Genomic DNA, 1,153,433 nt, shown 5'->3' with positions numbered 1-1,153,433 from the left:
GCATCTTACATGGAAACAGGCAAGAGGGTATGTGCAGGGCAACTCTCCCTTACAACACCACCATATCTCATGAGACTTATTCACTATCATAAGAACAGCACTGAAAGACCCACCCCCATGATTCAGTTACCTCCCACCAGGTCCCTCTCACGATATGTAGGTATTATGGGAGCTACAATTCAACATGAGATTTGGGTGAGAACACAGCCAAATCATATCATTCAACCGCAGCCCCTCCCAAATTTTATGTCCTCACATTTCAGAAACACAATAATGCCTTCCCAACAGTCCCCCAAAGTCTTAACTCATTCCAAATTAACTCAGAAGTCCAAGTCCAAAGTTTCATCTGAGACAAGACAAGTTTCTTCCACCTATGAGCCTGTAAAAAACAAAACAAAACAAAACAAACAACAAGTAAGTTACTTCCTAGATACAGTGGGAGTACAGACATTGGGTAAATACAGCCATTCCATATGGGAGAAATTGGCCAAAACAAAGGGGCTACAGGGCCCATGCAACTTCAAAATCCATTAAGGCAGTCATTAAACCGTAAAGTTCCAACGTGATTTCCTTTCACTCCATTTCTCACATCCAGGTCACACTAATGCAAGAGATAGACTCCCATGGCCTTGAGAAGCTCCACCCCTGTGGCTTTGCGGGGTATCACTCCCCTCCTGGCTGCTTTCGTGGGCTAGTGTTGAGTGTCTGTGGCTTTTCCAGGCAGATGGTTCAAGCTATCAATGGATCTACCATTCTGGAGTCTAGAGGTTGGTGACCTCCTCTCACAGCTCCACTAGGCAGTGCCCCAGTTGGGAATCTGTTTGGGGGCTTCCACCCACATTTCGCTTCTATACTTCCCTAGCAGAGGTTCTCCATGAAGGCCCCACCCCTGCAGCAAACGTCTGCCTGGACATCCAAGTGTTTCCATATATACTCTGAAATCTACATGGAGGTTCCCAAACCTCCATTCTTGACTTTTGTGCACCCAAAAGCCCAACACCACACATAACCCACCAATGCTTGGGGCTTGCACCCTCTGAATCAATAGCCTGAGCTGTATGTTGGCCCCTTTTATTCATGGCTGGGAGCTGAAGCAGGCTGGGATGCAGGGCACCACGTTTGGAGGCTGCATAAAGCAGGGAGGCCCTGGACCAAGCCCATGAAACCATTTTTCCCTCTTAGGCCTTCAGGCCTGTGATGGAAGGGGCTGACACAAAGGTCTCTGACATACCCTGGAGATGTTTTCCCTGTTACCTTGGTGATTAGCATTTGACTCCTCGTTACTTATGCAAATTCTGGCAATATGCTTGAACTTCTTCCTAAAAAAATTTTTTTTTCTTTTTTACTGCATTGTCAGGCTGCAAATTTTCCAAACTTTTATGATCTATCACCTCTCAAGTGCTTTGCCACTTAAAAATTTATTCCACCAGGTACCCCAAATCATCTCTCTCAAGTTCAAAGTTCCACAGATCTCTAGGCCAGGAGCAAAATTCTGCCAGCATCTTTACATAGCAAGAGTGACCTTTACTCTAGTTCCCAACAAGTTTCTCAACCCCATCTGAGACCACCTCAGGTTGAATTTTATTGTCCATATCACTATCAGCATTTTGGTCAAAGACATTCAGCAAGTCTCTATGAAACTCCAAACATTTCCACGTCTGTCTTTTGAGCTCTCCAAGTCTCTAGGAAGTTCCAAACTTCTCCACATTATCCTATCTTGTTCTGAGCCCTCCAAACAGTTTTAACCTCTGTCTGTTACCCAGTTCCAAAGTCGTTCACACACTCTCAGGTATCTTTACAGCAGCACCCTACTCCTGTTACCAATTAACTGTATTAGTCGGTTCTCATGCTGCAAATAAAGATATACATGAGACTGGGTAATTTATAAGGAAAGAGGTTTAATCGACTCACGGTTCCACGTGGCTAGGGAGGCCTTATAATCATGGCTGAAGGTGAATGGGGAGCATCTTACCTGGCAGTGGGCAACAGGGCATGTGCAGTGGAAGTCCCCTTTATAATACCATCAGATCTCATGAGACTTATTCACTATCATGAGAACAGCATGGGAAAGACCTGCCCCCATGATTCAATTAGCTCCCACTGGGTCCTTCTCATGATATGTGGGAATTATGGCAGCTACAATTTAAGATGAGATTTGGGTGGAGAGACAGCCAAATTATATTAATATGATTTCTTTATGTGTATTTTATATATGATTTCCTTATCTGTTAATCCATTCATAGGCACTTGGATTGTTTCCATATCTTTACTATTGTGACCAAAGCTGGAATGAACATCGCAGTGCAGATATCTCTTCAAGGTATTAATTTCCTTTCCTTTGGATACATATCCAGAAATGAGAATGCTGGATCATATGGTAATTCTATTTTTAATTTTTTGAGGAACCACCATAACATTATTTCATATAATAGCTTTACGAATTTACATTCGCACCAACAATGTACAGTGAATTGTTTTTCTCTAATCCTCGTCAGTGATTGTTACTTTCTTGATAATCATCTTTTTGATAATAGCCATTCTAACCAGTGTGAGGTGATATCTCATTGTGGTTTCAATTTGCATTTTTCTAATGATTAGTGATGTTGAACACCATTTCATATACTGATTGGCCATTTGTCTGTTTTCATTGTAAAAATGCTTATTCATTTGATCTATTCTTTAATTAGGATTTTGTTTGTATATTTGTTTTCTTGCTATTAAGTTGTGTGAGTTCCTTATACATTTTAAATGTCAGCCCCTTAATAGACATACAGTTTGCAAATATTTTCTCCCAGTCTATAGGTAACCTTTTCATTTTGTTGATTGTTTCCTTATGTATTAATCAGTTTTCATGCAGCTAATAAAGACATACCCAAGACTGGTGATTTACAAAGGAAAGAGGTTTAATTGACTCATAGTTCTGCATGGCTGGGGAGGCCTCAGGAAACGTACAATCATGGAGGAGGGGAAGCAACCACATCCTTCTTTACATGGCAGCAGCAAGGAGAAGTGCCAAGTAAAAGGGGTAAAAACCCCTTATAAAACAATCAGATCTCCTGAGAACCTACTCACTATCATGAGAACAGCATGAGGGTAACCACCCTCATGATTACATTACCTCCCATCAGGTCTCTACCATGACATGTGGGGATTATGGGACCTACAATTCAAGATGAGATTTGGGTGGGGACACAGCCAAACCATATTATTCCACACTTGATCCCTCTCAAATCTCATGTCCTTATGTTGCAAAACATAATCATCCCTTTCCAACAGTTGCCCAAAGTCTCAACTCATTCCAGCACTAACCCAAAAGTCCAAGTCCAAGGTTTCATCTTAGACAATTCCAGTCCCTTCTGCCTATGAGCCTGCAAAATCAAAAGCAAGTTAGTTACTTCCTAGATACAATAGGGGTACAGGAATTGGGCAAATACATCCACTCCAAATGGGAGAAATTGGCCAAAACAAAGGGGCTAGAGGGACCATGCAACTTCAAAATTCACTAAGGCATTCATTAAACCTTAAAGTTCCCACATTATCTTCTTTGTCTTCATGTCTCACATCCAGATCATGCTGATGCAAGAGGTGGATTCCCACAGCCTTGAGCAGCTCCACTCTTTTGGCTTTGCCAGCTACAGCCACTCTCCTGGCTGCTTTCAAGGGCTGGAGTTGAGTATTTGTGGCTTTTCCAGGCACACGGTGCAAGCTGTTGGTAGATCTACCATTCTGGGGTCTGGATAATGGTGGCCCTCTTCTCACAGCTCCATTAGGCAGTGCCCTAGTACGGACTCTATTTGGGGGCTCCAACCCCACATTTTCCTTCTACACTGTCATAGCAGAGATTCTCCATGAAGGCCAGCCCCTGCAGCAAACTTCTGCCTGGACATCCAGGTGTTTCCATACATCTTCTGAAATCTAGGTAGAGGTTCCCAAACCTTCATTCTTGACTTCTGTGCACCCACAGACCCAACACCATGTGTAAGCTGCCAAGGCTGGGGGATTGCACCCTCTGAATCAATACCCTGAGCTGTATGCTGACCCTTTTTAGTCATGGATGGGAGCTGAAGCAGCTGGAATGCAAGGCACCATGTCCCAAGGTTGCAAAGAGCAGAGTGGCCTTGGGCTGGGCCCATGAAACCATTATTCCTTCCTAGACCTCCAGGCCTGTGATGGGAGTGGCTGCCATGAAGGTCTCTGACATACCATGGAGACATTTTCCCCATTGTCTTGGTGATTAGCATTTGACTCCTTGTTACATAGGCCAATTTTCGCAGCAGGCTGAAATTTCTCCCCAGAAAATGGGTCTTTCTTTTCTATTGTATCATCAGGCTGCAAATTTTTCAAACTTTTATGTCCTGTTTCCTCTTGAAAGTTTTGCTGCTTAGAAATTTTTACCACTAGGTACCATAAATCATCTCTCTCAAATTTAAAGTTCCACAGATCTCTAGGGCAGGGACGAAAAGCTAATAGTCTCTCTGCTAAAGACTTATAGCTAGAGTGACATTTACTCTAGTTCCCAACAAATTCCTCGGCCCCATCTGAGACTACCTCAGCCTGGACTTTATTGTCCATATCACTATCATAATTTTGGTCAAAGCCATTCAACAAATTTCTAGGAAGTTCCAATCTTTCTTACATCTTCCTGTCTTCTGAGCCCTCTAACTGTCTAGGAAGTTCCATACTTTCACACATTTTCCTATCTTATTCTGAGCCCTCCAAACTGTTCCAACCTCTGCCTATTACCCAGTTCCAAAGTTGCTTCCACACTTTTGGGTATTTTTATAGCAGCACCCCACTCTCTGCAGTACCAATTTACTGTATTAGTTCATTCTCATGCTGCTAATAAAGATATGCATGAGACTGGATAATTTATAAAGGAAAGATGTTTAATAGACTCACAGTTCCACCTGGTTGGTGGGGCCTCAGGAAACTTCCAATTATGGCAGAAGGGGAATCAAACATATCTTTCTTCGCATGGTGGCATCAAGCAGAAGTGCCAAACAAAAGGGGGAAAGCCCCTTATAAAACCATCAAATCTGCAGAGAACTCACCATTACAAGACCAGCATGAGAGTAACAGCCCCCATGATTAATTTACTTCCCACTGGGTCCCCCCCATGACATGTAGGGATTATGGGAACTATAATTCAAGATGAGATTTGGGTGGGGACATAGCCAAACCAAATCACCTTTGCTATATAAAAGCTTTTTAGTTTGATGTACTTCTCCTTGTTTATTTATTTATTTATTTTTAGTTGCCTGTGCTTTTGTTGTCATACACAAAAATTACTGTGAAGAACAAGTCAAGGAGATTTCCTCTGTGTTTTCCTCTAGAAGTTTTGTAGTTCCAGGTCTCCAATTTAAGTCTTTCATTCTATTTGAGATGACTTTTGTGAATAATATAAAGTAATTGTCCTAAACACTACACACACACAAACACACACATTTTTAAATTAATAAATGGATTCTGTAAAGTTTCAGAATACTAAATCAACATAATAAATTAGTAACATTCCTATACACTAAGAGTGAATTAGCTGAAAAGAAAATCAGGAAAATTATCACATTTAGAACAGCATCCAAATCAATAAAATATTTGAAAATAAATTTAACCATGGAGTTGAAAGATCCACACACTAAAAACTATGAAACACTGATGAAAGAAATTGAGGAAGACACAAGTAAGTGGAAAAATACCTCAAGTTTATGGATTGGAAGAATTAATTTTGCTAAAATGTCCATACAACCCAAAGTGCCATACATAGTTAATGTAATTCCTATCAAAAATTTAAAGTCATTTTTTACAGAAATAGTAAAAAGTATATAAAATTCATATGGTACTACAAAAGAAAGTCCTCTTTTGCCTGTAATGTTCCTTCTTTACCCTCAACTAACAAAATAAAACATCAGGCTCACTGTAGAGAGGAAATGCTTAAGGTCTGTTATCACGGAGCAGATAAGGAAGGGATAATTTAGCTGACAGACAATAGAGGCTTGAAGTTAATATAAAACATACTGTATTAGAAACTCATTTATTATGAAATTGGCTAATCACCAAAGGTTAAACATTTTCAAATAGGTAAAAAATGAAAAAGTTTCCAAAAACTTTAAAAATAACAAAACTATGCATGATTGTTGTGGTTATCATAATGGAAACATACAGAAAAATATTCTACCACTAAAAAGGGTGCCACAAGTTTTTGGATTTATGATCAATGTATACAGAATTATTGTATTTATTTATACCAGCAAAGAAGATCATGTGTAAATTTCACCAAAATAGAATCTTAAAAGCAACCAAAAACTTGACATCTAAACATCACTCTAACAAATTGTGAAAACTTTTTATAATTTTTGTAGAAAAACTTTTTATAATTTTTTTAGGAAAAATTATATAAAATGTTAATGAATGTTAGGAAAATAAATATAATTAAATGGAAAGGCATAATTATAATTCAAAAACTCACTAACACTGATATGTCAGTACTCTATTTCACAATTTAAATTAATTTCTAATCAATATTTCTAAAGATTTTCATAGACCTACATTAAAAATATGTATTAAAAAAACTAATTGCCTAGAATAGTAGAGATAATTATAGAGAACAAAGTAAGAACTTGCTGAATTAAATATCAAGACATATGAAAATGACAGTAATTTAGACAGTGTGGTGAATGCACAGGGAGTTATTTGTACAGGAATAAAAAATAGATCAATGGAACACTGCAAATAACTCAGATACAGAATACATCCATAAATTTGCAACTTGATACATGGCATGTGTAGCATTACTTATCGATGGGAAAAGTAAATGTTATTTCTGCTTTAATGAATGATCTGCATGGGAAAAAAGATGAAATTGAATTAGGTATTTATTTACTCAAAAAAAGGATACCTGTGGATAGATTAAAGAAATAGATGTGAATATTTAGACTACAAAGATATTAGAAGAAAATACTGAAGAATGCTTTTATGATTGGACAGGAATATTTTTCTTTTTAAAATACAAACAGACATTCAAAAAATATTTGATATGCTTTATGGTATTAATACAATAATAATACAGTAAAGCCTATCAAATAAATGCAAACATTTTGATGGACATATGAGTATTTGTCCATGAAAATTTCTAAAACAATTCCTTTGTTTTGTTTTTCTCGGACCTACTGCATAGTCCATGAGTGGTACGTCATGTGTGGTATTGGAACACAGAGTGCACCGTCACTTTATGATCTTGCTTCCCTGGCCTCATTATAATGACTATCTTGCGTGACTGTGCGTTCCACACCTCTCACCGCATAGCTCTGATCCTCTGCTCACTATTCTCTTTGTTCACCTAGATGCTAGAGAGTGATTCCAGCTTGCAAGGTGACTGTGGACCAACTCTGACGCAGCCTCAGGAAATTATCCTTCTTGTGGGCTGCAACTACATCCCCAACAAGATCTGGCCCCGATCCTGGTGAAGGTCTACTTTTCTCTGTTTGTCCTTCTATGGGTGCTCTCCATTACCCCTAGGGTACTTTATACCACATCTGCCTATCTTTTCATTTACTATCCTATTCTATGCTTTATAATAATTATTATTTATTTTTGAGACTTAGTCTCACTGTGTTGCCCAGGCTGGAGTGCAATGGCATGATCTCAGCTCAGTGCAACCTCCGCCTCCTGAATTCAAGTTATTCTCCAGCCTCAGCTTCCCGAGTAGCTAGGATTACAGGTGCCTGCCACCATGCCCGGCTAATTTTTGTATTTTTAGTAGAAACAGGGTTTCACCATGTTGGCCAGGCTAGTCTCAAACTCCTGACCTCAAGTGATTCGCCTGCCTCAGCCTCCCAAAGTCCTGGGATTACAGGCATGAGCCACCTTGCTCAGCTGTATAATTATTTACATTAAACTTCCCCTGTGTAAATATTGTGTGATTCTGTCTCCTGATTGAGTCTAGACTGATAAACTCCCATTTTTTTTTTTTTAGAGAACTTGATTTACAAAATTTTAGTCAATAAGGTGAAACAAAGCAACCTTAAATAATCAATCTGCCAACAAGTATTAAGTAGATGCTGTTTCTGTAATTGTAAGTAGATTCCCCCAAAGAATGAGCCATCTTAAATCCCAAGTTACTCCTATAAATTGATAGAAAGTTACCCTAACATTACCAATAATGATAATCTTGGTAAATGATACATAAATGAAGACAGATGTGATCACCGCTGTCATGGCAAGGCCCAGAGACAGCACACCGGCAACTGCACTGGAGACAATAACACCTCCTGCCTACTTTCTGTGGTCTCTCTCCTTTGTAGAAATAAAGCTTTTCTGCCGGGCGCAGTGGCTCAGGCCTGTAATCCCAGCACTTTGGGAGGCTGAGGTGGGCAGATGACGAGGTCGGGAGTTAGAGACCAGCCTGGCCAATATGGTGAAATCCTGTCTCTACTAAAGATACAAAAATTAGCCCAACGTGGTGGATCATGCCTGTAGTCCCAGGTACTTGGGAAATTGAGGCAGAAGAATCGCTTGAACCCAGGAGGCAGAGGTTGCAGAGAGCTGAAATCGCACCACTGCACTCGAGCCCGGTGACAAGGTGAGACTCCATCTAAAAGAATAAAAATAAAAATAAAATAAAGCTTTTCAATGACTCAATGACGACTCAGACCCATGGCTAATTATTTTATGTGACTAACAGGACTATTCTAAGTGAATGACTTTCCACTACCCTGAGTAGATAATGTCTCATTACGAAGGGTCTGAAAGGTTATCTCCCAGTCTAAACTCTGGGTATCACTGAGTGAAACAAACTTCTAAGGATAATAATTCCGTAAGTGTTGGAGGATTTGAAGTGGTCGTCTATAACTTGCCCATCCATTCCTTTGGCTCACATAGTAAATGATACAGCCCAAGTTCTAGAAACAGCATAAACCAATTTAAGCCTCTTAAGTAGTTATAAACAGTGGATTAGTCTTGGGTTTTTTATTTTTTTGCCTCTGAAAGAGAGTCTGTGCCATTGCTGATAATTCATGTGAACAGGAAATATGAAAATAATCTATATTTAAGCTAACAGAAAAAGAAAACCTGGCTAGATAAGACAGCACATCTTGGGGACTTTCTTTCTCAGGCAAGGAAGTCTTAGGTCATTGTTCGAAAATGTCTTGTCTTCTCTCCTCATAATGCTTGTAGTTAGGCTTGTTTTCCTTAGAATTATTTCATACTTGTTGTCCAAAGTCGTAAATGCTTTCTAGATAGACATTGTCTTAACAAGTGACTCAAAAAGTGATTCAAAGGCAAAACCATGATGCAATCACACTGATTCATACTCAACTTGAAAATTAGATATCAGTAAATGAAATGTCATTTCAAGAATAGTAGCGAAGATATGGACAGTCCCTGATAGTCTCTCCTGCAGCTTTGGCTACATGAAAACCAAAGGGGATACTGAGAATAATAATAATTATTATTAATAATAAAACAGACTCTTAAAAAAGGCTATGGTGCATTTATCAAATAATCGCTTGAATTGTATTTTAACCCATCCAATTGATTGATGACTTTTTTTTTTTTTTGCTGGAAAACCAATCATTAACAGCTTTCATTTCAGAAAGCCAAGCAATTTACATGGACTCATTCCCATAAACACAATTCTGAGTGTCAACCAATTGAGAACAATTTTGTTGGAGTAATCACATTTCGGCAGCGAATGTCAACCTACTTAAACCTCTGAAAGGTCACGAATCCCTGACTTTTAAGCTTCCAAAAATTCCGGTATAAATCCAGCAGCTTGCTCTTTTTAGAGAGACTGTACCTGACCAGCATATCTCTATTCGCTATAGTAAGCAATAAGCACAACATTTTTTTTCTTTCAAATATTGAGTGGTGATTTCTTCATCATTTGACAGTATCATTTATCCCATGGAAGAACGAGTAGTTATATATCCTATTCTGGAATTCCTTTTGAGCATTAGAGCAATCTTCCCCAAAAACTGGGAACTTAAAAAAAAAATAATAATAATCTCTATTCAACAGTAGGTGGAAAATCAAACTCAAAAACATTTTAGCAGAATTTATTTTGCTGGGTTTTTTTCCTCCTAAACTTAGCATTGTTATCTGGATACAATCAAGATACTTTATTTCACAGCCAACATCATGTAACAACTTTTTGTAACATTACTCAGCTCATAGCTTTTCTCTTTCAGAAAAAGTGTTTGGAAAGCAGAATTAAAAATGAACTTGAGGGCCAGGCGCAGTGGCTCACACCTGTAATCCCAACACTTTGGGAGTCTGAGGCGGGTGGATCACGAGGTCAGGAGACCGAGACCATCCTGGCTAATACAGTGAAACCCTGTCTCTACTAAAAATACAAAAAATTAGCTGTGCATGGTGGCACGTGCCAAGTCCTAGCTACCCGGGAGGCTGAGGCAGGAGAATCGCTTGAACCTGGGAGGCAGAGGCTGCAGTGAGCCGAAATTGTGCCACTGCACTCCAGCCTGAGCAACAGAGCGAGACTCCATCTCAAAAAATAAATAAATAAATAAATAAATAAAAATCAACATTTAAAAGACTTAGATTTTTCTGAGTTTTTTTTTTTGTTTTGTTTTGTTTTGTCTTAATATAAGTCTTTCTCTCTCTCTCTGTTTTTCTTTCTTTTTTTTTGAGAGGCAGCCTTGGTCTGTCACCCAGGCTGGAGTGCAGTGGCACCATCTCAGCTCACTGCAACCTCTGCCTCCTGGGTTTCAGAGATTCTAGGGCCTCAACCTCCCAAGTAGCTGGGATTACAAGTGTGTGCCACCATGCCCAACTAATTTTTGTATTTTTAGTAGAGATGGGTTTCACCATGTTGGCCAGCCTGGTCTCAAACTTCCAACTTCAAGCGATCTGCCGGCCTTGGCCTCCCAAAGTGCTAGGATTACAAGTGTAAGCCACCAGGCCCAGCCTACATTTTCTTTTATCTGTGTGTAAATATGTTGATGGTACAGTGTGCATAAGGGAAAATAAGCTTATTAAAAACTCAAGCTTCAGGGAAAACTGGCTAGGCCTTACTTTTAAAGAAATGGTTGAACCTTTAACATTTTCTGCTATGATAGAAAACTATTATTCAATTAAAATGTAAACAACCTAAACATCATTGATTACTCTAAAAGAATTATAGAATAGTAATATCTTGCCAATATCAATATTTGTGGTGCTACTCTGTTCTCATTGCATTAGCTATTAGACAATGTCTTATAGAGTTCATGGCCATTTTCTGCTTATGAATGACAATAAATACTTGTGAAAACATAACATGTAAGACATCAGGTATACACATATTAAAATATGTCAGTTGGCGAAAAGTAATAATTGTCTTACCAAGGAAAATTGCCTTTAGATTTGACTGTGTTCAGCTCTGGTACAAAACATAACAAACATTATGTTTCTACCTTAATTAAAGAGTAAATGTGGTTATTTTAAAAACTGTTTAAAATTAAAGCCTATTTTATAAGATGTTATATGAGACACTGCATTATTCCTTATCAAATTTATGGCTGTATATTCAAAATCTTGTTTTTGTATGAAAAAAATATATCTATATAAACATATTCAGATTTATTCAGTAAAACTATCCTGCTGTGTTTTTGGTGTACATTAGGAGTTTAAGTTATACATAAGTGAGACCTCTTTGAGAGTGAGTGAGTTGTAAGCTGGTTTTAAAGCCATTTTCAGGGATAAGGAAAAGAGACAGGCTGCCAAATATAGCAATGGCAATGCAGGTTGCTCAGTTCAATTTGAATTTCAGGCAAAAAAGTAAATGTAAGAATCAGTTTATCCAAAATATTTTATTGGTTTTTATTATTTATATATATATATATTTATTTATTTATTTATTTATTTTTGAGACGGAATCTCGCTCTGTTGCCTGGAGTGCAGTGGCGCAATCTGGAGTGCAGTGGCCCGATCTGGGCTCACAGCAAGCTCCACCTCCCAGGTTCACGCCATTCTCCTGCCTCAGCCTCCCTAGTAGCTGGGACTACAGGTGCCCGCCACCACGCCTGGCTAATTTTTTTTTTTTATTTTTAGTAGAGATGGGGTTTCACCGTGTTAGCCAGTATGGTCTCAATCTCCTGACCTCATGATCCACCTGCCTTGGCCTACCAAAGTGCTGAGATTACAGGAATGTGCCATTTTATTGGTATTTTTACACTAAAAATATTTATTATTTGTCTGAATTGAACTGGCCATCCTGTATTTTATAGGAGAATCTTAGCAAAGGGGGATATTATGATACTTCAGACAGAGGAAGCAACACATGACAAGACCTGAAGATAAGAGAGATTGGGGTGCATTTGAGAAACAAAAATAAATGTATCGTTCTCAAACACTGGTTGCGTGGACAGAAATTGGATTTGGAATTAGAGTAGAGAATGTCTGCCTTTTTCAAGAAGAGTGCAATAAACTAAGCAATATACAGATGTCTCAGGCATATATATATATATATGCACAATTTTTTGAAGTATACGTACCTATTATATCCATAGAGTTCCAGTGGTAAATATTAACATTTTAATCCAATTTTATTTTATTTTTCAGATGGTAATCCAGTAGCCTTCTTATTGAATTGTACATCTTTTCCACTCTGATGTGTGATACCACTTTTATCTTATATTAGATTCTTATATTTGAAATTATGAAATTTGGAACTTATGAAATTCCCCCTCCCCTTTTTTTTCTAAAATTAGAAAATTTAAATTTTTTTCTAAAATCTTTTTCTAAAATTTATTCATATATTTTTAAGTTGACAAATATTGTGTGTGTGTGTGTATGCATATGTAGAGAGACTGCATATGATGTTTTGAAAATGTACACATTTTGGAATGACTAAATTGAGCTAATTAATGTATAGATTGCCACACATTCTTATTAGCCTTTGTAAGAACACTTAAATTATACTCCTTAGCAATTTCCAATAATACAATTCGTTGTTATTAACCATAGTCACCTTGTTGTACAATAGATCTCTTGAACTGACTCCTTATAAGTACCTGAAATTTTGTACCTTTTGACTATCATCTCCCCATTGCCAACATACTGCAGCTTCTGTGACCACTATTCCAATGTCTGCTTCTATGAGTTTGATTGTTTAGATTCCACATACGAGGGAGACCATAAAGTGTTTATCTTTCTGTGCCTGGCTTATTTCACTTAGCATAATGTCCACCAGGTATGTCATTGCAGATGACAGGATTTTCTTTTTCTTATGGGTGAACAGTGTTTAATTGTGTTGTATGTACTACTTTGTCTTTATGCATTCATCTGTTGATGGACACTTATGTTGACTCAGTATCTTGACTACTGTGAGTAATGCTGAAATGAACATGGGAATGCGGATATATTTTTGAGGTACTGATTTCATTTCCCTTGGATATGAAACTGGTAGTGGAATTGCCAACTCACATGGCAGTTCTATGTTTAGTTTTTTGAGGAACTTTCATACAGTTTTTCAGGATGGTTGTCCTAATTTTCATTCCCATTGACAGTGTACAAGAGTTCCTTCTTCTCCACATTCTCACCAACATTTGTTATCAATTGTCTTTTTGGTAATAGCTATTCTGACAGGAGTAAGGTGATAGCTCCTGATTTTAATTTGCGTTTTCCTGATGACTAATGATGTTGAGCAAATTTTTCTATGCCTGTTGGCCATTTGTATTTCTTCCTTGGGAGAATGTCTTTTCTTCTACTTTGACGAATCATTGTTATTTGTTTTCTTGTTATTGAGTTGTTTGAGTTCCTTACATTATTTGGATATTAACCCCTTATTAGATGTATGGTTTGCAAACAGTTTTTGCCGTTCCATAGTTTATGTCTTCACTCTTTTGATTGTTCCTTTGCTGTGAAGAAGCTTTTTAGTTTGATATAGCCACATATGTTTATTTTCACTTTTGCTGTCTATGGATATTGACTTTTAATTTTGGAAAATTAAGCTACTAACATTGGTCTATTAACACCCTCAGTGTATTTTGTTTTACTCTCAGGGCTTAAAAATGATATAAGAAAACACTGGGAAAAAATGCAATATTTTTAATTTACTCCAGGTTCCCCTTAAAAGCTGACAGAGTAACTAGGGTAGTGAAACTAATACTCCATGACATCTACAAAAAAGATAAGTGATAACATTTCCCCAGAAAATCAAAAAGTGAAGACAAACTTCTGAGAGCTACTAGATTTGCATAGCATGAGAATCCATTTGGAAGAAAGCTGAGGAAAGAGACAGGGAATCTGAAAACAGGAAGACTACAAAATAGACAACAAACATTCACTGGAATTGGTGGCAAGGCAAGTTGTTAATAGCAGCTGAAACTGGGAAGAGTTTGCACACAAAAATTCACAGGGAAATATGAGCTACTGATGACATTCTGAAGAGTCTTGAGATACCTTCATCACATAATCTCTCATAACAGACCAATAACATTCTCTCCCTAGGCAACACTACTACTGAGTAAAAAGAGTGGGCAATAGAAGTCACATTGAGCAGTACAAGAATAATAGGAGTTCAGAGAAAAGAAGTTCATATTGTAGTTGTGAGCAGGGAGACAAAGCCAAAAGTAGCCATATTTCTTAACACTTTATGTAAATAATCAAAGGGGAATCTTTATGATTATGAAGCTCAAAAAGTTATTCTAACAAACCTGCCTCCTAAAATAATATAAACTTGTTTCTGTAAAAGTATGAGATATAAAAGTATTCCTCTTGAATTTCAGAAGAGGGTATTATAAAATTAGATAAACTGAATGAAATAGAAGAATAGTATCCCTAAAGTAAAATCCTCCCAGGACCAGATGGATTCACAGCTGAATTCTACCAGAAGTACAAAGAGGAGCTGGTACCATTCCTTCTGAAACTATTCGAAAGAATAGAAAAAGAGATACTCCTAACTAACTCATTTTATGAGGCCAGCACCATCCTGATACCAAAACCTGGCAGAGACACAACAAAAAAAAGAAAATTTCAGGCCAATATCCCTGATGAACATTGATGCAAAAATCCTCAATAAAATACTGGTAAACCAAATCCAGCAGCACGTTAAAAAGCTAATCCACCACAATCAAGTCAGCTTCATCCCTGGGCTGCAAGGCTGGTTCAAGATATGCAAATCAATAAAGATAATCCATCACATAAACAGAGCTAATGACAAAACCCACATGATTATCTCAATAGATGAAGAAAAGGCCTTCAATAAAATTCAACACCCCTTCATGCTAAAAACACTCAATAACCTAGGTATTGATGGAACATATCTCAAAATAATAAGAGCTATTTATGACAAACTCACAGCCAATATCATACTGAATGGGCAAAAGCTGGAAGCATACCCTTTGAAAACCAGCACAAGACAGGGATGCCCTCTCTCACCACTCCCATTCAACACAGTATTGGAAGTTCTGGCCAGGGCAATCAGGCAAGAGAAAGAAATAAAGGGAATTCAAATAGGAAGAGAGGAAATCAAATTGTCTCTGTTTGCAGATGACATGATTGTATGTTTAGAAAACCCCATCATCTCAGCCCAAAAACTCCTTAAGCTGATAAGGAACTTCAGCAAAATCTCAGGATACAAAATTGATGTTCAAAAATCACAAGCATTCCTATACACCAATAATAGACAAACAGAGAGCCAAATCCTGAGCAAACTCCCGTTCACAATGGCTACAAAGGGAATAAAATACCTAGGAATACAACTTACAAGGGATGTGAAGGGCCTCTTTAAGGAGAACTGCAAACCACTGCTCAAGGAAATGAGAGAGGACACAAACAAATTGAAGAATATTCCATGGTCATGGATAGGAAGAATAAATATTGTGAAAATGGTCATACTGCCCAAAGTATTTTATAGATTCAATGATATTCCCATCAAGCTACCATTGCCTTTTTCAGAGAATCAAAAGAAACTACTTTAAATTTCACATGGAACCAAAAAAAGAGCCCGTGTATCCAAGACAATCCTAAGCAAAAAGAACAAAGCTGGAGGCATCACGCTACCTGACCTCAAACCATACTACAAGGATACAGTAACAAAAACAACATGGTACTGGTACCAAAACAGATATATGGACCAATGCAACAGAACAGAGGCCCCAGAAATAACACCATACATCTGCAACCATCTAATCTTTGACAAACCTGACAAAAACAAGCAACGGAGAAAGGATTCCCTATTTAATAAATGGTGTTGGAAAAACTGGCTAGCCATATGCAGAAAACTGAAACTGGACCCCTTCCTCACACCTTATACAAAAATTAACTCAAGATGGATTGAAGATTTAAAGATAAGACCTAAAACCATAAAAAGCCTAGAAGAAAACCAAGCAACACCATTCAAGACATAGGCATAGGCAAAGACTTCATGACTAAAACACCAAAAGCAATTGTAATAAAAGCTAAAATAGACAGATGAGATCTAATTAAACCAAAGAGTTTCTGCATAGCAAAAGAAACTATCATCAGAGTAAACAGCCAACCTACAGAATGAGGGAAAATTTTTGCAATAGATCCATCTGACAAATTGCTAATATCCAGAATCTACAAAGAACTTAAATTTACAAGAAAAAAAAAACCATGCAAAAGTGGGCAAAGGATATGAACAGACACTTTTCAAAAGAAGACATTTATGCAGCCAACAAGCATATGAAAAAAAGCTCATCACTGTTCATTACAGAAATGCAAATCAAAACCACAATGAGATACCATTTCGTGCTGGTTAAAATGGCAATCATTAAAAATTCAGGAAACAACAGATGCTGGAGAGGATGTGGAGAAATAGGAATGCTTTATACTGTTGGTGGGAGTGTAAATTAATTCAACCATTGTGGAAGACAGTGTGGCGATTCCTCAAGGATCTAGAACCAAAAATACCATTTGACCCAGGAATCCCATTAATGGGTATATACCCAAAGGATTATAAATTATTCTACTGTAAAGACACATGCACATGTATGTTTATTGCAGCACTATTTACAATAGCAAAAACTTGGTCCCAACCAATGTTAGACTGGATAAAGAAAATGTGGCACATATACCCTATGGAATACTATGCAGCCATACAAAAGAATGAGTTTATGTCCTTTGCAGGGACATAGATGAAGCTGGAAACCATCATTCCCAGCAAACTAACACAGGAACAGAAAATCAAACACTGGATGTTCTCACTCATAAGTGGGATCTGAACAGTGAGAACATATGGGCACAGGGAGGGGACCATCACACACCGGAGCTTGTCAGGGGGTGCGGATAAGATGAGGAATAGCATTAGTAGAAATACCTAATGTAGATGACATGTTGATGGGTGCAGTAAACCACCATGGCACACGCATATGTATGTAATAAAACTGCACGTTCTACACATGTATCCCAGAACTTACAGTATAATGATAATAAAAATAAATAAATAATTAATTAATTAAAAAGTGCTCAACATCACTAACCATTACGAAAATTAAATGAAAACCACAATGAGACGTAATTTACACCTGTTAGAATGGCTATAATCAGAAAGAAAAATGATAACCAATTTTGGTGAGAATGTGGAGAAATGGGAACCCTTGCACACTGTTGGTGGGAATATAAATTAGGATAGCCATTATGAAAAGTTGTATGGAGGTTCTATAAAAAAGTAAAAGTAGAATTATCATATGATCCAGCAATCCTAATACTGTGTATATATCCAAAGAAAATGAAATCAGTACCACAAATAGATAACTGCATTTCCATATTCATTCTCGCATTTTTCACAGTAGCCAACAACAAATGAACAAACAAATAAAAACAGAAACATCACCATGACCATCAGCAAATGAATGGATCATGAAAATGTGGTATATATACACAAGGGAATACTATACAGCCTGAAAAAATAAAAAAACCCTGTCATTTGTGACAACATGGATATACCTGGAGGACCATTATGGCAAGTGAAATAAGCCAGGCACAGAAAGATAAATATGTTATGATCTCACAAACATCTGTGGAATTTGAAAAAGTTTGTCTCATAGAAACAGAGAGTAGAAAGATGGTTCCCAAAGGCTGGGGGATAAGGAGGGATGGGGAAAGGAAATATATTGATCAAAGGATGCAAAGTTTTGGTTAGACTGGAGGAATATATTTTAGTGATCTCTTGTGCTGCATAGTGACCACATTAATAATAATGTATTGCAATTACAAAATTGCAAGAATAGGTTTTTAACGTTCCCACTGCAAAAGAAAGTTGGTGAGGTGATGAATATGTTAATTAGCTTGACTGAATCTTTCTACAATGTATACATAGATCACATTATACTTCATATAAAATTATTGTATATCAGTTAAAAATGAAGAAATTAATGTTTAAAATATGAAGAGTAAACTAGAGTGAATAAACACAACAGAAAGTGGTTATAGTAGATGCTCCAAGTATCACACTCAGATCCCCTCCAGCTGCTGGTGGCCCTACCCACTGTCAGCTGCTCATCTGAGCTGATAAGGGAACTGAGCTTCTAGGTGGCAGAAGACCCAGTTCAAGCAACAAGCCAAAAATGGAAATGACAGTAAAACCTTTAATCAGTTACTGCAATGGAATAAGCAAGAGTCTAAACTGGAGAAAGTGTTGACTTCTGTTTCATTTTTCTCCTTGAAAATGTTCATGGTGCAGAGGTCAGGGCAGATGTGCAATTTCATATCTTTATTGAGGGAGCCCTGAATCAAAGGCTCTTGAATTTTTAAGGACCTTAGAGGTGGGGGAGATGTAAACAAAATATCTACTGGTGAAAATGCACTGAGTATTGAGGCAGAGTGGGGAAAAATGTCTGCAAAGTCTCTTTCTACTTTCCCAGATAAAGCAGCCTCAGCAAAAGAGTTTGAAGATCTTGGCAAAGGACCCCACTTAAAGAGACCAAGGATTGAAGGCCTCTGGACTAAGAGTGCATGTATATGTGAGTGCATGACCAGCCAGAGGGGCCTGAGTCCCTGACTCAGAGAGTGTGATGCATTGGCTGTACACCAAGGCTCGTGCTGGGAGGGTGATTTTTCCCCATGAGGCTTGCCACATAAATCCTTTTTAATTACCTATAGTAGGGCCTGAAAAGTTGTACATAGGTTTTTATACAGGAGCCACACTCATCCACAGTTGACCTATTCTCTGGAGAATTTTCAACCAAACAGGGACTCTGTCTTCCTGGAGGCTATTCCCTATCACCCACATCACTCACATTGTCACCTACCCTCCAACCTCAGCCAAGAAGTAATTCACATGGAGCTATTATGCCAGCTTCATTGCTTCAAGGTGACACTAAAACTGTGGGGCATTTTGTGTTCTGGAGTCTTGCAATGGGACCAGACACAAAAAATTCTCCAGTTGAGACTCCATTTTTACTGTTACCCACCCTGCAACACTGCCTTCTGAGAGTGCTCACAAAGTAAATGCACCGCTTCCAGTAAACCTAACCTTATTTTGCTACCAGGAGTAGACCAGGGAAGCAGACGCTAAGCATAGGACTATGAGGTTATCACTCACTGGCTGACTAACGCTGAAGACCTCACTGGTGTTGAGAGTAGCATGCTGAGAGAGTACCAAGAATTTCTCCAGTGTAGATATTTTTGTCTAAAGAAAAAAAAAGTCATGAAATAATTAAGTATAAATAACAGCTTTCTTTTTAGTTTAAACCAAAGCCGAGATAACTCATTAAAAACGGGAATGCATTATGAAAAATGTTAAGAAACACTGGAAAGGTGAGAGGAAATAATACCGAATGGAAATTCACACCTACACATATAAGTGCTGAAAATTATGAATATGTGGGCAAATATGTGGATATGTAGAAAAGAAATTCATGTCTTGCTTTTTCATCTTGTGAAAATTAGCTCTTTAACATAAACATAATAATGATGCCTTGTCTGATTTACAGCATATATAGGGGGAAAATGAATGACAACAGTATTATAAAGTAAAAGCAGTAGATAATGAAATTCTATTGTAAGGTAAAATGCTATCATATTATTTGAATAAAAACTATTATTATTAAAGATGCATATTTTAAACCCCAGTTCAATCACTAAAAATCAAAAAGAGTGAATAACAAAAGATAATAAGGTAATTAATAAAATTGGATCACAGTCAAACTCAATTAACCCAAAATAATGCTAAGGAATAGGGAAAAAAAACAGGAAAGGGCAAATGGACCAAATGAAACACAAACAGGTAGATATTAGACTTAAACACTACTTTCTTCTTTCTCTGTCACCCAATCCGGAGTGCAGGGGTATGATCATAGATCAATGCAGCCTCAAACTCCTGGGCTCAAGCAATCCTCCCGTCTTAGCCTCCTGAGTAGCTAAGACCACAGACACACATCACCAAATTCAGCTAATTTTTAAATTTTTTGTAGAGACAGGGTCTTTCTCCATTGCTCAGGCTGGTCTTGAAAACCTGGCCTCAAGATGTCCTCCTGCCACAGTCTCCAAAAAGTACTGGGATTACAGGTGTGAACCACTGCATTCAGCTTTCTTCTTAATTATAGCAAATGTAAATGGTCTAAATGCCTCAACAAAAACAAGAGATTATAATATTAAATAAAAATTTAAGAGCCTACTATTGCTTTCAACATGAAACCCTCTTTAAATATACCTATATACATAGACCAGTAGTGAAAGAATGGTAAAAGATATACATGCAACTACTAACCAAACTCTAATCAAAAGAGACCTGGAGTGATTATACAAACACTAAATAAAATTGACATCAATACAAGAAATACTGAGATTAAGAAACATGGTTCATAATAATAAAGTGATGAATTAATCAAAGAAACATAACAACATAACAAGCCTATATATACAGGTATTGAAGCTTTCAAATGTGAAAAAAACTAATAAAACTGAAATGATAAATAGATATCTTCATAATTGTAATTGGATATTTCAACTTTTTTAAATCAAAATGAGAAACAGATATCTCCATAACTGTAATTAGGTATTTCAGCACTTTTTACCCAATTACATGTGTAATTATTAACACAAGTGGATAGGAAAAAAAAAGTATATAGGAACCTTCAACAACACTATCAAACAAATACACCTAATCAAAAACTATAGGTCCCTCTGACCAGTAATAGAATACTTTTTTTGTTTTTTTCAGTCCACAAAGACATTCGCCAAAATGGACCACATTTAGGCAATAAAATTAACTCATATGAAATTAGGGGGATTTAAAATTATATAAAGTATGTTCTCTAAAACTCAGTAACGTAAAGAGATCTGGAAAATCTCCAATGTTTTGAAATTAAATAACACCTTTTAAAATAATCCATAAATCAAAAACAAAACACAAGAGAAATTATAATATATTTTGAAGAGCATGAAAATGGAAACATAACAATCCAATCAGAGGTATGTTTACTATCACTTCCAAGTTTATTGATTTTTCTCTTTTATCACTGTTATACTCTCAAGTTATTCCATCATTTTAATTAACATATATTTTTCGTTAATATTAGGGTTTCTATTTTTGGTAGTTTATGTTTCCCCGCTAAGATTTTCTATAGTTTCATATATTGCTAGAAATTTTTTACCTCATTGAAGATCATTATAACAGCTATTTTAATAACACAGTCTGCTATTTACATGATCTCCGATTGGTTTCCCCTTTATTATCTTTTCTTTTTAGAATGCGGCACTTTTTATATTTCTTTATTTATTAAGCAATGTTGGTTTGTATCCTGAACACTGTGAATATTATTTTGTGAGAACTATAGCTTTTTTATATTTCTATAAATAACTCTGGCATTTTGAAGATGGCACCTCAGATCTCAAGTTTTTGTTTTTGTTTTTAAATTTTACCTGGGCTGTTAAGTGTGATTTTGGAGTCAAAAGGAAAAAACGACAGGGTTTATTAGCAAATTTGGGGGCACTCATCCTTGCTCTCTGCTTGATAGAATTCCCCTCCCCACCCAACCTATCACATTTTCCAATGGCTGTGGTTTTCCCTAAATATGCCCTGTATTTCCAGCCGGGTGCGGTGGTTCACGCCTGTAATCCCAGCACTTTTTGGGGTCGAGGCGGGTGGATCACGAGGTCAGGAGATAGAGACCATCCTGGCCAACACGGTGAAACCCCGTTTCTACTAAAAATACAAAAAATTAGCCGGGCGTGGTGGCGAGCGCCTGTAGTCCCAGCTACTCGGGAGGCTAAGGCCAGAGAATGGCGTGAACCGCAGAGGCGGAGCTTGCAGTGAGCCGAGATTGCGCCAGTGCACTCCAGCCTGGGCCACAGAGCAAGACTCCGTCTGAAAAAACAAAAACAAAACAAAACAAAAAAAAGTCCTGTGTTTCTTCAGGTCAAAAATAATCTGGACTTTCTGTAGATACAATGCCAACTCCAGCCCATTCTGAAGTTGAAGGTCAAAACATATAGGAAAGTTAACTCATGCAATTTTTTTCTACCAAGGGTCATTTTCCTTCCACATTTTGCCAGCATGTGTTCATTTTTTTATTTTCTTTTGGTATTTTTTATTTTGTCCATTTTTAGTTTGTATGTGTGGAAAAGCCAATCTGGTATAAACTTACTTGTACTTACTAGGTACAGAACTCTAGTTATACAGTTTATGTTTAATAATTATTAAAATTAATTAATTAAAGCTTTAAATATAGGAATACTGGTCTGATAAATCATAAAATTAAATGTTAAAGAAATCACTTGAAATAACATGGATTAATTTTGATTACTTTTTATGTCATCACTGCCTGCCCTATAGTAGGTGTTCAGCAAAGACCCTTTGAACAAATTAGAAACCATCAATTCTAGCATCTTGTTGCTTAGGAATTCTAATCACCCTAAGTAGATGACGTGAAAGGACATGAATCAATGAGAAGGATGTGGTAGTTGAAGAGATAATAGTTCTGCCCGGGTTTTCAAAGGGATTGACGGACTCTCCCTCCCGCATTACGGAGTGCTCAGCTTCTAATTACTCAACTGCCTATTTCTCATTCTTTTCCCTGAAAAGTGATAGAAAAATTTTGCTAAGTGCATGGATTTTAGGTCCTTCATTTTCTGTACTATATGTAGATAATATACTCTTTTTAAAATTGTTTTTCATCAAATAATCTTATTTAAAAAAATTATTTTGACTTCATTTAATTTTTCATACTTTGTTCAGTCACTCTGATTATTGTTCAGTCACTCTGTATGTACGTTTATTTGCTGTTTTATTAAACTACCCAATAACACACTTATAAGCATTAGGAGGGTAACTTACCAAAATAACTACTTTCCTCTATTATGCGTTGCTACTTGTTTCTTTTTTAAAGATTATATTTATTTCCAAACTCTATAGACATATTTCTTAATACTAGGGAACTTGAACAGAAACATCAGCTAGTCATACTTGAAGAATAGAAAATATGCAACATGTGCAGAATATGACGATTATTTAGCAATTAACACAATCTTATAAGGTCTTATTATGCTTTAAAAGTATGCTAAAATTTGCTCATTAATTTAATTTATAGACCTGTCCAAAACCTGTCATGCAATTTCTATTACGGTGACTTGAAGCTACTAGGAGGAATTCAGTAGGCTTTATGGTTTAGGGACAATACTGAAGCTTTCAATTCTTTTATCCTTTCTTGTAGACCTGTAAAGAATATTACAAAGAGTGGGGGATTTGCAATTTACCAGGAAAGATCTCAACCAAGTAACAAAAACAAGTTATTCTCTTGTGACTTGAAGAAACAAAGTGTATTATATTCACTAGCCCTTTCTCCCTATGTATTGCTTTTACAGGATTATAGTATTTAAGATGGAGTGGTATTATTGTAAAGTATTCTGATAAGCCCTTTCTCTGGAGTCTACTCCCTGAGAAAGAATACATATTTTACTGTAGTTTCCCAGCATGTTCTTTAAGATATAAGACAGATATAAATCTAAACTCAAAAGAAATGTTAACTAAAATCTCAATCAGTACTTGTCCTTCCAAATATCTTGCTAGAATTCTCAGTGCTAAGATTCGTCCTTTAATGGGGATTAGCAGAAACAGGCCTATTGAGTATTACATTATTTATCCTGTTATTGTTCTTAAGACTTTCTTTATTGGTAACACTGTTATTTTGCTGTTTGATTTTCAACCAGCTCTTTAATGATCTCAGTTCCTCATTCATTTTTGTTAATGAAGGGCAAAAGGCAAGGGAAATGAATTTCCCCATAATACTTCACTCTTGCCTCTGGTGAATTGGCTTTTCCCGTATTCATTGAAATGTGTTATCCCATTTATCTAAATATGTCAATGACTTGCAGAAGGGACTGCATCTGAATGTGACTTGGTTAAACATGAGCTAGTAATCCAAAGCAAATGTCTTTACTTTTACTCTCTAGATATAATTTATTAGTATTAAATGACCTCTTATATTTTGAGAACATAAGTACAGGAAAACAGATGCCACATGGAACATTTAAAAGCATAGATAAAGAAGGTAAAGCTAATGACAGGAAACATGTTATTTTGCTTTAGAATGCAAAGTTAGGAAACAAAAAGTCTGTGTGTGTGTGTGTGTGTGTGTGTGTGTGTACAGAACTAACATTTTCTGGGAAAGTATCACGTGCCAGACACTATTCCTATGTAGAATGTGCTTTTATTTTATCTTTTATTTTACCATGTAACCCTCACAGTCACCTCTCTAAGAAGTGTGATTAAAAGAAGCAGATCCTCAAAGAAAATGTGCACATTCAGTCCATGTCATTTGGTATTATTTTGCAGTAAGAGGAGGTCTCAGTCATTTAGCTGTAAAGATGTTTACCTATACGTCTAGTTTCAGGGGATACAGTTTTAATCTCAACTACAAAAATTATAAATTAAAGAATAGGGAATTTGCTGGCCTCTTTCTGGCCTTGTCCTTAGGCAAGGAAAATGGGGACATAGGAGTAGGCTTGGACAACAGGGAAACATATACCGCTAGGTCTTTTCAAAATGTCTGCAATGGATCTCTATTTCCCCAATGTGAAGATTCCTCCACTTTGAGGTTGGAATTCTTATGTACCATGGACAAAGTAACTTTTCAAGATTATATAGGGAAAATTACACTGCCAGTACTGAAAGCCATTACACTTCTGTGCTGAGATTAATGCTTTTACCAGGAGAAAAATAATGGGCAACAGAAACCCAGAAAAATGTATCAGATTTGGTGATTTGGGGAGCAGTCTGATTGAAGATGACTTACACCAAGAGAGACCCCAAACTGAATTGATAAGCAGTTTACCAAAGGAGCTGCATTATCAGAAATTCCAAAATAATAAAACAAAGTATTGCAATTAATGTAACTAACCAATTTGGAAGTGAACCTTCAAGTACCAGTCAGGAGTAGATTGTTGTGATGATAATGTCTCTACTCTTACACCCTTGCGGAAATTCTTCTTCATTACTTTTCTTAGTGTAAACATTTAATCATACCTGGTAAGTGAAACTCTTGCAGCATCTAAGACACCAGGATAAACTGAAAGCTCAGTGAAGGCAGGTGTTTCTCTCATTTTGTTCACTGAAAAATACTCAATGCCTAGAACAGTTTTCAGAATACAGAAGGTGCTAAATACCTGATTACTGAATGAACAAATGGAGAACAGAATGAACAAGCAGGTGCCAAGAAACTTGGTCCATTTCCAAAGAACTCAGTTCCTAAGCTGATTCCAAGGACATTCTTTGGTCCTTTTACTCACCTAACAAATCCTTACCCTCCAGGATTCACAAAATGCTATAAGATATACCAATATATTTTGGGAATATCTTTTTTTCATTGCCTCTTTCTAAATATGAGTGTTTTTTAGTTGTCTTCTTTTTTCTTCCATTTCGTATGTCTTTTTCTTTTTGCTGTCATTTTAAGATCACGGGCAGTATTTCATTCCCTCATGTGTGGATACAGCTTCAAAGACCCTCTCAATCTCCTTCTTTTGACTGAGTCTGTTTCTATAGCACACCAGATTCCATTTTTTGGAAGAATACATGAAGTTCAACAGACTCATCATGTACTGAGCAATTATTGGGCCATGTATTCAAAACATTGATGCATTAGCTTTGAAAACACTTACATGGATTAGATTAAAGTTGTGGCTTCCACAATCAACAGTAATTCCTATAATTTTAAAAAATTCTGAATACACGTTAGTCAATACAACACAATAATAATGAACAATTCAGTAAACTAAAATATTGTTTGTAAATATTTAATGCATATATGCATCACAGGTACCAAGGTAGTTAGTAAATTTGAAAAACTACATAAGGAGTATGACAAAATATACAGGTATAACAACTATTAATTTCTGTTTATATAAATTTACTCTATGCAATTTTCAATGAACTATATACTGTAGTAATTTATCTTTACATCTCAATTTAACATGAAAAACTTTATAAAATATTGTGTCATTCAGCTACTAATGACTTTAGAATAAACCCTTTAAAAATATTTTCTTCATGATTTTCATACACAAATTTGTAAGGTCAGTATGGTCGCAAGGAAACATTTGCTAACAACGTCAAAATTAATTATAAGCAGGAGAATAGAGTTTCCTTTGTAGATGATTTTCTGTATTATCCTACTTGTAAAGGAGCCATAAAAGAAAACTGCTCACTAATTGTACATTAAGAAATTATCCCGAGTCCTCGTTAATTTCTTCTTGACAGGTTCAGTCACAGTTCCTATAAGATGTCAGAAAAGGTAAGTCAAAAATGAGATAATGTCAGTTGTGTTCTCATAAATTTCTTTTCAATCAACTCTTTCATAAATACCTCACTAACTCTATCTCATCTTCAACATTAAAGGGAAACAGTAGGAAAATAAATGTGCTGTGCTGCACTGTACGCTTGGCTTATGAAAATAAATTCTCACTTAAGAGAGCTTTGTTTGTGTCATCTACATAGAAGGGACTAAGTGATCAAAATTTTGAGCAGGAATATATGGATAAAAAGTACTAATGAATACCAGGTGGATAAAAAGCACTAATGAATAACAGGTGTTTGATGAGATTCATTTTTTTCCTTAAATTATGAAGTGTCAATATACTGCCTATGGAAAAAAAAATGCTTTTAGTAACAGAACTATTCTACTCAGCATGGAAGTAACACACTAACCAATTATCTATATTGACTAGCCCACTGGGCCAGAACAGTTTATAGTCAGGAGAAACCAGTATAACAAAAGAATAAATTTGGTTTGTTTGAATTGGACTTACTGTTGCTTTTAGAGTTTTTATTCTAATCTTTGCAAATGAGATCTATATATCAATCAATCTGTTTATCCTTCTATTTGATATATTTCTATGGTGCTAATATATCTTGCTTTCTTCTTTTTGAGGTATTCATTATCATCATTATTTAACACTCTGAAATTACTTTGAATGTTATAAGGTACAGAATAAAAGTAATATAGGAGATAAACTATGGGGAAAAAACAAACACCTACAGTAATTTGAAACTGTGGAATATAAATGTTTATAAGGTGGCACCAGATTAGTTGTTCTAAAAGAAAATAATTTTGCATAAAATGTTGTGTCAGCGTTGCTAATTGCCTCCTATTTCTTTTGCTCAGTTAAGACAGCTGAAGCAGGGAATATCATGGGGAGCCTATGAGGTGAAAAAATACAATGCACTTTGCACTAAAACTAGGCTGAAAGTAAGTTTTGCTCTTATTAAGAATTCAGAAATTTTTTTAAATAAAACTTGAAAAGCATAATATTAAATATTTTATTAAAGGACACTTTAAGCTTAGAAATAATGTAGCAAGAAAAGAAGATTTTTAAAAACTTTTTATATTAAAATAAACATGTTTTCTCTAGGATAAGTGGTTATCTAGTGAGATAATAGGAATGATAAAAAATTATTGTCAATATTAAACAGCTAATATTCAAGAGCTTAGAATATATCTGTGTACATTTCAAATATAGCTCATCTTTAAAAGAACAAAACTACAAAATAATCTGGGAAGTTATTCAAGTCACCAACAGATGGCAGAAGGAGTTTATATTTTGAGTTACTTTAAGGACTTTGCCAAGCTATTCCAATAATGCACTGAAAACAATGTTGACTTTAAATTGTTATATTTAACTTTAGTCAGCAACATTCATCAAAGTTAATTGTAAATTTATACACACACATATACATACACATCAATATATCTGTTTATATATTCATGTATTATCTCTCGATTGCTGTGTAACAAATTACTTCAAAACTTCAGAGCTTACAACAACAAACATTTAAATGTTTATTATTTTACCAGTTTCTGAGGGTTAGGAATGTGTACATGAACTAGCTGGGTGGTTGTGGCTCAGCATCTCTCATGAAGTTGCACCAAGTTGTCAGTCGTGGCTGCAGTTATCTGAAGAGAACTGGGCAATCTCTTTTCAAACCCATTCCTGTGGCTGAAGAAAGAGGCTTCAGTTCCCGGCTAGGTGGCCCTCCTTATAGGCTATACACACCACACGGATGCTGACCTCACCCAGAGTGAGGGATGAAAGAAAGAGAAAGAGAATGACAGCATAAGCAAGCAAGAGCCCAGTGACAATCTCTGCTCAGTGTTTACAACCTAACTTGTAAATTACACAGCATAACTTCTGCTTAATCTACTGGTTGCATAGACTTACTCTGTGTAAAATTTGGAAGAGGAATTTTACAAATACAAGGTGGCAATGGAGAGATGCATCTTCGGTGCTAATAGATATCTATATCTATATCTATATCTATATCTATATCTATATCTATATCTATATCTATATCTATATCTATCTCCTCTTCATGTTCAGTTTTGTTATTCTTATACCACATTCAATATTTCTCTTTCTGTAATTGAAAATACCCTTTTCCATCTTTCTACTCACTAGATTTTTTTCTGTTCTTTTCTTACATTGACCATTCCTTTCTTTCTTCTTTCCTTTTTTCCTTTTGATCAACACCTGCCATGACCAACAAAAGTGAAATGAGCACATAAGCGTAAATATGTAAGAAAAATCCTGATTTCTTGAATAGAACATTTTTTAAACTTTTGAGAATAGAATGTCAGAGGAAACATTGTTTATTATTCATAGATACAAACCGGCTCTTCTCATCACCAAGGACAATATGTAATATGAAAGGCTTCCTGGATTTCTAATTTACTTCCAGTAAATTCATGACTATCTTCACCTGCTAAGTGTCTGGACATGTTGGACAGGGTCACTTTAGAGTGAGGATAAGTTTGTTTGTTAGAGATAAAGTCATTTTTACAGGCAAAGTCAGCATGTGAGAACTAGGAGTGTAAGGACAGAGATGCAAAACTTTTTTAAAGCGTCAACTAATGTAAAAATAGTTTTAACAATGTTTTTAAAGCAGAACTATGAAGTTGAAGGGGTACTAATTAGAAACAGAAGGGGCAGAGAAAATGGAGAAGAAGAAAGACCTTAACACTTAAAATAAATAAATAAACTGAATTTGAAATATCTTTCTGGTTTGCAGGTACTCTTCATGGGGTTCAATAGCGATAACCAAACCACGCTACATATTTCAACCACAAAAAAATTAACTAATGTAATTTGGTGTTTAAGAATTCATTGTAATTTGTCAGAGAAAGAGAGAGAGTTCTTGTAGTATGGTCTTCTTTGGTCTCCCAGAAGAGTTCCCAGAATCTTTTAAAACTGACCCAGCAGAGAGGGGAACACCTGGGGCACCACTAAGAAGGTATCAGAAAGCTACCACAGGAACTTCCAAGTTTAAAAATTCGACACTGAATTTTTTATTCCACAATAGGAAATGATTGCAGCTGTCAATAAAATTGCCTCTAAACATCTATTAAGCAAGAGACTGGACACTTCAGTGATATGGTAGAAACTCCCTGTATCTGCACAATATTGCAGGTAGAAGGTATCTAAAAATAAAGGCAATTTCTGCTTTCTTTCCACATTTTAAATCTCATTTCAGTGTGCACAGAGAGCAGTTCCTAATACATGTAAAGAATCCTACTTTTATAGACTAAATATTTAGTCTTTCCCTCCCCTAAATTCATATGTTGATATCTACTCTAGACTTTAGAGTTAAGGAAAACATACTCCACGTCTTTGTACCACCCTTTTGTAGCATTGGACTCAAATAAAACTCACTCAGAATAAAAATAAGTTTTAATATCCTCCACTGGAAAATAATAGTCTTTGTTTTTGAAGAATTATCAACTCCCTAAAATGAGTAAATTACACAAATATAAAATTAATCCTCTATGCCCAGGATGAAGCTCAATTCTACAGCAAAGATTCTCTCTTTAACAATACCTATACCTCAAGACATATGAGAAAAAAATATTAAACATACATCAGTTACTGAGCATGTATTATGGAATTATCGTCATCATTATAATAACTTTCTGACATAAATACTGTATTAGCAAGAAAAAAGCAAACAACCTCATTAAAAAGTGGGCAAAGGACATGAACAGATACTTTTCAAAAGAAGACATACATGCAGCCAACAATCGTGAAAGAAAGCTCAACGTCACCGATCATTAGAGAAATGCAAATCAAAACCACAATGTGATACCATTTCACACCTGTCAGAATTACTATTAATAAAAAGTAAAAAAATAACGGATGCTGGTGAGGTTGTGGAGTAAAAGGAATGCTTATACACTGTTGCCAGGAGTGTAAGCTTGTTCATCCATTGTGGAAAATAGTGTGGCAATTCCTCAAAGACCTAAAAACGGAAATAGCATTTGACCTAGCAATTCTACTACTAGGTATATACCCAAAGGAATATAAATCATTCTGTCATAAAGACACATGCACATGAATGTTCATTGCAGCACTATTCACAATAGCAAAGACATGGAATCAACCTAAATGCCCCAATAATTGTAGACAGAATAAAGAAAATGTGGTGTATACATATACACCATGGAATACTATGCAGCCATAAACAAGAATCTTAGCATGTCCTTTGCAGGAACATGGATGAAGCTGGAAGCCGTTATCCTTAGCAAACTAATGCAGGGACAGAACATCAAATGCTACGTGTTCTCACTTATAAGTGGGTGCTAAATGATAAGAACATATAGATACGTGAAACCATATAAATACACACATACACACTGGCACCTATCAGAGGGTGGAGGGTAGAAAGAGTGAGAGGATAAGGAAATAGTAACTAATGGATATTACACTTAATACATGGGTGATAAACTAATCTGTACAACAATCCCCCCCCATAACACAAGTTACCTATATAACAAACGTGAACACGTACCCCTGAACTTAAAATAAAAGTTTAAAATAAACAAATATTGTATTAGCATTTGACAGATGAAGAAACAGAAGTTTAGAGACATAAAATAACTTGCCTAATATTATGCATTAATCAAACTGAGAATCAGTATCACAACCCAGTTTTCGTTCAACAGCATAATTATCATCACTATGCATTCTAGCTAGAAACTTTGTATCATATTGATAAATTTAAATTATTTAATATGTATTAAATATTGTTTGTGTTTTTATGGAATCTTGAACTTTGCTCTAAACTGGAACTACTTCCTGTGATTAAACTTTTGTTTGCAAAAGGTGAAAAATGTAAAGGGGAATGGAGTGGTGAAGAGGTGGAAAGCACAGGTTTGTTGTGGTTTTATTAATTTTAGCAATTTATTTTTAAGATATATTATACATTTAATAGATTTAAAGTGTTGATTTTCTCCCAAACTATGCAGAGAATAGTAAGTCAGTCATTGCTTTTGGCTTCATGTAACAGATATTCAACAATTTTGTTAATTGAAATATATGTGATTATTTTTCTCATGTAATAATAACTGCAAGGAAAATCATTCAGGGGTGGTGTCTCCATCCTTCTCTGCCATTTTTGGCATATGATTTTTTTTTTCCTCACAGTGGTTATCTAGCTGCTCCTCTTCTGCTTATCCCATCTGTCCTCCAGGCGGGAAGCCAGAAAAAGGCCAAATGATGAAGAGCAAAGTGGAGGAGGTAAGGAGAAAAGGCAGCTGAACCTGACCTCTTTTAAATAGCTTGTCCAAAAGTCCTACCCAGAAACCTTTTCTTACACAGTCGTGAGCTGCATAATGACGCATCAATCACCGACTTCTTGTATATACGATGGTGGTCCTATAAGATTAAATTGGAGCTGAAAAATCCCTATTGCTCTGTGATGTTGTAGCCATTGTTAGATCATAGCATGACACATTACTCACTGGCTTGTGATGAAGCTGATGTGAACAAACCTACTGTGCTGCCAGTCACATACAAGTAGAGCAAATACAACTAGGTAATCATGATGATAAACAATTATGTTATTGGTTTATGTATTTACCATATGTTTTATCATTATTTTTGAGTGTACTCCTTGTATTTAGTTTTTCAGAAAGTTAACTGTAGAACAGCGTCAAGCAAGTCCTTCAAGAGGTTCCAGAGGAAGATATTGTTATCATAGGCGATGACAGCTCCATACATGTTATTGCCCCTGAAGTGGGCAATTGAACCTTCCAGTGTGACAAGAGGTGGCAGTGGAAGACAGTGTTATTGAGGATCCTGACCCTGCACAGGCCTAGGCTAATGGATGTGTTTGTATTTTACTTCTTAACAAAAATGTTAAAAAAAATTTAAAATAGAAGAAAGCTTATAGAATGAAGGTATAAAGAAAGAAAACATTTTTGCACAGCTGTACAATGTGTTTGTCTTTTAAGCTAAGTGTTAGTACAAAGGAGCAAAAAACACTAAAAATTAAAATGCTTATAAAGTAAAAATATTATAGTCACAAAGATTATTTTATTATTGAAAAAAGAAACTTTTTAAAGAAATTTAGTGGAGCTTAAGTGTACAGTGTTGATAAAGTCTATAGTTAGTCTACAGTCTCATCCTAGGACTTCCCATTCACTCACCACTCACTCAGTGACTCACCCAGAGCAAGTTCTATCCTGCAAGCTCCATTCATGGTAAGTGTCCCATACCATAAAAAAAGATGTACCATTTTTTGTTTTATACTGTATTTTTACTGTGCCTTTTCTATGTTTAAATACGCAAGTACTTACCATTGTGTTCCAGTTGCCTACAGTATTCAGTACAGTAACATGCTGTCCAGGATTGTAGCCTGGGATCAATAGGCTGTACCTTGTAGCCTAGGTGTGTAAAAGATTGTACCATTTAGGTGTGTGTAAGTGTACTCTATAATGTTCACACAAAGACAAAATTAGCTGACACGATTCTCAGAATGTCTTCCTGTTGTTAAGTGTGACCGTGTTTTGTTCTCCAGGATGGCATGTCATGGCTTCATATTACATGTGAAAAAATACAGTGAGGAAACACCTAAGAAACTTTCATAAATGAGTGTTATTCAGTGTAAAATGAATATTATTTACTAAATTATAATAAAAATGATTATCCTAAAATGTTAAGTAGCCAGCTTTCTAGGACCTTGGTTTCCTGAATACTTCAATTGGCTATGCTTCTACTCTATAAATATGAAAGTTTTTATAATAAAGCAAAAGAGAAAATGGATTTCGGTAAGGCTAGTAGCAATATCTATAAAACTCTTGTAGTATCGTGATGACCCCAAAGTGCAACTATTAATACAGAATTAGTATTTAATACTCCAATTAGAGCCAAAAAAACACTATCAAATACCATAAAATGCCATATCCAAGCCCCCATTCTGATAATTGTGTTTTAAAAAGTGCTAATAGTCCATATTCTGTTATATAAATTTTATTCATACTTATTTTTAAATTATGTAAATAATTTCTTTAATATAAAGGAAATAATTTTTTGTTCAGTGAAAAACAGTTAAGCATTAAGGGCTCCATGTCAGTACAAGTTTCCATATTAGCTGTAGGTGGTGGATGGGAACACATTGACTAATACACTGGCTATTAAACCATTCACCCAGAAACGATGCACTTCATTGCTCCACAACACATTTCATTGTCCAAATCAGGTCATATAGTCACTCTAAACATCAAAGATGACATAAAAATAGATATAGAACCACCATAATAACTAAACTATGTGCCTGCTTTTTAAATGCCACATATTACATATACATACATATTACATGAACATACCTATACACGTTTGTAAAGAAAATAGGGCTAACGAGGAAACATTTGAACAATTTAGAAAGTGATTTAACTACTTTGAAAAAGAAAATTATTTTCAATAAATTAATAGCACAAATTATAATCTTAGGCCAGGCTCAGTGGCTCAAGCCTGTAATCCCAGCACTTTGGGAGGCCGAGGAAGGCGAATCACCTGAGTTCAGGAGTTCCAGACCAGCCTGGCCAACATGGCAAAAACCTATCTCTACTAAAAATACAAAAATTAGCCAAGAGTGGTGGCACTCGCCTGTAATCCCAGCTGTTTGTGAGGCTGAGGCAGGAGAATCACTTGAACCCAGGAGGCGGAGGTTGCAGTGAGCTGAGATCACGCCACTTCACTCCAGCCTGGACAACAGAATGAGACTCTGTCTCAAAATAAATACATAAATAAAAACAAATTATAATCTTAAAGTTTTAAGGAACTAGTTTTCCTTCATTTATATTTAAGAATGCAAAAGTGAAATGGCTTTAACATGCAACAACAGAGAGTCAAGTATATTCTAAGAAAAAAATACTGACAAGCATGGCTAAATCATTGAATATAGCACTGAAGAACATATTGTAATTAACATTAATAGGGCTGTGCAAAATCGACATATATAATAAACTAGGTATTGGCATAATATGATATTTCTTGGGTATATATTCATATATAGAAATAAATAATTTTAAGGAAGAATTTAAGTGAAAAATCACTTGGGTTAAGATTGAAATAAAAAAAGAGCATGACAGAAAACACAAACAAAAAGATGTTGCTGTTTAAATACAACAGACACTAACAAGAAATGTAAAGTCATCTAATAATGTTACTAAAGTGATAATATCTAGATAGAGTCTTAAATTATCTAAGAAACAGGTGAGCCAAGTGGATATTACTTTGTATGAAGTTATCAAAAGAAGGATCAAAGCAAAAGGAGAAGTGACAGAATGCTTAGAAATTTAGAATACCATAGTAGGTTGCCGTGTTAAAGGAATATAAAAACCTTAAAAGAATACTAAACCTTGTTCAAACATATACTCATAATTTAGGATTTTAGATGTTTCGTTAATGTGAAGCAAGAATTAGTCACTGGCAGTTTGTTAATTAAGTAATTTGAAGTAAAATTTAAAAGGCAGATTTTATATTATTAAAAGTCAGAAATTTCAGGGAGCTGAAATTCTCCGGATTTAAATAGACTCATTTTAATACAATGGGCCAGATTTTTTTTTTTAAATAACATCAATGAGGACTAGTAGAAAAAATGTATGTAGGGATTATAATTTGGAGTGAAAATTAGACTAGATGACTTCTAAGATTATTTTGATAGCTGTAAATTTTTAAGAAATAATGTGTCATGTGTCATGTTAATTAATAAAATATATTTGTGAGGCCGGGCGTGGTGGCTCATGCCTGTAATCCTAGCACTCTGGGAGGCCGAGGCGTGCGGATCACAAAGTCAGGAGATCAAGACCATCCTGACCAATATGGCGAAACCCCGTCTCTACTAAAAATACAAAAATTAGTTGGGCATTGTGGTGCATGCCTGTAATCCCAGCTACTCAGGAGGCTGAGGCAGGAAAATTGCTTGAACCAGGGAGTCGGAGGTTGCAGTGAGCCAAGATTGTGCCACTGCACTCCAGCCTGGTGACAGAGCAAGACTCCGTCTAAAAAAAAAAAAAAAAAAAATATATATATATATATATGTAAAAATCAGAAAAAAAATGTAGTAAGTGCTTAACAGGATTTTTTTTTGCAAATATATTATGAGCTACTATTGATTTTAAATAATAAAATAACATTTTTAAAATGAAAAACACCTTTTTTTCACTGTTCTTTGGAAAAAATGCATCTCAGTCTGTTAATTTCTTCTCTACCAGTTCTGTGTTTCCCTGTAATCTTTTATCAATTGCACTTGAAATAATCCAATGCTTTGCCACATTTTAAAAAGTATGTGACTCTCAACTTCAGTCAGTACGTCAGTCCCTTAATTAAAACTTTCAATGGGCTTCCATTGTATTTGGTATACAATTATATTTTTACAAGCATTAGTACAAAATCCTAAGTGGTGAGTCCCTGCCTGTTTTTTTTTTTTTTTTTGTCATTTCTTTTTTTGTTTGCTGTAGTCAAGTCAAGTCACACTGGCCTACTTTTTTTTCTCTTTTCTTTTTTTTTAAACAAGGTCTCTCTCTCTCTCACCCAGGCTGGAGTGCAGTGGCATTATCTCAGCTCACTGCAGCCTCCACCTCCCAGACTCAAGGGAGCCTCTTGCCTCAGCCTCCAGAGTAGCTGGGATTACAGGTACAAGCCATTGCGCCCAGCTAATTTATGTATGTTTTGTAGAGAAGGGGTTTTGCCATGTTTTCCAGGCTGCAGTTCCTTATTTGAAATAAGATTTTTCCACTGCATAGGCCTTCTCGTGTACATTTTAAAACTAATCTCCATCCCCTATTATCTGTCAAATCCTTATCCTGCAAATGTCTCATCAGGATACTTCATGAAATCCAATATAAATTATTTGCTTGTATTTTCTCTCACTAAACTTTTTTTTCTTTTGGAAATGTTTTACATTCCAATGTAAAACATTTCCAAAATATATATATATGACTAGTCAAATGCATATGATAGGGGTTTTCTTACAACATGTGTTAGCACAGCACTTCTAAGCAATAAATATTTCAAATCATGAAAGAACATGAGTTTTGGATCTAGAAGAGTAGACTAGTTTTTATAGACATAATTGTCCAAAAGTAAATCATTATAAACTCTGGGCAGTTTTCTAAAAGAACTATTTGGAGGCACTAGGAAGCGAACAACAGCAAGAGAAATCTAAGTGAATTTATCTGCTAAAGGAACAGTGCAAACTGTGTCATTTTTGCAAGGACATAGTTTTCTCCTAAGGGCACATCTCAGTCCACATGTGGGGAAAATAGAACTTAAGCAGAAAGCCATAATCATACCGTGTGAAGGATTCAAAAGTTTGAGACCAAGAGTCCTCAATTTGGAAATTAAGAGTGATCTGAAAAGGAGGAAGAAATAGAATGGGAATCCAAAATCTGTGTATAACCTCACCTGAAATCTTAGCTGAGCAATGAAGTATCCATGTGTGGATGAGAATTCCAGGAATCCAGGCGCGGGAGAAAACAGAATGTTGAAAGAGAAGAGCTGATGTTTTAGCTGCCGCTTAATGAAGAAGACACAGTGTTTTCCCATCTACTCAATTAGAGAGGATTGGTACAGAGCTTGGGTTTTGTCTTCAAACAACCAAAAATGCTACCTTTGAGAATAAAAGACTGAAAAAATTAATGACACAAATGAAATAGACTCAACAAAGCAGAGTCTGCAAGTTCAAGACTATTGATAATTTGTTTGGTGGAACAAAACTTAACACTTTATGAAGATATTAACAGAAATAAACATATTTTAATGTGTCTTTTGCAATGTCCAGGTTTGTATTTATATAAAGTTGTAGAACAGGTAAAAACTAAGCTACAGTGATAAAAATTAGAACGGTAGTTTCCTAGGCAAGGGGAATTATTAATTAGAAAAGAGCAAAAGAGAATTTGAGGTGATAATAGTGACAGTCTTTATATTAATTTGGATATTGGTTACAAACATATATGCATTTGTCAAAATTCATCAAACTTTACAGCCTAAAATCCATGAATTCAATTATGTGTAAATCATATTTTAAATAATTAAACAAATAAAAGTATCATTTCTGGATAACATATAAAAAGAATCTTGCATATTCCTTGCATATAAATGAGAGAAATATCTAGAATTAAAATAATTTATGCAAAGATAGTCAAAATTCATTTGTGTGTATATGTGTGTGTATATGTTTCTTTTTCTAATGTTATATACACATAATTCTCAAAGAATTCCAAATTCCAATTAGGCATTTTTTGCCTTTAATATTATTTTCTTCTAATATAGAGTAAGATCACCATCTTCTCTCCTTGATTTGTGTGCAAGTAGCATGAAGGTCCGCCGATAAATATATTATGGGTCAGTAAGTCACTGATTCTCACACATGCTACACTCTGGATCACTACACTACTAAGCATCAATTTCACAATAAACTGCCTTCTGCTTCATTTCTCACTCTTCAAGTCCTACCTCCTACACAGCAATAATAGAAATTAAACCTATTCCAGCCGAGCACATACATGGAATTACACAGAGTTCATAAAATATATCATTTTCTACAGGGAACCCTGTAGAGTTAAATCCTCCATTTTAAAAAGGAGAAGAAAAAAACACACAGTTCTCTTCTCATTAAAAAAAGCAGCAGGATGGTTTTCAGATCCAAGCAAAAACCCTTCAAAATAAACCATGCACTTTGATTTACATATTTTACTTTGATTCAGGAACTTTAGGGCTTTCTTTCAGTAAACAGAAACACTGAGTTTGATGTTTAAAGGGAAATTCAAGTTGTATGTCACATAACAGAATTTGTCTCTTTAATCATACTTTACAGTTTCATATCAAATGCCGAATCTATATGTAGACCATTTTTTATAATTTTTATTTTAATATAAAAGCTATAAAGAGTAACAAATTGTTTCATCATCCTGTGTCCCTCTCAGAAATGAAACATTACAGCACTTTTGGTAAAAGTACATCGGTGTGCATATATTTATAAATCTTTTCTTTTGACACAAATCTACTGGAGAACAAAACTTCTGGGCAAATGTGAATGATTTTAGTTTCTTGACACCCCTCTTCCTTAGAATTAAAATGTGTTTTGAACCTCAAAAATCTTTCATGATTTTTGTCATCTTTTATAAATTACAGAACTTTGGAGATGATTTATACAAGGCCTTAACTTTATAAGAAACTAGAAACAGTAACCCAAAGTGGTGAAGTAAACTGCCAGCTCACAACTAGTTAAGCATAGTAAAATCAAGAGCTCAAATAGCACATTCCAATAACACATCTTAGACCCTGAATGGTTAAGCATTTTCTTGTGTAATTCTCCACGCTTCGGGTTTTTCTTTCATATGAATTGCTCTGGGTAAATCCAAGCTTCAGCATAAATCTAGAATGAATTTACTTATGCAGGCAACATTTTGATCTGGAACGTATCTTCTTAGATGAAAGAGAGAAACAGTTGGACATGGTTTATGCTGTATGAAATTTAAATAGAGATGCATCTAGAAATATTTCCTTAGCTTTAGTAAACCGATTATTGTATTATTTGATCAAAGACTCTTTTCTAATAGGGAAACATTTTTTGTTTTAATCTCTATCTGCAGACCTAGTTCTACTGCCAGCAACACAGAGCTTTCAAATTGCAAACTTTAGTGTTTTTAGATACACTTAGCACGAGCATTCTAAAATGTTATTCAAATCACCTTCACTTTACTCCCCATAACACTCTTCTTAGAATTTTTATTTTTTAGTAGTGATCAGGTAATCCTTCTAAATTAAGATATGTTTAGATTGAAAAAACATACATCAAATGATTTTGTATTTGAAGCAGAATTTAACGGCTCCTTTCCTGTCTTTACCAGTTAAGCGAGGTGTTTGGGGATAATATTTGTTTCTTTCAAAAATTTAAATTACTAGAGACAGCCTGCATGCATTTATCCATTGAGAGTCAAGACTCAGGCCGTCATCTATAAGCCACTGCACTTCCATAATCCAGGCGCAGTCATTGACGTTTTCCTTAGGCTATTTAATGAGACAAATATTTCTTACCATTAGATGAAGACAATATTTTATTCAACACTCATCAATTGGGACTCAAGTTATTTTGCATGATATTTGTTCAATTACATGTACAATTAAATATTCTTTAATGTTACTTTTTACAAGTTGTGTCCTATTAAATGATACATAATTTGTTCTTTTTCTGTTATAATGAGATATGTGTTTATTTATTTTTTTCTTCTTCAATTCTGCATTCTCTTTCCTTGGTTAAATGAGCCCACTTATGTTTGAAATAAAGACGCTCACTTCAAGATATGAAAAAGCAGAATCTGAACAATCAGTTTTTTTCTTCAGAGAAAATTTAAAGAAAGGAATTGGAGCAGTCACACGACTTTTTTCTTTAATATAAAGGATTTTTTGAGTTGAAAAATTACTGTTGATTTTCTCCATCTAGTTCTCTAAGAAGATAAATTATACAGAAATGGAGCTGCTGCTATATGTATATTGTTATGCATGCTGTGACTTATTTTGAATATATATATGTGTGTATATATATATATATATATATATATGTTCCATTTAAATACTTGTGCCAGCCACAACTCTAAGAAAGTATGATAGTTAATTTTGTGTATCAACTTGGCTGGGCCACAGTGCCCAGATATTTGATCAAATATTACTCTGGATGTTTCTGTTAAGGTATTTTTTTGGATGAGATTAGTATTTAAACTGTCGAACTTTCAGTAAAGCAGTTTAGCCTCCCTAGGGAGGGTGGGCCTCATCCAATCAATTTAAGGCTTTAATAGAAAAAGATTGACCTCCCTTGAGAAAGAAGGACTTTTGCCATCAGACTACTTTTGGACTTGAACTCTGACTCTTCCCTGGGTCTCCAGCCTGCAGCCTACCCTGTTGCCTTCAAGGGATATTTTGGCCTTACAAAGCTTCCACAATCATTACCTGAATCAATCACTTCACACACACATACACACACACACACACAGACATAGATCCTGTCAGTTCTGTTTCTCTGTAGAACCCAAACACATTAAGTCAATTTCACAATTACTCATTAAAAAAAAATGTGTTGACTATATTAACACCTTCCTTAAAGCTGAGTTTTTTTATCTTCATATGTTTAATGAGACATAAAATCTCAGATACAAATAAGTATTCAATTATTTTTATTTGAGCTATAAATGTGACCTGCAACTTCATTTAAACTAAAAGTTTAAATTCAAAGCTGAAAATCAAGGTATTTGTGTAGAATCCTCCTTAGTCCTTAAATGGCTTGGCTCCCGTCTTTTGATTCACGTTTCTAAACCTCTGATGATAAAGGAGCTTTGCATTTCACCAAGGGACTCAATAGAAATTGTTATTAGCAGGAGTTTTCTATGAGAAAATTGCATTGAGCCATATGGGCTTTCCAGATTTCACTGTATTACAAACGGGGATTTTAGAAGAGTGGGGAGAAATAAACTCTTCACACTCACAGTGGAGAATATTTGAGACATCTAAGGAGGAAGATCGAGACAATATTTATGTCAGTGTTTTCTCTTTCAGAGATCTTTAGATTTGTGCTGAAGATATGTGAGAAAAACAAGTGAAAAATATAACTTATTTTACTGAATTTTTAAGAAACCTTATTATACATGAATGAGATTTTTGAAACATTTGATTTAACAGTAGATTAAAAGTTCCAATTTTGATAAGATAAAAAAGCAACAGCTAATACAATTAACTGTTTCAGGTGGGCCATGTACATGGCTAATAGCATACCTCGCCTCCAGCATTTGCACAAGTAATTGCTTGCTTTCCCTATGCCATAATGTGCTGTATTGTTATTACAATTAGAATCATTAATTGCCTATTTGGCTGTTTCAATTTGTACTGATGTCATAGCAGTAACTGGCTATTCTGCCTAGTTTCCTCCACAACAATCTCATTTATGTCTTTAACTCTAATGTAAGAATTTAGGACTATCCTATTTGCCCAAGTCACACTCCTCTATTTAGTTAATATAATTAATTCGATAAGCACAGGTTGATTTAATTATCTTTTCATATTTTTTGCTGCTAATCCCTATAAGATCTCATTTAAAATTATTCAAAGGTTGTTTCTCACTCTAGATTGCCAAATAAACACTGAGTAGCAAAGGAATTCAGCATCAAAAGGATATTTAAGTGTCTACTAGTCATATTAGTGGTCTGATACTCAGCTCTGGGCTGCAGAATTTCTATGCTCCCCTGTAAATGAAAGTGAGGTTTCTTGTCCTAAAAATTCAAGGCAGTGACTGCAAAGCATGAAACTAATCATAAGACCATTCTGAGGGTGGGGGTCTTCTGAGACTGGCCAGTTCACACACATGAAGCCCACCTAATGCTTGACTTCCTCCCATATCATCCTTACCATGTGGTTATTGAGCCTCTGTCTGCACATTTCAGAGAATTAAACCTCCATAGTTCTCAAAGCCATCCATGTCTTAATTGAACTGTTGTGTCTATTAGAGAATTCTTTCTTATTCTTCTAACTTACTGGAGGGAGAGAGAGATGACACATAACTAATTGCTGACACCTATTATTATTATTAATATTTATTACTTGCTTTCTCACATTTTTCTTGTATCCAGAGTTTCTAAAGGCAAAGTGGAAAAGGAACTAAAATGATTTCTCCATTCCTCCTGCCTTGTTACCTTGACTTCGTCTTCTTTACCAAGAAGTCTTCTCCTCTCCCAAAAATAGAGTGAACAACATCTCCAACAATACCTCCAATATTGGTTTTGAAAAGGAAGTCAATACCATAAAAGATGAGTAAATTGTGACACAATGCCATCCAACCTAATTGCTCCAGGGAACAGATTGCTTATCAAATACTTAACAGCAGTTCTCCCCTTATTAATGATTTCACTTACATGGGTCAACTGTGGTCCTAAAATATTAAACAAAAAATTTCAAAAACAAACAATATATACATTTTATGTAACTTTTATTATATTTTTATAATTGTTCAATTTTATTAGTTATAGGTGTTAGTATATCATTGTGTAGAATTTATAAATTAAACTTACGTGTATGTGTGTATAGTTTATACAGGGTTTTATAGTATCCACAGTTTTAGGCATCCCCATCTTGGAATATATTCTTTGTGAATAAGGGGGTACTAATGTAGTGTGAGAAATTCAAGCATCAACAGGAATTCCAAATGTAAGGACTTCATTATCAAACTAAACCAGTACATGAGGATGTCTCTTATTCACTTTCTTACAGGCAATGAAAGAAACTGAAGTCCTGTCCTATGTTCTACGGTCATTTTTGATATATCTTTGATTAGATAACTGAACATACCCTTTGCATGTACCCAGTGTTACTGAAAACACTGATTTTTTAAATTCTTCCCTTTAGTGACTGCGTAGGTATATTCTATCAGTGTAGGCACTTTAAGAAGACATTTGCATTCCATGTTCTCATTAATCCTGCTACTTATATTTAGCATGATCTCTTTCTTCACATTTATTTCAAGAAATCTTTTTATCTCGTAGGTCTTTCTTTTTCCCCTAATTCTGAAACTCTTTCTTTCTCTCCAATTAGATATAATCTCTCATTTGAATTCTTATTAAAACGTGGTTTGATGTCTCTGCATTACATTTATTTTTCATTCACTTTCTGTGCTGAAAGCTACTTGAGGGTCATCCTCACAGCAGGTAGCGTAGCCCTCACCAAAGGCTTATTACATTCAGTGAGCAGAAGATTATTAACTGTAATTTTTCTTTTTCATTTTTATTAACACTTGTTGAACTTGGTAACAATATGTGCAGAACAAAACCATACACACCCCAAATCATTAAAAAAGTGCTGCTACTATTAGACTCATTCAGTTTTCTATGCATGAATAATTTGACTTTAAAGCCAAATGTATAGTAATCTTTAACAAAAATTTAATCTACAAATCATATCAGGATATTTTTTAAAAGGTTAAGATTTGTTGACTTTTTAAGTAATAAAACTCTTTATTATATAAAATACTCTATAAAGTATGATTTCTGACATTTGTATAATTTCATGATCACAAGAAGCAGAAGCTAAAGAACTATTCATATAAACAGGTTAGTGAAATGTCCTTTTTTTCTTTTGGGTAAAACTCATAATTTCAAAAAGACTTTTCTTTCTGAATTAAAGAATAATTTAAGCATAAGTTATAAAGGAACTCATGACCTATTGAGGTACCATAATAAATTTCTTTTAAATGGCCATAGATAGTAAAATTGAGAATCAGTTACTAAAGCTTTTGTTAAAGCACAAGACATCTTCAAAACCATGAACTTGAATAATTTTTTAAATAATTCCATTTTGATAAATTTCATGTTGGATGTGGCTACTTTAATTTTAAATCTTGTCTAGAAAAAATATATCCTACCTGTATTCTATTTAAAATAATGGTCTAATGTCAAAATTTTATAATTTTTAAACTTATTAAGTAAATACACATTTTTATAAATATATTTTAAATTTATTTAGATAATCTTAAATGTTAACGCTGGGAAAACTTTGATGCTATAATTATCAGAATAATCAGTTTTGACCTACTTTAATACAAGTTTCTTACAGACATTTACATGCATTTATTTTTTCTCATATCATGCAGGCACTGATTCTATTTGTCCTTTATAATAGATTAGTCATTATAGAATAAGGTCCTTAAATTAAATATTTTAATTCCATATTTGAAATAACCATTTCTTATATTTTCTCATAAATGGGAAACTACTCTGTGAATTATAATGTGATAAAGTATTTGTTATAGTATTCATATATATTTACTGATTCAACCACATTTATTGAGTTCTTCCTATGCTCTTCGGAGCAAGTGGTGAAAATAAAAAGTAGTAATAAAATATTTTATCTGCCATAGTAATTTCTGATTTGAACATAACCAGATAAATAACAATATATGCTAAACAGTATCATTGAAGACAATATATAAATATTGTGAAAGCACAGAAAATAACCTCCTTTGCTGGGGAAAATTGAGAGAAAACAGTGTAATACATACTCTGTTAAAGGATACATACACCAAGTGAAAACAACAGCATGTTAATGTATTTATTTGTTCAATCAAACAGTAGTTATTGTCTACCATATACAGGCACAAGTAAGGCAGAGGGTTGCCAAAAGGGATAGAACATCAAGAAAATTCAAAGGTTATTTCACTACGAGCAATTAAGTTGGGAGTTGAGAGGGAAAGATGTGAATATAAAATGAGAATGGGCAAATAGGTTAAGGGAAGATTGGGCTAACGTATAGAATTTGAAGTTTATATTGTATATAATAAAGTTCTTCAGCAGCTAGGTGGCATGAGCCATTTTACTTTTAGAACGATAACTGTGACAGTTATATGGGGGATGAGCTAGAGTGAAGGAGGAACGGGGTGTCAGTTAAGAGAGTTATGAGGCTATTATTGTAATAGTCCAAGGGAGAAATGATGAAGACTCAGACCTAGGCAGTGACAGTTGGTTTAGAGGAAAGGCTGAATTTGAGAGACATGTTTGAGGGAGAATTGACAGCATTTGGTGACAGAGCATTTTGCTGTCAATCATAGAAGTAATTTAGTACAAGAAATACATTAGAACATATGCACTATAATGATGTATTGGTATTCTTAATTTAAGAATTATTTTGATGAGTTTTGTAAATTCTATGTAGATAAGTATCAAGGAGAATGTGGATGGATGATATTGATAACAGGAATAGAAAACATTAACTTGTGCAAATGAACTTTATGCTCGAGTCAATTCTGTCATTTTAGAGAGGATACTAAAGTCTGGAAACACAAATCCAGTTAGTGGCAGATCCCAGGTCTCGTCACTCTGTGAACCTAATGCATAAAAATAGACATAAGTCATTTAATTTTGTAAATAAAATGTCCATAAGTTTTGGGGGCAATCTCTACTCCTAATTTGTTCATTTCCAGAGTCCATCACCTTTAACTGCTGCATATAATGAACATGAATTAAATATCTGATGAGTAATAGCTTCAGAAAGAACCAACAGGTAGAATAAAATGAATGTATCATTTCACTTTATTTTAATTTACTCTTAATATTTTTAAGAGACTGTAGAGCTGTGACCAGTACTTCCTTTAGGACATTACAAAAGAAATGGAATTATGTCATTGTTAGATTTTATATCTATGATGAACAAAAACTAAAAACAACTGTAGGAAGACACAGGTAATTGAGTCAGCATCTAATGGAGAAATGCAGAGCAAATGAAAGAAATTCCTTGAATGTTCATAAGAAAATTACAAGAAAGTTAGAACATATCCCTCTCAACCAGAAAGATAGAAATAAAAACAGAGATCAAAGTAGTCTGATGTTTGCAATGATATAAGATTCAAATACAGCTAATATGATTTTGTTTTAATACTTTTCAGTAAAACTAAACATTATTGCAATTCTACAAAGATTAGTAATTTCCTTTTAAAGGGAGAGATCAGAAAAAAAGTGAAGAATAAAAATATTTTAAAAACAAGGAACTTTCAAATACAGGCAATGTCAGATAAAGAAAATATTTTTCCCCAGTTTCCAGATAAAAGTTTTCAAATTTTTGACACAGGCAATACACATCGAAATACATATATTTCATATACAGATATATATATATACACACACACACATACATATGTAGATATATCTATATATGAAGTTTTTTGGGGACATGTACTCATGGAATCTATTAATTCTAGCTATATAAACAGACAAATTCTATGGTAGTTTACATACTCAAATATGTTTTGGTATTTACAATGCATGCAGTACTGCAGAAACATGAGTTTGTTCAGAAGCAGCACATTCTGGCTCTCTGAGTGTACTCCAGTGGATAATGCATATCTGGTCTGTACTCCTTTGCAGTCAGGACAGAATGAGGAATGATTTCAGTGTGACTAGACTTCTGAAATGGCCCTCTCAGAATCTGTGAGGTTTCAGTGTACAGATATTCCTGCTCAGTGGCTGGGCTGCTTTGATAACAGAATTAATTTGACCTCTGGAGAAGGTTTGTTCTCTCAGGAAAAGTATATCTCAGAGACGGCCTTCCTCCAGTCCTTCATTTACCAACAGAAAACCAATAAAGAAGAAAAATAAAACTCATGAAATTACTTGTAATTTCTTGAGTCAGGTAGTGGAGACACCTGAAGGATTCTTAGGGAAAAAGAAAAAAAGATTTCGATTAAAGGCACTCTGTAAGAATTAAGAAAGGTTTGTAAAATTATCTCATATTTGACAGTTTGACAATAATAAAAGAGCAAGTGAAATCAAGAGAGTCTGGACATAGTCATGTTTTTTAAATGTTTATTTTATTACCTTTATACCCAGTTGTTTCTTTGGCTTTTTAAAAGTGCAATTACACCTTCTTGAATATCCTCTTTGGGTTTTCAAAAAAAGGAAAACAGAACAGAGATTGTAAACATATCTCTAGGAGGAATAAGAAACTCTAATGTCACAAAAAATAATCATATTATTTGCTACAAAAATCCCCAGAAGATATGGAGTATCTTAAAGTAAATAAATATATAATGTTTATGTTTAAAGAATGAACAAAATTCACTGAAGGAAAACTGAATTGTGTATGACTTTACACTTTGTACTCACTTATCTCATTAATATAGATCAACTTTAGTAGTCTATTTTTGATAACATAGCTGGTAGAAGTTAGGAGGTTATTTTAGGCCTTGTAGACCTGGCAGATGGAATCATAAATTTATTGATTTAATATTCTCAAATATTAAAATATCTAAAGTACTCTAGATGCAGATGTAACATAATAAGGGCTTATGGCACAGTTAGGATCACTAACGATATATTGAAATACTTTAGTCTTTAGTACTGGATTCATTTTGGGTCTCAAAATATTGTCATGGTCTTTTATAGAAGGACCTAAATTAATTTGATGAAAGCATCATCTGCCTATATGCAAATCTGAGAATGTTTCCAATTGACGTGCCAAATTTCACACAGTGTAACTCAACTGCCACAGGAGATTTAAAGCAATTATCTGAGCAATCTGGTCAAGACAAATTTATAATCATCAACAAATATTATGGAGTGTCCACTGAGTACCTAGCTTTATATTGGTTGCTGTAAAGCTGTTTGCATTTCTAAAAGTAGAGCCGATGGTGAGGATTGAAATGGAGGAAAGGTAAGTACAGAAGGCAATATTGCCATCAAAAAGAAATTAGAACCTTTAGTTTCAGCTGTTTGGAAGCGTTGCTTGAGCCCAAAAGGTTGAAACCATCCTGGGCAACATAGAGAGAACTCATCTCTAAAAAAAGAAAAAAGAAATTAGATTATAAGTCTACAAAAAAAAACCTACAAATTCAAAAAGACAAATTCTTATTTATATTTCTATTTATTATATCTCCTAGTAATTCCAAGAGATTGTGCCTAAATTAGATTTTTTAAAAGATCAATTAACTTTAAATCGTTTATTGTAAGAAAGAATGCAGCATTATATAGGCCCATTTAGTTGCTTTCAAATTGACAAATTAATTTTGAGATGAAATATTCTAAAGAAAAAAGAGAAACAAACAAAACAAAGGTTATATGTGTTCTGATTTAGAAGACCTAATGTCATTTTCACTTACAGTAGGAAGAAAAAAAGAAAAAGAGAAAGGAAAACCTCTGACAGCAAAATTCATTTTCTTTTGTAAGTCTTTACCTTGTACACATAGATATCTAAAATGAAATCTTATATTTCTACTGCTTATGTTATCACTATTGTGGTAATCTACATTTGTAATTATCTCCCTGAAACTAGACTACCTGAAGCTAATGAGTTGGTAGGGCTTTTTATACTGCTGTATATGTTAATATTAGCTATGCTGTGTGAGAGGGTATGCATGTAAACCCATCCATACTGCTCAACAAAAGAGCAATCAATGGTATTTCCAACTACACGGATCAGGTTGTCCTAGGCGATCAGGTTGTGGGGCTGCATAGAACCCATCATTTAATAGGAGCCCAATTCTTAATTTAAGATGGTGGATAAAAAGTTTGAATGCCAAAATATTTCCAAAGAAACATTTGTATGAATTCAGCACTACCATGCCAATACTTTTCTTTTTAAAATATATATATGAGACGTATATATCTCTATACATATACCCATATTAAATTAAAATGACCATAGAAACCAGGTATAAAATAAAATTAAATGTCACTCTTTTGAACATTGAATTGAAAAATAGATTGGGTGGGAACATTAGCAACAAGATGTAGATTACCTCTAATGAACTCCAATTTATTGTGACAAATATTGAAGGGGAAATACCGGTCCAGAATTTTTAGAGTTCTTTATTTTCCTACAGAATTCATAAATCTGGATGTAAAATACACTTGCTTAAAATATCAAAAAGAACTGTGCAGTCCAAATCAGAACTTCTGTGGTATGGATGGAAATAATTAGCAAGCCTCTGGGTTGTACTCTATAAGAATATGAAATATAGTACCACTTGAATTAATTATAACCTTGAGTAAAAGTTGAAACTACATACAAATTTTTTTCTAAATTTTTATTTTTTCTAAAACAAACTTATTTTATTCTAAAATATTTCACTTGTTGTTTATACAATTTTTTTCTGAATGATTGCTTTAATTGATATTAGAGCATGCAGTTCCATGTTAAGTCGTTAAAAACATGTCATAATAGAGATATAAGAATAAAATAAGTATGCTTATTCATAAGTCATCTCAAATGTCAATATATTCTTATTCATAAGTTATCTAAAAGGTCAATGATGGAGGGGAAGAGATGGAAGTTAAAATGGAGATGGCTAAAGAAATGTCTGAAGAGTTATGGCTGTTCAAAAAGCCAGATTGATCAAATGTCTATATTATCTCTTTCTAGAAAATTCACTAAAATGAGCAATGCTGCAATGAACATGGAAATGCAGTTATCTCTTTGAGATAGTGATTTTATTTCCTTTGGATTTATACCCAGAAGTGGAATCTAGATCATGTGGTATTTCCATTTTTAAATTTTTCAGGAACCTCCTTTCTGGTTTGTTTTGTTTTAGTAATGGCTAGATTAATTTCCAATACCACCAGCAGCATTTAAAGGTTCTCTTTTCTCAACGTCCTGGCCACATCCAAGCCTCAACAACACTTCCTTGGCTTTTTAATAATAGCCAGCTTACCATGTATGAGGTGCTATCTCCTTGAGGTTTTGATTTGCATATCCCCAGTGATTAGTGGTGTTGAGCATCTTTTCATATACCCATTGGCTATTTGTATATCTTCTTTGAAAAAAGTGTTTTTTTCCTATTTGAAAATTGGGCTACTTGGGCTTGTTTTCTATTAAATTTTATTAATTTCTTATATATCTTAATTTTTTCTCACACCTAACACCACATCCTACTTCCCTCATGCAAAATTTCTTAGCCCCCTTGTTTATTCTGTTAGTTTCTCCCATATCTCTAACATGTTTGTGCACATTTTTTAAGGATTTGGCAATTTTATACTATTTATTTTCTCCTCTCCTCCATTCCTCTTAATGTATTTATATCGTTAGTAATTACTTCAAAGGACAGAGCTTTTGCTATTAGGTGCAGAGAATGTTCATCACATGTTCTGCAATCTCAGGAGGAGAAGGAGGGCTTTGGAGTTCAAACGATACCCTCAATTAAGCAATCTAATTTCTGTCCCATTCTTCCCTTCTCTCTTCCAATATATCAAAAATGGTTAAGTCCTGTTAGCTTCTTGCAAGTGTATGACACACTTAACAGAAAGAAAAGTGCAGTAGACGTGCCTTTTCTAGGTTTTGCTATCATAAGGGATTGGGCATGTCTAGGATTAAGAACAGTGGTCTAGGAAAAGACAAATTTCCCATAATATTAATATATTTCTTCACGTTAAGGAATAGAGAATCATGGGCAAACAAAGAGGATAAAAAATAAGCTACAGGTCCACAGGCAGACAAGCACTGTTATTTTCACAGCACCACTCCTAAGCGACAGCATGACTCTTGTGACAAATAACTGGTTGCTGTCCCAAGGCATACAAGACCATGTACGAAATTACAAAGGTAAAGATACTGTGTCTGAAGAATAGGATGAAAGCATTAGAAAATAATTTGAGCAGAAAGATAAATGTATAAAAATAAAAATAAAAGACCACTCTTTCTACTTCCACCACCATTGCTGAAGAGTTGAAATTTCAAAAGATACCATAATGACAAATGAACAAGCATGTTTAAATCTAGTAAATGTTGACTATTTTACTTTTTATTCTTAAGAATAGACTCATAGTGAGAAATCAAGTTTAGTTATAGAAAATAAGATTGTGCTATTATAACAGATAAAACAGATTTTAACCCAATAAAAATTAAGAAGACAAAGAGGATCATTACATCATGATGAATGGCACAATCCAACAAGAAGACCTAACTATATTACATATATATGCATCTGATATTGGAGCACTCAGATTTGTAAAACAAGTTCTTCTTGGCTTATGAAAAGACTTAAACAATCAAACAATAATAATGGCTGATTTCAACATGCCACTGACAGCATTAGACAGATCATCAAGGCAGGAAACTAACACAGAAACTCTAGGTTTAAACATAACATTTGGCCAGTTGGACAAAATAGATACCTATAGAACACTCTACCCAAAAATTACAGAATGTACATTCTTCTCATCTACAAATGGAACATTTTCTAAGATCAACCACATGCTCAATCATAAGGCAAGTCTCAATGAATTCAAACAAATGGAAATCATACCCAAAACACACTTGGACCACAGTGCAATAAAAATAGAAATCTATATCAAGAAGATTTCTTGAAACTACAAAAATATATTGAAATTAAACAACTTGTTCCTGAATGACTCCTGTGTGAACACCAAAATGAAGGCAGAAATTCAAAAAATTCTTTGAAATTAATAAAAATAGGGACACAAAATACAAAAATCTCTGGGATACAGTTAAAGCAGTGTTAAGAGTGTATAGCCATAAACATCATCATCAAAAAGTTTGAAAAAAATCTCAATTTCAAAATCTAACTTTGCACCTAAAAGAACTAGGAAATAAAAAAGAACCACCCAACCCCCAAGTCAGCAGAAGAAAAAAAATAACTAAAATGAACGAAGAACTAAATGAAATCGAGATGGAAAAATCCATAAAAAATCAATGAATTGAAGCATTGGTTCTTTGAAAATATAAACAAGATTGATTGACTGCCAGCTAGTTTAACAAAGAAAAAGAGAGAGAATATTCAAATAAGTACAATCAGAAATGACAAAGATGTCATTACAACTGATCCCACAGAAATATAAAAGACCCTCAGATAATACTATGAATAACTCTATGCACACAAATTGGAAAACCTAGAGGAAATTAATAAATTCCTGGAAACATACAGTCTCTCAAGATTGAATCAAGAAGAGATTGAAACCCTGAATAGACCAATATGGAGCTATGAAATTGAATCAGCAACGCAAAACCTACCACATGAAAAATGCTCTGGACCAGATGAATAAAGAGCTAAATTCTACTAGACATCAATCTTACTGAAACTATTCTAAATCTTACTGAAACTATTCTAAAAAAATAAGGTAGAGGGACTCCTGCCTAACTCATTCTGTGAAGCCAACATCAGCCTAATACCAAAATCTGGCAGAGACATAATGAGGAAAGGAAACTTCAGGTGGCCAATGCCCCTGATAAACATAGACGTAAAAATCCTCAACATAATAATGCTAGGAAACTGAATCCAGCAGCCCATCAAAAAGTTAATAACACACCACAGTCAAGTAGGCTTTATTCTAGGGATGCAAGGCTGCTTCAACATACACAAATCATTAAATGTGATCCACCACATAAACAGAATCAAAAGCATAAACCACATGATCATGTCATAGCCACAGAAAAAGCTTTTGATAAAATCCAACATCCATGCATGATAAAAACCCTTGAAAGAGTAGACATCAAGGGAACATGCCTCAAAATAATAAGAGCAGTATATGACAAACCCACAGCCAACATCATACTGAACAGGCAAAAGCTGGAAGCATTCCCTTTGAGAACTGGAACAAGACAAGGATGCCCACTCTCATCACTCTTGTTCAACATAGTACTGTAAGTACTAGCAAGAGCAATCAGGCAAAAGAAAGAAATAAAAGGCATATAGATAGGAAAATAAAATGTCAAACTATCTCTTTTTCCTAACACTATGATTCTATATCCAGAAAACCCTAAAAATTCTGCCAAAAGGCTACTAGAAGTGATAAATTATTTTAGTAAGGTTTCAGAGTACAACAGCAATGTACAAAAATCAGCAGCGTTTTTACACATCAACAATGTCAAGTCTGAGATTCAAATCAAGAACATAATCCCACATTCAGGACCCAAAAATAAAACAAAACACCTAGGAACACAGCTAAACAAGAAGGTAAAAGATCTCTGTAAGTATAACTACAAAACTCTGCTGAATGAAATCAGAGATGACACAAATAAATGGAAAAATATTCAAGGCTCATGGATTGGAAGAATCAATATGTTAAAAAATGGTCTTACTGCCAAAAGCAATTTATAGATTCAATGCTGTTTCTATCAAAGTACCAACATTATTCTTCACTAAACTAGAACAAAATATTTAAAAATTCATATGGCACCAAAGAAGAGCCCAAATAGCTAAAATAATCTTAAGAAAAAAGAACAAAATCAGAGGTATCACACTACCTGACTTCAAACTATACTTTAAGGCTGTAACCAAAACAGCGTGGTACAGACACATGGATCAATGCAACAGAATAGAAAACGCAGAAATAAAGATGCAGACTTACAACCATCTGATCTTCAACAAGGCCAACAAAAACAAGCAGTGGGGAAAAGAGTCCCTATTCAAATAAATGTGCTGGGATAACTGGTTAGACATATGCAGACAAATGAAACAGGACTTTTGCAATATACAAAAATTAACTTAAGATGGATGAAAGATTTAATGTAAGACCTTAACCATTAAAAATCCTAAAAGACAAACTTGTAAATACTCTTCTCAGTATTGGCCTTGGCAAAGAATTTTTGGCTGTCCCCAAAGCAATTTCAATAAAAACAAAAATAGACAAGTGGGATCTAATTAAATTAAAGAGCACAGCAAAAAATAAACAGACTATTATTATTGACAGAATAAACAGGCAACCTACAGAATGGAAGAGGTTGTTCACAAACTGTGCATTCTACAAACACCTAATATTCATTAATATAGTTTGAATTTGTGTCCCTACCCAAATCTTATGTCAAATTGGAGGAGGGACCTGGTAGGAGGTGACAGATAATGGGATGGATTTCCTCCTTGCTGTTCTCATGATATCGAGTGAGCTCTCATGAGATCCGATTATTTAAAAGTATGTGACTCTTCTCCCTTTTTTCTCTCTCTCCTGTTCTGCCATGTCAGGCATACTTGTTTCCTCTTTGCCTTCCACCATGCTTGTAAGTTTCCTAAGGTCTCCTAGCCATGCTTCCTGTATGGCCTGCAGAACTATGAGTCAATTTCTTCATAATTTACCCAGTCTCATGTAGTTCTTTAAAGCAGTGTGAGAACACATTAATACATCCAGAATCTATAGGAATCTTAAACAAATAAACAAGCAAAAAACAAATAACCCCATTAAAAATGAGCAAAAGACTTGAACAGACACTTCTCAAAAGAAGACATACAAGAAGCCAACAAACATATGAAATAATGCTCAGCATCACCATATCAGAGAAATGTAAGTCAAAACCACAACGAGATATCAGCTTACACAAGTCTGAATGGCTACTATCAAAAAGTTAAAAAAAAAAAAAACAGATGATGGCAAGGCATTAGAGAAAGGGGAACGTTTATACAATTTTGGTGAAAATGTAAATTCATCCAACTACTGTGGAAAGCACTGGGATTTTGCAATGAACTTAAAAGAGAGCTATCATTTGACTCAACAGTCCCCTTGCTGATTATATACCCAAAGGAAAATAGATCATTATTCCAAAAATAGACATGCACTGGTATGATTATTGTTGCACTGTTCATAATAGCAAAGACATGGAATCAACCTAGGTGCCCATCAATGGGGAAATAAATGAAGAAAATGTGGTACATATACACCATGGAGTACTATGCAGCCAAAAAAATAATGAAATCACATCCTTTGCAGCAACATGGATGGAGATGGAGGTCATTACTTTAAGTGAGCTAATGCAGAAACAGACAAATACCACATGGTCTCACTTATAAGTGGAAGCTAAATGTTGAACACACCATTGCCTTTTTAATTTGTCTTTTCCAATGTTTATATAATTCCTGAGAAGACTTCTATGTACTTCTTTTTTGTAAAATAAACTTAATCTGATATAAGGGCCCTGGCAATAAATTGTGTGTGAATAAATACCAGACCTTAAAAATGTGACACATTTGAGTTTGTCTTATTTAGATGGTTATATGATTGCTGAATTTTGGGAAGTGTCAGGTCACTATATTATAGCAGGTAGTTAAGCTAAGTACATTATGTTAACTACAATCCATTTGCACTCAAGTAAATGATTTAATTTTATTTTGTTGGGCACACATAGCCTTTAAAGAACTTGTTATCTGTTATAAGGTTAATTTATCCTTCAGGGCAAGTTTCAACATATTTAATAAGCAGACTAGCATGGGAAAGAACAATGAAAACATACTTTAAATAGTACAGCTACTCCCTGACTTACGATGGTTCAACTTACGATTTTTCAACTTTACAATGCTGGAAAAGTGATAAATATTCAGTAGAAATGGTACTTCAAGTAGGCAGACAGTGATTCTGTTTTTCACTTTTAGTACAGTATTCAATACATTACATTACATATTCAACACTTTATTATAAAATAGGCTTTGTTTTAGATTATTCTACCCAATTGTAGGCTGATGTCAGTGTTCTGAGCATGTTCAAGTTAGGCTAGGCTAAGCTGGAATATAGGTTAGGTGCATTAAATACATTTTCAACTTAAGATGGTTTTATCAAGATGTAACTCCATTGTAAGTGGAGGAGGACCTGTATTGTGTTTACTTATTTAGTTAAAAGTTTTCCTTTCCAATTCTGAACGCATCTAAGGCTGCTCAGAGATTAGGTTATGTTTGCTCTTACATGTGTAAATGAAACACAGAATGACTATAGGGAAATATATAGATACTTTCAGTAGAGACCAAAGTGGAGCAGAACAAAACACTGAGCCAATAGACTTGGTCATACATTTTCTTATATTTAAGGTAAAACAACTGCCATATTGGCTTATTTTTGCAGACAATAGCAAACACATAATAAAATTTGCAGAAAATAAAAGAAGCAATGTATTTATAGACTCTTAAAGGAAAGGCAAAAAATTAGAGGTAGAATATAAAAATGGCATTTATTAAATATTTAAAAATTATAAAAATGATATTGTCCTTCTACACAAAATATATATTATTTCTGAGAATTTTAGAAAATATAACAAATACATAGATTAAAGTAAGTTATTTTTAATTGTGGAAAATGAGTGATTACCACTAGAAACAGTATACAAAGACAAAATAAAAGGAGAAAATGATGTGATTTATCTCTTAGCCCTAAAAGTTCTAGGTTAAAGAAGATTTTTAATATGAAAGTGAGGACTGGCCATGAGTGTATTAGAAAAATCATAAAGCTCTCTCCCTACTCCCTACCGCCTAGCAAAAAGAGAGCTGCAATTAAGAGGATGGAAGACATCTTAAGTTTAAGTATTTGATTTAACATAATGGAAATCATTAATAATTGTGAAAGTAGAATGTCACATTTCCAGTGACTGATTGAATAGTTCGATTAAGATAGGCTGCAAAGGATATGGAGATTTTCATTTAGGTAATATGGAGAATTATATCAACACATGGCTACAAAATAGTTTACAAAGCTCAAACAACAGCAATAACATTTCTCTAATAAATACACAAACTTACACAAAAGTAGGGATAGCATTAAGGGTCAAAAATAACGGCAAAGTTGAAACACATAGGAGTTTGCCAATATTACAATTTTCATTGTCCTGGAGGCACTTGTTAGACCCTATATCCAGGAGATTTGGGTTTCACGGACTGCAGTGACAGGGCTCATTACCTTGACCTATCAAAAGAGAGGGGGTGGAACTAAGACCCTTCAGAAAATGGGACTCTAACTGTAAAGGCAAAACAGGAAGAAAAAGTACATTCTTAAAAGAATTTTCCAAAAAGTTAAAAAAAAACCACAGAAATTTCTTAGCCTTGGCTCATTCTCTAGGTGAAACAACAACAACAACAACAACAACAAAACAAAACAGTCTTTTCCAAAGTTTTATAAGTGCTGTGCTGTTCTCATGCAAGATTGTGTTCAAATTTATACTAAATGCATTACCACTGAAAACAGTGGCCAACTAGTTCTGATTTCTCCCAATTTTTTTCCCTGCAAGCAACCCAAGGACATCAAAACAACTATGTATATCTGTATCTGTATCTATATATAGGTATATATAGCTATATATAGGTGTATATAGATATAGATATAGGTGTGTATGTGTATATATATATATATATAGGTGTGTGTATATATATATAGGTGTATATATAGAGATGAAGTTTTTAGAAAAAAATGGGAGTCTGAGGAAACCTCACATTATAACTTATTTATGTGTTGCCAAATAAATTCAGAAAATCAGATTATTCAGCAAGTCCCACAAAAAACTGGAATAAAATATCAAATATCACAGACATTGCAGAGCGTTCTAATGTTGTCAGTTCTCAGAAACTGTCTTCTATAAGAAGAAATCACGCTGAGTGGAAATTTCTATGATTAGAGGGAAGAGAGCAGGTGCAAAAAGTGCTTAGGGGACCTCAGAGGAAAAGAACAGAGGAAACACCAGCTAACAAACAAATGAAAAAACATTTTCTAAAAGACAGTGTGTTACTTTGTAAAGCAGGGCAGTGCCACTTGAGGGGCATTGCCCCTTGAAGAAATGGTGGGAACTCATAATTGGCAGTAGAACTTCTTAAATCTGGTAAGTTCATAGAAGCATAAGAGATATGACCTCTCAGATATGCCAAGTATTAATGAAAGGATATGAAAGAGTAAAACAGCAGGCTTGGCCTAGACCTGGAGAGAACAACCCTTGGCATGAAGACTAATATGGCTCAATTCCACTTCAAACAGAGACTCTTAAGAATAGTTAGTCAATAAAATCCAATTCTTACAAATATGCATAGCAGAAAGAATTGGCATAACATCCATACAAAGACACTAAAAGAGTGAAAAGAATCTGTGTGAGAGAGAGTAAGAAAACTAGAGATAATAGCTAAAAGCATAGTATCTATCCAGGAGAACTGATTCTGAACAGTGAAAATCGAGATATGTTCTAGTAATATTATTGGACATCAGGGAGACTTCTTTTTTTCTATTTGCAAAGAAGTGCAATTATATTGTATTTTTCTGTGCTAAAATATGTTGTCTTCAAGAAGATGAGATTATTGATAAAGGATCAAAAAGGATAATGGAATTGTAAATTCTTGATAAGGAAAATGGGAATTCAGTCTCCATATAGAAAAAATGATCATTAAAAAGGTAAGGAATGCCTCTCACACAGAAATAGTAAAGAACAAAAAATAAAAGCACCGATATGTTTATAGAATTAGTCTCAGGAAGACTGAAACATATCTATCTAACACTGTCTATTTTCTCAATAAATATGAGGTAATTATCAGCTCAGATTGTGTACTTCATCATGATAAGAAATGAGGAATGTTTGAAGAGAGAGGATAAAGGTGAAAATTGTTCAAGAAAGTAGTGGAAATTTAATGACGTGCCATTTAAAACATGATATCCAATGCCATGAGAAAAGCATATAAAATGGTATGAGGAAAAACTCAAAATACATTGTTTTTATAGAAGTTCTAATGCTTATAAAAATTGTAAGTAGCACATAAAGTTTATAGTGACCCACACTCCCAAGCCAACTTCTCATTGTACTCAAATAACTTCCCTTATAGCCACCCAGCAAATGTTAATAGTTTGTATGTTATGGCATTTGCAATTTTTTTCTGTAAACACATTGAGACATATGTGTATACAAATGTACATTTTCTCTTTCTCTTTCTATCTTGAATTTCTTTCTCAAAAAGTGTTATCTATTTTTCTTGTTATCCCTTTATTTTAGCTATTTTTCTCAGTATGTAAGATCCACTTCATTATTGTAATGGTTCTTTAGTATGTGTAACATGAATATACTAGGTTTTATTTATATATGTTCCTGTATTTGAATATCTAAATAATTGCCAGATTTACTACTACAAAAAGTGATATAATAAGCAGTTTGCAGATATTTGTAACACTAGTGAAAACTGGATTGAACTAATGTCAGTTTCTGAAATCTATTACTTTTAAGCTTTTTATGTGGTGCTTATTTATCTAAGCATGTGTGTGTATGTGTGTGTTCCTTCATTATAACTTTTTGGCATTTTCTGTAAAAATGAAAAGCATTATGACTGTTTATGATGCTTTGTGCAGAATATCATATTCTTTTAGTCTTAGCATATTTATTATTTATTGACTAATGTTTATAAATGTTGCATTTATTTCTTAAAACTATTTCAAAAATGTGCATATGAAAGTGTTAATAGACCTTAAGACTACATCTTGACCCAAGAATCACCTTCTAAATGTAAGTTAGCAAGATGAATCTATAGGATTATTTGGAAATATTTGCACCTCCATTCCAAAAAGCAGAGTTATTAAATACATTAACATATATATACCATATATATCTATGTAAAAATATGTTACATAAATATATAACATATAGCATATAATACCATGTGTATAGCCAGTTACATGAGACATTATAAATACATATGCTTGTGTACACATAGAACATCTCTGATGGGAAACAACAGAAACTGATAAGAGTTATTGCCCTCATAAAGGGAAAAACAATGGAAATAAACACCTATTTTTACTTTTCACAGACCACCCTTTTGAACATTTGAATTGTTATATATCACGTATACATATTATTTTAATAATAATTAAATAATTGTAAAATACATTTAAAAACCAAATGTAAAATTATGTTGATAATTTTATACTAATCCTACCTTTTAAAAATGTTAAGTTGTTTAATCTTTGATAGCAAAATTTTAGTGTAAAAATAAGTCATATACAGTGCTAAACACTTCATATATGTTAACATATTTAATCCTCACATCATGTCACCACCTTGTGAAAATGGCATTATCTCACTTTGTTAAAGAGTACAGTTGAAGGATAAATAATATATTAAAGTCAGGGCAATTTTAACTTATAGAAGCAGGATTCTGCTTTCTTTTTTTATTATTATACTTTAAGTTTTAGGGTACATGTGCACAACGTGCAGGTTTGACACATATGTATACATGTGCCATGTTGGTGTGCTGCACCCATTAACTCGTCATTTAGCATTAGGTATATCTCCTAATGCTATCCCTCCCCCCTCCCCCCACCCCATGACAGGCCCCGGTGTGTGATGTTCCCCTTCCTGTGTCCAAGTGTTCTCATTGTTCAATTCCCACCTATGAGTGAGAACATGCGGTGTTTGGTTTTTTGTCCTTGAGATAGTTTGCTGAGAATGATGGTTTCCAGCTTCGTCCATGTCCCTACAAAGGACATGAACTCATCATTTTTTATGGCTGCATAGTATTCCATGGTGTATATGTGCCACCTTTTCTTAATCCAGTCTATCATTTTTGGACATTTGGGTTGGTTCCAAGTTTTTGCTATTGTGAATAGTGCCACAATAAACATACGTGTGCATGTGTCTTTATGGCAGCATGATTTATAATCCTTGAAATAGGAACACTTTTACACTTGGTGGGACTGTAAACTAGTTCAACCATTGTGGAAGTCGGTGTGGTGATTCCTCAGGGATCTAGAACTAGAAATACCATTTGACCCAGCCATCCCATTACTGCGTATATACTCAAAGGATTCTGCTTTCATTGACTTCAAAACAGTGATGCATGTACTATGTATAGATAACACTGAAAATATAGAAATAACATATTACAGGTAGACATGTGAGTGAAAAAGAGAGTATATTCCAGGATTATTGGTATAAACAATAAAAGAAGAGGCTCATTCAGCAGAAGAGATAACAGGGAGAAAGAAAAATAACAAAGGATGCAAAATAAAAATAGAACAAGTTTATTGCTGGAACTAAGTATTAAAAACGAAAAGCATCAGATAATTATCTAGAAGCTGTTTAATTTTATTCTCTAGGTCAGGAAAAGAAGAAAGTAGCAGTAAATAGGAAAAACACAACTTTAGTGGGATTTCAAGGTGGGAAGGATGTGAAATGAGAGACGAAAATACATTAGAGAGAAATGAAAAAGAAAGTAACTGGAGTTACATTTATTAAAGTCATAAACTTTCAGAGAATAATAAAAAATGATATCTGAATCATAAGCAGAAATTGAGTGAACCATATAACGAATATTTCAGAGTTGAATTACTGCCTGAATAATCATACAAAATCAAAAAGGTAGAAGAGAGTTAGCATATATTATTAAGATAGTGACTAGGCTGTGGGTATAGGTTGCAACAACCTGAACATGGGTAGCAATGATAACAAAAAACAAGAGCACAATTCCTAGTAGTGTCTGTGTGTGTGTGCACGCACGTGTGATAACTGATATTTGAGTATACAATGGAGAAGTTCTAGTAAGACATGAAAGTAAATGTCATAAACTTCATCAAGAAGTATATCAATGACAAATAAAACCATAAGCAATTATCCATATTATTAAACCTATTAAAATAACGATGGTTAGGATGATATACTCCATAGTATGAAAATTTAATATTATGGAATTGCCAAGAAGAAAGATATTTGATAGGTGTGGGTCCTAGTAACTCAGGGTGGAAGACTAGGATAATGCCCAGTGGTGAAGTGAAAATGGTCATATTGCCAGCACAGCTTGATGCAATGTGTGTGTGTGTGACAAGAGATTTTCATGCATAATTCAAACTTCTAGGAAAACAGCATCTCTGCTATGTACCAGATCTGGCCAAGTGTAGGGAAATTATAATTGTTAGAAATAAAATTATGCATAATTGAAGATTCATTAGTAGATAAATCAGGACCCAATAAAGAGAAAATGAATTTCAAGAATGACAAGGAAAGATGAGAGAAATAAAGGAATTAAATTAGAAGTGTTAGCACCAGTGCCAAAATAAAAATCATAGATTTAGAAAGAGGTAGAAATTTTGTATATAAAAGAGAAAAAAACAGTACAGTAATATCAAAGGAAGAAAATCTTGAAGATGAGAAAGTGGAAAGCAGAGAGAGGAATAAATTTGAGGTTGAGTTCATTCTATGCATAGAGAAAGAAAATAAACAAACAACTGTATGAAATATAGATGAGTTTTTAAAAAGAAATATAAGGAAGATATGGAAAATAGCAGTAATCTAAAAACTCAAATGATTCCTTCTTTGTAAATAATCTATACACCCTATCATATTCTAAGAACTCCTCATACAGACGATATCAAACCTCATTTCCACAAAGAAAGAAAATCCAATTATCAAAAACAAATGGGAAAAACTTTTCAGGTTTTCAAATATTTTATGTGTTGAAGAAAATGAGGCCTTGCATAAGCACAAAGATAGGTTGGGCTAGGGAGGTGTGGGATTGTAGAGCCAGATCTGATGGGAACAGTGCCCTACTCCAGGAAGATTGCATAAGTGTCCACAATGGACAGTTTTTTTAAATACAACATGGCACATGTATACTTATGTAACAAACCTGCATGTTCTGCACGTGTATCCCAGAACATAAAGTAAAAGAAAATAAATAAAAATATTTCTACTTCTTTAGTATGTTTTATATTATACATAATATTCACTTTAATAGTACATTTATGACATATACATGTAAATTATTTATATTGAGGAATTGCGTGCAGAAAAGTTTGAAGATTATTCTTCTTAAGAATTACTCACAAAGTTGCTAGGGAGAAGATAAGAGGAGAGCTTGAGAATAAAAAAATATAAATACTATTTCTTTTCTTTTTTCCAAAGTGGAGACAGTGATGGATTATCACAAATTTAACCCATTCTTTTAGCCACTCCCCAAACCCAAAAGTAAAATATTATCAACACCTGAAACATCCATGTCTCCTCAAGATTACCATCCTTCCAACAGGTAACATTACCTTGACTTCTAAGATCAAGGATTTTTTTGCCTGTTTTTGAATTTTAAAAATTGTGTTGTATAATATGAACGCTTTATGATTGACCTCTTTCACTTAATATTAGGTTTGAAGGATTTAGCGATGCTCTTAAATGGAGCAGTAGTTCATTATTAAATCATTATATAATTATATAATATTCCATTTAAAGAATATTCTACAAGATAAATGTGCATTTTATGGTTGAAATAATTAGAGTGTTCACCTTTGTAGCTATTACAGATAATGCAACAAAGAAATTTCTAGGACATAACTTTGGGGAGAATATACATTTATGTTACATTCCTAGGAGAGTATCTGTGAGGTCATTAGTTGTGTACATATTTAGCTTATTAGATACCACCACCATTTTGTTTCTCTAACAGTGACTTTAATAATTTACTGCAAGAGAGGACATAAAACTATAAAGTATCTTAATTTTTGTAGTAAGAAACAATATTGCTAAGATGTCGGTCGTCTTCAAATTCATCTATAGATTTAATTCAATCCCAGATGAAATTCCTATGTGTTTTTATTTTAGTAGAATTTGACAAGCTGAATCCAAAACATATAAGGGCATAAGAATTCTTAAGTGGTTCATACCTATATTCCTAGTGCTTTGGGAGGCTGTGGCAGGAGAATTGCTTGAGCACATCCCGGGCAACATAGGGAGACCCTGTCTCTACAAAAGATTAAACAATTAGTCAGTGTGGTGGTGTGCACTTGCAGGCCCAGCTACTTGGGAGGCTGAGATGGGTGGATCGCTTGAGCCTGGGAGGTGATCGCAGAACTGCACTCCAGCCTAGGCAACAGAGCAAGACTATCTCAAAAGAGAGAGAGAGAGAAAGAAAGATGCAAAAAAAGAGAAAATTCAAGTAGTAAGGTAATATTAAAATTAAAGTAACATTAAAGGATATTCACTACCATATTGAAAGAATTATAAAGTTAAAATAATCAAGAGAGAGTTATACTGGCTTATAGTAAAAAATATTTCAGTTAAACAAAATAAGGTGTACAGAAATAATAGACATATATATACACTTTCAATTCATTTTTAACCAGGCTACAAATTTAATGAAATGGGAAAAAAATTAATACACAGCTTGTGATATAATTTGGCTGTGTCCCCAACAAAATCTCATCTTGAATTCCCATGTGTTGTGGGAGGGGATTGGTGGGAGGTAATTGAATCATGGGGGCAGATCTTTCCCATGCTGTTCTTGTGATAGTGAGTAAGTCTCATGAGACCTGATGGTTTTAAAAATGGGAGTTTCCCTGCACAATCTCTCTCTTTGCCTGCTGCCATTGATGTAAGACATGACTTGCTCCTCCTTGCCTTCCACCATAATTGTGAGGCCTCCCTAGCCATATGGAACTGTATGCTCATTAAAATTCTTTCTTTTGTAAATTGCCCAGTCACAGGTATGTCTTTATCAGCAGTGTGAAAATGGACTAATACAGCTTGCAACAACTCATTAACCAAAGGGAGGGGGAAACAAACAAACAAACAAAAAACAACAAAAGAAAATCAATCCCTAACTCCCTAATGCAAACTAAAACAAAAATAAATAAATAAAAAGATTAACACTAAATGGATCATAGATCTAAATGTAAAAGTTAAAATTTTAAAGTTTTTAGGAGAAAGCAAAAAATATGGTGTATCCTCTATGTTAACTGGTGTTAAGCAAGGTTTCTTACAAGACAAAGAGTAGATATTTGAAAATTGTTAAAGTATACATATTCATAATTTAGAAAATACTTTCTAATTCTGTGACAAATGACATTGGTGGTTTGATAGGAATAATGTTGAATCTTTAAATTGCTTTCTATAATATTGATTCTACATATCCATGAGTTTCAAATGTGTTTTCATTTATTTGTGTCATCTCTGATTTCTTTCAGCAGCATTTTGTAGTCCTCCTTTTGGTGGGAATCTTTAGGGTTTTCTAGGTACAGAATTACATTGTCAACAAAGATAGTTTGACTTCTTTTCCTATTTGTATGCCTTTCATTTTTTTATTTTGCCTGCTTGCTTTGGCCAGGGCTTCTGGTACTATGCTGAGTAGGAGTGGGAAGAGTGGGCTTTTGCTCATTCAGTATGATGTTGACTGTGGCATTATCATAGATGGCTCTTATTAGATATGTTCCTTTGATGCCTACACTGTTGAGGGTTGTTTCTTTTCATGAAGGAATGTTAAATTCTATTAAAAGCCTTTTATGTGTCTATTGTTCAACAATACAAGAACAGTTAACTGAAGTTTCAAAATACAAAAAGGTCAAAAGACACATAAAACTAGGCATTGAAGGAACATACCTCAAGATAATAAGAGCCATCTACAACAATCCTACAGCTAATATCACTCTATGGGCAAAAGCTCAAACCATTCCCCCTGAGAACTGGAAGAAGACAAGGATGACCACTATCATCACTCCTATTCAATATTGTACTGGATGTCCTAGCCAAAGAAATCAGGCAAGGGAAAGAAGTAAAAGGCATCCAAATAGGAAATGAGGAAGCCGAAATATCTCTTTTCATTGATGATATGATTGTATACCTAGAAAATCCTAAAGACTCTACCAAAAGACTCCTAGAACTGAAAAACAACTTTAGTACAGTTTCAGGACACAAAATCAAAGTACAATAATCAGTGGCATTTCCATACACCAACAACATCAAGGCTGAGAGTGAAATAAAGAATCTCACATACAATAGCCACAAAGAAAATGAAATACCTAAGAGTACAGCTAACCAAGGAAATGAAAGATCTCTACAAGAAGAACTACAAAACACTGCTAAAAGAAATCAGAGATGACACAAATAAATGGAAAAACAGTTCATGCTCATGAATTGGAAGAATCAGTATCATAAAAATGGCCTGAACTGAATTTGAATTTACAGATTCAATGCTATTCCTATAAAACTACCAATGCCATTCTTCACACTGTAAAATTCTTCACTGTAAAATACTATTCTAAAATTCATATGGAACAAAAAAGGAGCCTCAACAGCCAAAGCAATTCTAAGCAAAAAGAACAAAGCCAGAGACATAATACTACCTGACTTTAAACTATACTTAAGGCTACAGTAACCAAAACAACATACTGTTGGTACAAAAACAGACACATAGTGAAACAGAATAGAAAACTCAGAAATAAAGCTGCATACTTACAACCATCTGATATTTAATATGGCTGGCAAAAGCAAGCAATGAGGAAAGGAATTGAATTTTCTTTATTAAATTTATTGAATACTCCCTATTCAATAAGTGGTGCTGGGATAACTGGCTAGCCATATGCAGATTGAAGCTGGATCCTTACCTTTCAACATAAACAAAAAATAACTCAAGGTGGATTAAATATTTAAATGTAAGATCTCAAATTATAAAAATTGTACAGAGATGCTATGTATATATATATGTGTGTTTATATATACACATATATATGCGTGTGTGTGTATATATATATATATTTTTTTTTTTTTTTTTTGAGAAGGAGTTTCACTCGTGTTGCCCAGGGTGGAGCACGATGGTGCAATCTTGGCTCACTGCCACCTCCACCTCCTGGGTTCAAGTGATTCTCTTGCCTCAGCCTCCCTAGTAGCTGGGATTACAGGCACATGCCACCCCTTCCAGCTAATTTTTGCATTTTTAATAGAGATTGCATTTCTCAGTGTTGGTCAGGATGGTCTCGAACTCCTGACCTCAGGTGATCCATCCATCTCTGTCTCCCAAAGTGCTGGGATTACAGGCGTGAGCCACTGCACCTGGCCAGAAATACTCTTCTTGACATCAGCTTTGGCAAAGAATTTTTGGCTAAGTCCCTAAAAGCAATTGCAAAAAAATGAATAATAGAAAAGTGGGAACTAATTAAACTAAAGACCTTCTGCACAATGAAAGAAACTAGCAACAGAAAAAACAGACAACCTACAGAATAGGAGATGTTTACAAACTATGCATCCAATAAATGTCTAATATCCAGAATCTATAAGGAACTTATACAAGTAAACAAGCAAAAAAAAAAAACCATTAAAAATGGGCAAAGGACATGAACAAACACTTTTCAAAAGAAAATAAACAAGTAACCAACAAACATAAGAAATAATGCTCAGCATCACCAGTCATCAGAGACATGCAAATCAAAACTACAATGAGATACTATCTCACACCAGACAGGATGGCTATTATTAAAAACGTCAAAAACAACAGATGCTGATGAAGCTGCAGAGAAAAGGAAATGCTTACACATTGTTGGTGGGAATATAAATTAGTCCAGCCACTGTGGGAAACAGTCTGGAGATTTCTCAAAGAACTTAAAACAGAGCTACCATTTGATTCAGCAGTTGCATTACTCAGTATACACTCAAAGAAAAATAAATCATTCTCCCAAAAAAACACATGCACTTGTTTGTTCATCACTGTGCTTTTCACAGTAGCAGAGATGGGATCAACCTAAGTGCCCATCAACTGTGGACTGGATAAAGAAAATGTGGTAAATATACACTATGGAATTCTATGTAGCCATAAAAAAAATGAAATCATGTCCTTTGCAGCCACATGGTTGCAACTGGAGGCCATAATCCTAAACATATAACAAAGAAACAGAAAACCAAATACTGCACATTCTCCCTTATAAGTGGGAGCAATATACTGAACACACATGGACATAAATACGGGAATAGACTTTGCAGATTACTAGAGTGGAGAGTGAGAGAGGGAGCTGAGGGTTGAAAAACTACCTATCAGGTACTATACTCACTGCCTGGATGATTGGATCTGTACCCCAAACCTCAGCATCATGAAATATCCCACGTAACAAACCTGCACATGCACCCCTGTATCTAAAATAAAAGTTGAAGTTAAAAGAAGATACAACACTAAAGATGATATGTAATATCACTATGCACACATAACAATGCCTAAACAAAAGGAAGACAATAGCAAGAGATGCTAAGGATATGAAGTGATTGGAGCTTTGACATAATGTTCACTAGCACGTGAAATAGTGAAATTACCTTGGAAAACTTTTTACAAGCTTTGCGTAAATAAAAATAATCTGACCTTTGACCAAGCAATAAAATGAGTAATGCAAACATGCATCCTTAGAAAGGCTTTTAAGAAAACAAATACATAAGACTTATTCTTAATAGCCATAAGATTTGAGGCAATAGAATTTATTTTCTTGGATGAATAAATAAACATGATGTGGGTATTCATATGTTGATATACTACTGAGCGATAAATACTATCTTGAGCAAAGAAGTCAGATACAAAAAAGTACACACTGTATGATTCCATTTATATAAACTCTAGAAGAGGAAAAACCAAATGACGATGATTGAAATCAGAGTTGTAGTTGCACCTGGGAGTGGTATAATCATGGGAAAGGGCACACAGAAATTTCTAGGATGTTGGAATTCTTCTATATTTTGATTAATGTGTACATTCAAGAAAAATTATTGAGCTATATACTTAAGACTAATTCATTTTATTGTATGTAAATTATACATCAACTTTAAAAAGGGAGGGGGGAGCAAGATGTAGTGACATAAGTGGAAATCTGGTGAAGAATATTAATTTTATACTATAGCAAATGTGTTCCAATTTATATTGCTAAAAGTTAGTTTCCTCATCCTTTCCCAAGCCTGTTACTTAATTAGAAATTTATGACTTACATTGTTTCAAATTGAAACGATTATCTTACCTCTTTAAAGGATATTGCTGTAAATTGAATTGGGTTGTTACTATGAGGGACCTCTTAATCCTGTTTTCTACTCCTGAGTTTTTAATGCCTATTTTCAATGTACAGTGTATGTATTCTGGAATGTCTGATGCTGTCATGAATACTAGGTGCTTAGGAGAAGGACAAATTTGATTTTAAAGTATTATAGTGTTCAATCAAGATTAAGTGCTGTGGTATAAACTATAGTGCAAAGAGTGAATTTAGATATATTTCAAAGGTAAAAATCACTAAATGTGAGATAGCTTGGATGATTAAGAAAAAATCTTGCATTTCTAGAATTCACAACTGAACAGATAGTGGTGACAATTAAAGAAGGGCAAGTTTTGCAAGAAGTTCAGAAGATTGATACAGGGTGTTTGATTTTGCACATATTAAAGTTGAGATCACTGTGAGGACATGCCAAGTAGGAATTTAACATAAAGTATGGTACTATTAAATAAAGAACTAGGGAGATTAGAAGTCACCTATGAGAAAAACAAAATAGATTAAGGAGAATGTGTACAATGGGAAGGGAAGAGACCCTGGTATAAACCTGGACAAAATCTAATATTTAGTGGCATGAGTAAAGGAGGATGCCTCTGCTTGGGAATTGAGAACAAGTGTCAGAAAAGATGAAAGGACTAAACGAAGCATTTGCTATCATGAAGCCAAGAGGAAACTGTCTCAAAACATGATTTTAAAGAGGTTCAATAAAGGCATTTGTTATGTATATACAGTAAATGTCATTAATGAGTGTATCAGGAATGTTCTGGTAGAATTTTAGTAACCTGCAAACTCAGGTCTCAGATGAATCAATAATGTTATGATTTTTAGATTGTTCATTTTTTCTTATTGTTGGAATTGATATGATGCTCTTTCTGCTTTCTACATCATAAGAAGCAGCCAGAAGTCCATTAATATGTATTTTCTTTGCAAAGATGACTCACTTTTAGCAGTAGACACTGCCATGAAGCACAATTATAACATGACAACAGCTACAAACTAGACCGAATGATTTGATCATGATCATTTCTCCCCTACATGCTTTTATCCTGGTTCCCAAAAATGTTAAAGCTGGATTCCATGTGTTAGTGTTTCCTACGTTTGCTTTTGACTTTATGTCCTTGAATATCTTCAAAGAGAAATATCTCTAGGTTGACTAATAAGTTTTAATCTTTTCAAGAGATTACAATATATTTTCCCATTTTTTCAATTCATTGACTGAGAGATTTGGTAAAATATTAATCCTCTGATAAATGCCAGGAGTGAATGCCTGCATGAAAAGAGGAATGAAGTATAATTTGTGGAAGAATAAATCCTAAAGATGAACACATCAATGAAATGACAAGCTAAATTATTAGGATGGATTAACCAATGGGATATCTAAGTCATTTAACAAAATAGCAGGATTAAAGGTAGGAGGTAGACAGAGGCATATGCTAAGTGTTCAGTAAATGGGGTAATGACCACAACACCTGTGCCTGAAAGCAAAGCGAGAAGAAACAGTATAATATATCCAAATTATGTGGACCTTAATGGATCAGGTTTTATCTTTCATTTTTACATTGATAATAACAAGGGAGGGGTAGTAATGGTCTGGAATAATAGTATTATTCCACAATGTTTGATTCCTAATCCTATGTTCTAGGAACTGTGCTAAAAACTGTACATAGATTACCTCATTCAGGTTCTCAAGGTGAAGGATTTATTAAGTGTATTTGGTTTAAAACCCCAGTAGACTGAAGGAAAAATCTATGGCCTAGTATATCATACTGTTTGAGTAAGCATAAGTGGGGAGCCTGAAAGTCCTGGAGAAAAGATATTATTTTTAGAATGGAGCCAGTCTTCAGTTAATAAATAGATGTAAAGAAAAAATTCTCTGACATAATGGAGTTGATAGATGTTGGAGAGATACAACTGTGGAGAGTAGAGTTGAGAGAATAAAAATGGTTGAGATAGACTGGGCTCAAGAACATGTCAGGACACTTGGGAACAAGGCACAAAGCATACCAGGGGCTCTGAATTTTGAGGGCTGACTTTTGAAAACAAGGATAAATGGCATCCTGAGTTTAGCATCAGCAGTTTCTTTAGGAAATGGGCATTGGATTTAATGACCAGAGGAAGCGTCTCACTCAATTTCATCCCTGAAGAGCTACAAAGCAAAGGCTGAATTCTCTGTTCACTTTGCCTGTGATAAAGGTGAAGGGGTGGCCTGCCCCTCCACACCTGTGGGTCTATCTCGTCAGGTGGGATGAGAGACTGAGAAAAGAAATAAGACACAGAGACAAAGTATAGAGAAAGAGCAGTGGGCCCAGGAGACCGGTGCTCAGCATACGGAGGACCTGCACTGGCACCGGTCTCTGAGTTCCCTCAGTATTTATTGATCACTATTTTCACTATCTCAGCAAGAGGAATGCAGTGTGAGATCAGGGTGATAGTGGGGAGAAGATCAGCAAGAAAACGTGTGAGCAAAGGAATCTGTGTCACAAATAAGTTCAAGGGAAGGTACTATGCCTGGATGTGCACGTAGGCCAGATTTATGCTTCTCTCCCCCCAAACATCTCAGTGGAGTAAAGAGTAACAGAGCAGCATTGCTGCCAATATGTCTTACCTCCCACCACAGGGCGGTTTTTCTCCTATCTCAGAATAGAGCAAATGTGCAATTGGGTTTTATACCGAGACATTCAGTTCCCAGGGTCAGGCAGGAGAAAGAGGCCTTCCTCTTATCTCAACTGCAAGAGGCCTTCCTCTTTTACTAATTCTCCACAGCACAGACCCCTCACGGGTGTCAGGCTTGGGGACGGTCAGGTCTTTCCCATCCCATGAGGCCATATCTCAGGCTATCACATGGGGAGAAACCTTGGACAATACCTGGCTTTCCAGGGCAGAGGTCCCTGCGGCTTTCTGCAGTGCATTGTGCCCCTGGTTTATCGAGAATGGAGAATGGCGATGACTTTTACCAAGCATACTGCCTGTAAACATTTTGCTAGCAAGGCACATCTTGCACAGCCCTAGATCCCTTAAACCTTGATTCCATACGACACATGTTTCTGTGAGCTCAAGGTTGGGGCTAAAGTTACAGATTAACAGCATCTCAGGGCAAAACAATTGTTTAGGGTACAGATCAAAATGGAATTTCTTATGTCTTCGTTTTCTACATAGACACAGTAACAGTCTGATCTCTCTTTCTTTTCCCTACAAAGGGGAATCTTTGTGACTCAGTCTCTGCATTCAGGAATCCCAGGCTGGTAGTGGCATCTGTTTATGAGAGATGTTGGAAAAATACTTCACACATTTCTTGGAACATAATAGCAATAGAGTAATGAATACAGAGACTTTTATATAAATATAAAGCCACATTTTAAAAACAAACAAAAATATAATTTATGATATTTTGTATTTTGTATCATTTTTTGTTAAAATTTTCTATCATTTTTCAAACAAACATCTACTGAATGTCTGTAATCTGCCCAATATTATGATTCAAGGTGTGCATATAATGGTGAACAAAAATAGACATAGTCACAGGTGTTAGGATCTTAGGAGGCTTTTAATTTGGTGAAGAGATGGGAGACAGGCATTAGTAAAATAATCTTTAAGTGAATGTAAAATTACAAACTGAGATGCATGCTTGGTGGAGAAGAACATGAATCCATAAGAGCATGGTGGAGAAGAACATGAATCTATAGTAGCATGTAACAACAGGAATAACAACAAGAAAGTGGTTATTCTGGGGTGAAATGAAAACTTCCCTAGGAGAATTATATTTCTTGTGAGATCTGAAGGATCAATAATTGTTTTGTGGGGTTTTGGTTTTTTGTTTGTTTGTTTTTTTAGATGGAATCTTGCTCTGTCTCCCAGGCTGGAGTGCAATAGTGCGATCTCCGCTCACTGCAACCTCCACGTCTCGGAGGAGTCAAGCAATTCTCCTGCCTCAGCCTCCTGAATAGTTAGGATTACAAGTGTGCCACCACACTGGCTAAAGTTTGTTTGTCTTTTAGTAGAGATGGAGTTTCACCATGTTGGCCAGGCTAGTCTTGAACTCCTGAGCTCAAGTGATCTGCCTGCCTTGGCTTCCCAAAGCGCTGGGCTTGTAGGAGTGAGCCACCATGCCTGGCCCAATAATTGTTAACTATGTATAGTGGCTGGAGGGAAGTCATGAAACAGTGTGCCAAGCAAAGGGCACAGACTCTTCATCGGTCCTGGAATGGGAAGGCATGTGACATCTTAGGCCCTTGAAAAAGGCAATTCTAGCTAGAGAATGAACAGGGTGTGTCTGAGATGAGAATGGGGAGATAGAAGTAGGCTGCAGAGCCTGACAGGCCATGTTGAGGGTTTTGGTCTTTTTCTTCAAGAGTAATTGGACACCAGTTTAGGGTTTTAGAAAGAACTGATCTGATTGTATTTGCATTTTGAAAAGATAATTGACTGGAGTATAAATTGAAGGATGCTAAAGTTGGAGGCCAGGAGACTAATTAGAAAGATATTGCCTAGCCTGGGCCAAAGATGATAGTAACTTGGACCTCTGAGTTGGCAGAAATGATAGAGCTAATTGGATAATTTGAGATATGTCAACAAGAACTGGCATTCTGAATTCCATTAAAACTCTTGCAAATAATATCTTTAGCACTTCAGTACTTTAAAATATTAATAATTTGAACTTTCCTTATAAGTGTATTTTTTCTTGCTTATTTAGATAATTTGTCTCTCCACAATACCGCAATTAAATAGTAGTGATATTTTCATGGAATCAAAGTAAAACTACACTATTTTACTCATGGTAATATCAATTATATATTTTTTGCAAATATTTCTTGATCGTTAATTTTTCTTGTCCAATTTCTGTACACATTCAAATTTTCCCAATATTCTTCCCTATTACACCTGTTGGGGTGTGATTGACACAATAGCTACTTTACATTAGAAACTAAATATTTTATTTAAATGAAATGTAGTCAACTTAGTTGATGAAATATTTCTGTACCCCTGAAATCATTCTTCTGAAAATAATAAATGTTTTGCTGAAAACTGTTGTCACTCCTTTTCTTGTCATCACTTTCTTTTTCATTTTACTGCAACATTTAACACTTCATAGCCCATGCAATTTTGCTCTTGTAGGATGAAGACAGAGTGTGCATTGCTCTGTCTACATTTGGATGGCTACTGCCCATTTAGCTAGCTGCAGACAATTGGCTCATTTAGAAAACATTTCACCATCCAGGCAGAAATATGTAATGAAAGAACAAAAAAGACCTTTGAAGATATTTCTTTCTAGAAAATCTTGGAAAAAATGATCCTGATAATTTTCTTACAGTAAAAGATAGTTACTAATAAATTAATTTCATGCATGCCAGATAACCTGATGTGCATGAAAGAGCAAAGGATGTGTAATCACAGTACTTGTGTTAAGGTCCTGGCTCAACAAGTTTCTAGTGTGTGAAGGTAAGCCAATCATTTAATATTTTGCCTCAGTTTCCTCATTGGTAGATAAGCATAATAGTATGTTCCTTCCTCACAGCGTTGTTGAAAAGAGTAAAGAAAATCCGACTTGTAAAGCAATCCTTAATACTGTGACCTATCATGCATTTTAGAGCATCAAGAGGTTCATGATATCTTATGCAAAATTGCAGGTTTTTGTGCATTTTCCTGTACAAAGAGTTAACTAAATTCTTAAACTAGTCCCTGATCACTTCCATGGAGTATTAACAACTGCTTTATGCAGTGCTAGAGGTTGCCAACATTCATTGTTACTTTTACTATTGAGAAGTAGCTGGTGCAACAGAAGGAGCATAAAATTTAGAGCCATGCACATTAGGAGATGAAGCTGGGCAGGTCTCATGTTTACTCAGCAGCAATGGCTTAGCCACTCCAGGTCCAATTCCTTAACTCTTAAAATGAAATTTATAATTCTATTAATAATTATGAGGATTATAAATTAGGAACTCAATTAATATTAATTCCTTGGTTTCTCCCCTATATTTTTTCTTATGTCATTATAAATTTAAGAAAAATAATAATCTTGAGAATTCAAGATTCTCAAATGAAAAACCTTACTTTTTTTAATTTGTAACGACATAAGAAAAAATATAGTAAGTTATAGTAATTTATTTAGAATAAAGATTCAAATTGTTAAAAGACTTTTCAACCAATTTTTACTGGTTTTAAGGATTAGCTTAGTAAGTTTTATTTAGGGATATTTCATGTCTTTTTTTTTAATTTTGAGAACTCTCTCTAAACTGATTATTTCTGTGTGAAATACCAATAAATCTTTGTTCTCTTATTGTAAAACAAAGAGGTTTTTTTTTTTTCCTGATGTCTAATAAATGTAGGCCTTGTTTATACATATAATCCTTTGCTGGAATGAAAACATAGTCTGTATGGTTTTCTTTGTGAATTTGTCCTTTTAAGTTAATTTATAAATTTAATGTGGTCCTTTGACTGTCATGTTATTTAGTACATAATTTTCTATCTTGAATAAAGAACTTCTTAAAAAAAACATTCACAGTATTCAAACAGTACATTAGATTTGTGGGATTTACTGTCTATTTGGAGCCATAGGGAAAATTGGCCAATATGTTTCTTCATGAAGTACTTGCTAATGTAGTAGGTTCATGTACTTTTAGAGTTGGAACAAAATTTAAAAACTATGCTCCAGCTTTTCCACTATGTATGGAGGGTAATAATGGACCTATTGCTAAGTACTCAGAGTAATAGCTCCAACCCTTGTCCATCACGTAGCTAGCATCGATGTATTTCTTAGATTATACTAGTGATTGTACTTAGTCCATCATTCCATCCTATTTAATTTTTAAAACCACTCTGTGAGGTAGTTTTATCTTCCTTTTAAAGTTAAAGAAGCAAAAGATTCTAAAAGCTTGTTAAAGGACATTGTATAAGACCACATAACTAGTAAGGGGTGGAATCTGAATTCAAATCTAGATCTTTTAGATTTTAAAGTTGTACTATTACTATGGTCACCATTATCTTATTCTAAGTCCACTCTAAATTCTCTCTATTGGAATTGTATTATAAACAAACTATACTGTATTTTTTATGTATTTTATTCTACTTTGTAGGCATGTATTGTAGCTACAAGCCAAGTAAGTGATTGATGACAGTAACCTTGGGTAATTATAGCGCTTTTTAGTGTATTTTATTTTGCTGTGCCTTGGAATTCAAGAATATGTGGCAAAGCTAATGCCTGTATTTTCTTTCAAGTAGGTCAAAGGACCAAATGGGAACTAGCTTGAGTTCAATAGCTTTTATATGTACCATTTTTTATGCCTAATATACAAAATCTTTTCTGTTATTCATGAAGAGTCTCCCACATGAATAAAATAATGTCAGTTTCCTTTTTTGATTGAACATTTAACAGTCTATTTAGCTTTGTTCAAATCCTGTTGGATTTGTTTTTATTAATTAATCATTTTATGTTTTATTCTTTCAGTATTGTATGAATATATGTCACTCATATTTAATTTTATCCCCTCAAAAATGGCTTCTTACACTTAGGCATTTTACCATTTGTATTGAATAAATTACAATATGAAATGTATTTATATTGAATGTATTAAATTATAAATTAAAAACTCTTTGTGATGGAGGTCATCTTTATATTTTAACATTTAATGTGAACGACTGCATGTTTCTTAAATTAAAAACACACTGATGGATGAATCCCATGAGCTTCTGGCCAAGAGCATGCCCTTTCCTTGCTTTCTACAACACATGCCTCTTGTCATCCAAGTATAGAAGGACATTGTTTTAGCAATATTTAATACTCCCCCCCCTTTCTCTCCCTCTCTCTTTTTCTCTCTATATTAATCCTTTACCATTGTATCAGCAAACAAATAGCCTATTATATGTCATGTAAATACAAACACAATTTTATATTGGCCTCACATCCTCTTTCTTCTTTTTACTGTAAAATCCATGTATGCATTATCAATACTTAATATTTCCAACTTTGCTTATAATTCTCACTTGAAACCCATCCCAGCTAGGTTTTTACCACTACCACTACTCTAATGAAGCACTTTTATCAAAGTCTACAATGATTTCTACATGGCTAAATCCATTGATTCGTCTCAATTCTCATCCTAGTTGAACCATCAGTAGTAATTGAAATGGATGACCTCTCCTTATCGAGACATTATTTTCATTGTATTTATGTTTCAGTCTTCCCCATACACTACCACTCCTCCTCTGCGAATTGCTTTTCATCTCCTGCAGCTGTGCAAGTTTAAGGGTCTCAGGCTCAGGACTCTCATTACCTTTTTTGTTCCTCTTACAGTTATGAGCTTGGTACCATCATTCAAAACAACAGCAACATACACCAATGCCATGTCTATGCCTTCACAATCTCTACCTGATTATTTTGAGTTCCACAAATGTGTTTATCCAACTGACTAATATTTTCGTGCATATATCTAACACTTATGACAAACTTGACATATCCCAAACTGAACATGATCTTTTAGTTGCTCAGGCCACACTTGGAGTTTTCCTTCATACCATTTTTGCTCTCATATTTCATATCCAAATCCAATAGCAAACTCTGTCTATTCTATCACCAATATGTGAAATCCAACTTTTTCTTTATTACCTTCACGGTTACCACCCTTGTCCACACTATCTTCATCTTTCACCTAGATTACTTACACAGGTTTCTACCTAATTTCTTTGCTTCTTATAACATATTCTCATCCCATCTGTAAAAAAAATTATTTTATACATAAATCAGATGACATTTCTCTTCTTGTTGGAAACCCTCCAAAGGTTGACCATGTCACCCAAAAAGTAAAAGCCAAAGTCTTTGCTACAGCCTAGAAAACACCATGAGTTCTGGCCATGCTACCTCTATGGCTTGGTTTGCTACTGTTTTTTCCCTTACCCAATTTTCTCTCAGTGCGACCTTGCTAATTTTTTGGAATGTTCAGCAAGCTCCCACTATAGTGTTTTTGTATCTGATATTCACTCCGTTTTGAGTGTTTTCATCATGTTTTTTGGGCAAATATATTTTTCTTAGTAAAGCCATACCAAACCGTCCCATGTAAAATATAACAAGGCACATTCCTGACAGCCACTTTTCTTTCTCTCTTATTTTGTGTTTTCTTGTGTATGTGCCAAAGGCAGGGAATTTGTTTTACTTGCTGTTTTATCACTAGGGACTAGATCATAATGGGAACTCCATAAATAATTGCTGCCTGAATGAATGAATGAATGAATGAATGAATACAGTGACTCCCATGTATAATGCTCTTCTTCTCTGTGCTGTCAAAGAGTGGGCCTTCAGGCCGGGTGCAGTGACTCATGCTTGTAATCCCAGCACTTTCGGAGGCCGAGGTGGGAGGATCACCAGTTCAGGAGATCGGGACCATCCTGGCTAACACGGTGAAACCCCATCTCTACTAAAAATACAAAAAAATTACTTGGGCGTGGTGGCAGGTGCCTGTAATCCCAGCTACTCAGGAGGCTGAGGCAGGAGAATGGCGTGAACCTGGGAGGCAGAGCTTGCAGTGAGCTGAGATCGCACCACTGCACTCCAGCCTGGGTGACAGTGAGACTCCATCTCAAAAAAATAAAATAAAATAAAATAAATACAAGAGCGGGCCTTCAGTGAAGTTTGAGCAATCACCTAATCACCTTAGATATAGACACTTTGGGCTGGTCCCTAGGTTGCTCCCTGTTAAATCGAATCTGCTGCTATATCTTATTTTTGACCACATATATTGTAATTGTGATTCCATTCTTAGACTCATTTTTTCCATCACTTCTCTGGTATCACACTCTATGCCACCCCACAAATACTGTGACATGGAATCGTCTGTAATGGCCTTAATGGCTATCTACTAATAAGATTTCACTGCTTCCCTATTAACAGCTACTGACTTCATACACAGCTACAGGAGTAAGTCTAAACTTGTCAAAGATAACAATTGTAAGATTATTCAGATGGCCACTTTGATTGCTGCAGTTAATGCAGGGCTAAGTTGTTAAGCTCATGGTATTTACAAAGCAGTGATGATCATTTCAGAATGAAGTTCAGGATACTGTCTAAAAATTTAGGCATATAGACCGTTTCCTTCTACATAATGTGGTTGATGTTGATGAAGTCTGCTACTACCACTGTCTTTCAGTACACGCCTGGGAAATACAACCAAATGATGAAATTAGCAAATGAGAAAAAACTGGAGTGCTGAAGAAATGAGCCAATGCCCTTATTAAACTGAACTTGAATTTTCAGTTCCTTGATGAAATGAGTGTCCCTGAATTCATAAGCAAAAATCAGGTTTTTTTTTTTGTTTTGTTGTTGTTATTATTATATTATTTTCTGCTTAAAAATCATATTAAAATATACTCTCATTAATTTCAGACTACTCAAGGGCATGTAACTATTGTAACTGGCAATTCGGAAGCCAACTGCTATTCCTGGCCAAGCACATCCAGGAAAAACAACAACAACTCATGTTAAGGCTATTTGGAAGGAAGAGAGGGAAATAGAAGGGAGGAGAGGGGAGGGGAGGGTAGAGGACGGGAGGGGAGGGTATGGGAGGGTATGGGAGGGGAGGGGAGAAAATGGAGACTTTCCAAGGGGTCATGAAATACAGAAATGAAAATTTTGGATTTATGCCCTTCAGAATGAAAAGGAATCTACCTATTATATCATAGCCTCTTTAGGAATTTTCCAGGGAAGAAAAAATTAGAAACTTAATTTACAACCAATTGGATTGGCTTTTTCCAAAAATAATTATAGACATTGTATACAGATACAGATGCTCCTCGATTTATGATGAGGTTACCTTTTGATAAACTGATTATAAATTAAAAATAAGTTATAATGCATGTAATACACCTAACCTATCTAACATCATAGTAGGGTTTCTACTGAATGCATGTGGCTTTCACACCATGGTAAAGTCAAACAATTGTAAGTGGAACAATTGTGGGGCCTGTCTGTACTAATAGCCGTATTTAATTGTGCTTCCTCAGTCAAACAAAATGATGTTCAAAATTCTTAACACATTGGAGATAACTGAGATAAACATAACTTAAACTCATTTGGAGCCTGATACAGTCTTTCTTCAAAGCCAGGTATTATAGAGCTGTGTGAGAGAGACCAGGCTTTTAGATAGCCCTGAATTGAAATGTCCAAACTCATTATTTATTGTTTGTCCTTAATTGTGATAAAGTACATATAATATGAAATATACCACGTAATCATTCTAAGTGTACAGTTCAGTAGCATTAAATGTATTTACATCGTTGTACAAAGATCACCGTCATCCATCTCCAGAACTCTTTTCTTCTTGCAAAACTGAAACTCTGAGTCTCTAGATACAGGACCTATTTTTAATCACATTGACCTATGAATAAGGGGTATAAATATATATGTGTGTATTTATGTATATATATGCACACATATATATTTACATCTCTTGTAAATATTAATATGTGTGTATGTGTGTATATATGTATGTGCGTGTGTGTGTGTGTATATATATGTATATATAGAGAGAGAGAAACAGAGAGCGAGAGAGCCAATACTGAAATAATTAAGTAGGTGTGGCCAGGCGTGGTGGCTCATGTCTGTAATCCCAGCACTTTGAGAGGCCTAGGTGGGAGGATCACTTGAGCCCAGGAGTTTGAGAACAACCTGGCCAACATATCAACCCCCCCCCCAAAAATACAAAAAGTAGCCGGGTTTGTTGGCGTGTTCCTATAATCGGAGCTCTTCAGGAAGCCAAGGCAAGAGAATCGCTTGAACCCGGGAAGCAGAGGTTGCAGACCTGAGATAGTGCCACCGCACTCCAGCCTGGGTGACAAAGTGAGACTCTGTCTCAAAAAAAAAAAAAAAAAGAAAAAGAAAAGTTCTAGTTGTGACCAATATCCGATAAGCATTAATTGTATAAAAATCATTGTATCCTGTTTATGTAAAAATATAAACAGATACATGAGGGGCAGAGAGCCCAATTGGATTAAGAAGTTGTTTACTATGATATTAACATTGGTTTGTGTAGTCGAGTTCAAGGTGGTTTTTACTTTATTTTTTGTAAGCTTTTCTATCGGGAGAGGTTTTTTTTCTAAATTCAGAATAAGCAAGTATTATTTTCATAAATGGAATGAAGTTATTTTTAAAAGAAAATAACCTTGTTGATGGTAGCATCATGCTGGCTGCTTCAGGGAGGCACAGGCGATCATGGCAGGAGTGGCTGCCGTAGCGGCAGGGGTGCTGGTGGGACGCCTGTGCCCTGTTTCCCCAAGACAGCCAACTGCGCTACCCCAACCATAGCACGGCTGGGCAAGACCTGCTTCTAGGCTCAGAGCCTCAGCCATGGCCTCAACCTCCCTCCGTACCCTGTCTTCGAACCCACAAGCACCTGGAAGAAGGCGCAGCCAGGACGCCTGGTGTCGACCCCGACAGCTGTGTCACCTGTATCTCACCCACTGTTGCTGCGAGGAAAATGCAGAGAGGAGGCAGGCAGTGCCCAGCGCCTGCTACCCTGCGAGCTGCTACAATGGGGCTGGGGCGAGTTCCCACAGGAGAGAGAGCAGCTCGGTTAGGCACGGAAGAGCAGGTGGAGAGGGGCCCTGAGGTGGAGCTGGGCCCAGGTGGTGCCATGCTCCACGGAGCTGGTGGGAGCCGGGGACAAGCAGACAGGAGCTACCCTTTTTGCTAAGAGCTTAACACTCATCAGGACATCCTGGTCACGGAGAGGAGCTACCCACTGTGGGTCTCTTCTGAGCTGTTCTACAGCTCAATAAAGCTCCTCTTCGTCTTGCCCACCCCCACTTGTCTGCATACCTCATTCTTCCTGGACGCAAGACAAGAACTCGGGACCCACCAAATGGCGGGGCTAAAAGAGCTGTAACACAAACAGGGCTGAAGCAGGCCCCTTGCTTGCCATGTTGCAGGTGACAAGAAGGAGGGAAGAGAGAAGGCGAGAAGAGCTGTAGCCCTTCAAGCAGTCCAGACCTAGGAGATCCCCAAGTTGTGGCTGTGACACCCTCTGTAGGGCTCTGCAGTTCTTGGCATCTCCAAGACTCCGGAAGCCACTGCGTTTCCCAGTGTCAGCCATAGAGGCTGCTTATTACCTGATCCAGCCACAGCCTCGCAGGGAGCTGGCACCCCATGCCATCGCCCCATGCTGTGGCCTGAAGGTGCCACCGCACTGCAGCTGGCATGCCTGGTTGCATGCAGTGGCTGGACACCATGTTTGCTCACACACCCCTTGCCACTCTGCTCCTGGCTTGCCCTTGGCAGGTGTTAATCTGGGCCAATAGTGGGAGCCGAGTGCAGCCTGCCAGGCTGAGTGGGTGGAATGAGCCCAGTGATCCAGAGCAAAATTCAGGCAAAAGTGCTACCAGAGGTTTCTGGCTGGTGAAATGACACCTTAAACATCCAGTAACATTGACATGCATTCTCCATTGTTTTAGATATTAAAGGAGTATTAAACTAAAAAAATGGTTTGAAATGAATACCTGCTTCCAACAGCATGGGAAGTTAAAGGTTGTTGGGGGGGAAAGCTACATCCAAATAAAATAGGAATTAACTTGGTCTCAGTTGTATGATTAATGATTATAATTTTAATCAGAATTCAGAGGAGAGAAAGATCAGTGTAGAACAGAGTATTGAAATAAGGGTTCACTCAGAAAGCAAGGTTATATCTTAGGACCTTTGATCTTGTGATCTAATAGTCCAGTATGAAGTATATGATAAATTCTAACTGATACACTGAATGAAAAGATTTTCCAGTGCATCAATTACATGAGTGAATATCTAGACAGGAACTTGAATAATTGCATGTCTGAAGAGGTTAACAGAAATAGAAAAGTATCATTTTATTCCTGTGCCACATGTTGATATTTGGAGAAAAAAAATGCCAGATATTTAATTATTGTCATCTTATTACACTAAATACAATTTATTTTTCCAGGTGTCAATCTTGTAACATATATATGATGTCTATATTGGGGTATTAAATTCCCTTGAAACAACCATCATTTGTGTTTATTGTCTCAGCTATTTGTTTTTCTTCTTGTCATCTCTGTATTGTAAAGAAGATAAAGTGAAAGAGATTTATGTCTGACTGAATTTTAGCATCTGTTCTCTCCTCCCATTATATTGCTGTTCTATATGTAGTATGTGCCTGAAAAATGGCCCCATCAGCAAGAAAAATTGCATAGCAATATGATCTAATATATTTCTCTTGTTCTTGAGGCACGGATCTTTCTAGTAACAGTAGTACATGAACATGTTTATTGTAATGCAATTAACACTTTAGGAAACTACCATTAATTAGCAGAATTATTTAATATGGTCCCAATAATTGAAAATCTACTTTTCTTTTCTACAGGTTCTAAGAGATATTTTATCTTAACTGACAACAAATGAGTTCCTAAGAAGGAAAGTTTGCATTAAACTCTGGGCAGGGTTGTTAGTGTATTAACTGGTAAAACCAGGTCATAATGCCAAGGTATATGCACCTCACCCTTAACAAATACCCTGTGTACACAAAACAAGAATTTCCAACCTTTGTCCTTTGAGCAGGAATGGTGAGTTTAATATGAAAACCTGAAGTTTTTCTGTATTGGTGGAAAAAAAAAGTGATTTTTTTGTTGTTGTTGTTGTTTGGATGGCAAATGATCTCACTAAATAATTGAAGGTAGGGACGTGCACAGAATGTGAAATCTCCATATTCTCGAGGGCTGTCACTCACAATCTCCCAGAGGGCCAGGGTGGTTGTGGAGTTGAGATCAGTTGGCTTCCTGAGTATGGAGAGTGGGTGGTGTGCACAGAGGCTATGGTGACATTCTGCAGATTGCCATATGGCTTCAGCCAGCCTCTTTGCCTCTTTGTCACTGCATCCACAGCCAGAGGTGGGGGTCATATGAGTACGTTATGACGATCGGTTTAATCTCACTATTGAATGTTTGTTTATCTTTTCATAAACTTGCTAGTGTACTAGGTAAATAAGCACAATTTGAACAGAAAGTGTGCAAATGTTGGATAAAAGTGACACCAACAAAGATAACTTGAGGAGAGAGGTAGGCAAATAATTAGCTTTCCCCTTCTAGGTAAGTGCTGTGTAAGACAGCACAAAATGAGGCCAGAGCATAGTTTCCAGCACATAGTATATTAAAAGAAAGGATAAATGAATGGATACTATTAGCTTTATGCCTTAGAGCATAAACAGCAAATAATTTTCTATCCTTCAAGTCCAAGGCATTTTCTTTCTGCATTTCAAGTATAGGGTAACGATTGTCAGCTAGGGGCTATCCTATTAAAAACACACAGAAAGATTTTGGCAAAGTGCGTATCCCTGGAGTGAGTTAGGATTGAATGGATTAGAAGTTGTGAAGAGGCCAGTTGTTTGTAGAATGAAAAATGTACCAGTTATTCTGATATCCACCTTCTGTTCACACAGCCTCACTGGTGAGAATGCTTGGTTAAACAAGATAGCTTCAGACAACATTCTATCTTTAGGAATAAATTAGAATCTGAAAAACAGACAAACAACAAATAGCAAACCAACTTTTCTTTCAGCTGGTTCTGGTGTGCCTCATTGTGCCTTTAGAGAACTGGGCTTATTACAGCACCTGCAACGCTGGTTTGAAATTTTTTATTATGTCTGCCTCTTAGACTAAACTGCAAATGTCCAGCTCACACACAAAAATAGAATTCATTAATAAACTAAATAGGCCTCACAAAACATCTCATTAAATTTTTTGTTTTAAAGCATTTACTTCTGAGGGGTAAAAAGTTGACATAACCTAATTCAAAAGTGCTTACCTCTTAAGAGGTGGCATTTAGATACAGAGAGGTAAATAATTCATTAATGAATTTACCATTTTTGATATGTGCATAGTTATTAAACAGTTTATAGAATGCAGTTTTTTAAAAAGTGCTGTTTTCAGTGTAAATCAGAATTTCTTATTAATCAAAATACTGTACATAAGTTTATGTTTATATTTGATGATTGCTGGCTTTTTATCTTTTATACTTTTTCTAGTCAATCCACATACAATACATATAGAATTGACTTTAAAAATGCTTCCTCTTTACTAAGGTAAGAATAGTTACATTAATTTTAGGGTTTATTCTAAAAACTGTCTCACAAAGAAATAATCTAGCACTTTTCTAACCTCATCAGAATCAAACTAGACATGAACTCAGGCAAGAGACTCTCCCCAAACCACAAAGGAATAGATAAAGCATCTTATATTTCAGTCAAATGTTTACCCCTCAGGATATTGAGGAGATTATATTATATATTTGTAATCTTATCTATAATTACTTTGTTTAGGAGCATAAGTTAGGATACTTAGGAGAAACAAAGTTGTTCATGTTATAAAAACAAAGTAATTTTATTACATGTGTCTATTAAATCTGCTGAGGTTAGACTACTGCTATAGTCTGAAAGTTTGTGTACCTCCAAAATTTATATGTTGAAATGTAATCATTAATGTGACAGTATTAGGAGGTAGAGTCCTTAGGAGGGTGGAACCCTCATAAGTAAGATTAGTTTCCTTATTAAGCAGACCCCAGAGAGCTGTCTTGCCCCTTCCACCATGTGAGAACAGTTTGAAGGTGCGACCTCTGAAACAGAAAGTGAGCCCTCACCAGACGTTGAATCTGCTAGTGCCTTGGCCTTGGACTTCCCAGTCTCCAGAACTGTGACACAAAAATTTTCTGTCATTTATTAGTTACCGAGTTTATGATTTTTTAAAAGCAGCCTAAGTGGATTAAAGCAACTACAATATACTAAACTGTAATCTTGTGGGCAGAAGGAATTAACTTATAATGCTGCTAGCACTGGTCATTTGAGAAGAAAAATTGACTATGAAGGAATTTGACAGAATAGTTAGGTTGACAGATTGCATGCTATTATAGTGTATGTAGCTGATAAAATAAGTTATATGTTAAATATAATATATATGTGTCATAATCTAATTGCTATTTTTACTCACATACACATTCACATGCAGAATTCCAATGTTATCGCATCCATAACAGTTGTTTTTCTATCAAAGTAGTCATTAACATCAGAACTTCAAAACTCACAAAATCATTGAATTAAAAACTGGGAGCTGTCTTGTAAAACAGTTAATTAAACACTAGCATTTTATAGATGTTGAAAGGTGTATAGAGATGTTAAGGAAGTTGGCCAAATGACCAAATAAACTGTAATTTAATAGACAGTAATCATATGTATTAGAACTTGAACAACATATAATATGATTTGGAACATAAAAAGTAAGGGAGGAGATTGTCATAATTATTTGAAAGTATCTGTTTGCTTTTTCCATTAGTTTGGCATTTTTGTTTGTTGGAATTACAGGGTATATTATACATTTGGCAAATGCTTTAACCTTTTCTCCAGGTTCCCTATGGCTGTGTAATCATGTTTTCCTTCCTTCCACTTGTCCTGTCCTTGAATATGCAGTGGCAGGCCTTTGCTGCCAGTGGTGTAACATTTGATTTGAATGTCTTCATGTTACACAACACATATTCCAATCCACTCCTCCCAGAGGTCATGTCTCAATGTCCCTTTGGGTTGTTGCTAACTCTGTGTCCCCTGACAGTCATTGCTCTGCACACTGATGCCAGTTATTCTTCCAGCAATTGGTGTAGTTCACATATAAGGAGTGTGTCCCCATTAATTTCTGTCTTTTGAGAAACTTAAAATAAGCAAAAGCTTTAGCAAGGATTAGTTATAAATTGTAAAAACATCTGTTTATATGATATACAGTGTTTTGCAAACAGCACTTTTTCTGGACAAAAGTTTTTACCAGCTGAAAAATAGGGCTTAGAGTGTTTACCATGTATATCTTTATGAAGAACACAGACAATGAGCAGCACTCAGCCAGGGCTCAAAGACTAGCAGAGCTCTATCTCTGTACCCTTTTCTTCTCCCATTGCTGCCTTTTCCCTTTCTTTTATATTTTCTTGTGCTTTCTGAGTGCAGTGAGTTGTGCAGTAATTAGCACAAGAACATCAGAGAGCAGCAGAATGAAGGGCGGACTGATGGCAATAGCAAATGGCTTCAGTGGTGTTTAGTGACTACATTATTGATGTGATGTAACGAAGGGCTGGCTACAGCAAGGGCAATGGAAATGGAAGGCTGAAGGGAAAACTGTGAGACAAAATGCAGAGATAAAACTAGCAAGACTTGAAGTTTAACAAGAGAAAGTTTCCATAATTTAGAATACTGTTTGGATAAAGAATATACAATAGAGATTAGAGAGAAAACAAGACTTGTTGTGTCTATGTTTTTCTTTGAACAAACATTTTTTTAGTGTCAACAAGTACAATGTCCCCACTCCATGGTCCTGGGAGACAATAATAAATAAGGCAAAGAAATCCTTGCCTTCATGTACATTGTGTTCAATGTCAGGTGTCCTCAAACACCTATTGTAAAGGGCCAGATAGCAGATATTTAGGTTTCCATGGGCATAGGTCTCTACCTTTGTAACACTAAATCAGCAGACAACTCAGCATGTAGATTTCTCAATTAAACTTTTGTTTATGCACACTAAAATTTAATTGTATATAATTTTCATGAATATACCATGAAATGCTACTCCTCTGTTGATTTTTTTCCTCTCAGCCAGTTAAAAACACACAGAAAAACTGTTAGCCCACAGGCCACCGAAAAGCAGGCAGTGGGATGGATTTAGCAGACAGCCCTAGTGTGATAACCTGGATTCTGCATTCCGCATTAGAAGTTTGATTTAGCTCAGAATGAGTTTGAATGCTGTGGGACACTCTTATCTAGCAAATATTTGGAAGAGTAGAAGCAGAGGAGGAAGGGGCAGGATTTGGGGTCACACATGTAGAGTTAGAAATCAAGCATAGAAGTGTTCAAAACACAGAAGAGGAGGTTAAGTACAGACAAAGAAAGAGAGCAGCTGAGTACTGGGACTTAAATTTTCACTATAACTTAGAAAACCAACTGATTTGCATTCCAGTTAAATTCAAAATAGATTCCAGGGAAGGAAAAATCAGGCTAATGTTTTATAGAGAAGAAAAAATAATTTTTGAAAGTAAGACATGTAATTTGATATCAAGCAATTCACCCAGAGATCAATACTATTTAAAAGAATTTTAAATTCATGTTATTTTTTGCTTTCAACCTCTCATAGTGCCACATGAAAAGACATCAAAAACATCAAAAGAGAGGGAAAAACAGCATCACCATGGGCTGCTAAGCACTCTGATCTATATTTTAGACCTTAGAATAAAATTGAGAAAATCTAGCATATCATAAAGTATTTTTGAAAAAGAATCAGTTAACTCTTTACTATATTTTTGAGAACACCACTTCCATCCTAATATTTCTTATTATTTCAGCATAGATGCCTGTATAATTTTTAAATTATTAGTTTATTAAAATTTTTTATGATATTCTTTACCATATAATTGCTTATTCAATGTTATCTGACAGTAATATTATTTGTTCATGATGTTTATTCAATTTTGTAGTCATTTTAAACATGCTCTTCTCCCTCTTTCTCAATATATAAATTGTCTGTAAATCTGTAGACAGTACTCATTAATGTTGATCTAACGTTGTAGAGATTGTGGCCCCACTGGCTAGTACATACACTCACTCCTCTTGAATAATCAGTAACCTCTGTCACCCTGAGTTTAACTGAAGTCCAGTAGAAAAGTGATATGAAAGTCTGAATTTCTAGGAATCTTTTCTTGGCTGAGAGCTACCAGTGTCAGAGGTAAAAGTAAAATATTTTGTATTCATCCTATCTTTTTAGATGCCGTTTCCCCTTCTGAAATAGTTTTGGAAAATAATGGAGGAGATGAATGAGAAAGAGTATAAAATGAACACTTGAGTAAAACCAATGTTAAAAATTAAAACTCAACAGAATTCTTATAAAGCCCATTACTAACTTACAGTTACTTTTAAGACTGACTTAAATATAACTATGAGAAAATCATCTCCCACTTAAAAAGTTAGAAGCACCAAGTTTTAAAACTCTACATGTTACTTAATTAAGACTTACGTAATGCATTCTGCAGTCATCACTGTACAAATGATGACTGAAGTGATAGTTGTGACTTGAGGCCTAATTATATCTCTCTTGCCAAAGGTCACTGTGAGCTTTGAGTCTATCACGAATGCAACTTCCTGTAAAGACCACATCATCTGTAAAAACTCTGATGCCATATTTCTAATCTTCCCTGACTCTTGCACTATTGGGATATTATATCTTCTAGAAAATTTAGTAGTTCTCTTGAAGACCTCAGTATAAATCCACACTGACACCAATACCTTTGGCTGAGAATCATGACCAAGTCATGATTTCAGGTTTGCAGTCTGTGGAGTTGAGCCAATGAAGTCTGATTTATGCCTAATTAGAAACAGCCTCTCACTTCAGTTGCCAAAGAAAGCACAAATAAAAGGAATAATAATATTATTAGATATATAATTTAAAAAAATTATTTAGCAAACAAATAAATCCTTTTCTGGTATACCATATGTTTCCTTTTGTAAATTTAAGTCATCATTGTTTCATCTCACTTTGATATAAACCTTTATGTTACTGCCTAAAAGCCTCTCTTTCTTTGAAGCACATTTGAAAGGGAAGCTTAGGCCACATTCTAAAGATTTATCAAAGTAAAACAGTTTTTAATAAATTTGGATTAATTAATTGCCAATATGGATAAAGGATTTATTTGTTAAAAAAACACACACAAAACTGTCGGTTTCCAAGAAAAAAACTACAGATATTTATTTATTTATTCATTTATTTATTTATTTATTTATTTTTGAGACAGAGTCTCGCTCTGTTGCCCAGGCTGGAGTGCAGCAGTGTGATCTCGGCTCACTGCAAGCTCTGCTTCCTGGGTTCACGCCATTCTCCTGCCTCAGCCTCCCGAGTAGCTGGAACTACAGGCGCCCACCACCACACCAGGCTAATTTTTTGTATTTTTAGTAGAGACGGGGTTTCACTGTGTTAATCAGGATGGTTTCAATCTCCTGACCTTGTGATCTGCCTGCCTCGGCCTCCCAAAGTGCTGGGATTACAGGCGTGAGCCACCTTGCCCAGCCAAAAATCTACAGATTTTTAAGGAAGGATTTATTATATATTTCCTTATAAAGATAATTAATATGTGTTACCCCAAATTATCTTTTTATTATATTTTAAATTCCTTGAGATGAGAAAATTAGCAATATCCAGCTTTATTATATTAAATACACTTCATCAGTTACCAAAATATCGAACAAAAATAAGTATGGGAAGGTTTCATTTGATGTATTATAAGACCAAACATCTAGGAGGCAAGCAAAATTATAGAATACCCACGCTACCCTTAGAGAGGAACCATTCATGCCTTATAGGAGGTACTGTGCTTTTACATTAAGGCTGGATATTTTTATAAGAGCAGGGCTCTTAAATTCAACCTGTTTAATCTCTTAGGTCTAATTTTAAAAAAACAAATATTACTTTTTGGGACTTTGTTTATAAGAGCAGGCTGTTAATGTTAAATTCAAACCTGTTTAATCTCTTAGGTGTAATTTTAAGAAACACAAATATTATTAATTTTGGGGAAAGACTTAACTTTTGTTTAGCATAATCTCTCTGCTACAATATGCCATCAACATTTTAGGCCATATATTATGTATACAAACAAAAAATTTAAGTGATAGGAATTTTAGAGGAAACAAAAACATATCTATTGTGAGGGATAATTTTATGTGTCAATTTGACTGGGCCACGGGAGGTCCAGACATTTGGTTAAAGATTATTCTGAGTATGTCCCTTAGGGTGTTTCTGGATGAGATTAACACTGTATACTGTTATCAGTATGCTAAGTAAAGCATATTACCTTTCTCAATGTGGGTGGCTCTGGAACACACACCAGCTCTGCTGGTTCTCAGTCCTTTGAACTTGGACTGGAACTATACCTTCTGTTCTCTTACATCTCCAGCTTCATGACTGTGCATCTTGGGACAGCCTGCATTACAGATTATAGTGTATTCTAATACCTTATAACAAATATTTTTCTCTCTCTCATATATAGATATATATGTGTATACACATATGTATTTATATATAAATGTTTTTCTCTGGAGAACACAGACTAATGCACATATTTTGAGACTTCCCAAATATATTTTATTATTTGTTTAATTCACATTATTAATTAAATATTAGTTAACAATTATTAACAAATATTAATAATTATTTAATGAGGAATTGAATGCTTTCCATGAAGTGCATCTCAGAAATATTTTGAGTATTTCTATGAGTATGTAATTTAGAGATTGTCCAAAGAACCATGGGACTAGGAGTGGACCTTGATGGAGGATAATAGTCACATTGTTTCACAGGGATATGTTTATGTTGCCTATTTGCTCCTAAACAGAAAACTCAATGTAAGAAAGAGGACTTAAATCAGATACTTAAAATTATACATCTATTTTAAAGTTCATTCACTATTTTATTTTATTTTATTATTTTATTTTTCCTTTGGTTATCACGGTACAGGTGGTATTTGGTTACATGAGTAAGTTCTTTTGTGGTTATTTGTGCAGTTTTATTTTTAGTTATTTATTTTTTTTTGAGATGGAGTCTCACTCTGTTGCCCAGGCTGGAGTGTAGTGGCGCCATCTCGGCTCACTGCAACGTTGGCTTCCCAGATTCAGCAATTCTCCTGCCTCAGCCTCCTGAGTAGCTGGGATTACAGGTGCCCACCACCACGCCCGGCTAATTTTTGTATTTTTAGTAAAGACGGGGTTTCGCCATGTTGGCCAGGCTGGTCTCGAACTCCTGACCTCAGGTGATCCGCCCACCTTGGCCTCCCAAAGTGCTGGGATTACAGGCGTGAGCCACCATGCCCAGCCAATTTGTGAGATTTTAGTGCACCCATCACCCGAGCAGTATACACTGCACCATATTTGGAGTCTTTTATCCCTTGCCCACCTCCCAATCTTCCCCTGCAAGTCCCCAAAGTCCATTGTGTCATTTTTATGCTTTTGCGTCCTCATAGCTTAGCTCCCACATATCAGTGAGAACATACGATGTTTGGTTTTCCATTCCTGGGTTACTTCAGTTAAAATGATAGTCTCCAGTCTCATCCAGGTCACTGCAAATGCTGTTAATTTATTTGTTTGTATGGCTCTGTAGTATTCCATCGTATATATATACACCAGTTTCTTTATCCACTCATTGATTGATGGGCACTTGGGTTGGTTTCACGATTTTACAGTTGTAAATTGTGCTGCTGTAAACATAGGTGTGCAAGTATCTTTTTTGAATGACTTACTTTCTTCTGGGTAGGTACCTGATAGTGGGATTGCTGGATCAAATGGTATTTCTACTTTTAGTTCTTTAACGAATCTCCACACTGTTTTCCATAGTGACTGTACTAGTTTACATTCCCACCAATAGTGTAGAAGTGTCCCCTGTTTACCACATCCACACCAACATCTACTGTTTTTGGATTTTTTGATTATGGCCATTCTTGCAGGAGTGAAGTGGTGTCGGATTGTGGTTTTGATTTGCATTTCCCTGATCATTACTGATGTTGACCATTTTTTCATATGTTTGTTTTCCATTTATATGTTTTCTTTTGAGAATTGTCTATTCATGTCCTTAGCCCACTTTTTGATGGGATTGTTTGTGTTTTTTTTAACTGATTTGTTTGAGATTGTTGTAGATTCTGGATATTAGTCCTTTGTCAGATGTATAGATTGTGAAGATTTTTTTCCCACTCAGGAGGTTGCCTGTTTACTCTGCTGTTTCTTTTGCCATGCAAAATCTCTTTAGTTTAATTAGTTTGTTCTTATTGCATTTACTTTTGGGTTCTTGGTCATGAAATCCTTGCCTAAGCCAATGTCTAGAAGGGTTATTCCAATGTTATCTTCTAGAACGTTTATAGTTTCAGGTCTTAGGTTTAAGTATTCATTGATGGACACTTTGGCTGATTTCATAACTTTGCTATTGTGAACAGTGCTGCAATTAACATGGGAGTGCAGGTATCTCTTTGACATACTGATTTCAAATCTTTTGGTAAAATACCCAGAAACCAAATTGCTGGATCTTACAGTAATTCTATTTTAATTTTTGGAGAAAATTCCATATTGTTTTCAATAATGGCTGTCCTAATTTTCATTTTGACCATCAGTATACAAAGTTTCCTTTTTTTTTACATCCTCACCAAAACTTGTTATTTTTTTATTTCCTTGATATTAGTCATTCTAATAGGTGTGACGTGATATCTCATTCTGCTTTTAATTTGCCTCTCCCTAAAGAATAGCAACGTTGAGCATTTTGTATGTATATTAGCCATTTCTATGTCTTCTTTTGAGAAATATCTATTCATTTCTTGCCCATTTTAAAAGTATTTATTTATTTGTATAAATTTTAGGGGTACAAGTACAGTTTTGTTACATAGATATATTCTGCAGTGGTGAAGTCTGGGCTTTTAGTGTAACAATCACCCAAACAGCATACATTGTACCCATTAAGTAATTTCTCATCCCTCACCTTCCTCCCACCCATCCACCATTCCAAATCTCTAACAATTATTATTCCACACCTTATGTTCATGTGTACACATTACTTGGCTACCACTTATAAGTGACAATATGCTGTATTTGACTTTCTGATTCTGCATAATTTCACTAAAGATAATGGCCTTCAGTTCCATCCATGTTGCTGCAAAAGACAATATTTCATTATTTTTATTGTTGACTAGTATTCATATTTTATTTATCCAATCATCCATTAATGGACATTTAGGTTAATTCCGTATCTTTGCTATTGTGAACAGTGCTGCGATAAACATACCAGTGTAGGTATCTTTTTGATATAAAGATTTATAAGCCTTTGGGTAGATACCCAGGGGCAGGATTGTTGGGTTGGATGCTAGTTCTATTTTTAGTTTTTTGAGAAATTTTTAAATTGTTTTTTATAGAGTTTTTCTAATTTACTTTCCACCAACAGTGTATAAGCATTCCCTTTTCCCCAGATCCTTACCAATATGTTATTTTGTTGTGTTCTTAATGATAGGCATTCGGACTGGTGTATGATATTATCTCATTGTGGTTTTAATTTGCATTTCTCTGATGATTAGTGATCTGGAGCATTTTTACAAATATTTAGCCATTTGTATGTCTTCTTTTGAAATATGTCTATTTATGTCCTTTGCTTTCTTTTTAATGCAGTTATTGAATTTTTGTTGTTGTTGCTCTTGAATTGTTGGAGTTGCTTGTAAATTCTGGATGTCAGTTTTCTGTTGGATGCATAGTTCGCACGTATTTTCTCTCTTTCTGTAGGTTGCCTGTTCACTCTGTTAATTATGTCTTTCACTGTGCGGAAACCTTTTAGTTTAATTCAGCCTCACTTGTCTATTTTTGTTGTCATTGCTTGTGCTTTTGAGGTTTTAGCTATAAATTCTTTGCCTAGACCAATGTCCAGAAGATTTTCTTCTAGTATTTTTATAGTTTCAGGTCTTACATCTAACTCTTATCCATCTTGATTTAATATTTGTATGTGGTGCGAGATAGGAGTCCAGTGTTATTCTTCTGTATATGGCAATCAAATTTTCCCAGCACCATGTATTCAAAAGCATGCCCTTGTCCCAGTGTATGTTCTTGTTGACTTTTTCAAAGAACAGTTGGTTATAGATAATCAGCTTTTTTTCTCTGGGTTCTTTATTCTGTTCTATTCAACTTTGCTTCTTTTTTTGCCAGTATCATGCTGTTTTGGTTACTACAGCTTTGTAGTATAATTTGAGGTCAGGTAATATGATGCCTCCAGCTTTGTTCTTTTGCTTAGAATAGCTTTGGCTATTTGGGCCCCTTTTTGGTTCCATATGAATTTTAGAATTGTTTTTTCTAATTCTGTGAAAAATGATGTTGGTATTTTAATAAAGATTGCATTGAATCTGTAGATTTCTTTGGGCAGACTGGTTATTTTAATGATATTAATTCTCTTAATCCGTGGGCATGGGATATTTGTTCATTTATTTGTCATGTACAATTTGTTCCATCAGCATATTGCAGTTTTCCTAGTAGAGATTTTTCATCTTCTTAGTTACATATATTCCTAGGTATATAATTTCTTTTTAGCTACTGTAAATGGAATTGCCTTCTTAATTTGGTTCTAAGCTTAGCTTGATTGTTATTGGAGTATAGAAATACCATTGATTTTTGCAGGTTGATTTTATATCCTGAAAGTTTACTAAATTAATTTATCAAACGTAAGTGTTTTTCAGAAGTCTTTAGCATTTTCTAAGCAGGAGAGCATCTCTATTTCTAAATCAGATTATTTGTTTATTTCTATAGAGTAGTTTGAGTTTCTTTTTTTTTTTTAATAAAAGTTTAATATCCAAAATATATAAGGTACTCAAAGAACTCAATAGTAAGAAAAAACAACCTGATCAAAAAATGGGCAAGGGACCTGAATTGTTACTACTGGGTCTTCTTTTTCTGCTTTGTTAATGAATTGGATAGGGGACCTTCTTCCATCATATCCACAGAACCAGATCATAGGACAGCCTAAATAGAGTGGAGGGCAACGGCGCCCTAGCCTATGGAGGAGGCATGGCAGAGGAAATTGATATAACTTTAGTTGTGGATATTGTGATGACTTTCATCCTGTGCACTCAGATCTAGCTGTGTACGTATCAGGAGAAACAGTGGGTTCATTTCTCCTCCATTGTCTACTATGAGAATCTGTATAGCTACTGAAAATTAAAAAGTACTCGTATTTTTGTATTCCAAAAATAAAAGACTAATTGTTCCACAGTAATGGCAACAAGGAACCACCAGACTGGTTTTAAATCTGTTTAATCACTCAGTGACAAATTACCAGAAATAACACACTTCTGCAAGCCAACTGATCAGTCACAGCTTCTTGCTTCTGAAAGTCAGCCACGTGGGAGCAGTCATACTTCAATGAACATTTTGTGAATACCAACCAATCAGTAACAGTTTTACCAGAGAAATCATGTTTCTACAGATGATGTCAACCTACCCATGCCTCCAAGTTTGCCCACCACTCAAATCTATACTTTCCCCAGATTTTATATAAGCATTCTGTTCTGCACAGTTGTGACTGTGTCTGACCAGCTTTGCTTTTTATTTCAGATAATAAAATAAATTAGTTGTGTCGGCCTTTAAAAATCCTGAAGGGTCCACTTATTTTAAGAGTCCTGGTGAGTACCCCAGTTGGTCCAACAAGCCCCATGGAATGCTGCCAGATGGAGTAGTTTGAGTTTCTTATACATTTTGAATATTAATCTCTTATCAGATATATAGCTTGCAAATATTTTCTTCCACTCAGTAGGTTGTCTCTTCAACAATTGATGGAGTTTATTGTTTCCTTTGTTGTGTAGAAATTTCTGATTTTATTGTAATCTCATTTGTCTATTTTTGCTTTTATTGCCTGCATTTTTGGGGTCAAACCTAAAAAATCATTGTTCAGACCAATTTCATGTATTTTTTCCCCTGTTTCCTTCTAGTATTCTAATAGCTTGAAGTCTAATGTTTATTTAAGTCTTTAATATATTTTGAGTTGATTTTTTAAAAATTTTGAGTATATGTATGAGATAAAAGTCTAACTTTATTCCTTTTATATTGATATCCAGTTTTCTCAACACCATTTACTTGATATGAAGTTAATCTTATTAAATTTGTTAAGACTTGTCTTCTGTCCTAACATGATCTTTCCTGGAAACTTTTTTTTTGTCTGCTCTTGAGAAGAATGTGTAGTCTTTTGCTGTTGAAATGAATGTTCTGTTTATGTCTGTGAGGCACATTTGATCTAAAGTGTTCTTCTAGTCTAATGTTTCCCTATTAATTTTTGTCTGGATAATCTGTCCATTACCGAAAGTGGTAAATTGAAGTCCCCTACTATTATTGTATTGCAATCTGTCTCTTCCTTCTCATTCTTTAATATTTGCTTTATATATTTAGTTGCTTCACTGTTAGGTGCAAAATTTTCATTTATTTTCTGTTTATAATTGATTTTAGTAAGTCATTTGCTCATTTTTTTGCATTTAATCTTTTTTATGACTCAAATAAATATATTCAAAACTACAAACCTTTTTACTTTGGGCTGTAGCTTTGCATAAAGAGCTTTAAACAAAGCACAATGTTTGCACAATGCTAGTTAAGTTAAGTAATACATACAAAAATTATCTCTACTTTCTGTGTAATTTTCCCTTACCAGTTGAATAAGTTACGACTTTATTTAGTCTCTATGTCAGCAAAATATCAGGACATATGTAAATTATATATACTTGCTTAGGCAGTTTTAATTAAAGCTATTAGAAAAAAGATAATTAAGATTACATTTGGGAATGCGTAATTATCTTTTAATTCAATAATGAATTCTTAATTTTCTTTTTTTTTTTAGATGGAGTCTCGCACTGTCACCCAGGCTGGAGTGCAATGGCACGATCTCAGCTCACTGCAACTTCCACCTCCCAGATTCAAGCAATTCTCCTGCCTCAGCTCCTGAGTAGCTGGGCCAGGTGGATCACCTGAGGTCAGGAAACTGAGACCAGCCTTGCCAACATGGCAAAATCCCGTCTCTACCAAAAATACAAAAAATTCTTAATGCTTTAATGAGGGAATGAAGGATACCATTCTCAATAACAAAACTATTTGCTGAGTGTATGTGGTGGGCTAGCCACTGTAATAAGTGCTTATGTAATTTAGCTTTTTCAATATTAATCAAACAGCAACCCTATTGTACTATTTTTAACTGTTTTTACAGAGAAATTGAAGGTTAGAGAAGAAAACTTGCCTAAGAAACTCAGTAGACTAATATTAGAACTATGGCCACAGGATTGATAAAGTTTCAAGAACTACAGAGAATCCAATTAGAAGATATTTAAATATATTAAAAAGAATTTTAAAATGCAAGTCCAACTGATGCCACATGAAAATTTATTTACCATCTAATCAGCAGAATTGCAAGCTTCTCATAGTAGAAAAGCATTTAATAGTGATATGACTTATGTGAAATTTGAGAGCAAAGCTGACCAAAAGCTTCAAGGTTATGAAATTCCTCTTATTACATCTGCAAACAGGGCTCAGTGGGTCAAATCAGTATTGAAGGCAATCATATACTTCTGCAACTTAAGCAAATATTGTGGTCAATAGGAAACCTAAGCTAACAGACAGGGTAACCTCATACTGCATGATTCTGTTTATTTTAAGTTCAAAACCAGAAAAAAAAACTATGATAACAGTAGTCAATATAATTGTTTCTTCTGAAGAATATTGTTTATAAAGCATAAAGAATAAAGTTTATAAAGCATCTTCCACTTTGCTGATAATGCTATTTCTTGTTCTGTGTGCTGGTTATATGGGCACATGGACTTTGTGAGAATTCATTCAGCTGTGTACTTAGGATTCACACAATTGTCTTTATGTTTGATATACATTAATAAAGAAGTGGAGGAAAGTTGCTTTCAACAGTAACCACAAACATATCATCTGACTGCTTTTATTCACTCAAAATTATTCTTCTCATAACACAGTAATTTCTTCATTGCATAAATATTTTAGCACAAAAAACTATATTTAAATAGAAAAATGAATAAACAAATCAGTAGTAGTGATAATTGTGTTACAGAATACTATGTTTTTCTAAAAGTATTTGCAATATTTAAAAATAATTCACCTAAAAAGAATAAGAGATTAATGTTATGATTCCAATTTAAAATGCTTAGTTGAGAAATTGATTTAAAATGTAATTTTATATAGTAATTCTAAAAATGATGTAAATGATCATTATAAACATTTAAGAGGCCTAAATCATGAGCATAGACTTAGTTTTATAAGACTTTTTTGATAGGCTTACCTATTAGTCAATTTAAAGTACTTATAAAGCAAATAAAATACAGCAAATTAATTGAGTTGTGAATTGTTGGTGTGAAAGAGTTAAAGGCAGCCAAGGATTAAACTAGTTGTTCAACTAAGTGAGGTTTATTAGTTTTCTGTAACAAGGCAGGTAACTCCGAAGTAACTGGAGGATGCCTCTCAGAAAGATGAGCTAGGGAGTTTTTTGCAAAACATGGACTTGAGTTGAATGACTCCAAGTAGGACGTGGAGGTGGGAATTCACACTGGAATAGTTGGTTTTTCTGAGGCAAGATGAAAAAACAGTTCTGGATTGATTGTTTTCATTAGGTGAGGGCAGTTTAGCAATAGAATATTTCTGATTTGTGCTCAAAAGTCATGATCAATGAATTGTAACTGGATATGTCAGTGTGAGGGCAGTATAAGTGCCTCAAAGATAAGGGTTGCTATGACATTTTAAAACTGTAGCATAACCTTGGAAGGAGAAGTTTCCTGTTAATTTAGCAGCTGACTTTATCTTTCTTCATAATCACAGTCTTATTAATGCCATGCTTGATTTTTGTGTTTGCAGGCCCAAGTTGATGTTTTTTACTCTAAGTCCCAGATTAGTTTTTACTCTCTCACAATACTTAATCATCCTTTAAAATAAAACTAAACATGCATCCAAGACTTTCTCAACATTTACATGTAAAACATGCTACTCTAACATTAAATTTATAAATTAATTTAAAAATTAAGGAAGAATTACAAAAATGTCAATAATTATTATAAAAATTTAAAGTAGCCCAAATGCAAAATATGCCTTTCTGTACGAAATGCTCTTCTCAATTACCCAAAAATTTCATACTAATAAACCATGGCATTTACGCATTGCTAATGATTTTAACTCATTATGAATGATGCCAAGGCCCGTCTCATGTCTTGTGCACTCATCTACCGTACATTTTTTCTAATAAACAGATTGTAATTTTAAAAAATAATTTTCCTGGATATAAGAACTGTTCTTTTTCTTCTTTGACTGTTGAAACTTGTACATACTTTAATTTAGGCAACAATGTTTTCAACATGAACTTTATACTTTTGAAAATACTCTAATACTAACTCTATCTCAGTATAAGTAATTAAATTTTGGGGAATTTTCATTTGCTTTTTTGTGTATTGCTTGCTCTTTTCTTCAGCATTTGAAATAATGGTCCTAAAAGTCACTATCTTCATTACACTGAGTATTTTTCCAAAGGAAAAATTTCTTATTCAAAGGAATTATGAAAACATGCATCCCAAAGCTAACTGATCTCCTGATGACAGTACAATTGTTTCCTCCTTCCTTTTTTCCTTTCCTCTCTTTCCCTCTTCTTCCTTCCTTCATTTTCCCTTTCTTTCTCTCTTTTTTTTCCTTTCTTTTTTATTTTCTCTTTTCTCCCTTCCTTTATTTGCTTCTCTCTTTGTTGAGAGGGAGAATGAAAATTAAATACACAATTCCCCCCGGGTTTACTTCATTCTTTCAAAGCAAAGTAGATGACCCACCAGTATGCTTTTTGTCCTTTCCTCCAAATTCTGATGGCGCTCTGGAGAATCCAGGACAATGGTATTTGATTAGAGTAGAATCAGAAGGTTCATTTTGGTCCTGAAAAGTAGGATTTATTTTTGGCTCTGAAGAACAAGAACAACTGTGGCTGAATGATCAGCCTTCATAGCCAGAGATTTGGCAGGCATCAAAACAAAAGTCTTTCTTGTATTGATTTATAATATTAATTTTATACCAAATGATAATAACACGTCAGTTGACTAAATTCTCAAGCTACTTTTGACCTATACCATTAAGAATTTTAATTTTTTAAATTAAGATATAAGGAAAACCATAGAAAAATAAGGCTGTGAGCACAGAAGAAGGAGAACACACTAAACTATGAACACTTACGGTTTCTTGGAAGAGCAAATAGATGAGTGGAATCAATAACAGTGGAATCAATACCAGGTAGATGTTCAGTGAAGCCCTAAGCTCTATGGGTCAGAGGAAAGTCCATACCTGACATAAGGCACTGATGAAAGCCAGCAGCATACTGCTGACCTTACAAAACTTGCCATTTAGCTACATGGATGACAATAGGTATATTTACCAATAAATTGTTGATTTATTTGTCCACCCATACATTTTTCTAAAGCTTTGTTTGGACAATATGGAAACTCCACATTATTATTCTCTTCTTTTTAAATTACAAGATGTTGATATATCATAAAGATTAGGATGATCCCTATTTCAGTTGGGTGTTATTAGGTATCTATAGCTAAACTATTCTAGTGTGAATAAAATAACTTTTCTATATCTAGAACAGTATCATTAATTCTTCATATATACATATTCACTCAAGCAACATAACATATGTTATGTAATGTGGTGGAAATACATTCTTTACATGAAACTATTTCAGTATAATATTTTAATCATATAATGTGTAAGATCTCTATAGTAATGAATATAAGCACTACAATTTCACATATATTTTATTTTTATTTATTAAATGTTTTTGATGCTGTTACCACCAAAATTGAAAAATCTGGTACACCTATTTTTTGCTAATTTTTATTTGTTTGATTTTTCTGACATAAGGTCTATGTATTCCTTAAGAAATTCAATTAACTGACATATTCAGATGGCATAAAAATCAGACCCAGAAACACAGAACGTTTAATTCCCCCAGCCACAGCTGCTGGTCTGCACATTTAGTGGGTAACCCAAGTTGGCTCAATCAGAAGTAATCCTTAGCCATACTAAAATTTGCCTGATCTCTGTTTTTTAATTTTTCTCCCTCTCTGTCTCTCCATCTCACCAACCCTATGACTCTCCTTTGCTTCCTGCCCCTGATAGTTGTTCGGAAGAAAGGATGTTAGCCCAGATCTGCTGGTGATACATGTCCACGATATATGTAAAAACACACCAAAGACCAGAGGAAATATCAGAACTGATAAGAAAATAGAATTTACATATGAAAACTTGAAGACTAGGCCTAGATGAATTTTTTGAGCTTGTGAATCCAGCTATGTCTAATGACACCTCTAGATTTTTCAGGTGCATGAGATAATACATTTATTTAATAATTTTGAAAGAGCCATTTTAGATTTTTTTTTCTTTATATCAGAAAGAATGCTACTCACTGGAAACAATAACTTAAGAGCATTAGATAATTACCTATATTTATGATGACTGTCTTTTCACACAAACACAAAACAAATACTTTTAAGAGAAGACTAAACTACTTTGGTTTGTGGTATGGTTTGAATGAGGATATCCTGTCCAAAACGCAGGTTGAAACTGAATCCCCAATGCAACAGGATTAAGAAGTGTGGCCTTTTGGCAGTGATTAGGTCATGTGGGTTCCACCTCCTTGAGTGGGATGAGCAGACTTATAAAAGGGCTTGATGTTGAAGGTAGTGCCCCCGTGCCCTTCTGTCCCTCCTGCCATGTGAGTGCACAGTGTTTGTCCTCTCTGGGGGATGCAGCAACAAGGCACCTTCTCAGAAGGAGACACAAGATCCCTCACCAGACTCTGAATTTACTAGTGCCTTGAATTTGGACTTTCCAAAGTCCAAAGTTCTCCAGAACTGTGAGAAATGCATTCTTGTTCATTAAAATTTACCCAAGTCCAGGCATGGTGCCTCACGCCTATAATCCCAGAATCTCGGAAGGCCAAAGTGAAAGGATCACTTGAGCCCAGGAGGCCGAGACCACCCTAGGTAACATAGTAAGACTCTATCTCTGCAAAAAGTTAAAACATTAGCCAGGCATAGTGGTGTGTGCTTATTGTCCCAGCTACTTGGGAACCTGAAGTGGAAGGATCACCTAAGCCCAGGAGGTCAAGGCTACAGTGAGTTGTGATAGCACCACTGCACTGCAGCCTGGATGACAGAGCAAAATCCTATCTCTTACAAAAAATACCCAGTCTCAGGTGTTTTGTTTTTGTAGTACAAATGGTCTATGACATATCTCAAAAATACCTAAATAAATCTAAATTTCAATAATAATTACCCTGTACTCAAGTTTTGTAAGAGACCATGATTGATTTGTCAAGTGCTCCTTAAAGGCAAACTATCATAATTTGTCCTAGGGAACAAAAATTTAAATAAAAAACATTTTTCTCAAGATAACAGTGTACTATTTGGGTCCTCCAAGAAGCAGACGGCGTAACAGAATTAGACCTGAAAAAGATCGTTTGGAGGAAACGCTTAGGCTGAAAAGTGGAGAGAGGTCCAGAGAAGAAAGAAAATGCACATCTGACCTCCCTGTGAAGCTGAGACGGAAGGAAGAAGGATCAAGGAAGAACAGTTACAGACTTTTGCCAGCCCAAAGCAGTTCGTTAAACAAATCCCTCCTCTCAGAGGAATTGGCCTGTGTACTCAGTCACTGGCTGTGAACAATCTGGGGGAAATACGGCTTCAGCAAGAACTTAGAGCTGATACAGGGGGCTCACAGCAGTACTTGTAAGTCAGCTATGCTTCCTGTCCCAGAAGATTTGATGAACACCTTTTCAAGCTGCACGTAAAACTATAAAATGAGCTAGGTGACAAAGTAAAGTTTTCCTAACTTTACTAATATTAAACTTTACTATATAAACTAATAAATCATAGTGTGACTTTATAAGACACACGCACACACGGGAAACAAATTTAAAAGATTAATTATCATTAAGCGTTTAAAGAGAGCTTCAAAGAAAAAATAGCAATATTTCACCTGGCCTTTGAAGGAAGGGTGGGATTTCCATAGCACAAATGGAAGAATGGCTTTCCAAGCAAGGGAACCAGTAAACTACAACATAAAGACACTGAAATCTGGCCGGGTGTGGTGGTTCACGCATGTAATACCAGCACTTCAGGAGGCCGAGGCAGGTGGATCACCTGAGGTCAGGAGTTTGAGACCAGCCTGGCCAATATGGTGAAACCCCGTCTCTACTAAAATACAAAAATTGGCCGGGAGGGGTGCCGGGTGCTACTGTAGTCCCAGCTACTCGGGACGCTGAGGCAGGAGAATCGCTTGAACCTGGGAAGCGGAGGTTGCAGTGAGTCGAGATCGTGCCACTGCACTCCAGCCTTGGTGACAGAGCAAGACTGTCTCAAAAAAAAAAAAAGACACTGAAATTTATGTTGTGTGTGTGTGGCATCCAGCATTTTGATGGTCCTGGTGTAGAGTTATGTGGGAATTAGGTTAGAAGAGATTGAGGAGAAAGTATCCTGCAGATCAAGAAAGTGACCTGATTTGATCATTACACATTATATATACATGTATCAAAATATCACATTATACTCATAAATATGTTCAACTATTATGTGTCAATTAAAAATAATAATAAGGCCGGGCATGGTGGCTCATGCCTGTAATGCCAGCACTTTAGGAGGCCAAGGCTGGTGGATCATTTGAGGTCAGGAGTTTGATACCAGCTTGGCCAACATGATGAGACCCCGTCTCGACTAAAAATACAAAAATTAGCCAGGAGTGGTGGCACGTGCCTGTAATCCCAGATACTTAGGAGGCTGAGGCAGGAGAATCTCTTTGAACTTGTGAGGCAGAGGTTTCAATGAGCCAAGATTGCATCACTGCACTCCAGGTTGGGCGACAGGGAGAGACATCATCTCAAAATAATAATAATAATAATAATAATAATAATAAAAGCAAAGACAAAGTGAGAAATGAAGTCACATGAAGGGGCTAATTCTAGTGTCAGCAAAGAGGCTGGGTCGGAAGTGGAGAGATAAGGAATGAGTATGAGGTGGCTCAGAAGTGAAGGTGGAAGATGATGCAAAGGCAGTGGGAATGAGGACCAGCTGAAGGTTGTCAGTGCCTGGAGGAGCAAGGACTCCTGAAAGAGAGAATGAGTCTGAAATCAGTCAGCACCCTTGTCTTGCAGGACTGTGCAGGTAAAGAACATAGAGGAAAGACTTTTCAGAGAAGAGATGTTCAGATGAATACTGAGTTCAAGGCACAGTGCATAGTATATTGGGTTGTAGTGCATTGGATTGTCACTTCTTCATCTAGACTCCCAAGATTTGAATCTTGGCTCCACTGCTTACTTACTATTTATGAGACCATGGGCAAGTCTCTTAAATTCTGTGCCTTAGTTTCCTCTTCTGTAAAAATGAGAATAATGTTATCTTTATATTTTGGAGTATTTTTGAGTATTAAATAACAAAATTGGCTATAGCTGTTATTATTACTATTATTATTTTATAGAAATGCTTAGCAGTCAATTATATAATTAATAGCTTTTGTTTCTCACAGACCTGTGAAAGTATGATCAAATGAAAAGTAGGCAATATTAGGAAACAATTTGTACAAGTCTTTATATATATATTTATTACATTTTTAGATAATAAAAAATTGCTTAATTACTTTAAACCTAATTTGTACAACCCTTCATATATATATACTTACCTTCAATGGCAAAAACTGCAATTACTTTTACACCAACCTAATATAATTCTATAGTATCTTTATTAATATATAACATATGTATTTATCTATTTAAAGTATACATATTTAATTTGAGCATGTTGCTTTTTGCTAAGTAAATGATTCTGCATTCTCAATTTCTAATCAGAATTATTTGATTTGTTATATCTCTGCTTTGCTCCGTAGCTGACATCTTCAGAAACTCAGTTGGAATGGTTAGATAATACAGTCAAGTTCATCACCTCAAGTATTTGGTTGTTCATCACCTCAAGTATTTGTCATTTCTATGAGTTGGGAACATTTCAAGTTTCTCTTTTAGCTACTTTGACATACACAAGATATTGTTGTTAACTATATTCAATCTACTCTGGTATTGAACATTAGAATTTATTCCTTCCATTTAACTGTTTATTCCCATTAATCAATATCTCTTTATTCCCTCCCCGAACAGCCCCCAACACACATACACCCTTTCTAGCCTCAGATGTCTATTATTCTACTCTCTATCTCCGTATAGGATCCATTTTTTTGCTCACATTTGTGAGTGAGAACATATGATATTTGTCTTTCTGTGCTTGGCTTAGTCCACTTAATAGAATGCCCTTCAGGTACATCCAGGTTGCTGTGAATGACAGAATTTCATTCTTTTATATGCTGAATAGTATTCCATTGTGTAAACAGAATGGAAATTATATAACACATTTTCTTCATACATTCATCCGTTGATGAACACTTAGGTTGATTCCATAGCTTAGCCATTGTGAATAGTGCTGTGATTAACACGGTGGTGCAAATACCACTTTGATATACTGATTTCTTTTTCTTTGGCTAAATACCCAGTAGTAGAATTGCTGGATAGTATAGTAGTTCTATTTTGATTTTTCTGAGAAATTTCCATACCGTTTTTATAGTGTCTGTACTAATATTCTTTCCCACAAAGAGTGACATACTATGAATGATTTATTTTAAACTTGTTAAACTTTCAAAATCTTTCACTTATTTTGTAATCTGTGTGTCTAAACTTATTTTTCTTGATTTATTAATTGTGTATTCCCACTTCCCCAGAAATATCCTTCCCTCGATACTTCATCTTTCTATCTTTCTGCTCCAATCTGGACTGTTTTGTCCCAAGCACTGTTACACAAGGATTCTCAAACTCTCCTACGATGTGTATGTTGCTTCTTAAATATCATATATTTTTTCTGTTTTTCTTAGTTCTTCATTTTTCAAGACTATTTTCCAATGGACTACCAGGAAATTAACAAAATAAAAAGTTTACAGTTTTTCTGAGTACTTGCTAACTGACAATATCTCAAATTTAATTTTCGTCTTGGTTGACATCTTGATTGAGTGTATCATTCTAGGTTAAATTCATTTTATTCCAGAATTTTAAAAGTGGTTCTTCCTTATCCTTCATCATGTATTGCTGGCTTTAAGGAATGCAATATCATTCTGATTTTTTATGTTGTTATTGTTTTAATATGTTTTTCTTTCTCCCTCTTTAGAAGCTTTCTGTATCTTCTTTTTATTTTGAAGTTCCAATATCTTCTTTTGGTATGATTGGTATGGTTTGGTGTGGGCCTTTTTCATTTGTGGTGCTGAAAAAATGCTTGGACACTTTAAAATTGGAGAAGGAAGTGCTTCAGTTCTGGATACTTCTGTGCTGGATTTTCTATAGTCAAAGTAATGTCACCCTTAACCACCTTTTATGGTCTGCTCTGTTTTGCAGAACATACGTAATAGAATATACAATGATTATAATGTAGGATTTTAATACCGTTGGCATTTAAAATGTATGAGCACAATATCACATTTTCATTCATTCTCTTTTTTTCTCATTTTCTGTCTTTGTGTAATTTTGATTAAAGTAAATTACATTCTTTATGAATTTCCCCTTGACTTTCTAGTGGGAAGAATGCCAATACTACAGTTTAAATAAGTGAAAAAGTTCTCTCAAAGTGAGAAAATCAGAGATACATACTGTGTCTGGTAACAGAACTAGAATCTTTTAAGTGTAGAAGCTGAATTGCTTCTTTCCTAATTACAGTGTTAAAGTGTGTGCAATTATTAAGTCACACCTGAGTAGATATGAATATTTTACTTACATCAAATACCACCTGCAGTGTGCTTGAATAGTTATTACTGAAACATTATGCAAAAAAGGCACCTAAATTATTTATTGAACTCTTGAAGTGTTTAGTGTCTCTGACTGTAACAAGGCACTATCATTTATTCACAGCTGTCAATTTTGGATTAATTCAAGGGTTAATTATCCATTTTATGATTTGTCCATTCCTCCTCCCTCCTTCTCTCTTTTTCTGTCTGCCCGTTGGCCATCTTCCTATTTGATGGCACCTGAGCCATGGCATAGAAAGCGGAACTAATGTTAGATGAAATGCAACATGCCTCTATTCAATCCAAAATGCCTCTTTGAAAAAGGTTTACCAGTGCTATAATTATTTTTTTAATTTGGATCTCTATTAGCCTGAAGTCATTAGTTCTATTTCATATCCAAGTACATATCAGCTAAAAGTGCCCTATGAGAAGAGCTGTTATTCTAATAATGACAATAAATAAGTTGAATTTGTTTTCAAGAATAGAGATGCATCTTGATATACTGTAGCACTATAAAGTAAAGCAAGCTATTCAGAACCATTTTAAATTATACATTGCAATTAAATCATAAGACAATGATTATAGTAAACCTTATCTCTTATTCATGTGTTGGGCTTTCAAAAAATTATTTTAGAAAATATTTTTAAAGTCCGAATGTGTAGGAGAAAATATAGTTTTGTAGCATGGGACAAATAAAATGTAGATGTTCTTTCTGTAACAGAAAGAACATGAACACAGAATTGCTACAATGATCATATACATCATTTGGTGGCATCTTAGTATCTGTATGGCAATGGACTGAACCCTGGAGAAAAAAATGACAAACTTGTAGTCCATAAAAATTTCTGTTTCACCAGTTATTTGTCTTACATTTTAAAAAAGCAGTAACTAAATTGTTGTTTTGCTTTTTCATATCACAGGCTGTGGCTGCTGTGTTAATTGGTATTTCAAACATGGATTAAACTAGCATTAGAAGAAATACCTAATGTAGGTGATGGGTTGATGGGTACAACAAACTACCATGGCACATGTATACCCATGTAACAAACCTGCACGTTCTGCACATGTATCCCAGAAATTAAAGTATAATATAAAAACGTAGAAAAAAAAAAAAACTCCTACTCCATCCAGACATTTGAGTTAGGTACCTCAGCTTCAACCACTTCTAAATCATAATGCCACAAGATAATGTGCATTCCTGTTTTTAGCTCTTATATTTTGAAAGAAGAAGGTGATTTTATTCTCAGCAATTATATTTCTCATGATTTAAGTATGTCCCACTACTAGAAAATGGTTTTCTCCTTAATATTTATCTATTCATTAAATTATACACCCAGCAAGGAGTTATTTTGCATCAGCTATGCGTCAGTATAATATTATTGAAAATTAGCTTATATAAGTTCAAGACATGTCTCTGGATTTTATTTTGTTTGTTAATGTGAGGAAATAACCCTCTTCAAAATCATTTCAATTAGAGAAAGGCCAATGGCAGTGAGATGATCTTGCCTCTACCCTCACCCTAAACTGATATTTATTGAGGGTTAAAACAAGCTCTTATACTTACCTTTTCCATATTTCATACTCTTCTACTGTAAGATGAAACAGTCATAATTACTACCTGCCTAACTTAAAGAGTGTTATAAAAGTTCATGAGATGAAAGCCTTAAAACATTTTGATCTCTCTAGATCAAAGGTGCTTCATAAATATGAAGTAGTTTTATTTTTATAAATTAAGTTGAATAAGATGTGCATTATATCTAAGGCAATTGTAACTCATCACTTGCTATTTCTTATAAATACAAAATAATCTCATTAGCACAGTGGCCCCTTCTACTTGAAATTGCTTTGCAAGATATGAAAAGACAAGGACATCCTACAGCAGACATAGAATTAATCTCCTAGAGTTTATGAGGGGAAACAGCACTCAGTTTCCTGCTACTCATACTGTAGTTGTGAGATTAACATTCCTTTGCAGTTAAATACTCTGTCCCTACAGCGAAAGAAAGAAAGAAAGAAAGAAAGAAAGAAAGAAAGAAAGAAAGAAAGAAAGAAAGAAAAGAAAGAAAGAAAGAAAGAAAGAAAAGAAAGAAAGAAAGAAAGAAAGAAAGAAAGAAAGAAAGAAAGAAAGAAAGAAAGGAAGGAAGGAAGGAAGGAAGGAAGGAAGGAAGGGAAAGGAAGAAAGAGAAAGAAAGAAAAAAAGAAAGAAAGAAAGAGAAAGAAAGAAAAAAAGAAAGAAAGAAAGAGAAAGAAAGAAAGAAAAGAGAGAAAAAGAAAGGAAGAAAGAAAATATTCTACTAATTGAAAGAAGAAATATTTTATTTGGTTATAAAGTATATCTTTCTACAAACACATGATAAAAGCAAGGAACTAACAAATTATTTTTAAACCAATTTAGTTATAGTTACCCACAATAAACTAATTAAAGAAAAAAAAGTAGAAGCATTAGGAAGGTCATTGTTATTTACTATGTGGAAACCACGGCTATGGTGGTGATTATTCCTTGTTTTGGTGGCAAAGTACCTGAATCTTTTTTAGCATTTTGGGCTCTCCCCATCATGTAAGTCCTGCTGGATAGCAAGGTATACCCACTACTGGAGAAGTTGAAACAACAAAAGTTACTTTTCCAGTGTCCCTTGTAGCAGACACAAGCACATGACCCACCCTGTGTCACTGAACTACATGGACCCCAGAATTAAAGTGGGAATCTGATCAAGCACACATGCTGTGACTGAAGGTACTCTGTCTGAAGAGTAGTTTCTTGGGCATCAGCTACAGCACTGGTGTCCTGTAGCGTAGAACTGGCCATGCCAGTTACAATATTTAACATCCTGTTACCAGTGGCAAACCATGTCTGCACATGACTAATCATGGTGCAAATTTGGATGTATTGTTCTTCTTTGTGTAGTCCCAAACTTAAATTTCTAGTTGTTCTAGCAGTTATGTGAATGAACTAAATTCGTTTTTTAGAAACGTTTCTTCTATAATCAGTGAGATAAAATTTCTTTTTTTTTTTCCATGTTTGGTGGTTGTGGTTTATTTATTACCTCTTAGGAATTGGTACATAGGATTTCTCCTTTATTTCTGCTGTCCACGGCCAATTTGAAGTAAGGAGAAAATAATGATACCACTGGTTTCACAGATATTGGTTTTAGAATTTATTAAAAATAAAAAGAAAAGAGTAATTTCTACAATTAGTAAATTGCCATCAACCTGAAATGACTTAAACTAACATTTTCTCTCCTTCCCCTGCCAAAAAAGGCAAAAAAAAAAAAAAAAAGTAATTGCTCAACTTCCACAGGAATTTGTTTCTAAAAACCTCTTTTTTTCTTCATCAGAATTGACAAGGAGGTTATAGTAAACTGAGAGAAACATAAAATAATCACAATAATTCTCATCAACAAAAAGACAACATAGAATCTTAACTAAGACCTCCCCTTGAGGAATCCTGCTACAAAGGAAAAGAAATTCACCCACAATTACCCACTTCTCATGCACACTAAGGGTATGTGACATATATTAGCCAGCTCTGCATTCAGTCATACTACCAAATTTCACCACTCATACTTTTCAGTCAGAAGAATGATCTTTCAAAAAGATTGTTGAGTTCTATGTTGTATGTGAGAATCTTCTCTTGTCCATTCTTCCCTCCCTCCCTCCCTCCTTCCTTCCTTCCTTCTTCCCTTCCTTCCTACCTCCCTCCCTCCCTTCCTTCCTTCCTCCCTTCCTCCCTTCCTTCCTTCCTCCCTTCCTCTCTTCCTTCCTTCCTTCCTTCCATAAGCACCTATTGATCGCCTTTTATGTACCAGGCACCATGCTAAGTAAAGGTGAGTAACATACATCTGTTAACTATAAGATGAATATTTAAACCATTCAGGCGGCAGATCTTGATACTTTTGGATGGGCAGAGATGCACCTTGGGAAGAGGAGATTGTCTTCTACATATGGGAAGGAGGGGTAAGGAAGGAGCAGGAAGGGGTTGCTGGTAAGAATGATTGCACTTGGAAGACACGTTTGTCTTCAGACACGTTTGAAAGGCATAGTTACAATCCACTGCTAATATTCTTAGCGTTTTACTTCCAGAGAGAGATAATTTCATGTAGCTCACAAATTAGGTTCCTAGCTGACACAAAGTTAAACTAGTAACTATTTGGTAGTATTAACCACAATAAAATCCATTCAATATAAAATATTAAGAAAAAATATCATTTAAATACCCCAAAAGGGGAAAGGTTAGCAAGTTATAACTTATACTAAAAACAACAACAACAACAACAAAACCCAGGATATCCTTATCAACTCTTAATAAATTAAATGGTTTCATTCAAGTTAACGATATTTGGGATATTATATTTTATAGTGAAATACATGTAGACCTCAGAGACAGTCAAATCTGAATTGATAGCTGTCTTTCTGCTTTCCACCGTGTGGCTTTGGGTAAATTATTTCAACTCTCTGACTCTTGGTTTCCTCCCTTGGGTGTAGCATCAGAAAGATACTATTTATGTGATAGGATTGATTGTTAGGTTAGAGGTGATATATTTCAAATGATTATCACAGTGTCTTGGGCAGAATACATGGCTCACAAAATTATGTATTACTTGATATAAATGAATTAATTTCTCCAGCCTTTTGTCTTCTAAGGTTTTAGCTTTGTGTGACACTGAGCCAGTCAGCCTCTGTGTGGCACTACCTGACAATTACAGTTGGTTTCCTTCCTGATGGTTTTGAGTCTCCGATCTATTGATGGTTAAATATTTTTTATATCCCTCTTGGTCAAACAAGAAGAATATGATATTGAGAAGAAATGTGTTAGCTTCTCTAAATTGCATTATAAAACAAAAATTAAAAATATTTTTCTAAAATGTGTTTCTTTATTAATGTTTGTGTTCTGTATCTTTCCTGACCAACTATAACAGACCTTGTAGGCTGGCTACCCTAACTTAATTTTCCAACATTTTACTCCTTGACTGCTTAAGCTCAAGCTGAAGAGTTATAAGATAGAGACATGTAATTTGTTCCCAAACTTTTAGCAGGCCTCTTCACATTGGCATGAGATGCGTTTTGATACAATTGTCATTTTTGATAGTTTTCTTGCTGTGTGGTCTGACAAGAGGCTCAGACCTTTATCTTCTGCCCCAGATACTTCCACATCTCTTTCTGTACACCAAAGAGTCTCATTTTCAAGGACACATGGATAACAGAATTAAAATTTCACATAATTATTCACTGGCTTGAACCTACTTTTTGTGTACACTATTCTTATTCAACGTTGTATTTACTACTACCATTATGATTACAAAAAAGAAATAAAGCATTTTTTTCATACACACTTCCCATTTCACCCTGTTTTAAGTAGTTGTATCATCTACTTATCAGAGCCTTATCTTTACATGACAGTTCTTCTCTTGTATAGCCCTCATTTAGTTTTGGTACTAAATGGAAATTTATATTGACTACTGACAATAAGGTTTTTTTTTTTTGGTCAGTGTCCAACAGGGTGAATTGTTTCTCTAATCTCTACTAGACATTGCTCCCAAATGGTCTGAAGCTTACATACTTTGAAAGTCAGTTTGGCCTAATTAAAATGCTTGGTTCACATTTTCATTTCTGATAGCTAATTTCTTATAGATTCATTTCTTATAGATAATTTCGTATATCTTACAATTTAGGATCCTAGCAGACACAAAGTTAAATTAGTAGCTATTTGGTAATATTAACCACATTAAAATCTGTTTAATATAAAATATTATATTTATTCCAGCATAATGTATTATTCTTGAAATATTTAATCTCGTATTATTCGTTGCTGTTTGTTTTGTTTTTCCTTTCATAAGTGATTTGATTTTTTACTGAATATTTAAGTAACGTTTCTCTCTTCTTCTCTCTCTCTATCCCACCCCTTTAAAATCTAATAATTATACTTGAATTTATCTTGGTGTTAGTTGTTCTGAGTCAATAATCTCAGAAGATATTTCAAAATGAATTTTCAAATCCTTTTAGAAACTGTTTTTACTGACTTCATTTTGTTTTGTTCTTTTATAAATGTGTTTTATCATTTTTGCTGAACTTCTAAACTTGACATGTATTCTATGGATATAGATTTTTATCCTTATTTATTTTATCCTATTGATTTTAATTTTAATCATACTGATCATATTAATATTTAATCATATTGATATTACTATCTTTCTTTTGTCCAGTCAATCTTTGTCCTCATTTATTTTCCCTTTTTACCTTCTACTTCTCTTAAGACACATGTATGCCTATTAATATTTATTTTTCTTTTAGTTTGGTCTTCATTTCTGAAATAAGGTTTTCTTTTTATTTAAATATCTTCAGAGTTTCTAATTTTTAAACAATTTTGTTCTGTCAAATCTGCTACTATTTAAAAATATACATTGCTTCATGTTGCAATAATGCTAATCTGTTTAGTGACGTTATCATCCTGGAAAGTTTTTCTTATCTATAGCAATGTTGTTCTGTACTTCATTGTATTAAATTCCCTAGTGAAGTTCTTTTCTCTTTTCTCCAAAACCACACATTCAAGTTGACACCATTGATGCAGGTGATCTGTAGTTCATTGCTAGGGTGCTTCTTTAATATCATCTATAAATAGGTTTTATATCTTGGTTCAAATTATTCTAAGCTGTCCTGTGTATACGCCCACCTCTCCCATCCCCCCAAAAGAAGAAAAAATAAATAATCAAATCCATACAGGCAGAATCCATTTAACATTTTATAAGGGGGAGGATTGGAGAGAGCATTTGCCTTATACATCCTTCAGGAAATTGCTTTAAATTATGTATGAGATATATCGGACACTCCAGGTAGTTTTATGTCACATAACAAGTAAAGGGAACAGAAACAGTGGTGAGTATTTTCTCCATGGAGTTCTCTATCTCTCCATATCTTTTATCTATTAAAGATGGTCTGTTCATCATCTGTTTAAAGAAAAAAAATGCTTTCGCTGAAGGCAGTTCCAGCTAATATACTGTTTTTTATTGTTATTATTTCTGATCTCATCACTATTTTAAATTAAACTAAAAACACAGTGCCTACCTGAATTCCATTGCTTTGCTAATATTTCATACATAACACAGAAAATGTAAAATGGCAGGATACTCCTTAATACAAACAAAGAGGAGAAGAATGATTAAATATAAATTAGAATTGTATTCCCTTCAGTAATATTTTACATCTTTCTGTGAAAAGCACATCTATGACTGACTTGTCAGTTTAATTACAATGTGAAAAAAGACTTTTATTTAGTTCAATATTCTTTCATTAAAAATACAATATTTGTTTTCTCTCTTTTTTCAGTCTGAGTTGTATTACATCATGAAAACATCTTACTGCTGTTTGCATATTGAGTTTGTTTACATACAAATACATACAGATGTCCTTGTACACATATATTCCATATTTGCCTATAGAACAACATACACAAGCACAAGTATTCCTCTATCACCACAAGGGAAGGAATGCTTTTTTGGTTTTCTCACTAATTATATCAAGCTCCAAGAACAGCGTCTGGAACATGTATAAATAAATAGCTCCAGAAATAGTTACTGAATAGTTATTTCTGACATATCACTTCTCTCCACCAACCTCTTCTTTAGAAAAAAAATTGGATATAGCATTTGATGTTGCAATATATTGTGATTAATACATGATTGGGATGTATGGAAGAATAATGATATACAGAAGAACATCGTATAGTATTTATGGAAAAGTGAAATGTATGTCACATAAGTTTTGCATAAATATTTTTAAATATATTTAGCTTTGTTGCAAGATAAAATACCCATTTTCTTGAGGATTTATATTGAGTACTGAAATGGGGAGGTGTGATGCTTTTTCATATTGTTAAAGAATGACCTTTGTAAGCAATATTGCCATATTTTTGATAAAGTCCGTGACTGTAATCACATATTTCCTTGGACTGAAAAATTGGCTACAAAAGCAAAAGAGCAGTATACACCAAATAATAACTATTTCCCAATAAATATATTTCCGCTTTATTGTCCAGGGTATGATCTTGCCTATTTTTGTGGCTCAGAATCCAACCATCATTCCATGATAGGACCGGTATTCATGTTGTGCAAGGACATTCTGGGTGCAATAAGATGCCGAAACATTGAGCCTGAAAAGAACCCCAAATTTTTTTATCGTTGCATGATAGTTTAAATTATAACTCTTACAACTTCTGAGTCTCCTTTTGCTTTGACCATATCATTGAAGACTTTACTGGCTTAGGTTTGCAAAAATCTCTTCCTGATATAGGTCTTTCACCCAGAAACCAAATCAGGTCAGATGCTGGAGGGTTTATAAACAAAAACATTCTTATCTAAAACATAACTACTTTTACTTCAGCTCTCGAATGGAACCTCATTTCTCTGTTCATTTCAAAATAATTATCAACTTATCAGTCATATCAAACTGACTCTACTTGTCATTTTGCCAGTTATTTCCACATCTAGCAATTTTATCAGAATCTGCCAATTTTAGCTGTCCAGCAATTTGTAATTTTCTGTTTTCGGTATCAATCGAAGGTTGTTTGGGGTCTTTTCCACAAAGAAATTGTCATATCAGTATCTTAAGCACAGAAGAATGAGAATTCTTGTTCTAAGACACAAGTTATTAGAGGAGTTGGCACCCCAGGGGCTTGCTTTACAATAGCTCAAGCTCCATGGCATTTGTTTTCACAATGCTTTATCCCCTTACCCTATTACTGATGGACATAATGTCAGTTTTCGAGGGCTCTTGGTGAAATGGTCGGCAATTTTTGAATGTATTGGGAACTTAATGCCCTTCTATGGGTAGGTATAAATGAGAAAAACTGTTGAACAATTACTTTTATAAAGAAGAGGACCTCACTCTTCCCACAGTCTGCCTATGATTAAGGAAAGTAGATGTTGAAAAAAATGTATTTTGAATTATTTCCCTAAATTACTAATAAGATGATCCTCCGACTTTCTTTCAGCTCAGAATTCCAAGTTCATGAAGTTAGCTATAGGGGTAATTTGTTTATAAATTACTATTTTCATGATCCTTCTATTGTTTATCTTCAATAATATTTCCTAATTTTTAGATAGATTAGCGGATATGCATTTTTTTGCATTTACTTTTCTAATCCTTCACTATAGATACAAAAACAGATGTCCCTTTTTTCCGAAGTTACAGATGAAAAAATAACATCTTTGTTTATGATGCAATATACTGACAGGACTGTTGTTGCTTCCCCTGTATCTCATATTAGAAGAAATGTTGACTCAAATTTATAAGGTTATCCATTCCTCTCAGGATGCAACAAATCCTGATCTCAAGGAGAAAGGTTCAATACTGTTCATTTACTCACTTCCACATCACTGTACCTCTGATGTGCAAAAAAATTAAAAAATATATATATTTCTAAAAGTGTGATTTGAGCAACTGAATTTTACAGTAATTCGCCACAGCAACTACCACAACTCTTATACTGAGGGGAGCCTGTCATTCTGGGCCTGATGGCAACAAGGAAATGTGTTCCAATGTCCACTGTAGTAGATGGTATGCTGTTGATAAAACCTACTTCCCTTCTCTAAGGAAGGTTTTTATTTCCCTTCCCCTGCTGGAACCAGGCTTGGTCATATTACTGTCTTTAGCCAATGAAATGTAACAATCAATTCCCGGAAGAAATTGGGCATTCTCTCCTTCTCTATGCTCTTACAGACTGCAGCTCTCTAGAAAGAGAGATGATATTGGCGTGGGCCCCCAAGAGAGGGTAACTGTGAGGATTTGGTTCCTCTTATGCTCACAGTACTAAAGATAAGAATGCATATAAGTGAGAAATGAGCTTTTATTGTTATTGGCCGCTAAGATGTTTGCCTGTCTGTTTGATTTTTACAAACATAATTTATAGCTAACTTGTATCAGAGGAAATACTTTCTGCCTCACGGTTCCCAATTTACCAACCAAGGTATTTCCATGTTCTCTAGAACTCTCCCATCACTTTGTTGTTGTTTTTTAATAGGCCATTTTAAGGACTTAATCTACCATCACTTTGTCTACATCTTAGTGTGTAGACAATTATTAGTTTCTATTGTGCAATTCCTTTTGTTTGCTTGTTTTCTCCACTCCCAACATATAACATATATCCTATAATTTATTCTGATTGTTGACAATTGTGACAGCAGATAAGGTATCCTTACTTTCTGCTGATTCTCAGCCACAATTATATCATTATATAACGAGAGGACTATGTTGGAAATCATATAGCTCTCTAGAGTTTGAGACCAATTAACACCACAACCAGTTTTCCAGTGTATGTGATTCAAAAACAGCAATTGGAATCTCTTCACTAGGCAGAAGATTGTCTAATCAGGGTTCTTTCTTCCTTTTGTGGAGATCTTGGAATCGATCATAGATATATTATTTCAATTTAGTAATGAAAGAATTTTGTATGTGCTCCAAGGATGGGATAGAGACCATAAAATGCTCAATTTATAATTGAGTATATTGGGAAAAACTAACTAAATTGAACCTGATGTTCAATTTTTGAACTTGCAAAAGTCCAGTAGAAGTTGCAGTCATTGTTTAAAATTTAAAATATTCAAGGCCATTAAAATTTTGATGGAAGGGGGCTTCTATTTTAATTTCCAAGCAATATATTGAGAAATTTTAGACAATTCCAATGTCACATGTCTTTCAGTATATGCTTTGACTTCATTTTGCTCAGAAACTATGGTTGAGGACACCTCTGCACTGAAATCTGTGGTTGTGCTACAGCAACTGGTTATGAAGGGCAACAAGAAGGCTCTTAGGTAAGTTTATATGTTCTATGGCCAGATGACAAACAACCATATTGGACACTTGTCTTCCTTCTAAAAGTTCATGTATGTTGAGGAAGGGGACAAAGTATAATATAAACAACTTTTTAAATAATTTTAAGTCTATTGTTGGGCCACTTATACAACTATAGAGGCCAGGACTGCTGCAGAAATGGGCCTACTAGAGTTAGTGGGAGGATGCCATTCTGAAAGATAAGCAAAATTGGGTTTACTCACCTGCAAGGATCTAGAAAAATGGTTAATAAACCATGGTGTTCCTAGGATACAGTGGGAACCCACAGTAGGCAACTCATGAAGACGTCACTTGATTTATAAAACCAAGAAGTCGGAATTAGTGAGCAAAATACTGAGGTCAGCTGCTGTAATGCTAACTCATATTGTCTCAGACAGTTTCCAGACCTAATTGATTCTCAGACCGAGAGCTCATTGATTGAAAAGGACTTCAGGTCCCTTGATAAAGAACCCTTCAATGCCACAACAATGTTTAAAATAAATATTGGCCCAGTTTTCCCTCAAAAAGAAACTAAAATGGTTAGGTTAAAGATTGATCCTTGTGACTAGCTAATGTAAAGGGAGAATCTTAGATCTAAATAAAGAACAAATTAGCTACATAGATTGGTTTGAACAAAAAATAGAATTCTGATACATTCCAATCTGAATTACAGGCGGTCCTGAAAAATAGTAGTAAATAGAAATATTTTCATCAGCTAATTTGGAGCCATACCCTCGAGCATTCACTTTGAGTGGAGGAAAAAGTTGTTAATGCAATCGTGAATAAGGACTTCGGGGCAGCCACAAATGGCTTGGAAAGATAATTACAGTCTTGGAAGGTGCAAGGGTAAAAGAAAAAGCTCAAGAAATTCTGAAAGATGTACTTATGGGTGGATCTCTGCTAGTGGGTTCAAAGGAAGCAGGTCTTTGTGTCCCATATTAACTCAGCTATTGAATGTCTGACTTGTCATCAGCAGGAACCAGTGTTGAACCCACATTAGAGATACATTCGCCCTATTATATACCAGTTACTCAGAAGTTACAGACCTTAGAGAATACTAGAGTGGCCTCTTAGACATGTAAATATGACAACAACACTGGGATAACACCCTGTAGGAGGTTGTTGTATACTCCCAGATGACACACATACATTGAACTAATAGCCATTACAAGATGCTATGACCCAAAAATGTGGAATATGATTCCATGAGATTTCTCAAAGAACTAAATATAGAGCTATCATTTGATCCAGCAGTCCCATTATTGAGTATATAACCAAAGGAAAATAACTCATTCTATCAAAAAGACACATGCACTCACATGTCTATCGCAGAACTAGTCACAACAGAAAAGACATGAACTCAACCCAGGTGCCCATCAGCCATGGATTGGATAAAGAAAATGTAATTATACACCATGGAATACCATGCAGCCATAGGAAAGAATGAGATCATGTCCTTTGCAGCAATGTGGAGGCAGCTGGAGACCATTATTCTAAGTGAATTAATGCAGGAAAAGAAAAACAAGTATTGCATGTTCTCACTTGTAAGTAGGAGCTGAAAATTGAGTATGCATGAATATAAAATGGGAAAAATAGACGCAGGGGATTGCAAAAGGAGAAGGAGGGTATTATGCTTACTATTGGGCAACAGGGCTATTAGAAGCCCAAACCTCAGCATCCTGTTATATTCTTGTGTAACAAACCTGCATGTATACCCCCGAATCTAAAATTAGAAAAAAAGAAAGCAATTTTAAAAATAAGAGAATATGAGTCCGTGAACCAAAAGGTGAAAGTAAAATTGGCTTATCTTGTTATTATTCTTAAAGATACTTTGGAGAAATTTGTTGTTTCCAGCCACAACGTTTAGTTCAATTGGACCAATATCTTGGTTCTGAGTGTGAAATTATTCCACCAGTTGACACAGTAGAATTTTCAAAGATCCTAGTAGCAAGTAGCTGTTCATTTGGGGTTTCTCAAGAAACCCCACTTGACGTGGGAAAGCAGTAAAACTGAGTCGGGCAAGTGGTATAGTTTGGATATCTGATGCCACTCAGATCTCATGATGAACTCTAGTCCCCAGTGCTGGGTGTGGGGCCTGGTGGGAGGTGTTTGGATCATGGCAGCAGATGCCTCATGGCTTGGCACTGTCTTTTTGATAGTGAGTTCTTGTGAGATCTGGTCATTGTAAAGTGTGTGGCACCTCTCCCTACCCTCATCTTGCTCCTGCTTTCACCATGAGATGTCTGTATTCTTACTTCATCTTCTGCTATCATTTAAGCTTCCTGAGGCCTCCCCAGGGGCAGATGATGCTATGCTTCCTGTGCAGACTGCAGAACCCTAAGACAATTAAGCATCTTTTCTTTATAAATTACCCAGCCTTGGTTATTTCTTTATAGCAGTGCAAGAACGGCCTAACACAGCAAGGCATTGTCACAACTTAGGCCTGTTACCTGGACTATATTTCCTGTCTGTTCTGGATTCATCTGAAGCTTCAGAGAGTTCCTGTGAATAGTGCTTGCTTTCCACCTCAAAATTCTGTGCCTTCTTGCTTGAGGACTTGTGAGACTGCTGGAGGATGCTTAGAAGCTTAACAATCATAGGCAGAAATATCAGATTCTTGAAAATATGATAAAGAATGAAATAGAGTGAACCCTTCATTCTCTTTTACATGACAGTGCTATTTTAAAACCCAAACATATTTTCTCAAATATTATAGATTTAAATTCCAAGAGTATCAGTTATGAATTTCAAAATAAATGTATTAGACTTAGTTATGAGATTTCCTAATGCTATATTTTTAAAAACACCACACACATTTTAATCCACACAAATTATTTTTAAATTTATTGAGTACTAATTCTATTTATTTGATTCACTTCTCTACCTCTATATTTAATTGCAAACATTTCTCAAGATAATTAAATTCATTTTCTAAAGTAAATAAGCAGCAAACTATCTCAGTTTGAGATATTGAAGTTTCTATTTTAATACTTCAAAGCATAATGGAGTTGAGAAACACGTAAAGATGATCCATCAGGATATAGAATCTGGGTGCTACATGCCTCCAGATTAATTATATCTGAGTCACAGTTGGGGACACTAAGCATACTTGACAATGGCTAGTTTAGCAGTGTCTTTTTACATTCTTGACCTTAGTTTGCCCTGTATTGTAGGGCATTTCCTGGTATTTCAACTGTCTTCCTTCATTGTCCCAGACTTTGGCTGTATATTCTGCACCCTGTGGTTTGTGAATAATTGGCTAACACCAGTCTCTCAGAAAAGTTCTGAAAGACTTTTCAGAAAAGTCTTTGCTTTTCTCTTTGGCAAATGGTGTCATATGGATCAGGTCTATGTCACATGTAAGTCATAAAAAATTCAAGAGGGTTCTCTGCTTTCTCTCACATATATAAATGTGTCTATGCAATTGTCACAGCCTGTTCATGGAGGTTTTAGATTTGATACTGAGTTGGTACAGCTTTCTTTCTCAATACCTTTATTTGATCCATTGCAAGACTTAATCATAAACCTCTTAAAACCTCTAGAATTCACCCACCTCAATCCCTCACACCTTCATCCTAATCCAAGCTACCATCATCTCCTCAATACCTTGCCTTTCTGCCACCATTCTTATCTGCATCCACTCATTAGTAGCCGGATGCCATTTTTGAAATGTAAATGCAATTATGTCAGTCTTCGTCCCCTTCTACAACATTCATTCACACTCAAATCATTCCATGGGCTCTGCACAGTGCTTAGTCTTCCGTGCTTTCAGCACCTGGTGCTCTCTATAATTTTTCACTCTGATAGCTCTTCTATTTACAATGCTTTCCCGCACTCTCCACCTGTAATTACCTTCTATTTATTGTACAGGTCTCAGTCAACTGTCAAACATACAAGCAAGCCTTCTCTGCAGTGCCCACTTATGCTACCGTAGCTCTGTGGCTTTATTTATTTTATTTTATTTTTGTATGATTGTTTACCTCTCAGTTCTGTGTGCTTAAAGGCTAGGTTCAACATTGTATTCCCAGCACTTTCCACATTTATTCAACAAAATAGTCCATATTTATTCAACAAAAGTTTCTTCAATACACTTTTGTTGAATAAATACATTGCCTACTAACTACTAAGTTCCATCTTGGAATGGCAGATATAAATATATACTCTCACTTCTACACTTCACTTAAACTTTGAAAGCAAGATTGAGAATTTTTCTCCCTTTGTTTCCTCCACACTTATCAGGAAGTAGTAAGGTAGGTTTTCAGAGTATTGTAACCACAGGTCTCTGAAACTTGAAACAGGGCTCAAGTGGTTCCGGGTCTTAGAGGATGTGAGAGGCTGGAATAAGGATATTAAATCTAAAGAATAAAGGAATGTGATATCGCATAAGCAATCATCAATATGGTGACCCATGGAGTTAATAAAAGAAAGTAATATGATGGTGTTTGGTCTCATTTTTTTTTTCTCTCCTTAATCTTACCACTCTTCTGCTACCAACAATTAGTTGTTAGCTCCTCTCAGAGATTGTGAAAATCAGGCAGAAGTGATTGGTCTGCACTGAAGACCTGGATACTTCTTATAACATTGATTCTACAAGAGCATGCATTTCAGATTTTAAATTGAATAAATTGACTAACCAAGAACCCCTGGTACACAATTCATTCACAACCTGAAGACTACGTATATCAAAGACAAGTTACTTGACAACAGTTTTCAGTATTATATCTCAAAAACATCTGTTTTTGAATGAGCAAAGAAAATATATTACTTTTGAAGAAGAGGCACTATAAAATAGTGCTTTATATACATTACTGAAAATTGTTGGATTTATTCCATATAAATTATTCATCACTTTTCCTGGGCAATGTGAAGATTTTAAAATAATGGCTACGTTTTTGCTTCATCTCCATAATGTAACTTTTAAAATACTTCCAGTTATGCTTTTTAAAATTTATTTCAGCATTAATGAGTCAGCAATAACAGCTATTCAGATAGCTATTGGACCACCAAAATATATTTTGATAATAAGTCATCCATTCTTTTACAATTATGATTTTATTAACTAGTTACAAAAAATATTATTTTAAAAAAGTTACCCGCACATACCCTGAATTTGCCCAGATCTCAACTGCCTGTAGTTTCATTAGCAATTTTATCACAAAACCATGGGCATTTACTTACACCTTATCATGGAGGTCTTTAGAATCATATATATTTTTGCCCAAATATTCTTTTATTATTCTTGCTCAAAAAATTTTTGGAGGCCCCAGGAGCTGTCCCATTTGTCTTTTATAAGGGTGTTCATTCTGCTTGGTGCTATTCTTCCAGTTTCTTGGTAGTTTCGCCATCTTCAGCAGGAACTACAGTGTTCTATCTGGCCAAAGCGGGCCCCTTTGAAGTATTTCCATCCTTCTCAGCATTCCCCCATATTGTCAGGCACTACTATGCTCCTGTAGGAAGTATGGACTCTAACAGGTGATGCCACTGCTCCCCTGAATAGTCTGGCTTCTTTGCAGCCATTGTTCTTTTTTACGGTCCCAGAAATGCCTGGAATTAGTAGTGGTTCCAAAGCTGCTTCACTAACTGCTGGTAAAGTACAGAACAATGCATGGCTTTTTTTGGTGATACTTCTCTTAGACTTAGAGAGATACACATGCAGAACTCCTTGTGCCCTGTCTTACATAGTTTTAGGCAAACACTGTTTTTCCTATGTTTATTTTTTTCATAGTCATTCCTCGGTATCCATGCGGGATTAGTTCCAGGACCCCCCATGAAGACCAAAATTCACAGAAGTTCTTACATAAAATGGAGGATGCCCTTGTATAAAATAGCAGAGTATTTGCACATTACCTAGAACATCCTCTAGTATACTTTAAATCAACTCTAGATTCTCAAGATGACTTATAATACCTAATACAAGGTAATTGTTATGTAAATAGTTGTTATACTATAATGTTTAGGAAATAATGATGAGAAAAAATGTCTATATTTGTTCAGTACAGATGCAATCATCCTTTTTTTTTCCTCAAATATTTTAATCTGAAGTTGATTGAATCCACAGATGTGGAACCCACAGATTTGGAGGACTGAATGTACTTTATCATCTACCTATTTTCCACAGTTCTCAGCCACAAATCCATTAGAAATTATGCTGTGATATAAATCTTGGCATTTCTGGAAAGTAATGCTTCCTATGATTGTGCTTTTAATGTAAAAAGCTTTTGGTCTTAGCAGATCATAGCAAAGGTTCAAATTCTACTTTGAATCAATCAGTGGATTCCTCTAACCCCAATTACTATTAGTTTGCAGCAAGAACAAGTTTTAGAACATTCTCCTACTTCCAAATTCTGATGATGCGGGTACTGGACTGAAATGTCGTCTTCCAAAAAATACCATATTCATTTTAAAAAAGGATATAACATAATATAAAATATCATGCAAAATAAATAGATAAAAATGAAATCAATAGCTCGTGTGTCTTATAATGCAATTTATTTTACATAAACAAGTCTTGAAAATCAAATGAAGATTGCTGTGTCTATTGTCCATTTGCCACCATTAAAAACCCTGGCTTACTTGAACACAGAAAAATAGCATGTTATATAAATTACAAAATACAATAATTGCAACAATGCAACAAATGCAATTTATTCATTGATTGTTCTATTCACAATCAGCATTTTAAAGTCATATACATTTCCTTAAAAATATAAAAAGCACCACACTATAATGTAAAATAAATTTTAAAAATCTAATTACTAAAAGATCCTTCTAGACTTGCAGATAGTAGTATGGAAAAAAATAATCTCAGGATTTATTTTAATAGCATTGACAAAAATAGCATCAACCAAAGCACTTTTAGAAATGCAATGACTTTGGATGCTGCCTACTTGGAGTTAGGCCAAACTTCACAAGTTAAGGGTACATTCTTCTTCAAGACTGCTGTCACTTCAGACAATAGCTGCATGCTCAGGGATTCTGGGGTACTCACGCTTCTAATCTTCTGGCTACAAATTTCAGGGCTCCCACTACCGGTTTTAGTTTAATTATTTGCTAGAAAGACTCACAGAGGTCACTGAAAATATTATACTTATGAATGCAGTTTCATTATAACAAAAGGTTACAAATTAGAACAAGTCAAAAGAAGAGGCAGAGAGGGAGAGGTCTAGGAGGGTCCCAAAGGTGAAACTTCTGTGTCTTCAAGAACATGTCACCTTTCTTGTGCATCAATGTGCCAGAAAGGTGACATGTGCCAATACCCACAAAATATTGTTTCCAGCAAAGCTCACCCAAGTTTCAGTGTCCGGAGATTTTGTTGGGGTTTCATCATGTAGGCATGACTGATTGAGTTATTGGCCACAAAATTTAACTCAGTCTCCAGCCTTCTTCACTCCCAGGAGGTCAGACTGATAATTTAATGTCTGGAAGCCCCAACTGTCTAATCGTTTGGTTGGTCTTTCTGACATGGTCGACCCCAATCCTGAGTCTCATTAGCGTAAACTACCTCCGGGCCCACCAGGAGTCACTTATTAGCATAAACTATTAGGTCACATTATGACTAACAAAGACAGTACTAATAATTTTGAAACTCCAAAGATTTAGAGGCTTTCTTCCCAAGAACCAGGGAGGATCATTAACCAACTTGTTTATTAAAGGATAGAAAAATCTGTCCATGACATCTATTTCTTTCGTTTAGACTTTCCTTTTCACATTTCTCTTTTAGCCAGTAATTTTGAAGTACCCCTTGCTCTGTGTTGAACTATTTTATTCATATAAAGTTTGTTACATTTTTAATATATTAAATTGCCTCTTGAAGATCCTTTTTGATCTTTCTACTACCATTTTCATTTCTCTTTTCCTATCAAACCAATTGTGCTATCATATTATAAATTAATAGTTCCGTAGACAATAACATCTTCATCACTTATGCAACAAACAGAATAAGCCCCCAAAGTCCATGCCAAAATACATCATAATTACATTTTTGAAAACTAAAGACAAAAAATAAAATCTTGCAAGCAATTGAGGAGAAATGACAAATTACCTGCAGGGAAACACCAATTTAAATGAAATCTGATTTCTCATATAAAACAATGGAGGTCAGAAGAAAGTGGTATGATACATTTTTTAAGTGCCAAAATAAAAGATTTGTCAACCATGAATTTTATACCTGGTGGGTGACATTATCCTTAAGGAATGAAAAGTAAAGAACATTCACACACAAAGGAAAATTAAGATAATTTTTTAATGAATGAAACTACACTTAAAAATTGACCAAAGGAAGTTCTTCAAATAAAAATAAAATGAAAAAAGAATAAATCTTGGAGCATCAGGAAGAAAGAATGAACAATTGAAAGAGCAGAAATATGGATACATACAATACACTATTCTTTTCCTTATGAGTTTTTACATGAGTATTTACATAATATAATCCTGAGTTTATGTACGAGTGTGTAAATATATTGGCCAGGTGCGGTGGCTCACACTTGTAATCCCAACATCTTATAAGGCCAAGGAAGAAGGATCACTTGAGCCCAGGAGTTCGAGACCAGCCTGGGCAACACAGTGAAACCCCTTCTCTACAAAGAAAACAAAAATTAGCCAGGCATGGTGGCATGTGCCTGTGGTCTCTGCTACTTGGTAGGCTGAGGCCAGAGGATCGTTTGAGCCCAGGAGGCAGAGGTTGCTGTGAGTTGAGATTGCACCACTGCACTCCAACCTCAGTGACAGAACAAGACCCTGTCTCAAAGAAAAAATAAATAAAATAAAAATATACTATTTATAAATAATATTTAATGACTGAAATAAAAATTAGATCATGTGATCCTCAAGCCAGTGATATTTAAAATTTGATAAAGTGTAGGCACCTAAATGGAGGTCAGGTTTCCACACTTCACTTGAAGTAGTAAAATATTGGTACTAATAGACTGTTAAAAATCAGATACATACATTATAATATACTGAATGAGATGGAAAATAATTGGAGAGTTTTGTCAGAGAAGGGATATATTATGGCTTACATTAAAAAAATAAAACACTCATGCTACTGGATGGAGAAATATTTCCACGAGGATACGGATGACTAGTTAGGAAGTTATTACATTAATTCAAGTGAAAGGCTTGGCATAGAGTAATAATGTTAAAGATAATGAAAATTTTTGATTCTGAATGTATCTTTTCTTAATAATTTATTTTTAATTGATATATAATAATTATACATATTTATAAGATACATAGTAATGTTTGATACATACAATGTATAGTGATCAAATCAGAGTAATTAACATATCCATTACCTCAAATATTTATCAGTTCTTGTAACAGAAACATTCAAAGTTCTCCCTTCTAGCTACTTGACAATTTATAATAAATTATTGTTAACTATAGTCACCCTACAGTGCTATATAATGCTAGAACTAATACCTCTAATACCTCCTACTTACCTGTAGTTTTGTATTCTTTAACCAGTTTCTCCCTATTTCTCCCCACTACCTTTCCTAGTCTCTAGTAACCACTATTCTATTCTCTACTTCTGTATGGGATCAGCATTTTTAGCTTCTGCATATAAGTGAGAACATATGGTATTTGTCTTTCTGTAACATAATTTCCTTCAGGCTCATCCATGTTGCTGTGAATGACAGCACTGCATTTTTTTATGGCTGAATAGCATTCTATTGTGTATACTGTCACATTTTCTTTAAATTCTGGATATATCTTGAAGGTAAAACTGTCAATGTTTGTTAACTTATTGGATGGTGGTGTGACTTTATAAAAAGGGATAAGGATGAACCAAAATATGCAATTGGCTTCATTCAAATAGAGCAACTCCATGAAAAAAATCAGGACAAAATTATTTTACATTGGAAATAACTACCAGATGTCTCTTTTGAATTAAACTCGTCAAGTCTTTTCAGCTTAGCTGGTAGCTACTTCCTTCAGCAGCCACTAGAAGCTGAAGGAAGAAGCACCAGCGAGGCATCCACCTGCCTGGGTGCCCTCATGGTAGCCTCACCAACTGGAGTCAAACTGAAGACAAGGCTTCAATGACACCACCATAGGGTGAACGTTTAAGAGTTTTTAGTACATACAGACCATGGAGGGTGCATAGCATTCCTAGAAGGCACAAATGAGGAGTTCATAGAGCCTTGCTTCTCAGAGAGAGAGAAGAGGCCACTCTCAGCATATGCTGTGAAGTAAAGTGTGAGTCACTTTAAATTTGTGGACAAATGCCTGAATGGTCCTATTAAAGGCAGTGGTGAGAAAGCTAAACCTGCACTCAAAATGGATGCTGAAGCAAAATAAAGTTAAAAGCATTCAATGCAAAGTTCTTTAAAGCTTTTGTGTAGAAATGTATGTGTGTATATATATATATGCAACATATATATACATATGCAACATATATATATATAATGTAAGAGTTCTGAGTAGAAAATATGTATGTGTGTGTATATATATATATATGCAACATACATATATATATAATGTAAGAGTTTAGGGTAGAAAATACATCTGTGTGTACATATATGAAACATATATATATAAAGAGTTTAGGGTAGAAAATAGGACTAGAGCTATACATAGGGAGTTGTAAGTGTACAAATACTATTAAAGTCATTAGACAGGATAAGGTCACATTAAGATTTAAGGTACAGAGAGAAGAGGAATGGCATGTGGACTAATCCTGGTGAAATCCAAAATTAAGAAGTCATGAATATGAGGCTAAACCAGCAAAACACACTAAGAAGGAACAACAAATAAGGCAGAAAAACTGAAAAACAGATGTCTGGAATCTTAGCTTGAAAAAAAGAAAAAAGCTCTAGGGGTAAGTGGTTAACCCACTGTGACAAATGCTGCTGAAAGCTCAAATCAGATCATGACTGAGACTTGGCAATTATATTGGTCATGTGTCTTTGTCAGGATCTAAGAGTAATTTCAGTGCCCATAAATCTCATGAGATGTCAGTAAAGATTAAATGCTGGTTTCTATCTTGATAAAGACACATGAAACACCACACACCTGAAAGGAGATAGAAGAGGTAAAGATATTTTCTATCCACATCCCCACCTTCACTTCATACATACTCCGTTTCTAGGCTCTCAAATCTTGCGTGTAATCAACCAGAAAAGCAAAAAACATCTCCTTAATTCATAGGTGTTGCATCTGAAGTAAATATAATCATGCCAGTTGTGCTATATTTAAAAACTTTTGAAGATCAAACTTCATAAACCAATAGTGCAGTAAACAAGAGCAAGGGGTAGTCAAGGGCACAGTGCTTTCCATTTGATATTTCACATTCCTTCCACCTAAGTAAAATGTTGGAAGCAAGCTTTAAAGAGAAAAAAATAAATAAATATCCATAAAACTTGGGGTTTTAAAGTCCACATAAAATCTATCACTTCTCTCTGACAGAGATCCAAATATCGTGAAGATGCAAAGATCCCAGGAATGTCAGTAAAATCAGGCAGTGCTTGATAAATGGTGACTGTTTAATGAGGACTGTACTGAGAATTGTATATATCAAACTTTAAATCTAAGAAGTGAATTAAAACATCACTCATGCAGATAGGTAATGAAGCCAAGGAAAGTCCACATTCCCTTTCAGTTGAAACACTGATTCTGGGTAGATTGCTTCCAAGCATGTGGTTTACGGGAAAAAATGCTGCAGAAATGGGATCAGCAAGTCATTCTGAAGGCACAATGGACTCAATGGGAAAAACGTAACTCTGGAAATGATCAACAGTAGGAATCAAAGAGAAAATGACTTAATCTTTGTTTTAAATAAAAGCAGAAAATCATAAGGATAGTGAAAGCTCAAGATTATATGTAAAGACAAAATGATAGCAGGGTTACAAACAGAAGATTTGAATAAACAATACAAGTGTAAATGGGAAACGTATATTGATAGTGCTAAAAAGAAAATGGAGAAAATAGCAAAAGAAGGTCAGCATGTTACAGAAAAAATAAATGGAAGGGTGGATGCAATCAGAACTGTCCTATGAAGAAAACTTTCAAAATTAATAATAAATATCAAATTATATAATCACTAAGCTCTCAAAAGAACAGCTGCTAAGTAGACACATAATAAAATTAGAGAAGTCTTTCTATGTTATCAAAATCATAACAGACTTTTAAGGGTAATAAATTTGAGTCAGAGAATTTTGTGTAACTAAATAGTTTTCATAGAATGTAAATACAGACTCAGATGTTTAATGACTCAGAAATTTTACCATACATGTCTTAATTATTATTTTAAAAAGCAGGTATATAAAGCAATTATATATATATATATGTGTGTGTGTGTGTGTAGACACACACACATACTTCGTAGGTGGCTGAGAGTTGGATTGAAATTTACACTTTAGGATTGGTGGGGTCACTGCAAAAAAATAATAATAATAAATTGATAGTGAGCAATATAGCTCAGTTAATTCTCAATATGTTTTTACAACTAAATACAGATATCAAAATAATCTTTGAAATAAAGCCTAAAACATAAGTTATGAGAGTGTGATAACAATGACCTCTTCCCTAAACTTAGCACAGATATAGTTTTGGTACAATGATAATAATAAAAGATCTCAGGTGAGACAAAACTGTTTGAAATTCCAACTCTACCACCTACTATATATGTATTATAAGATATCATGTAAACTTAGTCATTCAATTCTTTTTTTTTAACTTTTATTTTAAGTTCAGGGGTACATGTGCAAGTTTGTTGCACACATAAACTTGTGTCATGGGTATTTGTTGTACTGATTATTTCATCACCCAGATATTAAGCCTAGTACCCATTCGTTATTTTTCCTGATCCTTTCCCTCCTCCCACCCTCCATCCTCTGATAGGCCCCAGTGTGTGCTGTTCCCCTCTATGTGTCCATGTGTTCTCATCATTTAGCTCCCACTTATAAGTGAGACCATGAGTTGTTTAGTTTCCTGTTCCCACGTTACTTTGCTAAGGATAATGGCTTTCAACTTAATCCATGTCTCTGAGAGGGACATGATCTCATTCTGTTGTAGTAAATTATCACAAAATATCATAATCGCTACCACCAATATCAGAATCAAATATATGATTTTTTTTTTTTGGTCTAGGAGGCATCTCTTACCTGTTGACTCTCATCTGTGTCACTTGGTCATGAAACACATTTATTTAGGACGTACTTGATGCCATTTTCATATATCTACATCCATTTAATAATGGTATGCTGTGATGTATGTCCAGATTTATGGCTTGGTAGGTAAGATATCACTCAATTAATGATGGCCAACTCAGGTTGCATAGTGGTCTGTTGTCACCTGGCCATGTCTTCAGTCTCTACCAATGTATTAAGCCTTTTCAAAAGGAGAAGAGTTAACTGCAGAAGATAGAATCACCTTATTCCAAAACCTTAAGAAGTTGTGCTGAGCTGTGATTCACTACAGTGTACTTCCAAAGCCTCCACGACATTCTTATTTGCTGTGTAAACTTTAGGCAGCATTGAATCTACTGGGTCACATGGTCCACGTGGCCAAGCAGCTTTCATGGCAAAGCATGAAACCAAAGCAAAACTCTCTTACTGTGTGCCTACTCAAAACTAGCTTCTCAGGTTACTCAATAATATGGTTATGGAAATTTGCCCAAATAAGTAGAGGCTTTGCCCCCAAAATTGCAAAGAGGCCATATGTCCTTGTACTTCTTTCTTAGATGTAGGAAGGACAAGATTTAGCGACTTTTCCTTTAATTTAGAAGGGATATGACAATATGCCTTATACCAAGTCTCGGTAAACTATAGCCTGTGGGCCAAACCCACTTCACTGCCTATTTTATAGATAAAGTTTTACTGCAAAACAGCCACATGTATTTGTTTACATGTTGACTGTGCTTATTTCATGTTGCAATGACACAGTTGAGTAGTTGTGATAGAGATGTATGATGCAACTTAAAATGTTTACTATCTGTCTCTTTAAAAATTGTTTGCCACACCCTGCCCTAGACCACTGGACACCTAGAAATTTCACCCAGTGACAAGCCATTGAATTTTGTGGGATTTATTTTATACCTTCTGACATCCACATGTCTTACCAATATATCTATGTAGTTGCTACTTTCTGCTCACCAGATGAATAAGCATATCATTAATTTAATGAAGCAACTTGATATCTTCCAGAATGGAGATGTAATATTTATTCTTATGACTAAATTATGTCAATGGCCTGGGCTGTTGACACAACCCTGAGACAGAATAGTGAAGGTGTATTGCTGGCCACATCAGCTGAAAGAAAATCGTCTCATGACGTTTACTTACAGCTATAGGAAAAAATGTTTTTCTATTTAGCAGTTGTATATATGTGCAAAATAATGTATTTATTTGTTCCAGCAATGAAACTCTATCTGGCACAACAACTGCAATTGAAGTCATCACCTATTTAAGTTTACAATAATTCACTCTCATTTTGCAAGATACATCTTTTTCATTGTTCAAAAAGGTATGTTAAGTGTGAATGTGGTAGGAATCACTATCACCTGCTTCTTTTAAGTTTTCATAGTAGCACAAATATCTACATTGTTTCCCAGAAATGCAAGTGCTAAGATTTACTATTTCGGTAGATTAAGGAAGATCTTATGGTTTCCTTTTGTTTTTTTGCTACAATATTAATCCTCATGCTATACATCGAGGCACAAATATAAGAATCCTGACAGTTAATGTGTATGTCTATTTCTATTAAGCATTTCAGAACTGATAATCACAGGATAGATCAAGGGGTACCAGGGAGAGAAATCTTAACTAAAACTCAATTGATCTCTTAAATGTCATCTGGCCCTTCTCTGACAAGTACACCAAGGTAGTGTTTTGGTCTTCCAAAATTAGTGTAGATATACAGAAAATATACAACAACTCCCAAAAAGTCTAATTATTTTTCATTACTCAATTCTCAGTGCTATGGACCGAATTGTCTCACACCAAAATTCATATATTGAAGACCTAACCCCCAATGTGACGGTATTTGGAGATGGGGAATAATTATCTCTATAGGAGATAATTATGTTTAGCTGAGAATCCTACTCTCATAAAAGACATCAGTAGAGCTTGAGGGTACTCTCTCTCTCTTTCTCTCTCTCTCTCTCTGTCAAATGAGGACACAGTGAGAAGGCCATTGTCTGCAAGCCAGGAAGATGGCTCTTGTGCCAGAACCTTCCAGCCGGTGAGGAAATAAATGTATCTTGTTTAAGTCACACAGTCTATGGTATTTTTTGTGGCAGTTTGAGCTGACTAAACAGAATTTGGTACTGAGAAATGGAGTGCCAGTGTAACAAATACCTGAAAATGCACAAGTGGCTTTGGAGCTTTTCTGAAAGGCAGAACTTGTGAACAATGAAATTGCCTATTTAGCCAAGGAAATTTCTAAGCAAAGTGATAAAGGAGTAGGTGAGTTCTGAGCATATATTTTGAATGATTGAATATACAGAAAATTGGGAAAGAATGAATTAGTGCTATATATAATAAATGGATAAATCTGAAGCAATGCTTTTTAAAAAGGCACAAATTGTAACATAATATCACAGATATGATATATGTAAATTTTGAAAACATACTAACAGTGACATATTCTCTTGGTGAGCCCATGCATATATAATATAATTATAAAATACATAAATAGAAAAAAATGCACTATCGTCTGGGAAGTACTTGTTAATGGAAGTACTTGTTAATGGAAATAAAAATTAGCAAGAATAAGTTTGTTATGAATCATTACACAGGACTTCAACTATGTCAGTAAATTTTTTCCTGAAGGAGTTTTGACCAAATATGAGAAATGTTTAGTGAACTTGGATGTAGGTACCTGGGGCTTTGTTACTCTACCTTGTATTATGTATAGAACAAATATTTCTTTTAAAATTATATGAGGACCAGGTGTGGTGGCCCACATATGTAATTACAGCACTTTGGTTGGCTGAGGCAGGAGGATTACTTAAGCTCAGGAGTTTGAGATTAGCTTGGACAACACAGTGAGACTTCATCTCAGATATATATATCTCTATATCTATATCTATATCTATCTATCTATCTATCTATCTATCTATCTATCTATCTATATATAAGCCAGGCATGATGGCATGTGCCTGTAGTCCCAGCTACTCAGGAGGCTGAGGCTGGAGGATCGCTTGAGCCAGGAAAGTCGAGGCTACAGTGATCTGTGATGATGCCACTGCACTCCAGTTTGGGTGATAATGGGAGACACTGTCTCAAAAAGAAAGCAAAATTATATGAGAAACAAACCACAGCAAAATTTTTTAAATACTACAACCCAACGAACATCCCGTAACATTTTAATCTTCAATCTTGAATTACATTTAGTGAGAAACTTGAGAATCAAATACATGCTTAGACCTTGGGCAAGCATAACAAGGACTGGAAGAACAGAACATAATGACATTTCAGTCAATGGTGAACTACGTGTAAGATGGTGATCCCGGAAGATTATAATGGAACTGAAAAATTCCTATCAGCTAGTGACATATTAGCGCAACACATTACTCACATGTTTGTGGTGATGCTTGTGTAAACAAACCTACTGGGCTGCTAGTTCCATAAAACAGTAACACATACAATTACGTACAGTACATAATACTTGATAATGAATGACTGTGTTACTGGTTTATGTATTTACTGTACTATACTTTCAAATTTTTATTTCAGGGTCTACTCCTACTACTTACAAAAACAGTTAATCATATAACAACCTCAGGCAGTTCCTTCAAGAGGTATTCCAGAAGAAGGCATTGTTATAATAAGAGATGACAGCTGCATGCATGCTTTGCCCATAAAAACTTTCCAATACGACAAGACGTGGAGGTGAAAGACAGTGATATTGATAATGCTGATGCTCTATAGGCCTAGGTTAATGTGTGTGTTTGTGTCTTCATTTATAACAAAAAGTTTAAAAAGCAAAAAAAAAAAAATTTAACAGAAAAAAGCTTATAGAATGAGGATATAAAGAAATAAAATCCTTCTGTAAAGCTGTTCAGTGTGTTTTTGTTTTAGGCTATGTGTTATTAGACAGGAGTCAAAAAGTTTAAAAAAATAAAAATTTGTAAAGTCAAAAAGTTAGAGTAAGCTAAAGTTAATTTATTATTGAAGACAAATATTGCTTTATAAATTTAGTGTAACCTACATGTACAGTGTATATAAATTGTGCAGTAGTGAACAGTAATGCCCAAAGCCTTCACATTCGTTCACCACTCACTCACTGACATCCTGAGCAACTTCCAGTCCCACAAGCTCTATTCATGGTAAGTTTTGTATACAGGTGTACCATGTTTAATCTTTTATACCATATTTTTACTGTAACTTTTCTATGTTTAGATGTGTTTAGATATGCAAATACTTATCTTTGTGTTTCAATTGTCTGAAGTATTCAGTACAGTATAACCTGCTGTACAGGTTTGTAGCCTAGAAGCAATAGGCTATGGCATTTTTCCTGGGTATATAGTAGGCATCATCATCTAGGTTTGTGTAAGTGCACTCCATGATGTTAGAACAATGATGAAATCACCTAAGGATGCATTTCTCAGAACACGTTTCCATAATTAAATGGCTGATCCCAATGGTAAAGAACATGTAGTCAATCTACATGGGCCTCCATACTTTCTTGGAGATTTCATTATAGAGGCTGGGGAAAAGAAAATTTTAACTTAAAAGAATATGCTTTTTTATTATTAGAACAAGATATTGTGTCTTCTTTAAATGTATCACCCTAGAATTAATAAAATTAAAGCATTATACGTTTTAAAATAAAGCTTCTAAAATCATGGCAGAAAACTTTTATAGATTTATATAATAAAACTTTTTTTCTAAATAATATCACATCACGTCTCATTAGATTTTTGAATTTAACTTCATGCTTTAGATTAACTACTTCTTTTACTTTTGACATTTTAAATGAGTGAAATTTAATAAAACAGTAGCCAGTTGACACACACAATATTTTTCCCAGTCCTTACAAATGTGGTGTAATATGAGTATCAATATAAAAGTCAAATGGCATCACACTAAGTTTAAATCACATGCTTTTCTTTTGAAGATAAGACTTTCAATGTACTTAAATTCAAGGCTGAAAATGTTAATAATTCTGAAAGTAAGATTAATAGATTAAGTGATAGGAGACAAGAAGTCTATCAGACCACAAGTTAGGATAAGATAATTACACGCCATTTTCCTTAGCAATTTCACTTTTAACGCTACTATGAAATGAATAAAATAGTGTGCTTTCATATTTAATATTATAGTTGGAAAATAATTTACAATAAATGGAAGCTATACCAGCAGTGTCCACACTTGCCATTATTACTTCATAGAAGAGATTTTTCCCAACAAAATTTAAGCATGCTTTACCAAATATTTATTTTGTAATGAGTATGGAATGATTAATGACAAAAAGATTTTGAAAATGTCTTATTATTTCTCTCATATAATACGATGTTCTATGTAAAAAGGAAAGTTAAAAATTTGAGAAGACAATGTGAAATACCTGATAGAGCTCAATCATCTGTTTAAGAGCATGTTTAGTGCATTTTGTGCAGCTGTAAACTAAGGGGGAGTTAATTGAGATGCGTGAGGAGAAGGAGAATGTGGTGAAACAAAACCAGGTGAACCACACATGGAAGACTCGATATAATTGCCATTCTGCCACTTCTTAGCTGTTGTAATTGTGCATATTGTCTATCTTCTCTCAATTTATTTTATATAATTAATAAATGCAACAAAATATTTTTTGTCTCATCTGACGAGGTTTTGTACATGGTTGCTGTATGGATTCAATAAGAAATTGTATGAAAATGTTAACAAATTTTGAAAGCTACACAGTGTTTTGCACAAATAAAAATTAACATTTTAATTTTAACCTTACATAATATTGGTGACATGACAAATACACAAAAGCAAATAATATGTTTCAGCACAAAGTGGCTGGGGTTAGTAGATTAGCTGTGTAATCTATTCAGAGGGAGAAATTTGTTTTAATAATATCAAGGAGATTTCATTAAGCATCAAATCATCATTAACATGACTGTATATTTTGCTATGAGGGTGCTGAAGATCTGAGATGAATGTTTCTGGATGCTATCATTTTGAAGATGTATGCAGAAAGTGGCAGATTTGGTTTGGTAACACCACTAAATAGAGCAAGAAACAAATTTCTTTTCAAATTCTTCCTCAGCCATTTACCATCTGTATGACCTTAGGGGAACTTAGTTTTTTCAGTACAATGTTCTTAAATCTCTAAAATAGAGACGCTAACTACATAGCTTACTAGTAGTCAGTAAATTAACCTCTGTAAGCCTCAATTTTCCCATTTCCAAAAGATGAATAACAACAGCAACTAAACATGTGGAATGAGTCTTATAATATTGCTTTTTCATATTATCATAAAGACTTAAAATAACTATTTGTATGTTATACAAATTGAGGTATTGTTTGGGCACTACACTTTGAGACAATTTGGAAAAAATCAAAGATTAATTAGTGCTGTGCTGTTGCACTAAATTTTAAGCTTGATCTGGTCATGAAAAGTTATACAATATAATTTTTTGATGTGATAGATTGTTTAAGACAGATGAGCAGTTTCACTTGAAATCAATAATACTTTGTTTTCATTTCATTTTTGCATATTTGACAAATTAAAATGGATTTCTTATTTGCGAGTTTATTCTTTAGTGATGTATTGAATACATTTAAATCTTTAAGATCAGGAAAAAATTACTTGGAGGAAAACATTTAGATAATTTTCATCTTAATATTAATTCATCTGTTTTCCAACCAAAATATTACTCTCAAAAAATAGTATAGGATTATTAAAAATAAACTGCATGATATATATCAAGGTGGTGTTGTGCAACACTCAGTCATTTGAATATCTCAGCAGCCCAGATTCAAATGTAACTGAGAGATAAGCCCAAGCCTACTCTTCTGGTTGCAGGTTCACAATTGGAAAGCCATCTGGAGTGCTCTGAGTCCTGAACAATGATTGTTGGCCCGTGTACACAGGTGCACTGCACAGAGAGAGGCAGATTGACCCAGCTGGCTAATAATAGAAAATCTAGTGAGGAGTGAAATAATGTTTATTTCATTTTCTAATTTTTAAAAAAGATTTAGAACATTTGAATGTATATAAGGTGCAGAATACTGTGCTATATGTTATAAAGAAAGAAGTATTGTGAGGTAAATCAAATACAGACCTGATGTTTACCCTTGAGAATTTTCCTCTGTAAGATAGATAACATTTGTGCAGACACCAAAAATAAAATACTTAAAAGATGAGGACACATAGGCAGTCAGGCAATCTTGGAAATAATTTCAAAGACGTTTCCTCTGGCCCAAAATGTGCGCCAGAGTTTAGTGATATGTCACTATTGATGTAGTAGGTTATTAGTCAAAGTGAATTGACTGAAGCATGGATCAATAAAAAGACAATTTCTAGGGTGGGAAATGCACATTGAAGCATTATCTGTTCCTTCTTTTTTTGTGTTGGATAGTTATACACAATTTCTAAAGCTTTATTTCTATGTTTCTTTCAGTTCCAAAGTATCCTAAACTTATTTCCTGTTTTGTATGCTGGTTGACTTTTTAAATTTATCAGATCAGGGGATTTCCTGCCAACGTGCCATTCATTCACGAAACAAGTACTTGCTATTTCTTTCTGTATGTGATGCTGGGCCAGAAATATAAAGATGGTAAAATACAGTCCTTGTCTTCTGGAAATCAATATAAGTATGTTTACTAAAGAGTATTCAGTAAAGTTCCAGAGAAGAGAGAGAAGTCTTTAGAGAGAACAGCCTTTTTCGTCCTGTTTTGATAATTAAGTAGGTCTCATTAGGAAGAGAAGGAGAAGGTATCTCTAATTAAAAAAAAAAGAGACAGAGAAATTTGAAAAACGTATTCAGTCTTAAAAGTGTGTGATCTCTGAGGCACCTGTAAGACTGCCAGTACATTATATAGCTGGAGCACAGGACTTTTAAGGAAAGGCAGGAAATAAAGGCTGAAAGAAGTTCAAATCGTATATTGGCTATTGCTGCTATAAAATATTATTATAAACTTAAAGAAACAATACAAACTTATTATCTTAGAATTTTGTAGTTCAGAAATCCAACAGAGTTACCACGATGCTAACTTCACGGTGTCGGCTGGGCTACTTTCTTTTGTGGAGGCTCTAGAGGAGCGTTGTTCGTTTGGATTGCTGGCAGATAGCAGTTTCTTGCAGTTGTGGAACTGTGTTCCCTGTTTCCTGGCTGTCTGTTAGTTCTAGAGGCTACTGACAGTTCCTGCCTCATGATCTTTCTCCACCTTCAAAGCCAGCAATGGTGGGTCAAGTCCCCGTCAAATTTAGAACCTCTTCTGCCTTTTCTTTCATTGTTGTTTCTCTCTAATTAAGTCCTATTCTTCCTCTTCCACTTTCATAGGCCCATTTTATTTCACTGGATCCACTGGATGATGGAGGATAATCTCCATACCTGAAGGTCAGCTGATTATTAAACAACGCTCTTTTGCAATATAAAATAACAAATTCACAGGTTCTGGTATTTCAGACTTAGACATCTTTGGGGGCCATTATTCTGTCTACCATGAGTTGCATGTATCAAATTAGTTTGAAGAAAATAAAGAGAAGGGTATTTTATTTCATTTTATATTCCTTAGTGTACACCTGCCGATTCAAGTTTCCTAATTTTCTTCATGCAGTTTTAGCATATTATATTTTTTCTAAAAATTCTTCCATTTTCTTTATATTACAAAACTAATTAGCATGTAGACATTTATACTATTTTGTAATTATTATTTTAAACATTTATTTTTAGTAAATATTTAGTTCTTTCATTCACATATTTTCCCCTTCCTTATTCTCCATCAACATCACTAGAAGTTTACCCTTCTCAATAATCTTTTAGAAAAAGCTGCTGTTGATTCTGTAAGTCTTATTTACATATTATTGGTTTTTATACCATTAATATTTATAATTTTCATTATTTTATTCCTTGTTTTAGCTTTCTCCATTCTTTTTTCATCTTAAATGGTTGCTAGTTTATTATTTTATTTCTCTAATTTGTTTTCTCATGTGTCTAAGCTACAAAATTCTATGTAGTTTTTTTAATGCAGATTTTGACAGCTCATGTTTTCATTGCCATTTAGCTGTATTTTTAATTTCTCTTATAATTTGCTTTTTTAATCAAATAGTAAATTGTATTTTATTTAGTTTGCAGAAATGTTATATTCTTTGCAATATTTTGAAAACTTGTTAACGTCTATATTTATTACATTGTAAATAAAGGGCATATGCTGTACATTGTTGATTCTTTGAGAAAAGTAAGACTTGTTTTCTAGATTATTTTGTGGTAAACATTAAAATTTTCATTGGAACTTAATGCAAATGTGCATTTTCTGCATATATATATATATATATATATATATATATATATTTCTCTCTCTTTTTTTTTTTTTTGAGAGGGAGTCTCTTTCTGTTGCCCAGGCTGGAGTGCAGTGGCGCAATCTGGGCTCACTGCAAGCTCTGCCTCCCGGATTCACGCCATTCTCCTGTCTCAGCCTCCCGAGTAGCTGGGACTACAGGCGCCCGCCACTACGCCCGGCTAATTTTTGTATTTTTAGTAGAGACGGGGTTTCACCGTGTTCACCAGGATGGTCTCGATCTCCTGACCTCGTGATCCGCCCTCCTCTGCCTCCCAAAGTGCTGGGATTACAGGCGTGAGCCACCGCGCCCAGCCCGATATATATATATAAAGTTCCCTATGTATCTATTGCTTAAAGTTTTATACCTGGATTATTCAATTATTTATTTTGGATTATTTATTGTGTTCTTTACTTATCTTTTAAGAAAAGTAGTAACAAGTTCAATTTAATATTTTATTCTTGTTTTAATATTTTGAAGCTATTTTTTTTCTTGTACGTGACATTAGAGGCAAACTTTATCGAATTTATAATGAACAAGTAAACATTATCTCAATAAGAGTTTAAGCAACTATGGGGAAAAAATAAAAAGTGGAAAACTGTTCAACTAATTTTATTAAGTTGTTAAATATAATGAAATAAAAAACTACTATTTAATTTATGAATACTAGGAATATGTGGTATATAATTTTGTGAAATGTATATTACTGATAGATACAGCAAATAATATACATAATGGAAAGACTTTGGGAACATTTTTATTAATATATTTAATTTAGTACATTATCAGTGAAACTTTACTATTCCCTCTAATGTTTAACAGATTATTGAAGGGGAAGGATAAAGCTATAACAAAAATGCATAAGAAGCATGAGGATAACAAGAGAAGAAAGTTTTTAAATGCAATATAATAATCTAAAAAGAGAACTCGAGAGAATAATAAGATGAGAAAGTTCATGAATGTGCCTAGAAACACCAGCTTATGGCCATCAATAGCATTTTGCTGTAGCAGCAACAGTCAACTCATAGATGTTATAAAAAACAAATATTACTCATATTAACATCAAAAATTAAAATACTTGGGAACAAAAATAAAGAGCTAGCATTGTTATAGAGAAAATTAAAATTATAAAAAAGTAACAAAAAATACATTTAAGTAAATGGAAAAGCATACCATGTACTATTGAAAGCTAGAAGCAGTAAGAAGCAAGGGACTAAAGTACATGCCGCACCATGGGCAGATCTAAACTTCTAATGATGAATGACAATAGCAAATAGAAAAATGGAGTAAGAAGTTTTGTATTATAGAAAAAATTCATGAGCTTCTTGCCCCTTGGTTTGATTTCAAACCCCACTAATAGTTCCATAATCTTGATGTTCATCAAATTTTTCTGAGTCTTATTTTTTTCATCTGGAAATTAGGCATAATTATACAGATTGCAGTGACAAGTAAATGCAATAATGTTTGTAAAATTATCCAGCAGTATAGCACTTTTAAAATACACAGATACAATCTTATTGCAAATGATATCTACTAGAAACCTTTCAGAAATATACTTACTGATAAAATACTGCAATTTTTCTAATTAAAGGAACAAACAAGACAACATGCCACTATATACTATATTTTACATATAAAGCCTTTTTTTCTTGGCCAGTAAAATAGGACAAATAGAAAATAAAAAGTCGTTAGATTATACTTCTAAACTAATTATTATATCAAAGGACTAATAAAAGCTACTCTTCTCATAAATTCCAATGGGAGTGTATGGAAGACAGAATTCTAGTCCAGTCACAATTCACAGTGAGCCCTGTTAGTCCTCAAAGCCATCCTCCAATTATTTCCCCACTTGAATAAGTTAGACTCAAGAATAGTTTTCTCTCCACAAGCTGATATCTCTAAATTATCCCTAAAACAACGTATAGCCTACTTTGACCATTGTTCTTAGAAGTCAGCTATTATAGAATGCTAACACCTCCAAAGTGTCCCCAAGTATAGCAGCGTTGACATTGTGAGTGCTGATAGACTTCACACAATGGTAGTTGAGAAGATAAGAATGTATTTAAGGTTATCCACTCTAGAATATTGTTTATCAATGATCATTGGCAAGCATGAGTTCTTTTTTAACCTCCTTCCCTCCCACTGAAATTACGCTGCCATCTTTCTACCCACAAAACTAAATAAACATGTACACTTGGAAAGATATGTATATGAAAAATATCGCCTTTGTATATACAGTCATGCACCACATAATGATGTTTGGTCAAGGATGGGCTGCATGAATAACAGTAGTCCCTTAAGATTATAATACCATATGCTTACTGTACTTTTTTATGCTTAGATAAATAAATGTTTAGCATTGTGTTCCAACTTCCTACAGTGTTAAGTACAGTAATCTACTGTACAGGTTTGTAGCCTAGGAGTAAGAGGCTATACCATATAGGCCCAGGTGTGTAGTAAGCTCTGCCATCTAGGTTTGTGTAAATACACTGTGATGTTTGTATAATGACGAAGTCACCTAATGATGCATTTCTCAAAACATATCCTCAACCTTAAGCAATAAGTGACTGTTTATATATAAATATAAATGTATATATACATATATATGCATATAAAATGAGTATAATCAGACATCTACAAAACCAATAGAATTCTCAATAAAGAGTATAACCAGGTCATTAAAAGCAGGCCTATATGAAATCATTCTCATCTACACAGTAATACTTTGGCAATTATGGCACAATCTTGAGGATGATAAAACCTGCAATAAGTCTGTCATTTAACTTTCCTTGTTTTGGTTTATTGACTCAATGAGGCCAAAGTTTTGTCATTTTATGTGTTAATAAATAACAAAAACTGTACTGATTACTGTAAAACTAGTATGCATTCTTATTTTAACAAAGCATCCACAATTTCAATTATCATGAATAATTCAGCAACATTTTAAACTAAGCATTCTCATAACACCACAAGGACTTAAAATCTTAATTTTTTTGCAGAAAATCTCATAAATAAGACAGTATAATTTTTTATTATAATGTATTTACATCAGGGTCTTCAGATAGCATGCTGAAACACATACTGATTTTTAAAATGATAGCTTGGTTTCTTCTTTTAAATCTCATTCTACAGAATTTAATAGAAAACCAAACAGACTTCTAATATGTATTGATCTCTGTCTCAACTTCCTAATATACATTAACCCACTGAATCCTCACCATAACCTTTTGAGGTAGGGGCTATTATTTTTCCTACTTTACAGAAGAGAAGATTAAGTCTGAGAAGATAAATAACTTGCCTGAGCTAAAGAAGCTGGTTGGCAGTGGGGAGAGAATGAACCTCAGAAATTCTAGCTCCAAGGCCTGCTCACTTAACAACTAGACAATAGTATCATCTCTCAGAGATTTTCTTTATTCTCTGCTTGAATTGTGGTTATGTCTTGACCAAATGTAGCACTTGAATACGAGACTATTAGTATATGTGCCAGTGATTGAAACCCGTGTTTAGTTCCAGAGCTTACTGCACACCGTGAGTGTAAGAGCAGAGTTATATGAAAGGAATAAAACAATTGTTCACTTAGGGCACAAATAGATTGCCTTCCTTCTGGGCCCTATATAAACCTATGGAAGGATTTTTCTTCATGAGTTTAAAGGTATCTGGCTTCTTATTTATATGTGATTTATGAAAATAGGCTGAATGAATTCCAGAAAACAAGTGATTTGAAAGCTTTTTATTTGCTTCTATGGGAACATAACACAGAAGCCAGAAGCAAGCAAAATAAGTTTATTCTGTTGCTTGTATGTTGGAAATGCCCCTGAGGTGCCTTATAATAATGCACTATGAATAATTCTGTCTTAACAACCCAATTTTAATAAGAACAAATAATTCTTTTTTTCATATTGAGAATTGAAAGAATGTTCTTTGGTCTAACATTCTAGAAGTGGTTTTCTGTATTGAACAAGAGAGAATGATATTAAAACTGAGTAATAGATTGATGTACTTCTTTTTCTATGGTGGTCACCTTTTCAAAAAGAATTGTTCCCTGGTAATCTCTTAAAACTACAATATTTCTATCAGGTAAAGTTATACCTTTATTAACCATCATAATCTGTCTCTTGTTTATATTATACTTGTACTCCCTGCTATAATGTCAAATATTTGAAAACATAGCTGAGATATAAGTAATATTTAATCTTTTTCTATTAGAAATTATTTTAATTATGCAGATAAAGGTAAAAGTTTTAAAGTAACAGTATACTCACATACACCTTCAATAAAATTATTAAAAGTAAACATAATGGTTAACTTTTTTCAGTGAATTCCAAGATTAAAATAGCTGCTGGAATCATAAAAAGTAAATAAAGCCATGCATTTAATTGCCTCCAATCCACTGTATAACATCAACTCAATATATAAATTAACTATACTTAGCATTATTTCCATCAACAAATTTTGATGAGATGGTCACATCAATATTTTTATGAAAAACTCCCATGGGAGTGAAGCTTAGTATTTAAAATAATTTGGGTGCTTACAATTTCCAAACAAAGTAGACCAGGAAATGGAACTAAATTTCCCACAGGAATTTACCTTTCTTTACTTTCCTTCAGGCCACCACTGAACTGGAGGCTATCCTTTCTGGTTGCTGACAACCATGTGTAGAGCTGCATGTAAACCGTCATCAATTTTACTCATTTTCAGTCAAAAGATCTAAAGTAATTTCTTCTAGTGAAATGAGAAGTATAGTGGTGAGGTAGGAATAGACACGCTGGGAATATATGCAATTTAAGTGTTCCTTTAGGACCCATGTAAAGATAATCCTTTTCTCTACCACTTCTGTTTAATAATCAAATATGCTACTGTAAAAGCCCAGCTATATTTTTATAGTATCCTCTCTGCAGTGACACATTCTGAAGTCCTATGGAATTATGACAATGAGTGTCTATCTAGACAGAATTACGGTATGCAAGAGAAGTGACACTTGACAAATTTGCTATTTGAAATACCACTTTATTAAGTTTATGATAATCCACTTTTATCTTTTAAGACCTATCAATCTCTTTCAGAATACAAATAGGTAGATTAAATGTTGGTATTATAGGCACAACCACTCTAAAACTTTTAAATCTTGGATGTGACTCTAACACTATGATTGCCCCAGGGTAGGGCAGTATGCCTGCTTACTTGTTTGATACGGAAGATAATTTCTAAGCACATATTCTTGGCTCTTTATACCAAAAGTTTCTTTATGCCAAGGATCATGGAACCAACGAATGAATTTTACATTTTTGTAAATATCTATTCCAACTACATGCTCAGTTGAAAATTAACTGTTGTATGAATTTGGGTTCCCAATGTATTGATCAAGAGGCAGATTCACGCTGCAAATCCACTTACTAGCATACCAATATTTATACATTAAACTCGATAGGATCCTTCTCAGAAGTATGCAGACTCCAATTCCCTCAAAGAACACTCAGTGTTTGTGGTTCACAAATGGCAAAGAGAGGGTGTGAGATATGGCAAGGGTTCTCTTCAAACAGCCTGCTCAACTTCTTATTCTCTAATTCCAAGTACCCGCCCCCCTGCCTGCCATATTTCTTCACCTTTTCTTCTGATTTTACTACATGCCCAGACATGCCACAGCCCCAACTCACATTCCTTTCCTTATTTGAAAATAGACTGGCTCTCTAGTCCTCTGTAGACAACCCCTTCCTCCTCTCCCCTCTCTCCCATTACATGCCCACCTTATCTAAAAAAGTTTAAATGTTTAGCCAATCGAGTCTACTTTAGATTTTGCAGTCCAACCCCAGCCAATGAGAAAAGGACACAGGGTCAAGAGTCGCGGTAAAAATAAAAGCTTCAGGCCGGGCATGGTGGCTCACGCCTTTAGTAATCCCAGCACTTTGGGAGGCCGAGGCGAGCGGACCACCTGAGGTTGGGAGTTCAAGACCAGCCTGACCTACATGAAGAAACCTTGTCTCCACTAAAAATACAAAATTAGTCATGCATGGTGGTGAATTTCTGTAATCCCAGCTACTCAGGAGGCTATGGCAGGAGAATCGCTTGGACGCAGGAGGCAGAGGTTGCAGTGAACTGAGATCACGTCACTGCACTCCAGCCTGTGCAACAAGAGCGAAACTCCCTCAAATAAATAAATAAATATTAAAAGAAAATAAAAGCTTGTACTCTCCTTTGTTCAGGGTGCTTTCGTGCCAGCCAGCCTGATGAGAAACACCCTTCTGTGCAAAAGTAAATTTGCTTTGCTGAGAAATCCTTTATTTAAGTGCTGTTTTTCTTTATGACTCCAAACTTGTTTTCTAACAGAAGGGCTCTAACTATTTATCATCATAGCCTTAGTCAGGTATCCAGGCCTATGATTTAAAAATCTAGTAGTAAATGTCCTATGGATGCCATCAACACTCTCTTAAAAGGTTTTATAATTAGACAATTTTTATTGCCATTTTTCTATTCTACATTGCCTCTGACAGACATCTATCATGTTTCACCTTTGCTACCTAAGAATCTTACCAACTTTGTTGAACTCAGGAAACCCTGTTCAGTAGCCTAAACTTCTACCTACATCCTCAGGCTACACATAACAACCAGTAAAAGTATGTTTTGTCATATTGCTACTTGCCTCACCAATAGGATCCTCAAAGTGGTATTCCACGAAAACACTCAGGGGACATGGTAGGCTATGGTTGAATAAAATATAACGATACAGGATACAGTTCCTCTAACATTTTTAACTTCTTTAATTAATTTACTTATGTAATACAAATTCATTTTTAGCATCCAAGTTCCAATTTTACCAGAGGCCACAATGAAGCTCAAGTTCTAGTCAACCAAACAAATTAATACCAGACCACTTAAGAATTCAAGGTTTATTTTACTGACTACTTTATCCACAAATATGTCCTGATGTATAATAATACTCTCAGAATACATACAAAAATATATTCTTCATATATATTGTCCCTATGGACTATAAAATACTTGGGGTTATTTGATATGTGTTTGAGCATTTCGAGAGGTGTCAAATAAATAGCATGTCTCTTTTCTTGAATTCCGAAACTCTTGTGAATTAAAATAATGAATAAGTTAGATGGAGCAAGATGTTTTCTTTAAAATTGTGGAAGCCAATTAAGATTCTAACTATTAACTCCCATCATTAGTCAGAAATACAATCAGTTTCCCCATATCAGATGCCTTAACTTGAGAAGCAAAGGGAACTTTTACTTTGTGAAAGTAATACTACACCCTTCCAAAAGGAAAATTTATGAGAAGCAGATCTAAACATGTAAAATTCATTGTTTTTAATTTACTAATTAGAAAATGTACACTCTGGGGACAGAGTTTTTAAATTCAGCAAACTGTAGGAATGGATTATTTTAAATTTGGTCCTGTTGGCTATATTGACCCCGAACCTGTAGGAAAGTAAATGAAAAAAGATGAAAAATAAATGAGAGAAGTTAAAGATGCACTCTAGTTCTGGCATATGTGTATTGAGGTTATTTTTTCTATGTATGTTTTCAAATAAAGCAACCATGCCAGCACTCAGGCTATGTATGAGACCCAATAAAGATTTGTTTATTTATTTTATGTTTTTTGTTTGTTTGTTTGTTTTTGAGATGGAGTGTCTGTCGCCTAGGCTGAAGTGCAGTGGTACAATCTTGGCTTACTGCAACTTGTGTTTCCTAGGTCTAAACAATCCTCCTGCCTCAGCCTCCTGAGTAGCTCAGCTAACAAATCCCTGCCACCATGCCTGACTAATTTTTGTATTTTTAGTAGAGATGGGGTTTCACCATGTTGGCCAGCCTGGTCTCGAACTGCTGAACTCAGGTGATCTGCCCTCCTCGGCCTGTCAAACTTCTGGGATTACAGGCTTGAGCCATAGTGCCTGGCCCCAGTAAGGATTTATTAGTGGCTATTAGGTAACTCACAGAAACAACTGGAGGATTAGGCAGTGACCAAACTACGTAGAAAAACTAGCATGATTACATAACTTACTCTGAGTAAAAAACAATAAATCACCATTCTTACCTCTCAATCCAGGGTAAGCCCAGTCTTTTAAAAGCCTTTTTCTAAACTACAGCCTAGACAAGAATGTGGTTTAATAGAGACAGTTGCATATTTCTTAGTAATTTTTGCCATTGCTAAAATAGCTTGTAGCAAAGACCATTCATGCATTTACTTTTTTTGTAACTCATTTTTATCAAAATTTGTGCAGTTGTAAAATTTTAACAGAAGAATTTCCAAATTGAGTGCTCAAAGTGACTATATATGTACACATATACACACTTTCTTTAAAATTAAGATAACATGTCCTATAGTTTCCTTGTTTATTAAAAAGTGTTTTTCTTGGGTAACTGTAAAAAAAAATGAACACATCTGGGCTTTAATGAATGTAGGTGTTGATTTTTGGAGAAAGAATCAGCATTTCATTGAATATTTTTGATACATTAAGACAATATATAGGCTAGGTATGGTAGCTCACTACTGTAATCCCAGCACCTTGGGAAGCCCAGGTGGGTGGATCGCTTGAGGCCAGGAGTTTGAGACCACTCTGGCCAACATGATGAATCCCCGTCTCTACTAAAAATACAAAAAACAATTAGCTGAGCATAGTGGCGTAAACCTGTAATCCCAGCTACTAGCAAGGTTGAGGCAGGAGAATTGCTTGAACCTGGTAAGCAGAGGGTTCAGTGAGCCAAGATCATGCCACTGCACTCCAGGCTGGGGGACAGAGATGCTGAAAAAAAAAAGACAAAATATATACATTTTAATTGAAATTTTTACTAAGAAAATTGTGGATTCACATGCAGTTGTAAGAAGTTCAAACTACAACAGAACTCTGTGTATGCTTTATTCAGTTTCCACCAATGAAATACGTAAAACCATTGTATGTAGATCTCAAAACTGAACTGTGACTATTTTAAGTCAATTTTAAATTGAAGAGTACTTATCATAGCGAATACATAACTTGTTCTAAATAACACAGTGAGCCATACTGTGCATTCAAAGCCAGATCTGTCTATTCACAAAACCCGTATTTTTCCTAATGGCACAATTAGAATTTACAAAGATAGTGTATGATAGCCTTGCAACAAGAACTTGATGCCCCCCGAGAATACATCAAGTATTATGTGTCAATACCAACATGGTCAAAAAGGATTTCACACAGTCCTTATGAAATGAGTTAAACAATGGAGGAACAACTTGCCTTCAGATATCAGTTGCTAAAATGCCTTAGTTTAGACACTAGAATGCACAAAAATTACCTGGGAAATTTGGAAAAAAGCAAAATTGAAGTAATTCTTTGTTCACAACTACTAAATAGTCTATCGTAAGAGATGGTAATTGTTGCTAACCCTTGACCTGTCCTACACCTACAAATCCCTTAAAATCTTTGCGTGTAGGAGTGCTTTTCCATCCACATTGCCAGCCGTCTGTCCAGATTGACTAAACTTGGGAGAAAGCAGTGAGCTCTACAAACCGAAACAGAGCTTCCATCTTCACGGTCAGGGGCAAATTGCAAAACCAGTGTGAAAAAAAGAAAAAATCTTTAATACAGTTTGTAGGGAGGCTGCTTCTGAAAAGCATTTATCTAGGGTATTTTATACAACTCACAAATGTTAATGAAGCTCACACTGGGAGTTAGTGCCAAGTCTTTCGTCCTGAGAATTTCATAACTATCAAGAAAAATACAGTCAATCATATGCTCTTGGGCCTTTTGACATGGCAATGAAATTACAGACTATTCTTGAAAATAATTCACAATCTGGTCAGTCATTGCTCAAGTTTTCAGGGTTTCTTTATTTTCCACAGCTTCAGGATAGGTGGGTAAATAGTTGTAGACTTGTCTTCTTGTTAATTAAAAGGTTTTTTTCTGTTGATAATGGCAAGAAGAAGAAAAGGAAAAAAAACAACTCTGGGAATAAAAGTCCTGAAATGACTAACTGAACAGGATGAATGTATACCCAGATAAACTGACATAGAACAATCAACTCTGTGACATATTCTAGAAATTCTTCAGACCTTAAAGATGTTAAAAAATATCTAAGAGACCCCAACACAAAACCAAACCAAAGCAAAACAAAAACATAAGTTGCTTACCAAGGAAAAAAGGTAACACTTGTTGGAATTAGGCATTTGAAAAGTAATGAAAACAAAACAACAACAACAAAAACAAAAAAGTGGAGCATCATTCAAGAAACACAAGGAAAGGAAGTTCGAATCCATAATATTACAGCTAGGCAATAAGAAGCTGTAGAAAAAATTCTATACATTTGAAAACACTTTCAGTGATGTAAGCGTGGAATTTCCTTTAGCAATGTACTAGAGGATGAATTTCATCTAAGAAGTAATTAGGTAAGTACTAGACAAAGGATTGCCAGTAATTTTATTCTAAGACAACAGCCTGGCAGAGCCTAGCTGCCATTCAAGTGATTTGGGAGGCTGAAGCAGACTGCATTTGAGCCTGGGCAACAGAGTGAGACCCTGTCTTTGAAATAAATAAATAAATAAAGACAAAAGCAAAACTGTGACAAAGATGGAAGAAAGCAAAATAAAAATGCCATATATCATGTCAAAAAGTGAGAACAGAAGGAAAATATTAAGTGGGAAAATGGAAAAACTTATTGAATGTCAAATAAGTGGGTCAATCAGTAAGTAGAAGCTTAGCTACAGAGAACAAAAAGGAAATTAGTGAATAGATGAGCTAAATCATATGTTTGAAAGCTGAAAACAAACTAATTGAAAGGAAAAAATAAGGAAATTATAAAGATGTTAATAAGAAAGTAACTGCTAAAAACAATGAAACTTTTCATTGCTTCTAAAATAAATATCAAAAAATAGCAAAAAAGATATACCACCTAAAGAAAACCCCACTGTATCTCTTTCTCTAACACACACACACACACACACGCATGTGCACACACACACACAAGCAATAAATATAAAATAATATACATAACGTGTAGAAAATAAAAAGGACCTCAGAAGGCTCTCTTGTTTCTTTTCACCATCTGAGGATACCAGAAGTCACTGCCTGCAACTTGGAAGAGACCCCTCATCAGAACCCAACCATGCACCATGCTGGCACCTAGATCTTGCACTTCTAGCCTGCCAGATTGTAAAAAATAAATGATTGTTGTTAAACCACCCAGTCTATGGTAATTTGTTATAGCAGCCAGAACTAAGACACATGAGAAACATCTACCTAAAAAAAAGTGATTCAGAAATGAGAGAGAGGAAGGGAAGGAAAGTAAGAGGAAAGGAGAAAGAGACAGAAAGAGGAGCAACAAGCTGTCAGGCAAATGGAAATACTACTAAGCAGGCAAGTTTGAAGTCTTTCATCAAACAAGGAAGCACTCAGACCTCAATACATTAGACAATAAAGTTTATTTACGATGCAAAATGATACAATTAACAATCAAAATCTATTAGACATAGTTAGCTTCATACTAAGTAACATACAAACCACCCTTATACTGTAGAACCTAAAGGATACAGAGAGATAAATAGAAAAAAAAAACACTAGGAAAGTTTATCACTCTTTGCAAGTTTTTGTGAAAATAGCTGAAGAGGACAAATAAGTAAGCAAGCATATAGAACATATAATCAATATCAATAAAGTAGATAATATAGAGAAATATCAAATATTACATTCCGATAATAAAGAATATCCCTTTTCAAGAGCAAATGAAACATACATGAAATGTACTATATATTAAAATGCAGCAAGAAGACAAATACATTTAACAAGATGGAATTTTTATAAACAATAGTCTCCAATCAGAATGTAATAAAACCAGAAATCAATAACAACATTGAAAAGATTCTTCTCATGGAATTTAATTATTTTTATTAGGTTAGGTTTATTGTGGTATAATTAAATACAGTAGGACTGACTTATTTTATGTATACATTTTCATGAAATTTTTAAATTTTAATTTTGATATAAGTTAAATTTGATAAAGTCCAATTTATTAAGTTTATCTTCTGTGATTCATATGTTTTGCATCCTAACACCTTTTTGCCTAACCAAAAACTGCAAGAGTATTCTTTTTTTTAATACTTGCAGGTCTAACATTTAGGTCTATGAATTCATGTTTTTTTTAAAGTAATATAATGTATGGGTACAGTGCTATTATTTTTCATATTAACACCCTCATATTTCAGAACCATTCTTACAAAAGTCATCCATTATCCATTGAATAACCTGGACACATTTGCCAAAAATTAGTTAAAGTAATTATACGTGTGGGTATATACCTGGTGTGAGTCTGTCTTTGGTTCCTGTCTTTCTTGATTTCTCTTTGTTCATGCTTTATAAGCATTAAGACAAAATAAAGTGACACTTTAACACCTTGCTAAGAAATATTTTTAGCTAGATCACTCAGATAAGTCAGTTTTCTACTTTCCACCTTACCATAGGTGACAATGTTGCCAAACATTCTTAACTATATTTTAAAAATCCCATTTCCAAGTTTCCAGTAAGATTTTTCATACTTTCTTTAAGCCCTCATCTGCGGTATTCTCAAAGCTTATAAAATTTTCAGCTTCTTCAAGGATCTTGATGCTTTCACATATACTTTCTTCAAACTCTTTTTGGTTTCTAAATCCACTCCAACATTGCAGGATTTGGATTTCTTTGTTTAGGTTTGTGTTTTGCTACCCTAACACCCACTCCCAGGATAAAAATAGCTATTATCTAAAGCTGTGTAAACAAGTGCCTTAAAACGTAGTGACTTAAAATAGAAAACATGATTTTTGCATATTGGCAAGTTGAGAGCCAAATCACAAAAGAAATCCCATTCACAACTGCTGTAAAAAGAATAAAGTACCTAGGCAGAAAGCTAAATAGGGAGGTGAAAGATCTCTATAAGGAGACTACAAACCACTGCTGCAAAATATCAGAAATGACAAAAACAAATGGAAAAACATTCAATGCTCATGGATAGAAGAATCAATATCATTAAAATGGCCATACTGCTCAAAGCAATTTATAGATTCAATGCTATTCCTCTTAAACTATCATTGACATTCTTCACAGAACTGGAGAAAACTACTCTAAAATTCATATGGAACAAAAAAAGAGCCCGAATGGCCAAGGCCATTTTATCTACAATTTTACTAAGCCAAAAGAACAAAGCTGGAGGCATCATGCTACCAGACTTCATGTAGTATGGTAGCTACTATAGTACATAGCTACAGTAACCAAAAATCAGGGTACTGGTACAAAAATAGACAAATAAACCAATAGAACAGAATAGAGAACCCAGAAATAAGACCACACACCTACATCTATCTGATCTTCGACAAAGCTGACAAAAACAAGCAGTGAGAAAAGACTCCCTATTCAATAAATGGTGCTGGGATAACTGGCTAGCCATATGCAGAAGACTGAACCCAAACCCTTTCCTTACACCATATACAAAAATTAACTCAAGGTGGATTAAAGACTTAAATGTAAAACCCAAAACTATAAAAACCTTGGAAGACAACCTAGGCAATACCATTCAGAACATAGGCATGGGCAAAGATTTTATGAAAAAGATGCCAAAAACCAATTACAACAAAAGAAAAACTGGCAAATAGAGTCTACTTAAATGAAAGAGCTTCTGCATAGCAAACGAAACTATCATCAGAGTGAACAGACAAACTACAGAATGGGAGAAAATATTTGCAAATTATTCATCTGAGAAAGGCGTAATATCCAACATCTGTAAAACAAATTATTAAACAAATTTACAATAAAAAGCAACCCCAGTAAAAAGTGGGCAAAGGACATGAACAGACTCTTTTCAAAAGTTGACATATATGTGGCCAACAATCATATGAAAAAAAGCTCGATATCACTGATCATTAGAGAAATGCAAATGAAAACTACAATGAGATACTATCTCACGCAAGTCAGAATGGCTACTATGAAAAAATAAAAAAACCACAGATGTTGGTGAGGTTTTGGAGATGAAACAATGCTTATACACTGTTGCTGGGGGGTATAAATTAGTTCAACCATTGCGGAAGACAATGTGGTGACTCCTCAAAGACCTAAAGACAAAAATACCAGTGAACTCAGCAATCCCTTTACTGGGTATATACCCAAAGGAATATAAATCATTCTACTATAAAGACACATGCACGCTTATGTTCACTGCAGTACTATTCATGATAGCAAGGACATAGAATCAACCTAAATGGCCATCAATGATAGACTGGATAAAGAAAATGTGATACATATACACCACAGAATACTATGCAGCCATAAAAAAAGAGTGAGATCATGTCCTTTGCAGGGACGTGGATGGAGAGTGACAACATTATCCTTAGCAAACTAACAGGAATAGAAAACTAAATACCGCATGTTCTCACTTATATGTGGGAGCTAAATGATAAGAACACATGGGCACATGGAATGAAAGAACTCATGTTGGGCCTTACCAGAGACTGCAAGGTGAAAGGACGGAGAGGATCAGGAAAAACAGCTAATGGGTACTAGGTTTAATACCTGGGTCATGAAATAATCTGTACAACAAACCCCCATGACACAAGTTTACCTATGTAACAAACCTATACTTGTACCGCTGAACTTAAAATAAAAGTAAAAAAAAAGAATACATGAATTATGTAAGATTTCTGTAGGTCAACAGTTTAGAAGAAGCTTACCTGAGTAATTTTGGCTCAGAGTCTCACATCGGGCTGCAGCTAAGCTGATCAGGGCTGCAGTCATCTGAAGGGTAGACTAGGACTGGAGGATTATCTTCCAAGTACTCAACGGTACTTGGCAGGAAACTTTAGTTTCTTTCCAGCCATACAGGACTCTCCATGGGTCTGACTGGTTGATCTCATAACCAGACAGCTGGCTTCCCACAAAGTGAGTGATCTGAGAGAAATAAAGGTGGACACCACAGTCCCTTTCATGACTTAGTTTTGGAAGTGATACACTATGACTTCAACCATATTTATTCATTAAAAATAAGTCATTGAGTCCAGTCCACACTGAAGGGGAAGAAGTTAAGCTCACTTATTGATAGGTACAGCATCAAAGAATTTGTGGACACATTTAAGATAACCACAAGGCAGAAGGAATTTTTTATATATACTGGATATATTGAATGCTATGGCAGAGATTTCAGGGGTATAACTGGTTATAGTGTCATGACCACATAAACAAGAGTTAATTAGTTTAGGAGGTGGCAATATTGATGTATAGGGGCTTGGAAATTAGGAGATTTTTGTGATAAGAAATGTAAATGGACATTAAATAATAAACATTATTTATTTTAATTCAAGTTCTTAAAAAGATTCCAAATCCCTAAGATCATTTCAACTTGTTTGTGTCAGGGAATACTCAGCTTGTGGCCAAGAGGAATACACATTTTCTCTGTTTCCATATTAGATTTTTCTTAAGTTTAAATGTATTATTGAATAAAAGAGTAAAACACATAGAAAATGATATTTAAGAAACAAAATCACTTGGGACATATAAGGTGTATTTTGATATAAACTGTCTTACACTTCTTCAATAAGTTTCCTATGAACAGTGAAATAAATAAAATTATTATGGTTTGAGCAAAGACTGTACAAAGGTTATCCATACACAGGGAAAATAATAATGATGATAACACTAAAGATAGCCTAATGTACTGAGCTGAATACTTATTTGTTAAGCACTCTGACAAGCAATTTATATGCATTGCCTCATTTAGTTATCTCCAAAATCACATGAGATTGATGCAACAAGGAAGTAATTATTTTCCTTAGGAGAATTACATTCTATATTAATATACATGGATATGAATCCAACTTCTCTGAAGTTTTTGGAAGCACTGGGTTTTCTTACTTACATTGCATCTCCTTATTGAAGTGTTAATTGATTCAAGGTCTGCTGCTGCTGATGATGATGATGATCATTATTATTACACATTATCATGCTTTTGCATTCACCAAATCACTCATGTTTTAAAAACAAACAAACAACATGTTTTCTACAATTTCAGGCAGTTAAAAGTGAAACAATTTTGCAAAATTTTTATACAATGAGAGAACAAATTTTACTTTTCTAGTGCTTGAACTATGTGGTTTATTCATCTCTCTTAATTTATGTCTAGTTTTCCCAATATCAATTAATTTCATTGTTCTTATTATCTTTAATTCATTGACTAAAGCTTAGCTGATTTATCTCAAACAATTCCAGTGCAATTTTGAAAATAATGATTTTTTTCAATTATAGAATATATAGCATATATGAAAAAGTTCATAAACTTTAAAACAGTATTCAAATATAAAGCATTATCAAGGTATTATTCTAGTCCTGCATATTCCTACATATTCCCCACAAGTGGGGAAATATGTTTTCAATATTATTTTTCTCATTAATGGAAAATATGTATTAATTATAGACTTCAGAAAGTGTTTTAAAAGGGTCTCAACAATAAAATATCTACAAATTAACATGGTTACTTTTCTCCAATAAGTTTCTGGTTATATCCATATCCAAACACATATTTTCAAATATATAAATATACATATTCACATTAATATATAACTATTTTAAAAATAAGATCATACAATGTAAAATTATTTCACTTAAGGTTTTTATCTAAAATATTCCCCTGTACCATTAAATATTTTTTCAAAACACAATTTAAAAACCTGTATGGCATTCTTAAAAACATATACACTGCATTTTACTTTACTATTTTTCTATGGTTGAAATTATAAGTGATGAAACTTGATCACTTTAAACATATTGAAAATATATTTTAAAGGAATTCAAAGTGTTGATATATGAATGTGGTGGGATGTCTTCTTAATATATTCCTCAAGAGAATTCATCAGCCTTCTTTAAGATTGGCCTTCTATGTCCCCAAGTTTCTATTTTTCACTTGGAAATGCTTTAATATCTAGCTACCAATTATAATGGCACTATCACTGTACCTGAGGCATTTAATCATACATGATTCTCCCTTCTTTGCCCAACTATATCTGAATTATCTTGGAGAGAAAAAAGTCGTTATTCTCCGCATGGTTGCAGTAAAACTGTTGGAAAAAAAAAAGTAATATAAAAGATCAAGTAGAAGGGCCCTGCGAAGTGCAATAGAAATTGCACCTAGATGTAGGAGATTGGTTTATACTCCCTGTTGAGCACTCAGATATTTTTGTGCCCTTGGGAAAGTCACTTAAATTTTCTAGACCTTTGACTCCTCAGCTGATAATTTATCTTAAATAGTAATTTTTGACTGTGAAATTTTTAAATTTTTCCTTAGAGGAAATAAATGTCTCAATAGATGCAATCTAATTTCCAGGTGATATATCTGAAGTCAGGTAAAAATTATACAAATTAATTCTATATACTTGGCTAAGTTTAGCACTGAGGCTTTTATAATTAGAGTCTGAGTTACTTGGGATGATTTATTGTCACATGTGGTTAGAGTTCAGAGCATTTTTCTAAATGTTGTTTTTCTACAATTAACTTTTTACCCCTCCATTCACCTCAACACATTTGTTGTGAAGTCTACAATCTTAATATTAGTTTTCATATGAACTTTAGATTTCTATTTTTATCTCTAAAACAGTCCATTTTATTGGTGAAAAGTGTATGTAAATTAGAAATTACGTTGGAAAAAAGTACGTTGTAATATTCAGTCTCATAAGGATGAGATTTTAAAATTGCTTTGGAAAAAAGCATCTCCTAATATCTGATATTTTCCTTTCTCACAAGATATGCTAAGCATGAAGAGGCTCATTCTGCCAGGGTGGCTTGGAAAAATATATAAATGGATAAAACTCGCTCAGTTTATTGTGTATGAGCAGTGAAGTGAAAGGGAGCCTGTCCTAACAGATATTAAAATATATTAAAAGGCTACTAGACTGCTATTGGCCCCGGAAAAAAACTGAAACCAAAGAAACAGAAATCAAAATCTAACAACCAAAAAAGTCCAACATCAATAGAAAAAAATATTCAATATTCAAAAGTGAGATTAGGGCACTCATTAGGCATTGCATCTAAAAGTTACGAGCTTTATTTCACAATTTAACCAAAATGAATTTGATATGAATCAAAGTTAAAACAAGGCTATTTATTTAATTTAAAATAAAACACCATAATTAATACAATAAAGTTTAATGTATTTTATTACTATGACTACCATATAAATTTTTTTAGCAAAACATGAAAAATAAAAACCTGCATAGAAAAAATAGTAAATGTGACAGCAAAAGCCATTGTAACCAAAATGCAAGAAAGAAACAAAAACAACAAAAACTGAAGAAAGCAACTGCATCACAGTCAGTATCACAGGTAAATCATTACTTAATATCTTTAACACATAAGGAGATTTTATAAGTCAATATAAAAATTTTATGTGGGATAAGAGGGAAATGACACAGAAATTGGATTAGAAAAAAAAAAATACAAAAGGCAAATAAACACATGTAATATATTTGACCACACTTGTAAGCTTATATATTTGTCCACATTTGTAAACAAAATTAAGCAAAGAAAAAATAGTTTTGCCTGCAAAGTTTCTGTTATAAATAATGTAACACACTATCATAGATTATGGTGCAGAAGCATAAACTTCTTTAGCCTCATTTATTGTCAAAAGCTTTCAAAGTTCATGTCTTTCACTCTAGTAATTCGCTTCCAGCAATTTATCTCAAGCTAAAAATGGACAAGTGTGTAAAGGTGTTGTTAAAAGGATATATCGGAATAACTTATATCAGTGAAAAACCGGAAGCAATTTAAATGTCTTTCAATAGGAGAATTATTAAATTAATCATGGTATATTCCTAAAAGGAAAGCTGTGTTGGTGAAAATAATGGCAATTAATTTATATATTCATTAACAGGGAAAGATGTATACAATATGTATTTATAGTACTTTTATTTATTGTTTATTTAATGTATTGTCTGCACTTATTTGTGTGTGTGTGTGTATTGTTAAAACATTAAAACCCTCTACTCAGAAAGTCGGAAAAAAATTCAATATTAGTTCCAGCTCTTAAAAGTCTTTTGGGGAAGTCAGTGGGGTACATCACTGAAAAACAGAAGGGTGCTGACAACTCTTTGGTGGAAAAATAAGTTGCAGACTTATACAAGTTGCCCAAATGATTATCAAGCCGAGTTTGTTTTTCAGAAATAGGTTTCAAGAAATTTCAAAGAAGCTTTACAAATACCCCCTAACAATACAAAAATTTAACAATAAAGTTTAAATATATAGCAAAAGCCAAATAGGATAACAAACATGAATAATTTATGAAACAAGCCTTTTAATCCTAGAAAACTGAAATGGAGAGACCACACACTTAAGGGTAACATACCTAAAATGAGGACTAATAGCAAATAAAACAACTCTAAAGGTTTCCCCAATGACTAAGCCACAAAAAGACAGCTTAGGAAAATTATCAACATTTTTTCAACTTGAATGTGTTGTTTAATGCATTTCTCTTTTTCCCTAGGCAATTTGGTTCTACTTGGATAAATCTGCATATATATGAGTAATGTTTTTTCTACTCAGTTACTACCATTTTTTTTCTTTACACCTTTTCCCTAATTTTCTCCAGAAACATTTTTCTTTTGGTTTGAGCAGTTGAACTGACAAGGTTTGGAAACTAGAATGAGTATTAGCTCTTATTGGAACAGCACTTGAGAAATGCAGTCCTAGAAAAGGCCAATTTTTTAACTGAAGTGGCTTGATAAAGTTAAGCATCCATTCTCAGTGTGACAGTGACTCCCATGTTACTAACTAGGTCAATGGCTGCTCTTGACTAGATCGCATAGCCCTTGCATGATACTAGAATGTTCCCTGGTGAGGCATTGCAGAGTTATGTGCTCAAACACCCAAGCACTTAAGGTTTCAATGAATACAAAGCATCATTTTAATCTATTTTAGTATAAAATAAACAAAAAATACTGCTGACGTGCTTTGCTTCTTGAACTGGCTTGGAGTGCTGTTCATGACATAGAAGACACAATAGTTAATGAGTAGCTACTACAAACTCTTTAGACTTCAGCACTTACTGCTCTCCAGGCCTCAGCAATGTTTTGGCAGTAATAATCATATTCTTCATTATCATCATAACTGTCCTGGGACGAACACCCCAAGGAACTGGAATGATGTAAGCAGCTTTTTTGTGATTCCTTCAAAATCCACATCTCCAACCAACTTGGGTTTAGCCATTATGGGATCTTGAACTCTATGTATTCTCATGTCAATGATTACTTCTTCTCCCTTGACATCTGCTGTGATCAGATTTGGAATGCCTGAGGCAGATACTACAATATCTGCAAGAATTATATTTTTCTTCAACTGCTCTGTGGGAGTGTACTGATGAGATATTGTAACTGTGGCATCACCTCCAGGACTTTCATGTACCCCATCTGTGTTTAATAACATTAAAATGAGCATCCCAACATTTTTTTTATTTCCCAGCTGCAATCACATTCTTCTCTAGGGCTGGAATGCCAGTTCACTTCACCATTTCCCACATACCCTATGGGGGAGCTGGTAGCATGGAATACTGGTGAGAACACATTCGACCAACATCCCAACATTAAGTACATGAAAGCAATCAACATCCCTGTCTGGAGAAACAGTATTACGGGTCTTTCTCTCATCGATGTGATCTGGAATAGGCCCCTGAACAAGGAGGCCATCTACATTATCATCATTCTTCAGTTTATTGATTAAATTCAACAATAGCTTCTCTGAAATTGAAGCTGATTTTACAACTGTCTCGATGCCAATTTTTACATCTTCAGCTGTCCTGGTTTTCTTGAGGATATAGGAATGACTTGCAGGATTATTATCGACCAGAACCAGGCTCAGGTGTGGTCCTTTGTTCCCAGAAGCCACCCACTCTTCCACCTGCTGCACTTCCTGCTTGATCGGCTCAGCCATTTTCCTTTAAGAAATGACAACAGCTTTCTTTTATTATTATTATTATACTTTAAGTTCTAGGGTACATGTGCACAACGTGCACGTTTGTTACATATGTATACATGTGCCATGTTGGTGTGCTGCACCCGTTAACTCGTCATTTACATTAGGTATATCTCCTAATGCTATCCTTCCCCACTCCCCCGACCCCACAACAGTCCCTGGTGTGTGATGTTCTCTGCACTTCTCTTGGGTTTATGCAAACATACACACACACACACACATCCTTGATGCATAATAAATATATTTACACATAATCATCCTTGATATATAATAGATATATTTACACATATCCATAAGGAGATATATATATATATCACCTTATATATGTATATATACTGTATATATAAATACTCAGAGAGAAGGACTTAACTTGCACTTAATAAAACGTTTCCTTTGAAAGCAATACACTTAGAGAAAATGGTAGCTGCATATTCAGATAAAAATGATATACTAATGTTAAGCCATGGGGTTGTGGGAGAAGCCAGTGTTGCAAGTCTTACTCTTTGCTTCCAAACACAAGTTCTGTGCGTTAGGCCAAATTGTGAATTCCTGCGAGGTGGAAGGGAAGATGGCGGAGGTGACAGCTCTGCACCGCGTGAGCACTAGGGCGGCAGAGGGGGCAGACATTAGAGCAGTTGCTGGGAAACTATTGTCTATTCTTTTAAAGAGCCCAGTTGTATATCCATCTGTTTTCCCCTAAATGACATTGCTAAAAATGCCACTGTCAGAAACACTCAGTTTATACACACACACACGTATAAAATTATAAACATATCCTGTCATTATTTTTACATTTTAAATAGCTCACAACATTCATTTTTCTGTGAACAAGTTTCTTTTTTTAGACTTTTATTTTAGATTTGGGGATATATGTGAAGGTTTGTTACCGAGGTAAACACGTATGTATGGTGGCGGTTTGTTGTACATAGTATTTCATCACCCAGGTTTTAAGCCAGTGCTAAAATGATCGGCAAAGAAGCTAGAGAAGGTCATGTTAAAAGGAAGTTGTAAATCATAACTTGATATAAAATAACATTATAAAGTATTTTGTTATAAACTAATAAAGTCATTTATATAATTTAATAAAAATATTTACAATTTTGGCTAAAAAGTAATAACGTTGAAATGTTGATCAATATATTCTGTATTCCTTACATATTTAATATGTAGGCTTATAGATGTTAACTTTTACATACTTCAGTCTGTTAACATGTGGTCCTTGAACTTGAATTAACACAAGACTTTTCTGATGTTTTTGGAACTAAGTATCTCTTAATGTTCACAGTAAGCTACCTTTGTAGTGAATTTCACAGTGTAAATTAGTTAAGTGATTGTATATCCATTTTTATGCCTTATGACATTTCATTTGATCCTGTATGGTGATGTAAAGTTTGTATCTTTAAAAATAGTATTTCTGAAATGAATTTGAAATTCATTACTGCTCAGAAAAGGGAAAAAAAAAGGTTTGAGTTGGAGTTACTCATTCTCACATTGCTTCACAGCCTTCCTTCACTAATATTGATATTTAAAAATATATTCACACATATCATTGGTTTGCATGTATGTTCCATTATTAAATAGATTCTGGTTAGGCTTTGTATATCTAGAAGTTTTTGATATATATTTAAAATATGTTTGATTTATTAACAATTAACTTTGATCATCATAGCAGATTACTGAGTAAGCATTATAAGATAATTTGATGACAAGAAAAGTGATAAGTGTATGAGTGCATGATTAGAGACATCCAAGGTTGGTTTCTTTCAAGATGCAAAAAGCAAAGTGAGGAAAAAGCCCTAGGAAAACTACATAAAAGAGGCTCTATTTCATTATTATTACTTGTTTTAAAAGTTACCAAATATTATCTAAATCTGCTCTAATTTAAGGTATTTAAATTTTTCAATGGGACTGCAATTACCATGTCCCTTATCTTTCAATATAGTCCTTGTAGATAAAATGGAGCATTAGTGACACTGTTGTCAAAGCCGCTTTGGTGAATGTTTACAAAACATCATAATTTACATAGCACAAAGGAGGTTTTCTGCACTTAATGTCTGTCTTTATCTTCTGGATAAACACTTGTTCTCAGATTTAGCTAGATCCCCTGGTAAGTTTCTGATGATCTCAGATATTTTCATTTTGTCCACATATCCAGATGAACTTTTTGGTTTTCTTATTTAACAAAATGCTGCCAGGGGCTGCTTTACAGTCATGCAATCTGTGTAGTCAATTTCACACAACTCTACCTTTGGAATGATCCTACACTTGGTTAAGTGCTTGCTGTTGCTATCCTAAAAATCTTAATTGTTTTGTACAAGGGCCTCTGAAGTTTCATTTTTCACTGGGCTCTCAAAATTAAGTAGCCAATCTGGTTTATTCCTATAAGGTATCAAAAATAATGAATGATACAGAAAACTGGAATTCTGTTTGTGACTTTTCTAGACTCTGTTTTTAACTTATTATTTTGAAAACATTATTTCAGTGATTTGAATGAGTTCCCCCAAAGTTCATGTGTTGGAAACTCAATCTCCAGCACAACAATGTTGGGTGGTGGGGACTAATGAGAGGGAACTGGTATATTATGGCCAAGTCCTTATGATTAGATTAATGTTGTTATTGCAAGAGCAGTTTAGCTATAGCAAGAGTGGGCTCCTGGTGTCTCTCTCTTTTGCATGTGCTCACTTGTCTTTCCATCTTTCTGCCATGAGATAACACAGCAAGAAGGCCCTCACTAGATGTGACTGCCCAATCTTGGACTTCCCAGTTTTTAGAACCATGAGCCAAATATACCTCTATCCTTTAGAGGCTATCCAGCCTATGGCAGTCTGTTGTAGCAACAAAAAATGGACTAAGACAAATATAGACTCAGAGAGGTTTACAAAATTAGTACAGAGAGGTAATATATACTATTCACCCAACTTCCCCCAATGATAAAATCACACAACTACAGTGCAATGTCAAAACAAAGAAATGGACATTGATACAATCTGTAGACATTGTCCACATTTTAACAGTTTTTATATACACTCAGTTGTGTGTGTGTGTGTGTGTAGTTTTATACAATTTTATCACTCAAGATTCGTGTGGCCACCACCACAATAAAAATGCAGAACTGTTTAAGCATCAAAAGAGAGCTTCCTTGTACCCTACAAAGGGGTACCTTTATAGGAAGAGGTATTATTTTAAAGACATGACTTCACTTACCAAATCAGAACAACACATTGTGCATTACATCTGACGTTAAGTATGCACTATTTGCTAAAAACCATTTAGTGCTTTCCACACATTAACGTTTTTAATACATGTAAAAACCCTATGAGGTAATTATTCTTACTCACGTTTAACAGTCAGTATACTGATAAGTGAATTGTCAGAATATGTAAGATACTGACTGATTCCTTAACAACTGTACTATGCTGACTCTCTAAATAATAAATATATTTTAAAAACTCACTTTTGCTATATATTTATCTTTAAAGTTGTCCAGGTGTTGTGTTAATTTTAAATCACAAGCATTATTTTTCATTATTTTTGGTAAAACATTTTCTTATTTATGACCCCTGCTTCTAATCCTACATCACTTAGTAAATTTTTTACCCTAAATCCTCCCAATTTTTTAAATAACATATACTTTTAAATGAGCAATTGTTTTGAAAAATATTAATGTATATAATTAATAATTTTATGAATCCTAAAGGTTTTTATAATATTTTAAATTTGTGAAATCAGTTTATGAGACGCTAATTTCAGGTTTTGCAGTAAAAATTTAACCATCCATTTCCAGCAAGCCAAGATTTGTGGAAATAACTATAAATCAGGCAATTAAAATGAAGTTTTAAGTTATTAAATATGTTAATTATAGAAAGTATTTTTGCCTTTATATAAGGACATTAATTTATAATTTAATGTAGAGAAATTAAAACATATAATTTCAAGTGTATTACTGCCATTTATTAGAAATACCATATCTAAGTGAATTTCTATTCTAAAAAAACCATAAAATAAATGATCTCTCAAGGACTAAACTTTAAGTTCCATTATTAGATATTGTTTATGTTATATCTGAGCATGTACAACTGATGTACTGTACTACGTATTTGGGTTTAAATATTTCACAAGAACTTTTCAATTAGATGTGTTGTGTGTGCCCAGGAGTGATCTTTTATTTTTATTGTTTCTTTTAGGAAATGATGTATGACAGAATAATCTTGGAGTGCTGGGTTCTAATATTGTTTGCTGTAAAGTAGGGTTGTTTTGTTTGAAATTCTGATTATTACCTATCAATTTTATTCATAATAAATACACATTTTTTGCTATAAATTTGATCTGCTATGTAAAACACTTTCATTTCGTTTCTGACTAGAAACTGACTAGAAGCAGTTAATGGGCAATTCTCTCCTGGAAATGAATCGAAACAGCAAGTAAATATTAGCACTTCAAGGAGATCATCTTAAGTGAAGTACACTGGAATCAATTGGAGAAGTGACAAGAACATGGAAAGCAGAGGAAAGTGAAGCCCGGTAGCCTGCTGAGCTGGGATCAGCATGGAGCTGGGAGAGGCTTCCTAATGTGGAGAAGGGGTGAGTGAGGGAGAGACCTCTAGGGTTCCACACTTCCACCGTGGATGTTTACAATCCTAGACACAGAGTAGAACCCTTGGACCTCACAGGCCTCCAGACCAACAGATAGCTGCTTGGAGACTATTCAGAGGCACTGCTAGAGCCCTTGTTGAATCCCACAGTAATCTGATTCCTGAGCAGCCTGGTGCCAGCTGCTGCCACCCTGCCAGGGGTGGAGCAAGGAAGCCAGACACTTTTATGTGCCACAAAAACAGATACTGCAGCCATGGTATGGAAGAGTAGGCAGACTACATACCACACAATGATCTGCCTCCCCTGCTTCTCACTAAACAGTGTCTGCCCACTTCAGCGTCAGGTCCCCAGCATAGCCACCTTGCCCCATGTGAGAAGTAGTGCTGTCGGCCAACATTATTCTGAGAGGCCTGCTCCCAGAGGCTGGTGATATGCCCTTAGGCTCCCATGGTACCTGCTGCCACTGCTTCTATTGTCCCTGCCAACCCTGGGCCAAGGAGGGAGTTGGTAGGCCAGGTACCTAAGTGTAGCCCTAACAGCACAGTGCATTGCTACTTATGTGTGGGGGAGTGAGTGTGAGCAATCCATTTACCTTGCAGCTTCCAGACTCCATAGTTCCAGTTGAGGTGACTCTGGCTTTCCCAATGAAAGGCCTATAATGCAGCCACCTTGCTCCTACTGGACCATTTCAGCTGTGGCCCAAAGCACTTCTGAGAGCCCAGCCCACATAGGCCTGTAATCACCTGAGCGTTCTGCCATTCTGCCACCAGCTGAGCATTCTGCCTGCCCCTGCCTGAGAGTTCTGCTGGTGTCTTGAGGAACAGCCCAACCCTACCTATCAAGCCAGTACCTGAATTCTGGGGCCCTGAGAACAAGTCCACTAACCTGATATTTGTCTAGTCCCTTCAGGACTTGCACATGCTGTTCAGTTGGCCATCTAGGGGCCTGAGAATTGGAGTATTACCTAGCTCGGTCCAAGGTTGCTTGCACCTGATCGGTCCCTTGGGGCCTGAGGATGGGCCAACCCAATCAGCTGAAATCACCACACCTGACACCCACCTGCACATGCCAAAAGGTAGAGCTTCTGCCCTTCTTTATACAAAGTAGCAGTGTTACTTCATTGGAGAACAGGAAGTCACAAACATGCCTGTACAGGGCTGAGTGAAGAGGTCCTTGTCCCAAAATCGTTTCTGCGGAGTGCTTCAGGGCAGTCATTTCCTATGGCTCTCATCTATGCTGTAGCCTGGAAGTAGACAACAGTGTGTGTCTGAACCAAGAGCCAAGAGCCCTGGGACAAGGGTGTGTTATGAAAACACATCATGTTCCTGACAATCTAGGATGTGGAGCTGGTGCCACCTTAACCTCCACAGAGACCTTAGCACATTTTTTCAGTAGCTTTCCCAGCTGCCCTGTCAGGGTTGGTGGCTGTGCTCATCATTTGGGTATTCATATGCAAACCAGGTGGCCCAGCTCCACAAAACCATCCCCACAACCCCATAACTGAAAATGAAGCTCAGGGCACCAGTCATTCTACTGTCCAGCCTATTATCTGAAACAACAGAGAGCACCTTATGACTAACAAAGATCCAGTATATATTAATCTGCTTTTTCTATAGCTGGCTGTTACCCACAAGCACCACCTACTAGTTTGTAGGCTGAATAGCACAACCCAACATAAAACTGGCCAACAGACATGCACGGGGCTATAGAAGCAAAGTCAAAAGACTCTATCCAATATACTCTACAGTCACAACTTCATGGAGGGTTGAAATAAAATAAAATAAGAAGGGAGGAACAAAACCAACCATGTGAATGTAAATTCACCAACAAGAAGTGTAAGCCAGATAAAAACGAACCACTGTAAGAATTTTTAGCACCATGAAAAATCTGAAAGCCATGACCCAACTAAAGGACCATAATAGCTCTCTAATAATGAACTTTAATCAAAAAGGAAATTCAGAAATAACAGATAAGGAATTCAAAGTGTGAATTGTAATAAAGATCAATAGGGTTCAGGAGAAGTTTCAAAACCAACACAAAGAAACCACAAAAGCAATTCAGGAAATGAAGAGAGAGATATATCTTAAAAACAAACAAACAAACAGAACTTTTGGAAATGAAGAATTCACTTGAGAAATTTCAAGGTACAGTTGAAAGCTTTAATGATAGACCAGACTGAGCAGGAGAAAGAATTTTAGAGATTTAAGACTGATCTCTTAAATTAACCTAGTCAGGAAAACAATAAAGAAAAAAGAATTTTAAATAGCAAACAATGCCTTCAAGAAATATGGAATTATATAAAGTAACTAAACCTATGATTTACAGGCATTTCTTGGGGATAAGAAAAAGTAAGACATTTTCAAAACATATGTAAGAGTGTAATGGATGAAGTTTCCTGATCTTGCTAGAGATGTAAACATCAGATATAAGAAATTCAGAAAACACCTGAGAGATACTATGTAATATGAACATTACCAAGGATAATAGTCATCAGACTATCTGATATGGTTTGGCTGTATCCCCACCTAAATCTCATCTTGAATTTCCACATGTTGTAGGAGGGTCCTGGTGGGAGGTAACTGAGTCATGGGGGAAGGTCTTTCTCCTGCTGTTTTCGTATGAATAAGTCTCACAAGGTCTGATGGTAATATAAGGGTTTCCCTGCACAAGCTCTCTCTCTTTGCCAGCTACCATCCATGTAAGATGTGACTTGATCCTCCTTGCCATCTGCAATGATTGGAAGGCCTCCCCAGCCATGTGAAACTGTAAGTCCAATAAACCTCTTTCTTTTGTAAATTGCCCAGTCTCAGATATGTCTTTATTAGCAGAATGAAAACAACCTAATACACTATCCAAGGTCTACATGAAAGAAGAAGTCTTAAAAGAAGCTAGAGAGAAGCATCAATTCATCTATAAAGAGAATTCCATCAGACTAACAGTGGACTTTTCAGAAGAATTATCACAAACCAGAAGAGTTTGAGGGCTTATGTTCAGCTTCCTTAAAGAAAAGAAAAATGCCAGACAAGAATTTTATATCATGCCAAACTAAGCTTCATAACTGAAGATAAGTAAAGTTTTCCCCAGAAAAACCAATGCTCATGGAAGTTGTCATGACTAGACCATCCCTACAAGAAATACTCAAAGGAGTTCTAAACATAGAAACAAAAGGATAATGCTTGCTATCCTAAAAGAATACACAAGTACAAAACTAACAGATCCTATGAAGCAATAACATCATTGAGACACCAAGGCAACTAGCTAACGAAACAATCAAAGTAACAAAACCTCAAATATCATTATTAGTCTTGAATTTAATGGTCTAAATGCTCAATGTAGTAAATATAGAGTGCCAAATTGGATTAAAAAACAAGACCTAATGATCTGTTGCCTATAAGAGACCTATCTAGTGGCAAAAGAAACTTACAGATTCAAAGAGATGAATAAATATATATCATTCAGAAGGAAAACAAAAGTGAGCAGAAGTAGCTATTCTTTTATAAGATAAAACAGACTTTAAACCAACAATAATAAAAAAAGGACCACTATGTAATGATAAAGCGTTCAATGCAATATGAAGATTTAACTATTCTAAATGTGTACGAACCCAACACCAGAGCACCCAGATTTATACACCAAATACTACTAGACCTATGAAGACAAATCGATAGGAATGTAACAGTGGGAGATTTAAGCACACCACTGACAACACTAAATCAACAAAGAAAGGCACAAAGATTTTGAGGCACAAAATCAACAAAGAAAGCCTGGAATTAAAATGGGCTATAAAACAAATGGACCTAATAGATATTTAAAGAACATTATACCTCCAAACTGAAGCAAATACATTTTTCTCATCTGTGCATGGAACATTCTCAAAAATTGACCATATGCTTGGCCACAAAGCAAGTTTTAAGAAATTTAAGAAAAAAAACTTAATCATGCAGTATCTTCTTGGACCACAGTGGGATAAATTAGAAATCAACAGCAAGATTAATTGTCAAAACAACACAAATGCATGGAAACTAAACAACTTGCTCCTGAATGACTTTTTGGTTAAAAAAAAAAAAAGAAAAAAACTAAAGCAGAAATTAAAAAAAATTAAATGAATGAAAATAGAGACACAACATACTAAAACTTCTGAGATTCAACGAAAGCAGTGCTAAAAGGAAAGTTTATAGCACTAAATACCTACATCAAAATGAAAGAAAAGAACTCAAATTAACAATGTTGTGTCACACCTCAACAAACTAGAAAAGCAAACAATATCCAAATTTAGAAGCAAAAAATAACAAAGATCAGAGCATAACTAAACAAAGTTAAAACAAAAAATGATATAAAGGATCAACAAATGAAACAGAAAGTCAAATACTGCACATTCTCATACATGGGGAATAAACAATGAGTACACGTGGACATAAAGATGGAAATAATAGATGTTAAGCATTCCAAAAGAGGGAAGGATGGGAAAGGGATGAGTTGAAAAATTACCTGTTGAGTACCATGTTCAGTATTTGGGTGATGGGTAAACTTGAAGCCAAATCCCCACCAGTATGCAATATACTCATGTAACAAACCTTGTACAAGTACCTCCTGAAACTAAAATAGAAGCAAACAAACAAAAAATACTTTCAGAATTAGATAGTTTGTGCTTGTTCAGTTAGTAGGTAAATTTTATTTAATAGTATACCTTATGTGCTTTCTATTTATATGTACGTAAAAATCTGAGGCAATAAAAGTATAGTCTTAAAACATAGCAAGATGAGTAGGACTAGAAAATAGTTAAATGATAAATCGTCATCAAGGAAATATAAAATTGATTCTGAATTTGGTTATGTACCCTAGGAATATGTGAAATTTATCGAATTTTTAGTGCATAATAACGGGCTTGGGGAAAAAAATCCTAACTTCTGAAAATCCAGAACTCAATGATAAATAGGAAAATGACCTTATGACTCTTCAATTCACCTACTAAGAGATGTTCTATTGAGGCCATAATACTCACAATGTATGTACCCTAAAATATACCTTCTATGTTTGTCAGTTTCACTCATTCACAACTCATATTTTAAAATGTGACATTTTAGATGTGTTCTGTAATTCACATGCTCTCTCCTGTCACTACTCTAAACAAGAAAATCAGTAGCCAGAAAAATTATCCTAGATATTGTCCAGATCCAGTAGTCACTTCTGATACCAAATAGTCTATAGTGAACCTAGGATGTTTGAAACTAAACATCTGTACCTAGGTTTCTTACCTTGTAATCTTGTGTCAGTTCCTAAAGGCAAAGACATTAGTTTCCTCCTTTTTCTAATTTTCTGATATGTTTATCATGCTTGCTGCAACTCTGTATTTTCCAATACAAATCTATTCCTTTTCTATTTACCAGTGAAACAGTAAACATGTACTGAAAATTTATTTAATAATTAATTTTATTAAAGAGCAATTTGTGGAGGATTTATACAACTTTTTTATTTTATTAAGAAATTATATAAAGTAAAATGTGTAGATAATAATATAGTGAATACCTGCATATTTACCAACCAAGTTAATGTTAAAATATTACAATTATTAGTTGAAGTTTTCTGAATTGTTCTTTCTCTCTCACAAAGGACATCACACACATTTAGTTTTTATCATAATTATACACATTTTACACTTAGGATTCCCATGCATAAGAACTATGTAATATGGAATATTGTTTTGAATGCTTTTGAGATATAAATAAACTATGTCATACTCCACTTATAAGTTTGAGATTTTTCCCACCTGTATGTTAAGGAGAGTTCAGTCAAATTAATTGTTTTTTATTGTGTAAATATCTCTTTTATTTATTCTTGTTTTGACGAACATATAGGTCATTTTCAAATTTTACCTATTCTGAAATAATTGTTATAATAACAATGTTCTAGCCTTACATGTAAAAAGCTAGAAATCACCATTGCGTCCTAACAGCAAACAAAAAAGTTGAACAAACTGAAAAATCAACAACTCTTCTTCTATTTGACAGGTTGGGTCACAGGGCAAATAATTGCTTCCAAAATTGGAGAAACCAACAGGCAAATGCTGTTTTGTGTTCTATTTCTTCCTTTGTCAGTCTGATAAAGAACTTTTACAGTTTTACGAATTATTTTTAAAGAAAATTATCTACTAGACTGAATGATTTTATGACTGGGCAATAAGTTTATCTTGAACCCTAGTCATATTTCTACTCACCATGGTTTTACAGTAATGGCATCTTTCCTTTCTTAATTTCTATTTATGCTTTTCCTGCTTTTATGTTTTTTCTTGATTAATGACTTACAAAGCTTATTTTTTTCATTTTTTCCATGAAACGTCTTTTACCTTTGTTGATATTCTGTATTCCATCTAGATCTTAGGATTTACTAATTTATATTCTCAAAAATACATTTTTATGTATTTTATTTATTTGAATTTATCACATTAGAGTTTTACAAATTGATTAAGTTGTATGCTTAGCTTAGTTCATTAAACATACATATTTTTAAATCTTAGCCTTGAGCACTATGCATTTTACTTTCTGTACCAAACACTTTACTAATTACAAATGTTTTGACATTTTATATTCTAAATATCATTCACTTCTGATTATTTTATAAGCTACATCTTTATTACTACTTTGACTCACAAAATATTTAGATGTTTTCAAAGGTCTCAGTTATGGAATTTTCTTTTCACTTGTCATATTTTTGTCCTCAAATTCTAATTTAAAGGCATAATTGCAACAAAAATCTCAGTCTAAAAATCTCCAGTTTTAATATATTTTGAGTCCTAGTACATAGTATTTACTGAAGTTGCATGTGCTTGAAAATCTTGTGTATTTTCTAATTTTGTGATTTAAATTTTTATATTTGACTTTTGGGAGATCGTTTATTCAATTTTTGTTTTTAAAAATGTCTAAATTTAATTTATATTTTTGTTTATTTGATCACTTAAAGAGAGCTGTGTACTAATATCTTTCATTATGAAGGGGAATTTGATTTTTAGCAGTATTCTTTCCTTTGTTACTTTACCTGTTTTGAAACACAAATATTAGTTAACAATATAATTGATTATCATGTAAAGCTTGATATACCTAAAAATGTTCACTTTTCTTTAAATCTAATTTTGCCTAATGTATCAATTCATGCTCATTTTTGGATTTTGTTTGTTCCCCAGCTAAATCTTTTTTCTTTCTACCTTTGTTTGTTTGTTTGTTTGTTTGTTTTTTGAGATGGAGTCTCACTCTCTTGCCCAGGCTGGAGTGCAGTGGCATGATCTAGGCTCACTGCAACCTCTGACTCCCGAGTTCAAACAATTCTCCTGCGTCAGCCTCCTGAGTAGCTGGGACTAAAGGCGCCTGCCACCACACTCAGCTAATTTTTGTATTTCTAGTAGAGATGGGTTTTCACCATTGTTGGCCAGGATGGTCTCAATCTCCTCACCTCGTGATCCACCCACCTTGGCCTCCCAAAGTGCTGGGATTACAGGGATGAGCCACCGTGCCTGGCCAATCTTCTTTATATTGACTGAGTGCACCTAGTAAAATGCGTTGCTATTTCTTTCTCTTTTTTAATTTATTCAATTGTAATTATTTTGATCATTAAGACAGACATTTAGACCATTTCTAATATAGTTTGTCTCTTGTTATACTTAGATTTCTTTTGTTTTTGCTCAGAACTTTGAAAAACTTTATCTACTCAACTCTAGCTTCAATATTTTCTCCTTAAAAGTTTTCTACACTGTATAATAGCAATTATTTGTGTGCCTCTAATTTTATTTTAAATATTTTATTTCTTTTGGGTGTTTAGCAGTTTCATTTCAATTTATTTAGATGTGATTTTTTTTCTTTATCATATTTGGAATTTATAAAGTTTCCTAGTATCTGGTGATATATGCCAGTTTTCTCTTGAATATTTCCTTCCCTAGACATTTTAATCTTTTTTTCCCCTAAATTTTCTATTTATTTCATTTCATATAACTTTTGTTTAAAGCTCTCTTAAATTTTTCCAATTCTTAATTCCTTTGTTTTCAATTTTGAAAAAAAAAAGCTTTTATATCTATTTTCTAACTTATCGGAATAATTAAAAATAATTTCCTTAATTATATCATCAGTTATATCTAAACAGGTGCTTAATCCCTGCATTCATTTTTTGAATTTCAATGATTGTATGTTTTATAGCTACAGATTATATGTCTTTTTAATATCTATCACTTTATATAGTATTTTTCTGTATCATGTTTTATATATTACTAATGTTTAAAAATTACTTTATATATTTATCTTTTTCATCTATAGCCAATATTTTTATTTTCTGGACTTTGACATTTACAATTCAGCTATTTCATGTTCATTCTGACTCCCTTTCATGGTGGTATGTGTTATTGTTCATTTTGTAATTCAGAACTGTGATATTATATTTTGTTGCTTTAATCTGTGGAAATCCTGTGAGATCCAATAGAGATGTTTGCTTGCTTCTACCAGGTGATCTAGGGATTAACTGATTTCTTACTACATTTTTATGTTAATTTTCTAGCTTTTTATTTGATTGATGACATAGATGATCTAATTTGTAATCCAAAACCCATTTGATGATAGGCTCTGTGATTTTGAATTCTTAGTAAGACTTTTTTTTTTTTTTCTCACTAAGATCTCAGGTCAAGATAGACTTGCTTTAATTCCACTTCCTTTTTTTTTTTTTTTTTTTTTTGTAAGCAGGTTTAATTTATAGTCCCTCTTTCGCTTACCCAGTAGCTGTTGAGGATCCTAGCTTTGGTTCAAGTGGTTCCAAAGCATTGTCTTCCATACCTGCATGGCCATTACATTTTCCACACAATCCCCAAGAGGCAGTTAAAATATTGTCAAGGATTCACCTGTATAATTTTAGCAGCTTTTTTGTTTTTGATCTCTGGAATTTCACTTCTTTAGATTTTCTACCATCTAAAATAGTGTTTGCTGTATATTTTTAATAGTTTCTGAAGTGTTTGGATACATTCCTAGCTGATACTGGATCTCTCCTAATGAGTTCACTTGCCTGCCAGCTTGCTCTAGCAGAAATTTTTATTCATTTTAACATATCTTGATTTAGAGCCACAAGAAAAATTTTCATTCATTTTTCCTTTTTAACCTGCTTCCTAATCACTACTTTCACAACTTCCTATTAAAGCCCTCTGCTTGGAGCCCATCCAACCTTGACAACGTAGCACTATTATTATTAATAATAATATATTCAGTCCCTAATACGAACCTAGGTGAAATTAAGTACATTGCACATACTGAGTCACTTAATCCTAGGAAATAATTACTATTATGTTCATTATAATAATAAAAATTCTGAGCTATAGAGTAGGTGACAAAATGAGTAAATGAGAAATTTAATATTTGAATGTAGGAGATCTGCCTTCAGAGCCCAACCTCATGATCACTATCCTACGTGATTTACTACTTCACATTCTACATTTTTTGATCTCCAATGTTAATGTGATATTTAGCTTTCCAGTTAATCACTTTCCTTTTAAAACCAACTTCTGTCATAATAACATAAATTTCAAAATATACAGGACAACTCATCAAAAACACTAGGATAGCATCCACTGATATTTTTTCAATAGCAGTAATTTTTACATCTAATTCACTCTATTACATACCTCAAAAATTCTACTCTGGACCTTAGTTGTTTCCTACATTTCGGTTTCTGGAATCATAAACTCTAAACATATTCCACTATTCTTTTAGTGATTTCAATATCTCATCCACCAGAAACCTCACATTTATGATCAGAGAAACTTTCACATGCAGAAGACTCATTACCTGTCCTTGCCTCAGTTTCCTCATCTGTAAAGTAATGCTCCTTCTCCAAATGTTTTATAACCTGAAAAGGTAGTATGTGTAAAGCTGTAACAATAACCATAGAGAATGCATCTGATTCTGACTAAAGTCCTAAAATGTATTCCATTAAAGTCCTAAAATGCACTCACTTGTCTTTCTCATACTTTAGCTATGCTTCATATTTCTTCTTTCATTGACTAATTCTGACTGCCGTAATTATTTAATTTATATAATTATTTGATTTATATAATTGTAATCATTTACTTTATATAGTTTACTTGTTTATATTCTGACACTGCTGGCTCTCAGAGAAGTATCACAGTGTTACTGCCTAAAAAGCAATTGTACCAAATGGTTAATGAACAGAAAATGCTTATTTGTGAAAGTGTTTTTCATACTAGCATGATAGATTTTACATTTATATGTTCTGTGTTTTACTTACTCTAGTAAATTATTTGAGGCTTTGGGTTTAAAATATAACACATTATAATTTCTTCCACTTAAAATAATGATAAATAACATCTGGTTTGTATTTTTTGCAGTACATTTGTTTTCAGGAGCAGAGTATTGATTTTAAAGTATTTACCTATATTTGAGAAAGTACCAGTATGGTAAATCAAGTCTAGATAATAAAACAAATGCCTTTGTATCTGATTCTTTGTATAATATCAAAAAAACACAATCATGTTTTTTATAACAAACATTTGGAAATTTGACAAGTATGAAACATTTGCCTGGCATGATGACTGGTTTTTTCCTTGCAATCAAGTCAAATATTTATAGCAAATATACCTTATAGTTAAAAATAGTTTTAAATTCTTTATGTTCCTAGCATAGAAATACTGTGTAACTTTAGTCCTATAGTTATTTAAATACTTTTAAGTATTTATCAAATTTGTCAAATTATACCTTTTTCTTGATTTTTTGTGGCATATTACTGACCTATTTAAAAATTTTGACCCAGATAATCTGTCAGTTTATATTAATTTTGAAAATAAGGATTAGATTTTATAACTGTCAATTACATACGGTGGGAATTATGAGAGTGTTTTGGATAATAGAAGGAATGATCAGAGAATTTAAGTCTGTAACAGTGATTTATTCATTTATCATGGAATTTTATTCTCATTTTTATAAAACGATATTAGCTGGAGTGCAGTGGCATGATCTCGGCACACTGCGGCCTTGATCTCCCCGGCTCAGGTGATTCTCCAACCTCAGCCTTCCAGTAGCTAAGATTACAGACACATGCCACAACATCCAGCTAATTTTTCTATTTTTAGTGGAGACAGAGTTTTGCTATATTGCCCAGGCTGGTCTCGAACTTCTGGACTTAAGCAATCTGCCCGCTTCAGCCTTGCCAAGTTCTGGGATTACAGGCATGAGCCACTGTTAGCCATTTTTAATCCAAAAGGGAATATTAACATAATGGAAGTTTTGTGCAACATGGAGAAATTGTTTTTATCAATTATAAGGATGCATTTAAATCTACTTGTACTCATACTCCAGTTTCACAGCCTACTGAATATAACAAGTCATAATAGAAATTCAGCACTTCAACTCAAATATCCCTTAGACTACTCTACTGGGGCTAGTAACATCAGCATTCCATCTATCTATCCATTTATTTATTTATCTGTGACTCTGGGAAAACATGATTCTTCACTTTCTAGGGAGTTTTATTTTGTGATATGAGATATACTTAGTTGCATATTTTACTTTTTCCCGAGGAAGAAGCTAGACTGATTAAAATCTTGCCTACAGTATTCTCAAGAATGTCATTTTTGGTTTGCTCTTCTCACAGTGTTGTGCACGTACCTAAGGAAATACTTGGTGATTGATTTTTTTTTAATAAAGTGTGGCTTTTCCCCCCATGATTTAAATGCAATAGTTTAATTCTGGTTTGTTTCTGTCATAACTTAAAATTGGTCCCCAAGTAATATTTCATTAATGCTGACATTGGTAACAACAATGAAGGTAGGTTCCAAACTTTTTGTCTTGTTTTTAATTAATACATTAAACCCAAAGTACAGGGAAGTGTATATCCTGTCGCAATACAGTAAACTGTATACAGACCAGAGTTATATAAAACTGCTAAGACTGAGTTTACATATTTCTATACATTTTATCTATTTCCATCAAAGTTAGAACAATTTCAGGCTTCCACTGGTTTTCTGATAATGTGATAAAGTGATATTTAGCCTAATCAGGTCTGTGGTCAGGCAGAGACCCATATTTATAATTACATGTTGTTGTTTGTGACTTACATCTTGTGAGACATCTAACTTGTTTGAAGTCGAATACAGTTGCATTCACCTAAAGCACTAATTTTGGATTTTTATCATTTGCAAACCTACATAGTGACCTAGGTGTGTAGATATTTCTGACAGCACATAAGCTCACCTGTAATTTCTCTAAGTATGATGGATACAGGTGAAATGGCAAATGCAAAATTTAATGCAAGGTGTTTCTATCAGCCTCAATTCATGTGTAATTACATATGTATGTACTGTAAATTACTGGACTACAATGTTTTGAAGGGAAAAATTGTTATTGACTTTTACGTTCCTAGCATCAACTTCTTCAGGGCCCTATAGATAGTTGTAAGAAAATAATGGTATTTGTTATATATTACAGGACTCACTGCTCTTCACTGGTTCCTTTCTTTAAATTTCGCTCAAGGTTTGGTTTATTTTAGAAATAGAGACAGGGTGTCGTAGAAGATTTTATTTATAGTCACGACTTCATTTACCACCTACACATGAATGACTTTTGTATTTATAACTCCACCCCAGATACCTCTTCTGAATACGATACCTATATTGTCAATGGCTCCATAAACTTATCTCTAGAATATCTCAATGATTCTAGCCAAATTCTATGGCTTCACCATAGCCAAAACTATACCAATGAATCAGGAACACTGAGAGGGTGCTTCTCACCTCAGTGAAGGTTTGCTTTGCCAACTGTTTTTCAAGCTAGAAACCTTATAATCCTGATCATGGTCTGCTTATAAAATGAGCTGCCCTCATCAAGTCCACTCTATCACATTTATTAATACCTCTGAAATTAATCAACTTCGCTCTCCTTACGGCACCACTGTGCTAGTTCAAAGTTTCATCAAGGCTGATCTCCTCTTAATGCTAATAACCTCCTACCTAGTTTAGGAGGTTACGAAACATATCTTTATGTGACCTCCTAACTAGTTAGGTTACTAAACATATCATTATCTGTTTTAACCAACACCATCATTACACTCCAGCCAGAGAGATCAAATGAAAGTGTGAATCTGAGCATGTCAATTTTCTTCTTTTAACTCTCAAAGCTTTCTCACGACTTACAGAATAAAAATGCAAACCTTTATCTTTATTCAGAATTCTATATCAGGTGGCCAGTTTGGGTTTATTTTCCACATGCTCTCCTTTTTATTTTTTAATTTACAAAAACCTCTTAGAAATTTCTCAAGAATGCTGTGACCAGTGCAACTTCAAGTCTTTACAAATATATTCTTTACCTCCATGGCTGTAATCTATAATTTTCCCTTTGGTAATTTTACCCGGCCTTCAGTTCACAGCTCAAGGGTAACATCCTCAAATGGGCCTTCATTAAGCTTAGGACTGAAGCAGGTGCTCTAGTCACATGGCTACACAGTTTCCTATGGTTTTTCTTCATAGCTCTCATCACAGTTTGCAATTTAAACTTGGCATTTTTAAACAACTCTTTTTATTATATGTGGCTTTAAATTTCCTGTGGCCTAGGATTCTATCTGTTGTATCCACCACCGAATTTTTGGCTCCAATTAATTGCCTGAAATCTACAAATATGTGTTCACTGGTAAATATTTTGCCTGAAAAAAATTCTTGAACTGTTATTGGGTTGGAACCTGTTCACAGCTACCTACATGCCATATATCCATAAAATTAATGACTGGGGTCCTGAAGTTGGGCGTGTGGACTCTCAAATGACCTACAAAATGATGATTATTAGATTGTGCCAGGTTAGAATATAATAAAGTGATTTTCTCTTTTCTCTCACATTGTTTCTTCCTAAAATCACTGCTTTGTCTCTTTTTATATCAGCATAGAACCATATGTGCATATATGGTTCTGTAAAAGTTATCATTTTATATCTGATCTATTTCTTCTATTTAATTTTCAAAAGGGAAACATTTTGTTTAAAAAAGAAGAGGGAAAGAAGATGGGGAGTTGAGAAGGAATTTTTTAAATGCACGCCAGAAGTTTTGTATGCTATTACTTGATTAATATTCCTGTGAGATATTCTCCTCGATAATCAGATCCCAAACCAATTTTCTACATGAACTACACAGCAAAGGTCATAAGAAATGTCCTCAAAGCTCTACTTCTATCTCACAGTAGTAAGAGAAGGGCAGTGCATTGTGATGCAGATTTGCTGCAATGTTCACCCTAGTTCTCTAGCAGACAGTTTCCAATGAATATCATTATCCTGCTCATAAAAAGAAGCACACCTGGTAATGGATGAAAAACTACCTACAGTAAGATGAAAAGCCCTCCCAGCTAGGAAACCCAACCACCTGACATCTGAATGTTTGGAAATTACCAACAGGTGCAAGGAAGCAAGACAATAAGGATATTAAATTACAGTAAGGAACCAGGAAGAGAGAGAGTTTCATATTACCACTGCGAGATGTTGAACTGAGCTTGGTATTTAACAAATATTATATATTTCAGAGCAATAATAAAATATGGAAGTCTATGGAAATGAGTATACTTTCTAGAAACATTACCAAGAAAAAATCTTAAGGGTATCTCTCTAAAAAGAATACAGTAAATGAGGCAGTTTCATGTTATTATGGGCTTTCAAAAAAAAGTATTGAAGTGAAAATTATGTATTTTATACCATTTGATGTATATTAGATATTTTGCTAATTATTTTACTTACTAAGACATTATTCTGATATGAAGTCAAGAGTCTCAAAGATAGATTCAAGTTTAATTTATAAGTTGTCCTCAATTAAATATATTTGTATAATCTAATGTGTACTAAATAATAAACCTCAAGGATTTTTAAGGAGTAACTTTTGACATCTCAAGGAAAATACAATTTAGACTGAAAAATCTAGGATAATATAATGTTCTGAAGGATCTTGGTAATCCATTTGACTTTTGAATGAACAATAAACATACAAGAGGCAGACTTATATTGTTTCCATATAATTTCAAGAGGTATATCAAGATGGGCAGTCCGTATGTAATATTTTGTTATTGCCAGCATTCATTAGGTTTCTATCATTACATAAGAATATTAATTTTGAAGTCATTGTCCTTTATTGATTTTTAAGAAATCAGTGATCACTTATTACTTATTTTAAACTGAAACTCTATTCCTGTCTAAAATGATAGTGTATTTTTCTGATATTTAAAATGTTACAATCGTTTTGGATGGCAATACCAATTATAAACTCTGGACAAAATGTAAAATAAAACTACTTGAGGGCTCTGAAGATGGAATAAACACAGATTCTGGAGAAGAGTTAAACCTTAAATAAAATGAATCACGTGAATATGTTTCCCATTTTAGGACACCGGTGACTGAGTGGCCAAAATAACAATAGAATCAAGCTGTATTTCTGGCTGGAAGAACCAGAGAAAGGAGCCTGGAGAACCAAGGTCACTAAAATGATCAAGAAACCTTGGAAAGGAGAAAGCGCAAGGAAGAAACTCCAACAGTTTACCCAGATTGTATGCATGTGTAAGGGTAAACAAAAAGCAGTCCGATTTGAGATCTGAGTTCCTACTTACCAAAGGTATGGCAGGATTTTTGCTCTACTGTAGATTTCGCTAGACAAAAACATCAACTTCCTTCGGAAAGACATAAAACAATTCAGAATACCCACAATGCAACATTCACAAAGTTGAGGATATAATCCCAAATTACCCAACATAAGAAAAGCCAGATAAGTAGAATCATTATCAAGGAAAAAAAAAATCAACAGACTTCAAAATGACCTATGTTAATGTTATCCAGATGAGGAATTTAAAGGAGATCCTAGTATTTGTCATCAAGGAAAATGAATTAAATATTGAAAAATATTATCAAAGAAATAGAAACAATTTAAAATATTTTAAAATTGAAAATGTTAAATGGAAAAATGAAATTTCTGAAATAAAATCTTTAGATCCAGAGTGTAATGGGAGAAAGATATGTCAGACAAAAGTTTCAGTAAGTTTGAACATAGATTATTTGTGATAATATCATCCAATCTAAAAACAATGGAGAAAAATTAATAAAATCATTGCAGCCCCTGGAACCTGTGAATATTTTGTCTCCTGTAGGTTTTGATTATTTATTCATTCATTTATCTATAAATAGGCCATTGAAGGGCCAAAAAAGAAAAATGAGAGAATTGAACAAATTAAATGTTTCTATAAACAATTGATGAATATTCCAATATACGAACAAAAACAGACTTACAGATTCAAGAATCTCAAGTCTAAACTGAAATAATTAGGAACACACACACGCACACCTACACACACATACACACCCCTACACACACACACACACACACACACACCCCAAGCACATAAGGTTAAACTACTAAAAACCAACAACTCTTGAAATCAATTGGAGAAAACAATACATGTTAAATATAAAGAAGCAATGATTCTATTGATCTCCGGGTTATCTGAAGAAACTATGTAGGCCAAAAGAGAGGGAAAAAACATCTGATGTTTTTAAAAAAATAAATAAAATGGAGGCTGGGCACGGTGGCTCATGCCTGTAATCCCAGCACTTTGGGAGGCAGAGGCGGGTGGATCACGAGGTCAGGTGATCGAGACCATCCTGGTGAACACGATGAAACCCTGTCTCTACTAAAAATACAAAAAAATTAGCCGGGCACGGTGGCAGGCGCCTGTAGACCCAGTTACTCGGAGGCTGAGGCAGGAGAACAGCGAGAACCCGGGAGGCGGAGCTTACAGTGAGCCGAGATTGCGCCACTGCACTCCAGCCGGGGCAACAGAGCGAGATTCCATCTCAAAAATATATATATATATATGCGTGTGTGTGTATACATATATATATATAATGAATATAAATAAATAAATAAAATGAAATAGGCAAATTCGAATAAAGAAAGTCTAAGATAACTTCTTGCTACCATACATATGCTATGAGAAAAAAAGTTAAACTTCTTGACACTGAATTAATCATTCCAGAGGAAAATTATCTTCAGGAATCACTAATGAACATGACTGGTTTTATTTTTATATATATATATATATATTCCATATATATATATGGAATATATATAGATATGGAATATATAAATGGAATATATATATGGAATATATATATGGAATATATATGGAATATATATGGAATATATATATATGGAATATATATATATGGAACATATATGGAACATATATATATGGAACATATATATGGAACATATATATATGGAACATATATGGAACATATATATGGAACATATATATGGAACATATATATATGGAACATATATATGGAACATATATATATGGAACATACATATATGGAACATATATATGGAACATATATATATGGAACATACATATATGGAACATATATATGGAACATATATATATGGAACATATATATGGAACATATATATGGAACATATATATATGGAACATATATATATGGAACATATATATATAGACCCTATATGGAACATATATGTGGAACCTATATGTATGGAACATATATGTGGAACCTATATGTATGGAATATATATGTGGAACCTATATGTATGGAATATATATGTGGAACCTATATATGGAATATATATGTGGAACTTATATATATGGAATCTGTATATGTGGAACCTATATATGGAATCTGTATATGTGGAATCTATATATGGAATCTGTTTAGGTGGAATCTATATATGGAATCTACATAGGTGGAATCTATATATGGAATCTATATATATGGAATCTATATATGGAATCTATATATATGGAATCTATATATGGAATCTATATATGGAATCTCTATATGGAATCTATATATATGGAATCTCTATATGGAATCTATATATATGGAATCTCTATATGGAATATATATATGGAATCTATATATATGGAATCTATATATGGAATCTATATGTATGGAATCTATATATGGAATATATATGTATGGAATCTATATATGGAATATATATGTATGGAATATATGTATGGAATGTATGTATGGAATATCTATATGGAATATATATGTATGGAATATCTATATATGGAATATATATATGCAATATATATATGGAATATATATATGCAATATATATGGAATATATATATGCAATATATATATGGAATATATATATGCAATATATATATGGAATATATATATGCAATATATATATGGAATATATATGTATGCTATATATATATGGAATATATATGTATGCTATATACATATGGAATATATACGTACGGAATATATATATACGGAATACATAGGTACGGAATACATATATACGGAATACATAGATACGGAATACATATATACGGAATACATAGGTACGGAATACATATATACGGAATACGTAGGTACGGAATACATATATACGGAATACGTAGGTACGGAATACATATATACGGAATACGTAGGTACGGAATACATATATACGGAATACGTAGGTACGGAATACATATATACGGAATACGTAGGTACGGAATATATATATACGGAATACGTAGGTACGGAATATATATATACGGAATACGTAGGTACGGAATATATATATACGGAATACGTAGGTACGGAATATATATATACGGAATAGGTAGGTACGGAATATATATATACGGAATACGTAGGTACGGAATATATATATACGGAATACGTAGGTACGGAATATATATATACGGAATACGTAGGTACGGAATATATATATACGGAATACGTAGGTACGGAATATATATATACGGAATACGTAGGTACGGAATATATATATACGGAATACGTAGGTACGGAATATATATATACGGAATACGTAGGTACGGAATATATATATACGGAATACGTAGGTACGGAATATATATATACGGAATACGTAGGTACGGAATATATATATACGGAATACGTAGGTACGGAATATATATATACGGAATACGTAGGTACGGAATATATATATACGGAATACGTAGGTACGGAATATATATATACGGAATACGTACGTACGGAATATATATATACGGAATATATACGTACGGAATATATATATACGGAATATATACGTACGGAACATATATATACGGAATATATACGTACGGAACATATATACGGAATATATACGTACGGAACATATATATACGGAATATATACGTACGGAATATATATATACGGAATATATATGTACGGAATATATATATATGGAATATATATGTACGGAATATATATGCAATATATGTATGGAATATATATGCAATATATGTATGGAATATATGTATGGAATATATATATATGGAATATATATATGGAATATATATATATGGAATATATATATGGAATATATATATATGGAATATATATATGGAATATATATATATGGAATATATATATGGAATATATATATGGAGTATGTATATATGGAATATATATATGGAGTATGTATATATGGAATATATATATGGAGTATGTATATATGGAATATATATATATGGAGTATATATATGGAATATATATTTATATGGAGTATATATATGGAATATATTTATATGGAGTATATATATATGGAATATATTTATATGGAGTATATATATATGGAATATATATATATGGAGTATATATATGGAATATATATATATGGAGTATATATATATGGAGTATATATATATGGAGTATATATATATGGAGTATATATATCTGGAATATATATCTGGAATATATATGTATGGAATATATATATCTGGAATATATATGTATGGAATATATATGTATGGAATATATATGTATGGAATATATATATGGAATATATATGGAATATATATATGGAATATATATATGGAATATATATATGGAATATATATATGGAATATATATATGGAATATATATATGGAATATATATGGAATATATATATGGAATATATATGGAATATATATATGGAATATATATATGGAATATATATGGAATATATATATGGAATATATATATGGAATATATATATATATGGAATATATATATATGGAATATATATATGGAATATATATATATATGGAATATATATATGGAATATATATATATGGAATATATATATGTAATATATATATATGGAATATATATATATATGGAATATATATATATGGAATATATATATATATGGAATATATATATATGGAATATATATATATATGGAATATATATATATGGAATATATATATATGGAATATATATATATGGAATATATATATATGGAATATATATATATGGAATATATATATATATGGAATATATATATATGGAATATATATATATATGGAATATATATATATGGAATATATATATGGAATATATGGAATATATATATATGGATTATATATATGGAATATATATATATGGATTATATATATGGAATATATATATATGGATTATATATATGGAATATATATATATGGATTATATATATGGAATATATATATGGATTATATATATGGAATATATATATGGATTATATATATGGAATATACATATATGGAATATATATATGGAATATACATATATGGAATATATATATATGGAATATACATATATGGAATATATATATATGGAATATACATATATGGAATATATATATGGAATATACATATATGGAATATATATATATGGAATATACATATATGGAATATATATATATGGAATATACATATATGGAATATATATATATGGAATATACATATATGGAATATATATATGGAATATACATATATGGAATATATATATGGAATATACATATATGGAATATATATATGGAATATACATATATGGAATATATATATGGAATATACATATATGGAATATATATATGGAATATACATATATGGAATATATATATGGAATATACATATATGGAATATATATATGGAATATATATATGGAATATACATATATGGAATATATATGGAATATACATATATGGAATATATATATGGAATATACATATATGGAATAAATATATGGAATATATAGATGGAATATATATATGGAATATATAGATGGAATATATATGGAATATATAGATGAATATATATGGAATATATAGATGGAATATATATATATGGAATATATAGATGGAATATATATATGGAATATATATAGATGGAATATATATATGGAATATATATAGATGGAATATATAGATGGAATGTATATGTATGGAATGTATATAGATGGAATGTATATGTATGGAATGTATATAGATGGAATGTATATGTATGGAATGTATATAGATGGAATGTATATGTATGGAATGTATATAGATGGAATGTATATGTATGGAATGTATATAGATGGAATGTATATGTATGGAATGTATATAGATGGAATGTATATGTATGGAATGTATATAGATGGAATGTATATGTATGGAATGTATATAGATGGAATGTGTATATGGAATGTATATAGATGGAATGTGTATATGGAATGTATATAGATGGAACGTGTATATGGAATGTATATAGATGGAACGTGTATATGGAATGTATATGTATGGAACATGTATATGGAATGTATATGTATGGAACATGTATATGGAATGTATATGTATGGAACATGTATATGGAATATATGTATGGAACATATATATGGAATATATATATGGAACATATATATATGGAATATATATATGGAACATATATATATGGAATATATATATGGAACATATATATATGGAATATATATATGGAATATATATATGGAATATATATATATGGAATATATGTATGGAATATATATATATGGAATATATGTATGGAATATATATATATGGAATATATGTATGGAATATGTATATATGGAATATATGTATGGAATATGTATATATGGAATATATATGTATGGAGTATATATATGGAATATATATGTATGGAGTATATGTATGGAATATATGTATGGAATATATGTATGGAATATATATGGAATATATATATGGAATATATATATATGGAGTATATATATGGAATGTATATATGGAATATATATATATGGAGTGTATATATGGAATGTATATATGGAATATATATATGTGGAATATATATATGTGGAATATGTATATGGAATATATATATGTGGAATATGTGTATGGAATATATATATGTGGAATATGTGTATGGAATATATATGTGGAATATGTGTATATGGAATATATATGTGGAATATGTGTATATGGAATATATATGTGGAATATGTGTATGTGGAATATATATATGTGGAATATATATATGTGGAATATATATATATGGGATGTATATATGGAATATACATATGGAATGTGTATATGGAATATATATATGTGGAATGTATATATATGGAATATATATGTGGAATGTATATATATGGAATGTATATATATGGAATGTATATATGGAATATATATATGGAATGTATATATGGAATATATATATGGAATGTATATATGGAATATATATACATGGAATGTATATATGGAATATATACATGGAATATATATATGGAATATATACATGGAATATATATGTATGGAATATATACATGGAATATATATGTATGGAATATATACATGGAATATATATATGGAATATATACATGGAATATATATATGGAATATATATATGGAATATATAAGGAATATATATGTATAGAATATATATGGAATATATATGGAATATATATATATAGAATATATACGGAATATATATTTGGAATATATGTGTGTGTGTGTGTGTGTGTGTGTGTGTGTGTGTATATATATATAATCTTATGAAATGAAACTGTAAATAAGACCCAAATCACTCCAGATGAGATGGACTACCTGTCATTGGTGAAGCCACCCAAATTTATGGAACAGAACCAAATGGACATGGGGGTGGCATGTTGAGACAAGAGTAGTTGAGCAGTTGCATGACCTTTGTTCTCAGAAAGGCAGCTCTGGACAAACCTTCTGCTTTATGCTCCTGGGCCAGAACAGTTCTTGTAACCAAAGCTAAGATAAACCAGCAAGAAATCCCCACTCCCCATAGCAAGTTGTTTGGAAGAAATATCTGACAGCGACTTCTGGTTTGGGACTTGGAAACCATCCAATCAGGGCTCAACTACTGTGACTAATTTGAATCCTTTTTTTGCATAAACAGACCCGATTAAGAACAGTGGCGGAAACTTTCTCTATTTAGGCCAGATTCTTTGTTCCTTGGAGAGCACACTTTCACTTGTCCTCGCCCTCTTCAATCTACAGATTTTTTTTTTATAGAAAATATATCTCTTCCTTTTTCCTCCAAAAACCTCAGAATCTTTTCTTAACAATCCCAATCAGAATAAAACACACTTTTTTAAAAGTGATAGGTAAAATCGAAAATTGATATGGAAACACATAAACTTACAACTTAAAATCAAGAAAGTGAATTTAGAATAGAAGAACGAAGTTGGAGAAAGAAACACTCCATATGAGTTTAAGATAGAAAGTTACAGTAATCAAGGGTCTAAGTTCATAGACGTTTTCTGAAAGGAAGCATGTAATAAATACTTTAGATTTTGCATGTCATTTGTACTCTTCACAGTTACTCAACTCTGTCATTGTAGTAGGATAGCAACATAGACAAATACATAAACAAATAAGCTTATTTTCTGATACAACTTTATTTACAAAGATTGGCAGCAGATCCAATTTGCTTATGGGCTATAGTTTGCTGCTCTTGATTAAGACTGTGGAATTGACAAAAGAATAGACCTATAAGTTGGTGAAAAATGTACAGACTCCAGAATAGCCCCACTCATATATAGTCAGCTAATTTTCAACATAGATGCTAAAGCAATTTATTGGTAAACATTTGGTAGTAGTGTCTCTATGTAGTTATATTTGCTTTTCCTAAGTAATGGTGTTGAATATCACTTGTCTTTCAAGGACTTTATTGAAATATCTGGTCAGATCTATTTTTTTGGTGAAAATTTGAAGAGACTGACAAGACAAATATTTGATGTAGATATGGAGCAACTGGAACTCTATGCATTGATGATAGGAATATAAAGTATTCACTGTTTTAAAAAATGTTTTGGCAATTTCTTAAAATATTAAATAAACACCTACTGTATAAGCTACCAATTCTACACCTAGCTACTTACCCAAGGGACATAGAAAAGCTCTGAAACAAGCACAATAGGGATGAATGTCAAAACAATTACACTGACTGAAAGAAGCCAGATGCATATAAGTTTCTAGAAAATGTGATGTGATCTACAGTGACAGAAGGACAAGCAGTTGCTTATGACTCAGGCTGGAAGGCGGATGGTTTGTAATGAGAAATAAGGGATTTTTTAGGGGCACAAGACATGTTCTACATCTTGTGTGGTGGTGGTTTTATAGTAGTAAACAAAAATAAAATTCCTTAGCTTCCATAATAAATATGTTATTTCTATGCAAATATAGTTTAGGAAGATGGGGATAACGTAATTTGATGCAACGTAGATAAACACTTTTGCAGTTATTTCTAAGGTAGTATTTGAAAGAACTCTTGAGTAGCAATCCAACAACTCATAGTGGAATAAAATTTGTTGTTCTAAAATTGTGAGTCTGGACTTTATTGATTTCATTGGTAATAAAGAAGGTCCATTTGTGTAACAGTATGTGTCCAGGAAACAAATTCAGGAAACAAATCACAGTACAGTCTTCCCGTGGTATTCACAGGGGATTGGTTCTAGGACACCTCGTGAATATCGAAATCCATGGATCCTCAGTCTCTTATATAAAATAGTGTAGTATTCGCATATAACCTATGCACATTCTCCTATATATTTTGAATCACTTCTAGATTACGTATACTACCTAATACAATGTATGTGCTATGTAAATAGTTGTTACACTATATTGTTTAAGAAATAATGGCAAGAGAAATAAAGTTTGTCCATGTTTAGTATATATACAACTAACCACATTTTTTCTGAATACTTTTGACACATAGTTGAATTTATAGATGCAGAACCCAGAAAGAGAGGTGGTTGGCTGTAATTTGGAAAGGGAACATTTAATGTAAAGAATATTTAGCTTGTAACAGGAAATTGGACTATTATTAACTAGTAATGTAATTGGTTACGATGACAAAGAAACTCAAAGTAATAACAGCAGTAGCAGTTAACAGAAAGAGCAGTGGGATCTTATAGAGCAAGAACTTATAGAACAACAATCTGATGGCAAGAATTTTCTGACCTGGAATGGCAGATAAAGACAATAGAGTATTATGCCAATTGTGTGATTAAAAAAAAAACACAGTTCAATTTTATCTTACAAGAGAACTTTATCTTAATTGATTAACAGCCAGTCTTAGTTCTTGATATAGTTTGAATATTTATCCCTTTCAAATCTCATGTTAGAGGAAAACAGACTGTTATTACAGTTGTTTATTGATAGTACTGCCGTAAGCAGAACAGATAGACATTTAATAGCACAACATCTGATTTACAAATTTATGCACAAGTGCCTTGCTTTCTAGTTGTCCTTACTTATAGCTGATTCTATTCTTATAAGCAGCCTTATATTTCTAGCTTTTCAATATTAGTTTACTCAGACCAAAAATATTTATCACTCTGTTGCATGTTATTTTGTGTACTAAAGTAGATAAATTGTTTGCTATTCCAGAGTAACAAAATCCTAACTGTCCTCAAGAGATCATCCAACGTAATCTAACATCTTTATATTTTACACCAGATTTTATGACATTTTTCACACACAACTCTAACCTTATTCTATAATAGTCAAGTCTCCTAAAAGGGCTCCCTATTTCCATTACTCTGTTTTATTTTAAACCTATCCTCTAATTTTCTACCTTATGTATGTTTTAGAAATTGTCACTTCATGTGCATCAACATTAATATTTGTCAGAAACTGGTTAGAGCAGTGAATCATTAACAATATTATGCCATATACTGTAAATATTGTTTTTTAATTCAAAAGTTAAAAAATTCATTCATTCAATAATCTTTTATATAGAGCTAATTTTCTCTTAGATCTGGTCTTAATAATAGCTATTATTCTTCATCTTTAATTTATAAAGTACACCTCTGAAATGCCATCTATGATATCAAGGTGAGTTCTTTAAGAATGATTTAAAAAATAATACTAAAGTAATCTGATCAAACAAAATCGAATCATATATTTCATTAGACAGATAGAGCACTTGTTCATGAGTATACTAGAGAATCACCTTGCATGACCTAGAGAATGTCAACAGCAAATATCAGTCAAATAGTAAATAGAGAATTGGTGGTAAATATGGGAATGTCTTTTGACTTGAAATAGTTTTTGAGAGTTTCTAAGACTTTTCCAATTCCACTAGACCATTAACTAAATTGACCACTTATACATTTAATGGATCTCTGAAAATATATGCACTTATTAGATTAATGACCTAGAAAAAAATCACTTTTTTTTACAATCTTCAATGTTTTCTTCTCTAAGATAAAAAGGTATAGATAGATGTGATGAAAACGAAACAGGTTAGTGTAGGGATGAATCACTCACAAATATTAATTTAAATAATTGCTAACAATTACCTGTTTTTAGTAACACACTAAGGTGGTTTTTTGTTTTTTGTTTTGAGATGGAGTCTTGCTCTGTTATCCAGGCTGGAGTGCAGTGGCGTAATCTGGGCTCACTGCAACCTCTGCCTCCCGGGTTCAAGCAATTCTGCCTCGGCCCCCCGAGTAGCTGGGATTACAGGCACATGACACCATGCTCAGCTAATTGTGTGTGTGTGTGTGTGTGTGTGTATGTGTGTATGTGTGTATGTGTATATATATATATATATATTTAGTAGAAATGGGGTTTCACCATGTTGGCCAGGCTGGTCTCGAACTCCTGACCTAGTGAGCCACCCACCTCAGCCTCCCAAAGTGCTGGGATTACAGGTGTGAACCACCGCACAGACAGGATTTTTTTTTTTTAATGATGATTATTGCAGGTAAGGCAGAAAGATAAATGGTAAATGAGAGATAAATAAGGGCAATTGCAAACGTATCCAAGATTGGTAGAGGTGCAAATAAGAGGAAGGGGGAAAACAATTGGTCTTTAAGAATACATTTTTGACAGTTCTGAGGGAACTGTGGGAGTCAGCTTGAATTGCTCTGGTATTTTGTTTGTTTGTTTTGTGTATTTTCTCTGATTTGGAAATAATTATGATTAAAGTCATAGGCATTGAGAAGAGGAGTTACAAAAATTCCCTAGATATATAAAATGAGGGCCTTATTAAGTTGAGCTAAGAAAACTTTACTTAAGTTTAACCAGTGTATGTCAAAACTTTTAAATCATTGTGAGCATCCATTATCTTAAATATATAGAATTAAATATCATAGACCTCTTTTTAGATACTTTTCTCTGGAAAACATCCTTCTCCCCTTTTAAAACACATTATCAATATCATAAGTGATATGGAAAAGATGAATAGTTGAAAATCCATGGGTAAGTCAAAATTGTGTTTTTAGAGAAAAGCATTTCCACATTTATTTCAGTTCCTGTCATATTAAATTGAATTGTTTTTATTTTATTTTATTTATTTTATTTTTTTATTATTATACTTCAGGTTTTATGGTACATGCGCGCAATGTGCAGGTTAGTTACATATGTATACATGTGCCATGCTGGTGCACTGCACCCACTAACTTGTCATCTAACATTAGGTATATCTCCCAATGCTATCCCTCCCCTCTCCCCCAACCCCACAACAGTCCCCGAAGTGTGATGTTCCCCTTCCTGTGTCCATGTGTTCTCATTGTTCAATTCCCACCTATGAGTGAGAATATGCAATGTTTGGTTTTTTGTTCTTGCGATAGTTTACTGAGAATGATGATTTCCAATTTCATCCATGTCCCTACAAAGGACATGAACTCATCATTTTTTATGGCTGCATAGTATTCCATGGTGTATATGTGCCACATTTTCTTAATCCAGTCTATCATTGTTGGACATTTGGCTTGGTTCCAAGTCTTTGCTATTGTGAATAATGCTGCAATAAACATACGTGTGCATGTGTCTTTATAGCAGCATTATTTATAGTCCTTTGGGTATATACCCAGTAATGGGATGGCTGGGTCAAATGGAATTTCTAGTTCTAGATCCCTGAGGAATCACCACACTGACTTCCACAAGGGTTGAACTAGTTTACAGTCCCACCAACAGTGTAAAAGTGTTCCTATTTCTCCACATCCCCTCCAGCACCTGTTGTTTCCTGACTTTTTAATGATTGCCATTCTAACTGGTGTGAGATGGTATCTCATTGTGGTTTTGATTTGCATTTCTCTGATGGCCAGTGATGGTGAGCATTTTTTCATGTGTTTTTTGGCTGCATAAATGTCTTCTTTTGAGAAGTGTCTGTTCATGTCCTTTGCCCACTTTTTGATGGGGTTGTTTTTTTGTGTGTTTTTTTTTTTTAAATTTGTTGGAGTTCATTGTAGATTCTGGATATTAGCCCTTTGTCAGATGAGTAGGTTGCGAAAATTTTCTCCCATTTTGTAGGTTGCCTGTTCACTCTGATGGTAGTTTCTTTTGCTGTGCAGAAGCTCTTTAGTTTAATTAGATCCCATTTGTCAATTTTGGCTTTTGTTGCCATTGCTTTTGGTGTTTTAGACATGAAGTCCTTGCCCATGCCTATGTCCTGAATGGTAATGCCTAGGTTTTCTTCTAGGGTTTTTATGGTTTTAGGTCTAACGTTTAAGTCTTTAATCCATCTTGAATTAATTTTTGTATAAGGTGTAAGGAAGGGATCCAGTTTCAGCTTTCTACATATGGCTAGCCAGTTTTCCCAGCACCATTTATTAAATAGGGAATCCTTTCCCCATTTCTTGTTTTTCTCAGGTTTGTCAAAAATCAGATAGTTGTAGATATGCGGCGTTATTTCTGATGGCTCTGTTCTGTTCCATTGATCTATATCTCTGTTTTGGTACCAGTACCATGCTGTTTTGGTTACTGTAGCCTTGTAGTATAGTTTGAAGTCAGGTAGTGTGATGCCTCCAGCTTTGTTCTTTTGGCTTAGAATTGACTTGGCGATGCGGGCTCTTTTTTGGTTCCATATGAACTTTGAAGTAGTTTTTTCCAATTCTGTGAAGAAAGTCATTGGTAGCTTGATGGGGATGGCATTGAATCTGTAAATTACCTTGGGCAGTATGGCCATTTTCACGATATTGATTCTTCCTACCCATGAGCATGGAATGTTCTTCCATTTGTTTGTATCCTCTTTTATTTCCTTGAGCAGTGGTTTGTAGTTCTCCTTGAAGAGGTCCTTCACATCCCTTGTAAGTTGGATTCCTAGGTATTTTATTCTCTTTGAAACAATTGTGAATGGGAGTTCACTCATGATTTGGCTCTCTGTCTGTTATTGGTGTATAAGAATGCTTGTGATTTTTGTACATTGATTTTGTATCCTGAGACTTTGCTGAAGTTGCTTATCAGCTTAAGGAGATTTTGGGCTGAGACAATGGGGTTTTCTAGATATACAATCATGTTGTCTGCAAGCAGGGACAATTTGACTTCCTCTTTTCCTAATTGAATACACTTTATTTCCTTCTCCTGCCTAATTGCCCTGGCCAGAACTTCCAACACTATGTTGAATAGGAGTGGTGAGAGAGGGCATCCCTGTCTTGTGCCAGTTTTCAAAGGGAATGCTTCCAGTTTTTGCCCATTCAGTATGATATTGGCTGTGGGTTTGTCATAGATAGCTCTTATTATTTTGAGATAAGTCCCATCAATACCTAATTTGTTGAGAGTTTTTAGCATGAAGGGTTGTTGAATTTTGTCAAAGGCCTTTTCTGCATCTATTGAGACAATCATGTGGTTTTTGTCTTTGGTTCTGTTTATATGCTGGATTACATTTATTGATTTCGGTATATTGAACCAGCCTTGCATCCCAGGGATGAAGCCCACTTGATCATGATGGATAAGCTTTTTGATGTGCTGCTGGATTCGGTTTGCCAGTATTTTATTGAGGATTTTTGCATCAATATTCATCAAGGATATTTGTCTAAAATTCTCTTTTTTGGTTGTGTCTCTGCCCAGCTTTGGTATCAGGATGATGCTGGCCTCATAAAATGAGTTAGGGAGGATTCCCTCTTTTTCTATTGATTGGAATAGTTTCAGAAGGAATGGTACCAGTTCCTCCTTGTACCTCTGGTAGAATTTGGCTGTGAATCCATCTGGTCCTGGACTTTTTTTGGTTGGTAAGCTCTTGATTATTGCCTCAATTTCAGCTCCTGTTATTGGTCTATTCAGAGATTCAACTTCTTCCTGGTTTAGTCTTGGGAGGGTGTATGTGTTGAGGAATTTATCCATTTCTTCTAGATTTTCTAGTTTATTTGCATAGAGGTGTTTGTAGTATTCTCTGATGGTAGTTTGTATTTCTGTGGGATCAGTAGTGATATCCCCTTTATCATTTTTTATTGCATCTATTTGATTCTTCTCTCTCTTTTTCTTTATTAATCTTGCTAGCTGTCTATCAATTTTGTTGATACTTTCAAAAAACCAGCTCTTGGATTCATTAATTTTTTGAAGGGTTTTTTGTGTCTCTATTTCCTTCAGTTCTGCTCTGATTTTAGTTATTTCTTGCCTTCTGCTAGCTTTTGAATGTGTTTGCTCTTGCTTTTCTAGTTCTTTTAATTGTGATGTTAGGGTGTCAGTTTTGGATCTTTCCTGCTTTCTCTTGTGGGCATTTAGTGCTATAAATTTCCCTCTACACACTGCTTTGAATGCATCCCAGAGATTCTGGTATGTTGTGTCTCGGTTCTCATTGGTTTCAAAGAAGATCTTTGTTTCTGCCTTCATTTCATTATGTACCCAGTAGTCATTCAGGAGCAGGTTGTTCAGTTTCCATGTAGTTGAGCAGTTTTGAGTGAGATTCTTAATCTTGAGTTCTAGCTTGATTGCACTGTGATCTGAGAGATAGTTTGTTATAATTTCTGTTCTTTTACATTTATTGAGGAGAGCTTTACTTCCAAGTATGTGGTCAATTTTGGAATAGGTGTGGTGTGGTGCTGAAAAAAATGTATATTCTGTTGATTTGGGGTGGAGAGTTCTGTAGATGTCTATTAGGTCTGCTTGGTGCAGAGCTGAGTTCAATTCCTGGGTATCCTTGTTGACTTTCTGTCTCATTGATCTGTCTAATGTTGACAGTGGGGTGTTAAAGTCTCCCATTATTAATGTGTGGGAGTCTAAGTCTCTTTGTGGGTCACTCAGGACTTGCTTTATGAATCTGAGTGCTCCTGTATTGGGTGCATGTATATTTAGGATAGTTAGCTCTTCTTGTTGAATTAATCCCTTTACCATTATGTAGTGGCCTTCTTTGTCTCTTTTGATCTTTGTTGGTTTAAAGAATGTTTTATCAGAGACTAGGATTGCAACCCCTGCCTTTTTTTGTTTTCCATTTGCTTGGTAGATCTTCCTCCATCCTTTTATTTTGAGCCTATATGTGTCTCTGCAAGTGAGATGGGTTTCCTGAATACAGCACACTGATGGGTCTTGAGCCTTTATCCAATTTGCCAGTCTGTGTCTTTTAATTGGAGCATTTAGTCCATTTACATTTAAAGTTAATATTGTTATGTGTGAATTTGTTCCTGTCATTATGATGTTAGCTGGTTATTTTGCTCGTTAGTTGATGCAGTCTCCTCCTAGTCTCGATGGTCTTTACATTTTGGCATGATTTTGCAGTGGCTGGTACCGGTTGTACCTTTCCATGTTTAGCGCTTCCTTCAGGAGCTCTTTTAGGGCAGGCCTGGTGGTGACAAAATCTCTCAGCATTTGCTTGTCTGTAAAGTATTTTATTTCTCCTTCACTTATGAAGCTTAGTTTGGCTGGATATGAAATTCTGGGTTGAAAATTCTTTTCTTTAAGAATGTTGAATATTGGCTCCTACTCTCTTCTGGCTTGTAGGGTTTCTGCCAACAGATTCGCTGTTAGTCTGATGGGCTTCCCTTTGAGGGTAACCCGACCTTTCTCTCTGGCTGCCCTTAACATTTTTTCCTTCATTTCAACTTTGGTGAATCTGACAATTATGTGTCTTGGAGTTGCTCTTCTCGAGGAGTATCTTTGTGGCGTTCTCTGTATTTCCTGAATCTGAATGTTGGCCTGCTTTGCTAGATTGGGGAAGTTCTCCTGGATAATATCTTGCAGAGCGTTTTCCAACTTGGTTCCATTCTCCCCGTCACTTTCAGGTACACCAATCAGACGTAGATTTGGTCTTTTCACATAGTCCCACATTTCTTGGAGGCTTTGCTCATTTCTTTTTATTCTTTTTTCTCTAAACTTCCCTTCTCACTTCATTTCATTCATTTCATCTTCCATGGCTGATACCCTTTCTTCCATTTGATCGCATCGGCTCCTGAGGCTTCTGCATTCTTCACGTAGTTCTCGAGCCTTGGTTTTCAGCTCCATCAGCTCCTTTAAGCACTTCTCTGTATTGGTTATTCTAGTTATACATTCTTCTAAATTTTTTTCAAAGTTTTCAACTTCTTTGCCTTTGGTTTGAATATCCTCTCGTATCTCAGAGTAATTTGATCGTCTGAAGCCTTCTTCTCTCAGCTCATCAAAGTCATTCTCTGTCCAGCTTTGTTCCGTTGCTGGTGAGGAACTGCGTTCCTTTGGAGGAGGAGAGGTACTCTGCTTTTTAGAGTTTCCAGTTTTTCTGCTCTGTTTTTTCCCCATCTTTGTGGTTTTATCTACTTTTGGTCTTTGATGATGGTGATGTACAGATAGGTTTTTGGTGTGGATGTCCTCTCTGTTAGTTTTCCTTCTAACAGACAGGACCCTCAGCTGCAGGTCTGTTGGAGTACCCAGCCGGCCATGTGAGGTGTCAGTCTGCCCCTGCTGGGGGATGCCTCCCAGTTAGGCTGCTCGAGGGTCAGGGGTCAGGGACCCACTTGAGGAGGCAGTCTGCCCATTCTCAGATCTCTAGCTGCGTGCTGGGAAAACCACTGCTCTCCTTAAAGCTGTCAGACAGGGACATTTACGTCTGCAGAGGTTACTGCTGTCTTTTTGTTTGTCTGTGCCCTGCCCCCAGAGGTGGAGCCTACAGAGGCAGGCAGGCCTCCTTGAGCTGTGGTGGGCTCCACCCAGTTCAAACTTCCCAGCTGCTTTGTTTACCTAAGCGAGCCTGGGCAATGGTGGGTGCCCCTCCCCCAGCCTCGCTGCCACCTTGCTGTTTGATCTCAGACTGCTGTGCTAGCAATCAGCGAGATCCGTGGGCGTAGGACCCTCTGAGCCAGGTGCGGGCTATAATCTCCTGGTGCACCGTTTCCTAAGCCCGTCGGAAAAGCAGAGTATTCGGGTGGGAGTGGCCCGATTTTCCAGGTACCCTCTGTCGCCCCTGGAAAGGGAACTCCCTGACCCCTTGCACTTCCCGAGTGAGGCAATGCCTCGCCCCTGCTTCAGCTGGCACACAGTGTGCTCACCCACTGACCTGCACCCACTGTCTGACACTCCCTAGTGAGATGAACACGGTACCTCAGATGGAAATGCAGAAATCACTCATCTTCTGCGTCGCTCACGCTGGGAGCTGTACACCAGAGCTGTTCCTATTCGGCCATCTTGGCTCCTCCCCCCGAATTGTTTTTATTTGCAAATTAATACATTCATTCTCCTTGCTGGAGCTAAATACCTTGAGTCTTAGAAATCGCTCTTGAGTGATTTGTTTTATTTTCTTCACTTACTAGTTTGACAGTCAAAGTTTGGAAATTTTGTTGTCTTTCATACTTCTTAAACTAATAGTCACCCCTTAGAAAATATTTTTCTCCGACTTTCTCCATATCAGATGGCATGGGACTGTTAGGTGGGTCAGACCAAGTGTAATTGAGGCAAGAAAGAAATATTATTGGGTAAATCTTGCACATATCATGCTGGATAGGTATGTATTCATCTGTGGGCAGTAATTAAATCTAGAAAAATGATTAATGCATTTACTAAACAACCGTTTATAGACAGGCATCCATGTATCAGGTATTTTTCTGGATGCTGGGAATAAACAGAAAAAGAAATACACAAAAATTCATGTCCTTATGATGCCACAAAGGTATTTTACTTTTATTGTTTTCTAAATCCAGTTCACAAGGTAACAGGAAATCAAGAGATTGGGAATAGAAAATCTAAGGGAGTTTTGGGAAATTTAAACCAATTTTATGGAACAAGGGTTTACGCAGGATGGGGCAAGATAAATCCAACCTAAACAAATATTACAAGGTAAGAATTACTACTAGGCTAAAAATGTTGGAGTGGGATAAAAGGGAAATAAGTCCTGATCAAACAAGGAATAATGAACTGATGGAGAATATGGAATGCTCCATAACCTGTGCCTTGGTCTTCCTCTCCCTAGGAGGATGATCATTCAGAGTAAAGTGTGGCTTACCATTAAGCTTCCTAGACAATTGAAATGCTTATTTGACCAAAGACAAAATCAACTTGCCATGCTGAAAAGTAGAATAAGATAAGTTATATACATAGTTATTTTATGCCCAATTAAAAAAAATCAATTATTCCGGACAGTGTCCATTTAAGAGAATAAACTTTTGATTTAATTTTAATAATAATTTTAGAAACTAGTAGAATTTGTCAAATTTATTTTCTCTGTTAAGCTATAAGTGACAGAGTGCTAGCATTTATTTCTGCCTTATGTCAGAGAAGCCTAAAAGTACTAAGAAAGCAGATTCATCCCTAAATGACCACAGTTAAAGAAGCTCTGCCTTGGAGGTTTCAAGATAAGGCAAGATTCACTTTGCCCTTCACATTGTTTCTTTTGTACAAAAATGACATTTTGGTTGGAATTTGTGTTTGACAGCTCTATAATGTAATTTTCCAGAATGTGTTGAAGTGGAAACAAGTGTCACTGGCTTCATTCAGTATGTTTTCTGCCTGGTGGAATACACTATTACTATTCTATCTATTTTTACAACCGATCAAAAAATTGATTATTTTGATTTGTGGAGTTCTTTTACACACAATTTTCCAGAAGATAACGACCACGTATTAGCCCCTATACATGCCCTAGATTGCACATTAATTGACTTTGACCTTTAAGAAAGTGCCTATGTTAATTCCATTTTGGCATTACTTACACTAGGAGTCAATAGGCTGTATATTGGATTAGAGTATGAGTGGATGGTGGGAGAATTCTGTGTAACGATTTAAAGGGTGGTCATGTAAAAGACATCCAGAAATGTTGAGAATGAAAAAGGCATTTTATAATAGAAAACCAACTTGTGGTTTGAGAGTAGAAGTGAAGCTGAGTCAACTACAAGCGCTGAGTTAAAAACACTACAGTCTTGGACACATTGCTTCTCAGGAAGAGAAGTGGAGATAAGGGCAAAAGTATTAGAGCTACGTTACAGTATCATACAGACTTGTTTTTTTCTAGACAGGAAACTAGCCTGGAAAACAAATGATATATAGAGTTTAAGGTACTAGAATTAAAAGGCTCAGGCCGGGAGCAGTGGCTCACGCCTGTAATCCCAGAACTTTGAGAGGCCAAGGTGGGTGTATCACCTGAGGTCAGGAGTTGAAGACCAGCCTGGGCAACATGGTAAAACCTCATCTCTACTAAAAATACAAAGATTAGCTGAGTGTGATGATGCATGCCTGTAATCCCAGCTACTCAGGAGGCTGAGGCAGGAGAATCGCTTAAGCCCGGGAGGCGGAGGTTGTAGTGAGCTGAGATTGTGCCACTTGCACTCCAGCCTGAGTGACAGAGTGAGAGTTCATCTCAAAAAAAAAAAAAAAAAGAAAGCCCAGACAGACCGACATGGAGATTTATTTGTGGTTGTTACTGTTGTTTTTTACCACTAGCTAAATTGAAATTAAAATTTTAAAGTAAAATTTTGCTTAACATTTTTATCATATTAATCAAAGTAACATTTGTGACTCTAGGGATTCCGTGGCTGCTTAGAAAGAGGATATTACTAGACATTGCTGTCATTTTTAAATTTTTTTAAGAGGACATTTAGCTGCTTATCAATATCCTATTCATAGAAGGAGGAAAATCCACCTCTTGGCATACAAATTGTAATTTTAATCTATCTACTTATCATACTGATTTTGGGAACTAAATAAAAAAATAAAGAAATTTTCTCAGTATAAAAAAAACTTAAAATCATACTGTTTGTGATTTTAATTTATAAACTTAATTTCTTATTTGCTTTTGTTTTCCACCAATGCTTTTTGGCATGAAGATATTTTATGTCAATAAGAAATCAAGATGCTGAAATGGTAGGTGGGTTATGCAATAAAATGGAAATCAGAACAGCAACATAAAAGGCCATCATATGATATGACTGCTCATTTAACAGAGTGTCAACACAGATATAAAGTGTTAGGAAAAGGGTATTGTGAATCAGGTATGTGGGAAATATCCTGCGGACCCAGACTATACACATTAATTATAACTTTTTTTCCCCTATTTTGCTGCCAGTCTTCAGGACGCTTAGACAAATATAAAAAGCTATTCATAGGAAGCCTGTTACAAATGAAGTAAACATAAACTTCTGGGCTCTGGGTCTTTTTAAAGAGAATAAAAAAAAATTCACTTTTCTTGAGTCAAAGCTGGCTTTGTTCCCTCCTTCAGACTGTTGTGTTATATATGAACCGCTACCCCAGCTTGTCCAAACCTGTGAAACTTATCTGACCTTCCTGCCTTAGCTGTCTCTCCATGGGGCAGCCTCATTTCCAGCAGCTATATCATTTCTGCTTCCTAAAACTGAGTATCTTTGATTGCCACTGGCAGGCCAAATTTTTTCAATTTGATTTTTGACTTGGTTATGCTACATGAAATCTACTCAGGCTGTCTTTTCAGTTACCCTGTTATGATCCTAAGACTACAGTCTTTCTCAATTGATTAGTTCTCCTTCTTGCATTCTACAACCTGGAGTAATCTAACTTGGCGATATCTTTTATTAATTAACAGTCTACCTCATGTCGTTTCTATGAGCATTAAATGAGAATGCAGTTAGGGGCATAGGATATTACCTGGTACCAAGATATCGATTATAGTTATCTTGGTACAAGGAAATATGTTAATTAACACTCTTCTTGTAACATAAAGTTTTATACCAGAACTGTCCATAATAAATCTAATGTGTCATATATGTAACTTTAACTTTTGTTAATAATATTAAAAACATGTACATAAGAAGGTGAAATCCATTTAATGATCTATTTTTCTTAACTAAACAGTATATTCAAAATATAATTATTTCAACATATAATCAATATGAAAAATATTAATGAGCTATTTTACTTATTATTGCTAAGTCTTCAAATCCACTGTGTTTTTAACACAGAATATCTCAATTCAGAGCAGCATCATTTCAAGTATTTAATAGCCACATGTGGTTTGAGACTACCATATTAGATAGCATAGCTGCAAAGGTATATGGATCTGAATTTCGTGCTATGACCAAATACTCATTTTTTGAATCAGATCACTAAAATGCTGTATCTTTTCAAATGACTCCTATCACCCTGAGGTGAAAGTGTAAGAATTATATCATTGCATTCAAAGTTTTACACTGACTAACTCCTGTTAATTTCTTGACTCTGATCATCTGTCACTTTCCCTTTTATCTGTATTTCTCCAGGCACACTGCCTTTCTTCCTTCTTTTCAAATACGTTAAATTTTTACCATCTCATTACCTTAACTTGCTATTTCCTCTGTTTAGAATACTCTTTCTTCAGATTTTTCTTTACATAAGTTGCTATTCACATTATTCACATCTTTGCTAAAATGTCCAATCATTACAGAAGATTTTCACAAATTACTTCATCTGTAATACCAAACATCTCTCAATCCATATCCAATATCCTGTCCTTTCCCACTACTCCCATTAACGTTACACTGCACCATTTTTCTTCTTTGTACTGTAATCATCACTGATTTCACATTTTTAAAAAATTATTTTTGTATTTCAGTAGGTTTTTGGGAACAAGTGGTGTTTGATTACATGAATAAGTTCTTTAGTGATGATTTCTGAGATTTTGGTGCACTCATCACCCAAAAAGTGCACATTGAATCCAATGCAGTCTTTTATCCCTCACCACCCCCACCCTTTCCCCCAGTATCCAAAGTCCAATGTATCATTCTTATACTTTTGCATCCTCATAGCTTAACTCCCACGTGAGTGAGAACATATAATGTTTGGCTTTCCATTCCTGAGTTACTTCACTTAGAATAATAGTCTCCAATTCCATCCAGGTTGCTGTGAATGCCATTTTTTCATTCCTTTTAATGGCTGAGTCATATTCCATGGTGTGTGTGTGTGTGTGTGTGTACACATATATACACACACATAAATATGTGTGTGTACATATATATACACACACATACGTATATGTGTGTATATGTATGTGCACATATATACACACATACATATATGTGTGTATATGTATGTACACATATATACACACATACATATATGTGTGTATATGTATGTACACATATATACACACACACGTATATGTGTGTATATGTATGTACACATATATACACATATACATATATGCATATGCACACATATGTGTATATACGTATATACACACATGTGTATATACATATATACGCATTTACACACATGTGTATATACATATATACACATATACATATATGCATATACACATATATGTATATGTGTATATATGTAATAATATTAAAAACATGTACGTAAGTAGGTGAAATCCATTTAATGGTCTATTTTTCCTAACTAAACACATATAACTATATGTGTTTATATATACATGTATATATGTGACATGTATAAGTATATGTGTTTATATATACTTATATATGTCTATAGACATATACTGTATATATACATGTATATATACATGTATATACATATGTATACATGTATATATACAGTATATGTCTATAGACATATATAAGTATGTCTATAGACATGTATATACACAGTATATGTATACATACATATATACAGTATATGTATACAGTATATGTATACATACATATATACAGCATACGTATACTGTATACTGTATATGTATACATACACATATACAGTATACGTATGCATGTATACATACACATATACAGTATACGTATGCATGTATACATACACATATACAGTATACGTATGCATGTATACATACACATATACAGTATACGTATGCATGTATACATACACATATACAGTATATGTATACATACACATATACAGTATATGTATACATACATATATACAGTATATGTATACAGTATATGTATACATACATATATACAGTATATGTATACAGTATATATGTATACATACATATATACAGTATATGTATACAGTACATGTATACATACATGTATATACAGTATATGTATACAGTATATGTATATATACATGAGTATACAGTATATGTATACAGTATATGTATATATACATGTACATATACTGTATATACAGTATATGTATACAGTATATGTATATGTACATGTACATATACTGTATATGTATACATACATGTATACATACATACATATATACATACATGTATACATACATATATACATATATGTATATGTGTATATATACATATATACACTAATATACACATACTTATATGATGTAATATATACACATTTATGTGTATATATGTGTATATATGATGTGATATTTATGTGTATATATATGTGATGTGATATATACGTGATGTGATATATATATGTGTGTGTATATATGATGTTATATATATGTATATATATCACACATATATATGATGTGATATATATAAAATATATATGATATATATCACATTTTCACCCACACATATATATATCACATTTTCTTTATCAACTCATTGATTGATGGACAGTTCAGCTGATTCCATATTTTTGCAATTCCAAATTTTCCTACTATAAACATGCATTTGCAAGTATCTTTTTCATATAATGACTTCTTTTCCTTTGGGTAGATATCTAGCAGTGGGATTGTTGGATCAAACCGTGGATCTACTTTTAGTTCTTTAAGGAATCTCCACACTGCTTTCCATAGTGGTTGTACTAGTTTACATTCCCACCAGTAGTGTAGAAGTGTTCCTGTTCACGTTATTCCCACCAACATCTATTACTTTTTGATTGTTTGATTAGGGTCATTCTTGCAGGCATGAAATAGTATCACATTGTGGTTTTGATTTGTATTTCCCTGACAGTTAGTGATGTTGGGCATTTTTCCATATGCTTGTTGGCCATTTGCACATCTTCTTTCGAGAATTGTCGATTCCTGTCCTTAGACCACTTTTTGATAGGATTGTTTGTTTTATTTCTTTCTGATTTGTTTGAGTTTTTTGTAGATTCAGGATATCAGTCCTTTTTCAGATGTACAGATTGTGAAGATTTTCTCCCACTCTGTGGATTGTCTGTTAACTCTGCTGATTATTTCTTTTGCTATGCAGAAGCTTTTCAGTTTAATTAAGTCCCATCTATTTATCATTGTTTTTGTTGCATTTGCTTTTGGGTTCTTGGTCGTGATGTCTTTGCATAAACCAATGTCCAGAAGGGTTTTTCCAATGTTATCTTCTGTAATCTTTATGGTTTCAGGCCTTAGATTTAAGTCCTTGATCCATCTTGAGTTGATTGTTTTATAAGGTAAGAGATGAATATCCCATTTCATTCTTCTACATGTGGCTTGCCAATTATCACAGAACCATTTCGTGAATAGGGTATCCTTTCCCCACTTTATGTTTTTGTTTGCTTTGTCAAATATCAGTTGGCTGTAAGTATTTGGCTTTAGTTCTGGGTTCTCTATTCTGTTCCATTGGCCTATGTGCCTATTTCTTATACCAGTACCATCCTATTTTGGTGACTATGGCCTTATAGTGTAGTTTGAAGTTGGGTAATGTGATATCTCCAGATTTGTTCTTTTTGCTTAGTCTTGCTTTGGCTATGTGGGTTCTTTTTTTTGGTTCCATATTAATGTTAGGATTGTTGTTTCTAGTTCTGTGAAGAATGATGGTGATATTTTGATTGCAATTGCATTAAATTTGTATATTGCTTTTGGCAGTAGGGTCATTTTAACAATATTAAATCTACCCATCCATGAGCATAGGATGTGTATCCATTTTTTCGTGTTGTCTATGATTTCTTTCAACAGTGTTTAGTAGTTTTCCTCATAGAGGCCTTTCATATCCATGGCTAGGTATATTCCTAAGTATTTTATTTCATTTTTTGCAGCTATTTAAAAAGGGATTGTGTTCTTTATTTGATTCTCAGTTTGGTAGCTGTTGGTGTAAAACAGAGCTACTGATTTGTGTACATTAATTTTGTGTCCTAAAACTGCAGAATTCATTTACCATTTCTAGCAGCTTTTTGGTTGAGTCTTTAGGGTTTTCTTGGTATACAAAATATCATCAGCAAACAGCAACAGTTTGACTTTCTCTTTACCAATGTAGATGCCCTTTATTTATTTCTCTTGTCTAATTGCTCTGGCTAGGACTTCCAGTACTATTAGTATGTTGAACAGAAGTGATAAAAATCATTCCTTGTCTTGTTCCCCTCTCAGGGGGAATGCTTTCAATTTTTCCCTATTCAGTATAATGTTGGCTGTGGGTTTGTTGTAGATAGCTTTTATTATCTTAAGGTATGTCCCTTCTATGCCGATTTTGCTGAGAGTTTTAATCATAAAGGAATGCTGGATTTAATTACTGCCCACAGATGAATACATACCTATCCAGCATGATATGTGCAAGATTTTGCCAAATGCTTTTTCTGCGTCTTTTGAGATGATCATGTGATTTTTGTTTTTAGTTATGTTTATGTGGTGTATCACATTTATTGACTTGTGTATGTTTAACCATCCCTGCATCCCTGATATGAAACCCACCTGATCATGGTTGATTATCTTTTTGATATGCTATTGAATTTGGTTTACTAGTATTGTGTTGAGGATTTTTGCATCTATGTTCATCAGGGATACTGGTCTGTAGTTTTCTTTTTTTGTTATGTCCTTCCCTGGGTTTCATATTAGAGTGATACTGGCTTCATAGAATGATATAGGAAGAATTCTCTTTTTCTGTCTTCTGGAATGGTGTCAATAGGATTGGTACCAATTCTTCTTTGAATGTCAGATAGAATTCAGCAAATCAGCCTGGTTTTGCACTATTTTTGGTATTTTTTTACTACAATTTCAGTCTCACTGCTTGTTACTGGTCTGTTCAGAGTTTCTATATTTTCCTGGTTTAATCTAAGAGGGGTGTGTGTTTCCAGAAATTTATCCATCTCTTCTATGTTTTCTAGTTTATGTCCATAAAGATGTTCATAGAAGCCTTAAATAATCATTTATATCATTGTGCTATCAGTTATAATATCTCCCATTTGTTTCTAACTAAACTTATTTGGATCTTCTCTCTTTTCTTGGTTAATCTCACTAATGGTCCATCAATTTTATTTGTCTTTTCAAAGTATTAGCTTTTTGTTTTATTTATCTTTTGTATTTTTTTTGTTTCAATTTCATTTGGTTCTGCTCTGATCTTCATTATTTCTTTTCTTCTACTGGGTTTTGGTTTGGATTGTTCTTGTTTTTCCAGTTCCATGAAATGTGGCCTTATATTTCTATTCGTGCTCTTTCAGACTTTTTGATGTAGGCATTTATTGCCATGAAGTTTCCTCTTAGTACTGCCTTTGCTGTATCCCAGCAGTTTCAGTAGGTTGTTTCACTATTATTGTTCAGTTCAAAGAATTTTTAAACTTTCATCTTGATTTCATTGTTTACCCAATGATCATAGGAGCAGTTATTTAGTTTCCGTATATTTGCATGGTTTTGAGCGTTCCTTTTGGAGTTGATTTCCAATTTTTTTCCGCTGTGGCCTGAGAGAGTACTTAATATCATTTCAATTTACTTAAATTTACTGAGACTTATTTTGTGGCCTATCATATGATCTATCTTAGAGAATGTTCCATGTGCTGATAAATAGAAGGTATATTCTGCAGTTGTTGGGCAGAATGTTCTGTAAATATCTGTTAAGTCCATTTGTTGTAGGATGTAGTTTAAGTTCATTGCTTCTTTGTTGACTTTCTGTCTTGATGACCTGTTTAGTGCTGTCAGTGAAGTATTAAAGTTCCCCACTACTATTGTGTTGCCATCTTTCTCATTTCTTAGGTCTAGTAGTAATTGTTTTATAAATTTGGGGCTCCAGTATTAGGTGCATCTATATTCTGAATTGTGACATTTTGCTGTTGAACTAGTCCTTTTACCATTATATAATGTACCTCTTTGTCTTTTTTTTAACTGCTTTTTCTTTAAAGTTTGTTTTGTCTGATATAAGAATAGCTACACATGTCCACTTTTGGTGTCTATTTGCAGGGAATATCTTTTTCCACCCATTTACCTTAAGTTTATGTGAGTCCTTAGGTGTTAAGTGAGTATCTTGAAGACAGCAGAAACTTGGTTGGAGAATTCTTATCCATTCTGCCGTTCTATATTATTTAAGTGGAGCATTTAGGCCATTTGCATTCAATGTTAGCATTAAGATGTGAAGTAGGATTCTATTCATTATGCTGTTGTTTGCCTGAATACTTTGTTTTATATTTAATTGTGTTATTGTTATATAGGTCCTATGAGATTTATGCTTTAAAGAGGTTCTATTTTTGGTGTATTTTGAGAATTTGTTTCAAGATTTAGAGCTCTTTTAGCAGTTCTTGTGGTGCTGATGGGTAGTGACAATTTATCTCAGCATTTGTTTGTCTGGAAAAGACTATCTTTTTTTCACTTATGAAGCTTAGTTTCACTGGATACAAAACTCTTGGCTGATAATTGTTTTGTTTAAGGAAGCTAAAAATAGGACCCTGATCCCTTCTAGCTTGTAGAGTTTCTGCTAAGAAATCTGCACTTAATTTGATAGGTTATCTGACGCTTTTGCCTCACAGTTCGTAAGATTTTTTCCTTCATCTTGACTTTAGATAACCTGATGACTATGTGCCTAAGTGATGATGTTCTTGCAATGAATTTCCCAGGTGTTCTTTGAACTTCTTTTATTTTGTTGTCTAGATGTCTAGCAAGGCCGGGAAAGTCTCCTTTAATTATTTCCTTGAATATGTTTTCCAAACTTTTAGATTTCTCTTCTTCCTTGGGAACACAAATTATTCTTAGGTTTGGACATTTAACATAGTCCCAAACTTCTTGGAGGCTTTGTTCATTTTTTTAAATCTATTTTTTCCTTTGTCTTTGACACATTGGGTTAATTCAAAAGCCTTGTCTTTGAGCTCTGAAGTCCTTTCTTCTGCTTGCTCGATTCTATTGCTGAGACTTTTCAGTGCATTTTGCATTTCTCTAAGTGTGTCCTTTATTTTCAGAGGTTGTGATTTTTTTATTTACACTATCTATTTCACTGAAGAATTTTCCTTTCATATCTTGTATCACGTTTTTGATTCCTTTAAGTTGGAATGGAATGGAACTTAATGGAATTTCTTCACATTTCTCTGGTGCCTCCTTGATTAGCTTAATAATCGACCTTCTGAATTCTTTTTCTGGTAATTCAGAGCTTTTTATCTTGGCTCTGATCCATTGCTGGTGAGCTGGTATGATCTTTTGGGGTTGTTAAAGAACCTTGTTTTCTCACATCACCAGAAATGTTTTTCTGGTTCCTTCTCATTTGGGTAGACTAGGTCAGAGGGAAGATCTGGAATTCAAGGGCTGCTGTTCAGGTTCGTTCATCCCATGGGGTGCTCCCTTGATGTGGTGCTTTCCTGCTTCCCCTAGAAATGGAGCTTCCTGAGAGCCCAACTATAGTGGCTGTTTTTGCTCTTCTGAGTCTAGCCACCCAGCAGAGCTACTGAACTCCTGGCTGGTACTGGGGAGTGTCTGCAAAGAGTCCTGCAATGTGATCTATCTTGAGATCTTGCAGCTATGGATACCAGCATCTTCTCTGGTGGAGGAAGCAGAGGAATGAAGGGCACTCTGTGAGGGTCCTTGGTTGTGTGTTTGTTCAGTGTACTCGTTTTGTGTTGGTTGGCCTCCAGCCAGAAGGTAGTGTTTTCAAGAACATATAACCTGTGGTCCTACAGGCAGGATGCAAACTTGCCCTAGGAATACTTGGTTAAGTATTCAGGTTTCTAAGGCAGTGAACAAGGCCATAGATTTCCTAAGGGATTATGGCCTTTGTCTTCAGCTACCAGGGCAGGTAGAGAAAGACCACCAGATGATGGCAGTGATAGGTGTGTCTGAGCTCACCCTCTCTTTGGGCAGGGCTTTCTGCCACTGCTATGGGGGATGGAGGTGTTGTTCCCAGTCCAATAGAGTTATATTCCCAGGGGGATTATGGCTGCCTCTGCTGAGTTACACAGGTGGCCAGGGAAGTGGGGGAAAGCTGGCAATTACAGGCCTCACACTGCTTCTAGGCAGCCCACGGTCCTAACGGCCGAACTCACTCCCACTATGCCTTCCCAACAGCACTGAGTTTATTTCCAGGAGCCAGTGACCAGGGTTGAGAACTGGCTCCAGACCACGAGCCTCTCTGTTGAGAAAGCAAGCAAACTCACAGTTTTTTGGCATCTCAGGAAGCCTGCAGTGGTGATCCAGTTCCTTCAAAGGGTCTGTGGATTCTCTTGGCTTTCCTGGTATGTTCCTGTGGCAGTTCTTGGAGCAAAGATTCATGATGTGAGTCTCCACACACTGCTCTGTCCATCCAAGTGGGAGCTGTAAGCTAGTCCTGCTTCCTGTCTGCCATCTTCATCCCTGATTCCACGTTTTTCAGATTAGAATTTACATTCCATAAATAAGATTATCTGTTTTGTTTACTGGTGAATCTCCGGTACCAGGCATAGCGTCTGTCTCACAGTAGGTGCTCAATAATGTTTACAGAGTTGGTGAATTACCCAAACACACACATACACACACACACTCTCACACAATACATACATATATGTAGACACACATATACATCTTTAAGTAAAACTGCAACCTTTAATAAGTGAGGTATTTATCTGCAATGCAGGTGAATACACACATACAAACACACACACACAAAAACACACACACAAAACCACACACACAAAAATTACACACAAATCTGTGGGGTCTGGAAAACTGTCCTAAAAGCACAACGTCCAAAGGTTAAAAAAAAAATGAAAATATGCAAAATGTGTAGCTAAATACAAACTAGCTAAGTATTAACTTTCTTTCATCACACAATATTATATAGTAGTTTTTAAAAATATGAGTAAGGTTCTCTATCATTTTTACAAAGTGGTAAACAATATTTTTTCACAGATTATTATAAATATTAGAATTTCTGAATCTGAAATGCTAGAGCATGATCTAGTTTTTAAAGAATACATTTGACTGTATTACATATTAACAGCTTTTGATACCAGTGTGCTGATGCAGAGAATTTATTTACTTCTTAGGATTTTGTGTTTTCATTTTCTGTTTTTCTTTAAGTGCTGAGTTCATTTTTGAAAAGTTTTCGCCGAGTTTGCTGAAGAAATTGTATTTCATCCACATCCATTAAAATAAAACGCCCTCCTGTTGTGGTGTGGAGTGGATGATGAGCACTGGATGCCGTTTATTTGCCGTGAGTTTGGATGGCACCCTAGCTGGCATATAGTGACACTGTGGAGTTTTCCATTTGTTCAGTGGTACGGTGTCCAGAGACCCATGAAAACAGCAGAATTTGACTTTCTTTCATTCATTCTTTCCTTTTTTTTTTTTTTTTTGAAACAAGAGTCTCACTTTGTCACCAGGGCGGGAGTGCAGTGGTATGTTCGCAGCTCACTGCAACCTCTGCCTCCCGGACTCAAGCGATTCTCCTGCCTCAGCATCCTGAGTAGCTGGGATTACAGGCGCCCGCCACCACACCCAGCTAATTTTTTGTATTTTTAGTAGAGACAGGGTTTCACCATGTTAGTCGGGCTGGCCTCGAACTCCTAACGTCGTGATTCGCCCATCTCGGCTTCCCAAAGTGCTGGGATTACAGGCGTGAGCCACCGCGCCTGGCCAGAATTCGACTTTCTAAACAATAAACAACATCAACCTTATTGACTTTATTTTCTCTTAAATTATATTGACTGTTGTGATTCCATCAGATTTATACACTCTTTTCTTTCCCTATTTTGCAGCAACAAATTGCAAAGCGCTTTTGTTTTGTCCGTTTTTGTTTTGTTTGGTTAAAGCTTATTGCCACGCTGGTGTGGCTATGGAGACTGTCTGGATGGCTTGGAACGGTTTATTGCTTATGGTAAAATTTGCCTGATTTCCTATGGACAGCTTTTAGGAACCTTTTATTATATAGTTGTTTACATACCTATAAGTCTATAATTTAAAGACGTGTACTTGAAACAAATGTTGTATTTGTTTCATAAGCATCTTCCAGTAATCCACTATAAAATTGAAATTAAGTATAGACAATGTTTTAACAATTTTTAACTCAAAATTTGTCAAACATTTTTAATAGTTTCTTTTTTTATAAAAAGAAAAAGGAATTTTAGACCAGACGGTAGTCTCTTTTAAAATTTATTCACAAATCCCTTTAACTGCACTGTTGCTATTAGCTGCCTGTTCTAAAATGATAGTATTTTTATTGAAACACAAATAAACTTTTCTGTAATATTTTATGGAATATGAAGAGACTTTAATTGTCTGACTTGTTTAACTTGGCACTGTTAGTTTTTATTAATAAAACACGCATGGGCCTTTAAAAAAAACAAACAACTTTGTGCTTGAAAGAACACCAATAAGGAAATAAAAATACAAGCCATAAACTGGGAGAAATATTTGCAAGTTATATATTTAAGAAAATAATTGTATCTGGATACTAACAGTAAAAAGATTCATAATACAATTAAAAATTAACCAAATATTTGAACAGGCATTTCGCCACAGAAAATATATGTATGTTTGAAAAACACTTAAAAAGATGTTCAACATTATCATTCATTAGGGAAATGCACATTGTAAGGAAAATCATACCACTCAAATGGCAGTAATAAAGAGGACAAACAATAGCATGTGTGGTGAAGAGGGGGAAAAACTGGAACTCATCCAGTTCTTAGGAATGCAACATGGTGCAGCCATTTTGGGAAAGTATTTGACAGGTTTGTAAAAAGTAAAATATGTTTATCATACTACCCTGTGGTCTCACTCCTAGGTATTTGCTCAAGGGAGAAGAAAATATAATTTGCACAGCCACATACATGCAAATATTTACAGCCACATTGTAGATAATAGCCAAAAGCTGGAAATAATCCACTTGTACATCAACTGGTGAATGCATAAACAAAATGTATGTACTGGGTTGAATAATATCTCCTCAAAAAATCCATCTTCGTTTGGAACCTTAGAATGTGATTTCATTTGGAAATTGGGTCTTTGCATATGTAATTACTTAAAATGAACCCATACTCGATTAAAGTAGGCCCTAATCTAATGACTGGTCTCTTTATAAGAAGAGCAAACACAAGAGACACAGAGACAAATGGGAAGAATACCATGTGATGATGGAGAGAGTGATTGGCATGATGCCTTTGCAAGCCAAGAAACCCCCACGGATTACCAGGAACTGTAAGAAACTAGGAAGGAGTAAGGAAGGATTTTCCCCTTGGACCATCAAAGAGAGTGTGGCTCTACCGATGCTTAGATTTCAAACATCTAGCTTTCAGAAACTGTGAGAGAATAAAGTTCCGTTTTCTTAAGCCACCAAGTTTTTGGTACATTTTTATGGCAGCCCTAGAAAACTAATAAAATGGGATACAATGGAACACTATTGTGCATAAGAAGGAATAAACTACTGATATATAATAAACCATGGATGAATTCCAAAGTATAATGCTAATAGAAGCCAGACTCAAGAGATCATATATTCTATGATTCTATTTACATAAAACATCTGCTGCTAGAGGCAGAAAGAGGATTAGTGTTTTCCTGGGGTTGCCAGTGAGAAGATGGATTGTCTACAAATGGTCAGCAAAAAGCTCTTTGATGTAATGGAAATGTTTTCCAACTAGATTGTTCTGATGATTGTACAACTCTGTAAATTTACTAATAATTGTTGAATAGTATACTTAAATGAGTAAATTTTATTGTATGTCTATTATACTTTAATAAAATTCTTTTTAATAAAAAGAAGAAAAAAATGATGTTGCGAAGAATGGTGATGGGAGCAGTTAAAGTGAAATTCTTGTAGCCCTCTAGAATGCAAACATTAGCAATGGATTCAGAAAAAAAAAGAATATGAACATCTACACTTTTTATCGTGGATATAGTTCTGGTTTTATTCTTTATCTTTAAAAATATATTTTGTTGGCCAGGCACGGTGGCTCATGCCTGTAATCCCAACACTTTGGGAGGCCGAGGCGGGCAGATCATGAGGTCAGGAGATAGAGACCATCCTGGCTAAGATGGCGAAACCCCGTCTCTACAAAAAATACAAAAGATTAGCTGGGCGTGGTGGCAGGCACCTGTACTCCCAGCTGCTTGGGAGGCTGAGGCAGGAGAATCGCTTGAACCCAGAAGGTGGAGCTTGCAGTGAGCCAAGATTGTGCCACTGCACTCAAGCCTGGGTGACAGTGCAAGACTCCATCTTATATATATATATATATATATATATATATATATATATATATAGTTTTTAATATGCATCCTATAATAGGTGCAATAGATTGGAGGATTATTTAAAAGCAATTACATCTCTGAATCTGCTTAAGTGAGCACATAACTCTAATTGCAATGATTTCTAGCCCAGAGGCTTCAGGTTCCCGTAGTGCATTGAAAAGAATAATGGATATTCTCAAAGTACTTTCATTTCAATAAGCACAATAGAAATAACAAGTTTGTTATAAAGGCCACATTTTACACTTTACACTTTACTTTTACATGTTTATTTACTTTTGTTTGGATTATATTTACTTCATGCTGAGACACATTTTCTTGGTGATCAGAGTTTCCATATGATATATGCTACGATTCATAGAAAACTATTAAATTATTACTTGACACATGCTATTGTTCAATCAAAGATATGCTTTAGTACCTAATGTCTCATATAAAAATAATGAAACAGCGCTTATGATGGTAAATAATTTGAAATTAGTTTGTTCTTACATTGCTATAAAGAACTACCTGAGACTGGGCAATTTATAAAGAAAAGAAGTTTAATTGACTCGCAGTTCTGCAGGCTATATAGAAAGCACAGCTGGGTAGCCTCAGGAAACTTAGAATCACAGCAGAAAGGAAAAGGGGAAGCAAGCACATTCTCACATGGCGGCAGGAGAGAGAGAGAGAGAGCGAAGGGGAAAGTGCTACACACTTTTAAACAACCAGATCTCCTGAGAACTCTATCACAAAAACAGCAAGGGGGAAGTCTGTCCCCAAGATTCAGTCGCCCTTCTGCCAGGCCCGTCCTGCAACACATGGGACTTACAATTCAACATGAGATTTGGGTGGGGACACAGAGTCAAACTAGATCAGTAACCATTGGCTCAACTTTTATTTACATATTTTATTTTTCAAGATTTTTCTTATGCAGAAAGAATAAATTTATTCATGACAAAGAAAGATCTCCCAGAGATCAAGAGATCTCAGAAGTTATGTGTCATTTCTGGTAAATTTCAATGTAAGGTTTATAATTTTTCTTTAATATAAATATTTGAAGTTGCTTGTTTGTTTGCTTTATTTTGTTTCTTGTATTTGATATCTTCTTAATTTAAACAATCTTCTGTATTCTTCAGAGTGTCAGTTAATAACAACAAAAGGAATGATGGTTATCTGTAGAGGTTTTGCTTACTCATGATAATACTAAATTTTGGAATGTCACTGTATCATTGATACATATTCACACATTATTTAATACATCAAGTGTGTTGAACATATACAGAAAAAGAAAAGAATTGAGCAATAAATACAGTACTGGCAACATACTTGGACCAACAAAATTATAGAAACTGTTTATTAATATATTTTAACTAATAAACATAACTAACAGCATTCATATTTAGTATGTATATTTTCAAATGTATGAATGCAAGTAAGGGCCCTGATTAATCTGTATAAATAAAATGATTTATAAGCAATCTAAGCAAGACTTATATAACACAATTTTTTGGATGAAAACTTGCAGGATAAAAAATAAAAATTATATGTTTTCATGTTCAGTGTTTTATCTTAAAAATGAAAAGACATTATTTTCAGGTACTACCAAATTACTATTACATATGGTTTTGTGTAGGATTTACATAAAAGTTGCCAATATAAGGCAGTAAGTTAAACAATATTTAAATATACTTGTGAAAAAATCGTGAAATGACTTTTATAGCTTTCAATACAAAGAGAAATCAAGAGAGTATTTTAGCTGTTTTCATTATTTTGGACAGAGGCCTTCCATTTTATATGCTTATTTGCTGGAAAATCTGGAGCATAATAAAATCTGCAATGTGTGAGGAAACTGCTCTGAGTGGTAAAAGTAATCACACATCAAGTCAGCTAGACAAACAGAAAGGGTTTCCTTCAGGTTATCAATGTTAAATATGAAGCATGATTTACATAAAATCTCAATATCCTTTGCCTTTCGGTCTTGTCTATATGATATGTGGCTGTTCTTCAAAACAGCTACTTGATTCTTGCTTACTTTTACCAATCATCTTCTTCCAATGCAATCTATAAATTGGACCCAAATACAAACTTCACTCTATCAAGGCATGCCCTTCTTCAACTCTACATTTTAGGTATATTAATACACAGTACATATGACTGTATTAGGCCAGTGCAGTAAAAACTCGATTCAGTTTTATAAAGATACATATTGGCCACATAATATTAATGTGCTGGCACTGTATATAATTATTTTTAGGAAACTCAATTGTACAACAGCATTTTAAGCATTTCAATCAGAATTCATAGTATTAAATAAAATAAACAAGCTTCTATTGTTAAAAAAAAAAGTGGTTCCTTAAAAACATAAACACAGAATTACCATATTATTCAGCAATTCTACTTCTGGGCATATAGACAAAAGAATTGAAAATAGGGACTAAAACAGATATTTGTACACCAATGTACAGAGTAGCATTATGCACAATAACCATAAGGTGGAAACAATCCAAATGTCTACTCCCAAATAAAAAGATATACAAAATATGATATGTACCTACAATTGATTATTACTCAGGCTTAGGAAGCAATAAATTTCTAATACATGTTACAACACAGATAAAACTTGAGGACATTATGATAAGTGAAATAAACAAGACACAAAAAGATATTATGTGATTCCATTTATATGAGGTACATAGAATAGTGAAATTCATAGAGACAGAGAGAACAGTGGTTACCAGTGGCTAGAGGGAGGGAGTGTGAGGAGTTATTGTTTCATGGGTACAGAGTGTTAGTGTGCAATGATGAAAAATTTCTGGACATGTATAGTGGTAATGATTGCACACCAGTGAGAATGTACTGCATATCAATGAACCGTATACTTAAAATGGATAAAACGTTACACTGTAAGTTATGAATATTTTACAATAATAAACCTTAATTTGCCAACCTGGGCTTTACTTCCTTTTCACTTCCTGCTTCTTGGATCTTCCCTAGGCTAAAATAAGGGATTTTTAAAAATGGAACTCAAATAGCATGAAGGAGAGGTTGTTTTATTATAGTTAGATGTAGGAAAGATTTAAGCTGGAGGTTTCAAAGATTTTAGATAATCTGTACTGTAACTATGGCTTTGCCCCTTCATTTCCTCCACATGTCTCACACTATCTAGTCTAAGTAGAACACAGAGTGATCCAAATACCACGTTCCAAGCTGGGCATGATAGAAACTGGGGTCTTAAAATAGAACCCAGTCTTGCCACAAAAATTTCATAAGAAAGGCCAAACATTCATTATAATATATACTAGATTACCAAACAATTTTTATAACATTAACAAAGTGACTTTTTAAATTTGTAACTCACATTCTATTATATTTAAACTCAGAGAATATATGTTGCCAGATATAATGTTTGTAGAATTTTCAATGATTTTTTAAAATTTATGAATTATCTCATAACGCAATTTAATGCTGCAGTAGTGAGAAACGTTCTGCACATAATAGCAACACAATGAGAGAACATTACATACAACAGTTTCTATACACATAGGCAGGCTGTTTTGTAAAAGCATTCTATTAATAAAGTAGAAATTAGCTACTCAGGAGACTAGCAGGAGAATCGATTGAACCCCGGAGGCGGAGGTTGCGATAAGCTGAGATCGCGCCACTGCACACCAACCTGGGTGACAGAGCGAGACTCCATCTCAAAAATAAATAAATTAAATAAATAAATAAAATAAAGTAGAAATTAGAGGTCATGTTTTACTTAGTGTAGAAAAATTTAAGGACACTAATATTCATAGAGAAAGAAAAGTTAATAAAACAACTTGACAATGTGATTATAGTCTATAAATTGCTGATTTGATATGAAGACAGCATCTGTGTCACTTTACTGGGGAGGTCAAGGAGCTGGACTTGTTTTTATTCTACCTGGAGAAGAAGGAGGCAAATGACCAGCTGGCATCAAAGAATTTTAACAAACACTCTGTGTGTGTGTGACGTGTGTGTGTGTGTGTACAGGAATTAGAAAGAAAGAGAGACAGCATATTTCTAATTTTATGAAGTTTGGTGTATTCTATTAAAAAATATCACTTTAAAACACACTATGACTTAGAGAGTACTTCCAGAAAAGAAACCAATCATCATTTCATAATGTCTAAGGTTTCTTCTGGCTCAAAAAGTCTATAACTTCATGTCTTTTAATTGAACAAGCTTTATTATTACATTCTTATTTATATAAATACATATATACATAAATTACAATAAAATTTGGATTTGAGAATAGCTTTATTAATATAATTTTCTAGGTCACTAGGTTAAGTCTCTTTTCAATTAAATTATATCCCCTTCCTCAAATGTGGTCAAAAGTATAGCCACTATTTTGAGGAGTTTCTCTATAATAATGAAACAAACAAACAAAATACCATAATGAAATGGTTTAAATGAGAAATTTCATTAGACACTGTCAAGGAGACAATGAACTGAGAAAATTTAAGTAATTAAAAAATCATAAATTGTAGTTCATACAAAATAATCATTTGTATACACTTAGATTATGAAAAGTAACTTGAATTTGCATACAATGAAACAATTCATTAAAGTTGGTTATATTTAACTAGAAATAACTCATTTTACAATGCTTACACAGTACCATATGAAGGCATTCTCTTTCTCACTTATTTTACTACTATGTGCCTTTGCATTTATTTCAAATTTTGGAAGCTGCAATTTAGAAAATGATTGAGACACAGTAACGCAGGATCTAAGTAAATTAATTCTAAAGATTGAATTAGTTCTGTATAAAGCTCTTACCATTATTCACTGTGTTATGAATCTAAATCCTCTGCATTTCCCTTTCTTAATTTTTTTCTGTTTTTGCTTATTCATGCATTGGAATAAATAAGCAAAGTTTTTTAAAATAGAGGCAACAATTCATCTATTATTGCTTTATCTTGATCATTGTTCTCCTTCTCCCAATCTCTAGCAATTACAATATAGCATGTTATTTATGTTTTGGAACAAAACATAACAGTAATAAGCTTCATATATTTTAGTTTTATTGTTAAGAACCCAAATGTTAAATAGCAAAAGCAAGCACAGCACGTATTCTACAACTGTGTTGTACAACCCCTTTTCATATGCTTTCTCTTTACACTTGCAAATTGTATAAATGCAGCCATAGGTATTTCGACAGCTAACTAAATGTGAAGATGTGTGATTATATCTCAGTTAACTACTACTATTTGATGAATAGTAGTAGTATATTCTATCATCTAAAATAAGATGAGATTGGTATAATTTGCATTGAAGTACTTTAAATTCTGCCACTTACATACCTGATTTTATGATGCTTACAAAAACATTCTAATTGAAATTTCATATATATATATATATATGCACACACACACACATCAGACCCAAATACAAATGTATATATGCATTGTGTGTATGTATGTACCTATGTATTCATTACTGAATTGAAGGCATGCTTTTATATATCTCATAACATGCTGGATCTGCGAAAAGTAAATAATGTTAGTTTGGAAATAAATTTGAAGGCCCTGGATTTTTTTTTATTTTAGCCTTTGTCTTTTGTGAAATTATTGTAGAAAAAACATACTGTCAGACTTTTAGAATGTCTAGATCGATAAGAAAAATCTATCATTATTGCTCATTCAGTTCAATAATTTTGGGTTAGACACAGAGCCCTTGAGTAGTAGTCTAGCCTTTTGAGTTACAATGGAAGGTGAGATGCATGTGACCCAGGGTGATGCAATATCAAAATATCCCCTAAAATTAGTCCAAATTCAATAGAATATCTTATATTTCCAACAGCCTATACTTTAACTTTGTTCTTACATCTTGCATTCCCCTATAAGGTTGATCATAAAATATTTAAAGATACAGCTAACATAAGATAATCATACAAAGAGGAGGTGTTTTAAAAAGTGGGGCATCAATCGGGACAGTAACAGATGCATAACATAAATTCAGTATATAAAATGGACCACAGATTTGCCTGTAGGTTTTAGAAATCACAGCAAAATGAGAAACTGAGCAGATTGATAATGTCCGATGACTGTAAAACATAAACCAACTGCTCATTTTAAAGTGAGAAATTATTTTTTTCTCAAAGTTACCTACTAAAAAAGATGCTTTTAATTAGCAATGCCTTTAACAGCAGGATTACAATAAACACTGTTGCTTTTCTTCTAACTTCTCTCAATAAAATGTTGAGATTCATATTTTATTCAATGAAAACGTTTCCAAAGGGCAATCATACATGACGAAATCTGAAACTCTCTGCTAGCCTGGCTAAGTTCTGATGTAGACTTTTAGTTTATGTCCATGAAGCATTTCTTCATAACCAGGGTTATTTTTCAAAAATTTCACCTCCTTTAGCCCACTTTTCTTAGTTTTCTGACCTAACGTTGGTTTAGTCACTCCCAAAAATGCGTTTGGAAAGCTGTCCATATGACTTGGTGGTGTCTTCCCACTCTGCCATTTCTCTGGAGAGCAGTGACTGGTCTTAACCAGTCAATGTTCACATTCCCTTAGCTAAGAAGGGAGGTGCAGGAACAGGCATGTTTCCACAGCAAAGCCCATGAGACTCTACGGGCTCTGAGGCAGAAAGAGTATAGGTGTTTTTATTGGAATCTCTTAATGTTTCTTAACACTAATCAATCTTAACACTAAGTAGTAATTTAAAAAGTATTTTACACATTTATTTTATGAGTCTGTATTTTTTTTCCAACAGAAGGGTAGACTTTTCTCCTCTGAAAAATATTCTTTCTGTTCTACACAGTAGCATGTTAAAGACTCTTTATACTGCTATTACAAATGTCTTAAAGTTATTCTTAGAAATTTTAACATTTCTTCTTGTAAATAAGCATTGTGTTAAGCAGCATTCTAAGATAATCACAGTTATCTTCTACTTTGTATAATCCCTTCTCACCTCCTGTGTGGAGCATGTGAATACGATGAGTCGTTACCATCATGATTTTATTACATTATATGGCAAAAGAAAGATTTACCCAGGAGGGAAGTTCTGGCTGATCAGATGAGCCCTTGAAAAGCAGAGAGTTTTTTCTAGCTGTCACAGAAGGGGAAGTCAGACATTTGAAGTATCAGGATTTGGCACTGTGTTGCTGGTTTCAAGATGAAATGGCTCATCAGGTAATGATGAGGAACTGAAAGTGGTTTCTGGCCAAAGGCCAGCAGGAACAGAGGGACTTTTATAAGTCAACTCCAAGGAACTGAACTCTGCCAATAACAGGAATAAGCTTGCACAAGGATCCTGAGCTTTAAATGATAATGGAGACAGCTGACCTCTTGATTTTAGTCTGAGCAGGGAAGCCAGCCATGTTATGCTGGACTAACAGAAGTGTGAACTAATAAGTGGGTGTCATCATTAGCCATAAAGTTTGTGTTAATTTGTTATGCAGCAGCAGAAAACTAACACAGGAATGTCCATCCATTTTATCTTTGAAGAGGCTGTTATTTGTTACTTATTTCCAGGGCCCATTTTTGTGCCCAATTATTTCTGTTAATCACCTCATAATGAGCAAAAACAATTAAATTTCTTTTTCTTTAGATTTTCAGGTACACAAACATACCATCTGCAGACAAGAATGTGTTTGCCACATGTTCTCACTCACATATGGGATCTAAAAATATTTGATCCCGTGAAGGTGAAGAGTAGAAGGATGGTTACCAAAGACTCAGGGGAAAGGACTGAAGATAGATCGGTTGGTGTTAAATAAAACATTACGGTTAGATTACACATTAATCTAATGTTGGATTAAAACATACAGTTAGAAGGAATAAGTTCTAGCATTCAATATCACAGTAGGGTGACTATAGTTTAAAACATATTGTGTATTTCAAAATAGCTAGAAAAGAAGATTCAAAATATTCCCAACACAAAGCAATAATAAATGTTCAAGGTGATAGATATGCTAAATAACAAAGATTTGATCATTATACATTTTATGCCTATATAAAAGTATAATATGTACCCCATAGACATGCACAATTATTATGTAACAGTCAAAATAAAAACTAATGAGTTTGCCTTTTTCATTATTTCCTCCTGTTTAAACATTTTGACTGTTATTACAAAATAATGTTACCTCATAAAAAAATTACAGGCATTCATATTATAGCAGATACTGTTGTCACCCTATCTATGATAAGTTTTTTTCTGGAAGAACCTGAAACTCTGCGTGAGAGCTTTCTCTGGCTGCAGAAATCAGTACAGTCATCATGCAGAGAAGAATGTAAGTATTGGGGATTGTATTATTTTCCTATTATTTCTATATCAAAATACTTCAAATGTAGTGGCTTAAACAATACAAATATATTATTTTACACTTACGCAGGTCGGAAGCCTGACACAGTCTAAGTGTGCTAAAATTAATGTGCTGGCAGTGTTATGTCCCTTTCTGGAGGCTATGGGGCTAATCTATTTCCTTGCCTTTCCAGTTTCTGTGGGTGGCCTACATTCCTCAGCTCATGCCCTCTGTGCCTTGTCTTCAAATCTAGCAAGAGTGGATTACGTCCTTCTTACATCTCTTAACTCTGACCTGACTGTCCTCTTCTGCCTGCCTCTACTATGTCTAAGAATCCTGGTAATTGATTACACTGGACACATCTGCATAATCCAAAATGATCTTCCTAATTTAAAGTAATGTGATTTAATTTCATCAGCAATTTTAATTCCTTTTCATGTAACTTAAAATATTCACAGGTTAGAGTGTTACGACTTGAGCTTTTTTTGGATTGATTGTGGGGGGAATTATTCTGCCTAGAAGAGGAATATATCCCAGCCTCCTCACCATTTAGACACACAACTCTAAGGTGTAATTTGCTGTCTTCCATAGAGTACAACTAAGACTGAGCCTCAGTTGCACTTATTCTTGTACTCAGTGTTTTCAGATAAGTGATTAAGGTCTTTCTGTTTTTTTCCCTTTATTGGGATTGAAGGATTTGCCCAAGACACTCAGGAAGAGAAGTGCCTTTAGAAGCTAGACTCTTAAAAGAAACTGTAGAACTAGATTACTTACTGATCAAAAGATAATAAGGAACCCATTGCCTTTTATAACTGGGGCGATGATAATCCCTAATATACATAAGCATCACCATTTATTAAAATTTTTGCTTGAGGAGATTAAATACAGAAAATGATGCACTATTTTATGCAGTAGATTGAGAACTTGACAGTTATGGGGGACTGGTAATTATAAGCATTGAGAAATTGTCTGACAGTTGTTAATGGCCAGGTTTTTAAACTTCAAAGGAAGAAAGTAACAGTCTGCAGTCAGCAAACTATCAATCCAGGATGCACTGTGAAAGCTAAAAGACCATGATTGCACTGTTTAAACTGACACTCATCTCCTGGAGGCAGGTGGGAGACTATGATGGAAATCTGGCCCAGGATTTAATAGTGAAAGTTGTGGAATTATAAAGGAAGCTAAAGTCAAATCTCTGGCAAGATTTTCATGCTAACATCTCGTAGAAAAAAGGAGAACTCAGAGACCTGGAACTGGTATTTTGTGGGAAGTGCTTGAGAATCTCAAACTCACAAATTCTCTGAATCTTCTGAATTAGCAGAAATAGCTCTTTCCCCCTTGCTAGAGGAAGCCTGTCATTGCCTGAAGACTATGCAAAGTTTTCATCTGAGAAAGATGCCTTGCATGATTATGTTTATCCTCTTCAAGATTTTCCACTGCCTTCCTTATTTCTTCATTAATGAAGAATGAAGCTTCAGCATCATCAGGCCCTGAAGTGCTGTCCCAGTTATAAGAAGAGAAAACATTTAACAAAGAGCTAAGGAGTGTGGTTAATAGGTACAGACAAACTGCAAGATAATGCCTGGGTAAGAATCTTAATAGGCCTAGACCAGAGAAGGAAGAATGTAAGACTGGAAGAGAGAAAGTTTATCAAAATGGGCCACTCTCCCATGACACAAAATTTAACTTATTCACAAGGCCTGAAGTATCTGGAATATGTATCTGGAATAGCTATTTGAATTTTGGGAAACATGATGGTTTACAGTAAATGAGTTGGAGCTGCCAGAACAAAATAGGTGGATAATTAGGGGTTCAAATGCCTTTGAGGTGTGGGCACGTGGAGTGAATTTGTTATGTAAGACTAGAGAACCTAGTGGCTGAGAATGATGTTCAAGATGACCCAGAAAGCACTCCTTCACAACAAGACAAGAAATGCACTAGCAAAGGAGGTATTGATATAACTGAGAAACTTAGTGGGGGCAGTCCTCTTGGGCAAAGATTGGTGGTAAGATATACAGCCTGAAATGTGTCTACCTAATGTCTACAAATATATTAGGATTCTGGGAAAGCAGAAGTTAGGGGTCAGTATATAAGCTCACTAGGTGTAAGATGAACTTAATAATATAATCAGCAGCAAGACCAGAATGACAATCATGCAGACTTTAACTATAGGCATTACTGACACAAGCTAAGAGACTATGTTGTTTCTTCTAGTAGCAAAATAGATGGGAATTCAATGAAGTTATTGTTTGACATAAACTACCGTAAAAGATGACAGGTGAATGAATGTGAAGAAAGTGAATGAAGAGTGAAGGCTGATGTTTAAACATCATAATAAAAAATCACAATTTATCAAATGTTTTCCAGACTTAAACCATTTTTCAGCCTAGAGTCCATTGATTGAACTGGAACCCAGGTACTTTTGAGGAAATATTAATACAAAAATGTCACAGCAAGTATATATAATCACTATTCTTCTAAACTATCCCTCAAAGGGAGATAAGCCTATTTTTAAGAGTCGCTATCCATTGGGAAAGGAAAATATTCAGAACTTTCATGGATTATTAGATGCAGAATATGCGTTGACAATATTAACAGAGGGAAAAAACACAATGCCTCTTCCCTATAAAATCCAGGCAATAGAGTCAATACACACATCTATCTCACCATAGAGCCTATGGGTTTACTGAAACACCTGGTAATTATTTCTTCAGACCCTGATTTTATAATAGGAATATTTATACTTAACAACAGATTCCTTACATGAGCTCCCTGACCTGTGAACTAAAACCTATCACAATTTAAAAAAGGCCAAGTACAATGGCAAAAACTGCAATTACTTTCTCACCAACCTAATATTTGGCCATAGTAGAGACTCTGACCTTCACAGGTCATTTGACTAAGTACCAGCATTGGCCATCGTGAGCTGCATATTGTAAGACACACCATTTCATAAAATAGAGTACAAATAGCATAAATTTCTTGCAAAATGGAATTGGTGTATTCAGAGTAGAAATCTAGCAGGTTCAAAGACATAATTAAGTTTCAGAAATAAGAAGCCCAGATCCCATGATGCCTATCCCTGTTGAACAAATGCCTCTATTCCAGTAGTACCTGTTGCCTTTGCAGAATTTCCTACAACCAGAAAAGGAGAAGCCTGAGGTTGGTTCTCAATATACCAAAGTGAACTGAAAATTGATTGCTGTTCCTTTACACCCTTCACTCAGTGTTTGGCCCCAAAAGGCTAAGCATGAGGGAAAACTTCTCCAAATATTTCAGCTACACAGTTGGTCATCATCTTTACAGGGAGAGAGGAGTAGTCTAGAAGAAGTATATATGTTAACTACCGATTAGGGGATGTTGCCTTATTAGATTGTCAGGGAACCAAAAGCAAAGAGGTCTGGGAGGAGTTTTGAGGATGGACCCATGGAAATTAGCACAAATATAGTAAACTCCTTTGTTACTTATCAGAGTCCATGAGGCATTGCTTTTTCAGCTGTGACAGTAGCTAAGTCAGTTTTCATGCTAGAGAGCCACAGCAAATCCATTACCTTCTGTCAGGACCAGAATCTACTGCTGGGTCTTTGATGTGGTACCATTTCTTAGGAGACCAATCAGCTCTTGGGGTGAAGTTAATTTTACTATACTTTGTCTATCATGGAGAAGGCAGGGATTCATCTTTACAGGGATATTCTAGATTTAGCTTTTCCTTTTTATCTGGCTTAAGCATTCTATGAAACTTAAAATGTTATATAAAAACACTTTGAATAAATGGAATAAGACAGAGGAAATGTGACAATTGGCTTATGTCATCTGGATTTCTCTCTATATATGTATATGTGTATGTATATGTATATAATTTCAACTTTTAGATTCATTGGGTACATATGTAGGATGGTTACCTGGATATATTGCATGATGCTGAGGTTTGGGGTGTGATTGATCCCATCACCCAGGTACTGAGTATAGTACCCAGTAGTTTTTCAATGGTATCACTGCTGGCCCCCAACCCCACTAGCAGTCTGCAGTTTCTATTATTTCCATCTTTACGTTCATGAGTACCCAGTGTTTAGCTCCCAATTATAAGTGAGAACATGCCACATTTGGTTTTCTATTCCTGTGTCAGTTCACTTAGGATAATGGCCTTCAGCTGCATCCATGTTGATGGATTATTTCATTATTTTTTTATGGCTGCATAGTGGTCCACGGTGTATATATGTACCTACCACATTTTCTTTATCCAGTCCACCAGTGATGGGTGCCTACGTTTATTCCATATCTTTGCTATTGTAAAGAGTTCTGCAATGAATATGCAAGTGCACATGTCTTTTTGGCAGAAAAATTTATTTTCTTTTGCATGTATAACCAGAAATGGGATTGCTGCATTGAATGATAGTTCTGTTTTAGGTTCTTTGAGAAATCTTCAAACTGCTTTCCACAGTGACTGAAGTAATTTACATTTCCACCAACAGTGTATGGTCATTCCCTTTTCTCCATACACTCGCCAGCACCTGTTGTTTTTTTTCCTTTTTATAACAGCCATTCTGACTGGTGTGAGATGACATCTCATTGTGGTTTTGATTTGCCTCTCTCTGATAATTAGTAATGCTGAGGATTTTTCTTGTATGTTTACTGGCTACTTGTATGACTTTTTAAATTTAATTTAATTCTGGGGTACATGTGCATGATGCGCAGATTTATTACATAGGTAAATGTGTGTCACGGTGGTTTGGTGCACCTATCAGCCAGTCACCTAGGTATTAAGCTTGGCAAGCATTGGCTATTTTTCCTGTTGCTCTCTCCCCTGCCCCCATTCTCCCCCGACAGGCTCAAGTATGTGTTGTTCCCCTCCCTGTGTGTATGTGTTCTCGTTCAACTTCTGCTTATAAGCGAGAACATGCTGTGTTTGGTTTTCTGTTTTCATGTTAGCTTGCTGAGGATAATGGCTTCCAGCTTCATCCACGGACTTTTTAACAAACATTGTTTGTTCATGTTTTTTCCCATTTATGAATGGGGTTATTTGTTTTTTCTTGTTTAATTGTTTAGGTTCCTTATAATTTCTAGATATTAGACCTTTTTTGGATGCATGGTTTGAATATTTTCTCCCATTTTAGAAAAGTTTGTTCTAATTCTGTGAAAAATTACATTGGTATTTTGATAGGGATTGCACTAAATCTGTAGACTGGGGCTTACGGACCTTTTAATGATATTGATTCTTCCAGTCCATGAGCAGGAAATATTTTTTTTTCATTTGTTTGTGTCATCTCTTATTTCTTTCAGCAGTGTTTCATATTTCTCCTTTAAAGATATTTCACATCCTTGGTTAGATATATTTCTAATATTTTATTTTTGTAACTATTGTGAATGGGATTGCATTCTTGATTTTATTCTCAGCTTGAATGTTTTTGGTGTATAGAAAGATAAACAAGATCAATAAATTAACAAAGAAAGCAAAGAGAGAAAATCCAAATAAGCATAATCAGAAATGACAAAGATGACATTACAACCAATTTCACAGACGTACAAAAGGTCCTCAGAAATAACTATGAACTTTCTGTGTACACAAACTAGAAAATCTAGAAGAATTGAATAAATTCCTGGAAACATACAATCTTCCAAGATCGAATAAGGAATAAAGTGAAACTGAACAGACCAATATCAAGTTCAAAAACTGAAACAGTAATAGAAAACCTACCAACCAAAGAGGGCCCTAGACCAGACTAATTCACAGCCAAATTCTATAAGATGTACAAGGAAGAGCTGATACCAATTCTACTGAAACTGTTCCAAAAATCAAGGAGGGACTACTCCCTATCTTGTTCTAAGGAACCTGTGTCACCCTGATACAAAACCTGGCAATGACACGATAAAGAAAGAAAACTATAGGCCAATATTCTTTATGAGCACATACAAAGATCATCAGCAAAATACTAGCAAACAAAATCCCATAATACATCAGAAAGATAATTCACTATGATTAAGTAAGCTTTATTCCTGGGATGCAAGGTTTGTTCAACATACACAGATCAATAAATGTGATTCATCACATAAATAGAATTAATAACAAAACCATATGATCATCTCAATATATAAAGAAAAAGCTTTCAATAAAATCCAACATCTCTTCATGATAAAAAAAACAAAAGTCAACAAACTAGGCATTGAAGGAGCATAACTCAGAATAATAAAAACCTTCTATGACAAACCCATAGCCAACATCATACTCAACAGGCAAAATCTGAAAACATTCTCCTTGAGAACTGGAACAAGACAAGAATGCTCACTCTCACCACTTCTATTCAACGTAGTACTGGAAGTCCTGGCCAGGGAATGAAAAGAAATAAAAAGTAAACAAATAGGAGCAAAAGAAGTCAAACTACCTCTCTTTACATACAATATAATTTTATATATAGGAAACCCTAAGGATTTCACCAAAAGGCAGGTGGAACTGAGAAACAACTTCAGCAAAGGTTAAGAATATAAAATCAATGTACAAAAATGTTTGTTTCATTTAAGCAGACTATAATTTGCTTCATCTGGAAGATGAAAGCCTGAAAAACATTCTAATGGACACTTAAAGGGGCAAGCTTGATGCACAAGCTTGGGGGTGACACTGCATGATTGAGAAGGTATATATATATATATATATATGTGTGTGTGTGTGTGTATATGTGTATATGTGTGTATATATATATATATATAGAGAGAGAGAGAGAGAGAGAGAGTGTCTAGTATATGGTGCTATGACTCCACCAACTGAAATATGCTTGTCCAGAAAAAATATTAAAAGGTAGAATTTGGTGTGGCTCTATTAAACATTAATCTCAATAACCCACTTAGACAATTTGTACTAGAATCAAGTTTATTGAATTATATGTTCTGGATCTTGGAAGGGGGATTAGGAGCTGGGGTACAGAAACTTCAACTCTGCAATAGCAGTTGTTGCAGAAGGATGGGGTAGAAGGTTGGGGGAGAGTGGTAGAAGCTTTCATTCCAAAAGAAAGGAGTATTTTATTATTGATATTGCTTAGAAATGCTGGTACATTTTGATAATAAAAGTAGACTAAATGTAAATAGTTTATTATTGTTTTTTAATTCTATACAATGTACCCTCTTATTGCCCGAATCCAGAAATAAACAAGAGCACTCTACATCCTTCACCTTGGTGCACAATTTCTTAGCAGTAAAGTTTCCACCAAATCTAAAGCTAGGATTACCACCTGACTGTTTTGCAGTTTTTATGCTTGTGGACCAGCAAGGATTGAAACCTGTCACTGTAAAGGCAGGAAAAACCAAATGTGAGTTTCATAAGGAAATAGGTAGTGAGCTCATAATGGGAGCAGAAGAGTTAACTGTAAAATTCAGGGCATTCACTAAGTACATGCCTCCTGGTGTTTTGTGTTCAAGAATAATAATTAACAGGCAAAAGCAGCAGCCACATCCTGACAAGCAAGCAATAGCCACAGGCCAAATTCCTCAGGGATAGAATTCTGGGTTACTTACATGAGAAGATCAGTCTATACTAGAAAAACTAGTGGTGTGACTGGAAATTTAAAATGTGTTGTAGAGAAGGGAGGATGTTTATAAATGCTGGTTTTTGGAAACAACTAGATCAATGGTGTCTATAGCTGTACCTTTTATCTCTAATTCTTCTTTTGTAAGTCTTCTTTTTTCTTTTTCAACTTTTATTTTAGATTCAGAACGTAATGGTGCATGTTTGTTACCTGGGTATATTGCAGGATGCTGAGGTTTGGGGTATGAATGATCCCAGCACCCAGGACCTGAGCATAGTGTCCAACAATTAGTATTCAACCCTTGGCCCCTCCTTTCCTCACCCCGAGTAGTCTCCAGTGCCTATTATTGCCATCTTTATGTTCACAAGTACACAATATTTAGCTTCCATTTATAAGTGAGAATTTGCAGTATTTAGCTTTCTGTTCCTGCATCAATTCACTTTGAATAATGGCCTCCAGTTGCATCCATGTTGCTGCAAAGGGCATGATTTTGTTATTTTTTATGGCTGCATAGTGCTCTATGGTGTATATGTACCACATTTTCTTTATCTAATTCATCTTTAATGGGCAGTTAGGTTGATTCCATGTCTTTGCTACTGTGAATAGTGCTGCAATGAACATGCAGGTGCATATGTCTTTTCAGCAGAATGATTTATTTTCTTTTGGATATATACCCAAGAATAGGATTTCTAGGTCAATTGGTACTTCTGTTTTAGGTTCTTCGAGATATCTCCAACTGCTTTGGACTGAACTAATTTCCATTCTCACCAAAAATGTCTAAGTGTTTTCTTTTCTCTGCAGCCTTGCAAGCATCCATTGTTTTTTGACTTTTAAACAATAGCCATTCCAACTGATATGAGTGATATCTCATTGTGATTTTGATTTGCCTCCCTCTGTAATTAGTGATGTTGAGCCTTTTTTTCATGTTTGCTGGCTGCTTGCATGTCTTTTTTTGAGAAGTGTCTGTTCATGTTTTTTGCCCATTTTTAATTTTTTTTACTTGTTTAATTGTTTATGTTCCTTACACATTCTGCATATTAAACCTTTTTTGGATGTATAGTTTGTAAATATTTTCTCCCATTCTGTAGGTCATCTGTTTACTCTCTTGATAGTTTATTTTCCTTACAGAAGCTCGTTGGTTTAATTATGTCCTACTTGTGAGTTTTTGGTTTTGTTACAATTGCTTTTGAGACCATAGGCATAAATTCTAAGACTGATGTCCAGAATGCTGTTTCCCAGGTTTTCTTCTAGGATTTTTATGGTTTGAGGTCTTAAATTTAAATCTTTAATTCATCTTGAGTTATCTGTACATTGTGAACAGTAAAGTTTCAGTTTTATTCTTCTGCATATGATTAGCCAGATATCCCAGAACAATTTATGGAATAAGAAGTCCCTTCTTCATTGCTTATTTTGTTGAGTTTTTTGAGGTTTAGATGGCTTTAAGTGTGGAGCTTTATTTCTGGGTTCTCTATTCTGTTTCATTGGTCTATATGTCTATTTTTGTACCAGTACCATGCTGTTTTGGTTACTGTAGCTTTGTAGTATAGTTTGACATCAGGTAATGTGATGCCTCGGGCTTTGTTCTTTTTGTGGTAGGATTGCTGATAAATTATTACTGGATACTGACAGATCAGTGACAGAATAGAGTAAACATATTGTGGGGGCACAAGGGGATCTGAGATATGCAAAGAATGGAACGTAAAGGACAGTATCAGAACTAAATAGTCTCTTTCTTACCTTTTCTTTTTAATGCAGGCATCTGAGACGTTACACAAAATATTCATCTTGCTACAGGGTACATTTAGATACAGATGGGCCAATATAAAATTGCCAATGAGTCATTATATTTAAGAGAAGTCCCCAAATAATTAACCACCAACAGCCCAAGGATGTCCATATTCTAATCCTAGGAAACTGTGAATGTGTTAAGTACATGGCAGGGGGAATTTCAGGGCATCAAATTAAGTTTGCTAATTAGCTGACCTTAAAATAAGGAGATTATTCTGGATTATCCAAGTAGGCCAAGGTAATCACAAAAGTACTTTAAGGAGGGTGGCAGAAGGGTGAGTGGCAGAGTGATTAGATATAAACAAACCATTCCTTGTTGCCTTTGAGGGTAGAAGGGGGAGAAAACAAAGAAATAGGGGCAGCCTCAGAAGCTGGAAAAGGTAAGGAATCAATTATCCCCCATAGCATCCCTAATTGGGAATACAATATCTTGATTGTTGTCCATTGAAACCCATTTTGGACATGCAATCTCCAGAACAGTAAGAGAGTACATTTGTGTCTTCTTTAATCACTAAATTCATGGTAACACATTATGGCAGCAATAAAAAACTAATACACTTGCCCCTTTTGTAGGATGTTGACATCCTTGGAGTCCCCGTTCTAGGGCGCCTCTTGTTACCATCCTCGATCCCTGGTGGACTGAACAAAGGGGGGTGAACATGGGAATAAAGAAAAAGACAAAAGAGTATGTTTGGAAGAAGGGGTCGGGGGCACCTTGCCTCTAGTGGACAAGGGCCCAGACTTTCCACAGCCCTTTGTATTTACTGGTAAAAGAGATAGCTAGAAGAGGGAGTGGAAGAAGAAATCAGCTGCTGGGTCCAGAGTAGGCTTGCAAGACTGCATTCCTCTAACAATAGGCTCTAGATGTCTTAGTAGATAACCTCAAGGAGCCTGGCACCAGGGACTGACCGCCCTCAGCAAACCTTCCGGTGGCAGGCACAGCGTGTGTTTGCCCACATCCTGCATTCATGATAAACAGTTTGCTGTTTGATCATATAGCCTCCAGTGGAATGCTGAGTTGGTCATGATCCCTTTGGCCTTTTTGGCTCCCAACAGTAGGACAACTTCTGAGGCTTACAAATATCTCCTATTGGTTCCATTGGGTAAACTTGCTCATTTCCTCACACTCTATTAGCTCCCTTCTCTTAGCAGGTATATTTCCATTCTGCACTATCAATGCTTTCCAGGGTTATCTTCCAAATAAACTACTTGCACCTAAACTCATGTCTCAGGCATTACTTCTGGAGGAATTCATCCTAAAACACAAGTTTTTATTTCTCTGTCCTTAATGGAAATCTTTCTGTTGTTTCACCCTAAGAATGGTGTTGGCTTTGTGGTGTAAGATTTCTTTGACTCTTGGAACCAACTGAAACAAATTGTCATTATTTTGTGAGAGGCGCCAATCTGTGGAATTAAAGTGACAGATGTGCGTGAGAGTGGTCCGGGGAGCTGGTGAAACACAGCTGGTTAAAGTTTGAACTAAATGACTTGAAAATCAAACTGTCTGTCTACCAAGGTGGCATCCATAGCAGACATGAAAGATAAAATCAAGATATATTGTATTGTCTACTTATTGTGCCTTTCAGTAAAATGCTGTGTGTGTCAAATTTTAGTTGAAGAAAAAGAGACCCAGGCCTTGTCAGCAGTTCTCCATAATTTGAAAATCCTAAAAATCATTCAAGCAATCTCTAGCCATACGGATTAAAAAGTACACTGAAAAATGGGTAGGAATTTGAAGAGTCATCTTTCTGTTACTAGCTCATATCTGTTCCTGAAGTAAAGTGAATAACAGAAAAATTCTCAGATGGCAGATTTACAAAATATGAAAGGAAATGAATTGAAAGGCATGACAGTGATCACTGTGTTGCTTCCCACTTGATTTTTTCCTTTCCAAATGGGTCTTTTCACTGCAATCATTATCTTCTCTCTTCAATACAATGAGCAGAGTGTATATTCCAGAGTTAAGAATGAGATGTTGATTACACCTGCCATTGATTCATTGGTTGCTATATCTAGTTATTCATCAGTAAATCTATCTATAAGTTGTGGTAATCATTTTCTATCTGTCAGTCTGTTTCTTTTTTTCTGGAAAATCCCTGAGATAGACTGTTTTTAAATTTTCTTTGCCTGAAGATGTAGGCTAATCTGAATGTCATCCTGTTTATATTTATAATTTTAGTTATTTCTGTGGAAGTTTCTGTAATGAATAATGATTCAATAAGAAAAAAGAAAGGTTTAAAGAAGTGGAGGAAAAAGTATGAAATAAGCAAAATTAACCTTCCCTAACTGTCATTTACTGTACCATATTTAGCAACTGTAGGAACAATACAACATTAAGTCTAGAATAAGATGTCATAGAAGGACAAGAGCTTTTTTGTCAATATTACTTTAATACATATTTTATTTTAGAAAAAAATTGTACTACAGAGAGTAGTTGTTCAGTGTTATTCTTCCATTCCGATAGATTACAGGATTCTTTGCTCTAGGCAATAATTATCGAAATTTGTTTCCTTCATGTCTTGTAAACATGCTTTACTTTACAAGTCTCTTAGTAATAATGAAAACTTTTCTGTTAGAAAATCGAAAAACTATAACATAAACTTTTAAATCCTATTTTTAAAAGCCTGGAAGACATATGCAGCTTTCTATAACAGATACCATTGTTTAGAATATATTTCTGTGAATTACACATTAGATCTATATGAACATAATCAATTAGCGTTATATATTGTCACATTTTTATGCATTGAATTGAATACTACAGGTGGCATAAAAAAGGTTTTGTAAATAACACTTTGTTTATCAAGAATCAAATTGTTGTCATTTACTATTGGTTTTAAAACTTGCTTGTAAAAAGCTGTTTCGTTTTACTATTACTCAGTTAATTAGCTCCTTTAGCTAAAAATATTCCATGTACAAATAGAACATTACATAAAGTCTACACCCCTCTTTTCATTGTTGTTCATAACCCTTTCACTTTCCAAACATTTCCTATTCATGAGCTATTATAGTAATGTCCATTTCTGAAACTGGGAGGCTATAACTTTCACAAAATGATAATATATGTAGTGGTGATATTTAGATATGTATTACAGTATTGTAATAGACATTGGCTATTTTCTAATTTAAATAAGAATCTTAATTACTGTTTCACTCTGAGAATGTGAATTTGTGCAGTGAGATTACTGTCTCACTCTGAAAATTCTGGGTTCTCTAAAAATCGGTTGAGGTGATGTGAAGAGACTGAGACAACCATTATCTTAGCGAGTTTTGTAGGATAGTAGGAGACACAGCAACTAGCTGAGTGAATTTCTTAAATTTTCTGTCTTAGTTGACAGGTAGAAGAGAAATAAGTAAAACCTACCTTGTGGTGATATTATAAGTATTTTTTTAAAACAGTATATTTAAAGCTCTAAGGCATAATGCCTGGCATGAAATAAGCAGACAAAACTTGTTTATTTCTTTAAAAAAAATTTTAATTATTATGGATAGACAATAGTTGTACATATTTATGGAGTACATGTGCTATTTTGATAGACACATGCAATGTGTAATGATCAAATCAGGGTAATTGGGATATCCAACACTTTAAGATACATTACTATTATGATTATACTATTACATATTCTATATTTTATATAGAATATATATTTATATATTTTATGTAAACATAATTTTATACCACTATTTATATTATATATAAATATAGTAATATAAATAAGTGTTACAGAAAATGATATTGATAAAAACCTCATCCTTCTCTGACAATAAATTTCTATCATGTATTTATGGTGTTATATAGATTATATATTTATGTCTAATATTTTATTTTATACTATAATATTAAATCAGATATAAATCTGATTATATTACATATGATTTGAGGAAATAAATGGGTTTGGTTTAATAATATTTAATAATGATATTCCCACTTAATAATGGGCCAAACTGCACATGAAATTAAATTTCTCATATTATTTTTGTAGATACTTATCCTAAGAAGTAATTACCTAACCAGAGGTTGCTATGAAAAGAAAAAAAAATCATCATACTTTTTAAAAGACTTTTCAAACTGAAAGCTAATATTAATTTGAAGGGCAAAGAATGATACATACAAGGAAAAATATGTTTTTGTATTTCCAAAAACAAGAAATCAGAGATCTTCGGATGTCCCTGAGTGGTGAAAAATATGGTGTGTGTTTGTGGTGATGGTGTGCGGTGGGGAGTTATCTTTTTTTCAAGATGCTGTTACTTGAAATGTAAGACAGATTTTGTTACTAAAAAAAGTAGGGGAGGACAGTTGTAAAAATTAGATAGTAATATTTTTTCTTAAGTTTTAAGTTTATGAAACCTTTGTGTGAATTAAGTATTATACAAAAATCATAAAATTAGATAAACTTGAGACTATAATGACTTAAGGCAGGGTTGATGTGGTTAGGGAGGAAGCTCCTCTGTCATCTTCTCATTCTTTCTGTCTCCTCTTTTTCCAACCACACATATCTATCTGCAAACACAAAAACTGGGACTTAACTGAAATTAGCTGTTCAGAAAGTAGATTGATTCTGAATTACAGTGAACATTAGAGTAAAAAATAAATAAATTAGTGTAATTTTTGATCACTTTTTCTTAAAGCTCTCTTCCAAGTATTTTTACTGTAGTCCACAAGAGAGATTCTGGTCTCTATTATTGTAAGTATTGAATGGCTATTTATGTCTTTTCAACTTTTCAAAAACACACACACACACACACACACACACAGGAACACACATTTTCAGACTTATGCACTCTGAATTTCTGTCTTGGATTTCTGAGATTATTCTGGCTTGCGTGAGTTAAGAATGCTTGTTAACCGGCAAGTTTTTCAGGTCATTATTCCGCCTTAAAGGATAAGGCAATAAATCTTGCCTTGTCATCTCGTATTCCTGAAAAACAGATTATTCTCTTCCTGCGTACACTGTAAATCTCTAAGCAGGGACAAATTTTCCTTGTTTCATCTGTATGTCTTTGTAGTTCCTTGTTTAGTTTTTAATTGCTTGGCGAAATTCCCTCTGAGGATTCTGAAATAGGTTTATATTTTGCATTTCTAAGGCCTACACTTAAAATGAATGACAAAATTTGACCAGGTGGTCTTTAAAATCTATTCTAGTACTAACATTGTATAATTCTGATTTTTAATATTATTTTATTGGAATAGAAAACAATATGTATTACTGTAAACTATGCCATATTTTTTAATGGTTAAATAAATGTCTTCTTGTGAAATTATACTGTTCATTAATGTGTGTTTAAGGGGACATCATTCATTTATCTAAGTTCCAAAAGTAGAAAAATATCGCTGCTTAACATCAATGTTGTTGTTCACTATTCATCAACACCTTTTTGCTCAATCTGATACCCCTATCATAGGATTGCCATCCTACACAGGTCAAGGAAGAGAAACTCTTGCCTGCCTATATTTTTCTTCATTGCTTCAGCCACGTTTGTATTCTAATGAGTGAAACATTTTGGAAATCCATATTCCACATTCCCATTTGTACATAAAGGAATTAATTAAAACCCAAGAAGTTAAAACCAGATTTATTTTTTGTGCCTTATAACGTGATACTCCTATTATGTTCACTGTCTAGAGGAATGAAGTAACAGACCGAACAGGAAAGTTGGCACACAAGCTATTCAAATTCAAACCTTAGCTTTGCTGTTTTGCCACTCAATAGCTATCTCTGTGCGGACAAGTCACTTACTTCCTTTTTGCTTCAATTTTGTTATCCACAAACAGTGATAATGACAAGATCGACTTCAAAGCTTGTGGATTTCTTCCCCCTATGAGGAGTAAATTCATTAATATAATGCACTTAGGCAGTTTCCAGGACATAGGAAGCATTCAGTAAATATGCAGCATTAATACCAATCCATTTGCCCTATGGGATTATAAATGTAGATTTTACATGAAAACTGTGCAAAAAATTACAGCTTGTTTATTTTCTAAACCTAATCTTATTTTTCTAATATATCACCCTCACAATCCCCTATTGTAATTGTAACTGTAGGAAATACACAAATAAATATATGAATGTGTTGTTTTTTAATTAACTGTAGATATTAATATTTTCTGAGTCTTTTATGACCTCAGATGGACTTATTTAAGTAGCTAAATATCTTTAAAATATCAGTTTCCTTTTTTCTCCACAGATTATTTTCTTCTTCTTCCCTCCTCTCTCCCCTTCCCTAAATGGAAGGTGAGTATATGAAGTATTTATTCTGGTAGCAAAGGAGAGAGAGAGAGAGAGAGAGAGACATCCTTTCTGATTGTGCAGGATTTTGTACTATTATCTTTTGACAAGTGTCTTATCTGTGATCATCTCTCTGAATTGTTAACTGCTAAGGTGCTAAGGTACAACTGTTTCCATCTGGTTTTAGTGTGCTGTGTTAACGCCCACAAGAAGAGACATTGTCTCTTTCTTAGCCCCAGTGTGCCCAGCCATTTACACATCCACAGGCATTCAGGACATCTGAAAGGCAATCTGGAACTCCAGATCCTCTGCACATCATACACAGACTATTTAAAACTTTAATCAATCTTATGCTTATGCTTACATGACACATAGAGATTATTAGCACAGCCAACACCAACACTCTTGGACAGGCTTTGCAATCATTTCTCTCCATGAGTCAGAAAGCAGAACTGTATTTTCAATATATTTTTCTCTATTTCCAAAATCATCATTTCCAATGTTTGCACCCTAGTGGAGTGATCAAGAAGTAGGTTGTTGGTAGTGAAGAAATTGACACCTTTTATTTCTGTAATACCTTTATTTCTTCTTCATGATGTAACTCATATTTATTTTCCCCTTTTTGGAAAGTACTTCTCTGTCATCTAGTCCTTTGTTCTTGGGTTGTTAAGACATAGTTTATATTTAATGGCAGAATGGCTAATGAACATGTAAGGACATAAGTAAACATAGCTTTAACTTGGTCATAGTTGTCTCTGATACTCAAGATACCTCTGAAATAGTCTTCACGGGGCAATCCTTTTTATACAGCAGGCACAATATCCTATTTATTCTTTATCATATATGTCTTTACACTCCATTTGCTTCATTCTGTTCACATTTTCATTGCTATGTCACAAACCTGAGTTGGATCTTAACTATAATATTGCACTCACTCTATTGCCACCAATCCACCTTACTTCCAATGTCTCTGCCTACTGAACAATGTGTTTATTAACCGACTTAACACCCTATCATGTACAGCAGGGAAAACTGACACAAATGCCAATAAGTGCCAGGCTAGTAACATAAATGAGTGATAAGATCCATGTAATAGAGAGTGAGGAATGCACACTTTACCTTACAGAGTAAACATCATACAGCTCCTGCTGAAATATTATGAGAAAACAGTGTTACTAGACTTTCTGATTTTTCAAGATTAAGATTTCATTCTGATTTTTTTGAAATAATTTCCAATGCTTAAATATTTGCAATAAATTCAAAAATTGTTGGACACGTTTGGTAAGTCAATGAAGTGTCTGTAGCTAAAATTCAGCTCAAGGATAAGCAGTTGTCAAAAATCCAATATACAGAAAAAAAGATTTAATCATTTAACCTGCCATTTGAGGCATTATTCCTCCAACTTTGCTTCAATCTACATTTCCCAAATTTCTTCTATCTATTCCTAATGTATATTCTACACATCATGGTTCAACTCAATCATTTCCTATTCTCATAATTACTTGCAGATATATGATATTTATACATATTGATCTTTTTGTCTATAATGTATTACTCACTGAAGAATTCCCTCTAATATATTAAGATTGATGTCAATGATTTTCTCCTGGTAGCTGTGTTAACTAGCTATTTATCTGTGTTCCTAAGATAATTTTCCAGAAAGTTCTATTATATAACAGCATTTATTTGAAGAACATTTGAATGTTAACTTTGTTGGAGGATTAATACACTGTGAAACAGAAACCTGCTGTATTCATTCATCTTTATTTCCCAACTCTCAAATAACATCATATAGAGAAGAAATGCTCATCCTGATGAAAGGAAGCAGATTCCCTATGATGCTTGAGCATGGAATAAAGGCATAGAAATGCTACCATCCTTAAGTGCCTTAGAGTAAGCCTTAACTTGCCCCACATGCAAATGCTGAGCCCAGGCTTCCCCCGTCCCCTGTGGGATTAGGTTGCAAATTCTGGTAACTTTTCATGACATGTATGCATCCCCTTGTTCGTTTCCAATGCCAGCACCCTAGTTTAGTTCCCAACTTATCTCCCTTATTCCAGTCCGCTTTAGTTTCTAACCTTCTCCACAATACTGTTAGGCTAATTAATACTATTTGTGTCAATCTTGACTCTAAAATCATCTCTAATGAGACTTGAATTCATTGCTTTGTGACCTTGACCTTGGTCCAAGACAGTAGTGTAAAAATCTGACACATTATGCTCTGCACAAAAGCATCTGCCTAAAGTGGAGTGGGTAAAAGTGCAGCTCAGAGCAGTCATCTGAGAATGACTTTTGCTAATTAGTCTGTGCAAAGGGGGTACCTTTATCTAACAACTTGGGAAAGGGTGCTAATTATGATTTATCCATGGGGTAGGACACAATTATTAAATTTGTATAATGGCATAGCTTGTGCCAACCAGGGGAATCTAGTTTGACAGAATTCCTAGCATTTTTTTTTTTACAGACTAGTATCTAACCTCTCCCCTGCCCCCCCACTCTCTTTTTTGAGTTATAATTTATATATAATTTATACATAGTAAGTGAACAATTCAATGAGCTTGGACTCATGGATAAACAACATTTCAAGATGTGCAACATATCTGTCAACTCGGAAAGTTCTCTTTTACTTCCTTCTAGTCAATTTCTATCTTCCACAGATAATCACTGTATAAATCAGGATTCTCTAGAGGGACAGAACTAATGGAATATATGTATTTAGTTTAGCACAGGAGAAAGACGTAGGCTGGGAGGCTAGGCCAGTCTCTCTTTTCAGATTTTTCTGCCTGCTTATATTCTAGCCTCGCTGGTAGCTGATTTGATTGGGTCCACCCAGATTAAGGGTGGGTCTGCCTTTCTCAGCCCACTGACTCAAATGTTATATCTCCTTTGGCAACATCCTCACAGAAACACCCAAGATCAATACTTTGCAACCTTCAATCCAATCAAGTTGACACAGTATTAACCATCACAATCATTATTCTGATTTCTATAGAAAATCTTTACCTGTTCTTATTCTTTACTTAAAAATCATATAATATTTATCTTTAGGCTAGCTTCTTTCATTCAGCATGTTTTTGAGACTGATCCATGTGGTTTCATTTATTAGAACTCCATTTATTTTGATTGTTGTATAGTATTTATTGTATGAATATGCTTAAATTTGTTTATCTCTTCTTCTGTTGAAAAACATTTGGGTTGTTTTCAGATTGGGGCTCTTAAAAATAAAGCTGCTGTAAACATTTGTATGTGAGTCTTTTGTGGACATATATTTTCATTTCTCTTAAGTAAAAACCTAGGAGTATAATTGCTGGAGTACAGAGTAAGTGTGTGTTTTTGTTTTACTATATAAGAATCTGCCCAACAGTTGTTAAGAGTTACGGAACCATTTGATATTCCCACCTACAATGCATCAGAATTGAAGTTCTCCACATGTTTACCAACATTTGTCCTCAGTCTTTTCAATATTAGACACACCAGTGGGAGTGCCCGTGCAATTATGTTTTTAGCAGTCATTTGCCTGATGATTAAAGACATTATACGTCACAATACATTATACATCACAATAGTGTTTTGTAAATTCCAAATTACAAATAATTTATCCCATAAATGGCTTGCCTGTTTTTATGTAGTAACTTTTGATGGTGAGGGGTTTTTAATTAGAATGAGGTAAATTTTTTAAATTTATATTTTATGATTAGTGCTTTTTATGTTCACTCTAAAATGTCTTGCCTACACCAAGGTTGAAAAATATTTTCTTAGGTTTTCTACTATAATTTTTAAAGTTCCAGTTTTGTGTTCAGCTTGATGATCCATCTTGAATAGACTTGGTATACAGCATGAGGCAGAAGTTAAGGTAAATGTTTTACATATTTTTATTCAACTTCTCCAACAGTTTTTTTGTTTCTTTGATTTCCACTTTGTAGTTGTTGTTGAATGACATCTTAACCTTTGACAAAAAACCTTGGCTTTGAATGTGTAAGGCTATTTTAGACATTCTGTTTTGTTCCATTGATCTATGTCTGTTTATGCCAATAATGCACTGTTTTATCTACTGTAGATTCATGGTAAGTTCAAATTTGTTACTCCTTTATGAATATGTTAGGTGTTTTTATCTCTTCATAAATTGAAGTAACTCAGGAATGGAAAATCAAACATTGTTCTCACTTACAAAGAGAGCTAAGCTAAGAGGATGCAAAGGCATAAGAATGATACAATAGACCTTGGGGACTCGGGGGAAGCCTGAAAGGGGGGTGAGGACTAAAATACTACACATTGGGTGCAGTATACACTACTCTGATGATGGGTGCACAAAAATTTCAGAAATCACCACTAAAGAACTTTTCCATGCAACCAAACATCCCCAATAGTATTGAAATAAAAATTAAAATTACAAAAAAATTTAGAGTCAGCTTGTTAACTTTTACAAAAATAAAACAAAACTGTAGAGATATGATTGTTATTACATTGAATCTATGCATCAATCTGAGGAAAGCTGAACTCTTAATGATGGTTCATAGTCTTTTTCAAGAAAACGGAATATTTCTTAATTGATTTAGATTTTCTTTGATGTCTCTGAGTAGTGTTCAACGATTCGTAGTTTTCAATTTTTGAATCTAGCGTATTTTGGTATACTTATTTGTAATTATGTTTCAATTCTATAGTAAATAGTATTATAACTATATAATACTGTATAAATAGTATTAAATAGTAGTATTTTTAATTAAATTTCAATTGTTGCTTTTTTAATAGATATCCAATTATTATTGTTGTTTTCTTATTTTTATTATGTTCGTATATTGATCTTATGTGCTGTTACCCAGATAAATGAACTTATTAAGCCAGGCATGGTGGCTCATGCCTGTAATCATACAATTTTGGGAGGCCAGTGCAGAAGGACTGCTGGAGCCCAAGAGTTTGAGATTACAGAAAGCTGTGATTGCACTACTGCACTCTAGCTTGGATGACAGAGCAAGCCCTTGTCTCTAAACAAACAAACAAACAACTTATTAGTTCAAGTCAATTTTTCTTAATTTTTTTCAGGAGGAGTTTTATATATACTCTTATTATCTGTGAATGAAGACAGTCAAAATCTTTCTTTGTGTTTTTAATATGCTTATTTTTACCATGTTCTATTGGTTGAATTTCAGTTTAATGTGGCATGGAAATGGTGGTAACAGACATCTTTGTCTTTTTCCCCTTATAGGTGAGAAAGCATTCTAAAAGTATTCTATATTTTATAATTAAGTAAGGTGTTGGCATCAGTTTTTGTGTTTTTTCCTTTAAATGATGCTCTTTATCAAACTAAGGATGTACAGTTTCACCTTGAATGGGTAGCAAAGATTGCATTTTCTGCAGCTATTGAAAAGATCACTTGAATTTGCTCTTTTAATTGTTAATGTGATAAATTCCAGTGTTTCTCAATTTTAAAACAAACTTTCACTCCAAAGTAGACTCTACTTGGTCATGATATATATCCATTTTTATATATTGCTGAATTTTGTTTCGCTATGTAATTAAGGATTTTTGCCTCCTTGTTTATAAAAAATCTTGGCCTACAATTTGTTTTCTCTGGTGTCCTGGTCACGTTCACACTGGTGTTATACTAGCTTCTTAAAATAAGCTTGAAATTTTTCCCTCCTCCTCTATTTTTCAGAGATTTTGTGTAGAATTAGTATTAGTTTTTCCATAAATAGTTAAAATACCACCAATGAAGCCACTTGGGCCTGAAATTTTCTTCAAAATGAACGTTTCTTTTTCTTTTGTTTTTATTTGCTTGCTTGCTTCTTTTAATTTATAAACTGAATTTATTTTATAAAGCATATCAATTTCAGTCACTTCTTGTGTTCATTTTTATAATTTTGGTTTTCACAGAAATTGCATATTTCATCTAAGTTGTTAAATATATTGGCATAAGATTGTCCTTAAGGTTCTCTTCTTATTCTTGTGTCATATACAGTGTCTCTGGAAAGATTTCTTCTTTCATTCTTAATATTAGAAAGTGATTTTATTCTATTTTCTTGAGTAGCCTTTTTTAGGACTATATAGGTTTTCTTCATCTTTTAAAGAATCATCTTTTTGCTTTATTAATTTCTTCTTTGTTTTTCAGTTCTATGTTTCATCGATTTCAACCCTTATCTTCATTTACTTCCTTCTAATACCTCTGAGTTTAATTCATTCTTCTTTTTTTCAGAATCTTAAAGTTGAGGCTTAGATAATTAATTTTAGTCTTTTACATTTTTTCTAATATAAGAATTGCATTTAAAACTTTAAGCTCTGCCTTACTACATTCTATAAATTTTGGTGTTTTTGTTTAAATATCTGTCCACTTTCAAATAATTTCTATTTTTCCTTGTGACATTCTCCTTTGACATTTTATTTATAGAGAAGTATGTGGTTAATTTTCAAATACTTGTGGGGATTTTTTTAGATATTTTATTGTGATTGATTTTTAATTAATTCTGTTCTGCTCAGAGAATATGACCTGTAAGATTTCAATCTTGTAAAATTTATGGAGGGTTATTAAATAGCTTATTATATGGTGTATCTTAAGGAATGCTCAGAGTGCACTTGAAAAACATGTATATTCTGTAATTATTGCATATTATGTTCCATAAATATCAATTAGATTACGTTTCAGTAGTTAATGTTGTTCAATGTCTACATCTCTACTGATTTTTTTTCTACTTGGCCTATCAATTAATGAGAGAAGGGTGTTAAAAAATCTGAAATTGTAATTGTGGATTTACTTATTTCAACCTTTAAGTCTTATAGATACAAGTCTCCATTTATTTAGATTTTCTGTTATTATTGACTTTTATATTAAGGATTATCTCTGCCCAATTACTACATTTTAATGTTATAAACTTTTCCTTTTTTTTTTTTTTTTGAGACAAAGTTTTGCTCTGTCGCCCAGCCTGGAGTGCAGTGGCACCATTTTGGTTCACTGCAACCGCCGCTTCCAGGGTTCAAGCGATTCTCTTGCCTCAGCCTCCCAAGTAGCTGGGGCTACAGGCACATGCCACCACACCTGGCTAATTTTTTTGTATTTTTTAGTAGAGACAGGGTTTCACTGTATTAGCCAGGATGGTCTCGATCTCCTGACCTCATGATCCAACCACCTCAGCCTCCCAAAGTGCTTGGATTACAGGCGTGAGCCACCGCCTGGCCCCTCTTTTTAATCTCAATAATATGTCTTGTCTTGAAGTCTATTTTATCTGATATTAACATGATCACACCAGCCTTCTCATGTTTATTGTTAAGGAATAAATTCGTCTATAATTGGAAAGTGCTTACCAAAGTGCCTGGTGTGTGGTCAATGCTACGTTAAGTGGATAAATAAACAAATCCATAATTTCCAATGACAACATTATTCCATATAAAGCAATCTACATATTAGCCTCTTTATATGCTGTTCTCCCTCATAAAAACTATTCCCCTTGCATGAAGTGCCCTTTTACTTCTGTGTTTTATCTATTACCTATTTTTCAATATATTTTTTTTCTGCCTGAGAAGAGCACAAAAAGTAGGCTTGCTTTCCTCTAAGTTCCTATAGCCCCTGCCACCTCTTTCTCATGACACTTGTAAAGTGCTTACTTATAAAGCAAGTTAGGTTTTATGTTTCTTTATACTCACCATTAGGCCATATGTTAGGCTACACTCTTATTTTACTTGTGTCCTTCTTTCCTCATAACAACTTAGGTAAATGCATTTTGTGCTTTGGATCACTTACATTTAGGGCTTCTCCTAAGAATTGCCATTGGCATATGGAGTGGGACAGAACAGCAAGAGGGAACAATATGGCAATGAGTAACTGGACTCAAAGAGGCACCACGGGAGGAAAGGAGCTCTGACAGGACCCGCTGCATGCTGCAGAAATTATCTTAGGCTGACTTGGAATAATTTTGATGGAGTAAGCTGTAAAGAATAAAGTATATGCAGAATCAGGACATGGAAATTCTGGGGCTTTCTACAACGATTTTCCTGCTTACTACCACAGCCAAAATTGATGATAATAATGATAATCTCCTATGCAACATACACCATGTACCAGGCCCTTTCTAAGTGGTTCCTATGCATATTAACACTTTAATCTTCATAATGATTCCATTGTTTAGTTTTTATTATTCACTTTTTAAAGAGGCAGAAACAGAGAGGCTGCAATAACAAAATCAAAGTGAGATTTTGAACCAAAGTATTTACACTGTGGAGTGAATATGCATGAGTAGGAGTTATTTTTCTTTGATTTGTCACACATATAGCAACAGCATCTCTAATCCTCTAAACTTTCATGAGTAAGGTAGAGAGAGGTTAGTATAAGAGTTCTGATTTGTCTTGGGAGGCTGAGGCAGGTGGATCATTTGAGGTCAGGTGTTTGAGACCAGCCTGGCCAACATGGTGAAATCCCATCTCTACTAAAAATACAAAAAATTAGCCGATCATGGTGGTGGGCACCTGTAGTCTCAGCTACTTCGGAGGCTGAGGCAGGAGAATCACTTGACCTGGGAGGCAGATGTTGCAGTGAGCCGAGATTGCACTACTGCACTCCAGCCCAGCCTGGGCAACAGAGTGAGACTCCATCTCAAAAAAAAAAAATTAAAAATAAGAGTTCTGATTTGTCTTATTAACCTGCCAATGCCTTCCTTGTGTCTGTATAGATGAGATACAGCATTAGCCTTTGATAACTACTGCAGGCACACTTTTTAAGATAAAAGATAAATAACCAATGTAAATGCCATTTATGCAATAAAATTCTACACAGCACAGTATCTACTCATTATTGCAATGACTAATATACCCCAATGTCTTCGTGTATATCATAAAACACAATAAAATAGATAATAGATATATCCCCCTTAATAATATTGCTGCAATTTAAATTCCTCTTTAATGACATAAAAAGGGGCACATTTCTGTAAAAGTCAGATTATAGCTCAATAAAGGACCACATTATTATTTAAAGAAAAAATAATGAATCATCCAATATATTATGTAATAATTTTTCTCATATCTGTTTTTATTTGAATTATTTCTTTCTACTTCAAGAACAAAACCAGTATATCCTACAAGCTCTCAGAGTAGATTCCACTAGAATGGTAACAAGACATATTTTAACAAATTGTTACTCATAGATAATTTTTCATGATTCTGACATAGGACTCTCCATTACATTTTAAAATGAGCTATTAATAAGAGAAAATGTAGTATGATAAAAGTGGGAGTTTTGTGTTATCTATTATTTAACAACAGAAGGACTTATAGTTGTATAATATCAAAATCTACCACAAAACAGCTCTCCTAAAATGACAACCTAGTACAATACAACTTAGAGTTACTGCACTTCAAAAGATAAAATCAAAGAAAATGCTCAAAAATCCCAAGTATGATATCCCAGAGCAGACTTCATTCTGTTTATGTCTTAAATGGAACATTAAATGCATATCTGCAAAAGAAATCCATAGCATTCAATCTAAGTAAAGACATTTTCTGGGAAGCCTTATAAAATTGAGTGAAGCCTATTGCTATGAAGTCACCTGGAATGAAACAGCAACTTTAAAAATGTTTATGAAGTTTTTTGTTGTAAACCTTGACTAATGGTATATAAGAATGTTTTACTGGCATCTCTCTTTCCTCCCTATGTTCCTGCTTATTCCAAGAAATGTTTCTAGTGCCTCATGAATTGCAGAATAAAATAGTTCACTAAATCACTGACATTTCATTTCTAAATTTTAAGAATAGCTAAATGTTTATAAATGCATTGGTATCCATAGAAACATAGGTAGTGTAAATGTTTCTGCTTTATTTCCAAGTTCTGGAACTGAATATTATCTTTCTTAGAACTATAAATTAAGCAAAATATACAGGTAGCAGCAAAATAATATACAACCTTGAAATTATTCTTTGGAGTATAATTGCTTGTGATTTGAAAACAAAGTAGGATTAATCTTTCTCAAGGTCTAAGGCAATTTTTAGACCTGATGACTTTGTGCATATTTAGAGTCATTAAAAGGTATTTAAGATCTACTTAACTGTCAGTTATGTTCTGTTTATTTTATATGAATACATATCTGTCAGACTCAGGCCTTCAGGATTAGTTTTTAAAGACTTTGGGTAAGTAACCTTTAACTTTTATTTTAACAGTGTCATAATACATACATTTCACTGAATTTTTTTCTCAAGTGTTTCATTTTATAAATCTGGATTGCATCTGCTATTGCAAAGATCAAATGGATAGAGATACAAATGGGGAGGTATGCCCTTTCTTCCTCACACTAACAAAAACCGAACTTAAAAGAATAGTAATTTCCTAATTTCAAGCTTAGTCAGTGTGTCTGTACAGATAATTAAGAAAGTGGGTTTTATAGTGATCCTGAAAATTTCTTTGTAAAAGAAACCCAAAGATGCATGTAATAAAGACTTAAGCACAAGACCTAAAACCATAAAAACCCTAGAAGAAAACCTAGGCAAATCAGGACACAGGCATGGGTAAAGACATCATGACTAAAACACCAAAAGCAATGGTAACAAAAGCCAAAGTTGACAATTGGGATCTAATTAAACTAAAGAGCTTCTGCACAGCAAAATAAACTATCATTAGAGTGAACAGGCAACTTAATGGGAGAAAATTTTTGCATTCTATTCATCTGACAAAAGGCTAATATCCAGAATCTACAAGGAACTTAAACAAATTTACAAGAAAAAAACAAACAGCCCCATCAAAAAGTAGGCAAAGGATATGAACAGACACTTCTCAAAAGAAGACATTTATGCAGCCAACAAACATATGAAAAAAAGCTCATTATCACTGGTCATTAGAGAAATGAAAATCAAAACTGCAATGAGATATCATTTCATGCCACTTAGAATGGCGAACATTAAAAAGTCAGGAAACAACAGAAGCTGGAAGGGTGTGGAGAAATAGGAATGCTTTTATGCTGCTAGTGGGAGTGTAAATTAGTTCAAATATTGTGGAAGACAGTGTGGAGATTCCTTAAGGATCTAGAACCAGAAATACCATTTGACCCAGCAATCTCATTAATGGGTATATACCCAAAGGATTATAAATTATTCTACTGTAAAGACACACACACACGTTTGTTTACTGCAGCACTATTCACAACAGCAAAGACCTGGAACCAACTCAAATGCCCATCAATGATAGACTGCATAAAGAAAATGTGTCATAAATACACCATGAAATACTATGCAGCCGTGAAAAAGGATGAGTTTGTGTCCTTTGCAGGGACATGAATGAAGCTGGAATCCATCATCCTCAGCAAAGTAACACAGAAACAGAAAACCTAACACCTCATGTTCTCACTCAAAAGTGGGAGTTGAACAATGAGAACACATGGACACAGGGAGGGGAACATCACACACCAGGGCCTGTCAGGGGGTGGGGGGCTAGGGGAGGGATAGCATTAGGAGAAATACCTAATGTAGATGATGGGTTGATGGGTGCAGCAAACCACCATGGCATGTGTATACCTATGTAACAAACCTGCACATTCTACACATGTATCACAGAACTTAAAGTATATTTTTTAAAAAAACTTTAACATTTAATTCAATAGATTGTTTATTTTACTGATTTCTCAACCATACTGTGTATGTTTTGCCTACTTTCCCCAAATGGTAAACATATACTGAAAGCTGTTAGGAAAAAAATCATTTTTTAATCCCACTTTCTGTATTTATTTTCATTATGTTGAAATAAGTATGGTTTGTATTTTATATCAAACTAATTCACTCATATACAAAAAGCATAACCCCTAAAACATCATTAGGAAACTCCAATGTTCTCTTGTAAGGAGATTGCTAGAAAAAAAGCCCATTTAAATTGTACAATTTTTCTAGTTCTGTATTGAGATCTCCACCCTCTGATAGCAATGCAATAATTTGATGATTTGTCATCATCTATTCTCAATATTTAGAGTGGGTACGATATCAGTGATATTATTTCATAACACTAGTTGTATTTTATTAAGACATAGTTGAACAAGTAAATTATAAAAAGTAATAGTAGTAAACAAATTCACACCAATGTCATCTAAAATCACCCTGTTTTCTCTTAAAAGCCATTCAGGAGTTCTATCAACATGAAACCAACATTTATTTCTCTAGATTCCAGATCTGTTTACCAGGCAGTTTATGTACTTGATTCTTTCTGCACCTACGACGTCAACATCATTTTTCTCCCCTTCTGCCCTTCTGACCCTTACATTTACAGTAAATGACCCAATTGCTTTAGTGTCGTTGAATCCATAGAGGTCTGCAGCAACCTCAATACTTGCCTTCTCAATTCTTGCCTTCTTTGACTGAGGGCCATAAGGCAGAGTGGGAGATGGAGGCAAGTTTTATAGCAGGAGTGAAACGTTTATTAAAAAGCTTTAGAGCAGGAACCAAAGGAAGTGAAATACACTTGGAAGAGGGTTAAGTGGGCGACTTGAGAGATCAAGCGTGCTATTTGACCTTTGACTTGGGGTTTTGTATGTTGCATGCTTTTGTGGGGGGTTGCCTCCCTTCTCCCAGATTCTTCCCTAGGGGTGGACTGTCTGCAAGCACAGTGGTCTGCTAGCACTTGGGAAGGGCTGCGTTCACAGCGTGTTTACTGAAATTGTGCGCATGCTCACTGGAGGCCATTCTTCTCTTACCAGTTGAATGTTCCTAGTGGAATGTCATATACAAATTAAACTCTGCCATTTTGCCTCAGAGTATGCATGCTTGAGCCCACTCATCCAGTTCCTGAGATCTTATAGGGAAGTTACTGATCACCATCATGAGGTGTTTCTATCTATTGGGAGACTGCCTTTCCCTGGTGCCAGCTGTGACCAATTATTATTTTGGAGAGGCAGTTTAACAATCACCTGACCATCTCCTAATTCTTGCCTGACATTCTTGGTGGGTGAGGGGCCCTCTCTTGCCCTGCTCATGTCTGCCTGATTACTCACTGTAACATCACAATTTTCTATAGTATATCTTTACTTAATTAGGGGGCACCATTTCCATTTTGTTCTCTGGTCAAGACTCCACAATAAAAATATTAACCAATCAGAATCACTCTAAGCAACAGTGCTGGGGTCCACTCTTGCGTCAGTGAGGCTTTCACAGGGAGATACTACACCAATCTCCCAGTGTGGGGAGACCATCCGGAGGGTTTTGTTTTGTTTTGTTTTTTATTTCAACTGACCTGATCCCGAACATATTCAGGAGACTTGTAGCCTGGTGTTCCCCTGGAACGTGAGATAAATGGAGCAGCACTTACAAAACAAAACATAAATCTCATTTCTGAATCCCAGAAGCTGGAATTATTTCTGTCCGATAAAGTTCAAAATGATTTAAAACAGAACAAAAAAAAAAAAAAAACAGTAACTCTCAGAGGATCTCTTGTCAGTAAATAAATGTTACCAAACCAATTTTACAGGTATGGTATTGGTATTTTTAACTAATTTCCTGAAAAGTCATAGAAAATTATGACTATTACTGGTACATAATGATAATACTCATGACTATATAAATTCTTATCTGAGATGAATAATAAAATATTATGCGTAAGTACAGTCACATTAAACACCAAACTATTAGTTTTCACCCAATATTTAACTGTCTAGGTGTTACGATATTGGTCTTTGAATATTTTTTCTACTGACAACTTAAAATAATTTTGTAAATCTATAAAGCCTGTCACACATTTTTAAATTGACATCTACTATTTTTCATCATAAGTTTAAATAGTTGCAACATTTTTTCTAGCATACTTTGTGTCATATATATGCATTGAATATATTTTCCTTTAAGTTGTGAAGCTGCAAATTTATCTTATTCACCTTACAGATAATGTTACAGTGTGATTTAATTGGCAAAGCCAGTGCTTATTGTCAAACAAATCAGCCAAATCAGACTTACTTTCTGTCACGAAAAAAATAATCTGAACTCATTTTCAATCCAAATAATCTTGCTAATAGGCTTCCTCTTAAACAATCATCTCATTTCTGGATTATTTCTAATGTATGCCTCATCTTAAGTATCTAGATTGAGTGAAGTAGGTCACATACCCAACACAAATGCTTTCTAAAACCTCAAATATTCTTTTGCCCTGAGTTGGCTTTTGGTTTTGTGATTTGTGACTGGAACTTTTTTTTTTTTTTGAGACGGAGTCTCTCTCTGCCGCCCAGGCTGGAGTGCAGCGGCACGATCTGGGCTCACCGCAAGCTCCGCCCCCCAGGCTCGCTCCCTTCTCTCCTGCCTCAGCCTCCCGAGTAGCTGGGACTACGGGCGCCAGCCACCACGCCTGGCTAATTTTTTTTTTTTTTTTTTTTTGTATTTTTAGTAGAGACGGGGTTTCACCGTGTTAGCCAGGATCTTCTCGATCTCCTGACCCCGTGATCCGCCCGCCTCGGCCTTCCAAAGTGCTGGGACCACAGGCCTGAGCCACCGCACCTGGCCTGTGACTGGAACTTTTGACCCGCATGATGCATTTGAGCAAGCTTCTGGATGGCTAAAAGATAAACCTCTTCTACTGAAAAGTGGGGGAATACCTATTGTAAAAAGTGGGAGAGCAAAGAAAACACAAATAGTGGGGTGGGCATATTATCAGCCAGGCAACTTTGAAAGGCAGATTTAAAGTCCAGAATCTGGAAACTGATTATCTTAAGATATGCTGCATACGCTCTGGAAAGTTTGTGTGTACCTTCATGCATTTGCAAGCCCGAAAGCAAGGATCAGTGCATATAACATATCCAACGTATGTTTTAAATTTAAACTACCATGAGCAATTTTAATTCTATTTAAACTGCTTCCTTCTAAAATTGTATTTTGTTTTCCCTGTGGACTATAATTATACCCCAAATTTAGCATACTAAAACGATAACTAAGCTTTTGCTTACTAAATGACAGAGTTACGTATTTACTTGTGTAATTTCTAAGAATTATCACACCAACTCTAAGATGTAAAATATGCTGCTTTTTAGATAAGGGGTTAGTTAGAGAAGTTATGCAACTTGGCAAGTTGCCTAAATTCACAAAGAGAGCAAGGGTTGAAGCTAGGATTAAAATTCATATTTGTCTTACCTTAGCGAATGTGTACAGTCTGTCCTAGTCTCGAATTGATTTTTTTAAAAACAGAGTACACCAACAATTTAATTTGAATATAATTAAAAGTCTTTATATATTTACACTACCTATTTTATCAAAACTAGATTTTAATACGAATGCATGTGATGTTAAATAAATTTCTGTATGAAGGTTTCTAAATCCTCAGGATTTGAAGATGAGTCATATTTTAAAGTAAAACTAAATTTGGGTTGTATCTGGATTAGAAATGTTATCTGTTTATTATTAATAGAATAACTGATGATTTTGTAGTTTTTTAAGATAATTATTACATATCCTTAATTTTCCATCTAAACCTAGGCTACATTCAACCACAGTACTGTACAAAACAGGATCATGCAGCTTTCCAGTTGCTGAATTGATGCAAAATTATAATACCTTTGTAAGATATCTCATACTCCATGCTGAATTAATTAAATTAGTATCTGTATGTTGAGTGAAAACAAGGTATACTAATGAGGAGAGTTCAAGTGATTCTGGCACCTCAATGGCAGATAATTGAAGTGGTGATTTATAAGGGCTGTGAGTCTAAGAGACTATGTAATTCATGTGCTCTTGCCTATGATGTATCAAAGATATGTCAGGAGAAAGTTTATAGAAGGCTGCTCTGAATATATCCTAGGCTGCAGTTAACTAAGAAACCAATACGGCATCAAACCTGACCCTATGTCAGTTGGTTTACACAGATTATAGAATCTGATTTCACCTTGAAATTAAAGATAATTATAAACAAGGTATAGAAGACAAAAAAGGGAAGTGATGTGCTAGTAAATTAAAAATATCGCCCACTCCTACAAAAGATCCTATTTTTAGTGCTTTACATGGTGTAAATACTCCTGTTGTAACCAATTTTAAGCCACTAAATGAGAAGTTGTTAAGAAATGTAAAGCAGTTCTCCATTATATAGCACTTCACTTTACAGATAATAATGGACTTAAATGAACTCAAGAGCTTCCCAATGATATAGTGAAATGTTACATTAAAAAGGAATTGATGTATTTTGAGTATTTAGTTTTTGCATTTAACGTCACTTATTTAGTTATAATTTTAAAATTATTTCTATTAAATTTTTAAAAAATATTTTTAAATTGAGAAATAATAATTGTGCAAATTGTGCATATTCATGGAGTAGGTAATGATGTTTTGATACATATAGTATATAGTAATTAAAATAGGATAATTAGCCTAGCTAGCATCAATTTTAATAACTGCTATACTTAACCAGCTTGCAAAATTTCTGAAAAATTAACTGTCTGTTCTCATGACCTGTATAACTGGCTTCAACACATCACTGCTTGGTTTATATATTGCAGCCTGAGTTGGTTTGCCTCCACTTATCTGCCTAGGAAACAGAAAACTATTTTATGTATTTATTTATTTATTTATTTTTGCTAAGAATAGCTCACACAGTTCAGTGGGCAGCCTAAAATATGGGTGGGTGGATGAGATACATAGCTTTACTTGTGAGTTGAGGCTGACAAACATGGGTGATACTGAGAGCTTCACACTGAATTGATGTCACATCTTTACCGGTAAGCCCCTTTAATCACATAGCCTTTAAATAAGTTGTTGCCAATATAAGAATGATTAACTAGCATACATTGTAAATCAAATAACCTTTCAGCTGAGATAAACAAAATTAAAATCAGTGACAAAATAAAACTATAAGTTCTGTGTCTTTACAGGTACTTAAGTACAAATTATATGATTTTTAAAATTAAGATAATAAAATGCAAATGCAGCAGAAATTTCAGGCTCCAACTGAAGGACCACCACGAAACACTTACTCAGTCAATGCAAAATACAACCAAATATGAAGTGAGAGAGAAAACCCTGAAGAAGTTACAGAACAGACACCTGAAAACATGTTATTTAGCACAAGCACAAAGAGGATGTATACGTATCAAGAGAAAGAGTTGTGAAGAGAGCTTCTCTGAAGAAACTTATTCCTAGAAGAGTTCCCTTCAATAGGGAGAAATGAGAACTGCTTCTTCTGGGCCTTCCAGTTAAAGAGAAGGCTTTACTGGGACTATTTTGGAGAATGTAATGTGAATCTCATGAAGTTCTCATCAAAACTCACCAGATAAACAGAACCAACAGAGAAAGAGAAAGATACTGCAGAGCAGGACTGTAGCCTGAAGACTCGGGGGAGAATTGATGCTTTGGCTTAATTTCCAAGGTAGGTTGGAAGCAGAATGCTTTCTTCAGAGGAACTCTGACCTCAGTCTTTTTCTCTTTATTTTATTTTATTATTTTCATTATTTTTATTTTTATTTTACTTTAAGTTCTGGGATACATGTGCAGAACGTGCAGGTTTGTTACATAGTTATACATGTGCCATGGTGGTTTGCTGCACCTATTAACCCGTCATCTAGGTTTTAAGCCCCTCATGCATTAGGTATTTGTCCTAATGCTCTCCCTCCCCTTTCCCCGCCGCCCCCCAACAGGCCCCGGTGTGTGATGTTCCACTACCTGTGTGCATGTGTTGTCATTGTTCAACTCCCACTTATGAGTGAAAACATGTGGTGTTTGGTTTTCTGTTTCTGTGTTAGCTTGCTAGAATGATGGATTCCAGCTTCATCCGTGTCCCTGCAATGGACATGAACTCATTCTTTTTTATGCTCCACAGTATTTCATGGTGTATATGTGCCACATTTTCTTTATCCAGTCTATCACTGATGGGCATTTGGGTTGGTTCCAAGTCTTTGCTATTGTAAATAGTGCTGCAATAAACATACTTGTGCATGTGTCTTTATAGTAGAATTATTTATAATCCTTTGTGTACATACCCAGTAATGGGATTGCTGGGGCAAATAGTATTTCTGGTTCTAGATCCTTGAGGAATTGCCACACTGCCTTCCACAAAGGTTGAACTAATTTTCACTCTCTTTAGGCCTTCGACTGATTGGATGAGGCACCTCACATTATGAAAGGTAATTTGCTTTCTTCAAAGCCCACTAATTTAAGTGTTCCTCTTATTTAAAAAGCAACGTCTAGACTGATGGTTTATGAAACATCTGGGTCACCTAGCTGAGTTGACACATAACATTAAACATCTCACAAACCTCAATCAAGAAAATCTTAAAACCAAAGTCTACTTCTCTCAGCATGTTCAAAGGAGATTTGCATGTATTGGGCAGCCTGCACTTCCAGAGTTTATCCCTGGCAGGAATTTGGTATTTTTAAAACAGCAACAAGATATAGTCTCCCAGGAGTGAAAGGCTGGCTGACATTACTTAAAATTGTACCCAAGAGTATCACCTGGAGTGACCATAGGACTTTAACATAATTTCTCGGTAAAGTGAATTACCAAATGAAGCAATAATTGAAAAGGAGCCGGAAGCCAGATGAAAACCTGGCTGATGTTATCCAGGAATAAGCGCCTTGAAGGGAAGTGTCAGCTTTACTATTCTGTCAGATCAAAGAATAACCAAATAACCGTTCAGTACGGGAAATAACTGGTTAAGAACTTCCCTATTCCTCTTACCTGTCCTTTCTCCCTTGCTCCATCCCAGAATGGTCAGAGATCATGAGAAACCAAATGAGGGAGGAGGGATGGAAGCGAGACAGTAGGGAAACTAGACTGACCAAAGCAGTCTTGTAGATTTTTCTTACCTGAAGCAAGCTCCAGTTGGGTAAGTAGTAGCTACAGCATTGTATCAGGTTGAAAATTCTTGAATAGTAAGTGCAACTGAACTCTAAGTAATAAATCAGTTCCATTTCTATGTCTTAAGCAATTATAGACTACTATGTATTAAACAAATGTGACCAGAGAAGGTATGAGACTTCATCCAAGGAAAAAGGATGCATTGAAAGTTAGAGGAGGAGACCAAAAAAATGCTTTCTGATTGTATACTATAAATTGTTTGTTCAAAAAAATAGAAATTTAAATAAGGATGTTTTCTAAAGGGTGATCATGCCATATTATGCAATTTACAGCTGCATAAAATAACTGATACCAATAAGGAACATGAGATTGGAAAACAAAGCTCTCACAAGAAAAGTTATAAAAAACATTCATGAGCCTCCCTCACCCACAAATAATGCTGATTCATGAAATAATGTGTAAAACAATTCTAATATTTAACCTTTTAAATGATTATTTCTGCTGACTTAATTATATGTTAATACTAAATGTTTACGTATTTCTCAAAATATTCATTTGCCCTTTGGTATATAAAAACATAATTAAGTATTTTAAATGAAATAGTTATGTGTTCTGTATCTTTAAATAAATGAGACCAAATAATTTGACTGTAAGAATGTTAAAAAAGAAAATTTTTGGAAATAACATGGTAAATTGTACTACCTAAAATTTTACCAATACTATGTTCTTATGACATTGCACATTTTGCAATGAGAATTGTAATAATTTATAGACAAAATAGCAAATGTTTTTAATGAAGAAAGCATGAAATAAAACAAAAATAGTATAAACTTTTAATATAAAATACTAGTGAAAACATGGAAATATGAAGAAAGAGACCCTACACCCCACATATCTTATCTTGGAAAAACATTATTGCTTATAATATTCAATACCTCATATTATAGTTTGTTACCTTTTGTGTAGTACTCTATGCTCTAACATCATTGGACACAAAGGAATGTTTATATATTTCCAAAGATGGAACATCAACTATATAGAGAAAATACATGCAAGTTTGAAAACATCCCTGAGTTTGAAAATTGTAAATCTTCCTGGACTTTGTCCTTAAAATCATCTTCCAGAATCTCATATGCCCTATCAGGATGTGATTATTCTATCATGCTGGTAAGATAAATGATTCCTATCAGCTTCAGTAAGTTCCTGCCTATCATTCATCTTCTTGATTTCCACCTCCAATGCCAATGTGTGATGTACTCAACAAGCTTAAAATTGGTCAAAGTCACTAAATAAATGGTCTTTGGAGTTGAGTGCTGCGATGGACAATCGGATTTTGACAGTTGGCAAATAAAGTACCTCAGACTTCGGACGAGTGACCACTGTCCAAATAAAATTTTCAGGGTGGAAATTGCTGGAAGAGAACCATCAGCTGAAAATCTAATTTTGATCTTAAGGTCATTTTTATTACCTTCAGTAGACACAGTTCCTGAGGTATTACTATGTATCCACATCACAAGTTACACAACAATATTGAACTGGAATAGAAAACCTAGCATTGTTTTTATATTATTTCTACCAACTACCTGCTGTAATGTGCCTTCTTTTATAATTACATGTGTGCCTGTTTTTCTTAATAGAGTTGGAGGACCTATTAATAGTATATTTGTTCCACCTAGCTAACAAATATTGAGGACTCAATAATTGTACCTAGAGAAAAGGGATCTTTTATGTCTCTTGCCATATTGCTCCTGCATACACAAAAAAAGAGGGTTTATCGTGGATTGATTAAAGGACATTCTGTCAGGCTAAACATTAGAGTATTAAAACTTTTAATGGGGTTAGACTTTCAGTGTTAATGAAATTGGTTCCTTTCACTGTCTTGTTTCTGTATGAGCAAAATTATGAGTACCAGCACTACTCACGTGGTAGACCAGGGTGATTTCTCAATATATGCATATTTTATTCTCACTCTCAGCATCAAGACATACACACAGAATTTCTGTTGTGACCTGAGAAGGTCTAAAGTCTACAGTGTGCAGCTTCAGCCTACTCAGTGGTAGGTATCAAGGACTAATTGTGCTATTGTTGTTGCTTGATTTTTTTGCCGACTACTAGAGCATGTGCATTTTCATGCCACTAAAGTGTTAATTTCTATTATATGAATTTATATATCGGTGGTGGCATATAAAAACATAATTTAGTATTTTAAATGGAATAGTTATGTGTTCTGTGCCTTTAAATAAATGGGACCAAATAATTTGACTGTAAGAATGTTAAAAAAGAAATTTGTATTGGAAATAACATGGTAAATTGTACTAAAATTTTAACAATACGCTGTTCTTATCACATTGCATGTTTTGCATTGCAAATTGTAATACTTTATAGACAAAATTGCGTGGTGGTGGTGGTGGGTTATGGATGCACAAAGGAGAGCTGACTAAATGATATACATGGGTTATCTGTTTTGGTATTTTGGTATTGAGGTTTGGTGCTGGATTCTCAACTAACAAACTACCACCTTTTCTGCTTTTCTGTAGTTTATTCATTTGGGAGCAACATTGGGTTGGGAGGTAATTGGATCAACTTAGGTTTAGGGATTCCCGAATTTTCTGACCCTTTAATACTTCATAATATGCTTTTCATTTTATACCTTAATAACACCCTAGTATTACTTGAACAACATCTATTTTTATATTGGGACCTCTTCCTTAGCTAGTAGGAGTTCTTTAACTTCCCTAGCTTCACTATAAAGTGTATCTTTTTATGATTTTTACATAAATTCGAAAATAACTTATCCTGTTATTCTAATTTATAAACCTCAAAGGATTTAGCACCTTTTCGTCACCATAACAACCAGGAGTCTAATCAGAGAGAAGGTTAACCATCTGAAAAACTTTCACCTGTACTTAGAGATATCTGTTGCAGAAGGTTTTCTTTCTTTTCTGTTTTATTTTTTCTCTTTGTGAGCAACTCATAATTCCAGCTCAACATCTTAGCACTTGTCTTCCTCCCCTGGGTCCCAGATCAATAGCTCAGAAAAATTCTCACAAATACAAATCTTTGTAACACCTAAGAAAAAGTGAAAAAATTCGAAGATACTAAGGGTACAGGTTTTCTTGGAATGGATCTATTTATTAATTTAAGAAATCCAGATTGGCAAGTATAATGCAGGAAAACAATGGGAAAAATACTTTTTATCGGGTCTTGTGTAACTTCAGTTCATGATTATTTTATGTCACTTGAGTCAAAATTGGGCCATTTCTATCTAAACTACATTGACATCTATTTTATGCCCATGATCATGCTAAACTTGAGGAGGGAAGTGGGGAAACAGACGAATAGCTCTAATTCCTGGTATTGGTGAGAAAGATATAAACACTGACAGGCCATTTCAGTATAACAGGACACTTGCTAAGAGAAAACAGCCAGAGAACAGGGCAATTGATGCAGCAGGAATTATCATGAAAGGCTTCCTGTAGAAGTCATCACCTTGAGTGAGTCAAGGAAGCAGCATTTATTAAATAAGTATTAAATAAATATTTGTAGTATTAAATATAATAGTAATATAGTAATAATATAGTAATAAATATTTATGGTATTTATTTATAGTATTAATAAGTATTAAATAAATAAATCACAGGAAGCAGTTACCCAGCCCAAGAAAGAGAGGGTTGGGAGTGAAGGTAAAGAAGAAGGCAGAGACTATTCAGGAGATCAGCTGGCTGCCAAGTGCCTTCTTTCCTGTTGCCTGGGTTACCGCAGCCCTCTCATCTCATGATGATAAGAGTCAATTTCCCCAGAAAATTTGGTGATTCCTCTTGTTACACGCTGACCTCTTGGCACAAGAATCCTGGAGTGAAAAGGTGGTAGTCACAGCTTAACATTCAATATGATATTTCTGTATCTCCAAGTATAAGTAAAGTGACTCCCCTCTGGAAACCATGGTTTTTAGACATAGAGAGAGTAAGTGTGTAGGAGTAGAAAGCACATGTCACCAAGATGGGTTACTGGAGTGATGGTAATTGTGACTGCTCCTACTTCCATATCTATGTATTTATTTATTGGAGACAAAACACTAGGTAATTATGATTAAATTAGGATGCATACCACATCTTAAAGGATAAGAATCCCATCACTAAAGGATTATATCATCTGCAGACTGGTTCCTTGGATCCACATTTATTCTCCATCAGGCTGGCAAGTTATGATGCAGTGGTGCAGAATGTGATACAATTGCCAGATTCTATTATCATATAGTCACTCCCCTCCTTTGTTGTAGAGTGAGTATTTTGTTTCAAGTTTAGGCTATCAATTTAACCTTTACAGTGTTTTATACATCCCTTAATGCTCAGATAATATTATTGAAGGACATACAGGCAGGTAAAGCAAACTCATTTCTGCCATATATATTGATTGATTCCAGTCAAGACAAAATGCTGGTCCTATCATGGTGTAAAAGAATCAATGTCAGTACTTGTTACAAAGAGGAAGGTGGAACTTCTCAAGGTATGGTGCTCTAGAGACTACCCAGTGTTGAATCCTCTTGCTGGTAGACTTGATATTCAACAGTGACTGTAGTTAGAGTAATGTTGCTGTGTGGGAACACAGGCTGTGCACTGGCCCACAATGTTTTTAGTACCTACACCCTGTTCCCTGGCCGCTATTATTTCAGGATGCTATCATTCCCATTGTTACGATATAACCAGTTTTATAACATTTCCTATCATCTACATAGAACAGCGATCATTGAGTTTCTTAATGATATATTTGTCCCTCTCACTAACACATTCCCCCATTGCTTTACAAATGCAGTGTAGTTAAGGTTTGGCTGTGGCCCCACCCAAAATCTCATCTTGAATTGTAATCCTCATTTGTCAAGGGTAAGACCAGGTGGAGGTAGTTGGATCATGGGTGCGTTTTTCCCCAAGCTGTTCCTATGATAATGAATGAGTCTCATGAGATCTGATGGTTTTATAAGCGTCTGGCATTTCCCCTGCTTGCTTTCACTCCATCCTGCTGCCTTGTGAGGAAGGTGTCTGCTCCTCCTTTGCCTTCCACTATGATTATAAGTTTCCTGAGGCCTCCCCAGCAATGCATAAATTAAACCTCTTTCCTTTATAAATTACCCAGTCTTGGGCAGTTCTTTATGGCAACATGAGAATGGACTAATACAGTAAATTGGTACCAAGAGTGGGGCACTGCTATAAGGATACTTGAAAATGTGGAAGTGATTTTGGAACCAGGTAACAGGCAGAAGTTGGAAGAGTTTGGAGGGCTCAGAAGAAGACAGGAAAATATGGGAAAGTTTGGAACTTCCTAGAGACTTGGAGGGCTCAAAAGACAGGAAGGTGTGGGAAAGTTTGGAACTTCCTAGACACTTGTTGAATGGCTTTGACCGAATGCTCGTTGTGATATGGACCATTAAGTTCAGGCTGAGGTGGTCTCAGATGAAGATGAGGAACTTGTTGGGAACTGGAGTAAAGGTCACGCTTGCTATGCTTTAGCAAACAGAATGGTGGCATTTTGCCCCTGACCTAGAGATCTTTGAACTTGAGAGAGATGATTTAGGGTATCTGGTGGAAGAAATTTCTAAGCAGCAAAGCATTCAAAATGTGACTTGGATGCTCTTAAAAGCATTCAGTTTTATGCATTCACAAAGATATTGTTTGGAATCAGAACTTATGTTTAAAAGGGAAGCAGAGCATAAAAGTTCAGAAAATTTGCAGCCTGACAATGTGTTAGAAAAGAAAAAAATATTTTCTGAGGAGAAATTCAAGTGGGCTGCAAGAATGTGCATAAGTAATGAGAAGCCAAATGTGAATCTCCAAGACAATGGGAAAAATGTCTCCAGGGCATTGTCAGAGGTCTTCACAGCACTTCCTATCACAGGCCCTGAGGCCTAGGAGGAAAATGCGGTTTTGAGGGCCAGGCCCAGGGCCTTACTGCTTTTTGCAGTCTCAAGTCTTGGTGCCCTGCATTCCAGCCACGGCTAAAAGGGGCCAATGTATAGCTCAGGCCATTGCTTCAGAGAGTGCAAGCCCCAAGCCTTGGTGGCTTACATGTGGTATTGGGCCTGTAGATGCACAGAAGTCAAGAACTGAAGGAGTTCAGAGGATGTATGGAAATGCCTGGATGTCCAGTCAGAAGTTTGCTGCAGGGGCAGAGCCCTCATGAAGAACCTCTGTTAGGGAAGTGCAGAAGGGAAATATAGGGTTGGAGCCCTGACAGAGAGCCCCCACTGGGGCACTACCTAGTGGAGCTGTAAGAAGAGGGCCACTGTCCTCCAGACCCCAGAATGGTAGATCCACCAACAGCTTGCACCATGCACCTGGAAAAGCCACAGACACTCAGCACTAGCCTGTGAAAGCAACTGGGAGGGGGTCTGTATCCTGCAAAGTCACGGGGTAGAGCTACCCAAGGGAGTGGGAACCTACCTCTTGCATTGGTGTGACCTGGATGTGAGACATGGAGTCAAAAGAGATCATTTTGGTGCTTTAAGATTTGACTGTCCAGTGGATTTCAGACTTGCATAGGGCCTGAAGCCCCTTTATTCTGGCCAATGTCTCCCATTTGGAACTGGGGTATTTACCCAGTGCCTGTACCTCCTTTGCATCTAGGAAGTAATTAACTGGCTTTTGATTTTACAGGCTCATAGGTGTAAGGGATTTCCTTTGTCTTAGATGAGACTTTGGACTTGGATTTTTTGGGTTAATGCTGGAATGAGTTCAGACTTTGGGGGACTGTTAAAAAGGCACGATTGTGTTTTGAAATGTGAGGACATGAGATTTGGGAGGGGCCAGGGTTGGAATGATGTGGTTTGGCTGTGTTCCCACCCAAAATCTCATCTTGAATTATAATCCTCATGTATCAAGGGTAGGATGAGGTGGAGGTAATTGGATAATTCAGCAGTATCCCCCATGCTGTTCTTGTGATAATGAGTGAGTCTTATGAAATCTGATTTCTCCTTTGCCTTCCACCATGATTTTAAGTTTCCTGAGGCCTCCCCAGCAGTGCATCAATTAAACCCCTTTCCTTTATAAATTAGTCTGGGACAGTTCTTCATAGCAGCATGAAAACGAACTAATACAGGTGTCTTTCTAGATATATTATGGAACATACTTATTTAGTAATTTTTCTAGTGTTATGTGTTTAAATATTTATATATAAACATATAGTGTAAGTATATATTTTCTGTCCTCTTATATGTCTTTTGATTTCTTCCTCTATCATCTGTCTCAGCAGTTCTGCCATTTTTACTTCCTTAGGCATGACCATTACTTCTTCAAAATTTCAAGAGCCATCCTAGAATGTCTGTCACTTCTGGGCTATTGGCATGATGGCAAATTACATATCAATGAAGAATGCTTCCATAGGGATACACTCTCATTTTACGAATTTTAAATCATAACTTCTTCAATCCAATATCCTAAAAATTCAGTTGTATTTGTGTTTCCCTGGCTCCCATTCCTACATTGGCTAGGTCATACAGGTCCTTTGTATAGAGCCATTTGTCTTTTAACAGAGTCAACACTTCTGTGACCAGGTTAAATTGTAAGCTGCCTTTATTGGTCTGGCAGCCAGGAATGGGAGGTAAGGGCGGATACTGAGGGGGAGATCACATGTTTTCTTACAATTCATTTTCTCACATAAGGGGATCCACTAACCTGTAATGGGAATGGGTAGTCTACTTATGTAGATCCGGAATGTTTAGGATAGTCTAAGTATTCAAGAGTTGAAGTGCATATGTCCCCATGCAAGTTTAGAGCCCCATGCCTTATCAAACAGGAGCTCAGCCTTGATGTAACAGACTGTTTGGCTGGAGAATTAAAATTTCTCTGGTAAAATGCTACCCTAATAATTAAATCTTGGGCTTAATGCACAGTTGTTGTTTTTAACTCTGCAAGGCAATATGTAAGAATCTCCTTATACGTCACTTAAGCACTTAAGACATCTTCTGCTTTCATTCATATTAAAATAATATTTAATTACCCTAAGCATTTAATCGTCCTTCTCCAGTGCATCACCAACACCCACTAAAAGCCATTTAATTTCATAGTCATTATAATTACTATTTCCCTCAATCCCCTGAAAGACATGAGATATTGTACTTCTTAGGAAACTTCCTCCTTATGACATCCTGTATACCACTACAAGTATATGGTTTATTGTGTCAAGAGTACAGCATGCCATCAGCACCCACCTCCCACCAGTAAAGGGATCTTGCTTGCTGCACGCGCAGTGGATGACACAGCTACAGATCCTATTTTAGAAGCCTTCTTAGGACCTGTTTTGATACCAAGTGTTTAAAATTGTTTCCAAGAAAATTATGTTTCCAAATTTATGAAACAGTAATTTGTGTGGAAGAGAGTTCTATAATGAATAAGACTCACATAAAAATGAGAGGAAAAGGGCTGGTCAGAGTAAAAAGTGTGTCTGGAAGCCTTTCACAACACAAACCAGCCAATTCCACAGGGAGCTCTGGAGCTGGGCTGACTCTCCAGAGATTTTCTGAATCAGGGCAAGTCTTTTAACCTTTGTAATAGTGATGCATTTTGACTTCCCACAGAGAGAAGTGTGATCTTTGATGAGGCAGGTCTCTTTCACAAAGATAAATTTCTAGAGAATGACTAGAATGTGAGTCATCAAAAGCCAACAGTCTCAAGAATTGGAAGAAGGAAGACCTAGGTACTGAGAAGTTGGAAGGGTGGCACAACATGCCATCCCTACATTGAGGGGTATAGGACGAATAGTTTTGAGGAAAAATACACTTCTATTTCAGAGGAACATATTGCTTTTCATACTTCCTTATACTTGGCAAGTCATTTTTGGAGTTAGGATGCAAAACATTATTATAATAAATTGCAGTTCATTTGTTTGAGAGGTAAAGAGAAAATGATGTCTGGTCCTGAGATTGTGTGAAAATAGGTAGAAAGCAAATTGATTTGCTTAAGAAAAAAATACGGCATGCTAAACTAGAAAACCATCCCTCTTTTATTAGCTTATATTTTTATATTTTCTACTTTATACTTATGGCATATTTGAATTAAATTTATAATAGTTTTGAAATATACTTAAGGAATGCAGTCAAATATTAAAAATTACCTAACCCATGGGAAGATTTTTTTTTTATAAGTGGTTGGTTATCTATACAACTTGAAAAAATATTTTATCCACGTTTTGGATCATATACATGAAACTTATTTAAACCATACTATTTATAGCTGTAAGTTATTTCCTGAACTGTAAACTCCTTCAGGACAGGATACATGTTAAAATCATCTCTATAGCCCTTCTAGCACATTCTTCAAAGGCATGTACTAAGCCATTCTTCACTCTTATATTTTGAGTGCATGAATGAATAAAATATATCATTTTTTCTAAATATCAAAGATCGACATCTGTCAAACATAAAAATAGAAAAATATGAAGAATACAATAACACAACATACATGCAGCCATTGAAAAATTATCTAGCAGTACATATTTTAAAATAAATTCAGAAAATGAGGTGAAAAACTAAACATGTCATTTCAAACAAATTTAATTTGTAAAAATCATGAATATTTCTTAAACAAAATATTTAAGTTGAAATTATATATCCAGGAAACTCTCAGTTATCTGAATGAATAGAATTATTTGCAGATCAATCAGCTAGTTTATTTTAAACTTGAAGATTGGACAGTGTGCAGTAATATTTTGAAGTTTGTTTTTAGGCACTACTGTTCAGTGAATCTCTTTTATGACAAAAATTATAAGAAGCTAAGTGTGATACAATATATATTTCTTTTAACAAGGCAAGAACATAGCATTAAATGTTACCATCCTCATTACCGTCCTAAGTCAGTCACTTCACGTTACTTTTTGCTCAGGTTGATGTGCGCATTCACAGTCATTGCCACACTCCCATTACCACCTTCCCTGTCATTTATCATTAGTGTAAAATAGAAAGCCAAGAAAAAACGTAACATGATAAGGAATATATAAAAGAAATACAGAAAATAAAAGGAAGTGGTCCAAATAATATTCTTTGCATAATCTTGTACAGTGCAAGTTAAAGAAGTAACAGTATTTCTGTATTTGTTCCCTTTCTAATATTGTTATATAACATATATAGGAAATATGTTAATGATATATGATTAAACAACAAGTATGCAGAAATTTATAAATTAGTGAAGTAAATTAACAGTTGTCTTCTCATCCCAGTTTCCTTCTCATAATTGATGAAGAAGGTGAAAAGCACAGATTTGTGATTCAAGATTTTGGTAGATTACAATACGGGGAATTTGAGGTAGACCTATGCCATTGTCCATTGATGAGACCCACGATCCCAAGAGTGAATCCTTTCTGTGTATGAACTTCCTACCTGGGTCAAAACTAATTATTGAAAAATTGAAATGTAGAAATATTTTCTGAATATATAGATATATCAAGAGTCTAGTTAACACTGTAAGCTCTTAGGAGTGGTCTATCATCATCAGGCATATTGAACCAATCTGTCCTCCCGATGAAGTGCTCTGTCTTTCCATACCTTTGGCTATCAATTCACCGAACCATGCAAACAATTGCTGCAAAACCAGCAAACTGGATTTGATAGAAAAACAGTAAAGTAAGACAATGAATCACATAGATCCTCTCCTTAGAGTTGACAAAAAAAGTCCATTAGATTATCAGAAAAAATCAATTCTACATAAATAAGGGGGGCATATAATGAAAGTAAAAAAGATTGAATTGTCTAAATTATATTTAGACTCTCAGTAATTGGTTGCTTGCATGGAGATTGTAACAGTGCTACAGTGCTGTGTATACATCAAAACATAAGATTAACTACAAGCTCCTGACCTGAAAGGAGTACATAGTCAATGATATTGCAACTGGAATATAGCTAGAATGTACCTGACAATTAGACCAAAGTCCAGTGTGAACCCAAGGCAAGAGTGTTGCCAATGTCTTTATTAGTGATTAACAAAATAAAGAAATCATTCTAAGTATGTTTTTTCCCTGTAAAATGGAGAAAAATACTGACATTTTGCTGTTAGACTTCCTCCAACAGGATTTGTGAAAGGGAAAGCATTTTCCGTTAAATTAAAAATGAGACATTTGATCATGTTAGATAGGGTTGCTTAGTTCTTAACATCCATTTATGCCTCTTGTGTGCCTTGCTATTTTGCAGTAATGGCAAAGCTGAAAACTATATTTCCAAGAATCTCTTGGTAGATGTTCTAGATGCAAATTAAGTTTTATCAATTATAGGAACTTAAAAGGTTTACAAGATAAAAGAGAAGCCAACGTCAACTTACTAGTGTTTTTTTTTCTTTATTTAGCAAGAAAAGCCAAGCCTGTGAGGACCTAGGTGTCTCTCTGTTTCAGTCAACAACCTCATGGATGTGTAAGGCAATATCATGGATTCAGTTGCAGCTTCCTGATCCTGGTTTTCTTATCCTTAGATCAATAGCTTCAGCAGTGGCCATTTGATTCTCACTCATCAGGCCTTTCCAATACTTTATAAAATTGTTGCAGCAACTGCCTTTCTGTTTAAAATAGCTAGAGGGGTTTCAGTTGTTAGGACAAAGTGTAACTGTTGTCAGCAACAGAAAGTAGAGATGGGGAATAGAGATTAGTTTGTTTCTTACGTCCAAAGCAATAATAAGGCAGAAGTATCAGACATGTAAACACAAACACGAGGTCAGGAGATCGAGACCATCTTGGCTAACACGGTGAAAACCCATCTCTACTAAAAATACAAAAAATTAGCCAGGCGTGGTGGCGGGCGCCTCAGGAGGCTACTCAGGAGGCTGAGGCAGGAGAATGGTGTGAACCCCTGGAGGTGGAGCTTGCAGTGAGCCGAGATCACGCCACTGCATTCCAGCCTGGGCGACAGAGCGAGACTCCGTCTCAGAGAAAAAAAAAAAAAAAGGAAAAAGCCTTTCTTCAATGTCCTGGTCTCATCATCTTCCAAAGTGACAACCTATGATTGATGAATTCCCTGTGTAAACATTAAATCTGAAATGTCTTAATCATTGAGTAAACATTTGGAAGATGCCTTCAACGTCACATCCCACGAGATCCATTCTCTAAGGATCAGCCAAAGAAAAGAAGTGGTTCTTTAAACATTTCAGAGAAAAAATGTATGATGTATGCACCACTGAAAAATTATTTTTAAATTTTTTATTTCTAGTGATTACAGATACATAATAGCTGCACATATTGATGGGATATATGTGACATTTTGATAGAAGCATACAATGTATAATGATAAAATCAGAGTAATTGGGGCATCCATCACCTCAAGCATTTATCATTTCTTTGTGTTAGGAACATTCTATTTCCACTCTTTTTGTTATTTAAAAATATAGGATATATTATTTATGTCATATTTATATGTAAATATATAACAATATTAATTATATTAACTATAGTTACCATATTCTGCTATTAAATACTAGATCTTATTTAGTCTATCTAATTGTATTTCTGTATCCATTAATCATCCCGTTTATCATCTCCTCCCCAGTACCCTTTCCAGCCTCTGGTAAGCACCATTCTACTCTCTATATTCATGACTTCATTTTGTTTAGCTACCACATATGAATGAGAAGATACAGTATTTGTCCTTCTGTACCCAGCTTATCTCAGTTAAAATAACTTGTATCCAAAAAACAGGAAATGACAAATGCTGGCACGGGTAAGGAGAAAGGCGAACCCTGAAACACTTTAAGGGGGAATGTAAATTAGTACAGACATTATGGAGGTTCCTCAAAAAACTAAAAATAGAACTGCTATATAATTCAAACATCCTAATTCTGGGTGTGTATCCAAAAGAAAGAAAGCATTATATTGAAGAGATATGTGCATTTTCTTGTTTATTACTGCACTCCTCACAGTAGTCAAGATATGAAATCAACCTAAGTGTCCATCAACAGATGAATGAATCAAGAAAATATGATATATATATGCACAATGGAATGTTATTCAACCATAAAGAGTGAAATTCTTTTATTTGCAGCAACATGGATGGGACTGAGGAATATAATATTAAGTGAAAAATTTGTCTTTTAATTAAAGAAACAAAACATAACATCACTGATTTTATTCCTTACTTTATTAACTTAAGAACAAATCAGCACTTTTCAGGGAAATACTCAGAACTGTCAAAGGTACTATCCTGATCTGATTATTACACAATTATATATGTATCAAAACATCACATTGTACCTTATAAACATATACAATTATGTGTCAATTAAAAACAAAATAAAACCTATTTTTAAGAAAACATCATCATAGAAAGTTCTCCTTACACAAGTCATTCAAGTACATGCTGATTGATCCTCCACCATTTCATTTATTTTAGTTGTTTCTAAAAAATATTATAAAATGCCTTATAGGGTGTTATTAGATATCAAATAAATGCTCTGTTCAGAAAGTGACATACATCATTTTTGTTCACAATCCTTGGACAAAACTAGAAAAGGGTGTTACCTAAAATATTAAGAAGCCCCAAGTCCTATCCTCCCATAGGATAGACACGGGCACAACAAGAAATATTTGGAAAACATGCAACATACAATGCATCAGGCAGTCTGTGATGCATAGGATTTTCTGCTACTTCAAGTACTCCCTCTAGAATTTACTTTAGTGTGAGTCTATTGCTGATGAATTTTCTGCTTTTGTTTGTCTAAATGGTATTTTCATTGGAAGTAGAGTTCTGAGATGATCCTTCTTTCAGTATTTTGAAAATGTTATACTTTGTTTTCTTTGGTTGAGAAATCAGTTTCAAGCTAATTGTTTCCAAGGAATTTTATTCTTCCAAGTTTCTTTACTTCACAAATTTCAAAGGATATAAAGCATATGGATACATCTTTGACTGCAATAGAATTAAACTGGAAGGCAGTGAGAAAAAGATAGCTAGAAAATATTCAATGCTTAGAAACTAAGTAATACACCCCGATGGGTCAATGAGCACATCACAATGGGTATTAAATAAAACTTTGAAGTGAATGTTAATAAAAGTGTTTCATTTCAAAACTTGGCTGTTGCAGCTGAATAATACTTAATGGAAAGATAATCTCTTTAAATGCATGTAATAGAAAGCAAGGCTGAAAATTAAGGTACTAAGCTTTCTTCTTTAGATTTTAGAACAAAAATAGCAAATTAAAGTAAAAGTGTGAAACATGAAATAATAAAGAAAATAGCAGAAATTAATAAACATACCACAGAGTTATTAAACCAAAAAATGGTTTTGAGACTAATAAAATTGATATATCTATAGAAACAAATCAAGAAATGTACAAAGTAGTTATACATAAACTAATACATAAACAATATTGGTATTTAAAATGTTAGCACTAATATAGAACCTACGTTTATTGCAATGTTAATAAAATAGTTCTAAAACCAACATTATGAAATAAATTTGAGCAATATAAATACAATGAACATGTTCTAAGAAAAACAATTATAAAACTGACACAAAAATAAAGGCTGAACACACACACACAATATATATATAATTTCTTGCAAAGAAAACTCAAGACTTAAATGGCATCATGGTGAATGCAACTTGGCGTCATTTTATGACTTGAGATAAAGGAAGCTCACAAAAACACTTCCCAATCCCTCCCACTCCCCAGACTTTAAGAAGAAAATTCAAATTCACATAAGGATGCTCTAGGTCTAAATTAAGAAGCACAGCATGCTAGGCCAGGCTCTAATACAAGCTGGGTGTTATATTTAAATATATGTTATTTGGGAGGTATAAACGTATTTTATTACTGGGTTCACATGGAATGAATATCATTAATAAATATACATACCCTCTCTGAATTAAAATCAATATTACTAGATAGCAATAACAGCATAATTATAATTATAGAACATTTACAACTTGACAGGAAATATACTAAGACAAGTATGAGGTAGATATTATTATCATTTTCACTATTTAAGTTAAGCTTTTCCACATGTAATTATTTCATTGATTCTGAGATTGGTACTTGTAATATCCACATTTGATGAGAAAGCTGTGTCACTAGAAGAATAGTTAACACACCCAAGATTGCAAAGTTCTTTCTTTTTTTTTTTTTTTTTTTTTTTGAGACGGAGTCTCGCTCTGTTGCCCAGGCTGGAGTGCAGTGGCACGATCTCGGCTCACTGCAACCTCCACCTCCCGGGTTCACGCCATTCTCCTGCCTCAGCCTCCCGAGTAGCTGGGACTACAGGCACCCACCACCACTCCCGGCTAATTTTTTGTATTTTTAGTAGAGATGGGGTTTCACCGTGTTAGCCAGGATGGTCTCCATCTCCTGACCTCGTGATCCACCCGCCTCGGCCTCCCAAAGTGCTGGAATTACAGGCATGAGCCACTGCGCCCAGCCAATTGCAAACTTCTTAAGTGCCAAAGATATTAATCCCAGATTTCTCGGCCTCCAAAATCAGTGGTGTTATTCACCACCACATCATGCTAGCTTACCCTCTTAGGTTATTGCTTTCCTCAGTTCACGGTAAGTAGGTACTAGCCTCAGGGATTTTGGTCTGGTCTCTTGGTAGCCTTCTTTCTAGAGATATACACATAGCCAGGTGCGGTGGCCCACTCCTGTAATCCTAGCAATTTGGGAGGCTGAGGCGGGTGGATCACCTGAGGTCCGGAGTTCGAGACCAGCCTGCCCAACATGGTGAACCCCGTCTCTACTAAAAATACAAAATTTAGCCAGGCATGGTGGCACACGCTTGTAATCCCAGCTACTCAGGAAGCTGAGGCAGGAGAATGGCTTAAACCCAGGAGGCCGAGGTTGCAGTGAGCTGAGATTGCACCACTGCACTCCAGCCTGGGTGAAAGAGCAAGACTCCATCTAAAAAATATATCTATAAATAAAAAAATAAAGATATATACATAAACACACACACTTTTTTCTTTCATATATATTTATATATACATATTTTTCCTTTATATATACATATTTTTTCTTTTCCACCTACTGTGTTATGTAGTGATCTTTGAATATAATAAAGCATACGAAATTTATTTTCAATACTGAGTGATCTATTGCCCACAGATGACCGTGTGCATCCCCGTGGTTTAGGTGTAGCCACAAAGGAATCTGATATTTTCTGAGGGCAAGTAAAAAACCAGGCGTGATACAGTCATTTACAAATACTCTTCATTTAAGCTAATGCAGGTATGAGGCAGGGTCGTATCACCCTTGATTTATAAATAAACACATTGTGTTTGACAAAATTAGAAGAATTGACTAGGGCCATAGCCAGTTATTAATAGAATTAGTATTCAAATCCCGGTTTAATCCAAGTATTTTTTCTGTTACTATTTTATGTCATATATAGAAGGAATATGTATACAAGAGTCAAAACAATTTGCAGATTTTTAAAAAAGAATTTCCCTTGGTTTGTCTCATATTATGAATGCCTTTGAGAGAAATAAAACTTGCCCCAAGTGTGTGCAGAAAGCCATTAGTGACTTTCACAAACCCCGGCTCCTTCACTAGATCATCGGAGTCCAACAGTCCAAATTGCTTTTCATTACAAGTTTTGTCACAGCATTGTCTTTATTGCACCAATGGAATCACCTTGTGGCATACTTTCCCTGACTTTTTTTTTTTTTTTCTATTTGTAGTTTACTCGAATGAAAAGAACAGCCACACAGGAGAGTGCCAATTATTTTTTATTGGTCTTTTACTCATATATCTTACTTTTAGACTAGAGGGAAAACAACTGGATCTGTAAACATCAAACTCACATTAGAGTTCTGCGTTTTCTTCCAATTAGGGTTTACTTTCCTAAAATTCTGGTGATTCATATCCCTATTATGCACTGTTTACCAGCATCCCTCTCCTCATTCTAATTTATTATCTAACCATCACCCACTGATACCATTTAATACACTACTCCAGGTGTTGGAGATTGTTCCCTTATTTGCTTTATTGGGCATCAAATAAACCTAAAGATATTTCCAAATTCTCAGCTTGCTCCTTCATGTGAGAGAGGGACTCGCACATGTCTGAACTACGGGGAGAGCTAATTTGTATTCCTTTCGTGCTGAGCAATTCCCTGCAGAGTCCTGAACAATCAATTGTATATCACAGCAGTGAGACTAGCAATACTCCTCCCATATCTGACATTCATTTGATTATCTCAAGAATGTCCTTGTATCACTTTCTATTCTTGTTGATAAAACATTAGACAAATTGTTTCCCTGTTCCATTTGTTTCATCCTTTTTCTTCTTATTATTTTGATTAGAAACAGGAGATAACTTAAATTTGTTATGTAATTTACTCCTCTCTTGATTTTCCTCTTTAATATCAATAGCAAATGATATTTTTTCCTTTTGTTTGTGAGGTTTTTTATAGATATATTTAGACTCTGTCTAAACTTGCAATAATTGTTTAATGTGATATGGAAAAAAGCATACTTGTAACTAATTTCAGTTAGGCATTTGCACTATTAATACTTCGGGTAATTCTTTCATGGGATCATTTATTCTTCCTTTAATTAGGAAAGAAAATATTTTGAAATTGGTAACAACTGCAATTATCTTTCCGTGGCCTCTTAACATCTGTTTACAGTTGTATGTTAATGTATCCTATTTAGATTGGAAAGCTTTTTACTTCTCTTGACAATTTGAATAAGAAGTTTAATATTATTTATGCAAACATATGTCAATTCATGTTTACAATGAGAAAAATATTCAAGATTTCACTATTCAAGAACCATTAATTTTAATGAGATAGGTATAGCTAATGCTGTAAATATTAAAATCAAGATGTTTTCCTACTTAAGTATTAAATTACAGAATATTATACTATTTCATATAATTAGCATGCAAACCTTTGAACGTATGTTAAAATGAATGTTTTAAAAATTATACCACGACTATTAATTTCAAAATACTACAAGTCTGTTTATGTGATAAGTTCAAATAATGAAAACACATGAGAATTGGGAAATGACATTCATTCTGTCATTTACTAGAACTTATTGCACAGTGGTCATAAGTATTTTCTTGATAAGATAATTTAGCAGAGAAAAGTGTAAACAACTTAATACTTTTTAATTGTTTTCATAAATGATTGCATATGTTTTCAAAGAAACGCATATATGAGCAAATAATACCACCTAAGAGAGTCATGGAAATTCGGCCAGGGTTAATAGTTGAGCTATGACATAGAGAATGTGAACAATGACATTTCAAGCAGGGGCCAGAATCAAAGACATGTAAAGCACACGGCTGGCTTAGGAGTAGGAAAAAAATCTATACTAACTTTCTAGGGTTGCCATAACAAAGTACAACAAACTGAGTGGTTTAAAACCACAGAAATTTATTTTATTTTACAGTTCTGAAATCTAGAATTCTGAAATCCAGGCACGGCCATGCCTCTACAGAAGATTCTAGGGAAGAATCCTTCCTTGCCTCTTCTAGCTTCTGAAGGTTGCTGGCAATCCTTGGCTTTCCTTGACTTCCACCTGCATCATTTTAATTGTTACATTACGTGTGTAATTGTACATATGATGCATATATATGATTAAAGGCCATATGTGAATGTTAATTAAATATTATTAATTTAATTAAATATGTAACTCGATATACATGTATATAGTTATATATATTAAATATGGGCTTTAATAAATGTATTATGACATCTTAATTAATATATCACGTAACTATATACATGTATATATAGTTACTATATATAGCTCCCACTATCCACCATCCACTTACTTGGTAGTTTGATTTCAGCATACATGTATAATGTTTTCAGAATTGATAACCAATATCCCAAATATATATATATAATTGTTACATGATATATTAATTAAAGCCAAAATATTAAATATCATTTAAAGCCCATATATTAAATATTAAATATGTGTTTTATTAAATATTAAAGCCCATATATTAAATATTAAATATGGGCTTTAATTAACCATCATGTAATTATACGTAGTTACATATATAATCATATGTATATATGATTCCTCAGCCTTCCTGTAATATATTTTTATTGTTCCAGGGTCCCATCCATAATATTAAATAATATTTGATGGTTATGTTTCCTTGAGCTGCTCTAACTCTAACACGTTCTCAGACTTTCATTATGTTTTATTATTTTGGCCATCTTGAAGAATGCTGGTAAGACAGTTTATAGAATACCATCAATTAGGATTTCTCTGATGTATTTCTCATGATTAGACTGCAGTTACAGGTTTTGGGGAAGAAGCCCTCAGAGATAAATTGCCATTTTCATTGCATCATATCAAAGGTCCATGCTATCAAAACGATGTTCACCATTGTCATTGACTTTGATCGCCTTTCTGTGTAGTGTTTGCAAAGTTTCAACACTGTAAAGTTACTTTTTTCCGTGTAAATCTTTGGAAGAAAGTCATATACTCAAGCTACATTTAAAGAGTATAGAGTTCTGCTCTCCCTCCTTGAGAGCAGAATATCTATGTGAAATTTATATGTACTTCTTCCATATGGGACATTTATCTCTTCTCCCTTACTTATTTAATCATTATTTGTATCAATACAGACTCAATTGTGGGTATTTTTGAGAACACTCATACGTTCTAGCAGTACAAGGTGGTGAAGGTTCATCATGTATTTCCTTCCTTAGTCCTAAAATCAACGATTTCCTAAGGAACCTTCATTCCTATTACTTAAGAATAGTATTAGAAACCAATTCTTGTAGCTAAGTATGCTTATCACTATGAAGTGTCATTGCTTTTGGGCCCTCTCAGATGACATAGCAACAAAATATATGTGTGTGTACTGACCTGCATATACACATACCTATAAATGTTATTTGTGTAAATATTGGAATCTATATTAAGCTAAACATGAATTTATATCCATAACCAAATATATTATTTTAGCCACCTCCCCTTGTTTTTCTGTAATCTCCCAACCTAACAGTGAGAGACCTAGCTCCCACTCTTCACCATCCACTTACTTGGTAGTTCAATTTCAGTATACATGTATCATTGTTTCAGAATTGTTAATCAATATCTAAATAAAAAGCCATTGTATCAACTACAGTACAGACTTCAACCATATTTGAAGTTACTTAGGTTAGTACCTTTTCCCCATGCCCCCTCAGTGAAGTCATTTAATACCCTTGTACAGACTTTAATATTTTAACAAAAATTATCTTAAAACAATTATTAAATTCATATACAAAGGTTTTGTATTTTTACAGAAAAAAGAATTTTTTACAGAAAAAAGAAACTCTGGCCACATTTATTAATTATGACTGCCATAATGAAATGAAAGTAAGTTAGAATGACTGCCAAAATTTGAAAGGCAAAAGATACATTTTAACTGTTCCTATAAGATGCTTATTTAGTATTATTTTGAAGTTATCTTTGGCAGGGTAAGAAATAATGTTGCAAATACTTTACTAAGTAGGATTTATCCACATTATTTTTCAAAAATTTTAGGACTCCAATAGGGATTTAATATTCATGTTACCATTTTTATACAATTATATTTCTGAAGTTTTTTACAACTGAAAATGAAGTGCCATCTATCTTGAGAAAAGCAAACCAATTTGTGATGTCTCCAGGCAAATTTTACATATCCCATTTGTTTAGATTACCATTCAACATTTTATATAAACTAAACCAACTCAGAATCTTCTGAGATTACGCTAGCAAATTTAATTAAAGAATAGCTCTATGTGTACAAAGATCTCTCCTCCTAAACTGTTTGCATAGTCCTAAAGTTGAGAGGAGCAACAATTAAATATCATACCATTTTATATCTTTAACCTATCTTTCAAGACTACTTTGAAACCAAGTGTAATAACAATCTAGGCACCTGAACACACTATGAAACTTGTTGCCTTCAGTAGCATAACATTCTTCCTCATCAGTGGCCATCTTTGACAAATTACGCTTTTGAAATCCTACTCATTTCCTGAAGAACAACATCTAGGGTATGATACTGAGGAATGAAACCAAAGTGTAGGAAGAAACATAAAACCATTTCTCTTTAGCTGAGAAGATATGTGTCCCAGACCTAGAGTTTTCATAAAATTCCTTGTGATCTTGAGCGCTCCCCTTTATCTCTTTTCTCTCTATTTCTTTATTTAAAAGTTTATTTGCTTAGATGTACTTCAATGAATCCTCTAACTTTAATATAATATGATTTTCTATTAAAAAATCACATATGACATTCCCTATCCCTCTAGCCACATCTATAAATGTATATAACCTATAGCATGGCTTCCCAGAAACAAATAATGTAGAAAGCAACTGAAAAAAAACCTAATAATCTGTTTCATTTTAAAATTATTTTTCCTGAAATTTTATCAAAACCTACAAAGGGACTAGTAGTAATTCTGAATATGGGTCTAATCATTAATCAAAATCTTATCCATAGTTGGGGCAACGCCAACAACCCAAATATATCTTACTGGGATGATCTTCTTTCACCAGTAGACATACTACTTCATAAAGGTGTTTGGAATCAACAGGCAAGAGTTTCAGAACAATTTAGTGAGAAGCATCTCAATAAATCATTGAGGATTCTGCTCCCGACACATAGGATTTGCTTTCGAGTCAGCTTTTTACAAACTGTAGTTTGAAAATATAGAGTATTCTCACTCTTCAACACTTAATTACATAGAAAATATTTATACCCCCTTGCTTAGCATCCAGTCCATGTCTATATCTTGAGGCTTGTGGCCCACTCTTCCTTATAGTCATCCACGCTACAGCCCTTGCAAACTACTTGTAGATGCCCAAATGGGATCTTCCACCTAATGCATCTAATATGTCTTCATGCATGCTATTCTTCTGAATGTAATTTCCATTTCATTCTGTTTTCTATTTTCCATTTATTTCTGAACATTTAATAGACTCATGCATTTTCTGAATCTCCTTACTTCTTTGGAGTTTAACATAGTTGTTCATTTCCTGATTCCAAAGTCGAATTTTATGCATAGTTGTATGCACTGCATTTTGTATTGCTGAGTTACTAGGTTTCTCCCTTTTGAATTGTACTTTTTTTAAGACCAAGGAAAATGTCTTATGTTATTTGATATTAGCAACATCTAACTAAATGTGGTAGTCACTCAGCAGATGCCTCCTGACTGAATCAGTGAAAAGTCACTCTTAATTTTCTTAAAATACATTTTAAAAAATTCATAATAGGCCTACTGGGTTTATGAATATAGCCATTTGCAATTTACCTAATCTTTTAAAGTTAAAACAGACCCCAACAAGGAAAGTAAAGGAAATTAACTTCTGATTGAGCTGAATTTGATTAATCTTGGTTATGGACATTTATGAGTAGAATGACCTTAAACAAATTGCTTATATTTCATGATACTTAGTTTTTTTTTAATTTTAAATAATTGAATAAAAATAGCTATATATCCTGCATTATTAAGAGGTTTGAGTAAAATAAAAAATGACAATAGTCACTACTATATGCAAGAAATATCGTGAATAATAATTATATTCTTCATATGATTAATTTGAAGTTTAATTACTTTCTAAAAGATTTAAATAATGATTAGATCTGTATATAAGTCCCATAACCATAGAAAACTTCAGCCAAACAAATCCTTAGATATCAATTTGGTTTTTTATCTTCAAATTTGACACATCAATATTTTTGCAAGTTATAGAAACATCATTTTTAAAAAACTTCATTTAACCTTAAATTAGTATAAAACTATTTAAGTAAATGACCAGACAAAATCATCAGGCACGTTGGGCATATTTGACTATCAAGAACATAATAAAGATAGTCAGTACTTGTATCAAGGGTAAATTACTGGCATTCAAATTTCTACTAGGTTCCAATTCACATTTATCAAAATTATGTGCAAGGTATGAGTCCAAATGGGACCTAATTGTATTAAAAAGTGAAAAACTAACAAAAAAGAGACTATTTTCACCACAGTCAATATCAGTGTAGTGTGACAGATATCTGCAGTTAGGAGTGATAAAATTATATCATATTATTATGCCATAAAATAACCAATTAAAAGTGGTTGATTACTTTCTTAACAAAAACATTAGATTAAAATATCAGATTTTAAAACTAAATTTATTTTTCTTCTATCCTAGACTTTTTCAATTTTAGTCCTAGTAATAGATGGTTAAACAGTTAATGCCACAATAATTCATGCAGTTAAATACTAAGAGAAAAATAAGTGGCAATTATTCTGAAATTGAACTTTGTGTTGTTGACTTTTTAAAAATTCTAAACTAATACTTTGGACATGTAAAAGTAATTTCATGACATTAGTATAATTCTAGATATTCTCAGTAAGATATCTCTTACAGAGACCATAACATCTATAGTATACAGATACACTCTAACTAGAGCTATAAAATCACAGCAAGCCAAGTTGGAAAATATTGATACAAGAAAAATACAGTCACTCCCTCATTGACATCCAACAGTCTCATGGCTTTAAATACCGTCTATACTAGGAGAACTCATAAATGTACCTCTCCAGCTCAAACTTTCTTTTGAATTCTATACTCACATATTAACTGCTTACTTAATATCTTCACCCAGACGCTTTGTCAGATTAAAGCAGAACTCACCTTTAAATCTTCTTATCCTACATTCTTCTCAAGTAAGTGGCAATATTGTCCTTCTAGCAGTTTAGGCCCACTCTTTGGACTCATCTTTGACTCTTCTTTCCGTATGTTCATAAGCAATCCATTAGGAAAGGCTGCCAGCCCTGCCTTTAGATCTATCAGCTATCCAACCACTTCCCAAATGTTTGGCACTAGCGCTATAGTCAAAGCCATATTATCTTTCCTCTGAATTATTGCATTAGTTTTCTAATTGGTTTGCCTTCTTCTGCCTGTATTACTCCAGTCAACTCTTAGCACAGCAGCCTGGATTATCCTGTTAAATGTAAATTATAATATAACTTCTCTGTTCAATACTGCCTAATCCCGCCAGTAACACATTTTTAGTCAGTATTAAGTTTATCTAGTTTGTTGCAGCAAGAGAAAGTTCACATCAGAGGAAACCTAGGGAATCTCAATAAGACAGGACTTAAAGGGAGGACCTTATTATAAGATTCTAAAGAAGAATTAGGAAAGCAAAACTCTGTTTTGGAGATATATTTTTAGTAAGTAGGGCAGTTAGCAATTACGCAGCTTGGTATAATTGTTCAGAAGGCAAGAATAATGTGAGGCTTTAAAGGAGCAGCAGTCACAAATAAGGAAAGCTATTAGGTATGTTGTAGCTGTGATGTAGCCTTGGCTGTGTCCTTTGAGAAACTTTGTTGATGTTATGATAAGTAAACGCAGACTGATTACCAGTAGGACTCATTTTCACCTTCTCAGAGCTCATGGATGTACCATCTACTCATTTTAGGGAAAAAAGAAAGAAAGAAAGAAGGAAAGAAAGAAAGAGGAAGGAAGGAAGGAAGGAAAGAAAGAAAGAGATAACAGTATCATCCCAGTGAACAAGGCCCCATTAAATTTTATCTCACCTCTCCGACCTTATTTATTCATACTTTACTCACTCTTTTCTGTACACACTTGTTTCTCGGTGTTTTGTTTCACTTTTTGTTTTTCAACAACCAGGTACATTTCATCCAGGTACTTTACACTTGATCCTCTTCTGCCTAGAATGATTTTCTTTAAGATACATGAATAGGTTCACTTCTTCTCCAGCTTCAGATCGTCTCAAAGGTCACATTCTTTGGGCTGCTTTCATTTTCACATTGTTTTAACATTGCAAATCCCACCCTAAATATATTCTCTATCTCACTTTTTTGCCATATTTTTTTTCTTGAGAACACTACACAATCTGGATTACTATATATTTTGTATATTTCCTCTCTTTATTGCCTGCTCAATTGTACTATATGCTAATTTTTGTGAAGACAGTGATTTTTGTCTGTCTTGCTTGTTGATGAACTTAATGCTTAGAACAGTGTTGAGCACAAAGTAGGTGTTTAATAAAGATGTGTTAAAAGAAAAGAGTGAGTAGGACATTTTTTTCTCTGAAACTTAATCACAATTGTAAATTTCAGGAGGCTAAGATTGTTAATTTCCTACATCACTGCCCATGTTTGTGATCATTTGAACAATGATAGGCCTTTATCAGGATTATATTAATTTTGAAATTGGAGTGTCAAAAAGCCCAAAGTAAATACAAGTTTTAATAGGTTGTTATAAATCATGCTATAATTTAGTTTTTTATAGTTTTATAGAATTATTTTGGAGACATCTTTGAAAATTTAGAATGCAAAATAGTGCAGCATCTGTGGAGGTATGACAAAGCAAATTTACCCCATAAAAATCCTGACTTAAGACATTAGAAATAAATCAAGGCTGCCATCCTTTAGGTTTGGAAGTGTTAACATACAAAATTATCAATTTAATAATCATAATAATATTTACTGTGACAATAAATCTAGCATTTTAAATATCCATATTTTTATATTGCAAAATAAAACATTTGTCTTACCTTTTTCAGCATCCCTAGAATGGAGCTTCTAAACTTTTTGCACTTCTCCAGTAATAAGAGTGACTTTGTTATTGATAGTGGATGCCTAGAAATATGCTTCAGTTTACGCTACTACAATGAGTCAGGGTCCCTCAGTAGTTTCAGGATGGGGGCTAGCTATGCTGGAAAGACAAAGTGTGTGATTAGTGGGTTGGAGCTTTGAGCAAGATGATATGAGCTTGACATTGGGAGAGGAAATGAGGGCTTGGTCAATTATTTCATCAATCAAGCCTACACCAAAAAAAAAAAAAAAAAAAAGGCCAAGAAACACAATGGAAACTGAAGCTCCCTTGACTTGTCTGGGTGGTGAAGGCATTGATGTGCCAGCAGAGCAATGCATCCTGATTCCATGAGGAAAGGACACAAAAGCTCCATGTTTGGGGCTCTCTTAGATCTCATGCCATAGGTCTCTTCTTTCAAGTGGTTCTAATTTGCATCCTTTACAGTAAAAGTGTAATAAAAAATATAGCACTTTTCTGAATTTTGTGACTTGCTCTTGTTAATTACTGAATCCGTGGGGGTAGTGAGAACCCTGGATTGGTAGCCAATTGGTCAGGAGTGCAGGTATTTTAAAATTTCTGGAGCTTGCAGTTTGTCTTAAGTGAGGAGAATCTTATTAAGGACTCTGCCCTTATGAAGTCTGCACTGACTCCAAGTAGTGTCAGAAGAGAATTGTGCATATTTACTCTTCATTCAATTCAGTATTTTATAACTGCCCTATACAGGAACTATGATAGGCATAGAGGATGATACAAAGATAAAAATAGACATGATCATTGTTCTTAAAGAATTTATTGTTCAGTGATGAAAAAAGACTGTAAATAAATCATTGAATTGGCAGATGCAAATGCTTCCATTTCTTTGTAAACACACAAGGGCAAGTGACTTGTCTTTTTTGGGAGGAGAAGACAGTGAGGGCGAAAAAGCGAGCTGTGGAAAAGGAGGCAGAGATGTTTAAGAGAAGTGATGTTTGAACTTGTTTTTGAAAGGTGTTAAAAATTATAATCTGAAACTGGGGAAAGATCTTTTAGGTAGAGGACATCATATATGCAAAATGACTTAAGGACCTCAATATGAACTTTGTAGAGGAGAAATTCTGGAGATTAATATGCATCTGGAGACTAAAAAAATCTTGAAATGTTTTTGGTCTTTATTTAGTAGACATAACAATGACCAGCCATTGGAGGCCGTAAGTGCAGTGAGATTGTCTGGTATGCACATTTAAACTTTAAATTGGTAGCAAAATGTAAAATGACTGGAAGAGAAGAGAATGAGATAGGGGGCAAGAAAATCAGGAGGTTATTATAATAAGTCAGGATAATAAAGAAGTTATGAGATAATATAGACATTTCAACAGCAGTGAAATGGGAGGACTTAAGAGAATTTGGAGGCAGCATTTACTTTATCGGTTTATTAAATATTAGATATGAGCAACAAGAAAGGGGGAGAAGTTTGCCAGGTTATTAGATCAGAGCTCTAAACCTAGGTCTATGGAAGGGACAAACAGAGGCACCTGGGTACCTCTATATGGGCTTAGACGTGTACATGAATGCAAAAACTTTATATTTTTGGAGAAATATCTGTAAGTTCCATTAGTTTTTTCAAGAGCAATGATGATCCAGAAAAGATTAGAAACCATTGCAGCAACATATGTGAAGTATTATTACATGAGGGAATGAATAAACAAATGATATCTTGTTTGAAATAGGAGAGATGGGGAACAGATAGGCAGAGATGATCCCTGCTTGTGGAGAGAAGTGTTTAAGCTTCCTACAGAACAAATATTTTGAGGGTCATGTATATTCACCAAAGGTAAATAGAAGCATTATCATATTAAGTGCATAAAAAGGATTAAAACTTGGCAATCATTGATGTACATGAATTTATTTATTCCCTGATATGAATTTTGATATGAATTTTATACCATCAAGTAGATTCCAAATGTTAACTTTCCTGCTTTTAACTGAAGAAAATATCTCCATTCAAGCACTGCATCACCCATTACAGTATATTAAATTTCTTTTTTTTTTTTTGAGACAGAATCTTGCTCTGTCACCCAGGCTGGAGTGCAGCAGCACAATCATGGCTCACTGCAACCTCCACCTCCCAGGTTCAAGCGATTCTTCTGCCTCAGCCTCCAGAGTAGCTGGGATTACAGGCATGCGCCACCGTACCTGGCTAATATTTGTATTTTTAGTAGAGACAGGGTTTCACTATATTAGTCAGGCTGGTCTCGAACTCCTGACCTCATGATCCGCCCACCTTGACCTCCCAAAGTGCTAGGATTACAGGCGTGAGCCACCTCGCCCAGCCATTAAATTGTGAATACTTAAACATTTTTAAAATGTAATCACAAGACTTAAATGACTGCTCATGCACTTTTACACACTGATTTAATTCCTTCAGACTTACTGTGTCTGTGTTTTTAAAACTGAATGTGTCATTTTTAAAATTCAACAACCTCATTTTTAAATCTTCGATACATTTGAAGAAGCCAAAATTTGTAGCCTAAGAATGTATACAGGTAATTCGCTAAGAAGCCTAATTCACATTATATCAAAGAAAGGGGGCAGAAATGAGACAGATAAAAGATGCCCTGGCTTCCAAGCTTTCATTACAACAACCCTGGGAGCATGAGGAGCTGAAATAAGGCCTTTAATATGTCAAATAAAATACCATCTCAGAAAGATCAATATGAGCAAAATACTCATTAGCAGGAACAAAATCCTAGTGTAAACAGCTTTAAATAAAACAGAAAGGGGCATCAAAAAGCAAAGAAAGAAAAGTTCAATCACTGTCTTATATGGATCACTATGATTCAAATTTCTTCCTGATCAAAAAGAGTAAATTCATCTTTTTATTTTTTCTTCTCTTTGAAAAATGTATTCACATAAGCAGTTAAGATATGCTTCATTTTCCAAATCCTCTTCATTTCCCAGGGTCAGCAGTTCTTTGATTATAACTTATTTTTTTCTAACAATTTTATTGAGATACCATTTACATATTAGAAAACACACTCTTTAAAGTGTACAATTCACAGAGCTGTGTAACCATCATTACCATCTAATTTTAGACATTTTCTTTACTCCAAAAAGAAACCTTGTACATAAAAGCAGTCTCTCTCCATTTTTCCCCTCTCCTAACCGCTGGCAACCACTAATCTATTTGGTCTCTATAAATTTGCCTATTCTAGATTTACCATATAATTGCACAATGTGTGTCGTACATGGCTGGTTTCTTTCACTTATAACATTTTCCAGGTTCTTCCTCATTGTAGAATGTATTAGTCCTTAATTTATTTTTATTGTCAAATATTATTCTATCATATGGATATATAATATTTTGTTTAACCATTCATAAGTTAGAAACATTTGGCTTATTCCACTTTTCAGTTACTATAAATAACAAATATGCTGATTTTAACAATTGTGTCAAATTTTTTCCCGGGCATACGTTTTCAATTCTCTTGGTTACGTTCTTAGAGGCAGAATTGCTGGGTCATATGGCAATGCTATATTTAGCTTTTTGAGTACCTGACAATGTATTTTCCAAAGCGGCTGTGCACTTGACATTCCCATCAGCCATGCATGATGATTCAAATTTTTCCCCAGCAGCAACAGCACTTGTTGCCTAGTAAATTCGTCCTGGTGTGTGTGAAGTGGTACCTCGTTGAAGTTTTGATTTACATTTCGCTAATGACTAAATATATTGAGCATCTTTTCATATGCTTAAAGATTACTTGTATATCTACTTTGGAGGAAAGTCTATTTAAACCTTTTGCCTATGTTTGAATTGGTTTGTCTTTTCATTGTTGTGTCGCCAGTGTTCTTTAAATAATCCAGGGCTAGGTGTGGTGGCTCATGTCTCCAGGACAATATTGTCACCACCAGGACAACATTGAATAGAAATGATGAAAGCAGATATCATTGTATGATTCCTTACTTTAATAGTAATGCATTCAATCTTTCATATTAAGTAAGATGTTATCATTTTATAGATTACAATTATCAGGTTGAAGAAGCTCCCTTATATTCCTAGTTTACTGAGTGTTTCTATCATAAAAAGGGTGTTGAATTTTACCAAATGATTGTTTCTGACTCTATTGAGATGACCATGTTGTGTTTGCCTTTTGTTCTATTCGTATGATGTATTACCTTGACTGAACTTTCATACATTAAACCTGTTGCATTACTGGGATAAATCCTTTTTGGTCATGTTATATAATCCTTTTTTATAATTCTTTTATATTACGCAATCCAGTTCGTTAGTATTTGGTTGTGGATGCTTGTGTCTATATTTATATTGTCTACTTGTTTTTAGTTGTTGTTTGTATTTCTTGTGAAGTCTTTGTCCAGTGTAAGGATTCAGGTGAAATTGGCATCATGGAACGAGTTGGAAAGTACTCCCTTCTGTTGTATTTCTCCGTTTTTGTGCGTGAGTTTTTTAAGGATTTATATCAGTCTTTAAACATTTGGTAGAGGTCACCAGTGAAGTCATCTGTGCCTGAACTTTTATTTGTGAGAAGTTTTATTTTTTTTAATTAATGCACTCTCTTTGCTTGTAGTTGCATTCAGATTCTTTATCTCTTCTTGAGTCAGTTTTGGAGTGTGTCTTTCTAGGAATTTGTTTCATTTGTCTAGGTTATTTACTATACTGGCATACAATTGTTTGTAGCCTTGTTTATAATCCCTTTAATTTCAGTAAAGTCAACAGTGATGTCCTCTCTTTCATTCTTGGTTTTAATAATTTAAGTCTTCTTTCTTTTCTTGGTTAGTCCACCTAAAAGTTGGCTATTTTTTTCTGTTCAAAAAACAAACTTTGAATTTTGTCAACTGTCTTTATTATTTTTCTTTGCTCTGTTTCATTTTTTAACTTACTCCCTTCATTCTTCTTGTTTTGAGTTTAGTGTACTCCTCCTTTTCGAGTTTCTTAAAGTTGTTTGTTACACCTGTAAATTCCTTTATAACCCCTGCCTTAACTGCAGCCTATAGGTATATCACATTGTACTTTTCACTCATAAAAAAGTATTTCATAATATCCTTTGTAATTTTTTAAAAATCTGTTGATTAAATAGGAGTGTCATATCATTTTCATAGATTTTGAGTTTCCAAAATTTACTTCTATTACTTATTTTAATTTAATTCGATTATGGTCAGAAAATAACCTTTCTGTGATTTAACACTTTCCATTTAATATGGCTTTTTAAATGCCTAACAATCTAGTCTTTCGCTGAGAATGTTTGATGTGTATTTGGGAACAATTTGTATTTCATGTGTATTTGGGAACAATTTGTATTCTGCTGCTTCTAGGTTAATTATTCCATAGATTTCTGTTAAATCTAGTTTTTTAATAAAGTTCCTTGTTTTCTGTTTCCTTGTTACATTTCTGTCCAGTTGTTCTATCCATTATTGAAAGTGAGGTGCTATGGTTTGAATTTGTCCCCATCAAAACTGACTTTGAAACTTGATTTCCAATATGGTGGTGTTGGGGTTATAGGCCAAGTGGGAGGTGTTTCGGTCATAAGAGCAGATCTCACAAAAATGGTTTGATGCTGTTCTCACAACAGTGAGTGAGTTCTTGCTCTGGTGAGACTGGATTAGTTCTTACAGGAAAGGTTTAGTTCCCATGAGAGTGGATTGTTATAAAGTGAGGATGCTCCTCAGGGTTTGCCCTTCGCATGTGTGTGCTTCCTCTTTGACACTCTCCACCATGTTATGAAGCAGCATGAAAGCCCTTGCTAAAGCTAGGGCCATGACCTTGAACTTCCCAGCCTGTAGAACGCTAAGCTAAATATTCAAAGTATTTAGAATACTCTGTAGGTTTCTAAACCTCTTTTCTTTGTAAATTACCCAGCCACAGGTATTCTATTATAGCAACACAAAATGGACTAAGACATGAGGTATCTAAGTATCTATTATTACTAAATCATGTATTTCTCTCTTCAAAAAAGATTAAAGCTGAAATGACATGATACTTCATAATGAATCAGAAAAATAAGCAATCATTGATATTGAGATATTACTATACTTCTTTTGTAGGACCAAACAACTCTTTTCAGAAGATTTTCTGTATGCATTTTAAAAAGTAATTCTCTAAATAACATTTGATACTCTTTGTCATTTTAACCCTATATTTATCAGTTTAACAATACACTGATCATATAAATCTATAGCTGTTGTGGCATAAACCTCATTTATAAAAATTACATATCTATTTTTAATAGGACTATTATAAAATCATACTATCTAAGAAAACAAACAAAACCCCCAAAACATGTAACCATGCTTTTTTATTCATTAAAAATATATTTGTAATATTTTCTAGAACTTAATAATCACTCAACAGTCATTTTTCTTTCCCAAAACAGCAACATGTTTTTGATTCTCACAGAAGTAATTCTAAACTTTCAACTTGATTTTGAAATCTTTACATTTATAACAATGTCAATTGTTCTCATGTCCTTTTTAAGAAGTTGTATTATGTTTACCTGTCATAATTTTTCTTCTACCACTCCATATTGCCTCAAAATAACGAACATGCATTAAATGATAAATATCACTTGCAATTTCTTTTTAAGAATACTACGGTATGATTTTGCAAGTCTAGAGGCTTGATCTAATTTAGGAGAATTGATTCTCTTTTACAACCCCTTTAAAATTGTCAACTTCAGGTCCTACTAATGTATATTAATTCTACATTTTTTGAATCTTCATATCATTCATTATAACTGAGAATATGGTCACAGAATTGGGGTTGAGAAGTAGAAATACTAGAGTAAATACATAGTGAGAATATTGAAAATCCTGTTCCTTAGACTTTTTCATCTGGACAATTTAGTGGAAATATTTTCAATGACAAATTTCAGAAAAAAAGATGAATAGCTTCACTATTCTACAAAGAAATAGAGTCAAATAAAAAAAATCTTGCCAAACATTGAGGTCATCACCTTTTTAACTCTTCATGGTTTTAACAAGGCATAAAACTATGAGAATCACACTTAGATTTAAAATAACTAAAAACATTTGTTTCCACATTATTTTTTAGAGTAGAATTTGCTTAGTTCACAATCAAAAGAACAAATCTATTTTATGATATCTGTTGCATCTATAAAAATAGCTGCGTCACTGTTTGGTTGATGCTTTTGATAGATAGGATTTTGTGTTGGAAAATTATTATTATCATACTTGAGAAGCTTGTCCTGAAAGCTGTTTAGCAGAATTCTCCAAATAGAAATGGTATTATTTTTTAAAGAATTACATTAAATGTTTATTTGTCTCGAGTGGCTTACTTATTATCCAGAAAGAAACACCTTACACAGAATACTTTAATAATGTTCAGTGATATTTTATTTATTTACCTTTGACCTATTAATCCCACTTCTGGCAATATATATTGAAGATATGCCTCTAAAATTACAAAAATGAAGATGAACATGATTATTCTTTGGCATACTGTTTGGAATTGCAAAATATGGGAAACATTCTAAATGTCCATTCATAGGAAAATGGTTGTGTAAACTATGCAACTTTTACACAATGGAGTATTATGCAGCTGTAAAATGGAAAGAGGAAGATTTCTGTGAACTGATATCCAGTGATTTCTAGGATACACGATACACTGTTAAGTGAAAAAGAGCAGATCACAAGAAAAATCTATAATCTATTACTCCCCATGTAAGAAAAAAAAAGGATGTGCTGCAATAACCCAAATGTCCAACAATGATAGACTGGATTAAGAAAATGTGGCACATATACACCATGGAATACTGTGCAGCCATAAAAAATGATGAGTTCATGTCCTTTGTAGGGACATGGATGAAATTGGAAATCATCATTCTCAGTAAACTATCTCAAGGACAAAAAAACAAACATGACATGTTCTCATTCATAGGTAGGAATTGAACAATGAGAACACATGGAAACAGGAAGGGGAACATCACACTCTGGGGACTGTTGTGGGGTGAGGGGAGGGGGGAGGGATAGCATTAGGAAATACACCTAATGCTAAATGACGAGTTAACGGGTGCAGCACACCAGCATGGCACATGTATACATATGTAACTAACCTGCACATTGTGCACATGTACCCTAAAACTTAAAGTAGAATAATAATAAAATTTAAAAAAAGAAAAAAAAAGGATGTGAAGAAAACATGTCCATGAACAGTTAGGTGGTTTCCACAGCTTGGATATTGTGAATAATTCTGCATTAAACATGGGACTACATATATCTCATCAAGATCCTGATTTCTATTTTTTTATATAAAACCAAGTGTAAAATTGTTTGATCATATGGTAATTCTATTTTTATTTTTTTAAATACTGTTTTCCATAGCAAATGCACCATTTTACATTCTCACCAGCAATGTATAAAGGTTCCAATTTCTCCACAGCCTTGCTAAAACTTATCTTTTTAGATTATGCAAATTAAAAGATGTGAGGCAATATCTCACTTGTAGATTTAATTTGCTTTTCCCTCATAATTAGTGATGCTGAGCATTTTTTCATGTACCTATTGGCCATTGGTATGCCTTTTACAGAAATGTCTATTCAAGTCCTTTGCCCATTAATCAGTTATTTGGATTTTTATGCTATTGACTTACAGGACTTCCTTGTGTATTTTGGATATTAACCCTTTATCAAACATATTGTTTGTAAATATTTTCTACCATTCCATAGTTTGCCTTTTCACCTGTTGATTATTTCTGTTGCTGTGCAGAAGCTATTTAGTTTGATGTAGTCCCACCTTCTAATTTTGCATTTATTACCTGTGCTTTTGGTGTCATGTCCAAGAAATGATTTCACAGTTGACAGGATATAAGAGCAACCTAAATGTCTGACAGATGAATGAATAAAGAAAATGTAGTATAAACAATTCTGCCATATGTGATAACATGGATGAACTTGGAGGATATTAGGCTAAGTGAGATAAGGCAGTGTAGAAACAGTGAGCGGAGTAGTGATTTCCAGGAACCCTTGGGCGGGGGCCGGGGTAGGAGACTCAGGCATGGCGGGCTGCAGGTCCCGAGCCCTGCCCCGGATAGGGGCAGCTGAGGCCCTGCGAGAAGTCGACTGCAGCGCCGGTGGGCCAGCACTGCTGGGGGACCCGGCACACCCTGAGCAGCTGCTGGCCCTGGTGCTAAGCCCCTCACTGCCCCGGGCCGGTAACGCCAGCCGGCTGCTCCCAGTGCCGGGCCCGCCAAGCCACGCCTACCCGGAACTCTAGCTGGTCCGCAAGCGCCGTGCGCAGCCCCGGTTCCCGCCCGTGCCTCTTCCTCCACACCTCCCCGCAAGCTGAGGGAGCCGGCTCCGGCCTTGGCCAGCCCAGAAAGGGGCTCCCACAGTGCAGCGGCGGGCTGAAGGGCTTCTCAAGCGCGGCCAAAGTGGGCGCGGAGGCCGAGGAGGCACCGAGAGCGAGCGAGGGCTGCGAGGGCGGCCAGTACGCTGTCACCTCTCAACATCACTAGTAACAACAGGTACTGACACCTTAACCCTCCACATATGATATACAGAGGTGGTACAACATACTTTTCATGGCATTCCTATAAAAATGCATAACCTTCAATGAATCATGAAAAAGTGTTAGATAAACCCAAATCAAGGAATGTCCATTACCTGAACGAAAGCTTTGAAGTATGAAAGACAAGAGAAGACTGGGGGATGCAAGAGGTAGTCTATAAGAAATGTGGGATCCTGAGAGAATCCTACAACAGAAAAAGAAAAAAAAAACAGTGAAGAAAATGGTGAAATTTAAATCATGCTTTTTTTGGGAAATTAGCATCATTTTAATTCCCGGGTTCTGATCATTGTACTACAGTTACTTTAGATGTGAATGCTAGGGTTAGGTCAGTAAAGGGTATATGAGAATTCTGCATGATTTTCCCAGTCTTCTGTAAGTCTAAAGTTAATTCATTCAAAATGTAAACCTAAAAAAAAAAATCATTAAGCTAAATGACACGGCTAAGCCATTGGTAAAATAATGGAAATCTGTGGTGGCTGGAAAGGAGTCAAAACAAATCTAGGGAGGAAACTGCCATTTGCCATGGGTATGTGTTGCTGTCTCCAGGTAGCCTAAAGCCACGCTTTAATGAGGTTTTACTTAAAAGGCACAAAATAGCCAGGTAAACCTTCAAAACGGAGGACAGATCAGATATTATATAATTAATAAAGGTCTACACCTGAAATGAGAACAGTAGATAATTTTCCACAGTGCATAGGAAGATGGTGATACTTGCCTGTCTCTCTTTTGTTTTGGGGTGGATGGAAAAACGAAACAAAACAAAACAAAACAAAAAAAAAACAAAGAAAAAACATAGAAAAAAGGAAAAAAAAAGATTTCTTATTTCATGGCCACTCTCCTACTAACAGAGAAATAACAAGGCAGAAATTTAAAATGGTCTCAGGTTGACATTATCCAAAGTTTATGGTACAACCAAATATTTAAGAAAAATAAGTCTGTAAGATTTATTACAGATAAATGTATAGAGATCACACCAAACAAAACAAAATGAAGCAAAACTCACAGGTGGACTTGGAAATGAACATTCTTTAATGAAAACCAGCCGATACACAAGTAGAATATATCTTAAAATGTATATGTATATTTAATATGTTTAAAGACTGGAAAGATAGTATGAAAAGTATTATGAAGGAGGAAATAGATATCAAAAATGACAAGAGAATTTTAAAAATAACCAAATCTAACTATATTAAATTGTAGTAGGAATGAAAATAATTACTTGAAATTGGAAACCCAACAGACTAGATAAACAGGAAGAGAAAATTAGTGAGCTGGTAGAAATTGCACAGGAGGAAAGTGATGTAATTTATGCATGTTAAAAAATAAACATTTAAGTCAAAGCCACCAAAAATTTTTCACAGTATATGAAAAATAATGCTTAAGAAACTCCAGTGTAGCTGTCATATGCGGTTGTATTGGAGGGCAAAAATAGCAGATGGAGTCCTACTTCTTGTGGTCTACCACAATAATGCAAACGGGAGGTAATGAAGGCATGCATTAGTGTAGTGACCAGGGAGATGGGTTGAATAAAAAGAATGTAAAGACATTTTGAAAAAGACACATTAGTACATGATGGTTTTTTGATAAGGGTTTCAGCATTTCCTTCAGATTAATCATCTGTATTAATGAAAGTAGAAAAACTTGGTGGACATTTTTTGAAACTAAAAATATTATAAATCATATTAGATTGTATTTTAACAACCAGACTTTTAAGAATATAATTTGCCTAATTTGATATGATTGTCTTGTTAAAATGCAGATGCTATGCCATTTAATTCGGTCTCTGCAGCATTTCCAGGATGCATATATAATTTTGTTGACATTTAGAGAAATAGGAAAATCACACATTCCAACAAGGGAAGTTTAAACAATTCAACATTAAAATACAAATACTCAAATAAACAGCGCTAAGACATTTTAGCTGAACAATGTACTCTGCGTGGTGTTTGGAATATGGTTTGGAAACAAGTTTATTTCTCCATTTGGGAGATAAAGCAAAGCCCTATTTATAATCAAAAGTAAAAACAAAAATCAGTTTTCTGAAATCTGTCAAGTCTGTATTCAGTGTAGGTTAAACATTGGTTGACTTCTTTACTGTGGAATGGAATATAATAGTTGGAAGGCACCTTTGACACAGTCTGGGTTACAGACTGTGGTGTTATGATATGTGTTCATTTTCATCCAGGGTTCCTAGTTCATAACTCCCATATCTCTTTACAGTATTTTGTTATAATGTTGGGTGTGTTAGGCCTCAGCAGCAGGCTTCAGGAAACAGAATGTATCTCCTGCCATCCTTTCACCTGACCCAAGGCAGGACTTTAATCTTTCTCCACCTTTATAATTGTGAGTCTTAAGACCCTTCCCAGACAGAGTCCCACCTTATACTCCAGGGGGTCGGGGTAAGGAATGCTAACGTCGTGAAGCTTCCATAAAAACCCAAACGAGGCCGGGCGCAGTGGATCATGCTTGTAATCCTAGCACTCTGGAAGGGTGAGATGGGCAGCTCACCTGAGGTCAGGAGTTTGAGATCAGCGTGGCCAACATGGTGAAATCCCATCTCCACTAAAATTACAAAAATTAGCTAGGGGTGGTGGCACATGTCTGTAACCCCAGCTATTCGGGATCCTGAGGCAGGAGAACCCCTGGAACCCAAGAGGCAGAAATTGCAGTGAATAAAAGAAAAACCCAAACAAACTGGGTTTGAAGAGCTTCCAGATTGCTCCTGGAGTGGGGAGAACCCAGGGAGGGCAAGGAAGCTCCCTACTCTTTCCACCATATTTTGCCCTACACATCTCTTCATCTGTATCCTTCGCAGTATCCTTTACAATAAGCCGGTAAATGTAAGTAAGTGTTTCCCTGGGCTTTGTGAGCCGCTCCAGCAAATTAATCGAACCCAAAGAGGGGGTTGTAGGAAACTCAACCTGAAGCCAGTTGGTCTGAAGTTCCAGAAGCCTTGATTTGAGACTCGTGTCGTAGGTGTGGTGGGAGTCAGTCTTAGGGACTGAGCCCCCAACCTGTGAGATCTGATGCTATCTCCAGGTCGATAGTGCCAGCGTTGAATTGGAGGACAACCAGCTGGCATGCACTGCTTGATGGTGGGGAGAAACCCCCATGGATTTAGTCATAGAAGTCTTCTGTGTAGGTGATTGTTGTGGTGTTGGTGTGAGAATAGAGGAAAACCCGGGTTAGATGGTTATTCTCCAACCACAGACCTTATATAACTTTCTTAAGATCACACAAATAGGAAGTGGTAAAACAAGGATTAAAAAAAAGTCTTAAAATGGCATAAAACTGTACTCCTGTCACTGGATAATATTGCCTCTCTGGCAATTTGACCAAATCACAGCTAAATTTACACTTAGAGGATAAATCTACATTTCATGTTTGTTCTCATTGTGTTCTGATAGGCTTGAAATGTCAAGCACAATTTCATTTAACTTGAATTTAATTTCAAATTTAGAACATAAAAAATTATATAAGCTTCAGAATAACAAAGCCTCTTTTAACAGTCTTCTATTCAAAGGGGAAGCAAACTAAATGGTTACACTTTATCAGTGAATTAATATATAGCATCCAATGTATGGCCATTGAAAATCAGTTCCCAGGCCTGGCACGGTTACAGGCTCATGCCTATAATCCCATCAGTTTGGGAGGCCAAGCCAGGCAGATCACCTGAGGTCAGGAGTTCAAGACCAGCCTGGCCAACATGGTGAGACCCCGTCTCTATGAAATATACAAAAACTAGCCAGGCATTTTGGCGCATGCCTGTAGTCCCAGCTACTCTGGAGACTGAGGCAGGAGAATCACTTGAACCTGGGAGGCAGTAATACTGCCCAGATCACGCCATTGCACTCCAAACTGGGTGACAGAGCAAGACTCTGTCTCAAAAGAAACAAAAACAAAAACAAATCATTTCCAAAACTACCTTTTTCATTTTATCCAGGGCCAGTAACGCTCATATATTTCACAGTGAATTCATTTGGAATACTTGAACACATCATACACTTCAAGGTTGGAAAATACTTTCACCTATTTCTGTCCTTTTTATATTTCAACTATTTTTTCCTATATCTGTTAGGTCAATTTTCTAAATTTATTCTTTTTCATGTATTTCCATGATGTTTATTAAGAACCTATCAAAAAACTATATCCCAAATTATACATTTATGCCAAGATACAAACAAGGAACTCATGAAAAGTAAAAACTATAAGTAGCCATAAGCATAAATAATGTTCAGTCTTATTAGTAAACAAAGGAATGAAAATTGTAGCACAAAAACACCAGTTTTTACCTACACAAGTGGAAGAAAATTTTAAGTCGTTATGTTGATAAGAATGCAGAGAAACCAGCAATGATACTCTTAAATAATACTGGTCAGAGTGTACACTGTCATCTGTTTTTTGGAAAGCAAATAAATAATATGTGTCAAAAGCTTTAAAATATTTTGCCATCATTCATAATTATTTTTGGAAAAATAAATAATGAGAAACCAATCATGATACATTGAAAGGTTCCAAAAAGGTTTAAAAATATCCAAAAACAAAAACAAAAACAAAAACAAAACAAAACCCAGAGAAACATTTTTATCCATCATGTTTTTATATGGTTAAGTAGTTAGAAGACAAGCACTGGCCTAGGTGCTAGGGATAAAATATGAATGAGATAAAGTTCCCATGCTCAGAGAACTAAGAGAATTAAATAGCAAAATATTGCAAATGGAAAAAGTAAATCACAAAAAATAAGATGTAGCTTTAAAAAATACTCACCCTGGCTGGGCACAGTGGATCACACCTGTAATCCCAGCATTTTGGGAGGCCAAGGTGGGTGGATCACCTGAGGTTGGGAGTTCGAGACCAGCCTGACCAACATAGAGAAACTCAGTCTCTACTAAAAATACAAAATTAGCCAGGCGTGGTAGTGCATGCCTGTAATCCCACATACTCGGGAGGCTGACGCAGGAGAATCCCTTGAACCTGGGAGGGGGAGGTTGCGGTCAGCCAAGATCATGCCATTGTACTCCAGCCTGGGCAACAAGAGGAAAACTCCATCTCAAAAAAAAAAAAAAAAAAAAAAGTACTCACCCTCACCCTACAATGGGTTTTGCTCATGTATCCCTTACCCATGTTCCTAACATTCAGCTCTAATCAGGCCACTGGTCTCAACATTTTATGTGTTTGGTATAGGTGTTTCAAACACATTCACTCAAGAAGTGAACAACCTTTAATGTTTCCTTGAAATATAGAAACTTTGTTTTGAAACTTAGTATGAAATATTTAGACATGAAAAGGCCATTCTTATGCATTTCTTTGAAAATTTACATGCACATGAGGATTCTTTTTTTTTTTTTTTTTTTTTTTGAGTTGGAGTCTTCCTCTGTCGCCCAGGCTAGAGTGCTGCAATGCCATCTTAGCTCACTGCAGCCTCCATCTGCTGGGTTCAAGAGATTCTCCTGCCTCGGCCTCTCGAGTAGCTGGCATTACAGGCTCCCACCACCATACCCAGCTTATTTTTGTATTTTTAGTAGAGTCAGTGTTTCACCATGTTGTCCAGAGTGGTCTCCAACTCCTGACCTCGTGATCCACCCGCCTCAGCCTCCCAAAGTGCTGGGATTACAGTCTTGAGCCACCGCGCCTGGCCGAGGATCCTTATATAAACTACTAAAACTTGTGTTTTATTTTATGTTACTAAATAATACTAAAAATAAACATTTTTATTTCAAGCATTCCTGAAACTCACTTCATTGTTAGTTTTTACTAAGGTGAAATAGCATAGATTTTATATTGTACATATATCATAGAGTTGCTATATGGGCAAAAACAGACTTTTAGAGTCTAGCCCACTTTTTATAGATTTCTTTCAAAGATCAGATTTGTTTTTCAAATAAATGCAATTTTCAAAAAATACATTAATATGTAAGATATGTTCATTACAGGCAATCCCCATTTTGCACAGTAGTAATGGACTGTGAAAGTGACCATCAAATTAAACCCATACAAAGGAATCTTAATAAACAGTGGGACAAAATATGACTCTTTAATGACCTTTATATATTTTTCATCAAAATCTTCAAAATTCTAATTTTCACTAATGATAAATTAAATGAAAATAAAAATAAATTATTTAATATTCTTTAAAATATTACAAACATTGAGAATTAAAGCTTTTTTGTAAAATACTTGTGAAGTATAGCATCAACAGTATTTGCCTTCTTTTCATTGCAAAATGCACCATGAAGCAAGTATCTTTCATATGCCTAACTTTTTATCAGTTTTCAACACTTTATCTTTTGTGCTTTCAAAGTGGTGAAATATCTTCTGGAGTTCCCTTAATGTGAAGCTTTTGCCAGTGTCACTTCCTGTGGGACATACTCATCATTTTCATCACCATCACTTTCCTCATAATGTCAACATGATCACCTTGACTAAGTTCCTCTGGCTGCATATCTAGATTTTCTTGAAAAGTGGCACTGCCAACATCACCACACCCAGGTCCTTATCTTTTGTAACTCCAGTTAGGTTTGATTCAAATATCACTACCACTATTATCACTCTTCCAATTTTTTTAACTGTTATTTTAAGTTCAAAGGTACATGTGTAGGTTTGTTACATAGGTACACCTGTGTCATGGGGGTTTGTTGTACAGACTATTTCATCACCCAGGTATTAAGCCTAGTACTCATTAGTTATTTTTCCTGATTTTTTTCTCCTCTCACCCTTTATCCTACTATAGGCCCCACTGTGTATTGTTCTCCTCTATATATCCATGTATTTCCAACATTTAGCTCCCACTTATAAGTAAAAACATGCAGTATTTGGGTTCCTGTTCCTACAGCAGTTTAATGACAATGGCCTCCAGCTCCTTTTATAGGATGTGATCTCATTCTTTTTTATGGCTGCATAGTATTCCATGGTGTGTGGGTACCACATTTTCTTTATCCAGTCTATCATTGATGGGCATTTAGGTTGATTTTATGTTCTTGCTATTGTGAATAATGCTGCAATGAACATTTGTGTGCATTTGTCTTCATACTAGAATGATTTATATGCCTTTTGGTTTATACTCAGTATGGGATTGCTGGGTTGAATGGTGTTTCTGTCCTTAGGTCTTTGAGGAATCACCACACTGTCTTACACAAGGGCTGAACTCATTTACACTCCCAACAGCTGTATATTAGTGTTCCTGTTTTTCCATAATCTTGCCAGCATCTGTTATTTTTTGACTTTTTAATAATAGCCACCCTGACTAATGTGAGATGGTATCTCATCGTGGTTTTGATTTGCATTTCTGTCGTAATCAATGATGTTGAGCTTTTTTTCATATGATTGTTGGCTGCATGTATGTCTTCTTTTGAAAAGTGTCTGTTCAATAATCCACAGAGTCAGAGGAAATCTTCACAAGCTATAGATCTGAGAAAGGACTAATATTCAGAATCTATATAGAGCTCAAATAAATTAGTAAGAAAAAAACAAACAATCCCATTAAAAAATGGGCTAAGGAAATGAATAGACAATTCTCCAAACAGGATATATAAATGGCCAATGAACAAATGAAAAATTGCTCAACATCACTAATGATCAGGGAAATACAAATCAAATGAGTTGCTATTGCAATTCATATGGAACCCAAAAAGAGCCAGTAGCAAAGGCAATCCTAAGCAAAAAGAATAAAGATGAAGACATCACACTACCCAACTTTAAACTATACTACAGGGCTACAGTAACCAAAATGGCATGATAATGATATAACAACAGATACATAGACCAATGGAACAGAATAGAGAACCCAGAAATAAGACCACCCACCTACAACTATCTGACCTTTGACAAACCTGACAAAAACAAGCAATGGGTAAAGGATTCCCTGTTCAATTAATGGTGCTGGGATAACTGGATAGCCATATGCAGAAGAGTGAAACTGGACCCCTTCCTTACACCATATGCGAAAATTAACTTAAGATGAATTAAAGACTCAAATTAAAACTGAAAGATATAAAAACCCTAGAAGACAACCTAGATAATACCATTCAGGACATAGGCATGGGCAAAGATTTCATGACAAAGATGCCAGTATTATCACTTTTTGTTTTGCTGCACTTTCATCTCTATTGGCCAATTTCCTTTTTTATTATTCATTTTAGGAAAATGTTACATGGGCTTTTCATTGGGTGGGTAGGAGACAACCCAACTAAATGCTTTGCTGTCTGTGTGAGAACTGAATAACAGATGCACAGAGAACAGTCTCAGACTTTGAAAAAAAGTGACTCAGCTGGTCACAGATCGTTATATACCTCTATTATTTGCTTGGAGGTTATGTACTGAGGAGCTAGCAGAAAATTTTGCACTTTACTTTCTTACTCACAGTAAATAGACCATAATAACAGAAAGTTGAATTATCTTGTTAGGAACTAGTATTATTTAAACAAACCATGGTAACTAAAATTCATGCAGATCAGAGTCATTTAAAGTAAGTTGTGCCTGTAATTTTTACAACGGAAAAGTATATGAGATACAATAAAAATGTTATTTTTGATGAACATTTTCTAATAGGGATTAATAAACAATATATCTATAAGCCTTGGTGAGATAGCTTTAAACATGTGATGTTCTGTGCCTGTAGAGCTCAGAATAGTGATTTCAAAGGCTCAATATAATCAATATTATGTCTTTTGTTTACTTGACTTTTGATGTAAAAAGATTACTATGATTCCTATCAGTGAAATATTGTTAAAAATAATATGGTTTTGACTCCTAAAAATTAAAATTCTTGTTTTTAAATGACTTGACAAAAATGTGTAATCTGTTGCTGTTGCATGGAATGTTCTGCACATGGGTGTTGGGTCCATTTGGTCTAAAGTATAGCTCAAGTCCAGTTGTAGTGGACTTATTGATTTTCTGTCTGGATGATCTATCTCTTGCTGAAAGTAGGGTATTAAAATTCCCTAAAATTATTGTGTTACAGTCTATATCTCACTTTGGATTTCTTAATGTTTGCATTATATATTTTTGTGTCCTAATGTTGCATTCATATATATTTACAATTGTTAAATCCTTTGGATGAATTGACCACTTTTTCATTATTATGACTTTAAGGGTTTTTGTTTGTTTGTTTGTTTTTTCAGACGGAGTCTTGCTCTGTCACTCAGGCTGCAGTGCAGTGGCACGATCTCAGCTCACTGCAACCTCTGCCTCCTGGGTTCAAGCTATTCTCATGTCTCAGCCTCCTGAGTAGCTGAGATTACAGGTGCCCACCACCACGCCCGGCTAATTTTTGTGTTTTTAGTAGACATGGGGTTTCACCACATTGGTCAGGTTGGCCTTGAACTCCTGACCTCGTGTGATCCACCCCCCTTGGACATCCAAAGTGCTGGGATTACAGGCGTGAGCCAGCACGCCCGGCTCACCTTAAGTTTTTAACCTAAACTCCATTTTGTCTGAAATACATACAGCTACCCCTATTTTATTTTGGTTTTTATTTGCATGGAATATTATTTTCCATCCATTTACTCTCATTTTATGAGTGCCCTTTGGTAAAGTGAATCTCTTATAGAAAGCATATAGTTGGGTCTTTAGAAAAAATAATTCATTCAGCCACTGTATGCATTTTTATTGGAGAACTTACTTATATTCAAATAAATTATTGATAGATAAATACTTACTAGTGCCATTTTATTAATTGTTTTCTGATTGTTTCGTAGATCCATTGTTACTCTCTGGCCTTCATTCTTCGTAGTATAATGATTTTCTGTAGTGGTAAGCTTTGTATCTTTTTATCTTTTTTGTGTTTTTTATGGGCTTTTATTTGTTGATTAGCTTGAGAATTACATAAAACATCTTAGACTTATAACAGGATAGTATAAATTGATAACAAATTAATTTTGATAACATCCACAAAATCTACATTTTTACTCATTCTCTTCCCACATTTTATGACTTGATATCACAATTTACAACATTTTATTATTTGTATTTTTTTAATTTTCTATCCAACAGCAACAAAATACACATTCTCCTCAAGTGCATGTGGAATATTCCATAAGATGGATCCTATGTTAGGCCAGAAAACAAGTCTTAATAAGTTAAAGAAGACGGTAATAACATCAAGTATCTTTTCTGACTATAATAATATGAAACTAGAAATCAATAACAAGAAAAATTATGGAATGTTAACAAATATGTGGAAATGAAACAATATGCACCTGAACAACTATTAGGTCAAAGAAGAAATTAAAAGGAAAATTGAAAAAATATTTATCTTGAGTGAATTAATATGGAAACATAGCATACGCAAATTTATGTGAATCAAATAAGCAGTTCTAAGAGGGAAATTCATAACATTAAATGCCTGTGATAAAAATGAAGATACCTCAAGTAAACAACTAAATACTAGAGGTCATGGAATTAAAAAGGGAAGAACAAACTAAGCCCAAAGTTAGCAGAAGGAAGAAAATACAAATCAGAGCACAAATAAATAAAATAACGATTAGAAAACAATAGAAAAGATCAATAAAACTAAGAGTTGGCTTTTTGAAAATCTAAAAAAATAATTGTCACGCCTGTAATCCCAGCAATTTGGGAGGTCAAGGCAGGCAGATCACTTGATGTCAGGAGTTCGAGACCAGCCTGACCAACATGGTGAAACCCTGTCTCTACTAAAAATACAAAAATTCGCTGGGTGTGGTGGCGTGTGCCTGTAGTCCCAGCTACTTGGGAGGCTGAGGCAGGAGAATCGCCTGAACCAGAGAGGCGGAGGCTTCAGTGAGCTGAGATCACACCATTGCACTCCAACCTGGGTGACAAAGTGAGACTGTCTCTCAAAAAAAAAAAAAAATTGTTAAACCCTTACTAGATTAATTAAGGAAAAAATGAGAGTAGACTTCAAAAACACAATCAGAAGTAAAGGAGGAAAAATTACAGCGGTTAACACAGAAATTAAAAAATAATAGAATACTGTGAACAATTATTTGACAACAAATTGAACAGTCTTAAAGAAATGGATAAAATTATTGAAAGCATATAATGCACCAAGACTGAATCATGAAGATATTGGAAATGTGAATAGATCAATAATAAAGAGATTAAATCAGTAATTTAGATCTCTCATCAAAGAAAAGCCCAGGGCCACATGGCTTCAAGACAGAATTCGATAAAATATTTTAAAAAGAATGAATATTCATTCTTCTCAAACTCTTCCAAAAGATTAAAGATGAGAAAATAATTTCAAACAGACTTTATGAGTCCAGCATTAGCCTGATCCCAAAGCCAGACAAAAGCAGTATAAGAAAATAAAACTACAGGTTAATATTACTGATAACTATATATGTGAAAATTCACACAAAATAATATCAAACCATATTCAACAGAACATTCAAAGGGTTATTCAACATAATTGAGGTTTATCTCTGTAATACAAGTCTGACAGTCACAAATCAATAAACGTGATTCACCATATTAAAATAAGGAAAGTCAAAACCATATGATCATCTCAGTAGGCATAGGAAAAGCATTTAACAAAATCCAACATCCTTTTATGATAAAAACTCTCAACAAATTATGTATAAAATAATGTTCCTAACCACAATAAATAGCAACTATGACAGGCCCCTAGCTAACTTTATACTCAACAATGAAAAGTTAAAAGGCTTTTCCTCTAAGATCAGGAAAAAGACAAGGATGCCCAGTCTTACCATATCTGTTCAACATAAGAAGTTGTAGACAGAGCAATTAGGAAAAAAAAAAAGAAATTCAAGGCATCCAATTAGGAAAGAAAGAGAAGTGACAACACGAGCTGATATGTATAAAATGCTGAAAACGCCATCAAAAACTGTTTGAATTAATAAATTCAGTAAAGTTGCCAGATACAAAATCAACTTAACAGAAATAAGTACCATTACTACACATCAACAACAAACTATCAGAAAAAGCAATAGGAAAACAATCCCATTTAAAATATCATTAAAATAAATAAAACACTTGGGAGAAAATTTAACCAAAGAGGTAAAAAATCTATATACGGAAATCTATAAAACCTTGCTGATAGACATTAAAGAAGACACAAGTCAATACAAAGGTATCCTATTTTCATGAATTGAAAGGATTAATATTGTTAAAATGTTCATACTACCCAAGATGATCTATAGGTTCAATGCAATCCCTATCAAATTTCCAATGTCATTTTTTAAAGAAATATAAAAAATATCCTAAAATTTTTATGGAACCACAAAAGGTCTTGAATAGCCAAAACGATTATGACCAAATAGAACAAAGCTGGAGGATTCACACTATCAGATTTCAAAATATATTACAAAGCTATAGTAATCAAAACATCATGGTACTGGCATAAAAACAGATGCATCAAGCAATAGAATAAAATAGTAAGAACACAGAAGTAAACTCACATGCTATGGTCAAGTGATGTTTGACAAAAGTGCAAAGAACATGCAATGAGAAAAGGAAAGTCTCTTCAAAAAATAGTGTTGGGAAAACTGGATATCCACATACAGAACAATGATAATAAGCCCTTATCTCACCCCCTTTACAAGAATCAACTGAGAATGGATTCAATATTTAAACATAAAATGTAAACCTATAAAATGACAGGAAGAAAACATAGGAGGAAAGTTCCATGGCATTGGTCTGGGCAGTGATCCCTTGATTATGATCCCAAAGGCACAGGCAACCTAAGCAAAAATAGACAAATGGAATTGCATCCAACTAAAAGCTTTTTTCACAGCAAAGAAAACAATTAATAGTGTAAAGAGATAGCCCATAGATTGAGAGAAAATATTCATAAATCATTGGATAAGGGGTCAAAATCCAAAATATGCAGAGAACTCAAACTACTCAATAATAGGAAAACAAATAACTCCATTAAAAATAGGCAAAGGACCTGAATAGACATTTTGAAGTGAAGACATGAAAATGGCCAATATATGACAAAATGTTCAACATCTCTAATCATCAGAGAAATGCAAATTAAAACCATAGTGATATATAATGTAGTACCTGTTAGCATGGCTAACAAAAAAAAGATGAATGATAACAAGTAGAAAATAATATATTAAAATATTGTTCAATAAAGACAGTGTTTCATTTTAAATGTAGTAGAATCAAGCATGTGAAAACCATGTGTTATGGATTGGGGTTTGGGTTAAAAACATAATACGAGATCGCAAATAATATTTATAGAGAAAATAAGCAAGCTGAAAGTCAATACAAGAATGCAAAGTTTTTTTACTTTGTAATTATAACACAAAAGATGTGCAGTTGTCAAGAATTGCTATTGTACACTCAATGAATTTGCAGAAATTAACCTTTTTTGTTCTACCTTCTTAGAGAAGAGGAACTTTGTCAGCAGGTTATACATACACTACTTGGGCTAGGCAGTCAGGGTTTAGAAGCCACCTGTTTAGAGTATTTTCCTGGGAATCACAGCTTTCCAGCACCTTTCATGTCTGAGAGAAATTACAGCCTCCAGGGCCTGTGAGAGTGAACCAGTGGCCCTATGGGATAAGTTGACTGCATCTTATTCTGGTGGAAAATGGGTGGGGCAGGGTAGTCCCAGCTGTTTTTGTAAATGGAGGCACAAAGGAGACTGCAAGGCAGGAGCAATGGAGAAGTACCTTCCTTTCTTTTATTTTTTATTTTGTATCCCTGTTAGCATCACTCCAGCACCATCATTTTACCCAGCATCCGGCTTCATTTAGAATGCCAAGAACTAGGGTTCCAGTAGCTTTCAGAAGGACCATGGTTGGTGCTCCCTTTTCAGATGTATAAACCCCTTCTCCAAGGGGTTATGTCTTTGAAATCCTACCTTACCTCAAGAGCATTTAATCACTGAATTTTAATCTAATCAATACTATAATTAAAATATATTGAAAACATAGAAACTCGTGTGTGTGTATCTGTTTAGGTTATAGGGTGAGTAATAGTAAGCTAAATCTTCAACATCCAAAGGAAAAGGTAAAATTTTCAAAAACTAAAACAGAAAGAAATTCAATAAATAACAATATAAACCTATATAGAGATGTAGAAATTAATAGCAAAACATCAGATCTTTAAAAAGGAAATAAAATGTCTCTGATAAATTATAAGTAGAAGGGACGCAGTGGACATACCTTACTGAATTATTTAACAGTTTATAGCAAATACATGTTACAATTTAATAAAAATAAAAACAAAACTATCAATTCAGAAAACCAGTTCTATATAATAAAGCCCATTACTCCAAATAACAAGAAATGTTATATTAAGTATTATAACTCTGAATTCATTTCCATTACATTCAAGAAAAAGATACTAATAACAGTTTTCATTAATCTTTTCAGCAGTATTTTGGAGGACTTAGCTAGAACTTTATTAAAATATTTTTGAATGTGTATGCTGTGAAACAGTAGATAAAAATCTGATTGCATATTATAATAATAGACTTTTCTAATCAGTCAGCCAAACAGCAGTCATAATGCAATTGCAAATGCTTGTGTATACATCATATCCAGAGCTGTTGATATTATCTTTATCTGAGTGATGCTTTTGGAACCATGCATATTGAGTTTAATTGTCATTTAATATACCTTATAAAAAAGAATATACTAGGATTTGACATTGACACAGAAGTTATCTTGTACACAAAATGGTTTGGAAAAAGTAGTGATAGACATTTAATATAGAAAAACAAATATTTGTTATTTGAGAAATGTTTACAATTTCATGTTTCTGTAAAGGAAAAACACAATGGCCTAAGGGATCTGAGAAAAAAGACACAGAAGGCTGGGTGTGGTGGCTTATGCCTATAATCCCAGCACTCTGGGAGGCTGAGGCGGGCGGATCACGAGGTCAGGAGATTGAGACCATCCTGGCTAACACAGTGAAACCCCGTCTCTACTAAAAAAATACAAAAAATTAGCCCGGCGTGGTGGCGGGCGCCTGTAGTCCCAGCTACTCAGGAGGCTGAGGCAGGAGAATGGCGTGAACCCGGGAGGCGGAGGTTGCAGTGAGCCGAGATCGTGCCACTGCACTCCAGCCTGGGCAACACAGTGAGACTCAGTCTCAAAAAGAAAGACACAAAAATACTCAAAGCTATGTTATATTTTGTCATTTACGTGTGGACAAAACATTTTCTATTACAAACCATGTAATGCCACTATGGCTGGAGAAATTGCTAACTCCTTGGAATAAATGAAAATAAGTTTGAAGCAATGAAAGGCTGATTTGACCAATTTATGATTTGTGCATGACTCTCATCAAGGAAACAAATATCATGTTGTTAGAAACATCCTGCTCATTTTGAACAGAGACTACTTAACTTCCAGCAATACATGATCCAAATGAAGAAAAAACAAAATTATAATTTAGTCAAAGAGGAAATGCAGATAAAACTGTAGTGCACTTCAACATGCCTAAAGAGTATGCCTAAAGATGTCAAAGAGGTCAAGATCATCAGCACAGGTTGCAAAAACCATTACTTCATTGTGATTATATTGTCACATTGAATTTTAAACTGCAGAAGAAAAAGGACATATCCAAAGATTTTATCATAAGGAGAAGAAAGTTTTTATAAAGACTGAAAAATAAGGGTAGAGAAGATAAATGTAATTAGGAGTAAGCAATGATAACACAATTAGAACTATATCTATTTAATAATTGCATTTGTATTCAGAATATTTCTTACAATGAAGACTTCAGAATAAGAAGATTTCATTGTTGACTTCTGGTCAATATTTCAGGATTTCAAAACATTGTCCTTGGCCAAACTCTTAAAGTAGAAAGAAAAGAACACTAAAGCCATATTGTAAAGCCCAGAATCATCCTCTTTTCAATGCTGGGAAGAACATTACAAAAAAAAAAAAAAAAAAGAAGAAGGAAGATAGGTATCTTTTATGAACACTGATACAGAATATTTCACCATTTTATAACAAATTCAACAATACACAAAAATATTACACAACATGGTAAAATGGGGTTTATTCAGTGATTGAGTGGTATCTTGTGACAAAATCTCACTTTCACGTACCGCTTAAAAAAGCTTTCAACAAAGTAATAATAGAAACATACATTCTTAATTTTCCAGAGGACATTTACAAATGTCTTACAACCAACAACATGCTTAATGGTACAAGTTGAATTCTTTCCTCATAAGCTAAAAAAAATGCAGTGATGTTTATCCTCACATCTTATATTCAATGATTAACCAGAAAAATAAGTAGAATCTCTGAATATAGAGAAATTGCTGATGACATGGTTGTTTACATAGATAATCCTAAATATGTATACAAATGTGCTAAAACTAATAAGTGAGTTTATCAAGTTCTTAGGATAATAAGTCAATATGCAAAAATCTATTACATATGTATATATTAACAACAAACATTTGAAAAATAAAATCAAATAAAAATTATAAGTATAGTAGCAATGCTAAAATGTATCCCCCACTTAGCTAAAATCTCATACAATTTAAGCATAATTTTATACTGAAAACTACAAAATATTGTTTCAAGAAATTAAATAATACATCAGTAAATAGACAGAACCAAATTTAGATGTCACCTCAAACTTGCTATACCAGCTTTGTGAAATTGGAATTCTCATTCATTTTTCATGGGACTGGGATTGTAAAGTAACACACACTTTTCTACCATATGAGCCAGCATTTCCACTCCTGGATATTTGTTAAAGTCGAATTGTGTTACTCCAAAAAAAAAATATATGTTAAGGTCCTAATCCCCAATACTTCAGAATTTGACTTGATTTGGAAATGTGGTTCTTGCAGATATAATTAGTTAAGCCAAGATGAGGTCCTACTGGAGGAGGCTGGGCCCCCTGATCCAATATGACTGGTGTCCTTATAAGACAACTGCTTGCAACGATAAAGACACACAAGGGAAACATCATGTGATAACATAGGCAGAGGTTGGAGTTATGCAGCCACACATCAAGGACTGCCAACAATTGCGAGCCGACTACCAGAAACTAGGAAGGGGCAAGCAACGATTCTGCTACAGCGTTCAGAGAGACCATGGTCCAGCTGACAGAACCTTGATTTCAGGCTCCTAGTCTCTAAAACTGCGATACAATATTTCTATTGTTTTGAGCCACTTAGTTTGTGGTACTTTGCTACAATTATCCTAGAAAACTAATACAAATATAAGTCAAGAAAAAATAAAAATATATGTCAACAAACCAACTTGAAGAATATTTATATCAGCTTTATTCATGATAACTTTCAGAGGGGAAACAATATGCAAAGGTAATGAACAGAAGAATGGAAAACAAATTAAGATAATAATCCTGCAATGGAATACTTACCCATCAACAACAAAGAATGAATTATAAAAACGGTAATCAACATGGGCTAATCTCACAAAGATGGTGATAAAAAGAAGGCAGGCAAAAAGGATTAAATGTTCTATGATCTCATTGATATGCACTTCAATACCAGGCCTAAGGGAATTTTCTCACATGGTAAAAAAGGGAGAGCATTAGCACAAATACCTAATGCATGTGGGGCTTAAAACCTAGACAACAGGTTGGTAGGTGCAGCAAACCACCATGGCACATAGATACCTATGTAACAAACCTGTACGTTCTGCACTTGTATCCCAGAACTTAAAGTAAAATTTAAAAAACATGGTTTTTGTTTTTTGTTTTTTTGTTGTTTTTTTAAACAAAGAACTTATATTTATTTTTTTATTTTTTTTCCTGTATTTTTTTTCTTTTATTATTATTATTATTATACTTTAGGTTTTATGGTACATGTGCGCAATGTGCAGGTAAGTTACATATGTATACATGTGCCATGCTGGTGCGCTGCACCCACTAACTCGTGTCTTGAGTGTTTCTGCTTCATCTCCCATCCTCCCACTTCCCAGTGCGTCTCAGTTTTTGTCTCTTTCACGATACTCATTTCCTATACTTCCATCATACCAGCCTCTTCTGTTTCTGAAACTTACTAAGCAGACTGTTCCTCAGACCCTCTGCACTCACCATTCTTTCTGCATGGAACCCTTGCCCTCAAGAAATCATGTGGCTTTCTCATATACAACTTTCAGGTGTCTTCTGAAATGTTTAATATTCAAGACATCTTCCCTCATTACTCTGTCAAAAACAATAATTCTTATAACTCTTTCTGTTTTTCTCTGCCTGTCACACAAAAGTTGTCAATATTTATTTGAATGACTAAACAAATGAATAAGCTCAGTTGAGTGATTAACTTCTAGAGAAACAGAGAAAATATGTTTAGCTTTAGATTCATTCACTTGCTATAATCAGCCTTTATAACCTTATAGGTTATGGTGTTTATTTAGAAACCACAAGGAATCATGTGAAAATGGAACAAATTATTTTGTTTTATTCTTTTTTTTAAAACCAAAAGTAGCACCTTCTTGAATGTACATACATAACTTAGCTCATCAAAATTAAAAGAGCACACCTCACATGAAAATTAAATTGAATTAAAATTAATTAAATAGAGGCCTGGAAAAAAAGTTTATTTGATTCCTCATACCAAAAGGAAATATATATATATATATATATATATATATATATATATATATATATAATATATAAATCACAATAAAAAGTAAGCAGGAGCAGACATACTAATTATGAATAATCTGATAGTTTTGATTGCTTTAAGATACTTGATAACCTTTTGAAGAAAACTATTAATGGATTTTAAAACAGTAAAATTATACCAAGCTAAAACTTTTCATGTAATATATGATTTTATACCTTTAAAAATCATTGCTTTGAACTTGCCTGTGTCATGCAAGTTTAATAACATTGTTTTCAAGAGGATAGCAATATTACTTCTATTTACCTCATATTCTTAGAGTGTTCCAACATTGCTAATAGAAAAATTAAAGAACATGTGATTTGACATATATATATGCATATATGTATATAACTACAACATGAAAGGTGTAGAAGAAATAAGAAATAACTTATTCCTTAAAAAACATGAGTTGTTTGATAAAGTGTAACCAGTACATTCAACCTAACTAGAAATAAAGAAAAAAAAAAAGACCATTAAGCACAGAGTAATGAGTGATTAAATTTAAAATACACACACATCTCAGGATAATGTTTTCATTTTTGGCAATTCAGATTTTAATGGCAATAATATTTGGAAGAATGTAGTTCACATGCTTCTCATTTCCAGATTATGTAGAGGAAACGTGTGTGTGTGTATGTGTGTGTGTGTGTGTGTGTGTGTGTAAATAGGCAGAAGGCTCTTAGTCTCAGGCTGCTGAAACCTTACTTAGGAGTATATATATTTTTTATAATGAATATATGGGCTTCACACAGTCACAAACAGCCAAGATTCATCCAATCATAGGCAGCCAGTTAATCAAACCATACCCAAATAAAACAAATGCTCAGCTATAGCCAATCTGATGATTTCTCTACTTTGCTTATGTGTTCACCCTATACAGGTTAACTTCTCACCTTGCTAGGTAGAGCTCTCTGAACATTTTCTGGTTCTGAGTGCTGTCTGACTCATGAGTAGTTCTTTGATCAAATTAATTCTGCTAAATTTAATTTGCCTCAAGTTTTCATGTGTGTGTGTATTCGCACACATACATACATATGTATGTATGTATACACAAACACCCATAGACTCAGATTTGAAGAAGTACAGTTTCTTATTAACTTTATAGGTCAAAAAATCATTTAAAGTTTGCATTTATTTGAGTTTAAATTAATTTAGGTGAAATTTACTACCATATACAAATGAGAGTTTTTTCATTACCCATGAACATGAAGTTCCTTATCTGTCATAACATTGTCTTTGCCGTCTGGTTAACTGCAAGTAGCATAGTACATGGAGCCATAGTCCATGGGCTCAAATCTCAGCTCCACACTGACTGACCTTGGACAAATTAAAGGTTATCTGACCTCAATTTCTTCATCTGTGTAATTAGAATATACCAATGACCACCAAAAAAGCATTAGTTCTTTTTAGGTTTAATTGTACACCTTTATTATTTTATTAAAATATTGCATTATTGTTATTCTTTGTTCTTTTCTTTCACTGGGGGAAAATTATACCTTCTTAGCTTAGCACAATGCTTAGAAAATGAAATGACTTTGTTTAATGTGTGTCTAATAAATGATTTATCAATTTTTCTGGGTATATTTGTTCTTAACACAAAGAAAAATGTCATAATTTGGGCTCTGAATATTAGATACTAAGGACAGTCATAACAGCTCTCAGAAAATTTTGAATTAACATAAAGCTAATGTTTAAATGCAAGGTATGACCTTCCTACTCAGTACTACTCTCAAGTGTGGCAGGCTTGAAAGTGTGATTCCATGCACATACCAGTGTATACCTACCATGACACATTTCTGCTCTAAGTAAGCATTAACTCGAAATAAGAATATGTTAACATCAGCAAAGTGCAGACAAAGGTCATTCCCTTCACAAGTCAAAACTTTTAATAATCACCTTGCTAGATAAATCACAAGGATTTCTATACATTTCAACAAAACACCATGAGATCATCAAAATTAATTAAATCTCACACAATAGACATAAAAATGAGTTGAAATATCAATAATTCTTCACACTTGAGTGAAAAATCAACCTATACTAATCAAATCAATAATAGAACGGACATACTGAAAGCAAAAAGAACACTAATTTTTCTTCAATGTTTTTGGCCCATTTAAAGATCTTATTTTCTTTTCAGGTAAACAACATGTGTCTTGTATAATCCTTAACATCCTGAGTTATGATTCAATGATCTATGTATGTTTTGTGTGATGAATGCTGTCTAATGTATAAAAATTGAGAATAAAAGTTAAATACGTCTGTTTATTATTTTATAAGTGAAATCAGTATATGCCCATATTCTTTGACATTCTAAATAGTCAAGCCAGGTGTTACTTTTGAGCTCCAAGTCATTTCAGTTACTTTTTCTTGTTAATTACATTGAGAATTTTCCAACATTAAACTATCTTGTGTGACCTTGCTCCTTGGCTCTTTAAGTAGAAGTTTGGATGGCCATACCTCAAGGATGTGGTAGGAAAACTTCTTCAACAAAGCATCTTTAAGGCACCTACTAAATCTGGAATTCTATAGTTTAATTAAGATAAATTTTTAGAACAAAACTTCACATTTATGTTTTGGCCAGCAACTACATTATTATGTACATATTTATTGTAATGATGATAAATTCTGGTTCAGAAAGTGTAAGTGTCAATAATTCTTAGTCTGAAAAGATGTGGCCGGGCGTGGTGGCTCACGCCTGTAATCCCAGCACTTTGGGAAGCCGAGGCGGGTGGATCATGAGGTCAGGAGATCGAGACCATCCTGGCTAACACGGTGAAATCCCGTCTCTACTAAAAACACAAAAAATTAGCCGGGCATGGTGGCAGGCGCCTGTAGTCCCAGCTACTCGGGAGGCTGAGGCAGGAGAATGGCGTGAACCCGGGAGGCGGAGCTTGCAGTGAGCAGTGGTCGCGCCACTGCACTCCAGCCTGGGAGACAGGGCGAGACTCTGTCTCAAAAAAAAACAAAAAAAAAAAGAAAAGATATAAGTACAGAATTCTCATATGTAATTCTAACTAATAAATTTCCAAGAAGTAAATATTTGTATTACACCAATATAGTTTTTTGTACTAAATTAGACTATAACTTAGTGAAGGTGAGGTTTCAAATATACAGTTTGAACCAAGGGATTTTAGACTTTTTAAAAATAAGATTACAAGGATCTAATCAATATTTAAAGCATCACTAATAAAAACTTGTGATACTGCAGACAGAAGTGGGTTAAAGTTACTTACCCAGTAAAAGAAAATTCTAAATAAATTAATAGTATTCCAAAATTACTGTATGCGGTATTCAAATCATTCAACTATACATGGTTAAGAACATTTTAGATTTTTAAAATATCAATATAACATTTGACAATTTATAACTGATTACACTTTTCTTTGGGAAGCAAAGTACATTGTGAGTGAATTATAAAAATTAGCATTATTTTAAACAATATATGCAAAATATATCTTATTTATAATTCTGAATGTATATTTGAGGGAGAATATCCATCATGGAATTAATAATAATAACTCCTACTAAATTAAAAATATTGAATAATTGCAGTTGAACCACAAAAATAAAAGAATTTAAATAATTAAACATAACAAAATCCATAAAAATCTCTTTGTTGAAAATATATAGAATGTAATATCACTGGGGATTAATGCTCTGGTAATATGTACATCATATGGCAAAAATTAAAAGACTGAAAATAAGATGCTAGAAGTAAAGTTTATTCTGCTAGATTACATATTTAAAGGAAGAAACAAACATGAAAAAACTCGCCATTAGTATCACGAAATTTAATTTGATAAATTGTAATACAGGAAACAGATTCTTGTTAATTTTATTTTAATCTATGGAGAGTGATATCCTAATATAGGCCACCTTCATAATACGCTGACTCAAAGTGATCAAATTTATCTCATTAGAGACCATTTTACATATATTTATTCATGAAATTATGAATTGCTTATAGTTTATATAGAAGAATATCCTTCTGACATATGCCTGAGACATTCTTGAAAGCAGAGTTTACTTTCTACATCCTAATCAAAATATAATTTAACATTCCTGAATTGTTCAATGAAGGGGACATCAAATGTCATTTCAGATTATACAGTAATTGTTCAAAAAACTAAAATTCTAAATTATTACAGAAAATATAACAATTTAAATGAAAAATTAGTTTTACCTTATGCATATGTGTGTTTGTGTGTGTGTGTGTGTGTGTGTGTGTGTTCTTTCCAAAATATAACAAAAAAATCAGAATGGTTTATAATGGGATTATGTGTGCATTAACCCAAATGTTACTGTTTTATCAATCCAAATTTATATTTCTCATTGCTAGAGGGGAAAAGTAAATAATAAATTTTTTGGCAGAGACTTATCCAAAAAACTATAAGAAACATTTTGATTAATTAGTGTTTAACAATGTCAACAGATGTAAAACTACCAACCTGATATTTATTGCCAGTGTTCTATGTTGAGAGTGGATATTCTGCATATATTTGAATGACGTTGATTAAATAAGATGGTCAGAAACATTCTTTGAGTGCCCAATGTGTTCCATGTATTTATATTATCTAATTTTATCCTCAAAAAATCTGAAAGCTATGAATCCACAATTAAATAATGGAAAAACTGAAGTGAGTAGTCAAGATATATAGTAATTCAGTATTTCTGAATAGGATTAATGAACATTTTGGAAGAAATCAAAGAAGGGTTGCAGGAATGGATAGAAGCCAGGAGAATCCTGGTTTACACCTGTTGACTGAGAGTGATTATTAATCATGCCTCTTTCACTCTCAAATGTCTTCCAGTTTGGATGACAAATTATATGGTCACTGGAGCAATGGAAAACCATGACAGGCTGTTTAGTGGATAATGACATGATGTGGGCAATCCTTTAGAAAGATTAATCTGGAAGAAATGTGTAGAAAGGAATGAAGATAAGAAAGACCTGAAGCAGAGAAACCAATTAAGTGTCTACTTCAATCATCCCAGGAAATGCACTGAAAATCTGCACTAGGACAGGGACAATGGAAAGGAAAGAAATATATATTTGACAAGCTGATCAGAGCAATGTTACAGATATGTAATAAAAAGAGCTTGGATGTTAAAAACTTTTTATTAGGAAGATTGAAGAATTTGCGCTGATTGCACAGTTTGAATCCTGAATGACCGAGAATGTCACAATGCCACTAACGTGTGGAAAGTGTTGTGATTGTGTTTTTGGCCTGGAATTTTTTTTTTTTTTGAGAAAGCTGCTTCAATTATTATGGGTTCTGTGACTTAATGCATTTCGGGAAATTATTCCACTTCAAACACTAAGATGCCAATATACATTTGTCTGCAGAATTTCTAGCTATGTAGGTCACTTATGTGTATAGTTGATTTTAAAAACTGTTAACATAAAAACCCATAGTTTCCAAATTTTTCACAATTGATCATGCTTTCCTGTTTGTGTATATTATCCTGTATAACAACACCTCACCCTAGCACAAGCAATATTATAGTTTTTAAAACATTAATTATTATGGTGTCTATCATATTTTCCCATACAATCAACATTCTATATAATGAAAGTTATAAGCAATGAATGTCACTTTCCAGCACTTTTCGCCCACCTTCTATGCTTACTATCCTTTTAGATAAAAATATTCTGTGGAAATCCTTCTTAGAGAAATCCAATTTGATTAGACTCCAAAGATTTTTTTAAAAAAATCTTTTAATTCAGATTACTGTAACTCTAAATAAACCTCTGTGATAGAAATTTAGTAATCAGTTAATAAATAAATAAATACTTTAAAGGCTACTGAGAGTGTGGTGAATATTTTTTTCTGCCCTTCCAGATGCATCTCTAGCCATCTCCACTCCACTCGGTGCCTCCCGAGGCTGAAACATGAGAGGATAATATCACTGGCTTTTCAGTTGAATTCAACAAGTAGGTGACTCAGAAAAGACATCTGTAAATGGGAACTGGCAAAGTCACCTTAAGGTATTTTCCCTCATTTGGCTTAAGCAATTTCCTGGACTGGCTGCATCCCCTCTAAGTAAAGTATCACCTCCCTACAGTCTTTCTTCTCTGTAGGGACCAGTAACTTTTCCTCATCCCTCTGAACCTTCAGATCCGTGTGTTAACAGGTGCGGGGAATCCAGGCAGCAGTGTCTCTTGTGCTTTTCCTACATGGTTTGTCTTAGTTTGCTAGGGCTGTCATAACAAAAGAAGGCAGATTGGGTGTCTTAAACAATGAACATGTATTGTGTTCGAGTTCTAGAGGCTGGAAGTCTGAGATCAAGGTGTTGGCAGGGTAGGTTTCTTTTGAGGCTGTGAGGGAGAAATCTGGGCCATGCTTCTGATTTGCCAGCTATCTCTAGTATTTCGTACCTTCCAGACAAGGCATCCTACGTTTCAGTTCATGTTCACATAACATTCTTCCTCTTCAAACATTTTTGAATATAAGAAATATCTATTTTTAAATCTAGGACTTTAAATGCTAAATTATTTATTTCTTATGTGCGATATGAATTTAGAACACAGATCATGATATTTTACAGAAGTCCAGATATAAAAGAATTTCCCTTGGTTTAAATTCCAAATTGCTTAACCAAATTCTATGAATTCCCAAAACAAAATTTATGCAATTTTGGAGTAGACAAAGAAGTGTGGTTTTAGCCACGCTACTAAAAATTCTTATGTCTTAAAGATATTTATATTAAATAAATTCCATTCCTCAGTTGTTTTTGCATAACCATATACTCATGGACTAATGGGAGGCATCCATGTAATATCAGTTTGACAATTCTTATCACCTTTCTCATTATTGAGACATTCCTTGCAAAATACATTAAACAGAGAATCAGTCATTTAGCAAACATAAAACATATGCTAGCAATTGTATAATTCAGCATTAACACTGCAGTAGTCTGACAAATATGAGACGGAGGGCAATGCCAAGAGTTTTGATGGAATATGATACTTCTCAAAGGGTAAGAAATTGTTCCAGTTAGGTTAAAAACAGGATAACTTTATCGGAGAGTAGAAGAGGTGACTTATATTGACAGAACTGTGTGTGGAGTAGAAGTTGAGGTAAAAATCATCCTAATGCAAAAAAAAAAAAAAGAAGAAAAGAAAGAAATTGAACAAGCTAGCACCCCAATGCATACTCTTTTCCATTTTTTGTTAATAAGGTTTCTTGGGGATTAAATATATAATAATACATTTTATATGATATAGTTCTTCCAAGACATTCAATATCGTAAAAATAAATACTAAACTGCATTATAGGTGTACACTTAGGAGTAATAAAAAGAAGAAAGAGGGCTTTAGCTTCAGACTCTGTTTTGCCAAAAATGTTGATGCTACACATCGGCTTTTGGCATTATGAAAAAGGAAGGGTGTCTGCAACCTAAATTTTGCAATAATAATAAGAATGTCATAATTCTTAGAGGATGCCCATCATTATTTTGCCATTTCCTCTGCTTGCTTGTTTCAATGTCATGCTCAGGGAAACAGGAGAATGAGCATGTGTGAATGCAGAGGGGGAAATCTCCAGATCACAAGGTTGTGTGAGCAATAGAGGGATGCTAAAATGAAGGTCAGGAGTCCATCAAAGTTGTGGTTGAATCAAGAGAGAGAGAGAAAGCTACAATCTTGGAGAAAAATGAAAATATAACTTTATAACTTTATGGAGCAAAAGGAAGAGAGAAGAAATGAAAATAGGTAAGTTGGAGAATCAGAGAAATCGTATGTTAGATTGAGAAAAATTTAATGGAAAGAATAAATGTTAAATTGACAAAACAGAGTCTGATATGAGGAAGATGATGCTAAACTTCGGATACATAACTTTTTATTGCCCAATAATTTAAAATAGGAGTTGCTTTGATCTTATAGTTGCTTCTATTGTTCTTAAGTCCTCATACACAGATCCATCAAAATCTTACATCTATTTGCCTGTATTTAGGAATCAGTCTTTGCCAGAGCAGAGAACATACCAATGTTATCAGCTTCTTCCACTTATGAGGTTGAAAATTACTTGTGATCCTCAAATCTATGTGCAGGTGATTCATCACTAATAAGCATATATTTGCCATCTGGAAAAGTTTCTGCTACAATACAGGTACCTATAAACCTGGTCTTTTTTCTTGGAGAAAAAAGATTGAAGCTACCAGTATGGAAGGTGGAAAAATCAAGGTTGTTAGATTGTGGTAGGTGGATGTGAATCCCAGTTTTGCCCCTTCCTAGTTACTATACTTTAAAATATCAGTTTGCATCTCTAAGATGGGGATAAACTTGAGAATGAACCTCTTTAAAATTATAGGTTAAAGAAAACTACACAAAAATTACTATTTGAATCATTTTAATTTGCGATACAGTAGTGTTAACTCTATGTACATTGTTGTGCAACAGATCTTTAAAACTTTTCCATCTTGAAAATCTGAAACTGTAGTCACTGAATAGAAACTCTCCATTTTCCCTTCCCCCAGCCATTGACAACCATCATTACACCTTTTGTTTCTCTGAGTTTAGTTTAGATACCTCATATAAATGGAATCATACAGTCTATGTCTCTCTGTGAGTGACTTATTTAACTTAGTATAATGAATTTCACTTAGTATAATGAATGCCCTCACAGTTCATCCATACTGTAAAGTTTGACAGGATTTCCTTTATTTTAAAGGCTGAATAATATTCCATTGTATGTACATGCTACATTTTAAAAATTGATTCATCCATTGATGGAGATTGGGTTTACTTTCACCTCTTGGCTATTGTGAATAGTGCTGTAATAAACATGAGTATGCAATTATTTTTTTGAGATCTGCTTTCAATTCTTTTTAGTATATACTTTAAAATAGAATTGCTAGATCATACAGTAATTCTATTTTTAATTTTTTGAGAAATCTCCATAGTGTTTTCCATAGCAGCTGCACCATTTTACATTTCCGCCAACAGTGCACAAGGGTTCCAGTTTCTCCACGTTCTAGCCATCATTTGCTTTCTTTCACCTTTGTCTACTGTATTCCCAGTAACTATTAAAACATCCAACCCAAAGGAGATTCTCAATACATATTTCTTTAATGATTAAAGTGATAAATACATGATGAAATTTCTTCTATATATTTCATATCAACCTCTTCCACTAAAATCTACAACTTGCTTGTTTAGCTTCACTTATATGACTATATTGGTTAATATAATTTATGTGTATATATCAGGAAGATATACACATTTAATTTAGAGGCAAATCCATTGACAATGTCTTCTTTTTATATTTAGAAAAATGGACTTGAAACACAGTTAAAGTTGAGTTACTATCCAGTAATCAATCTTTGTCAAAGAATTTTATGAAAGTGTTAAGTTGGAGCAAATGCAATGAACATTTGTAGGAAAAAATATGAACTTCTGTAATCGATGAGGTGGAGTATGTTGAGAATCTTCAGCTCTGGTTTAATTAGGATTGATTAAATGTTAAAATGATAATGAAACAAGGGAACCGCAACCATTAATTGAACATGAAGATAGGTAATAAGGCAGGTTATCTGTGAAGTGAAACTGAGGAAACAGCTTTGTGAAGTTGCCTGCGATTATTCTGGGACATCTATTGTGTAGCTAAGTGAACCTTGTCACTTGATCAGAGTCAGCATAAAACAGTGTGCCAGTAGCAGGGCTTGATTTGAAGTAAAAATACATAAATAACCAAACAAAACATTGCATTATGTGTGCACTGAATTGTTGCATAAGTCTAAGGCATCTGATTATTTTAATGTTTTTCATAAATTTTCTTTACTAGTTAGTCTTGATATTTTATGCTCAAATAGTAAACATAGCCAATAGAACACATTAATCTTCAAGATGCATTTTAAAATGTGTTATTTCTCTTTGTTTATAACTTTTAATTTCTTTCTTATATTTCACTGGCTAACAAAACACTTTTATTTATTCAGTATAAAATGTCCTCATAGAACTATTTTCAGTAATTTAAGCAGCATTCTGTAAAATAAGTGATGCTATAAAACTCTTTGGGCTAAGGTTTTATGAAACAATTTAGTAACACTGTGTTGTTACTCATAATTGCTATGCACCATTGAGGATAATTTAGATATGATTTATTTTAATGTATCCCACCTGTATTATATTGTCTTAAAATCTTTTTCTACAATAATTATATTACTTTAATCTCTATTTTTAGGTGAAATAAGTGGAATTTGTGCATAGTATTTAAATCCTATAGTACAAAATATTTATCCTATTTGCCGCTGTTTACTTAGGTAAAATACTAGGTAGAAATATTAGGCAAAAACCACAATTACTTTTGCACCAACCTATCCCTAAGTTACCCTTGTTTACATCCCTCTTCTACATTTAGGAACAATAAGTATAGACTAAGAATCTACAAAGTGCTTTACAGAGTAAGCTGAGACACCTAAGTCACTGTTAGAAAGTTGAAACATATAAATCAGAGTGTACATTGCTTACTCTCAGATAACAAATTTTCTATCCACACTATACCTAGAACTTCACATATATATTTTTGTAAATATTTATAAAATATTAACTATTTTCAGATAAATTAGGCATAATTAAAATTCTAGTAATGTTAAGACATTGCTTGATAAAATAGACATTTAAATGACTAGTGAAGTTATAGCAAGCTTAAAATAAATTTAACAGATGATATTACTAAGATTCTCACTGACAAGGTTTAAGAATATTTTACGGAATGTTTTATTTAGTGAAACAATATTTAGATATTCTTTCTTTCAGCAGTTATTTATTAGGTTTCTCCTACTTGCCAGTTCCTGAGTATGAGATGAGGATATAGGGCTGAATAAAAAATAAGTCCAAACTCTCATTCTGAGATAGACAACAAACATAAATAAGTAGATAGAGAGCAAAGACATAAATAAGTAAACATACCTGCTTCTGGATTATGTATTTACTGTGAGCCAGAAATTCACATTACATTATGGATATCAAGCTCATAAATTTTAGCTGTTTTCTCTGAAGTTATCGCTATCTAGTTATTAGACAGAGGAATTGAAAAAATATTTAAAATCAGAATTAACATAATGATATAATTCTACAGTGGTTAAAAGAAAGTGTCACAATCAGTTTGCAGATAGATAAAGTTCTGTGAAAGAAATAGCATTCAATGTACTCTTTAAAAAAATGAATAGAATCTTAAAAGGCTAAAAAGAATAGTAAATTAATGCATTGCCAAGTTCATTAATGTATTTATTCAGTAAATATATATTGATCACTTATATTATGGACAGTTCTCTAAGCATTCAGAATACAGGTATGAAGAAGTTGGGCCTTACACTCCATGACGTAAGATTTGGGTGAGAGAAGACATGATATTGACAAATGAATGAATAAATAATATTAAGTTGGTGCAAAAGTAATTGCAGTTTTTGCCTTTGAAAGTAATGGCAAAAACAGCAATTACTTTTGCATCAACCGCATATAATTTCAGACATTCATGTATCATTAGCTGAAGAAGCAGTACGAACATAATGGTTAAGAATTTGTGGTATGGTGTATTGTTAGTCAGGAAAAACCACTTCAGAGAACTAAATGTTATGGTGTCATCCATGGGAAAGTCTGAGGAAGATAAGTCATTATAATAAAAGGATACTTGCACATGTATGTTTATAGCAGCACAATTCACAATTGCAAAAACGTGCAACCAACATAAATGCCTATCAATCAACTAGTGGATAAAGACACTGCTGTATATATATATATACACACACACACATATATATATAAATATATGATGGAATACTACTCAGCCATAAAAAGGAATGAATTAATGGCATTTGCAGCAACCTGGATGAGATTGGAGACTATTATTCTAAGTGAAGTAACTCAGGAATGGAAAACCAAACATCGTATGTTCTCACTCATAAGTAGGAGCTAAGCTAAGAGGATGCAAAGGCATAAGAATGACACAATGGACTTTGGGGATTCAGGGGGAAATGGTGGGAAGGGAGTGAGGAATAAAAGACTACAAATAGGGGGCAGTGTATACTGCTTGAATGATGGGTGCACCAAAATTTCGCAGATCACCACAAAGAACTTACTACTCATGTAACCAAACACTACCTGTTCTCCAATAATCTATGGAAATAAAAATTTTTAAAGAAAAAGTAATGGAGGCTAATTGCTGAAATTCAGTTATCTGGATAATCACAATATTCAAAAGAGTAGGTAATTCAGTTGTTTTTAGGTAGAGAGAATAGCATAATATGCATTTAACTAGCTGTTGCTCAATCTAGTGGATGGAGGATGGCATCTGAAAATAGGCCCAGGCAATACCCTAAAATCTGTAATCAGGTATTTGATATCTAGGAGCAATATCCATAAATAGTTTTCATCAGTGCTTCAGAATGACTTTTAAAGGCAAAACTTTTGTCCCTGGTAGAAACAACCTTAAGGCTTATCAGACTTGGATGATTTTAGGTATATCACACTAATTGAATACTTATTACATTGTATTGTAATGGCTTGGTTGGCTCTTATTTATGGTGTTATCTATTGTTTACTCTTGAATCTCTAATTCTCAGTATATCTCTGTCACAGTAGGCATCTGATTTCTATTTGTTGAATAGATCATTGAAGGCATACTTGAAAAGAACTAAGTCGGTTCCTATTCTCGGCAAATATGGGTAGGTGGAAATGAAATTCAGATAACTGAAGGATAGAGAGCCATCACTAAAAGTGTAGAGTGAAACTCAGATAATTAGTTTTAGAGTAATGCATTTGGGCCAGAATGACAGAAAAGCTAAGCTGGTACAGCACAGTACAGAGGGATCTAGTACCAACAACTAGATTTTCAGCCCCAAAGTGACCTGTGTCACTTCCACTCCTAATTCTTTGTACAGAAGTGGGCACATGGCTCCACTCAACCATTGGAGACCACAGAATGTGATTCAAACATGCACAGGAGGAAAGAGGGTAGTTAAAAGATGAGATTCATTTTATCTGATTCCAGGTAAATATGAAATGTATAGAATAAATAAGACTTTATCTTAGGATATCAGTGAGATCTATCATGTAAGAAGCTAGAGAACTCAGAAAATGTAAAACTAAGGTGTTGGTGAAGGATTAGTGCATACACAACTATTTCAAAATTAGTTCAGTTGCTGAAACATATCAATGTCTTTAGTCTATTTATGCTGCGGCAACAGACAAACCAACTTCACATCTCAGTGGCCTAAAACAAATTTCAAATCTCAGTGACCTAACACAATCAAGGTTTATTTCTTGCTCATGCTTTGTGTTCATAATGGGTCAGCAAAAGCCTCTTGGTTCATAGTTGTCCTTCAGGAGTCCATTCTGGCTAAGCAGTCACTATTTCAATTGCTGCCAGTTACTTTGACAGAGAGAAAGGAGTTGCAGGATCTTGCATCAACAGCTAAATTCTCAACCCAAAAGTGACTTGTGTCACTTCCATTCACAATTCTTTGTACGGAAGTGGACACATGACTTACTCAACCACTGGAGACGACAGAGCATGATTCAAATACGTGCACGGGAGTAGAGTGGCCATGACGTGGTAAGCAGCCGTGATAAATACAAAAGAAGTATATCGTGAAATGCTAATCTACTACATAGAATTGTTTTCATGTTTCTTTTTCTACAATGTTTGCCTATTTAAGTTCAAATAATTTCTACATAATATCAACAAACAATAGCAATCAACATTTTAAAAGTGAGACTTTAAGAAAAGTAACATAAACATTTCTGTTGGGTCCCTTACCACATTTCCTCCCAAACAGTTTTAGTGCTATTCTTGGGTTCAAAAACTGGAACAGTTACTTTGGGTCATACGGTTTAGAAGGATCTTCTGTATAGGAAAGGTTAAAAAGCATAAAGGAAAATCGGTAGTAATTTCTCACTTTGCCAAACTCTTTTCTTTACTTCACTTTGAGGATGTATCACTTCGTACCTGAGATTTTACTAATTTTGACCTGCTATACTTTCTCTATATTTCTAACACTTTTCATTTATAACTTATAATAGAATTTTACTTATAGTTATTAATTTATGTATTATTATATGCCTACAATATTTGTATATTTTTCACATACAGATACAAGAACTTAAATTTCAGATTTTTCTCCATCCTTTCTCATAGCTGTGCTTTTTTTTTTTTTTTTTCCTAGCAAGTACCTGTGATACTTGGGGAAAAATTACTTATCTGTGTGGACAAATATGCAGATTATTTTCATTAGTAACATTATGTTTCCTTACACATTATGATATTTCTGAACTCGACTTAAAGCTATATTATCTATGTCTTTTGACATTCTGCTGTAAAGGTTATAATGTAAAACACGTTACTGTGTGTACTTCTTTTGAAAGCTGAAAGAACAATTATTTTGTCTCTCCTATAAACAGAAGTGTGGCCGGGCCCTGTGGCTCACGCCTGTAACCCCAGCACTTTGGGAGGCCGAGACGGGCAGATCACGAGGTCAGGAGATTGAGACCATCCTGGCTAACACGGTGAAACCCTGTCTCTGTTAAAAATACAAAAAAATATAGCCAGGTGTGGTGGCGGGCGCCTGTAGTCCCAGCTACTCAGGAGGCTGAGGCAGGAGAATGGCGTGAACCCGGGAGGCGGAGCTTGCAGTGAGCCAAGATCGCACCACTGCCCTCCAGCCTGGGCGACAGAGCGAGACTCCGTTTCAAAAAAACAAAACGAAACAAAACAAAAATTCAGAAGTGTAAGTAAAATGGTGACGGCAACTAATATGAACAGTGACATATTAGATTCTAAAAAATAATTAACATACATTTTTAAAATGTTGAAATAGCCGATATCGAAACACTTGTAAGACCAACTCCCATACCATATGCGTTTTATGCATTTGCTTAATACTTTAAATTCAGCAATAGATATTACAGATTTCCAACATAAATCTATTCATCAGCAGCACGTATTTTAATCATTGTGGGCAAATATATAACTCAAGTCGTGAGAACTGAAATTCTCATATGCAATACCAACATAGGCCAATAGATGCCCTAAGAGCTCTCTTAAACACAAGAACTCTAAGAATGTAAGTTGTCTGTTTGAGCATCAGCAAGTCTCCTGCTTTTTTTTTACAGTTCAATTAAGAAATAGCACCATAGTTTTAGATTCCAAAGACTCTTAATATTACCGAACTTTAAACTGCCTCACGAAGTACTAATTTCTATTCTATTAAAGTAATAGAAAAAAGAAAGGAAAACTCAGTGAATTGATTTGAGAATCTATTAATACAATGAAGGTAAGAATATATCTGATTCACATAATTGATTATTTCTAATTTTATAAATGCAGCCAACAATATTATTTATTACTGTGGTACATAAATGTAATTCTAGGGTTAATTTAATCACAGAAGCAGATCAGATTGTGTTGTAAAGTATTTCTTGAATTAGCTGACACTTTTAGGGTGTCCTGCTTTTACTATAATTTCAATCTTTTTTCTACAATATTGCTATTAGTAGAGGGTACTTAAAGGCTTATTAATGGATGATATTTTAATTATGGTTACTACTTCTAGATTTTTTTTAACACTGAAGTTAATTCATAGAAAATAAAGGATACTTAAATATATTTGTTATATAAATCTAGCAAAATAAAACTATGTTCTTATCTCGCCAAGTTTAGTTTATAAAAAATTACATTCAGATGCTTTTTCCTAAGCCAAGGAACAAATGATTTACTTATAGGTTTATGTCCACATTTAACATCCCTAAGGAGGATATCTCAAATTGTGAAGATACATAGCTCTATAATAACAATTTTTAATTCTTATTTAATTATACTTACTAAATTTTTAAATCAATTAATCATTTCAATCTATACATTTATAGAGCAATATTTTTTGTATCCATTCATATGAGCTCGAAAACTCTGTGCATTGACACGTTGATAGATGCTCGCTGTTATTGAAAGTTAATTCCCATTGTTTACTAGTGTGGGAAAAGCAAACATTTTTACCAAGCCAAAACAAAAAGGCAAAATACAGCTTTAGGGAGAAACTCATAGTAGTATTACTTGGAAAGCAGGATGTGTGTGTCTGTGAAGTTGACAACTAAATAAAAAAAAATATGAAAATGCATAAAAACTAGAATAGTTAACACAAACCTGAGTCTGCTAAATCTGTATGTTAAGGTTCATTCCCCATGATATGGCTATATAAAGAGCGGGTTTTAATTCCCTTCAATTGAGAAGACGAAACTTATAACATTAAGAATCCATATTTATCATGGAGAATAAAATAGGTTTATTTGTCTTTGCGCCCTGAGCATTCATGGTACATCCTTTGATTATGCAGTGGTTCTTTAAGTGGCCAGTTACTATAATTCTGAATTCATTTTGACCCCAAATTATTGATGACAATGAGCAAATCTTTTATTTAAGGCCAAACCTAGGTTTCTGTATTAAATGTGGTAGGTTTCAACTTTCCAGTTAAGCAGCATTTATTAAACCATGTTCTATCTTTCTCCAATTAATATTACCTCAATAAATATTGATATCAAACAATTTCTTAAACCTATAACTTTTATTCATACCATACATTTATCCAGGTTCTTGTAGAATTTGAGAAGCCTGTTTACACAGTGAGAATTAAAGTTTATATGTGCATTAATCTGATAATTTGAGGGGTAGAATAGCAAAAAGTTATAGTCAACTTTTAGTCAGTATTTCTGAAAAAGTCCACCACTCCTTTATGAAATGTGCCATTTTGATGGTGGATTTATAATTACAAATGACAAAAATTGTCTCTCTTAGTGTATCTTTCTGTGTGTTAATGTAAATACTAGCAAGAAGATACTTTTCACAGTAGTCTTGATTAAATTTAACAATCTTATCCAAAGCCACCAAAATGCCTATGCTATGATATATAATAGAGAAAATGAAAAACAACACAATCTCAATTTTAACATATATTGAGATTACAAATAATCCCAATGAAACTAATTGAGATTTAAAATTAAACTGATATAATCTCATGAAAATTGTAATTGCTGCTTAGATCAAATACATGTGTGCATAATGAAATAGTGTTATTTAATTTGCAGCTTTATTTATTAGTAGTGAGTTTTTAATTCATATATCTTAATTTCCATAATTTTAAGAAAACATATTTGAAAATTCTCATTAGTATATCCTACCTACATAAACACACACACACACATGCACACATATAAATTTGTTTAAGGTCACAGTTTGGAATTAGCTAAGAAATTTAATATAAATGTATTGTATCAATATTTCTTTCAATAACAAAATACTATATTTAAATGTCCTTTACCACAGTAGACATATACCTAATAGATATTTTAAATAGAACATTAAAATGAAATAAAACATATGTGGAGAGCACAAAAGGGCCCAAGGGAGCAAGAGATAGAAAGTAAGAAAGTAATGGAAGTAAAGAAGAAGCCATATATATATATGCTTTTTTATATATATATAAATATGCTCTTTATATTTATATATGCTCTATTATAGATTTATATATATGCTCTTTCTTTTTAACCTTTTTATAGTGATTCCAAATTTTATATATAATCACTATAAAAAGGTTAAAAAGAAAGAGCATAAATTAGTTTTTAGCCGCAAGATTGGTTCATAAGATCTAATGGTTAAATGCAGCATCTACTCTTTAAAAAACTTTATGTACATATGCATCATCAGGAGAAAGCACAATCATGTATAAGCTCACATTTCAGGGATGTTGGGATCTCTATCTTAATCACGTTAGTGCTTATGTCGAATCATTTCACTCTCTTTTATTTAAAAAAAAAAGGTTATTTATAGCTATCAGTTTTTTTCTGGCCCTGCTTTATTTTGATCCCCAAAAAGTAAGCATGAAAATTACCTAGAAAAAAGTGCGTCTTTGCTTTTCAAAATAAGCATGTTCTCAGTTACTAGCAAACCTTCTTATAATTGATTCAAAAAGAAATATTAACGAAACATACACTGTTATTATCGTTAGAGTATTCATAATTCTAATGTACTACAAATACATTAAATAATTATAATTTGAAAAGGAGCTTGTAAAATTTGATGATACTACAGAAGCCCCAAATTAACCACATTCGCAAGACAACATTACAATGTGCTTTATAATTTCTGTGTATTACATTCCAATATGTTCATGTAAATTACCTAAATTAAAATCCTTCAGTAGATGTTGGTCATCCAGCTTTAAATAAATTTTCCTTAAGCACATTTGCTTAATTTTTAATCATCTTTCCAGTGCCAATTTGCAACTAAAAATCCATCTAACCTCTTCCACATGCCTTAAATTTTATTGTTGCTTTACAATTACTTTAAATATCCTGAACAGTAATTACATCTGTGACTATATGCGAGATTATTGCAATATGCTTATATAATAAATGAATGCTTTAACAGGCCTATTTTGCCTTTTTTTAGTTTCAGCCAGAGTGGATAAAATTTATTTTTTTGACCTCTCTTAGCCTCATAGTTGATCTTAGCCTCTCCACACCTCCCAACCTAATTACATGAAGATATTCTTTTCACAGGCTTAGTAACCAGTTGCCAATTTATTTCACTTAGGGAAAAGTTCTTAAGGTTTTAAACTCTAATATGAAATTTTGAATTCTAATATAAAAATTTCTGAAGTTTTGAAGTCTAATATAAAATTACAGAATGACAAGCATGTAATGAATTTTGGAGATAACAGGATAACCTATATATTTTACAAATGATGTGTGTGATGAAAAGGTTTAAATAACTTGCCCTCAGTCACATTGCCATTTAGGACAGTACAAAACCAAGAATCTGCTAGGAGAATATTCTCAATGCTTTTCTGCATGTATTCCTCTTTGTTCATGCTTGCCAAAATAGCTCTTTTCCTTTTTCTTTTCTTTTCTTTCTTTCTTTCTTCTCTCCCTCTTTTTAAAGACAGTGAAAAAATGAGAAAATGATTTGGCTTTCCTTTCCATCTTTGAAAGGAAGGTTTGTTTTCCAGTTTTATTCCCTCAGGTTTTTCAATAATATTATGACTGCTTTAACTGAATTCGTAGTCCAAAATGTTATGATCACTGGAGTAAACTGAAAAATTGTGTCCATTATACAAACAACATAGGTCTTGGTGGAATTTTATAAGCATACATCATGTACTCTCTATATTACTAAAGTGAACTATCAAGATTTCTCTGATATTGCAGCACATTGGCATGAAGCAGACCAAAGTGTGCTATGCGATGTTCCCAAAAGAAGCATATCATGTGCGCCATAGTCAACTTAAGTTCAAGTTATACAGTTGGCTCCCTTGTAATTGTAATTGTGCAACACCCATCTGCCCCAACAGATCATCTTTCCTGACATATCATGGTGTCTGCCACCTTTATTAAAATGACTTTGGGAATTGAAGAACTCATAATACATGCATGTATGGGTATATCTGTGCAAAAAGTCATGGCACTTGACACTTATAAACGTAAAATCAGTAGTTGTCTGAGAAAACAAAAACATTGCAGATTACCCAAAATGCAAAACTTGTAGTCAAGGTGTGTTAGAGAAATAGTACTGGAGATTGTACGTTCAGAAAAGAAACGGGCAATTTCTGGAATAAAGCCATAGAGAAAGGTTTATGTGGGTGTGAATCAGAATAAAAAAATGTTCCTTCCCTCAAGCAAAAACACCATAGTTTTTTCCTCTGTTATTTCTTCTTTTTTAAGTAACTAGAAAGAAGGAGTTTGGGGGTATGGGTCCACAAAGTAAATAGACTTCCTCAAATAACTTCTTAATATTAGAGAAAATAAAATGCATTATTTTTCCTGATGGGGAAATAAGCAAGGGTATTCATTTGATTAGAGTCCCTGAAAAATGCTTGTGAGTGGATCCAGTGCTAGATTATATCAGACTCCTGGAATATGATGACACATATCTGTATGTATGCATTTTGATGGAAAGCAATGTGTGAAACGCTACAACATTATTTGCATAAACAACCTTTTTTATTAAACATGCTTTACCCAAGTTAAGAAAATTTAAGCTTAGTTTTAGATATCCACTTCTCTGTCCAAGTAAGTCATGCTAGCTGTAGGTGGGACATGTGCATGGAATGTGAATAATCACCCTTCTGGATGATTGATTGCTTCAGTTCACTGAAAGTGTTTGTTTACAAGTTTAAGCAGTCTGTGGAATTTGGCATGACAGGCCCCCTTTCTCTTGCCTTCAAGGCCGCTAGAGCTTCACTGGGACAAGATATATCACAAATACTGAGAGACTTGCTAAAGGCTATGTAATGCTTCCAGCATAGCCATCTTTCATAGTGAACAATTGATATAGTAGACATAATAAATATTGCATAACCTTCAGAATTTTGGCAGTGGAAGTTGAAGCTGAGAACTTTCACTTTTTATGATTTAATTTTTTTTTCCCTCTGGAATCTCCAAGTCTATACAGTTTGAGGATATATTTAAATCATGAGAATGAATAAGGAAGGTTCTGTAGGTTTAATATATACTATGGAGCACTCGTATTTTTTTTGTTTTAAGATTCTGTTTAGAAATGATGGTTAGCGCTGCAAGCTTTCACGTTTTCTCTCAGTGCTCAAGAATTTTTTTTTTTTTTTCTTCCAGGCAAGTTTCTGCAGCAGCGACTCCCTCCAGAGGCTCCGTGAACCGAGGGAAGGGAGTAGGAACACCAAATACGGATCCGTTCAAATAACCAAATGGCAGGGAGAGGCAGCAAAGTTTGGCCAGGAAGATCAAAAGGATCGGAGATGTTTTCAAGAATGGTTGAATAGATTCATTCTATTTCTCCGTCTCTTCCCCACCCGCCTCCCACTCGGTCCTCTCCGTGTTCCACTGCCCCCTCTCTCCGCCCCGTCTTCCTTCCAGAGCTGTGCCCGCAGCGATCTTAGAGTGCGCAGAAACGGCAGTCCCAGCGAAGGCAAAGGCTCCAGCACCGCCAAAGCGTTTAGTTTCTTCTGGACTCGTTGAGAATACATCTTGAAGTCCAAAGATGCCCACGCTGACGTTAAGCCTGAATTTTGTTGCCTCGATTGCCGCAGCTGACTCTAGCAGAAGCCCAGTCAAGGGGGCGGCCCCTTACCTCTCGGCGAGTTGATATGCAAAATAGTTACGTCAGATGGTGGGGGCGGGGCACCCCCGGGTTGAGTGGCGGCAGCTCCTGCCTAGGGAGGAGGAGCGAGAATCAGCCTGGTTCAGTGACTGAGACAAACTGGAGGTGAGAGGAGCTGGTACTGTCCACTGTGTTGTCGGTGCTGAACCTGAGACGCGAGCGGACCAGTTGCTCCAGCACCTGAAGGCAACGCCCTCTTGCACCCTCTGTGCCCTGTGGGACCCGCTTCACCAACAGGACCCATATCAACTTGACAAAGGAGTGTGGTATCGGACGTGGGAGAGAGTCCTCTGTTTGCCACCTGGGCGCTCATTCAGGCGTGACTTTGGAGATTTCTATAGTTTTAGACCAAACTATTTTTTTTTCCTCAGCTAAGACGATCTTTTTAGAGTTTTTTTTTTTTTTTAATTGTGATTTATATTTCCACAGCGTTTAGGAATCTTTCTGGGGGACTTTTGTGACTGTTAAAATAAGGTAAGAAAAATAATATTGTTATAAATGTTACAAGTGGGGGAGAAATACGGACTGCTATACAAAAATTTAAAAACAAGTTATGCTTATTTTTATAATTTGAAACTGGACTTTTGGCAATGATTTCAAAAATATTTTAATAATTACTATTATTATTATTACAAGACAATCTGTTAGTGATTATGCACTGAATTCTAGAGGGGAAGTTGAGAGCTTTGCTTTTTGTGAAGTTGATGTCATTATGTTATATCTTGCTTTATAAATATAAATATTTTAGAGCAATACTTTCAGCAGGGTTCAAAGGATAGGAACCATTCCAGGAAACCCCCCAAATATATTAGCAAATGATATTAAATAAATCAACCAACAAGTTGTTTAGAACAAATATAATCAAATAATTATTTGAATGGACTAGTCTCTGGTTAATCATCAATATTATTTCCTATATCTAAAGCATAGACTTCAAAGTGCAGAGCTCTCTTAACATTTTTTGGAAGGGAGGAGGTAGGTATAGAAACATTTACATCATGCTGGGTCCATTTAGATGTGTTATGCAGTAGATCCAAATAAAACTTGTGAAACTCAGTCTCTGAGCATTCCACACCCCAAGGTCATGTGTATTTCCAAGTTGGGGGCTGTTTGTTCTGCTGTTGACTAGCAAATGTCATCCCCTTGCCACCCCCTCAGGTTAGAGGTGGATGTAAATGGGAAGCTCTGATTTAATAATACAGTATTCGCTTGTATTATAGTCGCTTGTGCTGTTGGTAATTGAATGGAACTGGGAAGCGTGGGCTGAGAAAATGTCTCACTATTTCAGCAATGTTTAACCTCTTGCATGCTTAACAGAGAGCTTTTCTTTACTTAGAAGATTTTCTTTTGAAGCTATGTTCCTTTTGTCAATTGGCAGTGTATTCTGAGTGTGTACAGAGAAAGAATTCGGTGTGGAAAACGACTGAACAGTACTTCTCATAGTGAGCAATTATTAAATGATAGAAGTTATCCTGTGCTCTTTGTATTTCTTATTACTATTCATGACTTTGACAGATGTGATGGTTTGCCTGATAAATGGAATTGTGGTCTCTCATTTATGTCATTTAGTAACATTAGATTAAGTATAAATGATGCCTGGAAAAGCACAGGGGTGGGGGATATTTCCTTTACATTCCAGAGAGAGAGAGTTTAGGTTGCAAGTAGACGTCCAATATTAATAGGAATGAGTTAAATATAAAGCTGTTTCATACTTAATAAGTATTATTCAACTGAATAGATCTATGCTTTTCAGCAGGCGTACACTAAGTTAGGTTTAAATATTTGTATATTTTAAAATATCATAAAATTTCTACTCTAGTTGCATTAGAGTTACTAGGATGAAGTTTAGCTTTAGAATTTTGTGATTTAAACTAAATCCTCTAGGTAGAGATTTTTCATTGTATTTACTACACAACCCTACAAGAGAGCGATTGCCACAAGAAATGCATATTGTTGCAAATACTAAAGGTCAAATGTAAATCTTTTGAAGTTGTTCACATGTTTTACCCTAAACAGATATTCTTTGTAGGATTCATGTCAGTCATGTGATCTTAAATTAAATATTCGTACAAATTTTGAAAGCCTGGATTGGGTAGAGGGGCAAAAAAGAATATATAAAACACTGAGCTAGGAAGTTTATACAACATAATCTCCTTTAAATACACAGAGAATCATTCCTTCCACTACAAATTTTGAAATGTTCTTGTTAAAACTAATTATGTTGGTATAAATATTTAGGCTGTGAAATTTCTAACAGAATTATGGCTTATTTTATTTTCAATTTTATTTATTATCTTGAAACATTAATACATATCTTAATTTTATAACTTATTTGAAAGGCATACTATATATAAACACATTTACTCAAAATGTACCTGAGTGTGTCATTGACTTCCATTTGCACAGTTTTCCAAGATGTATGTCTTTATTGAAGTATAAATATTTACCTTGAACTACCAATATCTGGAATTCTTTAAGATGAAATTTAATGTTTCATCTAACAATAACATATTTAAACACTGAAGTCAAACTATGCTACTGGCAATAATAACCAAAGGTTGACTCAATGAGATTGCAAATGTAAAACATTAGCTGCATTTTTTTTCTGATTTTTCTATACTTTTAGCTTTTGCAGCTTAGTCCTGAAATAAGGGAAAATTAGATTCCCATCATAAGCCCAAATTTAGCATATAGGGGACACTACTTAAATGCAGAATAACATTTCCACTGAAACTAATAAAATTGCCAACTTTGAAGACACTTATGAAAGATATTCAAATGTGGTGGCCCCTTATTAAGTCTTTGATCCACAAAGAAATGACCGTATTTTGGAGTTATAATAAATTCATGTAAAATGTAAAGGATTATTCAGTAACACAACACTGGATGTCTTGTTAAGACATTAACTCATTTCATTACAGACACACTGCAAATATATACAGCACTGTTTGCAGAAGAGTGATGAACTTCATAAAGTCTACAGAAAATTATCAAAATAATTTAATTATATATTACATGATGTGCTCAATTTGTCTTTTTAAATTGTTTCTCAACCTCTTAAGGGTTATCGATCAAACTAAAAATTGAGTCAAAATGAAATTTATAGATAGTTTCTTCTTACAAATAAAATGCATTCCTGTTTATGTTTTGTGAGATTTAAGATAAGGGTGAATCAATTTGGAATTTTTATTATCAAGGCTGTATATTGCTTGCTTTCTTTTTTGTTTGTTTGTTTTGTTTTCTAGTTACTAACATGGGCGATAGAAAAATACAAGTCATAATAAATCTGAAATACTCTAAAAAGTCTGAAAAAAATTAAAATACCTTTTAAAATGATATTTAAGAAGTTATTTGCCTAATAATTTACTGATAGTTTTCTTTGAATAATGACCATTTAAAAATAATATTTAAAGCTCATTTATCAATAAGACCCAAAGGCCTTCAATGACAACTTTCTATTAGTTCTTCATATTTGCCCAAAATTGACATAGTATCTCTCGTATTTTTTACTACTTAATATATTATGAAGCTCAAAAGACTCTTGTGAACTAATAAACTAGAAAAAATACTTCCTGTTGTTAGAGTCATTCTAAGAGTCAAGTGACCAATTATCCTTTACCAAACAGAGTTAATCACCTTCTGCTTCAACACCTCCAAAGTCTTTTGGGTATATCCTACTTAAGGTTAGCTGTAGAATCGCTTGTGGAAATATCCTAATTTTCCAATTAAATTGGTAACCATACAGTAAAGCAATTGGTCCCTCTGTGTTTTAAATCACCTTAGTATTAACGAATTGATATTATTATAATGGATGGGACCATGTTTTGATAAACTCAGAGTTCCAATGGGTTTTCTGAAACAGGATGAATTAATAGTATAAGTAATTGAGACAATTAGAATGTATATACGTGTGTGTGAATTTATGTGTGTACATATATATTTACACATATATGTATATACACATATATATGTAAATTCTACTGCACAATAAACATGCAAGGGCATGACCTAGAACATGCAAGTTAAAGACATGCTAGCTAGTACAAAATAATTTAGATAATAAGCTGTAATACAATATATAACTTTTAGTGGCAATTTTGTCTTTTAATTATTGTTATTTTTTATTTCGGCTAGAATGCTTGTGCACATACCAGTTTTTTTGGCATTAAAATGACATTTAGAACCTCTCATGCTGATTGGCAAGGCAAGGAACAATTGAAAATGAATATTTGCCAGGAATAAAAAACAAAATGGATGTGTGCATAATGAAGAGTTTATAGCACCTTATTAATTGTTAAAAAATATGAGTTCTGATAAAGGATTTGGAAATTACAATCTATAAAAGTAAAACATCAAGTTTACTTCCTACAAATCTTCAGATAATAAGCCATGCACCTCTGTAGAACAGAGCCTGAATATCCCTGCGCATAACGTATTTTTATTCCTTGTGTATTAATGTTTTCACACATAAATGTGGTGAAATAAGAGAACAGCTTCACTCTGAACTTTCTTGGTTTAAAATCAAGTAATTAATATTAATTTAATATTTTTATTCCTTGTGTATTAATGTTTTCACACATAAATGTGGTGAAATAAGAGAACAGCTTCACTCTGAACTTTCTTGGTTTAAAATCGAGCAATTGATATTAATTTAATGTGGCTTTTGGTATTAAATTATATAAATCTCTAAATAAAGCAAAGTGGTTGCTTAGTGAGTTCATTTGTATGTCAATACATAGAATATTATTTCAACTCATAACTAGTTCATTGCACAAGTAACAATTCCAAAGCAAAAATTTAAAAATACTTCTTCATTGAGTTGTATTTAAATATACATTGTAATAGAGAAACTTACTTTACTGATGTATTTTCTCTGTGAATATAGCACCAAGGTAGCAATTAAGACATACATACAGTAGCAATTAAAACATACACACCTGAGCTATATTCCCCAAAGATGATGATGAAATGGAAATAATTTACCTTTTATAGTTGGACCATTAGATATTGTTTTATTGTCTCTTGAGTTATTATTATTTTTAAAATTCCAAAACCCTAAAAGTAAATGTCCTTACATGAAAACACAAATGCCTACCTGCTCTCTGTAGTTACATGTCTCTTTTCTCAAAGCCCCAGCAATTGCTGTGACTCCACTGTCAATCAGACTCTGAGCTGCCTCACTTAGGATTATGGAATCTGGCTCTTCATATTTCTAAAGAAAAAGAACCAGTGAGTTGGTACTAGTAAAGACATTTGTTGCTTCATAATGAAGTGTCTATTGATATCATTTGGTCTTTGATCCTGAATTTGCTTTTTCATCTGGGAAAAGGAATAAGATAGACATAGATACCATTCAAAGTATTAATAGGTATTCATATATATTTCATTGATATCAGGCCATAAACCCATATTAAGTAATGTAACATTTGCATGGCTTTGTAAAGATTGATACTATTCAATCCTTAATTACTCATATGAATATAAGAAAGCAGAAACTCACATCAAATCTCCATACCACTGTATCCTATGGTCACACAACTAGGAATAGGTGAATTAGGGAATCAAACCAAGTTTACATGTCTAGTACCTCTATTTAGGTCAAAAGTCCAGTAACTAGCTATGTCATTTTCAAAACTAAGCATTTTTACTATGATAATCTCTTTACTATATGTAAATGCCTCTTATTATTTCCCCGAGACTATTGCTTAATTATTAAGTCATTGAAATTATTTTATAGCATATATTCTTTAGTATACACACTTTAGAATGCATAATACCAAAGACGTTAAGGGGTTTTCCCTCTGTATTTAATGTTATAAAGATGCTACATTAATTGACCTCATAGAATATTCAAAATATTAGAAGCAGCCAATATTTCCCTTGGTGCCTCAAACAGCATAAGAAACAATAGAATAGAGTAGATAATGTTTCCTAGGAGTCAAGTTGTTTTTCTTTTTCCCTTAAAAGTCCTACTGGAGATGAAATTCAAACACTTGGTGAAATTTAGACCATTTCAAACAATCAACATTTGTGGTATCAACTGCTACTCACACGTAATCCTTCAGATTAGTTAGCTACTAAAGTTTTGAACAGTTTGTGAGATTAAATCAAGATTAAATAAAATAATCAAAACAAATGACTAGCTTTGAGGCACAATACCAAAGAGGTAATCTAAGGCGGGCTCTTGAAGGCTTTGGAAACATTACTTTATTCTATTGTTTCTATCTAATTGTATTTGATGTAAAGGGAAATATTGGCCACTAGCTGTTGCTCTTTGTTTTCATATAGCATTTAGGGTGACTGAGAAAGAGAAGAGGTGACTGCTGTTAGCAGTATTTATAACACAGCTCCCTGGTGTGCCAGATAGTTGCATCAGACTCCCTACTGAATCCCCATTATACAAGTTTTTGGTTGTCTTTATTAAGTGGATCCCAAAGGAGATAGAAAAGTTTGATTTTCTTAAGAGTGTTTAACTTTAAAGTGGAAAGCGTATAGGGCCTTTTATTTTATATTTTACATATTGGTTAACAATAATCAATGTTTCACTTTTGACATGAAGGCTGGCATAAATGTTTTTAATCTTGAAATTTTTACGAGATTGTGTATACCATTTGTGTAACTCATTGTTCCTCATTCTCTGTGGAGCCCTAGGAAGTCCATTCACTCCAGCAGCTACAATTATCATCTTTTCACAGATATCCTCCAAATCTGTAGCTCTGACCCAGATTTGAAGTCCATTAATGTATTTACAAAGGTCTGCTGGACATTTTAACTCTGATTTCATGGTGACAGCACAAACCCCATGAACTCATGATCTCATCCCTAACATGATCCCCATTCTATTTTTTTTCTGGCAGTCAGTTGATGACAAATTCTCCTTCAATTTACTTTGGTCTAAAAATTTATAAATATTTAAAAATTACATTGTTCTTCCTATACAATATGCAGCAGGTACACAAGTTTTAAATCCCTCACTTTATCATGTAGCTTTGTCTGATTCCCAATTCTCTGTTTTTCTCTTATCATTTTTACCTTGACCCAGACTGTCCAAACTGAGACACAATTATTTTGACATTCTTTACACTAGTCTTATTCTTGTTTCTTCCTGCTGTAATAATAATGAGACAAAATTTCTGATGATTCATAATATCCCATGCATAGTCTTAAGCATTTATAAACACAGTTTCATTTTATGTGCATAACAGTTTATAATGTAGATATAGGGAAACCATCTTTTTTTAAAAAAAGTTAAATTATTTTTCAACTGTTATTTTAGATTCAGGGGATATATGTGCATGCTTGTTACCTGGATATATTCCCCGATGCTGAGATCTGGGGTATGAGTGATCCCACCACCCAGGTACTGAGCATAATACCCAAAAATTAGTTTTTCAGCCTTTGCCTCCCTCCCACCTTTCCACTCTTGTAGACTCCAGTGTTTGTTATTGTCATCCTTATGTCCATGTATATACAATATTTAGCTCCCACTTATAACTGGGAACATGGGATACTTGGTTTTCTGTTCCTGTGTTAATTTGCTTAGGATAATGGTCTCCAGCTGCACCCACATTGCTGCACAGGACATGATCTTATCCTTTTTTATGGCTGTGTGGTATTACATGGTGTATGTGTACCACATTTTCTTCATCCAATCTACCATTGATAAACACCTAGGTTGGATCCATGTCTTTGCTATAGTGAATGGTGCTGCAATGAGCGTGCAAGTGCATGTATGTTTTTTGTAGAATGATTAATTTTCTTGTGGCTATCTACCCAGTAATCGTATATATTGGGTCAAATGGTATTTCAGTTTTAAGTTCTTTGAGAAATCTCCAAACTGCTTTCTTCAGTGGCTGAAGTAATCTATATTCCCACCAATAGCATATAAGACTTGCCTTTTCTCTGCAGCCTCCCCAGTATCTGTTGTTTTTTGAATTTTTAATCATAACTATTTTGACTGGTGTGAGATGGTGTCTTATTGTGGTTTGATTTGCATGTTTCTGATGATTTGTGATGTGGAGCATTTTTTCATGTTTGTATGTCTTCTGAAACCAAGTCTTAAGGTATTGACCACAGAGCTGAGACTCAGATCAAGTTTTGTCTGAAGTCAACTGCATGATCAGATCCTAATCTTTATGTCCTGCTGTTACAGATTTCATATCTTTGGATTTCTCTTGATTAAAATATGCTTTAAAATGCCACTGTGTTCAGAAATCATCATTAGATCTCTAATTTTTACATTAAGTTGACACTCTCTGCTGCTTTAAAGATTCTTCTAATTGGTTCTACACCCTGCAAGTAGTCAACCTGCTTTTCCATTTTCTGATATGTGAAATGCACGCATGCAGAACAAAGATAAGTTAAAATCTAAACCATCACATAGTTCCTTACCTCTGTATAAACACCATGTCCTGTCTGGACTGTTGTACTTTAAAGAATCCCTGTTTAGGTCCCACTCTTCTGCATTCGGTCAAATGTTCTTATAGTTTAAGAGCATATTGTGCTCCCATGTGATTTTCAGAGTTGTTGTAGTTTTTGTTGCAGTAAATGTCATGTCAGTGTCCCTTTGGATCTCATCAAAATGTTCATGTTTTTAAAACATATGTGTGGTTTCTGTTGTGACATACAAATTATCACAGACTTAGCCACATAAACATTTATTATCTCCCGATTTCCATGAACTATGAGTCTGGGTACAGGTGAGTTGGCTCCTCTGCTCAGGATCTCACCATCAAGGTTTCTGCCAGCCCTGGGTTTTTATTTGAGGCTTGAGATTTTCCAAGATCACCTAACAGTTGGCTGGATTTGTTTCTTTGCGGCTCAGAACTCATGGAGACTTGCCTCTTCAAGGCCAGCAGAATAATTAATCTGACTGCTTCTGTTTCTGACCTCTAACCCAGCTTTTAAAGGCTCACTTATCCAGTCAGGCCCAGCTAGGGTAATCTCCCTTTTGATATACATTTAATCACATCTTTAAATCCCTTCCTTTTTGCCATATAATGTGACCACAAGAGCAATAGCACATTACCTTTGCCATGGTCTATTGGTCAAAAGCAAGTTATAGGTCCTGCCTACACACAAGGTGAGGTGATTATACAAGAGTGTGTGTCACTGGGATTCAGGTAGTGTTCTGCCTACTGTACCTTGTTGAAGTTTTACTTAAACCTTAATCTTTATTGCTTGAATGCCACTGGGCTCGTCTTTCTAACCCTAAATTTATCACCTAAACTGTGTAGTAGACAGTCTGGAGTGGCTTTTGGATTCGTTAATGTGTCATAGGCTGTTCTTCCTAAGTAAATCTTTTATAGGAAGAAGGCTAGAAACTTCTTTTGTGTGTAAAAAAAAAACCTGTATAGTTTACAATTACTTCATATATATATAAATTAATTGGTCCACATTGGATTTTATTCTCTTTTTATGCTTGCTTTTGTTACATAATGCTTTGTACATTTAGGACTATAATAGATTTATGATGATGGATTTGCTTAATGTTTTTTGATATTAGAGTTTGGTCATTTGCTGTGTTTTCCCATTTTTAACTTTGGTCTCTGACTGAGAACCACACAAAGGATATTTTATTATGAACTTATTACATTCAACATGGACTATTTTCATGCAAATCAGAAACTTGTATTTAACATTATATTTATGCTCTTTTACAGATAACATAGTAATTACATAGAAAGTGAACATGACATTCTACACTTGTTATTTAGGAAAAGTGCAAGAAATATACTTTAGATTTACTTTAAAAGAAAAACTTCAACATTTGAAAAAACATCATGTTCAAAAGATCTTCAACAAAAGATTTATGTGCTGTGGATATTTTTTTCTTGTTTGTGTAGTCTAAAGATTAGTAAATTATTGGGCAATGATTTTTACTAACATCAATTACACAGAAAAAAGCCATTGCACTTATATCTTCTATATACAATTAAAACAATTTTATTTTGACAAAAGCTAAATAAAGATAACTAATAGGTAAATTCGATTTTTCATTCTTTTATAAACAATACTTTAAAAAATATTATTAAGATTATAGCTATTTTGGCTGGGTGCAGTGGCTCAAGCCTGTAATCCCAGCACTTTGGGAGGCCAAAGCGGGTGGATCACCCAAGATCAGGAGTTCAAGACCAGCCTGGCCAACCTAGTGAAACCCCATCTCTACTAAAAATACAAAAAATTAGCTGGGCATGGTGGTGGGCACCTGTAATCCCAGCTACTCAGGATGATCAGACAGGAGAATCACTTGAACCCAGGGGGTGGAGGTTGTGGTGAGCAGAGCTCATGCTATTGCACTCCAGCCTGGGCAACAAGAGTGAAAGTCCGTCTAATATATATATATACACACACACATATAGTTATTTTAAGATAAATAAATTAATTCAATGAATATATTAAATACCTGCTGTTTCAGGTATCCTTTCAGGTGCTGGGGATGAGTAGCAATGAGAGAGACAGAGTACCTGCCCTACCCTCTCTGTGGCAAGATAGACAATAAGCAAACTAATAAGGCCAAAGTATAATATAATATCTGGCATTGATAAGTGTTCAGGTAAAAAGTAAAACAGGTGAAGTATTACTAAGGGATAAGAGTGCTACCTAAGATTGGAGTTATGATAGGTTCCATCTTCATGCCATCCTGAGGAACACATTAAGTAATTTCTGATTGAAGTTAAGATTCCTTATCATTCTAAAATGGGGGAGTGAATGTTTTTATCCATAATTATAACTGAGAAAACATGATATTAGTAAGCCCTAGGGACTTTAAGAAAGAGCTTATCATCCAGTAAGAAGTCAATACGTTTAGGGTGGAAGAATATTGAATACTGAACATCTACTCACAAAATAGAAGTTTATGATTATCAAGTATTGATTTTAAGGTATAATACCTTAAAATCCTCTTGAATGAACTTCAATTTGTAAAATTCTATTCAGTTTTAAATGACAAATTGTTGGCAAAAACCAGAAGGCACATATCATGAAAAAAGTAATTACTTTTTGTGGTTTTCCTGTTAATGAAAATTAGCTTTCATTTTTGTTTGGCACTACAATGTATTTGAAATATGTTAAGTCTTTTTTTTTTCTTTCCACTTTTAAACATACTATACAGAGCATGTTGCAACTAAATTCTGGGACTTAAAGCTAATTTCTGAGTATAAATTTAGACCCTTTTAGCATTGTGCAGTTTGTTTGTTCAGAACTTGACATTTTTTCATAGAAAATTTAAGTTCTCTAAAATGTATGTTCCTTTAAGGCAATGATTGAGTGAGCTGGTATTTATGTTAACGATTCATTATCCCAGACACTATGGCATTATTAGGGAAAGAGAAATGTTTACAACACTTTTCGGGTTTGTGCACATGCTTGAGAAACTACAGTGATTGTTTGTTATTATGAAATTGCATTGTTTATTCAAATAGTGTGACATCATGGGACTATGTAGGAAAAAAAGCAAAAGAAAATAATAGTAATAAAAATACATCTATACCTTTAGAAAATAAATGCAAAAATTAAATGCACAATATTGGCAGAATATCAAGAGTTAGTGCGCTTACAAGGAAAATAAGACTTGAAAGAAGTGCATGAATTGTGCCAAAGATTTTCCTGAATTATTTCCTTGGTGACATTTCTCATAAAGCTATAATTAATTGGAGTAAAAATCATTAAAAACCGAAGAGAAAGTTTCTAGAAAATGCTTTGCATTTAAAGTCTACTTATTTACAATTCATGACAACAACGATTTCAAATTAATACCCTCTGGAACTGTTTACTTTCTTTTAGCCAGTGCCTTGTTTCTCTACATGTCCTGAGGCCTGAGAAAGTCGAAGGGCTTTCATTCTGTTTGTTTCCCTGTCTGTACACAAATAGTACAACTTAATTGACAATGTCTGTAGTCGGACTGTGTGCCCAGCTGTGAAAACTGCTCCGGATGCTACTCTACTGGACTTCTAGTTAATTATACATGTTTTGCTGAACACCTCGCTTAAGTTAAAAACTGTCTAAAAATCAGTACAGGGAGCTCAAGAAGGCATTAAGAACATTCTGATTCTGGCCTTCTAGTGCCACTTTGTTTTGCCTCAAAAATAGTCTTCAGGTAGAGCAAATAAAGGTATTTTTAAATGCAAAATAACTTTTTGAAGTTGCAAAATTCGGAATTGTTTAAATATTTGAAGAAGCCACACTGTTTCTCTTGAAATTGCTGTGTCCTATTTATTATTGTCCTTAAATGGATTTGATTTATAAATGGTTAGGACACTATGGAAACCCTGCTGTGTGATACTCAGGCTTTTACTGCCCCAGTTTTTAGATCTTAACACTGGGCTCTTGATCCAGAAAGTAGAATGTGACAAGATGCCAAGTATACAAGAGACTTCTGTAAAGCACCAGCAGGCTTAAATTAATCCGTGATAGTCATTAGAATATGGCAGGTCACATACTAAAATTTTGCTGTTTAGCTCAACTACAATGGACTTAAACATCATTTTTTGTTCTATTTCAGAATCTTTCAAACTTTTAAAACTGGCACAAAGTTAGAACATATCAGTCTTCAGAAACTGTTAAACAGACAGTATGTTTTGAATTAGCAACTTCATACCAAGGACCATGTCCCATATTTATATAACTGACACATTTGAAAATAAAAACTATCTCAAGTTATTTTTGATTGGGATGTTGCTACATGATTTTTAAACATCCTGCTCAAAATATAAAACCTGCTAATTTAAAAACTTTTTCCAATTAAATTTTTTTCTTTTTTTTTTTTTTAATCAGAGAGAAAGAGTATCATATATTCCCTAATGATTCAGTTGAATACCTCCACTGGAGCATTCTGGAAAAAGAAACAAAACTGGTTTCTAATGATTTAACATAGCTTCATGTGATAGTGTTATTCATTCCTGATTTCAAACTAAATTAATTGATTTCTCTATAATAGCATTTTTGCAATTAGTTGATCTTTCCTATATGAAATTTAAATTTAACCACAGCACATGTGATTTATTGAGATTACATTAAGGCCAAATTTTAGTAAAATTTGCTATTATTTGGCATGCAGTTTTTATGTAAATGTCTAGTGATCTACAAACTTTTGAAACATGTATTTGAAATTCAATTATGCTTTTATTATTATAACATTTCCCCAGAAGTTGAATTACTTGGTAAAATCACATGATCACTTTTAAGTAATAGGAATAGGTATTGTCATATTATTTTCTATGATGATTACATCAATACATTCAGACTAGCAATTGTTGAGATATTATTTAACCACGGTGTTGGGTGCCATGATTTTGTTAAGAGTAAAAATGCACTCTGGATTTTTATTTACATTTGCTTATTAGTGAATGTGATGTTTTAATGTTTTTTTCTGGTAGTAATTCTTCTGTTGTAACATTTCTTTATGTCTTTGAACATTAACTTAAAAGAATCTTAACTTGATTGTACAGAATCAGTGAAAATAGATGCCATAGAATAATAATAATTGTTTATTGAAAATTATTGTACCTCAGACACATTTCTAGACACTATTAATTTATTTTGATAAAACTTTAGAAGAACATTTAAGGTAGAACCAAGCTGACGTCAAGGTTTCTGGGAGGTTACAGCCCATACTGCCTCAGACAGGAAGCACACATGTTTATCTCTGGCTTAAAAGGCCCCAATGATCTCTGTCTTATATTAAGAACTCTGTGGCTTTACTGTTATATTTTCCACATAAACTGATTTTTCTTCCATGTCTAAAGTCTTCCTTTAAAAACATTAGGCCCAGTATGTCTTTCTAGGAAGCACTTGGCCTTCTCAAGTATGTAAATATTTATTCAAAATAACTTATCTCTTGAATATCTAGGATTCCAAACAAAATTTTTATTCTGATATAATCCTGATTAGCCAATATTCTTTAGGAAGTTCTAAACTGTTAGTGAAAACCAAAAGCACCACTAATTAAAAATTTCCTTAATTTAGAGGAAAAATAAAACAAACTTTATTAATGTGATTATATATCTGTTTTTCATTCAAGTCTTACCACTAAATGGGGGAATAGTGAAACTTCTATTTCAGGCATACTCCACATGTTTTATCTTAGTAACAGATGTCAAACTGAACATAGTATTGAAACTGAGTTACAAATTAAGTAAAATCATAAGGTAGCATTTCTACCAGGAACAAAAATATTTTTCAGAAGCACGTTATATGTGTGTGCTTATATATATACATATATACATATACACACACAGATACAAATATATAGACAAGTTGAAACTACATTGACTTTTTTTATTTTTTATTTTTTGAGAGACAGGGTCTTGCTCTGTCACCCAGGCAGGAGTACAGTGGCATGATCACGGCTCACTGCAGCCTCCACCTACTGGGCTCTAGCGATCTTTGGGGGGGATGATGCACATTAGCCCTTCAAGTAGCTGGAACCACAGAGATGCAACAACACACAGAGCTAATTTTTTTAAATTTTATTTTAGATTTCTTTGTAGAGATAGGGGTCTCTCTGTGTTGCCCATGCTGTTCTTGAACTCTAGGCTTGTGAGCCACCACACCTGGCTAATTTTTTTAAAAAACATTTTTATATTTTGGAGATGGTTGGTCGGGGGGTGGGTACAGTCTCTCTATGTTGCCCAGGCTGGTCTCGAACTCTTGACTCAGCCTGGATTACAGGCTTGAGCCATCAAAGTGCTGGGATTACAGGCATGAGCCACCGCTCCTGGCCCAAACATTAATTTTATAGATACAAATGAATAAGAAGTAGAAAAACTAAGGAAACAATGCAAACAACAAAAACTTTCTGGAAAGACTCTTCAAAGAAAAGACAGTAAACTGATCTCAAGGAGAACTGTAACTTACAGAGTACACAAAAATGTGACTTTTATGAGGATTTATCACTTTATTTTGTATTTTCTTATAGCAATAGAGTGATTGTATAATTCTGTACTACAAATAAATCTTACTGCTTTTGTTATTGGCCATACTTTAAAAAATCAAGCATGAAAGAACAATTGTAGATTTAAAATCTACCTTTTGCCTGTTGTGAAGACAGCTCCTTGTGAAACGCTTCTTGATGTTGGACTTGTTCGACATTTTTTGAAAAGCAGTATTTTTATGTTAAGTTAGGGAATGTTAACTAAAGAGAAATAGGAGCTAAACTTCGAAACTAATTCCCATATAAGAATATTTATAAAATTTTGAAGGAAATAAAAATAAGAAAACAAGTGAAATCATAGTTAAGAAGAGCCTACAGAAACAGGATAACTAAATTTCATGTTATGTTCTGAATGAGATCTTCAGAAAGAAAAGGATGTTAGGGCCAGGCGTGGTGGCTCACACTTGTAATCTCAGTGCTTTGGGAGGCCAAGGGGGGGCAGATCACTTGAGGTCAGGAGTTCGAGACCAGCCTGGCCAACATGGTGAAACATCATCTCTATTAAAATACAAAAATTAGCCCGGGCATGGTGGCGTGTGCCTGTAGTCCTAGCTACTTGGGAGGCTGAGGCAGGAGAATCACTCGAACCTGGGAGGTGGAGGTTGCAGTGAGCCAAGATCCCACACTGCACTCCCGGGCAACAGAGCAAGACTCCATCTCACACACACACAAAAAGAAAACAAAGAAAGAAAGAGAGAGAGAGAAAGGAGAAAGAAAGGAAGGAAGGGGAAGGGGAACGGCAAGGGGAAGGGGAAGGGAAGGGAAGGGAAGGGACATTAGGTAAAAAACACAGAAACTCAGAATAAGGTGTGCCTCAGTTAATAATAAGGTATTGGCATTGGTTTATTAGTTGTGACAAATGTTTCATACTAACGTGAGATGTTAACAATAGGGAATACTAGGTGTTGGGTATATGATAACTGATATATAGTATATGTACCATCTTTGCAACTTTTCTGTAAATCTAAAGCTATTATAAAATTTAAAAAATGAGTGAAACATAAAAATATGTTATAAAAAGTTTCTTTTAGCTATAGATATAGTGATGTCAGTATGGTATTAAGGAATTTACTCTAGAAAGGAAATTCTATTTTCAATCCTTCTGCTGGAATAAATTCACAACAAAGTGACATGGATGTTTCAGTTACAAGGGAGATATTCTTCAGATGGATAGACAGATAGATGCATAGATTCATAGATAGATATATAAATACATAGATATGGACGTTATATTTACATAGATATCTCCATTCAAGTGTTAGAAAGAAAACAACATTGGGTGCTTAATTGATTAAGCTTTAGGTTCCACAAAAATCACTGTTATTTCCTTTATTATCATGCATATAAATAAGAAATTATCAAAACAGGAATCTTTTAGTTATAAAAAAATCAAAATCTTAACTATTATTATGAAACTGTGAACTAGTTTTAGTCTGTTTATCTCCTCCTAAGTAAAAGTATTGCATAAACTACTATTTCATGATCTGGTCACAGAGATTAAGTGAAAAACATTCCCACTTAAACAAATCACTTTTTAAAAAAAGTTTAGGAAATTCAAAATAGTCTCTCCACTGGCCTTGGAGAATCATCATACACATCAGGACACTCTAAGCTTTACCACATTCAACTTCCTGAAGTTTGGTAGAAATTATTAATACTCACCAATGTTTTTGATTCTCTAAACTATCTGAGCATATGGAAATATTATCCTTTCTAATTCTTCCTAAGTTAGGTATGGCCATGTGACTTGTTTGTTCAGTAAAATAATAGAAAAGACAGCATTATCTCCATCTGGGAGTATTTAAGAACTGATGCATGATTCTCCGTTTTCTTCCCTTATTATGGCATATCCTCATGTCCATGTTGAGGCAGGGCTGTCATGAGATAGGCTACTCTTCATCAGTTTGTTTTTAATAACTTCATGAAAAGACTTTTCCTTGCCAACCTTCAGTGCATATGTAGGGAAAGCAAGAAATACATTTTTAGGTCCCTGAGATTTGGGAATTGCTTGTTGTAGAAAATAGACAATTATGACTATAAATATTGTATGGAAACCTCTTTAAACTTGCATTTTACAGATATTTTGAAAATAGAATTGTATTTCTATCATACCTATCAGTAACATCCCACTTATGCTTTGTGTGTTTTTAGATATACATTTTGATTCTTATTTCTTAAAGCTCATCATGTTGAGATAATTTAGATATTTCCTTTTCACTACTTAAAAAGTAAATTCTCATATTTTATATGTTTATGGTTATCTTTATAGGTAAATATGCATGCCTATAGAGATTTACATTTGTGTATGTGTGTGTGCACTGGTAATGAATATGTGTGTATTCATTACATATTCATTGTATGTATATGAATATACATTGTATATTGTATTCATTGTATATGAATATACATACAATCAATATATATTGTATTCATTGTATAATGAATTGTATAATATGGAAACTTATTTTTTAAAATTTAGGGGGGAGTCTCACTTCTTAATTTACCACCTACAGGAATAACTTTGTGTGAATGTTTACCATTTAAAAGTAGTTTTACATTAGACAGCATATGTTTTTATAAAAATTTACATAAGAAAATTCCAAACAAAAAACAAATTAAAAAAATTTAATGAACCACATTATTATTATATGTATACACCATATTTCACCTAATTCTCTTTGCTTTTCTTTATTGGTATCTTACTGCAATATGTATTCACTTTTTTGTGGGTCATTATATTTGTCTAATCAATTTTTCAAAAGAACCATGATGTTCTTGATGTTTACAACCTCATCACCAAGAAGCACTGCTTTGTATTTGGTGTCATCATGCAGAGCTGACAAGGTTGTTTAAAATATTAAGTTGAGTTTGATTCCATACTAATCACACACTCTGTATTTGAGTGATTGCATGCACCATAGCATACTCTGACATGTTTGATTGTAGTGAATGGAATGAAGCTCAAATAGTAACTTAGAAATAAATTTCCATTTGGAATAGCCTTGTAGGAGAAGAGTTCAAATTAAATCCTCTTAGTGCATTAAAATGCAAATATAAGAAGGCAATCCAATTGAGTTACATTGATAATAGAACATATAACACAAATGGAAATTCCTCCCAAATAATTAAGTTATAGCTGTATAAATCACTGATGAGTGCATTTGAATTTTGTTCCTTGTGTGCATGCTTGAAAGTTCACTAACTTTGGATCACATTAGAATACGTTTTGTTTATCTCCCGCAGACCAGTCTCTAGGCAAGTTCTTTTCTCCACTGAGGCCAATGAAGGCTCGTCCCTGTTCTTCACTGCATTTGCTGTGCTATAACTAAAGCTTTAAGCTCTGCCAGCAGGTTTTGTTTTAGACATAATTATGAAAGCTCTTTAATTGGGCCATCACCCTGGGAGGTTCAATGTCTTGAGCTTTTTCAGTAAATAATTTTGACTCTAAAATATGCATTATCATGATAACAATAATGTTTGTACTTCTGTTATATAATCTTGAAGGGAAAAAAACAAAAAACTTGAGATAGTTCTGCTTGGAAACTCTGCAAAGGTATTTTTTTTCCTGGTGTGTGTGTGTGTGTGTGTGTGTGTGTGTGTGTGTTTAAAGTCAGATACAATGTAACCTTTTTTCCTGGTGTGTGTGTGTGTGTGTGTGTGTGTGTGTGTGTAAAGTCAGATACAACGTACCCTTAGCTTTTAGGATTTAGGATTCTAAGCCTTAGTGTTTTAAACAGTTTGTAATGATTTAAAGATCCAGATGCCCTAAAATATTCAACTTATAACAATTATGGAGGGCAATTAATATTTCAGTAAAAAGAGAAAAACAGAAAATAATATGCTTTGGACATTTACATTGATAATGATGCTAATTTTATATGCAATTAGCATGGAGCATTAACAATGGTGTTCACCTGTAAACATATGAAGGATTGCTTTTGGTCTTGCAAAACAATCATTTGCTCTCGGCTTTAAATTATGTAAGAAACACTTTTAAGTGATAGCATACATCCATAATTAAATATTAAAATAAAATAAAATTGAATTAAATCAAATGGAATTTATTTAAATTTAGAACACATATCCCAATGCCTAAATATAAATCAAGGTAAAGTCAATAATCTTTACAAGTTAGTTTTTATCATTGTAATTTAATATCTGTACAAGAAACAAAATGACCTAAGTAAATAAAAATTACAGATGGCTAATTATGAAAAAAAGTAGAGATATTGTTTGAGTTAATTTTTCTAACGTTACCTATAATCAGATATCAGCATGTTTTAGGAGGTATCTCTCTTAAGATATTGCTACACAATTAGAGACATAACATTTAAACTTTAAATGATGATGACAATCAGAAATATCCCAAGAACGAAGTAGTTGATTTTCTCATTAAATAATAATGATAGTAACAGTCGTCATTACTTGACAGCCTAGTGTGTGTCAAAGCAAGGTATTAGGTATTATGCATACATAATCTCATTTAATTGTTAAAACAGCTTCCTATGAAGGAAAGATTACACAGATGAAAGCTGAAGTAGAAAGACTACATAATTTGACTAAAGTCACATAGCTAATAATTGACAGTCAAAATAAAATTCATGCAGGTATGCATGTTTATGACTGAGAATGCTTGTCCTTTCATCTTTTACCTTTCATAAAAATTGGAGTATATCAATAACTATATTACATCTTCTTTTAGCTACTCAAAGGCATTGCTCCAAGGGTCCCCCATTCTCTTTCTGCCTTATCAATTTGTATCACTGTCCTGGATCATTTTTATTAGCATGAAAGAATGGTGCTATTGTCGCTGTCTTAAACTCAACAAACTAGCAAAACTCTCTTGATCACGATTATTCTTCATCTGTCATTCTGTTTCTCTTCTTTGTTTTATGCCAAAATTCATTGATGAGCTGTCTGTATCCACTGCCTCAAATTTCTCTCTGTATATTCTTTCTCAAATCTACTAGACCATTTCTTTAATTATATTTCCATCAAGGTCAGCAATCATTTACAGATTATTAAATATCTTGGGGTCAATTGTTAGCTCTCAATAATGCTTGAACTATTAGATAATTTGCCATAGCTGAGATAATTTTATCATCCTTCAAATACTTCCTTTACTTGCCTTTCAGGACACCACACTCTCATTTCCTCCTGACCCTCAGGCCACATCAACTCAATTTTCTTTGCAAGATCTTTGCCCCAACTCCAAAGCCAGGTTTCTTAACAAGGTGTCCTAAATTTGGCACCACTGAGATTCTTGGTGGGTAATTATTTATTGTGGGGGTTGCCCTACACATTGTAGGATGTCAGGCAGAATTTCTGACCTCTACCCATTAGATACAATAGCACCTTCATTTCCCATTGGAACAACCAAATATTCAGGACAAAATTACCTTTGGTGGAGAACCACTGCTCTCAATGGTGGAATACTCTCAAGCTCTTCTTTCTACCTATGTACACTTCCTCAGTACTCCCATTCATGACTTTCAATACCTATTTGGGGCTTGACCTCTCTGTACTTCCACACTTGTATATGGAACTGCTTTCTCTACATATACATTTGAATATCTGTGAAGCCCCTCAAACTTAAGTATCACAATCTGAACTTGTTATCTTCTCCTCTTCCCGCCACCGCCACCAAAAACATGCTTGTCCTGCAGAATTCTCTGCTTTTCTAAATACTTGTCTTAGTTCATTTGCATTGCTCTAAAGGAATACCCAAGCTTGGATAATACGAAGAAATAAGGTTTATTTGGCTTACGGTTCTACAGGCTGTACAAGAAGCATGGTGCTAGCATCTGCTTCTGGGAATTATCTAAGGAAGCTTACAATCATGGCAGAAGACGAAGACAGAGCAGATGTATTACATAGCAAAAGAGGGACCAAAAGAGAGAAGGGAGGGAGGTGCCACACTCTTAAGCAACCAACTCTTGAGTGAACTAATTAGCTAGAATTCACTCATTACTCCCATTGACTTCCAATTTGAATGGCCATTCTTAAGAGATCTACCCCCATGACCCAAACACCTCCCACCAGGCCCTACCTCCAACATTAGGGATCAAATTTCAATCTCAGATTTGAAGAGGACAAATATCAAAACTATATAAATACTTATGTTAACATCTTGGGGTCATATTAACTTCCTTTGTTTCTTCTACTCCTCATATCAGATTCTTCAGCAATTCTTTAAGGTTAACATCAGAATACATGTCAAACCTGGACATTGTTTTATCACCTCCACTGCTGTTACCTTTGAACAAGTCGGTGCTATTTCTACATCAATTATGTTACTCTTAAGACTAATCTCCTTGCTTTTTATCTCTATCCTTAATGTATTATCAATACATCAGTCTGAATGATCTTATGAAACCTAAGTCAGGCAATTTCACTCATGTGTCAGATCCTCCAATGTCTTCCTATTTTATTTAGAGTAAAAGCCAATGTTATTAAAATGAGCCGCAATGACTTGCTCAAACTGGTCCTCACCCCTGTTAACTCTCTGACCTCACTGGATTCTTTCCTTATGATGACTCTTGTAACTTTCATACATTAGTTTTTACTGTTGTAAAGATTCCATAGTTAAAAAAAAATCACAATTTCCTTATCCACTAAATTAGTGATGGGCTCTTGGGTTGTTACTGGCAATTTACTATTAAAAACAATGTTACTATAAATATTTGTGTATATATTTCCTTGAACGCATGTGAGAATTTTCTAGGATATTCCCACAGGAGTAGAATTGCAAAGTAGGCGAATGTTCAACCTTACTAGACATGGTAAATAGCATTTTAAAGTGATTGTGCCTATTTACATTCTCATCAGCAGTATGTAGTATTTTGGTTGCTTCCTATTCTCACTGGTACTTGATATTATCATGCTTTTTGAAAAAAAATGCCAACTGGTTAGAGTATAACAATATATTCCTAATATTTATTGGCATTTACCTAAAAATAGTGAAAGTGAACATATTTTTAGATATCAATGAGTTTCTTTTACCATTTTCTTTTTTACAAAATTCCTACTTAGGTCTGTTGTCCATTTCTTCATGGAGCTTTTTGATCTCATGCTGTTGATACAAATTCTTTGCTGATGACAAATATAAAACAAAGATCTTCCAGTTGTACCATGTCTTTTTACCCTCTTCATGGTATCCTTTGATGTAGTGACATTCTTATTTTTGTCACAATATAATTTGTAATCAATCTTTTATGATGTGTGACTTTTGTTCCTTGTTTGAGAATTCCCTCCTTATATACATTATCAAGAAATTGTGCTGCATTATGTTTTAAAAGTTTCATAGTATGGCTTTCATAGTTAATAGATGAAGACTAGATTTTATACCTTGTGTCAGAAAGAAATTAATTTTTTTCATATAGCTATTCAACATTCCTTGCACAATTTGTCAATCACATAATTCATCTTCTGACATTTATGTGCAAAGTCTGCTCAGGAAAAAAGATAAAATTTTATGTATGCTGCCTCTAACTTTTGCCTAATGTGGTATATATGTGTGTGTGTGTTTATGTGTGTGTGTGTGTGTGTGGGTGTGTGTGTGTATACTCTCATGATATGTCTTGAAATATGGTTTGAAAAATCCTCTCCCTGTTCCTTCTTCAGGAATTTCTCAGATGTTCTTGGCCCTTCCAATTGTCCTTGCAATTAAAATCTGCTTATCAAATCCTACAAAGAACTCCATTAAGGTATATGTGGCCATAAAGATAGAGATAATAGATACTGGGGACTCCAAAATGGTTTCCAGGAGTTGGAAGGGAGGGGAGCATTAAAAATTATCACCTGGGTACAACGTTCATTCTTTTTCTGATGGGTACACTAGAAACCCAGACCTCACCATTACACATTATATTCATGTAATAAACCTGCACATGTACCCTGGAATGTAAAATTTAAGAAACAAGTAACTGAAAAGATATGGGGAAAAAAGAAACCTATTAAGATTTTAATTGGAATTGCACTGATTCTATAACTCAGTTTGAGGAATATTGATACATTTATTATAGAGAGTTATTTCCAAATGTTTCCATCTATTTAAGTATTATTTAATGTTTTCAATAAAATATATAATTTCTTCCTTAAAGGGCTTCTATGTATTTTTTATTGGCATTCTTCTGTCAATTGAAAATACATCAAATACATTTTCTGATGGAATGTGGTAGTCTAAAGATTTTCGATTTTGTGTTGCATGTCAGATTTCTCTTTCTTCTTTTGTTTCATCAAATCTTACTTATTCTAATAACAAAAAAATATTTAGGATTTTCTTTGTAAACAAGCACTTTATTAAAAATAAACAAAGTTTGTCTAAACTTTCCAATTATTACAGGTTTTATTTTATTATTTTTTTTAACTGCACTGATTAGGACTCCAGTACAATCCTAAACAGTATGGGTAATAGCAAGCATTTTCCTTTGCTGCTGGTCTTATTAAAATTTATCTCAGTAAGTATGAGAGTCTTGATATTTTTTCTTTTTACATTAAGAAAAATAGATGTCTTTTTAAAGATTAAGCATTTTCCTTCTATTCTTAGCTTGCTAAGAGTGTTTATCATACATTGACTTTAATTTTATTAAATGAATAGTATCTGCATGCACTGAGATGTGCTCTAGTATCAGATTCGCTGTCCTTTAATCTGTAAATGTGGTAAATTATAATAACTACCAATCAAATTAATTAATTCAGCTAATTACCTAATAGAAGTTCTGTAACTCTGAAGAGTTTTCTCCATCACACTGTAATTTATCCAAAACTGCTTCAAATTCAGAATAGAGCTGGATTATTGAACTTCACATATTACTTAGTACATTGAAGAGCGAGAATGCTTCTGTAGATATAAATATAAGTAATATTACATGTATATATATTTTACTTTCTTATTTCTGCTTTCATAATGTTGCTTTTTGGCTATCAATGACTTAAGCAAAATTTTTAAAGCTTGCTGCAGCTCTTATCTTTTGCTTCTCTTTCTCATACCCCACCTTCCTATCAGCTCTCTGAGTACCCCTTTGAACACAGGGGTCCCCCAGCTTGCCAGGAGACTATAGTCACTGACATATGTTTCACACTTCATTACCCCAAATGTACTTTTTATCCTCCCTTAAAGCTTAGGTTAATTGACCTTACTTTGTTAACGAATGAATTAGTTTATGATATGCTAGCTATTATATTGCTTTTCGATAGAAATATAATAGTATCATATAGTTATAATTAGCAACACCCCTGGAAAACAAAAGCATTTTTTTTTTGTAAGTTGTGAACATGTTGGTAGACAGGATAAACCTTTTCCAAATGCTATTTGTTCCAACTTTTTCTTTTTTGCAAATTTGTAAATAATGCAGATATCTACTGCCAAAGAAGGACAACTTATTCAATCCGTCAGTTAATGAGCATTTGTTGTGACAAACTGAACTAGTCATTCGGGCAAAAAAGGCAAAGAACACAGTCTCTTATAAAGAAATCCTGTAGTGAGGGGACAAATTTCAGATGTGGTTCCAAATGTTAAGACAGATTTTGGTATATATGTGTGTGTGTGTGGTATGTGGCCACTAGCCACTTTGTTCACGTGTAGCTGAAATTCCTTGTTCCTAAAGCAAATATTACCTTCTAACTATAATCTCTGTAAATAATCCCCCAGGTCCTGGCATATTGGATGACTAGGCAGTCTTTAGACGTTTAATTTGTGGACTTTGCTAAGATGTGACCTAGGAAATGGCTGATAGAGATTTGACATTAATAAACTATTAAATGTGCATGTTGAGATATTTTGGTACATATTAAATGTATTTATTTTGTGGAAAATATTTATCAATTTTTGTTTATTTCTTGCTCAGAGAATTATGGTGATGGCTATTGATTTATAGCCAAGGAGGAAAATAGCTGAGAAAAACTTAAAGTATATTTTAAGCATGTATTCTCTCTTGTTTAGTATGGTTCATATTTTTTCAGTTTTGTTTTGCTTAATACCCACTATATGTAACTGGGTTGCCTGCATATATTTATAACAGTCTATTTCAAAGTTTCATCACAGGTCTATTTATCCCTTAAAATGTTCTGCTTTTAAAAAATAGAAATTTTTGTTAAAAATGTTTAAGAAATTCTGCATACTACAGCTTCCTTTTGGTGTTTCCAAAACATATTATCATACTAAAGTCTCTGAGAAATGTTTCAGGATTTTTTTTTTAATCTCAGCATTTCCAAACCTTATTTAACCATCTAAGTCTGTTTTCTTTCTATATAAATATCCAACTAATACATCACTAGTGTTCTGCAGAATACACTTTGGATAATATAGTTTAGGTAAGAAATGTATAATTTTGCAATAATACTTTAAATTGAATTACTTCCTTTTGGTATATGAATGGCTATATCTACAAGCTGGATTTTTGGCATGGATTTACAGCCTTTTTCTAACGTTTTAGGCTCATTGATCCACTGTTGTAGAGTTCTGTCTAGGTTTCTTGGTTAATACTCCAACCAAGTCCCCATCTCTATTCCAATTAATTTTACAGGAACCCTTATATCTACAACTCCCCCTACTCTAAAGATGTAAAATCGAAATTTGACACACTCTCAGTAAGTAGTTTGGTTTTCTTGTGCATTTACCTCCAAAGTATTTATCATGACACTGTGAATCCTTCAGACTGATCTTCAGTTCCTCTCCTTTTCCTCTGATAACCAGGTTCTCATCATCCCTTACAGTCTTGCCCACTTTGGTATGACTATTCCTAAAGATCTCACAGCAAGATGTTAAATATGCATGTTGAGATGTTTTGGCACATATTAAAAATATTCATTATGTAGAAAATGTTTATCAATTTTTATTTATTTCTTGCTAGGGGAATTTTGGGGTGTGGGAGAGAGTGTATTTTTTGACTTAAGACATGTTTCTGAGATATGGGTGTATCACAGTGGAAAACTACAGTACTCAGTCACATTTCTGAATCTGGGGAGAGAAGATCTGTAAAGGATTTTGATTTAGGAAAGACAATATATATGGCAACCAGAGTCACAAGAGTGCATGAAAAGCCAGATAGAATGTGAAAGATGAAGATCTAAAACAGAAACTCATTAGCATAAAATGTGTATAGAGAACAAAAGAAAAATGAAAGAGATTTTTGAACATCCTTCTGAGAAGTAGTAAAAAATCCAAAAATTTTAGTGCCATGAAATAAAATTCAGACATTGTTTTAAGATTAAAGGCTTGATCATTTATTCAACAAAATATCTAGAAAGCCATTTTATCTGCCAGGTACTACACTGGTGCTAGACTACAAAGATAAACAATACAGTTACAATCTCTGACCTCATGGAGCTTAAAATACGTTATACCCAAATATTTGGGAAAAGCCAAGGCAGATGAGAAAGTAGTAAGAGGGGGCATTCATTAACCTTAACAACAATGAGGCTAAAAAGGGACCCAGGGAGATAACTTTTTATGGAGCAGAGGTGGAATAAGCCATATTGAAATTGATTGAATGGTAAGGCATTTTTATTTTAGGTTATATGTATGAAGAAAAGATGTAAATATGCCAAACTATGAGCTTTCATTGCCTCTAGGCTGTCAGATTGAAAGTTATTATAGTTTTTCTTATCTGTATTTCTCTCACATGTATTCTATAAATGCCTACAATGAAGGTATACCCTTTGTATAAAATATATATATATAATTTATTATATTAAAAGAAACAAGAAAAACTACTTTATTGAAATAAATTATTGTGTTTTAAATATAAATAAAATTGAGGTATAACATCATAGACTAATAGTTTGATAAACATAATGAGTTTAACAAGAATATTCAAACAAATAATAACAATGAGAAAACTTGAGTAAACCCACTTTGAGGACCTCATTGTTCTGATTGGCTCCATAATGAGCTAATTAAGTGGATAACTGCAGAAACTCCACTTGTACTATGCTGACAATTCACATCTACCAAACTAAGAGCTGGTAGTTTTTAAAAAGTAGTAATCAAAGCAGTGATTTATATAGTTTCCAAGTTAGCACATGCAAATGCTTTCAAAATGTAGAATAGCTTCAATTCCCACCAGTTTAGCAGCTGACATGATTATGTTCATGAATCCTCTAGGAAATTGAGGAAACAGTAATAACAACCCTAGTTAACAAGAGAAGAAAAGGACTGCCTGGCTGACTGTATAAGTTTCCTGTGTTAACACTGATTATAAACATCGGTGGTGGTAAACACAGCCATTGCATGAGATTGAGTTGTGAGCATTTATGGGAAAACGAGATCAGCAGCCATGATTCCATTCTATTAAAACAACTCCTCTGAGAACTACATAAGATAATACCTTTGTTATTCTCTCTTCCCTCTAGCAAGTGAATGGGACTGTGAAATTACAATCTCCATGAGCTAAATGAGAAAGGGTTAAATTGTTAATTTTTCTTCCAATGGTATTGTAGTGTTTAAAAAATATACCTTGGAAACCAATGAGTTATTAAGTTGTTTTGTTTTGTTTTGTTTTCCAGATATATTTCATGAACAAATGAAAATATTTTTGAAATATTCTCAGGTGGTCTCCCATGTCATTTAACAGAAAATAGTGTGTAATTGCTAGCCTGAAGCTCATCAACCAATTACACATTAATATGCAGCTTCTAATATATAAGACCGCAGGGGCAGTGAAATCACATATTTTAAAACTGATTACTTTGAGTTACTCAGTACACCTCTAGGTCCCTCTGACAAAAATTATTCTCCCCCAGGTCACTTCCACTAAGCCTCCATGGCCTGAGATACTACCATGCTTAAAATATCCAGGATGATTCTTATTCCTCAACATTTTACAATGCAATAGCCCAGAGATGGAGGTGAAATAAAATAAACTGGATATAGTAAAAAGGAAGAATCATGGGAAGTATCAACTAGAAATCAGGGCTCTAAGAAACCATGGTGATCATCCATTCCATTTTTTAAAGTTGACAGACAAACACCAAAACAATTTCAGTGATTTACCCAGTGAGGCACAAAGTTGGGGCCAGATCACAAGTCCTTCAGTGCTAAGATTAATTGCCCTTCCAATGGGAGCATCATGACTCTAGTTGTCAAGAGAGGCAAGGTTGTCAGAGAATCTCAGAGAACAACTGGTTGGCAATGGCTATCCAGGTAAGAGAGAATCCTTACTGAGAAGAAAGGAAGTTGAATTTCTCTAAATGTATGCTAAGATCTCTATCCTTTATCATTATAAAGCTGCTTTCTTAATGTTCTTTAAAAACAGAAATAGAAGAAATGAAGCATAATTTTATGGCTCCAACAATAACACATTTAGGAAGTTTTGTCATTTTATGGTAGACTTTCATTCATTCACTTATTAAATATATATCAAGAGTCTATCATATGACTGGCAACAGCTAAAATACTCACTTCATGTACAATAAGGGCTATATTTTAAGGTGTCTGAATGTTACCAGTATTTATATTAAACAAAAATCTTACATAGAATGCCAAAACTAAACAAAAACAAAACAAAATGAAAAACACGACTTAGATGAGAAGAGAAAGAAAGCATTGAAAGTTAAAGAAAAAGCCATCAATTAACAATGACTGCCTCTCCTACTTGGTGTGCTGTAAAAACATGAGTAGGAACCAAAAGAGCTGAGTTTTAGGGTGACCTTGTAACATACTGTCTGTGTGACCGTGGAGAAGGTACTCACCGACTTCAGCCTCACTCATGCAATCATTTACTACAGACTAGACTTTTTGTTCTTCCCTCACTTTCAATGCCATTTAGACTCAGAATAGTTAGAAGTTTAAATGCATATGAAAATAATTGATTGCATTCAACACTACAACCTTCTGAACAATATTAGAACCATCCTGGCTAACACGGTGAAACCCCGCCTCTACTAAAAAAATACAAAAATATTAGCCGGGCATGGCGGTGGGCGCCTATAGTCCCGGCTACTCAGGAGGCTGAGTGAGGTAGGAGAACGGGGCGTGAACCCAGGAGGCGGAGCTTGCAGTGAGCCGAGATTGCGCCACTGCACTCCAGCCTGGCTGACAGAGCGAGACTCTGTCTCAAAAAAAAAAAAAAAAAATTACATTACTACCACTTTTTCTGCTAGACTTTGAAATTTCTAATAATTAACAAAGGTCCGACTTCTAAAAATTAGTTATAATCACCTAATACCATGTGAGAGTTTATAGTTTCCAGGCTGACAATCTGGGAGCCAACCTCCTCCTCTAGAAGATAAAATGGAGGTAGCTTCACCTGGAGAGCAGATGGTAAAAATTCAAGGAGAAATTCAAATTATCTGCAATTTTTTTTTTGAGTGCAGCTTCTTCTTCATGCTCTGAAGATTATTTCAAGAAGCATAGATAGTTTGCACATCTATGCAACAGGCATAGATGTCCTATTGACAAACTCTGAGGAACAATGTGAAATGTAGGTATTTTTGTGTCCGGAATTGGTGGGTTCTTGGTCTCACTGACTTCAAGAATGAAGCCGCAGACCCTCGCGGTGAGTGTTACAGTTCTTAAAGGTGGCGAGTCTGGAGTTTGTTCCTTCTGATGTTCAGATGTGTTGGAGTTTCTTCCTTCTGGTGGGTTCGTGGTCTCGGTGGCTCAGGAGTGAAGCTGCAGACCTTCACGGTGAGTGTTAAGGCAGCGCGTCTGGAGTTGTTCGTTCCTCCCGGTGGGTTCGTGGTCTCGCTGGCTTCAGGAGTGAAGCTGCAGACCTTCGCGGTGAGTGTTATAGCTCACATTTTTAATGCCACTGACAATTGCATCTCAGTTTAGAAAGAATGGATTTTTAAAATTCTCAAGTGTGCAATATTTTGCCTCTGATGGAGCACTGTAGTGCCTCCAATTGTTTTCTGGCCCAAACCGTATAAATGAGGGTACTTATGTAGATAACAACTCTACCTGCTCCTGTTTAAGTAGAGAAGAAAACCTAAACACTGAAATCACACTGTTTATTTCTTAATGTTTTAAGAATGCTGCATAGTCACCCACAGATAATCTGCTAGACTTTGGTATAGAAGTTTTAATTCAAACGCTCTGAGGTTAATCTATTATTCACCTGAGTATAGCAGATATGATAGAACAGTGTTTCACAAGTATGAGGCTTGCTCCACCTATATTGCAATCACCTGTGATCCCTGTTTAAACTGCAGATTCTTGGATCTCATCTAAGACCCCTAGAATCACAATATCTTTGGTCTGGCCTAGGAATTTTATCAAACACTCTCTACCCATAATTTTCTTGCCCACCAAAATCTGATAACTGTAAATATGGTATAAGGTCTGCTGGTCTATGACTGCAGAGAAAGAGAAGGCAGGCTAGGAAAGTCAGTGAGGTGGAAACTAGCATCGAGCAGTGTCATTGCAGATACCAGTGGGCTCTCACTTTGTGGCTGAAGCTTCTGACTCATTCTTGTGCTACTTATGTCTTTCCAGCTCAGGGAATCTTCTCTCAGTGAGAAGCCCCTGCTGCAGTAGGTACTCTCCAATTGCATGGGGTAATTTTATATCATTGTGCCATTTGATTACTATAATCTCTGTAAATAGAGTTGAATCGTTTAGCCACATCCTCCAGAGATCCAAAGTATATCTTTTGGAACGTGAATGCAATTTGAAATGAAGCCACCAGATGGCCAATTTTAGAAATGATCAATGAACTTGTTCCTAAGCGGACAACAGGTCCACACATTTTAAAATTTGTTTTTTATATAAGCAACTTTGATATTTTTATACCCACAATCCATAGTTTGTCACCACGTGAGTATAAACAAATACATTCATTCATTTAATATAAAATATGTATAGGGCTTTATTAGTGGCTCACAAGTGAAAAGATATCCTCCAATGAGAAATCAATCATGTCCTATGGGCACTCAAATTACTCAGATAATATCTGAGATTCTAATTCTATTCAATTTAAGGGTGACTGTTTTAGTAACGTATTTTTGCTTTAAATATATTCTTAAGTCTTCTAAAGGGACATTACAGCTTACAGATCAGACAATGATCTATAAACCCATTGGACCACCACATTTGCAATGAGCATAATTTAAGTTGTGTTCTAATTCAAATGACATGTTTACATAGGCTATAAGTATTTAGACCAGAAAATGTGACTCTCTTAAATAATATGTGATTAAAAGTAATTTTTATTTTCATTTAATATTATTCACATATATAATATGTTCAATGCATTATTATTGGCCATATTTAATATCTATATTATAAAAATATTGATCAAGTTAACATTTAAAAACTATATAGCCATGTGAATTGTAATTAATTAGAATCTCTTGATTTTTGGTCATCATGAATAACAGTGATCCAAATCTTTTGTCAGTGTGTTCATCTTGGGCAAATCACTGCACATTCCTAAGCCTCAGCTTTTTTTGTTGCTGCTATAAGTTTAATTATTCATATAAGCTATGTAATATAGAGCCTCAAATAAGGTAATCACTCAGAAAATGTTTGCTATTGTCATTATTATATTGTTTTTACTCTGCGGGGCTTGACATATCTGGAAAAGATTTTTCTACAGTTTTCTTTGCCCTAATGCAGCTTGTATAAACACAAAAAACTAGGAATGAAAAAATCACTTGTACTTGAAGTTTTTTCCTATTTAATATAGACTAATAGTCATTTGAAAAAATATGGTTGTAAGGATAATAAGCTTTTGTTCACATAGGGCATGGATATTTAGTTCTTACGCCTTTCTAATCACTTGCATAGGAAACACAACATTCTTGTTTGATTGAGCTTGTTTTAAAAGGCTATATGCAATTTTCAAACTCATGAACCTCTTTATTATGCAGTGATAAGGGTTAAATGCATAGTTATAATGAAACATTTAATATTGTATTACTAAACCTACAGGTTTAGGAATATTCCTCCCTCCTAAGAATGAATCCACATAGACAGTGAAAACAAAAAGAAAGTTTTTCCACTTTCAGACACATGATTTTTTTCCTAAACTCTTCATCAAGTGCACAGGGATGGCAGACTACAATCATTTTACAAGACCTTCAGTTCGTTGCTTAAAATGGCAGGGTGATTTCAGAAAATGAAAAATGCTCAATATCTGTGTGGACTTTATCCCTCTAGGCTCTTTAGAATTCTATTGCTTTATATTTGTAATCTCACTGTGTTGTCTTCCTAGGATATATTTATAGTGCTAGCATGTTGCTTCTTTAAAAAGGGCACATTTAAAATCTTGTGATGAGTAAATCTAAAAGAAATGATGCCTCTCTTTGATTAAATCTTTCCAATCCTTCCTTCATATTATAGATATTTCTGACTACTATCTCTAAAGCTATACAATTTGGAAAACTGTTCTGATTACTTATTTAAATTTAGCATCTGCATAAAATAGAACAAAATTGTTTAATTTACATTGAATTATTGTGTAAGATAAATTTGAGAGGATTATTTTTTCATTTTGTTTTGTTTTCAGCATTGGAGCTGTGAGATGCCTTCTCTTATTAATACTGCCGTGATATATTTTGGTGACTATTTTGGAAAGTTTCACCATTACACAGCAAGGCTTAAGTCCCTTTTCTGGGGCAGATTGTAAACAATGTTCTGTTGATATTTTTGATTAGTATGTGTTTGTTGATTACTGTGCTTTAATTAAGAACTTGCTATGTAACATCAAGTATATTATCAAAGTTTTTTCTCACTTTATCTTTTTGTAAAGAATATGACAATTTGCAGAGATTTGTTTGGAGATATTAAATTCCAGATGAGTTTTCTGGGAGATATTGTTTTAAAGCTTAAAATACAAATGATATGCAGTAGGTTATCATTATAATATTTGAAGGATTATACTTTAGGTAAGGTGTGGATTTGAACAAAACTAATGAGTTAATTAACCATAAAAATAGAAAGTCTCGGCTGGGCGCGGTCGTTCATGCCTGTAATCCCAGCACTTTGGAAGGCCGAGGTGGGTGGATCACCTGAGGTCAGGAGTTCAAGACCAGCCTGGTCAACATGGTGAAACCCCGTCTCTACTAAATATATAAAAATTTGCTGGGCGTGGTGGTGGGCGCCTGTAATCCCAGCCACTTGGGAGGCTGAGGCAGGAGAACAGGAGCATCGCTTGAACCCGGGAGCTGGAGGTTGCAGCGAGCCCAGATCACGCCACTGCGCTCCAGCCTGGGCAACAACAGCGAAACTTCGTCTCAAAAAAAAAAGAAGTCTCAAACAGTAAGGTATTATAGCTGAAATTAACTTGGGATAACATACTGCCAATATGTGACCAATATTTTTTATATAAAGTCTTTTACAATGAGAGTCATTTTAAGAAAAATATTTAATTTGCAAACATCATTGTAGATATATGCATACTAAATAATGAAATACATAGGAAGATCGGGAAAAAGAAAATACCAACAGCTTTTTTCTATTTTCTTAATCTTTCTTCTACATCTTCTATGATATTGGAATAATCAGGTGGAATTATTCTATTAGAATCTGTCTCAGTCCATTTAGGCTGGTATAACAAAATGTCATAAGCTGGGAAGGTTATAAATGTCAAGAATTTATTTCTGGAGGTTGGGAAGCCTAATATTAATGCAGATCTGTTGTCTGGTGAGGGCCTACTTTGTGGTTCAAAGAAGGTGCCTTCTCCCTATGTACTCACATGGTGGAAGGGGCAAGGGATCACTCTTAACCCTTTTTCATAAGGGTACTGTTCCCCTTCTGAGAGCTCTGCTCTCAGGACCTAATCACCTCATCCCAAACCCACCTCCTAATATTATCACCTTGGTTGTTAGGATTTCAAAGTATGAATTTGCATGAGACAGAAACATTCAGACCACAGCAAAACTTCTGGTGAAAACTTGAAAAGACTCTGGGTTTTAGAAAACTTTATATCTAGACATATTGCTCTACGAATATGTAAAAATACTACAGACATATTACTAGAAGTAATTAGTTATATACAATCAGAGTTTAGTTCATCATGCTGATTCTTTTTATTTATCTGTGAGAAAGGTCTTTGGACTCTATAAATTCTAAGGTGTCTTTCAAATATATATAAAATTCTAGTTTTACATGTTTCATGAATTGGATTTATGTTGCCACCAAATTAAGTTTAGCATATTAATTATTTGCACCATTCTTAAAAAAATTCTTGAATGACTTTTAAGTTTATTTTTGGGCTCTACCCAATAAATAGTTAATACTTGATTCATCCTTGCAGGTCTAATAGATACAGATGAATTATAGTGTGAGCATGCCTCAGGTACACCAGCAATTTTAAAACAGAACCAAACATACTGGTTACCTTACTTAGACTTTGAGGCTAATACAAAGCATAAAATATAAAACAGTAATAAATAAAATATAAAAGGGGAAATGAAAAAGGCATAGCTTTGTGGGGGTGTACGAGGCATAACTGGCAAAAGTCAAGGGTTTCTGAGGAAGTAGGAAAGGCAGCCTGGAGATTTAGCTCTTTGGGGAAAATGGGAAAGAAAACTTTCTACTACAAGTTGTTGGAAGCTGCCACAATCAAACAGTCCCTCAATCCAGGGACTGGGAAAGTATTGATTTGAGGTGGGGTAAAAGGCTGGTCAATGGTGCGGCTTAGATAAAGCTGTGTGTTGAGAGAGGTGGATGCTTAAAAAAACCACAACAATCAGGCAAGCTGACCACTAGGCTGGTGACTGAATCTGCAATGCTCTCAGCATAGTCAGATGGTGGAAGACAAAAGTCGCCAGTATCAGCATGAGAGGTAGACTTAAAAACACAGACAAACACGTACCCTCTGTCAGGCACACATGCACGCCCACAACCACCAAGTAAATACATAAGTGCATAAGATTATATTCCAGAGGAAATAAAATTTTGTAAAAGCCTGAATTTTTAAAAATGCATAATGCCCAAAAATCACAAGAAATTACAAAATGAAATCAGAATAAGTTAAATATAAAATAAGCTGTTACTTTTAAAAGACAAAATGATGTAAAATTGTGACAAAAAAACATCTATAGACATTTAAGTAAAAAATGGAGAGGCTACACATTAGATTATACACATTAGATTATAAAAGGAAAAAATGATGAATTGTAAATACTACTGGAAATTTCATCAAAATAATATGCTAGACTCCGAAGAGAAAAAGTAAGTTTAATAAAAATGGTGTTAAAAACTACCAAATAAAAGACACGTTGCCTACAAAAGAATGATAATTAGATTAACAGGAGACATCTCATCATGTTGTAAATGCCACAAGACATTTGAAAGTGTTGAGAGAAAGTTCTAGAATTATTCGCATATCTAAGATTTTAATAAAGTTATTATTTCAATTAATTTTAATATTAAGGGCTAGTCAAAAATTTTAAGATACAAAGAATGGGACATGTTGCCTTTTATTGGCCCACATTGAAAAACTATAGAAAGGTTTATTTCAGCATAAAAGTAACCTATTAGAAATGTATGGAATACAAGGAAAAATGGTAAGCACAGCAGTTAAGTAACTATTGACTTTAATTGTAATAAATTAAATTACAATTTAATTTATAATTAATATTGTAAATATTTATATATTATATTATATGTTATATATATTTTATATATGTATTTTAAAGGTGTAATTATTTTAAAGGTAGAATTATCTTATATTTTAAAGGTAGAATTATTATTCTTATTAATTTCATATGTTTGTAAAACCTTTTTAAAGCTTGACATTTTGTCTTCTTCAAAAGATACATTGAATATTTTAGACTTTGTAGGCCTCTACAAAGAGAAGAAAGGAGATAATACTGAAAATGTTAACAATCCAATATAAAGTATGAAAGAAAACAAAAGAATCAAAGATATACAACAGTAAACACACTCACACAGGCACAAAAGTACTTGTAGAAATATGTTCAAATATATTAGCAATCTTAATAAATGTAAATATATTAAATTTATCTCTTAAAGATAAATTTTTGTTATAGTAAAAAAACAACTTTATACAATGTTTAAATAATAAACACCTAAAGTAAATTACACAAAGGATTAAAAATAAATGCAAGTCAAATATGAATTACAATGTCTGATGAAGAACTGTATGCATTCATTCTAAAGTGAATATGGAAGAGAAAAGAACCAAGGATTTCCTTATTGAATATCAAGAATTATTATCAAACTCTAGTAGTTAAAAGCTGTGGTATCTACATAGGAATAGATAATTTAATGGAAACAAATAGAGAACTTAAAAACATAACCACAGATACAGGTAAATCCCACATCTAACCAAAAGAGAATTATAAATCAAATAAACTTTTCAAAAACCATAGTTTACTTTCTACAAGAATGAAATAAAATCTTGTCATTATACTGTGCCTCAAAATTAATATCAGATCAATTAAAAATTCAAATGAAAAAATTTAGTTACAAATATACAATAACATTTTTTAAACTGCAAAGGTAGTTTTTCTCAAACATGACAGCTTTATCATAAACCATTAGTCAGTGAATTGATGCATTATAATTAAAAGTTGTATAAAGTAAAAATTAAAAATATAATTAAAGTTTCATTTTTATAAGATAAAATGTTCAGAAACCAAAGTTGATAGAAAGCTGTGTCCCCTGGGCTAGCGGCCCTACTTACTTTATATGTAATTTTACTTCTTAAGGGTTGGCCTTAGCTATTTTTGTGTTTGCTGTAGGACAATCAGTGGGCTGAATCAAACTTACAGCTTGCTTTTTAAAGAAAAGTAGTGAAGGCCAGGCGCGGTGGCTCACGCCTGTAATCCCAGCACTTTGGGAGGCCAAGGCGGGCGGATCACGAGGTCAGGAGATTGAGACCATCCTGGCTAACACGGTGAAAACCCGTCTCTACTAAAAATACAAAAACAAAATTAGCTGGACGTGGTGGCAGGCGCCTGTAGTCCCAGCTACTCTGGAGGCTGAGGCAGGAGAATGGCGTGAACCCGGAGGGCCGAGGTTGCACTGAGCTGAGATCGCACCACTGCACTCCAGCCTGGGCGACAGAGCGAGACTCTGTCTCAAAAAAAAAAAAAAAAAGGAGTGACATAAAAGAAGCTTTTGACTATGTTTTGATAGAGTCTCCAGCCAGCGTTCAGTATTATTTTGGCTGCTCTCTGGCTGTTCAAGGGCTCATTTTGCAATAGATTATCTCATTAAAGAGACATTTATCTCATCCTCTGCCCAGAAGAAGCCATTATGCTTTCTGGATCTAGTCCTTTAAGAACAGAGGAAGGGAGGTACACTTCACTATCAATCTGGGCCCAACCAGTTATACTGGGAATTTTATATTCATTACCTAGAGAAGAGGAGAGAATGGAGAAAGAAAGTTGCTAAAAATTACTGGTGGTCAGGCTTACTGTGGATTTTACAGAATTACAAGGGTTCTGAAGCAGGCCGTAAATGGGTTGGATGATGCTACTAAATTTTTTATACTTACCATCAGTCTAGAAACAGCATCTTGATGGAGTGGCATATAAATTCTAATTCTGTGTTTCTTAAATTCAATGTAATAGCTATCTCTAAGTTTAATTAGAGGCATCATTTCAAAAGTTCACTTGTGTAAGCTTCTCAGATATCATACTAGTACCAATGTATTGTCTTTATTATCTGTTAAAAGCATTTATTCCAAAAGACATAAGACATATAATTTTAGGTATTGTTATGGATATATTTTCTGAACTCATCTGAGTATTCTACCTAGATTAGTGTATTTTGTGTTGACAGATTATCAAGAATTTGAAAGCTCATGGTGTAACTGTGCCTGGAACACATTATATATCCAATAAGCACTTTTTACTGTTATATTATAAAACACTACGTTACTGCTTTCTTTTCACCTTTCTTCAGTTCTTTTTTTTCTTTCAAAATCTGATACAATTTAGTTAAAAAAAAATCTTTTACCTGTTGCCTCTTTTTCAAACTTGAGACACTGGTCCAAAATAAAATGTAAGTTATATGTCTCTTGCCGAAAACAAACTCAATTTCTGCAGTGTTATTTGCTCATGACTTAGGTTCTGACCACTGGCTATGATGGGCCACATAACCAGATGAAATAGTTCCAGTAGCTTTAGAGTTTTCTTGTAGGGTTTCAGCTCTTCTTGTCTATTTTGGTTTAAATCACTAGGAATGTCCTCAAGTCTTCAGATGAGTGAGCAAACGTTCATCTACGAGGATAGTTTACTCTCCACTTTCCATATTTTCTAAGAAAACATGAAGACTTTGATTCTGAGAAACTTTGTGAGAATCTTTATAGTGCAACTAAGCATTAACCTATCTTCCCTTTCCCCTGCACACCAGGATGGCCACATCTCTCTTTCTGGGATCTCTCCGGAAAATACCTTGGGTCTCAATTACTTCTACTAACTGTGGACTGTTCTCAGACTCTCCACAGTATTCTGAGAATGAACTAGAATTCCTCTGAAACTTAGTTGACCCCAATGAATGGGCAAGTTTTCCCCATGGCATTTCAGTTTTAAATACAGAGGAAATTAAGTTGTTCCCTGTGCAGCACTTCATTGTTAAACTGTGACAGATTTTTTTTTTCTTGTACAATAAATGTAGTTCCAGATTTAAAGAACACGGGCTGCTGGAGACCTTGGTATGGAATCGGTTGGATTTCAAATCTGTCTGACATTGACAAAATTGCGATTATTTTTTTTAATAGCAAATAAAATCTGTAACATAGTACCTCTGGGATTTTAAGCAAAGTCAGTCCTAAGAGCTATATTCTTCCTTAATTTACATTTTAAGTGCTCATCAAGGTAGAAGGCAATGAATTCAGAAGACAGAGCCTATAATAATTTTCCCTTCTCTTGAACCAGGGAAAGATCTTCAAGGTCACATAATGTATTATTATTTTCAAACTTTTAAAACATCACTTTTCCACATCACACTACGCAAACTTAGGTGTAGCTTATGTACAAAGTAGGGCAATAGGCCTTTCATGCTGCACACATATGAAATGTGCAATAAAGTACATAAAGAGTGTTTAGGAGAAAAAGTTTTTAATTTGCATGATAACATCCAGTTGCTACCTACTTTGAGAAGATAATAAAATATGTTTTCTTAACTTTCAGCTTATATTACTATGACATACACATGTTGTTACTTAAATTTTTATTGAAGATAGTACTGAAAATAAATTTAAAAAAACAAAAATTCAACATTATCAGTCTGATTATTTCTGTTTTCAGAAATTTAACATAACAAACATGTAGTTTTAAGAGAGCAGGTGAGAAAAGGAAGGTGGAAAAAGAAACTACAAAATCATGACTAGGAAATGAAATGAAATCATGAGAATATTGTTTGTGTTTGAAGCTAAAGGGAGGAAAGATCAAGCACAGTAGTGACCTCCAAGCAAACAATTTAAGTGGATTAGTTAGTGGTAGAAGCAGGGAACAGTGGGTTGAGAATGTTAATGCAAGTGTTAAGAAAATCAGTTTATGAGCCCAGCCACAAGTAGAATGATGTCTTTTGACTTTTAACCTATTGTTCTTTCTACTATAGTATGTTGCTGCTGAGTATTAAAAGTACTTTTTCTGAATTGGTACAGTTTTGAGAAATAAAGTTAGCCCTTGAATGACACAGGGTGTAGGGTGCCAACCCCATGCACAGTGTAAAATTCAAGTATAACTTTTGACTCCCCCCAAACTTAACTATTAATAGCCTACTACTGACCAGAAGCCTTACCTATAACATGAGCAGTCAATTAGCACGTACTTTGTATGTTATATTGATATATGTTATATTCTTACAATAAAGTAAACTGGAGAAAATAAATGTTATTAAGAAAACCATAAGGAAGAAAAATATGTTTACTATTCATTAAGTGGAAGTCAGTCATTATAAAGGTCTTCATCTGCATCATCTTTATGTTGAGTAGGCGGAGGAGGAAGGAGAAGAAGAGAGGTTGGTTTTGCTTTCTCAAGGATAGCAGAGGTGGAAGAAAATTTGTGTATAAATGGAACAGTGCAGTTCACTCCAGTCTTGTTCAAGGGTCAATATTGAAGTCACTTTTTTTTTAGATACTGTCATATATAAGCAAAGCTGATACACAGTAGAGAAGAGCTAAGTACAGCATACTGAGAATATCACATTATTTTGGCCATATTAGGACATCATTTTAACCAGTCATTTTACACCATGATACAGACCTCCACTTTCAGCAAGGTGGGAGACTGATGGTCCATTCTGTGTGTATACCAACATACATAATCCCCAGTTCTGAAGGCAGACAATTTTTTTTTAGTTTAAAAATGGACATGTAGCATTAGTTTCAGTTCAGTCAATATGTAATGCACCTTTTCACTACTGAATCATGAATATATTACAATGAAGTCCAGGGACTTGTTTTGAGAGGTAAAAAAATGAGTCACTATATGTTGTATTGCTTTTTTGGACCTAAATTTGAGATATTAGTATATAAGATTTGAAGTCCCAGCCTACTGTAATATTATGCAACTTAAAGAAATTTCCTTGGCTAAGTTTTATTAAAGGTTTATTCTGTTTCAAAGTTGTCAAAAATGCTTTAAAGCATATATGCTATACTATATATAACCATCTCTGTATAGCTATAATTATAAACATCTATATGTTTATATATCTATATATCAATAACTAAATGTATATTTATATACAAATTCAAAATTGTATATATTTATATACAACCATAACTGTAACCATCTCTCTATATAACTAGAACCATAACTATATATAACCATACTCTCAGTGAACATCATTGTGAGAAACCAAATGTATGAACCAAAATCTCCAAAATTTCTACTCAAATAAATGATTCTATAAAGATAGTTACTATGATGTCCTTTCAGTTGACTTTAGAAATTCTAGTGAGTAGTAAAAACAATTTTACTGTGCTTCACAGAGACATAGCTGTTAAAAAATTTCTTAGACACTAAGCACTTGTACATGTGTGTTTTTTCTTTCCATAGTGAAGAGGTTATAGTCAGGTATACTGCAGTATTTTTTAAAATACTATTTAAAATACTATGCTAGGAATAAGGACAGCTGTATTCTAGACCCACTTTTTATCATGAGCATACTGTTAACTTCACATTTTGTGATAACTGCAACTTAATTTTTGGACTCACTTCACAGTCAATTCAAATATTTTCAATTACATAAAGAATAATAAAAATCAATGTATACCTACTCTTTCAAATTAATTTCACTCGTTCTCATTTACTTCAAATATTAAAAGAAGGGGTTGGACTAGGTCTCTAGTATGGTTTTCAGTTCTGTTCTCTTGTGTTCTATGTTGTATTATGTTGTTCTTAAACATTTTGCTTTAAAATGTGTTTTTGTGTACCAAAGGAGTTAATATAACTACAGTATAGTTTTTCAAGGAGTGGATGGTTTTGGACAACAAATATTTACCACCTAACATGCTTCTAATAATGTGGGGCTTTCGTAAGCACCATTTGTTTAAAGCAGAGTATAAACATTTCTATTTGAAACAAAATAATGGAACCAAGAGTGAATACTTTCTCCTAATGCAAGCTCAAATTCCTATACATTTTACATCTCAGTATCTCTAAAATAACAATGCAATTATTTTATCTACATTTAGCCTCAAATTAAGCTGGTGATTGAAAGGTATAATTGATTACAATTTGGAAAGTTTGTTCCTCCAAATTAATGACTGAGATGTCACTGAAGAAAAAGTTTCTCCTTTTTTGAAAGGGTAAAATTAAATTAATCGTCTTAATTCTTTTTATTTATTACTTAAAATTCTATTCTTATCCTACATACTAAGAAAAAAAGTGTACTGTGTATGTTGTAATCTTTCAACATGGAGCACTGCATTTAAAAATGTTGGATATTTTCACAGTATGGACCAATAAGACAAATAATTTAAAACTAGAGACAGGATACTAGAGCCTGGGAAGGGTAGGGATAAGGGGGCACAGGGAGAGATTTGGTAAATGACATAAAATTAGAGCTAGATGGGAGGAATAAGTTCTAGTGTACTATAGCACTGTAAGATGATTACAGTTAACAGTAATATATTACGTAGTTTCAAACAGCTAGAAGGAAGCTATTGAATGTTCTCAACACAAGGAAATGAATGTTTAAGGTGATGGATATGCAACTTACCCTGATCTAATCATTGTACATTGATATTAATATTATGCCTATACATTAAAAATGTACCCCATAAATGGGTACAATTATTGTCCCAATTTAAAGCATAAAATCCTCTGTAAAAAAGAACTGAAAAAATTACCATGTTTGCTAATGTTTTCATATAAATTTGGAAGGCCTTTTACATACAATCTGGACATAGCAGTCACATGGCTATTTGCATTCATTATTACAGTATTTGTTTAACCTGTATCTTCACTTACCTTGATCTAAAGCAAATGTAAGTGAAATGTTCCCTCTTCCAGAAGTATTCAGTATGAATAATTAGTTGTTTTTTTCTGAGCAGATAGTTCTTGTACAGGAAGTATCTTTTTATCTGAGTCATTGTGTGCACCTTTTTTTTTTTTTTTTAAGAGAGATAGGATCTCACTCTGTTGCCTAGGCTGGAGTGCAATGGTATGATCATGGCTCACTGCAGCCTCAAATTTCTGGGCTCACGCAATCCACCCACCTAAGTCTCCCAAGTAGAGTAGCTAGGACTATAGGTGCACACCTACATTTCTGGCTAATTTTAATATATTTTTTAGAAAGGGGATCTTGCTATATTGCCCAGTCTGGTCTTCAACTTGAATTTCTGGCCTCAGGAGGTTCTCTCAGCTTGTATGTGTGTCTTAAAAGTAGTATTAAATAACAAGAATAGTTCTCCTTGAAGAGGTCTTTCACATCCCTTGTAAGTTGGATTCCTAGGTATTTGATTCTCTTTGAAGCAATTGTGAATGGGAGTTCACTCATGATTTGGCTCTCTGTTTGTCTGTTATTGATGTATAAGAATGCTTGTGATTTTTGCACATTGATTTTGTATCCTGAGACTTTGCTGAAGTTGCTTATCAGCTTAAGGAGATTTTGGGCTGAGACAATGGGGTTTTCTAGATATACTATCATGTCATCTGCAAACAGGGACAATTTGACTTCCTCTTTTCCTAATTGAATACCCTTGATTTCCTTCTCCTGCCTAATTGCCCTGGCTAGAACTTCCAACACTATGTTGAATAGAAGTGGTGAGAGAGGGCATCCCTGTCTTGTGCCAGTTTTCAAAGGGAATGCTTCCAGTTTTTGCCCATTCAGTATGATATTGGCTGTGGGTTTGTCATAAATAGCTCTTATTATTTTGAGATACGTCCCATCAATTCCTAATTTATTGAGAGTTTTTAGCATGAAGGGTTGTTGAATTTTGTCAAAGGCCTTTTCTGCATCTATTGAGATAATCATGTGGTTTTTGTCTTTCGTTCTGTTTATATGCTGGATTACATTTATTGATTTGCGTATATTGAACCAGCCTTGCATCCCAGGGATGAAGCCCACTTGATCATGGTGGATAAGCTTTTTGATGTGCTGCTGGATTCGATCTGCCAGTATTTTATTGAGGATTTTTGCATCAATGTTCATCAAGGATATTGGTCTAAAATTCTCTTTTTTTGTTGTGTCTCTGCCAGGCTTTGGTATCAGGATGATGCTGGCCTCATAAAATGAGTTAGGGAGGATTCCCTCTTTTTCTATTGATTGGAATAGTTTCAGAAGGAATGGTACCAGCTCCTCCTTGTACCTCTGGTAGAATTCGGCTGTGAATCCATCTGGACCTGGACTTTTTTTGGTTGGTAAGCTATTGATTATTGCCACAATTTCAGCTCCTGTTATTGGTCTATTCAGAGATTCAACTTCTTCCTGGTTTAGTCTTGGGAGGGTGTATGTGTTGAGGAATTTATCCATTTCTTCTAGATTTTCTAGTTTATTTGCATAGAGGTGTTTGTAATATTCTCTGATGGTAGTTTGTATTTCTGTGGGATCGGTGATGATATCCCCTTTATCATTTTTTATTGCATCTATTTGATTCTTCTCTCTTTTTTTCTTTATTAATCTTGCTAGCGGTCTATCAATTTTGTTGATCCTTTCAAAAAACCAGCTCCTGGATTCATTTATTTTTTGAAGGGTTTTTTGTGTCTCTATTTCCTTCAGTTCTGCTCTGATTTTAGTTATTTCTTGCCTTCTGCTAGCTTTTGAATGTGTTTGCTCTTGCTTTTCTAGTTCTTTTAATTGTGATGTTAGGGTGTCAATTTTGGATCTTTCCTGCTTTCTCTTGTGGGCATTTAGTGCTATAAATTTCCCTCTACACACTGCTTTGAATGCATCCCAGAGATTCTGGTATGTTGTGTCTTGGTTCTCGTTGGACTTCATGTCTAAAACACCAAAAGCAATGGCAACAAAAGCCAAAATTGACAAGTGGGATCTAATTAAACTCAAGAGCTTCTGCACAGCAAAAGAAACTACCAGCAGAGTGAACAGGCAACCTACAAAATGGGAGAAAATTTTCGCAACCTACTCATCTGACAAAGGGCTAATATCCAGAATCTACAATGAACTCCAACAAATTTACAAGAAAAAAACAAACAACCCCATCAAAAAGTGGGCAAAGGACATGAACAGACACTTCTCAAAAGAAGACATTGATGCAGCCAAAAAACACATGAAAAAATGCTCACCATCACTGGCTATCTGAGAAATGCAAATCAAAACCACAATGAGATACCATCTCACACCAGTTAGAATGGCAATCATTAAAAAGTCAGGAAACAACAGGTGCTGGAGAGGATGTGGAGAAATAGGAACACTTTTACACTGTTGGTGGGACTGTAAACTAGTTCAACCCTTGTGGAAGTCAGTGTGGCGATTCCTCAGGGATCTAGAACTAGAAATTCCATTTGACCCAGCCATCCCATTACTGGGTATATACCCAAAGAACTATAAATCATGCTGCTATAAAGACACATGCACACGTATGTTTATTGCGGCATTATTCACAATAGCAAAGACTTGGAACCAACCCAAATGTCCAACAATGATAGACTGGATTAAGAAAATGTGGCACATATACACCATGGAATACTATGCAGCCATAAAAAATGATGAGTTCACGTCCTTTGTAGGGACATGGATGAAATTGGAAATCATCATTCTCAGTAAACTATCGCAAGAACAAAAAACCAAACACCGCATATTCTCACTCATAGGTGGGAATTGAACAATGAGAACACATGGACACAGGAAGGGGAACATCACACTCTGGGGACTGTTGTGGGGTGGGGGGAGGGGGGAGGGATAGCATTGGGAGATATACCTAATGCTAGATGACGAGTTGGTGGGTGCAGCGCACTAGCATGGCACATGTATACATATGTAACTTACCTGCACATTGCGCACATGTACCCTAAAACCTAAAGTATAATAATAATAATAATAATAATAATAAAAGAAATAAATAAATAAAAAAAAATAAATAAAAAAAAATAACAAGAATAAATCAGAGTTTATTAGAGTCAGCCTTGCTACTAACTTTTTAAACTTGGACATTTCATCTTTATAAGCTTTTATTTTTCTTTGTGGTAGTCATATATAGGCAATAATACTTACTGAAAATATTTTTGGAGAATTAAATACCACCTGGTACTACCCTACTATATCTAGTAGGATGTATAGGATCTGTTTTCCCTTTCTTGCTCTTCTTTATGGATATACAACATGAAAGGCAGTAATTCCTTGCTTTTGTTGTAAACGGTGCTAGTTAGAAAAAGTATTTGCAGCTGGTACAATGACGGGGCGGCAGCCAATTCTCTGATGAGGAGAATGTGCTGCTTAATGGAGAAAATCCACTTCTCTGAACGAGGGAATCCATTGCTCTTATAAAACTGGACTCTTCTCACGCCTGTAATCCCAGCACTTTGGGAGGCCGAGCTGGGCGGATCACGAGGTCAGGAGATGGAGACCGTCCTGGCTAACATGGCGACACCCCGTCTCTACTAAAAAATACAAAAAATTAGCCAGGCGTGGTGGCGGGCGCCTGTAGTCTCAGCTACTCAGGAGGCTGAGGCCCGAGAATGGCGTGAACCTGGGAGGTAGAGCTTGCAGTGAGCCGAGATCGCGCCACTGCACTCCAGCCTGGGCGACAGAGCGAGATTCCGTCAAAAAAAAAAGAAAACAAAACAAAAAAAAAACTAGACTCTTTGGAGAATGCTTTTTCCTAAGAAAAATATTAAATTAGAATTCAACCACAGAGTTCACAGTAGTAGGTGTGAAGTTAAAGTGTCTCAACAGATGAAAATAACTGCTATAACAAAAAAACTTGCCTGATGGATGTTAGAGAAGCCACTCTGGTCCTTCCAATTCCGGTTAAGGTAAGGAATAAAAAGTTTTTCTGTCCTTGACAAGGGAGGTTTTTTCCGAAAGAACTTCCCATTGAAAGCCTAGTTTTGATTCAAGTGTAAAAGAAAGGGCTTTTTGCGATAACTGCAACTTAATTTTTCGACTCACTTGTCAATTCAAACAAATATTTTCAATTCCATAAAGAATAATAAAAATCACTTAATGTATACCTACTATTTCAAATTAATTAATTTTTATCAATTTATTCATTATTTACGCAAAAATATTTATTGAGATTATACTGGGGGCCAAGTACCACTTTAATTTACAGAAATGATTAACATAGTTGTCTTTACTGAGTTAACTTTGTGGTTGGATACAGAGAATAAATAAATAAGCCAATAGCCATGTAGCAATTCAGATGATGAGGAGAGCTGTGGCTCCCAGTCATTCCATTTCAATAAAATTTTTCATCTATTATTTTTCCAAATTTACCATTTCAGTATTCTTATTTTCTAGAAATATATAATGTGTTTCAACTAAACCTGCCTGACAGCATAGTCTTTGGACCTCTTCTCCTCTCTAATTACATCCTTCTCCTATCTCACACCTAGATTGGGTGATTTATAAATGTTAAGAACCCCAAACAGGTATCTCTAGCCCATATCTCTTTGCTAAACTCTGGGTTCCTATATCCCAATGCCTAGTTAATATCTCCATTTGGACTACCAAAAGGCATCTCCAAAAAGAAAATGCCATTTGCTCTCCCAAACCTGTTCTTCGCCCTTTCTCTTCTCCAACTTGATAAACCTACTCAGATGGAATAATCTGGTACAGGTGCTACAATATATTGGATTGTAAATCCCCTCTGACAGATGGGGCCCACCCACGGTAATCAGTTTCGCTTAGGTTACACAGTAAGACCCAAGGCAGTCTAAAAGTCAGTTTTCCTGTCTCACAGAATTCTAAGATACCAGAAAAGAAAAAAGGTACTAGTGAGCATTTACAGCTCTTTTCTGCTGCATAATAAAGCAAGAAGTCTGTGGAATATAAGAAACTTGCTAGACTGTGGGTACTAGTTTAGTACATCTAAACTACTTTCTTCTACATCTTTGTAAGAGTGATAGCCTTTCTAAAAGCAATAGCCACAGTGTGAGGTGAAGTCACATAAGGAAGATATAGAAAAATTGCAGCAGAGAACAGAAAGCCTGGGTAATGTCAGGGAAGGTCTCACAAAGAATCAGGTTGGACTTACCTCTGGAAAGACCCATAGAACTTTTCTAGGACAGGGTGAGGAGTTTTCCATTATGGAGTTGTGGCAGGGTAAGTAAGGCTAGGAGGCCATATCGATGTCTCCCTTGTGTGAAGCCTCGCGGGCTCTTTTCCCTTGCACCTTCCTGCATCAGCCTCTAACTCTTTTAAAGGTAAGCGGTCCTACAGGATACCAGCAGACCACCAAAAGACTACAGGTTCCTGGTATCTAGCACCACCTGGGAAAGAGAACAAAAGCCCCTTATTCCTGATGTACCCTCCCCAACCTCCAGCCAATTAGCACCAAAAGCCCAAGAAGCTATTAGCTACAAATTCCTGCCTGGGGGTGGGAGTTGGGTGGCAGGGGGCAGGGACTTCTCTGGGGTCTTGCATGCACAGCTAAGCTCAAGATTTAACTTATAGTGACCCTTTCCTCATTTTGGTAATAAAAAGCCCACACCTACGTGGAGATTGTATATGCTAATGGTACATGCGAAGTGTGTTAGAGCATGTAGATACTGAGCACATGAGCCAATTAGAGGTCAGCCTTGGCACACGTTGCTTCACCAGTATTTTATGAATATTCACGTACAGCTCCCATAAAAGAAATTCCTCTTAAGGCACTAGCTGCAGCCTCACCCTTTGAGCAGCCTGCTCTGCGTCTCACAGTGCACTGCTGCTTTGCAATAAACTTCTTTGCATACTCTTACTTTGAATTTGCTCTCAAAGTCTTTTGTGCCATTAAGTCAAGAAGCTGAAATGGCCCACTCACAACACAGTGAGAGGCAGGTGAGGATACTTAACCTCTCTGCAACGATTGATAATGTTGGAGATTTTGCTTCATCTCGACACTCTTTTCATTCAAAGGCATGCTACGACAGTTTTCTTCTCCATCTCAAATGCTGCATTTTATTCTTAAGGCAATGCTTCAGTGGTCTTAGTTTTCCCAAGTGATTAGAAGTGACATTCTGGAGAATATGTAAACATATCAAAATCCCTCAAATTTGAATTTACTAAATAACGTAATTACTCTAAATCCTACCCCCGGCAAGCAGCATGGCATGTTTTGCCATGCGGAGAAAATAAAAATGGCTTGATTCAAAGAAACCTATTACCTTTTGAAGACCAGAGATCTCTGCCCACCCACTCACCATTTTAAAGTCTCACTTTGTTAGATCTTGAAGTTAGGCAGATACTTTTTAGATACACATGCATTTTGTTTTCTTCAAGTTAATAATGAGGTTGTTTTCTGATGCTTTCCTGTGAAGATGGGGGTTACAAGGAAAAGTCACAGGATCATTATTGCACCATCTGTTCCAGCTGGTTTGTTTTAGTCACGTGCTTTTCAGTGTTCTCAGTGAGCTGTCAACAAACTGCCAATTAATTCTGAAAACCTAACAGATTGTCAGAGGTTACTATACTGAGAAAGTGAGATTACGACACTGTTTATCATGGGATCGATTACTGCTGATTCACAAACAATTTCCAGAACACTTTCTGTGGATGAGTAAACTTTTAAAGATATAATAATGATATCTTTGGATTCTGTATCTAAAGAGAAATAAGAAGATGATCATGATTCTTTGAGCATACATTGAGAAGAGCCATTTTTTTATTTAGGTTACTGTTTGATAACTATATAATTGGATTCAGTTGTTTTTCTTAGTGATATTTCAATGAAGAAAAAAATTACAAGGTAGTTATTTACAAAAGAGGAACACAGAAACTAGGTTTTGTTCTTTCTCTGGTCTTTTTTGGCTATTACCTCTACACTGCTGAGCTCAAATGCCTATGTGTAACAGAAATCAGAGTTTTCCTAAGGAAAACTGACTTCTGACTATCTGACTTTTAATATTAGTTCTGTTTAGTTTTATTTGTGATACCAGTAAATCAATCCAGTCATATCATAAATTTTGCTGAGGTAAAGCATATATGTATATTTATTTTTGTGTAACTTTGTATTACTGAGAGATTTGGGACTTGGAAATCTTAGGACTATCAGTGAAAACAATTAATTATGGTTAATCATATAAGAGATGTAGATGAAAACAGCACAAATAGGTTGCCTATACGGCCTTGAAGATTTACACACTGACTTATTTTTATTGACTTTTAGTGAAATGTAAGGCAGATATTTCTAGCTTACTGCCTTTGGGTAGATAAAATATTTCAGGATAATGTTGATCTAAGTCTGAATACATGGGATCTAACAGAAGCTTTATAAGATTTTTAGTAACTTATTAAAATTAATTGTTAATTTGCTCTATATTTTATAATGCATGAAATATTTGTAGTCATATAGAATATATGTGTGTGTGTGTGTGTCCACACACAAAGAGAAAGAGGAGAGGGAAGAAGAGAGAGAGGAAAGGAGAGGGAGGACAGAGAAACAGAAATCTTAACTGAGCACTTTAAAGAAATTTCCGACCTCACTTGTACCCAGAATCAGGATGGAAGGAAGTTGTTTTCATGCCTCTTTCTTGACTCTCCTCATGGACAACAGAAGCAGCAGATGGATTCAGAACCATGTGGAAAATATCTCTTAACTTGAGCTGGTCCTTTTTGCTTTATTTTTTGCTCTATCTTGGATTTAATATCTTCCATCCAGATGTCTTATAAACAAATATTTACCTCTGAGAAAAGGATTAGGTTATACATCAAAATGACAAAAAAAAGGGGGGATGGGTTGCAAATGAAAATATTTAGTTTGCTCGGGTTAGTTTTCAGAAGCTTTGCAGCATCAGTGGAAATAGGAATTGCATTCAACATTATCAGAATGTAAGGAAACATGATCTTTATTTTATCCTTGAATGCAGAATGACATTTATGCATTCATTTATTGTTCCGGGCTATTTGCTAGGCCCAGGTGATGTAATGCTGAAGAAAACAAAAATAAAAGCAAACAATTTCCTCCATTAACAAAGTTTGGAGGAGAAAAAATATATATAATCTAATGGAGAAGACCAACATTTTGGTTATGATTTATAATTACATCCCTGAAATGAAGGAAAACTGATCTATAGGAATGAGTAACTAAAACAAGTAACTCAGGGAAGGGATTCTTGAGAGAAATGTCTGATGTGTGAAAGTTTTTGGGTGATAAATGGGGCAGGGGGAAAGGGCCGTATTTCGAGTGGAGAAAATACCTTACAAAAGCCTTATAGCAGAGACAGGCAAAATAAGTTCAAAAAACTGAATGAAGTTTAGTGTCGCAGGAGGTGATATCTAGAGGGAGAGAGAAACACATAGAGCCCAGACACTGGGAACTTGTCAGCTAGGTCAGGGATTTTTGTTTTTAACTTAAAATTACGTGAAAATATGCTAAAGTTATTAATGAGTGCAATAACATGATCACTCAGGCTCTCGTGTAGAGAGTGGACTTAAGATGCATATATAGAAATGTGGAAGACTAGCAAGGAAGTGGTTGGGGCAGTTTAGGTGAGAAGTGTCTTGACAGCTTGCAATAGAGTGGGGACCGTCAATTTGGAGGGGAAGCAAAGTTTGAGAATATATTTACAAGGTAGATATAAAAGAATTTAGTGATGAGTTTAATCTAAAGGGTAAACAAGAGATATCAAAGATGTTTCCTTGTTTTCTGGTTTAAGTACACAGATGAATGAAAATCTGGAAAAGTGTGGTGTTATGTGAGGGTGTGCGTACTATGAAGGGCTGTTTTTGAAACATGAAGGTGGAACTGTTAAGTAAGCAAGCTATACCAATCTAGAGGTTGGATGTGAATCAATATATATAATTAAGACCAGAGATGATGTTGAGATAACCTGGGCTGAATGAAGCAGGAATACAGGTGGCTAGCAATGAGATTTGATAAACCACAATATTTAATGGCAAAATAAAGCAGTAGGCTGAACCTACTAAAGGACTGAAGAGTTTTCACAAAATCTACAGAAACAGAAGAGAGAAGTGTTATAAACACCAAAGAAAGTGACAATTTCTTCCACAAAACAACAACAACAACACGGAATGGCCAGAATATGTCTTGTAAGAATGGATTAGGAATGCCCACTGGAGTGTGTGTGTGTGTGTGTGTGTGTGTGTGTATGTGTGTGATTGTGCCGGTTAGCTTTGAGAAAGCTAAAAAGTCAGTTTAATGGCTTGATGAGGTCAGAAGTGTGACTGAGTGAACTAGGGTAAGAAAATGGATGGAATGATATATATATATAACTATTCCAGAAATTCAGAAAGTAGAGGAGAGAAGTTACCTTAAAACACAGGCCATTTCTGCCTGTCTAAAGATGGAAGAAAATAATTGAGAAAGGGAGTTTAAAACTCAGTCAAGAACCAGACTCAGTGGCTCATGCCTGTCACCCCAGTGCTTTGGGAGGCCACGGCAGGAGAAGCACTTGACACCAGGAGTTCAAGACTAGCCTGGACAAGATAGTGAGACCCTGTCTCTGAAAAGTAAAAATAAAACATTAACTCGGCCTGATGGCACATGCTTGCCATTCTACCTACTGGAGAGGCTGAGACAGGAGGGTCATTTATGGTGCCATTGCACTCCAGCCTGCATAACAAAGTGAGACCCTGCCGCTAAAACAAACCCAAAATACAGCATAGAGCAATGTTAATCAATTGATTAAGTTTCTCAAGAAATCAGACATAACAGATTGGCTTTGACAGAAGAAAAAGCTCCTCTCTGTCACAGTAGGGAAGGAGGTGTGTTGGCGAAAGTGATAAAGCAGGATATACTTGAACTCAAACCTTAGATTTGTATGTTTGAAAAGGACTTAGTATTTATACAATAATGAGTTTATGCCATTTTATAACTTATTTATATCCAAAAACATAGAAAGGCTGAAGTAGACATGAAACTTTTAGTTTAAAGTGCTTGTAAAGCAATTTTCTAGGAAATACCTTTTTAAATACTGAAAAAGTACATTAATAACTAAATATAATCCACCTGCATAACTTCTGTTGTACTCAGTTAATTTATTAAGTACTACCTATCATAGACTATCTTATTAACTTCTCATCAATATTTACCAGTGAATTATAATAACTGTAAGTCTATTAAGATTTGTTCATCAAACATACTCAAAAAGAAGTTCAATATTTATATATTAATAATTGTACTCTGTACCAATAATTAGAAAATTAAGTATAATGCAATATTTTCTCTATTTTCCCCTTTTCTTTCAACCTTTTTTTATTAACTCTTTTCTTACCACATTTTTATCAGTCCCTATATTTCTTCTCATTTCATATTTTATATAGCTGTCTGAATGAAAAAAAGTATTTGTTACGATCAAAGGAATAATCTGTATTTGGAGATACTTACTTCTCATTTCCCTTGGCAACTACCAGCAAGTTTTGATTAGATTAATGGAGATTTGTACATGATATTAAATATTTCATGATACATGTTTTTCAATATATAATTCATTTTCTCTGATTCCTTGCAATTTAAATTTTGACAGGTGAAAAGCAATAAGGATGTTTAAGTGCTGGTCAGTTGTCTTGGTTCTCGGATTCATTTTTCTGGAGTCGGAAGGAAGGCCAACCAAAGAAGAAGGATATGGCCTTAAATCCTATCAGCCTCTAATGAGATTGCGACACAAGGTACAGTCAATATTCTGAATCTGCTCATAGTGCCTGCCAATTATAAACTAAGCTATTAGTTTTCTGGTTTATTATTCACTTAGGAGCACTTATTTCAGAATATGCTTTCAGTAGTTTCCATATTATTTTTAAAATGCCTATTTTAATACATGAAATAGCAGTAAATTTGGAAATTTACAATTTCGAGAACTACTTCTTGACAAAAAATAGAGATAGCTCATTAAAAACATAATTATTAGAATTTGCATACAGTAATACTAATAAATTTATAAAGAAGTAAATATGAAACCCAATCTATCAGATAATTTATATTACTCCCATATTAATTGTGATTTTAGAAGATTTTAAACTATATAAGTGTTATGTCCTATGCTTAGCTTTGTTATAAGATAAACAAAAAATTATCTACACCGTCTGCAGATATATAGGTTAGCAAAGGATTTGTTTCCATAGAAATTATTAGAAATTTTCACAATAATGGGTTTTCTCATGTTGGGCAAATACTCCACTTTTTATGTTAAATGTTTTGAAGTATAAAATAAACTGATATTTAGGCATATAATAAATTATAAACATTAAATACTTATAATAAATTAAGCTAATGTTTTATTTTAATAGCAGTCCATGATATTGAAAATAATATTCTCAACTTTTTATTAAATCACATAAAATTTTATAATACATTTTTGAGTTTTAAGAAAGTAGGAAAAACATCAAAAATAACATACTAATTATCGGAGAAAACTTTACATATTTGTAAAATTTCTTATTCAACTTGTCTGTAAGAAAGACTTTTGAAATAAACAGATACTTTTTTCCCTTGGAATTAATATATGCATTTACACTGCATATATTTTGCTGAAATTATTTTGTAAGTATCAAATACTCTGATAAAATAGCCAATCTTTACTGGGACTTTTGTGTACCAGACATTAAGCTAAGCTCTTCAATGTATTATCTGATTTAATCTTCAAAACAATCTTACGAAGAAGTAACTATTTTCATTTTATAGGCAATAAATTAAGTCACAGAAAGGTGAAGGAATTTTCTAAATGCACACATTTATTAAATATATTAATTGGGATAATATGAAGGATAGATTCGATAGCAAACAAAAAAGGAAGTAAGCATAATGTAAAAATATAGTTTAATGTCACAATCATTGTAAAAATTCAGTTACATGTGAAAATAAATAAGTTTTTAAAGTATCTAGTCTTGACATATGCAATTGGAGAACTGCCCTTGACCTACCACTTTTCAATTATCAATGCTTTCTCCTACCTCATGGACTAATAATCAGTTTTATCCTCAGCCGAAGTTTAGAAATAATAACTCTTAATGTTCTCAGAACACATTATTAATACAGCAATTTGGTACATATTGTTATGTGCCCATTGAATATTTATTCTGTGCTGTTTGTCTGCCCTAAGTTATGTATCTTGAAATGAGGAATTATGCTTTTCTTTCACATCCTTTTATTTCTGCTGCCATGAACGTAAGAGACACTGTTTAATTAAATCAACGGCAGAAAAATGAATGCATGATGATGCTTTTCTGATTGTTCCCTTGCTAAATCATACCACCAGTTTTAATGTGTTAGTATATACCTTTATAAGCAAACTATTTTCAATTATGTTTGGATGCTAAAGAAAAACTTATGTGTTGAGGTTTAGTAAAGCTTTAAAGACATAACACACTGAGTTAAAGTTGTTCGAGAAGCACTAATACCTACCAAAAATCATGTAAGTCACCTTCTAATCTTTTATATATCTGCATGTCTTTATGGCTAAATAGTTAGAAATAATATATGACTGTTGGTTTTAAAAGCAGAGACAGAGAATGCCTGGTCATATCTAACTTTCAAACAACTTTGAGCAGAGATGAGATTTGGTGAATGTGTGTGTGTCTGTTTGTGTGAGAAAGTGTATGTTTGACAGGAATGACTAGGAATCCTGGGTTGTACAAGTCCCTGTAAAAACCCCATCTTATACTTTGTACTCATTGTCAACCCTCATATTCAGCCCTCAGGAATTACCTTCTTTTCTCTGACACCTTGAAGATTGTATTAGAGCTTTTATTTCTGTTTGTGTCAATCAAGATTAGGATCCCAGAAATTTCTGGCCTTGCTTTTCCCACTGATTCCCATTATGAACCCATTGGGTCCATACATCACATTATTGGTGAGACCTTACCAAACAGTGATTGAAAATGGAAAGCCAAAAACATTCCCTATCAATTTCTTTGATTTGTTTTCATCCACAAAACTCAACATCATTTGTCAAGAAATATACTTTACTTATTTTTTAGTTTGCTGGATGTTTTCTTTCATTAGGATGTGTGCTCCAAAACAAGGATAGTATTGGGCACATGGTACACGTTCAATAAATATATGGCAGATGAATGACTTTATCAGATGGCTATAATAAGACTGAAAACAAGATAACATATGTATCATATATACATATATATATTTCTATTTATCTAGTTATTAATTAAAATAAGTAAAATTTCTTTTTATTTATCAAAATAAAGTCAACAGCAGCACAATACTTCAAATTTTAAAAATAAATTATTTTAATAGCATCATATAATTTTCTCTTATTCATTATTTTTAACCTATATGATTTATTTAAATTGCGAAAGTGTAAATATTTGTATTTTAAGACAAATAATGCAAAATCCATTTGGATTAGATTTTGCTAATGTTAAATATTACTTATTGACTAGAAAACTATAAAATAAGTAATACACAAAATAGGTCTTCAGGTCTGATAAGTCACATTTTACATTTTTCCTAGAAGAATGTAAGTACTTTGAATCTGAACAAATAGATATATAGAGCTCTTTTTACCAAATATTTGTGTGCCAGCCATATAATGAATCCAATTTTGGAATCAAAAAGGAAAATATGAGACCTGTTTGTCAGATTACATTGAAATGTTGTAGATACAAATATAAAAATATGCAGGCATATCATTTACAACTATATGTAAACATAAATGTAATTGAAAATTTGTCTGTATCTTGAGATAAAAATGAATGACACAAGAATCTATCATGCTAATTATAGAAATCTTACTTATAATCCACAGATAAGAGAGGAAGCCGATCATATGTTCTATCCCATGTGTTTACTCAACAAGCATGTATGGAACATCATATGTAGGAATTCATTCAACTCTCTAGATTTGTAAAATACAATTACCAAATCCAAATTCCAAAAGTGGATTTTATTTACCATTTTAACTTAAATATTGCATACTTATGTCATGCTAGGTGGTTTCATATACATTAATTGTTGTAATTTATATAATAATCTTGGGATGTAGGGAATATTATTCCTGTTTATTCACATGACATTATTAAAACCCAGAGAGGTAAAGTAACTTTCCCAAGGACAAGAGAGAATGACAGAACTAATGAGGTCGTTAAAGGCAGGTAAAAGCAAAGGTAGGGCAGACATAGGGAACAAAAGGCCAGAAAATAAATAAAGATGATAATGATAGTAAAGCAAAATGACATTGACCTCAGGAGAAATATCTTATGTTCTTTCAGTTTCTTTCTCTTGTTCCTCCATAAGCACAACCATAGAATCCCCATGTCCATTTCTGAAATGAATGTCTTCTCCTGATGGTTGTTGCAGTCCTCATTTAGGCTAACCTCCCCGTGAAGACTCGCTAGGAAGCAATACTTAACCATCCTAATTGCAGGTCTGTGACCCAAAATCTGTGTGTGAGCACAGTGTACTAACTATTGACAATCTTGTGCATTTGTGAGAAAGTTCCTTGGACACTCGCAAATTTTGAGCCGTCTTTAGAATTAGCCATCAGAACAGCCATGATGAACTTGACTTAACATGTCACTGGGCATTGACTGTATAGCAGGTACTCTGTTAGCTATATTCCATACATTAGGTTACTTAATTATATGAATATTCTCATGGCATAAGTGATTTTATTGCTATTTTGTCAATGGGGAAACTGGAGTTCATAGATATTTACTAATTACTTCATGACACAGCTGGAAAGCCAGACAGCAGTATTTGGAGATACACAGTCTAAATAACTTAATAGAGGTTACAGAATGAGTACTTTTGTAGTAATTTGGCCTGTATGCGATGTATTTCCTGTTCTCCCCACATTCATGTGATAGAAACATAGGCTTACATGTCTTGGCACTTTTGTGCTTGGATAGGACCATGTGTCTAGTTCTGGCCAATGAGTTGGGAGCAGAAGTGCCATGCAATGCATCTGGGCTGAATTATATCATAATTCACATTGGATCACAATTGTAAAATCTTCTAGAACTCTCTTTTTTCTGAAGCATTGCAAACAGCGTCTGTTCAAGGTGGGGGCTACTTAAGTATTCCAACTGCCTAAATAACTATGATGAGTAAAATGTCCTGACAATTAGAGATTGTCGTGGAATAACTGAAGGGTTTTAAATCACTTCATTTTGTACATCATGGAGATTTGTGAGTTGTTGGTTATTTCATTAAAACCTTAGCTTTATCTGCAATCAAGACAGAACTAGAACTTAAACCCACATTACCTAATTACAAACCCTGTGCTCCTTTTTCTTTACCGTTTTGGCTCCCTGTTTCATTTCTACTCTTGGCCTTTTCTTATTCTCATTTCTCCATTATCTCTTTCTTCTCACTACTTGCTTGGTTGTAATTTTCCATCCCAATTTAACCCCTGGCTATATTTATAATGATGTAATATGTATGTATTAATAGTTCAGCATATTAGCATGTATCTAATTGGTCACTGGTAAATCCTGTTGGGGTCAGTTCATAGCTTACAACCTTTTTTCTTAACTACAGTGCTGATCACACTGCTCCATTGTTTGCTGATGATTATAATCAAAGTCAGGCTTGAGGGAAGATCTTATGAGGAGAGACAAGAGTATTCTTTGTGTATACCTAGTGGGACCACTTAAAGTCCTTAAAATGCTTTTATCTCTATTTAACCAGATACTACTATGTCCAACTTTGTAGTGCAGAGCTACCTCTGCAAATCTAAATTGACTTATGGTTCTCTTACTTACTATATCAAAATGTTTATCTGTAAGGGTAGTTACTGAGCAAATGGGGCAAAGGGTGTACATGATTTAATAATTCCTAAAAGGGTTACTATTTATGATAGTACAGTATAATTCAAAGAATTCCTTTGTGGGATGTGATTTTTTTAACTTTTGGTATTAAAGAGTGATAGATTAGATTGGTGAAGAGTGGCAGTAGAGAACTCTAGGGAAAGAGACAAACATTAAAGAAAACATCAAAACTTTGACTGCTTAGAGGCTGTGAACCTTCAGGCAGACCCAGGAGCATTATTTCCTGACTGAGGAAAAAATTTGCTATCCCTTCTGAAATATGTGATTGCTGGCAGCATATTCAAGAAAGGTCCTTTAAAATGTTAATGTATTTTGCAGAGGTCAGGAAGCAATTTGGACCACCATCTGAGAGCAAATATGTCCACGGTCAGAGGAGTTAAAAGAATATTAGTTGAAGAATTAATTAACTAAATAGTAAGGATTATACCAGTTAATATATTGATATGTTTTTCTGTATATACCAAAAAGGCTGAATATTGTTGATAAATCTCATAATTTTTTCTAATAAAATAGTTTGAAAATTTTTTTATTTTTTCTGATAAATTATATCTCATTATTAACTGACACCATCCTACCCCTGTTTTTGTGATTGTGCAAGAACTATTGAAGAATAATTAAAAAATCAGAGTCCTAGGTTAATAAGATCAAAGTGCACGTAATAGTTCCGTATATTTTATAAATGGGAAAAATGAATCTAAAAAAATTTGAGTTTTAGCAAAAATGCTTTCTTAGTCATTTAAGAGGCCTAGGCAAAAATCAAATCACGAAGATGTTTGTAAAAGTTTCAGTTATGCAAGATGAATAAGTTTTGGATATCTAATGTACAGTATGGAGGCTATAATTAACACTATTGTATACTCGAAATTTGTTAATACGGTAGATCTTAAGTGTTCTCACCACACAAGCACACAGAAAGAAAATAAATGGTAAATATGTGAGGTAATGGATATGTTAATTGATGGTAATGATCATTTCAGAATGCATATGAAACATCAAGTTGTACATTTTAAATATATACAATTTTCTGTCAGTTTTACCTCAATAAATCTGGGGAGGGGAGAAAATACTAAAAGCAACTCATTTTATTAGAAATGCTCTCTACCTGGATTACCCATAGGCTAGATGCTTTTTTACTGTTAAAATTATCATGCTAATTGCCTGAAAGGAACTCTGTATTATAATGATGATTCTGTTGACAAGGGGTAGTGTTGTTTTTTTCCTGAGGTCCTCTGTCCTCTTTTTACCTTCCAAGCTCTAGTCAGGCAGGGAAACATTTAAGCAAGCTTTACTTCAGTGAGTGACTCTGAATAATATCAAGAATTGTGAAAGGTCTGAGATTTTATCCTCTTTGCAAGCTCTTAAGATAGCCTGTCGCACATAGTTTCATGAGTAGTGATAGAAAACAGAAGACTCCTGGGTCAAAGACAAAGGGCAGTTCATTCTTCACAGTAGTAGCGGTAGCCAGAGCGTCATCAATTGGGCTAGTTTTGTTAAGCCCAGTTTCCACAGGGCAATGCAGGTTACACTGGTGCACACAGTAGAGTATGTTACACGAGAAGACCTGTGAGTTGAAGAACACCAGGTCTGTTGTATGAGCCTGTTTGTTCTTGCTCCAGAGAAAAACATTCTCTTTATTATAGTGTTACGGGGGTGGGGGAGTGGGTCCTTGCTCTCAGAGCTCCCAAGATGGTGGCGGGCCGCTTCCAAGATGGTGGCAAGCCTCGGGTTCTCTGACCTGGGGTTCTTGGCCTCAGGGATTCCAAGGAATGGAGTATTGGGCCATGTGGTGAGTGGTATAGCTCTGTTGGAAGCCATTGGTCACGGAAGAGAACCGGGGAACCCAGTGACTAGTGTTCAGCTCAATTAGGACGAACCCAGACACTTAGCTGTGCAGGAACAATGGCAAGCCTTTAGCCTGATCGGGAGTGGCAATAGGCGCCTCGCTGGATCAGGAGTACAGCAGACACCCTGCTGGATCCGGAGGGATGGAAGTCAGCGGTGGGTCTGCAATAGTGGCAAACAGCAGTGGTGGACAGCGAGCAAAAGCTCAGCTGGAGCCATAACAATCACGGATCAGAAGAGTGCAGTTGCAAGACTTAATAGAGTGAAAACAGAGCTCCCATAGAAAGGGAGGGGACCCAAAGGGGGTTGCCCTTGCTGGCTCTAATGCCTGGGTTTATATCCGGATCCTTGTCTCTCCTGCTGTGCTCTCAGGCAATAGATGATTGGCTATTTCTTTACCTCCTGTTTTTGCCTAATTAGCATTTTAGTGAGCTCTCTGATTGGTCGGGTGTGAGCTAAGTTGCAAGACCCTTGTTTAAAGGTCAATGCTGTCACCTTCCCAGCTATACTTAGGGATTCTTAGTCTGCCTAGGAAATCCAGCTAGTCCTGTCTCTCAGTAGGGGAGAGTAAGCTCTCAGTAGGGGAGAGTAAGTGGTCATTTCCTTTGTTCCAAATGGAGATACAATTTCCATCTTACAGGGCTATGAATACACTAGCCTTTTGCTTCAGAGAGAGACATTTTCTGTATGTTCCAAGACTTTGCTATATAAGCACCCTTGAACAGAGAGATGGTCCAGAACAAATGGAGGTTACTGTCTCTGCTCACAAGATGTGCAGAAACATTAGAGACCCATGGAGAACTGGCTACCAATACACATTGAGAGTACCATGTATTACATACTGGAGGTCACAATTGCCACTAAATACATTTGCTTAAGGCCAAAGCTAAATGCTGTGTGCACAGAGTTAATCTGAAAACCAGGTATTTGTTTATAGCTTCATTCTACCTTTTACCTAGTTTTGTCCTTTTAAGAGTTTTAAGAAAATACAAAGTTTTGTTGACCTTTGAATGTGGTGTTTGCATGTTTATTCCTTCAAAACAACTTTATTTCCTATTCTAGAGAAAACTGGCATTCACTGGACTGAATTGCTTTGCTTAACTAAAGCAAGTAAATAAAGGGATATATCTGACTTCTAAAATTCTCAAGATAAAGACCTGCTACAGAAAATGGTCTTTCGGTCTTTGACAATGAGTTCCCAAAACAATATTATTATTATAGATCTGTAGGTGGTATGCAAAAACAGTTGCTCTTTTACACCTTTGTGACCCTACGTTAAAATATTTTGCTTAAAGCTTTGAAAGTAACCATAACTTGACAAAATAGAGCTGCTTTCCTTTGCAGGTTTGAAGTTTTGAAATGCTAAAAAAGTGTTGCATCAGCATTCTATTTACATCTATTCAACACAAATAAGACAAAGTAGGCAAATAAAGTCAAATGTGTATAGTATATTAAAGCCAAGCATGTCAGGAGTCCAGATCACTCCATATATAATATATATATATAAATATGTTATACATATTTATATATATATGTTATATATATTTTATATATAATATATTAAATATATATCTATTTTATATATATATAAATATATATAATATAGATAGAGGGAGTGGGGTAAGAGAAAGTACTGTGTTTCAGGTCACTTGAAAATGTATATTTGGGTGGTAGAAAATATCATATGTGCCAAAGGCTGGCATATAATTGGAGTGATCTGGACTCCTGACAAGCTTGGCTTTAATATACTATACACATTTGACTTTATTTGCCTACTTTGTCTTATTTGTGTTGAATAGATGTAAATAGAATGCTGATGCATATTTATATAGATAATTGTTTCAATAGTTGAAAAACTACATGGATTTAACCTTGTTCCCAGGAAGTCACTGATCCTTTTACAGACAAAGAAGCATCAGAATATTAGGACATAGGTGAGTTAAGCAGGCTACTGTTTATTTTTTTTTCTGTTGGACTTCCAAAGTCTTTTTACCATTAGATCTCTTTGTCTTTTCTCACAATTTCTGTGGAAACAGTAGTGCTAGATCATAATAATTAGCTAAAGAAAAACAATCAACACACCCAAATCTGCATTAATTAAGCACTTTGTGCTTCCACCTATTCGAAAAGTAAAATACAGGTGTGGTTGTTTTCAAGAGGACTCTTTGTGGATACTCCAAATATGTATATGTAGGAAAAAGGGTTATGAGTTAAAAATAGGTGAATGACTAAAGATATGTTTTCTAATCATTGATATTGATCCATTGGCAAGTTGGCATTCGCTGTCACTACTTCAATGTGTGAATTAATTATGTTATTTTCTGCATGTTTTATCATTAAAAATTCCATTGTGACTTCAATTAGCAAAGCTCTGTGTTACAAATGAAAAGAAATATTCTGGTTTATGAGCTTGACATTCAGCATGTTTAAGAGATTAAAAACCCTACAGTATACAAGCCACAACTGGAAGGGTTTTATTTGTAACCAATATTATTTATTCCATTATTTCTTGCCTTTGTTCCTTCGCATATGAACTGAGTTTTATAAAATAGTAGAAATATTCTTCTATTTTTTTAATCTAATACAGATGGCAAAACCGAGAGCCTGAGGCAGAGATTTTTAAGTTGATGATGACACAGCCAGATACTTTTCAGCTGAGAATAGAACCTAGATTTTCTGTCTTCCAGAACAGTTGTTTTCCTTTAAAGCTCTCTCCTCAAATTAACACTTTTCTTTAAGTTCAGCTTTTAACAATGAAAAATGCGCATTCACTCATTATTTCAGCAAATATTTATTAAGTACCTATTACACATGAAGTACTGAGTAAAACAGTTCAAATCAAGTTCTTAAATACACAGCTTGACTTGCCCTGACTGCTGTTGAAGCAAACATCTCCAATGAATTTACTGAAAACATACTTTAAAACCTTATTTAGATGTGCAACAGAAGGATAGTTCTTCAGGGAGAGCCAGTGCAAAGTTTGCTTTATAGGAGGTAGTCTCCATGAAAATAAATGCAGGAGATTATGTATGTTTGCCGGACTAGGTACAAGAAAAGCCTGCTTAGTCTAAGACGTTGAACTAGCCATCTGGCTGTCTGAAGGCGATTGTGTGTTTATCACCTGTGTGGATTAAAACCATGGCCCCTTTCAAAGGTGGGTCTGTCACTCATTATACAATCAGTAAGTAGAAACACCCAACAGTAAATATCTATTTCCAACAGGCTGTCAAAATCGTGCTCTCGTATGTTATCAGAAATGCCAGCAGTGTGGTTTGCTTTCTCTTGAGTTAAGGGCCTCTTCTCTCTTTCTCACTGCTTTTTTTCTAAAACAAACATTATTTTTAGAGAATTTTAGGTTCACAGCTAAACTGAGCAGAGTACAAAGAGTCACTCTATACCCCCTCCCCCACACATGCACAGCCCGCCCTTTATTAACATCCTGTATCAGAGTGGTACATTTATAGTCAATGAATCTACATTGAATATACATTATCATCACCCAAAGTCCATAGTTTGTAATAGGTTCACTCTTTGTGTTGTATATTCTAGGGGTTTTGATAAATGTATAATGACATGTATCCACCACTATAGCATCATACAAAATAGTTTCATCGCCCTAAATATCCGTGCTTTGCCTCTTCATCTTTCGTTTTCACCAAACATCATATAGTTGGAATCATACAGTATATACCCTTCTGAGATTGTCTTCTTTCATTTGGTAATATGCATGGAAGTTTCCTCTATGTATTTTCATAGTGCAATAGCTCATTGATTTTTAGTGCTGAATAATACTCCATTTTCTGAATGTACCACAGTTTGTTTTTACATTCACTACTGAAGGACATCTTGGTTGCTTCCAAATTTTGGCAATTATGAATAAAACTGCTATAAACATCCCCATGCAGATTTTTCTGTGGACATACGTTTTCAACTCTTTTGGGTAAATACCAAGGAGCATGATCACTGGATCATATGGTCAACATATGTTTAGTTTTGTAAGAAACCGCCAAACTGTATTCTACAGTGGCTGTACAATTTTTCATTTCCACTAGCAATGAATGAGAGTTCCTATTGCTCCACTATCCTCATCAGCATTTGGTGGTGTCAGTATTTTGCATTCCGGCTGTCCAAATAGTGGATGCTGTGGTTTTAATTTGCAATTCCCTAATGACATATGATGTTTAATATCTATGAAAACAGAAAATGTATTTTGTCAATTGTGTATCTTTGATGATAGTGTCTGTTAAGCTCTTTTGCCCATTTTATAATTGGGTTGTCAGTTTTCTTTTTGTTGTGTTTTTCGTGTTCATTATATGTTTTGGATAACAGTCCTTTATCAGATATATCTTTTGTAAATATTTTTTCTCAGACTGTAGTTTGTCTTCTCACTCTTTTGACAATGTTTATTTCTATAGCAGAAATTTTTAATTTTAATGAAGTCTAGCTTATCAATTATTTCTTTCATGGACTGTGCCTTTGTTGTTGTATTAAAAAGGTCATTACCATACCAAAGGTTATCTAGATTTGCTCCTACATTATCTTATATTTTTGTGGATCATAAATTTATTGTGAATACATTCTTGCCATGACAGGCATAACATTTTTATTGAAAAATGTTTGTATTCTTTTTTAACAATATGAACTATGAATAATTCATTTAAATTAATGCTGATAATTTCAGATTGGATTCTGCTTGAAGCAGTAGTTTTATGCAATAATTGGACATTTTGTACACTTTAGTATTTCTTCAATTATTTTCCTTTTCTTAAATTCTTTGGATTTATGTAGACACTTAGTGTGCTATAGTTAACAATAACTTATTGTGTGTTTCAAAATAGCTGAAAGAAAATATTTAGAATGCCACTACACAAAGAAATGATACATGTTCGAGGTGATGACTATCCCAGTTATCCTGATTTGATTATTAAGTGTTGTATGCATGTATCGAACTATCACATGTACCTAAAAATTTATACAATCATGCCCTAATAAAAAAAGAGAAAAAGAAGAAAAAGATCTTCTATTTTATAGTCTTTAAGTTTTATAGTTTTGTGTTTTGCATTTAGTTCTATGATCCTTTTTGAGTTAATTTTTGTGAAGGATTTAAAGTCTGTGTGTGGATTCTTTTTGTTGCTGTTTTTGCATGTAGAAGTGCAGTTGTTCCAGAAACATTTGTTGAAAATACTGTCTTTGCTCAATTGTATTGCTTTTGCAACTTTTTCCAAGATAGGTTGGTTATATTTATGTGATTTTATTTCTGGACTCTCATTATGTTCTATTGATATGTTTGTCTATTCTTTCATCAATACCAGCCAGTCTTATTTACTATGACTTTGTATAATAGTAAGTCTTGAAATTTAGTATTGCTAGTCCTCTGACCTTGTTCTTTTCTTTCAATATTGAGTTGACTATTCTGGGGGTTTTGCCTTTCTAAACTAAGAATCAGTTTATTGATATCCACAAAATAACTTTCTGGGGTTTTGACTGGGATTTCATTGAATCATTTGCGTTAACTCATTGCATCCCAATCATTTTTCATACAATGGACAGCCCAGATGTTACATGCATATTCTCTGAGTCTTGAACAAAAGTGTATATTTTTGCAAAATACATCAGTATATAGATGCATGAAGATATAGAATGTCATCATCCCCTCAAACTTTTCTCTCAGGCCTTTTCTCTGTCAATCTCAGCTTCCATTTCTTCTAGGGCAACCAATGTTCCGATTTTTTTTTTTAACCGTGATATAGTTTTATCTGTTTTAAGATTTTGATGTAAATGGGATCATACCATATAGCAGATTTATGTAATATGTTTTTCACTCAGAATAATATTGAGATTCATCTATGCTATTTTGATTATCAGTAGTGAAGTCCTTTTTATATATCTAGTTAGAGGAATACTACCCAGTGTAGATAACTATGCTTTTTGTTTTTTGGTTATTTTTATCTTCAGTTCCTTTTACTATGATGGAAACCAGACTGGGATTCTTATAAATAAAGCTGCTATGGACATCCTTATGCAATATTTTCATGATTATTTTAGTTTCCCTTGGGTCACTACTAGGAGTGGATTGCCGGCTCATAGTGCAGGCATTTTTAAAAATAAGAAACTACCAGAACTTTTTCTATAGATGTACAATTTTACATTCCCAACAGCAATGTATGAAATTTCCAGGTAGTCCACATTTTTGACAGTATTTGCTGTTTTGGTCTTTTTAATTTCAGACATTCTGGAGAGTGTGTAGTGTTATCCATTGTAGTTTTAATTTAATTTTCTTGTTAACTAGTGACTGAGCTTTTTTCTTTTGCGTTCTGACTTTTTATAAATTTTCTTTTGTGAAATGTCTGCTCAAATCTTTTGCCATTGTTGTAAATTGCTTTTCTTTTCATTTTTAAGTTGTTGAAGTGCTTTACATTTTATTAACACTACAAAGTACATATAATTATTTTATAGGAATACTTATATCATTTATAGCTAATTAAAGCTACTGTTTCCCAGCTTAATATAATTTTATAGAAAATGGTGTTGATTATGACAATAACAGGTCCATACTTGGGCAGAAATTTTAAACATTTAATAATAAAATAATTGAAAGTTATAACTTGCTACAAGTTACATATGATTAAAATAATTGTATATTTTATTGAAATACACTTAAATATTACATATACACACAAATATATGTATATATACACATATATATACACACCATATTTATTTTGCTAACATTTCATCTCTAAAAAAAAAAATTCCTCTCCTCTATTGCAGTCAATTTATCAGACACTAAGGATAATCAGTTACACTAAATTTAAGATTTAAAACAGTATTTCCCTAATATATTATGCCTATAACTCATTTCTCTGAGAAGATTAAATATACACAAACTGGAAATGACAGAAATAACATTGAAAAGAGTAAATTAAATCTCTAGGAAAAGCAATAGTAAAAAAAGATATAACTGTTGTAATGAGAAAATATCTCTTGCTTTATCATCTTGTATTTTAGACTTTAACAAGTCTTAAAAGCAAACTGCTATTTCATCTTAAAGAATAAAACAACAAAGGATAATCAATCCTACTGAGTTCTACATTTCTGTTAGTATGATGGGTGGCAAGTGTTAATATAGATTCAATCATGTATCACTCATTGTATCACTTTCATTTCATCAATTGAATATTGCTAACTTTAAAAATTTTTTGTATTAATCTTATAACTTTATTTTTGATTTATAGTTATATAGGAGATATATGTGAATACCTTTTATAACCTATAGTAAACTTGTTCATACTTAAGCAATATTGTTTTGGAAAAAATTAAAGCTATATTACTTGTCCACAAGAATTCTTTCTTTCCTTTGAATGGAGAACACACATTAGTTGAGTTGTAGAGATACTAAGGGAAAGGGTATGTAGGCATTTATGAGTCACTGCACCAGATTTCTAGTCTTCATTCTGTTTTATGTTGAGCTTTAAGATTACTTGGGTATGACCAAGAAATGATACAGGAAAATACAAGACAAACCGAAGGTTGAGCAGCAAGCCCTTTTGATTGCCTACCCCCATTTCACTTAAAGCATTTCTGATTATATATCTATTATAATATATAAATAATAAATATTTATATTTATATATTGTGACTCATAAATTTTGTTGGAGGAGAATGTTTTCATTGCTTAAGAAAAGTTAAATTATTGGATGTTTGGTCTTAAGATTCTGCTGCAACAACCTAGTGATTTGTGAATTTTGATTTCAAATGGTTTTTAGCTAGTTCCATAAATCAAGTCTTTGAAGGATGAAGACTTGCAACAAATAAATATATATTTAAAAATTGAGGATGATTTAGAAATTCTTTTCAGGATAGCAAATTAAATATTTGGGAGCATTATTGCATTAATTTATAAAACTACTACAAAAGCATCACTGAAAGTTAAAGTTGAAAGGTAGCTTATCTGACCACAGGGGTAATATCTTCATTTTACTAATGAAAAATTTAAGTCATTATATGCGTGTGTCTGGGTTGCTACAATCAGATAGTAGTAGACTTGGAAATAGAACTCTGGTCTTCTAACAAAGGGTAGATAGAGATTCCACACATTAAAGATATATTTTTCTAATGTATTTGTTTAAAATGCTTGATCATCGTACTTACACATGTAACGTGTGTATCTTAAGTACACACATTTCTACTGCAAGCATATTTCTATCAATTCTACTAAAATTTCAGCTCCTATATAAATTTTTTTTTTCAAAACTTGATGTTCTAAATAACTATGTGTTCTCCAAAAGTAACTACAATATCATTTAATTCTCCCCATGAAGTTTCAGCCATTGTTTAAGTCCATCGTTACAATGAAAAACACCCTCTTCAAGAACATAAATAAAATTGGTTTATGTGCTACAGTTAAAAACCCATTTTTCTGCTTAGTGTTCCTCTCTTTGAAAAACTGTTCCTCAAGATTTCATGAATTTTTCTTTTGATTGTTACAATAAAGTCCCTTATTCACCTCCCAGGAGTCGACATTCATTGCTCCAGAGAATATTATTTCTGTGAAATGTTCTACTGAAAAAGAATTCTAATGACTAAGTCATTTGGAGAAAACTGCATATTATGCTTCTGTGGAAATCCACAATGCACAAGAGCATATTAAAGTCTGAGAAACATATAAACTTTGCTTAACCTAGAATTTCCCAACTAAATGGACTATAGAAATTTTTGAACACCTTCTTATATTCTGGGAAACACAATTTGGGAAAATCTGCTCTAGATTTTAGAATTAACTGTTGCTATGCATATCAGCAGACTTGGCCTTTCTTGAAACCCACAATGTTAAAGATCTTATTCAATGTAATTTTATAGTTATACATAATGAAGTATAATAAACTCATTTTTGCTTTCGTTGTTAATCTATATATTAAAGTAATTTTTTCTAGTAAGAGAATGTTGATGCTGGCTTTTTTAAAGAATTGTAATAGAGAATTTAAATCACATGCTGGCCATGTATATGAAATGCCATTTTTGAAAATATTGCCATCAGTACCCAGACTGTATGACTAAAGAAAAATGTTAAAACATACCAATTTTTAAGTTTTAATTGAATTTATTTATTTATTTCCTGCTCCTTCCTCTGAGGCAAAATTGAAGCAATATAGAGTAAAGTGCTTCATTGTGTACTTCAATCCATATTTAGATTTGTGTATACTTACAGTGCTACCACTCAGATTATGACACAAAATATCTCCTGTAATTCAGAAGTTTACTCTTGCCACTTCTAATTACTATATACTGTTGAAATACCGTCTTCTGACTGCAACTACTCTTTTGTATATTTCACTATGAATTAGTTTTGCCTTTGAAATTTATATAAATAGAATAAATAGAATCCTACAGTAGGTATTCTTTCATGTCTTTTGGTTTTATTTTTATTTTTATTTTTTGCTTAATACTATGTCTGAATGTTGCAGAAGCCTGTTGCATTTATCACTCTGCAGTGGCCCATTATACAAAATTCATTATGCAATTTGTTATCCACTCTACTATTGATGAAAATTTGGGTTGTTTCTGGTTTGGCACTATTATGACATTCTCGTGTATGCCTTCTGTTAGGTATTATGTACTCATTTCTCTTGGAATATAATTTTAGGTCATAAAATTTAGGTCAAAGCTGACATGTTTAGCTTTAGCTTACTGCAACCTCTGCCTCCCAGGTTCAAGCGATTCTCCTGCCTCAGCCTCCCAAGTAGCTGGGATTACAGGCCCCTGCCACCACGCCCAGCTAATTTTTTGTATTTTTAGTAGAGATGGGGTTCATCCTGTTAGCCAGGATGGTCTCGATCTCTTGACCTTGTGATCTGCCTCCCTTGGACTCCCAAAATGCTGGAATTACAGGCATGAGTTACCGTGCCTGGCCGTTAGCAGATAATTCTTGAGAGTTTAACAAAGTTTGTGCCAGCATATTTGTTTTTATAAAATATATCAAAATGGTTCTTAATAATTATTTTAATTTTAGCTTTATTTTGTCTACCTAGAAAAGATGAGATGTGAGCAGATAATATATTATTGCTGCTGCGACCAAATTTTGAACAAGACACAGAATGATTCATGACTGAATGCTTACAATCCAAGTGAAAAAATACTAATATTGACTCTAAAATTTCCCATAAAGTTCTTTTTTGAATGGTTTATAAAATGCGAATTAGTATGCAATATCTAATTTAGAACAAGAATCATTATTCAATTGTAAATTTGCCCAAAATGATAAACAAATCACAGAAATTTGTGGTTTAAACTTTTCTTAAAGACATTTCCCTCTTTTGATATGTGAGGAAACATAGTGATTATCAGTTTAAATTTTTTATAGCTTTTGTATAAAAAAATACATACCAAAGTTCCTAACATCTAATTATTTTATATAAAAATAGTCTCTTGGGTATGGCATTTCATATTTGTATATTTTTTTAAAGAAGGAATGTGAACCAGCTTTTATCTCTCCTTAATCCCAGCAGGATTGACTCCAGTATAGTGTTTTTCCAATATTTTTTGGTAATTGATAAAATGATATTTTACTGTGGAAACATTCATTCCTTCTGATAGGGATTATGCCACTGGAAAACATAGTAACTTCATCTCAGAGAAGTGTTGGGATTTCCCAACAAACATTTGACCTGTTATCTAGTATTGCTTAAGTTAGTTAAAATTTTCCAGAGGTGAAAAATTCCTGAAAATTCAAGATTAGTATAGCATTTAAGAAATAAAGAAAGCAAAACACACAAAAAATGAGCACTGCTGTACTTCAGTGGTTTTTCTTTGTATCTATTGGAACACCGAAGTCTCATGCTATCACTACGCTTCTCATTTGCCATTCTAGTTTATCTCAGTGTTTAATGACATTTGATATTCACTTGGTCCTGTACTTTTCTTGTAATTTTGTCTTTATTAATTACAGACACTTGCTGAATCTAGGAGTTTATTTCAATTACCTATGCTTATAAGGCATAAGCCCCTACACTGCTACTGGAAGACAGCCTCGGCTATCTTTTTTTTTTTTTTTTTTTTTTTTTTTTTTGAGACAGAGTCTCGCTCTGTCACCCAGGGGCTGAGTGCAGTGGCGTGATCTCGGCTCGCTGCAACCTCTGCCTCCCTGGTACAAGCGATTCTCCTGCCTCAGCCTCCTGAGTAGCTGGGATAACAGGTGTGCATCACCACGCCTGGCTAATTTTTGCATTTTTAGTAAAGATGGGGGTTTCACCATGTTGGTCAGGCTGATCTCGAACCCCTGACCTGGTAATCCACCTGCCTCAGCCTCCCCAAGTCCTGGGATTACAGGCATGAGCCACTGTGCCCGGCCTCAGCTATCTTTTGAATTATGTGCCAGTTGTTAGAATTTTTGAGTTTCTAGATAAAGCTAATGTAGCTTACTTCTTCTACTTATACTTTAGGAAAAGGATCTCAAAATGAGTTACTTTCAGTGTTGTATTATTGCTATTCTGAAGAATGTAAGTCAGGTGAAATAATTTCTAGCAGCAAAATGATCATCTGTTGGGAAATTTATCTCTTACCAATTATAAATAATAACAAATACTACTGGCTCCCAACAGAAAACTTATATTTAGTATCCTCATGGTTAAACATTATGTAAACTTGTAGAAAAATATTTTCTTTCAAACTTGTTTCTTTTTAATGATTTAAGAATATTTCAAGGAAGGAATTCCAGGTGTAAAATGACTCTAAGGGCTTCTAACACAGTGGTTATCAATCTTGGCTAGACATTAGCATCACCTGGAAACATATAAACATGCAGATGCCTGGTACATTTCAATAAAAAATTATATAAGCACTTCTAAAACTGGAATCCAGCATGGCTATTTATGAAGGTTCCTAGATTATTCTAAAGAGCTGTCAGAATAGACACCCATTGTATTAATGTACCTTAGGATTGAATATTAAAAAGTTATAAAAACATTGATTTGTGTTTAAGTGTTTTAAATTTGGAAATATTACAAATTTTATATGTAATATAGAATTTATTTCTCTATGTAGAAATTATGTATATTCTATAAGGTAATCTACATATAAATATACATATATTGTCTAAAATATAATATAAAATATACATATATTCTATAGATTCTCTTATAGAGGAATATATATAATTTCTCTCTATATATAAATATAACTAATAAAAGTAGTTCTGCATAAAAGGAAATCCACTTTGATGAGAACTTTGTGTTGATTATAATTTTTTTTATGGATGCCGTTGTTGGAAGACCAAAGAAAATAATAGTGCAACAATATTGATTAGAGAGAGAATCAACTTGTGGTGCATGAGACAGGGGTGACAATATGTACTTACATTAGCAGAGGACAAACAAACTTAAAACTCGTCAGGCCACAAATGAAACCTTGGAGGATGAACTCCAATAAGTAATAAGAATAGAACTTCCAGAGAGAATGTTTGGATCATATGTTTCATGAGCATAACTGTTTGCCAGGTTAACTGGGGAAGGAGGGTTGGAAATTTTTAATGAAAACTGGAAGTAACCCCCCACCCCAAAACCCCAGACACTTGTTCAGACTAAGTTGGGTATACTCCTAACTAAGAGAGAATATATTAGTTTAAGTCACAACTGATAGTAGTTGAAGATTATGAAGTGAGATGCCTATCTGAGGTTTAGATATTTAAAATCTCCCAATACTAATATTTATTTAAGTGTGTAGTAGTGCAGAGATTTCAACAGTATATAGTAATTAGTCAGGAAAATGGATAATCTGTCAAGCAAGAATCTTGAGGTAATTGCAGAGTGCAATGGAGCATATAGGATGATCCTCAATCTGGTCTTAGGGGGCAGGGTGGCTGAAGTGACAGTTTAGCTGAAACCTGAAATAAATAATTTTGGAGTTACTAAGAAGAAGGAGTAAATGTATTCTAAGTGGAAGGCAAGACTTATATTCACAAACTGGATAATCACTTCAGTATCGTCAATGATTAAAAGTATTTAACATATAGAAGAAGAAGGCAGAGGTGGTGACTCAGTTTAAAAACATGAGGAGCAGAAAGGTGATGGACGGCTCTGTAAACAAGAGTACAACTTTTAGATCTTAATCTATGATTGACAAGGAATCTATGGAAAGGTCTTAAGAAAAAGGAATGTAAAGATGTTGGTAAATGTTTTTAATACTGGTGTGAGATGGTATCTCGTGTGTGTGTGTGTGTGTGTTTCTGGCTTTGTTGCTCTGGTTGGAGTGCAGTGGCGCAATCTCGACTCACTGGAACCTCCACCTCCCAGGTTCAAGGGATCCATGCCTCAGCCACCCGAGTAGTTGGGATTACAGGCATGCACCACCATGCCCAGCTAATTTTTGTATTTTTAGCAGAGATGGGATTTCACGCTGTTGGCCAGGCTAGTCTCAAACTCCTGGCCTCAAGTGATCCACCAGCCTCAACCCCCAAAAGTGATGGGATTACAAGCATGAGTCACTGAGCCCGGCCTTCATTGTGGTTTTGATGGGCATTCCTCTAATGCTTAGTGATTTTGAGCTTTTATTTCAGATGCTTGTTGGGTGCATCCATGTCTTTTTTTGAGAAATGTCTATTAATGTCCTTTTCCTGCTTTTTAATGGGGTTGTTTTCCTTTTGTAAATTTAAGTTCCTTATAGATGCTATATATCAGAACTTTGTCAGATGCATAGTTTGCAGAAGTTTCCTCCCATTTTGTAGGTTGTCTATTTACTCTGTTGACAGTCTCTTTTGCTGTGCAGAAAAACAACCCCATTTTAATTGGATCCCACTTGTTAATTTTTGCTTTTGTACTGATTGCTTTTGGTATCAGTCATGAAATTTTTGCCTGTTCCTATGTGCAGGATGGTATTGCCTAGGTTGTCTCTTAAGGTTTTCATAGTTTTAGGTTTTACATTTAAGTATTTAATCCATCTTGAGTTGACTTTTGTATATGGTGTAAGGAAGGGGTCCAGCTTTAATAATTTGTATATGGCTAGCCAGTTATCCCAACACCATTGACTGAATAGAGGGTCTTTCCCCATTGCTTGTTTTTGTCAGCTTTACTGAAGATCAGATGGAAAAAATATATAATAATAAAAATAAAATATGTATCCACAAAATTTTTTTAAAAAGACATTGGTAATTTTATAAACCTTAAAGTTTAATAACATATTTTGCTGATTTTTAATGAAATGTAATTTTATAAAGAAGCAAATTTTTATCAAGCGTTAGTTAATAATACTTTGGAAAGACTGGCCATTTTGCACAGTAATCTGGAGTTCAAATTGTACTGTTCTGTAGACAGAAGCTTAACTTGATTTTTAAGTATAGCAACGATATACTTATGTTTCAGTTTTCCTTACTTAAAGATTTTAACATAACAAGTAGTTACTTTTTTTCTACAAAATTAAATCTGTTTCTAATATCTAAGTGTCTAAATCATAATTCTTCCTTCTCTCTTAAGTAGCTAACTTACAGTTATGTATTTTGAGTGTGTTAAAAATCATCTAGTCTATGAGATGATTGTTTCTATTTCGAGTGAATACTCTCAGATATGCATGGAAAATAGTCAGCTTATATAGTAAATTACTTCGAGTAACTTATTGAGGATGAAGTAAAAATGTGGCAATTATGTGTCATTTTTCTGATCCTAAGTCAATGGCTCTTTTGAGAAATATTTAGAAATATATAGATACAAAATGACATTTGAAAGAAAATTTATAATTTTCTAAGCAACTTCAAAAATCTTGAAAAGTGAATACTTGAGTTATAATTCTATACACTTCTTTATAAAAAAGATGAGTGGGGCACACAGGTAACCTAATATTCTATTAGGCACCAAAAAATCTAGATTTAAAAAATATTATATATTAATAATTCACAATTTGCCACATTTGATATATCTTGTGATTAGAATCTTATTGCTAAACTTTAACTTGCTTGTAATGGCACACATATTATTTAAATATCATAATTTGGGCAATTCACAAAAAATGGGGGTGGAAGAAAAAAAATAATCTAGAAGTTAACCAAAAGTGCTACTCATGTCTTGAAGGCTTTTTAAAAACTAAGTATTATTTTTTGAATATTTCCCTAATCCATTCACAATAAAGAAACTGATCATTACAGTGATAAAATCTATCATAATCCATAATCCAATAATGACTACAACAACTATGACAAAGCAATTTTTTTTTGTACTCGAAATGGCTGTAACCTCAACTGAATGTATCTCATTGATTTATACATTTAAATAGTGATTCTGTCAAGTACACAATTGATTCATAGGTAATGTGAACTCTGGGATTGTGGGTTTGAACTGTGCAATGATATTTTGTCACCTCCAAAGCAGCACTGTGGTGGGAAGGTCCATAGTAACTCCGAAAGCCTTGGTTAGAGTATGTCAACAACTATCTACAAAGCCTAATGATGACGGAATATTTAACTTGTGCTTATTACACAAATGCCCCAGAATTCCAGTGATGTCATGATTTCTACAATAAGTGAGGGCAGATAACTTTGTAATAAGAGTGTTAGAGAACCTCTATTGGTGCTTTTCTTTCTTTTTCCGTTAAATACACTGTATTTTTAAAAATAATTTTTAAGTATAAGATATATTCACCCCTGTACATTTTCTCCTCTTTCCTCTTTATTCTCTCTGTCATTATACGAATTGAGAATATTTATATAACACTTCATAACCAAAATTAAGTTTCCTGTGCTTTATAGTTTGATACAGAAAATTATAAACCCATAAATAGTTAAACATTTATTTGCTCAACTTAACTTTCATTAATTGAAGTAACCTTATGTAAGCCCTACTCAAATAAATTGTAGTGTTTCATTTGGGTGGAATTTGAATTACTTTCTTTCATTCCCATATTCAAAAATAATTAAAGTTTGGTTTATTTCCTTTTGGCAGAGATAAGGTAGTCGTGTTGGTGAAAAACACTGAAAATCTAGAGAAGAGTTCTGGCATCTCTCTCAATAGCTGCATTTTATAAGAATGCTTGCGTTTCTTTATAGATTTTCTCAAATTTGACTAATCAATAAATTAAGATTTATGGCCATAAAGAAAATATCATCAGATGAAGGTTATCTCTTTTAAATATTCGAATAGTCATATTGATATTCACAAGATCATATGTAATTGTAAAATATTATTTACACACTTGGATTTAATCAAACTATCAGATATACTTGATTTCATTTTCCTTAACTATTAAACATTACCGAAGCATTAACTTCTTTCTAAATCTAAAATTTCATTATTATTTTCCTCAATAGAAGTTCAATAGAAGTTTGTTGAGTATCTAGAAATGAAGTTTTAAGCTCTTTTTAAAAATATACAAATCTATAGCTCTCAGATCAATAAACAGTATAAAAGACATAGAGAAACCAGAAGAGGAAAAACAAATTCCCTTGGCAAAGTACATTTGAAATAAACTATAAATTTGGCATTAAAAGAGTAATAAAAAAGGAAAAACAATTAAATGGCATCAATTTTCCAATGCATCCCACAGAGATGTAAGCCTTGATGATTAAAAAGTAACGGTAGCGCATGACATATTCATTATGCCAGAACTGAAGGTTTTATAAATATCCTATATATTGTTAACGTTGCCATGGCATACTAGGTCAAGACATAATCGAGAAAATAAGTTTATTATCAAAATTGAAGTTTGAGAAAGAATAGCAAAAATAAAGGAGGGAGGAAGAGAATGAAATAAAGAAAGAAAGGTAGGAAGAGGGAGAAAGGAGGGGGGAATGAGCATGAGAGAATATAAATGCAATGGCAATAATATGTGGGGTGGAAATTATATAAATAAAGACATTCAGAGAGTGTATTTTTTCTAATCTAGGTTACAGAAATTTTGGATTTAGCCTGGTGCCTGGAGAAATTAGATACTTCAAGAATGCATTCTGATAATGGCTGATTAAAAAACACATTAAATATATTAAATATTAAGGGTGAGAGGGAAAATAATATTAAATATTACATCTAGCTTCCACATTGACAATACCCTGTGGCTATCAACAAATTCAACTTCAGAGACTACCTGCTTCATGTGCTGTAAATTTTTAAAACACTGACAATATTTACATTTGTTTTACCTTGCTCAGGAGTCCCTACTTAATGTAACTGTGACAGTTTGTGATGTAAATTAAATTGTGAAATTGGTTTAGAATAAAATCACGTAGCATAATAGTTGGGTAACTCAAAGGTATCAAATCCAAAGCTCTGCATTTTAGTATCCAAGAGACTGAGTCCTTGAAGGTATAGTGAACCACCATGCAAGTGACAGAGCTATTCGATGGCAGGGCTACCATGACGAGGAAATGAATTCTGGGTGTCCCAGTCCATACTTTGTCAAGTATCATTATCTTTATTTTTCACATCCATCTCAATAACATTTCTTGTTAATGAAACTGGTGATTTAACACCTGGCTAATGATTAGATATGTGTGCACCAGATATGTATTGGGTGCTGGAGATGTCTCCATACATATATGTGTGTGTATATAAACACACAAACATATATAAACACATATATTTGAAATACTGGATAATTGTAAGCAACTGAGAAATATTATATATTTGATTTTTTGAAAAATTATTGTAATTAAAATTTATTTCACTCAAACTTTCTTATACTGAAATTGAAAAAAATCTCCTGATTGTTAAGTACTTTTTTAGTGATTTAAAGAATTTATATTTGTTGGGTAATTGAATTTTCTTTGTGATTTTTCACTGTGGGAATATTACGTTTTATAAGTATACAACAGTACTTGATAATATATTGAACACATTAACATTTTAGACCTAGTTATTAGAAAATTTTCACCAGTCTATTCAATAGCCTCAAAAGATTTTAGTAAATAGAATATTCAGGATGAAAATGTAAAATATTTGTTGGGACAGAATAAATTATTTTATGTCTTTAGAAATATTTTGTCATATTTTTATGGAAAGTTTCCCAATTTTTTAAACAGCTTATAACAGCTGTTATTTAGTACAGATTTTTTTCCCGTCCCTATACTGGCAATGTGCTAAGGAAAAAATTCCATTCTAGAGTATTTATCCTAGAAGTGATATGGTTTAGTAATTTACCTTTACATTTAAAAGCTTAAATATGCATTCTATTATACTTTAAGTTCTGGGGTACATATGCAGAATGTGCAGGTTTGTTACATAGGTATACACCTGCCATGGCGGTTTGCTGCACCCATCAACCCATCATCTACATTAGGTATTTCTCCTAATGCTATCCCTCCCCTAGCCACATGCCCTCTGATAGGTGCTGGTGTGTGATGTTCCCCTCCCTGTGTCCATGTGTTCTCATTATTCAGCTCTCACTTATGAGTGAGAACATGTGGTGTTTGGTTTTCTGTTCCTGTGTTACTCTGCTAAGAATGATGGCTTCCTGTTTCATCCATGTCCCTGCAAAGGACATGGACTAATTCTTTTTTATGGCTGCATAGTATTCCATGGTATGTATGTGCCATATTTTATTTATCCAGTCTATCATTGATGGGCATTTGGGTTGGTTCCAAATCTTTACTACTGTGAATAGTGCCACAATAAACATACATGTGCAGAAGTTTGTAATACATTTTGTTGTTACATTTTTATACTGATATTTGGGTCATGAATCTTTATTTCTTTTTACCAAATGATTGACTGGTTTTCAAATGTTATTTATAAATGAGTTGTGATTTTTTTTCAACCTTTTAAAATCCTATTTAATCATAAATTAAATCCCAAAAAAACCTGACTCCAGGTGATGATACTCTGAATATTTAACAATAAGTATTGTATAGACATTGACCAATCAGGATTATTTTGTGTTTATACCAGCTAACAATCAGCTCTACAAAACTCTGGTTCTATAATTTATAATATACACCACTGATGCATCTGTTCATTCTAGCATAAGGGCTGCAATTTTATTTATTATAATTTTATGATATATTTTAATATTCAAATGGGCATATATCATCCCTGTTAGTTATATTCTCTAAATTCATTCTGCCTATTTGATATTCTTGTTTTCCCACAAATACACATTGAGATAATGTCTAAATTATAAAATGATTTATTGTTGCATTGCATTAAAATTATTAATTCACTTGTTCTTACATCACATATTCATTGGCAGTCAATGCCAGTTAATTTTACATTAAGAAGAATCATCTCATAATAATGAATTTAATTTTTCCCTTAAAGAAGTAAAATGTCTTTCAATTAATGTTTTCTTTATGTTTTCAGTAATGTTTCATAGCTCTCCTAATATTGATCCTGCCTATTTTGTTAGGTTGATTTCTTAAAGTTTTACATGTTCTGCTCTTATAAATTGATGTTTTGATAATATTTGAAATTATTCCTTGCAAGTATATTAAAAGTCCCCAGAGTTTGTAACCAGCTAGTGACATGGATTTTCCTATTGAAAAATTATATATTTTCAGTTGAAAATCTTGTTTTCCAGGGAGAAGATCGCTTCCAAAATAAGTGATTTTTCTAAATTATTTCATTTTCTTTTAATAAAGCTGTGTAATTTTGCAAAAACTTTTTGAATGAAAAACGTATATTTATCTAACCCTAAACTCTGTGTTCTTAAAGAGAGTCAATATTTTACACCCTAAAGTTGAACTATCTAATTTTTTCATACTTTAATAAAGCCATGTACATATCATTCATCCCTGTGAGAATTAGAGCATAGTATGTTGTAATGATCGTCCATTAGTTTTTATGAATTTAACCTTGTGAATACTTTCATTACATTTTCTTAGCCATTAAATGCAAAACAATCACAAAATGTTAGTATTTGTATGTTCTCTGCATGTTTCCAATAAAACTATGTTAAATCAATATTGTAAATGATAATTTTCAGCCATTTTGTTCAAAGTGTAACAATGGATAAAATAGTATATTGTCTCTGGCATGAATATTCTTATTATAAACTATTTTCCAAACAAATGTCTTTCAAAGCACTTGCCATTGAGTAAGCGCTAAATACTGGCAGCTGGTTTTACTGATATCATTCATTTAGCAAGCTTATAAAATCTCAGTATGAAGTGGCTTCAAAATTGCCATTCAAATTTGTATTTGATATTGATTTACTTTATAGTATGTATGGAAGCATTTATTCCGTGATTAGTTTCTGAATGTGTTTGGATGCCACTTGAGATTGAACAGGTGAGAGTATTTATTTTATACCTTGTCTCCAAAAAAAAAAAAAGAAAAGAAAAGAAAAAGTTTTATGTCCTTGCTTAAGTTTAAGTATCTGTGGGTTAAATTTAATATGATCCTGACATCAGAAGAGGTATATGTTTATATTTAATATACTGTGACCTGGAGTTTCCACAAGTTGATGTGTTGATATTTAGAGGTTATAAATGCAATAACTTTAAGAACCAAGTAAGTAACATAAATAAATGAATTGGGCCTAGTGAATGCTGTGAGAAACTAGAAAACATAGAGAAAGAGATATACACTTAAATTATCTTCATCATCAAAGAATTTGAAAAAAAAAAAGAATTTGTTATCCTTAAATTGAACAAAGAATAAATCAGATAAGATCAGGAATAAGAAACTAATAAAGTAAAAGCAGACAATAAACATTAATTGAACAGGTAAATAAATCCCAAAACTCTTTTGTTAAATTACCAATAAAATATATAATCTTCTTTTAAGCCCAAACAATAACATACATGAACAATAATAGGAAATACCAGCAAAGAGGAAAATAATCATAAGCAATTCTTATAGCAATTCAATTGCAGCAATTTGAAAATTTAGACTCAATGAGTAATTTCCTAGAAAAATGCAAACTCTCAAAATCAAACCAAATGAAAGTGGAAATGTTATTCTCCAACTACTATAAAAGGGATTAGAAAGGAGATTAGAGATCAACACTGATAAAGGCACAAGAATCAAATGGCTCCACAGCTGAGTGTTATCTGTCTAAATCCTAAAAATGAGATAATGCCAATGGTATTAAAATAATTCTATTTTTAAAAGAGAAGCCAACATTTTCATATTGGTATGAAATACCTTAATTTTTAAACGTTGGAATCAATGCACATTTAAAATCCTGTGTGTTCTAGACGTTTTTGAAGAATCCATTGGTCACTTGTTTAAGATGTTTTATTAAGATTAAGGGCTGATTTTTGGTTACCGAGCTCTGTTTAGAAATCATTGAAGTAAATATTTTTATAAATTTTGTCAGCTTAAGAAGGTGTGTGTGTGTGTGTGTGTGTGTGTGAAAGAGAGAGAGAGAGAAGTAGTTTTCTAATTTTCTTTCTGGTTCTATTTTCATATTATATATATTCTTTATTTTACAATATCTATGGACAGGGTGTCATATTATAGATGAGCTCTTGTTTGCCAAATTATTATATTAACTCTATGGTGTTGTTAAATAGTAACTGGAATACTTTTTGCAATGCCGTCTTTAGAAATAAAGGAATACACTAATCATTTTTCTATGGCTTGATTCCAATGGCAAAAGCATGAGCTCTTTCTTTCTTACCTATGTCTATTTGGCCTTTGGAGGGTGAAGACAAAAGTTTGACTGTGATTATTATTTTATATATGTATTGTTTAATTTATCAGGGCTTTGCTCACTAACAGAATCACTTTGCAAATTAGCCTTTGAATAACGGAATTCCAGGCCAGAAATAAATGAGAATGAAATCATTCTGACCAAATTTTTGTCTTTGATCTGCTTCATTAGCAAAGGGCCCTCCCCTAGTGCCCCTTGAACTCCTGGTTTCACTGTGATCCATTATATTGTGTCAGTTCTGATCAACTCTAATGAGGACTGCTTGTTAAGAGCATTTTTGTGCTACTGACTCTGGAAAACTCTGATTTTGTATAAATCCCCATATTGCTAGTTTTTGAGAGATTGGTATTACATGAAGAGTGATTAAATATTCATCATTAAATAATTAGAATACTTCCTAAAGTAGAGTTTATTTAGAGGGCGTGGATAAAAATATGCCCTAAAATAAACTTTTCTGCCTAGTTAACTGAATTGTCTATTTCAAACTTGGAAATTTCAATTATTATTTTTGGAAAAAATCCTTAGAGAATAATTTGCATAGAATAATATTTTTTAAACCAACACAGCTTATTAATGCTTAGTTCACAGCAATAATTTTAAACTTCAACAATTTAAATACACTAGAATCCTTTTAGTCCATTTATTTAGGATTTGTCTGTTATGAAATTGTGCTTTAGAAGCACCTGTATTTAATCTACTGCATAGTTTGTTTCTCAAACTCACATCAATAACTTCAATAAGAAAAAGAACACGTGAGCAAATTTGAGGGTATGGGGGCTTTTGTCCAGATTCAGTTTCAAAATATTGATACTCAAACTGAAAAGCAACATTTTAGAGACAAGATAATAAATTAGAAATACATCATACAAGGAAATAGTGAAACTTTAAAAATGGATTGCTTTATAACTCATTTTAAGGAAAATACCAATGTATAGTACATTTATAAATGGCACAGTTTATAAAACTTTACAAGTATTTCTAGGACTAACCTCTCCCTTAGAAATTTCCAAAGAAGTTTTTATGTAAGTACCTAGTGAGTAATGGACATCAGATTCATTCTTTCTTTCTCTGTGTGGGTTTTAATTTGTCATTACACAGTTTTGTGCACAGAAGGAACACACCTCCTTAAAACCCTCTAGCAATCAGCTCATGCCCTGCAGCATGAGGCTTAATTATTCATATCAGTGTTAGGAGACACATTAAATACGTTAAGCCAGAATAAATCCTTACACAATTTGTCATAGAAAAGTAAATGTTATAAAAATATAGGTGAAATTATTTTCAATGCTGATTGAAATAAATTATATTGAAAGAGGCACTAGACATCCATCAAACATACAATAATCTCAGTACTATGTTGTTTCAAGAGACGTTGCTCAGTATGTGATAGACCAGGCAGAATAGTTAAAGGCTCATGTGAAGTAGCACAAAAAATATCATTCTGGGGAGGCTGATACACTTTTACTGACTGAAGTTAGTATCATATTATTTTGGAAAAATTTGTAGTACCTTCAGGCAAGTACACAATTGCCTTTTCTGCCAACTAACATTAGCTTTGGCTTGCTATAATCCCTTCATTATTGTTTTCCTGAAGTGTATACTATATTCTTATATGTATATACAAGAAACAATAGTTTTTTGCTCCTCATCCCACATTCTAGCATTACCTTGAATCCAAATTCCACTTTATTATCCCAAAAGCTCTTTCCAGTTTGATGTGATTGAATATTCTGGTTATGTAGTTTTTTTCTTCTATTTCATTTTTCTTGAGTGAATTGAGCCTTCCTAAATCCTTCTCCTATTCTCATTATAAGACTTTTTTCACTTTGGAAACTAAAGTACTTTGAAGTTGCTCTGATCCTACCCTGAAGAATTGTATCATATTTTATCAAATTCAAGGGATTTTTACCGTAATCAAATATTTACATATGTGAGTTTAAGGGCAATATATAAAAATCCATCCTTATATATTTGTTATTGAGTTTTTAAAACTTTTAACACATAAAACATCCAGAAAAATCTATAATAGAAACTCACATTCTCATAACCATTTTATAGATATTAACATTTTCCCATGTCTTTCTTTTTGTAAAACATGAAAAAGAAAGAGATACAGCTAAAACCTTCCTTACTTTCCTCTTCCCTTCTCTATTCTATCTCCGGAAGTCATGTTTCCATAATGATATGCCTAGAAATAGACATGTAGACATGCTGAGCTGTATTACTTATGGGATGCATCTTGAGAGGATATTCATTGCACTAATTTTGTTACATAAATTCTACCTGATGTGCTCTAACCTGAAAACTAAATTAGAAAGCTAACCACCACCTACACATCTTATGTAAACCCATAGGAGAAAAGTAGATTAATATTTTTCAAATGGTTGATATTTGCAACAGGTATAGAGTAGAGAAAAGTGGAAATCCAGGTGGTCTCCATAATTTATAACTCTCATCTGGATCATAAAACACCCTTCCTCCACTAACCATTATGTGTTAGACAATACCTCAACCATTGGAGTTTTCTTATTGTTGTTACTGATGTTTTCTGCAGTAGAGCATGCCCAAATTTCTCTCCTGAAATTTGTCCTGAGAGTTTAGTGATTTTGCTTATATTAAGGTTCTCTAACCTTCCATCAATATTTACTAAAACATGTAAAAATATCATGAGTTAGTCCAGAGAATCTCTTGAGTTTCAGACAGATGTTTTGTGCCTGTGACTTGGTTCCCTTGACACTCATAATCAGTTTCCTTATTTACTTCTTCTTTCAATTGCTTAAAGGTATAAAATTGTCAAATGGCTATTTAAACATCCAGGTCAATGGAAAGTTTCTTTGATCCCTAAGTGAGAGCATTCCTCCTTTGGATACTAAAGTAACAAAACTTGAAGCTGAAGGAAAATTGAGAAAAATTTGAGAATAGTTTATTCGTGTAGTAATGAGAAGTAATTCCACCACTTCTACCACTTCTCTCTGTTACCTGGCACTCTGGGATACGGGAGAACAGCATCATATATTGGTTACCAATTTATAATATCTATCTCATCTTGTACCATGAACTTACAAGCAATTATTTCCTTCCAAATGGCAACATAACTGAAAACTAAATAAATTAAACCATTACACTTATTTGTAAAGTCAGCCGCTTCTAGGTATTGGGATTCATGGTAAGACCAGTGAATTTCATTGTCATATAAACCACTTATCTTATCTAAAAATGAGTTATTTGTTCCAGGAGCAATATTTTATGGTATATATAGCAGTACATGAGGCACTTGATAAATCCCATGAAGGAGACAGCTTCAGAAATGTTGCCGACAGGAAAGGTATATCTGCATCCAGATTACTGTCTATTCCAGTGTGGAAAATTTCTACCAACTGCATAATGGAATGTGACCCATGTAATCAACCTGCCCTAGGAATTGGCTAGTCCACCTATGTACAGGTGCTAAATCAAACATTTAGAGTTAATTTGTGCTGTTAACATAACCACCATAGTTTTCAGGGATGCTGGTGATCAATTCACCAATGCTTTAAACCACAATGAGATACCATCTCACACCAGTTAGACTGGCAATCATTAAAAAGTCAGGAAACAACAGGTGCTGGAGAGGATGTGGAGAATTAGGAACACTTTTACACTGTTGGTGGGACTGTAAACTAGTTCAACCATTGTGGAAGTCAGTGTGGCGATTCCTCAGGGATCTAGAACTAGAAATACCATTTGACCCAGCCATCCCATTACTGGGTATATATCCAAAGGACTATAAATCATGCTGCTATAAAGACACATGCACACGTATGTTTATTGAGGCATTATTCACAATAGCAAAGACTTGGAACCAACCCAAATGTCCAACAATGATAGACTGGATTAAGAAAATGTGGCACATATACACCATGCAATACTATGCAGCCATAAAAAATGATGAGTTCATGTCCTTTGTAGGGACATGGATGAAACTGGAAATCATCATTCTCAGGAAACTATCGCAAGGACAAAAAGCCAAACACTGCATATTCTCACTCATAGGTGGGAATTGAACAGTGAGAACACATGGACACAGGAAGGGGAACATCACACTCTGGGGACTGTTGTGGGGTGAGGGGAGGGGGGAGGGATAGCATTGGGAGATATACCTAATGCTAAATGACGAGTTAATGGGTGCAGCACACCAGCATGGCACATGTATACATATGTAACTAACCTGCATGTTGTGCGCATGTACCCTAAAACTTAAAGTATAATAATAATAAATAAATAAATAAATACAAGAATTAATCAATAACAGAAAAAAAAGAAAAAATAATACCAAAAAAAAAAAAAAAGATTTTACAGTCTAGTATTTCAAGGGACATTATTAAAGAACTTGAGTATGTAGCTAAAGGTGAATCTATTCTAACTTGACTATCAACTTGAGTGGTTTGTTTAATATATTGCAATATATTAAGGAAGTTCAGAACTCTCAATATTAATTAATTTAGGACACTGTTGAGTTTTATTTTGGTTAATAAATCAAGCAAAAGAATCCATTGTTATATCCTGAAACTAGCCTTATAAATCCAGAATGCTCATAATTACACCTATATTGATAACTATTGTCTAACCTAAAGTTATTTTTCTTCGTCTCTAGTTACTTTTTAATTATCACCACATATGTTCTTCTGTGTTTTATTGATACAAATTATCAAAATCTTACAAGTATTTTGGTATGTTAGCTACCTCCTCCTTAGTCAGGATTTGTATTTTCCCTGCAGGCCATGCTGGCTCTGACACTGAGGAGTAAGAATGGGGCAGAACAAATATCAGCATATGATTGTAAGATAGCTGCATTAAGTGAGGTTATTACAGTGTCTTTAAGCAAGACAGAAATCGTTTGATTAGACATATTACTATGGATTGAATGTGGTCCCCAAAATTTGTGTGTTGGAAACTTGATACACAATGCAGTTTTCTGAGGAGGTGTTTGGGTAATGGGTGCACCACCCTCATGAATGGATTAATACCAACATCGTGGGAGTAGGAGTGGGCTCATTATAACAGGACCAGTGGGGCTCCCTCTTTCTTTACCTCTCCCTCACTCTCTTGCCCTCTCGTGCTTTTCTGCCAGGGAAGACCACAGCAAGAAGGCGCTTGAAAGCTGCCAGCCCCTTGATATTGGACCTCTTAGCCTTCAGAACCATAAGCCAACAAATATATTTTGTTATAAACTACCTAGTTACAGGTATTCAGTTTTTAACAACACAAAATGGATTAAGACACATGTATATGCAGCTGATTCTACTGGCAATGGAGGTTCTGTATGCTATATCTCAAGGTATCCAATTAGGTCCATTCTAATTTTCAGAGATTCATTTTTCCCCTAGTGGTACACTAACTCATATTTAAGAGAAATACCAAAGTTATAAATGTAATTTATATTCAATTTCAGCAACTTATATGGTTCAATTGTACAAGTGATTTTTTTGTTACATCAGCCCTGTGTCTGTAGAATATAAGACATAATTTTAGGGCCATTATAGAACCTGTTTGGGCCTCTCATCTGAGCATTTGAAGCCCGTAGCTTATAATTTTCTGTATTACAGTGCCGATTGAAGCAGCCATTGCCCCACCCTCATATTTGTATTCTTTCTCATCACAATGTTGGATCCCAGCATCCACTTTATCCACAGAAGTCTTGCCTTCGCTGGCACATTATCCCTAATAACCTCAGATGATAATCTATGTAATCATATTTCATTGAATAATTGTGGGTTTGTCTCACAGTTGAATTACCCAGAGCTTAGAAATCCCAAATCAAATTTTGAAATAAGCTGCAGCAAACCCATTGAAGCTTTTACCTAAATAAATGTAATGCACTGTATCTTTATTATACAGAAAATCAAACAAACCTGTACTCTACCCCAGATGTAAATAGTATCTTTATCTTCCACAGCTGTGCGCTGTACAAAGATTCTTGAAAAGACAGTTTGGGAAAAATAAGGCAATTAATGCTTTGCTCACAAAAATGTGCAGAAACATCAGAGACACTTGGAGAACTGCGTCCCAACAACAGACTCTGAAATTTTAGCCATAGCTATAGCGATATGATGGTTCTGAACTGGTAGTTCAATTGTGGCCTCAGACTTTTACTCCTTTAGCCACCTCAAAGATTTTGTAAGCGTTGGATACCAGTATTCAAGTATTTGTGCTTTAGATTCCAAGAATCGTTTCTATTTTCTTCCATCTATAGTATATGCCTTAAATTGGTTTCCCAGAAACAGAAGCTGAGAAAGAGATTTGGATTCAGATGTCTTATTGGGAATACTCTGAGGAAATCACTTTTATATAATGAGAGAAGCAGGAGTGTGCAGAGGAAGGAATTAAGTTACAATGCAGTTGCAACAGAGATTCTAGCCACCCCCACAGGGAGTTCTGAAGCTGGGATGATCTTTCCAGAATGACTCAACTGACACAATTGTGACTGCCTTTGTAACTCAGGTTTTAACCGGTCACCACTTGTGGCTGTCCCTAAGGAAAGTGTGCAGCATCTATATGGGTGTCTCTTCACTGCCTTGGTGTGATGATGGGACATTATCTCAAAGGAGAAAATTCAGCTTTCTACTCCACTATTAGTAATTGAGTCATTTGCCTATGATCCAGGAGACTGGTGTCCTCTATCAGTATCCATGAAACTGTGCAGACTAATTTTCTAGTGTGCAAGTAGTGTAAATCCTCAGATCCTGCACTTAATGTCAGGAAGCTATTGGTGCTCCATCGCAGCTGACTATCATACTCATGAACATGATGACCAGACACTGAAACATAGCATCTGTCTCTACCCCGCCTCAGATCCCCATGGAGCTGACACCTGGACACTGGAATGCCAATTCAAGCGACAACTATCTCTGACACTCATTGTTACTACATTGTTTTCTGACAGCAGTAGCATCAGGAAGATGGCCTCTGTCTCAGTGACTCCAAATCTTATGCAAATTCATCTAATTGGAGAAACTCAACTCACATCCAAACCCTTGAGGAAAAGGAAGTTTGGGAAATGTGAATTTTACCCTCTGTTTATCACCAACAGAATGGACAAGGGTTTGAGAAATCAGGAGGTTGAGAGATCATTGATGGGGCACATCCTAGGGAAAGCTTTGGCTTCGAGTCTACATGGGGCTTCAGCAGTATATCCAGTTGGCCAAATTGTATATTAATAACTTCCCCTGGGTTTTCCTATGGCACAGATACTGCATATTTCAAACTACCCTTGTGGGCTTGGGGTTGTGGTTATAAGTTATGTTTTTTACTTTCAGTAAAAAACAGTATTCAATAAATGACATGAGATATTTAACACTTTATTATAAAATGGGCTTTGTGTTAGATGATTTGGGCCAGTTGTGGGCTGATGACAGTGTTCTTAGCACATCTAAGGTGCGCTAGGCTAAGCTATGATGTTTAGTAGGCTAAGTGTTCGGTATTAAATACATTTTCAATTATGATATTTTCAGCATATATTTATCAGTATATAACCTCATCATAAGGTAAGGAGCATCTGTATGTGAGGTAATGCATATGTTAATTAGCTTGATTCAACCATCCCACAATGTATACATATATCAAAACATTGTATACCCTAAATATATATAATTTTTATTTGTAAATTGAAGTAATAGAAAAAGATCTGAGACTTGCTTACACAAAGTTCATATGATGGTGGAACAATTCCACAGTGAGTGCATAGTAGGTGGAACAATTAAGTCTGTTATATTCTTGAAATTTAATATGTTAATAAGTTTGATAATGATTTATTAATGTCAATTCAAGATGATTATTAAATCCTTGATACATAGTACCACTGGCATCCCATTTTGAAACATAGTCTTCAGTGAAAAAATCCTTTGATCAAAGTTATAAGTTCAAAACTGATAAATTTAGGAATTAAAAAAAATAAAAACCTGGCAAACATTACTAAGAATGTCATAATTTAAACAATAATAAATATTCAAAGAAATATGCACATCCATGATTATACAAAAATAATAAATGTAGCTAACAGTACAAATTTTAAGACTTCTTTCAGAAAAGGGGAAATGATAAATCTATAAGTTACTAAGTGGTGAGCAAAATACTTCTGTCTTGGGAATTACTAGGTCACTAAAAGCATAATTCAAAATAACCTAAAATTGGAAAGTGGCTATGTATAATCCAGCTGACTTTGCGAAGGGCTAATTGTGCTGAACTAATTTAATTTCTTTTTATAGTGGAATAAGTTTTTATGAACCGTGGAACAACTGAGAGATGTGAAAATACAAGGAAAAAATTTCAGTTTTTACATGTATTACTTCCTATTGCCAAGCTGAAAAGTATAAAATGCACCATATTTAATTTACTTTTAAAATGTATTGGCCTAAGGATGTTAATGACAGCATCTATATTGCTGTGGGAATCACTTGTGAACAATACAAGGATTTTCTTATCAATGCTACCTTATTTCTGAAAAGGAAGAGAACCGTAAGAATATTCAATTTCATATGCAATTATACCAGAATAAGTAGATATTCTGATTTAGAACTATTAATTTCCTTACCAATTAAATATTACCCTGACAAAAATTAGCTCACTGAAATGAACTATAATCACTGTACAATAGATATTTTTTATACTTGCTGTTATAGTTAAACATTATCTATGTTCTTTTTAGTCAGAAGCACATTTTCAAAATATAGCTGCTTAGAGCCTACAATTTTCTGCTTCTTGAGACATTTCTTGATGTAAAGTTTTCCTGTTTTTTGCAAAGATTAAAGGTATATCACAAAATACGTGATATTTTATGATATGTTTCTTATTGATATGTGACTTTATTTAAAAAACTTAACTGTGGTATTTTCAATTTATCAATCAGATAATTTATTGTAAGACACATATCAATAAGAAACAGATGTTTCCTAGTCAATTTAAAAGTGGTTATTTTTTAAATCAAAATAGTATTATATTGAGTTCATACCCATAAAAATATACGAACACACACCCACACATGATAGTATTAAAAACATATAGTTCTACAGTGAAACAGATATAATAATATAATGGGATATTAATATGTATGTATATATGTGTCCATATACATATGTAGATATATAAAAATATTTATTATAATAATTGGCTTATGCAGATTAGAGGCGAACCATCCCAAGTGCAATAAGATGAATCACCAAACTGGACACCCAGGCTTGCTGATGGTGTAGGTTTATTCTGAAGGCTGGCTTGCTTGAGACCCAAGAAGAGTCAGTGCCTCAGTTCAAGGTCAAAGGCAATAGTCTATTTCCTAGTTGAAAGGCAGTTAGGCAGGAGAAATTCTGTCACTCAGGGGAAGATCAGCCTTTTTTGTTCTATTGAGGATTTAGTGTTTGCTTGAGGTCCACCCCGATTAGGGAGAGTAATCTGCTTTACTTGGTCTACCGATTTATATGTCAATTTCATTCAAATACATCCTTACAGAAACACTACCCAGACTGATATTTAAATAAATATTTTGGCACCATGTGAGCCCGTCAGTTAGATGCATAAAATTAACCATCACACATTTTAAATTTTAAAATGCTAAGTAGGCTATAATTAAATATATCTTAGATTTTAGGTGTTTGCTATTGTATTAGAATGAAACTTATTTGTTAATAATGTTTTCACTGAGGGGTGCCTGTATTTGTTATCTAATTATAAAACTTTGTTCAAATAACTATTCTCATACTTAGAAACAAATTAATGTAATATATGTATTCATTAAAGTAGTAGATAATTACTTGTGAATTCATTTGTTGATATGTTTTCCCTTATAGTATTCCTAATAGATTTCAGAACCTTGCTATCTTCCTTTAAAATTACTTTTTTTTGTATTTCATTTCACCTTTATAGTTTGGAAGAATAACAAAATGAGAATTCTCTTGATATAATTTTATCTTTGTTCTGTGTGTTGGTGGTGGAAAGGAAAGATATACTTTAGTAAGTAAACACACTTTGGCTTTGCAGATGTGAAGGAAAATTATGAACTCTGATTAGATGTTCCTTTATTAACTGTGTATTATTTTGTACATTGGACTAAGGTCAATTAAACTGACATTCATCAATGGATAACAGATAATTATATATGCCTGCCATTTTATTTAAAACTCCTGCATATTATCTATTAGTATCCCTTTGCATCAAACTTTCACTCATCACTTACCATAGATATTTATATCTCAATGACACATCTAATATATAAGCAGTGATACCATTTTATTATAACTGATGCCAATTAGCATCTAATGTTTGTGTTAAAAATCTAATGTTAAGGAATTTTTTATTTTCGTATTAATTTCTTCACTGACCCATTCATCATTAAGGAGCATGTCATTTAATTTTCATGTATTTGTATATGTATTGTACAGTTTTCACATTTTTTATTATTGATTTCTAGTTTTATTCCATGGTGGTCTGAAGATGCTTGATATAATTTTGATCTTTTAAAATGCATTGAAACTTCTGTTTTGGCCTAACATATGATCTATCCTGGAGAATATTCCATGTGCTGATCAGAAGAATGTGTATTCATCAGCTGTTGGATGAAATGTTTTCTAAATGTCTGTGAGGTCTGTATGGTCTATAGTACAGTTAAGTTCAAGGTTTCTATGCTGATTATCTGTCTAAATGACCTGCCCAATGCTGAATGTGCAGTGTTGAAGTCCTAAACTCTTATTGTACTGGAGTCTATTCCTTCCTTTAGCTCTAATAACATCTGCATTATATATCTGGGTGCTTTGGTATTGAGTGCATATATATTTGAAATTGTTATATACTCCTGCTGAATTGATTCCTATATTATTATATAATACCTTTTTGTCTTCATTTGTGTTTTTTTACTTAAAGTCTATTTTATGTGAGATGAGTATAGCTACTCCTGCTTGCTTTTGATTTCCATTTGCATGGAATGTCTTTTTTCCTCTCTTTACTTTTAGTCTGTGATTGTCTTTTTGGGAAGAGAATTTCTTATAGGCAGCATACAGTTGCATCTTGTATTTTATTTCATTTTTATTAATTCAGCCAGTCTATATTTTTTAATTGGAGGAATTTAAACCATTTGAACTCAAAATTTTTATTGATAGTTGAAGAGTTACATGTTTCATTCTGTTAATTGTTTTCTGGTTGTTTCATACAGCCTTTGTTTCTCTCTTTTAATTTATTTTTGTGGGTTGATGGATTTCTATAGTTATCAGATTCGATTCCTTTCTCTTTCTCATTTGTGTAACAGCTCTATTAGTGAATATTATATTTTTGTATGTTTTCATGACAGTATATATTATCCTTTTTCTTCTAGATGTAAAACTCACTTAAAATTTTTTGTAGGGTTAGTCTAGGGATGTTGAATTTCCTCAGGTTTGCATGCCTGAGAAAGACTTTATTTATCTTTTATTTCTTATGGATAGCCTTGATGGGTATAGAATTCTTGGCTAGCAGGTTCTTTTCTTTTTCTTTCAGAACATGAATACATAATCCCATTCTTTTTTGGCCTGTAAGGTTTCTGCTGAGAAATCTAACATTAATCTTTTGGAGATTCCCTTATATTTGTATTTTCAGGCAGCTGATTTTCCACAAAGGTGCCAAGAATATACATTGGAGAAATAACAGCCTCTTCAGTAAATGGTCCTGGGAAAACTGGACATATATATATCGAAGAATAAAACTAGACTTCTATATCCCACAATATTCAAAAATCAACTCAAAATGAATTAAACATTTACATGTAAAGCTCAAAAGTATGCAACCTGTAGAAGAAAACATAGAGAAAGTTCTTCAGGACATTGGTCTGTGTGAAGGTTTTATGAGTAAGACTTCAGATGAACAGGCAAAAATAGACAAAAGATATTATATCAAACCAAAAAGCTTTTACACAGAAACTATGAAATGATTAAGGAGATAACATGTAAAATAGGATAAAACACTTGCAAAGTGTTTGTCTAATAACAAATTAATATCCAAAATATCCAAGGAACTCAATGCAACAGCAAACAGAAACAACAAACAAAAATCCCATTAAAAAGTGGGCAAAGGATCTGCATAGTCATTTCTTAAAAGAAAACATACAAATCCCCAATGTAACTTATCATCAGGAAAATGCAAACCAAAACCACATGAGATATTACCTCACCCAAGACAGAATGGCTATTATAAAAAAGACCAAAAATAAGAAATGCTGGTAAGGATGGGCAGAAAAGAAACTCAGTCATTAGAAATGTAAGCTGGTACAGCCACTATGGAAAATATTATGGAGGCTCCTTTAAAAATTAGTATAGGAATATGATATGATTCATCAATCCCCTACTAGGTATTGACTCAAAGAAAAAAAATTAGTATATCAAAGAGATATCTGCATTCCCATGTTTATTACAGCTCCATCGACAAAGGCTAAGATATAGTCAACCAAAGTGTCTGCCAACAGATAAATGGATAATGAAAATGTGACATATATGCATATTGGAATACTATTTAGCCACAAACGGGTTAAATCTTGTCATTCGTGACAACATGGTTGAGCCTGGAGGACACTGAGTAAGTGAAATGGGTCAAACACAGAAAGATAAATACCACTTGCTCTAACTCACATAGAGGAGCTTAAAATGTTGGGCTCAGGGAAATAGAGAGCAGAATTGTGGTTATTAGAGGCTGGAAACGGTCAGGGGAAGGGGTGGATAAGGACAGGTTAGTTAACAAACCAAAAATTACAGCTAAATAGGAGGAATAAGTTCCAATGTTCTTCAGAACTGTGGGTTGACTATAGTTAACAATAATTTATTGTATATTTTAAAATACCTAAAAGAGAAGATTTTAATGTTAATAATACAAAGAAATAAAAAATGTTTAAAGGGAAAGATATGCTAATTACTTTGATTTGGTTATTACATGTTGTATACATATATTAAACTATCACTCTATACCCAATAAATATGTACAATTATGCCAATTTAAAAATAATTAAAAGGAAATTTAAAAATAGAATATCAAGGGTTGATGCTTTAATGAGTATGGTTCAGTTTAGATGTGTTATAGAAAATCAAAGGACTAATGATTCTAGGTCTTTGAGGAATTACCACACTGTCTTCCACAATGGTTAAACTAATTTGCATTCCCACCAACAGTGTAAAAGCACTCCTATTTTTCCACAGCATCACCAGCATCTGTTGTTTCTTGACCTTTTAATAACCACCATTCTGACTGGCGTGAGATGATATTTCATTGTGGTTTTGATTTCCATTTTTCTGATGATCAGTGATGTTGAGCTCTTTTTCAAATGCTTGTTGGCCACATAAATGTCTTCTTTTGAAAAGTGTGTGTTCATGACTTTTGCCCACTTTTTAATGGGGTTGTTTGTTTTCCTGTAAATTTAATTAAGTTCCTTTTAGATTCTGGATATTAGACCTTTGTCCGATGGATAGATGGCAAAAATTTTCTGTCACTCTGTAAGTTGCCCTGATGAGGGTTTCTTTTGCTGTACATAAGCACTTTAGTTTAATTAGATCCCATTCACCAATTTTTGCTTTTGTTGCAATTGCTTTTGGTGGTTTCATCATGATATCTTTGCCTGAGCCTATGTCCTGAATGATATTACCTAGGTTTTCATCTGGGTTTTTATAGTTTTTGATTTTACGTTTAAGTCTTTAATCCATCTTGAGTTAATTTTTGTATATAATGTAAGAAAGGGGTCCAGTGTCAATTTTCTGCATATGGCTAGCCAGTTCTCACAGCAACATTTATTAAATAGGAAGCCATTCCCCCATTGCTTGCTTTTGATAGGTTTGTCGAAGATCAGATGGTTGTAGATGTGCAATCTTATTTCTGGGTTCTGTATTCTGTTCCATTGGTCTATGTGTCTGTTTTTGTACCAGTACTATGCTGTTTTGGTTACTGTAGCTTGTAGTATAGTTTGAAGTCAGGTACCATAGTGTCCCCAGCTTTGTTCTTTTTGCTTAGGATTACCTTGGCTATATGGGCTCTCTTTTGGTTCCATATAAAATTTAAAATAGTTTTTTCTAATTCTGTGAAGAACGTCAATGGTAGTTTAATGGGAATAGCATTGCATCTATAAACTTCTTTGAGCAGTATGGTCATTTTCATGATATTGATTCTTCTTATTCATGAGCATGGAATGTTTTTCCATTTGTTTGTGTCATTTTTTATTATTTCCTTGAGCTCTGGTTCATAGTTCTCCTTGAAGAGGGCCTTCACTTCCCTTGTTAACTGTATTCTCAGGCATTTTATTCTCTTTTAGGAATTGTGAATAGGAGTTCATTCATGATTTGGCTCTCTGCTTGTCTGTTGTTGGTGTATAGGAATGCTTGCAATTTCCCCACATTGATTTTTTATCCTGAGACTTTGCTGAAGTCACTTATCAGCTTAAATGCTTTTGGGCTAAGACAATGGGGTTTTCTAGGTATGGGATCATGTCATCTGCAAACAGAGGCAATTTGACTTCCTCTCTTCCTATTTGAATACCCTTTCTTTCTTTCTTTTGCCTGATTGCCCTGGCTAGAACTTCCAATATTATGTTGAATAGGAGTGGTAAGAGAGGTCATCTTTGTCTTGTGCTGGCTTTTAAGGGGAATGCTTCCAGCTTTTGCCATTCAGTATGATACTGGCTGTGGGTTTGTCATAAATGGCTCTTATTATTTTAAGGTATTTTCCTTAAATACTGAGTTGATTGAGAGTTGACCCAGCAATCCCATTACTGGGTATATACCCAAAGGAATATAAATCACTCTGTTATAAAGATACATGCATGCATGTGTTTATTGCAGCATTATTCACAATAGCAAAAACATGGAATCAACCCAAATGCCTGTCTTTTAAAACTCAACAATGAGAAAACAAAGAATAGGCCAAATGTGGTGGCTCATGCCTGTAATCTCAGCACTTTGGGAGGCCAAGGCAGGCAGATTACTTGAGGCCAGGACTCTGAGACCAGCCTGAGCAACATGGTGCAACCCACTCTATAAAAGAATACAAAAATTTGTTGGGTATGGGGGCATGGCCTTGTAGTCACCTGTAGGCCCAGCTCTTTGGGTGGGTGAGGTTAAAGGATTGCTTGAGCCTTTAGGGCAGAAAGGTGGAGGCTGCAGTGAGCCATGATCACAACAGTGCACTCCAGCCTGGGTGACAGAACAAGATCTTTCTCAAACAAACAAACAAAGGACTTAGTTCAACCGCTGTGGAAGACAGTGTGGAGATTCCTCAAGGATTTAGAACTAGAAATACCATTTGACTCAGCAATCCCATTACTGGGTATATAACCAAAGGTTTATAATTCATTCTACTATAAAGGCACATGCACATGTATGTTTATTGCAGAACTATTTACAATAGCAAAGACTTGGAACCAACCCAAATGCCCATCAATGATAGACTGGATAAAGAAAATGTGGCATATATACACCATGGAATACTATGCAGCCATAAAATGGGATTAGTTCATGTCCTTTGCAGGGACATGGATGAAACAGGAAGCCATCATTCTTAGCAGAGTAACACAGGAACAGAAAACCAAATACCACATGTTCTCACTCATAAGTGGGAGTTGAACAATAGAACACATGGACACAGGGAGGGAAATATCACACATCGGGGCCTGTCGGGGGTTGTGGGGCAAGGGGAGGGAGAGCATTAGGACAAATACCTAATGCATGCGGGGCATAAAAACTAGATCATGGATTGATAGGTGCAGCAAACCACCGTGGCACATGTATACCTATGCAGCAAACATGCTAGTTCTGCACACGTATCCCAGAACTTAAAGTAAAATAAAAAAAAAAAGTAAAAAGGTGAAAAACTGAAAAAGAAAAGGAAAATGAAGAAGAAGAAGAGGAGGAGGAGGAGGAAGAGGAGGAGGAGGAGGAGGAAGAAAGGAGGAGGAGGAGGAACCCAATTAAAAATAGGCAAAATTCTTAATAGATACTAACCAGAGAAAGTAAACAGATGACAAATAAGCATACAAAAATATATTCAATAAATTCAGAGATAAAAAGAGTGGAAAGGAATCAAATAACAGAAAACACAAATGCAAAAACATAGCAGGATAATAGATTCAAAATAAATATGTTCATAGTCACATTAATATAAATGTTCTAAATCTTGTAATTAAAAGGCAGAGATTGTGTGATTTTACAAGAATCCAAGAATAATATGCTGCCTATAAAACTGTACTTTATATATACATATTCAAATACAAGAAAAGTTAAAGCATGGAAAAGATATAAGATGGTAACCCTACCTTTTTTAAAAGTTGGATTAGCAAAGTCACTATCAGACAAAGCTAATTTCAGGGTAAAGCATATTACAAAAGATAAAGACAGCCATTTCATAATGATAACATAATAAATTTTGGGTTATTTTTATACTTTGGCTGTTGTGAATAATGCTACAATGAACATAGAGTTGAAGATCTCTCTTTTAGATATTGATTTCATTTATTTTGGCTATGTACCCAGAAGTAGAGTTGCTGGATTGTATGGTAGTTCTATTTTTAATTTACTGAGGAGTCTTCATACCATTTTCTATAATGGCTGTACCAACTTACATTCACATCAACGGTGTATACCTTTTCTTTACACCCTTTTCTCCATACCCTTGCAAATGTGTTACCTCTTGTCTTTTTGATAATAGCTGTGCTCGCATGTACTAGGTGATATCTCATTTTGGTTTTGAATGGTATTTATCTGATGATTAGTGATGTTGAGTACCTTTTCATATATCTATTGGCTATTTGTATGTATTTATTGGAAAACATGTCTATTGAGGTCATTTTCCCATATTTGTTTAGGTTTTGGGGGTTCTTTTTTGCTATTGAGTTTTGTGAGTTACTTATACATTTTGGTTGTTAACTGTTAATCAGATATATGGTTTGTACATATTTTCACCCATTATATAGGTTGAATTTGAATATTGTTGTTTCCTTTGCTGTGCAGAAGATTTTTAAGATACCCTAAAAAAATCATTGCCAAGATTAATGTCAAAGAGATTTTTTCTAAGCTTTTTTCTAGGAGTTTTATAGTTTCAGATCTTATATGTAAGTTGTTATTCCGTGTTAAGTTAATTTTTGTATATAGTGTAAGACATGGGCCTAATTTCATTCTTTTGCATGTGGATATTCAATTTTTTCATCATCACTTATTGAAGAGATGTTCCTTTCCCAATCGTGTATTCATGGCACTCTTCCCAAGGATTAGTTGACAATATATGCATGGGCTTATTTCTGGGATCTCTATTGTGTTTATTTAGCCTACAACTCTGTTTTTTTTATGCCATTTTATGCCATACTATTTTGATTACTATAATAACAGAGTAGAATGGTGGTTTTCAGGAGGTAAGAGGTGAAGGAAATTGGAAATGTTGTTCAAAGAGTACGTAATTTCAGTTATACGATGAACAAGTTCTTGGGATTTCAAGTATGGCATGGATGGTGTACCCATAGATACAGCTTGTATATATATGAAATTGGCTCACACAATTATAAAGGCTGAGATTCCCTAAGATCTGTTGTTGGCAAGCTGGAAACCAGAATTGCTGGTCTGTAGTTCCAGTCTGAAAGTTGGGAGGTTCAAAACCCAAGATAAGCCAATGTTTCAGTACGAGTTTGAAGGCAGGAAAAGACCAATATCCTCATTCAAATAGTAAGGCAAGAGAAACTACTTTTTACCTTTTTTCTTCCATTCATGTCTTCAATTATTTGGATGAGGTCCATCTATGTTAGACAGAACTATCTGCTTTATTCAGTCTCCCTGTTCTCATAGACACACAGAAAATGTTTGACTAAATATTTGGGTACTCCATGGCCCAGTCAAGCTGATGCATAAAATGAATCACTGCATGTATCATTTTTGATAAAAAATTTCACATCCCTTCTAGCAAGTAGCCACAGATACAATTAGCAAAATATCATGCATGTACCAAAGGTTATTTTTGGTAAAAATTCTTATCAGTAAATATTAACACTATTCTAATAAGGTAACAAATGGTTTTAAGGATGAGCAGAAATGCATACAAGCATAGTAGAAACTGTTGAAGAAATTTAATCGGGGAGACCAAGAGAAGGTAGATGAATATACCAAAGAAGAAACAGCTAAATAATTAACAGAGAGAAGATAGAAAAAAAATGTAATTAAGGCAACTTATGGCCAAGAGAAGAAACAGGAGTAAAATGTATTTCTTCATATGTTTGTCTATTTTTTTAAATCATCTATACCAGATAAAAGATGGATTTAGAAAATTTACACAAGCCTCTGATAGAATTACTACAGGAGAGAATGAAACACTTTCAAGGAGAGCTTACTTGTAAGAATTTGCTTTATAAGTAGCAAGAATGTCTTGCTAGAAAAGTATTAGGAGATGGAGACCATTATTAATTCAAGGGAAATGACCTCAAGAAGCATTATTGTCATAATTCAAATCACTCAAAATAAGGAGTTTGTTGTATGTTTTAGGGAAGCACAAAAATTGAATTTCTAAGGTAGCTTTGCTCAAACAATAATAAATCAACAGGAATTTATGAAAACAAATCAATGATTTAACTGTCCAGGTCAAATTTAAGATAGCATATTCTCATATATAATAATGTATACTGTTTTTCTTTTAGAAATAATCACATGAATTTAGGAATTTTCACTACACAATATAAAATTTGAAAGAATGGATTTTACCATGATCTTTCATTTCAGTACAAAGAATTTTAGTTGATACAGCATATTGATCAATACAAGCTATCAGTAAAACTTAGGAAGTGATTAAAATAGGGCTTTTGAAATTAAAATCGAATCACTGTTTTGTATGTGGAAAATGAATATGCAAATTTCTCTTGTATAAGAGAAGTTTATAAAACTTCATTGGAAAGGGGCTTTGTTATTTAAAACTATGTATATTTTTGAACAAAAACAGATGGAAAACAAGTACTTCAAAAATAGTTTAGAATTTCACAGATGAGGAAAAAGAGGGAAGAGGGAAAATCTAATGAAATGAGACAATAACAACAAATGATAATAAACATGCAATAATTAAAAGGCTAAACCCAGAAGGGCTAGGGACCTATGAATTGATTAAATAATGTTAAGATGTTACAATAGATTGAAGAAGCGAACAGGATATTGAGATAAGGTATTCAGAAAATATCTTGAAGGACAAAGGAAAAAAGCACAATTTAAAATAGTAGCATATAATACAAATAATAAATAAATGAAGTATTTGAACCTAAGGCAAGAAACCATGAATATTATTTATAAAATACTGGGTATATTTCAGAAAACACAATATTTTGTTAATATAGAAATTTGATTTCAAGGCCGTTTGCAATGTCTTTGAGAAGAGAATCATATGACTTTTATTATTCTGGGTTTTTTTTATAAAACATACTGAAAAAAATTGAAAGTATTGCTTAGAGTGAGCAAAAAGGTGTGTGTATATACATATATATATTTTTTAACATTCTTTAAGTGAATTTTATTTTATCTTACTCTTTAATTTCAACTGGAAATATGAGAAAGACATTTAAAATATTATTAAATAATTAATTATAATAATTAAATCAATCCTAAATTGGATTCTTATTTAGAAGATGTTCTATATGGATATAAAATAAGGATGGGAAATGTCAGGCCTGTGAAGGTAAATTGTTCCAAGAAGAAATGCAAGAGGGAAGATAAGTAAAGGGTTCATTTGTTACCTTTTCTAAGGCAGGAAGGCCGGTACTGTATTGGATCGGAAAGACGACTTATTTTAATTTATTTTCAGGAAATTCCAATAGAAATTGGACTAAGCAAAAAGCAGCATAAGTATCCTGAATCTCTCAACAAGTACACAATGTTAGGAATTTCTCTTTCTGTATATACAGATGGCCTGCCTAGTATATATTCATATTCAAAATAACACTATTCAACTACTATTTAGAAATCTATCCCATGAAAAAGAGTAAACTCATAATAAGGTACAAACTTGGTTTTTGTTTTATTAATCTATAATAAAACATCACCAACTTTGTATTAATGTTGCTAATTAGAAATATTTGTCATATATAAATTACTGTCATATAATATATGTTACATATAAATTTTGACATCATGGATACAATTCAGATCGTTTGGAAAACATTTCTTGAATAACTAGTCCTTTTGATAATGAAACTAAAGAATAAGCTCTTAAAATTATGAGTCATTTATTTAACACTTTAAAACATTTATTAAGAGAGATGCTCTTAGTACATGCACTATTTACATTTTTTAAATAAAAGGAAGTTAAAAATAGGAAATTTCAAAATTAAATTTTCAAAAAGCTACCATACTTAATAAATATAGGAGTTACAGAAAATTGATTACATATTTAACCACAATTTTATTATGCTAGTAGTACTATATCATGTATGTCTCTGTGTGCTTAAGCATGAATCATCTTCAGGTAGGGCTGCCTTTATGCATATGTAACTCATGCATTTGCATGGGACCCCGTGTTTAGAAGGACTGCATGCTTTGGTTTAAAACCCTGCTGTCATCATCTTGAAATTCTTAATTTTTGAACAAAATGTGTTGCATTTTCATGCTGCACTAGGCCCTGCATGTTATGTAGCTGGCCCTGTTTCCAAGCCACAAATACTGCCTTCAGTTATTTCTGAGAGTCATCAGAGTAGGAGTGGTGTCCGCTGCTTTTGCCTTTACATGAAAGCAGAAATGAAGATACTAAAAGTACTGTCGCTTGATACTTCTAACACCATTTCCAACACTCTGGGTGTCTGAGGCATCCACTGACCTGGAATGGAGAGAATGAGTCATTGCACATGCCACTTGATTCCAAAGGACATCAGAATCTCAGAGAGTTGCTCCTCAAAGCAGCTTCTTTAGTTTCAACATTGCCTTTGTCTTCATCATTCCCTATGTTTCCACTGGCAAGGCTTGGTAGGGAAGTGACCGTCTTTACATCTCCTCCATTGTCTTAGTGACTCCTTGTTTGTCTCTCAACCTATCTCCTATTAATGTCACATTCTGAGGTACTGGCTTAGCACTATCACTCATCTCTTTTGGGGGGCACACAATTCAATGAATAACACAGCCAACATACATAAAGAAGGAAGAAATTTAAAAAAAAGTTAAAAATACATTTTAATATCTCATTATGATGTGGACTTGCCCTTATTTTAAAATAAATCATGGGTAAAAAGAAGTAGAGATTTACAAATACAGTGTCAAATGTTTTGTCTTTCTGGTATCTGATTCATAATTTTGATTTTGAGAAACTGAATTTGGTTATATTGAAGGAAAAATATCTCTTTCAGAAATTTCCCTATATTAAGACAGTTGTCAATAGAAGAACCTTTGGTTTTTTTCATGATGTCAAATTGTGGTGCAATATGTTGAAAATATTTTTAAATAAATTTTTCTCAAAAATTATGTCAAAGGTTTTAAACAGGATATATGATATATCACTTGGTAGAGTATCTAATAAATTACAAAACCAAGCAATAAAAGTGAAATAATAAAAGTTTCTGAAAATAATAAAAATCAAATAAAAATCCAGAGTTCAACAATGTAGTAAGAGGAAAGCTAGATCAAAAAAGAACAAAAGTAACCAGTATCAGAATATAATACATAGAATATACTATATAAGAACAAGATTAGCATATGAAAACTGAAGTAAATAATAGTTTTTTAAAAAGTTTTAATTTTTAATTTTGAAGCTTAGGTAGACTCATACATTATCAAACTAACTTTGTTCTAATGATATAAACTAAGCAAAATGCTCTAAAATTATATTAGAGAAATAGAATCACCATTTCACAGCTCGAAGGAAATACTGTGATTTATAGAAGCTCTACTATGCTATGTTGGCTTTAGTTTCACCCATTGAGTCATTGATTTGAGTATAAACCGGAGACTGCTATTCTTTCTAAAATTTTACAATAATATATCTCAACTGTAATTTTTAAGAGAGTTACTATATCAGATTATGGAAGATAGAAGTGTAGAGATAAGAGAAATGGCAGAACTGAAAACAGGGAACTAATTTAATCCCAAATAAACGCAAACCAACTGATTATTAACTTCAGTTGTGATGTGTGTGTTTGATTCCTTATTTTCAATATAATTTTGAGATCAGTTGTAAGAAAGGACTCCCATGATGTGTTTGTTTTTAAGATATTTTAGACAGAACATATTGAATCAATTCGTTTCTCTTCAAGTAGAATCCAAGTCAGCAGTTTAACAAGTTCCCTGGTGATTCTTATGCACACTAACATTTGAGAAATTCTGAAAGATTTTTTCCAGACCTGTGACCTTTATCCAAAAGTCAGACATCTGTGTGTCAGTTTCTGATCTCATAACCTTGATCTTCTTTGCAGTTCATCTTTTCCCACAGAGTCCACTTAAATTTTGAGCATGATGCTGCCCTATCTCCTTCATGCTTATAAACATAACTGTTTCTCATTTGTATGAGTTATAGATTATGCTATTTATAGACTATTATTAACATTTCTATTCCACTGTGCCTTTGGACTTTTCCTGACCTTTGTGATTGTGCATTGGCTTAGCAGACTACTGTGATATTACCATGTTCTGAAAGGAATGAAGTGGAATGTGGCTTTCATATCATCCTTGAAGATACTGATGATATTACATAGTTTTGATAAATAAACACAAATAGATATTATATTTATTTCAATTTTCTTCTCAATTCCCATAGGATGGTATAATTTAGAGCCTCAGACCTAACTTCTACTGCATCTAATTTTTATTTGACTCTAAAATAAGTTTAAAATTTGAGTGCTTTAACATAACCACAATATTAACACGTAAGAATGTATGCTTTCTACCATGCATGATGTCCTATGGCTAATATTTCAGTTTCAAGAACTGAAAATTTTTGACTATCAATAGGTATGAGAAATTAGTACATGATTGCTGTGTTTTTCTCTTGTATTGTGTCAAAAATATCAGCCACTTAACACTTGTTGGGATATAAATATCACATAATTTTAGGTTATCTCAAACTTATTTTGATACATACTCAGACTTTTAGAAATTTGTATTATTGTTTAAAAGATATGCCTGTGGCCCTTTAACTATTGATCATTTTAAATGTTGTGGGATTTCTGCCTTATTTATTAAAGTTTCCTCCATTATTTTGAAATTGTATTTCTTTTCTAAAATTTGAAATTAATTGAATTACACTTGTCCAAGGGTAAAGAATTAGTGAATTCCCATTTTCAATACAATTATGCCATTGTTTTAGCTGCAATAATGAACTATATAATTGAAAGTCTTTAGTTCATTGATGTTTTTCCTAATTGTGTGAATAATTTTAATACAGTTCAACTTTGATTCAGAGCAAGTACTATATCCTCCTTGTTATAATTTTGAAATCTAACTCCATTTTAATTGCATGTCAACCATAAAAATTTCTAATTGAATAGATCAGTTGCTGCCAGGCACGATGGCTCATGCCTGTAATCCTAACACTTTGGGAGGCCGAGGCAGACATATCACTTGAGGTCAGACGTTCGAAACCAGTCTGGCCAACATGGTGAAACCCCGTCTCTACTAAAAATATACAAAATTAGCCAGGCATGGTGGTGCGTGCCTGTAATCCCAGCTACTCGGGAGGCTGAGGCAGGAGAATTGTTTGAACCTAGGAGGCGGAGGTTGCAGTGAGCTGAGATCGTGCCACTGCACTCTAGCCTGGGGGACAGAGCGAGATCCTGTCTCAAAAAAAAAAAAAAAAAAAAGAGGAATTGATTAGTTGAAAGTGTAACATTGATCAGAATTATTCTCCCTTTAAAAAAACTAACATCACAGGCTAATCTATTTCTTGTCATTTGATATCCTTGCTTTCCTATATGGCCAGAATATAGTGGTTTCCAGTTGAAACCTTCTATTCCCATTCTAGCCTTGTCCCTAACTCTTGGAAATTGAGTTTGCTTCCTTATCACTGATATCAAAGAACAGATCATTTGGATTCCTCCTCTAATACCATATTCATCTTCAAGCATTTCATTACCCACACTCACCCTCATAACCATGTACATATATCTTACTAGCCCATAATTATAAATGGAATCATTAAATATGCACAAACACGTGTAATTAATTAGATACTAACATTTCCTTTTAACGTATTACACTATCCTTCAGAATATGTGTGTGACATACTATCTTGCCATTGTCCAGTATGCCAGAATTATTATTATTATTATTATTATTATTATTATTATTATTTTGAGATGGAGTCTCACTCTCTTACCCAGGCTGGAGTGCAATGATGTGATCTTGGCTCACTGCAACCTCCGTCTCCCAGATTCAAGCGGTTCTCCTGCCTCAGCCTCCCAAATAGCTGGGACTACAGGCATGTGCCACCACACCCAACTAATTTTTGTATTTTTAATAGAGATGGGGTTTCACCGTGTTGGCCAGGCTGGTCTCGAACTCCTGACTTTAAGCCATCTGCCCACCTTGGCCTCCCAAAGTGCTGGGATTACAGGCATTAGCCACCTCCCCGGCTGAAATATGTCTTTCAAATACAAACATACATTACATATATAGTAAAATTAAAACTAACTTTTAAAGAGCAATGATAGGAATGCTTAATAAATTCACAGGTGCATTTTTATTGTCGCTAAGAAAAGCAGTGAAAGCAATTGTAAATATACTAATCTTTGCATACTGTACTGCATTATGTCCAATGCAAAAACTATATAAAAACAGGAAGTATTAATTATTAAATCTGTTAAAATACCTTTAGCAGTATGAGTAATTGCTAAGTTATCCTTAGACACTGTTTTGTTTTGCTTTTAGCTCAGGGGATTTTCATTTCAATGTTGTAATGGCAGGGGAGACGGAGAGTTTATCAGAATAGAGCCTTCCATGAGTAGAGCTCTTGAGAGAAACCTAGATTAAAAAGGAATGAGCAGAGGGAAAGCTTTTACAATCCTACTCGAAAGCTATGATTTAGTGAAATGAAGTTCCTGGAATTTAAAGATTAGATAAAAATAGAAGCTGCTTGTCAGCTCCTTTCAGCCACGGTGCTAATCGGGCAGATGGGCCACACACTCCAGCTGGGATGTGCCGTCCCCTCAGGACCTGTTTGCAACCTGCTGCACACAGGCCTTTCTATGTGAAACAGCAGTTTCAATCACACTCCTGTGAAGACACACAAAATCAAATGTCTCCATGTAGCAACACATTCTCCTCTGTGATAATGAAATTCACAACAGATGTCTGAAGTTAAATAATAGTATTTTTATTAGTTTAAGGTTGGAATTTGGCATTTATATATACTTCCTTTTCCTTCCATTTACTATAAAATATTTCAGATATGCAATAATATGTATAAGTAATTTAATAAAGCTTTGTGAATCCAATAGAAAAGTAAGAAATAAAATGTTGACAATGTTGTTTAAGTCTCTACCTCTCCCCAGTTATATTCCTTACTTGACCACTGTTTAAAAATAAAGCTTTTAAAAAATTTTTTGTTAAGGATTCCTATTATATTCTTTGCATGTTTGATATGTATGCAAATGCTGATAAACAATAAATAGTGATTTTGCGTGATATAAAATGTTATATAGTTGGAATGTATTTATGCATATTGATTCCAATAGCTTTAATTCATGTATTTCCTCTATAATATCCCATTTACAAATATACCGCATGCATCATATAAAGGACAGAATGTTCATACAGTGCTGCTAGGAACATTCTTATACATTTTTTCAAGTGTACAGAAATTACCCTAGGACACACCCTCAAAAGTGGATTTGCTATCTCCAAGAATACCTGCATGCTAAAATATAGTTAGTGCTTACAAATTACTCTAGAAATGGGTTACTGATTTTTCTCCAACAAAAATATTACTCACCATCTGATGAAAATCATCAGCATTGATTCCAGTTTCTTTCTTTGTCCCATTCATATATATGTAACCCATTTTTGTTACCATTGGATTCTTTGTTTCTAAATTGATTTTTAGTGCTTTATATATTCTGAGAACTAAAGCTTTATAGTGACATTCATTGCAAATGTTTTTTTCCAATGCATGATTGTCTTTTCACATCATTAATTCACACATATTTTTAAATTTGGTAACTATCAATATTTCTACAGGGTTTCATTTTTAGTATTTGTTTACTAAATTATTTCTTACTCTTTGGTTATGTAGAAGCATATATTATCTTTCAAAAAATTTAAGAGTTTTTTTATATTTGGATCTTTGAACTAAATATAATTATTACTCTGTATTGTATGATGCAGAAGTCTATTTTATTTTTATCTACATGAATATATAATAGTTCAAGTGCCATTTATTATATAATTTATCCTTTCCCCAGTGACTTGCAGTGCCACATTTGTAACTTGCATATGCCATATTGTATTTCTTGTGTCTCCATTTTAGAAATCTGTCTATCTGCCTATTCATAGTAGTAAAAACTATAAGAAGTTTTGATACATAGTAAATCTCTCCACCTTTTTTTCTACAAAATTGTTTTATCAGTTCTTAGTCATCACACTTCCAAATGTTTCAATGAAAAAATTAACATACTGTTTGAAATACAGTTGGATTTAAGGAGAATTAAGATGCTTAATATATTGATTGCCTTATAATTTGTCTATCTATCTATCTATCTATCTATCTATCTATCATCTGTCTATTTATATATATGGGTCAATAGATACATTTTTAAATGTCTTTCAATACCATTTATTATACTTTCCATAAAGAATATTTTCACAGAGATATTACAGATAATTTGCTAAATGTATTCCTGTATATAGTATTACTATTATAATGGTATTATATTTAGAGTTGTATTAAATATAACTTTGTATATAAGCATGTAATTCATTTGTGTACATTGATCAAATTGCTCTTTGAATTATAGTACTAATTATGAGAATTGTTAAGGAAATATATATATTTTTAAATCTCACAACCAGGCACAACTCTATACAAAGTAGATGAAAAAGAAGTGGTTTTATTATTAAATAAGCATTAAACAACAATTTGATAAACATCGTAGGCAATCCACTAAGACATGAAAAAGCAGAAATAAAATTTACCCTTTTCTATAACCAAGCAAATACAGCCCATCTCACACATGCTCTCCACAAAAACAGTAACTAGTTATCAAGTAACTGGATTTGACAGCACCATTTGTCACAGAGTTAATCCACAATTCCATTGGTGACTACCTGTGTTAACTAATTGGCTTTATTAAAAGGAAAAAATAATTTCTTATGTCTTTATGACAAAAGGTAGTTTTGCAACTTGGAGGTAGTTTTGCAACTTGTAATGAAGTTAGGCTCCTCCTCTCTCAGAGAAACTGGGTACAGGTACACTCTCTGCCCTGACCATTACATTTCAGACATGTTACCCAGGTCCTTGAAAAAGATACTCCTTTGTCTTCAAGCTGGCAAATGGCTTATTTAGCTTTTAAAAAGAGTTGTACACACTTGAAAAGACACAGAAAGAACTTATGATTACAAGTTTCTTTAAAGTAAATGCTGTAAGAAAAGAGAGTGGTGGGAAATCTGTTCTCTTATTTTCTACAGGGAGAATTTAGCCTCTTGTTTTCATTTTTTTACTTGCTCTTACATTTAAATTTTAAAGTTTAACTCAGTTTTCTATATTAACAAGTATATACTTTATCAGATAGTGGTAATGTCATTCATTTTTTCTCTGTCCTTATACAATTTATTTATTTATTATCATTGTTAATGTTTGGAATTGCCAGCGAGTTGTTTAATGGAAATATGGATTGTGAATATCATGGCCAGATTCTTGATTTTAAGTGGAATGCATCTAATGTTTCATCACAAAGTGAAGTGTTTTCTGCAGGATTCTATTCACTGGTTGATGAACGTTCTTAATAGAGTGTTACTAGTTTGCTAATTTATTCGTATTTTTCAGTGAGTAGATATTTACTTGTGCATGTTTGGGCATATATTAATATGATCAATTTCTTTTTTACATGGTGAATAGTAATACTAAATTTTCTAATATAAATGCATCCTGAATACTTACAGTTAACCTAAGATTGATGTAGGTGTATATGCATATTGTACTCAAATGTGTATATCAGTGCATTCATTTTGCTAAATATTTTATCAATTTTGCATCTATTTTATAAGTAAATTGATCCATAATATTTTACTTTGGGTTTTATTACCTTAATACTAAATACTAGATTCATCAAATGAGATGAGGAAAATATGCTCTTCTTGTTTTTTTCCTCTGGAAAAAATTTGCATAGAACAGGAACTATTTTTTCAATGATTTATTGAATTATCTTGGGTACATCTTAGGTATTTTTGAATTTTTGGACAGAATTTTATAAGAATGTTCACTTTTAAAAAATAAAGGTAAAGTTATATTGATGATCTATATCTTCTAAAGTTGGATTTAATGTTATATACATTTTTCTAGAATATATCTTTTAAAATGAATTTTAAAATTTGTTTATTTTTAAACTATCCTAATCATTCATATAAAAGGATCTTGTACCTTAAATGTGTTAGTAATTCTCTGTATCTCCTTAAACATTTTTCATCTTATCAATTTATATTCTATATTCAGGAATTTCAATGTTTGAAATTTGAGGGAGCATAGTCTGTTGAGTCCACTGCCATTCATTCTAGTAACTTGTTATGCACACATGTTTTATACATTTGGACTCTGAAAATGTGTTTTGTCTATTTCTCTTTGAGAATTTTGTGAGGCATGAGTCTAGGACACAGATTCTCAAAGATGAAGCGCTTCTCTGCTGCAAAGGACCTTAAGGCGCTACTAAAAAAAGACCATTTTAACTTATTTCTTGAGTTTTTGTGACTATATCTGCAGTATAAATTTGCACTGCAACCGTTAAGAGGACATACTGTGGTTACAGATACTCTGAAAAACACTCAGAAAATACTCAGGAAAGTATTTTTCCTTTACCTAGAGCACAAGTTGAAAATATACATTCCTATGTTGTTTCCATTGGCCAAAAAGTTATTTTTAAACAATTTTATAAATGTGTATCTATATATGTATCTCCTGTTTGCATCCCAGACACAGACAAGTGCCTATAATAATTAGCCTTTCAAAATTAATTTTTTACTTTATTTGTAACTATTTATCAACCATTCCACCCATCTATTTATTACTTTTTATCACAATTCCCTATGTAACTCTTCTTCCCATTGTCAACTATATCAATTTGTTTCATGACTTGTTTTCATTAGTATTATTATAAAACATATTTTCTTGTTCTGTGTGTGTGCTTTTTAACAACAATTAGGGTGAATAAATTCAAGAGATCTATTATACAACACAATGACTATAGTTAGAAACAATATGTTGTTTACTTGAAAACTAAGAGAGTAGATTTTAAGTGTACTCACCACAAAAAAATGTGTGCTTTTATGCTGTTAATTCACATAATATCATGGTTTTTGTCACACGCGTTTGCTTAATTTTTCACTCAGCACTGTATTCTTGGAGATCTTTCTGTGTCCTTTGATTTGTGCTTCTAATTGTTGAATTCTGCATTGTTACAAATCAATGACTGCCACAGAAACTCTGATGGTCATCCTCTCTCTGGATCCCTAACGGAACTTACAAGAATTTCTAAGCTTTCATAATAATGGGTTGCAGGGGATTATTCCTACTCAAATGCCGTAGTCTCACACAAACAGCAGCATATATTTTGCTATTTTATATTTTCTTGAAAAATATTATAATATAGAAACCATTTATTTTCTGACTTTCTGACTGTATGTTATAGTATAGAAACCGTTTACTTTCTGAAATCATCTACAAAAGCATTTTGGTGCGGCCATCAAAGGTAGCCACTTAAGGCATTTTTTTGGTTACGGTTGATTTTTTTTGTTGTTGTTTGTTTTGTTTCAAATTTTACTCACTAAGTTTTATTTCTCTTCTTGTCCTATTTTGGCATTTTGTGTTTTTTCAGAAATGTATCATTTTACATGTAGAATTACTAGACTAGACTTATTAGAATGTAATAACTACTCTTTACATCAAGTCTCTGTTGTATTTCCAGTTATATTCATTCTACATTTTGTTTATTTTAAAATTCTACTTTTATTTTTTTAATTCAGACTTGTGACAGGTTTGGCTATGAGATTTTATTAATGTTAATGACAACAAATTCAAATTCAAATTTTGTTTATATTTTTTATTTCTTTTTCTTCCCTATTTCCTTCTTGTTTTTCTTTGCTAATGTTGTTACTATCTTGCAACCTCTTACGCCAGATGAATAGTTTCTATTCTATAACCTTTCTTGTTTCATGATAATTAAAGCTATAAGTTTCCCACAAATACTGTGTTTTTCAGCCCTCCATGAATTTCATCATGTGGTGCTTTCCTTTGGTTCAGTCTAAATATTTCATAATCACATTATGATTTTCTTTTAGGGTTATTGAGGAATATTATTTAGTTTCTGTTTACAGTGTGCTACTCTCAGCAGCCTATTGATATTTATTCTAATATTACTGAATGGTATCTGATAAAATTATATGTATAATTTCTCCAAAGGTTTTTTATGAAGCTCTCTTTATGGCCTAATGCACTAATTTTTTGTTAATGTGTATTTAAAAGAATGCTCTTTTTCTGGTTATTCTTTATATGTCTAGTAGGGTTTTCTATTTTTTTAATATTTCAAATAGTTTGAGCTGCTTCCTTTTCATATTATTTATATCTCAAGTGATTCTTCTGTTGAAGGTTTTGTTTTTTGTGAGATATGTTAGATTACAACACCATTTGTTGCTCTATTTGTGTATCTATCTATCTCGCCATTAATCAATTTAATTTATATAATTAACATATATTAATTCAGTGTTAAATCTCTTATTAGATGATTATATGTTGATGATGTTTATATCTTCCTGTTCTATGATACCTGTTACAGATATATTTCCCCCCAATTCTCTACAATATTTTTAATCAACATTTTATCTGAGATTTTAGTATTGATACACCAAATTTATTTTGTTTCTTATTTGAACCAAGTACACATACACACCCTCCCCTCAACACACATACATTTTTGTCCTTTGGTTTTAAGTGTTTCTTAAACATGTATTAAGTAATGTATTAAGACAATACATTACTGGACCATATTTTTGACCCATAGAAGAGGTTTAAATGGTAAATTTAAAACATTTACAATTATTATTATTATTGTTACATTAGGTTTTATTTCTCTCCTCTACCATGTATATTTTTACTGTGTTCTTATTTTTCCTATTTCCTGCTTTCATTTTATAGACCTAATTTTTTCTAGTTAATCTACAAATATAGTTTTTCTCTTTATTAATTTATTAACTTCATTAACATTTATATCTTCCCATCAAATGACAAAGTTTTAGATAAAATTCAAATTCCTTTGTTTTCTACTCCCCCAACCCCAAACATGTCTTTCCAGTTCCCTTCTTATGGAACTAGTTTCTCTCTCTGTCTCTCTTTTTTGTTTTTATGCTATTTAAGTAAAATATATCTGAAGTCATAAAATTATTTTCTTGTCAAATTCTCCTGGAGTTTTTTTTTTTAATAAAGTCTTTTTTTTCCAACAGTGATTTTCAAGGTGAAAAGGAAAAATGGTTATGTAATGATTAAATACTAAGTTATTTAATTTATTGATTAAATTATTATTAAATTATTTAAATAGAAATAGTTCAGAACTATTCTGAATTATTGACAATCCATAATATTGAAGCTATTTTTGTTCCTTTTATTCCTAAGAATATTTATATTATAAAATGACATGTAAATGTTGTAACATTTAATTACTAATTTTAAAATATTCAATTGTCATTATAAGCATTTTGCTATTGAGAATCTGATGTCAATATAATTATTTTTCCTGTGTGAGTATTATTTTTTCCAGAATTAAATATACATATATATTTGTAATTAGTCTCTTTAAATTTTGTTCTATGCAAGTATTTGTGAATTTGTTCTTCTACCCTAATTGCCATTTTAAAAAACCTTTCAATTCTAGATTGTGTATTCACTTGCGGAAAATTTATTTTACAACTTATTTAACTCTTTTCTACTTTCTGTTTTTATGTTTCTATTTTTCTGGAGTTCTTATGAACTGTTAATGGATCTGCTACTTAAAAACCGATATCACTTTTTTGATATATATTCTTTCTTTCCAGAATTATTTGCCTTAATTTAATCTTCTTTACTAATAATTCAGCTTCATTTATCCTGCTATTTAACTCCTATCTCATATTCATTATATCAACTATCGTTTTCTCATGCCTGATATTTTCACGTGGGTTTTCTTTAGTCTTTCTTGTTCTTATTTCATTTTGCTAAACTCTTTTCTGAAGTATAGTCATCATGCTTATTTTAAAATTATAATTGTTTCACATGTTTTAAGTTGTTCATGTTGCCTTTGATTTCTCTTGTATGGAAATTATACTTCTGATTGGTCTGGTTATTTTCATCTGCAAGGTCAAGTTTCACAGAAAGATTAGCTATTCTTCCTTTTTAGCGGCATAGCAGATAGTCAACCAATGTTCCCTGTTAATCCTAACTTAATTCAAGAGAAAGGAAGAGAAGACACTACAGAGTTGAGACCCAAAGGCACCAAAGAACCACCTCTGATCTCCCACATGATGCAACTCTCCTACTGAGAAGTTTACCTTTGAATTTTTTCAAACAAACAATATTGTGAAGATGTAATGCTTTTAGTTTGTAATCCATACACTTTTGTTATTTTGAAATAGAGTAGGTGGAAGAATACATGAGCAAATATATGTAATCAGTCAGTTCACTCCAGCTAGGGATTTGGGTTACACTAAAATTATCTTGCTAATAGTGGGCTTTCTTTTGCAAACATATATGTTACATTCCTGATGTAAAGAGCAGCCACTGATAAAGCATTTAGAGTTAGGTAGATGTTGAGTCAAAAGCAAATCTTCAAAGCTTTCTCTCACTCTGGTGTTCAACCACTTCCCATTGGCTACCTACACAACTTGTGAAGATCTTTTATCTTCCCATAGGTTTATCACTGAATTTATGATAATCCCTTTACTTGCATGGAAACCCATGTCTATATTCTCTTTATTGATTTATTAACCTCATTAATATATGTATATTCCCCAGAGATAAAAATTTGTAGATTTTCAGGGAATTACCATATGATCCAAATATACCACTTCAAGAGTTTTAGCATTATGCCAACATCTCAGTTCCAAAACTTCAATTTGCATTGTCTTAAGACCCTTTGTCTACCCTCACCTTATAGGATATACTGAGTGAAAAATGTCTACAGTTTCAGCATCAGCTGACTGCTTCAATTTTCAGCTACCTCTTTTAATTTGGAACCCCATAACTCCAAGAGGATATCTTCTTCAGAATATCTAATTTATAATATTACCATAAGCCAACAGCTCCAACACTTTCCATCATTTATTATTATTTCTTATTGACATCTATGCATCCATTTTCTTGATGACTTTATTCTACTTGAAATCAACAAAAGCTCTGGAATAATAATATACTTATAAATTCAATCATATTTGTCTCATTCGTGTGTGTGTGTGTGCATAATGGTATTAAATGTACATGTGCAGTAAGTCAACATTTTCCTAAAGAGGAAGAAAATAATACTGATAATAGTGAAGATCTTAGATGACTGATTTACCACCATAATTATATCTTTGTTTATAACATGTTCTTGAGTGTTACCAATTTAAATTATTCTAAGGTTTTCTTTTTTCTAAATCTTGCATATGTTTTAGTCCTTAGAGCAGATTGTATGTTTTTCAAGGGAATAGGTGTTTTTTTGTTTGCTTCTGTTTTTGATACTGAATCTTGCTTTGTCGCCCAGGCTGGAGTCTAGAGTGCAGTGGCACCATTGCCGCTCACTGCAACCTCTGCCTCCCAGGTGCAAGCAATTCTCCTGCCTCAGCCTCCGTAGTAGCTGAGAATACAAGCATGTGCCACCACACCCAGCTAATTTTTGTATTTTTAGTAGAGATGGGTTTTCACCATGTTGTCCAGACTGGTCTCGATCTCCTGACCCCAAGTGATAGTCCTGCTTCAGCCTCCTAAACTGCTGGGATTACAGGCGTGAGCTACCGCGCCCGGCTGGGAATAGGCTTTAACATGAACAATTGTAAACATAATGCTCCAGGCTCACTCAACTTTTGGTTAAAATTAGGCGGATTTATAGGATAACCTTTACTATGTACCTGCCAAAACAGGAATGAAAATTCTGTCAAATATTCTTTTACTTATTTTAAGGACATACTATATGGCGAACTCATAGTTTTTTGTTGTTGTTGTTTGCTTTTGTTTTTGTTTTTGTTTTTGAGATGGAGTTTCTCTCTTGTTGCCTGGGCTGGAGTGCAGTGGTACGATCTCAGCTCACTGCAACCTCCGCCTCCCAGGTTCAAGCAATTCTCCTGCCTCAGCCTCCCCAAAAACTGGGATTACAGGCCCCTGCTACCACGCCCGGCTAATTTTTGTGTTTTTAGTAGAGACGGGGCTTCACCATGTTAGCCAGACTGCTTTCAAACTCCTGACCTCAGGTGATCCACCTGCCTCAGGCTCCCAAAGTGTTGGGATTACAGGCGTGAGTCACCGCACCTCGCGGAACTCATAGTTTTTTAATGGAAATTTGACTCGTGTTTGGCTCTACTCACATGAACTCACACTTGCTTAGAAATGCTGCTCTGCATAGCACAATTGTCATCTCCTGGAGAGCTCCGTGAACCCTCCAGTTGTGAGGGTGAAAGCAGGGAAAACTAGACCATGATTTTTGGGCACCTCCAAAGAGATATAGGTAAAGAACTTAAAAATTGCATGCTACATAGTAAGAATGATACGTGTTTTCATCTTATCATTATTATTTTTATTATTTCCCAACTAATAAAACTAGTCCCAACACTATTTTCATAGATCTACAACCAATTCTCTGTCTCCCAGTGTGAGCACAGGTTGTGTGTCTGTACTGAGACTCCATGCTATTGACCTACTTTGTGTTTATCTCCTTATGAAGCTTAGTTGCCTGTGCCCAGAGTGTCTTGTGTTAGTTTGGTCTTAGCTGGGGGTATCTGGAAATAGGTCTTTATATTTTCTATATCACAGAGTATAGTTATTTTTGTGCAAAGCATATTTTCAATAATCTTATTTATTTGTTGTCTGTCTAAAAGTTATATTACTAGATAAGGCATACTCTACTCTCGGTCACTGGAAATTCACAAACCAAATAATTAGATTCCTATGACAACTCTTACTTATGGGCTGTTTGCAGACTTAATAAATTAGAAACCCAAATCTATTAAGGGGTAAACATATTATAGAAGGAATTCTTACATATGGGTACATGTCTACATTTTAAATCATACAAATTCACTAATTTTCATAACCAAATTATTAATTCATGATTTATATTTCCATTAATTACAAATATTTTCATTAGTGATTTATGTTTTTAAAAAGCATCATTATTTATCACTCTAAAAATACACTGAAAATACTGTTATAATAATTGGCATGTTTATTTAATTTATGTGGCTCTTTACCAAATAGCTTCAGCTATAATATTTAGCCAGGCATAAATTTTCTCCTGGAACTAGGAGAAAACTTTCTTGAATGTATTTTTTGTATAATCTTCATGTCCAAAGAAGTATGCAATTGGTTATGCTTAACTGTTCACAGTTTCTCCCAAAAGATTAAAGAGTCTACAACTCTGTGCCTTTGCGCAGCTTAATGCTCTTTTCCCCTAGTAAATTACTTTGCCATCCTTTAATTCTTAGCTCAAGTAACAGTTTCACTTGGAGACTCTCCCTTTGCCCCATAACTCAGCAAATGCAGCTGCTCCTCACATCCTTGTTTCCACATCACCCTATAAATTCTTTAATATTGTGTTGTAAGTAGTAGCTATTTGTCTTTCCAGATAGAATATGAACTTCAGAGGTCAGACATCTATGTTATTTATAGTTAACCCCTATTTAATAGCACAGTGCTAGACATGTACTTTCCAAATAAAAAAACCCGCGTTCCAATAGTAAGTGGTTATTTAGTGTGTCAATAGCCTACTAAAATGGCAAGATGATAATAAGAAACTTAATGCGTTCCAATGATATTTCAAATTTCTTCAGACAAAAATGAGATAGATAGGATATCCAAAAGTGAGTTAGAACGTGTCTCATCTGTATGAAAAATGCTGTCTTCCTCATTATCCTCTTAAAAAACTCATAAAATGTTGTAAAATTAAATAGGTACACCCTTTAAATGTTTCCAAGTTAATTCTTTCACTAGGGAATGTTGCCTAAGAATACTAACAAAAATTGTCCAGTCATTTAAAAAATTATTTATTTTATTTCCATTTCAGTTAATAACTGGAAAAGTGGCCTATTAGCAACAAGCACACCTCTTTATACTGTACCTTATCTGATTGCACTTTGCAGATACTGCATTTTTTACAAATGGAAGGTTCGTGGTAGCGCGGTGTTAAGCAAGTCTGTCGGTGTCATTTTTTAAAAAGAGCATGTGCTTATTTTATATCACTGTGTCACATTTTGATAATTCCCACAATATTTTGAACTTTTTCATTATTATTATATCTGTTCTAGTGATCTGTGATAAGTGATCTTTTTAAAAATTTTTAATTATTACAGTTACATAATATTTGTATATATTTATGGGGTACATGTGGTATTTTGATAGAAGCATGAAATTGTGATGATCAAATCAGGAAGAGAGCTTGATGTTACCATTGTTACTGTTTTGGAGCACCATGAACTGCACCTTTATAATATATTGAAATTAATCTGTAAATGTGTGTGTTCTGACTGCTCTGCCAGACCGGCTGTCACCATATCTGTCTCCCTCTCCTCAGGTCTCCCTATTCCCTGAGATGCCATAATACTGAAATTAGGCCACTTAATAACCATACAGTGGCCTCTAAGTGTTCAAGTGAAAGAAAGAATTGCATGTCTCTCACTTTAAATCAAAGGCTAGAAATGATTAAGCTTACTGAGAAAGTTATAACAAAAGCCGAGACAGGCTGAAAGCTAAGAGTCTTGCACCAAATATTTAGCCAAGTTGTGAGTACAAAGGAAACATTCTCGAAGAAAATTAGAAGTGCTACTTTAGTGAATATATGAATAATGAGAAAGTGAAGCAGCTTTATTTCTGATATGAAGAAAGTTTCAATGGTCTGGCTAAAAAATCAAAACAAGCACAACCTCCTCCCAAGCCAAAGCATAATTTGGAGCAAAATTCTCACTCTTTTCAATTCTGTGAAGGTTGAAAGAGGTGAGAAAGCTGCAGAAGAAAAGTTGGAAGCTGGCAGACGTTGGTTCACGTGGCTTAAGGAAAGAAGCTCTCTCTATAATATAAGAGTGCAAGGCGAAGCACCAAGTGCTGTTGCAGAAATTGCAGAAAGTTATTAAGAAAACCTAAGATAGTTAATGAAGGTGGCTACACTGAACAAGAGATTTTTCAATGTGGACGAAACAACCTCCTGTGAAAACAAATATGCCATTCATCACTTTCTTAGCGAGAAAGAAGTCAATGTCTGACTTCACATCTTGAAAGGACAGGTTCACTCTCTTGTTAGGGGCTAATGCTGCTGGGGAAGCAGCATTTAAGTTGAAACAAATGCTCATTTACCATTCTGAAAACGCTGAGGTCCTTAAGAATTATGCTAGATCACTCTGTGCTCTATAAATGAAAGAAGAAAGCCTGTATGATAGCACACCTGTTTACTGCATGGTTTACTGAATATTTTAAGCTCATTATTGAGAATGATTGCTCAGAAAAAAGATTCCTTTTAAAATATTACTCCTCTTTCACAATGTACCTGGTCATCCCTTAAGCACGATATAGATTTACAAGGAGACTAATGTGCTTTCACGCCTGCTAACAAAACATTCATTCTGTAGCACATGAAGCAAGGAATAATTTTGACATTCAATTCTTATTATTTAAGAAATGTATTTTGTAAAACTTTAGCTGTCATAGACAGTGATTCCTCTGTTGGATCTGGATCTGGGCAAAGTAAATTAAAAACCTTCTGGAAAGGATTCACCATTCCAGATCTCATTAAGAACATTCATGATTCATGGAAGGAGGTCAAAATACCAACTTTAACAGGAGTTTTGGAGAAGGTGATTCCAGCCTCATAAATTACTTCCCATGATTCCACCCTTCAGTGAAGGAAGTAACTGCAGATGTTGTGGAAATAGCAAAAGAACTAGAATTAGAAGTGAAGCTGAAAATGTGACTAAATTGCCACAATCTTACAGTAAAATTTGAATAGATAAAGAGTTGCTTCTTATGAATGAGCAAAGAAAGTGGTTTCTTGAAATGGAAACTACTCCTTGTGAAGATACTGTCAACGTTGTTGAAATGACAACAGAGGGTTTAGAATATTACATAAACTTAGTTGATAAAGCAGTGGCAGGCTTTGAGAGAATTGACTCTAATTTTGAAAGAAGTTCTACTCTAGATGAAATCCATGAAATGCATTACATGCTACAGAGAAATCTTTCATGAAAGAAAGAATTAATCAATGCAGCAAACTTCATTTTTTTTTTAATTTTAAGAAATTGCCACATCCACCCTAACCTTCAACAACCACCACTCTGATCAGTTGACAGCTATCAACACTGAAGCAAGACCTTCCAACAGCAAAAACTTGTGATTCACTGAAGGCTGATATGATCATTAGCATTTTTTAGCAATAAAGTACTTTTGATTAAAGTATGCACATTGATTTTTACACATAATGCTCCTGTACGCTTAATAGACTACAGTATAGTGTAAACATAATATGCACTGGGAAACCGCAAAATTCAGGTGACTCACTTTATTGCAATCTTTACTTCATGGCAGTGGTCTGGAACTGATCCTGCAATGTGTTGGAGGTATGGTTGTATATTAATTTTAGATCTTCCCCATAGTTCATCTCAAAGCTTAGTAGTACAAAACAATGATGCTGTAAGAAGGATGTACATAACTTTTAAAATCTTATATCACACATTAGATAAAAGAACATTTTCTTTTCCATAGTATTTTTCAAATCCTCAAATTAATATACATTGAGAAATAAATGTTCCTAATTTATTATGGAGAGGAGTGCCTATATGTGTGGGTACCATGGATAGGTTTTTTAAAAGTATATTATATAATTTCCCTTTTCACTATTTAAATTATCTGTTATGCTTAATATGAGACTTTGTGTTATTTTCTAACATATCTCACTACCTGATCCATCCCTTATCCATGCTGTATTTTCTGCCCTAAATGACCCTAATTCCTTAACCCAGTCTGTGCTTCTCACTGTGTAAAAGTCAGTGTGTCTATGTCTTTCTTGAGTCCATGAACCAAAGATGTCCATTGTGACACTGGGAAAATTCTTAAAGACCGTATTTGACACCGCATGTTTTGATTGAGTGTATATGTCATATCCATTGGATTTGAACATACATGATCTTGGTGAAAAACAAGCAAAAAACAACAGCAACAACAACAACAAACTTTCTGATGTTTCCAACTACTTCTAAACCATTAGTAATATTTCCCATAATGAGAAATATATTTTCCCATTATTTTCATTTTAGACACACATGAATTTGCTTCATATAACATCTTTTTTTTTTTTTTTTTTTTTGAGACAGAGTTTTGCTCTTGTTGCCCAGGCTGGAATGCAATGGCATGATCTCTGCTCACCACAACTGCTGTGTCTTGGGTTCAAGTGATTCTTCTGGCTCAGCCTCCCGAGTAGCTGGGATTACAGGCATGCACCACCACACCAGGCTAATTTTGTATTTTTAGTAGAGATGGGGTTTCTCCATGTTGATCAGGCTGGTTTCAAATTCCTGATTTCAGGTGATGCGTCCTCCTCGGCCTCCCAAAGTGCTGGGATTGCAGGCATGAGCCACCGTGCCAGGCCTGCTTCATATAACTTCTAAATGTAATATGTAACATCAGAATATGAATGCAATAAAATAACAATACAATTTTTTTTAAATTCTGATGGTAAATTCTGTCCTAGTTCGTTTTTTTTTGTCAAGTGCATGTCATTGATATCTTGTTTATGGTCTTTATAATTTGGGGCAATACTGAGAATATCTCAACCCAATCACAAGTTCTCTCTAGATTTTCTTACTGAAAATTACATAAACACAGCAAATACAATATGAATATACAGTAAAAAGCAACTACAATTTTAGCATTGGAATGAATAACTTCACATCAAAATATTAAACCAAAGGAGAAGTTGGTTGACTGTTGACTGACACTCTATAACTTTTCCAGATTGTGTTTAAATATATATTCATTAGGCTACTAATAAATCTAATGACATTTCTTACCAACATAAGAAAATTACTTTCATTTCTTCATGAATCATTGAAACATACTACTTTCCCAACCTTATTTAGTAGCTTAACCATTCCAACTCTGCACTACTGCAACAACACTATTTGCTGTTTTGCGGTCTTACCATGCACTCTTTTGAATCTATAACTTTGTCTATACTATGTCCTCTAGATAGAATGCACTTTTACACTTTGCTATGGAGATAAACTATTTTTTTTTACAATCTCATCTTTCTCTATAAATTCTTCAGTTCCCCACCTTCTCACAGCTCACCTTCAGTTGCCCAATTTAAGAAAGACTACATTCCTCTCTGGACTGTACTATCGAGATTTGATACATAATTCCACTATTGAATATCACATTTTATGCCATATATCTGTGTGTGTCTCTGCCTATCCCTCCACCTGACTATTGAATTCCGGAGTTCAAAGACTCTGTTGGAAAAGTGTCCATTCTTGCAGGGGCTAAGACATTAAGGATATGTCAGCTGAGACTGCAGAATAGTTTTCTTCATGGAAGATACAATCCAGTGGGAGGAACAGACAATGGACAAACCTCTATTATTCTTAGAAGTAGTGACTTTTGTGAACAATGAAAAAAAAAGTTAAATAATAATGGGGGTGCTGATTTAGATAGAATGTTCAGTGAAGGCCTTGTTGAGGAGGTAAGACTGAATCAGGGATATGACTCAAATTCTAAGAAAAAGAATTTTAAATAAAAGATGATAAGATTTTGATTAAACAAAGTAGAACTGAAAATTTAGTTTTATTGTTTACTGATAATATATGTATGACTCCAAGTTTGAGTACACTTGATATAGTGGATTATGAGTGACCATATCTCTATTTTTCAGGCATTTTTTTTCTATGCCCACTGTCTCCCCTCTATTTTCGAGGCATTTTTATAATTTAATTGCCACCACTAAAATAGATGTTTTTGATAAAGTGTGTGCATGTGTGTGTGTACCTATATGTGTGTATGTGTATGTGGCTTTGGGGAGGGAAGCGCACATGTTCATAAGTATTCATGTGTCAGAATAGCACAGAATAAATTTGTTGTGGAATTATTGGAGACTGGATCTACTGAGACATTCTCCTATTCTCAACTTCCATGAATTTCTAATCCGTATTACTTAGTGGGTCTTATAATATCTTTTAAAACACCTCAGTACTTTATACTTCTCCCTTATAGCACATAAGAACAAATATGTGATGAATGTGAGTATTCTGCTGCAAATTATCACTTTTAAAACCATTTTTAATTGGTAGCATTTGTCTGGGAAGTAATAATTACAATCAGAGAGAAGGGAAGAGTTCTGAGAAGGTAATTCAACTAGGCAGCCTGCTAAAATTAGTAAGGTTTACCTCTATGTATATTTCCCACAAAATTTATATTTTTATATACTTTATTTTTATCCATTGACTATTTTCAGTGTTAGGATCTATTGACTATTATTCATAAGTTTAAAACCACCTACTCACAACTGAGCACTGAAGTATATATACATAAGGACACTTTGGTGAATTATATCATCAGTTTACTGTAGGAAGAACTATGGATAATATGGATTGATAGAAAGATTACTTTAGCTAGAACACATCACTTTTGACTACTGCAGAATTTATTTCTATCTTTTGCTAATTTGTAAATTTTATGTTTATTGATTTATTTTGGGCTTTATTCGATATACCAGTGAAAGTCTTCTATACATTTGAGTTTTCTCAAATCCCATGAGAGAAATTAACTTATTTTCAGCATTTAGCCAAGCTAAACACAACTTGAATATGCTTTATTGTACATATTACAATATGTACACATCACAAATAAGTAGTGCATTTTTTCTCCTGGACTTTATAGTTTCTCAACTTATGCCACCTATTCAACTAAAGGAAATGCTATGTTTGCATAACACGACATTTCTTAAAAAGAAAATAACTTTCCAATATTGCTGCAATGAGATAGAAGAAATTTTCACAGGGATTTTCCTTTTAATTTTGACTTGTTTTTAAAAATAGTCGTGTTAATTCTGTTAATTATGTAGAATAACATAGTCTTACTATATGTTTTTTATTAGTGACCAAATGCAAACAAGTCACATGGGGATAAGGAAAAACAATAGCAAACTAGATTTTTTTTTTCCTCATTACTCCCATACTAAAAGGGGAAAGAACCTTGCCTTATATCTACTTGATATCTTCTACTTCTTTTTTTATATAAACAGGTTATTTTTATGTATAGTGAAAAGGACTATGTATACTCTCTCAGAGTCAGAGAGGATCAGTTTAACTCTTTAGGGGACCAACTCAATTCTGTCTGCATGCGCTTCACTCTTAGGTCTCTCCATGTGAAAGGAAGTCTGTAGTATTCTTGGTATTGACCAGAGAGCACATGACTAGTCTCATTCATGTAACATCATATGTATATACATTATAAAAGAGTATTTGTGGGTATTATCTGTGTGGACTTTATGGCTCTCCCTTAAAATAGTTTAAGCTTATAGTATGGAAAGGGAGGACAATTCATTGATAGTCTAATGTTTACTACCTCAATGCTGTTACGGTGGAGATGATGCACTTAGTATTTAGCATTTAGATGATTTCTTCACTTTCCAGAGAGCATTTGCTTCTCAGTGAGAAGGAAGGAAATAGGTAAATTATGTTTGAAGATATTGTAACCAGAAATTTTTAGTGTTTTGTCAGGAGAAATCCGTTTTCATGTTATAACAAAGCCATCATCAAATGTTAATAATCATTATGTCATAAATCCAGACACTGGATAAGAAATATCCTTAATATCTCCTAGTGTGGTCACATTTAGCTCAGCTAAAAGACTAGCAACATGGTACTTTGGTGTTATTTGCTAAACTTCAGTTTGTTTAGATGCTTTAGAACCACTTATAGCTCATTTGTACAACTACTGTGTATCCCAATTTGACTGAATTTTACATTGGTTTAGTTATGTTACATTTACTTTATTTCTGTTTAAAAATATTTAAGATACCATATTGTTGACTCTTGTATTTATTGTAAAGCCATACTTCTTCCCAGATTGTCTTTGCTAATCTTTATCATACTGTCTGCTAGAGCTTTTAGCCATCTTACATTAGTGGACTGGATTTCATGAAGTATGCTGATGTAATTAATATACAGCCCTTTGGAATTCTTCCAAGAAATAGCATAGTACAATGTAAAACATGAATAGTTTGCTATTATTTAGCTTTGACACATAACCAAATATATTTCTTATTTCAAGTCAAGTTCACTTTATTAGAAGATCTTTTGAAAGAATGTTAAAATTAAGTTATACCTAGAAATATAAACATTCTGCTATTATGGACAAGACCTAAGTCTTCCTAACGTAAGAATGTTTTTCAAACGAATCGTGTGGACAGAGTAACAAAAGTTTCTGATTACTTGTGAGTTCTCACATAATTAAATAATCAATTTTCTTTATAATGTTTTCTCATTTAAAGTAAATATTTTGAACATGAAGTTGTAGTTTGTAGAATAAAATTGTGGTAAATCTATATTGCCATTGTGAATAATGTAACATTAAAGTAATAGAAGCAAATTGGAACAGTTATTATTTGCAAATCCTAAATAAGTCTCTAGTGAAAGGGGTTTATACAACTTTGACAGTAATGCAGGAGTTTACCCTTAAGTTTCCTTCTCACTTTGCAAATCTATTGTCATTCTTTCCAGTCCACTAATTAGTTACTAGTGTCCCTTCTCCAAATTCATGCTTTTTAAATATTTCTTGTTTATAGAATATTTAGGCAGATCTGCATTGTTAATTTATAATTATATAAAACTGTATGGGAGAGAACTTGATTTTAGAAAACAAATACAGTGAAATATAATATCAACAAAAAGCCTATTCAACTATAGGTAAACTAAGCCTAAGCTTGTTACAAACTTATGACGACAAAACTCAACTAGGATTGGCTCAATCATACAAAGGTGTATGTGTGATTCTTCTCACCTACTCTTGCAAAAAGCAATGCACTTAAAATCTTCTCTATCTTCTCAAATTCCAGACAAAACATTCAACTTCCACAATTAGCCAACCACCTTTCCTTCTATTACATAAAGAAAATAAATCATCAAGATTGAATATGTTTAATTCGTCATATCAAACCTAGAAACCTCCCGCATCTATGACTAAGCCTTCCTGTTCCCACCTGTTCTATTACAGAGACTGGTCTTCTTTCTATCTAAATTTTGCCCCCAATTATATTCTATCACACCCACCTTTTTAATAACCATATACAATCAGTCATGCTATCTCTTTTTTTATCCTAATCCTCTCAATTTCTACTATGTATATTCCATCATTTGTATATTCTCAGATCTCAGTGATATAAATAATAATGTAATATTATAAAACTAAACAAAATAAGGCAAAAAGCCAATAAACAACAAACATAATACCTCTATGGACTTTGGTTTCCAGCTACACTCCATAACAGGCTTTTTATTCCTAGTCATGTTTCCATCATGTAATTTTTCCCACTTTGTACATATCTCAATCACCCTCTTCTCCTTCCTTAGATAACTTGAATTGGACTTTTAATCCCATATGAGCATCAAAAAATGTTTTATCTAAAGTCAATGATTCTATCTATGTCAGTATATTGAATGGGCATTTTCTTAGACATAATTGTACTTGACCTCTCAGGGTAATTCTGTACTATTGAAAATTTCCTTCCAAATAATATGTTCCTTGGGATTTCATAATTCCTTGATCTCATGATTTTTCTCCTATAATTTTTTTATGCTTCCATCTTCTTTTGTTGGTTAATTCAACTTTATATTTTTCTTATACGTTTTGCAATACTCAGTTATAGATCAGTGAGCTCTACTCTGTGTTCTAATTTATAGAGTGATAATTTATGCATATGCTAGTGGCTTCAAATTTTATGTATCTGGTTGAAATATGTCCTATGAGTTTTATCTACCTACTTTGAATCCTTGGAATTATAGTCAAAGTAATTTCAAAGTCAACATGTTTAAAAATCATACTAATGAAAATTTGAGGTTTATTATCGCTTAAGAGGCAGAGTAATACAGGGTGACACTAAGGGTATGCACGACAAGAAGAATGGAGTTACCTGTAACTAAGATGAAAAAGATGGTCAAGGAAGTAAGGGAAGATCAGAAATTCAGTTTGAAACATTACAGATAGGCCATGTTATTAGAAATCCAAGTAGGGATGTCAAAAGACAGTTGAATAAGTGAGTCTGAAGTTCAATGGTGAGGTTGGTTTAGATATATAAATCCTTAGCAATAGAAGGAGACTTCAGGCTAGCAGATTAGATGAGATTGCTAAAAGAATGAGCTATATGGAAGAAAGATAAGACCTCAATGCCTAGGACGTTAGTGCTTAGGAAAAGAGGAAGCAGTGAAGGAGACTCGATAGGGGTAGCCAGGGAACTAGAAGAAAATCTCAGAAAGTGTGGCAGTGCTGCAAGACAGGTGAAGAAGGAATAAGTACATATTTCTATCCTGCTAGTAGCTCAGACCCTTGGAGTCATCTTTGTCGGCTCTCTCACAGCAAAACTTTAATCTATCAGCAAACCTTGCTCTAAGTAGGTATTCCAAATACACTGCTACCACATTGTTCTATGTTTTTGTCACAGCCCACCTGAATTACTGCAATACCTTCTTTAATGGCCTCCCTAACTTTGCCCTTGCCCTTTCAACCTATTCTCAATAGACAGCCAAAATGATTCTATTTAAATGTAATCCAGATAATATTACCCCCTGAGAAGAAATGTATATGTTTTTTCAGCTATGTCAGAGTAAAAACCAAAGTCCTACCAAATGCCCCAAGTGCTAATCTGTCTGGCTCCTATTACCACCCAGATTGTATTTCCTACTAAATTTCCTTCCTTCAATCCAGTCCACACACAGTGGTCTCCTTAATATTTTTGACAATGCTAAGAACTCTTGTATGTAACTCAGGACATTTGAAATTTTTTTCTCCCCTAGAACATGTTTTTTTCACATATATATGCTTGGATCATGCTCACCTCATTCAGAATTTTATTCAAGAATCAATTTATCCCTGTGGATATATGTATAATTTCAGTCACTCCACTCCAACACTGTCACCTTCTGTAGCATATCTTTTCTGAATAAAATTTATACAGTCTGCTCCATGAGTACACAATTTTTTTCTATTTTGTTCATCCCGTATAGTCTCATCAACGGGAATAGTGTCTGGCACATAAAAAGTGATCCATACATATTTGGTGAAATAATGAATGAATAAAAGACTCACTGACTGAAAAAATGAATGTTAATAGAGGAGAGGGAGGGAGAGAGAGATTCTCATTAACAAATGTCTTTTTGGAAAACTTAACCCTACTAGTTATAGAATTATGAAAAACTAATGTATTTTTAATACAAGTAATGTAAATTTAAATTTTAGTTTAAGTGACCAACAGATACTCTAAATTAAATAATTAATAAAGAGCAGAACAGAATTCAAACACAGAGGTTGGGTGAGTTCGGATGAGAGAATTAGAACACCAAGTTTTAAAGTCTAACAGAATTATATCACTAGGTTAGCTGATTCAATAAATACACATTTGTCATTATGCATTTTATTCTCAAATTCTAAATCGTGGATTAATTTTTGCAGCAATATCAGTTCTTTCTATTTTCCTACTCTTTTGCCAAAATATATTGGCATTCATACAATTCTGCAGTTCGGTTTATATGTCATTGTCATTTTTTTCTTAGGAACATATTTCAAAGTTATTTTCAGTGTGAGACCCTGAAACTTTTAGACAGAGTAAACTGTGCTTGCATATTAATTGAGAAGTTGGTGCAAAATATCCACTTTAAAACTTGAAATCAAGCTAATTCTTTTGGGGTTGCCTGGTAACTAATAAGGAGAATGTCAAACTGAAAGACAAGTCTGACTGGAGCAGCCTTTGAATAAATCATAGAATTGTTGTCAACTTTAGCCTTAAAGAAGTGAGACAGGGTCCAATTCTAAGTTAAACTAAAGCAAAGACAGTTGAAAAGTCTTTTGTGTTTTCTTAGTAAAATTCTCCCCTATGTTTGTGCCTAAACTTATTCCTTCACCAACAATTTATGATTAATGTAGAGCCATTGAAAGCAAATTCTGAAGGCATTATTTATTATCTGTTAGAATTAAATGGAATGGCCTAAGGCATTTGAGAAGCATGATTATTTATTCATTAACCATTTGTTTATTTATTTATAAATCCATATTCATACAATTTAGTGATCTCTTAGAGAATTAAGTGCCCACCAAGAGTTATTACTACTCCAATAAAATATTTTACATAAGGCGGAGATGGGGGCTCACTCCTCTAATCTTAGCACTTTGAGAGGCTGAGGCAGGAGGATTGCTTTAGCCCAGGAGTTCAAGACCAACCTGGGCAAAATAAGGAAGCCTCGTCTCTACAAAAAATAAAAAAGATATTAGCCTGGCATAATGATATGTGCCTGTAGTTCCAGCTACTTGGGAGGCTGAGGCAGGAGGATCGCTTGAGTCTGGGAGGTTGAGGCTGCAGTGAACCATGTTCATGCCATTGCACTCCAGCCTGGGCAACAGGGCAAAATCCTCTCTCAAAAAAAAATTATATGTAAATATTTTTTAAATGTGAGAATCATGTTCCCGGGAATATGTACAAAAATCATTTTGATCCTCCTATAGTGAAACTTTCTATGAAACAATTGATCACATATTTACTTACATATTTTGACCTATTTTCTTTTTTATTTCCAGCAGGAAAAAAATCAAGAAAGTTCAAGAGTCAAAGGTAAGAAATGATTGCTTTAAGATAATAATTATATAAATTCATAAAAGAAAGAAAAAAGAGATGTGATGCTACTTTGAATAAAAAGTCAAAAATGAGAAAAGAATGATAATTAAAAATATTCAGTGTGATTTTACAGCCATTTTGAGCCCTTTGAGGATTCTCCAGGGCTAAAGGGTATTCTCTGTTGATGTTTTCCATCTTCATACTGTGCTCTTGAAAATGTCAACTTTTTTTTTTGTTGTTGTTGTTTCCCTATATTGTGGTGGTTGAACTCCTCCACCAACTGTTGTCCCTACAAGTTGGTGTTGTGTCACTTCTATGTATTGGCAAATGGACTTCCTCAAAATGTGTCTCATGGAGACCCAACTATTTAGTCACTGCCATCTAGTTAATTTTCTACAAAAAGGCTAGAACATATTTACACATTAAAATTTGGCGATAGCTCCTAGTATGGCATAGGCCACGTTATTCTAATGTTGGAAGACTCTTTTCTCTATAGTCACATTCTTAAATTTTGAACTTTACTCATTGAGATAATAAATTACTCTATGTAGATTGTCATCCTTCAGTAAAAGGCTTCCATTAACTTGTGCTTCTGCTGATCATAATGATGGCATATCACAAACTTTTCTTTGGTTGATCCCTCTGGCATCTCCACTCACATGTTGGATCTTCTTAGTCTACATTTTGGGCTTCCTTGCTCACCTTTCCCCTCCCAAAGGCATCCCAGCCCCAAGCCTGTCTATGGAGTGAAGCACAATTGTCCAGTTTTTTTCCCTCCTTTTTGAATAGAAAGATATATGTCCTGTTTGTACCTTTTTCAATGTTCTACAAAAATTAAAAAATAAATATGAAGTGGTTATTAAGCTTACATCGTCTTCTGAAATGCTGAAAGGGTAGTTACACTTCAGAGGCTCTCTAGATTGTCGATACAATCTTGCTTATTTATAACAAGTCCAAATAAAATCCTCTCTGCACATTTCCCCACAACTGACTGACTTTTACAATATATTTTTTTCCATGTTGGGTCATCTGTGTGTCTATATTGCTGAAGAATAAAAAACACATGCATTTGCATTTTTAAATAATTTTGCTAGATATATTTTGTTCAAATGAATTATGTAAGACTGTTCTTCCAGGTATTCCCAAACTATTTGTGTGCATTTTCAGCAAACTGAAGTATTGCTTGTTATTTTATATGTGAAATTATTACACTTATTTATCCTCAAAGCACTCATATTAACTCCAAGTTTTATACTATTGTGTTGAAAAGGGGAATTTTTACTTCAAGATGTGCTGTATGATATGCATTTAAATGATACATGCATTTTAAGCTTACCGAGTATGCATCTTCCTTCTCATGAAGGGTTCCAGGGTTTCAGGTTTATCTTAAATTATATTTGTATTCCGTTATAGTAAAAATAAGTGTAGTGTAGCTTTCTACTTGATACTTTATTGCCTTGGGGTATATAAATCATATCATCTGAAGTAGTAGAAATTACATTTTTCCAACTACTGTCTAGGAATATGTTTTCTTTTATAATGTAATAACAATTTCAAGATGATGCTTGTCACTCATTTCACTATTATTAGGTAGCACATGGTTCAGAACTTTCACACACATTGTGGCTTTTAGACTTCTAACTTTTTTTTTTTTTTGAGATGGAGTCTCGCTCTGTTGCCCAGGCTGGAGTGCAATGGTGCTATCTCATCTCACTGCAACCTCTGCCTCCTGGGTTCAAGCGATTCTCCTGCTTCAACCTCCCAAGTAGCTGGGATTATAAGCACCTGCCACCACGACCAGCTAATTTTTTTGTATTTTTAGTAGAGACAGAATTTCACCGTGTTGGCCAGGGTGGTCTTGATCTCTTGACCTCATAATCCTCCCTCCTCAGCCTCCTAAAGTGCTGGGATTACAGGCGTGAGCCACCGCGCCCGGCCCTAGACTCCTGTCTTTTAAGTAAATCAGAGATACATGTTTACATGAGGACTTGTTGCTTATCTCTACTTAGAAAAGCACTACATTTTCCTTGACTATTTATGGGAATCATCTTGAAATGTTATTTTACTGGAAATTAGGGATGACCTCTTTAAAATGTTTTCAGATGTTAATATTAAAAGATTAAAAACCCATTTTGAACCATGAAAGCTATAGCTTACTCATTGGCAGATGACAAAAATTCTGAAAATCAAATATTTTATATTCATTGATTACTAATTATTGAAATGTGAGCTATGTCCTCATTTGATATTAGTAATCAATTATCAGCTAGTAATTCTTTGAAGTTCCTGGCTGTTTGTTAACTTCATTTATTCAAACACATTTATTACATTGTCAGGAGTATGTCTAGAAGTCTTATTTTCTGCATTCTGTGCCTATTTCTGCTAATGACAGCAACCCCAACGTAATGACACCAGTGCCCTGAACTTTTATTAACACATAAAACATTTGTTAAAGATAACCTTCCATAAAATTGCACTGAAGATTATAATAGAAAAATGAGATAGTCCTACAGATTTGAAAGTAAGGGGCAATTACCAGGCAGCCATATTTAGTAAAGTGTTCTTCAGTAACACAACAGATACAACATGTTAAAATATTGTACATTAAGTGCTTAAAATGCATTGAGAATTTTATAACTATTATTAGATAATGTTTTCCTTTGAGGAACATATCTAAAATAAGAAACACGATTAGTTCACCCCTAATATTTTTTATGGAAGTATTTAAATTTATGATTTCTTTATTCACTTATATATGAGAGCATCTCTCTAGAGTTCTCAGAGAAAACGGTAGTAGAGTTTGAGATTTCAGTAATTATTGGTTTACAAATAACTTACAGAGTCTGTCAACTTAATAACGTTTTTAATTTTTGAAATAATTTAAAAGATTTATGACAACCATAATGATAATATCCTTTGTGGAAAATGCCTGTACTATTGCACTCTTGCATGCTCCTCAGTATCAGCCTTACCCTTCTCCGTAAATAAAAGGTTGTTGGACTGTCCATCCCCCGAAAAAGTTCAGTTGCTTTTATTGCAAAATTTTCTCCTCCTGTTTTTACAAGTGGACACTCTTGCCTTTATGCATTCAGAGGTGATAAAAATAAAGTATGTTTTTTTCATTTCCAGTTATATTTTGGTTAAGATTCTGCAATTAAGAGACACTGAGCTCTAAAGTTATTTCCCTAATGACCACTTCCATATAATATATTTTAATACTTATATTTTCGTAAATATCTATTAGATTTCAGACATCGTATTGAGTTTTCTACATATATCATCTCATTTTAATATTCAAATACATATTATTAAATAAGACTTAGCATTCATACATGCCAGCATTTTGAGAAATCATATCCAAAGTATATAATTCAGACCAGGCATGGTGGCTCACACCTGTAATCTCAGCACTTTGGGAGACCAAGGCGGTTGGATCACTTGAGGTCAGGAGTTCGAGACCAGAAGACCAGTCTGGCCAACATGGTGAAACCCAATCTCTACTAAAAAAGTAAATAAATAAATAAATAAAAAATTAACCAGACATGGTAGCACATGCCTGTAATCAGGAGGCTAACACAGAATAGCTTGAAGCCAGAAGGAGGTTGCAATGAGCTGAGATCATGCCCCTGCACTCCAGCCTGGGTGACAGAGCAAGACTCTGTCTCTTAAAAAAAAAAAAGGAAGTAATTTAGATCAATATTGCCATTTTTGTTCTTTCCTGAAATAGATCATGTTTTATTTAACAAATTACCAATTGTACATTAGGTACATTTAGCATGCTGTTATTAGTGATACTTTTTGTTATAATAAATTTTATAGATACGAATTTTATTATTTATGTGTTAGTTTCCTTTAATCATGTGGTTACAAATATTGACTCTCTTGCAAATTTACATAAATACTGTTCAGTGCTTCATAACTTTAAGAAAAAAATCGATGATGATAAACACGTCACAATAGTGTTCTAAGAAAGTATCTAAGACTTTTGCCAGGTTGTTTACTAATTACTTATTTTTGAGAAGTGACTTAACCTCCCTTGATATGATTCATCTTTTTTGGTAAATGTTAGCACAACATATCCATGGTATTAAAAGTCCTTTACATATAGGATATTCTAAGGCTTATAATTTTACAAGGACATTAAACAATGGTATTATTATAAACATTTATCATTCAAAACTCTATAATCCTCTATAAGCTCAATGAGACAAGTATTATGTCATATATATTGGTGTACATGAAAAGGGGAAGCCACACAGTTGTTCTTCCTATAAAGCAAATGTTCTTATGTATATGAAACCATAGGAAAATATTATTTTAAGACTATATCTAATCAAATTAAAAGTGTGTATTTGGGACAATAAATGTATTATGGCATCTGCAGTCTACACACACACACTCTCTCTCTCTCTCTTTCTCTCTCTCTCATGTACATATACATTACTTTCAGTTTATTTTTATGCAACCATGTGTTCAGATTCTCTTTTATTTTCTTTATTATAAATTGGCACCTCAGAACACTGAAAATCACCTAATATATCCAGGGACATATATTTATATCAATCAAGTCAGAGGGGTGTTGCTGTGAGAATGGAAATAGTGAACTCCAAGTCTAGAATGCCTGAATATTCAGAGCTCTTTCTGGTACATTAATCTCACGGTTTCTGAGGTTGGCTCACTACTTCAAGGTCAGGTAGCCAGTCAGAAATGGTGAATAGATAGAAATGGGCCTTCAGATTCTTAGTACTGAAAGCCATTAGCTATATTACATTGACTGATTAAAATGTCCTATAAAACTGAAAGATGGTAATTCATGTATTTTAGCCCTATATGAGACTCTCTAAATTATTGCATGTCTTTATATTTACAAAATACAATATAGCCAGTAGCATAAGTAATACCTGAAATGGAGTTTATTACAATTTCATGAAATGCATAGTCACTATATTTTTAGTGAACTGCAATACATGCTTTATTTGTTTATTTATTTATTTAGACAGAGTCTCACTCTGTTGCCCAGGCTGGAGTGCAGTGGCAAGATCTCGGCTCACTGCAACCTCCGCCTCCTGGGTTCAAGCGATTCTCTTGCCTCAGTCTCTTGAGTAGCTGGGATTACAAACGCGCGCCAGCACCCCTGGCTAATTTTTGTATTTTTAGTAGAGATGGGGTTTTGCCATGTTGGCCAGGATGGTCTCTAACTCCTGACCTCGGGTGATCTGCTCTCCTCACCTTCCCAAAGTGCTGGGATTACAAGCATGAGCCACGGCACCCGGCCAATACATGCATTATTATGAATGTTATGTTTGTTAATTTTTAGTCCAAAAAGTTATTTTTGAAGTTAATCATTGTTTGTAAGATTTATGAAAATTAAGTATTTTTGTCTATTATACTCAATACTTATAATCCTCAAGTACCTAGAAGACAAGAAAACTTACTCCTTGAAAATATCAATCAAGAGATTCACGATTTATTTTCTTGGTTGTTTTTAGCAAGCAGTAATGCTGAATAAACATCAGACAAGTTTATTTATGGTAGACTTGTAATAATAATTCTTAAAAAATAATTAAGTGTTGTAAAAGAATGTGAGAGGACAACAAATGGTTTATACTATAATTTTTATGTCATAGCAATTGCATTATATGAGAACAATTCTATTTTCTCAGATTTATTTTATTAAAAATCAATTTTCAAAATTAAATGAGGGCAGAATGCATTCTCATGAGTTAAGTATTACTTACCTCACAGCAAAGTATCAGTGTCACATATGCATAACTTGATAGTAGATGATTAACTGGCAACTCTTTAATTACCAATAAGAGAATCTAAAATATTTCAAAATACTTAACTTTATACTTGACTTAACAATACAAATGCAAATTGTTGACTAATAAATCAATTAAAAATGTAATTCTCAATTATAATGAGCTCATTGAAAGATTTTCTGATTTCATTAGCTGACATCTGTTCCATTTATGATCTTTACTATTTAAAAAATATGTCATGTCTTTATGTGAGTGAGATTTGTGTTTTTGTGATAATGCAAGTTTTTGAAATAAAAATAGTAAAATATTGAGTACAAATTCTGAAAGCCATTACATACATAAGATAATAATTGGTACTTTGACAAACATTCAAAATTATAATTTCAGTTCCAATAAACAATTCTATACAACCATGAATAATTAGCAATTGTTCAAAATTAACAATTCTATAAAACATTAACCAATTCTATAAAAGAAAAGTAAATTTTAACCTATTCACTATAAATTAAATGATGCCATCAAATACCTCTCTAAATTGCTTTCAAGTAGTATAGATCTCAATGTAAGTAATAACTTTTTCTAGGTATAAGGGTAGTATTTATTCTCCATTCTTTAAAAAACTCATTGAAATAAGTTGTTACAATTTAAAATGATCGTGATGGATGTCCTTCTGCCACAGGAAGCAGGGAGAAGAACATCCTCCTTTATCTAATAATCCCATTTTCATCAACCAGAAGAGGTTTCAAAAAGTAACTGGTCATGTTTCTTATTTATTCTAAGAAGGGCTCAATTCATGTTATGCAAACACATAATCTTTCTCTCCCCATTTTGCGTATATCCCCTAGTTTTCAAAAGGTTACCACCAATAAATTTTCTTATCCAATGGATCATTTGTCTGGGTTTCAGTGTGATTTATTTTGCAGCTCATTTTGCCCACCAGAAGGCAGTGCTATTAAAAAGATATCAACACAATAGCGATGTTGGGGAAAACAACACAGAATAAATTGTTTTAGGTTTTTTTCTATTAATAATAAGTAATGAATTTGTTGAAATCTGCATTGGATATAAAATGAATGGTATTCAGATGCTTAAGTAGGCTTTTATTTGCATAAACCAATATTGTCTTAAACCTACACACTAACATCTCAATATTGTTCTTTCTTTCAATCACCAAAACAAGATTTCTTGATTCTAGACTTAACAGAGAGCTAAATGCTTTCTAGGGGAAGTTTTGTAAAAAAATAAATATAAGCTCATGCCTATAATCCCAGCACTTTGGGAAGCCGAGGCAGGTGGATCACTTGAGGTCAGGAGTTTCCAAACAGCCTGGCCAACATGGTGAAACTCCGTCTCTACTAAAAATACAAAAATTATCCAAGCGTGGTGGTGGGCGCCTGTAATTCCAGCTACTCAGGAGGCTGAGGCAGTAGAATCGCTTGAACCCAGGAGAAATAGGTTGCAGTGGCCGAGATCACGCCACTGCACTCTAGCTTGGGCGACAAGAGGAAAACTCCATCTCAAAAAAAAAAAAAAAAAAAAAAAGAAAATACATAAGCTGTCTCCTGAAATAATTGAATGTCATGTTTGAAGAAATATCAAGTAATATTAACCAAAATGTGTTTGATGGCTTCATTTCCTTAGCTTGAAGGAATAACTTCACTTACCTAGAATGGTTGGCCTTTATGAAAGAGCAGCTCTTGAAATGTTCATATGAATATTGCATTTTTTTCTTACAAAAATCCCTGTTTTATTTGCCAATAAAAATTATACATTCTATCACATTTCCTTTTTATTTTTTTGCTTTGTCTGTCCAGACACTATAAACATGAAATTTGGCTTTATTAAAGACTATATTTGCTTGGATTTTTTAGAATATCCTTCTTACCTAAGAACTTAGCATTTAGTTAAGTGCATTTTCAGTATTTTTATGTTATTTGAAATATTTTTAGAATTATTAATGTAAAAATTTCATATAAAAAGGTTTGCAATTCTGTAAGTGGTATTATACCCAATTACTTCTATGATACTAAGTAGATAGATGAGGTTTTTTATTGTTTAAATATGATACACTAGAGTTTTATCTATTATGTCAAAAAACAAATAATATCCCTTTTAAATAATTTAAGATATATTTCACAGTTGCAGCTCATTATATGGGTAATAACTTTTTTGAATTACTTAGATAATAAGTAATAATATCATTCTACTAAAATTTATGTCATTGTTTCTTAAATTATTGGTGCACGGAATCATTATCCACAGGACACTTGAAATGAGTGGAAATTCTGCTCAAATGTGCTCCGTGCTATTGAAAAATTTCTACATAATCCTTTATCCCAGAATTTAGACTCTGAATACTAGACTCAATTATTTATCCCCCACTTAAGATTTCTTAATCTCTCTTTCTAACCTGTAATATAAATATAATATGCCACAAAGTGCTGTTTGAAGTGAAGTTAACTATATAACCCTTTTGAGTAAAATGCAAAAAAATCATGTTTTAAGTACATCCATGATAGAAACATATTTATCAAAAGCCTCAATTTCATATAATGTTAAAATTAGAGTTCAAGAAGTGTTGATTTCTATGTCAAATCATTATTTTACAAAGTTATGTTACAATTCACATATTTTCCAAACTTGAAGATACCTGACCTACCGATATTAAGTATCCTCTAGTTGTCCTGTCATATTTATTTTTAGACTAACACTATTCTTATCTTGTTTTTACCATGATGCATGGAGCACCATAATGAAAAAAAATACAGTAGACAGTACTTTGACCATAAATATATATAAAAGATATTTTCCTTATTTTGGAGGAAGTAAAGCATTATTCTCTCAGAGTACGAATTTGATGTTATAATAATGGCATATATTTAAATTTAGGGCCAAGTTGCAGTGGCTCATGCTTGTAATCCCAGTGTTTTGGGAGGCTGGAGGATTGCTTGAGGTCAGGAGTTCAACACCAGCCTGAAAAGCATAGTGAGACCCTGCCTCTACAAAAAATAATAATAATAAAAAAATTAGCCTAGCATGGTGGCAGGTGTGTAGTTTAGTCCCTCTAGAGGCTGAGGTTGGAGGATCACTTGAGTTAAAGGTTGCAATAACTATGATCATGCCACTGCATTCTAGCCTGGATAACAGAATGTGACCCTATCTCTAACATAAATAAATGAATAAATAAATAAAGGAATTTATCTGAAATTCTTTAAAAAAAACAAGAAACAAACTCAATTACTTAATTTAAACTATTGATTGTAGTTAACTACTGCTACATTTAGAAACAACTGCTGTGTGCCCCAAATGTTGTGGAATATCAGAAGAGTTCAGAAAAAGAAAAGGTAATGATAAACTCAGCTGCATCAGATAATGAAGGTTACTTAAACAAATATGTATTAATTTAAATATTAGAAACAGTGTTAGGTGCCAGGGAAATAAAAAGTAAAGACAAAATATCTGTCAGGTCCTCTGTCAAGTGCTTTCCAAGTTCTGTGTTATTTTATAAAGCCCTCAGAAGAATTGTATATATTCACAAGAAGGTAAATATTGATGATCTATATATCGTCTAAAAATGACAATTGTTACCATTTTGGTATATGTGAATTTGGAATATTTTTACATATGCAAGTATATTTGCAAAAAACTTCCAGTATTGCTTCAGAAGTGTTAGCGAATATCCTTTTTTAAATAAAGTTTGCATATGCTCTGTGGTGGATTCTGTGAAATGGTTCACTTAATAACCATTTCAAACACCAAACGGCATGCTTTCCTTTTTATAGGCTTTTTTTACAGGGCCTAGTAAATTAAAAGCTACATTTCCCAGATCCCTTTGCAGTTAGCCTTCTAGATTTGCTTGACATTTCTCCTATCAGATTCATGCAAGCAGGGTCTTTTATGGAATTACTTACTGAAATGCCAGCCCATTTTTGTGGGATACCCATTTTCCTTTCACAGATAATGGCAAAGGCAGTGTGGCTCTGAAGCCGGAAGCCAGAAGGTATGGGAAAAGTCTTCCCCTATGGTTAATTCTGATAATGCAGAGGCAGCAAATCCTTTGATGTCCCAGTTCTATGATGGACCTTTAAAAGCTGTTTCTAACAGCGCACTACACAAACCTTTTCTTCAATCCTATCAGCTATTTTCTACATCCCTTAATAAATCTCTTTTACTTAAGTTAAGTAGTGCAGATTCTACAGTCTGGCACAAAGATCTTTGATCAATGTGTCAGTTCATTCTAGAACTAAGAACAACTAGGGATCACGTATGGAAATGTAAAGTACCAAGGTATGATCAGAGATTGATAATACTTTGTTCTTTTGGGAAGATTCTGGGAAGCAAACTCATCTGCAAGACTGATGCAGGCAATGACAACCAGGAGGTACAAGATGTTAAGCCCAAAGGGTAGAGAAAACATGTGTATGGTTTAGGCACATATAAAAACCAGACGGTACAATCTAGCTTGCAAACATAACTCCAAGAAGTTTTTAACTTAGATGTAGTAATGCTTCATACAATCACTTATTCAGACTTATGTGTTGAACATCAACTACATGCCATTGTTTTCAGCACTGGAGATACACTACTGAACAGAATTAAAAAATCATTTCTTCCTGAGTCTTAGATTGCAGGTCCTAGGAAATCTTACCATACCACACGATAGTCCATGTTTTCTGGAAAGCAACTAAAATCACCTAAAAAGATCAGGTAGGTTTTCTTGTAAATCCTGAGACCATGAGAAGTCTCTTTTAAAAAAATTGTACAAATGTATGGGGATACACGTGTAGTTTTGTTACAGGCACAGATTTCATAGTGGTCAAGTTGGGGCTTTTAGGGTACCCATCACTCAAATAATGTAAATTGTGCCCATTAACTAATTTCTCATCATCCTCCTCCTCCCATCTTCTAACCCTTTTGAGTCTTCATTACCTGTCAATCATTCCATTCTCTACATCCATGTGTACACATTTTTTAGTCTCTACTTAGGAGTGAGAATATGTGATATTTGACTTTCTTTGCTTGGCTTGTTTCGTTTAAGATATGACCTCCAGTTCCATCCGCCTCTTAATCTTGTGCCTAAAACTCTTTCCAGTGGTTTAGAATCATGGGGATTAAGTCATAATTGTCATGATGTAATTTGTGTGAATTCATAAAGGGAAAGGGCTCTATGTCACCTGTTGGCCCTATTTGGGGTTCATAAACATTTTATTCTCTCAGGGATATGAAGCAGCAATGACTTTAATAGCATGACTTAGAACACAAAGGAGTCTAACTTATGGTTTACCCTAGAAGGTACCATTACGTTTTATTTTTTTCTTTATAGGGCAATCTTTCTAATTTGCCATACAAATTGCTATCCTTTCATGGACAGGGTAGAACATTATTATCTATTATAATTTTTTAAAAATTGTGTTTTAAGTTTCTTTAAAATTCTTGGTATGGAGGACATATGTAAATTATATACAGTGTTAATATACAATATTAATATATGGAATGCAATATTATAGATTGTATGACATATCATGTTTAATATATTATGTAAATAATATGTAATTAATACAATTATAATATGAAGTTATGGATGTGGTTTTTTAATTACTTGTTTAAATGTAAAAGGTAGAAATGCTGTTTTGTTAGATGAATATATTGCATAGTGATGAAATCTAGGCTTTTGGTATAGCCATTACCCAAATAGTCCAAATAGTCTACATTGTACCCATTAAGTAACTTTTTTTTTTTTTTTTCCCCCTGAGACAGAGTCTTGCTCTGTCACCCAGGCTGGAGTGTAGTGGTGCAATCTCGGCCCACTGCAATCTCTGCCTCCCAGGTTCCAACAATTCTCCTGCCTCAGCTTCCCAAGTAGCTGGGATTACAGGCGCCCACCACCACACCCAGCTAACTTTTGTATTTTTTAGGAGAAACAGGGGTTTCACCATATTGGCCAGGCTGGTCTCGAACTCATGACCTCGTGATCTACCCACCTTGGCCTCCCAAAGTGCTGGGATTACAGGTGTGAGCCATCGTGCCCGGCCATAACTTCTTATCTCTTACCTAGCAAACTCCTACTTTTCAAAATCTCCAGTGTCTATTATTTCACACTCTGTGTCCATTATTTAGCTCCCACTTTACGTGAGAACATGCTGCATTTGACTTTCTGTTTCTAAGTTGTTTCCTTTGAGATAATGGCCTCCAATTCCACCCATGTTGCTGTAGAAGACATGATTTCATTCTTTCATACTAAGGCTGGGTAGTATTCCATTGGTTATGATTTATTTGTGTGTGTATTTATGTTTTTGTTGTGTGTGTTTTAAAGGATTTAAATGAGAGCTAATATTTATAAATCTCTTACCATGTTTCATAAACCTATTGTTTATTTCTTCAGCTTATTAAATATTGAAAAATATCTTTGGGAAGGAGGGATAATTTTACATATAAGGCAAATGAGTCTTGGAGATTAAATACTTGGCCAAGATCGTGCTGTTAATAAATGCTTGAAGCTAAATGTAACTAATTGTACTGCTTTTACTTGAGATTGTCATTCTTGAAATTATCCCTATGAATCCTATTTCAATGCAATACAGTTAAATCTTTCTATTTTTGGATAGACCTATATATAAAAAAATGCTTATTTGCAGTTGCCTAGTAGTAGCCAATATAGACTATACTGTATCCATTGCAAGATGGGAAGTTCTGTCTTCTCAACATTTGAATGAATAGGTTAATAATTTAGATGCCAGGATTCAGTTGAAAAATGTATTCATCACAGCAAATAAAAATGTAAACAGCTTGATCAATATAAAATGGAAGACAGACTTAAACTTTTTCTAAAATACAAGCAATAAAATTGCTATTTGATTTAAACAAAAGATTAATTTTACTCACTTTTATAGCACTTTAAAAAATTTAAAAAGTAAAATTAAAACATGAAAGGACCTTTCATGAGGTAACTAATAATGCAATAATTATTTGGTTCAATCAGCACAAGGCACATGATATTTGCTGAAAAATCATAAATATTTGAAATACTTTTATCTTTGCTTGTTTTTGTTGTTTTCTGTTTTTTCTTTTAATTAAATAATAAGTAACTTTTTTCTGTTTTTTTTCTTTTAGTTAAATAAGAAGTAGCTTAATTTTCATCTGCCTGGTAAAATAGAGTCAAATAATTATGCCGTGTGATGAACAGTCAAATGGCCTACCTTAAAACTTGGCTTTGACATTTGCTAGCCATGTGACTACAGGCAAGATACCTAATTAGTCTAAGACTCCATTTTCTCTTCTCTAATTGAGAGTCAAACAATAGTCCCCATCTACTGAGGCTATGGTAAGGGTTAACTATGGTTATCTACAGAAGTATTAGAAGCAGTTTTAATTTCATAGTTAATACTTAATAATTGCTAACTTAAATACTATTATAATTTATTGAGTGCCTTAATATGTGAACAAAGACTGAGGGACTCGTTAAATAACTATTACGGAATCAATAATAACTGTGAGTTCCCATGGATGGTAGCAGACAGGTATATGTAGCAAGGAGATGAATACCTTTCAACATGGATATCATTTGTAGCATTAAACCTAATTATCTATTTTTTTAATATTGAATTTAACTTTCACCAAACAGACTTAACTTGAATCCATTTTGTTCAACAACTTAAGTATTTAAATTTTGTCCATAGCATAAATTTATCCGTTGGGCCTGTGTCCCATGACCCTGGTTAATCAAGGAATGAAAGTGCAGTGCCATTTATTCAAATGGATAATCATATATTTTTTCATTTGCTATAAACTTTCTCATTTATAATTTGAAGATATTTTTGGAAATTTTTTTTGTGAACCTCAAATAAGATAATGAATGTAAGAATATATGAGACATTATGTAGCATATTACCTGGAATCTTGTAGGTACTCAATAGATGCTCGTTAAGTCTAAATCAAATTGCAATTTGTGAATATCTTTTATATATATATAAATTTATATGTATACATTCATATTAAATTCACAACAATGTCTCTAAAGTTTTGTAAAAATATTATAAAAATAAATGCATATATATTTATATATACTTCTATATGTAAATATATAAAATTAATTCACTTTCCATCTTTTGAAAAGCATATCATAACACACACACACACACACACACACACACACACACATACAGAGAGAGAGAGAGAAAGAGAGAGAGAGAAAGAGAACCAGTTTATTTAATGGCTAAAACCAAGAAATCCACTTTTGTATCTTTATAAACGCTCCAACAAGTGTCTGCTTCATAAAAGATATTGAGAATGTATTTGTGAGTAGGTGCTGAGTGAAGGAGTAAGATGTGTTTAGGTACAAAATGCCATTATACAATCATATGAAAGTATTTAATACAATCCACCATGAATTATATAGGATATTTCTAAGTAGAAATGTGATACATTTTTTAATAAAAATTAATTACATTCCACCATGTTCTATGTATAAATAATAGGAAATATATTCTCTTTCAGTCATTTTTTATAAGGTATAATCCAGAAAAACAATGTAACATAGACTAATGCTAACTTTTTACATTTATTGTCATCTATAACATTTCAAGAATTGAGGTTGTAAATCTGGAAGTACACGTTTTCATAATGAATTTAAAAATGAGTTGGTATCTAGATCATATGTTATGATTAGCTAGAGTTTTAATAAGTAGCATACATGTATCATGATTAGTGCAAATTATTTTTATTTCTTAAGCAGCTTTAGGAATTACACATGTGTTACCAAAATTTCATTTCCCTCAATTGAGGAAAAATGTGTGCTATATCACACAAAAAACCAAATTTCAGATGTGGGGAGAAAAAATCTTTCTTTATAGGTGACTGACAAAGTCAAAGGTATAGTCCCAAATAACATGAATAATATTATCAAAGGGTTACAGATCCTGCAACATGACATTAAGTATTTTATTAGGATAATATATTTAGTTTCCAGTGGATTAGTTACTGCAGTGATACTATAAATAATATATGGACAATTTGGACTTCTGATATTGTTTCCAAAGTTTGTAATTAAAATGTATTCAGCATGTAATTGATGGAGATAGTGAAGAAGACAGATCTGTCTAGACTGAAATGCAAGATAGAAAAATATGTAACTCCTTTAATATAGAACTATTAACTGTGGAGTCCCAGAAGAGCAGGAACTGACTTGGGTCTTATTTAGGGCACAGTGTTTTCTCAAGTTTTCTAGAACTTGAGAAAAAATACTGAGTTAGCAGATGGCACTGATTTTTTTTTTAATTAAAGAAATGTAAAGCTATTGGACACAAAACACAAATATTATGTAGGCAGAGAAAAAAGTTATGACAAGTAGGCTTTACTGCCAACAATGGTGAAGGAAGAAAGAATCTAAACTAATATTACCAGTAAGCATCTGACAATTATTAAATCGTTACTCTTACACAATATGCTGCAAAATAAGGAAATAATTATTCACAAATTCAAAGTATTATCATCAATTAACTACAGTATTAGGTATCAATAGGGTTTTTGACAATTTAATGGAAAACAATATTCTAACACTGTAAAACTTATGCTGTTTGGGTGAAGTATGCTAACTTACATAATCTTGCTTAATACATTTTTAACCAGGCCCAACTCTAAAAGTGGTGAGGCCTGAACCAAGAGTATAAATAAAGCACTCCACCTGCCCACACACCTTGGTTTGCCCTACTTCTCTTCTCTTACTCCTAACCACATGCCCTTTCTACCATTTACCCCCTAGGAAAATTAAAAACAAGCATTATCTGAGAAGGGGCCTCTGTAGGACCTGGAAGCAGGCACAAGGCTATTGTTAGGGAATTCTGGGGTCTGATTACATGGAGCAAGACCCAGAGGAGGGCAACTCACAGAACTGGACTTAGCCCCAGGAACTGCTTGTCTTGCAAGGAGGGGAACAGACAACGTCGGGCTGGAGGGGTTCTAGCAAAGCAAGGGGCTCAAGATAGGAACCCACAGTATAATCCTGGGCAGCAATGCATTAGAAGGTATAATGAGTTGGACAATATGATCTAAGAAAGGTAAAAGGAATAGGGAAATTTGCATTTAGGGAAGTTTAAATAAGGGACTCTGGAAGAACCATGGCTTACGTGAGATAAAATTACATTTTGAAAATCTTGAGTGTGATGAACTTGTTATCAAACATTTATATATTAGGAGAAAGTGCCATCCATTTTGTTGTCTCATTCTCAAACATACTTTAAAGTTCTGCTGATCCCATTCTTCTCTGATTTTAATATGCTTAGTGGTCTGCTGGAAGTATGAAAATAAACGAACAACATGAAAGCCAGAAAATGATATGCCTTCCAGTTGAATATTCTGCATTGTTGTTTGAAAATTAGCCTGCTTTAAACTACTCTTCAGAATGGCAATAGAAACCCAGTACTGAAACATAGTACTTTCTGTTGTAAAATTAACACATCTGCCTCCTTATATGGTCATCTCATAGGTACCAGATAACATTTATAATAATTTTAGTATGATGTAATAGAAATATCAAGAATCAGTTTATCAGAGAACAATGCATTTACTTTTATTTTAGGGCTCATATTAGTCAAATACTTTATCTGAAAAAACAAAAACAACTTAGGTAGAGATGTTGTAAAGAATTAGGCTTTTCTCTGCTTATTCTGAGAACATACTGGCAGATAATCTACATGATGATAGCATTCAGCCCATCTGTTATGTGGTCTGCACACCACAGGTCCGATGATCATAATTACAGCAGGACAAACCTGCACAGAGTAACCACAGGGGTACTTGCAAAGACTGACTCTAAGGGAAAATTATAGAGAATAAGTGCAGAGGGAATGTCTACCACCTTTATCCATATTTTTTAAAACGTTACTTTTAAACCATTCAACTAAATTATTAAGCCTATGTTTAATCTTCTGTGTGATCAACCTCCTTGGAATTTATCAGGACAGTTGTAGGACTTCGTAAATTTACAAATCCTGTTTCAATCAAGACTACAGATATCCTGATGGTTAGTATAGATATCTGTCTCCAAAAGATGCGGAAATGGGTCAGAAAAAAATAGCTTTAACTCTAAGACTGCTGCCTCCAAATTTGACAATCTATTCTAATTCTCTTTGACTTCCCAAATTATGTCCAGTCATGTTGTGAACTGTAATTCATCCAAAGTTCTATACTAATGTAGTATAACATTATAAAGATGCTCAAAAATGCCAGGAACATGGAGATACTCCAAATATAATTAGAAAACTCATTCTTATTTGAAGCCTGGGGAAGCCATTAGAGAAATTTAATAAGAAGACTAAATCCCCATGTAAGTTAAAATCTAGAGACACTAAAGTCCAAAGGAATTAAAACTCCAAAAAAAAAAAATCCATTATCAAGCTCCTTTAAAGAAATCAAATTTTCTCCATTTCTTATCCTGCTCAGAATGAGCCCTAGGGAATGTCAGAGCCTGGTTGTAATGTTGCTTCCTTCAGCAGCTGCAGCCCTACCAGCTGTTTTCCATAGGGTTGATGTGATTCTCTTACAACCTTACAATTTGAATTACTTCAATACCAAATTTTGTGTGCCTCTTTTTTCAGAGTCCAAAGATTATCACAGTCTATTTTTATCAAGCAAGTTCTGAAAAGAAGCTTATTTCCAAAACCTAGACAAAGTTATTCCACTCAAAAGTATGCTTTTAGAACCCAGAATTTAGTTTTGGCCAAAACCATAACAGAAACTCAGTGCTATCTGAGCAAATAAGGCTAGAGAAATGAGAATATACTTTATTTCAGACACTTTAGGATGCCCGTAGGTGGATGCCAGTTGCCCATATTCATGAGCCTTGAAGGTAAGTCAATCAGAAGACTCCCAACAAGAGGTTAATTATGGCAGGGTATTTACTGTATCTGTGAGAAAAGTTGTATCTAATGAACATTTCCTCCTTTCTCAGAGAGTGGCTAGTGAAACATGACCACTTATTTTGAAATTGAAGAAAGTAGAGTAAAAACATCCTTGCCAAGTCTTAATTTGTATAGTTTGTCTTCTCATCCAGCATATGAAACTCCTTTTAAGCTCCTGTCTCAATTAAACTTTCCTTAAAACCAGAGACTTTGGAAAAGCTGACATGCTATTTTATGGCAAGTACAAACACGGAGATTGAAGAGTAAAGAAAAAAGTAGAAAGGAGGAGGATGTTGAAGAGCCATAGAGGCAGTGCTTTACCAACCTGGCCCTCACAGTTTATGACTAGTTAGTTATTTGTTTTCACAGGACATTTTTAACAAAACTGTATGAAGCTACTTGGTCAGCGAATAGTTCATCCATCATAAGGAAGGGAGAAGAATTAATCTGAAATTATCCATCACCCCCCATATCCCATTACACTGCAAGGTTGTGTCTGGGTTCAGGCTAAGTTATATCTGTGCTTTAGTGGGCAGCGTGTGGTGTGGCATGATACGTTACTGGGGCATACCCATGAATATCAGAGGAGAAGTGCATATTCCAGAAACTATTTTGAAAACGATGGAAACTTTTTGATTTGGCTCCATGACTGAAGGAAGAGCTAAACTGTGATTTGAGTCATACAGTCAGGAATCAAACCAAGTAAGCAGATCTGGAATAATAAGTGAAACTAAATCCATCACACTTCCCTTTTTTCTTGAGTTCTGTGTTTCTGCTACACTAATGTTGCAATGCGTATGACTCTTTAGTGACCCAGTCTCCCTTCCTTCAGTGGACTAACACTGACCAGAGTAGCTCATTATACTGCCTTACTGTGGTACACTTGTTCATATCTGTAAGTTCTACCTCTGTGGGAAAGTTTTACTCCATTTTTGATTGTAAAATCACTCTAAGAAGATTTCTAAATTTATCGAGCCATTGATGCTTCTGAAAGTTTGCACTAGGAACATAGTGAGGGCAATTGATCTGCCATGGGTTCTCCAAGCCACTATCTCTCCTCAAATTTTGAATTTTTCAACCTTGAGTAGCATTTCTAGCTGCTGTTTTTAATGCAATAATGGAAAAGAACTTATCTTATTTTCCTGCTTTCCTTCTTCTTTTTTTAAAAAAAGCCATTAGTAACCTGTTTATAAAGTTAGTCTCTTCTCTTCTATGTAAAAAGATAGCGATTTTCTGGATCTAAATGCTTTGCTTCCTTTAACCATCTTATATTTTTATCTAGACTTTTAAAAAAAGATTTTAGGGTCAATATGTTCTGAGCCTGTCAAATGCATCCATTCAAACAAATCGTGTTCACCTTCACTTTCTTGACTTGGATAGTCTCACCCAGGAGAACCACAGCATGGACTCAGTGTACCATCAGCCCATCTGCCTTTCTATCATATCTCTTTTGTGTTATGCTTTCTTTTATGGTCTCAGTTCCACAAATTTATCTAACATATTCTCTCAAGGCACAGGAAATTCTTGAATAGCCAACTAACTATAACATCATCATCTAAATTAATTGATTATTTTTCAAATCTCTGAATACAAGCTAAGTTCTTTCACCATTTCCTTTTTAGTCCTGAATGCAAAGTGGAATTTGAAACGTCAGATTTAAGCTTAACAATAATACATTTTAAACCAGAACCTCAGTAGTATTATGTAGCATGCTTGGACTCTAGCTGCCTTGCAGTATAAAAGTCATTCCTTGTAGACAAAGCTGAAAAACACATTGCAAATAGCAAATAACTGTTCTGTTCTTTAAAATCTAAGTGGTAGGTGTATATGAAGATGCTCTTTTCCACACAAATGAATTCTTGATTCAGATAAACCTGATGACCCCAGCCTCTGCAGCTCACTGGTGGTATCTCCTGAGCCTCCCACTTGCCTCCACAGATGCAGGGTGGAGCAAGTCGAGCTGCCACAGACTGCACTGGAGAGCCAGCACACTCCAGACCTCCAGGCCTGCCCCTTTCCTCGTCTGTGAAGGCTTTGCGAGTGATGTGGCATTGGCTGCCCTCATACAGTGCATTTTGTCTTCTGAGATCCATGAGGCTCTTAGTTTGCTTAAATCCAGGATGTTCAGCACCTTTATCAAGCTCAATGCACTTTTGCTTAAGGCTTGAGGTTTGTAGGCATTTTTTTTAATGCCTATGGATAAATTTTTCAAATGCCACCATTACCAACAGAAGTAAAAAAAAAAAAAAGTCACCATACATGTTTGATTTAGGCCGTTGACAGCCTCAAATTTATTTACATAATTTAATCTAAACCCTTAAAAAAACAAACAAAAAGACTGCGTTACTAGCATTGCTTACTAATGTCTGAAGTCAAGCCATGTGCTATGATCCCAACCTGTAAAACCTAAGTCATCAACCTGTAAAACCTAATCTTAGAACAACAAAGGACCTATGGAGAATAAGCCTAGCTTCTATTTTTCCTTCCCAAATTCTACTCTTAGAGAACTCCTGCTTTTTCCTTTAGAAAGAATGTGCTCTGCCTTCCCAGGGGCATCTATAAACTATTCTAGTGTTCCTGGATTTTATTTTGCTACGTAACATTCCTCAAAAACTTTCTGTAAGGAAACAGAAAGAAACCAGGAGCGTTATATGTTACACTAATGTTGTTCCTCCATGTAGAAGGAAACATCAGAAAAGGAAGAAGTTTCCTCCATCTAATCTCCACTTCCTGATCTTTAACACTGTCATTCCCAAAGACCTGGGTGAATGGACTGAATATTGAAGTGATCTTGAGAAATGAGTCAATTGTAATCGACATTTGTGAAGGTATACTGAAATTTTTTTTTTTTTTTTTTTTTTAAGACAGAGACTCTTGCTCTGTCGCCCAGGCTGGAATGTGCAGTGCAAGATCTCGGCTCATTACAACCTTCACCTTCTGGGTTCAAGCAATTCTCCTGCCTCAGCCTCCCAAGTAGTGGGGATTACAGGTGCATGCCACCATGCCTGGCTAATTTTTGTATTTTCAGTGGAGACGGGGTTTCACCATATTGTGCAGACTGGTCTTGAACTCCTGACCTCATGTGATCTGCCCACCTTGGCCTCCCAAAGTGCTAGAACTACAGGAATAAGCCACAACGCCAGGCTGAGAAGTTGTATTTTAATAAGTAAATTTCATAATGCTATAAGTTTCAAAATTCTAATTAAATATAATGTCATATACAGGGAGGGGTGAAAAACATAATTTTGCAAAAAAAAAGTCTAATACTCCTTCAATATTATATTATTAAGCACTCAGATATTTGATTTTCTCTCAACATGTATTTCATATGTCTAAATTCTTCCTTATATAATTTAACTAAAAGCTATAAAATAAATTAAAGCTTTCTATGAGAATTTCAAGTATTGTCAAAGGGGGATATTTTTCTACCAAAAATCATTTGACAGGGTAGAATTAAAATTCATATGCTTAGGATTATTTACTTTTACTTAAAATTTTTCCATAGATTTTATTAATTGAAGAAATACTAGGAATGTTTTGAAATATGGTTGAATTGAAATTTGGGTTATATTATTTCATTTTCACTGTAATTTTCTGTTCAGTAATAATCCATGTTTACTTGAATAATTTACATATTCTCTTCAGATATCTAAGGTTATATCAACGCAAAAGAATAAAATTATAATAACCTGAACAGTTGGAATAATGATTATTGAAATTCAGCATTTTTACTACTGAAAAAGTATCAAGATTTCTGTGGTAGCATGTTCCTCAAAATAAACTATATTTTTTCCTTGTCCTCACCTGAAAGGTGACATTTGCCTTTATGTCTCATCTCTGTCTGTTGCCCTGTAGGGATACACACATGAAGGTTTTGCAAAAGTTGTGTTTCATTTTCAGATATAAACTAGACAGTATATTCCTGGATATTACAGTTGGAACATAGTGCATCACATGGAGATTTAGAGCTGTACGCACTTACTGAACATCAAGGCAAGTGCAAAGTACTCGCCTAGGTATAATAAGAATATACAATTATAAAATACATCACCTGCCCTCTAGAAGCTTGTGAATTGCTAGATATGTCAAAATCATGCACAGAGAGAAATGTAATGACAGAATAAACAAGACTCTAGAGAAAAATAATAAATAGCAGGTTTTAGGAAGACTTTCAAATGAATGAGATTTGATGTGGCACTTGAAAACAAATGAAACAACTGAAACCAAGTGTAAGGGTTAACAGAGTAAACTGATGGCCGGGCGCGGTGGCTAACACCTGTAATCTCAGCACTTTGGGAGGCCGAGGCAGGCAGATCACCTGTGGTCAGGAGTTCAAGACCAGCCTGGCCAACATGGTGAAACTCCATCTCTACTAAAAATACAAAAATAATTAGCTGGGCATGGTGGCAGTTGCCTGCAATTCCAGCTACTTGGGAGACTGAGGCAGGAGAGTCACTTGAACCTGGGAGGCAGAGTTTTCAGTGAGCTAAAATCGCACCACTGCACTCCAGCCTGGGCGACAAGAGCAAAATTCTGTCTCAAAAAAAAAAAAAAAAAAAAAAAGTAAAATAACAAGCACAGGTTCCTTGAGAGGGCTGGACAGAGAAGAGTCAGGAAACACAAGAAAAGTATGTCTTCCAATTTTAAGAAAAATACGATTTTTGTTACTGTTAGCCCATATGTTAAACCATACGCTCTGGTTTTTGCTTTGGGAAATCTGATCTTGGGAGTGGGGGCCAATTTGAATTCCAAAAATTCAAGTAATATCTTCTGGCATATAACTCAATATGAGCCTGGGAATGGAAAACTTAATGGTTTGATGATAAAAGGAGCAATGACTCAGCAGAAAAATGCCACTGGATATTTGAGTGTTCCCCTAACTCCAAACCCCCAACCTTCCAGGCATCCTTGCACTCTAGTTTCACTGCCATGCACACTTCTCCTAACAATTAGAGGCAAATAAAAAAACATCAGATGTGTTCTGCCTTCGTGGGGCGTCTGTAAACTGTTCTGATGTTCCTGGGTTTTATTTTGATACACAGAATTCTTCAAAAACTAATGATCCTTAACACAGAATTACCATATAGCCCAGCAATTCAACTTTTATATATATATATGAGAAATAAAAACATACACCCACAGAAAAAGTTGTACGTAAATGTTCATAACAGCATTTGTAATAAGAAAAAAATGAAAACAATGAAAATGTTTGTCAACTGGTGAATAGTTAAGCATATATGGCATATTAATGCAATGGTATAATATTCAGTAATAAAAAATGAGGTACTGACACAGGTTACAACACAGATGAACCTTTGAAATGTACAAAGTGAAAGAAGCCAAACGCAAGAGGCCACATTTTCTATGGTTTTGTTTATATGAAATGACCAGAATAGGCAAATCTGTAAATACAGAAAATATAACAGTGGTTACTAGGCCTGGGAGTGGTGATATGAGGTGGAAGAGAGAGAGAGACTGCTAATGGGTGTAGAGTTGCTTTTGGGATTATGAAAATGTTCTGAAATCAGATTGTGGTGATGGTTGTGCAATCCTGTGAAAGTCACTGTACACTGTAAAAGAGTGAACTACGTGATGTGTGAATTGTTTCTTACATGTTCCTCCATCACTTTTTTCTTTTTAGCATGATTATTAAATTATTATTTAGGACAATACATCCTATTAATATTTAATTTCTCTGTGATCTTTAAGAATCAAATGTATCTCTGAATTACTTTTTAATAATTTTCTTAAGTGAGCATGCTTTTTATTTTTATTTTCTCTGCATTTTAAAAATTTTATCATCTCAGAGTGCTTTAAGAAATTTCTAATTTCATAGGTATACCAATGCACTAGAAAATGGAAAGAAAATAGTTTGTGATATATTGCCTGATACAACCTTGTTATTTTGAAATAGTGTTGTCTCCTGAACTCCCAAGTTCAGTATGTTGAACTCTATAAAAAGCAAGTTAACCTACAAGTAGAAACAAAGCATCAAGAAATCATTCAGAATCTCTACTTATTTTCATAGTGTGTACAAGGGGATAAGGAAATTCTGTAAAGATTAATAGGTTATATTTTTTTTTCACAAAACAAACAAAACAAAAGCAAACAAAAAATAAACCAAGAGACTTTAGTTCAAATTGCATGTCACAACCAAACAGCAACAATTGCATGCTGTATTTCATCTTTATAGCTTGGTGCTACTACACGTAATTTGTAGAAAATTGATTAGAAGTTTATTGAGTTGAAAGATTATTTACATAATGTACACAGGAAGAAACACAAAATACCAAATGATGTTGAAATCTTTATGCATTCATAGAATAATGTAGGAATGAAAAATAATAATCCTTATTTTCTTTGTATAGCAGTTTTATTATTTTCATTTTATGCCACCTATTAGCTTCGAGTCTATGAGTTAATGCCTTTAAGTGTTATTAATTATATATTAAGATGTGTTATTTTCTCTTATATTGTCCACTGGTAATTTAAAGGGCAATCAGAGCTCATATAACCTTGAAATATGAATCCAAGGAGTGCTTTTTGGGGTGGCATATTTTATAACTGTAGCCTTTTGCATTATGCACATTCCTACTGAAACAATTATTGTATTCATTTTGTGCTTTTGCCTTTTCATGGAACTGCCATGTTTCATTAACAATTAAGGTCATGTTCTGATTCTCTGTAATACCACTCCTTTGCCCCTGCCCCAGATCCTAGCTTGCTATTAGTAGTGCCAGCTCTGGTTAACATTTATATCAAAGTTGAGAAGAGATGTTACAATGAAGTGCAAATTAACACCTGCTAAAATGCTGCTGCTAACAATTATATTGGGGCACTAGTACATTTTCCATTTATTTCAATGGGTCAGATTAACAAGGCTGCATGCCACTTTATCCTAAAAGGTGGACAAGGCTGTCGGTTCTGATTATTGTTGAAAAAATGGCATTTCTAAGAAGGCTTTGCTAAAAGGGAGCACAACTATTACTAACTGGTAGTTTAAATGTATGTAATTATTGGACACTTTTTGTAGGACGTTAGGAACTTATGTCAATCAAAGGTTAATTTTTAAATTTCTTCTGTTTTATTTTTAATTTTCAACTTAATTCGTCTACATAATTAAGTATCTGTATGTAAGCTAAATAGTAAGAAGAGAAACATTCTTACATTTTAATAGCTTCTTGAGTAACTAAGCCTGTTTAATTTAAAATACCATAAAGCAAATTGCTATCCTAGAGGAGTACTATGTAAATCAAGGCCAAGTTTAGGCAATCATCCTTCATATTAAATATTTAAAAAGAATGACCTAAAGTCATTTATGCTAAAGGAGATCAGAGCCCAGCAGTTTTTTATCTAGTTCATTGTGTTTTTGATAATGGTGTTTATTTCCTATAACACAGATAAAAACTCTAGGTAATAACTAATTATTTATTCCTGAATAATATGAGCTCAGTGATTATGTCATTGTTTGTACAGAAAAAGAACATCAAATCAGATTTTGTCAGCTGCCTCAGGAGAATGGTGCATGAATTATAGACCACCTCCAGATTAAAAATTAAAATAAGGTGATTTCCGTATTGCATCCTCCTTAATCAAATAAACATCCTTTATTAAATAGCAGTATTTCTTATCAACATTAGATGGGCCTAAGCAATCTGAAGTATGAAAAGGTGCTTTTGGAAGTAAGTATGGTAGTAGATCTTAACATTAGCTCCCAACATCTTCTACTATGCCTAAGTCTATGGTTCTTTGGCTTACATTGAACTGGTATTATAACTATGTGGAACACGTGTATTTTCTTAATTTTATACAGTATGTTTAAGTTTTTTAAAGATCAAGATGAAGATTCGTTGGCAAGACTTGTTCTCTCATTAATGGTCATTTCATTAATCTGGGCAAACAGTTTAAATTTCGTAATGTCTAGCATATACATTCAGCAACTTTCCATTTATACACAATTTTCATTATTCCTTTAAAAACAAATAATTTATCATAGTATATTTTACATAACAAATTATAAGTACCTATTTTGATATATACCATATCAATAAATAGAAATTTCCACACTATCCAAAGTTCCTCTTATACTTACTAATATTATCCATTCTCCCCATCACTGGAAACTTCAAAAGTTAAGTACTATCATGACTTCTGACAACTAGTTTAGTTTGACCAGTTTTCACTGTATATATATGAATAATGTAATATAGATTGTTTCATGCTCAGCTCATCATTTCATAATATTTATGCACATGTTACTTTAAGCTGTAGTTTGTTCATGTTTTGCTAGACAGCATTGCATTGTATGAGTGTGCCATAATACATTTACCCATTGTATGGTTGTGCAGCATTTGCCTATTACACGGCAGAGAGTCACATCAAGTTTGCTAATCTTCTGACACTACTATTTCTACTACGCTTTTTTAAAATAAGTTGGATATGATGAAATATTGTGTTCTGGGTGCTGCAAAGTTAACAAAATGAAAGATATGAAAACACAATACAAAATTTACCAAAATTGACATAAAATGTATTACGCCTAATATTTTCTCTAAAATCCAAGTATGTAAAAAGCTGCTGCTTATGCATATTTTTATCATACTTTTCTCTATTACATTTTTATTTGAAAAATACATTTACTTGATTTGAAAATATTTTGCTGTTATGCTTATACATCCTGTAATTACTTATAGCTCCTTTATGTTAGTAACTCAACATAGAATGTTAATTACAACTCAACATCTACCTAAATAAATGCTGGACTTTGATCTCCTTTAGCATAAATAACTTTAGGTCATTCTTTAAAAATATTTAATATGAAGGATGAATTGCCTAAATTTGGGCTTGCTTAACATACCACTCCTCTAGGATAGCAATTTGCTTTATGATATTTTAAATTAAACAACTATCTTTTTAAAATTTTCTTTATAACAACTTATGTTTTATCAACCACTGATAAATTCATGGTAATTGTGGATCTGGCAATAAGTCACAGATTAATAGAAGCACCTTCTTAAATCTCTTAGTGCCTAACCATCTAATAAGATTTTGATTATCAGAAAGTCACAATATCTCAAGACTAACATGGAACGTTAGCAGATGCCTTATGCACCTATTTTTTAACTTAACAAAATAATATTTTCTGATCCACCAATTTAATGACTTGAGCAATTCCTGTCCAAAACCATGTGTCTGTTTCATTGTTTTTGCAAATATTCATTATTTGAAAATATCTGCCACAAAATTAGTAAATTTGGAACTGGTTTATATTTTCTTTGTGACGTTGAATAGAGTCCATTGTAACTGATAATTGTCAAAGCAGGAAATACTACTTGGAAAACAATGCAAATAAGGCAAAATAAAAGAAATTGTGTTGGTTAATTAAATATTTAGCTATTTAGAGCAATGAGTAATACCGGAGATTTAGAAAAATTGAAATTTTTCTTGTTATTAACTGGATAATAATGCTAATTATTGAGTACTCATTCCAATGTAGAAATGTAGGACAGTTTTCATTAATGACAAATTTGTTTTACCTGTGTAACAACATATAAAATTTCTTTACAAGAAACACAGAAGACATGTATTGCCTATATTGTCAATATCACTCATTTATTTGTTTATCATTTCCCTAGTATCACAAGGCATGAATATTTACCAGTTCAATTTTCAAAATGAAAGGAAGGTGATTATTTTTAAAAGCTCTAGTTTTATTCATTTTCTCTTGAATTCACAAATGATCTAGGTCACTAGGTTTAGAATTAAACAGGGAAAGTCGTTTTATATACTTACTAAAGATATAAATGTTATTAACAATAAGGGTAAGAATCTACCCAAACAAGTATAAAGCATAAGCAAATTAAATTTTTGCTTTCATATCGAGACACTCAAGCATCTCGTTATCTTTTGTATTTCTTATTTATAATATTTAAAAATAAAAGCCTATGTTATCATTTGATTTATGCAATGAAAGTTGATAACATTTAAGATGTGTGTATAGCTGTCACTAGTTAATTGCAGAGTGAGGGGAGAAGGGAGGTAGTATAATGTGTGTGCATATACACAATTTGAGACCAAAACATGAAAACAGCACAACTGGTGGAATTAGAATTTTGTAAATATGTGGTAGCAGAAGAGGCAGTAAACAAAGGAGTAAGAAAGTGGATTTCTGTGTTAATCAGCCACTTACTAGAGTTATTCCCTTGGAAAGTTACTGAGTCTGTTTATGCCTTCGTCAAGTTGCAAAGAGTGCTTATCCCAGTGTCCATACTGAGGATGAAATGGAATGGTGTATAGAAAGGGGTCAGAATTGTGCTTGACACATCACCAATATCAGTGTACCTTAATTTACCAAAACAGATGGAATAAAGGAAACAAAAAGAAAGGAGCATGGGGCTTGTAGTATTCTCTTCCCCTAATACCTTTGTTTTCTCCCCTTCCCCTTGATCTCTTTCAGTGGTTTTACATTCCTCTCCAACTCTGAATTTTCTTGGGATCCCATTCCCATCTCACTGGTTTTCCCATTTATCTCACATTCTCTGGCATTCTTATTCAACCACATGGTTTTCTTTACCACCATCTATTCAATAACGCATAAAATAATGCAATAATATAGATGGGGGGCTACCAAAGACACCGGAGTAGAGAGGACATAACTCATTGAAAGTATAGTTTAGCAAGAAAGAGAGAAAATAAACATGTAAGCAGAGGGTGCTATGGGAATGTTAAACCTAGGGGCATAATCTAGTCAGAGAATGAAATGCTTCCAAGTGAAATTTGTATTTCAAGTTGTGTCCTAAATAATGAGCAAACAATTGCCTACGGGAACCAGAGCTGGGAGTTGGGAATAATTTTTTAGGTAGAGAGAACAACACAGGTGAAAACACAGAGGAAGGAAAAATGGGACACAATGGAGCGAGAGAAATAGGCAAAGGCAGCTAGAGCAGAGATTTCTAGCAGGGATACATTACATTATTTTAGAGAGACAGACACAGCATCTGGCAGGCTATTTTAAGGAGTTTACAAATTTTATAAGGATAATACAAAACACATAACTGACATTTCAATGGGGTGTGGAGCATGGTTTGAAAATCCTCCCTTAATGAGTGAATTGGATGGGGCAGGAACAAAATCATGGGGACCAGTTGGGAGGTTGGTATGGAAATCAGTAAATATTTACCAATGTCCACTGTGTGCCAGGGACTGTTGTAGGCACTGAAGTTAGTTACGTAGTGATCATTACTACTTTTATAGAGGCTATTTTATAGTGTAATGAAACTGAAATCAATAACTAAATACCCAAATAAACAAGTTTACTTCAAGTAGTAATGTATTCAGCACAGAAAATAAAAATAATTTTATTGAATAAGAAGTCTGAGAAAGAAAGCAAAGTTGTGTGGTAGTCTAAGGAATGTAGTCTGGTGGTACCTACTTGACATGATAATATTTGAGTAGTTCTAAATGATAAGCATGTAGAAGGAGTTGTGGCCAGTTATAATGGCAAGAGCAAAAACCCTGAGGCAGGAATGAACTTAATGTGTTCAAAAGATGAAAAGAAGACGCATGTGATTGGATCATTTTGAGTGAAGTGGAGGTTGGTATGAGGTCCAAGAAGTAAGCACAGATGATTATGCTTGAGTTGTGGCAGCAGCTATAATTGTAAATTGCAGTGGCTAGATTTGAATTTTGGAAGCAGAGCCAATGGGACTTAGTAATGGATTGGTTGTAATAAGTGAAAGAAAGTAGTTAAGAATAGCTATTATACTTTTGACTAGACAATTTAGGAGGACATTTCTACATTGGCCACACAAAAGGAGGAAAATGTTTAAAGAGAAGAGCACGAGTACAGTTTGGGGTGTTTGAAGTTGTGCTGCATGATATCCATATGAATAGGGAAATTTAATACCTGGATCTAGAGTTTAGAAAACAATAGAAATATTCATTTCTATAAAGAAAAGAACACAATATGGAGAGGTTGCTTAACTTGCCATATTATGAAGCTATTAAGTGGTAGAAAATGATGAAGACATTTTTCTGACTTACGAATTAGGTCTAATGCTAGTAGTCTTGATTCTGCTACCCAGATGCTTTTGGAAGACTCCCTTCATCTACTCAGGATTATCCTCATTTGCCAGATGAGCACAATCATGTACAAACTACCTATATCTATATTATTTGTGAGGAAGTTAAACATGAAGCAATATGGGAAAGAGCCCTGTATTCACATAAAATGTTAAGTGAATAAAATACATAACTTGCACATATATCATTGCATTCAATAGTTTATTATTTTTGTGCTTAAAGATATTACATTTATGCCACCTATTATATATACATACACATTTACAATATATATTTACACACAAAAATTACACTACATTGGCCATTCCGATGGATGATAATTATACATTTTTTTCTATTTTCATCATGTCATTCATTGTGAGTAAAACACTAACCTTTCCTCTCTACCTTCCTCTCTGCCTGGCTGCCTTGCTGTGTTCTTTCTTTCCTTCATTTCTTATTTTATTTCTTCCTTTCTGTGCTATCGTCCATTATTTATTTAAGCATTTATTTATTATTACAAACTCTGTTGAGATACCAAAATATAATGATTGAGAGTCCCAACTTCAAAGCCAGTAATCTAGGATACATTATGAATGGCTTTTGTTGCTATGACTTGGTTACCCATCTCTTCAATGGGAATGACATAACTAACCTCATAGTACCGCTGGCTAATGGAATGAGTAAAGCACATAGAACAGCATCTGGCACACAGAAAATGTAATGGAAATGTAAGGGTAATGCATTATTATTCTAGTCAGAAACTATGATGGGTATGAATTAAGTTGAGATAAATAAAATAATAAGTGGCCTCTGCTAATTTCTTTTTTTTTGAGACGGAGTCTTGCTCTGTCCCCCAGGCAGAAGCACAGTGGTGCGATCTCGGCTCACTGCAAGCTCCACCTCCCGGGTTCACACCATTCTCCTGCCTCAGCCTCCTGAGTAGCTGGGACTACAGGCGCCTGCCACCACTCCCGGCTAATTTTTTGCATTTTTAGTAGAGACGGGGTTTCACTGTGTTAGCCAGGATGGTCTCGATCTCTTGACCTTGTGATCCGCCCGCCTCGGCCTCCCAAAGTGCTGGGATGACAGGCGTGAGCCACTGCGCCCGGCCACCTCTGCTGATTTCTAACAACCCAAGGTCTATGGAAGCAAAATTAGAGGCATACATGAAAACAAATAACAACAATAATAAATGTGGTATTTGATTACCAATGTAGCTAAAAAATGCAGTAACACAGAAGAGAGGCTGTTTGATATAATAGGAAAAAAGCTTCACAAAAATAAATATATTTGGGTCTATGTAGTAGATTGGAGGTATTGTTTTATCTGACTCTACTGGAATCTCTTTGTAAGTAGAGAACTAGAAACTAGTATTCTTTTATGTGACTACCATGAAACATAGCCTGAAGCAAAACATTCAATTTTGCATTGTTAGCCAATTGTTTGGTCAATAGGACTGCCAACAAGATACATATAATCCCACAATTAAACTAAAACTAATGACTGCAAACAAATAATAGGATAAGACAAGATATTGTGGATAGCCTAAGAGGAGTTCCTATCCTACGGAGCTCCAGTGCGGTGATTAGATTCAGTTCAGGGGGAGCTTAGAAAAAGCAAGGTTAATCAGAGACCTGAAATATACATGGAAGTTAATCATAAGATTTACAGCTGGATTTAGGGGAAGACATTTACAGATTTTAAAGTAAATCCCTTTCTCTGAATTTTTTTGGAAACTGAGTATTTTTGTGTTAGTGTGCTAATTGTAGCTATGAAACAAAGCATATATTTGCATTAGTTACCAAGGTTGTATATGAAATCATAAAATATAAATCTTTCAGTTTATAGTAGAGTCCATATTTATATAGTAGGTCTATATTTGAAGGTTTTTTTATATAATCAATTAGGTACAATATTCCTGTGTAAAATGCTAAACTTTTAACTCAACTAACCAAACAAAATAATGATACTTAAAAAAATAAAAAAAGTAGACAGGTTCAATCCTACCTTGCAACCTTATATCATTTAGGACCAGGTTTTCTCTGTATAACTCTTTGAACCATCATGACGCCCGAAATGAAATCCCTGGTTACACACAGAATTTTAAAGAAAAAGAAAATAAAAAGGAGAAAAAATCATTTTTTGTACTCTGTGTCAAAGCAGTAAGAGAATGAGAAGCTTGTGACTTTGGCCCTAATATGGTGAGAGCACTGACTTTGGCATAAACAAAATCCTGGGCTTGAAGAGTCCCTAACATTTAGTAATAACATTATCATTTGTTAGTGTACTAAACATATATACCATCACTAGTTGAATGTTACACATGTATATACACTCTTACACTTACACACACACACACGCACATAATGCATGTATCCTTAGCAGAAGGCACTTTATGTATATTATCCAACTGACAACTCACAACATATAAATCTGCTCACTATCAGACCCTTCAGGTACAATGAGGAGAACTAGATCTCACAGAAACAGTTATTTGTCTAACATCTAATGGCCAGAAAGTGATTAAGTTGTTATTCAAATTCATGACTGTGTGACTAACTACTATTCAATGATGCCTCCTTTTCACAGTTTTTACTAGTTCCTAAATATCTCCTCAATTTTACTCTCTAGATAGATAGATAGGAGGATAGATAGACAGATAGATATAGATATATGATGTTTCTCTATCTCTACAACAGGAAATAATATGAATTACCTTATAAGAGTATCAAAAAAATGGAATATGATAAAGATATAAAAGACAATATTGTTACTGACACATAGCTGGTAGCTGCTAATTCTTATTTATGATTATGAAACTAAATGGTATCAAAATGACAAAAACTACAGGGCTTCTTCTTGTCATTGTGCTTGTTTTTTTGAAACCTAATTAAAAACTGTTTGTGCTGGTCCACTTAGTTTAAGATGCATAGTTTTTAATAGATCTGGATCAGTGAGATATCAAATTCCATTTCATATACATAATTAGATGCTACTTTTAGTAATCCATTTCCAACACTTACAGTTTTAATACCTTGGCAAATTTTCCAGGCATTCCTTCCCTCCCTCTTTCCCTCCATCCCTTCTCTCTCCCATTTGGTGCTTCCTTATTTGGTGCCAAGGGCTGTAATTCTTATTTTAAGTCTACTTCCCCAATCCATGTAAGATAGTTTATAATTATGACCTTGTTGCAGAAGATACTAGCATGTCTTTTAGTAATACAACTTCTCAATCCTCTCATTAGATTAAAAGGTCATTGTACAGGGGTGATTTTGCACAATTATCTGAGTTTTAACCTTTTAACCTTAGTTTTGTCATTTTATATATATATTTTGTTGTTGTTGTTGTTTTTGTTTTTTTTTTTAGACTGAGTCTCGCTCTGTCGCCCAGGCTAGAGTGTCGTGGGGCGATCTCGGCTCACTGCAACCTCCACTTCCCTGGTTCAAGCAGTTCCCCTGCCTCAGCCTCCCAAGTAGCTGGGATTACAGGCGCCTGCTACCACGCCTGGCTAATTTTGTTTTTTTGTATTTTTAGTAGAAGTGGGGTTTCATCATGTTGGCCAGACTGGTCTCGAACTCCTGACCTCAGGCAATCCACCCACCTTGGCCTCCCAAAGTGCTGGGATTACAGGCGTGAGCCACCATACCTGGCCCGTTATATTTCTTAAAAGTTTAAATAAATATATATATGTAGTAAGTCTAGCATTTTCAATTTTTAAAGACTGTAAGTGGTTTAATAAAAAAGAAAAATATTCAATCTGCAATTTTAGAGCATAGACTATTCAACCTTATGGACACCTGTGTCTTCGTGCCTAGCAGGCATGAGTGTAAGCACAGAGTTTTTGGCTGATTTTACCAGAAGCCAAACCTCTTGACATCTTTTCTCCTGATAGCCCTTAAGCAAAATAACCTCAAATCCAATATATCAGATTAGGCCATCAAAATCAATTTCAATCTTCAATCATTTAGTACAGGCTGACCTTATGATACCTGTACAATTCACCAAAAAGTTTTACTTGTGCTTAAAAACCTACTTGTGTTTTACTTGGGAAATCGGAGGTGAATTTGACCTCTGAAGTCTTTTCTAACTTTTGAAGAGACTAGAGATGACTTTGATGGTTTTCATGTGAATTGCCCAAGAAGCATGGCGGGAAGTGTGCATTATGTATCGTGATTTCATGTAGTGTATTCAATTTATAAAATGTATAGATTGTACTTGAATTTTTTATTTCTAAAATTAAGAGATAATTAAAGTATAAATGAAATTTATTGGCTATCATGGTGACAATTTAGCCACATCAAACTATCTTATTCAAATGATCATTTACATATATATAAGGTATTGCAATTTTCCAGAAGACTTTTTTAGACACTATATTTGCTGATGAGTACAAATATGTTAGTGACACCATGAAGTGTTTATTATACATAGTTAATTAAAAAGAGATTTACTATACACGAAAGGATATTTCAAGATCAATTAATATGAATTTTTCTTATCAATATAAATGTATATTATTGGTTTAAAGTAATATTCCAGTTTCAATTTACAATACAAATTTACAAATTACAATACTAATTTAAAGTTTAATTTCAGGATATTGTTGTTTATTTTCTATCAGTATTTTAAGTAGACCAGATACTTTATAACTTTTGGTTCACATGTCATAGCATTTATCCACATAATCAGAGAATATCTATAATATATTTTTATAGTAGCATATAATGTTTCTCTTAAATAGCTAATTTCATATTTCTTTCAATGTGGAAGTAAAATAATGTCTTTTTTAAACCAAAAATAAAATTCTATGCTCCTCATCTGACTGAATGGATCCTACCCTTGGCCCTTGGCCTCGTTTCCCTTAGAAACCTGAAAAACTAGTTTAGAGCATGACTGGAAAGTGGGGAGGTTAGACAAGCCTTATTAGACCCTCCTCCTTTTGGAGTTTAGGCACAACTAACCAGCATTACATTGAAACAGAGATCTTGAGAGTGGCAAAACAGACTTTGTAGCAATAAGATACCAAATTCCAACCTGACTCATGTGTGTTTGTGTGTGTGTGTGTGTGTGTGTATGTTGTGTGTGTGTGTATGTTGTATGTGTGTTTAACTGCTTCACCATGCAAAGGCAAATAGATGATCAAATCTGTCTATGCAATTCCTTTTGTATAGCAGGAGACATCAATGACCTATTAAAGTTTCCATTTGCATGGTGAATATCTTAATTGAATTGATTATTGAACCCAAAGCAATTCAATCAAATTCTCTTTCAGCTATGTATGTTGAATACCTATTGTAAAAGAAAAATTATACTAGGCAGTTGTTAAAAATGTCAAGGAGGACTTCATTCAATATTGTTGGAATAGGAGTGATGAATATTGAAATAAGGGAGAGACTGAATTCAAGTCAAGCTGAAACAAAGGTGAAGGATTTTAAATGCTGAGATCAGTTAAAGAAAAATTACAGGAGAGTCTTCCTAAAGGGGGAGATTGGTCAATATAATCAGGTCCCAGTGTTGGTTAATTGCTATTTTTTGAAGGTAGGCTCTTACCTTCCCACAGAGACTGAGAGATAGGGGTACTGTCTTTTTTGATGGTTATGTTTCAAAGGGATAGTTCCCAGCTCCTTGAGAAAACATTCCTGGCTTGTGGTGGGATTACAACTCAAAGAAGAAGAGACAGTATTTACAATAAAAAAAGAAAGAAAGTCAGGAGGTATACAATTAGGTGAAAAAACTGTTTAAAGTTTAGTCAAGTTGAGGGAGACCTTAAAGCATTCTTGGTCACTAAGATGCATAGATAGAACCTTGTAGAAATTCTAAAGCAAAGAGTAGACAGAATCTTTTCCTCCGTGTAGCTTTAGATGAAGTATTGTTACAGGCATACAACTCTATTTATTGTATTCTCCTAACTGGTGGAATCTGAGGCCATTGTGGCTTTAGTCTTGACTGTCAGAAGCTGGTACAGACATTATAATCCATCCTCATATTCACACACCTCTATATATTCATATAGATAACATGCACACACTTGGCCGGGTACGGTGGCTCACGCCTGTAATCCCAGCACTTTGGGAGGCCAAGGTGGGTGGATCACGAGGTCAGGAGATCGAGACCATCCTGGCTAACACAGTGAAGCCCCGTCTCTACTAAAAATACAAAAAATTAGCCGGGCATGGTGGTGGGCGCCTTTAGTCCCAGCTACTCGGGAGGCTGAGGTAGGAGAATGGCATGCACCTGGGAGGCGGAGCTCACAGTGAGCAGAGATCACGCCACTGCACTCCAGCCTGGGCGACAGAGCAAGACTCCGTCTCGAAAAAAAAAAGATAACATGTACACACTTATGCACATGCATATTTCATATAAAGACTTAAAACTTGTCATTTGTAGTAAGGTGTATTTGATTTGTATTCAATTGAAAGGAATGTGCACTGTAAGGTGCATATATAGAGTAAATCTATTTTAGACAGTACTGGTACATATGGAGAAGATAGTCAAGCATTTTGCATAAATTACTTAGATTCTTTAAGGAGTGATGTTAGTTATGTGTGCATCCCATGTTTCCTCCTCAATTCTTGATGTAAGTCATTCTTTTGTCAATTATGCCCATTTTGCTATACATCTTAAGATATATTGGAAAAACAATAAGGAAAAATCTGCTAAAACATAGAATTTCTATAAGAAAAATTAAATTGTGTTTAATTAAGTTCTGTGATGAAAATTATGTGTCTAGATGTATTTATTTGTCTAACCTTTGAGGAACTTAGTAGTTCAAAATGTTGCTAAACATTTAATTTAGCTACTTCATTTGCTCCTCAGCAAGGTAATAATAAAAAGTTAAATAAAATGTTGTAAAACAATAAAATAAAAACAATATACATCTGTCTGACTCATCCCACGGAAGATCTAATTAGCATATGTTTTGACTATATTCACATAAATTTCATTGGAGTGGTGATTTCACACTTCAAATATAATTGCCCACTAAAATGCAGTACGTATTTTCAACTATAAAAAAAGATGTCCCTGTCATAACATCTATCCCAAGAGAATGAGTTTTGCAGCTTTAAAAATATTTTCTAATTAGCAATAGATATTATACTTAAAGTACAGATGAATTCCTTATTTGTAACCAAATATTCAAGACATGCAAAAATACAGCTACATAGAGCAATAACTGTTGGAAGCAAATAAAGTTGGGAGACTTATCGAACAGTCCACTGGGCCAAGGGTTCCAAAATGGGAAAAGTGCACACCAGGTGGTGCAAAACGTGACACAACTGAAGGCAGGAAAAGTATTAGGTTGTAGGTGAAGGCTATTGAGTGACGTTAAATATGATCAGTTTTGTATTTCAGAAAGAATGCATTGGCTGCAATATAGAGCATGGATTGAATGAAGGAGACAAGACAGGCAAGGGGATCTTGTGAGAAATATGGATGCCTAAAATTATAGCAATGACAATGAAGTTTGAGTGTTGGGGGAGGTTTGGGATAGGTGAAGGAGTTAGAATTGATGGTGAACATTTGGTTGTGAGAGGAAAGGAAGAGATGTAGATGACTCACAAGTGCCTGGATATTTCTTATGTGTTGCTTAGAAGAATGCAGAAAGAAAAGCAAGTTCTGCCAGAGCAGAGTATTTCAGTGGTGAGCCACCTTTGTTTTAGGTGCCTGCAGCCACCCACTGGAGTCAGATAGCTTATGGTTAAAATGGGGCTTTGCCATGTGCAGAATAGATTACTTTGGGCAATTTACTTAATGTCTTTGAATTTCAGTTCTTGTTGTAGAATGGAGATTGTAATAGCTAATTCATACAATTATTCTCGAGATTGAATCCATTAACAAAAGCTACCTTTTCCTAGGAACCAGGCTTTACCTCTCTGGTTTGTCTGGGCCTTAGTAAATAGTGCCGTAACTGCATCAACTCCAGTGTTCTTTTATCTTGCTAATAAAGCACTTTGTACCCTTTTAGGTGACGGCTGTTTAAGATTATGGCCTTTTTAGGACACTGATGGTACTTTCAGGAGAGTAACAAGATTTAAGTTTCTGATGGGTGATCTGAAGAGTGTGTAGGCCCCCTGAGAGTTCTCTTAGTTAACTCAGAGAAGCAGTGTGTTTTCATTAGACATTGAAAAGAATATAAATCCAATCATTAAAAAAAAAAAAAAAAACTCATTACATGTTAATAGATACTTTGGGGAAATGTTAATTTATTCAGGGGCATATTTGGAGAACAGAAATTAATTATTTATTAATTAACAACTTAGTGACCCATATCCTAATGTATACTTCTGATGTGATACAGTATCTATCCTAGGAAAGCACTGATGCTGAGTGCTAATTATTGCATTCATAGGTACTGACAAATGAATAACCCTGGTCCATCTGCTTAAGGCTGATAAGAACAATCAAAATTTTTCCTTTGTGTACCTAAAGGGCATTTCTTCAGAGAAGGTCAGTCACCCAAAGGATATAGGTAATACGTAGAGATTTGACATATTAATATCAAGCCAAGCACAGGCTCTTACGTCAGACTGTCTGGCTTGGAATTCTGATTCCATTGCATCTTCACTATGCAAAGTTTGGCAAGTTACTGCACTTCTCAGTTTTCTTATTTGTAAAAAGGTATAATTTCAGATTATCCAATAGAGTAGTTCTAAGTAACTAATGCTATGGATGTAAAAATCTAATACAGTTTGCCTAATATATGGCATAAAAACACCATTATTATATTAATATTATCATTTTTAACTACAAAATAAGCATTTCATTCCCCTCCATAAACTTGCATTCTATCAGAGTAAACCTCTATTAATAACCTGAAATCTGGCTAGCCATATGCAGAAGATTGAAGCTGGACCCTTCCTTACACCATATGCAAAAATCAACTCGAGACAGATTAAAGACTTAAATGTAAAACCTAAAACTATAAAAACCCTGGAAGACAACCTAGGCAATACAATCCTGGATGTAGGAATGGACAAATATTTCAAATGACAAAGACACCAAAAGCAATCACAACAAAAGCAAAAATTGACAAATGGGATCTAATTAAACTTAAGAGCTTGTGCAAAGCAAAAGAAACTATCAAGAGAATAAAATAGACAGCCTACAGAATGGGAGAAAAACTTTTGCAAACTATGCATCTGACAAAGGTCTAATATCCAGCTTGTAGAAGGAACTTAAACACATTTGGAAGAAAAAACAAAACACCTCATTAAAAAGTAGGAAAAGCACATAACAGACACTTTTCAAAAGAAGACACACTTGCTGCCAATAAGCATATGAACAAAAGCTCAATATCACTGATTGTTAGAGAAATGCAAATGAAACCGCAGTGAGATGTCATCTCATATCAGTCAGAATGGCTATTATTAAAAAGTCAAAAAATAACAGATGCTGGCAAGGATATGGTGAAAAAGGAACATTTATACATTGTTGGTGGGAGTGTAAATTAGTTCAACCATGTGGAAAGCAGTATGGCGATTTTTCAAAAAGCTAACAGCAGAACTGCTATTCGACCCAGCAATCCCAATATGGGGTGCATACCCAGAGGAATATAAATCATTCTACCATACATGCATGAATGTTTATTGCAGCACTATTCACAATAGCAAAGACATGTAATCAACCTAAATGCCCATCAATGACAGGTTGGTTAAAGAAAATGTGGTACATATACACCATGGAATACTATGAAGCCATAAAAAATGAGACCATGTCTTTTGCAGGAACATGGATGGAGTTGGAGGCCATTATCATTAGCAAACTAACACAGGAACATAAAACCAAATACCACATGTTCTCACTTATAAGTGGTAGCTAAATGATGAAAACTCATTCACACAAAGGAACAACAGACACTCTGGTCTACGTGAGGCTGAAAGCGAGGAGGAGGGAGAGGAGCAGAAAAGATAACTATTAGGTACTAGGCTTAATACCTGGGTGTTGAAAAAATCTGTACAACAAAGCCCCATGACACGTTTATTTATGTAACAAACCTCCACGTGTACCCTCAGGTTCAAGGTAAATGTTGAAAAAACAAATTGAAATGTTTCTGTGAAAATTGTCAATATTTTTAGTCAATCATATATTCCACATTAGACAACTGTTTTACACACAGACACAAACACATTGACAAAAACTAAAAATCAAATAAAAATAACATTGATGTTACTTTTATTATATTAACCTTCACTTCCCTCTCCCCCAAATCTACACAACAAGCATACTAGAAACGTATCTTTAATTCAAAGTCAACGTTTTTAAAAGTCTTTATGAGCCTGTAACAAGGGATAAGTCCTATATTTACAATTTTAAAACTTTTGATTTCAATGTACACCGAAAACACAAAAGTGTATTATCTGCATATATCAAAATACAACATGTACCCTATAAATATATACAATTATCACATATCCTTTAAAAATATATTGTTTTCCATTTACTGTTGAGTAATTTATATTATAGTTAAAAATCACACAAAAGTAAAAATCATACATTTCAAAAGGATATAAATTTCCACTAAACTATTATATTCTAATTTTTCAATGATTATATGCCCTTATTATATTTCTCATAAATATTGCAAATATTTTACCTTTTTTTCTTAGTTGATCTTGTCATTATTCAATTACAATTCTAATTTATAAGCCTTGTCATTTTTAAAATGGAGCACGATCTATGAATGGCCTTTGAAAATGAGTTTAGTTAGATGATAGTATTGTGATGTTTTTGATTTGTATACAACCATATCCCTGAATTATTAAAAAGATAAATAAGTATTGACAAGTAAATATATTTTTAAAAATCCTTGTTTACATTTGATATTCAGAGCCATGGAGTGACCATTCAATATCAAATAAGGCATCATGTGTTAATAAAACAAAAGGAAACAATATGCCCCTCCACACCCCTCCCCCTTGTGCAACCTATTGAAACATGTCACTACTTGCATATATATATGTATTTTTTTTTTTTTGAGACGGAGTTTTGCTCTTGTTCCCGGCTGAAGTTCGATGGCACGGTGGTCTCAGCTCACTGCAACCTCCAACTCCCGGGTTCAAGCGATTCTCATGCCTCAGGCTCCCGAGTAGCTGGGATTGTAGGTGCGCACCACCACTCCCAGCTAATTTTTTGTATTCTTAGTAGAGATAGGGTTTCACCATGTTGATTAGGCTGGTCTCAAACTCCTGACCTCCAGTGATCCACCTGCCTTGGCTTTCCAAATTGCTGGGATTACAGGCGTAAGCCACTGCGCCCTGCTTCCACTACTTGCATATCTAAAGACCTCTCACACCTTCCAAAACAGAATACTTGCTCCTCCCGCTGTCTTTCCCTTCTCAATTAATGGTTACTCCTTCCTTCTCTGTGCTCAGTTAATTCTTGTAATAAGCTTTGACTCCTCTCTTTAACATCACATTTCCAGGAAATCTTAGTCTCTACCTTCAAAATATATTCAAAGCTCTAGGTTGTCCCACAGTTTCTGCTTCTACTGCTTTAGTTCATGCCGCTTTTACCTCTGCCTAGAAGAATACCCCATGTAGTTTGCTTGTTCCTGCACTTTTCTCCCTGGAGACTCTTCTCTACCCAGCAGCCAGAGCCATTCAGATAAAGTCACTCCTCTGCTCAAACCACTCTCTTTCATGACTCCTACTTTATCTTGCATGGAATTTGAAGATGTTAAAATCACTGACAAGATTCTGCAGGATATGTTCCTGCCTTTTAATCTCTCTGACCTCAATCAGTACTACTTTCTTTTCATTCACTTTTTTCCTGCCACACCACCTCCTTGATGCTTCTTGAACAGGATCACCGCAGGTGGCCTCTTCCTGGGATTTTTGCACTTGAGGCTCCTTCTGCCTGAAAGTCTCTTTGCCCAGTTGTCAGCATGGTTTACTCTTTTATATCCTTCATATCCATTCTGAAAGGCCATCTTCTTTGTAAGGTCTACCCACCTTACACTTTAGATTTCTGTCTAAAATGGAAATCTCTCATTCTCCTAGGACTTCCTATTCTCTACCCCTGCTTTTTCCTTCATCATAGCCTTATCAACTTCTAACAAACTATAGGCAGTCATCCCTCCACATTTGCAGGAGATTGGCTCCGGGACACCTGCATGTACCAAAATCCATGCATACTCAAGTCCCACAGTTGGCCCTATGGAAATTGCGTATATGAAAAACTGGCCCTCTGCATACGCGGGCTTTGCATCCCACCAATACAGTATTCTTGATCAAAGAATCCTTGTATAAGTCAATACATGCAGTTGAAACTCATGAGTCTTACACCCTGTCCCTACAATATTTTTTGGCACATAATAGATCTTTAACGCACATTTTCAAATGAGTTAATAATATGGAGGCTTCACTTGTATTTATATCTTAAAATGTTAGATAGACTACATGAGTAAGTTCTTCCAAATCACTATCTTCCAGCAGCAGTATTGACCTAACTGAGTGAAAGGAAAAAAAAGACTAGAAAACAGTTGATGCTGCAATGACCAAACAACTTTATGATTTTGATTATTTCCTGAGTTTCTAGAAGCTCAGTTATTTTTGCTTTCAAGTTCAGTCGTTTCAGATGTAAAATTGTGTGCATCGTATGAAATGACACCAATTATTCAGTAGGTGCTAGACAAACCAATGAGCTATGTGAATTAATTTACATTAAAATGAAATGCAAAGTTATTTGAAATTAAAACATGGTATTTCAAGTTTGACTATCTAATAGTCCTGTCATTTTTATGTCGATGATATTTCTGAATCAATGGTAGTATAATAAGTGTTAGGAAATTAGTGTTGGGATTTGGTTCATATCTACAGAATTTTTTTTAATCCAAGTCTATTACTATTTGCTTACTTCTGGGACTCCATTGCTAACATCCTGCTAGTAGCTGCTGTGTTTTAATCTTCAGGTGAATGGAGACAGCAAGTTTGGACATGCACACCCAACACCTAACTAGAGAGAGTCATGATTAGGTCTCCACAATTCAATTTAAAATTGTGTGTGTTGTAGCTCACGTATTTCATTTAATAGAAAGAGTACAGGAGTGAGCTGTTTCAATCTATTTCTAGCTAAAGTTATTATGCTTCATAGAGAATTAAGCTGAAAATGTTTACCCCAAAACCACAAAGATTATACCTTAAGATAAATGACAAATATCCTTATACTGTAGAGTCTCTGTTCTTATCAAACTATAAATTTTCATATCTAATTGCACACCTGCTTGTATCTTCTTAATGCCTTTCAATGAAAATAAATTTATATAATGGTAATATAATTTATGTGCATATAAGTTAACGTTGTTTATGAGAGAATAATTGATATATTTTATATTTTGTTATGTATTACCATAATTTTGTCATTAGATATATTATCTAAAAGGTAGTATTCTTTAATAATTCGTTTATATTTAAAAATGCTTTAAATCTCTTTTAACTTTTCATAAGATTATAAAATTTGCCACTTTATTTGAAGATGCAACAAACTACTTTTAAAAAGCTATTGAAATTGAGTAGCTTTTGTTTCAAGGGTGTTTAGATAAAGAAGGCATTTTGTTAGAGTCTAATATATTTTTCCAGTGTATTTGATTGTCTCATTGTGATATGAGAGAAATCATACAGGAACTGCTTTAATATTGGTTGCATAGTCTAATTTTCTAAAACAGAGTGGCTATTCAAAAACCTAGCACTGCTAGTTTAGATAGAATTCACTAAGCTGTGTAGTGCCTCAATTTGATCTTGTTGAGTGTTTAAATTTACATTTAATTTAAAATGCTGGAAATAGATTTTACAAAGTTATTTCCCATGCATGTAAATTTACTTAACACAAGTCAAAAAACAACTTTATTGAGGTATACTTAAATTGTAATTGTCCTAGGAGTTTGGGCAATGTATTCACACATGCAACCACCACCACCAACATAATCAAGAGAGATGTATACAGATATTTATATTGATGTACACACATGCACACACATATTCAATTTCATATTTTTGTATATAGTTCTGTGAGTTTTAAGACCTATTTAGTATCCTGTAATCGCCACTACAATAAGGTTACTAAAGATCCATCAGTGAAAAATATTCCCTAATTCTCGTCCTTTTTAGTCAAAGCTCTCCAATGCAGCCTCTGCCAGCCACTCATCATTCTCTGTCCCTATACTTTTGCTGAGTATCATACGAGTGAGCTCATGTAGTATGTAACATTTTGAGACTGAACTGGCTTCTTTCACTCTGCCTAATACATTTAATATTTCAATAAAGTTGCATTTGTTTTTAATTTATTAGGATGCATGCATAAAATTCAATTTACAGTCAGTCGTCTTTTTTATTTAGGTTTGATTCCGTAGCTGTGCTTTGTCTAGTATTTGAAGCATGATGAGTCTACATTCATCAAATATAAAACATGCTGTAATATTTTTTGATATCTTGATTGAAAGTACTAAGATATTTTCATTTTTAAAATATTAAATAATTAAATCTAAATTGGGTGTTATATTTCCAAAGCATATTGATTACTGGGCATACAATGGGCTGACCTTTCCTATTCTCCTCTCAGCTTACTCAGAGGGAGGAAGTTTTTCATGTGCTAGTTTGTCTTTTTGAGAAGTCAATTGCAACCTGAGGCTTTCTTGCCTTGGATCTCCTGAGAAACATTATGAGACACAAGGCCTGTTTATTTCTTGCAAGCTTTTATTGTACTGGCAGAGACTGCCCTTTTCCAGATGTCTATTTTATTTCTCAAGTTGTGGAAACTGTTTAAAGGTTAGCAGAATCAAAGATTTAAGTAGAATACATCCTTGGCATAGGGGGCATGAAGGTCATTGTCACATTCCACAAAATGATTACAGTTTCCCATCAGACACTTTTTCAATCTGCCCCACTTGCCACCAGGAAAGTCAATATTTGCATTCTGTTGAATATGCATGACCACTAGTGTTTGAAGAAAGGGCTACTTGATATATGCATTTCTATGATTATCTTGTCTGCATTCACAAGAAATTATCTGAAAATCCTCTAATGATTCAAAGACTTGCTGTAAGGGGTTATTTCATTATTAGAATTAGTTCTACTGAAACTTTAAATTAGACTGACTTAGCATATTATATTTCTTAATTTAAAATAAATCACCAGAAAAGGGAAAAATTAAAATATGTGAGAAATAACTTCTTTGCTCATAAAACATTGGATTATATGTGTAAATACATTTTCAATTTTTATCATATTTCTGATTTATTTAATCTCTGAAGTGTATGCATTCAAGGATTTTATCTTCCCTGGGGGTTTCTGATATTTTAATCACATCCAACTAGCTTCAGTTGAAAATTGTTTAATGTGGAAGTTTTTAACTGATTAAAAATTTCCTATCTTTACTTTGTACAGAAATTTCTTCTCTTTAAACTTTTAGCATCTCTTTGAGAAGTATTGACTAATACTGTAATTCTTTTACACGTATTCTCCTTTGCTGTATTTGTCTTTCCTGTATCAACTTTTATTTAATGACCCATTTTCTGTTTTCAGTTATTCTGTTACCTTACATACAAACAAAGATGCTTTCATCACCTTGCCTATCTGTGATTTTCCCATTTGAACCCTCATGTTTTGTGATTTCCAGGCTATGAAAACAAATAAATCCTGCTGAATATGATGGGACAAAAAAACTCCTGCACTTCTTCTAAATCCCATTTACCTTGCCAATTTTGCAAAATCAAAGAAAATGCTATAGTTTATCTAGTATTAGAGATATCTTTCCTCTCCCATTACTTTTCTCTGTTTTTTTTTAGTGATTTTTTAGTCCAATCATTTATTCTCTCACAATAAAATTTGTATTTGTTTTGTATTTTCAATTAGAAATTTTAAGCTGAAATAAAGTAAGTTTCTTTACCTCGCTGAGACTCACTTTCTAAGTCTGTAAAATAAAGAAGTTGGACTAAGATAAAACCTAAGTTTTATTATTTGGTAGACTCTGTCTTAGTGGTCTCTTGAAGTCAAATAAGAAGGCAGATCTCTAACTCCGGTGACGTTTTTGTTGAAGGTGTGCTCAGGCGTGGTGTTGTCCTGCATTCCTGCATTGAGAAACTTCAGCCTGCAAGTTAGCATTTGTTAGTGTCATTCGGTAAAGAATATTCCTCATGATTCTGGCTTCCACTTTTAGTTTGGTAAGGTCACTGGATTTCATTATATATATATATATTTCAATAAAGTATATATATACTTTCATTATATACATTTATTATATATATTTTATTATATATTTCTTTATATATTTCAATAAAGTATATATATACTTTCATTATATATATATTTCAATAAAGTAGCATTTGTTTAAAATTTATTTATATATATATATGTAAAGTGAGCTGTTAATTAGGAGTTGTTATGAGCCCATGCTTGTAGTTGTAGTTGAAGAGTTTTCTCTCCTTCCCCGCCATTCTAAAATATCTTCCTTCACTTCCTTATTAACTATTTTTGAAAGCCCACTAAAAGAGATACATTTGTTTGGGTTATAGAAGTGTTTGTGCTGAAAACAAACAAATAAAAACAGCCACCAAAAGAACAAAACTCTATAAGCCATAAGAAAGTAAGCCATCTTAAATAACAAAAAAGGAAAGGGAGCAGAATTCTTTTAAAATCTGATATCTTCCCCATGAAAGTAAGGATTAGGTTTGATAAGACAAAACTAGACGTTGAGAAGGGGTTAGATTGGGACAGGAAGGGGAAATGCAGGGAATGTGTGACTATCTTGGAGCTACCATAGATTTAGGGGAAAGTATGGCTTTGATTCAGAGCACAGTGAGAAAAGTATGAATATGACCAATAGGCCTCTCCTTCCACAGTGGTCAATTTCACAACTTCTAGTTTTGAATATCATACTTTTAGGATTTAGTTTTCAAGGTTTGTGATCGATCTGCGGTAGTTTTCCCTAAAACTCAAGTGCTAATTAAGCCTAATCCTTGTCTTCAGCAGTTATCTGAGCAGGAATTCCTAACAGCAAGGACTAGAGCCATCAACATCAAACATGGTGATCTGTGCCACCCGCTCTCCTAGCTTCTCTGACTCTGACACCTCCTGCCTCATGCTTTTCAGAAAGCTGTTAATTCACAAGGTGAAAAAATTGGCCTCCACTCTCCATTCAGTTATCCTATTCTAGAAACTAATATTTAAATAATAATGTGCATATTTGAACTAATTACAAAATCTTTCTTTCAAAATGCATTTAATCCATATACTTATTCCTCTATTTTATTATTTATTTTTTGAGGTAGAGTTTTGCTTTGTAGCCCAGGCTAGAGTTCAGTGGCACAATCTCGGCTCACTGAAACCTCTGGCCCCAGGGTTCAAGTGATTCTCCTGCCTCAGCCTCCTGAGTAAATAGAATTAAAGGCACATGCCACCAGTCTCAGCTATTTATTTTATATTTTTAGTAGAGACAGGGTTTCACCATGTTGGTCAGGCTGGTCTCGAACTGCTGACCTCAAATGATCCGCCTGCCTTGGCCTCCCAAAGTGCTGGGATTACAGATATGAGCCACTGTGCCTGGCCTATATTTTATTTTTTAAAGAAATATGCATTATTTACTGTATACCATGTTCTTCAGTGAATACTGAAATTACAATTGTCAATTGTCGAGTGTCCCTTTCCCTACCCTCAAAACCATTACATTCTAAGAGAATGAGGTGTGCAGATATGACAATGTGATTTAATTACTTTAGGTATAAGGGTCTGTGGGAACATAGGAGGAATATAGTCACATTTCCCATGGAAAATACCTCATTCCATGTATGTTTACATGGAATTTTTATATAGTGTATAAAAGCTTTATAAAAAGTGCAGCTTAAATTAGTTGTGACAGTTACACATGATTATGCCAGGTATTCAGGAAAAATAGTTCCATAGAGGACTCCACATTTCAAGGAATGCAATCAAAACAATGCCTGTTTCATATGAATAAATACATACTATGCAAATTATTAGATATATGTGGAATATAGGTATTTGAGTAATGATAAATATATATGTATGTAAATGTTCAACTTTCCCTTATGTAATTTTAATATTATTTAATTTATAAAAAGGAAAGTATAATGTGTCATCAAAAACTAAGTAGTATTACGTGTTTACATATAAGTATATGGATATTTAAAGTATAAGTATATATACAAAGTATATTAAAGTATAAGTATGCATATAAGTGCATGGATATTTAAATAGGCAAATTCAAAATTAAATTCCACTGTATGCATTGAGCTTGTCCTTATTTTAGTGAAACTTGGAGACATTGTATTTTTAAGAAATTTATCTTGTTCAAAAACAGATTTCTTTATGTCAAGATTTATGGTGAAACTATGTAATATTAATAGATGGAATAATTGGGTAAATCACAAATTTGTCTCATGAATAATATAAACTTTTTAAAAAAACGAATTCTACTTCATATACAACTATGTGATGTAACATACAACAATAAGCTATAACTAACATATTTTAATAGAGTTTTTTATGAAGTTTCATGAAGAATGTTAATGTCCTCAATAGTAAGACTGAAGAATCTTACTTTTTTTTTTTTATTTTATAATGAGATATAAAACAACCAAATCAACCCTGATAGCATTTTGGCTTGCAAGTAATCTTGGTTAAATATAAGAATTACTCAGAGTGGTGAAACCCCACCTTCACTAAAAATATGAAAATTAGCTGGGCATAGTGGCACACACTCCTGTAATCTCAGCTACTCCAGAGGCTGAAGCATGAAAATTGCTTGAACCCAGGAGGCGGAGGTTGCAGTGAGCCATGATCATGCCACTGCACTCCAGCCTGGGCAACAGAATGAGACTATGTCTCAAAAAAAAAAAAAAAAATTCAGATAATATGTTCGAGAGAGAACAAGACATAAGACAAAGATATTCTAAAGCCCATTTCTAGAGATTTTGATTTAGTGGTTCTGACTAGGACCAAGGAATCTGAATTTTAAAAAACTATCCTGGTCATTCTGATATATAGCCAAATTTGTACCACTGCTATACTAGTAAAGACAGTACAAATATTTTTACCTTAATTTTAGATATTAAAATAAGCACACATTGATTATTGTTAACATCATTGTAATCTTTTGGAAATGACTGATGAGTTGTAAGCTAAAGTAAATTAAAAATAATGGAACTCTACTGGGGAGGCTAAGGGGGAAAGATTGCTTGAGCCCAGGAGTTAGAGAGAGTGGAATCTAAGTTTCAAAAAAATAATAATAAATAGTGAAAAAGCATTATAGAAACCTGATCTTAAAGTGAATGGAATTATTTCTAATATATTTTTTATACCTTCTTATCGAGATTTACTTGCACCAATTGGGAGAATAAAATAAATACATGTATAACATTCATGCAGTAGGTGCTGATAAAGTATTTTTAACATGAATACAACATATATATAACATATGTACAAAAATAAACTTAAAGCTACTGCAGAAAAACTTATAGCAAAAAAAGCAAAGATCTATAGCAGATAAACTTGAAAGCTAATCAGTTTCTAATTGATTTCACTTTACACATTACTCTGTTAGAAAAAAATTATTAGTAATTTTGACAATAGAAATGAAAAAGTATAGAGAAACCCATATTTCAAATAGCATGACATGAAATATAAAATGAAAGTTAAAGCCACTTTGCAACCATTAGAATATTGTATTTTGTAATATTTTAACTTAATTATGAAAGCATCAGGAGAAATATGTTTATCAGATTAAGTATTTAAAAGATTTAGGACTTAGATATTGTCTTCAATAAAAGTAAAAGATAATAGAAGAGAGAAATTTTGTATAAAATTTTTTTCAGGAAAGTTTTTTACCGATATTGTATATTTCATGAAATCCTATGAGCAGACATGGAATATTTTTCAGGATCTAAAAATTCAACATAGAAATTGAGTGTCCTGGGCTTTATTTTAATCCTTCCTTTGTCATTTTCATGAAATGCATGATCTTTAAAACTCTCTTAAGGGAAGACACATATTGCATATTAATGATAAAATTGCAAGTATAAATCTCAAACCACAGACATAAGCTTTAAAAAATTATTCCTCTAATTTATACTTCAAAGTAACTGTTACATTGGGTTAGCAGGAAATACAAGTTGTTCTTGCTGTCTGCCAGCAGTCCGTATTTCTGCTTTTGTCCTTAGAGGAGTCTAAACTGACTACATAACTTGACTAGTTTACCTTTGTGAACAAAAGCCAGGAAGGGAAGAATATTACATGCAAATTTTGCTCTCTTGGCTGCCTCAAAAGTCCATTGGAACAAGTAGGCACGGCTTGCTACCTGCTTGAGTGGAAGTCATAAAAGATGGAAAGGAAACATTTCACACAGACACACCCCTGACTTGGCAGAAAATTATTCTATCACTTTCTAATGTACCACTTATAATTGATGTGAATGACATAGGGTTTCCTTAGGAGTTCCTATTTCTTCATGCTGTAAAAACCTTCTCGACGGTGTTTTTTCTCCTGGTTTGTCAGTGCAATGCGTACAAGAGCTGGAACTTTCCTCGATTTCTCTGATTAACTTATCACTTGCTCTAGTGATAACTTCATTTTTTTGAAGATTTAAATACCTAAGTATAGTATGTGGGTTGGATTTGAATATGATAATATTGTAGAAGTTTCCAAAACCTAGGAAGTGCATAGTACATTTTGATGGTAATTAAGTTCAATTGTATCAAGTGTCACGTTATAACCAAGACATTGTAGGCATTATCAAAATCTTAAGTTCAAAAGAATAGTACATAGACCTAACAAGGAGTCCATGAATGTTTTTAGTAAATCAATGAGTCAAAACACTGGTAGTTTCTTTTGTAACTTTTCTTAATTTATTATTAAAATAAACCATAGTCAAAAGGACATAATTGCTGTGCATATACATGAACACCATACTTCAATGTACATATGTTAAGTCAAATATTCAAATATTATTCATGTATTCAAAACTACATAAGAGAGGAATTCTTTTATATGTATTAGATCGTTTTTTGTTTTCCCCAAACAAGGAAATATGTAACACAAGTGTGGCCAGGAATATACAAGGAAATTAGAATTCAGCAAAAACACAAGAGTGGGAAAGTATTTGTGTTTCTAAGCAAACTTTGTTTCCCTTACCTGTAACTATATGTTTAAGAAAAAAGTCACTTATACATAGAGAACCATTCTATTTTCTAATTGCTAAGTGCCTCTTTATCCTTACAACAAACATTTTTACAGGTTTGGTTTCAATTTCCTATGAATACTGTTGGCAAGAGGAGGGTCCACAGCAGTTACTCGAAACAAGTCTTGACCCCAAATAAACAATCAGTGGGGAGTATCTCTTGTGCAGCTCATTCTCACAAGGTGACCTCCTAACACAGACCGTCATGACACAAACCAGGTCTCAACAAGTTGCTATTTCTGTTGTTATTTATGAAGCCATGGGTCATACTTGAAAATCATAGCCTAACTCTCAAGTAAGTTGCTGTAGCTCATATTTGGTCTTTAGGACCCACTAGAGCCAGAAGCATAACAAATTGGGCTCTAAGATTCCATGAATCAAGGAGAAATAAGAATTAATGAACTAGATTTTTTGAGAATTTTATAATAAACTTTTCCCAAAATATTATCTATTCCTAACACAAGAGAACTTGGATTAATTTGAGGTAACTGAAGTTATTTTTATAAAAATCAATTATGTTAACCATTATTGTATAAATGTACAGTTTAAACATGTAAAGGTAGTATACTAATTTTAGGAGTTTATTTTAATGTCAATATTTACAATACATATGCTGGAATAAATACTAAAATGGAAGAAATGTGCTTAAACACTAAAATATTAAATTGAAGACAAAGTCTAAGAACCAAAAAGGCAAAATCCAAACTTACATTTCAAAGTACATTTAAAAAGTACCTACATTTGCAAAGTATCTGAACTAGCCATATGCTGTGTGTTGAGGATATAATCATATGTCATTATGGAAACACAAGAAAGTATAATGCCCTTATCACTAGGGTAAAAGAGGAAAATATAGGAGAAATACGGTCAATATACATGTCAATTTCAAAAGTACAAGTGGTATTTTATAGCAGTTACTGACACCTCCAGAATTAAGGTCATGAAACGGTGAAAATTTTACATTTCTGGTTGCAGCATATCAAAAACCACAGAGCTTTGCTAGATAATCCCTGGAAGTCTTTTCATTACTCTGCTTTCTTATTGGAAAGTTAGTATAAAATACATGATTATCATTATAATAGCAAAGCATTTTCATTCTCTTTTAATGGATCTAACTTCTGGTAGAGACTATGTGCTATGCATGCTAGTGAATTTCAATTGAGAAAGCTAGGATTTTGTACCTGTGTTTCAGCAAGGAAGGAGCACATGAAATTTAGTTGTTTGTCTCATCAAATCTTTTCCTATACTGACTTTTCAGCAATAGGTATTTTAGAACTATGAAGTGTTCTTTTGCATTTGGCAGACAAAAGAGTGAAGGTTACATATATGCTGTTTTGCAAAAATTACTTGAAGAGCGCCTGGGCGCAGTGGCTCAGGCCTTGTATTCCCAGCACTTTGGGAGGCCAAGGCGGGCAGATCATCTGAGGTCAGGAGTTCGAGACCAGCCTGGCCAACACGTGAAACCCCGTCTCTACTAAAAGTACAAAAATTAGCCAGGCGTGACCCCAGCTACTTAAGAGGCTGAGGCAGGAAAATTTCTTGAACCCAGGAGGTGGAGGTTGCAGTGTGCCGAGATCACGCCATTGCACTACAGCCTGGGTGACAGAGTAAGACTCTGTCTCAAAAAAAAAAAAAAAAAAAAAAAAAAGTTACTTGAAAGTAGAACTGAGTTACATTTATTATTAAATTTCTTTTATGTTTCCCTATGTTTAGGAGAAGAGACTGGTCTCTCTAGTGGATGAATTTTTAGATCAAGTTAGAATGTAAAAATACTACTCACTTTCCCTTAATTTCTATATGATACAGATTACAAATGAGAAGCAAAAGACTAAATTGAGGATTATATGAATAAAACAAGGAAGAAAGAGAATATAAAAATGTAGAGAGAGAGTTACAATAAGGAAAAAGAGACAACTGGGAAGGAAAAAAAAAAAGCAAATTGCTGTGTTTAAGAACAAGGGAGACAGAAGAACATGTGCCAGGGTGTCATTGATAGACTTGTCATTTGTTCTTTGGTCTTAAGCAGCTGCTACTTCTTTCTCAATTTTACTTTTCAAATCCTTCCATCTCTTGATAATTTATTCAGTTCCATAAACTATCTTCTTTCCTTCCTTGCTTCCTTCCTTTCTCTCTCTCTTCTTTGTTTGTTTGTTTGGTTTCTTTCTTTCTTTCTTTCTTTTTCTGTCTTTCTTTATCTTTCTTTTTCTCTCCTCTTTCTTTCTCTCTTTCTTCGTTTCTTCTTTCTTCCTTCTTTCTTTTCCTTTCCCTTTTCTCTCTCTCCTTCTCTGTCTCCTACTTTCTCTCTTTTTCTTTCTTTCCTTTTTTCTTTCTTTTTCTTTTTTCCATCTCTTTCTCCTTTCTTCCTTTCTCTCTCTTTCTTTCTTTTCCTTCTCTCTTTCTCTCTCCTTCCTTCTTCTTTCTTTCTTTTTCTTTTTTCTATCTTTCCTTTTTTCTTTCTATCTTTCCCTCTTTCTCTTTTTCCCTTTCTTTCCTTCTGTTTTGTATTTTTAATTTTAATTTTTTGGTGGGAAATGATTCGAGAATTTTAGGTCTTTAGATAGAAGAAGATACATAATATTGAATTTGCATTGGAGGCATCTGTATTAAATCATTATATATATTCCTTAAATCTGTTCAGTCTGTCCCCCAATAAGACCAAGAAGCAGTCACTCATTATGGAATTGAACATGCGTAGAACACATACCTTGGTTTTTAAGTACCAATCCCCACCAAAATATATCAGACATAATTAAAAGAATGGTTGATTCCAGGTTTGGGCAGCAATAGATATGTTGTTATCATAGAAAATAAATAAATACTGAGAGAAAAATAACGTCATGCCAAGGGAACATAATAACCAGTGTTATGGATACCCCTTTGTACAATTTGATATTATTTACATTTCAAAAGAAATAATGATGGAAATATACTGTAAGATATTGAATAAACTCAAGTATCCTCATAAAAATGAGGAAATGAAAGAGGGAGAGAAGACAGAGATAGACAGAAAGGAAAGGGGGGGGAAGATTTTGTTTCTAAGACAAGCTAATAAATGGAAAGAGGACAATATCAGAAAATCATTATTTTGCAAACCACGAGATAATAACTGAATCAAGTAAATATCAGTATATTTTATATTCCAGTCTTATACATTCTTATGTTGTGGCATATACAAAGCACATTTATTTTTCTCTCATATATCTGTGGGTAAACTGAGATTGTGATTTACTCCAGGCTGCAAATTGTGTTCAAATCTATGCCACATGTTTCTGATTCTTCTTGAACCAATGTATATCACATCAAGTCATATTATTCTTATGGTGAAAGGAAAGAGTTCAAAAGAATAAGCCAATATGGGCTAGGATATTTCAAGCCTCTGACATCCCATAGACCAAAGTAAGCCACATAGCCAAGACCAGATTCAAGAAGCAGGGATAGATACTTCTCTCATGATTTAATGCATTAGCTTGATCTAATCTGTATAACAGTCTGATAATGTTTTGGACATTAGGATATTCACATTTAAATTACAACCTATGGATGAGGTATTTGGTTCAGAGAGAAAAAGAATGTGTTTATTCCATGAATAAATCTTGTAGTTACTGTTTAAGTGATAAAACTTAGAATAATCAGTGATTAAAAACCTGATATTATATGTCCCCTGATATGAGGCAGTAATATCACTTCTATAGTAATCTTGCCCAAAAATAATTAACTTAAAATTTAATTTTGAGAGAACAATAGGCAAATCTAGACTTTAGAAAATTCTAGAAGACAAGTAGCTTTATAATCTCCAAAACACATACTAAAACACAAAACGATTACACTATAGAAACTAAGGAGCCGTAATGGTGAAATTTAAAGTGTATTGTTAAATCAATATGAATTTTCTATAATGTTATAATAATGCTGTATGTAGAAGACCATCATTATTCTTAGAAGATAAATGCTGAAATATTTAAGGGTAAAGTTCATGACATCTGCAGCTTATTTTCAAATAAACTGATAAAATCTGGTAAAATTTAAAACTATTCTTACATTGTGAAATAATAAATAAAACAGCATGAGTGACCTATTTTTCATAAAAATAAAGCATACTAATCAGTTTAGTGTAAATATTTAAACAACAAAAAAAGGCTCTGTCTGAATAACCTTAAGTGCCCGGTAAAAGGGTTTTTTGTTTTGTTTGTTTTTGTTTTGTTTGTGACAATGAAAAGGGCAGTTTTATAGGGTTCAATGTGATAACATGTTATCAGAGATGACTGACAATCTGCTATAAAAAGTCTAATTTGAGAACTCTCCTCCATTGATCTCATGAAATCTTCAATCTGTCATTTTATGTGAATGAAATATACAAAAATAAGCATTGAATATTTACTATGGCTATTATGTTATGGCAGTAACTGACATCTGCATTAAGTAGGAAATCATTATTGTTTCCTAATAAAATAATTTATATACCAAGATGAAAAAGTAATTTCTTAATGATGAGCCCAGTCTTCTTTTATGTAGTTATATCACATAAAGAGAGTACACAAATGAAATAGAATACATACCAGGTATGAACTCTAATTTCTTCATGATTCACTTGAAATTCATTGTTTAAATATAACTGATACAGTTACAATTGCTTAGAATACAAATTAATTTTCAATCATCTATTGAAAAATTTTTTTTGCAGTTCAGAGACTATATTCTGAATACATGTGTACTTTCCCATGGGGATTTTATTTCTAATCTTCTGTTTTTAATGGCCTTTTTCTTGAACAAGAATTACATTTTTATATCTTTTAGAAAACTTTCTGTGTAATATTCTAACCTCAGAGAGTTTTTGTGCAGAATGGAAAATCTGCACAACATTTTACATTTTTCTCTTAGTTCAATGTGGACACCAGATGCTTGAAATTTGTATTATAATTTTAAGTGAAGTAAGGCTTTTTAAAAATTTTATTATTCAGTAAGATGTAGTATGCCCTAATGACACTTTTCAGTACTGCATTTCAAAACATTACATATGGGTCGCAAATCTGTATTCCTCCCCATAGCTCTTTTCATCCTAGACCCGAACTCTTACTGATATTCAGAATCAATTAAAGTGTTTCCATATTGCAATGGGTCCCTTATAGTCCTGGAAAATATTATTACTGATATATCAAGATAAACTTGCTAAATATAGAATAGGTCCTGTGATTTTAAATCCTTAGCATTTTAAAATCTGTCTCTACCTTTTCATTCCTACTTCAATAATCTTACCTCAGGTCCTCATTACCTTCATCTGGACTATTTTAATAGTGGAAACAAGGCTTTAATTTTACTCTTTCTTCCTGAAAGACACCTTCTACATTATTATAAATGTTCTTAAACAAATCAATCAAAACATTACAGAATTTTCCTTAATGAGAAACTTAGTGACTCCCCATCAAATCCAGTTCAATTTTTTTAGCCCAGAACACAAGGGTCTGGTCCTCACCAAACTCTTTAGCTCATACCCTTTCACCCTTTGCATTGAATCCCACACTATAGTAATACTGAAATAACTGCATTTTTCAAACACACACCATATTTTATATCTTCTCAAATCCTCATTTCCTCTGCATATATTATTATTCATCCCTCATTTCTTATTCACCTTTTTAAATTCTTTTTTTTTAAAGATTGGGGTCACAAATTGGTTCCTCCAAAAAAAGGTTCTTACTCATCCTAACTTCTGTTTATTTCCCTGCAGCATACCACAATACGTCTATATTAGCAGGTTTGATCTTTCTCATTTGCACAGGTAGTAAGTGTGGATTATACAACTGGTTGCATTTCATATCCAGTGGAATACAGGATGAGTTCGTTTTTGTTTTAGTATTTTGAGATATATTTTGTATCACTGTATTTTTTTTCTTTGGAACTAACTTCCCAGGCAGGTGGAAATGTGATAACTTGACTTTTTTTCCAAAACCAAATACCTAAATTGGTATTTTGATCTTTCTTTTCTAACAAATTCTATTTATTTCTGCACATCTAATTCTTTTACATGGTTCTATAGACAGATCGCTGCTCTTGCCTATATTGTCTTAATTTTCACTTTTCATTTACCGAAAATGCTGAAAATCAGATAAACCAGATGAAATATGTTATTTTCAACACTTGGGTGGATAAAATAACTTGAGAGATGTAGGGAAAGGAAATAGTAAAGTAATAGAGACAGTATGAATTAAACGTACTTGTGTATACTTAGTAGATCATACGACAGAAGAGATAAATCAACTAATAACTGTACTCTCTACCAAAACTATATATGGAGTGCGTTTTTCTTTTTCACATCTAGGTAGGGTATATAATTCCAAAAAATAAAGCCCCTCCAACCTGTACAGTGGAATCCAGTCGATACAGTAAAAACTTTCATGGCCAGGTCATAAGTTCATGGCCCTTGGACATTTCTTTGAATACGGACAAGGCCCTGTGCACGTGTGTGTGTGTGTGTGTGTTTATGTGAGTGTGCGTGTATGTGTGTGTCTTGGGTGGTGGTAGCAGACATAATAATCATCTTTGCTTCTTAAGGTCTTTTATGACAAGAGGTATTTTCCTGTCTTTTAATGTCCAAAAGGATGAATAAGTTGAGGCTAAAGTGACCATATTTGGCTCAATATAAACCAAATATTAACTTTGAATAATCAAGATGCTTGAGACAATCTTGGCTGGCAATATGTGGTGTTACTTGTCACAACAGGTGTTCAAACACACATGGAATGATTGCTTGGCTGGGATACTGTTGAGGAGATTAAAATATATCAAAAGAATGATTGTTTTAGAACATCTCTGGGATCCCTTCTAAACTCCAGGTTACCAAATTTTTAAAATATCTTCTTCCAATTGTCTAGTTTCAATATTAAATGGTGGAGTTCTGTCCTATTTTTCTTCTATGAGAAAAATAACATTTTATATTTCTCCATATAAGAATGTGCTGCACTGCATACAAAAGTAATGCAGTTATTTGATTTATAAATATACTGCTTTTCAACTCTGTGTGTTTTTATCTCTTTTATAGACATACTTATCACAAAGATAAGGGTGACTTTTTTTTAAAGACATTGCATTTATATTGTCCATGTGTATTTAATTTTATCCACTTAACTAATAATGAAGACATATTTCTCTTTCAATCAATATTTTTTTCTAACTTTCTTCTGACAAACACTGAATTTTGCTTGTATTATATCATTCAGAACAAATTTGCTTGTGTTTCACATTCAGAACAATACATTTTACAGACGAGGAAATTGATGTGTGGCAGAATAAACTGATTACCAATAGTTGCAAAGTTAATAAGTGAAGGACCAGAGTATTTAACAAAGTCAGAAATACACCGAAGCTCTTGTTCTCAACAACTGTAATCTATTTAAAATAAACTATCTCAAGAACAAAAAACCAAACACCACATATTCTCACTCATAGGTGGGAATTGAACAATGAGAACACATGGACACAGGAAGGGGAACATCACACTCTGGGGACTGTTGTGGGGTGGGGGGAGGCAGGAGGGATAGCATTGGGAGATATACCTAATGCTAGATGACGAGTTGGTGGGTGCAGCGCACCAGCATGGCACATGTATACATATGTAACGTACCTGCACATTGCGCACATGTACCATAAAACCTAAAGTATAATAATAATAATAATAATAATAAAAGAAAAAAAAATAAATAAAATAAACAAATTAAAAAAAAAAGAAAATACACAAGTATTTATTTTATTTTTGAAATATCTTTAAGTGCAGAAGATGTTAAAGACAAACTCCTGGGGGAAATTATCTAGTTTATTTTCAACACAAAATATTATCACTTTCAAGATTTGTTTGTAAGTTATATTGAGACATTTCTTTAAATATGATATTTGAGATTCCTCAGTCAGCATTTTAATCACTTTTATTAGCTTGAAAACATAAAAAATGTGAACTTTTATTTTAAATAAATAATACAGAAGGCTCTTTAAACCTAGTAATATCAATGATAAATGACTTTAGAAAGAAAAGCCAATTTATTCTACAGAAACTATTACTCCAAATTAATAGTTTCAGAGAATGTTTTTGTCTGAACCTAATTTTCAGAATACTTTCAATATAACACAAAAGATAGGTTTTAGATTATCTTTACATCATTTAACAAATCAACAACTTACAAAGTTATTTCATATTATTCAATATTTTTCTCTTTTCCTTAAATCTAGGCACTATCCTATTTAAACTTTCCTCTTCATAAAGTTTTGTTTTGTTTTGCTTATTATTATTTTTTAATTTTCATTCTTTCCTTTTTTTTACTTTCTTTTCTTCTTTTTATTTTTTTCTATTTTTGTGGTTTTCTTTTGTATCTGTTTTTTGTTGAGTAAAATATTGGTTCTTTTGAGGGTTTAGGAAGGTAGGCTATTTTCTTGTTTCTTGCTCAATAAACCTCCGAGAAGAGTCAAAGAAAATTTTGTAAAGTGGAGTTTCTCAACAATACTTGACAGGGATATGTCAAACCCTTCACCAGCTGTGCCTCTGGACAATTTTAAGATGAGGTAACAAGGTGACTATCTCAGCTAAACTAAACTAAAGTTAAAATTTTCATCAAATTGTGATATCTGAGTAATGTAAAATTTTATTTTTATGAGATAGTTTTGTTTTTTTTTTGTGAAACAGAAATCCCAAATCATTTAATTAGTTAACTTTATAGTGAGAGGTTTACCAGGCTTGTTATGTCTAAGTTATGACTAAGTCCATCTTGCGTAAAATATGTTCACTGTAAAAGATTGAGGTTTTTTTGTATTTAAAGCGAAGTTGGTCATTAATTCATGTTAACTAAAGCATGATTTTAGAAAGATGGAATAGATATACCCAAGTAGAATCATGAGGGCAAGATTAAGGAAGCGTCTCCATGTTTGTTTGCTAGGGCTACCATAACAAAATACCAAAGATGGGGTGACTTAAACAACAGAAATTTGTTTTCTCACAGTTCTGGATGTTTGAACTCCAAGATGGATGTGTCAGCAGGGCTGGTTCCTTCTGAGGGCAGCGAGAGAAGGGTCTGTTTCAGACCTCTCTCCTTGATTAACAGATGGCCGTGTTCTCTCTGCGTCTTCACATTAGGATGATGTATGCATTATTTCTTATGTACATTATTGTGTTCAAATATCTTCTCATAAGAACACCAATCATATAGAATTAGCATCTATTCTAGACCTTAAATTAACTTTATCATCTCTTTAAAGACCCTATCTCCAAATACAATCACCTTCTCAATCCTGGGGTTTTGTATACTTCATATTTGAGGGATGCAATTCAGCCAATAATAGGCTTTTTAATAGAAATTTCCTTAAGTGTCCATGAAAATGTCTCACAGAAGATTTCCTAAGTAATTCATTTAGTGTTTTTTTAATAGTTAGCTGTACTAAGTAGGAATTTAGTGAAACTGAAAATAGACAGCTAGAAATCAACAAAATCAGGATGGGTGGTCTGCAATTGTAGAGTCCCAAGCCAAGCTTCAGTATGAACTGAAATTTAGGTTCTACAACCTCACTTACTTGCTCATGCCTTAGTAAGAAACTAACAATGAATTAAACAAAATACATTGTTTTCTTACTATAACTCTGTGTTTCTTACCATATGACTTCATTGTAGCCAAGTTGTCTTTGTGGCAATAAGAAACTTGTATATATAAACAAACTCATATATTCTCACACAAAATTAGAAATTTTACACATATTCATGCATACTATGATGTACTAAGTCCCAGCTGTTTTAAATATCTTCTATCTTACCTGGGTAGTCAATAGTCCTTAAGTTTATAAGCTAAGTATGTAGGAACTTTATAAACCGTGACAGATTACCCATACTCTACTGATAAATGGTGAAGAGAAAAATTCCAAGGAATCTAGGTTGAATTTCTAAAACACTTACAATGGGACACTAGCAGAAAATGACAATCCCTGCCGTCTTCTCACCCATTAAGTGCCTCAGCCCAGCACAGCATGAACAAGGGCCCAGTGAGCACTATGCCCAGCAGTAAACAAGTTGTGATTTATCACTTTTTTATACATTTAAATATCCTGTCTAAGGATAACAGGAAGAAAATAAACCAAAATATGATAGCTTCCACTGTAGATTTGTAGGTCACAGTCGTTCCTGGTTCATTTCTACTAGGCATGAAAACCCATGTGTTAAGTCAAATTCCATCAGCTCTTCCTGGAAACTCTCTGCTACCACATAGTTTACTAACAATAAATACTTGAATGAATAAATAATTATATCAAAAGTAAAAGATAGGAGACACAGATCAATTGTCACCCTTTCTCTAGTCCAGACAAAAATTCCACTTACTTTTCCAAGGTGAAGACACCAAAACTCTTTGAGCCTGTCTTGGGCTTCTTCCAAAGTGGGGTTGCTGGATGATACATGTCCATAAGATGTAGAAGGGATATAAACATTCTCTAGTCCTATGAATTTGGAGCACTTGTTAAAGTGTCCAGAGAGTGATCATGTGCTGGAGATTTTGAAAAGAATTTTAAAAACAGGTCATGGATATTGAAAGGAAGTCTAGGTCAAACATTGGAGATATAAAGGCTATATAGATATAAAGGTATAATAAAACTTTAGTATTCACATGAATAAATATACGCTTTAGAAAAAATATTGAAAGCAATTAAAGTATGCTTACGAATTATCAGTTCCCTTTTAGCTGTAATGATGCTTTAGGGAAATCTTAATAGTTTTATATCAACTCTAGATGCTTTCTTGATAATTAGGTAAGCATTATCTTGCTCTAGAATAAAATAAAGTAATGGAATGATAAACCAACAATTAAGGAGAGTCCAATGTGTTATAAAGAAATTATTATACTTTTCAAGAAGCTCAGGAAAAAGAAAATAAGGAATTGTGATCATAAGTGTTGTAAAATTAGGAAATGTTTTATTCCAAAATGTAACGGTTATATATAGAAGCCAAAAATCATGTTTCATAAATTTCTATTAGTATCATGCTGCATCCTAGAAGGCAAACACAGGAAACTATTAATATTTATAGACAAAGAATGAAGCAAACATTATAAATTAAATGTGATCTGTTTTCATGAAAGAACACTATAAACCGACCAAAAATCTGATAGTTGATTACCTATGGTAACAGAAAAAGAAAAGCCGTGGTCTTTAAAATAGTTAACCTTTGGTATTAAATCTCTCACTCAGCTATATTTAAAAAGCTTGAGATTTTCTGAGGTAAATAATAAACAACTAATCCCTGGTATTTCTGCTGAAACTCTGTATTCTTCAACATAATGTAGCCTCATTGTACTATGTGATTTTGAAAGGAAAATATTTAAGATTCTACATGGTAATTTGTAAACCATGTTTAAGGAGCTGCTTCACCATTCTGTGGAGTCTAATAGATAATTTGACAAATTGATTGTTAATTAAATAATCTAAAACCAGTATCAGCGAGCTGAAGCGTGAAGATGTCATTTTCTGCTAGAGGTTAAATCTGAGTGGAAATTTTCCACCTCAGGTAGATGACTGCCAATCCAGAACATACTCTCAGAGACATTCTTAATATTACAATAAAAGCCACCTTAATTTAGTGTCTTTATTTATTATCCGTCATATTTCAGGGTCACATCAGAATTCAGCAGAGGCTCAAATCATCACAAGTATGAATAGTTAGTATTTAGCATTCATAAAGCCTGAATAAATCTAGAGAAAAAAGAGTATTACTTAAAATTACTTTTTATTATATTATCTGAAATCCTTTGTTTCAGTAATTCAATTCTGTATATAACCTCAGAATTCATGGAGATATATTCCTAAATGTAAGTACTCTTATAAGATCACTATTACAATCAGTTTCTGAAGTATTTTTGTAGATTCAGAAATTACTCAGATCATTTCTCAGTGTATTTTACAATTACACATGTATCAAGCATGAGCAGGAAAGATGCTTTCTTAATTTGTTTGGCACAGCATAGTATCATATTTATACTTATCCAAGGCCATTAATTGGTAATTATAAGTATGTACATTATGTTGCAAGCAATAATAGTTGGGCAAACTTTTGTAAAAGAGAAATATTTAATAACTCTTTGTACTGAATTGCATCAATTACTCAGAAAAGATCAGAGTTATTAAAAGTGACGAGTACATAGAAGCGTACAGGTTAAAGAAATCCCATATTTCTTGTTACGATTTTCTTTGTTTATATGAGTGTTCGGTCACAGTCTTGAGTCTCTTGAAATCTGAGATATATTAGAGGAAAATCACATTATCTGTGATACAGGAACCAAGGTTACTATAGTATTTTAGTTGCAGCAACCATTATGCACAATAGATAACCTTGCAATTGAAGACACTAGGTAAGAATGCCTTAATTGCTTTGATTTATATTTTTAAAACTTCAAAACCAGCTTCTTAAAAATACTCATCTTGTAACTATATATAATATATGAGGGATTTAAAAATGTATTATTTTAATAAAGAACATTTTTGTGTCTTAAGAACAAGTCTACATAAACTTGCTAGAACAACGAAATTATTTCGTAGATATTTTGAATCAAATTACAAGAAAGTGAAAAAAAGCAATAACTATTATCCATGGTATTCTTATTTTGCCAGGTGTTTTACATGGTATTTAACTTAAATATTTTATTTAAATTTATAGCAAATCTGTGAGCTATTGTATACTTCCTATATTAGTTGTAAATTTGAGCTAAACAAAATACAGCTAGCAAGTGGCATCGCTGGAATTCAAAGTTAGTTCTGACCCCAAAGCCTGTGCTTAGAGGGCTGGTTGGAAGAAAGGAAACATGGATTCTGCTCTGAAAATCATGAATCTAGCATATAAAATTTTTATATTAATTTTCCTCATCTACAAAATGAATGTATTTAAATTAGTCCTTACAGTGTCTTCAGAAATAAAAGTTCTTTAGTTCTATGAACATGCCTAAAACTTCAATTAGTAATTATATAGTGGCTTAAAGAGTATTAAGAGCTAAGTTAATAAGCTTTCTCAGTGGCAAAATTATACTTAATTCATGGTGCCTGCCCTAAAGGAAGTTAAAAGACAGGGCATCAACTTATGAAAATTAAATGACAAGTCAACACTAAAGATAGTAATAGAAGATGCTATCATACAATGCCTATAATTCCATTTTCAAATGAGCAATGTGGGCTCATTAATACTCTGAGGAATTAAAAAAAATCACAGATATATCAGCAGCAACTACAAAAAAAATACTCTGAGGAAGTATTATTGTTCTCAAGTTCATAGCAAGGTATAAATTAGAGGGTTCCAGATGGTTACATTAGAAGAAAAGTGATTTGCAGATGTCACAACAAGAACTGTCTTGGCTAAAGTAGCAAACAGAGATGATTTTCCAGTTCGTATCAAAATAATTATACATTGAGAGCCATGCAAGTTTCTGAGACAAAATAATTGAAAAGGTAACCAGAACGATACTCTTATAGAGCTGACAATCTTACTAATGTTTATATAAATAGTCAAAATGTAAATCTGGACCTTTCTTAATACTAACATGTTAAATATTACTAGGAATAATTATTAAATGTGATAATAGAGTAGAAAAATACTTAATACTTTATTAGATTGTACTCATATTTAATATTTCTGCAAGTGCTTGGGAGTCAATTTTTATTAAACAAAAATTATTTTTAACAAATTATTATAGTTATACAACATTATGTGATATTAATATATCTATAATAATATGGTCAACACATAATATATTTGCATATGTCAGAATAATTGATAGATAACTAATCTGCTTAAATTTACATAGATTTATCCATTTAAGTTAATAAAACACATTTCATAATTTCAATATCTTCTTTCTAATTGTTTGTTATCATAGCTTTTGGTCATGTAATACATATAAGGACAGTGATACAATTCAAATTAACTCAAGTTGGTAGAAGTTAGAACATTTAAATGATTATTCAGGTATTAACTAGGATTTATAATTTTTAAAAAGCTAACTAACACCAAATTTTCAACTTCGGAGAAATTGATATTGTTCTTTTTTTTCTATGGAGAAATCTATTGCTAACAGTAAGTTTTTGGATTAAATGGAGAATGTCTAATTTTAAAGAATTCCAATTTATTATGAAGTGATGTTTAATATAAAGAAAGGATGCTCTTCAGAGCTCAATTATTTATATATCTATGCATATATATGTATATGTATACATATTTTTTCTTTCTAGAGTAATGTGATGTATATAACATTATTATATTACTGATTACTTCTTTGGGACCAAGTATACCAGTTCAATTAGTCGTAATGCAGTGATATTTAAAATTTTAAGATAAACTGGGCATGGGGGTCCTTGCCTGCAATTCCAGTGACACAAGTGCCTGAGGTGGGAGGATCAGTAGAGACTAGAAGTTGGAGACCAGCCTGGGCCACTTAGGGAGACATCATCTCTACAAAAACAAACAAACAAAACTTAGCAAGGTGCAGTGGGCACACTTGTAGTCCCAGCTACTAGGGAGACTGGGGTGAGAGGATCGGTTGAGCCCCATAGTTCAAGGGTGCAGAAACAGTGTCATTGCACTCCAGTGTGGGTGACAGAGAAGCCCTCATCTCTTTAAAAAGAAAGAAAGAAAGATATAATCGAAGTTATCTATTCTCAAATTTGCTCTTCTTTTGAGAATAAATATCTAAATAAAACAAATTTAAAGCATATGTAATTGAAATAGTATAAATTAAAATTCTTAAATGGTTATATTTAATGAGATATATATTTAGGATGAGAATTTAAATTTTAAAGTTTTCATATTCACTTACAAAGGAACTCATTGCATTTCCTGATTTATTTTCGTTATGGCTCTTGACTCTTCTAAATCCTGACTTGTTAGTTTATTTGTCCTATTTCTATCTGATCCTTTTGAGGTAATTATTATTTTAAAGTGTCTTCTTTGGGTCTCCTTACTATTTTAATGCTATCAGACTTGTATTGGTGGAAAACAGCTTAAAAGGAGTTTTCACTTCTGTTATGAAATAAATAGTAAGTATTGACATAAGTAAATCAAAACTATAGTTAAGAAATTTGAAATTAATTATTATAAAACAATAATGAAATATATCAAATTTAACATAAGTTGTTTTTAGCCAGTTATATAATATAAATGTTTCTACATAACAAGCAAACATATTGCATATCAATTAGACACATCTTAGTACTCTTTAATTTGGTAAGATTTATACATATAATTTCATTAGTTACAATTATATTAAAATGGCCAGGCATGGTGGCTCACACCTGTAATCCCAGCACCCAGCACTTTGGGAGGCCGAGGCAGGCGGATCATCTGAGGTCAGGAGTCCGAGACCAGCCTGACCAACATGGTGAAACCTCATCTCTACTAAAATATATATATAAAAAAAAAATTAGCCGGGCATGGTGCCACATGCCTATAATCCTAGCTACTTGGAAGGCTGAGGCAGGAGAATCTCTTGAACCTGGGAGGTGGAGGTTGCAGTGAGTCGAGATTGTGCCATTGTACTCCAGCCTGGGCAACAAGAGTGAAACTCCGTCTCAAAAAAAAAAAAAAAAGAATTATATTAAAATTCTGGTTTTCTTAATCTGTTTATTGATTTTCAGCATAGAAATAAATATTGAAAAAGCAAACAAGCTAATTAAACAGTTAAGTTCTGAACTTATTTTTATTTAATAACATTGTATAGATAATAAGCATGTATCTACCTTATTTTGCTCAAATTGGTGTTTCAACATGATTTTAGTTTGAGGTCTGAAAATGCTTTGAAATACTTGCTATGTCTTGATAGGAATAGGAGAAGCCAGAATTGGTCTTTTGTGCAAACTGCTCCTAGAACGTAAATTTGAAGCATAGTTCATTCTTCTAGGCAACCAAGACACCACTTAGTAAATTACTGTTTGTATTAAAGGCTAATTCAATAGCACACCTCTGAATTAGCTTTCTCAGATGTCCAATTCTCACCCAATAAATTGTAAAGCACAGAACTCTAGAGGGCAGAAACGTTGTTAACACAACAATGTCTAAAAAAATCTGTATACCAAGAAACATCTCTAGTCTAAATATATAATACTTCCCACACATACGTTACTTTTCATTCATGCAGTTTAAAATTGCTTATATTATTAAAATATATTAACTTAAAAGCATGACTAAATGTCCTGCTATCATTACCATTATCTCAATTAGCTGTTATTAGAACTTCTGTTATGTAAGAGCTCTGCAGTTTTAACATGAAAAAGTAGTCATTATGCATTAATTCTTTAGAAACTATTTACTTAAAGCATATGTAACTATCTGAGGTAACAAATTACACTGAATGTACAGTGATGTTAGCTGTAAGACTTTATTTTGGATAAAATAAAAAATAACATCCTAAAATTAGCATGTTACACACACCTATGTTAAGACATGTGAAATATGTATCTTAAATCAATAAAATAAATATATTTCTTTGAAAGTTATAAAATTTTGCTCATCATAACACAATAAATGTTCTTGTCACTTTTTATGTAATAATGGTTTTACAATAAGAAAATGTCAAACTCTATTAAACATGGAATATATTCTTTCTCCTAACCAAAACAACAAAATATCAGGATAAAGTACTTAAAACATATGTTAAGACATCAGGTATCAAGGAACAATGGACAGTGATCCCTAAGAAACATGCAATCATCAATATGGAACCTATGCTTGCCCCAGGTCATTGACAGGGAAATTTCAGACTATAACATAAGAAGAAGAATCCTAGAAAGAGCACAACAGTTTCCCTGAATTGAAGAGATATAACTGAAAATCTAGGAAGGCTAAGGCTACAGTTCAAAGTACAAAATACTGGAAAGGAGAGTACTACACAGCAAAAAATACTAGACATCTACAGAAATTATTTTTCAAGTCTTCAGCTGAGTCTTCAATGGCTTCAAAGTTAGCAGTCTTTTCCTCTGCAGGATTTGATCTACTGTCAACCCCTCCATTGCACTGCACAGCATAAGCATGTGAGAAAATCATCAGTGGTGGGAGAAAAAAATATCAGTGAGAACAGTCCCTGGAGCTCACATAGGGTTAGGAATGCTTTTTCCAGCGTCCAGCATAGAAAACTTCATAATTTAAGAAGCAAAAGATTGGAGAGAGTACCCAAGAGGGTCTTGTCTCATTAGTGGGCCAAATTTAACATTGTTCTTGTTCCTGTCAATAAAACTTAAAAAGTAATATACAAAGAGACCAAATTGTGTCTATGCAACTTAGTTCCATTCCAGAAAATGCCCTCAATAATATTTATAGAAGTACATAAATATGGAATACTTAAGAAAGTAAAAGTTTCAATTCATTCTATCAAATCAAAATTCAGCAGACATGGAAAGAATCAGGAAAATATACCACACAACGCAAAGAAATATCAGTAGTTACAATGAACATAGACATGACAGCAATGATAGAATTAGTAGATATGGACATTAAAGAAATATTGTAACTTATTTTACATGTTTAAGAAACTACAGAAAGAATTTAATATATTGATTAGAAATATAGAAGATATAACTAAAACTGCAAATGAACTTCTGCCACTGAAAACCACAACATCTGATAGGATAGATACAATGGAAGAATAAACAGCAGATCAGACACTGTAGAAGAAAAAATTGGTAACATTGGAGACATACTAATAGAAACTATCCAAAATAAAGCAAGGATAAAGATAGTGAAAAAAAATAGTATCAGTGAGTTGTGGGACAACTTCAGGCAGCTAATATATATGTAATAGGAACCTTGGAAATTGAAGTTAAGGTGGACAGCAAAAATTATTTTTTAAATTTGAAAAAAGTATAAATCAACATGTCCATGAAACTCAACCATCCCCCAAAGCAAGAAAAATCAAGATAGCTGTATATGGATCTCAACAACTACACTTTAAATTGTAACTGTACCATTTTTAAAAGGCTGCAAAAGCTTTAAATTGTATACTTTAAGTATGTGTAGTTAGGTATGTCAATTATGCCTAAATAAAGCTAATAAAATTAAAAAAAAAGAAGAATGAGGATTCTGCATAATGTTTATCTTAAATATGACATTTAATGGAAAAGGATTTGGTCTGGCTGGTCTAGGATGGCTCTGGCTCTTTCTGCATGTCTGCCTCCTCCCTTCAGCAAGCTGTTGTGGGCATATTTCCATTTATTAAGAAACAAGAGTAGCAGGAGAACAAGAATTTTTAAAGTTTCTTCTTCTATCCTGATTTCTGACATTCTATTAGCTACAGAAAATAACAGATGAAAGAAGACAACACCCCACTTCCAAGGAGAGAAGCAAAGAAAAGAATGAACAAAACATATTACCTACTTATTTTGTGACTGACATTAGAGTATAATTATTATAACTGTGATTTATAAAATGAGAGAATAATAAAAGTTTGTGCAGTCTAATATTTAATTTACATTAATTCAAAAATTATGGTGCTATAACTTTGAATTGATACATACTTTTATGTAGAATATATAAATTATATTTGCCCAAATAACTAAACATTGAAAAAAAATCACTCTATCTAACCATTAAATCCCAACCATGTATTTTCAGGGTTTTAAATAAATACTGTCATTTTATAGCCCAAGGATCTTTATATCTTTGCACATTAGTATATAAAAATTAATTTATTTTTGTTAGCATCTGCATATTTTACCTAACTACCCACTTTTCCATAGTTTTCAGTATTAAAAACCGTACTGCAATAAATAGCCTATGCTATGCTAATGTAGCTGAACTATTTTTTCTTTCGATAGGTTTTTTAAAAGTATGCTTATAAATTTTATGTATTTAAAATTTTGCAAGGTAGTACCACATCACTGTATTAAAGAATACCAACTTAAATGTGCATTATCAATATCTGAGATATTTTAAATAAATATATTTTCTTCAACAGTTACTGTTAAAACTTTTGAAGTTTTAGCCAATCTGTTAGGTCAAACATCAGTTTGCATTATTTTGTATATATTTTTAATAGAGAGTTTCAGCTTTTTTTAGATTAACCCGTGTCTCTTCCTCTATCAAGTATTTTCCCAGAGACATTTGCATCATTTTCCGCAAGTTATATGCTGTCATTTGTTTGTAGAAATCATTTATATACTGTTTTAGGTCAGTGCAAAAGTAATTATGGTTTTTGCCTTTACCAACCTAATAGATACTAATCTTTTGTGTCTTTAGTGTGTTGCAAATATTTTCTGTTTCTGCAATTTTTGAAGTGCAGAAATAACAAAATTATTTGTAGTCAAATCTCTCAGTATTGTTCTTTTTAATTGTGGGGCTTTGGATAAGACTTTCATACCTTTACAAAATTTGCTTTTTAGTATTTTTATATAATAGGTGTAAAGCCATTTTATGTGTCATACATGCATTTTTCTGTAACTTATTTGTATATATTTTCTTTTATTTATTCTTATTTCTTAATTGGGCAATCTCTTTACTTACATTTTTAAAGAACTAAACTTGGTTGTAATAATTCTGTTTACTTTTGAAATTCATTTATTCTTATTTCAGCACTTATCCCTTCCTTAGTTCTACTGTATTTAATTGGCAACTTGTAGTAGAAATCCTGCACAGGTTTAAAGAAAAATTAGGTTTTTAATTTGATTTTTTCATCATAACAAGCAAATTGGGTAACTGGTACAACAGCTTCACTATGACAATCAATATCCCATGCCCTTAATTTCTTTCTCTGCTATCAGTAGCATGTGATTCTCATTCTTACAATCTCAGAACTATTGCTTGTTTAGGCATGTCTCAGTGTTCCAAGAATGTAGAAGGGTAAAGAACAAGTGTCAAAAAAAGCAAAAATTAAAAAAAAAAAAAACCCACCTCTCTCCTTGAAAAAATGTTCTCTTCTATTTTATTGGTTAAAACTTCTAATTGTCTCATTTTTACATTAGTTATTATTAATCAAACCCATGTCACATGGTCACTGAAACTGCAAGGGTTACAGATGCTGAATATACTAGTCTAGACTCACTTGCGCATTCCAAAGGAAGGTTCCGTTTGCAAAGAACAGGACAATACTTTTTAACTAGGCTGCTAGTCACGTATCATACTACTATTACCTTCTGATGTATTTTTTTGCTTAGTTTTTGATTTGTTGTTATAAATGCTAAGTTTAATATATTTCAAGAGTTCTGCTTAGTATTGAAACATATGAGAAGGTGATAAATGTTTTTTCTTCTGTTGAGTTTCCGCATCTGTAAGTATTGGATATATGGATACTGCTTTGGACTGATTTCTCAAACATTCTTATTTTAGTTTTTATTTTTATATAGCACAAGATTTACTTAAAACATTTTTGTTTGTTCACATTATACACTTTGGAGTTATTCTTTTGTTATTTATTTGCTTTTTTGTTAGCTTAAGGTCAAAGAATGTGGTATGGAAGAGTACTATTCTCTGGCTTCATTGAGATTTCCTCTGTGTTTAGGTACATAATCTATTTTTGTTACTGTTCCTTAAAGAGAAAAGAAGGATGTCCATTATCTGTAGGGGACATTGTTTTTCCCTCAGTTACTCTGTCTCTATCTATACAAGTATAGAAATAAATATTACCTATAGAAAATTATACATTTCATAATTTTTCTCATAAATTATATAACTTATTTTTATATCAACATGGCACAAAAATCTTAGAGTAAAATCTGCGGGTACAATTTATTGTTTTAAATGTTTGCATTTCTCAGTAAATTTCCCTCATGCATTTTATTGTGTTTTTCAATGCAGAAACATGTTGTCATTATTACTTTATTGTATATTACAACTTTTATCGTTGAATTTTGCTTGTTTTCCCATTTAGTATCTGGCCTTAAATTCCACATTATTTTTCACATTATCTGAACTTATTATGACCATCTTCAATTTAGTTTATTATATAATTATTTATTTTTAATTTGCTAAATACATTTGAAACACATTTAAATGTTCTGTGTTTAGTGATTTTGGTTCTGACAGATGCATGCAATGTGTTTGTTATAGGTGAATAAAAATGTGATAAAAGAAGGAACGAACAAAGGACAAACTTGCCTTACTGGAATATGAAACCAAGTATAGCATGATGATAGATAATAGATAGATAGGTGATAGATGGATATATACACATGTAAATACATAAATACAGACATACATACTTAGAATGTAAAGATATATTTTACAAACATACACACATGCACACATACTTTACAGGTATATCCCAATATGCAATGGGTGGTCTGAAGGGATGAAGAGAAATAAAAGTCTACAGGCACTAATTTCCAACTAGTTCGTAAAATTATCTGTACTAATTATACATAGCAAAATACTGGAGGCACTTTTGTCCATGATTTTTTGCGGAAATTTTGAAATAGCCTCTTAAAAACATTTTAATAGCTTTCTATGTATTTTGATTCATAGGGTGTGAATATCTTTACTCTCATTTGAAAAAGTGATTTGCCAACATTAAGAAAAATGCCACTTGTTTTTCACTGTTCAGAATTTGAGATGACACTCTAATTATTAATGTATATTGTGGATCTGTCCCTTAGTGATTCAAATCCTTTAAAAAAATTGGATACATCTTCATTTTTCGTTTTAAATGTTATTCTAGGGTTTATCTATAATAATAGCTGGATTTTGTAATCTTTGCAATATTTGGCAACATTATCCTCTAACACATAATACTTTGTTGAATAATGAACGCTTATTCTGTGGTCCATTTAGCATATAATATCTCAGTATATTATGTTGTGTAGTCAATCAAAAATTGTTTCATTTGCATTTGTGTCTTTACACAATGGATATAAATTACTCTTTGGCAAAACCAATTTCAAATTTAAATGCATTTTTTGGAAGCTGTTACCAGAATTTACCAAGTTATCTAACTTATAATTATACAGAAACATTTGAAAGTCATTGAAAAGAAAATTCTCTGTGGGATAATTGCAGGGTCTGAGATACACAAACTGAAGCTATTTTGTGCTTTTTGTTCCCTCTGGGTTTAAAATATTTGTTCTCATTGAAAATAATATGTGCTTGCTAATTCTATGGCTAACTAAAATTGTGTAATCTTATTTAAAATGATATAAAATAATTATTTGCCTTTACCAAGGCAAAGATAGCTTCTCTACTTAAAAGAAGTATGCAAATTCTATGAAATGTGTGACTAATCAGTGAAATGAGTTTATAGTTGGTTGCATACAACTTATAAGGTAGCAATCTCTATTATGTATCTTCTATATGCATGAAACAAATATCTTGCCCATAAAGCAAGTTGCCCTATATTTTATAGTATTTTTTTCCAGGTTATTTAACCATAACTCATTACAACTTAATGGAATATATAATTAAAATGTAAAGGTATACATTTAAAAGTTTTAAAATATTTATAATATTTTATAGTTATCTAGTCTTACTAAGTTTTACATGGGCTAATTGTAAAGTTAAGCAAGCATTCAGTACTATTCTTGAAGTTGTGTATGTGACTTGAATTCACAGACTTGTATAGTATATTGCAGAATATAAATCTTGTAATACAGAGAGCAAACAGACATATTTTAAAAATATGCTCTGAAGGACCTACTTAGATTGCCTAAGATAACTGTTAAGGGGAGAAAAAGAACTAAAATAATCCTTTGATCCAGCCATCTATCTTCAGGGCCTTCAGGAACATAAATGTCTAAAACATTTCTAAGAATTGTGTCTTGTCTTCATGAAGATAAGGAACCATGCCTTGAGTCAATAGTAAATGATCATATAATTTAATTTATGCTTAGTTCTCCACACACGCATCATATTTTTGTACCTTCTAAATGTTTATAATGATAAATTTTATGTTTTTAAGAATAAAATGATATTTCTTAAAGTTATGACTATAATGACTAAAGTTGAGTTACATAATGATAATTTCAGAAGCAATTAATGGTGAGATTTCACTTACCTGGCCAGATAGAAACTAAAAGGTCTCAATTAATACCCAAATCATTATTTTATTCTCCAGTCTAGCACTATGCTTTGGCATCCTTTACCTATTTGTTAAATAAAAGAATGCATTTAATTAATGTATTGAATTTAAATATTAAGGTAAAACACTAACCATGTTTATTTTCGAAGCCAGGTGGCGTGCCTTCACTACATAACAATTTTGTTAACAAGCTATCTGACACCTAAATTAACACTTAACTAGAAATTTCAGACATATTTTGAATCTTTGGCTAAAGGTACCATGCAGTATTATTTTTCCTAATATTATATGGTGAGTTAAACTATTTTCTGCTGAACTCAAATTAGTCTATAATGATTACCTGAAAACCACTGCATCATATTCCACCTTCTTTATTTCCCCTGTCCTGATTTTTATCTTCTCTCTCACTTTTCATCCCTAGTTCCCTTGAGGCATATTTTTCCAATAAGGTAAAAAATAGAGCTATTGATTGTGTCTGACAAGTGTCAAAAGTTTTTTCTATCAAAAAGAGAGAGAAGAGAACACCTAATAGTCTGATCAAAGCTAGTGAGACAGATGGTGTCACATTAAAAAGAAAGATCCATTATTTGACCTCTTATAACTCTTAAACTCCCTTATTTATTTGTCGAGTTATATTTCTGGAAAGCTTTCTTCTTTCAGAGATTATTTTTAATCATATTATATCAAGATACTTATATTTTCATTACCATCACTGAGTAAAGACACAATACCTAGAAGAATATTTCAAGTGAGTTAAGGAATCAATGAATTTGTTTATAGTATATCTAAATCTTTCTCATAAAATGTGAAGCTATTTTTATCTATATACTTTAGAATTATGCTAAGATATTCATACAAAACTTTGTTCATATAATGATATAATAATATATGGAAATTCATATGTACAAAGTAGATAACTTTAAAATCTCAAAGTACATTTCAACAATTTTTCAGCAAAGTATCATACAAAGCTTTTTAGTCAAAAGTAATAGATCTTAATACATTGTGATATTTGACATTTAAAATTTAGTTATACAATTATGTATAATATGTGTAATTGCTCAAATAATTTAAATATTAATAACTAGGTTAATTTCAAAGCTATCTCTTTAGTTCAGGATTAGTTAGTACACATGTAGTATCAAGCATTACATAGTTCTGCTTCTAAGATGTAGAATGTTGCAAATAATAGTGCTTTTTACTCTAATAATGATAAAATACAGAGAAGTGACTATATCATTGTTAAGAAAACCCAGCAGAGGTTTGGGGATGTAAATCACCTTAATGAACTAAAATCCTCAAAAAGACAAACGCTTTTTAGTAGAGAAGAGATTTCTGACTGCTTTTAATCCTGGTGGAATACTTGAAGGAGGAGAAATTCACCAGAGAATAGGGTTAAGAGAAATGAGTTAAAATTAAAATAGAGGCAGTAGTAGTAGTGTATTAGTCTGTTCTTACAGGCTAATAAAGACATACCCAAGACTGGGTAATTTATAAAGAAAAAGAGATTTAATGGACTCACAGTTCCACATGGCTGGAGAGGCTTCACAATCATGGTGTAAGATGAAGGAAGAGCAAAGGCACATCTCACATGGCGGCTGGCAAGATAGCATGTGCAGAGGAACTCCCCTTTATAAAACCATCAGATGTGGTGAGACTTATTCGCTGTCATGAGAACAGCACCGAACGGCGCCGTGATTCAATTACCTCCCACTGGGTCCCTCCCACAACACGTGGGAATTATGGGAGCTACAATTCAAGATGAGATTTGGGTGGGGACACAGCCAAACCATATCCAAGTAGTAATAATAATAATAACAACAACAATAATAATAATAGCCAAGTATTTTCTGGCATGATTGTTTAGAATCCTGAAGGGCCCCCATCTCCAAGCAGATGTGTATCTACCTGACAACTCTTTCCAAATTCTTCACCGAATAACCTGGGCTGTAGCCAGCAGGCCAAAAGACAGAGTAGAAGAGGATAAACACAGCTTCCTTGAGGCACTTAGAGCCCATTGTAGGCTGAGAACTGGTCCGGATATTTGAGAGGAACCAAACTGAGGCATTCTGTGCCTTCAGTAAGCTGTGGTTTCAGAACACTGAAGGGAGAGCAGAACTCATGGGAGGTAAACTTCCCGATCCCTGGGAAATAGGAGGCCTGGCTGCTACAGGCTGTGCCACAGCAGATTAACTGGGAAAGATGCCTGGAGGCACCTGGTACTTTCCAGAGTATGAAGCACTGCAGCATCAAGGATAGGGGCAGGATGGGAAGGTCGAGAGGAATTTTCCTAAGTCTTTTTAAGCTTTCATTGAATCTTGAACTGCAGTCCTTCAAAGGTATAATTGCTCAGGACAGCAGGACAGAAGAAGACAGCACCTAAATGACATCAGTTGAGGAATAAGAGTGGACAGCAAATAGAATTCCTCAGGAATTAAAATAGGTAAGAGTTAAGTCTCCTATGTTAAAACGTTCTAAAGAATGTTGGCAGCTGTGCTGTAAAGCAAAAAGAAATTCTTTGAGTATCCTTAGTACTAAGATCCCAGGTCCTGCTGAAGAGAATGTGCCTCATCAGTACTGAATTCATTCTAACTGAATCAATAGTCTGGCTCAGAACTATTTCAAAACAGATGTATTGACACAGAAACTCACATTATTGCCCCAAAAGAAGAATGAATGTGCCATCACTGAAGATATTATTTATCTCATTAATGTTTAAAAATTTTGAGACATACAGATGAGTCATAAAGTGTAACTAATCATCAAGAGACAAAACAATTAATAGAAGTAAATGTAGAAATATCTTAGATTTACCAGATGGAGAATTTTAAATATCTGTAATAAATATGTTAAAAGATGTAGTAGAAATGAAACAATTTGAGTGGGCAGATGAGGAATTAAAGCAGAGAATTCCAGTTATTTTTTAAAAATCCAAATGTAAATGTTATGTTTTGTTAAAAAAAGACCTTTTAGCTTGGACTTATCAGAAACATGAACACAAGAGAGAAAAGAATCCCTGAAATTAAATACTGATAAATAAAAATGATGCAAACAAACATATAGAAAACATACATTATAATAATTACTATAAACAATACGTTTGAAATCTGTGGAACAATAAGAAATGTTCTACCATATGTAAACTGAAGTTCAAAAAGGAGGAAAGAAAGGGATTGGACCAGGAAAAAAATTGAAGACATAATTGCCAAGATTTTTAAAATCTGGTAAAATGCAGTAAACCATTGAATCAAGAAGTTCAGAAAACCCTATATAGAAGAAAATTAAAAAGCCACACTCAGGTATGTTAAAGTAAAACTAAAGAAAATCAAAGATAAAGAGAAGATTTTTTAAAAGCATGTGGTAGACTTAATAATAGCTCCCCAAAGATGTTCCTCTCCGAATTCTTACATGACTGAAGGAACTTTGCAGATGTGATTAAGTGAAGGATATGGAAATGGGGAGATTATTCTGGATTATCCAAGTGGGCCCAATGTAATTACAAAGGCCCCTTATTGGAAAGAGGGAGACAAGAGAATGACAGCCAAAGAAGGAGAAAATGAAAGCGGGAGAAGAACAGAGAGTATTTGAAGGTGCTGTGCTGCTGCCTTTGAAGGCAGAGAAGGAACCACACGCGAAGGAATGCAGGCAGCGTGTGGAAGCTGAAGAAAGGGAAGGAAACAGATTCTCCCCTAGAACCTCCCAGAAGGAACACAGCCCTGCCAATGCCTTGATTTCAATCTAATGAGACCATTTCAGACTTCTAACCTCCAGAGCTATAGGAGAGTAAATGTGTGCTGTTTTAAGCCATTGCATTTGTGGTAATTTGTCACAGCATCAATGAGAAAATAATACAAGCTGTGAGAGAAAATAGCCACAGGGCATACTGGAAATAATTTTAAAAATCACTAAATTCTTGTCAGAAAGAACGGAAGTCAGAATATGATGGAATCAGATCTTTTAAAGAATAAATACATTATGCATGAATACAAATTCAATAATTAAATTCTGTTCATCAGGCCAGGCACAGTAGCTCACACCTGTAATCCTAGCACTTTGGGAGGCCAAGGCGGGTGGATCACCTGAGGTCAGGAGTTCAAAACTAGCCTGGACAACATGGTGAAACCCCATCTCTACTAATAATAGAAAAATCAGCTGGGTGTGGTGGCGGGTGCCTATAATCTCAGTTACTGGGGAGGCTGAGGCAGGAGAATGGCTTGAACTGCATTCCAGCCTGGGTGACAAAGTGAGACTCTGTCTCAAAAAAAAAAAAAAAAAAAGAAAAAGGAAAAAAATTCTGTTCATGTAGAATTCAAAGTATAGCAAATGTCCGTCAGAAATTGGAAGCAAGAGCTGAAAAAATTTCTCTCCACCTGACTTGCACTATAAGTATTATTAAAATGACAATAATTAAGCTGTACAGAGCCAGGATTCATCACTCTTTTTCAATTTTTTTTTTCATTTTTTTAGGTACAGGATCTTGCTCTGTTGCTCATGCTGGCAGGCACTGATATGACCACATCTCACTGCAGCCTCAAACTCCCAGGCTCAAGCAATCCTCCAGCTTCAGTTTGTCAAGTAGCTGGGCCTATAAGTGCACACAACTACACCCAGCAGCTTTTTTTTTTTTTTATTTTCTGTAGAGACAGGGTCTTGCTATGTTGTCCAGACTGGCCTTGAACCCCTGGACTCAAGCGATTCTGCCACCTTGGCCTCCCAGAGCTCTGGGATTAAGGTGTGAGCCACCATACTCAGCATTCTGTTTCTTTCTTGATTAGAAAATAAAATAAGGTAAAATAACATTTAAAATGGCTTTAACATCAAATACCTAAATATAAGTATAAGAAAAGCTGTTAAAAAGTCTCTCTATGGAAAGCCTAAATAAATAGAAAGGCACACCAAATCATGGATTTGAAAACTGAATATTGTTAGGTTGCCGTTTTGTCACAAATTGATTATAAATTTAACTGAATTCCAATCAGAATTTTAGAAGACTTTTTTTGGTAGAGCTTTCAATATGATTCTAAAAAACGTGGAAATTCAACAGATCTAGACTAGCCCAAAGTATTCTGAAAAACATATAATGAAGAAATAAAAGAAAATGATTTAACCCTCGTATTATCTGACTCCAAAACTTATAACAAAGCTACAGTAATAAAAAAATAGATATTTATGTGGGAAACAGTATGAGGAATCTGAAAATAAAGCTACACATTCATAACTTTGGGCCAATGCACCAATTAATCACATGGGAAAAGGAACATATTTAAAACACATATGTCTGGGGAAGATGATCATAGGGTGAAAAAAGAATTTCAACCTTTCAACTCACTCCGTGAATAAAAATTAACTCAAGATGTCCCATAGTCTTAAAACATAAAGTGTGGAATATTAAAGCCTCTAGAAAAAAACATATAAAATTAGCTTCACAATTTTGAAATAGGCAGAGAAATCTTACACAGCACACAAAAAGCAACATCAATAAAAAAATAAAAGAACTTTAAAAAATAAAATTATGCTCTATTGAGGAATTTAATCAGCATAGGCAAACTACAAGCAGTAACAGAATAAGATGCACACACACGCACACACACATACACATACCCCCCACATATATCTGCCAAATGTCTATATAACAAACTTCTAAAATTCAGTATAAAATGATATCAGACCCAATAAATCTGAACAAAAAAGACTTGAACTAAAACTTTGAAAAATGAAAATTTAAATGTCAATCATTACATTAAAAGGTATTCAATATAATTGTTCACTGGGAAAATTAAAATTAACACAACAGTAAGATACCATGCTACATCTACTACAGTGGCTAAAATCAAAAGAGATGACAAGTCTAAGATTTAACAGGTGGCACTCACATGTGGGAGTGTAATATAATAAGCCACTTTAAATAAAAGTTTCAATTTGACAGTGTATTGTAAAATTAACTGTCTTATGACCTAGAAATTCCACTTCGAAGTGTTTACACAAGAATAATGAGAACATACTTCCACAAAAATGTGTGTCCATGAATTTTCCTAGCAGCTTTATTCATATTATTCCCATGCAGTAAACAACTGAAGTAATTGTTAACAGGAGAATGGGTAAGCAGGTATTGATGTTGTCATACAATGGAATAATGCTCACCATGAAAAATGAAAGAGCAACATGAATGATTGCTAGTCAAATGATGTTGAATGAAAGGTGACAGACACAAAAAAATATATATTGTGTGATTGATTTCATTTACATGAAGTTCAAAACAGACAAATTTTTCAATCAGGGCTGGATTATGACTTTGTGGTCCCTAGGCACCATTGCCTTGATGGCATCCTTCCCCCAAAGGCAAAACAATAAGAATAAGAATAATTTATGACTTTCAGTATAATGGCAAACATAATTATACATTATAGATGATGTGGATTTGCTCACTGTTTAACATAACTGAGAAACTTTGTTAAAGCTTTAGGTCTTCTGAAGCCATAATAACAGAAGTAGGTGGGAGAAGGACAGCAATTAATGGATACAAAATTGATGACTATGACTCAAAGTTCACAAGTCACCAGACAAGTTTGGAGAATGTACAATTTAGAATCATCACTTTTTAAAATGTTAATGAATGAACATATGAGACTGGCTTATAACTACTCTGATGAAGAAATTTGAAATATGGTTTACTTTATAGTGTATAGGAAAAAATATGTGGTGAGTCAATAAAGAAATCATAGACAAACTTATTTCTTATTTTTTGTGGAAATATATACCATATGTTATTTTATGCAAATGAATATGCAATATTGTTGGTCAGAACCAGAAAAAGATCATTAGGAAAATTTAAATTATAATTATAATAAGAAAGTTTTCTAAAGAATTCTCATTTTCTATTTGTTCAAATGTATGGGGTACATGATAAATTTTTACATATACATATAAATGTGTAGTGATCAAGTTGGATATTTAAGGTGTGCATCACCTGAGTACATTTTTTAAGTATAGTTACCCTACTCTGCTACAACACATTGAATGTATTCCTTCCTTCTTTATTTTTTAAGATAGAATTTTGCTCTGTTGCCTAGGCTGGAGTGCAGTGGCTCCATCTTGGCTCACTGCAACCTCCGCCTTCCAGGTTCAAGCAATTCTCCTGTCTCAACCTCCCCAGTAGCTGGGAATACAAATGCATGCCACCACACCTGGCTAATTTTTGTATTTTTAGTAGAGATGGGGTTTTACCATATTGACCAGGCTGGTCTCGAACTCCTGACCTTGTGATCTGACTGCCTCAGCCTCCCAACGTGCTGGGATTACAGGCGTGAGCCACTGCTCCCAGCCTAGTAATTAATTTTATGTGATCACATTTATTGTAAACCTACATCTTCTTTCACGCTAGCTCAATAAAAGGATCTAGAGAAAATCTATGATAACATATCAAATCCTTATGTGCAGTCATTCCCTGAATTATTTATAGAGTTCTCAACTATAGCATGCAACATATAACACGTTTTCACAAAACAACTTTACAAGTTGCAGTTAGATCCATGTGGAGCTTAATTCACACACACAAAAAATGATTAGCCTGAAATTTAGTATAAATAGTATTTGTCTGGGCAGTGGAAGAAGAGAGCAGGAGGAAGTTTTCCTTTTACATGGCTGATAACCAGTGCAAATAAAACTTACATAGAATTATTATAAGTAGACTGAGATGCTTACCTTTTACCTTTAATTCATCCAGTGTATACTACCTGAGATAATAAAACACTTACTGTATGAATCTTCTGCTGTCATGTATTTTCTGAGATTATGCAATCCTAAAAATTTTCTATGTAGATTTTCCCAAAATGAATATAAAATATAAATATTACTTTATATATTAAAATTATTAAGGGGCCTTTGAATATTATAAATGTTCACCTAAATTATTATATTTAAATACAAATCTATAGCTAATTATAAACTTCATATATGAATAACTATTCTAAATACATAAAAAACAAACAAAATTATAATTTAAATACTAACCAAACTATAAAGCTAGTAATATCAAAAATTACACCATTGTCTTACCTTAAGAGGTGTTATTTTGCTAAAACCAAACAATTACTTTAAATGTATGTACAATACATGTCACTGTGATAAAGATATTGAGTTTAAAATATACATATACATATACATATAGATAGACCAACTTTTTATAACATAATTTTCTATCCAATTTCTCTGTACAACTCTATGATGAATAATATTACAGCATAGTCTGATATCATTTGACCTTGCTTGGCTAAAATATATAGTATATTGTTTATGTCTGCTTGTATTCTTTTCTAATTAATCAACAGTTACTCAATTACACTTCACCATTATATTATTTTTATGATGTGAACTATGTTTCACTTTATGAAATAAATTTAAAAATAAAGTTTTAGTCTTTTAAATTTTTTTCTAATTTTTAATTATAAATGTAAAATAGATTTTTTTTTATACTGGCAATATATCTTAACATGAATTCGAGGCCAACACAGAAGACCATTGGGAGTTCACATTAGGATGTACCAGTAAAATGATAACTATATTTAAATGCTAGAATCTTCTTGCAAAATAGTAGCATATGTTGTTATCAACAAGCAACTTCTAGCTATAAATACATCCAATTTCAGAATTAAATGCAAGCTGAAGCTAGATAACTCAGCAGAGTTTCGTATCCAGATAGAACTTGGAGGCTGAGCATTGGCATTGCAGAGAAAGGAGTAATTAATTTACACGTTAAAAGGTTGGAAATTATGTTAGAACCCTGCAGAAACACGAGCCTTAAATTGCTGCTCTACCTATCAAAAGAGAACTAGTAAAACTTTATTCAGCAACTCAAGGCACTGGAAAAAGGAAGCCAACAATTTGTCTGAGAACTTAATGGCAAAGAGAATAATATATTTACAGAGCAGGTAAAGATACAGTGGTGATGGCCCCAGGCGCAGTGGCTCACGCCTGTAATCCTAGCACTTTGGGAGGCCGAGACGGACGGATCACGAGGTCAGGAGATCGAGACTTTCCTGGCTAACACGGTGAAACCCCATCTCTACTAAAAATACAAAAAATTAGCCGGCCGTGGTGGTGGGTGCCTGTAGTCCCAGCTACTCGGGAGGCTGAGGCAGGAAAATGGCATGAACCTTGGAGGCGGGGCTTGCAGTGAGCTGAGATTGCACCACTGCACTCCAGCCTGAGCGACAGCAAGACTCCATCTCAAAAAAAAAAAAAAAAAAAAAAAAGGTACAGTGGTTCTGATGTAAAAGTCCAATAAAAAACTTATAGGAGTTCTGAAACCGGAGTCAATAATTTATCAGAATTAAATACCAGGCACTTGAGTAATCATTAAAATAACACGAGCAGAATAAATGGAAACAAATTCATAATTAATCATATCATGTTAAAACTACAAAAATAGCCAGAAGATCTTAAAACTAATGACAAGTATACTGTTTGTAAGCAAACTTCTTAGCATTGAAACTATCAAAATATAATAATATATTACTATTAGAAAGCTATAATGAAAATTTGGGGTAGTATTGCAGTCTTAATATTTAGTCTTCAAATCCATGAGCATAGGATTTTCTTTCATTTTGATAGGTAATTTGATTTTTTTATACAGTGTTATAATTTTCAATGTACAAGACTTGTACCTTCTCATTTAAATTTATTCCTAGATGTTTTATTCTTTTCCATGCTACTGTAAATGGGATGGTTTTCTTAATTCCATTTCCATTTTGTATTATGTATCACTAGTTTGTAGAAATACAATAGACTTCTCAGTGTCGATAATGTGTTCTGCAGCTTTGCCGAATTGGCTTATTAATACTAATTGATTTTTATGGTTTATTTAGCATTTTGACATATAAGATCATGTCATGTGAATAATGACAGTTTTACTTTTTCCTTTCCAATTTAAGTGCCTTTTATGCCTTCCCTCTCCCAATTGCTTTGTCTAGATCTTTTAGTGCAGTGTTTACTAGAACTGGTGAAAAACGGACACCAATGTCTTAGGTAAAAACATTGAGATCAAGAACAAGGATTAAGATTTTGCATCTATATTCATAAAGAATATTGGTCTGTAGGGTTTTTTTCCCCCTGGAATTTGTGTGACAGTTATTCTGGCTTCATAGTATGAGTTAGGGCATATTCTCCTTTTTTCCATTTTTGGAATAGATTAAGAATTGAGTAATTCTTCCTCAAAATTGGTAGATGTAACAGGAGCAATCATGAGCTCCTGGGCTATATTTGGTTGGGAGGTCTTTGATTACTGATTTAGTCTTTTTATCCGTTAGTAATCCTTTTTATTTCAGTAAGATTATACTAATGATCCCGCTTTAACTTTTGAATTTAATGATTTGATTTTTCTTTTTAATTTTTTCCCTTAGTGAGTCAAGCTAAATTTTTGCCAATTATGTTGATCCTTGCAAAGAACCAACTTGAGTTTAATTGATTTTCTCTATTTTTTTTCCTATTCTCTGATTTATTACTGTCCTAATCTTTATTGTTTCTTTCCATCCACTGGATTTGTTTTTGTTTTGCTTTTTCTAGTTTCTTAAGGTGTATAGTTAAGTTATTGATTTGAGATCTTCCTTCTTTTTAATGTAGGCATTTACAGCTATGAGTTCTTAGTTTTCTCTCTCTTCATCTCATAAAATTCAGCATGTTATGCTTTTTCTTTGTCTCTAAGTATTTCCTAATATCTCTTTTGATTTCTTCTTTTAGCCGTGATTGTTTAAGAATATGTTGTTAAATTCCTACATTTCTGAATAGTCCAGGTTTTTCTCTTATTTATTTCTATTTTATTTCATTGTGGCTGAGGAAGATACCTTGAACCATTTAATTTTTCAATTGACTATTTTAAAATACAAGTATTGAGATTTGTCTTGTGGCCTAACATATCCTGAGAAATGTTTTCTGTGCACTTGAGAAAAATGCATACCCTGCTGTTTGAGGTGAAGTTTTTCTTACATGTCTATTAGGTCCATTAGGTTTATAGTGTTTGAAAAGTTCTTTATTTCGTAATTATTTTTTATATAGTTGCTTATTCCAGTATTCAAAGTGAGGTATTGAAGTCTGCAACTAGAACTGCAAATTTCTGTCTTCAATGCTGCCAAGTTCCCTTCATCTACTTTAGGGCTCTGAGATTTGGTGCATATATGTTTGTAAGTATTATATCTTCTTGGTGAATTGATCCTTTTACCAATATATAATGTTCTTATTTGTCTTTTGTAACAATTTTAGGTTTATTGTCTACTTTGTCTAATAATCATATAACCATCTCACCTCTCTTTTGGTTATTGCTTACTTACAGAGAATGTTTTCTCATATTCTCACTTTCAGCTGATTTTTTACTTCAACCTAAGGCAAACTACTTGTAGACAGCATATAATTGAATCACCATTTTTATCCATTCTGCCAATCCCTTCCTTTTGAATGAGACTTTAATCAAAGTAATTAATGGTAAGGAAGAATATGCTTCTCTTTTTTTCATACATCTTATATATTTTTGTTCTTCAATTTTCTCCATTATTGCCTTATTTTGTGTTCAATTAATGTTTATAGTATACTGTTTTCATTTGCTTCTCATTTCCTTTTATGTATATTTTTAGATATTTTCTTAGTGCTTTCCCCAATTTTAAAAATTAAACTCGTATATTTATAACAATTTAGTTGAATTAGTATCATGATAGCCTTAATAATATACCAAAACACTTTTTCGTACAGCTTCATTCCTCTCCCTTTATGTTGTTTACACAAATTACATCTTTATGTATTGGATGCACATTAATATATATTTAAAATTATTGTGTTTTGCTTTTCATTAAGACATAATAAAAAACAAAAAAAGGAACTGCTACTGTCAGTCCAATAATACTGGTTTTGTATTTACCTATGTAGTTGCCTTTACCATATATTTTTTTTTTCATGTTGCTTTGAGTAATTGTCTAGAGTCCTTTCATTTCTTTCACAAAAATCTCCCTTTAGCACTTCTTGGAGTGAAGGTCTACTAGCATCAAACTCCCACAGACTTTATCTGAAAATGTTTCCTTTCCAATTTCATTTTCAAAAGGTAGTTTTATATGATACAGAATTATTGGTGGGCATGATTTTTATATCAGCACGTTAAATTTATCTTCCAACTACCTCTGGCCTCCATGTTTTCTGCTTAAAAATCAGCTGTTATTTGTATTGAAGTTTTTTGTTTTTTGTTTTTTTTTTAAATAGGCAAGTTGTTTCTTTCTGTTTTCAAGATTCTTGCTTTGTAAAAAGTTTCTTTATAATTGGGCTCAGTGCAGATGTTTTTGTGTCCTTCAGAAAGTTCATTGGATATGTAAATTAATGTATTTTATCAAATTTGGGGAGATTTTGCTTATTATTTTTCAAATATTTTCCTTCTTTTTTTCTCTCTCCTCTTCTGGGACTACCGTTATGCAGATAGCATATTTTGATGGCATTCCACAGATCTCATAAGGCTTGTTCATTTTTGTCAATGTTTTTAAATTTTTACTCAACAACTTGGATAATTTCAATTCACTTACCTTCAAATTTTCTAATTATGTTTTCTGTTTGCTAAAATCTGCTTTTAAAATCCTGAAAATAATTCTCAGTTATTGAAAACTTTATTAGAGGATAGAATTTTTTAGAAATTCTGGCTGTTACAATAACTGGTAATAATTTTCAGCTATTGTAAGAGCCAGAATTTCTGAAATCATGGGCTTGTATCTTCAGCACCACTGCTGAGCTGGGAAAGGGGGAGTGCTAAGGTAAGTAAAAATGTAGCAAAGTTTTTCTACCATTTTTAATTTTCCTTTTTCTTGACTTAGCATTCTCTTAGTTTGTTAGCAGTTTTGACTATTTTTTGGAGCTATCTAAAGATTATTCTGACAGTTTATGCTTGACTTTTTGGTGTTTCTGTGGTAAGATAGGCTCATGGAGCTACATCCTGTAATAATATCACTGATAACATTTTGGACATAGCTTTAAAATAAACATTTTTGATTCACTGTTATCCTCATGTTAGTGCGTGTTCAGTAATTCAGAATGACAGCTTATTTCCTGTCAAATGGAACTAAACTGTCTGAACTGGTAATAATAATTGCTATACTTTTCCCTTTTGTAACAAAAATCAATTCCTCCTCTACAGTCCTTCTCATTATTTGATCATTTTCAAGCCAGAGTTATGAAGTGTGTCAGCCAGCTTAATGAGCCTGATTGCAAAGTGCATGAGAATCAGCTACAGGTTATCAAGAAGAAAACACTAAAACCACTGCTTAGATAACCTAAAACAGAAATCAATCTTATTTTAATTATTTGGAACTTAAATAAAGAAAAGTATTCTAAAGAATGTAATACACAGAAAATAAAAGGAAAGCTCTTATATTTACAAATATTTCAATATGATTTCAAGTCATAAGTACCATAATATAAGCAAAAATATGCCTTTAATCATTATATTTTTTGCTCACTGTTCCAATTTAATACATGGATTTTAAAATTATTTATTCTAAGAAAATCAGAGAAGCTTATTTTTTAAATGAATCTTCCTTATTATTGAATGTTTTTACAATTTGCTTGCCAATATAGAAAATAGCGGCACATAGTACAATATGGTAATTAAATTATTTTATCAACATCCTTTGCATTTCTTGGATAATGTAACTAATGGTATTAGTTAAAACTAGAAAAGTTATATACTATACTCAATGTCATTCCCTTTCTCTGTGACTACATTTTCTTCTAAATATATTTTTATGCTAATTTCCCTTTTAACTGAGGACTAAAGCTACAAATACGATTTTTAAATTATTGATTAATAAGCTAATTAACATTAGATGCTGGAAACCTGTTCCCTGCCTTATGTCACCAATTAAAGAAAAATACTTACGTTTGAGGATAAATTAAGGATAACCAGTTCCCTATACAGAAAAGTTTAAAATAAAGATAATGCTTATTCATAAGAACACAGCTAATAAATTATTAAAAGGATCTTATAACCAAGTGCTCTGACAAAGTAGAAATCAAAGGCAATTATTTCGATATGTAATATACATTCCAATATTTCTTTAGGATGCCAAATTTTATAAACTATACATTATTTGACCAGTTTATTATTTTTCAGCATTGGAAATTTTACTATTCCAACCTCTCAATTGTATCTATTTTAATTAACCATCATACAAAAAAGATGAAGGTGTACACCAGTGTTTCTTATGACATATTTTTTACGTAATATTTCTCATAGAAACAATTCTCTTCCCAATTTATGGTATTTTAAAAGAATCATTTTTGCTGGATATCCATATCTATCTATATGTTTATATATAACTTTTAAATGGCATACATCTATAAAACTGTAAAGTATTTTAAATTTTAGTGAAATTTGATAATAAATTTTTTATTGTTTTTGCATAAAATAAATAAATTAGTGTATGAAGCATTTACTTATGCCCTTATCAAGATCACCAGAGACTCTGCTAGTTACTGATGATACAGTTTTTGAACAAAAAGATGGAGCTTTGCTCTCTTGGAACACAGATTTATTGAGTGTCAATAGTAAACAAATATTTAAACTAGTAGCTTTCTAATCACAATTTTTTAGGTGTTATGCAGAGAAAACACAGAGTTCTACAAAAGTACATTGATATTGATGAATAGTGGTGGTGAAAGGGATCCACTTTAATATTAAAGTGATGTAAGGAAGAGTATAAAGGAAAAGTGTAAAGGAAGGTCTCTTAAATGAGAAGTCATGTAAGATGAGACCTATATGATGAGTGGTAGTTAGACAAAGAAACTGGACATGTTGGTAGAAAGGTGAGATGATGTCAGAGGAAAACCTCATTAGAATATCTGAAAGTTCAGGAATATTTCAATAAGCAGGGCAATTGGCAGGGCTGAATTATGGACCAGACACCAAAAAGTACAGCACACGTATATGAGGAGAAGGAGAGATGCTGATCTTTGGCTTCTAAGTTTGCCATTGCTTACCTCCAGTGCTGAGGAGCATGCTAAAGCAGAAATACCACTTTGGGGAGAAAAACGTATTGGTAGCTGACTCAGAATCAGGGCACGAAAAGGAGAGCAAGGTTAGGGCCATAATCAGCACAGAGTTCTTTCCCTCAGAATTGTATACTGCTTTATGGCCTTCTAGACTTCCCTGTTGCTGCTGAGAAGTCAGAATCAAATTTAATTCCTAATCCATTTTGTATGATAGAGCATTTTATTTTTCTTTCTGGAGGCTTGTAGCAAATTGTTTTTGTCTTCAATATTTTTAAATGTTACAGTGCGTCATGGTATGTGTCTATTCTAATTCATTTTACTGGGCACTGGGTGAAGTCTCTCAAGTTGGCAATTCATGTCCTTCAGTTCTGGGAAATATTTTAATAATTTTATTAATTATTTCCTACCATCTGTTTTCCTTCCCTCTCCATCTGAACCTTCTATTATTTGGATTTTGGAATTGTGGAAGTGATGTCTATGTTGTTTTACATTTTTTTCTCCTATCTGTTATATCATTGATTTTTATAAAGTTTCCTTTTGCTTTTATTTCATATATTGGCTATTATCTCATTTCTCTGAGGATATAAATTACAGGTTTTGTTCTGTTGTGTTTTTACAGTATTTTTTAACTGCATTGACTCATTTCACATTGTTTTAACCTGTTTGTTTATTTTGGTCTTATCTTTCATGTTAGAGGGTTTACTCACATGCCCACTTAATGCTGGCTTTTTATTCTTGATTAAGAAAAGGACATCAAAAATCTGACTTAGAATTTCTGAGCACTGAGTAAGATTTTTCAACCATCACCTTTCCTGTGAGTGACCTGGGTAAATCATTTTTAGGGAGCTCCCAGTTTTACATAAAAAGTTCTTCAAAGAAGAATCTGAATAATCTGCCTGATGGCTAAGATTATGGCTTTCAACATTCCTGCCAGGGGCTGGGGTGGAATGCACTGTGGCAGAGGGCTGCTTTTTATGGCATTCAGCTTGTGGTACTCTCCAGATTCCATGTGGTTTAGCTGTGTCCTGAGAGAATAAACCTGCAGGTTTCTACCAGGGTTGCATAAGGGAGGGGATCTGGCAATTTATTGACTTTGCATATAATTTTCAACAGGCCTCCATATTTTAGTAATCACTGTCATTTTCATTTCCTGAGGTACTTGGTATTGCTAATTTATCTGAGGAAACTGTGTATAAATAAGGTTTGCAGCTTTACCAACCACAAAGTTGGGATTCAGCTTGCTCAGTGCCACTAAGTCAGTTCCCACCTATCTATATTCTTAAAAGATTCCAAGATTTTGTTGTTTCCTCCAGTTCTCTTCATCCTTGCAGATCTATTTTAAAGTATTTTTAGTTGTCTCAAAGGGTTTAAGAAGATAGCAAAATAATGTTTATGTCTTCAATATACCACAGTAAATTAGGAGTTCACTTAAGAGGAAAACATATGTATAGTAGCATATACACATACATACACACACTTAGATTATGTAAATTATGTATATGTGTAGATATGTGCAAAAGAACTTTCATCGCTTTCTTAATTCCTACAATTACCTAAATTCACAGCTATTAAAAAACTAATCTCTATTCCACTGAATGAAGCTCTGTATTGGGTAAAATAGTTGATCTCAGCTCAATGCAATCTCTGCCTCCCAGGTTCAAGCGAATCTCATGCCTCAGCCTTTTGAGTAGCTGGGATTACATGCATGAGCCAGGCCCAGCTAATTTTTGTATTTTTAGTAGAGACAGGGTTTTGCCATGTTGGCCAGGCTGGTCTCAAACTCTTGACCTCAGGTGACACTCCTGCCTCGGCCTCTTAAAGTGCTGGGATTTACAGGCATGGGCCACCTCACCTAGCCTGTTTTTGTTTTTAATAAAATGAATAGGAGAAGGTCTTCAATTCTGTGCTTTCTAATTCTATGCATTTCTCATAAAATGATTTGTGAAGCATGTGTAGATTCATCCTACCCTTGGAAACATAGAGAGGTCAAGGGAGAAAATCTGTTAATTGGGCAGAATGGATACAAGTTGAATATGGGGACCATGAGAAAGAACCAAAAGGACTCTCAGAAGCAATGGAGACACATGCAAAGGAGGAGGAAAAATTTGATATCCACCAGCTTTAAAAAAATCTTCATATTCTCTAGAAGAGTTCCATGAACAGTCCTGCCAAGATGTCCAATTTTTAATTACCTCTGTGTGGTGTTTAAAGAGATCTTTGTCTAGGTAGCACTAAATGTCAATCAAATTTTTTATGATGGAAGTGCATTCAATTAACACTAACTTCCTTAGCTCTATGAGGACAGTAATCAGTAAGAAGATGGAACTCAATCAGTATAAATCTATCTTTTCGGAAAGACATCCCAGGTGTTTGACCTTTTTGGACACCCATTGTTGAGGAAAGACAAAGATTCTGCATCACTGATGTTGTGTACCTAACACAGAGAATAAGTTGGTAATAAATATCCTCTTGAAAGCAAAAATGATAGGAATTACTAGTGTCCAAAGGTTTCTCTCCCTGCTGCCTTGGAATCTCATCCTTCTCTTTACTGACCCCTTACAGCTGCCCTGCAACACAAGAGCCCTTGTGCTAAATAGAATCATTAACTAGGAACTGGAGCAGTTCTAATTTCCATTACTATACAAGTTTACAATGAGCACAGGAAATTGCCTAAAATATATGAAATATAGTTATGAGACTTAAAAGTAAATTGCTGGTCATATTTTGTTAAAGTTACATTATATCATCAGTATGCACCATAATTGAACCATCTAGGTTTAAGTAGAGTTTGTGGGCTAACCTGAGAATGTATCATTTTAAGTATTGTTTCAATAATTATTAAATAGCACACAAACTTTGGATTATAACTTCTTTGCAGATTGCCTACTTCTTTGGTTGTTTTTTAGAATGAAATCAAATAATAACAGGGGCATGATATTGATATTAATAATAGCAGACATTAAGGTGCTGAAAGACACTATTTTATAGTCTGACGTAATGTCTGACATAGCAGTCATAATGTCTGGCAGACACTATTTTAAGAGATTTGCATATATTGATTTATATATATGAAATCAGTTCTATTATCTCCATTTTACAGATGAGAAAATTAAAGCAAAAAGAAAGAAAAAAACCCACAAAATTCTAAAATTACACAGCTAGTTACTGATGGAACCAGGTTTCAAACTTAGGCAATAGAAGGTCAGATCAAATGCTTCTAAACACTACTGATCATATGAGGTTTTTAAAAAGTTATATATGAGTTATTTCATGACTGAAGGCAGTCCAATTTTTTTTGATAAACTATTTGAAAGTCCAGTTGCTATACTTCCCAACCTTCTTTCTATAAATACTTTCTTTTCTTCTATCACATTAACTCATGTCTTCACCTATGATTTTATATACAGCGATGTCAAATTAAGATCCCCTGATTTTCTACTGTGCTCAAGTTTTATATTTCCAATTGTCTATAATAAATATCTTCCATATTGTTTGCCAGAACTATAAACATTGATAGGAGCAAAGTACAGGCAGAATAATGTGATGGTTAATAGTTCAAGAAAGCATAAGTTTGAAGCCTGGCTCCATCACTTACTATGCTTAAGCTAGGACATGATAAGTAACTATTTGGAGCTAGTTTCTTCTTTATTTGTAAAACAAGAAACAAGTAGCATTTAAGATTGTTACAAAGATCAAATGAGGTAAAATGCTTAGGTCAGTATAGAAAAATGGTAGTTATTAGTATCAGAAGACAGACTTGTTTGGGAGATATGTTTTCTTTTATATATATATATTTATTATTATTATTATACTTTAAGTTTTAGGTTACATGTGCACAATGTGCAGGTTAGTTACATATGTATACATGTGCCATGCTGGTGCGCTGCACCCACTAACTCGTCATCTAGTATTAGGTATATCTCCCAATGCTATCCCTCCCCCCTCCCCCCACCCCACAACAGTCCCCAGAGTGTGATGTTCCCCTTCCTGTGTCCATGTGTTCTCATTGTTCAGTTCCCACCTATGAGTGAGAATATGCGGTGTTTGGATTTTTGTTCTTGTGATAGTTTATTGAGAATGATGATTTCCAATTTCATCCATGTCCCTACAAAGGACATGAACTCATCATTTTTTATGGCTGCATAGTATTCCATGGTGTATATGTGCCACATTTTCTTAATCCAGTCTATCATTGTTGGACATTTGGGTTGGTTCCAAGTCTTTGCTATTGTGAATAGTGCCACAACAAACGTGTGCATGTGTCTTTATAGCAGCATGATTTATAGTCCTTTGGGTATATACCCAGTAATGGGATGGCTGGGTCAAATGGTATTTCTAGTTCTAGATCCCTGAGGAATCACCACACTGACTTTGGGAGATATGTTTTCTTACTCTTCCTACTTCAGTGCTACCACTTAAAGAGCCAACTACATAGGAAAAGTGATTTTAGTGCTGTTTTCAATGTAAGCAAACATATATGGTAAATAATAATTTAAAAATCAGCTAAAAAGAGACATAGTAAGTTTTGCTAGGTTTCTTTTATTGGGATAACTGTACAGATTGGCTTATTGATTTAGGGAATTATCACTCTGAAACCACTTGTAAGGGTAATATAAAAATGATAGATGAGTTGAGGTTTAGGGGACAAAGATGACTGGTTTTCTGTATTTCTGTGTTCTTCTTTTCTAACCAATTTCCACATTGAAAATCCTAAACATTAAAAAAAATCCATGATCAAATCTGAGTTCTATTAGGAAGATTTATTTTTTTTCTCTCAAAATAGATGTTTTTCTCCTACAAAAATTTATATAATTCTGTATCTCTCATGTGACAACTTTTTTAAATTATGAAATATTTATGTTTTAACTATCTCATATCATTACTAAAATATAAGACTTCAGGGCCTAAGCACATGACATGTATCTTAGTATCCTTTTCAATGCTTAGGTGATTATTTTTCTGTAGAGACTTTTATAACACAACCTCAACATGAGCTATAAAGGAGAAGGTGGGCAGAAGAAAGAAACAAGGACAGTCACCAAGGCTGACACACCATGAAACAGCAATCCAGTGGGATCCTGTGGCTGTGCTGTCTGAAAGGCATCATCAGAGAAAACCGTCAAAGACCAGCAATGTCCAATATATTGGCAGGGTAGAGAGAGTGAGGTGCCAGACCATGTCACATTTTCCTCTAAATATACACCTAACCCACCATGCGTGTTGGCCAACAACATAAAATGGACAGTAAAATAGCAATGTTATTATCTAAGCAATTTACACAGGATATAAAAGCAAGTGTAGAGAAGATTATCATATGCAAACTAAAATGTTTCTGAAAATATAATTTCTTGATGTATTGTATTGTTTAGCTTTGTTTTATTTTATAACTTGTAGAGAATTTATCAATAGCTTGAATGTGACCAAAAGCTAGTGATGGAAAGAACAATCAAACATTTAGAAGCCTAGGAATTTCAGCTAACCAATAACATTAATGAAATAATATTTAAAAATAACTGGAAAACTTTTCCTTTGGATAAGCAATGAGTTTAAAAATATTAATTTTATTTTATGAATGAGTGAAGATTTCAAATATGCAGAAGACATAAATATGGAACAACTTGAAAAATCATATTGGCTCATCAGAGAAGTGTGAAATAATAAGCCAAGTGGTATAGTTCAAAAACAAAAGTTATAGAGCTATAGTATATAAATAAATCAATAAGACACAAAGATGGAAAAATCACAGTGGTCCATGGGCTACATGGGATTTTAAAATACAAACATACATATATTTACATATATATGTGTGTATATATTTATATATACACATTCTTATAGGATAGCCATTGTTATTGTTAGGATAATTAGTTTTAAGACTATTAACTTATATATATGCAATGTGGAGCTTAATTTTCAGACATATGAGGAAGGCAGATAAGTATCAAAGCTTATGAATAAAAAGATGTTAAACAGTATCTAACAAAAAACTAAAGATCTTGGCAATTTTAGATTTAAAAATAGTCTCTTGTTATGGGTGGAAAGAAAAATTTCTTATTTTTATATATTAGAGAACCATCACAACAGATCATTGCTTCAGTTGAAAAGAATATGTTGGACTTAATTCTTTTACTGTAAGTGACATTAATATACTAAAGCAAATTGACAGGCAAGAATTTGAAAAACTATGCGTTGTTTACCCAACTTGAACCCTATTTTTTGTATCCAGTCTGCAATATTTTTTCTTAATTGCTTCCGCTTTTTGTCCATTCAAATACTGCCACTACACCTGACAACTAGAACCATTACTCTAAATAGTCCCATAACCTTACTTCTCTACCATCATACTTGAAATGACTGAGTTTTGCTGAGAAATAACATTGTAACTTGGCACACCGGTACAACTGAAGATGTTTGGACTATACCATTGGGAGTGATGGCATCTTAGTCCATAGCCCCTTATTTATCTTCTTTATACTAAAAATGACTATTTTAGTATGAATGTTGTTGCTCTTAACAAATGACTTGTCTTCCACAGGAGAGAGAAACTTACCACCTACTGCAAAGAAAGCATACAACATTGAGACTGAAAACATGCACTTTCAATCAGTCAGACCTATCTGACTTTAAGGCTCATATCTGGCACCCACTTTCTTTGCAGTCCAAAAACTTAAAATTTGTGACCACCAGTTCATTCATTTGAAAATGTGAAAATAAAATTTTCATATTGGTATATTATTAAATAATACATGTAGACCACATAAAATGCTCATCAAGCAATAATATTATCACATTGTTATTATTGTACAAGAATATTGAGTCTACTGGTCAAGAATTTCCTCCACTTCTCATAATGCTGCTTACAAAAATTGTCTTTATTTATAATCACTCTTAACTCGTTTCCTTTTGTGCAAATCTACCCTCTTTTTTTTCTCTTTCTAACTCATACTATATTGCTCCATAAATTGATTTCTTATAGCTGTTCTTGTTTGACTCACACTATATTCACCTAGACCAAGGTAGTGGCTTCCTGACTCCTGTCTTTTTCTTTTCTATCCTCCACAGACTCCTTAAAGCTATTAAAGATCAGCTTCAGTAGAATAGATACAATAGAAGTAGACGATTCTATTATTATTCTACTTTTATTATATATTAATATAATATATTTATTATATATTAATATAATGTATTATATTAATATATAATATATAATTAATATAATATATTATATTCTAGAATATATTAATATTCTACTATTCAGTAGAATAGTAGAATAGAAGTAGACAGAGTTAAGTTCCCTTCTTTTATCATGGTGGTATAATACTTTTGAGGTAGTATTTATTATTTCCCCCTTAGCCTTTGTCTAATTCATGCAGCAGATTGACTCTGTGTCTTTTGCTTCAGGAAAGAAATATAAGCACTAAGCTAGGGGAACACTAAGCTAACCAAACACCTAAGCTAGGGGAAATGAAATAATTCAAGGGATAAACAAAGTTTTTGGAGAAATTAGTTATGGAATGGATTTAAAGCATATCTGTTGGAGCAGAGAGGTAGAGAGTTGAAGCAAATGAGTTTACGAGCGTAGATAGAGTGCTTTGCATCCTAATTTTTTTTAACTATCCAAGGAACTTGAGTGATCATGTGACTAGCAACCAGAATTGTATCAATGGTGAACCCTGTGTTCTGAACCTGAAGACACTGTATTTACTTCTTATGTTTTGCTATTTTGAAAACGCTACTAACATTGGTGTAAGTCCTCAGAAGAGAAAAAAAGCTTTAAAAATGACTGATATAATATTTTTAAACTTTCTCATGGAAGCATAGTGCTTTGTATATGGTAATAAGTTGATTCTTAGAAAATAAGGTTCTCTTTTATTTCCGATGCAAAAGTTTGTTGAAGAAATTAATGAACTCATCAGTATTTTCATTCAACCATAGAGGGGTTTGGGGAAGAAAACATTGCTAATCATTGACTCTGTTTAGATTTATGCCAAAGCTAAGAATTTAGTTTTGCTGGTTTATACTGGTTTATAAGAGCTGGCTGCCCACATCTCTTCTTAAATTCAGATGTGATGTCTTGTTTGTAGCTTCAAATCAGACACTGTGGGAGTATTTTACAACACAGAAACCAGAGAATGCTACAAACAGTACCTTTTGTTACGCACTAATCACTACATCACTGATTATGACTCAAGGCCAGAAAAACTCAGGAATTTAAAGGATCTTTCCCCAAAACTGATGTTAAGGCAACTGTTATAAATATGGCTCTTAAAAAAATCTGACATTGTTTCTAATGCATTAGGTATGAAGAAAATGTAGAGTAAAAATAAACTGCCACACATCAAAAATTATAAATTTGAGGGAAAAATGAGACATCATTTAGTCCAGCACTCTGTAGAAATCTTGAATTTTTCACTTTTTCCTTACTGGATGTCAGAGAGACTGAGGGAAGCCATACCTGGGACTCACTGTCACCCCTGCTTTCATCAGAATGGTGACACTTTTGATTATTTTATGTATTGGGCTTTTGAACTAGATTTTTTTCTAAGCTATAATTTCCAAGTTTAAACTATGTGCACACACACACACACACACACGCACACATACACACACACACGTGCCTACCTACATCTGCTAGAGTGGTATTTAAGATTGTGGTTGAGTGTATTGTTCCAGTAATTAAGTTCACTGGCAACATTTAAAGTCACTTCCAGTTATGTACATTCTACAAAAAATTCATAAAAATAAATATTACTCAATTGAAAATCCCAGGTTACTTTTTAGATATAGACAAACTGATTCTAAAGTTTATATGGCAAAGCAAAAGATTTAGATGATCTGACAGAACATTGAAGGAGAAGAAGACAGGCATATTGAGCTATCTAACTTCAATATGTACTTTAAAGCTGCAGTAGTCAAGACAGTATGGTGCTGGAGAAAAGAAGACAAAAAAAGAGGATGGAACAGAGTAGACAGCCCAGAAACAGACCCACACCATTAGAGTTAACTGATCTCTGATAAAAAAAAAGCAAAGCTAATTAAATGAAGACAGGATATTCTTGTCAACAAATGGTGCTGAAGCACTGGATATCCATATTTAAAAAAGAGAAAGAAAGAGAGAGAGAGAGAGCAAGAGAGGGAGGGAGGGAAGGAGGAAGGAAGGAAGGAAGACAAATCTAGTCACAGACCTTATGTAATTAAAAAAATTCAGCTTGAATTACAAATTTAAATGCAATATGCACAACTATAAAACTCCTAGATGATCTCCTTGGAAGACATCTAGGAGGCTGACTTTGGTGAAGACATTTTAGTTACAATAACAAAGGATAATAAGTGAAAGGAAAAATTGATGAGTTGGACTTAATTATAATTAAAAATTTCTCTGCAAAAATCACTGTCATGAGATTGAGAAGACATGCTATAGATTGGGAAAAAATATTTGCAAAGGCACATCTGATAACAGACTGGTACACAAAATATACAAATTCTTAAACCTTCACAATAAAAATGGGGAAATACTAAAATCAACATCTCACTGAAGATGATTTGCAAATGGTAAACAAACATATGAAAATACGCTCAATCAATCTTATGTTATGATTATGGAATTGCAAATTAAAACTTCAAGATACCACAACTACCTAATTGAATGGTAAAAAATCCAAAACATTGCAGACACTAACTACTGATGAGGATATAGAGCAACAAAAAACTCTCATTCATTGCTGGTGGGAATGCAAAATGGAACAGTCACTTTGGAAGACAGTTTGGCAGTTTCTTATAAAACTAAATATGACCTTGCCATCCGATCTATAGTAACAGTAGTACATTTTGATATTTACCCAAATGAACAGAAACTCTATGTCTTACACAAAAACCTGTACATAAATATTTATAGCAACTCACTTTATTTACAATGCCAAACCTGAGAAGCAACTAAGACGCCCTTCAGTAGGTGAATGGATAAATAAACCATGGTAATCCATACAATGGGATATTTTCCAGCAGTTAAGAGAAACGAGCTATGAAGCCAAACATAGACAAGGAGGAATCTTAAATCCATATCATTAAATGAAATAAGTCCATGATAAAAGCCTACATATTGTATAATTCCAACTTTATAATATTCTAGAGAAGGCAAAACTATTATAGAGCCATTAAATATATCAGTGATTGCCGAGGGTTCAGGGTAAAAGGTGGAGAGATTGACCTGAGCTCATAATGATCTGGAAAAATTGATTCGTGGATATTAACGATGTACCACACTAGGTACTAGTATGTTAATGGTGTTAATGTTAGGGTGTTAATGGTGGGGAAGGTTGTGTGTTTATGTGGGAAGGGAATATATGGGAACTCTGTACTTTCCATTCAGTTTGGCTGTGAACATTATATTGCTCTAAAAAACAGTCTCTTAATTTAAAAAAGTAAATATCAATGTATTACACTTTATCATAAAGAAAAAATACATTTCTTCTGAAGAAATTAAATGCATTTTTGCATTTTAATGCTTAATATATTTGGAAAATCTAATTCTTCTTCATGAAAATAATAGTTTTAATGATTAATATTTACTTTTTAAATTAGTAGACTATTTGGTTTCAATTTTAGTCTAATAAAGGAAAAATATAAGTATATTATAAAAAGATAATTTACTAGTGTTGATTTTAAAGTTAAAACTTAAAAAATATAATATTCCTTTTCTAGCAGCCATTTATTTTTATAATTATAACAGAAATTACTATATCTTCATTAAAAAAATATATTAACCATATTGCTGGACTGACTTTAACAATAAACATTATAGTCTGAAGTTTGGCTGGACAAATCTACCCTTCTATTACAATGCTTGACCTTCACTTAAAAATTTTTAATATGCTGTTTAATTTTTTAAATAATTGCATAAAATGCCCTTCTCATTTGAGAATATCTATCTGCTATTTTAAATTTTAATAAGAAATAAGATATTTTTTAAGTGTTGGGTTTATTCCAAAGCCTGAAATATTTTAAGTCTCCCAGATGATTTAGCATATGCCTTTTCTCTCATTGCATAGATTTATATAAAATAAAATACTATTTTTATTTATGTTAATTGATTTATTTTCTTATTTATTATCTAGATCAACATGGTTTATAGAGGACAGTGGCAGCTATTTAGCAAAAACAATTACTTTTTTCTGAATGTCACTCAAATAATTTACTGAATTAAAACACTTTAGAACAAATATTTTGTTTCTAATATTCACAAGTCTTAGTTATCTAAAAGAAGACCTTAAATATCATAAATTCACATATGGTCTACGTGTCTTTCTGTCTGTATCTACCAATCTATTTATAATGTTAAAGTAGTTCTAAGGGAAACAGTGAAATTTCTTTGGCTTCTAACCAACTTATCATCTAAATAAGTCCTTTCACTTTTAGCCAAAGTGTATAATGATAAGTACTACTGTAATTTTTCAATGGGATGGAGATATTAAGATAATAAGAGAAATCACCGCTTTAGATAGAACTTAGAAAGGAAAAAATTAATAATTAGAAAAACCTTTGTGGAATTTGTTATCAAGTTTACACATTGAGGTTGGAAAGAGTGTTGAGATTGTATCACACTCTGTTCTGCTTTCAGAATTATCACACTTCAGTTGAGAACATCAAATAAGAAATAACTGTTGCCATATTAAGTACTGATCTGAAATCACTTAACTTCTTGAAATGACACATCAAAAATTATATCTCCTAGCAAACATTCATTAACATGAAACAGAAACTATAATTTGGATGGATGCAAATTACCTGGATCTTTGGCTTTTTTCTACTTATTATTTTCATACTGGCCTCTTGTAAAAAAAAAAAAAAAGCCTTCTTCCATTGCAGAATTACATGAAGCAGCTTGCAGAACCAATGGATTGTCTGGATTGTCTAAAATAAGGGAGAAAAGAAGAGTTCAAACTCACTGAACTACAGATTATGTGACCGTTCAAAAGGTTTGTCATTCAATAGTGGCACACTGGGCAAACTTTTAGTCAGGCAGCCTTTTTTGACTGACTTTGCAAAGTAGCAGCAGGAAACACACATCCCAATTATTACAGGTCATTAAAAGTTTATACTGTGCTCAATCTTCTGTGGGCATTCCAGTATTTACTTGAACTGCCCCTTGCCATGAAGTTTGTGAGGTTTGAATGCATTTTGTTAGAATTTACAGTGTGCAACAGGAAATTGTATTTTTTATCTAATAGACAGTTTCACAATTTTTCCATTTGTGGGAAGCAAAACATCACCAAAATATTATACTTAATTCTAAATCAAAATATTTAATTGTGTAATGTAATTTTGAATTTTTCCTTCTTCCTTTTTTACTTTTTGCAGCTGAAGTAAATTCTTATAAAGTGAATGTCCATGAAAATTTTAAGAGTATATTTTGACAACACACATGCTGCAACACTCCCCTAAATGCATTTCCAATGCTTATAATAATAACAAGAGCTGTAGAGGGCAGTTATCTATTTAATTCAATGATTCTAAGTCAATATGTTCTATGTACCAAATCTGTAATAAATGATACTTCTTAATAACAGTAATGAATACATTTGTTAAGCAGATACTCTACACCAGGAATTTTCAGTGCATTACTTGACTTAATATTCTTAACAACCACATGATATTATTATTACTGTAATTATTATTATCTTCATTTTATATATTCATGGAAGTAACAGTTACTGAGTTCCTACTATGTTCTAGTTAAATGAGAAAACTGAAGCTCAGTGATTTTAAGTAACTTGCCTAAAAATCATACTCGTAGTCAAAATACAAATAGAGGATTCTGATTTTAAAACCCAAATTGTAAAAACCTATTGAAAGTAATGACAAAAACCTCAATTACTTTTGCACCATATTAGCATGAAACAAAAAGTAAATCAAAGTCTTAGAAGAGTAACTTAGAAAGTCGAAGTCAAAATTCTTTTGCATTTTGTATAGCTGAGGCTATTTCTAGAGCATGTAAATATGATTTTTTAATTTTATTATTTTTTTTTATTATTATTATACTTTTAAGTTTTAGGGTACATGTGCACAATGTGCAGGTTAGTTACATATGTATACATGTGCCATGCTGGTGTGCTGCACCCACTAACTTGTCTTCTAGCATTAGGTACATCTCCCAATGCTATCCCTCCCCCCTCCCCCCACCCCACAACAGTCCCCAGAGTGTGATGTTCCCCTTCCTGTGTCCATGTGTTCTCATTGTTCAATTCCCACCTATGAGTGAGAATATGCGGTGTTTGGTTTTTTGTTCTTGCAATAGTTTACTGAGAATGATGATTTCCAATTTCATCCATGTCCCTACAAAGGACATGAACTCATCATTTTTTATGGCTGCATAGTATTCCATGGTGTATATGTGCCACATTTTCTTAATCCAGTCTATCATTGTTGGACATTTGGGTTGGTTCCAAGTCTTTGCTATTGTGAATAATGCCTCAATAAACATACGTGCGCATGTGTCTTTATAATAGCATGATTTATAGTCCTTTGGGTATATGCCCAGTAATGGGATGGCTGGGTCAAATGGAATTTCTAGTTCTAGATCCCTGAGGAATCGCCACACTGACTTCCACAATGGTTTACAGTCCCACCAACAGTGTAAAAGTTTTCCTGTTTCTCAATATCCTCTCCAGCACCTGTTGTTTCCTGACTTTCTAACGATTGCCATTCTAACTGGTGTGAGATGGTATCTCATTGTGGTTTTGATTTGCATTTCTCTGATGGCCAGTGAGAGTGAGCATTTTTCACGTGTTTTTTGGCTGCATAAATGTCTTCTTTTGAGAAGTGTCTGTTCATGTCCTTCACCCACTTTTTGATGGGGTTGTTTGTTTTTTTCTTGTAAATTTGTTGGAGTTAATTGTAGATTCTGGATATTAGCCCTTTGTCAGATGAGTAGGTTGCAAAAATTTTCTCCCATTTTGTAGGTTGCCTGTTCACTCTGATGGTAGTTTATTTTGCTGTGCAGAAGCTCTTTAGTTTAATTAGATCCCATTTGTCAGTTTTGGCTTTTGTTACCATTGCTTTTGGTGTTTTAGACATGAGGTCCTTGCCCATGCCTGTGTCCTGAATGGTAATGCCTAGGTTTTCTTCTAGGGTTTTTATGGTTTTCAGTCTAACGTTTAAGTCTTTAATCCATCTTGAATTGATTTTTGTATAAGGTGTAAGGAAGGGATCCAGTTTCAGCTTTCTCCATAAGGCTAGCCAGTTTTCCCAGCACCATTTATTGAATAGGGAATCCTTTCCCCATTGCTTGTTTTTGTCAGGTTTGTCAAAGATCAGATGGTTTTAGATATGTGGCGTTATTTCTGAGGGCTCTGTTCTGTTCCATTGATCTATATCTCTGTTTTGGTACCAGTACCATGCTGTTTTGGTTACTGTAGCCTTATAGTATAGTTTGAAATCAGTTAGTGTGATGCCTCCAGCTTTGTTCTTTGGGCTTAGGATTGACTTGGGGATGTGGGCTCTTTTTTGGTTCCATATGAACTTTGAAGTAGTTTTTTCCAATTCTGTGAAGAAAGTCATTGGTAGCTTGATGGGGATGGCAATGAATCTGTAAATTACCTTGGGCAGTATGGCCATTTTCACGATATTGATTCTTCCTACCCGTGAGCATGGAATGTTCTTCCATTTGTTTGTATCCTCTTTTATTTCCTTGAGCAGTGGTTTGTAGTTCTCCTTGAAGAGGTCCTTCACCTCCCTTGTAAGTTGGATTCCTAGGTATTTTATTCTCTTTGAAGCAATTGTGAATGGGAGTTCACTCATGATTTGGATCTCTGTTTATCTGTTGTTGGTGTATAAGAATGCTTGTGATTTTTGTACATTGATTTGGTATCCTGAGACTTTGCTGAAGTTGCTTATCAGCTTAAGGAGATTTTGGGCTGAGACAATGGGGTTTTCTTGATATACAATCATGTCGTCTGCAAACAGGGACAATTTGACTTCCTATTTTCCTAATTGAATACCCATTATTTCCTTCTCCTGCCTCATTGCCCTGGCCAGAACTTCCAACACTATGTTGAATAGGAGTGGTGAGAGAGGGCATCCCTGTCTTGTTCCAGTTTTCAAAGGGAATGCTTCCAGTTTTTGCCCATTCAGTATGATATTGGCTGTGGGTTTGTCATAGATAGCTCTTATTATTTTGAGATGCATCCCATCAATACCTAATTTATTGAGAGTTTTTAGCATGAAGGGTTGTCAAATTTTGTCAAAGGCCTTTTCTGCATCTATTGAGATAATCATGTGGTTTTTGTCTTTGGTTCTGTTTATATGCTGGATTACATTTATTGATTTGCGTATATTGAACGAGCCTTGCATCCCAGAGATGAAGCCCACTTGATCATGGTGGATAAGCTTCTTGATGTGCTGCTGGATTTGGTTTGCCAGTATTTTATTGAGGATTTTTGCATCAATGTTCATCAAGGATATTGGTCTAAAATTGTCTTTTTTGGTTGTGTCTCTGCCCGGCTTTGGTATCAGGATGATGCTGGCCTCATAAAATGAGTTAGGGAGGATTCCCTCTTTTTCTATTGATTGGAATAGTTTCAGAAGGAATGGTACCAGTTCCTCCTTGTACCTCTGGTAGAATTCGGCTGTGAATCCATCTGGTCCTGGACTCTTTTTGGTTGGTAAGCTATTGATTATTGCCACAATTTCAGCTCCTGTTATTGGTCTATTCAGAGATTCACCTCCTTCCTGGTTTAGTCTTGGGAGAGTGTATGTGTCGAGGAATTTATCCATTTCTTCTAGATTTTCTAGTTTATTTGTGTAGAGGTATTTGTAGTATTCTCTGATGGTAGTTTGTATTTCTGTGGGATCGGTGGTGATATCCCCTTTATCATTTTTTATTGCATCTATTTGATTCTTCTCTCTTTTTTTCTTTACTAGTCTTGCTAGCAGTCTATCAATTTTGTTGATCCTTTCAAAAAACCAGCTCCTGGATTCATTAATTTTTTGAAGGGTTTTTTGTGTCTCTATTTCCTTCAGTTCTGCTCTGATTTTAGTTATTTCTTGCCTTCTGCTAGCTTTTGAATGTGTTTGCTCTTGCTTTTCTAGTTCTTTTAATTGTAATGTTAGGGTGTCAATTTTGGATCTTTCCTGCTTTCTCTTATGGGCATTTAGTGCTATAAATTTCCCTCTACACACTGCTTTGAATGCATCCCAGAGATTCTGGTATGTTGTGTCTCGGTTCTCGTTGGTTTCAAAGAACATCTTTATTTCTGCCTTCATTTTGTTATGTACCCAGTAGTCATTCAGGAGCAGGTTGTTCAGTTTCCATGTAGTTGAGTGGTTTTGAGTGAGATTCTTAATCCTGAGTTCTAGCTTGATTGCACTGTGATCTGAGAGATAGTTTGTTATAATTTCAGTTCATTTACATTTGCTGAGGAGAGCTTTACTTCCTAGTATGTGGTCAATTTTGGAATAGGTGTGGTGTGGTGCTGAAAAAAATGTATATTCTGTTAATTTGGGGTGGAGAGTTCTGTAGATGTCTATTAGGTCTGCTTGGTGAAGAGCTGAGTTCAATTCCTGGGTATCCTTGTTGACTTTCTGTCTCGTTGATCTGTCTAATGTTGACAGTGGGGTGTTAAAGTCTCTCATTATTAATGTGTGGGAGTCTAAGTCTCTTTGTAGGTCACTCAGGACTTGCTTTATGAATCTGGGTGCTCCTGTATTGGGTGCATATATATTTAGGATAGTTAGCTCTTCTTGTTGAATTGATCCCATTATGTAATGGCCTTCTTTGTCTCTTTTGATCTTTGTTGGTTTAAAGTCTGTTTTATCAGAGACTAGGATTGCAACCCCTGCCTTTTTTTGTTTTCCATTTGCTTGGTAGATCTTCCTCCATCCTTTTATTTTGAGCCTATGTGTGTCTCTGCATGTGAGATGGGTTTCCTGAATACAGCACACTGATGGGTCTTGACTCTTTATCCAATTTGCCAGTCTGTGTCTTTTAATTGGAGCATTTAGTCCATTTACATTTAAAGTTAATATTGTTATGTGTGAATTCGATCCTGTCATTATGATGTTAGCTGGTTATTTTGCTCATTAGTTGATGCAGTCTCTTCCTAGTCTCGATAGTCTTTACATTTTGGCATGAGTTTGCAGTGGCTGGTACCGGTTGTTCCTTTCCATGTTTAGCGCTTCCTTCAGGAGCTCTTTTAGGGCAGGCCTGGTGGTGACAAAATCTCTCAGCATTTGCTTGTCTGTAAAGTATTTTATTTCTCCTTCACTTATGAAGCTTAGTTTGGCTGGATATGAAATTCTGGGTTGAAAATTCTTTTCTTTAAGAATGTTGAATATTGGCCCCCACTCTCTTCTGGCTTGTAGAGTGTCTGCCGAGAGATCCGCTGTTAGTCTGATGGGCTTCCCTTTGAGGGTAACCCGACCTTTCTCTCTGGCTGCCCTTAACATTTTTTCCTTCATTTCAACTTTGGTGAATCTGACAATTATGTGTCTTGGAATTGCTCTTCTCGAGGAGTATCTTTGTGGCGTTCTCTGTATTTCCTGAATCTGAATGTTGGCCTGCCTTGCTAGATGGGGGACGTTCTCCTGGATAATATCCTGCAGAGTGTTTTCCAACTTGTTTCCATTCTCCCCGTCACTTTCAGGTACACCAATCAGACGTAGATTTGGTCTTTTCACATAGTCCCATATTTCTTGGAGGCTTTGCTCGTTTCTTTTTATTCTTTTTTCTCTAAACTTCCCTTCTCGCTTCATTTCATTCATTTCATCTTCCATCACTGATACCCTTTCTTCCATTTGATCACATCGGCTCCTGAGGCTTCTGCATTCTTCACGTAGTTCTCGAGCCTTGGTTTTCAGCTCCATCAGCTCCTTTAAGCACTTCTCTGTATTGGTTATTCTAGTTATACATTCGTCTAAATTTTTTTCGAAGTTTTCAACTTCTTTGCCTTTTGTTTGAATATCCTCCCGTAGCTCAGAGTAATTTGATCGTCTGAAGCCTTCTTCTCTCAGCTCGTCAAAGTCATTCTCCGTCCAGCTTTGTTCCGTTGCTGGTGAGGAACTGTGTTCCTTTGGAGGAGGAGAGGCACTTTGCTTTTTAGAGTTTCCAGTTTTTCTGCTCTGTTTTTTCCCCTCCTTTGTGGTTTTATCTACTTTTGGTCTTTGACGATGGTGATGTACAGATGGGTTTTTGGTGTGGATGTCCTTTCTGTTTGTTAGTTTTCCTTCTAACAGACAGGACCCTCAGCTGCAGGTCTGTTGGAGTACCTGGCCTTGTGAGGTGTCAGTCTGCCCCTGCTGGGGGTGCCTCCCAGTTAGGCTGCTCGGGGGTCAGAGGTCAGGGGCCCACTTGAGGAGGCAGTCTGCCCATTCTCAGATTTCCAGCTGCGTGCTGGGAGAACCACTGCTCTCTTCAAAGCTGTCAAACAGGGACATTTAAGTCTGCAGAGGTTACTGCTGTCTTTTTGTTTGTCTGTGCCCTACCCCCAGAGGTGGAGCCTACAGAGGCAGGCAGGCCTCCTTGAGCTGTAGTGGGCTCCACCCAGTTCTAGCTTCCTGGCTGCTTTTTTTACCTAAGCGAGCCTGGGCAATGGCGGGCGCCCCTCCCCCAGCCTTGCTGCCACCTTGCAGTTTGATCTCAGACTGCTGTGCTAGCAATCAGCGAGACTCTGTGGGCGTAGGACCCTCTGAGCCAGGTGCGAGATATAATCTCCTGGTGCCCCGTTTTTTAAGCCCGTCGGAAAAGCGCAGTATTCGGATGGGAGTGACCCAATTTTCCAGGTGCCCTCTGTCACCCCTTTCTTTGACTAGGAAAGGGAACTCCCTGACCCCTTGCGCTTCCCAAGTGAGGCAATGCCTTGCCCTTCTTCGGCTCGTGCAAGGTGCGCGCACCCACTGAACTGCGCCCACTGTCTGGCACTCCCTAGTGAGATGAACCCGGTACCTCAGATGGAAATGCAGAAATCACCCATCTTCTGCGTCGCTCATGCTGGGAGCCGTAGACCGGAGCTGTTCCTATTCGGCCATCTTGGCTCCCTACCCGTAAATATGATTTAAATTAGAGAAGTATATGATTGTTCAAGGCAGGTGAACTATAAATAATAGACATAGAGAAAACTTACTAAATATACTCACCATACCATACATTAGCTTTCATTAGAACTGCGTTTTGCTGAGCATTATTACATTAAAGGATTTTTTGGATAAGAGCAAATCCAAAGATAAATTGCTGGTTACCTCTCATTTTACAACTAGAACCCAATAAGGCCCAAAGGGATTGCAGCCTGGTTGAGGTCACACCAGAGTGCAATGGAAAAGCAAAGACTCAATTTCTGTTCTATGACCAAAATCTGTTGTTCTTTTTAACCAATAATTGTGAACATAATACTTACATTTTGTACTTTAACATAAAACAGTTTTATGAGATAATGAATACCTCAAATAACTTGATGCTTTAAATACAATAATATATTAGTATTCCACAATAATAGTTAAAGGCAGCTAACTTCAAAATCTTGTTCTTCCCTCCCTCTTTTATTATTGTTTTAAATCCTGCTTCTGTCTCTATTCCATGCCCTGTATATCCTTTTATCAGCCATTAGACTCTTAACTCATTCTTTAAACACACCTCAGTTATTTTTATTATATGGTACATTGCTTTTGAGGTCTTACATGATCTCAATCTCCTTTGTGCCCTTAAATATCCCCCTAAATCTTAGCCTCTCTACTTAAGCATGTTCAAGTCCTGTCTTATGCTCTTTGTAAGCCACTTGAAGAGTCAAGTGTCAATGATTGTTCTTTTTATGTATCCTATACCAACCAACATACCACCTTGCTCATAAAAATAATTGTATTTTATTCAAATTAAAGTTTATTTCAATTTAGATACACTCTATAAGTATCAGCCGATATATTAGATATACATATAGACAAGAATATAAATATAAATATATATTTTAAGATAATTTCATTCATTACTGAGAATCTGAAAATGCCATCTTAGAATAATAGAGAATTATTTGGCTTTATTGCTTGGTATGTTTAATATTTTAATATTTTTATGTCTTTTTAAATTTGTGGAATTTTTCTAATATTCTGAAGGAATAAATATTATAAAATATGAATTTGTTAAATATATAATCCTTTTTTAGGAGCAAATGCTATTTGATAAAACTATAAGCTATCAGGATGTAAGTTCTTGATTAAAATTCATTTAGTGTGTTATCTGACTGAATGTACTTAGAAGAAACCTTTGACATGTTGATCAGATTAAATTGATTTAATCTCAGCTGAAACTTAAGTTCGGCATTAGTCATGGATAATTACTGTCAGAAAGGGTATGTTCTAGCTATTCATTTACATAATATGAGCTTTCTTTGGATTGCATATGAATTAATTAAATTTCGTTTAATTGTAGCAGCTACATGCAACACACAGCTTCTAGCTAGTGTAAAATAGTTCATTAACTTCTACAAAATGGAAAATATCCTAATACAAATCTCTGAACTAGAGTACAGGCTTTAAGAGAAAGGATTTAAGAGAAAACATGGGAAATATTGTGACCAACCTATATATACTAGATATGACATGTTATAGTAGAGCATCCTCCTAAAAATTGGAAAATTGCACTGATTCATAAAGCTACCTCAATTTTTGACTAAAGTGTAAAATGATCAGACTTTTAAAACGTTAGCTCATTCTTCAATACTAAAATAAAACACTCTCTTGAAAAATCTTAACTCATTATTTGATGGAAAAAATATAAGACATAAAATTATACAAAATATAAATATGTGAGTCAAATTTCTCTATTATAATGGCAGCTGCATATAGACTCTATAAACATTGAATTAACAATTTGCTTAATTAAATACTGGCATAAGGATGGGGAAATATTTTTCTGTTTTGAAATCAGTATTTTTATACTTTACATTAAAGTATTTTTCTACTTTATTTTATAGTAATAATTGATATAATTTTGGACTTTCTTTTAGCACATTAATTTTTTTTAAAAATTTAGATAAATTAAATTTAACAGAGTTTATTTGCACAAAGAACAATTCAGGAATCTGGCAGCACTCAGGACCGAAAGAGATTCAGAAAGCTCCATCTAGCAATGAGCTATTATAGGCCAAACATAGAAGCAAAATAAATAAATGACCTGTTTGGCTACCACTAGGCATGTTATTTGGGCATGGTTGGAAGAAACATTTGCTTTGTTGGAACTCATCTGATAAATTGGTTTCCTGTGATTGGCTGAAACCTGGTTATTTGTTATAACAATATATTCCTAAAATCAGTTTTGGCTTGTTTACATACTAATAAGTTAGGGTACAGTTTCTTACTTAGGAGCTCACAGTACAGAGACAGCTTGAAGCTAATGGACTCCTGCTTATTTAATTTAGCATATTGAACATTAAAAAGCAATCATGTAAAAATAGCAAAACTTGCCCAGTACCATATCAACCTTGCTATTCAACTATGTTCATTTTTAAATTTCTTTTCCTAGTATGTTCCAAATAATTGCATGATTTTATAAGGTTTTGATGATAGCATTAACTTCTCATCTTTTTCCACTATAGAGCATTTTAAAATTATTCACCTAGTCTTTCTCTTAGTATTATATATTTTAATTATGTTAGGATTTCAGTAAGTCAGTACCCTAAAGTTTGATCCTGGAAGCAGAAATATCACCATCACCTGGGAACTTGTTAGAAATATAAGTCTTGGATTAGACTCGAGATCCAGTGAATCAGAAACTCTGGGGTGAGGTGGAGAAAAAATTTGTATATTAACAACTTCTCTGGGCGGTTGTAAGCATGCCAAAATTCAAGAACTACTGCATTACATAAATTTTCCAAAATTGATTTTTTGCTAAGTTTTTTAAATTTTAATTTCTGGGGTACATGTGCAGGTTTGTTACATAAGTAAACGTGTGTCATGAGAGTTTATTATACAGATTATTTCATCACTCAGATATTAAAATATTTCAGTGAGTTATCAATATTTAAAATAACATTGGAGATACATCGGAAATATCTTTTCAATAAATTATTTTTCCACCTATTTGTTTTAAATTTCATGGAATGCTTCATCAATAATTATAATATTTTATCAAAGAGTCAAATAGTTTGAAATTTTTTACAAGTAGATTTGTTCTAATTTCACTGCTATCAGAAATATAAATTAGTTTTTAAAAAATATGCCATTGGTACTGTTGATCTTTTTGTGTATTTTAATTTTGCTAATTTAAATTCCATTTCAGAATTCATGCATAAATATGAAAATAAAATTAATGTATGAGCTTCCTTTAAAAAAGAGCAAAATTGATTACTTAAATACATTTCCATTCACATATTTATGTCCTTTTGAAAACCAATTTTTGAAGAGCTATTAATAATAAGTAACACAAGGAGTTTTATATGTGCCAATTGCAACCCTTTAATCTTGATAAAACTATGAGGATACACTATTGTTATCCCCATTTACAGATGAGGAAACTGAGTTACACGTGAGTTACAGATGTGTTAGGTAGTCACCTAGGGCCCTAAAGCTTGCAACTAGGGATTTAAACTCTGGATCAGAATCCATGTTCTTAATTATTATGATGCCATTATGTAGAGATGGTTTAAACAAACAGCTGAGAATATTAATATATACTAACTACTCAAAAAATTACTGTAACTTATGCTTGTAACCTTTCAAATATTTACTCTTTTTTGCAATACATAAGTGTCATTGATGCTAAATATATATACACATGTATGTGTGTATACATATGTGTATACATATCTATGTGTATGTATGTGCATATGTATATTCAATTTACTGCCATTTTTCATTTTCTAAAATTCTCAAAGCTAAATCTGCCTAGAAAAGCATAAGGAATTGAAGTTGCTAATTTCAGCCTTAGTACAAGACTGGTGGATTCACTTAAACTTTTCTGATGCAAATTGAGTTTATTAGACTAAATAAGTAACAAGAAAATATAATTCTTCATGATTTGTTGATTTAGTCATGATATCTATCAGTGATTGTCAGGTGGCAAAGGTCAAAACAAGAAAGGATCATGTATCAAAAAGTTTTCAAGAGACTGTTATTTTCCACTCCTGTCTCCTTACATTTTCTGCCTTGTGTGCGTACATTTACTTTCTCCTATCTACAATTCTGTTACTGTAAAAGCTAACATTTATGAAACATCTATCATGTGCCAAGGATGTACTTTCTGTGGATTATCACATGTAATAGTTTGAACAACTCTAGAGATGGTCCATACTATTATTCCCATATTACAGATGGGACAACTTGGCACAAGGAAGGAGTTTATCCAAAACATAAAGCTAGTAAGTGGTCAAGCCAGGATCTGGTCTCAGGCAGTTTAGCTTTACAGACCTTGTCATTAAGCACTACATTCCTCTGGGGAGGGAGAAGAGAGCTCAAGTAGAGGAGAGGAAGAAGGGAAGAATACTGAAAGCATTTTGAGAAAGTTCATGTGTAGTTATTTATATAAGCATCTCCACTACTGAAAATTGAGCCTTGAATACACCATACTATACTTTTCTTAGAACACTTGTTTTCCACTTGATACTCTGAAATATATATATTATTCGGACAAATGAACCAAATGATCTTCAATTTTTTTTTTAATTTTTCAGGATTTATGATTCAGGATGACCCTTTTGGATCTTGTGAAAATAAGTACTGTGGTTTGGGAAGACACTGTGTTACCAGCAGAGAGACAGGGCAAGCAGAATGTGCCTGTATGGACCTTTGCAAACGTCACTACAAACCTGTGTGTGGATCTGATGGAGAATTCTATGAAAACCACTGTGAAGTGCACAGAGCTGCTTGCCTGAAAAAACAAAAGATTACCATTGTTCACAATGAAGACTGCTTCTTTAAAGGTAAATGAAGGGTGAACCTTAAGTGTCACCCCACTCTATTTCTTTTCTTTCTCAACTAGTGCCTTTAAACTCTAGCAATTTTATATCAGCAAGGGTATAAAAAGGAAAAGAAACACAAAATAGCCTAAGTACTCCAGTAAGTAGCAGTGTGTGGAAATTTACATGGAAACAATTCTGATATTCAGTTATGAGAATAAAGCTGGCCAAAGTATGACTCAAAATTTAATATAGCTTTCAGCATTACACCATATGGCTTCCCAATCATGGATTATCTTAGGGACACAGGGTGGCCAATTCAGTCTACAGGCCAAATTCACCCAGTAAAAAGCACCTGGAGTGGAATTGAGGGACTAGTGAGTGCCAAGCCATGCTGTGATAACATTTCATTCCTTCCTGATTAAAAACGATGGTTTCAGTTTGCACCACATAATTCAAATTATGAAGAACCAGTACTTGCCCACTGAAATAACTAGAAGAACTCATGCTAAATATCATTAGTGAATCAGAGATAACCATAGTTAAAATTTTTTTAAAGTACTGGTATTCACTTCATGCATTTGAAAATCATTGGTTTATAGAAAAGTACTGAATTTGTAATTCAATACATTATTTTCACATGCCATATAAATAAATCATTGAACAGTTTTAACATCATTCAGTTTTTATACATTTATTTGTTGCTTACTTGTTCATGCTGTTGGAAATATTTTCTTGTTTATAGTCATGACTCAGTCTGAAATTCTAGAGTTAAATGTATAGAACTTCCATCAATAATTAATCTGATTTCTAATCGTTGGTCAGTGCCAAGTCCTAGTTTCTCAGAATATTTCTGAAATGTATTTACACTTAAAAACCTGTTTAATATTTTTACTCCTAGCTTAAATTTATGGCTGAAAAATAATTTTATTACACTCCACTCATCCACCTATTAAGGTAAATTGAATAATTAAAAATTATCCTTTTTCAAATTTTCTCTAACACAATATTATTTCCAACGTGATTTAAAAATGACATGTAGAGCTTTTCAGATGATGCAAGATGCAATGCTCTGTTATTGTTGCTGCTAGAAATCCTTTAACACATTTGAAGTAAAACTAGGATAATTTACTTACCATAGTGTACTGTGTTCCCCTTACATACATGTGCAGATAATTTTATGACAGTAAATTCCCTTCTTTTACCAAAAGGATAACAGATACTTAGATTTCAAGTTCAGTTTAGTTCCCTTTTCTATCAGATCTATTTTACAAATACTTAATATTTGTAAAATATTAGGGAGTTTTTTTTCTGTCATTTTGACAGAAGATGGTATGGTGGTAATTATACTATTGCACTGATACTTGACACTATGAAATTATGTACGTAATATATAATATGTAACTATTAAAATATTTTAACTTAGCATCATATTCTCAAATTGAGGGTTTGTTCACCTGTCATCCATATGGAAACACATAATATTTAATATCATGTGGGGGCCTGGCATGGTGGCTCACGCTGGTAATCCCAGCACTTTCGGAGGCCGAGGTGAGCAGATCACCTGAGGTCAGGAGTTCAAAACCAGCCTGGCCAATATGATGAAACCCCGTCTCTACAAAAATACAAAAATTAGCTGGGCATGATGGCGGGTGCCTGTATCCCAGCCACTTGGGAGGCTGAGGTGGGAGAATCTCTTGAACCCAGGAGGCGGAGGTTGCAGTGAGCCGAGATTGCACCACTGCACTCCAGCCTAGGCAACAGAGTGAGACCCCGTCTCAAAAAAACAAATAAATAAATATAAATAAATATCGTGGGAAAATAGTTTGGTGTATTTAATGTTCTGTTTTGTAGCTGTATGCTTAGGAATAAAACCATTCAACGTCAGGATAGGATGCATGAACAATAGATTCATTTTATTATAAAGTAAACGTATAAAATAATGGTTTGAAGAACTTTTGTTCTTCGAGCTTATACCAAACATATTCATTAGATCTATTGTTACTTAAAAATACTTTCTCATCATGTGTAGTGTTAAAATTTCATTTATACTGTCTGGGTTATTTACCAAAGTTTAGCATATTTTCCAGGTCTCAGAAATTATGGATCTTTTGTTTGCTTATGTACTTAACTTGGTGTTTTGCCTAAAGTACAACTAACTCATAAAATGACTTTATTTCATCAGAAGAGAGTAAATAATATAAACCAAAACAATAAATTGCCTGTCTTATTAGTGTGAATTGGGCCAAGTTTTGATTGTAAAAGAAGATTCTGTAAAGCTGAGGCCTGATATTATTGTGATAGCTAAAATTAACTTTATAATTGTGAATTATATTTTTTTGTGGAGTTTCAGCAAGTTATATTACTTGCTATCGTGGCCCAATGGAAGAAGCAAATCAAAATATTAGGTTAAAGAACTGCAAAACCTTATATTCATTTAGGGATTTTTTAAAGAAAAAATGAAAAGTTAAATTGAAAAAACGGAAAATATATTTGCTACTTTTAGATTTTTAAAAAGTGATTGTGAAAACCTTAGAATGGGAGTTAAAAAACTATTGGCCAAATCCAGGTCACAATCTGTATTTTTCCGTAATGTTTTATTGAAACACAGCTACACCCATTGGGAAAGGAGAGTTGAGTACTTGCAATAGAGATTTTATGGCCTCTAAATGCTAAACATCTTCTTATGTGGATCTTTTCAGAAAAAGTTTGTTAACCCCTGCTTTAAAAGATTATTGGTACCTTAAAATTTATTTTAAAAATTAGTAGCAGATCTTTACTATTCTGTATCTTCTTGACTATCCTGATGAATACAGAGACTTACATATGTGGTAAAATTAAGTAGAACTAAATATATACACAAATGGTGGAAATAAAACAGGAAATCTTAATAAGACCCAGGGATAGTATTAAAGTCAATATCCCGGTTAGGATATTGTACTATAATAATACAAAATATTATCTTTAAGAGAAACTAGGTAAAGATATATGGGATATGTCTGTATTATTTCTGACAAATGCATCTCACAAAGAAAATTTTAATTAAAAAGTCCCGGAAAAATATTGGAAAATATGTAAAAGTTTTTAAAGAAAGCAAGATTTGCATTATTCCTTACTGATTTGCACTTTAAGATAAGTCCTGTTTGTTTATATCAGATTTATATTTGGCATTTATGTTTAAACTTATTAAAGGCTGGCCGCAGTGGCTTATGCTTGCAATCCCAGGACTTTGGGAGGCCGAGGTGGGTGGATCACGAGGCCAGGAGTTCAAGACCAGCCTGGCCAACTTGGTGAAACCCCATCTCTACTAAAAAAAAAAACAAAAAAATTAGTCAGGTGTGGTGGCAGACGCCTGTAATCCCAGCTACTCGGGAGGCTGAGGCAGATAATTGGTTGAACCCAGGAGGCAGAGGTTGCAGTTGCAGTTAGCAGAGATTGCATCACTGCAGTCTAGCCTGGGTGGCAGAGCAAGACTCTGTCTCAAAAGAAAAAAAGAAAAACTTATTAAAATAATTTATATTTGTAGAATCAGGTGTACTGATGCATTGTTTTAAAGTTAAAATTAAAATCCATGTTAAATCATCTACATTTCTATATAAAATATTTTTTATGTACCTATATCTGTATATCCTCTTTCTATTACTTGTGTTACATATTGAAATGCCTCTGTGGTAATCTTAGCATTTTTTATTATTATTGACTTTTAAATATACATGTAAATTTACCAATAATTTTTTTAGTGATTTATGATTTGTAGAACTATAAATAAAATAAACAATATACCTATGAATGTAATATTTTTCTAATTTATTCCTATTCACATTTATTTGATTATGAAATAACAGGCTATAATTGGATATAGAATATTGCAGTATTTGTTTATTGGCGTCAGATACTTTGTGATGATGCTCACAGTAACATAAAGCATTCTATTTTTATAAAATGCCTAGCTGTTCATTTTAGTGATGAGACAGTTCTGCCTTAAAGTCATTTCTCTCACAAAGGGCTTTCTAACTGCAGCAATTCACAACATCCCTTAAAGCAAGTACAATTTCCTTTCACCCTGGCATCAGGTCATTCCCTCATACAAAACATCTATGCTACTCAGAGTATAGATGTAAACTGGAGTAAGAAACTCAAGATATAACCTATGCCAAAATGAACAGGGATTTAAACCTTTTATGAGAGTCAATTGAACAGAAACCCTTCTGCTATTTACTGTGCTGAGAATAAAACTGCCATAAAGACAAATGTTCTGTGCTTAAATGTGCATCACAAACAATAACAACTTGAGAAATATGGTTGTCACAGCGATCTGTGCACTATTAGCATGAGATCTGACATTGTTTCCATTTTTGAGGCATAATCTGAACAGACTTCTGTATTACATATTTAAATTAGTTATTTTACCTGACTTTTTTCTTTTCTTCTTTTGTTCTTTTTTTTTTTTAAGAAGGAATTTGTAGAATTTAGGCTAAAAAACTGGCTGCCAGATATATTTTAAAATATATTAGTAAATGTCATGTGCTAATCCACATGTATTTTTTAACTAAGGGCACCTTTTTAAAGCTTCTGTTTTATGTTAATACGGCCTTTTATACCATTTAAACAAAAACAGCAGCCTGAATAAATCTATATACACTGAAAAATGATATCCAGATTTTTGTTTGTTTGTTCTGTTTTTTTTTTGGTCAGTATTAGCCAATTGAAACTGCATGTTGATGATGAAATACATAATTTGGACAATAGGAAATGTAGATAAACTTTTTCAAGGCCAGAATACTGGCACACAGTGTTTCCAGTTCTTCTGAATTCACTTAGTACCCACAACATCAAAAGCAATTTTATTAATCCCTTATGTTTGGTACATCTATGTTAACATTCTTTAATTCGGTGATGTGGAACCTTACATATTTTATATGTTTACCTGCCATTTATAAATACATAGTAGACATATGATAGATGTTTTATATATGTATAATAAAATATAATAAAATCTAAAAAGGTGATTAATACTTAGGCAGACTCATCACTCATTTTGGGATTTCGGGATATTAGACATTAGGACTATTCAACAAATGTTACCGGAGAGTGGGAAGGTGGGAGAAAGGAGACAAATGGAGAGGAAGAAAAGAGAGACAGGTAGGGAGAGGGGGAGGGGGATGATGGGGAAGAGATAAAGAGAATGCCAGCAGGACTAGTGATAATAATAATAACAAATTGAGTATTATTTATTTCAAAACACTTTCACAAATGTTAAATTATTAATTAATCATTCTAAAAAGCCAATATACTATAATGAAGGCAACAAACTTACAGTTTTAAAAATGGCCCGTCAACATTCTCACAGTAAGTTAACCTGAACTGGGACAGGAACCAAGGGCAGAGGCTTCCCATTTAGTGCATGTGTGTTCCAAATATGTCTGCCTAAGGCTACAATATTGTAATATCTCACTTGCCTATGTTCTTAATACATTTTACTTTTAATAGTGATTTCTATATGAATACTTGACATCATTTAGAAACAATCTACCATCTATGGTATTGGTGAAGATTAAATCATGCATTTAAAGTAATTCCTGGCCAACAGAAGAACACAATAAGAAATTATTATTGGGTTTAAGACTAGAACTTTAGTAAATGTACACATTTGATTATAATAAATTTTCAGACTTGAGTCTGTGAAGTCATACATATTTTCTTTTGAGTTTATATTCGGTTATAGTCTTGTATCTGGTCAAATTAACATAGAAATGAGTTTACAAGATTATAATAGGCTAATTGGTGGTGGTCAGTTTTCTGATTTTAGATAATTATATTTAAAGAAAAAATAACTACAATGAGTTTGGAAATATATTTGTTATTGAATGACATTTGTAAAACTTTAACTCATTGTCATTTTTCTTACTGATGATTTATTGCAAGTTAATTTTGTTTATCTTTTATGACAAATAGAATATCTATTAGATCTATAACTTAATATTATTTTACTACCCCACTACATTTCTCCCCCAAAAAATATTTTAGTGATTATGAAGTGGGTTTGTTATTGCATTTAATTTCTGTCAAATTTTCCCCTGTGATGTATATATAAGAATTAACTTTAACATTCATATACTTAGACAGTCTTATCCTGTTTTTATACATTTTCATGCTATTCCTTTTTTCTTAGCTTCAAGGTGTGAAATATGTGTTTGAGCTTACTATTTTATTGTGTGTTTTTTTGATAGATGTATGGATATTCCACTACTAGTCACGGGCACAATAGTCAAAAGTGACATAAAAAAACAAGAACATTTCATCAGTTCAAATATTTTTTCTTCTACTTTGTCTCTCCCACAGCACGCGGAATTCTGGGAGATACAATTCAAATTGAGATTTGGGTGGGGATGCAGCTAAACCATATCATTCCACCCCTGGTCCCTCCAAATCTCATGTTCTCACATTTCAAAACCAATCATGCCTTCCCAACAGTCCCCCAAAGTTTTAACTAATTTCAGCATTAACCCAAAAGTCCACAGTCCCAAGTCTCATCTGAAACAAGGGAAATCCCTTCCACCTATGAGCCTGTAAAATCGAAAGCAAGCTAGTTACTTCCTAGATACAATGCGGGTACAGGTATTGGGGTAAATAGCCATTACAAGTGAGAGAAATTGGCCAAAACCAAGGGGTTACAGGGTCAAAGCAAGTCCAAAATCCAGCAGGGCAGTCAAATTTCAAACATCCAAAATGATCTCCTTTGACTCCAGGTCTCACATCCAGGTCACGCTGGTTCCCATGGTCTTGGGTAGCTCTGCCACTGTGGCTTTGCAGGGTACAGACTCCCTCCTGGCTGCTTTCATGGCTGGCATTGAGTATCTGTGGATTTTCCAGGTGCACGGTGCAAGCTGTCAGTGGATCTACCATCCGAGGGTCTGGAAGACAGTGGCCCTCTTCTCACAGCTCCACTAGGTAGTATCCCAGTAGGGACTCTGTGTCAGGGCTCTGACCCCACAGTTTCCTTCCACAGTGCACTAGCAGAAGTTCTCCATGAGGGCTCCACCCCTGCAGCAAACTTTTGCTTAGGCATCCAGGCATTTCCATACATCTTCTGAAATCTAGGCGGAGGTTCCCAAACATCAATTCTTGACTTCTGTGCACACGCAGGCTCAATACCACATGGAAGCTGCCAGGGCTTGGGGCTTCTACCCTCTGAAGCCACAGCCCAAGCTGTATCTTGGCCCCTTTCAGCCATGGCTGGAGTGACTGGGACACAGGGCACCACGTCCCTAGGCTGCACACAACATAGTGACCCTGGACCCAGCCCACCAAACCACTTTTTCTTCCTGGGCGTCCGGGCCTATGCTGGAAGGGGCTGCCATGAAGGTCTCTGGCATGGCCTGGAGACATTTTCCCCATGGTCTTGGAGATTAACATTAGGCTCCTTGCTGCTTATGTGAATTTCTGTAGCCGGTTTGAATTTCTTCTCAAAAATGCATTTTTCTTTTCTACTGCATTGTCAGGCTGAAAATTTTCTGAACTTTTATGCTCTGTTTCCCTTTTAAAATGGAATGCTTTTTATGGCACCCAAGTCAGCTCTTGAATGCTTTGCTGCTTAGAAATTTTTTCCACCAGATACCCTAAATCATATCTTTCAAGTTCAGAGTTCCACAAATTTCTGGGGCAGGGGCAAAGTGCTACCAGTCTCTTTGCTAAAACATAAAATGAGTCACCTTTGCTCCAACTCCCAAGAATTTTCTTATCTCCATCTGAGACCACCTCAGTCTGGATCTTATTGTTCATATCATTATCAGCATTTTTGTCCAAGCCATTCAAAAAGTCTCTAGGAGTTTCCAAACTTTCCCACATTTTCCTGTCTTCTTCTGAACCCTCCAAACTGTTCCAACCTCTGCCTCTTACCCAGTTCCAAAGTCATTTCCACATTTTCTGGTATCTTTTCAGCCATGCACTACTCTACTGGTACCAATTTACTGTATTAGTTCATTTTCACGCTGTTGATGAAGACATACCCAAGACTGGGAAGAAAAAGAGGTTTAGTTGGACTTGCAGTTCCACATGGATGGGGAGGCCTCAGAATCATGGCGGGAGGTGAAAGGTACTTCTTACATGGCAGCAGCAAGAGAAAAATGAGGAAGAAGCAAAATCGTAACCCCTTGATAAACCCATCAGATCTTATGAGACTTATTCACTATCATGAGAATAGCACAGGAAAGACTGGCCCCCATGATTCAATTACCTCCTGCTGGGTCACTCCAACAACACTTGGGAATTCTGGGAGATGCAATTCAAGTTGAGTTTTGGGTGGGGACACAGCCAAACCATATCACCTCCCATAGACGTTTCACTTACCATATTCATTTTCTCAGTATGCTCTTGTCAAATGCTGAATGCAATATTTCTGTAACTTACAAAATAATGAAAAGCAAAGAATGCTTTTTACAACTATTTTTCAATATAATTGATTTTTCTTCTATATTTCTGTTCAAAAACACAGTGATAAAAAAACCTTTTCATTGATTACATTCAGAATATGTAATTGAGGATAAAATGTTCTAGAAAATGCAGTTGAAAATTGTTCTCTATTAGTCTAATTTATATTTCACTTCTGAAATTATTTCTGAGGAGCACACACAGATATTTCAGAGAGCGTAGGAAAACTTATTATTGATAAAAATTTTAAAACCAAATGAGAAAAGTGAAAAGCTTTGTATCTTATCATCCAGATAGTTACGTGAAAAAAGTGTTTGGATGGAATTACATTAAATAAAAGAAATTCTGCACTTTCCAGAATGATGAAAAAAGCATGAATAATTAGCAATATTGCTCTTTTCACACAGGTTAAGAAAAGTTTAAAAAAGTCTTCAAAACAATTTTTTAAAAATTAATTTAATGCAGTAATATGCTAACTGTTTTAGTTTAAGACATCATATCATCTAGCTAGAAATTATTTATCGGCCCTCTGGTTTCGATAAAGCATTCATCTATTGACTACTATGTGTTACAGCAGAAGCTCCACCTGTCATGTCTTTCTTTATGTGACAGTCACTTTAAAAACTTGTTTCTTTAAGTGCCTTTAGTCAGTATGTGAATTTCTCGTAGTTTGTACAATATCTTTCCAAAAGACCCCCTGAAATCTGAACATGCATTGTAATCACATTTTTTTCAATGCTTTTTGCTCTTTGCCATACCTAAAGAGCACACAAATGATTGCCAAAGTTCTTGAATAGATTTACTCTCCAGACCAAGACGAAATAAAGTCTTCAATATGTAGAAACAATATTGAACCATAATCAGGTTATAATTTGAATATGTACCCTGAATAAGATGTTTGGCTCCAAATTTCCTCAGAATTATACATATATAGAATAATAATTTATAGAGAAAAGACAATTACAGATTGTTCTAGCATAAAACTTTGTGGTAAGGGTGGAGACACTGAATGGAAATTTTCACTTTGCTTATTTCTAACATAAATCAATAATGACTTTCAAAAATCCATAATAATTTCACATAGAGATGTAATATACAAAGTGGTATCATGGTCGATTCAAAGAGCTGATACTTATTTCCAAAGATTCTTTTCCAATTACTGTGATTTGAAGTTCACAGGCAAAAGTGTGGAAATACATCTGTAAGTAACATTTAAAGGATGAGGATAACAACTTAGTTGCTATCAGGTGACAGATCAGGAAAAAATCAAAATGTAGCAGTCAATTCATAATTTATATTTGAGTTCAGAGTAATACATTAAGAATTGTGGCAGATTTATAGAAAAATAAAATGTTTTCACTTGTAGTCCAGTTAAGTGGAAAAAATATGCCAAGGCTGGACATAAATTATTTCTATGTTTAGATTATATTAGAATTTATTAGTATGAAGAAGCAAGCTGGAAGAAGGAAGGTCAATTTGGGCCTTTTTGTGATTGTCCAAAAGAGATATAGAGATGATGATAATTTCAGTTAAGATGATGGAAGTGCCACTGATAAAATATTGTCAGACTATCTCACCTAATTTGCCACAGATTGAGTATGGAGTTCATGGTAATTAAAGAAACTAGCTAAACAAACAGAAGATTGGGGAGCTATTCACTGAAATGCCAAACACTGGAATCTCCTTGTTAATGTATGCAAGGAGAGTGTATATACAGGTATATGGTGATTTAAGATTGGTTTTTTAGACAAGCAAAAGAAAGTGTCATTTGTGCAGTTGGATATTCATGTAGAAATCAATACAGTCTGGATCAGGAAGGCATATATTTATGAGATATAAGTATGACAATAAAGAGAAAATGCCAAGGGACTGTATAGTTAAGATGAAGTGAAGAATGAGTGCAGATTGAGAAGAATGAAGTGTTGAGGATAGAACTCTGGTGGACTTCAACCTTCGGAGGTCACGAAGAAGAGCAGAAGCAAGCACAGGAGACAAATGCATAGCCACCAGTGTTACAGAAGGAGAACCAAGCCAAGGAAAAAAGTCGTAAGGACGACAGAAGATTGGGCTGAATTAATCGCTGCTGAGTATGATGAGGATTTGAGAAATGAACATTGATTTGGAAAGTTTAAGGCTACGGGTAACTTTTGGTAAAACAGAAAATAAGAACTGAGGAAATGAGATACCAAGCTCATTAGATATTTTTTATTCTAAAAAAATTATTCCCATTCACTTCTTCCTCCTGATAACTACACACATATATTCAACATTCAGTATTCAGTATTCAATATATGTGTGTAATTGTCAGGAGGGAGAGGTGGATGGGAATAAGGAAACAAAGAAGGAAAAATTATCCAGCAAGAGGAACAGGGCAAGTGCAGGAGTAGAGCCTCTGGATGTGGTAGAGAGGATGAGACCCAATACACAAGTGGCAGATTTAGCTTTAGATGAGAGCATGGCTTCTTCCTTCATTAAACAGAAAGAAAGGAAAAACAAGATTGGATGCAGGTAGCTGAGTATATTTCATGGTATAAATGTGTGTTATTCTCATCAGATTGCTTATATTTTTCTCAATGAAATAACAAATGAAGCATCAGTTGCAAGTAACAGAGAAGGTTTGGGAAATTTTAGGAGGGAAAAAACCATGGGATAACAGAGAAGAAGAAAAGACTGCTGGTGTGATGTAGGAATTCTAGCAGTGCTGAGGGAGTATGATATTGCTGTTCACAAATTTAAAGTGACAATAGACTTCCACGGTGGTGTCCTTGTCTCCAAATAGAGTTAGCTGCTTAGATTAATGCACTGAGTAATTGAAGAATTAGTTTTAACCAGGAGTTTTATTTTTCCAGGAAGAAAATCTAATTAAGAAAGGATCCAAAGCCCTATTTTTCATCTCTCATAGATGCAGTATTATTATGTTATGTCCGCTTTATTGTAGAGACTCTAGTATCCAGAGAGCTCCTGGTGGGGATCTTCAGCCTCAGCTTATGTATGAACCAAAGTGACTCCCCAGCCAACTCTACATCCTGGAAATTTTAAAACATATTTTTGAGATAACTTCTTAATGCTGGCATTCACTTTACATTTGCGCCTCTTAGTTAAACCATTAGTAATGGACTGTGCTTAGGCTGGTAAGCCAGGACACACCTTTCCTGGGTATGTGGGAAGCATATAGGCCTATTGTTGAATTTCAATGAGTTTTCCATTTCCCGTCAATGAGCAGACACTAAAGTAGTCACAGGACAAATTATACAAAATTTGTTTATTTATGCCATAAAAAGGAGATTGACAACTCTTCAAAACATGGTATGGGTGGACAGTTACCTTGAAACATATCTAATACTATATCACTTTGTTACTAATTCCGTAGGCAAGCTATAAGTAAACATTATTGAGACTAGCCATTGTGCTGTGGTTAAACTTTGGCAAATGAAACTGCTTTGAGTTAAACAAAGTGTATAAAGTTTTGGGCAGCTAAAACATTTTCGACTTAATTTTTCTAAGTTATGCATATTTTAATTTTGTGTATGTTTTAATCCATCAGGCTTCCAATCATGGAATATAGATTGACTTAGTCAATGTGATATTTGTAGGGTCGTTGGCGTTTATTTTATATTTTTAATGAATTTTTTCCTAAAAATAAAAGAAAGTGCTATTTTAAAAATTGAGAAACATAGATGAACATTGAATTAATTTAACTGAGCATCAGTATAATTAATTGAAATACACAATTTATATCTTAATTTTTTAAATTGATTAATTTTATAAATGCTCAAAGTGCTACATGCTTGTGAAAAAGATTTTAGGTGGTAATTCATGTAATATATCTAGAAAGATAAAATATGTTCATATGTGTGTCATGGACAGATATGTATGAACAAATATGATTTTTTTTAAGTTAATACATGATAATCATGTATTGGAACCTAATCAGGTGGCAGATCTATTCTTAAGGTTCTCTGTAAAGATGGAAATAGAACACAGTCTTAGTTTTCCCAAATTGGTAGAGGTGAGTGGTGAGATAAATCAATTCATGGCCAATGATGTATTTTTTTTTCCGTGCAGGAGACTCTCATTCTTTTAGGTTAGATTAACATCGGTCCCTGATTTTCAGGGACATTGAAATCATTCTATGTCAAAACAAACCTATCTGCCTTTTGTAAATGAAACATGTTTCCCATAGTATATATGTGCCATATTATATCTAACCATTATTCATGGACATCCAATTTTTTCTCTTGCCAACTTATTATTACTGAGTATGAGGTGCAAATTAAAAGATGGAGCGGGGATCCGTGAGAACCATATATAGCAGCAAATGAGTTACTTAAGAAAACAACAGCATAGATGTTAGAACTCAAAAGGAATGTGTGGAGAATTAATTACACCTTTTGTCATGCACGCTAACCTCCTGCAGCTTTGAAAGATACTGCATATTATTTTAATAAGTAGGCAATGCTCCATAAAAAGTCCTCATAATCAACCTTACTAAGTTTACTCTGAAAACCTAGAGAGATGCTGTTCATTCACCCTGACTTTCAGATAGTAAGTAATAGTATCAGCACTCATGTATGCAGAAGTTTATGCACACATTTAATAATTTAGAAAACCATATCTGGTGAATAGCAGATTTTGACTACAGTGAATATTATAAGGAGAAAAACTTTTGGAACTTCTCATTTGCATTATATCTCTCTGGTCATTGTGCATGCATCTACTCCCAAAGGCAGAATATTAACCATACAGCTGTAGCCTTGAGGTGGAGTTTTTATGCCCCATCAAAACCCATAATGTCTTTTGCATATCTTCACATTTACATATTTTCAAAATAAAATCGTGTGTGTTAATTCCCTGTATAAGGCCATAGAACTGATTGTTTAACTTTTACTTGAAAAAGGCATATAGACCCATATCAATTGCACTTTTCATGAAACAAAAAAGAACATGTAAGTTTGTATAGAGTGTGTTTTCCATATTCGGAATAATAACTATGGCGTTTAGCTGTGATGACAGTCTGTAAAACATTAGAGTGGGATTTGGGGATTTAATTAAATTTATGTCAAAATTATTTTAAAATCCTAGGGAAAAATATGCCTGCGTAACATAGCACATGTTTTGGCCTTTAAAGATTTTAACAAGTGGAAACATTTACACGACACATTGGCACAATCTCTGTAGCTCAAAAATAACTAGTGTATCACACAGCAACAGCTTTGTTCATTAATTCCATAGTAAGTATGCATACCAACCTCCGTATAAATTTGTTATTGCTGTGTCTACATCTACTGGAAGCAGCAGGCATGGAAGCAAATTCCATTTAAATATATCTATAAATTTATAAAATAAAGAGTATGTCATGCCCTTTCCATGTAATTCTAATTATTTCAGCAACAGGAACAAAAAATAAATAAATGAAGAAAGAAATACAAATCTTATCTAGACATCTAGACATTATCGTATAAGCAATATTTGCTGTATTTGACTCCAGGTCATCATAAATATTTATAAAATTTTCTTCCAGATATTTGCCTTTGTTATTCATAGGCAAATCCCTCCCTCACTTCAGTTCCCCCCTCACCAAAGAGGAACCATTTCATCCGTCTTTGAGACTTAAAAGCAGTAACCCTGACAGAAGTACATCCTCACAGAGTGGTTTTTTGAAAAGGCTGGGCAGGGATGCCATTTATAGCCAAATCTACTGACTCCTTTTTATTAAGAAAAATTCAAGACTCAACTGTTAAGCGTATAAAAAGCAGCCGTTTTCCAACCTCATTTCCAATCAAACTAGAGCAACTGGAACAATTTTAGCGAGCCTCTAGCTATTTCAAAACCATATCTTTTCACCAAACTGCTTGCCCTGAATCTTGTTGTTCTGGTCATTCCAATGGTGTCATTGTTCCTACCTCTGGAGACTGGTGAATTTCTTTACTTTAACCACCGATAACTAGTACTAAAGAAAGAAAGTATGGTTGTTATTCCTGATATCAGTAAAGATTTGATTCCAACTGGTTTCTTATAATTTTCCTGGGAGACTTAGTTGTGTCTTTTCTTCAGGGCACTCAAGTCTCTTTTCCACACTTCTACGCTAAAATTTTTGTCTTTTATGGTCACTTGGCAGTTTAGAAGTTTTGATTCTGAGAAATACCACAGATTGAAACATATTGGACATTAACTTCAGAATTCATATGTCAAAATCATAGATTAAAACATTGCTGTTTCAAGGTGGGGCCCAGAGAAGCTTCCAGGCTCAGCCACATACTGCATCAGAAGCCCCATACTGGTCAAAAGAAATTGTTCTCACAAATTAGTCCTCTCTTCTGCTTAGTTGCACTTGGAAGGTTCAGTGTCTTCTAGCTAGCAGTCTCAGTGAGGTCCCTACTGGTCTAATTCGCAGTTTCCTTAGCTTTGAACATCAGTGGCAAAGGTTATGCTCTTCATTCTTACCTACTTGTGAGTCCGCAGAGTCTTCACATCAACAGAAAAAAACCAGTATTTTGTTTGTTTCTTGATTTTTTTTTCTAAGCAAATAAATAAATAAATGAGCACATATTCACAAAACCTGGTCATAATCGTTTTCCAAAATAAAAAGTGGCTCATCATCGGCTTTATAGTGATATTTTTTAAAGGGGCCATTCAAGGAACTCTTCCATGAACACAGAACATCTGCAATGTGGTAATGACATCTCTAGGTAAGCACAGAAGTTCAGTTCCTTCTAACTAAGCACCAACTATAACATATGAAGTGCCTTGCAGATATAGTCTATGGTTAAGCAAAGACAATACTGTCCAACATTATATACAATTTCATATTGTATATAATGTATACATTATGAAATTGTATATAAATTAAATCATTTTTTAATTTTAAAGAAGCTGTAATGTGAAAGAACATCTATAAAATAAAATTATTTAACAAAATGATAATTTTTCCTAATTTACTTTCGTATAAAGTGTGTTTTTATATTTTAGGTTTGTTAAAGCATAATATCTTCCAACTGCCCATTTATATGATAGTTGTACAATCATAAATTCATGATATTAGGCCTGTTAAAGCATAATATCTCCAACTGCCCATTTATATGATAGGTGGATAATAATAAATTCATGATATTAGGCATGATTTAGGTAATTCATAAATATACATTTAAAAATATACATATACATATACATAGATTTACATGAAACTTAATAGTAATATTATTTTTATTTTCTCAAATATTATAACAGAAGACCAATTACTTTTTTAAAAGCCTGGCATTCATGTTACACTGATATGTCTTCATACTTGACTGGCCGAGGAATCAATGATTTTAATATTAAATAACAAATTAAATAAGGCACATTTATATTGGTGTTAATTCTCAAATCATTATTATTTTAATATTTTTTTCTTTACTAAGTAAAGATGTGTACATATTTTGGGGGTTTATTGTGATTTTTTTTCTGTTTTTGTTTTCTAAAAATATTAGTATCTTTTATAATCTGAGTTCCTGCTGAATATGTCTTAAAAAATACATAAAGAATTTTCATGGGAATTGTACACTACCAGTGTGGTTTTCATAAACAATTTGGAATAAATTTCAATAGTACATATTCTTATTCTGAGAAAAATGAATTAATTGGATAATTTATATATTAGTTCTTAGCACTAATCAATATTGGGTTGCATTTTGAGATAATAGAACATTCCATTTCTAATTACAAACTCCTAAAATAGTAGAATCAGTGAAATTAGGAACCATTTTAAGAAATGATCCTCTTGAGTCCTTAGCTGTTTCAAGATACAAAATCATCACATTCATGTTTTGCACCTGCAATTTCGTGCTAAGACTTATATTTAAGGGCCAAGTCCTGTGAGCTTAAAAGTAAGTGCTAGAATCCATGTGATTTTTTTTTTTTTTTTGCTTGCGAATCTCTCTTATTAGATCTGAGAATTCTAAGAAAAACTGAGAAAAACTATTCTTTAAAGTTTTAGAATTTGATTCCATAGGAAAAAAAAATAAAGGATTTTCCTCCACGTATGGCTATTGTAATGTATTTTAGGATATTCAAGGAAATTTTTCTTTTACTAATGTTTTTTTCTCACTAGATAGGCTTGAGTTTTTCTAGTAGTGTAGTTTATGTCACTTTTATAAGTTTAGGTTTCATTTTCTGCTACAGTTATATAATTGAAACAAGGACTGAATACTTGAAAAATTAGCAGGGGCCTCAGAGGAACAGAGTAAGGGTGGCCAAGGACATTGAATCTTTGCTTTTCAGTTATAATTGATCTAGGCATCTTATGCTTTTAGAGGAAAAAAAAAACACTAAACGTACTTTGGAAAATTCATATAATATCCCTCCAAGTGGCTTACTGTCTATAACTAAATACCAAAAAATGCTCCATGGGCCTCTATTAAAAACCTATGAATGTCTGATTTGGGGGAAAATCTGATGGAGCTCCCATAGTTGACTTGTCTGGCTTTTGTTAAGAATTTTTTAACATGATTTATAGTCCTTTGGGTATATACCCAGTAATGGGATGGCTGGGTCAAATGGTATTTCTAGTTCTAGATCCCTGAGGAATTGCCACACTGACTTCCACAAGGGTTGAACTAGTTTACAGTCCCACCAACAGTGTAAAAGTGTTCCTATTTCTCCACATCCCCTCCAGCACCTGTTGTTTCCTGACTTTTTAATGATTGCCATTCTAACTGGTGTGAGATGGTATCTCATTGTGGTTTTGATTTGCATTTCTCTGATGGCCAGTGATGGTGAGCATTTTTTCATGTGTTTTTTTAAATCATGCTGCTATAAAGACACATGCACATGTATGTTTATTGCGGCATTATTCACAATAGCAAAGACTTGGAACCAACGCAAATGTCCAACAATGATAGACTGGATTAAGAAAATGTGGCACATATACACCATGGAATACTATGCAGCCATAAAAAATGATGAGTTCATGTCCTTTGTAGGGACATGGATGAAATTGGAAATCATCATTCTCAGTAAACTATCGCAAGAACAAAAAACCAAACACTGCATATTCTCACTCATATGTGGGAATTGAACAATGAGAACACATGGACACAGGAAGGGGAACATCACACTTTGGGGACTGTTGTGGGGTGGGGGGAGGGGGGAGGGATAGCATTGGGAGATATACCTAATGCTAGATGACGAGTTAGTGGGTGCAGCGCACCAGCATGGCACATGTATACATATGTAACTAACCTGCACATTGCACACATGTACCATAAAACCTAAAGTATAATAAAAAAAAAAAAAAAAGAGATGGAGCTGGAAAGGTTAGGCAAGGAATAAATCATATTTAAAATGTTGGACTTTGAAAAAAAAAAAAAGAATTTTTTAACAAAGCCTAGGGTTTTAAACATAAAATTTATGTTGTGAGACTATAATAGTTTTAAAAAAACACTTTTTATCAAAATTCCAATATAATTATAATAATGATATTTTATTAAACTATATTTAAATTGGAGCAGAGGTAGAGAAGAAAATCAAGAAGTGGTTTTATGCAATAATAATTGAAGAATAAATGGAAAAAGTGTTTCTTATTTTCTATTTTCATGGGAGAGAAGAGTAATAGTTTTTGATAGGGACTAAAGAAAGAAGATTTTTAAAGTATTTCTTTGTGCCAGAAGGAAATGAAAATTATATTTGAATAGAACACTCAGGGACAGTCACATCGATAGTGTCTTTTAAAATGTGCTAAAAGAGTTGGCACATAAAATAAGGAGACTGATTTATAAAGGACTTAATAACCTAGCTAAAAAAAAAAAAAATGAATGGATGACATGAAAAAAAAATGTTAAAGTTTAGATTTTGACATCCTGTAAGGATAGCACCTATTAAAGGGATACCATTTCAAAAGTCTTGAAAAGATGTTTAATATAGTCTACCTTCAACTCTGTCTCTAGTATGAGTAGCCTTACTGTGCTGATTAATCAGACCTTACCATTCAAACATCTAAGAGCAGTTATGAAAATCTTAATATTGGTGGGTAAGTTAACAACGTAAGATAGCAGATATGAAGGTAGGCAAGAATTAAGTATACCCACAAAAGTTTTTATTTTGGAAATTATTATTATTGTTATTATTTTGAGATGGAGCCTTGCTCTGACGCCCAGGCTGGAGTGCAGTGGCACGATCTCAGCTCACTGCAAGCTCCGCCTCCCGGGTTCACGCCGTTCTCCTGCCTCAGCTTCCCGAGTAGCTGGGATTACAGGCGCCCACCACCACGCCCGGCTAATTTTTTGCATTTTTAGTAGAGACAGGGTTTCGCCGTGTTAGCCAGGATGGTCTCGATCTCCTGACCTTGTGATCCTCCCGATCCTCCCGCCTCGGCCTCCCAAAGTGCTGGGATTACAGGCGTGAGCCACCGCACCCGGTAGAAATTATTTTTAAGAAGAAAAGTATTATGTTTTAATCCATTCATTCTCACTTTAAAAAGACACACATTCAATGAAGAATTTTTAAAAAGTAGAATCACTGATTTATTCAAGGTTAGCCCTATTTCTTTTATTATTAAATGTGTGCATATGCCCTTTCCTGATAATTTAAAACATTATGTATTTTACAAAACTAAACACCTCTCCTTACTACTATAGCAGAAAAAGAAAGATACTTTGGATAAGGCTTATTACTACTTAAAATCATGTCAGTGGGATTCTCTATTTTCAACTCAGTGAATTAATATAAATAAATGCTTATTTGATAGAGTAGATATAATATAAATTTACATATTGACCTGATTTTACAAACTGCCTTTTGGGTAGGTACAGTCTTCATTAAAGTAATTCAAAACTAGGCAAAGTATCATTATAGATAATTTACAATATAAAGTTGGTAAGTATTTTAAGGAACCAAGAACAATGAAATATCAGAATACATGTAACAAAGGATATCTAGTTGAAGAAACTAAAGAAATAGAAGAAAACTAAAATGTTCCACATGTATACTAATCTTTATTTGGCTTTAATTTTTATAAACCCATTTTTTGGTATTATTTATTTATTTATTTATTTTATGGAGATGGAGACTCGCTCTGTCACCCAGGCTGGAGTGCAAGGGCACGATCTCAGCTCACTGCAACCTCTGCCTCCCGGGTTCAAGCAGTTCTCCTACCTCAGCCTCCCAAGTAGCTGGGACTACAGGCGCGCGCCACCAAGCCTGGCTAATTTTTTGTGTTTCAGTAGAGACGGGGCTTCACCATGTTGCCAAGACTGGTCTCGAACTCCTGAGCTCAGGCAATCCGCCCCGCCTTGGCCTCCCAGAGTGCTAGGATTACAGGTATGAGCCACCGTGCCCGGCCTAAACCCAGTCTTTGTTTTTTTCTAACCACACAAACATTTCAAGGATTTGAATACCATTTATAAAAGACATATGCGATTATCTAACTCTCCTTCTCAAAACACCAAAAGTAAATTTTAATACCCAAAACGAAATTCATTTTGTTAATCATAGCTTAGAAGGTTTCATATGATCTGGCCAAATCTGTATCTTACATCACAATCTTATCGCTCCCCCTATCTGCTCACTGTATCTGCATGATAGGAATCAGCTTATCTTCCTTTACATCAGTACTGAAACAACCTCACTCCTACCTGAGGCCCTGTGTGCTGTCTGTAGATGGTCCATCTTCTCACTTCACTCTGGACTCAAATGTCCCCTCTTCACAGGCTACTCTACTTAAAATATTTTTCTATATGTTCTTTCAAAATTCTTATCAAAAATGTTACTAGTAATTTAGGTGTTCTTTTTTTTTTTTTTGGTCTGGATTTCCCATTAAAATGTAAATTCAGACACGGCAAGGACATTGTTGTTATAGCTCAGCATCTAGAATTGCGGTGGCAGCTCAGTAAATACGTGATGAATGAATGGATAAACAAAAGTTGAAAGGTCTATTAAAATATCTTAAAATATGACAATAAAAGTGGTTTAGAAAAACAGCCACAGATTACAAATAAATGACTGAGTTTACTAGAGTTAAATAGCATCTCCAAGTGGATAGTGTAAATAAAAAATAATAAGAAAAAAGTTAAACAGTACTGATATTTACAAACACATTATTAAACATGATTAACTATTGTAATAATCTTGGTAATAAGAGTAATAATCTTGTAATAAGAGTTGGTAAGTGTTTTCTAACCAAGTATGACCAAACAAGTACCACACTTCTACTATCCTGATGTGTTTTAATCTTCTCATGTTTTGAGGTATATTCAGGCACCTTGGCAATGACTTTAGGTCTGCCATTCTTTTTTTTTTCTTTTCTTTTCTTTTTTTTTTTTTTTTTTTTTTTTTTTTGAGATGGAGTCTCGCTCTGTCGCCCAGGCTGGAGTGCAGTGGCTCAATCTGGACTTATTGCAACCTCCGCCTCCCGGGTTCAAGGGATTCTCCTGCCTCAGTCTCCTGAGTAGCTGGGATTATGGGATTACAGGTGCCTGCCACCACGCCCGACTAATTTTTGTCTTTTTAGTAGAGACAGTGTTTCACCATGTTGGTCAAGCTGGTCTTGAACTCTTGATCTCAGGTGATCCACTCACCTCTGCCTCCCATGTCTGCCATTCTTATTTACAAGTTTCTGTTCTTGCTGAGAACCTGAGTTACTAACCACTTCCTTGGTTGTTCCTGTTGCTCTTTATGCTTCATTCACTGTATTAGTTTTTCTGCTCCGGTGATGTCTTTTGTATCCAGCATTACATGCTTGTTCAGCTACTGTGTAAAGCTAAGGTTTTCTTTTCTTTTCTTTTTGAGATGGAGCCTCGCTCTGTCACGCAGGCTGTAGTGCAATGGCACGATCTTGGGCTCACTGCAACCGCTGCCTCCCAGGTTCAAGTCATTCTTCTGCCTCAGACTTCTGTGTAGCTGGGACTAGGTGCGTGCCACCACACCTGGTTAATTTTTGTATTTTTAGTAGAGACAGTTTTCTCCATGTTGCCCAGGCTGTTCTCGAACTCCTGACCTCAGGTGATCCATCTGCCTTGGCCTCCCATTTTGCTGGTATTACAGGAGTGAGCCATCATGCTCGGCCAAAGCTAAGATTTTCTAAGTTCACTCTACGCCCTCAGTTTTCCAGTAATGGGCTCAGAACTTCAGAGATACTGTTGGTTACATGTTCACTAAATACAACCTGTTAGGTGTAGTTTGCTTTGGTGTTTTCTTCACAAATGTCTGGCTGTACTAGAGAGAGTTCACTTTGTCTTTGGTTTCCTTACCTGTCAACATATATTGCCTGTCTTTCTCTGTCTCCCCCATCCCCAAAATGGCATTTCAGGGGATCAGGGCCATTATTTGATTTTTCATCACTATATTTTCAAATCCTAGAACAATATCTGACACATAGTAGATATTCAGTAAATAAGCACTAGCTCAATATACTATTGAATGAATAGGAATAGAGCAGCTCCCTGGCAGTTCACTAAGACTGGCAGAAGAACTGTAGGCCTTTTGATGGCACTTGTGTGTAAATGTATTAGTCAGCAGATTGAGATTGTAGGTGACATGAAGTCTAATAGATTGAATTAAACAAAAAGTAGGATAGTTACTGGTACCTATAATTGAAATGACAAGGGTAGAGTACAGCTGGGAACTGGGGCCTATGTAATATCCTATGAATGTGTCCTCCATCTACATTTCTCCTTTCCTTCTTTTCTCCTCTGCATCAGCTCTACCATCGGGATGATATTTTTCTCATGTAACCACAGCACCCTGTGGCTTACTTTTTCCCATGTCTCTGTCTAGTGGAAAAACTTCTTTTTCACACAAATTCTGATTAGAATCCCATGGTTGACACAGCTGGGTAGCATGTCCATTCCTATTCCTTTGCCTATTGACCCCACGGCCCCATCCCAGATCTCCTTCAAATATTGATGATGGAGTTACTCTATTCAAGAGGATATGGTATGAGGGAGAAGCATCTTCCCGAAAGAAAGCTGTAGTGCCCTTACCTATAGGAAGGAGATGGAGACAGAGGAGTGATGAGCATCTCACTAAAGAATATATACAGATGCCAGGCTGGGCGCGGTGGCTCAGGCTTGTAATCCCAGCACTTTGGGAGGCCGAGGGGGGCAGATCACTAGGTCAGGAGATCGAGACCATCCTGGCTAACACGGTGAAACCCCGTCTCTACTAAAAGTACAAAAAATTAGCCGGGCATGGTGGCGGGCACCTGTAGTCCCAGCTACTCAGGAGGCTGAGGCAGGAGAATGGCGTGAACCCAGGAGGCAGAGCCTGCAGTGAGCAGAGATCACGCCACTGCACTCCAGCCTGGGCGACAGAGCGAGACTCCGTCTCAAAAAAAAAAAAAAAAAAAAAGAATATAATACAGATGCCAAATATATGTACGAAAGAGACTGAAAATTTTTCATTAGGAAATTGCAAATATATAAATGACAATTAGATACCAAAACACGCCTAGCAGAATGGCTAAAATAATAATAATAAATGGACAATACTAAATGCTGATGAGGACACAACAGTTTGGCACTTTCCTATGAAGCTAAGCGTAATCTTACCATATCATTTTTCCTCCAGTTTTCACACAATTGAGTTGAAAATTTATGTGCACAAAGAAAAAACCTGCACTCAAGTGTTTATAGCAGTTTTATTCAAAATTATCCTAAATTGAATGCGACGAAGATATTTTTCCATAGGTGAATGGGTAAACAGTGATATATTCTTATTATAAATACATACATGTACAATATGAATGTTAAAATAAAATATAAATATACTGTGTGATAAATTAATATTTTAAAATAGATTTATAATATACACATCAATATACCTATAGCATATTGAATATATTTAACCTTTTAATAATATTAATATATTCATAAAATAAAATACATATATGATATATAAATATAAGTAAATACAATAAAAAATGAGCTGTCAATTCACAAATAGACATGGAGAGACCTTACATTCATATTGGTAAGTGAAATAAGCCATTCTGAAAAGGCTATAGACTGATTCCAATTATATGACATTTTAGAAAAGGCAAAAGTATTGAGACAATAAGGAGATCACTGGGTCTCAAGGTTTTAGGTAAGGGGATGAATGAACAGCTGAAACATAGAGTAGTGTTAGGGACCTGAAACTATTCTGTATGATACCGTGATGGTGTATATATCACATTATACATTTACAAAAATACACAGAACTAAATGTACAACACAAAGAATGGACCTTAACATAAACTACAGACTTTAGTTAATAATGTACCATTATCAGCTCGTTACTTGTAACAAATTTGCCACATTAATTCAAGATGTTAATAATAGGGGAAACTGGGATTTTGTGTGTAAATGAAACTCTCTGAATTATCTGCGCATATATATATATATATATATATTTTTTTTTTTTTTTTTTTGAGACAGAGTTTCGCTCTTGTTGCCCATGCTGGAGTGCAATGGTGCGATCTTGGCTCACCGCAACCTCTGCCTCTCAGGTTCAAGCAATTTTCCTGCCTCAGTCTCCCAAGTTATCTGCTCATATTTTTCTATAAACATATTCTAGGAATTAAATTTTATCAAACAAAAACTCCCCTTTTGTGAAATATATCAAGTTGTAGGTATCATATCACAGAGAACTCAGGAATTTTAGTGACCTAAAAGATAGGTATAAAAATAGTGAAGAATTACTTTCAAAAATATACGTACCATTAGAATATATAAATATCTTAGTATTCCTCCAATGACCTATTATAAATATGTAAATTAAATTGAATAAAATATATAATTGATTTTCTCAATAATATTTTTCTATTTCATGAACAGTATGATCTAGTTTAATTTTGAATATTAGGTTTCTTCTTTTTAAAGATATCTAATATTATTATATATTTTTTATTTTGTGTGGCGGGCACCTGTAATCCCGACTACTTGGGAGGCTGAGACAGGAGAATCACTTGATTCTCCACCCAGGAGGCGGAGGTTGCAGTGAGCCGAGATTGTGCCACTGCATTCCAGCCTGGGTGACAGAGCAAGACTTCATCTCATAAAACAAACAAACAAAAACTTTGTTTATTATATATGCCAATGGTATCTTTAGTCACCTAAGGAAAGAAAACTCTGCACTTTACACTATATAAGATATATTTATTTATCTATGCTTTCAAAAGGGAATTAAAAATGTAGGATATAAGTGTACAAAATAGAATGATGTATTTTCCATAAGGTCTTAAGGGAATAGAAACACCATCTTTTGAATTTGTAAAATATTTTTTTCCTACGTAATTATGTAAATGTCTGATTACCTTATTAGAAAAATATAATAGTTCTTCACAGGTTTAAGATATTAAAGATTTCTTATGTTATCAGCTTCCACACCTGTAGCACTTTTAGATGTATACTGCATTTTATATATTATAATCATTGTTATTTATGGAGGAATAGTATATAAAAACAAAATTGAAGACATGGACTTTTCTCCGTTCCATTAAGCTACTTTAATACTATCTAATGTAGGGGTGTGTATGTATGTGGAAGGGGGGCATCTCTCTAGCATTAAAGTTAAAATTTTCATCTCAAGTATTAATACATTGATGTAGGTAAATTAAGGAAAGTATGACCTGATAAGCAAGGATAGCATGATCATTTCTGGAAATAAGACTATTAGTTCAAAGCATAAGAAATTGCTAACATTTAGCCATATTCATGTGTAGCACAACTATTTCATGTGTTTCATTTAACATGCAATCTATCATTTTTACCATTAATTAAGGAATGAAATATTTCAGATAGCAAATCAATGAAGATACAATAAATGTTTACGTAGTTATTGGCAGTCATTTTGAGAGTTTAGAAACATTATGGAATTCAGGAATAATGACAACATATCAAAAGTATGAAGGCTAAAATGATATTTGATAGATTAACTACCAAGACATATACTGATTCCATATAGCAAACATCTACTTCCATGATCACATTGGTGGAAGAGGAAACTTACTCTTTTGTCCTGTGACTTGGTAAAGCCCAATATCATCAGATTTCTAATTGAAAATAATATAGAAGTAAAGCAGTAGATATGCCCCCCTATATTTTTGTCTGTGGTGAAACAGAAAGTGTAAGCTCTGGAATCCTGAATACTGATTTTGAATCCCACCACTGCCACCTGGAAACCAGTAGTCCTCTAGTCACTCACTAACACATGCAAAAATAGGTTGTGATATGCAAAAAACAATCCTAATAGTTTTTTGTGAGGATGAGATGCCACATGTATAAATGTTTTTTATCACAGTGGTTGGCAGAGTTAAGTGCACTCTGAAATAAATTATAATCATTGACATTATTATTTTATTTTCCACTGCTTGCTATGCTATTTCTGCCATGACATATCATTCATAGCATCAAAGCTACAACTGCTGTGGATAGAGTCATAGCAGACGATTCCAAAAACTCTGAACCTAACTCCAAAAAATCTGAGTATAAAGTCAGCTTCATTTTTCTCCTATTGAAATAGTTCTGGGCTTCAAATCAGAACACTGACCTCAATATCTGTTCCTGTTATTTACTAACAGTGTGGCAAGTCTTGCAATGTAATTAAGCACATCAGTTAAATGTGAATCCTAAATATGATTTCAAAAGTGGTTTTGATTAAAAAAAAGGACATTTGCATTTTTAAATTAACGTTTTCTGTAAGGTAGAAAGAACTGTAAATATACATTATTTTTTCTTTATACAGTAGAAAGAGCATTTCTCATATTATTTGGAAATATAATAATTAAAAGCAGTGTAGTTAAGTGGTTAAAACAAGGGGCACGAGAGTAAGTTTAAATCTAGTTATTGTGTTCCTGCTACTTATTAGCTGTGGGACTTTGGGCAAGTTATCCAAACATTCAGTTCTGAATTTTCTTATCTAGAAAATGGATAACAACAAGAGCTACCCCACAAGGTTGTTGTGTTGATTGAATGTTCTAAAGAATGTAACTCCCAAAGCGCAGTACCTGCGACATAATAGGTAGCATGTGTATGTTAGCTATTATAATGATTGATTTTTCAAAGCGTTGATTTGCTTTTGACAAGTATGATATAGCTGAGAGAGCTTTACTAAGTAATGTGCACATTCTTGAAGAAAATAATTTCCTGTCTTATAGAAGCTTCATGTACAATAAGGGATCTGGTATAAATATGCATCAAACATAACAAGAGTATATGTGTCTCCATAAAAACATTTTGACTGGGCTGGGCACGGCGGCTCACGCCTGTAATCCCAGCACTTTGGGAGGCCAAGGCTGGTGGTTCACTTGAGGTCAGCCTGGTCAACATGGAGAACCCTCATCGCTACCAAAAATACAAAAATTTTCCAGGCATGGCAGCACATACCTGTAATCCCAGCTACTGGAGAGGCTGAAGCAAAATGGCTTGAACCTGGGAGGTGGAAGTTGCAGTGAGCCAAGATTGAGCCACTGTATTCCAGCCTGGGCAACAAGAGTGAGACTCTATCTCAAAAGAAAAAAGAAAAAAAAAATATATATATATACAGAAACATCTGTATATTTTTTGACAGGTCAACCCGTAGAAATGACCAACAGAGGTTTTTTGTTTGTTTTGCCCTTAGGTTTTCAAATACAACACAGAGATGGACATTGGTGGTGATCCTGTAGGTTATGTGAGCATGAACTAAAATTACATAGTATTGAATGTACAAATTTTGTCCTTGCTTTTTTCATGCCAGGACTAATACCGTTATCACATAATAGAAAGGAAATGAAACTCTGGAGTCAAAGAGGCCTGACATTAACCTGTGCTCTACCTCTTACTGTATGACTTCATCCAAACACTCATCTAAGACTTATATTTCCTCATCTATGGACATAATGTTAAATTAGATAAATTGATAATACTCATTACATTTAAAATTCTAAAATGAGAACTGTATACGATCCCCTAACTTTGATCATTTTATAAAACAACCTATAGAAATTGGATAAAAACCATACCTATGTTTCTACAATGGGCAAAATTCCAGGTCTTCAGGCATTCCTTCTGAAATCCTTACAATAAAGTTTGCAGGAGTAAAAATTTGGTTTTACCTGCCAGTCTGAAATGCAATGAAAATATTTAGGCACCAGGATTATTGAATCTTTAGGGAAAGGAAAGAAAAAGTCAGTTAATAAAAACTGCTGATGTCAATTTAGAGAACTGAAAATTCTTAAGGGTGATTTTTAAGGGATTACTGCTGATACTGCAAATCAGTCAGCAATGTGCTATGCTCATTTGTTCTGTTTTAATAGACCTTATATAGCTATTTAGGAATTGCCCTATTAACAGAGACTGCAATAAATATCCAATGTTCAAAAACCGTTTTGAATTACCTGATGAGAAAACAAAAGAGTATGTCTGCTCATTTTTCCTAGGCAAATGACATTTAGTGACTTTTTTCTATTGTTCTGTTTGATTGGAAATAGTATGAAGCATTCTGATAATGCCAGTGGTTTAGCTGTTAAGGATAATGTGGTGGCTTTAGTTTATATTGATGAGAACATTAGAAAAATGAAGCAAAACCACAATCAAAAAATTATGGTAAGATGACAAGTTTAAAATATTAGAATGGAATATAGAACTTGAAAGCAATCTTTCTAGTGTTAAAAGCTAATTATGACTTTGAAGTTCCATTGTCTGTCTTAAATTTAAAACAACTGCTAAATGGATCATTTCTTTTATTTAGCCATTTGAGCTTCTCTTTGATAAAGGTCCTTGCCATCCAAATGGAACATAAAGTTTTTATTGGTCCCTAATGATGCCAACTACAGCTGTACAATCATCATGTTAGAGTCCAAGCTCTGTCTGCTCTTGGATCTGTTGTCACTTGATCACAAAAGCAGAAGTATCTTTAAGTATATTTGCTTAACCAGATGGTAAATGGCTGCACAGGAAATGCATCCATCTTTTTTACTGTATGACTAAGTGTTAAAACAGAAATTTTAGCTCTGGTGGGAAAACACTCACTTGTATCATTCTAAAAGTAGCATTTTTCCTTTATTGCAAGAAAAAGATATGAACATACAAACTAAGAAAATACAACATTATGGCAAATATTTTTGAAATGTGCATGTAACTATCTGAATAATAGTTGTAATTGAAAGTTAAGGAAAGCATTGACTAATGTGTAAAATATTCAATTTCTGACATTTCTTTCAAAAGAGAACCTGAAGAACATTCACTTGCTATATGTTTAAACTACTAATTAAAATAATGATATTCAGAGGTATTTTAATTTCCTATATATAAAATTAATGATATTTTACATTTGTAAAAGTTAATAAATCAGATTAAACTGTGATGTGGAAATTACTGAATTTTTATGGAATACTTTGAGTTAGTTTGGGAGTTGATTCTTCAAGTTTGAAAACCTGTGAAGAATATTTACAGAGATACAGTCAACATATATTTGAACCTACAGACTTCTACAAGGTTTACACATTTAGAGAAAGTTGGGATCAAAATGTCTTTTGCAAAGAACTTTGATGGCGTTCCTATAGTAGTGAGTGTGAACTGAGAAGAATTATAAAATATAAAATTAACTTTTTCTCTGTTTTATTGAAACTACAACTAATAGAAATATAGTGTATTTGGTAAAAATGACTTCATCTTAGATTAGTTTAATCCCTAAAACAATTTAACCTTAAATAACAAAATGAGCATTTAGATTATATGGGACTGTCACTAAGAAGGGAAGCCAATTAAAGCAGGCTTAAGTTGAAAAGTTAGTAGAAAAAAGCAAGTTATTGATTGTCATATGGAGGTTGAGCTGATAGTTGTTCAAAGGATGATATTATTGAAATGAGATCACAATGATTTATATCAGAGAATACTGGATTATAAGATGTTTGAAATAAGTACATCAGGAAAACATAATTCTAGATGCATGCATAAACATGAATAGCTAATATTAATTGGAAATACAACTTCCCATATATAAGAAAGTAAAAAAAAAAATTGAAGCAAAACTGTCAAAGTTAGTCATTCATATGGACTTCCATGACGGCAAAAACTTATTTTGAAGAGAAAGACTAATATAAGCCTCAATAGTTGTGAAGAAAATGAGTAGGATGTCCACAGAACAATAGAAGAGTCACATCTTTGTTTTCTTTTTGATGAGCATTATAAGACCTGTAATAGTCCAGGTCATCTCATTTGCTTTTCTCTAACATTACCTAAAGTTTTGTTTAAAATTTGGACATAATGAGATTCCAAGCTGGATAAATTATGTGACATGAATGTACTATGCAATCTTAATCCACTGCTAATTCAATCATAGTTATAACTGGTATAAAGATGAAATATTTATTTCAAAATTTTCCCCAAAGTAAATAATATTACATTTGTCACTTACTGATTCCTAACTTTACACTAGTAAATGTAATTTAGCCAGAAATTCAAAACATTGTAATAGACTAGGTATTAATATCCACATTTTACTTATGAGACATTATTTTATTTAAATTAGATAAGAACATCAGTTAGTAACTAGTGAAATATATATTTGAAACCAGATGGGTAAACTGTCTTTGTTTATTCTACCGGACTATGTTTTTTACCAACTAAATTGTCTTTCTGATTGTCCAAATATTCCTGCAAATAGAGTAACATTTGTCTTAAAGGAGAACAAAGGACAGAGCTTTCTTTTGATCCTATTCTGGGTATGAAAAAGAACAATAGCAAAAGTAAGGAAACAAAATTCTGAAATAAGGAGTAAATTTCCTCAGGAATGACACGAAGAAACAATGAATGATTTAAAACAGGAGATTTTTAACCAAATGTGACAAATAAGGATCAAAATAGGAAAACATAAGAAAAAAAATACTTCAGAAGCAGCAAGATACATAGTTGACAACTAGAAATACAAATAATAATGTGACAATAGTTAATGAATATAAAAAGTCAAATTGATTAAAAGAATTAGAGAACTATAGAATTTTCGACAAGAACATAGGGTTCTAGGGAAAGAAATCAGGCAGAACCAGCTAATTTTTTTTATGAACTCAGTAATATCAGTGCCTTTATTTAAAACTAGTTGCCTTTGAGTTAGAGATAATATATAATTTTAACGTTCAATCAAAAGAGGCACATGGGGAGAAAGAGACAAATGGACACAGAAGGTGAATAATAACACTTTTTTATAACTTTGATTTTCTTATGGTTTTCATTAACTGAATTTTATGAATATTTTTACTGGTTCCAAAGTATTTCCACGTTTTTCTTCATTTTACATAAAATAACAATAGAGATAAGAGAATAGACACTGTTTTTTTTTCTTTTTTCTTTTTTCTTTTTAAGACAGAGTCTTGCTCTGTTGCCCAGGCTGGAGTGCAATGGCACAATCTCGGCTCACTGTAACCTCTGCCACCCGGGTTCAAGTGATTCTCCTGCCTCAGCCTCCTGAGTAGCTGGGGTTATAGGCACACACCACCACGCCTGGCTAATTTTTGTATTTTTAGTAGAGACGGGGTTTCACCATGTTGGCCAGGCTGATCTTAAACTCCTGACCTCGTGATGTGCCCGCCTTGGCCTCCCAAAGTGTTGGGATTACAGGCGTCAGCCACTTCGCCCAAGAACAGATACATTATCTTTAAGTTGTTTTGTTTAATAGAGGAAAAAGGGACTTGCACTATTGTCCATCCAAATTTGGATTTGTGCTAATTTAACATGGATAATTTGACATCATCCTGCATCTAAAATTCAGTGTACCATCAACCCAACATTTAATCATGTGTACCCATTAGATGCCAACCAAGCAAATTATGGCATATGAACTTCCTTTCTTTTATACCTATTGCAGTTTATTGAAACTGATTTTAAAGATGCTGTATAGACTGACTCATTTACATTCACTGACACAGATAGAAAAGAGGAATAAAAATAAAGATGTACTAATTTTGTAAATCTTACATGATTCAGAACCATATCAGACAGATGGAATCTCCTCCCAATGTCTGCATTATTGGCATTGATTTTTCTAATCTTCTAGTGTTTTTCAAAATTATGATACCATATTACAAAATATTATAACGTTAATTAAAATGGAAATAACTTTTATATTTTTGTAAATAAATCATACGGTTTTAGGAGAAAAGCAGTATAAAACATAGAATGTTTATTAGAGAAAATTTTTTGTAGGAAGGTGGATAAAGATGGCCTGTATTCTTTGGCCATGTAATTTACAAGTTTCTATCATGTTTCAATTAGCTGGACTACAGTCATGCACATCAGAAACTGGAGAAGAAGCAGTTTATTTGCATGCAAGTAAATTTACTTACATTTCCAATAAAGTTATAATAACTCGTGCTATTTATTTATTTATTTATTTATTCGGCAGAGTTTCACTCTTGTCACTCAGGCTGGAGTGCAATGGCACGATCTCGGCTCACTGCAACCTCCGCGTCCTGGGTTCAAGTGATTCTCCTGCCTCAGCCTCCTGAGTAGCTAGGATTACAGGCATGCACTGCCACACCTAGCAAATTTTTGTGTTTTTAGTAGAGATGGGATTTCGCCATGTTGGCCAGGCTGGTCTCGAACTCCTGACCTCAGGTGATTTGCCCAACCATGGCCTCCAAAAGTTCTGGGATTACAGGTGTGAGCCACCACACCCAGCCTATTTTATGCATTTACAAGCTGTTCAAGGATAAACATGGATTACCATTACCCTACACTTCTCACCAATCAAACCATATCCAAGTATTCTATAGTATTATAATAAAATGGGATCTTCTATCATTAAACAAAACTAAATATTGTTTAAAGCAGAATATTCAGGCCTTCTCTATTTTGTGGATGATCATAAATCGCTACTCAAAGCTTGGTTGACTCTAGGATATTTAGACTGCTATTCGAATTGTGGAAGAAAAAAGAATACATTTTAAAAATAATTCATTTTTCTCAGTTATACACATAAAGTAACTTATATATTTTGTATGTATGTCAATAAATGAATTCCTAATTCCTAACACACCTAATATCAGAAATCCAAGTAATAATTTACAACACAAGAATGTCCATCCTCCTGCCGTGTTTTGTGAAATGCTTAAAAGATAAAAATATAATATGTTGTATAGATAGATGACTCATGAAGAAATCCTGAGTTAATTCTTTAATAAAGAAAATATGAATCATAGAGTTTTAAAATTAATATTTATTTTAAATTTAATAATTTAAATTAATCATTACTGTCATGATATTTTGAGTATTATTATTTGGTTAAAGTTATTAAATGAGGAAGAGACAGAATCAAATTATGACTTCCTAAAGTATAAAAGTTGATTACTGAAATCTAATATATATTAAATATAATTTCAAGTTCTTATCACCCATTACCACTAGAATATTCATTATGTTTGAATAAAGATAGCATTTGCATTAATGAAAATGTCAGTGAAATTTCTGATAAAACCCTCTCCTGAAAATACCAAGGGTACAATTGCAAAATAATATATGTATAATACCAATGCAAGTTTATTAGTCAAGCATGCTACTTGCTGTAACAAACAATTCCTAACTCAGTCGTGATGTAACACATCTAAAATGCTATTTCTTGCAGTCCAGCATGTGTTTTCCAGGTTTGGGTGGGCTTTATGTTGTGGTCAGAAACCCAGGCTTCCTTGGTTTTGGGCCTCTGCTTCATATCAAGAACTATGGGTCTTCTCCATTCACCAAGTGAATGGGCAAGGGAAATGAAGATCACTCCTGCAAGGCTTTTATGAACCAAGCTGGAAGTGGCACACACTACTCTATCAATTTTCACCAGCCAAAACTCAGTCACATGGCTATACCTAACTTCAAGGGAGGCTGGGAAATGCAGTCTAGTTTTGTGCACAGGAGGAAAAGAAATGGGTTTGGGAAATGTATTAGTCTCTTTTCACACTGCTATAAAAACATACCCAAGACTGGTTTTATAAAGGGAAGAGCCCTTTATAAAACCATCAGATCTCATGAGAACTCACTCACTAACATGAGAACAGCATGGGGGAAACTGACAACTTCCAGTTGGGCTTTGGTGAAATCAAGGCATTAATGGGAGAAAAAAGGATAAAGAGAAAATAAACTTGGATGATATTGCACATGGGGACTAGATGAATCCTGATTTGCTTGGCAAGGCATTATTCTTTCTAGTCTTCAGTGTCCTTACTTGTAAAATGAATGAATTATATTAGGTGTGAGCATTTTCCTATGGAAGATTAACTGTAGTTCCTTAGACTTAAGAAGGCTAGTCTTAAGGAGAAAATGAATTAAATTGTAAGACTGGCATTTGAATAAGAGAAAATATTTGATCAACAAAAGGTATTGCTTATCTATGAATTATACTCACATATTTTAGGTAGAAAAATCATGGGACTAAATCCTAAAAAATATGAAGAGAGATGAATTTAAGAAAAATTAAAAGATGCTAAAGGTACCATTAAGGATATTGTAGCAAAAGATAAAATGTCTGAGAAACACTGAAAATTTAGAAAGTATAGAGACTCAGTGGTATAAATATGAGAGATGATAGAAGTAGATAGAAAGACAGACAGACTGATAGATTATAGATGATAGGTAGATGATAGATAGATAGATTGATAGATAGATGATAGATAGGTAGATAGACAGAAATAATACAAAACATCAGAAACAATAGAGAATTGTTTTGCTTTCTAAGTGTTCCTAGAGATGTGACTGAATTTTGATGAAACAAACTTAACAGTAGTAGATATAGCAACACTTTTTTGTCATTGTGTCTGCTATTGTTATTTTTTGTTCTTTTCTGGGCAGAGGTCTCAATGTTTAATTTAATTTATTTGTGCTTAAATAACTGGCTGATACCCTTGAAAACATGTAACATTAATTTAGTTTAAAATACTATTGGTCTTCCCTTCTAATGCTATTATATGATTTGAGATTTGAGAATTTGTTACACAGACTTTCTTCAGAACCATTAGTTATTGCATTTCTTGTGAACTACCAAAGCAATAAAATGTTAACAGTCATAAATGTAGCTATTTTAAAGCTTAAGTTGACCAAGCTTGAAAAATATGTTTAAACAGTAAAGTTTTTAATCAAGGTTTACAATCATTTTGTAGAGGATCGCTTATGTCAGAATTGTGTTGACATTGCAGGGATTCTTGAATTGCTATAGAAATATTTGTGATGTATTTCAATATCGCATTTAGCATGTGCATTTTCTAAAATGAGGAGTGTGCTATATGTTTTTCTGTGTTAGGAATACAACACTAGAATATATTACAAACCTGGTGGACCTTTCAGAATATACTAAGCTTGCTGATAAATGAATTATTAATGTTGACTTTCTAATACAGATAAAGGTAATGATGATATGGAAATGAAATCCTTTGCTGTTGTCTACTCTGTAGTCTATTCTACACTTTGAAAGTACTGACTCCTTTCGTATCCAAGTATGATTGAAGAAATATGGCAGACGTTTATCTAATGCCTTTTATTTATTGAAATCAAGTACATTTCTTCTAATGTAGAGCTCTTTCCATCGACTCCTCATGAATATGAATTCGTGTGGAGAGTGCTGGTCATCTAGCTTCTGAAAATTACAGTAGTTCACTGAAGAAGACTCTAGTTTATATCACCTTTTAGAGAATGATGTTACGTAACAGTTTATTCTAAATTCCACACATACTGCAATTTGCTTTCTGTCTACTAGCAGCTTTTCCTATGCAACTGCTACTCATGTCACTTGAAATGTCCACACTTTGAGAAAGGCTTCACTGACCTCCCAGGTTTGAGTTAACTGATTTTTCTGTGAATTGTAATGACACAGGAAGCTGCTCCCTAGGACAATTTCAAATTGTGTTGTATTTGTTTTTCTCTCTCCCAAATCGGATAGTAATCTCTGTGTAGGGAGGAATTCAATAGTATTGCTAATTGCTTCGGTAGTGTCTGGCTCAAGACCTGGTATGCAATGTGTTTTCCTTCTTTTTATTTTTTTTAACAAATAATTGATGTTTTGTTGATTAAAGTAAAGAAAAATAAGATCTAGTTAAGTCTGCTGTCAGTTAAGTCTACGTCGATTACATTATTTTAAATTCCTTTTAGTAACTCTTCGTGTCATTCCTCTAACACAGTTTTGCCAGTTGTCTATCTAACCAACCCAAATCTAAGGATTTCTGCCAAAGGAAAAAACATACACACGCAATACTATCTCCCAAACCATACATTCAAACCCTAAAACAAAGAAAGAAGCAAAGAGAAATGAAATCACTATGCAGGGTCTGCGCACAGTGGCTCTCGCCTGTAATCCCAGCACTTTGGGAGGCTGAGGCAGGTGAACTGCTTGAATACAGGACTTCCAGACCTTGATGGGCAACATGATGAAACCCTGTCTCTACTAAAAAAATACAAAAAATTAGCTGGGCATGGTGGCACATGTCTGTAGTCTCAGCTACTCAGGAGGCTGAGGTGGGAGAGTTACCTGAATCTGGGAGGTTGAGGCTGAAGTGAGCCAAGATTGTACCACTGCACTCCAGCCTGGGCAACTGGCTCAGCCCTGTCTCAAAATAAATAAATAAATAAATTTAAGAAATATGAATATAGTAAGGCTTTTTTGCCATTGTATGTGTACACTTCTTTGTATACACACATTCATTCTTAGAATTTAAAATGCAGTTAGATTTCCAAAACAGAGTATACCATCAAGAATGTATTGAGGAAAGCAATGTCTGAGTATCTTCCCTTCACTTGATTGCTTTTACTTGTACTCCAGTTTATGTAAATATGAATCAAATATGATTTTGTGTTTATTTAACTTTTAAAATTTCTGGCGCAGGACAATGTAAGTGGCAAATTTTACAAAGAGTTATTTTGTGTGTATTTAAATATGTTGTTTTTAGACTACTCTACACCCTTCAAGTTCTAACACCAAATAACTTTTGATAATATCTATCTTTTTACTTTGATCATTTTGGGGATTAGCTGTCCACCAAGAAATGTCTCCCTAATGGTGATTTAAACCCTTCGCTCTGATGGTTTTCTATCAATAATAGGAACTATTCAAATATCTAAAATTGAGATGAAGGGCAATGACTACCACCAGACTAATTCATCTAAATTTTCCTGATATTTCTCAATTTTCAGTTGCAGAAATTGAATTTGGTCTATGAGATCTCAAAGCAATTCGAACATCAGTTTCAGATTTTTAAAAAGCTGGATAGTCTCCTATTCATGTAACTGAGCTAAAGACCTCTCTGTCTTTATCACTATCTTTGACAAAATAACTGCCATAATGTTAAATTATTAGTTATAAATTAAAGCTCTATAGATTCACATCAACAGTCTGTTTTGTTCAGCACAGCAGCTCTCAAGCATAAAGGTAATTTAAAAAACAAAAGGAAATATACACCCAAATTTTAGTTTCAATTTCTACCTGAAACTTTGTAAATAACTTTAGAAAGTCTGTATCTTTTCATTGTTGTTTTGCAGATTTTTTTGTGAGTAGTTTTCATAACATACTACTTCTCTTTAAAAAACAGTGCTTAGAAACCTAATGAGAGATAGGGAGGAAGACCTTTGTTATCCTTTTAATACTGGCAGTATTCTGTTGTCATAGATATATTAATTCCTTACATTTGTATAGTGCAGGATATGAAATTGATAAGCAGTAGTGTAGTGAACACTCCTGAGATTTTTTAATTTAAATGGGAAACACAGGTTTGAAAAATGCTGAGGCAGGCAGATCACGAGGTCAGGAGTTCGAGACCAGTCTAACCAATATCTCTACTAAAAATACAAAAAATTAGCCAGGTGTGGTGGTGCATCCCTATTGTCCCAGCTACTCGGCAGGTTGAGACAGGAGAATCACTTGAACCCGGTAGGCTGAGGTTGCAGTGAGCTGAAATGGTGCCACTGACTCCAGCCTGGGCAACAGAGCAAGACTCCATCTCAAAAAAAAAATTAAATTAAAAGAACAACTAAAAAGATTCAAAAATCATAAATTCAAAAGAATGTATAAAATTCTGACCCCTAAGCACAACTTCACAGAAAAAAACATATTGAATACATTCTTAAATATGTAAAATTTTCTTTTAAAAGCATTAAACAAATCTCACAGAAAATATTCAAAGAGTTGAGGAAATGACTTTTTGTAAAGAACATAGAATAATGTATCCTTGCTTGTCAGAAAACTGTCAACTTTTGAGTCTTCTGCTCTGCCGGTAACATCATTAGATGAATTAAGGGAGAATCTCAGACATGTGAAGCTCTGGTCTCTGATCTCAGGGAGCTTTATATTTTCCTTTACTTACTGGCACTTTGTTTAACCTACACGTTAATTTTTACATCAGTTAACTTTAGTTATTAGAAATAGGCTCCTGATAAAATTTTATTTAAATAAAATGGTAACATAGCCCAGGATTGTTAAATCTGAGATTAACCATATTGAAACACTTTTATTATCCCAGAGGGCTCATTTTGCTTTCCTTACTTATTGGAGTACATATCAGGGGAGATTTCATTATATTTGAATTTTAAATTACTTAGTAAAGAACTGCATGAGACTAATATAAGATTGACAATAATGGCAGAGTTAATGTGACATTGAGAAATGTGATGAATAAAAGACATAATTTATACATCTTTATTATAATGACATACATTATTGATAAGTTAGGCACATAGAGAATGTTTTGTTAAAGAATGTTTTTGAGTGAACAGGGCTTGTTCAGCCGAATGTTCTTCACTCTGTTCAGATCAAAACAAACCCTTCCTGACAGTCTCAGCAGGAGTTGAGGAGTTTATGGATTAGAGATTACAGTATTACAGGTGTGTACACTTATGCTGTTTTAGTTTATTTTTTATCTCTTATTTTCAGACTTTAATCTTCTGGTTTATGAAGGAAAACAAAATCACACTTCCCAGAATACTATATGGTTTCCAAACATCCTAAACATATCTTTAACTAACTCGACACAGAATTAGATGAGATATACATTTTTCAGCAATGATCACTGAAAATCAAGAATTCACTATTGATCCCAATGAGATAATATATGACCATGTTGGAGAAATGTCTTTTTGGGGTAAAATAAATCCAAACTATTCATATATTTCAATGAATCGTTTAACTATTATCTTCCTACATGTATCACCAGAGAATGCTACTGTTAATGCTGCTTGCTCTACTATGTAACGGGGTCTGTGGCTCTTTCCTCAGCTGGGAAGACAACTCGAGTTCTGTAAAATAATTATTCCAGTGTAAATAGAAATGGAAATATGGTGTAAAAGAAAAAAATGCAGATAAAATTTGTTTCAAAAATCATTTTTATTGTTAGTTTTTAAAATCCATTTAAATGGAACATACTCTAGATGTATTATTCTTAGTCATCCTTTGAAGTTTTTATTTTTCCTTAATAAAGAACTTGTCATGGTTATTTTGAATTTATGGATAATACCTTGTTCCTAAATGTTTATTCTGGATTCAAAAATAATACCATTAGAATAACCATGTGTAAAATAACAAACAGATAAGAACAGAAAATCTTTCAGTTAAGAGAGGTGGCAAAAGCGGTCTGAATGTTTCAATTTTCCAAGTGTTACAATTTTGCTTTGGTACAACAGATGAAGTTTCCCAATAATCCGCTGTGTCAGAAATTAGTTGAGGATTTGTGGTTTTCAAGTAGTAGGTCAGCAATGATTTGAGAAAATCCTGAATTAAAGAGAAACAATTTAAGATTAGACGGGTGATCAGCTTAAAGTCCATTACTGCTGGCTTAGGTCTTAGAGAAGAAAAAAAATTGTTACACTGTAGTGCTCACAGAATCTGGAAAAGAGTTGACCAGAGGCTAGGAGGAAAGAGGAAATAAAAAAGAAAGGCTTTAATATATTAGATTGAGTATTACTTAATCAAATATTAGAAGAATATTTTGATCATTTGCAAAGTTATTATATATTTTTGTCTTAAACTGCCTCATCAAATAGAAATCTTAAGTAATCAGAAGGAAACAGTCTGACCTCTTTGGAACTAACCTCAAATTGCAGTTTGAGGTCATTTTATAAAATCCACTGGATGCCTGCTAACACGGTTAATAAATATCTTTGAGGGTTAATGCTAATTAACATTTAAGAAAGAATCAGGCAGGAGAAACAATTCAAATAGAGGAAAAAGTCTCTTAAGGCCCAAATTGTAAATGATCACAAAGTAGTATGCTGCACATGTCACTCCTCTTGAGACTGGAGTGGAGCCAGATGGCTCCATTCAAATAGGCCTGTGTTAGGGAAAGTAGATTTATTTTTTTGTTTGTTTGTTTGTTTTCCATAAAAGCAAAACAAAACAAAAGTGCAGTGTCCTAAGTCTTTCTTGTTATTAGTAGGATGCACTTTCTTCACTGGAGTTTGTAGAGCATCAGGACAATGCTGACTGTTAGGAGAAAAATAACAATCAGCAAGAAACGTGCTGGAGTTGAAATCTGAAGAAAGAAAAATCAGCGTTAGTTTAAACCGTGATTTCGAGAATTTAAATATGAGTAAGGGATAGTTGTTTGTATGCCTATTTTATTTTCATTTGTTTTTTATTGTATTACTTGGTGACAGAGGTAATTACTTTGGCATGTTCTTAAAACTCTAAGGAATATTTCCCAAATACCCTTGCATCCTCAAGTCCTGAAGTTCATTGATATAACTGTAGTATCTAATTTAAATCCACTCCAAAAAAGAAAAAGGAAAAAAGTGTGTGTGTGTCTTCAAAGAACAAAATGTTGAATTGAAATACAATTATCAAATGATTAACTAGATTTATTAAAACATTAAATATATTAATATTAAAATGTTAAATATATTAATATTAAAAATATGAAAAAATTAAACCAAAATAATTTGCTTTCACAAATCAAATTTCTTGGAATAAAGTTTTGTTAATCAAAATATCACATTATTATATCATGTAATACCTAGAGATGATTTTTTTACATTTATATATAGTAAAATTTACCTTTATCACCCTTCCAGTGTACAGCTCTATTGCGCTTTCTTATATCTATAGATTTGTGTAACAACCATCATATTTAGGATACAGAGCAGTTCCCTCACTCAAAAAATTTCCTTTGCTGAGGCTTTATGGTCGCATCTTCTCTTTATTCTTACCTCATGGCAACCACTGATCTAATCTCTGTCCCTATAGTTTTGCCTTCTCCAGAAGTCATATGGATAGAGTCCTACAGTATGGGGACATATGAAAATGGTTTCTTTCACTAAGCATAATGCATTTGAAATTAACTTACAGTGTGTGTCTACCAATAATTTGTTTCTTTGCACTGTTGAGTGGTATTTCACTGTGTGAATGTTGTACAGTTTATCCATTCTTTTGTTGAAGGACAGTTAGGATGCTTCTCTATTTTGTCTATTAGCGGTAAAACAGCTATAAACATTCATGTACATGGTTTTGTGTGGAAATAAATTTTTATTCATCCAAGGTGAATGTCTTGGACTGTTTATGCTAGGTCAAGAAAGTATACGTTAAGGTCATAGTAAGTTTAATTTATTAAGGAACTGCCAAACTGTTTTCCAGAGTGTCTGTACCAGTTTCAAGTTTAACAATATATGACAGTTTGTTTTTTTATAAATGACAAATACTATATAGACAGAACTCCAGGTTCTGTTTATGTAATATTTATGATTTCTGTTTAATGAGTGTGGTAAATGGAATAATGTTAGATTTATTAAAGTGTTAACATATTAATATTAATATCAAAATATTAAAATAATTTAAAAGCTAAATCATTTTCTTTCAAAATCAAATTTTATGAAGTTTCATTCATCAAAATGTCACAAGTGACTATATCATGGAACACCCAAGGATTAAATATTTAAAATTTACATGCAGTAAAATTAACCTTTACCATTACCACCACTCCAGTGCCTCCTTTTTCTCCCCCACACCCAGCCAAATATATCTAGGACTTAATCATGGAAAGTGTGAATGTATGGAAAACATGGAATATCTCAAAAAAGGGGCTTTGCTGATGTGACTAAGCATCTTGAGAAAGATTCCTACCGACATGATTAACAAATCACCTTTAAGTAGTAATTCAAATTAACATTTAAGAAATTAAAATCAGAGAAGCAGGTGAGAGAAAAAATTCCATTGCTCCCATGGAGCTATCAATCTAGTGAGAGAGAATAGATTTATGGAAATATTATAGATAACTATAAAATATGCTGGATAGTGGTAAGTGTAAGCAAGGGGAAGTGATAGGGAAGTGTCCCAGGGTTGGAGGAGGAAGATAATGTGTGTAATTCTCAGACGGTCCTTCACATAAGATGACACTGGAGCAGACTGAAGTAAGGGATCCTAGTCAGGTCACATACAGGAAAATAAAGTTCAGGACATAAGGCAGGGAGCTTGAAAAGGTTCTGAGGTGGTGGAATATTGGATGTATTTGTAGAATAACTACGTGTCTGAGCCCAGGGGCATCATACATAAGCTTGGAATGATAATATTCGTATTAAACAATGATGGAAAATTAATTGTGATTTCATATAGACAGTTTCTAGAATTTGCTATTGTTATTGTTAATTGTATTTAAATATAATAACCATAGAAATGGGCATTTAATTTCATTAAAATGTGATCTTTTCAGGAGCACTAATATATAGTAAACCTGGTGTTTCACTTTTGGTGTTGGCTACTAGGGATATTCTATTTTATTTTACAATTCATAATCAGACCTTAGTACCCTTATTATTTCTTCCTCTTAAATTTCACAATTCTAACTTTGTATTTTTTTCTTATTATTTTTAAAAATAGATCTTTTAGGATATGAAATGTAAATAAACAAAGAAGATGGTTTCCTTTATACAGTTTAAGTTGTTATCTATCTGTTTATCAACATCAATAGGTCCTATAATCATCTGATCTGTGATATTATATGAACTAGCAAATAAAGAATTGATGAAATTACATAGACTATTAAAGTAAAAATAATTTCCAACAATATTTGCAAAGCTCTTGGATTCGAGCTTCTCAAATCGTCAAACCATAATGCATGTGCATATTCATTATTATTCTCATAATCACAACCAAAGTAGGAAAGAGAGGAAAAAACTTACAGTATTATTCATGATTACGGAAGTACAAATAAACTGTGACTCATAATTTTAAAAGGCAGTTTAGAAAGTATAACATTTCTCATTTAAATGGTTAGTATTCAAATAATATCTAAGTAATATTCCAGATGTTATTTAGTTCCATATTTTGAATATATCTGTTTATTTTCTTTCAAGAGCAGAACATTTTGTAATAAATTTATGTGAAAGAGATTCAAATTTTTTGCTGTACTTTAATTTGTGTTTTAAGACACACATAAATACATTTGTAAATCTATATAAGTAAAAAAAGATTTTTAATATAAATATATACACTTAAAAACAGAATACTGGATTAATTTTTAATAAGTTATATAAGTCAAAAATATTACTGAAGTTTTTTAAAAATTGTGAGCTATGCAAAATTTAAATGTACATTATAGGAATGGTTAAATATTTTTCCACTTAGTAAAAATATTTTTTCTACTATTTTATCTGTAAAATATTCTACTATATTATCATAGTAATTTTTAATATAAATATAAATACAATATTACATATGGTTCTTGTTTATGACAACATTATATTATCATAGTAATTTTTATATTATCATAGTAATATGTATACTATATTCTACTATATTATCCTAACAATTTTTACTATAATATCATCATAATTTTTCTATATATTTTCTGCTATATTATCATAGTATTTTTTTTTTTTTTTGAGACAGAGTCTAGCTCTGTCACCCAGGCTGGAGTGCAATGGCACGATCTCGGCTCACAGCAACCTCCACCTCCTGAGTTCAAGTGATTCTCCTGCCCCAGCTGCCCGAGTAGCTGGGATTACAGGCATGCGCCACCATGCCTGGCTAATTTTCTATTTTTAGTAGAGATGGGGTTTCTCCATGTTGGTTAGGCTGGTCTCAAACTCCCAACCTCAGGTGATCCGCCCGTCTGGGCCTCCCAAAGTGCTGGGATTACAGGCGTGAGCCACAGCGCCTGGCCTATCATAGTAATTTTTAATACAAATATAAATACAATATTACATATGATTCTTGTTTATAACAACATTGTGCACTTTCTGTAGTAATATATAATAGGAAATAATGAAGCTATTATTAAAAAATTAAATAAAATAAAACCTCTATATTTTTCTCTTTTTAAAAAGAGACAGAATCTTTCTCTGTCACCCAGGCTGGATTGCAGTGGTGTGATGGTAGCTCACTGCAGCCTTGAATCCCTGGGCTCCAGCAGTTCTTCCATTTCAGCCTCCCACGTATCTGGCACTATAGGCATGAGCCACTGCGTGTAGCCAATACTGTTGTTTTTTAAAACACAAGTTACTGTAATATGAAGGTTTTATTAGCCATCTTTAAAAACAAGAAATTTAAAAACTGCATTGTAACAAAATAACTTTTTGTGAGGAGTTATTTTAAGATGAATAGCTGTCCAAAAGTGTCATTGGCCCAACATATTTAAGTATGTTACAAAGGTATACAGTGCTAATTTAATAATCACTTGAAATTTTCTTCTTAATGTTTCTTCATTGATAAAACATAATTTAATGTTTCCTCTTGATTATAATGTAGAAAATACAGGCAAACATTCATTTGAATGATGTATGCATATTCTACAAAATATTCAAAATAGAGAAATAAAGCTTGCCTAAAAAATGTCATTAGGGGCATTTTTGACTATTTAATAAATTTTAACCCACTTTTCACATTTTAATATAGCATCCAAGGAATGAGAAGGATATTTTTTCTTGGATTTATGTCTGATAAATATGTATTTTTATCAACATTTAATTTGCAACAAATGTATAACAAATTTTATATCTTTACAGCTTTATGAGTGTTGTTTTACTAGAAATGAGAAGATATGCATGGATTAAAACATTTCTAAGGTTTAGAAAGAATGACTTTCATTTGTGGCTGTATGCTGTGGTTGGTGAGAAACAATAGTCCAGATTAACACCTAATGCCACCTAAAACCCAAACCACTTTTGTAGATCAATCAGATTGCATAAAAAAAGCATCAACCAAAAGCAAAGTAATAGTGAGAATTCAAAATTGTAAAAAAATCTCTGATGCCCCCAGTATTGGCCAAAGCCTGGTGACATTGAGCCAATCAAGTGAGGGGAAAAGGTCATGTAAAAAGGAAAGTCAGATAAAATCAAGAGTCATACCGTTAAGAATTGGTCAAAACAGCCAGCAAAGCAAAGAAAGAATGAATCTACAGAAGAACGAAAGCAGGGATTTATTGAAAATGAAAAGTACACTCCACAGTGTGCGTGCGAGCGGACCCGACCAGTGGCTCAAGGGCCCGGATACAGAATCTTCCTGGGTTCAAATACTCCCTAGAGGTTTCCTGTTGGCCACTTCACGTTCACTTCATGAAACTGAAGTGTAGCCTGCTATCAGTCTGATTGGTTGCAGAAAACAGCCAACCAGAAGCTGAAGTGAAGTTACAAAGGTCACACTCCTGTGCAAGCATCTGATTGGTTGCAAAAAGCAACCAACCAGAGGCTAGGAGGCAGTTACAAATTTGCAAAGGAAGACTCTACCTGCAATCGGTCTGATTTGTTGGGGACAGCCAATTTCCTATCTGCCTTGCATAAAAAGTCAAAGGGAGTAGCCTCTGGCCCTTTTGTTACTTAGGCGTGGAAAGTTAGTTTTCCTTTCAATTTAGTTCTAGGAAGTTGGCCTGAAACAGCCTTAGGTTCCCTGCCTCCAAATAAAAAAATATATTCCAAATACTAAAACAAGAGAACCTGAACGGGAGTAAACAAAACAAGGGAGAATCTGCAGATATACAATATCATCAAATCTGTACTTTTCATATATTTAAAAGGTTTTTAAAAATGTGATGAAAGAACAAAAGTCTGTAGAAATAAACAGTTTTAAATTAAATAGAAACTCTAGAATTTATAAATGGCTTGTGTGTGTGTATATATATATATGTATATATATATAACTCATAGCAAGAAAATAAAAGTAATAGACAAACATTCAACACTTTCTGGCTTGAATAATGAATATGTTCATTAGTTAGCTTCACCAATTATGAATTCATGCCTGGGAATTTATGCCTAAAATACATTAATTTGTTTACAGGATTTATGGGATGCATACTATAATTAAAATTACAAAAAAGTTAATGAAAAGGTTAAATGGCAGATTAAACACAGCTGAAAAGAACATTCATCAACTCAAACATATATCCCAAGGTACTACCCTGAATGTAGCACAGACAAAGAGATGGAAATCATCAAAGATTCTGAGAGAAGAAAAATAGAGTAAGAAAGTAAAAAAAAAAAAAAAAATTCTAAAATATATTCTGGAAGGAAGCTGTGGAGAGCATGAGGGAGATATAATATTCAGAAATAAAATGGCTAATTTTTTTCCAGAATTTAGGAAAAGCAAGAATTATCAGATTCCAGTAGTGCAATATCCTCCAAAAGAATTAATAAATGAGATCCACCCCAAAATACATGATTGTGAAAATGCAGAAGAAAATATAAAAGTTCTAAAAGCAGACAGAAATATAAAACATACTAACTGAAACAGAACAGCAATTATTATTAATACATAGACTAATGTCTCAAGAGTAAAAGTAAACCTAATTTTAAAAAAGCCTTAAGAGAGCTGAGAATGTCAAATTAGAACTTGTACCTGGCAGAATTCTCTTTTAAATGGTAAATTTACTTGAAAGGTACAATGTAAAATTTCCAGCTGTTGGATACCCTAAAAGTTCTGGCTTTACCACTATGCAATCTGTGCATGTAACAAAATTGCACTTGTATTCCAAAAATTTATACAAAAAAGTAAATTTATTGTTGGTAAATTAGTTTAGCTGGGTGACTGAGAATGCATTATTAGGTGTCAATAAAATCTATAATTTATATTTCCCTGAAATACATATACTGCTATTACAAAGAGTAATGTTGTTGCATATAGACAAAGCATTCAATTCTCTATAACATTAAAAATAGCAAAAGTTTGGGACAATATAGATTAATGATAAATTATATTCACTGCTGTTAGGAGACTAAATTAAACAACACTTTTAGAACATAAGTTTGTGTCATCTAATATATTTAAATATATTCATACTCAATAACACAACAGTACCATATCAAAGCATACAGTACAGAGAATAATACCTTCCATATACTAAGAGAAATATGCAAGAATGCTTATTCTAAAATTGCATATCATAGCAACAACAATCTAGAAAGAATCCAAATGTAATTTCACAACGCAAGACAAATAAACTACAATATAGTCACACAACTAAAACTCTGTACTGAAGTGAAAATGAATGCACTATAGCCACATTCAATAAATGAATGAGCAGAAAAGTGGTGAACAACAAAAATATTGTGTGGTATGATTTCTTTTCCATAAAATTAAAAATGCAAAATTAAAACATATCTAGTATATTTTTGTGCAAGAAAGTATAAATAGAAGCAAATGAATTAAAAATAATTGATAATGCAGGCATTGAGCTGCTTCAAAATATAGGAAATGTTTTAGTTCTGTTGTTTAAAATAAGTAGTGGACATATGGCAACCAGATTATACAGTATATATATATATATTTAAATATCTGTTATTATGGGAAAAATGGAGGAAGAGAGGAAGGGAAGGAAGGAGTGTCGTATGGAGGGAGGGTGGAAGGAAGGAAGGAAAGAAGGAAGGAAGGAAGGAACGAATGAAGGAAAAAATTTTATTATTGTAACAAAATTATTACAATAATTTTATGTTTGAGTTGATAATTTTATATGTCGCTCTTGTATGTCCATTTCTTTTCTTTTTGACTGTTAACCCTAAAGGACATACTGATAGTAGGTTCTTTGGAGTTTTCTGCATAATGTTTACTACTGTTATTCATCATTGTGGAATCTGCTTACAGACATTTATAAATGCACAAAGCAACTATTCTATCCTTTTCCCAAAGAGGCCATATTAGGTGTGTAGGATCAAGGGCCCCAGCTGATTGGGCCAGGGCAGGGCACCTGACCCAAGGTTAAATAGGCTACACTCCTTGCTTCTAAGGATGAGTGTGGCTATCTTTTGCCTCTTAACAATTAGACTCTCAGAAAAATTTAGAAAACCTGCAAAAATACTCTGGTGAAGCACACATTTTGTCTCTAGCCCCAACTTTTTTCTATAGTTCCAGAATATTTTTATCTTTAACATTCCTATATGTATTTCTAACAAATGTTTCAAACATAGTATAGAGTCCTTTTTTCTCCTCTCATCCCAATCTATCCCATCCTCAGTCTTTCCTTTATTTCAGTCAAACAGAATCATCAAAATTCATGTGTACATACAATTATTGTTTGTCAAATAAAAAACATAATACTTATATTTTTTGTTCCTCAGTTTTTCTCAAACTTCATCTTTTATAAAACTTTGCATGCAAACAGTAGCAGACATCTATATATTCTCTCTGTTTAGTGGCTACTAAGCTAGTCTCAGCCCTTTATCTCTCACCTAACTTCAGTCTGAACTAGTCTTCGTCTGTCACTCTTGATACTCAATACGTTTTGTCTTCCTCATTCGCCACTCTTATCATAAGTGCCAAGAATAGTGCCTGGCACGTAGTAATGTTCCATCGTATTTGGTGAGTTATGAATGAACGAGGAAGTTGAATAGTATTAATATAGCCTTGGCCAGTACTTCCTGGATCAAAAACCTTTGGAAAGGAGTCCAGAAATGTGAAAATGTTTGAAGGTCTCTAGAAGACCATTAGGCATTTTTAAAGCCACTGCATTAGGGTGTGAAAGGCACTTCTAAAACTCAATACATTTTATTTTTCAACTAAGCAATATATTCTGGTGCAAACAAAATACGTAGTTGTGAAATTTACAAACAAAATCAGTTTGGCAGTTGAAAAGTTAACTTTAGCCTGGGCACAATGGCTCATGCCTGTAATCCCAGTACTTTTGGGAGGCCAAGGCAGGTACAGCCCAGGAGTTCGAGACCAGCCTGGACAACATGATGAATCCTTGTCTCTACAAAAAAAAAAAAAAAATACAAAGCCTAGCCGGATGTGGTGGTGTGTGCCTATAGTCCCAGCTACTGAGCAGGCTGAGATGAGATCACACCACTGCACTCAGGCCTGGGTGACAGAGCAAGACCCTGTCAAAAAAAAGGAAAATTATTATGTTTTTGAATTAATAACTTTCATGACTATGCATTTATGATGAGTCAGTGTGTTTCTGTGCTTTCCAAGAATACAGTGATAGATTTCATGCAAACACCTTGTGAGATAGACACTATAATTATCTACCTTGAGGTATGGTAAAATTTATTCCCTGCCCAAAGTCACACAGTTAATAGATGCAGGAGCTATGTTTCAACTCTGTTGCTTACTCATAGCTTCAATACACATATGCTCATTATATTAACAAATAAATCAGTTTGGAAAAGAAATAATCTGTCTGCAGATGGTCAAATAAGCCTTTGATCAAACAAGCATTTGTTCAACATTAAATAGCTGGCTTCTTTCCTTGAAAATGAAGAAAATTAATTCCTATGTACCTCATAATATATTGTGAAATATCATGAATATTATATGAGGTAATATATGTAGGTTTATGTTATCCATAAAACGAAACGAGGTACCTATTTGGTTTGCCGGGTTGCTTTTTGAAAATTCAGAGAAATTAACAATTTTGGTTGCAACAATTATTCTGATAAAATATGTGACATATAAAAATGTGAAATAGTGAAATTTCCACAAATTAATAATTATCTACAAAACAGACTCAAAAACTATCTCTAATCTTGAAAATTTTAAGTATGTCAATAAGTCTATGGAACAGTTTTTTACCAAGTGCAAATATGTATAGACTGATTGGCTAATATCTATGTTATGTTCTATGTTAACTATGTAAGGTAAAACTATTAACTTCAGTAATCAGTGCTAATGGCATGTTATACAAATTCTTTATAAAACAAATAAACTGAAATAGAGTCATAAAGTATTTGGTTTTGTGAATTAAACAATTGTGCATTACTTCTTTAATAGACTGATCAGATATTCATATAATGCATATTCAATTGTTCTTGACCTGGAAAAAAAAATTATGAAAGTAGTATGTGTTTACAGCATCTGTGGTTTTCAAAGAAGTGGCTATATTTTTAAAGATATAAATAAAATTACTGATTTAGATGTATCTACATATATTAAGGAATATTTTTGCCTCAACAAGCTTTATTCTCTTCCCTACCTGTCAATCCTTTTGGGTTTGTTTTCATTATGCAGATAATTTGACCCATTTAGTATACTTGATTAGTATCCAGCTGTCTGGGATGTTTCCTAGCAGAAAATTATTTGGGAAAAAAAAGAAAGAAAATAAATTAATGTGTATTGAACATCTGTAATGCATTCAACACTTAGCTTACTTTATTTAATTGAATTCTAATACAACCTTAAGGTAAGTATTATTAACAATTGTAGCTCTGAAAAGGTAAGTGATATTTACTCATTCATTAAGAATTTATTGAGTATCATTAAGAATTTATTGAGTGCTAAGTATATGCCAGACTTTCCTTATTCTGGAACGTGGAAAACATTGCCAAATAGAAAAAAAATCCTGTATTCATGGATGACTCTATGATGTGATATAAAATAGACAGGGTCAAGATTAGAAGCCAAGATTAAATTAGGCTATTATTCAGATATTTTGAACTTCCACTATGCCATGATACTCTTTTTTTCTTTATTTACTGTCTCTTTCTCCTCTTGCTCTCTCTCTCTTTGTGTGTGTGTGTGTGTGTGTGTGTGTATGATTGAACAAATAATATTTTATCTTCGTTATGAAAAAAGGAAAATTCTTAAGTAACTTACTCTTGTGAAAAGACAGACAGAAAAGAAAAGCAGAAGAACAATTATTTATCGTTTCTACATCACTTATATATGCCATATACTGTGTTATACACCACGTGGTGAACAAATTATACATGTTTTATCTTATGGGGTTTGTAGTCTAGCAAGGGAGATAGTTCAAAAAGAGGCCAACACAGTAATCAAATTCCAACACTCATTCTGTCACTTTCTCTGTTGTCTCTATTACAGCAGATTTACCTTGCAGTCTTAAGACGACTGTTGATACTAATCAGAGCTACAGTCTTTTTTCTTCAGTTTCAGTGGGAGAGTAGAAAATGGGGAACGTGAGATAGGAGGAGGAAAGGAGAGGTAAAGAGATTGAAGGTGGGAGAAGAGTGGTGAAGACAGAGAGAGATTTTAATCTTGAATATGATTTCTGCATTTAAGTCCAATTATATCAATGTAAGACACATACACCCTGGACAAATACCTATCTGTAGGAGAATGCCATATGCTAATGTATTAACACTGGCACAGTGCCTGGGACATTCATGGTTTGTTATTAGGCCAAGGTTTCTCAACATTGACACAATTGATATTTCAGCCAGAGAATTCTTTGTTCTGGAGGGCTTTCCTATGCACTGTAGAAAGTGCATCCGACAGTGACCTCTACCTATTACATGCCAGTAACACTCACAATTGTGACAATCAGGAAAGTCTTGAGACATAGCTGAATTTTCTCTAGAGGGCAAAACTCACCTTTGCTTGTAAACCGCTGAAATTAGCATACTCTCTACCTAGAGCTGGGGAAGGTGGAATGGGTGGTGGAGTCAGCCATAATGTCAACTACAGTGGTATTATTCTCATTTTGCTGCTAAAGGATCTGATATAGATTAAGAACCTTATTTGTGGTCACACAACTAGTAATCTGGATCTGCCTGAATGTGAAGCCAATATTCTAACAACTTTAATATACTTTCCCTCCTTAATAATTATTATCACCCACTGAGTATCTTATCTTTAAAAGAATTGGCATACATCACTACATTTTTTCTCATAGATGTTCCCTGAGATATGCATTTTTCATCTTTTATCTTTTTTTTTTTTTTGAGACAAGGTCTTGTTCTGTTGCCCAGGCTGAGTGCAGGGGCGATCTTGGCTCACTGCAACCTCCGCTCCTGGGTTCAAGCCATTCTCCTGCCTCAGCCTCCCGAGTAGCTGGGACTACAGGTGTGCACCACCATGCTCAGCTAATTTTTTTGTCTTTTTACTATAGATGGGGTTTCACCACGTTGGCCAGGATGGTCTCAATCTCTTGACATCGTGATCTGTCCATCTCGGTCTCCCAAAGTGCTGAGATTATAGGCATGAGCCACCACACCCACCCTCATTAATGCTTTTAAAATAATTTCACTCTAATATTGCACCAGCTTCCCAACTTTCCCACTACATTTAGCTTGGCTCCTCACATTAATTAAAACTGCCTTTAATTTAATCTATTTTCCCAGCTCTAAAATAAGTGCTACATTTATTTTTATGTTATTTAATCCTCACAACAACTAGTGAAGTTACTTTTAATATCTCCATTGTACAGATTTATAAACTGAGCCTCACACGACTTAGATACATTGTCTCTAACCATACAGCTTTTAAGAATCGGGGATGCGATTCGAGCCCTGATCCACCTGACTCCAAAGCCAGTGAATAAAGTATAAACTTGGCCACCACTACACATTGCTGTGAGAATGAACCTGAAATGTGTTATGTTACTTCCTTCATAACATCCTTTTGTGGCTGCTCTCAGAATGCTAGTATAACTGCTGGGATTACAAAGTATTTCACGATGGAGCTTGATGTAATCTGTTTCTAAAGGGTAAGTTTAAAATAATGTGTCCAATACCAAACTAATCCACAGGTCCGCAGAAGAAACAAAAGTTGACACTACTCTTGGAGCTTTATGGGGGTTCCAACTAAGTAGAACACCTTGAGTTATAACAAATGTCAACAAAAACAGTAGACAACGACAAGAACAAACAAGCACCATTTTTTTCACTGATAAAATCAAGGTTGGAAGACATGGCTCTAAATTTGTTAGCCTATCAGCCTCAAAAACTCTGACTCCAGAAGTGGCCAGACCCCTCCCAGCAGTGCTGAAGTCCTTCTCTAGAAGAAACAAGGCTCCTGGAGAAATGGCTGTTGGCTCACTGGTGGCAGGTCTGCAGCCATCAAGGGAAAGTTAGGTAGAATTGTGGCAAGGTTATCAAATTATACTTTGCAAATTTTCAAACAAGATAAATAACTTAAGTGTGGAACCAATACAAGTGAGGGAGGGTGAGGAAAATCACTTCTTGTGGAAACCAGGAATTGGAAAAGGCAAACTCTTTTATGCTATTTACACGGGTTGAGTTTATGATACAGAGATTCTCTTTTCTTTGCCCGCATCATATCCAGTCTGTCAGTTCTGCTACCATCATGCCTTGCAATGTTCTCTATTTCTGTTGTTGTAACTGTTGCAACAAACTGATTCTCCTGCTGCTTTATTTTCCTTTTTGTGTTGACTTTTCCCATGACCTGAATAAAAGCATTCACCCTCCTGCACATCTTTGATGATAAAACCTCCCTTGCCTGAAACTAAACAAAACGAATATTTTACTGTATATAGTAAAAACTAGTTGGCAACCCAAGGTCTTCTATCCTCTTAATTAAACCTACCTTGTTCATCATGATTATACACTGTTTACATCTAACAAGATCATTTGCCTATCCCCTAAGCACAACCATCAATTTCCTAACACTACACTTTTATTGTTCTTCCTTCATACCTGTTAACAAAGATAGCTATAATTAGAATGCATTTGTTCATTGAAATATGAATAGTTAAATGTTATAACTGATAGAAAAATGAAAGACTATTTTGTTATTGATGAGTAGAAATTTCTGGAAAAAATGGGCTTTCCATATGTTTAAGTATGATTTTATATTATTTGTAGCCAATTTGATCAAATCAGACTGCAATGTTATCACTGATATTTGATGAGGAGAATATTTTATACTTAATGGAGAACTAGCTATACATGTATTTTTTACTCACCCATACATTTACAGCTTTTGTTTTTCAGATAGTTTGCATTATAACAAAAGTACATTTGTAAATTCTTCACCTTCTTTCAGAAAAGAGATAAGGGACAACTGTTGAGGATTTGCAGGTTCTTTATCATTTCTTTCTCTATTTATTTATTTATTTTTTTTTGAGATGGAGTCTCTCTCTGTCACCAGGCTGGAGTGCAGTGGCTGGGTCTCGGCTCACTGCAACCTCTGCCTCCCGGGTTCAAGTGATTCTGCCTCAGCCTCACGAGTAGCTGGGACTACGGGTGTGCACCACCACACCTAGCTAATTTTGTATTTTTAGTAGAGACAGGGTTTCACCATGTTGGCTGGGATGGTCTCTATCTCTTGACCTGGTTATCCGCCCACCTCAGCCTCCCAAAGTGCTAGGATTACAGGCATGAGCCACCGCACCCAGCCTTCTTTCTCTCTTATAGTGACTTCTTGTAGATCATTCCAGCCTGCACTGAATATGGCATCATCTCCAATATCAAGACTTTGCCTGCCTAGTTTTGGTAGTGATGTTATTACTGCTTTAAAATTGAAATTGTAAAAGCAGCTGAATCTTGTATATTTTACTATAGGAAAGCCATTAATTGCTGAATAATTATAGGCTCACAGTCTATCTTTCATAATTACTCATAAATACAATAATCATTTATGTTTGTGCTTATTACATCTTATTTTAACCACTAAAAAGCAATAGTGAAGTACCACAAGTTAGTAAAAAAATTTGTTAAAAGATTATCAAAGATACTTTATCTATAAATATAGAGTTTTAAAAATGTTTTTCTACAGTCTATTTATTAAATTGCAAGTATTTGCATAAAGAATTCATTCCCATTGAGGGTTAATTTGATCTCAATATTACAGTTTCTCCCAAAGAGGGAAACTGAAGTCTCTTGAGTATGCTGTGTCAGTTTTACAAGGTGAGGAAAGAGTAATGATGTTACATTACTTTTCAGTGAGATGGAATGAACTAAATTTTCATCAAGGGAAAAATGATTTCTTAGCCACAGACACATGCATTGATCAGATTGTCTGTGAGTAGTTTATTCTATGTATTTATATATTTTCTTTCCATCTTGCTGTCAACTATTATTATACCACATTTATCATCAGAGAATTAAAGTGAAAAAGCAACTTGCAAAGATTGCTTGAAATAAGTTGAATCCTGCCCAGTAAATTCTTTAGCTGCTTCTCTAGCAAGAGTCTAAAAGGGAGTCAGCCTCTACCTATCAAAAAATATAATGCTACCTGGATTTTTAATTTTACCCAAAATTGGACTGCTGGATTTTTGTACCATATTCGAATGAGGATCAGTATCAGAGAAATTCCTGTAATTTGAGTGATATTACTCAATTAGCATTTAGGCCTTCCTTCCTTCCTTCCTTTCTTCCTTTCCTTTCTTTCCCTCCTTTTCTCTTTATTTCTTCTTTCTCTCTCTCTTTCTTTCTCTTTCTTTCTTTCTTTCTTTCTTTCTTTCTTTCTTTCTTTCTTTCTTTCTTTCTTTCTTTCTTTCTTTCTCTTTCTTTTCTCTTCTCTTCTCTTCTCTTCTCTTCTCTTCTCTTTTCTTTTCTTTCTTGATGGAGTCTCACTCCCAGGCTGGAGTGCAGTAGAGCTATTTCAGCTCACTGCAACCTCTGCCTCCCGGGTTCAAACGATACCCCTGCCTCAGCCTCCCAAGCAGCTGTGATTGTGGCATGCACCACCATGGCCTGCTATTTTTTGTATTTTTAGTAGACACAGGGTTTCACCATGTTGGCCAGGCTGGTCTCGAACTCCTGACCTCAGGTGATCCGCCCGCCTCAGCCTCCCAAAGTGCTGGGATTACAGACATGAGCCATCACGCCTGGCTGCATTTAGGATTTATGACAAGAAAAAAGGATATAATACACTCTAGTAGGATAATATCAATACAAATATTTACGATACGTAGCACACAATTCACTGAATAAAGATATGTAAATTATGTTTTAACATGTTTTCTTGTAAAGAAACACAACATATTTTCTTGTAAAGATATTATCTTTTTGTGAAATATAATATGCTGTGCATTTTGTGTGTGTGTGCATGTGTGTGTGTGTGAGAGAGAGAGAGGGGTGAAAAGAGAGAGAGAGAGAGAAGTAATACTTGTCCAACATCTTTCCAAGATTTCTTAGGCTATGAGGTGAGTACTTGTATTACAGGGTACACCTAGGCATTTACCCATAACTAATCAGCACTTGGTTCAGCATTTCTTGCAATGTGGACCATGTAAGTATAATGTTATGAGATGGTCTACAAAAAATAAAGGCTTTACTCCCTTCTCAGAGAATCACCAAATAGAATATAAATGTAAAAAACTAGGTAAATGGTTAGATTAATTTTTACATATCCATAGGACAAACAATTGTAGAGTTCCAGTGTCTATACCTAGATGTGTGTTACCATCGCGTGTTCATAGATTCCTCCTAATTCAGCAACTTGCTTTCAGTTTTAAGCCACTGGAAATTTTCTCTACCCTGGAAGCAGATTGATATGAAAAGTCTAAGTCTGACCTATTACCTTTGAATTCTTCAAAGCTTTCCATGCTTTTGTTATAACACCCAATCTCCTTAATATGGCATATGACAACATTATTACCAATTCAACTTAATCTCTGACCCATCTTCATCATTAGCTCTACATTTCAGCCAAACAAGATTTTTTTTCTTTTTTTTTTTTTTTTGAAACAGAGTCTCACTCTGTCGCCCAGGCTGGAGTGCAGTGGCGCGATCTCCTCTCACTGCAAGCTCTGCCTCCCAGGTTCATGCCATTCTCCTGCCTCAACCTCCCAAGTAGCTGGGACTACAGGCGCCCGCCACCACACCCGGCTAATTTTTTGTATTTTTAGTAGAGACGGGGTTTCACCATGTTACCCAGGATGGTCTCGAACTCCTGACCTCATGATCCGCCCGTCTTGGCCTTCCAAAGTGCTGGGATTACAGGCGTGAGCCACAAACAAGGTTTTAAATTGCATGCTCTCTTTTACTTCTGAGAAAAGCATTGCATACATTGTTGTTTTCTCCCTACCATGTCCTTTTCCATTAAATACATTCATTTCATTTCGTAGTCCTTAATTTGTTATCTGATCCTCAAAGCCTTCCTTGAAACCCCACCTTAATACTTCACTCTGAGTCCCACTTCCTTCCAACATGCTCCAGCAGCCCTCTGCACATGAACATAGTAGCACTTAATCCGTGGCATTCAAGCCTCTGCTACCTCACATGGATTGCTATACCTCCCTTCTATTCCTCTAAGATAGAAATAAAGGCAGTAGGAATGTAGTGATGGTAAGGAACAGGCCTGCTTTATTCATTATTTTTTTCCAGCAGTTAGTGCTATACGTTTTACATAGCTGATCAGTTTGAATTCATTTTCCCAAATTTTGGAAATTGAGCAAGTATATATTTTTTTAAATATTGAAAGATGCAGAATGTTGGGAAAATAATCTATAAAGTAGTTCATATTTTAGAGTAACAGATATTACCATTGAGTTATGTTTCAGAGAGCTTTTAGTAACCAAATGAAGAAATTGGAAAATTCACTAAAGGCTGAAAGAAATGTTTGGAAGTCTTTGGAAGTGCATATAACCCAACAAAATGTGGTTTTCCAAGCTAACCTGGTGGTGAAATGTATAATGAACCTAATAGAAAAGATCAAGTGCTGAGAAAGGTTTGTAAATTAGCATTGGTTTAAACCACAGGAGGGTGATAGGATGTGAGACAGAGTAGAAGTTCCCATCTATTCTTCTAAGATAGAAATTAAATAAGTAGGGAAGTTTGTGACTATAGGTAACTTTCCAGGCACCACAGTACTAAGTCAAGGGTTTTATTTTTGATAGAATAAATGTTTTTAAAAGTGGAAGCACTATCATCTGCTAAGGAACTAGGAAACAGTACTAAGAGAGCTGCCTGGAGAAAATGGAAATGGGAGAGAGACCTGACCAGGACCACATAAGAAGTCTACCAAGACGTTTTCCCAGTGAAGATGTGAAACCACAAATTGCAAAGCCACTGATTAAGACTTATATGAGATTTTTTTTCCCCAGCAATATTGAACTATTCCCACAGGCACAGAGAATACAAGATACATAAATGTGTTACAGAATGGGGTTTAACAAAAGTTTGTGACTGAAAGGAATTGTTAAGGGAGATAAAGCTCTAGGCAAGAGAGAGGCTCCATGGAATGCCAAGGAAAGAGACAGGAAGGATTAAAGGCAGAACAAGACACACATCTAGAAGTAAAAGACATGGTCATGTATTGGAGTCTCTTTATTCACAGTGCAGAGCTAAATAATGAGAACGGAGCAAGAGCCATATTTGTTGTCTGAGAAAAAGAATTAGAATTATCATTTCAAAGGTGGAGAAGTTCAAAATAGTATATTTAGAAGAGGTTAGCTAAAGTAGAGTGAAGATAAGTGTATTTTATGGGATTGTAGGATTGATATCTGTCTCTTCCGTTGGATTTTGATTTGCATAATGGAGAGATCATGCCTGCTTTTGCTCACTATGTTATCATCAGTGTCCATCATAGTGCCTAGGTATAGAAAGAGCTCTCTAAGTATACCTTGCATGAATTTAATGATACAAGTAAGTCAGGGACCTTCAAGGTGGATGTCTTAATCTATTCAGGCTTCTGTAACAAAATACCATAGCCTGGGTGGCTTACAAACAGCAGAAATGTTATTTCTCACAGTTCTGGAGGTTGAAAAGCTCAAGATCAGCTGCCAACACGGTCCAGTTCTGATGAGGGCTCTATTCTGGGTTCCAGACTGCTAACTTCCCATTTTATCCTCACATGGTGGAAGGGGATAGGGATCTCTCTGAGGCCTCTTTTATTAACATAAGGGCCCTCATCCTGTCCATGAGGGTTCTTGTCTCATGACCTAATCACTTCCCAAAGACGCCACCTCCTAATACTATCACCTTTATGGTTAGGATTTCAACATATGAATTTAGGGTGGGAGACATTGACATTCAGATTTTAACAGTAAGGAACTTAAATTGTTGCCCAGAACAACTTTGAATTTGGTAGTTTGCCAAAAGTTAGGCTAAAAGCCTCTTCCCCTCAACAGTTAACTGACTAGTAGTTAACCAAAATAGGGAAAAGCATAAGGTGATGAAAGAAGATTACATAAACCCCCAAATCAAGGGCTGGGGAAAAAAGAGACAAGGAAGAAAAAAGAATTAGCTACTCAATAAAAATTTACTCTTTCCATAGTCTTCCAGGTCCTAGTAGTGCAAATAATCTGTGAATAAAACAGACATAATCTTTGCCCTTCTGGAGTTTTCGTAGTGGGGATGCAATAATTACATTAATAAACTTAATATTAAATAATTAAAATAGAGATAAATTTGTTAAAATCTACTCATGTAGGCTTGCAGAGATATATTTGATGGAAAGATGTGTTTATAATGAGTAATGAAGAAAGAGTAGCAGTTAGCTTCATGAAAAGACTGAGTGATGAGCTGAAAGGGGTAGCATTCCAGCCAGATAAGTATAATGTAGCAGTTAAGAATACGACAAATAATTGATCCCCAAGAAGCGTACTTTGGTGTTAGAAAAAAAATTCCACATGGATGTAAATACATTTTCACTAGGTTACTCAGACTAAATCACAGGAAATACTGATTTCTCCCTTCTGTCCCTCCTATTTCACGTGCAATCTGTCGGCAGATACTGTAGTCAACACCTTTAAAATATATATCTGATTTGAGAATCTGATCAATTCTCAGCATTTTCACCATGATCACCTAGTCCAAGTCACTTCCACCTCTCACCTTTACTGTAGCAGTGCCTTTTAACACCCTCTGCTTCCAACTTTACCATGACAATGACCTTGTCAAAAGGCAAGTCAGATGCCCCTGCCACCTTTGAATATTCCAATGTATGGCTTTCCAGTTGCTCTTAGAGTGAATTCCAAGCTTCACACAATAATCAACCAAGACTATAAGTCTGGCTTCTGTATCTATCTTGCCTCTTATCTCATTATTCCACATTTACTCTGCATTAATCAAACTAGCCTGTTTTTTCTTCCCTTCAGCATGCTAACCACAATCTGGCTTCACAGCCTTGAGTACTCTGACTAACCCTCTTGCCCCATGCCTTTGCAATTCTCATTTCTTTAATCATTCAGCTTTCTCAACTCATCCATGATTTCGTCTTTACCCTCTACCCAGATCTACTGTCTGACTTCTTGGTTTGATTTCCTTATGATGTTTATTACTATATGTATTTATATTATTTGTTTACTTGCTTGCCATACACATATACATACATACATATTTTTATATATATATATATACACACACACACACAAGTATGCAAATAAATGGGTCACAGATGTAAATAGAAATACATTTTCTTCTCTGTTAAAATATAAATTCTATAAAGAGAGACAGGTATTTGGCTTTTTTCACTTTTGTATCTCTAGGTTGAGAAGAGTACCCAGCAAAATACATGCCCAATAAATGTTTGATGGTTGCATGTAAGTAAACCATAGTGTTGCTTCCGAATGGCTTTTTAAATATGACCACATTTTGATGCTATGCAGATGCTCTTAGAAATATTTATTTAATTTTATAATTAAATCATTAATATTTCCCTTGAAAAATATCATAGAAAACTATAAACTACTTGTTTGTGATATTTTCTACCCTTTTATACAAACACATTTGCTCACCTCTACGCCTTTTCTCATGCTGTTTCTTCTATGTTCAATATCAACAAATTAAGCCCAAGTGATCTTTCAAGAAAAGTCATATTGCTTTGGGTACACAAGAATAGTCTAATTTTCAAAATTGAACTAAGATCACTGTTTCCTCAACTTCAAAAGATTACATTCTTGCTTCCATTAGTAATTAGTACTTGGTATCATTGATATATTGCTAATTATGGTTTATATTTTATCCCTATAAGACTATAAGCTCCTGGATGGCATGATGCATATAAACCCTTAAAAATAAAAGAAATGCAACTAAAGGGCAAAGTTTTAAATATCTTGGTTTTATTCCTTTTCCTTATTGCTTTTTCAAATTTAGATGATGTTTCTTTAGTGATTTTTCCTCCCCCTCTTTGGACCATTTTTTCCAACTCAGCCCAAATAGTACACACTTTTGTAATACAGGTTGGAAAAAATGTCCAGTAACTGGGATTGCATTTAATTTTGACGTATGGTATTTTACCAGTCGAAGTGAGAAAGCTAAATGTTATAAAATTAACTTTAGTGCAACATGATTTGTTTCTCTAATAGCACTGTATTACACTCCATATAAAATGACTTAGTTACCATATGAAGAGGAAATAAAGCCTACGATTAAACAAGATTCAGAGAAGGTGGATTTTCTTACCTTTTCTGTAAATTTCAAGTATAGTCCTAGGACCAAATATGGTACCTACTTATCTATTTCCTGCACTTCCTATATTTTTGGCATTGATGTAATGAATACTTAATAGCAAATTTCTATCTTTATCTGAATTTTCAATTTAATGATAAATTCTATAACAAATTATTATTTAGTATTCTGATTGCAAACAAGAACACTGACATTATATTGAAATAAATGTGTCTGTTTTATGCTCAAAGGAGAAGTTTGTTTTGTTTCCATGTATTCCTATGGACCTGAATATGTAATTTTCTTCTCTTGTGAAATTTCAAGGGAATACAGAGTAGCTCTGAATGTACCAGATAGAAAGCTCTCCAAGGATACCTTATGGCAGTATTGCCCTGTGTTTACACAGCCCAGAGCATAAAACTTTGCTAATCTTAATTTTTATATTTATTGTAATATAATTAATTTACCCCAATACCACAATTAGCGCTTAATCAGACTCTCTTCTCTTTAATATTACCACCTGGAGCCACATTGCTGAGAATATTCTCAATCTTTGTTTCCAAACTGTAGAACTTAATAGTAACAAGGCTAGAAAGCAAAAAAAAAAAAAAAAAACAAAAAACAAAAAACAAAAAAAACCTCTCAACTATATTCCTCAAAAGAAATGTGAAGATTGACTTAACCAACATTGTTGTACACATGCTAATTATGATTAGATTTATATTTAGGAAAAAATAAATTTTTAACATTATTAAAATAATCTTTTGAATTTGGGTAAATATTTGTATGAATATCTATATGGTAAATATAAGTTTAACCTTAAAAAGTAAAGGTGTATATATATAATATAGCACATACTGAATTTTCTATATTATTGTTTGTAGAGTTCATCCCTTATTATATATGTTGAACATTTCTCATGACTCCTCAATTTTCATGAAGCCAGCTACTATTTTGCATAGTAGTTTAACCTACCTTATTTATTCCTGACATTTCTTATTTGTGTCACACTCTCTGACTAAAGAATCTACCGAATTATTTTGTTGTTGTTGTTGGATTAACAGCAGTAATCCCTAAGGATAATCAAAACCTTATCACCCAGTGTGTAATAACGTATCTTTTGTTCTCTTAGGCTGGTGAAGATACATGTAATTGTTCCAATGAATGTGAATGTTTACCATCAAAACCTCTATTAAGGGGCATTATCATGTAGGGACTTCACAGTAGTTCACAATACTCATTGAGATAATTGATATTACTCTTTCCTGTGTAAGCAGCCTCTATGCCAAGTGCTCAGTTTATCTCCTGGAGGACTCATTGCATGGCAAAAGCCCTTTCTAAGGACAGAATATACTTTATTGAGCAATGGTTCTCAGCTGGGAAGTGAATTTTAGTCATTTTTTTCTTTCCTCAGTGAAAAATATACCCGATCAACTCATCACCAGAAGTCCTTCCTAAGATTCCAGTAAAAAGCTTTCCCTGTTCCTCCTGGCCAGTCGTATACTCCTCCAACTTTGAGTTCCAGAGTAAACTTGCCTTTAAAGTTATTACTACAAAGCAATATATATAGGTTATGATCTACATATATAAATAGATGCCGTTATGATAGCTTTTATTATTTACTATGGTAGTAGATAAATTCTTTTATTCAAGCCTGAACCTGAGCCTATGAAACAGAGATTATCATCTTTGTTGTATTGGTAAGCAAAGTGAGTCTAAAAGCCATATCTAATTTTGCATAGCAAGTGAGTGGTAGACTCTAAATAATCTTATCTAATTCTGGAATGCTAATGTCCCCCCAGTCTGTTTTCTGTCAGAACCTGGGTAAACCATGTTTAATGAATAAGAACATCTGAAATCAGTTGTACTGTATTTTTTCTGATCAGGATAAAGAGGAGTAAATACCTACCCAAGAAAGGTTAACGTTTTTCTCTTGGTTATGCCAATAATATCAAATTATTATAGTGTGAAAATTCTAGCAGAAGCAAACATATATCCAAACAAAAAGCAACAAATAAATGATTAACTTTTAGGAAAGTTTAAGACTTTCCTTTTTAAAAGTGAAATGTTCACTTAAAAAAAAAAAAAAAAGCCACTTGGGAGGCCGAGGCAGGTGTATCACCTGAGGTCAGGAGTTTGAGACAAGCCTGGCCAACATGATGAAACCCTGTCCGTACTAAAAATACAAAAATTAGCTGGGTGTGGTGGCGGGTGCCTGTCTCCTAGTTACTCAGGAGGCTGAGGCACAAGAATCGCTTGAACCCAGGAAGCGGAGGTTGCAGTGAGCCGAGATCGTGCCACTGCATGCCAGCCTAGGCAACAGAGGGAGACTTCATCTCAAAACAACAACAATAAACAAGTCACTTAACATTTATTAATCTGCATGATCTACATGATTACAGCTTTCATTACAAACTTCCTGTTGGAGAATTATATTGTACTGATATTATTTTTAGAAAACAGATAAGCTCAACAAAATAAGACTGAAGTATTTCTATGTAATTCTTAAGGGAGGCTATTAGGAAACCATTTTTGCTCAAGTAAATGATAAAATAATACATAAATGAAAAATGTGAGAGAAGAACAAGGCAAGAAATTCTTTTTTTCCCTTCAACTTTTAATTGAAGTTCAGGGGTACATGTGCAGGATGTGCAGGTTTTTTACGTAGGTAAATGTGTGCCATGGTGGTTTGCTGCACAGATCAGCCCATCACCTTGGTATTAAGCCCGGTATCCATTAGCTATTCTTCCTGTTGCTCTCCCTCCTCCCATGCACCCCGACAGACCCCAGCTCCATCCATATCCCTGCAAAGGACATGATCTCATTCCTTTTTATGGCTGCATAGTATTCCATGGTGTATATGTATGACATTTTCTTTATCTAGTCTATCATTGATGGCCATTCGGGTTGATTACATGTCTTTACTATTGTGAATAGTGCTGTAATAAACATATACATTCATGTATCTTTATAATAGAATGATTTATATTCTTTTGAGTATATATGCAGTAATGGGATTGCTGTGTCAAATGGTATTTCTGTCTCTAGATATTTGAGGAATCACCACACTGTCTTCTACAATGGTTGAACTAATTTACACTCCCACCAACAGTGTAAAACCATTCCTTAGTCTCCACCACTTCACCAGCATCAGTTGTTTCTATACTTTTTAATAATTGCCATTCTGACTGGTATCTCAATGTGGTTTTGATTAAGGCAAGAAATGCTTAATTTCACCTTGTTTATTCTAAAGAGTAGGATGCATGCAATGGTTTGTTTACTTTTTGAATTTTTGTTATTTGTTAGTTTTTCAGTAAATTCCATTATCTTTAAATATGCTATTTTAGGTCCTTTAATAGTTGGCAGTCATTTTCCTTTAGAACTTAAATGTGTGATTTCAAATAAATATATATATATATTTTATATCTACCTATGTTGAAAGAGTGTATTCAATTAGTACTTTGAAAGGGTGAGGGTCAGTGTCACTAACCTCATTTAACAAGATGAACTGTGGTGATCCTAAAACAATAGTCTTCTGGAAGATGGCATAAATAAACTAATTTACAATTCATTTTCTGATAATGTTATGACTTACAAAAGTAACCAAACTGTCATGAAGATAATTACTAATTAAATCAAAATGCAATTAAATTAAATGTGATAAAATGTGTTTACTTGTGTGTGTATGTGTGTAGGGATGAGATCAATTGGGTTTTCCTTTATTCTATTTTACTTTAACATTTAAGATGGTTGTAGAATGAACTGAAATTATTCTTAACTTATATAACTTTAAGAGAAGCCAAAGTTATAGGTAATATATTATGCAAAGGAAAATATATTCTCTAAATAATAGAGGAAATATCTATGACTCTAACATTTATTTTCAGTTATTATAAAATTTCCTGTTAACAACAAAATATTCTAACAGTGTTTAAACCAACATCCAGAATTAAGTTATTTCAGATGTGGCAAAATATAACAATGTTATAAATTATATATACACATATTTCATACATATATATTAAATGTATGTATATACGTATGTGCATATATTTAGTGTATATAGACACATACTTTTTGTTTCATTTTGGCAGTTTATCATTACGAAAGATACCTGAAATGGTTGCCAAAATCAGTTTTATGATTATGTGCACCTGTGTTTGTGTCGTTAGGTAGTTAACCAGACACAACTGAGAATAAACAACTAAACAGATTATTCTAGTAGTGGCACTATAATAACAACACAAACTCTGAAAGAAACCCACATTTAGATTTATGTTGTAAAAATTTTCCGAGAAAGTAGCTTCTATCTTTATATATTTCAATTAAAAGAGAACGATGGTGTCAAGATAATCAACTTCCAAATCTTGGCTCTGATTAGGTATTAGCTAATTATCATGGCCAAAGAATTTAAGTTTCCTAAACTTTGTCATGTGTAATTAATAGGAATAATAATTACTGGAGAAGACCATATTTTGCTTAAATCATTGTTATCTTTAGAGATATGGGGAAACTTAAATGAAACCTCAAAATTTGTATCATTGTTTCTGACCTTATTTGCTTACAGCCATCTTTGTCTACTTTTACATTAGTAGATAGATGCCACGGTGGTTTGTTGTGCAGATCAACCCGTTACCTTAGTATTAAGCCCATTGGCTATTCTTCCAGATATTCTCCCTTCTCCCACCTACCCCGACAGACCCCAGCTCCATCCATGTCCCTGCAAAAGACATTATCTCATTCCTTTTCATGGCTGCATAGTATTCCATGGTGTATATGTACCACATTTTCTTTATCTAGTCTATCATTGATGGGCATTTGGGTTGATTCCATGTAATTGTTGATTCCAAAAAAAAATATTTTTTCTTTTATAACTTAATGCTTGAAGATCTGCAGGTTAATGGAGAGAAAAGTCACTTTATGGGATGCACAGTCAGCTCCCATCAGGCTTAGATGACAATTCCTTTTTGTTACCTAGTGATAATTGCCAGATGCCCCACAACCTTGCAAATGTGTCTGGGCCAGAAACATGATTCTTCTCCACTGGGAAGAATATTGCTAACCCACCCTCTTTGCCCTCACCCAGCATATGCACACCTGCACATGCACAAGCACACATGTATTTTTGCATGAGACAATTCAAGTATGCTAAAAAACAATTTTCAGTACCATGTCTTATCATGCTGCATGGCTACTCCAATAATTAAATGGCTGAATGTTTTAAAAATCCATGACAGTGCACAGTAATATAATCAATGAATTTTAGTTTCCTTCCCTTTCGACATTGCAACTTTCATTCAAGTGTTGATTCTAAAAACCCATGGTTATTATTCCGTATAAATAGTAACCTCTACCATTTTCTGGATAAAATCCCTCTAAACCATAGCATCCTTTCCCTAAGTTATAGGCTACTTTTTAACTCTGTGTTTGCTGGAACTAAGAGATTACATGCTTCAAACTAATGATAATTACAGCCTTAATTTCTGTGATACATATTTTCCCCAGGCCTCAAAGGGTATAAATACTGTACCATCTTTCATGCAAAATTAACATTTCCTTTGAGATCTTGGTAATATCAAGCAATTCCATTTTAATGGAACAAAAAAGTACTTATTTGTTAAGACATAAATGGATTTCCTTGATTTTGTCATGTTAAGACCTAGAAGACCTGATTTTGCCTAGGGATTATCTATGACAGCAGGGGTGATATCAAAGAAAACAGCAATACCAATTTCATCATCATTAAACAAGAAAAGCCCTAGAAGTTTATAGGTCATATAAGTTAAATGTAGGTAGATTGACAGTATCACTAAAGACATTAGGACTTCATATTTTTCATTATTAGTAGATAGTATTTGTTTGTCTCATATTCAGTCTCTACTTGGAACATTTTTACTCCTATAATTTATATAAAAGAGGTTATCTAATCTATTCACACATCAAGTCATTAAATATTGCCATTTATTTTTAAGCAAAGAAGATGAACAAAAAAGACATGGAAAATATCCAATAGAATTTGAGAATTCTATATGTGTGTGTGTGTGTGTGTGTGTGTGTGAGTAGGTCGAGGGCAATGATGAAACATTTGAAGTAGTTTTGAGCCATTAATAACATATGTAGTGTAGTAGCAGATACCGCTAACATCGAAGATATGCCAAAGCTTTAGAGGCTTTCTTTTTTTTCTGGCAGTTTTAACCAGTGTGATTAGCTTCCAAGCTGTTGTTATGGCTAGCTAAACATTCAGTGTATTGATAAGGACTCAAATAGGCCAGACCTTGTACCAACTGATACCATAGGATGTGCAAGGAGGCAGAAAACCAAAAAACACAATCATGCCACTGGTGATGCTTGGCGCTTCTTTCTGAAGAAGTATTCTGGTTTCTTCTTAGTTTCAGATTTAAAAGTGAGTGGGCACTCTTTTTAAAGATCTGCCCAAGAAAATTTATTGAATTTTGAAGTAATTTTATTTTATTTAAAATTCATGTAAAAATATTTATGTAGCAACTACTATGTTCAGCAAAGTAAATGATTGGTACTAATCCCTTTATAGAGACCATGATAGACCATAATACTTTTCTCATTTTCTCATTCCTTCCCTAAGGGAGCCATATTGGCCCCTGCCTCACTTATGGCAGTTTTCACCACATGACTTGTAAGACCCCTCAAGTGTAGATGGCTACGTTTCCCCACACTAATGAACGCAGAGTGCCTATATGACTTACTTTGGTCAATTGAATGCAAGCAAAAGTGAGATGTGCATCCCTTTTAAGTTGATTAAGAACTAGTTTATGGTTCATCAAGACTCTTTTCCCTCTTTCATGAGGATCAGAACATTTCCAAATAGAGGCAGCGACAACAGGTTGACTCCCCAAATGACCATGATACGGAGTAGAGTTTGAACCAACACATCGTAAAAGTGTAGCTAGGGCTTTTCTAATTATTCGCATTGCAAAAAAAATATTATGCTTTCCTGATGAATCCATGAAAAAATAATGCTACATATAATATGCAAATATGCAGCATAATATATTAATTTCCTGAAACTTTACAATACATGTTACCATATTAAATATTAAGAATTCTTTAAGCACTGTTTATCAACATCTTTTAAAAAACATTATAGAACATTACTTCTTTTTGGTAATTCTCAAGACAGAAAATGAATTTAGGAGACTATTAGTTTAGAAGAATGATAAAAGACTTAAATAGTGAGAATATAATTTCAAAAATAGTAAACCATCTCTCTCCTAAATCAAAGCTAAAATATTCAAGAAATCAGCCTCCTGAAAGTTATAAGGCTGATGATCCTTTCATTGTAGCTATTATATTTATGAAAAGTCTAATTGTGTCTGAGATCATTTTTATGGATTATTTGTGAAAAATCATACATTTCTGATAAACAGTAAGTCATTTTAGTATTCTGAAATTACTGTAAGTTTGCAATACATCAGACGATTACCTTTTCTTAAAACAAGACATCATGAAAAAAATTCACGTGCTGTTTGATATGTCTTGGATTTTTTTTTTTTTTTTTTTTTTTTTTTTTTGAGACAGAGTCTTGCTCTTGTCGCCCAGGCTGGAGTGCAGTGGCACGATGTCGGCTCACTGCAACCTCTGCCTCCCGGGTTCAAGAGATTATCCTTCCTCAGTCTCCTGAGTGGCTGTGATTACAGGCACACACCACCACACCCAGATAATTTTTGTACTTTTAGTAGAGACAGGTCTCACCATGTTGTCCAGGCTGGTCTCAAACTCCTGACCTCAGGTGATCTTCCCGCCCTGGCCTCCCAAAGTCCTCGGATTACAGGAGTGAGCCACCGCACCTGGCAGTGTCTTGGATTTTTTTAACTAGGGAGTGATTTTAATATTATGTTGAAATTAAAATGTTAAGGTTATAATTACAAATGCTGAAGTAAACTTGGAAATTATTTTATTGTTTACTAGAACTCCACTCAAAGAAAGGGAGAAAAAAGACAAAAACTGAAACAAAAAACTGGAAACTTGCCCTTTGAAAAAACAACTACAAGTGACTCTAAAGGTGCCTTCGCTCTAAAGATTCAGTAAATTGTGCTTCGGAGAGCCAGCTCTGGAGCCTTGTTAACTGGCATTAAATCTCAGCTCTTCCACTTTTATATATATGTGACCTTGAGCAAATTACTTAACCAACCCATGTATGCTTTCTCATCTGTAAAATAGGGATAGTAATGGTTTCTCTCTAATAAAATTATTGCAATGTATTCATCAAAAATGCTTAGATAGTGCTTTTATATTGAAAACACTCAACAAAAGTTATTTAGTGTAATTATAAGAATAACCAATTTATCTTTTTCTTTCTGTAATGATCCTTTATAAAACTTTGGATCAAACTTTGCATGGGACATTTGGGTTTATTTTACCCTGATATTGATGTTTTCTAAAAATTATATTAATACATTTAACATGTAACTTGAATGCAAATAAAAGTAATATAACTATTCTGACATTAAATGTTATTTATTTTTCTCAGTTTTAAATACTATCATTTTAAGGAGACAATTATATAATACTATCATGTAACTCCAAACACTTACTTGAAATAACAGCAAAGTCAAATATAGATTATTAGAGCATCACATGTGGTCTAGACTTAAGGGTTAAATATATGTTTTGAATTATATTCAAATTACATAGTTGCATACATAGGCATATTTATCAAAAATATTTATTTTTTTCCTAATCAGCTACAAAAAATATCATAGTAAATGCCTAAGTCAGTAATACAAGATTGCATGGTTGCATAGAGAAGTGGTAATGATCCTGGAGCAGATAATATGTTGGTTCTAATCCTCCATTCAACTTTGACAAACCTTTTGACCTAGATAAATGCACAAACTCCCAGTGCCTCAATTTTCTTATCTGTAAAATGTCAATGACATAAAAACTACTTGATATTGTGGTTTTAAGAAAAAAAATGAAACAATGAGAATAAAATCATTAGTAGAGTGGATTGTGATTGGTTAATGAATGTGCATTCTCTTCATAAAAATTTATGGAGTAAGTTACTATTCATATAGTATTTTCTCATGAAAACATATAGCATTTTAAATAGTCATTACTAACATTTAGGTACCTGTAAAACTGTATAAATGCCTCAAGAAGTTATCTTAACTTGTAACTCTAAAAAATACATTCAAGATTTATTAAGTCATTAATATATTGTCTATTATTTTATTAATGAGAAGAATTTGTAACACAAATCTAAGTACTAAATTGTTGATTATATGATTATAGAATTTTAATATATGGTAAAATTACATAATTTTAAACAAAGAAGATACTTTGAAAATACAAATATGTATATAAATACACACATTTATTTTTTAATATTTCACTTCATTATAGCAAATAATTTAAAATTATCCAAACAATAATAACATTATAAACCAGAAATATCTTGTCCTTTGGTTCAGTACAAGCACACATACTTGTGCGTGCACACACACACACAAACACACACACAAATACACACACAATTCACAATTCTTTTTTTTTTTTTGAGACAGAGTCTTGCTCTGTTGCCCAGACTGGAGTACAGTGGCATCATCTCAGCTCACTGCAACCTCTGCCTCCCAAGTTCAAGCAATTCTCCTGCCTCAGCCTCCTGTGTAGCTGGGATTACAGGCACCTGCCACCATGCCCAGCTAATTTTTGTATTTTTAGTAGCGATGGAGTTTCATCATGTTGGCCAGGCTGGTCTCGAACTCCTGACCTCTAGGGACCGGCCCGCCTTGGCCTGCCAAAGCGCTGGGATTACAGACGTGCACCTGGCCCACAATTCACGATTCTTGACGTCAGATAAAACACTTAAAGATACCAGCTAAGAATAACATGACAAATTTGTGAAGCAATTAAGTAATGAGTTACATTATAAACTAATATCAAATATCAAATGAAAATCTAAAGATGTTGGCATTTCTGAAAACATGTCTTGAGCTTCTTTGTAATTACATTTGTATTCTAAGGCAAAAGTTTCCAATGTATTCAGAGGTTATAAATATGCTGCCTTTGAAGGCAGAACTCTTTCATGTCTAGTGAATAAAATGAGTAATCAACCTTGATAATATCACTTGCAGTAAGAAATCCAATTGTCTATTAAACAGTGAGATGGATTTTCCAGTGTGATTGTAAACTGGTTCTGAAGGCAGCTCCCAAGTACTCTGAAGCCTGAAAAACAATATCCGTGCCTGTTTTAAGAGTCTGTTATATTTCTGCAACAGGAGAGACAACATAAGTAGAGAGAAGCAACAGTACTAGTTAAAACAAAACTCAAACAACAAAAAAATGTTTTATTTGGTTTTAAAGATATTTAGCAATCAGTTTATCAAAACTGAGAAGAGTGCATTAATCTAATAGCCAGTAATACTAAAGTACATTTTAAAAGTTTCTTGGGTATGCAATTTGAAGATCTGGACACTTCAACTCAGGAAAGAAATAGTGTAGCATAGTGGAATTCATAGAACATTGTTGTTTTCTGTTCTATTTCTTTTTAATTATTTTTAATACCAAATCAAGCAGTAACTTCCCAAGTACACTATTATCACCTAACTTTTTTTACTCTTTGTTATTTTTATTTTTATTATTTTTGGTGTAGTTTTTTTTAATTATTATTATACTGTAAGTTCTGGGTTACATGTGCAGAACCTGCAGGTTTGTTACATAGGTATACACATGCCATGGTTGTTTGCTGCACCCAAGAACCCGTCATCTTCATTAGGTATTTCTCCTGATGCTATCCTTCCCCAAGCCCCCGACAGGCCCCAGTGTGTGATGTTCCCCTCCCTGTGTCCATGTGTTCTCATTTGCTCAACTCCCACTTAAGAGTGAGAACATGCAGTGTTTGGTTTTCTGTTCCTGTGTTAGTTTGCTGAGAATGATGGTTTCCAGCTTCATCCATGTCCCTGCAAAAGGACAAGAACTCATCCTTTTTTATGGTTGCATGGTATTCCATGGTGTATATGTACCACATTTCGTTTATCTAGTCTATCGTTGATTGGCATTTGGGTTGGTTCCAAGTTGGTTCTTTGCTTTTGTGAACAGTGCTGCAATAAACATACAAGTGCATGTGTCTTTATAGTAGAATGATTTATAAACCTTTGGGTATATACCCAGTAATGGGATTGCTGGGTCAAATGGTATTTCTGGTTCTAGATCCTTGAGGAATCGCCACATGGTCTTCCACAATGGTTGAACTAATTTACGTTTCCACCAACAATGTAAAAGCATTCTTGTTTCTCCACATCTTCTCCAGCATCTGTTGTTTCCTGACTTTTTAATGATTGCCATTCTAACTGGCATGAGATGGTATGACATTTTGATGTGCATTTCTCTAATGACCAGTGATGATGAGCTTTTTTCATATGTTTATTGGCTGCATATATGTCTTCTTTTGAGAAGTGTCTGTTCGTATCCTTTGCCCACTTTTTGATGGGGTTGTTTTTTTCTTGTAAATTTGTTCAAGTTCCTTGTAGATTCTGGATATTAGCCCTTTATCAGATGGATAGATTGCAAAAATTTTCTCCCATTCTATAGGTTGCCTGTTCACTCTGATGATAGTTGCTTTTGCTGTGCAGAAGCTCTTTAGTTTAATTGGATTCCATTTGTCAATTTTGGCTTTTGTCGTAATTGCTTTTGGTGTTTTAGTCATGAAGTCTTTGCCAGTGCCTGTGTCCTGAATGGTATTGCCTAGGTTTTCTTCTAGGGTTTTTTTTAAGGTTTTAGGACTTACGTTTAAGTCATTAACCCATCTTTAGTTAATTTTTGTAAAAAGTGTAAGGAAGGGGCCCAGTTTCAGTTTTCTGCATATGGCTAGCCAGTTTTCCCAACACCATTTATTAAATAGGGAATCCTTTCCCCATTGCTTGTTTTTGTTAGATTTGTCAAAGATCAGATAGTTTTAGATGTGTGGCAGTATTTCTGAGGCCTCTTTTCCATTCCATTGGTCTATATATCTGTTTGGGTACCAGTACCATGCTGTTTTGGTTACTGTAGCCTTGTAGTGTAGTTTGAGCTCCCATTCACAATTGCTACAAAGAGAATAAAATACCTAGGAATACAACTTACAAGGGATATGAAGGACTTCTTCAAGTAGAACTACAAAGTACTGCTCAAGGAAATAAGAGGACACAAATGGAAAAACATTCCAAGCTCATGGACAGGAAGAATCAATACTGTGAAAATGACCATACTGCCCAAAGTAATTTATAGATTCAGTGCTATTCCCATCAAGCTACCACTGACTTTCTTTAAAGACTTAGAAAAACTACTTTAAATTTCATATGGAACTAGAAAAGAGCCCATATAGCCAAGACAATCCTAAGCACAAAGAACAAAGCTGGAGGCATCATGCTATCACCTAACTTTTTAGAACCTGTGACAAGGAGAATAAGTAGCATAACAATTTATATGAATAATGTGATGGTTATTCAATCCTGTATTCACAAAATGTGTAAATAAAGTCTCTGGAAAAATGATACTGCTCAGCAAACAATAAAGAACAGGTCTTATATTGCAATAGCTTAACAATTTAAGAAAGAAATACTAAATCACATGAAATAATTTACAAATGTTAAAAAATATAGTGGGGCAAACACAATCAAGTTAGCAAATAGGTATTCTAATTTTTCTCATTGCCTTAAGGTAATAAAAATTACTTATTACCTTAGAGCACCAGTAATTCTTTTGGATAATTCATGATGAAGATGGCAAAGGATTGTCATGTCTTACAAAATATGTCAATGTTTTATACTAATAATACTTGAACTTCAGAGCAAAGTATTAGAATAAATAAAATGACTACTTATTGCTTACAGAAATATGATATAATATTAAGAAGCCACTTATATTTGCCAAAAATCAATAATAGCAGATTGCATATTGTTTCTTTTTGACAGGATGATATTTTGATAGAGAAGATAAATAGACTTTTTTAAAGATTTGGGGACATAGGAAATTCTTACAGTAACATATAATCATTCAATTTAGTGACATTAATTAGGGGTAATTTTAGAGTTATACTTAAAACAGATGATAGACTTGAAATAAAATGCATGGTAATTATTAAGTAGTGTAATATTCAGTAGCATATTTATCACATATAAAGATATACCAATTTTATTTTAGGTGAAAGTGTTTGTGCTTTGTTATTGGATTATTTGTAATTTGAAAAATAATCCAAAAGAATGATTATACTGGTGTTCATTTTTAGAAGATCACTCTTAGTCTCATAGTTAGTTTGCTATAACTGTAAAAATGAACTGTATAGAAGAACAGATGTTTGAAATTATATAAGCAAGCATGGGGGCCAACTTGGTACAATCATAGATATGGGCTGGAATGAGCCTATAGCGTTTATATTGCAAACGGCCTTCTTAATTACACACAGAAAGGTTCACAGACTGTACCTTCAAAACACAATAATCAGCATCACATTTCAGTTCAAATTTAGCCACCTGTTTTTGATTATGCGATACCAGCTGTCAATTTGCAGCTATTTATATTGATGTCACAAGGTGTCCTCGCTCTGTTGGCGTCCTTCAGCGAACACCCTGCAGAAGCTCCACTAGTGTTTTCCCTGAAGCTCACTGTAAAGACAGCCTCACATCCTTCAATGCCACACACACTCAAATCTGATCAGACCGGCAGCCCAGCTGGGAGCCGATCTTAAGGCCCATAGAGAGGATGCCAAAGCCTCATCAATATCAAAAACAGTTGTTAAAGAGCCAACTAGTGGAATAAACAATAAAATAATAATTATGCTCTGATTCACCATGCAACTACTACATGGGCCACCTTTCTACTCCTAAAATAACTTCTTTAAAGAATTAGGATCAGCAATTAATACTACCTAATTAGACACTTAATACTACCAACGATTTTTATATATTTATTTTTATCTATTTGTTGCCTGTCTTCCTTTGCCTAATATAAGCTCTGTGAGAGCAGTGGCTTTGTCTGTTCTGTTTAACAATATATTTTTATCTCCTAGAAAGCTACTCAATAAATATTTGTCAAATAAACGAATAGCATCCTACATGTTCATCTATGGGATTTTGATTCCAAATATTATATAAAGAGCCTTAAAGCACATTTTGCACATACCTAATGGGACTGAAGAGTAATTTTAATATCATCAGATGAAGGTGCATACATTCTACTATATTTTCTGTGGCTCTACAAGTATGTATTATCGATATATTTTGTACAATACTTTTTATGAGACATGGCTAAGAAATTGCAACAATAACATATGGTGTTCCTTTTCTATTTCATTTAGAATATTTTTAATCAATGAAAGAGGTGAATCAATCAGATTCTGGCAGGAAAAATAAATGGTGCATGCACTTTGAGCAATTTCATGAGAGTTTAAATAAGGAACTGTTTATAGAAGTGTGAACAGAGCCTACTAACAGTAAGGTCCCATTCTCAATTTTAGGCCTGAAAAAGCTAAAGAAAGCAGCTGTTATAAGAACACTGAGAAACAGAGGCATGAGAAGAGCACCCTTGACAGAAAATGTGATGTTAGTTCAAGGGATGCAGCCAACATTCAGTAATGCTTCCAGGTGTTGGGGGAGGAATAGCGCTACCTCTATCTAATGCATATTCTATCTGTATTTCTATCTATTATCTATCCCGTCTCACTCTCCCTCCTCCTCTGATTTCTTGCTTATTTCCTTGCATGCTGAACTCTACCAGAAATCAAATGAAAAGGCAGCTTCTCGAAGTCGTTTCATTCATAAAAGTTAATGAAAGATCTGGAAAAGGCCCCAACTTGGGGGATAAACACATCAATTGCCCAGTTTATCCTGTGCCGTAATTTTAGGAATGCATTGAAAGAAATTTACAACATTTGGTTTATCAGATATCACAGATTAGGCTGGAGTGAGATTAGTTGAGGAGAAATATCCCTGAAGAGATAGAGCAGCTAAAATTAAATTTGAGGGTTGCCCAAACAGTTCTCACTTTTATTACTGTTCACGTCTGTAGATATCAACAGGGTTTGGGACTACTACCTGAGGATTAGTCTTGAGAATGAAAATCTTGCTATTCATGCTTTTCAATTGTTATGCAAATAAAATTATATTATACATTGAGAAATAAGCATTATAATATAACCCTCTAAACAGAGTATAGCGGTTGTTTTAGATATGTAGATAAAGCATCGAATCCAATTTCTTCTAAATTTTTCTCAAATCTGAGTTTCTTTTTAAAATTTCTCTCTTCTTCCCATTTTAATGAAGTCATTTGAAAACAAATTCCACTTTTATCTTCACCCTTTTCACTCTTTATTTCCCAGTCACACCTCAATGCTGTGTTATTTGACTTGTGCTCCCGAGAGTACATGGAATCACTTTCCTTTAGATCAGCCATATCTGCCAAACACGGTGACACTCTTCACTCATTCCCTAACAGGGCTTCTACAAATAACAGGTAACACTGGTGAACAATCATAACTACCAACATTATCAACAGTATTAAAAATCTATAATCTCCTGGCTTTTGTAACATCATACTTTTCCTGTAAGTATATTTTGAACTCTAAAACATTTTTAACAGTCTACCTGTCCCTCAAAATTCCAGCCTTTGCTCAGGGCTTTTCTTTCTACATGCTCTCCTGAAGCAAACTCATTCACACTTACGTTTTCCTTTAAAAGTTTCTTTTAATCTATATGAACTTAAATAACAATGACACATACACTAGGTTTAAGTGTTTAGTCCTTGGAATTTTAGCAAATGCATACACTATGTAATCACCACTCCAATCAAGATATAGAGTATGACTATCACTCCAGAAAAGTCTTTCATTCCTTTTTTTAGTTAAGCCTCCTTTCTCAGTCAAAAATACCACCACTTTTTAAATGTTGACCACTTAAAATAGATTATATTTTTCTGTATTGGAATTTCACATAAATTGAACCAACAGTATAATCACAGTTTTTGTCAGAATTATTTTATTTAATATATAGTTTGTGAGATTCACATATGTTTGTGAGATTCACATATGTTTTGAGTGCTTCCGTAGGTTTTACTCCCTTTTATTGTTGAGCATTAGTATATTGTATGATTATACCACAATTTGTTTATTCATTCACACATTTGTAGACATTGGGTTGTTTCCCATTTTAGAGAATTAGAAATTAGATCTTTGGCAAAAAAAAGTGGTTCATAATAATACCTTATCCGAAATGTCTATATAGTCTGTAGAATGTCTTCTTTCATTTAATTACCAAGTATTATTAAGTTGTGGTCTCTTTCTGTCTTTCATTCATCCCGTAACAGAATAGATCATTGCATTAATGTTTTCAAATAACTTTTGACTTTTAAATTATACTGCATTTTGTCTTTTTTTTGATGATTGCTTTTATCCTTATTATATCCATTCTTTTTTCATTTTTATTTCTAGCATCGGAAAATAAAATATCATTTACATTAAATCTCTCATTTATTCTCATATAAATATTTAATATCCAGTTTCCTCCTATAATCACTGATTTAGCTTCATCCTACAAATTTTGTTTTATCTCCATTATAATTTGGTTTGAAGTTTTCTCATTTTGCTTTTATTTTTGACCTGTGTTTTTTATTAAAAAGTGTTTAATTTATAATTATTTAAAAGTCTTTCTACATATTTTATGTTTAATATTTTCCAATATAATTCCATTGCGTTCAGAGTAAATACTTGCTATGATTTCTGGCTTTTAAATTGATTGAGATTTGTTTTACAGCTCAACATGGTTTCTTTTGATGAGTATTCCATGTGATCTTAGATATAAGTTTGTTACATATAGCATTCTTAAAATGTTTAATTTGGTCAGACTGTCTCTCTCTCTCTCCTTATGTATATTTATATTTGGGAACCTAATATGTGATATAGGTAACACTAGTTTCAAAGAAGGATCATAATGTTGATACATGTCAACCTCTGATACTCTTTTCTTATACTTATATGGATAAAATTTAGGAATAAGGAAACATTCCAGGCCAGGCACGGTGGCTCACGCCTGTAATCCCAGCACTTTGGGAGGCTGAGGCTGGCGGATGATGATGTCAGGAGATTGAGACCATCCTGGCTAACACAGTGAAATCCCGTCTCTACTAAAAATATAAAAAAATTAGCCAGGCGTGGTGGCGGGCGCCTGCAGTCCCAGTTACTCAGGAGAGTTACTGAGGCAGGAGAATGGCGTGAACCCTGGAGGCAGAGGTTGCAGTATCTGAGATCATACCTCTGCACTCTCCAGTCTGGGTGACAGAAAACATTTTAATATGTTAAACGTTAACAGAAAACATTAACATTTAATACATAAAGGTAAAGAGGTACAAACACCAAAACATATACAATTTCTTACTTTTGTCCTTATTTCTTAACACCAGTGAGTCAGTATTATTTTAGTGTTTCTGTTTGCTGTCTCATTTTGCTTTAGTTTTATTTTGATTTTTTGCTTCAATAATTAGCTATCTTTATTATTTATTCATATGTGTGTGAAAATTCTGGATATATCTTGTTGAATCCACCTTTACTTGTCAAAATAGAATAAATACCTAGAACCGTAAAATAATACAATAAAGTCATCTCTTTAAGCATAGAAACCCATTAAGTCAAATAGTGATCATTACATGATTTCCTTAATGATTTACTAACATTTGTATTATTGATCCTGAAAGTCAAGTATATATATTTTATAAATAGAGGTATTCAAAATTTCAAGTGAGTCAGCATTCCTTTTATGAGTAAAGGGTATTAAATGCATAATAGAGAAGATGCATCCACTTCATAGGCCATAAATTTTATTTTTGAACTTATTCCAAGCCTTAGCAAAAGCTAACCTTAATAAAGCATTTAGTTTTTATTTAAGTATATCAAATATTAAGGTTTGTTCTGTAATTGGATTTCCTTTTTTATGAATCATGAAAAGGATGTGATAGAAGACACCTCATAGATTAAGAAGTATATTACTGTTATTTTATTAATGATTTTAAAGTGCTTTACCTAGTTGAAAGGCCTTGTTTAATTTCATTATCTTAAATTTCTTGCTGTCTTTTCACCTCAAACTAGTGGTATGCCCTCTCTTCAGAAAAATTCACCGAGACACTTTCCCCTAATTTCATTGCATCTTATTTATTTACCAAATATAATAGGCATATTTTCAAGAATTTATTTCATTTAACTTTTATAGTATTTGAGATTTTCATGCTTTCATATATCTTTAAATTGTCGATAGGTTTTTTTCTAGATTTCCCTAACACTTGTTAGTCAATTTCATGGACTCCTCTTTCTTGTTAGTCAATTTTGTGGACTCTTCTTTCTCTAATTGTTTTTAAGAAAGAGTCTTTCAAATCTCATACTTAGTGCTCTTTTCTAAAATATACTCTCTCTTTTGATTACCTCAACGTCACTTCTGTTGATGTTCTAAAGAATTTTCTACTCTTTTAAAACCCTATTTTCAATATAAATGCTTTTCTCTATGGCTTCAACTATCACTACATTTTAACAAACTCTTACATTAAAAACCTGTTCTGAGCTTTTAGATTCATAGGTCCAACTACGTATTTAGTGCCTTCAATTGGATGGCACATAGATGTCTCAAACTCAACACACCCAGGCCTAACTCATTACCATTTCACAAAACTATTCTTCCTCTTTTTGTTCCTATCTAAAGAATGAAGTCAACATCCGCTCAATTATTCAAAGCATAAAATAAGGAAATAGTCCAGATTTTAAAAAAATTATTTTCTGCCCTCTTAAATATCTCTTCATATATTTCCTTTTTTGCATCTCCATTCTTGCTCTATTTTTAATATTAACAAATTTATTTTTAATCAAAAATTTCACAATATCTTTAATTTTGCTCTTCAACAACCTATCCTCAACATTGTTTCCAGGGTGTTCTTTCTAATATCCAAATTTGGATTTATAATAGCCTTCCTTAAAATAGCTTCCCTAATACACTCCAGACTCCTTAAAAGAGCATGCAAGAGCCTCCATGACCAGCTCATCACCACTGGGCCCCTTTAGCAGCCTCTCCCTGAGAGATGCTGCACTGTGTGCTGGCGCAGGAACATTTCTTACTTATAATGAACTCCACGATTTCTTGCAGTTCTTGCTATCCGGAAGGATCGTCTCACCTCCCAAAAAATATCACTGCACTGTCCTATTGTACAGCTTATTCATATGGTTCAGATTTCATATCATCTGTGAATTCTTCCCCTGTCCTTTCCCTGGGAGCTTCGTTAGTCATTGTTCATTTGAAGGGTCCTTAAGTCTTATAAATGCACACCACACATAAAACTATCATAACATTTACCATGCTGTAGGAAAGTGGTTTATTTATAGGTAAGAATTTTCCATAACCTTCTTTTAAGCATCCCTCATCTCTGTATTACCTGTCCCTAGCACATAGCAAGAATCTGTTCAGTGAATTCATGGTTTTAACTGGTCAATGTCTCTTATTAGTATCTGAATCACTTAATAAAGTTAAAAAGCCACAAGTCATTATTTTCATTGATCTTGTGAGATACAGTTTTCAGCAAATTTTCTCTAAAATCCTGAGAATGAAATTTAAAAATTAAAAGTCTTTAAATTTTTCAGAATGGCATATATATGTATATATATGCTGTTATATATTATTATGCTGTTCAGAAATATGATATATTACAAATACAACAGAAGTTATTTAATGAGTGACATTATTTTGAGTGGTATTCCTAAAAAGTTCTTACTTTTTAAAACTAAAATCTTGTGGAAAAATATATTAGAATAAAGATTCTATTTAATTTCAATAGCGAGAAATTGAAATTTATTTAATCTCAAATACATCTAATGTAACACTTTGAAACTGGGAATTAAAATTCATGAGCATGATATGTTTTTATATTTTATATGCTTTTTCTGTAGCAAAACAGCAAGTAACCTTGGATATTTAAAACTTTCAATTTTATTTCTAAGTTTTGTATTACTGCCTCCTCAAAAATGCCACAAAAATGCATTCAGGTGATGAAAATGTCAATTTAATAGCCAGGCAAATAGTGCTTGCTTGTCCTATCAGATACATAATTAGAGGTATGTTTCATATGAGAAAAAAATTAAAATTTAAATATCCAAAGAAAATTTTACATTGTATCTGTTAATTGGATTTTTAGAATGACTAAAAAGAGTTAAGAATTGTTTTAAATAAAATTTATTGCGTATATTTAAGGTATACAACATGATGTTATAAAATATATATACATGATGAAATGGTTACTATAGTGGAAGAATTAACATAGCCATCGTATCACATAGCTACCAATTTCCCCCACTCTCACCGCAAGAGCAGCTATGATTTACTCATTTACCAAAAATCTTGAATACAAAAATATTTTTTAATGTGAGGACATGAAAGTTTCATTTAAGCTTCTAGGAGAACATTTGAGTTGTGATTTTCAAGTATTCTAAGTATCATAGCTAAATATCACTAATAGGGACCCACATATCATTTAATACCACTATTAAAATAACAGTGCAGAATCCTATGGGGTCAGGGAGATGGCCATACGTTCTAACTCTACCACCCTCCAACCCCAATTTTTTTTTAGTATACTCCGATCAAACAATTTGAAGAAATGCTGGTTTACTTATCTATTTTTATATTTTTTGTTTTGCTGCAAAATTCTTTGACATGTTTAATATTCTGGGGTTCATGATGTCTCTTTGTTGAGAGGCAATAGAATAACTTTCACAAGCATTTCATCAAGGGACACTTTTCATTTAATTGTATGTTTTGTTAAACAGATAAAAGCATGTTCAGTTTGCAATAGTAGTAATACTTATGGTAGACAGAGAATCTGAAGTCCCAAGACGCTAAGTATCCTTCCTAGGCCACAACATAAATGAACAGAGAAACTAGGATTTTTCTTACTCATAATAAAAAGTTCAATAAAAAATATGCCTGCAAACATAATTTCATTTTTAATCAAAATCTTTAAGCAAGGCAATGCAAGTTTCATCAACTTAAATGTTAAAAAAAGAAAAATAAACACTCATTAAAAAATCCAATTATAAGTATGTTTACTGTTAATCCTTACTATCCACATAAGAACTTGGAAATTCCATCATAACAGGAAGCAAAATCTCTGGCAGCCTGTTCATTGACTGTTGAAATGTACCCTCTTTAAAACATGCCAGGTGTTCCAGCAGTGCAAAGAAAAAAATGTGTCTGATAGTGATGGACCGATTGTTTTGTATACCATAAGTGAAGACCTTAAGTAACTATAAAACATTTTATTTGCACAATATCAAATATATTTACCTAACAAAAATCCCTTTGAATGTTATTACATCAGCCAGGAAGTCCATTTTTTTTGTTTCTTATTCATTTATTTTAAAAACAGTTAAGATGATTCTGAGATTCTATTGGATCTTTGCATTTTAGTATATACATCTCAAAAAATGGTTCTGATTCTAGTCTTTCCTTGTTATAAACTTAAGGGTTGCTCTTTCCTTGCAAACAAAATTGCAAAATGTGTTTGTTCCTTGTCATTGATGCATACAATCATTTAAGGAAAATTGGCAGGATGTGTCTGAGATTTTGGCTCTGTGATTTGAAGACATTCTGTGTATGCTTGTGTAAAGGCAGGTGGCAAAATGTGAATCCAAAACTATATCCATTATGTTCATTTACTTTACCATTTAGAAAGCACAGATGTTAACTATATAACAAGGTGGTTTTTATTGTAATCACCTGCTGTTAGGGTCCCTCTTGGCACAGTAGCCAAATAGATTCTTGTTTCCTTCTCATTTACAAAGTGTTTGCTATTTGACGGCTCAAAGCAAAACTGGAAATTATTTTTCATTCCTAAGAAATACTTAAAACAAGACAATTTTGAAGTGAAATGATTATAAATTTGAATTGCATACTATTATAGGTAATTATATACATTAATTATAATATGATACGTGTAGATTTTTAGCTTAAAAATCTGGTTTTCCAGTGGTTTATTTTTTGATTTGCAATTTTTTAAGCAGAACTCCTTCTATTCACTGACAATCTTGAAAAAAATTACTTCATTTTTTTCTTTTAGCTTTTACCCATAAAAGGAAATAGTTTAATATTTTTCTATTTTTGCTACTTAAAATTAAAACTTTAAGAGCTTTTCCTCTTGAATACCAGATCATATATTTAAATATACACTCAGATGAATGTATTTATATAACATAGACTATATTTAATATATATACAGTGTGTCTGTGTACATATATATATATATATATATATATATATATAAAATGTGACTGAAGCCCTTTTAACTTTGTCCAATTTTTTCTTTTTGGAAAAATTACATTTATCAAGTATCACCTAAATTCACCACCATTGACACATATAAAGCCCCCAGTCTTAAAATTTAATTCCTTGAATAATTTAATTCTTAACCTGAGACTTGGTCAAAGACAAAACTCCATGTTTTGCTCTACTACCATAGCCTTGGAAAAAAACTTCTTTAGTGGTTTTATACCTGTCTATAGCAGAGCAAATCAAAATATTTACCTCTATCTCTCTGTTCTTTCTTTGTATGCAGGTTGCATTTATAAAACACTGTAAAACTAATAAGCATGTGTTGTATTAATAATATGTAATAAATATTATAACTTAAATTTAGAGACAAAGTACATACATTTATTCAATTAAAGTGTTTAGACCATCTATTATTTATTAAATATCACTAAATCTTAGCCTAAGTTAATGATATATGACTCAATTCCAAAAGGAAAATAATATAATCTAGTAGAAAAATTCACAGATTCTAAAATTTTCAGATACTGCTCTAAAACATCAATGACATTTTCCTATAATTAAATAATAGCTTTTCCCAAGTATAACACTTTAAAAAATATGAATCTTAATATGATCCCAAAGAACTTATCAGACTACTGAGAGAGGAAAATGCTGGATAGAAAGCAGGACTAAATTGCAGCTCCCACTGGGACAGATAGAGCAACATGTGGAGACACATACCTCTAGAACTTTTACTCCGGGAACTGCAGGAACACACCATGAAGGCTGAGAGAATCCACAGACTCTTTGAAGGAAGTGAATTGCTCCTGCAGGCCCCAGGAAACAGCCCCAAAACTGTGAATGCTCAAAGAGTGAAAGTGAAAGTGGGATTGTCCACCCGCAAACACACACCCTCACTGCGGAACCTGAAGGTCCAGATCATGGAAAAAGTATTTGACCTTACCAGGAGCTGAGACAATTTTAGAGAGCCAAACAAAATATAGTGATAGAAGACCCGACGGGAAGCGCCCCTGTGGGCTCTCTCAGTCCCCAGGGAAGCCATTTCTGACTTTATCTCACAGAGGTCCTTGGAGAGGGCTACCAGAGGAACCGGGAAAAGTCCACATGAAAGAGGAAACTTCCAGCTGAACTTTGTAACAATTTCGACTGAACTCAAAGATTCCTGGACAGAACTCAGGGGAGGGTGTGAATCCAGAGTGTAGACATAGCACAGAAGCTGCTGCAGGCAGGGTGGTGTGAAATCTGAAAACCGTGCTTGCTTCACAGCTGGGAGGCTGGTAGCATGGGGCAAGTTCTCAGCATGCCCGGAAACAAACTCTGTGCTGTTGTGGGGAGAATGATGGGAGTGAGACTAGCCTTTTGGGCTGCGTGGGAGCTGGGTGAGGCCTGTAACTGCCAGCTTTCCCCCACTTTCCTAGTAACCTGCATAGCACAGCAGAAGCAGCCAAAATTCCCCTGGGGACATAACTCCATTGGCCTGAGAACCACGCCCCCATCTTCCACAGCAGCCACAGCAAGCCCTGCCCAAGGAGAGTCTGAGCTCAGACACGCCTAACCCTTCCAGAACCTGATGGTCTTTCTCTACCAGCCCTGGTAGTAGAAGACAAAGGGCACGTTCTCTTGGGAGCTCTAAGCCCCCACTCACCGCCTGATCCTCCCTATGCTACCACAGCTGATGCACTCTTGAAAGTGCCATCTCCTGGCAGGAGGCCAACCAGCACAAAACTAGTGCAATAAACAAAACTACAGCTAAGGACTCTCACAGAGTTTACTTCACTCCCCTGCCACCTCCACCAGAGCAGGTGCTGTTATCCATGGCTGAGACACCTGAAAACGGTTCACATCACAGAACTGTGCAGACACTCCCTAGAACCACTCCCAAACCTGGTAGCTCTGCTGGGTAGCTAGATCCAGAAGAGAAATAATCACTACAGTTCCGCTCTCAGGAAGCCGCATTCCTAGGGGAAGGGGGAGAACACCACATCAAGGGAGCACCCTGTGGGACAAAAGAATCTTAAGAGCAACCCTTGAGTCCCAGGTCTTCCCTCTGACATAGTCCACCCAGCACTACAAGAACTGCTAAAAGGAGCTCTAACTCTTGAAACAAATCCTTGAAATACACCAAAATGAACATCTTTAAAGCATAAATCTCACAGGGCCTATAAAACAAAAACACAATAAATAAATTTTTTAAAAAATGTTATTCAGGAAACAGAATGATGAACAGAATAGTACCTCACATCTAAACGTTGAACATAAATGACCTAAATCATCTACTTAAAAGATAAAGAATGGCAGAATGGATAAGAATGTACCAACCAAGTACCCGCTGTCTTTGAGACTCACCTGACATATAAGGACTCACATTAACTTAAGGTTAAGGGGTAGAAAAAATAGTCTATGCAAATGGACACCAAAAGTGAGCAGGAGGTAGCTATTCTTATATCAGACAAAACAAACTTCAAAGCAACAGCCGTAAAAAGGACAAAGAAAGGCATTACATAATGATAAAAGGACTTGTCCAACAACGACAACAAAATGACAATCCTAAATAAGTATGCACCTAAACATTGGAACTCCCAAATTCATAAAACAATTACTACTAGACATAAGAAATGAGATAGATGGCAACACAATGTTAGTGGGGGACTTCAGTACTTCACTGACAGCAGTAAACACGTCATCAAGACAGAAAGTCAACAACAACAACAAAAAACAATGGATTTAAACTATACCCTAGAATAAATGAACTTAATAGATATTTATAGAACATTCTACCAAACAACTGCAGAATATACATTCTATTCATCAACACATGGGACTTTCTCCAAGAGAGACCATATGATAGGTCACAAAATAAGCCTCAAAAAATTTAAGAAAATTGAAGTTATATTACTCTCTCAGCCCACAGGAGAATAAAATTGGAAATCAACTCCAAAAGGAACCCTCAAAACAATCCAAATATATGGAAATTAAATAACCTGCTCCTGAATGATAGTTGTGTCAATAATGAAATCAAGATGAAAATTAAAAACTTCTTTGAATTGAAGAATAATAGTGACACAGCCTATCAAAACCTCTGGGATATAGCAAAGGTGGTGCCAAGAGGAAAGTTCACAGCTTTAAATGCATACATCAAAAAGTCTGAAAAAGCACAAATAGACAATCTAAAGCCACACCTCAAGGAACTAGAGAAATAAAAACAAACCAAAGACAAACCCAGCAGAAGAAAAGAAATAATGAAGATCAAAGCAGAACTAAATGAAATAAAAAAAAAGTACAAAAGATAAATGAAACAAAAAACTGGTTCTTTTAAAAGATAAATAAAATTGACAGATCATTAGTGAGATTAACCAGGTAAAGAAGAGAGAAAATCCAAACAAGCTCAAATAGAAATGAAACAAGGGATATTAAAACAGATACCACAGAATACAAAATATCATTCAAGGCTACTAAGAACACCTTTATGCAAATAAACTAGAAAACCTACAAGAGATAGATAAATTCCTGGAAATATACAACCCTCTTAGATAAACCAGGAAGATATAGAAACTCTGAACAGACCAATAACAATCAGCAAGATTAAAATGGTAATAAAAAATGCCAACCAAAAAGAGTCCAGGACCAGACGGATTCACAGCTGAATTCTATCAGACACTCAAAGAAGAACTGGTGCCAATCCTATTGACACTATCCCACAAGATATAAAAAGAGGGAATCCTTCCTAAATCATTCTATGAAACCAGTATCACCCTAATACCAAAACCAGGACAGGACATAACACAAAAAGAAAACTACAGACCAATATGCCTGATGAATACAGATGCAAAAATCCTTAACAATGTGTTAGGTAGCCAAATCCAGGAGAATATAAAAAAGATAATCCACCATGATCAAATGGGTTTCATACCAGGGATGCAGGGATGGTTTCAGGTACACAAGTCAATAAATGTGATACACCAGAATTACGAGCAAAAATCACATGTTTATCTCAATGGATGCAGAAAAAGTGTTTAACAAAATCCAGCTTTATGATTAAAACCATTAGCAAAATTGGCATAGAAAGGACATACTTTAATGTAATAAAAGCCATCTATGACAAACCCACAGCCAACATTATACTGAATGGAGAAAAGTTGAAAGCATTCCTTCTGAAAATTTGAACCAGACAAGAATGCCCACTCTCCCCAGTTCTATTAAACATAGTACTGGAAGTCCTAGCCAGAGCAATCAGACAAGAGAAAGAAATAAAGGGCATCCAAATGGTATACCTAGAAAACCCTAAAGACTCATGCAAAAAGCTCCTAGGGCTGATAAATGAATTCAATGAAGTTTCAGGATACAAAATTAATGTGCACAAATCAGTAGCTCTGCTATACACCAATGGTGACCAAGCTGAGAATCAAATCAAGAACTCAACCCCTTTTACAATAGCTGCAAAAATCACAAAATAATTAGGAATATACCTAACCAAGGAGATGAAAAGCCTCTAAAAAGAAAACTACAAAATACTGCTGAAAGAAATCATAGATGACACAAACAAATAGAAACATATCCCATGCTCATATATGGGTAGAATCAATATTGTGAAAATAACCAAACAATCCTAAAATTTATATGGAACCAAAAAAGAACCCACATAGCCAAAGCAAGACAAAGCAAAAAGAACAAACCTGAAGGCATCACATTATCTGACTTCAAACTATATTATAAGGCCATAGTCACCAAAACCATATGGTACTTCTATAAAAATAGGCAAATAGGCCAATGGAACACAACAGAGAACCCAGAAATAAAGCCAACTACTTATAGCCAACTGACCTTCCACAAAGCAAACAAAAGCATAAAGTAGGGAAAGGAAACCCTATTCAACAAATGGTGCTGGGATCATTGGCAAGCTACATGTAGAAGAATGAAACTGGATCCTCATCTCTCACCTTATACAAAAATCAACTCAAGATGGATCCAGAACTTAAATCTAAAACCTGAAACCATAAAAATTCTATGCAATAACATCAGAAAAACCCTTCTAGACATTGGCTTAGGCAAAGACTTCATGACCAAGAACCCAAAAGCTAATGCTACAAAACAAAGATAAATAGATGAGACTTAATTAAAGTAAAAACCTGCCCAGCAAAAGAAACAATCAGCAGAGTAAACAGATAACCCATAGAGTGGGAAAAAATCTTTGCAATCTATATATCTGACAAAGGACTAGTATCCAGAATCTGCAAGGAATTAAAACAAATTAGCAAGAAAACACAAACAATCCCATAAAAAAGTGGGCTAAGGACATGGATTCTCACAATAAGATATACAAATGGCCAACAAACATATTGATGGCAGCGGTGGCCCATCTGGAGCAGCTGATGCGAAGACACCAGCTGCAGCAGTGGAGTCACGGCTGGAGTTTCATGCTCTGCAATGCCTGTGGTCATCCCTGCACTCTTGCGGGCCTGTGAAGCCCCTTCTCCTGCAGACTCAGAAGTCCCTGCTCCCAAGAACTGGTGTCTCCCCATTGCCTGCACCTGCTCTGGTATGGAGCAAAGTTGCAGCTAAGCCTGGATGTTGTCACAACCTGCTTGAGTGTACGTGAACTCAGGGCTATGCTGACATGCCGGCCCCACTGCTGTCTCAGTCCCCTCTGAAACTTTTGGCATTGACGAGCTAAGGGAGGGAGGCCGGGGGCTCTGAGGGCAACTTGGCAAGAGCCTGCAGACGCCCCTTGGCATTAACAGTTTGGGCTCTGTGGATGGCATGTTGATGTTGCCAGGAAGCCAACAAGCTCTTGGGTGAAAATGGGTGGGTCCCTGGTGAAACAGTACCTTCAAGCGAGGGACAGCCTAAAGCCTGGGGGCTGGGCTGCCATTTCTGGGTGGAGTCAGTGACCCAGGGTAAGAACTTACTTACAGTGCTTTTTTTCAATGGCCAGCCATGGATCAGTCAGCATGCACTTCCTCCCTTCTGAGACCGTAAAAACCCCAGACTCAGACAGATGTCGGGACAACCAGCTGCGGAAAGGAGCTACCTGCAGCACGTCTCTTCTCTGTTGAGAGCTGGACACTCATCAGGATAGCCTGCCTGTGGTAAGGAGCTACCCACTACAGGTCTCCTTTCAGCTGAGAGCTGGACACTCATTAGGACAACCTGCCTGCAGAAAGGAGCTAACCACTTTGGGACTCCTGAGAGCTGTTCTGTCATTCGATGAAACTTCTCTCTGCCTTATTCACCCTTCAGTTGTCCATGTACCTCATTCTTCCTGGACGTGAGACAAGAAGTCAGGACCTGATGAATGTGGGCCTGAAAGAGCAGTAATACAAACAGGGCTGAAACATGTCCCCCCGCTCACCACACTGTAGGTGACAATGAGAGAAGAGAAGGAGAGAAGAGCTATGGGCCTCTGGGGAGCCCAGACCTAGGGCTGGGCCAGGGCTATGACACCCACTTTGCGGCTCTGCAGTTCATGGGATCTCTAAGATTTTAGGAGTCACCACATTCTCTAGTGCCCACAGTGGAAGCTGTTTGCAGTACACTTGGTCTAGCTGCAGCCTCACATTTAGCCAGCGCCTGTACCAGTGCCTGGAGCTGCCTGCCCTGCTGCAGCCGGCACATCTGGCTGTGCACAGTGGCCAGACCCCATGCTCACTCACACACCTCTCATCACTCTGCACCTGGCTCACCCTTGACAGGTATGGGATCTGAGCTGGTAGTGTGAGCCAAGTGCAGCCTACCAGGCTGAGTGGGCAGAATAAGCCCAACAGGCCTGTGCAAAACTCAGGCAAAGGCACCACCATCCACAGAGATTTCTGGCTCAAAAAGCGACACCCCTAAGGATCCTGTGACATGAAAAAATGCTCAACATCACTAATGATCAGGAAAATGCAAATCAAAACCATAATGCAATACCACCTTACTCCTGCAAGAATGGCCATAATGAAAAAAAAATAGTAGATGTTGGCAGGGATGTGGTGAAAAAGGAACACTTTTACATTGCTGGTGGGAATGTAAACTAGTACAACCACTATGAAAAACAGTGTGGAGATTCCTTAGATAACCAAAAGCAGAACTACCATTTGATCCAGCAATCCCACTGCTGGGTACCTAATTGAAGTAACTCAGGAATAAAAGCCAAATATCATAGGTTCTCACTGATAAGTGGGAACTAAGCTATGAGGATGCAAAGGCATAAGAATGATACAATGGACTTTGGGGATTTGGGGGTAAGTGTGGGAGGAGGGTGAGGGATAAAAGACTACAAATTAGTTACAGTGTATACTGCTTGGGTGATGGGTGCACCAAAATCTCACTAAAGAACTTATTCATGTAACAAAACACCATGTGCTCCTCAAAAACCTATGGAAATTAAAAAATAATAATAATAAAGAACTTTTTTTATCAAATAAGAACTTAGTGTGGAAACTTCTCCATGTAACTTGTCGTTGTCCTTCAAGAAAACCTGTTTCTGGCCATGTGCGGTGGTTCACACTGGTCATCACAGCAATTTGGGACGCTGAGACAGGCAGATTGCTTGATCCTAGGAGTTCAAGACCAGTCTGGGGCACATGGTGAAACCTCTTGTCTACAAAAAATACAAAAATTAGCCGGACGTGGTGCACTGTGCCTGTAGTCCCAGCTACTCGGGAGGCTAAGGTGGGAGGATCACCTGAGCTAAGGAGTTCAAGGCTGTAATGAGCCATGATTGCGCCACTGCACTCTAGCCTGGGTGACAGAATGAGACTCTGTGTCAAAACAAACAAACAAACAAAGAAAACTTGTTTTTAATTAAATACTATCTTAAAAAATGTACAAATATATACATTTTTTATTTGTAAAGAGTTACTGGTTTTTTTTTTTTTTTGGACAACCAATCTTTGAAATCTGATTAAGAATTTTTGAAATATTATTGTATTAATTAAAGAATGCTAAGTGTTGTAACAAACATACAAAATCATTTTTATGGCTCAAATTATCATTGACATGTTTTTAATGCTCATATAAAAACCAAAACATATTTCTGTAGAGCTAGTGGTTCTCAAGTAGTAATACAGGACTCAGATTCCTTCCGTCTTCTGGCTCCTTTGTTCTCAATACATGACTTTAAAGTCTCCCCTGCTCATCTGTACCAAGTCCATCAAGGAAATGAGCATGGAGAATCACCTCTGGAAGGCTCTCATGGTCCAGGCCTTCAATTTTCACACATCACTACTGCTCATTTTCCATGTGCTAAATATCTGTGATTTGACCATACCCTACTATAAGAAACATTGACAAATACACATTCACATTGATCTAGGAAGAAAAAGAAATGGATTTGGTGAGCAGCTATTCATCATATGTTTCAATGACATATTTTTCAATTAAAATTAGTATATGTGTATATATGTGTGTGTTCACATACATGTAATATTAGAGTGTCTCTATATTGGAATTAATCCTTAATATATGCCTATTTGAATTCAGGAGTTCCCTGGAAGTTCTTAATGGTATTTTTGAATTCTTACATTTTTCTCCCCTCATTGTTTCCATTTGTATTTAACTTCAATATAAGTGGAAAATATGGAATACATGACTTCCTGTAATCTTTATCTTCCAATAATACATTCGAGCTTATTTTTATTTCAGTTAGAAAATATTTCTATCAATTGCTATTTCTTGAAATAGTAGACAATACAAAAAATAAAATTCTGGTGAATTTTTGTGAATGGGTTACACTTCTGTTATACTGCAAACAAATTTTGGAAAACATCATTAGACAAATGTTTTCCACTTAAAAACTTTGCATAATAAAGTAAAAGTTTAAAGAAACTAAAAAGACTCTTCAATATATTTTAGAGAAAATTACTGAACAAGTTAAAAAAAAAACTTAATTTTTTTTTACTTTTTCCCATTATGTTGTGGCAAAACCCAAAATAACAGTTTTTGATACAGGCATAATATTTCGAATAAAAATACTTGATGCGGAAGATGTGAACAAAATTTTCCTTGGAATTACTATTACTAAAGATGAGTTAATCATATATTTTTTACCCCAGTTTTATTAGAATATGCTATTTATGCTTAAATTTCAAAGGAGCTTGCAAAGGAGATTATTTTAAAATAATCAGCTGATTTTAGGTTTCATTCATGAATTTTCAGGTGGATTTTTTTCTAGCCCCAAATTTTCTTCATTAAACTAAAGAGCCATATGATGCAATAGCTTGAAAATTAGTTATAGTATATCAGATTGATGCACTTCTGTGAAAAAGGTCACACTCTATATCTATTTCAAAATGCAGACACTGCATTTTGGTAATGTTTTAAATCCACGGAGACACAGTTAGAGGATGAAAACTGGAAACTGAAGAATAATTTTAAGAATGCTAAGCTCTCTGCTTTACTCATGTAAGTTACATGACATAAAATCTCAGGGAAGTGTTTTGACTATTACTGTACAAAATAGGAAGAACCAACTCAGTGAACAAATTGCCTTTTGTTTGCTGAGTCAGTTATTTTACAAAGAAAACTATTGCTTATTTTCAGTAGACATTTTTAGCTTTCCATGAATACTGAAAAATTAAAGACTTTAAGTTCTGATCATGAAAAACAAACAAATTTATTTCACCAAAAATATTTTCAACTTAGTTGTTATTATTAAACATATAGCTTCATATATTAAAATAGTAGAAAAGTAAGGTTAATAGTATATTTTATTACATTAAGCAAATTAATGCATATATGCCATAGGCATGAATATTTAGAATGTTTAAATAGCACTACTTTTAATCATTTTATTCATTTCAGCTTATGAATTTTCTTTTACTTACTATCAGAAATTAAGCATTTATTAAGCCTCAAGAGAGTGAGGCTTAAGTTATTACTTAAGATGGTTTTAAAAGAAAAATAAAATTGCAGCATTTAAAAAAGTCACAATTTATCTAGTAAACCAAATACATTCAGAAAAATATAATGCAAAAACACTTTTAAAAGGCACCTATCTGTAGATACAGAAATCATACTGTGAAGGTTGTTATAATTACTGAGGAGAGGTTTTTTTCAGTATGGAAGTTTCCCAATAGTTCGAAATACATTAAGTTACAGAAGCCTCTTAAAAGAAAAGGAATCGTTTCTTGAATAGTAATCAAAAGTATTGAAACGGGAAGCGCTCTTGTCCCCCTCACAGTGCGTGCAATGGGGGTGTGGCTCACTTCTTCAGTGCCCCACTGCTCAAACCTCTAGGGGAGCATATAGACAGGTAGGCTGTGGGGCTCCCACCCCGTGGTGATGTCTAGAAGTGGATGTTCACAGCTCCCGAAGCCCCACTGGGCACGTGTTACAGGGTGCTCTTTTAGTTTTACAGTCTATAGGCGGCTTGTGTTGACCAGCTGAATTAGACCCTCTACCTTGTCTCAAGGACAGAGGACTTTCTGTATCCCCGGGTTCTTGCCTTGATGTCTGGAAAGAATGGGAACACATGTGGGCTTGGAGAATGAGTGCAAGGTTTTATTGAGTGGAAGTAGCTCTCAGCAGGTGGGGGAGCCGGAAGGAAGATGGTTTTCCTCTGGAGTCGGGCTGCTTAGCGGCCTGGGCTGTCCTCTGACTGTCCTAGCCAAACTCTGTATCTTCTGCTTCTACTGGTCGGGTGGCCTGCGGGTGTGGTGTGCTGGTGCCTGTCGTTGCGTGCCTCTTGACGTCCAGCTGCCTGTGTGTTCCTCCGCTGATGTGCTCCTCACCACATCCAACTGCCTCTGTCTCTGCCTTGCTAGGGTTTCAGGTTTTTATAGGCACAGGATGGGGGCATGGCAGGCCAGGGTGGTCTAGGGAGATGCTACATTTGGGCAAGACATGCCTGTCCTCACTTAGGTCCGTGGGGGTGGACCCCTAGCCAGGGACTACGCCCTCCTCTACCCAGCACTTCGCTTTCCCTCCCCACTTTAGTATCATTTAAAGGGACCACGCTCTTCCCTTCCCAGTACTTCTATATCAATATTACTCTAAGATTTACAATACAAATTAAGATCCAATTGTTTGAGAGAACTGCAATAAGTAAAGAATGCTTATGATCCCACATATTTTAATCCGAAAATAAACACACACATGTGTGCACACAGGCACACGCACACATACATGATTTCAAAATCAATTCTCAGGTATACTATATGACTATCAAAATTGAAATCTCTGTAAAACTTAAAAATTGTGCTGTAAAAATAGTACTAAGTATTCAAGAAAAAAATAAAACTGCTAAGAATTGCTGAGGGTAGTTTGGCAAAAATGAGAATACAAACCATGAGAATACAGAGTGATTTTTCTTTTTTATTTACCCTGAGGAGCCATTAATTTATTGTTCTGTAACTGAACAACACATTTTAACTTTCGTGCAGCCTCTCCACCAGTATATTGAGACTTTTGAAAGAACAGCTCAAGGATTGACTTTTCTAATTAGCTTTTGGATTCCAAATTTCTTCTTGGTTTTGTACTTCATCTTCCACATTTTCCAACTTCATCATTGACCCTGAATGTGTCTTATCTTCCTTGTTATGATCTAGGCCTTTGACTTAATTATTCAACTTGTTGCATGTGTTTGACTCTTGAACTCCTGGTTATAACAATGACACACTCATGTTTCATCCATGAGTTCTCCACTAATAAAATATCATTATAATTTTGGCCTGTCTTCATACATGACTAATCATATTTGGATAGCCACAAAGTTATAGCATCATCCTGGATCGTTTAGAAGCTTTAAACTTAATCATTGTTAGTATATATGTGATATGTCAATTTGCTTAGTTGATCCTGCAATACACTTGATAATTAAAAATTTTTTTTTTGTTCAACTCTATGAAAAGTCAGTCAAAATGTATTTAGAGTGTTCAGCACTCTAAAAGGCCCTCTGAGGGGAAGAAAAGGAGGGAGATAGACACAGATTAATTACATGAAATATAAGAAATCACAAATAACATTGGACAATATTGTTGCTAGCAATTCTCCCTTTTCATCAGGCTTTCATAACTGTAGCTCAAGGAATAGTTTGGGGTCCCTTGAAATCTGGAGACCAGTTATTGCCCTTTGACTCTTGTCCCAGGCTTTGTCTCTCTCTGTCCTGTTTGGAAAGGATGATTCATTTTCACTTTGTTTGCCTTTTTAATTGCTAAAATTGTATTTTCATCTGATGTCTTTTAGTCTGGGCCAAAAATTTTTTATGTCTTATTCACATTTAATTTTTCAGAAAGAGTTCCTCAAGGTTTTACCCTTTGTAAAGTGGAACCAAGTAAGGCAAATGATATCAATTTTAGGTTGTACTAGCAAATTTATAAGTCACAAAATAAGTTTTAAAGAAGTCTCTATACAATTATGTATAAATGTTACATTGCGTAGTAGGGAATACCAGATGACTACTTCAACAGCCACATGAATTTTTATACATGAAGATATAAAACTATGAAAATTAAATTTTAAACATTAACATCAATGACATATTTAAACTTGTTTTTCACCCAATGAAGAAATAAATATGTAATTAACTACATAGTACTTGATAAAATTAAACATTCTATAAAACCCAAATACGAAACATTTCAAATAAGTACCCATCTTCACCTGCACATTAACTAATATCTGCACCTGTGTAGAAGTGAGTGACGGCCTCGTGGTATGGTATTACCTCAGTTTATTTGCCAGGGTCCAGAGTCAGAGCTCACCCTGAAAGTTCATCTGCCTGATTTAGCTCTGCACTCCAGTGGATTCATATATAAGAAAATAATTCACATTAATCTAGCCCACAGGACTGATGCCAATTTTCTAATGTTCTGTGTAGTTAACTGTGTGTTCCGTATAAGCTGCTGCTTCAGGTAAATCATCTGCTTTCCATACACTATTTTTTTTATTTTTAAATTTTGGTGAGGCAGAGGGAGAGAAGACTTTCATTTGACTTACTTATCCTTATTCAAATTAATACATTTAACAAACTGTCCTTCAATAGCATATGAAATAATTGTAGCAAGTCAATAAATAATGAAATTTAGTAATATTTTAAAACTATTATACATATAGAAAATATATTACTAAGGATTATGCTATATTATTCACTGAATATACTGTATCTACCTTTTAGTAATGTGTAAACTATAAAATGACTCCTGGTCAGGAAATTATTTTTTAGTAATACTGATTGTATAACTACTGACTTAACTTATGTGGGTAGCTGAATAAAGGGTCACTTAAATTAGGATGAAATAGGTGATAAATAGATCTATCTTTGGCAAAATCAAATTACCAAGATTACAACATTTTTAAGGTGAGAAGAAAATTAAGGCTGTCTGTATTTGCAGAGTGAAGATTCTAGACAAATATTTTGCTATACATAGAATAATATATAATTGAAATGGCTATTTTCATTTTTAGGGTACAAATATTTTCTTAATTAAATATTATCTCTCTCTCTCCAAGTGGATATATCTCATCAATGAAAAGAGGCAACACACTATTTTCCAGATATTTGAAAATAAATATCAGCTGAAATTATATTGTGAACAATATGCAGTTTATAACATTCTATTTATAGTATCCAGTGTTTATAATACCATAATATGTATGATCATTTAATAAATCTATACAATAATACATTTGAATTTAAATTTTAAAAATATATTTAAGAGCTTAGAAATGATACCAACTTGTTAACCTTGAATTTTAATATAAAGATTTTTAAAATATAAGCTATTAGATATAATCTAAAACTTCTTCAGACAAATAATTTTTAAGATGCTATTTTAACATATTGCATGACGGCAATGAGTATCTGCAACAGCAGTCTTTAAATTTAAAAAATAAAATTCAATCAGAATTGTATGATCCTATAGATGTATAGTTGGCATCTATGCACTTAGATGCTAGTTATATGTATTATAAACCCACCAAAATCAGGGCTATATCTTCTTTTTGCATTGAGACATTCTACAGTGTTAGGAACATACTATCTCATCATGGAGAATTAATAAAGGCCTATCTTATAAAGTGGATAAAGTATAGAGTATATATTTGGCTCAAACCTACACATTTTTTTGGCAGCAGGGTATGAGATATTACGCTAAATATAAGAAGACAAAAGCTATTAAGGTGGGAAATGTTTCAACATTTTAATCCAGAGATTGAAACATTTTAGCTTTAGAAAGCCAATGCCGTATGTACCAGAAATTCCATTATATAATGTAAATGTTTCTATTGCACAGGAGTCCATCACAGCCTAAAGTTCATTGTGAGGTTTTATCTTAGTTTCCAGTTGTTTTGTAGAAATAAAACCTGAAGCTGAGGTTAACTAGCACCTTATGTACATTTAAAATAAATAATGCCAATGTAATCAGTTCAAACATTGAAATGTTAATGAACACAATAATGTATCAAGAACTGAGCTCAAGAACTTCCTTTTCAGGGCAGTTTGAGCCCTTCCGTGTATTTGTTCCATGAATTGTAGGCGAATAATCTTGGCTGTAATTTAGTTGAAGAAATTTATTTATACTAACTTGACCTGAGACCCAAGGCTTCAGGATTAATTGTTTAATCAGACTTTCATAGAGCAGCAAATGTCCTGATGTTTTATGTACTTGCCAATTTTCTCTCTACTTTCATTTTCTTCTCCTTCTCTGTGTAATTTCTTCCCCCTTCTTCTTTCTGTTCATCTTCCTGCATATTTATGTCTTCCATCTTTTCTCTTCCCCTTTTTACTCTTTCCCTCTCACACTTACTTTCATTTTTTAATGGCATTTGCATTTTCTCTTTTCCTGTCTTCTTTTTCCTTACTGATTCACTTGCTGATTTGTTTTTCATCTTTGAATTCCTGTATTAGCTCTTAATTACACAGAAACACATTTCCTTATTGATTATGTTTATAAAATAAAATTTCCCTTTTCTATTTAACTTAAATTTAAGAGACACATAACTATTATAAAATATACTTTGTACTTCATCTTTCTTTTCATTTCCAGTTTTTGTTGGAGTTGGAGAATTTTGCCAAGAACATGTTCTTTAATTCCCAGTTTATCATATAGAATAATGAAATAAACATAATTAAGAATATGCTATCTTCTCTGTACTCTACTAGCAGTAATTTTCAAGGAGGTCATTTAGATAAAATAACTAAGGCAAAGAAGTCAATTTCTAGAGATGCTCTGTTTTTGAAAAGTAAGCCTGTGGCCGTACAACACACCAGTACACAGCCCACAGAATGCTGACTGTGTGTAAACGAGAAATGTCAAGTAGCATTCTCACAACAGCCCGAAATTGCAAGTTAGGATTCAAAGAAATTAAACAGCTTTTCCATGATCACTTCATAATTAAGTGGCTGATTCAGAATTCTACATTATCTTTCCACTGCAACATGCTGCCCCCCCAAATTTTTTTTATTGTTACGTTTTTAAATTATTACTAGGTTAGTATGTTGATTAATGTGGCAATAGAGTTGGCCTATGTGATTCTGAAGAATCTTTCAGCCAGGCGTGGTGGCTCACGCTTGTAATCCCAGCACTTTGGGAGGCCAAGGTGGACAAGTCACGAGGTCAGGAGATAGACCATCCTGGCTAACACAGTGAAACCCCGTCTGTACTAAAAATACAAAACAAAAATTGCCACGTGTGGTAGCACGCGCCTGTAGTCCCAGCTGCTTGGGAGGCTGAGGCAGGAGAATCACTTGAACCCAGGAGACAGAGGTTGCAGTTAGCCGAGATTGTGTCACTGCACTCCAGCCTGGGCAACAGCACGAGACTCTGTCTCAAAAAAAAAAAAAAAGATCTTTCATAGTCTCATGTTCCCATTCCCTTAACTGCCAGAATCTCCATGATTTATGTACATGTTATCAGTGACCTGAGAAGAGATTTCTTACTGGCTCTTATTCTTCTAAAACATAATCTTTTTTTTTTTTTTTTTTGGTGGGATTTAGTACCTTGTTTGGATAAAATTGTTCCCTTATACCGTAAAGATTTACCTCCACTGTCAGTCAATAAATACCTAATCAAGGTCTCAGAATGGGCAGCATAAGGAATAACAAACACTGAGCTAATATTGTTGAAAATGTAGACAAGGATAGTGATGAAATGTGCTAAACTGGCATTTACCTTTGGAAGCCTGCTCAGGAGAGATTATCTGAGGAGTCAGTGACAACAGCCAACAATTGATGGGGACTTCCTATGTGCCAAATACTACTTTAAAGCCTCAAAATACTATTTTTTAACCTTAATTAGAACCACATGTGGTAGTTTTGTTTGTTTCATTTTTGTGTGTGTGTGTTTTTTCTTAACTACAGATGGGCTATTGAGACTCAGAGAGGTTGAGCAATTTGTACAAAGTCACACAGCTGAACAATGGCAGAGATGGGATTTCTCCCCAGTCAGTGTGGCTCCAGAGTTCATTTCTCAGCCACTTCTCTGCAGTACATGCACAGGGGACTGTACTTGCACAGGGACTGTGATCCTATGCATAAAATGAGAAAGGGTTCAACTATGTGATTCTCTCTTGAAAATTCACAGTGCTTTCTTAAAAGGCCTAAATATCTCTAAGAATGTTTGCTTCAATATTTCCAAATACATTTGTCCCACAAACTATTTTTTAAATGAAACATCTGTTAATATTTTATAGAACTAATGTTGCCTAAAATGCAATTCAGGGACCAATGTCTATAACCTCTATTGAATTTTCAGCTACATTGCCATTTTATGTACTTTAATATAAAAACAGAGGTTCTGGGATTCTGGGAGAAAAATATCTCTCATTAATATTTATATTATATTCACATATTTCCCAGCCATTATTGTCAAGTATTACTTCAACACTTAACCCATTGGTTAGAAATATGTTTTGAGTAGTAGTAAAAGTCATTTTGGGAATAGCGATCCTCGGAACATTCTATGTGTATTCAGTCATGCAGACCTGAGATCCAATTGGAAATGGCTGCTTATTTGAGATAAATTCTAGTTTATATTTAATTCCTAAGATAAATATTTGATGCTAAGGCACACTGAATATAATATTAAATATTTAGATGAATTATTGTGCATAAAATTTTCTGATTTCACACAGAAAAATGGCATCTCAGTACAGTATTGTGTTTTTGATGGTTTGATCGATTTAGCCAAGATTAATTACACATTTTTTATTTTTTTCAAGCCCTGTTGATATAATCAACAAGTAGGCTTTTGGGTAAACTATTCACTTGTGATTTCATTTCTATGCTTTCAGACATATTGTACACTGTGCAAAATCCACTCACTCCCTACTCAGTAGAGTCATTTTAAGATTAACTCTAGCTTTTTTCAGTGAAAGGTGAGTGAGGGAAATTTAGATTCAATTTTGATGTGTGTAGAAAGTCCATTAAAGTGCTGTCACAAGGTACAAGTCACTCAATAATTCAAATGCTTGGCATCTACATGAAAGGAAAAAATTTTTAAATATCACTATAAAATTATCTTATACTTTGATTATCCAGCAAAGAAAAGTCATATGATTTGTATATTTTTAACTCTCTCTTGCTTTGGCTTCCATAAAATTGTACTTCTCCATTCCTCCTTTGGCAGTCTGGTTGTTTCTTCCTTGATTTTTTTGTTTTGTTTTGTTTTTTGCTCCTCTCACTTTTCCTTTCAATCAACAAAAAGGTGTTCTCCAATGTAATGCCACATGTCTCATCTCTTTATTTAGTCAGTTTGTTTATATTTGTATTTATTTATGTTTACTATTTATATAGTCACTATCTATAATAATGTTAGGGGGTTGGGAGCAGAGGGATCTCCCAGAAGTTTTGGGAAGATTAAAGGAGGAAATTCATGTGAAACATTTAAGGCAAGGCTGACACAGAGTTACCTGGTGAGTGCTCCTTGCCTTAAAAACAATAGATCTTATTGGTGGTGTTACTCTTTTGTTTGTTGCTGTGGTTGCTTTTATTATTGGATGAGTAGGTGTAATATCTATGTCACCTGACTTTAATGATAATGACTATTTTTGTTACAGCTACAATGCCTCAGTATCTTCTATATGTTGAGTTTATATACATTCTATCAATTATTTAATGATTAACATTATTATAGTTAATTATATAAACAAACTTCAGAACAAAGCTATGAAGTAAGTGTTGTCTTTCTCACTGAGACTTGAAGTAACATGCCCAAGGTCACATTGGTAGCAGAGTTGAGTTAAAGTCATAATCTATTTCTTCCACCTGCATAGCCTAGCTTTGTAGGAAATGAAAACATTTTACTGTACCAATTACCAAATTAATGTCTCTTGTCAGGAACTTTCTCTCACAAGATGGTTGTCAATTCTCAATTTCCTGTTAAACATTTCTACAGCCTTCTCGGCTGCTTAAAGTGAATATACACATTATTGTGACCATCTTTTATAACATTAATTTTTCCCCTCTTGCATTCTCTAATTATGTTAGTATTTATTATAATCTTACTCATCACTGACCTTAAAACTTGAAATATTAGTAGTATTACACCAATCATTAAATTTTGATGATGATTTTCTGTGTGCCACAACTTAGGCTATATACTTCATAGATATCTCATTATATCTGACAATACGTCATGATTTAAGTTTTAATATTGTTCTTACTTTAAAATGCAGTAACTGAGTCTTTTTTTGCAACTACTCATATTTTTAATGTTTTTTAATATACTTGTGATGACATTTCATCACAACTACAGGTTCATATAACCATCATTATAATTAACATCTAAAATTGTTCCTGTCTTAATGAGATTGTTTAATTTGTCTAGGCTCACCAATTTGTAAGCAATGAAATTTTGATTCAAACCATGATATCCTGACTCCAGAGCCTATTACTCAATGATCAACATATTCTGTGGTATAAGTACCTTTACATTGTTGTGTGACTATCCTCACCCCTCATCTTCAGAACTTTTTCATCTTACTCATCTGAAACTCTATACCTATTAAGTATTAATTTATCATTTTCTTCCCCCCACCTATCATTAGCTGCAACCATTGTACTTTGTCTTTATGAATGTGAACTATTCTTGGTAGCTTATATAATTATAATCATACGGTATTTATTGTTTTGTGAATGGATAGTTCACTTGGAATAGTGTCATCAAGATTATTCCACGCTGTAGCGTATGTCAGAATGTTCTTCTGTCTAAGGCTGAATAATATGCCATTGTATGCATATACCGCATTTTGTTTACCCATTGACCCACTTCCATTGATTGCTTTCATCCTCTGGCTATTGTGAATAATGCTACTATAACTGTGGGTATACAACTATCTCTTTGAAACCAACTTTCAATTTTTTTGGAAATACTGTATGACCGGAAGTGAAATTGCTGGATCAAATGGTAGTTCTATTTTTAATTTTTAGAGAAACTGCCATAGTGTTTTCCATAGCAGCTTCATCATTTTACATTCTAATAGGCGTGTACAATGACTCCAAGGATTCCAATTTCTTCACATCCTAGACAACATTTATTATTTCACTCCCCTTGAAAAATAGTGGTCATCCTCATAGAATTCTAATGGGTGTGATGTTATAGCTCATTGTGTTTTGGATTTGCATTTTTTTTTTTTTTTTGAGACGGAATCTCGCTCTGTTGCCCAGGCTGGAGTGAGGTGGCGCCATCATGGCTCACTGCAAGCTCCGCCTCCCGGGTTCACGCCATTCTCCTGCCTTAGCCTCCTGAGTAGCTGGGACTACAGGCGCCCGCCACCACGCCTGGCTAATTTTTTTGTATTTTTAGTAGAGACGGGGTTTCACTGTCTTAGCCAGGATGGTCTCGATTTCCTGACCTCGTGATCTGCCTGCCTCGGCCTCCCAAAGTGCTGAGATTACAGGCGTGAGCCACCATGCCCAGTCTCGATTTGCATTTCTTTAATGATTAATTTGTTGAATACATTTTTATAAGCTTGCTGGCCATTTATGTGTCTTTTCTAGGGAAATGTCTATTCAGGCCTTTTGCTCACTTTTTAAATCAAGTGATTTAATTTTGTTTTTGTTCTTGAGTTGTAAGACATCCGTATATATTTTGGATATTAACCCCTCATCAGAGAAATGATTTGCAAATATTTTCTCCCATTCTGTACATTATGTTTTCACTCTATTGATTGTGTCCTTTGATGAACAGTTTTCAATTTTGATGAGTTTCATTTTATCTGTTTTTTTTGTTGTTGTTGTTTTGCCTGTTTTTTGGTGTCATATGCAAGAAATAATTGCCAAGTCCAATGTCATGCAGGTTTTCTCCTATGTTTTCTTCTAAGAGTTTTACAGTTTTAGCTGTTATGTTTACGTCTTTAATTTATTTTAAGTTAATTTTTGTTTATGGTAAAGGTAAAGTCAAACTTTTTATTTATTAATCCATTAATGGACACGGGTTATTTTCCTGTTTTGGCATTTGTGAATAATGCTAGGAACCTGAGTGTACACATATCTGTACAGGGACTTTGTACAGTTCTTGCTTTCATGTTTTTTTGGAGGGCAATGTATGCCTAGAAGTGGAGTTACTGGATCTTATGGTAATTCTATGTTTGATTTTCTTTTTTAGAAATCCCCGTCTAATTATTTTTACTTTGCAATCATACATTGACCATCTATCACTCAATCATCTATGTATCCTATTATTATTTTCTGCCAACAGTATTTTAATTTTCTCACAATCTTTTCTCTAAAAATTATATCACTTGGTTTCTTTTTTTCTGCATTGCCCCCAAAATATTTTATCCTTTACATTTGTTGAAAATTGCTATAACTGGTCTCAGTATATTACATTTCAGCCAGTTATTTCTTCTTCCTTTTCTTCCACTCAGTAACTACCATACCACAAATGTTATTCGTGCTCTTTGCCTTTTGATTTCTCTGATTTCTCTCTGTTCATTAGCTTCCTGATTTAACTACCTATCATTCTCAGGATAGTTTATCTAAAATGGTTTAGGACTTCAAGCACTATTTTTCCTGTATTTTCAACCACCATGTCTTCTTACCCAACCTGTCCACTGACTGGGAAATTCAACCCATGGACAATACATGTATCTGTCTTCTTTACTGCAACCAAATGAATATACTTTCCTGCAGTCCAGTATCTGTAAACTTTGGCTTATGGGCCAAATCCAATCAATCATTTATATTTCTAAATAAACATTTTTGAAACATAGCCATGTTCATTTTTTCATTTATTTATGTATTGTCTATGGCTACTATCGTGTTAAAATAACAGTTGAGTACTTGCTGCAGAGACCTATGACCCACCAAGCCTAAAATATTTACTGTCTAAAATTTACAGAAAATATTTGCTAAACTCTTCATGCACAGTATTACAAATACTGCAAAAAATAACATCATAATTTCAGCCACAACTTGAATCTCAATTCTGTCCAGCAATGATTCTACATTTTCCAGGTCAACTCTATCTCCCATACCTCACAATGACTATTTAAAATGATCTCCTGGGCTAGGAACCATGGCTCATGCTTATAATCCCAGGAGTTTGAGAGGTTGAGGTGGAAGGATTGCTTGAGCCCAGGAGTTTGAGACTAGGCTGGGCAACATAGTGAGACCCCATCTCTACATCTCTACAAATATATATATATATATATATGTGTGTGTGTGTGTGTGTGTGTGTATTCTCATGTGTTCTCCAAATAGTCTTAGTAGATGGCCTTGATTTATCATTCAAATTAATCAACTTTATGTCTCTGAAAAAATGACCAACCTGTATCCAGACCCGTGTTTTTTAGAGTACCTCTTATTGTAATAAAAGATATTCCTCTAGCTCACACCCCTTTCTGGTTGTTTACATACTTTACTCATTACTGTATTCATTCATTAACTTTAACTTCTTCCATTTTTCTTCCCATTAATAACCAAACATGTTAATAGGTTCATTATGGTTTTCATCTATCTATCTGTCTATCTATCTATCTATCTATCTATCTATTTATCTAATCTATATGTGTATGTATGTATGAGAACTTTCATGAACCTAACTCTGTATTGCCTGTCAAACTCTCTTTATCATTTACTTTGCAGTCATACACTGATTTTATCTATCTTTCTATCTCTATTATTATTATTCTGTCCACAATATTTTAATTTCTTAACAATTCATTCTGTGAAAGCTATATTACTTGATTTATTTTTTCTCTTCTATGTTGCAAAAAGCATAATTTATTTCCTAATTTTATAGCCACTATCTTGTGTTTCTACTGACTATCTAACTCAGGGCTAACTTGAATTTAGCTTTACTTAGACTATTCCGAGGCATTTTTGTCAACAGTGACTTGCTTATTGCTATATCTGACAGCCATTTTCAGCCTTTTTCTACTTATACTCATAATAGTTGTCCTTCATTGTTGGATACTCTTCTTTTACACTCATCCCATGAATTTTCATTTAACATGCATCTCATTTTTCCTCCAATACCTCTTGATGCTTCTTAGAGTGCTTGAGGCACTATATACCCAACAATGGTATATTGATGGGAGAAATGGACACACTCCAACATACTCTGCAGAAAGATTCTGTATAACTTAATGGGAAGGGTGTTTATCCAGGTGCTACCATAACTTACTGTCTAACTCAAAGAACTCTCTCAACTTCTCTTTGACTCAGTTTTGTCATTTATAAAATATTGTTTAATAATTTAACCTATCTCATTTTTGTAAGACTAAGTTAATTAATGTGCATAAAGTGCTACAACATTGCTGTGCATGTAGAAAAGTAGTCCTTTCTTACCTATGGGGCGTATGATCCAAGACCCCCAGTGGATGCCAGAAACCCTATGTGTACTGTTTTTCCCTATATGAACATACCTATGACAAAGTTTAATTTATAATTAGGTATGGTGAGAGATTAACAATAACTAAAATAAGAATTATAACAATATACTATAAAAAAAGTTATGTGAACATAATCTGTCTCTCTCTCAGAATATCTTATTGTATGTAATATTTTTGGACAAGGGTTTACCATGGGTAACCAAAACCATGGAAAGTGAAATCACAGATAAGAGAGGACTACAGTAATAAATGTATACTGTAAATAGTAGGAGTTGTCTCCAAAGCCTCCCTCTGAGCACCTCCAGGTCAATAGATCTTAAAGTTTCCATATTTTATGGTGATAATTCTTTCATCAATATTTTTAGTTCAGTGACATGTATTGCGTCTAATGGTATTGTGAAAATACTTGTCCTGATGCCCCAAACACAACAAAGCCAAGCTTGAATTCATCGTATGCTGCTACAAGGTTGCCTCATTGTTCTATCGTTCTCCCAATTGTCTGAGGAAGGAATCTGGATGTCATTCTTGTCTTGTTTCTCTATATCAATGCAGTTACCAAACTCTGCAACATTTACATGCTACATATCTCTCAGATGCATCTCTTTTAATCTATTACCATAGCCATTCTCCTCTCTATGACAAATATTTCTCTTATCTGAAATGCTTCAGTGGTTTTCTAATTGCATCTGATTTTGTAATCTTGCTTTCTTGGAATAATTTTCTCAGCAAATAAATCTATTCAGAACACATTTTCCTTTAGAATATCTTGAAGTATTACTATTTATTTCTTAGTTATTGTTTCTTGGAAAGTTTTCTTACAAACTTATGTGAAAATTGTATCAGGAATGCCCTTGGTATAAAGAAAGAACTCATGCAAAAATTATATCAGGAATGCCCTCGGTATAAAGAAAGTAGCTATTGACATTGGAAGGTATTGAAGTGTGAGTCAAAGATGTTAGGTGAAACAATGGTGAGCTGCTGAAATGGGATGGTCTTGCAGAATTGTCCAGTTTTGAGGCACAGGGCATAGGACTTTATTTTTCCATGCTGTATTCACTGGTCATTAAATGCAGATTGCCTCAAAAGAGCATGTATTCTGGGATGAACTGTCTTTGGCAACAGATAATTCTTAAAGGGGTAGTTAACTGAAAAATCAGTAACAGCATTTCCAGGGGGCTGAGAAATTGTTGTTTCAGACCTTAAAGATCTTATTGGCCAACTATATCATCCACAACAATTGCAGTTTAGATAATGTTCAAAATATTTTAAAGGTCTTAAGAGTCCCTTCATAATTACCTACATTCTCTTCCCCAGCCTCATCTTGTACTTAACCGAATACATAATTAATCTTTTTATCTCAAGAAGTTGAATTTGATTTTTAAAATTTTCATTAGGCACATCTCAAAACTGTCCTTATTAAATTTCTATTAATTTTAATTTAAAAGAATATAAATTCATCCATATTTTAATAATTATATAATAAATAGGGAAAGTATGATAGTTTTTTTTAACTTTGAAAAAACAATGGTTGTACAGAACATATTTGATCATGTAGGAAATTGTTTAACATATTTTGCACACAATTTTTTCAAGGAACATCAGTGTTTAACTGGAATTTGAAAGTAAAATGGAATTGAAATAACTCAATATTAAGAAAAATAAGATATAAAAATAACTCAGAACACATCTGTGGTAGGCAGAACCTGTCCCTCACTCCAAAGGATGTCCTTATCACAATTCTTGGCATCTGTTAATACATTATGTTACATGGCAAACAGGCATTGAAGGTAAAGTTATGGGTCGGGACCTTAAGATAGAGTGATTACCTTGTATTATCTGAGTCGCATTAATCTAATCACAAGAGCTCTTAAAAACAAAGAGCTTACTCTTGTTGAAATCAGAGAGATGTGACGGAAGGGAAAGTCACAGATATTTGAAGGATGAGGAGGATTTGATGTGCAGATGCTGCTTCTGAGATGTGCCACGTGTAAGAACCACAGAGGAGCTAAGGGTGGTCCCCAGCTGATAGCAACAAAAAGAGACTCCAGAGCAAAACAAAGGGACTTCAGTCCACAATCTCAAAGACTGAATTTGGCTAACAACCTGAATGAGCTTAGGAGAAGATTTAACCTTAAAGCCTCTAGAAAAAGAAAAATGCATCTCAGAATATACCTTTATTTTAACTTTGTGAAGCTCAAAGCAGAGGCCCTGGCTGTGACACAGTGCACCAGACTTCTGATCTTGAGAAACTATCAGATAATATAGTTGAGTTGTCTTAGATCAAGTTAGCAATAATTTGTAGGGCAGTAATTGGAAACCAGTAAACATCTAGTTATTACAATTTTTACATAAATTTTTGGTCAATATCTTTACATATAGAAAAACATCTGCGCAAACTTACTTGGTGTAGTAAAAGTGATATTTATCACTATGAGTATTTTGGGTAATCAGATAATACAGTTGAGCTGTCTTAGACCAAGCTAGCAATAATTTGTAGGGCAGCAATTGGAAACTAAAAAACATCTAGTTATTACAATTTTTACATAAATTTTTGGTCACTATCTTTACATATAGAAAAACATCTGTTTGTGCAAACTTACTTGATGTAGTAAAATGATACTTATCACTATGAGTATTTTTAATATTTCAAAATGGGAAACCTTGAAATTTAACAATTGTGCTGTGTCAGTCCAGATTATCTTCAAAGTTTTGTAGATTTATAGATATTAAAGACAATATAGATTGTATATTATTTGTCTACAAGAACTTGTAAATACTTAAATGCCAATTTTTAAATACAGAATCTTTTAGATATAGTCGTAGCATGAACCTGAACCTATAATGCTAGAGAATGAATTTTACTCAACTGATAAATCACAAAGCCAGTGATACACACTGAGTTAGTACCACGCACAGAAACAGTATAAAAGTTTAAGTAAGTTTTGGCCTTATGTGGAAATCCGGTAGTGGTTTTTTGTTTGTTTGTTTGTTTGTTTTTTAACACAGCAGCAAATTAATTCACTTTTAAATTTTTAAACCAAGAACACTAAATACCAGAATCCCAAAAAGCTCAATATGTGTGTTTTATATCTTAATTATTTCTGTAGTTTCTTGTCATAATAATTAGAGAAAATTACTTTTCAAAGACAGTAGATTGCTGTTTGGAAATTATTTTCAAGTGATTGCATGCAATATATCCAGCTCAACTATCTTCAGCGCAAAGTTTCAGGAGGCATTCTTTTATTCTACAGCATGGCAAATGCTGTCGTTGATGCAATCTTGTCGTCTACATATAAATGGAGCTCCTCTGTTCAATAGCAGCATAAATATTCTTTGTCTCTTATTTTTAGCAGCAATGATAAATAAATTGAAGATATTCCGAGACATAACACCTGCCAACCATTAAATTGTATTCAAAATGCAGAAGAGCATCCTAGGTATTAACCTAATACTAAATACAATTAATGCTATGGGATTGGGAAGGATGAAATATACAGACTTAGGAAGGCTGTTCCTATAGTAATGTGTATTATCCTTCTTTCCTTAACTAGATGAATGTATACGTGAGTAGAACAGAGTTCTACATCACTTTCCCTGAGTGCATTGCCTATCTCATCATTTGCCAGTGTCCTCTGGATTGGATAATTATAAGGGCACTCACTGTGTTCGATTCAGACAAATATACATGCACACACATATACCCCCATATATATTACCTTTATATTGACTGGTTAAACAAATGCTTAGAGTGGTTATAATCAAAGTCCCAGAACTAACTATTACAGGAGATAGTTAATTTTCTTTCATTCCATGACCAATGACTGCACCTATTTTAGACATAACTGAAGCAACATAAGTATGATGTGGTTTCATCTTCAGGTACAGGTGAAGGAAAATTCAGATAATCCATTGTTTTTCAATGGAGAAAATACTAAAAGAGATGAAAATAGGCTTCTTTTCATGAACAGAAGAGCACATTACTTAACTATTTTTAAAAGAATACAAAGACATGAGACTTTTCAATGACTGAATAATTCTATCCACTGTCATGGCTTGAGTATCATCATAAAATTCGATTCTATTCTTAAATACCGTGAAGACCAGGAGAAAGACATTTTCACATAATTCCATATTCTGCAGTTTATTTACTAAGAGAAAGGAAGCATAGTAGTAATAGAGACACAACTGGAATCTCTTTTTAATTTGTCTTTCATACGTTTCAATCACAACTCATCAGGTGTTCCAGAAACTTGATAGAATGCCTACTATGTAGAGACAATTTTCTCAAAAAGCTTTATTATTATTATTATATGTATTAGCTAGATAAGATGCTTATAAATATTTATATATAATACAGAAATAAAATAAAATATTCACCTACAGTTTTACAAAAATATATCAGTCATCTTGAAAATTCTGAGTGTTAATAGTATGTTTAGGGCTACATAAGAGATAAGAGATTTTAAATGTAGGACATAGAATTTCTGAAAAAGAAGGTTTTGCTTTCCCATTAGGAACACAGAATGATAAAATAGAAGGCTCTCTTGAAATTGCCAAGATGATTCTTTCTCATATTTCTCTAAGGAGGTTTTTCTTTAAAGAAAATCCCAGACCACATGAAGGCATTAAGCTGAGAACGACTTTGTCAGGCCCCATTCATTCTTCTACAAAATAAATATGCATTGAATGAATAAATAAGCCTAAATACAACCCCTACTGTTTGCCAGTTATGCTAGATACTAGCCACAAAAAGATTAAAGAGAAGAAATAATACAGTTCATATAGGAAATATGCAGTTTTGTACTATTCTTGTCCTCCCAGAACTACTTGCCCCCTTACAATAAATGCATGAACAACAAAAATGCAAACATTAAGATATTTGCAACCGTATTTTTTAAGACTGAGATTGCAAAATGCTGTTTTATTAATTTTTTAATCTTTATAATATGACAAGTGTAGCACTTTTCACCATCTAATACTAACCTCTAAGCTGCTTAGTGAAACATATTCACTATCATTTATCATTATTTTGTAATGGTTCCTAGTACTTCCAAACTCCCATTGAAAGAAATGGTTATTAATCTATCCACATAGAGTATGATAAACTTGTCAACTACTTAAAATATGACCAAAATATATTTCATAATATTCACCAATTTTATTGTAAGGGATTGTGTGGGCTCTTATAAGAATTCATAAAAATATTTGTTTATATTAAAGATATTTATACTTCCTGAAGAACACTCTATTATAACTACTTACACAGTTTTTAGTTCACATTTTTTAAGGTAACAAGTTTCCTGGTACTTTCTGAATTAAAACATCACTCAACCGTAATAGAAATCAAATTTCTACATTTCCAATTACTGTTTCAGTCACTTAGAAGGGGTAATTTATGAAAACTGCAACCTAACAAAATCTAAATTAAAAGTTAGCTTTACTTAAGAGGTAAAGAAATCAGGGCAATTCTGTTTCAATTGAGAACAAAAGGAGGTCTTTGTATATTCATTTCCATCTGCCAGCTTGAGGAAGATTTTCTCTTTTTAAAGATTCTTTAAAAAATTAAAATTAGACTATATGAAGACTCTGAAATGTCCTTTGACATAAATATTGAAAGGTGAAAATTGGCCAGGCCATGTGGGGAAAGCTGCTGACAGTGACAGTTGTTGTAGTTCTTATATTCTAAAGGAGGCATTAACTTGTCATATCAAAATTTTTCTCTCGGTCTTTTCTAGACATGCTTCTCTCCGGTTTGAACGGGTTTTGTGTGACTATATTTATCCCATTATGTGAAATTAATCATTAGAGGCAAGATTTTGTAACTTAGGTTCTTTCTAACCACTTATGGAAAAATAAGAGATCACCTATTTTCAGATCATCAGAGACAACATATGGAAATTAAACTTAGAACTAAACAGTCAGGACAGAGATGAGAAAGGAGTCTTACCACAGTGTTAAAAAGAAAATGTAAAATTAGGGCCTTAAGAGAGGACAACACTATTTGAATAATCAGTTAGCTAAACATAATCTTAGCATCTATGGCATTCTGTACTACATCTGTGTGATGTGGTAATCTAAATTTGAACAGATGCCCCGCATGTTATGTCAATATTTGAATTGCTATTATGGCTATGAATCAATATTTCTTTGTAAACATCCTTATTTCAAGTGGCTTGAATCACAGCCCTATGGTTAAATACACAGACTCTAGTTTAACTGCCTGATTTCATAACCCAACTCCAGCGTTCACGAACTGATCTTTGGTTACTTACTCAACAACCTGTTGTCATAGTTTTTACCCCTTCGTGAAAGAAAATGTAGCTGTTGTCTTATAAAATGGTAATGAGGAATAAATATATTAACGCTCTGCTTGAATATTAATTTTAATTGGCTGTTGTTATTTTCTTGTATACAGTAGATCTGCTTTCCCATTTCTTTTTTGAAGTCAGGCAAGTCATACAATACATTAAAATATAGACTAGGTGAATAAGATGTCAAGTGAAAAATAGAGATAAAAGTAAAGTAATTTGAGTCAAAAATATCTTTGCTTCTAGCATTAAAACAGTTCAGGCAAAAATCTTTATTTTTTTTTCATGTATTTTTCCTTTGCAAACATCAGAACATCATAAAGGGATATCTTTAAACTGAATTGATATCAGTTAATATTAAACTCAAAACAGTTGTAAGTAAAATATTAATATTTTATTGGATCTCTCATAACTCACTCATCACTATGGTGGTGTGCTATGTTTACATTAAAAGGAGAATCTAACTCTTGAGGGCAGGGAGGGGGCAAACTAGCTACGTGCTATAAACTGCTGCAAGCTCTTCACATATAATTTAATCATTTCAAAAATGCATGAACCGGATTTTGATATCACGGTATTAAAACACCAAGTAATGGAAAGATCAAATGACTCCTCCACACTTTGACTACTAGAAACAGTTAGTTTCTAAATCTAGGCACCTTGCTTTTTGGTAACTGTGAGCAATCATTTAATAATAATTATACGTAGTCTTAATATCAAACTTAATCTAGGGTTTACCTTTTGATCTTTCAGTAGGGCTTTACTGTAAGGACTTCTTTTCCTCATAATTTCCCTTGGGCCTCAAATGTGTCTAAATTCCCCCTCACCTTCCACTTTTCTTTCCATTTCACCCAGTTTAGAAATTCTAATGTTTTAGTTTTTTTTTTTCTTTATTAAAACAGACTATTAAAACAAAACACTTTGCATTTGGCATGAAATGCTAAAAATTAGGCTTGGCTCACCTTTAAGAGAGTTAATTTTTTTTTAGATTTCCAAATGGGTCCTAACACCAGATTATACTGTTGGAAGTAAAAATCAGCAGTTGTCAAATTTGAGGGTTCACCTGAAGAGCTTGTTAAATCAGCTTGTTGGACCAAATACCAGGAGTTTGTGATTGATTAAGTCTTGATTGGGGCTGAGAATTTGCATTTTAACTATAACGTGAGAACCACAGATGTAGACCAATATTGTAGATTTTGAAGATACTCTCAATTGCTGTTTTCCCACGAATACTAAATACTTTTTTTAAAAAAAGTATTACAATGGGCATTTCTTTATTTTTTCACCCTGCAAAAAAATCCTAAACTAACAAAAAGTCTATAAAGATAGGGGTTGATAAACTTTCCATGTTAAGTCAAGTGTTTGTTCTTTCTATATTTTTTAGTTATGTTTCTGTATTTTATAGACTAGAAAGTATGTTTTTATGGAACAGGAGGCTGCAATAGAATTTGTAAGTTACAATGATTAATATTGTTCACCCTCCCTCGGCAAGCTGGAAAGTAGCATAGATTTCTTAGCCAAACTACCTAAATTCAAATTCTAGCTCTATCATTTCTTAAATCTATCAACCTATGACTAAATTACTTAACCTGTATGCCATGATTTTTTCATCTGAAATATAGAAATAAGAATAGAACTATTCCATTAAGTCATTTTAGTATTATATAGGTTAATATATTGAAGACACTCAGAGAAATAACTCAAACACAGCAAGGGATAAATGAGGTCTAACTTTTAGTTTGATGAGAGCATTACACTTTCCATGATGTAAATGTTTTGCTTGGTGGGTTTATTGACTGATAAGATGGGATGGACATAACATTCATGGGCCAAAATGAAATTCAAATTTTGGCTAAAGATATTTTGCATTTCTTTAATATATTTTAATTCAGTTATAATATTCCTGGCAGCTTTGTAATTGAAATATTTCTAATAGAAAACCTTCAAAAATATCATATTAATGAAGCATCAAATAGACTGCTATTTATGAGAAAAATGATGTCTCATTCTTACTAGAAATATATTTGAATCCTTTAATAAACAGAGGACTTGTAAAATAGCCTACAGAATCCACCTTTGTTTTTAAATCCATTTTTTAATGGTGGTTCATGTACATTATAATTGAAATATAATCATCAGAATAAATCAATTGTTTGACTGCATATATATTTCAATTTCTAATTTTGGAGAATACTTGTCATTTTTCTGCAAGAATGGCTAAGACTACAAATGTAGTAAAGAGTAATGTTTTAAGTGATTAAAACAAAACTAATATAACCAAACTAGGAAGATTAAATGCTATACTGAATATCCATAAGTGATTTTCAGAATGTTACAGTTCCTAATTTATTGTAATTGTATTATGTGTATGGGCATTTAACCCAATTCAGAGAAACATGCTTAATATGAATCTTCAATATTCTTTCTGTATCATTATCCTGCTGAATAGATAGCAGAACATCTTTGCTAAAATAGCCAGTAAACAAAGTTAACCCTCAGAAATCTCAAAGCATCTGAAATAAATACATTAGAAATAAAGAGGTAGGCAGTATTACATCCTGTGTTTATGTTCAGACTTAATATAGAAAGGCATAGTGACACATTCAAAGGTTTAAAATGGAAAAGAAATATTATTCTAAAAACAAATTAACAATAATATAGAAATTAGATTGAAGTTGGCAAGATGGAAAACAAAAGGAGTTAAGAGTTTCCCAATTCAAAAATTAATGTTTGAATCAGATGAGGTATAAAAGAGTCCTGAGTTAACTTATTTAGTAGCAGTATGGATGGAGAAGAAATACAATAGATATTAAGAAAGCAAGATAGAAGACCATCAACTGAAATTAAGGATTTACTTCCTCACCTTATGACTTTGAAAAATGAGAGTAAAATAATAATTTCATAAAATACTTGGCTATTAATGAATAGGATTTTAAGTAAATTTCTTAAAGAAACAAAAGAATAACATGTATTTCTATAATAAATATGTATAATAAAATATTCAAGGTATGCATTAAAGTAAGCAAAAAAGAGCACATACATTTCGAACTGGTTAATAGAAAAATGATGAATTTTTTAAATAAATGAGAAACAGAAAATCTCTTTCTGGAAAAAGAACATAAAAAATGCAACAGCAAACAAAAGTACACAAGTAAAAATAATTCCAAAGATTTAAATAATCAAAATGAATATAAGTGGACTAATTTCATCAATTACAAGACAGAGAAGCTCAGATGTTAAAACTGTTTATGTAGGATTAAGATAACACAGTTTACATGATAGCAATATATTCATCACGTTTTCTCACCTTACACAATATCCTTCATATTATACATGCCTTCTTTCACATTTAGACCTCAAACTATAGTCAACCACTGAGAAGACTTCCTAAGGAGTCTTGGGATTCCTTCCATTCTTCAATAAAATTATTCATCTTTCTGTTTGAGAACTATAATTTGTGCTGATCAAGGAGTTCAGATGAGGGAAACTTTTCACTAAGTTAAAAGGGGATTTAGAAAATATACACTTTATCATTTTAGTGGAAGTACATAGAGTTCTATAGCATATTCTACTTATAATTAAACCCAAACTTGAATAAGTACTTTAAACAAAACATTGTTGAGTTTGGTGTTAAAATAAGGTAGAAGGCTACACATTTTAAACTATTTCCTCAAGAAAATGACCTATGAGACAAAATTGATTTTTGAATGAAAAAAAATCTGATATTGTATTTTTTGCGTGGATATGTAGGTTTTCAAAGAGGGTTTACAACACAAAGATTTCTAAAATTTTTTGGAGCCAAAAAAGACCCCCAAAAGCCAAATCAATAATGAGAAAGAAAAACAAAGCTGGAGGCATTACACTTCCTAATTTCAAACTATAGTATAAAGCTTTAGTAATCAAAACAATATGGTACTGGCATAGAAACAGATACATAGATCAATTGAACAGAATAGAGAGCTTAGAAATAAATTCAAATACATATGGTCAAATAACTTTTGGCAAGAGTACCAACACGACACAATGGAGAAAGAATAATCTCTTCAACAAATAGTGCTGGGTAAACTGAATTTCCTTATGCAAAAGAATGAAATTAGGCCCTTATCTTACATCATACACAAAAATAAACTCATATCTGTGTGGGATGATGGATTGTTTATTTGCTTGGCTATAGTACCAATTTCACTGTGTGTATATCAAAACATCATGTCGTACGCATTAAATATATACAATCATTTTTTCAAAAGGAAAGAAGGAACTGGTCCACTGACAGGAAATAAAATCTCATTTTATTTCATTCAGCTCAAGAAAACAGTAAGGTTCTTCCGGGCCTTCCTCTCATGAAGTGCTCAGCCTGTTGGTGTCTGTTTTCTTGGTATTCTTTCTGGTCTTCAAATTACTTAGCCCTTTGGAATACAGATAATTTAGTGCCATTTTAAATAAATTTAGACAATTTAGGGGAGATAGAACAAGAATTGTCAGATGAAATACAATGTAATTTTGTGAAAACTTTATACTAAAAAATAATTCATTGTTTATATAAAATTTTAAAATATCTTCCATTTTTATTTTCTAAATCTGACACCATAGTAATAATTGAAATGCTCATTTTTCTGCACTCCTTTAGTCATTTGTATTCTTCTCTTTTAAAACTGGATATTAAGGTATTCAATAAATATTTAATAAGAAAATAGGTGCCTGGCACTCAGATAAGCACTAAAAATACTAATATATTGTGTATATATACATACATAAAATATATATCCATGGTTATATACATAGATGATTGATAGGTAGATACAGACATAGCTATAGTTTCTTCAATAAGCTAGTTACTATGTCTATGTGAGTATAATAATATAAATAGAATCCTTTAATAATTAGAGAAAGGTGTAATGGATTTTATCTTGGTATTTAATTTGTGACTATGTATTAACTTAATTGAGTACAAAATCCAATTCAAGAAACTGCAGATAATATATAAATGAATCATAAATGGGTCTTACCATTGACGTGACATGGTTTAAAAGGAGGGGAGCACACGTTCTAAAACTTAAAGGGTAACGACAGAGAGAGAGATAAAATGTGATTTAGGAAAAGGTTGTTAAAGGGAAAAATACAGCATTGCCCTCTGAGCCCAAATGGAGGGGGACACTGACTAGTTTGTCCCTATATGTATACAGGGCATTAAAAGTGAATGATACCTGTGAGGCAATTCATTGATAAAAGCATATTTTTCTTCAGCTCCTCTAATTTAACTCAAATTTACAATTACTTTAATATGCACAAACAATAAGCCCTAAATGCTCAAGGAATGTTTTGCTACATAATCTACTAGGCCAGTGTGAGTGAATAAGCAACTAGGAAATTGTGGTCTAGATTTAACACCCAAACTAATGTCAAGTCTCAGCTTTTCCTCTTACAGGGAAATGACCTGAATCAACATATTTAAACTCTGAAACAGTGGGTCTCCATCTTGGCTGTACATATAAATCATCTAGAATGCTTTGAAAAAATACTTATGCCAAGGCCCCACCCACAGATTAATTAAATAAGCATTGCTGGGAATGCAGCCCAGGCACCACTTCTTTCAAAGCTCCTCAGGTGACTATAATGTGAAACACAGGCTAAGAACCACTGCTTCTGAGAGACCTATTTTCTCATTCAGTATGCCTTTAAAGCAACTTCGACCTGTGCCCAAAATACTCTTTGTGGTCTGAATTAACCTGTTTGTCTTACTTTCCTGACCACTCTCACTAGGTAACTGATAGGCCTTTCTTAAATATACCAAGTAATGTAATATCCATATTATATCCATATTATAAATGGTTTCTCAGCCAGGCACAGCAGCTCACACCTGTAATCCCAGCACTTTGGGAAGCCAAGGCAGGAGGGCCACCTGTGGTCAGGAGTTCGAGACCAGCTTGGCCAACATGGTGAAACCCTGTCTCTACTAAAAATACAAAAATTAGCCAGGCACAGTGGCACTCACCTGTAGTCCCAGCTACTCTGGGAGCTGAGGCAGGAGAATTGCTTGAACCCAGGAGGGGGAGGTTGCAGTGAGCGGAGATGGCACCACTGCACTCTAGCCTGGGCAACAGAGTGAGACTCCATCTCAGAAAAAAAAAACAACAACGTGGTTTCCCCAAAGGCAACCTTATTTGACAAAATGTTATTTCAATAAAAGAAAAAAATTCCAATCCATTCTTTCATCACATTAGAGAAAAATCAGTGACTTTCCCAGGATATTGGTGTTACATCAGCCCTCCTTTGTTCTGACACTAATATATCCTGAATTTATATAAAATATTAATTTCTCACAGTATATTTGAAATGCATTTATATGAAAAAATTGAAAGCATTACAGGATCATTAGTTACTTCGCCAGCTGGAAACCTCTGTTGTCATGGTTTGCTTGGGCCTGCTGGGATTGTTCTGCCCACTAGGCCTGGCACACTACCAGCTTGCATCCCATACCTGCCAAGGGTGAGCCAGGCGTGGAGTGGTGAGGGGTGTGTGGGTGAACGAGCACAGGGTCTGGCCACTGAGCACAGTTGGGCACATTGGCTGCTTCAGCAGGGCAGGCAGCTGTAGGCGCTGGTCCAGTTGCCGGCTCCAAGCAAGGCTGCAGCTGGACCAGATGTACTGCACATGGCTTCCGCTGAGGGCAACTGCATCTGGATGAGGGAAATGCCGTAGTGCCCAGAAGCTTGGAGATGACAGGAACTGCAGAAACCCAAAGAGAGTGTCACAGCCCTGGCTTGGGGAGCCCCTAGGTTTGGGCTCCATGAAGGGCCACAGTTCTTCTCTCCTTCTTGTCACCAGCAACGTGGCAAGTGAGGGAGGGGATGTTTCAGCCCTGTTTATGTTACAGCTCTTTTAAGTCCCTCCATTTGGTGGGTCCCAAATTCTTGTCCCACATCCAGGAAGAATAAGGTACATGGACAACTGGAGGGTAAGCAAGGCAGAGAGGAGTTTCATTGAGCAGCAGCAGAATTCTCAGGGGATGAGAACAGGAGTGGGTAGCTGCTATTCACAAGCAGGACATCACATCGAGCCTGCAGCCCTCAGGGGAGAGGAGACCCACAGTGGGTAGCTTCTATATGTAGGCCGGCCTCCCTTCATCTTCTCACATTTGGCTGAGTCTGGGGTTTTTATGGGCTTCATAGGGGAGAAAGTGTGTGCTGATTTGTCCATTGGCAGCCATGGGCAGACCAGGAAAAAGCACCATAAGTTCTCATTCTGGTCCATGAGACTGGCATCCCAGTCCCCAGGCTTCAGGCCATTTCTGGGTTGAAGGTGGGGTTTCACCAGAGACCTGCCTCTTTCCACCCAGAAGCCTGCCTTCTGCCGTCATCAACCTGCCATCCATGGTGTCCATTCACCCAGGCTATTCATGCTGAGAGGCGCCTACAGTCCCATGCCAAGTTGCCCTCAACCCCCATCCCTCCCAGCCTCTTCCCCTGCTTGTTGTTGTCCAAAGCCCAGATGGGGCTGAGGCAGCAGGGGGCTGAAGTGTCAGCACTGCCTTGGACATGCACACACCCAGGTGGGTTATGACAGTGCCTGGGCTCGGCCTCAACATTGCTCCAAAACCAGAGCAGACACCAGGAGTTGGGAGAGCCCAGGCAGCAGGAGCTGGCATTTCCAAGCCTGCAGGGGATGGAGGAACTTCTTGGGCCACAAAGGGTGCAGGGATGCCTGGGTCCACAGCTGCAGCTGGGTGGCTGTAGCTGTGCCTGGCAGTGCGGGGCATCCAACTGGCCATCTTGGAAGGGCCCTGGTTCCTGCCTGTTCCTAGTTCCCACTGGCTCTGTGGAGCGCGGAGCCCCAGCCTCACCTTCTCCACTGCAGCAAATGTCTTTGCAGCTGCTGCTCCAGATGGGCTGTTGCTTCCATCAAAAGGATCTTTTCAATCAAGATAATAATGAAAGCAATGCTGTCTTGGAATTCAGCATTGAATGTATCTATAGCTACATGATTTTCACTCATTCTCAGAAACTGCACTTAACATGTCAGCAAATCAGATCAGACTGCTGCCACCAAAGAATAACCCAGGAATAATGTTAATGAATTTTATACTGATACCCACTGCTGTCCTACCATTATTATATAAATCTGAGGTCCAAAGACTGTGACCCACGGCGTGCTATTGTAAATAACATATTATTGGAACACAGCCATGCCCATTGGTTTATGTATGGCTGATAGCTGTTTTTGCCCTACAACAGCACATCTGAGTAGTGGTAACAAAGATTATGTGGGCCAGAAGGCCTAAAATATTTACCCTGTGATCCTTTACAAGAAGTATTTGTCAAAACCAGCTATAGATTAATTTTGTTTCAATCTGTAATTTAAGATACTTGAAATTACTAATTGTCTCAAATTGTTCTTTATCAATATGTCTAATAAACAAAGGGAGAAAAACAAGTATTTTGTGAAACAAGTTTATTCCTTAGTGTGTAAATGATCTCTTTTGCTCACTTTCTTTTCTCTCCATCACCCTCCCTTCATTTTTCACTTCCCATTTTTTTTTCTTCTATGGTAAATTTTCCTATCTCCCTAATTCTTTGGACTTCTCAAATGCTTGCCATCTTTTCACAAATTTAAGTGCTAAATTTTTCTTTGCTTCTCTGGGACCAAGTCTGGGAAAGATCATTTAAGGATGATTTGAAGGGTCATTAAAATATGATAGAAATGCAGATCATGCCTCATGTATCTTGCTGTTTTGTCTCTAGATCTGGCAAACTTTAAAAAAGATGGACTCGTGCTAGGGACATGGTCATGAGCCACATACGGAGTATGAGCCCAAATACTGTCAGTTTTTTAGGGTGCCATAATCAGATAATAGCAAGAATTAGTCCATGGGATCAGGTGCTCCTGTCTTTAGAATGTTAGTACAAAATGCATTCTATGAATGAGAAAAAAGTGAAATATAAAAATAGCACCTTCATAAGTGGGCATGATATTGACTAAATCTGACACCATTTCCATTTAAACTGTGTCTCTGGTTTACTTGTCTAGCAATTTTTTTCTTTAATAACTGTTTTAAAGCAGGATGTTCACAATATTTTCATTACTTTTTAAATGTTATTAGCTGACCTCTTTACATTAGTTATGCAACACTATGGTACAGTAATATATATGGCAGTATAAAATATTAGATGCATCCTCATGAAAAATCCCCTCATTAGAATTCATAATAAAAAGCTTTCTTCCTAGTATGAAAATGATGAAGGAGAGTTACTGTAACACTGTATACACTGTGCAAAGGCACCTGGTCAAGGCAGCACATAAGTGGGGCTGCAATCCAGGCTGCCCAGCACTTGTCAAGCTAGACACCCTAGGGTAGGTTTGTATTCACTGGAGGATAGCAATGCTTTCTTCTTTCCTCAGAGGCTGTACTTGCTCTCATAGCTTTGTACCCATGTTGTGTGGACTCAGGTGGACAGCTTTCTTAATTCACAGTAAGATGCTGTAAAGACTTAACTACCATGTTAGAAGTGCATAGCAATTTGAAAAAGATATTTCGAATCTAAACAATCAAAACATTGTGTCTTCAGTAAATAACAGAAGCCACATCCTGAAATTTTTGTTTACTCTATGGCCTTGTAAAAATTCCTACTTATTATTTTCTCCATCATAACACAAAGTGACAGTATTTTCTTCTTGAGAGGATGTTGCAATAATAAAAATAATAACATCCTATTTAATGTAAACTGGTAGTATAAATATGCATGTTTAGAAAGGTGAAAATTAATTCAGTTACTGAGCTGTACTTTTTTGAAGCTTATTTTGTGTAGCAATAAAGAATGGAAAAATTAAAACAAAAATATGCTTTATATGCTTTCTATCTGGATTATCTTTTCATTTTACATACTTTGCTGAACTTATTGAAAGTATATTCAGATTGACCTCTGTGAATTCCCTTCTGTACATTTACTTATATATCATATAATAAGAGCAGTTTGACTCTCTATTAGGCCTTCGTTCTTTTCTTAAACAAAAGAATGATATATTTAGAGTGGTAAAGAATAATTTTTAAGGTAAAATCATGACTATCATGTGGATACAAATGAACACATGTTAAATATTAAATTAGCTCATTATTTATAAAGCAACGAGGCAGATGTTATAATCAGCTCAAAGAAGGCAAAGAGCCACAAATGTATATGGAAAAAATAATTGTGGTAATGAACTTCCAAATAGATATGAACCTGGCTTTTTCACGGAGTGAGGGAGAGAAAAGTCAATTGAATTTCTTCCCATCAGAATTCGTTCGCACATCTATAGACAATAATTTTTATATTTCTATCTGTTATTTGAAATTTATAGGGTAATAAAATACCTCAAAGGCGACAAAAGGCTAGAATGGAAAAGCCCAGAAAGCCATGCTATAATGAATTTTTTTTTATTGGCAACACCTAGTCTTCCCTTTGCTTGCTCCAAACTTATTTACCGAATACTAAGAATCAGTATATGATCTAGACAAGGTTCAACTAACACAAAATGACAATCATAAGCTACCATATTTTATTTTAATTATAGAGCCTAAGAAAAAAAAGTAATTTAAGAAAATAAAATATTACTAAACTATGTATTTTTGTATTAGTGTATAGATACAAATATATAAAAAATAGGTATATGAGTATTAATCTTTCATCTTCAAAGAGAAGATATTTTTGTTTCCACTGCTCATAAACAGGTAACTAAATCAGTAAATGAAATAAAAACAATTCTGGTGTATATGTGAAGGGAAAATCTTAGTTTTTCTGTTTCCTCAGAAACTTTTGAAATCCAGGCATTGTTTTGTTTTTGTTTTTATTTTTGTTTCTTTTAGAGACAGTGTCTTGAACTGTCACTCAGGCTGGAGTGCAGTAGCACAATCGTGGCTCACTGTAACCTCAAAATTCTGGGCTCAAGCAATCCTCCCACCTCAGCCTCTTGAGTAGCTAAGACTACAGGTACACATCACCACATTCAGCTAATTTTTTAAAATTTTATTTTTGGAGAGACAGGGGCGGGGTCTCACATTATTGCCCGGGTTGGTCTTGAACTCTTGGTCTCAAGAGATCTTCCTGCCTCTACCTCTCAAAGTGTTGGGTTTATAGGCATGAGCAGTGATGCCCTGCACGGGTGTTGTTTCAAAGTATTTTTACTAAATAATTCTTCAATGCACCTGTGAAACTGAATTACTAACAAAGGCTTTGTCACAGAAGACAAAATACTGCATGTTTCCACTTACGTTATCCTTTAAAAGTTGAGCTCATAGAGGTAGAGAATAGAATAGTGGAACAGCTGTCAGAGGCTGGGGAGCATTAGGCTTGGAAGGGAGGGAGATGGGAAGATTGGTTAAAGGGTATAAGTTACAGATAGAAGGAATAAGTTCTGGTGTTCTATTGCACAATAAGGTAACCATAGTCAGCAATAATGTAAGTATAGTTCAAAATAGCAAGAAGAGAGGATTTTGAATGTTCACATCATAAAGAAATGACATGTTTTTAAAGTGATGGATATACTAATTACCCTAATTTGATCATTACACAATGTATATATGTGTTGAAACATACCCATAAAGATGTACAATTATTACATGTCAATTAAAAACCAATAAAACTTTAAAAAGAGGCTCTGCAATTCATTTTCATCTGACAACATACATGAAAAGGGCAAATACTTAAGTAATTATCCTCTGCTGTTTATGCACAAGGTGAAAATTAGAAATTTTACATCTCCCTACTGACATTAGAAATTTCACACATTTTAAATGAATTTTTTTCTTAAATATATTCATAAGTTGTATGCTTTTCAGTTGCAACAAAAGTGACTTGAGAAAAGGCAAATTAATGAAAAAGCAACTATTCATAGTACAAGTTATCTTGAACCCTATCTTTGTTAACGTAGCTTATAAACTATTTCTGAACGTGTCAATACCATATCAAAGGAATATATCTCTACATGAACTGTCGCTACTATTATTAACATAACCACAGATTTTGTTCTATGTATGTATGCACACACAGACACTCAAACACATATCCTTGCATATGGTAAAAATCAAAATGTCAGCTAGATTTTACAGAAAACATTTTTTATTTCAAAGAAGAGCAACATCTCTTTTTCATCATATTTTTCCATCTAATTTGCAATAGTTATATGATACTTTCCCTTATCAAGAAGTAGACTTTAGCATCTAAAGCTGAATGACTAAACCATCTTCATTTCTTCTTTCACCAAATTAATCAATGTTTTAGCAGCCTCTTTTTAAGTAGTCTGTGGAATATTACACGTTATAAAATGTGCATGGTCATAATTCAACCGTAATGACCTTCACTTCACACTTTAGAAATGTTCTCTTTTATCAATCTCATTTACAATCATGGCTTCAACTGTCAAGCACTCACCAGTAACTCACAAATCCAATTCATCAAGCACTTCCTTTCCTCTAAACTACAGAGCTTCAAAGCTACCAAATTATATTTTCTGTTCTCTTATCAAGGCCTCTACCAGGATATTCCACAGTTACCTTAAACATCTCATTTATAAATTAATTGGTCATTTTTGTTATATTTATCCACTGAAGATATATTGAATATCAACATTAGAAACTGAATTTCTATTGATGGCATCACAGTCACTTAAAGTAGAAAATGTCAAGTATCAATTTACTCTATCTCCTGTTATTCACCTCTACCTTTTCTACTTCCTTAATATCTTTGGTCAAGGTCATAATAAGCTATTGTTAAAACATGATGCATATTCATAAGAAAGTGCACAATTAAACATTTATTTGTTTATCTTGCAAGTGTGTGAATAAAAAATGTCAAATATGCAATGTGTAATACTGAGAAATTAATGTTGGCATTTATAATCTTCTAGAAAAAAAGTGATGGACATTGGCAGATAGGTTATACATACCAGAGGTTCTTAATACATATTATTTGTATAGGAGGTGTTTGAAATTTCATGGGAAATAGAGGTTACATTATTGGGAAATATTGCAAAGAATCATCATATAGTAGAGAATGGTAGATACATGTCTAGCTGAAGAAATCTTCTCTTGACAATTTAACTATATACCAGAACCAAGTCTTACTTGAGAACACTGAGTAATCCTCTTTTCTGGAGGGACACAAATTCATAGAATTACTTGTATTTATTTGGTCGGTTTGGGGACAATTAGGAAGAATTAAGGCTAGCATCCAGGCTATGACTGATTGAAATAAGAACTCTCATAGAACTCTTAACAGAACAATGTCTCTCAAAGGTTGACTGTGCTTAAAAGAAGTAATCACAGTTAACAAATAGTTGAGATAACCTAAGGGACGTGGCTTTCTGCAGGTTACATCTATTACTCATTTATATGTTATTATTGAGTTGGTATAAGGTCTAATAAGGCAACTTTGCCCACTTACATATAAGATATTTCTTCCCAGTGTAACATGCTATGAATTGTTATATATATTAACCCACTACAACGATTGAGCCTACATAAAACATCTAACATAAAATAATGACAATGCTATGAATGTTGATATTATGTTTAATATGATATGCTAGTATTTTAATATTTACAATTATATAGAATAAATTAGATGTATTTTGGAAATAATTGTTTTGGTGTTAAATCTGATAGAATAAAGACAAGCTCAGAGGTCAATACTCATTCATAAATGTATTATCTCTTGTTTGGTCAAAGAGAATGAATGTATAAGGAATATAGATGTATAAACTGTAGAAGAAATCCTGTATTTCATTACCACTTTTGCATTTTTCTTGGGATAAATGAGACAAAGCGTGACTGAGATATTGAGGCAAGGCATATGTAAACTCTTGACGATACATTCATTGACAAGAAAAAAAACATATAATTATGTTTATAAACAGGGACTTTTAACACCAAACTGGCCAAAAGTCCCAGAGCTTGGGAATACACTTTAGAAAAAAATTAACCTGAACCTCAATCTTTAACTATATGTAAGGTCAGCATTAAACTTCATGCTTAAGGAAGAGTACTATATTCCTATAAAAGTACATTTCTGGGTTTAGTCCAAACCAAGGCATTATGCCTTATGGCTGCTTGATATACATTTCTCATATAGCTGCATTGCAGTTTTTCTCTATGACTGTCGTTTCTCAAACTTGCCTTGTAATTGTATCATCATTTGATTTACAGCTTTCGAAGCTATAACTTATATTGTTAGATGAATATAAAACCATGAGATTTTGACAGTCTTGAGTCATCCCTTTCATTATTATTTAGTTGCTGTAATAATTTTTGGAGAAATTAAAAAAACTTATCAACCAAAAGTTCTTTCTGTTCCAGTGTAGACGATAGAGGAAATATGATTTATTATTGAATATGCATATCAGATTACATGTAGGCAGGCTGTCCTCCTGAGACTGAATCCTGGATAGAATTTCACGTAAATTTGCAGAAAAAGCAACAGTAAAGCTGTACTTTCACACAAGACAAATGGACGCATCTTGTAGCTTCTGTACCTCATGAGAAACTTTTGAATTTATTTTTGAGATATGTGCTTACCATTCTATGGTGAAAAGGTCCTCAGATCTTCACATAAAGTCGAATGTTGAGTCTATTTTTGGGTCTATTGTGTTTTCAAAGATATGCTATGGCAAATGACATTTACTTCTTAGTGTCATTATAAAGATTAAATGAGTTAAAATCTGTAAAACACCTACAACCATGCCAGCAATATGATTACTGTGTAAGTATTGGGTTAAAAATTTGTTATATGCCTATGATTTCATAGATGTGGATAGCATATCTTCTTCTTTATTTTTTTTTTTCTTTTTTAGAAATGGAGTCTTGCTCTGTTGCCTAGGCTGGAGTGCAGTGGTGCGATCTCGGCTCACTGCAAGCTCCGCCTCCCGTGTTCATGCCATTCTCCTGCCTCAGCTTCCTGAGTAGCTGGTACTACAGGTGCCCGCCACCATGCCCAGCTAATTTTTTGTATTTTTAGTAGAGACGGGGTTTCACCGTGTTAGCCAGGATGGTCTCAATCTTTCTGACCTCGTGATCCGCCCTCCTCGGCCTCCCAAAGTGCTGGGATTACAGACGTGAGCCATCGCTCCGGGCCGGTGGATAGCATATCTTCTATAACATGAATAGAAATAATAACTTTCTCATTGGCAGTCACATATTTGAATGATGTGACAAATTAGTGGAGAAGATATTCAGTGTTAAAGAGCACTAAGATACTTGTTCTTAATAGAATCGCATGCATCTTTTGACCATATTTGATGCAGTCATAGATATACTTTTTTGTAATCTGGTTATTTTTTTAAGAAGGTCAAATTTATAAAAAAAAAATATGTATTTCATATGTTTTTACTCCCAAAAGTCATATACATTCACAGAATTACAGATCAAAATTAACAATGTCTATAAAGCACAGGCTGCTACAATCAAAACTGTTAAGGCCTATGTAGCATAATATATAAGACATAATTAGCAAGGCATGGTGGCTCACACCTGTGATCTAAGCACTTTGGGAGGCCGAGTGGGGCGGATCACTCGAGGCCAGGAGTTCGAGACCAGCCTGGCCAACATGGCAAAACCCCGTCTATACTAAAAAGACAAAAATTAGCCTGGCATGGTGGCACGTGCCTGTAATCCCAGCTGCCTAAGAGGCTGAGGCAGGGGAATAGCTGGAATCTGGGAGATGGAGGCTGCAGTGAGCCGAGATCATGCCACTGCACTGTGGCCTGGGCAACAGAGTGAGACATCATTTCAAAAAATAATAATAATAATAATTAGCCAGGCATGGTGGTACACACCTGTAATCCCAGCTACTCAGGAGGCTGAGGCATGAGAGTCCCTTGAACCCAAGGGGCAGAGGTTGCAGTGAGCCAAGATCATGCCACTATGCCACTGCCCTCCAGCCTGGGTGACAACAGTGAGAATCTGTCAAGAAAGAGAAAGAAGGAAAGAAAGAAAGAAGAAAGAAGGAAAGAAAGAAAGAAAGAAAAGAAAGAAAGAGAAAGAAAGAGAAAGAAAGAAAGAAGGAAGGAAGGAAGGAAAGAGAGAAAGAGGAAAGAAAGAAGAGAAAGAAAAGCAAGGAAAGCAAGGAAAGAAAAGAAAGAAAAGAAAAGAAAGAAAGCAGACATAATGCACTGAAAGAAAGAAAGAAGACATAATGCACTTAAATTTTACCAGCAATTGTAGTATTGTGAGAAGACAGAAGGCCTTGCATGTCATGTGCAAATCATTTATAGATAGATTACCCAGAAAAAAATAATTAATTAGGGAAATCACTTAATTTACAAACTGCTTAAGAGCATTAGCTCTCATATATTCTATAAAAGGCATGTCTTTTCATATGAAGTGTATTATATTTTCCTGAGTTTTACTCGAAGGATAATGATTTAAAAGACTATTAAATTCACTAAACATTAAAATAATGCATTTGACCAGTTATGATAGCTAATATGTTAAATTGTATTTTTGGGGGGTAAAATAAATTTGCATTTTGTATTTAGGTTGCTACACATTCTAGATCATCAATTTCACCATTGTATCGTGCTTTGTTTTATTTTGTTGTGTTTTCTGCTAATGTTCTCTGCATCTTCATGATTTGCTTTTGTGTTTGTGACAGTGGTGGGAGGGGATGAAGAAAGGAAGTAATAGCTAAGCTGCACATATGATCCAAGTGTGTTGTATTTGATGAATATAATTGCAACCCTCAGAAATATTTTAATTAACATTCTCTCAGGGTTAAAAGAGCAAAGTTACCTGGATACTAGAACATCTTTATTGAAATTCTAATACATATTCACATTTGCTGAACTAGAATGTCAAACTATTTTTTTACTACTGCTTAGATAGATTGGGAGACAGTTGCCAATTACAATGTGGCATATAATTGTCAAGTTATATCCTAAATAGCAAAGTGTTTGGGGAATGAATTTTTAACTCACAATACTTCCCTTTTATTTCCAGTAAGATTAATTCCCAAAATTAATCAGTAAGCATGTCAATCAGCTTAATCATGTTTTCACTCACTTTTAACTATTCAACAATGCTTAGGGCAATAATAAATTAAGCCAATTCAAATTTTCTGTGTGTAGAAAGCGAGGGTAGGATAAAGGAACTAAGGTCTTCTAAAATATAATCACTTATGAACTAAAATAATCCCCTCTAAAACAGAAGGAACTACCACTACACACTTATTAGACTGATGAAAACCCAAAACACTGACAACACCAAATCCTGGCAAGGATAGGAGCAATAGGAAGTTTCACCCATTGCTTGCTGGAATACAAAATGGTACGGCCACTTTGGGAGAGACTTTGACAGCTTCTTACAAAACTAAATATATTCTTACCATATCATGCAGCAATCATGCTTTTTGATGTTTATTCAAATGAGTTGAAAACTTAAATCGATACACAGAAAATTTCACACAGATGTTTATAGCAGCTTTATCCACAATTGCCAAAACTTAGAAGCAGCCAAGTTGCCCTTCAACAGGTGAATGGATAAACTGTGGTACATCCATAAAATGGAATATTATTCATTTCTAAAAAGAAGTTAGCTATCAAGTCATGAAAAGACATGCTGGAAACATACATTCATATTACTAAGTGAAAGAAGCCAATTTTTAAAAAAATCTACATACTGTATGATTCCAACTATATGACATTCTAGAAAAGATAAAACTATGGAAAGCATAAAAAAAATCAGTGGTTGCCAAGGGTTACAGGAGAAGGAGTCATGAATAGATGGAGCACAGAGGATTTTTAGGGCAGTAAAACTATTCTGTAAATGATAGTATAATGGTAGATAAATGTCATTATCCAATTGTCAGAACCCATAGAATGTACAACATCAAGAACTTTAATGTACCTTAAGTAGCATAAGTTGAACTATGGATCTGGGGTGATAATGATATTCAATATTTGTTCATCGATTGTAACTATGATGTGAGATGTTGACAGCTGGGGAAGATCTGCGTGTGTTGGGGGAAAAGGGTATATGGGAACTCTATAATTTCTGCTCAATTTTCTGTAAGCCTAAAACACTAAAAACCAAAGTCTTTTAAAAAATGCCCCTGTATTTACGATAATCATGGCTCTTTAAACGTATTATGTTCTAATGTGGTGTGTGTAAGTGTATTTCTACTAGTGAATCTCTAGAACTAGACTAGTACCTGAAACATAGTAAGCTTACATTATTATATATAACTGTAGTACACTTAAGTAAATTTCAGAAAACTCAATACAATTGACACTTTTAATCTTTTTGCAATTTAGGTAGATATTACAGTTTAGGTTTAAAGTTTTTTTTTTTTAAATTATGTTCAGGCTACCTTTAACCAAGATAATTTTGGTTCCTTCGTATACATAGTTTCACTACTTATAATTAATATAAATATGATAGCTTTCCACATTGAATTTGATTCATACATGCATATTAAATACATCAACTGAAGTTTTGACATCTTTTTTATGCTTTAAATACAAAATATGTATCTAAAATATTTGTGTTTTATTAGCAATTATTGAATAGTTTGAGGAAAAAGTTTCTACATACATTATAATATACAAATAGAATTTATTCTAAATAAAAAAAATTTATTCTTTGAGTTTCTAAGATTTCAGCTTATATTGGAATCAAACTAATCAAATTCTATCAATAAATGTCAAAAAGATAAAACATGGTTTCCTTTTATGCTTTTGATTGAATCTTTTGTGTTGAAGGGAATTGGTACTTTTTACTGGAGGATAGGAGGAAAGGATAAAAGTGTAATTTCAAAGAGATAAGAACAAATTGCAGCCTTTACAAAAACATATTATACTAAGCATAATTGATATGATCTATAATTTTTAGCACTCAAAACTGATGGTTGTACTCTCAGATGTGTAAGGTGTCATTGTCCTCAGTTCTGTGTGACTTGGAGAGGCACTGCCAGCTATACAGGTGCAGACATTTGGATGTCAGTGACTCTGCATCCTTGCAGGCCCCACAAGGCGAGATGGATTTTCCCTGCCCTTAGAATGACTCTGAGTCAAAAGTCAGCACAGCCCTAGTGACACTGCATCCATGGGAAGGAAGATGATGTACAGATACCAATAAATAAGGATTTTTTTCATGTTCACTAGTATATTCTTTGTGTCTAGAACAGGAACAACAGAGGAGATTTTGCACTGGTCTCCCAGAGCATGAAGTGAATCCAGGAAATCATTTCTTTTCTTTAGCTATGCCAATCTCACGCTGCCTATCAATTAACTTGAGAAAATGATTCTATCAAAGTAACCATATAAACAAACAAAAACTTATTTCCTTCCTGCTTGGTGCTATTTTTGGACTTGGGGAGGGGGCACAATTTCTAAATGTCTCTTCTTCTGTATTAACCATGCTAGTTGTTTTTCTTTCCTATCAATAATCATTAAAATATTTCCACATTAGAAATATTAAATACGTATTACCCTATACAACCAATTGCAATGTAAAATTTGCACCATTTAGTCACTAGCATTTTTCTTTAAAGTTACTAATTACCTCCAGTTGAAGGACTCCAATGGACATGTTTTGTTTACCTTACTTTTACTCTCAAATGTTTTACATTTCATCATACTCTGTTTCTTGAAAAGTTCTCTCCCTTTGGCTTTCTATTCAATACATTCTAATAGTTTACCTGTTACCTCTTAGATACTACATTTGTGTGTGTATGCGTGTGTGTGTGTTCTTTCTCCTTCTGTAATATAAACAGTGATATTGCCTAGGGTTTGTTTATATATATATAGATATATATATATATATATATCTATATATATATCTCACTTTACAAATAATCCTTGGACAAATTTCAGAATTCATGAAATATTTAATTTTAACTATTAAATAAAATAGTTAAAAAGAAAAACTCAGTTCTGAAAATGAGAGCAATAAAGTTAGTGGATAAAAAGGAGATATGACACGTATCTAAAAATAATTCTGCCCTTCCTAGCTCTATAACCTTGAACAAGTTATTTCACATCTCTTTGCCTTAGTTCCTCATCTGCAAAATGGTAGTAATCATATTGATTTTCTTTTTGGGTTGTTGGGAAGATTCAATATGTATAAAATGGCTTAATATGTGTAAAGTTTCTGACACATGGGAAGCCTTCTTTACATGTTATCTATTATTAATAACAGATACACCTATTTATAACTGAAAATTATACGACAGAAATTTTTTAAACTAATAAATTCACAAAAATTTATATAATTGCATACATATTGTACATATTTATAGAATGTGAATGCCTTCACTGCAATGTTTTTATGGTTATTTTATTTGGATTTCCAGCAACTACCCCAATTTCCGGACTGGAGAAGAAATTTACAACAATTTGGGGAATGAAAGCATTAATGAGAGTGTTATGATGATCATACTGATTAGATTAGATCAAAATTAGAGTGGGGCAACCCAAACTCTATCCCTCTCCCCAGTTTTAAATATTAGTTAAAGCTTTTCAGTGTTTAACTCCTATTTCCCATCCATCTCTCGCCAACATTCAGATCTCCCCATTGCCATTGGTCTAAGGTCAGCCCCCAGTTCCATATGGCATCCACTGGCAGTTGATAGAAATGAAGGCAATACAGACCCAGGGTCATGTACAGAAATACAAGGAAAGGCTATTGGAATGGCGTATAACCCTTTTCAGTATTTTTTTCATCACACATTTCTCTCCTTCCTGATTCACACCTGTGCACACAGATAAACACACATTCGTTATTTGAAGGCTCGCTTTGTGCTGCTTTCCCCGATACCAAAATTGCTAGCAATGGCTATGGATTTGATTACTTCTCTCGTTTGTCAATGAGTTTCTTGCTGTTATGAAAACATATTCTTATTATTATTCTTCAGTGAGAACAGAATGATACAAAATTGACTTAATCTGCAGCACAAAGTTTACATTTTGTTGTGAAAAAGAACTTGTTGACAGGATTGCTAAAAACCAAAGTGCTGAACAACAATAGTAATTTCAGTGTCTTTGAAAAATAAAGACAGTCTATCATCTCTTTGGAAGAGATTGTTTTCCATTTTGTCTCGAAAGAGAATGAGATTCAAATATTGTTTTGCAGCCCCATGCTTCTCAGACACATATTTAAATATCTTGACATTTTCTTTTAAAATTGTACATGCTCTTAAGCCTAATTATCAAAATTGATCATAATTATAAAGTTAGGATTTTTTCCTAAAAATATGTTATAAAAAATCTCAACTAATATAAAGCCTATTATATAATTTTCAAATTATTTATGCACTGCATTATTGTATAATATATTTCATATTGCATTTTCTGTAAGCAGTATACATGCCATTTCAATATGCCATTTATAAAGACCTCATCATGAGACCATTGTAAGTAAAATTATTTGCCTTCACATAAAAGAATTATGTGAAAATATTAGAGAATTTTTTCTTGTGTGTGTGTATGTGTGTGTGTGATACAGAGTCTCACTCTGTCATTCAGGCTGCAGTGCAGTGGTGCAATCTTGGCTCACTGCAACCTCCGCCTCCGGGGTTCCAGTGATTCTCCTGCCTCAACCTCCTGAGTAGCTGGGTTTACAGGCATGTGCCATCGTGCCCGGCCAATTTTTTTATTTTTAGTAGAGACGTGGTTTCACCACGTTGGCCAGGCTGGCCTCGAAATCCTGACCTCAGGTGACTGCCCCGCCTCAGCCTTCCAAAGTGCTGGGATTACAGACATGAGCCACTGCGCCTGGCTGTTATTTACTTTTGAAAGACAGTAATCCAAGAAATTATTTTCACTAACTATGATGTTCCCAGTATTGTGCTGTTATTACATGGCAGGTACTAATTATCTATAACACAGTCTTGCTTCAGTAACCTTATGATTTAGCTGTGGAGAGGCAAACTTAATGCTTAAAAATAAAAAATGCAAATATATATCACATTATATACCAGGGGCCCTAAAAAAGAGATGAATGAATATCAGAACAGTAAGAAAACACTATTAGAAGAATACTAATATGATCTTAGTGTTATTAAGAAGTCAGAATTAAGAAAATAAATTTATTTTTAGTTTTTTGAGATGCTTCATACTGTTCTTCATAGTGTTTGTACTAATTTACATTCCCACCAGCAGTGTACAGGCAATCCCACTGCTGGATATATATACCCAAAAGATAGGAAATCAGAATATCAAAGAGATATCTGCACTCTTATGTTTATCACAGCACTAGTCACAATAGTCAAGATACGAAATCAATCTAAGTGTTCATCAGCCAATAAATGGATAAGGAAAATATGGTGTATATATATGTATATATATATATACACACACACAATGAAATATTATTCAGTCATAAAAATGAATGAAATTCTGATATTTTCAACAACGTGCTGGAACTGGTGGATATTATGTTAAGTGAAATAAACCAGGCATAGAAAGACAAATATCACATGTTCTCACCCATATGTGGAAGCTGAAAAAAATAATTGAAGTCATGGTTATAGAGTAAAGTGATGGTTACCAGAGGTTGGGAAAGATAGTGGCGGTGGTGATGGCAGGAGAATAAAGATGGGTTGTTTAGTTGGTTGGGTACAAAATACAGTTAGAAGGAATAAGATCTAAGTTTGGTAAGAAAACAGGGGAACTGTAGTTAACAATAATTTATTATATATTTCAAAATAATTAAAAACTGGGTTTGGAAAGACCCTAACCTAAAGAAATCATAAATGTTTGAGGTGATCCATATCCCAATTACCCTGATTTTAATCATTGCACATTGTATGCCTGTCTCAAAATACCACATGTAACCCATAAATATGTACAGCCATTATGTACATATTTATGTACATAATGTATTTGTAACATTATTTATTTGCAACAACTAAATTTTTTTAAGATAATAATATAAATGTAAATATATATGTGTGAATGTCATCAATGCAAATCCAAATATCTAAAACACATTTCAGATTTAAAATGTGGTATCATCTTTTGGAATCTCATATATATATATACATACATATATATATATGTATATATATTTCAATACAAAATCCAGCACAATCTAATCCTTTGCCTTCAGCAATTGATTTCACCTTCTGGTACCTCATTTTCTGCACCTATAAAACTATCAATACAGAAATATAGAGTAAGGATAAAAACTAAGACAATAAATTTGAACGTTGAAATAAATTTCCAGCTGGAGCTATCATGTTTTTCTATGTCCGTCACAGCATCTATGCCTTCCTCATAAATAAACTACATAGAAATATGTTATCAGATTTGATAGAGATAAAAGTTTTCTATCCTACCATGGAAATAGCCCATTTCATTTTTCTTGTACAAGTTGTAAATCGTGCAACACTAGAAAAGTAAAAATTATGTACACAGTATGTTATTCATAAAATAGCTTCTAAACCTTAATTAAATAAACTATTTCTTTTCAATAATATTGCTTTGAAAATAACTGGTTCTTTTGTTACAGGAGATAAGTGCAAGACTACTGAATACAGCAAGATGAAAAATATGCTATTAGATTTACAAAATCAAAAATATATTATGCAAGAAAATGAAAATCCTAATGGCGACGACATATCTCGGAAGAAGCTATTGGTGGATCAAATGTTTAAATATTTTGATGCAGACAGTAATGGACTTGTAGATATTAATGAACTAACTCAGGTATGATTAGTGACTATATTAACAAACTTACTGAAATATAGCATGCACAATATATTTACTTTTTCTAAATTTACTCTATAATGAAAACATGTATATTTGATCCATATTATTGAAAAGTATATGAATAACAACATGTTTGTAGCAAATTTGACTACATCATCAGCAATATTAATTTCAAGTAACATTTATATGGTGTTTGACAGTTTAAAAAGAGATATCTACTTCTGATAGATATCTATATCTTAAATACCTAAAGGAATTACAGGTTCTTTATCTTGTAGAATTTATAATATCTTTCCTAATATATGCTGGAGATCATGTAATGTTTAACTTTCTATAAGTCAATAAAAGCTGATTTATCCAATATTCAAGGGCATTACCGAACAACTGAGCACATTTATAACAAAGTGTATATAAATGATTTAAGATACTGTTGAATCACTGATGTATTCCAATATTTCTTCAATAATTAAGGACCAATTACAGCATATTCAATTTGTTTTAGTAGTAGAAATATAAAATAAGAGACACGGGATTTCTTCAAAACTATACACTGATTTTAGAGAATAATGAAGAGAAGAAGCCCAATTAGGCAACAGAAAAATGATGACAGCACTGATGGATTTTGCTGACTTCTTGATGATCCATATAACATATCTTCAGGTGGATTTTGCTCCTACCCTTAACAGTGAATATAGGTTTGGGGTGAGGGGAGTAGACTATTTTTATAATATCATGCTATTCATTTTTTTCTGGTTAATTTTATGGCTTATTTCAAAAATCTGGCATTGTAGATTATTGGTCTTATTAAACAAGTATTTCTAAGCTTTGCAATAGTGTAACTTAATTTAAAAACTTTATCTCAAAGTAACATTGTGAGCAAATTGATTATAGGTATCATCATTCAAACTAATTAAAATTCACATCATTTTTATTGTCTTTTCTAATGCAGTCTCACATTTATTTTGTAGTTACCAAATCCTAGGCATTGGAATTTAAGGAATTCAGAGTCAAATTGGAAGATATTTTAACTAGGATATCTATGCTGTCATACACCTCATGATTTATTTCTTAAGAATAAAATTTATACTTTATAGTAATAAGAATAATTAGTTAATTAAATTAAAATACATTTCTAATTTAAACACTTTTATCTATGTGTGCCTAACATATATATTGTTATTTTTTTCACTTTTTATGCTTTTAATTTTTATCAATTGTTCTGTTGTTTTTGTTGTTATTTTAGTTTTTATTAACATATCTGCACCACTATAGCCACCGATTGGATTTTAAAAAAGACATCAGATCAAGTCGATCTGGTCTGGATTTGGACATCTAAATCCAAAGGAAAGATGGCTAGTCACTGGAGAATGGCAGTGAACAGCACTTTACTCATACATGTTTCAAGCTTCTGCCATGTTCAAGTTTGTATTAGTTTCCTAGGGCTCCCATAAGAAAATACCATAAACTGTGTGGCTAAAACAACATAAATTTATTCTCTCAATCCTGGAAGTTGGAAGTTCAGAATTGTGGTGTTGACAGGGCCATGCTTCCTCTGAACTTGGAAGTGGGGGTGAGAGAAGGGTCCTTTCTTGCTTCTTTCAGCTTCAGGTGGCCCTAAGCCTTTCCTTGCATTTGTGCTGTTGTAGGGAAATCACACCAATGTGCTTCTATAGTCACATGTTGTCCTCCCTGTGTGTTTATCTTTACCTAATCTTGCCTCTTTTTATAAGAACATCAGTATCATTGGATTAAGGGTTCACCCTAATCCATTAGGACCTCATCTTAAATTATCTAGTTACATCCGCAATGATTCAATTTCCAAATAAGATCAAATTCTGAGGTACTGGGGCTAAGGACTTTAAAACCCCTTTGGGAGACACAATTAAACTACAAAGCTTGGTTTTGTTTCCTCAGCTATCTCTAATTTGACTTGCATTATGTCTGAAAAGTGTCCTTTCAATTCATGTGAAAGTTACGCTGTTGTGAGAACAGAAAATGTCTCCATCATCTCATTTATGTTTTCACCAACCAAGAAGTACATGAAAGCAACAGTCTGGGAAGGTTACATTTACTGACATCCTTCTGCAGACATCCCATTCACCTACAGAGGGCCATCCTGATTGACTTCTAAGTTTTGGCAATTATGAGTAAGGTTTTTGTAAATGTCCATATGCAGATTTTTGTGTAGAGATAAGCTTTTAACTCCTTGGGATAAATACCAAGGACCATGACTATTTAGTCATATGGTAAGAGTATGTTTAGTTTGGGAGGAAACCGCCAAAATGTCTTCTGACATGGAAATACCACTTTGCATTCCCACCAGCAGTGAATGAGGGAGTTCCTGTTACTCCACATCCTCATCAGCATTGATGTTGTCAGTGTTCTGGATATCGGCCATTCTATTAGATGTGTAATGATATCTCACTGTTGTTTTAATTCTCATTTACCTGATGAGATGACGTGGAACATCTTTTCATATGCTTATTTTCCATCTATATATCTTCTTTGATGAGGTATCTGTTAAGGTCATTGACTTATTTATTAATTGGGTTATTATTATTATTATACTTTAAAAGTTCTCTGTATATTCCAGATATAGTCCTTTCTTAGACGTGCCTTTACAAATATTTTCTCCCAGTCTGTAACTTGTCTTCTTGTTCATTTGATATTATCTTTTATGGAGCAGAAGTTTATTAAAATTTCAATGAAGTCCAGCTTATCAATTATTTCTTTTATAGACCATGCCCTTGCTATTTTATCTAAGAAGTCATTGCCACACACAAAGTAATCTAGGTTTTCTCTTACATTATATTCTAGAAGTTTTATAGTTTTGCATTTTGAAATTAGGTCCATGATGCATTTTAAATTATTTTTTGTGAAGGATTCAAGGTGTATGTCTATATTTATTTATTTTTACATATGAATATCCAATTGTTCCAGCACCTTTTGTCAAAATAATTGTCTTTGCTTTATTTTATTGCCTTTGTGCCTTTGTCAAAGATCAGTTGACTGAGTTTATGTGGTTCTATTTCTAGGTTTCCTATTTTGTCCTGTTCATCTGTTTGTTTATTATTTCACCAATAGGACAGGGTCTTGATTACTGTAGCCTTATATTAAGTCTTAAAGTCACGGAGTGTTCATCCATCAACTATGTTTTTCTTTAATATTTTATTGGCCATTCTGTGTCTTTTGTGCCTCCATATAAACTTTATAATCAGTTTGTTGAGATCCACAAAATAACTTGCTGGGATTTTAATTGAGGTTGCATTGAATCTGTAGATAAAGTTGTGAAGAACTGACATCATGACAATATTTAGCCTACCTATCCATGAACATGGAATTTCTCTCCAATTGTTTAGTTCTTCTATTGTATCCATCACAGTTTTGTGGTTTTCCTCATGTAGATTATATACATGTGTTATTAGGTGTATTCCTATCACATTTTGGAGGGTACTAATGTTAATGGTATTGTGATTTTAATTTCACATTCCACTTGTTCATTTATGGTACACAGAAAAGCAATTAACTTTGTATATTAACATTTATACTGCAAACATGCTATAATTGCCTATTAGTTCCGGAAGGATTTTTGTCAATTAATTTATATGTTCTACATAGACAATCATATTATTTGTGAGCAAAGCAATTTCAGTTCTTCCTTGATAATCTGTCTTCCTTTTCTTTTCTTGCTTTATCTCATGACATTAGCCAAGACTTCAGTACAATGTTGAAGAGGAGTGGTTAGAGGGGTTACCCTTGTTATATTCCTGATTTTTGTAAAAAGTTTCAAGTTTCTCACTATTAATTATGATGCTAGCTAAAGGTTTCTTGTAGATATACATATTCTTTATCAGATTGAGGAAATTCCCTTCTACTCCTAGTTTACTGAGAGTTTTTGTCATGAATGGTTGTTGAATTTTGTCAAGTGTTTATTCAGCATTCATTGATATGATCATGGGATTTTTCTACTTTAGGCTGTTGGTGTGATGGGTACACTAATTGATTTTTTAAATGCTGAAACAACCTTGCAACTCAGGAGAAATCCAACTTGCTCATGGTGTAAAATTATTTTTATACATTGTTAGATTCAATTTGCTAATATTTAGTGAAAATTTTTGCATCTATGTTGATGAGAGATGTTGGTCTGAAGTTTACTGCTCTTGTAATCTTTTTGTCTGTTTTTTAAATTAGTGTAATGGTGGCTTTGTAGAATAAGTTAGGAAGTATTCCCTCTGCTTGTATCTTCTGAAAGAGATTGTAGAAAATTGATACAAAGTATCTCATAAATGTTTGATAAAATTCACCTATAATCCCATCTGTGCCAGGTGCTTTCAGTTTTGGAAAGTTACTAACTAGTGATTCAATTTCTTTAAGAGACATAAATCTATTCTGATTGTCTGTTTCTTCTTATATGAGTTTTGGAAAAATGTGTCTTTCAATAAGTTGATCCATTTTATCCAGAATATTAAATTTGTGGCATAAAGATACTCATGGTATTTTTTTTATTTTTCTTTCAAGGTTCATAGGACTTTTAGTGATATTCTTCTGCACCCATCCCACACCACACAAATCACTTATTCTTATAACAATATATAATAGAAATGTCAGTATCTCATCCATCAGTAAGAATTATGGAAAGAGCGTAAGGCTTTAATAGACACCCTGTGAAACACATAAAAACTTTTCGGATATTTATAGCAAAAATATCTTTTGACTGGTGTGTTTTTATGTTGCAGGTGCTTTAAAAAAACCTTGTGTTTGATATTATAAACATTAATACATTTTATTTATAAACTTGGAAACATATGATATCATAATTTAATATTGCATTTTTTATTTCAATAGGTTTTGTGGGACCAGATGGTGTTTGGTTACATGAGTATGTTATTTAGTGGTGATTTTTGAGATTTTTGTGCACCCATCAAGCAAGTAGTGTACAGTGAACCCTATGTGTGGTTTTTTATATCTCAACACCCCCCACCCTTACCCCTGAGTCTCCAAAGTCTATTGTATCATTTGTATGCCTTTGCATCCTCATAACCTAGCTCCCCACTTATGAGTGAGAACACATAATGTTTGGTTTTCCATTTGTGAGGAGTTACTTCAGTTAGAATAATGGCCTCCAATTCCATCTAGGTCTCTATGAATACCATTATTTTATTCCTTTTTATGGCTGAGTAATATATATCACAACTTATATATGTATGTAATACATATGTGTGTGTGTATATATGTGTGTGTGTATATATATATATATATATCACAATTTCTTTTTTTTTTTCTTTTTTTTTTTTTTTTGAGACAGAGTCTCACTCTGTCGCCCAGGCTGGAGTGCAGTGGCACAATCTCGGCTCACTGAAAGCTCTGCCTCCCGGGTTCACACCATTCTCCTGCCTCAGCCTCCCAAGTAGCTGGGACTACAGGCACCTGCCACCACACCTGGCTAATTTTTTTGTATTTTTAGTAGAGACGGGGTTTCACCATGTTAGCCAGGATGGTCTCAATCTCCTGACCTCGTGATCTGCCTGTCTCGGCCTCCCAAAGTGCTGGGATTCCATGCGTGAGCCACCACACCAGGCCATATCACAATTTCGTTATCCACTCATTGATTGATGAACATTTGGGCTGATTCCATGGTTTTGCAATTGACAATTGTGCTACTATAAACATATGAGTGCAAGTATATTTTTCATATAATGACTTGTTTTCTTCTTGGTAGATACCCAGTAGTGAGATTGCTAGATCAAATGGTAGTTCTATTTTTAGTCCTTTAAGGAATCTCCACACCGTTTTCCATAGTGGTTGTACTAGTTTACATTTCCCACCAGCAGTGTACAAGTATTCCCTTTCACCACATCCACATCAACATTTTTTTTAATGTTTAGATTATGGCCATTTTTGCAGGAGTAAGGTGCTATCACATGGTGGTTTTGATTTGCATTTCCCTGACCATTAGTGATGCTGAGCATTTTTTCATGTTTGTTGGCCATTTGTATATCTTCTTTTGAGAATTGTCTATTAATGTCCTTAGCCCACTTTTTGATAAAATTTTTTGTTTTTATCTTGCTGATTTGTTTGAGTTCCTTGCAGATTCTGGATATTAGTCATTTGTCAGATATATAGATTGCAAAGATTTTCTCCCACTCTGTGGGTTGTCTGTTTACTCTGCTGATTGTTTCTTTTGCTGTACAGAGGCTTTTTAGTTTAATTAAGTCTCATCTATTTATCTTTGTTTTTGTTGCATTTGCTTTTGGGTTCTTGGTCATGAAGTCTTTGCCTAAGCCAATGTCTAGAAGGGTTTTTCTGATGTTATTGCATAGAATTTTTATGGTTTCAGGACTTAGATTTATGTCCTTGATCCATCTCGAGTTGATTTCTGTATTGGTGAGAGATGAGGATACAGTTTCATTCTTCTCCATGTGGCTTGCCAATTATCCCAGCACCATCTGTTGAATAGAGTGTCCTTCCCTCACTTTATGTTTTTGTTTGCTTTGTCAAAGATCATTGGCTGTAAGTATTTGGCTTTATTTCTCAGTTCTCTATTCTGTTTCATTGGTCTTTGTGCCTATTTTTATATCAGTACCATGCTGTTTTGGTGACTACAGCCTTATAGTATAGTATGAAATCAGATAGTGTGATGCCTCCAGATTTGTTCTTTTTGCTTAGCCTTGCTTTGGCTATGCAGGCTCTTTTTTGGTTCCATATGAATTTTTGGATTGTTTTTTTCCAGTTCTGTGAAGAATGATGGAGGTATTTTAATGGGAATTGCATTGGATTTATAGATTGCTTTTGGAAGTATGGTCATTTTCACAAAATTGATTTTACCTATCCATGAGCATGAGATGTGTTTCCATTTGCTTTTGTCTTCTATGATGTTTTTCAGTAGTGATTTGTAGTTTCCCTTGTAGAGGTCTTTCACCTCCTTGGTTAGGTATATTCCTAAGTATTTTATTTTTTGCAGCTATTGTAAAAGGCATTGAGTTCTTGATTTGTTCTCAGCTTCGTTTCTGGTGGTATATAGCAGAGCTACTGATTTGTGTACATTAATTTTGTATCCTGAAACTTTGCCGAATTCATTTATCAGTTCTAGGAGCTTTTTGGATGAGTCGTTAAGAGTTTTGTATGCATACAGTCATATTATCAGCAAACAGCGACAGTTTGACTTCCTTTTTATCATTTTGCATGCCCTTTAATATTGAATTTTAAAATAATTTAAATTAGAATAAAAAGAGAAAGGATCTTAACAGTGTCTGTTAATAATTTACAAACTATTCCTAGCAAAGAATGTAATATATAACTCTAAGTTACAGCCAGTCATAAGTAAAAGTTAAAGAATATAATTTGTCCCTGGGTTTTATAAATGCGGCAGGAAAGCTGGCTGCACACATTCTATAGTTAGTCCACATAATGAAGATATATTCTTGAGTTTCTCGTCAAGATTTTCAAGTAAATTAGAACCTAGAGGCCTGTCTATTTGAGAAAAAAAAAGACATAAAAAATCAGTAGATAAAGGAGGTAGGCTCTTTAGAATCTCAGCTAGCAGGTTGTCATAGCAAAAAGGTCTGCTAAAATGAACTGACCACTTATAGAAATAGATCTCATTCAATCCACCTCTTCATCATTCTAACTTAACAGAATTGTCCATAATTGCACAGTTAGTCTTACAGTCTGAGACCTATTTTTGTGTTTGGAGAATATCTAACATAAAATGCAAATGTATATCAAAGTGAAATTTTAAACTCGCAAAGTGGTAGGATCACAGGCGTGAGCCACAGTGCCCAGCTGAAATTTTAAACTTTTACAAGAACTGTGTTTTATGAAGTTGACAATATTGATTTTAAAACACTTAGTATCAATCAAACATGTGGAAGAGTTAAAACAAGTTATAACTGAAGAAGAGACATCAACAAAGATTAAGATGTAATATACATTTCATTTTCAAGACCAAAAGATAATGTTTCAAGTAGCAAAGGAGTAGTGGCCCTAAACTGATGAAATCCTAGGATATTTTTTAAAAGTTATCTTTTTGATGATCATAGAATAGTGGTTAAGAACTTTCATTATAAAGTCTGAGTTCAAATCACATCTCTACTACTTTCCAAGAAGGATGACTATTTATTTAAAGCTTCTGTGTGTTAGTTTCTCTGTATATAAACTGGCAATGATTATAGTACCCAGTACATAAATTTCATGTGACACTATTATTATTTAGAACATGAAAGCTTATGGAAACATTGCTAGCACATAGAAAGCATGATGTATTTGTTAGTTATACTTACACTTTCTATCATTTGTGAACATGTAGTAGGTTATAATAAAGGGAAGACATATTCTTGAAATAGTGGATGAGTGGCTGATAAATATTTTGTAATGCTTACAGTTGGATAGTGTGTAAGAACAAAACAAATACTGTAAGCAGCCATTATAACCCAGAAATCTATGTGCACAACTTTATGCTAGTAAAAACTTTAACATTGATTTTTATATAAAATAATTGTCCTGCCATAGAAGAGGAATAATTTTTCTTATTTCAAGAAATTAGAAAAATAAACGATAGCACGATATTTGTTTTGTTCATCTCATTTAAGGAGCTTTTCTATCTGTCTCATATAACTAGCATGAGTGTTCCTAATCCTAAGAATTCTCTCCTAGAAACAACTAAACATTGACATTCTGCGACCACTGTAATATTGGGCCGTATCTCCCCAGATAATGTAGTGTCTATGCCTTTATAGATAAAATGTTAAATTGAACTGAACTTAAAATAAATATTATATATATTGTGTTTTAAGATGCTAATAAATATTACATTACAATATGTCTACATATATTAAAGTATTATATACTTACATTTATGCAGTTTTTTCTTGCCCATAAAAGTAAGTTTTAAAAATAATGAAAACATTGTCTTGAACAAGAGCACATACATATGTGATGAAAGAAACAATACATTTTCATTAATTATGTTTTACAATTTAAACACTTAAACATCTATAAGTCCTCAGATATGCATGACTATAATCAAGATTCTGTCGCTTCTTTTTATTAATTTTCAATTTTTGTGGGTACATAGTAAGTATATATACATAAGGGTTACATGAGACACTTTGATATAGGGATGCAATATACAGTAATCACATCATGGAAAATGGGATATCCATCACCTCAAGCATCTATCCTTTTTGCTATAGACAATTCAATTAAACTCTTCTAGTTGTGGAAAATGTACAATATTAGCATTGTCTATAGTCACTCTGTTGTGCTATAAAATACTAGATCTTATTCATTACCCATTGACCATATTCATTACCCATTGACCATATCCACTTCCCACCAACCTACACCCACTATCCTTCCCAACCTCTGGTAATCATCATTCTATGCTCTATCGCTGTAAGTTCAATTGTTTCCATTTGTAGCTCCCACAAATAAGTAAGAATATATGAAGTTTGTCTTTCTGTGCCTGGCTTATTTCATGTAACATAATGATCTCCAGTTCCATCCATGTTGTTGCAAATGACAGGATTTCATTCTTTTTTATGGCTGAATACTACTCCATCATGTATACAGGCCACATTTTCTTTATCCATACATCTGTTGATAAACACTTATGTTGCTTCCAAATCTTGGCTATTGTGAATAGTTTTTTTGGTGGAGTCTTTAGTTTTTTTTTTCAAATATAAGATTATATCACCTGCAAACAACAGTAATTGACTTCTTTCTTTCCAAATTTTATTTCTTTCTCTTTTCTGATTGCTCTAGCTAGGACTTCTAGAACTATTTTGAAAAGCAGTGTTGAAAGTGAGCATCCTTGTCGTGTTCTAGATCTTAGAGGAAAGGCTTTCAGTTTTTCTCCATTCAGTATGATGCTAGCTGTGGGTTTGTTGTATATTTCTTCTATCACCGTTTTTTTTAAGCTTTTTATCATGAAGGGTGTTGAATATTATCAAATGCCTTTTCAGTATCAAATTGACATGATTATATGCTTTTTGCTCTTCTTTCTGTTGATATGATGTATCACATTGATTTATTTGAGTAAGTTGAACCATTTTTGCATCACTGGGATAAATCCCACTTGATCATGATGAATGATCTTTTGAAGCTATTGTTGAATTCAGTGTGCCAGTATTTTGCTGAGGATTTTTGCATCAATGTTTATCAGGAATATTGGCCTATAGTTTTCCTTTTTTGAAATACCTTTTTCTGGTTTTGGAATCAGGGTTATACTGGTCTCATGGAATGAGTTTGAAAGTTTTCCTTCCTCCTCTAATTTTCAGAATAGTTTGAGTAAGATTAGTATTAGTTCTTTAAATGTTTAGTAAAATCCAGCAGAGAAGCTTGGGTCCCAGTCTTATTTTTGCTGGAGGAATTTTTATTACAGCTTCAATCTCATTACTTGTTATTAGCCTGTTCAGATATTGGATTTCTTCCTGGTTCAATATTGGTAGGTTATATGTGTCTAGAAAGTTATCCATTTCTTCTAGGTTTTCTAATTTATTGGCATATAGTTGCTCATAGGGGCATCTAATGATCCTTTGAATTTCTGTAGTATCAGTTTTAATGTCTAGTTTTTCATCTCTGATTTTATTTATTTTGGTTTTCTTTCCTTTTACCTTAATCTGGCTAAAGGTTTGTCAATTTTATTTATCTTTTTAAAAGACCAACTTTTCATTTTGCTTATCTTTTGTATCGTTTTCTTTCTTCAATTTCATTTATTTCTGTTCTAATTTTTATTTTTTTTTATTCTATTGACTTTGGGTTTAGTTGGCTTTTACTTTTCTTCGAGATTCATTAAGTTCTTTAAGATTCTTTATTAGGTTGTTTATTTAAAGTTTTTCCACTCTTTTGATGTAGGCGCTGTTGTTTCTTTTGTACTTCCCTTTGAGCTCTGAAAAAAAAAATCCGTTTGCAAAATGGCATGAATATTTGATTGAAGATGTATAACAAAGATAAACGGTGGGCTTACATTACATATTACATTACATATTACAAATCACACATTGAAATACAGTTTAGATTGAGCACTTCCTTTATGTTTTATTTCCTTGTATTCTGTATAGAATATAAGAGCCTTGCATTCCTTACACCCTAGATATAATGGATAAGTCTGTCTTTCAACTCGAATTTCTGTACTTTTCCTGGGGCTCTAAATTCCTTATTATGCAAAACAATGTGATTGTATTTTAGATCCTCCTCCTAAATTTGTATAACCAAATATATCACATTCACAGTTACCAACATCTACCTTCCTTGAAAACGAATAGCAAGGTATATATTCTGTAAGTTACCATTCATTTTTAAGGAAGGTAGAGTTGATAACAATATCAAGATTAAAGGTGGTATCTATCACAGACTTCCCTCAGGGGCACAGATATCTGCAGTTCTAGAGGCTAGTGGAAATTCCTGGTCTCTGTCTTGTGCCATGTATTTTACATCTTCAGAGCCAGATAAAATCCTTATATTTTTCTATTTCAAGTATGTATCACACCTACTTTTAGCCCTCTCTTGAGGGTTTCTGCCTCTCCAAAAAATACAGACTTACATGGTAAGATAGGATGGGGTACTTATGAAATGTGTTTCTTGCAGGAATAGCGCAGAACTGTTCTCTCTCATATATGTGCCTTAATTACCATCTGAAAAAGTTAGAGTTTTACACACACAGATTTTTTTTTGTTGGTGTGTCTTTGTTTTTCATTGCTTATTTTCTCTTTATTGAAAATGCATAGATGATAATTTGATTCTTTAATTCTGAGTGGCTCTCTTTTTTGTTGTCGTTGAATGAATCTGTGCTATATTGTCTGAATCCTATTCAGAATGAGGATGTGGAACTCTGAATCGTCCTATTTCATCTATCAGTAACCAATTCTGGAACTAAAAGAAGAACCAAAAGTACTTGCTATTCCATTTGCATAAGGTGTGAAATCTCTACCTTAGCTTTTCCCTTTAAAATATAAACAGGTGTCTGAGGTTCATCTTTGTTATCTAGATCTTTGTATTCCTTCTCTTAAGCTATCTTCTCCAACAGTAAGAATTCAGCATTCTCTTTGGGGCTGTTGTAAAATCTGAGTTTCAATAAAGCTTGCTTAAGTGAAAATTGTGGTTGAAAAGCTACGGTCTAAATTGACTTAATTTTACAATATAAGTCTCAGAGAATACATCCCTGAAAAGCCTCGACAAATGTGTAAAGAACTTTCTTTCTTGAAAGAATGTCACAAACTTGACCAAGGCATCTTAGTCTCTCCCATAAATATTGTAAATACGTCTACTGTCGTGAGCCACTCAGCCACACAACACATTTGTGGTTTTAAGAACATACATTATGACTAAAACAGACCTGGAAGTGCAATTCTTGAAAGCAAAATTCTGAATGAAACAACCTAAGGTATGGGCATATTCTTTTTGACAGGCCAACATGTAGAAAAAAAGTCACTGCAAGAAAGAAGGTTAATGATAATTTCTTATGAAAAGGAGTATAGAGCTCTTCCGGGTGGTTTATTCACATTGTTATTTAAGTCACTGGGAATATTGAAAGACTATGGGTAGACAGAAATACTGAGAAACAGGAGCTAAACTTTAGGGAGAGAATAGGAGAGTCATGTAACCGAATGGCCTGAGATTCAATGGAGTGAGATCTAACTGTCTATCTGTCTGTCTATCTATCTATCTATCTATCATCATCATCTATCTGTATCTATATATCCATCTATCTTTTATATCTGTATATTTCTAATTATCTGGAAAACGACTTGCTTGGAAAACACAAATAATCCAGAAGTGCCTATACAGCAGTTATCTACACCTTTCTTACACTGACGTAGAACAGATATGAGAAAAATTAGCCTCTGATTAAATTCATTAAAATTACTGACCGAATAATTTTAAGGGGAAGCCAGATTTTTCTAAAGTCAGTATGGTGGAGAATATATTTATATAAGTAATTGAGGACAAAAGAGAGTTTTCTGATTGAGCAGGATTTCCCGAGGACACAATGATGGGTTTAGGTTGGAGAAGCACGGGTTTGGGTGCTTCCAATTTGAAACAAATTGGAAACTGTGCAGAGCAATATGGAGAACCATCGATTTCACTGGGTCACAGAAATAAACCACGGTATGAAATACAAATGCATTTGTCCAGAATGTTCCTTAGAGGAGCATAGGCAACTATTTCTGGCATTGTGGTCCTGCATATTTGGTTCACAGTGTCAGATGAGGGGAGGCGCAGCAGGCTTCACTTGGTAGAATGGCGGCCTCAGTTTGTCAGCAGCACACAGAGGACTTGAAGTAAAATGGTGCTAACAACATGAAAAATCTGCTTCTTAGCCCTTTCCCCATTTGATAAAATAACACTCATAGAATTTAAGTGAGCAAAGTCATTCCCTTGTGATTCTGAATTTAGATAAGCAGCTATATTGACTATATTGATTTAGGTTTTTCTCCATTTAGATTCTGTCATCTTAATAAACTGATTTACATTAAAAATGCGTATTAGGAGCTGGCGCGGTGGCTCACACCTGTTATCTCATCACGTTATGAGGCAGAGGTGGGTGGATCACGATGTCAGGAGTTCGGGACCGGCCTGGCCAAGATGGTGAAACCCCGTCTCTACTAAAAATACAAAAATTAGCTGGGCACGGTGGCAGGCACCTGTAATCCCAGTGACTGGGGAGGCTGAGGCAGGAGAATTGCTTGAACCCAGGAGGCAAGGTTGCAGTGAGCCGAGACTGCGCCATAGTACTCTAGCCTGGGTGACAGAGCAAGACTCTGTCTCAAAAAAAAAATGCATGTTAGAATAAAATACTTCCCCTATATACACATATGTCAATTCTTTATCAAAATAATGAAAAGAACTACTTATTCACAGGATTTAGATTTTTATGTTATACATATTTGACTTAAAATGCCATTTGCTCAATGACTGCCATATGTGAATATACTTACAGAATTAAATTAAAAGTGAGCATGAATAAGAGTGTATATTTTCAAGCTTACAAGATGGGACTGCCAATAGGTTTTTGCAGCATTTGTACAAATTAAGTATTTTTCTTTAGAAATCATTAGAAATGTTACATGGGGAAATGAACAGTTAATCTTTACATTGAATTCATAAAGTCTTTCACAATTGTAAGTATTTGTAAAAAGGTTCTGATTTAGTCAACATATTTATTTGCTGTGAGATTTATAATAGCCGTTTTGTCTCACAGATAAAATGCTGTTTCAGTGGGACAAAGTAAATACAAATAAATAAGCACTTGTATGGATAGAAGAGTGAGATTAAGTGAGAATTTCCAGGGAATGCCATGGTAATTAATCCTATTTAATATCAGAGAGTGTAAAGCACAACAATATTTGTCCAGATCATCCCTTAGAGCAGAATGGACAACTATTTCATGCATTTAAATGCCCATAATTCCATCAGTAATACAAAATAAGGCAGCAGAAACCAGGTGTTTGACTTAGAATGACATTGTCAATGCCAGTGGGTGGATCTTAGTAGTGTTGGCAATTTCCCTGCCATTAGCTAAAGATTTGAGAATAATAAGAGCAACAATGATCACTTAACAGAGAAAGATAAAGCCTGTAACTGTTGTTCTATGCCCAGCTCAAAGCTACAATTACAAAATTAGTGCTTTCAATTGTACCTGGAAATGTTAGTAACTAGTTTCAGTTATTTTTTAAGCGCTGTTCATAACACACACAAGATAAGTATAGTATTAACATTTAGGCTTTAAAATATTAAACATATTATTTATAGTATCTTTACTTTAGATGGTCAAGATGCATTTAAAAACTTGGTATTCATGTCCAGAAAATCCTTGTGAGCCATGTAGGATACCTTAAAAATAAAATACTTTTCTTTCCACCAGTGGTTTAATAAAAATAATGGTCTGTCTTCAACTGGTCTTTCAAAAGAATTAAAGTTGGCTATATTGATTTTTTTTAAATGTTATATTAGGCACTTTAGAAAACCTAAAAGAAAATGTAATTATTTCCATTCAATCTTTTTAAAAATGCATCTCCAGGATGGATGCAGTGGCTCACACCTGTAATCCCAGCACTTTGGGAGGCTGAGGCAGGTGGACCACCTGAAGTCAGGAGTTCAAGACCAGCCTGGCCAACATGGTGAAACCCCGTCTCTACTAAAAATACAAAAATTAGCTGGGCATGGTGGCGGCCGCCTGTAGTCCCAGCTACTCGGGTGGCTGAGGCAGGAGAATTGCTTGAACCCAGGAGGCAAAGGTTGCAGTGAGCCGAGATCGTGCCACTGCATTCCAGCCTGGACAACAAGAGTGAAACTCCCTCTCAAAAACGACAACAAAAATACATCTCTTGTAGGATAGCATTTGTTATATATAATTAAACACATAAAATGTGCAATATTAGTTATTAACTCTGTCCTTTCACATGATCTATTTTTTAGAGTACTGCTGATAATATGTAATTATCTCACTTAATAATTAGATTGCTGTTTCCAGTCGTCGTCTCTAGAATAAAAACTCCACGAGAGCAGAGACTGTGACATTCTTATTAACTCACCTCTAGCACTTAGTATAGTGTTGGGCACATGTTGGTTGAAAATAAGGGAAAGGAAAGAGAGAGGGAAGAAAGGAAAAAGAAGAAAGGAAGAAAGGGGGGAGACAAGAAGCTGTTCAGACCAAGTAGCCCAAGAACCAACTTATATTGACTGTATGGGAGAAGCATACATCTAATACCTGGAAATGTACATTCTTCTTACCAAAGGGGTATACCTATTTTCTTACCTTTAGTCTTTGAAGTAATGTACTTTTTTGCCAAGTAAAGAAACAATATGTCTTCCTCTCCTCAACTTGAATAAGACTCAAATGGGCTTTCTTTTGATTAGAGGAGCACTGGGCACTGAGCATATGACTTCAACATGATCATGATTAGTTTGGGGAAAATATTTTTGCAAAGGATGGAGAAGAACTCAAATAACTTAAACATATGAATGGTACATTACTCTATGAGTTCACAATTGCTATTTCTTGCCTGTCCCCACCAAAGAGAGTAAATAAGTGGACATAGAACTAGAAGATCCTACTTATCTGTTCTTGTCTCCCCTACACCCATAGCTTCACGGCCGTGGCTTGCCTTCACATTATCAAAATCAGTCCCATGTCTTGTATATCTTCCATGAAAGTCAGCGTAACAATCTTGTACTTCCAAATCATCCCCTAATCCCAGAAATCTAATACCCATACCTCTGTACACTAGGGAGACAGTACCTTTACATCCACTTCTGGCACATTCAATTTTTCTTCTCACTTTTATTTATTTTTATATCACTTTTCATTCTATGGCAAAATATATATATTTACTACTATATTTCTTTGCTCTCCCTTCACCAGAATATGAGTTTCATATGGGAAAGATTTTTGTCTATCTTGTTGTCTGCTGTGTTTTCAGAGTTTTGGACAATGCCTGACACATAGTAGACAGTCTAAAAGGATTTGTTGAATGGATGATTGAGTTAGTGAGTGAAGGCGAAGAGTAAAAACAGTAAAAAGAATAGTTCATTTTGATGACAGTCAAGTTTTTTTATTGTTTATTTTGGAACAAAAGAGAATACAGTACCAAGACAGTGAGTCATTCCTGATTTGTTACAGTCCTTGTGCAACTTTGACAATTCTATTACATTGAAGTTTGAAATGTACTCCCTATTCCATGCTGTGTGTCTGAACTCCCCTGATGCCATCCATTCTGCTAATACTTCTATTTTTTCACAGTGAACCAAACCATTGGAAGGCCCAAGATTCATATAACTTGACCTCTGATCAGTGAAAAAAAAGTGTAAAAGATTTTATTTTGATAGCCTTAAGGCTATCAAACTCTTTAAGGAGTTTACCAACTTTGATAAGCTTGAGAAACATCCTCACCATTTTATCAGAGGTAACAAGTGAAAATATGATTGGTCTTTTTGACCAATCAAGATCATAAGATGGTTTCTTGTTATCTCTTATACCACTTATACCACTTATTACCTCTTATATCATTTTATAAGAGGTAAAATGGTATGAGATAACAAATAGCATGAGATAATGAAGTATCATCACAACGTATTTGAATACGATGTATTCAAATATATTTAGTGAATCTGGCAGTGTCATGAATTGCTAGTTAAGAACTAACATGTGCCTTTTGAGAAGTCTACAGTGAGTTTTTGGAATCAGTGTCAAACACTAAATGAAAGAAGTACAAGGAACTATCAGAGCCCTACAAGTTTTGATCCCCTGTGCCAAGGAGTGGTTACTGTGGACTGAGGAAAGAAGTCTACTTGTATAGTTTTTCATACTTTCTTTTTGACCATCAAATACTCATGACTGTAAAGCTATAAAAATTCTGGGTATCTGGGAGGCGGAGGTTGCAGTGAGCCGAGATGCGCCACTGCATTCTAGCCTGGGCGACAGAGCAAGACTCCGTCTCAAAACAAACAAACAAAAACAAAAACAAACAAACAAAAATTCCGGGTACCTAAATCAATTTTTCAATGCTGATTGAAATGTCCTATAAACACATAAAACATTATACATTAAATATGTGCCATTTTTATATCAATCATACCTCAATAAAGATGTGAAAAAACAGAAAAGAAGAAAAGTCATAGGAAAGTACCTCCCTCATTAGTAAACACCAGAATGTGACAAAGCTTCCTCTCAGGACACATGAAGGAGAGAAATAATTACTAAGAATCATGTTTTAAGTGGGGTATTTCATTGACCACTTAAATGAGATAAAAGAGCAGACACATATTTGAAATATTTAGAACAACAAAATGAATCTACTTTGTCCTATGCATGGATACGCTTCAGTATAGATGATAAGGGCTTAAAAAATAAGAAGTTTATTAGTCAGGACTGGCTTCTCAAGGTCACACGCATTAAAATGGCCTGCCCAGCTTAAGTTGTATCATCATGACCAAGTCAAGGCCAAGATCAAGTCAAGATCAAACTAGTCTTATGCAAGAGCCAGTGATAAGTATAAAGTGAGAAGTCCAATATCTTGGTCTAATACATTAAGTTTGTAAAGTATTAAAACAAATAAACATGAGACAGAAGATGACAAAAGCTTTGCCCCCATCTTTGTGCTTATCTCTATTTACAAATAAATGAGAGACTAAAAGTCATTAAAATGTCTGAACAAAGCCTGGTGTCACTGCATCCTAAATATTACCATAATGCTAACATTGTACATATTTAGCGCATAGAGCGGTAGAATCGCGCACACTGCCCCTTCTCCCAGCCCCCAGGAAAACTCAAAAGCCATTTTCTATGATCCAACCAATAACAAATGGAGAAAGACTGAGAGCTCTGTTGCTTTCTAAATAGAAAAATGGTAATATAGATATTTTTATTAGGCTTATATAAGAGATGGCTTCAGCGTTAGGTAGTTTTGTTAATCCATCCAGCTGGACTGTGCAAAAGTTTAGGGCTTGTCATCTACAATTTCTATTTATATGGGTCAGTTAAACCAGATAAGATTTTGCCTTTTTTCTTCCTCATGGTAACAAATAATCAGCTTAACCAATATAATTTTAACACTGGTACATACACAAAAATAAAGAACTCACTGAGTTGCAAAAGTTCTATTTAGCACTGCATGTGCTAACATTACATATCACTGCTTAGCTGACTAGAGAGGGTGCTGGAGGCTCCAGTGACCCAGATGCTTAGCTCCATTTTCAGAGTTATCTCCTCAGCCTATCTACACTCAGACATCATGAAACGTTCAACACAGGAGTGTTCCAAAAAAGGTGAAAAAATAGCTCAAAAGCATCTGAGGATCTTTAGAAAGTAGCATCACCAATCTGCCTTTGCTGTACTAAAGAAAGTCCAAGACATTCTGCTCCACCAAAAGAAACGATAATTCATTGTGAATGTGCAACCATAACATGCACAAGCCGATGTCTGGAAGTCTGCAGTGAATTATTTAAAGAAGGAATGCATTATGTAAAAATTACTATTTTTAATGTTAAATGATCACTTTTGAGTGTATGCTGTATGTTATGTCTTACACCTGACTCTGTGTGTGCGTGTGTGTGTGTGTGTAAATCTTCACTTTCATTTTCTAATTGAGGAAAGTGTAAATGATTTGCCAGAAATTATAGAGGTATTAAATGGCATTGGCAGGTCCCGAACCCAGAGCCACCTGATTTTGAAGCCTTTGTTTTCTGATTATACCGCACCACCTTTAAAACAAACCAACCAACCAACCACTGTGATGCACAGCTTCAAGCAATATAAATCCCTGCCTTTGTATGTGAGAGAGTATGAAAAACCATGGCCACAGCTATGCAGCTACCACAATAGAAATGTCTGAAAAATCTTGGGAAGCTCTGTTATATGACAAGAAATAGTCAAAATCAGTAGAGTACCAAAAAGCTGCAGCCGCAGTCCGTAGACTAGAGCACAGACTAGAAAAGAAGTTTGATGATTTTCTTCACTCACGCCTGGATAGATTTTCATCATCAATCGGTGCATTAATTCTATCTAGCTCCTGGAAACAGTCATTTGCTTAATAGCTCTTTTGTGACCAAGGGAATTATTGCACAATCCCAAATGACTTAACTTCCAGCTGGGGAGGAGTTCAGGCAGAGGAGAAAAAATAACCTAACTTCATTATTTTACAAATCATATGAGGAAGAAAGTTGGGACAAACTGTCTCACTATTTTTGTTGGGAAAGACCACTGTTTTATCTTGACATAGGTCACCGAGACACAGGAGGCAATTTTCATGCAGAAGTATTTCCTTGAGTCGGTATAAATGGAGCAAAGAAAATGCATGAAATACAAAATGTTCTTTAAATGTTCAGATTTGTTGAGTTCCACTGTGAAACTTGTATATTAGAACGTTTGAACAAAATTGTAATTACCTATCTTAACATCATAACTTTATATCTTTGAAAAGGTTAAAAATAATTGTTCAGTAACTAAAAACCTGGATTTTTCCAAAATTGAGTTCTTTGCCCTGCTGCAGACATGAAATGATCTATTATGTGATTATTACATATAATAAATTATATTATAGAAATTTTAAGACACAAATCTAAAGGTATGGTTATAATTTTCTTGTTAGGTGATAAAACAGGAAGAACTTGGCAAGGATCTCTTTGATTGTACTTTGTATGATCTATTGAAATACGATGATTTTAATGCTGACAAGCACCTGGCTCTTGAAGAATTTTATAGAGCATTCCGTGAGTACAAGATTCATTCTCCAGTTTCCCTTTGTTCTTTTTCCTGTTGCTTTACACAATATGGTCTATTTGCTTGCTCTCATAGTACAAGCTGTTTCTTAAGAAAAGTTATATAATTTAGTGAATTTAAGTTTCAAGTTGTATTGAAGCATATGAAAAAGCTAAGGGATTCAGTAATTCTGAAATGAACAGTTAGAAATATTTGATAACCATGAACATCATCAATTATCATTGATTACGGTTTAAGACATTAGTTCCTCAAGGCTGCTTTCAAGGTTATTTTAGAGCAGGAGCAGTTTTGACCAGTTGTCACCATGTATCAAAAACAATTATTTACACAGTCAAATATTTTAACTTCATTGGGAAACCAAAATGGACCAACAGATGTAGTTTGAGTGTATTTGAAGGGCAATGATTGGCAATAGAATGAAAAGTTATATTTTTATTAAGGTACTTTGGAAAAATTGATACATGTTTGAATTGCCGAAGTGTGTCTTCAGAGTGACGAAATGTGTTTTTTAGAACAGAGTCGTAAAGATGACTTGATTAACCAAAATTACTTATCAGGTTATTCTTTAAAAATAATTCAAAGAGGCTGCTAATGGGTGCCTTACACCTGTAATCCCAGCACTTTGGGGGGCTGAGGTAGATGGATCACCTGAGGTCAGGAGTTCAAGACCAGCCTGGCTGTCACGGTGAAACCTCGTCTCTACTAAAAATACAAAAATTAGCTGGGTGTGGTGCCGCGCACCTGTAATCCCAGCTACTGAGGAGGCTGAGGCCGGAGAATCACTTGAACCCGGGGGCGGAGGTTGCAGTGAGCCGAGATGGCAAGATGGCACCATTGCACTCCAGCCTGGGTGACAGAGCAAGACTCCATCACAATAATATAAATAATTATAGTACAATAATTGAAAGAGAAAGGACTAAGAAACAATAAACAAAAAACAAGGATTTAGGAGCTACATGTAAAAGAAAGAAAGACAAAGTAAATTTACTAGTTGGTATTAGAAAATCATCAAGGAAGGAAAATTAAAAAGGATTCAGTTTAATTCAGAACTTGAAACCAAAATTTCTATTTTTTTTCCAGAAAAGATAGGAAGTAGAATGTGTACTTGTGTAAAAAGGTCTTTTTTGAATTATGCTCCTGACTTTTAGCCATTTATCAGCTGTCTGATGTTGGAGAAGTTATTTAAATGTATTTTTCTTCTTAAAAATTCATATAAATAAAGATAATTTTCTTACTGCATGATAACCTTTATTAAAACACTGTATTATATTTTATGTGATAATTTAAGCAAAATAATATATGAGAAATAGTTGTAGCTTATAAATTTTTAAATCATGATAAAAATACACTCTTTGGATATGGTTAAGTTGTATTTTCACTTTTAGTTACTAGGCAGAATACAACACAGGATGATCTGGTAAACTGTTAGTTCTTCAGAAGGGTGTTGTTAGGTTAGGTACTTTTCAAAAATGATAAAATGAAAGCAACATTGGCAGGGCACGGTGGCTCATGCCTATAATCCCAGCACTTTGGGAGGCTGAGGCGGGCGGATCACCTAAGGTCAGGAGTTTCAGACCAGCCTGGCCAACATGGAGAAACCCCATCTCTACTAAAAATACAAAAATTAGTCGGGCGTGGTGGCAGGCGCTTGTAATCCCAGCTACTCGGGAGGCTGAGGCAGGAGAATCGCTTGAACCCAGGAGGCAAAAGTTGAAGTGAGCCAAGATCACGCAATTGCACTCCAGCCTGAACAACAGAGTGAGACTCTGTCTCCAAAAAATAAGAAAATAAAAAGAACACAGCATTATTATTCTACTTTATACGAAGGAGGTGAAATACACAGAAATTAACAAATAGGTGGCTGAGTTTCTAATAAAACTCATGTTGACCTAATTATGAAGTCTATGTGTTTTTCCCTGTGCTTCCTGCTGTAGTGGGTATTCTTTTGTGTGCTCATGGTGGCAGGGTAACGGGGAGAAAATGTGGTTTGTCAGGGAAAAACTTATGTTTACATATAATAATGTGTGTGTGTGTGTGTGCATATGTCTGTATGAATGATACTATCATATAAGATAGAAGGGAATAGGTGTTATTTACAAAGCCTACAAAATATTAAGTAAGTTGAAAGTATGATATTTAGTTTTGGAAATGAGGGATACCTTATGAAGGTGGTGGAAATTAAATAACTAAATTAATCTTAAGGACAAGTGAATTTAAACTTTTGGAGATGAGCAAAGGGTAGTGGACAGAAAGAATAACATAAATAAAAAGTCAGATACTTGACATATTAGGGCATTAGAAACCTAGCCCAACTGCATTATCTGTTGCAACTTGAAATTTTATGAAAATGTAGAAATTATTTTGGGCATTTTACTAAATAGTTTTAATAAATAAGCAGTCTAATCTCCTAACCACTACCTCCATCTCTCAATAGAAAGATGCATAGACTTGACTAATAAAAGTGGGCAAATTCTACAGCCATGCTTGGAAATAATTTCAATAGTATATAGTTTACCCAGAATCAACAAGAGTATTAAATGAATATGTTTGTGTAAGATATTTATTCAAAATAGTTATTGTTGGTGGTGCAATAGTGGAAGAGAAACAATAAAAATACGTGAATGAGTAATACATTATTTTTATGATAGACAGCAAAGACACTGAAAAACAATCCCTGGCCCTATCAGTAAAAACACTTTTGCCTAAAATACTACTGCTTGCACCTGTCAAGGGGAAAAACAGTACTGTGTTATGGGATGTAATTTGATGTTGCTAAAGAAAACAAGGTACATCAGTACATTGTCCTTATAAATAACATTTTACAAGTCAGAAATCTAAATAATCCATAAAAAGTTTTAATGAAGATATAGTAAAACAAATTACATATGAAAGTACTAGAGAATATTGAATTTGGACAGAAGGCAATGTATGTGGGTTTCATTAACTATTAGAAAGTAATATGTTAAAAATTTTATGGAAATTATTTGTAGCAAATACAATGAATTTAGTGAATATAGTAATGATTCTGCCATTAGGTCAAATTTATGTATAATACAAAAGGTCTACACTTTTAATAGTCATAAAGAGATGTTAGTTGGGTAATGAAATTTCTTGGCAATCAGCAATCATGAGATTATTTTTTCTTTTTAGATAATCAAAACTATTCCATAACAATGATAAAATGTTGTTCACAACACCATTTAGTGGAAATAATGTTTTTTCTAAGTAATGCTGCAATTACAAGAAATATTTTAATATTCTTTTTGGTGTCACCAAGCAAACTTCTTGTAAGGTATTACATTTTCAGTGCTTCACCCTTATTTAAATTAGGCATCAAACTATATAGTGATCCCTCAGAGATACAGAACTGACCTGTGTGAATTGTGTCTCCATTAATGAGAAGATATTTATACTTTAATGAGAATTATAAACACTTAGCAATTTCTTTATCTCCCTCCATAAAATTACCTGATAATTAAATCCACTTGGGTTTTGTGAAGTTTAGTGACAGGCTTTGTATAATGACATGATTTTAGAAAGTTGTAAAATACTAAGGTACCATGAATAAAAAATGTATAACACTAATGGGAAAAGAAATCTATTTAAAAATCATGTATTATGTACCTTTGTGTGTAGGGTGTTGTGATAGTCAAAGCTACTTACAAAGATAGGTTTCCTTTCCCCTAGGATTATATAATCTCAGACAGACAGTGATCAAAATGACAGATGTATTAAGACTAAAAAGGAACCATTTTTCCACATCCAGGATGCATTCCTCCACATACTTTATAAAAAGAAGCTCAGAAAGCTAGAAAAGCCTTAAGTGAATATCCAGAGGGATAAACTAAGGCCGAAGAAGTTAGAAACTTATCATGATTCATTCATTGTTTTCCGGTCAATACAAAGGGAGACAGATTTCTTGAGTTCCAGGTTCTTACTCTCTGCTGTGGTATAAAATGGAAGATAGTAAAGGGTAATCTGCAAACAGGAAAAAGTTCATGGTAAAAAAAATAGCACATTATCAAGTGTCCTTATATCATTGCAGTGTTATTACAGAAGATATAAGGTGTTTTTCAAAAATATCTTTTTTCTTTGTGGATTAGATAAATTATTTTAATATTTTACTATAGGTATTGAATGGTCAATTATTTAATTTTTCTTCATAATTTTTAGTATTGTTAATAATTTGATTTTTACTAACATATTTAAAATAAATCCTTATTGTGTGCTTCAAGTATTTCATATCATGCCTTGTTTGATTAACAGACTTGGAAAGCTATTTAATAGGATCCAATAAATAGTAAGTTTAGTGACATACTTTTGAATATAGAAAGGAAATATCAAATTCTCTGGTAAGGTGGTGTACATCCTTCACCCTGGATTTTGTTGTCATGAGTCTATTCAGTAAAGTATGTTCATTTTCCAGGGCAAAAGTTTCTTGTAGAATTAAAAATGAGTTAATAGTGCTATTATTCTATACCAAGTGCTAAATATTTCATTGTCTTCCAATTCAAATTTATTCAAATTATAACATTCAGTATGATTTGCATGGAATACTATACTTCTGATTTAAATCTGTCAGTAAATATAAGCGATTTACCATCAGACAAGATAACCATAGACTAATTGAGGCATTTAACTTCAGAAGTGATGCCCAAATAAATGTCTTTATTTGCTTAGGTTATGAAACTCAATTGAAATGATGAAGTGATGTTATATGCTTATTGATTTTAGAAATGAGTTACTTCATTTAGAGTTTCTAGATAACCAAGAATGGTATAATTGACTACCCAGAGAAAGAATTTTTGTTCTGAAACTGCTTCCTATGTACTTCATTTCCTGAGTTAAATAATAAATTACTTTGACTGTAGTACTAAACCTTAAAATTGTGTGAAATTTTATGAGGAGTATGAACTTTTAAAACTGTATGAGACGTTCTGGTAAATGTGATAGATTTTTGAAGTGTTATTAAACTGTTCTAAGTTGTAGCTCCCAAAACCATATATATATATATGTACTTTAAGATGTGTATGTATTTTTGTGTGTTCAACTTCTAATGTTACACTTTTAAAAATTTCTATTAATTCAACATGATCTTTATATGTACAAATATTCAAAAGAAGGTATGTTTCTAGCAGGCATAAAAATAATTAAGTTTTTGTCAGTAAAACACATCAAATGTGAACATCATATTAACACTAATTGTGTAATAGCTCTATTGTTCTTTAAAAGAGTTAACTATGATTCTAAAATTCTAAAATATTAAAAAAGCATTTAAAATCACCTAATTATTAATGTTTATATTCAAAATGTCATCACTCTATATGAAACAGTTCTTTTTTTTTTTTTTTTTTTTTAATTGAGACCGTGACTTGCTCTGTCGCCCAGGCTGGAGTGCAGTGGCGCGATCTCGGCTCACTGCAAGCTCTGCCTCCCGGGTTCATGCCATTCTCCTGCCTCAGCCTCCCAAGTAGCTGGGACTACAGGCACCGGCCACCACGCCCGGCTAATTTTTTGCATTGTTAGTAGAAACGGGGTTTCACCGTGATAGCCAGGACAGTCTCCATCTCCTGACCTCGTGATCCGCCCGCCTCCGCCTCCCAAAGTGCTGGGATTACAGGCGTGAGCCACCGCGCCTGGCCGAAACAGTTCTTAATGCAATATAGATTTGATAATGACATTATGAGGAAAATAGAACTCATTTTCCAGGGAAAGCAGAACTGCTACACTGAAATATTACTTATTGAAAGCTTCTAATAATTAGAACAATAAAAATGAATATTACATTACCATTCATATATATTAGATCATTAGTATATAAAAACCTTTGTTTGAGAAAAATAGCGGAGTTTAGTGAACAAAATTAAGAATGTTGCACTAATATAGGCTAAAAGTGATGATGGGGCCAGAACCAAAGAAGCAACAGTAAAAATGCAGGAATGTGGCCATATCTGCGAAATAACTTATAAACAGAATTAACTTGAATTGGTGAGTGATTACATATACATGACAGGGAGAGGACTTGAGTCAAGGATAATGCCCAAATTTCTAGCTTGCCTACTAAGGTGCATGGTGTTTCTGTTTATTAAAGCAGGGGTCACAGGAAGAGATGCAAGTTTAGGGAAAGACATTGAGTTAAATTTTGGAAATGTTGGTATATTTTTTTAAAAACACACAAACTTCTGTTTGGAGAATATTGTGGTTCTAGTAGGTGACCTCAGCCAGAAATAAAGATAGGGAATATACAGGTAGAAACTGAAGCTCTGTCAGGAGGTTGGTTCATTCAAGATGAGCACGTAAAGAGAGAAAGAATGAGCAAAAGTGGAGAACTTGAGAACCCTCTTAGTGGATATCATAACAAAATATGGTAGACAGGTGGCTTCAACAATGAAAATTTATTTCTCATAGTTCTTGAGATGGCGAAGTCTAGCATCAAGGTACCAGCCAATGCAGTGTCTGGTGAGGGCTGTCTTCCTGGCTTATAAACAAATGCCCGCCTTCTTGCTGCATTGCCACCAAAGAGAGAGAACGCTGTCTGGTGTCTCATTTTATAAGGACAAAAAACCTATCAGATTAGGACCCACCCTACAGACCTCATTAAACCTTAACATTATTTTAGGCCCTATCTCCAAATATAGTCACATTGAGGGTTAGGGTATTAACATATGAAGTTGGAAGAGACACAATTCAGTCCATACCAGAATTAAAACTGAAATGCATTTTAACAGGTGGTGTCCAAAGCAGGGCACCACCACGATATTTTACCAAGGAAGAATTGATGAACATTTTTCAAAGCTGAATCCAAGGGAAAAAAAAGTGAACTCTTCTTGGCCACTAGGTTTGGCAGAAAGGAACTTACTAGTAACTCTGGTCATGAGACTTTCATTATAGATGTAAGGGCAGAAGCAAAAGTGCTGATGGTTGAGAGGTTGGTTGTAAGAAAACTGAAAAACAATAATGCTGGATAAAGAAGCAGAACATATAAGCATCCATCAAATATGAATATATTTAGATAAAATACAAAAGAAGTTAATATGATGGTAGCCTCTGCGAGAAAGGAAAAGGAATGGGATGGAAACATCAGGTCATCTATGGTGCTGGAAACGTTCTATCTATCTATCTATCATCTATCTATCTATCCATCCATCTATCATCTATCTATATTTAACATCTATAGTGGTTTAACAGGCATCCTTACTTTGTTCAAGTGTACTGATTGATACATCATAATATGTCACTATTTTGTATCTCTGCTATTTAAAAAATAAAACAACAAAGTTTACCAGGGCAACTGAATTCACCTCTGGCCTAGAGCTCATGAATTATCTCTGAAAGACTAAACCTTGCATTCAAACACAAAGGCATTGATAATTCTAAGCTTACCTTGATTTGGGAATCATTGTGTTAGATAATGTTATAGCTACTATAAAATAACCCCATATGTACAGATCATTATAATATGAAACCTTGCAGCAACTTAGTCACCTGACATATTTGGAGAATAATTCCTCTATTACATACTAGCATTACAAAATTAATAATGTGCATTTTAGTTTGTATGATCATCCTTTTTTTTTTTTTTTTTGAGACAAGTTCTCCATCTGTCACCCAGGCTGGAGTGCAGTGACACTATCATAGCTCACTGCAGCCTTGAGCTCCTGGGCTCAAGCAATCCTCCCATTTCACCCTCCCAAGTAGTTAAGACTACAAGAGTGTGCCACCTCATTTGGCTAATTTATTTATTTATTTTTTTAGTAGAGATGGGACTTTGCTACGTTGCCCAGCGTGGTCTCAAACTCTTACCTTCAAGTGAGCCTCCCAAAGTGCTGGGATTACAAGTGTGATTCCCTGTGCCAGGGCTGATTATAAAACATTTTATGTTAGAGTTCATAGCTATCCCCTGGCTATTTTGGGAAATACCACTCAGCACCATTTCCTTGCTTTCTACTCTGTGTTGCTGTTGCTCTATGGGTTCTTAGGGAAAGGATTTTCCAAAATGATTGCTGAGACCCAGCCTATAGGCATGTATTCCAAAAGGACAGTTTTTTGTTCCTAAACATAGTAAATTATTTTTATATGCCAAGTGTAATGGAAAGAGAGAAAGAGAAGCAATACCAATTTAAACTGTATTTTTTTTTAAGTCTTAGGTTTTTCCCATGGTAAAATAACTCCGTCCTTCATTTTGTCCTTTAATCTCCCATTTGTAAGATTACCTTAATGGGATACCACTATTGTGCCTTTAGGGTTCTTTTTTATACCTATAGTATCTGGCATTCTTCACACTCTGATCTCCAACTGGTACATTTTGCTTGCTAACATAACGATTTATAATCCTAAAAGCAGACACAATTAGACAGTTCAAGTGAAACATTTATCATATTTATTTCTTAAAGTATTTGCTTTTTTTGTCGTACAAATATTAAGAGTAAGGTCTTTTCTGACTCTAAGTGTAACTGCAGTACAATAAAATGAGAATTGACCAATCATTCTTATTTTCCACACTGTACCATATATTGTCAGTCATAACTTAGTGCATCTAACCTAAAATTTCTTTCCACTGATTACAGTATAGTAATCTTTGGTAGGATTTGCCTAAGGATTATGTTTTTCAGACCTTTTTAGATTCCACATATAAGTGGGACCATACAGTAATTTTTCAAAATGCAAATGAATATCATCTTTTAATAGCTGCCATTGTTTGAAAATCATAATTTTTAAAATTATGAAGGTAACACTCTATTTATTATCGTGCCCAAACTATCACTTTTATACTTAGAGAAGCACTGTCTAATGAAACATAATATAAACAAGAAATGCTGGCCATCCTAATAATTTGAAATTTTCTAGCAGTCACGTTAAAAAAAGAAAAATCAGGCAAAATTGATTTTAATAACATTTTATTTACTTAAACACGTCCAAAATATTATTATCATACCAGTATGAGCATTAAGTGTACATTATTCATTCTTTTTTCTTACCAAGTCTTTGAAACCTGGTGTATATTTTACATTATTACAGTACAGCATATCTCAATTGGATAAGCCAAATGTTCAATAGCCACATGTAGTTAATTACTGGCTACCCTCTCGGACAGTGTAACATTAGAGTGTCAAATGATAACAACTTCTCTATCTAAAATTTTATTCCAAATATTTTAAATATGAATTTAAGTGCAAATTCCATTTGTACATAAATCACATGGTGTGAACTTTGTATTAATATTTATTTTTCAGAAATTCAGAAAAACATATACTAAAATGAATGTGATTTCATCTAAGGGACAAACATACTTGTATATATTCTCAACATAAATAGAATATTTACTTTAGAAGAGTTACATCAAATGTATTTACCGTACTGTATTTTTTGGATTCAGAGATGTGTTTGTCACATGGGTATATGCTGTAATGGTGGGGGCTGGGCTTCTAATGTACCTGTTACCCAAAGGGAAGATTTTACCAAATAAGTAATTTTTCAACTCTCACTCCCCTCACACCCTCCTTTTTTTGGAGTCCCCAGAGCCTATTATTATTATTATTATTATTTATTTATTTATTTATTTATTTTTCTTTTTTAATTTTTTTTCTTTTGACGGAGTCTGGCTCTGTCACCCAGGCTGGAGTGCAGTGGTGCGATCTTGGCTCACTGCAAGCTCTGCCTCTCGGGTTCACGACATTCTCCTGCCTCAGCCTCCCGAGTAGCTGGGACTACAGGCTCCTGCCACCACACCCAGCTATTGTATTTTTAGTAGAGACAGGGTTTCACCTTGTTAACCAGGATGGTCTTGATCTCCTGACTTCGTCATCTGCCCCCGCCTCGGCCTCCCGAAGTGCTGGGATTACAGGCGTGAGCCACCGCGCCGGGCCTATTATCTTTCTCTTTATGTCCATGTGTACCCATTGTTTAGCTCTCACTTACAAATGAGAACATGTGATACATGATTTTCTGCCTCTGTGTTAGTTTGCTTAGGATAATGGCATCCAACTCCTTCCATGTTGCTGCAGAGGACTTGATTTCATTCATTTTTATGAAATACTGCATAGTATTTCACGGTATATACGTACCACATTTTTTTAAATCCAGTCAACCATTGGAGGACACTTAGGTTGACTCCATGACTTTGCTATTGTGAATAGTGCTGCAATAAACATAGGAATGCAGGTGTCTTTTCAATATAATGATTTCCTTTCTTTTGGATAGATAGATACCCAGTAGTGGGGTTGATGGGTCAAATGGTAGCTCTACTTTTAGTTCCTTGAAGTATCTCCACACTGCTTTCCATAGTGGTTGAACTAATTTACATCCCCACCAACATTGTGTAAGTGTTCCCTTTTCTCTGCATCCATGCCAACATCTGTTGTTTTTTGACTTTTTAGTAGTAGCCATTCTGACTGGTGTAAGATGGTGTTTTATTGTGGTTTTAATTGGCATTTATCCGATGCTTAGTGATGTTAAACATTTTTTCATGTATTTATTTTTTTTCCACTTGTATGTCTTCTTTTGAGAAACATTTTTCATGTCCCTTGTCGAGTTCAATAAAATATATTTAATGCCACCATGTATAAGTGTTTTTCAAATGCCCTCATTGATGGTCATTTAAATCATACATCTTCTGTCCATAGTTAGTACCTTAAAAATAGCTTTTCTAATTTTTAAAATAATCTTATTTTAGTAACTAATGACTCATGTCTTTCCCTTCCTTAAAAGAAATTCACCAATCTTGTAAGTCTTTTCATGTGAGATACTGTTCAGTCTGAGAGAAAAAAAAAACGTGTTTCCCCTCTGCGTTATTTCAGTCCAGCAATTAACAGTGAAACAGCTTTAGGGAGCTTGTACAACCTTATATACCACATGGATTAAGGTTTTACATTCCACGTTTTGAAGTTTTACAAATAGTTCTAGAATATTGTTACCTCTGACAATACCTATAACAAGGAAGGAAACTACAGTAAACTTGTTACTAATCATTCAAGTAAGGTAAACAAACTCTAGTTGTTGCCCCTGACCATATGGGACAAACAAAAAGCATCTATGTGTAAAGCTTTACAGAAGTTGCAGATTACAAATCACATTGAGAGGATATGCACATTTGTAGGTACCGTCTAGAGAACATTGCAAGATTACCCTCTATCTTTTCAGTGTTGCTTAATTAACATTAATGATAATAACACTTTATTGAATAAACAAGTAAATCAGACATTTTAGTATATGTCATATTGTACTTGTCCACTCTAAAAGAAGGAAACTTTTCAAATAAAAAATACACAAAGTATGTTGGAAAGGTGGGGAGAGACACAGAGAAAAGAGAGATTGAAGAGAGAAGAAAGCCAGGCAAAGAAGAATAAATGTGGTATATTTTATGTAAGTATTTTGTAGTTTAAAATTTATCAGCTGTGCAATGATTCACTTATGTAATTTTACCCATTTAGATTAATATTTCAAGTCACATTTAATTTAATTGTCAACAATCAACATTTCTTATGTTCTTACTACATGACATTATTAAGGCTAGTTACTACAAATACAAAAATGGATAAGAAATCTTTTCTGTTATTTAGGAAATTGAACAGTAAAAGGCAATTACAATATAGTATCTCAAGGGGCAATGGAAAAGGACCAACCACAGGGATGAATTCTAAGCGGAGATAACTTTTGAATTACATATGCCCCTGAATAAGAGTCCTTGGGGACAAAATCCAAGAGGACAGATGCTTTTCTGCTATGGGGAGCCCATCAGCAAAGCCAAAAGTGTGGGAAATTGCAAGCATTTCGGGGACTGAGGGAGACAAAAGTGCAAACTAGAAATTAGTGAAAAAAGAGGCTTAGGAGGAAGGGGTTAGAGTTTGAAACTTAGTGAACACAATAATGAAAAATTGGATAATTCATGTAGGTATAGGCAAGACACCAACAGTGATACAGGGATTGTCATTTACATTTGAGAGATCATTTATGAAACTGAGTGCAAAATGCCTTAAGAAGTAAGATGAGAAGCAGAAAGAAATGTACATAGTGCAATCAGTGGTATTTTGGGGTCAATGATTTCATTTTCAAGAACTCTGCTATCATGTTGATGTCACATTGGTAACCTGAAATTGGCCCATGGTGGGAACCTTTATAGCACAGATATTGTCAAATGCTACAGTCAAGCCCCTTACCCCAACCCATTACCACCACAGCTTAGAGAGCTGGCTTGTAAACATTCACCAGGGCACTACTAACTCAGGCTGCAATTCTCTAAGCGGTACGTTTTGAGGGCTTGAACAAGGGCGATCGGGTAAATCAGAAGTTATGGATTTAAGGAGTATTAGGAGAAAAGATCCAACAAAATTGGTGATGGATAAGGCTAGCAATTTCTAGAAAAGACTCTTAGAATATTTACATTGTGCAATCCAAAATAAATTCAAAGTTAGTAATAATCCTGTCAACAAATTTGTTGTGACTTTTGAGGAGGCACCTAAATAAATTGGTGACAACTTCAAACCTCAAATTAAAAAAAAAAATCACACTATCTCCAGAAATTTTATTTAACAATGTATTATAGCAAAAATAATTTATATATGTGTTGGGATAGATTTTGGTAAATAAAATAATTTCTGATGAATTTGTTAAAAACTTTCTGAGCTACTCGAGGATAAAAAATTGAACTTGTCTAAAGTTTTAAAGTTAAAATTTAACATTTTTTTTTACTGATGCAAAACTTAGATTAAAAGAATATCAAAGTTAGTTGAGCAAACTAAATATTCAAGCCTGTAGTCATGTTTAATGGTGTATGTACAACTCATATTTCCATTGACCATAATTCATTTTATTATAATCATATTTTATAAGAACTATCTATATTAGCATTCCGAAAATTACATAGATGACAGCTCAACATGTTTTTATGATTACATCTTTGCTAGGATATATAAAATGGTAACACTTCTGAGATCAGGAATTTATCTTATTGCTACAATGAGTGAGTTTTTCTTTTTTACTTATAGTTTGACACATTTCATTTAGAAAGAATATAATTTTGGTGGAGCCCCATCAAAAGTGTAGGTCCTTTTCCTGCTCTTTGTAGACATTTCACACTCAACTAAAACTGTGTAATTAAATATTTTAACATCTTTTAAATATGTTTAAACAACAGGTGAAAATGCTATATACACCACTGCCTATATATTGCACTGTTGTTATCACTCCATATTAAACAAAGTTATCCTAATATGATGTTAGAAAAAGATTTTGTATTAGCACTGTGTTTCTGGTATTTATATCTAAGAAAGAAGCACATTTTTCTATATAGTTACAGATGCACAAAATAAACAACGCCAGTAAAAGATTTCACACTGCCTCTTTCATCTGTGTTTTCTAATCCTTTGGGGTGTATGAATATTTTTAAATGTTGATTTCAAACTGAACTCATCAAGTTATTACTTGCTGAAATATTAGAATATTTAAGGGCTTTTTTATAGTTTATGGAGATAGTGGGACTTATCAGCTATAATCAAGATTGTTTCTCCAAAGCCAGGCTATATTATCACTGTGTTTTTTGTTGTTGTTGTTGTTTTATTTTATTTATTTATTTATTTTTTGCCTTTTTAGGAAAGTATTTCTTTTTTTTTTTTCCTCTGGAAACTACTCACTTTTGCTTCTGGATCCGATAAAGCAGAATAAATTGATCTGATATTTCCTATCCCTAAAACTCATTTTATGATTTGTATTACGTGGCCTTTTACCATTTTTCAATGCATAGACAGCCACTGAAAAACTACTAATACCTGAAAGCATTAAAATTTGGTTCCATATTATGTAACTGTCACCACAGAAATAAAATATCAGTTAGGAAAGTGTCTTCACATTTGCATGATAATATAATTCTAAAAGTGTTAGTTCGAACCAAAAAAAAAAAGTTTTCTGAACAATTTTATCTGGCTTTTCCTCTGACTTTAGCTGAGACATGATTTCAGGGTGTTGAGAACTGATCTATGCCAATTTGGTCATTAAGAGCCATTAAGTTCGTTTTAGTGACTATTAGAGACTTTAGATAGTTAGCAGTGGATGAATTCCTTGTCACATCCCCAACAGAAACTGCTTCTGCTGCCAGGTGGTATTATATGAATATTTATATATGGTAGAATTAGGTGTAAGACTTGCCTTTCTCATTTACCACACCTTTGTAAATGTATAGACATAAAATTAGGGAAAGATGTATACCACTATTGGTGCTAAGCCATCTTATAGTAAGTCATAGAAAATATAATTCAACATTATAACAATGTGGGGATGGTACAACTCATCTCACCTTTGGCTTTACCAGTTCACTGCCCTGAAATCTACGTATAAGTGTTGAACGAATAATCATATTCATACATTTGTGGTGCAGATAGATTTCTTAAGTTAGCTGGACGGGAGCCTCAGAGAATGTTACTGTCCAAAAAAGTCGTCATCGTGATGTGCTCATTCCTTATGCATCCCTGACCATACATACATTCAGTATTCTTGCTTGTAGTGTGCACAAAGCATCTATCTTTGAAAAAAACAGGATGATTAAAAAAAAAACACCTTCTGTTGTTCATGTTCTTGTAATAGTGTTAGAATTTGCAACTGGTTGAGCATAACTGATTAAATGTTTCTGAACTTGTCAGCAATCTAGCAAGTAAACTAACATATTGAATTCTACTAGAAGGAAGAGTGCAAGCATATTTGAATCTAAAAATTCTGCTACATTTTGTTTAAAATAGGTTTCAGCTAAAACACGATTGCAGATGCAACTGCATAATTCTTCCTGTTGAAAACTTTTGAAGCTTATTATACTCATCTCTCAGCTTAAAATGATCTGTGAATACATAATTTTATAACCAAAGTGTATTTATATTATTTTTAAATTTGTAAGCATTCTGATCTATGCCAATTTTTTATTTGTAAGCATTTTATGGAGAAAGAAGCTGCAAATGTGGCAGATTTAAAATATATCTGCAAGACTTAATATTGTTAAAATGACAATACCATTCAATGTAATCTACAGATTAAATGCAATCCCTATCAATATCCTAATAGTGTTTTTTCAGAAATAGAAAAAGAAACTAAAGTTCATATGGAATCACATGTAGTCCTACGTAGTCAAAACAAGCTTGATAAAAGAAAAACAAAGGTGGAAGGGATCTCATTCTTTCTTATTTTAAAGCTTAGTACAAAGCCACTAAAATCAAAACAGTATGGTACTGGCACTAAAACATATGTAGACCAATGGAATGGAATAGAAGATAAAAGAGATTCTAGAAATAAACCTTCCTATACATTGTCTAACAATTTTCAACAAGAGTCCCAAAACCATTCAATGGAGAAATAACAGTCTTTTCAACAACTAGTGCTGGGAAAAGCAAATATCCATTTGCCTCCAAAACCAAAAACAAAACCCTTAAACATAGATCAATGACCAAAAAGTAAGAGCTGAATCAATAAAAGTTAGGAGAAAACATAGGAGGAAATCTTCATAACATTGCTTTGGTAATGTTTTATGGGCTATAACAACAAAAACATAGGTAACAAAATAAAATATAGATACATTAGACTTCTATCAAAATTTAGAACTTTCATGCATCAAAGAACACTATCAACAGAGTGAAAGGACAACCCAAGGAATGGTAGGAAACTGCAAATCATCTACATAACAGACTAATATAAAAATTGGCAAGGTAGTTGGATAGATGTTTTTTTTCAAAGATATATGAATATCTTCGTTTTATATATTTAAAGATACGTCAATATATTCTTTGAATGTCCTTTTTGGTCATCTACCAAAGAAGATGGCCATCGGCTTTTATTTTTATTTTTTCTATTTCTGCAAAAACACCATTAGGATATTTTAGGATATTTAAAATAGGTTTCCGCTAAAATATGATGGCAGATGCAACTGCATAATTTTTCATGTTGAAAAGTTGTGAAGCTTATCATACTCATCCACTAGTCTCTTCAACCCATCTTTGGCCCACTGGACACTCTCACGTGGATTCTCTTCTGGTGCTTCACTGCCATTTGTTCAAACCTAAACTCACTGCCACATGTCAAAGGCTACTTATTTCTGTTTTTCTAACTGAGAGCATTACATTACTCTATTTATACCCAGTTGCTACAGCAATAATAATATTTTTAAAAATTCTCTCCCTTGCCTTCCTTTCTGGAGGAATGAAAAGTACATCTTGAATCTTTCCCCTAAACAATTTAAAAACTGGTCCGCTCTCTCTGTCCTCAATATGAGTCTTCATAGTTCAGCCCAGCATCATTTCTAGATAATAATGCAGCTTTGTACATGATCCCGCTGCATTCATTGTTGTTGACTCTTAATCCAATCCCTTTACAGGGCAGCAAGAATATCCTTCCTAAAATGCAAAGCTCAACCTAAAATCATTTTAATGGTCCTTCAGTCCCCTCAGGATATCAAATGAACCCTCCTTAACAAGTTTGTCTCTCAGATAACTAGTAGTTTATTTCCTCTGTTGTTTTGTTTGCATTGTTTTTTCTTTTTTTTTACTCACAAACTACAAGCTTGCTATACCAAAGTATTATCCAAAAATGCCACATTCCTTCTTGCTTTATGATCTTTGTACCAGCAGTTTACTCACCTTAAGTCATAACACTAACTCACACTTACCATAAGACACATTCATCCTTCTGATTTCATGTCCTTTCCAGTCTCTAGGCTGCGTTTAATGGACTTGCCTAGATATTCTTATTAAAAAATCATACTTCTTGGGCAACATGGTGAAATCCCGTCTCTACTAAAATACAAAAAATTAGCCTGGCGTAGTAGTCCCAGCTACTCAGGGGGCTGAGGCAGGAGAATTGCCTGAACCCGGGAGGTGAAGATTGCAGTGAGCCAAGATTGTGCCACTGCATTCCAGCCTGGGTGACAGAGTGAGACTCCATCTCCAAAAAAAAAAAAAAAAAAAAAAAAAATCGTACTTCTCCACTCCATCACTTACCACAGTCTTTTGTAATTTCCTGTGTATTTTGCTGCATTCTTCATTAGGTTGGAGGATTCCTTAGATCTGGAATGCAGTCTGTATTCACTCTCAGTTGCTCCCATAATAAATTTCTACCTTGGCTTAAAACAACACTAAGTTATTAACTTAGAGGCCTTTAGGTCAGAAATAAGGTAAAAAATCAAGGAGTCAGTAGCAGGGCTGCGTTCAGCTTCTAGAGGCCACCACAAAATTACTTGGCTCAACCCTCTACCTTTAAAACCAGTAACATTGTGCCAAGTCTTCCTAAAACCACTATCTTTCCGGTTCTCTTCCTTCTGGGGCCCTCTTTCGCTTATAAGGACGCTTATGATTACATTCGTCCCACCTAAATAACCCAGAATAATCTCTCCATCTGAAGGTCAGTTAATTAGCTGTCTTAATTCGATCTGGTACGTTTAATTTCCCTTTGCCCTGTAACTGCCATTTACAAAGATTCTGTGGACATATTTTGGTGGGGGTCATTATTCTTCCTACCACATTGCAATGGTCTGAATGTGTTTGTCTCCACCAGATTCATATGCTGAAACTTGATTATCAATGTGATGACAGTAGGAGACAGGTCTTTTGGAAGGTGATTAGATCATGTGACAGAACCCTCATGAATGGGATTAGTGCCCTTATTAAGGAAGTCCCAGAGAGCTTCTTTGCCACTGTCATCATCTGAGAAGACATTGAGAAGGAGCATCTATGAACCAGCAAGTGGGCCCTCACCAGATGTTGAATATGTCAGCACCTTGATCTTGGAATCTGCAGCCTCCAGAGCTTTGGGAAATAAATTTCTGTTGTTTATAAGCTTCCCCATTTACTGTGTGTTGTTACTGCAGCCGAACAGACTAAGACATACACTATTTGAGTACATGATATGATCCAAATACTTATTTTATGAATGAAACAATAATCAATCACTGAATTCCAAAATATGTCAAATTTATAAGTGTAAAACTTAATGTGTGTTCAATATCTATGAAAATTATTTCACAGACATAACTTGACCATGTGTCAATACAATGTGATATAGCATAAATAACATGGAAATTCAAAGCAAGAGATGCATTTTTGTCTCAACTATGCTTCTCACTATTCTTTCTTTGAAGGGTTTAGTTCTTGAAGAATCATGTTTTTGTTTGGACTTGCTTTGTTTTTTTCTTTTATAACATGGGGGTTGAAATAGGGTCAGATATACTTATCTCATAAAAATGTACTACTCAAATTAGATAGTATATAAAAATTCTTCTTAAACCTCCATAAACAATTAGAATATTGTCAATCAAATACTAAAAGCAATACTATACTATTTTAGGCCAGGCTTGGTGGCTCACACCTGTAATCCCAGCACTTTGGGAGGCTGAGGTGGGTGAATCACTTGAGGTCAGGAGTTCAAGACCAGCTTGGCCAACATGGTGAAACCCCATCTCTACTAATAATACAAAAATTAGCCAGGCATGGTGGCACGAGTCTGTAATCCCAGCTACTCGGGGGGCTGAGGCAGGAAAATCGCTTGAACCCAGGAGGCGGAGGTTGCAGTGTGCTGAGATTGTGCCATTGCACTCCAGCCTGGGTGACAAGAGCAAAACTCCATCTGAATAAATAAATAAATAAATACTATCCTATTTTGAACACATTAATTACTACCTGGTATTATTTACTCTCAAATTACCTTTTGAACTTAAATATAAGGATGCTTTAAGTTTTAGAATAGTCTACAAAAGAAACCAAATATTATCTCAACAATTTTTTTTACTTCTATGGAGTCCAATTATGCCCAATTTTAGAAACAAGTGTATTCATCTGGCTACTCATGTTTTAAATTTGCTAGATACCACAAAACAGAGATAACTTTTACATATTTCATTCTACTGCCATTCCTCCCCTCCTTTCACATTTCACTGGACATCTTACTAGGGTGTTTACCTTTGCCTTTGGGTTCTCTTCTGTGTGTATTCCTAGAGTCACACTGGGCACCAAGGAGTCCCCAGTTTTTGCCCTCTGCTGTATACAACTAATCCCCATATAAGACAGCTTTGTCCAAATATTTGATTCAGTGTATAGAAAATGTGCAGTTCTACAAATGTTCTAAATTTGTGGAACATTTTAGTGATAAAGAGATATAAGCAAATTGTATTAATTTGCTAGAGTTGTACCATAACAATGTATCACAGACTGGGTGGCTTAAACAACAGAAATTTGTTATCTCACAATCCCAGAGGCTAGAAATTCAAAATAAAGGTGGGTTCCTTCTGAGGCATGAGTGAAGGATCTGTTCCAGGCATCTCTCCTTGGCTTGTAGGTTGCCATCTTCATGTCCACATGGCATTCTCCTGATATGTGTGGCAAGTTTCTGTGTCCAAATTTCCCCTTTTTATAAGGAAATCAGTCATACTGAATTTAGGCCCACCTTAATGATTTCATCTTAACTAATTACTTCTGCAACAACACTGTTCTAAATAAGGTTACATTCTAAAATACTGGGGATGAGAATTTCACTATATGAATTTGGGGAGGAATACATTAAACATATAACACAAGTAGTCACATCAAACATATTTTTAATAACTGAAACAGGAATTATGTGTACAAAAATAAGATGAAACAATTGTTGGAGTTTTCCTTTACAACTACTGTCTTATAAAAATTGGACAAGAATATTTTTCTTTGTAAATTTTAGAAATAATAAAGCACTTAAAAAAGAGCTTGATGGCAATCAGTGTAATTAAGAAATTGTGCAAGTGATTTAACCAAAATACGTAAATATGTGAGAATAGCCAGAAGAAACAATGAAAATGCTTTTAAGTATTATAAAAAATATGTGAATAAGCAAAGGTTTATTTGTAGTTTAATATTTTGTTGAGCCAAACAGTTTTGATTTCCCATGCAATTTTCCAAGTATGTGAAGCATTATTATTTGAGTTTGATCAACACCAATTAATGTGGTTACCTTTCAGCTAGGTGTCTCCTTTTTATCTTTATTTAATTTGAAAAGCTTTGACATAATTCAAGCTACAGTTTGATCACAGTTTATTATATTAATTATCCTGGTATCTGGGTCATTTTCAATCTAGCTTTTCTGATTTTTATTTTACTCTTATTCATATAGCACATTTTTTCAATTGCTTTTTTGAATGTTTTATCTGGAAGAGTGATTGAACATCCTTGCTCTATAACCATTCTTGACCTTCTTATTTTGTCATTGAGAAAAATTATTACTAATTATAGGATGAGCTGTTATTTTACAATTATTGAGCTAAATCATATGTATTGTAAAGGCTTTCTAGGCTTCTGAAGCCAGAACCATAAGATGATGCACAGTTAGGATTATTTATAGGTTAATGGCTACTTCTGAGCACAAGAACTTTGTTTAATGAGCCATCTCCATTTTATTTTCTTTACGTAAAATTGACACTGTGAAGAAAATTAAGTGTTGCCCAGATAATGTAGTTTATTAATCATAAAATAATATACATTCCTACTCAGTGCAAGAAGAGAAAATGTGTAACATAATTACTATCAGACAATAGTCATCCTCTTTAAGTTATTGTATATATAATCACTCGGAAAAAACAGTAACAGATGAACATCCCCATTTTTATTCATGGTCTTAATTTATATGATCATCCTGCTCATTCTATCTTCAAAAGCCCTAAAACTCTGAAAAGTGTTGGTCTTAAATTTTTGACTCTCAAAATGAGTAAGAATGGTTACACTGAAATACATATTTGACCATTTAAAAAATTTAAGTTATAAATCTTATTATAAAGTAGTTTTATAATAATAATAATAATAAATCTTATTAAAAAGGTCTGAAAACTGCTCCCCTAATATTTTTTTCTTTATCTCTAAAATCTACACAATAAATGGGAGTCAACAGTGGAAGTTATCCAACATAAAGAACTAAAGGTTAATGGTGTTTCTCAGTTTGGAAATGATTTACATACATAGGTTTTGCTTATTTGTGAAGTTAAACTGTATTTGACTGTTGATTTTCCTTTCACTCTTCAAATTTAATATGAAATATGTCAAAAATAATGCATGAGAGCTACTTCATACTTGTGCTTAACTGGTGAGAAATGAGCACTAAAAGGTAGTGAATTAAGATTAATATATATTTTGAAATGCACGTTATTGTTGCAGAATAAAGTTATAAAGTAGCATAGTTGATCTAAAGAAGATAGTTGATCTTCTTCCCCACATTACGTGATCCTTCCTACTATTTCTCCTCGATTTTATAGGATCAAATTTCCTTTTCAGCTCATCGTTACAATTGCATGTATATTCCTCAGTACGAGACCACAGTGATTGACTGTGGGCCAGGTTTTATTTCCCTTTCCTCTCCATTTTCCTTATTTTCCATAAAGCTAAACCACACTGCTTTATGGACATGTCAGATATTGATAAAGGGTTAGGTTTACTAAAGAGAACTAAACACTGGAATAGAAAAAGCAAAAATCTGAACTTTAAATTTGATATTTCTCATAAAGCAAAGCTAAAGTACTTGGAGTAGATTCTTTCGTGGCTTTCCCTGGTCTCTACCCGTCCTTGCTCTTCCTGTTTTCTAACTGATGTCTCTCTGGGAAGTTTCCTTATTCTTCTGAGATCCATTTTGTTAATCCTCACTCAACATGTGGCAATCTACATTTCAAATATCATCCAGGGTATATATGGACATTGCAAATCCAAGTTACTTAGAGTATTGCTCACTAATTTGAGGTATAGATATGGTTCTTTATTATTTACAATTTCCAGGAGTAGTAGTTTAATTCAACACACACCCACACACCCTAGATAGACATACAGGATCACATATCCACAGACATCTTCTGCAAGTAGAATTTAACTCCATACAGAGGAATCTGTTTTTAACTGCCTCTAATCTGCAGGACAGATTTTCTTGTTATCCTTCTTCAGATTATGCAGCCCCCTCACCTGGCTCTCTAGAAATATCAGAGGAGCTCTCATAATGACAGTTCCCAAGCTACATACCAGAGAAAAATGGAAAATTCATTTGCATTATCATAATTCTTTCTATTTTCTCCTGGAGGGCAATGTGAAGTCACTTTTTCAGTTACATTTGTTTATCCAATACTAAAATGTCATTTACAAGGTTTAGAAAGGCAATAAAATATTTGTATTTTATTTAGTGCAAAATATATTAGATGGCATCAATAGAGCTAAAATGGCTTCTTAAGTGGTAGATTCACTTCATTAAATAGCTGTTTTGGGAGCTTCATTTTGTTACTCTAAATTCAAATTTAGAGTAAATTTATGTAATAATACTACATTTTCTTAAGCAAGAAAACTTAATAATGTGTGTTTTTATTAATACAAAAATGGTGATAAAAAATAGCTAGATGACACAGTAAACTATCTTCTAAAGAGTCATATAGCATTAAACATTCATTTTCATAATTGTAAGAAAATAACATTCTGTAATCAAATGTGCAGTTACAAATGTTGGGATAGGATTCAATTTTAAACTTTAAGATATGTTAAATTTCATAAATAAAGTCACACATACTCATCTAATGAGCTTACTGAGAGAACCCTACTTTAACAATTGTAGAAATTTGACCTCTATGATTCCTGAACATGAAAATAGATCAACCCATATCAGTTTTCTCTCTCACTTTACACTGATTTTCCTCTCTTCTCTTTTTTCTCTTCCCTTTTCTTTCTTTCTCTCTTTTTTCGTAAGGTTGTTTTGATTAATCCATTCTCTTCAAAAATAAAGTAGTTTTAAGGAAAAAAATAAGATTTATAATCTGCACTCTTTATAAGAATCAATATATATTACCATGTAAATCTCACTTCATTACAAAGTATCCTGGGAAGTCTGTACATTTGGTTAAAGGTAAGCACAAACAGACTACAATCTCTTAAGTGTTCATAAACCAATAGTTTAAAAATATCCTCTGATTTTTTTACTGAAGTTATATGTGCATTAATAACAAATGAAAGTATTTATACTATACGAATGATAAATTCTGAATAAAATGTAAAATTTTCTTAATTAAAACATGTCTGGCATTAAGTGATCCAATTAGATCTTAGCTAACTGATCTCAGAAGAATCAGATGATAATGGAAAACAGGATAACCTCTTGGTTTTTTAAAATTATGTATTTAACTTCATTTATCTAGGTTTAATTTGATAGACTACCTGTCAAGGAAAAGCCTCTGGGGAGGAGAAGAGGGGCTAAAACTCAAGTTAATCACCAATGGTCAATGTTTAATTAATCATGCCTCAATAATGAAGTCTCCACAAAAACTCAAAGGCACAGGGTTCAGGAAGTTCATGGATAGTCAGACACTGAATGTTCCTGGGGAGTGGTGTGCTTGGGAGGGCATAGAAGCTTCTTGCGCCTTCCCCATACCTCACCCTATGCATCTCTTCATCTGCATACTTTGTAATATCCTCTATAATAAACTGATAAGTATTAAATAAGTTTTTCCCTGAGTTATGTGAGCTGTTCTAGCAAATTAATTGAATCCTAGAAGAAGGTTATGGGAACCCTGATTTATAGCCTGTAGGTTAGAAGCCCAGGTAAAACAATGTGGAGCTTATGATTGGCATTGGAAAGTGGGGGGCCAGTCTTGGGGAATGAGCCTTCACCCTGTGAGCTCTGCCACTGTCTCCAGGTAGGAACTGTCAGAAATGAATTGAGTTGGAGGATACCTGGCTGGGGTTCACAGAGTTGCTTGCTCTCTTGGTACATGGGGAAAAGCCCCTAGATATTGGTCACAAATGTCTCCTGTGTTGATTACTTTGGTGTGACAGCAGGGGAAACACAGTTCGCTGAAGTTTTTTGTTTTGTTTTTGTTTTTTGTTTATTTTGTCCCATTTAGACTCAAAGAATCAAAAGGAATTTAGCTAATGGGTAATAAAACAACCACATTGATTTGAGGTACACATTAATGTATATTCTTAAGCTGTCTAATCAAAGATCACAAAAATTTTGAACCAAAACATCACTTACATTGACATCTCTATTAAAATATTTTTAAAAAAATTAAGGCCCAGAGATAAGAGACATGTTGTCCAAGGCTTCAGAAGGCATTAGTGTCAGCCAGTGAAACTTGATTACCGCTGTCTGGACACTAAGCTCATCCTTTACTTTGATACTACAATATTGCTTCAATGTGGTGTATATTTTACCTGTCTCAATTGTAAATTATATAAGCTAGAACTGCTTTGAAAATATTTTATTTCCATTTGTAAAGGAATTTAAGTACTTGGAGTTACATTTTTGGCATCTAAATTTTACTTATTTTTTTATTTAAAATCCCATTAATACTCACAAAATTAACATTTATGAAAGTGCTCATGTGCAGTGTGTTTAAAATAAAAATTATTTCCCACCTGTTAAAATGGTTTTCTATTAGCGTTATTTACTTCTCAAAGATCTTTTCATACTTTCTCATTGAATATGAAATGTAGCTTAGTAAACAGATTAAATATGTAATTCAAAAATATTATTCATGTATTTTAATGAAGAGAGGAAATGAAGAAAGAAAAAAATTCTGTATATCTACTTTTTAATTTTGAGTGACCTTGAGACAATCATTTAAACAAACTGGAAATCACAATCCTACTCTCTAAATATATGGTTTATTCTAGATAATTCCTACAACTCCCTACATTTCAAAAAGATGTACCAAGTTTATATACAAGAAAATATAATCAAATATTTTAATAAGTTTTGATTATAAAAGTAAATACAGTAAAATATTTTATAATTGTACTAAAGCAATAAATATAAAAATAATTTTAATATATCAATATCCATTACTGATATAAAATGTCAGCAAACTTAAAAAAGGAGGAAACTTCTTAACTTGTTAGAAGACATCAATGAAAGACTTTAGCAATCAATATACTTGAAATTGACAAACTCGATACTTTCTTTCTATGACTGAGAAGTAAGCATCTGCTCTCACCACGTGTATTCAACACTACAAAAAGTTCTACCGTACAAAAGCTTTGATAGTGCAATAATAAGGCAATAAAAAAGGACATGAAAAGCATACAGATATGAAATTAAGCAAAAATGTTTTTATTTGAAAATAACACTCTTATTCCAACAAATCTACAAAAGAAAAGAAAAATAAAAAGCTACTAGGACTTATAAGTTCTGCAGGAGCACAGAATATAATGTCAATACAAACATCAATTGATTTCTATAAACTGTCAACAAACAACTGGAAATAAAAATTTTAAAAATTACAAACAAGAGCACAAAAAATGTTTACAATAGCAACAAAAATATAAACTATATTAGGACAAATCTGACCAATGATGGTTAAAACCAGTGCAATACAAAGGCCAATTTTTATTAGAGAAATCAAAGAAGAAATAAATGGAGAAGTAAATCATGTTCAGGAAACAGAAGACTCAATATTATTAAGATATCAATTCTACAAAAATTAATCTATGGATAGATACAATTTTAAATAAAACACCAGTAGGCTTTTCAGCAAAAACCAATGCCCTGATTATAAAATTACATGGAAATAAAGAGTATATAAAATAACCAAAGCTATTTTTAAAAAAAAGAAAAGAAAAGCTGAAGAATTAATATCTAATTTTAAAACATTATAAAACTACAGTAATAACAGAATGGTATGTACATGATCATAGACATATAGAATAATAGAAGAGACTAAAGAGTCATTTAAAAAAACAAATAACGTCAGTTGATTTTGACAAAAGTGTGAAGGCCATATAATGAGGAAGGAGCAATCTTTTCAACAAAAGATACTAGAACAAATGAATATGCATAGACGAACTAAACAAACACACTTTAATCCTTACCTCTCATCATAAACTAAAAGTAACTCGAAGGAAATTATAAAACAAAATTTAAGAACTAAAACAATCAAACTTTTCAAAGAAAGCATAGAATACAATTTTGCATGCCTTGTTTTGGCTAAGCTTTCTTAATTGTATATAAAAATTACTAACTATAGACAACAAACATTATTCAAATATATTTTATCAAAGTTAAAACTTGTTTATTGAAAAGCATCATTATAAAAGTGAAAAGGTCCCCCGTAGAATGAGAACACATTTTTTAAAACCATATATCCAACAAAATACTTCATTTAAAAAAGAATAAAGAATTCTTCCACCCAATAACAGGGGAACAAAAACACTTAATTTTAGAAATGAGCAAAAAAATTAAAATTTTTATAAATAACCTATTCATAAAAAATGTGCATATGACAAATTTCTCAACACCCATATGTATTAAATAATTGAAAAGTAAAACCACAATGAGCTATACAATCCTACTAAATTACATATTGGCTATACCTTTTGTTGGCAAAGATATGAAGCAACTGAAATTATTACGCACTGCTGAAGGGTGTAAAATGGAATAACTGCTTTGGAAAACAGGTAGTTTCTCAAAAGTTCGGTATAGAACTGCCCCATGACACAGCCAATCCACTCCTAGGATAATGAAAGAAAAATGAAGATGAAAAATGAAAGTAAATGTCACACAAAACATATGTCTATAGCAGTTTTATTTGTTTTAGTCAAAAACTGGAAATAGCTCAAATGTTCCCCAGCTGTTAAATGGATAAACAAATTGTGGTATATCTTTACAACAAAATGCCACTTGGCAATAAAAAGGAATCAACTACCGATGCACACAACAAAATGGATTAATCAAAATTATTACACTGAGTAAAAGAGGCCAGACAAAAATTAGCACATACTAGATTCTATTCATAAAAATTCTTTAAAAATGCAAAGTAATCTATAGTAATCGAGAAAGAGTCAGTGTTTTCATTAGTCTATTCTCATAGTGCTATAAAGAACTACCTGAGACTGGGTCATTTATGAAGAAAAGAGGTTTTATTTGACTTATGGTCCTGCAGGCTGTACAGGAAGCATAGGCTAGGAGGCCACAGGAAACTTACAATCATAGTAAAGGTGAAGGGAAGCTAGTACATCTTACCAAGGCAGAGCAGGAGAGTAAAGGGGGAGTTGCCACACACTTCTAAACCATCAGATCTCGTGAGAACTCACCCACTATCACGAGAACAGCAAGGGGGAAATCTGCCCCTACGGTCCAATCACCTCCCATTAGGCCCCTCGCCCAACACATGGGGATTACAATTCAAGATGAGATTTGGGTGGAGACACAGAGCCAAGCCATATCAGTGTTTGTCTGGGAAGGTGTGAGGTTGGGGATAAATAGTGCAAGGAAAGGATACCTAGGAGCACAAAAAGCTTTGGTGTGACAGATTCATCATCTTGAGTGTGTGATGTTTCGTGGATATGTATACACACCAAGATTCATCAACTCATGCATTTAAATATGTGCAATTTAGCCTGCATCACTTTTGCAACTTAAAGGTGCAAAATAGATATATTGATTAAAAATAAACAGAAAACCTCATTTGATAGTGACTGATAACTATAAGTGTTTTAAAGATCTATAATAAAAAATACATAATCTTAAATATTAATTTATAGATTTATATTTATTGCCTTTGCATGGGCACTATCAATCTGTTTTTGTTTGTTGTGGGGATAGATACATCCCAATGAATTCTCAATTTACACTCTTTTGATGAAAGAATATTCGTGTTTTTATTAACAATTTCCACTTAGCATTCATGAGATACTTGGTGTTTCAATGTTCATCTGTAAATCTAAACTACTTTAAAATCTCTATGCTTTAAACATTCAGCTGCAAGCAAAGACATGTAGATTAGTGTTGAATCAAACTATATGGTCAGTAGACCCTGCATTCTGTGTAATGGACACTGTATCATTTCAGAGAAAGGACTAGATTTGTGAGAATCTGGCTAAAAAGGGAAGTGAAAAGTCAACAGTTGAACATAGATTGTAACAGCAGCAAATGTTCTGTACTAGCTTTTCATATGAAGAGTAGAGGTCATTTACTGTAGATACCATTGCAGGAAAATCTTGATATGTTCAATGAATTTTTATACAGCATTATTTAAAGTATATAGTAAATAAATAAAATTAAAAATAATTTTAAATAAGTAATTCTATGTTAAATAAAATAAAAAACAAATAAAACAGGAAATACCTTCTTATATAACATATTTTTTGATTAAATAAGAATACTTCCTATTTCATATTTGTTGTAAATGGGTTCAGAAGAGTACTATATAACTGAACAGTGACCCAAAACAACTCATATTTGTCATTTCTTTGACACTATATTTTATTACCAGAGTTTCCAAAATAACAGATGCTCACCAATCCTCAAAGGAAAATTAATTTCATTCAAAGCTCTTCTGTCATATAAAGTGCAAACAAGCTTAAATACACACAGAGAAGAGTTGAAGCCACAAAACTCAGAAACTTAGACATGAATAATACTGTCATGAAATAAAAGCATTCATCTTTAAAAAATGAATAAAACACACACACATACAAACTTCCAATAAATGCTATTTAGAACATTCTAGGCTGATATCACCTACGCTTTCATGAAAAATATACATATACACTAGTATGTTTATAATAATAAATTACTAAAACTTTATATTTACACATAGATGGAAGTAGTGATCAGCATTGCCTGGCATGTAGTACACTGATGGAGTCCAGCTGCAATTTTTCTCTTTGAATCCTCTGTGAAGTACAGAAGAGCATACAATACCCCTCCATCTTTGCCATCTTCCTGTACCTGAATTGAGTTCAGTTTTAATCATAACTGACTGTTATTGCCCACCTTCATTGTAAACACCTGTGGAAGTCAATGAATAGTTGTACACAGAAGGGTCAGATTTTGCTTGCTTTATTTCAAAGCTGAGGGAGGTAGTGTCTTTCATATTTTTCAAGAGATTTTCATAATTCAGTATCGTTTTTGCTTAAAATATCTACTTTTGTTCTTCCTTCCAAATCTTTAACCCACTGAAAAGAATAAAAAGGAGACAGAAATCACATATCGCTGAACATGATGAAGTGGTAATTACCATCTTTTTTAAGACTGCTGGGCTAGAAAGGTCAGGTATGAGGGCAGAGTCATTCAGAAGTGTGTGTTTAAAAACCCATAAAGCTTAAAACTGGACATGATCAGCATCATAAAATGTTCTCATCTGCCTATGCATCTTGGTCTCGCACACTTCCAAACTCACAGGAAAATTGATGGGAAGAAGACAGTATGACATTTATTTTATGGGAATTATTGAGGGGGTTCTAATAATGAAGGTTGTGAGCTAGATTATGCTTTAAAACTTTCTTAAACGTAAATTTTTAAAAAATCATTTGTTATTCTGGCCACACTCTCTAAAAAGGTATTTTGAATTGTAGGGGAGGTGGCAAGGGTTCAGTGTTACTGAAAGTAAAACCACAGGAAATAACAAGTGAATACATATGCTGCCCTTTGAGTTGAGAGCCAAGAGGTAAGAGTCAGGCTCAGCTGGCCTCAGGAAAAGTTGGTCTCTGTGGCAGTGCTTCCAAAAAGTAATCATGGGTGCACCCTGCTCCCATGATGGATTTCCAGGGCTTTTGAGGCCATTCTCAGATTAGTGATAGGGTAGCTACATATGGCAGCCATTAATAAGTTGTAGCAGTGGCAACGTTAACTGCAGGTGGTAGCGGCATCTTTCATCATCTCACAGTGTGAAAGAAGACTTCTAAAATAATACCTCTTAATTTGAAAATTTTCACTGGGAGATCTGAAAGGACATGATGTACCATCGCATACGCCTCATATTCTACTCATTCACAGAGAGGTTCTCCAAGTCTTTATTACATTGTCACATCTTAATTATACCTACAATTTTAATTTTATTATATAGTTTTCCTAGGAAATAACTTTTGCCTGGTATATATCACTATATTATGTATTCAGTATTAGGGTTGAATACTGATTATCTTCTCTGTCATCATACATATATGTGTATATATGATTAGATGAATTCTCGTGTATGTTCCCTCAAATGGTCCTATAAAAATTTTAACTCAAAATAAATCAACATTATCATCATCACTCCATGCTGTCATTACTTCCTTAGTTCCTTTATTAGGTAAGCAACAATTTTACAGGCCCAAATCTTTGCACAGCCCTTAATATCTTTTTCTCTTTACCTTTTACAATTGGTTATCAACGGTAAAATTCTACTTAGCTAAATGTAACTCCAAATGTCCCCGTTTCCATCTACATTTTTACCAGCTGGCTAGATTTTGAGTGTTTTTGTCTTTATCATTAAAAACGCTCCATGTTAATATTTCTGTGTCAAGAATTCTCAACTTAATTTCTGTCCTTTAAGCTGCTAACCCGGAGATATTTTTAAACTTCAAAATTGTTAAGTTATTACTCTTTATAAATCTTTCCATGGATCCCTATGACTCTGGGAATCAAGCTCAGACTTCTTATCATCTGAATTCTGCTTACCTTTGGAGCATCACTTTGTTTTTCTTTCTTATTCATAACATTTTCCATCCTCATAAATTTTGATTGAACACATTTGGACCTTTCCATGTTTTTTTTGTTTGTTTGTTTGTTTGTTTGAGACAGAGTCTATCTCTGTCACCAGGGCTGGAGTGCAATGGTGTGACCTTGGCTCATTGCAACCTCCATGTTTTGTTTGAATCCAGGGTTTTAAGAAAGCCACTCTTGAACAACCTTTCCTCTCCTTTCTCTAGTTCCAGTTAGTGCAAAACTAAAAAGTCACCTTTCCAGAAAGCCTTCTCTTATATTTACACTTTTTATTTGTTGCCATTTTCCTACTGCTGCTTTAAGGGCAAATAGAGGCATTTCATTCAGAAGTGGGCAATGGTAGGGGTGTAATTGTACAAAGGCCTGTGTTTTCAACACAGTAGAAAATATAGCTTATATTAGGAAAAAATGGCACCAAATTCCATGCAAAAATGTGGGGTTAGGGTCAGGGATTAGAACTGGTCAGGGAATACATGAAAACTTAGAGAAGCCTCTTCAGCAATTTTGCAGGTTGGATATTCAGTAAAATGACTAAGGTGAAACGATATTTGGCAAATTGACCAGCTTCACTCTATTCAATTATTTGCCTCCCTTTTAAAACTACTGAAGCAGAATCATATCTGTCTGCCTGGGAATATAGAGATATATCTCATTCTTGTTGAATCTAAATTAGGAGTAGATTAACACATAATGTCCTTGCTCTCTCATTTTGGCTCCCTACTTGTGAAGGACTAACAACAATTCAAATCATTTTAGAATATATTCAGACAAAGAATAATGAAAGGCAACTATTATCACAAAGAACTTAGTCTAGTGATAAAAATAAGGAAGTCAGTTGTCAAAAATGTGTATAAGGTCAATCAACAGCAAGATTCTTCACCTGGGTAAATGTTCAGCCATTGCAGTTTTCACATTTGATGCAGCAGAAAAGAAATATATTTCTTTCCTAGTTCAGCATCATCATCAGCAGATGCTGCTGCTGACCATCAGAATATTTCTTTAAAATGCCTCAATTTTCTGAAAGTTTTGAACTAATACTTGCACATGCAATTTTAGAAATTATACTTTTTTATTATATTTTATGCATTTCTTTATCAGTAGACAATGTAAATTACATTTTTTTATGCTCTTTGGGATATGTTGCTAGATCATTGAGTGACTCTTGATAGGTTAGAATCCCTTAATCAGTAATTACTCTACCTTAATCTGAAAAATTATGAGGTTATCTGCTTTCAGGGGAAATATATATATGTATATAGTTAGTAAAGTTGTCAGCTAATTATTTATTTTCAAATAATGTACTTTTAACATTTCTTATAGTGAAAGGGATTACTATACATTTTAGTCTTTGTAACAAAATGGTGTTTTACGTAATAGTCCTATGTGATGCAAATACAGTTAAAACCCCTGTAAATATTTTCTTCCAGTTAATTTTGTGTGCATAATGCACATGTGATCTTTTTTCAGAACTAGGTTTTACGGTGTTGAGACTTGCATCCTGTCCAGGCGCAGCGGCTTATGCCTGTAATCCCAGCACTTTGGGAGGCCGAGGCAGGCGGATCACTTGAGGTCAGCAGTTCCAGACCAGCCTGACCAATATGGTGAAACTCCATCTCTACTAAAAATGCAAAAATTAGCTGGGTGTGGTGGCATGCTCCTGTAGTCCCAGCTACTCGGGAGGCTGACACAGGAGAATTGCTTGAACCCGGGAGGCAGAGGTAGCAGTGAGCCGAGATCTTGCCACTGCACTCCAGCCTGGGTAACAGAGTGAGATTCCGTTTCAAAAAAAAAGAAAAAAGAAAAAAATAGAATTGCATCCTAATTTTTTTCCAAAGATCCTCACATTAACACGTTTCATGTTATAATATGGTTTTTTGTTTTGAATTCATTGTAGAAGCAGAATAGCTTAGTGCACTGTGGGACTAGATAGCTTGTGTTTACATTTTAATTCTGCTCCTCACCAGCATTTTTACCATAGGTTAAGTTCCTTAACCAATTAGCGTTCCTCTTTCTTTAGCTGTGATATGGGGATTTTTATATTAGGTTGATGAAAAAGTAACTGTGGTTTTTGGCGTTAAAAGTAGTGGCAAAAACCTTCCATCATTAAAAGTAATAGCAAAAACCTTTTGTCGTTAAAAGTAATGGCAAAAACCGCAATTACTTTTGCACCAATCTAATAATACCTCCTACCTCATAATGTTGTAATGGAAAATAAATGAACTAATATATAGGATTTTTAGGCCATTGCCTAGTGCACTCAGCAAGCATTATCATTATTTCTATTATTGAGGTGGTCTTTCTCCTTGAATAACCAGATGATGCCTAGGATTAAAGAATTGACTCTTTTATGTTTTTTAGACAAAAATGATGACTTGTCTTTTTACAAATGCACTGAATGACAATACTAAAAATGACTGCTGTCACTGAAGCTTATGAAGGAAATATATTTTTTCAAAAATATGTTTATGTTAATTATATATAATGTTTTTATATATTTCATAATATTTTATTTATATATTCAATTTTCCCTTGCAAGTAACTTTTAATGTAGTGAATGTTTTAAATTCTATATTTGGATTTAACTATTTTTAAAAATGGACATTATTTAAAGACAGTCAAGTTATTATAATATTCTCAAATTTGATTTTCATTTATTTTTAAAAACTTAACAATATGCACATTGTACAAAATCAATAATACTGAAGAATTTGTAGACTGAATGGTATTGAAGAGTTTTGCCCTTATCCCTTTTTCTCAAGTCATAATTCACCTTCCTGGAGGCATCCACTTCCAAGCCACTTAAGTAAATTTTCAGAGTTTGTTTTTTTATTTTTATTTTTTGAGACGGACAGGTTGGAGTGCAGTGGTGTGATCTCGGCTCACTGCAACATCTGCCTCCCCGGTTCAAGTGATTCTCCTGTCTCAGCCTCCTGAGTAGCTGGGACTACAGGCACGTGCCACCACACCCAGCTAATTTTTGTATTTTTAGTAGAGAGGGAATTTCACCATGTTGGCCAGGCTGGCCTCGATCTCTTAACCTTGTTATCCACCCACCCCTTGAACTCCCAAAGTGCTGAGATTACAGGCGTGAGTCACTGCGCCTGGCCAATTTTCAGGGTTATTCTAAACACATCACGAGCAGTTATGAATTATGAGCATATGAAGTATATGGGTTTATATCTTGATTTTTGCATTGAGTATGTTGTTTAGATGTTTTATATTAAATCTTATGTTTCTTCCGCACTTAAAAAATGCTCAATATTCCTTTGCCCAAATGACTAAGCATTTAATTTTAATTTATGCCATTTAGCAAGGTTATATCTTTAAAAAGGTTTTATAGCTAGGACATGTGATTGATATCTTTACTGAATAATTGTATATGTGTGATTGTCTTTCTATTGCATTCAGACATACAAACTAAGGCAATCAAAGAAATGTGAAGATATAAAATCATATATCACAGGCATAGTATGTACATCCTTCAAAGCATCCAGAAGAAGTCTTTAGAATGATTCATAATTTTATTTCTTCATATTATATATTCCTTCATATACATCTACAACTATTTTGTATATATACATGTACATATATGAGTGAATGTTTCCTTTATATGTCTTTTTAGTCACTTTTCCATTTATTTTGACTAGAACATGATGCATTTTCTTGATCTATGTACATCGGCCTATTAGTTCCAGGAGATCTTTTTTTGCTATTAATAATTGCATTAATTGCTAACAATGCTAATTTTATTATTCTGGTGTTGGCTTAGGAGCAGGAGTAATATTTAAGACCTGTTAGCATTATGTATCACCTCTCTTCATTTGCATTTTCTTTTAGTTTTTGTAAATATTCAGAAACATTTTTGTAATTTTTCCTCAACATTATTTATTTGATTTTTGCATTATCAAATCTATTCGTATGCCTTGCATACAATTTTTAATCTACTAATACGATTTAGCTTTTTCTGTGATCCTTTCTTTCTAAGACCTTATTCATTTTAATCTCATCTGGTTGTACTGTCATTTTACCTTTTTATTCTTTCAAAAAGACTTTATGCTCCTTATGGCTTTCAACATTTAATAGTTTTAATATTAATTTAAATTTGACTGAGCATCCCAAACAGAAAATTTTTTGTGTAGAATTATTTTCAAATATATATTTCTTCTTCTTGGGTATCTTTTTCCACTTATTAAATACCTTTTCTCAAATCTGATGTTGGTTTGTTTTCTTTTAGGTTTTGTTCTTCAATTTAACTCTTCTTAATGAAAACATCTGTGTAGATATCAGTCCTATGCAATGACACTGGATAGTGTTAGTTTCCATTTTCAAATCAGTAGGTGTATACACTGATCTTCACAGCTTTAAGCATACTTCTCAGTTTGCTGCCATTGTTCTAGTTCTGAAGCCATTCCATCTCCCAGGATGCAATGCACATTTAATATTCCTCTCTCCAAATTCCTATTTAATGCATTTTTAATGTACCTTTCATAAAGGGATATAGAAATATGAATGGGGGCAAAGGAAAATAAAGTCTAAATATTCAGGTTGCCCTAAAGATGTTGTGCCCTGCCTAATATTCTCTTCAGTGCAGATTGTTGATGTCCTTGAGGACAGAAAGTCGGAGAGGAAACAATTGCCATTTTTTAAAAAGCCTAAGTTGTCCACTGATGTTTTTTTTTTAATTTTTTTAACCAAGCGTAATACATTTATAGTTAGTGAAAAATTCCTCCATACTCTGACAACAAATTTATTATTAGTGTAAGTTTTGATTTAGATAATTTTACCTTTACAAATATTTTAGTGGATGGAGAAAGTGTCTAATCAAATCAATTTATAAAGCCTGACTTTTAGCTAAAACTCTTTATAGATATCCATACATTCCCTCATTTCCTTACAAGTAGCATTTCAGCAGGCAAAAAAAATTCCTTAAATGTGCACATTAATTATAAAGAGGCATTCTTATTTCAGAAATGTACTTTCTGGCTGGCCCCTTAGATGACTTGGCCTTGCCGATTTCTGCTCTTTTAAAATTGTATATCCTCCAGAAAGAAATGTAGCTGGTCCCCTATAAATGTAAGGGTGACATTATAAAAAGCCACATATTGCTTTTACTGAGTACTTTTAATAAAGACATATTTCAACAATAGTTATTCAAGGCCCAGAAGTCTCAGTGGCATTCTTAGTGGCCCAAAAGTATTATCATGCCTCCATGAACCTTCTAGTGACATTTAGCATATTTAGTTTTAAAAGGTAATCAATCATGCCCTATGAGATATGCCATTTAAAAATAGTTTGGCTAAGAGTATAATTCAATGTATTTAAGGGAATAAAAGCTGTGAGAATGATTCAAATGGAAATTGTCTAGATTAAGGAAATAGCTAGTTAAGTGCCACATGGTTACTTCTGCATATGGATAGCTCAGCAGTGCCATTATAAGGAAATACATCATTGCAATTTACATACATCAGAATATTCAAAGGTGCTAGAAACTCACAGGTAGGGTAAATCACCTAAAATAAGTGAGCTGAAAGAAGATATAGGAAATGTGAGCTGAACATCAAATGAGATTTGTCTGTAAAGTAGGAGAAAAAAATATTTGAAATTCAGTAATGTGATAGACAAAGAGAACCTGGAAATAATCATTCTGAAAAGACTTAGATGACCTAACTCTTTATTTTGAATCAGATCCATGTTGTGAATTAATTAAAACTTAATGACAAATTTTGAATAATATTCAACATTAAAACAAATAGATGCAAGAGGTTTTTTACAAGAGTAGAAAGAATTTTGCTAAGGAAAATGTTTGCATTTGCATTTAATTCCCCAGCTGTGTTTTCACATCATTGAAAGGATGAAAATAAAGTAATATTAACATTTCTGGGAACTAATCCCAGACACACACATAATCCTTAAGGCAAGGATATAGAAGCTAGGCATATCATTCCAGAGAGAAATGAAAGAAAAAGACGTCTTCAAAGTCTTTTTTTTCCATTTGTATTTGCATTCATATTATGTATAGGAAGATGTTATCACTCTCCAATTATAATTTAATTCACTAGATAGCCTTTGTGTCATTTTACAATTTCAATTACTTTGACCTCTGGCTCACCACTACAATGATACCTGGTTATGCTTCTTTAAACTATCCCTTTGCAAACTATTTTAAAATTCACTCACTAATTTCTTGTATAATCTTTACCAAAGGAAGCGTTTGAAGAATTTCTATTAAGTTAAGTAGTTTTATTCCAAAGAAAAGCTTGCCTATATGGGACGGTGCCTTTAATTTTTTCTCTCACTTCATTTTTCTGACGCAGTGTGACTTATATCCTAGCCGATGAGGTCAAGGTTTTCAAAATTTGACCCCTGGATGCCTCGCATTACAAGGAAAGAATGAAGAAGTTGACATGTGAAGTGGGGGAGCCTGGCTTGTGGGGTTTGGGCCCCTACTTTCTGCCTCAATCTGAGCAGTTTGGCATTTTTGAAACCCCTTTTTCATGTATGATTGACATTCAAAAAACTGTATGTATGTAATATACACAACTTCATGAGTTTGGAGTTAAGTATATACGTGTGTAACCCTCACCATAACCAATTTTATTAATATATTAATCAACTCCAAAAATTTTTTCCAGGACTTTTTATTTATATATTTGTATTTATTTAAGCATTTTTAAAAACTTTTGTGATAGGAACACTTAACATAAGATCTACCTTCTTAGAAAAATTTTAAGTATACAGTGTGGCATTGGTAACTACAGGTGCTATGCTGTACAGTACATCTCCAGGACTTACTCATCTTGTACAACTTAAATGCTGTACCCTTTGACCAATACCTCCCTGTTTCTTCCTCCCCACAACCCCTGGCAATCACTATTCTACTGTCGGCTTCTATGAGTTTGACTATTTTGGGTTTGTCTTATAAGTGGAATTACGTAGTATTTTCCCTTGTGTGTCTGGCATATTAAATGTAGCATAATGGCCTCTGGGATCATCCATTTTGTGGCAAATGGTGGGATTTATTTATATATTAGGGCTGAATAATATTCCATTGTAAGAATATACCCTATTTTCTTTATTTACTCATCCATAAATGATGGACATTTATGTTGTCTCCATGTCTTGGCTATAGTGAATAATAACATAATGAACATAGGAGTATAGATACCTTTCCAAGATCCCGATTTCAATTCCTTTGGATATATACTGAGAAGTGGGATTGCTAGATCATATAGTAGATCTATTTTTAATTTTTTGACTGATCTCCATGCTTTTTCCTAGTGACTACACCAATTTACATTCCCATCAATAGTGTACAAATGTTTCCTGTTCTCCATATCCTTGCCAACACTCATCTTTTTAAAAAATATATATAATGCTATTGTAACAGGTATAAGGTGATATCTCATTGTAGTTTTGATTTGCATTTCCCTGATGATTAGTGACCACAGCATTTTATTCATATATCTGTAGGCTATTTGTATGTCTTTTAATTGGATTTTTTTTTTGCTATTGTGTTGTAGGGCTTCATTATATATTTTGGATATTAACATTTTATCAACTATGGGTTTGCAAATATTTTATTCCATTATTTAGGTTGCCTTTTTCTATTGTTGATTCTTTCCCTTGCTGAGGAGAACTTTTTAATTTTATGCAGTTCCACTTGTCTATTGTTGCTTTGTTGCCTATGGTTTTGGTGTAATAGCCAATAAAGTTTTGCCAAGGCCAATGTCAATAAGGTTTTTTCCTATGTTTTCTTCTAGGAGTTTTAAAGTTTCAAGTCTTACGTTTAAGTCTTTCAATCCATTTTGAGTAGATTTTTGTGTATTGTGTAAGATAAAGTTCTAAAGAGTCCCAAAAACATTGTTAGAATTACTAAACAAATTTAGTAAAGTTACAGGCAACAAAATCAACATACAAAAATTGTTTGCATTATAATACACTGAGTGAAGGACTTGTACACCAAAAACCATAAAATACTGATGAAAGAGATCAAAGCGGACACACATAAATGGAAAGGAATCTTATGTTCATGGATTGGAAGAATCAATATTGTTAAAATAGCCATACTACCCAAAGTGATCTACAGATTCAGTGAAATTTCTATCAAAATTCTAATGTCATTTTTTACAGAAATAGAAAACACAATTCTAAAAAGTTCCTAAATAGCCAAAGCAATTTTAATCAAGAGCAAAGCTGGAGGTATCATAAGTCCTAATTTAAAATCCATTCCAAAGCTACAATAATCAAAACAGTATGGTCTTGGAATAAACCCAGGCATATAGGCCAATTAAATAAAATAGAGATCTCAGAAATAAAACCATAAAGTTGTGGTTAACTTCAACAAGGCTTCCAAGAATACACAAGGAAGAAAGGATGTCGTCATCAATAAATGTTGTTGAGAAAATGGGATATCTGCATGCAAATGAATGAAATTGGACTCATGCATTTATGTAAATTAACTCAGGTTTTAACGATTTAAAATTTCAGAATTTTGTTAGATGAAACTACAGATGAAAGTTTGTACATTAATTATTTCTATCAATATATCCCAACTGTTACCAATGGGTTTCTAGTGGTTTCCAAATAATTTTGAAGAGTTTTGGCTTCTTCTTCCCATTTAAAGCAAAAATTGTGAATTTTAATTTGTTTATCAAGTAAATATCTGTGTTAGTTAAAATAAAATAAGTATACAATGATTCAGATCCCTCTTGACATTTTTGGTTTGTTCAGTATAGTTGCTGTGGTGTTAATGCATTACCATGCTTTGACTTATAGATATATATATAAATATATATATATATAGTAAAACATACTTTAGTGAAGCTCCATAGTTTACATTAAAATGTGTATTTCTGGCAGGACACGGTGGCTCACACCTGTAATCCCAGCACTTTGGGAGGCTGAGGTGGGTGGGCCACAAGGTCAGGAGATGGAGACCATTCTGGCTAACATGGTGAAACCCCGTCTCTACTAAATATACAAAAAAGTAGCCGGGCATGGTGGCACACACCTGTAGTCACAGCTACTTGGGAGGCTGACGCAGGAGAATTGCTTGAACCTGGGAGGCGGAGGTTGCAGTGAGCTGAGATCTTGTCATTGCACTCCAGGCTGGGTGACAGAGTGAGACTCTGTCTCAAAAAAAAAAATGTATTATCATATTCTCCATCTCTACACACTCCATGATCTAAAGTAAAAATTAATATAAAACAATTTAATGAATAATATAAAAATGCTAATAATTCTTCCAAATTGCCCCAAGATGCTGTTCATAAAGTAGTAAAAATCATTAAGCAAAATTAATTCTTTACTTAGTATATAAAGCTATCTCTTAGACTTCAAACATTACTGATAATAAACTGACAGTATAGTGAAGATCATTTCTAATTTCTCTTTTCAGTTATTGAATTATAAATTAGTCAAATCAACTATATGTAAAGAAAAGTACTTTAAAATGGTAGTGAGAATTTTCAAAATTTATATTATTATTTACAAATAAAACATGAACATTATTATGAAAGTATATCAGTTGATATAGACACAAGATGCAGTCTTTTCAAATATTAGTTGATAAACACAAATTACTTTTTCTTTTTGACTCCATAACATACAATAAGTGACTGCACATATTACAGAATAAATATTTCGCAGACCTAGTTGTGTTGCATTATCAAATATGTGATTTTAATAACTATAACCTATTATACAGGAAAAAATGATATATCTTTAAACATGTAAATATTATGTCATTGATTAAATAAATAACCTTTATACAAAAACTGAATTTTTCTTATAATTACATCTTTATCAAAAAATGAAATGATTTAACAATATCATTTCATGCTAATATTTTGGTTTATAATGAAAACACATTTTTAATTTCATGTTAAGAACAAAAAAAGATTGAGGATTTTTTTACATAAAAGTTTACTTAACCCACATCTAGCTGATCACAAGAAGTGTATCCTTTCATCAAGTGGACTCTTTTGCACAATTCAAAGACTCTGAAGATTCAGCCCTCTCAAGAGGTCAGTCTTGTTTATTTGACCCTACTGGAGTTTGGATGTGAGGATGACAAAAATGTCTTCGTTTATGCAAGGGGTATGATTTTTAATGTTACGGCAGTTGACTTCCAGGCCCTATCTACTGTGGCATACCCCAGAGTTGCTAAAGCCCACTGCCACTGGAAACTCTAAATTAACATAGACTTGCTACTGACACTGAAACCAGCTATAGTTTCACCTAATGAAAAAGAGATGACCTTTCCTATTGATCTACTCAGATGTGGGAGCTACACAGTCTAAGATTTCACCTAGTCTAAATATTTGCTCAGGAAATAAAATCTCTAAAGAAAATAAAATCTGCATAACTGTAGATTTGCCAATTTCCCTTAATAAAAAGACCATTTATCTTTTCAGTTTGAATTAAGGGCATTTGGGTCTTGTCATGTCAGTACATTTGTGTCTTAACCAAGAATCACCACCTACCAAAAACAATTATCTAAAACAAAGGGAAAGTCTGTCTCCCACAAATATGAATTGAAATCCCAGATAAAAACCAACAATATTTGTATATCTAACCTAGGAGTTTTTCTGTTTTCTAACCATAAAAATTATCAAGCCATTTTTAAGTGTATATTGAATCTACTACACAGGTATTTTTATCTAACCACTTCTCTCTATCCCCACTGCCCTGACCTGGATAAAATTAACGTTATCTCCTTTCTAGACTTCAGCAATCATCTCATTCATTCATGTTGTGAACAAATATTACACCTTAGTCACTGTCCAGGTTTGTACTTGGCACTAAGGATAAACGAGTCAATGAAATACGTAAAGTCTCACATTCTACTGGAGGATGGAGAGAGTGAAAGAAACAAATAATCATGTAAAATATTGTGGAAATAATATGAAGAGAAATAAAGTAAGGCATTTGATAGTGATGGAAGGGGCTATTTTATTTTATTTTATTTTATTTATTTATTTTTTGAGATAGGGTCTCGCTCTGTTGCCGAGGCTGGAGTGCAGTGGCGTGATCTCAGATCACTGCAACCTCTGCCTCCTCGGTTCAAGGGATTCTCCTGCCTCAGCCTCCCTAGTAGCTGAGACTACAGGCACACACCACCAAACCCGGCTCACTTTGGTATTTTTAGTAGAGACAGGGTTTTGCCATGTTGGCCAGGCTGTTCTCAAACTCCTGACCTCAAGTGATCAGCCCACTTTGGCCTCCCAAAGTGCTTTGATTAGGGTGTGAGCCACTGCGCCTGGCTGGAAGTTCTATTTTATATAGGGGAATTGGGAAAGGCCTGTTGGAGGTGGAGACAAACAAGAGAGTTGAATGCTGTGAAAGAAGCCATGCACACATCTAGGATGTTGAGGAGGAGAAGGCATTATCAGATAAAGAGAAGAACAAGTAGGAAATCCCTATGGCAGGGTCTATTTCCTGTATTCAAGGATCTGCATGGTGATGGAGACCCGTGCACCAAGGAGGGTAGTGGGGGCATTTTGTCAGAGAAGTGGCCAAGGCACAATGTTATGTAAGACTATTGCAAGGGTTTTGGATTGGATGCCGAGTGTAATGAGCCGATTACTGACTTTTTATTGTGGAATTTATTTGGCTGTAATATAAAGAATGCAGTCCCTGGAATAGGGAGAGAGCAAGATTGGCAGTGGCCAAGCAAATGCTGGTTTTTGGCACTACTCCAGGCTAGAGAGATTATTCAGATTTTTATTTCAAAGGCAGAACATATCTTTTGATTGGATGTAGAATAAGTAAGAAAAGAAAATCAAGGATGACTTAGAATTTTGCTCTAAACACTTGAATGAACATAGCTTCTGTATATCACGGGAGGCTAAGGAAGGAGCAAGTTTTGTATCTATTATGTTCAGATGCCTATCAGCATCTAAGTGGAGCTATTGAGATGGAACTTGGTTGTAAGAGTTAGGGGTTTAGAAGAGGAATTGGCTTTGGAATTATAAGTTCGAAACTTATAATTCTTTTATGGGTGATAAACCATGGAACAGGAGATAGTGAAGGGTGGAGAGCTCACATGCTTATTCTCAGATGTGAGTGCTGCTTCTCTCCACTGTCTAAAAGTCAGGGAGATGAAAAGCACCCAGCAAAGGATATAGGCTAAATGATCACAGAGACTGGAAACAAAATGACAGGGTGTGTCATTTAAGAAGCCAAATAGAGTATGTTATTAAAGAGAGAACGATCTACTATTATCAAACATTTGGGCAGTAGACAAATCTGCTTTGATTTCTGAACTATGTGAAATTGCCTTTTTTTGTATATGAAATATATGGGCATACATCAACAGTATTGCATGATTCACCTTAATATGCTTTCTGCAGTTTGGTTTCTATGTTCAAATGGAGTGTAAAACCTACATATATGGTAAATGCTTCACAAGTAGCGGTTTTTCAGTACTTTTTTTCTTCTTTTCCCTCACCACCCTCCTCCTTAAAACATGTGTTTCTCATCATAGCAATTTTGGCTCGATTCATAATGTAGCTCCTATTATTATTCTAAATAATCAAAAATTATTAGTTGTTCAAATATTTTATATGATTTGTTTTATATAAAATAGTCCTACTCTAAATTGAGTAAAACTTTAAAATTTACTATTTATTAAATTAACTTCAAACTTTGAAAGAAAATATGTATATTAAGATTGATACTGAAATGCTTACTTTTTATACCTAGTACATATTGGATAGAGAAAATAACCCCAGGCTTTTATGAAAAAAATCTCAATGAATCTACTAAAAGCAAGCTGTGCCTCTTTGCGTCTATAATCAAACCAGTGCAAAGTAAAGTTTATTTCTTTCTGTGCAAAAACTATGGCTTGTATGTAAAAAAATCCTTTAAAATGAGCTGGTATTTTTCTGTTTGCTTCTTTCTAGAAGAGATTGGTTAGTATGTAAAGGTGACATTGGGATAACCATAAATCTAAGCGGATGACGGTGTCAGACTGAAAGTAGGAAGCAAGGATCCAGTTAGCAGCACAGCAAATCCAGCTTACAGAGTGAACATTCATTACAAGATAGAGGCTAATGGATTAGATTTGTTAAAGGATTAGGAGATTTGAAACCCATTTTTAAAATTATTTTTCTATTACTTACAATAGCTCTCACTGTGTATATTATTTCTGGAATGTTTTATGTCTGTATATTAAGTAGAAAATAGAAGCAGAATTAAGTAAAATGGAGTTCACTTTTAACCGAAACAAACAAAACTCATAATACAATACTCTGATGTGCATACTGGTTCTGAGTAAATGGAATATGAATTTCAGGTTTTGATTTACATTCTCCTTGTGTGAGAAAGTGTGTCGTGAAGTGACCTCAGATCATTCTACACACTTTAATGAGTTTCTGCATGTCCTCTGAGTCATCTAGCCAGATGGAAGGCTCCTGAAACAGCTCTTCATAAAGAGTGTTTTGAGAAAGGAAACAATTCAAAAAAGTAAGAATGTGAGTGACCAACAAACAGAAAAAGCTATTAGCTTACTAGTAAACAGCGAAAGAAAATTTAAAACAATGAGATTGTTTCAAATATCTACAAATATAATAGGTTTTAAAAAGTGGAAGCCCAGGTTTCACACAATTATGGGTAAAGAATATTAATTGAGAGTGTAAAGGGCATATTTTTGAGGAACAATGTGACAATAGATGTCAAAGAATTAGAATGCAAACACTTTAATAGGCAATTAAAAGTCTAAGTGGAAAAATGTAAAACAATCCAGTAGTTAAAATATATTACAGAAACCTATGAGGCTACAGAAAATGAAAATATGATCACAGAAAAATATGCCTATTTTGTAATGTTAAGAAAAAAATTAATTATAAAACACCATATAGAGAATAATGTAACTAATACAAAACCCTAAATATATGTAGAGTTACCTGTAGGGGTGTGTGTGTGTGTGTGTGTGTGTGTGTGTGTGTGTGTGTGATTTTGAATGGATAGTAACTTTTTTGTCATTATTGTGTGATTTCAGGTGATACTTTTTTCATTCCTTCTGTAGGGCATGTACTGTTTTTGCACCCTGAAAACAGTTAAAGTGTGTTCTGTGAAAGACAATTTTATGATTATATGTTGTACAACATCACCGTCTTAGAAAGTTATGGTGAACATTAGCTTTTCAAAGTAAAGTCACACAGTAGGAAAACACATTGGACCTTGTGTTACCCAACTTTTTCCTACACTACTTAACCAGGAAACTCCTTGTAACTTACAGCTGTCTCCACTGAGCATGGACTGGGAAACACTCTTCTAGACACCTCCATTGTTTATGCAGTACCCAGCACATTTCCAGGCAAAATTATTCACAGCATGTATATGTGTAAAATATGTTTTAGTATTTTGTTAGTCTGTCATGCTATTAACTGTTATTATTGACAATTCTTTTTGTAGCAAGACTAGAAAGGAGACATTCATTTAAATCACAAAGTTGTTTAGGAAGAGCTCGGACTTACTACCTGTACCTGGATTAATTAACTATGCCCTATACCTCTGAACACTTACTTTATCTGGACATGGCAACTGCGTTAGTCTGTTTGTGTTGCTATAAAGGAATACCTGAGACTGGTTAATTTATAAAGAAAGGAGGTTTATTTGGCTCACCGTTCTGCAGGCGGTATAATAAGCGTGACACCAGCATCTGCTAGTCTTCTGGAGAGGCCTTAGAAAGCTTACAATCATAGTGGAAGGTGAAGGAAGAAACAGCATATCACATGTGAGAAAGGGAACGAGAGAGAGGGGTGAGGGGTCAAGCCCTTTTAAGCAACGAGATCTCCAGTGAACTCAGAGAGAGAGAGGTGAGGGGTCAAGCTCTTTTAATCAATGAGATCTCCAGCGAACTCATGGAGTGAGAACATACTCACTAATGTGAGGACAGCACCAAGCCATTCATAAGGGACCTACCCCCGTGAGCCAAACCCCTCCTGCTAGGCCCACCTCCAATGTTGAAGGAGAAAACATCAAAACCATCTCAGCAACCATGTATCATTTGAAAACAACATTTTTCCAAGTGTTTAAATATCAATATAAGCAACTACTTTGCATTGATTACCTGATTTTGTCATTCAAACCCCCTTAGTCTTGATTTACTTCTGTAGATAAGACCTTCCTTATTTTGTGAAACTGGTACTTGCTTTTAACAGAGTCACTACTGGAAGGGTTAATCCAATGGTCAAATTTAACCTAGGTGAATTTCACAATGTTTACTAGCATTAATTTTTTTCTACATAATAGCAGGTCTTATCTCTATGTTATTTATTCTTTTTATTATTATTTTTAAACACTTTTATTAATATTTAATTTACATGAAATTGAATTCACCCATATAAAGTGTACAAATTCAATGATTTGTATATTTAGGGTTGTGCATCCATTCCTACAACCAATTTTAGAACATTTCTACCCCCAAAAAGGAAATGCCTTATGCATTGACAGTCACTCCCCATCCAACTCAACCTTTGGTATAATATGGAAGAGAGGTAGTAACAAACACGTGTTTTTTGTTATGCTTGATCTTTGGAGGAATGCACTCAGCCTTTCAAAGTAAGCATGCTGCTACCTGTTGGTTGTTCATAGACGACCTTTGTCAGGTTTAGGAAATTCCCCTCTATTCCTAGTTGTTGATTATATTTATCACAAGGTTTTTGGATTATGACAGGTGCTTATTTGGCATCTACAGAGATAGTCGTGTACTTTTATTTTTCATTTTATTGATATGATACACTATATACGAATTGCTTTCAAGATGTTGACCCAACCTCAGATTCACGGGATGAATCCCACTTTTTCATAACATATAATCATCTTTATATATTTCTGATTTCAGTTTGTTTGTATTTTGTTGAGGATTTTTATATTAATATTCATAAGGGATACTGTTGTTAAATTTTCTTTTTCTTGTGTTACCTTGAATAGTTTTGGTATCAGGGTAATATTGACTTTATAGAATGAGTTAAAAATAGCTTCTAAAGAATTGGCATTAATTCTTAAAAGTGTTTGGTAGAAATTTTTAGTAAAAACATCTGATCCTGGCTTTTAATTGTATGGAGCTTTTATATTATTACTAATTTAATCCCTTTACTTTTGATGTATCCATTGAGTTTTTTGTTTCTTAATTGATCAGTTTCTGTAGTTCAAGTATTTCTAAGCAATTGTCTATTTCACTTATGTATCTAATTTATTGGCATGCAGTTGTTCATAGTACTCTCCAGCAATTCTTTTTGTTTTCTTTAAGGTTGATAGTGGTGTCACTTCCTTCCGTTAGTAGCTTGAGCCTTTTCTCTTTTTTTCTTGGTAAGTCCAACCCAAAATTTATAAACTGTATTGATCTTATTAAACATTTTTGGTTTTCTTAATTTTTTATATTTTTTCCACAGCTATATTATTTATATCCTCTTCATTCTAATTTCCTTGTATCTGTCCCCTTGCCACCTAGGACCTTTAGGCAGAAGATTAGGTTACTAATTAAAAATATTACATATATAATATGTATTTCATAAGCATTTACAAATATAAATTTCTCTCTAAGCACTGCTTGCCTACATCTTATAAGTTTGATATGCTGTGTTTTTGTTTTCATTCATCTGCAATTGTTTTCTAGAAATATTTTTTGATTTCTTCTTGAATGCATTATCTATTTAGGACTGTGATAATTTATACATATTCATGAATTTCTCAAAATCCCTAATGTTGTAGAGTTGTAATTTAATCCACTTGTGTTCAGAAACCATATTTTGATAGTTATTGATTGTTCTAAGGCTTATCATATACATATTAATTAATCAGATTATACTTCAGATTTATAACTAAATTCCAGTAAGATAGAAACATTGCATTCTTCCTCCACAATGATGGGAACATGACTCAATAAAAGCCAGGGGAACAATGGGATATTTTTTTCTTTTGCACAATTGGAAGAAAGGCAAATGTTCCTTTGATGCTGTGTCTTCTAACACCAAGAATACTGTTAACCTGGAATGGCTGACACTGCCTAGTTCTAGGCTGACACTGCTTAATGATGCCAGATAATGCAGATAATACAACAAAAAGGGAAGCCATAAAAAGGAAGAACTCAGATTAAATACCATGGTTTAGAACATTTGAACACGCAAAATCTAAAGCCAAACCAGATCTCGTCCTGACCTGCCTTGTAAAAAGCAATTCTTCCTATTTTTATATGTCATTTTGAGTTAATTCCGCTATAGAATCAAAACTGATATGCTGATGTTCTTAACCTAACTAATCATCTTTTACTTCTAATATTCTAAAAAGTATATTATTTAGACTATCAAAAGTCTGTGTCTGGCCAGGTGCAGTAGCTCATACCTGTAATCCCGGCACTTTCCAAGGCCAAGAAAGGCAGATGGCTTAAGCCCAGGAGTTTGAGACTAGCCTGGGCAACGTGGTGGAGCGCTGTCTCTTCAAAAATGTAAAAATTAGCTGGGCATGGTGGCATATTTCTGTGGTCCCAGCTACTGGGGAGGCTGAGGTGGAAGGATTGCTTGAGCCCAGGAAGTAAAGGCTGCAATGAGCCATGATCATGCCACTACACTCCACCCTGGGCGACAAAGGGAGATCCTGTCTCAAAAAACAACTACCACCAGAAAAATGTAAGTTTTTCAAACATGGAATACTAAAATGGTCTTTGCTATTACTGCCACCAAAATTCCCATTTAAGTATTAATATTCTTTTTTATTTTTGTTCCACTCTAGAGGTTCAAAAAAGTAAATCAATACAATACCAATTTTTAAACTTTTTAAAATTTAATTTATTTTTTTAAACAGGGTCTTGCTGTGTTCAGGCTGGAGTGCACTGATGTGATCATGGCTCACTGAAGCCTCAACCTCCTGGGCTCAAGTGATCCTCCCACTTCACTCTCCTGAGTAGCTGGGACCATGGGTGTATGCCACCACAACTAGCTAATTTTTTGTTTTTGTAGAGATGAGGTGTCACTATATTGCCCAAGGTAGTCTTGAACTCCTGCATTTAAGCAATCATCCTGCCTCGGCCTCCCAAAATGCTGAGATTATAGTTGTGAGCCACTGCACCAGCCAACGTTTAAACTTCTTATTCAAGATAATCATCATTTCAATCATATCTATTTGGGAATTTATTGTATCTCTCACTTGATTTTTTACGTCTTCTGAATGAATACTCCATGAGAAGACCTTTAAACAAATGAAAGCTTATATAGTTTAAATAATTCATTTTATAAATCAATAAGATTATGTAAGAAATAGAATATCTCCAATACAATTCTCCAAATTTATATTCATTTATGCCTTTGAAATTATGAATCAATACTGAATTTTTAAATTTATGTGATATATGTTAAGTATTGAATGATTACTTATATACATATTAAATATATGTTAAGTATTAAACTATTTTCCTTTTGGAAAAGAGCTTTTTATTAAAAGTTGCCTCCAGTCCACTAAAACTGTTCCAGCTATGTAATAAAAATAGCACCACTAACATAAGTCAGCTATATTAGGTCCATTTAGGACCACTAAAATTATTCAAGCTATGTTAGAGGCAAAATAATCACAACTTTTGTGTTACTTTAGATTTTAAACATTAAGTACATATTAGATTTTGCGTAAATTTAAATAGTATTACAACAGTTATGATATAAAACACTAAAGCAGAAAAGTATCAAATTAGTGACATTTTATTTGACATTTCCCAAATATTTTGTATATTACTGGACTGTTTTGTAAATGCCTCATATGAAAAATGTTTTTAGAATAAATACCCCAAACATATATTTTCATAGATCTAGAACTAGCATCACATTTGTGCCTGGCAGGCAAACAATAAGATAAACCATTGTTTTCTAATACATAATTCATCTTTGTAGCTCCAATTACTAAAACAATGTATATTCACTAGAAATGGGTAAAAACATCATGCAACAAAGTCGCAGTCATGGAAAGGAGGGAAAGATAAAATGAAAGTTTTTTTTTAATTTGGAAAATTTTTAAAATAATTTATATAAATGACTTTAATTTAGCATAAGGAAAGACTGAAGGTGCTAAATGATGCATATAACATGAAACATGCTTTAAGGGGAACATCCAAAAATAGAACTGTTTTCCCCTGACTCACAGTGCAGGTTTCACACTTGTTCAAGTTTTTGTGGATTTTTATTTTTGATTTTTTTATTTATTAAAGTATAGCTATGCATTACAGAAAATATACTGAGGTTATTTTAGAAAATATTGAGTGTAAAAATGTAAACTATAAGTACCTCTCATTTTAGGTAAAATGTAAGTAAAGAAGTGAGACAGGGCAACGGAATAATTTATTTTATAAAAGCTTAAAAGTAAAGAGATCTGTGGTTTTCAGCCTAAAACAAATGAAGGTGAAAAAAACATAATAGAGAAGAGTTCTTGGACATCCTACAAGGAGACAAGATTTACAATGTTTTATTTGCCTCTTATTTAGGGACAGGACACTGGTTACCTTCTGTGCCTAAATTTTAGTATAGTAAGGAAACATCCAGCTTTCCACATTGCATATAAAATTCCCTATTGTAATACATTCACTCACTGGAATGTTCTACAATCTGTAACTTTGTGGGCAGTCATTCAATTTCTATAACTGATAAACAATGCCTTTATAAAATGTGGAAGGTATTTTGTGGGGGAAAATGAGTATCTGTTAATTTCTAATTCTTTGCTCCTTTTTTGGTTGGTTTGTCTGTTTTAATATTATCAGATTTAAATCCCAAATATCAATGAAATGAACACGTTATCCAGAGACCAAATTCTGTTAGTTTTGTTGTCTTCTCTATTCATTATATATCCTGTATTGTGTATCGTCATTAAAAGATGATTAGTTATGATTGTTTACCATTATGTAACAAAAATTAAATTACAAAATAAGAGAAAAATGTCCTAGCAAATTAAATATTTGTGTATATCAATACATTTGGCAGAATAATACTAAAATAGCAAGGTTTTGCGATAAAAATTAGAAGAAAAATGTTAGAATAGACATGTTAAATGCCTTCATTTTCATTAGTAAGCGTTGTTAACTTATATAGAAGTATTATATATAGTGCATCCTCCGTCTCTATGCCGTAACAAATTTTATGGCATAAAGACATTTGTAGCATAAGAGGTGATGTATGATTTCAAAGTTTTATCATTGTTTCTCTTTTCAACATATTTATTTTCTAATAAAAGCATCATGCTAATTTTTACATTTTTTAAATAACAAAATAGGCATTAATTGCATCAACATAGTTTCTCAATAGTGCATATCTTGTTTCTATAATAGGAATTTGTCCAAGAAACTATATTTAAATTTCATTTCAAACAATGTTCTCCTGATCTGTGAAAATTAAATATTTTGTTTTAAAAGTGAATGCTACCATGTAACTCTTAATGCAATTGTTTATACAAATTATGAACAATTTGTATTTCTAGAAAGATGTTTTTCTCTGAAAACATTAATTTACAGAAAAAAATAAATTTATGTTTGGTTTAGATTTTTTTCTGAAATAAGTGTGTTACAACAGGTACACAGTAAAATAAATTATATTGTGACACTAACTACAGTCTGAATAAAAGTAATGGTAATTTAAGAAGAGTTAGAAAATAGTTCTACATATGTAAATATTTTGCTGTTATTTCATGGCACTTTTCAATGAAATATTGTCCTATTAGTTGGGTTATGTTGTTAATGAAATGATCCCAATAAACAAAGACTACTTTTGAGACCATAATTTAGAATCTAGAACTGGATTACTCTGAAATATGATATTAACTAATCAATTTCAACAATCTAGTTCATTCAGATTTCTCTTTTAAGTAGTGATAACTGCGATCTCCTAAAAGGTCGCTGTGTACATTTTCTTATTTAACTCTAAACATCACTTTTGTTAGAAAATAATAAATATTTATAAACTGCTTTTAATCTACAAAAATATTCAAATGACATACATTTAACGGAAGAATAAAAGAAGAGGACACCTCAGCATTAACAAATATCCTGTAACACTTTCACTAATTTTCCTTTCCAGATTGTTAAGAGTTATCCTAACGAAGAAAGCATTCGATAGGCACTTGGACATTTAGTTCCCAGTCTTCTTTCTAGCACTTATTACTTCTGCAAGAGTGGATAATTCAATAACATTTTTATATATAAACTCTATTCTCAATAGGAATTAAAATATTGAGTATAAATTATTTCTACATCTAAAGTTAAATAATTTTGTTCAATAATAAATGACTTAAAAATCATGACATTTCCCTCCTTTCTACCTATAAAAGGAAATTATTATCAACTGCTTTCCTATTTAAAGCATACAGACAGTGGCTTCCTCCTGCTTACTACAAGCTAATAGATAAATTCTAATACTAACATATTTGCCAAATGATTTGATAGATAATGCAGTTAAGTCTCAAAAGGCGCCAGTGACATAAGATTTATATTTTTTACTTGTTCTTCATTGTTTCCTTGTTTGAATCCAAATTAAACTCAAATTACTGGCATAAAGTCAGTGGTGTATGCTAGATACCTCCATAAACCTATTATTAAAAAGTAAAAAGGTATAGTCTGTGTGTGTGTGTGTGTGTGTGTATATATATATATATATATATATATATATATATATATATATATATGCACATGCATATATATTTTTCTTTTGGAGATAAGATCTCACTTTGTCACCCAGGCTGGAGTGCATTGGCATGCAGTCTTGACCTTCCCAGGCTCAAGTGATCCTCCCAAGTTTACCTATATTACAATAAAATTATCATTATAGTGACTATTTTAAAATATTTTATAATGATGAAGTCTTTTCTGTACCTTTTAACTTTTGGTATTCACAATAACTCTGTAGGGAAGATTGGTGAACCAGGTATTATCTTAATAATTTTTAGGTGAGCAAACTGAAATTAAAAAAGGAGAGTTTGATCAAATCACAAAGTACAGAGTAGCGCAGGCAGTAGGCAGTTGACCCGGAATTCAGACCAAGATCTTTTGTATTTAAGTAAAAAAGAAAAAAAGAAATTTCCTTAATGGTTTTCTAATATTGTGCTTATTCTCCTTTCCAATTTGAAGTGAGGCCACTTTAAAACACAGATGTTTCTTAGAAAGCACTAAGGACATATTTTTCCTCTGATTTCCTAAGAGACTTCTCATTTCTTTTAAATTCAAAAATCAATGCTACTGTTAGCTTTTGCTGACTTTTTTTTTAGGAAAAATATTTCCCAAATCTCCTCACTAAAATAAATATGTCATCCTCTCTAATCAGTTGTCATAACAGGTTTAGTCCATTTTAACATTTATTTAATGTCTACTTAAAATAGAATACTTTGTGTTGATGTAGTTGCCAATATAAATATAAATACATAAATGTATATGTATATTTATAAACATAGAATTGCAAATATGAATAAGATGTTATTCTTGTATTTGAGGAGTATATAAACTACTTGGAAAATTATTTCAAAATAATATGATTTTAGAACAAAACACAATATTTTAATTATTATCAATAGAGACATAAATATGATGCTATTAAAGAATACAGATGTATATACCCAATTTGGAATCCACAGGAGGCTTTTTTAAGTAACAGATGTCAGGGTTTTAAAAATAAATCATATCTGAATTTTAGGAATAAAAACAAATAAGGCAGAGAAGAAAAGTGCCAGAGGGAATAATGTGAGCAAAACACAGAGGAATGCACCTCTAGTGGCTCATAATGAGAAAGAAGATGGTCTCAAACCTGAGAAAGATAATGTGGAGTGGACCTCTGTTGTCTCAGTGTTAACAGTCCCTTCTAGGAAGTAGGTAGCATTTCTGAAAATAGAGTGAAGCAATTGCCTGATGGACTTAATCTTTAAACTGCTTAGGTAACCATCAATCTGTAATGAGCTTAATACTCTTAACTAGGTGTTATTTTTCGTGTGTGCTACTTTGCCAGTGATAAAGAATTACGAAAAATTCTTTACCAGAAAAAAAAAAATGAATGACCTTTCTTGGAAGGTGGTCCCTTGTTGCAAGTTTGTGATCAAACTTTGACAAGAACTAGTAATTAATTCCTCTAAGAATTTAACATTCTCATAGTGTGTTTTAAGAGTGAGAACCTTGAACATCTGAGACAGCTCTCAGTTAATTTAGAAAGTGTATTTTGCCAAGGTTGTGAACACAAACCTGTGATACAGCTTCAGGAGGTCCTGCGGATATGTGCCCAAGGTGGTCGGAACACCGTTTGCTTTTATACATTTTAAGGAGACGTGAGACATCAATCAACATATGCCAGATGAACATTGGTTCTATCTGGAAAGGCGGGACAACACGAAACAAAGGCAGGAAGACTGGAAGCAGGGAGGGGGCTTCTGGGTCATAGGAAGATAAGAGACAAACGGTGGCATTTTTGTGAGTTTATGATTAGCCTCCCCAAAGGAGGCAATTAGATATGCATTTATCTCAGTGGCCAGAGGGGTGACTTTGAATAGAATGGGAGGCAGGTTGGCCCTAGAAGTTCTCAGGCTGACTTTTCCCTTTAGCTTAGTGGTTTGGGGGATCCAAGATTTATTTTTATTTCACAAGAGGTTGTTAATAAGTAATATGTAGAGATGGGGTCTTTATGGTTGAATATGTTTAAAAATTATATGTTGGATAAAACAAAGTTTATTTTCTATGAAACTTTATTTGTGTTTTTAATGTACAAAGCTAATACTACATTTCCATGTTCAAAGAAAAAGATGAAATATAAATGGAATAAAGGTAGAGCTAGATTATGGTATATATCATAAGTCCCAATATTATAGCAGTTAACTGAAAAATTAAGAAATTTTATGACTATTTTATAGACTCTTCAATGAAATATTAAAAGTTGTGTATATCACTTCTCCTATATGTTGTTCAGCAACATTGGGTCTGAGATTTTCAGAATCTCTGAGATTTTCATGGTTGGAAAACAGAGTAATTGCCAAAGTGAGTCATTGTCCCATAAGGCAATTCATAGAAAGGCTGTTATTATAAAGTTCTACACATATGGAGGGAAAAAAAAACTACATCAATGGAAAGGGAGAGAGAGTGTAAGTTTTTTGCTTCAAGAGGATTTACCTGAGTTCAAGGGTAATTTTGAAACTCAGGAATTGGATGAGAAAGCTCATCACTTAAAGACCACCATGAACAAATCTTGGGTAAAACAAATTTAAGTTTATTAACTTGGTGCAACAAGGAAGAACATAGAAGGAGAACTACGTAGCATCTAACTTAAAGGGAGAGAGGCAAGAGTGGTGAAGTTTGGACTTAGGTTGAAAGATTCTGGGAACAGGCTTGGGAGAGGCAGGGATCAAGTATTGCAAGTTTGCTAGTGCTGTTGTAACAAAATGCCACAGACTGGGTAGTTAAAATAAGAGATATGTATTTTTCTCACAGCTCTGGTGGCTAGAAGGCCAAGATCAAGGTGTCAGTAGGTTTGGTTTCTCCTGAGGCCTCTCTCCTTTGCTTGTAGATGGCCCTCTCTCTCTGCGTCCTCAAACAGTCTTTTCTTTACGTGTGTATATCTCTGTTGTCTTTTGTTATGTCATAATCTCCTCCTCTTATAAGGACATCAACTAGATGGATTAGAGCCCACCCCAATGTCTCATTTCAACTTAATTACCCTCTTTCAAAGCCTTTTGTCCAAATACAGCCTCATTTATGGGTAGTGGGGATTAGGACCTTAACATATAAATTTTGTAGGGGACACAATTCAATCCATAGCACTCACTGTCAGTTGTTTTTTGAGTGGGGAGAGGGAAAGTGGAGCTCATCTTTGTACTAGTTGCTGTCATAAAGGAAGGGAGGCTCAGCAATAAGTGAAGTCAATAATCTTCTAAGGAAAACCAGAACACTAAAGTGCATCTGGGGACATGAGTGCTATGACACGAGAAATCACTCAATAGAAGGTAGACGCTTATAAAAGCATTCTACAGCTGTGGCAACCTGGGGGAAAAGTGTGTATTTGTTAGCTTTGGAGTTAGTCATATCTGTTATTATCACAATGATCACAGTCTGATGAAGGGCAGGTGGTAAAAACATTCTGAGTTTGCTCTAAAGTGATACCCTGGTATGGCACCCTCTTTTGGAGGATGACTGTATGGCTGCTAATAGATAAATGACCATTAATGTGCCATTATCTATGGAAACCATAGATATCCATAGCTATGCTTAAGGCAGAGAAATTAGAGTTATAAGACATATCTTCAAAGAGATTTCAAATGAACGAAATTGACCTGGTAATAATTTTAAAACGTCGTTACCAAAATGCAATGTTCCATTGACCCGTCTCATCATCTTCATGCAGACCTTAACTTTCATTTGATTCAAAAGATTTTTAAATTTTAATGTGATTTTACTTACAACTTGAGTTTCGTTAAACAATCAATTTCAATAACATAAAGTAGCTTGTATTTCATGTTGTAAATCAAGAAAAAAACCTTAATAGTTTTAAGTAAGAGAATGCTATGGTTAGATTTTTAAGGTCCCATTAATGGTACGCATGTCAGAACATATTTATATCCCTTTGAAACGGGTTTAAATGTGTACTAAATACGTACATAATAAGATATAATATGCATAAACCACATAATATATATAAAAAGTATATCATTATAATGAAGTAAATTAACATATTTGTACGTAGGTAATACATGGAACAATACAAATCTAATAACACACCATTGCAACTGACTATATCAAGAATCAAAACATAAGTAAAACCATTTTTGAACTGTTTCATGACCTTTTGTTTTTGAATACACAATCAAACTTAGTTTGAATGTAACATCTGAATAAACCACTTAATAAATATTTAAGTCTAATCAGTAGTCCTCTAACTACATGTACTTTTGACAAAATCTTTAACATATTTTGAATAATAAGGAGCATTTGCTTAGAACATTACCACTGGTCAGGATGAATAGTCACTACATAAATATAGATATTATTTAATAAATTGGTCATAAAAGTCACACTTCATTTTACCTAAAACTTGTTCTGACTTTATACTAGATTATAAAAATGTAATTAACGGTTTCTTTCCAATTCTTATAACCAGATATTAAGATAGTTCTGTTTCTTTTTAGGGAAAAACAACCTCCTTAGTTTTACTTGTGAAAGTTACTTTGGGAAGATGTTTTAACCTATATCTACTATTTTTTCTAAGTGAGAATAACATTTTAGAGAATGCAAAATATTAATTTCAGTGAGTATCAAGTATCTTTGTCACCTACATGAATGAAAGTGAAGCCATTGAGAACAAATGTTATCTCTTAAAGTACATATTATTATTTTTTCTTTCTTGATACTTGAATGCATCAAAATGCATCAAATTATGCATAGGCATAGGATGAAATACTCATTAAATGTGAAACATAGGCTGTAGACTGAAGGATGTTTTGTGTGGGTTTAAATGCTGATTGCTTTAAAATTATATTCAAAAGAAACAAAAAGAATAAAAGCTTAATTTAGTTTTAATTTCTATTCTAAAGAGACAAAAAGCATAAAAGCTTCATTCAGTTTTAATTTCAGATACAAAGAATATGCCTCCATAGTTATTATTAGTTTAGACTCATTAGTTTAGAATTTTAGCATCATTTTTTGGAAAACCGTGAGGCAGAATTTGAAGAAAAATGAGAAGCTCCAAACTACATTATTGTTATGAAAATATGTAATTGAAACATATTTTGAGTAAAAATCTTTCTGTCTTAATGATTTTGTAATTTGTAAATGCTATATGCATTATAAAAATACAGACATATAAATGTACCAATTAAAATAAATGTATATTATTTTTCTCTACAGAAATTCAGTATAATTTTTTGAGTTAATCATTCCAAATTCTTAGTAGATTGTCTTAGTTTCTGCTGCAGATAAGAAAATTTTACTCTCGGCCAGACACAGTGGCTCATGCCTGTAATCCCAGCACTTTGGGAGGCCCAGGCGGGTGGATTGCTTGAACCTAGGAATTCGAGACTGCCCTGGGCAAACATAGCAAAACCTCATCTCTACCAAATATACAAAAATTAGCCAGTTTCATAACCCTGTCTCAAAATAAATAAATCAATAACAATTTTTTTGAAAATTAAAAAAGGAAAAAAAAAATACTCTCATTCTCCCCCCAGAAAAATGAAGATATTTGACAAGTAGGCATATGATTCTTTTTTAACACTTCATTTTATATTACTATTATCATTTATAGGAAGAGAGGAATTATAGCATAGTGATGATGAGCACAGACTCAGGAATTGGACTACCTGGAATTGAATTATGACTTCATCACATATTAGATGTGTGTGACTCTGGGCAAGATGCTTTACCTCTCTGTGCCATAGTTTCTTTACGGTAGAAAGAGCATAAGTATAGACCACCTTGTCAGCATCATTTTAAGCATTAGATATATTGATTTTTATAAATATTAAAATAGTTACACGCATATGGTAAGCAATAGGTACTCATGAGCTATTACATTAATACTTTCTGCTCCATGCAACAAGAACTATGTTGTCAATGTTTATGAAAAATTCCATAAAGTGCCATAAAGATAATGATTCTGCTGTTAGAAACAAGAAAAATAATTTAAGAACTGGAACACTTAAACAGATAACAGAAATCCAGCGGTAATGATTCTACTAAACATTCTGAATGTTGGTAGATTTTGACATTTTAAAAACAACATGGAACATAAAAAAAAGCAACAGAGGATCTTGGTTGCTGTTTCATTTCCTATTCTAGATTCTAAATCATTCTTTGCCCCCATCAACTCTGGCATCAGATACAGGCCCCAAGTCCCACAAAAACAATACATGGTAACACCATGGCAATGCTCTCAGGATACATAGTCTGGGGTGAATAATGCAAAACTAATTTTGTCCTAACATTTAAAAATTTGTATTTTATGCCCAATTAGAAAATGGCAAAAATTACATTCTCATTGTAATTCTTAAATGAAAGTTAATTAATGTGTGTCTTATAGTTTAATTTTCTATGAAATAATGAAAAGCTATACCTGAAAATAGCCTGCAATTCATACAATTTCCAAGGTATCACAACACAGGCTGCTACTTCTTAAACACAGTGGTCTCTAGAAAATACAAGGAATGGAAGTCACTGGAATCTGAACACAGACTGATTTTGTCTTGTCTTTGGGCTGAAAAGACTATGAACCCATGTGACTAGTGAAAAATAACACATGTTCAATGTTCAGCAAATGTTGAATATTATATAATTGATAGTGAAAATATTTCTATAGCCATTTGCATGAAATCTTTTTATGTATACATCGTAGGTTTACAAAAAGGCATGATTTAATATGAAAAGTTTTTAAAAAAATACTTTTGGTTTTTATGACTGTAAATTTCAAAATTTTAGAGGTAAAAAGAATCATAGAAATCATAATTCCCTTATTCTAAAAACAAGGAAACAAAGTTTTCAAATATTAAATGATAAGTCAAAGTCACCCAGCTAGTTAATTGCAGGCCCAGGAATTGAAATTATGTTTCCCTTTCATTTTTCTATGCCTCATGCTTTTCACATTTTTATTGCTGGTAATTAATTAAATTATTCATCAAATTATTTCTCCTATTTTGTTTTGTTTTGTTTTGAGACAGAGTTACTCTGTCGCCCAGGCTGGAGTGCGGTGGCACGATCTCAGCTCACTGCAACCTCCGCCTCCCGGGTTCAAGCAATTCTCCTGCCTCAGCCTCCTGAGTAGCTGGAATTACAGGCACATACCACCAGGCCCTGCTAAGTTTTATTTGTTTGTTTGTTTGTTTTTGTATTTTTAGTAGAGACAGGGTTTCACCATGTTGGCCACGCTGGTCTTGAATTCCTGACATCAGGTGATCACCCGCCTCGGCTTCCCAAAGTGCTGGGATTACAGGCGAGAGCCACTGCGCCTGGCCTTCTCCTCTTCTTTGGATTCACTCTCTCTTACCCTCCACCTTCTCCAAAACTTTCATTAATGCTGTGAATTTCAATTTTTAGGTTTAGCTATCAGCTGTTGTTTCTCCACACTAATTTCAGAACAGTCCCGTCACATCAACTCACTCAGCATTTTTCAAGAATACATCATTGACTATAGTCACAAGTCTATGTAATAGCTCTCTTGAACTTATTCCTCCTATCTAACTGTAAATTTGCATCATTTAACCAACATCTCCCCAACCCACCTGCCAGCCACTTCAGTCTCTAGTAATCACCATTCTGCTCTGAATTTCTGTGAGATCAACTTTTTGTTTGTTTGTTTTTGGCTTAAATAACAAACATTTATTTCTCACATTTCTGGAGGATAGAAGTCCTAGATCGAGGTGCCAGCAGATTCAGTGTCTGGTGAGGGCCCACTTGTTTCACAAATGGCCATCTTCTTGCTGTGTCCTCACATGGCAGAAGGCAGAAGGGGTGAGGGAGCTCTCCAGGGTGTCTTTTATAAGGGCACTCATCTCATTCATGAGGGCTCTGTCCTCATGACCTAATCACTTACCAAAGGCCTCATCTCCTAATGCCATCACATTGGGGGTTAGGATTTCAACATATGAATTCTGGGAGAACACAATCACTCCATAACACACACACACACACACACACACACACACACCTTCCCATATTTTGTAACTGAATGGACAGTGTCCTCATTCTTGATAAATTATGGCAGCAGGGGTTGGGGGGGCAATAATAAACTTCAAACCAAGGAAACTCTAAATAGGCTCTAGAGATTTGTTTCATCAGAAGAGATCAACTTTTTGACTTCCACATATGAATGGGAACATGTGGTATTTGTCTTCCTGAGTCTGGCTTATTTTACTTAACATAATGCCCTCTAAGTTCATATACATTACAGCGAATGACAGGATTTCATTCTTTTTATGGATGAATAGTATTCCATTGTATTGATCCTGCAATTTCTTTATTAATTCATCCATTGGCAGGCACTTACGTGGATTCTATAACTTACCTATTGTGATTAGTGCTACAATAAACATGGGAATGCAGACATCTCTTTGATATGTTATTCCATAATGCATATATACTTCAAAACTTTATGTTGCACACAATAATATATACAATTGTGTTTGTCAATTTAAAAATAAATAAATAAGCTTGGAAAAATAAATGCCCACTAAAATGTCACAGAAGATGGTGAAGTACAAATCTCCAGGAAATATTTTTTCCCCTGAAACAGATATTGAGCTGCCAAGAATTGTCAGAATCATCTATCTCACAACTCCAGAGTCTAGTCAAACAATTGTAGCGATCAGGACAGGGCTTGACAAAAAATGTCTGGTAAATTTTGAGGAATTTTGGTATTTCCTATAGCGGTTCCTATCCCCATTCCTCAGTCCCATGGCAGGCAACCTTGAGGATGGCATTGCATATTCCTGGTGTGATTCACAGGTGCCTAGGTGGGCAACAGCACTTTGTGTTATGGAGATCTGAGTTGTTTGTTGACAGGGCTGTTTGTTTGCTCTTGCAGAGGCCGACTTAATGGCTTCCTAGGCAGCATTTGTAAGAAAGAATTTAGGATACCCACTCTCACCACTCCTCTTCAACATAGTACTGGAAGTCCTAGCCAGAAAAATCAGACAAGAGAAAGAAACAAAGGGCATCCTAATCGGTAAAGAAAAAGTCAAACTGTTATTGTTTGCTGATGAGAGGATCGTTTACCTAAAAACCCTACAGACTCCTCCAGAAAGCTCCTACAATTAATAAAATAATTCAGCTATGTTTCAGGATACAAAATTAATGTACACAAATCAATAGTGCTTCTATACACCAACAGCAACCAAGCTGAGAATCAAATCAAGAGCTCAACCGCCTTTTACAATAGCTGCAAAAAATATAAAATACTTAGGAATATACCTAACCAAGGAGGAGAAAGACCTCTACAAGGGAAACTATAAAACACTGCTGAGAGAAATCATAGATGACACAAACAAATGGAATCACATTCCATGCACATGCATGGGTAGAATCAATATTGGGAAAATGACCATACTGTCAATAGCAATCTACAAATTAATGCAATTCCCATCAAAATACCCCATCATTCTTCACAGAATTGGAAAAAAAATCCTAAAATTCATATGGAACCGAAAAGCACCTGCATAAACAAAGCAAGACTAAACAAAAAGAACAAATATAGAGACACCACATTACCTGATTTCAAACTATACTATAAGGCCATAGTCACCAAAACAACAGGTTACTGTTATAAAAAGTCATAAAGACCGATGGAACACAATAGAGAACCCAGTAATAAACCCAAATACTTAAGCCAACTGATCCTCAATAAAGCAAACGAAAATATAAAGTGAGGAGAGGACACCCTATTCAACAAATGGTGTTGAGTTAATTGGCAGGCCACATGTAGGAGAATGAAACTGGATCCTCATCATTCACCTTATACAAAAATCAACTCAAGATGAATTAATGACTTAAACCTAAGACTTGAAACTATAAAAATTCTACAAGATATCATTGGAAAAACCCTTCTAGACATTGGCTCAAGCAAAGATTTCATGACGAAGAACCTAAAAGCAAATGCAATAAAACAAAGATAAATTGCTGGGACTTAATTAAACCAAAAAGTTTTTGCATGGCAAAAGGAACAGTCGGCAGAGTAAACAGACAACCCACAGGATGGGAAAAAATCTTCTCAATATATACATCCAAGAAAGGACTAATATTCAGAATCTATAAGGAACTCAAACAAATCAACAAGAAAAAAAATCCCATCGAAAAGTGGGCTAAGGACGTGAAGAGACAATTCTCAAAAGAAGACCTGCAAATGGCCAGCAAACATATGAAAAAATGCTCAACGTCACTAATGATCAGGGAAATGCAAATAAATCAAAACTACCATGCAATACCACCTAACTCCTGCAAGAATGGCCATAATAAAAAAATCAAAAAACAAGGGATGTTGGCAAAGTCATTACACAAAAAAGATACTTGCACATGCATATTTATAGCAGCACAATTTGCAATTGCAAAAACATGGAACCAACCCAAATGCCCATCAATCAACAAGTGGATAAGGAAACTGTGAGATATATATATATATAAAATCTATATGTGATATATATATATAATCTATATGTGATATATATGTGATATATATGTGATATATATGTCTATATGTGATATATATACACACACACACACACACACACACACATACACCATGGAATACTACTCAGCCATAAAAAGGAATGAATTAATGGCATTCACAGCGACCTGGATGAGATTGGAGACTATTATTCTAAGTGAAGTAACTCAGGAATAGAAAACCAAACATCGTATGTTCTTACTCATAAGTGGGAGCTAAGCTATGAGGATACAAAGGCATAAGAATGGCACAATGGACTTTGGGGACTTGGGGGAAAGGCTGGGAAGGGAGTGTGGGATAAAAGACAACAAATACGGTGTAGTGTATGCTGCTTGGGTGATAGGTGCACCAAAATCTCACAGATTACCACTAAAGAACTTACTCATGTAACCAAACACCATCTATTCCCCGATAGCCTATGGAAATATAAAAAAAGAAAAATAAAATAAAAATAGGTGATTAAATTTAAAAAAAGAATTTAAAGGGAGAAAACACATTTTTTTTCTATTTTTTAATAGAAGCCATGCATTTAAGAAAATCTCTGTCAGGTTCACCCATTGACTGGAGTGATAATTGAATAAAGACTTCAGTGATTACATGTGACAGGGAATACTACACCTTTTTGCAAAAAAAAAAAAAAAAAAGCATTTAGAAAACGAACACTAAGTAAATGAACAACTGCACCCATTAACAATAACACCAGCAATCCCTGGGAAAAGAGAAAAATCTGATTTCCAGAGATACCACATTGCAAAATTAAAGATGTTATGTTGTTTAAAAAATTGTAAAACATAAAAGAAACATAAAATTAATGCCCATTCAGGGGGAAAAAATAACAAAAATCATCTTTGAGAAAGCCTAGGTATTGAATTTATTAGATGAAGACTTTAACATTCTTAACTATTCTAAAGGTAACCATGAATAAATATTTTCAAAGAGCTTAAGAAAACTATGGATATATAAATAATGAAAAGCAGGGTATGATGTAAGAATAAGTAGAGAATATCAATAACAAACAGAAATTATTTAAAAAAAGCGGAAATTCTGTAGTTCAAAATTCAATGCCTGAAAAGAAAAATTTACCAGTGCTTTAATAGCAGATTTGAGCAGGCAGAAGAAAAATACAACATTCACTGGGAAACAGAAAATAGCAAAGCCTAAGGTACCTACCATCAGATATATTAAAGTAAGATTTATAGGAATTGCAGAAAGAGAAGAAAAGATAAGGGGGCAGAAAACATTACTTCTTTCTCTATGTAGTTCTAAATACCTACATTTAAAAAGAAAATTCTCAATTACTTAACTTTACACCTTAAGCAAGTGGAAAAGAAGCAAGGGAATAGTCAAGATTAGAGAACAGATAAATGAAATAGAGAACAGCAAAGCAATAGAGAGAACAGATAAACCTAAAAGTTGATTCTTTGTGAAGATTAATAAATTTGATAAACTTTTAGATAAAGAAGAAAAGAAAGAAACAAATAACTAAAATAAATAAAAATGGAAATATTGCCACCAAACCTTTACACAGATTAAAAGAATTACAAGAAGGCTGGGCATGGTGGCTCACGCCTGTAATCCCTGCACTTTGGGAGGCCAAGGCAGGCAGATCATGAGGTCAGGAGATCGAGACCATCCTGGCTAACATGGTGAAAACCCGTCTCTACTAAAAATACAAAAAAGTAGCTGGGCGTGGTGGCGGGCGCCTGTAGTCCCAGCTACTCGGGAGGCTGAGGCAGGAGAATGGCGTGAACCCGGGAGGTGGAGCTTGCAGTGAGCTGAGATTGCGCCACTGTACTCCCGCCTGGGTGAAAGAGTGAGACTCCATCTCAAAAAAAAAAAAAAAAAAAAAAAAAGATTTACAAGAAAATACTATCAACATTTGTTTATTCAACAAAATAGACGATCTAGATGAAATGAACAAATTTCTAGAAACACACAAATTACTAAAACTGACTCAAGAGGAAACAAAATTCTAATAGATCTGTAACAAGAAAATATATTGAGTCAGTTATCATAAATCTACCAACAAAGAAATGCCAACACCAGATGCTTTCATTGTTGGATTCTCCCAAACTTTAAAAGAAAAATTCTCCCCAATCTTAAAAGAAAAAGTATCACCAAAACTACTCAAAATCTTACAAAAATATAAGAGGAAACACATCATAATATTTTCTATGAGACTAGAATTATTCTGATAAAAAGGCCAGATAAAGATATCAAAAGAAAAGACAACTACAATTTAATATTTCTTATGAATGTAGGCACCAAAATCTTTAAGAAAATGGTAGCTAACCAAATTCAACAGCATGTTTGTACACCATGAACAAGTGGGATTTGTTCCAGGAATCCAGAGGTGGTCAAGGTTTGTTAGAGCTACCATGACAAAATACCACACACTGGATGATAAACAAATAAACAAAAATTGTGTCACAATTCTGCAGGCCAGATGTCTAATATTAAGATACAAGTGGCTGGGCTTAGTGGCTCACACCGGTAATCCCAGCACTTTGGGAGGACAAGGCAGGCAGATCACGAGGTCAGGAGATCGAGACCTTCCTGGCCAACATGGTGAAACCCCTTCTCTACTAAAAATACAAAAATTAGCCAGGTGTGGTGGTGCGTGCCTGTAATCCTAGCTACTTGTAAGGCTGAAGCAGGAGAATCACTTGAACTAGGGAGTTGGAGGTTGCAGTGAGCCGAGATAGCGCCACTGCACTCCACCCTGGAGACAGAGCAAGACTTTGTCAGAAAAATAAATAAATAAATAAACAAACAAACAAATAAATAATAAAAAGAAACAAGCAGTGTTGATTTCCCCTGAGGTCCCTCTACTTCACGTACAGGTGACTGCCCTCTTGATACCTCCTCATAGGGTTGTCCCCCTGGACACATCCACCCAGGGTATCTTTCTGTGTGTCCTAATATCCTCTTTCTGTAAGTACACCAATCAGATTAGATTAGGGCACATTCTAATAACTTCATTTTAACTTACTTTTGTAAAAGCACCTTTTGTAAAGGCACTAAGGGTTAGGGCCCAAACCTATGAATTTTGAGGGGAGATAATTTAACCCATAAAAGGCAATACAAGTAAAAGAATAAATCAATGTCATACATTACACCAGTAGAATTAAGGGAAAATACACACACACACACACACACACACACACACACACGCACACACAATCTCCATATCTCAGTAGATGTGGAAAAAGCATTTGATCAAATTCAACACACTTTTATGATAAAAATATACAGCAAAATAAGAATGAATGATAGCTTCCTTAATGTGATATATTTATGAAAATCCCACAGTTAACATCATACTCAATGGTAAAAGATTGAAAGCTTTTCTCCTAACATCAGAAAAGTGACAATTATGCCCACTTTCACCACTGCTAGTCAACATTATACTGCAAGTCATACATGAAAACAGTTAGTCAAGAAAAAAAAAATACAAAAGGAAATAACTATTTCTCTAATTTTTAGTGATTTGATTGTATATATGTATTTTTGTATGTGCATGTATATATTTATTTTGAATATACATATTGTGTATATACATATATGTGTACATATATATAGTCCAAAGAATGCACACACACACACACACGCACACACAACTGCTAGAGATAATAAAAAAATCAGCATAGATGCAGGATAAAAGATCAACACACAAAAATTAGTGGTGCTTCTATACGCCACCAATGAGCAGTCCTCAAAGGAAATAAGAGAATTCCATTTATGATAGTATCTAAAAGAATAAAATATCTAGGAAATAATTTTATACAAGGAGCTAAAAGACTTGTATGCTTAGAACTACAAAACACTGCCAAAAGAAATTAAAGTTGTAAGGAAATGGAAACGACATCCACTGTTTATAAATTGGAAGACTTCAATATTGTTAAGATGGCAATAGTGCCCAAATTAATCTGCAGATTAAATGGAATTCCTATCAAAATCTCAATGTCCTTTTTTCTAGAAAATTATTCAAATTCATATGGAATGCCAATATTCCACCAATAACCAAAATAATATTGAAAAGAAAAACAAATTGGGAAGATTCACATGCCTCAATTTCAAAACTGCAAAAATATAAAAATCAAGTGTGGTACAGGTAGAAAGATAGGCATGTAGAACAATGCAATAGAATTAAAAGTTTAGAATGAACTGAAATATCTATGGCCAATTGATTTTGAACATGTGAGCCAAGAGTATTCAATAAGAGAAATAATGGTCTCAATAAGTATTTCTGGGACAACTGGATAGGCACATGTGGAAGAATGAAGTTAAATACCCTACCTATTCAAAATTTGACTCAAAATTAGTGAATGAACTGAATAATAAAGTTAAATCTATAGAATTTTTAGAAGAAAACAGGGGCAAATATTCCTGACCTTAAATTTCACAATGTATTATTTGATTTTACATAAAAAGCATGAGCGATAAAAGAAAAAGATAGGTAAATTGGAATTTGATAGACTGGGTAAAGAAAATGTGGTACATAAACACCACGGAATACTATGTGGCCATATAAAAGAATGAAATCATGTGCTTTGCAGGGACATGGATGTAGCCAGAGGCCACTATTCTTAGCAAACTGATGCAGGAACAGAAAACCAAATACTGCCTGTTCTCATTTATAAGTGGGAGCTAATAATTAGAACACATGGAAACATAGAAGAAATAACACACACACTGGGGCATTTCATAGGGTGGAGGGTGAGAGGAGGGAGATGGTCATGAAAAATAACCAATGGGTACTAGGTTTAACACGAGGGCAATGAAATAATCTGTACAACAAACCCCCATGACACAACTTTACTTATGTAACAAACCTGCACTTGTACCCCTGAACTTAAAATAAAAGTTATAAAAACCTAAAAACCCTTTAATGATCCAATGTTATTAAGACAATCTGCAGAAAGGGAAAAAATATTTACAAATGATATGTCTGATAAGAGTTTTGTGTCTAGAATATACAAAGAATTCTTGCAGCTCAACAACAGAAAGACAACCAATTCAATGAAAACATGGGCAAGTGACTTGAATAGTTGAATAGAAATTTACCCAAAGAAGACATGCAAATAGTCAACAATCACATAAAAATATGCTAATCATTATTTGCTATTAAAGTTCAATTCAAAACCAAAACAATGCACAACTTCACAAGATGGTCAATTTTATATGTATATTTTACCTCAATAAAAATAAAATAAAATATTATCTAACAACATGTTAAATACAAGAAGAAAACAGAACATAACAGGTATAGACAAGGAGGTAGAAAATTGGAACCCTACTGCTATTGGTGGAGTAAAATGTTGCAGCCACTGTAGAAAGAAGTTTGGTAGTTTGTTAAACATAGATTTACCATATGCCTCAACAATCGGCTTCTACTCCAAAGAATTAAACACAGGAACTCAAGTAAATACTTGTTTATGTATGTTCCAGCCAAAATCTGGGTATAACCCAAATTTCCACCCATCAATAAATGGAAAAAGGAATTGTGGTATATACGCAGAGTGGAATATTATCCAGCCATGAAAACAAATGAAATATTAATACATATTACAACTTGAATGAATCTTGAAAGTATAAGTGAAACAACAAAGACAAAAAGGTCATATATTGGATGATTTCTTTTATATGGAATATCCATAATAGGTAAATCAATAGTGACATAAAGCTGATTAGTAGTTGTCAGCTGATGAGGGAATTGGAAAATAGTAAGTAGTTGCTTAATGGATACAAGGTGTTCTTCTAAAGTTATGCAGAATATTTGAAACCAGAGTAAGGTGGTGGTTTCACAGCATTGTGAATATACTTAATGCACTAAGTTGTATACGTTAAGGTCATAAATTGTATGTTGTATGGATTTAATCTCAGTTAAAAAAGGTCCTCTAAAATAGTGCTGTCAAAACTACACTGCAAGCTGCAAGTGTAATTTTTGATTTTCTAATAGCCATATTAAAAAGGTAAAACAGAATGTATGAGATTAAATTTAAAATGCATTTTACTGAATCCCACATATCAAAAATTACTTAGTATATGATTAGTATAATAATTTAAATAAGATTTTTACATTGTCTATTAAGTTAAGTATTTATTATATGCTCACAGCACATCACAATTCAAACCAACCACACTTCAAATGCTCAATGATCACATGTGACTATTGCCTACTGTCCTGGATCATGCAGCAATAGAAACTAAAAGCCCTTTCTATAGAACTGAGCAAAAGTCATCTCCTTATAAAGAAAAGAATGCTTTCTCTTATAGAGTTTGTTCTGTATAGAGTTTATTAAACATAGAAAAAGAATAATCTGTCCTTCTATCCCAGGAAAGTGAAAAGGGCTTTCTTAAGCAAACATTTCTTTTTCCTGCTCAAAATAGTACCTCCCTCTTTCCGTAGTCTTCACTTAAAAAATACCAAAAAGGCTGTTGTATGAGCAGAATATATACAGCTGTGTATAGCGACATAAATGCTTCCCAACACAACTTAGTGCTGCATGAAATGAAGTAATTCATGAGTTCAAGTAATTTGTTTATTTTGAAATTAACTAACCATAATAGGGCTAATAAAATTAGTAAGAAACAAGGGCAGAAAAAGTCAATTATTTTTTGCAAATGATGTAATTGCATATTTAGAAAACCTAAAATTCCAATTAAAAAGGATTATAATTGAGAAGGCTGTTGGTTTCAAGGGGAATAAACAAGCAGTAGTAGTCCTGATTCTGGCAATAAACATTAGAAAACATAATGAAAGATGCCATTCATTATATAAAGAATATAATTAAATATTTTCTATTAACTTATCCATAAAAACATTAACTACAATACGAAATGTAAAATTCTGTGGAATTGTAAGCATATAGTAATATTTTTATAAATGAGAAACCATAACACACTTTTTAAAGATATGGTGAAATATAAATGGCCTTAATCTCTTTGCCAACCTTCCTTTCCAGAGGTGTAGTATATTTCTTTTTTCATTGAATAAGGACTGGCTCTGTGACTGGCTCTGACCCACAAAATATGGTAGAAATGATTCTGTATAGCTACTAATGCCAAGCCTTTAGAGAACTGCAGTTTTGTTTTCATCTATTTTGTGCTGTTATAACAGAGTATCACAGACTGGGCCAGGAAGCAAGGTGGCTCATGCCTGTAATACCAGCACTTTGAAAGGCCAAGGCAGGAGGATCACTTGAAGACAGGAGCCTGAGACCAGCCTGGGAAACAAGGCAAGATTCCATCTCTATAAAAATTAAATATATTAGCTGGGTGTGGAGGCCCTCACCTGTAGTCCCAGCTACCACAGAGGCTGAGGTGGCAGGATCACTTGAGCACAGGAGCTATAGGTTGCAGTGAGCAGTGGTCACTCCTCTTCATTCCAGCCTGAGTGACAGAGGGAGACTCTGTCTCTTAAAACAAAACAAAAGCAAAAACAAAAATCAGAGATTGGGTGATTTATAAAGAACTGAAATTTATTTCTCACAGTTTAGGATGCTGCAAAAGATCAAGGTGCCAGCCTCTCCTTATAGCCTTCTTACTGTGTCTACACATGGCAGAAGAGCAGAAAAGAAGGAACTCACTTCCGTAAGCCTCTTTATAGCAGCATTAATTCATTCATGAGGGCTCTGCCCTCATGACTGAGCCACCTCCCATTAGACCCCACCTTCCAGCACTGTTGCATTGTGGATTAGGTTTCCAACTTGTGAGTTTTGGGGAACACATTCTAACCATAACATTTTCCCTCTGTTGATATTCTCCTTGCACAATAAGTGAGGTGTAAGAAGTCCAAATACTGAGAGATCACTCTGTTGTGAGGAAGCCCAAGGCAGAGAGAGAACGGCTCAGTGGAAGAGCACTGAGTTGACACGTATGCCCCTATTAAGATGTGAGTGAGGCTTTCCTAGACCTTCCAGCTTAGTGCATTTACCAACAAAATGCTACGAAGTGAAAAAGTTTAAAGTGAAATAATTGCCTAGTTGAATTGAGGCTGAAATACTGACCTAGACATTCATGAGTGGATATGTTTGTCTCCATAAGTCACAAGTTTTAAGGTAGTTTGTTTTGCAAAAAACATAATAAATTTAAAAAGATACATTTTTTGTCAATTAAAGAATAAATGTATGAAAATATATGCATAAAGATAAAAATATTGAACAGGAGAATAAAGTAATTAAAGAAATATTATAAGGATGGCTCTTATATGAGAAGAGCACCAATGGACTGTATCCTGAAGCACATATGTTAAGTGAATTGCATTTTATTAAATATGACTATATAGTATAAATGAATGACAAAACTATTTGTGACATTTAGGGCACATAAATAAATGTCACTAGACATTGTTCTTAAATCATCATGAATGTAATATAAATTATTTAACCTATATTTAGTTTGTTTCAAATCTTGTATTTTAAATAGTATGAAAATGCAATTTAAAGCAATGAGGCACAATTTTTCACTTCTTTAATTTTCAAAATGTGTGTGTATGTGTGTGTGTGGGGGGGGGTATGTTTGTTGTTTCATGATAATACACAATGTTGGCAGGAGCCAGAGAAACATAGGCTCATTGTCCAGTTTGTTAAATTAAAAATTTTAATTCATTTTAACAGGTCACATTTCAAATATAAATTAAATTACTAAATTTGGCACAAAATTTGTTTCACATATTCTACTTTTAGGAATTTAATCTATAAAATAATTTTATTTTAAAAGTGTGCCTATTGCACACAAGTTACAATTTAGTTAGAACAAAATCTAATAGAGATGGAAATGAGAAATACACCAAAAATATGATATTGACTAAATAAATTATAAGTATTTTGCATCTACAGAAGGTAATACAATGCAGTTATCAAAAGAGGACAAAGAACTATTGACAATGATACAAATATATGTCCACTTTGGGAGGCCAAGGCGGGCAGATCACGAGGTGAGGAGATCAAGACCATCCTGGATAACACGGTGAAACCCCATCTCTACTAAAAATACCAAAAAAATTAGCTGGGCATGGTGGTGGGTACCTGTGGTCCCAGCTACTCTGGAGGCTGAGGCAGGAGAATGGCATGAACCTGGGAGGTGGAGCTTGCAGTGAGCCGAGATTGCACCACTGCACTCCAGCCTGGGCAACAGAGAGATACTCCATCTCAAAAAAAAAATATATATATATACATATATATATATATATGTATGTATATATATACACACGTATATATGTGTGTATGTGTATATATATATATATATGGCAAAGGAGAAAGAAGGAACCTCTGCTAAATCATTCTATGAAGCCAGTATCACCCTAATACCAAAACCAGGAAAAGACGTAACCAAAAAAGAAAACTACAGACCAATATCCCTGATGAACATAGATGCTAAAATTTTTAACAAAATCTAGCTAACCAAATCCAAAAACATATCAAAAAGTTAATCCATCATGATCAAGTGGGTTTCATACAAGGGATACAGGGATGGTTTCACATATGCAAGTCAGTAAATGTGATAAAACACATAAACAGACTAAAAACAAAAATTACATGACCATCTCAATAGCTGCAGAAAAACCATTTGACAAAATCCAGCGTTTCTTTATGATTAAAACTCTCAGCAAAATTGGCCTACAAGGGACACACCTCAATGCAATAAAAGCCAACTATGACAAACCCACAGCCAACATAATACTGAATGGGGAAAAGTTGAAAGCATTCCAAAAACTGGAACAACATAAGGATGCCCACTCTCACCACTCCTCTTCAACATAGTACTGGAATTCCAAGCCAGAGCAATCAGATAAGAGAAAGAAATAAAGGGGATCCAAATTGGGAAAGAAGAAGTCAAACCGTCATTGTTTGCTAATGATATGATTATTTACCTAGAAAACTAAAGGCTCTTCCAAAAATCTTCTAGAACTGACAAAAGAATTCAGCCAAGTTTCCGGATACAAAATTAATGTAAGCTAATCAGTATCTCTTCTATATACCAATAGTGACCAAGGTGAGAATCAAAACAAGAACTCAACACCTTTTGCAATAGCTGCAAAAAGTAAAAAATAAAATAAATAAAACACTTAGGAATATACCTAACTGAGAAAGTGAAAGACATCTACAAGGAAAACTACAAAACACCACTGAAAGAAATCATGGATGACACAAACAAATGGAAACACATCCCATGCTCATGGATGGGTAGAATCAATACTGTGAAAATGACCATACTGCCAGTAGCAATCTACAAATTCAATGCAATTCACATCAAAATACCACCATCATTCTTCACAGAATTGGAAAACACAATCCTAAAATTCATATGGAACCAAAAAAGTGCCTGCATAAACAAAGCAAGACTAAACAAAAAGAACATGTCTGGAGACACCACATTAACTGATTTCAAACTATGCTGTTAGGCCATAGTCACCAAAGCAGCATGTTACTGGTATAAAAATAGGCATAAAGACCAATGGAACAGAATAAAGAACCCAGTAATAAACCCAAATACTTACAGCCAACTGATCTTCGACAAAGCAAACAAAAAAATAAAAAGGGGAAAGGACTTATTCAACAAATGGTGCTGGGATAATTGTCAAGCCATATGTAGGAGAATGAAACTGGATCTTCGTCTCTCACCTTATACAAAAACAAACTCAAGATGGATCAAGGACTTAAATCTAAGACCTGAAACTATAAAAATTCAACAAGATAACATTGGAAAAACCCTTCTAGATGTTGGCTTAGGCAAGGATTTCATGACCAAGCAAATGCAATAAAATCAAATATAATTGCTGGGACCTAATTATACTAAAGAGTTTTGCACGGCAAAAGGAACAGTCAACAGAGTGAACAGACAACCTATAGAGTAGGAGAAAATCTTTGCAAACTATGCATCCTACAAATGACTAATATCCAGAATCTACAAGGAACTCAAACTAATCAACAAGAAAAAAACAAACAATCACATCAAAAAGTGGGCTAAGGACATGAATAAGGTATTCTCAAAAGAAGATATGCAAATGGACAACAAACATATGAAAAAATGCTCAACATCACTAATGATCAGGGAAATGCAAATTAAAACCACAATACTATTCAACCTAACTCCGGCAAGAATGACCGTAATCAAAAAATAATAGATGTTGGTGTGAATGTAGTGAACACGGAACACTTCTAAACTGCCGGTGGGAATGTAAATTAGTACAACCACTATGGAAAACAGTGTGGAATTTCCTTAAAGATCTAAAAGTAGAACTATCATTTGATCCAGCAATCCCGCTACTGGGTATCTACCCAGAGCAAAAGAAGTCATTATACAAAAAGATACTTGCACACACATGTTTATAGCATAACAATTCGCAATTGCAAAAACATGGAACCAACCTAAATGCCCATCAGTCAATGAGTGGATAAAGAAATTGTAGTATACCATGGAATACTACTATATACCATGTGTACATGTATACCATGGAAACTACTCAGCCACAATAAGGAATGAATTAATGGCATTCACAGCAACCCGGATGAGATTGGAGACTATGATTGCAAGTGAAGTAACTCCGGAATGAAAAGTCGAACATCGTATGTTTTCACTCATAAGTGGGAGCTAAGCTATGAGGATGCAAAGGCATAAGAATGACACAATGGACTTTAGGGACTCAGGGGGAAAGGCTGGGAAGGAGGTGAGGGATAAAAGACCACAAATTGGGTGCAGTGTATTCTGCTCGGGTGATGGCTGCACAAAAATCTCACAAATCACCACTAAAGAACTTACTCATGTAACCAAACACCACCCGTTCCCCAATAACCTATGGAAATAAATATAATTAATTTAAAAAGGTTACTAACCTGTAGACAAAATTTTACTCATGTAAGTTTTATATTATATGCATACATGTAATGATATAATGATTTATACTCACACACATACATTTAGCAAAATTTAGATTCTTTCATATAATTATTATAAATATATATCAAAATATTTTAGTAGAGGATTATGGTCTTTTCCATAGAGGATATTTAAATATAGTTTTATTTTTCTGTTTTTCTCCTGAAGTATTTCAAAAGTTATATACAGTAATTATAAAATTATTAAAATGCTAATGTGAAAAAGTAATACATTTCATTAATACTGTCTTTCCTAGGGAAAAATAAATAATGCCAACTCCAAAATCACATATATAATGATATATTATCTATTATGTATTTTACATATGTTAATATCAAATCACGCACCACATAACAATGTTTTGGTAAATGATGGACTGCATGGACACAGGTGGTTCCTTAATTAAGATTACCATGGAGCCAAAAAATTCCTAGCCCCTGGTTGTGCATCACAACGCGTTACTCATGTGTTTGTGGTGACATTGATGTAAATAAATCTACTGTGCTGACCATCATAGAAAAATCTAGCACATACAATTATGTACGGTACATAACACTTGATAAAGATAATAAATAACTATATTACTGATTTGTGTATTTACTGTACTTTTTATTTTTATTTTAGAGTGTACTTCTTCTACTTATTAAAAAAGAAAAGTTGGCCGGGCACGGTGGCTCACGCCTGTAATCCCAGCACATTGGGAGGCCGAGGTGGGTGGATCACGAGGTCAGGAGTTCGAGAACAGCCTGGCCAATATGGTGAAACCCCATCTCTACTAAAAATACAAAAATTAGCCAGGCGTGGTGGCGCGTGCCCGTAATCCTAGCTACTTGGGAAGCTATGGCAGAAGAATTGCTTGAACCCAGGAGGAGGAGGTTGCGGTGAGCCAAGATCATGCCATTGCACCCCAGCCTGGGCTAACGAGCGAGACTCCATCTCAAAAAAAAAAAAAAAAAGGAAAGTTAGCTGTAAAACAGCCTCAGCCAGGTCGTTTAGCTCGAAGAAGGCATTGTTATCATAGGAGATGACAGCTGTATACCAGTTTTTGCCCTTGAAGACCTTCCAGTGGAACAAGATGTGAACATGGAAGGTGGGAAGATGGTGATAATGTTCCTGTTCCTATGTAGACCAAGGCTAATGTGTGTGTTTGTTTCTTCTGTTTTAACAAAAAGTTTTCCGAATTTTAAAAATAATAATAAAACATTTTAAAATTAGAAAAATGCTTATAGGTTAAAGATATAAAGAAAGAAGATATGGTTGTGCAGCTGTACAATGTGTTTGTCTTTTAAGTAGTGTTACAAAAGAGGCAAAAAGTTTTAAAATATTTAAAAGTTCACAAAGTAAAAAATTACAGTGAGAGAAGGTTAATTTATTATTGAAGAAAGAAAGTTTTAATTAACTTTGTGTGACCTAAGTGTACAGTGGTTATAAAATCTATGGTAGCATACAAGAATGTCCTAGGCCTTCACGTACACTCACCACTCACTCACTGACTTACCCAGAGCAACTTTCTGTTGGGAAACTCCTTTCGTGGTAATTTTCCCATACAAGTGAACCATTTTTTAATATGTTAAGCCATATTTGTATTGCATCTTTTCTGTATTTAGAAATATTTAGATACACAAATGCTGTCCATTGTGTTACAATTGCCCACAATACTACTCATTACTGTAACATGCTATACAGGTTTGTAGCTTAGTAGCAATTGACTATACCATCTACTGTAGGTGTATAGTAGTCTATACCATCTAGGTTTGTGTAAGTATACTCTGTGATGTTCACACAAAGATGAAATTACCTAATGTTGCATTTCTAAGAAAGTGTCGCTGTTATTAAGTGATACATGACTAAACATAACAACTTCCCGCAATGATTTTTCTTTTGTAAAGCAATTTGACAACATACACGAAGTCTTAAAATATTCTAAAATTTAACCTCTCAATTTATCTATTTTATTAAATTAAATTTAGATGAGATAATATGAGGGGAAAATATAGTTATAAGCATATACCCTATTGGATTATATTTATTACTCTTAAAAATAAATATTTAAATAAACTATATATATTCCCTACAATATGTTACAGATATTTTTTAATGATGATTATGAATAGGATTTCAATGTTTACGTAAATCCTGGTTATTGCCAGGGCTATTAGGAAACTGGCATGGGCAGACCTTGGAGTATCCCTTGCACTGCCTCTTGTTATTGGTCAGTGTCAATGCCACATATATGTTTAGTATAACCCTAATTACAATCATGGAAAATAACCACAAACATATTTGAGACTTACAAACATCCATCTCATTAAAAAATAGCTAGAAAAAAATTGACAAAATGCTAGTTATGCCTGCTAACTTGTTTCCTAATTAGATTTTATATTTCTCAATTTTTCAGCGATGTAGTTTTTTGTTTTGATTTCCCTTTTATAACAGAGAAAACAAAGCAAGACAAAAACCAATGGTGATTTAAGATGTCTGTTTTCAGTCACAGTATTTAAACATATTTAGTTTAATAATTTCTGTTTTATAAGATTATATTCAAATCACACATTCACATGCACACTCAGAGGATATTTTTCTGAATTCACATGACCCAGGATTAAATTTATCTGCTTCATTAATTGATTTCCACAGCTACTCTCTCATGTAATGGAACTTTTGCTTTGACTCTGTAATTCAGTTTGATTTCTAGACTGCATCTTCACATCATTACCATTTGCAGTGCTACACTTCACTGAACTGAATGATTTATTATGTTTTCCTCTAATGTCAAAAAGGAACTTACAAACAGTAAAGAATAGAAAACATGGAATTCATTTGGATCTTGCTAGTTTCAGTCTTTTAATGGGCCATATATTTTTAATCCTCCATAATGCTACTGTTATTGTGTGTTCTGAAATGTTTACTTAATCTTTCATAAATTTGTTACTTGACAAAATGTTTTCCAGGTATTTTCTCACAGGGAAAATTTAGAAGAGCACATGAAAAAAATATATTTTACTATAATTATTTCCCTAAATTATTCCTTATGTAATAGAAATTTTAAAAAAATGCAAAATAAGAGCAAACTCTAATCTCTTAAGAAAGGTGGCATAAATCATATCATTTGGGAAATGAATGTGTATAGCACATTCTTGTTCTTCCAAAGAAAGCTAGCAGAGGGAGAAAGACAAAAACAAACGAACAAAAAAGAGAAAAGTTAAAGTTGTTGTCACTTTATCTCAAGTGCTTTGGGATAACCCTTTATTAAACATATTAAATAATAAGTCAATCTAACGGTAGTGGACCTAAAGCTGAATAGGGAGATAGAAAGGTTGTAGCAGTGAGGAAATGCATAAGGGAAGTAATAAAGAATAGCTTAGATTGAGACAAGATGACTAGGTGAACCCAACACTGATCTCCGTAAGTAGATTCAGAGCTCAGGATGCAATGTAACAAGCAAAATATATGACATTGCACTTTGCATCCTGTTAAGTCAAATTAATTTCAATTTAAAAGCACTAGGTACTTAAACTGAGACTTGGGTTATATTCATTTTTAGCATATTATTTTCTTCTATAAACAAATAATTATGTAAACAAATGTATTTAAAGATAAAATTGTATCTTTTAATTATCTTGGTATAATAATGGATTTGACTTTACATCATGAAATTATATTTTGATTTAAAAATAACTGGAAGAATACAATTAAGAATAAAGGTGCAAATGTTCGAGACTCAGTTTAATATTGTTTTGTACTTTTTGGAATATAAGCTCTGTGAAGGCATGACCCTTCATTGTTTCAAAAAATTGATTACACACGCCAGAAGAGTACCTAGCACATAGTATGTGATCAATTAATATTGTCAACTGAATGAAGAAAGAGATCATATTGGCTATTAGTTTTAGTTTCTCAATGAGATGTTTATCTCAAATTTTACTCAATTCACATAGGTTATTTTCTATGTATTCAATAAATGCCTATTAACAATTATACTGTGTATCAAGCACATGTTTTCAATAATTCTATTTTTGTATTATTTCTATAGTTGTATTCTACTATATTTTTCCCCCTTTTCCAATACAAGAGCCAACACAGTGTAGGAATAACTAGCACATATTCATGCGGCTGGAGTGGCAAGTGTGGAATTTGAATCCCAGCTTTACCACTTAATAGTTATGTGACCTTAGGTAAGTTACATACTTTTTTTTCCTGCTGCAGATTCCCTAATATTAAAGCAGAATAATAATCTTAATTCATATCATTTTTGATTATTAAATAAGTCAAAACCTGCAAAGCATGAAAAAACAGTATGTAGCTTATAGTAGATACTCAATGAATGTTAGCTATCACTGTCATTTGTGAACATTATGTTTCAATGAAACTATTTATTCCTATATATTAATTTCCAATGCTTTTGCAATATTTATTTTATTTTTTCTTCTTTAAGTGTTACTCTATAAGTTTTCCAATTTTGCATCATCCATGATCCCCTCTTTATAATTATACCACCTTGAAAAATTATTTAAGATCTTTAAAATCTAATTCTTCATCAATAAAATAGGGATAATAAGAGTACTTGCTTCAATATTTACTAAAGTGTTCAATACTAAGATAAAGAATTTAATATATCTAGCACATACATAGTGTTTAATACATTTTTGCTATTATAATTACTATTGTTTGTTTTTAATGATATTGCCGTTTGATAAAAATGGACCCTAGGTATATAGATAAAAAGACATTAATACCCCTTCATGTGCTAGAACTAATGTTTTATTTAGCATTTACTTCACTCTCAGGTATCAAAATTCTCTCCCAAAATAATCTACAGTAAATCTCCAAATGATGTTCTCTTAACAATACTCTTCAACTTATTTCTTTCTTTTGGCATTCCTTCTGTGTATTGCCTTACATTTATCTAAATTAAATCTCATCCTGTATTGCTGCTTTCCCATTTCTCACTTTTCATCATGCTGAAACTTTTTCCACCTTCACTGAGTTTGCAGTTTATTTTGAAAATATATCTGCAGCTGCGATAAATGCATACTATTCTTCCTGTTGATCAAAAGTGATGATAGAGCTCCATCTGAAATCCAACTTGACTCTTTTAATTGTAATATTCTTTTTCTATATTTTCAGTAATTTATTTGTGTAGGTTCTATTATCAACAGCAGTAGTAATGCTGAAAACAAAACTTGAAAGAATGTAGGCCTTAAAAACCAAAAAGATTATTCCACCCTTCTTTTGTCTCATTTCTCTAAGCAAAAATGTCAAAAAAATTTTGACACTATTCTGTTTTTCCTGATGAGGGAAAAAGCACACCTTTAATTAATTTAATTGTTTTCTATAAGTGTGGACTCTGTGAGCTTAATCACTGGGGTTTATTTCCAAGTGTGTGGGCTGTATATATACACATACACACATATGTGTTTGTACATTTATATATTATATAGTAAGTATCATATATGCTACATAAAAATATATCATAGAATATACATATTTATATGTATAATATATTATTGCATTCATCACAGATATTTATATTTACCAACCTGCTTATGAAAAATGAAGTTTTGGTTTATTATTTTTTCATCATTGCAGTTTTCTTTTGAGGGGTTAATATTTTTAATTAATTCATATGTTTTAATTGACAAAATATATGTATCTATGGTGTGTGGTATAATATTTAGACTATGTATACATTGTGGAATGGCAAAATGAAGCTAATAGATATATGCATTAATTCACATTTTTTGTGGTGAGACTGGGGAGGTGTTGGTCAAAAAATACACAATTTTAGTTAGACAGCGAAATAAGTTTGAAAGATCTATTTATTTTACAACATAATTGTAGTTAATAACAATATATTATATACTTGAAAATTCCTAAAGAGTACATTTTAATTGCAGTCTTCTTAGTTTTGAGAAAACTAAAGTGCAAACTGTAATGTCAGCTCTTTAGAGAAGAGGAACACCCTTTTGGTTCTCACACAGAAGCAACATGGGCCAGTTTAGTATTGATATCCTTGAAATTTTGTAGCTAATATTTTTTTTGTGCTGTGATTTTCCAATACTACTAATACGATCATGAAGAGAAGGAATAAGATTTCCAAATGTGTGATACACACAAACAGGCAGACACTCAATACTTGTTAATTAAATTATGGCCATTAAAAAGGAATAAAAACAGCATATTATAAAGTGGTACCTATTGATTTCAATCTTAGATTATGCATTTTTCCCTAAGATGTCATGCTTTATTTATTCTTGTTTTGTTTTACTCTTCTAACTTCTTTCTCTTTGTCTCTATCTGCCTCTCTTTGACCCATTCCCTCTCTCTCTGTCTCTCTCTCTCTCTCTCTCACTCTCGGACTCTCTTTCTGTCTCATTGTATTCTTTCTTTATTTGGAAATATATGCAAATTAAATGCTATAAATGACCAAACATTTCTCAAAAAAAATATATTCTGTAGTTTCAAAAGAGCATTTTGTAATTTTATGATCAAAATGCAGTGTCAGTTACATATAAATTCCCTTAATTGGGGTCAATCATTTATTTTAATTTAAGTGATTTTTAACATTTATAAAATTGCATTGCACATGAAGAAAGGGGAATTGTACATATAGATTTATTCAGTAAAAATATATTGTTATTTTTAACAGCTTATTTTAAATGTGTTTTAAAATATGGCTAACTTAATATAGTTTAAATATTAAAAAGTATTTTAAATGTTTAATGTTGAAATTAATATGTGGAATAAAAGGTGAATGAATTGATGTATGGTTATTGATATTCTTGGAAAACCTGAAAATAACCTTAAAAACTACATTGATCTCAAGGAAAGCAATTATTTTTGTATATTACTCTGTGTGTATGTGTGTGTGTGTGTGCGCGTGTATGTATTTTCCAAATAATGAAGTGAATAATTGTAAGTTTGTTTTTTTAGGAGTCTTTATTTATTTTATTATTTTAAAAAAATTTATTATACTTCAAGTTCTGGGATACATATGCAGAACGTGCAGGTTTGTTAACATAGGTATACACGTGTCATGGTAGTTTGCTACACCCATCAAACCATCATCCACATTAGGTATTTCTCCTAATGCTGTCCCTCCCCTAGCCCCTCACCTCCCGACAGGCCCCGGTGTGTGATGTTCCCCTCCCTGTGTCCATGTGTTCTCATTGTTCAACTCCCACTTATGAGTGAGAACATGTGGTGTTTGATTTTCTGTTCTTTTGTCAGTTTGCTGATAATGATGGCTTCTGGCTTCATCCATGTCCCTGCAAAGAACATGAACTCATCCTTTTTTATGACTGCATAGTATTTCATGGTGTATATGTGCCACATTTTCTCTATCCAGTCTATCATTGATGGGCATTTAAGTTTGTTTTAAGCAAATAAGGTATCATACCATAAGACTGGAATTACTTGGATTGGTAATGTTCAGTAGTTTAATCATATTCATAACTTTAGTTTGTGGAATGCCTACTAAACATTTTATGTTAATTAATCAAGGTTTCTATGATATAGCTATTACAATTATCTTTACTTTCCAGATGATGAAACTAACATTCTGTAGCTAGCAAGTGATAGAATTCAAATTCAGAATTATACTAGAAGCCAGCTTGCACTTATCTGATGTGATTCGTTTCCTACAATTGTATCATACAAATTAGTTTATATTGGGTAATATGCCACATTGCAAGGTCATATCTCATTTATAATAATAATTCATGCAGTTAAAATCTAGTACATCTTTTGTAATATTTCTTTTTCTACAAAAATATGACTTTTATTATCCATATAAGATATACGTTAACAATTTTTAGAAAATTTATATCAGATAGCATCTCATTAGCAAAAATTATATTATGGTTCCAGGTTTAAGTAAAAAAAAATTTCCTTTAAAGCACATTACAGAGGTACTTCTTAGTAGTGTATTAAAATCTAATTATAAAGCATGACTTCAGGAGAAAAATATAGTTTCTTGTCTAACTAGAATTTTAAAAAAATATGTCTAGATGATGGTAAGAGAAGTACATATTTAGAGTAATTAAAAGTCTGTTCATTTGTAGAAAAGATGTATTCCTGGCCTTATAAGTGATATAAAATGATCACTGTATGGCAACAATTGTAGGCTTAAGAAATGTTCAGTTTCTAATTAAAAAAATTAAATCAATCAACACCTTACTTTTTTTTTTTAGATTTTTGGGTTTTTTAAAATTTCTTTGATAAAATCGAGAGAAAATTTTATGTTTATGGCTTTTTACTTTGGGACAGGTGAAAATAAAGCGAGGATAATTTGTATTTTTCTTCAATTCTATATAGCTCTAGAATTATAAACCATAAGTAAATGTTACCGGTTGTCTCATTAATACTTTGTAAACTCTCTCTTAAGCATGAATGAAATGAATGTTGGAGCAATGCAAAATTTGGCCATTCTTCCTGCAAAAAAAAAAAAACAAAAGCAAAAAGCTGATTTCTAATTGTGTTTGTTAATTAGCACTTATTGAAGTTAGGCTCCTGTGCTCTCACACAGACTGAGATGCGGCGTTGTCTTCCTTGTTGACTCCCAGCACTTTGAGAAAGATATTCTTGGGTCGTAAACTGTCAAGAGGCTGGGTGAAGATTTATATGTTAAAGGGGCACAGAAAGTATTTATAATTGCAAATTTTGTAAACTAAATACTCTGGGAGGCCAGAGGAGCAAACCTGTCTGAAGTTGAGTCAGGCAGAGGGAAACATTTAGGCAGTCTTGGTCAGATCTAGGTCCCTCTGACTTCTTGGAGAGAAAGTGGTGGCAAAAAGTCGACAATAATTACTTGGTAGGTTTCCTTCTCAAAAGCATTTCTGTGTAAGCAGTTTACTGGTTAAAGATACATTTGAATTAAAATGTTCCCTATTAAAATGTAAATACTCTCTTGGAGAATCAAACTTGTTCACAGATTAGTACTGTGAATGATTTACATGGGATAATCAGATTGCTTTCCTTTTGGCTGAGAATGTGCCCTGGGAATTCGTATTTTCACTGGATGTTAAGAAGAGAGAAGGAATGATAATTCTTCTACATGCCAGACTTAGGAAGTCAGACCTGGTAGGATGCTACTGTCACGGACTAGAAATTCCATTTGGACAAGACAAACAGGACTTACTTTTTCATGTTGCTTTGGATTCTGGGTATAGCACCTGTTATAGTTGTAGAAATTCATCCTGTGTCATTATTTGCAGAGGGCTCAAAGATTGTTTTTTAAGTGGTGGAGTAGTTTATGAACTCACTCACATCTAAATGAGAGCAATTTTCATGCACTCTCTATGTAATTATCTTAGGTTTAATCTTCTGAACCAAGAGAATGAGCAGAAATAAACATCATATTTTAAAAACTTGCATGTGTCTAAGGAACGTAAAAGCAGCAAAGTAATGTTTCAATGAATAGGCAACTTTTCGTAAAAACTCGGAGAGTAAATATTTTAGGCTTTGTATACCATAGGTCTTAGCGGCAACTGCTCAGCTCCGCATATATAGAGCTGAATGCAGTCATAGACAGCAACAGAGGCAATAACGGTAAGAAATGGGTATGGCTGTGTTCCAACACAACTTTATTTTCAAAAACAGGTGGCAGAACAGATTTGGTCCAGGGGCATAGTTTGCCAAGCCTAGGTCCATGGGAACATTTGCTGATGTAAAGAAGGTTCTAATATACTTAACTCTTCTGCAATCTACCTGAGTTAGTGCTCCAGTTGCACACATGTGGTGATATGCACAATGTAAAAAAAGGAGCTAAGAATTTGTCAATAAACTTGAAAGTGACAAGAAAAGAAAGGCTCTCTAGAGAGAAATGTCTTTAGAGTTGAAAAGGGCAATTCATTAGCTGATTAGAGCTTGACTGCCTTGAGAATAGCCGACTCTCTTTTTTTTTTTTTTTTTTTCCTTTTTATTATTATTATTATTATTATTATACTTTAGGCTCTATGGTACATGTGCGCAACGTGCAGGTAAGTTACATATGTATACATGTGCCATGCGACTCTCTTTTTTGTAATTTTCTGTTCATCAATCTTGTGAGGCTTTTGACCTGTGCATTAGAAAGAAGATTCCCAGGCTCACAGCTGACATTTGTTACTCAACCTGATGCTTTTCCCATTGTAAATGAATAAATTGATATTCCAGTATAAACAAAGGTATCCTGTGATTTTTATTAGCTGAGTTAATCCCCAGTAGCCTAATTAATTCTGGATGAATTTTTAAATTTGTTTCTAGATTTGCATAGCTAAGGCCCAGTCTTTGGACCCTGTGAAGAATTGCCAAAATGAACAGCCAGTGTTCAATTCCCCGTATTTTACATCTGTTTGCTGCAAACTGCTAAAGGGAAACTCACTGTAAAACTTCATAATGAAGGCAAGTTCTCTGGATCCTAGTTTCAGTTTTATCAGTAGTAGCAGTTTGTTATTAGGCAAATAGCAATCTCTTTTAGCTGAATTGTTTTAATTAGGCAAACAATATTAAAGTCTTTTTTAGTCTATAAGGCCCAAATTCTATTACACCACATGGAGGGATTAGTTCATTAATTTAGCTCTGACTGACTGTAATCTAAAACATAGTGAAAAATGTTCAGTTTATTAAAGACAAAGCAAATAATGTGTCATTTGATTGACTCCAACATTAATGTCCTGGGGTTTCCTTGAGATAAGTTGAAGAAATGCACACAGGTTAATATTCTTCTCTTATATCTGTAATAGCTTTTCAACATGGCACTGAACACATTTGTTAACATATAGGAAATGGGTATTGATTAACTGATTGCTTTATCCTGACTGACAAATGAAAATTCACTGTGAACTCTTCTGATTAGATACCTTCCTTCATATGTATATGCAATTTCTCTTCCCAATCTACCACACTGAATTTCATTATTAAGTGAAAATACCAAAACTTTAAAAATATATTAAAGATGGTAAGTTAATTCTGCATTTCATGCATTCAATATTTCACAAATTTAGAATATGTCTTTTTTTTCAAATCAAACATAGTATTTACACCAATAAATCATACAGGAAAAAATACCTGACATTTTTTAACATTTAGTTGATATTTTTGTAAGTAAAAGAGTGCTCATGATTATGTTTGATGTCTTTTTTTCTTGTGTACATATATTTAAATACAACCTTAAGGACACTTAATTTCTATGTAATAATATAACCTAAGTATAAACATCTTATGATCTATCTTACCTAAGGTTTATAAATGGTTTTAGTTTTCCTCTTGTTATTAATTAGTATCTATGAAAAATAAACCAATATTATTTTGTGAATGTAAGATATGGTCATTACCAAACCTAAGGTCATTTAGTTTTCTCCAATTATCATCTAGGATTTTTATAGTTTTTTGTTTTATATTTAAGTCTGTGATGTAGTTTTAGTTAGTTTCTCTGAATGTGTAGGGCTTTTGTCTAGTGCCATTTTTTTTTAAATGTGAATGTCCATTTGTTTCAGAACACTTTGTTTAAAATTTTGCTTTTCTACCTTGCATTGTCATTTCTCTTTGTCAGAGATCAGTTCACTATATTTATTTGGGTCTGTTTCTGGCCTCTCTATTCTGCCGCATTGATCTATTTGTCTATTATTTCACCAGTGCCATACTGTCTTGATTATTGTAGCTTTGTAGCAACTCTTGAAGTCAGGTAGTATCAGTCTTCTAATACTGTTTTTCTCCTTCAACATTGGTTCATCTTGATCTTTCACCTCTCTAGACACCTCAGGATTCATTTGTTGATATCCACAAAATGACTTGCTGGAATTTTGACTGGGATTGCATTAAATTTATAGATGAAGTGGAGAAAAACTGACTTCTTGATAATACTGAGTTTTTGTTTTCATGAGCATGGTTTATCTCTTTATTTATTTTTTTTTCTTTCTTTTTTTTTGAGACAGAGTCTCGCTCTGTCACCCAGGCTGGAGTGCCATGGCGCAATCTCAGCTCACTGAAACCTCCGCCTCCTGGATTCAAGCAATTCTTCTGCCTCGGCCTCCTGAGCAGCTGGGATTACAGGCGCGTACCACCACGCCCGGCTAATTTTTGTATTTTTAGTAGAGTCGGGGTTTCACCATTTTGGTCAGGCTGGTCTTGAACTCCTGACCTCAGGTGATCCACCCACCTCAGCCTCCCAAAGTGCTGGGATTACAGGCGTGAGCCACCGCGCCCAGCCTCTTTATTTACTTCTTTAATACATTCATCCAAGTTTTAAAATTTTTTATATAAATCTTGCACATGTTTTGTTTTCCTCTTTAGCTTGTTGATGTGATGAGTACATGTAATTGATTTTTAAATGTTGACTCATTCTTGCATACCTGAGACAAACACCAACGTGTCATAGTGTATAATCATTTTCATATGTTGTTGGATTCTATTAGCTAATATTTTGTTGAGAATTTTTGCATCTATGCCTAGAAGAGATATTTTTATGCAGCTTTCTTTTCTTGTAATGCTATTGTCTGGTTTTGGTATTAGGGTAATAATGGTCTCAGAGAATGAGTTAGAAAGCATTTCTTCTGCTATCTTGTGAAAGAGATTGTAAAGGATTGATACAATTTCTCCCTTAAATGTTTGGTAGAATTCATCAGTGAATCCATCTGGGCCTGATAGTTTCTGCTTGGGAAGGTGATTAATAAGTAATGCGATTTCTTTCATAAGTATAAACCTATTCAGATTGCCTGTTTCTACTTAAATGGGTTTTAGCAGATTGTGACTTACAAAGAATTGGTCCGTTTAATCTAGGTTATCAAATTTGTGGGCACATAATTTTTTGTGTAACTTTATTATCCTTTAAATGTCTATGGGATCTGTAATAATACTGTATTTTATTTCTGATGTTGGTAATTTTGCCTAGTTTCTTTCTTCTGAGTTACTCTGGTTTGAGGCTTATTGGTTTTATCTTTCAAATAACCAACTTTTGTTTTCATTGATTTTCTGTATTGATTTTTTTGTTGTCAGTTTTATTTTTTTCATGTTCTAATTTTCATTCTTTCTTTTACCCTGCATACTTTGGATTTAATTTGCTCTTTTTTATTTAATTTCCTAAAGTGAAAGCTTAAATGACTGATTTCTAATCTTTCATCTTTGTTAATGTATGTATTCAATGCCTGAATCTTTTTTAAAATGATTGTTTTCTCCCTTCTCACCTATTATAATGAAGGACTTGAAGTCCTTCCATCTTTGCATTTTTCATCTCTAATGTGTTGAGAATGTTCCCATTCATGATCACAAGATGGCTAATAAAGCTTTAATTATCTCTTCCTCACATGAGATAAATAAACAGGTAGAAAAATAAAAATAAAAATCAGAATCAGTATGTACTTCACAGGGCAGTTAGGAAAGTTAAATGAATCAAATACTTCGAAAAATGCTTAGCAAATGATATATATTCAGTTAATACTCACAATTATTTTCTTTTACCTATGTCCTACAAGGAGTAACTCACTTGTAATGAGATTTTAAACTTAATATAACAAATCTTGCAATGTCGATACCTTACTATTCCAACCTTATAATGTTACCTACAATGTACTTAGAATGTACTTAGAATGTTAAAGTCATTCTATTATCTGCATCCTTGAGTTTTTCAAAGTCATAAAGTTAAAATTAACTTGACTACTTTGAGTGGCCACCCAATTCTTTCTGTTAGTACAGTTTTTGTGAGGTCAGACTTCACATGGAAACTATTCTTCATAAAAAAGAATTGTTTTCCAAGTTGTGTGTGTCACACATATCACTGAATAAATAGACTCAACCTTTATTATTTTAGTTTAAAATTCAACTTTATATAATTAATTTGAAAGAGAGATATTAAATGAAAGTTAACAGAACCCTTGACAGATAATTGTACATTTATAAGACCACTAAAAGAATGTCAGTCATGAATTAAAAAAGAAAATGAGATTCACTACTGTCAATATGTAAAACTGCTTGAATTAATATCAAAATATAGTTTTGTCTGTAGTATTATACTGTCTTTATTATAGAAAAAGAATATAATGAGAATAAAAAACAAAATTTCAATTCTGCACAAGAATTTTTTCTGCATTGTTTTACAGAAAAGCTTTCATTGAAAAGTCTTTTACTCATATATTTCTATAACTTCTCAATCTCACTAATAGCATAGGAAGAAACTACCATTTTGCCCTAGTAGCTAAATGCTTTTATTTATATTTGTGATTATAAGTTCTCCCAATTACTTTCAGAACTTTTGGCAGAAATAATTATAGTCTCAATTTTATATTCAGAACTCTTCTTTCTGCTGGCCCCTTTTCCTCAGAATAAACTCCAGATTCTTTTATCCTATTTGTTATCATATTATTCTCTCCCCATATAGGGGTCTTCTCTTTTCTTCTCTGTCGTGTATATTAAAGGTGTCTTAAAAAATGATTTGTTCTTACTTCTGTTATCTCTTTATAACAGCTAAACTCTCTGCCTTTTCTATGTCATAACTCTAAGCTTCTACAAGGGATATGGCTAACTTGGTCCTTGGAAATGGGTTGGCCAGAAAGTTGGCTAGATGAGGCTTCCTTTACTAATGGAGCAAGTTTATGTATACATTTACATTCTTGTTCATAGTATATAAGAATTTATGTTGCTTTGTATTTTTCTCAACAGTTATTCTCATTAGACTTTTAAATTCAAGCCAATCTGAAGGGTTTTGGCTTAAATTTTCATCTTCCTAATTGCATAGATAGTTCAGCAATTTTCAGATTTTTCTTAGCCATATAGACTAATTCATAAAGCACTTTTTCAAGTCTTGTATTGATTTCTTGATTGTTTTGTTAATAGGTTGTTTAAATTTTTCTTAGTGATGTGTAGAATAATTTATTTGAAATAAAAGATTTTTGTCAGTTTTGTGGGTGGCAATTATCTTCCGCTTGGTGACTTGTGTTTTTGGTCTTTTAATAATATCTTTTGAGGAATAAATATTTTAAATTTTAATGTAGTCAAAGTTATAAGTCACTTTCTTTATGGTGAATTCATTTGTGTCTTGTTAACAAAATCTTTCTCTACCCAGTGTTATGGAAATATTATTTTATATTATCTGGCTTTCTTGAACTATCAAAATTTACTGTTAAACTTTAACATTCATATTTAAATGCTTTGTCTTCTTCTTCTTCATCTTCTTTTTTATTTTATTTTTTTGCTGTCCACTCCTTGCATCTGTGAATGTTCATCTAGAATCATTTTTCTTCTGTCTGAAGAACATTTTTAGTCTTTAAGGCAAGTTTCCTTGACATGCACGTTCATTGTCCTGTTTTTTGTAAGTATGTTAACTTTATTATAATATTTGTGTATTTCTATAAAATTCTAAGATCAGGTTTTATTTTGTTGCATAATTTCCAATATATCATCCTACTGCTTTCTTGTTTCTGCTTTTGCTGATGAAATCAGTTATGTGTCTAACTCTCCTTACCGTATAGGCAGGCTGTATCTCTTAATTTGCATTTCTCTCTGGGCCAGGCGTGGTGGGTCACGCCTGTAATCCCAGCACTTTGGGAGGCCGAGGCGGGTAGATCACGAGGTCAGGAGATGGAGACCATCCTGGCTAACACGGTGAAACCCCATCTCTACTAAAAATACAAAAAATTAGCCAGGCGTGGTAGCGGGCGCTTGTAGTCCCAGCTACTCAGGAGGCTGAGGGAGGAGAATGGCGTGAACCTGGGAGGCGGAGCTTGCAGTGAGCCGAGATCGTGCCACTGCACTCCAGCCTGGGTGAAGGAGTGAGACTCTGTCTCAAAACAAAACAACAAAAAACAGATTTCTCTCTGTCTTTGATATTCTTTTTTTAAAAAAAGCAACAACAACAACAACAACAACAAAACTTTAGGTTCAGGGATACATGTGCAGGTTTGTTACATTGGTAAATTGAGTGTTCTTAATTTTCTTTAATTTCATTGTTAAGTGACTGACATGGTTTAGCTGTGTCTGCACCCAAATCTCAACTTTAATTGTATCTCCCAGAATTCCCATGTGTTGTTGGAGGGACCCAGGGGGAGGTAATTGAATCGTGGGGGCCGGTCTTTCCCGTGTTATTCTCGTGATAGTGAGTAAGTCTCATGAGATCTGATGGGTTTATCAGGGGTTGCCGCTTTTGCTTCTTCCTCATTTTCTCTTGCGCTGCCATGTAAGAATTGCCTTTCACCTCCCACAATGATTCTGAGGCCTTCCCAGACATGTGAAATTGTAAGTCCAATTAAACTTCTTTTTATTCCCAGTCTCAGTTACGTCTTTATCAGCAGCATGAAAACTAATACAGTAAATTGGTACCAGTAGAATGGGGCATTGCTGAAAAGATACCTGAAAATGTGGAAGTGATTGGCACTGGGTATCAGGCAGAGGTTAGAACAGTTTGGAGGGCTCAGACAAAGACAGAAAAATATGAGAAAGTTTGGAACCTCCTAGAGACTTATTGAATGGCTTTGACAAAAATGCTGATGGTGATATGAACAATAACGTCCAGGCTGAGGTGGTCTCAGATGGAGATGAGGAACTTGTTGGGAACTGGAAAAAAGGTGACTCTTGTTATGTTTTAGCAAAGAGACTGGCAGCATTTTGACCCTGCCCTAGAGATTTGTGAAACTTTGAACTTGGGAGAGATGATTTAGAAAATCTGGCAGAAATTTCTAAGCAGCAAAACGTTCAAAAGGTGACTTGGGTGCTATTAAAATATTACATTTTAAAAGGGAAACAGAGCATAAAATTTGGAAAATTTGCAGTCTGACTATGCGATAGAAAAGAAAAATCCATTTTCTGGGGAGAAATTTAAGCCAACTGCAGAAATTTGCATAAGTAGCAAGGAGCATAATGTTTTTCCCCAAGGCAATTGGGAAAATGTCTTCAGGCCATGTCAGAGACCTTCACCGCAGCCCCTCCCATCACAGGGCCAGAAGCCCAGGAGGAACAAGTGGTTTCCTGGGCCAGGCCCTGGGACTCTGTGCTTTGAGCAGCCTATGGACTTGATGCCCTATGTCTCACCGGCTCCAGCTGTGGCTGAAAGGGGCCAATGTACAGCTTGGGCTGCGGAATCAGAGAGTGGAAGCCATAAGCCTTGGCAGTTTCCACGTGATGTTGAGCCTGCAGGTGCACAGAAGTCAGGAATTGGGATTGGGGAACCTCTGCCTAGATTTTAAAGGCTGTGTGGAAATGCCTGGATGCCCAGGCATAAGTTTGCTGCAGGGGCAGGGCCCTCATGGAGAACTTCTGCTAGGGCAGTGTGGAAGGAAAATGTGGGGTTGGAGACCCCACACAGAGTCCCTACTGGGCCACTGCCAAGTGGAGCTGCAGGAAGAGGGTCACTGTTCTCCAGACCTCAGAATGGTAGCTCCACTGACAGCTTGCAACATGCACCTAGAAAAGCCACAGACATTCAATGCCAGCCTGTGAAAGCAGCTGTGAGGGAGGCGGTACCCTGCAAAGCCACAGGGGCTGAGCTGACCGAGACCATGGGAACCCACTTCTTGCATCAGATGACCTGGAGGTGAGACCTGGAGTCAAAGGAGATCATTTTGGAGCTTTAAAATGTGACTGCCCCCCTGGATTTTGGACTTGTATGGGCCACATAACCCCTTTGTTTTGGCCAATATCTCCCATTTGGAATGGCTCCATTTACCCAATACCTGCATCCACATTGTATCTAGGAAGTGACTAGCTTGTTTTGATTTTAAAGACTCATAGGAGAAAGGGACTTGCCTTGTCTCAGATGAGACTTTGGACTGTGGACTTTTGGGTTAATACTGAAATAAGACTTTGGGGGACTGTTGGGAAGGCATGATTGGTTTTGAAATGCGAGGACATGAGATTTGGAGGGTCCAGAGGAGGAATGATATGATTTGGCTGTGTCCCTACCCAAATCTCATCTTGAATTCTATCTCCCAGAATTCTCATGTGTTGTAGGAGGGACCCAGGGGAAGGTAACTGAGTCATGGGGGCTGGTCTTTCCTGTGCTATTCTGTTGATAGTGAGTAAGTCTCACGAGATCTAATGGGTTTATCAGGGGTTACCGCTTTGCTTCTTCCTCATTTTTCTCCTTCCGCTGCCATGTAAGAAGTGCCTTTCACCTCCTGCCATGATTCTGAGGCCTCCCCAGCCTCAGAATCCGTGGAACTGTAAGTCCAATTAAGCCTCTTTTTCTTTCCAGTCTCAGGTATGTCTTTATCATCAGCGTGAAAATGGACTAATACAGTGACTCAGTGTGAATTAGCCTAGTTTTTTGTTCGCTTTGCTTGAAATTTGATGTGCTTCTTCAATCTGTTGATTGGTGTCTTTTACATTTATGGAAAACTGTCAGCTGCTATTTGTTCAAATATTACTTCTCCTCCATTTTTTTCTGTTTTCTCATTCTGGGATTCAAAAGAACCCTGGTTTCATTAACCTTATCTGGTTTTTGCTTTTTATTCAGTAAAGTTTCATTTAATCTTTTCTAGCTTACTATTTCTCTTTTTTGCCGTGTCTAATCTGACCTTAAGTACATACATTTAATTATTAATTTCAGTTAGTATAGCTTTTACTTTTATAATTTCTACTTGATTTTTCACAAACTTGTGATGTTTATAGTTCTATTTTTTATGGTAAAAATTTCTAACCTGGAATTTTATTTTCATAAACCTAATACATCTTACAATCTTATTGGATTATTTTTAGTGTTATGTGTTATTTCTGCTCCTTCTCATCATGCTGTCTTCTCTTTTGGTGGGCCATATTATAGTTATAGTTTTCTGGGTATTGTAAATACAAAATTGTTTATAACAAGGATTGGATGAATATAATGATATTAACTTACTCCAGAGAGATTTTGTTTAAGACATCTAGTTAACAGCGTGCTGCAGTCCATATATTCAGTTTCAGATGGTGGCACCTTAAAGTCTTAGCACAGAGATGGACACATTCCATTATTTTCCCTATCCCTTATGCCTGGAAAACAATAAACCATGTAAGAACATCTAAGTATCACAGTTGTCTCTTCAAAATGAAAAAAATCCTCAACAGAATGTGCAATTCCAGGTGTAATCTCAACTCTGAGTTACAGTTCTCTTCAGAATGTAGACTGGGCAGTTCCTCACTATTCTGATATTTCTCTAATGCTTTTAAGAATAAATTATTTGTATTTAGTTCATGCTGTTTATGTGTTTGTTTGCCGTGGTGTCACTTCTGTGAATGTATTAGTCCAATTTATCCAGTCCATTGTTACCAAAACAAAGTTTCTAGATCTTTTAAATTTTGTTTTGTTTTAATTTTATAACAATTATAATAAAAGCATATAATATTTAACAAGTAGACATTTAGTCTCGAAGATTCTAAGTGTTTCATCATAATAAATTTGTGAATATCTTGGCATGTCTAAATTACGTAAGCATTACCATTTATTTTGAAATCACCTGTTTCCTGACAAAATATGCCATCAGAATTTCCTTCTTAGTTAAAAACCTTGTTATTAAGTAATTGTGGTTATCTTATATATTATGAGAATAACTAATTTATTCCATTTACAGTTTCTAAGTGATTTTCTTTTTTTGATCTATTTCTGGCTTAATATTGTATTACTATCTGCATTTAATTAGCAACTTCTTTACTGAAGTAGAGAGAGGTAAAGTACCCATTATTAGGAAACATTACTGACAAAATTTATTCTAGTCTTCATTCCTAGAATAGAAATTATAGGCATGATGAGGATAATAAGATTATGAGTCTAGTGTTTAAACAGATTTAATGAAATATTTAACATAAGTCTATAATTAGGGACATCAAAGATGTCGATATTTAGAAAAGCAGGATCTTGGTTATGAAAAGCTTGCTCTTCTTACGATTTTAAAAGATATCTTTAGTCAAAGTTCCTAAAGTCATCCTTTTTAAACTAGTGTTTCACAAATATTCATAATATTTCATTTTTTCTATATGTGTTAAAATCACATAATATTAGGTCTTTGAGGAATTGCTATACTGTCTTCCACAAAGATTCAACTAATTTACACTCCCACTGACCCAGCAACCCCATTACAATATTAATTATCCTATTACAATACAATATTAATTATCCTATTACAAAGACACATGCACACGAATTGAAGTTCATTGCAGGCCTATTCATAATAGCAAAGACATGGAATCAGCCTAAATCCCCATTAATGATACACTGGATAAAGAAAATGTGGTACATATACACTATGGAATACTATGAAGCCATAAAAAAAAGAACAAGATCATATTCTTTGCCAGGACATGGATGGAGCTGGAGACCATAATCCTTAGTGAATTAATGCAGGAACAGAAAACCGAATACCACATATTCTCACTTATAAGTGGGAGCTAAATGATGAGAACACATGGACACATAGATGGGAACAACACACACTGGGGCCTATTAGAGCATGGAGGGTGGGAGGAAGGAGAGGATCAGGAAAAATAACTAATGGGTACTAGGCTTAATACCTGGGTAATGAAATAATCTGTACAACAAATCCCCATGACATACACTGACCTATGTAACAAACCCATACATGTATCTCTGAACTTAAAATAAAACTTAAAAAATATGACATATTTTTACCCAAATTTATATTATTACTGGTAGGGCCTAGTTGCTATTGAAATCAATGCCTCATAAATACCCACTAATCATGCTGCAAGTTGTACTAAACTATACTTGTGTCTTTGGCTTCAGATTCTTCTAGCCGACACTTCAAATATTTCATTCCTTTAAAGCAAGCTCTTAGTTTTTCTCTAAGCCAAGTTGTAAAAATGAGAAAGCATAGAGAAGGATTCATAGTGTGAAAGTATTTTACTTGCCTCTTAACTTCCCTAAGTAATCAAAAACAAAAGCTGAATTAAAAAGGTAGTAATAGTCCTCGTAATGTGAGATCAGAAAAAAAATCATTAAAATTTTGCCTTAAATACTTGAGAGGGCTTCCAAGAGAAGGCAAAATTTATAAATGAAAGAAGTGCTGAAGTGTGTCAAAACACTCAGTACCATGTGTTATACTTAGCCTGTGTGTTTTTACCTTTTGCTAGGGCACGAGGTGACTCTGGACACATAATACATGTTGAGGTCATTAGAGCAGAAAGGATGCAGGGGGTATAAAATGATTGGCGCTATTTGTTGCAAAGATAGTTTCTGTACATAACTAGCATAAGCTGTTTGCATGTAGAATGCTATAAAATGAAACAAGTCATTATTAATGTATATCCAAGAAAACATGGATTAACCATAGTTAATAAAAGATTGTTTTCAATATTTTGTTTCAAAATTCTTGTTTTTAAAGTAGCAACTGTAGTCACTAAAATGTACACACACACTCAGAGGCAATTTACAATAATAGATATAAAAATCATTTTTAAATTGGATTACAGCTTGATTCATAGCTGTTGTTTTACATAATAATGCATTTCTAGAAATAATGCTCATGTATCTACAAACCTTATAATTTTGGCATTTTATAAGTGTTTCACTCAACATTGAAACATTCTTGATATAATTTAAGAATAAAAATGTACTAACCTGCACATTGTGCATGTGTACCCTAAAACTTAAAGTATAATAATAATAAAATTAAAAAAAAAACAGCGCTTAGTCCTCCTATGTTAGAACTAATTTCAAATAAAGAAAATCCCAAAGGTCAATCAATACTTTTGGTTTTGCCTACTTAGCTTAAAACACAAGTAGCTTGAACTCCATATAGTCAATTCATTCATATATTATTTACTTCACACCTACTATATAGGAAGGATTCTAGGAAGTGTTTGAAACAAAACAATTGGAGGATGATGCTTAGTCAATGTCTGTTCAATGAAGAAATGACTGAACAATTGAAAAAAAGAAGAAGAAGAAAACTTCGAAGAATGGCATCAGGGCTAAGAAAGATATCTTATGCCAATGTCGCGGCTCAGAAAATAACAGACCTCCTCCCGAGAATCTCATCAAATAATCAAGACCAATTAACCACTAGAGAAGAGAGAAGACTTCAGTGAGTAGTCACCATGCTCACATAGACTTTTCATCTATTCTAAGAGCAGCTTCTAGAGATTACCTGAGGGAATTTATCTGCATAACAGGACAACCTTTGTTCACAGTGAAGTTGTGCTTCTCACCTTCCTGCTCCCTGACTCCAGTTCAGAGGAACTTAGTCCCAGGCCATTTTTCTTTAGGCTCATTCATCTCCCCTAAAAATCATTTACTCCTACATCCCGCCCTGCACCCATCAACCCTATCCCCAATGAGGAAGAATATGTAGCATCTAAACCTCATTGGGTTATTGGGTAATCATTCTCTTGCAATTCCCCTGTGTTATACCTGTTAAATAAACATGTATGCCCTTTCACCTAAAAAAAAAAAAAAGAATAAAAATATTTAACATTTTTAACTTGCAATATTAAATCTGTGCTAATCTGTGCTTCTTAATAACTATCACAAGACAAATAAAGATGGGCATGGCAATTCTGTAACTAAAATAAATTGTGCTGCTAAATTTATTTCAGGGAAAGGCCATTTGATTTTGAGATGTAACCAGTGAACATAATTGGCTTGGTGTATTTTTTCTATACAACATAGTAGGGAAGAGGTGAAACATACAGCATGAAATATGCAGAAAACAAATCTAAGAAATTATCAAATATATAGTTATTTAATAATAAGTATTACCAAGAAATATATTTGAAGTCATTTTAAAATGTAGCCATAACATTAAAAAGTAAGTTTTTCTGTGCATGTTAATATTCCTAGTGAATAGTAAGTCTTTATTCTAATTACCCATCTTCTAAAAAAATACAGTTTAGAAAGATTGCCCACATAATGTTATGCCAAATCTCAGCATTTATTCTAAGATGATTATATTATCTAATTACCATTGTAATATATAACTATAAAAAGCACAACTAATTCAAATGGCCTGGGACCTAATAACAGATGCGGAAGGGTTAGTGAAGAGATTCCAGGGTAACTTAGTAGCAATTGTATTTCTAAATGGCAGAATAGCCAATGTTTACATGCTGTTTTTAGAACCAGATGTCCCATTATCTCCTCTGTAATTTAATGAGGAACCAGAAGCTGAAATTCAGGAATGTAAATGGGAAATTATTAATAATTCTTATGTGATACTGTACATGATACCGTTACTTTTATAATGTTCTCACTTTCTGTAAGTTTGTAACATTAAACAAAGACATAAACACTGTGTCTGCAGATTTTAACTTTTAGTGTTTCGAATTAATTGAATAATTTTTAACTTATTTATGTATATATATGTCTCTGTATGAGTGTATGTGTGTGTTTATGTTTCTGTGTGTGTATGTGTGGCTTTATATGTGTTACACATATGTGATATGTAACAGAGACATGTCATATGTATATGATAGAATATATATTAATCTAAAACAGACTGAAAATATTCCCTATTTTTTTTTTTGACACGGATTCTCACTGCGACACACAGGCTGGAGTGCAGTGGCATGATCTTGGCTCACTGCAACCTCTGCCTCCCGGGTTCAAGAGATTCTCCTGCCTCAGCCTCCCAAGTGGCTGGGACTACAGGCGTGAGCCACAATGCCTGGCTTTTTTTTCTATTTTTAGTAGAGACGGGGTTTCACCATGTTGGCCAGGCTCAAATTCCTCACTTCAAGTGATCCGCCTGCCTCTGCCTCCCGAGATGCTGAAATTACAGGCGTGAGCCACCGTGCCTGGGCGTCCCTATGTTCTTATTACTCAGGAAGCATTGAAATAAATGGGAATATGGATAAATCTGATTCAAGGTTAGACTCTTCACACAAAGAAATGGACAAGATGTTTGTTATCCATTTCTGTCTGGTTACTGTCTCTATTTTGGGTGATGTAACAAACCAAACAATGAGTTTGGGCTGAGCCTTTCTCTACTAGAACTTTCCAATTTCAAGAGCATTCCTGTTCACTTTGACAACACAAAACAATGATAACTTAAATAAGCGTGACTTTAGGTTTAGAGATTAGATGCTATATAACAGAATAGGAGTGTGAGTATATTTCTGTTTCATTTTATTAGATAATGAGGTGTCAGCCAGTGGTGAAAACACCACAGATCACTCAACATTTAATGTGTGTGTGTGTTGGGGGGGTGGTGGATTATATGTTTAATCCAGGCCTTAATCCAAACACATATGCCATGTTTGGCATTGCAATTTGTGATGATACCAAAAACCAAATAACTCTTTATTGGATATTTGCATTCTATAAAACTCACTTGTTTAGCATCTTAAGGGGAAGATAGGATTAAGAAATAGAGACAGTAGTAGAATGCTGAGAGGGAGGGAGGGGGCTTTCTCAAGAAGAATGCAGCCATTGCATATGATCATATTTATTACAAGTTAGGACACCACTTTCCTCACTCAATCCCAGTGACAAATATCACAGCCTTAACAAGGGGACAAAGGACAATTATTTCACTCTACATCGATGTTTAAGTCAGAATTCGTGGTGTTTCATTTGTGGTATTTCTAACGTGGTGAAGACTGTGAGCAAAGTCAAAATACAAGACTCAAATCATAATGTAGAAAACTTCATCTCTGTGAATGTCAGCAGGAAACAAAAGGGCAGTTTTTACATGGATGCAGAATTGGCAGACATTATCCTAGTCATCTCTCATGAAAATTGACAATGATACAGTTGATAATTCTCCTAATTGGTGAGGATTATCTGAAAACCAAAAAGGAAAGCCGGATCCAGATTTCAAATAATGTTGTCCGGCAATAGACAGAAATGTGTACTTTGGCAGAAATTATCAGCAGAAATGTGCACATTGGTTAGTTAAAATATGATATTTATCTTTAAGAATCATGAAATAACCAACACCAATGCGATCTGGTAAAGACAGCTGATGGAATTTTACTTAATTGCTGTTTGGTCAGTGAACTTCAGATTTTTACTTCTTCAACTTCCCAAACAAATCTTATGCCTTCAGAGTCAATAGGTTTCCCAGCAAAAAGATGCATTTTACCTTCTACTGCAGCCAGCAATGATCTCACCTAACCTATAATATAAATCTATCAGTGAATAAACAGCATCATTTTTATTTCAATGCCAATGACATGCTACATGTCGATTTGGCAGTTAAATAATTTATCTCTCTTTTGGGTGCAATCTGCCAGGCTTATTATAACTCTACTTCTGATATTCATTTCATGCTTAATAGTTCTGTGCCTCATGAGGATGCTTGTCAATCAATTAAATTGAAATGTCATTCTGACCTTTTATTGGAAACAATTTTCTCTTTTTTCATTTCATCACAAGCTTTTTTCCCTTTTATTCAAATTAAAAGCCTTAATTACTAGTATTCAGAAACTTTATACTATTAACCTTACAAAACTACATGCTCATCAACATTACTGACACTTCATCTTTACAGAAGTGATCCAGTTGAGTCTGCCAGAAGATCAGAAACTAAGCATCACTGCAGCAACTGTGGGACAAAGTGCTGTTCTGAGCTGTGCCATTCAAGGAACCCTGAGACCTCCCATTATCTGGAAAAGGAACAATATTATTCTAAATAATTTAGATTTGGAAGACATCAATGTGAGTACATAAATATAGTTGCTTTATAATGTATATATTTCATGTGATATACTCCAGACTTTGTGATGTCAGGGGAGCTTAATTAATATTGGATGTAGAGTAAAAGAGAATTATTGGAACATTGCTATATCTAATCTACTGAATGAGAGGTGCACTATAGGTCCTTTGGAATTATCCAAATCATTTGTATTGGTATAGTAAAATGGTTGTGTGGCAATGTATTGGTGAGAAAATGAATTGGTACAAAATCTTTACAGGGAATATCTATTAAGTTTTAATATGTAAATATTCTTATTCTATAAATCCACATGTAGGATTTATTCCTATTAATATACCTGTATGTGTATTCAAGTACATATGTATGACATCGTTCACCTTCACAATTTTGTAAAAGGAAAAATTAAAATGCCATCAATAGGAAATGTGATTGTATGGATGAGCGTATGTTCGTTTGTATGTAATAGGAATCTATAGCCATTAGAAATCAGTGAGGGGGATTTATATGTGCTAACATGAAAACATAATATTTATATGTGTTTATGTTAAAATATCCTATTATCTTACAGAACACTTCTATGCATCTAAAAATATATGTTGTTAATTTACAGAAAATTTCTAAAACTATATGAAATAATTCACAGTGTTGGTTCTAAGGATAAGGATAGGATCAGGATAGAATTAGACTTAACTTCTAATAGATATTCTTTTTTACTTTTTGCATTTCTAACGTGCATATATTAATTTTCAATAAGAAAGGATTTTAAAACTAATACTTCACATGGTTACTTACTAATAATGTTCTAATACCTATGAAACACATTCTAGAAAGATCACAGATTTGTATGACTGGCATCACGTGGCTTTCACTGAAATAATTACAATAAGTACAAGAATGTAGTATTCTGATTGGTCAATCTGGGGTCATGTGTTCACTGGGCCAATAGGGACTATAACAACTCCCATGAAGTCATCTATGCTATTATTGAGTAAGAGCTGGATAGTTTATCAATAAATGAGTAGGTCAAGAAAAAAAAAAAGCTCTCAGAAGACTTTGTACTCTACTACTCTTGGTTAATCATCTCTGAAAATAATGTTTGCATGTCAAAAGTCTGTCAGAATATCTATAATTATCAGTAATATCTATTTAATGCTCTTATGGTTGAGAAACAGCCTATAGCTTATGAAAAATCAAAAGACAATAAAGACACTTTTTGCTTTCAACATGTCATAATGTATTCGAAACAAGAAATATTAATCAAAGCAAAAAAATATTTTCCTAGCATGAAAGAACATGTTTTTCTACTCAGGTTCATTTTTAGAAATTCGGAATTTAAACTCAGTTGAATAAAGTACAGCTTCAAAAGTGCAACCAAAACAGAAACAAACTCAAGGGCGATCACCTGTTCCTTCCGTGCTATCTGTTTAGAGTGAGCATCAAAAAGTGAACATTATCCTACAAGATGAAAAGTAAAAATTGTGTGCTTATGGGATATCTGTGGAAATGAGGTGGGGCAATCCCTTGCTTTAGTGATTTTGAAGTTTATTGTTCTCTTTCATATTTTTTATCCTCATTCAAGAAAGCCATCACCTTTCCTCTTATTCTTGGCTGCTTCATGCAGAACCCCTAAAACACAGGCCTGACATGCAAGCCCAAACTCCTGTTGGTTATATTTTCCTAATGTTTTTGTTTAATGTCCTAGAATATATAAACAACACAGAGCTTCTTCAATTTTTATCATTTTTCTTATTTTGATGGAGATTTTCTAAGTTTGCATATATGTGGAAACTTTTCTTAAAGACTATCTGGAGAATAATGCTTAATTCTCTAAGATGCCAAGAACATTGAGCACATATCTCAGGTGCATTTAAGATACTTTGAGAGACAAAGCCCTTGACAGCATCATTGTGGATTTGCATTATGGTTTGTCATTTCTGTACTTTATCTTTTCTTTTATTACTGCCATCCATACTCTTAAGCTTTCCACTATTGTTTTTAATAGGCCCAGTGTATTTGAGGGTGCTGTGGTCTGAAAACCATCATTTTAAACTCATTTAAATTATTTCAAGAATAATTTGAAAGTATATGCTATGATTGATACTCTCTGGACAACTTGCAAAAGTGGATACATTCTTGTACATGGATCTGAGAAATTCTTTTGTTTCCATCCTAATACTTCACTCTGTTTCAGAAATTCCAAATTTTTGGAAAAATGATCACTGGATATGTCAGGTCTCTAAAATATACATAAATATTAGATAAGTTCTTGCACAAATACATTTTATTGGATAAAGTTATCTTGTATAAACTTTATAGAACAGATACATTTTGAGAATTTTAAAAATGTTTTCAATATTTAGAAAGTTTCAGTTTCATTTTGAGCCATATTTAGTTAAGCTGAACAAACATTCCTAATCTGTAGTGTACATAGAACTATCAGCTTCTCAAAATTAAAACAGCAGAGTGCAAAGATATCTTTCAAAGAGGAATATTTATTCCAGTTTCCGATCTATTCCTGGTGTTTTTGTTTAAGTACTATAGTTTCAACAGTCAAATTATGAAAATACATTTTGATGCATTTATCAATATAACTGTGTAATGTGACAAATATAAAATATCAGTTAAACTGTCTTTCATTTGATACTTATTTATGCTTAAAATTTGCTAATAAGGACTTCACTGTAAATAAACAACGTATATATATTTATTTATTCATTTTTCAGCACTGTCTAATGGATATCTGATGTGTTTTCTGGTTACCCAACACCTTTTGAACAGCCCTTCGATGTTTTGGCAATTCTTACCCCATTATTTTTGCTGACTAAGTTGGAAATAAAAAATCTTACTTGTTTAGCCATCCTTGTAGTTAGGGAGCAGATACGTAAATAAGGCTGTAACACAGAAACTAATGAACAGGATTCCATTTCATGAATAAGAACAGGAAAATGCAGGTGTTCTACAAAATTTATTCTCTCCACCATCCTTCCTGTGACAGAGGACACTATTTTCAAGGACAACGGTGACAAAAGCTCTGGAGTTTTTCCGTGTTCAGCTACAATGGGGTCTCCAATAGGCCAATTTCAGTATGTGCCTTGGGCATCTTTGCTGGCATTTTAGACCTCAAGCATGATACTCTGCTCTCTTGAATGTTCTGCAAGCTTCCTAATAGTCTTTATTAAATTGCTTGCCTGCTTAAAACTACCTGGAATGGGTTCTGTTGTTTGCCAGTAAGAATGTTGTCTAATTAATTTGGGGGTTTAATTACATTAAGAAATATCTATAATTCTATTTGCATAAGATGAGTTTTTCATTGTTAGATATGGATTTCTGATGTGTTGAAAGACTTTCAAAAAGGTCATATGTGAGTCAGTTTATATACCCTATAAGTGCATTATCTATTTTTACAAAAATGAATGTAATTCCCATCAAATTATATAAAGTTAAATTAATAAGTGCCTTTCATGTCAAAGGAAAGCAATGACAATTTGCAGTATCCTTTCTGACTTTTGAATATGTATATTAGGTAGGATTAAATGTATAGTCACCTAGACAACACATAAATACATTTTAATTGCAAACAATGAAAATAATATAGATGTATTTTAAAAACATAACTGCCCTTCATTTTTTATATCCCCTCATTTTTATATTCACTATATTTAATTAAAATATATTTTTATTTAATTCTTAAGTGCGGAAGAAATCCCGTGTGTATACATGTACTCTTTTCATGCATTGCATGTATAATTTTATTTCTTTAATAGGATGGGTGAATATTACTTCATGATCTCATTATCTCCTTATCTCACTAGCCCTAAGAACAACAACTCTATGAAGTAGGGAATCTTATGCCCATTTACATGGGTGAATTTTTGTTTGCTTGTTTGTTTGTCCTATAGATGGTCTGGCTCGTTGTCCAGGCTGGTGTGCAGTGGTAGAATCACAGCTCACTGTAGCCTTGAACTCTTGGGCTCAAGCGATCCTCCCACCTCAACCTCCCAAGTAGCTAGGACTACAGATGAGAGCCACTGCACCTAACCATTTTTTAAATTTTTTGTAGAGATGGGGTTTCTGAGTTTCCCAGGCTGGTCTCAAAATCCTAGCCTCAAGTGATCCTCCTGCTTTGGCCTCTCAAAGCTCTGGGTTTACAGGCATGATCCACCATGCCCAGCCTGAAAATTGATGATAAAAGAGATACTTAACTGTTTACCCAAGGTCACTGAACTAAGTGGTATCAAGTGCTGGGATTTTTACATAGCCCAATTGCCTCAAGAGCAGAAGTTTAACCACTGTGTTCAAGTGAAGTAATCCAGTTTTCTGGTGTTCTTTGGAAAATACATCCCAAATAATTCTAACCTTTATATGTTACAGCTAGATTTGCTATACTGTGCTATTATGTGTGGGTCTAATTGATATTCAATTGATGTTTGAAGATTTTCATTTTGTCTGTTTTATATTTTTTCATCAAATGAATAAAAGCATACCACCAAACTACAGGAGGCATTATGACATTGGTTTGCAACACGGGCTGTGGATTCAAACTGTCTGGATTCCAATTACTCCTCAGTCACATAGGAATGATGTGATCTCAAGAAAATTATTTAAACCCTCTGTGCCTCAGCACCCTTATCTGTAAAATGAAGATAACAGTAACATTAACTCATATTTTTTGGTGAGAATTAATGACAAAAAACACTTTAAATCTGTTAACACTGTATGAGGCACATTGCAAGTTTTCTATGAAATGACATCTGCATTTTCTCTTCTCTTTCTTTCCCTTTCTTCCCCTCCCTTCCCCTTTCTCTTCATCCTTATATATGTTTCAAGGAGTACGTATACCCTCAACCTACCTAAAACAATAGGAATTTACTATTAGGTTACATATAGTACCAAGAAAGATTGGGAATTCACAGGAAATGCTGGAACCAAATTTTATCTAGTTACAATAGCCACTGGAAATGGAGAAATGGAAGAATTTCTTTTTTTTTTTTTTCAATTCAAGGAAGGTTTAGGAATCATGCTATCTTTTCTCTTGATTAGCAATCTTTTATTAATCCCTGTTCTAAAAAATCTGCCATTATATTCACTCAGCTGGATGAATCTGCCTGTATCTGTGTCCTGGATCCTCTGTATGCCCACATTTCTGAAAAAGCTAAATGCCTTATTTTGATTTGGTTCCTGGTTTGTGAGTTCCTTTGGTAAAGGAAACTGAATTAAGCAAGCTGAGGCGAGCATAAAGACAAATATAGAGTATTGAGAGAAACCTGGAGGGGAAATAAAATAGAATTGGTTGTCAGAATTGGCAGTCAGGGGTGAAAGGAAAAGAGAAGTTGAAATGCGGAACTGTTTTGGATGTGTTAACGTGACTGAGGAAGTTGTCAGGAAGGAGTTGCATAGCAGAATCTGTTTTGCTTTGTTTGTTTTTACTTCAGAGAAACTAGGTCTAAACATTTTAGACGTTATTGTCTACATTATATTTATAATATCTGGAGTTGCTCACCGTTCAGTAACTTATATATAGTCCAGTCTAAATTCAACACATAAGTCAAATTATGTCATATTAAACTAGATTTCAATTTTACTTTTGCCACTTCTTAGCTACATGCCTACAATGGATTTATAAAATAAATTTAAACTTTAATTTCTTCATTTGTAGTAAGGAGGTTGTCATAAAATTCAGTGGTATACCATGTGTTCAATGAAATGTATGTCATTTATTCTGTTCAATATGGCATTGTTGATCATGTTCGATACCAAATGTAAAGCTCCCCAAAATATTATTTCTTTGAAGAAAGCATTATGTAATTTATATTATTATAACTCAACCACTTTACAGGTAGGGTTGCTAGACAAAATACAGAACTCCCAGGTAAATTTGAATTTCAGATATACTATAAATATTTTTATTGTATTATACACTTTTACAAAAATCACTTTGTTGATCTGAAATTCAACATTAATTGAATTTTTCTAATGCTATATGTGGTAAGTTTGGCACTTTATTTACATGAAACTCAATGGTTTGAATACTGTGTATTTTAAGTGACTTTCCTACAAATGATAATGTGGCTTATACCACTAGGATCAAATGTTTGAACAGTGAAGATATCATGTGAATTTTATCTAGTATGTTTGTACATTTCTATTGCTTTCTCATTGTTCCTCTTAGTATTTTCTTCTCTCCATCTATCTAAACTGCGTTACTATTAGCTTCCAGCACAGAGTAGAATAGATTAGGGGAAAATAAGTTAAAGTCCGAGGACCTTACTATTTTATAAAACATACTGTATACAGCTTTCATTATTTTTGCTCCATAAAGCACATGGATCTCAATCACTCATCTTTTTCTCTAGCATTCCAAGACCATGGCTTCCATCCACAAGGTAATCTCAGGGTTCAAGAAGGCTGCTGGAGCTCCAGCCATCAAACTATATTCCATCAATCTGTATTCCAGTTCCATAGCAGTATAAAGCAGGTGAAAGATAAACGACACTTATTGTTGCTCTTGTAAAGAGTCTTCCTGGATATCCCACAACCATTTATAGATCTCTGGCATGCAATAACTACAAAAATCATAGCAGGGAGGCTAGTAAATAGAATCATTTAATTAGACACACTACTCAGCATTCTGTTACAAAGGAAGAACAGAAGAATGACTATTTGGTGACAACAAGCAATGTTTACTACTCTATATAAGGTCATCTAAGAGAGTATAAAATGTTCTATTTTTTTGTTTTTCTGAATTGATTAGATATGATTATCTATTGTATTTCAAATTTAACCAACTCTGCATATCATTTGTATACCTTTGGTAAACTGAACCAGCCTTCAGTTTGTTTGTTGTTTGTTTTGCTTTTATAGGCCTTTTGTTATTTATGCTTTATTTATTTGTTTATTGACATTCAGATTGATGTGTTTTTATGCTGAACATTTCTTTTTGTAAGGATTGAGTTTAATTCTGCTGTCAAGGAATAAAAATGTAACAGGTTTCATAAGAACCTCAACCGTCTTAAAAAGAAATATAAACATCAGTTTCGTAAACAGTTTGAGAAAAGGAAATTTGCAGGCATACTAATTTAAAATTGAAATGCTGAGTCCACATGTAAATTACAAGATCCTGAATTTTCTTTCTCATTATATAGGTTTTAAGGGTTTGAATTAGACCAAATTTTTTGCCTCTAGTCATCTGAACATCTGGTTCAGGTGTTCAGTTGTGCAGTTGTCTGGGCTGTTAACAGGTCAATATAGTTTGCATTAGAAAGTATGTTATTTGCATAGCTGACACTAGTAGCTATATTTTACCTGTGCTCATCAGCCTGCACCTGTTGATTTCTCTGCTTACTGAAATTTTCCATAAGTTATAGAAGATCTGAACCATTGCCCGAAGAACATGTTGTTCTTAGTTTTTGTCCATAAAATGTACTGTTACGTACACATTCAGGAGCCAATTAGTATCTGAAAAACATGTGGCATGTGTGAATTTAGACCCTCACTTTCCAAGAAATCATGTCTCTAATACCATAAGACAGGCAGCTTTTTAGTATTGCTAATAGAACGTAAATTTAGGGCCCTTCAGTGCATAGATTGTATGTGTCACAGGAGGGGCACTAGCAATTTTGTATTCATAGTTTTGCATTATTTTTCTTAAAGAGGACCAAACCCAAATTGTGTAAACAGTAGACCTGACAAATCTTGGATTTATTCCTGTCTTACAGAAAGTTATTGTGTACTAGATGCCATTTTTAGAACCATGAGAATCAGTAAATTCATGAAAGAAGTGCTGAAGAGATGTTTGTCTCCCTGATTCACTTCTTCTTTCTTTTTTAAAAATTGAGATAACACTTAACATAATTTCTGTCCTCTCATGAAACGGGAAAAGTTCCCTTGTCCACTTAACAGGGTGTGCGACGGGACTGTGGCTCACTTCTTCATGCCCCGCTGCTCAAACCTCCACAGGAGCATATAGACGGGCAGGCTGTAGGGCTCCAGTCCCCTGGCAGTGTCTAGGGGTGAATGCTTACAGCTGAATCCCCAGTAGCCATGTGTTACAGGGTGCTCTTTTAGTTTTGCTCTTCTATTTTGCAGTCATAGGCGGCTTGTGTTAACCAGCTCAATTAGACCCTTTACCTTGTTGCAAGGACAGCGAGCTTTCTGTATCCTGAGGTTCTTGCCTTGGTGTACCGGAAGAATCGGATCACACATGGGCTTGGAGAATGAGTGCAAGGTTTTATTGAGTGGAAATAGCTCTTAGCAGATGGGGGAGCCAGTAGGGAGACGGCTTTCCCCTGGAGTCGGGTCATTTGGCGGCCCGGGCTCTCCTCCAATTGCCCCAGCCAAACTCCGTGTCTTTCTGCCAGTCGGTGGCTGCTAGTGTGCTGGTGCCTGTCAGTCTGTTCCTCTCGACGTCCAGCTGCTTGTGTGTCTGCCTGCTGGGATCTAGGGGGTTTTTATGGGCACAAGATGGGGGCGTAGCAGGCCAGGTGGTTTTAGGAAATACAACATTTGGGCAGGAAAACAAAAATGCCTGTCCTCACCTAGGTCTGTAGGAGTGGAGCCCTAGCCAGGGACCATACCCTCCTCTACCCAGCGCTTCCCTTCCCCCTTTCCGCATCATTTAAAGGGACCATGCTTTTCCCTTCCCATCACTACTGTATCATTAACACATTTTGAAGTGCACAATACAATATGTCAACTATCAGCATGATGTTTTATAGCAGATCTCTAAAACTTATTTATCTTGCATCACTGAAACTTTATACCCATTAAGAACAACTCCCCGTTTCCCTTTCCCACAGCCCCTGGAAACCACCGTTCTACTCTGTTTCTATGACTTTAATTTTTTTAGATTTCTCATATAAATGGAATTTATTTTCTATAACTGGCTGATTACCCTCAGCATTATATCCTCCATGTTCATCTATATTGTCAATTATGGCAAGATATTCTCTTATTTTTTTAAGACTGAATTATTTTATTATATATAATATATCATATATATGATAGATGATATATAATATATCATATATATGATAGATGATATATGATATATGATCTATATGATAGATGATATATGATATATATGATATATCATATAGATGATATATATGATATAATATATATAATAATATTATATATAATATAATATATAATATATATAATATGATATATATGATATAATATATATAATATGATATTATATATCATATTATATATATAATATTATATTATATATCATATTATATATATAATATTATATTATATATCATATTATATATATAATATAATATATATATCCATTCATCTGTTGATGGACATTTATGTTATCTCCTTTGTTGACTATGGTGAATAATGCTACAATGACGTGTGTGTAGATATCTCTTTGAGATAATGATTTCAATTATTTTAGATATGCTGGAAGTGGGATTGTTGGATCATATTGTAGTTCCACTTTTAATTTTTTGTGGAGCCACCATACTGTTTTCTATAGTGGATACACAATTTTACAACAGTGTGCATATCCTTGAAAACACACATACATGCACACACACACATACACACACACGATAACAAGTGTTTTCGATAGATAAATAGATAGATAGAGAGATAGACAGATAGTTATCCCTTCTAACATGTGAGGTGATATCGCAATGTGCTTGGGACTTGAGTTCTGCTGATGATTAGTGATGTTGAACATTTTTTCATACACCTGTTGGACATTTGTATGTCTTTTTTAGAGAAATGTCTATTCAATTCTTTTACTCCTTTTTAATTGTTTTTTGTGTTTGTGTGTGTGTGTGGCTGTTGTTGACATACAGAAAAGGCATTTGACAGAATGCAATGCTCTTTCACCGTAAAAGCTCTCAACAGACTAGGTATAGAGGGAATTAACACAATGAAGGCACATATAAAAATCCCACCCCTAACATCATACTCAATATTGAAAAATAAAGCTATTTTTCTATGAGCAGGAACAGTTTAAGAATGCAACTCTCAACACTTCTATTCAACATAGTACTGGAAGTCTTAGCCAGATCAATTAGGCAAGTAAAAGAATTAAAAGGCATACAAATTATAAAGGAAAAGGTAAAATATGTGTGTTTGCAGAAGACATGATCATATGTGTAGAAAACCCTAAAAACTACACCCGCATCCCGTCCCCCAACACATTAGAGGTAACAAATGAATTCAGTTGAGTTGAAAGATACCAAATCAACATATATCAGTTGCTGATTTGCATGAATCTATTCACTATCAATTATCTAAAGAGAAATTAATCCATATTATCCAAAGCAATGTACAGAACCAGTATAATCCTTACCAAAATCTTGGCTTTTTTTTTTTACCGAAATAAAAGCAACAATCCTGAAATTTATATGGAACCACAAGAACCCTGAATAGCCAAAGTAACACTGCAAAAGAAGAAACAAAACTAAAGTATTTCATTTCCTTATTTCAAAACTTACTACTGAGCTACAGTAATTAAAACAGCATGGCACCAGCATAAAGACAGATATATCGACCTATGGAACAATATACAGGGTCTGTGCATAGATGTTCAATTGATCTTCTAGAAGGGTACCAAAAATACACCGTGGAGAAAGTATCATCTCTTCAACAAATCTTGTTGAGAGGACTGGATATTCACATGCAAAAGAATCAGGTTGAACTTTTGTCTTACACCTTATACAAAAGTCAACTCAAAATGAAATAAATACTTAAATAAAGACCTGTCACTGTAAAATTCCTAAATGAAAACATAGGGGAAAAGCCTCATGGCATTGGCCTTGGTAGTGATTTCTTGAATATGACACCAAAAGCACAGGCAGCAAAAGCAAAAATAGGTAAATGGGAATACATCAAACTAAATAGTTTCTGCATAGCAAAGGAAACAATCAAAAAGTGGAGAGGCAATGTATGGAAGTAGAGAAAATATTTGCAAACTCTATATCTAATAAAAGGTTACTATTAAAATAAAGAACTCATACAACACAACTGCAAAAACAAATAAAAATAGTAATAATAAAAACAATAGTAACCTGATTAAAAGATGATCATTTGTGTGGTAATTCTCTTTCTGCAACTTATGTGGAGTGGCTCATAGCATATACAGTTGATCTCTATTTAAAGCAAAGTATTCTGTTGAAAAGAAAAACACAGACAGATAATAAACAACTGAAACTATAATTTTAATTTAGCCAGAATTCAATTGCAGGTGTGGCAGCTTGCCATATTATTTTTTTGTTTGTAAAAAGATTTTCTGCAGTGCATAGCTAGCAAAATTAGCAATGGGAGAAAATATATCCAAACATAACACAATTTTCATAATATGTCTGGATTTTAAATGTCATTACATTCTTAATAGAGAATATTATATCTTATTAAAAAAGGTTTCAGAATATGTACTATACTTCAAAAGTATAAGTAATATACTCAAATCATATCTAGATTTCAGAGACTGAGAGATTTTAATAGTTGAGGCCTCTAACTAAACTGCTGAATTTTTAATATTTAAAGCAGTGAGAAAATACAACTTTTCTACTTAAAAGTATAAAGTGTATACACATGCATAAATATATATAATATATGAGATGTATATTATAGAGAGAGCTCTAGAAAATATATATAATATATGAGATATATAATACATGATATATAATATATATGATATACATTATATATGATATATTTTTATATATATTTTATATATATATATATGAGAAAGGGTTTTTGTCCTTTAGGTTATTCATTGCTAACAGAAGCCAAATTTTATATCATTGATAAAAATAATTTAATCTGCAAAATTGTTTTTTAACATTTTAGAAAGCTAGAGTGTTATTTTTTAATATAGTGTGTATTAGAGGATACCATCAAACTCAGATATTTAAAAATAAAGCTATTGACTTTTTTCTTCTCCAGACTATAAATAATGCACTTCTTATTCCACTTCAACTAAAAACGTAGAAATTTAATATTTTTAATAGAATACATCATTCACCGCATAATTTTTATCACTGATTCATTTTTAATATGGGCCTGAGGACATGTGGCTCTTAAAATCCAAGTGGAATCAGAGAGTATTTATGATTCAAAAGCTTGTAAGCCAAATAAAGCAGGGAGCATTGACATAGCTGAAGAAGTTGGATTTCTTTCACAAATATAAAACATGGAACATGCATAAATTTTCTGCCTAAATACAGAAAATTAACGGAGGTCATGTAGGTTCTATAGTAATTATTAAATTAGAGACATGGCATGTAATCGTAAGTATTGTCAAACAGTGCACTGTTTTAAAATGAATATTCTTTCTAAATAACTTTTTACTGCTGATTTATTAGACTACTGCATATTGTAATTCACTTCACAAACAAATCTTAAAATCAGTAATTTAAAATGTATTTTTAAAGGTCTTTATTCATTTTATTTTGGAACTTATTTGGTGAAGATAACAATACATAAAAATACAATGTCCACATGTAAGTGAGTGGCAGAAATATTTACAAAGGAGTTTGTTGTGTAACTGGTAATTTTAAGTTTAGTTTCTAAAATTATTTTTTTAAATATTATTTACATGTTCATAAGGAATATTAACATAGAAAAATAATTTTACCATTACTTTCTTTAAATAATAATTTTGGCTAAATATCTATTCATATTTATTTTTAAATGTATAAAGCATGTGTTTTAATTTTTTTTTGGCATTATCTTCCTAAGCTCATGGCTACAACTGCTATGTTTACCCTGAGAAATTCCAAAGTTAAGTTCTACTTGCAATTTGCCTTTCGAGTCTCAAATTTTTTTATTTGAATATGCAAAATTACTAGAAATATTTTTCTCTTAAAACCTATATACTTGCAGTATTTCTTAGTTAACGTAGACATAGCTAGAAAACCAAGTCTGGCTAAGTTTTAACCCTCATTTTTTCCTCAAATCTAATCTGTCACAAAACCTTGTGAATTTTACTTTTTCATTTATCTCAAATTCATTATGTCCTCTTATTTCCACTGTAGCTGCCTTAGTTTAAGGCCTGTCATTTCTCACCTTCAAACTTTATTCTTGCCTATTGAGACTGCTCCTTCACTTTCAACCTGCACTTCATATTATAACCAGAGACGTCTTCATAAAATTTACATGTGACCATTTCACTTTCCCTTTTAAATCCCTTAATGGCTTCTTCTAGCTTTCTGAGAAAAAAATAAAATCTTTAGCTTATTCTAGAAAACTTATTTCTCTATGAATTCTTCCTACTATTCTCCCATGTTCACACTTTACTACAAGTTCTCCATAACACAAGCTGTTCTCTGATTGCGTTGTTTTATTACTACTGTTCTTGACAGAGTTTCATTCTTGTTGCCCTGGCTGGAGTGCAATGGTATGGCCTCGGCTTGCTGCAACCTCCACCTCCTGAGTTCAAGCGATTCTCCTGCCTCAGCCTCCAGAGTAGCTGGGATTACAGGCATGCGCCACCACGCCCAGCTAATTTTGTATTTTTAGTAGAGATAGAGTTTCACCACATTAGCCAGGCTGGCCTTGAACTCCTGCGCTCCTTGGCCTACCAAAGTGCGGGATTGAGCCACCACGCCCAGCCATTACTACTGTTCTTGAATACATTCTTCTCTCCCTCTCTACTGAAAAACCTTCTCTTGTCATTTTTATCTACCTAAATTCAGTGTGTCCTTTAAAAGTAAACAAACACCTGTTGTGCCTGAACTTGCTCTTTTTTTTTTTTTTTAAGTTCTTCATCAAAAAACTAGAGTGCTTGTTGCATCAGAATAAAACTACTACTGTTCTCACTTTTCTTCTGTGGACTACAAACTCTGTGCAAAGGACCTTTACCAATTCAATTTTGTGTTACGATGTTTGCACTGTACTGACACATAGTAGGTACTCAATATTTTTTGGATGTGCAAATAACAAGTCACGTAATGATAGTTCTTATATTTGCAATTAAGCATTGTTGAATTTTTGTGGACTATCTTATTTAAAATTTTGCTGAAGATTTTATTTTCTTACAGTAGCCACGTGCAGAATTATCAATCAACTGATGTTTATTGGAAATCAATCATTTAAACCTAGCACAGCTCAAAAATTTCTAGATTCAATTTCTTTAATAACAGTTTTCATTAAGCATATTGATTTTTTACTACACTTTCAATTTAATCTCCCATCATATGCAATAGAGTAGGCAAGAAAAAGATGAGGGGAAGTACATACATGATCATTGTTTAATCTTCATGCATTTAACAAATATTGATTTAACTGCTATGTTTTTCTAGGCATTCAGCTAAATACTAAAGATATAACTGTAGGAGATAATATTCCAGTCTTCAAAATCTTACTGACTGAAAAGCGAAAAAAAAAAAACTCCATTACATTTAATAATGCAATGTAAAATAACTTCAGAAACATATACACTATGAAATAATGAGAAAGGGAAGTCAAATATAAATGCTGAAGGCCATAGCACACTTCTAAGAACACACTGGTCTTTCAGTTTGGGTGACAGCCAGGTGAAAGAGTGTTCCTAGTAAAGGGAACCGCAGACTTGAGAGAGAAAGGTACATTCAGTGAAGTTCAAAGTCCCTTCTTATGTCTAAGAATAAGCTAAGATAGTGGAACAAGAATGGGCTTGAATATGAGAAATGAACTCATTTTTGCATCTGAGTATTGAACTGTACATTTATATTTAAAACATATAACACAATAATAGCACTTAATGAATACTTAATGCTTTTCAAACATTGTAAATTGCCATGTAAAAAATATTAACTCATCTATTTAGCAAAACAAGATGTATATAAACCAAACCAACATGTCTATACCCATACACAAGATGAGGTTTAAATTGATTTTTTCCAATTTTTAAATTGTGGTTGAATACACATAGCATAAAATCTACCACTTCATCATTTTAACTATAGAGGACAGTGTTATTAAATACATTCATAATGTTACACAACCATCTCCAGCATTCATCTCCATAATTCTTTCCATCTTGTAAAACTGAAGCTTTATACCCATGAAACATGAATGCCCCATTCTATCTTCCGCTCCACTCCTGTCAACCACCATGCTGCTTTCTGTCTGATTTTGCATACTCTAAGTAGTTCATATGAGTAAAATTATACAGTATTTCTCTTTGGGTACTTATTTCACTTAGCATAATATCCTCAAGATTCATCCCTGTCTTATCAAATGTAAGTATTTAATTATATCTCCTTATTGTAGTGAAACTTTTACTAAAATATAATTTTCTTCCTTAGATATCATAACCTTTATAAATTTAATGTCTGTTTTGTCTGATATTAGTATATCCATCTTGCTGTATTTTGGTTACTATTAGCATATCTTCTTTCATATTTTCATTTCAATGTATTTGTGTCTTTCTAAAGTGAGTCTCTTATAGAAGGCATATAGTTATCATGATTTTGTACTTTTGCCAATATTTGTCTTTTGATTGGAAATTTAATTCATTTCCACTTAAAGTAATACTTACGTAGTAAAGGGGTACAAAATTTTACTTATGCAAGATAAGTTCTGGAAATCGTTTTTGTATATTGCCAGAACAATATGCTTATAGTTAACAATATTGTATTGTATACTTAAAATTTGCTAAGAGTGTCTTCGCAAAATTTAAGAGGCTTTATGTGATCTCACTACACACACACACAAAAAATAGTAGCCATGTGAGGTAATGGATGTGTTAGTTAACTTGATTGTGGCAGTATTTCACAATGTATACATATATCAAATCATCAAGCTGCATCTCTTAAATATATAAATTTTTTGTTTTTAACTATATCTTTGTAAAGTTGAAAAAAATTACTGGTAAGGATAAACTATATTTCTTTCATTTTGCTATTTGTTTTCTATATGGCTTAGAGCTTTTTTGTGTGTCATTTCTTGCATTACTATCTTTTTTGTGGGTAGTTGATATTTTGTAGTGAAAAGTTTAAATTATTTTTTCATTTTCTTATATATATATATATTCAATAGTATTTCCTTGTGGATACCATAGGAATTCCATTTAACATCCTCAACTTAAGAGTCTCTAATTTGGGCCGGGCACGGTGGGCTCACGCCTGTAATCCCAGCACTTTGGGAGGCCAATGCAGGCAGATCACGAGGTCAGGAGATCGAGACCACCCTGGCTAACACGGTGAAGCCACGTCTCTACTAAAAATACAAAAATTAACTGGGCGTGGGGGCGTGTGCCTGTATTCCCAGCTACTTGGGAGGCTGAGGCAGGAGAATCGCTTGAACCCGGGAGGTGGAGGTTACAGTGAGCCGAGATCGCACCACTGCGCTCCAGGCTGGCAACAGAGTGAGACTCCGTCTCAAACAATCAAACAAACAAACAAAAAAACCCTCTAATTTGGATATCTAACAACTTCAATAACATACAAAATTCTGCTTCTTTAACAGCTCCACCTACCCTTTTGGTTGTTGATGTCATAAAATTACATTTTTTACATTCTGTACCCCAAAATATAAACTCATATTTAGTTCAAATGAAGTAGTCTCATTAAGTTATATGGAAAACAAAATGTGGAGTTACAAACCAAAGTTATGACAATTTAGCTTTTATCATGTAGAAATTAAAAAGTGGAGCTACAATGCCCTTGCATTTACCTTTATTGAGATTCTTATTTCTTTATATAGCTTTCAGTTACTGTCTAGTAACCTTTTTTCACTCTGCAGAGCTCCCTTAGGTATTTCTAGCAGGGCAGGTGAGCAGGTTTCAAATTCCCACAGATTTTGTTTACGTGAGGATGTCTTAATTCTCCCTTCGTTTGAAGGAGCTAAGCCAAATATAGGATTACTGGTTGGCAGCTTATTTCTTTTAGCACTTTGAATATATTAGCTTACCACCTTCTGGCCTCCAATGTTCCTGATAAAAATCGCTGCAAACAATTGTACTAAGGATCTCTTGTGTGTGATTCATTGCGGCTCTCTTGCTGTTTTCAAAATTCTCTCTTTGGCTTTTAAAGGTTTGATTGTAAAGTGTCTAGGTATGTGTCTCTTTGAGTTCATCTTACTTGGAGTTTGTGGAGACTCGTGGATGTTAAGATTCATGTCTTTTATTAAATTGGTTGAGTTTTCAGCCATTATTTTTTCAAATATTTTCTCTGCTGCTTCCTCTCCTTCTGGAGATCCCACAATGCATGTGTTGGAACTCTTGATGGTATTCTACAAATCACGTAGACTTGGTTCACTTTTGTTCAATCATGTTTCTTTCTGTTCCTGAGGCTTCATGATTTACTACTATCTTAGTTTCAAGTTCACTGATTCTTTTTTCTTCCTGTTAAAATCTGCATTTGAATCCCACTAGTGAACTTTTCATTTTAGTTGCTGTATTTTCAGCTCCAGAATTTTTTTCTGGTTTCTATTTAGGTTTCCTAATTCTTTATGGATGCTTGTTTATACATGCTTTTCTTCATGTTCTTCACATCTTTCTTAGTTCTTTGAGAAACTAGAAAACAATTGTCTAAAATCTTTGTTGAATAGATCTTATATCAGGTCTTCTTCAGGGACAGTTTCTGTTGATTTGCTCTTTTCCTTTGAATGGGCCAGGCTTTCCCATTTCTTCATATACATGTTAAATTTTTATAGAAAACTAGACAATTAAATCTAATACCATCACTCAAAATCAGATTCTCTTTCTTCCCCAGAATTTTCTTCTTTTTGATGTATTTATTGTTTTAGATTTATTTATTGTTGTAGGCTGTGTGCCAAAGATCTGTCTGAGATGTAAATTTAAGATTTTCTAAGAATTTTTCTGAGCTTGTGCATTCTCCTAGGCACATCCAGTCACTTTCTAGTTTTCTCTGTATGTAAATTTCCTTTGAAAATTCTTATCTTTAAAGTCTTGCTCCAAAAACGTAAAAAAGAAAAAAAAAATGAAGGAAGCAGGGAGGAAAAGGGCACTGACCCTTTAAATTCTCTGCAAGTCACTTTAGCTGAGGAAGGAGGAGCTTGCAACATGGAGGGAACAGTGGCCATCCACTTCTTCATCTAAAGCTGTGGGATCAGAAGCACCAATCAGAGTACAAATCCCCAATATTTCAATGACAGGATCCCCTTTCCCAGCCATGGCTCCTGCAAGCTGTGTGCAAGCTGCTCCTAGTAGAAATGTTCAGCTGCCTGCCAGGGAATGGGTGGCTGCTATGACAGTAATAGCTGAAATTGACTGAAATTCATCTCAAATTGCTTTCCAAGCCTTCTATAGACTCTAGAATTTAAAAACAGTTACATCAGACAGAGGCTGCCAGTGCAATTATTGTCTAGGTGTAGAGACAGGTTCCTGGTGCTTTGTATTCCACCATCTTCTCAGAATCCATTTAAATTGATTTTTAACTGTGTAATTGCAATAATGATTTATGTTTTTGTAGCTTATCTTCCGCTAGACACTTGGGTCATATATTTAGATGAAAATGTAATTAAATAAATAATACACCTATAACGTTTTAAGCAATTTTTCGGTTCCATAGCACAGAACAGCAAGCACCATGGGAAGGATAGGTAGCTTATGCAAAGTGATCTTGCCAGTCCCATCAAGTACATAATAATCATTTCACAATAGACTTTTCATTACCCTTTAATTACAGTTAGCTTTCTGCCTCACATTTTTAATAGTACCTAGATTGGAAGAGATGTATCTGCTCCAAATTTTTTTTTTCAGAACTAAGAGGAAAATTATAGTGGTTTAATTACTTAACAACCGCCAGAATTCAGAAAGTCAAAATCTTCTTACATGATTGAAGGGGCAAGAGATTATGGATAATGTTTAATATAGAAAGACACCTAATTACTTTAACAGTTATATTTGATTCTTATTTGCCTTATCTTGCTCCTTTGGGTACAATTTGACTCAAACTCAAAATAAAGAAACAGTTTCATAGATTTTTATGTTCTTTAATAGTATCCATATACACCATTAACAGTATAATTCTGAGTGTTTTGATGCTTTGAGACAGAAATTTAAAACTATTAGAAGTGATTAATCAGAAGAGAAAATAAGTTCTATAATGACATCCAATTTTACCTTTCCTTCAAGAATTTTTTTTTTTTTTTTTTTTTTTGCTGTCAATTACTGGAGTTTTGGAAGACATTGGATACTATCATATCTTTTCTCCCTAACTACGTATGTTACTAAAATTACACAAGGGAACAAAAACACAATTAACAGAAAAAAGGATTGTTTTTTCCAGTTAAGGAATTTGTTGATGCAGAGGTATGTGAAATCAAAGTTGTGTTAGAAACATGTTTGTTGGCAACTGTTTACAAATTACTGCTTTTTACTCCTGAAAATGAATTGCATTTACGGTGGATATATCTAGTAAATGTTCTCAAATTATAGCCAATATTCAAGCATCTTTATACTGACATTATCATGATGCATAACATTTCTTTCAATGGAGAAAGTGCAATATGATTTTGTTACAACTTTCGTCTAGACATAATGAATCAGTAGTTGTTCATAAGAAAGGTAGCCATCCCTCTTTTACTTATTTCTGTTCTACCATGCTGTAGTTAATTCTAATGAGTTAACTTGAATGGATGTTTTAAACAACTCTATCAATGAGTATTTACAAAGCGTCAACAGATATGTATAAGTTTATGGTGTGGGAAATATTTTGTATTATATGATGTTAGATTTGCTAGATGGGTTTTTTTTAAATTTGTAACAAGAAACAACTCCAACATCAAAAATGAAGCTAATTTTCAGTGGATTGACATTTTGTGTAGCAGGTAGACATAATTTTGTTTGTTTGTTTGTTTTGAGACAGAGTCTCACTCTATCGCCCAGGCTGGAGTGCAGTGATGCCATCTCGGCTCACTGGAACCTCCGCCTCCCAGGTTAAAGCAATTCTCTGCCTCAGCCTCCTGAGTAACTGAGATTACAGGTGCCCGCCACCAGGCCCGGCTAATTTTTTTGTATTTTTAATAGAGATAGAGTTTCACCATCTTGGCCAGGCTGGTCTTGAACTCCTGACCTTGTGATCCGCCTGCCTCGGCCTCCCAAATTGCTGGGATTACAGGGGTGAGCCACTGCGCCCAGCCGGTAGATATGATTTTTAGGAGAAAAACAAACTGAGACAAACATAGTTTCAATGACAAGATATTTTTTTCAGCTTTATTGAGGTATAATTGACAAATAAAAATTGTGGTATACATTTATGACATATAATGTGATATTTTGATACACATATACATTGTGAAAGGATTACCACAATCAAGCTAATTAACATATCCATTACCTCACAGAGTTACCATTTTGTGTGTGTGTGATGATAATTAGCATATTCTCTTAACAATAAAGCATGATTACTTATAGTCATCAATCTGTTCATTGGATCTCAATAATTCAATCATCCTGCGTAATAGAAACTTTGTACCCTTTGAACAATGTCTTCCCATTTTTCTCATCCCCAGTTCCTGACAACCACCGTTCTACTTTCTCTGATTATTGGTTCAGCTTTTTTACATTCCACATATATGTAAAATCATGAGGTACTTGTCTTTTTGTATCTGACTTATTTCTCTTAGCATAATGTCTTCCAGGTTCATGGATATTGTCACAAACAGCAGGTGTTCCTGTTTTTTAAGATTGGATAACCTATCATTTAATATTTATACTACATTTTCTTTATCCATTTGTCAGTTGATGGATATTTTGTTGGTTTCCATACCTTGGCTATTGTGACTAATGCTGTAATAAACATTGAGGGTGCAGATATCTTGTCAAAATACTGATTTTACTTCCTTTGGATACAAATTCAGTAGTGAGGTTGCTGGATGATAGATTTATAGCTTAGGTTAGAGCAAATAGAGGGCTATCTTTTGGCTAATGCCTTAAAGTCAACAGCTCTAAATCATGTCTCTCACTTGCTTTAGGAAAGGAGGTCTTGATACTTGAAGGTTTTATATTATTATCTCTCCTGTTCACCTGCAAATGTTACTAAGGAAACATCACCACTTGGAAATGAACAAATGGGTGACAAGCTTTCAAAGTCATATTGGAGCATGGTCTAACATTCCCATCCAGAAATTATTTAATTGTCTAGGGATATAGCTTTGTTTGGACATTAACTTTTGATTAGGGAACAGATTCTGTGAATAAGAATGTTGATTTGTGTATACGTTGTCCAACAAAGATTTAAATGATCCTATTCTATAGAAAGGTAACTCCAAAATAATTGTTACATTGCCCTGTAGGACATTAACCAGCTTTGTGTTTAACATAACAAACTTATTTTAGCGTATCTTTTTCAAATTACATACATCTCTGCTCCTCAAAAAGACTTTGAGCTAGCTTTATTATCTTGCTAGTGTTCTGATTAATGAATTAAATAAACTGTTGTCTCGTGCTCATTTTATATTTGCTTTGCATTTGTGTTTTTACTGTTTTAAAATTTCACTTCAACAATGTTTTCAGCTCCATACATCTAGTTACTAAACACTCTAGCATGATATTTTAGAAATATATACTTTATGCTTCCTGTAATTTAACTGAATAAAAGGGAAAGCTAGGCTGGGCGTGGTGGCTCACATCTGTAATCCCAGCACTTTGGGAGGCCGAGGCAGGCGGATTACGAAGTCAAGAGATCGAGACCATCCTGGCCAACATGGTGAAACCCTGTCTCTACTAAAAATACAAAAATTAGCTGGGTGTGGTGGTGTGTGCCTGTAGTCTCAGCTACTTGGGAGGCTGAGGGAGGAGAATCACTTGAACCTGGGAGTCAGAGGTAGCAGTGAGCCGAGATCACGCCACTGCACCCCAAGCTGGTGACAGAGGACAGAGCGAGACTCGGTCTCAAAAACAAAAACAAAAACAAAAGTGGGGGAGAATCTATATAATTTTGTAATAAAATTAAGTATTGGGAATAGTTTTGAGGGATGCTAAATATTTTTGCTATTTTAATAAATGTAGAGACTTCAGCATGATCCCTGGCCTAAAAGAGATATGCACCTATGAAATACCCATATTAGAAACACTATGCTATCATTTGCTAGGTAACAGGATGTTAGCAAAAGAAACAATCATTCTAAATAACAACCTTCTTACTTATAAGGAAAACAAAATTCATTCTAGCCACTTGCCTTTGAGATTTGTGAACAAAAAATATATTAAATGAAACATACATCTTTAGAATAAAACCAGGTAGATAGTGAAAATTTAATAAGATTTAATTTTCTGTCCCTCATAAGAACCTTTACTCTATTTCTTTGGTCTTCGTTTAAATTCCCTTGTTTATTTTCTAAGAGTTTAACCTATTATATTTGAATATTTTATTAATGAAAATACTAACAAATCAACTTGTAAGCAAATTAGAAATAGTGTATATAACTCCAATACGTATTTCATAGGAATATGTAATATTCACTTTCTAAAAAACACAGAAATCAATAAAAAACTCTTTCTTTTAACTCAGACTATTAGTTTTAGAGAATATATGTTTTCTTGACATAAATTCACAGAGGTAAATGCACAAGCTATAATTGTAGAAGAATAGTCAATAGAATACAATTGCATTTACAGAAAGTTCTATGTGGCCAGGTTATTTAGTTAGCCATGTTATTGGCCATTAAATGATACATATTTTTAGGACTTTGAAAAACTACCAATATCTAAACGTATTATTGCCCCCACATTAACTTGAATTTATTTTTCTCTCTTTTTTGTTTTGTTTTGTTTTGTTTTGATTTTTGGGGCAGGGTCTCAGTCTGTCGCCAGAGCTGGAACACAGTGGCGTGATCTCTGCTCATTGCAACCTCTGCCACCCAGGTTCAAGAGATTCTCCTGCCTCAGCCTCCCAAGTAGATGGGATTACAGGTGCCTGCCACCACGCCCAACTAATTTTTTGTATTTTTAGTAGAGACAGGGTTTCACCATGTTGGCCAGGCTGGTCTGGAACTCCTGACCTCGTGATTCGCCTGCCTCAGCCTCCCAAAGTGCTGGGATTACAGGTGTGAGCCACCGTGGCTGGCTGAATCTATTTTTCTCTTAAAAAATTACTTCTGTGCGGTGGAAAAGTCACTCAATTGAAAATAATTGTTAAATTTGGAGTTGATCTTTCTATATGCTAAGATAAATTTTACATGAACCAAATATAGCTTTAGTGTACTTCTAAATTAAAGGAGCTTTAAATGAGAAATGGTAGGAAAATGCTTTACCTGACTTCCCACATAAATAATATACTGGAATTTCTTATAAAATATCCTTAATTACCAACTCTATTTAGGTACTTGTACAAATTTGAAACTATTTTTCTTAAATGAATAATAAAAATGTAGTTTAAACCTTTTCGTTTGTTATTAGTATTGTCCAGTCAAAATTTTGTAGTAATTTGTGTGTCAAAAGAGGTTCTATGGCACCCTGAATACTAGTCATATAACTAAATACATTTAATAATATAGCATCAAGTGCCAAATTAGTGTTATGTGTCATCTGAATTATTTATTTATTTATTTAGAGACAGAGTCTCACTATTTCGCCCAGTCTGAAGTGAAATGGTGCGATCTAGGCTCACTGCAGCTTCTGCCCCCTGGGTTCAAGTGACTCTCTTGCCTCACCCTCCTGAGTAGCTGGAATTACAGGCACCTGCCACCATTCCCGGCTAATTTTTGTATTTTTAGTAGAAATGGGTTTTTGCCATGTTGGCCAGGCTGCTCTCGAACTTGTGACCCCAGGTGATCCATCTGCCTTGGCCTCCCAAAATGCTAGAATTACATGCGTGACTGTGCCCGGCCGCATGAATTATTAATAGAAGAACAGATTATGAACTGGGGACTAAACAATTTATTGAAGAAATTCAAACTTTATTCTTGAAAGACGAGAAGAGGTAGAATAATTCTAAGGGAATGTGAGAAAAATCTAATTTTAGGGACTTTGTTATGAAGGTAGAAATGGACAAATATTATTCTCAGGGCATAGAATCAACAATTACATTGCTGTAGTGGATGTTGGTATAAGGCACCAGTGAAGAATACATTTTCTTGAACCTAAATCAATACAAAAAAATGCCAGGTACGTTGAATCAATTAACGTGGCATATAATGAATTAATTTGCTTATATTTTGCTTCATTATTTATTATTGAACAATTACATTATGAGAATATTGGAAAAACGCAGAAGAGCATTTGTGTCAGATTCCTGTTAAGAAAACAGATAAAAGTTATAAGAAAGAATTTGTTTCTATGAATGACAAGTTCATATAAAGCAAAGTTCTGTCAACAGATGAGGACAAAAGCAGACACGAAATACAAGTAAATAATATTTTGGGGCCATGTGACTCAAAGAATGATAGCACCATTGGTAGAAATAGAATAATTTTGTTAATTGGTTTTCTGTTAGAATCGTAATATAGTTTTCCTACGCATATGTTGACTTTGAGGCGATTGAGTAAACCATGTGTAGTTTGAAGTCATAATATTTATTATACATCTTTGTGGAGACATACTTAACCAATATTTAAAGTTATTGATATAGCCAATCATTAACTCTTTTTCTGATCCTTCAAATTTCCAGTTACAATTGTGGTTTTGAAATTAACAGTGCCAGTTTTATCTTAGGAAATCCACATACATCATTTGTTATACTTATGATGAGAAAGTTATTGCTGTCTCTGCTTCACAAACAAGAAAGGCTCATAAAAGCACATATTTTCAAGGGCTTGAGCTGACCTGGGAGACAGCTGTACTGCCAGGTGCCATAGTAGCTGATAGAAAACACAAACCAAAATGAAAGCAACAGTCAAGACTGTGATCACTTAGTACGAAAATATGAGCCAGAGGCTAAATAAGAGCTGGCAGTAACTCACTCCACTGTTCATTTTCCCATGTGAAACAGCACCAGTAAAGGGTGAGCTGGATTAGCACAAACATGGTGAGTCACCTCACTGCACAGTGAAGCTGAACAGAAAGGTCCCGCAGTTTCATGGACCTGGAACGGAGGGGCAGGAAGGGGAGGGGAAGAAGGAGTAAGGGCTAGGAAAGAAAAAGTACTGAAACCTAGTGGAGGAAAGTGTCTCCTAGTTCTCCGTGATTCCCCCATTAAGAGGCCTGGGCTGTGGTGTCTGAGGAAAGACTCCACCATAGGCCCGTGGGCTAGGAATGAAGGTATGCATAACAGAACCGCAGGCCAGGAAGTCCTGAGCCTCTGACTGCAAGTCCCATCATAGACGGCCTCGCACTGGCTGTGCACCAACTCTGTTGTTCAAGGATAGTTTTCCCCCACTGAGACCTGCCAGGTAAAGCCTTTGTAATTTCCCGTAGTCAGGCCTAAAGGTTCACACATGAGTATTTGGCCAGGAGCCCAATAATTTTGGGCTGATAATAATTTTGGTGTGAACTGACTGGGCCAAAAACATATATAGATATGGCTTGGGGAGAAAAAATCCCATTTTCTTCCTTTCAAGATGCTTCTTTCATTAAAAACATTTTATGGGCCAGGCGGTGGCTCACGCTTGTAATCCCAGCACTTTCAGAGGCCGAGGCGGGTGGATTACCTGAGGTCAGGAGTTCAGGACCAGCTTGGCCAACATGGTGAAACTCTGTCTCTATTAAAAAATGCAAAAACTTAGCCAGGTGTGGTGGCAGGCGCCTGTAATCCCAGCTACTAGGGAGGCTGAGACAGGAGAATCGCTTGAACCCAGGAGGCGGAGGTTGCAGTGAACCGAGATCATGCCATCCCACTCCAGCCTGGGTGACAAGAGCAAAACTCCGTCTCAAAAAAAAAAATTATTTAATTTACTATAACTTCATTGATTTTCATTTTGTCTCTTGTGTTTTTACTCTTTCTTACCAGTAAAATTATGTTTGGAAATGTTCATTGTAACTTGGAACAGAAAACAGAGCTGGAGTTAGAGTAGTATGTGGTAGTAGGTCAGTCAAAACATGAAGGAAGCAGAAACAGCTTGTGATGAGACTTATGTTGGACAGCCACAGGGTTCTGCTGCCTGTGTGTACCATGAAAACCACTGCTCTTCAGGGACAAAGCAAACTTAGTTTTAAATAATAATTGATGTCATTTCTTTCTACTTTGTCTAACACATACCTATAGATGTGTTGCTTTAGCTCCTCCACTAAATCTCAGGCTTTTTGAGAAATTATAACACTATAATAAATACCAAAATTATAAGTGTATAGAAAGTTTTTAATAAATATTATTGAGTTGAATATGCTAACCAATTAATAAAATATACAGACCTTTATTATTCCTGGAGATCAGTGACTTTCATAGTACAGCCAGGCAGCAGAATTTCATGGCTGTCTATTAGTAGTCTGAATCTTGACATTAGAAATGAGCAAGTGAAAAATTGTGATCAAGGGAATAAGATTGGCAGGGCCAACCTGATAGGAAGTTAAAAGGAATAAATTACCAATTAGTAATGGAGGTTTCAGATTGAAATGGATTGTAAAATTCAAACCTAAATTTCATTGGGATTTAATGTTACACTTAACGGGCTAAAGTGATCTCAGATGTCCTTTTTTGGCATCGCTCTGCACATTAAAAGTAATATGACTATCATTCATCTTTGGTTAATCTGAGAAAGTAAAATAATTATACTCTGATATTATGTTTATATATTAATTTTTAGACATAATTTTTAAAATGGAGCTGCAATTTGTGTGTTTCCTTTAAGCAGTTTTTATCAAGGCTGTCATATTTCTGGTTGGAGTGTAACATATACATCTAAGACCTTTAGACTAATCAGGACCCCACTGATACTTTAATTTCAATTTTTTCTTGCGTTTTAAAATAATTTTCTACAACTAGAATAATCTACACAAGTAAAAAATAAAGAGATTATAGATTTTTCAATTAAGTCTGTATAAAAATGTTAGAAACTTATGGGGAAGAGAATTAACATTTTTGAGTGCCTATCACATGCCAGACACAGTGTGAATGTGTGCTATATTAATTTGTTCATTTAATTATCATACAAATGTTGTATGGAAAGCGGCATCTTTCCCCATTTATGTCTGAGAAAACTGAGGCTCAGGGACTTATTTAACCAAAAGGAAAGCAAGAGGTAAAGCAAGAATTAAAAGCTAGATTTGTTGGTTCCAAAATTGTACTGTTTTGTCTGTGTGCGAATGTTTCCATTCATGGCTAATTCTTTTATGTGTATTGGATTTAAATGAAAAATGAGTTATACTGGCATATGTTACTATCATAAAATTATTCCAAAGTCTATGTCTGTATGACTGTGATAGTATAAATCAAAATTCTTCTTAATAATTTTATATCAGATGTAAAATTATGATTTTTTAATATATAGACTAAAATGCTTTTATTTTAGTCAACTTTCACTTTAATATTCCAGAAAAATATTTCATGATATTCAGAATTGTCATATGGGAAATTATCTGGTTGTACACTACTTTTGACTTATAAAATGTAGTAATGGGTATAAATATATGGTGAATTATTAGAAGTTAATATTCTGTAATAAACCATTAAGATTTTTGAGCTTCTGTACTTTTGTAAATAGGTATCTAACAAAAACACATTTTCTAGACTTTCAGACATACCTCGGACATCTTGAAGGTTTGGTTATAGACCATCACATTAAAGCAAATATTGCAATAAAGAGAGTCACACAAATTATTTTGGTTTCCCAGTGCATATAAAAATTATATTTATACCATAATGTATTCTATTAAGTGTATTAAGTATGATGGCATTATGTATAAAATATAAATGTAAATGCCTGAATTAAAAGTATGTTATTTCTAAAGTGGCTGACAATTATCTGAGCCTTCAGCAAGTCATACTCTTTTTGCTAGTGGAGGGTCTTGCCTCAGTGTTGATGGCTGCTGACTGAGCAGAGTGGTAGAAGCTGAAAATTGGGGTGGCTGTGGCAATTTCGTAAAATAAGACAACAATGAAGTTTGCTGCAGCAATTGACTCTTTTTGAAAGATTTCTCTGCAGCATATGATACACACAGTAGAATTTCTTTCACAATTGAAGTCAATTATCTTAAACCCTTTATCAACTAAGTTTACATAATCTTCTAAATCATTTTTTGTCATTTAAACAATTTTCATGCATCTTCCCCAGTAGGTTGCATCTCAGGAAACCTCTTTGTTTGCTCATCCATAAAAAGCAATTAATCTGTTCAACTTTTATAGTGCGACTGTAGCAACTCATTCACATCTTCAGGCTCCACTTCTCATTCTAGTCTTGCTATTTGCATCACATCTGTAAGTCTTGAACCCTTTGAAAGCCATCCATGAGGATTGGATTCAACTTCTTCCAAACTCCTGTTAATATAAATATTTGACCTCCTGGCATAAATCATGAATGTTCTTAACGGCATCAAGAACGGTGAATCCTTTCCAAGAGATTTTCAATTTATCATGCCCAGATGTTCCTGTGGCAGCTGTAGCCATACAAAATGTGTTTTTTAAATAATAAGACTAGAAATGAAAAATTATTCTTGATCCATGTGTTGCAGAATGAATGTGGTGATCGCAATCATAAAAGCAAGAGTCATATCCTTGCACATCTCCATCAGAGCTCCTGGATGATTAGGTGCATTGTCAATGAGCAGTAATATTTTGGAAGGAATCTTTTTTTATTTTTTTATGAGCAGTATGTCTCAATTGTGGGCTTAAAATATTCAGTAAGCCATGCTTTAAACAGATGTGCTATGATCCAGGCTGTTGCTCCATTTAAGAAGCACAGGCAGAGTAGATTTAGAATAATTCTTAGGGCCTTAGGATTTTCAGAATAATAAATAAGCATTGGCTTCAATTCAAAGTCACCAAGTGCATTAACCCTTAACAAGAGAATTGGCATGTTTTTTTAAAGCTTTAAAGACAGACATTGTCTTCTCTCTAACTACAAGTCCTAAATGATATTTTCGTCCAACATAAGACTGTTTTGTCTGCATTAAAAATATTTCGTGTAGTGTAGCCAGCTTCATCAATGATCTTAGCTAGCTCTTCTGGATAACTTGCTGCAGCTTCTGTCAGCATTCGCGTCACCATGCACTTTTACGTTATGGAGGTGGCTTTTTTCCTTAAACTGCATGAACTAACCTCTTTCTTACAGAAGAAAAGCTTCCAAATTTTCTCTGTGCTTTCTTATGTCTCAGCCTCCATAAAATTGAAGAGATTTAGAGCCTTTCTCTGGATTAGTTTTGTCTTAAGGGAATGTTGTGGGTGGTTTGATCTTCTATCCAGACCACTCAAACTTTCTCCATATCATCAATAAACCTGTTTCGCTTTGTTATTTTTTGTGTGTTTATTGAAATTGCACTTTTAAATTCCTTCAAGAACTTTTCCTTTGCATTTAAAACTTGGATGTTGGGCACAAGAACCCTAGCTTTTGACCTGTTTCGCCTTTCAACATGCCTCTCCCACTTACCTTCACCATTTCTAGTTTTTGATTTAAAATGAGAGGTGTGTGACTCTTCCTTTCACTTAAACATTTAGAGGCCATTGTAAGGCTATTGTTGGCCTAGTTTTAAAATTGTTATGTCTTAGGGAATAGGGAGGCCTGAGGATAGTGAGAGAGATGAAGTATTGGCCAGTCAGTGAAGCACACATTTATCAATTAAGAACAAACACACACAATTTTTATCAATTGTTTGCCACCTTTTAGGAGCGTGGTTCATGGCGACTGAAAACAATGACAATATTAACATCAAAGATAACAGATTACAATCACCATAATATAATAATAACAAAAAAGTTTGAAATATTGTGAGACTTACCAAAATGTGACACATGCTGTAGGAAAAATGATGCCCATAAACTTGCTCAAGGCTGAGTTACCAGAACCTTTTTGTTTGTAAAAATTGCAATATCTGTAAAGCATAATAAAGCAAAGTGAGCTTGCACTGTGAAATACTGATATTAAGCTAGTGCCTGTAGAAACATTGTTAATTTATTGACTGTAAATTTGCATGTGATTAAAAGGAACTTTTTGAGTGCTATTGTTCCATAAGATAGATATTTTGTTCTGTTATCCCATTAGTGAAAAATACTGTATACTATTAACCATCATAGAATCCTAGAATGGCAAACTGGTATTTCCTAATACAACACCTAGTTCAGCTGCTGTTGATGCTGGACAAAATGGTCCCCAAAAAAGGGTTTACATATTGTTCACCGTAACACCGGCTGCTCTGCTGCTTCCAGTAGGACTTCTGCATAGAATCTGGAACTAAAGTTTGGCATACAGCAAATTATGTCCAAATTCAACAGTATTACAAAACATATACTGATCGATAAAGATAAAAATATATGCACTAAAATGCAAAAATATATTAGAAAAGATAATACTTATTTTAATCTTGGAATAGTGTCGTTCTTCCTCATTCTAGATGCTTAACTTATTGCAGAGTGGTAGATATTTTTTTTCTCAAACAGTATAAGGTTTTCTATTTTGAAATGGAGTATTTTAAGGTTTTTAATATAAGGAGCATACAAACATAATAAATTTACAATGATATATAAAAGTTTTTAGTATTATAATTAAAAAATATACACCTATAATCTGTAGCTCTATAATATAAAGAAACTTTTAATAAATTTATATTATAAATGATAAATATACATTTAATCAAAATTGTCAAATTTTAAGTTCCCATAATTTTGTGTGTGCTCAAATTATTCCCTGAATTATTATTCAGAAGATATCCTAAACTCTAATTCTTAAAATCAAATTAAATTATTATCTATGAATACATACATAAAGGGAAAAATTAAAATGTCAGGAAAAAGTGATCCTGTTTGGTTTTTGGAATCAGAAGTCATTTAGGTTTTCAAATTTGGCATGTGTTTCTATGATATAAGAAACTGTAATAATAAAGGAATGTTAGGGCAGTACAGTGTAGGGGTCCACACTTCAATTTGGTAGGCAAGCAAAATTCAGACTATGAATAAAGCGGCTATTGTTATTCTTTACTAATAGCTTCAAATGTAATTTCTTAATTGGTTATAGCTATCTTTTCTCTTATGTGGAAGCATTTTTCTCCATTGTCTTTGTCTTATGAAAAACAGTATATAAATAGTATTGGGAATTTTTACTTTCATACATTCGTTAATATGGTGTTCTAAAGTTTGCCTTGCAAATTTAACTGCTAAGAACTATATAAATTTCTTTAAAAAGAATTAATAAATTATCAAATGTATAAGCAAGTCCTGGAAGTTTTATAATGTCAAATATTTCAAGTATGTTAAATTAAAATATTTTGAATAAAAAATGCAAGATATTTCACACAACTCTTCTCTGAAGTATGGATGCTACTTAATAAAAAAGCGGTAGGCTTTTTAAGTAGAAATAAACAGATATTTATCACTGATTTGAAGTATCATATCATGCCAGAAATAGTTTTAGATAGTAAATGCAACACCATAATTTAATTTTTTCTTTCATAAGTAATGTGTCACAGGAAAAAAAAAATCACTGATAAAATCTAAACCTAAAATTAATCTAGAGTAAAATGTTATCAAAAATCACATAGGGACTGACTCCATTGAAAATATATCACTTCATTGTATAATAAAATTCTAACAAATAGGAAAATTATTTAACTAATATGAAAATTATAAATATTGATGACAATAATCATAAAATATTTTACAGTACAAATATTTCATTTAAAAAATTAAAATATAGGATAATGTATGTAGTCTAATTCAACATAAATGTTGAAACAAAAATTGCAGTGAACATGTGTTTTTAAATAGTGATAACATCTGCCAATACTAATATGGTTGTTTCTTGCTTGTCTCCATACTTTTATTTATTTTCCTTGACTTATTGTACCACCTGGAAAATCCAGTACAATATTGAATGAAAGTGATGTTAATGGAAACTTTTCTTTTCTTATATATCTCAAAAGTAAGCTTTCAGAGTTCGTCTCTGAAGTATGATGTATACTTTAGATGTTTTGAATATACCTGTTGGCAGATAAAAGATGTTTATTTTATTCCGAGTGTGCTAGAATGTTATCATCAATGATTCTTTTCTGTCAAAAGTGTAATTTTTTAAGCAGTTATTGAGATAGTTTATGACTTTTCTTGTCTTTCACTGTAGTTAATTATTTTTATAATACAAGGCAACCGTGGTTTCCTGGATAAAAATAAGAAAGCCTCACGTCTGTTCCCAGCTTTATATTTATAGATTATTCTGATGTCCTTCACAGAAATGTCAAGCATCACAATGTGAGGAATGGGCAGTACAAATTATACTACTTAAATACCCACACGTATACTCAGGTTCAAGTAATGTGGAGTATACCTGGAACTGATTCTTCAATAAAAATTTTCTAAACTTTTTGGCCAGCTTTTTGTTTTTATAATATATTGAATTACATAACAGATTATATCAATGAAACACCATTATCGAATTGTTTGCCTTCATCTGCTAGCGTAGTTAAATCATTCTCTTAACTTAGAAGATTAAATTGTAGAGTTTTCAAGGATTAAACTAACTTTTCACCCCAATGGTAACTCCACTTGGTCATTATATATATATATATATGTAAGTAAATAAATATATATTTATTTACTTACATATTTTGGTGCTTTTAATTGCTAGTATTTTATTAATGACTTTTTTCTGTATTCAGGAGAGTTATTCATGAAGGTCTATAATTTTCTATTGTAGTAATGTGTTTGTTATGTTTTTACATCAAGGTTTCACTGGCTTCATAACATATATTCAGAGGTGGCCCTTCTTCCTCTGTTTTACAAAAAAAGTTGTGTAACATTGGTATGAATTAATTTCTTAACCTTTCCAGGATTCACCAGTGTAAACCTCTGAAATTTTTGTGGGGAAAGATTTTGATAATCAATACAATTTATTTAAGAGATAAAAGGCTGTTAAGATTTTGTATTTAATCTCATGTTTATTGGTTTAACTTGAATTTTTCAAACAATTTGTCCATTTTTCTAAATTCTTGTTTACAAATTTATTGATGTGAGTGTTTATACCATGAATTCATTATCAACTTCTAATGTTTTTAGCATATGTAGTAATTGCACCTATCTCAATTCTAATACTAGTATTTTTATTTTATTTTATTTTTTTTTTTTTGAGAGGGAGTTTCGCACTTGTCGCCCGGCTGGAGTGCAGTGGCGCGATCTTGGCTCACTGAAACCTCCGCCTCCTGGGTTCAAGGATTCTCCTGAATCAGCCTCCCGAGTAGCTGGGAATATTGACATGCACCACCACAGCCAGCTTTTTATTTTTTTTATTTTTTATTTTGTATTTTTAGAAGAGACAGGGTCTCATCATGTTGGTCAGGCTGGTCTCGAACTCCTGACCTCAGGTGATCCACCGGCCTTGGCTTCCCAAAGTGCTAGGATTACAGGTGTGAGCCATTGCGCCTGGCCTGATATTGGTAATTCCAATTGTCTTAATGTTTCCTTTATGAATCTTAGGGGAGTTTATCAATTTTAACAATCTTTTCAAGTAAATAAATTTTGCTTTGTTAACTTTTCTGTCTTTATTCTATTTTGTTGGTTTCTTCTATTGTCATTGTTATTTCTTCTTTTATTTATCATGAATTTAACTTGCTGATTTGTTCTAAAACTTTGTTGAGAGGAGATCTTAGCTAGTTTAGGTTAAATTTCTCTTGCTTTCCTGTAACCTTTTAAATTTGTATGTACTGTATTAGCTGCTGCTTAAATATTTTGAAATCTTATATTTCAATGATTATTTAGTTTGACATATTTTCTAACTTCACTTGTAATTGATTTCTTCTTTGGCCAAATTATGTGTGTGTGTGTGTGTGTGTGTGTGTGTGTGTGTGTAGTCTTTACATCCCCATATGCCTAATATTTAGAGACTTTTCAGATAGTTTTCTAGAAATGATTTTTCATTGAATTCTTCAGTGATCAGAAAATACTATTTGCAATATTTAATTTTGTTAATGCACTGGAATTGTTTTATGGCCTCCATATGGTACATCTTGTGAATGTCCCATGTGACCTTGGAAGAGTATGTTTTCTCCAGTTTTGGGGGTATACTGGTCAAACTGGTTAAGAGTGTCATTCTGATATTTTATATTCCCACTGTGTTTCTTTTTTCTTTTCCTCTATTACTTGTGTTATTCTAGAGGGAGGAGTGATACAAATTATTGATTATGATTATGAATCTATTTCTCCCTGAGGTTCTGTCAGTTTTTGCTTCATATATCTTGAATCTCTATTATTAAAGGTTTTCATATATTTGTAATTTTAAATCATTAGATCTTTCTGTTATATTCATCATTTTAATATTTATAATTTATATTGACCTACATATTTACCATTTTGAGTGTCTTTATTGATTTCTGTATATCTAAATTATCACTTGGTGCCATTTGCTTTCATCCTGAATAACTCTGTTAGCACTTTTTTTTTTTTTTTTTTTTGAGATGGAGTTTCACTCTTGTTGCCTAGGCTGGAGTGCAATGGCGCGATCTCGGCTCATCTCAACCTCCACCCCCCACATTCAAGCGATTCTCTTACCTCAGCTTCCCGAGTAGCTGGGATTACAGGCGCCCGCCACCGTGCCTGGCTAATTTTTTGAATTTTTAGTAGAAATGAGGTTTCTCCATAGTGGTCAGGTTGGTTTCGAAATCCCGACCTCAGGTGACCTGCCCATCTCGGCCTCCCAAAGCGCTGGGATTACAGATGTAAGCCACTGCGCCTGGCCTCTGTTAGCGTTTCTTAAAGTGCAGGCCAACTGACAGTACATTCTGTTTTATCTAAGCATGTCTTTATTTTACCTTCATCTGCAACAAATATTTTCACTGGATATATAGTTCTATAATTGCAGTTTTTCTTTCCTTTCTAGGCATGATTTAAAGATATCATTTCATCATTCTCCGGTCTTTTTTGTTTCTCCCTAATGGGGATGTGGTGGTCAATCTCATTGTTCACTACATGCAATGTGTCACTTTTATTTCCTTCTGGCTGTTTTAAATATTTTCTCTTCATCCTTTAATTTCAGCAGTTTGATTATGATGTGCCTAGGTATGATTTTCTTACTGTTTATCCAGTTTCAATTTCCTTCAGCTTCTTGGGTCTATAAGTTGATGTCTTCCTTCAAACTTGAGACCAAGAATGATTTTTCTATCTCTATTTTATCTTTTTCTCCTTTGGTATTATAATTGCATAGGTTTTGTCACTTTATATTTTTCTTCTGGTCTCCAGCACCCCATTAACTTTTCTTTAGTGCTTTTTCTCTTTGTAAGAATAATTTATTTGTGGCATAATTTCTGTTTGTCTACCTTGATGTTTACTGACATAGCTTTGTGATATCACCAATCTTACGCTAAACATGTCCAAGGATATTTAAGTTCCCTAATTGACTTTTAAGCTCCAGAATTTTTCTAGCTATATATGAGTTTATATATATGAATTTATATAAATATGAGTTTATATTTATTTATTATTTATTTTCAGCTGAATCATCCATCTGTTCTTTATGACTATATTTCCTTTAAGTCCTTGAACCTATTTGTAATACTTCATTTAAAGTCTTTTGGTAGTTATTGCAATAGCTAAATCATCAAAGGTTAAGTTTTTATTGACAGATATTTTGTTCTTTTTCTCCTGAGTTTGCACACATTTTCCTGCTTGCATGTCTGATTGATTTGTAATTGGATACTAGACAATAAGAACTATACATTATAGTTACTCTGGTTTCTTTTTTTTAAATTTAATTTAATATTAAGTTCCAGGGTACCTGTGCAGGATGTGCAGGTTTGTTACACAGGTAAACATGTGTCAGGGTGGTTTGCTCCACCTATCCACTCATCACCGATGTATTAAGCTCTGCATGCTACCTATTTATCCTGGTCCTCTTCACCCCACTCCACCCCACTCCCACCCCCAATAGGCCGCAATCTGTGTTATTTCCTTCTGTATCAGTCAGGATTCTCTAGAGGGACAGGGATAATAGGATTGATGCATATATAAAGGGGAGTTTATTCAGGAGTATTGACTCACACAATCACAAGGTGAAGTCCCATAATGGGCCGTCTGCAAGCTGAGGAGCAAGCAAGCCAGTCCGAGTCCCAAAACCTCAAAAGCAGGGAAGCTGACAGTGCAGCCAAAGGTCCAAGAATCCAAAAGCTGAAGAACCTGGAGTCTGGTGTTCAAAGGCAGGAAGCATCCAAAACGAGAGAAAGATGTAGGCTGGAAGACTAAGCCAATCCAGTGTTTCCATGTTCCTCAGCACTTTGGGAGGCCAAGGCGGGTGGATCACCTGAGGTGAGGACTTTGAGACCAGCCTGGCCAACATGGTGAAGCCCCATCTCTAAAAATAAAAGAAGATTAGCTGGGTGTGGTGGCGAGGGCCTGAATTCCCAGCTACTTGGGAGGCTGAGGCAGGAGAATCGCTGGAACCCAGGAGGCAGAGGTTGCAGTGAGTCGTGATCGTGCCATTGTACTACAGCCTGGGTGACAAGAGCAAAACTCCATCTCAAAAAAAGAAAAAAAGAAAAAAGAAAAAGAAAAAAAAAACACTCAGAAAAGAAAGAGCAAGTGTTGCTCTTTTGTAAATCATTTTGCTAGGAAAAATTAAAGAATGTGTTGCTGAGTAGCAAGTGGAATCCAAGTAATTTTAAAGGGTGTGACATAATAAAATAACTTTTGGCAGAAGAAAAATGAATTGTGTTACATTTTAAAAATAGATTGTTACATTAGCCTATTAAAGGGTTTTATATTTTATAGAAAATATTGATAGTGTCAGAAATATAATAGTGTAAATATAACAACCCTGTGAATAATGAAGAATACTTGTGCATTGGTTCTAATGTTTATTTTATCTAGTGAGGAGAATTCAATCTCATTGTCATTTTAGCATTTAACATTTAACTTTCACATTTCATACTATGCTGCAGAGGGTGATACGCCCACAATCAAACAATTCATGTTTTTGTGGGAAATAAAACTTTTTAAATCTTTTTCATGTTTAAAGATTTTAATATTTAAGGAGAAAAAAGTTATAATTTTTTCACCCTAGATATAGTTATAGCATTTGATAAGTGCAGTTTGTGTGTGTGTGTGTATACACGCATGTGTGTATGTTTGTAGAATTGTACATAAACCTGGAGGAAGAAGGTACATACTTATTTAGAAGGCCTGTATTTCTTTTTCTTTTTTCTTTTTTTTTTTTTTTGAGATGGAGTCTTGCCCTGTCGCCCAGGCTGGAACGGGCAGGATCTCGGCTCACTGCAAGCTCCGCCTCGCTGGTTCACGCCATTCTCCTGCCTCAGCCTCCCAGGTAGCTTGGACTACAGGCGCCCGCCACTATGCCCAGCTAATTTTTTTTTTTTTTTTTTTTTTTGGAGACAGAGCCTCCCTCTGTCGCCAGGCCCAGGCTGGAGTGTAGTGGCGCAATCTCTGCTCACTGCAACCTCCGCCTCCCGGGTTCACGCCATTCTCCTGCCTTGGCCTCCCGAGTAGCTGGGACTACAGGCGCCCGCCACCACACCCGGTTAACTTTTGGTATTTTTAGTAGAGACGGGGTTTCACCGTGTTAGCCAGGATGGTCTCGATCTCCTGACCTCGTGATCCGCCCGCTTTGGCCTCCCAAAGTGCTGGGATTACAGGCATGAGCCACCGCGCCCGGCCAAAGGCTTTTATTTCTTTACATGTTCTGCCTGATCACTTCATCTTTGTTGATTGATTACAGTTTCTATCATCTCAATGAATTTTTCTATTTGAGGTTCCATAAGAGATAGCAATAGATAATTAAGCGTTCATATATTAAATTGAAATTCTCCTTTTCAAAAAGTTGTTTATTATTTTTTAATTGTGAGTACTTAATCCTTAAGAATAAAATTATTTTAATTACAGTGCTTTGTATAGTGTTTGGAATATAGTAATAAGTTGCTATAAGAGTATAGATAGAAAATATATTAATGAGCATAGATAGTTGGAATATAATTGTAAATTATATAATTGCAAATTGTAAATTATAGTGATTACTTGCAATGTACTGGATACCTCATGTGCATGTATCATGCAACATAAGCATTTTTCCTCTTAATAATCAATGAAGTCAATTAATTTTTGAAACATATACAGTAAGTACACTGTATATGAATTCCAGTTCTGTCTCAGGTTGTTCTGATTTCAGAATCCTTGCTTCTTTTGCCACTCTGCTAAATTACTTTTCATACTTCTGGTTTAATGAAGGACTGTTTTGTGACAGGAAGTATATTAGAAGATTTACTGACTGCAACTTATTTATTTAAAATGAAGGAAGTTTTATTAACCTTATTTTGAAAATAAGGAAACAGATTCAAGGAGCTCAACTTATCTTCTCAGAATCATACAATTGTTAAACATTAGGTATTTGGTTCATACTAGAACAAGATTGAAAATTTTATCCGAATTCATACAGAAACATAAGCTTTAACATTCATACCAATTATATCAGTTTGTTTTTTGTAATTCTGAAATACAATAATTATTAAACAAGAGTTTCAAAATATGACAGAAGATTTTAGAACTGTCCAAGATAAAACTGCACTATGAACCCCCTACTTTAGGGAGATTAAATAAATTGTAAAAGAAAGTATTTTAAATAGAAATAATCTATTCTAAACCTATTGTTTTTATTATTTAAACCCTCAGAAATTGTGTATCTTCAAATGTAAAATGTATTTGGAAATGTAATATACAGTGATTCAAAATAAAATAAACATAACATGATTTCGTCAATGATGTATATAATTAAACTATATTAGAAATTCATTTTGCATAGTTTGTTTCAAAGTGTTTAGCAGAAAATAAATGCCAAACATGACTTTTAGATTTAGGTACATTTTTTGCTTTTATATAATTATAAATTTAGTCAGTCACAAACCAAATATGTTCCAGAAAGTTTACACAATGTGTAATTCATAATTTAAAAGATGCTGAGGGAAAGTGGTCCTTAAAGAAAAGATAGGTGAATAGATTTGAAATGTAACGAGACTTTTTTGTTTGGGTTCACTCAAGTGTTTTCTTATGGTGGATGATATTTGAAGAAGTCATTGGAGATTTTTTTCTTCTGTCTCCCTGTCTCCTGGTCCTGCACTCTCATCCTACACTATCTAATCATCCTCCTCCTGCCTTTCTCTAACCATCATCAGCCTTACCAACTATTGAGTACTTATTAAATGATTAGACAATTATTATTTCTTTTTTTTTTTGAAATGGAGACTTGCTATGTCGCCAGGCTGGAGTACAGTGGCACCATCTCGGCTCCCTGCAACCTCCGCCTCCTGGGTTCAAGCAATTCTCCTGCATCAGCCTCCCGAGAGCTGTGACTACAGGCGCGTGCCACCATGCCCAGCTAATTTTTGTATTTTTAGTAGAGACAAGGTTTCACCATGTTGACCAGGATGGTCTCGATCTCTTGACCTCGTGATTCACCCGCCTCAGCCTCCCAAATTGCTGGGATTACAAGCGTGAACCACTGCGCCTGGCCGCTATCATTGTTAAATGTTGGAAGCATTATGTGAGGTGCCGCATTAGTGAATTATCATGTATTGGTCCTAGATTCCAAGAAATGCTGTGATTATCTTTGGGGTTCATTACATATTAGCCACCTTCTGAGGTGGCTAAAAGATCTCTTACTATCTAATTTAATTCCAAGCTGGTTTGAATTCCAGTATTCGACCTATCTTAAGATACAACTGTTAAACTAGTAAAAAAAAGAGCACTAATATACCATTATATTACATTTACATTCACAGACACATTTGGATTTTATGCAAATTAAATCATTCAATCTTGTAACATAATTGATACCACTGAGGTCCCTATTTTATAGAAGGTAATTCTGAGACAAGAATCACATAATTGTTTCTATTGTGTATCCCACTTCAATACTGTTCCCTACAACTCCCAATCCCTAAACTTCATGTTAACCAGCTTCTCAGTCCACAAAAAAAATTTCTTCTAATGTTTTATAGCATCACATGGCCTCATTGAAGTAATACGCTAATGAAGGAACTTGGTCCTTAATACTTCTCATCCCCAAGTGAATTACATGACTTTTTGTCTCTGTTAAAATAATTTAGAAAATTATATCACAAGTCTATTTTAATGTGTTAATGGAGGCTAACGAATGTCAGAGCACAATAGTTGAATTTAATAGTGTGGATTTGAAGCACCAAATTAACTTATTCTTGTCACAGAATAGTTGTGTTGAAATGCAAAAACACAGAAATCTGACTTTTCTAGACCTCTAAACTGCCACTAACTTTATTTTCCTTGAGTGAACAACACAGCAATGGATACTTTGATTGAAATAAATCTTTGTTATTTTATTACTTTGCTATTAAACTACATTAGTAGGAATAAATTTTTATTTATTCATATGAGTACAATACTTCCATTCATTAATGCAAAATTCATTTCCTCTATATTTTATCTTATTGCTTTCTCTTTATTCTAAAGTCATGTTAAAATTGATCTTTGTTCTTTGAATGACTGTTTTCTTCACTTGTTTTGCAATTAGCTGAAATTCTGCAATATGGTTTGTTAATTATTATAAAGAACACAATGTGAAGAAACTCTTTTCTCTCTTGGCTTCCCACACATGGCTGCTATAATTTCTGCTCTCTGACTTTTGCCAGTGGATCCTCCAGTAACAACCACTGGATTTTGGAGGCTTTGGCCTTAACCCTCTTCACTTCCTCAGATGAACTCATGTAGCCCCGAATTAAGTGCACATGACATCTGCGGTTTTAACTACAGCAGCTCTGATCTTTTCATTTGCTCCTTTTGGGGCTTAGAGTTTGGAGGGCCTTCCCCAGGTCTTTGCTTTCTGACTCCTCCCATGGCTGTTTTCTTTTCAACATTTCTATTTCTGTTAGAAAGTTACCTCCTGATAGAGAGACCTTTTATCACCATTGCATTTAAGGTAACATTCCTACCCTATTTTTTTCCTACCGTAATTGTTACACTACAAAATTAGTATTGCTGTGTGTTCACTGTATGATGCTCCTCCCTGGAATATGCTTCCTGATGGAGGCAACTCATTGTTTAGTTGGTTCACTTCTAGATACAGTGCCTTGAATAGTGTTTATTCCCAAATAGGTATTATATAAATATTTAGGAATTGATGTTAAAACTTCATGCATAAATGAAAACATGTAACACATTGCTAAATTTTAGCTATTTAGTGATAAGGCTTTACTATAAGAGTGCATGTAGAAGGTTATAAATTAATATTTGTTAGGTGTGTGCATAATAGATGAATGAAGAAATGTAAAGAAAATAAAAATATCTTGATTTTCTTGATAAATTAATGTAAAATTGCAGGCAAAAATAGGCCTTTATGTAAAAAATGACAATCTACTGATTCAGGAAGTTACATATATATATATATATATACACACACACACATATATATACACACATATATATACATACACATATATATATACACATATATATATAGATACATATATATATGTATCTTTTCTTTTCTTGTCCTCACTTCCTCTGAGACCTTGGGCAAATTATGCAGCTCATCTGTGTCTCAGTTTATTCTCTGATAAAATGAAGAATGCTGAATTGAATAATGTTGCCATTAATTTTATATCCATCTTCTATAAGCTTAAGATTTAATTGTGGTGGCCATTTTGCCTTATGAATGAGAAAAGGGTCTGTGAAAATTAGATATAATAGCTTTGGGAATCTAGATCTAGCATAGTCAATTTTTTATTGTATCTGCACCTGAAATTACCAGATATAAATTACAGCACATAAAATCTCCACAGAAAAACTTCATCTACAACCAAAATATAAAAAAAAAAAATTATAGAGGAAATCGATTTAAGTATGTTAACAATTTCATATCAATGTGTCAGCAGGCTCCCTTTATCATTTCAAGAAAGAAATTTGCAGCAGAGTCCTAGTTTTCAATTTCAACATCTCTCCATTTGATTTCTAATTTAGGTTTCCACAGGATAAGGAAAGTGTTGCCTGTGCTGAAATGATGCTCCCCACTTTCTTGTTCAGCTCAGTCTTGTATTAGATCTTAGAAACCTGGGTTTTATATATTGGCCTTGGTCATGCAATCACCACAGGTTTCTCAAATTTAAAGCGAAGTTAAGCTATAACTTTGCTGTAGCAAAGGGATAGAATCAGTTTCCTTCTTAGGCCGTCAACACCTGCTGGGAATGAAAAAGTGATATAATTGATTTTCATTGCTATACATGGTGTGCCATTTTTGACTAAGTCATCTTTATCTCTGTTGCTAGCTTAAAGATTCTATAATAAAGACTACAGTTTTGTGATTAACAGCATGCTTAATTTTTACACATACAACAGGGCACTTTACAAATGTGTGCAACATGATTGATTGTAGAAATATAATCTGAAGGAAGTAAAGCCAACATTCAATTTTTTTAAACTTCATATTGTTATCCTTTTTTTTTACTAGTAAGAAGAGTTTCAATAATCCAGTATAACATTTCTCTAGTACAGTATTTAGCAGATTCAAATTTACTGTATTGAAATTAAAAAATTTTAATTGACACATACACATACTACTCAGATAAAATGAATAAAGTGATTATTCCAAAGTATAAACTGCAAAATTTACATTAATGTCAGAAGAGTACATTAGGAGACAAATTTCCCTGAGTCCCTCATGTTTTTGCACGTCTGGTGAGCAGAGCATTCACAGTTTTAGTTCCGGACCATATTTACGAGAATATATGTGTAGCAAACAGTCTTTGAAAACAGAAATAGTATCTCCCTGAGGAAGAGAGGACAGGTTTGTTTACTGTCGGCAGCATTCACCTGAGCTGCTTTGCATTGCCCTAAAGGGACTTATGGGACAAAAAGAATGATACAAGTATGAAGCTCACACTGCTTGCTATACCTTGTCTCTGATCCATGAATCTCATGTCTCCTTCCAGTATTCATGAAACTGTGTCAGGATAAATTATTAGCTTAAAAGTAAAAAAAAAAAAAAAATTAGACCATTCATAGTTGTTGACAATTTGAACTGATTTAATCTGGAAAATTAACAGTGTGAGATATTAAAATCAAATTTAGTTTGATAATCATCTCTAAATAAAATTTTTGCTACATAATCCAATGAAATACATAATTTAAGTGTTTACATATATTTGTTGGTTTGGAAATTGGAATGCTACAGCATGATATTACAGAATAATACAAATAATCATACACATCTATGGAGGTGTTATCCAAGGAAGTCTGATAAATCTAAATGGCAAAGCTTATTGATATATCACTTAGTAATAAATCTAGTCAAAGATAAAAATAGGCTTGTTTTCAGCGTTATGTATTTTTAAATGTTTTTAAAGAATACTTTTTCCAAATAAATCCCTGTGAGCTAAAACAATAAGAAATTATAATTAATGTATTCACTAATTCATTCAAATGCCCATTGAACACTGTGTATGTGCCAGGCATTGTGCTGCATGCTGAGACTAACACAGTGAACTAAACAGCATCTACCTTCATGTATAAGGCCTTCAAGACAGACGATTAACAAATAATCACACAAAATGTAAAAGTTAATATAATTATATTAAAAATAGAATACAATTATAGGTTAATATGATAAAATATACAAAAGGGACCTAATTTATGTTATGCAACAGGAGATTTAATGTAATATCACAAGGACATAGAAGATATTCGGAATATATATACCAGGCAACAGGTGTGAAAACTCCAATTTGGAAAAGACTGTGGCTAGTTGAAAGATTTGAAAGAGACCACTTTGGGTGGAGCCTACTTGCAGGAGAAAAGTCTAGTGAGTCATCAAGTATGTTTTTTAATGTGAAATTTAAAACTCTCATATGACATTTCTATTATTACACCATATATCCTCTTTTCTCCTTCAAATGTTAAGCTGAAGTGTAAAATATTTTATAGATATTTACATTATTGTAAATTATACTGCATTTACTCTAGAAACCTATTATATTATTTTTTAAAGATTCATAATCATGATTTTTCTTTATCGTTTTTTGTAATTTTAGAAATGTGTAGAAAATTTGCAAATTATGAAATATAACTTATTTGCAATTACTCTTTTTACACATTTTTCTTAACAAAGAAGATTTCTGAGCCTGTTTATTTCCCCCCAAAAAAGACAATTAAAGAAATAGTCCTTTCATGTGGAAGCAAGAATATCAACTTTCACTTATAAAAGAACTCCAGAACATCTTAAATTTACCAGTCATATTAAAGAAAACATGTTGATCATTGGTACTGAGGTGAACTGTTAGAATCAATTATAAAATGGTACCCCTTGTTACTTTAAAAAGTTTATTCCTATTTAGAAATTTTTAATATATGCAAAACTAGATGTGCTGATATACAAGTTATATATTCCTTATGATTAAGAGTCTTCTGCTTCACATTTTATTGTAATTTACAAAGCATTTTCCAAAATATCATTTAATTTGCTCCTGATATCTACTTGTGAGGTAGAGTGAGCAGATGTTTTAATTCCCATTGGGCATATTTGGAAATTGAAGCTTAGAAAAAGGAAACAAATTTCTCCAATTTCTTAAAATGAGTCAGTATCAAAGATGAGTTTCAGATCCAAGTATTTATTTTCAAATACTTGATAACCTAAGTACTTGCATTTAAATTGTTATAAAGGTAACAAAAGCAGCAACAACACTTCATTAAGAAGCACAGTACTGTTGGAAAAAACATTATGCACATGTGGTTATAGAATTTCATCCACTATAGCTTAAGGAAACATAAAGAAAGAATAGGAAAATAAACATTTAATGATGACAAATATTCAGCATCCAGTGAATACTATAGATAACTTTTGTTTGACATAAGCATACATTGAACTCGTGAGTTGACTGATTTAAGATTAGAAGCGGCACAAGAACCAGCTTGCTTTATTCAGGTTCTCAAAACCAATTATATCTTTCTCTCTGTGATTAGTTAAAAGAAAATTACCCATTCCCGTAGGATATCTGAAAATAAAGCCATGCAGTCTTTATTAGTGACCAGTAAAGAACAGGCGCCCAATAAACATTTTCTGACAAAAAGCAAACTGTCTTAGAGAAAGTTTTACTCTACATTTTAAAACTTTTAGCTGTTTTTATCTCAGAAACAGACAGATAACATAAATATGAAAAGAAGCCATAGTTTTATAGTATGGTATGTATTTCAGCTGTCATGTGTTGCAATTAGCACAGCAAAACTCCCAATTCTCTCCTGACTTAAAAAAGGCAGCTGGGTCAGCAACAGCAGTGTCATCTAGCTGCACACAGAAAAAAAAGAATTATAAAATTTAGCAATATATTCGTCATATATAACATATTTATGGACTAATCACCAAGTCTTAAGATTTTTTTTCTCTACATTTTCATAATAATGGAGAACATGGACAGTACAGTTTTCTGCAGCTGTTTATCATTATTACCTAATTCACAGTCTTCAGACTCATTATATTACTAGTAACTTGCAGGTTAGCGCACTGTTTGTGAAACCAACTGTCAGTATGTATACATTATTGAGTTATCACCTTTTTTTGTTGTAAAACATTTCTGAATAATCTTCAAATCATTTCATTTAACCCTTGCAACCTCTCCTAATGAGGAAATTGAATAACTAGTATTACTTCTTTAACTCTTATTTTTTAACCAATTATGTCATTTGGTGGACTCAACATTTATAAAGTTTTAAATTTAAATTTTTATCTCTTCCCATATAACCCTAAAAGTTTATGGTACATCATATTCTGTATTTTGCTTGTAATGCAATTTAGATTCACAGTCTCCCATTGCTGGTATGAAGAAAAATGGTCTCCAGATAGTCAGAAATCCAACTGACCATCTCTTTTAGAATCAGCTTTTTGGTTCTTAATTCAATTTTCCAATGCAATGACTCCTGTGAATTGCTCTGAACATTATTTCTTAAGAAAACGAAAAAAATTAATACAAAATTAACTTTTAAAAAGTAATCAAGTAAGGAAGAAAACTCAGCTCAAGGTAAAAAATGTACACTAGTTTTTGCTACATACATGACACATTACTTCAAAATTTAGTGACTTAAAATCACAGATAATCGGGCCGGGCACGGTGGCTCATGCCTGTAATCCCAGCACTTTGGGAGGCTGAGGCGGGCGGATCACGAGGTCAAGAGACTGAGACCATCCTGGCCAACATGGTGAAACCCCGTCTCTACTAAAATAAAAAAAAAATTTCGCCTGTAGTCCCAGCTACTCGGGGAGGCTGAAGCGGGGGAATCACCTGAAGCCGGTAGGCGGAGGTTGCAGTGAGCTGGGATCGCGCCACTGCCGTCCAGCCTGGCGACAGAGTGAGACTCCGTCAAAAAAAAAAAAAATCACAGATAATCATTATTTCTGGAAAATTTGGGGGTCAGCTTAGAGGTTCTGCCGATCTCGATTGAACTTCACTAATCCTGGCCGCGTTTACTCATTTACTCTTTCCTAAACTGTTGGGTAACCTATGAGCCAGCTAGTCTTGGATGGCCTCAGCTGAGATATCTTCGCTGTACTCCACGTGGTGTCTCATCTTCCAGTAAGCTAGCCTGAATTGATTTTCATGTTGATGGCAATCATCCAAGAGAGAGCAGGCCATGTCATGCAATAATAGAACAAGGAGAAATGCACACTTCTCTTTTTCCAAGTCTCTGCTTGCATTACATTTGCTAATACCACTTTAGCCAGATAAATTAACACAGCGCAGCACGAAGCCAAAGAAAAAAAGACCAGAAAGTTACAGAACAAATGACATGGTTTAGAAAAGCAATTAAGACCATGAATGAAATCAGTCTACCACAAAAGGTAATTCATTTGTTCACAACGCTGTTGAAAAGACTTATCTTGGAAGACAGGAAATGATTCTTCACTGAAGGGTGAAGACATTTCAATTTTCAGTCATTTGGGGAAGAGTTGGATCTCCAACGAGTAACTTTCATGCAAGGACAAGAACTTAGTAATGAAATAGAGGTTATTTGTTTTTTACCATAAAATAATTAATAATCTTGGAGGCAGTTTCCTCATAGCAGTTATTATGGCAATTGTGTTCATTTACAGGAAAACTGAGAAACTCTAAGATGTTTTTGGGAAAAAAAAGTATTTTGAAAGCTTGCAAGTGTTGACTTCCACGACAGATATACTCTTCAATTTTTTTTAACAAGCATGTATTTAAGATCTACATATCTTTAGGGCCTAGAAATAAAATTATATGTAACTAAGTCATTGCAATTAAATAGGCAATTACAGTATAAAGAAATAAGTGTATCAATATGGCTCAGTTCATGGATACTGTGGAAGGCTACGTGCTATGGCATGTTTTACAAGTTTTTATTTAAGTATAAAAACAATACAGTCATGTGAATAAATGAATTTTCACAAATTGAAAAACTCCTGTAACCAGCTCTGGCATACTTCTGAATTTATTTTCTGTATGCTAATACCTTTTCTGTCCCCTTCTTATTGGTGGGTGAGTAGGATATAAAAAGAGTACAGAGCAAAACATGTGGCCTGCAGTAAACCACATAGTTGACCATTTGTTTTCTTAGCTTGGCATTTTCCCTGCCATATATTGAAAATTTAGGTACTGGTTATAATGCATTGCCTCTATCCTCTAAATCACCTTGAAATAACTCCTACACAATAATATGTAAGCATAGATTCTGTAAATATTTCACCTATTTAACCATGGATGAGGAAAAGAGTTTCTCTTTTTGGTTCTGTTGTGTTCTTTTAGGCAGGCTCCCACACTGTGTGCAACTTCCTCAATGCTCAGGCTCTAGCAGAACATGAAACCTAGGCAGTCCCTAGACTCCAACAGTGCTCTATAAAAAGCAGCTCACAGCAGTCCCCATGGGCAGACTTTTCCAATGACATGACGAGTGGCTTTTCATTGAAGGGTTTCCAACAGGGCATCTCCCATTAAAAATGTCCTCCTGTACCACCTTGGGTGGTTTTGTAACCCCAGTGACTTTCTCTACTACTCAGCGAGTCATAGATATGCCCACTCTCATCAAAGAAGTCTGGATCTCAATAGTGCTAGATAAGAGTCTGTTCCTTGGGAGTACTATGTCATTCCAAAGGATGGTGGTTTGTTGTATATCTGTTATTTTTATATTTTTTAGAGTACCCTTCACTCTTTAGTAGATAATTTTCCATTATTCCAACTCTCTGTTATAGTTAATAATTTATTTTTATTTAAAATTTTTATGTTCAAGTTACGTGTGGTTTTTATCTTCTGATTGATTGGTTCCTAAATGATGTGCTTGCTTTATTCAGGACCCCAGAGTTCTTCTGATTCAAAACTGATGATCCATGATAACAGTGCTAAGAGTAGGTTTTTGCATAATAATGTGTTTATAATTTATTCCATGACCCTTAAAATATCTATTAAGAGAACTGAATATTAAAATCAACCCAGTAACATGTTGAAAAGATGATTATCAAAATGAACATTGAAAGTAAGAAGCAAATATTATAGAAAAAATAATGAGAAATTAAATTATTGGAGCACAAATATCAAGAGTTGGTTAGTTTTATGATTTGAAGATATAATGACATCAGAATCTGATTATTTTTAAAATTGCATTTATTTGTTATTGATCTATTCCTGTACAATTAATTGATTGATTAGTTTTTACAAAGTCTGTAGATGACCGAGTGATCCGATTTCCCTTAGCCAGGTAAAAAATGCATTGTACTGGGGAACTGACATCTTTGCCCCACATCCTGATTTTTCTTAATCTTTGGGGCATATCATTGCTTCTTCTAAATTATAAGCAATATTTTTCCGGTATGTTGACACCTTTACTTTGGTTATTGTCTCGGAGATGTTCTATCTCTTGAATATGATTCTGGATTCTCCGCTCTCATCCATGTTGTGTATATTACCCAATTTAAGTGCAATTCTCTCATTCTTCCCTACACTGAAAAATATTTTAAAAAACAAATGTATTATCTTAGCTTGAGCTGCATAACAAAATAACACAGACTTGGTGGCTTTAATAACAGAACTTTATTTTCTCTCAGTTCTGTAGACTGGAAATCTCAGATTAGGGTCCATCATATCAAGATTCTGGGGAGGGTTCTTTTCCTGGATGGCAGAAAGCCACCTTTTCTTTGTGTTTGCACATGGCCTTTCCTTGCTGCTTGCAAGTAGAGAAAAATACAGAAAGAGAGAACTCTTCCTCTTGTTATAAAGCCACTACCAATCCTATCTGATTGGAACTCCATCCTCATTTTTAAAAGTAATGCTATTACACACTTAATAAACTATAATATAGTGCAAATGTAACTTTTTATATGCACTGGGAAACCAAAAAAAAATTGTGTGGGTCTCTTTATTGCCATATTCACTTGATTGCAATGGTCTGAAACTGCACCTACAATAACTCCAAGGTATGCCAATGTGTGTGTGTATAATTTCTATTTATTTTCATATACTGTTCCACATGAAGTGACATGTCAGCTCCTTACAGCTCTGTACCCTCAAATCCTTCCTCTCATCTTTTTTCCTGTTGTTGTTATGCATTTTATTTTCACATGGTTATAGGTACACAACTACCTTTTTTTGTTTAATATAGTAAATTATAAATATACCAAAAAGTGAAGTTGTTATTTATTTGTACACATCCAACTCTCTTTCTGGTATTACATTCCTTCTTCCTGAAGAGTTTCCTGTAGGATTTCTCACAATGCAGATTTGCTGTTAATGAATTCTCAGTTTTTGGCTGAACAAAATTTGATTTTCTCTCGTACTACAGAGGTACTTTTGCTGTATATGACATTATGGGCTGACAGTTCCTTAATTCTCCCCACCCCCTGCTTCATCCATACCCTAGCAGTTTAAAGATGTCAGTCTTTATTGTCTTATGACTTTCAAACATTCTGATAAGAAGCCTGTTGTAATTTTTACATTTGCCCTTTTTTATGTAATGTGTGTCTTTTTTCTGGAAATCAAACATTTCTCTTTATCTTTGGTCCCCTGTAGTATAAATATATTTCTGGCTTTTTAAAATATTAATTATTTTTTAAGAATTTAAGAAGTTCTGATCTCTAATCTCAAATATTCTAATCTCTATTTTCCCTCTTTTGGTGATTCCCATTGTACGTATTTTAGACTGATATTGACTGATTTCTTTTGGATACCCTATTCTATTTTTTTCCTACTAATTTGCCCTTTGTGTTTCAGTTTCAATAATGTCCATTCACCTATATTCAGGCTCACTGAGTCTTTTCTTCAGTGTGTCAAGACTACTGATAAGGGCATTAATGCATTAATCCTCTCTCTCTCTCTCTCTTTCACTGTCTCTCTCTGTGTATGTGTGTGTGTGTGCATGCGCGCGCACACGCTTTTTGTTTTCTGTGTGTGTCTTATTTATTTATAGCATGTCCTTCAACACTTTTTTGCTTTTTCCATTTCTCTGCTAACATTACCCATCCATTCATGGATTTCTTCAGGTCTTTCCACTAGAAATATTAACATATTAATCATAGTTATTTTAAATCCACTTTCTAATTTTTTCAACAATAGGATTATATTTGAGATTAGTTCCATTGATTGTTTTGTCTCTTAACAGCCTATGATTTTTTCTTTCTATTTTGTCTCATAATTTTTAGTTGAAATGTACATATTCTGTGCAAGGTAGTGGAGACCAAGTTTAAAGTGTTTATGCCTGGAAGTAGGCATGCCTCTTTTTCTGGGAGATCTTTATTGAGAAGTTAAGCTTGTTTTGGTTTTGTTAGCCACTGTGATTACAATGTACTTATTCCTTTAGTGTTACTTTGTGCTTGTGGTGGGAGCTGTATTAATTGATCAAATTCTTGATTGTGCCTGGTCTATCCTCAGTTTTAAGTGTTCCCTGTGAGCCTGCACCCAAGAGAAGTTGTTTCTCATGCTCTTGTCCCTCTACCAGGGGTAGTTTGCTCTTGCCTGTTTGTTGGTTCTTTGCAAGCATGGGTGGTGCGGGACAAGGGGGTATTACACATTTTTTCACTCAGTATCAACCTTAGGTAGTTATATGCCTCTGAGCCTGTTGAGCAGAATTTTCTCAGTGTTCCTACCTTGTTCACATTGGTAAGGGTATTTTAAATTTTCTGGAACAAGGAAGGTCTTTCTCTTTTTAAAAACTCAGTGGGTTTTCACCCGTGTTTTGAAAGGGACAGGATTGGCTGCCTTTTTTTTTTTTTTTTTTTTTCCAGCTATTTAAGACTTTGTGTCACTAGGGGAAAGGATGCAGGTAAGAATTGTTTTTTTGTTTTGTTTTGTTTTGTTTCTCACCTCAGCATCAGCTGTTACTCAACACCAGGCCTGTATCATGAGGAATGCCTCTCCTGCCCCCAGTCTTTCCGAAGAGCAAATTGTGAAGTCCATTAAGAAGAGGCTTCAAAAGTGACTGTTCTCTATGTCTGTGCTCCCAGGGTTTTATACTCTCACAACTTGTGCAAGTTCAGCTTTTAAGCTATTTTTAAAAACTTAGTTGATTTTTTTTGTACCTACTTGTATGGTGCCTTGTTTTCTTCCAATGCCCTAGTGTAGGTGAATAATTGCAGGTGTCTTGTCTCTTTCTAGAGGCACAAGGGTTCCCGGGATTTGAGGATAGTCAGTTGATCTGCAAAGTTAGCACTCAGATTGATTCCAGAAAGAAATTATTGTGTAGATTATTTAGCTTCATCTCATTGTTTGGATAGAAACTCTTTCCATTTATATCCCAAGATAAAGCCAGAAGTCTGGAATGTGTATTCGTTTACTAATGGTACAAGAGTTACCAGGATTTTAGGTTTTTTGGGCCATTCGATTATGAATATTTTTGATGAAACCAAAATAAAATTGTATTCACTTTCAAAACATGACTAATATAGTTTAAAATCTAAATGAGATTTTTTTGCATTAATTTTTAAGGAGTACAATCCAAGTTGATTTAGGAAACAAGAAACTGGGATATTCTGCGTACACATAGGGGAAGTTATTTACTTTGAGATACTTATGTAAAGCTTGCTTTGATTTTTTTACTAACTCAGTTTTTATTGCATTTCAGTATTATACAAACCCAACGGTTTATGTAGGTCACTTACAATTAAAAAAAAAGGATACATCTAGACTTTGCAACCATTTAGAAAATATGCCCTTACCGATGAATCTGAAGCCTCCTGTAGGCTTCTCTTCATTACACTCTCCTTCTTCTCCTGCGCATGACTCCTACTGTGAATTATATGTTAACCCTTTGTTTGCTGCTCTTCATATTTTTACCATAAATGTATACATCCCTAAGACATACAGCTTATTTTTGACTGTTTTTGGATGCTACATAAATGGAGGCATACTGTTTGTGTGTGTGTGTGTTTATTGACATTGTGCTTGGGGATACATTCATGTTGATGTCTGTAGCTATGTAAATATGGAATTTCAGAGCGTGAAATGTAGAGCTAGGTGACCTAGTTTTGAATTTTGTACTGTGAACTTAATAACCATCATAGGGAAGTTACTTAAACTTTCTGAAATTTGTTTCTTTATGTGTAAATATGGCATTGTCAATACGTAAATAATATAGATAGGAATGATCCAAGGTTATATGAGTTGTCTTGAATTTTATTTTTATTTTATTTTTATATTATTATACTTTAAGTTCTGGAGTACATGGGCACAATGTCACCTACATTTTGGAGAAAGAATACAAATTATAAATAACAATTAGCTATGTAAATGGATGTTTATTTCCAAAGAGAAAAGAAATTACAGCAAATCTTAAATATATTTGCAAATTTTACAGAAATATATGGCCATATACACACATTGCAAAGCTGCTATCAGATCTTTGGAAAGGGCTTGTCCAAATGAGGAGCTCTTAATAAACTTGGACGTTATTAGCTTCATGGCAAATCTGACTCTGCATATATTTAAAACACTTGGAATAGTGGTTTTCTGCAGATATTTAAAACACTCGGAATAGTGGTTTTATAAAAGCAGTGTTTTTATTATTCACCATGATTGTGTTGTGTGATTAATCTGTTGTACTTGGTGTTACTTCCAGATTTTTATTATTAAAAATGATGCTATAAACATTACTATAGCAAAATTTATGTATGTACATTCATATGTCTGAGTTGTAGAATATGCTCATATTTGAGTTTATATTTTACAGATTGGTTTTGCCAATTTACAATTTCACTGAGTTTATGAGACTTTTCATTGCTCTACATATCAGTCAGCACTTGGGATTAGGCATTTTAGTTTTGTAAATCTAATAGATGTTTAAATGGTTTCGTTGTTGCAGTAAATTTAATTTTAATGATTTAGTGATTAGTAGTGATATTGAACATCTTTTTACAAATAAGTGATATTTGTGATTTCATTTTCAGGACATGACTTTTCACATCTTCATTTTTCTATTGAATTGTTAGTCTTTTGTTTTTCCCTTTATCAGTTACAGATAATGGGTTGCTTTGTACAATTATGGCTTGTAGTTTCATTTTTTTGATAATGTATTTTTACAAATAAGAATTCTTAATTTTGACAGTTTAATTTGTAAATTACTTTTAAAATGATTTCTTCATTTTGTCTCTCAATTTAAAATGTCATCCAATATCCAAATACCTGAGATTATAAAGATATTTTCTTACATTTTATACAAAAATATTTAAAGTTCTGTCTTTTACATATATGTACTGTTTCCTTTGCTCTTGATTTTTGTGTATGCTGTGAGGTAGAAGTCCAGTTCAGAATTTTCTATATGGCTAAACTTACCTAGTTGCTTCAGCCCTGTATACTTAATAGGCCAGTCTTTCTCTACTAATTTGCCTTGCTATGTCTGTCACATATCATAAATGTGACATGGCTATCTGTCTATCATCTATATACTTGTCATTTATCTAATTCTTGGGACAGAGAAAGAAGGGAGAGCTGAGAATATTGGTTGTTTCCAGAGACACTTTATCTTAATACACCACTTCATCTTAGTTTTAATCTTGTAGATGAGTCTTGATATATGGTAGAGGGAAATCATCTTTGTTTTCTCTTTCTGTTTCAGGATTGTCTTGGCTTTTCATGCTCTATTACACTGTCTCACAAATCTAAATCGACTTTCGATTTCCTCAAAAATGTGTTTTTTTTTGTTTGTTTTGAGACAGGGTCTCACTCTGTCACTGAGGCTGGAGTGCAGTGGAGCAATTTTGGCTCACTGCAATCTCTGCCTTCTGGGTTCAAGCTATTCTCCTGTCTCAGCCTCCCAAGTAGCTGTGATTACAGGTGCACGCCACCACACCCAGCTAATTTTTGTATTTTTAGTAGAGATGGAGTTCTGCCATGTTGACCAGGCTGGTCTCAAACTCCTGACCTCAGTTGATCTACCCGCCTCGACCTCCCAAAGTGCTGGGATTACAGCCATGAACTATTGTGCCCAGCCAACAAGTTGATTTTTATTAATTGAAGTTGTGTTGAGATTTTGGATTAATTTAGAAATAATTGATACCTTTAAAATGTTGAGTTCTATTCATGTTTTTCCACTGAGTAAGATACTCTTTAATACCTTTCAATAAACTGTTATCATGTTCTCAATGAATATTGTTCATGTTGTATGTTGTATTTGTGATCCTTTTGTGATCTCTTATAGCTATTGTTACAAATACTACTATTCTCATTTTGCCTAATCTACTTTCCTTTACCTTCTCCACACTAGAATTTGAGGGACACCTCTTACCCCTTTTGTGTAGCTTTTCATAACCTATAAACACTCCATAACCTATTGCATTGGGTCTACATATTGTACAAGTATCTACTCAGGACAACTGCCATAGGCTTCTTCTGCTTGTCTTCTTTTTATTCTTTTTTTTGTATTTATTTATTTTTTATTTTATATATATATTTTTTATTATACTTTAAGTTCTAGGGTACATGTGCACAATGTGCAGGTTTGTTACATATGTATACATGTGCCATGTTGGTCTGCTGCACCCATTAACTCGTCATTTACATTAGGTATATCTCCTAATGCTGTCCCTCCCCCCTCCCCCCACCCCACAACAGGCACCGTTGTGTGATGTCCCCCTTCCTGTGTCCAAGTGTTGTCATTGTTCAATTCCCACCTATGAGTGAGAACATGCGGTGTTTGGTTTTTTGTCCTTGTGATAGTTTGCTGAGAATGATTGTTTCCAGCTTACAACTATCTGATCTTTGACAAACCTGCCAAAAACAAGAAATGGGGAAAGGATTCCCTATTTAACAAATGGTGCTGGGAAGACTGACTAGCCATATGTAGAAAGCTGAAACTGGATCCCTTCCTTACACCTTATGCAAAGATTAATTTAAGATGGATTAAAGACTTAAATGTTAGACCTAAAACCATAAAACCCTAGAAGAAAACCTAGGCAATACCATTCAGGACATAGGCATGGGCAAGGACTTCATGTCTAACACACCAAAAGCAATGGCAACAAAAGCCAAAATTGACAAATGGGATCTAATTAAACTAAAGAGCTTCTGCACAGCAAAAGAAACTACCATCAGAGTGAACAGGCAACCTACAGAATGGGAGAAAGTTTTTGCAATCTACTCATCTGACAAAGGGCTAATATCCAGAATCTACAAAGAACTCAAACAAATTTACAAGAAAAAAACAAACAACCCCATCAAAAAGTGGGCGAAGGATATGTCTTTTTTTTATTCTTGGGCGAAGGGTGTGTCTTCTTTTTATTCTAACAGGAGAAATACCTGCAGCTCATTTTACTCCATTCAAAACTTTTTCAAGAGTGACTGTAGAAACTTCCATATTTCTAAGACCCTTTTACTTTTAACGAATTGCATTGTATTCCAAACCACATTTATAAAACTTTGTGAACCTCAACAACCATTTAGAACTTGTAGGGATTTTCATTAATGTTCCCCTTTTCCCTGATTATTCTGAGATGTAGTTATTCCTAAATTATTATGCTAACAATAAGGAATTCTGAGAAGTGTGGTCAAGAAGAGAACATATCAATTAATTTGAAGATATTAGAACCTTTTTTCAGGATTATTTTCTTAAGTTTAATAAAATATAATTAATTTAATTATTTTACATTTATTATCTAATAATATTTTTACACAAAGTTCTCATCATTTTGGTTTTGCCTTCATACCAGAGAACGCAGCTGTTTTATTTTTGTTTGCTTAATAATTTTAAAAAATAGTTTCAATCCATCTTAGTTGACATTTCTTTTCTATTGCATATTTAAATCAATTTTAAATTGATTCATAAAACGATTTACTTTAGGGAAAGCAGTTTTTAAAATGATGTATTTACCAAATTAAACATATTATTTAATTTATTATTTTCACAATGTTATTTACTGATTCTATATTAAGTATGTTAGTAAATAGGCTACTGAGAAAAATCCATAGTTTCTAGAAAATCTTGTCTACTGTGAGATAATATTGCTTTAGTCAATCTCAATATGTAGAAGTTTGCTTAAATTTATTTTATTGTTATTTTATGAAAATATATTTTGTATACATAAAAAGCTAGGAAAATAGCTTTTACAGTATTGCAAATTAAAAACATATACTAGAAAACTCAGAATTTGAAAATAAGTTACTTTAATGTCAGTGTATATCAAAACATATTTTATACAGAAAACTGTATTTAAAGTGCAAATAATATTGGTACCATACAATTTACAGCTATAAGGAGGAACATAATATGAAAAAGAAAGTGGGCTAACATTTAAAATTTACCATTTTATAACAGATGAAACATCTTTTATATTGAAGCAATCTAAACAATATGGTTAAAAACCTGTGGTTAAATATAGGCCAGAAATTCAGCTGTTATGTACTGATATAATCAATACCTGGTTTTTACTGCCTTGTACATTCTGATTAATCAGTGCTCATCATCTGTATGTTATTAAATGTTTTGTTACTCTTACATAATTGATTATAATCAATTGGTAGTTGCCAGAAAAATTTTCGCAATTTTACATATGTGCTACAGATGTTATTTTTTCCAAAGTTTCCATTTGCACTTTGTGTATATATTGAAAAATATATACACAATCAACTCAACAAAATAAATGATTTTGTGTTTTTTTCTTGTCAACTCTTTCCAGACATCAATGCCGTAAGGCAACTCTGTAATGGTGTAGAGGCTCATAAAGATTTAATCTCTGAGGAAATATTTATGGAGTGTCCATTGGCAGTAAGATTATAAAGGTGTAACAGGGGTTCAGAATAAGTGCAAGATTTTGTCCCTGAATTCAGAGTGTCTGTTCTTAGGCCATAACTCTCAACCATGGCTGAGCCTCAACATCATACATTTGTTTTGATCTATTTAAGATTAGAAAACTGCTGAGAAAATAAAATATCAGAAATGCTGTATCAGGATGGAGGTAAAGAGTAGGTTTGATATGTCTTTATACATATAACAAAACTCAAAACATAATTTTGAGGCTTGGCTAAGATTAATGGAGAATCCTGAAAAAAAGAGAATGTGTTAAGAATTATATAACAAGAACAGCTAAATTCTGCAGTCTATTTGGATGTTAATCTGAGACCCCTCACCTTGTTTGGTGACCTCAACCAAGTTACTCAACATCGGTATATTTTAGTTTTCTTATCTTCAAAATGGGATTAATGATGGGACCTTTTTTGTGAAGTTGTTTAAATGATAAAATTTCATGTTTCATTTAAATTGTTCAGCATAGCACTCGACATATTTACATGCTCAATAAATATTTATTTATTTTAAATATACTGAAATATGCTGTTTTATTTTAAATGTATTGAAAAGATCTATGCTTTATTCAAACTGATAAGAGGATTAGTTAAAGTCTAGGTCATTCAAAAAGCTGCCTGAAAAGGAGTTTATAAAATTGTTTATTAAAGAAAATTTTGGCTGGAATATTTTAATTCCATTTAGAGGAAAGAGATAAAAACATGAACCAACAAATATACCTTAGAAATGGTAATGGTAATTTAGATATGGTAATTTAGAAAGAAGGGCATTATAACTAAAAGAGATTTGGTGTTATGGAATAACACAGATTTCAATAAAACACTTCAAAAGTTGTAGTCTTGGATAATTTTTACATCATTGGGTGAAGGAATCTTGATTATACTAGAAAGGGAAAGACTATATTCTCTAGGTAGCTACATAGAACGTATGGAAAAGTGGTTTATTTCAGGTTTTAAAGAAATTTTAAAAGAATTATCTGAAAATATACATTAAAATATGAATATACAGTTTTGCACATTTGAATGTAAACAATCACAAATGCCATTCACGTATATTCAGAATTTTCACTATTGTTTTTAGTTATTCTTGTCCAGTGAAAGAATTCTTTGTTGTGATCTGGTCTCCATGATATTTTCTGGTTGTAATGAATTTTACACGTTCTTGCCCTGCATTTATGTCTATGTTATGCAGACTAGATATCTTGCTGTTATTTTTCTGGCCATCAGTAATTATTTTTTTGCTCAAAATCTTTCTAAAATACTCTTAACTCTAATCTTTCTCAGTTAATTTCTACAAAAGTTTGGCTTTCCCCCCATTATACTCTACAACATGTCAAATATCTGCTTACTGTTCACGTGGGGTACAGCCTTTTGTCTTTTTATCTAGCATTTTAGTTCCTTAACAGTGTTCTGTCTGTATGAGCCCTGTTTTTAATGGTAGCCTGTGGTGAAGGCTGGAGTTATATTATGGAGTTTGTATCAATAGTTACTTTTTGTGGAGGTTCAAGCTCCAAATCCTCTCCTATTGTGTAGCTCATAAGGCTTTCTCTCAAATCAGTGAGAGTGGCACCCTGACAGTTTCCTCTGGGAGCTGTAGAAATGAGGTATGATTGATCTTATATAATATGATATTGAGGATTTCTATTTTATTGAGAGTTATTACGGAAATATTCAGTTAAACCGTATGACAGCCAGAGTGTACAGTATGTTTCCCCTTCCCTCGCTTTCCTCCCCTTCTCCCTCCCCTCTCCTCATCCCTTCTGCCTTGACTCCTCCTCCTCCTTCTCCTCTTCCCCCATTTATCTCTTTCCCTCTTTCTCTTCTCTGATCTTTTTTTCTCTGTCAGAAGATTTTTATCATTTTCAAGGTCAGATTCAATAGCTCCATAATCATGTTCTTGTTTTCAATAAATCCGTAGTGGGTATCAGTTTGAGGGAAGCTATTTTTAACAGAAATTCACCTAGCATAAATATAGGTAAAGCCAGAAATATATAAGATATGCTTTTGGAGTACTATTATGTCAACATTGGTAAGTCAGTGGATACTATCATATTTTAAAGATATAAATATTTTTTAAAAATCACAATTCAGAGGGAAAACAGTTTCTTTACCAAAAGATGCTGACACAATTATTTACATTTTACAAAAATGAAGTGAAGATAAATGCTTGCTTTTTATTGATAAATATTGTATATACAATTAAAAACTGAGCAACACATTAAAAATTTAGAAATAAACATGAAAAATTCTAAACCCAAAATTAAAATTGGGACGAGGCAATGAACAAAAAACTCTTAGAAGGTAAATCCTCAGAGTAAATATATGGAAAAAAATCTTTAAGACTATTTATAGTAAAGTATATTCAAAATTTGCCAATTACAACTTAAAAAGCTGGAGAGGATGTGGAGAAATAGGAATGCTTTTACACTGTTAGTGGGAGTGTAAATTAGTTCAACCATTGTGGAAGACAGTGTGGCGATTCCTCAAGGGTCTAGAACGAGAAATACCATTTGACCCAGCAATCCCATTACTGGATTATACCCAAAGGATTATAAATCATTCTACTATAAAGACACATGTTCATGTATGTTTATTGCAGCAGTATTCACAATAATTGCAAAGGCTTGGAACCAACCCAAATGCCCATCAATGATAGACTGAATAAAGAAAATGTGGCACATATACACCATGGAATACTATGCAGCCATAAAAAAGGATGACTTCATGTCCTTTGCAGGGACATGGATGAAGCTGGAAACCATCATTCTCAGCAAACTAACACAAGAACAGAAAACCAAACACTGCATGTTCTCACTCATAAGTGGGAGTTGAACAATAGAACACATGGACACAGGGCGGGGAACATCACACACTGGGGTCTGTCAGGGAGTGGGGGGTTAGGGGATGGATAGCATTAGGAGAAATACCTAATGTAGATGACGAGTTGATGGGTGCAGCAAACCACCATGGCACGTGTATACCTTTGTAACAAATCTGTACATTCTGCATATGTACCCCAGAACTTAAAGTATAATAATGATAATAATAATAATGGTAATAAAAATAATTTTCTGTACCAGCACCTCATATCCTCATTCTCTGCAGCTGAGAAAAGGAGGAAATACAGGGGTTGACATGTTTCACAATGTTGTCTTTTGACTCGAACTTCAGTGGATCTACCCAGCCTTTCTTCTATGACACATGCACTCTCAAAACACTTCCAGTCTTTTTTCTTCAAACCTGGTAGTGTATTTGACCTCTTTTGTTTTGAGCGTTTTGTCTCGAATTTCCTCTTTGTTCCCTTTTCCTGTCTTTATCCCTGAGTTCAACTTATGATTGACAAGGAAGGCAGTGTGGTGTGGGAGCATGAAACACAGACTCTGGAGTAAACCTACCTGGTTTCCAATCCTAGCTCTGCCAATTAGAGGCCAAGTGGAACTAGTAGCTTACTTGACATCTTAGCATCCCCGGCTATAAAGTAAGAGAATATTAATAGATCTTGTTTTTTAGGTTTAGTATGTAGATGAAATGTGTCCATTTTTGTGAAGTGTTTACAGTAATATCTGGCTTACAGATAACTGCTTTATAAATAAAGATTAAATGCATTGAGTTTTGTCTTGATAATCTGTGGTTAATTAGCTTTCTGTTACTGATTGCAGTGTTTTGGAATGCAAGAGTGTTTCTTCTTCATATAAATATGTCAATTATTCTTTCTTTTTTGATTTCTAATTTCTAATTTTTTCATACTCAGTGAAGATTTCATTAACTAAGAATATATATAGTTTTATTATGGCATATTTATTTTTTGTATTTAAGTATTCCATATAGATTTTATTTTAACAACAGCTTTACTCTGATATTCTCCACAAACCGTAAAATTAGTCCATTCAAAGTGTGCAATTCAGTGCTTTCTAGTATATTAGCAAAATTGTGCAGCCATCATGGCTGTCGAAGTTTAGAATATTTTCATCCCTCCAAAAAGGACTTCAGACTTACAGTTATTTCCCACTCCCCCATTCCCTCAGTCCCTGGTTACCACAAATCTGTCTTCTATGTCTATGGATGTGGTCATTCTGGACATGTCATATAATTAGACTCGTACAATTTGTGGCTTTTGGTGTCTGACTTCTTTCACTTAGCATATTAATTTCAAGATTCATGCAAAGGCCCTAAGGCTGAAAAGAAAGGTTTATTTATGTTGCGGTATATATCAGTACTTTATTCCTTTTTATTGTCAAATAATACTCCATTGTATAGATATAGTACATTTTATTTATCCATTCATCCATTGATAGACATTTGGGTTGTTTTCACTTTTTGCCTTTTATGAGTAATAAGTATAGCTATGTGCATTTGCATACATTTGCATACAATAGTATATAGCTATGCACATTTGCATACAGTTAGTATTAGACATGTTTTCAGTTCTTTGGGGTATGTACATAAGAATGAACTGCTAGTCCTAAGTAACTTAGTTTAGCTTTTTGAGGAGTGGCCAAACTGTTATCCAAAGCAGAGGCACCATTTAATATTCTCACTAGCAATGTGTGAAGGTTCCAAATTTTCCACATCCTCTCCAACACTTGCAATTGTTTTTTTTTAATTTTAACCAATGTAGAGCATATGATGTAGTATCTCACTGAGGTTTTTATTTGCATATCCTTAGTGACTAGTAATGCTGAACGTGCTTTTACGTGCTTATTGTTCATTTGTAAATCTTTTGAGAAATGTTCGTTTGAATCCTCTACCCATTATTTTAATCAGACTATTTGTTTTATTTTGTTTTGAGATGGAGTCTCCCTCTGTCACCTAGGCTGGAGTGCAGTGGCACGATTTCGGCTCACTGTAACCTCCACCTCTCGGGTTCAAGCAATTCTCATGCCTCAGCCTGCTGAGTAGCTGGGATTACAGGCATGTGCCACCGTGCCCAGCTAATTTTTGTGTTTTTAGTAGAGATGAGGTTTCCCCATATTGGCCAGGCTGGTCTCAAACTCTTGACCTCAGGTGATCTGCCCGCCTTGGCCCCCAAAGTGTTGGGATTACAGGTGTGAGCTACCATGCCCAGCCTATTTGTTTTTTGATTGTTGAATTGTAATTACTCTTTATATATTCTGAATAGAAGATCCTTATCAGATAAATTTTTTTCAAATATTTCCTCTCTTCTATAGGGTATCTCTTTACTTTCTTGATGTCTTTTGAGCAGCAGCAGATTTTAATTTTTATGAAGTTGAATTTACCTATTTTTCTTTGGTGTGCTGTATGTGGCTGTTGGGATTCACTCTTAGTGGTGAGCTAATGATTGAACAGGGATTTAATTAAATGCCTTGCATCAGTAAGTCTCCCAGGCTTTGTTGAGGTCTCCTATCTCTGTTTTGTGTTACAGTATGAGTGTTCCTATATAGTTCACAACTCTGCCTTAGCCTTCAATTTCTGCTTGTGTAGAGTCTTATGTACAGCTAGAGATGAGAGAATAGGGATTCACACATCTCTGCTGAGCATGCACACAGTCCTGCACATTTGTGTGGCCTTCTAGACTCCTAGGAATATATGTAACTCTTCAAACTTCTCTACGGAGAACCTGTTCCTCAGGTTTATCTTGTAATGTTTGTTAGTCAAACTATTGCTATCTACAACTAGTATCTCTGTTGCAGAAAGTAATGTTAAACAACTGCTGTTGTTTCCTGATTTCAATAAAGAGTTTAGGGGGCAGGTGTGGTGGTTGATTCCTATAATCCCAGCACTTTGGGTGGCTGAGGCAGGAGGGTCACTTGAGGCCAGGAGTTTGAGTTCAGCCTGGCCAACATAGTGAAAACCTGTCTCTGCAAAAAATACAAAAATTAGCTGGGCGTAGTGGCTCATGCCTGTAATCTCAGCACTTTGGGAGGCTGAGGCAGCCTGATCACCTGAGGTCAGGAGTTCAAGACCAGCCTGGCTAACATGGTAAAACCCTGTTTCTACTAAAAATACAAAAAATTAGCCGGGCGTGGTGGCACAAGCCTGTAGCACCTGTAATCCCAGCTACTCAGGAGGCTGAGGCAGGAGAATCACTGGAACCCAGGAAGCAGAGGTTGCAGTGAGACGAGGTTGTGCCATTGCACTCCAGCTTGGGCAACAAGAGTGAAACTCCATCTCAAAAAACAAACAAACAAACAAACAAAAACCAACAATTAACCGGGTGTGATGGAGTGCTCCTGTGGTCCCAGCTACTCAAGTGGCTGAGGCAGGAGAATTGATTGAACCCGGGAGGCAGAGATTGCAGTGAGCCAAGATCATGTCACTGCACTCCAGAGCCTGGGAACCCTGTCTCAAAAACAAGAAAAAAAAAAAAAAAGATATTAGGGGTAGGGCTCTTTACACAGAGTGAGCTTTAAGTGTTGCTCAAAGCTCAAATAAAAAGAAGTCATGAAAATGTACGTTTTCGAGGAGCTGCTAATCTATCCAACAGGTACAATTCTCTCAGGATAAGGTCTTGGAGGAGCTTCAGACCTGCTCTTTCCCTTCCAGTGTCTTATAGGATGATAATTTTCATAGCTGGCATAGTTTTAAGGAGGCTGGTTCAAGCCACCATGCAGCTGTGGAGAGGTGTTGAGGAAGTAAAGTTAAAATGCCACATAAATTTTGCCATTCTTACTAAGAGTCAGCCACTTTTTGAATAAATACTCTGTGGGCTATTGTGAACCTTTCTCTATTTCCAGAATTCTGAAAAAAAGATTGATTTTGGCAATTTTTGCCAGAATAGTCATTACCATAATGGAAGAGAAAATTTTCTGGTCTTTGCTGTTCTGGAGGTGCTTCATGGATTTGATTTTAATGGTGCAAGATTTTTTTCTTTCTTTCTTTTTTTTCAAAATGGTTATGCATCTATCTCCACTATTTTGAAGTGGTATGTTTATTGTATTCAGATGTGTTGATGGTATCTGGGCTTGGAAAATAAATGTTATTCTATGTTATGGCTATAAATATCACTGAGATCACACTGCTTTAATAATTATTTTTATTGGTAAATATATAAATAATATACAAGTAATAGATATCTACCAGTGTGAAGAATGCAGTTAACAGGTAATTGTTTTAGCCATAAATAAGAAGAAAACACATTATAGCTGTGCTAATCATTTTTTATTTTTTAATTTGTAATTATTTATTTATTTAGAGACAGAGTCTCACTCTGTCGCCCAGGCTGGAGTGCAGTGGCACGTTCTCAAGTCACTGCAACCCCTGCCTCCCAGGTTCAAGCAATTTTCCTGCCTTAGCCTCCCGATTAACTGGGACTACAGGTGTGTGCCATCACACACAGCTAATTTACATATTTTTAGCAGAGACATGACTTCACTGTGTTGGCCAGGCTGGTCTTGAACTCCTGACATCAAGTGATCCACCTGCCTCGGCCTCTCAAAGTGCTGGGATTACAGGTGTGAGCCACCGTGCCTGGCCTGTTCTAATCTTAAAAATGGGCACATGTACCATAAAACCTAAAGTATAATAATAATAATAATAAAAGAAAAAAAAAAAGAAACAAAAAAAAATGGGAACTAAATTAGAACACATATGTGGAAATTAAGTTACTTTATATATTAAACATGCATTTCAAATAAATATTTAAAAGCTATATTTATGAGTGAGATGATGCTTTTTAAACAAAACATATTGTTAGAAAATTATAATTACAGATCCTTTATGCTTATACACCCAACAATGCTCATTTTGATAATTTTAAAACAATATTTGAGTCTATTTGTTTTGTACCTGAATACACCTTTTAAAAATTGAAATTGTTACAATTAATTCAAAATGCAAACACGTTGTTTTATTTTATTTTTAATAGGACTTTGGAGATGATGGGTCCTTGTATATTACTAAGGTTACCACAACTCACATGGGCAATTACACCTGCTATGCAGATGGCTATGAACAAGTCTATCAGACTCACATCTTCCAAGTGAACGGTAAGAAGTGATTTTTGTTACCCTAACTATTCAAAGAGCACCATAGTTTACTAGGAAGGGTAAGCCTTCAATTTTTTGAGTTTTTACAAGGTACTAATAATATTTCAAGTTTTGAGACTCAACTGAAAACGTAAAAGTTTTTTAAGTAAAAAAAAAACACACAAAATTTCCAAGTGAATAAGCACTATAAATTAGTACTATTTTTGTTATAAAATATTAGAGTAACTCATTTTAATTGGAAAATTAGAACACAAGACATTTACATTATTTTTTAGTTTAGAATATTAAGCATAAATTTTAGAAACAAAAATTTTAGAAACAAAAATTTTAAGCAGATCATCTAATTGATTGTTTTAATGATATAGACTACTGTTATTCATGTATAGCAAGTTTTATACTCTTGATGGTTAATTTAATGTCTGTCTATGAATGTTGACCAGGTGGGCTGATATCACTCCTACAATCAGAGCTTTTCTTCATTCCTGATTTAATTCAAATTTTAGTTATTTACTAGCATTAATACAGGATTGCACATATGACTCATTAGTAAATATTTCATTTCCATAGTTTATTGTAATGTATATGTTAATATACTCTATGATTTATAAAAAGAAGGCAGAAACTTACACGGCTTTCTGTAGGAACAGCAAGATGGCTAGTGTGATGGGCATGAATTTAGAGGAGATTGGCAGATAATGAGCTTGCAGAGGTAGCCTTGGGGCAGATCACATGGAGCCCTGTGGACTTAGGTAAATATTTGGATTTCCATTCTAAGTGTAAGGGGAAGCTATCGAAGTGTTTAGTATATAGAGTAGCACATTCTGATTTGTTTTAAAATAAATGAATAGTTTGAAGACTATTTTAGTGTCCAAGTAAGAGATAGCAGTAGCTTAAAATATAGTCTTAATGGTGGAGTTATAAAGAAGTGGTCACATTTGGAATATATTTTAAAAGTACTTCTGTCAGTATCACTGAGGAATAGCATGTGAGTGTGAGAGAGAGTTAAAAAATGATGCTAAGGAATTTGAAGGAAACAGGTATATGGGTGTGCCATTTACTACTTTGAAGAAGGAACACATTTTGAGATTGGGTGAGATTAAATTTTAGCATGTTAAATATAATTATATTATCGATGAAAATGTCAAGTATTCAATTGAGGAACATGAAAGCCCAAAGTTGTATGTTCAGATAATATCAATATGTATAAATTGCATTGAAAGTCGTAAATCTGAGCTTAATTAGGTCATTTTAGAAATAAGTATAAATGGATATGAAGTCAGAGGATTGAGCCTTGGATCTGAGGTTAACAAGTGGAGAAGACTGAGAAGGAGGACCCTGTGATGAGAAGCACGTGTACTGGAAATCAGTTAATAAAATGTGCCAAAAAGTTCGAAAATATTGGGTAATCTGATTTGACTATTGTCGACACTCCAGGGGAGCAGATCTAGTTCTTGGTTTCTGGTGAAAATACAGTTGGTATCTAGACATAATCAAGTCTTTGAACCCAACTCTCAATGAAACCAGGGAAGAAAGCAGGCAAGATGCAAAGTCGATTCATGGTGTTTCCAGTGGCCTCAGATGTTTGGAGATGGACTTTCATATATAAAGTAATTGTACCTGCTGATACACAATCTTGAGAGGGTAAGACAAGTCTGTGCTGAGGATGCTCCTCCCTCTATGTAAATGCTGCATCCATGGGGAAATTATTCTTGCACGTCTGGTCCTCACCTTCTATTTTGTGGTAAATGCTTACTGACTGTTCGCCTATTCAACAAGATTAATGCCCTGCCCTTTTTTTTTTTTTTTTTTTTTTTTTTTTTTTAGCATTAGGGGGAGAGAGTCTCCAATTTCATTTTTGGCTAGCAATTAATTCTGTCTTTTATCTCTTATCCTCACTCCCAGTCCTAGATCTTCCATATAAGAGTTCTTAGTAGTTTTTAGAGTGTATGGTGCATGTTCCTCACCTGCATCAGAATCACATAAAAGAAAAATCACAAGTGCAGAACCCTGGACTTCACCAGCACTCTCAGGAAGTCTGACTTGAAATTTGCATTTTGAAAAGCTTCTCAGGAAACTGTGATATGTGGTAAAGTGTGACAACTATTCTAAACGGCTGCTCTTCAGGAGCTGCTGCTCTTCATTCATGTCTGATGTAGGTTTCTTACATAACTTACTCATTTGCCATGCTCCAGCTGGGAAACCCACTAAGGAGACTTTGAGCCAAACTGCGGGCTTTATGTTGCAAGGTTGCATTGAGCAGCACTGGTGAAAGGCAGCTTCCCTGTTTCATCCCCTCCCATGAATGAACTGCTTACTCTCTGATCTCGGGTTTTTCTGAAGATGGAATATGGAAATAAAGAAATAATGAGGTCTCAGAAACAGAGTGCTCCCCATCAGCCTTAGCATTATGAATTAATCAAGAGGAATTCAATATTAGCAGTGATTGCTTGTGCTGAACTCCAGTGCTTTTCCTTTTTGAGGTACAAGGGTCCCTGAACCAATATCTCACAGGGAGCAAAACCAGTTTCTTTCCATTACGTCCCATAACATTTAAATTGCTCTGACTTTCTTGGTATAAAGATTTTCAGAAAGGGATGGGGTTTGGAGAGAAAACCAATGATATTATCATTGCTGAGAAGGCAAACAAGATGAGGAGTATAATTTAAGCACTAGATTTCGGTACTTGTGCGCAATTATTAACCTTTCCAAGACCAGCTTTTGCCAAGTATTGGTGATAAAACTGTGATTATAGTCAATTCAAGAGAGAAAGGAAAGTGAAAAAATCAAGAACACTTCTATCATTAACTCTTTTAAAGGAGAACATTTGCTGAAAGTAAAGAGAGAACTTTGCAGTAGCTGCAAAGCGCCTGCATTCAAAGGAGTGAATTTTATAAAAGTTATAGATATGATCATCTTTTATGCTGATGGGAATAATCCAGTAAAGATTAAAAGCAGGTAATTTATAAGACCAAAAGGATAATTCTAGTAACAAATCAATTAAATTTAAAATTGATGTGATCTAATTCACAGAAGGACGGACTGATCTTTGGAAGATGAATAGTTCCTCTGTTGAAACAGGCAGCAAGACTGTTTGGGAAAAGATTCACAATGTAGGAGCATGAGGACGTCCTTTTTACATTACCTAAAGTTTCTTCAGGGAAATGAATAATACCATTGGTTGAAAGTGAAGAGTTTGTAATAGCTTTAGAGGTTTGAGGAGAGGAAGATATGTCGAATAATTATCTTGCAATGCAGGAGGGTGATGGAAATAATAATATGTAGTTAGTATGTTGGGGAGAGCTTGGAGTATTCATGAAGTATGTTTTCCTTCTCTTGTGGTTGACTGTAAAGTGGCAATGAGAGGAAAAAAGATTCTGATTTAGCGAGTGTTTTGTTTGTCAGGTGAGTAAGTGGGGGAATAGTTAGGAGAGAAGAAGTTAAATACGTTTACAAGGGAGTGATTACAGTAGACTACACACTAAGTGTGAGATAAGGACACAAGAGAGGACATGATAAATGTGACATGAAAATTGTTCCCAAGGATCAAATATTACTACAATGAGGTACTAGAGAGGAAGATATGCAATACCTCAAAGCATTTTCTCAAAGCAGCTGGCAATTTCAGTTTCTAAAAAAATGTTTCTAGTTAGGTCAAGTCTGTATAAAGAACTGTGTGGACCACTAAGGTTTGCTAGGGTTTTAAGCAGCCCAAATGTCCTAATCTAATTTGCCAGTTCTAGTCTTAACCACAAGGAGAAATAAGGTATAAAATAACACTGATTTATCAAATTCAACTATCATTGGTCAAAAATTTGTTCTGCTGCATTTATATCAACAAGGGAAGGCAAAAAGTGTGTTTCAAAGTTCATTTTATATTTAACAGTGAGGGATTAACTTTTAACTGCTGTAACATAGACCCAAAAGGACAGGGGCTCAAAGGAGATACAAGTGTATTCTTCTAACACATAAAATAAGACAAGATAGGGCGGTTTGGGGATGGCAGATCTATAATGCCATCAATATCATAAGCTTCCTCTATTATGATTAGCACACAGTTTCTACCCTCAGTCTCATCCTGTAACTTCAAAATGGCTGTGGAAATTCTGTAGACCTTTCAACAGGGAAACAGGAAGAGGGAGAAAGGGGAAAATGACACCTGACACATGAGAAAGAACTTTTATTTATTTATTTATTTTGAGATGGAGTCTTTCTCTGTTGCCCAGGCTGGAGTGCAGTGGCGTGATCTTGGCTCCCTGCAACCTCCGCCCCCCGGGTTCAAGCAATTCTCTGCCTCAGCCTCCCCAGTAGCTGGGATTACAGGTGCCTACCACCACATCTGACTATTTTTTTAATTTTTTTATCTTTTATTTTTAGTAGAGACGGGTTTCACCATCTTAGCCAGGCTAGTCTTGAACTCCTGACCTTGTGATTCACCCGCTTCAGCCTCCCAAAGTGCTAGGATTACAGGCATGAGCCACTGCACACGGCTGAGACAGAACTTTTTAAAAAAGTTTTAATGAAAGCACCAGTGATAACTTCCACTGATCCTCCCTAAATGCAAAGACATGGCACAATATATTTCTCTGACTGTGATGTATTACCACCCACAACAATATAAAGATTATGTTAACTAGAAGAAAGGGGAAAATAAATATCGACTAGGTAACTAGCCACCTTATTTACAAAGTTCCTGATATATCAAAATATTTTGCCAAACAAAAAATAGAATAATGACACTTTATGATAACATATCTACAAATGGTTGGATCAGTTACAAAACCACAGCCCTAAAATTGGTACTGTCTCTTTTTTGGTGTGTTCCTCTCCTTTGGTTTTATGGTGATTTGTATTTGGCATAAGAACTTTAAATGCATGTTTTTTATGTCAAGAAGTATAACAAACTTGGGATTATTCAAGTGTTGTAAGTCAACAACAACAAACAGTAGTTGGGAATGAGGAATAATACTGGATAAAAATGCAAGAAAATGCAAATTATCTACCAAATAGCACATTTATGGAATTCAACAAATCTCTAAAACTGGTTTAACTCATCTTACATTTTTCATTCACTTTTAGAAAAGGTTAAAAAGACCTTTAGAAAATCAGGCTTTCAGAATTTAAAATATTTATCTTAACAATTTGTCAATTTGTAATAAAAACAAAATATGTCATTGATTACCATAACAAGCCCAGAAAATACCACAAGTTATTGGAATTTGTAAAAGAGTCTTTTTGAAGTTCAAAGTCTATTTAAATATCCTAGAGCATAAGCCAAATAAAAGTCTATCTATAGCCCTGTTCCTTTGCAAACAATGCAAAATTAGATTATTGAAATATGAAAGTGCTTCTGTGCCATTGTCTGAAGAAATACTATGTATAAATCAAAGTAGCTTGACTCTACCAGTGGATTTCATTTCATGCTTTTCTTTTTCTTTTTACATAAAGCAAATCATCTTTAGATCTGAAGCTTATGATACAGAATGTTTGAAATTTTTAAAAGTCATCATTGTTTACACTTCCCTCCGGGCAGAAAGCTTGTCCATATTCACAGTAAAACTGTATGTACACTGTTACTTCTCTCCCATTCAAATTATTTAAGCCCTCATACATAATATTGTGTGGATGTGTTTTCTATTGAAATAAGAAAACTTCTGCATAAAATGGTTGTTGTTTGTTGGTTTTACAAGATGTCTACATAGAACACCCCAATTTTTCTCCTTCAAAGTTTGGAAACATCTGTAAGAAAGACACAAGAGCCAGATATACAGATACAAAGCATGACCTTCATTACTGACAAAGCTATTATTTAGAAAACCCAGCTTAAGTCTAGGGCAACAATAGCTTCCTTTCTTGCATCATATAATTCAACTTCCTCATTTGGTCATAGGTAACACTGGAATCTCTGCACTGGGTGTGGTAAACCTTCCTAGCTAAACTTGGCCAGACTGCAGAGAGATCTAGAAAGTGAGACAGTGAGATCTACAAAGCAGGAAGAGGTCTCCTTCACCCTCTCTTCTCCTCCTACTGTGAGTTAATAAATGAGAGAGTGAGAAGCTAGAGGGTTACCCTAGCTCAGTGATTGCCAAACTGTGGTTCATGCACAAGGAGCAACAGCGACATGTTTTAAAGGCATATTCTCAGGGCTCATCTGTGGCTACAAATCAGAAGCTCTAAGTAGGGCATAGAACAACGTGTGTTCTAACAAACCTTCCTGGTAATTCTGAAGATAAACTTTGAGAACTACAGTTTCCCTCCTAAAAAGATGACAGGTAGGAATATGTTTCCCTTCTTCATATTCTTCAACTCTTTATTCTTTTAATTTTGATTTAAAACTCTCAGTTGATTGTCATCTAGGAGATTGGCTCTTGCTTGGGGGATGGTATTGGTCATGTATCATTTCAGGCTTTTGCCTCATGAGGCCCCACAGCAGACAGTATTCATGTCTTGCTCCATAGCCCACACAGGCCTCCTCATCTATGGTGAATATCCCTTGATAGCTACTTACTCCCAAAGCTTGTCTCTCTGCCACTGTTCCTTAAGATTTTACTTATTAGTTAGGTTAGTGCAAAATAATTGCTTTTCTTTGCACTTACTTTTAATGGCAAAACTGCAATTACTTTTGCCCCAATCTAACTGCACAAGAATCTTTATCAACTACACTCAAGGCAGCCCTAATATGCCATGGAGTTGATGTCCTTGGGAATCGTCATTAACCAATGAGGGACACAGATCAGTGGGTAAGAAGCACAGCTACCCACTCACTCAATGGGAAGCTCCTGAGGGGCATTCAACATTGTTCAAGGGGTCCACACTAGAATCCAGTCCTTTTTTTCCATAGTTATGAATCTCATGAATCCATCCCCCTTCTTCTCTTACCTTTATTGTAGTTTTCCTTTCCATTGTCTAACTTTTCCCATTTTCACACTTGTCCCTCCTGGGATCACTTGTCAAATCAAAACTAGTTGAACCTAGGGTCTTTTCTCAGAGCTGCTTTTGGAGATATCCATATTTTAAATAAATTTAAAGTTCTTAACTTAATAACAATTGCTGCTCTATTGTAGCTTCCCCTAAGAACTACTAGTGGGCACTATGTTTGTTTACAGAAGACTTTGAACTATAATAAAACAGTACATTAATTCGTTAACTTCAAAGCCTCAAAATTCCCTCTATCTACTGTTTCTCATGTTAAATTATGTTCAGTTACACTGTTCAATAGAGTTCTTCAGAGGCTCTGTGATTAAATTAAATCATGACGTCAAGATGCTTCAATTTTTGAATAGCAAGAATATAGACATGTTCAAAAATTAATATATAAATGTTCTAATTATTAAATTGTGAGAGAAATAAAACTGAAGAGATTAAAGTTCCAAAAAAAATTAGTCCGAAGTAATTAATATCCAAAATTAAATTCTTCTGCCCTTATAATTTAAAGTCTAAAGAAAGTCCAAAAGTTTAAACTACATGCAAAGTCCATAGAACCAAGTTTTTCCCTGATTCTTTATTATGGTCACTTTCAGGGAAATAAATCCTTGAAAATGTATGACTTTGGGGTAACTTAAACATTTGTATCCTGGGCTTATTTTCACTGGGTTTTGCAATCCATTTTCAAATGGTCACATCCATGTTTTTTTTTTTTTCTTTTTTCTTTTTCTTTCTTTTTTTCTTTTCTTTTTTTTTTTTTTGAAATGCTCTTGCGCCATCGCCCAGGCTGGAGTGCAGTGGCACGATCTTGGCTCACTGCACTCTCTGCCTCCCAGGTTCAAGCAATTTTCCTGTTTCGGCCTCCCAAGTAGCTGCGATCACAGGTGCCTGCCACCATGCCCAGCTAATTTTTGTATTTTAATGGAGAGGGGGTTTCACCATGTTGGCCAGGTTGGTCTCAAACTCCTAACCTCAGGTGATCTGCCCACCTCGGCTTCCCAAAGTGCTGGGATTACAAGTGTGAGCCACCGTGCCCAGCCTCATTCATTCTTTATTCAATATTTCCTTTTTTGTACTGACTTCTGGTGTATTCCATAACATTTAGAATTCCATTTTATCTCTACTACTGACTTATTAGTTATATCTTTTTTAAAATTTTTGTCAGATATTGCTATAAGCCACGCATACAATATGAAACTTAACATATTGTCATGTATTTTTAAATAATGTTTTACCACTTCATGTATAAAGAACCTTAAAACAGCATGCCTTGATCTCTGCCATTTTCATCCTTTGTAATAATATTATCAAACATTTAACTTCTACGTATGTTATAAAACACACAATATATTGTTCCATTTTTGCTTTAAAAGTTACATATCTTTCAAAGAGTTTTTTAAAATTAGGCAAGAGAACAAAACATTTGCATTTCTGATCCTCCTCATTTTTTCATGTAAAACTGAATTTCTGAATTTTCATTTACCCTAATAAACATGCTTTAATAATTTGAAGTTCATGTCTGCTCCTGATACATTTTCTTGGCCATTGTTTGTATGAAGGTATTTTTACTTTTTTAAAAATTAAATAATATTTCTGTTGGATATTAAATTCTAAGTAGACAGTTTTTCGTTTTTATTTTTCTTTCAACAATTTATAGACGTTCTATTGTCTTCTGGCTTGCTCTTGCATGGTTTCTAACAGGACATCTGCTGTATTTCTAGTATTTCTAGTCTCTTTTTTTCATTTATCTGACTGCTTTTAAGAGTTTCTCTTTATCATTGGGTATCAGCAATTTATATATGGTAAGCCTTGGTTAGCTTTTCTTTACTTGGATTTTTTTCTGCTAGAGATAACTCAGCTGCTTGGACTTTGGGATATATATTTTTAAAACCTTTGAATAAATATTTGGCCATTATTTTTTTCAAACAGATTTCTGTTTTCTCCATCCTTTTGGACTCAAATTATAGGTATGTGTGTCTGCTTGATATTTTCCCATAAATCACTGAGTTCTCTTCCTTTTTTTCTCTATGTCTCTCCAACATTTGTACTTACTGTACTTCACTTTCAATAGTTTTTATGCTCTGACTTTAAGATCACATTTTTTTCTTTTATCTGTATGTGTAATCAGCTGTTATTCTCTACCAGAGTTCTTTTTCCTAAATTTATTTTAGATATTATATTTTTCAACGACATAAATTCTATTTAAAAATAATTCTTACTTATTCTTTCATTGTATTTGTGTTTTCCTTTAAATCTTTAAACCTATTTATACTGGCTACTTAAAGTCCCTACTTGCAAATTTTATCATGTCTGAAATTTATTGTCTCTTCCTATTCACTGACATTTTTCTTGCATGAGTCATATTTTCCACTCCTTCTCACATCTGTTAATTTTTTTATTGAATGCTGAACATTGTTGAGAGGATAGATTTGCCGAAGCATTGAGTTTTGTTTAGGCATAAATTTAATCTTTTTGAGACTTTAAAAAAGAAAAAAACTATATTTGAGTCTGTCTAGAGTAGCCTTTACAGTGGGATTTGTTTCACTCTCCTTCTGATATGCAGTATGAGGTGTTTTATGAAGTCTCCCCAATCTGCTTTTTTTAGTTAAGTCTCTCCACTCTGGTTAATCTAACTCATATGGCACCTATCCTTGTGTAAGCTCTTGTAGCTTTTAAATGTAAGCTCCCTGATTGTAGTTGTTTCCTTAGTCATAAAATTTTGCCTGATTTTGAATAGTTTCATCCTAGGCATTAAGCCAAAGCCTCAGCAGATCTGTATTTAGATTCCCGTAGCTGTCTCTGCAGAGTTCTCTACTTTATGCTTTTCTTCTCTACAAATTCCAGCTGGCAACTTTTTGTGAATTCCAACTTCTCTTATCCTTAGTTCAGTGAGACCCTTCAGTTCTTTCTTTCTGCATCAGTGTCAATGGATGCCACCAAGAAGAAAGCCAAGACAATTATACAACTAATCTTTTTTTTTTTTTTTTTTTTTTTTGGTCTTTTTTCTTCTCTTCTTTCAGGCATTGCCATCCTTTGCTGCTGGTTTTCCAATGTTTCATGACGCTCATTTCATATTTGTTCTGTTTATCCATGGCAGATGGCTTACAAGTTTTAAGTTATAAGTTTTCCACCATAACCTTCTCTATCATGTCATTTTTCTTAAAGGTCTTGAAGTTGTATGGGCTAGAGGAAAGTTTTCTTAAGACCTTCATTTGTAAAAAGTTCTGAAAGTTAGTACACACGACTAATATTGACAGCATCAGCTCTACATACAATAAATTTAGAAATTTTAAGTAATACCTATTTTGTTCTCTGAGTCTGGTACATAATTCTGCCAAAAAACCATAGCAAATACTCACTAGAACAAGAAAGGAGAACGAATCCCTGTTCTAAAAAGAAGTGTTATTTTTGGCTGTCCTAAGATACAGATTTCCTATAAAAATTGCACAAATTTAAAGAACTTATATGACTGGATCATAACTTCTCATAAAAATGTTAATTTTGTCACTATGTATGGAGAAAAGACTATTTGTGGTCTACCACATAAATTTTGATAGTTTTCCTCAGTAATTGAAGCTCAATATTAGCCAGCCCATGGACACCTACCTAAAGATTGCCTTCCTCAGTCCTCCTTGAAACTTTCTTCTATGACAAATTTTTGGCCAATGGATTGAGAAGGTAACTATTGTTTTTCATATGTCAATTATGATAATAGAAAAGATATATGTCATCTATTTCTCTTTTTGTTTGTTGAAAAATGAGTGTGATGATGATAGTTGGAGGAGCTATTTTAAATTTGAAAAAGGAGAGTCTAATGTGTTAAGAAAGGGATCCAGTTTCTACTTTCTGCATATGGCTAGCCAGTTTTCCCAGCACCATTTATTAAATAGGGAATCATTTCCCGATTGCTTGTTTTTGTCAGGTTTGTCGAAGATCAGATGGTTGTAGATGTGTGGTGTTATTTCTGAGGTCTCTGTTCTGTTCCATTGGTCTATATATCTGTTTTTGGTACCAGCACCATGATGTTTTGGTTACTGTAGCCTTGTTGTGTAGTTTGAAGTCAGATAGTGTGGTGCTTCCAGCTTTGTTCTTTTTGCTTAAAATTGTCTTGGCTATACGGGCTCTTTTTTGGTTCCATATGAAATTTAAAGTATTTTTTTCTAATTTTGTGAAGAAAGTCAGTGGTAACTTGATGGGAATAGCATTGAATCTATCAATTACTTTGGGCAGTATGGCCATTTTCATGATATTCATTCTTCCTATCTATGAGCATGGAATGTTTTTCCATTTGTTTGTGTCCTGTCTTATTTCCTTGAGGAGTGGTTTGTAGTTCTCCTTAAAGCGGTCCTTCATGTCCCTTGTATGTTGTATTCCTAGGTATTTTATTCTCTTTGTGGCAATTGTGAATGGGATTTCACTCATGATTTGGCTATTTGTCTACTGTTGGTATATAGGAATGGTTGTGATTTTTGCACATTGATTTTGTATTCTGAGACTTTGCTGAAGTTTCTTATCAGCTTAAGGAGTTTTGGGGCTGAGTCAATGGGGTTTTCAAAATATACAATCATGTCGTCTCCAGAGACAATTTGACTTCCTTTCTTTCTATTTGAATACGCTTTATTTATTTCTCTTGCCTGATTAACTCAAGATGGATTAAAGACTTAAATGTGAAATCCAAAACCATAAAAACGCTGGAAGAAAACCTAGGCGGCCGGGCGTGGTGGCTCACGCCTGTAATCCCAGCACTTCGGGAGACCAAGGTGGGTGGATCACAAGGTCAGGAGTTCATGACCAGCCTGGCCAAGATGGTGAAACCCTGTCTGTACTAAAAATACAAAAATTAGCCAGGCACAGTGGCAGGTGCCTGTAATCCCAGCTACTCGGGAGGCTGAGGCAGGAGATTCATTTGAATCCAGGGGGGCAGAGGTTTCAGTGAACCAAGATGCACCACTGCACTCCAGCCTGGGCAACAGAGTGAGACTCTGTCTCACAAAAAAAAAAAAAAAAAGAAAAAAAGAAAACCTGGACAATACCATTCAAGACATAGGCATGGGCAAAGACTTCATAACTAAAACACTGAAAGTAATTGCAAAAAAAGCCAAAATTGACATAGGGGTCTAATTAAACTGAAGAGTTTCTGTACAGCAAAATAAACTCATCAAAGTGAACAGGTAACCTATAGAATGGGAGAATATTTTTGCAATCTTCTTATCTGACAAAGGTCTCATACCCAGAATCTACAAGGAATTAAAAAAAATTTACAAGAAAAAAAACAAACAACCCCATCAAAAAGTGGGCAAAGTATATCAACAGACACTTCACAAAAGAAAGCATTTATGTGGCCAAAAAACCTTTGAAAAAAGCTCATCATCACTGGTCATTAGAGAAATGCAAATCAAAACCACAACAAGACACCATCTTATGCCAGTCAGAATGGCGATTATTAAAAAGTCAGGAAACAACAGATGCTGGCAAGGTTGTAGAGAAATAGAAATGCTTTTACACGTTGGTAGGAGTGTAAATTAGTTGTTCAACCATTGTGGAAGACAGTGTGGCAATTCCTCAAAGATCGAGAACTGGAAATACCATTTGACCCAGTGATTCCATTACTGCATATACCAAAAGGATTATAAATCATTCTACTATAAAGATGCATGCACATGTATGTTTCTTGGAGCACTATTTACAATAGCAAAGACTTCAACCAACCCAAATGCCCATCAGTGAAAAATGTGGCACAATACACACCATGGAATACTATGCAGCCGTAAAAAAGGATGAGTTCATGTCTTTTGCAGGGACATGGATGAAGCTGGAAGCCATCATTCTCAGCAAACTAACACAGGAACAGAAAACCAAACACCGTATATTCTCACTCATAAGTGGGAGTTGAATAATGAGAACACATGGCTACAGGGAGGGGAATATCACACACTGGGACCTGTCAGGGCTTGGGGGCAAGGGAAGGGAGAGCATTAGGACAAATACCTAATGCATATGCAGCTTAAAACCTAGATTACGGGTTGATAGGTGCAGCAAACCACGCTGGCACATGTATACCTGTGTAACAAACTTGCATGTCCTGCACATGTATCCCAGAACTTAAAGTAAAATTAAAAAGAAATAAATTAAAAAAAAAAAAAGAAAAAGGAAAGTCACGTTTTGCAGTAGAAGAAAAAGATAGAAGGTGCCTGGGTGTGGTCAGGTGAATAGTCTCTCCAAAAGATATCCACATCCTAATTTCTGGAATATGTGAATGTTACCTTATATGGCAAAGCGGGGGACTTGCACATGTATATAATTTAAGGATCTTGAGATAGGAAAGTTATCCAGGTTGGTGCTAAATATAATTATAAGGGTCCTCATCAGATGAAGGCAAGAAGGTAAAAGAAGGAAGCAGGATATGTGATAACAGAGTGAAAGGTTGGAGTGACTTGATGAATGAGTCATCAGCCAATAAATGCAGACATCTTCAAGAAGCCAGAAAATGTATGAACATGGATTATCCCTTGGACTCTCCAAACCCAACTAACTCTACCCACACGTTGACTTTAGTTCAGTGAAACTGATTTTGGTCTTCTGGCCTCCAGAATGTAAGAGAATAAGTTTGTGTTGCCCTAAGCCACTAAATTTGTAGTCTTTTATTCCTTTCTTTTCTGTCTTTTCTTTTTTTTCTTTTCTTTTTTTCTTTTGTTTTCTTTCTTTTCTTTTCTTCTTTTCTATGTGTCTTTCTTTCATTTGCTTTCTTTCTTTTTTTTTTTTGTTTTGTTTTTGAGATGGAGTTTTGCTCTTGTTGCCCAGGCTGGAGTGCAATGGCACGATCTCGGCTCACTGCAACCTCCTCCTCCCGGGTTCAAGTGATTCTCCTGCCTCAGCCCCTGGAGTAGCTGGGATTGCAGGCATGCGCCACCATGCCTGGCTGATTTTGTATTTTTAGTAGAGACAGGGTTTCTCCATGTTGGTCAGGCGGGTCGCGAACTCCTGACCTCAGGTGATCCACCCTCCTCGGCCTCCCAAAGTGCTGGGATTACAGGCGTGAGCCACCGTGCCTGGCTTTATTTTCTTTTCTCTCTCTCTCTGTTTTTTTTTTTTTTTTTTTTGACAGGGTTTTAGTCTGTCACCTAGGCTGTAATCAAGGACAGTTGTGCAATCAAGGCTCACTGCAAGCTCCACCTTCTGAGCTCAAGCAATCCTCCTACCTCAGTCTCCCAGGTGGCAGGGACTACAGGCATGTGCCAGCACACTTCGCTAATTTTTGTATTTTTAGTAGAGATGGATTTTTGCCATGTTCACCAGGCTGGTCTGAAACTCTTTGACTCAAGCAATTCATTTGACTCAGCTTCCCAAAATGCTGGGATTACAGGCGTGGGCCACCACGCCTGACCAAATTTGTGATATTACTTAAGGCAGCATTAGGAAACAAATACACTAAGTTATGCAATAAGATCTAATTACTAAACTGTCCTTTGACCATCTATAAGGGCTGGTTTACTTACATCTTGTTTAGGCCACCCTTCTAAGGGTCTCTTTGTTATAATAGCTTACCCCAGAACCACACCATCAAGCCACCATATCACTTTTTGATTAAATATCAGGATTTATGTCCTTTTAATGCTCTATGTTTTTTCTTACTTTATTGTAGCAGTTTAAACTATATCCTCCCTTTATTTGTCAAGTTTATTTCTCACTTCTCTTACAGTCTGATTGTGGGTTGGTAGAGTTCTGTTTCATTCAGTCACCCAGTGATGCGGACATCTTCTCTCTTGAGGTCACAGTATCACATCGGACAATGCTATTCCATGTTCTTGCTCCAGTCTGTGCACTACTTGTTACCTGTACATGAGATAAAGTATAGAAATTATAAGCTTTAAAAATTTTCTAGAAAGTTTATACTGCTATGGTATTTATGTACATAATCTTATTTTCTGGTAACTATAAAAATTAGAGGGAAAAAATGCCCACCACAAATCATTTTAGCCTCACTTCCCTAAAGCCTTGGAGCCCTTCAGTGAGTCTTCTGTGTCTGTTTGGAAGACACCAGAACATGTGAAGGAAGGTGTGCAAGGTTTTATAAGGAAGGCCTTGTGGCAGCCAACAGCACTTTTGCCTACTTGTCAGGGGTCATAATCAGTGCATTCTTTTTCTTTTTCTTTCTCTCTCTCTCTCTTTTTATTTTCTTTTTTTTTTTTTTTTTTTTTTTTTGAGACGGAGTCTCACTCTATCACCCAGGCTGGAGTGCAGTGGCACAATCTCAGGCTCACTGAAACCTCTGACTTCCAGGTTCAAACGATTCTCCTGCCTCAGCCTGCCAAGTAGCTGGGATTACAGATGCCTGCCAACATGCCTGGCTAATTTTTGTATTTTTAGTAGAGGCGAGGTTTCACCATATTGGCCAGGCTGGTCTCGATGGTCTTGAACTCCTGACCCCAGGTGATCCGCCCGCCTCGGCCTCACAAAGTGCTGGGATTACAGGTGCGAGCCACCACGGCTGGCCCGTAATCAGTGCATTCTACTGCAAGAGAGCTAGTTGTGTATTTAAAAAAGAAGAGGAGATATGCTTATTGTGTCTCTAGCCTAATTTTGTCACAAGATCACAATGCTCAGAAGCCTTTTTGGGGAAGGAAAAATTATGCACAGAGTCACTTATCTGAGAAAACATTAAAGACTCATGATGCCTCTTGGGAACAGGCAATTTTAGACCCAGCACCACAACAGAATTACCTGTGTTTACGAAATGCACTCCACAGGGATCTCACCAAGGCTCCACATTGCTTCAGTTGCCATATAATCTTTAGCTGACTCTGAATCTAAAATTGAGATTAATGTTTCTCAAGACTGTATCCTCCAGGGGATCCTGCTGACATATACCTCACCAAGAGGTCGATAATGTATTATTTCCTCTATTTATAAAGGTTCTCAATCTTGCGCAGTATTCAGTTTTTTGTTACATTTTCCCCTTCCTTCTAATGCTCTATTTTTCTTAATTGTTCCATTCTTTGTTTTGTGAGAATTCAGTCACTTTATAACAGTTTAGCCTTCTTTTTGGTGTGGACTTTTTTCTTTTTTTTCCTTTGGGAGGGTGGTCTGCTAGAAATTTGTCTTCCTTCCTTTTTATTTCTCTCTCCTTTCTGGCCCAAACATTTTTGTTCTCATGTATTCTCCTCTATATTTTTCTGTGGGGTTTGTCACAGTGAGAGTTATGAAAATACGATCTCTGTGTGCCAAAACCATCCACTGTTCAAATATTTTCCGCCTTTCATTAGTGATTTGGCAGATCCCATCTAGTGGCATTTCTCCCATTAGAGCAACATCTAACCTGTGCCTTGACATAATCCATTACTTGCTTGCCCAGATTCTTTTTACTGTATTTCTTCTTGGACGTGTCTTCCCTTGGAGTCTATTTTTTTTTGAAACGGAGTCTTGCTCTGTCGCACAGGCTAGAGTGCAGTGGCGCGATCTTGGCTCACTGAAACCTCCGCCTCAAGCGATTCTCCTGCCTCAGCCTACCGAGTAGTAGCTGGGACTACATGCGCCCACCACCACGCCTGGCTAATTTTTGTATTTTTAGTAGAGACGGGGTTTCCCCATGTTGGCCAGTATGGTCTTGATCTCTTGACCTCGTTATCCGTCTGCCTCAGCCTCCCAAAGTGCTGGGATTACAGGCGTGAACCACCACACCCGGCTCCCTTGGAGTCTTAACTCTATAGATTTCCTGGTCATATGCCTTTAGGTCGAGAACATAGCTGCAGACTCACCTGCAATAACTGCTACTTTGAAATACATTCAGAGATGCCATGAGAATTTTAGTGTTCTTTGACTGTCTTACACAATTTTATCCACGATGTTTGTAAACACTTGATAAAGATTTCTGAACTATTAGGAATTTTTCTTAATTATTTTTATTTTTATGTGTCCCTAACTTCATGCTTATGAAGTCGAGTCACATCCCTCCTCTACTTGAAATCCCGTTGGCTCCCAATGTCTCTCAGATTAAAAGCCAAACTTTGAATCCCCTTAATAACCGTAAATGTTCTGATTTCTCAGTTTTTGTGGTATCTTCGTACCCTATTTCTCTTTCCTTTTCAGAAAAGAAAGTATAATCTAGCTGCATTCAATGTACACTTCCTTTTGGACCTTATGCATAACAAGCATTTACACTTGGCTATTTCTCCTGCCCAGAAGATTCTTCACCAGATCTCCATAAGTCTCAGTTTCAAACTCTTTCAACTGCTTAAATGTCACATTTTCAATGAAGCTTACCCAGACTACACTATTTAAAATTTTAACTATGCCCCCACCTGCTCTTCACTCACTCACTGTCCTGCCCAGTCTTCTCCACAGCACAGTTTTTTCACCTTCTACAAAACTGCACATAGCCTAAAATACTCTACCCACCATTTTTCTTCCTGTATTAATGTCTTTGAAATAAGGATACATTCCACTGTACTGTTACAAAAAAACAAGGGTGTATATTAAAGAGGCAGCATTTATAAATGCATATGAGTAGATGAATAGATGTTTCTCATTAGCTCCTGGTTCTGCAAAGCTTTGACGTATCCATTCTTTCTACTCCCTGAGGTTTTTCACATTCTTCTGTTGTTAGATTGCTAGGCCCCAACTCAGGTTTTATTCACTAGACAACTAAAACATTTCTTCATTGTCTAAGGATACTGTCCTTAAAAGAATTTAGTCCTTAAAAGAATTTAGTCCTTAGAGCCACAGTGTGGGGTGTGTGTGTGTGTGTGTGTGTGTGTTGGACTTAAAGATCTCATTTTCCTTTTCATATCTGGCTGCTATGTCCTCCAAGATGTCCTCTTAAATAAACTTCATCCAGCATAATCAGTCTTTCTTCCTCTATTTTCCTTTCATTTTCTACTATTTATGTTGTGATGAAAAATTAAAGGTATATGTTTTCAAATCACTTCAGTTGTTACTTGGTATCTTGAGCAAACCCAATTCTCAGAGACAGTGGAGGAACAGAAATGTAATTGCTGTCTTAGGCTTTAAGCTGGCAACACCTCCTTTGAGTTGTTTTTCTACCCCACCCTTGAAATTGATTTCTCTAAAATAAGACACTTTTTTCTTGGTGTAATGGTTTGAGACATTCCTTGGCTTAATGGTGGCCTTCACAACTGCCATGATGTAATTCTAGTATTTGAAACAGGTAACCCTTGGGCCTAGATCTTGGATACCAAGAAATGTTTATGGCAGCCATGGATTTTTACTTTGTATTTGTTCATTAATTGCTCATGTTTGTAATCCTAGCACTTTGGGAGGCCAAGGAGGGAACATTGAGGCTAGTTTGATACCAGCCTGAGTAACATAGTGAGAGCTCATCTCTACTAAAAATTAAAAAAAAAATTATCCAGGCATGGTAATGCACACCTATGTTTCTGTAGTCCCAGCTACTAAGGAGGCTTGAGCCCAGGAGGTTGAGTGTGTAATGAAATATAATACAATATGTAATCTTTCTTTGGGTCAAGACACATTATAGAAAGCCATGATAAGAAAATACATAAATAACAGAACTGGGGTACTTGCTACCTTTGAACAAGCCTCTCTTTATAGAAAGTTAACCCTGCAAGATTCCTTCTGTATAACTAAAGACAGTACATGTAATTTTGTTAGTCAGTTTAGTACTGCTTAACTATAGCTGCTATTAATAATTTGGAGTAATAACCTATATTTGTGCTTTGTATTACTAATGGAAATTAGCTGCCTATGCATTAGGTAAACAACAACAAATAAAACTGCTTACAGACCTGGTTAAGAAACATAGCAAAAGCCATTTACTGATACATAAAATAACTTATCTCTGCCTTAGCCTTGATTTTTAAACCAGACCAAACTTGATCTGTGTATTTCAAAGCTGAATAATGACAGCTCCTACATAGGGTGACCTACTTCTTAATGTGTGTATTTGTTAGACATAACCCTGCCTGCATAAACACAGCTATTCATTTATGCGGAAAACTTACCCAATAGGATAACATTAAATTAAGCCATATTTAGTAAAGCTTAAGACCCAAAGCCACCTGTGGAGGCTGCAGCATATAAAAGCTAACTTCCCTACTATAAAAAAGATCCGCTCTAAGGCATATGCCATCAGGGCTAAGTTACCCGCTGAAGCCATTTCAAAAGCTTTGATTCCTCCTGGTGTTACTGTGTCAACTGCACTTTATTCTTTGTAAGTTTCTAGAGAGTTCTCAAAGCATCAGTTGTTGCACATATAGAAGATCGTTAAAGAACACCACTCTCTTCTTCCTCTTGATCCTTGTCTTCAGAACCAATTAAGAGAAAGATGCAATAGTGATTGACATAAAGGACAAAATATTACCTGCACTGTGGGTCAAGCTGCCTAGAGAAGGTGGTTGAGATATATGGCAAATATGGACTCCAAAATTTACCAAGTCATGGGCGTTGCTGGGCAACCCTAGACTTCAGCACACGGAGACAGAGCCAACACTGCTGATCTCGTATTGCCAAGAGAGCAGAATAGAATGCATCCTCTTTTCAGGCAGATCCAACACGTGAGAAACGATGAGTTCCATGTGCTCAATCTTTCTAAAAACACACCAAGCCAACGATTCTTTCCTCTTCCTACTTTGACCAAATGGGAAGATCGTTTTAGAAATTAAGTTAGCAATAAAACAGATCATCATTTGTAAGGGTTGAAGGGAGAAACAGTCCTCTACATGAATCAAAGACATGTATAGATTCTCTTGTTTATAGGAGCAAATCTCAGATAGGTGACTCATTCTCAGAAACTATTATTTTGTATTCACCTATGATTGACTTAGACTTAAATTCATTCAGCTAGAATTCTTTTACATAGGTAATTGAATGTGCTGCATCTTGTTTTTGATATTACAAAGTTGTTTTCTTCATAAAATTATAATCTGGTTATATCTACACATAGATATTTAAATTAGCATGGTATGGTTTACTGGACTAGGAGTGATATATCATAGATTACTTCTATGTATACAAGTACTGGGTAATGTTACAAAATGCTCATGAGGTGGCCAGCACTTAAAAAACAGTATAATGACTAATTAATGTAATGACACTTGTATAACAAGAGAGTGGAAAGAAGGTTAATGTGATAATGAGGCTTATTTGATCTTAAAGATTTAACATGAGGGCACTCTCAAGATAGCTTAATTAGATTTTAAGCACCTTTTGCAATTTGCATGTGTACTTGTTAATCCATATGTTTTAAAAATAAATTTTATTTTATTTAAATTAATGAATTTATCTAATCTCTTTCTCTGTGTTGTTTTACTGCTAGATGCTTTCTCAAATCTTTATTGTGTGTAATTTATGATTATTTCTTCCATATTATGTTTAAATTGTAGTTCAATTTAAAATAGTACAATGACATTTCTAAAGTTTAAAACAATAGCTTCAGATGATTCAGGCAGTGATCACAAGTTATGACTGGAATTATCTAATTAATCTTTATGTTATTTAACATACTTTATTGTATCATGTAATATATAGTAAATTTGATTTCATTCATTGACATCTGTGTCATTTTTAAACTTGACCAAATGGGAAGAATGTTTTAGAAATTAACAGTAAAACAGAGCATCATATGTAATATTAATTCAGAAAATAATTTGCTGCCTCTGGTGCACTGGGAAAATATATAGTACATTTTCACATGTTATACCTAGGCTTTTATGAGTTCTGCAGATTAATACCTTTTAATGCTTTTGTTATACTTATGAGTAATTATTATAATTCATTTCCTTGATTTTTGCTATTCCCTCCTTCCCTCCATGAGATACGAAAATATGTTCGTCATCGCTAATCATCAGGGAAATGCAAATCAAAACCACAATGAGATACCATCTCACACCAGTTAGAATGGCCTTTGTTAAAAAGTCTAAAAACAACAGATGCTGGCAAGGCTGCAGAGACAGGAATACTTACACACTGCTGGTGGGAATGTCAATTAGTACAGCCACTGTGGAGAAGAGTTTGGCGATTTCTCAAAGAACTAAAACTTGAACTACCATTCAATCCAGAGATTCCATTACTGGGTATACACACAAGAGAAAATAAATTGTTCTATCAAACGATATATGCAGCCCTATGTTCATTACAGCACTATTCACAATAGTAAAGATGTGAAATCAATCTAGGTGCCCATCAACTGTGTATTGGATAAAGAAAATGCAGTACATATACACCATAGAATGCTATGCTTAGCTTCCACTTATAAGTAAAAACGTGGTATTTGTTTTCCATTTCTGAGTTACTTCACTTAGGATAACTGCTTACACTTTCATCCAAATTGCTGCAAAAGACATTATTATGTGTTTTTTTTTTTTTATGGCTGAGAAGCATTCCACGGTGTGTATATATGTATATTCATTGGTTGATGGACACTTAGATTGGTTCCATATCTTTGCAATTGTGAATTGTGTTATGATGAACATATGTGTGTGGATGTCTTTTTAATATGATGACCTGTTTTTCTTTGGGTATATATCTAGGAGTAGGATTGCTAGGTTGAATGATAGATCTACATTTAGTTCTTTGAGAAATCGCCACAGTTTTCCACAGAGGTTGTACTAATGTACATTCCTACCAACAGTGTATAAGTGTTCACTTTTCACTGCATTTGTGTCAACATCTATTGGTTTTTTTTTTTGGACTTTTTAATAATGGCCATTTTGACTGGGGTTAGTGTCTCATTGTGGTCTTAATTCCCATTTCCCTGATGATTAGTGATGTTGAACATTTTAAAATGTATGTTCGTTGGCCATTTGTATGTATTTTAAAAAAATGTCTGTTTATGTCATTTGTCCACTTTTTAATGGATGAGATTTTTTTTTCTAGCCAATTGGTTTGAGTTTCTTGTAAATTCTGAATATTAGTCCTTTGTCAGATGTCTAGTTTGTGAATACTTTCTCCCATTTTGTAAGTTGTCTATGTATTACATTAATTATTTCTTTTGCTATTATAGCACACTAGTTCTTGAAGTTATCAGGGAACGAGTATTGGCATGTGTGTTTCACTTTCTCTGGCTTAAGTGAGGTCATTTTTGAAGGCCCAATTATGTTCCATGTTTTACCTCAAGATACCAATGAACATTGCAGTTCACAGTAATCTATTCCACCTCAGACATCTTGCATTACTAGATACCTTTCCATTAGTAGTAATTAATCTGATAATCATGTCACCTTTATCAGGTTTTTAATGTATATGTAGTCTTAATAATTAGATTTCCAATGAATAATAGCCATATCTCGTAAATTTTTGTTTTATCTCACAGGTTTGATTTTGTGAATAGTAGACAGTAAACAAAATTTTAATGATCTACTTTGTTTATTAAACTGGAATTTAAAAAATATATATACTGAAATGATTAATTAAATGATTTGTGGATAGGTGGAAGTTGGCCATTCTACATGAAACCATTGCATTTATGTCTCAAGTTATATTACCCTCACAAGAAGGAAATCAGTGCTCAGGCTAATCTTATAACAGAACAGGTTAACAATTAAATGTTTTCATGCCATAGCAAAGATATTATTCTGACCCACATGGGATTTTTGAAATTTAAGTGGCGGGAAAACAGCAAGCTTGTGCATATCGCAAAAGGAAAACAGCCTGAAAAGGTACCAAGATTTCATTTCTGGCCTGCTTAAATTTTCTTTTAATAATCAAGACTGCCACTCATGTAAGATAAATAATTATATATGAGGATCAGAGAGAAAAATGTGTTAATGCAACTAGCATTTTTTCCCTCAAAAACATATATATGTATTTATTTCAATATATTTATTGAGATTACATTAAGTTTATTTGGATATCCATTTACTTGACATTTACTAAGCAAATCTACTTCTAAGAATTTAATGCCAGTCAAAAATTTCGTATTTATCAAATGCAAAAAGATGTTCTTATGGCTAATTATAATAAATATGATGATGATAGGCAAGATATGTCAAATGAATCCCAGAAATCTGTATAGATTGGAGGGTTTTGATTAGTTTGCTGTTAATAAGGAGGTCTGAGAGGCACTTATGAATTCTTTGCTTTCGGCCCCACATTTTCAGCTAATACAAATCATTTTAAGTAAACTTCGCCAGAGGATAAGTAGAAGGTTCCCTGTACTGTGGCTTCTATGATAGTGATTTGGGAGTGTGTTTTATAACAAAATACATATAATTTTGTGCATCATACAGTTTTATAAAATATTATCAATAGAAAATATATGATTTGTGACTATCAGTGTTCTATCACTATTATAGATAATTTATGCTATTGAATTGGAAGTTTCCTCCAGCTCATTTTTTGATTTAATACCAGTGAATTTTTAGAATAAAAACAAATAATATGCAAGCAGAACACCTAGTGATAACACCACTCCTGACACCTGCAATAGACATCTCCCCTACAAATGCTACTCTGAGTTAGAAGGCATTAAATAATAATAATATGTCTTAGGAAGTATCTAAAAGTTTATAAATAATAAAAATGCATTTAACAGTAATTATCATGTATTAATAAAAGATTAAAGATTATAAGTATCATTTTTAAAGTGAATATTTACAGGTGATACATTACTATGTCAAGGAAATAGTAAATTGTTTATTGAAAGCAAATTTTTAGGAATACAAATTAATAAATTAATTATGAGTTAATTAAATAAATTATATTAGTTATCAATTAATACATTTCAGCAAATATTGTTATATTTTAGCAAAAAATATGGTAAATAGTAGTGCCATCTATTGATAAAACTAAAAACTGCAGTTTCTCCTTAAGAAAACTTAACACTTTTATATATATAGGAATACAATTCCAAAGCTAATGATTCCTTATTGTTATGATTATTATTATGTTATTATAGGATCAGGTCATATACTGGAACTGTGTTAAAAATGTTTATGTGTGCACATGCATGTGTACATATATATGTATACATGCATATATACACATATGTAATTTATAATTTGATGGTTCTGATAATATACATCAAGTATTGTTGTAGAATTAATTATGCTGGCTGTGATTTATCTGAATAATGTAAATTTGAATACAAATATATTATTCACTCTGAAGAAAATTAATATCAAATGTTTATAAAATGTCTAGACAATAAATATCAATGTGGTGGATGAGGGACATAGTTTTATTTTTGTTCCTTTTATTATAATATGCAGATAATATTTTAACACATAAGCATTTGCATATCTTCTTTTTAGCACCCTACTATGACAATTTTTGTGTTGTTTTTTCTTTTCATTTTGGCTTAATTATGTATAGTAATGCGCTACTACTTAGAAAACTTTCAAAACAGGTTGGCACTTCTAACCAATTTAGATTATAGTAATGTTATTCCCAATAATTCTAAATTATACCATAACTTTTCCAAATTTGCCTTAGTATGACTGACAAGAACAATCTGTGCACTTTCTGGCCAAACTGTTGGGAAGAAATAAGACTACAGAAAAGATAGGAGTAGAGAGCAGTGGTAATATCCATTGACTTCTATGGTGTGATTAGATTATTTGTTGTGGGGACATATATGCCACAGCATTAATAGGTACCGTGGAGGAAGCAGTAAGATTGACAAAAGCAGAAATAATAATAAAGAAGCACAGCCTAAATAGTGAGGCACAAAAATGGAGGCTGACATGAATTAGAGCCAACTTTGAAATACAATGACCACTATCAAACAAACAAAGCCCGGGAAAATAACAAATGGTCAGAATGTGGAGAATTTGGAACCCTTATTCACTATAAGTGGGAATGTAAAATATTAGCACTTCTGTAGAAAACAGTATATTCATTTCTAAAAAAAATAGCAATAGAATTGCCATACGATAAAGCAGTTCCACTTCTGGATGTATAGCCAGAAGTTTTCAAAATAAGATCTCAAAGTGATATTTTTACACCCATATTCATAAGAGTATTATTTACAATAGCTAAAATATGGAAGCAACCCAAGTGTTTGTTGATAGATAAATGGAGAAGTAAAATGTGATATGTCCATAAAATATGTTTCCAGTTAGGGTGAGTCATATTTAATATTGTTCACGGTTTGGAGGGCAGAAAGAAATCAAAAGCCACTTTTGAATGCGGGGACACAGCCACCATGTGACCTTGTAGCCCACACATATTGCTGCTAATCTAGGACTCGTGTTGTTGTTATATCCTTCAGACTTAAAAAGGAAGACCGTTATGCAATATGCTACAACATGTATGAACCTGGAGGACATTATGCTAAGTGAAATAAGCCAACTACAAAATGATAAATAGTGTATAATTCTATGTATATGAGGTACTTTCAGGAGTCTAAAATCATAGAGGCAAAAAGTAGTTATTGTGTAGTAGTTATGGAATTTCAATAGCAAGAGTTATGGAAATGGGTGATAGTGATGGTTGCACATTATGAATGTGTTTAATACCACTGCACTGTATACTTAAAAGCAGTAACAGGGTACATTTTATATTATGGGTATTTTGCCACAATAAACAAGGTTGAAAAAAAATCAAATAGATTTGCATACACTAGCAATGAGCAATCCAAAAACAATATTACGAAAAGAATCCATTTATATTAGTATCAAAAAATAGGTCATTAAGAGTAAACTTAACCAAATAAGCAGAAGACTTTTATACTGATAGCCATACAAATTATAAATTATAGAAGAATTACAGAAATAAATTATAGAAGACCTAAATCAATGAAAAAAACATACTATGTTGATAAATTTCAATACTTAATTTTATTAAGATGGCAATACTCCCCAAACTGATGGGCAGATTCAGTGCAGTTTCTATGAAAATCGCAGCTGTCAGAAATTGACAGGCTAATCCTAAAATTTATGAGGAAATTCAAAGGATCTGGAATCTTCAGAATCATCCTGCATGTGAAGAACAAACGTGGGGAACTCACACTTCCCAATTTCAAAACTTCCTACAAAGTGACAGTAATGATAGTGGTGTGATACTGACACAGCATAGACATAGATCAATAGAACAAAACTGAAAGAATTAGAGGAGGGAAATGAACGTCCAGTGGGGAAGAGCAAGAAAAATTGCAAACCGGTGAGCATGAACTGGAGTGCATGAGATTGGCTTAGTACCCATGTCCATTCTCATCGCCTCCACTCTCAGTAAGGTGGGTGTTCTGAGATTCTGGCTCCCATTGGACAGAACCGGATGCATCCCATGCCCAGGAATTGGCAAAGCTGAGGGAAAGTGGAACAATTGCAGACTGTTGTTCCACACCTACAACACGTGCCTTAGCTTTGCAACAACGTGTGCGGCCTACAAGGTTACATAGTGACTGTGCCCCAGCACTCAAAGTGGCTTTAATTTTTCTTCTGCCCTCCAAACTTTGAACAAAATTAAATATGACCCACCCTAACTGGAAATGTACAAGAAAAAGAATTCTGGGGAATATAGTTCAGCCTAGCCAAGTTGAGACATTTATAAGCTACTATTATTTTTTGCTTTTTCTTCACATTAATGAAAACATACTGTATACACTTTTCTTCCTTTTTTTTTTGCCTTGTTATTATTGTTCAGTTTTTTGAGCTACAATTTTTACCCCATTAAATTCCCTGTTAAAGTGCACAATTTAGTGTTTTTTGGAATATCCTCAGAGTTTTACAATCCTCACCACTATCTTAACTCGATAACATTTTCACCAACCCAAAAAATAACCCTGAGCCAATTAACAGCCAAGGGGCATTCATCTCAAACCATGCAGTTCCTGGAAATCACTAATCTACTCTCTCTTTCTGTGGATTTACCTGTTCTGTCACTTTCCATTTATCTTCCCATTTTGAATGCCAGTTCTGTGAACTTCAAGCTCCAAAATCAGACAGGAAGATAAGAGTCTTACAGAGATACTTTTTCCAGCTCCTGCAGTTGAATTCTGTAAGGTCAAATTCCTGTAACAAATATCTATCTGTCTATCACCTGTCTATCTATCTATCTATCTATCTATCTATCTATCTATCTATCTATCATCTAAAATACAGTCATGCACTGCACAACAACTTTTCTGTCAATGATGAACCACATGTAAGATAGTGGTCTTATAAGTTTATAATGGAGCTGAAATATTCCTATTCCCTAGGGATGTCGTAGCTATTGTAATGTCACAGTACAATGCATTACTCACATCTGTGGTGATGCTGGTGTAAAAATTCTACTGTGCTACCAGTAATACAAATGTATAGCATATACAATTATGTATACTATGTAATACTTGATAATAATAATAATAAATGACTATGTTACTGGCTTATATGTTTGCTACACATTTTAGTGTCATTTTAGAGTGTACTTCCTCTATTAATTAAAAAAATGTTAACGGTAAAACAGCCTTAGGCAGGTCGTTCAGTAGGTATTCTAGAAGAAGGCATTGTTGTCACAGGAGATGGCAACTCCATGTGTGTTATTGCCCCCAAAAGACCTTCCAGTGAGACAAGATGTGGAGGCGGAAGACAGTGATATAGATAAAGACAGGACCTACACAGGTCCCCTGACCCTGTGTAGGGCTCAACTAATGTGTGGGTTTGTGTCTTAATTTTTAACAAAAATGTTTAAAAAGGAAAAATTAAAATTAAAAAATTGTATAAACAGAAAAAAATCTTATAAAATAAAAATATAAAAAATTTGTACAGTTGTACAATGTATATTTGAAGCTAAGTGTTATTACAGAGTCAAAAAGTTGAAAAAAATAAAAAGTTTAAAAAGTGACAAAGTTACAGTAAGCTAAGGAAAATTTATTATTGAAGAAAGAAAGTTTTTTTATAAATCTAATACAGCCTGAGTGTTCAGTGTTTATAGTGTACAGTGGTGTATAATAATGTCTCAGGCCTCTATATACACTCACCACGTACTCACTGACTCAGCAACATCTAATCCTATAAGCTTCATTCATGGTAAGTGCGCTATACAGGAGTACCATCTTTCATATTATATCTTACTTTTATTCACCTTTTATATGTTTAGATATATAAATACCATCATGTTACAATTGCCTACAGCAGGAGTGTCCAATCTTTTGGCTTCCCTGGGCCACAATGGAAGAAGAATTGTCTTGGGCCACATGTAAACTACACTAACACTAATGATGGCTGATGAGCTAAAAGAAAAAAAAAGTCACACAAAAAAACTCGTAATGTTTTAAGAAAGTTTACAAATTTGTGTTGGGTTGCATTGAAAGCTGTCTTGGGTCGCATGTGGCCTGGGGGCTACAGGTTGAACAAGCTTGGCCTACAGTATTCAGTACAGTAAGATACTGTACAGGTTTGTAGCCTGGGAGCAATAGGCTATACCATATAGCTTAGGTGTGTAAATAGGCTATAGCATCTAGGTTTGTGTAAGTACAGAATGAGCTTCCCATGGTGACGACATCACCTACCAATACATTTCTCAGAACGTATCACCTTCATTAAGTAAGGCATGACTACATTTTACATGCGTATTATATATTTATTAGCATAATTATATTTATAAGTTTATACATAAAATATCCTTCAAAATGCATGAGAAACCATTAACCGTTGTTAATTGACTTACAGGAAGAGAGAAGTAGAAAACAGGAAGATAGAAATGAGAGGGAGACTTTTCACAGTGTACTTTTTGTATGTTTTAGCTTTTCAACCATGTGAATGCATTGTCTGTTCAAAAATAATGAAATTAGACGTGACAATTTTAAAACTAAAGAGTACATTTAAAAAGTGGAAAGAGTAGAGGATGAATAAGGAGATAAAGGACAATGAAGGAAAGTAAGAAAAAAAGAAGAAAAGGAAAGAGAGAAGAAATAGAAGGAGAAAGCAAAGGAGAAGAAAGAACAGGGAGGAGGATGGAAGGAAATAGAAGGAAACATGAGTTATTTTAGGAGTCATCAGAAAGTTAAGAGTTATTAGAAAGTGGAGTCTAATTAGGAAGAGAAAAAAGGAGAGGATATAGATTAGAAACATCAATGCAGGTTTTTACGAAGAGATTCACCATATATAAATCTTGAGAGGCTAATACAGACCAAGTAATGAAGGATATTTTAGGGTGAGTAGTTCGGATATTAATCTGAGAAACGGAGAATGCAGTAAAGGATTTTAATTAGATTAGTTGCAACATAATGCTTTCAATTTTAAAATAACTTTGTCAGCAGTATGAAGAATGAAGAATGGATTTGTGCAGGGCTGTTGAGAAGAAGGGCAGTTCACAGGTTTTGCACAAAGGCTAGAAATAGCAAAGGCCTAAACTGAAGGAAGAAAAATGTGAAAAATTGAGATAAAATTGATAATAAATATGTTGCCATAAATAACTGGATTGGGGTTGGTTGGGAGAGTTACTAATGAGTTAGAGTGAAAAGTCACAGAGGGCTACCAGTTTTCTAATTGGGCTAGATAAATAGTGACTTCATTGCTTTCAAATGAACTTATAGGAAGCATGCTATTTTTAACTAGAAGGTGGCGTATTGAGAGATGACCTCTATGAATTGTTGGTGCCAGCAGCCACTTTTCCACTAATATTGTGGAAAAGCAGTGAACTATATTAAATACAATCAGAGGGAACCAGAACGATGTGGATGCAGAGAGTATCTAGGGGCCAGGAACAGAGGATTGAGTGAGAAAGTTAGAGTAACATTTTGAGAGTTCCAGTGGGGTGGCATTTTTCTTTGAGCTACTCAGTGTGGACTTCTCTTTACTACTGATATAAATTATGTTTCTTTAAAGTAGACCAAAAATATTTAATTACACTTTTTAATTTTGAGATAACTGTAAATTCTTATGCAGTTTTAAGTAACAATGCAGAAAGATCCTGTAAAACTGTAGCACATTAGATCGACGTATTGACATTGATACAGTCAAGTTGCAGAAGAGTTTCATCACCACAAAGGCCCTAGTGACACCCTTTTGGAGCCACACTGAGCTCTCTCCTACTCCCACCAACTCATTAACTGCTGACAACCACTAATCTGTTCTTCCTTTCGATGGTTTATTATTTCAAGAATATTACATAAATGGAGTCATACACTGTATATCCTTCTGGGATTGTTTTATAAAACGTTTCTCACTCAGCATAATTATCTGGATATCCATCTGCATTGTTGCAAATATCCACAGTTCATAGCTTTTATTGCTGTATAGTATTCTATGGTATGTATGTAAAAGAGTTTGTTTAACCATTTATTTGCAGAGGAACATATGGGCTTATCTCCTAAGAACACATTCTCAAAAAACATCACCATCTTTAAGCGACACATGACTGAACCTTAAGGTTGTCTACATAACTTACATGTGCACATAACATACATGCATGCGTTGGTTTCTCAAATATGGGCTTGTTCTCTATAAGTTACTCAGGATTTTTCTCATTTAAGATATCTTAGATTTATTTTTGGGCAATATATGCAATATATGTAACTTAGCTCATTATTTTTTGTTGTTTAATAAAATTTCACAGTATGATAGTATGATAATCTATTCATCAATTTTCATATCCATGATTCAGATTTCACAAGTTACTCTTATACACAAGTGTGTACATAATCATCCTTGTACTTCTATACTGGTGTTTTTATTTCTTTAGATTAACTTAATCAAAGAAGAATCACTACATTAAAAATCACATACATTTAAAATGGGTAGATAATGCTATACTGCTATGCTAAAATTTTGTAGCAATTTGTTCTCCCAAAATTATCTGTGCTAATGCCTATCAAGTTAGGGAATATTCTAAACATTTTTAATTTTACTAAGTGTAAAATAACAGCATAACTCTCCTGTATTTGGAGTTAGCCAGTTTAGTATGCTTGTCATGAAATTTTTTATAGATTTGAAGACTGAAGAATAAAAATTCTAGCATACTTAATAATAAAAAATGAGAAAAAATTACATAATAAATTGTGTAAATAAGGTGCAGAAATATTTTATCTTTGTTTAGAAAGTTTTAGGCTTATTAGGATTTATACATAATTTTTAAGGCTGCTCTTTTATTTGTAGCTTTGTAATTTAAAGATTTCTTTTGAAAGTTGTTGGTTAAAGTATAAAGTGATGATACTCAAACAAGGGTACTATTGCTTTATTTAAGAGTGCTTTTTCAAAAATTAATTATCCACATGACTTTATCAAATTAATTTTGTAGCTCAGTATTACATGAGAACTTCCAAGTACAAGTAGAGTTCATTTACAATTCCCATTAAGAAGCTCATTCTGAAATTAGGAAACTATATTTATAACTCTCAGTTTATCAGTTTATATAAAAATTGTTCTAAGACAAATTAGGTAGTTTCTAAAGAAATTACTTCATTTTGATAAAATAAACTTAATCCAGGATTATATATATATATAATATATATACATATATACATATATACATATATACATATATGCACATATATACATGTATATATACATACATATACATATATACATATATACATATACATATATACATATATACACATATGTATGTATATATACATATATACACATATGTATGTATATATACATATATACACATATGTATGTATATATACATATATACATATATGTATGTATATATACATATATATGTGTATATATATTATATATATATATAAAAATCTCTTACCAAGAAATATGAACTAAGTTTGTATAAATATGGATGAATATAACCCGCTAAATCTTAGTGGGGTTTTTTTGCTTCTTTAATATATTAGTTTGCCATAAAACTTCCTGAGCAAAATTATCTAATATTAGTAGTTTTTATCATCTACTCTGTTGAAAAGATCTTCAACAATATTGTCATGAATTCATTTCTATCTGCATAGTGTTTTATATTTTAAAGTGTTGTCTTATTCTTTCCTCATAATGTTCATTTTACAAATGAGTAAACAAGCACTCATAGAGTTGGAGTGAGTATCCCAAAATCACATAGCTAGTCAGTTATAGCTTGTAATCAAAATCTTCCTCTTGAGTAATCCTGTCTGATTCAAGGCATGTTATATTTTATAGTCTTACATGTTGTTAAAATTCTTCTGTTTCTTACACAAATGGTGGTAGAAAATAAGGCTAGCTAGAGAACTAGCTGTAAGAAAAGTTATAAACAAAAGCTTCCAGAACCAAATATATTTTGCAACACATTTTAATATAATATTGAAAGACGAATGTTTTCTTTATGTTTAAGCCCTAATGCAATGCTTTCATTACCTTCTAGTTGCAAAATTGCCTATTTACAGGGTATATATATATACACACACACTATTGAGGTGCAAATGTGAGTAAAAAAAAGAGCTGAGAAGGTGTTTGATCTGTTTAAAATATGTTTAGGTACAGCTTTGAATAAATCTATTCCTAGATTGTATTTAGATAGGGTTTACCTTTACATCTGGAACAGTAAACCAGTTTGGAATACGTCATGCTTCCACTTCCTTCCTCTAGTCTTGACAGACATTGTTGGTCAATGATAGTTTTCTTGAGTGTTGAAACAGTTCATGGGCTTGGGCAGGTTCAATTCCCATCTAAGTTCATTTCTACTAATCAGTTGGTACTGACAAGTGAAATTAAACACATTTTCTCTTCCTCTTATTAAGTCTTAGACATTCTCTGTGTAGCCAGCAGAAAAACCCCTCATATTTTCAAAAACAACAAAACATGTGGGTAGACACCAAACCTTTGCTTGCTGACTTGTGCCTAGCAATGGGCTGGGAATTTACCAGAGAGTGTTTCCTTTAATCCGTTTAATCCTCAGAAGAGTTTCAAATTTTACAAATGGAGAAATCAAGACTCAGAAATGGGATATTTTATCCCTTACAGCATAGCAGAAAGTATTAGAGATGCATTCAAATTTTCTACTTAGGAGGAGGTTACTGTAACATATCAGCTACACAAACTCCTGCCTCAAATAATCACTTTGAGAACTCCTGATCTCTAAATTAGATATACATTAAATAAAATTAAATAAAATCTGTCAAAAAGAAACCAGCATCCGGCATGTGCCAGGCTGTGTTTTTTTCTCACTTATTCTTTCTTTACTTTAGGTTTAGAGAAACAACATCTTATGTATTATCATCTTAAACGCTTTTGTTATATTTTCTTTTGTGTTTCAGAGAGCATTTCTTAAAATGGTGACTTTTGAGACTTTGAAATTGAGGATTAAAAAGGCCACTAACTTTAAAGATTAGTAGACTACATCTAAGTTAATTAAACTAGGGTGAACTGTCTCTTTCAAAATAGGTTAAAGCATTGTAATTTCTTACAATGTCATATGATAAATAGGAAGACCCAATAAAAAAAACTCACCGAAGTTTATGACCTTAAGAATGTTGCTCTTAATTTATATTTTGCCTCCAACATTTGTTGCATCCTCTACACTTTCATGAAGACTGCAATAATGTGATCAGAGAGTTTTGTAATACTGACAAGAGGCAGTGTGAAAGTCATGAATATAAAAAGACTGCTTTGGGACAAAGTTAAAGAGAAATTGATGGCTTTAATAATGTCAGAGACAAAAGGCAATGGACAAGCTCAGTAGCATTTAAAATATTTATTAAACCGAGTCTGTAATTTTTCATAGGAAAGTTGCTTTAATGACAAAGGAAGTCATAATACAAACAGAACAATCCAGCTGCCGCTGTGAGTCAGCCCTACTTCAGAGATTTATATTCTTACCCTCAAGCTTTCTTAGAACCTTTTCTAACAGTTGCAGCTGTGTGAATAATTTGTGGAAGAGCCATGATAGAATTCTTCAAAAGAATACAAGATAATAGCATCAAGAAAAAGGAAAAAATAGTCAGTGCTTAGTTGTTTACTTACCAGTGACCTGACGATTCACCTTAAATTCATTTTTGTTTTCAGTTAGAATGAAGTCACTGTATTGGGTCGGTGATCTCTGCCTCTTGACTAAATTCAGGCTTCCAAAACAGCCAGGTTATGCTGTCTCCATACTCTGTGGCAATAATGCAGAAACTTCTAAAGAAAGATCAGTGTATGAAAGTATGAAGAATGAGAAAAAAGTAAGACTTAGCGTTACAGAGATTTTTTTTCACATTAGAATCTTTCTAATATTGGATTAGAAGCATCATTACATTAAATGAATTCTATTAGATCCTTCCTAATGTAGAGAGAAGTACTGGTCTAGTCTAATGCAGTTAAGTTGCTATGGGCCTTTGAGAAATATATCTATCTACCCTTCCTTTTTTTTCCCTACTATCATCATAAAACACGTCATGGTTTTCGGATGATAAATGTTTACAAGGATTCCATATAAACACCAAAGTTTCCAGAAAGAAAAACCTGTGTAAATGTAAATATACTTTATTTTATTTAGTGTCCTCCATTTTTCATTTCTACTTTTTTAAGTATCAGAACCTCACCTTCATGTCTAAATTTGTGTAACGTTAAAATGTATTAGTCTTACGTATTCTTAGAGCAATTGGTCATATGTATATAGTATCTGATTATTTACATTTGATGCTCTAAGAACCATCAGATGAACTAAATAAAATTTTATTAGCTTTGTTTGATTTATTTAAATGGTGATATCATTTTTAAACTGAGAAATAGTTCAGTTTCCTTGAAAAGTTACATATATTTGAGATGCATTATTAATACTGCTCTGAAATACTACAAATGCACTAATTTATTTGACCTTTACTTTTAAAATACGATTTTTTTCCAGGATCTCTAATATGCCTTATATATTATAGCTAACAATCTAATTCATAATTTAATGAATGTAGATGCCAAGTAGTCAAATTCCAGTAGATACTTTTATAAAGACATATATTATATTATTAGGACCATATGAGACAATTTAAGCTAAGAATGTATTTTCTTTTTTCAATGCTCCACTTGGCTAATTTCAACTCGAACCTATCACTCATTGGATGTGTAATATAGAAAAGAGAGCAAGTGAGTAGTGGAGAAAGTTACCAGCACAATGTATTGTGCTCAGGAGTTGCTCAGTGAATAGCTATATATTACTATCTTAAAACTCAAAAATAAACAAATCAAATTTTATACTTTACCTAATTTTTGAATAAAATATATACATTTACATCCTTTGGTATCTCCTTCCATTTTAGGTAATAGAAGTTTACTTGATTACATTTTTGTAGAATAAATTTTAATATGTAATGTCAACTTTTTATAATGTTTCTGTATTAATATATACATAATATATTATTTGATGTTTATATTATATGATTGTATTGGATATTATTATATAAAGTAACCCAGTTAGTTTAAACTATTTAGGTTGAAGGCATTTCCTGAGCTATATTAGCAAGACATCAAATATCATATGGAATTATTTAGTGTATAGAAGCTTATCTTTAAATATCACATTTTCATAAAATATTAGGAGCCTATTTAAAGCCTTTCATGGTAGTCCATGCAAATTGGATCCTAAATCCAATGTGACACTTTGGTAGTCTTTAACAGTTTCTTTTTTTCATGTGTTGCCAATAGAAAGAAAAAGACAAGTTTATAGAGTGCACTTCCTAACTAAAAATGACTGTAACAAATGGTTTGAAATGTTCTCTGGAGGATTATTGACTTTTTAATTCAGGCTGCCGTCAGTCCTCATTTATATTTCATAATATGTATCCTGGGAAAAGTAAGCTGCTTTTAAATGTGTAGCTTGTCACTGAGGTTAAATAGTTGTTATGCCAATCACTTATCTTTCAATTCTATGTGAGTTAAGAGACACTTTTCAGAAAATCACTTAACACCAATAAACTAAGTGAGACACATGTCAATTACATGAAAGTATTATTTTTTCATATATATAATCTATATGAGAATTAAAATTTCATGTGACAAAAATTATTATTCACTAGTTTTCTTTCTGTCCCTTCATAAGTACTTCAATAAAGTAGAAGTAGCTTGGAATGCAGGAGGAAATTGAACATCTCATCTAAAAAGGTTTCCTTTGGGGAGTATCAGTGACCATGTAAGTGGCCCATATAATATGTATATTTTCCAGTATGAATCATGTGTCATCTATTGCTCTTATTGAGGTGATTGATGTGCTTCCTTCCAAACTAATTCTCAGATTTAGGCTGTCTCAATTTTTTGCTACTCCAAAGACTGTTGCAAGAAGAATTGATCCTTACAAATCCTGTGGCAAGATAAACTTTGTCTTATTAAATATTTATTGAGAGTTATTATTAATATCTATTCTGATTCCCTGTATGTCTTTTTTAAAAAGCTCATCTCCTAACTCTAGTTGTTAAGAGATTAGAGATTAGTCAGATTAGTCTAAATATTTTAAAGAGTGTTTTTACTCCACCTCTGACAGTGATATGGGTTTTCCATAAGTACATTAACATATCTCCTTAAAAAGTTGTTTGTTTTAACCTTCAATAAAATAAAATGCTGCAATAACTACTCTGTTCTAGATACATCAGGAGAGCCTAAACATGTGCTTTATGTCACCAGGAAAGCAGGCACAGAAATACTAGGAGAATCAGTTTTGAAAGTGTATTTAGTATTTCAAAATAATTCATTTAAGTAGTCCTCAAGGAAAAGAATAAAATCAGAACTTGGTTTTACTCCTTGTCACTGTGCAAGCTTGTGTATATTGTAATACTTTTGAATGAGAAATGGCAGGAAGGGTGCAGCAGATTTCTTTTTGTACTTAGAGCTTTGAAAGTCTATTATTTTTCTGCTTCTAAAAATATTAAAGGCGACGTACAGGATACAGTCCCAACTGTGGACACTAAGGGTTATTGGGCCTTTCTGAGGACACCCTCCCCTGCCTTATTTTTCTCTGTGTAGTTAACATGAAGCTAGTTTAATATTCCCAGAGTATAGCTGGGAAAGGGAACTAATAGGCCAGTAGGGTGGTCGGCTGTAGTCCTGACGTGGTGGCTTTAACTAGTCTTGGTTTGCATTACTTTTATAGTTTTAGTAAATCTGGAGGATTGACACTTATTCAATAGTCAATGAAATTTGTGTATACAACGGATCCTCCAGACACTAAAAAATAAGAGTGGTGAAATTAACTTTGCACATATTTGAATCACCAAATAGAGTCTCAGATTGGTTTTGGACCTTAAAGTTTTTTATTGGCATTCTGATGGCTGAAAGAAAAGGATATCAGGTAGTTCAAAATACATGCATTAACCAGAGAGCAAATGGTCCAGGTGAACAAAACTTTTATGTCCTGTCTTTTGATATCTCCTGCAGAAACTTCTTTGACAGAGAACTGGAGTCCTTTTCTTTATTTACCAAGTCATATTCTTATTAAGGACAACGTATGTTACATATACTCTCATGGCCATTTTAAATAGCAAATGCTAAATTGTAAATGTGAGAAAGGAATCAGTGTGGTAAGCCTGTAACATATATCCTGTGGAACTTTTCCACATGGTCTTCACTGCACCAGTCACTCAGCTACATCAGGGAATTTAATGATTAAATAAGGCAAAACCTCTTCTCTCAAAGAGCCTATTATTAATCATATATATCATATTATATATTGCTGTATGATATATATTGGTTTACAATATATATTGCTTTGCAATATACAACTCTTATTTTTATAATTCTTTTGATTTTCAAAACCTTAAAATATAGTACAATATTTATTTTACATATAATAAAACAAAGACTCAAAAATATTTGAAAATGAACTCAAGATCACAGCACTATTAAGTAGCAAAATGAAGACTCAAAATCATCATTTGTCTCAATCAAAATGTCTAAATGACAACAAATAAACATATTTTCATTAGCAGGGAATTTTCCAAATCTGAGGTCTAGAATTCACTTGAGAAACACTTTCATAAAAACAATATTATTCTCAGTATTAAGTATGGAAAGGTACCACTCTCTGCAATTAAGAAAATTCAGTTGTCCAGAACTATTTGCTTTCAATGTGAATAGATTTAATATTTATATTAAAGATAGCATGTTAATTTTTGTTGGAAAGAACAGTATGCTTTTTGATATTGGAATTAAAATGTCTAAACCATTTGTTCTAATATATTCAAATTCTCATCTAACCTCAAAAATTTACATAGCATGATCATTTGAAAATTATACAATTAATAGTCCATCATTGCATAATTCCTGAATCATTTCCCACAAAGCTTAGTACATTATAATGGCAATTATAATGTTCTTGGAATGCCTGGCACTTGTAGATAATTGATACATGTATATTTACTGAATGAATGCAGGATTTCTCTCCCAGCACTTTTGGTGGTAAACTGGGTAATTGACTGTCCATACAATTGCATGTGACATATATCTAACTACCTATGACATAACTCAAGTTCAAGAAGTATACACTCATTGGAAAAATATAAAAAGTTCAGCATGGTGCATATACTGAAAATGTCTTCCCCACAGCCGTATTCACTACACTGCCTATCATACTCCCCTAAACACTTCAAAATTCAGTTCATTTTCCTTTAAAGAACTTTGTGTTGATAACTCCCATTTTCCTGTAACTACCACACCTCTTTCAACTCTATTACAGGACATAAAGTGTTCTGTTACAATTATTGTTTCCTGGTTTTCATTATTGAACAGCACATACAAGTCATATGTTGTCCATCTGTGTCAACCTAACAGTTTACAGTTTATCGCAGATATTAAGTAATCAATATATGACTAATTAAATGAACAAAAGTGAGCATTTTGGTAAGTGGTACCATATTTAGATTGCTTCTACAAAGATGGGTTTTACCAATTTTGTGGAATGGGAATGCAAATGAAAAAGATTTGATGGCTAAAATTAATATAATTGTAACTAGTGGCAGTAATAACTAAAGGTACCATGAACATGGTTTATTACTCCACTGATTTTAGTCTTATTTCATTTTTATCAATAACATTGTAAATAATGTTTTAGAATGTTTCACAAAGGGTTTGAGCACCACATGTTAAATATATTTATAGATAGTTAATATATTTGTTGCTTTATTAATCTTAAAATATTTGAAATATTTTGTTACTGGTATTTACAAATATGCAAACTTGTATCATGCAAACATACCAAATTCACTTATTATCACAATTCATCTAAAGAATCTTTTGTATTTTAATTTACTCTATGCCATCTACAAGTGCTTAAGATAACCCTTATCATACTAAAGAAAATATTTTCATTTTTTGTTTTCTAAAGGTAAATGACTTTTCTGCAGTTTTAGAAAAGATCATACAATTTTACTTCTTTAAACTGTTAATATGATGAATTACATTCAGTGATTTTTTGAATGTCTATAATTAACTCAATATATTATGGTATATTACCATTTTAGTATTCTGATAAATTTTGTTTGATAATATTTTATATGGGAATTTTTCATCTATTTTCATGAGTGACACTGACCACTAATTATTCTTTCTTCAGATGCCTTGTCACATTTTGGTATTAAGTTTATGCTGACTTCATAAAAAGAAGCTGGGGATTTTATTAGTTATCTATGCTGCATAATAAATTAGCTAAAATATTAGTGGCCTAAAACAACAAACATTTATGCTCTTTGAGATGATAGGAAAATCAAGATATGCAATAATAAACAAAGAAATGAAATAATTGAATAATTTGAGAACAGCTTAGCTAGGTGATCCTGGCACAATCTCTTTTCTGAGATTTCAATCAACATGTTGGTCAGAGCTGTAGTCATCTGAAAGCTTGACTGGGGCTGGCACAGCTACTTCCAAGATTACTCACTCACGTGGCTATTGGCAGGAGGCCTTAGGTTTTTGCTGGCTGTTGTCATGGGGCCTCTCTCTGCCCCTTGGCATATAAGCATCCCTATAAGACTGATTGAGTATCTTATGACATGGCAGCTGAATTCTGCAAGAGCAAGAGAACAATGAAAATATTGCAATACCTTTTATGACCTAATGCTGGATATTATGCACCATTACTTTGCCACAGCTCTGTTCATTAATAGCACGTCATTAAATCCAGCCCACAGGTCCCATGTGTAAAGCGAGAAGAAGACAAGAGTGTCAACAATTGATAGAGATATTTTAACACTACCAAAGACATGCCTCCTGCCCCATTTTATTTTCTAGAAGAGCTTGTATAAGATTGGTGTTATTTTTACTTTATTTTGGAAAAGTTCTAAAGTTTTCTTTGATTAAAAGTTTTTAAATAAATTAAATGTATTTAAATGTTGTAAGGCTTTTTAGATTTTGTACTACTTTTTGTGTAGGTTCTGCTAGATGCTTGCGTTTCCAGAAATCTGTTCATTTTATTTAAAGTTACGTGTTGGCATAAAGCTGTCTGTAATTTGTTCTCTGTAGTTTTTACCATTTCTGTAAGAATTTAGCTCTCATTCTGACTTTCTTGGTATGCCATTTTGTTTCTTTGGGTTGCTTTTTATGATTTGTCTTTTTTTCTTTGGTGTTCTGTAGTTTTACTGTAATGTCTATGTATCACCTTTTTTAAGAAAGTTCATCATCTTTAGGCTTTTGGAATCACTGATTTAATGTCTTACACAGAACTGAGAATATCACAATGGTTACTTCTTCAAATATCGCTCTCTTCAGTTTTATATATGTGTGTATATATACACATTATATATATAACATATAATATATATTATGTATTATATATTATATATGTATTATATATAATATATATTATATATGTATTATATATTATATATTATATATGTATTATATATAATATATATTATATATGTATTATATATATTATATATTATATATGTATTATATATAATATATATTATATATGTATTATATAATATATATTATATATGTATTATATAATATATATTATATATGTATTATATATAATATATATTATATGTATTATATATAATATATATTATATATGTATCATATATAATATATATTATATATGTATTATATATAATATATATTATATATGTATTATATATAATATATATTATATATGTATTATATATAATATATATTATATATGTATTATATATGTATTATATGTTATATATATAATATATGTATTATATATGTAGTATATATGTATTATATATAATATATGTATTATATATGTATTATATATAATATATAATATATGTATATATATGTATTATATATAATATATAATATATGTATATATATGTATTATATATAATATATAATATATGTATATATGTATTATATACGTATTATATATAATATATATAATATATGTATTATATACGTATTATATATAATATATATAATATATGTATTATATACGTATTATATATAATATATATAATATATGTATTATATACGTATTATATATAATATATATAATATATGTATTATATACTTATTATATATAATATATATAATATATGTATTATATGTATTATATATAATATATATAATATATGTATTATATGTATTATATATAATATATATAATATATGTATTATATGTATTATATATAATATATATAATATATGTATTATATATGTATTATATATAATATATGTATTATATATGTATTATACATATATAATACATGTATTATATATATTATATATAATGTGTATATATATAATATGTATTATGTAATATGTACATTTATAGTATTCTTAATCTATTCTATATTCACTTACTCTCTCATCTGTATTTTCTATATTTTATACCTCTGTGCTGTATTGTGGCTATGATTTTTTTCTGACTTAACTTTCTATTATCATGTTTCTTCTTCAGCTGTATCTAATCTGGAGTTAAATACAAAGATTGAGTTTATAATTTCAATTTTTGTTATTTAAAAATATTATAACATTTCTAGTTTATTTATTTTAATTACAACATTATGTTTTATAGCTTCCTAAATTTTTATGTTTAGCTATCAACTCTTTAAACACAGGAAGCATAGATGAATAATAACTCCAGTTACCAGAATTTTGTGGCTTTTTAAAACTTGACTGTTGTTTTTATTTTTATTGGTTAAGTTTGTATTTTCTTAAGGAAAGAATTTTCTTAAGGAAATTTCTTAAGAATTTACAATGAGAACACATGGACACAGGAAGGGGAACATCACACTTCAGGGACTGTTGTGGGGTGGGGGGAGGGGGGAGGGATAGCATTGGGAGATATACCTAATGCTAGATGACGAGTTAGCGGGTGCAGTGCACCAGCATGGCACATGTATACATATGTAACTTACCTGCACATTGCGCACATGTACCATAAAACCTAAAGTATAATAATAATAATTAAAAAAAAAAAGATAATAAAACTAGGTCAAAGAAGGGCTGAGTGACTTGTCAAATGTCACACAGCCAGTAAGCAGATTTGACACAGTATGTGCTCAGAAAGCCTGACTCCAAAATAGATAAATAAATAAAAATAAAAAATAAAAGGATCTCAGAACATTTTAACCTCAATTTCCCATTGTAAATAATTTTGTTTCCATTTTGTTACGTTCCCCAAATTAGTAATTATGATTACATTTTGCTGAATCAAAGGTATCATTGATTGTATCATGCACCATGATTTTACCTACTCCAAAGAAAAAAAATGCTGCCAGTTACATGGCACATCAACACATAAGATGCATCCCAATTTCAGAAATGTTAAAAAGATTTAAGTGTATCATGTAATCAATTAAATGTAATATTATTATTAAAAAAAAGAATTTTCTTAAGGAAAGCCTTGAGATATTTTGTTGCATTCGGCAAATTTGATTTCATAAACCATTTTCAAAATTATTTTAATTATAAAGATAATAGGTTCTTTAAGAGAGGTATTCCATCTATGACTGTCAGGTACTGGGGGGGTACCAGAGATTCTGCAATGAATCTTTAGACATTTTGTGGCCACTTAAATGCAACGCAACTGGTAACCCAGTACAGAGAAAGAGTTACTATGCCAGAATCTCTAGCCACAATTATTGTGGGACCACAATACTAAGCCCATTTACTTTAGTTGAGGCTGCCTACCAGAATCAGCTGATTCCCTGATATTGGCATGTATTTGTAAACCAAAAATAAGTACATAATCCTGGCTTTCCAGAAGTTTTGGAATCTGGTAAGGTAGAAGAGATAAATCACTATATTTGATTCAGTGTAGCAACAGCACCAGATCTTAAAGAAATACACACTGAATTAATTAATGGCTAAAAGAAAAAAAAATGCAAAACCTCTCAAGTTGTCTTATTTTTTAAATTACATATGCACACACATGCATATGTGCATATACATGGGAGAGAGAAACAAATAAAATACCTTTGATTAGTAATCAACTCTGACTTCAGAATCTTCACCTGGTTTGGGAACTATTCTTGAGGGAGAAACAGCTGTAGCTCACTTCCATGAGCCTTAGAGTTTCTTCTGTACTGATTCTGCCATTCCTCGTTATATCCTTAAGTTACTTATGATTTCTGAAAATGCTTTCTGTAAACTTTTCCAGGATTTTAAGTTCTAGTCAGGAAGATAATCAGAATCAATCATTATCATTTTTTCAACATTACTAGAAACAGAAAGTTATCAATTAATCCACATCTCACTTTTAATTATTCAGTCTTTCTATAATTATGCCTAATGTTGTATTTAAGATATCTTATTTTAATATCAATGATTATATATATATAATTGAAAAAAGTTTGAGATTGTATTCATCACTAGTTAATTCACTGAGTGACTTTTATAAAGGAAAGTATTTTACCTAATCAAAATGCAATTATCAAATCAGGAAATGTAACAGTAGTATCTCAATATCTAATACAGGCACCATATTTAAATTCTGTCAGTTCTCTTAGTAATATACTTTATAACTTATTTTTCTGAGTCCAGGACCCAATCTTGATTTGCGTGTTTTATTTATTTCTTATAACTTATCTTTCTTAGTCTAGAGTGTTTCATTAGCCTCCTTTGCCTTTCCTTTCTTTTTTATTCAGATAAAATCCACATGCCATTTAACTGTGTCAAAATGTACCACACAGTAGCTCATATTTACAATGTTGTGTAACCATCACCACTATCTAAGCCTAGAACATTTTTGTCACCCCCAAATAAACCTCATATCCATTAAGCAGTCATTTCTCATTCCTCCCTTTCCTCAGTCCCTAACAACAACCAATCTGCTTTCTGTCACCATGGATTTGCCCATTGTGAACGTTTTATAAATGGATTAATATAATACGTAAACATTTGTGTCAGATTCCTCTAACTTACCATAATACCTCCAATATTCATGTTGTAGAATGCATTAGTATTTTCCTCCATATATTGCATGACTGCATCATTTTATATTCCCACCAGCAATGCACAAGAGTTCCAGTTTCTCCACATACTCAATCAACAACATGTTATTTTCTGATTTTTGTTTATCTGTTTAAATAGCCATTCTAGAGGGTGTGAAGTGGCATCATGTAGTGGTTTTGATTTGCATTTCCCTCTTTTTGATTTTTTTTAATTTTTTAATCTTTTCATGTGCTTAATTAGCTATTTATACGTCTTCAGTAGAGAAATGACGATTCAATTTTTTTGTCCCAAATTTTAATTGCATTGTTGGCTTTTTATCTGCTGATTTGTAACAGTTCCCTATATATTCTGGATACTATCAGAATTTTCAAATGTCTTTTCCTATTTTGTGAGTTGTATTTATACTTTTTTTATAGTGTCATTTGATGCACTACAAAATCTAACATATTTATTTTGTTTTTGTTGTTGCTTGTGCTTTGGGGTCATATCTAGAGGAAACAATTGTCCATTTCTAGATCAGAAACATTTACTCAATGTTTTCTTCTGATAGTTTATTGTTTTAGCTCCTACATTTAAGTCTTTGATTTATTTTGAATACAATTTTGTTTATGGTATGAGGTAGGAGTTCAGGCTTATTTTCTTGCATGTGGTTTTCCAATTGTCCCAGAATGATTGAAAAAAAAAAGACCATCAATGTATGTTTATTTCTGCACTCTCAAGTCTATTCCATCTTTGTGTCAGGATTGCACTGCTTTGATTACTGTAGCTTCATTGTATGTTTTGAAATCAGCAAGTATGAGCCCTCCAGCTTTGTACTTTTTCAAGATTTTTTTTTCACCACTTGGGGGTCTCCTGTAATTTCACATTTATCTGAGGATAAGTTTTTTAAATTTCTCGAAAAAAATGCAGTTAGAACTTTGATAAGGATTACACTGTACCTTTGTTTTTCTTTTACTTGTCTTTGTCAACTTGGGAGTATGATCACCTTACCAATAGCCTTTACCAGTTTGTACCATGTTACCAATCAATTCTTTCAATCCAGGAATACAAGATGTCTTTGGATTTATTTAGGTCTTCTTTAAATTCTTTCAACAAAGTTTCATAGTATTTAGTATGAAAGTTTTGCATGTCTTTGGTGAACTTTATTCCTAAATATTTTATTTTTTGATACTATTGTAAACAGAATTATTAATTTCCTAACAGGCTATAATAAAAATATTTTGTTTTCCTTCCTTTATATACTCATTCATTTATTTATATAACTGAATTCATAGTTTTATTTAATTCCTTATACTCTCTTGTAATTACTAAGTATTTCAGTGCTCAAATTGTCCCATATTTGGCAAATTGGAGTCTCTTTTAACTGGTTTCTGTATCCTTTTGGTATGCCTCATCATTCTTTGAGGACTTCTTTAATTTCTGAAACAAGATATTCCAGGCTCATCTTATGTTTTCCCTAGCAAAATCCCAGAATAGTTTTTATACAGGTAACACTGGTACATTTCAGTGGATAATGCTATTTGGAAACTACAATCTGTAGAAATGTATAGCATCATTAAAATATATAATTTATTATTTATCTTATTGCAATTTTTCTTTTGGAAAATTAAATAGAAAATGTGAATCACTAATTCACTTTCTCTTTCATTTTTTCCTTTAGTTCCTCCAGTCATCCGGGTGTATCCAGAGAGTCAGGCTAGAGAGCCTGGGGTAACTGCCAGTCTTAGGTGCCATGCAGAGGGCATACCAAAGCCTCAGCTTGGCTGGTTGAAGAATGGAATTGATATTACACCAAAGCTGTCCAAACAACTCACACTTCAAGGTGCTTTTTACTTTCATTTTTTTCTCTTAAATGACCATGTTGAAAATTTATACTAAAATTTATAACGTTCTTTGGAAAATAAAAGAAAAATGAGTGTTGGTGGCAACAGAATGTCACGAATATGAAAAAAAATGCTTGTATCTAAGAAATTATATGGGAAAGATTCTTTTAACATTTTAATGTTTTTAATAATAGTCGTCATAATGATTAATTATGTCATTATTTTGGTCATAAGTAAAATAGTAAATTATGTATCTTTAAAATACTTGTCCTGTGAATTATAGCAGTTATGCTGAGCAGAATAATTAGATTCTTTTATAGAAATTCATTTCTGAAGTTACTTTTCAAGTGTTTAAATAATACCTTGAATATGTATTACAGAGGATTTCAATACAGAATTTTTAGTGGATTTTTTAACATATTTTGTAAATGAAGGGAGAAAAATATCGAAAAGTTACTAAATGTTTTCCATTTACATTTTTTAAAGTTTGTATTACATTCTAATATATAAAATATTGTACATATTCTAATATTCTAATGTGTAGACATGAATAAATTACTATATATTAGATAATAATAATCCCAAATATGTGGAAAATGAACAAAACCAGGCAAGATTTGTAAGGTCAAATAATTTAAATAGTCCAAAAGCAGTTGCATATAATATATTAATTATACTAGCATTAAAAATAAACCACAAACCTTTTTTTCATTATTAGGGGTAACACACAACACTCATTTTACTGGAGTATCTTCTTCATGGGCATTATAGTTCTTATTTTATGACTTTAATTTTCTTTATACTATTAAACATGAACATATTTTGTCACTTTATTACATAGAGTTCTATTATTATTCCACTTTAATAGTGGATATATATATAATCATTATACATTTTTAAATAAAACTTTTTAAAACTTCTACTTATTCTTGCAAGTCAATGGAGACATGTCTGTGAAAGTGTCCTTAAACTTTAAAATCTTTAATCCTAGAAATCACTAAAGTGCATGCGTAGGTCAGACACATTTGCACACATATCTAGTGATTACCTCAAGAGGTCTATAATCTGAGAGGAGAAGACTTATTAACAGAAATTAAATGGATAAAAGTCTAAATAGCTTCTGACTTTGTCTCTTGCCCATTTGATAGCAATAAACCATATTATAAAAGTATATCGAAATTTTGCTTTCAGGAATATACATGACAACAAATTTTTGAAGTTGTTACACTCCAGACTCAACATTTAAAAAGAGGAGGTGCTTGCAAAGAAATTACTGTAAATTTTTACAACAGGGAAAAACAGTTGAAGTTTTAAGAGAATATGACAAAAAATAAAAGGAGAGAAGAGATAATTCTACACACATAGGAGTATAAAACTCCCTGTGGCTTAATAACTGTTTAATTATCTACTCATTCATGAGATGCTTCTTTAGTGTTTGTGTGTGAAGTCCAAGTCCAGACACTAATTTAATATCTATGGCAATGGCTGGGATAATATGTGAATTAGAGAGAGTAAAATCCCAAGAAAGCACAAATATTTTATTAACAGGCAAGTGAAGAAAATAATAGAAAGAGACTAAAATTCATCAAGAGACAGGAGACTAGGTGATGGTATGGAAGAAGAGAAAGTTAAAAATAAAGAGTTCAACAATGGCAAATGCATAGAAAGGTCAATAAAAGGCATTGATAAGTGTTTACTTCAGGTGATGAGCATGTTCTTGCAACATTTAGAAAAACAGTATCAGTAACAATCAGTTTTCAGTGTGTTTAGAAATGAAAAGGAGACAAGAAATACAAAAATCTTTTTTGGCCAGATTCTGAAAGGAAAAAAACATAGAAGGTAGTAGCTCCTGGTGGGGAGGCTTAGAACTGATGGAGATGTTTCTTGGATAATTCATCAATCTTAGAAGGTATCAGTAGGGAGAAATAAGAAGGATAAAGGCTGCAGGAAGAGTCATAGAAATCAATAAGAAATAAGGGGAGATTTGCCTTGGAAAGAAACAGAAAATTTCCTGTGAGAAGAAAAATCAAGGTGAAACTAGGAACAGAAAGTTTTGAGGTTGCTTTCTGATCACTTCTATTTACCTCACAATTGAAAGAGCAAGATCACTTGCTGAGAGTGAAGTTCGTATTATGATGGGAAACATCAAACAAAGTATATAAAGATTTGAAGTAAAAGTAGAGGCGGATATGAAAGGCATCTAACTGGAAAGGTCAAGTGAAATGAATAGCAAGTAGTTTTGAATGTCCTAGGAATTGAAAACTGTGAATCTGAAAATTATAAACTCGCTTATGCAATGGTCTCATAACTTACTCAAAGAACTATGTGCAGGGACACCAGAAGCAGAGATGGGTTAGCTTATGCTAGTTCTAGAGGTTAGGAAGGCAGATGTGTCAGGATGATAAATAGATAAAGGGATTGGTAGTTCTGGCAATAAAGTGGTAACGTCTAAGAATGCTAGATTACATAGGAAAAGAAGGAAAGACAATGGGACATATAGGTTAGGAGAACATGTAAAAATATTGGGAGACAGCATTTAAAGAAGGAAGAAATTTATTTGGTATTTCAAAACAAAACCCAGAGAATTTAGGCTGTTAAGTGTGTGGATCCTGAAGAAAAAAAAAAAAAAAGGTATGATTTTGGAGGAGGCCATATCTTATATAAAACAAGAAGGTGAAGCAAATGTAAATACATTGTTTACTACCCATCTTTAGAGCAGGTTCCTATAAACTAAGACCCACAGACCATATCTAGATAGCTGTCTGTTTTTTTAAATAAAGGTGGGTTTTTTTGTTTTTGTTTTTGCTTTCTTTTTTGTTGTTGTTGTTGGTTTGTGTTTAGAATACAGTTGCACTCATTTTTCAAAACGTATTGCCTGGCTGCTTTAATGCTGCTGTGGCAGAGGTGAGTAGTTGCCACAGAAATTGTGTGGCCCAAAAAACCTAAATTATTTACACCTGGCCTGTTGCAACAAAATGAAAACCTGCCAACCCCTTTTTTGGAGTAGTGATTCTCAGTGAATGATGTGGGGAATGAGGGTGTGTAGTAAGCATTTGCAAATAAAGAAACAAATTCAAGTTATTCAAATGATTATGTCTCTCAAACATCACATCAACTGCCTGTCCATGTCTCACATCCCTTGAGAGCTACTGGCTCCTAGCGATGGCAATCAAGCTGTTTTCTCATTGGCTTTCTACCCTTGTTTTCCCAAACCACACTGATTACATTGCCTTCTACCTGTCACAGATAGTCATGTCCCATTCTACTGCGTGTGTGGTTCTTGTAACTGAACAACATGGAACACACAGACACAAATATGTACACAAACACACACAGTACACACACAGGCATGCACACACATATACACACAGAGAGAAAACAAAAGGAAAACAAAGAAAAAGAAAAGAAAAGAAAGACAAACTTAAACAAATGACCATAACAAACACTCAACTGCCGGGTGCAGTGGCTCACGCCTGTAATGCCAGCCATTTGGTAGGCCAAGGTAGGCAGATAACCTGAGATCAGGAGCTCGAGACCAGCCTGGCAAACATGGTGAAACCCCATCTCTACTATAGATACAAAAAATTAGCCGGGGGTGGTGGCGTGGGCCTGTAGTCCCAGCTACGCGGGAAGCTGAGGCAGGAGAATTGCTTGAACCCGGGAGGCGGAGGTTGCAGTGAGCTGAGATCGCGCCACTGTACTCCAGCATTGGTGACAGAATGAGACTCTGTCTCACAATAATAATAATAATAATAATAAGTTTGATGAATGGCAATAGTATACCTGCATGATTTAGCTCAATTAATTACTCTATGAAAATATCTTTCATATACATTTACCTGCAAACTAATCATATTGATATTATTAGATTTCTGAAAAATCTTAGGGGAATGTAGGTTCTGAATAAGTAAATATATAAATGAAATTATACTTATCAATATGAAATACCTCATATACAATGTAGAATATAGGAAATGATACAAAACATAAAATATGCATTTGATATAGAGTACTGGGCTCTCTTATAGAATGACAGCACAGTTTATGAACACTTGAATGCTTCTGGAATAATTTGGCATGCCTTCAAAGTATGGAAGTAGGAAGGGAAACCGTTTAATTAGGACAAGCCAAGAGAACTGTTTGACTGTGTAATCAGAAAGCACTCTTCCAAAACTGAAATTGTAGTTTACAAGTTGCATTTCCCTTCTCTTTTCAGCAAATGGCAGTGAGGTTCACATAAGCAATGTGCGCTATGAAGATACTGGAGCATACACTTGTATCGCAAAGAATGAAGCAGGAGTGGATGAAGACATCTCTTCTCTTTTTGTGGAAGACTCTGCTAGAAAGACCCGTATGTATTGAACCACCCTACAGCACACACACACCATATTCAACATACTTTTTTACAGCTTTTTTTAAAAAGTAAAGGCACCAGAAAACTGTGAATTGCACAATGCATTATAACAAATAGATTTTATATGTAGGAAGGATAGAAATCTTGAAATACTAAAAGCAGTTTTAAAGATGAAAAAAAAGTTGTGAAATTTTCATTACAACACTAGATTTTATTTTTTTGCAAGTGTACATATGGTGTTTCAGGTCCTGTCTTCCCATGTGCTCTTGGAGGAATTTATATCTCTTGCAAAATCCCTCTCCTCAATTAAATGTGGTGAATTCAAGGCCCCCAAATGTATCCAACGTGTATCTTCTAGGTAGAATAAATTACTATATTTGTTTTCCTGTCAGTTACATTGCAGTCACTGGATTAAGACCTGTACAGCATCCTTCTCTACAGAAGGTTCAGTGGTAACTGCCACTCTAAGGCACTCACTGCCCCTGACACAAAAACTACACTGTTGCTGTTCTTGGTTTAGTGCTAAAAATCCTTTGCCATCATGGTTCATGTTGTCTGATTGTCTCCTGGAGTTATACCCAAAATGTCTTCCTCTCTTTTATTTTGTTTAATTACTTGGCAAAAGGGATAGAGATAGGGTGGGGATGCTGAGGATGGATTGCTTTTTATGATAGCTGAATTGTTTGGAACTCAAGCTACTATTATAGCACTTATCAAGTGCATTATTTGCAAGCAAACAAACAGCCATTTTCTTCCCTTGGTCCACACGTGCCACAGTGTGGCTGTTTTGGGATAGGGTCTGGATGTTCTTGAAATGACTACACCCCTTGCTGTCTGCTCTTCAGTCCGACTTGTTATGCTGTTATTAATATATGTTTTGCAAGAGTCTGATATTATTGGACCCTCTAACTTGACAGGTCCATTTTTCTGAATCCTGTGTTTGAACAAGGTTAAAGCATTGACCCAGCCAGGAGTCTTCCTATTACTTCTTAAGTCACTTAGTGCATATTGACGTGAGTGGATCAATTGAGAAAGAAGGACCTTACCCAGGTCCCAACTACTAGCATATCATTATCTTCATTTTGTCTGGTTAGGACAACCATCATTATAAAGAAATATTTAAAAAGGAAAGTCTTTAGGTAGAAAAAAGAGAAAAAAAGCTGGATTTAATGGCCTGCATAAGGTCCACCATAATTCCTTTGCTCTATTCCTTTTATGTGGTACGGCCAATACTAACCTGTAATTCACTTTCCGTTAAAAATTAATTTGAAGTGACAAGTAATTAAAAATGTTTGTTTTCTTTGTCCTTATGATGATGTTTGTGAAACAGATTTTAATATCAATTCTATATTCTTACTTTATTTTAATGTTTGTCATGTACTTTTTAATATATTTCCCTAGCTACAACAGTAAAACACCTAGCCAAAGCTCCTTTAGTCAACAAATCAGACAACCTTTTAGTGTGTGAATTCTAGGAAAATTTTAAGAGAAGATTTAACAGGATTAAATTTTCAACAAGGTTTAATCTTGTTGAAGTAAAAGTGCCCATTTAAAAAATAATAATGCACGTAATTAAAATCAGGACAATACTAAATAAGTAAACCGAGTAGAATATTAGCAACCACGGAAAAGTATAAACAGAAAATGTAATAATGTCTACTTGATAGAACACAGTTTCCCTTGGGATGCCTCCTAATAGTTAAATGCCAGAATTCTGTATGACAAAAGGAAACCAAAATCAGGTGGATTTCCTATTAGTGAAAATTACCGCCTTTTGTAACCCCCATCTTAAGGATTGTGGATCTGGGTTCTTTTCTAGTAATTTCATGGAAAAAGACCGATATGAGATATACATGGCACATTTGTATTTTGGAATGCTAGATATTTTCTTTATTTATTTTTTTTTGAATAATTTCAAATTTTATTATAAAGACTGCATGTGCAGGTGTGTTACATGGGTATATTGCTTGATGCTGGGGTTTGGGGTACAAGTGATCACATCATCCAGGTAGTGAGCACAGTACCCAATAGATTGTCTTTCAGCCCATGCCTCCTTTCATACTTCTCTCCTTTGGTAGTCCCCAGTGTCTATTTTTCCCATCTTTATGTCTATGTGTTTTCAATGTTTAGCTCCTGCTTATAAGTGAGAACATGTGGTATTTGATTTTCTGTTCTTGCATAGAATTCACTTACAACAATGGCCTCCAGCTTCATTCATTTTGTTGCAAAGACTATGATTTCATTCTTCTTTATGGCCGCGTAGTATTCCATGATGTATATGTACCACATTTTCTTTAACCAGCCCACCATTGATAGGCACCTAGATTGATTCCATGTCTTTACTATTGTGAATAGTGCTGCAACAAACATGCAAGTGCATGTGTCTTTTCGGTAGACTGATTTATTTTATTTTGGATCTAAACCCAGTAACTGGATTGCTGGGTCAAATAGTACGTCTGTTTTAAGTTCTTTGAGAAATCTCCAAACTGCTAACCACAGTGGCTAAACAAGTTTGCCCTCCCACCAACAGGATATAGGCATTTGCTTTTCTCCATAGCCTTGCCAGCATCTACTGTTTTTTGACTTTTTAATAATAGCCATTCTGAGTGGTGTGTGATAATATCTCATAGCAGTTTTGATTTGCATTTCTCTGATGCAAATCAGAGTGGTGACGTGGAGCATTTTTCATATGTTTGCTGACCATTTGTGTGGCTTCTTTCGATAAGTGTCTGCTCTTATGCTTTGCCCATTTTTAAATTGGATTATTTGATTTTTGCTTGTTGATTTAAGATCCTTGTAGATTCTGGTTATTAGACGTTTATTGCTTGCGTAGTTTACATATATTTTCTCCCATTCTGTAGGATGTCTGTTTACTTTGTTAGTAATTTCTTTTGCTGTACAGAAGCTCTTTAGTTTAATTAGGCACTCTTGTCAATTATTATTCTGTTGCGATTGCTTTTGGGGACTTAGCCATAAATTCTCTGCCAACACCAATGTCGAGAAGGGTATTTCCCACGTTTACTTTTAGGATTTTTATAATTTAAGGTCTTACACTGAAATCTTTAACCCATATTGAGTTAATTTGTGTGTATGGTAAGAGGTAGCAGTACAGTTTCATTCTTCTGCATGTGGCTAGCCAGTTATCCCAGGACCATTTATTGAATAGATAGTCCTTTCCCTGTTGCTTTTTTTGTCTATTTTGTCAAAGATAAGATGGTTTTAAGCATATGGGTTTATTTCTGAGGTGTCTGTTTCATTCCATTGCTCTATGTGTCTGTTTTTATACCAGTACCATGCTGTTTTAGCTACTGTCTCCCAGTAGTATAGTATGAAGTATAGTATGATGCCTATGGATTTGTTCTTTTTGCTTAGGATTGCTTTGGCTACTCATACTCTCTTTTGGTTCCAAATGAATTTGAGGATAGATTTTTCTAATACTGTGAGATATGACGTTGGTATTTTGGTAGGGACATCTTTTAATCTGAAAATTGCTTTGGATACTATGGCCATTTTAACAATATTGATTTTTCCAGTACATGAGCATGAAATACTTTTCCGTTCATTTGTGTCATCTCTGATTTCTTTCAGCAGTGTTTTGTAGTTATCCTTGTAGAGATCTTTCACATCATTGGTTAAATAAATTCCTAGGTATTACATGTATTTTTAGCTAGTATAAATGGAATTGTGTTTTCAATTTGGTTCTCAACACAATGGTATTGGTATATAGAAATGTTGCCAGTTTTTGTACATTGCTTTTGGATCCTGAAACTTTACTGAATTTGTCAGTTTCATGAAGTTTTTTGCAGCATCATCAGGGTTTTTTTAATGTATGTGATCATATTCCCAGCAAAGAGAGATACTTTGACTTCTTCTTTTCCTATTTGGATGTCTTTTATTTCTTTCTGTTACCTGGTTGCTCTAGGTAGGACTTCCAGTACTATGTCGAATAGGAGTAGTGAGAGTGGGCATTCCTTTCTTGTTCCAGTTCTCAAGAGAAATGCTTCCAGCTTTTACCCATTCAGTACGATGTTGGCTGTGGGTTTGTCATAAGTTGGTTCTTACTATTTTAAGGTATGTTCCTTTGATGCCTATTCTGTTGAGGTTTTATCATGAATGAATATTGGATTTTATCAAAGGCTTTTCCTGCATCTATTGAGAGATCACATGGTCTTTGTTTTTAATTATATTTATGTGGTGAATTACATTTGTTGATTTCCATATGTTGAACCACCCTTGAATCCAGGAATAAAGCATACTTGATCATGATGAATTAACTTTTTGATGTTCTACTGGATTCAGTTTTCTAGTACTTTATTGAGGATTTTTGCATCTGTGTTCATCAGGGATATTATTCTGAAGTTTTCTTTTTTGTTGTTGTTGTTGTTGTTGTGTCTCTGTGAGATTTTGGTATCAGGATGACGGTGGCTACATAGAATAAGTTAGAGAGAAGGCCCTCCTCCTCAATTTTTTTGAATAGTATCAGTAGGATTGGTATCAGTGCTTTTTTGTATGTCTGGTAGAATTTGGCTGTTGATTCTTCTGGTCCAGGGCTCTTTTTGGTCGGTACATTTTGTATTACTTACTTACTCAATTTCCAAACTTATTGGTCTAGTCAGGTTTTCACTTTCCTTCTTGTTCAGTCTTGAAGGGTTATGTGTTTCCAAGAATGTATACATTTCATCTTGATTTTCTAATTCATGTGCATAGAGGTGTTCATAATAGTCTCTGAGGATCTTTTGTATTTCCGAGGGATGATTTGTAATGTCATCTTTGTCATTTCTGATTGCACTCACTTGGATCTTCTCTTTTTTTTTCCTTCATTAATCTAGCTAGTGGTCAACCATTTTATTCTTTTAAAAAACAAACCCTTGCTTTCATTAATCTTTTGTAAGAACTTTTAGTTCTCAATTGTATTCAGTTCTTCTCTCATTCTAGTTATTTTCCTCTATTAGCTTTGGAATTGGATTGCTTTTTTTTTTTTCCTAGTTCCTCTAGGTCTGATGTTGGATTGCTAACTTGAGGTCTTTCTAACCTCTTGATGCAGGTATTTACCACTATGAACTTTTCTCTTAACACTGCTTAAGCAGCATCCCAAAGATTTTAAGTTGTGTTTCTATTTTCATTAATTTCAAAGATTTTTTTATTTCTGCCTTAATTTTATTGTTCACTCTAGAGTTATTCAGAAGCAAGTTTTTTAATTTCTCTGTATTTGTGTTGTTTTGAGAGATCTTCTTGGTATTGATTTCTATTTTCTTTGCAATGTGGTTTGAGAGAGTGCTTGATATTATTTTGATTTTTTTGCATTTATTAAGACTTGTGTTATGGCAAAGCATGTGGGCAATCCATGGGGAAAAGAGAAGAATGTATATTCTGTGGTGATTTGGTGGAGTATTCTGTAGCTGTGTATTAGGTCCCATTGGTCAGCTGTCAATTTTAAGTCCATAATTTCTTTTTCAGTTTTCTGCTGCAATGATATTTCTAATGTTGTCAGTGGAGTGTTGAAGTCCCCCACTGTTATTGTGTGTCTGGAAAGATATTTTCAAAAATGCCAAAAGAACCAATCAAAGGCCCATTAGTAATAAATATACTTTTCTTATTTGCACATATTAGGAAATTATTGACTTGTTTAAATCTACCAAAAATAATTTCAGAGATTGTTTTCAGTAGTGATAGGATACAATTTTTAAATGAAAAAGCAAATTGTTGTAACAGAAGTGTATAAATTTTGCAAAATGTGGGTTGGAATCACACAACACCTCTCTGATGTGAGGGTACTACATGACCTCTCTGGGCTTTAGTTTTCTTATCTTTAATATGAAATAAATACTAATACATTGAGAGATTTCTGTTCAGATATTATGTATAAAGCACTTACAGTGCAAGACATAAAGTAGTTCTTCGTCTGACTCACATTTGTTTTCTAAAAATAATTTCATATTGCTAAAAACATTGACAAAAATCTATTTCACAAAAGCCTAGAAAACCCAATAATTGCTAGAAATCAGTTTTATAATAATGCATATAAATATTGATAGCATAGCTATAGGCAGATATGAGTATATAGGGGCATCCATTTTTATGCATTCAAATATTAAATATTATCTCTCTTAACATTTAAAAAAAGGACTCCACTGATTGAATATACATTTTATTATTTAGTATATATATTAAGATACTTTAAATAAATTTCAAAATATTTTTCTAGAGTTCACTTTTGTCACAATCAAAGCAGAAGCTACACTTTAGTCTCCCTTTACATTGAGTCAATTTATACCTCTATTATATATTTGAGAATTATTCTGTAATGCACTTTTCTTCTGTTTTTGAAAGATGCAGAGAAGAGAGGTATTGAATCCCATGTAGACAGCAATAAAAATGGGGAAAGATTTGTAACTTTGGGGGTAAATAACACAACAAAGACTTACTTTGTCTGGATACAGCTTCGGAATAATCATCCAGCTATTTTCTATATAATAGAGAGCTCATAGTAGTATCAATCACATTTTTTCCTACACTACATTTGCCAGAAATATGATACTACTGAGAGAACAATTCATGCAAAGCATCATATGGCTAAGGAGTTTGTGTTTTGCTTCTACCCTAATCTTTGAAGTGGGAAACTTTGATTTACAGTGTCTAACTTTGTCAACAAATATCACTGGAAGTTTTCTCATGTGAGAAATTGAACTACAAAAAATATGTGCTTCAAAATAATATACTCTACAGTTACATTAGAGATAGGTTTTCATAAGTAAGATTTAATAGAGTGATATACAGGGAGGATTTAAATGCAAAGAACAGTAGAAGTGGACCATAGGGGATTGTGTGGTTGCTCACAACAGGGAGTAGGAGAAGATATAAATTATGTGAAGGGATTTAGATAGAGGTAACACATTATTTATTTGAAAACGTCTTGTACATAGCATAAGCACTTGACACATTTTCATTCCCAAGGGAAGTCAATTCCCAGGTAATAAAGATTCATCCTCAATATGAAGTTAAATAAAAAGTGATGTGAGCGTAAGCTTCTATAGGAAGCTTTTAAGCTACAGGCTGCATTAAGTGCTAAGAACAGATTGACTCACATCTTGCTCTGATTTTAGTAAGGAATATGATTAATCCAGCTGTTTGAGAGTATCAGAGTATGTCTAAATATATTATAATAGAATTTTATAGTCTAAATATAATAAATATACTATAAGGCTAGATGCACCATTTTTAAATTATTGTCACAAGCAGTTGGAAATATTACCTTATTGTAATAATTCTTACTTTAGAATTAGCTCCAATAAATTAACATTAGTTGGCTGTATGTCTAAAAAATTAATATTTTGATGGTTCATAATTTATTATAAAATAAAACAATTTAAAGATTTTTTAAAAACACATTTCAAAATGGCTAAAGTCTACAAGATTATTTGAATAAATAAATTATATAAACATATACTATTTATGTAAGTTAATAATTATTATTAAAATGAAATAAGCATACTTGCTAATACTAAGATTTAGCAATATTGTAAAATCCAGCCATTTGTTTCCAACTGTCTTGAAAAAAAATTGAAAAACATATGAATAGTTATGAGGTATCTTCCTATTTTAGAAGTAGAAGAAAGGGTCTTAAAATAGATTAAAACGTGGTCTTTTTACCTATAAAGATAGTATGAATATGACTATCATAAACTTTAGAAATAGAATAGATTCTGATAACATAAACAAATTAATTAACCTCTTTAGTCTTCATTTACTTTCTATTTCTATAGAATGAGGAAATACTTACTTCAAAAGGCAGGTTGCATAGATTTAATGAGATCACTTATGTAGGATCTTATTAATCTCTACAGAGGCTAGGAAGATAATATAAACAGTTGAATAATATAGTCTATAAAGAGCTATAAATGAAGCCAAATGCAAAAGTCATTGATTAGTAATTATTTCTAGACTCAACCAATATTAGGTGCAGCAGTAGTCAGATTAATAATTGTTTTGTTTTGTTTTTACACTCAATAACTGTGAGATAGATAGAATAATAATGTACAGCGAAAATCCATAAAGATAAAGTGCAGACATCACAGCCGGGTAGGATTTTATCCTGATAGTGATGAGCTAAGAGCTAGAGTAAAATAGAACCAAATAAAAACAAATATTTATGGAAAAAATAAGTCAATGAATAAAAAATATCAATTTTCATATATTTTATTAAATATAATTCAATAGAGGATATATACTAATTATAACTTAAAGCAGAAATTAACAATTTATATTTCTTTTTGGAAAGCCCCAAATTACTTGTTTAATATTTGATATCACATTTATATAGCAATAAGGTTATTATGAAATAAAATGTCTTAAGATGAAGAGTCATGTTGAAGTTAACCATGCTTGATAAGCATTTATTATTTTATAAGCTTTCATTATTTATAATAAATTCCAATATTCATGCTTCTCAATTTGGCCAATGTCATTGTCACACCCTGTGAGGTAACTTGTTCTATAAGTCTTTTCATCTTTTGACCCATAACATACTGAAAATACCTGTCTTGTGACTTCTATATCTGAAGACTATATTTTTAAAATAATACCCTTCAATATCATTAAATAGATCTGTTTCTAACATGTTGCCACTTTTTGCACAAAAGCAGAGCTTTGTTATCTAACAAGATTCTATGTGATCTGAATGTCACTAAAATTGACAGGTTTTCAGCAACCATAAACTACTGGGCATCTTTATTGTCTACACAACAAAATAAGAAGTAATGCTTTCTTACTTTGACCTATTGCCTAAATTTTCTCTGCAAGGCATTATATACCTTTAATGGACCTCCTATCTCATATCACACAATGTCAATGTGACTAATTTATTTTAGGATAAGTTGACGATGATGATGAAATTTTATTTATATGAGTTTAGGCATGTGGACTGAATACACTTACATATAGTGACAGTGCTGAGTATACAATCTCTATTGAACTTAAAAATATGTACATACTAACGTTGTATGGCTTGTGTTCAGGAGAAAATGTTAGGACTCTCTTTGAGGTTTTATAATTCCAAAGGCTTCAAATATAGTTAATCCTTTACCAAATAACTGTGTTCTTAAGTTTAACAAAAGTAGAATTATCATCACTTTATGATTCTCTTAGTGTTGTCTGTTGCAGGAATTTGGTCAGATAATGACATAAATGTGCAAAGAGTTAACAAAACAAATGTATCTTTGAAATGCCCAAACTCTGGGGTAAGGGGCTGAAGTGGGGTGTTTTCTCAAAGTTTTGTGAAGTCTAATTTATGCCATATATTTTTATTAACTGTGTGCCAACAGCCCAGATTATACAACTGTGTTTCCTATTGTCCTCTGTTTACCCAAATACCTGAATTCTGATAAAGGCTGACTGTGTCTGAATAAGTCAGATAGAGTAAATCAGACAGTTTGATTGTTGTTCTTCCTCCTTTTTTGCTTTATATCCCAACTATATGTGCATTTTATGTTTATGTTAAACATGGAATGTTGTTAAATATGAAATTTCTTAAAAGATACTTTTCTATCTCATGCAGTAAAATGGTATGCCCATTTGAATATCTTTCCCCTAAATTGATGTACTGTCTGTTTAATACATATGGTCATACTCAACTCTGGTATAAAGAATAATACATCCTTTGGAAACATTCTACAATAGTGAAATTTTAATGGAATCAGATTATTAATGAATAAAATATTTCTACTTTTATCTCAAACATGCCCTAATAGGTGAAAATGTGTTTGTAAATATAATTTCTTACTATAAAGTAAGGATTCTGTGTGTGTATAATATACATAGTTCAGCCATTATCATACAAGTTATAATTATACTAATATTAATGTCAAAATGTAATTTCAGAGTTATGTTTCACAAAGCAGAATAAAACACCAGAGGACCCTGTATGATTAAGATTAAGAAGTTGTAATCCTAAAAATTTGCCTAAAGTTATTGTCAACACAAATAATTGACAGAAACTCATTATCATAAATAAATATAGTCAACCCCCCAAAACTAGCCTATAGGTTTAAGAAGGCATTTCAAAGACAACGAAAAATGAAGTATCACTATGAATTATGTAAAGATGCTAATTCTCATTAATTATAAAGAAAACATACCTTAAAATAGTAGAGAAATACCTAAAATAATAGAGAATGCTATTTCACATCCACTATAATACCAAAAGTTAAAAAGTTGCGTATTACCAAGACTTGGTGAGATATGAAAAAATAGGAATTGTCATACATTACCAGCAGTAGTGTTCATTTTACTGCCCTTTAGAAAGCATTTTGGCATTATCTGTTAGAGTTAATTTTTCCTATGCCTCGAGAGCCAGCAATATCACACAGAGTCGCATTGAATTCCCATACATCCAGAAACTGTTTAGGAAGAACCTCCCATGGATAAAATGTTTTTTTAATTTTTTTTGTATTTGAATTGAATATTTGTATTGAACCAAACTGATTTAATTTCATGCATACACTTTGAAATGGCTATAATTTGACTTCTGTAATTCAAATGTGTGTGAAGCTAGTTACCTTACAAAGTGTGTGAACACCAAGGGATTATTACCCCTAACTTAACTGTTTCTTAATTGTACATTAGAAAAGAGACATTTACATAGTTTAGAAGGTGACAAGAGCTTTTATTGTTAGGAGAAGAAAAGTTCTGCAGAGAACAATGGGTTTGTTCATTCATGTTTTCACCTTTTAAGTGTTTCTTGAGGAACAAAGAAACATGTTGCTAGCATGTAGTCAACACTGAATACATCAATTCTCTATTTTTAGAAAGTCTTGAAGTCCTTTCAGAAAGAAAGTTGAGTGCAGGTAGGAATGAAGGGCAACAATAATATATAGTAGAATAAAATAATTGCTGTTAATACGCACATAAGCAAAGCGCGATAAGACTGTAGACACAGAAACAAGTAGTCTCTATTGAGGTAATGAACATAGAGCTGATCTTTGATGGTTGTAGTGACACTTCCATAGCTGGAGATTTAAGAGAATATCAAACCTAGGAAAGATCCAGGAAATTTTTTTTTTTTTTTTTGAGACGGAGTCTCGCTCTGTTACCCAGGCTAGAGTGCAGTGGCGCGATTTCAGCTTACTGCAACCTCCCTCTCCCAGGTTCAAGAGGTTCTCCTGCCTCAGCCTGCCGAGTAGCTGGTATTACAGGCATCTGCCACCACCTCCGGCTAATTTTTGTATTTTTAGTAGAGATGGGGTTTCACCATGTTAGCCAGGATGGTCTCGATCTCCTGACCTTGTGATCCGCCCATCTTGGCCTCCCAAAGTGCTGGGATTACAGGTGTGAGCCACCGTGCCCGGGCCAGGGAATATTAACACATGGTGGGTTTGGTTAAGTTTGTGTAATATATCATCATAAAAAATGTTTACAATACTAGACAAGAATGTATTGTGATGTAGAATCTGATTAAGGAAGACATTGAGGTGTATGTTTGAAAAAAAGCCAAATTAGAAAAGACATACAAGCTATATTTCTTCTGTCAATGAAAAGAGTCAAACTCTGTAAAATATTTGTAGAGATTTATTCTGATCTAAATATGAGTGACATGGCTGTGACACAGCCCTCAGGAGGTCATGAGAAGATGTGCCCCGAGTGGTCAGGATACAGCTTGGTTTTTTACCTTCTAGGGTGGCATGAGACATCAATCAAACACATTCAAGAAATACATTGATTTGGTCCAGAAAAGCAGGACAATTCAAAGTTGTGGTGAGGCGGGTGGGCTTCCAGGCTATATAGGTAAATTTAAACATTTTCTGGTTGTTGGTTGAGTTTGTCTGAAGACTTGGGATCAATAGGAAGGACTGTTTCTATTCTGAAGCTAGCAAGCTTCAGAAAGAGTACGACGTAAAATGTTTCTTACCAGACTTAAAGTCTGTGTTGACGTTAATGCCAGAGAGGTATAATGAGGCATGTTCCATCCCCACTTCCCATCATGGCCTGAAACAGCCTCTCAGGTTAAATTTTGAGAGTCCTGGCTAAGGAGGAAGTCCATTCAGATGGTTGGGGACCTTAGAATTTTATTTTTGGTTTACCCTTTAAAGGTAAAAGTTATTTTCTACATATTCATTATTTAGTTTTTATCCTGGAGACACCACAATAAGCATTTTTATGCTGGATTTTATTTTTTACATATAGTAGGCATTTGAGTATTTTATTTATTACCAAGGTAGGTTTAATTCAAATTCCAATTCCCAGCAAAGTTTATAAGACAAATTGTCTTGTAGTTTACTATTTAATCTTAAGGGGAAATATGTATTGTGGAAATTCATTACACCATGCTGCTAGAATTCAGTTAATATGGGTTTTCAATTATCCTCCTTTATCCATCTATTGAATATTATTTTGCATAATAGAATTTCCTAAAAGATAATGTTACTTGGCTTATCAGCCTATGTGAACTTCCAGGAATAAAACCAGTGCATTCACAAAATCTTATTTTTCATAGTATATAATTATATCAAAATAAAGACTAAATTATGCCTTAGGCCTCTTATGCCTATTAAATTATAAGCATTAAATTGGAGCAAAACTGGCACTGGAAAGAACTTATTATAATAGATAGAAGATAATCTGCTGTCCATTTTTCATGCCTTTGTAGTTCATAGAGCATCATTTCCTTCCCGCCTATATATACATAAGATTGGTACAGGTTTGGCCAGAAAGACAATTTTGGCTACAGAGCCTAACCTGAAAATATTTTGTGTAGTACTTAAAAGAAGTAGATGTTCTGCTTGTCAATTTACTTATAGAACATTATTATCTTACTATACCCTATTTGATTACTCTCTTATATTTTTAAACACATACTTGCTTTATTTTGCTTTTGTATATTAAGCTATTATAGAAATTAACTCGATTAGAGATGATTATAAGAGTGAAATTTTAGTGGATCCAATGTTCTAAAATACTTGGCAATGTCTAGCACATAATGAGGGCTCCATAAATGTTTCTTCTAGTTATCATTATTGTTATTATTCCAGGTTGATGATTATTAGCTTTAAAATTTTCTCAAGTGTATTAAATAGTGGATAAAAATTATTCAAATGGGCAAAAATAATAGCACAATATTCTAGATATAGGACTATTTTAGAAAATATAATAAATGAGATATTTTTATTTATATTTAATGTTAAAATATTTTAAACTTCAAATATTTTAGGAATCACTTATACTTTTATTAGCAGTATGGCAATTGACTGTTTGACTGTTTATTCTTGTATCTAGGTATTATTTTACAATGTCAAATTCACATGAAACATTTCATCCTCCAGTTTGAAAAAGATTCTCCAAGAACAAATATCTATAATTTTATTTAAATCTGATAATTTTTCTTTGCTGACTGTCTTGTAGAGTAAGTGTGGGAAAGATAAGTTTTCAGGAAATGTTAGTAAAAAAATTATATATGTATGTAATGTATATTTTATTAGTTATATATATTAGCAAAATATATTTTATTAGTAAAATGTATATTTTATTAGTAAATATGTATATATTTTATCAACATTATATAATACGGGAGGAAAAGTCTTTCTATATCCTATTCTCAAAGTCTTGCTTGACCACATTTTTACTTTCAAGAGTGAGCAGTAATTAAAGTTTACATGTGTGTGGAGTCTCTGTGATATCAGAAGGTGTCAGCTGGAAATGCTCTCACATTTCAGTGCCTGCGTTCATTCTTACCACAGCCACAGTTGGCTACCCTGCTGCTACTTGGCCTAATTGTCTTGCTATCTCTGTCACTTCTCTGCTGAGCATCTTTGACCCCATTCTCTTTTTCTCTGTGCCAATAACTGCAGCTGCTATCTGTTGTTTGTTCTGCCCTTGTTTCAGTGTTGACAATGGAAGGAAGAACAGCTGGCATCGCTCTGTCTTATTAATATAGTAACCTTCTTGTATGGGGGTGGGGACTGAAACGAAGGGGAGAGAGAGGGAATGTAGGACTAGGGGAGAACAGGCATATTTGTCATATTCCTGCATGTGTTTCTCCATTGTAACAATTTGAGTTAGTGAGACAGCCCCTAGTAGGAGCAATAATGTTTCAAAGAAAGAAGACAAGAAGTGATAAAATAATGTGGGCAGTAACTCCAAATTCATAACCTGTTTTTCTTTTTTTTTTTTTTTTTTTTGAGATGGAGTCTCGCTCTGTCACCCAGGCTGGAGTGCAGTGGCGCGATCTCGGCTCACTGCAACCTCCGCCTTCCGGGTTCACGCCATTCTCCTGCCTCTGCCTCCCAAGTAACTGGGACTACAGGCGCCCGCCAACACGCCCGGCTAATTTTTTTGTATTTTTAGTAGAGACGGGGTTTCACCGTGTTAGCCAGGATGGTCTCGATCTCCTGACCTTGTGATCCGCCCGCCTCAGCTTCCCAAAGTGCTGGGATTACAGGCGTGAGCCACCGCACCCAGGCACCTGTTTTTCTTTAACCAGTCTTAGATATTGATGTTACTTTTCTGTGCTTTAATTTTTCCTTCTAAATTAAGGAGAAAAATTGTGGTTGTCAAACTGATTTACAGGCACTTAAACATATAAAGAAGACTTAACGCTTCTCACAGAATAGAGATTTGAAAGCAGGTAGCATTATGACCGGAGGATTTAATGTATTAATATTAATGTAAGAGGCATGTGAGTAATTACAGGAAAAAAAAAACACTGTGGATGACTTGAGACATTTTTATAATTTCAATATTTTCATCTCTCTTTAAATACATTGAACTGATTTGTAATATTCAAATCACCATGTGTTTCACTTAATTCATCTAGCAAGATAGGTAAATTATACTAACTAGAAGCCTATCCATCAAATGTTTTAGGAGAACAGATACTGTAAGTGGCAACACTGAAGAGTTGGGATGAAAACATCTAGAGCTTATTATGTCATTTTAAGCAGAAGCTGCCATCCCTCCCCATTAATGCAAGTAAAGCAAAGAGATTAATGTTTTTTGAGTAAGTGCTACATTCAAAATTAAATCACAGAGAAGGAAAAAATATCCAAGGATAAAAGATTCAGAGACACCCCAGGCTAAAGATGAGTTGGCCAGTGCCAAATATTCCGATTCAACAGGATGACTTAACAAAGAAATAAAATAGCAAATTAATTCTACAATTAATCCATCTTCTTGGGACCACCAGGACATATTTTAATTTAAGATCCTAAATGCTGCCATGCGTAAACTTTGATTATGAAAGAAATTATTGTTTTGTAATTCTTCAATTTTTGATATCAAAATTCTTACTGCATAACGCAGATTTCTGGGTTCTCTATCACAAACTTGTTTAAGAACTAAGATATATTTAAAGTACTTTAAATAAAACTTCAGTTCTAGGATTAGTTTTTCCTTTGCTCCAACCACGTATAATTAGCTGATATGTAGGGTATAGGATATCTTTACTCCTAAATGTCTTTAAAGATAAGCCAATTTAGTTGAATTATAAACTATGTATTTACCCAGAGTGCCTATACACAGCAGCATATATGATGTCTTTGATGTTATTTGTTATCATTTATAATTTCCCTCACAAAATACCTAGCAATTTTTATCCTGATAATAAATATTGTTTTAAAGTAGTCAATTTCCTTCAAATATGGGCTATTTTTTAATATTATAAATACAACTATATTTATATGTTAACCTTATATATATTATATATTTCAAATACACTTAAATAAATATTAAACAGTGAGGAGCTCAGAATATGTAGTAAGAATGCAATTATTAGAAATAATGCCCTTTAAAAAAATTTTGTGGTGTATTACAGCAACTTAAAGAAAGCTTTAAAGCTTTACCATCTTAATATTTTTCTTGAACATGTGCTAATTAATATCGAAGTAGTCTTCTACTTCTCTAATGATTCTGTTCTCTGCAATGATAAGGAAAGTTCTCATATAGCCCTAACTAAAGATTAAGGTATACTTTTTTGCAATGTTTTATTTTGAATACTTTTCTATTAATTTAGCTTTATGTGTATGATCATCTTGAGTTCTGCCTATGATATATATGGCTGCAAAACCAACATCTATTGAACAACTGATTATCTGCCAGGCACCTAATATATATGATAATCATTTTATTTTTAAATTATCTTCTCCCTATGGTATATTTTCTAAATGGGGAAGTTAAACCAAAACAAGTAACTTTGCTTGCCACATACTTAAAATGATACAGTTTGAGTGAGTCAGAAGGCAATGTTTCTTCTCTATTTATCTGCAGCTAATTACCCACAATTATTTTATTATGTCACTGTCATTTATTATGTAAAAAATCACATTCATTTGTGTGAAGAATTGTCAAAATCAAGTCACTTTCTGACAGTGGTAGGCTTAGTATGTATATATAATGAGAAGCATAGGTGTTGCCAATCTGTCTAGGAGGATGTTAGCTAGAAAAGATTTTTTGAAGGTTATGTTTTCTTATTAGAATTTTTTTTTTTTTTTTTGAGACAGAGTCTCACTCTGTTGCCCCGGCTGGAGTGCAGTAGAGCGATCTCGGCTCACTGCAAGCTCCACCTCCCGGGTTCAGGCCATTCTCCTGCCTCAGCCTCCCGAGTAGCTGGGATTACAGGTGCCCACCACCACGCCTGGCTAATTTTTTGTTTTTTAGTAGAGATAGGGTTTCACCATGTTAGCCAGGATGGTCTTGATCTCCTGACCTTGTGATCCATTCGCCTCAGCCTCCCAAAGTGCTGGGATTACAAGCGTGAGCCACAGCGCCACTCTAAGACTATGGTGTCCAAGATTAGCTAGTTACCATCATCTCCTGCAATACACACCCTTGCAATCTCTTCCCACATTGAAACAGTAAATGTCTCTATCACACATAAAGTAGGGTGGAGGTGAAGGTGAGTGTCTTCCGATGCCAGGTCATAAAGGGCATTATGGCCTCCGCCTTGATTTTTTGGATCACACATTCTGGGAGAAACCCATTGACACAATGTGAAGACACTTAAGCAGCCTTGGGCAGAAGCCCAGGGAATAAAAAAACTGAGGCCTCCTGCTAACAACCAGCACCAAATTGCCAGCCATATAAATGAGCCCCTTAAGAAGTGGATCTTCCAGCCCAGGACAAGCCTTCAGATGAATGTAACCTCATAAAATACCCCAAGCAAGAACCCTCCCAGCCAAGCTACATTCGCAAACACCATGAATGTTTATTGTTTTAAGCCACTAAGTTTGAGACAATTTGTTACACACTATGACATAACCACTGCATACTTTGTTTACTTGGTTTGAAGGAAAGATGGATGTTGTTTTTATTTTTTTATTTTTGCGGTGGCTTCAATCTTTTGACTTAGCAACAATTCTTACCTTGTTGTGGATTCAGTGAGACTAATTTGATTGTCAGGAGTAGACTTATATTGTTTGATTAAGTAATAGATATTTGAAAACTAAGGTGAACTTTAAACTGGCAGTGTGAAGCAGTCAGAGATGCATCTACATTCAGAACCCAGAAATCTGCATTACATAGTTAGACAACTTCTGACTTTTCTTGCCTCTCTCCTGGGTTGTGTGGACTCTTCTTCCATGTCATACCTTCTTAAGTCACAAGTTATCATAGTCCTGACTATACCACCCTATCCTGCCTTTTGCTATGCATTCTTAAAGCTCCTGTTTTCTCTGATCTCTGCTTTTCAAGTGTCATTTCTTGATTCCAGTTACCTCCCAAAAGAATCTGATTATCCCATCCCATCACTTTTTCAAAATTAAGGTCACAGTTTTCTGGCTAATTTCTGTATTACATGCCCTAATGTAAGCTGGGCACTGCAGTCTAATTAGCTTATGTTAGACATTAGGTTAAAACCCTGTGTGGTCACAGGAGGAAACAATCTTCAATTAATTTCCAAAGAATGACACGTTCATTTGAAAGTGGCTTTAAATTTGGCATTTGGCCGGCAATGTACTTGACATATCGAATGTTGTTTCTAGCCTAAAAATAGCACAGGTTAAATGTCTTAGTTCATTCTTCATATGTATATTCAAAAAAATTTCAACTACCATAGAACTAACCATACGTTTTTACAGATTACACTTTATCCACATTTTTTATTTTAAGGTTGCCCTTTTTTATTTGCCTGCTGAAGTTAAGTCAGTTTCTTAAATCCAAAAGGAAAGCAGTCAATAAGACATCTAATTTAAATGTTATCGTTATATAAATTCACTTTATCAAAAAATGATTTGCAATGGTGAAAACCTGAAACTTTCAGACAAGGAGAAGGACAAGCAAAAAAAAATTATTTAATATAAAATTCAGGCAATTTATACATGAATAGCCAAGAAAAGTAGCTCTACAATAGTACAGCATGATGTTATGTAGGTAACTACCTTATTACTGTTGCTTATATAACATCATTCAACTCTCCACATACGTTTCTTTATAGAGGTAGCATGTTTAATATGAGATCCATCATTTTGAAAATAAGTGTAAGATCCTAACACAGGAAATAAGGCAATTTACTAAAAAGCACTAGTAAAGGTTTCAGTCACTCCTGTCAGGCATCTATTCCACTGAGCACATTTTCATTATAAGGTGTGTATTATCTTCGAAAAAAACTTTACATTTCAGTTATGTAGTGAATATATATTAAATTAAGTGGTTTATAACTTTGAGGGTTTTATTGTTCAATTATGAATAAAAGATATCAAAGCAGATAATTTTTATTGTATATTGAGTACATTAGTTGTTTCACAGGGCTCCATGTGTGAAAGGAAAAGTTATTTAGTCCAAAGTCTTGGTTCCAGACAGACTAACTATAGTTTAAAAACTAAGCTGGGTTGGCCAGGCAAGGTGGCTCATGCCTGTAATACCAACATTTCGGGAAGCCGAGGCAGGCAGATTACCTGAGGTCAAGAGTTCGAGACCAGTCTGGCCAACACAGTGAAACCCCACCTCTATGAAAAATATGAAAATTAGCCAGGTGTGGTGGTGCACACCTGTAATCCCAGCTACTCAGGAGGCTGAGACACAATAATCGCTTGAACTTGGAAGGTGGAGGTTGCATTGAGCAGAGATCACGCCAGCCTGGGCGACAGAGCGTGGGTCTTACTGGAGAGAAAGCTAGGTGGAGATTTCTGTTAAGGATATCCCTTAAAATAAAGAGATTCAAAAAGTCTTGATGTTTGGAATGTGAGTTGAAGATGACAAGGACATATCATGGAAGCCCCTATGTGCTATACTAAGGACATTGAGGAAAAAAAAATTTTGTGTGTGTGTGTGTATATATATATATAAACATATAATAAATTCACTATACACATATATTTAGTGTATATATATATAATTTATTATATACAAATATATAATTTATTATATGAAAAATATATATAATTTATTATATGTAAATATATTTTTATATATGTGTAAATATATAATAAATTACATATAAATTCACTATACATATATACTTAGTGTGTGTATATATACACACACATACTAAGGACATTGATAAAAATATGTAAAAAATATATATATTTACATATAATAAATTCACGCACATATATATATCGCAGTAGTGGCATATTTAAGCCTGAATTTATTATATGTAACTGTTTATGTTGTTTGAAGGATAAATTAATGTGGTGAAACAAAGCCATTCCAATATATAAGCAGCTGTTAAAAATGTAAAATATGTATATGGCAAATACCCTAATAGAAATAAGGAGCTGAGGACATAAGCAGAAGGTAAAAGTTTTCTCCAAATATTTCCAAATATATTCAATATCACAGGTAACCAAACTAATATATATATAAGAATATAATATATAATACATTATGTTTTTAATTTATATATATTATATATGTATATATATATATTCACATTTAGTAAGCTTGTTCACAAGGTCATGCACACACACACATGCATTCAATAATAGTTCACCTGAAGTGTTTGAAATGAATAATTTCACAGATTGCTGGTGCTGCTGGTAACAATCTTTTGGAAATCACCCTGACATATATCAAATGTTTTAAAGGCTTTCGTACCTCTTGCAGGAACATATACTACTGGAAATAACTACTTAGAAGGATGGTCATCATAGTAATCACACAGACACACACCACACACATACACATACACCTGTATGACTGATAAAGGTCGATGATATTTATTGAGCTTCTATTACTTATGCTAGCCTCTAATATTGGTACTAGGTTAGAATTAATAAAGTAAATCATAATACTTTTAAAAGGCAGAAATTCATATGATGAAACAGTATTTGAAACCATGTATAAAGACTAGATTAGGCGTGTTATAACAAATGAATAAAAGGAATGCGAAATTATATTTATATATTATATATTTATATATTTTATCAGATAAATTTCCATATGTGTCGGCATTTATATGAAAATCAGAAAAATAATGAAAAGACATGAAAAAATGCATTATATGCTTGTAATCCCAGCACTCTGGGAAGCCAAGGTGGGTGGTTCACCTGAGGTCAGGAGTTGGAGACCAGCCTGAACAACATGGTGAAACCCCATCTCTACTAAAAATACAACAACAACAAAAAAATAGCTGGGTGTGGTGGTGGGAGCCTGTAATCCCAGCTCCTCGAGAGGCTGAGGCAGGAGAATCTCTTGAACCCAGTACATGGAGGTTGCAGTGAGCTGAGATCTCACCATTCCACTCCAGCCTGGACAACAGACAAACAAACAGCCCCCAAACAAACAAAGAAACAAACAAAAAGAGAATGTATTATTATACCAGGGCAATTAAATTTGAGTTTTTTTTTTAAATTTAGTGCACAGTCTAACTTTGTATATAAAATGAAATATGTTTTAAACAGATAGTAACAATATATATAATTTTTAAGTTAAGTAATTGCAGAATACATTTTATCTACATAGTATTCATTATCTTCATCTAGGAATAGTTTATATTCCCATCTAGCTTATTTTTAGTGGCTGTTACATTTAATTTGCTACACTTTCTATATTCTAGTAAACCATCAATATATTATGCTTTCAAGCTATTGCAAACAAAATTTTATTTTGCATCTTATTCTTACAGAAGAAAAATATAGAAATTGGATATTTATCTTGTAGTTTGCTAAGTAATTGATCTTATGAACTTAATTTGTACTGTTACTTTAATCTTTTGTGACTGATTTTACCTTCAAATTTTGATTGTCTTCTATTTATACTATTTATATAATTTATATTTGTTTCTTAATGAATTGATCAACCCATCAAAAATTAATTTTAAATAGTAATCACAATTAAATATTTTGATTCTCCATTTATTAATTTATCTATTTAAAAAAATTCACTTTTATAGATTTAGGGAGTACAAGTGCAGTTTTGTTACATGGATCTATTGCCTAGTGGTGAAGTCTAGGCTTTTAGTGTAACTATCACCTGAATAGTAAACATTGTACCCAATATGTCATTTTTCATTCCTCACCCACTTCCAACCCTCCCACGCATGTCTATTGTTTCTTTTTTATGTCCATGTGAACCCATTTTCTAGCTCTCACTTGTAAGTGAGAACGTTCAATATTTGAATTTCTGTTTCTGGGTTATTTCATTTAGAATACTGGCCTGTGGTTCCATCCATGTTACTGCAAAAGACAAGATTTCATTTCTTTTTATGACTGAGTAGTATTCCATGGTGTGTGTGTGTGTGTGTGTGTGTGTGTGTGTGTGTGTGTGTGTGTGTAAGTAATACTTTATTTATCCAATCATCCATTCATGGTCGCTTATTTATTATTCTGGTGTATGTTAATTTTTTATTAATTTAAATATCCCTCTATTCTTAGTTTATTAGTTTACTAAGAGAATTTATATTATACTTAGTAATATGCTATGTATTTTATCAGATTGCATTTTTGTTTGGTTAAATTATATTGACGGTCCTTAATTGACAAACTAATATCATGTATTAAATTAATTTTTTTGTTAAAATTTTAAGTTCAGGTGTTCATGTTTAGATTTGTTACATAGGTAATTGTGTGTCATGGGGGTTTGTTGTACAGATTACTTCATCATGCAAGTATTAACTAAGTGCCCATTAGTTATTTTTCTTGATATTCTCTCTCCTCCTATCCACCACACTCCAATAGGCCTCAGTGTGTTCTCTTATGTTTCCATGTGTTCTCACCATTTAGCTCCCACTTATAAGTGGGAACATGTGGTATTTCCTTTTCTGTTCCTGCATTAGTTTGCTAAGGATAATGGCCTCCAGCTCCATTCAAGTTCCTGCAAAGGACATGATCCTATTCTTTCTATGGCTGCATGATATTCCATGGTGTATATATTCCACATTTTCTTTACCCAGTCTACCACTGATGGGCATTTAGGTTGATTTCATATCTTTGCTATTGTGAATAGTGCTGCAATGAATATATGTGTGCATGTGTCTTTATAATGGAATGATTTATATACATTTATATACATTTGGGTATATATCCAGTAATGGGATTGCTGTGTTAAATGGTATTTCTTGTTTTTAGGTCTTTGAGGAATCACCCTGGTATTAAGCCAAGTACCCATTAGTTATTTTTCCTTATCCTCTCCCTACTCACCTGCACCCATCAAAAGGCCCTTTTTCTCCTCCTCCTCCTCCACCTCCTCTTCCTCTGTCTCTGTCTCTCTCTCTCTTGCTCTCTCTCTCGTTTGGTTCAGTAGTGCTTCAGTTCAGTCTGCGCATTATCGTTTGCCTAAAACTCTTTGGGCCCACATGGTTAATTTTCTTTTCTTGATATGTTTTATATAAATTGTGGTTATATTTGGTTTTTAAAAATATTCAATTTATTGGTGAATTTTTTGGGTTTGAAGATTTATATATTTGCATGTTTACTTGTTGTCTGAAAATGCAGAAACAATCTCTGCTTATCGGAACAGATTTACAGAGTAGAGTGAGGCTTTTTGTTTTGTAGTTTACTTTGTGGCCACCCTTGAAGATCTGTCAATAAAACTGGAAAATGCTTTCTGTTTCTGTAGTAAAACAATCATTATAAATACAGTAATTCAATCTTGATAACTGTATTGTTAAAACTTTGTCTTTATTTTTCTTCATTTTTCAAATATTGAGAGTGATGTTAAAGAAACAGACCGAGATTGTGGATTTATTTATTTTACATCCAACCTTAACAGTTTCTGTCTCCTATTTTAATACTATGTTTTAGCTTATGTAATTTTAAATTCAGTACGTAGTGCCTTGAATTTTATCGTATCTGATATTAGCATTGCAAAGTCTGTATTTTTTGGTATTTATTCCTACATGACTGCCAATCTTAAAAATGTCTCTGTACTTAGTTCTAATGTCCTTACTCCTTTAAAATAGTGGTGCTTTGATATGCCACTAGAATTTTTCACATGCTTCTTCTCTATCTGGAAATTAAATCATGCTCTTCACTTCATTTATTCTTACTCATTTCTCCGACTTCACCTTGATCGTAATTAGAGAAGTTCCCCCTGTTTAACAATGTCTAATCCACCCAACAAATGCATTCACATTACTATGTTTTTCTCTTCTATGACACACTAAATTCATAACTTTGAATTTTTTTCTGTCATCATTTGATTACTTTTTGTCTCCCCAATTAGAGTATAGGCTCTATGGGCACAGAGATTGCCTGTTCTAACCTGTGTATGTGAGTGCTGAATACATCTAACACATGCTAGGTACTCAATTGGTACTCAGCAAATGAGTGGGTGGAGATATAAGGAAACACATGCTTTGTTATTTTTTTATAGGCCAGAGAAAGAATTATAAGTCTAATCATAGTTCAACCTTTCCTAAAACTACAAAAAAATCCACTTCTTTTGCATTGTGTGTGCAGACTTACTTGATTTTATCATGAATAAATTCTCCAGCTTTATTTTTTTAAACCAGTCTTACCCGCCAAATACACCAAATTACTTGACATATTCTCTCAATATGTTCTGATGCTTCTGGTTGGTATACCTTGAACATATTTTATTTTTTCCTCATGTGTGGAATAACCTCTCTAGCCCCCTACACCGCACAGCACTCTTGTAAGTTTTGGTAATGTTACATTTCTTGTTCAGCACCATCTCAATGAAGCTGTCCCTCCAGTACCCAACCTCTTCTCATAGATGATCATTCTGTCTTGTCCACATTTGCTGAATTTGAAATTTGCTTCTTCCCTCTTATTTATTAAATGTTTGTATTTATTTGTTTTCAAGGTTCTCTTTCCTCCTATGTCTATAACCTCTCCTTGAGAATAAGATTTGTCTTTTTATCATTTTATAACATATTTAGTTGACAAATATTGAATATGTTTAAGATGAAAAGATGATGTATATATTATGTAATGATTATCACAATCATTAACACATCCATCACCACCCACATTGTACATTACATGTTCAGAACTTACTCATCTCATAATTGAAAGTTATACTTTTTTTGTATTTGTTCAAAGTGCACTGCAGGCACAAGAACAACAGTACAAAATGTGCTACAGGAATGCACACATCATGTATTTATATTTGAATAAATATCATTAAGGAATTAAAAACTAAAAATTGCAAATGTTTACCATTAATAATTAATTTTTTAATGAAATATAGCAGATGCTGAAAACTGCGTGACTTGGGCCTTAAGCCGTAAGTGAGGAGTGCTAGACTTCATTCTTGGCTCTAAAACATACACATGTGGGTTCAGTTGAAAAAAAAAAGTCATTAAGTTTTAATATGGTCAAAATACTGGAAGTAATTTCTGTGTATGAGATTTTCTATTAGTTACACTTTTATGATTTTGCTTTAAGAACATATAGTGTTATTGTAACTTTGAATTATTAAAGAGGCAGGCATTTCCTTCAGAATAGTTTCAACTGGATTTTTTTCTTAATTTCTATCTTAATATATTAGCTCTTTACTGATTAAGTCGCTATATAATATTTTTAAACCTGTGGTTCAAGAACAATTCAATATGTACTAAAAGAAGCAAAGTATACTTAGATCTATTTTGTGACTGTTTTAAAACAGTAAAAACATATACTCCTTAAAAATAGGCCAATTTGTTGTTCAAGATCTTGGATTTACAACAACTCTTCTTGTTCAGGAATATTTCATATTATGTAAAAATATTACATATTGTGATTATTGCAAAATTTAAGAGTATAACTTTTTCTATTAGTAACTTAAATAAACTGTCAACCTAATCGTTTTAACTACTAATGCTTGCTCTAAAAATACATTTCAATTAAACTAACTTAAACTTCCTATTCTTTTCAATGCAGAGTAAAATGTTCTTTGTTTAATAACAAAATCTGTATTCCAAATAAGAATTGGCTATAACAAAAAATGTACAAAGCATTATTAGCTAATTCCAACATGCTATTGTTTTGTTAATTTAAAGTAGCTCACTGAATTAACTTCACTACGTTTATATACACATTCTATCACAGATGTTTGACATCTTTAATAATATTTATATTACCATATAGCAAAAGCTCTCTTTACTCATTTTTCTTTTTCTTCTTTTTCTTTCAACATGCTGCAGTAGCTAACATATTATGGAGAGAAGAAGGTACTAAGTTGAATTATTTTTATGGTGTGACAATTTTGGTTGATTATTATTAGATTTGTTGATTATCTTTTGTATCATTAATTACCTTCTTTTTCATTTTGATTCAATATTTTAATTGATGGTATTTCAATATTTTTGTGTAAGCCTGCTACCATTACACATATTTATCGCTTCTCATCAGCTTGATTAAATATTGATACATAGCCAGAAAGTGTCATTGCAGTATATTGAAATACTTTAAGAGTATAAAATTACATCAAAGAAATAAAAGCAATCTCAGTTAAACATAACTTACATAATAAACTCTGATTAATGAAGAGTAAGAATATTTATAAAAACTGTGCCTTATCAAGGGGATATAATAAATTATATTAAAATCTGAGTTACATACTTGAAGGGCCTGGATTCAAATGTAGTCTTCAAGTTTACAAACAATAGGGCAAGTTACCCTGCACGATCTTCTTATCTCAAAAAGGAATATAGTAGTTGTTAATACTCAGTAGGGTTGTTATCAGTTCTTTAGTTATTAACAGCACTCAATAAACAGTATCCATTTTCATATATTATTGCAATTGTTACTGGTTTTCCTCATTTAGTCACAAAGGCTGGGAAGAATGCGTTTGCCCAGGTACTTAAATAGTCCATCAATTGTGGTTAAATGAAATTCTTAAGAGAAAAATGTCTAAAAGCCATCATTACACTCCTGGTGAGCAATGGCCAAAAATTGTCTTCAAAACCCGCCTTAAACAAAATTTCTCTTCCCTGGTTATAGCTTCCTGTAGGAACCCAAGTCACTGTACCCTGTGAAAGCCAGTCTCAAAGCCTCAAGTAATTCTGGAATTTAGCCATCTCAATTCTGCGCTCAAGGATGAAGCAGTCCACTTATTTTTTTTTTTCTCTCTCTTAGATCCCGTTGCTCCTTAAATCTTTTGTATGAGCTCCATTAAAACCTGGGTTTATTAAAGAAGTTCTGGTATAACTATACCTTCTATTTTTATTGCATTTCAAATATTTCACCTTTAAATGTACATAATTCACTCGTTAATGAAAGTAGCCTTGACATATCAGGACTGACTTATTTATATATTTATTTATTTGAGGTGGAGTTTCACTCTTCTTGCCCAGGCTAGAGTTCAAAGGTGCGATCTCGGCGCACTGCAACCTCCGCCTCCCGGGTTCAAGCAATTCTCCTGCCTTAGCCTCCCGAGTGGCTGGGGTTACAGGAGCGGGCCACCACTCCCGGCTAATTTTTGTATTTTTAGTAGAGACAGGGTTTCGCCATGTTGGCCAGGTTGGTCACGAACTCCTGACCTCAGGTGATCTGCCCGCCTCAGCCTCCCAAAGTAATGGGATTACAAGTGTGATAATATCTATTAAACAACATTTCATTATATTGTCTTCTCTATGGGCAAGATTTCTCTGAGCGTTTGAAAAATTTGATTTTATTTTATCATTGTAATGGAAGGAATAGCACTTAACGAGTCTGAACCAAGTACTACAGATCTGGCTTTGATGGTTAATTGCTGGGAAAACTTGGATGAGTTATTTTACCTTGCTAAGCCAGATGCTTCCAATACAATATTTGAAATAGAGTTGGCACTCACCTCACAAATCTGTGCTATGCAAATCAACTTAAAGTATGTGGAACAACTCTTTCTTATTTATTAACTTTGGTAACCACCATGAACATTATTAGTTTGTAGTAATTTTTAATACATAATAATAACAATACTCCAGGCCACCCTCAAAAGTATAGAATAGACGCTTTCAGATTAATTAAAATCATGATGAAATTGATTATATAAAACCAGATTATTTTCTATTTAAAAATGTATTCTGTTAGTTTTTGGAAATTTATACCCTCAGTAATTATTCTCCATCAAGAATAATGTTCTTAGGCGTCACGATTTCATTTGACACATAAAATGTGCTTGACAAAAATAGATACATGGTACATTTTACAGGTACTTTAAATCACATAAAACAAGTGTATGTCTTTGGGTAAATTATTAAAGTATTTTTTTCTACATACAGTTATCATAAGAGTACTTGTTGTTTCTTGTAATAGGAAACATTTTAAATATAGATAAAAGACAGCACATTTGATTTTGATTCATAGACATCTGTAAGTTATTTTCATAATGCCACAATTACTGGCAAGGCATTACAATAAAAATGATTGCATGTACTAATAGTAATAATGGTGACCAGAGAAAATAGACTGGCTTGAGGAATCACTGAACCCCGTCATTGGGTATAAGTATTTCATACAAATAACTAAAATTATAGGTAACTAAATTTTCTAAGGAAATTGTCTCTCCATTTTTACAATTTAGAATAAAACAACTATGAGCTAAATATTTCTGAGATACACTTTTATTTTCATTCTAGCAGTATTTTGTATTTATATATTTACCTCTTTACCATAGCCAAGAAAAATCTATCTCAGAGAGAATCAATTATAAAACCTTAGAATGTAGGTCATTTAAGGCCAATAATGGAAAGAGTTGAAATGATAATTTCCCTCATAATGCCATTTAACTCATCTATAAATGTTAAACCTATGTTATTTTTATATTAATAATTATAAAATTATTTTTTAAAACATGAGCATCAGAATCTAGTGAAGAGTTTATACTCTAAATAAATTTAACTGAATTTAATATGTATTATATTACCAATCTCATCAATATATAAACTTGGAATGCAATGTCTTCTACTTCTGTGGGCTCCACTTTCAGCTTTTCTACTCATCTTCATATTTTACAGGAGTATAAAATGACAATATTAATAGAGGAAATATCTCACTTATTTGTTGACAAATATTTTAAAGAGCCTATTAAAACACATTGAAAACATTGGAAATTCATAGATGAATAAGATCTAATATCTGCTCTAAAGAAACTTTCAATCTAGAAGGTTCAAGCCTGAACCATTCTTACCGAAAAGTGGTTTTACTATATATTAAATAATAGATGCAATACATTTAAATATACATGCATTAATATATTTTACATACACATTAAAATATTCAGTATGATTGGTTTTCATTTTCAGTATATTTATGATATTTATAATTAAATATAATTTAATAAAGTATTTTCTAATGTTTATTTTGTGGGCAATTAGATTATGTTATGAGGTCAAAATTCATAATATATGTTTTGGATTATATAGGCAATGAATTATACTAATTTAAATTATTTGATTCACTGAAGGATTTATATAAATTTTACATATGCTAGTTTCAATCTCCAAGGAGAGATTTAGGATGAGTCAGTATATAACATGGGATTTTAAAAATTTATTAGCACATGAATTATTTTGGTGAATATCTCCAGGATCAATATTGAGTAGAACATAACATACTTTGGGAAACACCAGTTTCATATGATATTTGAATAATTTAAAAGCAGAAAAAACATTTCATATTCAGGAAAATTGCCTTTTTTATTCTTTCTAAATATTTATGTATCTATTCACACAAAAATATGTTATAGAAACATTTAAAATAAATTACTATTTAGTTGGGCTAACTAACACCAAACCAAAAAAAATACAAATAGAAATGTAGTGAAATTATACAACAAAGTTAATATTACATTACACTTCATGATTGGTTTCATAATCTGTAATACAAGGTTTCCAGTGTCATCCAGTTGGGGGAAAACAGATTTAAAAACAGGCCACCTTAGCTTCTTCAGCCTAAAATTATTTAAAATTTCATTACCCACAAAAAATGTATACTGCCAGGGAGGTTGGGAAATACGGAAGACTATACAGCTACTAAGTGTGGTTCAAAAACCTCTGGTATAACTATTTTTTTACAGAAAAGAATAAAAGACTACAAACTGGGTTCAGTGTATACTGCTCGGGAGATGGGTTCACCAAAATCTTACAAATCACCACTAAAGAACTTACTCATGTAACCAAATACCACTTGTTCCCAAAAAAACCTATGGAAACAAAAAAAAATTAAAGTAATTACTACCTCAAAATAATACTGAAATAATATTTAAAATGAAAAAGGTCAGGATGTGGTGGCTGATACCTTTAATCCTAGCAATTTGGGGGGCCGAAGAGGGAGGATTGCTTGAGGCCAGGAGTTTGAGAACAGCCTAGGCAACATAGTAAAAACCTGTCTCTACAAAAAATTAAAAAAAAAAAATTAGCCGGGTGTGATGGCTCATGAGCCTGTAATCCCAGCTACTCAGAAGACTGAGGTGGGAGGATCGCCTGAGCTCTGGAGCTCAAGGCTGCAGTGATCACTCCATTGCCCTCTATGCCACCCACACCACTGTCCAAACGGAGTGACAGAGCAATATCCTGTCTCAGAAATAACAGGGCCTATAAAAGTAATAATATAAAATAAATAAAAAGAAAAAGACTTTTCACAGAATAAGTCTTCTGAATACATGAGATTTAGTCATAGCATTGGGGGGAGGGGAAGACTATGCTTTCTAATGGCTAGTACATGATGCAATTAAATTAAATCACAATCAATCTGTTGTTATTTCTACTGGCCAGTTCACTAACCAGTCTGCTAAAAACTTATGTCACTCTAAGCTTTTTAAATCATTTTACAATTTTTTTAATCAAAAATTTGATCTTGCAAGCGATATCCATTTGTAGCAATATCTATATATGTGCACATGTACACACAAGTATATAATGACATCGGCTTAAATTATATATGTGCATGTGTGATACACATGTGTGTGCATAGATATAATTATGTATGATTTCAACCAATGCCATTTATAATGCAAACAAATATTCTATTACATTATAACATTTGCACTGCTAATTAGTGTGTGAAGTTAATAGTGAAGATTTCCATTCACTGTTTTTCAGTACACCTTTGGAAGTTAAGGAGATTGTATACTTACTCAAAAAGACTGGTTTTAGATAATATCACTCTGGCCAATATACATAGTGGTCAGATTCTACCCACTTCCTGGATTGACAGGGCCTAAAAAAGAGCTTGACACACTCACTCCCAAAAAACTTTCTAGCAAGAATGAAAGGATAAGCAAGTCTTGTTCTAGTTGAACATAATATAAAGACTTTATTGAGGTGCAATGGTATGATTTTGCTCTGTGTACTAAGACAATTTTATCTCCAAAGTCAGGATATAGTGAATGAGAACATTCATGAACCAAAAATCTATCCATCCTGAGTTATTCAGTGAGAAATACAATGCAGACCATCTATTCTTGCCTATATTATTCTTTATCTAAAGATGGGAGATTTCTTCTATATTTCAAAAATATGCATACCTTTAGGATCACTTGAAAGTAAAAAGGATAATATCAACAAATGAAGGGTTTTGTATAACACCATAATTTATTGAAACACCTTTAATTGGCTACCAAATCACTACATCATACACTTATAACTTCTCATGGACTATAATATGAATGCAAAACTAATGACAGTTAAGTCAGAGGAAGAAAAACATCACAAAATCTTTTTTATGATGCACATAAGCGTGCATCCAATAATCAGAAATTAATCAAATTGTATTGCTAGTGTAGATTGCGTAGTATATATCCACTGTATATAATAAGTAGTATAACTATATTTCACAATACACTACTGTTCTTGAGTGGTTCCCATTCCCAAAGGATTGAGATAAGAATGTGCATTATATCCATTTTTTTCTCAGTCCATTTCATGTATTTAAGGGTACAATATTGATTAGAAAATCCTCTGGGAAATACTTCTGTCTTGTAAGACTGCAGGAGTAATTCTTGCTTATGTCTTTTCTGTGTATAGAAGAAAAAGCAGAAAGAAAGCTCTCAGGGAACACACAAATTATGGATAACTTCTAGAGTCACTATACTCTGTTAGATTAACAATCAACCCAAAAAAAGACTAAGCACTTGTGTCTGCCTTCACCAGAGCTTGAAAAAGGAAAAAAAAAAAAAATCTGCACATGTTCCCGATCTTTACCGTGTCTAGAGTAGTGTAGAATCTTTCACTGAAGTCAATAATGTTTGTAATATACTTCACCACAATGCATTCATGAAGAGAGAAGTAATGATCACCACTACTCAAACTTTTTGAGACTCCGGACCCCTTTACAAACTTAAATATTGAGAACTTAAAGAACTTTGTGTTTGGTGGGGGAGAGACGTATCTCTATCTACTAATATTTAGTATTAGAAATGGAAATAGAAATTTTTAAAATATGCATTTATTAACTTGTTAAAATAGCCCTAATAAACCAATTACATGAAGCCATAAATAGCATATTATCTTTTTAAAGCTACGTTTTCAAACAAATAAAAGGTAAAACATTGTTGACATTTTGCAAATCCTTTAACTGTTAGGCTTAATAGAAGATGCTGGATTCTTACATCTGCTTCTGCATTGAATTGTTGTGATATCTCACATAACATTCTACTTCATGTAGCCTGTTGAAAACTAAACCCTACATTAAAAATAATAATAATACAAGAAAAAATGTGAATGACATCTTAGTAGTATTAGGAAAACAGTTTGGGCTTGGCCCAAAATCATACCATTGCACCTCAATAAAATCTTTATATTATGTTCAACTAGAACAAGACTTGCTTATCCTTTCATTCTTGCTAGAAAGTTTTTTGGAAATGAGCGTGTCAAGCTCTTTTTTAGGCCCTGTCAATCCAGGAAGTGGGTACCATCTGAACACTATATATATTGGCCACAGTGATATTATCTAAAACCAGTCCTTTTGAGTAAGTATACAATCTCCTTAACTTCCAAAGGTGTATTGAAAAACACTGAATGGAAATCTTCATTACGAACTTCACACACTAATTAGCAGGGCAAATATTATAATGTAATAGGATATTTGTTTGCATTATAAATGGCATTGGTTGAAATCATACGTAATTATATCTATTCACACACATGTGTATCACACATGCATATATGCCAAATTTAAGAAATGCTTTACTAGAAAATTAAAGTTGATCTTTTAGCTGGCTCAAGGATTCTGGGAAAACAGAACTTAACATTTTATATCATAGAAAATTAAAATTTAGCATATATGGGTTTGAGGAGAAATGAGAATAGTTATCAAAGTCTGGTTATATACCATGTCGCCATTTGCTTTTTTCAGTAGTGTTATAATGAATAGATACCTGCAATAAATAAATAAATAAACAAATAAAAAAGTTACCATTTCTTTGAAATCTTGCTGTGTGTGTTACTCTGCTAAATATTTTACATTCTCCAACTAATTGAAATCTTACAACAGCTGCATGACATAGTATAATTATTATCTTTAAATTTCATATGGGGAAATTATCACACTGTCTAACATTCTCACGGTAAAAGAGTAAATGCTATAGCTATTATTTGCCTCTGATCTGTCTGAATGTGGAGAATGAAATTTATCATCCCTCTTTGTCATATTTTCTTATCCCTACACTTGTCAAAAAATATAATATATATAAATTTAGTAGTTAGTAAAAATCTATACAAATATATTATTTTCTTTTTACACATAAAGCTAATGAATGTCCCAAATGAAAATGTGCATTGTGTCTTCAGTTTCCAACATCTCCATCATTAGGTCGTTTATATTCCTCTTTGCTGAGGATAATCTTAATAAATTTACATGTGCACAATATCAAAGCAGCAAATTGAAAGAGAAACACATCAGGTCATATGTTCAGATCATAAATTCTGCTGCAAAAATTCTAAATAAAACTTTTGAGGAAGAAAATAATGCCTTGCAAAAATGTAAATGGCAAAATATCTAGTCTTATGAATGAGGGGGACTCGCAGAGACCATTAAAGGTAGTGGAAAAGTTTTATTTCATAAGCTGAGTTACCAATATATAGGCATTTATTTTATAATTGCTATTTTAATTAATGTAGTTGTATTTAGTAATTTGTTGGCATTACTGTTTCATAAGCACTAAGAATTTACAGTCTCATTGAAAACAGTCAAATAAAAAACTAAATCTTGACTAATAATATCTGTATTTCTTCAGTAACTTGTAACCTGAAAAGTAGTTTATGCTTTGTAAAAATGTTCATGTGTAATTCATATTTTAAAAGACAAGAAAATATGCTCTAGAACCTGAAAGAGTGATTTGGATGGATTAAGTGATATTTAGTGGAAAATATAGCTCACAAATTCCACCAGTGCAACAAATCATAGTAGAATCCCACTGACTCTTTTCTGTGTAGAATATGGTAAAACAACCTAATAAAAGTATGCATAGTGGTAGGGCAAGGAAATATTTCAAGAAACATGACAAACAATCTGGACTTAAAGTATTTGTCAGGCCCAAACACATTCAAATTCATAATTGTCGAACGGTATTTTGGCGAAGTTAAAGAAGGGTGGTCATATTCACTGAAAAATGTTAAGAGCTTAGTAATAAAAATCAAACATAGTATGTAGCAGACACAAATGAAAATCAGACACCACATTATGGCTTTGTTATATTCATAAGTTTCAACAACAGTGTTCAGAAACCAATAATGTTAAATTGATAGTTATTGATATGTTAATGTTTACATGGAGGCTTTGCTGATACAAATCAAAAAGCTTTGGCATAAATACTTATGTGCTTTGTTTCGGCTTTCTCTTTTGTGCATGTAATGTTTATATTCCTTTAAACACAACTATGATTACAAATAATAGCTGACAACTATTAAATTTTATTTTATATAAAATGTGACTTGAGTTTAGTTCTTGCCACTTCTGCTACTGTTCAGGAATATTCCATCTTTATGTATTGCTCTCTGGAATGATAATGGATAATTAACTATTAAAGATTACATCTATTAAAATAAAAGTACTGAGAATTATTTATAAAATAATAAGATGTATCAAACAACCTGGAGTAATTTAAAGTATATATGTATTATTATAAATAATTTAATGTGCTAAAAGAAAAATTGTATGCACACTATATATAAACATGAATAAAGTAATAGTTTAGTTTGTATACATTTTTCTCTAAATCTTAGGAATATATGGATACATAGTTATATGTGAAAAATTGTTGACTTTTCATTCCCTAGAAACATATAAGATGTAAGATTAAATATGACTTAAGTTCAATAAACACATATTTTTTACAAATCAACAAACTGTTTTTGTGATTCTCAATAGATGGAAAACCCAGGCTGAACCTTCCAGGAGATCACAACTGAAAAAAATTAATAATGCTTATAAAATTATTTTTTATTTAAATAAATTATCTTTCTCTTTACAGATGTTTTTAGAATGTAAACATTGTAAGCAACAATGGTTTGATTTTCCAATCAAGATTTTAATATTATTGCTATCTTTTAAAGAGAGCATGCTATCACTGAATTATGTAAGATATAATTATATTGAATAAATTTGACTGTGTAAACCAATGCAACAGGTCAAAAGAGCTACGTAGGCGAGGACCAGAAAAGGAAGGATTACAAGAGCTCAGGGCTGGCCACATTGGAACAGGGGAGAAGCAGAGGAAACAAAGAGAACAGGTGTTCATGAGTATGTGGAAGTTCCCTGGGCTCAGGCTTTAACTTACACAGGTTTCAAACTAGCCTCCTGCACCCATTTAGACATGGATTTAGAAAGTGGGGGGAGTTGAATTTCTGAGATACCACACATCCAGATCTGTAGTGTGAAAAAGAAAAGTATGACTTAAACATTAAATTAAGATTTTTCAAAGACCTTAATTTGTTTTAAGGTATAGAAATAGACCTCCCAAATTGCCAATATTAAAACTAATATGTAAGACCTCTATTTAGAATTATTTTGACAAAAAATAGTTTAAGAAAATTTATATTCTACAAAATCTAGGACATTTGGTCTCTTTCTTCCTAAAAATCTTTATATAAACCAAACTCCTGCAAATAAATTAAACTTTTCATAGTGAACTCTAATAAAAGTAGTAAAATAAATTTGATTCTTCAGAAAGTACTTTTACTCCTTAATCAACATGTACATTAAGTGGGGAAGGTATCCAACATAATCTATGTATCAAGAGTTTATATCCCTATTTATAATTGTTTTAAACTATGAAGCATTTATTTAATTATATTAAAGAAACCACTAAATTGCAGCACAGGAAGAATGAAGTGTAATGTCTGCATAATATCACAAAGTGGTGTGAGTATACAGTAAGGGTCCCATATGGTTTGCTTTATTAACATTACACAACTTCGAAAATTGGTCTCCTGCTAAAGATATGAGAGGCAGTGAATTTTGGTTGTAAAGGTTTATGGTAATTATATTTTGAACATTTAAATGTGTTTTTATTCCTAAGGTCTGGGAATTGGGAACATGTTCTATGTTTTTTATGAAGATGGAATCAAAGTGATACAACCCATAGAATGTGAATTTCAGAGGCACATTAAGCCAAGTGAAAAGCTCCTTGGATTTCAGGCAAGTATCTAAAAAGTTCCTTTGACGTTTCATGCAGAAATTTTGTTAAGTAGAATTACATTTTGGAAATATAACAAAACCTATACGTATATGAGACTCGTGTTGGAAGAAAATTATGAAACCCATGATGTTCAGTGTTATTCTTTTTAGGTTTTATATCTGAGGAGGAAAATAATATATTATGTATTCCTAAGAATTTGCTTGTAATTAAAATGAAGGTAAGAAAAGTGAAATACTAGGGATGAACACGAACTGCAATAGCTTTGCCTGCTCTCCAATTTAGAATACTTCCTGTACTTGTAGGTAATATTTAAGAAAATAAAATAAAATATCCTGTAAATAATCTGGTGGGAAGCTGGTGTATATTAGATGCTTTATAAATGTAAAACCACTTTTATTCTTCATCTCATTCTTCATGAGGTCTCATTGGAATGGACAATTCAGATAAATAAGGGAAAATATCAAATTTTTTCAAATCCTCATTTCAGCCTACCAGTAGGCAGTGTTGCTGTCATATACTAATACATGGAGACAATAATTTATACCTTAAATCTATGCCCTAGAATGAAAAGAAGGAAAAACATTATGAGAGGAGATAATATAGGTCAGTTTCCTCCTGGATATTATGTAGGACAAAGAAATATAAAGTCCTTTTATTTAAAAATATTTCAGCCATAGGCTAAATTATTAAGTAAAATTCTTACCATTTTGGTTAAGTTATAACTTAATTATACATGCAAAAAATCTTAAATTGCACATGGAATTTTATTTTATTTTATTTTATTTTATTTTATTTTATTTTATTTTATTTTAAGACAGAGTCTTGCTCTGTCACCCAGACTGGAGTGCAATGGCGCGATCTCGGCTCACTGCAACCTCCGCCTCCTGGGTTCAAGCAATTCTCCTGCCTCAGCCTCCCAAGTAGCTGGGATTACAGGCACGTGCCTCCAAGCCCGGCTAATTTCTGTATTTTTCGTAGAGACGGGGTTTCACCATATTGGCCAGGTTGATCTCGAACTTCTGACCTCATGATCCATCCTCCTCAGCCTCCCAAAGTTCTGGGATTAGAGGCATGAGCCACTTCACCCGGCCCTATTTTCTTTTATAATCTTACATTATCATTATTAAGTCAGTCTTTGAATAAGTTGTGTTTATGTGCATATATGTATGTAATACATAAGCACATGAATAAAAACAAATTATTGCTGATAAAAGAAATAATTAAGCCACACTCATATTTTTACAAAAATATTCTGAATAAGAAATATGGACTAACATGCAGATATAGGTAGTGTGGTGTTCAATATAAATATTATTATTTAAATCAGAGCAGAATAATTTTATAGGAGAGTGTTTCTCTCTGATTTCTACAGGACTAGCAGTTTTGCAGCTAATGACACACGTCTTGGCTATATCACAGAATTTGAAACTTCAATTATTAATACTAATAAGATAGGCTGTGAAATCCGTACTCTTCATCACAAAACTATCACTTCAGGAATTTGATTTGCAAATTTAGAGACAAAGAATGTTCTTCCTGCACCACATGTGTGCTATTTCAAGGTATCAGTAAATGCTTCATTACTATGTGACTCAAGTCTTAAAGAGCATGCTTTCCCAGAACATTTCTTGACAGCTCTGGGTGAGTTAATTTAATCACTTGGAATCTCAAGTAAAAAAAAACAAGCAAAAATTTGATGTGACAGTTTTGCAACATGTCAGGGCAACAAGGATGTGAGCATTATTTACCTGAATTTCTCTCTTTAAAGCTTTATAATACTCAGATGTCCTCCTAAAACAACTAAAGAAAAACAATGTAGAATTGTGTATATTTATTTCTCTATGTATACACATATTATTTTTCTATATATCCAATTAAATATGTATATTTATCTATGTATACATATATATGTATATGTATAGAGACATAGAGATGTAGGACAAAGCAATGTGATGTATACAGGTCTCTCTATGTATACATATATGTTTATGTATAGATACATAGAGAAATAAAGATACATAATATATTAATAGATACAGAGAAAAATTATATATACAAACTATGTATAATTTTCTGATAAGAAATTAAATATTAAAGAGGAAATAGAAACCAAATATCAATGATGACAACTTTAACTTATTTTCTTCAGACAGTGAACCCTTATCCACAAAGATACAACAACAGCGACAAAGCAGAGATAACTAGTTACTAATAACTAATCTGCTATATCAGATTTTTAAAGTCACAACACCTGGAAATCTACAGTCATATCGCATGTGAGATAGATATTATAGAATATGAAGTTATTCTAGAAACATATACTTCAACATTAAAATACATGCAAGGATAGAAAGTTTGCATTCCTATACTATATTAAAAAGTTTATAAAGGTTTCTGTACTCTTATGGAAGAGTAATAAAAGGATTAAAAAGAAAAGGCTGTTGCATTTTTAAGAAAGGAGAATACTATCAAATAGTATTTTGGTTTTGAAAACATTTATGACATTATTACTGCATTGGATGTTGAAATTAAAATACAGCTCGAAATTTAAGGTGACCAACATTTTGTAAAGAACCAAGAATAATATTTTAAAAGGGAATTGTTATAACTAATTTCTGCTTATGATTTTTAAATACAGAATATATGGAGAAACACTCATGATATAAAAGAAAGATATTTCTTATGTAATTATTATATGCCACATATATGAAAAAAGGCTAGAGTAAATTAAACTCATTTTATATTACTCTGTCATTTTTCATTCCTTAATGTAAAATAAGCTTAAATATTTGGAATATATATACACAAATACTGTCATGTACATACAAGTATACAGCAATAGAATGAGAAGTGCATTGATCATGTTATGCTTTGAGAATAAGTGTTGAGCTAAATAATTTTTATATGAAGGTAATATTTTCTACATTTAAAAACAAGATAGATAGCAATTCAGATTGTGGAAGTTATTTGGTGCTACATTCTCTTAAGAATATATTTCTAATTACAAAGTAATTTCATGAGAAATTTGTTGAATATTATGCAATCAGAAAATATTTATCCAGAAAAGCAGAATCGATAAGCTCTCCATTTCTATCTCTGTCTGTACCTCTACTGCTACCACTACCTCTATCACTACGTTTCCCTCTATTTCTCTCTTTTGATCTCTATCTCTATCTCTGTCTCTGTCTCTATCTCTATCTCTATCTCTATCTCTATCTTTTTCTGTATCTATCTCCTTATAGAGAGTTTTATTTTAAGGAATTGGCTCACACAACTGCAGGTGGGATATGTCAAGTCCAAAATTTGCAGGGTTTGCCAGCCAGCAGGAAATTCAGATAAGAGTTGATGTTGCAGTCTTAAGTCCAAAATCTACTGGTGAGGCCATCAGTCTGGAAACCTACACAGGAGTTGAAGTCATAGTCTTGAATCTTAAATTCATAGAGCAGGCTGGAAACTCAAGCAGGATTTCTATGTTGAAGTCTTAAGGTAGAATTCCTTCTTTTTGAAAAAACCTTAGTCTTTGCTCTAAATTACTTCAACTGATTACAGGAGGCCCATAAACATTATGGAGGGTAATCTGTTTACTTTAAGTCAACTAATTATAAATGCTAATCACCACACAAGCATCTTCACAGCAAAATCTAGACGAGTGTTTGACCGAACAACTGGGCACCATAGGCTAGCCATGCTGACATATAAATCAACCATCACATCTTCCTATCTCTTGTAGTCAAGGATTAAGTTTGATTAGTGTTTGTATTCTCAACATGCTCCGTACAACGTCTTACATATGACAGGCCAAGAAACATTTGTTAAATGCATTTAACAAAAATTCCATTGCTTTGAGCCTTAGTTCTTCATTGTTTTATGCATTCTCTAAGTTTAAAAATGTATACATCTAACTCTCTCTCCACCTTAATATTTCTCCTTAATTTACAATTGCCATGAAACAATATTCTTCTTTCAATGTGTTTATGAAAAATGTTTCATAGAGTAATTTATCATTGAATTGTTTCAGAGTGACTCTAACCTCATGGATCTATTAATTCAGGATCACACAGTGAAAAGTTCCTGTGTAAATGCACTGTATATGAGTTTTTAGTACAGAAAAAACGCTAATGTGTTTCATTTTAGAAGACAGATTTCTTGAGTACCAGTGGTGGAAATGAGTCTTTTGGAACCATTTTTCCCATGAAAAGGGATTAAATATGAATATAATATTTTTCAAATTCATGGTCGACATTAAGAGAGAGTAGCAGTGTACTTCCCAATATAACTCATTTATCAATAAAGTTTAGATAAGACCTGATATATTTAGAGTATAGAATCAAATCTCTCAGAAAATGGTATTTGCTTGCTGTAAATAAAAACTCAATTTTGGTGCAATGTCAGATTACATTAGGTTTCAGCTTTTGATAGTGAGTTGGTGAGGATATATACAACAAACTTTTAGCTATTTTTCATCTTTTATTCTATCTTGTTATGTAGCTTTACTAGATATGATTATTTCTATATTTATCCTAGTTGTACACACGATTTCATCTTGTCACCTAGAGTATGAACTTCAAGCAAATAGAATTCTATTTCAGACTTATGGATTCAGAAGTCAAACTGAAAAGGAGTTTGGAAAAATGTTTAAAATTACAGGCTCAAAAACAAGCTTTCCCAAGATTACCAACTTTGTTACTCTTCTGGTTTTCTACTACTGTTCCATCCTTATCTATCACTCTTTTATTCTTTGATACTTTTTCATTCAGTCACCTTCTTTGCTTGTTATAGATCTAGCTGCTGCTCGTCACATATGCCATGGTATTACTTATCATTTAATGGGTCCTAAAATAACTTTAAAGAAGACCACATGTCTTATTATGCATATGTCTTATATTGTGGAACCTGAAAGATCTATTACTGATCTGTTGTTGTTGTTGTTGTTTTGTTTTATTGAAACAGGATCTCACTCTTTCGCCCAGGTTGGAGTGCAGTGGTGCATTCATAGCTCACTGCAGTCTCAAGCTCCTGGGCTCAAGTGATCCTTCACCTTAGCCTCGTGGGTAGCTGAAATTACAAGTGCACGCCACTGAATCTGATTAATTTTTTTCAATTTTTGTAGAGACGGGACTCGCAAGGTTGCCCAGGCTAGTCTCTAATTCCTGGGCTCAAGAGATTCTCCTGACTTAACCTCTGAAGCTCTAGGATTATAGCCATGAGACACCTCAGCCAGCCTATTCCTGGTTTTAATGCTAACTTAAATGATACTGAACTGTAGAACTGAACTCATTATACTTTATACAGGGAGTCTGGTGTAAGTCTCCTCTAAAATGTCTGTTATCCAGGTTTGGTGTTTCCACAAACCAAAATTATTTTACCTTTATAAACTACTGTTACCAGTCTGTTAGAAAAGAATTCTTGCTTAGGAACAGGTTGTTTGTAATGTCCAGAATACTTACGTTTCAAGAAATTGAAACTGAGATTAGAAATTGGGAAGCTCAATGGTCCACATTTCTTTCTCTGCTGTTGTTGTCCTTTATCTCAAACAAAGCAGCCTTCAGGGTGTTCATCAATTCCCTTGTTCTGTTTCTAGTCCACTTATACTTCTGCAAACTTGGTCCTCAAAAATAGTCATTTGAAATACCAGCCTCTTTACATGATGCAAACAATTCATTCCCCCATGAAGCCAGTGAGTAATCTTTTGAATACAACACCACTGTCTTTCAGAAAGGGAATCAAAATGTTTCCCCACTTTTTTTTTCCTCAGGGTGTCTCTTTTCAAACATGGCTTAACTTACAGAGAGTTATACAGTGATAAAAATGTGAGCTTTAGTCCCTTTGTGGTTATAATGATATCCTGCAAAGAGCTTCCTGAAGAGAGGAATGTAAACTACTTCTAACTATTCCTTAGAAGATTATTCTGTAGATTAAAAAAAAAATGAATTTAAGAAATCGGTGCTTGACATCGTAGATGTAAAGAGGTCTTACAAAGCTTCCTTAGTAATCACACTGTTATATAATTCTCACTTTGTGTTTCTGTTAGGCTTTAATATGCAAGCCTAAAATTGGGGGTAACAACAGTGGAAAGCTTATAAAAGTAATGGAGTTGCATAGCATTATTAAGTGGGCCAAGCAGCATATGAAGTCCTTTCAAGAGATTATCGATAACAAATAGCCAAGGTATTTGGATGAATGCGATCAGAATGTTGTGTGTCTCAGATAATCCATCGACAACATTTTTATATGATGAATAAGGACTCACTTATACGCATGTAAAAGTGCATTCCGCACACTTTACAAATAAACGTGTTTAAGGTTATTTAGATTTTTCAATAGAAACTTCTTAAAGGTAAAATTGAAGATTTTGACGGAAAAAAATATTGATACAAATATATTTAAACATCAAAACCTTTTACTTGAGGTTTACAAAATCACACAAATCTATCATATTAGATGTGTCTTAAAGAATACTTAGTCTTTTCATCCAAGATTTATTTTAACACAAAAAAGTACCTATTTTTTCAAGGTAACATAGTCTCATGGCAAATATAAAATAAAACAAAAGATTTTATTATAAAATATAGTAGATTATTCCTTCATGTCCCCCTATGTCTAGTTCCAGCTCATACAATCAATTGCTACATTTAATCACTAAAAAAAGTAGTTAGTGATGATATTTCTTGAATTATCAATATTAAATATTATCTGTTGGTGTTCTTCTATGAGAGACAATAATTTTGCTTATACAAGTCTAATAACTTTTTCTTTCTAAATATATTGAAATATATATAATTATTTTGCATACTCATGGATTAGATTTACAATTTTAATGATTAAATCTTTATCTTTTATTTTTCTCAACATTTCTAAAACTTTTCATTTAACTGTAAGTTTCTGAACACTGGCTTAATTTCTCATTGTTTACTTTTGATATTTCAATAATACTTCTCACAATTTCAATTTAACAGTGAAGACATCCATTTCTTTAAATTTTTTTTCCATTTTTTAAAAAGTCACAAATATCAGTTTGGAGGTGGTGAGGGAAGGAAAACATACTACAGGAAATTGTGTTTCAATTTTATTTTACTAAATGTTTGTATTGGTAAATATTAAAAATTAACTCTTCAGTATTTTAAAATATATTTACATTTCTCCATGTACTATATAATTATTTTATATACCATGTTGTCTACATGGAAATTAAGAAAGACTTATATAATAAGAATTACAATTAAAATAGCTTAAACTTCAAAATTATCATTCATATTTTAAGTACTTAAGCTACCGACTTATTGCCCATTATAACTCGTTTTTTCTGTGTTAGTCATTTATTTTCAAAATGTTGTTGATCCAGTTTTAGAGGACATATGATGGGTTGTTTGGCAAATTAATGGCAGAGTCAATATTTCATCTAGAACTCGCCAAACAACAACATAGTTGTACCATGAGCTATGCTATCTACCTATTTTTAAATTTTAGAAAACAACAGAATTAAAGCAGCTGCTGTTTTCATGTAAATACATATTACATATATATGCATATATACACGTTAACAGAAAGTTATACTAGAAGTTAATAATAGACATACATAATATTTATGTTTCTGGCTATATTTTAAAATAAACATTTCATAGTATACCTCTACAGTAGTGTACAGATGAGATCTAAATTTGACCCATTTAATATTGACTTCCAAATTATCACTCATGCATTGAGGTTTGTTTACTTGTTTATCCATATTTGGAATTTGCTGTGTGTCAAGCATTGTGATAGGCAGGAGAGAGAAAATAATAACGTAACAGATACATAAATTTTAAGCACACTCAGGTGTAATGGTTGCTCTTACAGACAGATGTACACTGAGGACACAAAAAAGGAAATAATACTACTGAATTTCTCCTAATTTAAATATTTTTCAAAAGATCAGGAAACTAGGCTGTTTTAAAGATATAGAAGGATAAAAGGGAGATGAAATTGACATGTGGCTGCATATTGTATAATCCTATTATAAATCTCATTTGTACACCTATAAAGAAAATGTAACATAAAACACATTTGAAGGGTGCAACTACTGGCAGCATAACTATATTGCCTGAAAACTCTACCAAGTTGTTTCTGCCAGAATGGGGAATGGGATCTATTTGCTGGCTCTCTCTCTTTTTTTTTTTTTTTTGAGACAGAGTCTCGTTCTGTTGCCCAGGCTGGATTTCAGTGGCATGTTCTCGACTCAGTGCAACCTCTGCCTCCCGAGTTCATGCCAGTTTCCTGCCTCAGCCTCCGCAGTAGCTGGAATTACAAGCGCGTGCCACCACGCCCAGCTAATTTTTGTATTTTTAGTAGAGACGGGGTTTCACCATGTTGACCAGGCGGGTCTTGAACTCCTGACCTCAGGTGATTTCCCCACCTCAGTTTCCCAAAGTGCTGGGATTACAGGCATGAGCCACCACGCCCAGCCTGTTGGCTCTCTCCTAAGTGTTATTGCTTCCATCCTGAAAAAAGAAGTGATCAGTTCTATCCCATCTCTATTTTAAAGTGAAAAATTAACTCCTTATGATAGGAGCAAGGGAGAATGAGATTATGTGTTTAAAAATCTATGTATCTAGTATCATTTACATTCAAAACTTAACTCTGTAATCTGTGATTTTCACTAAACAGTAGCTAATATAATTTCACAAAAGATATCTAATAGCCGATAGCTCCCTTTTGAACTTATCTGAAAAATTAAGAGAATTAAATAATAGCATACTGATTATATAATCTGTATATATTTCTAAGGATTGACCTTGAACTAAATCACCAGCTCAGGTTTTGTGAATTCTCAATATTATTTTCAAGTTCTTACTCTGAAAAATTTTCCTAAAATGGATAATGTGGCCTGGAACCCTATTTAAATTTTCAGTAAAAAAAGAGCCCAGATAAAATGTAATATTTTATACAATATGATAATAAATATATAATTATAAATGTAATGGACAAAGATAATGTGCCTTTTATTTGTTTTCATCTAAAATGAAGGTAGGTACAGAGCCAAAGTCTTTAAGTAACACTTATTTCTAAAGATTTAAAAAGATGCTTTTTAAAAAACAAATCTTTTTTATGGTTTTCCTTTAATTGATAAAACATAGCAATAGTATACATGTATAACAATTCTTTGTCCAATATTATTTTACCACATAACTGTAAGAAATCAAATGCAAAGCTCTTTGTAGTCATTCTTATGTAGAACAAATTTATGTGTGAATTACAGTAATGCTTAAAAATTAAACACATATAATTATCTCTGTAAAACATTTATAGTTTTTAAAGATAAATTGATTGCATCTCAGAGTAATTTTTTCAGTCAATAGTAGTCTTGCAAACCTATTAAGCCTTTGTTCCATATAAGGCACTTCTGTGCTAGACAATATGGAAAGATACAAGAACTAAGCACCATCTGTATTGTGAGATTATGTGCCAGAGGAAAAAAAAAGTTTAATTCCTAAGTGATATACTGTACTGAATCAAATGCGGATAATCCAGCAGTCACAAAATCCACCTGATTTATCCTTCCATGTCAACATTTTTTAGTTGGTAGACAGAATGAGATAATCACAGGGAAAGCCTACATATGCATATCTAGAAAAGTAATTAATAAAACCTGTCTCACTCTTCAACTAGGTTTCCAAAAATAGAAATTGCACAACATGTGTTATCAGAACTCGTGTCATTACTAAAAGGAGAGAGAAACATTTAAGGGGGAGAAAGGAGAACTTGTATTATATCGGATGTTCCATCTTCAAACTGTATGATGCTTTTCCTTAAAAGTTTGTTTTCGATTTTTTAATGGATTTGTAATGACAAGAAATAATGAAATTTATTCCACAATAATATTAGAAATTCAGAGGATCGGAGTGAATTAAATCCAACTAGAATTCATATAAAATGTCTTTTAAAAACTAAAATTTTTATTTCAACAGAATTCATGTCTCTGTTTTCCACCCATATGAATAAACCAAATATAATGCAGACTTTGAAATAAAAAATACCTATTAAATGAAAAATCAGGCTGCAAAAATGAATTCTACAAGATAGGATGAAGTACAAAAAAAAAATCTGCATTTTAATTCCTGTGGCCATGTTTTAAAAGCTGCATTAACAAAGTATCCCAAACTCCCTCTTTTCAAAGTTTAATAAAAAGGCTGGATATCTATTGTCAGAAAAATTGTACAGAAAGATGTGTACTTTTGGCATTTCAAACAAATATTTTATTGATTTTTCAATGATAAGAATTTATTAATCAACAGTTGGGGGTCAGTTAACTTCATGTGTTATGTGGTAATTATTTTCTTTAGTTTTAATTTTTTTCCCTAGTTTTAATTTTTTCCCCTCACTAACCAACCTACTAATTGTGCTGTGTGCCACAAGTTAAAGAAAGAATATCGCTGCTCCTATACAATTCAAATATTCGTCATATTGAGGAAAGTTTAAACACATCTAATTCTTTGATTCCAACTTATCCATACTAGGTTTAAATCAGTTTCATCCATAAACCCTCATTGTTCATACAATTTGCAATTACTTGCAATTACTGATATCCATCTAGTAGCTGTCCTATTTCTTTAATTCTTTAATATTGGCTTTCAATTCCAACACCTTTTTGTTAAGCTCTATTTTCTGTTTTTCGGACCTCACTCTAGACCTTTTCTTGATATTTAATTTGCCTTCCCTACTATTCAAATGTATGCCTTTCCCAACAGACATTAAGTGCCTGCCTCTCCTGTTCTCAGTGTCTAATGGCCCCCGGACCTTCCCCCTAGCTAGGATTTCAGCTCCTTTACAGTAATCATAAAAGCCAGAAAAGCAGTCATCTAGTCCTGCATTCAAGAAGCATCTAGCATTTGGTTTTTATGTTCTGTAAGCGTTTGAAATTTAACACCCTACAGTTGTGTCTTTTAAAACTAGCTTTTCTTATGTAATTCAATAGTTTTATAAACCACTATAACATTTTACATTTAAGCAGAGGTGAAATAATTCAAATAATTTTTTCGTGAAAAAAATTGACAACCTTCTGATTTAATCCTCTCCATTTTCAGGTAAAGAAATGAGAAAGATCAAGTGATTTACTCAGTCACGGGACTGCCAAACGCCAGACAGAGAGAATAAAATTCTCCTTGCCCTATACGCAATAATCATGCCACATTTAAAGTAGCTCTCTGAATCTCTTGAACATGCACAGCAAACTTCCTTCCAAAACATTTGGTAGAATTTAAAAAAAAGTTTGCATCAAAAACATGTAGACTGTTATAGTTTTTGTCAAATGTAGCACATCGATAATTTCCTAGATGAAAATAAGTGGTAACTTTCATTGATCACTTGACCTTTTCAAATATGATTTTATTTACTTCTCACAATAACTCCATGTGATAGGTAGTATTATTATACCCAATTTACCAATGAGTTAACAAGCCTCAACAGGTCTACTTGCACAGATAATATAAGTGCGCCCTTGGACACTACATTAAGGTCTCTTTGTTCTCAAAGCCTGTTTTTTTTAACCTCTCTAATACACTATCTATAAAGAGAAAACAGTGCTCAGCTTATGATAGCATAGTGTCATAAGCTTTGTTTTTATTGTGTTGCTGAAAGACATAATATATTAAAAGAAAGAATAAAAATTTCTGTAATGTAGCCTTTGGACCTTTGATATCCTAAAGCAAAACCATGCTACATAACAGTGTGTCAATGTAGCACAAATTAGGCAAATAGAGCCCCCAAGTTACCATGACTACCTATGTTCTGACTAATATGAGAAAGACTACTTATGATATTTATAAACGAAATCAGAAATTGAATGGGATAAATTTAATATATCTCATTTTAAAAAAGGTATTGCTTTGGTTATAAGCAGTAATCTCAATTAAAAATTATGAAAGTATTTTATCCTCAGTGCTTTAAGAAATGGTCAAATTAGGAGGCTATTCAATGCTACCAAATCGTTTAATGTATTTTTGTAAGATTTTTCCCAATATTGCAAAGCAATATTGAAAGGAACTTTATATCTAGCATATTCACAAATATCTCAGACTTGATCATGTGTGTATAGAGATAAATATTTCTACATGACTGTAAATATATCCTAGGAATCTAAACCTGAATATTCTAAGTCAGTACAAAAGTAACTGTGTTGTATTTGCCTTGATTTATGACAAACTGAATAAATCCTCATTCAGAATAATTATTTATATTTCTTGCATTTGATAAACTGAACGTTATTTCTCCAAGTATCTTATTATTCACTTTTAAAATTTACAGCAATAGACTCAGATTGTGACAGCTTCAGTTAAAAATATATACTTAAAAGAAAGAAATACTGAAAGAGAGAGAGCGCTAGAATAAAAAAGCATGAAATCAGTGCTTCCTAAACTCTGTGGGAGAAAAAAAAAAATCACTGATTTTTGCTCATTCTGTTTTTCTCTTGTAAAACCAGTAGTAGTTTTCACTACATGAAATCCTCCAGGCAAATTTGACAATACCCAAACTGGTTTAAATACTGTTAAAGTAGATAGGTCTACTGATCACATACAGGGATATTATGGCAATGTCAAATTGCTATAAAAGGTTCTAAATGGTTATTTTCAATTTCTATGCAATCCTCAGCTTGGTAGCAAATTGTATGCCAACTGGCAGCAGTTTACAGACCACATTTTGATTAGTACTACTCTAGAATTCAGTTTCTCAATGATTCTGCATGACATTGCATAGTGTTTAACATCGTGATTGAGTAACATACACCACTTCTTGACTATTTTTTCTTTTTGGCTATTATAAGTGATATTTAAACACATATTTACCAAGCAAATATTGTACCTTCAGCATTATGTTTGGGAAATGTAGAAATACAGGAATAGCAAAGGTCAACATTTTAATTGGAAATGTAATATATGATTCATTGCCAAATTGTATGTCACAAAATAAAAATTCTGTGAAAATTCAGACAAGAAAAAAATCAGTGAAACACCTCAAAGTTAGGAATGAATTATGTAGGTGTTGGAAATTTGGCTGCCAAATATAAATTGAAAATAATTTGACAAAGTATTTTGGGGTGCTTTTCAGTAGCTGTGGAAAATCTTTGCTTTTCATGAAATATTAGGTAGAGTGCTCTAGCTAATGGACAGGACATTTGTTGATGAACAATGGATATAAAAGTTATACATTTGTAATTAATTAATTAAAATTCGTATCAAATGTATTAATTATTTTTTTACAAAAGAGGGAGCACTAGGAAAGAGTAATTAAAAGAAACTCTGTAGAAAACAGAAGATTGTGTTGACGGCTCTTTCTATTTCCTATGATGCAATCTTATACATTATTTGTGGCAGGAAGAAGCAGAGAGAGTGGTTAATTTACACACATTGGCAGCCCAGAGAACATCCCAATTCAATTTTCAGTTACAAGAAGTGGGTAGGGACTCTCTGCCTGTCTTAGAAACCTGATTGGTAGAGAAGCATAAAAGTAAAACAATGCAAAACTACTAAAATATGTTTATTTTTCATAACTACTAACTAGATCAGTGAGAGACCCAGGCCTGCGGTGTTTCCACAAGTTTTCAGACTTAAATGCCTTTATTTAATGACATGTTAAGACACCGAACCCTCTCTCCCCTCCTTTGTCTCAACATCTGTTTTCTTTCAGTACTTCTCTAGCAGTGTCTACATAACAAACATGGGTGGATCGCCAAGGCTCCCTAATTTGGAACCCAAGTTGGATGTATACGTGTTAGGCCACCTTATTTATCACATTTGTATTTCTGCGTTCTTCATAATACCAGTGACAGTTTGTTTTTATTCACATAAATTACAGAACGCATTGGTAATCCAAATTATGCAAAGAACCAGATATTTACTTTTTTTTTTTTTTTTTTTTTTGAGACGGAATCTTACTCTTTCGCCGAGGCTGGAGTGCAGTGCTGTGATCTCGGCTCACTGCAACCTCTGCCTCCTGCGTTCAAGCCATTCTCCTGCCTCAGCCTCCTGAGTGTCTGGGATTACAGGCGTGCACCACCATGCCCGGCTAATTTTTGTATTTCCATTTTTGTTAGAGATGGGGTTTCACCATGTTGGCTAGGCTGGTCTTGAACTCCTGAACTCAAGTGATCTGCCTGCCTTGGCCTCCCAAAGTGCTGTGATTACAGGCGTGAACTGCTGCGCCCAGCCTCATTAGCATTTAATTAATGGCTCTTTCAGTGCTTTAGTTTCACATCTTCCAAAGTCCATACTTTTACTCTTTTTTTCTAAAAGACAAGATATTTGACATATAAACTATACTTATGTTCAGTATATGTTTGGAATATTTTTATTGTGAATTTTACTTTGTTACGTTACTGTTCAATAGTCTCCTATTGTATAGAACTACTCAGTTTTTTTAAACTTTTGTGATACAAATCACTTTCTTCGTGTTCACGTATGCAAGTATTTCATTCTTTCTTTGGTTTATTTATTTCATTAAGTTTTGGATCAACTTTAATGCTTCCTTTAAGATAGTATACCTTTTTGTTCTATATTATCTCACTCTTTGAAACTGCCTGTTCAACAATTTTCCTGGAAGGTGACAGCGGAGGAAAGCCTGGTGAATGACAAAGCCATAGATTAGTGTCTGGTTGTTACCTGACCATGATAGTAATTAGGCAATCAGAATGGATGAGTTTTCAGAGGAATTTAATGTAAAAGAATTACAGCAGAAAACTAAAGTCTGAGCCTTGGCTTTTCTGAAGCCACATCCAGGGAACTGAAGATAAAGGAGTGCCACAGGCAGAAAGAATTTAAATAATAGGACAAAAATGATAACTAAGGTCAGAATGTATACTAAAATGGGATCAGCAACATTTTTTTTCTGCAAATGTCCAGATAGTAAGTAAATATCTTAGACTTTTCAGGACTTATGTCTGTCATTATAACATGAAAGATGCCATAATATTTAAATGAATAGGTGTAGTTGGGTTATAATACACCTTCATTTCTGTAAATTTGAATCTCATATAATGTTTACTTGTCATGAAATTGTACTCCTTTTTCTTATTTTTTGTCAACCATTAAAAGATAAAGAAAACATTTCTGGTTTCTGGATCATATCAAATTAGGCAGTGGGCCAAATTTGGCCTGGGGGACCATTATTTGCCAATCTCTGCCTTGCAAGAATGAAAGAACCTTTTATGATAAATCAAGTGTCTGAAACAGCTAAATGCGGCAGAAATTACAGGCAACTTGAAAGCAAGCATTCTCTCCTATTCATGTTTTTAATTTTCAAACATAGCTTTGCACAATATTCTTCACATAGTAAGCTCTCAATAAATGCTTTCCAATGAGAAATAAAGGATAATAATTGGAAATTCTGTGGCCACTGATGACTTTGAAAATATATCTTTTAAAAGAGATGATGTCATGAAAGCCAGTGTGAAGCATGGTTAGTTTAGAGCAAAAGGTTGGGAAATGGAAGTAATGTTCCAGAAAGCTTGCTCAAAAGTCTGAAGATAATTAGATGGATGATTGAAATGGAAATATTAATTCAATTGAAGCTGTTTTATGAAGTGTTTCTTAAATTTATGGGGCAATGTGAATGTTTGAATACTTGAATAGTTAAAATTGTAAGAAAAATTGAGGGCAGATCTTTCCGAAAGTAAGGAGTAGTGGACACATCTTTTAAGATTAGATAGAAGGATGAGAGGAGGTAGTCCTGATGGCAACTTATTGAGGTGAAAGCAAGGAAAATAGACATGTTTGTGAGAAATATTTAGGAATGATGCAGGATGACCTGAGAAGGAGAATAGGAAGAAGAGGAAGGAAAGATTGGAATTTAAAGATTTTAGGGCAAAGTATTTTCAATAGATAATTAGTCTAATAAATAAAAATGGCAACATCCTAGTAGAAGACAAGTGTATATATGATTCTGTTTGATTTACTTTGGCTTAGCAAATCAGATATTAGTAACATTATTTAAATTGCTAATTAAAATTTATACCATCAGTAGCGATATAACTTGTACTCCTTAACATTTTGGGAAAGTATAATACATATGTAGGAAATATGTGATTAAATATGGAAAAGATCCAAAAGAAAGACATTCTAATTATAAATTAGAATTGTCTTTTCCTGGACTCTCATCTCCATTAGTTTAATGTCTTATTAATTCTGTTCACTCTAAATGTTAGTATACATTTCTGTAAAAGTGATTTAATAATACTCTTTGATATAATCCCTGGCAGCTTTCCTCATCAGTATGTATTATCTTAATCTTATTTTTCATCTCTGGATTCTGTGTCTCCTTTTTGTCCCATTAAATCTCTAATTCATATTTAAAAACATTCCTCTACTATTTTTCTTCCATAGAAATAAATATTAATCTGAGAAAATAAAAGAGTGCTATTGTAAAGTGAAAAATAATATAATATAATCAGAAATAATAGCATAAAGCAAAGCAAAGAAAATCCAGGATGCCTGTCAGGAAACTTTTAATGGCTTTGTAAAAATGCTTGTAAGTCTAGTCAAGGATGTCTTATAGGGACAGCATCCAAATAGAAAATAATTCCCAGCAGAGCAGTTTATTTTACTGTTGAATAGTTCTGTAGCAAACAAAGGGGTGGAAATTTTTCGTGTTTCAGCAGTTGTTTGGCTGACAGTTATGTGTCAGGTCACTCACACTTTTCATTACTTTGGCAGGTTTTACACAATGGCGAAGAATTTGTAAACAATTTCCCTGTATTCAGAGCCTTTCACCAACCTTAGTTCCCACTTTTTTCCCACTTCTTCATGCCTCTCAAGTACATATTTTATCGAGTGTTTGTTTCTCGCAAAACAGATTCTTGTCCTTGACATTCAGTATATTTCTGAAGAAAAGGTTGACTTAGAAAACAGTGCGTCAGTAGGAATTGGTGAATGAAAGTGTAATACTGCATTCTAAGCATGTAGTGAAGACAGACTTCTGCCTTTGGGCTACCTCCTTAAGAGAACCAAGGACTTTACTCAGGTTGACCTCCCGAGTAGTCACCTGTAATGGCCATGGTACATAGAATTAATTTCATAACTCCAGACTACCTGAAACACCATACATCACGTGCTTCATTTTCAGTCTTTCCGCTTATGCCTTAGAAGCTTAGAACAATCTGTGCTGTTTAGAAGAGAACACTATTGTTTTATTTTCCTAAACCATGCAATACTGAACCAGATCTTAAAAATTAATGGACACTCCAGAGCCTTCCTGAATTAGATCTGACATTTGGAGAACATAAACAGCAGGCCACACACTGGATGTCTCATTGCAAAGTGATTTGGTATTTACATTAATTTCCAAATTTTATGCAAAAAGGAAAACCACCTATAATGGTTATGCAGCCTGAGAAAGGTTACATTTTTAGTTGTTCCATGTGGTTACTCAATGTCAAATGTGGTATATCTGCCATCAGTATTATCTTTAAAAATAAATGCTTAGTGATATTGATAATGAAAGTGTGGTTGATTTTTGTCTTATGATTATTAAATACATATGAATGGTATCTCTGCTGAAAAACTAATGGTTTTATATAGATTAGAAAAAATAGTGTTCTTCTAAATTAGCTTAGAGATAACAACTGGAGTATACAAATAAATGAAATTAGACGTTAATTGTCAGACAAAAAATCAAATGAGATACTGGAATAATTGTTTATCATTACATTATTATTACGTAAATAACTTTTTTACTGCACATAATTTTTTTTTTTTTTTTTTTTTTTTTTGAGTCGGAGTCTCACTCTGTCACCCAGGCTGGAGTGCAGTGGCGCAGTCTTGGCTCACTGCAAGATCTGCCTCCTGGGTTCACGCCATTCTCCTGCCTTGGCCTCCCAAGTAACTGGGACTACAAGCACCCACCACCACACCCAGCTAATTTTTTTGTATTTTTAGTAGAGACGGGGTTTCACCTTGTTAGCCAGGATCAATTTCCTGACCTCGTGATCCTCCCGCCTCAGCCTCCCAAAGTGCTGGGATTACAGGTGTGAGCCACCACGCCCAGCCTGCATTTTATGTACGTTTTATGTACATTTTATGTACATTTTAACCAGTCTTTCTTATTAGTGGTTTTTCTAACTGTAATAGAACAGTGAATAAAAGAAAACCTGAAAACATTTCATACGCTTTTACTTATGCTGTGACTCCCAGGATAAATCACAAGGGCTTGCGTATCTCCTCCACAATCATGTTTTGACAATATGAAGGAAAAGAGGAAATAGAGGGGCTTTTTTGGCCTCATTTATGGTCATCTAACACAAAGTATGCAGTCTTCAACCAGAAGGAAGTTTTAGGGTAAGGAAGCAGAATAAGAAGCTTTGGGAATATTGAAAGATTTTATACAATTTGACCTTGATTGAAAAATAAAATAACCATTGTGAATAACTGCCTTATTATAATTTATCTAAGCCTCTGATTTACTACAAATTATAAGAATCCTGCAATCTTTTCCAGAAGATTATATGACTCTTAACAAAACTATGAATTTGCCATAAGGACAGCCACCAATGTTGTGTAAAACTCGGAATATACTTTAGTGTGACATTTATTCTGTTAAAGAAACTTGAGACTGGGAAAATTTGGGGAAAGATGTTGGACTTTTTGAAGTTGCTGAGTTATAACCAAGTAGGAAAAAAATGAAAGAACTACATTTTACTAGAAAAGTAATTAAGAACATAAAATTTATTTTAAAGGAATCTCATTTACATTGCTTTCTATACATATTTAATGAACTGAAATATGTTCTACTAATTAAACTTTATATATATATTTAACATTTGATGCTGAAAGTAGTAAAGTATGAAACATTAATTTTACCCATGGTATTGTCAGGCATGTGTTATAATTTAAGATATAAATTTCATTTTATCTTTCCTAAATTACAGGATGAAGTCTGTCCCAAAGCTGAGGGAGATGAAGTTCAGAGGTGTGTGTGGGCATCAGCTGTTAATGTCAAAGACAAGTTCATTTATGTTGCACAGCCAACTTTGGACAGAGTCCTTATTGTTGATGTGCAGTCCCAAAAAGTTGTTCAGGTATGAATAATTACTACTTTTGAAAAAGTAAATCTTCAAAAAATATTTATATCATTGTAGTAATGTTTACCAGGTAACTTGATTGTCACTGACAATGTGTTTCCTTACTTGGATAACTAGAAAATTTATGCATTTTCTGCAAACTCTTCTCTCATTCTTTTCCTTAAGCCTAATGAATTCAGGAGATAATTTAATTTTTTTGTTTTCAAAAATTAGATCCATGAACACTTCGTAATATTAACCTGCCTAGCTCCACACAAATCTCCCTCCCAGCTGCTTATTATGTCTAGAGCAAGGAAGGCACAGTCAGAGCAGGCAGAGGCCAATTAAGACATTCCTGCTTATCATTACAGAATCGGAATTGAGGCCTCCTTATTTTATTCTTACCAAAGACCAAGACAATTGTAGGCTTCACTAGATGATAGTAACCTAGTAGAATTTGCTAGGTAGTAGTAAAATAAATAATATGTAAGTAGGTTAGAGATAGAGAAAACAATCTCTAATAAACATTGTCATGGTCATGCTTTCACAATTCTCCGAATTCATACTTCAAGTTCGAGCCACTAACTGTTGCAGCCCATGCTCTTTACCTGAAATCAGTTGCACAACAACCAAGGTGGAGTGCAGGGTTGGTGTCCAGTCAGTCTGGCTTTAGAGTCTAGTCCCTTAATTATTTTCATCTTTTGCTTCTCAGCTCAGAGGAAATTAAGTTAACTAACTTTATGAGATATGTATAATCTGTCAAATGGGAAAAATAAATATATGTATCCTACAAAGTTATTTTAAGAATTAGATGAATAATGCATGTAAAGCATTTATAGGAGACCCTGGCATGTGGAAGTGCTATATGCCTGTTTCCTATCAAAATTTCTACGGAAACTGGACCCAAAACATTCTTTTCATTTACAGAGAATGTTTTCAGTCAATATTGGTTTGAAATTAACCCTCTAATTTTGATTTCTGTCTAGCACTACAAAAAGTGTTAGGATGTTCAGAGTAGGACTACACATTCTAAAAGTCATTAACAACTTCACATGAATCCATTCATTCATCCATCCATCCATCCATCCATCCATCAATCCAGTCACTCGCCCATGTAGCATTTCATCCATATATTCTGTATTTATTTAACAAATGCTTATTTTGTGTTTCTTATTTCACAAATACAAACACGAAAAATATTTCTTCTATGAAGAGCTGGCACTTCCAGGTTTATAAATGGACAGTGAATAACTGGCCTGATGGTTCAGTTTCTAATATGAGAATGAGCAGTACAACCATGAGTAAAAGGATGAATAGTTATTCTAATAGAAAACCCTAAGGCCCTGAGGTTACACATTTATTATGAATATACAATCTAATGGTCTGATATTTATTGTGAGAAAAAATTTTGCTGTATATTTCACTTCTTTTGTTTCTGATTTTTGAGACTGCTGGATTTTGACTAGATTGGCTTTTTATTTCAGCTGCAACATAGGCCAACACAAATTACAATCATTTAGTTTGGGATTATCAAAACTCCTTGCTGGTGGATTAAAATTGGAAATATATTTTAGAAATAACCAGGCTGGTTTTCAAATTGAGTTTTCAAACTAGAGAACTACACTCACTGAATATAAATTATCTAAGTGATGTTTAAAATGGAAAGAGCTAACATCAATTATTATTCATACAATTCCACCTTCAAATAATGGTGAAACATTTAAAATTAATATAAAATATTAATAACAAAATGTTCAAGTGATACGGTAATAATGGCATAAACTGTATTATTTTTCAAAATGCCTATTATTACTGTGAAATACTAAGGGAACTTAAAAGACTTCACAAAATGCTAAAGCAGATAGTAATATGATACAATCATGAGTGTGGAGATTTTTCAACTTAGGATCTAACACATTTTTATAGGTTGATAAATTGGGGCACAGTCCAAATGCATTCTCCTTATGACCATGTTATTATAATAATAATTATTTGTATTACTCCTTCTAGATACTACCTATTTGAAGGAAATTATTATGTAGATTTCTATTACCGCATATAACTATTGGCTGATTTTGAGCATAAATGGATATATATGATATTCGCGATCTGAATCTGGCTATTTGTGCTTTACATTATGATTGCAAGATCATTTTGTTTGTAGCTGTTGCTAAAGTAATTCTTTCTTTTATTGCTGTGGAGAAACTGATTACAGTTGATTCTCCTTGTGGATTCTGTATTTGTAGTTACCTACTTGCTTAAATTTATTTATAACCATGGTGTTTTATGGTCATTTGTGGGCATACCTAGATGTGAAAACTTTTTTATTACTAAATATACACATGCCCCTCTGTATTTGAACAAGACGATATTCTGCCTTCTTGTTTTAACTTTCATACTATAAATGAATATTCTTTCCATGCTCAATTTAACACCTTTAAAAAAAATTGGTGCTTTTGACAATTTTGCTGTTTAAAATGGCCTCCACACACAGTGTTGAAGTGCTGTCTAGAGTACCCAAGTACAAGAAAGTTGTGATGCGCCTAATGGTAAGTTTTGTTAAGGCATGAGTTGTAATGCTGTTGGCCATGAGTTCCATCTTCATCAGTTAACAATGTATATTAAATAAGGTGTCTTTAGACAGATACATACATAAAGCATGGTGGTGTATTGATTGGTTGATTAAAATAACGTGAACAGAAGCTCAACAGATCATAACTCTTCGCTTCCTTTATGAAATCAGTATTCAGTAATTTGGTGTTAGTGATGATTTATAGAGGAACTATCATAAATAATTATAATGTACTATATTTGTGTATCGGAATTGTATTTCTACATTCTACTGCTAACAGACATTTAAGGTGTATTTAAATTTGTACTATGGTGAATAATACTACTTGCTACAATTTTGTACACTTTATTTTTGTGTGCAAAATATTCAATTCTTTTCATATATACATACATGAGTTGAAATGTGAGACCGAATATTACATGTGAGTTTGTGTGTGTGTATGCATATTAAGCTATCCAAGGTGCATTATTTTCCAAATGATTATATTATATTTAACTTCCAAAAATAGCATATGTGACTATCAGTAATGAATTTCTATACATTCCTGCTAAATTTTTAACTAGTATTACATTTAATCTACTGATAAAATTAGACAGAGGTGAAATGTTTACACTATTGAGACTTTTTCTGTATTTCTACATTGATGATCGTTTTGTTTGTTATAATTTTACTTTCAAGTTTTATAATAACCCTGTATTTCTTGAATAAATTCCTAAAATTGAAAAAGCCAAAATATATCTTCTAAAAATTAAAAGTGAATTATTAAAATTAAAATTGCTATGTATATGTTAAACAATAGTTTAAATAAAAGAGGAGAATGATTAAATAAGTTCAGAGATAGACCTGAATTACAAATAATGCAGTCAATCAAATAATGCAGTGTATTGAGGAAAAGAGAAGGAAAATATAAATGAGAAATTAAGATAAAAGTCAGACTAACGTATGTGCAATAATATTTCCTAAAATAGATAATAGAAAGAAAAGGGAGAAGTTAATATTTTGGTTGAAATGAATAATAATTGCATAAAGTGTAATAAACTATAATAATTAATAATTTATATAATATAAAACAATACATAACCACTTATGTAAACCCTCAGATTTAGGAGGACAATGAATCTCAAATGGAAAAAAAAAACTATACTTTAAAAAGGCAGTAATTTATCTGCCTTTTTAAGATCTTCCTTTTGTCTTTTGGTTGTGTCACTTCAAAGAGGAAGATCTTTAAAAGGCAGATAAATTACTATGAGATGGTAGCAAATTTCTCAGTAGAAATAATGTATACCAAAATACAGTAAAATATTACAAAAAGACTAAGTGGAAATTTTTAAAAAATTATAAAACTAGGGCACGATTTGTTTATTGTGTCAGACACACAAAACATAAACTTTATCACCAACGTAAATGGAAACAACATGGAAACAAATGGTTTACTTCAGGAATCAGGAAAATTAGCTGTAAATTTGATGTGATAGTGAGCAAGGGAATTGATAAACATATGATCTATTAAAATATTAACTGTCAAAAACAACAAAAACAGGAGCAGCTTGCATGCAGAATGCAGGAGCCAGGGTAAGCAAAAAGGATGCTGTCCTTTAAATTTGGAGTATCCGTTCTTTGATGGTTGATTGACACTTCTGATTTCAAAGCTACAGAAAGAGGTGGGTGAACATTGTTGTTACACCTTGCACATTGTTCCAAGCTCCTCTTCCTTTGGCAAAAGTGACTTCCAGGACATTTAAAGGCTTAGTGTCTGTTTATACTCCTCCTTCATTCTTCTCTAGTTCTTCATTTTAGAACCAGACATTAAATACTAGTTTATTCAAAAACAAGTGCATATAGAAAAATTAGAAAGTGACCAGTTGGTGCCCAGAGAAAGGCTCAGAAAAATACCTTAGAAGACTTTAAGTTTGCATTAGGCTGAACCTTGGAACAGAGATAGCCTACAATAATAAACAAAAGCAAAAATTGCAAATAAAAAAACAGCAGTGGCTGGGCATGTATATATGGCTCACACCAGTAATCTTAACACTTTGGGAGGCCAAGGTGGGTGGGTCACCTGAGGTCGGGAGTTCGAGACCAACCTAACCAACGTGGAGAAACACTGTCTCTACTAAAAATACAAAATTAGCCAGGTGTGGTGGCATATGCCTGTAATCCCAGCTACTCAGGAGGCTGAGGCAGGAGAATTGCTTGAACTCAGGAGGCAGAGGCTGTGGTGAGCCGATATTGCACCATTGCACTCCAGCCTGGGCAACAAGAGCAAAACTCTGTCTCAAAAAAAAAAAAAAAAAAACAGCAAACATGAGGAAGGGGAAGAATCTGATATCTAGAATTATCACAATTATTAGACTTCAATGCTTAGTCTTCAAAAAAAAAAAAAGTCACAACATATACAAAGAAACAGGAAAGTATGGTCATTTAAAGAAAACAGAATTGCCTGTAATCCCAGCACTTTGGGAGGCCGAGGCGGGTGGATCACGAGGTCAGGAGATTCAGACCATCCTGGCTAACATGGTGGAACCCCATCTCTACTAAAAATAAAAATAAAAAAAATTATCTGGGTGTGGTGGTGGGTGCCTGTAGTCCCATCTACTCGGGAGGCTGAGGTAGGAGAATGGCGTGAACCCAGGAGTCAGAGTTTGCAGTGAGCTGAGATCGCACCACTGCACTCCAGCCTAGGTGACAGAGTGAGACTCCCTCTCAAAAAGAAAAAAAGAAGACAGAATCAACAGAATGTATTCCTGAAAAAGACCTGAGGCAGATTTACTAGATAAAAACATTAAAACAGCTATCTTAAAGATGCTCAAAGTACTAAAGATAAAAAGGAAGTTGAGGAAATAATGTAAAAACAAAATGGAAATGTCAGTAAAGAATAAAAAATATTTAGAAATTCGAAAGATGAAAAGTACAATAATTGAAATGAAAAATATACTAGAGGTATTCCAAAGCAGATTTCAGCAGACAGAAAAACAAACTAACTTGAAGATGGGACAATTGAATTATTGAGTCTGAGGACCAGAAAGAAAAACAACTGAAGAGGAGTGAACCAAGTCTAAGGGACCTGGGAGACTCAGTCAAGTGTACCAACATACGCACTGTGGCAGTCCCAGAAGGAGAAGAGAGAGAGAAATGGCCAACAGAATATTTGGAGAAATAATGGCTAAAAACTTTCCAAATTTGAAGAAAAACATGAATATAAACATCCATGAAGATCAACAAAGTCCAAGTAAGATAAACAAAAGTGACCAACATCAAGACACATTGGAATTATACTTTCAAAAGCCAAAGCCAAAGAAAGAATTACGAAAGCAGCAAGAGGGAAACAACTCTACACATACTGTGTATCCCAATAAGATTGCTATCAGATTTATTACTAGAAACTATGGAGGCCAGAAGGCAGTGGATCCATACATTCAGAGTACTACAAGACAAAAAAAAAAAAAAAAAAAGTCAATCAAGGATCCTATATCCCACAAAAATTGTCCTTCAAAAGTGAAGTAGAAATTAAGACATTCCCAGATACACAATAGCTGAGTTTGTTTGCCATAATTTGACTTGTCCTGTAAGAAATGTTCAAGGTAGCCCAGCAAAGTAAATGAAACAAACATATGAATAAACCAAAACACTACACAGGCCAGGCACGGTGACTCATGCTTGTGATCCCAGCACTTCGGGAGGCTGAGGTGGGTGGATCATGAGGTCAGGAGATTGAGACCATGCTGGCCAACATGGTGAAACCCCATCTCTACTAAAAATACAAAAAATTAGCCAGACGTGGTGGCAGGCGCCTGTAGTCCCAACTACTTAGGTGGCTGAGGCAGGAGAATCACTTGAACCTGGGAGGCAGAGGTTGCAGTGAGCCAAGATTGTGCCACTGCACTCCAGCCTGAGCAAGAGAGTGAGACTCTGTCCGTCTCAAAAGAAAAAAAAAACCACTACACAATAACTTGAAGTCATATGAAGAAATAAAGGTCTTTATAAAAGCAAATACATGGACAATCCCAAAATCTAATATTATTATAATAAAATTTGGTAACTTCACTTTTTGTTTCTTACCTGATATGAGAGTAATGCATACATATTATTAGTCTGAAAGTTATTATTATTGTAACTTTGATTTGCAAAAACCCTTTTTGTTTTCTACATAATTTAAGAAAATAATGCATTTAAAAGAATTATTTGTTTATTTTTTTGGCACATGGTGTACAAAACTGTAATTTGTGACATAAACAACTGAAAGAGATCAGAATGGAGCTGTTAAAAGAGGAAAGTTTTGTATGTTATTGAATTTTAGCTATTATAGAACTGCTATAACTTTAGGATATTAAGTGTAATCCCCATGCTAACCACAAAGAAAATAGCTGCAGAATATAGACAAAAGAAAATGAGAAATTTAAACATTTCATTACAAAAAAATAAGTAAACATGAAAGAAGACAATAATGCAGGAAATGAGATGGGAAATCTGTAAGGCATATAGAAGACATATAGCAAAATAACAAAAGGAAGTGCCTTCTTATCACTAAGTACTTTAAATATAAATGGCTTACATTATTTAATCAAAAGACAGAGATTGACAGAATGGATTAAAAACAGGATCAAACTATATGCTGTCTACAAGAGGCTCACTTTAGGTATAATCATGCTGAAAGTTTGAAAGATAAGGGATTGGAAAAGATAGTCCATGCACTGAGTAACCAAAAGGGAGAGGGAACTATACTAATATATGTCTCCATAGACTTAAAAAATCACAAGGGCCTGGTATGGTGGCTCACACTTCTAATACCAGCACTCTGAGAGGCCAGGACAGGGGCAGTGTGTGGCCCCAGGAGTTCAAGACCTACCTGGACAACATAGTGAGATGGTGTCTCTCTATATACATATTTTTTAATTTGCTGGGTGTGGTGACACACACCGGTAGTCCCACATACTTGGGAAGCTGAGTGATGTGTGAGCATCACTTGAGCCTGGAAGTCAAAGCTGCAGTGAGCTTTGGTTGTACCACTGCACTGCAGCCTGGGAGACAGAGTGGGACTCTGTCCCAGAAAAAAAAAAAAAAATTACAAGAGACAAAGAGGGAGATAATTTATTAATAAAAATTCAATACAGCAATACAGCAAGCAGATTTAAAAATTATAAACATGCATATAGTTAATACTAAATCATCAAAACATATGTAGCAAAAGCTGACAGAATTGAGAAATAGGGAGTTCTACAATGATAATTGAAAGCATCAATTCCTCACTGTCAATAATTGATAGAAATAGCAGACAGAAGATAATAAAGGGAGTAGAGGACTTATCACAATAAACCAACAGATCTAACAGACAAATACAGAGTACCCTATCCAATGACAATAGCATATATATATTTTTCTCTCAAGAGCTCATGGAACATTTTCCAGGATAAATGATGTGTTAGGCCAGAAATTAAATCTCGATAGATTTTAAAAGTTAGACATGGCCAAGCGCAGTGGCTCATGGCTATAATCCCAGCACTTTGGGAGGCCGAGACAGATGGATCACTAGATCAAGAAATTGAGACGATCCTGGCCAACATGGTGAAACCCCGTCTCTACTAAAAATACAAAAATTAGCCAGGTGTGGTGGTACACTCCTGTAATCCCAGCTACTTGGGAGGCTGAGGCAGGAGAATTGCTTGAACCCGGGAGGCAGAGGTTGCAGTGAGCCGAGATCATGCCACTGCACTCCAGCCTGGCAAGAGTGAGACTCCATCTCAAAAAAAAAAAAAGTTACATATAATAAAAATTATCTTATCTAAGCATAATGGTGTGGAAGTAGAAATCCATAATAGAAGTAAAATTGGAATTTTTTTTAAATTGTGGAAATTAAAACAACCTTAAACAATCAATCAAGAAAAAATCATGAGGAAAATTAGAAAATACTTAGAGGCAAATGAAAATAAAAGCACAACAGACCAAAACTTATGGGACATGGCAAAACCAGTGCTGAAGAATGCCGGGGGAGTGGAATTTAGAATGATAAATACTTACATTTTAAAAAATCAAGAAATATCTCAAATCAACAACCTATCTTTACAACTTAAAACAACTGAAAGAAAAAGAAAAAGAACTAAAGTCAGAGCTAGCAGAAAGAAGGAACTGATAAAAATTAGACAAAAGATAAAATAGAGAATAGAGAAAACTATTGAAAACAAAAGTTAGTTCTTTAAAAAGATCAAGAAAATGGCCAGGCGCAGTGGCTCATGCCTGTAATTCCAGCACTTTGGGAGACCAAGGCGGGCAGATCACGAGGTCAGGAGATCGAGACCATCCTGGCTAACATGGTAAAACTCCGTCTCTATTAAAAATACAAAAAAATTAGACGGGCGTGGTGGCCAGCACCTGTGGTCCCAGCTACTGGGGAGGCTGAGGCAGGAGAATGGCGTGAACCCAGGAGGCGGAGCTTGTAGTGAGCCAAGATAGTGCCACTGCACTCCAGCCTGGGCAACAGAGTGAGACTCTGTCTCAAAAAAAAAAAAAAGATCAAGAAAATTGACAAGCTATTAGCTAGATGGGATAAGAAAAAGAGATTTTAATTAATAAAATCAAAAATGAATGTGGGGCCATTACTATTATACAAATTCTATAGATAATGCAAAGGATTATAAGAGAGTACCATGAATAATTGTATGTTGTCAAATTGGATAACCTACATAAAATGGACAAATTTATGGAAACACAAAATGCAGCAAGACTAAATTAAAATAAAATAGAAAAAAATAAATATACTTGCAAATGCTAAGAAAATTGAATCAGTAATCAAAAATAGCTCAACAAAAAGCTCTAAACCTGATGATGTCACTGCTGAATTTTACCAAACATTCAAAGAGAACTAACACCAATATTTCTCAAAAGTTACTAAAAATATTAAAGAGAGGTAAATTCTGCCTAACCCATTCTATGAAGCAAGCATTGCCGTGATACTAAAGCCAGACAAAAACACTACAAGAAAATACACCCACAGTTCAAGATGCCTTATGAACACTGATGTAAAAATACACAACTAAATATTAGCGAACCAAGTTCAGCAGCACATGACTACATCATACCCATGACCAAGTAGGATTTATTCCTGGAATGCAAGGATGATTCAACATATAAAAACAGATCATTGTAATAAACAGCCTTAACAAAATGAAAGAGAAAAATTACATGACCATCTCAATTGATGCAAAAAAGCATGTGATAAAATTTAATACTCTTTCATAATAAAGACACTCAAAAAACTAGTAATGGGAAGAAACTATTGCAACATATAAAACCCATGTGGGAAAAAATTCAATGATGAAAGACTGAGCTTCTCCTCTAAGTTCAGGAAAAAGACAAGGATGCCCACTTTTGCCACTTCTACTTAACATTGTATGGGGCTTCTAGCCAGAACAATTAGGCTAGAAAGATGAATAAAAGCCTTCCAAGTTAAAAAGGAATAAGCAAAATTATTTGCAGATGGCATGATCTTACATGTAGAAAACCCTAAAAATTACACAAAAACACTATTAGAACTAATGAATGAATTCAATAAAGTATCAGGATAGAAAGGAACATGGATAAATCTGTTGCATTTCTATACACTAATAATGAACAAATTGCAAATAGAATTATGGAAACAGTTCAACTTGTCATAGCATAATAAAGAATAAAATACATAGAGATTAATAAAGAAGGTGAAAGACATAAAAGGGAAATTACAAAATATTGCTGAAAGAAATTAAAGGAGATATATAAATGGGAAAACAACCCATGTTCACGAATTGAAAGACTCAATATTGTTAAGATGTCAATAGTACTCAAAGCAATCTAGAGATTCAGTGAAATTCTTATCAAAATCTCTAAGACTTTTTTTTTTTGCAGAAATAGAGAAGCTCATCTTAAAATTCATATGGAATCCTAAGGGACCCTAAATAGCAAATATATTCTTGCAAAAGAAGAACAAAGCTGGAGTACTCTCATTTTCTTATGTCAAAACTTACTGCAAAGGCTACAATAATCAAAACTGTGTAGTACTAGCATAAAGACAGGTATACAGAATAATAGAATGGAATAGAAAGTTCATAAACAAACATATAGAGTCAATTTTTTTTATAAGGGTGCCAAGACCATTCAGTGGGGCAATGGCAGTCTTTCTACAAGTGATGCTGGGAAAACTGGATGTCCACATGCAAAAGAATGAAGTTGGAACCTTACATAACACCATAAATAAAAACGAACACAAAATTAATAAAAGACCTAAATTTCAGGTGCAAAATTTAAACTGTTAGAAGAGAGAGCAAAAACTTTATGCTATTGGATTTGGCAAGGATATCTAAGATGTGACAACAAAGGCACAAGCAACCAAAGAAAAATTACATAAATTGGACTTAATAATTTTTTAAAAAAGTTATTCATTCAAAGATAATATTAACAGAGTGAAAAGTAAAAGGACAACCCACAGAATAGAAGAAGATATGTGCAAATCATATATCTGTTAAGGGATTACTATCCAATGTATATAGAGAACGCCTAAAACTCAACCACAAAAATAACCAAAACTGGATTCAAAAGTGGGCAAATGTAATCCCAGCACTTTGGGAGGCCGAGGCGGGCGGATCACGAGGTCAGGAGATCGAGACCATCCTGGCTAACACGGTGAAACTCCGTCTCCACTAAAAACAAAAACAAAAAGTAGCCGGGCGCGGTGGTGGGCGCCTGTAGTCCCAGCCACTCAGGAGGCTGAGGCAGGAGAAAGGCGTGAACCCGGGAGGCGGAGCTTCCAGTGAGCCGAGATCGCACCACTGCACTCCAGCCTGGGCGACAGAGGGAGACTCCGCTTAAAAAAAAAAAAAAAAAAAAAAAAAGTGGGCAAAGAACTTGAATAGACATTTTTCAAAGACGTTATACATATAGCCAATATGCATATAAAAAGATGACCAATATCAGTAATCATTAGGGAAATGTAAGTCAAAACTACAATGAGATGTCACCTCATACCCATTAGGATGGCTACTATCAAACAAAAAATAAGTTTTGTCAAGGGGTTGGAGAGATTGAAACCCTGTGCATTATTGTTGGGAATATAAAATGGTGGAGCTGCTTTGAGAGACTGTTTGGTGGTTATTTAAAAAATTAAAAATAGAATTATCATGTGGAAGTAACTCAAGTGTCTGTTGACAGATTAATAGATAAAATATGCTTTATACATGCGATGGAATATTATACAGCCTTACAAGGGAAAGAAATTCTGAAATATGCTACAACATGGGTGTAATCTGAGGACGTTATGCTAAGTGAAATAAGCCAGTCATAAAGACAAAAACTGTGTGATTCCATTTATATGAGGTAATTAGAGTAGTGAAAATAATAGAGACTGAAAGTAGAATAGTAGTTTCCAGGGCTAGGAAGAGGCGGAATTGAGGAATTGTTGTTTAATGACTATAATGTTTCCATTTTACAAGGTAAAAAGAATTATGGAGATTCATAGGGATGATGATTACACAGAATTATGAACATATTTCAGTACACTTAAAAATGGTTAAGATGGTAAATTTCATGTTAAATTTATCTACCAAAGTTTTAAAAAATGAAAAAAATAATAATGAAATAGATAAATCTGGAAATTTTGGCAAAGAACAAGAACAAAAGTCACAATTAATACTATCAGAATTGAATGAAAGAAGAGGTATACACACAGTCTTACAGATAATAAAAGCAACTAAGAAAATATCAAGTTAAAATCATGCTAGTAAAATTTAAGAAGAGTATGAGAGGCCAAATTAAAGAGAAAATATAAGTTAATGACATGAAACACAAGAAGAAATCAAGAAAAAATGATTTTATGACTGACCAAATGAACTGACTTAGGAATACTGAAACAAAAAACAATTATCTTGCTAATCTAAAAACATGTATCTTCATTAACTAAGCAGTTAATTTCCCATTTTTTCTTTCCACATGCTCTGGGAATAACAGTACATTCTCAACTATCCTGAGGAATATGCTTGCTGGCAGCAATCTAAAAAGCCAGTGTAGACCTGCTGCTATAATTCAGGTTTTTCTAATAGTCACTGTATATTCTCAGATATCCTACTATCAAAGACAAATCCTAACCTTCTCTTGATACATTCTGTCCCATGCCACCCTTTATCACCCTTATTGCCTCACTTTCTATAGCTGCCCTCCATTAGGAAAACAGAACCAAAAGCAACATGTCAAATATGTTCCTATTGTAAAAAAAAAAAAAAAAATGTAGGCGCTTAATCCTTGAAGCAAAATACAGAGGCAGTAGTATGTAGTGGGGGTCGCTCACTCAGCTCTGGAGAAGTGTATGATGGGGTTGATTAGTACCTGTCAATTATAAAAAAGGGTTTTCAATTATGAGAGCTATTAAATACCTTGCTAGAAAGAAGGAGAGTGAAATAAAAACTGAATTATGTGGGCCATTCTGGACAAACTATTCTATAGAAATTTAGTGATCACCTGAGTATATGGAATGAAAATTTCCATACTGGGTACATCTATGTAGTATTCTTTCTGAGAGATAAACTGCTTTTTGAGGCATGTTGTTGACTGTAGATAACTACCTCAAGTTTTATATGTATGCTACCAAAATACATACATTTATCTTTTAAAAAATGTAAGTTTTGCTATTTTTGAATTTACCTAAGATCTCTTTTTTGCAGCCACATATAATTTCATCCTGTGCGCCTCTTTAGATAATGAGTTCCATGACTCTCTTACCTGCTGGGTGAAATAACACATCCTTATATTTGTCTTAACGTTACCTTAGGAGTATGTGAATTTTAGTCCTCAGAGTACATGCTTAAAGTTGAATTATGAATATGCTAATGACTCCATTTTTATACTTGAAAATAATTCATCTTTTAGAATTTTAAATCCTCTTGAGGTTTTTCCCTAATTTAAAACAACATGTAAAATGGTCAGTTTTACAGACAAAGATATTGACTTCTGTTTTATAAGTTAATCATCCTAGTAACCCAAGTGTGTAAAGACATCACACATTTACATTTATAGTGAACTGCAAAGTACAAAGTTAATTTTTTAAAAAGTAAAGCATCAGTTCTCAATTTGACCACTTTTGTCAACTGAGACTAGATTCAAAGTTAGACTTTTTTGTATCCAAATGATGTTTTACTTCCTTACTGTATGATGTGCTTTTATTTACCTATTTTTTTCTAATGTGAGTATATTATACAGAGGCAACTAAGAATACTAATTGTAATCAAAATTTAGTTAATTATTTCCCAAACATTATAAAAAGGGGTATACATTATACATAGTATGGATATAGAAATGAGGCAGTGAAGTCCAAAAATCAAAATGCCTTCTTGAAAAAAATAACAGTAAAGAAAATAATGTTACACTTATTGAAATTTAAACTTTGAAGTTTTCTTTTTCAGTCCAGTCCAACTGATCCCCTAGTATTTCATGCTATCCTCATCCATGAAATGATATTTCTGACTTTTTCATGTATTTGATTGTGTGGACTGGTATTAAATGTGTATTTTGGAACTAAACATTCTTTAAAATTTAAACTGAATATTACATATTATTATTAAAATGAGAAATATTTTATGACAATATAAGATTTTAAAAACTATAATAAATCATTAGCATTAGGAGATCATTGGTGTATTTGTTTCCAGTGAATACATCAATATCATTTTTATCTGCAGCTAAAAAGTAAAGGTCACATTTTTTTAATGGAATCTATAAACTTGGTGTTGCTTTAAATGTCAAATTGTTTCAATTACTGCTTTTCTCACCATCAAAATTTTTGTAAGAATGTCATACAGGTGATGTTTTGTAGTATGAAAGATTAGCTAGTAAACAACTGACCTCATTTTGTGGTCTATGGAGTATGATCAAGTTCTGCTTGGATGCAGAAGGGGCTTATTGTAACACCTTGGGAGTATTCTTAAGTATCATCAGCAGTCTCCTCCAGCCATTAGCGTATTATCTTGAGAACTGCATCATTATTTTAAATTAGGTTCACTTAATTAGCCAGCTGGTACTTTCCTTGTCAGACTGATAAACAAGCTGTGCTTCACTGTTCCTTCACGTCAAGACTAAACCGCAAGTTCTGTGTATCTTTGCTGCTATTGTCAGTATTTCATATTTAGAAGTTGATACAGCTGGTCCATGACTAGGGTATCATGTGTTTTAACTTTGTTGTATATGCAACGAAATATTGATGAATTTTTTAATACTACGTATGTTGGGATTGTGAGGGAGTTAAGTTTAGACAGCAACAAAAGAAATAAAAAATCTCATAATATAAGTAAATTGAGTATCCTTCAACAATGTTTTAAAAATGATAAAGAAAAATTGCTTTTATCAATATGTGTATAAAGCTACAACAAATAACTTTTTTATTATTTCACTGTATATTTTATGTTAACATACAAAGCAATAAGGTAAAAAGTTCATTCATCATGACAGTATAACACTGAAAACAGTACTTGTATGAGAAACTAAGAAATGTAGATTCTAGAACTTCAATATATAAATCACTACTATTAATTGAGTACAATTTTAAAAATTATTATTCGAAATAATATTTTTTGAAAGTGTTAAATAATTCAATAAAACTGCAGAAGAGGGATTGTAAATTAATAATCTCAATATCACCAGGCTAAGCAAAGGCTACTGTGTGAACAACGTTTCTTTTAATGATTATTATGTAGCAGAGAAATTTCCAATATATAATTGGAAGCTATCACTTAAATAAAATCTTACAGAATAATTTAATAGATGCAAACTGATCCCCTTTGTTCTATTATGATGGGGTTCAAATTGCCAGCTACAAGTAAGTCTCATTTCCATAGGCTTCTCAAGACAGTTTGAAAATAACTTTTCTAGCAAAATAAATTTGGGTAGTCAAGTGTAAATTATACTGCCGGTTGTGGTGGCACTTGTCTGTAGCTGCTTGGGAAACTGAGGTGGGAGGATTGCTTGTGACCAGAGTTGGAGGCCAGCCTGGGCAACTAGGGAGATCCCATCTTTATTTTTTTAATGTAAATCATGGTAAGCAATAAATGAGCATTATATAGGTTAATTTTGAAATAAAATAGCACATAACTAATGCTTTTTTGTAATTACATATTCCTGAATAATGCATTTACTTCATGTCATTTTTCCTAAATTAAATGGTGACTGCATAAACAAAAAATGTGCACACCAGTGGTCTCCAAAGTGGAGTATGTGAAACCCAAAGAACTTACAGGTGACTAGTTACAGGAAGAGAATAAAATCTTATTTTATTTAATAAAAAGCTACTATAAGGACCAATATTGAAGGCCTGAATTTATCTGTATGTTGGATGGTCAGGTAACATATAGTGAACTCTAGTGTCTTGAGAAGAAAGTGGGAATTTTACAATATGAAGGCATCAACAATGTTACTCTTAGTCTTCTGTTTACTTTTATCCGTATAAAAGGGATGACAATAGTGCATACTTCAACAAAAAGATTGTTATGAAAATTAAATTTTTAAAATTTGTGTCTCGTACAAATAAGGTATCTGTAAAATACCTCATTAAAAGAGCCAGGTTGTATAAGTCTAGTGCAGGAGTACAATTATTTTTGTTAAATAAAATAATAATCTCAATTTCAACATCAGAAGAGAAATTTTTTTAGAAAATAAATAATAATAATGATCATGATCTTAATAATAATAATTAGTTGCCATGCTACAAAATTTTGCAACTTACTTTTTACAATTAAGTAGACTAAGAAGTTTATTAATTATAAATTGAGAATACTGTTTCACTAAGTATTATTCTAAGTTCATGGTTTATATCATGACCTAAACAAACACAAAAAGCTTAACTTCTGGGAGCATAGAATCTATTGGATGGAGGCAGACAATAAGAAATAAATATACTAAAATACAAACTATGCCATATGTAAGGAGGTAAGTGCTTTTGGAAAATGTAAAACTGCGGAGCAAGGACAGGAGGGCTTGGGAAAGCTGAGGAGAAGAGGTATGCACACAGGGAAGGAGGGTTTGATTATTAAATAGGGTGATCAAGCTGGCCGTGCTGAGAAAGTGAATTATGAGCAAAGATGGCATTAGGATTCTAAGGAAGGCATTAGGATTCTAAGGAAGAACTTTTCAAGGAAAGACCCTCCAAAAGGCAGAAGCATGGCTGACATATTGGATGAACAGCAAAGGAGGCCACGAGATTCTGTATCAGAGACATCAAGGAAAGTGTAGTCGGCGACAAGGCTAGAGAAGACTGGGGAGGTGTCAGTTCAGGTAAGTCCAGGTGGTCATTATAATGACTTTTGGCTTTCACTCTAAAAGAAATTAGAAGAGCCTGTAAATTTCAAGAGTATCCTAGCAGGTATTTTGTAAAACCCAACACACAATTTCTCTCTTCCAAAAACTGATAGTTTGGAGCTAATTACTGTCATGACTTGTCTGATGCTTAAAGAATGAAAAACAAAATCACTCAGACAAGTTTATGAGAAAGACTGATGAGTATAAGGTAAAAAGTTAGACACCATGTGATAATGATAATGGTGACTGTGTTCATGGGGATAGTAGAGATATTGCAAAGGGATCATCATTTAGAAGGTAGATTCAATTGCATTTCCTGAGGATGTGAAGTATGGGAGGAAGACGGCAGTCAAGGATGACAGAATCTTTGCAATCCTTTGCATAACATGTGGAGAACCATTTCATCACTTGTGACAAAGAAGTTCAGAAGTTGTCTGTGGCAAAAACAAAATTTTGTGAGTGTCAAAAATATTGCCCTTCTGTTCTATAAAAACCAATTGTTCTAAATTTACTGATTCTTTAAAGTCAATTTCAAGAGCATACGAGCAGGTGTTTTGTAAAATCCAGCGCATTATTTATTCCCTTGCCAAAGTTGATGGTGTTAATAGTAACACACCGGCTTTTCTGACTGAAAATTTGGTCATGGAAGTATCATCCTGCAGATAGTCATTTGGAAATATTTTTATCATTAATATATGATTCTGTTTATGAAAATCATATAAATATTTCCTGTATAAAATGTTATTTTATACTTGAAAACTTATAAATGAATTTTCTTAAAAATTACAATTTTTCCAAATAAAGTATGTTATATTACTTTTTTTATTTTGATCTGCATATCTTTTTCAGTTCTGGTGAACGTTTATAACCAGACAGCAAAATAACTGAATTTAGTGCAAAACTTTTGAAAAGCTGAAACAAAATGTTCAAAACTTTTGGAAACCATTGAGCAGACATTTTTCAAAGTCGGAAGTTATTTCGAAAATTGGCTGATATTTTTTTCCTCCAAATAGGTATATCCTAATTTATTTGAAGGCAGTTCATGATGAACTGCCTTCTGACACTTCCTGAAAAATATTTCCATAAGTTAACTTTTAAAAATATCCTCTTTCCATTCATAAAAATATTCGTTAAGGCTCAATGAAAGCCTTACCTCTTTTCCTTATATTTTATCCTGCATTGTACTTCTTCCTCTGAGCTTTTGTAGTGCGTGGTCCTTATTTTTTTATTTTTTTTGTGACACACATCAAGTTATTTTAAGTGCTCTTTTCACCCTCTAGTCTGTAAATTCTTCAAGGACAGAAATGGGTTTATTTTCTCTTCTAGGTGTCAGTTCTTTCACTTACTGAAGATATTACACATCTAACCTTGAAACATTATGATGCTAACAGTCACTAAAACATCTAGCTCAATTACTGTTTCTAATGGTAGTACTAGTAATAGCAGTATGAGTGGTATTTCCATGGTACTTAATATTCACCAGGCACACCTTGAGTACTTTACTATCTCACCTAATACTCACAATAACCCTTTGAAGTAGGTATTATTACAGTCTCCATTTTATTGTAGAAAAATCTGAGCCACAGACAAATTTAGTAACTTCCCAAGGTACTATTATTATTGTTGTTGTCATTATTATTTTAATGTAAGTGAAAGAGTTAAAGTTTGAAATTGGCCTCAGAATAAATGCTCATAAACATGATCTATACTGACTTTCAGGGATTCTCCATTAGGATTGTATTGCTTGCAGAGATGATGGCATGTATTTGAGCCCGTTGGGTTTCTTGTTAACTTCCAAAAGAGGAAAAAGACCCAAAGCAATGTTTTTTATACATGAGGCATAAATAAGAGAGCAACATATCCACACATTCCCAGGAATAAACAATCAATTAAGAGGGAGTGTCTTTTATATGCAGAGATTCCCACATTGGAAAGGAACACAGACTATCAGATCCCAGCTGTCCTTGTTATTGGCTGGACAACCCCCAACAAGACTGATTCTGTTTCCTTATCCCATTAAATGTGGGTGTTAGCCTAACCTATGTTTTGTAGTATGTGTCTATAAGATAATACTTATGAAAGGCCTGGTGAAAAGAAAAGCAATTTGTGAGAGCTGGCAAACTGGAAATTTTCATTCAAATTGTTCCCAGATCCTTACTGTTACTTACAGACCTTTGATATAGTCTTATAATTAAATAACAATGAGGTTTTTTTTTACTGTTGCTTTTGTCGTTTGTGTTGAGCTATCTTATCTCTAACATTTTAAAGATCTAAAGATTATTCCATTTAAAGCTGCATGCAAAATAGGCTATTACATTCACACATAGATTAACATAGAAAGGGAAAAATATGAACAATCAAAGGACTCTTATGGCTTTGTCATTAGTGTATTGATTAATGATGACTTTTTAGGGCTATATATGCACTGAAATTATTGATTAGTACATGAAAAAATTTAAATGAAACATCTGGCATTCTAACACAATTAACAGAATCCAGATTAACTATTCCTTAAGCAATAAAGCTATTTAATTACCTAAATAACATCAAGTCTGGGAATAGCTGTTCTATGTTTGTGTAGCAACTCAAGGTTATAGAGAATTCAGTTTCCTTTTATTTTTCTCCTCTGCACCCTCAAAGTATTGGGTTTTCCTCTTTTTTTTTTTTTTTTTTTTTTTTTTGAGACGGAGTCTTGCTCTGTCACCCAGGCTGGAATGCAATGGAGTGATCTCGGCTCACTGCAAGACCGCCTCCCAGGTTCATGCCATTCTCCTGCCTCAGCCTCCTGAGTAGCTGGGACTACAGGCGCCCGCCACAGCTCCTGGCTAATTTTTTTTTTTTTTTTTTGTATTTTTAGTTGAGACGGGGTTTCACCGTGGTCTCGATCTCCTGACCTCCTGATCCACCTGCCTCAGCCTCCTGAAGTGCTGGGACTACAGGCGTGAGCCACCGCGCCCGGCCTTTTCCTCTTAACCTAATAGCTTCATGGCCTCAAAATGACTTTGGAAACCAGAGGCTTAATATTCTCATAGGACAGCATTGAAAGTGGGAAATCAGAGAACATGTGGTGGAAGGAAGCCTTCTGTTATTTCTGTTGATGGAATGGAGTATTATTCTCAGAAATCATGCATCATATTAATCTTTACAATACGGAAACTACAATACATACAGAGTATGCAATACTCTGTATTGTATGCAGAGTATGCAATACATACAGAGTATGCAATGTGACCACTCTCAGCCTCTGAAGAGGCTGGGAAACTCAATATCAGTCAAAAGGAAATAGAATCAGTCATTTTCTTGGATCTGTAGCGCTTGCCAAGTGAGTTACCTTCCCTGAGGATATTGCTGCCCATCTGATCCCAAAACAGTATACTGACTCTCTTAGCCAGGAAAAAAGGGGTAAAGACACTCATATAAAAAGTGTTTAAGTGAGTTTCCTCCAAAATCCAATAATTATTCCAGTAATCCAAGAATACTGAGAATGTTAAATAGGCAAAATGAAGGGCATTATTTTAGAAAAGAGATGCCTTAGTGAGACTTAATTGTTAACATTTAATTTAAAATATGCATTTCCATATTTCCAACCACAACTATAGTTTACCTGTTACTAATGCGCTGAGAAGAACATTGCATTATGGATAAGTACTCAGAAAATTCTCTAAGGATGATGGTTTCTAGCTTCATCCCTCACTCATAGGTGGGAATTGAACAATGAGAACACTTGGACACAGGGTGGGGAATATCACACACCCGGGCCTGTTGTGAGGTGGGGGGAGTGGGGAAGGATAGCATTAGGAGAGATACCTAATGTAAATGATGAGTTAACGGGTGCAGCTCACCAACATGGCACATGTATACATATGTGACAAACCTGCACGTTGTGCATAGGTACCCTAGAACTTAAAGTATAATAATAATAATAAAAAAGAAAAGAAAAAAGAAAAAAAAGAAAATTCTCTAAGGATATTTAATAGATCTTTGGGAAGAAATGCTTTCACTGTTGGATAAAGTTTGCTTTACTGGATACAATTTGTTTTATGTTACATAGTTAGAAAATATATAAGTACCTATTCCTGGAAATTAATTTTAAATGGTGTTAGCTTGTAATATGAATAGCATAAAATTAAGGTGAGTGAAATAACTTCCTGGCATCAATTTGTTTTCTGAGAATTTTGTTTTAAGTAAATGCTAAATATTATAAATATTATAAATATTATTATAAATATTAGCAGAAAAACACATTTTCATACCAAGCATGGTGCATAAAAAAAAAGAATTCTTTTTTCTTCTGTGGTTTTGAATTTCTCATTAAGGAAACTTAATTAGCTGATCATTCGTTAGAATTACAGCCATATATCAGATTGTTGGCATTTTAACATTACAGATAGTAAAATCTCGTAATCAGAATTGGGATAAAATAAATCTAATAATGTAAACATAGTTCTCACCTGTATTCAACACTTAATTAAAATGAATATGTTAAACTTTTATATCTTGAGTTTCTAAATAGCTTCTCCCCACCTCACAATGTGCATAGGTAATGAATGAACTGAAAGCTGTGTACAGTTGTGCAAATGATAAACAAAATATTTATCATGTATATGATAATTGTATATGATAAAAAATTTATAAAGATACCTTATTAATGTATATGAATGTATATGAATAAAGTATGATATTTTCAAATATCAAATAAGGGCTTAGGAAATTATATATTTGGCAAATTAAATATTTAATCTGACATCTAAGTTAGAGTCTTCATAATTTCTGGCCTAGCTTTAAACTAATAGTTTAGTCTAAAACATTTTTTTCAATTCTTCTTTATTGTAGGCAGTGAGCACAGACCCTGTCCCAGTTAAATTACACTATGACAAATCACATGATCAGGTCTGGGTGCTAAGCTGGGGTACCTTGGAGAAGACATCACCAACACTACAGGTAAGTACATCTCAGTATATTAGAGAAAATAACAATATTTAAAGCTTTCAACATTTCATTGGATATTTGTGATCATTTAACAATGATATTTTTCAATCTGAGGACTCCAGCTTTAATCATAACTAGATAGGCACAGAAAAGGGCAAAAAAAATTGGTACTTATGTACTTTTGGACTGGGAAAACTCGTAGGTAATATGTATTAAAGGTTATATTTATATGCGAAAAGAATAACCTATAGTGACAAAGCTGATGCCATTAGGAGGAAAAGAAAGTCATAATTTACTTTTCAACAATTTTGGTAAGGCATGTACAATAGAGACAAAGAGAATTCGACAGCAAAAGCTTCAAGGCCATCTCCATTTTTCTCTAATCATAATATTCTGTTATCTGAGGAGAGGCTTATTTCTAAAGGAAGAATAGTGGTGTTATTCTTATAGATTTTGCCTCTGCCTTGAAGTTGTTTATGTGAGAACTTCACAGATACAGAAAAAAAAAATCTGCATTTTGGTCATGACCCTTTGGAGCAGTCTTTAGACTTTTATAATTACAAGTTTAAGCAGAAACAGAAAGGGAATGGGAAGGAGTTTTTGGCCCTGGAAATGTGCTTTATATTACAGTATTTTTCAAAATGCTTTGCGATTTTGCTACTGCCTTGAATATCCCTCTTTTAACAAGACCCCAAATTATTAACTTTTGGACATTTTAAAATAAATTCTTTTAAATGAAATAATTTTATTTTAATCAGTTGTCACTACCAATACTTTTAATGTTTCTGAGTTATTTTCAGTATTGCAATATTTAACTTACAAATGACAGTTTTATGTAAATAGAATATTTTAATATAGCTGGCATAATGATGGATCATTTTATATTCACTAAAAATATGTGTCATTTGAAACATTAAAAAAAATTATAGTATTTTAGTTATTTATTTTGCAAATCAATCCACTCTTAGAATGTGAGTTCTTAAAATTAAAGGATGACTCACAATTCTGTGAGTTGGCTACCTGGGCAGCTCTGCTGATGTGATCTGGGAGCACTCATGGGCTCCAGTTACCTGATAACTTGGCTAGAGTTGGAAGGTTCAGAATGGCCTCACCCTCATGTCTATCGCATGGTGGTAGTGTTCAGCTGGGTGCCTTGTGTCCCCTGCATGTGACGCTCACACTGCATCTTCACAGCATAATGGTTTTAGGTTACAAAAGTGGAAGCTACAAGACCAGCTGAGGTATGGGCTTCAAAATGCACATAAAGCCAGTTTTGCTACATCACATTCATCAAAGCAAGTCACATTGCCTGTTCAGATTCAAGAGGATGGAGTGATAGAGCCAATCTCTTGATTGAAAAAGCACAATCTTCACAGTGGGCAACTTTTAGAATCATCTATCACAATATGGTAATAGGTGCTTGTTAACTGAGATTTTGTATTTAAGTATACTCTTTGCAAGATAAATAAAACAGGTCTATATATGATTTTTTTAGAAAATATTCTTATAAATTATTTTAATGCACTATTAACTTCAAGATTAGCATAGCTTAAAGTTTAATTTTTTCATGTCTTTCTTTTAAAAAACCAAAGCTGCATATATTTTTATTATACAATTTTCTTCAGAATTGATCCCTTCCTCTCCCCTTTGATTCATGCTACTTGGATAGATTAACAACTTTCCCAGTGTTGGAATTCTGCCACAAAATAGTTTAGACAAATTCCTTTGATATTGTACACAGAAAAAAGCCTTCTGGAGGTATTCTTCCCACACATTATTCAACCATCTAAAAATGGGTTCTTTATTTTTCTCTGGATGCCTAATAAAAAATATTTTGTGCTGATAGAATATGGTAAATTATAAAAATATTTGCTGGGTGGGAGTGGAAGGTAAGTGTCACAACTGAAAATATAAAGTAAAGTGTAAGAATTGAGAAGTATCCTTTAAAAAGGTATACACAAGAAGATTTATTTACATAAGGTTTATATGTGTGCATGTTATATGAATATAGATATAAGCTTGATTAGATAGATAGGTAGATTGATTGATTGGCAAACAATATGATAGGAAACACAAGATCTCTGGATCAGAGAATAGGCCATTTCTCACTCATGGATCATGTTAGTGTTTATGCCCCAGCCCTAATCAACTTTGGGTCCTGTGGAGAGCCTAATGCTACCCTGAACGTTCAGCACAGTTGCACGAAAGTAGTGGGATCCTAGAACTATAAGTCGCTACGTTTTTATAGGCTGCTAGCTATCAGCCTATCCTCTGTCTGGAGAGATAATCATCATTACTCTAGAATGTATGAAAATCTTCCCCTGGAAGAAGAAGAGTAGGTCAATTCCCTTGAATGTCAGTAAATGGTTCAAAGGAGATAATTCTCTAAATCTCTCATGAGCAAGACACTATCACTAGTTTCCAAGGCATTTTTGCTATGCCATTAGACTTAAACCAAGTTTGCCAATGCTCTTTGCTATGAAAGACCTGACTCTGCAGAAATGTCAAAATATTCATGGATAATTTTCTCCGAAAAGATTATCAGGAAACATTCACAAAGGAAGTGGAAGTTAAGATATGCTTCCTTTAGAGAAACTGAATTCACAAAACCAAAAATATGGGCAACCCCTCATTCTGGCTATAGGGTTTCCCATGCCATCATGTTAAAAGATTAGGCTGGAAGAGAAATTGATGCTGAAGCATGTTTTCAAGGATCAGAAAATTCTACTTATCTTTTCTTTGTGTTTTAATTTTTATTATAATTTAATCCATACATCTTAGTCAAATAAGAAAGCAAAATATGTATATTCTGAGATATTTATAATTAATAAAGGCTGTCATGATTTTAGATATATGACAATATTTTCCAATTAGTGTCCTCAGATGGATTCTCAAAGATTTATCATAATTTATTTATTTTACTTTTGAAAGTCATATATGCCTCATAAAAATTTCAAAATACTGCTTTAACAATTATAATGAGTCTGTAATCCACAAATTTCACAATTGGAATATAATTAATGTGTTATCAAATGCACAATAATTAGAGAAGAAAATATTCCCAGGAAATAACTTGAAATAGAGACCTTCCATTTTGCTATTGTTCAGGAAGTGGGCCCCAGCCAGGAGGGATTCTGATGGAACTCAATGAAAGTATATTCATTTAAATGAAGAAAAATTACCCTTTAGGAAAAACAAACTAACTCTAAAACTAAAAGATAAAGTAAAATCTTTCATAAAAACCAAAGGAGAAGTTTTAGTCTTGAGGGAAAAACACTTTAACTTAGTAGTTTAGGAAGTTACTTTGATGGCCATATGTAGAAAGCATTTAAAAGTGGATAAACTAAAGGCAGGAAAAAAGCCCTTTAGAAGGCTACTAGAACAATGGTTGTGCAGTAGGAACAATGAAAGTTTACAGGGGTGTAAACAGATCTGAAGAATGAACTAATAGGATTTGGTAACTAATGGAATTAGGGAAATAAGCTAGTTTAAATGTAGTTGACCTTTTCTTTAAAGGACTATAAAAGTTTAAAAGACAATTCATTATCAAAGATGAAATCTATTTTATTAAAACACTTAAACCAGTTATTTTTCAATGACAGGAGGAAAACGTTTTAAAATATGGTTTTATGTATTCTAAGATTTTAAAAATTTAAAATGTTTCATACGATTCATTTTGGAGTTTCAAAACTATGTTGCCAGTTATGTTATACTGGAGGGATTTTGTCCTAGTATCACACATTACCTGTATGTTTGCATTTATTTTTCTCATTATATAAGAAGATTAGGATGTTTATAATGAAGAAGTTGCTTATATAACTATTTATTTTATATTTTAAGCTGAAATTGTTCAAGACAAATATTTTTCTATTTTTTTCTTTATAGAAACATCAGTTTCTATATTGAAAATAAGCAAAGAGTCACAGAATTGTAATTTGTGTAATAATATATTAATTTTGAAGATGGCATAAAGTCTATGCGAACAACTACCAGAAACATTTATTTCATCTCTAAAAAAATTAAAGCTTATACTATGAAGTGACTGCATTGTTGAGGTCTAACCAAGGTGTGTTCTCTTTAGGTAATTACCCTGGCCAGTGGGAATGTGCCTCACCACACGATCCACACCCAACCAGTGGGAAAGCAATTTGACAGAGTGGATGATTTTTTCATTCCCACCACAACACTCATTATCACCCATATGAGGTAAGTGCTAAGTTGAGTGATCAACTTTTTAAAGATTTCTCTCCTGTTATAATAGAAAGCCATGTGAAATCGTAAAGAAACTTAGATATAAAACAAATACACATGTACAATTGCACTTGCTTTAGCTTTGTCATATCGGCTTACTGAACCTTTGTTTATCAACATTAGTGATGAATTTCCCATAAAATGTTTCTCTTTATGCCTAACAGGTGTGAATTTGTGAAAATACAGTTTTATTTTTAAAAATCACTTTAACGATGTTTTTGCAAATTGCCATTAAGATTTTTCTTCCTGGGCTCTTACAAAATGCTGGCATTTCCCCCAAAGATAAATAATTTAAAAGATAAAATCCCTTTTCAAATGGAGAGAATATTAACTGAAACTTGGTGTGGAGAAGCAGCCACAGTCCTAGAAATATATTCAATATAAATATTTTGTTCACTCATATCATTTTTGATCATATTGTAATTAATATAAAATTGTATTAAGAAATACAAGAAGTTGAAATGAAATGTTTGAGGTCTGCACTTTGAGAAAAGATGTTAGTGTGTTTTATCTCTTGATGTATTTACAAGAGGCGAAAAAGTAATATTAACTTCTGGTTAGAAAACTGCAAAGCTTTATAGAAGAGGTTTAAATGCTAAAATGAGGAGAAGGTTGGCATATCATGATATTTAGTATTATGTATCTTTAAAATCTATTGAAACAATTTAAAAATATTTGCTTAGCAATGTTAAAAATGAATCTGAAACAAAGATTTTGTCCTTTTACTCAAGTGAATTCTGATGTGTGGGAACTGCTCCAGCTACGTTATATGAGCCATTATTGGATTATTGTGCATATTTGTTTCCTTATTTAAATTAAAAATTATATCATCTAAAAATTGCAGTTGTGAGAATTATGAAAGACTGCATAATTCAACTTTGCAAAAATAAAAAGGGGGATTAATAAATCAGAATTATAACTCATAGTCAAAGATAGAATAAATTATTCCTTGCAAAGCCAAGCATATTTTCAAAGTTTGATATATTTGTCAATCAATTAGCCATTATTTTCAGAATTCCTATTATGTGCTCGGCAAAAAAGTGATTAAATAACATAATGTGCAGGCTGGGCATGGTGGCTCTCCCCTGTAATCCCAGCATTGTGGGAGGCTAAGGCGGGGGTGTAGCTTGAGTACAGGAGTTCGAAACCAGCCTGGGCAACATGGCAAAGCCCTGTCTCTATTAAAATTACAAAAATCAGCCGACACGGTGGCGCATGCCTGTAGCCCCAGCTGCTCGTCAGGGTGAGGCGGGAGGATTGCTCGATCCGGAGAGGTGGAGGTTGCAGTGAGCTGAGGTCACACGTTGTGCTCCAGCCTCACCAACAGAGCCAGACCCTGTCAAAAAATAATAATAGTAATTATTATTATTACACATTTTTGTGGAAAACAAATTATTGAAACTACAGTATATCTGATGAAATTAACAGTTTTTTAGGTTCTGATTGTAATAGCTCAGGGACTTAAAAATCAGAGTTGAACTGAAATGGTACCACTTAAGATGCTATCTGAAAAATATATGAAGTTTTCATACATATTTGATAAGGATAAAATTTAATTGAATCGGCATTGGGTGTTATGACTAATAAATATTCTGTTATTTTCAAGTTATTGATGAAGTATTAATAACCAATAATTAGATATGTAACCTTTGTTTTTATCTCACTTGCCTGTTCCCTATTACTGTATTTAATATGCTATTATCAACCTTGCTTATTTTTTAAAAATGTACTATTAATACAATTTCTTTGAGAAAAATTTTAGTGTGTATGATACTACTAGGTATAATTGTGTATAATTGGGAGTGTTTTCACCCTATAATATGTAAAGTTATCATTATGTTAAAATACCTACCGAGGTCAAGAGTATAGACTTTAGTGGCATGCAGTAAGTGCTGTTTGTTATTCTGTGTTTGTAGATATAATTTATATGTTGTCAGACCATAACATCTCTTTGGGTTCTAAATGATTACCTCAGAGCTGGAGTTGGAGCTAATACTAATTCAAAAAACATCTAAATATTGTGAAGAACTATAAGGCACACATTTATTTTAGTTCTATATATTATGAAAAAGAGTAAAAATTATAATTGAGGTTATTTTTAAGCATCGTTATATTCCTTTGAGGAATGTGCAGTGAAATGCATGGGTATTTCGTCACTACTTTATTTATATGTATTTAATTTAGTAAGAGTAACTTAGTAAGAATAAAAATTAAATTATAGCAATTCTACCTGCATGTAGAATCCCATTTTAATGAACATGAATGATCATCAAATTTCTTGGTGCAGTTCGAAGTAATTACTCATTTTACTATGGTGAATGCGAGAAGTAAAAATTAACATGCGTTTCCAAAAATAGACTGTTAACTAAGTAAGGTAGTTTTAACATAATGAGGATTTATTATTCTACATCAGGAACACCTGAGCAATGAGTATCGTCTTTTCTCCTATCAATTTCATATAGTATATTTCTTTTTTTTTTTTTTTTGAGACAGAGTCTCCCTCTGTCACCCAGGCTGGAGTGCATTGGCACTATCTCAGCTCACAGCAACCTCTGCCTCCCGGGTTCAAGCAATTCTCCTGTCTCAGCCTCCCTAGCAGCTGGGATTACAGGCGCCCTCCACCATATCAGGCTAATTTTTGTATTTTTAGTAGAGAAGGGGTTTCACCATCTTGGTCAGGCTGGTCTTGAACTCCTGCCCTCAGGTGATCCACCCACCTTGGCCTCCCAAAGTGCTGGGATGACAGGTGTGAGCCACCATACCTGGCCCATATAGTATATTTCTAAGCAAATTCAGCATGTGGTTAAATATGTGCTGCTGAGATTGAATCGTTATGAATTGTGTTTTTCAGAATTTGACACTACTTTCTAACTGTTGGGCTCAGTAGATGTTTCCATGCCAGGCAGAGAGTCTGAAACATGTGTTGAATTAATATTAGTTTTCTTTCTCTGACTCTACATCACATTAATCTGCTTTTCTCTCATGCTGGTACACTTATTTCAAATAATTTATATCTTCAGTGTCTGAAAAGCTTCTTGACAAGTGTCAGGCTTTTATATTCTTAGTGCCTAAAAACCATTGGACACTTAATTTATGTTTCTCATAGGAATGGAAGTAAAGAAGGAAGAAAGTGCTACACTATTTCCTAAACCAGACTATCTGGTACTGAGGGAAGAACTGTGTTTCCTATATATGGATTTCTCAGCCTCCAACACATTATCAGCATTAAGCAAATGCTGTGTTCAGAGTACACAAATTTGTGGAACCAGTAACTACAGTAATAAGAATTTACATCTGCTGTCAGACAGATCTAAGCCTGCATATCCCAGCAACACCATTCACCGTTGACTCTGGTGACCTTAACCAACTTACTTCATTTCTTTCTAAGGACTGGAATAAAATAATGTTTGAGTATTCAGTTGCTCACTAGTTGTTGTCCAGACTTCATAATCTCCACTGGGAAACTGGCTCCCCGTTGATTATTTACAATTTTCCTAAAAGTCTGTACTTATGCCTGCCTGGCTTCGTCTCATTTTTCCTCCAGTTTTTCTGTTTCTGTGCCTGTAATTTTCAGGCTTGTTTAGTCTTTAAGCTTATCAGATAAGCATGCAGTGTCATAAAGTAAATCATGACTGAAGAATTTAAGAATACCATTTAAGACACATTCTCAGACTTGAAGTTAGTAAAAATTTTTCTTTAAAAAATTTAAACTTAAGCAAGAAATTAATAAATTATGGAAACCATAGTTTTAAAGTTGAAGAGATTATGTAGTGCAAAAGGAGTATATTTTGGAATGACATAAGAAATATACATTTGGGATGAATTTCAATTTAGATTTTTATTTTTATAAATAAAAATATACAGATAGGTAAAATTAAAAGTGGCTGTTAAAAATGAAGATGAATGGGCCGGGTGCAATGGCTCATGCCTGTAATCCCAGCACTTTGGGAGGCCGAGGCGGGCAGATCACGAGGTCAGGAGATGGAGACCATCCTGGCTAACACAGTGAAACCTCGTCTCTACTGAAAATACAAAAAAATTAGCCTGGCGTGGTGGCGGGCGCCTGTAGTCCCAGCTACTCAGGAGGCAGAGGCAGGAGAATGCCATGAACCTGGGAGGGTGGAGCTTGCAGTGAGCCAAGATCCTGCCACTGCACTCTAGCCTGGGCAAGAGAGTGAGACTCCGTCTCAAAAAAAAAAAAAAAAAAAAGAAGATGAATATAATTCTCATAATAGTCAATTATGTCTAATAAAATTTGAAATGATAATACATTACCTTCTAAAATCAATTATAAACAAATAGAAAGCAACGTTTCATTATTCTACGTGTAATTTTTATCCAAAAAAATAAGTTATACAACTCAGTTGTCATATTAAATTGAAATTACAATATCGTTACATGTAAATAGATATACTTGAATATTTGAATAATATTGTAATTCTACTATTGTTAACTTTTTAAAAATTACATGGCTAATGCATAGGAGATTTGGTGAAACAGTTTTCAAAATGCTTGTGTTAAACTTCAAAACAAGTAATTCTCATAAAGCATGAGGGTTTACATAATCAATTGTTTTATTTTTGCTGCCATTGTGAAGAGAGAAAAATTTAAATATCAGTTTCTTATGTGTGAACATTGTAGCTTGCTGTGCAGATGCAACTAGAATTTGCATAATAAATTAAGATCAATAGGTCTGGCAGTTACGTGTTATATTTTCTTTTATATGTAAAGATTCTAGAAAGGTAAGGAGAATTGAGAAAAGAAGAGGAGAAGCTAAGGAGGTAGCAGACATTAGGCAATGAGTAATTTCCATGGAATTTTTCCATGAAACCTCCCTCAAAAAATCTTCATTAATCCTTCCTGAGAATTATTTGTTTGGGGCAGAAGGGGGATGAAAGTGAGAACTACATGGAGACCAACGTGGTGCAGAGCAGGGAAATGTAAGAAATCTGAGTGCAGGATACCAGGAAGGCCAGAAAGTGTAATCTACCACAAATGCAAGAATTAGCAGAAGTCTTTCCTAGAGCTTTTGACGTAGCACGAATAAGATGTGTCGGCAAGAGAATAACAGTAAGATATCTTCACCTAGATTGCAAGGGAAGAGCTAACATTTGGGTTATTTGGTATTATAAGTAGAAAACCTTTAAAGTTCTCACTGACTAAAATAATACCTTTGATACAATTTAAAACTAGTGCCATTTGATGAAAAAAAAAAAGATGTATTATAACCTGCACTTTGTAGCACCTGCAAATCATTCCTTTCCCATTTCTTCTCCTATCTCTCCCAGTTAGAGTTCAAGTACAAACAGATTTAATCCAATCTAGCTGAAACATGCTGATGTCAATTGGCATACAGGGCACTTAGAGTAAATTCAAGGAGATGACTTATGATTTATATATCCACTCCAGGGCTAGGCCTGTGAGTAATAAGAGAAGGCATAAACTTGGGTGATGCTATTTGAGATGTCTTGAAAGGCTTACCTACTCTTGAAACTATCCCCCGCAACCCAAACTACCATTTGATTATATTGTTTGGAATTTCAAACCAATTTTCTCATTTTTTGAGTTATATTTTTATAGAAATCAATCTTTAAATTGCTCTTATTTCTTGAGAGGAAAATGCAGCAGTTAGGAAATTGATATACTTATTATTGCCATTTTTGTCTAAGGGTCGATTGGTTGATTATGTAGTGTCTTAAAATGAATGTTTGTACTTGGGAGGGTGTGTGTGTATGTGTGCATGCAAGTATATTTATTTCAGTCAGTGATTACATGATAAGCAATAAGATGAATAGAGATATTTGTAAATCACACTGACAGGGAGACTTTAAGCAACAGGCATTTATATAAAATCCTGAAAATGCCAGTTCCCACAGCTTTTTCCTCCTCTGTTAGCTTGCTTCATTTGGCATGACTTGACCTGCTAAATGAAACAAGTAAACAAACAAGTAGTGTTCAAAAATTTTCTTATAACATTCCTCCCCTCCCCAGCACCACACCCCAAGATGATATTGGTTTGGACTTGAATATCCTAGGGTAAATCAGGAATTCAATGAAGTGGACCTCAGTGTTACTCTTCAATTTGAATGGACTGGAAAAGACAAGGGTAGCTGGAAGGCACTCCTTTAGGATCCTCAACAGTGAAATAAGTGCTAAGAGTGTAAGAGTACTTGGAGCCAAATGGGGGTAGTAAGGGGCTAAGGATTTATCTCGTTTCCGATCAGTAGTAATCCCTGCATAGCCAATGGCTATGGCTCTACTACACAGATGAAGTAAGATGAGAGAGTAAGTAGCGGACACCGCTCCGGCAGTCTGGAGAGTGGTCTATAGCACTCATTTTGGCATAAATTCAGCAAGGAAATGATTAAGAAGGGATTGAGTTTGATATATGTTTCCTTAAAGCTCCTCCAAGGGAAAAATAAACATTCTGTGAAAGTGAAAGTTAAAGTATATCATTCTCCCCCATATTTCATCAAATCCGTTAAGGCAAAAATTATATATATGGCTAACCATATATCAAGACAACTCATCTTATGACTTGATTCATGGACAGGCCAGGTGTATGGAGATACAATTTTAGCACTAAAATACTGTGGTTACGTTGAAATCCTAGCGCAGCAGAAATTGAAAATACCTGTTGTTCCATGGCATTTAGAGAAAAGTAAAATCTTGGGATGATGAACCGCAATTAAAATTGTTTCAAAAAATGTTTTGTAGATGAAAATCTCACAAAAGTCACAATTCAGTGAGGTGCGTTTTAACTTCTTTCATCCTCACATGCTAATTCCTCCCACAAAGAGAAATAAACAAAAAATTCCAAATGTCCCAGGAAGCCAACTCTGTCTACACTCTCTCAAAAAGTGAATATTGAAATATGCATAAGTTCTGAAATTGTGACCTTCCCTTTCCACAGTTTCTCTTACCTTGTTTACTCCCCCTCTCCACTCCAAACAAACACAAACTCTGTATTTTCAGCACCTATTATCTCATGGGATCCTTAGATCTCCAGAGCTACTTCACTATCTGAAAACAGAAGATATTCATAAATTGTTTGTCAAACAAAGTATATACATATACTTTTATATATGCCTGTGTGTATATATGTGCAAACCATTGTTAGCAAACCACCCAACATTCTTACATGGGTGCAAAGCTCCATCTACATAAACAGTGGATAGCTTTCTTAATCTTATTTCTAATGAAGTAAACACACTATACCCGTCAAGCTTTGGTCTATAATGCCGCTCTTTTTTTTTGATTATGGTTACCTGATTGGCTTTTATTTTAAGCAATACTTTCAATCCTCTTTAGCATATTAATACAGGACACACATTGAGTGTAAAATGCTTAGATAGAAAAAACAGAGTGCTATTCAGTGTGTTACCTTTATTATTTCTTGAGTTAGAGAACCCTGTCTGCTTCCCTTCTTGGTCTTTGTTCTGTGTTAACTGTGCTCTGCTCTGACACTTGTAAGAAAGGAGTCTTGTGTCCAAAGTGGATGAACAAAATAGACCTGCACTTCTTTTCACAGAATATTTTATTAGTCATGTTGCTAGCCCACATTTGCTATGTAATGTTTTTGATGTATGGGTTAATGAGATTGGATTTAAAGAACAAGTTATTTTTAATACATGTATATGTAATTATTTTAAAAAGGAAGAGTTGTTACAGGTATTATTGGTAGACTCTAAGCTCTAGAATTTAATAAAGACCCTAAACAGACTTAATTCTATGACAAATTTTTACTGAAGAAATCAATGGAGCACTAATAACATTTCGAAACACTCCACATTGCAGATTTGACTCTTGAGTTTTATTATGCAAAGTAAAATAGCTCTTGCTTCTTCTCTCAGAGGTCCTTATGCTAACTCATCAAAGTGTTCAGTAAAACAGGATTGTCCATCTCACAGGATCCAGTATTCTCTTAAGAGACAGCTATGGTATACAAATATAAGCGAATATATATGCATATATAAGTACTTTTTTTTCTTTCTTACATATTATTTTAGGCTTGCTGATAATGGTAAATCACACTTACTTCACCCTAAACAAGTCAATTATGTGGTTGCAGAGATTACTGTTTCCTCATTAGTAAAAGCACTCCCAAATATGAATTAAAATGCATAAAGAAATATGTCAGAAGTTAAGATACGATGTAATGAATATACCACAAGAGAGGGGCAGAGCTTATTGTGAGAATTTAAGCATTTTCTTACATGAATTGAAAGTGTACATTACATGGCCTATTAATACATATATTTAATACAGTAGACTGCAATATTTTGAATCAATCATATATAGCATTAGCTAGTTCTCATAAAATTTTGGTGAAGAACAAGATAATGTACATTGAGGTTTTTAATTCTTTGTATCATTAAGTGGATATATTATTTTTCTGTCAAAGGAAAAGGGCACATTATATATTTTATTATAGCATCTTACTTTATGAATTTATGAAATTTTTCTTGATGCAACTTATTAAAATGATGAAACTTCAAATACAGGAGTATATAACTTAACAGAAACTCTGAAAGCATTCTATTGTGGCTTAACAAAGCAACACCATTAAATAAATAATTTTATCTTTGAGAATACATATATAAAATAATAGTAAAACATTTTGGAAATTTTCTGTGAATGTGGCTAAATGCTTATTGTATATACAAATCACTTTTTTATTTTGTTTGACCAGAAAAGCAAGATTAATTTAAATGTAAAATTAGTGATGGTGGCTGTGCAGGCAGTTTTGGGCGGGCATGAGTGGTGGCACTGATATGCTCTATCTTCACAATGATCAGAGGCTGTAAAAAATATTCATTGTGAATCCAACTGAGTTAATATTTTGTATCTTTTTAGTTGAGTTGTAAATCTGCTGATATATCTTCACTGTAGCTATCCATGTACAATAAAGAAATTACCAGTTATTTTGAGTCAAACAGATAATATTCAGACAATCACATTCCTCTTTTCATTTAAATTATGTTAAATTTTTGTGTTATTTAATTCAGCTATGTTTACTTTTTCACATTTACTTTTTCTAGTACAATGTTTTATTTCTTGCTTCTCCTTTTGAACAAGAAATAATGCAGTAAAATGTCCCATTTTAGAGTTCTTTAAGACATGGTTCAAACAAAAATGAAGCACATGAAAAGGATGACATTGAGCCTTTAAAATGAACCATAACAGGGAAATCCAGCAAATTAGTAGATATGTGGAGAAACTGTATTATATCTAAATTGTCATCTATCATGGACGAAAATGATGTATTGATAATCCTTTTGATACTTCTACCACTAACAGATCAATTTTAACAGATAAATTTGAAATTGATCTGTTTTAACACCTTTTAATATTTTAAAATACTTGAAAACAGTTTTTGGACTATCATAATATTTGGTTTACAGAAGGAGAATAAACAATATTTATTCTTATTAATAAATTCATTGTTAAAATTTCAAATTCACTAGGGAAACATGTTTTCTAACTATATGCAAGTGAAAGATTTAAAAGATCGTTTTTTATTTTAAGTCTATAATGTAAATGAAAGAGATCAACTTTTTAATTATGGTAAACAGTGATTTTATAAGTCAAGAATATGAATTTTAGTAAGAAATAAATGAATGACAATTTTAAAGAAAAGTAAACTAGATATATGAGAAACTGACTAAAAGTAGAGGCACTATACTACCATTTATTCATATGGTCCAACATAGAGTTTCAGTAATAATCTCTAACTTTCCTTTTGTCCTATGCACAATAATCATTTGAAGTGTTTCTCTATAATTTCCTTATTTTAATATCGATTTTAAAGTCTGAATTTATAAATCAAGTTCAAGTTTACCATACCACTTCCATGCTCTCAGATTGTATTGCTCAATTGTAGATTTTGTACTTATTGCTAAGATTATTATATATGATTAATAAACATTGAGTATTTACTCTATGCCAGATACTGAGCTAAGCAATTTTTATGCTCTGTCTCATTTAAAACTAGCAGCAACATAAATTTTTATTCCTATTCTACAAATGGTGAATCATTTCATATATATTGGAACCAGCTATAAACTCAGTTCAATCCAAATTTATACTTACCACTCAATACATTCTAGAATTCAAGTTATTTCCTCATTCTTGGGGTAAAACCTAATGACTGATGTACTCTACAAGTTATCCCAAGCCAACCTTTGCAATACTCCCTTTTCTCCCATTTACGTGCTATTACTACAACAAAACTCAACTCCTCATAACAGATCTACACCATATTTTTGTGCCTATCTGTATTTACTTGCAGGAAACTTTGTTTTTCCTCTCCCCAATATTAATAAATCCTTCAAAGTCTACCTTAAAGCCACTGTTCATAAAATTTGTTGAAATTTCCCTAATTGAAGTCCTCTTGGCATTTTGAATTTTCATTATTTTTCATTTGTATGAGATGCAAGCAGAAGCAAGAATTTGAAACCACACAGACCTAGCCTGGAAACTAGATTTCCAGCTCCTTTGAGACTTTTAACACAGTATTTAATATCTCTTAGATCAGTTTGATTTTCCTCTTCCAAAGGTAAATGATTTCAGAAGGGAGAGAGAAAAAATATAGTGTTGTGTCAGTAGTCCCTGCAGACCCTGCAGTAATTTTTGCTGTCTGCTCATGTCTAACTTCATAAAGTCTGTTCATTAATCTGTTCCTCCCCAGTCTCACAGACACAGCCCTAAGCTGAGGCCCCTTGCCTCTCAACGTCTAGACACAATTTGCTCTTTCCTGTTTTCCATGTTTATCATTTTCTCCATACGGTTCTCTACTCTGTTCACCAAACAGAAAACCACTAGATTCCTCTTTCTATGTTATATCTGGAATGATATAATACTCCAAGGAAAGAAAAAAAACTCAGATTTTTGTCTTATTTTGCTACAGTGCTATATAAATAATATTATAGCTTTTTGAAAGTTTAAAAATAAAAGATTTTTTTCTTGTTGCTTATAGATCATGTCCAAACTACATTGAAGCTCCTTCCTTCAGCAGCCTTATATCCTAATGTTGATATGCGCACATCATATGGTCCTGCCAAGAAGAACCTGAGTAGCCCCTATACTTTCCTGCTTTCACATAATTACCCATTTTGTCTACAGTGCCCTTTCCAATTCTCATTTAGATCCTCTTAATTGTTATCAATCTCCTAGCCAAACTCAGTATCACTCTTAATTCATGCAACTTTTCCTGCTCCTCTAGTTGTTTAAGACAGCACCGCCCTCAGAATTTACTTTGTGATGAAGGCATTCAACCTTACATCAGTTGTAAACACACTTCATTTATTCAATAAGATTGCATTAAATACCAACTTTTCAAATACCAGACACAATTCCAGGCTCCAATAGGAAATGACATACAGATTTTGTCTTATTTTGCTACAGTGCTATATAAATATTATTATAGTTTAGTAAAAGTTTAAAAATAAAAGATTTTTCTTAAACTCATACTTTGGAGTAATAACGATATAGATCCAAATTCATGTTCTGCCGCTTACTACAGTGTGATTCCAAGTAAATTAAACTGTGGAATAAGCTTTAAAAAAAATTAGTATGCTAAGGATTCACCCTCCCTCTTTGCAGGTCTGTGTCTTTTGCATAAGTTTTTTCACTTATCAAATGAAGGAGAGCGCTTGACATAATCCTAGGCAAATTTGCCCTTGAGTTCTCTCTGGCCACAATGTGTAGTTCAGGCATGGGCATGTACTCCATTCAGAGACCGTATGTTGCAGTGAGACTTTTACTGGGACTTTTGGAAAGAGACTTGCTTTTTGTGTTTACTGCCCTAAATCCTCAAAAGATGGCAATCTAGAGCTGAATAGCTATTTTCACAGCACTTGAAGCTTGACTTTGGAGCTAACATTGAAAATGCAGGAGCCATTATTTTTTCCTCCAGATTAAGAAAAAAATAAGTTATGATTACATTACTGTAGACCAAAATTCAGCTATGATTTAGCTAGTCCTAACTCCAGAATTTCCACTGGTGAGCCCTAAATTCCATCTGGCTTTAAAAAGTTTGGAATGGATTTCCTATTATTTACAAGAGAAAGAGTCTAAGATTAGTTTCATATTTCTAAAGCATGCATATTATCCACTTTACACTTGTTTGGTTTGATTGCATCCTCTTGTACAGTTCCTGGCACACAATGAGTGATTAACAAATGCTATTTTCCTTTTCCCTTGGGATGATGAATTGTCATCATAGTATTTTTCCTATGGAAGTTATAATAATTAGCCCTCAGTGAATTTTCATTGAAAAATAATGCACTTAGGAAAGTTTCTCTGAATATCTGGCTAGTATGGTAATTCTTCATAAAAGAAAAATTTACACTGAGCCAAGTCCCAATTTTTATCTTACTGAAAACTTCGCCATGACCTTAGGTGTTGGTGGACACAGAGAATTGCCAGTTATCAGCCACCTGAATAACACCATATGATGGTAGCTCATTTTGAAGATATTTGTGGCACTTGAGTTACCTCAAAAGTAACAATTAAACTAAGATTGCAGTTTTAGAAGTTTTTTCAGTGTCTTTTAAATTGTAAGTTATTGATGGGGCCACTGGTTTACTTAATCTGGGCGTCTATCTCTATGGCATATACAAATTCACATTTTCTATAAATGCTTTTAAAAAGTAAACTAAAGCACAATGAAATCTTTAAAGAGTGTATTTGAGCAAACAATGAATTAGGAGTCACCAAACTGAAGGTGGTTTTTGGCCTCTGCTGAGGGAATCAAAAAAAAAAAGAAACAAAAAAAAAAAAAAAAAAAAAAAACCTTTTACAGAGTGAACTGAAAGCAAAGCAAAGCAAATACTTGATTCGTTACAATTATTTGGTTACCTTTTTGGTCTATCCCATTGAAAGTCCCTAGTTATATAACTATAAATTAGTTGGTAACTATAAATAAGTTGGTTAAGCTGAAGTTTCACTTTTCTTTAATATAAGAAAGGATTTGCAAGAACTAGCTCAAGTTAAGTTTCACTTATTTTAGCGAATAGCCCTAGTTAAGTTGTGCTTATGTTTGCAAAAGGTCAAGGTTGCCTCCATGGCTTAACTGGCCATAGTTGGCTCAGGGGATTCACTGTTTTATTGTAACAGTGCTACCAAGAAGAGAAAGTTTACTAAGACTTTCCTCAAAGGGAAACATTTTATTTCATTTAGGATTTGATGGAAACTTATGATTCAAAAAACCTTGAACCCTGGGAGTAATAAAATTCTTCTAGGGTTTAGAGAACCTATTTTTTCCTCAGGTAGATTTTGTTTTAAATCTCCTAAATTGTTTGTTCAAAATTTGTCTTTCACACAATTCGGAAGATGCCCTAGAGACTTAACTCAGTGAAATTTTCCCTGGTTCAAAGCCATGTATATTGAAGGAAATATTTCATTAGGCTTCTCAGTTTTTATTTAGCTTTAACCTAGTTTACAGAAATGTTTGTTGATTGATGAAGTTTGTAAGTTGGAATCTCAACCACCTCATGGCTGATATTTCTGCATAAATTATAATGCTTTTTTTGTAAACTGAACTTTATTAAATTGTAACAATGAAGGGCAATATCATCTGCAGTTGACATTAAATATACTTATTAAATAATTTATAAAACTCAAGAAGTCTTGTTCATTCAGTTTAATTTGGAGTTTTAATATTGGTGTTGTAGAGAAAGCAAATCACAGTCTTCAGCAAACAAAACGTGGAAGAGATTCAAAATGTGGGATAGTTTTTGTTTGTCTGTTTGTCAATCATGAGCACTGATGATTCACACTACTCCTGGGATGTGCCTTAGCGCCACTGAGTGCCTTATATCTTACCAGAAATATTTAGAGAAAAAACATCCTGTAACAAAGATGATATGGAAGGTTTCTAAATAAATGACTATTAAATGGAATGCTGGAGGATTTTTTCTGAATGTCAGTAATCAAATAATAAACTTGTGTGCTTAGTGCCTTATAAGTATCAGGTAGGTAAATATGTTTAGACACTCAAAATTTATTAGGCAATTTAATAGGAATATCAATATGCATGCAAAATAAATTAGTAATGGACTTCACAATGATTTCTATCATGCTCAATGGGTGCCACTGGTCTAAAATGTAAACATCAATCCTATAGTGTAATTTATCTCAGCACTTTGAGGAAAAACAGCATCAGGGGTTGAAATCATAACTGTGATGGAGACCTTTATTTCCTCAAGGCCAAAAGGAAAATGTAGTAAAAACAAGAATATCTAAAATAAGAAGTCATTGAGATGTGTGATTATCTAGCAAATCCAGAAGCAGGTCAGTATTACCAACAGAACAACCAAGTCAGAATCATAGTAGGTGTTCATTAGGAAAGTCAGGAAAGCATGAGGAGAGCAAAACAGAACCACATTCTTCTGGAAAATGAAGTTGTCAGAGACTTTCTGTAGGTGTAAAACAACTGTGTCTAACCCTTTGAATGCGGGACTTTTTTGCTTATCTGTTGTGGTAGATATCACAAAAATTACGCACAGACCTTTTTTTTTTCTTTTTTGGCTCATCAGCTGTCATTAGTGTTAGTGTATTTTATGTGTGCCCCAGGACAATGCTTCTTCTTCCATTGTGGCCCAGGGAAGCCAAAAGTTTGGACACAGTGGTGTAGGAGGAAAAAATACTCCATCAAGTCCAGATACGTGATATTGGTCTCATTATGTTCTGTACAAAAATTAATGAAACTAAGCCCTGTATGTTGGTGACTCTCTTACATGTTTAATGATGATATGTTCACTTTTAGTGCCTTTTGTGGAGGATTAAGGTTATTCTTTTTTCTGCTCAAAAGGGAAAAATAAATAGTAGCATTTCATTGTGAGGTGACCTGTAAAGTCACCTTATTCTTCTCTATGACTCTAGTAATATTATCAGATGTTGTATTGTTTGGCATTATCTGCTTCTGTCAGACCCTGTAACTTCTAGATATGGCAATACTCTATTCTCAATTACTTATAGAAAATGTGCCTGACCAGGGGATGAGAAAATGCTTAACTCAGACCCCACTCACTTTGGCCATTCACTTGGGGAACTACCTGAAATAATTCTTAGATGCACAAAAATGTACCTCTGTAACTTGATGTCTATATAACTTAATTTTGCATAAAAAAATTTGAAAGTGTCAGTTGATTTCAAATCACCCTGTATATACATATATTTGTAGAAAGGCACACGTGTGCATGTGGGGTGTGTGTGTGTGTGTGTATTAAATAATCAGGGCTCATCTTAAGCAAATGTATACCAAATTGTCAAAGATTCTAATTCTTGATGCTTGTTACCTATCAATGGTCAGATACTTTTAATATCACTTGACAAATAACTAGTCATAATTAAATGTTTTATCTGTGTTTGTAATGATGATGACGCTTATTCTTTGCATATTTTAGCCCATTTTTAATCATAACAACCATATTAATCATAGCAGTCTATTTTATGAATTAGAAAACAGACTCAGATAAATTAAAATGGTTCACACAAGAACACATGGTTATTGAATTGCGGAGCTGAGAAACAAACTGTAGTCTGGTTGGAGTGCTACATGTAAGTCTTCTAAGGCACTTTGCTCGGCTGTGGGCACTACGTGCCTCCAACTCACTCATCCACAAACACCAAACATACACACTCGCCGCCATTTAAAATTTGCCTTCCCTTCGTTTACATAGCCACCATTTGTTTGTTTGTTCTGTAGAGGCATGTTGAAACTATTATTTGGTAAGATATATTTCTGAGATAATGGACAGGCTTTTGAGATCTGTCTATTATTAATGTGCAATAAATATTACGTCATTTTACAAGACACCGACTGAATAAAATTATATTGATTATGTGTTTCATAATAATACAGTAGTTATTATGTTCTGATATTTTCAATGCTTATATTATTTCCAGGAGAAAATAAGCATGCTCATTCATTATTTTCAGTATCATCTAAGAATGTCCCTTACAGTTGTCAATGTGTTAAAAAAAAACTATAATCATCAATATTTGTACTCACTTTCATATAATACCAGCATAGACTTTAGAAGGGATATAACCTATACTTACATTTTTACTATAAGGGAAAATAATAACTATAAAATATATTTTCATTTCTAATCTATTATATCAGATTATATTGCTTATCTCTTTCAAAATGTTACTTCATATATAGTAGTTAGTTTGTAAAAAAAAGTAATCATTTGCAATATCATAGTCACTTCATTACATTTGATTCATCAATTTAATTTTAATTTTGAATCCTTGTACAGTATTGATATACTTTAGTTCAATTCAATTATATTTTGTTCATTTACTTTTATGAGTTGTAGAACTGAAAATAATTTCGGGTGTTCTTTAGAATTTTATAAATACTTTTATCATGAGAAATTGTAAAAACATCATTCTGTAGCTGTATGAGAAGCTAATTGGACAGGTTTTTTAAAACATCAGCAAGAGATAAAAGGGAAAATTAAAAGGCAACAGATTTTAGATAAAATACTTTTGTTGAGTGGGATATTCATTTTCACTATGAGTGCATCTAGTACAATGAGCTGCTCACTTATTTCTAAGTAGCAGTTTTTATTTTCTCTCTAGTACATGAAGCACATAAAAGAAAAAAAATAGTAAGAAAAAGCTTTGGCCCACTTACAGATAAATAGGAAAACCTCAAATGGCCAGATGGGCTCATAGGCAGAGAATCACTTCAGATGGCTCAACATTATCTCACTTTTATAGACAGCTCTTTAAGTTAAATTTCTTTACATCCATAGCTTTTTCCCAGTATATTTCTTCACCCTTCCTGCCTTTAATGAAATTCATTCTTGTTATCGAAGGCTTCTTTTTGCACATATGCTTGGTAGTCTTTTCTAAACAGCTTTGACTTGTGCGGGAATGAGGGGAGGAATTGTTTGCCTTGTCCATCTTTGCCTACATTGTCATTTATAGACCATTAATCCTCCGCCAACATGAGAAAAAGACAAAAGCATCCTGTTCAGAGGAGTCAGTCTTCCATCTCAATCGTATCACTCCCGAGTCTTCTTACTTCTTGTTATCTCACAGCATCCAAGCCACCCCTTTTAAGGAAATCCTCTTGACGACTTCAGGAACTTCCTTTTTCTCTATGCCAAGCCCTACCAAAGTGACTTCTGCTTCCATGTGGAAAATCCATCCACCATCTCACTTCTCACATTCAGAAAATTCCCAAATGCTAACAGTTCTATCACCAACACATACATTTTAATTTGTCGAATTGCCTTATTGCTTATATTGCATTTGTAATTAAGTCATTGCTTCAAATATGATAAAGTGCCCATTCTCTTTAAAAGAAATAAGAAGATACTTTCATGGGATTAAAACCTTTTCTGACCTCTTTTTTTTTTTTTTTTTTTTGAGACGGAGTCTTGCTCTGTCACCAGGCTGGAGTGCAGTGGCGCCATCTCTGCTCACTGCAAGCTCCGCCTCCCTGTTTCTCACCATTCTCCTGCCTCAGCCTCCCGAGTAGCTGGGACTACAGGCGCTCGCCACCACGCCCGGCTAATTTTTTGTATTTTTCAGTAGAGACGGGGTTTCACCGTGTTAGCCAGGATGGTCTCGATCTCCTGACCTCGTGATCCGCCCGCCTCGGCCTCCCAAAGTGCTGGGATTACAGGCGTGAGCCACTGCGCCCTGCCCGTTGTTTTATTTTCTTTCTTTTTTTCCCATCCTCACTAGCTGTTACCCCCTACTGTCAAACTCGCAGTGATCTCTCCTTCCACCAAACTGCTCACAGTGCCTCTGCCATGCCAGGCTCTCTTAATACTTCAATGTCTCTTTCCCTAGCCTTGCCTCCTCTGTTGAACCTATTCCAGTGCCTCCAATTTCTATTTTAATGGCATTATATGCAAGCTTTTATAATAGCAGAACTCATTTTTTCAAATATTTGTTGATGTATTTGTCTTCATTATGAGAATAAGGCCCTTAATAACAAAATTACAACATTGTATTGTTATTCCCAATACATAGTTTATTACCTGGCATATGGTACAAATTCAGAATGTTAAGTAAAGGAATTATTGAATATACTCAGTAGAAGTTACTTGCTAACTTCTTTGAAAACTTTCCCACCTGCAATCTTAAAACTACTAAAGATTTTCTTTTGTTTTCTCTATTGCAAGCAAGAGCTGATAATCATAATTATTCTGAATGATATAGATGTTCCAAAGTTGTGACAGGCTCAATCTGACCATCTGCAGGCATAGATGCGACATAGGCATAGATGAAGGGCTTTTATACAGATATTCCAAATGCCTACATTTTAATGAATACTGTCCCTCACTATTAAAATGGCTTAATACATAAACAGAGTTTGATATCTTATGTTGTGTTATAATAAATGTGTCAATGAGACACTTCATACAGAAATGAAGGTGAACCTGTTCTGGAGAAGTCAGAAGAAATGCAGCTGAAGCAATGATGCACAAAATGGATGTTGGAGAAATGGAAGAAAGTAAAACTTGGCACATGAAAATGTCAAGGGAGGGTTTGCCAAGAAAATTGAACATTAATTCACCAATAAATACTCAGGAATGATTATGGTTTTCACACATTGGGCAGGCAAGCAAGCAACAGCCAAAACCTCCCTAAAAGTTAGAATAAACTGGAAAGTATGTAAATCTCCTGAGAAGGGGAGGAAGAAAAATGTGTTTAGATTTTTATCCTATTTAAAGGCTACCATGAGTAGTTGGGTGCTTTTACGGGGACTTGAGGGCTAGTAAAATCACCCCTCCAACTGGAAATATTTTGCTGTGTCCCCTAACTGAATTGGTGACCACAGCAATCTCTTAAGTATTTGGCCTCCTTTAAAATAATAAGTATCTTTTGCTTGGTTCTCTTGGAAAATTTTTACTCTATGAAAACCACAAAAACTTGCACAGTAATAGATTGTCAGCCAATCAAGGCAAGAAATGTGAGGAAACTTATAGGTAGAGAAAATAACACATATAAAGGCTGGTTTAAATGAAAAAGCATGGTGTACTTACTTTATAATAAAATAAAATAAACTTTAAAAAAAGTTTTGGTTCTTTGGGAGGAAGTCCAGTTGTTTCTTTGTGGTAGAATTATAAGTGCTACATTTATTGACAAATTTGACTAGTGTTTTTGAGAGTTGCCAAGGAACCATCTGGTTTTGATTGCTTACTACGAAGACTCAACTCCTTTTACAAAAATATTTTTAATTTTTGTGAATATGTTTTTTAATATATGTAATTACATATATAATATATACATATGTATGGATTACAGGAGATGCATTCATACAATGCATAATAATCACATCAGGGTAAATGAAGTATCCATCACCTCAAGCATTTGTCCCTTTTTGTGTTACAAACAATCCAGTTATACTCTTTTAGTTATTTTTAAATGTGCAAGAAATGATTGTTGACTGTAGTCACCCCGTTGTGCTATCAAATACTAGATTTTATTCATTCTAACTATATTTTTGTATCCACTAACCATCCCCACTTATCCCTCTTCCTCTACCCAGTTACACTTTTTAGCCTCTGTTAACCATTATTCTAGTCTCTATCTGCATTAGTTTAATTGTTTGAAATTTTAGCTCCCACAAATAAATGAGAACATGTGATGTTTGTCTTTCTGTGCCTGTCTTATTTCACTTAACGTAATGACCTCCAGTTACATCCATGTTATTGCAAATCACAATATCTCATTTTTTTATAACTGATTAGTACTTCATTGTGTATATGTACATTTTCTTTATCCATTTGTCTGGTGATGAGCACTTAGCTTGCTTCCAAATCTCAGTTATCATGAACAGTGTTGCAAAAAACATAGGAGTGTAGGTATCTCTTCAAAATACTGATTTCCTTTTTGGGGGGGTTATATACCTAGCAATGGGATTTCTGGATAATATGGTAACTCTACTTTTAGTTTTCTTGAGGGACTTCCAAACTATTCCCCAAAGTGGATTTTCTAATTTGCATTGCCACTACCTGTCTACAAGGGTTCCCTTTTCTTCCCATACTCACCAGCATTAGTTATTGCCTGCCTTTTGAATAAAAGCCATTTTAACTGGAGTGAGATGATATCTCATTGCAGTGTTGATTTGCATTTCTCTGATGATCAGTGTCAGCACCTGTTATACTCCTATTTGCCACTTGTATATCTTCTTTTGAGAAATGCATATTCACATCTTTTGCCCAGTTAGTTTTAACTGGATTATTAGATTTTTTTTTCTTATAGAGTTTTTTGAGCTTCTTATATATCCTAGTTATTAACCGCTTGTCAGATGGGTAGTTTGCACATATTTATCCCATTCAATACATTGTCTCTTCACTTTGTTGATTGTTTCCTTTGCTGTGCAGAAGCTTTTTAATTTGATGTGATCCCATTTGTTCACTTTTCCTTTGGTTACCTGTGCTTATCGGATACAAAAAATCTTTGCCTAGTCCAATTTGCCTAGTCCAAACTCTACTCCATTGAGTTTCGTCAATGTTTTATTGTAGTAGTTTTATATTTTGAGGTCTCATATTTAAGCCTTTAATCCATTTTGATTTGGTTTTTGTGTATGGCAAGAGATGGGGGCCTAATTTTATTCTTCTGCATGTGGATATCCAGTTTTCCCAGCACCATTTATTGAAGAAACTGTTCTTTCCTGAATGTATGTTCTTGGCACCTTTGTTGAAAATGACTTTACTATATATATGTGTATGGATTTGTTTCTGGATTCTCTATTCTGTTCCATTGGTCTATGTGTCTGTTTTATGCCAGTACCATGCTGTTTTCCTTACTACAGCACTATAGTATAATTTGAAGCCAGTTAATGTGACTCCTCCAGTTTTGTTCTCTTTGCTCTGGATTGCTTTGGCTATTCTGGGATATTTGTGGTTCCATATACATTTTAGGGTTTTTTTTTTTGTATTTCGAGAAGAATGTCATTGGTATTTTAATAGTGATTGCATTGAATTTGTAGATTGCTTTAGGTAGTATGGAGATTTAAAAACTATTGATTCTCTCAATCCATGAACATGGACTATCTTTTTATTTTTTCTGTCCTCTTCATTTTCTTTCATCAGTGCTTTACAGTTTTCATTGTTGAGATCTTTCATTTCTTTCATTAATTCCTAGATATTTAATTTTATTTGTAGCTATTATATATGGGATAATTTTCTTGATTTCTTTTTCAGATTGTTTGCTGTTGGCGCATGAAAATGCTACTGATTTTGTATGTTGACTTTTTTATCCTGCAACTTTACTGAATTTGTTTATCAGTTCTAATAGTTTGCTGTGGAATCTTTAGGTTTACCAAATATAAGATTATATCATCTGCATACAAAGATAATTTGACTTTTTCCTTTGTAATTTGAATGTCCTTTATTTCTTTCTCTTGTTTGATTGCTTTAGCTAGAAAATCTAGTACTGTATTGAATAACAGTGGTGAAAGTGGGCATTCCTGTTGTGTTTCAGCTCTTAGAGGAAAGGCTTTAAGTGTTTCCCCACTCAGTATGATGTTAGCTGTGGGGTCTGTTGTATGTGGCTTTTATTATGTTGAAGTATGTTCCCTCTAAAACCAGTTTTTTGAGGGTTTTTTTAATCATAAAGGGATATTGAATTTTATCAAAAGCTTTTTCAGCATCAATTACATGATCATATAATTTTTGTCCTTCATTCCATTGACATGATGTATCACAGTGATTGATTTACATATTTCTGGGATAAATCACACTTGGTCATGTTGAATAACTTTTAAATTTATTATTGAACTTAGTTTGCTCATATTTCATTGAGGATTTTTACATCAATGTTCATCAGGGATATTCACCTACAGTTTTTTTTTTTTTAATGTGTCTTTGTCTGGTTTCGGTAACAGGATGATGCTGGCCTTATAGAATGAGTTTAGAATTATTTTCTCATCTATTGATTGGAAAAGTTTGAGTACGGTTGGTATTAGTTCTTTCAATGTTTGGTAAAATTTAACAGTGAAGCCATTGGGTCCTGGGCTTTTCTTTGCTCAAAGACTATTTATTACAGCTTTGGTCTTATTGCTTGTTATTAGTATGTTCAGGTTTGAATTTATTCATTGTTCAATCTTAGTAGATTGTATGCATCCAGGAATGTATCCATTTCTTTTAAGTTTTCTAGTATATTGGCATATAGTTGCTCACAGTAGCCCCCAATGATCCTTTGAATTTCTGTGCTATCAGTTCTAATGTCTGCTGTTTTTTAAATCTCTGATTGTATCTATTTGAGTCTTATCTTTTTTTTCCCTAATCTGGCTAAAGATTTGTTACTTTTATTTATATTTCAAAAAAATTGTCATTTCATTGATCTTTTCTATTTTTTGTTTCAATTTATTTCTGCTCTGATCTTTATTATTTCTATTCTACTAATTTTGGATTAAGTTTGTTCCTGCTTTTCTAGTTCTTTAAGATGCATCATTAGTTTATTTGAAGTTTTTCTACCTTTTTTGATATAGGTGCTTATAACTATATACTTCCCTTTTAGTACGGTTCACATTGTGGATTTGGGTATGTTGTGTTTTCATTATCATTTGTTCCAAAAATGTTTTTAATTTCATTCTTAATTTCTTCATTGACTCGCTTGTCATTCAGGAGCATATTGTTCAATTTTTATGTGTTTGTTTAGTTTTCAAAATTCCTCTTGTTACTGATTTTGAATTTTATTCCATTGTGGTCGGAGAAGATGTTTGATGTTATATCAGTTTTTTTTAATGTTTTAAGACTCATTTGTGACTTAGCATATAGTCTCTCCTTAAGAATGATCCATGTGCTGAAGAGAAAAATGTGTATTCTGAAGCCATTGGATAAAATATTCTATAACTATTTATATGGTGCTTTGGCCTATATTACAGATAAGGCCAGTGTATTTTTGTTGACTTTCTGTCTGGATGATCTGTCCAATGCCGAAAGCACAATGTTGAAGTCTCCAGCTATTATTAGGGTCTATTTCTCTTTTTAGATCTAATAATATTTGCTTTATATATCTGGGTGCTTAACTATTGGATACATATATATTTACAATTATTAAATGCTGTTGCTGAATTGCCCCCTTTATTATTATATAATAATCTTCTCTGTCTTTTATAGTTTTTGTTTTGAAATCTATTCTATCTGTCATAAGTTTAGCTACTGCTGCTCTTTTATTGGTTTCCATTGGCATAAAATATCTTTTTTCATCCCTTTATTTTCAGTCTATGTGTGTCTTTATAGGTGAAATGTGTCTCTTGTAGGTAATAGATTGTTGAGTCTAGTTTTCTTTATCCATTCAACCACTCTATGTCTTTTGATTGAAGAGTTTAGTCCATTTACATTCAATGTTACTATTGACAAGTAAGAACTTACTTCTGCCATTTTATTGTTGTTTTCTGGTTGTTTTGCGGTCTTCTTTTTCTTCTTTCTCCCTTTCTGTCTTCTTTTAAATGAAGGTGATTTTTTTCTGGTAGTATGTTTTCATTTCTTGATTTTTACTTTCTGTTTATCTGTTGTATTTTTTTTTATTTGAGGTTACCATGAGGCTTACAAATAATATCTTTTAACTCATTATTTTAAACTGATAGCTATTTGATACTGACTACATAAATAATCAAACTAACAATCATAGAGAAAACTAGTAAAAGCCTTACATTTTAACTTTGCTTTCCTTTTTTAAAAAACTTTTTGTTGTTTCTATTTATATCTCATTGTACTATGTCTTGAAAAGTTGTGCTTATTATTTTGATAGGTTCATTTTTTGGTCTTTCTAGTCAAGATATGAGTAGTTTATGCACGACAATTACCCTGTTACCAAATTTTGTGTTTTTCTGTGTACTTACTGTTACAGTATAGCTTGTTCCTTCAGATGATTTCTTATTAACATCCTTTTATTTCAGATCAGATAACTGTCTTTAACATTTTTTGTAGGGCAGGTCTGATGTTGATGAAATCCCTCAGCTTTTTATTATCTGGGAAATTCTATTTCTCCATGTTTGAAGGGTATTTCTACTACATATACTATTCTAGGATAAAGCATTTTTTTTCTTCAGCACTATTAAATATGTCATGCCACTCTCTCTTAGCCTATAAGGTTTCCACTGAAAAGTCTGCTGCCAATGTATTGGAGCTCCATTGTACATTATTTGTTTATTTTCTCTTGCTCCTTTTAGAATCTTTTCTTTATCCTTTTCCTTTGGGAGTTGGAATTTTTTTTTTTTTTTTTTTTTTTTTCTGATGGAGTCTCGCTCTGTCACCCAGGCTGGAATGCAGTAGCCCGATCTTGGCTCACTGTAAGCTCTGCCTCCCGGGTTCACACCATTCTCCTGCCTCAGCTTCCCAAATAGCTGGGACTACAGGTGCCTACTACCACACCCGGCTAATTTTTTGTATTTTTAGTAGAGATGGGCTTTCACCGTGTTAGCCAGGATGGTCTCGATCTCCTGACCTCGTGATCCACCTGCTTCGGCCTCCCAAAGTGCTGGGATTACAGGCGTGAGCCACCACACCTGGCCAGGAGTTGGATTATTAAATGTCTAGAGATAGTCTTATTTGGGTTAAATCTGCTTGGTGTTCTATAACCTTTTTGACTTGAATATGGATACCTCTTTCTAGATTTGGAAAGTTCTCTGTTATGATGCCTTTGAATAAACTTTCTAACTGTATCTCTCTCTCTACCTACTCTTTAATGCCAATAACTCTTAGATTTGCCCTTTGAGGATATTTTCTAGATCTCGTAGATGTGCTTCATTCTTTTCATTTTTTTTTCTTTTTGCTCGTCTGTGTATTTTCAAATACCCTGTCTTCAAGCTCACTAATTATTTCTTCTGCTTGGTGACTTCTGCTATTAAGAGACTTTGATACCTTCTTCAGTATGTCATTTGCATTTTTAAGCTTCAGAGTTCCTATTTGACTTACTTTAATTATGTCAATCTCTTTGTTAAATTTACCTGATAGGGTTCTGAATTCCTTCTCTGTGATATCCTGAGTTTCACTCAGTTTCCTCAAAACAGCTATTTTGAATGATGTGTCTGAAAGGTCACATCTCTTTCTCTTCAGGAGTGGTCCCAGGTGACTTATTTAGTTTGTTGGATTAGAACATTTTTTTCCTGTGTGGTATTGATGCTTGGCAATGTTCTGGGCATTGAACATTCAATGCAGTGTCTGGCCATTAAAGGGTTTTATATTTATTGTAGTTTTCACAGTCTGGGATCTTCGTACTATCCGTCTTGGAAAGGCTTTCCAGATGTTAAAAGGGACTCCTGTGTTGTAATCTAAGTTTTTGTTCTCTGCAGCCATATCTGCATTAGAGAGAACCCCAAGCTCAGTAACACTGTGGCTCCTGCAGACTCAGAAAGTTACTGCCTTGATGGTCTTAGATAAGGTCCTGAAGAATTATCTGATTACCGGGCAGAGACTCTTTCTTTCTTCCTTACATTCTTCCAAACAAAGTCTTTGTGTGCTGAACTAAATGGAGCTGGGAGAGGGGTAATACAAACACCCCTGTGGCCAACACCACTGGGACTGTGCTAGGTTAGAGCTGAAGCCAGCACATTACTGGATCTTGCCCAAGGCCTGTGGTAAGCACTGCCTTGTTGGCACCTATGTTTGTTCAAGGCCCTTGGGCTCTACAATCAGCAGGTGGGAAAGCCAACAAGGCTTATATCCTTCCGTTCAGGGCAGTAAGTTTCCCCTAGTCCTGGGCAGGTCCAGAGATACCATCTGAGAGCCAGGGTCTATCTAGAGTGGAAAACTTTAGGAATCTGCTTGGTGCCCTATTCTACTGTGACTAAGCTGCCACCCAAGCCACGCACACACACAAAAAGCCCTTCCCAGTCTTCCCTCCCATTTTCACTCTTCTCCCTGTGGTCCCCACTGCCCCAGGCCTGCAGTGAGCACTGCCTGGCTACACTCAATCCCAAGAGCGCTTCAGTAAGCTTGTGGTAAGTGCTGCTAGGCCTGGGACTCTTACTTGACAGCAGTGGGCTCCTCCCTGGCCCAGGGTAGGTCCTAAATGTCATCCAAGGGCCAAAACCTAGAATCCAAACCTCAAGAGCTTGCTTGGTGCTCTGCTCCACTGTGGCGGAGCTGGTCCCCAAGCAGCAAAACTAAGTCGCCTTTACTTTTTCCTCTCCTTTTCTCAAGCATAAGGAGTCTCTCCCTTTAGGCACCACAGCTGGGAATGTGCTTGATCACACTTGAAGCCAGCACATCTGTGAGTGTCACTCTGAGCCCATGGTGAGTACTGTCCGGGTATCACTGCTGATTATTCAGGACTCAATGGCTCTTTAGTCAGCAGGTGATGAGTCTTGCCCAGACTGTGTTCTTCCATTTAAAGCAGTGGTTTCCGTTCTGGCCCAGGGTGTGTCTAGAAATGTCATCCAGGAGCTAGGGCCTGGAATGGGGGCCTGAGAGCTGTGCCCATTGCCCTATCCTACTCTGGCTGAGCTGGTATCCAAGTTACAAGACAAAGTCCTTTTTAATGTTCTTTCTCCTCGCCTTAATTAGAGGGAAGGAGTCTGTCCTGAAGCTGCAAGCTGCACTGCCTGGGGCTGGGGGAGAGGTGGTGCAACCACTCTCTAGGCCGCCTAGGCCAGTGTCTCACTAGGTCACGTGCCACCCTATTCTGCTGGCTCTGAGCCCAACGCAGCACCCAGACTTGCCCAAGAATTGCAGTCCTTGTGGCCTAGACTGCCTTTCAATTTATTTAGGACCCCAGAGCCCTTTAGCCCATGGGGGTGAGATTTGTGGAAACTCAAGTTCCCACCCCTGGGATGGATGAAATACTGGGTTCAATGCTCCCTCCATAGGTAGCATGTGAGTTCTGCTTGATGTTCCTTTCTGCTCTGACAGAGTAGCACTGAATTCCGTTGCAAAGTCCTAAAACCACTGCACTCTCCTTTCCCAAGAACACTGATTGTCTCTGTGCCGTGTGGCTGCTGCTATGGGATGAGGGAGGAGCTATCTTGGAATTCAAGACTGTCTTTCCTATCCTCTTCAGTGCCTCTTTTAGTGATAAGAAGTTAAAAATAGGTAGAGTGATTACTCATCTGATGTTTGACTTTTATAAGGGTGGTATTTTGTATTGATAGTTGTTCAGTTTGGTGTTCCTGTAGGGAGGACAACTGGTGAAGGCTTCTATTCAGCCATCTCACTCTGCCTCCTCAACTTCTTGATTAAAAATAATTTGTTGTTTCTGTGTACCATTTGTCACATTCATAATATGGCTAATTGTTATCAGACGTTGTCTTTACATATCATTTATATATGTGTGTTTTATTCTGAGCCCATTAAGAAGCAGACACCAAGCTGATTTCAAGCAGTTTATTTAAGGACACACCTTTTTGAGAAAAAAAATGGAGAGAGAGCTGAATAATTCTCAGGAACTTGTCTGACCATGGTGCCGGTCTGACCCTGAGTGAAAAAGATGGTAACAAAGGAAGTTAGTTTGGGTGAAGGCATCTTAGACTGACATAGAGTCTAAGGAATATTTAGCAATGCCGTTGGAAGCTCCAGAGCCAAAATCCTTATGCAGTGAATCCTCACATCATCTCTGCTTTAGTATCAGCACTAGATTCAGCCACTGGCTCAGAGCAGGTTGTGAAAAACAAGGTCATTTCACAAATGCACCTATAGGTTTCAAAGCAAAGGTGTGGGACCCTTGTCAAATTAAGCTCCCCAGAGGAGAATATCTGTTGAGCTCATCCCCATGGCTGACATAGCATATAATATGGCTGCTACAGAAGTTAAAATTCAGCAGAAGTTTAATAAAATAAATTTAATTATACTGAATTAAAAGTAAGAATAAAAAGGGAGAGCCTTTTCTAAGGAAATTTATTAACATCTGGACGAAACTATAAAGTTAACTTCTATTATGAAACATTAGTGTCTAATGTAGAAGTTCTCTAACTCTAGCTAAATTCTATTTTGTACACTTATAATATCTGCATATTAGTAACACTTGGTTTTCTATATTAGATAATATATTATTTACATTTTAAGCTTAACAATTGATTTAGACCATTAAAATCTGTTGTCATAGTATTGATATAATTTATAATAAAATGATCTTTGGTAAAAAATATGTGTATTTTAGAAAACCATATTTTGTTGTTTTCTCTGAGATAGTTGGCAAACGTTTTAAGTGCGGCTAGAGACCATTAGGTAAACAAATAAATATTACATAAAATTATTTTAAAGTCACTCATAGCAAGAGATCAGACAAAGTAAGGTTGTTTTACTTTTCTTCACGGTTACTCGGGAGGCTGAGACAGGAGAATCACTTGAACCCGAGAGGCAGAGGTTGCAGTGAGCCAGATTGTGCCACTGCACTCGAGCCTGGGCAACAGAGTGAGACTCCATCTCAAAAAAAAAATTGTCTTCTATTAGATGATTTGTTCCCTCGAGCTTTGAGAGGAGGCGGGGCAAGTGGCAGAAGTGGACTCTGAGTAATTCCTGTACCAAAACACTCATCTTATCTGCTATCTGCTTACAAGCTCTGTCTTTTGTTTAAAATTCACACTGAATCATGTCTGTTAGTTCTGAGAATCTTTCCAGATTTGTCCTGTACCATTGCCTAGCTGCGTCTATATTACCCTGACTCTTTCTTATATTCCCAAGACTTATTATGATTACAGCTATTGAAGCATTTATCATACTGTTTATCTTTGCACTTGTTTAGATATTGAGATTCTAGAGGTTAGGTATTAGAATTTGTTAAACTGTTCACACAGTGCAATAAATAGCCAACAATTATTGTTAAATAAGTGTTATTTGAATAGAATTGCTACATATAGTTAATTCAAAAATTTAATCGTTATATGTAATGAATAATATGCAGATACAAAAATGTTTATGAATTACACAGTATAAATAATATTAAGCAAGTAGTATGGATTGAGATATCAACTAGAAGATGTTCATTTTTTTCATTAAGCATTTTTTCCAAACCCTTTTTAAAGTTTAAAACCTTTGATAAACTCCCAAATAATCTGTCCTTTTTTTCTATGTACCAATTTAAAATTAAAAAAAAAAATCCTTACAGCACCTTTAAGCTCTACCCTTACTCCTGAGAGAGAAGCGGTTGCCTCACTCCTGAGAGAGAAGCAGTTGCCTCACTCCTGAGAGAGAAAAAGAGAGAGAACAGAATTTGGGAACATAGGATCTAATCCAAGCCCTTCAATAAGTGAGCTGTGTGATTTCAGGCATATCCTTTAATCTCACTGGGTTTCAAGATTTTCATCTGTAAAGTGAGGGGATTGAACCAGATCATCTCCAAAGTCACTCCAGCTCCAAAGCAAACTCCAGGGTCTTAAGATTGCCTCAGACCAGAACATCCAGCTCTCTGTGCTATTCTTCTCTCTAATGCCTTGTGGTAGTGCACAAGAACTACTAAGTGTTAATCATTCTCTTAAAGGAGGCAACAATTCTTCAGAATAGGAATTTCCTGGGCAAAAAAATAGCTATGAAAATGTGATACACGAATCATTCAAAAATCTACTATATCTAAAATATAGCTCTATTCACCATACTGCCAACTGTACCCTTAAGTATAAATAAATCCTAGGCTCTATAGACCTGTTCTGTTGACATTCTGCCAGAAACAGACACACACATATTCTTTGGATCTGGCGTCTAACATACCTCGATATGGCTAATATCTAAATATGGAAAACTTGGACATTAAATCAAGATGGTAGATTTTCTGGAGAGAGATATATATATATTTCCTAGCTCTCAGTTTATCCCTAACTTTAGTGTCAGCCTCTGAAAACTTTTAACAGCATATAATCTTTTTTAAAAAATTCTTAAAATTGAAGCTCATTTGCTGTGTGTTATTTGCAAAGATCCAAAGTAGTATTCTACCACATTCTGACAATTTCTGCAAAAGACAAAATTACAACCAATTTATTTATAGATCTAATGGCTTTTATTTGCCGTTCATGAATTGAGGCTGGCTCCTCCCAACAAAATGTGATGAAGAGCTCACACTGGGCAATGGTAAAACAGTGAATTTTGTAAGGTGGGAACAAGAAAACAGAACAATGGGGAAAAAGCCAGTTGGTTAACATTCAGTTATTTGAGTTTGCTTTTCTTTGTAAGGGTTAAAGCAGAGAGGACTCCCTTATTATGCTGACTCTGATTTCAAAACAACTGGTTTGTTTTTAAATCAATCTATTTCCATAAAGTTTTAGTTTGATTATCTGACATTTAGTATAAGTGACTTCATTTTCATTTGGACTCGTCTGCTAGGACCTAGTACAGGAGCTCAGTCCAAAATAATGGCCTCCCAGAATTCTTTAACATTTCCAATCTCTACATTTTGAGTCTGGTTATTTGCAAAATCTTACCAGCATAAATGAATTTTGGAGAAAAATAAGAAATAAGCAATATTCCCTTTCTTTGGAAAAAAATATAAAAAGAGATAGATGAGGGAATATTACAAAAGAAAACCAATTTTTTTTTATTTAAAGGAGGAAAAGGAGATGTAAGCTTTTATTTAAATAAACAAAAATGCAAGTCTTCTACGGGAAACATTTAAGAAATTATTTTCCTGTTCCTCAAAAAATAAAACCTTAAAAAAAAACTAGTTGCCTTAAAAACATTATATCATTTAACACTATGCCCTATGTTCCCACTAAACAGTAAATGATTATTTTAATGAAATGAACAATATATATGCAAAGACAAAATAATTATATTAAAACCACTTCAAGAGTTACTCTTATTACATGGATAATCTGAGCAATCTTTCAAGGTTAGCACAAACCTATTTCCCCTCCCACTGTGATGATAAGCAATATAAAATACTAGGAAAGGGCCGGGCGTGGTGGCTCAGGCCTGTAATCCCAGCACTTTGGGAGGCTGAGGCGGGCGGATCACGAGGCCAGGAGATCAAGACCATCCTGGCCAACACAGTGAAACCCCATCTCTACTAAAAATACAAAAAAAAAAAAAAATGCTGGGCGTGGTGGCGGACACCTGTAGTCCCAACTACTTGGGAGGCTGAGGCAGGAGAATAGCTTGAACCCAGGAGTCAGAGCTTGCAGTGAGCCCAGATTATGCCACTGCACTCCAGCCTGGGCGACAGAGTGAGACTCTGTCTCAAAAAATAAAATAAAATAAATAAAATAAAATAAAAATACTAGGAAAGATCAAGCCTTGTCCACTGCCTCAAGCCATTTTCAAGTTGGCTTTGGATGAACTGCTGTTATTTCATTTTCAGGACTAATACATCACCCTGGAAGAAGGTATTTTCATTATGGCCTATATCTGTCCAATTATCTCAATGATGAAATGCACAGTGCTTTATTTCACTAATATCTCAGTCTCCGGAAATTCAAGCTAATACTGAATGAAAAATATAATAGGCCTAAACAAATAAAGTCCATAATTAACTTTAAAAAAAGAAAAATAGTGAGCTATCATGCCAAAAAAAAAGATATGAAGAAAACTGGAATGCATAAGAGAATTATCAGAGAATTATCCCATTTCAAAAAACATAAAGAAAAATTTTTAAAAATCTCAAATTCAAACACATATAGTCAATGAAAGCAATTGAGAGGATTTTTCTCATTAAAGACTCAGTCAGTTGTTACTTTTGATAGCCAGCGTTTCTGAGATAAATCACAATGTGTTTTACTAAAAATTACTCTTCACAGGATATTTTAGAAGACTATTTCTGGGAAACCTTTAAAGAAGGATCATAATATTTTATACTAAACTCAACACTAACTTTTTATTTATTTTTTTTTACTAGTCAAGTCATGAACTTGGAAAGAACTTTCCATATGAGGGAAATGGTGATTGTCCCATATGCTTTTGAAATCTGTTTCCTGTAAAGAAATGGAGTTTTAAGCCTCATCAATTTTTAAACATAGAGGAGGTACTTGACATAGTGTAGTGAAAAAAAGTTATAGTCTCTCATTATTAATTCACAGATCAGCTGTTCAAGCAAAATTGTTTCTGAATTTATAGCAAACTAAAAGAAGCATAAAAATTATTTCTTCCTTGTGGTCTCCATAAACAGCTTTAACAGGTACTAGGTAATAAGTGCAATATAAATGCCTTTCCAAATAGATAAGTGAAGCTGTGATCAGGTTGTATTATGCTGTATTGTGTTTTCAGTCCATAGGCCCATTCCAAAGCAACGCTGACTTCTTTTGTATTCTCTTTTCTTAAGGAAGAAATGTGATGCATTGTGGTATGATTTATCTCAGAAAAATAAAGCAAACTCCCTAGGGTACTTTGAAGAGTAGTATTTAGGTGTCCTGCAGGGAATGCTTAAAGAACTTGCTGTTTTTGTTGTTGCTGCACACCGTCTGCTAGAAGAAAGCAAGGGTGAGCAATACAGACAGCCCTGAGGTCCAGCATAGATGCTCAGGTTCTCTGAGATATGCTAACACTTCCATGCTTTTAGATCTCTTGCACCATCATTACCTTCTCTATGATCATTCCAAAACTTCTAGTTTCCGAGATATTCAAAGGTAATCAAAATAAGAAAATTGGTTCTGGACTTTTAAAAAGATTCTCACTAGCTCAAGAGAAAAAACTGTTTTTGTGTTCAGAAATATAATGACTCTCATTAAAATATCAATAGTAGTAATAGTAGATGCTCTTTACATCAAAAGACTTTTTTTAACATACATAGACACACACATTATTTTGTGCTAGGCAATCTACTGGGTACTTAATTTATAACATTTACAGTGTTCTAAACAATCCTTTACAACAGAAATTTATAGATATTAATAAAAAATGAAATATGGAAATTATGTAATGCCAACTATATTAGTCCGGCTTCTCTAAAGAAACAGAACCAATACCATATACACAATACCATATATGTATTATGACCTATATAATATACATAATAAATCTCTTCATATATTCATATATTCAATACATGAAAATATATATGCCACATATACATAGCACATATAAGGTATTGAATATATGAATATATGAAGAGATTTATTATAAGGTATTGGCTCATGCAATTATGAAGGCTGAAAAGTCCCACAATCTGCTGTCTGCAAGCTGGAGACCGAGAGAAGTTGGTGGTATAGTTTGAAGGCCTGAGAGCTAGAAAGCTGATGGTGTAGGTTCCAGCCATTTTCTAAAGATTTGAGAATCAAGAGCATTTACGGCAGTAGAAAACCAATGCCCCAGCTCATGCAGTCAGGCTGAAAGCAAATTTAAGCTCCCTCCTCCTTTTTGTTCTATTCAAGCCCTCAACAGATTGGACGATGCCCACCCACATTAGGGAGAGCCATCTGTCTCATTCAGTCCACCAATTCAAATGTGGATCTTTCAGAAACACTCTCACAGACATACCCAGAAATAATATTCAATCAGCTATCTGGGGATCCTGTGTTCCAGTCAAGTCAACACATAAAATTAACCATCACAGGTCCACTCCTTTTCAACTTGGAACACATGCACATCTCCTTAAACCCTAATCTCCAAATGAACGCAATAACAAAGTTCCAACTCACCTGATACAACTATCTTGTGTAGAACTGAAAATGTAGTAACTTTACCCTAGAAGGAGAGATAATGTCCTTGATACACACACATTATTTTGTGCGGGGCTATCTACTGAGTACTTTATTTTTTCTTTTTCTTTTTTTTTTTTTTGAGACAGAGTCTTTTGCTCTGTAGCCCAGGCTGGAGTGCAGTGGTGCGATCTTGGCTCACTGCAAGCTCCACCTCCCGGGTTCACGCCATTCTCTTGCCTCAGCCTCCCGAGTAGCTGGGACTACAGGTGCACGCCACCACGCCCGGCTAATGTTTTTGCATTTTTAGTAGAGTTGGGGTTTCACAGTGTTAGCCAGGATGGTCTCGATCTCCTGACCTCGTGATCCCCCTGCCTCGGCCTCCCAAAGTGCTGGAATTACAGGCGTGAGCCACAGTGCCCAGCCTCTACTGAGTACTTTATCACATTTACACTGTCTGTAATAATCCTTTACAATAGAAATTTATAGATATTGATAGAGAATGAAATATGAAAATTATGTAATGCCAACTATATTAATCTTGTTTCTCTAGAGAAACAGAACCAATACCATATATACATATTTATTTATTTATTTATATTTAATACCATACACATAATATATATGTTATGGCCTATATAATAGATATAATAAATCTCTTCACGTATTTATATATTCAATATTCATGTGTTCAATACATGAAAGTATATATGCCATCTATATAATATTATGTAGTAAGGCATATATATGGTATTGAATATATTCAATATGAATGGTATTCATATCCTCAATACATGAAAATATATATGCCATATATATATATAATATTGCATATACAGCATATATATGGTATTGAATGTATGACTATATGAAGAGATTTATTATCAGGTATTGGCTTTTACTCTTCCCCTTGATATTCTTTAACTCAAATACTGTGATATAAAATTGACAACACTTAAATACTTAATATTATAATAAAGTCAATATATCTTATGTTGCATGATAAGGAAATAAGAGAGGAAAGAAAACAACCCTCTCTTTAAATCAAAAGATATTTAAAGATATTTGCTTAACATACACACACACTCACACACACGCACACCTTACATACATGCACATTTTCTTAACAAAATAAGGGGGAGATACTTATGACAATTGCTAGTCCTTGTTTTTGTAACTGGTCACATGGCCGTAGCTAGTACCTTCTTCCACTACTCATTCTGTATCCCCTTTTCCTTCAGTAAGCACCTTAGCTGGTTGTGGTTCTTTACCTGGTGGGGTTACCCAAACTTTGATTCCTGGAGAGTCTGTATCATTAGTAGTCCTATCGGGAGTAAATTGTAGTTTTCTGTTGACCTTAATCATAGGCTACTGTAATACTAAGAGATGCCCCAAGGGGCCCTCTTTGTTCCAGACATACTCTTTCTTACCTCCATTGCAGAGTAGCAGTTTCCTGTTGGTGATCAAACTCAATTACCCCAGCCAGCACCATAACTCTCTTCTTTGCCTGTTGATTCAGAGGCATGAGGAACTCAAACTGGCCTTGTGACAGTTTCAACTTCCTCTTCAGCTGAATGATTGTTGTGTCTTCTGGTGGAAGCATTCCTCCCTCTGCAATTAAGACCTCTAGGCCAGCAGAACATAAAGTTGCAGAAATAGGAAATTCTGCTAATGGGTCACTGGTATAACAGTGACTGGGGCCACTCCTATTTCCACCCCTTGATTCCTGAACCTATGAATCTCATCTTTAAAGTTAGGAGATGAGTTTGGAGAGACAGGGCTGGTTGTAATTTATTCCGAGTGAGGTGAATGCCATCGGAAGTTTTGACCAGAGATGTGATAGAATCTAATTTTCATTAGAAAGGTGTCATTACTGGTTGTGGAGATGAGATTCTCAGAACAAGGGGTGTTGGCAAACTGTAAGGTAATGTGGAAGTCGAAATCTAAGGACAAGACCTCAGGACAGAGATTCCTTAAGGACATGGTAGTCAGAAACAGTATTCAGAAACGTATCTCTTTTCTTTAGGAGTATTTTCTTCCTTTTTCTTTCTTTTTTGGCTGGTGCTTTGCGTGCTTATCCCACTACGTTTTTTTAATGTCCTTATTTTTAAAATGCTATGCAAAAATACATATGTAATTGTTAGGAAAATCATGTTTGTTGCAACTATGTGGCAAATATGTATGATTTAGACAAAAGAAAAATGACTTAAATGATTACAAAGGCTGGGCAAATAATAAAGAGGACATAAACTGTGACGAAATATGACTAGTGCCAGAAGAGAGACTATGACTTCAATGCCATTGGTAAAAAACAACAACTGAAGTTCTTTAGTCTGTCCTTCTTTTGAGGGATTATGTGTGTATTATAGGTTATCCTGGAAGCTCTATATGAAATAGATTGAAATGTGATTGAGAAGTGTGTTTAAGATGTTTAGGAAGCTGTTTTGGGAATAATGCATGCGATGATGAGTGACTCTTATATTAAAGCTCTGTTAGAGACTACAAGTGCTGCAGATGGGCTAGCCAAAGACTTATATCTCAAGGAGCTTAAAAACAAGAATGAAATACATCTTTGCTATACACATTTCACTTGTATAATGCAAGGCAGCTTGTATTTGATATTACAGACTATGTTGCCTATTTTGTTCCCAACATTTGGATGGGTTTTGTCCTGTCTTTATCTGACTAGTACTTTTCAATACAGTAAGTCCTTATCATCATGAATAGGTTCTTGGAAATTGTGACTTTAAACTAAATAACATATAAACTAATGACATAAACCCAGTTTTACCATAGACAAAGTAATATGAACATCACCAGTCTTCTAAATAAAATCCCAGGACACTTTTAATAATAAATATTTTGTATTAAATGTAAGCTATACATAAAGATTAATAGAAAAGAGCAATATAATTATTTTATTTATCAAACATTTGGTGAATTAGTGAGTGATCACTGTCGTAATGGTGGTGGTTTAAATCAAGAAATAAATATTTGCAGAGCAAAAATTATAAGGAGCGCCACTTCCCAGCTTGCAGTCAAAAACAAGCAGTAACAAGTATGGTGGGCTCGCTGACTGCTTTTGTACTGTATCATTTATCATCGTGCATTTGTATGATTATCATCTGCTTTACAAATTTTTGTTTGTCAGTAATTTATATTCATTCATTTATTTATTTTCTAACCCACTAATTCAAGTTCAGGGTCATGGTGGACAGAGATTATCCTGGCAGCTTGGAGCGCAAGGGAGGAACCAGCCATGGACAGGATGCCATCCCATGGCAGGGCACACTCACACACATTCACCCACACTCACACTTAAACTGGCGCCATGTAAACACACCAATGAACCTAATGTATGCATCATTGGGCTGCAGGAGGAAAACAGATGAATTGAGCTAAACCCACCCAGACATTAGGAGCACTTGTAAACTTCACATAGTCAGTAGTCCTGGCTGGGAATTGATTTTTTTTCTCATCAATTTTATAATGAAACGATGTTGAACTAAACAACCTTATTGAAGGACCTGCTGTACTTAATTTCCTCCAGAAAGACTTTCATAATCTCCATCAGTCTGTGTAAATTGTTCATTTTCCAACGGAACTTCATGACTAATCCTAACACCAAGTGCGTGGTGCTGAAGTAATTTTGTATCCATTAGCATCTCTTTTAAGTGTTTATTTAACAAACAAATGTGGAAGTATGTGCAAGATGCTGTTTTATTTGTGTTATGTGATTTAACTAATTTCATTTGCACAAGACCCTCATGAGTAAATGTTATTTATGTTCTTATCTTACAGATGAGGAAACTAGATCCCTGAGGGATACATAGTTAGTATTTGGTAGGATTTGAAGGCAGGTAACCTGGCCCCTGGGCCCAAATCTTAATTCTTAATCAACTGTAAATTCTTCAAGCATAATGACATTTCACATACAATGACCTATTTCTAGTATCTAGGCTGGTTTTTAAACAGGACACTATGAAAAGAGGAAATTGTAAATGCCAGGAAAGGATAAAGCATGTTAAATAAAATAGCAACTTTATAAATTTAGCTGAAATGTAAGGTGACGTTACTGCAAATTAGTATGAAATAATACATACAAATCATTTTATGGATGGCATGATTACAAGAGGGAGTAGTGCACTCAGGTTGCATTAACAGGAAGAGTTATTGGTTGTTGTACAAAATTAGCTAGAGTTAAAGCAAACAAACAAAAACAGTTAAATATCTATTTCATATGCTCCTTCAGAATTAGGCTACTGTTGAAGTATAAAATAGCATTATTTCTGCTTGTTAAATAAGCAACATAAAAAGAGGCTGTTGAATGCAGAGATTTTAGTGTAGCATACTGCATATGTGACTTTAAACTAAGTAACATACAAACTAATGACATAAACCCAGTTTTACCATAGACAAATTAATATAAATATCACCAGTCATCTAAATAAAAACCCAAGACACTTTTAATAATAAACATTGTATTAAATGTGAGCTATACACAAAGATTAATAGAAAAGAGATAGGTAGAAATGAGGTTCTTTTAGAATATGATCAATTTATTTACACAGAGTAGAAATTGTACCAATAATGGGTAATGGTTTCATGAAGAATCTTTCTTTTTTTTTTTTTCCAGACAGAGTCTTGCTCTGTCACCCAGGCTGGAGTGTGGTGGCATGATCTTGGATCACTGCAAGCTCCACCTCCCGGGTTCATGCCATTCTCCTGCCTCAGCCTCACGAGTAGCTGGGACTACAGGCACCCGCCACCACACCCAGCTAATTTTTTGTTATTTTTAGTAGAGACAGGGTTTCACCATGTTAGCCAGGATGGTCTCCATCTCCTGACCTTGTGATCCGCCCACCTCGGCCTCCCAAAGTGCTGCGATCACAGGCGTGAGCCACCATGCCTGGCCCATGCAGAGTATTTTTAAAACTTACAGAAATTAATTCAGAAAAATGTGCTGGTGGATTAATACATTGTATGTATCTGAAGCTCTCATGATGACAGAGCAAGTAATGATTTTATTCATATTTAAAATAAAATAGCCAAATAGTAGGGAAAGAAAATCTTGCATAGACATAAACACAACAAACAGAAAAAGCTAGTGGAAGATATATTATGACTATTTTAAAGTTGTTAATAGCACAAATAAATTAAAGAAGTTGAATGAAAGGTCATTGGCTCTGTCAATTGTCTAAACTAAATTGTTTATTCTGATGAGCCATGGCAATCTGACAATACATTTAACCTTTCATACTCATCAGAGAAAAAGAACAGCATTTGGTGACCCTTCTATCACATGGAGCTTTTTAATTTTTCTCTTGGGATAATAATGATAAAATTATGTGTTGCAGTAGATCATTGTGCTTTAGGGAAAACACTTGCCATTCCATCTATGTAGGTTGATGAATTGGCCTCAAAAAGCTCATCAACGAATAAAGATGTGGAATTAGACTTAGAGTAAACATTGTCTTGTATATTGACTATACTGAAATATTTCTCCATATGGCATTTAAAAAAATCTGAGTGCTGTGAATAAAAAAATGATCTGTGCAGGCTATCATCACTCACTTACCCATTGTAGACATAAATTAAAGAACAATGTCAAATAGTAGCTGGTGCTTTGAAATGCTCTCTCTCTCTCTCTCTCTCTCTCTCTCTCTCTATATATATATATATATATATCCCTTATATGTATGATCTATATGTGCATATATATCATACATATATATATCTCCCCTATATATATGTTCTCTCTCTCTCTCTCTATATATATATATATGTATGTATCCCCTATAATACAACATATCTCTTTTTGACTAGATAAAAGATGAGAAATTATTTTAAAGCCAAAGCAGCTAAGTGAGGCTCAAAAGTGAAGAGACGGCTGAGCATGGTGACTCACGCCTGAAATCCCAGCACTTTGGGAGATTGACACGGGTGGATCACCTGAGGTTAGGAGTTCGAGACCAGCCTGGCCAACATGGTGAAACACCATCTCTACAAATCTACAAAAATTATCCAGGCATGATGGTGGGTGCCTGTAACCCAAGCCACTCAGGAAGCTGAGGCAAGAGAATCGCTTGAACCCGGGAGGCGGAGGTTGCAGTGAGCTGAGATTGCACCATTGCATTCCAGCCTGGGCGACAGAGCGAAGCTCCATCTTAAAAAAAGAAAATAAAAAAAAAAGTGAAGAGACAAACAATGCTGGCCCAAGCTGGGGGGCAGCATTGTATATCGTAACTCTTAAATATATTTATGTATCTTATTTTCTCAGTGAAATGATATAAAGTTTTAAAAAGAATAAGCTGGTGAGTGATATTTGTATTTTTGTAATTTTAATGTATTTTCTTGACATCATACCATTATTCTTAATGATAATAGCTATAATTTACTAAGCACCTACAATATATCAGATTTCAAACATACCTTTCCCTAATTTTCCCTGGTTATGCATTAGTAGAAAGGAGTCAAAGAAACATTATTAAGAAAGAAACAAAGAAAAGCAGTAAAGTTCAGATAAAGTCACTTATTCGATATGTCACAAACAAAGACATAGGAGACTAGGACTCAAAGCCAGACCTAACTCCAGAACATGTGTTTTCACCATACAAAGAATCATTAGAAACCTGAATCAGAATATTGTCTTTTGACATTAGAATTCATATCATTGTTTTAAAAAAGAAAATAATAAGTCTGTTAATTTTTTTTTCCAAATGCAGAAGGAAATGAACTGCCAGTTAATTTGCTTTTGGGATTGCTGGTTGGTTGTTGTTATTCTCATCTTTTATGTTTTTCTGAATCCTTTCTTGCTTTTGTTGATTCTCTACCTGTAATTTTTTAACCTTTTTAATGGGCTTAAATGATAAATACATTCATCTAGGTTGGACCTACATTGATTTTCCTATGTAAATTGTTGAGGGTAAAAAGATTCACGACACCAGACTGATATTCTAATGTTAAATAAATGGCCCCTTTGAACTCAATACTAAAATTAACACCAAAGATTCTAGAGACATGACCCTCTAACGCTGGTAGACTCAGAAGATCTCTGATGGCACACGTTTTAATTTATTTTAACTTATTTCAGGTGAATGATCTAAATTGTATGAATAATATTTTGTCTCGTTTTATTTCTACTCTTAATGACTATTACGGTCTTCTACAGATGACTATGGTTTTTTAATCTATTAATTGAAATTAAGAGTGGATTAAAGATGTGGGAAAACTACTATTCAACTGTGCCACAAGACAGAGACAGGATTCTGTATCATCAGTGTTATCTTGAGTTAGAACTGAACATTGATTTCTACTTGTTTTCGCTATGAATTAGTTTTAGCTTAATCATTAATTAATATTTAAAATTAAATTATTTACTTTAATTTTTTATATTGAAGTGAAATTCACCTAACACAAAATTAAACATTTTATTTATTTTTATTTCAACGTTTTATTTTAGATACAAGGGGTATATCTGCAGCAGATATTTTACATGGGAATATTGAGTGATACTGAGGTTTGGAGAATGGGATCCTGTCACCTGTAGCTAGCATGGTACCCAGTAGGTAGTTTTTCTAATCCACTTTCCCGCCCTCCACCTTTTAGTGTTCATCACTGCCTATTGCTCCTGTATTTATGTCCACATGAAATGCTTAGTTACCACTTACAGGTGAGAACATGCAGTATTTGGTTTTCCGTTTCTGGATTAATTTGTTTAGGATTATGGCCTCCAGCTACATCTATGTTGCTGCAAAGGACATGATTTCATTGTATTTTATGTCTACATAGTATTCCATGGTTCGTATTTACCACGTTTACTTTATCCAATCTATCATTGATGAACACCTGGGTAGCTTTCATGTCTTTGCTATTATAAATAGCACAGTAATAAACATATGAGTTCATATCTTTTTGGTATGTCTGATTTATTTCTTTTGAGTATAAGCTCAGTAATGGGATTGTTGGATAAAATGGTAGCTCTATTTTAATTCTTTTGAGAAATTGCCATACTGCTTTCCACAGTGGCTGGACTAATTTACATTCCCATAAAAAGTGTATAAGCATGCCTTTTTCTCCACAACCTTGCTGGCATCTGTTGTTTTTTGGCTTTTTAATAATGGCCATTCTGACTGGTGTTAGATGATATCTCAGTGCGGTTTTGATTTGCATTTCTGTGATGATTAATGATGCTGAACGTTTTTTTCATATGCTTCTTGGCCGCTTGTGTGTCTTTTTTTTTTTTTTTTTTTGAGAAGTGTCTATTCATATCCTTTGCCCATTTTTTAATGTTTTTTTTTTTTCCTGTCGATTTGTTTAAGTTCCCTATAGATTCTGAATATTAGGCCTTTGTCAGATGCATAGGTTGAGTGATCTTCTCCCATTCTGTAGGTTTTCTGTTTGGTCTGTTGATAGTTTATTTTGCTGTGCAGAAGCTCTTTAGTTTAAAAAGGTCCCACTTGTTCGTTTTTGTTTTTATCACAATTGCCTTTGGGGACTTAGCCAAAAATTCTTTGTCAAGACCAATGTTGAGAAGAGTATTTCCTAAGTTGTTGTCCAGGATTTTTATAATTTGAGGCCTTACTTTTAAATCTTCGATCCATTTTGAATTAATTTTTGTATATGGTGAAAGTTAAAGATCCAGGTTGAATCTTCTGCAGATGGCTAGCAGTTATCCCAGCACTGTATATTGAATAGCAAGTCCTTTCCATGTTGCTTTTTGGTTTTCTTGGCCTTGTTGAAGATCAGGTGGTTGTAGGAGTGTGAGTTTATTTCTGAATTGTCTGTTGTCTTCCATTGATCGATGTGTCTGTTTTAGTGCCAGTACCAAACTATTTTGGTTACTGTGTTTTTGTTTTGTTTTGCTTTGTTTTTTTAAAATTAGACTTTAAGTTCTACGGTACATGTGCACAACCTGCAGGTTAGTTACATATGTATACATGTGCCTTGTTGGTTTGCTGCACCCATTAACTCATCATTTACATTAGATGTTTCTCCTAATGCTATCCCTTCCCCATCCCTCTACCGCACAACAGGCCCCGGTGTGTGATGTTCCCCGCCCTGTGTCCAAGTGTTCTCATTTTTCAGTGCTCAGTGTGAAGTCAGGTAGTGTGATGCCTCCAGCTTTGGTCTTTTGCTTGAGATTGCTTTGGCTGTTTGGGCTCTTTTTGGTTCTATATGAATTTTAGATTAGTTTATTTCTAATTCTGTGAAGACTGATATTGGTAGTTTGATTGGAATAGCATTGTATTTGTAAATTGCTTTGTGTAGTATGTCCATTTTTATGACATTGATTCTTCCCATACATGAGCATGTAATGTATGTCTATTAATTTGTGCCATCCCTGATTTCTTTCAGCAGTGTTTTCTAGTTCTCTTTGTAGAGGTCTTTCACCTCCTTGTTTAGCTGTATTCCTAGGTTTCATTTTCTTTTTGGCTATTGTAAGTGGAACTGTGCTCATGATTTCACTCTCAGCCTGGATGTTGTTAGTGTATGGAAATGCTACTGATTTTTGTACATTGATTTTGTATCGTTAAACCTTAATAAAGTTGTTTATCAATTCTAGGAGCCTTTTAGCAGACATGTTAGAATTTTCTGTTTGTAGAATCACATCATCAGTGAAGAGAGATAGTTTGAATTATTTTCCTATTTGGATGCCTTTTATTCCTTTCTTTTCTTTCTCTTGCCTGATTGCTCTGGCTAGGACTTCTAGTACTATGTTAAATGGGAGTGGTGAGAGTGGGCATTCTTGTCTTGTTCCAGTTCTCAAAGGGGATGGTTTGAGCTTTTGCCCATTCAGTATGATATTGGCTATGCTTTGTCATAAATGGCTCTTGTTATTTCTAGGTATGTTCCTTTTGTAGCAGGACGAGTCGCAGACAAAACTCCTCAGACACCGGATTAAAGAAGGAAGAGATTTTTTTTATTTGGCCAGGAGCATCAGCAGACTCGTGTCTTAAGAGCTGAACTCCCCGAAAAAGAAATTCCTAGCCCTTTTAAGGGCTTACAACTCTAAGGGGTCTACGTGAAAGAGTCATAATAGATCAAGTAAGCGTGAGGAATGTGACTGGGGGCTACAAACATCAGCTAACAGAACAAAAAGTTTTACAGTGCTTTCTCATACAGTGTCTGGAATTTACAGATAACACCAGTAGTTTTGGTCAGGGGTTAATATTATTATTATTTTAACCACCAGGGCCAGGTGGTGGTGCCAAGGTCGTCTAGCTATTTATCTTACTTCTGTTTCTTTCCAACTTTTTGCTTTCTCCCTTTTCTCCTGTCTTATAAACTAGGGAAAAGGGGAGGTTGGGGAGAAACTGGGAAGGACAACAGGAGGAGTGGTGGTCTCATACCATACTTTGATGCCTAGTCTGTTGAGGGTTTTTAATCATGAAGGGATGTTAGATCTTATTGAAAGCTTCCTCTGCCTCCATTGAGCTGACCATATGGTTTCTGCTTTTGATTCTGTTTATGCGGTATATCACTTACTTATTTGCATATGTTGAATTAGCCTTGCATGCCAGGAATAAAGCCTACTTGATCATAGTGTATTAACTTTTTGATGTGCTACTGGATTTTATTTGCTATTATTTTGTTGAGGATTTTTGCATCTATGTTCATCAGGGATATTGGTCTTAAGTTTTCGTTTTTTTTTTTTTTCCTTCTCTGCCAGATTTTGGTGTCAGGCTGATGCTGGCTTCATAGAATAAGTTAGGAAGGAACTCCTCCTTCTCAATTATTTGGGAAAGTTTTAGTAGGATTAGTATCAGTTCTTCTTTGTGCATCTGGTAGAATTTGGCTGTGAATCATCTGGTCAGGGGCTTTATTTGGTTGCCAGATTATTTTCTAATGATTTAATTTCAGAAGTTGATATTGGTCTATTCATGCTTTCAATGTCTTCCTGATTCTATCTTGAGAGACTGTGTGCTTCCAGGAATTTATTCATTTTTTCTAGAATTTCTGATTGTGCTTATTTGGAACTTCTCTTTTTTTTCTTTGTTAATCTAGCTAAATAAAGGTCTATCAATCTTATTTATTTTTTTGAACAACCAACCCTTGCTTTCATTAATCTTTCATATGAATTTTTACATTTCAATTTCATTAAGTTCTTCTCTAATTTTAGTTATTTCTTTTCTTTTGCTAGCTTAGGGTTTTATTTTTTTTTCTTTTTTCTCCATTCCTTTAAGTGCAAAATTAGATTTTTAATTTGAGAACTTTCTAACTTCTTAATGAAGATATTTTAGAGCCATAAACTTTCCTCTTAACACTCCTTTGGCGACATTCTAGAGATCTTGATAAGCTCTGTCTCTGTTTGCATTAATTTCAAAATTTTTTTTCATTCTGTCTAATTTCTGTGTTCACCTAGAATTTCTTCAGGAGAAAGTTGTTTAATTTCTATGCTTTTATGTAGTTTTGAGAGATCTTCTTGGTATTTATTTCTACTTTTATTTCACTGTGGTCCAAGAGTGTGCTTGTTACAATTTCTATTGTTTTGAATTTGTGGAGGCTTGCTTTATGACAGAGCATTTTGTTGATCTTAGGATATGTTCCATGCACAGATGAGAAAAACGTATACTCTGTGATTTTTGGGTAGAGTGTTCTGTAGATGTCTACTAGGTCCAGTTGGTCAAGTGTCAAGGTTAAGTGCAGAATTTGTTAAGTTTCTTGCCTTGGTGATCTATTTAATGCTTTCAGTGGCGTGTTCAAGTCTCCCACTCTTATCATATGGTTGGCTAAGTATTTTCATAGGCAAAGAGTAACTTGTTGTATGAATCTGGGTGCCCCAATGTTGTTTGCATATATTTTTAGAATAGTTAAGGCTTCCTGGAGGATTGTACCTTTTATCATTATGTAGTGTTCTTCATTATTATTCTTAATTTTATTGGTTTAAAGTCTGTTTTATCTGATATAAGAATAGCAACTCTGGCTTTTCTTTTGTTTTCTGTTTGCATGGTAGACCTTATTCCACTCATTTACTTTTAGCCTGTGGGTATCATTAGATGTGAAATGGGTCTCTTGAAGAGAGCAGATGGTTGGGTCTTGCCTTTTTATGCAATCTGCTACTCTGTGTCTTTTAAGTGGCCATTTAAGTAAGCCCATGTGCATTCAAGGTTAGTATTGATATGTGATTGTGATCCTGTCATGGTGTTGTTAGCTGTTTGTTATTTAATATATAGATGTGATTGTGTAGTTGCTTTATAGTGCCTATGAGCTATGTGTTCAAGTGTGCTTTTGTGGTAGCAGGTTTGTTCTTTTGAATCCATGTTTAGCTCTCCCCTAAGGACCTCTTGTAAAGCTGGTCTAGTTAAACATATTCCTGACTCTGTGCGGTGGCTCACGCCTGTGATTCCAGCACTTTGGGAGGCCAAGGCAGGTGGATCATGAGGTGATGAGTTCGAGACCAGCCTGGCCAACATGGTGAAACCCCATCTCTACTAAAAATACAAAAATTAGCCTGGTGTGGTGGTGCACGTCTGTAATCACAGCTACTCGGGAGGCTGAGGCAGGAGAACAGCTTGAACCTGGGAGGCAGAGGTTGTAGGAGGCCAAGATCATGCCACTGGACTCCACCTAGTGACAGAGCAAGAACTCCATCTCAAAAAAAAAAAAAAAAAAAAAAAAAAATTTCCCTCAGCATTTGCTGTCAGGGAAAGGTTTTATTTCTCCTTCATTTAAGAAGCTTAGATTGGCAGGATATGAAATTCTTGATTGAAATTTCTTTTCTTTAAGAACACTGAAAACAGGCCCCAGTCTCTTCTAGCTTGTAAGGATTCTGCTGTGTGGTCTGCTGCTAGCCTGATAAAGTTCTCTCTGTAGGTCTCCTGGCCTTTCTCTCTGGCTGCCTTTAAGTGTTTTTTCTTTTGCATTGACCTTGGTGAATCTCATGGCTATGTGCCTTGGAAATAGTCATCTTGTATAGTATCTGTTTGGGATTCTCTGTATTCCTTAGGTTTGCATGTTGACCTCTCTAATGAGATTAGGGAAATTTTCATGAACTGTATCCTCAAATATAAGTTATTTATTCTTTCTCCTATTCTCTCAAGAATGCTGATGTGTCATAGATATGGTCTCTTCACATAATCCCATATTTCTCAGAGGTTTTGTTCATCTTTGTTAATTCTTTTTTATTTTTGTCTGACCAAGTTGATTTGACAAACTGGTCTTCACGCTCTGAGATTCTTTCCTCAACTTCTGCTGCTAATACTTCTGATAGTGTTATACAATTCTTGTAGTGAATTTTTTAGCTCAAGAAGCTCAGTTTGGATACTTCTTAGAAGAGAAATTTTCTCTTTTAGCTCTTGAGTTATTTTACTATATTGATTGGCTTCCTTGGACAGAGTTTTAACTTTCTCCTTGATCTCAATGAGCTTTCTTGCCATCTGGATTCTGAATTCCATATATGTCATTTTAGACAATTCAGAATAGTTCAGAATTATTGCTAGGGAGCAGCTAGTGAGCTCATTTGGAGATAAGGGGATACTATGACTGTGAATTGCCAGCATTCTTGAGCTTATTCTTTCTCATTTGGGAGGACTGGTATTTCTTTAATTGTGGTTTAAATTGAGTATCATCTTTTGACATCATTTCTGAATGTTTTCAGAGGACTAAAGGTCTGTATTGGGTCTTCATTGATTGTAGAATTATTGTTCTTGGTTTTGCAGGAGGGGGAATTAGTAAAGTGATTTTTGGTGTTGAAGTTTAGGCTGTGATCCAATAAATGCTGATTGAGAGCAATGGGCAGTAGATAGGTTCTTAGTTAGTCACATGGTTCCTTTGTATGTCTTTGCATTTGAAGTTGTGTTCTGTGGTGTGAGGAGAAGAGAGGCGACCCTCTCACCAGGTCTGTTCATGGGCCTTGGGAAAGCTACCTCCAATGCCAAACAAGGTTGTTACCAAACAACCCTGTGGAGGGAGGGACAGTTAGGTCCAACACCAGCCCACAAACCTGTGTGACTCGGTCCTCTCAGTTTTCTAAGAGTGTGGGCTCTTCTTCCATTCAAGTGTCAAGCAGAGCTCTGAGTGAGGCCCTTCTGAGCCACAGGCCACAGCTCTGTGGTACTAGGACCTCCTCATGGTTACCCTCTCTGGTTGCTCGGGACTGGGTTCTTTGTGTGGTGTGAAATCTGAAGGTTTCCCAAGCTGTTAGAACACATTCAGGTGGAGCAAAGCATTCAGGCTGGGCAGTGGAGGCTGCATAATATACATGTTCCTGTGAGGCAGCCAGGACCCAGGGAGGGCTGGAGGGTAGGTGAGCCTGTGGGATAGATGTGTCCCAGTCCCATGGGGAAGCAGGTCCTACTTTCTCCCTGGAGGTTAGCTGGGGCCAGAGCCTCTCAGAGATAGATGGTCAGCCCTGGCCGTTGACCACTTATGGACAGGCTCTGCTAGAGCTGACCTATGCCAAAAGGTACCTGGCTCTGTGCCTGCTGCAACTGTCTCCCCATCTAATCTCCAAGGAGATCCCCTTGCCAGCTCATAGGTCTTGGGGGTGTGGGGTCCCTGCAGCTAGGATTCCAGAGGTCCACAGTGAGAGTAGGCAATCCTCCATTTCCTTCACTCACCCCTTTTCCAGGCACTGTTGCGGAGGGGAACTAGCCATAGTGTTCAGGCATCTCATGCTAGGTTTCTAGCCTCCTCCCTCTTCAGGAATGGCAACTGCATCTCTTCCCCATCCTCATTCAGTGTTCTCTCTTTAAAGATCTGTTCAAATTATGTTGGTGTAGTTGAAAACTCTTTTTGTGGGAGCAGCACTTCCTGTATGCATCTACTTGGCCATCTTGCTAAATAATATAGTGTATCTGCTAGACCATCATGTGGCCTCCTTCTCCAAGGAGATTCTGGAGGGCATTGTTGCTAAGCCTGAAATCCAAAATCAAAAATTTTAAAGTGTACAATTCATGACAATAATACATTCACAGTATTAGGCAACCATCATCTCTATCTAGTTTCAAAATACTTTGCTTACCTCCAAAGGAGAACCTGTATCAGATTAGCAATTACTTCCCATTCCCCTTTGCCCCAATTCCAGGAATTTACTACAAAAAAGACAGTACTGGAGGAGAAAGGAGGAACAAAAATGGCATTAGACATATAAAAAACAATGAATATAAATGAATTGAACACCGTAATAGGCAGTTATGTACTTGTTCTGGAACCTTAAAAAAGGCAGGTATGGGCAAAATTGATTAAAATTAAACACACTATCCACCCTATTCTATGTATAAGAGACTGACATTAGATGTAAAGACATAAATAGGTTGAGAAGGAAAAGACGGAAAAAGACATTCCATGCAAATAGTAACCACAAAAGAGATGGTATGGCTGTGCTAATACCAGACAACACACATTTTAAGTCAGAACTGTTAAGGAGTACTAAAATACGTGAAGCAAGCATTGAAAGGTGAAATAGACAGCTCAACAGGAATAGAGACTTCAATACTCTTATTTTTGATAATAGATCAAAACTCCAGACTGTTTTTTAATAAAGAAATAGGAGACTTGAATGACACTATAAACTAACCAGACCTAACAGACATATTTAGAAAATCCATCCCTAAAACAACAGAATATACATTTTTCTCAAGAAAATATGGGACATTCTCCAGGATAGAACACTTATTACACTACAGAGAAAGTCTCAATAAATTTTAACAGATTGAAATTACACAAAGTATCTTCTTCATAAACAATGGAATGAAAATAGAAATCACTAACAGAAGGAAAGCTGGACGATTCACAAATAAGTAGAAATTAATACACTCTAAGTAAAAAATGAGTCAAAGAAAAAATCAAAAGGAAGTTTGAAAATACTTTGAGGCAAATGAAAACAAAACACAACATAATAAAACTAAAACACAATAACATTGACTTCATTTTTTTACCCATGTAATTACATTTACATGTGTTTTTAAATATTCATATTGCTTTACATGAATTATGTAAGTTTGGGAGTTTCTGTTTTTATAGGATTTTGTCCAAATTCTATCTAGTGTCTTTTCACTTCAGTCTTCAGGACAGCTTTAAGAATTTCTTATGTGGTAAGTCTAGTAATGTGAATTCTCTCAGATTTTTAAAATCTGAGAATGCCTTGATTTCACCTTAATTTTTGAAGGCTGGTTTTGTGAGATATGGAATTCTTGGTTGACAGATCTTTTCTTTCAGCACTTTGAAACTATCATCCCATTGCTTTCTGGCCTTTGATGATAAGTGTTTTGTTAATCTTATTTAGGATCCTTTGTTCATGATGAGTCACTTCTTTTGTGGTGCTTTGGTGATTCTCTCTTTGTCTTTGTCTTTAACAGTTTGGTTATAAAATGTTATCATGTGGCTCTCTTTGCATTTATTCTTGGAATGTTTGAAGTTCTTAGATGAATAGATTCATGTACGTTAGTAAATTTGGAAAGTGTTGGCCATTATTTCTTCAAATACATTTTCTGTGATCTGTCTTTTTGGAAAACTGCATAACTGGTATTTTCGTACACTTGTTAGTGTTTCATAGGTCTTTTAGGCTCCATTTATTTTTCTTCTTCCTGGTCTTCAGAGTAATTTCATTTACCTCTGCAAATTTGCTGATTCTTTCTTCTGTCTGCTCATATCTGCTACTGAAACCTTTCAGTAAATATTTCATTCCAATTATAATTTTCAACTCCACAATTTTTGTTTTACTCATTTTTATATTTATAATTCTTCATTAATTTTTATTTGTTTATATATCATTCTCCTAGTTTCCTTTAGCTTTTTGTTGTTGTTGTTGTTCTTTGATCCACGCTTTTCTTTAGCTCTATGAGCAATATTTTCTCTTTTTTTTTTTTTGAAACAAAGTTTCGCTCTTGTTGTCCAGGCCAGGGTGCAGTGGCATGATTTCGGCTCACTGCAACTTCTGCCTCCCGGGTTCAAGCGATTCTTCTGCCTCAGCCTCCCAAGTAGTTGGGATTACAGGTGCCCACCAACACACCTAGCTAATTTTTTTTGTATTTTTAGTAGAGACAGGGTTTCACCACGTTGGTCAGGTTGGTCTCGAACTCCTGACCACAGGTGATCTACTCACCTCGGCCTCCCAAAAATCTGGGATTACAGGCATGAGCCACCACCCCCAGCTATGAGCAAATTTTTAAAAAGCTGAGTCAGTTTTTGTCTTGTAATTCCAATGTTTGTTCTTCCTCGGAAAGTTTTTGTTAATTTCTTTTTTTTCCTGGGTGTGGTCCAGATTTTCCTAGTTTTTTTTATATATTTCATAACTTTTCATTTTAAACTCAACATATTTAATATATAATGTAGAAACACTAGAAATAATTTTCCCCTTCTTAAAGTTTATTGTTATTTTCTGTGAGTCATCATTGTTGTTTGAGTTTTTTTTTTTAAGTCACTTTTCTCAAACGCTTTTGAAAATTTTTTTTATTGTTACGTACTGTCATTTAAATCTTAGTTTCTTTAGCTTTTGACCAGCTTGTGATTTAACAAAGATTTTCTAAATGCCTGAAAGCCAACAAATAAATAAAACAAAAAAGTCATCTGCTCTGCTGGCCAACACAGGATTGGCCCTATGTTGAGGCATTCTTTCCACTGTTAGTGGAAAACTTAGAATGCTTCCTTAGCCTTTACTTCCTGTTTACATGAGTCTACAGGATATTGGGAGATAAAAGCTTAGGATCTTCTAGGTCTCATTGAACATGTGTCCTGCCTCATTTATCTGGGATCCCCACTATACATTAAGAATTGTCAAAGCTTTCATTTTTCAAAGTAATCCTCTCCTGAGAATTTTTTGTCAGGGCTTCCAACGTGTCTACTGATTGGCCCAATTGTAATCAATTGACCCCACTCTTCAATAGCTTCTTCATTTTCCTCTTGATAATTTTTCAGCAGTACCCTCTGCTTAGCTGTTTCTCCTCATTAAGAGAATTCTATTTTGGTGAGCGAAACAGAGGCAAGCACCTTGCATTATTACTTCAGGGAACTTCAAGACTAGTAAAAATGCACAAACACAATCACTTGGGAACAAGTTCCACTCTGTGAACTCTGAAATCAGGTAACCACACTGGGAATGTGGGCTTCTATTTTCAAGACTGCTACCATTCAGGAAGAGGGATGAAGCAGGGCTAGGCGAAATTGAAATGCCACAGAGTTCACTTAATATGCTTAATTAGGCTTTTTCTTGACTCAGTATAGGCTTCTTTGCTGTCAACCTTTGACTGTTTTCCCAGATTCCAACAAAATTGACCCTGGCAGTCTTTGCTCCATTTGTGTGCCCAGATAGACCTTTGACGTTCACTACCAGATTGTTTTTGCTGGTGTCATCTAGTGAAATCTGTAGATATTTTAAAAATAGAATGAGTAGTGATGTGCTTTTGCTTTAACCATATTTTTGGCATATGATTTTTCCAATAACTAGACCATTGAAAAATGCTTTGGTTCCTGTATAAGGTTATACATATATCCCTCTTCCTGGAGAAGACATATGTGCAATTTTCTATTATAAAACCTGAATTATTTTTCTTATAAAAGAAAAAAGGTTGAATAAATTCTATTCTCAAACACAGATCAACAATAGAATAAAAGCAGAAAAAATTCTGGTGAACACTGTAGAAAGGAAATGCAAGAAACTAACCTCCTTTGGATACATTTCCATAGTGATAAAGTAGATCATATCTACTACATTCATTGGTAGTTCTTTAAATTTTTAAAAGCCTTTTCAGACTTTTTAATTTTTAAAAATATTCCTCTTGTTTTTTCATTAGAAAACAAACAAACACACACAAAAAAACTGTGTTCGTCTTGTGAAGGCAGCAAGAAATTCTAGTGGCTAAGAAGTTTGTAAATCAGGAAATCCTATAGGAAGAATTAAGAAAAATGGTAGTGATTTTTATGGTGTTCAAGTATTTAAAGCTTTGAGTCAATATTTTGACTGTTAGTAATGATTATTAATAGTTCTGGGGGCCGGGCACCATGGCTCATGCCTGTAATCCCAGGACTTTGGGAGGCCGAGGCAGGCGAATCAAGAGGTCAGAAGATCGAGACCATCCTGGCTAACACAGTGAAACCCCGTCTCTACTAAAAATACAAAAAAAAAAAAAAATTAGCCGGGTGTGGTGGTAGGCGCCTGTAGTCCCAGCTACTCGGGAGGCTGAGGCAGGAGAATGGCGTGAACCTGGGAGGCAGAGGTTGCAGTGAGCCGAGATCGCGTCACTGCACTCCAGCCTGGGCAACAGAGTGAAACTCCGTCTCAAAAAAGAAAAAAAAAAAAGTTCTGGGAAGTAACTAATTACTATTTTGATGTTTTCAGAAAAACAAATGGGGTTCAAAGAAGAGCTAAATCACTTGCCTATGATTGCATAGTAAATGGTATAGGTGGGATTTTAATCTACATCTTCAAAGCTCTATAAAAGGTGGTGCAATTGCTATAAAAGTGATAGCAGATCAGACCAAGTCCAAGGACCTAACATTGCGCTGGGAGTGTGTAGTGTATGTATACCCAACACAAGGAAGAACACTAGATTGAGAATATAAGCAAAGAGATTCTGAGTAATTTCCTTACAGAAACAAACCTTACTGAATCCCATCACTCAAAGCAAAAGGAGTTACATAATCTATAGATGCTACAAATATATTCTGAAAAGAAAACACAATGTGGCATTGTTTCAAAAAATGCACTGCTCAGCTCCTAATATTTTGAGTATTATCCAGTAGAGCTCAGCTATGTAGCTCCTTCAAGGGAGGAATGAGTCTAAAGTGATGAATAATTTATATTATTAATAATTCAGATTATTAGTGATAATTAACATATTCATTTTTATTTGAAATAACTCGTTTTACACATAATTTATTAAATGATTGCTTTTTGTTGCAAATGATACATTTGTTGCAAATGATGCATCTGAAGTGTGTGCGTTTGTGTTTCATTTTCTTCTCTGCCAGGCTTCCATTAAAAGTGTTAGCTAGATCCCTCTAGCTAGTTCCTTCTAGTAACAGTTCCTTTGTGCCTTTCATCTACATTTAATTGACTGATGGTCATATAGAGATATGAAAAGCACTTTACAAATCCTTTGGCTAAATGAAAAGATCAAATCTAATAATTATAAGAAGTTAAAATCAATTAGCAAAATAAGAAAAATCTTTCATTATTGAGTGTTAAATTAATTAGCATTAATTACATATTTTAAACATGTAACAGCAATATAATTTCCATTCAAGTGAACTACAACCAATTTTCTGTTTGCTATTATAAACAATCTAGGTATAGGCTGGGCGCGGTGGCTCATGCCTGTAATCCCAGCACTTTGGGAGGCCGAGGTGGGCGGATCATGAGGTCAGGAGATCGAGACCATCCTGGCTAACACGGTGAAATCCGTCTCTACTAAAAAATACAAAAAAAATTAGCCAGACGTGGTGGCAGTCGCCTGTAGTCCCAGCTACTATGGAGGCTGAAACAGGGGAATGATGTGAATCCGGGAGGCAGAGCTTGCAGTGAGCTGAGATCACGCCACTGCACTCCATCCTGAGTGATAGAGCAAGACTCCCTCTCAAATAAATAAATAAATAATAAAAAATATGTATATGTACATATACAACAACTAGGTATACGTACTTTTCCATTTGTAGAAATGTTATGATTTAAAACAGTGAGATTCTTAAAACTAATTTATTCTCTGAGTATTCTTGGATTTAGCATAATCGCCATTATACATACAAAAACCAAACCAATGAAATTACAGTATTGAGGTAGACTTACAATATAAGTATCATCACATACTTTGGCTTTTCTATTTCTACCTTCTTCCTCATAAAATTTCTCAACATGTTTCTCTATAGCATCATTGTGTTAATTAAAAAAGTAGACATCAGAGAAAGGCTACTAAATTTAGTAAGATTAAGTTTTCAAGAAGAATCGAAGTAGCTATAAAATTCAACTACTTCAACCTTGTTTGTCCTCACCTCTGTATTTTGTATGCTTAGTTCAATCTCTAAAATAACTATACCTTTTCATAAGTTTGCAATAAAACCACATTCAATGTTAAATTCTAAAGTTCAGTCACTAAATTGCACATGATAAAATTCAAAATGGAAATCATCAAATATTGTTGAAAATGAGAGTCAAGACAATTATCAAAGGTGTCATTTTGAGTACAGAAGTTGTGAAAAATAGTTAATGCTGGGTTGGAATTCAAAACAGATTTTCAAAGACAGGATAGTTTAGGGAACTATAAAAATTATCTCTGATTAACATAATAACATAATGTCCTAAGAGGAGAAATAATTTATTCCAATTTTACCATAGAATTGTTTTCTTGTGTACACTCTATTTACTAAAATAATAGCTGCAAGCATTTTATCCTGGCAAACATTTAGTGTCATTGTACTACAAAAATTTTTTGATGACATTATACAATAGAGTATAACACTGTCAATGTTTCTCTATGTAATATTTAGTAACTATGCCCTTTCTTATACTATTTACTTATAGTTCTATCATTACCTCATTGATTCATTTATACTATAAGGAATCTTTTTATTTACAAATTTTTTATTAAGTTTTATATCTAAACATATCCTAGTATTTTTTAAATGATTCATCATGTCTATCTTGGTCCTGTACTTCCTTGAAGATGGGTCTTTATATGGATGAATCTTTTTACTGAAGCATCAAGTACAGTCTGTACATATATCTGGATTCTTAGAAATGTATATTTAAGATTAAAATGATGATAAGCAATTCTTACGAGAACTATCTGAAATTTTATCTAGAGCTCGTATATATTTTTATATTTCTATCTACTCATCTATTTATGTACCGATCTATATATTTTTTCTAAGTACAAAAGTAATTTATGTCCATGGTGAACAAAGACTGCAAATGTAAACCAAACAAGACAAAATGCAGTTGACCTGAATAATATAGGTTTGAACTCCGCGGGTTCACTGATTTTTTTCATAAATATATTGAAGTTTATTTTGGAGATTTGGACAATTTGAAAAAATTATCAGAACAACCATGTAGTCTAGAAGTATGAAGAAATGAAATAAAAGTTATGTATATTATGAAGCATATAATATATTTAGATACTAGTCTATTTTATTATTTACTATTATTAAATATAAACAAATCTATTATAAGAAGTTAACATTTATCCAAACTTATTCACACAATCACTTACATACTGTACATAGTGCCATTCACAGTCCAGAGAAATGTAAACAAACCAAGATGCAATATTAAATTATAACTGCATAAAATTAACTGTAGTACATACTGTAGTACTTAATAGCCAGCTCCTATTTCTCTTGTAGTGAGCTAAAGTGTTGCAAGTATCCTCATAAAACGCAATCATCTCCACTCCACGTGAGCAGTTCATCTCTCCACTAAATTTTGTATCACAGTAAAAAGTGATTACTCATGGTGCTCAAGTATTTTTGACCATGTTCCATGCAATGCCATAAACTTTGAATAACATTATGAGACACATACAAAGTACCACTAAGTGATGTGGAAATGCTCCCAAGGATCAGAATTAAGTCATGATATTAAAAGAAAAAGTTGGTTTGCTTGATATGTACCGTAGATGGAGGTCTACAGATATGGTTGCCTGCCGTTTTAGACAGACTATTCATCTTGTAAACAGATGATGCAAACTTATGGCAATGAAAGATATAGTACAATACTGTAAGTGTATTTTCTCTTCATTATGATTTTCTAAATAACATTTTCTTTCCTCTAGCTTACTTTATTGTAAGAATAAATTATACAATTTATATAACATACAAAATATGTGTTAATTGTTTATGTTACTGTAAGGCTTCAGGTCAGCAGTAGGCTCTTAGTAATTACGTTTCTGGGGAGTGAAAAGTTATGAGCAGGTTTTTGACCATTCATGACATCAGTGCCACTATCCCCTATGTTGTTAAGGGGTCAGCTGTAAAACAACAAAACAAGTTTAATGCAGTTTTCCATAACCACAGTTAACCTCTGAGCATGTATCTCTTCAGTCCATGCACAGACTTTGCTTATTTTATTTTTAATGACTTAATTATACCATTCATACAATATTGTGCTATGTTTATATAATTTATTGAATCTTAAATTAGTGTTTTATAAACATTTTTTAACATATGTATTCTAGTGCACCAAGTGGCTATATCATTTGTCATTTACATAAATATTCATTTATGTCTGGGCTTTTAAATTGCTTAAAATGTTTCCTACAACATAATAATGTTAAGAATGTATTCATGCATAAAGCTTTATTCATATTTATTGTTATTTCCTCAGAATAGTTGACCAGAAGTGAGTTAGTATCACAAGGGGCAGACATATGTGTAAGAACCTTCATGCTAATTACTAATTATTTTGTACATGCAAGTTACACTGCCATTAGGAATATAAGAAAGTGCCTATTCCATTGAGCACTCTTTAAAATTATGTACTTCTAATTTGTGAAATTAAATTGAGACTAACTGATACAATTTCATTTAGTTAAAACATAATGAAGTTGAAAAGTTGAGTATTTTCTTTACATATTTTGCTGCATAGAAGCAATATCCAAACAATGCAGAAGTATATATGGTAATAAGTAAAGTCTCCTTTTATGAGGGCTCATAGCTCTTTCTCTTTAGGACAATGGAGCAGGTTGTTGAGTAATCTCTCAGATTATTTACTGAAGCAATTACATAAAAGAGCATTAAAATATGCAGTAGTTTTTATATCTGGAATATATTCAATTTAAAGTGAATAATTTTGGAGACATCTCTGTGTCAGTACTAATACACTATCATTTTTACAACTGCAGCATGGAATTTCATTTGGTGGAAGCTTCATAGTTTAAGCATTTGTCTATTGTTTTACATTTGAATATTTCTACATTTTCTTGTTGCAACCAGTGCTGCAATAAATATCCTTGTGCATGCTACTTTGTGATCATTTATGAGCATTTATTAAGGGGAAATACTGAAGGACATTATTGCTTTATTAAAGCAGAGTCACAACTTAACTTTTACAAAACAATGCCAAATCGTTATCCAGAAAAACCTAAAACAATTACGTTTCTACCAATACTGTATGAGAGATTATATTTGTTCACTTCCTTAGCAGTCTTGGATCTTAACACACTTTATTGTTGTTGCTAATTAAATGGTGAAATACATATATCTTTTTAGGGATTTAACTTACATTCATCTAGTTATTTATAAGATTGTGAATCTTCTGATGTTTATAGATCATTAATTCCTCCCTTATATGAGTAATAGCCATTTGTTTGTTACATTTCCTTTTCAGTTCTTTTCTTGTTTTGACTATTAATAATTCATTTTATAGTCAGAATATTGACCTTTTCTGTCATATTTTCTCTCATTTGTTAGATTACTTTAACCATTGTTTATTTTCAATATAGTCACCTTTGTCAAGCTTTATGCTTTTAACTTATATGACTTTTATCTTGCTTTAAAAAGTCTCTTCTTCAATATGTATATTTTTTGTTTCTAATAGCATTATAATACTATTAATACCAATCGTCAAATACTATATATAATTTTGTTCTTAACTTCAATTTTTTCATCTATATAGATATCATTTTATGTTAAAAATAATATATACATGTGTTTTAATATTAAATTACCTCAATACTCTAGATTATACAGTGTTTAGCTCAACTCACTATATTATATAGCCTATATTTTCCCTACTGATATAAAATGCTACCTTTATTATATTATTAATTTTATACATATGATATGTTTGCTTCTAAAATCTTTATTGTATTCCACCAATATTTTCTGTCTTGTTAAAATACCACTACATTGTTTAAATTTATAAGAGTGTAGTATGTATGTGCGTATAGAGGTTTTTATGTGTATGTGTGTATATATATACATACACACTATATATACACATACACATATATACATATATGTGTACATATATGTATATATGTATATATACACATATATGTGTACATATGTATATACGTATATACACATATATACATACACATGTGTATATACGTATATACACATATATGCGTACACATGTGTATATACGTATATACAAATATATGCGTACACATGTGTATATATGTATATACACATATATGCGTACATATGTGTATATACGTATATACACATATATGCGTACATATGCGTACATATGTGTATATACACGTATGCGTACATATGTGTATATACACGTATGCGTACATATGTATATACACGTATGCGTACATATGTGTATATATGTATATATACATATATATGCGTACATATGTGTATATATGTATATACACGTATGCGTACATATGTGTATATATGTATATATACATATATATGCGTACATATGTGTATATATGTATATATACATATATATGCGTACATATGTGTATATGTGTATATATACATATATGCGTACATATGTGTATGTGTGTATATATACATATATGCGTACATATGTGTATATGTGTGTATATATGTGTACATATATGTATATGTGTGTATATATGTGTACATATATGTATATGTGTGTATATATGTGTACATATATGTATATGTGTGTATATATGTGTACATATATGTATATGTGTGTATATATGTGTACATATATGTATATGTGTGTATATATGTGTACATATATGTATATGTGTGTATATATGTGTACATATATGTATATGTGTGTATATATGCGTACATATATGTGTGTATATATGTGTACATATATGTGTACATATATGTGTACATATATGTATATGTGTACATATATGTGTACATATGTGTGTGCGTATGTGTGTGCGTATGTGTGTGCGTATGTGTGTGCGTATGTGTGTGCGTATGTGTGTGCATATATGCATATATTATATATATATACAAGGACTATATAAAATCAGGAAATTTATATTATATTTAGGAAAATATCATCGAATAGTTTTTCTTTGTGTTTTTGCCCTAGAACAAAATTTGTTGAATGGGTAAGACATTCACATTGTTAAAGGCATACAAACAGAAGTTATGTCCTTTGAAAAATCTCCCTTTTATCCCCTGCCTTTCACCTGCACAGTTTCTACACTTGTAAAGCGCTACTCCCATTCTCAAGATAAGTAACTGATCTTTTGATTTGGGGTGGAAGAGAGTAAAGAGAGTTGAATTAATTCATTATACTCCCTAGTTCACAGAATACCACAATTATTTATATGGACAAGATCCTTCTTTTATTAGTTTATCAATTGTCTTTATTTCTATTCCACACTTTAATTTTCCTTCTCCAAACCGTGTAGTCAGCAACTCTCATATTTAAAGTATCCTTTGCTTTGTATTTTTCTTATAAAATGGGTATAGATTTTTGGCTTGTTTGTGTTCGCTGTTTTTTGTTTTTTTTCTACAGTTTTCATTTATATAAATGATAATATGGCCTGTATCCCATATTGCGTCTTACTTCTTTTCTTTTCTTTTTTTTTTTTTTTAAGACAGAGTCTTGCTCTGTCATCTAGGCTGGCGTGCAGTGGTGTGATCTCAGCTCACTGCAACCTCTGCCTCCCAGGTTCAAGCCATTCTCCTGCCTCTGCTTCCTGAGTAGCTGGGATTACAGGCACATGCCACCACGTCCAGCTAATTTTTTTTTTTTTTTTTTTTTAATAGAGATGGAGTTTCACCATGTTGGCTAGGCTGGTCTCGAACTCCTGACCTCAGGTCATCTGAGTTCCTCGGCTTCCCAAAGTGCTGGGATTGCAGGCATGAGCCACTGCACCCAGCTGTGTCTTACTTATTTTCTTTCAATCCTACATTTCAAAGAAATATTCTTTTTGCTCTGTGTATATTTAGTCTACTGCTTTATAATCATCCATAGAAATCTATAGTGTGGCCCACCATATTTTACTTAATCAATCACGTGTGCGTTCATGTAACTTCGGTCACTTTTGGCTTGGCTGATGGCTGAGCTCATCTAGGATATCTGGGATGGGTGGGCCTCTCTCTCAGTGTTTTTTTTTATGTTGAGTGATCCTATACAACAGTCTTCAAAAAGTGACTGCAGTACTCTAAGAGGGAAAGCCCTAACTGGTCAAGTCTCTGCTTCCTCCTGTTTGTTGATATCCCGTGGGCATAAACAAGTCACACGGCCAAGTCTAGGGTCACTGTGGGAGAGGACTACCCAAGGGCATTGATACTGGCAGGTAGGATTAATTGAAGACCATTATTATAACAATCTAGTATTAAGGTATTAGTTCAACTGTTTGTCTCTCTCAAGGTAGCTTTGTATTTGTCCTGATTTTATGAATAGTCCATTACCTTCCACTTGCAGCCCATATACATGTAGTATATTTCTGAACATTCTGTTTATTTCATTGGTCTTTCTCTTTCTTAATAAATAAATTTTTCACTGATTTCCTTCTAGAATTTGTATAATATATATAAATATGCAGGAGAAAAAATCTCCCACAATTTTTCTTCTCAAAACCTATTGGCTGTCTTTTTTGGTAGTCTTTCTATAAACTTTACAGTCAGTTTACCAAGTTAAACAGCATTAGTATTTTAATTTTAGATTTTAGAATCCGGCAACCTAATTGTAAAATGTTAATATTTTGAAAGAGTATATTAAATTTATAGATTGAGTTTTAACATTTTAAAGGAATATGGTAGATTTCTATTTATTTCAGTCATTTTTAATTGCAATAGAAAGAAAAAATTATTTCTGCTTCTGCGTGTTCATAGATATTTTACCTTTTTAGTTGCTAATATTAATCAGTCATTTTTCCAATTCTCTCTCTTGATTAGTTTTTGTTAGTATGTATAAAATATATTAATTTTATATTATTTTGTGCCCTTTGACATTTCAAATTATTCTAGTTTAACAGTAGGTTTACAGTTAATTTTCTAGTGTTACCTATATTCTATCTTCTTTGCCCCTATGTTTGCAATTCCTAATCTGCTAAATATCTTCATCTTTTATTGTTCTATTGGTTAGTATTGTATTTTTAGTTCTGAAATATAATTTTGATGATAGGCCTTGACCTGGAGAATTTGTTCACTGTCAGGTTTTTAGAATACCTGCTTCTAGAATCTGTCTGCTATTTAAATCCCTTCAGGATTTATCTCTTGTCTTTGATTTAAAATTTGGTATCTACAAAAAGGCTATTTCTTCTTAAATCAATAGTAGTTAAATAAATCCAACCATTAATTGAATAGCTCAAGGAAAACATGGGAGTCAACGGCTAAAATGCTTCCAAATGTTTATTTAGAGATAATTTGAAGACCCTAAAAGCAAAACACAACTTTGACTTTATTTTCCCTAATGTGCACATACTCCAAAACATGCAAACCAAAATATAAACTTTTTTAAAAATAGCAAGTCCAGATAAATTTCTAAACATATATTACAATCTATTTTATGCATATTACATAATCTGGTAAGCAATAATTACTCATGCAGTTTTAATGTGTCTGGAGAAATTATAAAGGGTAATTGGAAAATAATAATACATTAACTAGTATTGATCATGTGTGTAACCTTTACTACATGGTTATTAAAATTACGTGTATTGGCCAGGTGCAGTGGCTCACACCTGTAATCCCTGCACTTTGGGAGGCTGAGACATGCAGATCACAAGGTCAGGGGATCTAGACCATCCTGGCTAACATGGTGAAACCCCGTCTCTACTAAAAATGCAAAAAATTAGCCGGGCACGGTGGCACGCGTCTGTGATCCCAGCTACTTGGGAGGCTGAGGCAGGAGAATCACTTGAACCCAGAAGGTGGAGGTTGCAGCGAGCTGAGATTGCGCCACTGCACTCCAGCTTGGGCGACAGAGTGAGACTCTGTCTCAAAAAAAAAAAAAAATGGGTATTTTACCTATAATTAAATGTTAAGAAGCATTTTCTAAAATTTTACCAGAAGTAAGAAAATGTTACCTAAATATTCATTTCAGGTAAAAACAAAAGTTAAAACAATTTATGTTCCCCACTTGCAAAGTTGATACAATTTTTCTTTATCAGCTGTCAAATGAACCCTATTAGAAATTAAATATTCATGTCACTTCCTCACTCCATGTAGCTCTATACATTCACTAGACTTGAGTTTTTCACACTCTTTGGCAAAGGAACTCTGTGACTGCTGTTTTACATTTCCATCCCCAGGTACACTTGCCACTCCTCTGCACCTTGCCCTGCATCCCAAAAGGCTCGCTAATATGGTTTCTTGTTGGTTTGGAAAATGAGAGGCCTGACTGGAGATTGCAAGGAGTGGGACCAGAGTACTAGCCCCCACCATCGGCTCCTTGTCTGCTCATTTATAGGAGAGCAGTGGTTTCCTCAGATCAGAGTTCACAGCTCCTCAGGAAGCATACATTTGCAAATAGCTCCTTTCTTCCAGGACCAGCAGTGGTAACAGCTTCATTGTTACTCTCCTCATATTACCGCATTATCCCTTGTGGTCAGTTGACACTTCTCTAAAAATAGTCACTTTGTTGTGCCCCTCTTGATTTATTCCAATTAGAATTTGCCCTTTCCTTCTGGCATCTAGACCAGTATAAACTCTCTCTTCAAATGAAAGCCTAACGTAACAAAAATGTAATCTACTAGCTGAAGCCAGGATGTAGCTACATCCATCCCTTCTCCCATCTTTGAAGACGTTCCGGAAACACTTTGAAAGTCAGGGCATAGGAATATAAGCACCCTTCTGCTTGACTGTAGTTTACCTTAAGGATAAAGACCATTTATTTTCTCTCCATTTCCTTCATAGTGTTTTACACTGTGTACATACATAGTAGATTGTGAATAATTATTGAATTTTGTCATATGGTATTTAGAATCCAACTCATGCAAAACCTGTTTCTTCATAAAATTTTTTTTCAGTTACTATTTCTCTCTTGCATGTATAAAATGAATACATTGGTAATATTTTTTGATTAATTAATAGATTTTAAAACTGCTTTTCCTTTACTTTTTTTGAGACAGATTCTCACTCTTTTGCCCAGGCTGGAGTGCAGTGGCTTGATTTTGGCTCACTGCAACCTCTGCCTCCCGGGTTCAAGTGATTCTCCCACCGCAGCCTCCCAAGTAGCTGGGACTACAGGTGCACACCACCATACCTGGCTAATTTTTGTATTTTTAGTAGAGACAGGTTTTTGCCATGTTGGCCAGGCTGGTCTTGAATGCCTCACCTCAAGTGATCCATCCACCTCAGCATCCCAATGTGCTGGGATTACAGGTGTGAGCCACTGCGCCCGGCCTTGCTTTTGCCTTTGTTTCATCTTACTTTTCTATTTCTACCTCTGTACTTGATAAACATTTTCTCGTTCTTCTAATTGCTTACTCTGTTTCTTCTGTGCCACCTCTGATGCATTTATCAACTCCTGCATAAAACACCCATTAATCAGAAAAATGAGTGACTTTAGGGAAGCTACTCTTTTCAGATTCTCAGGTTATTTTTCAATCCCAAATTAGGAAGAACAACCAATTTTTTAAAATGCCACCTTAAGACATAGTTGTCAGTTTTGTGTCCTAAGCTCTTAATCTCCTGAAAAAGAGTTAGAGGGCTTTAATATTTGAAATACAATCTACAGTATATATGATGTGCATAGATTTTAGCTGGGTACAGTGGTTTATTTCTATAATCTCAGCTCACTGGGAGGCCAAGGTGGGAGGATCCTTTGAATCCAGGAGTTCAAGGCTAGCCTTGGCAACACAGCAAGACCCATCTCTACAAAAAATATGAAAATTAACAAGGCATGTGGTATATGCCTGTAGTCCCAGCTACTCAGGAGTCTGAGGCAGGGATTCCCTTGAGCCCAGGAGTCAGAGGCTGCAGTTACCTAAGATCAGGCCACTGAACTCCAGCCTGGGCAACAGAGTGAAACCCTGTCTCAAAAAAAATAAATTAATTAAAATTTAAAAATCTAATTTTGCCATATGTCCCAATTACTCAGTAGAAGTGGTAGACATTTACACTGCAATACTAATCCTGTTAAGCAATTGGACACTTTGAATGTACTATAATTAAATTATGGATTTCGGTTCTGATTTTACCTAGAACAATTAGACTCCCTACATATCAGAATAAATAGAATACTGAAAGAAAATAAGGACTTCCATGTTCAGAAGCACATTCTAGTTTTTTAAGGAAAAAAGTCTAAAAGTGAAATTTAGGGAAGAAGTAATATAGCGAAAATGTTTAATGTAGAATTTCTATAATGTACTTATTCAGGTGGGAGAATAGCCTGTTGGTTTATTTTAGTTTCTTTAACCTATGCTTTGGAAATGGAAAACTTCAAAGTGCTATGATTCAAACACATCTAAGCATTAGGACCATTCGGAAACTGTCCTTGCTCTTGTAAGAAATCTTTACTAAATGTGGCAATTCTAGTTCTCTCTGCTTCCCCTCTCACAAACATGAATGTGATCACCTTTTATAAACAGGTATGTTTTACTGAACTATTTATGTGATGATGTTCAGATAAAAACTGAATCCTCTGGTACTTGAGTAGGAAGGGCATTCGATCTTTTCTTACAAGGATTGGTGTGGGATAATAGAAAAAACTAAATATAAATTCTTTTACATTCATTTATTCATAAATGAATGATAGCTCATGTCAGATTTATGGTTTATGTCCATGAAAATACTGTGTCAGCTATAACATAATGGAAGATGTCATTGAAACAGCGTATTTTGAGTGGGTTTACTTATTAATGATGTGTAAGGGAAGAATTATGATTATAGTATCTTATATGTTCAGCATTTCTTACCTTTCAGTTAGAAAACGTGACATTTATAATCCAATTAGAAAAGCTAGATATTAATAATATGACCCACACTTATTTATAAAACACTAACCACTGAATCATGTGTTTTGGATTTAAGCCTTCACCAGTAAAATTCCCATAATACGAATTCCTATGACTGTTCAAAGTCTGTGGTTCTGGAATTTTTTTTCAAAGAATATGACTTTAATAATTGGGTCATCGGAACAGCTTTCAAAATGCTTTTGTTTTAGATGTGAATTGCAGCACAGTTGGTTTTTATAACAGGATAGAGTGTTTGGCTAACCCATTCCTCAAATACACCCAATCATCTCTCACTACTTTTCATTTGCAACAATTAATGCACGTGCGAAGGCTTGTTTTGAAATCTGAGGTGGGGTAGATGATGGGGTTTGAAGAAGAAGATCATGTAGGAATGGGGAGGAAGCATTTGGTCCTTTCCCAGCTATTTGTATGGAGATTGAGCCTCCGTGGTTAAACATTGAAAGTCAGTAGTAAGAACTGTTGAGATGAGAAGTTCTAAGGACTCTGGAGACAGCCAGTGCTATGTTAAGCCAGGAGATAGAGTAGTTGTTATTCTGCAAATCTTACAGTGTTCTTTACTTATGAGCTTTAATGTATCTGGGACCATATGAGGACATTACTCTTGGTGGTGACCATGACAAATTTACACAGGGAATTGCTTGCAATCATGAGATTTCTTCAGTAGCATCTCAGGCGACTAATTTGAAAAGAGAATAGGAGCATTGTAACACGGCAAGTGCTCAGGTGACAATGCCTGGAACCCTGTTTTATGAGACTGTGTGACCAGGGACTGAGTAAAGGACATGGGAAACCATCCATTACTCAATTGCAAGAATTGCTGCCTGGCTTTTGGGGATGTGGCGACCTTCAAGCACTGACTCTATCAGGCTTTGTGGTTTTCAACCATGCATCCTTAAATACTGTTCTCTTCCTTCCTCGGCCAAATAACTTCCCTTACGAGTCTCCTGAATTGCTGTGACATAAACGCTGACTGCAACTCTCCATATCCTTCGATATCCAGGTCCTAAAGTAAGCCACAAAATTTTCTGTGACTTTTAGCAAAAATTCTTGGGTAAGCCGAGGATCTATTTTAAATTCCATCATCTGTGCAGAGCTCAGGTTCACCTAGTACGCCATAGCCTACTGCTCCATGTTCTCAGTAAGTACTGAAGCAGTGCCTCTAGTGAAGGTGGAGGTAGAGTGAGCTAGGCTGTCTTTATTTTTAACAATGTGAGATATTTGGTGATAAACCAATATGTGGACTGGACATAGACACTGTTGGTACAAGTGAGAGCAAGAATAAAAACATGTATTTTTATTGTCAATGTGATCTCTCTAATATACATGAATGGAAAATTATAGCCACACTTGGGTAACACTATTTATTTTTAACATTGTGAGAATATTACCTGCAAAGAAAAATTGGTAATAAGTTTGTATTGTTTTTCTCATCGTTGGGTTATAATAATCTGTTGTCCCACAGAAAATGTTTTATGTGATTAATAACTGGAAAATAATGCTATTCATGGTGTAAAGGATTGGCAATTTCTATTTATTGAGAATCTACTGCATGCCTGGTAGTATACATACATTTACTGTCATCCTCAGAGCAAGGTGGTATTTTTATCCTCTTCCTGATGATGAGGAAATTGGAACTCGTGGAAGTCAAGGACTTTACCTAAGGTCACATTTACGTAAGGTCTATTATTTTGAAAATCTGGATCATGAAAATAAGTTAGCTTGCAATGAAAGCCCTTACTTCATCCAAAACAAGTCTCTTCAAATGAATCATTTCAGGATCTTAGCTTAAATCATAAAAGCAGTAATTAAAGTTGAGCCTTTTTATGAACTTTATAATAAACTACATTGATGAGGCATTCCGAAAGAGAAAATGATTTGGAAAGAAGAAATAACTATAACTCTTTTCACCAAAGTTGACAATCCATACCATGCTATGCTGACAGCCCACACTTTTCTACTGGCATTAATTTCCTAGAAAAAGCAGTAATTTTGAGAGTCAATTTTAACTCTCTTATTTCTCAGTCTGCAACTTTCTGTACACATTCTGACAAATACTAGACAAACTATGTTAGGCCTAATACTGTGCAGGATTTTATTATACTAAGCAGGCATGAAAGTTGAGAGCCTCGTAAATATTAATCAGAGACTAATGAACAGTGGGAGACCTCTGAATATCAATCTGTACTAGGGGAAATTTTGAATTAGAGACACCACTTCCTAATCAATAAATCAGTGGTGAAAAATTGCAGGCATTCTCATGCATCTGCTTATGTAGCTACATCTCCAGCCCTAAAGGAGCATACAATGCAGATGCCAAAATAGATGTAATTTTATCACCCCACAAAGATCTTCTGCATTTTTAACTGGATTATTTTTTTTAAATTTTTAATTACTTCCAAAAGTAGCTAGATTGTATCACAGAAAACTTGAGTACATTCGGTAGTATCAAAGTTAAAATTGTTCAGGAGTAAAGAGAGCTTGTCTCATTCTTCCTCATTAGCATTTGAAAATCTAGCCCAAAGGGACTAGAAGACTCAAGGTTAAGAGGAGAGCTGAAATGCCAAAGCTTGATTGGCTTATTGCTTTTATTCAGTGAGCCTAGTACTGCTTTTCCTCTGAGCTCATGTACAATTTACAACAGAAAGATATTTTTCAACATAATTCATAATTTTGCAAATAATACCAATATATTTACACACCTATACATCCTTAATGGTTGTCCATTAATAGAAAAATATTATATGTTTGTGTATAGTAAATGGAGTTCATTATTTTTTCAGACAAATCTGAGATTACATAGTGATACTTATGATGTTTATGATTTTTTGATGCAAAGACACAGAAATATGGGACTCAGTTGACAGTTTGAAGCTTTTTTATTCCTTATTATTCAGATAGGATTTTAAAACTACACTGTGTTTATACACAAGGCATTAATACTTTAATGAAAATATTTATAAGTAATTATCAACAGTATGAATGTTTCTTCATACCATCATAATCAAGACTGAAATTTATCCTGAATGGGTATGATATGAGCTGGGTTTACTGAAAGGACACAAACACATTTATTAAGGACACGGAAAAGATAAACAGTTAGCAAATAAGCTACAAGTAGTGGGCATCATTCAGAAATACACTCAAAATATTATTTTCAAATATATTGCTTTATGCCATTTCAAATACATGGAACAAGAAATAGGTACAAAATTAGGTAATAGTATGGCAGAATGCTATAATCAAGCTTTATTCACTAGCCCTGTTTCACTTTTTTATCACTCAAAATGTCTAGACTCATTGGAGACAGGGAAAGTTATGTTGATCTGCAATATATTCCCAGTGTCTTGCATTTAGTAGTTGTTTAACAAATATTTAAGAAAGCTTTATAAAGGAGTAGCTATACATTGAGAATTTTCATTCATATAGAAGAATTTGTACTCTCTCCAATGACAGCAAATAGTCTCCTCATAAATTTTAAATATAGCTAAAATTATAATGTGGTTTGTCAACTATATTTAAGGTAAGAAGAATGGAAGCAATTACAATTTTATGTCTATTTTCATAAAACATCTGTGCGTAGGCACTCCCTTTCTTCTGCAATTGCAAAACAGGACTGATTTTGAGAATATTTTATTTTTCTATGATATTTAATATATGTTTATTTATATTTTTGAGCTTGCTAAATGCTTACGTTTAAAATTTTAAAGAGATATTACTCTGATTGCACCATATTTTGTACTATGTGTGGAAATGGTCATTTTTTTACATAAATAAAACTACGTGTGATAATTATGTGTGATAATTAGCATAAAGATAATTACACAGGTGATGATAACATAATTGGCTTTCTTTAGAGTTTTTGTTTTGCTTTATCTTAATACTCATAATAAGGTAATTTCATTGTATTACTTATGAACACAGTGAATGGAAAAATATTTCTCTTATTTTTATTATGAGCTTTTAGAACTATTAGAAGGTGACAATATTGTTAATGCAAACATAAATAAAAGTCCTTTACAATTCTATTGGCCAATATCTACTTTGGATATAATTTTGTTTAATAGTTTCTATCTCATTGTATCTTGTTTAACTTATTTTTGCTAGAAAGTTGCTTGTGTTCTAGGTGAGTTTAAAAATATATTTATACTTGCCACAGGTATCTCTGATAATTCTCAAGCAATATTTAGCAAATATGCTTTGAAAAGTTCTGAACTAATTTAAGATCAACAAAACAAATAAACAAAAATTGTTTAATTGGCTTTAATATAAAAATAAAGTTCTTCATTATTCAGTATAGGATAACAAATAAAATGCAGGCATATCATTAAAAATAACAATATAAACATTGAAAGGTTGAAAAATGTTATACCTAAATTTATCTAAATAATGATGAGTGTCAGATTTATTTAATGGTCACAAAACAATATAAGAAGTAAATGAAATGAGTGAAACCAATATATATTCAAGCCTTTTACTCTTGCTGGGTTTGGCAATAGTTAACCAAGCTTATTTAATATCGCATGGTCTAGAGACTTACAGAATAATGTGTACTTCTTCTTTCCACTATGTTAAAAGCAAAATTTGTTGCTGCAATTAACTAGATGTATGCTTTTAATTATTTTTCTTTCTACAGCATGAGTCATGATGATTTGAATGTAATGAAAGAATGACCTAGGTAAAGAAGGAGAGTGGCACAATCCACAGATTAATTCTAGCACAATTGTAACACAAACTGCTGCCTCGCCTGACAATCAGAGCCTGGGCTTGTGATGGACCTTTCCACCTGTATCTAGTTTTTTTTCTTATGGCTAAAAACTCCATTGTTTCCTGTCTAACTCTGATTTTCATTTTTTTCAGGTTTGGATTTATTCTTCATAAAGATGAAGCTGCACTACAAAAAATTGATCTTGAAACCATGTCATACATCAAGACAATTAACTTGAAGGACTATAAGTGCGTTCCTCAGTCATTGGCATATACACACTTGGGAGGCTACTACTTCATTGGCTGCAAGCCTGACAGCACCGGAGCAGTTTCCCCACAGGTCATGGTGGACGGTGTAACTGACTCAGTCATTGGGTTCAATAGTGATGTGACGGGCACTCCATATGTCTCTCCAGATGGCCACTACCTTGTCAGCATTAATGATGTGAAAGGTCTTGTAAGGGTTCAGTACATTACCATCAGAGGAGAAATACAGGAGGCTTTTGATATTCACACAAATCTGCACATATCTGATCTGGCATTTCAACCATCCTTTACCGAAGCCCACCAATATAACATCTACGGTAGTTCAAGCACACAAACTGATGTGCTCTTTGTGGAGCTCTCTTCTGGGAAGGTCAAGATGATAAAGAGTCTCAAGGAACCACTCAAGGCAGAAGAATGGCCTTGGAACCGGAAAAACAGGCAAATCCAGGACAGTGGCTTGTTTGGTCAATACCTGATGACACCTTCCAAGGACTCTCTCTTCATCTTAGATGGACGACTCAATAAATTAAACTGTGAGATCACTGAAGTTGAGAAAGGAAATACAGTCATTTGGGTTGGAGATGCCTAAAACCCTATGATACAATTATTGAATGAAGCGTTTTACAATACATTGCACTTAATCCATTGTTTAAATTTACACCTTAACTTTTCAAGTTTATATCCTAGTCAAACAAAATTTACTTGGTTGGCCCAAATAAAATAAATTGTTTTTAACTAAGACATATACAATTAATTATATTGGTTAATTAGAAATACTCAGCACAATACTTAATGAGAAATCACATCAGTCACAAGAATCAAATGTGTAAATTATGCTTTAAACAATAAAGTAGGATTTAAATCATTTAAAAAACTAAACTGCAGGGAATTTCAGATGACATAAAGCACTATTTCATTTTGAGGGTAGTTTATTTTTTTTCTCTGTCCTTTTGGTATGATTAAACAAGAAATAAAAGGTGTTGTGGAACCTTAAAATTCTTAATTCAAAATATTCGGTCCTGTCCACTTTATAATATCTTGTGCCTTGAAGGGAATGTCACAGGAGGAAAAGGAAGACTAAAACCTGCGTACTAAATGCCCTCATAACTATAAATCTCTTGTTGTTAAAAAAACATCTCTTGCGCCAAATCCTGCCTTCAGTCTTTTGTTTAACCCTCAATGAACTATCAGTTGAAGGCATAAGTTGGCCTTAGGTTGTATACAGGTGTCAAACTCTACTTGACATTTACTGTATAATCTGCAGCATGCTGTAGAAAGTGGGGAGTAAGGGAGGAAAAATAATTACAGTCAAAATATTTGCAATCTATCTACTCATTTTGCTTTCAATCACTAGAGTGCATTATATATTTAATGCAAGTTTGTCTGGGATGTCAACTGCCCACAGATGTTTATTACTAGCAAAATAGATTATTTATTAATAGATTGTTTCTTTTCATATAGTCCAATGTTTCATCATCAGGAACTTTCCGTTCTAAAAAAGAAACATCACTTTTGCCTGCTAAAGTAAACCGTATATAGGGAAATTGACACCTAGGAAAAGAAAACTGGCAAGAGAATTGATGAGGTATTAGTGGCTTAGAAGAATTAGTAATATAAGTTGGGAATAAAGGGGTAACCCAACAGTGGTAAGTAAAAATGCAGTTCTCTATTGTTTTTGCTATTTAAATATAACGTATCAAAAAACTTTATTCTAAATAATTTCCCCAAATGATTTTTTTTATTCATCTCCTTGTAATCCTAAAAGCACCTTCTCACTATGTGCTGTAGTTTGAAACCTAACTAATCCTCCTACTTGAGACACTGTAGAGAAGTAAAAATTGTTGCTTCTGTTTTGTTTTAAGAGGAAACGAGAAGGCCAGCAGAAGTAGATTAAAACTAGAGAGCTGTTTTATTAAAATAAGCAGATAATTATCCAGGCTTAAAGTAATAGCTTACATGTTTTGAAAATCTTTGTACTTCTTTTTGTTTTATTGTTGCAAAAAAATGTTAATGGGCTGTTGAAATGACCTCCATTTACTTAGGGTAATCCAATAAGGTCTTTTTTAAATATACAAATTTTACTCAACTTTAAATTGTGTAAAACTGCTTAGAAACCTGAAATTTTATAGTGTGTAATATCTTATGTGTATATAGCATCCTGAGCTGTGTGACACAGTAGATTTCGTCTTAGCAGAAACATTATGCGAGGTAGATTTAATAAACAACAAAAATCAGCTTATGTTTCTACTTATTGAATCTGCTTTACTTTTTAGCAATTTTCTTCCTTGTGAACATGAACCATATAAAGTGTCTGTGACTTAATGATTTCATGTAAGTCTGTCGCATACATCCTTCTTTTGTAGCTTACACCATGTGGATGCTCTGTCTGTAGACATTGCTTGATAAAAGGAGAATAAACCTCTTACATTTTAACCCTTGAGAGTTCAGTCAATGATTTAATATTCATACCGTTTTTAAAACATTCCTCCCAATGCTTCAGGTGTAGTGTGGTGCTCTGCATTATTCCCAAAGTGATGAGATAAGGTGAAGGTAAAGTAAACTGAGATCAATCATGGAAAGAGAAGTTAGTTTGTCTTTTAATATAAAATCTAAATTGGATATCCTTTGATTATTCAATGTTTACAGCAAGGCATATATTCTTTACATGATGTCTATTTCTATAGAATCCCTTCTTTTCTTGTGTATTCAATGAAAATATAGGATTGGAATATCAAAATTATACTCAAAAGAGTAGGCTTTTCTTTCCATGACGTTATAGCATTAATCATACAAATATTGAGTCAATTTTTAAAAACATTCTGATTGTTAAATACTGACATTTGTGAGCTTTAAAAAATCAGATGAATATTTATGTTACAATTATATCTGAAGTAGATATTTCTTCAAAGACGGGGTAAAAGGTTGAGTAAGAAATAGCATACAGGGAATCAGTATGATCCTATGCACACCGTGATTGGAGTGTACTGTAAATACTCATATTAGCAATAATGTGAATGTGTGTAAAAAGTGAAAGTGAAGAAAAACTAGGATAAAATGATGAGTAAACTGCTTTAAAAAGAAGCTATAACCCCAAAGAGTAGATTTTTTTGTTCATTTGCTTTTGGTTTTTTTTTGAGACGGAGTCTCGCTCTGTCGACAGGCTGGAGTGCAGTGGCACAATCTCGGCTCACTGCACCCTCCACCTCCCAGGTTCAAGTGATTCTCCTGCCTCAGCCTCCCGAGTAGCTGGGATTATAGGCACTCGCCACCACGCCTGACTAATTTTTGAATTTTTCGTAGAGACAGGGTTTCACCATGTTGGTCAGGATGGTCTTGGTCTCTTGACCTCGTGATCCAACAGCCTCGGCCTCCCAAAGTGCCAGGATTGCAGTGAACCACCGTGCCCAGCCCCAAAGAGTAGATTGTTAACAGACAAAAAAAAAAAAAAAATGAAATTATAGCAATGACAGGCACGGAATGAGTAAAGGTATGAAAGCAAGTATGGAAATACGATGTGGGGAGGTCATTGAGCAAAACTGAAAGAAAGAAGTAAATGATTGACTTTAAAATTGTTGATATAGGTAAGACAAGAAAGTAGGTCATAAATAGTTTTTAAGGGAGAGAGGTGAAAATTGAAACTAGTTTAAAAACTTGGAATTAATCCAGGCAATAGGGACCTAACTATAATCTTTCACTGCTTCTGTAGATACTGAATAACGAACTTCCAAAAAGAGAAATGATAGTGAAAACAATATTTTTAACATTTATGATCTTTTTGATGGAATGAAAATTTAACCAAACAATAAGGAAATTGGGGGAAATGGAATTACTTAGATAACTTTTGCAAAAATGTGAGTTTATGACCTTTAATGCACGACAATTAAATTGAAAGCATATTTTAAAAAATAAGACTTGTTAAGGAACCATACCTGAAGTGGCAATTGAATAAATATGGATAATAAAAGGGACAAAAATGATAAGACTAAAATATGACACCATTGATAGAAATAAGAAAGCCTTGAAGGAGAACTAAATTGGAGTGACAGAATAAAGATCTGGATAAGGGACAAACTAAATGGAAATATAGGGCAATGGATATACTCCCAGGGAAGTGCCATCATATACAGCAAATAATCTAATTTTTAAGGGTTATTCTACCTTCTGGCTAATTATATCCACGTAAAGTTGAAGCACTTAAAATATTTGTGATTTAGGGCCTAATAACCTTTCTGATTCCCACTCAAAAGGTATTCACAGAATTTTATTTTATGAAATAAATTAATTCAGTTGAATTTTACTAATCAAGATATTTACATGATAAAATAATATGTTTAATACTATCAGACAAATTATTATATTGTGTAAATATTTGAAGACAGAAACAAGAACAATACCGATATTCAGGAAAACATCTTTGTATGATGTTTTCACTATTTATGGAAACCAATAAAATGAAATAAAAATGTACAACCCAATGTTGCAATTTTAAGAACTCTTAAGGGGCCCTTCTATTTTCACTTGCTACATTTAGCATGTTCCTTTATGAATGGGCAAAGAGAACAAAGGAAGCACCTACCGAATATCTATGTTTACTTTTCTTTCAATCACAGTCTAATATCATTTAGTTCTCCTGAGAAACTTCAGAGGCAGAAATGTATTCTGAAATTCATGCTATAGAAATTCTCATCTGCTTTCTTAAGTCATGGTAAATGTTCCCATCTTTCTAGAAGACTAAATCTTCACCATATGAGCATAGCTTTTTGTTTGTTTGCCTTTATAAATTACATAGTCCTGTTAGTAAATGGAAAAGCACTTAGCTTTTCAGTAATATTCAGCAGCAAAATGAACTTGTCTCTGTTGTATTTAGTGGATACTGCACAGCTATTTTACAGTAATTTACAGCTACAGTTGGTGAAGTGGAAAAGTTTTCACAGTTGTTCTTTTATACTAGAGTTTACCAATAATAAAATTCTCTATTTTGGGACTTATTTTCAGGGCTGTAATTAAGTTTGGCTGAAATTGACAAAGAACACACCAAAATACCAAACATATTCTGTTTTGATGTTTTGTGAATGTATTGAAAGACTATGTCTAAATACACATTTTCCTCCTTTTTAGAAGAAGAATCAAAATCACCTCAGTGCCAAAAGAATATTGATATTTCAATTGGAAAAATGTCCACATTATTTAAGTGGACAATTACTCAGTTTTTCAAATATTCAATAATTATTCAAATATTCATTATTCAAGATACTTTTTGTATTTCCCTTAAAATGAACAGTGTTATTTTACACCTGGACTCATAAACTTGTTCAAAGTTACAAAGTCCAAATAAAATATCTCATGATAATCAAGGCAGATATGTGAGAAAATACAGCTCTTTAAAAATGGTTAAATATGGCCGGGCACAGTGGGTCACGCCTGTATTTCCAGCATTTTGGGAGGCTGAGGCAGGCAGGTCACGAGGTCAAGAGATCGAGACCATCCTGCCCAACATGGTGAAACCCCCGTCTCTATTAAAAATTCAAAAATTAGCTGGTCGTGGTGGCGCATGCCTGTAATCCCAGCTACTCAGGAGGCTGAGTCAGGAGAATCGTTTGAACCCGGAAGGAGGAGGTTGCAATGAGCCGAGATTGTGCCACTGCACTCCAGCCTAGTGACAGAGCGAGACTCTCTCTCAAAAGAAAAAAAAAAAAGGTTAAATATTGACATACTCTGCTATGACTCTGCTCATCCACCTGCTTTTAAACTACTTCTGCTCTTCAGTTTCTGTCCTTTCAGAACTATTAACAAAGACTAGCCAAAAAATCAACATTTGACCTTATAAAGTACAATTTATCATTTTCTCTTTATTAATAAACATTATCTTCAAACATTAATTATTCTGTAGGGTAATTAAGTTGAGCAAGAGTGAATATATTGATAAGTTACTAACACATAGCAAGTTAATTTTATAGCATTTTTAAAAGTTGCTTGCTGATAGAAATATCATTTTTAATTTGTCTATTTCGGTGCAAATCTGCCATATGCCATGCAGTTTTCTACTTTAAAGCAAGTAAATACCTCACTGAGTGTGTGTGTATGTTTTAATTTGAGTATACAAAAGTGAAAATACATCTAGGGACAGTGGAGGATGAAGTTTTAATATTCAAATATATCCCATTAGTATTTTGGAATGCCTATTAAATCTAGAACCATGATAGTGAGTTACATAAAAGTTATTATAATATAAGATTCCTGTATGAATTTGCAGAATGACTATGGATCACAAAATCTCATATCTCTCATAGCATCCAAATAGATAAAAATACAGACTACCAAGATGTAAGGAGAAATCAAAGAAACACAAAGTCAGTGGACCTTCACTCTGGAGATGCTATAAGATCAAGTAAATTAGGATGTTTACTTATATACAGACTCTCAATAATGTAATACTAAGCTCTAATAAATAAATATACATATACACACACATGTATATGCATTAAAATCGCTTCCCTGATATATTTCACAATTACTAAAATATATTTTAAATCAATTACGAACACAAATTCCATAAAGGGAAACTGTAGAAATCAGTCTCAATTCATTAGAATAAACTGAGAAAAATTTCAATTACTTAACAAGTAATATATATGTGAACAAACATATAAGCATGTATATGTAAAAAGTATTCACAAATAGCCCTTTCAAGATGAAACCAAATTGAGATCTGTACAATCTGCAGATTCTCTAAATAACGAAAGTGCTAACACTATTCTGCAAAAATAATATGAAAATCCTTACATTGCTTAGAAAGAACAAAGCTGCAAAGAAAGCCATCCCCTCCCCCATACACACACACTGTAGCAGAAAAAGCTGGAAAATCCACAAAATCATATTGTTACTTGAGTCTCATAGACAGCTGGGGTTAGAAGTTCACCAAGTAAACTAATTTCCAATGAGGGACAAGGAATAATTTCACCCTTGGCATAGCACAAGAGAAAGAAGTGGCCTACATCAATGTATGTAAAATAAAATCAGCTAACATTTTAAAAACTTCTTCAAGGGAATGTCTAGGCTAGCTTATCAGTTTGGAAAGACTAGGGGCCTCAGACACAAGAAGAGATTATACTCATAAAATGTTTTCCATAGATCTTCACCATGTGCTCAGAAAAGGCAGGGTGGGAGACCAGAAATGGCTAGCTTCGTTGGTAGTGTAGTGTGCAAGTGGGGATCAGCTGCTTTGGGGAGATGGGTCTTGTCCCCTTGCCCTTACACTTCTGTCCTGAGAAGCAAAAATGTTAGGTAGCTAATGTACGGGCAGTCATCTGTCTCACCCCCAGGGAACAGGCAAGGTTCCATTGCTTCTAGGAGGAGTGAAAGCAAAACCTGTTGCCTCTGAGGAGGTGATGGCAAATATGCTCATCTTCATTGGGAAAACACACATCAATATATTGCTGCCAAACGAGAGTAAGACTCTCACTGCTGCTGGAGGGGGCAGTGAACCATTTCACTGTGAAAATGTACAGCACTTAACTTTTAAAGAGATACACTTTAGTAATACTTTTTTTTTATTAAGTCTAATTTGTCTGACATTACCAGAGCTACTCCAGCTTTCTTAGAGAAGCTTTTTGCATAATGTTTTTCCCTTCCTTTATTATCTATTTGAATTTTTCAATCTGAAATTTGTCTCCTTTAAACAGCATATATTTAGATCTCTCTGTACTCTCATCAGACTATATCTGTATTTTGATTGGATTGTTTACCCCATTCACATTAAATGTAGTATTGCTGTAGTTGGATTTAAATCTTCTATGCTATTTTTTATAGGTCTCCTGTGTATCCTGTTTCTCTATCCCTCATTTACTGCTTTCTTTGGAATTAAGTGAATATTTCCTGGGGTAATATTTCAATTCCTTTAATGATATTTTCACTTTTTAAAAATTGTTTTTGTAGTTGTTGCTCTGGGGCTTACCATATAAATCTTAACTGATTAGAATGAACTTCAGATTTATACTAACTAAATTCTAGGGAGATACAGAAATGTCAGTCCTATGTAACTTTCACTAGTTTCCTTATTTTGTGCTATTTGTGTTATAGTCAAAAAATGCCTAATCCTAATTATTACTTCATATGTTTTGTTTTTTAAAAATAAGAGAAAAAAGGAGAAGTACATATATTTATGGTTACAAAAATATTCTTATTTACTATTTGTCTTTATAGGTTTCTGTGTATTTAATTCTTTTTCTCATTGCAGTACAGGGACCTCCTTTTTGCTTTCATTGTCAAATATATAATTTTGTGGTAGGTCTGCAATAAAATATACATTTTAAAACAAATTATTTTATTTCAGTTAAAAAGAGGAAAAGAGAAGATATAAGCATTTATAATGTCTTCTTAATTGCATAATTATCATTGTTGGTACTTTGTGTGCACCTGTGTGTGTGTGTGTGTGTGTGTGTGTACGTGTGTGTGTGTGTATTCACATTTTTCCTATGGTCACTAAAGAAATTTGTTTAGCATTCTTATAAGGTGGATTTGCTACCAAGAAATTCTCTCAATTTTTGTTTTTCTGGTAAGGTCTTTATTTCACCTTCATCTACAAAAGATGAAGTTTCCCGACGTTAGATTGTTGATTGAATTTTTTTGCTTTACCAGTTAGAATATGTCATCCCATTACCTATTAGATGTCATTGTTTTTGATGATAATATGCTAGAATTCTTACTGAGATTCCCATAAATGTGACGTGTGAATATCTTGCTACTTTCAAAATTGTCTATTTGGCAGGGCGTGGTACCTCACGCCTATAAACCCAGCACTTTGGGAGGCTAAGATGGGTGGATCATTTGAAGTCAGGAGTTCGAGACCAGCCTGGACAACATAGAGAAACCCTGTCTCTATTAAAAATAAAAAAAATAGCCGGGTGGTAGTGACATGTGCCTGTAATCCCAGCTACTTGGAAGCTGAGGCAGGAGAATTGCTTGAGCCTGGGAGGTGGAGGTTGCCAGTGAGCGGAGATTGTGCCACTGCACTCCAGCCTGGGCAACCGAATGAGATCTTATCTCAAAAAAAAAAAAAAAAAAAAGTCTATTCGTTTTTGTCTTTTAATAGTTTTACTATGACATGTCTGGATTTTGATCTCTTCTAGTTTATGTAACTGGGGATCATTGAGCGTTTTCAATGTTTAGAATATTATTTTTTATTAAGTTTGGGGAGTGGTCAGCCATTATAATTTTTAATACATTTTCTGTTCCTTTCCCTTTCGTTTCTTCCTCTTCTATGGTAATTAATTATATGTATGGTAGTATAATTAGCAGTATCCCACATTTCTCTGAAGCTTATTGCATTTTAAAAACAATTATTTCTTTTGGATTTTAGATTTTTTAATCCATCTACCTTCAAGGGCATTGATTTTGTCTTCTAGCAGTTCAAATCTTCTGTTGAACAACTCCAGGGAAAATTTCTTCTTCTTTATTATGACTTTAAAACCCAGAATTATATTGTTTCTTAATATCAATTCTACCTTTTTACAGATATTATATTTTTGATAAGCCATTGGCCTCTCGTCTTCCTTTAGTCTTTAAACAATTTCAATTAATTCTTTGAACACATTTATAATGGTTTCTTTGAAGCCTTTGCCTATTAAATGTAACAACTGGACCCTCTAATAGGTTGTTTGGGGTGCATGATTTTTTACCCTGTATGGGACACATTTTTTTGTTTATTTGCATGTATCATATTTTTTTGTTAAAATCAGGTCATTTTGGATAAGACATTGTGGCAACTCTGAATATTCTCTCTCCCTAATCCTTTTGTTATTATTGCATTCCTGTTTATTTGTTTAGTGACTTAGCTGGACTGCTATAGTGAAATATAAATCCCACACATTGTGAAACCTTGATATCACACCTCAGTGAGTACAGCACTGGGCATGTGTATAATAATCCTGGGATGACATTACTTTTGGAAGGGCTTTCTTTGACTATTTGCCTGATCTTTCTGTTAACCTGTCTGCCTCTTTCACATTACACCCACCTGTTTAATTGCTGACTGAATTTGTTATTGGTTTCAAGAATTTTACTGTTATCCCAGATGTTATTATTATCTGAGAAACTAGTTTCTCCACAGTATGCTCCAGTTAAATTCAGACTCCTTTGCAGATATCGTTTTGGTCTCTGCCTTACAGATTTGTTCTGACCTTGCTTTATTTTGCTGTCCCTTTTACTGCTCATCTCTGGCAAATTGGCTGCCCTAAGATTAAACTTCTTGCCCACATAGAGCTACCAGCTTCTTTTCACTTAACTACCACCAAAATATCTACTGTTTTAAAGAGATCATCGTAGGCTTGAATTTCTTCACCTTCTGTTTCAAATAAGAGTTGTTATAAGAATAATCTGAGTTAACTTAGTGTTTTCATAAAAATAATCTCTTGATTTTTTTTTCTTATGACTTACTTCCCCCTCTGTTATTATTATCTGCAAAATATCTTGGCCACAGCTCTTGAGCTGGTAGTGAAGATCGTTGCCCTCTACTCTTGAAGCGACGCTCTAGTTTTACGAGTAGGACAAGGGAGGAGACGGGAAGTCTCCGTTTTTCTGGGCCTACTTCTCTGATTATAAAACCCTCTTAACATTGTCTAGGCTGGGCGCGGTGGCTCACACCTGTAATCCCAGCACTTTGGCAGTCCGAGGTGGGCGGATTAACTGAGGCCAGGAGTGGATCACGAGACAAGCCTGACCAACATGGTGAAACCCTGTCTCTACTAAAAATAAAAATAAAAATAAAAAATAAAAAATAAAAACAGCTGGGCTTGGTTGCAGGTGCCTGTAATCCCAGCTACTACAGAGGCTGAGGCAGGATAATCGCTTGAACCCAGGAAGCGGTGGTTGCAGTGAGTTGAGATCGCACCACTGCACTCCAGCATGGGCGACAGAGCAGGACACTCCATCTCAAAACAAAACAAAACAAAAAACTCTACATGGAACTATATGGTGTAGCATCCCATTAGCTCTCCAAACACCTGATCACCTTTCTTGCACCTTTCTCCCTCACTCATTTCTTTGCAGTCATATAACTTCCCTTCTCTTCTCTTAAAGGAACATACATACTCCTGACTTGGGCTTTTATATTTGCTGTTTCTTCCACTGCAAATACATATTCCCCAGATATCCTCATGAATGGTCTCTTTACCTTCTTCAAGTGTCTGCTTCCCAGTGAGAGTTCCTATTAACTTATGCAAAATTGGAAATCACCTTCCACAAAACCCACAATATGCCTATTCAACCGTGCTGCTTATTCATTTCCATATTTTATAGACACTTAACATGTTATAGGTTTAATTTTGTTTATTACCTACATCACCCCATTCAACACATACAAATAATGCAATTTAATAAGAAGGGATGTTTGTCTGTTTCATTTATACCACATCCAGAACAAGGCTCTGTATGTAGGAGGTACACATTAGGCAGTCACTAAATATATGAGAGATGGTTGAATTACTATTTTTTCAACTCTTGCCCTCTTTTTTTTGTCCTCTATGTTTAGCTTTTTGAGATTCTCAAATCATGGCAAATTGCATGCCTTGAATGTTATTAAACTGTGATAATTAAAAGTAGAAACATTCAGGCAGGTGTTTTTAATATTCCCTAATTCTCTAATGTATTAGAGCTAATAGACACATAATGAATATTTGAATAGATAATGTCTTTTTAAAATATTTGCCATTTCAATGTAAATGTAATTGCTTATGTAAACATGATTTTGTTATGTTAAAAATTAATCTCTTTCATATATTATTAAACTCTAAATTAATATACATAGTCTTTTAGTTATTTATAGAGGCAGCGTGTTCTTTACATATTAGTAACACAAGAAGCATGCTTATATGAAATAAAGAATGTTGTATTTATGGTAACCTACAGCAATATAGGATGATAATTCATATTTCTGTCTTGAGATTAATTCATCTAATAAGAAGTATACCATTCAATGCTGAAAATAACTACAATTTTATTGAAACTTTTTTAAATTGTTTGATGAATTTCTACTTCCCACACTGTCTGACACGACATCTTTATCTTTGAATTATCTTACTCTAATGTATTATGCATAAATTGTACATTGCGTTATCCAATTCTATCTAATCTCTCCATCCATTATTGGTCAATTTTCTATTTTTGCTAATATTATTAGTTATAGTTATTTGGACTGAGAATCACCAACCACAAAATCATACTGCTTTAAAGAAAATTATAATGGAAAAATAAATGTATTTATTATGGTAGTAGTGCTGATGTATGTCACTTAGAATTTTTTTAAATTATCTCAGAAACTTTCTTAATTGAATTTTTGCTCTTTAAAACATTTATTATTTTAAAATCCTCCTAAGATTTTTGTTTATAAACCTGTTATTTTTATCTATTGTTTTAATTTGTAAAAATCAAGTGTAGCTGTTTATTAGTCAAAGTCTAGGAGAATTACACATAAAACAGAAGATTGTGGGAGAAGTTAGTAAAGTATGAATGAGGGTCACTTATAGAAATTAAGGTAAGTAAATTTAAAGTTCAGAGCATACTGTTATAAAATTTTAAAATAAGCATTGTTAACAGAATAAGATATTTCATTTTTAATAGAATGTAGTAGTAATTTGATTGATAAAAAAGGTCCAATTGACAATATCAGGTACCCTGCTACTTCACTATTAAACCAATACTCCTAGTGCTACTGGAAGAACTTCTAGCAAGTTCGTCTGTGCTTTGGAGTATATTCACATCATCTTCTGCCAGAAAGATTTATTTAAATAAAAAGTAGCTTCTTCTTTGCTACTGGGTGCAAGTAGAGACTAAACACTTGACCATGTTGGACAAACTTACTATTTTACTTAAATTGTGTCATGAAACCAGTAGTAACTGATATGTTGAACCTTAAAACTCCATGTTCATAGCAGCCCACTTGAAGAGCAGAGCATCTATGTGATTCAAGACAAACGGAAAATACTGAGACCTTGATTAACCATGCTATAGCTTACTTGAAAGCTGGAGGTTAATGAAAGGGGAGGAAATTCAAGAATACCAGTGTCTACAATCCAAGTTCAGTGTTCTGCTCTTCAAACATGAGTGTCACCCAGAGAAAAGTGGGTCACTTTCCCCATCTTTACTTCCAGAGCAGTAGCCAGGTATTTTTCCCAGGAGGACAGGCAAACTATAAGAGCAGAGATCTCCAAAATTAGCCTCAAAAGAACAGAGTGTTTGAAACAAAGTATGAGGAAATTCAAGCCTAATGGCATTCCTGAAAACTATGAAGATTTTGGTGGTAAGCAATTAAGTTAAGGCTAACAGCTCCATGACAGCAACAAGGTAAGTTGTAAGCTAACTAGTTTACCAGAGAGAATCAGGGAAAGAGAAAGTTAGGAAGAGTGCTCCTGGTGTCACAATAAACCACAAACATAGGCATCAAATACTATAATTGCAGAGGGGCAAGCATTTAATTTGACCAGACTGTGGAGTAATTTGTACTCCAAGGCACTGATGAAAATAATAGCAAATTCAGTCAACTGTCAGTGGAGCCTAACAACTAGATGCTACATCGACAGAGAGAGACAGCTTAACAGAGAATTCATGCAAAGAAATAGCCAAAGAGAGCCCTGCTAGAACCAATCTCATTTTATAATGATTATAAAAATACCAAAGGTCACAACAAGTAATTAGTGACATTAAAGGCTTAACGGTATGGGAGGATTATATCTCACTACAATAATCTAGCTAAATCACTAAACAAGTAAACAAGCCAGCAACAATAAGCTCTATTTAGGAGTATTCAGATTTTCCAAACTAAGTTATCTAACACATACTACTTTTAACAAAATAAATAAATACATTGGAAATGCAAAAAAAGCAAACAGCGGAACAGCTTGTGAGAGAGCCCAGCTGTTGCATTGAACAGAAAGGACTTCAAAGCAGTCATTATAAATATGTTCAGGAAACTAAAGGAAAAAATGCTTAATGAAATAAAGGAAGGTATAATGACAATGTCTTATCAAAGGAGAATATGAATAAAGAGATGGAAATTAAAAAGAAAAAAGTGAAATTGAGAAGATTATTAAGTTGAAAAATATAGAAACTGGAATGAAAAATTCATTAGAGAGGCTCAACAGTAGATTAACATTGACAGAAGATAGAATCAATGAACTTGAAAATTGATGCATAATGATTATTTGATGTAAAGATAAGACAGAAGAGAATAAAGGCCTAAGAACAGAGCCTAATATAAATGTAGAACACCAAAATGTTTAAAGGGAATACAGAAAGAGAAGACAGAAGATTTTAAGAAATAACAGCAGAAAATTTCACAAATCTTATAGAAAATATTAACATATACAGCCAAGAAGCTCAATAAAAATAAAATAAATGCCAAGATATCCATACCCAGACATGTCACAGTAAAAATGTTAAAATCAAATGATAAAGAGAAAATCATCCTAACAGCAAGAGAGAAATGATTGTTAGTTATATGTACAGCAACAACATTAACAGTGGATGCATGATCATACACAATGGAGTCCATAAGGCGGTGGAATCACATACTGAAAGAAAATAACTATTAACCCATAATTTTATATCCAGCAAAACTATCTTTTTAAAGGAAAGCAAAATAAGATATTCTCAGAGAAACAAAACAGAATATATTACTTTCAGGCTTGACAGAAAATAAATTCTAAAGGCTCTTTAAAAGTATGGGACCTCAGAGAGTAATTTGAATGTATATTTTTAAAAAGGTTGGTAATGGTTATTATGCAATTACAAAAGACAGTATAAATATATATGCATTCTCCTTTATCACATTTAAAAAGCAATTTAACATATAATATGCTTTCAATTTTATTTTTAGTTCTATAATATAAAGAGGTGTAATATACAATAGAAAAAATCAGCTATGTAAGTTGTATTTGGATAAAGAACTGATAACAACTCATAATTGAAAATTAACCTTTCATGACAAAAATATTTGAATTCTTCAATATGATAAACAGCATGTATGAATAACTCATGGCTAACATAATATTTAGTAGTGAATTATTTCATGCTTGAAACCTAAGATCAGGAATAACACAAGGATGTTCACTTTTGCCCACTTTTGCCACTTCTATTCAAAATTGTAATGAATGTTCTAGCCAAGGTAATCATTAAATCTAACATAATATTTAATGGTGAATTACCTAATACTTTAGACCTAAGATCAGGAATAACACAAGAATGTTCACGTTTGCCACTTCTATTCAACATTGTAATGAATGTTCTAGCCAAGGTAATTAGGTAGAAAAATGAAAATACATTAAACTGTACACATCAATATTTGAACACATTAGTATTTAAATTTATTTTGTGTTTCCATTTTTATTTTTTAAGACAGAGTCTCACTGTGTCATCCATGCTGAGTGCAGTGGCCCAATCACAGCTAACTGCAGCTGCTTCCTGGACTCAAGCAATCCTCCCAGCTCAGCCTCTTGAGTAGCTGGGACCAAAGGCATGCACCACCATGCCCCACTAATTTTTTAAAAAAATTTTGTATAACCAGCCTTGCATCTCGGGGATGAAGCTGACTTGACCATGGTGGATAAGCTTTTGATGTGCTGCTGAATCCAGTTTGCGAGTATTTTACTGAGGATTTTTTTTTTTTTAATGGAGTCTCGCTCTGTCACCCAGGCTGGAGTATAGTGGAGGGATCTCAGCTCATTGCAACCTCCGCCTCCCAGGTTCAAGCAATTATCCCACCTCAGCCTCCCAAGTAGCTGAGATTACAGGCACGTGCCACCAGGCCCAGCTAACTTTTGTATTTTTAGTAGAAACAGGGTTTCACCATGTTGGCCAGGATGGTCTCAAACTCCTGACCTCGTGTTCCGCCCGCCTTGGCCTCCCAAAGTGCTGGGATTACAGGCATAAGCCACCACCCCTGGCCTTACTCAAGATTTGTGCATTGATGTTTATCAGGGATATTCACCATCATTCTTAGTAAACTAACACAGGAACCGAAAACCAAATACCACATGTTCTCACTTATAAGAGGGAGCTAAATGATGAGAACTCATGAACACAAAGAAGTGAACAACAGACACTGGGTCCTACTTGAGGGTGGAGGGTGGAAGGAAAGAGAAACAGAAACAATAACTAATAGGTACTAGGCTTAGTACCTGGGTGACAAAATAGTCTGTACAACAGGCTTGTGTGACACAAGTTTACCTGTATCACAAACCTGCACATGTACCCCTGAACCTAAAATAAATGTTTTTAAAAAGAAAAAAATGAATTCATAATTTTAAAAATCCTGTAAAAGCAATCTCCCATCTCCAGGCCAAAATGTTTTCAATGGAGAATTTTACCAAATATTCAAAGGATTAACAACAATTTTGCACAAGATCTTTCACTATGCAATAATGCATAATGTTTCCACTGGCCCCATTTGATGAGAGATCAGAATTATACTTGGACCAAAATCAAAGGCAAAGAAAAGCAAAATGAAGCAACAATGAAAACATTCAGAACAAAATCTGGCATGAATTTAAATCTCAACTTTTTATTTTATTTATTTATTTAGTTAGTTATTTTTTGCCTTTTCAACCCAGCAATGTACACAAGGAATAATACACCATGATTTAGTAGCCTTTATTCCATAGGAATGGCAGGTTCAGAGTGTGAAAGTCAATCAAGAGTCATTGTGCAACTAATCATATTAACTTATGTAGACAAAAACAGACAAAATTTCTTGTAACTCTCAGTACAGGCTCTGAACACAATTTAATAAAGAGAATCTACAAAATTCTATAGCTAACATCATACAAATGGTAAAAGGCTAAATGCCTTATCTCTAAAACAGTGAAGAAAGCAAGGATGTCTGCCCTTACCATCAGTCAACATCTTATTGGAAGATGTGTAGAAAGCAATTAGGTAAGAAAAATAAATGAAAGGCATACAGATTGAAACAGAATAAAACTCTTTCTATTTGCAGATGTCATGATGTTCTATTAAAAACTTCCAAGGAATCTACAAAGAAAGTTTCTAGAACTAATAAGTTAATTCAATATGGTCATCAGATACAAGATCAACACACATAAATCAAATACATTCTTATGTAAAAGTGCAAATAAATTTAAAATGAAAACCACTTATAAGCGTTCCAAAGAAGATTAAATATTAGGTATAAATTTAACTGAAAATATACAGTATCTGTATGATGAAAATCACACAATATTTAAGAAAGAAATCAAAGAATCCCTAAATACTTGGAGAAGCATACTGTGTTGACTGACTGGAAGGCAAAACATAGCAAAGATATCAATTCTTACATCGGTTTGTGGGCTTAATGCAATTCTTAAATCTCAGCAAGACTTTTGTAGGCACAGACAAACCTACTCTAAAATTTCTATCGATATTCTCTAGGATAGAAAAAACACTTGAAAAATAAAAGAATAAAGGGGGAGGAATTATTCTACACAATATGATGCTTATTTTAGAGCCAGAGTAATCAAACCAGTGTAGTAGTGGTGGAAGAATAACCACAGAGATCAATGCAACAGAACAGAGAAACTAGAATTATTTGTTGACAGAGGGTAAAAAACAATTCAATTTAGGGGGATAGTATTTTCAAAAAGTGGTGTTGAAGCAATTCTACAATTATTGGCAAAAAATAAACCTGAATCTAAATCTGACACCTCATAAAAACTAACTCAAAATGAGTAATGTATTAAATATAAAACTTCTAAAAAGATAATAAAAATATTTAGGGCCTGGGACAAGGTAGAGGTTTCTTAGACAGCACCAAAAGTATGATCCATAAACAGAAATTTGATAAATTAAACCTATTAAAGTAAATAATTTTGCTCAGTAAAAGACCCTAAGATGAAAATACAAATTATAGACTAGGAGAAAATATTTTCGAATCCCACATCTGACAAAGGACTCATGTAGAAGTCGTAAAAAGCTCTTAAAATTCAATATTAATAAATCACTCAATACAATTACAAAATAAGCAAAATACATGAAGAGACAAAGCAGGAGGATCTTGAGCCCAGGAGTTCAAGACCAGCTTGGGCAGCATAGTAAGACACTGTCTCTACAAGCAACAATTTTTAAAAAGTTAGCCGGGCATGGTTACACATGCATGTACTCCCAGTGACATGGGAGGCTGAGGCAACAGGATTGCTTGAACCCAAGAATTCAAGGCCGTAGTAAGCCCCGATTGAGATCCTGCACTCCAGCCTGAGTGACAGAGCAAAACCTCGTCTCAAAAAAAAAAAAAAAAGAAAGCAAAAGAAAAATACATTAAAAGCACAATAAGATATTAAGATACCAGTACACACCTCGCACCTATCAGAATAACTAAATTTAAAGATGGTGATAACACCACAAGTGCTGTCAACAATGTGTCTAGTCAACTAGGTGACTCATAACATTATGAGTTTGGATGTAAAATGGTACAGCAACTTCAGAAAAGAGTTTGACAGTTACTCTTAAGACTAAAAAGAGTCTTAACATATGACCCAGGAATTGCACTGTTGGCAAATATCCCAGAGAACTGAAAGTTTTTGTTTGTTTGTTTGTTTGTTTTTTGAGACTGCATCTCACACTGTTGCCTAGGCTGGTGTGTAATGGTGCGATCTCGGCTCACTGCAACCTCCGCCTCCCGGGTTCAAGCAATTCTCCTGCCTCAGCCTCCCGAGTAGCTGGCACTACAGGCACACACCACCATGCCCGGCTAATTTTTTTGTATTTTTAGTAGAGTCAGGGTTTCACTATGTTGGCCAGGCTGGTCTTGAACTTCTGACCTTGTGATCGGCCTGCCTCGGCCTCCCAAAGTGCTGGGAATACAGGCGTGATCCACTGCGCCCAGCCTGAAAGTTTTTTACATACAGTCACTTATACATAAATGTTCATAGCAGCCTTATTCATAATTGCCAAAACCAGGAAACTCTTAAAATGTTCTTCAATGGGTGAATGGTTAAACAAACAGTGGAGCATCCAAATCATGGAATCCTCCTCAGCAATAGAAAGGAACAAACTATTGATACACACAACTTGGATGAACTTCAGGAAAATTAAGATGAATGAAGAAAGCCAATTGCAAAGTGATACATATTGCATGAATCCATTTATAAAACATTTGTTAAGTCACAGAACTATAGAGACAGGGGCAGAATGGTGATTGCTGGGTTGGGGCCAGAGCGGAGGGGACGTGGCTATAAAGGAAGAAGCATATGGAAGTCCTGTGGCAGTACCATTAAGTATCCTGATTAATGGAGAGCACATGTAATAAAATTGCACAGAGCTCTATGGGCATGCACACTCACATACACACGAGCTCATGGATAACTGCTGAAATCTGAATAAACTCTATATTTTGAATTTCTAGTAATTTCTGGGTTTTGATATTGTGCTATCCTATGCAAGATGTTAACATTGATGGAGGTTGGGTGAAGAGTACACAGGTCATTACCACATATATTTTATAATTCCCTGAGTCTATATTTATTTTAAAATAAAATATTTTTAACATTTGTATTTATATTGAAACAGGGTACTATATTTATATTCACGTCAGGTTTTGCTTGCTTGTTTGTTTTGAGACTGAGTCTGGCTCTGTTGCCCAGACTGGAGTGCAGTGGCGCGATCTCAGCTCACTGCCACCTGTGCCTCCTGGGTTCAAGAGATTCTCCTACCTCAGCCTCCCAAGTAGCTGGGATTAAAGGTGCCAGCCACCACATCTGGTTAATCTCTGTATTTTCACTAGAGACAAGATTTCACCATGTTGGCCAGGCTGGTCTCAAAATACTGACCTCAAGTGATCTGCCCACCTCGGCCTCCTAACGTGCTGGGATTACAGGTATGAGCTACTGCACCCAAACTAATGTCAGTTTTTATGAGTAATATGGATAAATAATACACTTTCTAATTACGGCAAATATGTTTTATGATCAAGTTCTACATATTCTCATTTTGTGATTTAACTCTGGATATGTGTCACTATGTGGAAATATATATATGTATATTTATTATATTTTCATATACACACACATACATGCACACACACCCATATATATATATATATAAAAGTCTATAAGAAATTTTGTAAGTAACTCTTGTGGGTTGAATTTTGTCTTCTCAAAAAGATATGTAAAGTTCTAATCCCCAGTATCTCAAAATGTGATCTTATTTGAAAATAGGGTTATTGAAGGTATGGTTTGTTAAGTTGAGGTCATACTAGCGGGGTGGGCCCTTAATCCAATATGACTGTTGTCCTCATAAACAAGAGATGAAGAGGTACAGACAGAAGAGAAAAGAAGACCATGTGATAAGGGAGGTGGGGACGCAATTAAAGTGTTACAGCTGCAAGCCAAAGAATGCCAAGGATTGCTGAGAACTACTGGAAACTAGGAGGAGGCATAGAATAAATTATCCCCCGACCCGTTTCAGAGGCAGCATGGCCCTGTTAACACCTTCCTTTTAGATTTCCATCCTCCAGAACTTTGAGGCTGTATTTCTGTTGTTTTAAGCTACTCAGTTTGTGTTATTTTGTTATAGCTGCCCTAGAAAACCAACGTAACAACATACCATAAATAATCAACTAATGCAGAATAGATCATTTATAAGCAGGATTATGGGACCATCTGGGGAGAAAAAGAAACAAAGTCAAACAGTTGCTATGATATTACATATTTTAAAATCACTTTTATGGGAAATTCTATGTGGAAATCAAATACATGAGGTTCGAGGAACATGCAGAATTACTTAATACTTTGAGATGAGTATGAAATCGAAAGCAGCAGTCACTGGCAAACAAAATCTTAGAGTTGTGATGCTCAAAAGTGCCTTCGGCACTGATGGGAAAGTTCTGTGCCTTCCCTATCCTGTATTTAGCCAACATCTAGTATGGTTATTGGAAATTTGAAATGTGGTTAAGGTGACTGAGAATGGAATTTTAAATTTTATTTAATTAATTTAAAATTTAGTTTCAATTACATGACACTAGTGTCTACCATACTAAACAGCACCAGACTTCTCAAGGTTCTAGTTTGAAAGCCTTTAATTTAGAGGAAACTATTCTTTTAATCTAACAGATAGGATATATGACTTCTAATTCACAGTCTTATTCTTACCACTTCTTATCTGTGTAAAGCTGATTAGACCAGAATCCCCTCAGAATTATTTACTTATCATTGAAATATATTAGAACACTTTAAGATCCCATGTTTCTATATATTATCTTACCTCCCACTGTTAACTGTTTTGTTTAAAATATGTATGTCTGCTGTGTTGCCTAATGTACTAGTCTCCCCAGTCTCAGTTGGATCATATTGATAATACTTTTCAACACAAATCAAATTGTAGCCCAAGGGACTGGAGTACAAGATTTTCTTATTGTCTAGAAGCTGTGCTCCTTCAGAAGTGGTGCTTTCCTAAATCAAATGATTGAATCATCGGAGGTATAAATGCTTTTTCTCTGACAAAGCCACCATCCTCTGAGAAGCTGACAGGCAGTGGGTGGCAACAGTTGTCTGACAAGACAGATTTGCAGTGTAAGCCTCAAGTGATGGGATTATATAAAGCAAAACATTTAAAGAAATCAAATTAGTGTCAATGCAACTGTTCTTTAAAGCCAGAGGAAGAATTTCCTAATGTTACCTGTTTTACAGAAGATTTAACAACGTAACAACGCTATCTTCCTTTGTTTTCAAAGATTAGGAGAGGCCTTATTTGATCTGCCAGGATGTATGTTTTGCTGAGAATGTTTCTTGGGATTCGGTTCAATTAGATTAATAAATGCATGGCTACTCTGAATCAGATAATGCCAACCACCAGGGAACAAAGATGAATGAGATACTGCTGTTTATAAGAAGTTACTCATCCAGCAAGGAATAAACAACCAAATTAAGCAAATATTTTTAAATTATTGTTTGATGATGTTTTAACTTTATCACTTCAATCATTTACATTTGTGCTTTGCAGCACTGTTAGTTTGGGAAGTTGATAAGAAGGTATTATATGAGTGTGATTTTATTGTGCTTTGTAGAGTGAAGCTTTCTCCAAATTAATACATATTTACTATAGGAATGACGGGCATTGCCTGTATTAGCAACTGGACGCTTCTAGAAGAAGAGTTCTCAATTTACTTAGCTATATCGATACTCTAATCTTCAAATTCTGCTTTTTCTATGCTACTTTTGTTCTCTTGTTCTTTCACTTATGAAATATTTACTAAGTAGATATTGTTAAGCTCTGCTCTAGGTGCTGGCTGTATAGGAACAAAACCCATATGGCTGCTTGTATGGGAACAAAAGATCTCCCTTAACAGAGCTTGCTTTCTAGTGGGAGAGGCAAGGAGACAGGAGGAGAAACTTCTGTTATTCTTGTCTCTTAACTCTTTCACTTTGACTCCCTGCTCCACCCCCACTGTATTCATAGTAGTTTCAAAAGCTGTGCTTCAGCCAATTCCCATTTCTACTTTCTGTGCTTTGTTATTTACCCCTTACCAGGTGATTCTGTCATCCTTCTTCTGCCAACCAGTGCACAGGGCTCCCTGAGGAAAGAGATAGAAGAATGGAAACACATATATATACAAATGTACTGCTGCTAAGTTAAAACATAGAGAAGGCATGACATTTCACAAAGCTAGCCTTGGCACTTTTTTCCAGTCACTAATAATCTCTTTATCAAGATTGTCATGCCACTGTCAATTCAACTTAGAGTCACTGAATGTCTTCTAAATGCAAATGTCATAGTCACAGTTCATTAAAATCATTACACACTAATATGACTTTCCATCTTTTACTAAATTTTTAGAAATCACAGCTCAAACATATCATTACAAAATAATTTGATAAATATATGGCTGAGTCTGGATGGTTTACTTGAGCATCCTGAAGATCTGATGTAATTCTCATGTTATTACTTCCTCAAGCAGATGAGAATTTTTCAGTTTTAGAACTTTGTACCATGATTTCTTCTTTTTTTTTTTTTTTCCTATTTTGTAAAGATAGGGTCTCTCACTATGTTGACCAAGCTGGTCTCAAACTCCTGGCCTCAGGGATCCTCCTGCCTCAACCTCTCAAAGTACAGGGATCACAGGATGAGCTACCATGCCTGGCCCAACATTATATTTAATAATTCTCAACATTCCTTATTTTTACAAGACCAAGTAGTGCTATTTCTTATGAAGAATAATGATTGTCTCTGTCACATATCTTGACTGCACTAACTTATGTATGCACAGTTTAGATTAATTGCTATGGAAACTATAGACCATTTAGGGCAAATCTCAGCAGAAAAATTCCAGGGTAATAAAAGGAATGGAGGTGGTGAAGAAGAATGTAATGCTTGGTTGGACTGATGATCTCCTTTGACTCAGATATTAATATATATCATGACAAGTAGGATTCCCAGTGGAGTATGATGATTACACTCATCTCTTAGGGGTCTGGCTTATTAGATTACATTACAATTTATAAAAGAAAGAATTATTGCATTCCCCTGGTTACTGGTAACTCCTCCGGAGAAGATTGAGACAACATACTTTGCATAAATACCATGGATGAAACTTCTGGTTCTGTGGTTTATGCCATTATTTCTAAATTGTGAGACAAGGCACTTGTTGTAACATTTGACAGATGTAGGGCTGTAGTAGTTAAAGGTCAAAGATGATCACGGGAAAGTTACAAATGTTTAGCATGATATGTGTTCTGAGTGGCATGGCATGGTGATAATACAGGCATGTGGAAATTACGGCTAAATGCTAAAATCTCGCTGATGTATAGGGTGCCTGTCCCTCTCTCAGGTTTAAGTGGTAAGATTAGTAGAAACCCCTGATCTTTTTAACCTAAGCTAAAAGCAATGGAAAATCTTAAACTGTATGGACTTTCAGATTGATCTCAGGAAATACGACTTCCAATTAACGGAATAGTATATACCAAAGTTTTGGGTATAAGAAAAATAGCAAACACATTCTTTTATGTTTCCAGGCTCTCTATTACATGTTTAACATGTTATAACTCTTTTTATGCTCACAAAAACCCTATGAAGTACATACTATTAAAGCTCACTTTACTGTTAAAAAAAAATAAAGCACAGAGATATTAAAGAATTTGGCCAAAGTCACATAGCTAATAAGAGGTGAAGCTGGATTTTGAATCTACAATGTCTGGTTCCAGAGTCCATGCTTTTAATCATGAGAGAAGTAGAAGTTCAGCAAACTAGAGGAGTAGAATATACTGTCATTAATCCTGCTAATGCTTGCTTTTGCACTCTACTACAAAAAGTAATTAGAAAGTTTACATTTATTTGGGAAAAAAAAGCAAAATACCTTAGTATGTTATTCTAGCAATAGGTGAATTCTGCTTCAATGGTAATAATCATTACCATTAATGTTAGTGATAGTGAGTTAATGATAATACTGTATGAAGAGGAGCAGTCTGTCAGGAAAGAACATGGCAGTCACCACCTGTACTCTGACAAATTGTATTGACGACTTAATGTACAAAGAGAAATGCTTTTTCAATTTGAGAAGACACATGACCTACTAAGATAGACTATTAAAGATAAAAGAAAAAAAGGTTATTTTAAAATCTGTCCTCACTTTTATCAAGAAATTAAAATTATTTGGACTTTGGTAAAATTATATGCTTAAACTGGATATAATTTGAGGACATATGTATCAAGTAACATATAAAAAGGATGTTCTGAAGATATTAATAAAAATTCATATTTGTTCTGTGACATTTTAAGTGTCAACCATAAAGAGTTACACAGAGACAGAAGCCTCTGGAAAAACTTTCAGAAGTTTCCCTGCAGTATCCATAATTTTTGGACACAGTGATTGTACTTGTCATTTATTCCCTTTTAGAAAGATAATTATTAGGCAGCTGCTTGGCACTGGGTGAGACTCATTAGTGAAGAATATCAAATAACTCTATGAAAAGAGGTCCCAAGACTGTACTTGATGATGTCTCAAATGCATTTAAACAAGGTTAGTACTCAGTAGAGCCAATTGTTTACACGTAAAGAGTACATGAAATAATATGATAAAAAGGGCAGAGGAAATACCCAAAAATTCTAAGAAAGTGTAGGTGGATACCTGCTCTTGACACCCATCACTCTTTGTCTTCCCAGATGCTGTGTCCTTCAGAGATGACCCACATGGAATACATCAGTGAGCACTCAGCCCTCTGGTATCTACTGTGAGGAACCAGAATAGGATAGCGAAGGCAGAAAGAAAGTAAAGTCAGCATTATTTCGCTGGCTCCCCGTCTACTGCACCACTGTGACATGGTTCAATAACTCCATCAAAGTACATAACTTAAGCCAGAAAGGCTTCTCCATTCAGCTGTCTCTTAAATTCCAGTAAATGCTCTTTGCCTTGCTCCTATAAGCCCAGTGTTAGTGACAGCGCCCTAATGTTGCTACAACTAGAGAACTGTTCATCTCTTCAAGCTGTTTTAAACCCTGCCCACACTTTTTTAAATGGTGCAATTTTTTTTTTCAAGTTATACTGAGAAATATTTGTTTCTTACCAGTACCCTGGCTAATATTGCAAATGGATTAGGAAATGGCTCAAGGAAAACAGAAAGTCAAGATGAAATTCTGGGTTGGTCTTCCTCATCTCAATGGAAAAATAGAATTCTTGAATGGCAACTACAAATAAATATCCTCAAAACATTACTTAATTTTATTATCAGCAAGTGATTTTACTCAATTTACCAAATAAAATAGTTGCCTCAGGAAAAGACATTATATTCATTCCATGGTGTTAATCGTCTTAGCTATATTATGAAAGTACTTACATATCAAATTGAAAAGCATAATTTTAATGCATCTATTTATCATTATTGTTTTATTGTGTGATATTATGCAGACTTTTTTCTCACAGTTTTTTGATTTTTTTCTTTTGTAATGTGGCTCATCCTTTCTTCATTTATCATTGAGAATGCATGCTAGTCCTGAGCCTGCCTCCTTGAGCCTTCCTACTTTGCCCTAGATCTTTTTCTCCCTTTGAATCTAGTGCTGAATTCCCTATGGGGACTATACTCATAAATTACAGTGATAAATTTAGTCATAAAATGAGAGCAGCCAAATATCTAGAAGTTATACACACAGCAATAGTTAAAGCCCTTATGTAGTAAGTTGAATAGTGGCAATCAATAATCTTCAAGTCCTAATCGCTGGAATTTGTTAATGTTTCCTTATTTGAAAAAAACAAAGTGCCTTTGCAGATGTGATTAAGAATCTTGACATGAAGAGATAACCCTATTAACTGGATGAGCCCTAAATGCACTCACAAGTGTCCTAATAATACAGAGTCAGATGAAGATTTCACACAGAGAAACACAAAGGAGGAGGTGATGTGAGGATGGAGGCAGAGATTGGAGTGATGTGGCTGCAAGCCCAGGAACACTAGGCAGCACCAGAAGATGGAGGAGACAAGGAACAGACTTTCCCTTAGAGCTTCCTGAGAGAAGGAAGTCCTGTCATATTTCAGACGTCTAGACTCTGCAACTGTGAGAATAAATTTCTGTTGTAAGCCACAGCGTTTGAGGTTCTTTGGTACAGCAGCCAGAGGAAACTAATCTGTCCTTATTATGTATTAAGTACAGTTCTGTGCACTGTTCATGCATCAAATAAGCTACCAGTAAAAACCCTATGAGGTGTGTGGTATTGTTAGGTCCATCCCTTTCACAGGTGAGGAAACAAAACTGCAGAGAAGGTTAGTAAGTTGTCAAAGTCTCAGTACTGATAAGGAGCTGAGATGGGATTCAGGGAGTCTTGCTCCAGAGCCTGCACTCCTGACATCTGCGTCACACTGTGTTTCATAACAAAAGCAGTTGGACAAGCTCAGCCTTTCTAACTATCACAGTCAAACAGTGGAGCAATCTTTTCTTTCAGTATCCAGAAACTTTAGTTTTTATGTCATGTTGATGATCCTGGTGAATCACTTAACTTTAGGTTATAAAATGAGGACATGAACTGCTCTGTTTACCATAGCCCAAATATTCCTCAACTCTTCAATCTTGTGACATTTCCTTCCCTCCTTACACATAATGGGATTCTATCCATCACTACTCTCCCATATATTTTTAGATATCAGTCTAAAACATTTATTTTTTTCATTACTGACATTTATATTTGTGTTTACTTTGTCTGTCCAAGGCTTTTCCATTGAATAGTATTTCACCTCCTCCTCTCCCATACTGAAGAATCAGAACTTTTTTCCCTGATGAATATACAAAACCCATTCCTGATGAACATACAAGCTTCTTAATTTTCATCAAAAAGCAATATTATATGTCTCTGCAACTATTTTAACAAGAAAATATCACTGTGTTTTTAAAATGGCATAACATTTTCCATTTAAAAAAACCTAAAGAAGGAGAAAATTGCACAAAATTTGTTGACTTTATGCCCCCGATATATCATGTTGAGTAAAAGGCATGAATGGTCAAAGAGTAAATAGTCATCCCTACATAAGTGAACCATGTTTTCCTTTTTATTCATTTCCTTTTCTTTAACATTAGCACCATTTTAGCCAACTGTGATTATCAGTCCCAGAACTTCAAGAGACTCAGACAAGTATGTGATTAGAATTGAAATCCTCTTTTGCATTTTTATTTTTGTTCTATTTTGACCTTTTGATAGGATGGTGTAAACCACATGTTAAATTACAAATGGGTAGTTATGAACGATATTCTTGGTAGTATATTTTTCTTCTTTCTAGTTACAATGACATCATTATTAATTGTGATACCATCTTTCAGAATGTTAACGTAGACCCAGTAAACGAGAGGCAAATTATTCTGATTTAAATATTTTGCGATCTCAATAATTTCAACAAAACTCTAAGAACTTTATTTCAGGCTAAAAGTCTCACTTCTTTGTAAATAGACTGTGCTGTATATTTGTTAGTAGCTTTTCTTTATCTCTGTACTATACCACAATTTTGTCAGCATCTTCATATCTCCATTCCTCAAGCTTTCTCAAGATAGCCTTTTTTCTTTTCTTAAAGTAATATTGACATAAATATATCTCCCAGATATGGTGATAACTAAGGACTTATTCAAATATTTTAGGTGGTCCTTGATGTTTTTATATTTCTATTAGTTGTACCAGACTCTAAGTTGTTGCATTTGTTGAATTATCTACCTCTAATTACCTTAACTACCACCGATTTGAACAGGCTTGACTAAAGCTTTTGTATTAGTTCATTCTCATACCGCTATAAAGAACTACCTGAGACTGGAAAGAGGTTTACTTGGCTTATGGTTCTGCAGGCTGTACAGGAAGCATGGCTGGGGAGGCATCAAGAAACTTACAATCATGGCAGAGGGCAAAGTGGAAGCAGGAATGCCTCACATGGCTGGAGCAGAAGCAAGAAGCAGAAGAGAAGGGAGAGGTGCTACAGACTTTTAAATAACCAGAACTCATGCTAACTCCCACACTAACACCAGAACAGCACCAAAGGAGAAATCTTCCCCCATGAGCTAATCACCTCCCGCCAGGTCCCACTTCCAACACTGGGGGTTACAATTTGACGTGAGATTTGGGTGGGGACACAGACTCACACCATAGCAGGCTTGAAACATGAAATGAGATGGTTACAAAGCAGGGCAATAATTCATAATACTTAAAATTAAGTAGTAGACATCTCTGTCCTTTATGAACCATAAATGTCACAACTTCCCAAGATCACATGTAATATGACTATATGACAGAACTAGTATTTACACAGGCATTCCATCCCTCCTTAGAGGATAGTACACTGGACTTTAGTACTAGAAGCAGACATAGTTAGAAATCATAATATTAGACTTTTAATTTTAGGAATGAGTTATCTCTTTCCATGGATATTCTCTCCAAAATGTGTGTTGGCAATATTTGTGGTACCAATGCACATTACATATGTTTTTGAAAAATTATTAATGTTTATGAATACATAGTAGATATATATATTTATGAGGTACATGAGACATTTTGATATATACAATGTGTAATGATCATGTCAGGGTAAATGGGGTATCTGTCACATCAAGCATTTATCATTTCTTTGTGTTACAAATGTTCCATTATTTTAGTTATTTTAAAATATACAATAAATTATTGTTGATTATAGTCACCCTTTTGTGCTGTCATATATTAGATCTTATTCATTCTATCTAATGACATTTTTGTACCCATTAACCATCCCCACTTTTCCCCTCTTTCCCTTCTACCTTTCCCAGCCTCTGGTAACCATCATTCTACTCTTCATCTCCATATGTTCAATGGAAAATTATTCAACTGTAAGAAAGAATGAGATCCTGTCATTTACAAGAACATGGATGGAACTGGAGGATGTTATGTTAAGTGAAATAAGCTAAGCACAGAAAGACAATCTTCAGAAATTCTCACTTATTTGTGGGAGATAAAAATTAAAACAATTAAATATATTACATAACTTTTTATCCTTGAAATCTGGCAATTTACAACTAGAGTATTTTTATTATATCTTTGTTTTCTGTTTCTAACATAGCATAGTTACTCATATTAATTTTGCAAATCATCAGCAATGAAATCTACATATTTAATTTACTGATTAATTGCATACTTATACATTGGCTATTATATCTATAGCATGTTATTTTCAACAATCAGAGAATATAACAATAAAGCAGATCCTCTGCTTTCTAATAGTTTACAGTCTTGGTGATGGGAAAACTGAAAAGGAACATTTAATACTAAGAAATGATGTCCCGAGTGCTCTAATAGCTATGTAAGCAAAATTCTGTGAGTGGCATAGAAGAAGAGGGATTAAAGGCCTTATAATTAAACAGCACTCTGTAGATTTCTTGGCACTGTCACACGCATTCGTTTATTTAATTCTTACAACAACCCAATGATGTAGTCAATGTAAATATTACTTTTAACACTTTACAAGGAAAAAAATGCTAAGTGTTCGAAGCAGCAAGGCTCTGGTGACAGAACCACATTGAATCTCTTCTGATTTCTAATAAAATATTTGTTTATACTTTTAGTTGACCTGTCCTAGTTTATCTTTAATATCTATATTTAAAGCAGTAGAATATTAATATTAGTTCAATTTAAAATAGAGGGTAGTATTACCCTTGGTAATGTGAATATTTACAAGTAACATATGATCCAAGGTAAGCATTCTATTTAGCGAGTGTCAGTAAGCACCAGGTACATAGCATTGTACAACTACTTTAAGTTTAAAGAGGAGAAAAAATGAACACTGGATCTCCAGAACAATATTAGAAAATCTGTCCTGGATAGTTTCCACATGTGCCTGCCTGAAGGCAAGGAACTAGAGCAGATGATCTCTGATATGGTTTGGCTGTGTACCCACCAAAATCTTATCTTGAACCATAGTTCCCATAATCCCCACACGTCATGGAAGGGAAGAAGTGGGAGGTAATTGAATAATGGGTGTGGTTACCTCCATAATGTTCTTGTGACAGTGAGAGAGTTCTCATGAGATCTGATGGTTTTATAAGGAGTTATCCTCCCACTTCACTCTGCGCTTCTCTTTGCTGCCACTATGTGAAGAAGGACATGTTTGCTTCCCCTTCCACCATGATTGGAAGTCTCCTGAGGCCTCCACAGCCCTGTGGAACTGTGAGTCAATTAAACCTCTTTTATTCATAAATTACCCAGTCTTGGGTATGTCCTTATAGCAGTGTGAGAATGAACTAATACGATCTCCCAGGATTCTTTCTAACTCATTCTGTTATTCCTTTTCTCCGGTACCTTAGTCAGGCCCTGTAAGTATTTTTGGCATCAGGTACATAAATTTTTTTAGTCACCTGGGTTCTGTTTTGAACATTATTCATGCATTGTAGGTGTAATGTTCTTCTCTAAGTGCCTAATTCACTCTCAGGCAGGGACTTGAGTCCATAGAAGAATAAGCTTGTGGCTAAAATCTTTTAGATTCATTCTGATAATGGAGTGACAGTAAGTTATTTTTTTAAAACAATTAAAATAATCTATACAAAATAATAAGAAGGAAAGGAGTAAACTATACTAACAAAAAGTTTCTAATTTTTATTATAGTCTAGAATTTTTAAAAGTGGTGATTAAACAGAATGAAGTTACATTTTGTATAAAGTAAAAAAGGAGGAATGAACATTCAAAACTTACATCTACTTTTAAAGTTATTGAACATATACTTACTTATTAAAGAGAAATGCACAACCCACCAAAACAAAGAAAAAGCTTTTAAAAATACCACAAATGGAGGTTTTAGAGAGACATCTTAACATAAAGAATAAAAATTAGAGGTCAAAATGTATAAATTTGAAAGGACCTTGTGGGTAGAATAGGAATGGTTTGAACAGTGACTTTGAGAAAGTTTCAATGCAAGCCTTGTGATATAAAAGGGACTTTTGAACAAGAAAATTGTCAAAAGATAATAATAGTATTTGTAACTCAAAACAGCGGGATTTGTAACCACAAGATATGAGAGATATAATCATGAGAATATAAGATTGAGGATAGACATGTTTTTGTTTTGATCACAGATATTTACCAAATATTTTGGATTATATTCTATTACGAAGGGTTTCACAATGAGAACTCTAGATCTTTAAAATAAGTATTTTGTGCTAGACAAGGCACATTAGGAAAGTGCAAATTTAGTACTCCAAATGGAAATAACCTAATGAGGTTATGGTTTTTGTATTAACAAAATGAAAGTTTAAAAATAATAAGGTATTTACATACAAAGGTTTTAATGTTCACAGTGAAGATTACAAATAAATGTTTATTACATACATTTTAAGAGAAAAAAGGTTATGAAATCTGTTCCATAATAATTAACCTAAGACATTAATATTCTGAGATATCAGGCAAAAACTAACCTAGATAGTATAAAACACCTTAAAGTTTCACCTTTAGATGTTAGGATCACCACAGCATCAATCTTAGGGTTAGAAGATGGCATGTTCTATGAGAAAAAAAATTTAGAGCAGAGTGAGGAGTCAGAGTCTTGAGAAGAGTTGTAGATGTGATGTAGATGTGATGGCTGGTGCAGTATAAAATAGGGCTTGACTGAGAAAGTGTGATTTTAATGATGCCTTGAATGAGGTAAAATCTTTTGACAAGTGAATGTCTTCCAAAAGATTATTCTGGGTAGAGTGAAGAGTTAGAACTAGATCTGAGGGGCAGGGTTTTGCCTGGTGGTTTTATGAAGTTAAAAAAAAAAAAAAAAAAAAAAAAAAAAAAGGCTGTGGTTGGAGTAAAGGAGATAATAGAAGGATATTTCAGAAAGTTAATAAAGGTCTTTATCAGTCAGCATTTGCTGCCATAATAAAATACCATAGACTAGGTGCATTTAACAACAGAAATATATATTCTCAGAGGTCAGGAGGCTGGGAGTCTGAGATCAGGGTGACAGTATGCCCCAGTTCTGTTGAGGGCCCTCTTGCTGAGTTGTAGTCAGCCGCCTTCTCATTGTGTTGTCACATGGCAGAAAAGTGAGAGAACAAGATCTCTGGTGACTTTTCTTATAAGGGCACTAATCTCATCATGAGGGCCACACCCTCATGATTTCGGCTAAACCTAATTGTCAACCAAAGGCCCCTTCTCCCGTTACCATCACATTGGGGTTTGGGCTTCAACATATGTATTTGCAGCAGGGGCACAGTTCAGTCCACAGCATGGGTAGACCTTGCAAGGCACTCATGTTGAGGTTTTTGGTTTTCACTCTAAAAGAAATGGAAAGTCATTGCTTGATTTTGGTTAGAGAGGAGACCAGATAGGCATCACATTTTACATAGGATCCCTGCAGCGTCAATCTTAAAAATAGACTACAGGGACAAGAGCAGAACCCCTATTGGTTACTGCAGCAATGAAGACTTAATAGGACAATGAATTAGACCAGGGTTAAGAGATTAAAAGGTTAAGAGACAGAAAGAAATCATTGAAATATGAAATCTAGATGATAACAATATTTCCTGATGGATGTGGTAGGTGAGAGTAGCATCAGGAAGGACTATGATTTTTCTAACCAGTAAATAGGAAGGTTGGCGTTATCATCAGCAAAGAATGGGAAGGCTAGGCTAGGGAGGGCTAGGCTAGGGCAGGCTTGGAGGAAAATAATTAGGAGTTAAATAGTGGATTCATTGAGTATTAGATGTGTATTCGATATAGAAGTTAGAATATAAATGTATAAATTGTCACTATTTATCATATTTAAATTCATGGAACCAAATGAAATCACCAAGAGAATGTTAATAAATAGAGAAAGGATGAGGACTAGGAACTAACATAAGGAGGTCTTGAGAAAAATAGAAAGAACCCGAGCAAGAGAAGTGAGGTAGATGAAAAATAATTCAATATAATATTACAAATGCTATTTTAAGAATGACTCTCATTGGCAATAAATATGCTCAGCATGCCTAATGTGTGATAGAATATACTTATGAAGAGCTGACAGCATGATTTATCAACAGGGATATTGTTGGTGACCTGGAGTAGAACAGTTTTGGTGCAGAGTTGAGTTTGAAAGCCTGATTATATTATGTTCAAGAGGGAATGAGAAGAGAACTGGAGTCAACAAGTTGATCATGAATAGCCAAGTAGTGAAATGGGGTAGTGGTTAGTGCTAGCAAATTTTTAATTTTTTCCTAAACATGGAGAAATAATATTATGTAAATTAGCTTATTAGGAAGATATAAGAAGTTTTTTTAATTGCAATTAGAACAGACAAAGGAAAATTGCTAGAGGCATATCCTTGAGAACATGAGCACAGATGGGATAAAGAACACAGTGGAAGAAGCCAAATATTGAAAGGAAGATAGATTATGTGTATAGGTGCTGAAAGTGTGGCAGAAGTCTGAAATTTCTCTTCTTAAAATTTCAGTTTTCTAGGGAAAGTAACAATTGAAATAATTAACAAAATGTGAAGATCAGGAAGAGGATCTTGGTTTCACCTATACAAATAAGCCATATGCATAGAAAAGGGAATTTTGAATAAGATCTTAATAATATTTTGACTAAGCTTAAAATAAAAATTAATTAGCCATATATAAATATTCCATATAAAATACATTGATACAATGAATAGAATGTAACCTAGAAGGTAAAGTTGGCCACTGGTATATGAAATAATGTTTGAAAAACAGTATGGACTGATTACAATAAACACATGAACTCAAAACTAACTCCACTTCCCAACTAGGAATCATTTATTTATAGAATACAGAAAGTAATTTTTGTTTTGTTTTGTTTTTTTGAGATGGAGTCTCGCCCTGTCACCCAGGCTGGAGTGCAATGGTGTGATCTTGGCTCACTGCAACCTCCGCCTCCCGAGTTCAAGTGATTCTCCTGCCTCAGGCTTTCAAGTAACTGGGATGACAGGTGTGCTCCACCATGCCCGATTAATTTTTGTATTTTTAGTAGAGACAGGGTTTCACCATGTTGGCCAGGCTGGTCCCAAACTCCTGACCTCGGGAGCTGCTAGCCTCGGTCTCCCAAAGGGCTGGGATTACAGGCGTGAGCCACCGTGCCTGGCCTGAAAGCAATTTTGTTTTTGAAACGTTATTTGAGATGTGGGGTGAACCTGAGTGTAGACAACAAGGTTGAACCTGAGTATAGACAAACATTTCTCTATACTTTTTAAACTAAGCTTGCAGCTGAATGACCAGAGAGGCAATATAGTGGATAGAAAAGGGAATGTTGAAAAATCTTGTTCCAGTTATTTTCCTCTATCCATCAATAAAGTTATGAAAGTCTGTTGTGTTGAATTAAAATTTCTTTCTTTGTTAAAATAATTTGATTGGAGAAATATTTTTCTAGAGGCTGACCTTTCAATCTTTAAGATTTATAATGATATTAACTTATGCTTTACATTATTAATCATTAATATTATAACCATGAAGTTAGGCATACAAATCATAAAAGTATTTTGTAAGTGTTGCAATTGCCTGTATACCATGCAGGATGCTACATGTTTTAGAACTGTCTACTTAGGAGTGAAACAGCACAGACACAGTAAAGGCTATACCTTACCTTCTGCGCTTTTCATCTATTATTTCCTAAAGCACTCTCTTTTTTTGAGGATGTCAGCCTAGGGAAACTACAAGTGTCTATCCTCCCACAAATTTCTATTATAAGTATTTCAAACGACAGTCTCTAAACCTCCTATTTCTGAAAATTGAAGCTTCTGAAACTTTTAAACTCCATCCTTTCTCAAAAATTCAACATGATTTATCTCTAACAACAGCAGTAACATTTTACTGAGCCCCAATTGTTGCTCAACCACTGCCTTTGATATTTGAATCACCGGGATGACTAAGACCACACTTGTATGTCCCACATAATAGCCTGTGAAGTGCAGGGGTAGAGAATACTTGGCGATTCCTGAACGCCAAGAGAAGGAGATGGAAACTAGATTGAGAAAAGAAATATCTCATGACAGTTTCAAGTAGAAGACAACCCTTGAGCTTTGAAGCTAGCAATTAAGAGGAAAATGGAAAGAATCCCAGGCACAGAGAGGAGTAGAGGTGAAGAGATTGATGAGAAAGATCAGGTTATATTTTTAAAACTGCAAGAACTTTAAGCTAGGTTCAGATTAGAGTGTCTGTGAAGACAGTAATAGAAAAGTTGGATGAAACACAGCTAATTGCTTGAAGTGTATTCTATGTGAAATGTGAGAATTATTGTAGAAATATATTTCAGATAGTAATTATACACACACACGTGCACACACACACACACACCAATATACACATACTTTCTAAGAGTCAGGGACAGGTAAATAATATATTCATTATTTAACATTGATTTACTGTTAAAAAAACCACCTAAAAATGCATATGAGTAATTTTGCACATAACGACTTCCTCAATATTCGTGATATTCTTTACTATCACTTTACCACTTCGAGCACATAAAAACAGAAAAGTAGATTGGAAAGCAGAAAAAAGATAGGCATCAGAGACAGAGTGATCAGAATCTGAATCTCACTTCATTTCACATTTTCTACTCAGGTTATACCTAGGAAAATTGACTATTTCCTTTGGATATTATAAAAATGCTACTCATATCTATAACAACACTGGCTATAGTAGTGCAATTACTTCAGTAAATCTTTCATTAACCTATATTGTATTATTTACTGAGTAATATCACTGAATTTTTTTCTCTTTTTTTTTTTTTTTTTTTAGGTGGAGTCTTGCTCTGTCACCCAGCCTGGAGTGCTGTAATGCAATCTCAGCTCACTGCAACCTCCACCTCCCAGGTTTGAGTGATTCTCCTGCCTCAGCCTTCTGAGTAGCTGGAATTATAGGAGCTCGTCACCATGCCCGGCTACTTTTTGTATTTTTAGTAGAGACGGGGTTTCCCCATGATGGTCAGGCTGGTCTCGAACTCCTGACTTTGTGATCCGCCCTCCTCGGCCTCCCAAAGTGCTGGTATTACAGGCGTGACCCACTGCGCCCGGCAAATATTACTGAATTTAAGCCAAAACCAAAGCAAATACTACCTGAAATAATTTCAGCTCATAGGAAATAAATATGATTGTGTGGCCAAGATAGCCAACTAGAAGCAGCTAGGGTGCACCACCGTCACAGAGAGGAATGAATGGGACAAGTAAGTCCAGCACCTTCAACTGGAACATCCAGGTACATGCATTGGGACTAATCCAGAAAACAACTCGATCCATGGAGAATGGAGAAAAGTAAGGCAGGACAACAGCCCACTGGGGAGTGACATGGAGCTGGGGAACCTCCCCCAACAAGGGAAGCAGTGAGTGTGTGACCTATGAATACACCTAACCAGGGAGGTAAAAGTTCTCTACAAGAAGAACTGCAAAACACTGCTTAGAGAAAACAGAGAAGACACAAACAAACGGAAAAACATCCCATTGTCATAGATAGGAAGAATCAATATTGTTAAAATGGCTATACTGCCCAAAGCAATTTATAGATTCAATGCTATTCCTATCAAACTACCAAAGACATTCTTCACAGGACTAAACAAACAAACAAACAGAAATTTTTAAATTTATACAGAACCCAAAAAGAACTCAAATAGCCAAGGCAATTCCAAACAAAAATAACAAAGCTGACTTCAAACTATACTACATTCTTCACAGAACAAGCAAACAAATAAATAAAACTATTTTAAAATTCATATGGAACCCAAAAATAACAAATAGCCAAGGCAATCCTAAACAAAAATAACAAAACTGACTTAGAACTATACTACAGGGCTACAGTAACAAAAACAGCATGGTACTAGTACAAAAACAGGCATATAGAAAAATGGAACACAATAAAGAGGCCAGAAATAAGGCTGCACACCTGTTACCATCAGATCCTCAACAAAGATGACAAAACAATGGGCAAAGGACTCCTTATTCAATAAATGGTGCAGGGATAACTGGGTAGCCCTAAGTACAAGATTGAAGCTGGATCCTTCCTTACACCATATACAAAAGTCAACTCAAGATGGAATAAAGACAAAAATGTAAAGCCCAAAACTATAAAAATCTTGAAAGACAACCTAGGTAATACTATCCTGTAAATAGAAATGGGCAAAGATTTCATAACAAAGACATCAAAAGCAATTGCAACAAAAGCAAAAATTGACAAATGGGGTCTAATTAAACTTAAGAGCTTCTGTGAAGCAAAAGAAACTCTCAACAGAGTAAGGAGGCAACCTACAGAATTGGAAAACATATTTGCAAACTATGCATCTGACAAAGGTCTAACATCCAGCGTGTTTAAGGAACTTAAGCAAATTTACAAAAGAAAAACAACTCCATTAAAAAGTGATAAAAAGACATGAACAGACACTTTTCAAAAGAAGACATACGTGCAGCCAATATGAATATTAAAAAAAGCTCAATATCACTGAGCACTAGAGAAATGTAAATCAAAACCACAGTGAGATAATATATCACACCAGTCAGAATGGCTATTACTAAAAAGTCAAAAAAAAAAAAAAAAAAAACAGGTGTTGGCAAAGTTGTGAAGAAAAGGGAACATTTATACACTGTTGATGGGAGTGTAAATTAGTTCAAGCATTGTGGAAAGCAATCTGGCAATTCTTCAAAGAGCTGAAAGCAGAACTACCATTTTACCCAGCAATCCCATTACTGGGTATATAATCAGAGGAATATAAATCATTCCACCATAAAGACACATGCACATGAGTGTTCACTGCAGCACTATTCACTATATCAAAGACATGGAGTCAACCTAAATGCCTATCAATGACAGGTCGGATAAAGAAAATATGACACATATACACCACGAAATGCTATACAGCCATGAAAAAAGAATAAAATATTTTCTTGTGGGAACATGGATGGAGCTGGAGGCCATTATCCTTAGAAAACTAGCACAGGAACAGAAATTCAAGTACCACATGTTCTCACTTATAAGTGGGAGCTGAATGATGAGAACTCACAAATACAAAGAAGGGAACAAAAGACACTGGGTTGTACTTGAAGGTGGAGGATGGGAGGAGGGAGAGGATCAGGAAAAGTAACTATCAAGTAATAGGCTTAATACCTGGGTGACAAAATAAGCTCTACAACAAATCCCTGTGACACGAGTTTACCTAAGTTACAAACCTTCATATGTACCCACGAACCTGAAATAAAAGTTAAAAAAAAGAAAAGAAATATGATTATGTGCCTGCATATCCTACATATGAGTTATTTATGAAGAAAAACGTTTGATGAGTGTGATAAAATGGTGTGCTAGTTATAATGCAGTGTGACCCATTAATAATTAAAATGTTAGCTGAATTCAATGTATGTGTGTATATCTGTGTATATTCAAGAGACTACACACTATTCTCACTTGTATTATGTCAACCCGAAATTATAACAGAAAATCTTTCCTTCCCTTCATATTAATTAGGATGGAACTGCATGGAAGAAAATTAGGAAAAAAAATATTATTATGGAAACACGTCCAAGAGTCAAATGTTATATTCCAAACACTTTTTCTAAGAATAAACATTAATAGTTTAAAGTGTATAAATTCACATTTTCCTTAACTTGTCATTTATATTTGTATACTTATTAATGAAGAACTTGTCTAAGAAACACAGTCATGATCATTTCTAATTAGCTCCCACAGGAATGGCTTTGAGTGGATAGCACAGACGTTCTATTCAGGGCATTTTGAGAGACATGGGCATATTACATCACAGATTTTCTCAAGTAGCACATTCTCTAGTTGAGGGAGAAGCACAAAGAGTAACTGGCGATCTACAAGGCAAACCTTTGTGTAATTTAGTAATCAGGAGCTATAAAATAGCAAAGTATTAGAATGGTGGAGGTGGTGAATGTTAACCTGGACTTTAGTGACATTGAGATTTGAACAGGTAGAGCACAGAAACCTTAGCACTTCAATCAAGCAGTGGGTCACAAGGAATCTGGTCTAAATAATAACTAGGAAGGGTGGACCTAATAGGAAAGTGGGTCCACAGCATGGAGAACTTGAAAAGACTAGCTGACAAAGTTAGATTAAATGTGATAGAAAACAGTGGGGCAGATTACAGTGTGTGAGCAAATGCCTTAAGAAATTTGGTGTGTTTTCCTGGTGATGCTATTCAGTATGGATTGAGGCAGGAATCAGAGTCCAGACAAAAAGCTATCTCTAAAAACAAACAAACAAACAAACAAACAAAATAATCTGAGCACATTATGATTGTTAGTAGTCATCTAGGAACATACAGTTTGAGAGACTGGCAGTTCTTATATAAACACAATTTTTTGTCTCTACATCCAAGTTTACAGGATATTGTTTTTCCTTCTTATTGCCTACCTCTAACAATGTTTACTTCATTTTGCTACAGCTTTGCTATTTTGATTCTGCCTGTCTCAAGTTTTTATTCTCAGATTGTAAGCTTCAGGGCAAAGACTATCAACTTTTTATTTTCCACAACGTTCAGTGCACTGTACTCCAGTGACGAAAAAAAAAAAAGAGAGAGAGAGAAAGAAACAGAAGAGGTAAACTAAATGAAAACTGAATTTCACCTTCCAAGGAATCACAAATCATTACTTTTTACACATACTAAAAATAAAAAGTTTATTTTAATTCATTAATGTAAAAATAACTATATTTTGTTTACTGCTATCAATAAAGTAAAAGGTTATTGTTACTGGGAGATCAAATGCATGCCCCATAAAGAAAGTAGAAACACGGTGAAAGAATGATCTCCAGAGATAGATTTTCTAACTGAATTTGGAGAGTATGTTTAACCAAAACAGACGGATGAAAAGCTAAAAATAAAGAAAGGAAATAAAGATTTTCTTGCAAAGTGACTAGATCTGTGTAGGTTTATAATTTGTCATTCTTCCCCTTCTTAATAAATTGTACATACGCATTAGCAGCTCATTGCAGTAGGACAGATTTAAACAACAGTATGTTTTGCCACGCAGAATGTGTTGCTACTTTTGTGATTCCAAAATGTACTGTGCCCTCAGAACTGCAAATGTTGTCATATTAAAGCAGTTGTCATTTGGATTTGCTGAAACAATAGCTTTTGCCAGAATTTGCTCTTTCTGGAAATGATTGCCTTTTAGGAGTTCTCACAAATAGATTTATTAGCTTTCACACTGAATAAACAACCAAGAGTTTGCTATGCAGATCAGTCCCAGAAGCTGTTATAGAGGATATATTTCCAACTTTTATGGCAACATCCTTTACTTTTATGTTCTACTCTCTCTTGAATTGATAAATTGAGTTTTGTTTAAAAAATACAAGAAAATGTAACAGAATGAAGCAGGACAATTTCTTTTGTTTTTTCATAAACCTAACTTTTGGAGTTCTTTGATTTTAATGTATACAAAATTTTACAGGAGCAGAAGTTTTTGTTATAATATTTCTAGAAATGGAGATTCAACAGGGATGGATTGAGGCAAATGTAGAAATTAATAACAAACAACAATTTAAACATCATTTAGGAACATAGCTTCCCTGTAACTTCCTCTTCCCACTGATTTTTGTTTGTTTTTCTTTCGAGGGTGTTGGTTGCTGTTCTTAAAAAATAAGTAAGCATATAAAAATTTTATATTTTGGGAGAGCATGCTGTTTTGTCAATTAAAATATTATTATATTTCACGTGGAATAAAATGCATTTAAAATATAGAGAAAATGTTAGATACATAGAGAAGAGAAGAGGGAATCAGTGAGAGAAAGAATGAAGTCTAGAGACAGAGGAAAAGAGAGATTTCTAGGATCATGGTGACTGATTTTCACTGTGAAAAGGAAAGGGATATTAACTCCAGTGATGATTACATTTCACACCAAATAAAAATGCAGGTATTAATGAGTCACATGGTGATATTATATGTAAGTAGGCTCCACACCTACACCTCTTCACACTTTCTTTTTTAATAACTAGGAGTCAGATTAACTCCATATGGGAACACATGTGATATTTCCCCTTCATGTGCAGTGTTGTCATAGCTGCCTGCTCCAGGACATAGCTCTGTTCTGAATTAGAAAGGCTTTTCATGACTAAATATTGATGAACCTCCTGCTGCATGTTTTATATTTCTCTGCAATATGCTTTCCTGAAAGGATACTCAAATAACTATTTTCCATATTTTTGGTTGAAAAAGTTTCCACTAAAACAACAAAAAAAGCAGTATTCTATGATTAGAATCAGATTGGTAAAGTTGATTTTTTTGATGTATTTTCTCTGTTTTTCCACACTCAAACATCATAACAATAGTTATTCTGAACTAAATGTTCATCGTCAGAGAAGTCTCTTGACAGGAGGATCTGCACAGAAAATGGGGAAATATGAAAAGGCTTTTTTAACCTGAATTATTTGGATCCAATCTTACAGGATTAAGAAAATTGTCTAAATAAAACAAATACAGCATTTGTAGTTAATCTGCAGTCATTTTCTACAAGTAGTATGAAAACTATCCATGCCGCTGGTATCTGCCTTCACATTTCTTCTGAAAACATATAGGACCAATGAAATGAGGGATAGATAGTTGAAGAAAGTGTTTTCACACTTCTTTTGGCCTGAGGCACCTATTCTCCAGAAGTGTGAAATAGTAATGCATGGGTTAGTTCTACCCATTAGTAAACCAAGCATAAGGCAAACATTTGATAAATTTGTACTTTCTATATTTTTGAGCAAACTCTTTATAGTTTACAGACATTTTCTGCATATGTTTTAGAATATACTTTTTTTGTAGTTCATATTTCTTCAGGCTATGTAAGTCTAGGATACAGTATAAATAATAATAATAAAATTAGTTGACACTCATTTAGTTAATTGTCACATGATAAATCCACTCTAAGCATTTTATGTTTATTAACACACTTAACTTTACAATAATCCTTGATTTGGATACTTTCAAAATCTCCATTTTAGAAATGAAGAAACTGAGGCACAGGGAGTTTGAGGAATTTATTCAAAATCCAAGGACTAGCAGATGACAAAGCCAATTCTGTCCACCTGTCCCGTGTGGTTACGTCAGATGATTCAGCCAGGATGGACCTAAAATTGGAGATTACCAGGCATGTAGGATCACCATCAACACCCTCTATCCCCCAACACACACAAACATGCACACAGACACATTCCCTCTCGCTCTCTTCTCTCGTCTATCTATCTCTCTGCCGTATCATAATAATTTGCTATCTTAATGTCTCAAAATGGAGTCACTCATGTCCAGTAGCATTTTAAGCCCACAGTGAAGTTGTTCTCCTCTTCCATAAAACAATAAACATACATGTAATAGACTGAGCTGATAACACCTGCAGCTGCCTGGTACCATCCTAGACCTGAAATGAACCCATAGCCAGTGCAAGGTGGTTGAAATCATAACAGACCCATCGGGGAGGATCATAAAAGCAGCCAGGACTTGGCTGTGTTCGTGATGCCTTCAGAGGGTCTGCCCGTGAGAACTCCTGAGCCATAGCTTTGGTGTGTTACCCCCCTTTTGTAACTGCTGGTGTGTGTTGAATACTAGTTGCATGATTGCTGGTGTGTAAAGGCCTCTCAATAAACTGTAAATCCACACATTGCTAATTGGCTACTGAGTCATTCTGAAACCTCCAGTGTTTGGAGTTGGCATATCAAGCCCTCAGGAACGCATTAACATAACACACACTCTCTCTCTATTTGTATGAGTTAATATGCTTGGTAATGCTTAACTTCTTTTAAATCTTAGACATGGGTTCAGATTTTTAAAATGAAATGTCATGGGAAGGTAAGGAGTTGATGCAGGGATGGCAGATATTGGCATAATTTTAACTGATGGAGAATTGCACTTTTGAAATATATTGGCAGGTTTTGAGTACAAGTAATATTGGTCAGAACCCAGGAGACCAAAGACCACACAGAAATGAGCATGTGGGCAAGCTACATACCCTTTCTAGCTGGCATGGGCCCATGGCACTGTGAGTTGTCAGGTCATTCCCATTACTTAGTTGACTGTTATTCTCAGCCAGGTTGCCAGAAGCATTTGCATTTGTTTATACCAATAATTATTCAAAATAGCATAAAACATACAATTTACTTTTCACCACACAAGGTACTTAAATTAGGAGTTCCAACATTAAAAAGAAAGAATGGTGTCACATGCCTGTAATTCCAGCTACTTAGGAGGTTGAGGGAGGGGGATCTCTTGAATTCAGGAGTTCGAAGCTTTAGTGAGCTATGATCGGGCCACTGCACTGCATGACACAACAAGAGTGTCTCTAAAAGTAACATAACATAACATAACATAACATAGCATAGCATAGCATAGCATAGCATAGCATAGCATAGCATAGCATACCATAGCATAGCATAGCATAGCATAGCATACCATAGCACAGCATAGCATAGCATAACATAACATAACAAGAAATGAACCAAGAGAGTTTATCAGCCAGGAGGCTGGTAGGGAAGACAGAAACCCTACTATATTTGAAATGAAGGAATTTTACAGAGAGTTGGTTATATAGGTGCTGAATAAACTAAATGAGTAACAAAGAAAACACTAAGGTGAGTCAGAGATAATAACTTCAAGGAGAATCTATCACCCTTAAATCTGGGGGAGTAAAGAGAAAAAGTTTGGATTATCATAATGCAGACTGTCAAGAGTGGTCCTGCAGAGCTGGACCTCTCTCTGAGGAGCAAGCGTGAACCAATTGCTACTCATTCCAGGAAAGGTTTCCAGGACGCTGGTGCTGGAGAGCAAAAAGGATCTGGAGGCTAGAGCTAACTGCTGGTGCTGGGGTGGACTGCTTCCGTTCAGGTGATGCTGACAAGAATAGAAAGCACACAGGAAAAAAAAAATCTTTCTTTCTTTTTGTTTGCCTTATAGTTTCTTTCTTGTGTTACCATCTATTGTCAGAATGTAATAGGAAGTCACTTGCAATGAGAAATGTTTGCAGAGCTTCAAACTCAGGATCAATCATAAAATAGATTAGCAGGGTAGACTTGATGTAATGAGACACTAGCTTAATAACCACAAAAATAGGCCAGTAGGTGTTAAATTTCATTATAACTCAGTTTTCTTATTCATGAACTTTGGAATTTAATAGCATCCACCTGAAAGTGATATTATAAATATTTAATAAACATCTATATCCTTATAGCAATAATGGTATATAGTAAGTGCCCAATAAATGTTAACTATTAAAGTAATTTTTATTGAGTTATCTAAAATACATGAAGATATGAGAGAGTTAAGAAAGAAAAAAAGTTTTAACTTACACTGTAGAGAAGGAATAGATCAGTATTAAAATTCTAAGCAAACTCACAAAGAAACTTTCATCTGACAATGCCTATAGCAAGGTAATTAACCATCTTCCTACATGTGAGTATTCAGCCAAGACGTCAGAAAAATCAAATGTATGAAATTTGTTGAGCAGACATTTCTCAGTATTATTAATTCCTGAAGATTCTGTTAAACTCCAGGACGAATATTTACATGACATTCCTATTCAAGAGACAACCCACCAATTATACCCCTGATTATTTCTGTTAATTAAAGTTTGAATGTGGAACTGACGTTATGTTTAATAAATATTATATAATAGATAAGAATGTTATACATAATATAAACCCTGTTTTCAAATACTGCCAAGTTCTTATTAGAAAAAAATAATATTTCTTAACATTTTTCATTGATGGTCGACTCTAGGATCATGAAGAAAAACAAAACAAAACAGAACATTCCTGTTCACTATCACGTATATTTGGAATGAACATATGGCTTACAAATATGATAAGCCACAACTATAACAAATTAGTCAAGTGGTTTTACTAAACACATTAAGCCATATTTAAAATAAAGTACTTATTTAGTGTCTCTAATAAGCAGGAAGGCAACTGATGTTTATTATGTCTTACATTTTATATAAATTATTACATTTAATAAGCATAACCACCTTATAAAACAAGTGTTATTCTAATTTATAGATTAAAGAAGAATTTGAGAAGGAAATTTTCCAGGGTAATATTATTATTATTATTATTATTATTAAGACGGAATCTTAATAACTCCAGGCTGGAGTGCAGTTGGGCAATCTCGGCTCACTGCAACCGCCACCTCCTGGGTTCAAGCAATTCTCGTGCCTCAGCCTCCTGAGTAGCTGGGACTACAGGTGCCCGCCACCGTGCCCAGCTAATTTTTGTATTTTTAGGAGAGACGGGGTTTCACCATGTTGGCCAGGATGGTCTCGATCTCCTGACCTCATGATCTGTCTGCCTTGGCCTCCCAAAGTTCTAGTCTTACAGGTGTGAGCCACCTCACCTGGCCCAGGGTAATTATTTTTCAGTGATAAAAACATTTACAGCCAAAATTAGTTATCCTCTAGTTTATCCTGTTGTTGATGTTAGATCATACTTTAATATATTTTATATCCCCAATCAATAAATGTTATGCTATGAAAGTAAGTAACTAAAAGTCTTGGCTATTGAAACTCTAAATTTTTTGAGCCTTAAAGTCTCATGATAGACAGCTATAACCAAGGAAACTGTAAACTTTGCCTGATTACAGATTAATCTTTCTCCCTTTTCTGTATCATCTTGTAAGATGTAAATGACTGAAGGGTATCAGGGAAGGCCCCCTTCCTTCTACATTTTTTACCTTCATAACAGATTAATCTCCCTCTTACATTTCTCACAGGAAGACTTCAGGGCTATCACATTATCTTAAGGTGAACTGTTAAATACACTCTTTAAACTGGAAAGAGAATGACAACCAGCTGTAAAGAAAGAAAAACAAGTGGTAGAGAAAAGAAAATGAACTGTAACTAATTTGTTGCAACTTTTAAACCAGCCATGTCTAGGAAATCATGTAATCCTGTTAAACTTCTTTGTTTTCTGCCAATATAAGCAATAATTTAATTTTTAACTTGGGGGCACCTACCCCATTTTACTGGAGTTTTTATCTCCCAGGTAGCCATTCCCAGGTTTTGCTTGAATTAACTCTTTAAAACTGGATTCTGACCCTTTTTATTATTTCAGGGTCAACTTGAACATGTATTCATTTTCTATGAATTAATATGATGGGAAATTTTAAAAATTTAGGCTTCATTGTATTAGTCCATTTTATATTGCTATAAAGGAATTACCTGAGACTGGGTAATATATCAAGAAAAGAGATTTAGTTGGTTTATGGTTCTACAGACTGTACAGGAAGCATGATACCACCATCTGCTTCTGCTAAGGCCTCAGAAAGCTTCCAATCACGGCAGAAGACAAAGGGGGAACAAGCATGTCACATGGTGAGAGGGAACAGGAAGTAGAGGGAGAAGGGCCATGCTCTTTTAAACAAGCAGCTCTCATGTGAATTAATAGAGTGAGAACGCCCTCATCACCAAGGGGATGGCAGCAAGCCATTCATGAGAGATCCACCTGGATGACCGGCAGACCTCCCAGTAGGCCCCTGTCTCAACATTGAGGGGTCACATTTCAGCATGAGATCTGGAGGGGACACACATTCGAATCATATCATTCATTCTTTGGAAGATGCATTTCTCTTTTTGGGAAGCTATGCCATCTATCATAAAGCTAAGTAAACATTTAATAAAACCATTTAGTTTTTAATACAGATACAGTGTATTGTCAGATAGTCTACAGACGAGTGTTCGCCAAAATCTTTTAGTAAGTAGTCTGCTCATGAGGAAGAATTTGAATTAAATATAAAATATAGATTGCATTTGATATATACTAAAGAGGGGAGCTCTCAATGAGCTATTGTTAATTTGTTTGCAACTAAACCTTTTGAAGCATAGAGATCTTTGCCTTAAGTCTAAAAAATTTTATAGTGTTTTTCATACATACTGTTCAGATATCTGGAGGCTAGCGAATGACGCTCATATTTCTTGGCTATATCCTGGACCAACTGAGATACAGTGCCTAAGACATGTGGACTCACATATAACATCAGTTTGATTACAGAGAAAAAAAAATGGGCAGAATTGTCTGGGCTATATGAGGTGGGCAGGTAGGCCCAGAGAGACATCAGTATGAGACTATAATCATGCTCCTGGTACCCATGCCATGGGCAATTGTTTAAAGTCATTTTGTTCCTGACTAGCTGCCTCACCCATTATCTTCAGGGTCCTGGAATTTGTGATACAAAGAATGTAGAGTCAATCAATAGCTTATGTTATTTTAATGTAAATTCTTGGTAAACAACTCAGGAACTCCCTTGTCTCTGCCTTTAAAAATCTGCTTATAACTGCAACTAATTAGAGTGTATATTCAGGGCAACTTGAATCTAGGATCCCTGGTTGCAATTCTCAAGATTGGCCCATATAAACGCTCTACTTGCCAGGTGTGGTGGCTAACGCCTGTAATCCCACCTCTTTGGGAGGCCAAGGTGGGCGGATCACCAGGTCAGGAGTTCGAGACCAGCCTGGACAACATGGCGAAACCCCATCTCTTCTAAAAATACAAAAATTAGCTAAGCGTGGTGGCAGACACCTGTAATCCCAGCTACTCGGGAGGCTGAGGCAGGAGAATCATTTGATCCCAGGAGACGAAGGTTGCAGTGAGCCGAGATCGCGCCATAGCACTCAAGCCTGGGTGACAGAGCGAGATTCCGTCTCAAAAAGAAAAAAACAAAAAAACAAAAAACAAAACAAAACAAAAAGCAAACTCTCCACTTACATTAATTTTGCCTCAGCCTCCCCGATTTAGGTCAACAGGATTATCTGGCGTAGGTCAACAGGATTCACAGAGACTCCTCCTGAAAACCTTGTGTTTCTCTGAAGTTGGGGCTTGGAACCAGCAGGAATTCTCTGTCCTCAGAAGTCTCATGGGTTGTTTTGGGTGAGTTATCCTGAATTTGGACCTCCCACTCTTTGGTTGAAGGTCTAGACTATATTTGGACTGTTTTTCAAACCCTATATTTCCTTTAAGAGTGAGGGCTTCAGTCTCTGTCTTTGAACAGGAGAATGAGGTAAAGATCTCCGCAGAGAACTGCCTCTGTTTCCACCTTGGTCTCACAGCAGAGGTTCAAGTCAAAGGACTGGCAATTGGCACTGTTGGTTTTATTTTATACAGCTTTTTTTTATGACTACAGCTGTTTTCTATCACTGGAAAATTCAGACTTAGTCTTTAATTTGTGACCCATTCCTGTTAGTTCGTAACTGAAATGTGTACCTTGTTTTTTGCTCTTCTAGACACGTATAATATTGGGGTCTTATCCCCCATACTTTGAGCACTCTGCTACCACTTGGCAGTTAGAGACAGTCTGAGACATGTCACACTTCAACCCAAAATACATTTCAGAGCCTTGATTACTTTCCCTAAATTATGGAAAAGTCAAGCCTTAAAATCTGAACACTCTTTGTAGAAACATCAGATGGATTTATGTACACCATTTATAAGGCAATCTCTTGTAAATATCTAGGAAAGTGGCCCTGCTTAAACTGGACAGTCACAATCAGTAGTAGCCAAAATAGGGATTCTATGAAATATTTAAAATAATTCATTTGCATGCATAATTAAAAAAAAAAAAAGCTGTTTTAGAACCAGGATAACTAAATGACAGACCTACTTCCTGTTTGTCCTGGCTGAAATCCAGTAAGTTGAGATTTGAAATGATTTCTTTGTAGAGCACTATGACCAGAGGTCAGCTTAATTAAAAGTTGATATTTAGAAGATATATATCTATATATATATATATATATATAGATATTTAGTATGTAGATATATATAGATAAATATCTTCCAAATATCAGCTTTAAATACATATATTTATTTAAGTAATGAGATAAATGCCAGGATCCCAAAGAAGGCCTTAAATATATTAAAGGCCTTCTTAAATATATTCTTGGTAAACAACTCAGGAACTGCCTTTTATTTCTTGAAAATTCTACTTGTAACTGCCACTGATCAGAGTGTATATTCATGGCAACTTGAATCTATGGTCCCTGACTGCAATCCTCAAGCTTGGCCCAAAGCTTTATTTTATTTTATTTTATTTATTTTTTGAGACAGAGTGTCACTTAGTCACCCAAGCTGGAGTGCAGTGGCACCATCACAGCTCATTGCAACCTTGACCTCAGGTGATCCTCCCACCTCAGCTTCCTGAGTAGCTGGAATTATAGACGTGCACCATCATGCCCAGCTAATTTTTATATTTTTTGTAGAGAAGGGGTTTTACCATCTTGCTCAGGCTGTTCTCGAACTCCTGCATGCAAGTGATTTACCCAACTCAGCCTCCCAAAATTTTGGGATAACAAGCCTGAGCCACTATGCCAGGCGTGATATTTTCTTATCCATAAAAACAACAAGGACACTGGCCAAAAAAAAAAAAAGAAAAAAGAAAATCAATTTTTTCAGATCTCTGGAAATTTGCCAAAAACTTTTAGCAATCTGGTGAGCATGTATTCAATTAGAAAAAAAAAGCTGAATTAAAAAAAGAACAACTAGCTTTGTGATGTTTTAACTTATCCTTATCCCAACTTCCCCTTCTCATCTCTGGTTACTTTGAAAAAAATCAATGGATCACAAGCACAGTAAAAGCCAGTAGCCTGGCATCCACTAGAGGTTATAAAATTGGATTAGAGCCCCTTCAAAACCACATTTTAAGAGATTTTAAAAACTATTTTATGTGTCTAGTGTTCTCTGGAAACTCAATTCACAAAGCTGGCTTTATTTAAACTGTCTGAGACTTTTCTAGTGCTAACAAGCTGGCGGCAATATGGCAGCTTCCCAAGGTGGTGAATAACAAGAGGGGAAACAATAGGCTAACCAACATGTTTAGAAGAAATACATAGGGAATTGAGTGTAAGAATCACTGACTGCTCTGGGACTCAACCAACTGGAAGTCTCTCCTGGTGAACAGAATCCATGAATGTAATTAAACAGTCTACGCAGAGTTGGGGATGAGTATGGCAGAGGAGAAGACTCTTGCTTTCATGGACAAAATAGCCCCAGTGTTGCATCCCATGCCCCCTCCTCCAGATGTTTCAGTTGACCCCATTGCTACCATCTTTGATAGGAGATCGTTGACATTTAGGAAGGTGTTTTATTTCTTCAGTTGCAATAATTCATCAGGTCTAAATTAGTAAGGTTGGGACACCTGGGATAGTAGAAATTTTTATGGCTAGAGAGATGTCCATTTGTGATATACAGTGACATAATTATCAGATGTTTACCTGCAGGATTAGGCAAAGGTGGCATCCAATAGTTCATCAAATTCAGGGTGGTGGTAACTGTCTAGAATAGGCAGACCAAGAAATCTGGCAAGACACAAGTCACCTGGGCTACCTGTCCTGTGGGAAAGAGAGGAGAAATGTTTGATTTATTCTTTTCCCTCAGAAGTGAGCTCTTCAGTATGATTGTGCTCATACCCTATCAGCTGGTTGGGAGGGGGATTTTCCCTACTGACTGTGACATGGGCAGTCTGTCCTGTACCATTTGTAATGAGAAAACCCTTGACCTAACCTCCAGGGTGGCAAATTCATGTAATTAGGCTTACATTCTCTTATGTATTGCACAGTAAAACTTTCTGTTTTATATATTTTCCCCATGGGGCTATACTGGGTAAAGTGGAAGGGCCACATTAAGGAAAATGCTTAACTAGGGCTTTTCAGTATACTTACAGTAGTTTAAATTTTTGGTTACACAACCTATTCTAAATAGCAAGGGGCATCAAATTGATGGTCTTTATTTTTGTGGTGCTTGTTCTATTATTCTAAATAGCAAGGGGCCAAAGATGATAGAAAGTCCTTACAGAGTACCCAGTGGAGACTGAGGTGTCAATAATTGTAAAAGAATGATGTACAAAATGAGGAACAGGGATGACAGCCTGATCAAACAAGGGACACAAATAAGAATAACCTTTTCAGGGAATCCCTGCATTGAGATACAAGAATGCTAGCTTGAGATGTGTAGTTCAGGCCGTGGTTATCTCATTCCCTCTTATCAGCAGCTTAAACCCTGCCCTTCAATTTTTCATTAAAATGTTTAACTATACCTTTTGCTTGAGGATAATATGGAGCATGTAGAATTCATGGTATAGTCCATGATTGGGTCCAATGTTGTGTAGCTTGAGCTGCAAATCTAGGGCCATAATCAGATAATCATATGCTCAGGGAACTTGAATAGGAAATAAATTTGGCCTTGTAGGACCAGGATAATTTGGCCCCAGTCAGAAGACTATAGACGACTGACTATGTCAATTCTGGAAAATTTGTCCGCTACAGTCAAGATGCAGTGAAATCCTCTGGATGGGATTCAGGGCCCAAAAGGATCTATCTGTGAAGAATGCCCTGGCCCACTGGCTGAAGTCATTTTTTCCTTGGACTGTATCTTTAGCTTTAGCTAGGTTTGCCAGGTGGGACTGGTTTTTCATGCTAGCTCAGCGTCTTCTGATGACAGTATCAGTCTGTGCATGTACGCTTAGCCTAGGACATTGTCAGAATATCCATAGCCACTCTCTCACAGATCTAGCAGGTATGGCTCTAAAGCTGTACTGCAACCCATTACACATACAGCCAAATTGATCCTAATCATTTAAGTGCAGAGAGATGTCAAAATAGTGCATTTGCAATATCAGTGGCTGCATACCAAGTTCTCTCAGTTTGGGCAAAACCTCTATAGATTCAAAATATCAAGTGCTGCCAGTGCTAAGGGTAGGAGAATAATGTTGAACTGCTAAAATCAGTGGTGGGTCTCCAGATACTCTAGGCATTGCACTGAGGCCAGACAGGACTATGGAAGGGAGAATAAAGTAGATAAAAGGTAATTTCATATCAGAAGCACTTGAGTAAATTATTATTATAATTTATATTACATTAATTGTGTATGACTATGTTTTACCCCAATTTAATCATTCATATATTATTGTTATTTTAAATCAATGAAAACCCCTCTGATGTTAATGATAAGCTTTCAGTTTGAACTTTAAGAGTAAGTTATTTCTCTTTCTGGGAGTAAAGTGGTGGACATTTGAGTTGGGTTAATTTAATCTGTAATGAATGTGCTCATGCTGGAAGATACAGAGATATTTATACATCACAGCAGAAAACTAAGGAGCTGAGAAAGAAGATGTGCTTCTATAAGGTCATAGTGCACAACCAAATAAAACAAAGAATGAGCATTATTATTAAAATTTCCCCAGTGAAAGTGACACCTGTCTCGGATCAGCAAAAGTAAGTATTTTTTAAATATATGAGAATTTTTGGTGACTTATTGTTAAACTGAAATCTATTTTTCAATTATAAACCAACCTACTAGCCAACCGAATCAGAAATTTAGATATTTACTCCTTGCTAATTAAAGGGATATATATATATGTATATGTAGATATATAGAGAGATATATATGTATATGAGATATAGATGTATACATATATACATATGTGTGTATATATATATATATATCACTCTCATATACATTCACATTCACACTCTAACATATTCATAATCACACAACTCACACCCACAAAAACATAATCATACTTATAAATACAAACTTAATAGTCAAATATTCACACAGATACATACATGCCTATGTCTCGTGTGGAAGTAAGCTGAGTAAGAATTACTGAAAAGTTAGATTATTATTGAAAATATGCTTATTTACAGAATATTGATTTTTTTTCTATAAAAAGCTACAATATAGAATTTCATATATGGAATGAAGTTAAGGAAGATTTCTTACAGGATTTTTTCAATATACTTCCAGTGGTTTAAATTTTTGATTACACAGCCTATTCTAAATAGCAGGAGGTCAAATATACAAAGAATGAAATAGAAAAAAAAGTATCTTGAGAGATAAATGATAATACTTCTAACTACAGGTATTTATTTTTCAGAGGTTTTTTTTGGCCTAATGTACAACTAGGTAAGAGGCATACTGATTCGCTCAATGACATAATCTTTTATGTAAAGTAAACTCTAATAGTCAAATTTTACTACGACAACATTTAAAATCAATAAATATTATAGCAATCCTTTCAGACACCTCATTCAATTTCTTTCATAGAAACATATTTGCTTCTAAGAGGGTTTTTATTTGAAGCATAACTTAAAGAAGGTATATAAACAATACATAAAGTACAAAAGTTAGAAAAATATACAGCCAGTTTAGATAATAAAAGCATGATAAAGTAGTAAGTTCTGTGTTATAGTTACATCAGAAAATATTGATTAGGATGAAAAAACATTTACTCTGATTTAAAACAAGAACAGATGTGATAGACATGTTGTTACTGGAACAACTGTTACTAAACACAAAACTATTTGCTTTGGCAATTTTTAATGTATGAGGGGAAAAGTACTGGTTATAGAGAAATAACATATTGAAATAATCAAACACGAAGACAAGTAAAAAGGAAGTAAACATCAAAGCGGAAGAAAATTTCAGAATGTTTAAAGACATTTTCAGGCCAGGCACGGTGGCTCACGCCTGTAATCCCAGCACTTTGGGAGGCCGAGGCAGGAGGATCACCTAAGGTCAGGAGTTCAAGACCAGCCTGGCCAACATGGCAAAACCCTGTCTCTACTGAAAATACAAAAATTAGCTGGGTGTGGTGGTGCACACCTATAATCCCCGCTACTCATAGGCTGAGGCAAGAGAATCACTTGAACTTGGGGACGGAAGTTGCAGTGACTGAGATTGCGCCACTTCACTTCAGCCTGGGTGGAAGAACGAAACACATCTCAAAAAAAAAAAAAAAATCAAATCTAGTTTACTTTAATAAAACTCAGTATTTATTGATGTAAGAAAAATGACACGGTGAAGACTGCTTCTAGGGACTGTAAGTAGAATATCACACCCAAATGGCCCAAGCCAGTGGTCAACGATAAGAGCTTAGAGACATCTCTCCCACCTGGCAGACTGGGCTTTCCCATCACTTCCTTTTAATGGACCTTTCAGGCATTTGCCTTTGAACTTCAAGTGACCTGCACCCTGTCATATACTGCTAGTTGCCATGGGCATTTTCTCTCTTTTCGTTCTCTGCCTGACTTTTCATGCCTGCCTCATGTGACCTGTGGATAGAGGACTATCTTTCTTATAATTATGCCCTCTCTGCCCAAGATCTGTAAGTAAAAATCGTTGAACTTGCTTCCTATTGTGGTGGTGTATTGAATTTGTGCCTTCCATCTGAACAACCTGGGGATGCCCCAAGCTGAATTTTCCCTGGACTTACAGATTGAGGAGACAAGATAAGGCTCCTCATACCAGAGCCATGGTCAGGCAGGCATAAACTGGTTATGGGTCGACAGAAGCTATAAACATATCTGCCAATATAAACAAGTTACCTCGTCAAGGACCCACTGATCACTGGTTATACTACTAGGCATTAGACAGTCTGTTTGATAAAAAAAAATTATCCCACACAAGGCACACAGTAGAACACTCATACCTAGTTCTTTTATTTTCTGTCAGGGCAGGTTGCCAGCCACTCTGGTACTGGAACCCCAATTTGGCTGGGTGCTCTCAAAACAACTGAGTACTGAGATAATTTGTGGGAGGCAAATGAAATCACTATCAGTATAATTCTGACTTCAAGTAGCTTGCTGTTGGGAAAGAAGTTCCATGTGAGTTTCCTAATGATAATAACAAGAGAGCAATTAGAGAATTTGAGAGTGACAGAATCCTAGAGGGCTTCCTCCATAGCTAAAGACCACATTTTAAAGGATCTGGAAGACCTCCAGAAGGGAGTAGAAAACTACAGAGGGTCTGAGATCTTACGCTACTTGCAAGTTAACAAGTGGACCTGTCACAGTTTTATATACACATACTGAGAAAAACTAAGAAATCTGGGTCACAGTTATAACTCATGATAAAAGCATCAAACAGAGCTATATCTTCTTGCACTTGTTTCCTACGTCCCAATTTCCACACAGTGACCCAGTGAAGAACAAATGACATCCACATATGCAGTGGGGTGCATAAGAGAAGAGGAACTTGGAAATTAGGAAAGCTAGCAATTTGTTCATATTTTCCTCTAATGAGAGAGTGAGTCTTTATATTTACTCTGAGAGGTCAACAAGGATATTTTACTGTCTTGGAAATGTTGCTGGTAGACATTGTCTATCTTTGTTCTGCTGATCATGAAGCAAATGTCCTCTAATCTGGAAGAAGATACTATATCTAGCTTCCAAGAAAGATTTTCCATACCCTTTGCTCACTGGAGCCAGGCCATG

General features: G+C 34.0%; 1 protein-coding gene, 3 long non-coding RNA genes and 1 pseudogene across 5 annotated transcripts; 1 reads left to right on the top strand and 4 right to left on the bottom strand.

Annotated features, from left to right (window-relative positions):
• Window positions 1-26,546: 26,546 nt before the first annotated feature.
• LOC129058876 (uncharacterized) lies at window positions 26,547-32,192 on the bottom strand. The gene is made up of 4 exons (XR_008524292.1): window positions 32,040-32,192; window positions 28,849-28,923; window positions 28,248-28,459; window positions 26,547-26,671 (listed from the first exon to the last, which is right to left on the bottom strand). It is a non-coding gene; the product is annotated as an uncharacterized LOC129058876 (long non-coding RNA).
• A 128,134-nt stretch (window positions 32,193-160,326) lies between these two features.
• On the bottom strand, window positions 160,327-161,903 carry LOC100445174 (bifunctional methylenetetrahydrofolate dehydrogenase/cyclohydrolase, mitochondrial-like; annotated as a pseudogene).
• Window positions 161,904-292,732: 130,829 nt separating this feature from the next.
• Window positions 292,733-1,100,279, top strand: FSTL5 (follistatin like 5). Of its 2 annotated transcripts, XM_024246010.2 has the most exons (18): window positions 292,733-292,974; window positions 317,415-317,560; window positions 332,189-333,167; window positions 385,582-385,723; window positions 462,389-462,422; window positions 574,979-575,227; window positions 710,811-711,007; window positions 731,098-731,218; window positions 831,073-831,239; window positions 896,241-896,361; window positions 942,090-942,251; window positions 946,469-946,603; window positions 972,114-972,140; window positions 982,412-982,530; window positions 1,001,421-1,001,570; window positions 1,023,259-1,023,366; window positions 1,027,436-1,027,560; window positions 1,097,713-1,100,279. In XM_024246010.2, the coding sequence occupies exons 4-18, from the start codon at window positions 385,598-385,600 to the stop codon at window positions 1,098,413-1,098,415; spliced, it is 2,544 nt and encodes an 847-aa protein (XP_024101778.1). In that variant the 5' UTR covers window positions 292,733-292,974; window positions 317,415-317,560; window positions 332,189-333,167; window positions 385,582-385,597; the 3' UTR covers window positions 1,098,416-1,100,279. The 2 variants fall into 2 exon arrangements, with proteins under 2 accessions (XP_024101778.1, XP_054410644.1); XM_054554669.1 differs by lacking the exons at window positions 292,733-292,974; window positions 317,415-317,560; window positions 332,189-333,167; window positions 385,582-385,723; window positions 462,389-462,422 and adding exons at window positions 469,993-473,479; window positions 508,177-508,300.
• Window positions 453,096-473,274, bottom strand: LOC112133057 (uncharacterized). Its single transcript, XR_008524839.1, has 3 exons — window positions 473,117-473,274; window positions 453,974-454,211; window positions 453,096-453,239 (listed from the first exon to the last, which is right to left on the bottom strand). It is a non-coding gene; the product is annotated as an uncharacterized LOC112133057 (long non-coding RNA).
• On the bottom strand, window positions 613,840-659,323 carry LOC129059126 (uncharacterized). Its single transcript, XR_008524840.2, has 3 exons — window positions 658,998-659,323; window positions 624,912-625,000; window positions 613,840-614,293 (listed from the first exon to the last, which is right to left on the bottom strand). It is a non-coding gene; the product is annotated as an uncharacterized LOC129059126 (long non-coding RNA).
• Window positions 1,100,280-1,153,433: the final 53,154 nt, after the last annotated feature.

This window comes from Pongo abelii, chromosome 3 (genome assembly GCF_028885655.2).
Source record: "Pongo abelii isolate AG06213 chromosome 3, NHGRI_mPonAbe1-v2.0_pri, whole genome shotgun sequence".
Classification (NCBI taxonomy): domain Eukaryota; kingdom Metazoa; phylum Chordata; class Mammalia; order Primates; family Hominidae; genus Pongo; species Pongo abelii.
This window is presented reverse-complemented; position numbering and strand designations above follow the sequence as displayed.

Coding starts and splice junctions, on each gene's coding strand:
- FSTL5 (XM_024246010.2), top strand. CDS start 385,598: ATGTTTAAGTGCTGGTCAGTTGTCTTGGTTCTCGGATTCATTTTTCTG. Junction 946,604..972,113: donor AGACTCTGCTAGAAAGACCC/GTATGTATTGAA, acceptor AACATGCTGCAG/TAGCTAACATATTATGGAGA. Junction 1,027,561..1,097,712: donor CTCATTATCACCCATATGAG/GTAAGTGCTAAG, acceptor CATTTTTTTCAG/GTTTGGATTTATTCTTCATA.